The sequence below is a fragment of the Bos indicus x Bos taurus genome, chromosome 28, assembly GCF_003369695.1.
Source record: "Bos indicus x Bos taurus breed Angus x Brahman F1 hybrid chromosome 28, Bos_hybrid_MaternalHap_v2.0, whole genome shotgun sequence".
Lineage (NCBI taxonomy): Eukaryota > Metazoa > Chordata > Mammalia > Artiodactyla > Bovidae > Bos > Bos indicus x Bos taurus.
In genome coordinates this window covers 29736200-30836697 of record NC_040103.1, presented here as the reverse complement: position 1 = coordinate 30836697, position 1100498 = coordinate 29736200, and the positions used below count along the sequence as shown (strand labels likewise).

The window sequence follows — 1100498 nt, the reverse complement described above, 5'->3', positions numbered from 1 at the left end:
CAAAGCGGAAACTTGGGGTGAGGTGGAGGGGCTCTCACGGCCCCTCATAGACCATCCCACACAGACAGCACTCTGTACAGCCCATGAAAGATCCCCTCACTTCAGTGCCTCGTTCCGAGGGACTCCTGGTGTCACACACTCTGTACCATATGACTCTACGGCTCTGCTGTCCTAGCCGTAGACGGTTGCACCAGGATGGGCACCTGGGCACAGCCTTCAATTTGTTCCCCATGTCCATCCTCCCCTTTTATTTTGGTGAAGAACCTCAATTGTTAGCTGGGTGGCAATGTACCCACTGAAGTGAAAGTGAAGTCACTCAGTCATGTCCGACTCTTTGCCATCCCATGGACTGTATGTAGCCCACCAGGCTCCTCCGTCTGTGGGATTCTCCAGGCAAGAATTCTGGAGTTGGTTGCTATTTCCCTCTCCAGGAGATCTTCCCAACCCAGGGATCAAACCCGGGTCTCCTGCATTGCAGACAGACACTTTACCATCTGAGCCACCAAGTAAGCTCTACTGTGGCACCCAGCCAAAGTAGAATGTTTTTCAACCTCCCTAGTAGGTAACTTTGGCCAAGTGACTATGTTCTATTCAATAAGATGTAGTGAATTACTGTGTGGAACTTCTGATAAGTCTCCCTGAAGGGCAATGTGTGTTCCACTTAAGGGTGAGAATGGGATTGGCCTGGATCCCTCCTAGTCCTGGACTCCACTGCCTCCACACCCCCTTTACATGAGAGAGAAAGAAATGTTTGTCTTGGTTAAGCCCCTGTTTTTCAAGGCTCTGTTACTTGCAGCCAAGCTGGTCTTAACTGTTATTCTCCTGACCCTCAGGTAGTCAGAGGCCTGTGGACTGGTCTGATGTAAGAGGCTGCCATTGATGAAGAGCAGCTGACAGTTGATGAGATCCCACGTAAACCTGGTCACTGGAGTTATGGTGTATTCTGGGAGATACTCCCATTCTCCAGGAGATTCCTTGTTTTCCAGTGTGTTCTTACAATGAACCCCTGAGGTCACTGGAGAGTGAGTTTATCCTTGGGTCCTTGAAAGAACCTCAACTATTTCCTTCCTGAATTTCCATCAGATCCTTGGTATCCCCTGAAAAAAATGAGTTGGGCAGGACAATGGGTCAGTGGAGGCAGGTCTGTCGCAGAAACAGCCACTGCACAGGAGGAGCTAGCCTTACCCCTCTCACTCTCCGTCTGGTTTTGTGCCTCCCAAGAAGCAGCAATACATCTCCAGACAAGGAGATTATAACAGACACTGCCACTGCTGAGCTGAGTGGCCCAGGGTGGGAATGGGGCGGCAGGAAGAACAGGAGCCTTGGACACGGGTTTCCATTCAGACTCCATCCTTTAACCAGCTATGTGAGCCTGGACTGACAGTCAGCTGCTCTGAACCTCACATTCCTCAAGGGCAAAAGCAGGACAGATGCCACACTGCACAGGGCTCTTGTGATGATGGAAACAGGGGAGCAGCCCAGTGCCTGGCACACAGTAAGTCCTCCACAAAAGCTGGTGTTTCTTTCCTTCCTGCTGAGAAAGGCAGGGGCCTTGGGAAGGAATATCTGGATCTCCATCCTTCCTGGCTGGGGAAGGGAGGCCTGGTCACACAGGCCCCAAGAGAGATGCAGTTTTTTTTCCATTAGCTTCTCAGAACAGTGATGGGGCCCAGTGAGGTGGTCACCACCAGCCCATTTCTAAGAGGCCATCATCTGGATTTACTTTCTCATTCTTTTAAGTAATGTATATGATTTATACACTTTTGCCAAGGAGTTTTACACATATAAGAGACTCTGCATTCTATTACATATAAGTTTCTTAGATATTGTTGTAAACTTACATTAGGATATTAGACTGTAATGATAAATGCAGCCCTCTTAGCTAAAGCCCTCATTATCCAAACACTAGAATTTTTGCTTAATGAAAAGAGTTTTACAGGCTCTCCAGACCCCCAGTTCATCTTTATTCTGGTCCTTAACTTAGGGAAAAAGAGAGAAAAGTTAAATGCTTCCCACAGTCTCACACACACACACACACACACACACACACACACACACACACACAGATGCCTGAAGCAGGCTTATGAGAAAAATCTGGAATGTCTTGGAGTTTTTTTTTTTTTTCCAATTACAACTCAATAAAAATGCGCTCGTAAAAGTTCTAGATAAGCAACAGCTTTGCCAGCAGGATGGGGCTACCCACTTCCCAGGGAAGCCTGCCTGGTGTGATGGGCAGGGGACTGAGGGAGGGCAGGAAGCCAAAGTTGGTTGCTTTATGGTCTCCCCTGCCTTCTCCATACAGCACACACACAATGGGCTCCTCTGAGGAACTGGGAACAGCCCGTGCTATAGAGGAGGTGGGGGGCAGCCTCCCTCTTTATGAGAGGCCAGTCTGTCCAGCCAAGAGACCAGCAGGAGTAAAGCCTTATATCAGGCATAATATTTTGAAAATATTCAATGGCTGTGCTTTTATATCATCTCCCCCATGAACAAGTTGCTTAGAAGTAGGGTTGCCAGATAAAATATAGGACACCAGTTAAATCTGAATTTCAGATAAACAACAAATAATTTTTTATTATAAATATGTCCCAAATATTGTAGAGGACATTTGTTCTCATTGTTTAGTCTCTTAAGTCATGTCTGACTCTTCTATGACCCCTGTGGACTGCAGCCCGCCAGGTTCCTCTGTACATGGGATTTCCCGGGCAAGAATACTGGAATGGGTTGCCATTTCCTTCTCCAGATGATTTTCCCAATCCAGGGATCGAACCCAAGTCTTCTGCATTGGCAGTGGATTCTTTACCACTGGGCCACTAGGGAAGCCCACAGAGGAGATGCTTAAAATAAAAATGTATTTGTAAATCAGTCAACCCTACCTGGAAGTCACTTCACTTTTATAGCCCCTGACAAATGGGAAAAAGAGGCCAAATCCAGTAAGAGGAGGCCCAGAGGATTTTCCGGTGAGAAAGAAAAAGGCAGTGAGTGACTGGAGAGAACAAGTACTAGAGGAGGGGCAGGAGCGGTGACCTCCATTCTCTAAGACAGGGTCCCGGGGACGAAGTGAAAGGTATAGAGAGTGCCTTGCTCTTTACTTATTTTTTCTGGAAGGCGGACATTTTGCCTGACATGAGCAGCAGCCAGGCTCAAAGGGCCCCACAGCATCAAGGCTCCCTCCCCACCTTTATGGCTCTTGCAGCAAACCCTGATGTACTACCTCCACAATCCATATTACAATATATCCACAGTTTGGCTTGCACAGTAGAAGAGGATTCTGAGTTTGAGCTTTTAACTGGAAATCTGGGATGTTATTATTTAGCAAATTTAAGTGTCTGAAATTCCCAGCAGGTGGGGAGGGGGCTTGCAGGGAAGGTTAGAAGAGCTAAAGATAAATAGAGTGGCCTCAGTTCCTTTGCACATCCCAGAGGAAAGAAGAACAGCAACATGACGACGGTGGCGCAGCCTCTCCTGCTGTTACCTTTCCCTCCACTTGTAGAACTCTGCCCAGCACGTGAGAGGTGCTCTGGGAAGGGAGTGTGTGTGAATTTTCCACCCGCTCTAAGCCAGACTGACTGTGGCAGTGAGGGTCTCTTCAGGCCCTGGGCACACCTGATGCCCCTCGAGAACTGGCCTCAAGGACAAGTTTGAGACTGTGTGACCAGACACCAAAGTAGTGAAGTTGCTTATGAAAACACGAGCTTCTTTCCTAAGATTCATCAGCAACTTGTGCAGGGAAAAGTTACACCATCACAGTCAGAGAACCTTTATTAAAACAACAGCCCCACTATGTGCTAAGGCCTGTGTTAATTAAGTACTTCATATCATTTCATTTCACAACAAATACCTCAAAGTCAAAATCACCAGGTAGTTCTTTACAATCAGCCCTCAAAACATACCAGGACTCTAACTTTTCAGGAACCCTGTCACTACCATCCTTGAGCCCGTAAGGCACCAGCATCTCTTCCCTGAACCACCAGAGCAGACCCCTCCCGGGTATAATACTTGTTCACCACATTCTATTCCCCACATACCGGTCAAAATGTTCTTAAAATGCACATCAAATCATGTATGCATCCTCCCTGGCATAAAACCCAAACTCCTTACCATGACCACAAGGCCCATGGTTACAGGCGCTCGTATGCCAACATTCTCATTCTTCTTCACTCTGGTGTAACCACACTAGCTGTTCAAAGCATTAGGGTCCAGGCTAGGTTACTGTGAGAGAGTCCAAAGCACAGTGACTTAAGTAACTGTTTATTTCTCTCTGGTGTCACTGTTCAAAGGTAGGTGGGCAGTCCAGATTGGTTAGGGGACTCAGCTCCAAGGGGTCATGCAGGGACCCCGGTGCCTTCCACCTCACTGCTCTGCCAGCCCTGAGAGTGTTGTTCTCGTCTGCCTGGTGGAAGCTGGGTCACGGGCACATCTGTAGCCCATGGCTTTCTACTGCCTGGCTGCTTCAGCATCCCTGGCTTGTTCCCTTAACCCTACTCACACTCTGTATGCAGTCCCTTCATTGATATCTCTTTCTCTAAACTCTCCCTGGTGAATTCTGCCCCTTTTCAGCCTGTGACTAAAGGTCCACTGCACACAATGTGTCAGAGTCAACCCCTCCCTAAAACTCAGCTCAGTTCAGCTTATAGATATATGTGGTGGTGGTGGTTTAGTCGCTAAACTTGTCCGAATCTTTGTGACCCCATGGACTTTGTAGGCCCACTAGGCTCCTTCACCCATGGAATTTCCAAGTCAGGAATACTGGAGTGGGTTGCCATTTCCTTCTCCAGGGCATCTTCCCAACCCAGGGGTCAAACTTGCATCTCCTGCATTGCAGGCGGATTCTTTACTCACTGAGCCAGCGGGGGAGCCCCCATATATTAACATATGTCTACATGTGTATCTATGTGTATATATACGGGTGTGCGTATTTATACTTGTATATACATGTGTGTGCATATGTTTATATATTGATACATGGGTGTCTGTGTGTATTTTCCTATCCCAGACAATGGCCCCGAATCTAACTGGAATTGGCACAAGATACCTGTCATAACTACACTTTCGTGGGTTGGCACTGAACTGAAAACGTCGATGACAGTCTGGAGTAATAGCACTCTCTGTGCAGCGAGTGTTTGTTGAGTGCCTACTGGGTTCACGGATGACCGGTACATTACCACAGATGCTCCCACCTAGCCTTCTTCCCCCAGTGCCAAGGCTGGCCTTCTCGGAGCATCTGTACTGAGTTTCTCAGCTCTTCTGGGCAACCTCAGTCCCTTGTGCACCCCCATCACAGCCCTCGCCTCTCCTGCTGCTGGTGTGTGTTCAGAGGTTTCTGTTTTTCCGCTGGGCAATGAGCTCATCCAGGGCAGGCCCTGGTTTCCTGCTCCAAGGACAGGGCCTGGACTCAGAGTAGGGCATCACTTCAATAAATAAGTGAAGCACACAGGGGGCGTTTCAGCTCCCAACCTAATGGTTTATTAGGATTAAATGTTCATTTAATCCTCTCTAGGGGCTGCTGTCTCTGGGGTCCCACAAAGTCGGACATGACTGAAGCGACTTAGCGGTAGCAGCAGCAGGGGCCTCTTGAGAAACCTATATGCAGGTCAGGAAGCAACAGTTAGAACTGGACATGGAGCAACAGAACTGGCTCCAAATAGGAAAAGGAGTATGTCAAGGCTGAATATTGTCACCCTGCTTATTTAACTTATATGCAGAGTATATCAGGAGAAACGCTGGAATGGAAGAAGCACAAGCTGGAATCAAGATTGCCAGGAGAAATATCAATAGCCTCAGATATGCAGATGACACCACCCTTATGGCAGAAAGTGAAGAGGAACTCAAAAGCCTCTTGATGAAAGTGAAAGTGGAGAGTGAAAAAGTTGGCTTAAAGCTCAACATTCAGAAAACGAAGATCATGGCATCTGGTCCCATCACTTCACGGGAAATAGATGGGGAAACAGTGGAAACAGTGTCGGATTTTATTTCTTGGGGCTCCAAAATCACTGCAGAGGATGACTGCAGCCATGAAATTAAAAGACGCTTACTCCTTGGAAGGAAAGTTATGACCAACCTAGACAGCATGTTGAAAAGCAGAGACATTACTTTGTCAACAAAGGTCCATCTAGTCAAAGCTATGGTTTTTCCAGTGGTCATGTATGGATGGGAGAGTTGGACTGTGAAGAAGGCTGAGTGCCAAAGAATTGATGCTTTTGAACTGTGGTGTTGGAGAAGACTCTTGAGAGTCCCTTGGACTGTAAGGAGATCCAACCAGTCCATTCTGAAGGAGATCAGCCCTGGGATTTCTTTGGAAGGAATGATGCTAAAGCTGAAACTCCAGTACTTTGGCCACCTCATGCGAAGAGTTGACTCATTGGAAAAGCCTCTGATGCTGGGAGGGACTGGGGACAGGAGGAGAAGGGGACGACAGAGGATGAGATGGTTGGATGGCATCACTGACTCAATGGATGTGAATCTGAGTGAACTCCGGGAGTTGGTGATGGACAAGGAGGCCTGGCGTGCTGCGATTCACAGGGTCGCAAAGAGTCGGACACAACTTAGCGACTGAACTGAACTGAGGGGCTTCTTAACCTATCCAGTGGGAGATAAAAACAATTAACCAGAGTTGAGGGAGAATGAGAACAGCAATGGCTAGTGTATAATGTTTGCTTCATCCAAGCCAAGGGCTTCATATGCATCATTTTATTTAATCTGCATGGTAACCCCATAGGTAAACCGTGTTATTAGATACAATGTACAGGCTCAAGGAAGCAAAGGGACTTGTACCAGCTCAGAGTTGTGGCCGAGACAGGATTTGAATCCAAGTCCTGTTTCACAAGCACATGCCCTTTCCTCCTCCACTCTCCTGCCTCCCACACATGAATAATCACACTGTCAAGCCTCATCAATGTTACTTTGACACACTAACAGGCCGTGAAGAGGAAACAGTCATCTATCTGTAAAATAAACAAGTCCTGGCATGCAGACAGAGGTGCTAATAGAGACGCAATTTACCCATTTGCTGAGATCACTGACAGACTCAAGCAGGGCTCAAACAGCAGTCGTCTGGAAAAGGGGGGGTTGGGGGGGACCCTGACCTACAGCCCATGCCCTGGGTCCTCAGGGCTCCAGAGCCCCCCAGGAGGAGGCTGGCAGCAGGCACTCCCAGTATTTTGACAGCCAGGCAGATAAACAGAGGTATCAATTTCAGAGAAACATCCTCAGCTCTTAGGTCTTCTCTCCAAACACCAAGTCTTCACATCGCTAGGTCATCAAAGTCAAGAGTGATAACGCCACAGTACACATGGCCCTGCTGGCTGCCAGCAAGCTCCCCGGAGAGTCACAGAAGCCTTCAAGGCACCACACACCGGGGACAACCTGGGCTGGAAGGAGGTGGGTCAGGCCTGGATGGATGGAAACCCCCATTGTGATTCCCGTCAGCACAAGGTCTTGTCTCACTCTCAGTGGCCCGGGCTGCCCTGTATGGGAGCCCCCGGCCCCTTGGGCTGTTGAGCACTTGAAATGTGACTGGTCCAAGATGAGATGTGTTATAAGTGTAAGATACTCAGATTTCAAAGATTTCATATAGAAAAAAGCATGTCAAATATCTCAATAATTTTCATACCAATTACATATCGACACTGTAATATTTGAGGTGTGGTTAAATAAAATACATTATTAAAATTAATTTCACCTGTTTCTTTCTACTCCTTAATGTGGCTACTAGAAAAAAATTTTTTTTGGCTGAGTTGCGAATAGGGATTGAACCCAGGGCCGTGACAGTAAAAGAACCAAATACTAATCACTGGACCATGGGGAACTCCCCCTAGAAAATTTTAAGTTGCAAACATGGCTTTGCATTATATATCTTTTAAACAGTGCTGATCTGAAGAATAAAATAAAAGGGACAATTCAAAGTGAACGAAGAAATTTTTATCAAAATGCAAATTAAATGAAAATAAAACATGGGAAACATCTCCACGTGTATTTTTAAAAGAGTTCTTTTTAAAAAAACATTCAAAGTTTCTATTAAAAGTAAAAAGGAATATATAATTGTTGGATATCAAAGTTTTAAATCAAAACAATCTAAATAAACCCCCAAATCTTAACTCAATTCTCTGAAAGCTTTGTTAAATCTTATATAAACAACTGTTACAAAAACAAAATGACGGATGATTCTAGTAGTCAATGTAAAGAAGTGGCATTTCGCTTCACAGTACATCTAGACCTGCATATAATATATATGCTTTAAAGAAGTCTATGAATTGTTTAACACACCAAAATATCCCTCAGCTGTTGTGTGACTGTTGGGAATACCACACTAATGCCAGGTCACCTCCAGAGCCCTGGAGCAGAACGCAGACACCACGGGTGCTCAGCACCTCCAGGTCCGTGTGCTTGCTGAGCCGACGCCTGATTCAGCAGGATAAGCCGTCCCGCTTTCCCGGCTCCAGTCCTCTCTGGGACCCCGAGCTAGCAGTGACACAACCCACCAACCTTCAAGGAATTCAGACTCAGTCACTTCTCATTCCGAGGACACTGAGTAAGGGAAGGGCAAGCACATTCTCTGTGGCCTAAATGGTGTTAATCGCAAAAGCGGATGGAGTTACGGGTCACTAGGTGCCTGTGAGAAGAGCCAGACCCTGGGTGAATGAGTTGCCCACATCCTTTTTAATTTTTAAACTTACATGCAGCAAAGTTCACTCTGCCTTTTTACTGACAAATTCGTACGGTTGCGTCATCACCACTATGACCAACACACAGAACGGTCACTGCGATCCCCAACATTCCTACCCAGGTTTGGCACTGGCAGCTTCTTGCTTGTTTTTAGCCATTCAAATGAGTGCTCAGCAGCATCTCAATACGTGTGCGTGTGCGTGTGCGTGTGTGTGTGTGACACAGAGAGAGAGACAGAGGTGGGGATCTCTAAGAAAGAAGCTCAGCGAAGGGCTCCTTCTTCCAGGGTCTGTGGATGATACTGTCTAGGGGAGTCAAAAAAAAAACTCCTCTCTCAGATGGGTGACAGTGACTTATCCGGGAAAATGCCATGGTGGGCTTTTTGATAAGAAAGGGAGGCCCCTAGCTTATTCTGCTTGGAAGGCTGAGACTAAGAGGGAGCTGATGTGCTCAGCATAATCACTGGAGAGCAGGAATCTGGGAGGTTCCTGAGGGAGCTCTGGAGGAGAGAGGGAGAGGCCCAGGAGGGAAGGAAAGGAAAGCTGCGACAACTGTGCACACAGCGAGGAGCCTCGTGAACATGGCAGGCACAGGGACGGATGTCTCAAGAGGGAGACATTCCCTGGGAGTGGGGCCCAGCCAACAACTTCCTAAGACTGAGGAGCTCAGACATGGAATCTGGAATTGTCTCCTGCTCTGTGCTGTGGCCCCCTCTGCCACACGCAGTGGAGCTGGGTGGGTGGTGCTTTGGAGGAAGAACAGAAGAGCATGGAGTCGAGCTTGGGGTGAGGCTGGAGGAGAGGAAGGCGACACGTGCCAGTGAGGTGGAGAGGCAAAAAGGCTGCGGGGACACTGCCCCAGAGAAACGAGAGCTGTCCTACCTGGACTCCTTCCAGAGGACAGCGGTCCTTGGAGATGCCGTGGAGGGCTCTGGGCGGGCTGCAGAACACAGGCCTCAGTCCGTTTGCCTTTCTTCTTAACACAAAAGAAGAAAGACCACTGTGGACAGCAGAGGACCTCGAGCCATCAGACTACACCCGTGTGCTGCTGAGATATGGCCTTGGCCCTCTGGGCTCCATCTGGGAGGGCACCCTCTCCCTGGGCTCTGGCTGGATTCAGCATCCGCATAAACTCTGGTGTCCACAGAGCACAGAACCCTCTGGATCTTTTCAACCCAGAAAAGTCAGGTAGTAGTCAAATATCACATACTAGTTTTCCTGCTGCTGCTGCTATAGCAAGCCACCTCAAACTGAGTGGCTCAAAGCAACACTGATCTTCATACAGTCCTGGAGTCAGAAGCCTGATGTGGGTCTCACTGGGCTACCTCAAGGCATGGGCAGAACTACATTCCTTGGGCAGATTCTAAGGGAGAATCCATTGCCTTTTCCAGCTTCCAGAGGCTGTTCTTTAGTTTGTGGCCCCTTCCTCCATCTCCAAAGCTGGTAACAGGAAGCTGAGTCCTTCTCACAAGGACTCAACTCCCTTTTTCAGCCTCTCTCTCCCACTTTGAAGAGACACTCTGATTACATCAGGCCCACCTGGGTGATACAGAGTACTCTCCCTATTCAAAGATCTCGTGATTGGCACTCTTAATTCCACCTGCAACCTTTATTCCCCTCTGCCTTGTAACATATTCACAGGTTCCAGGCATTAGGATGTGGACACCTTTGTGGGTGTGTGCATGAGTGTGACTGTGTGTGTATTCTGCCTACCATACCTTGCCACTGCGCATAAGTGAAATTCTGATCCAGAGTAGTGTCTACCTGTATGTGAAAATGGAGAAAGTAGAGGGAGATTCTGGGGGAAAGGAATTTGCTAATAAAATCACTTGAGTCAGAGAAGGCAGTGGCTTTGGGAGGAAACCTATGTCAAGTGCTGCCATATGTACGTTAAGTTCCTAAGAAGCTACAATGAAAACAACAGCTGTTTCTACAGATCACACTTTGCCTGCACTAGGGCGGCATGCTGTTGCACAGAATCCTGGTGGATTAGCCTCGGAATCTTAAACAGTTAGAGACATCTCTGAGTCCAGCCGATGGTCACCTGGCTTGTTCCCATCCTGGCATAATGGTATGTGTGCTGTGTCCACACTAGGCAGATCCTGGAGCATTCACCCACAGCCTGAATTCTGCCCTGAGAGCTGTGCAGAGAAGGCGGTCTTTTCTCACAGGTGAGCCCTTCAGCTAACTAAAAGATGGAGCAGGTGTCCCCTACTACCACTACTCTTTTCTAATAAACTTTTCCCAGGGCTTCCTATAGTTTCTCATAATTAATTACGTGGTTTCCACTCTTCCCCACCCTTGTCACTCTCCTTTGGGCATCCTTTAATGTGTGAAGGATTGGCAACAGGTAGGGTGTGGGGAGAGAGTCACCAGTCTTCTGATCACAGCATTTAGGGGCTAGTCTAGTGGAGGTGATAATCCAGCAACACATATCAATCTTTCCTTGGCCATCCTTCTAGACAGTGTGAAATACTACCTTGCCCTGTTGATGGTTACCTATCTCTCTATCCATCCCAGATGTCTTTAGCTATTTGATTTTTGCCCGCTCAGCTCAGCCCTTAACTTGGGCTGGGTTTGGGACTGAGGCTGGGACTGGCCCCCCAGGCTCCCAGCTAGATGGAAACCTTTCTTCAGCTTCAGTTAGTTTCAGCATCTCTGACTTCTCCAGTTCTTAGTGCAATTGCAGAAGGGCCTCTGCCTCCAGCACGTGACAGCAGGGACATGTGGACCCTGACAGCTGGACCTCCTTAATACACCCTGTACGCTTAGATCCTGAGTACTCTGCCTTGTGCATATTCTCTGCACCAAGAAATCAATAAAAGCAAAATCTTTCTTAGCAGTTTCGCAATGAAAAATACTAGAAGAGATAATCGCTCTAAATGAAATTGGCAGTCATTAAACATGCGAATTGTGTTTTGGTTTGCTGAATACAAAGTTGTAGAGGGCAATATAATGACCCCAACATAAGAAGACCCTACTAAGTGAAGGATGTAGAGAGACTGGGGACCCCCTACCCACTCCCCCTAATCCTTCACACACTGCTGCTGCTGCTAAGTCACTTCAGTCGTGTCCGACTCTGTATGAGCCCATAGATGGCAGCCCACCAGACTCCCCCGTCCCTGGGATTCTCAAGGCAAGAACACTGGAGTGGGTTGCCATTTCCTTCTCCAGTGAGTGAAAGTGAAAAGTGAAAGTGAAGTCGCTCAGTCGTGTCCGACTCTAGCAACCCCATGGACTGCAGCCTTCCAGGCTCCTCCATCCCTGGGATTTTCCAGGCAGGAGTACTGGAGTGGGGTGCCATTGCCTTCTCCGTCACACACTGAAGGATGCACAAAAAAGGGTGACAGGATGGGAAAGGATGGAAAATCAAGTCACTCATTAAAAGGAACTATAGGAAGCCTCGGAATGATTTTACCAAAAAAATAGAGGAGCCTGGACAGGACTATTCCCCGACCCCTGCAGCCCTAAAAAAGAGGACCATAGCAGTAGGGGTGGTGGTGGGGTCCCAGGAGCAAAGAAGGCTGGGCCAAAGAGATGGGAGGCTGAGAGAAGGAATCGCTAAGAAGAGAGATCTGGGAATGACTGTTGAATTGGGAATATTTTTGGCCTCCTAATACCATCCAGTATTTTTAAAATGTTTAGCATGTATCAGGCACTGGCTATATACTTTCCACACTGTATTTCATGTAACTCTCATTACAACATAAGAGGGTGGCATTATGATTATTTTCCCCACTGAAGCCCAGACGCGGGTTGGACACCTGCAGAAGGTCTCACAAGAAGGGATACAATGCAAATGAACCCAAGCTCCCAGTTTCTCTGGAAGATGGATGTGGTTCACTGATCACCCTGCATGATGTGGCAACCATTCCATTCACTCCTCAGAGACAGCTCCACAAACTCCCAGAAAATACTGGAGTGAAGAGTTCTCCAGGCTGGAGGCCCCCTGCCCTTGCACAGGCACTGTGCCAGCTTGCAAAACACCCCCATTCCAGCTGCTCCAGGACAGAGCCCCAGGCAGGGCCCCGCAGGCACCTGGCCTCATCCATCCCAAGAAAACAAAGCCAGGAAATCCCCCTGCCTGTCCCCGCGTTAGTGGCCATGTGTCCCGCCTCCGTGGCTGGGCTGGGGACAAGCGTGTATGCTCCAGGTACAGGACTCCCAAAGTCAAGGGTTTCAGGTCACACTGGCAAATCATTTTGCAAGCAGATGCCACAGGTCTCCTCACAGACTGGGCAGAACACAAGGTCAGCGTCAGCAGATCTGACCCTAAAAATAGGCTCTTGGATGCCAGAGTGGCTGGGTGTGCGGCCGCCACACGCCCCACGGACCAGCGCCTCCTGACCCGGCCAGGACCCAGTACGCACAGGTAAGGCCCTCTGGTGGGGAGACTGGCATCTCTTGGGTTCAGTCGAGTGTTCTTTGGGGTCCCGGGTGTGGGGATCAGAGGACCCCTTTCCACCTGGTCTCTGGAACAGCAGACACCAGCTGACATCTTCTCAGTTTGACAGGCTTCTTGCTCCGTCTTTCCCTAAAGACTCCCAAGAAATTTTCTCCACTTCTCTTCCTCTAAATCTAAGCTTCCAGTTGAATGACCATTTCTAAAGGATAATAGGGTGGGTTAAATCTCATCGGGCCCTTCTGAGGCACTGGATGCATTGCCTCACATATCATATTCCAGCAAGGTTCTGCATTTATCCATTTAGCCAGTAGAGGGGAAAAAAACCTCAGCAGGAGGTGGGGGGGAGGGAAATGGAGACACCCATGGTGACTCACATCAAGCGTGGGGCAGCACAAATTACAACTAAGTCCTCAAACCCTGTGGATGAGAACGCTTCCTGTGTCCTCGGTAATCCTAAACATCATTTGGACAGAGTGGTTATTTTTGAAGCTTTTTCTTGTCCTGGTGGGAGGGTGGGGTTGGGGATGATTGCTCTGGTAGAGACGAGGAGACTGGGTCACTGAGGGACTTGGCCTCTGGACCAAGACACCAGCGCCTATAGGCAGGAAGGTGGGACCATGTCCTGTATCTCAGACCAAGGCTCTCCCATTAGACCCTGGGCCCTTGTTCTGTGGCCCTAGTGGCCCCTCACGGGCCTGGACCCAAGAGTTGGGAGTGGGGGACTCTGAGTGTTGAGGAAATCTGAGAACATTCCAAGGGGAAACACTTCAAGTAAGATGGGGGAAGGTGCAAGGTGTGTGTGTGGAGAAGCCGCCCCACTAAAGGCCCAGCATCTGAGGGGCTCTGTACTCGGTCTGTGTTCTTATGCCCTGAACCTTCCATCGTGACCTCGTCTTTGTCTTCTTCACAACAGAAGCATTTTGTTCCCACCAAATGACATTTGCCAACAGCACGTAAAGGGCTTCTGAGCTGAATCCTGTACAGGGGAACAAGCTTGGGCCTGGAGGGGGAGGTGGGACGTGGGAGAGGGTCTGAGGAGTCAGGGGGAGGTCAGGGACTCTTCAGGGGCAAAAACAGATCCATGCTGGGGGGTTGGGGCGATGGCCCTCCACTATCTGACGAGCTGGAAGCCCTTGCTGGGGGCATGTCGGTCCTAGGGTGGCACTGGACTGGAGGGGACCCTGAGTCCTAACTGAGGGTGGATTTCCAGTGGCTGCTGACAGCCTCACAGGGGACAAGGGGCAGAGGGGACCCTGAGGCCGGGGGCTTAGTTGTGTTTCCTGTCACCCTGGTGACGCCCAGCTGAGTCCACTTGGGGAGGGGGCAGCTTGCACTCCCTGGAGCCAGGGCTGGCCTTCTCCAGACACTGCAACCCTGTGAGTTGGCAAGGGGTCCTGGCTGGCCACATGTGAGGCGCAGCTCAGAGAGCCTGTCTTCTAGGTAGTCACATGGCCATGTACCTACTACTTGGACCGCAGCAGCCCGGGGAGGGATGTGCCTTGTCACCTTCACTTCAGATAAGCACACTGAGACACAAAGCCTTGGAGTAGCTTTTCCAGAATCACACAGCCCAGACCACAGCGAGGCCAGTGTGCCTCAGAGCCTGGCCACGTAGCCACTGTGCTCAGGTGGCCCTCCGTGAGGTGGGGGTGGGGGACACCTCACCCACTTCCCTCGTTGCCTGAACTCCCGCCTGCACAAGGCCACTCCAGGTCCTGGTGTCAGGAGGCAGAGCTCTGTGCGTCCCCTCCAGCCTGACTCCAGGGCAGGTGACCCTCCATGGTTCTGGACCCACCACTTCCACAGCAAATAGGGGATCAAGTCTCATCGCAGCCTGGCATGGGCACCAGATATTAACAAATTGGAGAGAGACCTTTCTCCTCCTCCCCAAAGCTCTGCTTTTATGTGAGCTTTTTTTTGCTCACCCATGAGCAAAGGAGCCCCATCACCCAGAGGAGGATGTTCAGACGTATTAATGCCCCATCCTGTCTGCCACGACTACCCCCCAAGAGACCTTTGGCCCCCAGCTCTACCCCTATTCCTAACGCGTTCTGGGCTCAGAACTTAGCTCCTAACACAGTGTTAGCAACTGTAAGAGGTGGGAGCTTGGCCTACAGCCTTCACACGGCCTAAAGCCTCCTCTGCACAGCACAGAGAGGTGGACCCAGTGAGTGAGAGTGGTGCGGATGGCAAGTGGGTGGGGTGAGACCATGGTGAGAGCTGCACCCCCACAGTCTACCCCCACATCTTCCCCCATCACGAGGAAGCCTCACATTTTGAGGTGGCACATAATGGGAAGTGACCCTTGAAAGAGAGGGGCTAAAAGGCCAGCTATTCCTGAATTCATGAGCTGTGTAACCGCCTGCAGCGTTTACACCACCACTGCTCGGTCAGAGGCTCTTGCGGTCCCTGTACCACAGCCTCCTCTCCCCTGTGGGGCTGGTCGTGGAGGTCAAGGCAACCCCGGCCGGCCCCCTTGTCTGGGAAGGAAGCTGCATGTGGCCCTCCAGCCTCCTCACGGTTTCCGGGAGGCCCAACTCTGCCAAACCAAGACTGAAAAAAATCAATTAGGAGTTCATAAATTACCACCCTGAAGCACTTTGAAACCATTTGAAGAGTTAATCAAACAAGTTAATGACATCAACCCCATCTTAGAAGGAATATTAAATTACCTCTTTAAATGAAGCCTTCTCTGTTTTTTTTAATAAAAGGATTTTACATTAATTCACATAATTGCCTCCTATTAACATATTTGCCAGAATCCAAAAGGAAAAGAAAAATCTGTTAAACTTGGGTTGTGTCTGATATATGAGGAATTAAATTATAGGCAACAAAAAATTCCTAGGGTTTTCACGTCCAGGTTTTAATATTTTAAAAATCCCACAACTTTTATTTCCTAGTTGGGATCATTTTCGCAGATTTAAGATGCATAAAGACAAGCATGACTTGCGGTAAATTAAAAACATGTATATTCATATACATATACTGCTGCCAAATTCTGCCCTTCCACGTACCCTGGTGGTAGGTATTACTCTCCTAATAGAGTAATTTTCCCAACCACAATAACATTTTTACTCTACCCCTTCTTTCAAGGCATATTCCAAGCCCAACTTGGGTGGTGTCATGACTAACTTTCCCCAAGAGCCCAACGCATTTAGGAAGGTAAATATGTTATGTCCATAAATACAGGATACCTTCAAAGGAAGAGGATTCATTTTTAGAAGATTAAATTATAAACTGTTCTACTAGACCAGAAACTTGTAGAAGGCAGAGACCTCTCTGGCCCAGCCCAGGCCTGGCACTTAACAGAGGAATATGGTGGATTGTGGGGGTGAGCAGGGCCAGGCCTAACTTCTGAGGTGAAGTCAAAAAGCAGCCCTGATGCTGGCCGAATCAGCCTAACCAAGACCAGGCTCAGCAGAGTCAGAGAGTCCCAAGGGACGGGGATGGATGCTGCCCTCTCCACCTGAGGTCTGTCTCCAGTCCAAGGGAAGCTTGGGAAGCAAGCTTCCTTCAGAGGTAGAGTTACCCCCAAAGAGTCAACACCCCACACTTGCACTGGCCTCTTCTAAGTCCCTGCACCTATTGGGTTTTCTTTTTCTTAAAGAAACTGTATACACTTCAGAACCCACAAAACTTGACTCACTTCTGGTTTTCCGGGAAGCACTGAAGGACCAGAATGACTCGGTGACGTGACCTAGGCCTGGCTCTGCCACCAGAGGGCTCACGAAGGCTACAGCCCTGCCACTGGGAAATTCACATAGCCTGGAAGGTGCTCGGTGCTGTGTGTCATGGCAGGAACTCCTGGTCAGGCCTTGTCCTGAGGCCACCTGTCTGTACCTTCAGTCCACAGGTTTAGAAAGTGCATGTACAACACCCAGAACAGTTCTCAAACAGAACCTTCACAGGCTTTCCCCCGCGCCATACACTCTCAAGTATTCTATGTTCATCACAAGAGACCTTAGAAAAGATGGCTCCTTAGAAAAAAGAATAAGCTCATATAATTTCATCATTCAAAATAAGCATATGCTTAGTGTTAATGTTTTGGTGAAATGTATTTTTGTACAAGAACAGAATCAGACTATACATGCTGCTTCACACACTTTGGTCTCTTCTCTCCACCAACACAAGCCTCTTCCCCTTTGATTTCTCAAAACCACAGCAAACACAGCAGTCTGTACCATCTAACAGGTTCACTGAAGTTTCAGGGTGACAACGAGAGGGCTGACAGAGCCAGTGGTTGTTTAGTCGCTGAGTCATGTCCAACTCTTTTGCGATCCCATAGACTGTAGCCTGCCAGGTTCCTCTGCCCCTGGCATCTCCCAGGCAAGAATACTGGAGTGAGGTGCCATTTCCTTCTCCAGGGGGTCTTCCTGACCCATGGATGAAACCCACGTCTCCAGCATTGGAGGAGGACTCTTTAGCACTGAGCCACTGGGAAGACTGATATAGTCAGTTGCTATTCAGTCACTCAGCCATGTCCGACTCTGCAACCACAGAGTTTAGCATGGGGATCCCTGTTCTGAGGAATCCTGTGGCTGTGTGCCCTGGATGCTCCTCACCTGGCTCCCAAGCCCTGCCTCCCACAGCCTACAGCAGTCCCCTCACACCCGCTCTGGGGATGTTCTAGAGGCTCAGAACTCCCCTTGCTTTCTTGTACAGAATAATTTAGCTTTTTGTTCACTCCATCACTTTCTGAAATATGCTTTAGGACTCACCTTTTCCCCATCAAAAGGATCCTTCAATGGTGTTTTTTGGTTAATCGGGAGGCCTATTCTGTGGCTCTCACTCCTGGACATGGCTACCTGGCCAATCTCTGCAGGCTCAAGGGGGTCCACTTAGATACTCAAGTTTCCTGCTGAAATGAATGATGCTCCTTCCATCCTCCACCTTAGAAAGCAAAAGAATCCAGGTTAAGTGTTTGTTTTTGAAGCATCTTCACCCTCTTGTTACAGTTCCATTTTATCAAAGAAGGCAAAGCTCAGGAAGGATGAGACATGTAGATTCGAGTCCTCAGTGACTGCTGAGGCTGTGAGAGTACAGGAGGGCCACCAGCCAGTGAATGTGGGGAGAGAGGGACAGAGAGGTAGAGGAGCCCCAGGAAACAGCCAGGCCCTGGAGGCAAGTCAGATGAAGTGGAAATCATAAATCAAAAGTCACAAGTAGCTTCCAGCCCAGACTGTTCTATTTGGCCAGCACAGTGAAAAAATACAGATGTGGTTATTTCTTATAAAATATGATTATTTATAAAGAATCCCAAAATAGAAGACACACAAAAATATCTTTCTGAGTCCTGCTACTTGTTTACAGTATTTGGTGATTTTTTCCCTAGTTAAAAAAAAAAAAAAAAAAAATATATATATATATATATATATATATATATATAAAATATAAAGTTTTTTTAATTGAAGTATACTTGATTTACAATATTGTTAGTTTTAGGTGTACAGTACCGTGATTCAGTTATATAAAAGAATATACATATATACATTTTTTTTCAGATTCTTTCCCTTATAGATTATTATAAGACATAGAGCATAGTTTCCTGTGCTATATGGTAGGTCCCTGGTTATCTACTTTGTATAGAGTCATGTGCTTATGTTAATCCTAAATTCCATAAAAATTTTTTTTTACATAAAGTCAAATCATGGTGTCAAAATTATATTTCTAAATTCAGCTTTAGCCCTTCTTCACTGGCAAGGGAAACCTTTAATCAAACACAAGCTGTACCACTGAAAAATCTGACATGGAGTCAGGATTAACGAGGGATCCCAATTTTGATTATTCCTGGAAATAGTTTCTCAAAGCAAGGCTACTGTTTCACAGAGGGAAGCGGCGCTTGGGCCTCATAGGTCAAGTACCACTCAGTCTCTGCGTTCTCTGTTATCACAGTGTCTTTGAATGTTTTAAGATCACAGTGTCTTAAGAATGTTTTAAGATCAGGTATCTTAGTTGGGTTCCCTCCAAGGCCGACCCTAAAACCAGGGTTTGAGAACAAGTTGTTGTGAGGTGCTTCAATAAACAGGATCAGTGCAAAGACCAGAAAATACCCTCAATCAGGGAAATAAAGGGGCTTGAGGGACGAAGTCTTTTGTGTATAACGGAGCTGTCCACTGCAGTGATCCAAACTGAGGAATGGAACAGGACAAGACCAGTCTCTAGTGCAGCTGCCTACTGACTTAAATTTTTTACATCAGCTGATTTTGCACAAAACTCTGGCTTTCTGACTTTTCATAAAAATGACAATATGGGCTTGCATTCCCACATGGAATGGCAAGCTGCTGCCCCCTTCAGTGGGGCCGTTTGCTCGTACTGTGCCACAGTCTGCACCACTCCCTGATGCCTCCTCAGTTCAGTCCAGTTCAGTCGCTCAGTCGTGTCCGACTCTTTGCGACCCCATGAATCGCAGCACGCCAGGCCTCCCTGTCCATCACCATCTCCCGGAGTTCACTCAGACTCACGTCCATCGAGTCAGTGATGCCATCCAGCCATCTCATCCTCTGCCGTCCCCTTCTCCTCCTGCCCCCAATCCTTCCCAGCATCAGAGTCTTTTCCAGTGCTCCTACCTGAGGCCAATAGTTGGACTTTTGCTTGTTTTATTCTTTAACACCCAATGCACTTAACTCCTCTGTTATCTGCCTGGCCCCTCCAGGAAGGAGCCTGAGTCTATCATCCTTTGAGAAGAGGCAAGCTGATGCTGCAAATAAAGGCCAAGTAGCCATCAAGTTGACATTTGATTTCCTGGGACCAAACCTTTCAATATGAAGCTGTAACAGGAACCTGGAGGCCTCTCTTGACAACCTGCCCAGCTCTCATTATGACATTTAGCCTGTGATTGATATTGTATGTGTCATTGAGACCTTGGCAGTTAATCTTTAGGTCAAATCTATGGAAACCAAACAGAGCAGGTTTGTCTTTCCCTTCCACTTTGGCTGTGATCTGGGAAACAGACGCTCCTGGCCTCTATGAGATCCAGAGATTTGGGAGCCATGCAGAGAGATGCACACAAGCCGCCTTCAGGATTTGGAAAGATTACAGGTCTGTGGTTTCTGGACGGCTCTGTGCTTTGTTCTCTCCCCCCCATTCAATCTACATGCTGGAGGATAATAGATCCCAGAGCTCCCTCTGCGTGCCAAGCTGCTCTGGGTAGACCACACCACTTCCGCTTCTGTCTGGAAATCCAGCCGAGGCTTTCAGCACAGGGATGGGGATGGCTCCCTCCACAGTATAATGAAGGAGGACAAGCCTCAGCAAGGGTGAGGTCAGCTTCAGTGATCAAAGGAGGCAGGCAGAGGGTTCAGAATGCAGTTACTTCAGCATCTCCCTAAAATCCCATCTTCTGAAGCCTACTTTGGTAGCAGTCAGGGTTCAAAATGGCTCAAACCTTCACATTTCAGTTCCCAGCTGTGACTCACTGTTAAACAGGAAGAGCTGGTGCCATGGACAAGCTGAGCTCCAGACCTCTCAAAATTAAAGCACCTCAGGCCTGCAGCAGGCAGAGTATGCTTACACTCTCAGGAGACTGGGTGCCTGTGCTGGTTCCTCCACAGACGTTTCCATCCATTCCTTGAAATAACGCCTTCCTGGTGACTGCAAATGCCAGCAGCCATGCCCCAGAGCAGAGATCGGGTCTGAGCAACTCCCTGCTGCAGGGGACTGTCCATCCTGTGTTCTGCTCCTCACTCACCTTCCGTCCTCCTCCAAATTAGCCCAAGGCTCCTTCCTGCCCCATCAACTCCACTAAGCCCCTAGCACAAGCCCCCAGTCTTATTCACTGCCCTCGGTCATCCATTCACTCCTTCCATTCACTCCCTAGGCCATTCCCTCATTCAATAAATACTTTCTGATCCCCTCTTACACGTCAGACACTGAGGCTGCAAACAACACAAAGGAGCATCTTCAGGGAACCTCGGCAAAAGGCTATCTAGCCCCTCTCTTGTCCCAGTCCCACATCCTTATTCGGGGCTAAAGACTTGGGTCTGCACTTCAATGAGAACAAGGAAAAGCATACTGAGCACCCTTCCTACCCTTCTATTGACTCAACAGCTCCTTGACTCTTGAACCACATACTTGGGCAATTATTATCAAACTTTAGTTAGCATGAGACTCACTTGGGAGTTTGTTAAAATACAGACTCCTAGACACCACCCTGGTTCAGGGTACAACTCATGAATCTGCAAGAGCCAGATGATTCTGTGGGAGGTAGCCTTTAGATCACACTTCCACAGACTCCAAAGAGAGGCCTCTGCAGCCCACTGCCCCCACCCCTCCACTCAGGGTCCTGCAGGAAAAAGTCACAGATCCTGACCTCCCATGATCACCAAAGACTGCTAGCCAGTGATCCTTTAATTCATCTACTGTCAACTTGGCTGAATCAAACTTCCCAGAGCAGTAGTTTCAGCCCCTTTCTTCTAAAAAAAAAAAAAATTAATGTAAACTTTCATGCATACAGAGAGTAACAGTGACTACCTGCAGCCCTCATCCTTGGCAAATCCTTCCTCATCACACCTCTATCCATTCCCCTCACCCCATACACAATATATTACATTTTCCAGTGGTATTATTTTTGAAGCAAATCCCAGACATTATATCATTTCATCCGTGAACATTTCACTACATATTTCCAGAAGATCAGACCCCGAGGTATAATTTAACTGTCCTCTGAATCTCCTGCAAAGCAGTTGCTAGATCTAGCCTCTGAGGACTCTGATCAAAGATCCAGCTCTTCCTTTGGTGAAACGCCTTCTGTGGTGGTGGCGGTGTGTTTCTCCATCAGAAGGCCCGTAGCGTCTGATTGTCACTTCTTAGGTCACAGCTGTCAGTGCTCAGCTCCTGCATCCATTAGCTCCTCAGGTGATGTAAAATGGTGCTTTCTTCCTTCTCTATTCAAGTTCTTCTATAAAAGAAAATTCCCCTCATCTACCCAGTAGTAGCGTTTGTATCAGAAAGGAACAACAAATGCTAGATTCTGTTTATTGACCTGTCTTCACAATGAGCTGGTTCCCTAGCATCTTCTAACAGTGAATGATTATTTTACGTATCATCACGACTTAAGTGCTTGACATGTTTCTATCAGCTGCAGTTGTTTTTGTTATTCATGTTCAAACTGTCCCATTTTTGATAAGTGGGAGCCTCTCCGAGATGTGCTCTGGGTCCTTTCAATAGGATGCTACTGGTCTTTGACGTTCCCAGGGATTTTTTACATTTTTAAGTCCCTGGGGCCTGCCCCTCCTCATGCTGTATCCTCCACTCTGACCCCTGCCCTCTCGGCAATTAAAAAAATATATATTTATTCCTTCATTTATTTATTTTTGGCAGCGCTGGGTCCTCATTGCTACGTGTGAACTTTAACTAGTTGTGGTGAGTGGGGGCTATTCTTCGTGGCAGTGCATGGGTTTCTCATTGTGGTGGCTTCTCTTGTTGCAGACCATGGGCTCTAGGGTACTCAGGCTTCAGTAGTTGGGGCTCGTGGGCTCAGTACAGGTTCAGTAGTTGTGGTGTACGGGCTCAGTTGCTCGCTGCATGTGGGATCTTCTGAGACCAGGGATCAAACCTGTGTCCCCTGTATTGGCAGGTGGATTCTTAACTGCTAGACCACCGGGTGAGCCCATGGCAATTATTTTTTTCTCAGAAGACTAAGATCACCTATTACAAACATCCTCAATTTACAGTGTTCCTCATCTCCAAAATGAAGATAATCACAGCACCTATTAATTCGGGTTGTTAAGATTAAATGAGTTAATAATTGTAAAGCACTTGGAATAGTGCCTGGCACACATTAAGTGCTACATAAGGATCTGTTAAATATATGAATAGCATTCCCTCCCCATTTCTCGTCCATGAGTTTCTCAGTGACTCCACCCCTTCTTCTTTCCCTACAGTTTCCCAGCACTGTGAGTACAACCTCCCTTCCCAGGCTGCCTGAGTGTATTGGTCACCCAGCCCACAGAACACACGGTGCCCAATTCCACGGAGATTCACTTCCTTGGGGACAATGGAAACTGTTCACACACATTCTATTCACAGAGGCTGACAAGCTCTACAAACATCCTGATCTGCAGACACAGCTTTCTAGCTTGGAATGTCTCTTCTGGATGACCACTAAATTAACACAACTGCCAGCCTCCTAGTTTGAGAGTGGCCAATGTTGTGTTCAACCTTCTAACAAGTTGACAAACCCTCACACAGCCAAGTTTCCTCCCACCCCAAGGCTTCTGAAACCCTGGAAATGCCTGGCTGCCCAGACCTCACAGGTTCTGGATCCCCAGATGTGCCCTTTCCACTGGACGACAGCTCTCTGCAGACACTGAATACCATGGGTCTGGAAGGCCAGGGACCTTCTGGGCCTTCTTGTTCATGCTCAAAATGGCCTCAGCCTGCAGACTCAAGTCACATAAAGGAAAGAGTAGGCACCAACAAAGGGGAAAAATCTAAAAGAAAGATGGCAAAGAACAGGCTGCCTGCAGGGATTTCTTAGACCCAAAGTCTGTCCTGGGTCTGTACCATATGCCCATGTCAGAGGGCATGTAGCATGCTTGCTCTGCAGGGGACTGGAATGTCAGGGAAGTGTTAACTGCCATCATGACCTTCCTTGTTGACCTCCATAACCTAGGAAAAGGAAGGAGGATCAGAGCAAGCGGGGAGATTCCTGCCACATCTTCAGATTAGCTTTTACCCAACTCTGTCCCTGCTAACCCCAACCCTGATCCTCTCTCATGACCAGCTGCAGAAAGGAAAGAAAATCCCTTGGCTCCAAAATGACATCCGGAGAATCGAAGACAGGCCTCAAGAACGTCTACCCATCTGCCAAGAAGCTGCTGCCGAAGGTGGAGGAGGGGGAGGCTGAGGATTACTGTACTCCTGGAGCCTTCGAGCTGGAGCGTCTCTTCTGGAAAGGCAGTCCCCAGTACACCCACGTCAACGAGGTCTGGCCCAAGCTCTACATCGGCGATGAGTAAGTGCCCAGATTCAGCCTCACGTTTGGTAGCCAGCCCTTCCCAGGTCACAGCCCTTGCTACCTTCCCACCAAGAGCTCTTGCTTTCCAGGTTGGTTCTGAGAGAACTCTTTATCAGTTAGGGCTAGGTTTATTTTCCTATTACAGAAAACTCAGAAAAGGGGCTTAAGTAAGATAGCGGTTGGTGTGTCTCACATAAAAGATGTGGAGAGGAAGGAGAGCTGGCATGGCAACTCCAGGGCCATCAGCAGCTCAGGCTCCCACGCCTGGGCCCCACCATCCCCCAGGTGTGGCTTCCTTCTTCAAGGTTGCTTCATGACCTGACATTGCTAGTAGGGCTCCTGTCACCAACTGTAGGATCCAGACCATGCGAAGGTAGAGGAAAAGGACATCTTCCCGAAGGGAAGTCCACCAAAGACTTCCCCTGCTCCTCGCTGCAAGAGAGGCTAAGAAATGTAGTCTTTTTTTAGCTGGGGATAAGACAAGCAAGAATAAAGTCAGTTCTCAGGTGGGTGGCATAAGAGCACATCACCCTCTGTATCAGGAAGTGTGATAGACCTAGCAAAGTTGAGGTTACTTCCCTTGCTTTAGATTTTTATAGCCACCATGCCCCACTCTTCAAAAAAATGGGAAGTGCCTACTGTAAATAATAATAGTGATAACAGTAATGTTGGTGGTGGTGGTGGTCATTAAAAGTCATGTCTGACTTTTTGCGACCCCATGCCAGGCTCCTCTGTTGATGGGATTTCCTAGGCAAGAATACTGCCGGAGTGGGTTGCCATTTCCTTCTCCAGGGGATATTCCCAACCCAGGGATCAAATCTGTGTCTCCTGCACTGGCAGGAAGATTCTTTACCACTGAGCCAGAAGGAAAATAAAAATAGTAAGACCTATCATTTACTGACTGTTCTGCGCCAGGCACTGGGCTACGCATCTTGCATGAGTGATCTGACTTTATTTTCACTACAGCCCAGTGAGAGGTCATCTCATTACTCCCATTTTAAAGATAAGGAAACCGAGGCACAGAGCAGCTAAATAATGGGCCCAAGGTCCACAGCTTGTTAAGTGGCTGAGAGCTGGATTCAAAAGCAGTCTTGCCTAACTCATAAGCTTTCATCCGGATTAGCGCTCCTGCTCCTCCCTCCACCCCCAGGATTCCAGTTTACAACTCACCTCTCCAAGGAGTCAGATGGCATAGGACCCATTCATGTGTGATTTTCAATAACTGCTGCTTAAAAATGTCTAGTCATGGGATATCCAGAGGCAGCATCCCTCTTTTTTTCTTACTAATTTTAAATGGAAAAAGTTACAAAAAAATGTTATGCCCTTTTACACTAAATTAAACTAAACAGAGAGTTTTAAACACAAATTGCATAATCTCCCTTTGTCCTCTCTTAATTCTGCCCTGAGTAACCAGTATTAAGCTCACTTTATGTATATCATGGCAAACATAAGGAAACATACGCAAACACTTAAAGGATTTTTATTTCTTTTAAATAATTTTAGCAGGAAAAAAGGAATTAAATGATTCTGTACTTTCAGTGTTCCTTAGTATAGGTGTGCCATAATTTATCACATCATCTCTCAGTTGTGAACATTAGGGGAACCTGGGCTGTCCTAAATAGGGTCTCCATTGTTTACTTTTTAGAAAATAATAGCATTATTGAGATATAACTTACAGTCCGTAAAACTCGCCCTCTTAAAGTATACAGTTCAGTGGTTTTATTATTTCACAGAGCTGTGCAACCACTATCTAATTTCAAAGCATTTTCCTCACCTCAAAAGGAAACCCCAAACCCATTAAGTAATCACACTCCATTCCCCATATCCCCCCAGCCTGAGAAACCCCCAGCCTGCTCTCCCTTTCTATGAGTCTACCTAACCGGGAACTTCACGTGAACGGCCTTTCACGACTGGCTTCTTACGCTTAGCGTCCTGTTGTCAAGGTTCATCCAAGTTGAAGCATGTATTAGTATTTTTTTTTTTCCTGCCAAATAATCTCTGTACTACTTTTGCAACTTTTTTTCACTGCATGGCTTGTGGGATCTTAGTTCCCCAATCAGGGACTGAATCTGAGGCCTTAGCAGTTAAGAATGGAATCCTAACCACTGGACCACCAGGGAAGTCCCTATTTCTGCAACTTTTATGGGAGTCTAGAATTAGTTCAAAATAAAAAATGTATGCACACACTGTGACTCCAAATATCACTTTAAGAAATGAAACATACAGAAATAAGAGTACCAATACATAAGGATATATGGACAACAATGTTTAATACTGAAGTAGCAATAAAAGGTGTGTGTGGGGGATCTGAATATCTTCTAATATTATTAAATAAGTATAGTAAATATACTGTTTTCCTATTTTAAAGGTAATATAAACTCACTGTATAAAGTTATAGACATCTTTATTTCCCTAGGTATAATATGTTGACAAGTGAACTTTCTTCATAAGGGTGTATGGATTGAGATAATATATGGACATGAGTCTGAGCAAACTCTGGGAGACAGTGAAGGACAGGCAACCCTGGTGTGCTGCAGGGCGCAGAGTCAGACACGACTGAGTGACTGAGCAACAGCAACAACGTCAAATACTAGTGTGCTGTCAAGTACAGAGTAAGCGCTAAAAAAGACTAGCTTTAATAATAAGACAGTGATTAATGTTAAAGAAAACTTTTGAATCTCCCAAAACAATCACTGAAGTCCACCACGCCAAAGCCATTCCTGTTAATACTGGAGTAATTTCCTCTTAGACTTTCTATATGCTATTTTTGGTTTAAAATAGTTGCAATCATATGGATTATTCATCTTATCTTTGTCTTTATTCCACACAGCATCATTCAAAAGCTTTCCCCTTATTATATACTTCTCATATACTTAATTATAATAACTATAATTATATATATCAGATGGACATAATTATCATTTATTTAACCACTTTTCCTACTGTTAGATATAGCAGTCATTTTCATGTTCTTGCTTTTATAAATAATGCTGCAGTGGACATCTTTAAGTATAAATATATTTTTAATATTTAAGATTATTTCCTTAGATTTGATCCTAAAACATGGCATAAATGGGGGAAGGACCAGATTGATCCCCAAGAAGCACCTCACTCTTTTGCCCTCCTCTCACCTCAAGAACAGAATGGCTGGGCATTTGCACAATGTTTGGGTCAAATACTGACTCCTATGTGGCCTCAGGCATGTCACTCACACTTTCTGAGCTTCGATTTCTTTACCTATAAGATGTGGGTTTGATGGTTTAATACATTGGATGCTGAGCGCAGTTTCCAGCACTGAGTGTGAACTATTAGAGTTCAGGCAGGTTTTGGAAACTCACCTCACAGTGTGAGAGAAGGTAAAAAACAGTCATCACACTTTGCCACTAAGGGTCCCTGTGTGTCAAGGGCAGCCCTGGGATAGAAAACACCCCCAGTCACATTTCTCCCATGAGATGCTATCATAAACCCAAGGCCAGGTTGGAAGGAAGGTCCCTCCTAATGGGCCTCCTCCAGACAGCTCCCTCCACAGACACCGGCCCGGCCTTCCAGGGACCCAGGTGGCCAAAGGCCGGGGTGGGGGGGGGGGGCAGTGCCACATCAAAGCCCTACAAGCCTGTGGGTTCTAGAATTTCTAAAGCTTTTCTCATGCCTAGCTTATCCCAAGGGGATCACCAAATGGGATGCCTGGTGACTCCAAGCTCCCACTGCTTACCAGCCTGGGGAGGGCAGAGATGCCCCCCCCCACCCCGCCCAATACCACCACAGCCTGGCAAGAAGAGGTCACAGATGGGAGAGTGATGTGGTTGATGTGAAGTGCGCTGGCTCAGCGCTGGGGGTCAGTAGGCCCCCCTAGGCAGCCACCTTTTGGATGTCCTCATGGGGAAGTTTTCCTCCCTCAAGGGCTCAAGGCATAGCCACCCTCTCCCATGCCTTGGTAGGGGGTCTGAATCCCCAAGTAGGAACTGGAGGAACAGTGTGGAGTACAGCAAAAGCTGTCCAGTCCAGCGGGGATTGAGGCAGAGAGTTCAAGCCCCAGTGTGGGTGGCCACTCTGTGTGGCCTTTGGCAAAACAACTTATTGTTCTGGGACTCAGTTTCTTTATTTGTAAAATAAAGGGATAATTTCAAAGGTCCCTTCCAGCTCTGAAGTAAAATTCTTTAAGAAATGTCTTATTAAATAAATTAGGCTTTATTAGGCTCAAGCACATACTTGTTTTATTACTTTTAAGTCATTCAAATTAGATTCAAATTAGGTTAACCAAGTGTTGCCCTCCAGAGAACCAGGGACTGGCATCAATGATGAGATAAGAATAATTCATCACCTCTTATCAATCAGCAGTCCCTAAATGGGTGCTTCACAAGTGCTTCAGGACGCTTGAAAGCACTAAATTTCTGTAATTTAAATATTCTCACTTTAATCTCATTCACATCTTTCATTTGCTTAGCAAAATCTTTTTTTCTTTTTTCTCCCTGACAGTCAGCAGGAGGGCAAGTATCCTGGCTACAGTCAAAGTGACTGCAAATTCCCAGGCAGGACAGGCTCCCCACAGCAAGGCATCATTGAGAAATCTCTCCTCCCTCTCACAACAGAGGCAGTCCTGTGAGCCAGTGCCAGGGCTCTGTGAAGTTGCTCTGCTGCTTGAATGGCGAGGACTCTATTTTTATTAAAATTACAGTCGCCTCCAAGGTCTGCCTTTTAGGGCCATCGACAGCCAGCAGCTTCTCCCCATCAAGCCTGACTCTTCAAATGCCTGCACCTGCCCCACTCAGCCTGCGCTCGCTTGCCAAGGGGTCACTCTTTCTCCTCCTTTTTGCTCCCAAGGAGACCATCAGCCTTTGAAGCCAGAGGCATCTCGAAGGTTGGTTGGTCAAAGATGCTGGAGAGGGCTGTTAAGTCGCTAAGTTGTATCCGACTCTTTGTGACCCCATGAACTACCGCACACCAGGCTCCCCTGTCCTACACTATCTCCTGGAGTTTGCTCAAACTCACATCCATTGAGTCAATGATGCCATCCAACCATCTCAACCTCTGTCACCCCCTTCTCCTCTTGCCCTCAATCTTTCCCAGCATCAGGGTCTGAGGTGAAAGCAAAGCAGTGGCTGAGACAGTCCTCAGATGGAGACAGGACCTCTCACTGGTCCCGGACAGCTGCAACCTTTCCCCTCAAAAAGAAAGAAGCAATTCAGCCTTGAGGCACCAAGTAGAGCTAAAATTTGACTGTCTTTTTTTAGGGTGGGCCACGGCTTGACTAGGATGCAGTGAAAGCACAGCCAAGGTTGACAATTTAACATGCTGAATGTCACCTGCAAGAGCCAGAAAATCTGGACTCCGAGCCTCCAAGTACCAAAGGCGACTAAGCACAGCTGGGCACCAGCCATGGGCAAGGTGCTAGGGGAGAGGTGCCACAGGTCCTGCCCCCACTGGGCCTTCTCACACTGGGTGGCAGTATTTTAGCGAAGGCCCCCGGCAATGCCAACCATTTCCTTTCACGGTTAGCCGAATGACTTGTCTAATCATTAATACAACGGGATGTCTTGAAACCAGGCCTTCTACACATTGTCTTTTCCCACTTAGCCTCAATCCTTGGAGGCCTAGAGCCTAGTGGGGTGGGGAAGATGATGGAGAGATTCCTAAGGAGTTAAAAACACGGAGACCACCTTAGGTTTTTGCGACAGTCAATCTCTCCTGAGAACTAAGGATAGAATGTCAATAAAAATCCTGGCATATATTTAAACACTAAGTGAATATATGACACATTCATTACTGAAAATTTACACAACACAGACAAAAGGAAGAACAGTAAAATTCCCTATAACCCCATTACCCAGAGCTAACCACCAATAAATTTCGTTGTACATCTTCCTGTTGCTTGCCACCTCCTCCTTGTTCAGAATTTATCTTTTAACCTTTCAAAGAAACTTGAATATCATCAACATCACTCAACTCTTCAAGAACCTTGCAAGGAAAGTACTGCCAATGTAATTGGTCCTCTTTAACAAATAAAGAAATCTGAGGGTCCCAAAGGTTCGTTGTTCTGGTTCATGCCGCAGTTTAAGCTTACAAACTACACCTGCGTGCCCTGTGCTTTCCGCAGGGTCTCGTAGCCCAACAGCTTCATCATCGGCAAGTAACAGAACACCCAGAAGACAGACCGCTAGTGAGTTCTGCCTTCATATCAGATGAATTGAAGGAGACCAAAAACTAGAATTGTGCCTGTTTTAAAATTCACCTGCGAGGAGTAGGCGTGGCCAAGACTCCAGAGAAGAAGGTCACCATCAGGGTCATGCTCTCAAAATGACGTGCCACCACAACTAGCAGTGTCACACTCACCAGTGTGTCTGTGCTGTGCTTAGTGGCTCAGTCGTGTCTGACTCTCTGCGACCCCATGGACTGTAGCCCGCCGGGCTCCTCTGTCCATGGAGATTCTCCAGGCAAGAATACTGGAGTGGGCTGCCGTGACCTCCTCCAGGGGATTTTCCCAACCCAGGGATCGAACCCAGGTCTCCCACATTGCAGGCAGATTCTTTACCAACTGAGCCACCAGGGAAGCCAGTGTGTGTCACAGGCATCAAAAAATGGCAGGATGTGGGCCATGGTGAACAGGCACCCACAGGTAGGTGTGGGGAGTCGGCAGGTCCTCACAGGTGAGGGTGTGGAGAACCTCCCCATCAGCAGTGGACGCTCATCAACGCCCGGGGCAGAATCCTGGCAACACGGGAGCAGCTGGTGGGTGGCTGGGGCAGACGTGTACATGCATGTGATGTCCCTCCTCCCTTCTGAGAACACACACCTGTGGGAAATGGGCTTCTGGGCGGGTGCTGAGGTATGCAGGACGGGAATCATAGGGCCTGGGGGTCTGAAAAGGCTGGATGCCAGGAGCTCTGTCCAAGGAGACTGTTCCTGTCACCCCTCAAGGTGGAAGGGGTGCTGGGTAAAGCAAGTTTCCTGGAGAAACTGCGAGGGGCTGGAAGGAGAAAGGGAGGGAAGGTCTCTGAGGAAACTGGACCTCAGGAGAAGAGAGTCCCTTCCTTAAGCCTCCAAACCAGATTCAGAATCCACATTTGAGGCCAGAGGTTCACAAGGCAGGGAGAAGTGCCAAAGAGAACTGGGTCAAAAACAGGGATATAACAATGTTCTTCAAAAGTGAAACTGTACAGGGGACCTCCCTGGTGACCCAGTGCTTAAAACACTGCCCTTCCAATGAAGGGGGTGCTGGTTTGCTTCCTGATAGGGGAACGAAGATCCCACACTGCATAGCTAAAAAAATTTAAAAAATAAATAAATAAAACTGTACAAGTCCAACAAATGTAAGAGAACGTGTCCAATGGCATCACTAAAATAAACAAAAACAAGACACCTTTTCTTGTCTATGAAATTAGCAATGAGCAAAAATCAGAATGTAAATTTGAACATGCTTTCTAGAAGATAATTTAGTAGCAAGTATCAGTTGTGTTCAAAACACTCATGCCCAGTGACCCAGCAACTCCACTTCAAAAAAACTGTCTCCCAAGGACACAGAGATGTGTTCAAAGATACAGCAAGTTGTTTGTTTATAGTTACTTATTATAATAACCACTACTCTCTCTCCAGGATAGAGACAGAGAGACAGACCAGAGAGAGAGAACACAAACCTCCAAAGCTAAGGACTTGAGGGAAAACTGAGGTTCATCTATGGGAGGGAATAGTGTGCAGCTACTGCAGGCTGTATGCTGACATAATATGATGTCTACAGTCTATCACCATGCAAAGTTTTTAAACTGTATGTGTGGTATTACCATTATCATAATATTACCATATTACCCCCAACCATTAAATAGAATATACAAATATATTCATGGAAAAACAACTGGAAGACCTTATTTCAAAAGGCAAATAGTCCTTATCTCTAAGGAGTAGAAATACATGTGTTTTTGTGTTGGGGGGAGCATATTTGTCTTCCATGTTCTACAGAGAACATGTGCTAGTTTTGCAGTTAGCTGACACTTTTAAAATGAACAGATTACCAACATCTAGGACTTTTCTTAAACAACCAGCAACTAAGGCTGCTGCATCACCTAGATTCTAGGAGTAATTTCTTAACCCTGGTGGGTTTTTTTTTTTTTTTTTGAGCTTTTCTCCTTCAACGGAGGCACATTTCTTAGTCTTTCCCACATATCTGAGTAGATGGCCCTGAAAGTTAAGAAAATAAAACAACACAGTGGCAAGCGGCACCCTCCAATCATCCCAGCGACAGATGGGCTGGGTGTCTGGGCCAACTGGGGACCTGCCTCCAAACAGTTGCTGTCTACTAAGAGTCACTTTATGTATCTGCAAATCCCCTTGCTGCCGTTGAGCCCTCACCTAGACTCTGAGTAAGTCAAGCTGGGGGAAGTCTTCAGAGGACACCACCCCCCATTCTGGGCCCAGAGAGCCACAGAGCCCAAAGACCTGCAACATGCCTCAGGATACCCACCAGGTCTAATGCTCCCCATGAACCCCCTTCTCTCTTTCAGACACAGTCAAAAACCAGCTCTGGGAGGGAGGGGTGAATGTGGATGTGTCACGAAATAAGTCTTGTTGCATATCTACCTTGATCCTTGACCCCCAAAGGAGCAAAGTGCAAATTGCTATTTATTCAAACTGCCATTTGATTATGTTGAAACCCAGCTGCAGAACCCAGAGAGACCAGTCTTTATGGTGGGTAGGAACTTCCTGTCAAGGACAGTTAATTTTAATTTTTCCACTGAGCTCAACCTCAAAGTGAGGTTGATTGCTACTCGGCAAGATGGACTGCATTAGTGGAGGCTTTAATTGAGCACAGATCTACATCCCAAAAGCATAATGTTTGTTGTATACATACTTTGGGGCGAGGAGAAAAATGAAAAACAGACTTTTCTGAGGAAAAATTGAAAGCATAATGTGTTTCATAGTCAGCATGGCAGCCCCAAAAGCCAGCTGGGGGGCTCAGTGGAACCCCACACCTCCCTATGCCTCTGTCCCCATGGGCTGTTTGCACGTTTCTAAAAGCTCACTGTGGCTCCTCTCAAGACCAACAAAAAGCCCCAGGAAACCAGTGATAGATGCGGGGCCCTTGGCATGTGTTTCTGCTGCATGGAGGTGCAGGGTGTTGGTCCATGCTGGCATTCAATATGCTCACTTCTGTCCAGATCCTCTTACCAATGGCCTTGAGATGAGCCCTCAGCTGGAGCACACTGCCACTTTTTGGTCTCTTATTGTTACGGTTCCAGACCTTGTCACCTCTTCCCTAAGCTGCAGAACTGGACTTTGCACTGTTGAGGGAGATGTCATCTCAAATCTCAGATGGGACCCACCCGCCTCAAACAGAAAAACCTCTTTCAAACGCAAAAAGCTCTTCTTAACCCCCAAAGGCACATTCTGACTTGTAAGCACTCCATGGTCAGATCCCACACTCCCTCTCCAGACCTTTCTCTCCTCTCCTCTCACATCTTATGCTCTGCCCAAACCAGTCCCTTCCTTCCTGCCCCTATTTCCAATCCATCAACAAGTCTGCTGTGCCTCAGTCCAACCACCTTCCTCCCTTGACCACATGACTGTGACACCTCCAAAAGAGATCCCCACTTCTATTTTTTGCTTCCTTTCAATCCATCTCCATGCATCAGCCACACCGATCTTTAAAAAGTAAACAACACTCACCCCTTCCTTAAACGCCTCTGTAGCATGTGGCATCCTACCATACCGAGCATAAAATCCAGACTCTCCCCATGACCTCCAGGGTCCACCGTGACCCAGCCCCCGCTTTCGGTTTCCTCTTGTGCCACTACCACCCTCGCGATTACAGCCACGCAAGTCTCCCTTCTGTTCTTGGCACTTGCTGTTGCCTCTGCCTGAAGAAAACACGTTCCTTCCCCCTCTTCCCTTGCCCAGGCCCCTATCACCTGGTTGTCTTAGTTTCAATGCCATCTCCCGGCAGGGACCTTCCCTGACCACCTTACCTAAAGCAGGACCACAGTGATTCTGCACAGCTTACTGCTATCTGAAATGGACCATTCATTTATTTGCTTTCCAGAGGGACCTTGACTACCTGCTCATTGCTGCAGCATCAGTACCCAGGACAGTGCTTGGCACACAGGAGATTCATTTCCTGAACGGCTTTAATTATCTCCAGCCTCCATCCCTTAGGTTGTACTATTTCTTTGGCTTGGCATGTCCTTGCCTCCCTCTTCTCCTCCATCACCAAGTGTTGGTTGATACCTACAGTAAGGCAGGCTCAAAACCCTCTTTCCAATAAAGTGTTTCCTAGCCCTTCAAGGAATGATAACTCCTGCTTCCTCTGTCCATGTTCCAAGGCCACCTACTTTAACAAGACTTTACTCTTTGTTCCTGAAAAATCTTGCCTAGAAAGATAAGGCTATAAACGAGAAAATAATCTCACTGTTGGCTTCAGGAACTTCCTAAAATCAGTTCCAACAGGCTGCTTAAACAACTCTCTCAGAACAGTGCTTCGCCCGATGAGGCAATGATTTACTTATCAAAGCAAAGAGTTCGTATAGTGTTCACCAATCTCCTGAACATCATGATCAAGAATTTTGCCATATCCTCACACTCGATGACCCATTCTCAACCATTCATTTGACCCTCACCCTTCAAACCCCAGAAATATCCAAGGGATCAGAGGAGGGGCTGCTTTAAGGGGTCTCCTGAGACTCTGTGGAGGTGGCCCTCTCCCTCGCACTTCTTCAGCTTGGCCTAATGAACTGGTTATCTGATGGCCTCAGAGGAGACCTGGCAGCTGACGGTCCACTCCTGCCACCCCTGGAGTGTCCAGCACCAAGTTCTTCCGTATTTGGTGAATGAAAGAGTGAATGGACAAATGAATAGGTTGCCCACTCTCCAACTTCTCTAAACTGCTGAACCAGAAATATAAAAAAGGCAAAGCGGCCAGGGGGTCAGCAAGAGCAGGGCTTACACAAGGGAAGTCCTTCATTTCAGTGGCCAGGCCTATTTAGAAGCTACAATTGATGGCAAAAACCCGCGGACTGAGCTCGAGTTTTCCCCAGATTTTGGCCAGGGCTCTGCCTACAAGCCTCTCTCTCGCGCACCTAGGACAACCGCGCTGGACCGCTATGGGCTGCAGAAGGCAGGCTTCACCCACGTGCTGAACGCTGCCCACGGCCGCTGGAACGTGGACACGGGGCCCGACTACTACCGCGACATGGCCATCGAGTACCATGGCGTCGAGGCTGATGACCTGCCCAGCTTTGACCTCAGCGTTTTCTTCTACCCAGCTGCCGCTTTCATTGACGCTGCCCTCCGCTATGATCACAGTAAGAGACCTTTGTCCGCCTGAGGTCCCACCCCCGCCCGCGGCCACCTCGAGGCCCCGCCCCCAGTCCACGGCCCCGCCCCTCACCCTGGTGGGAAGAGGCATAAGAACGCTTAAAGTAAGCTCCCTTCTCAAATTCTGCCCTGCCAGGGTAGCTGGAAATGTCGGATTCCCTGGAGTCTCTAAGCCTCACTGAACGGTGCTGTTGTTGCTGGGGTTCGGCCTCGGTTGCCACTAATGGGAAGTCGGGAGGGCTCAGAGGAGAGGTCTTAGGCCTGAGTCTCTTCCCTAAGGCACAGCAGCCATCCTTTGAACGCCAGGGGTGGTTGGGAGCCCTCAAAGCTGGGGTGCTGCCAAGATGCTAACTGTGCCTGGGTCCAAACCAGACTAATAGCCAAGGGCCTCGATGCTAGAAAAACCTTAGGAAGCTAATCTGAGTGGAAGTATAGAGACTTCAAATTCTCCTGCTCTCGAGCCTAGCTCATACCCGCCTCTCCCATCCTCTCACCCCAGTCATATTCAGTCTAGTGAACTGTCCTGTGGAAAGCTGACAACCTCAGAAAGACAAATACCATATATCACTTACATGTGGAATCTAAAATATGACAAAAAATGAACCTATCTACAAAACAAACTCTTGGACATAGAGAACAGACTGATGGTTGCCAAGGGGGAGGGGAGGGGCTTGGTGGAGGGATGGAGTGGGAAGTCGGGATTAGCAGAAGGAAGCTTTTATATACAGAATGGATAAACAACCAGGCCCTACTGTATAGCACAACGAACTATATTCAATATCCTATGAGAAACCATAATGGAAAAGAATATTTAAAAAGACTATATATACATGTATAACTGAATCACTTTGCTGTACAGCAGAAATGAATGCAACACTGTAAATCAACTGTATTTCAATTTTTAAAACTAAAGGATGAGGCTTTCAAGAAAAAAATAAAAAGAAAGCTGACAACTTATTCTTTGTAAGTGCCAAACTATGAGAATCTGAGTTTTACGCTCATAATGTCCAAGTTTTTCAAGGTTAATTAATAACCATCTTTAAAAATCACGGTGCTAGTCCTTGTGCTCCAAATGCAGTTTTAGCTGCCCTAATCCAGGTAAAGGCTGCAAGGCTATTTTCGAGAGAAGGGCACAGTGTAGGTATGTATCCGGGTGAGATAATATTCCATGATGACTGCAGGTTGCATTTCAGTGGCATTCCATAGAGGTCAGAGGGGCTTCAAGTCCTTGACCTGTGCTCTGGCTTCAGCCCCATGTGTCACACACTGAATTATGGAGTCATCACATAATTCAGGATATACAGTTACTAAGTCTTTCTGGCCACAAGTAGTTACAATAAAGAGGCTCACTGACTGACCAACTAGCCTGCTGCAGAAGCTGCAACTTGCAGCTGGGCCAAGGCCACATCTGCTGGAGAGTCTCAGACCTTGTTTTTTATTTTGGTTCAGAAAGCAATGTCAGAGTGAAGGGGAAACAACAAAACAACACACGGAGCTGCAGTGCTCGTCTTGGGGGATGCCTCATTTCAAAGTCATCCTTTTTATGAGTCTATTTATGGATCATCTTTCTGTGTTAGGCACATTCTGGGTCCCAAGCAGGATCAAAAAGCAACTGGACTCTGACTCATCACCATAAGGTGAAATTTGCCTTACACTATTTGAAGTTAACTGAAAACATATTTGACATTAAAAAACAAAAAGATTCAACCACCCGATCCTTCCGATTCTCTTTAATGTGCTCAACTTGCCGTTACTATATCTTCAACCATCCCCTTAATGGAAGGGGCCTGGCTTCGGAGAAGACAGGGCTGCTTTCAAATTCATGCTGCACAACTTACTAACAATGTGATTTCTAAGCCTTGGTTTCTCCATCCGGTGATGAAAATATTTACCTTGAAAGGTTATAATGAGGATCAGCAGTAACCCACAAAAAGCACTTAGCCTAGAACCTGGCACACAGCAGGCTCTCAGATGTGTTTGATAAAGAAAGGTTGCGCACTGCGAAGCACATAACCACACCAGCACGTGCATATCATCATAATAAAGTTTCCAATCCCCAAAGGGGTTAAAAAAAAAAAAAGGAAAAAAGACATTCCAACTTTGAACTTCGGTGGCATAATACACGCATAGGACAGCTTGCCCAGTTCCTGACATGCCATTTTAGAGTCCGCCCCCACTCACGGCTGAATTAGGAAAGAATGGGCTGTGGGGTCATATGCTTATGCCTGGGCAGATCTCAGAGCATCGCTGTGGCTTGTGACAGGCAGACGGTGCGGCCAAAAGCATCATGCTAGCCAAGAAAGCATCAAGAGAGAAAAGCATATCCACAGGTTAGAGGACATGCAGGGAGTGTGAGCCTACACCAGCTGGCTGGGGGTGGGGAGCAGGACTGGACAGGACCCTGTTACCAGGTGGGAGGGCTGATTCCTTTCTCTGTGCCCTTTGTATCTGCATATCTAAAGACTTCCTCAAGCTGAGGGCTCAGACACCAACCCTTCAGGACCCAGGCAGATGCCATAAATGAATGACGCTGGCTGTGCCGGAGGCCATGGGGTGCAGGGAGGGGTTCTTATGGTTAAGCCAAGAGCCCCGTATTCCCTCCACAGGGGACAGCTGCTACTCAGTCCCAGCCAGCAATCATCTTGTGAGAATCAGTGCTGATGTGGTAGATCTGACTTTACAGGAAAAGTTTCCAACCTGGATTTTAACATAAAATTGCTCAAATTTTAAGTGTTGGCAACACGTTGAAAATTTCTTAAAATGCTGCAAAGACCAAACAAAAGAAACCCAATGGCTGTCAGTTTGTAACCTGTGCCCTGAGTAGTCAGAGTAACAAAATAAAATGCTAGTTAGCATCAGCAGAGCCTCCATTAGTGGAGACAGTATGTGCTCGCTTGTATGGCACATGCGCAGGCTGCCTGGATGGGCCTTGTCACACCCTGGAAAACCACAGGATGCTCCTGTAGCATTTAGAGCCAGATGCACTCGTATGTTTCTTATTATACTCTTGCTGTAAGAGGTGTTGACGGACAGTCTGGCCAAAAGGCAAAGAAAGGCGTGTCTTTTTCCGTCTTTCCTGTTCTTCCTTGGCTAGTTCCAGCTTGCTGCATAGTTTCCCACACTGCCCCTCACAGTCAGTCTCTTTTTGAAAAGCAGAAAAGCATCCCTCGTGGTGCTGCGGAGCTGTACTTGTGGTCTGTAGTCAGCCTCACGGGGCCCACCCCATGTCTACCCTACCTTGATCTGACCGTGCTGAAATAACTCACCAAGCAACATCAGTCACTCCTGAAAAATCTTGGGAGATAACAGTGTCTTGCCCTGAGAGCTAGGGAAACAGAGACCCAGAGAAGTCACATGACACAGTGAGGGTCACAGAGTTAATCAGAGGCCAATGGGCATCCCTTCTGTCACTCAGGCCTCACGGAAGAGTCCTTCGTCCCTATTTTCAGCATCTGGTGACTGCAGTATAAGGAGTCACCAAATATCATGAAAGGTGAGACATTCCAGCTGATTGCAGGATCTGAACTGAATTATCATGCTTCATCAGAAAAAGAAGGACAAAATACTGCCACCGGAGCCCCATTGGGACTGCCTTCTCTGCTCTTGGCATGGCATCCTCAGAGCTAAGTTACTGTAGTTTTCATTTAATGAAATCTTCTGAGAAATCCCAGGGCAGATACCACGAGGTTCTAAAGATCAGATTTGAGTGTCACCACTCTCCTTTCTTTGTCTTAAACCAACAGTCCATAGGCTGCTTTTGAAGCCATCTTAAAATCTATTATGAATAAGGAAGGTATGAATAAATAAATGAAGTCTGCATTTGAGGAGGAGGCTGATTCTCTGGTGCTTCTGACTTTAACCAGACCAAGATTTTCAGGGTGTTTAAGAGTCTCCTAACCCACTGCAGCAAGAACAGGCCTGATGCCTGGCAGTTCTAAAACATGCCACATATCCTTTTTCTGAGGACTTCCATGGGTGCAGACCATTTTGGGAGGAGAACGAACTCTGCCTTTGCAGGTTCCAAGGTAGTTAGTGGGAGACAAAGGGCATACCCCTCAAACCGAGGGAATGGGATGGGATGAGCTGGTGATTAACAGGCTTGGCCTGTATGACTGATTGGAGTGACCAAGGCCTACCTTCTGTCACCAGTGAAAACGTGCCACTAGGTAAACAGTAGAGACGAGACAGCTGAACAGCATCAACAATGCAATGAATACGAACTTGGGCAAACTCTGGGAGATGTTAAGGGGCAGGGAGGCCTGGCATGCTGCAATCCATGGGGTCACAATGAGTCAGACATGACTAGGTGACTGAACAACGAGAGATTCTGGATTTGACTTTTCCTCATAAAACTGTGGGAATTCACCTTTTTCGTAAAAGGTCAAAGGAGGAATGCTTAATTGAAATCATTTCTCAAACATAAATTGTGGCCTATCAGTGGACTGAGAAATCAATTTAGAGGCTGTGACTAGTATTTCCTGAAAATTTCAAAAGATTAGGAAAGAACAGAAGCCATCAGCATGCCTGGCATGTGGCAGAAGTGCTAATTATTTTGTAAAACTCTTGTCTGATATACACATACCTGTGAGGCCCCTTTATAGCCTTTAATGTCTCTAGTGGCAGTGGCCTGGGCTTGAATCAGGTCCTGCCAGCTGTGTGACTAAGACACAGCACTTCTGTGCACTTCAGCTGCCTCCTTTGTAAAACAGGGGCACTGATTCTATCTACCTCATCAGGTTGTTGTGAGGACTGACTAAAATGTGCAAAGTGCTTGGAAGATCCGGGGTGGGCTAAGCCCATGTACGCGTTAGCTGTGAATTTTATGCCAGGGGGCAACGCGATGTAACACAGAAGTAGAAAATCACCGATCTAGAAAATGCCAACCCTGACAATGATCCCTTCCCTCAGGGTCCTAACCCTGGCTGGCATCTACCTCACAGAGAGCCGCCGGCTTTCTCTGGTGTGGGCCATGCTGTGAAAAGGCCAAAGGCAGCCTTCCTCCCCTCGTTTCCCCAACTCTCCCGAGAGCAGGTTCTCACCATCCAACATTGGGCCCACAAGGGTGCTGCTTAGCAAGAGACACAGAACAGAGGGAGCAGTGCCCTGAGACACTGGGAACAGCTCCTCTACCCGAGGAGACCCACCAAGCTCACGAGGCTGACGGCACTAGCACTGCCATCGTAAAAGCAAACTCTTTGGCCCTTCCCCTCCTCCCACTTAACAGACTTCAGGCTCCCTGAAGACTTAATGAACTACAGCTTTCGTCTGTTTCAAGTCTTTAGTCATGACAGAAAGAATTACCCTTTTTGCCAGGAAAGGAAGAAATGCTTTAGTTATCAGCAGAGCTGGCAAGAGGCCAGGCAGCCTCTGGAACGGTCTGTGGGGATTAGAATGCCAGAGGTAGTCATTCCACTCCAGAAGCACAGTCATGCCCCTGGGCAGGGCCAGCGCCCCCAAACCCTACCCAGTGCTGAAGAAGCCAGCGCTGCTCTGGCCCTCTGGCCTTTCTAACCAAGGTGCACAAGGAAAAGGCGGCCACACTTGCAGCTCAGCTACCGGGACTGGAGGCCTGCTTGCTTAGCTTGTGCACACTCTTGGAAATGAATCACGATAAAATTAAGTTCTCTATGAGGCTCCTTCCGAATCAGCACTTTTGTGTGTGTGAGTGTGTGTATTCCATGAGGATGAGAGGGACACAGAGCCGCGTCCCCTCAGAAGTGTTCTTTGCCAAGCTCTTTGTATCTCCTGACGGTGCTCCACAAACCCAGTGACATCTGTGAACATCTTTCTCCTTGGTCATCCTTCCAGGCCTGGGGCCTGAGACTTAGGAACAACTTTGGGGTCACACAGCTTAAGCTTGGCCCCAGCAAACAGATCCTAGAACCGCAGGAGAGGGCCACCACTGCACTGGGATGGTGGTATGGCCGTGCAGGGGACAGCCAGAGATGCTAATCGCATTGCTTTCTCTGTCGCCAGGGCACAGTAGCAAGGAGCCACCACACAGGAGGGTCTCAAGAACAAATTGCTTTGAACTGTTTCCAGCAGTGGCACCATCTTTCTGGGTGACCTCTGGCAGCCATTTTGCCTCCCTGAGGCTGTTTCCCCATCTGTAAAGCAGGGATGAGAATAATGAAACCTTGAAGGTTGTATTAAGGATGAAATGAGATAAAGCATGTTGATGCGCTCTGTGGGCTCTACTCTAGAGCACTGCCAAACGGAGGCCTGAAGGATGGAACGCAGCTTCTCATGGTGGCTTCTCATCAGGCCCAGCTGTTGCCATTGATGGTGACCAAAGGGAGCTTTTTTCTAGTGGAAATTCTTCTAGATCTCCAGTTTTCAAATTTTACAGTCTCAGATCTCTTCCACACTCCTAAAAATTACTGAAGGCCTCAAAGAGCTGTCATTTATGTAGGTTAGATCTATCAATCTTTATTAGAAATAAAAACTGAAAATTTTGAGAATATTCATTAAAAAATAATAAAGTAAACCAACTGCATAAAACAATTTATGAAAAAATTACATTTTCCAAAATAAAGTTAGGGAGACTTGTGGGATTATTTTACATTTTTGCAGATCTTTTTGATGTCAGACTTGAGAGAATCCAAGTGGGTTCTTACATCTGCTTCTGCACACAATCTGTTGTGATACAGTGTCTTGATGGAAGTATATGAAGAAAACCCAGCCTCACTGAGATATGTAGTTGGAGAAAGAAGGGATACCTTAATAGCCTTTTCAGAAAACTGTGGATTTTCTTCTTTGATATTACACCAAAACTTGACAAATGATAGCTTCTTAAAAGGCGAGTTGTGATCTGGGATTTGAAACCATATCTATAAATGTCATACTCTGTTACATGAGAATCCATTGGTCTGTCTTGAACTCTGAATGAATTTTTTTACCCATCATGATTCTGTAATCTCTCACTGGTCCCACAGAAAGTCTTGTTCACTGAGTTAGGCAGATCTTCGAAATGTTGACATTTTTCATTGTACATTGTCTAAAGACACATTTGTTAATATCACTGCTGATCTTAACAGAAAAATCCTAAGAGTATTGTGAAACTGTCAATCTCACAGTGGTAGATACAAGTGTTCCCCAAATTCTACTTTTTGCTTGAAAGCTTGCTTTTTATCACTGGCAACAGATACTGTCAATTGTTTTTTTTTGATGTGACAGGCTCACTTCGTTCACTTCTGATAAAAAGTCTGCCAAACGCCCAAGTTTGAATTACCATAGTTTTTCTGTCATTCATTCTTTTAAGTAAAAATGGTATTTCATCAAACACCATAAGCTGAATTAGCAAAATTCAGCTTGCAACTCAATCTCATAAGCTTTTCCTTGCGATAACAACTGTACTTTGGTTTGCAGCCTAAGTGCTTTATATGTATATCCCATTTCATCACACAGAATATTAAGAAGTGTAACCAAGGGCTGAAATTTGATAAAATTAATTTTTACTGCTTCATCAAGGATATTCTTAAGGGAAGTTGGCTTGTTTTTCCCCCACGAGTGCCTGGTGGTGAACACAACGATTACTAGTCTAGTTCGGTGCCTCTGCTGTGATTCACACTAAGGGACCAGCAATTCCTCCTCCCTGCCTTTGCACCATCATTGCAAAAGTCAAAGCAGTGAACGGGGCAAATATCACTATAGTACTATTGTGAAAATAGCGTTAACTCTATAGATCTCCGCAGAGTATCCTAGGAACCCCCAGGGTCTTAAATCATGCTTAAAGAACCACTGATCTAGATGACGAGTTCATCATCTAGACTGTAAGAATAGTCATCCTGTGGTTGTACTACATGACACGGTAAAATTATTTTTGAAAAATCTTATCTTGTGAATTTTACTGACTTGATTTTGCTCACAGCTGACCTGAGGTTGTGGCCTCTTTTGACAGTTGAGGAAGCTGAGGCTCCACAGGCTGAGTGGCTAACCCCAAACCCAAGTAGTTAGGAGCAGAACTGAGTCTGGAACCCAGGCCTGCAGGAGAATAGGCTAGGGTTCTGTAGGCAGACTGGGTCATGTGGATGCTCACAGATACCATGGCAAGCAGACCATGCCCTCTGTCTCGTAGGACTGTGGGTAACTTTCTCCTTACTGAGGTTAAGTGCATCAGGACTGCAAATGGTGCAGAAAGCCTGACTTTCTCCACAATCCACCTGCAGTCATGGAAGGGATGGAGTGCATCTGCTTAAAGTGGATTATGGTTCATCCATACAGAGGAACTCTGTGCAGCCACAAGAAAAAATAACAAAGAGAGAACTCTTCAGAGGCTGATATACAAAGATCTCCAAGACACACTGTTAAATGGAAGAAGCAAGGTACGGAAAAGTGTGTAAAATTGGCTACCTTCTGGGCAAGGAAAGACGAGAAAAAAGTATGTTTTTGCTATGTATAGGCACAGATACTTCTCCATAAGAAGAAGTGGTAATACATGTCACTTTGGGGAACTGAGGAGCTGGGTTGGGAGGGAGACTTTTCAATGGGCACCGTATTATACATTTTGAAATCTGAACTCTACTGGCTGCCCTATTCAAAATAAGCACTAAGAAAATAAATAATATGAATATATTATAAACATGAAGAAATTTCAAGTGAGCACTAAAAAAAAAAAAAATCATAAAATTTTTACTTCTGCACGCTGATGGAGCTTTCACTTGGAGGCGCTTTGGCAGGTAGGAAGCATCAACTTCAACCCCTCCTCCTCCTCACCGAGGCAACGATAACATCTGTGGGCCTTTGATTTGCGCCAAGCAGTATACCAAGTGCTTTAAGCAAATGCCTTTACAAGGACACTAATGAAGATACTGATGGTATTCCCACTCTACAAATGGGGAAGCTGGGGCTCCCAGACACTCAGTAAGTTGCCCAGGGTCCTACAATATGGGAGAGGGATCAGGATTTGAGCGGGTTCCACCTGAGCCCCACACGTACGCTCCAACCTCCAGGCCACCCTGCCTCTCCAATGTGGGTCTTTCTTCTCCCGTCTCCATTTCAGATAAGATCCTGGTTCACTGCGTCATGGGCCGCAGCCGGTCGGCGACTCTGGTCCTGGCCTACCTGATGATCCACAGGAACATGACCCTGGTGGACGCCATCCAACAAGTGGCCAAGAACCGCTGCGTCCTACCCAACCGGGGCTTTCTGAAGCAGCTCCGGGAACTGGACAGGCAGCTGGTGCAGCAGAGGCGACAGGCCCAGCAGGGTGAGGACGCCGAGAAGTGTGAGCAGGAGCCGTAGGGCCCCCTCGCGGGGCCAGCTGGACGTTTGGGAACGGAGAGGGAAGGCTGGAAACAGCTCTGCCCCATGACTTCTTTTGTCGCAGAGAAGGGACATGAAACCAAAGCTTGACTCCTTCCAAACAATCTTAAACTTCCCGGGGGCTGGTGAACAGGGGGGCATTCACAGTGGGCTCCGGGACGAGCCCGGCGCCTGGCTTCACTGCAAAATGGCGCGGACCGGCTTCCCGTCACAATTGGTTACAGGTGAGCGCGCAGGCGCCGTTCTTGTTTTTTTTTTTTTGTAAGATGGAAGCAGAGAAGAGTACTTAAAAATCTGTTGACATTGTGCTGTGATTAAACATTTGGCTTTGTCTGAAAGTCACATTCTTAAAAATATAATTTTAAAATATAACTTTATTTTCTAACCACAGAAAAAGTGCCTGGGAGAGCTGTGTTAAACGGTCTGCTCCTGGGGTGGGGACGTGCGGGCGACAGGGATTTCCCTAACGGCCGCTGCTGCGTCTTCTTTTCGATAGACTCCACATGCTCAGGTCACCATCCGGAGACGCTGCTCTCTGCAAGTTGTAGACAGCAATTTATCTGGGAGGGGTGGGGAGTGGGGGTCCTGAGACCCTGCACAGAGGACCCCTCTTGGCTTCCCCGCCTTCCTCAGGGAGCCAGGGCAGTTCAGAAAGTTTGTCAGTCGTGTCGGACTCTTTGTGACCCCATGGACTGTAGCCCGCCAGGCTCCTCTGTCCATGGAATTCTCCAGGCAAGAATGCTGGAGTGGGTTGCCATTCTCTTGTCCAGGGGATCTTACCGACCCAGGGATCGAACCTGGTTCTCCTGCATTTCAGGCAGATTCTTTTATCGACTGAGCCACCAGGGAAACCAATAATTTTGAAAAGAGACTTTGGGGGACTGGAAATCTTTCATTTTGATTCTAGTCCAAGCAACACGAGCTTGTTTTCAGTCCCCGTATAAAATATTCACAACTGTGTTTGCCCTGGAATGCTCGAACCAGGCAGCCTTGTGAGCCTGCTCCCCACCCCCATGCCCCACTAATCCAATCACCACGATCACGATTCCATTCTTGAGGAGAAAGCAGCAGCAGGAACAAAGCTGGGGGAGATGTCTTCTAGAACTAGAAACTGGATACCAGACAGAACCCAGAGAATGATGCTGATGCCAGTAGTCAAAGAACAGAAAACCTGAAATGATAATGGCCTACGGGGAAAACAGGAAAATGAACCCACTGGGAGCTCAGCAGCTTTGTAAAGCCACCCGAGGGTCACCCCGTGACTTTAGGGGTGCTGCCCTGCTTTTGTGAGCCCTCGTAGGGCTCCCTGGGATTGCCCGTGATCTGCTCTGGGGTCACCTTGGCCCATAGTGGATCCTCATAATGACTCAGATTTGGGTGAGGGAAGCCCTATACACAGGCTCTTGGAAAAGAGATGTGGACCAAAAGCGATTCCAGTGGCCCCTACTTAAACTTTCCCATTACAAGATCACAATAGCTCTTCTACATTCAGTTCTTATCTCCTAGGTCTGACCATTTCTGGTCCAGAAAGAAATATTTCCATTTTAATGAGATGTTACTTTTATACATCATCGTGAAGTATTTATGAAGCCGTATGTGGGAAGGATAGGTCCATTGGCTGCTGGTGTCCCTCAGAGGGTTCTTGTGGTGTTTTCTCTCCACCTTCCCACATGTTCCCACCTTTGTGGGGCTATGAGTCCTGTCGAGCAAAGCAGAAGTAGATCACTTTGAAGTTAAAGCCTGGCCTCTTTAAGATAGGAGCCAGGGGTAGAGGAAAGGAAGAACAGAAGTTTTTGCAAAAGCGTTTAAGTTCTTCAGAAATGATATATTCATTTGGTCAACAAGTATTTGAGAACCTACCGCATGCTAAAAGTTGGGTTAGGAGGCCAGTGCAGAAATGTCGGCTGTAACGACATGGGATGAGGGAAGCAGGTACTGAGGGAGAGATGCAGTGGGGATGAGGCAGGGGAAAACCCGCTTTAGACCTGAGAAGATGGGGTGAGATGAGACTTCAAGGACAGCACTTTCCAAATGAGGAGGGAACATTCTAGGCTGAGGAACAGCACAGGTGAAGTGGCACCGAGGTGGCAAAGAAGTATGTTTCTACCCAGTGGGAGTGTGTTTCAGTAACTGCCCATCAGTGAAGCTGGGGCTTGTGGGTGAGACAGAAGATGGATACAGAACAGTAGAGACACTGTATTTTATTCCAAGTGCGAAGAATAACCACAATCAGTTTTTAAGCAGGGGAATGGTTTGATCTATGTTTTAAGAAGATCACTTTGGAAAGAAAAAATCACCCTGGCTGAAATATAGAGAATCGATTGTAGGGAGGTGAGGCAACCAGTAAGAGGGTGTTGAACTGTTGACAGGAAAGAGGAAGATGGTCTGGACTAAGACAGCACCAGGCGACTAGCATTCAAGATTATTTTAGAATTATCCTGGCGAACAGACAAAGCCTGCTTTAAGGGACAGGACTGGAAAGTAGTGATTTGGTTTCTTGGTGGTGCCTTAATACTGAGATGGGGTTGACCAGGGCAGAAATGGGGGAAGGAGGGGCTAGAGATCACCAGTTACATCATGTCTAAGACATACAAAAGATGACCCATGATTTCACCTTCAATCTACAGAGAGAGCTCAGAGGAACATCCACTGTTAGCAATATAATCCTGGGTGCTATCTGCATAGAGGTGGTGTTTGAAGTCATTGTACTGGGTGAGATAATGAGAGAAAACAGAGGAAGCCCTAGTGCCCGAATGCCTGGGTGTTGGAGGAGGGAGAATAGGGAAGATGGAGAAGGGAGAAAACCAGGAGAAGGGAGAAAACCAGGAGTGCGCTGCAAAGAAACTGAAGCTCCTGCTTCATAATGTAACTACTTGTACTGTAAACCAGTATTGCTTATAACAACAAAGTAACCTATATTTGTATAGCACCCAACAGTTTTAAAAGCATTACGTATTAGTTAGCTAAGCCTTTAAATCAGAGAGCTGACAAGTTACGGCCTTCTCTCAGAGTAAAGTGTTCTAGAAAAAAAGACTATGATTTGGAGAGAATCAAATTCGTTTCTGCTCACAGATTTCAGTTCAGTGTGTTTGGACAATTAGTTAGCTTGTTTGCCCCGTTTCCTGCAAAGGATGGATATTTGTGACATTTTTTTCTTGTGATATTGTGAGTCATTTTTTCTAAAATGGAATGTTGGCAAGGAAAGCCAATGCCTTCACACCTGGGTAGGCACCACCTGCGCCAGTAAAAAGGCCAGGCTGGCAATTGACAATCACTTGTTAAAAAATTCTTCTAAATGAAAGAACACATTACTGGGTCTAGAAGGTATGACCTGTTCATGGGTCTCAACCTAATAATGACTCTGTTTCTCCTGATGAATCCAAGTTCCTGTTTTCTGGGCTCCCTGGTGTCACATTTAAGGCTGAGCTGATTTCTCTAAGTGAGAGTAGGCAAGTGCAGAGCAGGCTCAGATCAGCAGCTTCTCTCCCACCAACCCTTTCCATCTGTGATGAATGTTAGGACTTGGGGCCCGCAGAGGGGCTCCCACTCCTGGCTGTGCTGCAGTCCCTGGGGAGCCTGTAGGACACCAGGAGTCCCCAGTACCGTTCTTAAATTCTGGTGCGGCAGGTCTGAGGCAGTGACTGGGACTTCTCAAGCTCCCTGGAGGACTGTGAGGCAGGCAGAGTGTGGTAAGCCCAGGCGCCACACAAACCATAGGGTGCGGTTACAAGCCATTGCAATACGTGGAACAGAGGACAATCTCAGTCCCCAAAGAACCTTATTTAACACAAGAGAAGAGACTAAATATGAGATGGTTTCCAGGTGGGGCCTGTGGAAGGTTCTGCAGAGTTCCGCGTCAGCTGGTTAGCAAATCCCCCCAAGCCCTCTACCCCTCCTAGGGGCAGACTCTTGCCTGAGGTGTGGATCCACCGGGTTGCTAAGATCCTCGGCAGCTCTAGAACCGATGCCAACAGTTGATTCCAACAACAGCACACCATCACTTCCTGCTCTGAAGGAGGAGGAGAAGTTTCCTTTCCTACCAGAAAAGCACCTTAAACGTTCTCTTCTCCCCTTGGTGACAACAGCCTTTGCAGAAGTGTCTTCTTGGAAGCCCTCCCTCCAGCTACTACAGATGTTCCCCCACTTGCTATACAGTTTTGGGGAGGAGGAATCAAAAGATAAAATCTTGACACTAAGCCCAGACTGCTTCATAACTGTGGGAGAAAAACGGTAAGGGTGAGTGAGTGCACGAGGCAAAGCCCTCCATCGGGGCCCGGGACCCCGGGCTGTGTGCACTGTCCTCCTTCCCACACGGGGCCGAGTCAAGCATTCATTTCTAGGCTTGTCACTTAATCACCAAATGTTTTAACAGTCAGACAGGGCTTTCTCTGAATGCCATAATGTTTGTGAATAATGACGTTTTCCCCCCTAAACTTTAGATTCTAAAAATAACATCCAATCACTCATTCATGACAGAGCAAAACTTGCATGCTTATTCAAGAAAATGATATTTCAAACATTCAAGTCCAAATTGGGTGCTTTTGTTGTTGTTGTTATTACTGTTTATAAAAATGAAGTTTGCTACCAATGGACTAGGCCCTAAGGGGATTTTATACAGACTGTACAAACGAGGCAGCTGGATATTTGGGCAGGATCCCTTTGCAAATGAAGATCAAAGTCAAAAAGAAAAAAACAAATTCACTTTATTTTAAAGACAATGATTGGCATACAGAAGGTATGCACTAGCATAAAATAAACTTTCATGAAAAGCATTAAAATCCATTATAAATTAATTTATTAAATAGGTATTTGGTATATGTGATGGTTTTATTAGATATTACTCTTATTTATTGCCAACCCCTCCCACAAAGTCAAAACAAATCAGAAAATCTCTTAACTCCGATTTACACTAAATAATTTATTTTCCCAAAATGTGAATGTGATCTGAGATGTGACACATGATATACAGTTCAATTGGTCATTCTCTATCAATCATAATATGACAGGACACAAGAGGCTAAAAATGGCTCATCATAATTTATTTTATGTTAAAATGTACAGCTTTTTTTGTTTTTTGTTTTTTTTTTTGAAGTGACCGACTAAAAAGAGAACAGATAAATACAAGAGTGTCGCTGGCTCCTATTTTATACAAGGATTACGCCTCTCCTGCTTGGCCCTTACAGTCACCCTGTACAGGTACAAAGGCTACAAAAAAGGAAGCGATATAAACAGACACAAATAACTTTTTTTTGCTTTTTTTACATGCGATTTGTAAGCTTAGTTTGAGCTATTCACAAGCTACTTCTCTATTTTTCCTTAAAAAATAACTCCAATATTTTATAAAGATAGAAAAATCTACAGATGGAATGAAAATGTAAAGTTAGAGGCATTTCCATAAAATAGCAACTTTACACCAAATTCACTATTTTTTTAAATCCTGCCAAGTATTTGGACATATATGAAATGTTTCAAAACCTGACAGATAAACACTGAGATATGCTTCATTCAATAAACAGAAGTCTGCATTTATAAAACAGAAAGCTGCCTTTTTTTCCCCAAAGAAATCTGTCACCAAAATGGAAAAGGGTCTCAACTTTACACCAAACATTTAGCAATAAAACCCTTTTGACTAACCAAATGGGAATAGCTTTTATAGCTCTTTACAGTTTTATAATTAACAAAAATATAGTTTTTTTTTTAAACCCTCAAATTAGGGCACCCTAATCAAGGCAAAAAACTTAAGAAATGGCTTACTGTTAGCACAACACTCGTACAGTACTACCAAATGCACTGTCACTAACAAAGACATTAGCGGCATGCTGAAGTGTCACCTCAACGAAATATACAAGAACTGAAAACGGTCAAGGCATTTACATGGAGTGGACAGGGGAGAAAAAAAAACGCTCTAGGTTCAGTATTAAAACAGATAATTTGGGGTGGGGCGGGGCTTGATATCCACATTGTTTAATGGAAGCAGTCACAGCGAGTGGCTGCCTCCATATGTAGTCCAAAGAGAGGCCTTCCTTTGCAGAGAATTTCATATAAAAGTAACAGAAACAAAGGTACCAAAAAAGAAAAAGGAAAAAAAAAAAGATAAAAAGAAAAACAACTTTATAAGGCTTTCTGCTGCATACAGCTTTTTTTTTTTTTTTAATAATAAATGGTGCCAACAAATGTTTTTGCATTCACACCAATTGCTGGTTTTGAAATCGTACTCTTAGAAGGTATTTGTGCAGATCAATCCGAGAGATGCCCAGGGGTTTTGTGACAGCCCATGTTGCCTACCGTCTCATGTAGGACCCATTGAGAGACTGTTTGGACATGCCTGTGTTCATGTAGCCATGGTGTCCGGGGGCCGTGTACATCATGTTACTGTGGGGCGGGGTCTGCATTGGCTGCTGGGCATATGGCTGGGTCCCCATCATGCCCATCTGCATCTGCATAGGGTACTGGGGCGTCTGATTCATGTAGCCATGATTGCTGTGGTAGCCACTATTCATCATCGGCTGGGACATGCTGTACCCGTTCATGGCATTGAGGGTGTTCATGTTCATGTTCACAGAGTTGACATTGTAGGCTGGGGATGGCATCAGGTTCACACTCATGTTCATGCCCCTCTGCATCGTTAAAGTCCGTGCAGGACCTTGCATGGCTACAGTCTGGGAGCGCCCATAGATTTGCGACTGATGGGTGGCAGCGGCTGGTGACAGAGACGCTGATTTGGTTCTCATGGAGACGTGGCCCTTGCTGGCAATCTGGGTTTGCAGTCTTTGGCTGTGGGAGATGCCAATATTTGATGCAGCCATGTTCCGTTGCAACAGAGGTGGTGGCAGATTCATTGGAGGAGGAGTCAGGTTGGGGGGTGGGGTCATGGTAGCTTGTGCTTGGGGTCCCCCAGGGACGGAGTGTGGAGACTGAGAAAGCTGAACAAGCCCTGTGTTACTTAATGGTGTGGACAAAGAGGCACTGTTTGCATAGGAAGTTACAGCAGCGGAATGGCTGTAAGGCAATGAATGATCAATAAGTGTATTAGTTAACTGCTGTAGTTTGGCAAGGCTGAAGGTGGCTGACGGCTGTGGGTAATGCCCAGCCCCAAAATCACTCTGACCCATCCGTTCATATAAGCCAAGGTTGGCATTGCCAGTCTCGGGGATCTCAGCCAGCTGCATGGGTGGCGTGAAGTTAGCAGCCATGCTGCACTGTGCCAGCTGCTGGCTGCTGCTTGGGGGCCTCTCCACCACACAGCCTTGAGGAGACTTGACGCTGCAGGTCGGGGGGGAGCTGATGCTGCTCTGCTGCAGCATGCTGCAGCTCCCGCTGATGTTGGACATCTGCTGGGTGACAGCACAGCTGCTCTGTGTCAGACTGCTGGAGGTGAGGTTGCTGTAGGAGCAGCTGTTCTGTGAAGAGCCATTTCCACAAATGCTGCCGCCCATGGTAGAATCATAGCTGCTCGGGTTTTCGTAGTTCTCGGTTGTGCTCTCGATACTGCCCAGGTCACTAAACCCGCTGTCCACAACTTGCTGCGAATGATCCGAAACGGACGGGACGTCCATCATTGGACTGGTCTCCATGTTCTGCAGAGACGGCACTGAGATGGCACTTTGATCTGGGCTGATTTGGGCATAGCTGTTTTCCAGGGCAGGGACGCTTGGGCTACTGACAGAACGTACTGACTGGCCAGGGTGGGAATGGACGGATGAAACTGGGCTGCTGTGGTCTGACTGCTGGCAGTCATCTAGAGTGGCGGAGATCTGTGGGCTTTGGTCTGCATGGGTGTAGTTCTGTAGGCTTCTACAGGCCTCTTGAGTCTCGGCGCAATCCTGAAAGGTGTCGTCCTGTTCACTGTTCTCCTGGGTCAAGGACTGAACCGCCTGGACGGTCTCAGAGTCTATTTCCAAGGTGGCTGTGTTTCCCTCTTTGAACTCAGAATCTACTTCTTCACTGTTCTTTTGGTCCTGCTTCTGTGCCTGCTCTCCTGGGGGTTCCTCATCAGATTCAGGGGCAGTTTCAGTGGCTCCAGCAAGCTCCTTAGGTTCACTATTACACGAAGCTGGGAGGTCAACACCACAGTCCATTAGGACCTCTGGGTTTGAATGACTAGGCTGGACACTAAGGTCTAAAAAAGCCTCCTGGTTTTCCAGTACTTCTTTGAAGGCTTCTCTTGGGTGTTCTTCCTTCTCCACTTCAGCAGACTCCATGTGACTGTCATCCTCATCATCGGCATCATGCCCCTCGTTGTGAGATGGCTCTTCCTCCTCTTCCTCCTCCTCTTCATGATCATCCAAACGCACAGGGTCTTCTTTGTCCATGCAGACTTCTGGCTCCTCTTTTTCCTGACTCTTGGCACCACTGGGGTCTTTTTCTACATTTCCTTCCTCTTCCTCTTCTTCTTCCTCCTCCTCTTCCTCCTCAGGTTTGATTACATCGTCTTCAGGTTTTCCAGCCGGTGATTTATTTGGACTTACAGGTGCACACGTCTCCTCCCTTCCGTTTTCGTCCTGAGGCAGCAGGGGTTCCACGGCTTCCTTGACCCCCTCCTCAATCCTGGTGGAAGAGGGGCTGGATTTGTCTGCTGGAGTCTCCTTCTGTTCTTCCACTGTTACCTGGTCATCAGGCTCCATGGGTGTTTCTGGCGGGGTGTACAAGTTCAGTTTAAATCCAGTCTTCCTCTCTTTGTTTGGCCTCCACTTAGACAGACCACGCTTTGTTCCTTTTGGCCACTGTTTGCACTTCAGAGGTTCGGGATTGTCTCTACTGGCTTCTTTCAAGTTATTTGCACCATCATCCATATTGTCTTAGCGAGGAGACAGAAAGGGGGAGGAAGGAGAATAAAATCTTAGAAAGCATCACCATAAACAATTTGAATTCATTCTTCTAAATAATTTATCAAATACTGATTTTCGATTTAGCACTTTAAGCTTTGATGCTAAAGATATAATAAAACCTGATACAGAATAATATTGTGGTTAAAAAAAAAACAACTGAGGGAATAACCTAGGCCTGGAAAATAATACATGCTGCACACACCGTATACCTACCCACCCCCCCGACATAACCCATTCTTTACAGAAGGTTGTGCTTTTTTATAGGAAGCACATGAATAATAATGTGCTTATATTATTATATAAGCAACTATAATAAGTTTATTTCAGTTTAACAAACAAAATATTCTCTAACACAAAAGCCTGGAATTCCACAATGTGAAAAGAATCATTTTGAATATTTGCAAATTAGGAAATGCAGGTGAAAGAGGTTAAAGTTAGCTCATATCCCAATCACCACTAAACTGGAGAAAGGAATAGAAGCCTGGCTCGCATATTTATCCTGAGAAAGTGAACTTCTGCTTGTGGACATTTACTGGTTTGAAATGATCTCAGATGACATTATTTTCTTTGATTTGAATATTCTCTCTGGCATAAAAATAAACTATGTACCTCTGAAACAAATGAATAACTAAATAACCAAAACATAAACACATTTCTAATCTACTCCAGGATCATTTCTGCCTGACACACACTATAATGTAATTACCGTGAAATTATTGAACATTTAAAATACAAGTATTCTTTTTATCACTAATTCTATCCACACTGCATTTTGGATCCATGTGCAAATGTGTATGGTTTGAATATTAAATAAGAAACAAACCATAACTGTCAGGTTCATTTTAGCTCAGCTAATCTTATTTTTACTGTTAGTTGTATGTATGTATGAATATAAATATATTTCTATAAAATAAATATATATATTTATATAAACATAAGCAAGCAAACAAGTAAATATATGAATAAATACAAACATAAAACACACAAGTCTTAATATCTTTATAAAATTAATGATCATATCGATCTCCTGCATGCATGCTCAGCTGCTTCAGTCGTGTCTGACTCTTCGTGACCCCTTAGACTGTAGCCCACCAGGCTCCTCTGTCCATGGGACTCTCCAGACGAGAATACTGGAGTGGGCTGCCATGGCCCCCTCCAGGGGATCTTCCCAACCCAGGGATCGAACCCGTGTCTCTTACATCCCCTGCGTTGGCAGGCGGGTTCTTTACCACTAGCGCTACATGGGAAGCCCCACTGATCTCCTGGAGGGTTCACTTTAAAGAAAAAGCTTCATAAAGAGAAACAGTCTTATTAGAAACACTGTTTTGGAGAATAAAACAAGATCTAATTAATAACCAGTGAGGAACAGAGATCCCTTTTGCCAGAATGGAGTGGTTTCTAATCCAATCAGCGCAGAGGAGGGTAAACACTGGGCTCACCTATTAATAAAAGGATTACACGTAAACTTACCTGTCTGTATTACATTCAAGCTGGCTAACTGAAAAGACGTGTACTATAGACTGATCCTTCAGAAGTGCAAAGTACAATACCCAGTTAACAGACCTCTCATGATGTTCAAATGGCTTCACTTCTATTCGCACAAACAGGGAACAGGCACACCAGTGACTCTGGACTCCAATTCTCACTCCACATGCTACTAGATCTACTAGCCTTTTTAGGAAAACTCTGCTAATCAGAAGATGAAATTTCTAATAACTATTTTTTAAGAAAGAAGATCCTGAAAGGAATCAGGTACAATACAGCCACTTGGAATTTGTTAAGGCAAGTGGCACAAAGGAGAGAATGAAGACAGTGATGATTCATGTGTAGACTCCTGAGAACACAGCTAAAAAGTGGAATAAGGTTCAAATTCCATGCCAAAAAATGACTAATGAACAGGCTTGGTTCCTCCATACCCAGAGTGAGATGTCATTGCCTCCGCAAAACAGGTATGTAGCAATAGCATTGTTGTTAATTCAGAAAGTCAAGGAGCTGCCTGCTCATGTTCTTAAAATTGTGGCTTTTCAAAGGCAAGAGTGATAACCTGTGGTTTCCAGGAAAGTGAGATGGCCTGTTCTCTAGACTAAAATAAAGTAAGGTTTTGAATAGAGTCATTTCAACTGGAGAGTAGAAGGAATGTCCCACAAATCCTCATCATTCAGCTGGGAGCTCAAGTTCCCAGCCCAACAGGCAAGGGATGGTTTCTTTTAAATAGGGCATCAAAGAAGAGTCAATAATGTTTCTTTTTTTTAGAAGATGGGGTGGGATGTCTCTGTAACAGCAACTGTTAAACAGTAATTTGAAAGGAAAGATAATTTCCTGATTTACACATTATCCTATATTATCAAAGCTAATGGTGATGGTGTGGGTAGGTTTAGATGATTCTTGATAAGAACATCTCCGAAGACACCACTGATTATGATTCATCATCAATTTACTAACATTTGTTTTCCAGGGAAAAACATTCAGTGCTCACATCAATAATAATAATAATATATACTCTGATTTCAGAAGTATTAAATGTCAAAAAAAGTACATATTAGAATCAAGGAAGTGCAATGTGTTTCTTATTGACAGACTTCTAAGTTTTTGAGGATAAGCCAATTTCTGGAAAGTAAGATGAACCCACCTAGAGGGATGTTCTGGCCTTAGAAGTTGTTTAACATAAAATCCAATTCCAGGAAGAAGGGATAGAACCTTTTATGAATGAGAAAGGACAGATGAGCACTTATTTCTGGTGGGTCGGTATCACCTCAGAGATGCCTTTGGGTAGAATTCAGGTGCCTGGTTTTTGGCAATAACAGACAGAAATTCACAAGGGTAAAGTTTTTATAATTCCTCCACTTACTTCTACAAGGGTCAGTATTCTTAAAGCAATGATTGTCTTTTCCTTCCTCTTCCTCTGTCTGTCTTTTCTTCCCAGGCTGATGTTGGAATGCTTTTCTCAGCACTGGCTTCCTGCCATCCTCCTCCACTTCAATCTCACAGGTAGGCTCCAGCTGTGGCATTGGCCTCTCTTCATCTGAGTTGTCAAAGGGCTCATTCAGTACTTCTGTCGTCTCAGAAATGGTCTCAGTTGTTACACTGCTGTTGATCCTCCTGCGTTTACGACCCCTTTTCTTCTTTAGTACAAAAGGCCTCTGAAATTAATTCCAAACATAATACATCAGAGCTCATGAGAAATTACACTGCTGAGTCGATATGCGGCAAACATGTACTGAATGCGTGTCTGAGACTTACACGTAAAGACTTCTGTAATGCCTTTGTACTTAACCTTCCATTTGATGTTTAACATCCCTCTCGGGCGCCTACTACACAGACAAGTGTTTTCCAAATAAAACAGTTGTTTACTCAAACAGATGCTTTGAGAGGGAACATCCTAGCAGCTGCACTGTGGATTTTTAAAAGCTAAGGTTTGCTTTCCTGGCATATTATTTTCGAGTAGTACCTGCTGGCTTCAAAATCCTATACGTTATAGTGATTAAATCATCATGGACATCAGCGTCTCTATGAGTGTTTCAACAGTCAACTAGCCACTGGGTCACTCATTGTAACATTGGATAACTGTTCAAGGAGCACCTACTATGAGCATGGCACTGTAAGACACACGACGGTACACAAGACTAGCCCCTCATTCCCCATCTCACAGGAATTCAGGAACAATGAAAAGGAAAGAAGAAAGAGTACTTGAAGAAAGAATTACTCTGCAGACAACATTAGAGTCATGTACTGGTGGCCTGCAAGGATGAGGGCAGCTGATAATTTTACAAAATATTTTAACATGGACGGCATCTAAAGAAAATGTAAAGACATGTGGAATGTATCTTACTTATGTAAGATATAACAATTTTTTCTAATTGCATTAGAGGTTGGCACAAATGACTTTCCATAATTGAAAACATAAAATATTTTTTCCAAGAAAGATGTACTCAATGATACAAAATCCAAGTATAAGAATAACAGGTAGATTTGCTGCTAAGATGTAATCTGTCAATAATGGGTCTGAAAAATTACTGAAAGTACATTGCAAAGACGAGTACAAAATGCTTGATTAAAACTCAAACTCTAGGTAAACTATATCCAAGAATTACTGAGTCTCACATTTTTAACTGTCCGGATGTTCACTGAAGTGCACATATAAATTTTGATAGTCATATTCTGTATTTTAGTATTTATGATTATTAATCCCTTCAGTCAGCCTGCACTCTCTAATCCATTAGAATTTTCCCAAATGTGGGTTTAGCCAATATGCAGAACTGGTTTTCTTTAGGTTGAGTCCTTTTGTGTGATGGTAGGCACTTAACACGCCATGGATAATTCTGGGTTTTGTTATTTTTGAAGCAAACTTCTTTTGTTATATACATAATACATGGATACACGTTCCTTGTAGAAACCAAAATAAGATTCAGAAGCCTAAAGTCCACTCTGTGGGATGCTCTTCTTGTGCCTGCCCCAGCTGCCCTTCCACTTAAACACAGTCAGGTTCAGACGATGGAGCACCAACCACCCTGGGAGTCAGAACAGCAGGGGCTTTGACAGAAGCCACACAGCGGGGCCTTGGGGCAGAGCCTTAACTTGCATTCTCACTATTAGAATATCCTACACTATCTGGCCCCTTTGCGTGTCGCAGAGAGACACTGAAGACAAAGACAGCAGATCTGGGTTGAGCAGTTACCTAAAGACAAAATCAATTTTCTAACTTCTGCACCGGGAATGTGTACCTATAGAAACCACCAGGCTACTACGACTGGAGACTTGTCAAGAATCTGTACTTGCACAAATCCAAAATACCAGCATTAAACTTATGGGCTTAAAATACCTTCTGACAATTCTATGCCAAGGACAAGAGAAGGAAATAGCATCAGGAGCACTGGGCTTGGAGTCTGAGCATTTGTCTGGTTCTGGCTCCATCTCTAATGATTTGTGCGACCTTGGACAAGTCTCCTATCCTCTCTAGGCCTTGAGGTTTTCATCAAAATTGACTGGAGAGTGGTTAAGTGCTCCCCTGGGCCCTTTCCTGTTCCCACAACCTGATTTACTCCAGTCCCGCAAACCAGCAGGTGGCAGTAACTACCAGACTAGCAAGCCGCCTGTCCCTGGTTTCCTGTCACAGCACCATCAAACCACAAAGAGTAAACACAATCATGACTGTAAGATAAAGGCTGAGGATATATGATCGGTGGGACTGGATACAAGTAAACTACATCTAAAGAATGGAGAGTGAAACAAATAGAATATTTGCGATGACAAATAAGATTTGATTGAAACTGACTCACAAGACAGAAAATCTAAACAGACACATACCTTTCTCTTTATGGCAACTGACTGTGGTTTAGTCAATCTTGGAGGAGAGCTTTGGATATTTTCTTCCTCTTCCTCTTCTTCCTCTTCCTCCTCCTCCTCTTCTTCCTCCTCCTCCTCTTCCTCTTCCTCTTCTTCCTCCTCCTCTTCTTCACTGCTCTCTTTAGACAGCTCCATCAGCTGCCCTCGCTCCCCTGCCACTGGCCGGCTCTCCGGGGAATGCAAATATTTATTTTTCGATTGTACTTTTGCAGGTGATTGCCTACTGTTAGCTCTAGATGACAGGATTTCTTGCTCCTCTTTTTCCCAGCAGCTAGCTTGTTCCATTAGCCGCTCGGCCTAAAGGGGAGGTAAAAATGGCGGGTCAGTGTGAGGGCAGTTATACAGTCAGAGCCTTTAAGGATCAAAGGCAAAGGATCTCTAAGTCGTTTCTGATCAGGATAATCAGCCAGTCAAGCAGCATTCCAGCTGCATCATCTCAGAACTCTTTTGCATCAGTTAGGATAACAAATCAAAGAAGATTGGGTTTCATGGGATATTTAGCAGTATTAATGATGCAGCGAATTGATTTGAGTCCTTATCACTACATTACATGCTCACTGGCATGGAGCACTTTAAGCAAATTCATAAACACAATGAATCGATTGACACTGCAGTCTTGGAGCTCAGCACCAAATTTGATCTGATTACATGCTGTCAGTAGTGAAAAATGCTGCTTTGTGATCAATGATAAACGTTTCATTTTTCATACTCAATAAAATTATCATGTCTTACCATGCAACCTCACTTAGGATAAATTAGTGCCATATCATTTCACAAGCTCTCTCTACATAACCAAGCTTTTGACAATGATGTTAATGACCTTAGCTTAAAAATGCTACAAGATTGAAATTACACAACTTAGGTTGATGAACCCAAATTACCTCTTTTTCGGCTTCTCGTTCTTCTTCAGAAACTGCAGCATTAGAAATTAAGATTGGGGTCCACCTCAGACTCTCTGGATCAAGTTCATTGGTCCGGGAACAGGTTTTCAACTTTTCCATGTGGCCCAATATCAACTTTTCCCGTCTAATGATGACAAATCTGTAATGTGAGGAGGCAGAAAAAAGTGCAATCAAAAGCTGAAATTTCATTTCACCTTCCGATACTGATATCTGCTAGCACGAACATTACCTGGGTTACAAAAAACCAGAAAGCTCATCAATGAAAATGTGGAGCAAACTGAAATTTGACTAGCAAAGAAGTGTCACTGCCTGTTTTCTTTTTAGGAGAAAAGTTTTTGTAATATTGTTGGGGAACCTCTAATATTTAACTAGAATGAATCTGCCTAACTTTAGGGACCCTTTCTGGGGTAAGATGGTTACGAGGCAGCTGGGTCGCCCAGGACACGGGTGCTCACCGGCCATCTCTCTTGTCAATCATGTGGAGGTGCTGCAGAGTGGTGGCGATGTCATGGGGGCACATGCCCGTAGCTCTGCTGATGGCTTTGATGCTGATGTGCCGCTCGTGGTGGTGGTAGAGATATTCTAAGATGACACTCTTCCAGTAGGCCAGGTAGGAGAGACGGCCTAGATCGGAGAGTGGCTTTTCAGGAGACCCTGCTTGGCCTTCTCTTCGAGAAAGCAAATAGCCTAGGGCAGACAAAGCAAAAGTCGACCTCACTGTGGTGTTCTCAGACACTGGAGCAGGGGCCACTCAAAATAATGTAAGACTTACACTGTAAGTAGCAACAGGGTACATCACATCACAACATATCACACAGGAACATCACATCGGAGAAGTGCATTCATTTCATGTATAGTCTCTTCCCAGTTATATTACCGTGGATCTGACATCCACGAGGCTTATGCCCCCGAATCCTTTACAGTAGCCCTGTAAGTCAGTTCATTTAGCTGATGGCAGCGTTTCAGGCATACGTTGTGGCATACTTAACGAATTTAAAGTTGAACACATTACTTCTGATAAGTCTCAACGTCCAAGTCCCCTGGCTTCAGATCCTTTCAAAAACTAAATGTCAGGCACTTACTCAGAAATCCTGTCAAGAGACCACCCCGAACATTAATGGGGGGGTTATTTTCCACAGGAAGAACCAAATGACCCTTTAACAGCTGGGTCTTAATAAAAGACAAGGGCCTCTGTTGACTGAGATTCTGTATTGCTTGTTACATTTAACGAGCGGCGGATCTAAAGCTTTGTTTCAGGACTAATAAAAGAACGTCTTTCAAGTCAACTGCTGCAACTCCTATCAGCTCCACTAGCTCTATTTTCACCTCTTTCATGGAAATTAATTTATAATCCAACCGTTGCTCCTACAAATTAAAACAAAACAACCTCCTTAAAACAAACTGTTTCATGTACACCCAGAAAAGCCTTGAGCTTGGTAGGCTTTTGAACACGTACCCGACAGCACTACCGTGAAGGTTCCTTGGCAAAGGAACTTTAAAATGAGAAAAAACTTTAAACCCACTTGAAGGTAATGAATGAAAGCTGGCGGCTGTCTCGGTAATTAAGAGCCACTTACTGAGTAGAGAAGAAATGTTATAAACTAATGATGTCTACCTTGCTCTAATTATCTATTGCAACAGCCTCACCTTCATGAACTTCCTAAATTTAAACAAACATCAACTACATACAGTAGGTGGCAGCAATTACAAAATCATGCTGCTTTGTAAACCACCCAAATCTTCAGCGTTTTTCTTCTTTATCTACATTTCCAAAATGGCTGCATTTTCAAGAATTTTCTCAATTTTGGATTTTTTGTTAAAAGGAGAAAGCAATGTCTCTGGTGCATTTTCCTGCCTCTCAGAATCACTGTAAATAATGCAGAAATATACAACAAGAAATCCAGCCTTACCCTAGAAGGGTATAACCACAGCATTTTGCATTTTGATGGTTTTAATCTGAACGCCATTATGAAGATCAGGCACATATTTAACTTTAGGTTTTGCTGAAGTCTTTTGACTTGTCTCTTTAACTCATGTTTAAGTGCAAAGTATTTGACTGAATGCAAACAAGCACCATGAAATCTGACGGTCAAAGCACTGCCGACATGTCAGTTGGCTGCACACAGAGGCTTTCTACAGCGGTGTGCCAGGAATGCTAACAGGGATGGCCACTGTGCTGAACCCAGCCCGGATTATGCCCTGTCAGTGTGCAGAAGCGCTGTCACCAGAATACAAAGGGTACCCGAACCTCAGGACACAGATTACTGGCACATCTGTCACCTGCCTCCTAAGTGCTGGTACATGCTGAGAAATTTACTGGGTCAGCTGGAGGTCCCAGCTCTGTACCTCCGGGGTGGATGGGAGTCAGGGAGGGTGGGGGAAAAGAACCATAGTATCGTGCACATGGAACGATCCATTTTTGTCCACAGGATCCCACAATTAAGTCTGAGGCAGTGACTGTGAAGTTCCCTAGCGCCTCACTGGCTCTCATCTGAACCCCACAGTTGGGAACAGTAAGCACCCCCACCCCGAAGCCCAGCAGACAGATTTCCGTACCACCAAAGTTGCGCCCTCCCAACCTTATGTCCCCTCTGCGACGAGCAACCTTATCCAGGAAGCACATATATTTCTTTGTTCTGTCTTCTCTTCCCATGAGTGCTTTGTTGGGCTAAAGGGAAGCAGCCAGAATTCCCCCCAAAGACAGCTGACACAACTGTTCATGCTTTCACACCCTGAGAGAGTAGCACACACCTTCTCAGGGCCTCAGACCAGACGGGTTAGGCAACCTGGGGCCTTGGAGAACATCCAGGCACAGGCCTTTCAGCACTCGCTGCTCCCACTGTGTTCAGTGGCTGTCTCCCCGGGACGCTCCCTTGGACATAGTCTGTGATCTGTGACTGAGCCCCGCCAAGAACGTGTATACCAAGCCCACTGGACGTTCATAGAGAACACCTCTGTGCCGTGCTAGCAAAGGCTGCAAAGGCTACCCACACCTGCCAGCAAGTGCTACTTTCCCCGGTGTGGGAGAGAAAAAACTGCAAGCCCAAACTCCAACCAGAACACACCAAGCAGGTTTCCAAGGATGATGGCCCCACCACACTGCAGACCACACAATGCCACTGTCCAAAGACATCGCAGCACTGCCTGCAGTCTTCCCTTCTCCTCTCTGACTCATGAGCCCCTCAAGGAGCTTACAGCCGTGGAAGGAACTTATACTTGTGCTAAGAGCCATCTGTAAGTTCACAAAGTCTTTTCTCCTGAAGGAGAAATTTTGGTTTAAACGGAATCCATTTCAACAAACAAATGACCAAGGACAAATTTCTGATTCCTTGGTAGTAAAGTCAAGTCATTGGTAATATGTTAAAATATACACAACAGTTTAGCAGGAAAAATTGCCGTGTCTTTTCCACTCCATTTGTGCACAAGGTTGAAGTAATACATATTTAAATTTTACCTGCAGCAGGCACTTCCCCTCAAAAAAGCTGTAGCTGGTGGCACTTTATGACTCTGACCTTCATAACATGGAATGGTTTAAATCATGAATTTCTTGCCGTCTTGTGTTTCCTTCTACTTTTTCTAGGCTCCTCAAATTAGCATCACTATAGAGCCCAATGACAATAATTTTTAGTAAGAACAGTTACTTATTAAGTGATTATGGCGATGTGGTGGTGAAGTTACAGCTCTTAAGTTTAACTTACCAAAAAGATTCCAAATAATTGATCTAAGATGCAGGGAAATAAAAAGCACTTATCTTGGAAGCCGGTATATTATCCTGAAGCATCTGAAACAAGTACAATACACCCCTGGTGAATAGATTCCTGTGGTGCTCTAATGCCTTTCCTCAACTCAGGATACTTTGAGTCAGAAAACCTGAACTACCCCTGGGGAAACCTGGCTGTTCAGACTGGAAACAAAGTGATGTTTGGAGGACAAATCCCAGTAGCTGCAGTATAATTAATCGCTGGTGAAATTATTCCCTGTAAATTGTGAGCCAGAGGTGCTGGTGAAAAGAGCTTAACTCTGTGAGCAGGAGACTTGTACTTTAAAGCTGACTGGCCAACACCCCTCACCCACATCAACTATCTTGAGGAAGCTAGCTTCTTATTTGCTTCACTGGAACTACTTACCCAAGAGAAAGTGAGGTCTAAGTTTTAGTGTATGAACCATGCACTAAATTCAAAAGATTATCAAGGTATTTGCTTAAAGGGAAAGGAAAAATAAGGCGAGGTCTGCAAAGAAGTAAGTGTTTCTAAGCTGTATTGCATGGGACCCAAATCCACCTCACCTCTGTTGAGGCTGACCTACCTGTAGTAAGATAAGCAATCCTCATGTTAACTAGCTCTGATCCCCAGTGTTTGAAGAGGTTAATTCTCTCCTAAGGGCAGGGGAAAAAAAGTGGTAGAGAGTTGCCTTCCTGTAGGTAGAGAGTTACCACATTAGGATAAGGAGGGAACAATCTAAGGTCAAGATTTGTTTCTGCAGCCTAAATTCCCAAATTAACTGCACTCCCAGCATATTAAGCGCAAGGTTAACCCTGATTAGTATGACACACTCCTTTTCTTTTAAATCAGTAATGAAGTTAATAAGAATGTAGACTAAACCAGAGTGGAGTAATGTTTTCCAGCAAGGGGGTGGGCGCGGGTAAGGCTGTTCCTCTCCAAGGCAGCCACGCTCACCCTTGCACATCGTTATGTTCTACCACCTGGAGCCAAACCATATGCACTTCCTCAAAGACAAAAGGGCAGACTTTGGCAAAGTATTTCCAACTCCCATCTATTTGGATTATATGGGTCTGGAGTAACCAGTTGCTTTTAGGGGAAAATAATCTTTAAGGATTACAAAGTTTTCATCAGACACCTGTTTAGCTCAGCAAACCCCACTAAAGGGTTCCTATCAATAGAGAGCATTGGGTTTGCAAACCTGGGAACTGACACCAGGCCAGGGATTTATGGCTGCTCTGGATCAGAGGAAATCCAGTGGCTCTAACCATGGATCTCATGATTGTGGACAGAAATTCACTGGTCCACACTCGGAAATTTACTGGTCCACACTCATCTATTACTGGTTTCTGGGGTTAAGCAGCTCTGTGACCAAATGGACAAATGGCATGTTATCAGTTTGAACAGTAGAGATAAATCAGTTTGACAGGCTACTTGTCTCCTCAGTGAAATTTTGTGGTGATTCTGCAATTAGTAAAGAAGGAGGCTGAACCTTAGCCTTCTCACTGTTTGAAGAGGAGTATTCTAAATGGCCTGTGATCTGGATCTGCCTGAATCCTTAACTGCGCAGATGTGTCCTTGGCGAAATTGGAAATTTTTAATTTTAAAGATATTCTGTATTTTAAGAGATTGGTTTTGAAGACATGGAAGTTTACGGCAATATTCCCATAATTTTATGGCTTGAATAAACACTGCTTGACCTCTCAGTCTACAGCCTAAAGACCAGTGGTTTTCAGAGTGTGGTCCCCCAGACCAACAGTATCAGCAATCACCTGGCAACTTGTTAGGGCTGTAAATCCTCAGCCTATTCGTCAGAACTTTTGGCGGCAGGACCCAGCACCTGTGCTTTAACAGGCCCTCCAGGTGATTCTGATGCACAGACGTTTGAGGAGCACTGGAATAAACTCTGCTATAAGGCTGCTGGCTTTGATGAGGATGTTACAATGGCCCTGTGCAGTAGGAGGGCCAATGAAAAGACAGTGGCTGAAGAATGTCGGTGAGAAGACCTCACCCAGCTCCTCGGTGGTGGTGAATCTCGAAAGCCCCATCAGACGGAAATTCAGCCAGGGTTACTGAGTTGGAGAGTGGCTTTGTCTGTAGCTTCTATGCCTATGCTTCCCAACCTTCACTGTGCAAACAATCCCCTTCTTGTTACAACTGGATTCTGATTCAGTACGTCTGGAGTGGGGCTTGAAAGTCTGCATTTCTAACAAGTTCCTATACCATGAACCATGCTTGAATAGCAAGGGTTTATACATGAAGTCAGTGATTCTCAAAGGTTTGGGTCTCAGGACCTCTTTACATTAAAAACAAATGGTTTAAGAGCTTCTGTTTATAAGGGCTACATATATTAATTTTAGAAAAAAAAATTGACAAATATTTATTTAAACCCCATAAACCCATTATGTGCTGACATCATTTTCTAAAATACAAAAATAAAATAAAATAAAAAGTGAGAAGAGTAGCAGCACTGTTTAACATTTTTGCAAAACTCTTCTACAACTAGCTTAAGAGAAAACAGCTAGATTCTCCTATCTGTTTTGGTATTCAATCTGTTGTGGTATCACAGGTCATGAAATTCTCGACAACTCCACTGTCCACTCATGGGGGAATGAGAGTGAGAAGGACAAACAGTGTCTTAGTATAACTTTGAAAACACTTATGACCTTGCGGACTCCCTAAAAAGGGCTTCCGAGATCCCCAGCAGTCCCTGGACCATACTTTGAAACCATCTGCATTAAATAAAAAATGAGAAGAATGTGTAAAGATGGGCAACAAGGCCACAAGTATGATAAGTCGATACGACACTTACTGAACACAGTATGACAGATTATAAGAGGCACTACAGGTTGGTTAAGGGCAAGGGTTCTAGAGCAAGACTGCCTGTGATGGAATCCAGAGTCCGCGTGTAACAGCTGTGTGGCCTTGGGCAAGTTATTTAATCCCTCTGTGCTTCAGGTCCCTCATCCATAAAGTGTGGAGAGTAATCAATCATACCTGTCACCTAGGGTTGTCATAATAATTAAATGAATGGATACAAAGCACGTAGAACTGTGCTTGGCATATTACAGAAAATAAGTGTTATTATCATTATTATTCAACATAGTGAATGAAAGAAATCTCAACCTGGTCATTTGATGACTGCTTATCCTTATTGTAGGGGAGAGAAAGAAAATTGGGACAGAAGGAGGCAGCGAACAGCTCCCTTTCCTTTTTCCTACTTTTGCTTGAGGCAGCTGAAAACCATTCCATTCACTCCATTGCCCCATCCCCATCTAACCACCCAAACATAAATTAAATTAGAGGAAGAAGCTATGATTAAAAAAAAAAAAAAAAAAGGCAAACATATTCTGCCTCAGGAACGATCTCAAGAAACTGGCGACTAAAAGCTCCCAGCAAGCACATTTCTGTGCCTCCAAATTCCCTTTGGTCCTCAAGTCTTTAACTTCAAGGACTACCCTTAGGAAACAGCAAGCGCATCAAACCACAGTAACAATGATGGCTGGAGGGCTTCAGCAAGAACCCGGAGATGGTCCCAAGACAGATGAAACAAAACCCAAATGTTCCAGAAGACTCAAGTGTGTCCCTGGGGACATGGGTTGAGCCAGTGAAACCCAGAGAATGGAGACAGCAAGTCTTTGGAGAGGGAAGGCTGGCTGCCCTGGGTCACACGCCAGTCTGTTTCTCTAAGGTGCCCCTTATGATCTCCCTTTTCAAAGATCCCACAGGCTCTTCCGCAGACTGCGCTGATGCTGGGCTCTTCCTCAGTCACGTGGTGGGGCCACTGGTCTTTTTTACTGAACACCCCTGTCTTGCTTTCAAGACTACATGGAAGAGGAGTGGTATTCCTTCATGCCATGCCCCCACCCCCACCGCCACCCTGGGGAATGTGTATGTGGGGCCTGACACCCCTGCTGCTTCGGGGGTGTGCGTGTGTATAACCATACAGACCGTACTGGAATTTACCAGATGAGTTCCATGAGTCTGTGAGTGGGCGTGGCCTCTCAAAGTGGGTGGTCATTCTCTGCATATACAAACTCACAAACTCATAAATAGGACATCAGGAGGCAGGAACTCTCCTCCCTCTGTGGCACCCTTGTGTTGGAGAAGGTGCACATCTGTGAATGAGTTACCAAGTTGGGGATGACCAGGGCCAGACCCTTGTGAGACAGCCACAGGGTAAAAATGAGTCAATGGTTTTTTAATAACTGATTTAATTGAGTGACACTGTCTCTTTATTTCTCCTTTTTCTATCTTGTGGTCTTGCCCAAAGGTTATCAACCCTGGTTGCACATTAGAATCACTCAACCTTTTAAAAGCTCCAGATGTCCATATTTCATCCAATCACAACTCTTGCCTCTCAAGCTAGGCTGGTCTCAGAAGTGTTAGGGTTTATATTAGGCAAAGGATCTTGGGGACTACTCCTCGGCCAGAATGTTAGAGGTGGTATACCAATCCCACTTCTCTATTTCTGTCTTACCCCACAAAGGGCTGTGGTGGTAGCAGTGGTGCCTAATGAGAGATCCAAGAAGAAGATGAATCCTGGGGGAAACAGAGACACCTGAGAGTTAACGGCAGAGAGGAGAAAAGGGTCAGTTGGCAGAGAACTCTGTGACAGACTTCACAGAAGCTTCACCGATTTAAACATTTAACTGAGAAATACTTGTTTACGTATGCCACGTTACCACACCATCAAGGTCCTGGTCTGGTGTATTAGAAAAATATAATTTTTCTAGGAAGGTGATCATGTATGAAATAGATTCAGTCTCCCAAATTTCTTATTAGGAAGATGAGGCACCTCTGACAAAGAACAAAATGATCAATTTGTCACTATCACTTACTCCCAAACTAAAATCATTTGCGGAAGGCAAGAATTAAAAAAAAAACAACTTTCCTTAAATATATCTGGGAAGTAACTAGTTTTTTTTATGAGGCCCTCGCCTATTGCAAATTAAGTTAAGCTCTGACTCATCACTCAGAGGCACCCTTGGTTAGATAATAGTAATACAGTACTGGTGCCATGACATCTGAGGTGACAGAAATTAGAAAAACATGTCAGAAGAATGCCCTCCTTTGGGACCTTTTGTGGGTTTCCACAGTTCAAACCACTTTTAAATTCTGGAAAGTTTTGGGAAAAACAAATTTACCAAAAAAAATTTAAAGATGAAGTAATCTGACATTTAAAAACTATGCCCTTTCTTGTAAATAGGCAAAAGTCCACACAAGAGATTCAATCTGAAAAACTATTTCAAAAACTAAATTTCTTCCAAGTTGAAACTTGGATACAATTTTTATATCAAACTTGCAAAATCCTGGTAACAAAAATTTAACTTTGAACAGTTACAACATTTTAATCACTGCATTAAACCCATACACATTTCAAATAAAGCATCTGCTCAGAGCATGTAAGAGTATATATCCACAATGCTGCACCTGGGTGACCGTTCTCTGTAAAACATTACATCTGAACTCTTCTTTAAAAACGGGAGCTTCTTTTGACCACTGAGCTTCAGTGGAGGGTGGCTGACAAAGTTATTCTAATAGTCTGGTCTAATCCTACCCGGCCAACCAAGGGAGAGCATTTAAACCAGCATGGACACTGGCCACTGATCTCAAACCACATTTGGGAGACAAGACAGACAGAAGAGCAACTTGCCTTTCCATTGTTTCCTCTCCCACAACTGCCCCACAATACTTTGTGTGTGTGTGTGTGTGTTTCCCAGTTATAATTTTAAAAAACCGAACAAAGTATGTTGTAATTCCAATCATGAGTGACGGACGAGCTTTCCGCACAGCAGATGTAAGAATATAGCAAGACTGAAAAAAGGAAAAAGTGGGAAGCAAAATCTAAAATTTCTCTTTGTTTTTAAAGTACATTTCAAAAAGGGTCTGTCTTTGAGACAACTTTCTAAAACCAAAGCATGGCCTATCACCCCAGCTGACTTAGACAAACAGTGCTATTTCACTGGTCTATAGAAGTCGGAAACTTCTCTTTTCACTTGTTATTTATCTCCTCTAAGCTTTCAAACAGGATTGGAAGTAAAAAGCCTCTGGCAATAAAAGGTGGTCTCCCCAGCGGGTTACAGATGAGCCCATTTTGACAGAAGTGCAGCTTCCTGCACCTGCAGGCTGGATGGGGCAGGAAGCTAGGCTGGGATGAGGTATTCAGTCAAGTCACTGGCTGCTTTGCCGGTGGACTTGGAAGTTTCTAGCCTTTAATCCTATAGGGATCTTAAAGTCCAACTGGCTACAGTTAGATGTTAGCTGCTGGAAAAACAAAAAACTATGAAGCATCATCACTAGCGGTATGAAAAGACATCAGTGACTACCCCTTCAGTTAGTAGGTGATTATCTCTCAAAGTCTACTTTTTAGACTGGCTCCCTAATTCAAGAAGTACTTAACAGCTGAGACTCCAGTAACAATATATTAATATTGGTGGTTTAGTTGCTAAGTCGTGTGTGACTCTTGTGATCCCATGAACTATAGCCTGCCAGGCTCTTTTGTCCATGGGATTCTCCAGGCAAGAATACTGGAGTGGGTTGCCATTTTCTTCTCCAGGGGATCTTCCAACCCAGGAACTGAACCCAGGTCTCATGCATTGCAGCCAGATTCTTTACTGACTGAGCTATGAGGGAACTGTGCTAATATTATTATACTGTTATTATATACATACAGGCTTACAGGTTTAATACTAGTTAATACTGTAGCAAATGCTGTGCTAACAATATATTAATATTAGCACAGTTTTTGCCACAGTATTACTAGTATTAAACCTGTAAGCCTTTATATTCTGTGGTCTCTGGTAATCAAAGAATGTCCATCCAACTTTCAAAAGGTTGGGATTGTTTAACAGTGCGTTCAGCAGTGGAATGCCCACTGTGTTCTAGGCACTTTTCTAGTTAGGTTGTGGACAAACACTACATTTTCCAAATTTAATAAGGAAAAAAGCTCTGGGAATTTAATTTGTTAACCAGTATGTAATGGTTGAACACAAGAACCACAAACTACGTAAATAGGAATTCAAATAGATATGTTAACAGCTAAAGTTCATTTTTAAGAATCAATTCAATATGCTACATGCAAGCAATCAATTACACTGCCATCATCATTTACAAATCAAAGTATAATGCGGATACTCATGGGGGTATATGCAACTAGGTGGAAGTGTGTGATTATGGATGAACAGGCCGAAACTGTAAATTATGTAACTGTCTCTTGTAATTACTCTGCTTGAGAACCAAAAGAAACTTCCTGTATAATTTTGCTGGAGAATGGGGATCGAGATACAGAATTGCTTTTTAGCTGGTTTTAACCCTTCAACAGCTATTTAATTATGTGTGATGAGGTCAAAGAAAGTTTATGCTTAATTTATGAAAAGTCGGCAGGGAGGTATTTCAAAGTAATCCTCTGAAAAGCTCCAGATTATTCATGAAAACTCATGATTTCTCTTCCTCTTCAAGAGAGATTTATCTAAATTATCTGGTAAAATAAACAACATTTAAAACAAATTCACAGGTGTCATTCAATTTATTTCCTCTCTAAAAACATTCATTATGGTCTGTAAATTCTTAATTGGATGCAACTGAAACTTGCAGGGGTAGAAGGCTGTCAGAGTCCTCATACGGCTCTTCTGCTTTGGTAGGGAAAAAAAAAAATCTCATTAGCTTCCTTAAATTCATGGGGAAAAGCGCCAATACTGGGCAAACCACAGGGAAGGACTTCTAATCTACAGAGAATCAGCTGTTTCTTTAGAAGGAGGACGCCTGCTTTTGCAACAAATAATCAGCAGAATCTATTCTCATTTTAAGACATTCTAGCCTTTTTCCTTACCTTTCTTATAAATCTAACTTTTAAACATCTTTTCTCTTCTGTAAGCACTGTTTCTAGTGCCTAAAAATCTGCCCCAAATATCAGAATGCTGAACACTCAGCATTCTTGGTGGAAGGGCAATTTCCTACACTTACAATGTCTGCCAGTATTGCTTTCCCTCATTTTGGATCAAAAAAAGAAAAAAAGGGTGGGGGGCTTCCCTAGTGGCTCAGTGGTAAAGAATCTGCCTGCCCATCAGTGCAGGAGACCCAAGTTTGTTCCCTGATCCTGGAAGATCCCACATGCTGTGGTCCCTAAGCCCGTGTGGCACAATGACTGAGCCTGTGCTCTGCAAGAGAAGCCACTGCACCCCAACTGGAGAAAGCCTGCGTGTAGCAACGAAGACCCAGTGCAGCCAAAGATCAAACACAAAAAAGTAAATAAAATAAACAAATAAGTTATTAAAAGAAAAAAAGAACAAGAAAAGAAGAGAGGGAAGGTGGGGGGATGGAGGAAAGAAAGAAGGAAGGAAGGGAGGGAAGAGAAAAGGAAAAACAATCCCGATGCTGCAGTGTCTCTTCTTTATCTCTTTGGTCTTTCCATTCCATATTCTCTCCTTAGTTCACCCCTATTCTGCACAGACGTTCCTTGCCTGCATCCTCTATTTTATCACCTGGGTTAACATATAGCCCTTCATTTATGTTTCTCTAGTTTTAAGAGCAGAAGCATAATTTACAGGAATGCTGGTTTTCTAACGGACTTAACATTTGAGAGGCTATGATTCTAGTAAATTTCAGGATACTTCCTTCACATAAAAATGATTCTGCATAGCACTGAAATATATACATTACAATGTGTAAAATAGATAGCTAGTGGGAAGGCGCCGTATAACACAGGGAGCTCAGTCTGGTGCTCCGTGACAACCTAGAGAGGTGGGATGGGAGGGAAACACAGGAGGAGGGGATATGGTAGACTTACGGCTGGTTCACATCGCTGTACAGTAGAAACCATCACAACACTGCAAAGCAATTATCCTCCAATTAAAAATAAAAAATAAATGATCCTGCAAAGTCTGACATAAAGGTGATGCCAGTATACCAAATACACTTGTGTGTGCTAAGTTGCTTCAGTCATGTCCGACTTTTTGTAACCCCACTGACTGCAGCCCGTCAGGCTCCTCTGTCATGGAGATTCTCCAGGCAAGAATACAGAAGTGGGTTGCCGTGCCCTTATCCAGGGGACCTTCCTGACCCAGGGATTGAACCCACATCTCTTATGTCTCTCGCACTGGCAGGTTCTTTACAGGGGCGCCACCTGGGAATCCCCTTATGTTCATGTAAAAGTCTAAGCTCTAAAACAGATAACACAGGACGTGATCTCCTATTTCAAGAACATCACTTTCTTTAAAAAAGAAACAAAAACAAAAAAAAGCAAAAATTAAACACAGAGACATATTAAATAAATATATACAGCTTAATAGATTATCATAAGGCAACTGCCCTTATAACCGTCTCCCTGGATCAAGAAGTAGAAGCTTGCCAGCTAGCCCCCTACAAACCTCCCGCCTGTCCCGTCCTATTTACCCTTCTTTTCTTCTTCATAAGTAACCGCAATCATGACTAATAGTAATCTCTTGTGTTTCTTATACTTTTATCACCAAAACATCCCCCTCAAGGACATATGCAAATATATTGTGTATAGTGAGGTCAACTTGCATTATATTTTCCTCAAGATTTCAGCAACTTTTTTCAATACCTTCTACTATATAATCACACTGCATATTTTTTTCAATGTGGACAAATGCATAACTGAATTATTCTTAATCCACCAAACTATTTTAAAGCACTTTATAAACATTAATGTAAAACAATTTTGTTGGAAAAAAGGAGCTCCTCTATGGTGTTAGCTCAAAGCAGGACTCAATGTGAATAAGTATTAAACAAGGTTTTTATATTGGTAAACATGAAAATGCAGCACTAATATTAGAGTAGAACCACATGGAACACAAATCCATGAGGGAGAAAAAAAATCAGGTTTCTAACTAGTATTTTCCTAACAGAATTCTAAACAAATGTAAGAAAATTGCTTAACCCAAACCAAATTGATATAAAAAAAAATTTCTGCTTAACAATCAACTGAAATTTTAAATATATTATTTCGAAATTTCCTGGAGAGAGGATGTTTACAATATTCTACTTCAAACATACTACTACAAGCTGCAGAACATGTTTACAAAGAATAGTTTCCTTGAAACCAAAACCAGGTATAGCACTAATTTCAACCAACTGGAACAAAATCTTTCTTGCTCTTGGTTTAATAATGAAAAAATGCTTCCCCTGCATATATCTTAGCTGGGAAAATGGAAACGGAAGTTGGAAGCATTTCCTCCTCTGCAGTGATGCAGCCCAAGTGTGCTTTGCACACACAGCATACACTGGGTGGGTGGGTGGGGAGCATCCTTAGTGAGCCCATTTCCTGTGAGCAAGAACTAGATCATTTATCCTAATGTTTTCATCACCAAGGCCAACCCCGGCAGAGTCTGTGCAAAGCGTGCTGGCTGAAGGAAAGGATGAAGGGATCAACGAATGAAAAATTTAAAAAAAGCAAAAAACCAAAGATGGAGAGGAGATCTGAGATCTGGCTGGGTCAGTCGGACAGGTGCTGTCACTGACACAGAGAAGAGGACACACTACATTTGGGCATTCATTATTTCTCTCCCTCAGCAAACTTTTTGTGGGCTCACCTATGAGTGTGACACTGTGCTCGTGGGTTGGGGTAAAGCAGTAAACAAGTCCTGGCCCCCGTGATGGTGCTGCCAGTGAAGTGAAAGTCGCTCAGTCATGTCCCACTCTTTGCAACCCCATGGACTATACAGTCAATGGAATTCTCCAGACCAGGATACTGGAGTGGGTAGCCTTTCCCTTCTCCAGGGGATCTTCCCAACCCAGGGATCGAACCCAGGTCTCCCGCATTGGAGGAGGATTCTTTACCAGCTGAGTCACAAGAGAAGCCCAAGAATGCTGGAGTGGGTAGCCTATCCGTTCTCCAGTAGATCTTCCTGACCCAGGAATTGAACTAGGGTCTCCTGCATTGTAGGCAGATTTTTACCAACTAAGCTATCAGGGAAGCCCTGACGGTGTTGCCAAGTTCCCTTTATTCTTGAAGGCTAGGTTTTTCTCATATGAACACCTGGAATGGAGCTTGCCCACTAATGGGATTCAAACCTACTTGCTGCAAATGCTGGTCAGTGTAAACAATTGAAACGGGCAAAAGACTTGTTAAAAAAAAATCCACCTGCATGCCAAAACTTGAAACATTCTCAGCTATGTAAGGCAAAATGGTAGCTGCAGGTTGTATGTTTCATATTTACAAAGTTTTCATTGATGCATGAATACAAACTATTCTATAAGAGCTATTTATTTGCTCTTATTTATGACAAGCTTAGTTAAAAAAAAGATACATAAATAAATCGTTAGCTGCACTGCCTCATGCAACTCATTTCAATACATTCAGCAACAGTCACTCTGAATAAATCACTGAAGAGCTCAATTTTCAACCTTGATGTTATCTTTAGCATATTAAAATATACTGTACTTCAGCCCAGCGTAATAAAGCAGTCATGACAAAGGCTTCTAGTACAACATATTATAATGAGAAAATAAGGAAAAATAGCCATTTCCCTTATTATATTATAAACTAGAATCCTATTAAAAGATATGTCATCATTATATTTGATTACACAGGTCAAAACATGTCTTCCAAAACCCAGCCAAAGTCTGAGGATACAGCTGCTGGTTCTATCTTCCAACAAGTGTCATGGTGGAGGTGGGGGGAGCAGCTCCTATCTTAGAAAAGGCCATAAAGGACTTGAGCACCATTTCAAAAGCATAATTTATTATTCCTTAATGGTTGCTCAGCCTGCGCTCACCATGGGAGGAGAGCTGCTGGGAAAGCTCTGCAACGAAAGAAACTTCCGTGACAGTTTCTTAGGACTAAAGTTGGAATTCTCCTTCCAAAATAAATGCATGAAGAAACGAATTATCTGATGAAGGCAGGAAAAGATAAATATCTCTTTGACCAACTGTGTGTAAATGTGCATTTTGTCACAGCTCTCAATTCTCTGCTCAAGGTTTATATAGATAATGGACAGCTTCCTTTCTGATGCAACTTATATGATCCTAAGACAGAGGCTGCCCTTGAACAAAAATACCAGACCTCAGCAGAAGGCAGGGTGTACAATCATCTGGAAGAGAGCAAACCACACCTAATTAATTATGTTCTAATAAGATAAAATTCTTCGTCCTAAGAATCACATGTGAGAAGAGAAAGTATATTAAGAAAGTTCTTCCTGAGGTAATTCATTTAACATTTATTCAATAAATAATAAAGACCTGATCAGTGCCAGGGGCTTCTCTGATGGCTCAGCAGTAAAGAACACCTCCCAATGCAGGAGATATGAGTTCGATCCCTGGGTTAGGAAGAGCCCCTGGAGGAGGGCATGGCAACCCACTCCAGTATTCTTTCCTGGAAAGTTCCATGGACAGAGGAGCCTGGTGGGCTGTAGTCCATGGGGATGCAAAAGACTTGGACATGACTGAGCAGTGCCAGGCTCTTCTAGGGGTGAGATGACAGAAGAGAACAAAGGCTCTACCTCCATGATGGACAATAAACCATGAATATATAAAAGACATATGCAACTTTCTAAATGACTTTGCACTTACTCAGCCTAGAGCACTTTTTTTTTTAATAGTCAGTGCCATTGAAAAAAAAGAAAAACGATTAAATAAAAATCACAAAAGTAGGTAAATAGCACATGTCAAACATACAGCTCCTTCATTCAATTTGCTTAACTCCTCACAGGCGGTCAGAGTGTTTCATCAGATCATGTACCTAAGACACACTGCCATGGTCTCTTAAAACATCTTTGATGCTTGGCTTGTGGGGCTCACAAATAGGGGAAAGTGAAATATTTATCCTGTAGCCTACCCAACAGAGTTTATGCCCCCAGGGAGTGCTGCATGGCCTCCAGCCAACAGGGAGAAGATAATACTCACATGCCTGCCAGGGTGAAAGGATGAGGCTGCTCAGGGTGAGGTGACTAGCACTAGAGCTATGGAGCCTGCAACATCTCTGGCTAGCTGGACCAGTTCCTGGGTCACTCGTTGGAAAGTGTAGTCCTAAGTTGACCACAATGGCGCAGAGATGCCCAGAGACCCTCACTAGAGCAGTGGTGTCTCCCCAGGGCCTGCCACGCTAAGTATCCAGCTCTTGGGGAGAACCTGTTTGTCCTGATATGGTACTCAACTTGGCTTCAGAGAGAAGCTAGTGACTCCCGTCCAGTCCTGGTTCTTTAGAATTTACTAACAGGTAAAATGTGGCACATTGGAACCCAACCAACTAGATTCCTAACTTAAAACTCCTATTTTCTACAGGAGACAGGCCACTCAGTATCAGAAATTTTGTTCTAAAAAAAGCATGCAATTTTCAGGTAGGATGAAGTTACTCTAAATTTTTGTTTAATAGTTTTCTTAAGTTTTACTTAAATTGTGTTCTGAAAAGTTTGTAAGTGGTAGCTCTTTTAAAGTAATCTATTGAAGGCTGACTGTTCAAACTGAAAGTTGCTAGCTGGTAACCAGAAATACTATCAGATGTATCCCGGTATTTAGATATATAACATTTAAGCTAGTGGCTAGCATCTAAGATACAGGGGAAGACGTTGTCTCTTTGAGAGAGGTAACATGGTTAACATCACCAACATCATATGAACTTTCAACATCACAATATTGTAGGTAGAGATGCAGCATGTGACTTTCTAATTCTGCCTGATGGACCTAGAAAGGCAGAGTAGTAGGGAGAGAAGGTGCTTTCTGTCTAGGTGGTGCTTCCTCAAGAAATCAGCCAAGAGCTATAAAGAGGCTAAAGGAAAGACAAGACTGGGACTGGACTCTCTGAACTACCTACGAGATCTCTGTCATAGAACCAGATCAGGGAAAGAAAGAGGCATGGAAGTTAATCTGTTAATTCTCAGTGAGGATGAAACTAGATATTAAATGGTGTCCAGAAGCATCCTTTCTTAAAAGTTTACTGTATTTCTTATTTTCCTTAAATCCAGGTGTGTGGACTCCTTAAGAATGAGACTTAAATCCACATCTCATTCTTAGGAAAAGTGAACAAGTATAAGGACACTGCTAACCACACTGGTGACACGACCAAGTCCATAACCTGTAGGCACAAAACTGGGTCATTTGCACACATCTTCTAGCAGCACACACTAAAGACAGATTGAGTTTGTAAATAGTATACATTCCTCATGAAAGTTGAGGGGAAACCTCTCGACACACAAGATCATAGAAAAGATCAGCAAAGGTGATTTCTGGAAATAAGTACCTAACTCATTCCATCATTCATATTTCCTTGCATATTTCATTATGAATTTCATAATGAATTTGAAATTCATTATGGAATTCATTCAATATTAATTTCATTCATATTCAGAACAGAGCAAGTTCTGTTCCATGAAGGACAACCCTGATACATCATACAGTATTTTAATACTCAGTGGAGAAAGCCAAGAATCGAAGTTGCTTACAAACTTTTGTGATTAGCCTACAAATAAACAGTTGTTTTTAAAATGACTGACTGAAGGTAAAGTTAACTGATAATTTATGTAACTGAAAAGCTTGTCATCTGTATACTAGTCTCAAGAAAACTGTAGATTTAAGTTTGTAGACTCCTGGACCCAACTGTCATCTACTCTTTATAGCTCCCTCCCCTAAGAGTAAGTCAAGTCTGAAACAAAGAAGAAAAAGTTAATATAAGATTTAGAATTCTTATGATTCAAATGAGTATGCTTGATTATTTTAAATTAGGAAAGAATACTGAATTTCATCAAATGCCTTTTCTCGTTTGTACTGAACAACCCCTCTGGTTATCCTTTGTTTTCTCATTGGTTTTTCTCCACCAGTGCTCCAGTCTCTCTAAGCTTAAAAACAAAAAAAACCTACAGCCCTTGATAATTAAGCTTTTTTAATTTACTTCTTTAAATTTCACTTATACCACAGTCCTCAAAAGTATACTTTTTACACCTTATCTTAGCCTTCTTCTATGGGGTACCTCAGGAGTGATCTTAGACAAGTTTCCTAGTGTCTCTGTGCCATCAAAAGAGAGAGAACTGTGACCACCTTCTGAGGGTATCTGCAAGGATTAAGTGAGTCTGTGTAATTTGGGTTACAGTACCTCATATATGGCTTTCCAGGTGGTGCTAGTGGTAAAGAACCCACCTGCCAATTCAGGAGACTTAAGAGATGCAGGTTCAATCCTGGCCGGGAAGAGCCCGTGCAGGAGGGCATGGCAGCCCACTTCAGTGTTCTTGCCTGGAGAATCCCATGGACAGAGGAGCCTGGCGGGCTACAGTCCATGGGGTCACAGAGAGTCGGATACAACTGAGGCGACTCAGTATGCGCCCGACACACAGTAAGTGCTTTAGAAATGTCAGCTATGACGATGGATGCTGTTGTTGAAATGCTGACCTCTTTTGGCTTACTTTTCCTACTTCTGGACCCTTGACAATGAGGCTAAAAGCACACATCTCAACATGTGATGTGAGGACAGACTCCTATGATGGTGACTGACACATATTAGACATTTAATGTCAGCGCTGTTGCTGCCATCAATGATTTTTCCTCTTCTGCACATTTTGTGTTCATGACTTCTGCTCACTTTCCCATTAGGGTTTATGTTTTAACACTATCAAAACCTTTACTTTTATATTTGTTTAAATACAGATAACAAAACTTCACCTGGTATATTTGTTGCAAACATCTTTCCTATTATGTTTGCTTTTAAATATTAATATTTTCCCACATAGAAGTTTTACTTTACTATACAGTGAAGTCTGTCTATTTTTTGTGTGTGATTTCTTTCATTCTCTTAATGCTTAGGATGTCCATGACCATCTAAAGACCAGATAAATAATTAGATATCCTTTCTTTTACTTTCTAAATGTTCTTTCTGTTGTTAATCTCTAAGTCTTTAATCTACCTGGAGTTTCTTTTGTTGTACCCTAAATATCTAACAGGATTCTGTACATGCTCACACTTTTGAATATGCTCTTTCCTCACCCTGAATGTTTTCACTTTAACTTCTCATGCCACGAGCTCTCAATATCTATTGTAGAAACATACTGTCCAACAACTGATGTCTCCTCAGTGAACTTAATTAACCACCCAGCAAGAGCTGTGTCTTCATTTCTCTTGCTTGTATTTAGCTGAATGTAGGGTTTCCCAATCAACAAGGTTGAATGAAGAGGTAAGAAATGAATCTTCTCTCATCCTTCTTCATCATCCAGTTTAGAATCAGATAAATGCGTTTACACAAACACACAAGTACGTGCTTTCGCCAGCCTGTTTCACCACTCCCTGGCACAATGTTCTGCAACCTACTGCTGAATCAGCTGTTTTCCCTGGGTCTCTCCTGGGTCAGCACAGGAGCCTGGGTTTTGCATCCTGCTCCCCAGGAAGGGTGTTGGCTCTGCGGGCCTAAGTAAAAGACAGTGCGTCACTGCCCACCCATTGCCCCACCAAGCACAGTCCTGACAACTGAAAGTGTATACAGCAGATTATCACTGCTCCATAAGTATCTGTACCAAAAGAAACAATGAAAGGATAAACAGAAACTAATAAGATTGGTGACCTGAAGGAAAGGCTCAGGAATGGGGCTGAGGAAGGAGTAACACTTCTTTGAGTATACCCTTTCATTCAGTTTCAACTTTGAAAATCATGTTCTTCTATATTCTTAACATTTGAAAACAGTTGTACTCAGGTAAAGCCATGAAGAACTATATACAGTTACTGACCTCTCATTAGAAGGTCTGTTTTATACAGTGATGTGATTAGCAATCCTAAAATGATTTAATGTGTATTCTAGGACTAAGCACATTAATAAATATATTGTAGGTAATGGAAATCAGGTTTCTCACTACGAGAGAGCTGCAAACACAATAATACGGAAGGATAGACGAAAACTCTGCAGAGGTGTTGATCTGAATGCAAAGCTCAGTGAACTCATAACAGGGATGTGTGTGTGTATACATACACACACATAAACATATCTCTCTTCTTTCCTGGTTCTTCCTCCTTGAGAGGCCTTAGAAGTAATGACACCCAGTAGCAGTATGGACACCTAAGTGCTCAGATCTTGGTTTTTACACTGTTTTTCACCATAAAGAGTTAAAGACTTTTTAAATAGAAATGTGTGATTCCAGGGCTGGGTCAGAGAGAGAGTAAGATGAATTTGGCACATCATGTTTGTTGTACCAGAAAGTAAGGAAGGATCAGACGTGTCAGAAGGACACAGGCGCCAGTCTGAAGCAGTTCGCACAGAATAAATCTGGGGCAATCTGAATATCAAAATAAATAATGGCAGCTACAGGTTATAATCCATAGAATAAAATAAAAATTCATTAAGTAATCCATAATTATATAAATTAAAGGATAATGAGATAAATGAAGTGATTATTTAACTAAAAAAATTAATAAAGGAAGCTCTGGGCTTCCCTGGCTGCTCAGCTGGTAAAGAATCTGCTCGCAGTGCAGGAGACCTGGGTTTGATCCCTGGGTTGGGAAGAAGGGAACAGCTACCCATTCCAGTATTCTGACCTGGAGAATTCCATGGACCATATAGTCCATGGAAGAGTCACAAAGGAAGGGCCACAAAGAGTCAGACACAACTGAGCAACTTTCACTTTCACTCACTTTCCTTACAGCAAATATCAACAAGTAACTAGATGATACATTGGGACTTTAAAAATCATTATCTGGTAACTACAAAAGTAATAACTGTTTTAGATAAGAATCATAAATAAACACTAAAAGTAGTAGGTAAAAATTGGATGAGAAACATGATATTTACTTAATTCCAAAGTATTTCTTACTAGGATATTACTGATTACAAAGGGAAAAGTGTTATTCTATAGTGAAGAAATCTGAAAGGCATCATCCTACACCAGTAACGGGACAAAGAAATGATCATGTGATCCTGCTGGGAGGTGCTCGGGAGGACCCAGCGTCACTTCTGTGTCTTCCCGCCAAAACATCGAGAACTCCAATCTACTCATGAGGAAACATTTCAAACGAGCCCAAACTGAGGGACAATGTGTAAAAAAATGGTTTGTATACTTCAAAAATGTCAAGGTAAGAACAAAACAAAACAAAAAATGACTAAGGTGTTATTCCAAATAACTCAAGAGATATAATAACTCAACATGCGATCCTGGACTGGGGAAAAAAATTTTTTTCCCCCCTGGAAAGGACATAAGTGAAAACTGGCAACATTTGAAATTTGAACAAGATAGGTAGATTAGATAACAGATAATGCTGAATCAACATTAATTTCTTGGTTTTGATAATTTATGGTTTTGTATGAGAGCATTTTTTTCTTTTTTTAAAGAACACACTGAAATGGTAAGGGTAAAAGTGCAACAGGTCTGTAATTTACTCTCAAATGATTCTGGAAAAGAAATACAGAATGACAGAGGGGATGGAGGGAGCAAGAGGAAGACTGAGAACAATAAAGCAAACGTGACAGAATGTCAGTATCTGGGGGTCTGGGGTGGAGTAGATGGGAACTTTCCTCTGAGTCTGAGAGTACTTCAAAATTGAAGGGAGAGCAGTAAGCTGGCAAGGCACGGCTGGGGGGCTCTGGCAGCAGGGACAGGGCACGGCCTGGCAGAGACATGCTACTGCCTCACCCTGGGAGACCTGGAAGCAGGAATCACAGAAGTTTTGAGGGAAGGGGGCTTCTCTGGAGTTGTGAGATGCCTGGTGTGGATGGAGAGTTGTATGTATATGTGTGTGGACACAGAGAAGGGGAGGACTTTGAAATTCTCTAACTGAGGGAGAGAGGGAAATCTTAGAAAGCAGGAGAGAGAGAGAAATAGAGTATCAGCTTCAACCCATGACAAGTCACTCCTTCTGCTATCCACTTCTGACTGAAGTTTTGGGCAGAGTTACAAACCTATAAGTTGGCTTTGAGCAGACTGGGAGTAGGTGCCCTTAGTCACTTGGGCCAATCTGCAGATGACCTCTGGGGAAGCCCTGCTCTGACACATCCCAGACAAGCTGTCCTAGGAAGACACACACAGTAACGTTATTCCAAGGACAGCATTTGGTCCTGGGATGACCATGCCATCTGTTGAGAGCAGTGTTCAGAGCTTTAGAGTCACAGTTCTTTATATTCACTCATCATTTTGTGCCCATGTCTATAATTCTGTGTGCCAGTGGGCAGCTGGGCAGTGAACAGCTTTCTTTCTACTGGTGTCTTGTTTTAGCTTCCTGAACCAGTAGTTATTATAAACCAAATAGAGATTTCATGCCTTACAACCTTCTTTAAATTACTGAAAATACCTGCCCAGACCACAAGACCCTCAGGCTCATGTACAAGTAGAGATAAAATAAATTTAACCCTTAAAAGGTTCCTTAAAAAAAAACAGAGCAGATTTTAGAAAATCTGTAACTCCGGTTATCTGTTTTGCCCTGAGTTCTGAATTATAAGGTCGATAAGGATTATGCGAGGTCATGGGGTTTATCTCCTCCTTCTGCAAAAGACTGGATCTAATCATCACAGAAAGATATTTATCTACTATTATTTTAAGTAACTCCAAACGAGGAGAGGCTATCAATTTTGGCAGCAGCCTACTCTATCTTCTTTAAAACGTGTGCAGCCAAGGAATTATTTTTTGGTTTTAAATTGAATTTGTTTGGTTTATACTAGTCCCCATTTTCTTTGAGCGCTATAAAATTCTTCCCCTGATCTCTTCTCTGAAGAAACAGCACCAATCCCCTTTCAGCTTTATTCAAATCACTCACCATACTTCTTAACCCACTCCAGTGCAGTGATGCCAAGGGTACATGAAAGAGAAAATCTAAAATGACACCTTTTAGCACTGCATTGCCTGGCTGCACCCTAATGGATGGCATTCATCATGATGGCTTTGAGCCATCCAGATAGATTCCACTGTGTTCCCTAGTTGTTTTAAAGAACAGAGTAGACTCTAATACAGTTTTCACTAAAATGGTTAACATACAGATTTGGCATGTGTTCCTGGGTTGTTATTTTATGCAGAAGGCCTCTGTACCAGACCATGCTGAACAAATAAGTGGCTACTATATTTAGAGACCTGCATTTTTACCTGGTAAGTACCAGTCCCTTTTAAACTTTAGGTAGACAATCATCATGGGCAGTGACCATATCACTTTGGAGACTCCATTCAAATGAGCAAAAATACATCTAATGCAGAATACTGAGTGCTCTGCCCTGCTGAATATAAAGAAGGTATCCAAGGAGCTTACAGCAAGCTGGAAGCATGACACTTGTATCAAATAATTACTACAAAAGAATGAATTGAATCTAAGTGCTACACTGCGGAGATATAAAGCCAAGAAAAAAACAGGATGTAATTCTGGGAGATGGGATCAAAAAGAAGAGGCTGGAGGCTCAAAAGGGAGTAGATATGTGTGTATACTTACAGCTGATTTAGTGGTTGTGTAGAAGAAACTAACACAACATTGTAAAGCAATTATCCTCCAATTAAGAAAAAAATAAAAAGGAGGTTCTTGAGCCAGTTCTTAACAATGGGTAGGATTTTGAATAGACTGAGGCTAGAAAAGGAGGAAGTGGTCATTTAAGGAAGGCCCAGCAGAGACAATGGAAATATGGGAACCTGCTCAAAGTATTTGAGGAAATGGAGGTTAATATACAACATAATACATGAAAAAGCCCCAAAGAGAGGCTGGAACTAGCTGTTGGAAGATCACGAATACTGAACTAAGTAGCCTGCCTTACTCTGTAAGCATGCAAATGCTATCCAAAATTCAAGGCTCAAACGGCTGCGAGGCATACCCAAAATTATTAGGGACAACTTGTGAACAGTGGCCACAAAAAGCTCCAAAATAAAACAACTGGATTTGCCTGTAGAACACATTACAACTGGGGCTGTAAAATAAAATGGTGAACTTCTGGTAAGACGACCTTTCGTGGGATAACTAGATCAAGAAAGAAGAGTAAGACTAAGGTAATGAATTAATGACTAGAAATATCATCTGAAAATATAAAAATAATCAATTAAAATACTTCAAAGAAGAATACCATCTTTCAATGTCAATAAATTATACAAATCAGCCCAACACTGCTATATAGTTATTTTTTACACCCAAAATTTCATATTTCAACATCTAATAATATAGATTTAGACTCAACATGTCACTTCGTGGTTTTCCTTGAGTATATTTACATTTTGGTTTTGCATCTGATGTACCTTATGAAGATTACATGATTTGCTGTGTTTTCCTTCTTTCAGTTTAACTCTGGTAATGAAGAAGCACACAGTTCCTAGCAACAGATTTTCACATGGTCAGAAGTGATTACTATCATAAGATACCTGGTCTTCCTGTTACCTGGATAGTTTGAATAAAATCTCCAAATGCAGCCTTAATACTGTATTTACACATCCAATCTAATATAAACAAAGGAGGAAATAAACAACCAACTTTCTTTAAACATTATTTTATGCATACTTTAAAGTAGTATTCCGATTTTCATCGAGGAGACTCAGCAGATACAATGTGTATAAAAAGTATTACTTGGGCAACCTCTAAATACAAACATTTCCATAGTAATTTCCCTAACAGACAAGGGAAATAAACAAAACAAGATATTTATTTCTACTAGAGAGGCTCCAAGGATAGGCTACCTATAGAATTGTTTTTCTAAACAGAAAAATCCCTGTTTCTGCTCTGTACTGCACAAGATTATAGGCAGAATTTCAGAAAGCTGAAAATCCTTTTAAATAACACTTCCTCTGGCTTTAATCACAAATAATTGCCTCTTTTGGTGCTAATGAGCATGAGCCTCACAGAATGGAATGTAATTCTGCCGGTTCATTCAGGGTAATGGCTTTGTGAGCTGGTGACACTGCTAGAGATGGGGTCTCAATTTCCTAGAGTACAATAGTGAGCAGCAATACATTTTTCACTTGAGGAAGATTTTCTAACCTATGTAAATATAAGTAGAAAACCCATTATCTGTTGATAAAAACAACAAAGTAGGTTAAATAAAGTTTTAAGTACTGCTCTCCTTTAATAGCCATCAGCTCCCTGGATCATGAAAGTAAATACAGTACTTCACTTACTGAAATCAATGAGAAACCGTCCAAATCCTTGCCTTTGGTGCTGGGGCATGATCATTATGCAGGAGACATTATACTTCTGCTGGCAAAGTTTTTCCTGAGGGGAGGAGAAACAGATCAAGTATGTCAGAGTGCTGCTAAAGCGGGCAATTCCCTGCACCTGCCGCTGTCCATATACCACGGTCCACTGAGGTGAGCCGACGTGTTGGGTCAGGATCAAGCAGAAGAATGCGACCATCTTAATCAATCAAACTATCAGCCAAAAACAAACTACGCGCTCCAGGCATGCCTCTCAATTACGTCTTTATTCTTGAAAGTCAGCACCATGAAATATGAATAAAGAATCCAAGGAAATGTGAGTCAAATGAAACAGCACAGTATGGAAGAAAGGTTTTCTATGCTCAAGCAACCTGGGAGACGGGCAGAGGGGGTGGGGGAAGATCCAGAGAGTCACCCAGCGGGATCAGTTAAGAACACCTTGCTAAAGGCCACAGTGAAACTAAAACAGTGTCTGTGTGGGAAGACTTGCACAATACATTTCTCTTATGAATAAACAGTCAAAGTAAAACGCTGGAGAAATAATCTATATTTCAAAGAAGGACAACAAAACAAAAAAGACAACAAGAAGAAGAAATCCCCAAGCCTCCAAACCAAAGTGAGGCCAACAGATTACCAACAGTCTGAAACCAGGAGGAAGACTGGAGAGAATATAGTGGAAATGGTTCTTGTAGTTCAGGGAAAATTTGTAATGTTCATGGGCTATGGCATCAGAGCAGCAACATTTTCTTCACAGTACATAGAAGCCGCCAAAACCTACACAGAGAAGACCTGGAAAAGGCTTTTGAGGTTGTGAATGCTCTGGCCAACTATAAACCACAAATTAGATTAACCACAAATGGTACTAACCACATCAAAGAATTACTTTGGAACACCCAGATCTTTAATGAACCTATTTGAAAGATCACAGGAAATGGTGGAGGAAAAAACACTACAGGGCAGCATTAAAGATTTCTTTGTGAAAAAGATGTGCTCCCAACTTTTGCACATTTGGAGCTGTCTGTGGAGTCTCCAAGAAATGACAAGTAAGAAATCCTGTATGTCAATTTTCCTAAGAAACCGGACGGTCCCATCACTGGATGTGTGCACCCACGGCAAGGATTCACATAATTAGTCTGTTTTGCAAAGTCAGACAAATGGGTCACTGTATCTAAAATGAGGGGTACTCTGAGCTAAAGGATTCATCCTTGACACAAGTCTTTTCTCTATTCCAAACTATTTTTACCTGTATGGCATTTTTGGAAATCTAACCCCAAAGTGGTCCTTTCCCCTCATCCTTGCCCCTTGCCTTTAAACACATGTTACCACAGCTAAACTCTAAACAACTGCTCCCTCTTTCCTTCCTGTTTTGAGTCATCATGCTTAGAAAGATATATGCATGTAATGATTTACACTAAACTTTTCTAGGTCATCTCAGCCATCCTTTGGCTATAACATCTAGAATTTGGTTTAATCTCAAAGGGCCACAGTCCTTTAAACTCCAACCGAGATGTTAGAATATGGCTTAATTTGTATCTAGTCTTTTAGCATGGCTGTTTTTTAGATTTTCTTTTACTGCACTTGCAAAGGATATTTTAATATTCCAAGTATGGTAAGAAATGACAGCAGTTGCTGCCATACTATAAAAGAAACAGTGACAAAATGAAAAAAGTTTAGCTTGTTCTAAGTAAAATGTTTGGCGAAGAAAATGGCAACCCACTCCAGTATTGTTGCCTAGAAAATTCCATGGACAGCAGAGCCTGGCACCCTATAGTTCATGGGGTTGAAAAGAGTCAGACTGACCATGCACGCAAATAAAAATGTTGGGTGCCCTGTGACAAAGAGGACTCAAACCCCAAGAGTTACTGTGAACCAAAGACCTAGAGGTCAATTCAACATAAGGCAGAACAATGTCAATGGGCATCACTATTTGTTTTAAAATGCAGATAGATTTAAAGAAACACCATTTTCAAACAGAAAGGACAGTCATGACCATTATTCTTTTTAATTCTTTGGAGAAAAAATTAAAAATTCTTTTAAATTCTTTGGACACATCTATACAGAAGGTAAAATGTTCTATAAATTATATAAATTTCCTAGCTATTGCTTTCCTTTGTATTAATTCTCTATCATCTGTAACCTATTAAATTTAACAGTCTTCTTTTTCATTTTAGAGCTTTACCAAATACATGGATTAAAATGGTGAGGCCGTTTCCCATGAGTGCTGTCACTTATTCCTGTTTCTGTTTATGGTCTCTGGGTTGTTTCTTAAATTTAGAAAAACTTCTGTATGCAAAGTTTTGACCTTCCATGAAAACGACAATTCCATTAGGTGTTCCATTATGCAATAGTAGATTAATTAAAGTTCACTTATCACCTAATATGTAAACATATATCCTAAAATAAATAAGCTATAGGATTTGGAGCATTTATATTCTGCCCTAGAAATCTTATAATTACCATTCTGGCATATTAAACTATTTCCTAAGTACCTAAGAAAATTTAAGGTTAGCCTGATAAATATCTCCAAACTCAGATTCCTTTTATTGCATACAAGTTAATGTATCTCAGAAGCCTTTGAACAGAAGAATGTGAGATAATTGCTCTGAACCACGTGAAAAAGACAAACTATGGCCACTCAATATGTCAAGGGCTCCCCTATATTAATAGCTGGAGATCCTTAGGCTTTCTAAAGAGGAGGCTACTTCAGATCTTAAAACAATAGCAAAGAGAGTAACAGACGAAAGAGTAAAACCAGCCATTATATCAGCTTAACTGTCCAAATGCCAATGTTCCAACTCACTGAGATACTGAAGACCACAGAGGGAATGCAACAAGGAGAAAAGAGAATTATCTTTTAAATGCTACATTATACTGAAACCTTCATGTTGATACCACTTAGGAGGAAAAGGGCACTAAGCTTAAAATTTAGAAAATGAAAGATGCTAGGTGGTCTGCAAGGCAGCAATTATAACATTACATGAATGCTGACAGTCAACACAGCTAACAGTGCTGAGGTCTTTTACACACTTCCTAGGCACAATGCTCATGGTTTTTGTGTGTGTGTTTTTCTTCATGAGCTCTGAATAAGAATCTGAGCTTTTCAGAAACATGTCATTTATTCAAATTAGAGTCATAAAAAGGCCCTGTTTGAAGAATTGGACTCTACCAAAAACATTCTGAAAAAGAAAATGAAGGTCATACTGGCTCTTGTTTTACCTTAGAGAAGTATCCAACCAGATGACAGCCCTTTTCATCATTTTTTGTAAGGACATAAAAAAGGAATGGCTCGACATCATAATACAATGTTTTGTGGTCCAGGAAGAGCTTGGCTAACAGGCAAAGGTTTTGGCAATAAATTTTGCTCATATTCCCATCAACCTAGCAAAGAGAAACAGACAACATTATTTAACATCAAAATACCACTCAATATAAAACTGTTTCTTTTATATGGTATTTTGGAAAGCATATACTTATTTTTTCAAATCCCAAACTAAACAATTAACACACTCCATTAACCAAGAAAGTTCACCAGAAAATAGCTGTCATTTGGCAAATCAGAATTCCACCTTTTCTCTTAAATTGGGGTAAATTTAAGGCAGCTTAAATTTCTCTTTACACTTCCTGAAGAAAGGCCACACATTGCTAACAAAGGAGTAATTTTTATTTACTATTTATTACAACTAAAAAAATGAGTAGGCATGCCTTCTCTATTTGAACCAAGTAAACCTGAATTAAAGAAACGTAAACCAATCAAAATGCTGCTTGAGTCGGTTAAACTTTATGTTGTTTCCAAAGGGCTTCACATAAAAATAAAACAAACTATATTATTCTGATTCCTCAGAGACGTGGATGCACAAAAGAGGCTTCCATTTTGGTTTTATCCCAAGCATCATTTTAAATATAATTGGAAAAGATAAAATTTCTATGTTGGGAATACTTACAGAGAAAGTGAGATGAATTTTAACCTACAGTGAGTACCATGATTACAGTCTACTTCTCTTCAAAATAAAAGAATCAAGCTGTGACACTGATGGTTACAGACAGGAGGCGAGGCATAGATGCCAATTTCGTTGATCAAATGTAGTTACTTGTTGAAAACAGAAAGCACAGCAGATTCAAGAAGAATTTCCCTAGCACTTTTCTTACGGGAAATGGATATTTGCTAACCAGAGCTCTTGGACAATGAACTTGATCGTTCTTGAGTCTCCTGTGGACCACACCAGTTCTCATAATGCACAGATTATTTTTAGACTTCATATAACCATTTCCCTTGGATGATACCTAGGTCCCACACATGGCAACATGATCAAATATGGGCAACAGGCACAGAGGATACAATTCTCTCTTTAATTAAAGTAAGTTTTTGGGAGTATGGTCCTTTTGGAAATGGTAGTATATTACAAAAAAGAAAGACAGAGATGTATGTATCCCTGAACCAGAAAAATAGAGAGATGACAACGCTGAAAAGTCTTACCAGTTGTGAAAGGTCTAAAATGACATGCTTTCAAGAGGGATATAGAAAAGATAGGAAAGTAGTAATCTGTGATTATTATTCATTTATTTTATAAGTTACTAAGGATACTGCAAAGACAAAAGTTTCCCACATGCTATACTCTTAGTATTAACTCAGATTCTAAAATAGGGACCTTGGCACTTATCCAATCCAATTCCTTCAATTATTTTTATGAATAAAAAATTTACAGATCTGCTTCTGATTTTTCCCTTCTTATCTATGTATGGTCCCAAAGTACCTACCCTGAATTAGAGCATTCTCATTAGCCTAACAAGATTGATTCTCCTACCCCGAGAAGACTTTTCCTGAATTTATGAGAGGTTCACCCCCTCTGGCAGAGTTATGCTGATTTATTTAACAATTACTTAAAGCCAACAATGTGTTCTGTCCTTTGAGAAACAATGAGACACTGATTTTCATTTTATTTTGGTTAGAAGAAAGCTTCCAAGGCATCAAGGAAGGAGCCAACAGTTAAGTTGAACTTGTGACATTCATTAATTAAGCTTCAACTGAGAACAGCTCTGTTGTCTCAACTGGTTGGGGCTGGCCTGTTAGCATCCCAGGATGAACAACAGGACAGCAACGGGCATCTGCCTCTCCCTTTAGCCCAGTGGTTCTCACTGTGGGTGATTTTGTCCTTCAAGAGACATTGGCTGTCTGGATATTCTGACTAGAGGGGGTTTGGTGCTACTGGCATTTAGTGGGTACAGGCCAGGGATGCTGCTAAACATCCTACAATGCCCGCTATACCAAAGAATCATCCAGCCCAAAACGTAAACAGCCCCCAGGGTGAGAAACCTTGTGCCTCCCGTTTAGTAAGGACTAACACATCAAATCTTCCCAGCAACAAAACCCTTCTCCCTTCAAGCTTGCCAAGAGAGCCTGATTTAACCAGGAGGAGGGGCTTCAGAAAGATCATAAGACACAATACACGTGTTTCTCTGGTGAGTCTTGGGAAAAAGCAATGGGCCCAAGACTGTCTGAGACAGGGAGCCTGATCCAAGAGAGAAACCTAGGCATGACCCTCCCCTACATTAAATTCAATGCAAGACATTACAGACCAGAATTATAGAGAAATGTGGGGGTAGAATAATAAATTTCTAATCTGAACAACTCCGAAAAAGAGAACCCTAAAGTAAAACTATTTCGGAGAAAGAGGAGCTCATATCTGCTGTGCAGGGAAGGCTTGTTCTGAGCACTCAGGAATGAACTCAATGACTGAGATGTGTAACAGAAAGGATAATAAGGCAGGGTGATGGAAGTGGTCAACCAGAGTAAGAGAACTGAGAAGGCCTGTGAATAGGCAATAATAGCAAACAAAGGCCTGGACTCTTCAAGGAACAAGTGACTCAGCTAAGCTGGATCCCTGAAACTGACAACAAAACATGATCAAACAATGAAACGATATACCGGCAAAGATCTTCTGCTACTAAATCACTTCTGAAAACACAACATGTCTTCAAGAACACACAATAACAGACACATGGCCACACGGGCTTCCTGTGAACAGCAGAGTTCTCCAGGGGTGGCCACCTACCCAGACTGGGAAGGGAGGGAGTCCCAACATCTGCTGAGGTCTCACCAAAAGGATTATCCACCCTGCCAAGAAGTGGATGGAAACACAGGTGGTTGTGTATTGAGGAGATATGTACAGCTGCTCAATTCCCTGGAAGAGTGAGCACCTGCCAGACACTGGCTGGAGCTGCTGAACAAAGCTAATTTCTCCTGCCAAAGAGAGTAGAATTTACAAAGAGCTATGGAGATCATAAATTCACTGGTGAATATATCTGGTGCAGACAGGGATTTGGGAGAAGACAAAAAAGTTAATGTGATGAAGTAGGAATTCATCATCAATCTCAAAGGTTGCTTAACATGGTTAGAAAAACACTTCAAAATATGGAGATATTTGAAAAAGCAGTCTGAATTTCAGTGCCAAAATTGAATAAACATTGTACCTTCTATGAACAAATCAGTACATAGTCAACAATTAGAAGCACTAGGTTTCTAATGCTGAGTTTTTTATTTACACATGCTTACCTCAAATACTGAAAGGTCTTTCCTTCGGTAAATTTCATTTGCTGGAGGATGAAACCATCCACATTTCTTTGAGTGTCTTAATAAAATATTTTTACTTTTCATATATTTAAGACAGAATTCACACAGGTAAAGCTTTGGTAATCTGTTGAAATTTTAAAACCAAAGAATATAATCTGATTGGTTATTCCTTTCAGGGGGAAATATTAAACATTGTTCAATTCTCTCTAAGCCACACAAAGGCGGTATAATAGTATCTGAAAGAAATAGTTTAAAAAGGAAAAAGAAAGCCAGTAGTAGACAGAACGTACAAACTTCACATTATTTTTCAATCTGATAGTATTTGCTGTCTTTACTGTGCAAAAAATCATTTCTTTCCTTAGAAATGTCCTACAGAAAAAAGGTTTTCAGACTTGGAACTATGACTCTAAAAACAATGGCATCCTGTCATCCATGTATATTTTTCAAATTTCACACTTAATGTCATGATTTCAATATTACATATAATCAGTGGTGTGTAATGATAACAAATCTTTTCAGAGAGAAGTGAACTCATTATTTTTAAAGTGATCTGTGTACTTATAAGACAGGGAAGTCCTAGAATTTAGCTGTCTCCATTTCTTATGGATGAGGTAACTTTAAGGTTACTATCAGTTATACACAATCTAAAGCACTAAATGCAGTCAAGTCAAATGACCTTATCTGTTCCTACCAATTCCACTGACTCTGAGTAACATTAGACAATCAGCTTTCTCACGTCTGCTGAGTTTTTCTCCTCCTTAGAAATGATACCATTTTGTTAACCAGTGCCCTGCTGTGCTTAGGTGGACACTACTTGTATTTAAAAGAGAATGCCTGGAAGCATTCTCAAGGGCTTTGGGATATAAACATGGGGAGAAGGGTTTTGGGGAGAACTAGACAGACTCATCATGGAAATCTCAAATCTTGGATTCATATACAAAATGTATCCAAAGCTCTCAGAACAACATGACTTATGATTATCCATACATATAAAAGCTCATTGGTGTTTGGTGTTTTTCAAAAACTGTTTAGGAACACGGAGCTGAGCAATATAAACTGGGAGCAGAAACCAAAACCCCTGACTCTTAGTCTCCCACTTAACTTCTAGAAATCCTCCCCATTTTCTCCAGTTAGATGACTGGGCAGATGCCCATGAGAAAGAGAAAAGGGTGATATCTATTCTAGAAGAAAAGTAAATTTGTGATTACCAAACTTTGCAGGCTAAAGCATTTGAGAAGATACTAATGAAGTATGCCCTGACATACCTGAAGGAAAAAAAAAATCTGTTCACAAAACACCCATTTTTAGATACATTAATTCAAGACAATTTCACAGCTAATCTTAGTTCAGGACAAAAGAAAATCCTAGTACCATTATTTTGTCTTCATTTTTAGCAAGTTAGTCACAGATGGCTCTAAAAGTCAAGCCTCTGAAGGCTACCCACTCCCACCTATTTTCTTCCACATTCCCTTCTCTTGCTACCCATGCTAAGAGCTAAGCCGCTTTAGTTGTGTCTGACTCTCGCGACCCTGTGGACTGTAGCCCGCCAAGCTCCTCTGTCCATGGGATTCTCCAGACAAGAATACTGGAGTGGGTTGCCAATTCCTCCTCCAGGTCTTTTGTTCTAATTTACGTTAAAAAAAAAAAGAATACTTGACAATAAAATGCCAGAAATCACGAGATAAAACTAACAGGCCTAATTAGGAAAATGCAAAAGGCAACCAAGAAGAAACTACCAAATACTTTACAATGGCTACATTTTTTTTTCTTGATTTGGTTTCTTACACAAACAATATTTCCCCAGTTAATCAAGAGCGAAAAAAAAAATGGACTGGAAGTTTAAAGACGAAATTTACAACAATGGTGTAACTAAGGAGCATACGGTGTTTATCGAGAACAATGACTGCTATAAGGTGCTGACAAACGTAATAGTTTTGGAAACACCTGAAATTGACACTCAAAATTTACGTCTTAAAAAATCACCTAATTTCAGTTTTAGAGGGCTCCTTCCTACGTGTGAGACGTCAAGGCTGCACACCCGCCAGGCTTATTCCATTACCTTGCATATTCCTGTGGGTAAGGCGAGGAGTACCAGGTTTGGATTTCATATTTCCCAAATTCTATTACAGAAGGGTACCGGCCACAGTCTTCTACTCCACTTTCACACTCTATCTTCTGTCAGAAAGAAAACAAAATAGAAGTCTCAGAAGAGGATTTCTTCACTTACACTTTGGTTCTTTCACCAATGGATATGAAAATCTACCAACGCTAACCATAATTGTGAATTTTCATGTTGTTGAAAAAAACATTATAGGCCCTTGTGAAACAACAGTCAACTTTGTATCATATTCATATATAAACACTCTTAAGAAACAGTATTACCAATATAGGAAAAAAGTGAGTACCTGTTAAAACATACAAATGTCTATGAACAGTCAATAATCTGCTACAGTGTATTAAATCTGAGGAAATTCTAAGATGATGCAGCTATTACACACTGTCACACTGTTAACAGTTCCTATTTCTCCACCAAGTAACATTTACCCCAACTGTAATTAAATAACCAATTTGAAGTCTGCAGTCTGACACCCATCTCCTTTTACACTCATGCAGGAGGTTAGAACTTTGCCTGCCTGATTCATCGGGACATTCCCAGGATCTAGCCCAGTGCCTGACACAGCCAAGACATGTTCTTGAATGGAAAAGCCAGGGTTACTGGGTTGGATAGAACAGGCTTTAGGTTTAGCAGTAACTTTCAGGTAATTTCTTGCTGTTCATCATGTTTAAATATGAATGCCAGATACAATCTCCCAAAGTGGTAATATTTAAGGACTTCAAATCTCAGTGACTGGGGGGCGGGGGTGGCTGGGTGGGTGGTGGTGAGGGTATGGGATATATTTTATCTTAGCCAAAGGGAAAAACACTACAAAGAATGCAGAATGAGGAATGGAAATATCCAATGGCCCCTCAAGGAGAAATAAGCACAAATATTTAGTCCAAGTGGTTTCTACTAAAACTTCAAGTTTTAGTTCAAAGTTCAAAGAACCTTCAGACAGACCCCTACTCCCCACAAAACGAAGTGAGGTAGAGCAGGTAATCGATCCATAAATATCGTGCCCTGAGAATGTGATCTTGTTCAGCTGCTAAATCGTGTCTGACTCTTTGTGACCCAATGGACTGCAGCATGCAAGGGTTTCCTGTCTTTCACTATCTCCTGGAGTTTGCTCAAATTTATGTCCACTGAGTCAGTGATGCTATCTAACCATCTCATCTTAGGCCGCCCTCATCTACTTTTACCTTCAATTTTTCTCAGCATCAGTCTTTTCCAATGAGTCGGCTGCTAAATGTGGTCTACTAACAGAAAAACTCACAATCCATAATAAATTTGTTTCTGACAAGTCCAATAGCCCTTCCTTTCAACGTTTTGGTGAAAATAAGCTAAGTAGAGTTACTATCTTAGGGAAATCATTTAAAAGAAATTACTGGATATTGAAAATAAAAGTAATTACAACTGATCATGCAACATAATATTGTCTTCACCAATGCCCAGGAGTTAAAATCAGGAGACGTTTTTCGTATTGTTGGCCGTCTGAGCTGGAAGAAGCACCGGTCAATTTAAAAGTGATTTCTTCTTTCACTGAGCTATTTAAAAGGGCTATTTTCTTAATTTGAGCAAGAATAATCAGAAATCTATTCCTTTACCCCTAGAAAGTGAAAGTGAAGTTGCTCAGTCGTGTCTGACTCTTTGGGACCCCATGGACTGTAGCCTGCCAGGCTCCTCTGTCCATGTGATTCTCCAGGCAAGAATACGGGAGTGGGTTGCCATTTCCTTCTCCAGGGGATCTTCCCAACCCAGGGATCGAACCTGGGTCTCCTGCACTGCAGGCAGATGCTTTATCCGCTGAGCCACCAGGAGCATTTTTCAAAATCTGCCTCAACAACTGCTACTCTGGCCTATTTTGTGAGACTAGCTGAGCCATTACCAACTTGTGAGAGTGAAGACAACTCAAAGACAGAACTTTTGAATGTACAGTTAACAGAAATGATAGTAGCAGTTAAAGAACCACAAAGGATTTTGAAGGGGATTCTTTATAAAATCAAGGCAGTTAATTTCACAACAGTCAGATACAAAAGTCATATATTATCTTAGTTTCTGGAATGCAGTGTCCTGGCCTTACCTCCCAAGACAGTTCCTGGGCCTGCTTGAAAACATCCAAATCCTCTTCAGTAACGGTATCCTTGTTTCCAATCACATTTATATCTGTACTTTCCTGTTTGATGCTTATTTTGATTTCCGTATCTGTCATTTAAAACCAGCAGAAAGTGTATTTACTGACTTGCATCATGAATAACCACCATATAATTACCAAAATGGTACCAAATTAGCACAGTGGGCAAATAGGGAATTTTATTTTTTTTAAAGCTTTATAAGCTTTTACGTCTAAGCGCTACTCATAGATCCAGCAGTACCTTTTCCCTGCCGTACCCAAATTATTTGAATTATCACTGTCATCTTCTTATAGCTTCAGTAAACAAACGCAGGAAAGTAAGAGCAATACAAAGCAAAATCACAGTTTTCAACCAAGATTAGAAGGCATATCAATGTCTAGGTATAGAATTCCCATGATCATGTTTGAGACAATAAAATCTATCATTCTGTCCCAATGACACAGTTTGGCTTTTGTTTTATATAAAGGATACCAAATGTAACGGGCCAATTTGTTAAATGAAATCATGAAATCAGTTTTCTCCCTGAGGTGAATACACACACAGACACACTCACATCCAAAAAAGCACACATCACAGAATCACAGATCAGGCTCTGTTGAGAAGGAAGCAGGATGAACTTTGTCATGAGAAAGCAATGGACAGAGGGAAACGAGGAGCCGACGTCCGCCCTGCCGGAAGCGCGGACAGCACGAGGCCACACAGCGCTGTGGCTGGAGAGGTGGCGCGGGGAGGAGCGTGGCGGAAGCGCGACAGGGGCTGCTCATGCGGGACCACAGCGCCATAAGCAACGCTATGACGGCATCTGGGGGGGCCCTAGTGTCACTACAAATGGAAGGAAATCACCAGAGTGGGAGAGTATTAGTTGAAAAAACAATGTTTTGGAGGTTTAGTCAGCATTAGAAAAAGGTCAAAGTTTCACTGCTTCTGTATGAAAGTGAAGTTGAGAACAAGAGAAATAGCTAAGACCTATGTGACAAATAGGAATTGATTGATTCTTTTTTTTCCGGGGGTTGGGGAGAAAGGGACGGGACGCAGGTTTGGTTGGAGCTTTGACCTTTTGCTTACCATCATCCTGATCAGGTTTAATCCTTCCGTCTGTCAAGCTCCCCTTCCCTGGTGAGGGGGTCCCCATCTGAGGGGTCACTTTATATTTTAACCTGCCTAGCATCCTGTGCTTTTTAAGGAAAGTTGTTCGCTTGAAGTGAGCAATTGCTTTAAAAATACGCCCTCTAGCCATCCCCCAGCTAGAGGAGGAGGAGTGAGAAATAAACCTACTTCTAACATCTCTTTTTCCAAAGAAATGGGCTTTAGACTTTGCTGTGAGAGGGAATTCGGTTTTACGACGCATACGTTTAGGCGGTGCATAACTTGGGTGTCCCTTTTGGCGAGACTGTCCCTGAGTGGTATAGATATGAGAGAGTCCGTCAAAGAGTGCCTTCAGCTGGCTGTTATTAGTAAGACTGCTAAAGGAGGGCACGCTGGACTGGCTGGAGGAACTCTGAGGAGAGGTAGAAGAAACAGAAGTGCTGGACTTTTGTGAGCTGGGGCTCTGACCAGAGATGGGGGTCGGGGGTGGGAGTGAAGAAAGTGGAGGTTTTAGCTTTTGTGTGGTACCTGGAGCCAACACATGAGAAGTGCATGGCTGTTTCTGAGAGACCTTTTTCCTTGGACGATAGTGCTTTGAAAAGTCTATTATTTCACCTCGTGATCTGCGACCATCAGGTGATGGTGTAAAAAACTTAGTAAGGCCATCAATGAGCCCTTTGGTTTTCTTGTTAACTTTAAGTGTAGAGGCAGAAATGTAGGTGGAGGTGGTGGTGATTTTGGTGGTGGCACCAGGCCGAGTGGGGTCTGTAACAGCCAATCTGCTGCTTGAGTCCTTCCCAGATGCAGCATGACCGGATGAAGGTGTGGTACAGACTTTAGTCTTTTGACCCCTACCAGGTGACCCCCTTCCTGTGAATGCATTCATGGATCCTTCATCACTGGTTACAGACCTAGGCAAAAATTTAGAGAATAGTATCAGCATTTAATAATAAAATTATAAAGGTATCTAACACAAGTTTATAGCAACTAGATGCAGTCAACGGGCTTAAACTTAAAAAACTGAATCGTGACCCTAAAGCCCTGCTTGTGTGTGTGCCTTCACTGAGGTGCTTTTCTCTGTTGCAGCCACTACGCTAGCAAGTCATGATTCTCCCAGGGCCTGTCCAACAGGTACTGGAAGAATCATGTGGACCCAAGGGGATTATAAGTAAGAAAATTTTTGAGGAGATTAAAAGATCACCCAATGGTTTCATTATAATTAAATAAAAAAATGTTACCCCTTGTGTCATGATACATAATTGTGATTTTCTGAAATGCCTTAAAAAAAAAAGTATTAAAGGAAAGAAGTCATAAGTATTATCTAGAAGTGCAAGAAGAAACTTATATAATCTCTAGTTAGAAGCAATTTTAACTCCAATGGAAAATTTATAGAAACAGAATTTAGTTATTAACTATAAATTAGTTTTTTTTTTTTAAAGTAAACATTAAAAAAATACCCTCTTCCTCTTAGAATTTTATGCTTAGGATGATAAGATAACCAATAATACTCTCTAAGTAGAGGAGACAATTAATTGCAGCATAAAATATTGCTGAAAAAAGGACAACAATAGCAAAAAACTGAAGAAATGGTTAAAGAAAAGCTACAGCGGGTCAGACATGACATGGAAAGTCTGGTGGAGAAGCAGCACATTTACCATGGTCATTATCAGACACCTGGCATCAGAATCTTTACACACTGGTTCTGACTGCTATTTCAGTTCCTGTGATGCTGGTTCTGCTCATACAGCTGTGTGCTCAATGGAGACTGGAGGTCACTCTGCTAGCACAGCTGCCTACAGGAACGGCAGCTGCCTGCCTTCGCCTCAGGCTAGGGCTTGGAAAGCCACCCGTTTTGCAGCAGAATTTTATACAACAGAAACATGTGCATGTGAATTATGGCAGTGCTGGGGCCCGAGAACGGACCTTAAAAATTATCAGTTGAGCTGACGGCTAGTAATGAAGAAATGGAAGCCTGAAAATGATATGATCTTAAATTATAAAAATATCTTAAGTAATTACAAAAAGAAGAGCATAGTTTAGTGGTTATCCTGTACACAGAGATTTGATGAACAATTCCAGCGGTCGCCCTAAAGGGGAGGCTGGCGTAGGTCTATGGAGCAAGCTACTAAGGCCCATCTGAAGCAGCTCAACCGCCAAGAGCTTCGCCCAACGCCACCGAGTCAGCCAAATCAGGTTAGAGCTGGAGATCTCGAGTGTCACACTGAGAGTCACCAGTAAACAACTCATCCAGGATAAAACGTTTTGCATCAGAATGTTACATTTGGACTGTATCTGGAATCGATTGCCCAGAAAGGATAATATGCTTATAAAGCATGTAAAAAGGAAAACTCCCCAGACTGTCTTAAAAATTCCTAAGCTCAAAGGACAATTTTGGACAAACAAAAAGTTAGGATTGGTGCCAGATGTAATTTTCAGCTGTGTCCTTTGTTTAGAAAGTTTATATCCTAATTCAGTTTTTTAAATTGGGCCCTGAGGATACAGTCCCATTTCAAGAACAATGCTTAACACTGGATGAACGCAAAAACACGTAATTCCTACTTCAAGTGATGCTAATATGAAAGATTTTATTCATGAATATGTTTCATGTTTGCCTCTACAAATTAACACAAATTCCACATTAGAATGGCCACCAGTTAGAAGATTTTCATAAAGTTTCACAAAACACTCTAGAAAGGAGCATGCATTTTCTACTTCTCCTTTGGGAGATAGAAGTGCAGGAGGATCCTGTTTTCCTGAGACCAGGTAATAATAAAATGAATTGCTCCAGATAAAACTAAGGGAGAGGGGAGAGTAAGCAAGTAAGACACCTGGTGTTTGTTCACTGTGTGTAGAGTTCCTGTTCATTTCTACATTGCAATGACCCTTTCACTACGCCCAAAGAGAAAGGCAATGGTCTTACAGACAGCTGCTTCAGATATGCAAGTCTACAGATTTCATTTCTAAACACCTTACCTAATGCTGATATTCAGTTCTATATTCTACATGGGTTAAAAAAACAAACACACTCATTACAACTCTTTTCTCTACTTCTCCAGTAATTCCAGCTAAATGTTCTATTTGGCTTTAATGGCAACCACATGGCCACAGGCTAGAGGAAATGGGGCTAACATAGCATTGGGTTGGCCAAAAAGTATATCGTTTGGATCTTCCCTAAGATGGTATGCAATAACCCGAATGAATTTTTTGGCCAATACAATAGGACTGCATGCTACTGCAAATATATTATTTTGTCTATATGTTTGTATACATGTGCACATACCAAATGGTCCTGTCTAACTCTCTGGAGGCAAACATTAGGACAGTCATTTGCAGATTTCTCAGAAGCTTCTATTTCATAAAAGGGATCTTAAAAAGTTGTAATACTACATTAGCACCAGAAACGAGTATTTTTCTAAAATGTTATCTGGGGTAACAAAAGAGAGTCATTATAGATGTGAACAAATCCCTCTCTTGTTTTAAAAATTCCTATAAAAATATTTATATAATTAAGCTCTTTTAATGCTCAGCCAGTAATAAAGTAGGCACAATGAGTGTTTCCAATTCTTATATTCTGCTTCTGTCCTGCTGCTTGAAAAATGTCACTAAGCATCACAGATACTGGCAACAGAAGACCTCAAAATGCCAACTGTAATTTTAAATGTTATTTTCAAAAAGATTTCTACAGCTTATGCAAAAGAAGAAATATTCCTCATCCCTTGAGTTTGTAAAAATGATGCTAAAAAGTTAATGGGATCTAAGGGGGTTACAATCAACTGTATTTTAAAGCACAACATAAAAGATTTTTTTTGATAAGATCTCAACCTACAACAATCGTTGCTTTAATTTATTTTTCGGTCGTCCAATGGGTTTTGCATATCGTCGTTTTATTTGTGCAGCTTTCTCATGAAGTAGTTTTCTTCCCTTTTTCTTTGGTCTGCAGACTTGGCAAATCCACATCCCTGAATTAATATATATATGAGAAAAATATTTTAATGTTTCATTTTAGGAGAGAGATGAAATATAAAGTGCAGCTGTAATAAGCTGCCCAAGGATGCCTGTACGCAGAACTTTACCCTAGAAGGTGGATCGTTCCCTTTTGTCATTCTGCTCAGGAAGCTGTCACTAAAGGTCAGTTTTCCCAGGGTCAAGGTGATGAGAGCAGAGGGCTGACCCATCTGAGAAGTCTTCCAATAAGGTTTTGCCCAACATGTCACCAAGCCTCCCTCCACCACGTACACACACGTGAAAACCCAGTCTTGTCAGATATTATATATTTTTGGATTTAAGGGAGACATTTTTAAGTCAATCGGAACATTTTTAAGTCAACTGGAACTTCTAGGAAAAAAATACTTGTTTTATCATCTCTTTTTGGGAATTTTCTATACTAAATAAGTTATAATTCTAACATATAGTTTTTAAAGTGAAAACTTAAAACGTTTAAGTACTGTGGAGCTACAATAATTTGAAGTGTGGCATATGGAAGCAGGTCAACGGATAAGAACTAAAAGGCCAGAACAACGGAGAGGTTTAGCATATCATAACAGTCATATTTCAAATCAGTGGGGAAAGGATGAAATGATTCAGAAAGGGGTGCTAGAACAAATAGAAGTCTATCTGGAAGGAAAATAATTACTTCCTATCTTTTATAAACACAAATTCTAGGCAGATGAACATTATGTGACAAAATTAAATGTTATAAGCACCAGGAAAAATACATGGCTATTTTACATAATTTAAGCACGACTGACACTTAAGACTGAAGCCATAAAGAAAAGATTCATGGATTTGACTACATGAAAATATAAAGAGCTTCTGCAAGTCAGTAAGAAAAAGGTGAAAACCCCTAATAGAAAAATGATTAATGGATAAAAACAGGTGCTTTACAAGATGATATACAAACAGCCAATAACCAAACACAAAAAAATGTTCAATTTCACTAAAGAAAATAATTATCAGACATATTTTTTCTATTCTCTAACTGGTAAAAACTTTAAACAGTAACACTGTATTACATTGAATCTAAGCTATTTATGACTACAAGATGCATCTGATTTCAAAGATGTTAAAATGTTTTTTAAAAATGTGTGTCTTAGATTCAATGAAATATAGTAATGGTGAGTGTTGATGATCATACAGGGAAACAGGTATTCTCATACACTGCTGGCTGGCCTGAAAACTAACATGACCTTTCATGGACATAGCCTTCAATCCAGAAATTCCTCCCTGAGGAATTTATCTTAAGGCAATAATTGTTGATGAAAAAATTGGAAATATTTGTAATATTCACTAGATGAAATTGGTTAAATTTTTTTTTTTTAAATATGGGGTTGCAAAATCAGTTATGTTCAGGAACCACCCAGGTATAATATATGTGACTGAAGCAAGCTGGAATGTAAAGCAACAGGTAGCAGTGAGACTGAGGCAGAATGGAGTGCTGGCAAATTCAAATTCAAAAATCTTTAAATATAGTACCAGATCTTCTGTTACACAGTTAAGAGAAGTCTCAATAAAACATTTCTGTGGCCCACAGTCATCATGTTTATAATCTCGGCTCTATATACTACGGAATTCTACACATTCATTAAAAACTATCTTTGGGAGAATATTTAATGATGTGGGAATATGAGAATCTATTGTTAAGAGGGAAAAACCATAAACATGTACAGAATTTTCCATTTCTTTTTAAAAGGGTGGGTGGGGCAGGGAAGGAATTTCTAATTGATTATTCTTTCCATTCCTTTTTGTCAATCGGTATTTTCCAAATTTTTCACAATGAAAATGTATAAAGTTTGTAATAAGAAGGCAGAGTTATTTATAACGTTCAATATACTATCATATGAGAAAAAGAAGGCTAAACTTGGCTGACTACTCAATAAACAGAGAAGAAAATCCATATTCTATATGGATATACCCATGTAAGATGGTTCAGATCTTCATGTTCAAGATTATCAACGAATGGCCAAGAAAATGGTAATGGCTCCTGTTATAGGACTTTTTTGGGGTCATCATTATCACCATCATCGAGAACAAGTAATGTTTTACCTCTGAACACTCTACTGAACAACATGGAGAAAACTCTAAACTTTTAACCGACCTAGTCTAAATTTATTCTAATGGGGAGTGGTTTTAAGAGAAGAATCATCTTTTTAGTCGGGTGTCCGAATTACAGTATTTATTATATACATTACCCCCAAATTATAAACTTTTACACTTCTCTGCTCACAACCTGTACTAAACCCACAAGTATAAGGAAGGTGGGAGGGATGAAAAAATGCTTAAAGAACCTATATACTCCTGAGCTGTCAGACATTAGGACTAGGCTAATGTGTACCTAATAAAGCACATTTTTTAATAGGTTTAAAGGTTCACCTTTTGGCATTCTGGAAAGTGGGGGATCACAGCACTCCATATGGAATCCTCTATCACAGGAGTCACAGAAAAGCATATTATCCTGTAATGTAGCATATTAGAGACTAATTGAGACTGAAATCAACTGTAAAAGGCCACAAATTCTTTTGTTATCTGGTTAACAATAATAAAATAAGATAAAGCGGCACCACGATCCCTACTGAAATTTGGTATCACACGCACCTAAACACTTAAAAAGAAAATAGCAGCGATCTACAAAAATGAAAGGCCTTAACACTGAAAGCTAACAATTTACCTGGAGATGGATATTGAGAGCCATACTTACTGCATTTTTGCCTTGGATTCTGCATGCACTGCACGTCTTGCATTCGATGCACTGCCACCTTAAGGCCTTTACATTTGTTGTTAATTCAGGACAAAATTTCAAACAGGATGGGTGCCCTATAAGAATAAAAAAAATAAACTGCTTTATGGGAATGGTGCCGTCGATTTTTTAAACTCACTAATATTTAATAGACAGTGACGATGTCAGCCAAAGAACCTTAGGAACTTGAAAATATGAAAAAAATCAAAGATTCCAAATTATATTTTCCCTTCTGCCCTTCCCCCTAGCACCGATATGTGACAGAGTAACTGTACAAATGTTTTCCCGAAGAGAAACTTGGAAAATGTATACCAATTCTAATCACAAGTCTTGGAGAACTTGAAGATAATGTATGCTCAGATCATGTTCTCATACCTGTGCCTTCTGTTAAATCTCTTGCCCTTGCCCTCTTCATCAACCACCATCTACCCCAAAGCTTTCTGGCCTGCTGGCCTGTGAGCAGAGTGCTGAAGTTCAAATGATTCCTACTTTCTGTGTGTAATGAAATCATAAAACATAAAACAACAGTTAACTAAATAAAAACCTGACGCTGCTTAACATAATACAATGAACAAATGCAAAGAAAGAAAAAAACTCAGGAGTATACAAAGACTACCCCATTGCTGGGATATACAAAGAAGGCACCACTGCCATCTTGCCCCGGGTTCCTGAATTTAAAATCTGTAAGTGGGAGTTGTTGTTTAAGTCGCTAAGTCACGTCTGACTCTTTGCGACCCCACTGACTGTAGCTCACCAGTCTCCTCTGTCTATGGGATTTTCCAGGCAAGAATACTGGAGTGGGTTGCCATTTCCTTCTCCAGGGGATCTTTCCAACCCAGGGATCGAACCTGGGTGTCCTGCTTGGCAGGCAGATTCTTTACCACTGAGTCATCTGGGAAGCTCTGGAAGCAGGAATAGAAACAGTGAATTTGGGAGTTAAGAAGTTGCAAAGTCCAGGCTACACAGAACACGCCAAGAAGCACACCCTTAGCAAGTGTCCCACATTTTTCTGAGAGTTCGGCTTTTCCACCCTGTTTTGGACACACTTTTCATCTAGCAGCTCTCACCTCACACAGGAAAACTGGAGACCCCAAGGGATAGCACCACTTAAGAAAGTCAGCCAGGCTACACTGAGTAATAGATCTCTCTGAAAGGTTTGAGGAGTGTGAGTCCAGACTCTGGAAGTTTAAAATCTGATGGTCTTTTATCACATAAACCTGAGACCTCCAAATTTGATTTTAGTTTTCTAAATCTGGTCTTAAAATAGTACAGATGTTAGTAAGTCCCATGTGAAAGAACTTATAACCAAGCTGCAAAAGAAACCTGAGGGGTAAAAAAAAAAAAAAAAGCAGATTCTGCAATTTCAAAACTGTTTTATAATTTCCTGACTTTGGCAGGCTCATTGTTTAAATATGTATTTTGGGTTGCAGCCAAAAAGGTCCTCCTTCCTAAAGCTTAACAGGTGCTTCATAAAATTCTACCCACCAGGAGATTTGGCTTTTTGAAGTAAAAACATTCAAAAGCAATCATCAATACTGTTAATAAAAGCACACTATTCCTGAGCTAAAAAAAACACAACAACAACAAAAACCTAAACATCTGTATTTAAGATGTTGAGCAAATAAAATGTTGTCATAGGATTATGACCTCAGGCAGTAGACACCCAGCAGATGCATTTAACCTATGACACTTTTCTTTTACAAGGGCTTCTCTCATTCAAATGAATGTGGGGGGAGGGCGTTTATGTATATATACATGTATCAATCACCTCTTTCTGCTCAGGAACAGCAAACAAAGACAGCTCGCTTTTCGACTTTAAGAAGTATACTCTGAAGAGGGAGGGGAAGGTCTACTTTGATCAGGGTTTTCCCGCCCCCACTTATATAGTGAGGGGTAAAAACTCAAGTTTTAAAGAACAGCAATTTAAATTCCACCCTTAAAATGGGTCCCATCAGCTTAAAAGTATACCATTTACTTCTCTTTTTTCTCCCTTTTTATTACTTCCTGTAAGTCATACATCACTAGCACATATGACCTCAATTTCATGCACTAAATTTTTCTCTACATTAAAATCTGCTTTTGTACTTTGTAGCTTAATATCCAGCAACTAAGGTAATTCACATCATATTATAGCTTACTATTTTTTTCTCACAGATATCCTATAAAAATAATTTTTAATAATTAATTATACTTTTGAAAGTTAATGGATTTCAGCCACTTTCAATCAAGAGCAAGGAATATTCTTCTTCTTATTGCTTCCTCTCACTTTAAATAATATTATATTGCAACTACTACCATTTAAGCTACCCTATCAAATTCTAAAATCTTCAGTCTATCTTTCCTTTAGGCAACAATCTTACCTTTATTTAGCTCAAGAGAACTGGCCATAGATCCCTTCCAGCTCTAAATTTCTATGATTCTGTAAAGGATGCTGAGGGATGAAGAAATATTTCCATTTTATTTTCTTACTGCCAACTTTACACAAAAGACTGTAACTGAGTCTTGATACGCTAGTACACAATCTATAGTAATTACAAAAAGGACAACCATGCTATTGATAATTCAATTCCTTACCTCCCATTCTAGCCATTCTGTAAACTCAACAATCCCCTCTAAAATTTGGGTTCTCTCTGCTGACACAATTCATGGTGGTTTACACACACACACACACACACACACACACACACACTCATTCTTATACCAGTAGATTTTAAGCACTGATAACTTACAACAGTTTTATCCAGCGAAACCAAAGGAGTACTGTTTAAAATTAAACAAGTACCAATGAGACCACAAGTCGGTAGAAGTGATTTTTGAGTCAAGTATTATGGGAGTAAAAAACCATGGGCTCTGTAGTAGACTGAACAATGCCCTCCAAATATGTCTATTTGTAATCCCTAAAACGTACAAATATATTAACCGACATGGCAAAAGGGGCTTTGCAGATGTGACCAACGGTACAGGCCTTGAGATGGGAGATCATCCTGAATTATCTGTGTAAGTATTCCAATCTAATCACAAGTACTTAAAAGCAGAGAACCCTCCAGCTTGGTTAGTAACATGAGACAAGAGGAGGAGGAGAGGTTCAACACAGGAGAAGGACTGCACCCAGCGGGGAGTGGGAGGCACACAAGCCGAGGAGTGCAGGTGCCCACTAGAAGCAGGGAATCCGGTTATGTGACAGCAAGAAAGGGGGACACTGGCCCTGCATATGCAAGGAACTGAATTCTGTTCACAGCTGTATGGTGATTTGTTATAGCAGCAATGGAAAAACTATGAAAGACTCAAGACATTGGGTCCCTCACATCAGTTATCTGACCAACTACCTGTCCACTGAAGACCCGATGAGGGAAAGGACAGACATTTCAGATCACATGGTCCAGCAGGTGGTTGTTTTGGGAGGAGGGAGCAGTGTAAGGTTCATAAGCTGTTTTGGATATTATCTCTGAGGAGCCCATGAAGTGTCAAGGAGAGGAGTCCTGGAGGTAGGCTGGCTTGGAGATGTGGGCAAGTCTAGCAAGAGATTAGAGGAAGGCCTTCCTAAAAAGACACCAAAAGGATGAGTGAGATCAGAGGGGAGCAGAGGCGGGCAGGGTGGGAGAGAGCAGCATGTGCAGAGTGACAGGAGAACACGGGGACGAACATGGGGACATTTAAGAAGAGGAAAGAAGTTTGATACAACCTCTACATAACCTCATATAGTTATAGGTTATATGACAGGGATGGTGATGTGCAAAGGGGTCAACAGGAGCCCAATCCAGAAGAGTGTTTTGGGCTTGGATTTTTCCTAAGGTTAACTGGTGGACACTAAAAATTCTGTGATTAGATTTATGGTTTTAAAAAGTAATTTATATTAAAAAAAAAAAGTAATTTATGCTGAAGTATGCAAAATGGATGAGGAGAAAGAATATGAAGAGGAAAGCTAGCTTATTATCATAGCAGCTCTGAGCGGGTCTGGTGAAGGCTGTGGATATACTGAGGACGTAGAATAAATACTGGGATGTACAATCAATGCATTTTTGGTAATTTCTTGCTGTGAGAGAATAGGACAGAGGAGGGCTTCTAGAACTGAATGCGTAGCTGGTGGTGTGTCGTTTGCTGAAATGGGAAATCCCCGAGGAGAAGCAGGATGTCGTTTGTTTGCTAAGATTTCTGTCTTTGCTAGAGTGGTGGTGGTTGTTTTGGGAGGAGGGAGCAGTGTAAGGTTCATAAGCTGTTTTGGATATTATCTCTGAGGAGCCCATTAAGTGTCAAGGAGAGGAGTCCTGGAGGTGCTTATATCTAAGGGTCTGGAACCCAGGAGAAGCTATGAACCAAAGTGAGGAAACACAGGGCCAAGGACGAAAGGCTGAAGAAACTCGGAGGTGATGAAGAGAGGCCAGGGAGCTCACAAAAGATCTGGAAGAACTGAACTGATAGAGAGAAAGCACAGAGAATATGAAATCACAGAAGTCAAAAGATGAGAACGTTTCATGGAAAAAGATTCTCAACAACTCAAATATGACTGAGAGGAGTATTTGGTGTAGATTGAAAGATGTCCACTAGACTTTTTTTTTTTTTTGCCAGGCCTCTGGACAGCATGCAGGATATCTTAGTTCCTCCAAAAGAGATTAACTTGTGCCCCCTGCAGTGGAAACTCAGAGACTTAGCTACTTTTCTGCCAGGGAAGTCCCTAGAGTTTTAAAAAAACTTAGAAGGCACCTTTAGAGTTCGCTACATGGAGGTCACTGTTAATCATACCAGCAGAATTTTAGTGAAATAACAGGTCGGAAGCAAGGCTTCTGCTTCCTGTTACTCTGCATGGACTGCCAATCCAGCTGTGGGCTTGTGGAGAGGGGGGCTTCCTCCTCCATCCCTCCTTCTTCTTGGAGTCCATCTCTAGGTTTCTTCCTAGTTAAGGGGCTTCTTCCAAACCCAGTTTTCAATCTGTGTATAGTCGGTGTGAAACTGGACAACTAACTAACCAATCCCTGGGGTATTTTCTCACAGTAACATCAAGAAGCTAGTGACTACATATATGTGTATATTGCACCAACCAGCTCCCTGGGAGCAGAAGGCAGGCAAGTTTTACTCAGGGTTAACACTAATAAAACAAACCCAGGATAGACTTCAGGGCTCCTGAGGACAGACTGGTACGCGACTCCACGTCTCCGGCTTCCTTCACTGTACAAAGGTAATCTTCCTGCTCTCCAGCTGCATCTCAGCAGCCATGCTGTCTCCAGTGTCAATGAGCTTCCACTTAGAATGATGCTGTAATTTTGAACTGTGCACTTATCTTAGATTTGCTAATTTGAAAACACACATGCACAGAACTCATCTGTAAGTAAGATTTAACCACCCAGCAATCTGAGCAGCAGACACAAAATTTCATTTGGTATAATATCTAATACTTATGTGAAGCTAATTAAAGATAATTTGGTCTTAATGAGGCAAAGAGAATATAACAGTGTTAATTTCAAAGTAGGCTGATCCATGAAAGTCAAGTAAAATCACTTCTTAGTCTCAGCATTTCCATAGACCTGAAGACTATGTGATGAGTCCCACATTCCTATTAGTGCTTCGAACAGCCCTTTGGTGTTTTTGTGTGATGATTTATAGATAGTGATGATCTTCATAGCATTATCTCACTGGATCCTCACAACAGCCCTGTGGATGCAGGATACAGACATCACCCTCCAAACCTCACAGATGTGTACAGCTACGTACGGTTCCATGGCCAGCAAGTAAAGAGGACTGCAGCGCTGCATCTGGGGCTCCTTGCACTATTTACCTCCCTTCACAGTTTTACTACCTGCAAACTTGAATACCTCCCTTCACAGTTTTACTACCTGCAAACTTGAATAATTTTTTTTCAAAAGTTTTAGCAGAAAAAACACAGTTAAAGAAAATACTGCCCATTTGCAGCACTGAGCCATCTTAAAAATACAGAAATTTCTAATTGGCTTTACTTTATGATGTAAGCAGAAGGAAACACTTATTACCCAGGTCTGTGAAGTCTAAGCAGTCTAAATGTGACATCATATAAATGATACTTCAGATAGAAAGAGGTGACTAAAAACCAACAGGCACATGTGGGAAACACATTTAAAAGCTCTTTATGGGCTGTTATCTATATTTCCTTTTTTTATTTTGTTTTACAAGGCTATGGTTTTGTTTTGTTTTGTTTTGTTTTTTCACAGAAACGTCTTACATTAGGGATTCCTTTGATCATTACAAGCAGTCTCAATCCGATCCCAGAACCAATGGACTCTAGAGTATGAGATAGTGGTCATTTCTGTAAGGCCAACCAGGGCTACCAGCCACTCTGTAATTCTCACTTCTGAAACTGAACTGGACCATGACACCAGGGCTCCCACCATTACTGGGGGCCACTGCTGAGCCAGGCCAAGCTATTTGATTCTTTTTTCCCTATAATCACTGACATGTCACAACAGAGCACTGTAACTACAAAATCTCCCCAAGCTTTCTAAGAAGAACCATATTTTTCTTTTAGTCCTTCTATTTAAAGACTGCTGCTGCTGCTAAGTTGCTTCAGTCGTGTCCAACTCTGTGTGACCCTATGGACGGCAGCCCACCAGGCTCCCCCGTCCCTGGGATTCTCCAGGCAAGAACACTGGAGTGGGTTGCCATTGCCTTCTCCAGGGTCTTTTTAAATGAGTCAGTTCTTTGCATCAGGGGGCCAAAGTATCGGAGTTTCAGCTTCAACATCAGTCTTTCCAATGAATATTCAGGATTGATTTCCTTTAGGATGGACTGGTTGGATCTCCCTGCAGTCCGAGGGACTCTCAAGAGTCTTCTCCAACATCACAGTTCAAAAGTATCAATTCTTCAGTGCTCAGCTTTCTTTATAGTCCAACTCTCACATCCATACATGACTACTGGAAAAACCATAGCCTTGACTAGATGGACCTCTGTTGGAAAAGTAATGTCTCTGCTTTTTAATATGCTGTCTAGGTTGGTCATAAGTTTTCTTCCAAGGAGCAAGTATCTTTTAATTTCATGGCTGCAGTCACCATCTGCAGTAATTTTGGAGACCAAGAAAATAAAGTCTGTCACTGTTTCCATTGTTTCCCCATCTATTTGCCATGAAGGAATGGGCCCAGAAGCCATGATCTTAGTTTTCTGAATGTTGAGTTTTAAGCCAACTTTTTCACTGTCCTCTTTCACTTTCATCAAGAGGCTTTTGAGTTCCTCTTCACTTTCTGCCATAAGGGTGGTGTTATCTTCATATCTGAGGTTACTGATATTTCTCCTGGCAATCTTGATTCCAGCTTGTGCTTCTTCCAGCCCAGAGTTTTTCATGATACACTCTGCATAGAAGTTAAATAAGCAGGGTGACAATATACAGACTTGATGTACTCCTTTCCCAATTTGGAACCAGTCTGTTGTTCCACGTCTAGTTCTAACTGTTGCCTCTTGACCTGCATACAGATTTCTCAGGAGGCAGGTCAGGTGGTCTGGTATTCCCATCTCCTGAAGAATTTTCCAGTTTGTTGTGATCCACACAGTCAAAGGCTTTGGTGTAGTCAATAAAGCAGAAGTAGATGTTTTTCTGGAACTCTCTTGCTTTTTCAGTGATCCAACAGATGTTGGCAATTTGATCTCTGGTTCCTCTGCCTTTTCTAAATCCAGCTTGAACATCTGGAAGTTCACGGTTCACGTACCGTTGAGGCCTGGCTTGGAGAATTTTGAGCATTACAAGGGAAGATTAAGTGAACCTAACACTAGAGCCAGATCACATAGGGGAGTCCAGAGAAGCACACTGAACCATACATCCTCTATCCTAAAAAAAGGGACCTGACGATCCCAGGTCTTGAATTTCTACCATGACCCACATCTCAACTCCAAAGCTTCTAGCTCATGCTGTGTGTGTGTGTGGCGGGGTGCTCACAAAATGACTCTGGATATAAGTCTTTTAGACAGCATCCTCAATCCATTCTTCCCCATGTGTTAAAAGAGAAAACGAGACCATTTTTGAAAAAAGAAAACCCAACACTACACCTATATACTCTGGAAAAGTAAGACACTTTAGGAGTAAAAATATTTCAGTCACCTCTAACTATAAAGGAACTCAAACCTCTCTTTTGGCAGGCTTCAATCTGGGAAAGATGAAGGGAGATTGGTTACATCAGAAAATCTAAGATGTACTTGTTTAGAATTACGCCTTTATACCCTGTGAAAGAAGCCTTGACGATATGATCTGGAAGATAATGATCTCTTATCAACTTAAGTAAGTGTATCACTAGAGGTAAGGAAATATATGAAGGGAACTTTTCTTTCCAGATTTAAGTACGACTTTAATCTGTCTAGGTGCCCAGACAAATAGACACTGAAGAAATAAAACAGTTAAGAGTGTTTTTAAAGTACCACCTTAAAAATCACAAAGGGTAAACCTTAGACAAGAGAACACTACTACTACTAAACACTACTACTAAATTGATCAGGCGGTTACACAAAACAATAATTCATTCAGAATGAGCCTCGTGAGAAAACCCAAAAGATAACTGCAGAGTCAGAACTGATGAGTGAGGCACTAGCTCACCAGGATAAAACAAGGAGAGTGAAGGATTGAGATTTATTAATCCGAACATACAGATAATGTTTCCATGCCCTTTTGCCACCAGCCACGATATGATGGCAGGTGGAAGAGTTTTAATGAATCTGTAAAGCCCATCAAAAAGACTGTCAGAAAGCATTTCTCAAGCAGAGTTTGAAATGTCTTATTTCTCCAAGTCAAGTCCTGAGAGCTGGAGAACCATTTAGGATCTATCAAGTTAAACCTTCATAGGAGGAGGAAGAATCATTACACAGCAGTGTCATTCTTCAGTGTGAAACATTTCCTCCATCCAACCATCACGCAGCTGTCATAAACAATAAGATCTTAAATTTCCTGCAGCAATCAAGGAAAACAATTTGATCCGCCAAAAATAAAAAAAGACCAACAACTGCTGATGTGTAGAGTACACTTACCAGAGTGCAGACCATGTGTTAGGTTATTTACTTGTGTTCTCTTCTTTAGCTTCCACACAACCCAAGATATAAGATGCTATCATTATCTCTATGTTTCCAATAAGGGAACTGAGGCTAAGGATGGTTAACTCATTCGAAGTAAAGGGGCTATGGCCAGCTTTCTAGTTTGGTCTTAACCACTATACTATATTATTGACTTGCTAAACAAGAGAATGCTATTGTGTTTTGCAGATTTGTTGATGTTTTTAAAGAATTAACTATAACTAGAGCAATACTTGGGTGTTAATTTTAAAATAACATTTTTTCAGGGAAAAGTTTCAGTAGGCTAGGAGAAGAAAATTTAAAGATTAATACAGAGGTTGACTTTTAAAAGTTCAGTAACTGCCACTCTGCTGAGTTGTGTATGTGTGTGTATACACACATACATATAACCATATATATCTCTAGGCAACTTAAGAAGGAAGGCTGGCTGGTAAGACACATTCTTTTTAATTATCTTTCTTGCCAAGCCTTGCAGCCTGTGGGATCTTGAGTCTGAACCCTGCCTCCGCAGTGAAGTGCAGTCTTAACCACTGCACCACCAAGTAAATTCCAAGACAAATTCTTTTAGTATAAGCATAATGTGACTTAATTTCCATTACAAAAGTGGAAATGTGCGCTTAAAGTCCTATGCTGAGAAAAAGAGGTGACAGCAATCTTGAAAGCTTTTTGGATATTGCAATGTACCAATGACCCAGTCCTCTCCAGTATTCTTGCCTGGAGAGTTCCATGGACAGAGTAGCCTGGCGGGCGGGGTTGCAAAAAGTCCGATACAACTGAGCAACTAACAATATCCCTACCCAGTAGCTCCTTGATTTCAGTATCACTTTCTGAGTAGACCACTCTTTTCCTAGCTTACTCTGGGCAATTTGAGTTTCTTTTATGCCTGATGATTTCTGGATTGTTATCAGTGCAGTTGCCAGAATCCTGTGCATCCCCTTCAGTTTGTCACACAGAGCTGGGCTGTAATATTATATTTCACCAGTAGGTGTCAGGACCTGAAACACTATATGCTGTTGCTCCTGCTAAGTTGCTTCAGTCGTGTCCGACTCTGTGCGACCCCATAGACGGCAGCCCACCAGGCTCCCCCGTCCCTGGGATTCTCCAGGCAAGAACACTGGAGTGGGTTGCCATTCCCTTTTCCAACGAATGAAAGTGAAAAGTGAAAGTGAAGTCGCTCAGTTGTGTCCGACCCTCAGCGACCCCATGGACTGCAGCCTTCCAGGCTCCTCCGTCCGTGGGATTTTCCAGGCAAGAGTACCGGAGTGGGGTGCCATTGCCTTCTCCGAAACACTATATATTTCTACTCAAATGTATTAAATTGAGACTTCAGGTTATAAAAACAAGTGATTCTAGCTGCAATCAACTTGAAAATTTAGAATTTTCTACCCTGAATTTACCTTCAAGGTAGAATATTCCACGTTGAATTACCAATGCTGGCATGAAATCTAAGGTTAATTTAAAATATGAATACATAATATTTTATAAATGTATATAACACTGTTTATATCAGTGAGAATATACTCACTTCCCCCCAACCTGTATTTACTTTTTAAATTTAAAGCTTACACTATTATCAAATAATTGCTTTAAATAACAAGTATTTTTGGATAGAGAAATTGCACGTAGCTATAATAGGGAGTCACTTTACACACACACAAAAAATAACAACTTACCACTACTGCCACAATCTGCACAAGAGAGAAGTTCTTCTGGTTTCTTTTCACGATTTGATTCCTTTGTCCCCAGACAGAAGCTACATATTGGAATGGGATCGGCACGGGGCTATGAAAAAATTAAAATGAAAAAACACTTAGCTTTCCACTTCAAAATTAAAAACAAAGTATTAAAAGCGTCTTACATATTTCTTTACCAAAGAAAGAATAGGGTATTCATATCAATATTTTCTGATAATTAAAAAAACCCTCAAATTATTTGATAGTGAAGTACTGCCTGAATAATACATTTAAGTGTAATGCATAAGACTCAGAAATAATTTTTATTAAGCCAATGAAATTTAAAACCTTTATATATATTATGTATTACCTTCCTGAAATGAACATTAAGAATTCATTTGAAGTCTCAAATCGTTTCCATAATCTATATGCCTACAATAAATTGATTCATCTATTCAGTATTACAGTCTATGAATATCATCTAGTCAGACCAGATTGCTTAAATTTCATCAAGTGTTTTAGTACAGGTTACTATTATCCATCAATTAAACATATGACATAAAATACTGGCATGTTAAAAGGTGACATAATAACAGCCTTAGAACTAAAGAAGGGGTTTTCCATGGTGATTCAGTGATTAGGACTCTGCATTTCCACTGCAGGGGGCATGGGTTGGATCCCTGGTCTGGGAACTAATATTTTGCATGCTCCGTGGCATGGCCAAAAAAATGTTAAGAACTTTAAAATTCTGTAGGATCGTTTAAGATGATCAAAAGACCATTAACAAGGCTTTTCTGACACCAACGTCTTCAAAAGTAAACCACACCATGCCACACAAAATGGATAAACTCTCAATCTCTGACATTCCCCTTCAATAAAAGAAACAAAACATTTGTCTAATCCCTAGCACCCCTTTAACTCTCACAAAGGAAACTGCTTTTAACAATGTATAAATCTGCATACATTTTAGTGCCTTCATTGTTATTTATGACTACCAGCAACGCTAGTGTTCCCATCCATACGAAGAGCTGACTGTGCCTACAGGTCTGGTCACATTATTTTGCACAGCCAAACGGTATGAGAACTAAAATTTTACTGCATATTCCAAGCGTCACACGTTGTCTGCTAGCCATCAGAATGTAACTCTAACGCATTTATATTTGAATCTCGTGAATCAAAAATTTAAGGCAAGAAAGCTTAGTATAATCACAAATTTTTTTTATTTAAATGTAAATTAAAAACAAGATTTTGCTAGGCCTAACTTTCCAAATATACATCAGTGTAGAATAAACCTCATTTGTTCAGCCACTCTATTCCAAAAGCCTGATGCACATAGGCACTCAAAATGTTTTTTGCTAACTATATAAAAATATATGTGAATAAATGAAAGAAATATATGCTAGTTTAAAAAACCTTATTCTAAAATAATATTTCAAATAGTAACAGTGATTCCAACAAACATCTTGGTTCAATGTGGCATGTCATCAAAAACCAGAAATCATCTCATGACCAAGCATTTGCAAACTGTTCAATACGACTGTTAATTTCATCTTACAATATAAACTTTCATTATCTTGCCCTTATTTTCAGTTTAATTTGTTCTTTTAATATGCACAGGCTTTACTTTCTGAGGTAACTATGCAAATATATTTTTGTAGCCCCAGTTCAAAAGCAGAGAATAAAACTCTGTTCTAGAAAAACCAAAAAAGACAAGCTACAACAAATTGGTCACTGACTCCTGCCACCATTTTTTAAATGCCAGATAATCAGCACTGCATAATTATGGATCCACAGTTATTACTTGCAAATGCTCAACTGCAGTACCTTGGGAACACTTTTGTTCCTTTAAATAGCAATTAAAAGAACAATCTGGTTTTCAAGTGACAACATTCCCCTGATAGATTCCAGCTAAAACCCAGTCCTTGTACTAATGGGATTCCTACTTTCATTTGATATAACAATGCTCGAGCCATTGCTGCCATCCTTGCAGTGATAAATAATTTACAAAATGTCACATATCATTCATGCAATGAAACAAATCCAAATCTGCAATCCTATTTTTCTTTTCCAGATGAATTTTTCACTGTAAGAAGACATGGCCATCAGCCAGCATTCATGTTCATTTTCGTCTTTAACTAAAGGTAACACAAAGGACAAAGGTTGCTAGTAGTTCATGGCCAGAAAGACCGATGGTTCACACTCTGCTCAATAATAGAAAGCACAGATGATATCACTTCACGCCACATTCAAGCAAGCCCCACCATGCTGATGTATGCTCACAACCATTCATTTTAGGGATAACTATCTCACAATACTCTATAAAACCACTGCATTATACAGAAATGTCTGCTCTGCTGAATTATTGATAATTCAAAGCACTTTTTGCTAACCTCAGTATAGCCGAGTCTAATTAACTTTAAAAAATTGTCACTTGTATGAAATGAAACTTTTACAGTAAGGCATGTAAATTGGGTCATGGGATTATTATGATTCACTATTCTCAATCTGACTACATATAAACTGTTTCAAAAAATAATCCCTGGTAATAGATTAAAATGGATTGCAATCAGAAACAGGTCTGAATAAATGGCAGCTCAATTCCACTACAGACAAATCATGTTTAAGAGGTCTGAAAATGGAACCAAACATCTTCCAGTTCTGAATTCCTTTCTTTGAAATTTCAAAAAGGCATCTTACCTGTTGATCATATTTTCTTATCAACATGCATGAATATTTCAATCTCATCGGAAGAGCAAACACTCATGGAGAGGTATAAACTCTGCAAGCTGCTGGGGACCATTTCTTCCTCACTTCCCACATGATGGTCCTGGGGCAGCTGCTAGGCCAGAGGCCACTCATACACTAGCTCATTTAATCACTTTAACAATCCTGCCAGGAATGTATATTATTATGCCCATCATAGGAAAGAACTTGAGGCTCTAAGGAGTGAGGTAACTCTCCTAAAGTCACACGGGTTCAAGTGTGGAGCTGGGATTCAGACACAAATCTGCCTTCAGTAAAGCCCATTTTCTCCCCTTTATTACCTCCCCTCCTTGTCTCTCCTCTATCAAGAAAAACAAATGTTTAAAAATTATTTTTTCCATTGATGGTAATAATTCTCATGTGCTCATAATCTCTGCCATCCAATTTCTCCCATGACCAAATAGCATGCTTTTAAAATTATTTAAAAAGCAACGTTTAATATGCTACAGATTATTTATTATGGGGAAACAGAAAACCTGGGAAAATGGTACATTTACAATGGAAAAATATGGTAGACACCCCCTTAATCAAGCAATCAAACCTAGCAGCCATTATGGGACAAACTGACATCCGGTGCCTTCCAAGCGTGGCGCTGAAGGACTCAGCACTGCTTGTGCAGTATTCTTGCTGGGAACATTTAGTCTGACTCATCATAAGGAGATCATCAGGCAAATCCAAAGTCAGGGACATGATGTAAAACAACTAGCCTGGGACACTTCAAAAAATGCCAATGTCAGGTAAGACCCCAAAAAAGGGCAGAACCAATTTAGGCAACTAAAGTGTCAGGAAAATGAAATATATAATTTGTGATCTTCACTTGGTTTTCAAAATTTTCAAAAATAGCCATGACCATAAAGAACATTATTTGGATTAGTAGGGTAATATGCTAATAGACAATACACAAACCAGACTCTGACTGATTATACAGGAGCTGTTCTTAGGAGTTATGTGCTGAAATATTTTGGAGTAAAGTGTCATGATGTCTACCACTTGAGCTCAAAAGATGCAGGGGAAAAACCCTATGTGTATTAGTGTGTTTGTGTGCAGAGAGGGAGAGAGCTAATGCGGCAAATGTTAATGGTTGGTGAATCTTCATAAAGGTAGGAGGGTGTCCATGACATGATTCTTTCAATTTTTTCAATTATCCATTCAATGTTTACAGTTTTCCAAGCAAAAGGCTAGGAAGGCACTTATTTAAAAAAAAAAAAAAAGACCTAAAATGAGTTATTATATAGTTGGATTACAGCATTTATAAAATAAAATAACTCAATCCAATTACTGCTTCATAGGAAATGCAGAGGACAGAGGAAGGTATCAGTCTACATAGCAGAGGGATGCGAGTACCAAAACTCTTGAGGACAAATGACCCAGTTTCTTCAACAAATAAATTAAAAGGGAGACAGAATGAGTGAGAGAGGAAGAGACAGAGAAACAGATTTGAAAGAAGAAACAATAGACTAACAGAAATTTAAAAGGCTTATCAGCCAATTATAATGTATAGTCCTTATCTTGATCATGAATCAAATATATTGTAAAACAAAATGCAATGGCCTATTGAAGGAACTGGGGCTAGTTCGCTGGGAAGAGGCTGTTGGGAGGGGACAGTGCGTGTGATCTTTCTGGGGGAGGGGTTAGGTTTGTTCTCCATGCTTCCCATGCCCCAACCCTCCAGCAACAAAATGATTTTTTTTCCTTGCTTCTTTATTTTTCACATTGTGGTAAAATATATATATATATATAAAATACATATAACATACAATTTATCATCTTAACCATTTTAAAGTATACAGTTCAGTGGCATTAAGTATGTTGTACCACCAACATACTGATCTCTAGGACTTTTCCATTTTCCCAAGCTGACACTCTGTTCCCATTAAATACTAACTCCCTATTCTCCTCTGCTGCTGCTAAGTCACTTCAGTCGTGTCCGACTCTGGGTGACCCCATAGACGGCAGCCCACCAGGTTCCCCCGTCCCTGGGATTCTCCAGGCAAGAACACTGGAGTGGGTTGCCATTTCCTTCTCCGATGCATGAAAGTGAAAAGTGAAAGTGAAGTCGCTCAGTCGTGTCCGACCCTCAGCGACCCCATGGACTGCAGCCTACCAGGCTCCTCTGTCCATGGGATTTTCCAGGCAGGAATACTGGAGTGGGGTGCCATTGCCTTTCTCCTCTAGCCCCAGGCAAATGCCGTTCTGCTTTCTGTCTCCATGAGTTTGAGTAATCTAAGGACCTCATATAAATGGAACCATACGGTCTTCATAATCAGAAGAGGCCATGAGAGGCTGGGTGGACTCTATCAGGATGTCAAGGACACCAGGGTGAAAAAAGGAGTCTCCCACAAGTTGGGATCTGGGACCTTTTCAAAGATCCTTTCCAGATCAAATAGTTAAATGGTTCCGTAGCTAGATAATTTCAAAGGCCCTTCCCAGCTGAGCTCTAATTTTTTTATTGATTCTATTATACTTTAAAAGACATTTTAAGAGTCTTCAGGAACCCTCAATATAAAAATAAAATAGTATTTTCTGAGGAAACATTTTTAAATTCAAGACAACTCATTTTAGGTAAGTTTTATATTTGTTTATGGTTACTTTTATTTCTGCCCTGAAGGGGGAAAAAAAAAAAAGATGCTTGCTAGTCTTGTTAGTCAAAGTAACTGTCAAAAAAAAAAAGGTCATGCACAGATGGAGGCAAAAGCACCCAGGCTTACCTCCTCGTTCTGACAATGACACCGAAGGGGGTTTTGTCTCCACAGTCACCATTCACAGTGATCAGGGACATAGTCCTCTCTTTCCATAATCCCTTATGGATTCTTCTCCTGGAGTCATCTACAAAATTTCTTGAATCTACTTCTAAAACAGGGCTTCCCTGGTAGTTCAGCTGGCAAAGAATTCTCCTGCAATTCAGGAGACCTGGGTTCGATCCCTGGGTTGGGAAGATGCCCTGGAGAAGGGAACGGCAACCAACTCCAGTATTCTGGCATGGAGAATTCCATGGACGATTCCACAGGGTGGCAGAGTCGGACACAACCGAGCGACTTTCACTTTCACTTATAAAACATCATTTTAGTAATGCCAAGTGCTGGAAACAATTCTGCACTTCTCATTCATATATTCACACTTGTATCATGAAAAGACCTGAATTTATTTTCTGTTCTCTGAGTCTCAGCTTCCCCCATTTTAAAAAGAGCACAATAGAGTCCATGTTGTCTTGATCCAGGATTGCTAAAGTTCCCATGTGAGTGAGTGTGTGAAGTACTTTGTAGGCTACAAAGTTCTGTTCAAACATTGTTACAATTATTGCAAAATTCACTCAGGCTATAAAAACAAACAGGGTAAACAAACAACTTCAAGTCCTTAATAAACATCAGTGCAAATAATTTGATCTGGAGTCTAGAATTACTCTATAAAAGGTGGATGTTGGGAGGCTCTGAGCCCCATGATAAGTATTCATCTTAAAGGGTTTTCTGGGTTTTGTTTTTAATGAGTTAATCAGAGAGTACAGGAACAGGGTAGAAATCGCCTCAACTGAGAGTGAAGAGGCCTGGAGCTGATTTAATAAAAGGAAAGCTCAGAGGGAAAGGAAAGAAAAAGACATCAAAGGAAGAAAAGCACAAACAAACATAAAATCTTAAACAAATAATACCATGAAGGCAAACAAAGATGAATATAAATCTTGTGCACCCCAGTATCAAATGGTTCATCTTTGGAGAAAGTTCTCTACACTTCAGCTCAGACAACTCAATTCAAAATTTCACAACAAGCCGTATGAAAGGGCTGTTTTAAGGCTGCTGTATTTATCTCTTTAATTTGTACCCTCTTATCGTTTCACGCTGAAATCTGAAGTCAAGGTACTGCTTTCCTGTTTCCTGGTTTTCTCAAGTGTCTCACTTGTGCCGAACACGAACCCTGTGAAACAGGCCTGGTGACTCCTGTCTGTCTCTGTGTCACAGGTGAGTTAAATGCTCCCTCTGGTTACAAAGCTATTAAGACATGGCGTCTTGCTGACTCTAAGCTCTTCGCTCTTTCTGCTTCCCATGGCTGGTCCTTCATTTCCTTTGGAGGTGGATTTAGGTACCACCTTATCAGAAGGGCTGTCCCTGACAACTCTCTCCAAAGGGCGCTCCAGCAGCGCCTCTGGATCCTCCGTGCTTTGCTTTATTTTTCTGCCCAGTGTACATCACTATCTGACATATGCTGGATCGTCTGTCTGTTTCGTTTCACTTAGTAAACATTAAAAGAGCAGAGATTTGTTGCTATTGCTCCAGCCTCAAAATACATTTATGGAATAAATGAAAGAACAAACGAAAAGACTGCTTTTTGGTTCAGACTGACTTCTCTGATTTAACAGGCCCTATGTACTGACTACTGTTCTTTATTTTAATGTATATTTTTAATGACTTTAATATGAAGCAACGACTGGTGGCAAAGTGAGTGCCATAAGGTCTAATCTGACTGCTTTTTTTCTATTCTGATCTTCTACAGTGACTGATACTTATGTTTGGACATAATACTTCCGTGGGTCTAATCTGACAAGAGAGAAAATTTTAAAAATCAGCTGGGAGGAAAACTGCCTCATCACTCCCACAAATATTAACTATTGGGGCTCACTCACTATAGATTGTATGCAAGATAGATCTGGGGCCACACTCAGGTGCTACTACCTAACACACAAAAAAGAAGTCAAGAAAGATGAATACACCGTGGTCAGAGTAACAGAATTATAAAAAAGCATTAATCTGTTCAATCTATTTAAAAAAAGTATTTTACAAGCCTTGGTGTTTTATTATTGGTAATGAATTACTTCCCACAAAACGTACAAGTGACAGCACTGGGACAACGGAGGATGACATTGTTCATGTTTTTGGGTAACATACTTCCTCTTTTTTTATTTTTTGGCTGCTTCAGCACTCTACTTGCCGCTTATCTAATAAAGAACTAGACTTCATTTCTCACCACTTAACACACTTACTCAACTGATATCTGTCTGAACAGATCAAGCCCACTCCTAATGAGGATACAGATCATGCACATTCAGGATTTTTTCCTTTATAGTGATCGGCTTAAGTCGTGGTCTTGGGAAACAGCATATTTCAGAGTATAACTCTGACAGTTTTTCCGTGATCATTGAAATCATCTTATTTTTTAAGAGTGTTATTTTGTCCCCCTCAGTGGTCAGTGCAGCCACCCCTCTGCAAGAAGAAGGTTTGGTGACCACGCATCCTCAGAGTGGCACCGGGGCTACTGCAGATCCTTGGGGCACAACAGAGCTCTGTTCACATGTCCAGCGCCATCTTCTCTACGCTCACATAACCTTTTGCTTTATTCTAAGGCCATTCTTGCATTTCCGTCATGAATCTTAACCTGAGCAGATGCCTAAATAATTTCTTTCGGAAGATAATTGGAGATATACTTATTACAAGACTTTTCATAGGCAACAGTTTTTCCCATAATTTTCCTCTGGCCATAGAGGTTTTATTATATCACCTCCCTTGCTCATTATGCTTCTCTGTGGGTGATTGGTTCTGTGAGGGAGCACTACATCATCCTCACTGGCTCTGGATTGAGTTTCTGTATTACTCAGGGCAAAAGGATTTATTATGGCTAATGTATGGAGATCTTGAATGTGACTGCTGTATTTCACCTCCTTGTCACAGTCAAGGGAGTTCTCTGTATTTTAAGAGTGACAACAAGCAAATTAAATCTAATAAAATAAAAATATTTAAAAGCATCCCTACACATATCCATAAATACATCACCTCTTTTTTCACTTAAGGAATAACGTAGAAACAGAAACATCAATGACCACATACCATGAAATTTCCACAATCAAAGGCAGAGTCATAAGTATAAAATAATAAAAAGCTTAGCCACAGAGGAATAAAAAGAGGAGAGAGGGGAAGACTTTCTAAGAATATCAGTCACAATAGCTATCAATTGTGTGGAGGTAACTGAAATGCTCACACCATATCCTGCAGTCTAGAACTTGTTCTAATTAGGCAGGTGTGCCATTTATAAGAGTGCTGATTAAGGAAAGTGATTCTATTGGAAGGAAACAAATCTGATCCTGAACACAGCATTTAACAATAGCATCTCATTTGTTCTTTTTTTCCCCCCCTAGCCAGGGGTGGGCTTGCCTGGAGAATCCTAGGGACGGGGGAGCCTGGTGGGCTGCCGTCTCTGGGGTTGCACAGAGTCGGACACGACTGAAGCGACTTAGCAGCAGCAGCCGGGGTGGGAGTGGGTGGGGGGTGTAATGAGGCCTACAAATGGGGGAGGGGTAGGATAAAGAAACAACTGCCTTTCCCAGGGTTTTTAATTTCTTATCTGGACAGGGACTTGGTTTTTAAGATTTCATCTGAACGTCCCTCCTACACCTCTACCATTAAAAACTGCAGATACTCCATTTATCTTCTCAAGAGGGATCAAAGTCTGACTCAACACAGCTGGAAATTCAACACATGGTTATAGGAAGTCAGCTTAGGATTTACAAACTACTATTTTCAGTGAGTATGTCACAATATTAGCAATATAATATAAACCCTACCCTAGATTTTGAAAAATGGAATTTTAAAATCAATTCATAGTCAAGTGTCACAAATCTTTCAGATTTCTTTTCTTTCCTTTCTTTTTTTTTTTTTTTCTGGAGCAGTTTTAAGTTCACAGCAAAATTCAGAGGAAGGTACAGAAATTTCCCATATATCCCCTTGCCCCCACATATGCATAGTGTCCCCCATTATCAGCATCCCCCACCAGGCTCATACATTTGTTACAACTGATGACCCTACATTCACGCATTATTAGCACCCAGAGCCCACAGTTTACATAAGGGTTCTTTCTTGGTGCTGTACATTCTATGGAGTTGGACAAATTTAAGATGACATGTATCTACCCTTATATTAATAGTATCTGTAGAGTATTTTTCACTGCCTAAAAAAAATCCTCCTGTTCTGCCTATTCATCTTTCCCACCCTCCTCTAATCCTGTTAACCACTAATCTTTTCTTTACTATATCACATAGTTGGAATCATAGGATTGGTTTCCTCAGTTGCCCCAAGGAACCCATTTTAATCTGGTGCCTACATCCAAGGCCACCTAGGCATGATGTGAAGGTAAACATTCTCATTACCAGTTTCACCAACAGAAACCTGCATCATCTGCTCAGAAATATAGGCAACAGAAAGTGAAAGTGAAGTCGCTCAGTCGTGTCCGACTCTCTGCGACCCCACGGACTGTAGCCTAACAGGCTCCTCTGTCCATGGGATTTTCCAGGCAATAGTACTGGAGTGGATTGCCATTTCCTTCTCCAGGGCATCTTCCCAACCCAGGGATTGAACCCGAGTCTCCCACATTGTAGACAGACGCTTTACCATCTGAGCCACCAGGGAAGTCCTAATATAGGCAACTGAACTGACTGTAATCAGGTACAAACAGGGAAGCAGAGTAAAAAGATGAGGCACAGGTAGATGGATATTAACATGGTAGCTGGTCACCTTCTCAATAATATTATCATACCACCAACTCCAACAATGTTCTGCCTCCACAAAGATTTATGTGGCAGCTGAAATGCTATGCTCTATTCAACATGTTTTCATTTCTCTTTGGAGTTACATGTTTTCATGTCTTTTTAGGAGTTAAACTGCTGGGTAAAATGGTAAGTATATGTTTACCTTTATAAGAAACTGTCAAGAGTGGTTTCTGAAGTGAATTGCCCCATTTTACACTCCTGGTTGCACTTTGGTTTTGCCAGTCTTTTTAATTTTAACCATTTTAGAGAGTGTGTAAGAGTATCTCATTGTGGTTTTAATTTGCATAAACCTGATGGCTTGTGCTCAATGGCCATTCACACATCTTCCTTTGTACAATTTCTATCAGACTGTCTACCTGTCATCATGGTCTACTGCAATATATTGCCAAACCTTCTCCCAATTAAAAACCTGTTGCCCCAGCTATTGAAATGCTACCAGCAGGCAGCTGTCAGCTGTCACTCCCTTCAGGGACTGCTTCAGTTGCAGAGTCACGTCACCAAAGGATACCCTCCTTCCTGCAGTGGCCCACATCCAAGAACTACACAAAAAGTCAGCCATGGCTGTTATTGAGCTGCATCGCTGCTCAATCCTCTCCTCTGCCCAATGCTGCTTCACTGCAATTCCTCCCACAAGCATAGGTATTACTAAAGGCTTCCCTTAATAAATATCCTACCATAAAACTTTATCTCAGTGTCTGATTCCTAAGGAACACACCCTATAACATCTGTTTTTAAAATGGGTTGTTTGTCTCATTACTGAGTTGCAAGATATATGTTCTAGATACAACTCCTTTATATAAAGGGCTTCCCTGGTGGCTCAGATGGTAATGAATCTGCCAGCAATGCAGGAGACTGGGTTTGATCCTTGGGTGGGGAAGATCCCCTGGAGAAGGAAAGAGCAACCCACTCCAGTACTCTTGCTGGAGAATTCCATGGATAGAAGAGCCTGAGCCTAGCGGGCTACAGTCCAAGGGGTCACAAAGAGCTGGACACAACTGAAGGGGCTAACGCTTACTTATATATAAAAAATACATGTACTTTGAATATTTTCTCTAATTCTGTGGCTTATCTCTTCATTTTCCTAACAATTTTTTTTTTTTTTGAGAAACAGCAGTTTTTCATTTTTATGAGGTCCTATTTACCATTTTTTCTACTTTTCATGTCCACTCTAAAAAATCTTTGCCTAATCCAAAGTTACAAAGCCTTTATCATATATTTTCATCTAGTTGCATGGCATTCATTTATAAATTACGTCTATGATACATTTTTACTTAATTTCTGTGTATGGAGTGAAGTAAGGGTCAAGATTCACTTTTTTCCATATGTATATCCAGCGATTCCAGGATAATTTGTAGAGATTTTCTTCTTCCCATTGAATTAGTCCTTCAACTTTGGTCTTCTTTTTCAAAATTTGTTTTGGTTATTCTAAGTTCCTTGTATCACCATTTCAGTTTTTCAACCAACTTGTCAAATTCTAGAACAAAGCTTGCTTTATCGTGATTGTGTTGACTAGGTAGACTAGTTTGGGGAGTGCTGACTCTGTAACATTACTGAGTCCTCCAATCCATGAGCAGGTATATTTCTCCACTTATTTAGGTCTTCTTTCCTTTCTTTCAATAATGGTTATACTTTACAGGGTGCATATTTTGCTAAATTCATCCCTATATACTTTCATATGGTTTGATGCTATTATAAATGGTACTTCAATTTCTGAATGTTCACTGCTACCAAAGAGAAATAAAATTGTGTTACCTCCTACTTTCTGAAAGAATTAATCTAACATTTGTATTGTTAAATATTTTATAGGCTTCACCATTAAAGTTGTCTGTTGTCTGACATCTACAGAGTTTCCTTTGTGCCACAGTTTTAAGTTTTGATTTCAGTTTCTTCAACAGATAGAGAGCTATTCAGAGTTGCCGTTTTGTCTGAATGTATCAGCTGTGGTGATGTGGGCATTCAAGGAATTTTCTCATGTAATCTAAGCTGCCCAATTTATTGGCATAAAATTGCTCATAATGTTCCGTTATTATTCTTTTTACATCTTCAAGTGATATCCTCTCTTCCATTCCTGCTACCAATAATTTGTTTTCCCTTTATTTTTTGATTGTTCTACCTAGAGGTTTCTGAATTGTATTGATGTTTTCAAAGAATCAGCTTTTGATCTCCCCTATTTACTTTCAATGTTCTTTATATGCAGGAAGATGTTGATTCTTATGCAGAAACCTGATTTGTTATTATCACTATCATTTTTATTCTAATACAACATATAGAGTCATGCGGTTATTCAGAGTGCCAGTCCCTTTTCCTTGGGATGTAGAGCAGAGAGCCCATTCTACTCTGAGAGGCAGGGGGGAGGGAGGAGGTAACAGCTAATGCTTTGGCAGAAGAGGAATCCTATCAATAACTGCTCTCTATTCAGGGGTTCTTAAACAGGTGTGAACATTGGGATCACCTATGTAGTTTTAAAAAAAATGTACATGCCTAAGCCACACACATGGATTTTGATTAAATAGGCAACTCAGACATTTTGATTTTTTAAAAACTTCAAAGAGATTCTGTTGATACCCCAGGTCGAGAATCATAGCTCTGAATGATTAGGACATCAGGCAGTTTATGCTAGGAAGAGTCTGAGAAGTACAAGAGTATACACAGAACTGAGAGGCTACTAAGAATTCACTGGCTACTCTTAATTCCTGTGTGTCTGAGGGAAGATGACTGAGTTTATGGACATGAAGATGCTTTAAAAGTGAAGTAAAAAAAATTGTAAGTGTTGAATGGCTTCAGTTTCTTCAATACAAGGGCCATTTTGTCGATTTAAAGTTGTGTGTGTGTGTGTGTATTTTTTAAATTTAAACAGTAGAAAGACATATCGAATGGGAAATAAGTCTCCATCCTACATTTAATCTCTGGACACTCAAATCCCCTTTCACAAGGTAAAGTGAGATACCTTCATCTTACAAAAATTAAAAGTTGAGGTACATGAAACCCGTTTCATTCCAATAGATATAGAGGTTATTATTCTTTTGCTTCCACAAAAATGTACATATGTGCATTTGCGTGTGCAAATATACCTGTGGAATAAACGCCTAGATGTGACACTGCTGGGTCACAGAATGCAGGCATTTTTAACAGCATAAAGTTGTGCCACTCTATCACTCCTACCTAACACTTTAGCAACATTTTTCCTTGACAATAGTTGAAAACCATACCATATTTTAACTTAAATTTGTTCTTCAAATTAACTTTAAACAATAGATTGAAAGGTCATATTTTAAGTAAAAAAACTAGCAATTTCTTTTACTCCCTAGTATGTGATAATACAGAGCTGTTCCTCCACAACCATCCATGATTCATAGTTAATTAAAGACCAATGTTCTTATATATCTTCACAACATTTACACAGAGGAAACAAACCAGAGGGAGACGTACTGGCCAAAGGACAGTAAGGACAACACGTGGAACTCTACTCTCCTACCCACTGGTCTTTTAGGATCGGCACAGTAAGAACACCGTCTTCACATTAAAAAGGTAAATGAAGCATGATTATAAGATGACTGCACTGTGTATGTATATATTTAAGAAAATAAGGGATGCATACTAATTTTTGAGACCATGAGTTAAAAGGAGACTTTGCCAAGTAAGTTTGACAGATCACTGGAACTTACAGAGCCAAAGAAATTTGCTACCAGCCCATAAAATTTCAGTGCTTCTTTCCATGGTCCATGTCACAACAAAAAACAATCTAAAATCAGTGAGCACAGACTCAACTACGGAAGTACAGTATCAGTACTGGCAGGCATGGTTTTTCTTCCTCCCTTCTTCCCTTCTTTCTAATGAACAGCCTGTCTGTTTTGAGGGCCTGGCTCACGTGATGCTGCTTGGTGGTGCACTGCTGGTAGTCATCTCTAAGTCATTCAGATGATTTTGAGAATGTTGGGGAGAGGCTGGGAAATGATGGAGATAAATACTTTCCAATCTTTAATAGACAGTCTTCCTAGGTAGTGCAGCGGTAAAGAATCTGCCTGCCAATGCTGGAGACTCAAGAGACGCAGGTTTGACCTCAGGGTTGGGAAGATCCCCTGGAGCAGGAAATGGCAACCCACTCCAGTATTCTTGCCTGGAAAATTTCATGGACAGAGGAGTCTGGCAGGCTACAGTTCATGGGGTCGCAAAGAGTCAGACACAACTGAGCACGCACGCATAAAACACCTGGAGATCTTGTTAAAATGCAGGTTCTGATTCATTAATTCTGGAGTGGGGTCAGAGTCTAAATTTCAAAGAAGCTCTCCTGCGACACTAAGCTGCTGATCTGTGGTCCACACCTTTGAGCAATAAGAATATAGATACTTTTAAAGAGTAACCCCCACGTTAGTCATATTCAACTTTGGGATATGTTTTACCATTTCAATATGAGGATTCACTGAAGAGCAGAACCCTGGAGTTAATGCCCTGCCAGAGGAACTATTTTATTAGGCATAGTAACACAGTCTTTGGCGTGGTAGCAGTTGTAGCAGCAGGAGCAGGAATAACAGTAATTAGCAGCAGCAAGCATTTGAAAAGCACTAATAACAGATATTCAGGTAAGCGCTTAATCAATCATTAAAATACCAGAAGGTAGGCACTATTATCTCTACACTACAGATCAGAAAACAGAAGTTAACTTTCCCTACAGTTGGGCTCCAGGATCACTGCAGTCTCCAGTTATCAAGTTCACCATCACTGTGTTCTTAGTAATGAATGTCATCATTTCTCAAGCTGACACATGGGAAAGGGCAATTGTTTAAAGGCCTTATTTTCTAGCTCCTGTAAAGTCCAGCTTAGATAAACAAACAGATCATTGTAACTGATCAGCCTGGGTCAAGGTCAGGAAGAATTTAAAACTGATTTGACACTACAGACAATCTACCCTTAGATAATCAAGACTGGCTGTGAGTTCAGAGGCCAAAGAGACGATAATGTTGTTGTTTTAAATCTTCTGGCTTCATTTGCTAACTAAGGTGTGACAGAGTGGAACAGCTTGCTTTTGAAGTTATCCAAAGACTAACACTGGTTACAATATGAATTCCAGCATATTTGGCTTCGAAGCTACATTTTACGCTTTTTAAAAAGAGATCAAGCTAAATATACAGTTCTCAGTCAAAAAAGCTCTGTAGAGTAACCCGATCTGAGCAGGGGCACTTTAACTCACTGCCAAATAAAAAAGCATGATCGCCTTATTCCACACACAAATACCGTTCTAGGATAGGCCAATTAATCATGAATATAACTTTTCAGACATTACATAATTTCACATAGACTTGCTCCTAATGCCTGCCAAGGAAAACAGCAATTTGTATCACCAGGAATAAATCTACATTTGAAAAGAAATGAAAGTTACAAATATTAAACTGTGTAACTCTGGTCGCCTCTTTCATGCTACCCTTCCTTATAAGTTCTCAATTATTTTATTTTATAAAACTGGCATTAAAAGACAACCTAAAATGATGTAAGCTTTAAAATTACATAAATGAAAATAGAGAAATTCAAGTAATTTTTACATCTACAAGAGTAGCAACCTCGAAGATATGATAAATATTAATAGCACTATGCAAAGTCATGTGCCCACTGCATACTTCTGGGTCCTTCAATATTATACAAAAAAACACTGGTATATTAAATCATTTACTATTAGTTTTAAGAAATTTAAGTTTCATATCTAAAATGATTTCTATTTTCTAAACAAATGTTTCACTGATACATCTCTGGTAAATTAGGAATAAATGACTAATCTGACAGCAATCCAACAATATCTACATTCAATATTTTCAAATATAAACAATCAACATAAGCCTGGTAATTATTCTATTTGGAAAATATACCCATCAGCCCAGGATTAGTTTCAATATGTTTATAAAATTCATTAACAGAATATTACAAGTAGGAAAACTAGGAAAACAAAAGCAATTAATTATCCTCATGCTAAATGATTGCTGTACCGAAGATGCATCAGACTTTAAAGGGATATGTGTAATCTCATGACAGGCTTATCTGAAGCATTTCCTTCCACAGTCATTTTTAAAAAGAATGCTCTCCTTCACACTATTCTTTTTTAAAAAAACTAATTTCTCTTTCATTTACTTAAGGTTGGGGTGGACTAGCTTTTGAAACTTCCCTAAGAAAAATCAGTTGCCTTAATCATTATCACTCAAAAGCAAACAAGTGCCTACACATGCATGTGGGACTCTGTTGCGTATGGAACTCTGGTGCTTTTAAACAAAGACCAAACCACTAACGCCTTCAGGAGGTGTGCAGAAACAAATGCTGTAGTGCACTTCCCCACCTCTATTGAAACCCTTGCCTCACCAGCCAAGATTTTGTTCAACTTAATGTGTTTCGTATTTTATAATACGTAATTTTCATTTTCTAAAAGAGAAATGATATTCTGAATGTTTTTCTAAACTATGTAACTATGCAAGTGAATGCAGATGTGTGCACACATATGCATATATGTATATACACATATATATACATACTGTGTAGATATACAGATATATTAATAGGGTGTGTTCTTCATTCTCTTCCCCTGTTAAAAAAATAAAAGCTAATATTTATTGCATGCAAACCTGCCAGATACTGTGTGAGGTATTTACATTATTTCAACAAACTCAGCAAGGTGTTCTTATGGTTCCAAACTTATTAAGGAGGAAACTGCAGCCCAGAAAGGTTAAATAATGGACCCCAAGGAGTCCACAGCTGCAAGCGGCAGAGCTCAGATTCCGTGTTAGGAGGCCGACCTCAGAGCCTGCCTTCTTCTCCCGAGTGAGTCTCTAAATTAGGAACAGTAACTAGAGCAGGATGGGATACACACATAAGTCAAGGGCAAGGGTCATTCTGGAAGTGGGAAGCAAGAGGTAAGTTTATAACAGGGATGGATATTAGAGGAAGAAGCCACTCAAGGTCTTTTATTGTCAGAGGAGATGAAGAGGAGACCATTGGCAATTCTCTACTTAATTCAAAATGACTTTTACAGAAGATTGGCTTTCAGGAGTTATTTAGAACTGAAGGAAAAAGGACAGTTTGTTGAGGAGACAATCTAAGAAAATGATCGTGCTTGGGAGACTGTTCAGAAGACTAGTAATGAGTTCACAGAGAAGGTGCTACCTAGAGGAACTGAAACGAATGGAGAGAGAAGGCTAGGGACCTGAGCAGCAGATGAGGGAAATGAGATAATCCAGAGCTTGCTCGAGACTGGCTTTGATGCATGGGGCAAACAGCCAGAGGAGATGCAAAAGGAAATGAGAAGCCCCTGTAAAGATTTAAGGAAGGGGCTGGCGTGGTCAGGAAATTCACCCGGCGGGAGGTAACAGTCCATTCTAGGAACTTGGAGGAGAAGGCCAGGAGAGAATGACAGGCCTAGAAGCTCCTGAGTTCAGTGGATTTCATGATGATTTCATAAAGACGGGTGTTATTCTGGACAAGTCTGTATGTTGAGGAAGGAAAGTCAGCCAGAAATTGCTCTCTAAATTTAATAAAGTTTTCAGAAAAAAACTGCCAAGGCAGAAAACTTCCCAGTGATTCTGCCAGTACAGCTAATTGCTTAGCAATTACTGGCTATGAGCATCACAGAAACTGTAGACATTTTTAAACCCTTACGCTATGAGGAACTATGTCTCAAAGCCCTTGAAATTTTCATTAGTATTTGGGTGTCCTCTGAGCAAATTCTCTACCCATGTCACCAGAAAAAAAAAAGATAATTTCCCAGAGAAAATTGTTATGCTGTCTCCTCCATTAAGCCAGAGTTATCCTCAGCTAAGATGTACATATGAATAATTTATACTCACCTGGAATGGTTAACATATGAGCGTACTGTTCCAAAGATACAGCTGGTTTCTTTAACAGCCCAGATCATAGACATTCCTCACAGTCCTTCTCATTTAGTTAAAGGATAAAATACAAACATTTATGGGAGAAAAACAACTTTAGTAGCTTATTGATTTAGCTCTAGGAGTATTTTCACAACTGAGTCCTTTTTAACAGCATACAACCAGGGGCATATGTCTAATCAATACTGAACATCTACCTTGCAGTTGGGGCTCATGAATTAATCAGAATCTACTCCAACTCAAACCGCCAGACAAAAACAGCAGTGACCTCCATCTCTTTGAACACCCAAACAATGTTATCATTTACTATCATGACAACAAACTTGAACCCTAACCACAAGCACCAAAACTAGTGTCTCTACTCATGAGTTATTTATTTGTAGGGTATCTCTTTTTCCAGAGAATTAATAGCAGGAATTCAGGTTGTCCCATGAAACACTTCCTATATGTATTTGCCGCCACATCATGTAATACTACAAACCAAAAGCTGAGAAAGCACCTGATAAACCCCACACCACGCAGCAAAATTAGGGAGTGTGGGGAATCTGCATCTCTCAGTTGGATTTAATGATCTATTGTTAGGCCAAGAAACCTGTTTCCCTGATCAGCATGTGAAACAATAGAGGATAAAATGGTGTGTAAGCAGAAAGTCTCCCCTTGTAAGCTGCAAATTACCTAAAGGTTTTATTTCTAATTATGGTCATATAATTGCAGACACTTTAAGGAGAAGAGCCTGTTTGTTCTCCCTGGTGTGAGCAACTCTGATCCAGGCTCTCCTGAAGCCAGCAGCCAAGTGGCAGTGGCACAGGTCCAGGAGTCCTGGAGAAGGACAGATGGACAGCTATCCTAAAAAAGAGCTCCTGATGTCACCCAGCAATGAGACGTGAGAGCCTGATAACGCTCCCATCCTCACTCAGGTGTTACGTGTATAAAGTGAAAGGGCTCACAACATTAAGTAGATATTTTTTCACTGGGTAGTGGACAGCACCATGCTTGATCTCCCATTCTCTCATTTTCTGACCAGGCCTTCCCAAGGCCTTCCTTCTTAGCATAAATTGGCTTCCCCTAAGAATTAGTTCTCCATTTGGTTTGGTTAAGAAAATAATCATATTTCATTAAATTCTCAAAACTTGTTACAGAAGATTTCTGAAAGCCTGTTGACACGCACTGTAGTAAAGAAATTGAAGGCCTAGAATCTGGAATGGACTCCCTGCGTTTGAGCCCCAGCTCTCCCGTTTTCTGGTTGTGTGAACGTAGCCAAGAATTTGACTCCTCCTTTAGGTTCTACATCTGTAAAATGGGAATAACAAAAGTTGCATGAATTAACGAGACCACATATATAAAGTACTACAGCATGTAGTGACTGCTTGGAAGACACTGAGTTGCTGTTGTATTTGGTATAGGCATTTTGGCCACTCAACATTTTTTCAGCACCTGCTTCTTATTTCAGTTGTACAAGAGCACAGAGTCTCTATCCACTGTGCCATAGAAAATTCAAAGAAGGAGAACATATGACCTGTGCTTTTGGAAGGTTTACAAATTACAGGGAAAAAAGCATACACGCACGATTCAAGAACATGGTTCAGACAACATAATCCCACAGACACATGTGTTTCTTGCTTTCTTCAACAGTATGTTCTGTGGAAGGTTGGCAAGTCACATTCTAAAAGGCCACTTCCTCCACCGCCTTTAAAGGAAAGGTATGGTGAACACTTTAAAATCAAACATCTCAACAACTGTCACATCAATTATTTCTCAATAAAACTGCAGAGAGGATGTCCAGGGGAAGAACTGTCCTATTTTATTGGTTCATATGGCTAAAGAAATATTTGAGCACTTAGTATATATACAGAATACTGTATTTGATACCAAAATTCAAAGTGTTCAAAGTTTTATCTCACTGAAGCTATATAGATAATATACAAATTATCAACAAAAGCATAAAAGTTGGGTAGAGTCAATCCACAGGGCTTCTACAGGGGGCTGAATTTTGATGCAAAATTTCAAATGGGGGGTGGGAGATAGACACAAATAGTAGAGGCTAATGGCAGCAGACTTGGGTGGAAAGGAGAGAGGTGGCAGCTGTAATGATGAAAATACACAAGGATTCATGCAGGAATGAATGACAGGAAAAAAAAAGAATGTCCTTTAGATGGAGATCCAATTTGGCAAGAGCCTCAAATTAAAAAGAAACAAAGCTCTCCCTCACTGACCACCACATCACAGCCTCCCCAGTCCAGAGCTCTTGATTTCCCCACAAAATGCTCAACACCAGTGGCTAATAAGCTATTTTCTAGGACACCCATGCCCTTCTGCTTCCACCTGTTGAGGTCTGTGCTTAATTGTGTTTGTTTTCAAATTTGTTTATGTCAGTTATGCCTGTTACTATAATTAAGCACCTTAATTAAACAGTTATCCAATACCCAATAAACTAGCTATACAAAGAGAGCTGTAGTCTCTATGGACACTTTGTTGAATGTTTTTAGACAGATCTGACTAATAGTGAAAAAAATTATTACAAGACTTAGAGGAAATTACAACGAGAAGAACTCTGCATTCTAATTACTTCACAAGTGCATCTAGGGAAACTGAGACTGAAACTTGTGGAGAAAAAAGATGGGAAACTCCAACCTATCCCCAAAGACAAGACTGGGAGCTCCACAAAACAAATGGCAAGTATATATACGATACATACTTTATTGTAAGTTAAAATATTAATAAAATGTTGCCACATATATACTGATACAGTTTTTTGTTTCCTACTTTTAACTACCTTTTTGGGTTAATTGGTCAATTCTTATCACATCAAATAAGAAAGCTTCTACTATAATGAAGTCAAGTGGACCACACAATCACACTTGAATTAAAGTTATCAAAAAACTGCACCTGCAAATAGATGGGAAAAATCCTATTCAAATACATAAGTTTTTGTATCTATACTCACTATATCGCATCTGTGTGAGTCAAAAGAACAGGTAAATGAAGTACTGCTGCTACTACTGCTAAGTTGCTTCAGTCGTGTCCGACTCTGTGCAACCCCATAGACGGCAGCCCACCAGGCTCCCCCGTCCCTGGGATTCCCCAAATGAAGTACAAATATCGTTAAATATTTTGCCTACAAAACTTCAATCTGAATATTGAATTTAAATATATATTTGCATTTGTAAATCTGACCTTAATACATTTTAACTTTATTTAATGTAAAATACTTTATTTCTAATACAAAAGAAGTCTAAATAGATATTAAGTATTCTCAAAGTACCTTAAAGTAATCTAGTAAGGATAAATGCTGCAAGGATCATCAGTCTCTGCAAAGCAATCATTTTTCAAATAATATAATGTGCTATTGACTGATGTTAAGATCTAAATAATATAAAGAATGGTAGATACCTCCTGCTTGCACTCATTTTCTTCTTCAGTGGGTTAAAATACAGGTAAGAACCAGCCTAGGATTATTAAAAAGAATTATTTAATTTACTGTGAATTATTTTGAATACACAATTACCACCAATAGATCTGAAACTAGCAGGCCAGGAGGAGCCACATATACTTCCCCATTAATTACTCAGAGCATATTAATCATGATTGCAAAGAATTTGCCCAACTGATAGCTCCTTGGTTTTTTCTGACATGACCATTTCACAGATAATTAGACCATAAAACCACTAAATAGGGATTGTGTCTTGGACTACGTCCTGTACACAATGATGAATACACTGGTGGCGCTCAGTCAATGTATGACTAATGATAACACTGCCATTCGTTTATTTTTCAAATACTTTATGTTCACTGAAAAATATTTATCACAGGATTTCACTGTATGCAAGAGCATCTGTAACACAGGGTAGAAACGGAATGTTTTCAAAACAGAGCGCCTGGAAACATTAGCCAGAACTCAGGCGGCCAGTATTTTGGGATTTTTTTTTGGCAGGCGCATAAAACAGATCAGACATTCTGGTTGAAAACTAAATCCCCCAGCAATAGACAGAAGAAACCAATTTCATTCAAGATAAATGATCTTTTTTCAAATTCCATTAAGAGGAAGAATCTCTGTTTGGGAGAGATAGGCATAAAATCATGAAAGACACACATCCAGATACATTAGATGAGGCCCAAAGCACCACCACCCCTCGTACGGCACAGCATTTTCCCATTGCAGAGCCTCACAAGCTTTGCAAATTTTTATTTCATCAATTATAAATCACTAAACAAACCCTGACAATAATGAGAATGTGGCTTGGACAGAAACAGTCTGAACATTTCTAACTCAAGTTCTACCACACAAGAAAAGAGAAATGTATTCAGCAAGGGAAAACAAAGGTTCTTGGCTAAAAGCTCAACTCACCATCTTGTACTTATCAAAGTCATCTTAAGAGGCATTATTCCAGGGTTACACTACGGCTGTTTAAAAACTGAAAAATGTACATGCATTGGCCCAAGGTCAGTGTTCAACAAATACTTGTTGACTTGACGTCTTAATTTTTCAAGAAAAAGACTATGGAAATTTTAAAAATTATGTATAAAAACTAAAGATTCCTGTCTCCAAAAAGACATGTTCATACGTCAAATGACATAAAGGAGCTAAAAACTCAAGGTTCAGGATAAAACCTAGGCTCTCTAAATCAGTGATTCAAAATGTTCTTCCTGACAGAATTAAAAATATTACTAATATTTATTTCTTCTAAAGTAGTGAATTTTACTAAATAATATCTATTTTCATCTCTTCTTGCACACATTGCACTTAAAGCTGAAATCAACCATACACTATTACACTTGATTACTACTCAAAATATCAAGTATTCTGCTTCACATGCATAATCTTATCCATTCAATCATACCACTAGTTTCTTGGGAGAAGGTCTTATAGTTTTATATCCTCTTTGGGGCCTAATGCACCATCAGCATATAAGACTTTTTAAAAATTACTTATCTATCAAGTAAGTGACAATCTAATCAGGGAAAGAGAAAGCAAACTCTTGCTTCTGACATAAACAATGGACATTTGCTTTATTCAAATATCCTGATTCATAAAGTAGGATTAACAATTTCACAAATTTTGAGCAGAGTAAAAAATTTGATATTACAGCCACACAATTATCTTTCTTTGAGTTTTGCCTTGTATACTCTTGCATTATTACATTACCCTTGATGAAACAGAACTGCCAGCTAAAAGAAACGTCCAAATAATAAAATGCCAGGTAGACCAACTGTTTTTCCTAGAGCATTCTTTGTTGATGAATTCAGATGCCTGACTCATGATCTGGGTTAGCTTGCGTAAGCCTGTGGCGTCCTCCTGAATTAAGGGTGGCTTGGAGGGTCTCTCTACCTGCCAGCACTGAAAAGCAGTGCATGACAACTTGGTCTGCATACTTCGTGGCTGGAGAGCACAGCGTTCAAGGGCAAAGATGGCTGTGGAAGCCACCAAACAGTCTCCTGGCAGCACTGCTGTGAACAGCGAAGGACACCAACAAAGGTGACTGGGTAGGAAAAACAACATCCATCCCATGCCAGCAGGAGACAGACACCTTCTGAATCAGGGTGAGGGGTGAGGAGCTGGGGAGATGGGGAGATGGGCTTTGAGAGAACCCAGAGCTCTCTGCGGCGTCCCCCTCCTCCTAACCCCACCAGTGAGTAATCCAGCCTATCACCACTTGCTGACATTCAGAATCAGAAAGGATCTTAAATTATCTGTTTCTTAAAAAGGAGATTTTCAATTTCCCTAGCAAGTCTGTCAGAGCCAAAAAAAAAAGGTTTCTTATGGCAGACTTTAGTCAGGCAAGGAGGGGTGTCTCCTGCTGAGCTGCTGGCTCCCCAGTTCAGATTTCCTGAATCATTCAGGCTCTCCTGAGAGGCTTCTTTATACCCACAGAAACAGCGAGGTCTCACTCCACGGGGATCTGCTTCAGGCAGCCCCTTGCCGCTTGACAGATACGACGCCTGATTCATTAGCAGTCAGTACTAGTGGAGTGGGGGTGGGGGTGGGGGTTGAAGCGACGTACAGGAGCCTGAAAGGGGCCTTGTCAAGGACCTCTGCTCGGCCAACACACTAATTGGTAGAGAATAGTTTATTACGTTAACATCTAGGTCAAACCTAGAACACTGGCGTCCTCAGTAAGATGTTGTAATTACATTTCTGGAATGCGTATTCTAAGGAACAACAGCAGTGTAGTGATAATTACTGTTGATGATGATGATTCCACTGCCTTACATTCACTCAACATGCCTGCCTCCTTCCTCATTACTACATTTAATCCTCACAACCTTGTGTGAGAAAAGCAAGAACAAACAGCTCAAAATGAAGGAGCGAGGCACGGAGCGGACCGGACTAGAGGTCACTCCTTCCTGAACCAAAACAAGGTCTTAGGGTTCAGTGAGGAAGGTGCGGAAGCAGAGTCATTAGTTAAACAAACCTCTGCCCGACGCCTCTGTGGGAAGCAGCGGGCCAAGCTCTAGGATTTCAGATAAATATTGCACGGTCTTAAAGGAGTTGTGAGATGACAGGGAAGGAATAAGGTGGCATTTAGGCTGGGTCTGGAAGGGTAAGTGCCTGCCATTACTGAAGAAGACTGGAACACACATGTGAAGATGTTCAGAGGCATGGACCCAAGAAAGAACTTGGGTCAAGTTAACCCCCCTTTTTTTTTTTTTTCAAAAGGGACTTTCTTGGTGGTCCAGTGGCTTGCAATGCAGGGTAACTGGATTCGATCCCTGGTCAGGGAACTAGATCCCATACGCTGCAACTCAGACTGTAACTAAGACTCAGTACAGCCAAGTAAAGATTAAAAAAAAAAAAAGCCATCATAAAATAAATAAGTAGTTTACATTTTCTCTTACATACAATGGTATTTCCCCCCAATGTTTTTTTTTCAAAAACACATTTTATTTCCACTAGTCTAAAACCTCAAGTACAGTGAGTCCCTTACATACAAACCTTCAACTTGCAAACTTTCAAAGATACAAACATGCGTTCACATGTCCAGTCATGTCAGCCAGTTCACCTGTCTGACATACACCGTCACGTGCATGACCCTCCATAAGCGGCTGTGCTGTGAGTACTTTACTGCACAGTACTGTATAGTGTATAGTCGTACAGTAGCCTCATGTCAAGCCCAGGATGCCTGGAAGCAAGCATAAAAGCAGCACTGATGTGGCCGGTACTGTTACCAGCCCCCGGATGCCAGCTGTTGCACTGTACTATTATGCTTTTCAAGGTACTGTACTGTAAGATTAAAAATGTTTTGATTTTTGTGTATGAATTGTATGAAAAATATTATAAACCTATGATACTATAGTACCATCAATACATAACCAACTGTGCTAGTTGGGTACCTGGGCTAACTCTGTAGGATGTATGAACAAATTGGACTTAAGAACATGATCTCAGATTGGAACTTGTTTATATGTAGGAGACTTACTGGTATTCATTCAATGTCAAAACCAAATTCAACATTCATTTATTGAGTCTTCACAATATACATATTAGGTGCCCAGTTCCACGCTCACTGTGCCTCGTGCTTGCCATCACAACTGCATGGTTATCTACACAATCACTGGTTTGCTGTCTCCCATCCCTGGACCCCGCCATGGGCTGTGAACCCCACATGGCACAACTGCATCTCTTCTGCTTACTATGTGCCTCCAGCACACACGCCATTACATGTCTGGCAGCCAGTGAGCACTCAGAACATTCTCCCAATGAATGAATGATGTATACTGGGCACTGTGTTATAAAAGAATTCCCACCCCACAGAATACAGACACCTAAAAATTAATGGCAACACTATGCAATGAGTGTTAAGAGGTATTATTAAAGAGCTTTGAAAACACAGACAAAGGAGCAAATAATCGAGTTCATATATCCTCCTACACGTCACCCTGTATAAACAGCTTCTACCCTTAATAATTTGCTTTTATAACAAATACTCATCCAACAGAAACTATGTTATTCTGTGAAGGAAATTTAAGCAATAAAAGTGACTCAATTTCCAGGTATAGGTTTCACAAAATGCTTTATTCTCTGCCAACCACTGTGATTACCAGTGCCTTCGTGAAGATTATGAAAAAGAAATGTTATTATACAGAAAGACTGGAACAAGACTAACCTCTAGACCTACCGAGGAAATCCTCTTCATTGAAAATTTTCAGTGGGAGAGAGGGGGCGGCTTGGGGAGAGAGGAGGTATAGAATGATTATCTCACAATATTAGGCCTTTAGCTTTCAGATGTTAAAACATAGTTTATGCCCCAAAGGCTCAATTAAAACAAAGTTGGAAAAAAAAAAATTCAATAGAGCAAACTGACAGATTTCATCATCTGATTTCATCACAGAGCAGTGAGAAGCATTTAACTGGCCTATGCAGAGATAGAAGAGCAGTTCTCTTGGCTGGAAGGCACTGAATCCAACACTGTTTTTCTTTCCTCCTCCTTTTTTTTTGGCAAAAGGAAAAATGTCCAATCATCATAGTAGAGAGCAAGTCACAGAATTTCTAATTTTAAAAAGGCAATTTCATGGTTAAGAAGTAATGGTTTGATGGTAATGAATACCTTTTCATTTTTAAAACCTGACTATGAGAACATCCAACTAAGACACTTATTTCCAAGGATAACGTCTCTTCCTTTCAAAGTTAAAACTCTTAATATTTACTCAGCTTGGAACATGTTTTTTAGTCATTCCCATTCTTTGAATCTCTGCCTAAAACAAGCTTACGTTTGGAGACACCACTCCCATTGATGTTTATAAGAATGTCTTGCTATTAACCTCTGACCCAATTAGTCACCAAATTGGCAGAATACACTGCTATTTGGAAACCAATAGCTTATGAAGGAAGTTTAAAAAAATCTGCAAAATGAGCTATATTATGACTACTTTATTTATAGTTTTTAAGAAGTATTCCAGGAAATCTACAGTAACAAATCCGGAATAAAGGCAAGCACAGGTCCTTTGTGTGCAACAGGGCAGGGAGTTGTGGCTATTTTAAACAAAAATAAATTTAAAATGTGAAGGTACAGTGCACTCTGTACTTTCGTTGTTTTTCCCCTTTCCTCTCCTGCCACTGTCTCTCTGCATCTCAGTAAAAGAAAACTTCATCTTTCTAGTTACTCAGGCCAATAATTTTGAGGTCTCCTTTTTTCCTAACACTGTATATCGAAGTCCATCTACAAATTCTGTTGGCTCTGCTTCAAACTATATCCAGCTGCTTATCACTACTCTCCACCATCACTCCAGTCTAAGCCATCACAGCTCCTGCTTGGTTTGCAGCCCTGCCTTCCTAGCCGGTCTCCCTAGGGCCGTCCCAAAGTTTCTTCTCAGCACAGCTGCCAGAACATCTGGTTAAAACTAAATCGCTCAGATCATGGCCTTCTTTGCTTAAAACCTTGCAAGGACTCCCCTCTCAGAAAAGCCAGAGGCTTACATTGGTTCCTGAGGCCTGGCATAAGCTGGGGTCTTTCTTCCCCTCTGTCATCCCTAACTACTCTCCTCCTCCACTCCAGTCACACTGGCCTCCCTTCTGTTTCCCAAATAGGTCAGAACACACTCCCAAGAGCAGGGTCTTTGTACTTGCTATTGCCTTTGTCTAGAACACTCCGTCTCCATGCACGGCATGCTCTGCACATCCTTCAGAATCAAATGTCACTTTCTCAGGGAGGTCTTTCCTAATCAAACTAATTAAAATAGCAATCTTGCCTCCCATTCCTGTCACTCACTAACTCTGCTTTATTTATCTCCACAGTACTCATCACCAGGTGACGTGCTATATATCTACTTGTTTATTATCTGTCTCTTCCCATTAGAATGTAAAATGAATTTCATGAGGGCAGAGGACTGTCTGTTTTGTTCCTTGCTGTATCCTCAACGCCTACAACAGAGCCTGACATACAGCAGGTGCTCAGGAAATACTGGTTGATTTAATGGATAAATTAAAATGCCAGACTTCTCCTTCTTCCACGCCTTCTCCTTCTCCATGCTACTTCTAGTAATACAATTATTTGCCCATGATTTAGCATTAAAATTGTTCTGAGTTCATTTCTCAAAGATCCGTTTTAAATATAACTCTTATTAACCTACCTGAGGATATACCCAATAAATAAACAGGAACTTAAGCAACCAGCTTATTCACCTTCTAGCTAAACATTGGAGACTCCAATCTTTCCAATAACCTCTGCCTGCTTCTAAAAGTCTACACTTCTTCTGTGGCAGAGTACAATTTAGACGTGTTTTCCAATCTTTAGTCACTCCCAGACCATCCTCAGCAATTCTGCTTCATCTACACATCAACTGTGCTATTATTTTCTTAACAATGTTTTTAACTTGGCTCACTTATTCTTTAAACAAAACGAATGTAAGAAGAATCTCATCTTAAGCAGTAACAACTATGAAAAGAGAAGTCTGAAGCAGGTTCTGTCCCACTAATATGTATAAAAATAAAAGTAACGACTATAGGAATGAAGGGTTTGTCCACGGTTCACCACCAGTGGTACAAACCATACTCCAGGATTCACTGATACAAGCCAAAAACTTTATACCGAGGCAATATCTTTAGGAAGAAACAGACACACACACACACACCCACACACACACACCCACACACACACCCACATGCTCCCCTTTGCTTTACACCATCTAAGTTAAGAATTCAAGTCCCAAAAGAATCAGATTATCTATAGATTCCAAATGTATCATGAAGAAATGTCTAAATTCCTAGTCAGATTGATTCAGACCATCAAAGCTAAGCTCCTAAAGGGAAATCTATTCAACTATCTGTTGGGTCCTTTTCTAAGATGGTATCTGCTAAAATGCTCCGGTAAAGAGCAAACTTGTATGTTTTTCTAGTTAAGTTGTTTTTTTTTTTTTTGAACACCCAGTCTGCCTGCATGCCTGTCTGTCTTTTTCCTTCCTACCTAACTTCCTTCCTTGTTTTCTTTTAGAAGTGGGTGGTTGGGGTAAAAGACCTGGGAGACATTTCCTAAACTTGATGATTTCTTCCTACCAGCAATTTCACAGTTTATTTCTAGTGCTTTATCAAATTTGACTTCTAAAGATTACTTTTCTACTTTAGAGATTGATGGTAAGAAATTTCTGATTGAGAACAATGATCTTTAACAAACTGAAAGGCCATTCTTATATTCGAACACATTTTAAAATGCCAGTAGTAGTCTAAACTTGCTTCAGACAGCCCATACAATCACAAGGGTTTATTTTAAGAAAAAGACTTAGATGGACATATCCACGGAAGCTAATACGAATGTGCTGTTCTTCCAACAAAAAGGTTACTGACCCATCAGTAGGAGTTGTCTTTTCTGGCAGAGATGATAGATTTGCCTTGTCTTATCTACACCCCCTGCTCTGTCCCCATAATGAGCCACGGCACACATGTGCACGACAGCTGGCAACGGGAGTCGGGGTCTGTGGCCATGGGCCAGGGCAAAGCTTACCAACCCACTCAGAGCCCGGACCTATGACCCGGGTCTCATTAGCACCTTGCTCCAAGCAACTGAGCTGCCACAAAAATCAACAGTGGCTTAAGCCATTTTGTTTACAAGTGAAACAAATCAGGTCAGTCTGACAACCAGTAGTTCAAGCAGCCACTAGAGAATTGCCAAAAGTACAGAAGAACCAACGGTGAGGGGGAATTAAAAGGGTCTTGCTGTCCTGCTTTTGCCCTCCACCTTCCAAAGGAAGGATAAATTTGGAAGGGAAGTGAGAATATAATAGGCAAGTCCATTTGTCATACACTAGGTATTCAGTGCATGTTAATAAAAGATAATAAAAGAAGAAAAGCACATCTACAACTTCCTAGGTTATGCCCCTTCTTAGTGGTTAGGACATACTTGAAAGATGCACAAAAAAGAGCAAAAGACAGTTTGTACTTGAGAACTGCACACCTAAAAAATCTATACTCAAAAAATACTTAGATTACAGTAATCCATTTACATTAGGAAACCATTTATCTTAAGGAAAAATGAAAGAAACAAAAATCCACAGCAAATCAAGCTCAAAAGAAATCATTACATAAATATTTTCATTACCAAATTTTGGATTTCTAAAACATCTAAACAATCTTTCCTTTGATAAGACATACAAATTAAAACTAAAGAATGCTCCCTGGGCACCAGTTTGTGCCAGGGTTTTATCAGCTGGTTTAATTGGGGTTATCCCACCTTGGGATGGAAAAGCAGGGGAGAAGAGAAAAATCAAAGCTATTTTTAAATTATAATAAATCACTCTTTGAGGAACAAAAGCAGTCTTATGAACAAAAAGGAGAAAACATAGGAGGTTGGAAAACTGCCCTTTAATAAGCCAATCAACCAAGTTGTAAAGAACTATCTATCTACTTACCATTATAGTAAATGCTATGTGAGATAGATAAGAAATATTAGGCAAAGTCTTATCCACAAAGCTTACGATCTGGTTAAAAATCCAGGATAAATAAATATTAAAAAAACGAACAATCCAACTAAAATCCTGAACTGCATAGTTGAGGCAGTAAATGCTGGAGGCACTCTTCTGGTGATGGGCGAATAGGCAGTTCATATCAAACTTTCTGTAAAGATAATGTAAAAAGCTGGATAACAAATACATCTTCATAGAAGCACCAAAGAGCTAACCAGACAGGGTTAGATTTGGTGAGAACTGGATGCCAGAGAGAGAAGCCCAACACTCAAGAGCTGCATTTGTCCTCCATTTTTTTTTTTTTTAAACCTATTCAGGAAGAGAGGCTGAGGTGAAATACTGTGGTGGCCTCTGGGGCCTAAGAAGTTGGGGTCTTTAGTAGTCCGACCCTTACTGTAAGTTGGGCCACGCGTAAGTGGGGAAGGGAAACATAAGTAACCAGCCTACATACGGATCTGCAGTCCAATTTACAGTGGCTCAGTGGTAAAGAATACACCTGCTAATACAGGAAACTCAGGATCGATCCCTGGGTTGGGAAGATCCCCTTAAAGAATGAACAACAACCTATTCCAGTATTCTTGCCTAAAGAATTCCATGGACAGAGGAGGCTGCCAGGCTACAGTCCATGGGGTCACAAAGAGTCAGATACAAGTGAAGAACTGAACACACACATTACAACGTCTGAACTGTGACCCTGGGTTGAGGAGGCCTCAGCCTAAGGCATTAAGGCAGGGCACATGAAAATTCTAGGCCTCAAATTATTTCTATAAAAATGTTTTTTCAAAAACAGTATCCAACATATAATCAAGCACATGGAGAGATAAGACACCGTACGTCAGAACTACCTGAAACATTAAAGGACAGGATCAGACCTGCAGAAATACCAGATATAGGCACACTTTGCTTTATTGTACTTCACAGATATTGCCTTTTCTACAAATTGAAGATTTGGGGCAGACTTGCACTAAGCAAGTCTATCATAACCAATTTTCCGATAGCATTTCCCCACCTTGTGTTTCTATGTCACATTTTGATAATTCTTGTAATATTTCTGACTTTTTCATTACTATTGTTATATTAAGGTGACTGGTGATCTTTGAGGTTACTAATATGCTTGCTGAAGGCTCAGATGAATGGTTAGCATTTTTTGGCAATAAAATATTTTTATTCAAGATATGTGCATCAGTTTTTTATATACACAATGCTAAGGTACACTTAAAAGACCACTGTATAGTGTAAACCTAACTCTTATAAGCACTAGGAAACCAAATAATTTGTGTGACTCCTTTATTTCAATATTACAGAACCGAACCTGCAATACCTCTGAGGTCTGCCGATGCTGAAAATACAAGCTAAGATTAAAAAACAATTACATTATTATAGTCAAAGAGACAAAAACCAAGCTTAAAGATTTGGCAGGGGACCATCAACTAAAAAATGTGACAAATGTGAAAAATAACTAAAAAATTCTATAACTGAAAGACAGTAACTGAAATCAGGAATTCAGTGAATAAGTTTATTGGTAGATTAGATACAGTTGAAGAGAGAACTAGTAAACTGCAATTGAGAAGAAAATTCAAGCATGGCTCAGAAAAAAAGATGAAAAATAAAGAAGAGAAATAAAAGAAAAATCTTTTATTTTTCAAAAGATGAAAAACATAGAAAAATACTGTATGTCCTGTATGCATAGGGCATACAGTGAGAAATTATAACATGTATTTTATTAAAAACCTGAAAAGAGGGAGGAAGGTTCAAGAGGGAGGAAGATTCAAGAGGGAGGGGCCACACGTATAGCTACAGTTGATTCATGTTGATGTACGGCAGAAACCATCACAATATTGCCATTATCTTCCAATTAAAAATAAACTTTTTTTTAAAAAAGAAAAAGATCTTAAACAGAATGTTCTAGGACTAAAGAAAAAAAAAGAAAGCTGACACGCGAGAATAAGGAGGATGAAGCAGGAACAGTAAAAAAATAATGGCTGAGAATTTATATGAACTGAGATACCTAGTAAAGTAAAAGTAAAGTAAAAAGTCGCTCAGTCGTGTCCGACTCTTTGCGACCCCGTGGACTAGAGCCTATCAGGCTCCTCCGTCCATGGGATTCTCCAGGTAAGGATACTGGAGTGGGTTGCCATTTCCTTCTCCAGGGGAGAAGTTACTGCTGCTGCTAAAGATACCTAGTAGACCACATAAAAAGATATGAGTATCTAGACATACCACAGCAAAACTTCACAGATAAAATTTGAAGAAAATAGATTAAAATGCAGATTCCTTGGTTTAACAAATGAAGTCATAAGACAATGGACTATCTTCCACACGTTCAAAGAAAATCATTGTTGGTGTTCAGTTGCTAAGTCGCGTCTGATTCTTTGTGACTCCACGGACTGCAGCACCCTAGGCTTCCCTGTCCTTCACCATGTCAAAGAAAACAACAACCCAGAATTCTACACGTAGCAAAAATAATCAAGAAAGAATGCAAAATAAAGATAAAATTATTTGTGCCGGCAAACTTGAACTCAACAAAACTCTTTTTCTCTTACATGACCCAGTCACATGGTTATTCGATGCTTTAACCCGCTGCATTACACACGGGAGGCAGGAGACCGCTTGACGAACGGCACTGCCGTGTCAGTTCATGTATTACAACAAAACCCACTAAGATGCACTGAAACAAGGACAGGAATTCTCCTGTTTTCTCTGCTGTTATATCCCTCACCTAAAAGAATGTCTGTCATGTAACAGGTGCTTAAAGATGTTATAAAATAAATTCATAATATTGACAGAATTTTTAGAAGACTTTAGATTCCATTGTAAGAGTTGAAAATGTTTCCTTTGTTCAGACAATACAATCTTAATGCTATATATTCTAAAATTAGAAACACTGATTACAAATTAAAAGCTTATAAGTATGGTTAACTTGAAACTTTTTTTAAAAAGCCAAACTTACCTCATAAATATGAGACTATATCTACATAATTAAAAAGCAATGAAAAAAGATAGTTCTTAACTGTTACTAGTTTCATCTCTCACTATGTTCTCTACATACCTTACGCTCCATATTTCAATTAAGTGATGTGCCAGTCTATGCAGTCACCATTTTGTCTGTTATGCATTCACGCCAATAATGTTGTCTCTGTCCATAATGTCCTTCTCTTCCATGCCAGTTCTCCAAAAAGAAAAATTCTCTCATTCTTTAACAACCAGATCAAATGTCATTTCTTCAGAAAAGGCCGCCTCAACACTGTCACCCAATGAGCCAGTATGAACTCTCCCCCCTCCATTCAGACGAAACAAAGGCTTTTTACAGAAGGTATTATATGCTACATTGTGCTCAGCACTTGCGTATACACTGTCTACCTTGAGAGCTAGAAGGGAAGGGCCATGTCTTCTCCATTCTTTTATCTTTCTAGCCCCAAGCACCAACCTTAGTGTCTAGGACACAGTGAGTATCCAAAACTGTTTGCTAAGGAGACTGAAAGAAAGAACAGGAAAGTATAACAGACTGGAGAAGACAAAGAAGAAACAACAGCTAAAGGCAACGTAGGATCCTGCACTGGATCTGAGACAAGGAAATTCAGTAGGTGGAAAACTGGTAAAATTAAAATAAGGTCTATTCAGTTTAGTTCAGTCACTCAGTCGTGTCTGACTCTTTGCAACCCCATGAATCGCAGCACGCCAGGCCTCCCTGTCCATCACCAACTCCCGGAGTTCACTCAGACACGTCCATCGAGTCGGTGATGCCATCCAGCTGTCTCATCCTTTGTCGTCCCCTTTTCTCCCTGCCCCCAATCCCTCCCAGCATCAGAGTCTTTTCCAATGAGAAAACTCTTCGCATGAGGTGGCCAAAGTACTGGAGTTTCAGCTTTAGCATCATTCCTTCCAAAGAAATCCCAGGGCTGATCTCCTTCAGAATGGACTGGTTGGGTCTCCCTGCAGTCCAAGGGACTCTCAAGAGTCTTCTCCAACACCACAGTTCAAAAGCATCAATTATTCGGCACTCAGCCCTCTTCACAGTCCAACTCTCACATCCATACATGACCACAGGAAAAACCATAGCCTTGATTAGACAGACCTTTTTTGGCAAAGTAATGTCTCTGCTTTTTAATAAGGTCTATAGGGTAGTTTAATAGTGTTGTATTAATACATTTCTGGCTTTGATAATCATATTACAGCAATGTAATTGGTAAACATTAGGGGGGCTAAAGAGTATATATAAACTACACTATTTTCATAATTTTTCTGTATTATTTATTCAAAATAATTTTTTAAAGTGCTTGCTGGATTGAGTTGTTTTCTCAAATGATAGAAATGTCACAAAGAAATGTTCAGTTTTATACAAAGTGTTCAGCCATACAATGTAAATAAAAATAATGAAATAGGTCAAAGGAACCATTAACCAGATATATACTATCTGAATTTTTACCCAAAATAAATTCATAAACAGTGTGTCAAGTATAACTAAAAAAAAAAACCCAAGCAAATAAAGTATATGAGAACTACAAAGCAAATTTAATAGACCTGAAATTTGTCTATGGACAATGGCACCCCACTCCAGTACTCTTGCCTGGAAAATCCCACGGATGGAGGAGCCTGGTAGGTGGCAGGCCATGGGGTCGCACAGAGTTGGACACGACTGAGCGACTTCACTTTCACTTTTCATTTTCATGCATTGGAGGAGGAAATGGCAACCCACTCCAGTGCTCTTGCCTGGAGAATCCCAGGGACGGGGGAGCCTGGTGGGCTGCCATCTATGGGGTCACACAGAGTCGGACACTACTGAAGTGACTTAGCAGCAGCTTAGCAGCAGCACAGTCAATAAAGATACAGCCTCTATAAGCGCTCTCCGGGTAAGATGTAACGTAGTGATACACAGAATATGGAAATCATTATACATGAAATCCAGTACTACTGTGCAGATGTTTCATTCTGATTCATCACTGCACAAGAAACGAAGCTCTACATAAAGCACTGTGCCATGCTACAGAATACAACAGAAGAATATGTCCTGAATAAAAACTGCTGAGATGGTAGAAATACGAGTCTGAGAGGTCAGTTTAACGTAGAGAAAAAAGCGAATTATCAAAGAAGCACCAATTCAATAAAACACGTAGAACTATAGATGTAAGTGAAAATGCAAACAGATCTACGAGACAGATTACCATCAAGGCATTATGATACCTCTCAGGGTCACAACAACGGCAACACCACTATAAAAAATATAGATTTTTTAAAAACAACCATTGCAAGCAATGTAAGTGAATTTTAAATCGTCTTCGGAATATTGACAACAGTGGCAACAAGCAGCAATATTGAAGTGGCGGATTTGAATTGATCTACCAGCACTTGTAACCTTTAAATTGTTTCAATTTAAGACAAAGGTAACCAGTTAATTCTTTATCTGAAAGACTGGTGATAAAGAACAGAAACAGTCTTTCATTCTATAGATAATTCATTGCAACTTAGTATGTGCCAGGCACTGGGGTAGTATTGGAGACACAGAAAGATCCAGTCCCTGCCTTATTGGGGTTTACAATGAGACCACTAATAAATGTGATGATGTTATATTAGTGAGAACGAGGAAGCACTGGACGCTCAGAGCCTAGTCAAGGAAGGCCTCCCAGACACATTCCAGTTACACTGACACTGAAGACTAAAGGATGAGTGAGAGCCAGCTGGACAAAGGAAGTGAAGGCAGGAAGTGGGGTTCTTGGTGGATGAGGCACCTTATGGGAAAAGTCTAGAAAACACATGGAGCATGGCAGATGAGGGAAGTGAGGAAAATGAACAATGCTAGAGTACACGGCAGGATGGGGTAGTATATGCATTTATCAGCCTGTATAGCATGATTCTCAAGATCACAGAGAAACTTATAAGGATGCTTTTCAAAGCTACATATAGTAATGGTTTATTATTATGATTATCACTACTTTTGCCAAAGAACAGGTTTTAATAAAAAGCTTTATCTCAAAAGATACATTCTTTGCTTCTAAGGGAACTGGACAAGCTTGAAAACAAAGCAGACTATATCAGGGGGGAAAAAAAAATCCATTTGCATTCAGGGTATACTGGAATCATAACCTAACTATGCAGGCCTTTTAAATTGCTGAATTCAAAATAAAAATGGCTCATTATTAAAGAAATTCCTAATTTCTTGAGCCAGTTACTTTGAAAAAGTTACCAAGTTTGGCTGAAGTTCCTTATTCAGAAGATCCTAAAATTTTCTAGAAGAAATAAATTGCTTTAACCTTGGCAGTAAACAATAACTAAATGTGATAAATATGAAATTAACCAAATTCAAATTAGTTCTACACATCTAATACCAAGAAAATTATGTTGAAAGCTACCCACATAACAATTCTTCAATTTAAGAAGAACTCATTTAAATAATAAACCTGATTGAATTTTATTTCTCATTTTTTGGTGAGAACAGCATCTGTTTTCTGTCACAGGTCTTTTAATTTCTGGATTAACTAATTATATGTTGAGAAAGCGCAGTGACATACTACATGAAGAAAATGCTACAGACTTGCTAATAAAATAACACTTAAAGCTCACGTTGGGCTTGAGGGCAGGTCTACTGTATTGGTTTAAGTAGCAGGTGACTCAGGCACCGGGTGTGGGTCTCTGCTGGGGAAGGCCTGGGTGACCCCCACAGGTCAGCTTGCTTTCTGTCTCCAAATGTAGATCTATCCGCTGGCCTCGAGCATACATGTTTTCTTCGTCTATGTGCACTTTCTCAAAGGAGCAAATTTCTAAAATACAAGTTCTTGCTTGACTAATGTTGAATAATGTGCTTCTGTAGCAAGATCCAAGTCTAATTCAATCCTTGTGAAATTCCAGAAGCAATTAACATTATGAGAATATTTTGAAATCTAGTTTGAAGTTTATGTATGGGGTGCTTGATTTCAGATTTCACTAACAAAAGTTATCTGCAGAGTTCCCACTGAATAGCTTGTGACACCAAACTTCTCCCACTGATTACTTGCCTACCCCTTCCCTCTCTTCACATCCCCAAATGCAAGTAACACTTCACATGATACTTATCTCTAGGATTATCATATAACTACCATTTATGGTTAGATTCTTTTTTTTGCACTTGACTGAACAACCCAATCAATAGCAACAAGAACACTCTGTTGTCAAAAGCAGATGCTGCTCCAGCTGCTGGCTCCCCTGGGGCTGATGCTGGGGTACCATGTTTGGAAAGCCCTGCCAGACTGGCCCCATGTGCCATGATCACTCTGCTCCACCACACAGACACAGACATCAGGTAGAGCACTAACTCATATAGGTCATTAATGAATTTGACTGTAATTAGGCAATGTTATAAACCAATATTTATAGCCTCTTTTGTAATTCTGAAAGCCTAAAAACTAGACACGGCTGTCCATATTATAAACTGCACCCATAGTGGTTATAACTGAAATTAAAGAGGGAAAAATAAGAGAAAGCAAATGGTCATATAATATATAACCTTTCTATAATACAGGCAGTGCTAAATACAAGATACATGACTGAGCAATGTTAACAGACTTACAATATAGGAAATTATACATCTGAATGGCTACTTAATAGAAAATCTACTGAAAGTTAGGATTCGTCCTCCAACTCTATCTATCCCCTTCAACCTTTAACTATCACATAAATATATGCAAAACAGTTGAGTAACTTGCCCAAACAGCTTAGAAATTAGGATATTTAAAGGCTGAACTCATTAGCTACTGAAGACACAATTAGAAGGAAACCAGTTTAGAAACCCAAAGGGGATATAATTTTAGAAAATGGAATCTGCTTTTTAAAAAGTAATCACAAACACTTACTGTTTTTTCCCCAGATTACAGACATACACAGTCATTCAAGAAAATGTATCAAAATATTTTTAAAGGAAAGGTAATTTGGAATGGATATAAGAATCACAAATACTACAAAATAATGATTTAAAAATCATGATGAGAAGAAAGACAGGGAAGGCATCAAGGGAAAATGACATGGTTCTATAAAAATGGCACAGAACAGCAGGGGGACTAAATTCTAAAGTGAGTGAAGACAGTTAAAAATTACATTCAATCAACTTTAAAAAATACGTTCATACATACACACAAGTCACACACACACACATATAGGCTGCCATGTAAGAGCTTGAATCCCGGAGGAATGCAAACAGTGTTTATCAACTATCTTCACACATTATACTCTGCTAGGCTATTCAGAGTAATCAAATAAAAATAAAGTTGCTTTGAAGATTTTAGAGGAAGGATGTTCTACATAATAAAGTGCCTATTCTCAAAATATTTTTTAAAAAACATATTCTTTCAGGAATGAAGACAAATACCCAAGATTCTCTAGCAAGAATCAAAGAAGAGGATCTTGAAAATGGCAAGGAATACGCTAGACACGATTGTCGGCTCAAGCCCAAGATTAGGGAAGAAATGGTAAGAGAGGACCTAGCTTCTGTATGTACGTGTATTTACTCCCTGCCTTCATCCATAAAATGTAAGTCTGGATATCTGTTTTATACAAGTTCAAGTTTCCAACCTTCAGTAAACTTCCTCTTAAAGCTGAGATGACTTACTAGTGAGGCAGCAGACCTACTGTCCATTAAGTTTTTAAAGTCAGGGAGAACGGCTGAGATGCCAGAAGTCTGAATATGAGCAAACGCCAACAACAACAATAAAGTTAAGGAAGAAAATTCAGAAAGTAACAGGCAAGCAGATACTATACTCCCCCTGAGCAAAAACTTTAGAAAAAATTAAACAGCTTATTTCTAAGTACCCAGAAATGAAGTATTTTTAGACTCCAAGGTGGAGTCACTTGGGCACTAAACCTCAAAAACTAAGTTCATGTCTCCTGTTTTTAAAATATTTATTTATTTATTTAGTTTTTGGCTGTGCTGGGTCTTCATGGCTGCAAGGGCCTTTCTCTAGTTGCAGAGAGAGGGGATACTCTCTAGTTGCAGCATGCAGGCTTCTCACTGTGGACAGCTTCTCTCGTTGCTGAGCACAGGCTCAAGGGCATGCAGGCATCAGCAGCTGCAGCACATGGACTCAGTAATTGTGGTTCCCAGGCTCTGAAGCCCAGGCTCAATAGTTGTGACGCACGGGCTTCGTTGCTTGGAGGCATGTGGGATCTTGCTACACCAGGATGGAGCCAGTGTCTCCTGCGCTGGCAGGCGGATTCTTTACCACTGAGCCACCAGGGAAGCCCCCAATTCATCCGTTAATAAGGCTGCTGGACACTTAGTCAGAGGAAAATGCCACAGACCCAAAACCAAAACAAAACAAAAGGCAGGTAATAAATTCTTTTCATGTTATAACTACGGACAGAGAGAAAAACAAGGTAAGGTAGTTAGGCGAATTCACTAATTTACTGAAAAACTCGAGTTTAACCAAAGTAGACAGATTACTAAAGCAACAACAATGGGATGTATCCCTTTACCTCATCTTACTCAATAAATATATGACCTCACGAAAGCAGTTTTTTGAATGCTGAGTTTTAAGCCAGCGTTTTCATTCTCTTCAGGCTCGATCAAAATCACTGTGGACAGTGACTGCAGCCATGAAATTAAAAGACATTTGCTCCTTGGAAGAAAAGCTGTAACAAAGTTAGACAATGTATTAAAAAGCAGAGACTTCACTTTGCTGACAAAGGTCTGTACAGTCAAGGCTATGGTTTTTCTAATAGTCATGTATGAATGTGAGAGTTGAACCATAAAGAAGGCTGAGTGCCGAAGAATGGATGCTTTCGAACTGTGGTGCTGGAGAAGACTCTTGAGAGTCCCTTGGACAGCTAGGAGATCCAACCAGTCCATCCAAAGGAAATCAATGCTGAGTATTCATTGGAAGGACTGATCCTGAAGCTGAAGCTCCAATACTTTGGCCACCTAATGTGGGGAGCCGACACATTGAAAAAGACCCCGATAGTGAGAAAGGCTGAGGGCAGGAGGAGAAGGGGGAGACAGAGAATGAGATGGATGGATGGCATCACCGACTTAATGGACATGAGCAAACTCGAGGAGATAGAGAAAGGACAGCAGGGAAGCCTAGTGTGCTGCAGTTCATGGAGCAGAGTCGGACACGACTGAGGGACTGAATGACAAAGAAGAAAATAGCAGTAAAACAGAACGTTAGGGGAAAGAAGAGACAGCTGAACACAACAGCACAATAACCTCCTCCCTTCAAGCAGTTTGGGATCTAAGTGCTTCAGGGTGGGGCTTGGAAGCCAGGCAATCTGCTCATCTTTTAAGTATGACAACTGCTCTACTCCTCTGAAACAAGAACAGGTAAAGAACAACAAGCATTCACAAAATGTGCACCAAAAACTTGGGGAAAGAAATTTAAGACTGCTGTAGAACTCAAGCTAGTCCAAGCAAATCAGAAAGCATCTCTGGCCACAGAACTCTTTCCTCAGAAGGCCAGTATCCACCCAGAGCCCTAGAGAACTGAGGGGAAAGACATGCGGCCACGGTGGGGAGGAGTTGAGCCACGGCTTTATGCACAACGTGAGGAGATTATCCAGGAAGGATGTGGGAGTCCAGTTCTGGCTTAACGCTAACCCAAATCTGAGAAGTGCAGCCTGGTATCTAGCCAATAAAGAACTAAACAGGGAATAATTCTGCACAATCAAGAGGATAAACTCCAAAACTGATTTGAGGGAACAGGCCTGGCCTCATTTACATACTAACAAGGCCAAGATGGCCACCTCTTATTTCACTTTTCAGGTTTCTTGTGTCCCCACTACTGACTACTGGGCTTCCCAGGGAGCACTAGTGGTAAGGAATCTGCCTGCCAGTGTGGGACACGCAAGAGACATGGGTTTGTTCCCTGGGTGGGGAAGATCCCCCAGAGAAGGAAATGACAACCTGCTCCAGTATTCTCACCTGGAAAATTCCGTGGACAGAGGACCCTGGCGAGCTACAGTCCATTAGGTTACAAAGTCGAACATGACTGAGTGACTGAGCCCAGCACAAATGACTACCACCCCCTAACCTCATCGTATGCATACTGTGGATATTGTGATTTAAAAACCTTGGTTCAGAGTCCAAAAAACGAGAGCAGTTGGGGGAGAATTTGCAGTTGATTTGGGGAAGACGATACAAAGCAGAATCTGAGTTGCTGTGGGTTAAAACCCTGAGGTCTACCAGAGGAAGGATATACATAAATCACAAAAAATATGTAAAAAGGAACTACGAACTTATATTAAGGATTTAAGTGACAGAAAGTTATTTAAACTAGAAGAATATATAAACAAAACCAAACAGAGTCAGGAGGAATACACTGGGTTGATCCATATAAAATCGCTATTTTCACAGATCCAAAAAAGTGCAGTGTCAGCAATTTTATAAGGTTCGCATGTACTTTGCATCGAAAAATTCACGGAAACTGCACTGGAGAGCACCAGAATGAAGAGGAATTTCAGACCCAATATTAAGGAAGCACCTCTGACAAACAGAGCAACCAGTGTGCAAACAGAACAGGGTAATCCCCTCTCAAGAGGTTTCTGTGTTAAGTTGCTTCTAAGATCCCTTCTCTTGCCCACTTAGTCTAAGCAATTTCTGGTGGATTCATTTCCATCTGTAGTAAGAGTCGAGAAGACAGGTGACTATGAAACAAATGTATCCTGAAAAGAAAATGGGACAAGAGAAGTTCAGGAAGGCAACAGTGACCATTTCCAACCCATTCAGCCCCCTCTCTGCAGAACCCAGGGATCATCCTGCTCTGACCACAGTGAGATCTTCAGGCAGGGGAAAAAATGAGTCCTATAAACAAATGCTATAAATTTAAAAGAAGGTTTAGGACCAGGAAAAAGCAATAAAGAGATCTGGAAAGGAAGGCTTCACTGATGCAAAGAGACTTGACCTGCAGAACTGTGACTTAGGTAGCTTGGGACACAGAGCAGAGAGCACACCAGGGGCTGAAGCCCAAGAAGCAGTCCAGCAGAGCTGGACAGAACGTATGTAAGTGAGCAGAGAGTCTGGGGTGATGAGTTAGAGAAAGGGTGGTGCGGCCAAGACTAGGGACACGGACCATCTTGATTGCCAAGCTCAGGCTGGCACTGTAAGTCTAAGTATGGTTTACAGACAAAACGTAAGACTGAAGTCATAAGTGAAGGGACAGTTCATGTCTTCATGCACAAGTTGTAAGTATTATAATGTTAGGGACTCAGACAAAGAAAAAAGCAAAGCTATGTTTTGATTTCAGTACTGCTTCATTTTTCCGTTATTCAGGTCAGATTCTGCTACATTTTGTTCTTAATGGTTTATAAACTGTATTCAAAATGCCTTATTATTTTTATTACAACAATTTTTTTACACTCTACGATCACAAATGTTATTAGTCCATGTTCACCTAGCAATTCCTCTCTAATGAAAACACCTACCTTGGCTCAAATGTGAGAAAAGCAGTAAACATTTTGGGGGCATTTACTGGCTAGGCAGTGGTGGCATTTCAAGGGGCTGGATGGAAGGAGTACTCCACCCAGGGTGCAGGCAATAATGGGGTATCTTGTCTGCAGAGAATTTAAAAACAGTAATAAACTGACGAAAGTCAGTCTGCTTTTTATTATCACTCTGCACTGGCAATTCTAAACCATTCTAGCCCTCCCTGCTGGGACTGATGGCTCCCATCTCAGCCATCTCTCCTGGGCCCACCACCAGTACTAGCGCTCAGCATCATAGGAAGTGTTTTACATGAACTCTCTTTTACCCCTCATTTTACAGACAGGGAAAGAGAGGCTCGGGAGACAGAGGTAAATAGAGAATGAGGGTTTACCCCAGGCAGCCTGATTCCCAGGGCTGCATGTTTAACCTACAATCTACTCCACTCAGGGAAAAATGAGCAAAACAGCAGAAATCCCCAGTTCAGCTCAGCTGAGAGTCAATAGCCGAGTCTCAATGTCGTGTTTCATTAGCCTGCCGCCTACCTTTTCATCAGTGAATCAACAACTGACTGCCTATAGCTCAGAGAACACTTCTTACTTACTAATTCATTGCCCATTTCTGGACTTTTCCCCAGAGAGCAAGGTAGGTTAACTGCCATATTCCTGGCCACTGTGGCCTGAGGCAAATATCTCTCAGAACAGATGGGCAGTGGTAAAAACCTGCCTCATGAAAACACATTCTGGACTCCTTAGCATTCATTTTAATGAACAAAGACATCTATGTTTAGGTACTGTCAAAATCCTCATAATACAATTTTATCTTAATTGCTTTAATTTTAGACTCTGCCTTTTACCAGGAGTCTTCATAGTGAGAGAATGTAGAATAGAAATAACAAACAGTACTCTGGCATTTCTTCAATGGTTAATAATTTAATTGTGCAAACAACTCATTTCCTCTCCCCAGTTTCTCCATCTGTTACGTAGAATGTTAAGTTATAGTCCTCAAAAGTTTGATGAGGGGACTTCCTTGGTGGTCCAGTGGTTAGGATTTGGTGTTTTTTCACTGTCGTGGCCTGGGTTCAATCCCTGGTTGGAGAACTAAGATCCCGAGAACGTGGCCACAAAACAAAACTGTTTGATGAGGGCAGAATTCCCCTAATAATATAAAATCTTCAGGTCATAAAACTACAAAGAGACGTCACTGTTGTCAGGATCTTGGCAATTATAGTGAAGACATTTCCCTTCATTCCATTCCTCAATTACTGAAGGGAAAATATTAATTAATCTGCTTTATAAATTTAAACTTAAAAATCAATACATACTGAATATGAGTAGAACTATGTAGCAGCTTTATGCAAAACAGCTTCCAAGCCAAGACTTCCAAACACTGGATGTATTAACACAGCTAAAGAAGAAGGAACCAGAGATCAAACTGCCAACATCCGCTGGATCACTGAAAAAGCAATAAAGTCCCAGAAAAACATCAATTTCTGCTTTATTGACTATGCCAAAGCCTTTGACTGTGTGGATCACAACAAATTAGAAAATTCTTTGAGAGATGGGAATACCAGATCACCTGACCTGCCTCCTAAGAAATCTGTATGCAGGTCAGGAAGCAACAATTAGAACTAGACATGGAACAACAGACTGGTTCCAAATAGGAAAAGGAGTACATCAAGGCTACATACTGTCACCCTGCTTATTTAACTTATATGCAGAGTACATCATGAGAAACGCTGGGCTGGATGAAGCACAAGCTGGAATCAAGACTGCTGGGAGAAACATTAATAACCTCAGATATGCAGATGACACCACCCTTATGACAGAAAGTGAAGAAGAACTAAAGAGCCTCTTGATGAAAGTGAAAGACGAGAGTGAAAAAGTTGGCTTAAAGCTCAACATTCAGAAAACAAAGATCAAGGCATCCGGTGCCATCACTTCATGGCAAATAGATGGAGAAACAGTAGAAACAGTGTCAGACTTTATTTTTGGGGGGCTCCAAAATCACTGCAGATGGTGACTGCAGTCATGAAATTAAAAGACGCTTGCTCCTCAGAAGAAAAGTTATGACCAACCTAGATAGCATATTCAAAAGCAGAGACATGAGTTTGCCAACCAAGGCCAGTCTAGTTAAGGCTATGGTTTTCCCAGTAGTCATGTATGGATGTGAGAGCTGGACTTATAAAGAAAGCTGAGCGCTTAAGAGTTGATGCTTTTGAACTGTGGTCTTGGAGAAGACTCTTGAGCATCCCTTGGACTGCAAGGAGATCCAACCAGTCAATCCTAAAGGAGATCAGTCCTGAATGTTCATTAGAAGGACTGATGTTGAAGCTGAAACTCCAATACTCTGGCCATCTGATGTGACGAGCTGACTCATTTGAAAAGTCCTTGATGCTGGCAAAGATTGAAGGCAGGAGGATATGGGGACAACAGAGGGATGAGATGGTTGGATGGCATCACTGACTCAATGAGCGTGAGTCTGAGTAAACTCCAGGAGTTGGTGATGGACAAGGAGGCCTGGCGTGCTGCAATCCATGGAGTTGCAAACAGTCGGACACGACTGAGCAACTGAACTGAAAGAAGGTGAGGGAAACAAGAAGCCAGTCAGCAGTGGACACTGAGACTAAAGCAGTGGTAGGCGGGATTCTAGGACGGCCTCTGGGTGTATACAACCTCTGTAATTCCCTCCCCTTGGCAGGACCATGGATATTATGGGTTCTCCCCAGCCCCCAAAGATTAGGTTAAGTTATGTGACCAAGGTAAGGAAATTCTGGAGATATAATTAAGGTCCCAAATCCACTGATCCTCAAGTCCATCAAGATAGAGATCATCTAAGGTGAGCCTGACTTAATTAGACTGAGTTTTTTCAAATAATCAGAGATTGGAAGTCTATAAGAGATTCTCAAAGGATCTTGAAAAAGCACAAAACTATGTTGTGGAGAAGGGTCATATGGAAGAGCAGCCTCTAGAAGCAAAGGCCCTCAACCCTAGGACCATAAAGACCTGAACTCCGCCCACATCCAGTGAGCTTAGATGAGGAACTCAACTTTCAGAAGAGATCACGGCCCCAGCCAACATCTTTATTGTGGCCTGGTGAGACCCTGAGCCAAGGACCCAACTAATCCATGCCTGGACTCCTGACCCTAGAAACTGTGAGATAACAAATGTTGTTTTAAGCTGTTAAATTACAGTGATTTGTTAACAGAGTAATTGAAAACTAATAGAGTGAGTCTCCAGATAAGCTGGCAGCATTCATTCAAACACTGTCCAGGACACTGGCATCCCTGCTATGAGACAGAAAAACTAAAATCATCTAGCTCTTCAGGCTAGATGTCATGCCCACTGATACAAGCTTGGCTTCCTACACAGGTCTGCTTTCAGGGAGATAACAGAAACCAACTACCCCCAGGATAATTACTTCTTAGGCAAATAAACATATATACTGGCCCCCAAACTTTATACATCAGTTCTTCAGCTAGGCAAATGTGAGTCTGTGTGACAGAGAGCTCTGTCCTTGATATCCAGAGAAAATAAAAATAAAATCTGACTAAGCTAAGAATTAGCAAGACTCTGGGTTATATTAGTTCTCTATTGCTACAAACAGTGGAGTAAGCAACACCCATTTATTAGTTCATGGTTCTGTAGGTCAAAAGTCCAAGCAGGCTGACTGGACTGGGTTCTCTGCTTAAGGTATCACAGAGTCAAAACGAAGGCGTTGATCAGGCTCTTATCTTGAGCCTCTAGGGAATAACCCACTTCCAAGCTAACTTAGATTGCTGGTGGAATTCAGTCCCTATTGGTTGTAGAACTGAGGTCCCCGTTTCTTTGCTGGCTGTCAGCTGGGAGCCACACTCAGCCTCTAGAAGCAATGCACATTCTGAGGCATATATTCCCTTCCATCTTCAAAGCCAGCAAAACACAATCAAATCCTACTCAAGCCTCAAATCTCTCTCTCTTCCCATTATCCAGAGAGCAAGCTCTGCTATTAACAGGCTCCTCTGATTACATTAGCCCACATGGACACGGCCCACTTTCATCGTCCAAGGCAATATAATTGTGGGCGTGCCAGCTCAACACATTCACAGGTTACACCCACGCTCAAAGCGGAGGGGCTTGTTCAAAGGCCAAAGGTCATCGGGGGGCATTCTTAGCACTCTGCCTACCATACTGGACCACAGCAAACCCAACAAGACAATGAATGCCATCCTGGAAGGCATCCTGAAAAAGAACCAGCTAGCTTTCTACAGAAGACACATATACTACAAGGACTGTCAAAATTTCCACTAGTTTTAAAGCAATTAGTATTTCCCTGTTCCTTTTCTATAAACTCAGCATATTAGCATATATACACACACATATTTTTTATTTCTCTGAGCTGGAAACTTATCAATGTATTTAGAGCATATACAGAAATTATTTCATAAAACAAAGCAAAAGACACCAAATACTGGACATTTATTTTATATGAGTCATTATGTTAAACACAGTGAAAGCTGGAAATACATAAAAGTTAACTCCTCTCGAAGGGACTGATAAATAACACAAGTCAAAGAAAAGATAGTATGAAATGATTAAGGATGCCACACTTAATATTAGTCAGATGTCCAAGAATAACAAAGTCATACCAAACTGCATGGCTTTTAATACAAGTCTCACAGCCCGAGTATACCTACAAACGTCACTGGTGACAGCAGTACATACGAAGGCTTTTAAAATATTACCAATATGGTTCCAAGTTTGGTGAGGGTGTTTAATGTGTATATAATTTTTATGCACAAATAAGAAAACATACGAGAGGAAATATACCAAAGTGATTAGCTATTCGAATAGCAGGAATCACAGGAGATTTTAATTGCATTTTGATTAATTTTAATTTTTCTCATTTTTTTCCCAATAAGCATGTAAGAACACTCTTATAACCAGCATACACACACACACACACACACACACACACACACACACACATTTATATTGGGAAACTCATGGTATTTGGTCCAAACATTCTTTCAAGCCAAAACCATTTGCTGTACATGTTCCAGATAACACAGTAGCTTTGACATAGCATCCCACTATGTGGAATCTGAATAAGGAAACAAACTTGTTAATGACAGAAACCACATCAGTAAGGATACAAAAAGGTAAAACTACTAAGGACCACTACAAACCGGTGGCGTGAGAGAAAAGAAACGCTAAGTAAACAGAAGCTATGAGGTAGAGGACAAGGTGGAAGGAGAGTGAGGGAACCAGCAGAGGAGAGTGGAGAGAGGAGCTAGAGACTTGCTGTGGAAGGCAGAGACAGAGACCAGAGGGAAAAGAGAATGAATGAATGGCTGGGCAGGGAAGACAGGAGATGGAAGGACAAACAGACAGACAAAGAGCCAGAGCTGGCATGTGCTTCTCCTAGGGCTCCTGTGATTTCTGAGAATTTTCCAGCCCCCTTGGTTGGAATCATTCTTAACAAATGATTTTTCATTGTTTTCAACCAAAATGAGCCCGACTAAAATTACATTAAAAACATTACTCTGTAAGGCTAAAAATTAAAACAAAAGACGAAGCCTTAAATTGCCTTCTAAAAGGCAATTTCTTAATTCAGACATTTTGTTTCTTCAAATCTAACTCCTCCCCAAAGCTGGTGAGAACCTGGTAATCTCTGACCCTCCCCACCCTCAGCACTCACAAACAGAACAATCCCAGCCAGAAAAGGATTTGCCTATTAGCCCCGCTATCTCCACCAAGACAGCAGCCTTATTAAATTACAACTGTTTGAACAAGGTCAAGCACTCAGAGTTTAATTCAAAGTGTTTCCAGGTATAATGCTGTCAGGTCAACTTAAACAAGCCAACAGAGGCTTGGAGCCTGATTAAATATTAAAACAGAATCTTTCACATCTGTTTTTACCCAAGGATGAAATTACTGTACATCACTTCCACCAGCTCATTAATACACTATACACACATCTTGCCTCAAAGGTTACAGGAATATCAATGCTTCAGAGGCCTGCAGTGAAGCCTGCCCACACAGCCAGAAGTGAGGTCACCATATACTTTACAAGACGTCAATATTTCTTTATAAAATGTGAGAGATAATCAGTTAGACACAGACACATTTTAAATTAAAGGATGAAAATCTCCATGAAGTTAAGCCAGTTGCTTTTGATCTGAACCTTTTAGTCATTCATTCAGTTGGCTTTGATAGGTAACCTAATAGCACAGGTTGAACAAAAATTCTGATTCCATAGTAATTATTTTATAAAATGGAAGGCTGTCACATCCAAATAGATGGCCATGGTGATTACCTTTTTCAACTTATAAAAGCACAAATATAAAAGGTACATATAGATATTTCAAAGCACAAACACTTGGGACACTCAGAATACATGTTTCCATGGGGTATTAGCTAAAAGAGTAGTTGAGGATTTGAAAGCTTTAGAAACCACTGTAACAGGGACACCCGGACCAACCGTCTAGAATTACTCAGAGTACTCCTCTGTGTTTAATACCGACCTGAACCCAGAGAACAATTTAAGAACTGTTTTACAGTCCTATGTCACAGACGATGGGTTATTATTGATATTCGTGCTGCTGTGCACACATTCCCCACTCTCTCCTCTTCCTCTAGTGCATCACCCCCTTTCTTCTGGCGAACCCACTTCCACTTCTGGTCCTGGAGAACTGCCAATCATAGTGTCCTCACCCCCAACTCACAGGGATGATTCTCAAAACCATAGTGCCCAGGCATCTGGTGACAACAGCTGGTCTAAGGGGTGGACACATGCCTTAGGAAGGCCGTTTCTATATATGTGTTGGGAGAGAGAAGTCTCTGGAGGCTGGAACCACTTACCTGGCAGGAGGTACGGGCGGCCATTTCCCCGTCGCCAAGGGGAGGGCCTATAGGCACAGTGAGCCCATACGCAGGGGGCAGAGCTACGGATGCACACAAACAGCCCTGACCACATCCTCCGAGCGAGGGCCGCCAACTGAGCCTAATCCACCTCCACTTTCTGTTTTGAACATTAGATGTCTCTAGATAACATTAACGTTAGGTTAATGCCAGATTTATCTGTGTTTAGATATTAGCAATAAGATAACAGGAAAAACATTCTAACCAAAATGCAGCTAAGCTCACATTTCCGCAAGGCCATCCTACTGATCCTTCTTTTTTCTGAAGTTCTATACAACTTCAATTTCTACAACATTACCTTGAGATTTTTATCTTGAACTGTTTCTTACTGTCCCACCTGTGTAATTAATTTAAAGTTTTAAATCTCTTGTTGCTACATATTGAAAAGAATACAAAGGCTGCTTAGGTCTAAGATATTTGAAGTTAGACTAGGATAAGGATGATAAATTCTAGCTATGTGATATGCATTTGACCAAAAATAACGACGCTGGTATTGATGTGTGACTTGGTGAGTCTGTTTCATTGCAACACTGTCACACCTCATATACTCAGGGGTTTTTTTGTTTTCTTTTTTCCAAGAGAACAGATGATCACTCATTTACACAGCAGTGGAGGTCAACTTCACATCTAAAGGAGAGTGGTGACAATGAACAAACCCCGAGCGATAAAATCTTCACAATCCACCTTACGTGCTTCAGGCTAAGAGGCATTCAAGAACCATTCATTGGATTACAGAGTTTTAAAAAATCCATTTAGAAAGGTGATATATTATCTAGTCTTTCATAGAAATAGTGGCTGCTTCCATAAATATATGAAAAAATATTTTCTTTCTTTGGACTAACTGACTATAAATAAAGGAATTATTGGGAGATGAAAAATCAAAAAAAATCATTTTTTTCCCCAAAGATATAATTACATTGGAAAAATAAAGTGACTATCAGCAGAGACCTGCTTAATGCTTCTTTTTTCCTGCCATTTCACAGTATTAAATAGCATTTCTGTGGGAAAACCATGGGACAGGGGCCAGGAGACACAAGCTGGAGTTCTTGCTCTGTCACTGACTGGCCATGTAAAGATAAAACAGATAGAACTTCCCTGGTGGTCCAGTGGTTAAGACTCCACCTGCCAATGCAGGAGACAGGGGCTCAATCCCTGGGGTCCAGGAAGATCCCACATGCCACGGGGCAACTAAGCCCGTGTGCCATGACTACTGAAGCCTGCATGCCTGGAGCCCATGCTCCCCAAAAGAGAAGCCACCACAGTAAGTGCACGCACCACAACGGGGGGGTGGACCCCACTCGCCCCAACTAAAGAAAGCCCGCACGCAGCAACGAAGATCCAGCACAGCCATCAAGAAATATAATTTTTTTAAAAGATAAGACAGATACAGCATAAAACTTCTCTTGAACCTGTTTTCTTAGTTGCACGAGGAGAATGATATCTGCCTTACCCACCATCTAAATGGGCAGTAAAAATCCAATGAGATGAAATTTAAAAAATAAATAGTATCACCTGAAAGGAATTCACAAATGTAAGCTGCTGTCTAGAGAAAATAAATTACTTAGTATCATGTGCTATGTGCAAACATGATGCTAATCCTCTTCCAACTTATAAATGAGAAAACAAAGCTCAGAGAGGTTAATCCTAACTTGCGAAAAGTTATGGAGCGGGAAGAAGAAACAGGTCTGTCCACAGCCCAGGCCCCGTTCTTTCCATCACAACCCTGCCTCCAGTTACTAAGAACAGGAAAGCTACATACCTAGACTGGAAAGGACCCAAATTCTAGGTGATTTTGCCTAGTTTACAAATGCATTTCATATGTTTTGAGAGGATGAACATTTTGTAAGAAGCACTTTGTTCTTTTTTACTAAACAAACATGCAGTTTATTATTGACAAAGAAAAGGTCTAACAAATACACATAAGCATCTATTGCATTTTGCTGAACAAAGTAATTTAAAAGTGTCTGTCTTGGTATAGTTAAAATTCTAATTTAATATGGCAAAAATATCTACAACTGAATTATACTTAATTTCCTATGGAGTTTTCAAGTTCTAAAACATAATAGCTCCCAAATTTTCAATTTTCAAAGCCAAAAAAACAACACAGATCCCTGCTTATAGTGTTCATTTACTGAGTGTAAGCCATGAGGAATACATCTTAAATTTTTAATAGAATGTTTTATAGAAAAGCTGAAATTTTTTGACTAGTAATTTAAATCATGATGCAAGCTAAAATCATTTCAAAATCAAGACCGTCTTGGATGAAGTTCACTGCTAAGACACAAAAATAGATGTTGGTCTCATCTCTTACATTCTGGAGGATGTAAGCAGCATGCCTTGCGAAAAGGTAAAAGAAAAAAGAAAGTCTCCAAGTAGTGATGACCTAATGGATTTTCATTGCCCATGAGCTTATTGGAAGTAAAAGGAACTGACCAGCTTATTGCAGCTGAAGATGAGAGACCTCTGTCCATGGGCCACCACAGTGGGGAGGGGAGTTGCGATACCACGGCTACTGCTCTCGGTTCTGACAGGTGGGGGTGAGGGGCAGGGGAGCGGACGGGCTCACAGGGGTGCATGCCAGAGTGTGTGTCTGTGCCTGGGCTTGTTTCAAGGGTGGAGAAGGAGGCAGCGAAACCAGAAGGTTAGGTTGCAGGATTACAATAAAAGCATTTGAGGACTTACAAAGAAAAGGCTTTTTGAAATCTTAAACCATTAAACACCAGTCGTGAATAAAACACAAAGTAATTTAAGAGAAAATAGAATTCCAATATACACAATCTTATACCACACACAAACTCACATTTGAACGATATAATTGAGCAGAGTAAACCACACTAAATGTAAAATCAATAAAGACTTTTTCGATTGTTGAGCCCCTACCCCCACCACTACCACCAAAGAAAAGACGCAAAGGAATTTAATGGAAGGAAATTAATCATAATACTCTGGAATCTACAGTGAAATAATTTGGGCATTAGTTCAGTTTACTTGAAATAAGATTTAAAGCAGCACATTTGAAAGAAGCAGAATTCATTAAGCAACCTCTCAAAAGGATCATTTCCTCTAATTATTGCTTTTATAACAGAAGACAAAAGCAATCCAATGTAAGTTCATAAAATCTACAATTAGCTGCCAAAATTTTACCAGATAAAATTAGAAGAGAAAGGATACTTAGACACAAAATTGGCAAAAAGTTCTGCTACTTCTAAAAAGGCATTTGTTCTCTCTAGCCATAATCATTAAACACGCCAAACACTATGGGCTAGATATTGTGGCAGGTCCACGGGAATGAGGACTAAAGAGACAAGGACAAGCTGGGCGCTTTAGAAGTTTACACTGCTTGATTGGAGCGGGCAAAGTATAAAAACCCTCATAATACCTCCAGATAACCTAGACTGTATAAGAGACTCGGGTGTGATCCCTGGGTTGGGAAGACCGCTGGAAGAGGGCTTGGCAACCCACACCAGTATTCTTGCCATGGGAGAATCCCCATGGACAGAGGGACCTGGCGGCTACAGTCCACAGGGCCGCAGAGAGTCAGACAGGACTGAAGCAACTTAGCACATCGGAGAAGCTGCTGGTTGACTGGCTGAGTCTTAAAGGAGCATGAAAAGGTAGAACACGAGGTAAAATAAGGCTCGCCTTACACCATACAAAAGAAACCCGTGTGTGTGAAGGGCACAGACGAAAGGATGAGACGGTATTTTTGAGGCGTCTTTGGACAGAGAGGAGTGGAGAGAATAAGGAGGAATGATGAGGGAGTGCGCAAAGCTGGAACGGCTGATGCCAACCGGATTATGGGAGAAGAGCATTTTAGTCAAATGACGGAATTAATTCAAGTTTCGTGCACTACTCAATAGGCCTACTGGGAAAATGCTGAAGATCTGATCAAAGTCTGTCATATTATTTCCTAAACTTTTCAGTATTTCAAAATATTTAATCATTATGATCAATGTTTTAACTGCAAAAAAAAAAAAAAATACAGTTAAAGGACAGTCACAGTGAAAAGGCAACCTATGAGATAGGAGAAAACATCTTCAAATCTTATATCTGATGAGAGGGCCACATCCAGAATATATTAAGAACTGCTACAACTCAATGATCCAAAGCGAATATTCAGATTCAAAACTGGACAAAAAACTTGAACAAACATTTCTTCAAAGAAGATATGCAAACGGCCAACAAGTGTAAGAAAAGATACTCAGCGTCACTAATCATAAAAGAAATGCCACGAGCACGTCATGTCCATCAGGACGGGCACTATCAAAAGAAAAGGAAATAACCAGTGCTGATGAAGACGTGGATAAATCGGAACTCCAGTGACCTGTGGTGGGAATCTAAAATGGTGCAGCCACTAGGAAAAATGGTACAAAGTTCCTCAAAAAATTAAAAATAGAACTTCCATGTGATCTAGCAATTCCACTCCTGGGAACATAGTCAAAAGAATTCAAAACAGGATCTCAAAGAGACACCTGCATACCCATGTTCGCCACAGCACTAGTCACAACAGTCAGGAGGCGGAACCAACCCAAATGACCATCAGCGGATGAATGAGTCAAGAAAAGGTGGTGTATACATCAAACGGAATATCATTGTCTTTAAAAAGGAAGGAAATCTTGTCGTATGCATCAATACAGATGAACCTTGAGGATATTATGCTAAGTGAAAACAGTCAGTCACAAAAAGATAAATATTACATGATTATTCCACTTACATGAGGTATCTAAAATAAGCTCTTAGAAAGCACAAAGGTGGCTGCCGTGGGTTTTGAGGAAGGGGGAAAAGGGGCAGGGGAATAGTGTTTAATAGTATAGACTTGCAGTTTTACAAGATGAAAAAGTTCTAGAGATCTGTTACATGACAACGTGCACATATTAACACTACTGAACTATGCACTTTAAAAATATACTGTACTGTGTACTTTACACTTAAAAATGGTTGGGATGGTAAATTTTAATGTTTTTCACACACTTTAAAAATAAATAATAGCAAAAACACTCCAAAAAAGCAATGAAAAGTTGCAGAGTTTCAGGCTACTTCATAAGGGGTCCCAAATGCCATCACAGGGCCATGACTTGTACTAGCTATAAAATTAGTTAGCAAGTTTACAATGCTCAGTTTATAGTGAAATTTCACCTTTCTCAGTTGACAAAGTAACTGTTGGCAAGCTGTACACCTGAAATCTGCAGGACACAAAATAAGTGAAAGTGCACTTAATTATAAAGCCCAGCTCTAATCTACTGGTGCTGAGAATGTTGACTGTATCATCACGAAAGGATTTTTTCCAAGTTCAGTAACTTAGAACTATATATTTGTAGTTACGAGTTTAAAAAAGAAATTATCTTAAATACAGTCAAACTTTCGGGTACTAAAAAGTCCAGTCTAATCCATATCAAAGCTAATTTCATCTAATGTGAAGCTCTTCCCCTAAGACCAGCAGAGAGGAAAGTGTGGGGAGCCAGAGAATGAAAAGAGGCAAATGGCAGAAAAAGGAAAAGGAAATGCCCATCTATTTGTCTGTGGTCCTCTGGCCTGTAAAACACCTGCCAACTGCTAGAGCCCAAATGCCAGATCTCTCCAGTGAGACCCCGTCTCTGGATCCTCCTTCCCGCTGAGGCAGGCAAGGGGCCCTCTGGCTCGTCTCTCCCAGCTCCTGCCCATGATTCATCCACAGCCTCTTTCTGCTGGGGTCCCACACCAGTCAGCACATGCAGGGAAGTTCTTTCACGAAGACTCAGTGGTGGCCTCCAAGCAGACCTCCTAGCTGGCAGGAAGTGTCTGGCATTTGCTGCCCCCTCTCCACACACTGCTCCCCCAACTCCCCACCCAAGGCAGCTCCAGCCACACAGCTAGTTCCAGGTGAGAGGAAGACCCCAGCCTCTGTTCACAGACACCTCCAAACTCCAGGAGAGGCATGCCACACTCCCTCAGGAGTTCTTCCTTAGGACTTCATCCTAAATCCACAGCAGCACCTGGCTGGTGACTGTGATTCAATAAAATGTCAATCTCCTTTAGCCATCATCCCAGTCTTTCTGTTATTCTCTTGAGAGAATGACACCCAGAGCGAAATCTTCCTTTCCCTCAAGGAAAAGCATTCTCTCCTCCTAGGAGTTCCGTGCATGTAACTCATTTCCAGTTTTACTGACAGAGGCTGGGTTGCAGGATGGAGGGTGTAACAGTTGCTAGACCTATTTAGACACCCCTTTACAAGTCCCATGATAGATGCTTCTAGAATCTCTCTTGAGACTATATGGGTGCCTACCACCTATCGGTTATAGCTCTGGACCTTGGCCAGAATTTTAAGCAAAAGAAAAACTCCCATTTAATACACTACCATATATATTTCCTTACTAATAGGATAAAAAATGAGAAGGGCTATATCAAATTGAGGTACTCATTTATCAGGTATTCAAGGTACTTCCATGAAGTCGAAAATTCCTCCAAGAAGAGTTTAAAATTCAACTCTATTAAATATTCAAATAACTGCACCGATAAGCACTGCTGCACAGAAAAAGAAATCAACCCTGCTGAACCCAAAATATTGGCAGGCAGGCAGTGTCATGACACAATAGCTTGAACGGTCTGTCACCCAGTGCTCATTGTCATTTAACTTTCGATCGTGTGCACATAAGCAGGGTTGAGGTATCAGTGCGAAACATACAACAGTAAAAGCTAAGCCCACCTGTATCAACACTGATGTGTACAATGAGGACTAAACACGAAGATGAAATCCTGGCCATGTTAGTAGCTCTGCTGCCATTACTAAGGTCCCTGCATTTTACACCATTCTTTCCAGTTTCAAGCTCCAGGGTGAAAGCAGTCAGCAGGCTGAGCCTAAGGAGTGAGCCCACTCCTGTAACTTCTAAGAGGCAAGACCAGGAAACGCGCATTTGACCTGCACCAGCTTCCATAGCAGAAGGCAGGCCCTCCCCATGGCACACCAGTGGGCAAACCACAGTGGACGCCAAGTGTCTGTTATAGACACTCCTTATCTTCTTCCTTAAAGAACCAGAATATAGGTCAAAACAACACTGACAATGACAAACAATTTTATTTCTGCAAGTCCACATTACATGCTAATAGCATTCCGACTAAAAAATAATTTATAAAAGCATATCACTACCGCAGTCTGCCATCATCAGTCAGAGTCAACCAAAAATGAAAGCTCCCAGAAGGGCTAAAATCATTAATGCAACACTGATGACAAAGATGCCAGGAGATTATTTAATTTTTTATGTCAGATCATGTTAATTGTCATGTTTAAATTTGTAAATTGCTGCTTGTTAAACTATCCATTTACTAAAGTAATAAATAATGCATGTTGTGACATATCAGTGAAATTATTATTTTTAAAAACATCACAGACACAGATGAATAACCATTTCAGTGCAACTCCTTGTACCATCAAGGGGAAAACAAGAGGATTTGATAAGTTATATACTGTGGCAGAAAAAGCAAGAATTGTTACTGTATTTTCCTACTCCAAACTGACCCTCCACATTTCAGACTAGGTCCTCCACATTGCAGATACGATCAATTCAGCTCAGCAAGGTACCTGGGGAGCCAAAACCAGAAAAATGCCTGGAGGCTTCCTGCCAAAGACAGCCCTCGAAGCAGCAGTACCAGCTAACGTCGAGGTTAAGCTGGCAACGGAAGCAGGGCTGAGTTCAAAAGAAAGGCTGTAAAGAATTGCCAGGACCGGAAGAGCTGTTCGGAATCACGTCACAGCAAAGGGACAGGGATCACAGCTTTCCCTAAACAATGTTCCCAGTAAATCTTTCATGTTCAATTCCACCTCTTCATACAGGGCTCGGTTCTTCACTTTCACTGAATGGAGATAAATGCTAGGATCTCTTATGATCTCCTGGGAAAGAGATGTGGTTATTTGCAAATGCTGGAAGGCAGAGAGTAAAAACAAAGTTTATAGAACACATGTAATTTTAAAATTCAACCATGTGCACGAGGGGAAAAAACCCCAAAACCCCTGTGCTCTACACACAAGATCTGAATATTTATATTAAAAAAAAAAAAAAAAAACCTCAAAAACTAAATCGGAAATGACCACTTTAAAAAAAATTAACCAATGATGATACAAAAATATTTAATACTCTGTAACCAAAGGATTCAATGTAAAATATGTGCCTACTGAATCAAAGTTAAACTTCTAAACTTGGCCTTCTTAGCTCCTCATGGCCCAGCTGTAACCTACCTTTTAAAATCTTACTTCCTCCTGCGTCCCTTTTATCTACCTTTTCCATCTACCTATTTACATGCCTGTACCAGCAAGCGGTACTGCTCCCAGTTCCTCATATTCTCCTCTGTGCCCTTGTTCACAGCAATGAGCCCTTCTCCCCTTCCTCCTGCATCACTCCTTAAAAGTCAAGGGGTTCAAATTCCACTCTTCCTCCAGTGACTACCCCAATGACATCTTGGCCAAGAAATCTTCCTGGGTTTCCCAGGGAGTGCTCTTCCCTTCCTCTGGCTCCCAGAGCCCCAGCTGACCTCTTACAAGAAACTACACTCTGTACCTTTTTAACAGTCATTTAGTTTACAGGGGGCTTCCCTTGTGGCTCAGCTGGTAAAGAATCCGCCTGTAATGTGGAAGACCTGGGTTCGATCCCTGGGTTGGGAAGATCCCCTGAAGAAGGGAAAGGCTACCCACTCCAGTATTCTGGCCTGGAGAATTCCAGGGACCATACAGTCCACGGGGTCGCAAAAAGTCGGACATGACTGAGCGACCTTCACTTAGTTTACAGCATTAGCACTACAGTCTGTGTTTACCTTCACAACGTAGCTCTAACTTTATGGGGAGACACCCACACTATGCGCTGCGTACAAAGATCTCCTGCTCAGGCCTCCAGAACAGGGCAGACCCCACCCCCAACCTACGGTTCCTGTCTGCCTTGTTAACCGCCTCAGGTATTAAAGCTCATTTACTCCTCTGGCTCTTCATCACCAGGACTTGGTTCTCCACCCAGACAATGCACTTTCTTTCAGAAGCACTGAGTTTAACGCTTTGTCGTTTGACCTGTTTCCTGCTTCACCGTACCATTACCTTAATCAAACAGTGGAAGGGACACCACTGACAAGGCCTGTCCCACGGAACCCCTAGTTAGCAGATGAATAACCCCACGGTTCTTAGCCCTGGCTAACCTGGTACCACCTTGTAGACTGAGCCCTTCAACCTTTCACACTGACAGGAAAGGCGACAATGCCGGCTGGCCCTGGGCCGAGCGCCTGCTCCACGCTTCTCTTGGACCTCAGTACTCAATTCTCTCCCGCTGCCTCTTCACAGCTCCTTACCTTCTTAATGAGGCTGAACAATCTCTCAGCCATGCAAGCCTTACAGTCTCGGATGAGCTGAGTATCAAATATAAGATAGGGAAAAATGACTCAGATGACACAGATAACTAGGCAGCTCTATCTCCCCATATATATAGACGCACTGATTTAAAAAATGTTAAAATGTGAAAAACATGCTTTGGAATCCATGAAATACATTTAGAACAGAAATGGATTTATTTTGTACATAGATTTCATATGCATAATACATAAAGAATCTATGAAATACAATACATATAGATCTAGTTCTGAGGTTTTTTTTTAACATAATGTGATAATTTTGTAATTTATTTTTCTCACTAAGAATGTATTTGGGAGAGCTTACCATACCAGCTGCATACAGATGCACTACCACACTGTTACTAGGCGTGGCATAATATTCTATACGCTGGCTATACCACTGTGCATTTAGCTTTTCCAGTATTTCACCACTGCTCACACAGAGAGAATAAGTGTGTGCCCTTGTATACAGTACTAGACACAAAATTACTGAATCAAAGGTATATGACTTTATTTTCATAGACACTGTCAAACTGCCTTCCAAAAACACCTGAACAATTTATATACTCACTATATATAAAGTACATCCATTTTTTTCTGTCACCAAAACAGAACATTATTAATCTTTTTAACTTCTGTCAATATAACAGGAAAAAAAATATCTGATTGTTCTGCAGAAGGTTTCTCATACGCTCTACATTTATCCTTTGTCTATTACACATGGTCTATTTTCTCCTAGTCTCCTACTTGTCCTTTAATTATACTTGTGATTTTGTCTTTGGTGATACAGAGGTTTCAAATCTTTGCAAATCCAATTTACTCATCATTTCCCATCTGTACCTGAGTTTACTTACATATAGGAAATATTTTCTTCTAACAGTAACTCATTCTTTGCAATTCTGCTGGGTTCTGGCCTGGCAGTGCTTACGGGGAGAAGGCGTACACTCCCACGACCCAAACACTGGAAAATTTCCACAGCTATCCTGAGCCCACCTCTGAAATGGGCAGGTGCCAGCCAGTGGGCACCAGGAAGGACCAGCCAGCTCCCTTCCTTAATGTCTGAGGCAGAAGCCTAACCTATTCCAGGCTTGTGTGCCAAACCAGTCAGCCTGACTCCTGACCCAAGGCCAGAGACCAAGGCCCAGACACACAGAGGCGAGCATCCCACTCTCTGTGGCTGAGTTTCTGAACCACGAGTGTCTGGACACCTTACGTGGAGACTGCCAACCCAAGCCCACACACACACACCCACACCCACCACAGCCTCAGAGGTAACCGACTGTGACAGGGACGTGGCACTGCATCCCTGACCTGGCAAAAACAAACCCAGAGTGAGTGTGTGCCCACAGCAGGTAGCTCTGGTGACTGGATCCTGACAGGCCCAGCTGCCAAGACACAGTCTGTGTGACAGGGGCTCCTGTCCCCAGGGGAAAAACCTGGCCCTTCTCCCTCCACATCTGCACCATGAGATCAGATCACTAACTCCAGCTCGCCACTGTTTACACGGCCTCCCTCTCAGCCTATGACCTACTGCTCCCCGCCTGCCTGAGCGTTACCCTTCAGGCCCTCATGACTCACCCAACTGCCAGAAAGAGGGCCCAGGACAGTTAGGTTCCGAGCTCCCTGCCTCCCGAGCAGTGCCTAGTGGCTCACTGGGAAGACGCAGGGTTGCGGAGGGCCACAGATCGGTGGGAACACACACCTCTCTGCTCTAAATTCATGATTAATTTAGCTAAAATCACAGAACTTAATGGACAAGTGAGGTGGCTACACAGAGCAGGAGCAGATGCAGCCTGTTTTCCTGTGGCTTTTCCTTTGCCCCTGGGTTTCCAACTAGGAGTACAGCCAACTGAACTCAGGATCTTGTCAGTTGAAAGGGAAAAAAGCTGAGTTCTTGCTGCAAGTTTTTTAAAAATCTGGCTTACTTACACTCTCTATACTTCTGTTTAAGGGAATATTTATATACATTAAATAATCCTGGCTGTTGAGCCGAACTTGGCATTTATTAAGAATCCCTCCTCAAAGAGGTGAGGAGAAATGCGTGTGCAGAGGTGGGGTGGGGGTGTGGGGGGATTCATGCCCAGTATCTCTCCCTCCAGCTTTCCAGAGTCTTGGGAAAGTCCATCTTTCAGAAACGCTGAAGACCTGAGGGGCCTGCTCAAACACATCTGGAACTCAGCAGAGGTTCTCACAGTGTACACCTGGAGAAATCCCAGTCCCACCTCAACCCTCTCTCATTCCAGATTAATCTTGGATGTTGGGATCTTAATGCTCCCAAATGTAAACAGTTCCTTCTTGGGCTGTTATAGCCCCAGCCAGGCTGCAAAGCCCTGAAGTCGAATCCTGACTTCAATAGTCTGATGATAACACCCTACTTGGCTTGGCATTCTGGGCTCCTTTGGACAGAGCTCACCCCCTCAGCTTATCAAAACCTCCCCAGCAAGACTCAAATAGAAAGCTCCTTGAGGGGACCACCTAAGTTTAATTCACTCCTAAGGCCTCCACGTTTAGTATAGTTCTTTACACACAGGAAATATTTTCTAAATATTTGTTCAATTAATTACATTGGAGTTATTTTTGGACTCATTTGCTTTCTCAAAGAAGTTCATTTCTAATATATTTAGGTCTGATAAACTTACTCCTTTGTTAAATAAGACTTTCCCTATGGCTAACAGCAGCGCTGTTTCAGTTCAGTTCAGTCGCTCAGTCGTGTCCGACTCTTAGTGACCCCATGGACTTCAGCCTAACAGGCTCCTCCGCCCATGGGATTTTCCAGGCAAGAGTACTGGAGTGGGGTGCCATTGCCTTCTCTGCAGCACCACTCTAGATGCAATATAAATCTTGAAAAACTGAACAATTCTTAGCTTGCATCCAATAAGTATCAGATCATCAAACTGCCATGATTAAATTAAAAATATACTGCTCCTTTAATTAAATCAACAGAAGGAAACACTCACTGATCAGCAGAGCTTTTATAATAATAGATTTGTCTCATGACAATGAAAAATTTAAACACAGCATAGTTCTCATCTATCTCTGGTTGCCAAAAGTAGTTTGCTAGGCAGAGGGCAATGCATACTTTAAGTTACATGTCTCCTCTGTCTGGCCAGATAAAATTTCTGGTTAATGGTCGTTTAAGGAACTAATTTTTATATAACCCTTAATGTCTTGGGCCAAGTATGAAAACACTTAGAAATTTTTTCAACCCAGGGATTTTACTACGTGTACATACAAAATCTCTAAGAGTTCAGAATCTGCAACTAGGAGAAAGGTTGCCATGAATATGTTAAGTATGTAAATTAGAACAAAGGAAGCCTCTTCTATGTGGCCAATCTCCCACCCCTTCCCACTAAATGTCACTTTCCTTAACAGATAAAATACACACATGGGGAGTGAGAGAAAAGTGATCTTCTGCAGACTTCTAGGAACACTGAGACTTCAAGGTAAAAGATCCAGAAAGCAAGTTACATCACTTTGACAGAAAAGTTTTTCCCACGGTGAAATCAGTAAGAGGGACAATAAATAAACAACGGAAAAAAAAAAAAATCAAAACCACGGTGGACAGTGGACAGACAAAAGAGGCCTGAAGGTAAAGACAAGATAACAACTTACCAAGGACAGTCAAGGTATAAAACGGCACATTAGAGTCTGAATTTTACACATTTTGAGTGTATATTTGTGACATTCTTACTGGGCTGTCCACCACCCTGTCTAAGAAATTGAGCCTTACCTACTACCCAAGGTCATTCATTTACCACTTCTTACTGAGATGTACTCTACCTTAAGGACCAGTCAAGTGGGTCACAAACAATTTGACTGTCTTCAGGTCAGTTTTCTGCTAAGGCCAATGATTTCCAACTAACTGAAATACATCCCTAAAATTCTGCCAGGAGGGCAGCAGGAGGCATGATGGGCAGGCAACGGACGGGGAGCTTTTAACTTGCATCTCCCTTTTCCTGCTGCCGCACCTCACAGTCCTAAAATGGGGACCATCTTTTTACGCCTGACTCCTTTGCCCTTAAAGAGCTGTTTATCATCATGAAACAAAACTGTATTTTTTCCTTTGGAAATATACATGTTCTGTGACGGGACAGGAAACACTTAAGACCGTGATGGGTAGAACCATACTGGGCTCACAGTACTGATCTTGACTTTACTGGAAATTTTTAAGAGGTTAAAATTTCACCCAGGTAAGAGAGAAACAGATGAGAAACAACTTAATCTCCCATTTTATACATCCATTATTTCAATTCCATTGCTGACTGTCTGTAAACTTTTTACAAACTCTTAGAAACTCAAGCAAAAACAGTGCATGAGTCACTCTCCCAATAGTGTATAAATGATGAGGAATATGTTACTATATGCACACTATCATTCACTGAAATTTTTAGTTAGCTGTTTTTAATAAAGAAAATCCATAAGATTCTGGTACTGATTTCTTAAAATTCAGAAGGAGGTAAATAAAAGAAAGCACTAATATATCAACTCTCAGAAACCAGGTTTAAAATGTTTAAAACATTAAAAAAAACTAATGTTTTAACCTCGATTTACCAGATATTAGGGAAGAAATTAACTTTTTTAAACAAAGATAATTTTTTAAAGTAAGCAATCTTATAAAATGTTTATCTAACCAAATCCTGGCATTCTGGCTACAGCATCTCTATTGACATACCTAAAAAACCACAAATTACTATGAAATTGGTCTGGAAACATGTGGCCCATGGAGAAAAAGTGTTTAACAAAGAAAGGTTTCTCTCTAAATTACATTAGTATTCACAGAGCGGAACAGCTTGTTACAGATGCATGGCATTAGCCTCACGTTCAGTAATACCTTTACTAATAAGAGAATATATCCAAATATCACACTTCTTTTTTATAAAACGTAATTATCAGCGGCTAGAATTGAGAGCCCAGGGATGAGTTCCAGGATGTCAGATAAGAAGATGGCTGCAGAATGAAATTATCATTAAATATTAACTAAAAGTCAAACATGCAAGAAAATATAAAATATGCATCAGACAGTTTGAGGAAGAGGTTGAGGAAAAAAGAGAGTAAGCCAGATTACTTTAACAGCAAGAGGAGAAATATGAGGAATTTCTATTTGAACAGGAAAGGGATGACAGCAGAGGAAATCTTGAAGGAGGGGCAGGGCTCCAGGCCCTAAGTGAGGTGAAGGGGAGGATTCTGGAAGCCCATCCACATCCAGATCTGGGTCTCAGCATCAGGGAAAGGAGAGGGGAGGGTCTTTCCAATCATACCCTTCCCCCTGTAGACCACCCACCAAGGGCCTGTCTACATTAAGACTGCCTTCAAGGTCAACCTCAGCAGGAAGCCTAGGAGGGCTTTTGGCATCTAAAGCTCCACCCCTACAGTGTGTTGGCCTGCAGCATAGAGTTGAACATGTAAATGATGCCTGAAATAACATATACTTGTTTTCAGTATAATCAGTCAATCAAAAGTATCAGTGAAAGATATCAAATTATTATGTTTTGACAGAAGGACAGAAGATGGAGTCTGGGATGTCTGAAGCTGGCCAGAAGGGAAGGCAGGGAGCTAAGGGCAGTGGAAATGCCAGAAGAGTGAGGGACGTGCAGCTACAGGCCAGCACTTCACTTTACACAAGTTGATCTCAGGAAAGCCTCACGATAAGCCTACAGATGAAGTGGAGAGAGCCAATGAGGGGAATTCTAATCTACCCCCAATCTTGGAAAACTAATGCTATCTAATGAGAGTCAAACAATAAGTTATACACAGTATCCTTAAAGAATCAGAGTAAGATTTGCCTGAAGACCCAACAATTCTACTCCTAGGTTTATTCTAAGAGAATATAGGTGTGTTTCAGGCTTCCCTGGAGGCTCAGCAGTGAAGAATCTGCCTGCCAAAGTAGGAGACATAAGAGATGCAGGTTCAATCCCTGGATAGGGAAGATCCCCTAAAGGAGGGCGTGGCAACCCACTCTAGTATTCTCGCCTGGAGAATTCTGTGGACAGAGGACCCTGGAGGGCTATATATAGTCCACAGGGTCTCAAAGAGTCGGACACGACTGACGCGACTTAGCACACATGCACATAGATAGATCTATTTTGAAAGATCTGAAAACATGTGTCCACCCAAAAACTTGTACACAAATGTTCGTAGCGGTAAATAGCCAGAAAGTAGAAACAGCCTAAATATCTACCAACTTATAAATGGATAAACAAAATATGACATATCCATATAGTGGAATGTTATTCAGCAATTAAAAGGAATGAATCACTGCTTCATGCTACAACATGAATGAACTTGAAAACATTACGCTAAGTGAAAGAGGCCAGACACAAAAGAGGCCACAAACTGTATGATTCCATTCAAATGCAGGGTCCAAAACAGACAAATTCCAAACAGCCAGTACACAGACTAGAAGCTGCCAGGGGCTGAGGTGACTGCAAGTGGGTACAGGTTTCCTTTTGTAATGAAAATGTTCTGAAATTAGGTAGTGGTAAAGGTTGCATGGCTTTGTGAATATACTAATAAACCACTGAACAGTATACTTTTAAAAGGGTGAATTTTAGGATATATGAATTATATCTCAATTTTTCAAAAAAATATTTGCTTGAAGACAATAAAATATCCAAAGACTGTCTATCAGAAGGGGAGACTTGTCAGCAACAGAAGCTCAGAAAGGGTGAAGAAACAAAATTGCCGTGTCCAGAGAAGAAGCTTCACCTGCAGAGAGACCAGGAACTTGGTCTGTTCCCGTTAAAAAGGCTTTTTTTTTTTTGCCACTTGTGGCTTGTGGGATCTTAATTCCCTGACCAGGGATCTAATCTGGGCCCTCAGCAGTGAAAGTGCACAGTCCTAACCACGAGACCACAGGGAATTCCTTCAGTTCAGTTCAGTTACTCAGTCATGTCCAACTCTTTGTGACTGCATGGACTAGAGCATGCCAGGCTTCCCCATCCATCACCAACTCCCAGAGCTTGCTCAAATGCATGTCCATCGAGTTGGTGATGCCATCCAACTATCTCATCCTCTGTCATCCCCTTCTCCTCCCGCCTTCAATCTTTCCCAGCATCAGGGTCTTTTCAAATGAGTTAGCTCTTTGCATTAGGTGGCCAAAGTACTGGAGCTTCAGCTTCAGCATCAATCCTTCCAATGAACATTTAGGGCTGATTTCCATTAGGATTGACTGGTTGGATCTCCCTGCAGTCCAAGGGACTCTCCAGAGTCTTCTCCAACACCACAGTTCAAAAGCATCAATTCTTCAGCGCTCAGCTTTCTTTATAGTCCAACTCTCACATCCATACATGACTACTGGAAAAACCATAGCTTCGACTTGATGGACCTTTGTTGGCAGAGTAATGTCTCTGCTTTTTAATATGCTGTCTAGATTGGTCATAGCTTTTCTTCCAAGGAGCAAGTGTCTTTAATTTCATGGCTGCAGTCACCATCTGCAGTGATTTTGGAGTCCAAGAAAATAAAATCTGTCACTGTTTCCAATGTTTTCCCATCAATTTGCCATGAAGTGATGGGACCGGATGCCATGATCTTTGTTTTCTGAATGTTGAGTTTTAAGCCAACTTTTTCACTGTCCTCTTTCACTTTCATCAGGGAATTCCTTAGAAAGGCTTTTCTGAACAGCATTAGCACTACAGAATTCACCCCAGGCTGGAGTGAACAAAGCCCCCCTGGAGTTGAGCAACACTGCAGCCCAAAGACCCTTTGTCAAAAGCTCAGATGTACTAAGCAGCTTCTGCTTCCAGTATGCTCCATGGATCCAATATCACTTATTTCTTGCTGTACATCATTATTATTTAATAATCTGATAATTATTTTGTATAATTTACAATTAAATATTTGATACTATTAAATTAGTACTAAAATTAAATTATTAAGCTGCCTTTCAATCTTTGTAAGCCCAGCCAAGGTGATTTTATCTTCAAGAGATAACTCACTTCTGTATTTTTAGGCCCAAGAGAATATGGTAAGACTAGGGCGACAACCACCCTGGTTTTCCTAGGACTGTCCAGGCTATATAGTACTGAAAGCTCTGCATCCCAGGAAATTTCTCAGTCCCAGGCAAACCAGGATAGTTGGTCACCCTAAATAAGACTCTGAAGTGAGTAACTACACCAAGACAATGTCACCCTATCAAGGGCAGATACTAAACAGAATGACTGACACAAACTCATTCTCACCACCTTTTTCTTTACCTTCAAACCAGAGAGACTGCAAAGTTAAACTCGTGACCTCCCAGAGCACTTGCAGCTTGTGACGACCATGCGACTTAGCTTGAGGCAACGAAGTACAAGCACAGGCCCCTGTGGTGGACAAGATGCCCCATTTCCTGAACAGAAAGGAAAAGCCTCCCCAGGAGAAAGCTTGTGCTGCTGCACCTGGCCCTTTCCCTCTTCTCCCTGGTGGAACACAGCAGTGGTGACTACACATAAAGAAGCTACACTGTGAGAACGAGACGAGTGTGAGGAAGGCCTCAGTGCTAAGGATGGAAAGCAGAAAGATGCAAAGGTGGAATCACGGCTTCTTGGCAGCCTTGGAGTGCCCACCTTGGCCGCTGCAGGAGACAAAAACCCCCTGCCTGTTCAACCTCCACTGAAGCTCTTGACTCTCTACTATCCAATGTCCCTTACCTACAGTATCTGTGAAACTTCTTGAGAAAGAGTCATCAGGCTACTCCAGGTTTAAAGGAAATCATGAGAAACAATATTAAAAAGTGAATTGTTCTCATTTTTATACCAGGTATATATATTTTATTAAAAAAAAAAAACAAACTCAGGGATGGAGTACAGCATGGATCAGACCTGGGATAGGGGTATTTGCTGGTTTGCTGTGTATACAACTAGGAAATGTTTTAAAGCTGAAAGGTTAATAGTTTGTTTCATAGTCAGGAAAGAGGCATGAAGGTCAAATCTACAATATCAAAATGGCCTCTTCAAAATGTCATATAGTTTTCTTGGAAATATTCCATTTTGAATCAACAAATGTTTTTTAACTTTTAAAGCTTCAATAGATACTTAATCTTTCTGCTTCATGGATGAGCAGACTAAGGCTCAGAGATAAAAAGTGAAAGGCCCACATTCACAGTTAGGAGGCAGAGGAGCCAGGACCTAGCACCAGCCCAAAGACTTCCAGCCTCTGACCCAGGGCTGTCAGGGCTGGAGAGGGTGCTTTGAAAGATGCACCAGTTTGCCTAAATGAGGAGAGGACAAGATGAAGCTCCACATGGTGGCACATATAACTTCACCACAGTTTCTTTAAAAAAAAAAAAAAAAGGGGGGTATAAACAAGTCTAAGTTTATTATAAAGAGGCTTTACTCTCTATATAAAGATTTATATATTAACGTATATGTGTGTGTATTAGATAATAAAGTATCTTGTGGATCAAAGTAGTCGAGATATCTATAATACAATTATTAAAAATAAAATGAAAAAAAAATTTGCTGATCAGGGAGAAAACGAAAAGTAAAATTGCTCAAAATACCTAATAAAATGAAGACCAGGCCCCCTTCCTGGACTGATCCTTGAATGTCAGTATTCCCAGAGACCCGCCCTCTCCTCAGCAACCACTGCTCCCCACTCTTCTCACTCATCCCACACAATAGACTAGAGACGTCTCAGTACTTTGGTGTGTCCTCTCGGACACTGCTCCACACCCGAGACCACGCTTCTCCTTGACCTCAGTTGCACACTATTCTCTGCCTCCACTCTCTCTGCCCGACAATCAACCTGTCACACTTCACCGGTCATGTATCTGAAATACAAATCTCTCCTCCTCCGCTTAAAAGCCTACTGACAGAATAAAATCCAAGTTTCTTCACTGGACACAGCTCTACCATCCTCTCAGCCTCATCCTCCCTCACACTCCCCCTCCTCCAAGCCATACACTCTGTTCGGCCATCTGCTGTTTATCCGTCTCCCAAACGTGCATTCTGGATTACACCTCCAAAGTTCTGGGTTCACTATGCCCTGTGCCTAGAATGCCATCCCCACTTCGGGGCTGTCTGGGGCACTCTGACACTAAATCTCAACCTAAAATTTCCTTCCTCTGCAAACCCTTGCCTAGAAAAACAAGTTTCTCTCCTTCTTCATGCCCAGCCCACTTACTTAGAACACAGCATCAGCATGAACGTTAGTTCATAACTAGTTCTTTATTGAGTAACCAATGCACCCAACTAGAGTCTCCCTGGTTGGCCAGTACATACTATACCCATAATAGGTAGCCAGGAAACAGACAGAAATATTTCATGGGTCACTGACAAAGAGTGAAGCCCATTTATCCTTGAGTTTCTTAAGGAAAAGAGTAGTGTCTTAATCATTTCTGTATCCCTAACACTGGCAAATCTGAGATGCCCAATAACTATGTGCTGAACTCGCCATCATGGCTCCTTACAAATAACGCCACTGAGTTGTGATTTAAAGCCATCCCTTTCTGTGAACTGAGAAATGTCTACTCAGACAGAGGTGTCATTCAGAGAAACTTCATTTTGACAGATGTATTTTTTATTTGTTTTACACTTTTGTACAACCAGCATGCATTATTTTTATAATTGGGTATTTACCTTTGAGGGGAGAGGAAACAGTGGGCAGAGAGACTGTCAATGTTATTACTCACTGTTGATTATATAGAATTAGAATCCAAAAACATATTATCCTTAAGTTCAGAAAAGGCTGGAGAAATGTTCTCTCTTCATAGCTCTATGCTTTTGACAGTGAGAATCTTAAAAACCATGCTTCTCTTTCCCCTTAGCGTTCAGAATGTTTAGAACTAACTATTTCAATCTAGACATAGGATTTATCTAGTCTTTCATCTTATTTCTGTTACTTTAGAAAAGAAGATTCATATATTAAATATATTTTAATCACCTAAGTCACCTAAAATCATTTTTTGGTTCCAGGCATAGTATAACCACCATATATAAAGGTGAAATTTGGCAGAGCCACTTTCAGCAGCATCAAAGCCATAGTAAAGCTTTGGAAAAAAGTACATATCTCTCAAATCTTGGCAAAATAATTCCCCCCTTTTCTAAATTATTTCAATGAATTCTAAAGAGCTTATTCACTTCAAATGGGATCTTAAAACCACCACATATTTAAGCATCATTAAAAATCTAGTGTAAAGTATTACACTGCCCACATTGACACATAAAACCTTAGCACTACATTATTCTTTCTGCTCCCAGAAACCCTTGTAGTTGGCTTACTTTTGCCATGGACTACAAGGCCTCCTTAAATGAGAAATAATTCTCTACAATATTTAACAAAGCAATAACTCCTCAAAATAAAACTCTGCCTTAGTATTTGGAGATGCCTAAGAAATAGTACCATGAAAAGCACACACACACAAGCAAAGATCAGCTTTTGATAAACAAGTCTTTGCATGAGAAACAGTAACATCGGTCACCAAAAAGAACACTTCTATGTATCTCCCACATTCCATACATAACAGAGGGGACATGATCCTAAGAAGTCAAAGCATATTTTTTTACTGCCATAGTGAAAAAATGGGAGATACATTTACATTTTCAGAGCTGTTCAAAGAGTGGGCAAAGTTGACATGAAGTTGCAACTGCAAATATTTGTTCTTTTCTTGGTTTAAAACTTTCATGATGATAAAAACTCTGTATAAAGAGCCACTAATTAAAAAGGCATCTATTTGTCTTATAGGATGCTTGAATTTGTATGTTTATTTGAGATGAATAAAATGGTACACACTAGAAAGCAATGGGAATTAGAATTTTTAATTTTATTGGTTTAACGAGTTCCTCCTGAGATTTCATTTGTCAAATCTAAGAAGCTCCTTTACACAATAATTTGTTCGACAAGGTAGCAGTATGGTATAAATTAATATCTCCCCTGACCTTGAAAGTAAAGAAGGACAGAGACTTCCCTGGCAGTTCAGTGGTTAAGACTGTGCTTCCAAGGCAGGGAGCTCAGGTTTGATTCCTGGTCAGGGAAAATCCCATGGATGGAGGAGCCTGGTAGGCTGCAGTCCATGGGGTCGCTAAGATTCCCATACGACTGAGAGACTTCACTTTCACTTTTCACTTTCATGCTTTGGAGAAGGAAATGGCAACCCACTCCAGTGTTCTTGCCTGGAGAATCCCAGGGATGGGGGAGTCTGGTGGGCTGCCGTCTATGGGGTCTCACAGAGTTGGATACGACTAAAGTGACTTAGCAGTAGCAGTACCAGGGAACTAAGATCCCACTAAGATACTGCATGACACAGCCAAAAAACAAAAAACAAAGGAAGGATAATGTGTGGTGAAGAAACAGCAAATTAAATGTCTGAGAAAAAGACAATTTTCTATTACTTAATCGAGTAAGAAGGTTCCCTCATTGTGCAAGACTCCTTAAATATCTCAGAGAACTAGCTAAACCAAATTGATTATCGCACAGCACACACAGCCATTTCTGCTACTACTTACCTCTATGCTAACCTGGAATATAGACCTTAAAACTGATTTCTTGCAATAAGCACCACTCCAACAAAAAACTAGGAGTTACTGAGTTCTTATTGTGTGGCAGGGACTGTTTGAAACACTGTGTGCATTTCCTAATTTAATTTACCAAACAGATCTGTGAAATGAGTACTATTCTAATTTATCAAATAAAAAAATTAAAAACATGTATCTCACACAGAGAAGTAACGTCTCAGAATAAATAAATTCACTTACTGCTAGTAAGTCCAGGGCTCAAAAAAGCAGGGAATCAGCTGTTACATAAATTGATATTGGGCCCTTCCCCCTCCCTCCATAAAACATCTTCTCCAGGTGCTCACAGAGCTTTTCCTCCACCTTTCTCTTAACTGCCCTTGGGCTCTGTCCCCAGGCCTCTGCTCTTCTGATCCACACTCCCAGCTCACCCACCCCAGGCCTACCCAACCCCGCAGCCTGACCCCGGGAAGCTCATCCAATCTCAGTCCTTTTAATATCAGCTATATACTAATGGCTCTCAAATTCTCCAGTTCAGACTCTGACCTAAGACTTTGACCATCCAACTGACCACCCTGGGTCTCCACTTGTTTGTCCAACAGGCCTCTGAAACTCATGGCCAGGAACAGAACTACTGAATTACTTTCCTCTACAATCATATTTCTACATCAGCCTCTAGTCTTCCTTACCAGTAAATGGCTCCATCATCCACCTAGATTTATCCCTGTATCCCTTCCCTCTACATCCTATATCCAATCCATTATTTGGTCCTGTTAGCTTTTTTTTTTTTAAATTTTATTGAGGTATAGCTGATTTACAATGTTGTATTAATTTCTGTTGGACCACAAAGTGATTCAATTATACATATATATGTGTGTGTATGTGTATATATACACCCATATATATATATATGTGCTAAGTCACTTCGGTCATATCTGACTCTTTGCCACCCTATGGACCAAAGTGCGCCAGTCTCCTCTGTCCTTGGGATTTTCCAGGCAAGGATACTGGAGTGAACTGCTATTCTCTCTATACACACACACACACACACACACACACACACACACACACACATATACACACACACCCTTAAAGGAGTACTGGGACCTCAACTTAAAAACCCCTGAACTTGGTGACCTCAAAGGCCACCTGCTACTTTAAAATGTTATTTTCTAGTTGAAGAACTACTCAATGGTTTTACTACGCTAGGGCTTCCCTGGTGGCTCAGACCGTAAAGAATCTGTTTGCAATGCAGGAGACCCTAGTTCAATTATCCCTGGATTGGGAAGATCCCCTGGAGAGGGAAATGGCAAACTACTCCAGTAATCTTGCCTGGGAAATCCCACGGACAGACGAACCTGGCGGGCTACAGTCTATGGGGCCGAAAGTTGGACATGACTTAGTGAGTAAACCACCACCACCATTATATACGTGTTATATATTTCCTTTCCATTATGGTTTATCACAGGATACTGAATACAGATGCCTGTGCTATACAGCGAACAGGTCCTGTTAGCTTCGTCTCCAAAAAAAATATCCTAAATCTCACTTCCTCCCTTTCCACTCTCCCTTGATGCCCTCGCCACTGCTCTGTCCCGCCAACACCCTTGGCTTGTTTCCAGCTCAGGACCTTGGCCTGGGCTATTGCTTCTGCTTGGGTCACTCTTCCCTGAAGCAAAGCTGCACCTTCAGTTTCACTTGGGTTTGAACTCAAATGTCACCTTCTCAGAGAGGCCTTCCTAGATCAGTCCTCCTAAACCTTTAGAGCACCGATCACTCACAAAACTGAAGGAATCTTAAAGTTTCACTTGGTAACGTGTTTAAAGATAAGCTCCTTGAGGGCCAGAGCTGTTCTGCTCATTGCTGTTGCCTAGAACAACAGCCTGGCACACGGCAGGCACTCAATATTTGCAGACTCCAAGACTGGAAGGGGAGGATGACTATGAAGTCCACAAAAAACACACTGACTTAAAGCCCATCAATCATTAAGAAAATAAACACAGGACAGCCAACAGTAGCCACCCAAGTGAGTTTATCTTCTGCTTTCTTATTGCCACGGGGATTGTAAGACCTGTTTACAATGATCCTGTGCATGGTGCTTCAATTTTCAACGGTAACTCAAAGTAAATAACACATTTTATATCATGATGAGAATACACATATGTACATATTTAACTAAAACTGAAGTTTCATGAAACATTACGTATCCTTTCCACACAGGACATGCTACAACGTTTCTTTTTTACTGTTTTTTATTTTTATTTTTTTATTTTTTTAATTTTATTTTATTTTTAAACTTTACATAATTGTATTAGTTTTGCCAAATATCAAAATGAATCCACCACAGGTATACATGTGTTCTAAAGCTGCTAACAACTACAACATCAATTTCACAACCAATGGATGGGATAGGATTCAGTTTGAAGAACATTTTTAACTCATGCCTATATTTTGTTTCTTCTGGGTAAAGAGAGTAAAATTTCTGCCTACATCTGGCAACTTCAAATGAGCCACTTCACAGCCCTGAGCCTCACCTCACCTGTAAAATAAATCACTATGTTAACTACTCATAAAGTGGCTGCCTTCAGTAGAATGGATTGGGGTGAGAGTACTCTGGGAAGAAGATTCTTTTGGAACTCAATCTGTTCCCCTAAGGAGACAATTTCAACCTCCTGCTCTTCCCCAGGCCACCACATCCACTCCATCAGCAAGTTCCAATAATTCTAGCTCCAATTCACATTTCAAATCTGTCCTCTTCTCTCCATCCCACTGTGACACCGCAATCCACGTCTCCATCATCCCAACAGCCTCCTTCTGGACTTGTCTACCCCTACTCTGCTGCTAAGTCACTTCAGTCGTGTTCGACTCTGTGCGACCCCATAGTCGGCAGCCCACCAGGCTCCCCACCCCTGGGATTTTCCAGGCAAGAACACTGGAGTAGGTGATCCCCTGTAATTCCTCTCATACACAGCAGCCTCAGAGACCTTTAAAGTTTTGTTTCGGGAAAAAAAAAAAACTTCAAACCCACAGAAAAGTTGCAAGGATATTACAATAAACAGCCATACGTCCTCTAACATATTTGTCACCTTCTATTCCTCCCTGAACTATTTGAGAATAAGCTGCAAAGACCAAGACTCTTCACTCTTCTTAAGAACAAGGACACTCTTTTCATAACCACAAGGAGTTACCAAATTTAGGAAACTTAATATTGATACAATACTATTATCTAATATGCAGTTTGTATTCAAATTCTGCCATTTATCCCAGCACTGTCCTTTAGAGTTAACATTTCCTACCTCCCCCACCTCAATCCAGGATTGCACATTTCATGTAGGTGTCAGGTCTCTGGATAATTTTAAAAACATAAGTCAGATTCTGTTGTTCCCCAACTTTAAACTCCCTGCTGATCTGTTTCTCTCGGTTACAGCCACACAAGCTGCCCTTTTCTTTCCCTTCCCTCCTGGAGCCCCTCAGCTCTTTCCACAGCCGACCCCTCCTCATCTTTTCATCTCTACCCAGGGACTTCCAGGGCACAGTGTCTACAGACACATCCTTGGTTTTCCTCTGTCTCACTTCACTCTTGATTACCTTCCTGTCACTTAACAGTCCGTATATACCTTGTTGGCTTATTTGCTTATCAGCACCTAATTCTGTGAAAAGAGAACAGTGTTTGGCTCAGAGTAGACACTCAATAAATATTTTTGAGTGAATAAATGAAAGAATAAACAAACGGCTCTTTAAAAAGAGTGGCCTTGTCAAGACCTCACTGTGTAAGATCGCACACAGGAAGGGACAACTCAGTGAGACCACTTCCCCTCTGAAGGGACAGCAGTCGCTTGTGGGCCCAGCCGGGGGCAGTCAGCGTGAATGCACACCCTCAGGGAAGCACTGTGAAGGTTTCTAAGATCAATGGTGACAAGAGGGGTTAGCGGGCCAGCACAAGGTGGTTTCGAGTGTGAGAAAGATCCACGTCTTCAGCTTGAAAGGGGAAGGCCACAATATTTTAGAGACAGGGCTGGCTCTGGAGTCAGAAGACGGGGTTAGCTTCCCATCTGTGTGGCCGTAACTCTCTCTGGGCCTCAATTTCCTCAAATGTTTATTAAGGATAATGCCTCGCTCTTAGCCCACGTGGGAGCAGAGGGTCCTGCAGGTCCTTTGAAACAAAGGGAAACAGGCTCCTGAATAGAGGTGAGGAGCAGTGAACCAGGGCGCACAGCTGAGCAACAGTGAGTGCTCACTTCTGAACCGCAGCCTAAGTGAAATGCCAGCACCGTATCTGGCAGAGTAGGCTCTCAATAGTTCCCTTCTCGCTCTTGTTCAGCCCTATTTGGACCCAGAGGAGAGAGCAGCTCAAAATATGCGAGCATTCAGATACCAACAGAACCTAGAACAAAAGCTGCTTCTGGGCACAGGGGCCCCATCCTCCCTGTGGCGGGAGCAGAGGCTGCATGACCACTTGGGAGGATTCTGCAGAAGAGACTCAAGCGCGGGCTCAGCCCCATGACCCACAAGGTCTTTTTCAACCTCAAGAGTCTGTGATTTCTTAATTGAATTAAGTATGCCCCTGTGGTAGGCAGCATGGATGTTATCAATTTAAGCTTTAGTCTCACTCTCCAAGGAATTGACAATCAGCCTAGAATGTCAGCGCCCACAGAACTGACGAGTTACAGACAGTGCCAAGGAGCAGGATGGACAATAAGGACCACAGTGCTACAGTGGCCCAGAGGAGACCAGGAGACTGTCCGTGAAGAGGTGAAAAGTCTGCTAGGATGCGAAGGCCGGTGCATAACGTAAGGCTATTTAAGGGGTGTATTCTCCGTTAATGAATTCAGTGGTAGTTTTCCTCTTGTGGTGCTGGCTCTGGCCTTAGCTTGACACGTGTAGCCGTGTACCGACACGTCCAGGACAGGACGCATGTACATCTGATTGTTGGTTTAACATCCAGCACAGGTACCAGAGCATGTGGCTATTTGGCAAATATTCGGCTATGTGGGGTGAGGTGGCATAGGGTGGTGGGAAGAAGACAGGAAGGGCTGAAGCATCCTCTATGGGACCTAAAGAGCAGGTTGAGCCTGCAGGAGAAACAAGAGGGCCCTGGTAGCAGGCTGTGCCCGGAACACAGCCCCCAGAACCAGGGAGGGTGGTGGCTGGGAGATGGATTCCAGTCTGTCTGTTGTCCAGACACTCTAAAGGGCAACCTTCTACCCTAAACTCAAAACTGGTTTTTAAAATGTCAGAGATTGAAAATGAACTGTTTTTATTTGACTCTTTCAACTTTTTTCCAGTTGCAGGAGTCTACGGATTACTTTGCCAAGATTTTTAAATTACCAAGCAGTTGGCTTGCTTACACATTTCGAGTATCTGATTTATTTTTGACCATCCTAATAATCACTATATATCCCACAGAGTTATGTATAACATACAGAGTCTCTTCTTTTTTTAAAAAAAATTATTTTATTGAAGTATAGTTGGCTTACAATGTTGTGTTAACTTCTACTGTATAGCAAAGTGATTCATTATACACATATATTCTTTTCATATCCTTTTCCATTATGGTTCATCACAGGATACTGAATATAGTTCCCTGTGCTATACAGTAGCAGAGTCTCTTCTAACAAAATTCTAGCCTCAGACGTCGATAGATCATGTCTTTTGTACTATAAACACCTGCACTGTTTAATTTGTTCCATTAGCTCACAAGTGTTTCACAGAAGAGAAGTGGCGATTAAAATCATCGCTTTCAAAAGACAATTCATGTTTAAAGAAGCAAAGTGAAAATGAAAAGATCAAATGGATCTATTTGAAATGAGCTGATATGTAACTGTGAGATTCAGTGGTCATCAATAAATAGACTGCTGCTTGCCCCTCATTCTAGATTAAGATATGGAATAGCCCAAGTGAGAAGCTACTCAACTCTAAAATGTAAACCATAGGCTGCAATTCCAATGACCCACCCTGAGGACTTCTGCTTTTAGGTCTCATTTCTTAAGTCTCTGTATGCTATCTCAGACACAGACAGGATCAGAAAACATACGACACATCTCCTGATCATCCTAAACACACTCTGCCACAACTCTCCAAGTCTGGTGAAAATCTGTCCAACTGTTTTTGGACAGACTCTGTGTTCCTGCAATGGAGTAAAAGACAAACAAAAATTTAATATTAGCTAATAAATAATATAACTCCTTGCGCTCACTCAACAGAGGTGAACAAAGAAAAAAGGCCTCCATCTTCATGGAGCTCTTCCACCTAGGGGGACAACTGAAGTTAAATAATAACCAGACAAATAAATATGCAGTTGTAGGCTGTAATAAGTGCTGATAAGATAAAGTATCGGGTACTTCGCTGGAATTACTTAAGGGACTTCATTTGGATGGGAGGTTCAAAGAGATTAGGAAAAATGTTTTAAAAGAATCACATTTAAAATGGAAAATATTTATGAATTAATAGTATTTTTTTAAAAAAAGCAGAATATACAGCTATGGATATGATTTGACTATAGTTATATAAAAGGGCATGCATAGAGACAAATCTGAAAGAGAAATACAAAATAAAATGGTTATGTGAGGGTGGCAATGTTAAGGACAGTGTTCACATTTCAAAATTTTCCTTTAATGTTGCTTTATTATTTTCACCATAATTAAGATAAGCACAGACAGAATCTAAAGCCCTAAAGAAGTTTCTGCCTACTCTAAGGCTTGACCAAAAATCTGTGGCTTAGATCTTCATTAAAATAGCAGCATGGCAAGAGAGAGGACAAACCCTGGAGGCTGAGAGCCCTGGACCACTAAGGCCCAGGCACTAATAAGCTGCGTGACACTGGACGAGCTACCCTTCCTGGGAGGCTGTTTCATCATCTCTTGAGATGGAACTAATGAGATCTACCTCATAAAGCTGTTGAGCGGATAAAAGAAAAGAGCATATGTAAAGGACCAAGTCCAAAGCCTAGCACACAGTATGTGTTTAATAAATGTTGATAGACATCATGATCATTACTAGCATATAAATCCAAATGAAAAAGTGGGCTTTGAATCAAAAGTCTCCCAGGCCTAACAGATGACCAAACTAGAGAAATCAGATGACTCATCAATCATTGTTAAATGACTTCTCTCTGACAACAAGGAAATCAACTAGTGGCCAGTCACTTTCTCTGAGGCCCCCTACGCTGTACTCTGAGTAAAGCCAAAAAGATGAGTCCAAGAAAAACTTTCCTAAAGATGAAATGAGCCACACAATTTTGGCAATTTACTAAAAACAATTTAGAACCCCTTTATTAAAAATAAAGCCTCCTGAAACAGTTTCCAGAAACTGAGACTAGAATTCATATAAAAATATGGCAGATTCAAAACAAAAGAGCCCTACAAAAATTATACAGCCGGAATCTGCCAAAAGATGATATCACGAAGGCATGCTTTTGGTTTCCAGGATATCTGTGAAAATAAACTAAAAAGACAACAACTCCATTAGTCTACCAAGCATTTTCAAACACAGACTCTGCCCTAAAACTAGAATGCTTCTAACATCAAATATTATGATAGGATAATTTTTCCAACTTAAAACATTAGGTTACAAAAATGCACTCATCCAAACACTCAATAAATCACTGCTTTAAATCATTTAGTTAACTGAGCAAGAAGCAAAAACGTTTTTGTTCATTTGCTTCCGTCAGAATAGAAAACAGTGTCAAAGGAGGAAGAAGGCTTTCGCTCCTGCTTTGTTGAATACCTGGATTAGACTGACCACCCTTTAAGATAGCCTTTGTGTGCTTCCAAACCCAAACCAAGCCACACAGAGCAGCTGCTCACTGACCAACTGGTCTGCAGAATTCAATGAATGACAAAAGGTTACCTTAATTCAATAAGATAATCGGCACACATTTACCCACCACCCAGAGTCTAACCATCTGCAAGGCGGCAGAGCCAAATGCCTATAAAACAACTGGCCGTATGCAGACATGTCCTCATGTCCCTCATGTCAACGACGTTTCTCTCTTAGCAACAGCTACAAAGAAGCTGAACTTTCAGAAAAATTTCAAGATTTCATGATCCAACAACTTGTTAGTAAGTTATTTTGAGTGCCACTGAGATTTCCAGGCCAGATGGGTAATATGTTTTATTCAATTGAGTCTTGTGCTGGGATAACAAAATGTGAGACAGACACGATCTGGGTCCTTTCACTGTTCAAGAGGCAAAGCGACCTAGTGGCTTCCAAATAACAGCAGGGACAATGTAGCAGGAAAGAAAAAAATAAAGAGAGAAAGGAAAACAAAAAGATCAAAACCCCAGGAAAACCCCAAGGACAAGAGCAACTTCAGAGCAAGAAACCACTAACTATTTAGACTGCAGAATCTGACATCTGCCTTTAGGCCAAGATGCCATTCAGCTAGACATGCATCTGTAGTGATCAAAACTACCCAATAATAATGATGTTGATGATGATTCAACACAGAAGGTTTAAAAACAAAGACATAATAGGAACTATAAACAGTATACAAGTTTATTTTCTTTCTAACACACTACACTAAAATCAATGGATGCAGCATTTCTCAAAGTGTAGGATTCAAGATGCTTTGAGGTGAGATTCAAGATAATTTGAAGCAATCTACATCACCCAGAATAAGAAAACCGTTGTTCCCTTTGCAATTTTCTCTCATACCTTCTTATTAAGCCAAGAAGAAAGTCTCAGTTTGGTGCTAATACATATTTAACACCTCTCTAACATTTGCTAAATCTTTGAGAGGCCAGCCTGGGCTCCCGGCAGATAACAGTATACAAATATATTTTTAATTAAAATTTTTTAAATAATAACTTTCACAACTATCTTCTGTTTATGATATAGAATACATATTTTCCACTTACAGTAATGAAAAGTTTCCTTTTGCAGTAGATCAAAGTAAAGAAAATAAGGCCATTTAATTTTTAACAAGTACTATTCAGTTCAGTCACTTAGTCTTGTCCGAATCTGCAACCCCACAGACAGCGAGTACTGTAATTATATTTATTTTTCCAAATTTACATTTTTTTTAAATTTCAAGCCTATAGAAGAGTATAAGTACAATGAATGCTTGTATGCCCTTCACCTAAACTCACCAATTGTTAAGATTTTGCCTCATAGCTCTATCTACATCTTCTATCTATCTAAACATACACATGTGTGTGTAAATGTCAGTCGCTCAGTCGTGTCAGACTCTTTGCAAACCACGGACTGCAGGCCACCAGGCTCCTCTGTCCATGGAATTCTCCCCGCAAGAATACTGAAGTGTGGAGCCATTCCCTTTGCCAGGGGATCTTCACCACCCAGGGATCAAGGCCGGGGCTCCTGCATTGCAGGCAGATTCTGTACTGTCTGAGCCACCGGGGAACCACACATACTTTTGTTATGGTTGTTGATGAACCACTTGAAAGTCAGCTGCACCAGCATGACACTTTATCATTAAATACTACAGAAGGTATTACCTAACTCATAAGGAGATAATCTTAGATGACCAAAATACCATTATCACATGAAGAACATTACCAGTAATGCCTTAATTTCCCTTAAGTGTACGTGTTAGACACTCAGTTGTGTCCGACTCTTTGCTTCCCCATTGACTATAGCCCACCAGGCTCCTCTAGTCCATGGGATTCTCTAGGCAAGAATACTGGAGTGGGTTGCTATTTCTTTCTCCAGGAAATTTCCCATAAAATCTGGCCCAAATTCAAACATAACTAATTATCCCCCAATTTCTGGTACAGAATTCATGCATGGCATTTGGTTGTTATCCCTTTAGTAGGGCAATAAGAAAGAAAATATTAAGAAAATAATTAATAGATGGTATATGAAACTGGCAAAAATTGTAATGGAGACACAACTTGGATTTGTGAAAACACTGAACTAACCAAAACCCTGAGAATAGAGGATAGGTAATCTAAATAATTAATAAAGAAAAAAAAACTTAACCTCTGCTATTAAACTAAACTTACAGAATGCAAAGCTATAAGGAAAACACTTAATACCTACTCTTTTTTGATTAGGCCTTGAAAAAGGACAGTCAAAAGATCACTGTCAGAAGAGAGAGGTATATGCCAGAATGTGCTTCATTAAAAATTTCAAAGCTACAAATAAAATAATTAAAAAATTTTTCTCAGAGTTTATACATGTCCAAAATAACTAGCTCATCTCTTTTACTGAATAGGCACCAAGTCAGGTGCTCCAATGCATTATCTCATTAAATCATAATCAACATTTCTACAAAAAAAAATAGACATGTTGATTCCAATTTAGTGGTAAAAATATTTAAATTGTTTTAGTAAAAACTATTACATTATGGTTTGTTACAACAAAGATGTGGCTATATCATGCATTACAATTTATTATATCATAGCTTCTAAAACCCAATATTGTGTTATAACTCTTCCTCAAGCCCCCATGTGCACTCCCTCTCCCTCTCTCTCTCTTTCTCTCTCTCTCTCACACACAATATTGAATACTGTCCTCTAATACAAGCTTAACAAAAAGGCACAAGGAAATACCTTACTAATAAGAATGCTTCTTTACGGAACAGACATGTTTCTAAAATGTGTGAGTGAACTTACTAAGACTGAAAATTTTAAACATGCCAGGAAATTTTGCTATTAAAATATTAAAATCTTTAAACAAATAACACACTATGAACATTTGCAATTCATACTCAGAAAGCAAGAATGGTCAATATTAGAAAATCAGTTATTATAATTCATCATATTAAAGATCAAAGAAAAATCACTCTCTCCATAAATGCTGAGAAGATACTGAATAAAATAAAAAAATCTATACCTGATAAATTTCTTTATCAACAAGATAAATACATAAGACAGTATCATACTTGAGAGATAATGAAGTACTCCCCCAAAACATATCCACTGTCACCAGTATTTTTTAACATCATTAAGGAAGTACTAAAGCTGATAAAAAAAATAAATAAATAAAGCTGATAAAAACAGACTATAGAAAAATTTCAGATATAGAAATTAGCAAGGAGGAAATATAATTTAAATGATCATTATTTGCCAATACAGCATTACTTGGCCAGAAAACCCAAGATAATAACTAAAAACTATTATGAACAAAAAGAGAACTCAGTAAGGTGGCTAAATACAAAATTAATACATAAAAATCAATAGCTATCTTGTATTTAAAAAATAAAAAACTATCTTGTATTTTAAAAAGAGTCAATTAGAAAGGGTAACAAGTTTCTATTTACAATAGCACCCTAAAAATAGCATATCCAGGAATTAATTTAACAGAAACTTAAAATCCTTCAGTACACATTGCTCATACTCAGTCTACACACTTACATTCACATACAGGACCTTAAATGGATGATAATGGTTATATTACAAAAATATTTATAAACAAAATGTGTTTGGATTTGCTTCAAAATAATTCAGCCGTGGAGGGGCTAGGGACAATGTGTAGGAATATAAATGAAACCTGAGTAGTCATGAGGAATTAGTGTCATGGTAATGCGTGAGCATTGCTCTTGATTTTTCATATGCTTTAAATTTTCCACAATAAAGAAAACTTGAAGTAATAAAACATATCAAAAAATGGAAGATACATCTGTTCTTTGGTAGAAGCTTTAGTATTATTGTAAGAATGCCATTCTATACCCTAAAAGCTCCAATAAAATTACAAGAGCTTTTGAAAACTAAACAGCTCATTCTAAATTATACGTGGAGAACTTCCTGGCAGTCCTGTAGTTAAGAATCTACATTTTCAATGCAGGGGGTGCAGGTTCGATCCCTGGTTGGGGAACTAAGGGCCCACAAGCCGTGTGGCACAACCAAATAGAAAACAATAATAATAAATAAAGTCTATGTGGAAAAATAAGCACAACTAACTGTGAAAATTCTGAAAAGGAGAATAAGGGAGCACTAGTTAAGAAAGAGAGAAAGAACAAGTGTTGGTCAGAATGTGGAGAAACTGGAACTCTCAAAACATTGCTGGTAGAAATGTAAAATGATGCAGCCACTGTGGAAAGCAACTAGGGAGTTCCTCAAAAAATTAAACACAGTATTATCGTGCTGCTGCTGCTGCTAAGTCGCTTCAGTCGTGTCCGACTCTGTGCGACCCCATAGACAGCAGCCCACCAGGCTCCCCTGTCCCTGCGATTCTCCAGGCAAGAACACTGGAGTGGGTTGCCATTTCCTTCTCCAATGCATGAAAGTGAAAAGTGAAAGTGAAGTCGCTCAGTCGTGTCCAACTCTTAGCGACCCCATGGACTGCAGCCTACCAGGCTCCTCTGTCCATGGGATTTTCCAGGCAAGAGTACTGGAGTGGGGTGCCATCGCCTTTTCCGGTATGACTCAACAATTCCACACCTAGGTATATATCCAAAAGAAGACAGAACACAGATTCAAATACTTTTATTCAAGTCTTCATGGCAGGACTGTTTATGCTATACAAGAGGTACACCTTAGATTCAAAGATATAAATAATTAGAAAGTAAAAGAAAGGAAGATGATAAACCACGAAAATAATAACCAGACAAAGGTGAAGTGGTTATATTACTATCAGAAAAAAATGTTTTAACATAAATATTGTTACTGAAAGAAAATAAGGATACTGTATAATGATGAAAGGGTCAATGTATCAAGAAAATATAACAATTTTAAACATGTATATACACACACCTGACAACAGAGCCTGACAATACACTCAGTAGTAGGTAAAACTGGTAATAATGAAAGAAGCAGACAATTCAACAGTAACAGTTGGAGTCCTCAATATTATACTTTCAATAATAAAATAATCAAGCAGAAGATCAGCAAGGAAACAAGTCTTGAACAGAACTACAAACCAAGCAGACCTAACAGATAATCTACAGATGTCATCACACAACAATAGCGGAATACACATTCCTCTCAAGAGCATACAGAACATTTTTCAGGACAGATCATATGTTAGGCATAAATATAAAAGGACTGAAATCATATAAATTGTATTCTCTGATCACAATGGAACAAAACAGAAATCTTAACAACAGAGGTAAATTTAGGAAATTCACAGCCAAGTATAAACGTTTGGGCGATACTGAATGGCAGTGGGATAGTTGGGAAGATCCAATGCCAGGCCAGGAGACAGTCTGATGGGCGCCAGCTCAGGCATGCCCAAGAGCAAACTCACTCTCTTCCAACCGTGGCAGGTTGAACACAGCAAGGGTCTCTGACAAATGCACTTCATGTCATTAAAAACAATAGCTAATTGGGTAAAATACATTCTTTTCTGACCCCTCAGTTTCACAAAATAATCATAAGCAATTAGTGAAATACAGGCTGACATAATAGGCTAGCTAAGGCGCTCTAGAGATGTGCAGAATTTAGACAGCAAATGATTTCCAGGGATATGCACTCCATAAGTCTTTGAAAATGGGAATACTGTACTGTAGAGGCCACTTGCCTTTTGCCTCCTCTGTCCTCCCCTACATTCCAAAGCAAAACTGGAAGACAATTCGGCTAAATGAGGTTAAGTGAAATAAATGTTACAAAGTTAACTGAATCAAAATTGTCAAAGGTAAAAATGAAGCTGAGTATTAAGAGAGATCTAGCTTTCTGACAGATAAAAAGTTATGATGTGATTTTTTTAAGGTATCATAAATTAGTGGGGAAAGTAAGAATTTTATTATATGATCCTGGAACAATGTCAGCTATTAAAAACAACACAACAACTAGAGACTCTTACACCATTTACCAAAATTAAAACTGCACATGATTTTAAGGATTTAAGTATAAAGACAAAAAATTAGAAGGAAAAAACAGTAAATGTCTCTCTGAACTCAGGATGGAGAATTTTCTAAACAAAACAAAACAAAACAGGGCTTCCCTAGTGACTCAGTGGTAAAGAACCACCAGCCAGTGCAGGGGACACGGGTTCGATATCTGGTCCTGGAAGGTCCCACATGCTGAGGAGCATCTAAGCGCATGCGCTACGACTACTGAGCCTGTGCTCTAAAGCCTGGGAGCTGCAGCTCCTGAAGCCCGCCTGCCCTGGAGCCTACGCTCTGCAACAGAAGCCACCGCAGTGAGAAGCCCGTGCACCCAGCCAGACAGCGGCCCCGCTCACGGCAACTAGAGAAAAGCCCGCAGAGCAACCAAGACCCAGCACGGTCATGAATAAACAAATCTTTACTTATTTAAAAAAGACAACAAAAATCACCAAAATTGATAACAGTATACTTCAAGGCACAACTAAATAATATTTGCACACTGAATACAATTACTTAAGCAAAAATGATGACCTAATCATACTGAGATGAGAAGGGCAATGGGAAAGGGAAGGGTGTATGAGAACTTTATCCTTATTTCCCCTGGCAAGAAGTCAAGAGAAAATGTCTAAAACTGAAATTCAAGAAACAGCATTATAAGAATGCTGTTTAAAAACAAAGAACTCTAACTTCCAGAAGAAATGACTAAATATGGTTGAAGAGTTGAAGATGGTTGCCTCCAGGCACAGGAATGAAGGATGGATGACCACAACACTACAGCTACTGAGCAATGACCGCTAAACAGAAACGTGCAAGTCATTCGTAATCACAGAAATACAAAGTAAAGTAAGAGAGATCCACTCTTCCGTCTACCACATGGGCAAGATAAAAAGTAAGGATGAGGCCGCGACTTCCCTGGTGGTCCAGTGGCTGGGATTCTGCAACTCCCAATGCAGGGGGCCGGGGTTTGATCCCTGGTCCGGTAACTAAATCCCACATGCCACAAGTAAGACTCGGTGCAGCCAAATAAATAAATAAGGGTGAAGAAGCAAGTCTGAGCAAGCTCTGGGAGTTGGGGATGGACAGGGAAGCCTGGCGTGCTGCAGTCCATGGGTGCAGTGTGTGCAGTGTCTGCAAAGAGTCGGACACAACTGAGCCCCTGAACTGAACTAAAGAAGCAAGTGGATGCCCAGGGACTCTCTACTCTGCCCAAGAGTGTAAACTGGTACTACCTTTTGAAACGTTTTTTACCATATATTTCACAAGTCATAGAAGAAGAATTAATGTTTATGCCCCAGTATACTCCTCTAATAATCTATCCCATGAGAAATAATTACCCATGCGTACACAAATTTTTAGTAGCAGGATTAGTTGTAATAGTAAAAAAGTTACGAACATCTTAAATGTTAAGCAACAAAGACATACGAAATACTACCAGTCTTTTAAGGTCACACTTCAAAGAATTAATATGGGGAAAGGTTCACAACATATTTTAAATGTAGAAAGCAAGATACAAAATTATACAGCTAACATCTTTTTATTTAAATAGAACAAATACACAGGTAGGGGAAAAAAGACTGGAAGGAAATACAAACTTTTAATGCTAGTTATCTTTGGAGTGAAATTTACATAGTATTTATCATCCCTGAACTTTTCTGTATTCTCAAAACCTGTACAATAAACATGTACAGGTTTATTGTACATGTACATTACCCTAGAAAATATACTCTTTTTCTTATTATTTAAATAACAAGAAATTAGGGGAAAAACAACAAAGAAACGTAAATTGTAGCCACTGGTGGCCTGCGTGACTACAGCGAGTCTCCAGTAGGAAAGGAGGCCTTCCTTATGAGGTGATAAGGGCATCACTTCTGCTTCAAAGCAGCGAGGCCACGGGCAACTGTGCCTCCCGTAGCGCTAGACTCTGTTCAGCTGCCCTTTCTAGTGCAGCAAAACTACCCCTATGCAGTCTATGCTTTTATCGTCCCCATTTGTCAGCTGGGAAAACCAAGACAAAGGCTACTCGCCCAGTGGAAAAGTCGGGATTTGAACCAAAGCATTCTGCCCCCAGAGCTTCTTTTTCCTAAGACTTCTTTCTCACATGTCTAAGATCTCTTTTAGCAACAGTGGGGGCCCTGTCCAATTAACATATTTAGATTGTTTCCTCAACCACAAAGTAGTCCCTGTTTGCTCATCTATAAAAGAAGAAAGTTAGCCCCAGGCAGTGATTTCTAAACTTTTCCTGCACACTGGCATCCCTCCAGAGATTGTTAAAAAGTTCTCGTGCCTGCCTCCCACCCAGACATGGTGTGTTAACAGGTGGGATGAGGTCTGGGCATGGAATTTTTAAAAGTTCTTCCAATGATTCAAACATGCAGCAAAGTTGGGAAACCACTGGTCTAAAGTCAAGTGACCTGCTGAAGGAGGGGAGAGATGAGAGGCTTCAAAAAATACTCATAAAACATGTAAGCCTAACATTCTGTATACAATTTCAGAAGTTCACAACCCCCTAAAAGGAATACTGGGACATCAACTTAAAACCTCTGAACTTGGCGACCTCGAAGGCCACCTGCTACTCTAAAATGTTATTCTCTAGTTGAAGAACTACACAATGGTTTTAATAAATTAGGGCTTCCCTGGTGGCTCAGACAGTAAAGAATCTGCTTGCAATGTAGGAGACTCAGGTTTGATTCCTGGGTCAGGAAGATTCCCTGGAGAAGTGAATAGCTAGCCACTCCTGTAATCTTGCCTGGAAAATCCCATGGACAAAAGAGCCCAGTGGACTCCAGTCCATGGAGTCACGAAGAGTGAGACATGACTCAGCGACTAACACTTTACTAATTCATAACTCAGACAAGGAATGAAAATGATGATTTGAGGCTTTCTGTTCTGAAGCACAAACCCAAAGTCAATTAGTCAATGGCTTCCCTTGGGATGAGTATTTGGGAGACATGAGGAAAGGACTTAGCAGTATAACCCGACATTAGCACTATCCAAGCTGTGTTTAACCAAATGTAAAGATTTCTAGACAAGTGAACAGCTACTGTAAGGAGTGAGGAGAAAGAGGACGGCCCATTATCAAACCATCTTGAGAAACCGTAGGCTAAGCGAGTCAAATTCCAGAATCTCTCAGGAACTTTAAAACTCAGAACATTATTAGTATCTTTATCATCTTACAGAGTACCATTTCCTTCTACCTCAGGATGTTTGGGAAAAGCTACATTAGATGAGGTCACACTACAAATTTTAAGTCTTTTCAGTGACTCCTATTATAAACACTTAAAAGGCATTTAGAGGTCCAGGTTTATAAGAACTTAATGCATACTCGTTTCAATACCCTTTCTTTAAAAGAAGTTTTCTTCTAGAGGAAAATATAAGGGAATATAGCATAAGGATTCGGAGAAGGCAATGGCACCCCACTCTGGTACCCTTGCCTGGAAAATCCCATGGATGGAGGAGCCTGGTAGGCTGCAGTCCATGGGGTTGCTAAGAGTCAGACAAGACTGAGCGACTTCACTTTCACTTTTCACTTTCATGCATTGGAGAAGGAAATGGCAACCCACTCCAGTGTTCTTGCCTGGAGAATCCCAGGGATGGGGGAGCCTGGTGGGCTGCCGTCTATGGGGTCGCACAGAGTGGGACACGACTGAAACGACTTAGCAGCAGCAGCATAACAATTAAGTGTACAGACTGTGGAGCCAAGACGCCTGGACCTGAATCCTGGCTCCACTTCGCCACACAACAGACATGAGACTTTGGGCAAGTCCTTTAACCTCACGTGCTTCAGTCCCCTCCCTTATAAGAAGGCAAAGAAGTACTACATCACAGGCAAGTACGTAAAGCACTTTAAGTAGTGTCTGACTCACAGTAAGCAGTATATAAACGTTGGCTGCTATTACTCATTCCTGAAGAAAATAAATTTTCAATCACTGTGAAAATGAAGATCACCACACTGGTTGTTTGAAAAGGTACCGCACAGCTGTATGTTTATGAATGTTTCAACTGGTAATTCTAACTACAATTTGAATACAGCTTATACTATGTAAGTTGTATAGCACTTAGTACAAAGCTTTATACGTTATAAGAATTCAATAGGCATCTGCTGGTTCCATCCAAGTAAGTGAGAAGACTAGAAGGTGTGAAGTGGCTATACTCCAAGTCGTATGCCAGGCTGAAACACTAGCTCTGACACTTCCTGTGTCCTCTTGGGCAAGGAAACATCTCTGGACTGTGTTTCTTCATTTGTAAAATTCCATCAATAACAGGACTTATCTCTCAGGGTTCATGTAAAGTTATTTTGTATATTAAATACTTAGAAATTTACCTGGTACCTAGCAAGTACTGAGTATCAATATTTCATACTAATATCTTCTTGCATGTTTTCTGTACAGCCTTCAAATCTGAGCTGTTTATTATGCTATTTTACAAGGCACAAGTACCAAGTTTTAACCACATTCTTTTGCTTTTGTTGTGTATCACAGACAGAACTTGGAACTGAAATAGTCAAGGCACAAACAACGTATTTTAGGAGAGTCAAGGCACTTAACTGCAAGATACACGGTGACATTCTACTATGTCAGATTGTAAAACAACCTAGAAAGTGGTGGTCTTGATGATAACTATTTATTTCATCTTGCTCTGAAATTTTTAGAAGCTGGAAAAACACACATAATTTGCCCCTGATCAGTGTTCTGCAAACTGCCTATAGCTTGTGTTCCTACCCTAACAAGATTTATTGCTAACCAACATGCTATGCTAAATTGAAAGCAAGACATTACACAATTTTCCAATAAAGAGATGATTTTATATAAGTTGGTATAAATGCTCTGTGAGGAAGTACTTGTTGGCATCTTGTTGTATTTCAGTAGCTGGTGGAAAATAAGTTGGAAAGGAGGTTTACAGAGGGCCAGAGCCCATCAGATGAGATTATCTTTTTTTATCAGCTCTAGGAAGCACATTTACAGGCGGATAACAAACAGTTTTTCTTTAACAACCGAAAAGGTCAGTATTACCAGGGCATGCCAACTAATTGCAGCTACTGCAGAAGATTCTACTGAAACACTATGGAATGAAAGGAAAGGAAGGTTCAATGCCTTTGTCAATCTTGATGTGATTTTTTTTCCTCCTCAGTTTTTACTAAGAACTGAAAGAACATAATAGACATTCACCTGAATATTTTTCTTTTTTTCCCCCAACTTTATTGAGGTATAACTGACATATAACATTGTGACCAAGATATTATTCTTTTTTAAATAAGTCAGTTTCTTTATCAGCCTATTTAAGAGTTCTATGAGGATTCAGATTTAAATAATAGACATAAAACTCTTCAGATGTTACTTAGTCTTCAAAATATCACCAAAGAGTCCCCCACATTATATACGCAATATATTTTCCTGCACTCTGTATTTAAATGAAAGAGCCTTATCTACAACTTTAAATGTACTGTGTTAGAAAACATTTTGGATATCCAGACTCCTATTGGTAAAAACTCCCAAGCTATTACTGCCAAACCCATTCTTCAGTTCTTCGACTCAGAAATAAAGAGACGCTAAGTGGAAGTGGGGGTACTTAGCGGGGGCAGCCCCTGTTCCTGCCCTCATGGAAATGATTCAGGATGTACCATCAGACCTAGAACTCAAGCCGTCTGCCTCCCAGCCTTCACTCCTCTCTAAGCAGACTTAAACCATGCTATTACCCTAGAGCACCACAATCTTCAAAGATCCACAACCTCTTATGCAAAAGTTGATTTAGGTGAGGATATTGAATCCACTGTGTGGCAGGCAGAATAATGCCACCCCCTCTCCCAAGAGCCATTTCCTAATGCCAAGAACTTGTCAATCTGTCACCTTACACGGCAAAATGACCTTTATGGCTGTGATTAAGTTAAAGACTTTGAGATGGGGAGATTATCCTGGATTATCTAAGTGGCCCCAATCTAACCACATGAATCCCTGAAAAGCTGCCCAGGCTGCTGGTCGAGGAAAGATGTGACTATGGTGAAATGGTCAGAGTGATGAGATGCTGCTGACTCTGAAGGTGAAGGGAGAGGCCATTAGTCAGGAAATGCAAGCAGCCTGTAGAAGCGGGAAATGGTGAAGGAACGGATTCTCCCCCAGAGCCCCAAGAAAGGAACACAGAACCACTGACACCCTGACTGCAATCCTATGGGACCCATGTTGGGCTTCCAACCAAAAGAACTGTAAGTCAATAAATTTGCAGTGTTTCAAAATACTAAATTTGTGGTGATCTGTCACAGCAAGTAACAGAAAACTAATATACACTGGATGAAAGGTTATTCACATGGTCTCAGAGGATCACGAGATACTGTACAAATTATTCATTACAAAAGGAAAAAGGTGCCTTGATAAAGAGAGGTCTGGCAGACACCACCTTAAGCAACTAATCAAATAAGCACTGCCAGTAATAAGACCACCTTAAAAGATGTGACCAGAAACAGGAAATATACAACATGACCCACGTAGTATTCTTACCAAAAATACTGACTCTGAACTTAATCATAAGGACATAATCAGACTAATTAACAGTAATTGTGGGACATTCTACAAAAATAACTGGGCGAAACTGTTGAAAAATGTCACTGACAGGAGAAGTAAATAAAGATGGAAAACGGGTCCCTATTAAAGGAGACATGATAACCAAGTGTGATGCAAGATGCTTAACTGGATTCCAACTCAAAAACAAAAGCTATAAACGACACTTTGGGGCCATCTGAAGCAATACATGGGGTCGCAAAGAGTCAGATACGACTGAGCGACTGAACTGAACTGAACTGAAGCTGTGACTGTCTATTAAATGTAATACTCTTGTTTCACTGTTGAATTTCTACATGAGATAATACCATTGTGGATACACTGGAGAATGTTCCTTGATATATAATTGTAATTATAATTTAACATCATATTTGCTACTATTTTCAAATAGTTCAGCCATAAGTATGAATATATGTGTATACACACACACACACACAATAGGGGAAAGAGAGAAAGAACAAGTGTGGGAAAATGTTAACAAGTGGTGAGTCTAGAGGAAAGAAATACAGCACTTATTGTATTACTCTTGCAACTTATCTACAGTATTGCAATTTCATAAATTACAAAGTTAAGGGGGAGACGTCTTCCTGGCTCCCACTGAGTGCGAGTGATGCGTGCTCAGGCATGTCCTTACTCTGTGTGACCCCATGGACTGCAGCCCGCCAGGCTCCTCTGCCCATGGGATTCTCCAGGCAAGAATACTGGAGTGGGCTGCCATTTCCTCCTCCAGGGGATCTTCCTGCCCCAGGGACTGAACTGGGTCTCTTGCTTCTCCCAACTTGGCAGGCAGGTTTTTTATCATTGAGCCACCTGAGAAGCAGCAGGCTGCCTACACTGCCTACCTTTCCCCAGCCTCCTCATGCCTGGCCAGCACTGTAGCTGGAATAGCTCATATTCTTCAAACTGCAGACTCTTCCACTAGCACATTTTGCATTCTGCTGCTTCACTCACATCCCAAGGCTCAACAGCTGCAGCTGGATTTCGATATAAGGTAGAAGCTCCTACATGGTATTAGAATACCAGTTTGGGAAACAAGTTGATCAAATATCAAACTGGAATCACCACTGCAGGTCCTTAAAACTGGATTTTAGTTTGCGAATTCTCTGCTTCTCTTACTACTGTTTCTCTTACCCAGTATTACCCTTACTCTCCGTTTCTTGAAATTCATATTCTCATTTATGATCCAAGACGGTCACAGGCATGGCAGTCAACCATGGACAAAACTCAGGACTGGTGACATCAGAAAGTACTACAGACACATTCAAGTGTCGCCTCTGGCTCGCAGCCCACATTGCTGTGAGCATCACAGACAGCCCAGACAAGGCTCACCTCCTTCCTGCAGGCCTCACTGCTTTCCATATGGCAGCTTACCAACATCAAAGAAGATGCAAGACATTATCTAAATTTACCAGGCTAGTCCCTTTCCATCCCTTGAACTGTGGAAGAGTCACTGATATCTCAATTACCAATTCTGCGATACCTTTTTCCGGCATGCTAAGATTCCGTAATGCTAAAACAGAAGAGCGGGGGAGGGTGTCCTGGACTAACAGATGGAGGATTAAGAACAAAAGACCTCAGACCTCCCTGACAGGAGGAACAAGAGCTAAAATGTTTGTACACCTACTGTAATAGCACAGAGGGACAAAAATTGAACTTGTAAATAAAATTAAGTTGCTCTTCTGAAACGCCTGTCTAACTACAGACAGGAAAAGGCCCAGCATGGTTTCTATGTATGCTTACACTGGTTTTAATAGAAAGGACACAATCAAGCCAAAACAAACATCTGTTAACCAGTTAAGTTTGTTAATGAAACAAAATTGCAGCTGGTTTTATCAAAGATCAAAAGTGAAGCAAATTACAGAAAGGATGTATGAACAAAGCTGGTTTCTAAAAAATAATGGCTAAAGAATTCTAAACCCACTTGTCAAATTAACACAAATCCTTCCTGGATTTTGCTTAGACCACTGATTAGTATTTATTTTGTATCTTTGAAGAAACCAGCCTCACAGTTTAGTATCCTTCACTCTAAAATTTTGCGTGTATAGTCCATTTTGCAGAGTTTTCAATATATTATATTTCACCAACGAAAAAAAAGTTACACTCTAATTAATACTCTGCTAATTAAAAGGTTCATTTATAAAAGGAAAAACAACAGTATACCGTCTGCAACTCCTAGAGACTTCTCTGGGAAAGCAGTCTAGTCCAGAGTATAAGCCTGGTAACAGTGACTAGCATTTCACAAGGCTCACCGCCAGGCCTCCTCCTTTTACTTATATAAACTCCCCATCACCACCTGAAGACAGTGAGATAAGGGAACCCACACACAAACAAAAACACACTTTCCTCATGGCCCTGCTAACTCAAAACGTCACAAATTACATGGATGACTCATTTGTGAACTTTAATTCAGTGAGCTAATTGATGTTTCGCAGAAGGCAATGGCAACCCACTCCAGTAATTGATGTTTATGTACTTAGAAACATTAATAGATTGGAGAAATCAAAGTACTTAAGTATGCTGATTCACATTTGAAATGCTGGTGTAACCAGAGAACTATTAAACTGTAGTTTCATTAAACTGTAGTTTAATGTATAGGCCAGAAAAATTAAGTTTATAAGTTTATAAACAATACCCGAAGTCATGAATTTTCCAATCAAAATTTGCTATTACAGTGATAAAACAATCACATGTATTCTTTTTATATTACCATGTACAAAGATAAAATACATAAAAAGAATGTAAACTTTTGTTCTGAGATACATTAAAGTGTACTATTTATTAAATAAAGTTTGAAAGGAAAGGATGAATAAATATCTCTGCCATCCAAGATACAGTCAGAATAAATCAGCAAACAGCACTTAACTGTTAAACAATGTCAAAGCTATAAAAATCTAGATTTTTCTTAGCACTGAAAGAAATATAGCTGTTATAATCCAAATAGGTATAAGGAATACAACAGTAAATTCCTGAAAGCTGTTCAAAACATCCAAAATTAGTCAAGAAACTACAAAACTACACCCTTAGCATCCTCAATGCTTGAAAGAAAATATCATTAGGAAATCAGAAAATACTCTTCTCTGTATCATGTCAAGGTCAGGAAAAGGCAGCTACAATATCAAACATATCTAAGATCCAAAGAGTTAAAAGGAGTATTTCACACTCATTTTAAGAGTCCAAAATCCTCTAAAGTTTCTATTTTACCTGAAATGTATTTCATTAGAAGTGTACACAAGTCCCACCTAGATACAAGCTCAAAAGTGGAACACACTGTCACCCCTGCGAGTAAGAAAGACACAGGTGTTCTTCATTCCGTCCTTCCCTTGACCTGGCTAACTAGTCTCAGACAATTCCTGGGCGCTCAACGTCCCCACAGTAACCAGTACTATCTGCTCACAAAAGCAGCTCATGTTATTCCGCAGAACTTCTGAAGCTTAAACACAGGAACAGCATAGCAATCCTCTTCCCTCCCTGACCTGGGAAAGAACATATGGATTCCCCTAGTCGTTCACACGACAGAACAGCTCTCTGTCTGCTTTCAGTCATTCCAAAACTGACTTTGATCCATTCCAATTCCAAAATTCAGGTTACATGGAAGAGTATATTTTGGTGTATTTAGGGCTTTTTCCAACTTTCAGTTGAATGCACACAGCTAAGCACTCTGAGAAATGTGACATCTGCAGTACAAAGCACACCAATTCAAAGAAGGACTGAGAAGGACAACAGAGAGGACGTTTGGACTCCATGATTAGCAGATAAAAGATACGCACATTTCCGTCAAAAAGATCCAGAGTTGTCTGCAGCCATGGACAATTCTACAGCTGAAAAACTTCTGGAAGCCTGCCACATCAAAGAACAATATGGACTAGTGAATGGTCCTTCACAAAGTACAGGCGATTGAAAAAATCCCAGAGAGGGAGGAGGGGGGCAGGGAGAAAACTGAAGAAAAGAAAAAATTAAGTTATTTAAATTATGGCATTTACACAACACAGGAAATTGATGTAGGATATACATTAACCTTCTGTTTATGAAAACTCAAAAAAAAAGGAAACAGATCTAATATGGAGTCAGATTTGTTCTTCCCTATTACACTTCCTTTAAAAAAAAAATTATTCTATTTAAGGAACTATTTCATAGTAATAACCAATAACCATAAATAAAATATCTCCCTAAAAGGAGTGAGGGACAAATAGAATAAACAACTGAACAGGCCAAGAGCACAAACAGTGATTTTTTAATATAGTTTTATCTCTCAGCCCCATTTCTGATCATCTGTGCTCCTTCTGAAACTCATTCTTTTTTTTTTCTTTTTGACAGTATCACTGGTGTGGTAATTATGTTTGAAGCTTTTTCATAGTATTATAATACAGGTATTTCATTTCTTCAAGAAAAAAACATCAAAAGCCCTACTTGATATTAGAAGTGTCTCCCTTTCCAACTACAGCTGCCAAAAATGAGAGCTCCTATTATAATAATATGTACTGCACTAGAAACATACCAAGATTTGACACTTAATAAATTTTAGGAAGATATTACCAATAAAGTGAAATACTGAGGAATCTGTTTAAAACTGAACCAAACTGATTTTATTAAAATGCTAAAGCCCAAAAAGAATACATTTGAATCAGTTCTAATGAGGTGGATGAAACTGGAGCCTATTATACAGAGTGAAGTAAGCCAGAAAGAAAAACACCAATACAGTATACTACCGCATATATATGGAATTTAGAAAGATGGTGACAATAACCCTGTATACGAGACAGCAAAAGAGACACTGACGTATAGAACAGTCTTTTGGACTCTGTGGGAGAGGGAGAGGGTGGGATGATTTGAGAGAATGGCATTGAAACATGTATAATATCATATATGAAACGAGTCGCCAGTCCAGGTTCGATGCACGATACTGGATGCTTGGGGCTGGTGCACTGGGACGACCCAGAGGAATGGTAAGGGGAGGCAAGAGGGAGGAGGGTTCAGGATGGGGAACACGTGTATACCTGCGGCGGATTTATGTTGATATATGGCAAAACCAATACAATATGGTAAAGTTAAAAAAAAAAATGCTAAAGCCCAAATGTTCAAATAGAATCTTAATGCTACAGAATGCATACTGATAACTAAAGTCTCTCTTAGCATATTTGACTTTTCCAAAGTCCTCATAATCTGACCTAATTGAGCTTTACCATTTTTAATGAGAAACTCTAACATTATCCTTTAGGAGTTCCCTCATCAAGTCAAAGATAAACTTTTATCTTCAGTGGTTTAATTCGTTTCCATATCACCTCACCAAAGAGAGCTTTCTTAAATAAATACAAAGAAGTTATGCTAAGAAGCCAGTATGGTAATATCCAATTTGAATTCTAGACTATCAGAAGATGTGCAATTACATTTTAGAAAGGAAGGAGCCCTTCTATTTTAACTTGCATTATATTCCTCCTAGCAGTCATGCATAGGAATGATGATGATGTTAAATCTAATTAGACACAGATTTACTATTTTCCCTACTGCTTTTTCATACTGCTAATATTATAAACAGTACCTGCTTTAAAAACTGTAATAAGCTCATTGCGGTTACCAAATTTAAAATGCCAAAAATCTATTAGTTGGGGGGAAAACTGCTTCAAAGCATTTGAGGAATTGAAAGAGATACTTTTATTGTTAATGAAAGCCACACCTGTTGACCAGTATACAGCCCAGTGGTAAAGAAGTCTAGAGTCAGATTGTCTCAGAATCTTGGCTGCACCGTTCACCAGCTCTGTAAGTGACTTTGGATAAACTGCTTAGGTTTTGAGCCTCAGTTTTTCATCTATAAAAGGATAATAATCTATGGCCCTCACAGTTATTGTGATAATGAGGCAATAAATGTAAAGCACCTGGAATAGTGCCAGCATTTAACACTTAAGAAATGTTATTACTTTCACTATTTTTATTTTCTTTTTTACAATTAAATGAAACTAGAGTAACTAGAGTAACAGCTTCTTAAAAGATACTGGTCGGCTAAATTGTGATTGAATGACTTCATCTCTGTATAGTGGCCATTTATATCATAAATGTCCTCCCACACTGTGAATTCTTCAGACTTCTAGCAGAAGAACAATGATAATTTGCCTTTCAAATATATTAGAGCAAGTCCTATATACATGAAGCTATAGGAGAACTAGTCTACATACAGATCCAAGTTCAACAGCTGAAGCAAAAACAATCGAAAGGTAACAATTAATATATATATATACACACATACACATATATAGGTTTTTGTATAACAAACTCAAAAATATTTTCTACAGTATAAAAATGTTCACATTGGCTCTTTGACACTTTAGATCCCTTTGAGAATCTGATAAAAATTACAGACCCTGACCCTAGGAAAACATGTGGATACAAACGACTGTTCTATTTAAGGGGATTTGTTAGCTTACCTACCCCAAACTCATTCATGGACCCAGGATAAGAATTTCTATTACACTGACTTGGAAAGTTTACAGGGTTTTAAACTATTTACCCCTTGTAATCTCAAAGGGCAATATATTCTAATGTAGTTCTTATTACATTTTTCAAGGAAAAATGCCATTGTAATATACAATGGAAGCAATACAGTACGTTCTGGCCAAAGTGACTTGATCTGATTTTCATTTATGTTTATTTGTCCTCTTTTAAGAATTAGATTATGATTACTCAATACAATCCCCAATTTCATCAAATAAAAATTACAGGACACATTTTCTCAGCATTCCTTGTTATAGGATGATGCTAACTGGACAATTTAAAGAATAGCATCACAGAAAGAGCAGGAACAATTTGCATGCTAAGCAATAAATCACTCTGTTCTCAATTCTAGACACCTCTGGACAGGAGTCTTAGACTAAAAATACTTTTGTATAGATGCTGTATGAAAAAAATATGATAAGAATGGCAAAAATAACGATGAGCAAGGTTAAAGAGAAGGAGAGGAAAGGGACTGTGGAAAACCTGTAATGATTCCTCTACCACAAGTTAAGATATTCCCCTGGATCACAAAATTATTAAAACATGCTGTTAAATTGCCTAAAGCTGCCTGAATTAGTCCATGTACCTGATAATTATAAAGCTTTAATATATTAATGCCTTAGAGTAATGCATATATTTTTAAAACAAAGACATCCAAAACCATCAAGAAATGGCTCTACATTCCCTTAAGGAATTTCCTTATGGCGTAAGCTTTTATAAAAATATTTAATGAGAAACAGAAGTGCTCAATGTGGCTGTGTCAGAAACAGAAATTAGGATTTAAGTCACTTGCTGTATTTTCTTGAAACAATTGTTATTAAAAAGAAAATTTCATAGGTTTACTTATTTCTTTCTTTATGCCCACATTCTCTCACAAAGAACTGGGGGTTGGTTACACAAACACAAATACCACCCAAGGATAAAATAAATGTTGAGGAAAATTAATAAAATAAAAATACAGTTAAAAAATAAATGCTAGGGTTTAGATTAGTCCATGGAAAAGCAAATCACCTGGTCCCACTTAGTTTGCAAGAGCTGAGCCTCTATCAGCTTAACGCAATGAGGGAAGCAGGGGCTATCTCAAGGGCAACAGTATCCAAAGAGGAAAAACAAGTCCTCAGGAGAACAGCTTTTCCTGACACTGCTTCTATCACTTCTGAAAATGCAGTTTGCTCATACAACCACCACCCTGTCTATCAACAATGGCTAACAGTTTACAAGACATAAAGTTATTAATAACTGGCATCAATACATCCACTCCCTCAAGGGATAGACAGATAAACTGGAGGGCTGAAACCATTATAAACAATTTGTTGCTGCTCTATTTTGGGTTTACTTTGGGTGGTAACTTCAATAGCTTTGAAATAAAATAAAGGATAACCCTACATAACCAGACTTTAAATTGCAGCAGTAAATTTTAGGAGAAATCTGCCATAAATGTATAACTATCCTAGAAATAACAGAAAGCCCAGAGAAACCAAAGATTATAAGAAAGATACAGATGAGATAAAATAAACATTCACTTTCACCAGATGAGAAAAGTGAACAAGTAATAAATGACTTTAAATTGAAACAGGCAGGATTTAGGTCACATATTGTAACAGTTCCAGTAATGCACAAGCTATCTGTATTAAAATAATTAATCTTAAAGATTCTTCTTCTCGGAAACAACAATAAAGAGGAAGATAAATCAATTATACCTCATAAAGCTAAAAAAAAAATAAGTAATAATTTAAAGAGAGAAAACCATGCAATGGCCTTTCTTGGATTTTTGAAATAAATATACGATCCTGCCTTGAGTAAAGAGCGAAGTTATCTATCCTGGGCCCTTTAAGCCCCCACGGATTAGCAATTAAGAGTTTAAAAAACAAATCACATAATCATCATATTAAATTCTTAGTCAACCAATGAGGAAGCCCTCAACACCTTGTAGAACAATAGAGAGCGATTTCTATTGTAAAATAAGTATATCTCTTAAAATATAAAAGACTGCGCAGAGGCAAAACATTTGATTTTATCACACTTAAGTCAGAACTTGCGTCTGTGTAAAACTTAACTGAAACCGTACAAGTCAAATGGGCAATACTTAGAAAGTACTGACATTTCGTCTGCACTTACCTGATCTTTCTCGTGGGGTAGAAGGCTGACAGGTGGGAGCGAAGATGGGAAAGCACTGGGGTACTTGGGAGCCCCTTTGCCATCTAAGCCTCCGTAATTGACCCTGTACTGCGGTCCGTCTTTCAGTAACCTCCCATTGTTCACTGCGCGTTTGGCCCCCAGTCGCAGCCGCTGCTGAAAGGCTGGGTTGGTGGTGGTGCTTGTGAGATCACTTTGACTTCTGAGATACTTCTCAATGTTCTTCAGGGAGGAGCCATTTGGCTCCTCCAGTCCTTCAATTGCTCTCCTTAGAAGTTTATTCCAATCCACGTTGCGCAGATCATTGCATGATCCTCTAGACCCCTTGGTTGACTTAGGAAAAGTGCCTGGTTTAACTGATGAAAAGCGCCCAGGGTTGTCTGGGTCCTTGTAGGAGGCAAGGCCTTTGTTGGTGACTTTGAGAACTGAGCCATCCTGAACGCTGAGTTCCAGCTGTTCAGAGACTGTCTTCTTATCCAACCCATGGGAAGTGCTGACGGCATGGCAGATTCTCTCTTCAGAGGGCCTTTGCTTTTGCTTTTTTATTTTCTGTATAGCTTCAAGAATCCACTCTGTATAAAGTGGGTTTGCAAGTTTTACCATGGTTGACAAATGACTTCAGTACAAAAGTTACCCATAGAGGTTCTCCTTGTATTTAACAGAACTTGCACATTTAAAAGTCACTTACAATTCAACAAATGGGCAGACTATTCCAGACCATATTAAGCAACATCTCACAAATATCCATCCTTTAGAGATTTAAAAGAGGATGAACAGGCAAAGTTGATAGTTGTCTTATTTGACCAATAGGAAAAACTGCATTCAGGTGAAGAACATCTTTAACCAGGAAATCAAAACCTTAAAAGATAAAAAAGAAGGAAAAACTCTTAATAATGAAACTTCTAAAAATAAAGTAAAAGACTTTTTCAGATGCAAAATGTCCACAGAAATAATGACAAGCAGGTATTATGTAACAAAGCCACAATGATTATATTTTCCAACCAGAAATTGGGTCACAGTCTGAAAAGGAATTTCTTTTAGGATTTTTCATTTGTGATTTATATGAGTAGTTTATGGGGCATTTAAGAGATCATATCTAAGTTATCAATATATATTTAATGGATAACCTTCACTGAAACTAATAAAATTACATGTTAGTGGTTCAAGATATGTATCTACCATAAACATAAAATCAACACCAAAATAAATCTATGGTGCAAAAAATCTGATGGTGGGGATCTTCCTGGTGGTTCAGTGGCTAAGACTCTGTGCTCCCAATGCAGGTGGCCGGGGTTTGATGCCGGGTCAGCGAACTAGATACCACACGCTGCAACTAAAGATCCCAAATGCCACAGCTAAGACCCATCACAGCCAAAAAACTAAATATTTTTTTCTAAAAAAGGAAAAAACTCTGATGGGAGTACATTAAACGTAAAAAGAATCTTAAACTTAAAAAAAAGAAGCAATAGTCCTGACTCTTCTATTTCAGCTAAACATTCTACATATTTCTCAAGTCTCACACATAAGAAAATTTCCCACTAAGCCTCTGCTACAGAACCATGTTCCCCCAGCCCTTTGAAGAGGTTCTGTAACACTCTCTCATCCACAGGTTGCAAGAAAACTGAAATTAATGTGGTAACATAACCCGTCACCTTTTGAATAATGGAGCCCTCTAGGTGTCTCTACCCGCTTAGCTCATTAAACTGCTCAATTCAAGCAAGATTTGTACACATCCTATTCCAGGTAGACACTGACACTGCTTTCTGAGACCCTCCTGATATACACAAAAATCCCCTAGATCTCCAATCTGGGATTGAGAACACCTGCCAAGAGCACCAGCCAAAGCACCCTGGTCTGAGAGTTGAGTCAGAACTGGGCTCTAATCTTGCTCTTCACAGATAAAATCCACATCTTAAAACTCTTTCAAACAGCTTGAAGTTTTCAGAGTGTGCTCACATATAACTTGTAATCTGCAGGATGACTGTATGGATAACCTGATGCTGGGGGAAAGGTGGAACACAGGATAATAGTCAGTGGTAGACTCCAGGCTCACAGGCCCTTATTCTATACTGAAGTCCGTTCCGCCTTCACCTGAGCCTCAACTGCTTGTTCCAGCTATTCTTCCTCTGCAACTAAGACTAGTAGTTCACATGCTGGCCCTACCCATGTCAAGCAGAAAAACCCTGGGTAAACGACTTAAGTTTCTGTCACTTTACCTGTAGAGCAATAATAGTATATCCCTCCAGGACTGTTGAGAGAATTAAGTGAACACATTATCTAATACACAGCACAGAACCGCTATCATCATTTCCACTTAATACAATGCCTACACACTCTGAAAAACGACTCATAAAATTATAAAGTTATCTCTGATTGTTTATTTATATTTAATGTACCTCAAAGAGTACAATGAGCTTCCCTTGTGGCTCAGCTGGTAAAGAATCTGCCTGCAATGCAGGAGACCTGGGTTCAATCCCTGCGTTAGGAAGATCCCCTGGAGAAGGGAAAGGCTACCCACGCCAGTATTCTGGCCTGGAGAATTCCATGGACTGTATAGTCCATGGGGGTGCAAAGAGTTGGTAAAACAATAAAAACAAAATAAAAATGAAATAAAATAAACATTTTAAAAAGGGTAAAATAATGTTTTTCCAAAAAATTTAAGCAGATACACTGAAGAATTTAACATTTGCTTTCAAAGATTCTGTTGCTAAAAAACTGGACCACTGAACTATACTAGCTTGAAAGTGGCAGTTTCAAAAAGGATTTGTCCTTTTTGCAATTAGTATATTATAGTTTCACTCTGTTCTTCTCCATTCAGATTTAGCAACTTCAGACTAAAGAGATCTTATAGGTCATCCAATCCAACTTCTAGTTAAACAGTAAAAGATCCCTTGTTCAATTCCCCAACAGACGGGCCATAAAGTCTCAAAATACTTTCAGTGACTGAGGATTTGTCACTTCTTAAGACAGCTCATGCCACTGTTGGGCAGCTCTAACTGTAATATATCTCTTGCTCACAGAAGCCAAAATCTTTCTTCCCATAACTTCCACCCACTAGTTCTAGTTCCCCTGGAACAAACTCAAGAAATTCTTTAATACTACACTCCTTCATATATTTGAAAACACAATGAGCCTTCATATATTTGAAAACAAGTATCTTTTGAAAACCACTACAATCAAACCCCATTATACTTCCACTCCCACCTTGGACCACTCATATCCCGATTCCTTAACATGCCCACACATTACAGGTTTCCAAGCACCTCCTTCTCATGCTCACTCATTACTTAGGCTAATGCTCATCTTAAAATCTGGCAGTCCAGGCATTATCCAATTATACCAGGGTTACATAAACTTTCTTACCAGCACTGCCACACAACTGGTTCATGCCAAGCATGCAGTCCAACTAAAAATCTCAGATATTCTTTTAAAAAAACTGTTAAGCTGAGGATTTTCATTCTCTACCCCATACAAATTTAATACATGCTCAGATTTTTACACTTATCACAGTTCATCTTATTGGTTTGAGTCTATCTTCCAACTTGTTAAAAACTGTTTTGAATCCTGATTCTGTCATCTATGTCATCTGCAAATCTAATAAGCACTCCCCTTTGTGTCATTACATAAATCATTGACAAAAATGTTAGACTTGGAACACAGTGTGTTTAAGAATGAAATCACTGGCTTTCATCCTGCAACCACTTTCAGGACAGAACACAGGAATCATTCTGCTTTAGCAAGTTTAGAACAGGAAGCTGATCTTTCCAAAGTAAAATGGTTCAGGGCAAAATTTCATTAGAAGACATTTCACCGTGTCCAAGTAATTATTTCATCTTTCATCATTTATTCAGGATGAATCAACTAATTTAATTTGATTGCACAAAATACAACTGCAGGAAGCAGGAAAAGAGGTCACAGAAAAGTATCTAATATTGCAAAGTTGCTTTCAGGCATTTTGGTTACACAGGCCAATGAACATACATTAAAACAAAATACATTTCATAACTAATACTCAAAATACACCTTCATGACAAGCTATTACCACAATCCTAACCCACAATCAAAAGAACTGTTCATCTCCATGACCAACACATTTCAACCAGACTGACACTTTTACATTTGAAAAATACAATGAAAAAAAAGGCAAAATACCAGAATTGGAACTCCAAGTGTTTCAACAGTCCATGACAAAAAAGAAGATTGTCCAGATCGTCAGGCAAATCTGCCAAAAGAAAAAAATGTAAATGTTAATTCGGGCATTAGGACACCCCTTAAATTCAGCAACCATCTCTGGATCTCCAGGCTACTCAATCCAGACAGACACAGTGAGTTTATTGATACACCCTATTTGGTGATAAGTTAGCTCTCTTTGACAAGAAGCCCCACGACAAGTACCTCAGGAAGTAAACTTTCAGGCTTCTTCAAAGCTAGACCTGACCTCCAAATTTTAAAAAATTTGGATTTTTTAAAAATTAAAAAAAAAATCAGGTTTGCGATAGAGACTAAGAAAGTATTTCATCATTTAAAAAAAAAAAACAAACAACTTGCTATTACTCAAGTAGTCAGGCAGGTATAACATTTTGTCTGGATGGGAAAAAAAAATAGTCAAACATTGTTTAAAGGTCAATATTAACTTTCCAGGCAACATTCGCTATTTACCCCAAGGGTCATCTGGTATCTAAGTACTGGGAGCTATCACGATACGGCCAACAGCTGCAACTAAGAGAAAGGTACACCAGTTTCCACAGTATGTCAGCACAGGACACATTTCAGGTGGTGGTGGTTAGTCGCTAAGTTGTGTCTGAATCTTGCAAACCCAGGGACCACAGACCGCCAGGCTCCTCCGTCCATGGAATTCTCTAGGCAAGAATACTGGAGTGGATTGCCACTTCCTTCTCCAGGGGATCTTCCCAACCCAGGGATCAAAACCGAGTCTCCTGCGCCACAGGTGGTCTCTTTCATCGCCACGAGGGAGGCAAAAAATAAATGTGAAACAACCTATGACAGGCTGTACTTGGATACCGTGCAGACCAACCAAGCAACCTTAGAGCCTCCTTCTCCCCTCCCCTAGCCACAGACACACACCTTACTCCTCAATTTAATCTCAAAATTAGCTCTCCTCTGACACCAACCAACAGAGTTAATTAGGCAGAAGCAGATATAACCCCACAGCTCTTTGCTACAAGCTGAATCAGTGTTAAAAACATACACACACAGCTAAGAAAGGAACAAAATCATAAGTCTCTTATCTGTAGCCAATTCTCAACTAAACACATGTATATTATCCACTTTGTATATTATCCACTGCAAATTTTTTAATCTTAGGCTGGTTTGTTTCTGACATCCCAATGGCCCCACTGTAAATTGGTATATGTTAAGAGAATAGATTGAAAACCAATTTAATTTTAGTCTAAGCAATATTTAACTAGAAAGACAAATCCAAGGCCAAAAAAAATGCATAATTCATTAAAAAGCCAGTTAGAAATGCTTTCCACCCCCTGCCTCCCCTGATTCAGAATTATCCACACCATTTCTTCCAAAGCCCTAGGATTGGTCCCACAGGTAGACAGCTCATGCTATCACAAGTATAACCCTAAAAACTGTTATGCTGTTTTCATTTTTTTCTATAAAAGCTTGAAAGTTGGACTAAAAGGCTATCAAAACCAAGAATGAGTCATTCCAAATTAATTCTGGGGACTCATGCTACATCAAAATTAAATTACTCTATTTTCTAAGGTTTTGAATCACTATTTTTAACTACAAAGTAACATGAGTAAATTATATGGTTGTATCATACAGTTTTTAATAAAACACTATTTACATCATTCATTACAAACTATTCTAAACAAATCTAGAGAAATGCTTCGTCCAACACTGAGCTTTTGGCTTCATTAGTATTATAAAAATATCAACACTATTCAGAAATACTCATGTCAGCATAAGAAGAGTCAAAATACCCTGCATCATAAAGTCTACGTGAAGCCTCCTCTAAGCTTTTACTAAGGCTGTGTGTTGTTTCAAAATCAATGTCATAACACTCGAGTCATGAGATTGCGGATGAGCCAAAAGCAGTGGTAGAAAAAAATAAAGATTAATAGTAGAGTTTACTCTTCTGTCATACTGACAAGTTATTTTTAGCTCTCGCACTTTTATAGGCTCCTGGATTTTTTCATAGCCTATTATGTAACTGAGTAAGGATCCACAAATCTTAACAATATCGTCTGAAAAAGAATATAGACTGTTTAAGGGAAGGGAACTTAACTTCTTTTCTTCTATAACCACCCAGCACAGACTACTAGCACAGTTGCTCCAAAGAGCACTCAGTGAACACACTTCTGGGACATCAGACCTCATCCATACAGTAATACTGGTTTAACGTTCAAATCCTGTGTGCAATTACTTCTCAAAATTAATGCTCAAGACCCAAAACATGTGAACTGGGAGGTGAGGTTATAAACACTACCAAAGAACAACCAGCAAATTTAGTGAGATACTGTTCTGCATGTGCAGCCCTATGGTAGATGCTGTGGGGATAAGAAGCAATTCAGCACAACTTGGTAGTTCTTCAAAAAAATTAAACATAAAATTACTGTATGAGGTCACAATTTCACTTCCAGATACACACCCCAAGGAACTGAAAACAGGGACTTAGATAAGCACAAGTACACTCATGTTCACGACAGCACTATTCCCGACAGCCAAAAAAAGTGGAAACAGGTCAATGTCCATCAACAGATAAATGGGTGAAAAAATATGGTATATCCATACACTAGAATAGTATGCAATCATAATAAGAAATGATGCAGTGGGGGCTTCCCTGGTGATCCAGTGGTTGACAGTCTGCCTTCCAATGCAGGGGACATAGGTTCGATCCCTGGTCTGGGATGATCCCACAGGCTGAGGGGCAACTACGCCCAGGTACCATAACTACTGAACCTACACTGGAGAGCCCCTGAGCCACAACTACTGAAGCCCTCAGACCTTGAGCCCCTGCTCTGCAACAAGAGAAGCCATGGCAATGAGAAGCCTGAGCACTGCAACCAAGAGGAGCCCCGACTCACTGCAACTAGAGAAAGCCTGTGTGAAACAACGAAGAAAAGTAGCAGAACCAAAAATAAAATTAAACAAACCTTTAAAAAAAGAAAAAGTGATGAAGTAGTGATACATGCTACAACATAGACAAACCTCAAAAATATGTTGTGAAAGAAGCCAGACACAAAAGGTTACATATCATTTAACCCCATTAATAAGAAACTCCTAGAATAGATAAAGCTAGAAACAGAACATAGATTGGTGGGACCTGGGCAGGGATGGGGGAGATGGTGAGGAGAAACTAATTAATGGGTAAAAGTGAAAAGTAGTGAAAGTCACTCAGTTGTGTCAGATTCTTTACGACCCCCATAGGCTGTAGCCTGCCAGGCTCCTCTGTCCATGGAATTCTCCAGGCAAGAATACTGAATTGGGTAGCTACTCCTTCTCCAGGGGATCTTCCCAACCAGGTGTCAAACCCGGGTCTCCCACACTGTAGGCAAATTCTTTACCATCTGAGCCACCAGGGAAGCCTGGCATAAGGGCTAAGTAAAGTAAAGTTGCTCAGTCGTGTCCAACTCTTTGCGACCCCATGGACTGTAGACTACCAGGCTCCTCTGTCCATGGGACTTTGCAGGCAAGAGTACTGGAGTGGGCTGCCATTGCCTTCTCCAGGCTTAAGGGGTAAGAGACTTTATTTTGGAGTGATGACAATGTTTTGAAAACTGCATAGAGGTCATGGTCACATAACACTGTGACTATACTAAATGTCACTGACTTGTTCACTTTAAAATGCTTTTATGTTATATGAATTTCACCAATTTTTTTTTTTTTTAAGAAATAGAGCAATAAACTATAATAATAGCAACCACTGTCTGACACCTACTGTGAGCCAGGCTCTTTACATAGATTATCACGTGCATACGTATGTCAGGTCGCTTCAGTCGTGTCGACTCTTTGAGACCCCATGGACTATAGTCTGCCAGGCTCCTCTGCCCATGGGGATTCTCCAGGCAAGAATACTGGAGTGGGTTGCCATGCCCTCCTCCAAAGGATCTTCCCAACCCAGGGGTTGAACCCCTATCTCCTGCAGCTCATGCACCACAGGTGGATTCTTTACCGCTGAGCCACCGGGGCAAGCCATAGATTACATAATTATCAAGTAAACCTCAAAACCACCCTGTAAGGTAGCATTGTTGCCCACATTTTGCACAAGAAAAACAGATTCCTGACTGTCAAGACCTCAGACCAGTAAGTCATGAAAGATTTTAATTCAGATGCTAAACGCTTTCCTGTCTCTCCATTGGCTTTCAAACTAGGCTCCTTGGCGCTCTTGTGAGAAAGTGCCTGGGCTTTCAGAACCACCTGCAGATGCCCTTGTGGGTTACACACTAGGGCCACCATAATCCCTGCACCAAACAAAGCATCTCTGCCTTAACTATTCTATATTTAATGGTCTTCTCTATAATATTCACTTCAAAGAAAGGGCTCCTCTAAATACAGAAGGAACAAAGTCTGAAAACAACCGTGACTAGTGACTATTCCTCAGTAGTATGGACGGGAGAACATCCCTTGGATGGATGGGACTTAAACTGGACCCTGAAAGGCAGAACTTAGATGAACTGCCTGTTCTCTCCACAGATACCTCCTCAGAAGCCCTACATCACTTTGTCTAACAGGAAACTTTTAGCTTTCTTATCACTTGATATTTCTAATCCGTATTTTGCTTACCTCATCTCCCCTACTAGACTGCAAAATTCTGAAGAACAGGACTCATGTTTGATTCATCGTGGCATGCCCCAAGATTTCCAAGGACCACAACTTGAACGTAAGAGGGGTTCAATGCCTATTTGTGAAATGGATGCACCAGTGAATGAATGAAGGGAAATCTAGGAGAAGGCAGAGAACAAGAACGAGCTGTCAGAATAGAGGGACACTGAGTCCATGTGCATGACTGGAGAAGGGACGTTTTGACTAGGAGGAAGAAATAAAGTTGGACGTGACGAAAACCAGGCTGAGGCATGCGAACACGACAGATGAAGTAACAGAAAGCCAGAACAGGAGTAGCAACACAAGGTAGAGTGGAATGCAAGCGCGTGTGTGCACGCACACACACACACCCCCACACACACAAATGTGCTGAACGTGTGAATAATTCTGGCTATGGTATTCATCCAGTGTACTTTGAAGGGAAGGATGACTGAAGGAACAAACAAAAGTAATCAGTATGTCATCTCCCCAAATATCAATCTTGTTCAACTTATATTTATGAGCTTAACTCAGCAGCAAGCCCAGAGTAGGCATTCCATAAATGTTAGTTGAATTGAATATTTAATTCCCATCTTTTTAGAATAATACTAAGTCCTTTCTCACTACTCATTAGCATAGAGTTTTCAATTCAAAAGCTAATAATGTTTTCCAAGGATTTCTAAGAGGCTAAATCACCATGAAAATTATAATTTCAACTAATACATATTATATTAATTGGAAGTTTAATTTTTCATGTCATGCTCTCCTAGTTGACAGTATCCTTGTTATGTCATTAAACTATAATTGTGTAAATCTGCTTCAACAAACAATAACTGAACCATCAATAAACTATTATGTCTTCCATAATCCCTAGCAAAGATTAGTTTCAACATCATCATCATAAATTAGTAGAGACTCGTCCCAAATCTCCTGGTGAAGCCTATGAATTCTGTTTGCATAGTCATCCCTAAATTTAAGTGCTCAATAGTTTCAGTCTCTAAACTTTAATTACACTGTCAGGAACCTCACAGGAAATTTGATCCCCGTCTCTAAAACAGGATTTTAGAGACAAGATGAAAAGTCATTCGAAGTCATCAGGCCTTTGGAGCCAGGGTACACTGATTAGTAAGTAATAATGATATCATAACCAAGCACTTTCACTTAAGAAATAATCAACTGAATTTAGAGTGACTTTTTTTCCTGACATTTAAAAATTCCTATTCAATTCTAACCTCAAGTTAGCTTTAGTTGGGTTTTAATGACAAAGGCAAAAAACAATGTATTTGGGAAAAAAATCTGACATCTTAAATTTAAAAGATTATTTTGAAAATACACATCATTTCAGAATTCTGCATTAACTTTATCACACAGTTCCTTAAAACAAATTAAAGCTGCTCTCTGAGAATCTCAAGAAAATTACAGATCTATTTTTAAATAGGAATACAAGTACATACAGACATTTGCATACAATTTCAAGGGCTTCCAGAATCTCTACTGCTCATCCAAGGACCTCTAAAGGTCCACTCACTAACTTAACTTACTTTAACACACAGAGAGGTTGATAGTTTTGTCCAGTTTCACAATAATTATCTCTATATGTGCTTAAAATAAAACATGTTATATTGGAAAAAAAGAAAGTTATTATCATCGGTTTTGGATACTGTCAAACAGGCTCATGAAATCTTATTCAACAAGGCAATGTGCTATGATGGGATGGATCTAGAGAGTTCAGGAATCAAGTCCCCACTTTGTCAGCTACCTAAGCTGTGGGATATAGGGCACGTTACTGAGTCAATCTAAGTCTCAGTTTTCTCACCTGTAAAAATGAGAAAAATGTAGTTTTGTAGACCTGTAAAGAGGAATAACTGAGATAACAAATATGAAAGAACCGAGGCGGAGGACACATAGCAGGAACACAATAAAATACTAGCTCATAAAAGGAAAAAGGGCAATGCAGTCAGCTAGAGACCTGTAAAATCTCATCTAGCTGAACTTCTGTCTATATGACCATTTTCTCCTATGCGATAGGGAAAGTCAGCACCTGCCTTAGTTATAGTTACAGCCAAGAAAAATTCAAGACAGAGAATAGAAAAAAGTGAAGAAGAGCAAAAAGAGATTTGAAATGGTGAGGACGGGGTCAAGAAACGTGTATTTTCCTCATGATCATACATCTTTTAAGGTCAGTAAAGATTTAGAAGATAAAATTGATAGGAGAATATCTACTTAACCTGAGGGCAGGAAAAGTCTTAAAACAAGACACAAAAAGCACTAACCATAAAGAAAATACCATTAAATTTGACTCCATTAAAATTAAGAAGTTCTGTTCATTAAAAGACACCACAAAGAGTGAAAAGGCAAGCCAGAGAATGAAGGAAGGCATTTGCAACACACACAAAGGACAGAGTTTCATATTTAGAGCAAGAACTACTACATAGCTATAAAAAGACACAAGGACCAATTTACAAAAGGGGGAAGGGGTGCAGGGACAGACTTGAACAGGAACTTTACAAATGAGGAAATCCAAGTAGCCAATAAATAAATGAAAAGCTGTTCAACCTCCTTACTAATAAGGGAGAGGCAAAGTGTACCAGATTGGCTGAGCTGAAAAACTAACAAGAGTAAGTCAAGTTGGTGAAGAGTAAGAAGCCAGGGAGCTCAGATATACATACAGATACACAGATATACTGGAGGAAGTATAACCCGGTACAACTCTGGAAAATAGTCAAACTGGTACCTAGTAAAGTTGCAGACAAGTATACCCCATGACTAGGGCAAACATACAGATCATCATCCAAATTCAGAGACTTCTGAGAATTAAAGGTGTTATACTAATTCCAGGAGGAGGAAATGGCAACCCACTCCAGTATTCTTAGACAGAAGAGCCTGGGGTCGCAGAGTAGGACACGACTGAGCATTATACAACTAACACCAGGACAATAGGAATAAGCAGCATTAACATTCACGCTGCCTATGAAGCAGTTTATTCGCAGATGCACACCTCAGTCGGAGACTGTGCACACTCATACCAGGTGATGAGCATGGGAACGCTGGCAGGGAACATTAGTTCACAACTTCCCCACACCAGAAACAACTCAAATATCCAGCAAGAGTGGAACTGATGAGGCTTCCCCGGTGGCTCCTGGCCGTGGTAGAGAGTCTGCCTGCCAATGCAGGAAACACAGGTTCGATCCCTGGTCCTGGCAGACCCCACATGCCAGACAGCAACTACACTCACACGCGGCAACCATGCAGCCTGTGCTCTAGAGCCCGGGAACCACAACTGCTGAGCCCCTGCAGCCTGCAGTCTGTGCTCTGCAACAAGAAAAGTAACTGTGGTGAGAAGCCCACGTACAAAAGCCACCATTAACCACAAACTACAGAAAACCCACGAGGAGCCAAAAATAAAAATAAAGAAATAAAATTATTTTTAAAATGGCCACTTGGACATATTACAGCCTTTCAAAAAAAAGAGTGGAACCAATGATAGAAAAATCGTGGAAGATTACGGGAGTCCCATGAAAAGCTGCTTAACGGCGTTCTGGAAAAGCAAATTAAAGCACTACCAAGAAGAAATCTCCGTTGCTCACACTTCTCCCGTTCACTAGTCATTCACTATTTTATAGGCGAAGACTGATCACTGTAGCTCACACATACCTGCTTCCATAAAACAATTCCTTTTCTCTCACTTGATACAAATACAGGGATCTGTATACAAGAACACTGAAACTACTGTGTAGAGAACTAAGAGATGAAAAGTCACTCGTTAGGAACCCTGGCATTTAAAAACTGTACCAGTTGGCTAAGCCTTCTTCTGACTGGTATTCAACAGTCCATGAAAGTTTCTGAAGTACAGTATTTATCCAACTTCCTAAACTACCTTCCAATATTCACCTTATTTTAACTTTCCCTCCCCTGATGCCTTATATCTGACAGTTTCCACCTTATGTGCACAAGCAGTGAGAGAGAGAAACATTTGGTGTAACAGCTATGATGTAACATTCACTCTACTCAAGAGGCCTGGGCTTGACTGGTAGGCAAAATTTCAACTGACCCTGTCATCACCACCAGCCAGTCATTCTCCTAAGTTCCTCCTTTAATGTTAAACCCTCCCTCTGTCTTTATCTTCTCTTTTTAACTATCACTTCACCATCTCAATCTTTGACCCTAAGTTCAAGTTCTCAGGTAAGAATCTTATCCTTTATTGAAAAATGCATTATCCTTTCCTTCTGGGGAAAAAAAAAAATCCTGCCCAAATTCATTTTGATAAATGTGTGAAGAATTTATGAATAAAAAAGAATGGAGTGTTTCACTTCAAGATTATCCGAGAAAATCAATGTACTTTACTCACAGTCATACCACACACACACACACACACACACACACACCTTTTTTGGAGTACCACAGAACTAGAACACTATCTTGGTGTAAGTTATTCCCATTAGCTACTCCCACCTCCTGTCCATATATGGAGGAGTGTTCATATGCTCTTCTTCACTTTGAATTTCCAGGTACCTCCACCCAAATCTTGGTTCACTGGTTCTCTTTTCCTATTTTGCACATTTGTCACCTAGCCCCTCCTCTGCCTTTGCCCTTTGTCTCCTACCACTCCCTGCACTCAGACCAAAGTACTTAAAAATTCAAAAATATGCAAACACAAGGAGCCTCTTTCTGAGACAGACACCCAGTTCCCCCTTTGCTGACTCCAGCTCAAGTTACACCCAAGAAATCCAAAGTGTGTGCCAAGTTGCGTACCCATGGGTTGTAGGCCACCAACTCCTCTGTCCATGGAATTTCCCTTCCAGGCAAGAATACTGGAGTGGGATGCCATTTCCTACTCCAAGGGATCTTTCAGACCCAGGGATTAAACCTGTCCCCCACCCTCCTGCACTGACAGGTGAATTCTTTACCACTGAGCCACCTGGGAAGCCTCTAACAACCCTGTCTCCCACACTAACATCTCTGCCCATATGCCTTCCCGACTCAATCCAAATCACATTCGCCCAGTCCCACCTACCTTTCTTCACACCTGTCACCTTTTCCCACCTCCTGAACCCCCTGACTCCTAAGAGACTTTCTGTTAGATATATTTTGCGCAAGGGTCACCTCGGGGCAAAATATATCTAATAATTTAGAATATATCTAAATTCTAAGTAGGCTCCCTTGGAATTTAAGTTTGCTCTTCTGTCTTCCGGAGACTCTCTAAAGAATATCCGTTTCCCACCCCTCCATGTTTTTTCCAAGCTTCTATACCCCAAAGCTAGCAAACCTTTCTATTCATGCCGATTCACCCAGATACCTCCTTCCCCCCATAGTAAATGTACCTAACCCCCGTTTCCTCAATACTTCCTCCAAACCAGTATCTACTCTGCACCGCTTTCTCAACACTACTCCATATCCACCACACCCAAATCCATTCTTACTCTGCCTCCCCCCAACCCCCATATCTACAAGTTCACCCTTCTGCACCGTTTCACTTGCCCCTCGGTCCTCCTTCCACATCTCCCAATTCTGCACTCTCCTCACCCTCCCTGATGCACCTGCTTGCACACCTCGTTTCCCCTCACACCCACCCCCTCCCTGGGACTGCACTTCCCAGACACTCACTGGCCCCCTACCGTTCCTAGTAGGTCCCTCCCACTCAGAAAACCCCTACAAGCCCTCGCCTTCCGACCACCCGAACCCCGCCCCCATCCCGATATCGCTCCGCCCCTCTACCCTCGAGCCCCGCCCCTTGCCCTGGAGGTCCCGCTGAGGGGCGGGGCCTGTCCCTCCTCCCCTTTCCCCCGCCCCCTACCGTCACGCTCAGGGGCAGCCTGACCCCGAACGGCCCCGCGGTGACCCTCGCGCAGAGGCCTATGGGAGGGGCGTCACAAGCCCCCTATTTCCCCCCTCCCGCCCCCCTCCCGCCCAGTCTCCTCCCCCTGGGAACGCGCGGGGTGGGTGACAGACCTGGCCGCGCGCCACCGCCACAGCGCCTGCCGGGGGCGCTGCCGCTGCCTGAGAAAAAAGCCGCGGCTGCCGCCAGGAGGAGGTGCCGTTGCCTCCGCCACCGCTGCCGCCGCCGCCAGGGGTAGGAGCTAAGCCGCCGCCATTTTGTGTCCCCCTGTTGTTGTCGTTGACATGAATCCGACATGACACTGATTACAGCCCAATGGAGTCTCATTAAACCCGAGCCACGGTCCCGCCCTAGTGCTGCTCCATTGGACTAGACCGCAGACACTTAGGGCCACCCGTTGGCCTAGGAGTCTGTCCATCACCCACACACTAACCACTCTGCAGCCCATTGGGGCAGGATCCTGCCGGTCATCTCGCCTCCGCATAGGCACACCCCTCGACCCATCAGCCCCCCCTCCGGTACCACCCCGGGGGAGGGCCCACTGCCAGTACCAATCAACAGACCGCCTGGCCCGCCCCTTCTGGGCACCTATTGGTCCAGCCCTTTTTCTCTCGCCAGACACCACGCAACCTCTACTTCCATCTACCCGCCCCCTCTACCTCTAGAAAGGGATTGGGTCTACTCGCAGGAGAGGTACTTGGCCTTATTGGCTGCAGACGACGCCAATCAGAGGGCCTTTTCCCTTTCCCCTCCCCCACTCAACCCCGAACCCCCCTAGCCCGCAGCTAAAGTTTGTGTGAGAGCTGATCGCTGGCGGCGGCCGCAGGATTTAGGGGTGGGAGCGGGCGGGCGCGCGCGGGCGGGCACGCGAAGTTAAAATTCGAGGTTCTCAGTCGCCAGCTCCTGCGGTGGAGCGCGCGGACGGGCGCGCCGCCTGGAGCGTTCCATCCCGCCCCCTCCTCCACCTTCTCCCGTCCTGTCCCGGGCGACTACTCGCCCGCCCCCTGGCTTGCATCCTTACCCCCCACGCACCCCTACCCTGCAAGCCGAGGCCGGGTGCAGGCAGTATGATGTCGCTGCAGCCTCCTCGCCATCCCATGCCGAGGGGGAGCAAGCCCTTACCCGCCGGGCGTGCACCCCCCGGCTCCACACTCGCCCGTGTCTGCAAGCACGTGCACCGTTCGCCGCTGCCTCCAGCCACCCCGGTCCCGGGCTAACCTCGCCTGCAGCCCGGCCAATCGTTTGCTGCCCTTTGTTGCTGCAGCCCGGGTCTCCCCGCTGTCTTCCTCAGCCTCCGCCTCGTCCTTTGCCAGCCGCCCGGGTCCGCAGCGCCGCGCTCCCCCCGCCCGGGACCCACCGCCGCCGCCTCCTTCTCCTCCTCCGCCTCCTCCTCCTCCTCGGCTCCGGGCTGCAGCGCACAGAGCCCGAGGCAGCGCCGCCCAGCCCCGCTCCCCCCGCGCCGCCAGCTAGCCCGCCCGGCCCGGCCGGGGGCGCAGCCTGGACCCCGCCCGCCCCAGTCCCCGCCCCGGGGGTACCTGCCTCCGCCCTGGGGGGCTCCGCTTGCCGCCCTCGGGGGAGGGCGGGGATGCCGGTGTCCGCGGGAGGATGGGGACGCCTGGGCCGTTTGGGGCGGGGAGTGTGCCCGCCTGGGCTGGGACTGAGAGGTGCGGTCCTCGCCAAAGCGCCCCCCCTCCCCGCCCCGCCGCCGTGGGCCCCAAACTTCGTCCTCTGCTGGGTCTTGTACCCTGGGCGGTCGCGGCAGTTTTGGGGTGGGGGATGCTTCGGGAGCTGTGTCTACTCTGATCAGGAGGAAGAGGGAGCAGTGACATTCAGCGACTGCGGACAGGGCACGGCGGCGGCATCCTTGGGTGGGAGTGGGGATGTCAGACGCCGCTGGAGGGGGAAGCTGCCCCTCGATGCCCTCTCCCGGTCTGCGAGGAGCTGGAGAGCTCTGAGCTGCGTTCCCAGTGCTTTCTTGGGCGATGCAGCCGGGTGGCAGAGGGGCTAGGGGCGGGGGGAGACGGCTGGAGGGGGGGCCCTTCCCCCTCTCTTCTAGCCAGCGCTCGAAGGAAGGCTGATGGCGAAGTTCGGTTTTCCAGGCTTCCCCTGGGCCCCCCGAGTTCCTGAGGCCCACAAGAGGGAGGCTGGGGGCTCATCTGGCCGCCCAGGCGAGGCCACTTTGACGCTGCCCACATGCCTCCCAGCGCCGTCCAGACTCTGAAGAGAGACTCCCTCGTTCTTCCCGGAGACCGGTGGGATGCTGACAGGGGAGACTTCAGAAAATAGTCAAAAGTAGCCTTGAGAAATGGCTCCTACAGAGTTTGAGTACGAAGTTTCCCTTCCGAGGCGCCATTGCTTCGTGAGGGGAGGAGAACTATGACTTTGTAAAAGAACCAAGTTTCAGGCATGGTGGCCTAGATGGCAAACCACCTGTTGACTCAAGTCTGCCCCAGGGCGATCTTGGGCCCTGACAGGGTGACACATGGTACCAGGGAGAGGAATCCCCAGGCTTCCTGCCCTGGTTGACTCTAGCATCCTCATGGCAGTGACACTGCAGCAGCAGCATCTTCAACTTCACATAGCAACCACTGTGTAAGCTAGGTGGGTACTTTGTTAGAGCAACTTCTCTCAAACAAACAAAAGCAGCAGCACAGCGCAGTCATCGATTGCAGAGCTAAAACACACTTCACTTTTTAAGATGGTTTGCTTCTCTAGGGTGTGAGCAGCCCCTACTTACATGCTTCTTGGCAGCAAGGTGAGAAAAGAACTAAGACAAAGGGTGCAGAATTGGATGAAAGGACAGAAGAGGGGAGAGGGGGAGCAGAAGAGTTGTAATACTACCCTCAAAACTGTCACCCGTTCCATTATAAATCCCTTTTATAGGTGTTTTATTACTTGGTTGTTAGTTTTTAAAACACAAACCTCTTTAGATTAAATCTTGGCATTCACCGGCTCAGCTTGGGGAAACAAAACACAGGGAAAGCTCTGGGCTTGGCTACTTTTGAGTTACATTACTGATAAAACAAACAAACAGCAGGTTGGGTTTCCTTGTAGCCTCTCCTACCTCTTTTATTTAATATCTTCAGTAGCTGGCTCAAGGTGAATTTTTACAAGCCATTAGTTTATAATTCAGTCTAGTTCATTTAGGTATTTCAAAGAGAAGGACATTTATAAGGTATGCTTTTTTTTTTTTTTATAATGCAGGTGTTGGGATTTTTATTCTCCAAGAAATTACTAAGTAAATCTAAGAATCCTGGCACACACTTCGGCCTTTATGTTCTGTTTTGTTGTTGTTTTTTTTCCCGTGGTCTGCCCAGATGCACTTTATTTTGTAACTTAGATTTGAGCCTCCCAGCCTGCATTTTATCTCAAGCAATAAAAATAAACCATGTCTTAATTAAAAACAAGTTTCAAAACTCCATATCTATACAAACTAAAGTATGCTAAAGAAGCAACCAAAGACAATTAAAGCCAAAAGTCCGCATTTAAGATGTCTTCAGCCAATGAATCGTGGGAGATTTATGAGCATCTAACACTTGTTATCACTAATGAGTTAGCCAGATGGATTTCCAGTGCATCAAGACCTGAACAGACACTTTAGACAGAAAAGGGTCTCATTTGCCTAAACTTGTGCTCCCGTAACCCCAGGACCTGGCAAACGCAGAAGATGGAACTATCTTTATCCAACAAATTGATGTGTTTTTTTTTTTGAGCTTCTTTTCTTAATACAGTTCTCTAACAGGGCATGGCAAGGAAAGGGACTGTGTTGCTTTCCCAATGATACTCCCCTCTAAGCTTACTGGTCCTTTTTGAGAAATCCTGGCTCTTCAGGTAAGTGGGACTGGAAAGGATAACAGAGTCACAGCCAGAGATACATACTTAATGCTTCCTCTAAACCTCTCTTTATCTATAGTATCTCAAAGCCTCAGCTGAGCTAAACAGCTCAATTAATAACTTAATCTAGAAATAACTTGAAAACCAAGCCCAGCGCAAAATTTGCAAGCTGACTGGACTGAAGGATTATGAATCCAGGGGCCCATCTGATGAGTCCTCCCCCTTCCCCAAAAGAGTTGCTAGTGGGCACCACTGACCAGAACTGCTCAATGTGGTCCACAGATCAGCAGCATCAGAATGATCTGGGAATGAGTGCTTAAAACACAGATTGTTTGGCCTAACCCCAGATTCTGATTCAGTAGGTCTACAGTGAGTCTCCCAAATCTACATTTTTAGCCCATGACTTGGCTTGAAGCTTATGATCCCTGATTTGACAACCACTGGCCTAGGCTGAATCCTTGTCTTTCTGCAAAGTAATGTATCTTTTGTGAGCTTCTTAGCCAGAAGGTTATAGTCCCTAGTATACTGAGATGATTCCATGGTCTGACCTATCTGTCCTTCAGTCCTGAGTAAGAGTGAAAAAGAATGCAGAATAGCTTCAGGAGCTGAAGGGAACTGAAGGGCTTGATCTTTGGGGTTTGTTTACTTGCTCTGAAGCAAGTCAAACAAACACTCTGATAAGGGATCATATCCACAGATGCACCAACAAAGCCTTATGAAAGAAACAGAGGAAGGGAGGCAGCAGGCAGAGACCCTGAGCTGATCTGTCTGGGCCAAAGCTCAGGATGAAGTCTATTTACACTCAATTAGTCACTTAAAAAAACAACAGTCTCCACTGTCCTTCCACCTGCCACTGGGACTGGAAACTGTATCCCCACAAGGTCACAGTGTCTGGTTATGTCAGTCAAGGGCAAAGGGGGTGAAGGGCAATCAGTCAAACCATTAGTTTTAAATAGGCTAGCAAATTCAAGCTATAGGTGTGTATGAAAAGTCTGCATTGTTTTAAATACCAATATTTTGTACTCTTACCCCATTAGTTCCAGCTTAAAAACTTTTAGTGTCATTTAAAAGCATTCTGAACCAAGTCTACACTCCTTAGTCTACCTCTAAGGCTATGCACATCTGCACCCAACCATTATCTCATCTCCGGCTTCTCCCAGCCCCACACACTCCTCCGTGCCCAGCACACACTGTTCCCTCCGCAGTCATGCCTGCCCTCTCTACCTTATCTGATGAAGACCTTGAAAAAAAGATACCTCCAAATCCCCGCTTGGCTGCTGCCTCTTCTGTGAAGTTTCCCTGGTCTTTGTAGGTAGCCCACAGGACTTGAAGCTAACCGGGAGCAATCCAGCTGTGGCGCTTTTGAGTGCTCTGTTATTGTTTGTCAAATTACGGAATAAAAGCACTTACACTCTGTTGTCACATTTTGCCAGTTTGTTGTCCTAATGAGCTTTTCTATTACATGGTCCGGATTTTTCATCTGTAAAACTGCCCTAGAGCCTGACCCATAGAAGCTACTTAACAACCACCACACACACCTGTGGTTCCCATCCCTGGCTGCACATTAGAATCAGCCGAAGGAACTTTTGAATCAGCCTAGCACCAAGTCCCACCTGAGGACACCTAAGACTGTTTGGGGTGGGCCTGTTTATTAGCATTAGTATTTAAGCACCCTGTGCAGTCAACAGTTCAGAACCATTGTTTTATATTTATCAGGAGGATGCCTCAGCATCAAGTGAGAAATTCTGAAGACAAGAGGATGGTGAAAGATTATAAAATTAGCTAAATGTTGATGAGAGGACAGAGGACTCAGGATCTTTTTGGTTTTGTTTTGAGACTTAAGAGAGTATTAATGAAGACTCAGTTTTTAGCACCAGGCTATAAAAAAGAAAAATGAAACAATACCAAGATTTCATTTAATGATTCCCAGTCCTTTGAATTTTAAATTTGGGGAAAATGACAAAGCTGCAAACTTATAATTTTGATAATAAGGACATTTTTTAAAAGACCTAATGGCCATACACTGTCTGCATTACTGGGGCTTCCCAGACAGAACTAGTGGTAACGAACCCATGTGGCATAAGGAGACTAGGCTTTGATCCCTGGGTCGGGAAGATCCCCTGGAGAATAAAATGGCAACCCACTCCAGTATTCTTGCCTGGACAATCCCTTGGACAGAGGAGCCTGCTGGGCTACAGTCCATAAGGTCACAAAGAGTCGGACACAACTGAATTGACTTAGCATGCATGTACGCATCTGCATCACAACAAACTGTGGAAAATTCTTCAAGAGATGGGAATACCAGACCACCTGACCTGCCTCCTGAGAAATCTGTATGCAGGTCAAAACGCAACAGTTAGAACTCGACATGGAACAACAGACTGGTTCCAAATCGGGAAAGGAGTACATCAAAGCTGTATATTGTTACCCTGCTTATTTAACTTATACGCAGAGTCCATCATGAGAAATGCTGGACTGGATGAAGCACAAGCTGGAATCAAGATTGCCAGGAGAAATATCAATAACCTCAGATATGTAGGTGACACCACCCTTATGGCAGAAAGTGAAGAAGAACTAAAGAGCCTCTTGATGAAAGTGAAAGAGGAGAGTGAAAAAGTTGGCTTAAAACTCAACATTCAGAAAAATAAGATCATGGCATCTGGTCCCATCACTTCATGGCAAATAGATGGGGAAACAGTGGAAACAGTGACAGACTTTATTTTGGGGGCTCCAAAATTACTGCAGATAGTGACTGCAACCGTGAAATTAAAAGACACTTGCTCCTTGGAAGAAAAGCTATGACCAATCTAGACAGCATATTCAAAAGCAGAGATATTACTTTGTCAACAAAGGTCCAGCTAGTCAAAGCTATGGTTTTTCCAGTACTCATGTATGGATATGAGAGTTGGACTATAAAGAAAGCTGAGCGCTGAAGAATTGATGCTTTTGAACTCTGGTGTTGGAGAAGACTCTTGAGAGTCCCTTGTACAGCAAGGATATCCAACCAGTCCATCCTAAAGGAAATCAGTCCTGAATATTCATTGGAAGGACTGATGCTGAAGCTGAAACTCCAATACTTTGGCCACCTGATGCGAAGAACTGACTCATTTGAAAAGACCCTGATGCTGGGAGAGATTGAAGGCAAGAGAAAGGGACAACAGAGGATGAGATAGTTGGATGGCATCACCAGCTCAGTGGACATGAGTTTGAGTAAACTCCAGGAGTTGGTGACGGACAGGGAGGCCTGGCGTGCTGCAGTCCATGGGGTCACAAAGAGTTGGACACAACTGAGCGACTGAACTGATGCATCTGCATTATTACAAAAAAGAAAGAACTTTCTGAATACAGGATAGTCCCACCCATGAAATGAAAGTGGATGACTATATCAACATGTACATTTTCTTTCTTCCTCTTTTTCTCCATTTCAATGCAGACTTTGAAACTTTACTTCTGAATCTGGCTACCTGACCAGAGTGCATTCAGGAATCACTGGACTATTTTACACTTTACCAGGGGCAAAAAGTATAGATCATATTTGATCTAATCATCAACAATTTTCTCCAACATGCCCAACTCAATGTGCTCAACTAACTGAAGATGGTTTTCTCTTATTCTATATTTAATACAGAAAGAAAATATACAGCTCAGAGAGATAGTGGCAAAGGAATATGGAAGAGAGCACCAAAATAAAAGTAGGTACCAGATTTGTATCCATCTCTGTCAGCAACTAATGTGTGTCCTTGGACAAATCCAGAGTGGCAACATCTTGAAATTCATCTCTGCTCTTACTAATTTATTATTGGCTTACCTGATTCCCAAAAGGTCATTGTTTTTGTAAATAAAGTTTCTAAAGAACTGATGAAAGAGTGAAACTTCTGAATATGTTTTTTCTTACCGCATCTTTTAATTATAACATATTTATACATATTGTCATAGAAAGTGTGGATAATAAAGAAAAAGGGGAGAAAAGTAAACAGAAATTAGTTGTAAGTCCTGACACCGAAAGATAATATGTTGGCAAGTATTCTAACTTTTTACTTCAATCAATATTTCTATTGTGGCTGAAGTTTGGGATAAATTTTTCAGCTAAGGAAACTGAAAAGTAACTTACTAGGACTAACCAGAATATTCCAACTTCTCAGACAGTTTGTGTGTATGATATCTGTGTGATAATCACTCCAATTTTTTGATAGAATTGCAGACAGAGGGCCTGAGTGAGCCTTTCCAACTATAAGGTTCTCAATGCAGTCCACATCCCATCATTCAAGTTAGCAAGTCAAAAACATCTTAAAGGCAGTCGAGAAGGTCAGCCTGGTGAGCAGTTTAATCTGCTTTACACCTTTCCCAGGATTAGTAACAAAACTGCTTGTGGGAGACCATGGTTGAGAGCTTGCTTGTTCATAACAACCTTGGCCAGAAACTTCAGGGTTGGGATTGGGTTCATTTGTATAGTTCCCAAATTGCCCTGTACATGGTATTAATAAATGATGTTGAGTAAAATAAAAAGTTAAGGATCTGTTATCTATTTGCTTATCTTATAAAATTCATTTAGCAGACTGTAAACTTCCTAAGCTTAAATATTTTCTGTATACGGTCATATACATCATGTGTGCACGCTCCATTGTTTCAGTCGTGTCTGGCTCTTTGTGACCCTATGGACTGTAGCCCACCAGGCTCCTCAGTCTATGGGATTCTCCAGGCAAGGATACTGGAGTAGGTTGCCCATGCCCTCCTCCAGAGGATCTTCCCAACCCAGGAATTAAACATGCATCTCCTGCAATGCAGGCAGATTCTTTACCCACTGAGCCACCTGGGAAGTCCCATATACTTCTTCACAGGCATTCATTCAACATATGAAGGTTGGATGAATACATTCCCTAACCACTGTAAAACTGAGTTTTCTAAAACCATTTTTTCTAAATTATGTATGTTTGTTGGAGAGTTTTTAAACATTAACATTTTTTAAACATTAACATTAATGTTTTTAAACATTTAACATTTCAGCGTTTGATCAATGGGTATGTTTTATTTATTATATACTACATTTGGTTATATATATATATATATATATATACACACACACACACACACACACACGGGCTTCCCAGGTGGCTCAGTGGTAAAGAATCTGCCTGCCAATGCAGGAGGCTCAAGAGACGTGGGTTCAACCCCTGTGTCGGGAAGATCCCCTGGAGTAGGAAATGGCAACCCGCTCCAGTATTCTTACCTAGAAAAATCCATAGACAGAGGAGCCTGGTGGGTTACATACAGTCCATAAGGTTGCAAAGAGTCAGACATGACTTACGACATATATATATATATGTCAGATCAGATCAGATCAGTCGCTCAGTCGTGTCCGACTCTCTGCGACCCCATGAATTGCAGCACACCAGGCCTCCCTGTCCATCACCAACTCCCAGAGTTCACTCAGACTCATGTCCATCGAGTCAGTGATGCCATCCAGCCATCTCATCCTCTGTCGTCTCCTTCTCCTCTTGCCCCCAATCTCTCCCAGCATCAGAGTCTTTTCCAATGAGTCAACTCTTTGCATGAGGTGGCCAAAGTACTGGAGTTTCAGCTTTAGCATCATTCCTTCCAAAGAAATCCCAGGGCTGATCTTCAGAATGGACTGGTTGGATCTCCTTGCAGTCCAAGGGACACTCAAGAGTCTTCTTCAACACCACAGTTCAAAAGCATCAATTCTTCGGCGCTCAGCCTTCTTCACAGTCCAACTCTCACATCCATACATGACCACAGGAAAAACCATAGCCTTGACTAGATGAACCTTTGTTGGCAAAGTAATGTCTCTGCTTTTGAATATGCTATCTAGGTTGGTCATAACTTTCGTTCCAAGGAGTAAGCGTCTTTTAATTTCATGGCTGCAGTATATACATATATACGTACACACACACAGACATACACATACATACACACAGGTATATATATACTTATATATATATACATACATATACACACAGACTTGAAACCACACCCATCTCAGTTTCTAAGACCAAGAAGACCATACTTTGAGGAAATCCTCCTATTCCCACAACTACTTTAGCTACCCACTTCTGCAGTTTGTGACCTATTATAGTGCTCCATGCGGCTCACTTCAGTAGCCCATGTGACTTGGCATATCTACTAGCTGGGACTGATATCTTCCTTTTTTTCCATTGCGCCACACATCTAATGATAATCTTTAGTAAAGAGTCTATAATGGCTCCTGACTCTGCTTCCTAAATCTTAATTGATGATCTAAAATAACAACTCCAAGTTCAGTTTATTTGTAGTTTGTAGTATCTAATCTATGGCAAGGCAGAGAGATGACTGTTCACCAAGTATTCCCTACGTTCCCCTATATTTCATAGCCTTCCTTTCAATTTGGTTAGATCATGTGGCTAGTTTCAGCCAATGGACTCTGAGCAGAAGTGGTATGTATTACTTCTGGGTCAAGGAAGTTAAGAACCAGGGTAGTGGTTCTCCATTGCCAATCTTTCCTTGCTGAAGCATCTCAGAAGCCATGTGTTACAGACAAGAAGCTACAAGTTGGCAGAGCCACTATCAGCCTGGACCCCTGAGTAACTAAATGGAGAAGACTCCCCAGATCCCACAATTGGGTTTAGTGTGTAACAAGAGAAATAAATTTTGTTGTGTTAAGCCAAAGAGATATGTGTTGAAGTGTGTCTATTACAGCAAGCAGTAGAGTTGCAGAACCTAAATTAATGTATTTCCTAAGTGCAGTACTTTACAAATACCTTTTTAAAAATCTTAGTGTCATTGAGGTAAAAACACTTCCCTCCTCACTAATTATCCTTTTTCTCCAAGCACCCCAGCTGACTGCCCATTGACCAGGGTTGTGATGGATATTCAGATATATCATATTATGTTGGATTTCCCCCAGAATGCTTTAGTGAAACTGTCGATGAGATGAAGGGACTTAAACAGTGGATCCAGGACTTCCCTGGTGCTCCAGTGGCTAAGACTTTGGGCTCTCAATGCAAGAGCCCCAAGTACCTTCCCTGATCAGGGAACTAGGTGCCGCATGCTGCAACTAAGACCCAGGGCAGCCAAATCAATAAATGGATATATTTATTTAAATCTTAAAGATACAATGCTTTTTTTTTTTTTTTTTAAAGGATGTGTTTCTCCATGTAAATAAAAACTATGGAAAGTCTGGGGTGGTCGTGTCGTTCTCAGGCTAGAATCTACTGTATTTCTGAACACAGTAGAAACACTAAGTTGGAATCACTTTACTACTTTAGCATGGCTTTGTTGGCTACCAAATAACTAATTTTGTCACCACTGTAAGTTGAATTTTTTTAAATATGGGTGTTTCTTGGAAAAACTGCTGCTTCTTAAGAGAAAGACATTCTGCCCCAGTCCACTCCACGTCCTTTTTTGCAGTCTCTCAGCCTAGTCTTGAGCTCTAAGAAATGACAAATGATACAGGAGCTGATTTGCAAGGTGGCTAGGAGAAGTGCATTTTGTTCCTGTCAGTTAAAGAAGGGGGACTCATGTTGGGCATGGTATTGTGTAATTCTGTGGCTCCACTCAAAACCTCTTAGGATAAACAGCGTGGGAACACGGGATGCTGAAGTGGACTGCGGGAACATGTTGGCTGAGCATGGCTTTTAAGTGCTTGGCCTAACAATATTATTAATAACAGCTACCACTTACAGAGTACTTACAGGGCTAAGTGATTTCCCTGAATTGGCTCATTTGATCCTCACAAAAATCCTCTTTAAATACTGCTATTATCCCCCATTTTACAGACTAGGAAACTGTGGCCTTGAGGTGCTGAGTGGCTGTGTGGAGGTCAGAAATCCCTTTACCTGTCCCTTGATGGAGTATGAACTCAAAGCCGGGCCTCCAGCCACTGCTCCATAGGAGTGGCCCTGTGGGGCTGTCTAGGAGTCCAGGCAGCCACTGAGCAACCTGCCCTCCTAGCACTGCCAGCTCAGCGCCTGTGCAACAGAGGCAACCCCTGAGGTGCACACGACCTCACCCAGGCACCCAGGCCCAAGGCTCTTGGCCAGAGAGGAAGCTGGCTCCACCAAGAAAGGGAAGGCACGGGAAGGCTGCAGGCCAGGAAGGCGAAGCAGCCTCTGGGGCAGAAAGAAGGATTCCTGGCACTCGATGGAGAGGAGAAAGTGACAGAGAAGAACCTCCAGATTAGGTCTCCAGGAGTCCAGAGGCCGAACCACTTCCAGGCTGTGAGAACATAGGAATACCACTTTCTGGTATGCCAAAGCCTCTCACTTAATTTCAACAAAAATATTTTTTAGAGAGAGGAGAAATGAGTGAGGATACTAAGCTCCTAACAGGTGGGTGCTGAGGCAGGGACTCCGGGGCGCAAACCCGTGTCTGTGGCGCTGTCCCCCACCAGCTACCAGGAGACACTCTGCACCTTCATCATTCCACATCCCACAGTGCCATCTACGTCACTCCGCTGTCACAGCCAAGCCTGGGGTGGCTGGATACAAAGTAACTCCGGAGAGACCTCCCTGAGCAGGGGCTGGGCTCAAAGGGATGGAGCATCAGCTGCTAAACTAACTAAAGTTGCTAAACTAGCCCGGTGGTTGTTTTGTCTTTTAGTGTGAATTCACCAACAGGTTGTGGATGCCTCTGCAGCATGTGAGCGAGTCTCTTTCTGAAAGAATTCACCTTGCTGAAGGGCTGATGTCTGGCAGAGAAAACTCACAGGGCTCAGCTGGCTTTGACAGGAGCCTTCCCTTCCCTGCTCGGTTGCCTCCCACACCACATGCCCCCACCTACCCCAGAAGAGCCAGCCAGGCAGGGCCTGGGGCTGGCATGGCCTCTGCAGTCCAGGATCCTGAGCCCAGACTTCCCTCCTGACCCTCCCTGGTGGACATGACCCCAGTGGCCTGTACAGATGGAAGCAGGGAAATCAGCCAGAAGGTTCTGGAAACTGGCAGGCTCCCTCCCGGACAACCTCTGCTCCGTTCTGAAAATGTGCCTGCCTCTGGCGGGGTCCAGCCTGAGCGTCATCACCAGCCTGGCATCAGCCATCATGCAGAAAGGGTCATTTCAGGGAGGATGATCCCAGATAACTGTTACTCTAGCAGAAAGCAATTAACATGTGGATGGGACATTATCCTACGTCCTATGGGTTTGTTTAAGCATCACATCCAACTCCTTGCTGCCACCTTTCTCAGTATGAATGTACTCAGTTTCTGCCATGGTCATCCCATCCTCCTGGACTTGGATCTCCAGTGTAAAGCCAAGGACACGGGAGCAGGCATAACCCATCCGGTTGCCTGGGCGGCTGCTTTAGCCAAAATGAGCCAGTGTTCTTACGGAGACTAGATAGGAATTGATGTGATACATTTTTAAAGAAAGTTTGATATATTTTAAAGAATATATAGTCCAACAAGAACACTTTAACAAATGACAAAGGGCTTCCCTGGTGGCTCAGTGGTAAAAAAATTCACCTGCCCATGCAGGGGGACACAGGTTCAATCCCGGGTCCAGGAAGATCCCACATGCCAGGAGCAACTAAGCCCATGTACTGCAACCACTAAGCCTGTGCCCTAGAGCCCACGCTGTGCAACTAGAGAAACCACTGCAACAAGAAACCACCGCAACTGGAGAGTAGCTCCTGCTCAGCACGGATAGAGAAAAGCTCGCACAGCAAGGTAAACCCGGCAGAGCCAAAAATAAATAAACAAACCTGTTTTAATGAGGAAAAGTATAAATAGCTAATAAGCATATGGAAAATGTCCAGACCTCCTAGTTATTGAAGATGTGTGAGACCCTATTTTTCCCTTTCCAAATAAGCAAAATGAAAGCATGGAGTCCCCCGACACTGGCCTGGGTGTGGTTAAGTGTGACACTCTCTCTGGGAGCATAAACTGACGTGAAGTTTCTGGAAAATATCTGACAGCGTTTATCAAGAGCCTTAACAATGCTCCGTGCAGATGAGCGGACTCTAAAGCAGGGCCGTGGGAGCCAAGCAAGTGTGAGTCCTGATCCCACCATTCCAGCTGTGTGCCCGCGGACAAGCCACTTTGCCTACTTTACACTTGTTTTTTCCAGTATGAGAACAACGGGCGCTTCTCCCTGCCTCACAGGGCTGTTGTGAGGCCGAAGGGAAAAAACAGAGGGCTTAATACACAGGGATGCCGCAGTGGCTGTTATTCTAAATTCTCTTTGAGCCAGTAATCCAGACTGTCCCAAAGAAATAATCTGACATGTAGGCAAAGATTCATGTACAAAACATGTCTATCCAGTATTATTTTTTTTTTGCCCTTCCTTGCAACCCCAGCATGTGGGGTTCCCCGACCAGGATCAAATCCATGCCCCCATGCAGAGGAAGGGCACAGTCTTAACCACTGGATTGTCAGGGAAGTCCCTCCAGGATTGTTTATGATCATAAAAACAGGGACACAATGCATCCAGCATTAGGGGAAACGTTAAGAAAGTTATGGTCCAGACATGTGGCTTCAGATAGAAACTCAGCTGATAGCGTATGATACGCCTGGCTCTGTACCTTGCTTTTTTTCACTCAACTGTTAACATTCCGCAAATTCTGTGTCTGTAGGGTAAGTGCCTAGCATTGGGATTATTGAATCAAAAGATGTGTATTTAAAAATGTACACTTATTCAAATGTATTCTTTTTAATGGCTGAGTAATACTCCATTGTGTATATGTACCACAGCTTTCTTATCCATTCATCAGCCATTAAAAAGAATACATTTGAATCAGTTCTAATGAGGTGGATGAAACTGGAGCCTATTATACAGAGTGAAGTAAGCCAGAAGGAAAAACACCAATACAGTATACTAACGCATATATATGGAATTTAGAAAGATGGTAACGATAACCCTGTATACGAGACAGCAAAAGAGACACTGATGTATAGAACAGTCTTATGGACTCTGTGGGAGAGGGAGAGGGTGGGAAGATTTGGGAGAATGGCATTGAAACATGTGAAATGTCATGTATGAAACGAGATGCCAGTCCAGGTTCAATGCACGATGCTGGATGCTTGGGGCTGGTGCACTGGGACAACCCAGAGGGATGGTATGGGGAGGGAGGAGGGAGGAGGGTTCAGGATGGGGAACACATGTATACCTGTGGTGGATTCATTTTGATATTTGGCAAAACTAATACAATTATGTAAGGTTTAAAAATAAAAAAAATAATAATAAATAAAAGAAAAAATAAATAAATAAATAAAAATGTACACTTATGGCCAACTTGCCGCACAGAGGTTCCAACGCACTCTTGGACAAAGATATCAGAAGGGCTGTTTCTGAAGCTCTCATCAGTGTTGTCAACCTGCGTTCTTGGCCAAGGTGAAAGTGGTATTCTATTGAAATTTCAATTTGCATTTCTTTTATTGTGAGTGAGGTTGAGCACCTTTTCATATGTTTAACAGCCATTTGTGTTTCCTTTTCACTGAATTGTCTGCTTTTGGCCTCACTTTCTATTGAGTAGTAGGTCTCTTTTTTTTTCTTCATTTAGCCCTTCAGTTGAAACATATGCAAATTTTCTCCTCCGGTTTATCACTTAGCTTTTAATTTTTTGTGTGGTTTTTGCCATTCAGCTTTAAAATAAAAAACATATTGTCAAGGTTCTAGGAAATTGCTCTTTCTGTGCTGTGACACGCTGTATTGTCCTAATCCATTGACTCTTCTTGCTCTTTTTGAGCTCCTTGAGGGCTGGGACTGCGAATATCTGCTTCATCACTTGAACCCCTGATAAGCACCCAAAAGAACCTGTTCAGTGATTGTGGTTACACTTAGTGAGTAAGTGCCAAACAGCTGTGCCTCCTAGGTAAATCTGCATAGTACACAAGGGAAAAATATTCTCCTGCCCTATCCACTTCTGCCACAAAACAGTCATGGTCAACTTGTAACAAAATGTGTGAATTTCAAGGTATTACCCCAGCCTCTCTGGTGGCTCAGACGGTCAAGAGCCTGCCTGCAATGCAGGAGATCAGGGTTCAATCCCTGCATCGGGAAGATCCCCCGGAGAAGGAAATTGCAAGCCACTCCAGCATTCTTGCCTAGAAAATCCCATGGACAGAAGAGCCTGACGAGCTCTAGTCCAAGGGGTCCCAAAGAGTGGGACACAACTGAGCAATTAACACTTTACTTCACCTCAGCCTCAGATGTTGGCGGCCTCAATATTCAAGGTCACACTGAGAGTTGACCAGTCCACCCAGCCTCCCACCTGGCCCAGCCCCAGCCCACCATCCAAGTGGGACACAGCCCCTCAGGGACTCACTGTGCTGTGGCTCCCAGATGAGTGGGCTGGGGCTGGGGGTGGAGGCAAGTGCTCCCCTACAGGGCCTGAGGCAGCTTCAGAAGACTCTCTACTCTTCTCAGGGACCTAGGAGGAAAAGCAGAATTCCTTTCCAACAGCAAAGAACAGGACCGCCCAGACTGTGCTATGCAAATGATTGACTCCAATCCATAGAAAATTCAGAGCATTCCTGGGCTGACAAGGAAGAATCAAGAAAATTCAACATAAAAAAAAAAAAAAAAAAGGAAAAAGAAGAGTGTACAGAACAACTGTCCACCTTTGGCAGAGGTGGGTCAGGTTGCTGTCAGGGTTTCATTCACTGCTTGCTGTTCAGGGGCAATATTGGGCAGAGGCAGAAAGTTGCACCTTGGCCCCACTGATTTTATTTTGCAGCTCAGCCACTGGTATTGTTTTTTTCTAACAGCTATAATCCAAGAGCAAGGGGCATCGAAGGGCTGTGTTCAGGCATCCAATTCTGCTTTACTCAAATGGTTAGCCTCTTCTTCCCAGAAAGCCTGATGGAGCCACTCTAAATAATGATCTCTACCATACCAGAAATATTGGAAATATCTTTCTATCTTTATATACCCTAAAGGCTTTTTTGGGCAGGTGGCGTGTCGGGTGCAAAGGTGGCAAGAAGAAGCACCTGAAGCAGCCCAAAAAGCAAGCCAAGAGATGGACGAGATGAGGCATGCAAGCAGAAACAGGAGGAGCAGCTACTGCTGCTGCTGCTAAGTTGCTTCAGTCATGTCCAACTCTGTGCGACCCCATAGACGGCAGCCCACCAGGCTCCCCCGTCCCTGGGATTCTCCAGGCAAGAACACTGGAGTGGGTTGCCATTTCCTTCTCCAATGCATGAAAGTGAAAAGTGAAAGTGAAGTCGCTCAGTCGTGTCGGACTCTTTGTGACCCCATGGACTGCAGCCCATCAGTCTCCTCCGTCCATGGGATTTTCCAGGCAAGAGTACTGGAGTGGGGTGCCATTGCCTTCTCCAAACTAAAGGAGCTAAAAGCCAAAGTCTCAGAGAAAGGCCCCCTGGCCACAGGTGGAATCAAGAAATCTGGCAGAAAGTAAGCTGTTCCTTATGCCTGAGGCAATGATGATTCTTAGTTCCATTCCTGTTTAAATATCTGGATTGCCTGCCATAACATCTATTGCCATCTATAGCTAGAATGAAGTGTTGTCTTGGAATCTATTGTATACTTAAGAGTAAACTTGTGTGGAAAAAAAAAAAAAAAGAAGGCTTTTTTATTTTTATTTTTTTGGCCATATGGCACAGCTTACGGGATCTTAGTTCCCCAATCGGGGATTGAACCCAGACCCTGAACAGTGACAGCAAAGAGCACTAACTACTGGACAGCCAGGGAATTCCCAAGACTTTTTAATTTTTAACTTCTTATTTTGGAAAAAAAAAAGTAAAATTTACAGAAATGTTGCAAAAACATTTCAGTGAGCTCCCAAACCCTCCTTATCTATTTTCACCAATTGTTCTTATTTTTGCTACATTTGCTTTACCATTCTTGATGCAATATATTAGGGGGTTTTCCCTTGTGGTTCATCTGGTAAAGAACCTGCCTGCAATGTGGGAGACCTGGGCTCAATCCCTGGGTTAGGAAGATCCCCTGGAGATGGGAAAAGCTACCCACTCTAGTATTCTGGCCTGGAGAATTCAGTCCATGGGGCTGCAAAGAGTCAGACACGACTGAGCGACTTTCACTATTCACTATACACTATATACCATTATTATCTTTTTTAAAATTATCTTTTAAATGAACTATTTGAAAGCAAATTGTAGACTTTTACCCCTAAACATTTTCATCTTTGCTGTTAACAGTGAAGACATCCTCTTATAATCACAATACAGTTATTAAATTCAGAAAACTTAACATTGTTAAATTACTGATATCTAATCTGCAGTGAAACTCCAATACTTTGGCCACTTGATGCAAAGAACTGATTCATTGGAAAAGACCCTGATGCTGGAAAAGATTGAAGGAAGGAGGAGAAGGGGACGACAGAGGATGAGATGGTTGGATGGCATCACCGACTCAATGGTCATGAGTTTGAGTAAGCTCCAGGAGTTGGTGATGGACAGGGAGGCCTGGCGTGCTGCAGTCCATGGGGTTGCAAGGAGTAGGACACGACTGAACGACTGAACTGAACTGACCGGAATCTGTAGTCCACACTCAGATTTTACTCAGCAACGTCTGACTCTTTGTGATCTCATGGACTGTAGCCCACCAGGCCCCTCTGTCCATGGAATTTTCCAGGCAAAAGTACTGGAGTGGGCTGCTACTGCCTCCTCCAGGGGATGTTCCTAACCCAGGGATTGAACCCGTGTCTCCTGAGTCTCCTGCATGGCAGGCGAATTCTTTACCACTGAACCAGCAAAGAAGTCCCTCAAATTTTGCTAATTGTCCACATAAAGCCTCCAACAGCTCCTTCTTTACCAGACCAGGATCCAATCTTGATTGCATTTAGTTTTTCTCTCTTAATTTCTTTTAATATAGATGAGTTCCTCCACCTAGATTTTATGATCTTGATGTTTTCAAAGATTGCTGGCCAGCTGCTTTGTAGAATTTCCTTTAGTTTGGGTTTTCTGATGTTTCTCTATGGTTAATTTCAGTTTATACATTTTTTATAAAAATATTTTTAATTGCTCATGATTCTTGTATATTATAACCAAATTATCAAATGAGTCATATTTTGAAGCAAGTTTTTTCATTATAGTTCATATTCACTTGTGGCTAACTTCTTAAAACATTATTTCTTATATTTTTGAACTATCTCCTTTTGGTAATTTTAAACATGGTAATTTTTTTTTTGTTGTTTGCATTTAGTATTTGTTCTTTTGAACACAGATCAGAGAGTCTCTCTTGCTGGTTCATTCTCTGTCAGTTTTGTTTTTTATATCTGTTTATAGTAGGGATACTGACATTTTATTTTGAAATAGAAGTCATTCCTCCCATACCATACCATGCACGCATGCATACGTGTGTGCTAAGTCGCTTCAGTTGTGTCTGACTCTTTGTGAGCCTATGGACCATGGCCCACCAGGCTCCCTGTCCTGGGATTCTCCAGACAGGAATACTGGAGTAGGTTACCATGCCTTCCTCCAGGGTATCTCCCCAACCCAGGGATCAAACCAGCGTCTCTTCTGTCTCCTGCATTGGGAGGTGGGTTCTTTACCACTAGCACCATCTGGGAAGCCCATACCACACCATAAGTCTCTCTTATTCTCCTTTGTATCCCTTTATCTAGCAATAATACCTGGTACCACTCAGGAAACCTCTGGGAAACACTGGTTGGATGAATTTAGTGGCTACATACTGAATTTTCTGAATCCAAGTCCTATACAAAAAATAATTTTGGTTTCTATTAATTACTGTACACATTGAGAAGTACAGGAATTCAAGTATTACAGTTTAACAAAAATGTCTTCTACTAATGATTTAAGTGTCTCAATCTTAGTATGAGCCCAAAGTCCACCATCTTTGGCTGAAATTCTGCTTGAGTCCTGGTACATTTGAGGAGGGAGGGTGGGATGAGAGTACTCGTGGTCTGAAGGCAGGCTCTGGGGAAAAGCCTCTTTATAGAAATGAATGCAGAGGCAGGCTGGAGGCTTTCAGGCTCTCCTCAAGGGCACCAAATCTTGAATGTAGAGAATTCGACTTAGTTACTCCTTGGTCTGAACCTTATAACTTGTACTATGGTCCAGCTACCTTAACCTGAAGTTCAACACACCTGCCATTGAGAATCTGCCCACTTCTCCAGGCTCAGGCTCTCCCTCTGCCACGTTCCTCTGTCAGTAACATGCTGTCTCCACCTCCTCCCTGGAGTTTTGATACTTGGTTAATAGAAGGAAAGAGGCTCAACTTAGAATCCTATAAATTTATATCATAATGAAATAGTTTAAATTTATCAATTTGGCAAAGACAAGACAGATTAATTATATGTAAGAAAATGACAAAATAAGTACTTTTATATACTTTTCATATTTTACAGCATCTGTTTAAACTTAAGCAACTCAACTTCTGGGATTCTTTCCTATAAACATACTTGCACAAGTGCAGAAATAAATATGTAAAAGCATGCTCACTGTAACCTTTTTGTAACAATGAAAAGATGGAAACTGCTCTCTCAACTGTCCACCCATAGGGGCTGGTTAAATAGATTACAGCAAAGCATATAGTATAATATAATCTGATTGTTAGAAAGAATAAGATGGATCTACATGATCTAATATGGAACCTGTCAAAAATATATTGTTGAATGGAAAAACAATTTGCAAAGCAGATTAAATATGGTTATTTATATTGTATAATATATTCACAGCAAAAAAAAAAAAATCTGAAAACGTTCACCAAACTGTGAACAATGATTATTATCTGAGGAATGTGGGATTTTGGAAGGCTGTCACATTCTTTGTACATTTGTGATGTTTCACATTTTTATAAGAAATATTATTTGAAAATCAGGAAAGAAAATAAAGAATTGAAAACCTCACAAACCAAAAAAAAAAAGGTAGTGTGTGGGGAGCTGGAGGAGGTCCAGATGCAACAAAACTGATCATTTGCTGACAACTGAGGCAGGTCTATAGGGGTTCCTTGTACTTTTGCATGTGTTAGAATATTCCATAATAAAAAGAAAAAAAGGAAAATAAACACCCCAAATCCTAGGACAGGCAGGTGAAGAGGAAGCACAGCCTGTGTCAGTTGGAAAAGGATAGAGTTCCACAGAGTTCATTCAACACCTGTGTTTACATTTCAGTAGGTAGAGAATGAGATATTGTTAACTTTTTTAAAGTATGAAAACTGATTTTAGATAGATTACTTGGTATAATTTGGTTGGAGGAGAGAAGCATTACAGGTAAGGAGACAGACTAGTCATAGAAATCACTTTGCTACAGTTCACTTTGCTACAGCAATAAGGTAGAAAGGAAGGGTCTGTTAGAGGTGCGATGGAGGCTGCATGAAAAGTCATGGTGACTGCTGAGGAGTGGGGAGGTGAGAGAGGAGTGCCATGTAACATCTCCGTCCTTCTTCAGAGCCCCTGGGATGCTGCTGGGGCCAACAGACCCAGACAGAGATCAATTTCCTAAGCGCCAGCTTTCATCCACTTCCCCATCAGGGAAACTGCCCAACCTCTGCAGGGGCGTTTTAGCCAGCTCTTGCCTGGCTCAAGCGTGACTGGAACAACTGGCCTTGAACTTGATTCCACTATTTCCTCTCCATTTCTCCCAACACCACCTTCCACTTCTTATAGGGCTCCCTAATGGAGAAGGCAATGGCACCCCACTCCAGTTCTCTTGCCTGGAAAATCCCATGGATGGAGGAACCTGGTGGGCTGCAGTCCATGGGGTCGCTGAGGGTCGGACATGACTAAGCGACTTCACTTTCACTTTTCACTTTCATGCACTGGAGAAGGAAATGGCAACCCACTCCAGTGTTCTTGCCTGGAGAATCCCAGGGACGGGGGAGCCTGGTGGGCTGCCGTCTATGGGGTTGCACAGAGTCGGACACGACTGAAGTGACTTAGCAGCAGCAGCAGCAATGGGCTATGCATGCATGTGTGGGCTAAGTCGCTTCAGGTTCTTTATCACTAGGGCCATCTGAGAAGCCCCTAATGGGCTATAGGAGTTAGCTGAAGGATTTGTTTTCTAATGTTCATTTATTCATCTAATGTTCATTTATCCACTATCTTTAAGTAGGGGGCTTCCCAGGTGGCACTAATGGTAAAGAAACTGCCTGCCAATGCAGGAGACTTAGAGATGCAGGTTCGATCCCTGGGTCAGGAAGATCCCCTGGAGGAGGAAATGGCAACCCACTCTAGTATTCTTGCCTGGAGAATTCCATGGAGAGAGGAGTCTGGCAGGCTACAGTCCATAGGGTCACACACAGTCAGACATGACTGAAGTGACTTAGCACGAACATACATCTTTAAGCAGCAACGAGACCAAGAGCGGAGCACACACAGTAATGAACAGAGAAGACGTCACTGGTCTCCTGGTGCCTACAGTTCATTCTTCCACCATCACATAAGTAGCTTGTTTGCTCTCTCCTTTAACTATTTATTATTATTGCAGTAAAATACATATAACATAAATTTTACTATTCTAACCACTTTTGAGCATACAGCTTTGTGGCATTAATTACATTCATATCTTTCAAGACTGATATTCTATACCTATTAAATAGTAACTTTTTATTCTACCCCTCCCCCCAGCCCCCAGCAACCACTGTTCTACTTTCTGAATCAAAAAATTTGATTATGGGAGGTACCTCGTATAAGTGGAATTAAACAACATTTGTCTTTTTATGTCTGGCTTATTTCACTTAGCATACTGTCCTTAAGTTTCAACCACACTACAGCATGTATCAGAAACTCCCTCCTTCTAAAGGCTGAATTAACATTCCATTGTACATATATACCACAATTTCTTGAACTGCTTCCACCTTTTGACTGTAGTGAAAATGCTGCTATGAACATGGGTATACAAACATTTCTTTAAATCCCTGCTTTCAAGTTTTTGGATATATACCTAGAAGAGGAATTGCTGGATCAAATGGTAATTCTATTTTTTAATTTTTTGAGGGACTGCCATATTGTTTTCCATAGCAACTACACCATTCTCACCAACAGGCCAGCACAAGAGTTCCAGTTTCTCACATTTTTACCCACACTTGTCATGTCATTTTCTTGTTTGTTTTTAGTAGCCATCCTAATAGGTATGAAGTGGTAGAAAGGGTTTTAAAATACAAAAAATTTTTTTAAACTAATATTGCTCAAGCATATTATTTTCAAGTCAAAGGTTATTTTCCTCTCCTATTAAGCCACCTTAATCAGAGATAGAAAACTCTGAGAAGGACCAGCAGTTGTAGAACCTTTTTTCCGGGGGTCTAATTCTGCTATTCTGAAAGCAAGACAGCTGGAAGGTTCAATTCACTCAGTACAGGGCTGTCCTTCAGCTTAGTTCCCTCATCTATATAACAGGAATAATAAAAGTATCCACCTCATGGAGTTATTATGAAGAGGCAATGAGTTAATTAATATAAAGCATTTAAAACAGGATTTGACATATTGTAAGCTCTGTACAAACACCTATTAAATAAAATAATAAAAAGTTTTCCAGTTTTGTGGATCCTTTGGAGGTGCTGTCTATTACACTGGAAAGAAACATGAACTGACCAAGCCTTTACCGAAAGCCTGTGTCTAGGATTGTTCTGGCCACTGGGAAGGGACATGGGAGATGCCCCAGGACTCCCTAGGCCTGTGGCTACTCAGTAAGAACAGTTTCTGAACTTCAAGTTTCAGCTTCTCCAGAATTAAACACACAACAGCTCAGTTTGCCCACCACATTCTGGGTACTGTCCTGGGCATTTTCTATGCCATTTCTAATTTTTCCAACAACTTCATAAAGTAGGGATTATTAGTACCAGTTTATATATAATGAAATTAAGGCTCTGAGAGGTTAAGTGACTTGCCACCATGATGGGGAGCATGGTGGGAGCTGAGTCTAGCAGGGAGGCAGGGCCAGTTCATCCCAGAGCTTGAGACCTCCAGGGCTAATGAAGATTCATCTTTTACTTAGCCCTTCCACATGCCAGGTCCAGTTCAAGTCTTCATACATGAGACTCATCATGAGACTCACCATTCATGGAAGAATTCTTCCAGGGAGATATTTTTATAAAGAGGAATCTGAGGCAGAGAGTGGCTAAGTCATTGGTTAGCAAAAACTGGGTTCACTGCAAAGTTTTCAGATACCTGGAAGGGTGGCTAAGCACTGCCAGAGGTGTTCAAAAAGAGACTTTCTGCATCAAAATCACCTGGACTACATATCAAAAATGCATATCCCTGGGCCCCACTCCAGGCCAATCAAATAAAACTCTGCCTAGGATTTGGAAGTTTCAGTAAAGCTTTCCCTGGAGCCTGGAAATAAGAATACAATTGCCCACAGAGAGTTAAACCATGAAATCAGCATTTAAGAATCCAGGCAAGATATGCCAAGTCACCTCTGAGGGGACATATCAATCTTCCCTTTCCCTCTTAACACCAACCAGACTGACTGTATTAACAAATATAAAGGAATAATGAACAGGAGAAAATATCATGACCTCGGCATAGAGAAGCACTTCTTAAACAAGATGCAAAAAACATGAGCCTTGAAAGAAAAGAACTCAGATATTCAACTGTCTAAAAATTAAAAACTTCTGTACAACAAAAGATATCATAAAAAAAAGTAAAGACAAGTCAGAGAAGGGGAGAAGATATTTGCATTACATATAATCAACAACAGATTGTGTATAATCAACAAAAGATTAGTATCTAGAACATATAAAAAAACTTTAAAAAATCAATTTAAAAAGAGGGAGAAATATCTCTGTAGAATAATGATCAAAGGACATGAACAGGCAATTAGAAGAAAAGCCTAAACCACAAATAAACATGTGAAAAGGTGTTCAATTTTACCAGGGATAGGGAAATGCAAATTAAAACCACAGAGAGATATTTCACGGACTGGTTAGGCTGTGCAGCAACTGAAATTTCTACATACACTGGGAGCCAGTGTAAAATGGGATGTGCTCTTTGCAGAGCAGACTGGCAATAGCTAATAATATTTAAGAAGAAAATACCCCCGCAATCCAGTAATTCCCTTCCTAGAAAAATCCTCCCACATGTGCTCTAAGGGACAGATTTTTAAATTTCCACTGTGGCATTTTGTATAACAAAAAAGGAGGTAGAGAATTCCCTGGTGGTATAGTAGTTAGGACTCCATGCTCTCACTGCTGAGGCCCTGGGTTCAATCCCTGGTTGGGAAGCTAAAAAACCCAGAAGCCATGCAGTGCAGTCCAAAAAAAAAAAAAGGGCAGTGGGGGCGGGGGTCGGGGGGAGAGAGAAAAACAGAGACAGTTTAAATGTTCATTGTTAACCTAAAACAAAAAAATAGCCAATTATTTTTTACCAGCAAAATGGGTTTATTCAGGAGCAGCTAAGAACTGCAATTCAGGACATACAACTATGGGGAACTATATGCAAGTCCAGTAAGGCTAAGGAGAGGAAACTTACAGAGGAGAAGGAAAAGTTGGGAGGGGATGTTAAAAACAAGTTAATTGGAGGAAACAACAAGTTAATTGGAGGAAACAAGTTTGAGGGAGGGTGGCTTTTCATTGGCTGAGTTATGACAGTCTCTCATTGGCTGAGCTGTTGCCAGGCAAGGAGAAAATCTTTATTCTTCCTGCTGCTGCTGCTGCTGCTGTCGCTTCAGTCGTGTCCGACTCTGTGCGACCCCATGGACTGCAGCCTACCAGGCTTCTCCGTCCATGGGATTCTCCAGGCAAGAACATTGGAGTGGGTTGCCATTTCCTTCTCCAATGCATGAAAGTGGAAAGTGAAAGTGAAGTTGCTCAATCGTGTCCGACTCTTAGCGACCCCATGGACTGCAGCCTCCCAGGCTCCTCCATCCATGGGATTTTCCAGCTGGCACTAGTAAAGTCATGCTTTCTGCTGGAGACACAAGGTGTATTTCTCCCTGATGGGATTTGTGTTGACTTGAGTGATACGTGTGTGAGAGGTCCTCTTCCTGACCTCCTGACCCGATAAATACCCACGTGGGTAATATGGTAGTTCTATTTTTTTATTTTTTTGAGGAAATTCCATACTGTTTTCTATTGTAACTGCATCAATTTACATTCACATCAACACTGCACAAGAATTCCCTTTTCTCTACATCCTTGCTAACACTTCTTATCTTTTTCACAAAAGCCATTCTAACAGGTGTGAGATGATATTGTATTGTGGCTTTGGTTTGCATTTCCCTGATGACAAGGGATATTGAACACTTTTTCCTGTATCTTTTGGCCATCTGTTTATCTTCTTTGTAAAAATGCCTGTTCAGAGCCTCTGCCCATTTAAAAAATTATATTGTTTGTTTTTCTTGCTATTGAGTTGTATGAATTCTCTATATATTTTGGATATTAGCTGCTTATGAGAGACATGATTTGCAAATATTTTCTTCCACTCAATAGGTGACCTTTTCATTTTGCTGGTGGTTTCCTTCGCTGCTCAGCAGCTTTTTATTTTGATGTGGTCTCACTTTTTGATTTCTGCTTTTGTTGGTTTTTGCTTTTAGTATCAAATCAAAAAATAAATCACTAAGACAATAGCAACGAGCCTGTTTTCTAGTAGTTTTATGCTTTCAGGTTTATATTTAAGCCTTTAATCCATTTTGAGTTAATTCTTGTGGATGGTGTAAGGTAGTGGTCTAGTTTCATTCTTTTCATGTGGCTGTCTGGTTTTCAGTTCTTAAAAGAGATCGTCCTTTCCCCATTGTATATTCTTGTCTCCTTTCTTGTAAATTAACCGACTGTAATATGTATGGGCTTATTTCTAGGTATTATGTTACATTGATCTATGTGTTGTTGTTTTTAATGCCAATACTATACTGTTTTGATTGCTATAGCGTTGTAAATACAGTTTGAAATCAGGGAATATGATACCTTCAGCTTCGTTCTTCTTTCTCAAGGTTGTTTTGGCTATTTGGGGTCTTATGTGTTTCCATACAATTTTAGAATTGTTCTGGCTCCATGAAAAATGCCATTGAAATTTTGATAGGGATTGTACTGAATCTGTAGATTGCTTTGGTAATAAGGATAATTTAACTATTAATTGTTTCAATCCATGACCATGGAACATCTTTCCATTTATTTGTGTCTTCAATTTCTTTTCTCAGTGTCTTATAGTTTATAGTTTACAAGACTTTTACCTCCTTACGTATATTTATTGCTAGGTATTTTATTCTTTTTTGAAGCAATTGTAAGTGGGATTATTTTCTTAATTTCTCTAATTGCTTATTATTATTGTTGTTTTTGACTGCCCCCATGGAGCATGTGGGATCTTAGTTCCCTTGCCAGGGATTGAACCTACACCCCCTGCACTGGAAGCATGAAGTCTAACCACTGGGGCTGAGGAAAGTCCCCTGATTACTTGTTATCAGTGCACAGAAATGCAACCTGTTTCTGTTTTTTGGGTTTCTTTGGCCACACCACACAGCTTTTGGGATGTTAGTTCCCTAACCAGGCCCTTGACAGTGGAAGTGCAGAGTCTCAACCCCTGGACCACTAGGGAACTCCTGATTTCTGTATATTGATTTTGTATCTTGCAACTTTACTGAATTCATTTATTAGTTTTAACTTTTTTTGGTGGAGTCCTTGGGGTTTTCTATTTGTAGCCTTATGTCATCTGTAAATAGTGACAGTTTTACTTCTTCCTTTCCAATTTGGAAGACTTTTATTTCTTTTTCTTGCCTGATTTCTGTGGCTAGGACTTCCAATGCCATGTTGAATAAAAGTAGTGAGGATGGGCATCCTTGGCTTGTTCTTGATATTAGAGAAAAAGCATTCAGCTTTTTACCACTGAGTATAATGTAAGATATGGGTTTGTCATATATGGCTTTGCCTATGTTGAGCTATGCTCCCTCTATACTCACTGTGTTGACAGTTTTTATCATGAATGGATGTTGAATTTTGTTAAATGCTTTCTGTTCATCTATTGATATGATCATATGATTTTTATCCTTCATTTTGTTAATGTGGTGTGCCATATTGATTGATTTATGGATGTCAAATCATCCTTAAACCCTTGGAATAAATGGCACTTATCATGGTATATGATCTTCTTTAAAAGTATTTTTTTTCCTTATTAAAAAAAATTTCTTTGACTGTGCTGGGTGGCATGTGGGATCTTAGTTCTTAGACAAAGGAACAAACTTGTGCCCCCTGAAATGGAAGTATGGAGTCCTAACCACTGGACCACCAGGGAATTCTCTTTTTAAAAAGTCTTCATTTTATTTATTTTCAAATTAATTTGATCCTTTTAATTATTGTTGAATTTGGCTTATTGATATTCTGTTGAGAATTCTTCCATTCTATATTCACCAGAGATAGTGATCTGTAGTTTTCCTTTCTTGTCTTTGGTTTTGGTATTTTTCTCATTTCTTAAGGTGAAAGGTTAGGTTATTAATTTGAGATCTTTCTTCTTATTAATATAGGAACTTAAAGCCGTACATTTCCTCCAAAGCACTGCTTTCATTGCATTCCATAAGTTTTGGTATATTGGGCTTTCATTTTTATTCATCTCAAAGTATTTTGTAATTTCCCCTGTGACTTCCTTGACCTACTTGTTGTTCAAGAGAATATTTATATTTTCCACATATTTGTGAATTTCCTAAATTTCCTTCCGCTATGGATTTGTACTTTCATTTCATTGTGAAATGAAAATATGATCAGAAGCATATTTGTATGATTTCAAGCCTTTCAAATTTATTGAAAAAAATTTTATGGCCTAACATATGATCTAATACTGGAAAATATTCCATGAGCACTTGAGAAGAAAGTGTATTCTGCTATTGTTAAAGTATTTTATAGATGTGTGCAAGTTCATTTATAGTGTTGTTCAGGTCTTCATTTTACTTGATCTTCTACCTACTCTTTTCATTATAGAAAATAGGATATTAAATTCATCAACTGTAATGACTGAATTGTCTATTTTTCAATTATGACTATTTTGCTTCATGAGTTTTGGGGCTCTGATAGGTGTATATTTATAATTATTATGTCTCCTTTATATATTGGTCATTTTTTAATTATGTAATCTGCTTTGACTTTAGTAACAATTTTTATTATAAAGTCCACTTTGTCTGACAACTATATGGACATTTCAGCTCTCTTTTGGTTACTGTTTGCATGGTATGTCTTTTTCCATCCTTTTTCTTTTAACTTATCTGCACCTTTGAATCTAAAGTGTATCTCTGGTAGACAGTACATAGTTAGTTCTTTACTCTTTTGGAAAATCTTGGCCTACTGAGTGGAGTATCTAGTCCATCTACATTCAACTACCTTATAAGGTAAGCCTTGGGCTTCCCAGGTGGCTCAGTGGTAAAGAATCCACCCGCCAATGTAGGAGACTCAGGAGATGCAGGTTCGATCCCTGGGTTGGGAAGATCCCCTGGAGGAGGAACTGGCAATCCACTCCAGTATTCTTACCTGGAAAATTCCATGGACAGAGGATCCTGGCAGTCCATGGATTTGCAAAGAGTTTGACATGACTGAACAACTAAATGAGCACAATCCCACACAGGTAAGATTTACACCAGTCATTGCTATTTCTTGACTATATGTCTTATTATCATTATTTTTTATTTCTCTATTTCTCCATTACAGTCTTCTTTTCTGTTCAGTAGACATTTTCTAATGTTCCATTTTAATTTCATTTCTTCTACTATTTTTTTTGAATTATTTTCTTAGTGGTTTCCTGAAGACTGAAGATGTTTCACATCTTGAAACAATCCAGTTTGGAACTGTTCCAAGTTAATTTCAAAATTATACAAAACTTTGTTTCTACATAGCTCCAATTCCTCCCCTTCCTTTGTGCTATCATTGTCAAGCAAATACATCTTTCTATAATATATGACCGTCAACATATATTTTGAATCTTTCACAATTAGTTTATAATTAGTGCTTATGTAGTTGTCTTTTAAATCAGATTGGAGAGAAAAATGGTTACAAACAAATGATACATATATACTGTCTTTCATACATACTTATTTAGTTACCTCTTCCAATGCTCTTTATTTCTTCATGTGGATTCAAAGTATCCTCTGGTGTTCTTTCATTTCAGCCTGAAGAACTCCTATTAGTATTTTCCATTAGATAGGTGTGCTACTGACAGATTCTATCAGTTTTTGTTTATCTGAGAATGTCATGCTACTGCTAAGTTGCGTCAGTCTTGTCCGACTCTGTGCAACCCCAGAGATGGCAGCCCACCAGCCTCCCCCGTCCCTGGGATTCTCCAGGCAAGGAGACTGGAGTGGGTTGCCATTTCCTTCTCCAATTCATGAAAGTGAAAAGTGAAAGTGAAGTTCCTCAGTTGTGTCCGACCCTCAGAGACCCCATGGACTGTGCCTTCCAGGCTCCTCTGTCCATGGGATTTCCCAGGCAAGAGCACTGGAGTGGGGTGCCATTGCCTTCTCCGAGAATGTCATAATTTCACCTTAATTTTTTTTTGCTATTTTAATCTAACATTGTATTTTTTCTTACTGGGGCAAAATATACAGAACATAAAATTTATTATTTTAACCATTTTAAAGTGTACATTCTGTGGCATTAAGTATCTTTACATTATTGTGCAACTATAACCACCATCCATCTCCAGAACTTTTTCATCTTCCCCAGTTGAAACTCTGTGTCCTTTAAACACTAACTCCTCAATCCTTCTTACCCAGCCCCTAGAGAGCACCACCATTCAACTCTGTCTATGAATTTGCCTACTGTATGTACCTCATATAAGTAAAATCATACAGTGTTCTTCTGTGTCCAGTTTATCTCAGCATAATGCCTTCAAGGTTCTTCCACAGTGTGTGTCAGAATTTCATCTGTCTGTATACTACATTTTGTTGTCCATTTATCTGTTGATAGGGGCTTTCCTTGTGGTTCAGATGGTAAAGAATCCGCCTGCAATGCGGGAGACCTGCATTCGATCCCTAGGTTGGGAAGATCCCCTAGAGAAGGGATAGGCTATCCACTCCAGTATTCTGGCCTAGAGAAGTTCATGGGGTCGAAAAGCGTCAGACACGACTGAGCGACTTTCACAGCTGTTGACAGACATCTGGTTTGTTTCCACCTTCTGGCTCTTATGATTAATACTACTTGAACATTGGTATACACATATCTTGAGTTCTCTCTAATGTTTGAAGGATAATTTTGCTGGATATGCAATTCTTGACTGACAGTTTTTTCTTTTAGAACATTGACTATGTGTTCCCACTACCCTTTGGCCTCCATGGTTTCTGAAGAGATGTTAACTGTTGATTTTATTGAGGGCCTTTTGTATGTGACTGTGTATTTTCTATCATGCTATTTTCCAGGTTCGCTCTTTATTTTTTGTTTTCAACTGTTTATTATGAGTCTAGATTTGAACCTCCTTGAATTTATCCTATTTTGATTTTGTAGAGCTCTTGGTTATGTAGATTATTGAATTTTTTCTCAAATTTTGGAACTTTTGAGCCACTATTTCTTCAAATATTCTTTCTGCCCATTTCTCTCTCTCTTCTTGGAATATCCTTATGCATATGTTGATATAATTGAAGGTTTCCTACAGGTCTCTGAGATTCTGTTCTTTTTCTCCATCATTTTTCTTTCTGTTCCTTAGGTTGGATAATTTCAATTGACCTATCTTCAAGTTCTCTGATTCTTTTTTTTTTTTTAATAACAACTTTATTGAGATATAATTTACATATCACACAGTTAACCCAAAGTATACAATTCAGTGGTTTTTAGTATATTCACAGAGTTCTACAACAATTACCATAATTAATTTTAGAGTCTTTTTTATCACTGAAAAATAAATCCTGTACACATTAGCAGTCACCTGTCATTTACTCCAAAGCCTCCAGCCATGGGCAACCACAAATCTATTGTCTTTCTCTGTATATTTTCGTACTGTGAACATTCCATGTCTTCAATTTAAAGGATTTTGAACAATGGATTTGGCATTGTCACCATACCCAGCCCACCCCCTGCCTGAGTTGATTCGAGTTTTCCTTAATTCCCCCATCACAGAGATACAGGTTTTCTGCCCCTTCCTTTTCCTCTTCCTTTATCTGCTTTCCTATTCTTCTCATCCATTCCTTGACTTCTTTTTCCTCTTTGCTTCTCCTCTCTTATTCCTCCTCTTTGCTCCACACTTTAATTCCACTTCCCTACTCTCTCCCTTGCTCCTCCCACATCTGCTCTAGTGAGGCAACATGACTTAGTGAATACGCTCAGGTTCTGGCAGCAAGAAGATCTAAGTTTGAATCCCAGCACTGCTGTGTGAGTTTGAAGATGACTATTTGCTCACCTGTAAGATGAATTTCGGAGAAGGCAATGGCACCCCACTCCAGTACTCTTGTCTGGAAAATCCCATGGACAGAGGAGCCTGGTAGGCTGCAGTCCATGGGGTCGATAAGAGTCGGACACAGCTGAGCGACTTCACTTTCACTTTTCACTTTCATGCATTGGAGAAGGAAATGGCAACCCATTCCAGTGTTCTTGCCTGGAGAATCCCAGGGACGGGGGAGCCTGGCGGGCTGCCGTCTATGGGGTCGCACAGAGTTGGACATGACTGAAGTGACTTAGCAGCAGCAGCAGCAGCAGCAGCAAGATAAATTTAATAACAAGGAACTAGCAGTGTTGTGGTAAGGAATAAATGAAATAATATATGCAAAGAGTATTACATGCTAAAGGCTCTATATTGAAACATTATCTTTGTTCATTAATATAATACACCATTATTTTTGCTATGAATATATTATCGTTCTTTTTTCTCACTGTTAGATATTTGTATAATTTACTATCCATTGTTTTAAAGCATCTAATTCTTCTGTTACTTAGCCTTGATCCTTTTTTCTCACTTAATGGCATATGGTCCCTGTCTCTTTATTTTTAATTTATTTTAAAAAATATTTATATTTACTTGGCTGCACAGGTATCATTTAGGCATATGGGATCTTTTAGTTGTGGCATGTGGGATCCAGTTCCCTGACCAGGCATTGAACCAGAGCCCCTTATGTTGGGAGCATGAGTCTTAGCCTTTGGACCACCAGGGAAGCCCCCCACTGTCTCTCTGTTTGTATCCCCTCTAATGTGGAGCTCCTTCAGGACAGACCATTTGTTGTTCACCATCAGATGCCAGTGAACAGTGTCCAGACATGAAAAGCACCTAAAAAACACTTGCTAAAAGCCAAATGAATGAATGAAAGAAACTCTTCCCACTCTGGGACAAAAGGACATATCCAGAAGGTCCAGGATTTCTGTTTTTGTTCTTGTTTCCCAGACCTCACAATGGGGCATCAGTGTCTCTGTTTTACTATTAGCTAAGGGCTGACTATGCTATTATTTACTAGAAGTTTAATTTAAATGAACTTGCTGCTTTACTGAAATGTAGCCAAAAGGAAACTTTTATGCCAATATCATAAGCTGAAAAGCCAGTATCACTTGTCTTTGTTCATTAACATACACATTTGAATTGTTCCAAAGTAAAAAAAAAAAAGAAATTCTTAAAGAACTATTTCAAACAAATAAAACAACCCCCCTAAAAACAGATTCCTTTCTGTATCCCCTAAAGTGATCTTGGGTACCATATTTTGGGAAATATTACTTTTCATGAAGCATTTTTCCACATCCAACACACTGGCCATTTACATGACATATGAGAATTTCTGATTTTTTCCTGTCCTCCTTCCCCAGGGTTGAAATGCTATATCCTATGAAAAATGACGTTTTTTTTCATTTCACCTAATTTGAATTTATTGGGGTCAACTCAGGATGGTACAGTGGAGCCACCAGGCTTTGCTGCCAGATACGCATTCTGCTGCCCTTGGGGGCTTGGCCCTTGATTGTTCTTATTTCACTGCACTCCTCTGTTGCTCACCCCTGGGTGAAGTTGCCATGACCTGCCTCTGAGCACATGAGATTTTTAAGATTTCTAAATCTGATTACCCAAAAAGATCAAGATAAGGACTCAGATGAATACTTGGGCTCACTGGGGGGAACATTCATTATTATGTACCATGCCATTGTTTCCAATTAGCCCTGGATTTGTGTTTTATGTTATGGAACATAAAGTATCTCTAAACATGCTAAGAGAATTTTTTCTTGTAAAATATCCTTCATAATTATATCATTGCTGCTGATTTATAATTTCCATTATGCACAAGTTTGCTGAGAGGTTCATAACTCTGCTTTAGTTTCCATAAAGTGCCTTTTTGGCAGGTGGATTGTTGAATTGGATGCAAATCCTATCTCTATATTAAGTGAAAACTTGTTAAGTCACTTTATTTAGATCAAGGAGAGATTTTGATCTGTTTTTGGAGAGGGTACAGACACTTTTTGATCTCTCCACTTCTGACAGTTATAGAAGGCTGTTTTACAAAGAGAAACTCAGGAGGTTTGCGTTCATCCACAGGAATAAGTAATGCTGAACACTGGAAGGCCCTCCTCCTTCTGGGATGCAGAGGAGCAGAACTGCTGGGCCACAGGGAGCTTAGCACCTGTTCTCCTGTGCTCTGCCAGGGAAGAGATGAAGCCTGCCTGTAACTGTGTCCTCTACCTGGGGTCCTGCCCTTCATTCTGTCCCCACTCCCTGGCCCCGGTCACCATAGTTCAGTTCTGGCATGGAATGGCCACAGCATCATTAGTTCTCGCCTCTTGCATAATTTGTTTGGAAAATCTCTGAGGTCTTTGTGAGAGGGACAGGGCCTCTGGCCAATCAAAGTGTCTGGTTACTCTGCCAGTGTCCCAAACTGTCAAGTGACTATGGCAAATAAAACAGTCACTAATCATGAAATATAAAATCTAAACATTCCATCCAGGGAATCCCCCAGAAGTCCAGTGGTTAGGAATCCATGCTCTCACTGCCGAGGGCCCAGGTTCAATCCCTGGTTAGGGAACTAAGATCCCATAAGCCATGAGACATGATTTAAAAAAAAAAAAAAAACAAATAAATAAAAAAATTAAAATTCCTTCCAGACTTTGAAAGACTACGAGCCAGAAAGTTTTTTTTTTTTTTAGGGGGCCAGTGATGTCAATGATAAAAGTGGTTTTCTGCTTTCCTCATGTAGGTCTTAAGTGGGTGAGAAGGGGAGGGTGGCTCTGACACCTTCTATTTGCATCTGTCCTTTTGAGCACTTTTGTTCCTGGTGACAGCAGCTCAGTGACCACACAAAAGAGCAGAGATACTGCCTGTGATCTGAGTCGTACATCTGTGCTCACATTTTGGTGTTTACACAGAGTAATTTCTATGAAGAAGAATTCGCACATTCCTCATTAACACACTAGTGATTCCTTCTTCCAACTCTAGATGCCAATGACCCATGTTTCAGGAGGCTGTGTTTACCTGGGCTGGTGCCTTTTGTCATTCTGTTTCATCTTCCTGGAAAATCCACTCCCTGTTTCAACTGCACATCTCAGACACCGTCTTTTTCAGGTTGGTTTTCCATCTCTCCCTACTTTAAACACCCATAGCACTCTGTGAGTCTCTTGTAGCGCTTCCCTGACTCTGATACTGGGGTTCTGTGTGGCCTGCGGTCTCTCCCCACTGGGCTGCTGTGTGCACCCTGCAAACAGGACCCGTGTCCTCTCACATCCTGTATCGCAACCCCCATCTCCTCCCCCAGAAGGCTGAGTACATTATTTGTTGAATTAAGCCAAATTGCATCTATCTTTGTTTTCCTGTTTTCTATTTTTTTCCTCCATTTGAAACCTTAGCTTCAGTCGTCACTAGTTCCTGGATATACCTTCTCTTTCTCCTCTTCTACCTCTTCATTTGTTGAGCATTTAATCTTGTACCTTCTAAGTGTCAGGCACTGGGCTAGGCACTGGGGGGGTGCAGAGGAGACAGTGTTACAGTGAACAAAACACTGTTTCAGGCGCCAAGGAGCCCTGGTCCAAGGAGAGGGATGGGGGTGTGCAGAGGCAGACTTCAAGAGGGCTGAAGGTGCAATGGAGAGAAGCCAGGGAGGGTTTCTCAGGGTGCCATGTCTAAGCTGAGACCCTCTGGCATGCTCATGTATTCCCTCTGCCTGGACATACCCTTTAACCCCGGGACCAAATCCATATGGCTGCCCTCCTCTTCATACCCTTGTCCTGGACGTGCCCTCCTGGTCCTCTGACATCTTGATGTCTCTTTTCATTGTCTGAGGCCATTGGCATTTGTCCTTGACATTTTCCCCTCATTCTTCCTGGCTTGGTTCTCAGCTCAATGCAGATGACTTTGAACCTATGTCTCTCAGCCTGCTGGATCCAGCCCTCTGGAAATTCTGCTTTCTCAAACTTTGGCACATTTAGAACATGGTATTTTCCTTTTGAATCCCAGTTCCTGAGACATTCAGAGGTTTTGGGCTGGAGCTGGGGAGAATGCAGGCTTTTTTTTTTTTTTTTTGTCTTTTTACATAACCTGCTACAAAGTTTGCCCTCGTCATGTTCTCCTTCTTAGACGTTCTTAGTGGTAGCAGAAGTACAATGGCTGGGCTCAAGCATTGAATTATGAGTATGAGACCCTTCCAAGATGTTATGTGACTGGTAATGTTTCTGACAACAGCTGTTTTCCCAGACCGGGCCCTAGAATGAGGACATGTGGGGCAGTAGCCCCAGTCAGCTCATGATAGACCTGTAGATGGAGTGGAAATAACCTTGTTGTTATAAACTACTGAGATTTGGGTTGTTGGCAACATACCTTATCCTGACTAGCACCCTGCTATGTGGAGTGAAGTCATATTTAGCACCTTTTCTATTTCAAGCATGCATTTGGGTTTTATAATAGCTCCCATATCCATGTCCACAAACTGTGTAGATGAAATTCCCTAAAGCAATAAGTTTCTCTTTAAACAATGGTTGAAAATATATACACATTGATGTCACTTGTTTTACACAATCCCTAGCTCAGTTGGTAAAGAATCCACCTGCACTGCAGGAGATCCTGGTTCAATTCCTGGGTCGGGAAGATCCCTGGAGAAGGGATAGGCTACCCACTCCAGTGTTCTTGGACTTCCCTTGTGGCTCAGCTGGTGAAGAATCTGCCTGCAATGCAGGAGACCTGGGTTTGATCCCTGGGTTGGGAAGATCCCCTGGAGAAGGGAAAGGCTACCCACTCCAGTATTCTGACCTGGAGAATTCCACGACAGTCCATGGAGTGGCAAAGACTCTGACATGACTGAGCAACTTTCACTAACCTGTGTGAGGGGCTTCCCAGGTGGCACTAGTGGTAAAGAACCCGCCTGCCAATGCAGGAGACAAAGAGATATGGGTCCGATCCCTGGGTTGGGAAGATCCTCTGAAGGAGGGCATGGCAACCCACTCCAGTGTTCTTGCCTGGAGAATCCCATGGACAGAGGAGCCTGGAGAGCTACAGTCCATAGGGTCAGAAAGAGTCAGACATGACTGAAGCAATTTAGCACAAAAGCACGCAACCTGTGTGAAATCAGAACAGGTTCCACACTTAATGAGTAAATGCATTAGGCAGGAGCCACACTTACTGTCGAGTTTGCCTTAAACTGCAGCTGTCTCTGCTGTCACACCACACACTGCATCCCATGCGCTGTTCTGAGTCTGCATCCATAGCACACGGAACCGGGCGGCAGCCTCAGGCTTTTTCGTGTCTGCTGTCACTCACTTTGACAAGTTAGAGTGGTGTTTCCACCGGTGTCAGCCCCTCCAATCTCTCTCATTCCTGTTCCAACCTGCCACCAGGTCCAACCTGCCACCAGAGTTCCAAGTCAGAAGAGCTCCTAATGGTCACACCTCTCAAAACTCCAAGACAGAGAAAGGGAAACCAGGTGGGCCCACTTCTAAGTGGCAGAGGACAGACACCTCGATTCCAGCCAAGGTCCGTCCTTGCAGATCCTGTTCCCTCAGCCCTGGAGACTGCTTCCTTTGCCTGAGGCCGGGTGGCTGACATCCCATCTTCAGGGCTAGTCTTCCTACTGCGTAACCCAGCCCCTGAGATTTAAAACTGCAACCAGCTCCTCTCACCTCTCTTAACTCTGCATCTTCCTCGCCTAACATCTTGCTCCATAGCACTTAGTTCCTTATCACATCCATCAGTCAGTCCAGTCGCTCAGTCATGTCTGATTCAGTCACCATTTACTAATTATTGTGTTTATTCTTTTTGTTCCTCCACAAAAGCACTGACATTTTTGTCTTTTGCGGGGAGGGTCAGTCTTTATTCGAAGTAAACAGAACAGTGGCTGGCACACAAAAAAAGATGCTTACTGAATATTTGTTGACTGAAATGAACAGGGTAGAGCCAGGTGCCTGTGATTTTGACAGGATCCCTGAGTGAGTCCAAGCAGAGTAGGGTAGAGAACCACTGTCCCATAGACCCTAGTTCACTGCTGATGTGTAGTAGTTCTTGCTCTTTTCTTGACAAGGACCTAAGTGGCCAAGCACGTTCTGGCTTATTCCTGCTTGTCAAGGACAGCATTCCTCCCACAGCTTTGGCAGAGCAAGCAAAGACAGTTGGTGCTATGGGAGCCCGTGATGACTGCTTTTCCCAGTGCTTGTATTCTAAACGGACACATACCGAAAAAGAACAGATCATGGTGACACAGAATAACTCTTAGTGACTAGTAAGTTTGGAATGAAAGTAGAGAATGCATTTTTTTCTCCTAGTTAAATTTTTGGAGCAGAGGTCTCCCTGGCTTCCTGAGGCTGTCAGGAGAGCTTCTGATACCTGTTGTAGTATTGCTCTTGTCCCAAGCATCTGAGTAGCAACAAGGAGACACAGTGCCATGACATCATCTGTCCTTTGCAAGAGAAGACACATCATAGTTGGCAAGCACGTAGACTCTATTTATAAAAACACTTTACTTAGATATGATTGCCATGTAAAAAAAGCTGTACCTACTGATGTATACAACTCAGTGAGTTTGGAGATAAATATACACCCCTAAAACCATCACAACAATCTAAGCCATAGGCATATTCATCACTTCCCAAAGTTTCCTCTCACCCCCCTTATTTTTTTATTATTATTCTTATTTTTGTGGTAAGAACACTTAATGTAAGATCTATCCTCTCAGCAGTTTTTGAGTAAAATATTGTCAGCAGCAGGCACTGTGTTGTGTGGATTTCCAGAACTTATCTTCATAACTGAAACTTTGTAACCTTTGACCATCGCTTCCCTATTTACCCCTCTTTCCAGCCCCTGGCAAACACCGTTTGACTCTGTGCTGGCTTAGATGGTACAGAACCCAGCTGCAATGCAGGAGACCCAGGTTCAATCCCTAGGTCAGGAAGATCCCCTGGAGAAGGGAATGGCTACCCACTCCAGTGTTCTTGCCTGGACAAGTCCATGGACAGAGGAGCCTGGCGGGCTACAGAGCAGGGGTCACAAAGAGTTGGACACGACTGAGTGACTAACACTTTAACTTCTACGAGTTTGGCCTTCTTAGATTTCACGTATAAGTGATACTATATGGTATTTGTCTTCCTCTGTTAGGATTATTGGGGAAGGCAATGGCAACCCACTCCAGTACTCTTGCCTGGAAAATCCCATAGTTGGAGGAGCCTGGTGGGCTGCAGTCCATGGGGTCGCCAAGAGTCAGACACGACTGAGCAACTTCACTTTGACTTTTCACTTTCACGCATTGGAGAAGGAAATGGCAACCCACTCCAGTGTTCTTGCCTGGAGAATCCCAGGGACGGGGGAGCCTAGTGGGCTGCCGTCTATGGGGTCGCACAGAGTCGGACACGACTGAAGCGACTCAGCAGCAGCAGCAGTTGGGCTTATTTCACTTACCATAATGTTGTCATAAATGGCTCCCTTTCTTTCTTTTTTAAAGGGTGAATAATATTCCTTCAGCTGTATATACCACGTTTACTAATCTATTCATCCATTGATGGACATTTAGGTTGGTTTCATATCTTGGCTCTCGTGAATAATGTCGTAATGAACATGAAAGTGCAGGTATCTCTGAGATGCACATAGACTCTGAAGAAAACTTTAAATTCTTTTTAATGTTTTTAAAGAGTACCATTTGTTCATATTTTGGGGTCTGATTTGTACTAGTCTTGTGTATTTTTAATCTGTTTTCCACATTCATTCCTTGTGTGTGTGTGTCCTTAGTCACCCATTTGTGCCCGACTCTTCACAATCCCATGGACTGTAACCCGCCAGGCTCCTCTGTCCATGGGGATTCTCCAGGCAAGAACACTGGAGTGGGTTTCCATGCCCTCCTCCAAGGGATCTTCCCAACCTAGGGATTGAACCCAGATATAGGCGGAATCATCTCTACCATCTGAACCACCAGGAAAGCCCAAGAATACTGGAATGGGTAGCCTATCCCTTCTCCAGAGGATCTTCCTGACCCAGGAATCGAACTGGTGTCTCTGGCATTGCAGGTGGATTCTTTACCAGCTGAGCTATTAGGGAAGCCCATATTCATTCCTTATTTTTTCTTTAATCAATAGACAATTTTTTAGAGCAGTTTTAGATTTATACTAAATTCAGCAGATAGTAGGGAAAGTTCCCATATATGCTTTTCCAGCACACACAGTTTCCCTTATAATTAGCCTCTTGCATTAATGTGGTATAATTGCTAAAACTGATAAATCAGTATTGATACATTATTATAAACTGAAGTGCATAAATTACATTAAGGTTCACGCTTTATGTCGTATATTTTCTATGGGTTTTGACAAATGCATAATATCATGCATCTACTATTATGCTATCATAGAGAATAATTTTACTGCCTTAAGAATCTCCTGTGCCCCACTCATTTCTTTTCTCCCTTCCATCCCCAAACTCCCGGCCACCACTGATCTTTTTACTGTCTCTATGTGTGGCAGTGAAGCTACTCAGTTGTGTTCGACTCTTTTGTGACCCCAGAACTGTAGCCTGCCAGGCTCCTCCATCTATGGGCTTTTCCAGGCAAGAATACTGGAGGGGTTTGCCATTTCCTTCTCCAGGGAATCTTCCTGACCTAGGGATCGAACCCGGGTCTCCCACACTGCGGGCAGACTCTATCATCTGAGCCACCAGGGAAGTCCCTACTGTCTCTACAGTTTTGCCTTTCTCGTAATGTCAAATAACTGGAATCGTATACTGTGGTGCCGTCTCCAACTGGCTTCCCTTACTTAGCACTCTGTATCTCAGGTTGTTTCATGCTTTTTTTTTGAGGCTTGATCAGTCATTTCTTTTTATCACTGAATACTATTCCATTTTACAGATTACCGTAATTTATCTGCTCACCTTTTGAAGGATACCTTGGTTGCTTTCAGCTTTTAGCAATTATGAATAGAGTTGCTATAAACATTCATGTGCATAGTCTTACCATACTATCCAGCAGTCACACTCCAAGGTATTTAACCTCGTGAGTTAAAAACTAATTTCTGCAGATTTCTGTGCAGACATTAGTTTTTTTTTTTTTTTTTTTAATAGTCAGATCTTTATTTAAAAATCCACTCTGCCAACTTAGCGTTTTCCACCAACTCAAGGAGCAGAAACCTTCACAGGCTTCACAATTTTTTGCTTAGGTGCTGCCTTTGTGGGAGCCTTTGCAGCAGCCATCGCTGTCTTTTTAGATGCTTGCTTAGCCTTTTTTGCTTCCTTGGCAGCCCTGATAACGTGTTTTCGTTGAGCCTTCCTAACTTCAGGTTTCTGATTCCTCTTGGCCATTATATCAGCAAGAGAAGCACCAGTTATGGCCCTTTGGAATTTGACTGCACGGCGAGTTCTTTTTTTTTAAATTTCTTCCGACTGTCCCTTTCTGTGTTTTCTTCTGTAGAGGACAGTCCAGTTGATCTGATGAGGATTCCTCTTGGAAAGGAATGCCGACTCACATTTTGCATTAAGAAACTGGAAAACCTTCCCGTCGGTCCGGGCGTAGCGCCTCCCGTGTCCTGGGTAGGTCTTGTACCCGCTGAGACTGCACAGCTCGACCTTCATGGCTGCAGTGGTGGGCCAGACATTAGTTTTTAACTCCTGAGGTTAAATACCTTGGAGTGTGACTGCTGGATAGTATGGTGAGACTATGTTTAGCTTTGTAAGAAAATGTCAAACTGTATTCCCAAGTGGCTATACCATTTTGCATTCCCACCAACAATGAATCACAGTTCTTGTTTCCCCACCTCCTTGTTAGCATAGCATTTAACACTGTCTGTTCTTTGGATTTTGGTCATTTTTAAAGGTGTGGAGTTAATTTGCACTCTCTAGTGACATGATATTAAGCATCTTTTCACATGCTTATTTATCATTTGCATAACTTATTTGGTGAGGATCTGTTCAGATCCTTTGATCATTTTTAAACTCAGTTGTTTGTTTTCTTATTGTTGAGTTTTAAGAGCTCTTTGCATATTCTGGATATAATCCCATTCTAGGTATGCATTTTAAAGCTGTTAAAATATAACAACTTTATTGAGATATAATTTGCAAACTTTACAATTCAACCTTTTAAAGTGTGTAATTTAATTGTTTAATATATTTAGAATTGTGCAAACATAACCACAACCAATTTTAGAACATCATCACCTCAAGAAAAAACCCATGACTATTAGCAGTCACTCCCCATTTCCCCCCAACACCTCTACCCTTAGGCAACCACTGCTTTACTTTCTGTTTCTGTAGAGTTGCCTATTCTGGACATTGCATGTAAATAAAATCATATAATAGGTGATGTTCTGTGAATGGCCTCTCTTATTTAGCATAATTTTTAAGGTTCATCTGTGTTATAGGTTTTATCAATACTTTACTTCTTTATATGGCTGAATAATATTCAATTGTATGTGTGTATCATATTTTGTTTATCATTCATCAGTTGATGGATATTTAGGTTTTTCCCACTTTTTGACTATTATGAATAAAATTGCTGTGGACATTTGTATACAACTTTTTGTGTGGACATATGTTTTCATCTCTCTTGAATATATACCTAGGAGTGTAACTTCTGGATCATATATGGTAACACTGTGTTTAACTTTCTGAGGAAATGCCAACTGTTTTCCAAAATGGCAGCACAATTTAATGTACCACTATCAACATGTGAAGATTTCCATTTCTCCATATTCTTGTCAACACTTATTACTGCCCATCTTTTTATTAAGGTCATCTTAGCGAGTGTGAAGTGGTATCTCACTGTGATTTTGATTTGCATTTCCTAATGACTAATGATGTTGAGTATCTTTTCATGTATTTATTCACCATTTGTATGTCTTTTCTGGAGAATTATTCTCTGTCCATTTTTAAGCTGAGTTGTTTTTCTTTTTGTTATTTAGCTATAAGAGTTATTTATATATTCTGGAAACTAGACCATTATCAGATCTACAACTTGGAAACATTTTTTCTCACTTGCTGCATTGTCTTCTTACTTTCTCTTTGAATCACAAAAGTTTTTAATTTTGAAGAAGTCTAATTTGTCAATTTTCCTTTTGTTGCTTCTGCCTAACCCAAAGTCTTAAAGATTAACACCTATGTTTTATTATCAGAGATTTATAGTTTTAAACTTTACATTTAGGTCAGTGATCAATTTTGAGTTAATTTTTACACGTGGTGCATGAGAGGAAGGGGTTCCGTTTCATTCTTTTAGATGTGAATATCCAGTAACCCCAGGGTCATCTGTTGAAATGACAGCATGTAGACTCTTAATGAAAAAGCGAATGTTACATTCGAAAGAGGCAGAAGAAAACGTAGCCAGTCCTTCTGACTTCATGTTTTCCTTTGGGGACACCAAAGTGATGGTGAGTCACTCTGGTGATGAATAGTCACTCTGAAGTCAAGTGCTATGGTGGCCATGACCAACTGACCCCATCTTTCAAGGCTCATCTCCTCTATTTCACACCAATTTCCTTCATCTTCTGGCGCACTTAGAACAGAACAGAATCTCCATGAAAGGTCCTGATAGGTCTAGCCTGACCCAGTCTTTGAGTATTTCTCATGGAATCCTGGATCAACTGCTGCCCTCTCTCTATTTAGATACCTCCTAGTAAGAGGAAACTCACTAGTTTCTAAGTTACAAAGTGCAACTGGTGGGTGGCTTGATAATGATAATAATAGCAACACCAACACCAACAACTATTTTTTAAGCCCTTTAATTTTGATGATACATCATAGTTTAATTCTTCTAACAACCACTCTCTTGTTTTCCTGTTGCAGCAACCCTGGAAGCAATGGTTGGAAATGGTGGAGCGATAAGGTGAGAGGTGTCTGAATGCCTAAATTCACTGCAGGGCAAATAGCTACTTTGGCCTGCATTTAACCTTGCGTGAGCAAGATACAAACTTCATGTTAGGCCTCTGAGACTTCAAGGTTGGTTTGTTCTTGTAGTGTAGACTAATCCCATCCTGAGCGTTAAAGCTGAGTACTGTAACTGCTTCCATTTATTTTCCTCTTGATAAGAGTTCTGCCTTCTAGGGTTATACAGGTGTACACAAGCATATGCCACGTAATCTCAGTTTCTGATACTTGCCATGTTGTTTTATTTGTTATTGTCTCCTGTGTGCTGATCTCATGGCACTGATTAGTTATAATCTCCTTAGCAGGTCAGAGATTATGTTTTATATTTCTTCTTTATCCTGGCTGCTCTAGGCACAAAATTAGTGCTAAAGCAGTGCTAGTTAACTGTTGAATCTATATTACCCATGAAAAACTATTTATATTTACTCTGGCTTTTAAAGGTTAATATTAATTAGACTTTTAAATTCAGTTGAAGGCTTTATTCTATTTATAAGTCTAGCACATTTTAGTGATTACTTTAAAAATAATAATTTGGCCCCATTTATAGATTCCATTAAATACTTTGAACTATTTAAAACAGCATTTATAAATGTAATATACTCTATTTCCTTTTAAAAGTACTTCAATTATTTAACTGATAAACCCTTCCAAGTACCTAAGTAATTTTTATAAATCTAATAAATTAAACAAATAGATATGGTGAACTTAATTCTTCTGAAATGTTTCACTACTATATATAAACTTGGTAATATTTCTACTTAAAAATTATAAATCTAATCAATTACCTGATTACACATTTTTAATACAAACACAAATTTATAGAAAGTTTGAAAGTACAATTTAAAGAACTTTTTTCCAAACCATTTGAGAGTAAGTTGCCAATCTGATGCCCCATCACTTCTGAATATTTAGTGTGTGTTTTTCTACAAACAAGGACATTCTCCTGTGTAACACAACAGAGCCATTAAAATCAGGAAATGAACACTAATATATTCACCATTAACTCCTCAGACTTCAAAAGAATTTTGTCCATAGTCCTAATGATGTCCTTTATAGCACACAAATCAAACTCAGAATCATGTGTTCACTGCTAGCCCTAGAATCATTTCTTCCTCCAAGAAGCCATGGAAAAAGTAGTGTTTAGAAGCCAAGATCTGGGCCTTAGGCGAGCTCTGTGCCACTGGGGTGATGCTGCTCTGGGTCCTTGCAGTAGATAGAAATAGAGGGAATTCTAGCTTCCATTACATTTAATATGTTTCTCTATTTGACTCATACCTAAGTACACAATTAATCTTTCCCACCTGGGCTACCTCTTCTGTTCTCTGCTGAGATTCTGACGCTCTACCCTGAGCTTCTCCTGCAGGGCTCCCCGCTCATCCTGCTGGGGCTCTGATGCTCTGCCTTGGGCCGCTGCAGCCCCTCACTCTTTCTGAAAGCACGACCAATTCTCATTCGAGGTAGCTGTGCCCTATAACGTTGGCACAAACACTGAATTAGTGAACCAGTCTTCAGGGAAATACAGAATTAGGTTCCCGAGAGCCTCTGGTCATAATGGGTTGTCACCTGATCCATACATACCTAGTTTTATGTGTATTTCTGTTTAAAGTACTTTATTTAATAGATACTGTTGATTCACTAACATTGAACTCACAACCAATGGCACTATAATCCACTCCTGCATGAAATTTATCTTCATGTTTTCTCTGTGAGGCACATCAGAGCCTTCTTGCTCTCAGGAAGAGTGGACAGCACTTCAGCACTACACTTGAGGAACCGACCATTTTAAAAAGAGAAAACAGCAACCAAAGGGGTAAAAATGGAAGAAGTTGGCACTTAATACAACCAGAAAGGACACTTATTTAGAGTTGAAGCTGAAACGAGGAGGCATCACACTAGCTTGTTCAGCCTCAGCTGAGAAGGTGAGCTTGTGGTGACTCAGACTTTTCACCTTTGTAACCACTCGCCCAGGCTCACAGGAGCCAGCTGCACAAGCACTTCCCAACCCCACATTCTGAGCCTCCACCAAGTAGTTTGAAATTGACCATGGTGAGTGTATTTACACCACAGAAATCTGCAAATGCTACAAGCCAGGGCTTTTTTTTGAGAACTGGTTGTTCAGCTTTAACCATCACACCATGGCTGGAACCCCATTTATAGCTGCTATACCGATAACTTCAAAACCCCAAAAGGGACAACTCATGTAGCCAGAGACCCTTCCATCCCCTACTCACAAAAGTCTCCAACCCTTCTATCACTTGTGCGGATACTGCCTTTCTTTGTCTCTAAAGAGTGGTCTCCAACCTTTTTGGCACCAGGGACCAACTTTGTGGAAGGCAATCTTTCTAGGGACTGGGGATGGGGGGGATGGTTTCAGGATACTTCAAATGCATTATGCTTATAGTGCACTTTAGTCTAATCTAATGCTGTTGCTGATCTGACCAGAGGTACTGACTGGTCCACGGTCCAGAGGTTGGGGACCCTGTCTTAAAATATGTAACTTTTGGAATTCCCTGGTGGTCTAGTGGTTAGGGGCCTTCCCTGGTGGCTCAGATGGTAAAGAATCCGCCTGTAATGTAGGAGACCCTGGTTCGATTCCTGGGTCCGGAAGATCCCTGGAGAAGGGATGGGTTACCCACTCCTGTATTCTTGGGCTTTCCTGGCGGCTCAGCTGGTAAAGAATCTGCCTGCAATGCGGGAGACCTGGGTTCAATTCCTGGGTTGGAAAGATCCCCAGTATTCTTGCCTGGAGAATTTCCATGGATTCTCCTCCCCCAGAGGGGCCTGGTGGGGTACACTCCATGGGGTTGCAAAGAGTCAGACATGATTGAGTGACTAAGCACAGCACAGCACAGCCAGTGCTTAGGACTTCACGCTTCCCACTTCAGGGGGCACGGGTTTGATCTCTGTCCGGGAACTAAGATCCTATATACCGCACGGTTTGGGGAAAAAAAAAAAAAGTAACCTCAACTCTAAAGATTTACTTTGATGGATTCCCATCTTCTTTCACCTTCCTAGGACTGTGCAACTCTTACAACAATGGAAATAAAATCTGATTGAGTCTAGGCCATTTTTCTCAGCTTTGTCCCATTCAGTCATGACCTTCAGGTCATTCTACTTCCCCACCCCCCTTTCCCCAGCATCCAGCCCGAAATCCTCATGTTATAAACTTTCCTCATTTCTTTTTTCCTGTTTAGGATCCAGATGAAGGCTCCTTTTGCAGACAAGCCCCCTGGCTTGACAGCTTGGAGCACAGGCAGCCCCTCCCCCATCTGCAGGTCTCCTTAAGCAGAGTGAGCCAGTTCCCTTAACACCTGGCACCAGCATGTGGACAAAGAACTCATGCTGTTGTGCTGAGCCTGGTGACTTAGGCTGTAAAACTGTAGTCCAAGTTGTTAAACCCAGATTCAGGTAGACAGCCAAACAGGGCCAAGGCTGCCCTGAATCTGGGTTTTGGCAGACAGAGCAGTTTCCCCATCTGTGGAGCCTTAGTGTGGCCTTTCTCTCTAGGAGGCAATGCCAGTATAATTTATTGGGCCATAATTGTTGAAAGGAACAGTCCTTCAGGCCATTCATTCAGGCCAAAAATGTTTCTTTATTGAGCATTCTCAGTGTTCTCAGCCTTGTGCTATGTGGGGCGCGCATGCGTGTGTGTGTGTGTTAAGGGGAGACTCACAAAAAAAGGCCAAAATCCAGTCCCTCTTCTGTAGCTTACCAGTCAAGCAACAACAGAAAGCAGAACATGCTAAGGCCAGATAAGTGGTAGAAACAGTAAATGCTAAAGAATTTAAAACAAGAACTTCTCACAGTAGACTTGAATTTCACAGGGTTTTAAGGATGAATGGGATTTAGTCAGTGAATGGCAAGGTGAGGGCTTCTTACCTGGGAGATGAGCTCATAGAATGAGCACAAAACGTCCTGGGACACATCCAGGGAGTGGCAAGTTGTAGGCAGAGAGTTCCTAAGGTGAAGGCCCCTGGGGAAGTTCTCCCGATGGAAGAGCTGAAGCTGTGGGCAGACAGGAGGTGGGAGAGAACCTTAAATCACAGGCAAAGGAGTGTGAACTCCATTCTGCAAGAAAGAGGAAACGTTGACAGTTTTCAAGGAGAGGAACAGCATGATCTGGTGTGTGTCATATGGAGGCAAAATTGAGATTTCAACTCTCACCATTGGAGCTATTTTCTCTAAGAGGAGCTTTAGCAATATGCCAAGGTTTCCAGGCTGAGGGGGTCACGAGTGAAGGACAAAGGCTGGAGATATTTCCAACTTCCAACTGTGCTCACTGGGTTGTTCTTCCTGTCCAGTCACTACCTATAGAATGTGTCAGATATAATAATGTGATTCATATCAATAACAAAGTACTAAGTATATAACTGTAAAAGTAATAAATGTAGGTAAAATTCATTGAACAATTCCTATGTGCTAGACCCTGAGCTAAGCATCCTATAGGTATGATTTTGTAAAGTACTCATGTTAACTCGCTTTAGTAGACACTATCATCCTCATTTTACTTAGAGAAAACTAAAGCACAGAGAAGTGAAGGAATTTGCCCAACGTCACACAGCCAGGAAGTAGACGGGGAAAGATGAGATCCCAGCAGTGCCTGGACTCTGCCTACACTGTACGTATTCACTTCTGAAATGAAACACTTCCTCTGTGGAGCAGTCCCCAGGGTATCTGGGCAAGATGGCAAGTGAGGGCTGGATATCAATCCAGGTAGATGACTTAATAAGTGGCTGAAGGACCAGGTTCAGAGGGGGCTGGGGAATGAATTCAGAATGCCTCAGAGGGTAGTTTCTAGTGATGTCACAGCCTCTAACTGTTCAATTACTTTAGTGTGGAATTAATTAATTGATTGCAAACGGATGGCCCACAGGACACTTGTTCTATAGATACTTTTATCCCATATGCTGGTAAAAAATAGAGTCTGTGTTTTGAAATCAGTAGACTTTAAAAAAAAAAATCCAGAATTCCAGATTTTAAAAGAAGCTGGTGATCAGGTCATAGTGTATTTGCATTCCTGTAGAGCAACAGTCAGCTGAAGTAAGTAGTAGCTGCTCCTCTGCCAAGGGACTCTTGTTCCCCTGTTCACAGAGCCCACATCACTCAGGGTGTACACTTAAAACCAGCCCCATTGATCCACTCCTGGGCCTCTACAGGTATTTGACTTTTGAAGTCCTGATGACAGATGCTTTCCCAAATTATCACAGATGAAGTGAAAGTGAGAGGGATAGCAAGAAAATGGACAAAAACATCAAGATCCAGAAAGACCTAGTTAACAGATGTGCATCTTTAATAGAGATAAACGTCTTGTAATTTTCTATTACAAGATAAACCTTTAATAGAGATAAATGTCTTGGAATTTTCTATTAAAGTGACTGCATTAGTAGGGACACAGAGATATGGCTTAACAGTAGTAAGTTTAAGAAAAGCCCCACAAGTTTTAGCTGATGAAAGCCTCAATGTGAATCAATAGTATAATGTGAGTACCAAAAAAGGCTGTGATTTTAGGCTATGTTAATAAAAGTATAGGACAAATATTTGGCTTCCCTGTAACAGGGATTAGATGTACTGCATAGCCTCCCAGGAAGAGTATGAATTAATTTCACAGAGTAGAGCCTAAGTGAGGAACGACATTGGCGGAGTATTAGGAAGCTGCTCAAAGCCACTCAGAAACAGAAGAGCTGTTCAGGGGCTAGTGTGTTCTCTGGAAACTGGAGTGTTCAAGCATGAACAGAATGACCACTGGGTAAAAAATGGGGCAGCAAGAGAACCATCAGAGGATGGTGGGTCTTAAAAAAAAATCTCAGGTCCATTTTGATGCTCAACATTCCATGGTTCCAGGTACTAGATGTCTTTTTAAAGAAAGGAAAACGAGTATTAAGCTATTTGTGCCATTTCATATGTGGTGGGTGCTAGTTTAGAAGAAAGCACTGGTTAACTGTGAAAGCATATGGCAATATCTCTGAGAGCCAAGCAGGCCCTGCCCTAATCTCATCCCCTGAGGTCTTCAGATTAAGTTGGGCTGAAGGTGGCATTTTGTTCCATCACCTAGGTTTGTGGGATGGCTGAACTTGCAACGGAGACATGACACACACTGAGGAGAAACAGAGGTTTTGAAGAATTGACAGCTGCCACGTACAACAGTTTGCCAGTCACTGAGGGGCACGGGTCGGGGTGGGGGAGCTGCACAGTCTCAAACCAAATCTGGAAGTCTGCTCTCTGACAACACTTTGTAACCGCTGGGCTAGCAATGAGTCTGTAGTATCCAATACACATAATCAGCACACAGGAGTTGATGCTCTACAGTGGAAAAGAACACAGGTCCTGGCGTCAGACAGCCTGGGTTCAAAGCAGGATGCAGGTTACTCATGTGTAAAAGGATAATAACACCTATGTACCGGATGATTTATATGTATATGTGTGTGTGTGTATACATATAATGTGTGTCTGTATTTAGTAGATGATCAACAGAAAATGACCAAGGACTTATTTTTCTTTACAGGTATTTTTAAGACCAGACTTGTTTTTCTTTTTTCATTCTATTGTGGGTTTTTGCCTGTGAAGCAGCTTAGACTGTAGCAACTTTGGCACTTTGAAAAAACACATGTTGAGGAGACTGGATGGAGGGATTAGAAGATGTGAGTGCACATTATGGGTAGGATCAACCCCCCACCCACATGCAGAGAGCACTGGCAATCTTAGTAAGAAAGCCCTTATTCGCCACCCAACTCAGTTATCTCCTGTAAGAGGCACCCCAGGAGGAATTTCTGTCACCGGCTCCTCAGAGTGTCACCTTTGGGTCCTCAAACATGCCAAGCATATCTCTAGCCAGGACTTTTTTCTTGCTGTTTCTTGTGCCTGAAACTCTTGCCTCAGATGTGTGTGTGACTCAACCTTCATTCAAATACTGCCTTGTCAGAGGAAACTTGTCTAAGCAGTCTATCTAGGATAGCATCTTTCCCCTTGTCCTGATTTATCTTTCTTACCCTGAAAACCACATGATACATGATGTAATTATTTATTATTGTTCCTGTCTCACTAAGTGTGTGCTCCACGAGAGCAGGGAGCCCATCCCCGGGACCTGGAACTTGTTGGTATATATTAGGTCTCGAGGAACATTTTTTGGGTCATGTGGTTTACAATGGCTTCCTCGATAGCTTTATTGCTTCCCAGAAAACGTCTACCCTAAACCACCCTGAGATCACTCTGAGTAATGGATCTGTAGCCAAACAGCAATTCCTACACAGAGAACACTAACCACTTGGCGCTGGGACTGGCCTGTTTTGTGCTTGGCTCTTCTACCTTTTGCTTCTCTGCTGCTGCTAAGGCTAAACAGTAATGGGCAGAGACCGAGAACAGGAGCAGGGGCCCCTAAAAGAATGAGACACTGATTCCCATAATGGGGGACAGGACCAAGTGCCCTGCTTTTATAGAGCCACACAGAATAATCCTTGCTAATAGGCAGAACTTACCATCCTCTCTTTCAATTGTCCAACTGTCTAGCACCACAGAGCTGGCAAAGCTGTTTATAGATAGGCTTTGATACCCTATCCACAAAGTCGGTCCCTGGTGCCAAAAAGGTTGGAGACCACTCTTTAGAGACAAAGAAAGGCAGTATCCGCACAAGTGATAGAAGGGTTGGAGACTTTTGTGAGTAGGGGCTGGAGTCTACTTTTGACTGCACCACTGAAGGTAAGACTTGAGTGTGTCTCATCAATATGCAGCCATTGCAGTTCACTCACATGGAAGATCATGTTTACTCCTCTGGCCCTCTACAGGGCTGAGTCCATGGAAGCAATTCTTCATCAGCAGTTCCCATTCTATCTAAACTTGTATTTCAAAGCTGTGTTTGGCATAGAGATAAACTTAACTGGTTTGAAGGGTGGCTTTGTGTGTTGGCATTTGGCCTTGCTAGGCAGTGGGAGCTTTTGAGCTGACAATTCAAACAGCTATCTTCTGATGGAAAGTGGTCACATGGATAGGGCTGTGGGTCAAATGAAGAAACATTTTTGGATTAATATGAATGGAATTTTTTTTTTTGCATGACGTTGATTTTAAAAATCTGATAAAAAAGCAGCTCACAGGGTGGGGGAGTGAGGGCTGAAAAATAACATTTGGACTTTAAGATAATTAACTCAGCACTCAGCTATCTTATGTATCCTCCATTTGTCCTTCACAACTTGCAGCCTGTGCCACATGGCAAGCATTTCTCCTTGTCACTAGGGCTTGCCGGCTCGGGCACGGAGAACGGAGTGCGTCCCCCCTGGAAACTCCTTTCCTTCAGGATGCGGGGTGATGGAAATGTGGTGAAAATATGTGTTTGGTGAGTCAGTGCATTTACTGCCCATTTACTGAACCAGAAAAATGGCTGAGGCCCAGACAGGAGACAGGCGGAGATCATAACCTTTTATTAAGGACCTTCCGGCAGGTTATAAACCAACTCTGGAGAAAGCATACACACCTGTTTCCATCTTTGTGACTCACTCAGTAAGATGGTGGGTCCAAGAGTCATTCTCCTGGCCCTAGAAAGTGCCTGGCACAGGATACTCAATAATGGTTGCTTAAAAGAATTAAATGATCACAAAACAGAATTTCAGAAATGGAGGGACTTCAGAGATCGAGTCCAAGAACCTGATTTCATAGAGAAGTGTGTGAAGAGCTGAAATAATCTGCCTAAGATCCCATAAGGCTGACAGCCACCAACAATCAGGGCTTTTGGTTCCTTGCCAGACCTTTTTCCACTAGAAAAACAAACATTTCAGAGCTGGAAGTGGTCTTGGCACTCGTGAAATTGCTTTATGTTTTGTGTGTCTGTGTGTAAATGTGAGTATGTTCTGGGTCACAACTGATTTCTTTCAGCTTGTGGTATAAAAAAAGAAAAAAAGGAAGTTGTCTTTCTAATGCTCTCATTTTACAGATGAGAAGACTGAGGTCCACAGTCAGGACTCTGGGGTTCTCCTGAGTCAAAGTGCCAGGCTCTCCAGAGCTTAGCCAAAGTGCCTGTTGGGAGGAGAGACTATGTCACCCGATCACAGTAAAACACTCCACGAGGACCTTGAGCTTGTGGCAGTGCTTATTAGCACAGTCAGTGCTCAGAAAGTGTTGAATGAGAATAGTACTAAGGGTGTTTTGAGGTGGGCCATGTAAAGAACAGTTACAACATTACAATGTCAAAATACACTTTAGCAGAACACTTACATCTAAATGTGTTTCCAACTATCCAGGCTGTGTACATTTATTTCAATATGCTGTTGCTGTTCAAAATCCTTCTGAAAGCTTTCCTTTGGCATTTCCTCCTGAGTTCTTGAAGTCCTATAAAACCAAGGTCCCATTACTTTAGAGCCACATCTTCTTTTTGACTTAAACACAACTTTTTCAGTAAAATTTCCTGTCATGTTCATCATATTTATTCAAAGATGTTTATTACATGTCTTTTGTAGGCTCGTATTACTGACTTCAACTCTGTATGAGCAGAGCATATTCACTGAATGCCAGGCATTGTATTTATAAGTACATTTTATAAATGATTCATTTGATCTCCCTCAACAACTTTAAAGGGTCAGTATAGAAACTGAGGCTTAGAGAGAGAAAACTGTCCCATAACACAAAGCTGGGAAGAGATGGATTTACATCCAGGTCTGACTTTAGAGTTCAATGGCTTCAACATTCTGGTATTTACCAAGTTAGAATGTACTCTTCAACATAATTTTTAAGGGCTCTGTGGTATTCCATTGTACACATGGACTGATGTACCAAAACAGCCTTCTTCTGTAGAACATTTCTATTATCTCCATTAATAACTTTTTAAAAATTCTTTGATGAATATCCCTGGATATAGATCTTTACACGTGTCCCTTGATCTTTTCTTCAGAAGAAAATTCTAGATACATGTTTTTAAGGCTTTTTAACTGCCTTCTGCAGTATATGAGGTCATTGCTTCCCAGTAGCTATACTATTTTCATTACTGTCAATTTGGGATATATAAAAAGATAACTTCATATGTTTATTAGTGAGGAAAACATTTCTTTTTTTCATTTGTATTCTACTTTTATGAATTGCCTTTTGTTGCATTTTTTAAAAATTGAGATATATGTCTTTTCCCTTCTGTTTTGCACGTTTTTTTCTTTTTTTAATGATTTCATTTGTTTTTGGTTGCACTAAGTCTTTGTTGCTACACGCAGCCTTTCTGCAGTTGTGGAGTGCAGGCTTATCCTTGTGGTGACTTCTCTCGTAGAGCACAGGCTTCAGTAGCTGTGGCACAGGGCGTGGTGGCCTCACAGCCTGTGGGATCTTCCTGGAGCAGGGATCAAACCTGTGTCTCCGGCTTTGGTAGGTGGATTCTTTACCACTGAGCCACCAGCGAAGCCCTGCAAGAGTTTTTAAAATTAAGGACATTTAGCCTTTGTCTACATTTCATAGTGCCAACATTTTATCCTTGTTTGTGGTTTAGCTTTTCATTCTTTTAAATTAAATCTGTTTCAAACTTTTATGCAGGCACATCTACGTACCTTTGATGATTTTTGCTTTGAAAAACATTTATGACTCAAAATTATATAAGCACTTTCTATATTTTCTAGTTATTTTCTTTAAGGTATTCTAAAAAATAACTCATATTTGAAAATTTATATTGATGATTGGTATGCAGTGGAAACTCTAGCTTAATTTTTCCAAAGAGAAACCAACTATCCCAGAACTCTTTGCTTGAATAATATTTTCCCCCTCTGATTTTTAAATTGATATATCTCATTGTATTAAAGTATAGAGCATAATGATTCAGATTTGTAAATACTGCAAAATGATCACCACAATGAGTCTAGTTAACATCCATCACCATAGGTACAGATTTTTTTTTCTTCTGAAGAGAACTTTTAAGATTTACTCTCTTAGCAACTTTCAAGTATGTAATACAGAATTATCAACTATAGTCAACATGCTGTACGTTACATCCCCATGACTTACTTATTTTATAAATTGAAGTTTATAAAGATCCGTCTAGTCAAAGCTATGGTTTTTCCAGTAGTCATGTATGGATGTGAGAGCTGGACTATAAAGAAAGCTGAGTGTCAAAGAATTGATGCTTTTGAACTGTGGTGTTGGAGAAGACTTGAGAATCCCTTGGACTGCAAGGAGATCCAACCAGTCAATCCTAAGGGAAATCAGTCCTGAGTGTTCATCGGGAGGACTGATGCTGAAGCTGAAACTCCAATACTTTGGCCACCTGATGCAAAGAGCTGACTCATTTGGAAAGACCCTGATGCTGGGAAAGATTGAAGGCGGGAGGAGAAGGGGACAACAGAGGATGAAATGGTTGGATGGCATTACCGACTCAATGGACATGAGCTTGAGTCAGCTCCAGGAGTTGGTGATGGACAGGGAAGCCTGGCATGTTGCAGTCCATGGGGCTGCAAAGAGTTGGACACGACCGAGTGACTGAACTGATGACTGATGATACCTTTTAACCTTCTTAACCAATTTTACCCACTGCCACTCTACCTCTGATTTAAATGCTATTTTTATCATATACTAAACACATGTATATACTAATACTTACGTCTGTTTCATGGCTTTAATTTTACTGATCTGTCTAGTCTATGCCAAATCTTGCTTCATAACGAATTTAAGAATTAAAAAAGTAAAATATCAGTTTAAGGTGTACAACTTGTTGATATGATATTCATATATGGTAGAAAATTATCACAATCAAGGTAACTGACATAGTCGTCACTTCACATAGTTACTTTTTTCTTTCCTCTTCTCTTTCATTTTTGTGGTAAGAAAACCTAAGATCTACCCTCTTAGCAATTTCAAGTGTAAAATACAGTACAGTAACTACAGCCACATTGTTATTCATGTATTTATCTTTTTTAATGTACCTTGGTAAAGTTTTGTTCTTTCCTTCAGGTAGATCGTCATACATTTTAAAATTTTTTTTAAGTTTATTCCCAGTGATATATATATACATGTACATACATGCAAATATATATGCACACATATATCCAGGGATACCTTGGAGATACTATGCATTCAGTTCCAGACCACTGTCATAAAGTGGAAGTCACAATAAGTGAGCGACATGAATTTTTTTGGTTTTCTGGTACATATAAAATTACATTTACATACTATAGCCTATTAAATATACAATAGTATCATGTATAAAAAGTACGTATCTTTATTAAAAATACTTTACTGTTAAAAAGTGATCCTTGCGTGAGTAGTAATCTTTTCGCTGGTGGAGGGTCTTGCCTGATGCTGATGGCTGCTGACTGATCAGGGTGGTGGTTACTAAAGGCTGGTGTGGCTGTGGAAATTTCTTAAAATAAGGCAACAACAAATTTTGTCACCTCACTGGACTCTTCCCTTCACAAATAATTTTCTATAGCATATGTGCCATTTGGTAGCATTTTACCCACAGTAGAACTTCTTTCAAAACTGAAGTCAATCTTCTCAAGCCCTGCTGTTGTTGTATCAAGTTTATGTAATAGTCTAAATCCTTTGTTATCATTTCAAGTTTTACCCATTAAGGTTTTATCATGAGGTTGCAGCAATTCAGTCTCATCTTTAGGCTCTACTTCTGATTCTAGTTCTCTTGCTATTTTCATCTGCAGTTACTTCTTTTATTGAAGTCTTGAACCCCTCAAAGTCATCCATGAGCAAACCAAATCCTCTGAAACTCCTGTTAACGTTGATATTTTGACTTCTTCCCATGAATCACAATGCTTTTAATGGAATCTGAAATGGTGAATCCTTTCCAGAAGGTTTTCAGTTGACTTTGTCCACATCCATCAGAGGAATCATTATCTACTGCAGCTATAGCCTTACAAAATGTATTTCTTAAATAATAAGACTTGAAAAGTCAATTACTCATTGATCCAAGGACTGCAGAATGGATGTTGTGTTAGCAGTCATGAAAACAACGCTAATCTCTTTGTACATCTCCATCAGAGCTCTTGGGTGACCAGGTGCATTGTCAGTGAGCAACAGTATTTTGAAAGGAATCATTTTTTCTGAGTAGTAGGTCTCAGGAATAGACTTAAAATATTCAGTAAACCATGTTGTAAACAGATGTGCTATCATCCAGGCTTTGTCTTCCACTTATAGAGCACAGGTAGAGTAGACTTAGCGTCATTCCTCAAGGGCCCTAGGACTTTCAGAATGCCAGATGAGCACTGGCTTCAGCTGAATGACACCAGCTGCACTAGCTCCTAACACGAGCCTGTCCTTTGAAGATTTGAAGCCAAGCATTGACTTCTCCTCCCTAGCTATGAAAGTCCTAGGTAGCATCTTCTTCCAGTAGAAGGCTGTTTCATCTATATTGAAAATGTGTGGTTTAGTTCAGCCACCTTCATGAATTATCTTAGCTACATCTGCTGGCTAACTTGCTGCAGCTTCTATATCAGGACTTTCTGCTTCACTTTGAATTAATGCTTTTATGTTACAGAGATGGCCTCTTTCCTCAAACCTCAAGAACCAGCCTCTCCTAGTTTCAAACTTCTCTTCTGCAGCTTCCTCATCTCTCCCAGCCTGCAAAGAATTGAAGAGAGTTGGAGTCTTGCTCTGGATTAGGCTTCGGTTTAAGAGAATGTTGTGGCTGGTTTGATTTTCTATCCAGACCACTAAAACATTCTTTGTATCAGCAATAGGCTGTTTTTCTTTCTTATCATTTGTTTTCTCTGGAGTAGCACTTTTAATTTCCTTCAGGAATTTTTCCTTTGCATTCACAACTTGGCTAACATTTGGCTAAAGAGGCTGAGCTTTCAAGCTGTCTCAGCTCTTGACATGCCATCCTTACTAAGCTTAATCCTTTGACTTAAACTGAGAGAGGTGATTCTTCCCTTCATTTGAACAGTTAAGAGGCAATTTTAGGGTTAGTAATTGGCCAAATTTCAATACTGCTGTGTCTCAGCAAAGTCCAAGAGGAGGGAGAGAGACGGGAGAATGGCCAATTGGTGGAGCAGTCAGAACACACAAAACATTTATCAATGAAGTTCAGCATCTTACATGGGTGTGTTTGTAGCATTCCCCCAAACAATTACAACAGTAACATTCAAGATCACTGATCACAGATCACCATAACAAACATAATAATAAGGAAAAAGTTTGAGATATTGTAAGAATTACCAAAATGTGATGGAATAAAGTAAATTGCAATAAAACAAGGAATACATTTTTATGTATTTATGTAAATTATGTATTTATGTAAGTTTTAATATTTATATGTATACATTTTATGTATTTATATAAAATTTCTGTAATTGCTACTTGAATGGGATATGTATCTTCTCATTTTATTTTCAAATGGATTATTGACAGCGAATACTAATTTAGTCTTTCAACAAATACTGTGTGCTAGGCACAGTGCTACATACCCAGATTATACTAGCACATGGTCTATGCACATGGTCTGTGTACAGTATTTATAAATCGTGAAGTATTGATCACCATCCTTGCATTTCTGGGTGATGATGGTAGGTTGGAATGGAATGTTATGGAATGCTTGGTGATGGAATGTTATTTTAATATATTGTACTAACGGATTAGATTTGGCAGTATTCCATTTGGAATATATGTTTATAAATTCCATATAAGTAGCTTAAGTCAGACGAGTCTGATCTGGCGTGTGTGTGTGTGTATTTTAACTTCATAAAATAAGTTGAGAATCTTGCTTTATTTCTATAGCTTATATAGCACTGGAATTAAGTGTTTCATTCTTACTCCTTGACAATCACATTAAATCATAAAGTTCAGAGTAGAAGATTAGAACTGAGATAAGGCACTGGTTTCTTGAATCTCAGACATTTGAAAGAATTTATAAAATTGGGCGAGAACAGAGATTTGTACAACAATAATTCAGATGACAAGAAATGTATTTCTTGTTTTGGTTTGGTCCCCAAATGGGATAACAGTGGCCTTGTATGTTTACTTCCTGAAAGAGCTAATTTTTTTCATCCAGGGAAGACACCAAATATGCTCTCATCCTACAGCTGTTCATACTCTCTGCCAGTAAACACGTGACTGATGCTTTGGGACACGAGTGATGGACTTGCTATGTATGAGGTGAATAGAAAATTCCGGTGATGAACCTAGGGTCAAAAAGCAGCATGATCGTTGTTTCTTTCTCAAAGAATCTCTCAACATCATATACAAATTAGAGTCACACTTCTTGTCTTCATTTTCTGAGTCCTTGTGAATTTGTACAATTGTAGTTAAATCTATCAGGCCAGTTCCATCCCTGCTGCAGAGTCCAATACACAACCAGGCACTGAGCCCCAAACCCTGATTCTGAGATATAATATCAGTTCAGTTCAGCCGCTCAGTCATGTCGGACTCTTTGCGACCCCATGGACTGCAGCACACCAGGCTTCCCTGTCCAGCATTACACCCAGAGTTTACTCAAATTCATGTCCATTGAGTCAGTGATGCCATCCAACCATCTCATCCTCTGTCATCCCCTTCTCCTCCCGCCTTCAATCTTTCCCAGCATCAGGGTCTTTTAAAATGAGTCAGTTCTTCAGATCAGGTGGCCAAAGTATTGGAGTTTCAGCTTCAATATCAGTCCTTCCAATGAATATTTAGGACTGATTTCCTTTGGATAAACTGGTTTAATCTCCTTGCAGTCCAAGGGACTCTCAAGAGTCTTCTCCAACATCACACTTCAAAAGCATCAATTCTTCGGTGCTCAGCTTTCTTTATAGTTCAGCTTTCACATCCATACATGACTACTGGAAAAACCATACCTTTGACTAGACGGACCTTTGTCAGCAATGTTTCTGCTTTTTAATATGCTGTCTAGGTTGGTCATAACTTTTCTTCCAAGGAGCAAGTGTCTTTTAATTTCACAGCTATAACCACCATCTGCAGTGACTTTGGAGCCAAAAAAATAAAGTCAGCCATTTTTTCCACTGTTTCCCCATCAATTTGCCATGAAGTGATGGGACCGGATGCTATGATCTTAGTTTTCTGAATGTTGAGTTTTATGCCAACTTTTTCACTCTCCTCTTTCACTTTCATCAAGAGGCTCTTTAGTTCTTCTTCATTTTCTGCCATAAGGGTGGTGTCATCTGCATGTCTGAAGTTATTGATATTTCTCCCAGCAATCTTGATTCCAGCTTGTGGTTCATCCAGCCCGGCATTTCTCATGATGTAAGTTAAATAAGCAGGGTGACAATATACAGCCTTGACGTACTCCTTTCCCGATTTGGAAACAGTCTGTTGTTCCATGTCCAGTGTTAACTGTTGCTTCTTGACCTGCATACAGATTTCTCAGAAGGCAGGTCAGGTGGTCTGGTATTCCCATCTCTTGAAGAATTTTCCAGTTTGTTGTGATCCACACAGTCAAAGGCTTTGGCATAGTCAATAAAGCAGATGTTTTTCTGGAAGTCTCATGCTTGTTCGATGAATCAGCCGATGTTGGCAATTTGATCTCTGGTTCCTCCGCCTTTTCTAAATCCAGCTTTATAATATAATCCTGCTCATAATGTTCTTCTTTATATCCCTGAATGTGTTTTCCAGTTTTTTAATTTATGAGCCTTCTTACCTTACCTGAGAACCTTTGCAGCACTGGGGTTCTGAAATCCTTTCTAATAGCTATTGTATTCATTTTCTATGGTCATGTAGCAAACTGCCACAAACGTTAAACGAGCTCCATTTATCATCTTACTGTTCTGTAGTCAGAAGTCTGGTAGGCTTGGCAACGTACGTGCCTCCAGATCTCAAAATGTCAAAAATCAAGGTGTTCACACGGCTTTGTTCCTCTCTGGAGACTCTGGGTAAGAATCCACTAGCACGTTCACTTTGGTTGCTAGTGAAATATGGTTCCATGTTTGTAGGGCTGAGGTCTAGTTTACTGTCTGGCTGATAGCCTGGAGCCCCCTCAGCCCCTTAAGTTTTCTGATATTTCTTGTCACGTTGCTTCTACATCTTCAAAGCCAGCAATGATGCACTGAGTCTCCACGCTTCAAGTCTGACTTTTCTTTCTGTTCTCTGCTTGTAAAGGCTCATGTGATTAGACTGGGCTCACCCAGATCAAAGAGAATAATCTCTTTATTTTAAAGTTTGTAACCTTAGTCACATCTGCAATGCCCTTTTACCATTTTATATAATATACTCATATGTTCTAGGGATTAGGGCGTAGGCATCTTTGTGGGATTATTATGTTTATCAAAGTTTTTTTTTTCATCTCTTTATTTTCTACACAGGATATTTTGGAATCATCATGTCCCTTGAAGAAGAAGACAATTCCATCCTTTTGGAAAAAATAAAACTACTGCCCACATCATGCCCCAAACTCACAATAGACATCATGCTTTCAGCTTATTATCATAAAGCTGTTTGATTCTGGCATCAGGCTCATTTGGTGGATTTAATATTTGAGATCACCAAATATTGACACACCATTAAGTGGCACTTGATTAGAAAGCTCGCTGCTGTCTAAATTTTTCCAAGGCCGTGATCTGCAAGATGCAGAGGAAACTCTGATGTAGATGGTGGGCAGAGTTGGGGATGGCATTCTTAGTGATGACAGGAAAATCCTTAAAGGCACAAATTATCCAAGACATGAATGTAATTTATATATGCAAGCTGATTTTAGATAATTTAATTATTGCTTAGCAAATGTAAATGGAGTATTTAAAATCTTTCACACATATTTAAAAAAAAATCCTGCAGTCAAAAAATTCCCTCTAATATATTTTTATTACCTATAGCATTTGTTCTGCGTTAACAATTGAGTAAATATTCATGGAAAACTTCATATGTAGGGTAGTCATATAATGAGCACCACTATGCTCTCCTATCTACCTTTGGCCCATACTTTGCACCAAGCTGTGTTTCTCTGAAACAGCACTGTCCAACAGAAATAGAATGCCAGCCACATATGTAATTTTTCACAGCTTTTTTTGAGACATAATTTACATACCATAAAGTTCACATGTTAAAGCAGATGATTTAATGTTTTTCAGTATATTTATAGAGTTGTGCAATCATCACATAATCTAATTTTAGAACTTTTTCATCATGTCCAACAGAAAAGTTGTACCCATAAGCAGTCACTTCCCATTCTCCCCTACACAGAGGCCTAGTCCACTGTTAATCTACTTTCAGTCTCCAGAGAATTTCCTATTCTTGACTTTCCATACAGATGGGATCATATAGTATGTGGTGCTCTGTGATGGCTCTTGCACTTAGTATAATATTTTTAAGGTTCATTAATATTGTAGCATCCATCAGTACTTAATCCCTTTTTATGGCTGAATAATATTCCAGTGTGTTATTATAGCATATTTGTTTATCCATTGATCAGCATATGGACATCTGAGTTGCTTCTGATTTGGGGCTATTTTGAATATGCTGCTATGGAGCATTCTTTATGTAGAATGTGGATATGTAGAAGTGAAATTGCTGACTACAGATAACTCCATGCTGTGTCAAAAATGGCTTTATCATTTTATATTATCAACACATATGCAATTTAGAAAAGTTTTATTGAGGTATAATTGATATACAATGAAATGTACTAATATGAAGTATATAATTTGATAAGTTTTGACATGTATATATCTGTAAAGTCATAACCATAATCAAGATAATGGTCATAAGCCATCACTCCAAAATTTGCCTCATGCCTCTTTGAAATGCATTTCCCCCATCCTTCCACACTCCATAACCCTGTTATTCCCAAGCAGACACTGATCTGCTTTCTGTCACTATGGTTTAGCTTACAATTTCTAGAATTTTACATAAATGGAATCACCTTTCAACAGGCTTTTTGCAGCATAAGTATTTCAAGCTTCATGTGTTGAACAGATCAATGATTCTTTCTTTTTTATTGATGAATAGCATATATATATTTATATATATTAATTTGTCCACTCATTACTGATGGATATTTGGGTTATTTCCAGTTTTTGTTGGTGTTCAGTTGCTAAATCATGTCCAACTCTTTGTGACCTCATGGACTGTAGCATGCCAGGCTTTGCTGTTCTTTGCTATTTCCAAGAATTTGCTCAAACTTATGTCCATGGAGTTGATGATGCTATCTAACCATCTCATCATTTGTCACGCACTTCTCCTCCTTAGGGCTATTACACATAAAGCTGCTATGAACATTCATGTATAAGACTTTGTATGGACATATGTTGTATTTTAGGGGGGAAAATACCTAAAAGTAATATTTGGATTATGTGGTAGTTACATATCTAACATTTTAAGAAACTTCCAAACTTCTTTCCAAAATGGTTAGATTTTATATGATTCAATGTGACTTTCTTTGAGCTTACCCTACTTAAGATGGCTGATTTAAAATCCTTGTCAAGTTTAATGTCTGGCATCTTCAGGAACAGTTATATTATATTGACTGCTTTTTCTTCCATGTATGGGCCATACTTCCTTATTTCTTGCATCCCTTGGGGTACAAGAAATGGGACTCAGGCAAGTTAAAATGCCACAAAGCTTACTGTTTTTATCAGGATGCTACTGTTTTTCTTAAAAAAAAAAAAAAAAATGCTTCCCAAGCTGCTTCAAGCTTTTGATTACCATCCAGAGTTCTGAAAAAGTTGATTCTGACAGTCTTTGCCAGTTTATAGTTGTACTTTTAGAGGTGAAAGCTTTAGGTGTTTCTTACTCTATTATTTTCACTGATGTCACTCCTCTAAATTTTAAAGATCTGGTTTACTTTATACTTGCAACCCTACTCTTCCAATCAGCCACATTTCAAGTACTCAATACCTACATATGGCCAATAGCCAACATGTTGGACAGTGTAGGTTTATAAGAAAATTTCTAAGCAGAGTTATTTAAAGGAATATAAATGAAAAGTAAGGTCTTTAATTGCTTTTTTATACTTTTCCATGAAACGGTTTTCATGGCAAGGTAGGGACCCTATGAACCACAGGTTGCAAATAATAATAGCTACCACTACTTAAGCACTTTACTTAGTGCACGCAACACTTTAAGATGTACATGTATTAACACTTTCATTCTTTATAATAACCTAATGGAGTAGATATTATTGTGCTTTAAGAATGCAGAAAGCAAAACATTAAGAAGTTAAACAACTTACCCAAAGTCTCAAGTTAAAAGGTGGTAGAGCCCAGGTGCAAACCTTGAAAGTCTGGTTTAAAGTTCATGCTGTTAGCTACTACTCCATGCTACTTAGCAGACCTTAAAGGAGGAATTCAGAGAAAAATTATTTTGGCCAAAAGAGGATAGGATGGGGAGGAAATAGTACTATATAGAATATTTAAAAATTAAGAAATTCTAATAGACACTTATTAAAAAACATATTCATTGAGGGCTATAATATATCTGTACCTAACCTATTACTTGATATTTAGTAGGCCCCACTCCAGTACTCTTGCCTGGAAAATCCCATGGACGGAGGAGCCTGGTAGGCTGCAGTCCATGGGGTCGCTAAGAGTCGGACACGACTGAGTGACTTCACTTTGACTTTTCACTTTCATGCATTGAAGAAGGAAATGGCAACCCACTCCAGTGTTCTTGCCTGGAGAATCCCAGGGACAGAGGAGCCTGGTAGGAGGCCGTCTATGGGGTTGCACAGAGTCGGACACGACTGAAGCAACTTAGCAGCAGCAGCAGCAGCAGATATAGATACTTTTTACATGAATTTAAAAAAGTATGAATACTTAATGAATATTTGTTGAATAAATGAGTTATTGTTGCATATACATACATTACACTAGGTTTTCACAAATGGCTCACTCCAAGTCATTTTTAAAGGAGAGACACTGAAGCTCAGAGTTGTGGAATCATTCCCCCTCTCTCACTAGCTAGTCAGTGCAGGGATTAGACTAGAGATCAGTCCTCAAATTCCAGATCTTCTACCCTCGACCTTTTTCTGAGTTCAAAAAGGATCAGAGTTACAAAGGATAAAAGCTTATTCCATATCACATGATCAGGTTTCATTTATGTGCATGCAGATTTTGTGACTGGGGAGGGGGAGAGAAGGTATTTCAACTGTGGCAATCTGGATACTCTTTTCACTTGCCTACTTAGTAGTCTTTGAAGAATGGAGCTAAAAAGAAAGGCAGGGAGAGTTCAATTATGGAAAATGTGAGCAGAAGTATAACTGAAGGAGGAAACAGACAGAACAGGCTCCATCTTGAAAGCTGGACTCCGTCTTGGGCTGGACTGTGCACTTTGAGCTATATGCCCAGTATCTGTGGAAACGACATACCAACTGGAAAACCAGGCCCCCTGGATGGAAGAGCCCCAGGGCTTGTACCTAGACTCTCTGTTGCCTAAAAGAATACCCTAATTATCTGTGTAACCAAATAGAATCATACATTCTATTATGCTTATTGGGGTATGACCACAGGCCTATTGATAATTGTCCACTGTTAACTACCTAGGCTTAAGGCATATGAATCAGGGATTAACTTTGATCATATCTTTATTTTCCTTTGTTCACACTAGTTTCAGGGAATTTGGGGAGGTGGGTTTGGGCACGTACACTTAGGGTATATAAGGTTTTCAGAAAAACTGGTCAGGGTCCTTGGCTAAGAGGAGACTTTCCTTGGGCCCGCCAGTGGAATAAACTGCACTCCACTATCTGCACTGTCCTTCTGAGTGAGTTTGTTTCCCAGAACGCGTGGCTACAACATAACCAGATAGTAACAATTAATAGTTGTTGTAGTAGCAGATATCCTTGGTGACCCTGCCATCTCTAAGCTCTGACTCACTGCAGAGATCTGGAGAACTGAGAAAGGCCTTCCTTGAGCAAACATTAAGCATGTACTGTGTGGCAGTGGATAGTTCTACCTTGCTGCTATGTCGCTTCAGTCGTGTCCGACTCTGTGCGACCCCACAGACGGCAGCCCACCAGGCTCCCCCGTCCCTGGGATTCTCCAGGCAAGAACACTGCAGTGGGTTGCCATTTCCTTCTCCAATGCAGGAAAGTGAAAAGTGAAAGTGAAGTTGCTCAGTCGTGTCTGACTCCCAGCGACCCCATGGACTGCAGCCTACCAGGCTCCTCTGTCCATGGGATTTTCCAGACAAGAGTACTGGAGTGGGGTGCCATTGCCTTAGAAGAAGACATATACACCAATAAAAATCGTATGATACATTGTGATTGTATAAACTACAATAAGGAAATCTGCAATGTACTTTGAGAGGAAAAAAAGGATGGAGCAGGAACTAATTGCCTGGGAGGTTTACAGAGAACTTTTTAAAGGACACACTTATTCCAGGAGTGGAAAGGCTGAATCGAAGAATAGGTGTGTTTACCTTTATACGAAACTTCCATGCCTTTTGCCAAAGTGGTTGCTCCATTCTGCACTCTCACTGGCAGTCGGGCTTCACATCCTCTCCAACATTTGGTGTTGTCATTTAAACTTTTGACTTCTGAGGTTGGGTTCTTACACATGAGTAGTTGTAATGGGAAAACAACAATCTGCATAGAGGCAAGAGTGCAGTTATAAGGCATATTTGGGCTCAGGTGAAGGGTTATAAAGAGGGATGGCGGTGGGAAGGCTGTTAAAGTGATTAGGGGTGGATGGCCAATGACCAGACCACGGAGTGTGACTGTTTCTTCTTAGGAAGGCCACCCCTGTGGTGAGAGAGGACTGACTAATGGCCAATAAAGGGGAAGAACTAGAGTTGGGCAAATTAGTTAGAGATGATGAAAGTCTAAACCACACCTGAGAGCAGGAGGAGGTGAGGAAGAGCTTTAGGAGAGGTAGAACCGACAGAACTTGGTGATCAGTTAGATCAATGGGCAAGGAAGGGGAAAGTTGGGAATTACTTCTATTAATGGAGATAGAAAAAGTAGAAGTAGACTGGGCTGGGGAGCTCAGGAGAAGGGGAGTTCTGTTTTGATAATCAACTTGCCTGCAGAATATCCCAAGGGGCTGACCTATATAGGTTTTGAGCCTAAAGCTCGGAAGGCAATCGGGGTCAGAAACAGAGATTTGAGAGTAATTAGATGATAGGTGAATTCGTGGCAGTCAAATTGAACACCTAGGAGGAGCTTATAGTGACAAAAGGCTTGTGGGGGTGGAGGCACCTTGACACAAGAAAAGGACAGAGGTGTTCTGAAAGCACGCTAAGAAGAGGAGGTGAAGGAGGCAAGATGAGGAAAAAGTGGCTGGGTGAAAGCTAAGGGGATAAGAAGTCAAGAGAGCATGGTCCTCCAAGTCAGATGCTAAGATGAGGTAGGATGAGGACTGAAAACTGGCTGTTAGGTCTGACTATTAGGAATTTTCTGGTTATCAGGAGAAGGGATGCTACAGAGAAGGTAGGGGCAGATTGCAGTGGGTTTAGGAGTCTGGGTGGGAAGAAGTCTGGTTGGTGTTTACAGAGGTACTTTGTGAATATTCCAATTGCTAGGTGGGTTAGGGAATGAGGAGAGGGTGTTCCATACTCAGAAGAGGAGCTTGGAGGTTGCAAAAAGCCCCAAGAAACCTTGCAGCAGCCCAAGGATTGGCTAATTTTGTCAGAGAATTCATGTGAAACTTACATTTTGAAGTAAATAATATGTGGTTTTGCATCATGTGCTGTTTTACCTTCTTCATGAAATGTTGCTATCAATCATATTTAATAAGCAAGGCAGAAACAATCCAAGTGCCCATCAGCAGATGATTGTCATCTGTGTATTCCATACATAATGGGATATTATTACTCATCCATAAAAGAATGAACTATCGCCATTATATCAACATGGATGGACCTAAAGAATATTATACTTAGTGAAATAAGTGACACAGAAAAAAATGAATATTACATGACACCACTTACATGTGAGTCCAAAAAGTAATGATAATACAAATGATATTCCAAACAGAAACAGACTCACAGTTATAGGAAGCTAATTTATGGTTACCAAAGATTAAAGGTAAGGGGAGAGAAAATGAAGACTATGGGATTAATGGATACAAACTGCATAAAATAGATAGGCAGCAAAGATTTACTGTATAACACTGGGAATTATATTTGATGTCTTATAATAATCCATAATGGAAAATAATCTGAAAAAACATATAACTGACTCACTTTGTTGTATACATGAAACTAATACAATATTGTAAATCAGCTATACTTATTTAATTGATTTTCCTATTTAAGGAAAATCCTATATTTTTTTGAACATTAGGACAAATTTCAACCATAAGGAAACATTGAAAAGTATTATACAGCAAACATCCACTTCCTTCTATATTCTACAACTAATATTTTGCTATATTTGACTTATCACTTATTTACCCATTTATCTTATTACTTGATGCACTTCACTGTAAGTCAGACATTAATACACTTCATATCTATCAGTATGCACATCATTAACTAGAGTTCAAAATTAGCTTAGTTTGTGTGTGAGAGTTTCAAAAACCACACAGCTTAAGTGGGACATTCCCTGAGTTTCGACAAATGAATATACCTGTGTAACCCCTATTATCGGAGTAGGCAATGGCACCCCACTCCAGTACTCTTGCTTGGAAAATCCCATGGACGGAGGAGCCTGGTAGGCTGCAGTCCGTGGGGTCGCTAAGAGTTGGACACGACTGAGCGCCTTCACTTTCACTTTTCACTTTCATGCACTGGAGAAGGAAATGGCAACCCACTCCAGTGTTCTTGCCTGGAGAATCCCAGGGATGGGGGAGCCTGGTGGGCTGCCGTCTATGGGGTTGCACAGAGTCGGACACAACTGAAGTGACTTAGCATAGCAACCCCTATTATGACATCACTGTCAGCTTAGAAAGTCCCCTCATTTCCCTTCTCAGTCAGTTTCCACTTCTCCCCTCTCCCACAAAGCAGCTCTTGTTCTGAACTTTCGCGCTGCAGGTTGGTTTTACCTGTTGTAGAACTTCATACACAGGGAACCTTACAGTATGCACTCTTTTTCGTATCTGGTTTCTTTCACCCAGTAAAATTTTTTGAGATTGATTCATATTGTTTTATCAGCAATTTCCTTCTTTTGCTGAGTATTATTCCACTGTTTGACTACACCACCATTTTTATCTCTTCTCTTGCTGTTGGGCAACTAACCCAGTTTCCAGCTTTTGGCAACAATGAATAAAAATTCTACAAATATTCTAATACAAGTCTTTATGCAGACATATGCTTTCACTTCTCTCATATAAATACCAGGAGTAGAATGGCTGCAGCAAAGAAGAGGCGCATTTAACTTTTAAGTTTCTTAAAACTTACCCGTGTTTTCCCAAAGTGGTTGTTTCATTTTACACTCTCACTGGCAATGTTGCTTCACATCCTCTCCAACATTTGGTGCTGTCATTTAAATTTTAGTCATTTTAATGCAGTAGTTATCTTACTGAGGTTTTAATGTTTATTTGTCTCATGACTAATGATGTTGAATACTCATATACTTAATGACTATTCACGTATTTTCTTTCATGTTTGTCTTTTCATTATTGAATTAGTTTTTTAGTATATTCTGGATATAAGTTCTTTGTTAGATATATGTTGTATTTTATCCTAGCCTATAGCTTCTTTATTCATATTCTTAATGGTATCTTGATGAACGATAGGACTAAGTTTTTTTGAATGTATCAGTATCTTTTTTTCATGGTTAGTGCTTTCAAAGTCCTCAACAAGAAACTTTTGCCTGTCCCCAAGCTGTGAAAATATTATTTCCTTATAGAAGTGTAAGAGTTTTAGCTTTTATTACAGCTGTGATTCATTTTTAATTTTTATGTATGGTGTAAGGTAAAGGGTCAAAGTTTCATTTTTTATCCCATAAAGGTATCAAGTTGTAATAGCACTGTATATTGAAAAGATTTTTCATTTTTTATCCCATAAAGGTATCAAGTTGTAATAGCACTGTATATTGAAAAGATTTTTCATTTTTTATCCCATAAAGGTATCAAGTTGTAATAGCACTGTATATTGAAAAGATTTTTCATTTTTTATCCCATAAAGGTATCAAGTTGTAATAGCACTGTATATTGAAAAGATTTTTCATTTTTTATCCCATAAAGGTATCAAGTTGTAATAGCACTGTATATTGAAAAGATTTTCCTTCTCTCATTCAGTTGCTTTGGTGCTTTTGTAAAATATCAAACCACATATTCAAATTTATTTTACTATTGATAAAATGGTCTCGTTCTCCTATTAACACTCTCTTACTCACTATTCTCATTTTGAATTGAGAAAACCAAGGCTTAGGGCAGTTCAAGAACTTGACCAAGGGGACACAAAGTGAAGGACTTCTGGAACTACTCAGTTCAGTTCAGATCAGTCGCTCAGTCGTGTCCGACTCTTTGCAACCCCAGGAATCGCAGCACGCCAGGCCTCCCTGTCCATCACCAACTCCCGGAGTTCACTCAAACTCACGTCCATCGCGTCGGTGATGCCATCCAGCCATCTCATCCTCTGTTGTCCCGTTCTCCTCCTGCCCCCAATCCCTCCCAGCATCAGAGTCTTTTCCAACGAGTCAACTCTTCACATGAGGTGGCCAAAGTACTGGAGTTTCAGCTTTAGCATCAGTCCTTCCAAAGAACACCCAGGACTGATCTCCTTTAGAATGGACTGGTTGGATCTCAGTCCAAGGGACTCTCAAGAGTCTTCTCCAACACCACAGTTCAAAAGCATCAATTCTTCGGCATTCAGCTTTCTTCACAGTCCAACTCTCACATCCATACATGACTACTGGAAAAACCAAAGCCTTGACTAGAAGGACCTTTTGAATCATAAAGAAACTGTTCACATTTTAAACCTACTATAGCCAGTGAAAATATTATTAAATGGACACTTTTTCTGAGGGTAATGGAGTAACAAAAATGAGTAAGTGCATGTTTTTATATTTCAATACAGGTGGTATTTTCAGACTGCTAGCCAAACACATGCTTCTTTTGTAGGCTTGTGTCTATCTAAAACGATCTAGGACTACCCGGGTGGTCCAGTGGTTAAGACTCTGTGCTTCCACTGCAGGGGGCTCAGATTTGATCCCCGGTTGTAGAAGTGCCTCGTGCTGCGTGGTGTGGAAAAAAAAAAAAAACCAAAAAAACACTGCCCCCAAGCCCCCAAATAATTATGCCCCTAAAAACCCAGACAAAATACAACAAAATCCCCCCCAAACTCCTAAAAACCCAATCTATAATATGCATCCTTTTTTTTTTTAGAAAAGATACAGAATTATAACAGTTGCTTTACATAACTGAGTAAGAACAATAGCTTTTAGCAAAGGTTGCTTGGACTTTAAGATAAAGAATGTATTTCTTTCACCCTGATCTAAAATCAAAATTACTCTTCCGTGATTCACAGAAACAATACTTAAAGGTATATGCCATGAAGATAGATACGAAAATGAGTTGTTGTTGAGTTGCTAAGTCTTGTCTGACTCTGAGACCCCATGGACTGCAGCACACCAGGCTCCTCTGTCCTCCACTGTCTCCTGGAGTTTGTTCAAATTCATATCCATTGAGTCATTGATGTTATCTAACCATCTCATCCTCTGACACCCTCTTTTGCCTTCAATAAAAACTAGAAGAAAACTCAATAGCCACTCTTGTTTTTTTCTTTCTCTTCTCTTCTGCTATACTAATACTTGGGCACCCAGCCTGTTTCCAAATGTTTGGTATTGTTTTCTTTTCCACATCATGGCAGCAGTTTTCAGGCAAACTTGATCACCTGCTGAGACTAGGCCAGCCTCAATAATCTAATTCTCTTACGCAAAGAAATGCATGTGAGTCAGTTCTAATGAGGTGGATGAACCTACAGCTTATTATATAGCGTGAAGTAAGTCAGAAAGAGAAAGAAAAATACCATAGATGGTACTGACAGTCCTACATACATGACAGCAAAGGAGACAGAGACATAAAGAACAGACTTTAGGATTCAGTGGGAGAAGAGGATGGGATGATTGGAGAGAATAGCATTGAAACATATACATTAGCCTATGTAAAATACATAACCAGTGTGAGTTTGATGTATGAAGCAGGGCATCCAAAGCTGCTGGGTGGTCTGCGACAACCTGGAGGGATAAGGTGAGGCAGGAGGTGGGAGGGGAGTTTAGAATGGAGGGGACACACGTATAACTATGGCCCATTCTTATTGATGTATAGCAAAAATCATCATACTATTGTAAAGTAATTATCCCCAATTAAAGTAAGTACATGTATTTTTTAATCTAATTTTCCAGATCACCTAGGTTCACCCCTGAGGCATGGGTTTCCTATGCCCACCCAATTCACCCAACTGTAACAAGCAAATGAATGGCTTGTAAAGACCATCTTTTCCCAGATTCAGGAAAGCAGCCTTGTTAAAACCATTCATACATAATATCCTTTAGGAATGTCACAACCAAAGCATTTATATTTTCATAATTATTGGTTTGACCAAAAAGTTTGTTCAGGATTTTTCTGTAACATCATACAAAAATCCCAAATGAACATTCTAGCCAACCCAATACATAAAATGAGAGTCACTCAACTATTTGAAGCCAACCTGAGACCAGAACCCATGTTTTCTTGACAACTTCACTATCCCTTCCCCCATTCCCAGTCCTGTATGTCTTCCCTCAGCTATCTGTTAAATCAAGATGTTATAAAGGGGAACTAGGTTAGCTATTCATCATTCCAAGATAGAAAAATTTAGCCAAGAGAAGAGGATGCCTGACAGCCAGTTAAGAGGCAGTTTTCTTGAGACCTGGTCAGCAAGGCTAGCAATTATTTTTCCCTTGTCCTTTAATAAAACAGAAAACTAAAAAAAGTATGCCATAAATCCAAGAAAAAAATACACACATCCCAATGACTATTTTGCTAATACAAGAAAGTTATGTGATCTGTGTGCATGTTAATTACTACCAGAAAGCATGCTTCTGGAACCTCTTAAAAATAGTGACTGTCATAAAAGTCTAGCCAGTGAGTGGTACTTATCAATAACCTTGGGGTAAAGGACTTTCTTATCAAAAAAAGAATAGGAAAGGTTTATCAGTGTCAGAACTACTGATCTAAGAGGAAGACATTCTGTAGTAGTTTTAATATGATAAAGATACTCTAACACTCAAAAACTAATTGTCCTTGAGAGACAAAGTTAGAGGACTTTGATTTCAAAACTTACTCAAAGCTCCAGTAATCAAGACAGTCCCGATTGGCATAAGGATAATATACAGACATACAGACTAATGGAACTCAGAGTCCAGAAATAAAACCTTATATTTATGGCCAATAATTTTTGACAAGGGTGCCAAGACCATACGATTAAAGTGAAAGTAAAAGTGTTAGTTGCTCCGTTGTATCTGACTCTTTGTGACCCCATGGACTGTAGCCCATCAGGCTCCTCTGTCCATGGAATTCTCCAGGCAAGAACGCTGGAATGTTCCTTTCTCCGGGGGATCTTCCCGACCCAGGCATCAAACCTGGGTCTCCTGCATTGCAGGCGGATTCTTTATCATCAGGGAAACCCCAAGACAATACAATAGTGGAGAAACTAGTCACTTCTAACAAGGTATAGGGACAACTGCATATCCAGAAGCAAGATAATTAGACCTCCCAACTCAAATATATGCAAAAACTATAAAACTCTTAGAGGAGAATATAGATGTTAATTGTTCATGACCTTGGATTAGGCAATGGTTTCTCAGACATGAAACCAAAAGCACAATTGACCAAAAAAAAAAAAGAGAAACTGGCTTTCATACAAATTAAAAACATCTGGGGAATTCCCTAGCGGTCCAGTGATTAGGACTCCATGCTTTCACTGCCAAGGGCACGGGTTCAATCCCTAATCAGGGAATTAAGATCCCTCAAGCCACACGCGTGTGCACGGTCGTGTCTGACTCTTTGGGACCCCATGGACTGTAGCCAACTAGGATCCTCTGTCCAAGGGATTTGCCAGGGAAGAATAGTGGAGTGGGTTACCATTTCCTCCTCAAGGGAATCTTCCTGACCCAGGGATCAAACCCACGTTTCTTGTGTCTCCTGCATTGGCAAGAGGATTTTTTACCACTAGTACCACCTGAGAAGCCCAATCACAAGCTGCAGAGCCCAGCCAAAAGGAAAAAAAAAAAAACTATGCTTCACAACCCAAGCAGTGGAAGACAATATTTGTAAATCACATGACTGATAATATACAGAACATACAAAGAATGCTTACAACTCAACAATAAAAGGACAAACCACTCAATTTAAAAATGGACAGTACAGTCCAGGTTTGATGCACAATACTGGATGCTTGGGCCTGGTGCACTGGGACGACCCAGAGGGATGGTACAGGGAGGGAGAAGGGAGGAGGGTTCAGGATGGGGAACATGTATATACCTGTGGCAGATTCATTTTGATATATGGCAAAACCAATACAATATTGTAAAGTTAAAAAATAAAATAAAATAAATTAAGAAAAAAAAGAAAAAAAAAGAAAAATGGGCAATAACTTTGAATAGACATTTCTCCAAAGAAAGAAATCCAAATGGTCAGTAAATACAATATCATTAATAAATAGGAAAATACAGATTAAAAACACAATGAGATATCACTTTATACCCTCCAAGATGGCTATAATCAAACGAGAGTAGCAAGTGTTGGCAAGGGTGTGAAAAAATTGAAACTCACAAACCTTTTCAGTGAGAATGCAAGATAAGGCAGTCCTTTTGGAAAGGTCTGGCAATTTCCCAAAAAGTTAACCATAGGATTACCATGTGATCCAGCAATTCCACTTCTGGTATATACCCCCAAAGAATTGAAAACATACATCCATATAAAAAACTTGGACATGAATGTTAATGACAGCATGATTCATAATAGCCCCAAAGGGTTACCTGGGTCATTAACAACTGAAATGTCCATCAACATGAATGGATAAACAAAATATGGCATATGTATTCAAAGAAATATTATTTGGCAATAAAAAGAAGTACTGAAAATATCATAGGATAAGTAAACTTTGAAAACATGCTAAGTGAAAGAAGCCCGACACAAAAGAAAACATTATTATATGACTCCATTTTTATGAACATCAAGAATAGGCACATCTAGAGAGACAGGAAATAGATTAGTGGTTATCAAGAGGATGGGGATTGAATTGGGAAGAAAAGGGTTTCCTTTTGGGGTGATGAAAATGTTCTTGATTTAGATATTGGTGATAGCTACACAACTTTGTGGATACACGAAAACCTACTGAATTGTATACTTTAAAATAAAAAATTTTATGGCCTATGAATTTTATCTCAACAATGATAAAAAAGATTAGCACAGAAGACCTAAAAGTCTTCTTAAACATAAAACAAAAACCTGAACACTTTTCTATGAATTCGGTTTTATAACTATGATTTTCTTCTTCTTCAGTGACAATAATCATAACAATAGTAGGTTCTTATTAGACTTGTAACAAGCATTTTGTACCTAGTATCTCCTCTTGAATCATCTCAATGACCTCATACATAGGGGTTATGATTCCATTTTATAGAAAGGAAATTGACGTTCAAGAGGCTAAGCTCTTATCAAGGTAAGTAAGTCTGACTCTAGAGGTTCCATTTTTTTAAGATTTTTTGGGGGGTGGGAGGTATGCTACCCAGCATGTAGGATCTTAATTCCCTGACCAGGGACTGAAGCTGTGCCTCCTGGAGCAGAAATATGAAGTCCTTACCACTGGTCTGCCAGGGCATTCCCCATAAGTTATATCATACCATTCCGTCTTCCTGAAAACAGTGGCTTACTGGTCTCCAATACTAAGTTATTTTTTGATGTGTTATGTTGTTTTTTCTATCTCCATAAACAGATCAGCTATTTCAGGACCCAGGATTAGACAGTTATCTTTCTTCCTTAGTTTGCTGAGTACAGGACAAAGACAGAAAAAAAGCCCTTTATGACAAGTTTTTATTTGTATCAAATACAGAGTACCGTAAGTAAATATAAGATTATGACTTGAATATTGTAATATAGCTTATAATTTGGCAAATTAATTATCCAAAATTTATTACATGTTTGAGTACACACTGATGAACCTGCATAACTTGCAAAGATAAATATTTCTGCACCTTATTTAACCATTTGTCATGTATATATGTGGTACATATATGAACACATGTGTGTATATGTGTATAAACACACTTCTGAATTAAATATATTTGTATAAAAGCTAAAGATTTATGTATTATCTTTAATTCCTTTAAAAAATCTATTATATTAAATTGCATCTGCATTCAAAGCAGAAATGTAAAAAAATGATCACTTTGCTTAGTACACATGAATTTACAATGCAATGGAAAATGAAACAAAAATCAATTGAAATACTATATTTCTGTTTAATTGACATTTACCTGGCACTATCAGACTATGGAAATAAACCTCCTACTTTAGGTTGTTGAGAGAACAAAGATTCTATTGTGCATTACTGTACCCCCTAAATTAAGAATCAACATTATTATAGTAGGAAAGGTGGCATTTAATTTTCTTTTTTATTAATATGGGAATTCTCAGGAAACAATCAGGGCAGTGTCTGTACTCCTGGGATGCAGTTTCATGCTTTTCCATCAGTGGAAGTCTGGCTTCTCAGGAAAGGTGCAGCCAGTCCTTCTAATTATGACACTTGCAGCATAGTGGCCAGCACGGATGCATTCAGTGAGAGGCTTGTCAGAGACCAGCTGAGACAGAAAACCTGGAACACAGACAGAAGGGAGAAACATGAGTACTGTGTAATAGCATCAGAAATGTCATATGGTCAGAACAAAATATGGTCTACATACCTATGCCTTTCTTTAGTCTTGATAGTGAAGTGTCAAACCTCCGGGGTTAGAGGGTTCTTCCCTAAGAATTCTTTTAAAGAGCTCAAGTTGGGACGTAACAACCCATCATCAAGTCAGTCTAGTCTTTCTAGGCATAAACGCTCATGCTTTCCTTTAACTTTGACAATAAAAGGTTGTAAGAAAGAATTACTGGCCAAATAGTATTATCTTTGGTCTTTATAGCTGAGAAATTATGAGCTCTAAATAGGTTTAGAGCAGAGCTCTAAAACCTCTGCCTATCTCTCTAAATTCCTTCTGTATTGCTGTTATTCCTAGAGAACTGTTATTTGGGAAAAACTCGCTCATCTGGATATCTCTCCAAGAACAAATCTGAGAGTTGAAAAGTTATGAAGGACCATTTATACACCTTTTTCACTCCCAGAAGTATCAGAGAAATAATATCTAGAGTCAAGCACCATGGATCAGTTTGACATTAAAATAAATATGATTAGATAACAATGCTGAGGCCTTTTGCTTCCAATCAAGATGAAATAAAAGAATCAGATTTACCCTTTCTTCAGAAACAACTTTAAAAACAAAGTATATGAAACTAAGTTTTTCAAATATAGTACATCAGTCACAAAAGATACATGAAAGAAGGGAAACAAATGAGGAAAACTACCAGGCCATGATTCATGGAAGGAAAACCCAGGCAGAGCCTGACAGTTACCGAGTTAAGAAGATGGAAATAGGAATCAAAGTACGATAAACATTTACACAGACTGAGAAGGAAAAAAAAAGAGGAGAGACATAAATGGTCACTACTGATAATAAGAGACATCATATCACCATAGCATCTACGCACGCTAAAAGGATAAGGAAACGTTATTAACAACTTAATGCCAACAAAGTGTTATAGAACTATAAGGTGTTCAGATTTGACAAGTAAGACAAACTTCTGGAGATACACAATCTATCAAAGCTCACTCAGGAAGAAACAGTTAATCTGAATAGCCTTGTGTTTATTAAACATTTAATTTTAAAATTAAAAAGCTTCCCATAAAGAAAATTCCAGTTCAGATGGTGTCACTGCTGAATTCTACCAAACATTTAAAGAAGAAAAATAATGCCAATGTTATACAAACTCTAGAAAACTAAAAAGGATATTTTCTGACTCACTCTTTGAGGCCAGCTTTACTCTGATAGTATAATCAGAAAAGATGCAAATATTTTAGCAAATCCAATCCAACAGTATATTTAAAAAGATAGTAATTCATGATAAGGTGAAATGCAAGGTTGGTTTAACTTTCAAAAATCAATCAATGTAATCTACCATATTAATCACGAAAATCATAAGGTCATCTTCATAGATGCTGAAAAAGCATTTGATGAAACCCAGGATGGATTTCTAAAAAAAACTTTCAACAAACTAGTAACAGAAGGGAACTTCTATGAAAACCTTGCAGTTAATATCATTCTTAATAGAGGATGATGAAGTGTTTTTCCCCTTAGAATTGAGAACAAGGAAAGAATGTTTGTTCTTAAACGTTGTAATGTAGACTCTAGCCCGTGCATTAAGGCAAACAAAAGAAAGAAAAGGCATCAAAATTGAAAATGAGGTAGAACTGTCTTCATTTGCAGATGGCATGACCACCTATATCTATGGTTCTCAACAGTGGCAATTCTGCCTCCTGGAGAACATGTGGCAATGTCATATTTGTGCCAGAGGGTGCTAATGGCAACTAGAGGGTAGAGCCCAGGGATGCTGCTAAATATCCTATGATGTCAATAATACCCAAACTGAGAAATCCTAGTCTATCTAAAAATTCCTATGGAATCTAGAAAAAAGTTAACTTGAACTACTAAGTTAGTTTAGTGAAGTTGCAGGATGTAAGTAAGATTCCTATACAAAAATCAACTGAATTTTTGTACTAGTAATGTGTGTATATATAGCAATTGTACATGCCAGCAATGAACAGTTAGAAATTGATATTAAAAATACTCTTCACCATACTACCAAACATGTGAAATACCTAAATCTGACAAAAGCTGTGTAAGACCTCAACACTGAAAATGACAAAATAATGCTGAGAAAACAACCCAAAACAAACAAAAAACAATGCTGAGAGATAAAAAACAAGCTAAGTAAGATGAAGAGCTATAAACTATTCAGAGAACAGAAGACTCAATATGGCTATCACCTCTACTGATTCAATGTAATATCAACCAAAATTCCAGCAAGCTTTTCTAAAAGAAACTGACAAGCTGATTCTAAAATTTATGTGGAAATGCAAAGAATTTAGACTAATTAAAACAGAACTCTGAAAACAAGAGTACTTGATTTAAAAATTTACTATAGAACTAAAATAATTTAGACACTGTGGTACAGGCATTAAAATGGACAAATAAATCAGTGAAACTGAACAGTCAATCCAGAAATAAACTTACTTCTATATGGTCAACTGATTTTTATAAAGGTATTAAGCAATTCAATGGAGAAAGGATAATCTTTCTTTTTTTCCATGTTATTATAATAGACTTCTTTTTAAACAAATGTTCTTAGAAGAGCTGGATGGGCCATATGTGAGAACATAAAAAACACATACACTTCTACCCTTCTTCACACCAACCACAAAATTAACTTGAAATGGATCATAGGTCTAAATGCAAGAGCTAAAACTATAAAACTGAAAAGAAAACTTATGAGAAAATCTTTGTGATTTTGAACTTGCCAAAGATCTTAGGACATAAAAAGTGTAAACTTTTATGAAAGAAAAAATAATTTTGACTTTGCTAAATTAAACACTTTTACACAAACATTTTAGTGAAGAAGATAAACATGTCATACAAGCACAGGAAAAGATGTTCAACATTATTATCTGTTAGAAAAATGCTAATTAAAGCCACCATGAAATACCACTGCCCATCGCTAGAAAGGCTAAAATGAAAGAAGACTGACAAAGCAAGTGTTGGCAAGAGCACAGATGAACTGAAACGCTCCAGTACCAATCGCCTGTGCATGTGCTCAGTCATTCAGTTGCGTCCGACTCTTTGTGACCCCATGGACTGCAGCCCGCCAGGCTCCTCTGTCCATGGGATTCTCCAGGCAAGAATACTGGAGTGGGTAGCCATTTCCTCCTCCAGGGGATCTTCCCAACCCAGGGACTGAACCTGAGTTTCCTGCGTCTCCTGCACTGGCAGGCAAATTCTTTACCTCAGAGACACCGGAAAGCCCAAAATACGGATTATGAGACTATAAAGTAAGACTCTTTTTGAAAACAGTTATCGGTGTCTTAAAACATACACCTATCAAAAGACTCCGTCTTTCTATTTCTGGGTATTTAACCATGGTTTGTATTTGAATGTTCAGACCAGCTTCATTTGGCATAGCCCCAAATTGGAAGCAATCCAAATAGTACGGACGCAGTAAATGTGTCCATAGTGATGGTCCATGGGTGTATACATATGTCAACATTTGTAAAACTGTACACTTTAAACATGTACAGTTTATTGTATGTCAATTATACTGCAATAAAACTACATAAAAAATTGTTGTAGTTACAAATACCATAGTCAACAACAGAAAAACCTGGGGCTACTTCCCCTCTAAGGAAAACCCAAGATGCTATAGCAGTACTCTACGCAGAAGAATAGATGATAATGAGGAACTGTTCTGTAGCCAGACTTTTAGGCCTCATCGGCCCTGGGCAGCTGAGGGGTTAAGGTTAATTTAAAAGCTGTGGTATAGTGACCTGTAGAGAGCATTATAAGAGATTTATGTTCTTTCTCTTCTACCATTCTGACCACACAGGCTTCTCCCTTGTCAGATTTCGGGAATGCTGTATCCAATAAAATAAATAAGTACGCCCAACCAAAGAATAATTAATTTGGTTAATGGAGTGATGTATTTTGAAGACATTTGCTTAGAATGTGAAATCATTCTCTCAAGAGGTTTAGTAAGAGTATTTTATCATTGAGTTTTCAGGTAACAGTCAAAGGTCAATATTAACTTTCAGCCAAACTGTGAGACTAAACGGTTCAGCCCACACAGTGAATGGAGCAGATGCCAAATTCAGTCAGATCGGCTTACAATGGAAACACGTCTATTAGAAGACTTATAAGGAACATCTGTTTTCCTCATTCCTCCTGGTATGTTCTTTCTGAGAAAAAGAAAGCTTATGTTTATGAAATATTTTTGAGAAGCATAAGTACCAGCATCCTCTTTATAATAGAAGAGCTAGTTGATGATTGAAGTGAAGTCCCCTGAAGAGACATTTGCTTTGACAAGTGGGAAAACCTGGATGGAGAAAAAAAGCTTAGACCTTTGCCCTGAGTGAATATCGGTTCTTTAACAAACTATTTTTAAATTCTAACTGAGATGAACTACAGATGTTATATAATCAGTTATAAGTTGAACCTTCATAAAGTAGCTGATATGAGTCTTCACAAGTTGTACAAAATAGTTTAAAAAAATAAAGGAGCTTATATTTAAAGAATCATAGGAAATTATTTCATAATAAGAAACATTCCCAAGATACCTTTTTTATTGCATAAAATATACATAACCTCAAAGTTACCATTTCAACCATTTTAAAGTGTACAATTCAAGGCATTAAGTTTATTTGCAGTGTAGTGTAACCATCATTTCTATCAATTTCCAGAATATTTTCATTATTCCAACAGAAACTATACTTATTAAACTCTCCATTCCCTCCCACCCCTGGCCTTTTGTATCTGCCTTACTTTACTTAGCATAATGTTTTTCAGTACAATTTTTTTAAGTTTAGATTTTTATTGTTAGCTGGCCTAAAATGTATTTTTTAAAAACTACATTTGGAAATAATTTCGAATTCAGAAAACTTGCCAAAAGAAAGAAAACTTGCAAACAATGCAAATAGTATCCATACATCCTTTACCTGGATGTACTTACTGTCAACATTTTGCTCTTTTTGGGCCCATCTTCTCTTTTTTATACAATTTTCTCCACTGAACTAATTGAGAAGAAGTGGCATTTGTCATGCCCTTTACCTTTAAATCTATCTATGCATCTTTCCTGAGAATAAGGCTAGTCTCATGGATAACCATAGTCATCGACTTCAGTAATACTGTTAGAATACTGTTATCTAATTGCCTGTTCATATTCCAGTTTTCTCAATGACCCATTAATACCCTTCATAGCATTTTTCTTCCATCTAGGATAGAATTTAGTCTAGGATTTGTCATCTTTTTAGTTTCCTTTATCTTGAACATTTCCTTCGACTTTTGTGACAAGGACATTTTTGATGAATACAGTCTTCCCCTACTCGGTATTTAATAGAGTAATGCTCATTTTGGTTTGTCTGATATTTCTTCATGATTAAATTCAGATTATGCATTCCTGGCCAGAATACTAGAAAAATTATGTTGTGTGCTTCTCAAGGGTATCATATTTAGGAACACATTGTGTCTGGCTGCTATTCACTGGTGATAATTTTGATCACCTGATCAAGATGTCCTACTTCTCCACTGTATAGTTATATTTTTCCCTTGCATCTAACAAGGAGTCTGCTGGTAGACACTTTAATACCATGCAAATATTCTGCTCCCTATAAAGAATCCCAATCCCTTCTCCCAAATTTAGTATTCACTCATAATTCCTAACTGAAGCAACTTAAACCATGATGATTTTCTAACTCCAGCACTCCCTTCACATTTACCTGTCAGCTTTCAACAATATATGTAAGAGCTTATCTCTTATCTCATTTACTATTTTTCATCTATTTATGTATCAATAAGGAGGCACAGACTTTTATTTTTTAATCAATAGTTTATAATTCAATACAGCTCTATATGGTGCTCAAAATGTCCCAGTTTTTACCAGTGGGAGCACCTACAAGCTGGCTCAGGTGCCCTTGGATATGCCCTCATAGTATCTTTGAGTACTTCCTTACTTTTTGGAATTATATTCTTGGCTCATCTTAAACCCACCCTATCTCAGCCTTAGAACCTGCCATTTTCCCAAGGATACCTATTTCCTATTAGGGTAAAATGGTATTAGAGACCACAGTGTGGGAGGTAGGTGCATTCTTTGCTTCTAGACCCTGACAGCAAATGAAGCTAGGAAGTATGTACTTATACACATGTACAGATACAGATACACATACATACATACACATTTATGTACGTATTATGTGTACACACATAAATGTGTACGTATGTATATACATGTGTACACAGACCTATTTTAGATATTGAATTGACACCAATACTTTCAGTTCCAATCCACCCTTATAGTGCTCTTTCTTACCTTTCTCCAGTCCATTATTATGATTCTGTACTTTTTTCCATAGTGAAAACCCTAGCTTTCAACAATATCAAAATATTTATTGGCTCAGTTTTATACTATCTCCAAAATAGCTTCAAAATTGCTTCACTACTAATTTTACAAAACCCCAAATCTATTAAAAACAGTTTAGAATTGGTTTGCTGTTCTCCAATGTGCTCAAATACTGTGTTCAGTACGCTCTTTACATTGGTTCTCCTTTTTACTCCACTTCAGAATTGACAGGTTGTTGCTGAACCACGAAAGACACCGGGACTCTTGGCCTCCAGAGAAGAATTTAATCCGGGGCCAGAGATGAGGCTTGATCGCTTAGAGCTTTTGTGTAATAAAGTTGTATTAAAGTATAAAAGAGATAGAGAAAGCTTCTGACAGACATCAGAAGGGGGCAGAAAGAGTACCCCCTCACTAGTGTTAGCAATGGAGTTATATACTTTTAATTAGCTATTACAGTGAATCAAAAGAATGTCTGGAGGTTGTAAAGACCTTACTAGACCCACTCCCATAATTTACATTTTAAGATAACAGGATTAGCCTGAAGGTTTTTTCCAGAAACTGTCCTCAAGCAGGATACATTATTGTTATATAATCCTAAGGAATGTAGAGGGAAAAAATGTTTGTCCTTTCCTCCTCCTTGAGAATTCCAGACCCCTCTCTCCTTGGGAACCCCCAAACTTCTTATCAGCCTGCCTAGGAACTGACTCTTTCAGAATGGTTCACTTACTTAAGACCGAAAAAAATGTTGGGGTCACGATTTCAATTTTCATCCCTCACTTTCATCCTTATTAACTTAATATTTCTTTAAACATATGTAGAATATTAAAAATTCTAAAAATGGTATGCTCAGAGAAGTGTCACTTTCTTTTACCCTATGTTCTCACCATTGGAGGTACCCAATTTCACTGTTTTTTGGTTTGTCTTCATGAGAAATGCTGGACTGGATGAAGCACAAGCTGGAATCAAGATTTCCAGGAGAAATATCAATAACCTCAGATATGCACATGACACCACCCTTATGGCAGAAAGTGAAGAAGAGCAAAAGAGCCTCTTGATGAAAGTGAAAGAGGAGAGTGAAAAAGTTGGCTTAAAGCTCAGCATTCAGAAAACTAAGATCATGGCATCCGGTCCCATCACTTCATGGCAAATAGATGGGGAAACAGTGGAAACAGTGGCTGACTTTATTTTTTTGGCTCCAAAATCACTGCAGATGGTGGCTGCACCCATGAAATTAAAAGACGCTTACTTTTTGGAAGAAAAGTTATGACTAACCTAGACAGCATGTTAAAAAGCAGAGACATTACTTTGCTGACAAAGGTCCGTCTAGTCAAAGCTATGGTTTTTCCAGTAGTAATGTATGGATGCAAGAGCTGGACTATAAAGAAAGATGAGTCTCAAAGAATTGATGCTTTTGAACTGTGGTGTTGGAGAAGACTCTTGAGAGTCCCTTGGACTGCAAGGAGATCCAACCAGTCCATCCTAAAGGAAATCAATCCTGAATATTCATTGTGGAAGGAGTGATGCTGAGGCTGAAACTCCAATACTTTGGCTACCTGATGCGAAGAACAAAGGACTCATTTGAAAAGACCCTGATGCTGGGAGAGATTGAAGGCGGGAGAAGGGGACGACAGAGGATAAGATGGTTGGATGGCATCACCAACTCAATGGACATGAGTTTGAGTAAACTCTAGGAGTTGGTGATGGACAGGGAGGCCTGTTGTGCTGCAATCCATGGGGTCGCAAAGAGTTGGACATGAATGAGCAACTGAATTGAACTCCTGTATTTATTTTTGTAAAAGTAAGCAGATAATCTGTGCATTTTATTTCCTCTTTTTTTATTACAAAAGGAGTGGCACAGAATATATGCCCTTTTGCACTTTGCCTTTTTTTCACTTAAAATATCTCCTGACATCACTGCACACTAATACATAAGAGATTTTCCCCATTCTTTTTTACAGCTGCATAGCAGCTTATTGTATGGATACACCACAGTTCATTCACTCCATCTCCTATGTGTGAATGTTCACCAGTTTTTAATGCTTTGAAATTACAAATAATTCTGTAATGAATAACATTTTGCATGTGTGCTTTTGTGCTATTGGGTGTGTGTGTGTATCTTTTGGGTAAATTTCTAGAAGTGGCATTTTTGGGGTTGAAGGATAAATACGTAAGTAGTTTTGTTAGATACTGCCAAATTCCCCTTCCTTGGGGTTAAACCTTTTGCATTTCCACTAGTAATGTTTATGAGCACATGTTTCCCCACAACCTCAATAACAGAGTACACGGTCAAGCTTTTGATTTTTTGCCAGTCTGATGGGTTAGAAACATATCTCAATGTAACTTTAATTTGCATCTCTCTTACTATGGGTGAGATTGAAGACCTTGTTCTATGTTTAAAAAACTAATCTCTTTCTGTGAATTGTTTTTTCTGATCTTTTGCTTATTTTTCTGTAGAATTTTTGGCTCTCCCACCCCAGTTTTTTAAAGTTCTCTGTATTTTTAGGATATTATTTCAATAAAGTATTTTTAGGTAGGAAAAATACAATATGCTGTGAGTATATACAAATACTGTGCCAGCAGGTAAACAAAGTGCTTATTCATGTTTCATTCACTGAATGTGATGAATTACAAAGACTGCGGCTAGCAGACACTACAGCAGATAAATATGGCTTGCAGATAAATTAAAAAAGAATTTTGTACTGTTTCAGTAAAGACTCGGCCAAAGAAGAAGTAAAATTTTAAATAACTGACTTGGCATGGGTGTTCAATATGAAAAAGTACTTTAGAAGCTCTTTGTGGGGAGGCCATTAGCTTATGGTCCTTGTCAGTATATCATGTTAAAAACGAATGGTAAGGCTCTGTGTATATGCCTCGCAAAACAACCATGAGAACAGGAACAGGAGGCATACAACTGGTGAACGAGAAACAGCAGTACAGGTTTCCAAATCAAGAACTCACATGCTGAGGCAGTGGTTGTCCCTTTTAACTTGAGTGCCTTCTCTCTGTGACTCTTAACCTCTCTTTGATCCTTTCATGGATAGGCTTACTCCAGGGCCTCTCCCACTTTTGGTCACGTCATGGACCTTAGGTCTCGGGCTGCTGAGGCACAGTACCTGAAGGCTTCTCACTGACACTGAATTTGGTTTCTAGGGCTCTGAATCTTGGAGCAATCACAGACCCAGAGTTCTCAGAATAAACCTCTGTCCATTAACAACCAGAATGGTTTATTATCTTCTGGTTAATTTCATTTGGACTTTTCTTTTACTGCTGTTAAAGAGAGTGGTCAATTTTAGCATTCAATCAGCATGAATTCAGTGTCTGAGATGAGACCTGACACATAATTTAAACTGTGCTGAAAGGAGTACTAAGTTTTTTTTCTCAAAGCACAGAGAGGCGTGATGGCTAGTGTGGGCAAAAGGCAATGAGATTTCCTAGCTCAAGTTGTCCATTCCATGTAGTTACTGTAGAAAACATACAACATGTAGAATTTTCTTAGTGTCATCCATAGAAAACAGAAATACTGTCAGTAATTATGAAAGTCTTAAAGACACGTAGCAGCCAGGAAAATTTTAGAAGGAAATGAATGAAATCTACAAGTCAGTATTTTCCTTTTCATATATAGTTCCTTTACTAATATTTTTCGTGGTGGCTGGAACTAAAAACCCAGTAGACTCCATTACTGTTCATTCAACATTCACAGTAAAAACACAAGTTAGGTTTTCTGATTATCATCACATATGGCTACATGGTTTATGTAAAAAAAAAAAAAAAAAAATATCCAACAATTTGAAGAGGTGACCAGTTAAATCCATGCGACGGAATTATAGAAAGCAGTTAACTAAAATGAGTTAGATCTTCATTAAGCTGCTATGAGACAATTTCCAAGATAAAAGTAAATGAAAACTCAAGTAAGCCCTGTATACTCTCATTTGATGAAAACTAGGATATGTATACATATACAAACTTGCACAAACACAGAATATTTATGGATGGATTCAATAAATACCAGCAACCAAAGCTACCTCACAGAGGGGAATTAGAGGCCTGGGGTGGAAGCAATGCTTACCTTTCATTACATATAAATATAGTACTTCTATGATACATATATATTTCCTTTTTGTGCTGTTGTATTTTCTACTGCTTACAGGTATTATTTCTGTAATAAAAACTTTATTAGAAACATTTTCCCATATCTTTAAATATTCTTAGAGACCATGCATTTTAAATGTAGATGCAGTATAATTTACTTAATCCTATTATTGGATATTGCTGGGAGGGATTGGGGGCAGGAGGAGAAGGGGACGACAGAGGATGAGATGGCTGGATGGCATCACTGACTCGATGGATGTGAGTCTGAGTGAACTCCGGGAGTTGGTGATGGACAGGGAGGCCTGGCGTGCTGCAATTCATGGGGTCGCAGAGAGTCAGACATGACTGAATGACTGAACTGAACTGGACTGATTACTGGATATTTAGGTGTATTTCTAATTTTTTTTACTACTATAAATAACATTGTAGTAAGTATCTTTATAACATTTTAGTAACACTTATTGTGCACAATTTAAAATTTTAATTTTCTTAGGATATATTTCTTGAAAGGTAATTAATTTTTAAAATTTATTTATTTATTTAGATGCATCAGATCTTGGTATATGTGGGATCCAGTTCCTTGACCAGGGATAGAACCCAGGCCCTCTGCATTGGGAGCTCAGAGTCTTAGTCACTAGACCGCCAGGGGAGCCCCAAAGGTAATCAATTTTAAGGCTTTTTATTCATATTGCCAAACTCCTTTTCAAAATGATGTTATTAATGTATATACCCAACAGCATTCTTGCTATAAAAAATCTGTTTGATAATTTAAAAAGTGAAAGGCAGAATTTTGTTTTAACTTACAGTTATTTGTTTATTAGGGAGGTTGAAAACTTTTTTTGCTCATATGCTTACTAGCCATTTGTAGTGCTTCTTTTTATGAGCCGTCTGATGACAGCTTTTACTTGTTCTCCTACCAGAGTATTTCTCTTCTATTATTGATTTCTAAAAGACATTCTTCCAGTTTGTCTCCTACTTATGTTGAGAGTTACTTCCTGTTATTTTGTCACTCGCCTTTTACTTCTATTGCTACATCGATATATTTATCTTTTAATAGTTTTTTTCACTGAATTTGGGTTGAGACAGGTCTTCCATACCATGAGTTCAGATAAATATCAGCTCATATTTTCTTTTAGTTCACTTATGGTCATTCAATTATTTACTCCATTTAGAAATTGAGTGTCATGATTGGTAGTAACCAACTTTCATTTTTCCCAGAGTTACATTTTTGTTCCACCACCATATTTTAAGTAATCCATCTTGTTCCAAACATTTTCAAACATTTTATTTTGAAATAATTTTAGGTTTACATAAGAGTTGCAAAGATAGTAGAGTACATCTGTACTCATTCTGATTTTATTAAATTCCTACATGTGTTTCCCTCCATTTTTACTCTTTGGTCAGATCTTTGCAATGTATTTTAGAAACATGTTTATTCAAAACAGTAAAAAAGCAAAATTCTTATATGTCTGAAGAATTATGATCATTTCCAGATTTCGGAGATGATTTTTACTTCCTGTTTCCTTTTATTTCCTAAATATTCTATAGTAAGTAATATTACTTTTATAATTAGAAAAAAATCAATAAACATTTTAAAGGATAACATGGAACATTTAATTATTCAGAAAATGTTTATGAACAACTCATTCAAGAATTTCAGCTAAGTGATGTTTTATTCTGATAGTTTTCCATTCATGCTTTTAGAATTTATTAATAATTGTAGCCACTTGGGAACAGCTTTCTGTAAAGTAAATCAGTATGAGTGTTAAGTACAATGAAATTGGTCATTATTCTCAGAAGGATTTCTCAAGAACTAAAGATCTTCACTACCTTCTATATTCTGAGGTTTAGGGAAACACAGGCAGTGTTAGAGGAGGCACCTTAGAGAGTTTTTGAGGCAACCTTAGTACAGTATTTCTTCCCCACATGAAGACTTCATTTGTAGATGGCATATGCCAAATACATCAGTCTGCATCTTTTGAAATGGAAATTCAGGGACCAATGCTTCCTTAGCAGGGATTCTGGGAGAATTCCTGCCAGAATTAAGCAGAAAGGTTCACTGTACTTGGATAGAGTGGTCATTATGTGATATCAATCAGTTCAGTTCAGTTCAGTCGCTCAGTCCGGTCCGACTCTTTGCGACCCCATGAATCGCAGCACGCCAGGCCTCCCTGTCCAGCATCAACACCCGGAGTTCACTCAGACTCACGTCCATCGAGTCGGTGATGCCATCCAGCCATCTCATCCTCTGTCGTCCCCTTCTCCTCCTGCCCCCAACCCCTCCCAGCATCAGAGTCATTTCCAATGAGTCAACTCTTCGCATGAGGTGGCCAAAGTACTAGAGTTTCAGCTTCAGCATCAATAGAACAAGCTTTTTTAGTAAAAATGGTGAGATCACTGGCCATAGGATACTGGCCTTAGAATCTCAGAACACTGTAACTGATGAAGTTGGGAGACTTAAGGCACACACACAAACTGAAGATACTAGTAAAATGAGGTGGGTGGGAGAAAGGTCTTTCCATTTTGGCCTTTTTTTTTTTTTTTAATTTAAAACTCAACAGTAAGTACAGGGCTCCTATATACACTCTCATTGCTACATCCCTTATTTCCCCTATCATTAACGTCTTGCATTAGTGTGGTATGCTGTTAACAATTAATGAACCGATAATGACTCACTGAAGTACATGGTTTATATTAGGGTTCACTTTATGTTGTTCATTCTATAGGATTCAAAGATATATAAAAAAAGAAAATGTCTAATGATTTGTTACACACCATTACAATACTACATAGCATAGTTTCACTGCTCAAAAAACCCCTGTACTCTATCTATTCATACCTCTCACTCCCTCCTCACCCCTTGACAATCACTGATGTCTTTACTCTCTTCATAGTCTTATCCTTTCAGTAAAGGATTCATACAATCTGTAGCCCTTTCAAATTGGCTTTTTTCATTTAGTGTGGTATGTCTGAGTTTCTTTTGTGTCCTCCTCATGGCTTGACAGCTTGTTTCTTTTTATGACTGAATAATATTCCATGGAATGGATATACTACAGTTTATTTATCCAGTCATCTACTGAAGGACATCTTGACTGTTTATAAGTTTTGTCAATTATGAATAAAGTGCTATAAACATTCGTGTGCAGGTTTTTATGTAGGTATAAGTTTTCCATTCGTTTGGGCAACCAAGGAGCACAATTGCTAGATCTTACAGTAAGAGTGTGTTTTTTAAGAAAATGCCAAACCGTTTTCCAAAGTGGCTGTACCATTTTGCAATCCTATCAGCAATGAATGAATGAAGAGTTTCTGGTGCTGTACATCCTCACCACATAGTCTGCACGTACAAACTCAAGATGCTGCTTAATGATATGGGTGAAAGAACGTCTTTTTTCATTAAAAAATAAATCTTAATACTTACTTAAAACTAAAAACCTCTCAAAACATGAAAGTATATGCCTTATGTCCTATAATCACTTATCTATTTCACTGCTCACAGTAAACTTACTATATTTTATGTATGTTGTCTTCAAAGCCACATGATTCATTTTAGACACTGATGGTATTCTCCACAGCTTTGGTTCAGATCCTTGAGGACTAGGTCAATGAGCTAATGAATCATTTGCATTCTAGATATTTATAAAACTATGCTTTCTCTACTATCTTCATCCCTCATCCCACCCCAACTCATCATCAATGTTCTTTATACATGAGTAATATTGAACTACACACTGTATAGTAGTGATGAGTTAATCACATAGTTATTAAGAGATAATATGGGAATAGTAACATAAGTTATCATGTAATTACCTTTGTTCTCAGAGGCATTACCATGTAATTAAAGCAAACCTGATATAATATTTTACAGCAACTAAGAGTGCTGAATTCTATATTCTCCCTGTCCTTTTCTTCGTGAAAATTTTGCTGTCATTTCTAGGTCAATTTGATTTTCAATATTTGGTTATTTTCCATCTGTCTTAGGTATCTACACTTCAGTGATGATTTTATGTGCTCCCTTAGACTGGTCTGCTATACCTTCTAAACCAATGGTTATCAGATATATGCTTCCACACGGCAAATGAGACAGTCAACTTAAAAGCTGTACTTTTATTTTTATTACCCATGCCTGCTCTAAGAGAGGGAATAAGCTATAAATTAAAACACTGACTAATCTGAATCCTCAATTTATTAGACTCATGCCACTATCACGCTAACACTCATATACTTATACAAACTTGTATAAGAAGCAAATGAAAATAAAAACCTAGAATGCTATCAAAAGTATTTTGGTTGATTCAATCAACCAACAGCTACTGAATACCTGCCATTACTAGGTAAGGTGCTAGACATCAAAGGATTCAAAGATGGATAAAACAGTGTTAATCCTTGAGGATTTTACAGTTTTTAGGAAAGCCATATAAATACTTTAAAAATAATCCTGGCAGAAGTGAGTAACATGAATTCACTAGGAAAGAGAGTGCTGGCAGAGAGCTCACATAGGCATCTCCTTCAGTATTCTGGGAGTGTTTCTCTAAGTGCAGTTCCTATACCAGCAGCTTTAGCGTAACCTAACCCCCATCCCAGACGTTATCAAATCAGAAACTCTGAGGACAGGACCCAGCAACTTATCTTTTAACAAGTCTTCCATGGGTTTCTGAATTCTAATGCACGCTCAAGTTTGAGAACCACAGGTCTAAAGTGACAGATAATAAGGGTAGGAAGGAGAATAAACAGTGATTTGATGTGGGTGCTGATGAAAGTTAAAAAGTTAAGAACAATTCTGTGGCTTAAAGCTTAGGTAACTGTGTAGAAAATGAAACAAGGGTTATGCCCCAGGCATACGTATGTATGCTCAGTGTACGTCAAACGCTCTTCATCGGAGTCTCATTGCTACTCCTGTGGAGAAGCTGCATTTCACAACACTTTCAGTAAGAAATAGCAGTAAAGATCCTAGGTAGGACATGACAAAGGCACTGTTATTGGAGGCACTGGACATCCCACTAGGCACTTTAGCAAATCAAATTTAGACATCTACTGGGTAACTTCAGTACACTCTGTGAAATCTTCCTGGGAGCCTCTGGCTTGTATGCTATTGCCTATTAACATCAGGAACTGATGATCAGGATTATGATCCTGAGAATCAGTTTTCATATTCTGGCACTAGAGGTAAAGAACCTGCCTGCCAATGCAGGAGATGTAAGAGATGGAGGGTTCAACCCCTGGGTTGGGAAGGAAGATCCCCTGGAGGAGAAATGGCAACCCACTCCAGTATTCTTGCCTGGATATTCCCATGGACAGAGGAGCCTGGCGGGCTATAGTCTCTGGGGTTGCAAAGAGTAGTATACAACTGAGCATCCACACACTTATAATAGCAAAGTTCAATCTTTTTTTTTCGCTTTTTCACTTTTATTTATTTTTTAAAAACTTTAAAATTTTGTATTGTGGTATGGCCAATTAACAATGTTGTGATAGTTTCCCGTGCACAGTGAGAGGACTCAGCCACACATATACACGTATCCATCCTCTCTCCAACTCCTCTCCCATCCAGGCTGCCAACAAACAGAGCACAGTTCCATGTGCTACACAGAGGTCCCTGAAGGTTACCCATTTTAAATATACCAGTGTGTACATGTCCATTCCACATTCCCTAACTATCCCTTCCCCCTGGCAACCGTAAGTTCATTCTCTAAGTCTGTGAGTCTGTTTCTGTTTTGTAAGTTAAGTTCATTTCTATCATTTCTTTTTAGATTACACATATAAGGGATGCCATATAATATTTCTCCTTCTCTACTGGACTTACTTCACTCAGTATTCACTCAGTATGACAATCTCTAGGTCTATCCATGTTGCTGCACATGGCCTTATTTTACTCTTTTTACTGGCTGAGTAATATTCCATTGTACATCTTCTTTATCTAACCTTCTATCAGTGGTCATTTAAGTAGCACAGTTTAATCTTAGGTGAAGGTGCCCTGATACTAAAGTATGGTCTAACCTGCTATTTCCTGACTCATTCCTTTTCTGACAAAATCCCTCAATAGCCAAGTTCTTAGATATACTAAGTTTATTTGATGTAGGAGGTAAGTTGGTTCTAACTATGTGTGTGATTAACTGACTTTATATCATACAGTGAATATTTACTGTCTATTCTCTGCCAGGTACTGTGGTGGATCCTGAGGATACATTGGAGAATAAGACACATAGAGACTCTATTCTCTTAAAGCTTGTATTTTAATGGGGGAGATTTTTTAAGAAGCAATAAGTCAGTGAATAAGTTAATAAGTAAGATAATTCCAGAGAATGTTAAGTGCTATTAGGAAAATGACTATGTGCAGCAGTACAGAAGAGTGAATGGAGCCATGTCAGACAGAATGATTAGAGAAAACTGTTAAGCTGAGACTGAGGATGGCAAAGACACTGCCATGCAAAGTAGGGAAGAGCATTCCAGGCCAAGGGAATTCCATGTACAAAGTGTCTAAGGCCTGAAAGAAGGCTTGCATAGCTAGAGCATGCAAGCAAAGGTGAAATTTATGCAGATTTTCTTCAGAATGTTTTTTTAAAAGTGCAAAACCCTTTAAAATGTTTACTAGTTGTATTAGTTTCCTTACAAACTAGGTGACCTAACATATCAGACATTTATTCTCTCATGGTTGTTGTGGCCAGATGTCCAAAATCAAGGGCCCATGATCCCTCCAAAGGCTCTAGAGGAAAATCTCCCCTTGCCTCTTCCAGCTTTGGGTGGCTATTGGTATTCCTTGGGTTATGGCCACATCTCCCTGTCTGCTCTGTCCTCACAGTAACTTCTGCTCTGTGTATTTAATCCCCCTATGCCTCTTTCTTATAAGGACATTTTTGTTGTAATTTCAAGCCCACTGAGATAATCCAGGATAATTTCATATGAAGAGCCTAAACTTAATTACATCTGTAAGACCCTTTTGCCAAATAAGGTAACATTCCAAGGTTCTGGGGATTAAGATATGGACATATCTTTATGGAGGTGAACTTTAGCCCACTACAGTCTGCCTTCTGGACCCCAAAATTTATGTCTGTCCCCTGTGCAAAATATATTCACCCTACCCTAATATTCCCCAAAGTCTCAAACCTAAAGTTTAAACTCTCGTCCAAACATCATCAGTTCAAAAGTCCCAAATCTCATCTAGATCATCTAAATCAGCAACAGGTCAAACCCTGGGGTAAAATTCCTTTGCATCTGTGAATCAGAGAAACAAGACATCAACAGGGCTCCTGCTTTCCAAATGCAGTGGTGGGATAGGCGTATGATAATAGTTATAGACATTCCTATTCCAGAAGGAAGAAAATGGAACAGATATAGAAAGGAGTTCCTTGTCTTGACGATTTTCAGAATTTGGCCAGGCAGAATTCCCTCCCCTGGTGGCTCAGATGGTAAATGCCAAAGACCTAGGTTTGATCCCTGGGTTGGGAAGATCTTCTAGAGAAGGGCATGGCAACCCACTCTAGTATTCTTGCCTGGAGAATCCCATCGACAGAGGAGCCTGGAGAGCTACAGTGCATGGGGTCACAAAGAGTTGGACATGACTGAGAGACTAAGCACATGGGAAGCTACTGTAGTAAGTAAAAAATAGGCCTGAGTTAAAGTGGTAGATCTGATAAAGCAGAAAAACAGATGGATTTGAGATGAGTTGATATGAGATATATCCTTAAAACTGAGTCAAAAGAACTCACTGAAGGTTTGAACAGAGGGAAAGGAAAATATTGAGTATGATCCCTAGATTTCTAGCTTAAGATATAAGGTGTTTGATGTTCCATGTGTTGTGTGATAGATGGATCATGCTGTAGGGAACATTTTCAGAACTCTAAGTACGAGAAAAAGGGTAAAGACAAGGCATGTATGTACACGCAGCCCTTTAAAGGCTCCATCCATCACCCTTTTAAGAAAAACTGCTTAGGGAGGGAGGAGGGAGGAGGGTTCAGGATGGGGAACACATGTATACCTGTGGCGGATTCATTTTGATATTTGGCAAAACTAATACAATTATGTAAAGTTTGAAAATAAAATTAGAAAAAAAAAAAAAAGAAAAGAAAAACTGCTTCACCTTCAGCATTGTTGAGGTGGTCAGTTGATGTATTTTGAGCATACAAATCAACCCCTGGATCAAGGCCAGGACATCTGACCCAAGATATTCTTCCAGTGTCCTATTTATGAATAGCACAAGAAGTAAATTGAGCTAACCTGGTGTTCTCTTTGAGGAGCCAGAATGGAAAAAAAAGAAAGACCAAGAAGGAAGAAGCAGAGATACAGTGAAGCTGAGTAACATTAGTGCATAAGCACTGGAGTAAAGATCCATGAATTTCTGCTGTTGAGGTCTCTAGAACTGTTGGGTTCTAGAATCATCATCTGGCTCCATTCTCAGCAAAAACCTGTCCAGTCATGGTTCTTGCCTGAGATTCCTTTTATGACAGGTAACACTTAATGAGTCCTTACTAAGTATTATGTATTGTGCTTTGTAAACATTGTTACATTCAACCTTTACAATAACCCAAATGAGAGTTACTTTGTCCTCTGTTCATAGATGCGAAAACTGAGGCTCAGAGATGTCAAGTAACTAGTTCCACAACTAGTTAATGGCAGAACCAGGACTCAAATCCACATCTTTTGACCCACTGTCTTAACCACTATGTTATAATGTCTCCTTTAATGCTAATGTGCTTCCTTAAAAAACAATCCTTATTCTGAGCTAGATGAAATGGGTTTCTGTTCCTTTGACCAAAGGAGTCAGATGAAGCCAAAGTATGGCTGCCCTACTAGATCCTGCACCACTCCCTGCTTCCATGACAACAAGCTTCCTCATATAGCTATCATTCTCTAGAAACGAAGAGAACAAAATTAATTACTATATTGTAGGGATTTTAAAATATAAAAAACAGAATGATATATTATAATCATAAATCTATATCCTTTCCTTTTCCTCTGTCTTTGACTACTTCAACATAGAATAAAGATGGAAATACAGCTCTGAAAAATCAATTTCTTCCTCTACCCTCTGAAAAATTAAAAGAAGCAGCTCTAGTGGTGCCCAGTTACATAACAAAATTTTACAATCTGCTACTTCAAGGTTTAAAAGTTTAACTCAGGGTAGAATTTGGCTTATAACTATATAGCATTTCAAAGGCAAAGAAAATGCTTCAATATCTTTCACTGTTTTTTTGACAGAGTCTGTTACTCCTAGGCTTTAGAAATGGTCATTCCTTAGATATCATCATTTTAATGAGTCATTTAGGTAAGCTGGGCAGTAGTGCAAGAAAGCATGAGTTTCTTATAAGGCAGCAAATAAATGACTGTAGATGATGGGGAAAAGACTAATTAAAAAAATCTATAATGGTAAAACTTATTTTTGATAAATTTTCAGTTTATGTTCATCATCCTAGGTATAACTCATTTCAACTGTGACTTATTCTAGTCATTTGCAAGGAGGCAAGTAAAGTGTTTATATGACCACCTTTTATCAAATTCAATAGCTCATATAGTTTTTATAGAAGGTAAGTAACTTCTTAATCTGACTCTTGTCTTTTTCACAGTTGTGCAATCAACTTTTATCTTCAAGATAACGACTTACAGCAAGCTAGAATATTTTAGATTCTTCTTTAATGAAGGAAGGTATTAAGAAACAAGGGTGGCATTTAGTTTTATGCGTCCAGGTCATGCTGCACTACAAAACCATTTAGGTTTACTAAAGATGCTAACTGGCTAATTTTTTTCCTTAATAGGATGTGTTTTAATTACTTTCTAATTGCTTTACTGTTTCTTTAAAATTGATTTTTCAGAAAGACCACGTATGTCTGTTGATATGAGTACAGATCACTGTCTCCTTACATTGTGTTCTAATGTTAGCTTAAATTACAAGAATGAAAAAAAGTCTGAAAAACCCTTAGCCATTAAATTTATATATTTAACAAGTCACGACCTTGAAATCTTGCTCTATCTGAAAGCACCATTAAAAATGCTTGATTATTATTACTAGAGGAAATTTTAAATAAAAGTTAATTAACCTACAAAACTCCCAGGCGGTTAACTGATTTTAGGGGCTAAATTTCTGGTACTTCTAATTATCCTCTGATGGCTTTACTTAGTGTCTCACAACCATGACAGATGACAATGAAAACCTGCAGTGAAATTCATCCACCCTGACACTGTGCTAAGCACCAGCTTCTCCCTCTCCAAGTAAAATCAATACTCTGTTTGAGTAAACACATTTACAGCTTTATTAGGATGTCTTGCTTGTTCTGTAACAGCTACTTGAAGCTGTGGTAACAAATCGACTCAACTCAGTTAAACCTAGAGAGCTGGGTAAGAGGCCCATCGATAAGGTTGTTATAAAAATAAACTGCAGGAGATCAGAAAGCTGGAGCAAACAGTCTGGCAAATGTCAATATTTTCCCTTACAGAGGATGACAAAAACAGTGAGATCATGTGGAAAGCCTTTTTTTTCCCCTTAAAAATGTCTCTTGTTTCAAATGGATGAAGCATTTCTACCTTTTGTGCACAACTCTTCCGAATGAAATTTTTACCTCCTAATTCCCATGTGCATCTGAACAGAAAGCTGATGTAAATACTTGATATTTCTTCTGCCTTTTCAGAATCTTTATTTTCCTTTATATTAAGTGGCTTATTTTGGTCTTCATTGACTTTATAAAATAACCTTATTCAAGTTATCTGGAATACCCATGGTGATTCAGTCTTACCTTCTTTTTATTAATGAAACAAAACTATCACCAAAATTTGGGAATTCACAGCGTTCACTCTTGCCATAGCATCTGAGACCTAATGTTCTACCTTCCAAATTAGGTCTTCCAAATTAACGTATTTAACAAGAGCAAACACTGTTAGCTATAGACAGACGACACAACCTCCTGATGAGTGGCAGTACATAAAAATGTCTGCTACCTATTAGGCGCAAGCCTCCACAGTGGCTACAGCTCTACCAAACAAGAACTCATATACCCTCTTTTAGATGTTCACAGGTTGCTCAAAGAACTAACATATGGCAGGAAATTCCCACTTCAATTTGGCTGGCTTAGACTACCCAGATGTGACAAAGTAATGGTTTCCCCCTGCTGAAAAAGCCTGAGACAGAAGCTTTTTTTTTTTCCTTTCATTTTCTATGTAGTTTAGTTAGTAAAATTTTGTTTTGACTTCATATTGACTACCAGCTAGTCATGAACTTAAACAACTTGTGACTCATATGTTAAAAAACACAGATTTTTCTGGAAAAAGGAAATCAACAAACATTAAGTTTTGAAATAACTTAAAAAGCTACTGTGCCTGTAAGGGTAAGGTCTGACCTAGCAGATATTTGCATAATGAAAACCAAAGCCTAAGTGGTGTCAGATGGTGTAGTGACTGACATGGACAGGAAGTCAATTCAGAGCGAAGGTTCCTTTATGATAGCTCAGCACAATATGCTCTCCCACACAAAGACAGCGACTGAGCAGTATGGTATAATACACAGGCAGTGATCAGTGCTGTAACAATGAGGATAACTTATTTCCTCTCTCTGGTATCTGAAAATGGAAACTTGTCAAACTCTATTAACATGGTGTGGGATATTACATTTGAATTATAAAAAAAAAAATCCCAAACCAAGAAAACCTTTCAGTGCTCCTAATTCAGAAAATAAGCTCCTAAAGAGTACCAGAAAGCAGTATGTTTTACTTGTATGGATAAGGTGCCCTTACACCCCAACCCCTTTCAAAATACTGCTGTAATGATCATTACTCCTTATGGAACAACAACGTACACGATGAGATTAGAATCTGAATTCTAAACCTAACCTGTGAGCTCTTGATGTGGTTCCAAAAATAAAAGTTTAGCACATGCTTCTCTTTATTGTGAAAGCTTTAACATCTTGGATACCCACACACCAAAAACAAAAAAAAAACTACATCAAAGGCTTCTATCCATTTGGGGTATTGACTCTTGACCTATATATTTCCAAAAGGCGTACTTAACTGACAACTTTCATTTGGCTTATGAACATATGTAATTACTGGATCATGAATTAATGAATTAGGAGATCTAGCTTCTAGTATTGCATATTTGCAATTAACTCCCTTTCTTTGGTCTCACTTTCCTCATCCATCAAATGGGGGCTTTTTAACAGATCATGTTAGGTTTTCATAACTAACATCAACCCATTCAAGGGAACTCTTTTATGAACTGCTAAATAAAATGTGGATAAGGTCATATGGGGGATTTGTTTAACCTAATTTCATTTTGATTCAGATAAGACCTCATTTGAACATGGTTTCACTATTGAAAACAGTTTGAAAACCTGAAAACCAGGAAACATGATTTAAAAAAATACTCCCTTTCAGCACTAACATCTTAAGCAATAATAATTAAAAACAAAAAGGCACATCAGGACAAAGTCATAGCTGTGGGAATAAGGAGATGATAGTAAGATTATTTATGCTTCAATTCATATGCAAGATAAGTAATTTTGTTACTATTTAACTCAATTCAAAAACCTGTGTTTGATCAACTGACAATTCTTCACAGCAGGGTGGTTTTAAAATTCTAAGAGCACTTGATGACAGAGACTGGTTTTAATTTGCCATTTATTTCATGGGCTAGAAATAAAAGGTACATATCTTAACTTCATAAAACGTCAATGTAAACTAGATAATTAAATGAAAAATAAATTAAGATCCTGTGTTCATACCCCAGGTTTGGGAACTCATATCTGATGGGATAATAGCTGTGAATTTAGTGATCATGTCGATAAATTTTTGTTTTATTCAGACTTCTGTTGACAGTAAACAGCCATCTGACAACAGAGGTTAGACTTCATACAAGTTTTCATATAGTTTGGATGTTGTTTCTAATAATTTATTTGATTATACTAATAACAAAGCCAATAAAGGCACATGGTAACAAATCCAAACATTCCTGAGACAAGATTTCCAATTGAATTATTTAGCTTTGTGAAAACTTACTATACTGCTCCTACCTTTTTTTTCATTTTGCTATTGACTGATGAAATTTCTGTCGACTGGCCCCAGTCTACAGACTAGTGGTTAGAAAGGCACTTTGGATATTTCTCCTCATTTGGAGGGGAAGACAAGGATATACTAATGGAATTGAGTATAACAAAATGATCAGAGTTAAGAACTTTGCAGTCAAACTTTAAGTTCGAATCCTGGCTTTCACTGTGACCTTGGGCAAATTACTTAATCTCTCGAACCTCTGAGACTAGAGGAACTCCCAGTTGAGCCTGGGCCCAGCTGTCAATTCACAGATTTGTGGAGCTAAATAAATGGTTGTTTTTCAGGTCACTAAGTTTTGAGGGTGGTGTGTCACACAGCAAAACCTAAATGATACTGGCTGTATGAATCAGACAGATAAGGTAGGTAACACTGACCAAATCCATATAATAGCAGCATAAACTGCTGCTGGATTCAAATTAGTTCTATTTGACTCACAAACGTTAAAAGTTGGAAAACTTACACACATAAATTTTATCATGTCACTTCTAAGAAAATCAACTTCAGAAAGTTTTGCTTAGGATATTTCTTCTGCCCTTTTCCACCAAATGAAATCTTATAAATACCAACGCTGTTTCCTTAGAATAAGCATTTCTCAATAGCCTTCAAACACAGGAAATGTAAGGTTGATCTTTGGGCTTCCCAGGAGACTCAGTGTAAAGAATCCACCTGCAATGCAGGAGACGTGGGTTTGATTCCTGGGTCATAAAAGATACCCTGGAGAAGGAAATGGCAATCCACTCCAGTATTCCTGCCTAGGAAATCCCACAGAGAGAGGAGACTGCCAGATTCTTTTTGGAGTCACAAAAGAGTTGGACATGACTTAGCAACTAAACAATAACAAGGTTCATATGTAAGCTTCAGGATCTGATAGCCTACACGGCTCAGCCTGTCTCTAAATTATCCAAATGGAAGACAAAGTCCTTTGGATTCCATTATCTATTAACAATTGCTTCTAGATGGAGGCCATCCAAGATACTATATCTTTGAGGGAACATTTCTAATGGTGAGAAATTTCAGACTTTATCCTAAAATCATCCTGTATCCCATGTGAATGAAAGTTATTTCTCTTTTTTGTTAAGGCTTGAGGATCATCTTTACCTCTTTAGACAAACAAAGGCTTAAATAATCTTTGGCAAGGTTCATGAAATTTGGTCCTGGTCCAATGTCAGCTTATTGAAATCTCTAGATGTGAAACATCAGCATAGCATGTCATGAAGAATCCTAGGACTGTGCAAGGTGTGAATCTCTTTTCCCTTCCCCCTTGCATGAACTTGAGCTGATGTCTGTGTTGTGTGTCAAATTCCTAATGACCAAGTCTGGTGTGCTGCCATCAGGGCATCACAAAGAGTCAGAGACGACTGAGCAACTGTACAACAACAAATGGCCAAGTGTATTCTATTCCTCATTTAATGGTTTTAAGGGAAACTGCTTAAGAAATTGAACACTAAAGACATCCTGCTAGAGATAAAAGACAGAGAAGGGATTGTTGTTGCTGTGGGACATGGTAGGAATATGCAGCAATCTTCTCGGTTACCATGCACAAGTAAATCTTCTGCATACAGTGCGTCATATGAAGGTTTTGGTTTTTGAATAAAGAAGTGTGAGAAATGATATATTCAACATGTACCAAGCTATTTTCTAGTCCTCTGAGTTGATAGCAAAGGAAGGGGGTTGTGCAGGAAAAAAAAAATCATAAGAATTCTGCATCACTTCTTTGTGTAGCATAATGAAGCAGCAGTTTAGAAAAATGGGAGAGTAAGCTATTAATACAAATGTTTGGGAACAAAAGGCAAGGTAAAAATAGAAAATACAAACATAATTTAGATTCCCTATGGTTTTTAGAAATATAGACAGGTGCTACTTGAAAAGGAAGTAGTATCTCTGCTCTAGAAACTTAAATCATTTAAAAAAAAACCATCTTTTCTGAACATAAGTTAGAAAGTGAAGTTAATGCTCCTGTTTATTAGATGAGAAATAGGATAATTATTTACAGTGTGATTGCTAAGTAGCTTTAAAAGTTATTTGCATATTATAGGTAATATCTTTTAGGAAAATTCATTTTCCCTGCAAAAGCTGTCATGGGAATTTGAAAATAAAAATATTAAAGGCAGCACAGTTACTCTACTATCATTCCAAATAAACTGTTCTAAGCTATATATGGCTTTTAACCATTATTTAATGAAGCTTTTTAAATCCTAAGAATGCTGGCCCTTGAGTGAGGTCTCTAGTCTTTTATCTGAGAGTTATATTAATATATATGTGCCTGGGAATAATCTGTCAAAGGTGTACTCAGTCTAAAAATGATTAGCAAATCTAGTCCATATTCCTACAGCTGCCATGAAACATGACTAAATCATATTAGATTAACACAAGCTGGTATTGATAGCCCACTGGGAACATATTGATTAGGTCCCCTTTCATGGTATTTGTTATGATTTTTCTTCTCAGTTTCATTTACTGGGAAGACACAGGGGAAGGGATTTCACTGGGAACAATGACAGTGCCTGTCACAAAATGTTCTCAATGTTTCCATTTGTTACTATGGCAGTGACAAAGAGGGTTCCAAATGAAAAGGCAGACCTGCTGTGACAAAGCACAGCAGGACAACAGGAAGAAATTTTCTACTGACCTGGGAAATTAGGAAATCATACTTAGAGATTATAGAATTGTCTCCATTTCCAAGGGTACAATCGTAGTGCTTGGGCTTTTGAGGGAGAATGTGAAAAGGGCAGTTCCATCAGGGCTGGCAAGTGACACGTAAGAAAAGTGCTGAAGATCTACAAACAGAACAAGGAGGTATGCTTGTAGAGGTCAGAGGTATTTGTCACCGTCACTAAACCCTTAAGATGGAACTATGAATTTAATTTATGTACATTTGGGGTAGTCATTTTAAAATTATACATCAATGATGTAGTCATGTCCCTTTTATGTGGCTAATAAGAATACATGGCACTCTGGTATTGTGATATGCAATATCACCACATGGTAGGTGAAGTCATCATTTATCTAAGAACTTAAATTTGGGACTGGAATACAGTTATGCAAATTCACAAAAGAAAGAAATGCTTTTAAGCCAGCAAAACTTGAAAGTAATAGGAGGAATATTTTAACCATCTAAAGATAAAATGTGTCAATCAGAAAGGAGGTATATTAATCAGGCAATAAAGCACAAAAAAGAAACTACATAACACACGCAAATGTTGCCACTGCCTCTCCATTCATGTTCAAGCCAAAGGAGTATGCTTTCCCAGGTACAGAGATGGAAGTAGGGGATTTTAACCAATGGATTTTTTACTTTTCAAACTAACAAGACCATCTCTATTGTAAGACAGATGCATCAGCCTGGTGCTGTTAAACAGTTGGTTCATATAACTCCCTCCATTCAGATTCCATGCTGGCCAAGCAAGTTTATGATCTGTCTTTCAGTACCTCTGTAGCGCCATCAATTCCACTGCTTAGCAAGAAGTTCCCGGTTCAAACTCACCGGGAATTCCAGTCCTTTGATTCTCTTCCCTTTCTCCTCTTTCTTTTCTGCAACAATCTTACCCTAGAGTTCTCAGAATCCCATCAGATAACAAGAGCTCCTGTTCAATAAATGAAGTCATCGATGCAGACGACAGGAAAATTCTCTTCGGCAAAACCAATTATTATTAGTAAGGCTGGTCTGTGGTTCTGAGTCCTAATGATGAGAATTCCCTAAACGTTTACAGAAGCAGAACAGTTAGTTCATACTGCCTATCTCTGCTAATTTCTAGCTATGAGACTTTGGGCAAGTTACCCAACCCTTCTGTTTCTCAGCTTTATTATCAGTAAAATGGGGTTAAATATGACTTATCCAGGAGCTTTTATGAACATTAAATGAGTTGATACATGTAAAGTGCATAGGATATTGACTGGCTTGGGGCACTACGTGTCACTTATTGCTATTACTGTATTGCTTGACTTAAGTAAACAGAATGTGCTGAACTAGCCAACATTAGTATTCTTTGTTAAGTGAAGTGAACCCGCTCAGTCGCGTCCGACTCTTTGCAACCCCGTGGACTGTATCCCGCCAGGCTCCTCTATCCATGGGATTCTCCAGGCAAGAATACTGGAGTGGGTTGCCATTTCCTTCTCCAGGGGATCTTCCCAACCCAGGGATCAAACCTGAGTCTCCCACATGGCAGGCCGATGCTTTATCCTCTGAGCCACCAGGGAACACTTATTAAAATTCTTATTAAAGAATTCAGGGAATTTAATAACACTTATTAAAATTCAGGAAATTCTTTGTTAAAATAACATTATTTATCTCATTGCATGACTCAGTCTTTCAGGATCTGATTATCTTGTGAAGCAATGAGAGTAGGTTAAATGAAAAAATGGATACCTAATTGAGATATGCAGATGACATGATCCTTATGGCAGAAAGTGAAGAACTAAAGAACCTCTTGATGAAAGTGAAAGAGGAGAATGAAAAAGTTGGCTTAAAGCTCAACATTCAGAAACGAAGATCATGGCATCTGTTCCCATAACTTCATGGGAAATAGATAGAAACAGTGGAAACAGTGGCTGACTTTATTTTTGGGGGATCCAAAATCACTGCAGATGGTGACTGCAGCCATGAAATTAAAAGACGCTTACTCCTTGGAAGGAAAGTTATGACCAACCTAGATAGCATATTCAAAAGCACAGACATTACTTTGCCAACAATGGTCTGTTTAGTCAAGGCTATGGTTTTTCCAGTAGTCATGTATGGATGTGAGAGTTGGACTATAAAGAAAGCTGAGTGCAGAAGAATTGATGCTTTTGAACTGTGGTATTGGAGAAGACTCTTGAGAGTCCCTTGGACTGCAAGGAGATCCAACCAGTCTATCCTAAAGGAGATCAGTCCTGGGTGTTCATTGGAAGGATTGATGTTGAAGCTAAAACTCCAATACTTTGGCCACCTGATGCGAAGAGCTGACTCATTGGAAAAGACCCTGGTGCCGGGAAAGATTGAAGGCAGGAGGAGAAGGGGACGACAGAAGATGAGATGGCTGGATGGACATGAGTTTGAGTAAACTCTAGGAGTTGTTGATGGACAGGGAGGCCTGTTGTGCTGTAATCCATGGGGTCGCAAAGAGTTGGACATGAATGAGCAACTGAACTGAACTGAATTGAGGTTTTATCAGTAAAGTTCTGCCTAGTTTCAGCCTGCCTTCCACTTTCTCTATACTGATTTCAACAATCTGTAGTGAAATCCAGGGTATGATGAAAGTGAATCAAGCGAGGAAGCTGCCAACATATTACAAAAGAGGTTGGCAAACCATAACCTAAGGGTCTGACCCAGCCTGTGGTCTGCTTTTTTACAGTTGGAGAGAGAAGAAAGGTTTTCACAGTTTTAGAGTACTGTAAAAAATGAAAAAACAAAACAAGAAACAAGCCAGAAAACAAATGAGAAGAATATGCGATATAGCCTGTATATGGTTTGCAAGGCCTAACATATTTACTACCTGGCCCTTTAGGAAAAAAAGTTTGCAGGTCCCTGTTCCACACTCTTTCCTTTTTATTTACCTCACTGTACCCCAACCATAAGTATATACTGAGCTTGAGTAAGAAAAACAAGATAAACAGGCTGAAAATCCTCGAAGAGCCCAAGTGCTTTGATGATATAGTTTATTTATCACTCTAACCATAATACAAATGGGTACTGGCTGTTCCTACTTTCCTATCCTAAGAATGACTTTTCTCTTCCTCAGGAAGTCTACATATTCCTACCTTGTACTGGAAACATTATAGGAGGTTAGGGGTCTATGGAGAAGGCAATGGCAACCCACTCCAGTACTCTTGCCTGGGAAGTCCCATGGATGGAGGAGCCTGGTGGGCTGCAGTCCATGGGGTCGCCAAGAGTCGGATGCGATTGAGCAACTTCACTTTTCACTTTCATGCATTGGAGAAGGAAATGGCAACCCACTCCAGTGTTCTTGCCTGGAGAATCCCAGGGATGGGGGAGCCTGGTGGGTTGCTGTCTATGGGGTCACACAGAGTCGGACACTACTGAAGCAACTTAGCAGCAGCAGCAGCAGCAAGGGTCTATAATGGAATTGCTGTTGCAAGGCTAGGAAACCCAGGTCTGAGGATCAGAAGTAGTGGCTAATTAGGCCACCATCATCATATCATCATCATTATATTTATGGTGGCCTCAGGAAGTACCAAACTAAATAGCAAAGAAAGAGAATTCTAACTGTTTTAAGTATTTTTAAATGCTTAAATAATACACACAAAAGTTATAAGTTTATAAGTTTCTGTACTAAGATTACTGGTTTAACCAATTTTTAACCAGGAAATCAATAGTGTCTCCTTAAGGTATTACAGAATTTGAACCAATTCTGGATAAGGTGTTTTTAGGTTACATGGTATTAGATTTTACATGGTATTAGACCTCTGAAGCAGCATGGAATAGAAAAAACAGCTGCAAAATCCTCTAATCACTGGTGAAAACTTTCAGAGCAAAGAAATAAAAGATACATGAATGACAGCAAAGTAGCACAGTATTTGTTGAATGCACATGTACTCTTTCCAAAGAACAGGGCATGGTGCATGCTACCAGTATTATGGTTAACAGTTTAAGACTAGTAATGAAAAGTTTCAAAGAAGGAAACATGAAAAATTCATGCTAGTGAAATAGAATATTAAAATAAAAAGAATATAAATATTTTAAACAATACTAAGTTAAAACCGTTACATAATCTCAAATAAGTTTCCCACAATTCAAATTATACTCCAAGGAAAAAGGACAAGGGTCAGTTCCATTTACCTTTCTTTCTTTGATGTTATGAGAACTAAAGATCAGGAGGGACTCTTCTGGGCTATCATTCAGGAATCTAAAGCTTTCTAGAGATCTTAACCTAGCTTAACTACACTTAGCTAGAAGGAGTTCAGAACTTATGAATCAGATTTTACATCAACCTAAGTCAGGAAGCCAAGTGAAAATGAAGTTGCTCAGCTGTGTCTGATCCTTTGCAACCCCATGGACTGTAGCCTGCCAGGCTCCTCTGTCCATGGGATTTTTCATGCAAGAATACTGGAGTAGAGTGTCATTTTCTTCTCCAGGGGAATCTTCCCGACCCAGGGATCAAACTGGGGTTTCCTGCATTGCAGGCAGACCCTTTACTGTCTGAGACACCAGGGAATCCCTAAGTCAGGAAGCCAAGACTCTGCCAATTTTCTTGATTTTATTTTTGACTACTCACTCCAAAAAAGACTTAGCTCTTATAAACATCCAACCATTGTTTTAGAAACAGATGATACAATCAAAGGATATAATCCAAAGACATCATTCTTAGTTATTAGCATACTATTAATATTCACAACTTGTTTTAAAGAACAACAATGTGTTAACATTTCAGCTAGAAGGGCTATGAATATACTATGTACTATACTTGATGCAGCTTGTTTACACAATATTCTGACAGACACAATTAATCTTGTGAAAATGACTGGGCTATAGCATAACAGTAAATTACCTTTAAGCCCAAAATATGTATTTTTCTATAGTAATATACCCTTCATAAAAATTATAGAAGCATATGGAAAAAATACCAGGAGTTAATTCTTTAAAAGAAGAAATTAAAAGTTATTAAATTAAAAAATCTTGGCCATGTGGCAAAGATAGGGTTAAAGGAAATGTTTAACTTATAAGTAAGAATCATATAAATGAGTCTGTACCTCCAACAAATGCATCTCCAGCTCCATTGGTATCAACAATTTCTGTCTGGTCTTGATCCAAGACAGCAAAAGCGGTGACTTCACTTTCTGCAATTAGAGCCAAAGCAAGGCAGAATGACTTCTCTTTGTAATACTCAATATACAAAGTAACCCAGGAAAGCTTAAAGCTCCTACATCATTCAAAGAGAGAGATGGAACATGAGGTCCATATTCTGTACACGAGCACTTGGGAACCAAGGTGAAAAGCCAGCTGTAAGCAATGTGCTTCTGGTAATTTTCAGCACACAGATGCCATGTGTTTTGTTAAGAGTTATACTGAGAGCGGTTCACATTTTTGAGGAACGATTGCAAATGGCAGCAGCACCTTTTTGGACGGAAAAAATACTTGAACAGAAGCTATGAACTAAAGGAAGTGCTTTTAAGTACTATATCATGGGTCTCTAACAAAACATCAAGCCTGGCCTACAATCTGCCAGTGAAATCCTATTGTTCAGTCCCTTGGTCATGTCCGACTCTTTGGAACACCATGGACTACAGCCTGCTAGACTTCTCTGTCCATGGGGTTTTCCAGGCAAGAACATTGGAGTGGGTTGCCATTTTCTTCTCCAGGAGATCTTCCCGGACCAGGGATTGAACCCTCAAACCCTCATCTCTTGCAATGGTAGGCAGATTTTCTAGCACTGAGCCACCAGCAGAGCCCCGGCAGTGAAATCTTGGATATAGTTAAAGAGCTATAAATTTAAAAAATAGAAATTATGAATCTTGGGTGTTTCTGTATAGAAAATCACAATGGCACAATAAAAATATAACTACTGTTCTGAATAATACTTCATGCCAATGGCAAGGATTACTGATATTAGTTGGTTTATTACAATTAACCTAATCTGGTTACTTTTTACAAAAGAGCCACTATTTCCTCCAAACTATCAGTCAAACAACAAAAGGAAAAGCTACCTCTGCCTGGGCAGAACAAAAGGGGCAGTGCAATGAACTCTTGTCTTACAGCAGTCTGGACTAGGGCTTGGTTGTTTTGACTACAGAGTAACCGAATACACGACTTTAATCCTGGCAGATGACAGTGGAATGACATTACCGTAGTCTCCCTTATCCACAGTTTTGCTTTTTGTGGTTTTAGTTACCAGCGGTCAGCTGAAGTCTAATGGAAAATTCCAGAAATAAACAAGTCATAAATTTTAAGTTCCATATCATTTTGAGAACTGTCCCAATTTATGCTGCCCTGGATGTGAATCATCCCTTTGTGTGATGTATGCCTCCCATATATCATTCAATAGCCCCCTCGGTTACCAGATTAACTGTCACTGTACTGCAGAGGTTATGTTTAAGTAACTCTTATTTTACTTATCAGTGGCCAAGAGTAGCGATGCTGGAGATTTGAATATGCCAAAAAGAAGCCATGAAGTGCTTCGTTTAAGTGAAAAGGTTTCTAAGATCTACAGTAAGAATGAATCTTCTATCTGTGAAATTGTGAAGAAGGAAAAAGAAAATCTATGCTACATTTGATGTTGCACCTCAAACTACAAAAGTTACGGACATGACTGAGTGACTGATCACACCCACACCCAAAGGAAGGTTACACAGATTCAGGAACAGATCTAGACTGAAAAATATAAAAATTACTGGAGAGGCTGAGTCTGCTGATGAAGAAGTTACTGCCACATTCCTGACAGTGTTAGAACTGATTAAGGAGAAAGGATACCATAAACGCAAGTCTTCAGTGGCAATGAAACTGGGCTCTTCTGGAAGAAGATGCCCAATAGAAGCTACATTCGTAACAGTGCAAAGAAGGTACCAGGGTATAAAACATGGAAGGACAGATGAACTCTGACTATGTGGCAACACTGCAGGGCATGTGATAAAGTCCAGAGTAATATGTGGAGTGTGCAGGACAAAGAACTCACTTGCTCTCAAAAACTGTCAAAAAGCAGGGGTGACAGTCGCCTCATTTATTGGATGGTTTTTTTTACTCATGTTTCATCCCACAAGTGAAAAAATATTTACAAGAGGAAAGGTTGGAACTTAAAGTCCTATTAATAATGGATAATGCACCTAGTCAACCTGAACTGTTATAAACATGAAAATGTTGAAGCTAGAAGTTTACAACTTCAAATACAACCTCACTGCTTCAACCCCTTGACCAGGGCATCATTCAGTTTGTCAAGGCCACATATACCTTCCTGGTATTTGATAACATTCGATCAGCAATTGATGCAGACTCCAATCTAGACACAATGCCATACTGGAAATCATTCACTATTACGGATACAATAATATTCATCAAAGCTGCAGTGGATTAATTAAATTAGAAATTGTAAAGGCCTGCAGTCATGAGTGATTTTAAAGGCTTCCTGGGAATCAACAGAAAAGTTAGGAAAATCATTTACACAGTAAGAAGGATTTGCCAAAATGCTTGATGAAGCAGCAGAACACATAGAAAACTATGGAGAAAGAAGTGTTACTAGATGAGAAACTGTAAGAAGTTGTTGAGTCATCAACAGAGAAAGAGAAAGATTACAAAGAAGAGAGTGAAACAGAACCAGCAATTCAGATGATACCAAAATTTGCTAAAGTCTTTGAGATTACACAGACTTTAAAGGATAAAATTAGGGAACAAGATTCTTGGATGGAATGCAGTATTAAGTGTTACCCTTATTATTACTGAAGGATTCAACCATGGCAGCAAAACTTTGATATGTTAAAAAGAGACAACTTCCAATTACCATGTTCTTCTAAAAGATTTCAGTGAAACAAACACAAACAAAAACAAATACCCTTCAACTATCAAGGATCCCCAATGATGGACATCATCTGCTGCTGACACCCAACCATTGACATCATGGCTTGATATCTTCCTTCTGATGTTATCATCAGAAGGTCAATGTTAGCTTAATAATACATCACAGTATGTGTCATTCATCTCACCTCATTTCATCACACAGGCACTGAATCATTTCCTGTCATCATAAGAAGGGTGAAGACCGTACAATAAGATAACTTTGAGAAAGAGAAAGAGACCACATTCATATAATTTTTTTTGTTTTTGGTTGTGCTGTGAGGCTTACGGGATCTTATTTCTCCAACAAGGGATCTAATGTGGGTTCCCTGCAGTGGAAGCATGGAGTCCTAATCACTAGACCACCAGGCAATTCCCATACCATAATTTTTATTACAGATTATTAACTATTATATTATTAGTCATCGTTGTAAATCTCTTACTATGCCTAATTTATAAATTAAACTTTATCATAGTTACGTATGCACAGGGACAAAAAACATAGTATATATAGGGTCTGCTACTATGCAGGTTCAGGAATCCAATTTGTTGGAACATACCCCCTGCAGGTACGGGAAGCTACTGCATTTGTGATGAAATCTGGCCTTGAGGACATTTGTAAAAGACTGAATAGTGCTTTTTATTGGTGTCTGGAACTTCTCAAACCACAAATTTGCATCCTTTCTGGTGACAGATGTGGCCAAAAATCTGTAACCTTCAATCTCACCTAAGATGAACAGGGAGAGAAAAGGAGATCTTGGAAACTTAAAGGTCTTAATGAAGAACTTCAGACTTTCAAAAAGCATGTTCTGCCTGCTTTTTGCTACCTGCTACTAATGGATACTTTCAGCAAGAGATAAACAATGTTAAGATAATGAGAAAAAGATCCTCCTGGAAAGACTGATACTCCAGAAGAGGACTCATTCACTTAGTGATCCCTATGACTATAGATGCTAAGAAGACTTCATGTTAGACGTATCTATCTAAAAACTCTAAGTACTACCTTTCCACACTTTATAACACGAGACATACATGAAGTTGACAAGTTTTTGATTAATTGGAAGTTAAGGCATAAATATCCAGGATTAAATTTCCTAGGGAGTATGTAGTATAGACTGCTATACAGGCCAAAAAAAGAGATATAAGTAGAGTTTATTGGAAATAATTAGGAAAGGAAAGGGCTACAGTCTGGTTTATGGAAAGGTCTGTACCATAAATATTTATAAAGAAATCTGATTTTATTACTTCCAAGTACAAGTCCTACTATAAAGGGAATTAACAATTATAAACTAGAACGAATAGGCACTAAACAAGTAAAACGAGCTAAGTTAATGACACCATTACAATTTATAAGAGGGTTACATTATGTAATAATATAACATGTCTATAAAACATTTTAGGTAATATAAGAATTAATATAAGAATTAATTACTGGATTAGAGATTTGAAAATAATTATCAATAAATGGTAAGTAAGCCACAATTAGATATAATTCCTTGATTTCCTATTTAAATGTTATTGATTTTTAATTGGATAAATCTTTATGAATAAAACCTAATTCACAATGGAAGAGTTTATCTGAATTATGTTCTTAAGAATCACGACTTTTGGTCTACATTAGCAAAAATTCTAAGTGAATGAAATTTTACTATACTTTTTCTGGATGTATGTGTAGATTCTTAAAATCTTTTATCCTTAGGTGTCATGTGAAGTTCAATTTCCTAAAACAAAGTAGAAATATTTTCTACCTTTTGTACTTATTAATAGAAATAAATATGTAAGAATATTAAGAATGTATAGAGCGCTGTCATAAATTGGTATAGACGTAGTCCAGGCTCTATTATCTGCTGCACCGTGTGTGCTCAGTTGCTCAGCTATGTCCAACTCTTTGCGATTCCACAGAGTATACAGCCCACCAGGCTCCTCTGTCCATGGGATTTTCTTGGCAAGAAAAATGGAGTGGGTTCCATTTCCTCCTCTAGGAGATCGTCTCGACCCAAGCATTGAACCTGCATCTCCTGCACTGGTAGGTAGATTCTTCACCACTGAGCCACCTGGGAATCTTTTATCTGCTGCATACGGAGAGCTATATTATAAGAACTCTTTTCAAAATAATAACCCCCCAAATTCCAAGACCTTGAATGGTGTTTCAAATTATTGAAAGGGGATTAAGCAATGTTCAATAATATTCAATTATATTTTCAGTAAATTCTTATTTTGAAAGACAATGACCTAAGCTGTTTTAGACAGCTATTTTTTTAAAAAATCCACAAACTAAGTAAATGGTTTTTTGCCAGCATGATCTATTTCATAGCCATCTAGTCAATTTATTGCATGAAAATACAAAGTATTTAACTAAATCCAAAGACCCATTTATATGCATGGGCATTATTCAGCTAATGAGGCCCAAGAAACTCACATTACTCTACCTGGGACCTAGTTTTCAAAGGTGTGAAATGGGTCTGGAGTAGCTGTGGGAAAAGTAGTAAAAACAGCCGTTTGCCTTAGTTATAGAAAAATGACACTGTTAGTTCTGATCAAGTACGAGCTTAAGTGCTACTGTCTCTCAATTCCTCCCAATTTTTTTTTATAAAGTGAGAAGAGAAGGGGCTGGGAATTATTATTATTTTTAATTGATTTATTTTTAATTGAAGGATAATTGCTTTACAGCATTATGTTGTTTTCTGTCAAACCTCAACATGAATGAGCCATAAGTATAGATAAATCCACTCTCTTTTGAACCAACCTTCCATCTCCCTCCCCATCCCATGGGAATTATTATTATTCCTATTTTCCAGACTTCTACAGTACCACAAAATCATGTGCTTCCCTAAACAGACAGGAAACAAACACTAACAATTCAGTTGATACCAGATTTGTTTAGCGTCAGTGTCATTTATTAGATAAGACCTTAGGGTATTTTCACTCAGAACAATCAAATTTAACATACTTAAAATACAAAGCAATAAAAATCAAACATTCTCTGGACAGTTTATACAAGCAGATAATTTACTCCTCACTTTACTGTGACATATGCCTTACTTCTCAAGCACTTAAGAGGCCAGTCTGGCTAGAATCAACTATAATGTTAAGTCATTTATACTAGAGATGGTAGTTCATACAAATGCCAAAATAGCTAACTCAAAAATAATAATACAAATTCAGTCACTCAATGCCACGCAACCAGACTAAATGTTCCTGTAGCTTTACCACTACAAAATGAACTATATATTTTAGCCCTATACACAAAGTGCCAAGACAGTTAATATCCTTAGGAAATTTTGTTCAAGGAATATTAAAATGCAATGTGTTGTCACTGTATCACAAATGTCACCTCTAAGTTGCAGTGAAGATAAACTGAAAAAGACAGAAAGCAGGATAAGAAGTAGACAGGCAGATGGTTTTCAGCCATAAAGTAGACTGTAGTCAGTCACCACTTTTGCCACTGCCTCTTGATGAGCATTACCAGTCATGGAAAAAACTGATGGCAAAAATTTCACCAGAAAGTGATAAGCACTACTGTTTAAACACCTGAACTTCTAAGATTCTTTGCTTGTTTTTTATTAACCTTTTTTTTTTGGTGGGTGGGTGGGGGGGCTGTGGAGATAATTTGAAACTGGGCTTCCCTGGTGGCTCAGTGGTAAAGAATCCATGATGTGGATTTGAATCCTGGGTTGGGAAGATTCCGTGGAGAAGGAAATGGCAACCCACTCCACTGTTCTTGTTTGGAAAATTCCATGGAAAAAAGAGCCTGTCGGGTTAGTGTCCATGAGTTGTAAAGAATCAGACATGACTTAGCGACTAAAAGACAATTTTAAACTAGCAGAAAAGTTTGAAGAGAAATACAGAGAACGTTTATTCAGATCTATCAGTTTTACATTTTGTCAAAATTTATCAATCCTCTGATACGTATGTATATACACATACATACATATTTTTATTTATTCTTTCAGGTCATTTGAGCATAACTTGCATATATCATGTCCTTTATTCCTTAGTAATTCAGTGTGTATTTCCTAAGAACAAATATATCCTTTAAGGTAACCATGGTATGGTTGATAAATTTAAAAATTTAATATTGTTATTTCCTTTAATCTATATTCCATAATTGAATTTTATTAACTGTCCTAATAGGCTTTTTTTTTTTTTTTTTGGCTGTTCCAGGTCTTAGGTGCAGCACTCAGGATCTTTACTTGTGGCATGCAGACTCTTAGCTGTGGCATGTGGGATCTAGTTCCCTGAGGAGGGATCAAGTCTGGGCCCCTGGCCTTGGGAGCATAGAGTCTTAGTCACTGGACCACCAGGGAAGTCCCTTAATGTTTTTTATAGCACTTTTTTTAAATTCTATAAGATGCAGTCCAGAACCACACAATGCTTTTAGTTATGGGTTGTTTTTTTTTTTTTTTTTTAATTTAACCTTTCAATTTTTACTACAGATAATATATAACCTATAGACCCCAAATATTATTCTGTGAAAAGAAAGACATGGTATACATTCCACTCCCTAGTCTCTCCTATTTCCCGTTTCTAGTCCTACTATTTTCCAATCTGGTTATCACTGTTATTACTTCCCTGTATATCTTTCCATAATTTCTCTACGCACACACAAGCAAAATACATAGTTATTTTTCTTCTTTTTATTTTAAACAACAACAACAAAAGAATAACACTATGCAGCCTGCCCTGGACTGTGTTTTTTCATTAGGTGATCTTTCTATGTTGGTAAGCAGACAATGTCCCCATTATTTTTTATGGCTGCATAATAGTCCATTAAATGGACATACTATACTTTACAAACAGTCCTTTACTGATGGACTGTTAGGCTGTTTTCAATCTTCAGTTACCACAATGTTTCAAAGCACTAATGCTTTTAAGTAGACTCTAAATCTAATTATTTGACTTAATAGCCAACTCAATAATATCATTCCTACTTTATACTGGGAACTGACACAAGGAAATTAAGTTGTTAAACAAACAGCATGAAATATGCCTGTGTCACAGAATAGGAAAAAAAGAGAGAATCTAGGAAATAATTTTCTTTTCACTGTGATACACAAACCAGGATATGAGCAAAGACACCCTGCTCAGACTGCTCTAATAAACAGGATAATGAAACAGATGACAAATTCTGCTAATAATACAGATTTATAGAACACTCCTAATTAACAGGGACTTTTGGGGGAATGAAGAACTCTGGGCTAATTTAATTTTCTGATTAAAGAAAAAGCAGAAAGTCTCTTTAGTTGGAAATCTTTCTAAATGTACTAATATAATAACATACCATGACATCCCTGCTTTAATTAGTTTAGTTTATTGAACTCAAATGAAAATTTTCTTTGATAATAGAGAATCTTATAGCACATGTTAATGTTATTATTCTGAACATCAATCCTTATTGTAGTTCCAAACGTATAAGTGCTTTCATGAAAGGCAGAATAAATGGAATGATGGCAAGTACACTGCATTAGGACTCAAAGGGTCCACTGTTTGAGTCTGGTTTTGGCTCAGCTACTTTACTCAACAAATACTTATTAAGAGCTTATCATCTGTCAGGACCTTTGTTAGAGAGGGAGAATACAGATGTGAATAGGACAAATAAAATCCGTGCTCTCACAGGATCTACATTCTAGTCAGGATAGATAATATATAAATAACACAAAAATGAAGAAGATAATTTGAAATAACAATAAATTACATTAAGGAAACAAACAGGATGAAAAGTATGACTGGGGAAGAGAGTTAATTTAGATGGGTGCTACTTTCTCACTGAGGAGGTGATGTTTGAATTGAGACTACAGTAGCAAGAAGTAGCCACATCAGGGGTAGAATACTCAATATAGAGGACCTGGGCTATAAAAAGCTTGGTTACCCTCCATGTGTGGTATTTTGTTATATCAGCTCAAATGGACTGAAATATACATATTAAATGATAATTATCATATTAAATATTATATTAAATATCACATACACATTAAAATATGATAAATGTAGAAGTTGTCATTTTACACTGGGAGAAGAAAGTTTGTTCAACAAATTGTGATGCAACTATTTAGTAACATTCTGGAAAAAATACAAACTTGTAGAATTATTTTTCTATATCCCATAGTTCATATATAAGTTCCCTACCTGAAGTGTGCTTTATCTACCTTTGATTGGAGAAGCCCACTTATCCTTAAAATTTTAATTCAAGACCCCCCCCCCCCCCCACCTTCCCCTTCTCTCTCTTGCTGAGCAACTCATCCTTATAATTAGGTGAGATTGATCAAGACAGGCATCCATGACAAGGGGGCTTGGAGCCATAGTGGGCCAAAGTGATATTAGAGGTGAAGTAGAGATGAAGAGGCGGTGATCAAGACCATTTCCAAGAGAAAGAAATGTAAAAACAAAAACTGGTTGATTGAGGAGGCCTTACAAATAGCTGAGAAATGAAGAGAAGCGAAAGGAAGGCAAAGGAGAACAGGAAAGATATACCCATTTGAATACAGAGTTGCAAAGATTAGAAAGAGAGATAAGGAAGACTTCCTTGGTAATCAATGCAAAGAAATAGAGGAAAACAATAGAATGGGAAAGACTAGAGATCTCTTCAAGAAAATTAGAGATACCAAGGGAATATTTCATGCAAAGATGGGCATAATAAAGGACAGAAACAGTATGGACCTAGCAGAAGCAGAAGATATTAAGAAGAGGTGGCAAGAATACACAGAAGAACTATAAAATGGAGAAGGCAATGGCACCCCACTCCAGTACTTTTGCCTAGAAAATCCCATGGACGGAGGAGCCTGGTACGCTGCAATCCATGGGGTCGTTAGAGTCGGACACAACTGAACGACTTCACTTTCACTTTTTGCTTTCATGCATTGGAGAAGGAAATGGCAACCCGCTCCAGTGTTCTTGCCTGGAGAATCCCAGGGACGGGGGAGCCTGGTGGGCTGCCGTCTATGGGGTTGCACAGAGTCGGACATGACTGAAGCGACTTAGCAGCAGCAGCAGCAGCAGCAGCAGAAATCTCTTCAAGAAAATTAGAGATACCAAGGTAATATTTCATGCAAAGATGGGCATAATAAAGGACAGAAACAGTATGGACCTAGCAGAAGCAGAAGATATTAAGAAGAGGTGGCAAGAATACACAGAAGAACTATAAAAAGATCTCAGTGACCCGGATAACCACGATGGTGTGATCACTCACCTAGAGCCAGATCCTGGAGTCTGAAGTTAAGTGGGCCTTAGGAAGCATCACTATGAACAGAGTTAGTGGAGGAGATGCAATTCCAGTTGAGGTATTTCAAATCCTAAAAAATGATGCTGTGAAAAGTGCTGCATTCAATATGCCAGCAAATTTGGAAAACTCAGCAGTGGCCACAGGACTGGAAAAGGTCAGTTTTCATTCCAATCCCAAAGAAAGGCAATACCAGAGAATGTTCAAACTACTGTACAACTGCACTCATCTCACATACTATCAAGTAATGCTCAAAATTCTTTTAGAGGCTTCAACAGTACGTGAACTCTGAACTTCCAGATGTTCAAGCTGGATTTAGAAAAGGCAGAGGAACCAGAGATCAAATTGCCAACATCCATTAGATCACAGAAAAAGCAAGAGAGTTCCAGAAAAACATCTACTTTTACTTTATTGACTATCCCAAAGCCTTTGACTGTGTGGATCACAACAAATGATGGAAAATTCTTAAGGAGATGGAATTACCAGACCAACTGAACTACCTCCTGAGAAATCTGTATGCAGATCAAGAAGCAACACTTAGAACTGGACATGGAACAACAGACTGCTTCCAAATCAGGAAAGGAGTATGTCAAGGCTGTATATTGTCACCCTGCTTATTTAACTTATATGCAGAGTAAGCCAGGGTGGATGAAGCACATGATGGAATCAAGATTGCTGGGAGAAATATCAGTAACATCAGAAACACAGATGACACCTCCCTTATGGCAGGAAGCTAAGAGAAACTAAAGAGCCTCTTGATGAAAGTGAAAGAGGAGAGTGAAAGAGCTGGCTTAAAACTCAACATTCAAAAAACGAAAATCATGGCATTCGGTCCCATCACTTCTTAGCAAATAGATGGGAAACAATGGAAACTGTGACAGACTTTATTTCTTTGGTTTCCAAAATCACTGCAGATGGTGACTGCAGCCATGAAATCAAATGAGCTCGCTCCTTGGAAGAAAAGCTACGACCAACCTAGACAGCATATTCAAAAGCAGAGACATTACTTTGCCAACAAAAGTCCAGATAGTCAAAGCTATGGTTTTTCCAGGAGTCATCTATGGATGTCAGAGTTGGACTATAAAGGAAGCTGAGTGCTGAAGAATTGATGCTTTTGAACTGTGGTATTGGAGAAGACCCTTGAGAGTCCCTTGGAATGCAGGGAGATCAAACCAGTCAATCCTAAAGGAAATCAGTCCTGAATATTTATTGGAAGGACTGATGCTGAAGCTGAAGCTCCAATACTCTGGCCACCTGATGTGAAGAACTGATTCACTGGAAAAGACCTCAATGCTGGGAAAGACTGAGACAGGAGGAGAAGGGGACGACAGAGGATGAGATGGTCGGATGGCATCACCTACTTGATGGACATGAGTTTGAGCAAGCTCCGGGAGTTGGTGATGGACACGGAAGCCTGGTGTGCTGCAGTCCGTGGGATCACAAAGAGTTGGACATGACTGAGTAACTGAACTGAACTGAGTAGTGTTATGGAAAAAATTGAGCAATCAAACATTGATGGCTTTCTCCCTCCCTCCATCCTTCCTGTCCTTCTTTTCTTGTGGTTTAGTCCTAATCATTGCAATAGGGGGATATAAGATACTACTGGTATTCTAAATGGACCCCCTTCTAAAACCATGTATTTCTTCCTGAGTATAACAGTAAAGATTTTCAAATGGATATGGATGTACAAAGCTATTCTCCATTATCAATGAAGATGCTACTGATACCATTACTTCTAATCATGGGCTTTCTATTGGTAAGATTTCTTTTTGAATTGCTGGTGGTGGCAATGGTAATATTGTTAAGTTTGCAAAGGAAAAGCTGTATCAGATATGAGGGAACCAATGGCTCCCTTTTTATCCTATGGATTAAGAAATCTTAGAGCAAGAAAGCATTAACAAAATATCACTAAGTTTAGTGCAATCTGGTTTGCAGGGATGATAATGCTTTAAGGTAATGTCATAGGTTTAAAAGGAAACAAAAAAAAATTAAAGTCTATTCTATACAATAAAATTAAACTTCCTCAAAGTATGGAGTGAATTTCAGAGGGCTCCCTGACAAATACTGATAAAAGTTATGAGTTCTATTTACTGTCCAATAAACTAAATTGGATTCACAGATCACTTGACTACTTGGAGTACAGCGATAAACACTAGTAAACAACGATTTTATCCAATTTAAACAGAACACTTTTCTTTATTGAGGCATTTACCAATCTCTCTTGCACTTAAAAGTAGATTAAAATGTATAAACGTATGGTTAATTACCTGTTTGAAGAAAACCTCTCAATTACAATATTTTATATTGCTCTTTAAGCTTGGTTGTACTCCTCACTACTCTTTATGAACAGAATTTGTAGCATCAGATTTTTGAAAAGTTGCAGGAATAGTTTAAGGATCATACTCATACCTATAAGTAGATTAAAAAGAATGGCACAACCCTATTAAAAAATGATAAAGACCCTCTTTCCAAACAGGCTTGTGTCTGTCATCTAATACTGAGCCGATTACTGCTAATGCCTCTTAGAACTGGTTCTACTAATAATCCTTAGTTGCTGCTTCCATTTTCCTGTCCAAAGTGTCATTCTAAATGTCTATTACTCTTCTGAAGTCACCAAATAATTTTCACCATGAGAGGACAGAATAGAAGCCATTAGGTGTCAAGTCTTTATACTTTGCTAGTTATGTTAAACTACTAGATAGTTCTTCAAATGATACAAACCACCCCCCGCCCCAAAACCCAGCATCTTTGTTTCTGAGACTGGAAGAAGATGAGAGATAATTCAATTTAAGAAAACCATCTTGTACAGCTGCAGCGGATACTACTGATACTCTAGTTTATGTAAATGGCACCTGCTAGACTTGGTCTGTTTACAGCCCACAATACCACTTATACTTCCTCAGATGACCCAGAGACAAGATACAAATTGGTCAGGCTGTAGATGTCAGTGCTGCAAGGCTGGTGTCCTTAATTGTGTGGGGTGTGACTTCTTGACATTGGTTATATCTGGACAGAAGAAATTTAGGCCTTGCTATTAACAACAACAACAAAAAGTCTCTGTTTTAATACTGACAAATTGCACTAGTATTCCCAAAGAAATAAAGAAGCATCAATAGGCCAGGTATGAATTTATTCACCTATTTTAATAGCACATTTTAGTTAATGTTAAGTAAATGTTCTCTGTGAGCAACATTTGCATCAGCAGTTTAGTTTTTATTTTACCATAGTGGTAGCTGATAAGGAAAGGGAAAAGCCTTTATGTTTCGCATGAAGCACATTCTGAAAGCTTAGAATTTGAGCATCTGTGGCTACGGTTCACATTTTCTGGTAGTGATGGCAATACCCTTAATATGCTAAGAGTGAAGGGAACACATACTGGATCATATAGGTGCCTTCTACCTACATCCAGGTACCCTGGTTTGAAAGGTATGCAGACAGAAACATCTTTAACACCTTCAGGGAAAGTCATGGGCACACGTTTTCACATTCTTTACAGAATAAATGCCATTAAGAAATATGAAAATGTGAAGAGCTTCCCTAGAGGTCCAGTGGTTAGGAATCTACCTGCTTATGTATGGCACACACAGGTTCAACCCCTTGTTGGAAAGATCCTGTGTGCCATGAGGCATCTAAGCCCAAGACCTGCAACTACAGAAGCCCATGCAGCCTAGAGCCTGTGCTCCACAACAGGAGAAGCCACCACAGTGAGAAGCCCACACACTGCAGCTAGAGAGTAGCCCCCACCTGCTACAACTTGGGAAAGCTCGTGCACAGCAATGAAGACTCCAGCAGAGACAACAGTAATTTCTTTAAAAAGAAAGAATGTGAACATTTTATCTAACATATTCCAAGTCTATGAAGTCACTCTAGACATCATATAACAAGTCTTTCTTGATTATATGTTTATACATTTAGTGGGAAGAACTGGAGATAATTATTGAAATGTAGCAGAAACCCATTATTAGGTACATAATAAATATTTGGTGATTGACTAATGGTAGAATTAAAAGACTTCTAAGCTAGCAAACAAATACATTTTCTCATAAAATAATTTTTAGATACTATTTTAATAAAATAGAGGAAACTTCTGTATTTCTCAAATATTTTCTTAGTGGGTACAACAGGGATTACAATTAACATTCTAAATATATAACAATCTAATTTGAATTGAAACCAAATTAGTTTCCTATGCTTCCATATTGTTCCTTTTCCCTATTATGATGGTGCTACAAATTGCATCTTATGCAGATGTGTCCATTAACATATATTTATAATTACTGTTAAATGTATTTTTTAAATCATGTTTGAAACAAAAGAGGAGTTAGAAACTCAAAACACAAGAACACTGGCCATTCACCTATGTAATTACCTTTACTGGAATTATTTCTTTACATGGCTTTGAGTACTGTCCAGGATCCTTTCATTTCAGCCTGAAGGATTTCTTATAGGGCAGGTCTACCATTAATGACATCCACTGGATCATCGAAAAAGCAAGAGAGTTCCAGAAAAACATCTACTTACGCTTTACTGACTACACTAAAGCCTTTGACTATGTGGATCACAACAAATGATAGAAAATTCTTAAGGAGATGGAATTACCAGATCACCTGACCGGCCTGTTGAGAAATCTGTATGCAGGTCAAGAAGCAACAGTTAGAACTGGACATGGAACAACAGACTGGTTCCAAATCAGGAAAGGAGTACGTCAAGGCTGTATATTGTAACCCTGCTTATTTAACTTACATGCAGAGTACATCATGAGAAATGCCAGGCTGGATGAAGCACAAGCTGGAATCAAGATTGCTGGGAGAAATATCAATAACCTCAGATATGAAGATGACACCACCCTTATGGCAGAAAGTGAAGAGGAACTAAAAAGTCTCTTGATGAAAGTGAAAGAGGAGAGTGAAAAAGTTGGCTTTAAACTCCACATTTAGAAAACTAAGATCATGCCATCCAGTCCCATCACTTCATGGCAAACAGATGGGCAACAATGGAAACAGTGACAGTCTTTATTTTTTTGGTCTCCAAAATCACTACAGATGGTGACTGTGGCCATGAAATCAAAAGACACTTGCTCCTTGGAAGAAAAGCTATAACAAGTCTAGACAGCATATTAAAAAGCAGAGACATTACTTTGCTAACAAAGGTCTGTCTAGTCAAAGCTTTGGTTTTTCCAGTAGTCATGTATGTATGTGAGAGTTGGACAATAAAGAAAGCTGAGCGCCGAAGAATTGATGCTTTTGAACTGTGATGTTGGAGAAGACTCTTGAGAGTCCCTTGGACTGCAAGGAGATCCAACCAGTTAATCCTAAAGGAAATCAGTCCTGAATATTCAGTGGAAGGACTGATACTGAAATTGAAACTCCAATACTTTGGCCACCTGATGCAAGGACTCACTGGAAAAGACCCTAATGCTGGGAAAGATTGAAGGCGGGAGGAGAAGGGGACGACGAAGGTTGAGATGGTTGGCTGGCATCACCGAGTTGATGGACATGAGTTTGAGTAAGCTCCGGGAGTTGGTGATGGACAGGGAAGCCTGGTGTGCTGCAGTTCGTGGGGTCACAAAGAGTCAGACACAACTGAGCAACTGAACTGACTGACTGACCAGTAATGAACTCCTCTAGCTTTTGTTAACTGGAAATATCTTAATTTCTCCCTCATTTTTGATGTACTATTTTAACAGATATAAAACTCCAGTATATATAAGCCCTTGTTTTCAGATGGTGAATTACAAATTACCAAAAAAGCTAACCCACCAAGTAGATTTTCCATGATTCACATTGCCTTTTAATTTACTGAAGGTCCAGGAAGATAAAATTGTAGTGTGGGCAAAGATCAATGTTGAACTCAAGCTAGGAAAGCTTTTCAGAAATTGGTTGCTGATTGTACTTTGATAATTAAATACACAAACCTATGATCCTTTTAGGCTCACCTAATTAGTATCAAATGAGTTTACTTAATTATAGTTGTAAATTAAATGCACAGGGTTTGCCTCATCTCAAATAATTACATGTGCATTGTAATGTGAATTATGGAACATTAATTTTTAGTTTATCGATTACTCCCTAAACAGAGACCAGGACTCATTATGATAGAGTTATTATCATAGCAGTTTTGATAAATAGCCCCTAGAAAAGGTTCCTGAATAATGTTTGCATATAAGTTCTTTAAAGGAAAGGTGTGCAAGTGTCAGAATTGGCACTACATATTTACACAAAGCCCCAGCATAGACAGATGTTTTCCCTGAGGTATTTTAAGTGAGAGACATATATATATGGATATGCATGTATATCTATATATATATGCATGCGTATAAAATCTCCACTCTCATTCTTCAGAGCTAGAACTTTTTCAAAGTTTATAGCAGAGGTTGTAACTACTTAAAACTTAAAAAAAAAAAAAAAAGTTTCTAGGCATAATGTTATGTAATTACAGGTCAAAGCATTACCTCCAGCACATCCGTTCTTGGAATCCCTCAGGTGGAGGAAATGATAGGTCAACTGTCATGTTAAGAAAGCTTCAGTTATGTTCACTATACCCAGACCAACCAAAAAATGGGACAAAAACTCTATATATTCTTCTACTCTGTGGATACTTCACTATAGCAATTTTTTTTTCTTCCTCTTGCAATCTTTAAAAAGAAGTGATAGAAGATGAATGAAGAATATTAAAGGTATAAATACAGACTTATCAGGGGGAGAAAATATTCTAAATATTGAAATGTTTCAGACCTAATTTCATGAATAGGCTTCTGGTTTTCCTCATATACAAAATAAATCTAAGTAAAAATATGAGATTTTCTTGTTTAAAAGATATAAACTTTTCAGACCAGTCCCTTGCCTGACTTACTTCAAATGTACCTCTTATTTTTCACATTTTCCTGCTCGTGTTTTATTATGAGACAACTCCCACTGACCACACCAATAACTGTTACCGGACTTATATTATTTCCTCTCATTTTTCTTGGCTATTTTGCAGTGTGTGCCAAAAGAAACTCCCTGCTTCCGCAGAGCTTGAAGAATGCACTTGGTTGCTTGCTACAAACACTCAAATTTCGCTCATTAGGGATAGTGATGTTATATGGCTTCAAAAAGCAACAAAGGCGAAGACTGAACAGATATGTCAAGTCTTCCTCTGCATTTACAATTTCTAACTTTGGCCACCATAGTTTTTTTTCTCAGTATACTTGTAGTTTTCTGCCATTTCTCCCTTTAAGTATAGAGACTGAGAGGAAGACCTCAGCATAATAATTCTGTTTTAATTCAGCCCAATTTTGGCCTAAAGCAAACATCTAATTACTCGTGATTAATTCTAAAGAACATAACCTACTTTCATGTTCAATGGATCTATGTTAGAATCTAACTAGTGGCTTCCCCTCATTTTTCACTGCCTTTCAGTCTTTTCTGTGTTAACTTAATCCCCAAAGTGACTGAAAAATCATAAACTGCCATTCTCCTACTGCACAAATTATCTATATTATACAACTCACATTTCAAAGGACTTACATTATTAGTCTTGAATTGTGTGTTCAAATTCAGATTGAATTCAGACCTCTCTGTGATAAATGACAAGATGCATGAGGGTTGCCTATGTAATCTAGGCAACCATAATTATACAATTATTGATGAAGTTCCTGTTGATAAACAATGCAAACATTAGGAAATACTATTTTGCAATTAAATGGTGAAGAAAGCTGTTTATTGCCTTCCATTCTCTCCACTGTTAATAAGATTGAAGTTGCAGATGTTCTTGTATGCTGCATTGATGTTAAATGGTGCATGATGCTCTAGGTGGTTCCCATAACCTTGCTTTGTCTACTATGAACTGACTCAATTGATATGATAATAGAGAAAAGAGCTGGGCTGAACTGGCACAATTTGCATAGCCTTGAAATTTGCGATCGTTGGACAGCCAACTGCTCCTAAAAGTTCTTATTCAGTTGTCATTGACAACAATGTGTTAGACAAATAATATTTTGGAATTAATCACTCAGGTGGGGACATCAGTTTACTGAAGCTTTTATCCCATCAAGCAAGTTACTCATCAAGGCATTTCTAGAGCTAATGACAGGGGATTTTATGATAGTCCTTGGGATCATTTACTATTAGATTTAACACAAAGAAAGCAGACATCATTCAGGGTGTCACAAAACAGTAGAAGCACTTACAGCTTTTTGACACAGGAATTATATCTCATAAAGCCTGTATTTTCATCTCATTATTAAATAAATGTTATATTTTAGAGTAAGGAATAATAAAATCCTGATGCTGCTCAATACTTTCCTCATTAAAAAAAATTATATGAGAACCCATATAAATATAGTAGCAATTGGTCTGATGCATGAAAATAAAAGGACACGTTCAGTTCAGTTCAGTGTTAGAGAACCTCAAACACTGAAGAAAATCCCAATACATCACAAAAACATTTTGAATAGTAATAGGAGAACAACTAGAGAAACACTGTAACTATAAAAGAGGACTGAGAATCTCTGAGTTTAGAATTTAAGAGCATACATGATGAATGAAAAGATAAGAGACAGTACATATATCTTTGGTGGGTGGACAATGAAACAATCAAGAAGAGAGAAGATGTGCAAATAAATGGGGAAAATGTTATTTAAAGAATAAAAAAAAAACCCATAAAAATAAAAATCCTAGGAAAGCTAGGATGAAAAATTTAGTGCTAATGAAGGTATAATACAAAACAAGAGAACAACTGGGCTATGCTGTAATACCGAGAGGTCAATATGAAAGATTTAACTCCCTGAAAAACAAATTCCATTATCACTACTGGGAAAAGAGGTGGGGTGAAGGAAGTTAGAGAACACCAGATGAAAGAAACTGTGCACACACAGAATTATGTTTTAAAGAAGGGCAATGCAAGTGGCTTTTAAAACAAACCCCACTCTCTACTTTAATTTAAGGTTTAAAGAATAGCATGTTCTGACTTTTTTGTTGTCAGTGTAATTTATGATAAATTTAGGATATAACCCCAAATTACAATAAGACCATTAGTTTTATCTCAAGAAGACTAGACTATATTTCAAGAAGACTAGAATATAAACCCAGGACGGAAAAACGGGTCCACGGATACATCGTATTCACTGCTCCTCCTTACTGGGCTCATTCCTGGGGGGAACTATTATACGTTCTGTAATAAGGACTGTACTTCCTACCTGATTATTATCAGGCCACATGACTTGCTTCAGCTAATGCAATGTGAGGGGAGATGATGCAAGAGATGTAGCAACTACTGTGTAGTATTTCATCATGCCTTTACCCCTCTAATGCAAATAACATGCCCCTGATTGGGACTGCCCTTCCGTGTTGATCCCAGATAGGAGAAAACGTGGATGAGGGCCTCAGCTACCAAGTGAAGAAAAAGAATGCAAGAGAAAAAGAAATATCTATTATTGAATGTCATTAAGATTCTGAGGGTTATTTGTTAGTAGGCGGCTGCCTTAGCCTAACCTGGCTAATAAATATATATATAAAAAGGGTAGCACTGCATTATTAATCTTAACATTGCAAAATTATGAGATGAAGACTACAGAATAACTGCTTATTTGAATTTGATAACACCTTCACTGTGTCTGAAATGAAATGCAAGATCAGATTAAACATTCAACATGTGTTCTAAAGAGCATCTGGATAAATGTGGTACAGACGGTAAAATGTGTCTATGAGGACGCCCTTTCATGGTTATCTCTGCTCCCTAATAGTTTCTCTAGCAACCTAGAAGAATAGAGAAATATTAGTATGAGTTTAAGCAGGTTTTAGGGGCTTCTGATAGTAAGAGATTAAGCAGTTTGGACCAACCATCCCATGAAGAAGAATTAGAATGGGCAAAAAATATCCTTAAAATGTGCTTGAAGGTACTGATGCCCTAACAAAAGAGTGAAAAATTACCAGGGTAGGACATAAGGGATAATAGAGCCCAGAGAGGTGAGTCTGATGTCTGATATCGCTGGAGGACAAAACTTGGAATCTAGACCCTATAAAGTGAGATGGCCCTCCAAAGAACTGCAGGTTTAGGGTATACAGGAGGTAGACAGGCCTAAGCAATGGACTGTGGTTTATACTCCAATCATCAAAATACCTAAACTTAGATCAAGATGCTTCTAGTATGCCAGTGGACTCGTGCTTGCCAAAAGAAAACACGAATTAGCCTATACCTCGAATTATTTCCACAAAGAATTTTCCAAATACAAAGTCTCAAACACAATAAAAAATAGTAATATAAGAAAAGCAAGAAATTAAAACCACCAGAAATTATACAACAGAAAGTAGCCCCAAGTGGTCCAGATAATGAACCCATCAAACAGAAACTCTGAAATGACTGTACTTACTGATTATAAGTTAAAAACTGAAGATTTTAGCAGAGGACTATAAAGTATGAAAAACAGATAAGAATTTCATTGGTTTAAACAAAAACTGAAAATAAGAATTCAATGAATACTATTTAAAAGAAACTCAGATGCAGCTTACAAAAGAATCAGTGAACTGGAAGATAGGTCAGAAGAAAATATCCAGGATGAGACACAGTGAAGATAGATAAGATGGATTCTACATAGCTACAGAAAGTGAAATTAGAACCAATGCAGAGATTTATAAGAAAGTAAATTTCTGTTTAACAGAAAGAAGAATTTTCTAACAATTTAGGGTTTATAAAACCAAAATGAACAATCTGCTAGGCAGTGCATGTTTTAGAAAGGATTCTTGAATTGAGTTGGGAATGAAATAAGGTGATTCCTATGCCCTTCTAAAGACCTTAGGATTTTATAAGAATTCAGAGAAAAAGTACAATATAATTCTATATATAAAAAATTATGTACTGTAGGCATGCAAGCACTCAGTAGAAAGATGTCTGAAAGGATAAGCACTGAATTCTTAACATCTGTTGGCTGAATGGGGAAATTTCAGTTGACATTTTATGTATGAAAATATGCTGAGATTGTTATTAGTAACTGGGAGATATACTTTTGGGTTCTCGGACATATACAATACTTTTAAAGATTGAGGACCCCAAATGCCATTTGTTTATGTAAGTTATATTTATCAATACTTACTGTATTAGAAATTTTAAAAGAGGGTGGAAAAGTTTATTAATATACCTATTAAATTTTAACATATTTTTATAAAAATAATATATTCCAAATAAAAATATTATTGAAAACTTGCATTTTTGCTAATCGCTTTAATGTCTGATTTAATAAAAGACAGCAGGGTTTTCATATCTACTTCAGTATTAAATCTGTTGCTGTATTACACATTATGCACTCTCTGGAAAACTCTACTGAAATTGAGTCATAAAGACAATGTCTTAGTATTATTGTGAAACAGTTCTGCCTTCATGGAAGACACTCTGAGAGTGTCCTGGATACCTCCAATGGGTTCACACCCTGAAAACTGCTGTATCAAAGTAACAGCTATAGATGTTCCTATGCTGGGATGGTACAACTGCTCATTCTGGACAAGCTGTAACTCAAAGAATATGTCAGTTCTGCTGTGCTCACAGCTGTGTTTAGTGGGATAGGCCAGTAAAGAGTTCATGCTCTGCAGCTTAGAAAGTAAAAGATCCCAAGTGTTTAGATGAAAGCAAGCTGGCTGAGAAGAATGTTTTAGACTTCCCTAGGAGAAGGCATGGAGAAGGCAATGGCACCCCACTCCAGTACTTTTGCCTGGAAAATCCTGTGGACGGAGGAGTCTGGTGGGCTGCAGTCCATGGGGTGGGTCGCTAGAGTCGGACACAACTGAGCGACTTCACTTTCACTTTTCACTTTCATGCATTGGAGAAGGAAATGGCAACTCACTCCAGTGTTCTTGCCTGGAGAATCCCAGGGAGGGGAAGCCTGGTGGGCTGCCATCTCTGGGGTTGCACAGAGTCAGACACAACTGAAGCGACTTGGCAGGAGAAGGCAATGGCAACCCACTCCAATACTCTTGCCTGGAAAATCCCATGGACGGAGGAACCTAGTAGGCTGCAGTCCGTGGGATCGCACAGAGTCAGACACGACTGAAGCGACTTAGCAGCAGCAGCAGGCAGATAAAGTATCACTGTACTGATCCCTTTATATAATAATAGGCCTGAGTTAATTAACCCAACCTATGATTTCTTTGTTGTTACAGCAAACAAAAGTATACAGTTTGCTATAAATGCTAGACAAAGTATACTGGATGAGGCCTAACGTGGGAGAACTAACAAAGGTCTCCAAAGTGATCATACTCTGATTTCCATGTTGGAATCCTGGTAACCTAAGACTGAGATATATAAGCCCAACACAAGATAGATGGAAATCTGAAGCCTGCCTAGCATGGCAGTTGGCCTTTTCTAGAAAAGTGCACACACACACACGGTCTGAAGTGTACACTACCATGAAAGGACTGATTTAGCCTATTTTATAAGAAACGATATTAACAGGCTGTTGAACTTCTCTCCTACTAGGTTGACAGTTTTGAGGATTTTAAAGAATCTAGTCACAAGTATTATAGATACCATTTCTTCCTTAGTTGGGAATCACAGGGCTCCTCTACTCCAGATAATTTACTATAATAGTTTGATGACAAGGTATTTTATCCTTTTCTTCCAAGCTGTTAAACACTGACTTTGAAATATCATTTTATTTACTTATTTTCATCTTTTTATCTATTATCTTTCCCAACCAGGGAATGAAACCAGGACATGGCAGTGAAAGCCTGGAATTTTAACCACCAGGCCACCAGGGAACTCTCTGAAATACCATTTATGTTTCAGTAACCTTAAAAGTAAAAAATCTGAGAGAATGGGCCCTCTGATACAAGGTTTATGTTGTAGCCCCCTAAGAATTCTTTTAATACTTACATTACACTAATAAATAGAGCGGGGCTTCCCTGGTGATCTAGTGTTAAGGATCTGCCTGGCAATGCAGGGGAAGATCCCACACGCTATGGAGCAACTAAGCCCTCGAACCACAACTACTGAGTCAGTGCACTAGAGCCGGACAGCTGCAGCTGCTGAGCTTCTGTGCCTAGAGCCCGAGCTCTGCAACAAGAAAGGCCAGCTCAGTGAGAAGCCTGCACACCGCAATTCGAGAACGGTTCCCACTCAGCACAACCTGGGAAAACCCGCATGTAGCAATGAGGACCCGGAGCAGCCAAAAATATATAAATCTTAAGACAAAATCTAGACCAGAGGTTGTCCAACTCTGGCTTATGGGCCAGATCTAGCTATTTCCATTTGATTATGTATTGTTATATAGGGATACTTTCAAACTAGAGGCAGAGTTAAACAGCCTCAACTGAGGTCATATATCTTGACCCTGTACAGAAAGGTTGCTGACTCCTGATCTAGACATATAGACCATTAGAGCAATCTGGACACAGAGACCATTAGAATTGAAAGATACAGTAGAGATTTTCTCGTCAGTCCTTTCATTTCATAGTTGAATAAAATAAAACCCAGAAAATAAAAAAAGCAGCGCACTGAGCACACAGAAGACGAGTGGAAGCTTCCTGGCACATGGAATTCCCACTTTGCTATTTTCTAGCCTACTCATTCCACACTAGGAATGCTCTGCCTAAATCAAGAGTCCTGCCGAGTCTCTTAAAAGCCACATATGGTCTTGGCACAGAAATTGTTTTTTTAACACCTGGGTAACCAGGCTGTGTAGGTCCCAGGAGCACAGCAGTGCCCTTAGCATCAGCTCTAGCTAACCCCTGAGGAGTCAGATCTGAGAGAGAGCTACTTTCAGGGCCCTGCCTCATTAGTCCCTGCTGCCACCAATCTAGCTCAGAGAAAATTGATCCTTCCCTCATGTCTGCTGAACCAAGGCCAGTCTTGGGGAAAGAGGTTTTGTTCATCGAGGATTTGTTAATTAAGTCATCACTGTACTAATGAAACCCCAGAGCTTCAGACACTAGTAGTCTATATTACTTTAGGGTAACTAAATTTGTATACTTAATTAAAAGGCTTGTGTTCTTTTAAAAACAACATAATTTTAAAAATATATAGAAATAAGATATGGAAAACACACAGTACTTATCATCTTACCCCCACCTCCAACATAATCACTTTTGCTGTTTTGACTGTAGTGGCAGGTAATTTAATATTCTGATTTTTGTATACTATTGAAAAGTCCTCAAATTTTAAGTAATGATGTTTCACAAAATGAACAAACACTTTGCATTGTTCATCTAACACAATATGTAAGGATAGTCTAAAATTGCAGTATCATTTTTAATGGTAGCCTTAAGTAAATAACATACTTTATCCATTCCATCAAGTTTTGTTTAATTTTTACTATTATGCATAAAAATGATATAACTGTTTTCACATATAGTCTTATTTTGATTAAATTTTAAGAACTGAAAATACTGTATTAAAGGATATGAATATTTTCACTTATTTGTATTTTAGTAACATTATATAGGCATCTGATTGACTACACCCCCAAGCATCAAATACCAATTCTTTTAAAAGATCCTCTTATATCACATATCCTCAGTTGATCTTTTATCAGAGTCCTTATGTACTCTAATACATCTATGTTCTACCAATAGAATTAACCTTTAAAAACTAGAGTTCAAAGAAAGAAAAAAAGAAAAACCAACCAACCAACCTAGAGTTCACATTAGTCTCAACCACAATTAGGATGATGGACTTTCCTGGTGGCTCAGAGGGTAAAGAATCTTCTTGTAATCCCTGGGTTGGGAAGATCCCCTAGAGAAGAAAATAGCTACCCATTCCAGTATTCTTGCCTGGAGAATTCCAGGGACAGACGAGCCTGGTGGGTTACAGTCCATGGAGTGGCAAAGAATCAGACATGACTGAATGACTAACACTTTCACTTTTCACAGCTAGTATGACACTGGGAGAAAGCCATTAATAGTTCAGTTTTTTTTTTTAAAGCTCATTAATAAAAGCAAAAGTGTATAAAGGTAAGAAAAGTATTTAAAGTATTTATTATGATCTGGGGCACTTGAGACATCGATCTTTCTGCATCTCTCATAAGGAAAAACTACTCAAACTAAGGTGGTACTGATGTATTATAAAACCTGCTTGAAGGACAATTTAAATATCCAGTCCACAGAAATACATTCTCAAAAAAAGAAATTATCCAGAATCAGCCGCTAGGCTTCCTCTGTCCGTGGAATTCTCCAGGCAAGAATACTGGAGTGGGTTGCCATTCCCTTCTCCAGGGGATCTTCCCGACCCAGGGATTGAATCTGGGTCTCCTGCATTGCAGGCAGATTCTTTACCACCTGAGCCACCTGGGGAGCCTCAGCACAGATTCACAAACACACAAATCTATACTTAATAAAGCATATTATCTTAAGACTCTGGTTAAAAAATCACCACACTCAATTCATTATAATTCAGGTAACCTAGATTAGTTCAAATTGTGTATATCCACTTAAAAATGACTAGATCTTTTAAAATATGAATAATGGTGCTGCTGCTGCTGCTGCTGTGTCGCTTCAGTCGTGTCCGACTCCGTGCGACCCCATAGACGGCAGCCCACCAGGCTCCCCCATCCCTGGGACTCTCCAGGCAAGAACACTGGAGTGGGTTGCCATTTCCTTCTCCAATGCAGGAAAGTGAAAAGTGAAAGGGAAGTCGCTCAGTCGTGTCCGACTCCTAGTGACCCCATGGACTGTAGCCTACCAGGCTCTTCCGTCCATGGGATTTCCCAGGCAAGAGTACTGGAGTGGGGTGCCATTGCCTTCTCCGGAATAACGGTGCAGGATCCCAAATATTATATCTGACCATTCTAAGATTAATTTCTTTTAATAACAGCTGCACTAAGCTATGATTTGAGACATACTGAAACCTATGGCTCGGAACCCTCTACTGGAGTTTTTGTACAAGGACAAATGTTTCCTAGAGCAAAAAAATTCAAAGAAACACTAAGAAACTAAAAATGCATGCATGCATAGCTGGGGCAAATTATGAACAATATACAAAAAAGCCAAGTCCCAGTTGGTACTTCTGAGGTACCAGAGCAAAAGCAGGGTAGTGTGCGTGATCCTTGCCCACAGCACCACCAAGGGGCTGGGTAGACCACTTAAGCCACCCCTTGAGCCCCAGCCACTGCCCCTACCCTCACTCCATTAACAGGACCAGCTCACCCCCACATTGGGCATTGGGGAGAGATAAAGGGAACTTGTTTTCATTCCCTGTGCTGCGGTATGAGTCCTAGTAAATCTTGGCCTGAATTTCTCCTCTGACCTCTTATCAATTTCTATTGATTAAAGAGTCCAAGAACCTAGGTAGGTAACAGATTGACATCCAGTAAACTGCACATATTAAAGTGTATAATTTGTTAAGTATGTAGTATATATATCCATGAAACTATCACCACAATCAAGACAATCAACATATCTATTACTTTCACAATTACCCCTTGTGTTTTTTAATAAGCTTCTATCTCTTTCTGCCCCCTAGTTCTCAAACACTCATAATGGATCCATAGTATCAAAGTTTGATTTGGATTTTTAATCAATTATTGTGTAATTTTTCAGGTAATACTGACTGTAGTCAGTGGATTGTGTCTTCAAAAATGGATGTGTAACCTGAACAATAGAGGTTCTTTGTAGGAAAATTTCTGAGCTACAGATTCATTGGACCAACAGCAGATTCGAGCATCTGCTAAATGCCAGTCTTCTGTGGAGACTGCCAGCCTTGTCATATATTAACACATAATTATAGATCTAGCATTAGCTGATAATTGGTGGTTCTTGAAACAACAGTATTTTAAAACAAATGAAAGAGGAATTAATTTGATAATTTAGATCCAAACCTTTGGAACATTTGTAACAGTTCTGTTTCTCATTTAGTTACCCTATTTCTTTTCTTCTGAGTTAAGAAAAATTCAGGTAAATTTTCTTTTATTTTACATATTGTAATTTTGAAAAAAAAAAAACTATGCCAATGGTCAATAATCAATTCTAGGTTGTTTGTTGGCTTTAAAAACCTATGATGAGTGTATGATATTCAGAATTTCACCGATGAAACACATTTAGTGTTCAAACATACATAAAAAAAATACTCTCTGGGTATTTCAGGTACACTCAGATGAAAAATATCTATAGGCTGCATAATTCTTAACATGGAGTTCCCATTTGTATTATCATTCTTCTAGTTACTCATACTCTTCTTAGGGTAATTTTTGCCTACTTACGTTGTCATGGCACCTTTTGCCCTTGGCCATGGAATCCTTCCTTTGTCTTTCTAGCTCCTCGTGCCTGTGGCTTCGCCTGGACACACAGACATACTCTGCCACGTCCTCAGTGCAAGATGCTCTCCTCTTCTTTACTTAGGCTTTTGCTCGCCAAACTGCAAATACTCACCTAATGTTTACTCTTGTATAAAACATGTATTAGACTCTTCCATATAATTAGTTGATTCCTCATCCTGTGTCCTTAACCCCTTAAGCATTCATCTGTTAAAACTCTGATTACAACAAACTGTGATTATTTCTCTATACTTCTATTTCATATATTGTGAGTTCCCTACCCAGTGCCTGGAACATAGTAGGTCCTCAATCCCTGTATATGGAATAAATAAATTTTATTACCTTCTTTCTCATTAAATTTCCACCATTCTAGTTCAAATGCTTATAGGTACACATCTGAATCGTTGCTTCCAAACAAGTCTGCCTGATTATAACCTCTCTCTCCTCCATTTGATCTTATACACTAGCATGAAATTATATCACCTAAACTACTGTTCTTATCACACGAGTCCTCTGCTCAAAACTCTTTTAACAGCTTCTTACATCCTTTGAAGTTGGAGCCATCTAACTGCAACCTAAAGTTAAATATTTTTTTTCTCTGTCATCTATTAATTTTCCTTACAAAAACTTTACACTAGACAGATAGGAAATACTTGTTTTCTCTGAAACAGTCTGTAATAACTGTATTTGCTACGTTATTCTTTAACAACTAGGTTTTCCACTGATTGTACCCCATTTGAAAGTAAACTTTTTATTGAAGTATAACACATATTTAAAAGGGGTATAAACTGTAAGCCTGAGGCCGGAAGTACTGACTCTAAGACTAAACGGAGACAGACAGAGAGGCTTCCAGGCAACCCTAACAAATCCAGCTTGCAGGCAACACACTAATTGAATGCAGTCATACAAGTGACTACTGTCAAGACCAGTAGAAGAATTGCTCACTTGAGCCTATTCTTGATTACAGAATCATTAATAAAACTTTTTTTTAAGCTACTAACTTGTCGGGTGGTATGTTATGTGGAAACATTCCCTTCGTGAAATTACTAATCCCCTCCAAAGATAACCTGACTTCTATCTCCAATGACTTGAAGATTTTCCATTCTCGTTTGACCCTCAACACTTCTGATGAGAAACCTGCAATTATTCATTGAATGTTTCCTCTGTATGTAATGTGCTATTTTGCTTTAGCAACTTTCTCTCTTTATCGTTTGTTTTCAGTAGTTTTATAATATGTTTAGTTTTGATTTTCTGTGTATTTATTCTGTTTGTGGTATACATTGAGCTTTCCAAATCCTTAAATTCATGGTTTTAATCATGATTATGAAACGTTCAACTATTATTCAATCAAACATTTCTCCTGCCCCATTTTCTCTCTCCTTTCCTTCTGGGATTTTAAATACACATACACTAGGCCCTTTGATATTGTCCCACAGGTTACAGAAACTCTGTTCATTCTGTTTCAGTCTTTTTTTCTCTCTGTTCCTCAGACTTGATAATTTCAATAGATCTGTATTCAAGTTTGCTAGCTCTTTTATCATCTCTAAATTGCTCAGAGCAGGTAGTGAATTTTTAATTTCGGAAGCTGTACTTTCAGTTCCAGAATTTCTATTTTTAAAAGCTTCTATATCTCTGCTGAGATTTTTCTAATTAGTTCATTCATATGAGCATATTTTACATCTTGGAGTATACAGTTAAAACAACTGCTTTAAAACTCCTATCTGCTAATTCCACATCCGTGTCATTTCAGAGCTTGTCTCCATTGATTGTTTTTGCTCTTCAGCGTGAATGTTTCCTTGTAATCTGAGATTATATCCTGAATACTGTGCACGGGATGTGAAACAGAAGTTGGGCAATCTCTAACCAGAGGGACAGTCATTTACTTTTCTAAATAAAGTTTTAGTGGAATGCAGCCAAGTCCATTTGTTTACAGATTTTCTATGGACAGTTTTGCATTACAATGGCATAGTTGAGTAGTTTCAAGACCACAAGGCAAGGCCTACAACTCTATAAAATATTTACTCCTGCGCCCTTTAAAAATAGTTGGTTGACCTCTATTGTAAAGACTGGTCATTTATGTATCTTTGAAAAGGATTAATTTTTTTTTTTTTTTAAGTAAGCAGTTGGTGGTGGTGGTTTAGTCGCTAAGTCCTGTACAACTCTTGCAACCCCATGGACAAGAGCCTATCAGGCTCCTCTGTCCATGGGATTCTCTAGGCAAGAACACTGGGGTGGATTGTCATTTCCTTCTCCAGGGGATCTTCCCGACCCAGGAATGGAACCTGGGTCTCCTGCATTACAGGCAGATTCTTTACCGAGCTATGAGGGAAGCCCATAATTATTATTACCCTATTTTTTAAATGAATGTACGGAAAGGACAAGACTTTAGTCCCCAACTTGTGGCACTAAAGCAGCGGCAGAAAGCAGGAAATGGGTGTGGCTGTGTGTCCACTAAGTAAGCAGTTAAACTTAGCTAAACTCAAATTCTAAACTCCTCGTTCCAGCAATGGACAATAACAGAAATTGTCATTCAGTTCTTTTAGCTTTGGTTGAGCTCCTGGAACTTCTCTGTATATGTGTAATTCGGGGGTCATACAAATCTCTTCCTTCTCCACAACTGCAGGACCTTTATGCAGAGTTTCAGGCTACTTTTCTATGGTTCTTTCCTTTCAGGAATTTCTTTGCTCACTTTCTCCCTGATGTAGTCACCCCAAACTCTTTATCTGCTCCAGAAGTCTGTAAGACTGCATGTATTCTCTTTCAGTTTCCACCTGATTTTCATTGTTTTCCAGTATCTCTCAGTAATTTTTTTAAAGAATATTTATTTATTTATTGGTTGTACTAGTCTTTGTGGTTGAATCAAGTTTTTTCTTAGTTGTGGTGATGAGGGGATACTCTCTAGTTTTGGTGTATGGGCTTCTCACTATGGTGACTCCTCTTGCTGCTGAGCACTCTAGGGCACATGGGTTTCATTCGTTGTGGCTCAAGTGTTGTAATAGTGGCTCCCAGGCTGTACAGCACAGGCTCAATAGTTATGATGAACGAGCTTAGATGCTCTGCAGCATGTGGGAATCTTCCCAGACCGGAGGTCAAACCCACATCTCCTGAAATGGAAGGTGGATTCTTCACCACTAAGTCGCCAGAGAACACCCTGGTATTTTCTTTTCTAATATTTTTCCAGAGTTACAATTGCTACCTGAGAAAGGATTGGTTTGATAGGAGCTATTCCTATCTACTCTTTTGAGTCTGACTACAATTGGTAGGACCTCTGTGAAGTAGTATGGAGCAATATCCAAGTTATATACTTCAGTGATAAAAGCAAAGTGCAAACGAGTATCAACAGTATGCCACCTTTCACATGAAAAGAAAAGGAAATAATAACATTCATCTATCTGTTCCTTTGGGCATAAAGAAGTATAAAAATGAAATGTCCATCAACCAATGAATGAATAAATAAAATGTGGTATCTTCCCGACTCAGGGATCGAACCCAGATCTCCCGCATTGCAGGCAGACGCTTTAACCTCTGAGCTACCAGGGAAGCCCATATTTATACAGAGGTACATTGAATAGCACCCCCCCAAAATTCACATTCATTTGGAATCTCAGGCTATAACCTTATTTGGAAATAACATGTTTGCTGATTATTTAAAATAAGATCATACTAGACTAGAGTCGGAGAAGGCAATGGCACTCCACTCCAGTACTCTTGCCTGGAAAATCCCATGGATGGAGGAGCCTGGTGGGCTGCAGTCCACAGGGTCGCTAAGAGTTGGACACGACTTGTGCGACTTCACTTTCACTTTTCACTTGCATGCATTGGAGAAGGAGATGGCAACCCACTCCAGTGTTCTTGCCTGGAGAATCCCAGGGACGGGGAGCCTGGTGGGCTGCTGTCTATGGGGTCGTGCAGAGTCGGACACGACTGAAGTGACTTAGCAGCAGCAGTAGCAGACTAGAGTAGGTCCAAAATTCAGTGACTGAAGTCCTTATAATAAGAGGTGAAGTGAAGTGAAGTGAAAGTTGCTCAGTCATGTCCAAATCTTTGCGCCATGGACTATACAATCCACGGAATTCTCCAAGCCAGAATACTGGAGTGGGTAGCCTTTTCCTTCTCCAGGGGATCTTCCCAACCCAGGGATCGAACCTAGGTCTCTTGCATTGCGGGTGGATTCTTTTTTTAAAATTAATTTTTTAAAATTGAAGGATAATTGCCTTATAGAATTTTGTTGTTTTCTGTCAAACCTCAACATGAATCAGCCATAGGTATACATATACCCCTCCTTTTTGAACCTTCCTCCCATCTGCAGGCGGATTCTTTACCAGCTGAGCCACAAGGGAAGCCCAATAAGAGATGAAGATGCAGAGAAATACATACAATAAGTACACGTGAAGACAGAGGCAAAGACTGGAGTGATTCAGCTACAAGCCAAGGAATGTTAGCAATGTTGAAGATTAATTGCCAAGAGCTACCTGAAGCTAGAAAGAGGCAAGAAAAGATTTTTCCCTATAGTTTTTGAACGTGGCCCAACTAATATCTCTACGGCTCTATATACTGATATCTGGAGACTTCTAAGTTTCAGAACTATAAGAAAATAAATTTCTGTTGTTTAAGCCATCCAGTTTATGGTAATTTGTTATGGCAGTCCTAGGAAACTAACATGTCATGCAATGCAATATTATATGGCAATAAAAAGGAATGAAGTTCCTTTAGAAAATTAAGGAAATGAAGCTCTACTTTTAGAATTTTAGAGATACCAAGGGAACATTTCATGCAAACATGGGCACAATAAAGGATAGAAATGGTATAGACCTAGCAGAAGCTGAAGATATTAAGAAGAGGTGGAAAGAATACATGGAAGAACTATACAAAAAAGATCTTAGTGACCCAGATAATTGCAATGGTGTGATCACTCACCTAGAGCCAGACATCCTGGAATGTGAAGTTAAGTGGGCCTTGGGACGCATCATTATGAGCAAAGCTAGTGGAGCTGATGGAATTCCAGCTGAGTTGTTTCAAATCCTAAAAGATGACGCTCTGGAAGGACTGCACTCAATATGCCAACAAATTTGGAAAACTCAGCAGTGGCCACAGGACTGGAAAAGGTCAGTTTTCATTCCAATTCCAAAGAAAGGCAATGCCAAAGAATGCTCAAACTACTGCATAGTTGTACTCATCCCACACTCTAGGAAAGTAATGCTCAAAATTCTCCAAGATAGGCTTCAACAGTACATGAACTGAGAACTTCCAGATGCTCAAGCTGGTTTTAGAAACGGCAGAGGAACCAGAGATCAAACTGTCAACATCTGCTGGATCACAGAAAAAACAAGAGAATTCCGGGAAAGTATCTACTCTGCTTCACTGACTATGCTAAAGCCTTTGACTGTGTGGATCACAACTGTGAAAAATCCTTCAAGAAATGGGAACACGAGACCACCTGACCTGCGTCCTGAGAAATCTGTATGCAGGTCAAGAAGCAACAGTTAGAACTGGACATGGAACAATAAGCTGGTTCCAAATTGGGAAAGGAGGACCAGAAGGCTGTATACTGTCACCCTGCTTATTTAACTTATACGCATGGTACATCATGCGAAATGCTGGACTGGACAAAGCACAAGCTGGAATCAAGATTGCCAGGAGAAATATCAATAATCTCAGATATGCAGATGACACCACACTTAAGGAAGAAAGCAAAGAAGAACTAAAGAGCCTCTTGATGAAAGTGAAACAGGGTTGAAAAAGTTGGCCGAACACTCAACGTTCAAAAAACAAAGATCATGACATCCAGTTCCATCACTTCATAGCAAACAGATGGGGAAACAATGGAAACAGTGACAGACGTTATTTTCTTAGACTCCAAAATCACTGCAGATGGTGACTGCAGCCATGAAATTAAAAGATGCTTGCTCCCTGGAAGAAAAGCTATGACCAACCTAGACAGCATATTAAAAAGCAGAGACATTACTTTGCCAACAGAGGTCTGTCTAGTCAAAGCTATGATTTTTCTAGTAGTCATGTGTGGATGTGAGAGTTGGACCATAAAGAAAGCCGAGCGCCAAAAAATTGATGCTTTTGAACTTTGGTATCAGAGAAGAGTCTTGAGAGTCCCCTTGAGTGCAAGGAGATCCAATCAGTCAATCCTAAAGGAAATCAGTCCTTAACATTAATTGGAAGGACTGATGCTGAAGCTAAAGCTCCAATACTTTGGCCACCTGATGTGAAGAACTGACTCACTGGAAAAGACCCCGATGCTGGGAAAGATTGAAGGCAAGAGGAGAAGGGGACGACAGAGGATGAGATGGTCGGATGGGATCACTGACTTGATAGACATGAGTTTGAGGAAGCTCCGGGAGTTGGTGACGGACACGGATGACTGGTGTGCTGCATTCCATGAGGTCACAAAGAGCTGGACATGACTGAGTGACTGGACTGAAAAAGGAATACTGATAGATGATATTACATGGATAAACCTCTAAAATACCATACTAAATGAAAAAGGACTGATATAAAAGGGAATGTATTGTTTGAAAGTATTATATATTGAGAATATAAATTTAAAAATTTACAGAAAAATATATTGTGTATATCTTTCCATGTTAATAAAAACACCTTCATTACTAAATCAATTTCTGCCATATGGATGTATTAATAAATTAAAAAACTCATAAGACAAAAGGCATAGATAGAGAGACAGGTTAGTGGTTGCCTAGGGCTGAAAGAGAGAGGAACTTAGGAAAAATGGTATGTTTTGGGGTGAAGAAAACTGATTGTAAATAATATTAAAAGTTGACTGTAGTGATGATTGCACAACTTTATGAATATATCCCCAAGACAAAATTACACATTTTAAATGAGTAAATGGTATGGTATGTGAATTCTATCTCAATAAACTATTAGGAAAAAAAGATGAAATACAGGAAGAATAGTCAGAAACTAAAGAGCTCTGCTGCCTACTGGTGGGTACAAAAAGTATGAAAGAGAGTGAAAACTGGAATGTGGAAAAAAGGATGAGTGGGGAGAGATACTTCACTGAGTATGTAGTCATGGTAACTTTCAATATATCAAAAAAAAAAAAGTTAACATGAACCAGGATGTGCAGGGAAGTCTCCAGTGTTGGACTGAAGTAGACAATACCAATATGAACCCATATTTTAAAAATACATATACACAGATATAGAAGTAGATCAGATCAGATCAGATCAGATCAGTCGCTCAGTCGTGTCCAACTCTTTGCGACCCCATGAATCACAGCACACCAGGCCTCCCTGTCCATCACCAACTCCCGGAGTTCACTCAGACTCACGGCCATCGAGTCAGTGATGCCATCCAGCCATCTCATCCTCTGTCGTCCCCTTCTCCTTCTGACCCCAATCCCTCCCAGCATCAGAGTCTTTTCCAGTGAGTCAACTCTTCGCATGAGGTGGCCAAAGTACTGGAGTTTCAGCTTTCGCATCATTCCTTCCAAAGAAATCCCAGGGCTGATCTCCTTCAGAATGGACTGGTTGGATCTCCTTGCAGTCCAAGGGACTCTCAAGAATCTTCTCCAACACCACAGTTCAAAAGCATCAATTCTTCGGCGCTCAGCCTTCTTCACAGTCCAACTCTCACATCCATACATGACTACTGGAAAAACCATAGCCTTGACTAGACGGACCTTTGTTGGCAAAGTAATGTCTCTGCTTTTGAACATGCTATCTAGGTTGGTCATAACTTTCCTTGCAAGGAGTAAGCGTCTTTTAATTTCATGGCTGCAGTCACCATCTGTAGTGATTTTGGAGCCCAGAAAAATAAAGTCTGACACTGTTTCCACTGTTTCCCCATCTATTTCCCATGAAGTGGTGAGACCGGATGCCATGATCTTCGTTTTCTGAATGTTGAGCTTTAAGCCAACTTTTTCACTCTCCACTTTCACTTTCATCAAGAGGCTTTTGAGTTCCTCTTCACTTTCTGCCATAAGGGTGGTGTCATCTGCATAGCTGAGGTTATTGATATTTCTCCCGGCAGTTTTGATTCCAGCTTGTGTTTCTTCCAGTCCAGCGTTTCTCATGATGTACTCTGCATATAAGTTAAATAAACAGGGTGACAATATACAGCCTTGACGAACTCCTTTTCCTATTTGGAACCAGTCTGTTGTTCCATGTCCAGTTCTAACTGTTGCTTCCTGACCTGCATACAAATTTCTCAAGAGGCAGATCAGGTGGTCTGGTATTCCCATCTCTTTCAGAATTTTCCACAGTTTATTGTGATCCACATAGTTAAAGGCTTTGGCATAGTCAATAAAGCAGAAATAGATGTTTTTCTGGAACTCTCTTGCTTTTTCCATGATCCAGCAGATGTTGGCAATTTGATCTCTGGTTCCTCTGCCTTTTCTAAAACCAGCTTGAACATCAGGAAGTTCATGGTTCACATATTGCTGAAGCGTGTTTATATATTCACACAGTTTTTAATCTTACCACAGAAATCTAAAAACAGAGACAATCCAGTAGAAATGAGAATGGCCAGTGCCAATAAAAAGATCAAAGGCTTCTTAGAGAAATGGCTGATCCCATGGCTAGGGCTAAGTACAAGATGATCTTGGAATATCTTGTGTGAGAACATAAGGAAATAAAGAAATGATAGGAGCATGTTGAAAGGGCACAAGAGACAACCTGGAGGTGCTTCCATTGGCCAAATCTAGAACTATCTGAGCAACAAATAATGATACTAATGAATGTGCATCCATAGAATAAAATAAATATCTGTAAGCCCATGCTGATATAAATAAGTAAATGAATAAACAAATGGAGAGAAGAGAAAGCTCCTTCTGATGACAGAATTCCAATTAATAAATATATGACAAATAATAAAAATTAAAAAATCATTATTTGGCTGATACTATAGTAATCATTATTACTAATCAATCAATGAATGTTAAAATTTGAGGGCAAAAGTATAATGGGGGGAGGGGAGATGAAAGACACAATCTCAAAGTATCATCCCACAAAATACTTTGTTGATTAAGAAGAGAAAAACATTAATTTACAATGGAGAAATGTGAGAGGCACCATCTTACGTAAGTAATCAATGTTAATGTCACCACCAATGAGGCAAACGTGTATCATATGCCTCCTGATATGATGTACTGAGGAGAGCAAAATATTATCTGTGTGGTATTCTTGCCTAAAAATGCGTAATGTGAATTTTATCTTGAGGAAACAGTCAAACTCAAATTGAGACATTCTACAAAATAGCTGGGCAGTACTTTTTAAGAGTGTCAAAGTCACAAAAGACAAAAGAAAGACTGTAAAACTATGCCAGACTGTAAGAGAATAAGAGGAATTGACTAATGACTAATGCAATGTGGGATCCTGGATTGTATCCTATGCCAGAAAAAGAACATTACTGATAATTGGCAACATATGAATAAGGCCTGTAGCTTTATTAATACTATTAAATCAGTATTAGTTTCCTGGTTTTGATCGTTTTACTATAATTACACGAAATATTAAAGTTTAGGAAAGCCGGGTAATTAATATATGGAAGATATCTATTATTTTTAACAATTTTGCTGCAGAAATTGAGAAGTTAAAAACTTAAGACCAATGCTGTTACAATCATCCTTGTGTATAAATCTTTGTGCACATGCTAAATTATTCCACAGAATTACTTCTTATAAGTAAAGATACTGAGTCAAAGGTATACATTTTTTAAAGATTTTTGATATGTATTTCCAAGCTATCTTCCAGGAAAGTTGTACAAAATTTCTCCCACCAGCTGCTGCTGCTGCTGCTAAGTCACTTCAGTCGTGTCTGACTCTGTGCGACCCCATAGACCGCAACCCACCAGGCTCCTCTGTCCCTGAGATTCTCCAGGCAAGAACACTGGAGTGGGTCTCAATTACTTTTCAAATTTCTAAGATGTACCAGATGATCTCTAAGATCATCTCTAGTTCTTATTTGCATCAAAATCTTATTTACATTCCACAAGTTAGTTTACATGTTCCCTTTAGAATATATTGTTTCCATGATCACTAGTATAAAATGAATTCATGCTTGCATTATTTCTACAGTGTATTTCTGGGTAAAATTCATATAATCCTTTCTTATTCTGTTTTCTAGTATATATCTCACCTGCCTTACTCAAGAATAAGGTCTGCCATAAAGGCCGTTTATCTTTGTTTCCAACATTACCTCAGCACAGTAGGTTACACACAGCAGTGGTTCCCTTTAGCACTGTAATAGTTCAACAGGTTCCAAGTTGCTTTCTGCCATGACATGTTCAGACAGCTATCTGCTGACATTTTAAGTCCTGATTTTGCTTGCATGAGGTCCTTCTTCATTTTGCTCTACTTATATCTTTGCTAGTTTTTTGTAGTTTAGGTTGCATTTGCAGAGCTGGGTACCAAGTTTCAGCTAATTCTAATAAGGGTAGAATACTTGTCAAGAGTAGAACATGGACTAACAGACATTCAGATGTAAGCTGTGGTGGCCCAACTGTGACCACAAATCTTTTGTTCTATCTTAATAAGCTGTCTTCTGCATCAGTAAATCCTAAGAACTAAACTGAGATCCGGTCTAGATTCCCTATCTTTAGCCCTGAGTATTAGCCTTCCTAACACTCTAGTCTCTATCTTCTAAATCTAGATGGCTTTCACTCCAAGGTGTTTGCTAGGAATTTTAATATGTGCCAGCTCCTGGGAACCTTCCATTTTAGAAGACCAATGCAGCTTTTATTGGAGAAGGAACTGGCAATCCACTCCAGCATTCTTGCCTGGAGAATCCCATGGTTAGAGAAGCCTGGTGAGCTTTCAGTCCATGGGGTCTGAACTGGAGTCTCCATCTCCGAAGAGTCGGAGATGACTTAGCAACTAAACCAGAAGCTTTTATATAAAAATAAACCTCTGTGAATGACACTGATTGACTCCTGAGAAACAGTTCTTCCATTTTCCTGCTACCATTCCCAGCTCATATAATATCTTAGTGGATTCATACTAGAATTCCTCAGGCTGTTGTACTCCTGTGGAGACTATACCCAAACTGACTTGACACCAGATTTGCTATCAACTTGTGTAACCAGGACATCTTTTTTAAACATCTGCCTCATCTGGGTTAAGTATTTTTTAGTTCTTATTGACTTTGCTTTCCTGAGTTTCCTATGTAACTGATCTACTGTGCCTCCTTCTTGGATCATTAATCAACTTCCCATAATTTAACTTACAACAGTTTTGGCTTGTGAATTACAAAAACAGCACAAGAGGTCAATGCCCAGAACTCTCTGGTTGGCATAACTCATCTGGAGAAAAATAATCATCCAAACAGTATCTACTTAATATTTCTGTTTTCCTCTGTTACATAAAATTCAGAATAACTTGATAGACAAAGCTATGCTTTGAAGCTGAATTGAGACTACCATATACACGGGAACACATGGAAAGCTGAGTTGCAAACAGATCCCAGATTAAATGTCAGTACTGTCAGTGGTGACAAATGCCTCCATGCTTTACAGATAAGCTTACAAGTGGCATGCTGGATTGGGTTCTTGCTATCATGTGTCAAAGAAACCTATTGACTTTCTTTATGATCCACTTCTTAAGTTGATATACCAATGAATATCAAGAAGTTTACTACAGCCAACTGTTCCATTAAGGTTGAAAACACACACACACACACACACACACACCTCCTTCTCTCCCTCTCCTCTTTCTCTCCTTCCTCCCCCTGCCCCGCCCACCCAATAGTTTTCTGTACTTACAAAACATCCAACCAAACTTGAATATAGATTCTTTATAGAGTAGTATAAGAATAGAGATTGATGAACCTGAGGTCATTTCAAAAGAAATCTTTTAAAATTACTCCCTGTGTCAAATTTTCAAAGTAGCTAGAGTCCAGGTTCTAAAAAGTTTAAATCTCTATGGATTTGCTATGAGGGCTTAAGTCTAAATGTGTCAACAGATTCCAGAATAGTTGACTGGAAAACTGTTTATTTGATCCTAACAAATTACACTTTTGATCTTTCAAATAATCACACTACAATTTCTAATTTATGGTAAAATCTACTGCAAGATATGGAAAGTGAAGGCCATGGTTTACTTTCTAGAGCTCATGAGCACATTCAGTACAAATAGCAGTTTAGATTGAAATAGGAACCTTGCTAAGGGAACTATATAATTGTCCCAGGGAACTACACTTTTTGCCTAGACCTCCATCCACTGTTCCTCACCTAACTTCTTAAGACCTACACATCCTCCTCTAGGTATCTAAACACCATCAAGAGGGAGTAAGAATTTTAAAATAATTCCTTCATTAAAATGTGAGTCTCAGAAAGAAATGTTCTACAGAAAATTCAGTGACAAAGATTTATCTGAAAAGTTTCACAAAAAATCTTCTTTGAATCATAGAATATACATTATACATCATATAAATGTAGACTCTTCAGTGAAGACATATTCCTACAGGTCTACATTTTAGGTGTCTCTACCATTCAGTTCTTTTCCTAAAAAAAAAAAAAAAAAAAAATTAAGTGGTTATTTATGGCTATGCTGGGTCTTTGCTGCTGTGCATGGGCTTTTTTCTAGTTGTGGCGAGTGGGGGCTACTCTGTAATTGAGGTGAATGGGATCCTCATTGCTGCGGCTTCTCTTGTTGTAGAACATGGGCTCTAGGCACGCAGGCTTCATTAGCTGTGGCACATGGGCTTACTTGCCCTGCAGTGTGGACTCTTCCCAGGCTAAGGATCAAACCTATGTCCTCTATATATCAAGGTGGATTCTCAACTACTGGACCACCAGGGAGGTCCTACCATTCAGTTCTTAAAACCCTTAAACCAAGAATATCTCCTGGAAATGGAGACATTTCTCAAATGCTACCTGCTGCTTCTATGTGGGTTTAAAAATGGGAAACATATAGCTTATCTTATTTTAAACACTATTTTGACCTTCTATATCCAACTTACAGTAATTATTATTATCAGAATTTCCATCATTTTATTAACAGAGACAGTATCGCCTAATTCAGTATAAATTGCAAATTTTATTAATGGGTTACTTATATTTTCCCTCTAATTTAAGGGAAAAATGCTTAATAAAAACCAGGCCAGCAGCAATTCTTTTTGAGAGCACTTTAGTATAAACTTTCTTCATGACTGAATTCATTAGCCTCTTGCATTAGTCTTTGTTTATCATCTTTAAACCAAGCCAATCTTTATTAATTTTCTAAGGCGTTTTCCCTAGTGCGTTCCTCACAGTTTATATATAGCTCCTTTTCTCTACGATTTTTCTAACCCTATCAAATTTGTCTCAGTCTAACTCCATGGGATTGTTCATCACTAATACGTTTTAGAGGGATTATTGCAGCTTTTATTCTTTGGCATTTAATTAAAAAAAAAAAAAAAGGATCTTCATCTTTAGTATTTGTTGATCCCTCTGAAACAGAGCTTTATAAACAGATGTAAGTATAGTTCCTTTCTTTTACTGAATTATGATAAACTGACCACAAAATGTTTCTCAGCCCAAATCTCTTTCTTCTCAGTATGTACTTTAAGCACTTAATCATGTCCTGTGCAGTACAGCATTCAAAGGCCTATTACAACTTACCATTTCATGCTTACCCACAACCCATCTCCATGATATGTAACTTTCTTTGTGATACATCATACCCTTTAAGGCCTCTTTGCCTTTTGATCTTAGTGCTCCATTAACTTAAATTCTTTTGTAATATCAACTTGCCAAAACTGTAAGTATTCTTCAAAGCCTAATTCAAACACCACTTCCTCTGTGAAACTTATAAATTTCTTCATTCTTTATCCTATAAAAATCTGCTCATAAAAGTTGTATACAACTTCTCATGTTGTATTAGTGGGCTGTGTCTCTTCTAGATTCCAAGAAAAGGAGATTTTGTCTTATTTTATCTCTATAACTACAAGTTTTGACATATAGAAGGCATTCAATAAAATAACCTTGACTTGAATTCGTTTGTACTGCTACTTTACTGTTTTAATCTATCGGTATCTTGCCCCTCCAACTTGTTCTTCTTGGAGTTAGATTCTCAGACTTAAATTCTATATTATCCGGCATATTCTTAGCACATGATTTGTGAGTTGGAAGAAATGTCAGAAATAACATAAATCCAAAACATCAACCAATGTAGTAATTCATTTAACTAAATACTTTCGTTTAAATATCTATAATGACTTCCATGACCACATTGACTGGTTTACCCAGGATAGTCCTATTACAATTAATAGTACCCCCTTCCATTTCCAAAAGTATGTAAGTTTTGAAGACAAGTTTTATGGTTATTCAAATAATGAAAAACTATTTCCTCACAAGTACTGGACAGCTGAACAAGCCCTAATTATTATACGTTTTGAATTCTGAACCATGTGAATGTACTGCTTCCTCACAAGGCATTTAAAACATTTTTCCCTTTGTTATAGGTGAGTATGGGTGAAATTCTAGGAAATCATTAAGAGTACAGCCAAAATGCATTACAATGAGTAAATCATATAAACTAGGAGTCCCTACCTTTGGAATCTACTGCCTGATGGTCTGAGGTAGAGCTGAAGTGATAACAATAGAGATAAAGGATACAATAAACGTATAGTGCTTGAAACTAACACAACATTGTAAAGCAACTGTCCTCCAATTAAAAATAAATTTTTAAAAAGGGTTCATCTAAATTTTAATATATGGAAATTAAAATTAATGTCAAAAGAATATTAATAATTAAGGTTGTAGAAAATTAAAGAAAAAAAGGACTGCGCTTCAATCATCCCTAAACCCGCCCCCCCCGCCCCCCCGCCCCCCCGCCCCCCACCCCCCCCGGCCCCCCCGCCCCTGGCCATGGAAAACCTGTCTTCCATGAAACTAGTTCCTGGTGCCAAAAAGGTTGGGGATTGCTGATATTAAGTGCAAAATAATGAGACAAAAAAATAGGCCACTTTCTTGGGACAAGAAAAGCTCTAAATATAGGAACTTAAAATAGTTTCATAGAAACAGGGAAAAGCTAAATAAACTTTATGGACCAAGATTAAACAAAGGGGGAAAAGTCCTCAGGAATACTGGCTGCTGTAGGGCTACTTTAAAAATCAATGACGCAAAAATGATGTGAGCTTCTTAAGACATTTAACTGGGATAAACTGTCTGATCCTAATAATAGGAACAAGGCAACAGTTAAGTCTGCATTTAAATAAATTTTTCATATTAAATGTAAAAACACTTTATTCCTTTTAACTGAGGGAAAATTTAGCTGTTCAATTATCTGAATTATACTTATCTGCTACCCTTCCAAAGATCTTTATCTGAGCCAAAAACTTGCATGTGGTGTTTAAGCCAAAATAAAATTTTGCCGCCAAGTTATAATGTTCTGAAAACTGAATTTTGGTGTCTAACTGAACTGCAGAAAAATAACTTACTGGGTATAATCAATAATTACTCTGAAAAATATTTGGTAATATACTTCTTAGGTAAATATCCATTTGTATACTTTCAAGAGCTTTAAATTATAGAAATTGATTATATATAGTCTTAAAACACAACGGATACATTCTCTAAGAATTATTTAAGCTAACGTCTATCTATCTAGGGCTTCCCAAGTGACTCTAAGGTAAAGAATCCGCCTGCCAATGCAGGAGACACAAAAGACATGGGTTCAATCCCTGGGTCAGGAAATGACAACCCACTCCAGTATTACTGTCTGAAAAATTCCAAGGACAGAGGAGCCTGGTAGGCTACAGTCCACAGGGTTGTAAAGAGTCGTACATGATAGAGTGACTGAGCTCACTATCTATCTATCAGTGTGTAGCTAAACATACCCATTCACATACATGAAATGCATTTATATGTACACACTCTTTTTCATCAGAATGTTTTCTAGCTCTAAGAGGTTCTAACTAAAGAGTATTGGAGGGTATTTGGGAGAAACTCTAAAAAACATAGTATGGACTAGTTCATACACAGATGCTTTCTTAGATTAAGGGGCCCCTGGGTGTATTCCTACATGAAGATTTATTGTTATTGATCTTACAGTTAAGTGTGTAATGGGGAAGGAGGCAGTGATCATTTAAATAAACATTCTGAGGTACACTGTGAGCCAGGGTTTTTCCAAACCGGGTGCTATCCATATTTTGGGTCAGATAATTCTTTGTTGTAAGTTGCTATCCTGTGAATTAAAGGATGTATAGTGGAGAAGGCAATGGCACCCCACTCCAGTACTTTTGCCTGGAAAATCCCATGGACGGAGGAGCCTGGTAGGCTGCAGTCCATGGGGTCGCTACAGTCAGACACGACTGAGCGACTTCACTTTCACTTTTCACTTTCATGCATTGGAGAAGGAAATGGCAACCCACTCCAGTGTTCTTGCCTGGAGAATCCCAGGGACGGGGAAGCCTGGTGGGCTGCCATCTATGGGGTCGCACAGAGTTGGACACGACTGAAGCGACTTAGCAGCAGCAGCAGCAGCAGTGGCATCTCTGGCCTCTATCCATTAGATACTAGTAGAATTCCCTAACCCTCCTCTACCTATTCCATTGTGACAACCAAAAGGAAAGAGAACAACTGCTCCAAGTTGAGAACCACTGCTGTAATAAACACATGAGGCACCATAGTACAGAATAGATTACACAAGATTAAGAATCAAAAGGTTAGGTTCTAATCCAGCTGTTTTTGCCTCTAACTTTAGTGTCATGGGGAAATTACCTAATCTAGCAGTTTTCAAAGTGGATTATGGAGTGCAGTATTACCAAATCAGCTAACAACCTTACATAACAAATAGATCAGCCCTCTTAACTTTCCAGGACCATATACTTTTCAAATTTATAATAAAAAGATATTTTTTAAGGACATTAGGTTCTATTGCTATTGCTTGTAACAAACCAACTCATACATCATAAACAACTAGAACAGTTGAAAAAAAATTTTTTTAATTTTTAAATAAATGAAGGTATGAGAGCTGCCAAAGTAGCCAAGACTTGATGGGACAGGACCTCTGAGAAAAGAGAACCTTAAAGAGCTATCTTGATGTGCTAAAAGTTGACTTTCTCCTTCAGGACCTGGCAATTCTTGGTTCTGGTGAATGACTGAGATTCTGGGGAACTGGCTTATGCTAAAAGGGATTCCCCTTAGCTCAGCTGATAAAGAATCTGCCTGCAATGCAGGAGACCCCTGTTTGATTCGTGGGTTGGGAAGATCCCCTGAAGAAGGAGTTCAGTTCAGTTGCTGAGACATGTCTGATTCTCTGCTATGGACTGCTATGGACTCCACAGGCTTCCCTGTCCATCACCAACTCCCGGAGCTTGCTTCAACTCATGTCCTTTGAGTCAGTGATGCCATATGACCATATCATCCTCTGTCATCCCCTTCTCTTCTCGCCTTCAACCTTTCCCAGCATCAGGGTCTTTTCCCAAGGGTCAGTCCTTTGCATTAGGTGGCGAAAGTGATGGGGCTTCAGCTTCAGCATCAGTCCTTCCAATGAATATTTATGACTGATTTCCTTTAGGGTTGACTGACTGGATCTCCTTGCAGTCCAAGGGTCTCTCAAGAATCTTCTCCAATACCACAGTTCAAAAACATCAGTTCTTCAGTGCTCAGGTTTTTTATGGTCCAACTCTCACATCCATACATGACTACTAGAAAAACCAAAGCTTTCACTAGACGGACCTTTATTGGCAAAGTAATGTCTCTGCTTTTTAATATGCTGTCTAGGTTTGTCATAGCTTTTCTTCCAAGGAGCAAGTGTCTTTTGATTTCATGGCTGCAGTCACCATCTGCAGTGATTTTGGAGCCCAGAAATTAAAGTCCGTCACTGTTTCCATTGTTTCCTCATCTATTTGCTATGAAGTGATGGGACCAGATGCCATGATCTTAGTTTCCTGAATGCTGAGCTTTAAGCCAGCTTTTTCACTCTCCTCTTTTACTTTCATCAAAATGCTCTTTAGTTCCTCTTCACTTTCTGCCATAAGGGTGGTGTCATCTGCATATCTGAGGTTATTGATATTTCTCCTGGCAATCTTGATTCCAGCTTGTGCTTCATCCAGCCCAGCATTTCACAAGATGTATTCTGCATATAAGTTAAATAAACACGGTGACAATATACAGCCTTGAAGTACTCCTTTCCCAATTTGGAACCAGTCCATTGTTCCATGTCTAGTTCTAACTGTTGCTTCTTGACCTGTATACAGGTTTCTCAGGAGGCAGGTCAGGCGGTGTGGTATTCTCATCTCTTGAAGAACTTTCCACAGTTTATGGAAATGGCTATCTAATCCAGTATTCTTGCCTAGAGAGTCCCCATGGACAGAGAAGCCTGGCAGACTACAGTCCACAGGGTCGCAGAGTCAGACACAACTGAGCAACTAAGTGCACAAGAGGCAACAGAGCCAATGGAGTTTCTGGCCATCTGCAGGCCTGGTGAGACATACCTGGAGTGAAGGCAATCTGAATTGAAGTGTCATGATCATGAAGGGGAATACAGTGGAGTAAGACTGGTACTCAGGGGTTTTCTCCTTTGAGGTATCTGCCAAATTTGTAAGGCAGCAGGACAAGAGGTCAACAGATTAAGTAGAAGATCTCTAAAAGGCAGAGTAATGTTTTTGGTAGTTATATGGTGCCAAAGAGAACCTACTGGAGAGTAGGGATCCTAGCAAATACCCCAGGATTTTTGGAGACCTGAAGAATTTCAGGAGTGGGGTGGGGGGTGGGGGGGATGGGGACAGAAATAGATTGAGCCTTATAAAAACTGCAACAAACCCTTGTGTTGGTTCACTTTCTGATCTAGCTTTACTCTAGCTGCCTTCTACAAAAAGACAGTATCACCAACAGAAATGCTATAATTTATTAAGGATAAAAGAAACAGATCTACAGATAACGGAGATAAAGCTTTTGGACATGCAGTTTACTTTTACTATAATTAACATGTTTGAAAAATTAATGACAAGGTAGAGGATAACATTATAAAACTAAGATAAATAAAAAAGAAACAAATAATTTAGAAAAAGAAGAATGTGATTACTGAAATAAGGAAATCAACAGATACGTTGAAATGCAGATAGGAGAAAGCAAAAGAGATAGGATTCATGAACTAAATGCTAGGTCACTGCAAAACACACAAGCTGAAGCCTGAGGGAAGAAAAAGGATAAAAGATACAAAAAAGGTAAAAAAGACATATGGGACACAATGAAAAAGGCCCAAGATATGTGATTGGTCTCTAATTGGAAAGACAAGAATGCAGTATCTAAGAGATAATTACTGAGAATTTCCCCAAACTGTTAAGCAACATTAAGAAGATGATCCAGAGTCAAAGATGAAAGAAGCACTAAAAATCCCAACAGGATAAATACAAAACCAAATACAAAATTAAAGTCAAAGAACTGGTGGTTCAGATGGTAAAGCGTTTGCCTGCAATGCGGGAGACCTGGGTTCGATTCCTGGGTTGGGAAGATCCCCTGGAGAAGGCAATGGCAATCCACTCCAGCACTCTTGCCTGGAAAATCCCATGGACGGAGGAGCCTGATAGGCTACAGTCCATGGGGTCGCAAAGAGTCAGACACGACTGAGCGACTTCACTTTCACTTTCACTATAGAGAACAAACTTATGCTTGCCAAGGGGGAAGGATCAAAGTCAGAGATAGTCAGGGAGTTTAGAACTGACGTGTAAACAATGCTAGATTTTAAATGGATAACCAACAAGGTCCTACTGTATAGCACAGAAAACTCAGCTCAGTGCTGTGTGGCTACCTGGGTGGGAGTATAGTTTGGAGGAGAATGCTGCTGCTGCTGCTAAGTCACTTCAGTCGTGTCCAACTCTGTGTGATCCCATAGACGGCAGCCACCAGGCTCCCCCATCCCTGGGATTCTCCAGGCAAGAACACTGGAGTGGGTTGCCATTTCCTTTTCCAATGCAGGAAAGTGAAAAGTGAAAGTGAAGTCGCTCAGTCACATCTGACTCTTCGAGACCCCATGGACTGCAGCCTACCAGGCTCCTCCATCCATGGGATTTTCCAGGCAATAGTACTGGAGTGGGGTGCCATTGCCTTCTCCTGGAGGAGAATGGATACATGTAATATGTATCACTGAGTCCCTTTGCTGTACACCTGAAACTATCAGAGTATTGCTAATTACCTATACTCAATACAAGATAAAAAGTCAAAAAACAAACAAACCTAAGTTAAGGTCAAAGAGAAATCCCAAAAAGCATTAAGAGAAAATGAAAATATGTTCAAAGGACCAAGAATAAGACTAATTGTGGCTTCTCAACAAAGACAAAAGAATCCAAAAGATAATGGAAGGTGATCATTAAAGAGCTCAAGTAATATAACCCAGTATATCGAGTTCCATAAAATAGAAACATTTTCAAGCAAAAACCAAAAGAATTCACACACTAAGTGAAACACTAAAAGGGGGGCTGTTTAGGCAGAAGAAAAATTATGTAATAATTTGTAAATACTTAGATGAAAACATAGAAATGCAAAAGGGAAAGAAAAAAATGAAAGTATATTCAACTGCAAAAGATAACAGTATTTTGTCACTACAAGGCACTAAGATATATGCAGAATTAAAATGAATGACAACAATAATACAAAAGATTAAAAGGTTTAGACGGATTTAAAACGTTCTAAGATCCTACTATTTTTTTTTTTTTTTTTTTTGTATGAGAAGTGGCAAAAGTTATGGTTTATATTTGACTTCAATAGGTCAAGGATAGATTTTGTAATCTTTAGGGTACACATTAAAGATATACCACTGGCAAACATATAGAGATAGAAATGAGAATTAAAAACACCTGATTAATCCAAAAGATGCAGGAAAGGACAGAAAAAAGAAAACAAATATGAGAAAATAGAACATGAATCCAATGATATGAGTTATTTATATTTAATATAAAGATTCCAAAAGATAAAGATTGTCAGAATTGCAAAACAACAAAAAACTATATGCCAACTGCAAAAAAATCTTAAATAAGACCAAAGAAAGGTAGAAAGTAAAGGAATAGACATACACCAATGCAAATAATATCGCACAGAAAGTTGGCATATTTACACTAATAACAGATACCACAGACATTGAGGCCAGAGGCATTGTTAGAAGTAAAGAGGGACATCTCAAGATGATAAAACATTCAATTTATCATGAAGATAAAAGAATTCTAAACTTATATACAGGACTTCCCTGGTGGTCTACTAGTTCAGAATTTACCTCCCAATGTAGGGGACATGGGTTTGATCCCTGCCCTGGGAGACCCCACAAGCCTCAGAGCAACTGAGCCCACAAAGTCTGCATGCCTAGAGCCCATGCTCTGCAAGAGAAGCCACCACAATGAGAAGTCTGTGTTCCACAGTGAAGACCAGCTCTCGTTCACCGCAACTAGAGAAAGTTCATGTATAGCAAAGAAGACCCAGCGCAGTAGAAAATAAATACATATATAGTAAACAAAATAACTTATGTGCATGTAATAGGATACCTTCAAAATACATAAATCAAAATTTGATAGCACCAAAAGGAGAAATACACAAATTCAACTCAGAGTAGGACTGTTTAATAAACCTCTCTTCATAACTGATAAAACAAGCAGACAAAAATAAACAAGAATATAAATGGTCTGAACTACAAACTTGACAAACTTGACCTAACTGTGTATATAAGGCAATATATAAGAATATCAGCATTTACATTTTTTTAATGCCCAAAGAATATGTATAAAATTAACCGTATGGCATGCAGTAAAAACAAAATTACAACAAATTTTGAAGAACTAAAATCATCCAACATATTTGATCACAATAAAATTAAACAAAGTCATAAACAAAAAGATAATTAGGAAATCTCCAGATATTCAGAAATTAAGCAAAACTTTCTAAATAACTTAAGGATTTAAATTTCAAAGATGAAAATTAAACTAGATAATTGAGAAAAATCAATGAAGACAGACTTGATTCTTTATAAGAATAATAATAATTGATCAACCCTGTGGAGGCCATCAAAATGTGCCTCTCAGATCTGCCATGGGCCATAACTGACTGATGGAACTAGCTATGTTCTGAATCCATCACTGCTTTCATGCTGGGTCCATGCTTCCCAACAGCAGGGGACTGAGCACAGCAGGAAGGCAGTGCAGTGGAGTTTTTTTTTTTTTGCTGTCGCTTCATTTATTTATTTTTTGGCTGTGCTGGGTCTTTGTTGTTGTATGGGCTTTTCTCTAGTTGCACTGAACAGAGTCTACCCTCTAGTTGGGTCGTGCAGGCTTCTCACTGCTGTAGCTTCTCCTGTATACAGCACAGGATCTTAAGCATGTAGGCTCTGGGTTGTGGCATGCGGGCTCAGTAGCTGTGGCTCCCAGGCTCTAGAGCACAGGCTCAGCAGTTGTGCCACATGGGCTTAGTTGCTTCACGGCACATGGGATATTCCTGGACCAGGGATTGAACCCAAGTCTCCTGCACTTGGCAGGCAGATTCTTTACCATTGAGTCACCAGGGAATCTCTGGAATCCTATTCTTGAGAGGTGGGACTCCATTCGACAGCCTGGCTTGATGAGCAACTATGGACTGAGGAATCCTCACTGATGCTGTCAAAACTTTACTGTATTACAACCTAAGCCTCTTCCTACTTTCCTTCTTTCCTACCTACTTTCCTTCTCTCTAACACAGGGAACAGACCTGCATCACAATTTGACAGGTCTCTTTGCCCCTCTGACTGCCATCTTATTATCTTTCACAGGTGTTTCCTTCAATAAATCTTTTGATGTTTAACTTCATCTTTTCAAAAATGTAAACAATTAATTATCTGTGGCTGGCTGGGTCTTTGTTGCTGCCCACCAGCTTCCTTTAGTTGAGGTGAATAGGGTCTATTCTCTAGTTGCGGTGTGCAGGCTTCTGTTTACAGCGTCTTCTCTTGTTGATGAGCACAGGCTCCAGGGCACGCAGGCATCAGCAGTTGTAGCATGCCGGCTCAGGAGCTACTGTTCATGGTCTCTAGACCACAGGCTCAGTAGTTGTGGCACATGGGCTTAGCTGCTCTGATGCATGTGGGATCCTCCTGGACCAGGAATCTAATCTGTGTCTTCTGCATTGGCAGGTGGACTCTTAACCACTGGATAACTAGGCAAGTCCCTCTAATTTCATCTTGGCATCTACTTCTTGGAAAATCCTAACTAAAGTAAACTTCTAGGAAGTGATCAAGGAAAAGAGCAGAAATTTAATTCCAAGATCAAGAATTTTAAAAACAACATTATAAATCCTATAGTAAGCAGGAAGGTGAGAGAATAGTATGAATGATTTTATGCTAATAGATTTTAATATTTAGATGAAGAAAATTCCTAGAAAAAGCACAATTTATCAAAACTAGCATAGAAAGAAATGGAAGCTACACATTCTGATTCAATGAAAGAAGCTAAATCTGCAATGAAAAGTCATCCAACAAAGTACTTCCTAGGCCAGGACATTTTGAAGGGTGAATTCTTTATAATATTTACATAAAACTAACATCAGTGTAATAAAACTCCTCTAGAACAGAAAAAGGCGCTTATCTATTTCATTTTATAAGATCATCATAATGTTCCTACCCAAAGTAACAAAATGTTACAAGAAAGGAAAATTATAAGGCAAACTCTCTCTAAGCAACACTGCAAAAATCAGAAACAAAACATAATTAGATCAAATTCAATGATCTAATAGAAAAATATCACAATTATATTGGGATTATCTCAAGAATGCGAAGGTGGTTTTACCACTCCAAAACCAAGCTATAATTCACACATTAAAAGGAAAAAAAAAAGAAAGAAATCATATAGCAATCTTAATAGATCAGGACAGTTATTGGATAAAATGCAACATTCCTTCATGAATAAAAAATAGTCTTAACCACAATAAAATTCTTAGTAAACTATTACTGGAAGGAAACTTCCTTAATCTGATAAAGAATATCGACAAAGAGAATATAGCAAATATGATTTTTGATGAAGTGCTGAAATGAGACTTCCCCTGTTAGAAATGAGACAAAAATGCTCAAAATAACTATTTCAACTGTATTTATATTTGATATGCTGTACTGTGCTAGATAATACAGTTGATAAAAAGTCTGAAAGAAAGCAAACATCTGTGGGACTTCCCTGGTAGCTCAGTGATAAAGAATTCACTTGCCAATGCAGGAGACACTGGCTCAATCACTGACAGGAGAAGATCCCCCACGCTGCGGAACAACTGAACCTGTGTCCTAGAGTCTGTGCTCCATGACACGAGAAGCCACCGCACTGAGGAGCCCGCACATCATAACTAGAGAGTAGCTCCCACTTGATACAACTAGAGAAAGCCCATATAGCCAAAAAAAAAAAAAAGTAAATATTTGGGAAAGAAGCAAAATTGTAAATCTGTAAATATTCACAGATGATATCATTATATATATAGAAAATCCTACAGAACCAACAGATACATTACTAAAATGAAAACAAGGTCACTATAAAAAAAATCTATACATCAATAAAAAACAAATAGAAGCTGAAATCTAAAAGGATGTCATTTAAAGAGGGGAAGCAGCTTAGCAGCAGCACCAGCAGCACTAAAAGACAAAAAACCTGGAATCTTACAAAGATAGATATTATAAGATGATTACACTGAAAATAACAAACATTTTGAGAACAATTAAAGACCACTTAAAATATCAGAGGGAAATACTCTATGGATTAGAAAACACAATATTATAAAGGTATCAATTCTCTCTAGCTGAAATGCAGATTCAATAAAATCTCAAAAAAAATTCTATTAAGAATTTGACACAAAAAATAAAACTTGAGAGGAGGTGATAATAAACAGATTCTGGAATTTATGTGGAAATGCAAAGGACCAAGAAGAACCAAGAGAGTCCTGAAGAACAAAGTTAGAAAGCTGATAATAATCAGATAATAAAGGTGATTATATAAACTAAGTAAATGACAATGTAAACCAGTATAAGAATAAAGAGACAATGGAATAGAATAGTCAAGAAAAAGAATCACAGATACAAGATCATCTGAAATATGACAAAGGTATCAATTTAGTGCAGTTAGGAAGACGATGATGGGTCAACTGGTTATTCATATGGGAAAAATGAATGAATCATGCCTTCTGGATCACATCATATACAAAAACTAGCTCTAATTCTAGATGGACTGTGGATCTACATGAAAACTTTTTTTAAAATAAAACATTAGGAAAAAATAACAGGAAAATATGAAGACATGAGCTTGGCATATGTAAAGATTTTCCTCAAAAAAACAGCAAAGTTTATTTACCACAGAAGAAAACACTATAAATTTGACTATATTAAAATGAAAGGCTTTTCTAAGATACTTGCATCCTAAGGTTCACTGCAGCACTATTTACAACAGCCAGGACGTGGAAGCAACCTAAATGTTCATCCAAAGAAGAATGGATAAAGAAGATCTGGTATACATACATACATATATATATATATATATATATATAAAATGGAATATTACTCAGAGTAGTCATGAAAAAAGAATGAAATAATGCCATTTGCAGCAACACAGATGAACCTAGAGAGTGTCATACTGAATGAAGTAAGTCAGAGAAAGAAGGACAAATATCATATGATATTGCTTACACGTAGCATCTAAAAAAAAAGCGTACAAATGAACTTATCTACAAAACAGAAATACAGTTACACATGTAGGAAACAAAACTTGGTTACCGGGGGAAAAGGCGGGGAAGATAAATTAGGAAATTGTGATTGGTATAACACACTACTATATATAAAATAGATAACTAATAAAGACCTAACTGTAATTGAACTCGATTCAATGCTCTTTAATGGCCTTTATGGTAAAAGAATCTTAAAAAGAGTGATATATGTATATGTATAACTGAGTCACTTTGCTGTACAGCAGAAACTAACACTACAGTGTTAATCAGCTATACTCCATTAAAAATTACATTAGTTTCAGGTGTACAACAAAATGATTTGATATTTACATACATTGTGCTATAGGAAATAAGAATACAAAATAGAATTTTACAGTAAATAAATAAAATTAAAGGCTTTTCTAACCAAAGACTTGCATGTTGATTGTAAGAATTATAATCAATAAGACAACAAATAAGCACAAAAACTTAACAAGAACTTCACAAAACTAGATATTCAAATGTTAATAAGCAGACGAAAATGTGCCCCACCTCATTACAACATGAAAATTTTAATTAAAAGCACAATGACATACTAGTATATACTCACCAGAATGACAAAACTAAAAAGATGGATAGTATCAAATGCTGGTGAAAATGTGAGGGGGAAAAGTCATTGTATATAAATTAGTACCGTCAGTTTGGAAAATTCTGAATTGTTAACTATGGTAGTGGTTACATAAACATATGCATTTGTCAAAACACACAAAGTGACACTATAAAGAGTAAATTTTTTACTTATTTAAAAAACAATTATCCTTCAATTAAAAAATAAATTAAAAAAAAAACCCAGATATGAAAGGAAATCAAAGTAGAATACAAACTCTAATAAATATAACTATTACAAATGAATAATATAACCATATTGAAGTGGATGGAATAATAAGAACTAACTTAGAGTTACTTTTGGATAACACCATCTTGACTGCAGGGAGATCAAACCAGTCAATCCTGAAGGAAATCAGTCCTGAATATTCAATGGAAGGACTGATGCTGAAACTGCTATATTTTGGTCACCTGAAGCAAAGAGCTGACTCATTGGAAAAGACCATGATGCTGGGAAAGATCAAGGGCAGGAGAAGGGGATGACAGAGGATGAGATGGTTGGATGGTATCACTGACTCAATTGACATGGTTTGAACAAACTCCGGGAGTTGGGGATGGACAGGAAGGCCTGGCGTGCTACAGTCCATGGGGTCACAAAGAGTCGGACACGACTGAATGACTGAACTGAAGTGAACTGACTAGATACCACACGGTCAAAGACAAAAATAACTGTAAACTAACACTGTATGTCAAGGAAATATGTTTCACACAAGGGTATGGGAAAGCAATTAAAAACTACTTTGTTGTTTAGTTGCTAAGTTGAGTCCAATTGTTTTGTGACCCCATGGACTGTAGACTGCTAGGCTCCTCTCTCTATGGGATTCCCCAGGCAAGAATACTAGAGTGGGTGGTCATTTCCTTCCCCAGAGGCTCTTCCTGACCCAAGGATTGAATATGCATCTCCTACATTGGCAGGCAGACTCCTTACCACTGCGCCACCAGGGAAGCTCAAAAACTACTTTAGGATGAAAAAAAATACTAACTATAGCTTATATAACAAAACCAGAAATTTCAATATCATAGTGAGAAGTTATAAATAAGGAAAGGAAGACGGTCAGAAAGAACTTTATTGTTCCAACAATAAACTGGAATCAAAGGTATCAGTCTGAACTCATGGAATTTAAATATATCCATGGATAGAGAAATAAATATAAACAGGTGTAGAGTCATGGGTCAGAGAAGGCAATGGCACCCTATTCCAGTACTCTTGCCTGGAAAATCCCATGGACGAAGGAGCCTGGTAGGCTGCAGTCCATGAGGTCGCCAAGACTCGGACACGACTGAGCGACTTCACTTTGACAGGACTGAAGCGACTTAGCAGCAGCAGCAGCAGCCAATCTATTTGTAAGAGGGCCTAGAAGCAATGATTCTTAAGTAGCAATGAGCATATCTAGTACCCAGATTTGGGTTTCTAAAAACATGTGCTAGTAAAAGGAGCTAGGGTTATTTGAAGAAGTAGTTGAACATCTTATGTTGTGAAAAAGGAAGGTAGTACTTAAAAAAGTATGGGGACAGAGCAGGATAAAAAGCCTATATATTGGGTGATTCTGTTTTAAAAAGAAGCAAAACAAATTGTGAGCAGTAGAAGTGAAAATAATGGGTAAATTTGGTGGGGGTAATGATTTAGGAGGGGAGTTCAAGGTGTGGGTTCTAAAGCGCTAGAAGGGTTCTTCTACTTGATTTGATGGTCACTGGCATAGGTATGAAAATCGTAGGTATGATGTGCCAACATAATGAAAATCTGAACCAGTTGTGTATCCGTACTATATTTCAAAACAAACCATATAATCTATTTTATATTTTGATTACAGTGGCTGTTCCATGTTAATTGGTAAAATATATGTGCATTCTACCATATGTAATCTATACCTTAATAAATCTGATTAAAGGTCCTTTAAAAATAAATTCTATGATGAGGAGAACATTTGCCTAGTGTAGGCTGTCTTCCATTTTGCTTTCTAGCTTTGATAGAAAGGTGGGTGTTCAAAGAAGTCTCATTTCTTGACAAGCCTGAGATCACTAAACCATACAAACCATGCCCCAAAGATAATACTTTGTCAGGAACAAGACAGTTTCACATATGTCATTGTAAATTATTTTGAACCTCTGGATTAAAGAACTTTGTCTTTTGTGGTTACAAAACATTTTAAACGGAACATGAATTAATAAGTTACCTTTTTACGTTAATAGTTAAGAAAAATACATATTGTGTAAAACCTTATCTGGTAAGAACTTTTTCCTAAGAATGCCATGCATAGATGTTCGGAAAGAATGCTACTTAATTTGTTCCATCCACATCATTACCAGTACCTATGCCAATAAGAACAAGATTTAAAATTGGTTTGGCTGTAGTGGAGAACATTTTCAAAGTGATTTATAATAATATTTTATAGCAGTAGCAGTTGTGATGATGTGCCGACATTATTCTTTCAGCTGCTGAGATTGTTTTTCCTTTAGAGTTCGCATTTTCTTTTGCACACCTTCTGTGCTTTATGCCTACCAGAATTGCAAATCATACTGAGCTTTTCTTAGAGAGTAATAGACAGCCTTGAGTGTTTTCAAAGAACATGAAAACTTAACTAGCAAATGGGGTGACAAGTTTAAGGACTCAAGAACATGAAAACAAAAAACTTCAATAACCCCATTTACTCATAAGAAAATGACAAAAGACACTATGATGTGTCTATCCTAAATTACGAACTTCCCAGAGGCAGGAGACTATTTAAAGTAGTATGTATATAGATTGCTTTTTATTGTGGATGAGTCCTTGTTACTTTGTGATTTATTGAGAAGGAGAAGGATTCAACAAGGCCTGACTTACTGAGGCATCAGATGCTTAGCTGCTAAAAGATTTTGTTTCCATTATCCCACAGGATCATAGAACTTGAAGCAACGTTATCAAATCACCTAATCCAGTGGCTCTCAAAGTGAGAGAAGAGGATAGTAGCATTGCTATATCACCTAAGGGGCTTCCCTGGTGGCTAAAACAGTAAAGAATCCGCCTGCAATGCTGGAGATCTGTTTAAGATTCCCTGGGTCGGGAAAATCCCCTGGAGAAGGGAATGGCTATTCTAGTATTCTTGTCTGGAGAATTTCATGATCAGAGGAGCCTGGCAGGCTACAGCCCATGGGGTTGCAGAGTCGGACTTGACTGAGTGACTAAGTGCACACACATTATCACCTAAGGGAGTTTTTTCAACAAATTCACAACCTTGCACTTCTCTTCCCCCAGACTCTATCACCTCCATTCTTATACATCTTCTTGAGGATATATATTCTAACTCCTCACAGGGATGTATCAGGTTGAGGGGAAGGTGTTTTTATGAAGGGAGGGCAATATTTACCAAAAGCCCATTAGGTGATTCTAATGTAACAGCACCAGTTTTCCAATTGAGAACCTCTGACCTAGTCTGTTTTTTTCTTTTAGGGCACAATTACAATTCAAACAGCTCAGAAAGCACTCTGGAAGTATTCAGAAAAGTCTACAGCTTATTCTTCAGTGTCCCTATTTTATTGTCTCATAACAGCTACTGTGTAAAATGTGTTATTTTCAATTCAGAACAAAAGTCCTATTGCTTCTTCCAATTTTCTATGATATATTTAGTACAGAAACTTGGAAAAACTTAAACTTGCTACGAAGATATAAATATGTATATATGTGCATATATGTACATATTTATACATGTGTATGTAGAAAATCTTTTTTTCCACTACAATCCTTATTTTAATAAGATTATATTTATGTTAATATTTGAAGACCTTATTAGCAGCTGCTTTGCGGTAGGTAATCTTCAGTCTTAGTTTTTCTAAAGTTTATAGACACAGAAATGATTTCCCTAACCTGGCTCCCATGTTGCCAACAGGTTCATTCAACATTTATTAAAAGGATCAAAATGGATAGAATCAACTTTTCTTTCCTGCCTTCATCCCTAGTCTCTTGCTCATTATTTTCCAGTCCCTCTCCAATCCCCTCACTCCCCAAAAAGCTCAGAACTCAATTAGCCTGCAAGCAATGAACCAATGATTACTATGTGACAAAACCTCTGGGCTGGAAGGATAGAGGATGGATTCCCAAATGAAATAGAAGTGACCAAAAACAAAACAAACAAAAAAAGGAGTAAGTGGAAAAGTCTTTAGATTCACAAGCAATTTATGGAAGAGGAATTCAAAGAATTACATTTATAATATAAGAGAAAACAGTTTATTGACTCTATCTCAAAAGGAGAAAGGTCTCCAGAATTAAATACCAAGAAACTAATTTTGTTACATTATTGCTAAATGCCACAAACTTAGCAATGATCATTTAAAAGTACTCTACAGCACAAGGTTTAAGGAACAATGATTCCTAATTAGTGTTTTAATAAGTGTGTTAGCATTGCCTTGTAACATTCTGGAATGTCACTTACAGTAAATTAAGGGATACTTTCTTTCCCCATCTTCCATTAGTATTTTAATGCTAGGAGGTGGGAAAAAGCTGATCCATATTCAAGAGGGAAGGAGGAAAAACAATAACAAATTGGCATCTCTTCTGTGAATTGCCCCACAGGCCAAGCATTTTTATGTTCTTAATCATTATTAAATGACTTAACATGACACCCAGAGCCTGGCAAATGATTGCATCCTGACATAAGAACGAATTACAAATGAAATGAAAGATCAAGCCGTATTAGAGGATTGCCTCTGGGAAATGAAAATCTTTAATTCTCTTTTATTATTGACATTTATTTGGCTGCCATGAATAACAACACAGCAAAGAGATTCAGCTATGCTTCTGCATTGAATAGCTTATCCCAGGGCTCAAAACTGCATTAACATTTATCATGTTTGCTTTTGTAGCTGACACCACTGAACAGATTCTCTATCCATCTTGTATTTATCATGCATTGCAGATATAGTGCATCCTCTAATTTAAGTTCATTTTCATAGAGTAGGAACAGCAAAGATTAGCCAGTGTCTTTCCTCAAATAAATTCCTGCTGGTAAGCATCCCTAAGCATGGTTTAATAGATTTAATAAAGAACAAAATGAGTTGACAAGGAAATTCAGTCATAGGAAGGGGAGGCTAATTTTAAAGGTTTCAATTTTGGGAAAATTGTGCAAATTCACAATGAGGAAGACACTTGTACAATATGTAGATCTGGAATATATAAAGCCTTAAAATAAATGTCTCCATAAAGAGCAACAAATTGCATGTTTTGAATCTGAAGGCAGTATACCAGTTCCTGTAAGATAAAAAAATCTGCATGTTTTTCACTTTTCCAAAAAGAGTTCATTGCTAAGACAGGAAGAGGCCACATGGTATAGGAAGACAGCAATCCAGGTAGTTATTATTAATGCAGGGCTATCTTTTCATGACCCTTTTCTCCTTTGTACACATTTACAACATGGCTTTTCCTGTCACAGCAATTAAAGATTATATACTACCTGGTGCCTTTGCTTACATGATCCTCTTTGACTGGACTGCCCTCCTTTCTTTAAGTTCCTCCCAAAATTCAAGACTTAGCAAGGATATCAATGTGTCTTAGGAAAGGTCCTTAATAACTCTGAATTTTGTCTGAAAAATTTTTTTTTTACTTTTCTTTCTGTTTCATTTACTTTTAATTATGGAGACTTTAAAACATATGAAGAAGTGGAAGTAATAACGTAATAACCATCCCCCATATATCCATCACCCAGCTGCCACAATTATTAACTCATGACAAACCTATTTCTATAACAGTTATAAAATAGATGGCTGAGTAAAAACAGAAATGAGGTTTTCTTCTTGAAGTTTAAAAATAAGAAAGTAACTTATTTCTGAATTCTACTTGCTCATAATCAGATAAGTTTATTTTATTCAAGCATGATACTTGGTAAGTAAAATTTATTTATTTATCTATTTTCAGGAAAGACATTTCTAGACTGACAGTATCTCCAAAATTTCAAAACAAATAAACAAAATCAAAGTGGATTTACTCAACTGAATTTTAATAAATATAAGTTCTTGAAAGATTTTTTTACTGGGAGAAGACAGCTGTATTTATTAAAATAAACAATAAAAGGTACATTTTTACAGACATAGAACAAACAGTCCTCAAATTTGCAAAGGACCACAAACTACCCTGAATAGCAAAGCAATCTGGAGAGAAAGAATGAGGCTAGAGGCATCACACTTCCCGATCTCAAATGACATTACAAAGGTAGAGTAGTCACAGCAGTACAGTTCTGCTGAACAAGACACACACACAGGCCAATGGAACAGAACGGAGCCCAGAGACAAACATGCGCATAAGGTCAATTCATTTATGACAAAAGAGCCAAGAGGACACAAGAGGGAAAAGATAGTTTCTTCACAATAAGTGGTATTGGGAAAACCAGACAGCCATAGGCAAAAGAATGAGACTGGACCACCATCGTGCAACATACATAAGCATCACCTTAAAGTGAATGAAAGACTGGAAGCCAAGACTTGAAATCAAACAACTGTTAGAGGGAAACAAAGGAGTAAGCCCTTGACATTGGTCTTGATGATGAATTTTTGGATTTGACACCAAAAGCAAAGGCTAAAATAACAATAATAAGTGGGAGTTAAAACTAAAAAACCTCCTATATAGCAAAGGCAACTATTAACAAAGTAAAACGCAACCTACAGAATGGGAGGAAATATCTCCAAGTCATATACCTCATAAGGGGTTAACATCCAAAATACATAAAGAACTCATACAACTCAACAGCAAAAGAGCAAACAATCCAATTTAAAAAGGGACAGAGGATCTGAACATACAGTTTTTCAAAAGAAGACAACAGATGGCCAATAAGTACACGAAAAAGGTACTAAAAATAACTACTCATCAGGAAAATACACATCATGCTTGGGGCTGGTGCACTGGGACGGCCCAGAGGGATGGTATGGGGAGGGAGGAGGGAGGAGGGTTCGGGATGGGGAACACATGTATACCTGTGGCGGATTCATTTTGATATTTGGCAAAACTAATACAATTATGTAAAGTTTAAAAATAAAATAAAATTAGAAAAAATAAATAAATAAATAAAACACTTTAAGAAATTAAAAAAAAAAAATTATAATGAGGTATCATCTCAGACCTGTTAGAATGGCTAAACTACCATAAAGATAGGAAATACCTGTTGGCAAGAATGTGGATAAAAAGGCACCTTTTTGTACTGTTAGTGGAAATGTAAATTGGTGCCGCTGCTATGAAAAACAGTATGGAGGCCCTTCAAAAATAAGTAGAACTACCATAAGACTCAGCAGTTCTACTTCTGTGTCATGAACGAAACAAAAACACTAACCCAAAGAGATATCTGCACCCCCATGTTTGCTATAGTGTTATTTATAATAGCCAAGACATGGAAAACACCTATGTGTCCACTGATAGACATTTAGGATGGACAGACTTCAGAATGGATAAAAATAATGTGGTATATATACATCAGCTCACGCATGTGTGCACACACACGGTGAAATATTATTTAGCCACAAAAAAAGGAAATGCTAGTATTTGAAACAATATGAATGAAACTTCAGTACTCTACACTAAGCAAAGTAAGTCAGACAGACAAAAACTGCATGATCTCACTTATATGTAGAATTAAAAAAAAATAATAAAAAACTCCAAGTCACAGATACAGAGAACAGATTGGTGGATGCCAGCAGCAGGAGTTGGAGGAGGGGGTGACAGTGCGTAAAGTACATGGAGGAGATTTTAAAAAGAAAAATGTACACTGCTTTGAGTAATTTATAATAGAAAATATATAACATTTTAAAATAATGATTAATCTCCATAATACCGGGTTTTCCCCACAGCTTCCCCACGTACCTGTAGCCAGTATGGTGTCCTCTCTCCCTTGGGTGAAAATCACAATTCGCTGCCTCTTTGAGTTGACTTTTGGCAGAGCCTGTGTCTTTCTGGCTATTTCTTTAATGTCTTCAGTCTATTAATAGAAAGGAGGAAAAATATGCTCATAACCAATACAATAAACTAAAATTTTATAGTAGATTAAGGATTTAGTTTCTCATGCTCAAAATAAGAGAGACTTGATCATAGAATTACATAAAAATTTTAACTACATACAGAAGTAAACAGAATAGTACAACAATCTTCAAGGAACCTATCATCAAGCTGCAATGATTTGAAATTTATGATGAATCTTATTTCTATTTATCTACCTACCTTTCATATTATTCTTAAGGAAATCTCAAATACTATATAATGCCACATGTAAAATGCTTTATTATGTATTTCTAAAAGGTAATGATTCAAACATAACCATCTATTATATTATATTTTTAATTAATGATAATTCTTTAATATCAACAGAAGTCAGTTTTCAAATTTCCAATTAATGAGAGAATTATAAAAAAGAGTATTACTGAATTATTTTAGAGGCTTACAGAGAGAGCATAATTATGCTGATTCTGGAAATAATGCAGTTAATATAATAAATTTTTCAAAGAACTAAAATGAGATGCTAACCATTTTCTAGAGACTTAGCTTTTTTAAAGATAAAGTTTAAAAAAGTACAAATTAGTTCTAGAAACCCTCACGCTGTTTTTCATGATCACACAGGCTGCAAAGTTTTACATCATAAATGTTCTGTCTTGAAATCTAATTCTTGAGCTATGGGTTAGATTTTTAGAATCATGTTTTCAACTTTTTTGAATTAAAAAATGTATTTTCATTAGCTTTTTAAAAAACTAATTTATTTTATTTTTCTGGTTACGCTGGGTCTTCATTGCTGCGTGCACGCTTTCTCTAGCTGCAGTAAGCAGGGGCCATCCTCTAGCTGTGGTGTGCAGACTTCTCACTGCGGTGGCTTCTCTTGCTGTGCAGCACAGATCTAGGCACACGGCTTCAGGAGTTGTGGCTCCTAGGCCTAGAGCTTGCAGGCTCCAGTACTCGTGGCAGGTAGGCCCAGCAGTTGTGGCATGTGGGCCCATAGTTGCAGTGAACAGGCTTAGCTGTTCCTCGGCTTGTGGCATCTTCCAGGACCAGGGGCTGAACCTGTGTCTCCTGCATTGGCAGGCAGATTTCTTATCCACTGTACCACCAGGGAAGTCCTCAACAATTTTAGATAATTTAAAAACCCATGTTTGAATTCAGAGGGCTGCTAAAATTGTGCATGGTCTGGAGTTTGTTGGTAGCTTCTTCTATCACTGTGCAAAGTTTAAAAAAGGTATGGAGAGAGAAATATATACCAGAGTGGAAATATATCTAATAAAAGAAATTAATTAGGATATATAGGACAGAAAAATTTAGGTAGGCAAAGCAGACAAGTCACAGTGGCTACAGACAACATCAGAAACCATTATGTTTTTAAAGGTATGACAATCTTTAGTGAAATATTTGTATGCTGTTTAGTCACAAAATACTTAAGATTCTGGATGATATATGAATCTAAGCTTCTCCTAAACCTAACATCATGATTCCTGAGGACTGCTATTTCTGAAAAAAAAAAAAAAAAAAAATAGTCTTTTGTGGTTGGACAATGCTGCTGACCTTTTAAACATGCTATTTCACTTTTGTTTGCTTATTTTAGAAAAGAACTATGCCTGAAACTCTGATAAGATGAGAAAAGAAATTCCCTCAGTTTGAGGGGAAAGACTATTAAAAATGACCAGTAACATTTGAAAGTGAAGTTGCTCAGTTGTATCTGACTTTTTGTGACCCCATGGACTGTAGTCTACCAGGCTCCTCTGTCCATGGGATTTTCCAGGCAAGAATACTGGAGTGGGTTGCCATTTCCTTCTCCAGAAGATTTTCCCAACCCAGGGACTGAACCTGGGTCTCCCACATTGTAGGCAGACACTTTACCATCTGAGCCACCAGGGAAGTCTATCCCCCCAAATGACAATGTCTTATAATAATAATGCTTCTAATAAATATATACATTAAAATTACATATAGTATTCAAATCTCTTTACTACAGACATATTTCACTAATATAGGATTTTTGCTTATGATTGAGTACAGTTCATTTTTAGTAAAGATAGGAGGCAAACTCCAGAAAGATTCACTTTACCACCTTAGGAGTAGAATTTTATGCATGTACTGGATGATTTTTAAGTAGAGATCCTTCTTAAAAATGGTATAAGGAATAAATTAAGAGTGAGATTTGGTTGCCTTATACCAACCCTGTGAAAAAAGAGAATGTTTTGTGGGAGTTTTGGTAACCTAATCAAAGCAACATTTTTAACATGCCTCAAGTTAAACCTTATAAAAACAGCAATTCAAGATTGAAACAAACTTTTCAGATATAAATTTTCACAGAAAGAATAAGCTTTATTCTATTTGTATCCATATCTATAGCTTCATTGTGCACCAAATCAAAGTATCCCACACTAAGCTTTGAGGAGTCATTGTTTTGCCCTCAACAGATGATTCCCATCTAGTATAAAAGCTTTTCTTAAAACTTCAATTTTGTCTTCCTAGCAACATATATTTCGAGTTCTGTAAAACTTGAAAACATGAACCTCTTCCTTATCTCCTGGTAGTTCTTTCTCCCATATATCTGCCCTAACATATCTTAACAGAATGATGAAATTACAAGGGATTTTAGAGTATGACACAACTGGATTTACTAATTTTGATGTTGTTGTTCAGTTGTTCTGTCGTGTCTGACTCTTTGCAACCCCACAAGCTGCAGCACGCCAGGCCTCCCTGTCCAACACTCCCGGAGCCTACCCAAACTCATGTCCAATGAGTCAGTGATGCCTCAACCATCAGTGAGATCCAACCATCTCATCCTCTGTTGTCCCCTTCTACTCCTGCCCTCAATCTTTCCCAGCATCAGGGTCTTTTCAAATGAATCAGCCCTTTGCATCCGGTAGCCAAAATATTGGAGTTTCAGCATCAACATCAGACCTTCCAATGAACACTGACTATAGGAAAAACCATAGCTTTGATTATATGGACCTTTGTCAGCAAACTAATGTCTCTGCTTTTTAATATGCTGTCTAGGTTGGTCATAGCTTTTCTTCCTATTTGTGTGACCTCAAATAGTAAATTTTTATACACAGAAGATCTGTATAAAAAAGATCTTAATGAACTGGATTACTACAATGGTGTGGTTAGTCACCCAGAGCCAGACATTCTGGAATGTGAAGTCAAGTGGGCCTTAAGAAGCACTGCTGTTAATAGAGCTAGTGGATGCGATGAAATTCCAGCAGAACAATTCAAATCCCTAAAGGATGATGCCATCAAGGTTCTGCATTCATTATGTCAGCAAATCTGGAAGACCCAGCAGTGGCCCCAGGACTGGAAAAGGTCAATTCTTATCCCAATCCCCAAGAAGGGTAGTACCAAATAAGATGCTAAACACTGGACAGTTGTACTCATCTCCCATGCTAGAAGGTCATGCTTAAAATCTTGCATGCTAGGCTTCAGCATTATGTGAACCAAGACCTTCCAGATGTCCAAGCTGGGTTTAGAAAAGGAAGAGAAACTAGAGATCAAATTGCTAACATTTGCTGGATTATAGAGAAAGCATGGGAATTTCAGAAAAACATCTATCTCTGTTTCACTGACTATGCTAAAGCCTTTGACTGTGTGGATCATGATAAACTGTGGAAGGCTCCTAGAGAGAGAGGAATACCAGATCATCTTACCTGTCTCCTGAGAAAACTGTATGTGGGCCAAGAAGCAACAGTTAGAACCCTTTACAGAACAAGTGATTGGTTCACGATTGAGAAAGGAGTACGACAGGGCTGTCTGCTGTCACCCTGTCTGTTTAACCTATGCACTGAGCACATCACGAGATATGCCAGGCTGCATGAGTTACAAGCTGGAATCAAGATAGGCAGGGGGAAACATCAGCAACCTTAGATATGCAGATGATACCACTCTAATGGCAGAAAATGAAGAGAAACTAAAGAGTCTCTTAATGAGGGTGAAGGAGGAGAGTGAAAGAGCAAGCTTAAGACTAAATATTAAAAAACTAAGATCATGCATGGCATCCAGCCCCCCTTACTACATGGCAAATAGAAGGGGAAAACACAGAAGTAGTGACAGATTTCCTCTTCTGGGGCTCCAAAATCACTGTGGATGGTGACTGTAGCCATGAAATCAGAAGACGATTGCTTCTTGGCAGGAAAGTGATGACAAACCTAGACAGTGTGTTGAAAAGCAGAGGCATTATACTGCTGACAAAGGTTTGTATAGTCAAGGCCATGGTCCTCCCAGGGGTCGTGTACAGTTTTGAGGGCTGGACCATAAAGAAAGTAGAATGCCAAAGAACTGATGCTTTTGAACAGTGCTGCTGGAGAAGACTCCTGAAAGTCCCTTGGACAGCAAGGAGATCAAACCAGTCAATCTTAAGGGAGCTCAACCCTGAATACTCACTAGAAGGACTGAAGCTGAAGCTGCAGTATTTTGGTCATCTGACGCAAACAGATAACTCAGTGGAAAAGTCCCTGAATGCTAGGGAAGATTGAGGACAGAAGGAGGAGAGGCTATCAGAGGATGAGACAGGCTGGATGGCATCACCGACTCAATGGACATGAGTTTGAGTAAACTGTGGGACTTGGTGATGGAGAGGGAGGCCTGGTGTGCTGCAGTCCACGCAGTTGCAAAGAGTTGGACATGACAGGGCAACTGAACAGCAAAGCAGGTAAATATACCTCTCTGAAACTCCATTTTCTCATCTACAAAACTAAGACAATAGTAATTGTGTTAAAAGATGTTGAGAGTGAAGTATGCTAAAATTGGTGGGCAAAAGTCTGAAGAGAAACAGGGTATTTGCTTAGTCTTATAGTCTCTCCCTCTAAACTTATTCATTACAGAAGGAAAAATAGAAATGCTAATAGTGAAGAAGGTTGACAGACATCCCTTTACCCCAGGGATCAACTTTAGTGATGCTTAAATTAGTGGGTAAAATGGGATATCTGCACAGGTATCACCCCCAAGATATTTTATCAACTACAATGGGAAAATACTTAACTTCATAGAGCATAAATACCACCTTAACCTAGTGATCACAGTTAACATCACCAACAGTAAGACATTGGGATATCATGTATATCCCTGTTATGATGCACTGATAAAGGCACAATGCTGCTGCTGCTGCTAAGTCGCTTCAGTCGTGTCCGACTCTGTGTGACCCCACAGATGGCAGCCCACCAGGCTCTGCCCTCCCTGGGATTCTCCAAGCAAGAACACTGGAGTGGGTTGCCATTTCCTTCTCCAACGCATGAAAGTGAAATCGCTCAGTCGTGTCTGACTCTTTGCAACCCCATGAACCGCAGCACACCAGGCTTCCCTGTCCATCACCAACTCCCGGAGTCCACCAAAACCCATGTCCATCGAGTTGGTGATGCCTTCCTACCATCTCATCTTCTGTCACCCTCTTCTCCTCCTGCCCTCAATCTCTCCCAGCATCAGGGTCTTTTAAAATGAGTCAGCTCTTTGCATCAGGTGGCCAGAGTATTGGAGTTTTAGCTTCAATATCAGTCCTTCCAGTGAACACCCAGGACTGATCTCCTTTAGGATGGACTGGTTGGATCTCCTTGCAGTCCAAGGGACTCTCAAGAGTCCTCTCCAACACCACACTTCAAAAGCATCAATTCTTCTGTGCTCAGCTTTCTTTATATTCCAACTCTCACATCCATACATGACTACTAGAAAAACCATAGCTTTGACTAGGTGGACCTTTGTTGGCAAAGTAATGTCTCTGCTTTTTAATATGCTATCTAGGTTGGTCATGAATTTCTTCCAAGGAGCAAGTGTCTTTTAATTTCATGGCTACAGTCACCATCTGCAGTGATTTTGGAACCCCCCAAAATAAAGTCTTCCACTGTTTCCCCATATATTTTTGCCATGAAGTGACGGGACCAGATGCCATGATCTTAGTTTTCTGAATGTTGGACAAACCTAAATTGAGGGACATTTTACAAAATGACTGACAGGCAGTCTTCAAAAGCATGAAGATCATGAACAACAAGGAATGCATGAGAAATTGTCTGATAAGAAGAGACTAAGAAGACAAATATATGCAATGTGTGACCCTGGACTAGATTGTGGAAGAGAAAAAAGAAATTAGAGGAAAAACTGGTGAAATGAGAATAAATTCTATAGTTCAGTTACTAACACTGTACTAATGTTGACTTCCAGGTTTTGATCATTATACCTTGGTTCTGTAAGATGTTTACATTAGGGGAAGCTAAGTGAAGGTATCCAGAAATTCTCTGCACTATTTTTGCAAATTTTCTGAATCTAAAATTGTTTCAAAATAGAAAGTTTAAATAGTTTTTTTTTGTGTGTGTATGAGGAGGAAAAATAAGGTAAGTGAAAGAGCTGAATGTAGTATTTAGCACATGCCAAGTACTTAATAAATATTAATGTATTTCCTATATTTACTGTCATTTAAATATGCTCCAAAACTGTCAAATCCTAAGTTGCCTGAAAATCCCTAGAAAGGACCTCAAGAATTTTTTTTTTTGGCTGTGGTGGGTCTTCAGTGCTGCCCATAGGCTTTCTCTAGTTGTAGCAAGTGGGCTCATATTTGTAACACATTTAGTTGCTTAGTTGATCAGCAATAGGTAGGAACTTTCTGGAACAGTCACAAGTCACTGCTGATTCTGCATTTAAACATGATATTTTTCTTAATTATTCTGGTTTGTATTTTACCCTAGTGAATTTCAACTTCTGAATTTCCAGATATTTCTCATTTTCCAAGGTCATTTGAAAATCTGATTTCCTCCTCCAATATGTTAGACTGTGAGAAAGAAGTTTAGTTTATAAAGATTACCAGATTCAAGACAGCTGAGCTCAGATTCTGATTCCATTATCTGTTAGCTATGTGACTCTGAACATGTTATGTAGTTTATTTTTTTTCTGTTCAACTGATATGGCAATACATGCCCTACCTACCCCTCCAAGGTTTGTATGAATATTAAATGTATGAATGATATGTTAGAAAATGTTTTGTAAACTTTGAATCATTTCATAAATGTCAAATTATGCTTTTATTGTCACTGGTGGTCACACACTTTAAATTTAGCATTGTTTTCCAAATTAATATATTGTCTTCATTCCATTTTTAACAAGCTGATGATACAAATGTAAAAGAATACTGTCACCACCTATCTACTCCTATAGAAAAGCAAATATGGTGTTCATACATATCACCCCATTTAATCACACATATTCTGCTTCGTGTAATAATCAGGGTGGTCATACGACGTGTCAGTCTCCATCCTGTCTCATACCACTTCCTCGCCACTCATTCCTTTGCAGGTGCACTGGCCTCCTGTCACCACCTGGAGTGCACAGTACATTATGCTCTTTTGTGTCTAAAGTCCTGTGAACTCTTGTTCCCTCTGTCTGGTTTGTTTCCCTGTTGCTTGTTTTGCTTTTTTCTGTCATAGCTAGATATTTGTGTTTTTTAGTTTTACTTCCTCAGAGAGTCACTCCAATGATCAGAGTATCTAATATAGGAGACTCCCACCTTTTCCTTTACCGTACACTTTCATTCTTTCTATCTTGTTTTCAGGGTCTATCGAAGTGTTAGGCACAAAGTAAGTGCTCAGCAAGTATTTGTTGAATGAGTAAGTGATTAAATCAAGAGAATCACGACTATTATATCTCTTTCTGTTAACTGAGTGCTTTTTTAACTGTTATCACTTGGGACTCAGTCACTTAGGGAAGCAGCACTGTACTCTATCAACAAACATGATCTAATTTAGTGTCTCATTTCCAGAAACTCTTGGTGATCGTTCACTGTGCATTCTTTCTATTTGTGAGGAACACAGGAACATTAGAAAAATCTTGGAGAACTTTTGGTAATCAATACCTTCTGAAACTCTCTGTGGACTTACTATCCAGTGCTAATCAATGGAAGTTTCTGTGAGGATGTCATGATCTACATCTGTCCAATATGGTAGTTACTATCTACATAGGCATGCACTTGAGATGTGCCTACAGACTAAGGAACTGAACTCGTAATTTTATTAAATTTAAATAGCCACACATGCCTTGTGGATGCCTATTGGATAGCACTTTCAATACTTTCTTCTCTCAGTGGTATAAGATGATAGAGCTGTCATTGGTCAGAGAAAGACTACAAGCCTGGAAGTCTCTGGGCAGAGTCATGGGCTGCAGGGAAGTGGGAAAATGGAAAAGGATTGCTTTATTTCCTCTACGGTTAGAAGTATTATATTTTAGAGCTCTAAAATAAGAAAATTAAAATTTGCTGCTTGGAGTAAAACCGAGTAACTGATACAGTAGAAAAGGTGTGAATTCTCTTCATCGTTTGGCATATACTCTATTGCACTGAGAATGAGAACACAAAGAATAGTTTTATTTAGGTTTTGGAGGTATGTTCTTCACTTTAAATCAATTTTCAATAGTGCTTTTAAGAGGTTTCATAATGAAACATATTGCTAAGTGCCTCATTTCTATTTAGGTTCTAAAAATACAAACCTTTAATCGGTTCAACTTAAGATAAGGTTGGTTTAAAAACACACTGCAGTCTGAACCGATTTTTCAAAATAATAAAAGGCCCCGTGAAACTTTTTACACCAAGAATTGTCATTTTAAATTCTTAGCAGGTCTATCATTTAAATCAGGCACTATGCAATTTTCCCTCAGCCTACATATATATATATATATATATATATATATATATATATATATATTCGTCTCTCTTCTGCTTTGTGCTCTGGCCAGTTCCAGTTTTTATCTCATTCTCCAGTGTACTCCTAAGCTGCTGCTTCTTACTGAAAATTGCCCAATTCACTTTAAAGATTAAAGATTTTTTTCTTAAAGAAAGATTATCTGAAATTTGCAGAGAAGCTAACCAGAATATCATAAACAATGTCACTGAGGATATTTCCTGATGATAAATACTGGTTATTTTTAGAGGCATTTGGACTGGTCTCTTAGCAGACAGATCACTAGTGGCAACACTCGGTGGCTTTGGGAACTGACTGGGATTTATAACAGAAAATGAAGGTAGGACTTACGGGAAGAAAAAGTGCCCACCTTTCCTTGCTCTTTAATTTTTTCACTTCTCTCCTCTCATTCACGTCCCAAATTAAGAGGTAAAATTAAAGTTGGGAGGAAATAGATACAGATTTTGTCTAGTTTGTCACAAGACTTGAAAGCACTGACACATTCCCACAGACATTAAACTGTTAAATGATTTATTCTTGTTTGAGTCTTTAAAAATACTGAGATTCAAATCTATGCTTTCATATTACTATCTAACCAACTAAGGAAACTTCAATGACATTTTAAAATCATTCAGTTTCTCTAGATAGCATTCAGTACAAGGGTTATATTTTATTAAAAATACCGACTTCGGGGTATTCTAATCAAGGCTCTTACAGATTCTGAAATACTTATAGTATTTTAGGGAACCCATGAAGGGATACATCAAGACACTGTATGCTTTATACAATCTAACACATCATTGTCAAATTACCAACTGAGTTTTGCTATGTCAGGAGGTAATAAGGTATACTATTATAATCATCACTTTGTTCATATGTTGTAATCAGTTATGGCAGATTTATGGTAAAAAGAAACAACTTTAGAGTCAATAAGTAAGAACTAATGGAAAGGTTAATATGGTGCTGGTTAGTAGAAAATAGAAAAAGTAGCTTGTTGCTAAGACTGAATTTAAACCAGGCATATTCAAAGCATGTAGCTCAAAGGGACAATAAAACTATGAATTAGTAAGGTTTAATAAATTATTAAAATTATTATCAGGTACTACAGAATCATTTGTTATACAACATGTTACATTTCTAAAAGTGGTTATTTTTTAGAACTGAAATACATTTCTAAATGTTAGCACATAAAATAGGACACAAATTTATACTCTATATATGTTTTATGTGAATAATTTTTATGTAACAACAGAGAATATTAATTGTTAATACTGAAATTTAGAATCAGTGAAACTTTTAAAACATGACTTAAAATATTTACTTATAGTTTCATGATCAAAACATTTGTCTTTCTAAATTGAACGTTCCCCTCATTACATTTAGCCCTCTACAGCAATTGCCAGTTTGGGAAATTACAAAGGGAAACTTAAATTAGATAAAAATTACTTGGAAATCTTTATTGCTTCTTCACGTGACTCAACCTTATATTCATGAGAATATGTTAAAATAAAAACAGGAAACTCCCAAGAAACGATGATAGTTTCCATTAATTGAGCACTATGAGGCAGCTTCCTGCCTTGATAGTTTTTATATAGGACTTTGAGAGCAGAATACTTATACCACATGCTCACTATCTTCCCCCAAGAAAAAGAAGCACCTTGGTTGTCAAGTCCTATGACATGGATAACATACACATGTATCACTTTGTTGCTTAATAACAAATCTGTCTTTAGTACATTTAAATAACATTTCCTTCACAATTTTATAAAACACCTTTCTCTAAAGAGTTCAAAGTGAGCTTACTAATATATCCAGTCAATGCTCACAGTTTCTGTACATGGTAGACAATACTGAGTATGCAAATAAGGAAAGAGTTTCTATATATTCCAGATCTAGTCAGGTTAAATTTAAAAAAACTTACATCCATCAAACATTCCAAGTTGCTATATAGAACATAATATTCTACAGAGTTCTGGCTAAATAAATATGATAGTCATAAAAATCACACACTCAGTTAATCTCTGTCAGTTAACCTGGGTTTAGATTAGTCAGTGTGTCCCAACAATCCATTGGAAGGTAGATACTACATATGTAAAAACATGGTCTTGGCTATTAATTTTGCCAACAACAACTATATGGAGTTTGGAATCTCAACAGGATAATATTTCTATAAGGAAAACAGAATTCATTATCTGAAAATTAAATCAATTATCAATTTTGTGTTTCAGAAAATGTATATGTTTTATGCTATCAAAGAAAAGAGGAAAAAGAAAAAAAGATTCAAACAGGAAGTTCATATGAGAAGGATTTAAACTAGTCAGTTCCTAACAACAGTTAAGTATAACCTTTGGAAATTAATTTACATAATGATAATCTACATGTGGTAAGGTTGAAATTATTTAAATGACATTATATTTCACTATTTAGTGTTGCTCCACCACTGCTTTAGCAGTGAATTCTTATGAAATGTAATGCAGCTAATGAGGTAGCTTTTTAACTGAACAAACTGACAGGCCCCATATCTGCAGAGGCAGCTTGAAACCGTGCCCAACCTCTTGGCTTCCCAAGAGGCTTTTCAAAATTCAATAAATAACATCTGTAGGCGATGTTGGGTGCAGACCTAGCAGAGTGCGTCATAACACTGTGCTGGCAGAACAAAGAAACCATGACGACTGCCAAGTTTCCATGGCAACTGCTGCGAGGCTCTGAGAGTATAATAGCACATCAATCACTGTCCAAAAGAACTTCATTATCAGCTAGAAAAAACCTTTAGGATCTGTTTAGTGTGCAATTGTGGGTTAACTCACCTCAAAGCCTTGCTCTCTAGCAAAAGCGGCAGCTTCCTGAAATAAAAAAAAGAACAGTTAATTATAAAGTGCTAGGTAATGAAGAAATAATCCATTTTGAAACTCATTCAAACAGTCTTCTTTTTACACAATTATCTCAATATACTCACATAGTTCAATTTTTATTCTTACACGGAAAAAAAAGATTTCTTTTTTCCTTGGCATAAAAAAAGGCAGCAAATGTCAACACACTTCACAAGCTGAAATAAAGAAGATGTACTACATATTTTTACTGTAGCTGTCACCATGAGTTCAGATGTTTTGACCCCGACAAAGAAAATCATTTGAAACCTAAGGAAGATGCTGATGGTTATGTTTTTAATTAAAACAATACCTTTCAGAAAACTCTTCTGTAAGAAGAATGTTTGCTAATAAATGTATAGATTAGATTCAGAAAACCCACCTTTTGTAATCTCTGATGAAATTTATTCAGGCAAAGGTTATCAATGGATGCTCAATTCATTAGGTTAAAGAATGATGGGGAACTGCTTATTTCATGGAATCGAAGTATCAAAGATCATATGCTGGTCACGAGGAGCAAAGTATAACTTTACAGAGGAAGAATCAAGCAGTCATCACTTTAACCCAGTGATCAATCTTATTACCTAATATTCTGATCACCAAATAGTCTGTGGCTTCTGTCATAATGTAGTATAAGGTACAGAGCACCATCTATAAAGTTTTTAACATGAATTAATCAAAACTTTATTCAATAACTTGTAGTCTACAGGAAATATATAGAGGATAGAAGAACAAGTTAAATGATACACTGAGAAGGCTAATAAACAAATCCATAAGGTAGGACATTAGACAGGACAAGTACCTTGGTCTTTGTAGTAAGTCAACATCATGATAAAATGTACAGGAGTAATGTACACATTTTAATCGGAAACTGTTTTGAACACACCAGTTATAAAATACATTTTGGGTAAGTTTGATTATGAAATGGAAATCAAATAATATTAGGAATTATCAACTTGATATGAAAAAATCCTAGATTTTCAGGTGTATCCTGAAGTATCCTGGGATAAAATGGCATGGTATATGTAATTTATTTTAGAAAACTTAAAAACAAAAAAAAGAAAGTGAAGCAAAAATGGCAAAATATTAATGTATCTAGATGTATTCAGTATTACTATCTTTTGCCTGTTTGAAAATTTGTGTAATAAAATGCCTACCCCCTCATTTCTCTCTGATTTAAGATGACAGGGTAACAAACGCTGAATATTTTTTAAAATTTAGTTAAAAATTTTTAAACAATGTTTTTCTAGATATTAAATATATCTTAAGGGCATAATCTGATGAACATTATTATATAATCTAATGCCCTTATAATAGGCTATCAAATGACAAAACCACATCTGTGTAACCAAATCCTTTCCTTTTCTTCACTCCCTGCTTTGTGCATATATTTTCATTTTAGTACTGATACAGAAAATGGAGGCAATATTACTTTTCAATTCCACTTCCCTCTTGAAGATGGAAAAAAAAAACTGCAGACAACTGTCAAGAGTCTCTACATCTTAACTTACATTCCTCCAAAATTATCTTTGCCAAGAGATATTAATAGAAGGATGGGATGTGAGCCTGAGTAGTGAGCAGATCCAACTTAACTAAAATGACTGCTGCACCAAACCATGTAAGGCAGAAACTACAGTTAATGTCTCCAGCACAAATCTGGGTACTATCTACATGTTAAGGAAAACACAGAGAAAAGAAGTATGTATGCACTTATCGTCCAATATACTAATACCATGTAAGTTTAAAGAACCACTCTGAGGGTCTGAGAAGATTGAAAAATACTATTACAATCAAACACTGAAGTTAATAGAAAGTGATAAGCTGAAAGTACAATTCCTTAGGCTGTTCACTAGAGAAGCATCAAACTGATTGAGTTAACCTTAGTTGATACAGATAAAAAAATTAAATCATGATCTTGACAACTGGTGTAAGGATGGTTAGCCTTCTTGACAATTTACTTACACCAGAATCTTGTATACCAGACAGTCAATAATATTTACTAGCTTGGATGTCAAGGAAAAGGATAGGGTTCAAAAGATAGCAATGTAGAATTTTTCCAAGTTGTCCAACTCAAGAATTAACCCAGCTAATTCTTATATGAAAAAAACAATAAAATAGCTTTGTGAGAACTACTTATTTATATGGAGCTTTATCAGAGGCATGAAAGAAACCTAAAGGACTGTAAGACAAAGTTAATATGACAAGTCTGTACAACTAAAATTGTACTAAGACATAAAGACTCAAAAGTCACATACAGTAGATAAGTTGCCTTTTTAATGTCCAGTTTTGCTCCCCAAAGTAAGACGCAATAGACTGTGATCTGTTATGGTACAATAGAACTGACTAATTGCAAGAAGGCACATTGACCAATGTCAGATCATTATTCTTCAACGAAACTGAGCCCTAGGACTCTTCCACATCTGTAAACTATTCCAAGCACTAACGTATTTCTGACTGAGGAAGGACATGCTGAAGAAGTCTATTCAATTTTCTATCTTAGCGCCCCCTCACACAGGTTTGCAGAGCTGTGCCCTATCACTGAAAAGCTAAGCACTTGTTCTATAGCTTAAAAAGATCTTATCTCCTGACTTCCTCCCACCTTCCTTTGATCTTGGGTTGGTGCCCCCAGTCAATCCATTAGTAAAGGCAGCTGGCTCACATCACTGCAGACTTTCCCACAGCTAACCTCTGATCTGAAGGTGTCTGTAGATACAACGATGGAACAACATTTATTTTTCCCTCACAGCAAAACAAATAAAACAACACAGAGGAACAGTTTGACCCAGTAAGAATCTGAAGGAGAATTTTAGTCCTAAGATTCACTGCATGGAGGGATAAAAAGAAAAGGCATTAGGTCAGAAATCAGGGAAGAAAAAAGGCATAAAGGGTGGGCAGAACAGTAAGGCAGGTTCCAAATATCAGGGGTAATTCCAAGTGAACTGATCACACTAAATTGAAAAGGACTTTTTAGCGTGCCTTCGCAGTAAAAGTGAGAAAAGAAAACAAGCAAGTCCCCATCTGTGCTGCCCCAGGGCGCCACGTACTGAGTTTCACAAATCTAATGAAGCAGTCAGGTTAAAATCCAACCGCAGAGTGGATGTGACATGTGGAGAACAGCTAGGGTTAGAATAGAGGAGCATGGCGGTTCCTAATGCAGGTGATTATCCATGTGATAATCATTATATTTACAGGCTTTCCATTTTAGATCTGACATCAAAAATCACAAAGGAGGAGGGATTAAGGAAATAAACAACCGACACAGAGGCTTTCCTGCTCCCCTGAGAGTGTAGCACTTTCATTCATGCATGACAAGCAACAAAAGCAAAACGAAACAGGCCAGGAAAGAGTATTTCTGAGAAGGCTGGATTTCACATTAACACTACTTTCCATTTTGATAACTTTCACTATTATTCAGTTTCTCACACAGGTCACATTTTCAAAATCAGTTCCCATTGTTGTCTAAGCTATAATACAGTATCATTTTTGGTTTACAATGAATGATACTCACATATGTCTTTTTACAACAACAAAGTCATTTTTTTCCTTCCTGGAATTGAGTGTTGTGAATAAAATGACATATAATTAAAGTCTTAGGCTCTCATCTACACCACGCTATTTAGGATTTGCAGTAGGCTCCCTGCTTCACCGACCAGGCTAAAAGGATGAAACAACCACCAAGTACAGGTTTTGAGCAGAGGTTTAAAAAATAAAGCTGAAATTCATGGTTAATGAAAACTATGGAATACTTACATGAAGAACTATTTAAAGGGATTAGCAAACCACTATTAAAAAGCACCGTTCTCAGGGTATATAGGAAAGGAAGGAACAACTCCAGTGTGTGTCTGTGTGTATGAAAATACAACAATTTCCTTTATATCTAAGAAGAAAACTATTTTCTTTGCATTTTGCCTGATAACACCTTGATTTTAATTTATGTAGAATTATCTGTAGTCACTGTAAAACTAAAACCATAAGTAGGCCATATTGTTATTCTAATTATTTGTTACTAGTTACATTGAGATACAAATGATTTCTGTATTATTGGCCTTATATCCTGAGACTTTGCCAAATTAACTTATTGCTTGTAGGAACTATCCTTTTCCTTCAGGGAAACAAGATGTTCCTACTACCCAAACCACAAAGTTATTTTAAGAATTTAGCAACATGCCTTAAAATCCTCTCTCCATGCCTTAAAATCCTCTCTCTTTCCTCCAGGGCAATCTGAAGGGTGTAACTACTAACTACCCACCACTATCTTAGCTCATAACCCTTGCTCTCCTACTTCTGGCTCTACATTTCAAGGCACTGAACACATCTCGAGCTATTATCTGCTTGCTTATGTTACCACTCTGTTTTTTGATATTGGACACGAGGGATCTTGGGTGTTGACTGAAACTAACTTAGGACCAAAGAAAGATAACTTCTGACTATCCACAGAAGGCAGCTCATCCATTCAAAACAAGCTATTTTGCTGCTCCAATGCAAACAGGAAGCAGAAAACTCACTGGAATTTGCATGGTCTTCACTCAAGTCATAGGAGTCCAACCAGAGCTCTGGGAAAAGCCAAGGGAGAATGGAACCACCAAACAGTTCTGCTATTTTGTTTGTTCATCTCTCCATCCAACTAGTATTTACCCTGCAAGGATAGTTTTAGGCTAACAGATATTATAATGCTAGAGATACATCAGTGTTACAGCTGTTATACACCTTATTAGACTTTGACTTGCAATATTTGAAACAATACTGTAAATCCTAAATGGTGTGGTGTACATGAGAGTCTAAGATGTCTGTCTCTATATAAATCTATGTATAAAAATCTCTGCATATAAAGAATATTCATATATTTTTATACAATTATATGTATGAAGCCTTTTTTGAAGGCTTTAAATGCAAGATAGTACTGGTCAGGAAGCAGTTACAGCCAAATGGAAAGAGTAGTTGGCTTAGAAGACCTACACTAAGGTTGTCATTTTATAGCTCATTTGATATGTAATCTTGGGCAAGTCACTCAGTATATATTAGTAAAACTGAGGCCAACAAAACTGACTGGATTATTACTAGGAATAAGGAAAATATTTAATGTGAACTATAAAATCATATCACCTATGAAATTCAAGCTTTTGGTAAAATCTTAGGAAAATTTAAGCAAATGAATTTCAGAGCATCCAGAGTACATTCCATGATTTGTCCTATCTGTGGATCATATGTGTATGTAGCAGGAAGCCTCTAAATTGGTTGCCTACTGTGTAGGTCCCTAACTGGTGGTATTCAAGTCCTTGTAAAATTTCCTCCCCTATGTGTGTTGTCTGGACCAAGAGACTCACTTTTAATAAATACCTGACCAAAAGTGATGGGATGTCTTGTTTGTTCGTTCTCTTGCTCACACGCTCTCTCTCAGCTCTCGCTCTAGGGGAATTAAGCCGCCACGATGTGAGTTCCCCCATGGAGCGGCCCATAACTAACCATCAGAGAGGACCTAGGGCTTGCTAACAGTCACGTGAATGAGCCTGGAAGTGAATCCTCCCCAAGCAGTGATAGGAATACAGCCCTGGCTGACATCCTGACTTCAGCCTTGTAAGAGACTGAATTGAGAGGCACCAAACTAAGCTGTGCCCAGTTTCTCTATCCACATCTTATACATGAGGAACCTAAGCCTCTAAGAGGTTAACTAACATGGTCCAATTCAGAAAATCTCTCTATTCAGATTATGCTAATCCTTAAAAAAATCCTTGCAGAAGTTAAACCAAACAAGCAGGGCTAACAGATCAATCACAGGTGAGAAAATAAAGGAAAGATAATTTAGAAACATATTATCTAAATGGTTTTCTATACTTGATTGTGATGAACCATTTCTTAGTTGTAGCAGTGATACACCTCTGAGTCATGCTGACATTTAATGATAAAGAACTATCTGCTGTTTATTTTTTTTCCCTATAGTCAGCTCAGTTAAGTTGCTCAGTCATGTCTGACTCTTTGTGACCCCATGGACTGTAGCACTAGGAAGACTTATATTGCTTAAATCCTAAAAGATGATGCTGTAAAGTGCTGCGCTCAATATGTCAACAAGTTTGAAAAACTCAGCAGTGACCACAGGATTGGAAAAGGTCAGTTTCCATTCCAATCCCAAAGAAGGGCAAAGCCAAAGAATGTTCAAACTACTGCACAGTTGTACTCCTCTCACATGCTAGCAAAGTAATGCTCAAAATTCTCCAAGCCAGGCTTCAAAAATACATTAACTGTGAACTTCCAGATGTTCAAGCTGGATTTAGAAAAGGCAGAGGAACCAGAGATCAAATTGCCAACATCTGCTGGATCATGGAAAAGCAAGAGAGTTGCAGAAAAAAAAAAAATCTACTTCTGCTTTATTTATTACTCCCAAGCCTTTGACTGTGTAGATCACAACAAACTGGAAAATTCTTCAAGAGATGGGAATACGAGACCACCTTACCTGCCTCCTGAAAAATCTGTATGCAGGTCAAGAAGCAACAGTTAAAACCGGACATGGAACGACAGACTTGTTTCAAGTTGGGAAAGGAGTACGTCAAGGCCGTATATTGTCCCCCTGCTTATTTAACTTATACGCAGAGTACATCATGTGAAATGCTGGGCTGGATGAAGCACATGCTTGAGTCAAGATTGCTGGAAGAAAAGTCAATAACCTCAGATATGCAGATGATACCACATTTATGGCAGAAAGCGAAGAGGAACTAAAGAGCCTCTTGATGAAAGTGAAAGAGGAGAGTGAAAAAGCTGGCTTAAAACTTAACACTCAAAAAATAATAGGCTTATGGCATCTGGTCCCATCACTTCATGGCAAATAGATGGGGAAACGACGGAAAGAGTGACAGACTTAATTTTCTTGGTCTTCAAAATCACTGCAGATGGTGATTGCAGCCATGAAATTAAAAGACACTTGCTCCTTGGAAGAAAAGCTATGACCAACCTAGACCGCATATTAAAAGGCAGAGACATTTCTTAGGCAACAGACACCCCAGCTATGGTTCTTTCAGTAGTCATGTATGGATGTGAGAGTTGGACTATAAAGAAAGTTGAGCATCAAAGAATTGATGCTTTTGAACTGTGGTGTTGGAGAAGGCTCTTGAGAGTCCCTTGGACTGCAAGGAGATCAAACCAGTCAATCCTAAGGGAAATCAATCCTGAATGTTCATTGGAAGGACTGATGCTAAAGCTGAAACTCTAATACTTTGGCCACCTGATGTAAAGAACTGACTCATTTGAAAAGACCCTGATGCTGGGAAAGACTGAAGGTGAGAGGAGAAGGGGACAACAAAGGTTGAGATGGTTCGATGGCATCACCGACTCAATGGACATGAGTTTGAGCAAGCTCTAGGAGTTGGCAATGGACAGGGAAGCCTGGTGTGCTGCAGTCCATGGGGTCCCAAAGAGTCAGACACAACTGAGCGACTGAACAGAACTAACTGATACTGCTAAAGCCTCTAAATATTTCTTCATGCTATCCTTCACACTGTGAGTTACTTTTACCTTGTACTATTTACAAAATGTACTTTGTACTTATTTATTAAAATATTTACATATTTTCCTATGAGACTGCTTTAATGGTATACTACTTTTAATATTAAATTATTTGTGAAGAGTAAAAGTTTTAACTTGTAAATAAACAAAGGCTGGAGAATATTTTTAAGTAAATATAAACCTGAGAAACCCCTTTTAAAATGTTTCATTCATGAAAATATCTGTACTGGTTTTTCAAAGAACATACAACTTCTGGGAGATTTTCAACCTGTGCTCTGGCATTTATTACCATATGCTTCCTGCCTGCAGAATGCTGAATAGAAATATTATTTAACATTTATTGAGTGTCAAAAACTCTGTGGGGCAATGTATAAGCTATAAAGACAAGCATGGCCCCTATCCAATGATAAAAATTAAACAGTGTATAAAGTATACCTTCATAAACATGACTGAAAAAAATTACTTAGCTGAATTATAAGCCAAATAAATTAGGTTCAGTTTAGAACATACTTAATCTTTTCACAAAATGATTTACTAGGTGATGTGTCTGTTTTACCACGGAAAGCTGTTCATCACTCCCACTGTTATGTATATTTAATGATGGTAGGTAAAGGAAAGCAAGTTTAGGAAATGTATTTCATCAAAATTTGATTGACTAGCTATTTGGGCTAACTTGTAGAATAATCCAAGTCTTTCAGCTGCTAAAAAAAAAGAGGAGAGGTGATAGGATAAGAAAACGATTAGGGGAGTAGGCCTCTTATTGGGTGTTTTATTTCCATTTCTAGTGAGATACCATGTGCGTGGCATAATGAAGACACTCTACAGGTGTCAATTATTTTCCTTATTTCATTTGATCCTCATAAAAATCCCATAAAATAGGTATTTTTCTCCTTTCATAAATAAAATCTGAAGGTTCAGAGACATTAAAGTACATATCCAATACCAAATAAAATGTATTCATAATAGCTGGCATCTGGATCTGATGATTTCTGAATGGTTTGTGCTGGTCTGCTACTGATGAACTCTTTTAGCTGTTTTATGTCTTTACCTCATTTTCATTTCTGAAAGATATTTTTGCAGGGTATAGAATTTGAGATTGACAATTTTTCTCTGAGTTTCAGCTTGTACTGTTTCAGATGCATTGTTTTTTTTTTGGTTCTGGGCTCTAGAACACTGAGTCAATAGTTGTGGCACGTGGTTAGTTGCTCTGCAGCAGGTGGGATCTTCATGAATCAGGGATCAGACCCATGTCTCCTGCATCAGCAGGCAGATCATCCCTGAGCGACCAGGGAAGCCCTCAGATGCATTCTTATCTTTGTTTCTCTGTATCGAATGTATCTTTAAATATCTGTTTTAAGATTTTTTATCACTGATTTTATGCAATGTGATTATAATGTTCCTTGGTGTAGTTTTTTTCCTTGTTTCTTTTGTGGTTTGTTGAGCTTCTTTGATTTCTGGGTTTATAGTATTCTTCAAATATGGAACACTTTCACTCTTTTTTACTTCAAGTATCTTTTTGTTTCTCCTCTCCAGGACTCCAAATATATATGTTAGGTCACTTGAACTTGAGCAATCCCTGTATTATGCTATTAGTAGAATACTTATAAGTTTTAAAACAGACATTTTTCTTCTTTACTGCATTACCAGTGAAGAACTGAAGGGCTATGGAGACCAGGCTACAGCTTGTTAACCTTAAGATAAGTAAAATGTATCTTTAGACAGATCTTACTTCCCTCATTTACTGGAAAAAGAAAAAAATCTAAAACTTAAATCACTTATATTAATAAAAAACAATAAAAGACAAGATAAATAATTGATTCTTACAAGTTTAGATACATGTTTATGTGGGGAAATGAGAAAGGTATTACTGATCAGTGTTAAAAATTAGATCAAAAAAGGAAAGGAAGACCTTAGGATGGGGAGAGATTGGCATTTTTATTAAGTATCTTTTATATAATTCTTTTCTCTCATATGTGCACCAATATCCTTTATTTTTTCTATATTTCATGCATTAAGCTTCTTAAAGTTCCTAAGCTTCCTATCACACCTTCCTAAGGTCAAGGCATGATAATCACTGCTACATAGATTCCACCCTCTATGGCCACCCTAATGACCCTAACAGCAGAACCTATCATAAAAGCTCCTCTATTCTTTGAGTCTCTTGGTCTTTTGAGGGAGAAGAGGAAACAATCAGAAATCACAATAACATTCACAATCCAAAATATTACTGATTAACTTAAAAAGAAACTTATAGGACCACATCATTGTGACTTAATAACATAACAAAAAATAGTTAAAAAACAAACAAAAAAACCCATCTAATTAGATGCTGAGAAGTATCTAATCTCCTACCTCTGGTTGGGGATGGCGGTCAGGGGTGGAAAAGGTAGTTCTTCCTCAGGTCATAATTTTTAAACTACGGATATGTATATAACACATTCCATCCAAGTATCACCAAAACCCAGTATTATTTTCATTTTTGCCAGGTGACTCACAATGATTATGCAGAAAGTATACAGAAGCACTATGCCTTAGAAACAAGTCTAATATAGACAAAATTAGAATTTTCATAATGGCCACTGGGAAGAACAAGGTTAGGCATGGTGGTAACAATCAATACAGGTCTCTCAAGGAAAAGAAAAAAGAAAGCGAAGAACACACCACCACCAACAAAAAAAAACCCACAACAAAAATGAAACTACATAGAAGTCAAAGGGAAAAAAGTCAGGCTATTAAAAAAATAATTACAGAAAGATGATAGGAAACACCCAACATAATATGTATCTCCATAAATATTTAACTGAAAGCATAACTCCCCTACCCTTCCTCTAGGATAAATAGGTTTAAAAAGATACTTTTGAAAAGCCAGTATTGCATTTGATAGTGAAATGGGAGACAATCATCTTAAGTCTACAAATTAGAACCAAGAGATATTTATCTACCTTGAAAACCTTTCTTTTTTTTCCTTTTGGGCTACCCCATGTGTGATGGAACCTGTTGTCCCCTGCAGTGGAAGTGAGGAGTCCTAACCACTGAACTGCCAGGGAATTCCCTTCCCCCACCTCCTCCTCGCAAACCTTTTGTCAGAATTTGAGACAACACATTTAATCCAAGTGCTTGCCTATGTGCTTAGGAGTCTCTGTAGCAAAGTATGAGTTTTCATTAGATACCAACAACACACTGGGAAATGAAGGTAATTCAGCACAGAGGTAGTAACAACGTAGGGCATTTTTATTGTACTGAACATTATAAAGTGATGGGCTGACAAATGGGATTTTTGTTAAAAGTATTTTTGACTTACTGTACATAGTATTATAAATCGGCTTCTACCTATATCCATTTCAGAAACTTTTCCCATTGGTCACCAATCCTGGCTTTCTCCTTCACCTTTCTGAATAGGACTTGATCCCTTTTCTAGAGTGATGAAGGATTTCTCCATAGTGTAAAAGTTAGGAATACTTATTTTAAGAAATATTTATTTTCTATTTTAAGAACAGCCATTTCCTTCTGTTTCTTCAGAAGCATAATTTTAATCCCTGTCGAAATTTCTTTGCATCACCAATTAGTCTTCATTTCCTGAATAAATATTTTCCCTCTTTCTAGTCTTTGGTCAGTCTTCCCACTTACTCCTACATATTTAAGCCCTCTTGCTTGCATTTTTCCAATTTTATTGGATAATTTAACAGATGAAAAACTGAAATTCTTTTTTTTTTTTTTTGATGCTTTAGAGTGTGAATTTTTCCACCCTCTCCGAGAAACATTCCTCCCTACTTTTCTGTTACATATATATCATCTTTCCCTTTCTCTCTCACCTTCCCTGTTGCTTATCTTCAAATTCATTAACTTCCCTAAACGTAGTCTTACCTAGAAATTCAGCTATCAACTTTTCAATCTTTCCTCTCTTCACATTTTTTAGGGGTAATTTCCTTTATTCCTTTCTTTTGGTATCATCCTCAGATATACTTCCTCACTTCGAGAGTCCCTTTGACATTTTCTTTCTCTTCACATTTGACAGCTTCCAAGTTCTGCCAAGTACATTTTATAAGCACAATGCCTATACAGTCTTGTCATTCTTACCCACAGAAACCTAGGTCAGGCCTGTATTATCTCTTGCCTAGATTACTGCTATAGTCTCTTAAATGTGTATTTGAATGCATCCTTAAACCCAATCATTAGATCCACCTTCCTAAATATCAACTCTAATTAGCCTTTGTTCAAAAAGCTACCTACTGCCTCCTGATAAAGTACTGATAAAAGTTCCAAAGCCTGACTTTCAAAGGTCCTCCATAAAGTGTCCCTACTTTTTCTTTCTAGCCTGATCTTTTACTATTCCCTTGTACATGTACCAGATGCCACTCAAACTAGAATACTTGTTACTCTCTGAACATGCCTCAGGCTTTTTTGCCTTCATGCTACTTTGCACATGTAGGCACTAAATGAATTAGAATACCCTTCAACCACCCTTGTCAAAATCCTACCAATCCCTCCAGGGTTAGTTCAACCATCTTCTTAATGGAAGCCTTCTTGAATTGTTCATGGTCTTTCCTTCCCATCTCCAGAAGTGGCTTTCTGCACTGCAGAAAAGTTTTGCTAAAATTGTAAAGGTTTCTTTTTTTGGCAGTTATGTACAGACTGGAAATAGTTATTTGTATAGACAGCTTATCTATCTTACTAGATTATAAATTCTTGGCACAGAAACTTCTTTACTTTATCTCCTCAAAACATCTAGTATATTGCTCTGCCCAGAACAGATAATAAATCTTTGTTGATTTACCAAATGATAAGGACAGAGCACTCACCTACATTAAGCAAAGAAGAACTACCTCTACATTAAATCAATGACTTGATTTGTTGTGCTTCATACTTCTGTTTTAGAGATCTTGGTGCTCTGTATGTTTCTCTGTTATTTCTTACACTGCTTTACAATTTATTTACCTGGTGTATTTTCTCTCCTAGCTTATGAGTTTCTTAAGAACTAATTTTTATATCGTATCTTAGAATTATGCCTCACACAGAGTATGAATTAAATAAATGAGAGCTGGAATGAGTTAAGCTGTTTTAAAAGAAACATATTTTAAAAGGTAAAAGATCTTTCTACTCATGTATATTGAGCTTATCTGGAATGAAATCTAAGATTTGGCCAGCAAATTGCTGGCCTTATGTGTTCCGTGACAGTATTCATTTAATTGGTATATCGTGCTATTTCTGCAGTTGTCCTGCTCTGGGAAGTTACCATTAAGAATTTTGGCACTTGTCTCTTTCCAAGTATCACACAAATAATCACGGAAATAGTTTTTCCTGGAAGAATGGTTAACTCTGAAATATTAAACTATGTTTTCAAAGATAGGCACAGTCTAGACGTCACTGCCAGATAGAGGATATCAAAGGGCCTAATACAGCTCAACAAAGATAAGCACCAATATTTATAATGGAAGTGGCAAGAACAGCTACAAAGAAAACCAACAAAAATAACTAAACAAAACCCACAAAACAACCTCTTCCATACAGATTAAATAACAGGGATAGATAGCAAGTCTCAACTCAGGTCTGAGGACTTGATAAGTTATCTACTAGGTGGTTTTATGATAAGCTACTATTTTACTTTGCTGACATATGTGATAATTAGAGAATTTATAGCACATGGGATAGAAATAGAAGTCTAAATGAGCTTACAACCAGCAACAACCCATTATGGTGGATTCACAACTTTAAAATGGTATTTTCTTCCTTTAGTAAATGAATGCTAATACATCCAATGTAATACATATCATTTTTCACTGTCAGTGCACATATCATTATAGATAACACCCCATTCATGTGCAGTTCAAGACCTAATGTTAAATTTTCTGATTTCAAAAGAAGAGAAACTGATCTTCATAAATTGATCTTATGTGTTAAGTTTTCCAAGTGTTAGCTGCTTAATCATGTCCAATTCTTTGCGACCCTATGGACTGTATGTAGCCCACCAGGCTCCTCTGTCCCTGGAATTCTCCAGACAAGAATACTGGAGTGGGGAGCTCTTCTTTTCTCCAGAGGATCTTCCCTTCCCAGGGATCAAGCCAGGTCTCCCACATTGCAGGTGGATTCTTATCCATCTGAGCCACCAGGGATGCCCAAGATTTCCAAGAACAAGATCTAATTTAGATAGTGAACCTTTGAAACAGAAGCTAGAAGCAATGATAACATACCTAAAAACTTCATTGTGAAAGGAATGATCTGAGTTACACTTCTAATTAACAGGCACTATACCTCACAAAAAAGGAAAGTCAATTCTTCACTAGACAGAGCAGATTAGACATGGTTTGGACACAACAGGGGCCTGCCTGAGATGTGCTCACCAACTCAGAAGAGTCTGGTAATTAGGCAATATTGGATTAGCCGTTGCAAAATGAAGGCAAGGAGCACATTGCTATATCTCTCACTTCCACTTCAAACAGAGTAATTCACTATATCACTGCCATGGTTAACATTCACTTGGACAACCAACACCAAACAGTGGATTTATTATTATAGAGATTTTCAGTTATCAATAACTTCTCTTCCTACTCCGATACCTTTACATTCAATTCAGTTCAGTCGCTCAGTCATGTCCGACTCTTTGCGACCCCATGAATCGCAGCACGCCAGGCCTCCCAGTTCATCACCAACTCCCGGAGTTCACTCAAACTCATGTCCACAAGTTGGTGATGTCATCCAGCCATCTCATCCTCTGTCGTCCTCTTCTCCTCCCGCCCCCAATCCCTCCCAGCATCAGGGTCTTTTCAAATGAGGCAACTGTTCGCATGAGGTGGCCAGAGTACTGGAGTTTCAGCTTTAGCATCAGTCCTTCCAATGAACACCCAGGACCGATCTCCTTTAGAATGGACTGGTCGGATCTCCTTGCAGTCCAAGGGACTCTCAAGAGTCTTCTCCAACACCACAGTTCAAAAGCATCAATTCTTCAGCACTCAGCTTTCTTCACAGTCCAACTCTCTCATCCATACATGACCACTGGAAAAACCACAGCCTTGACTAGACAGACCTTTGTTGGCAAAGTAATGTCTCTGCTTTTGAATATGCTATCTAGGTTGGTCATAACTTTCCTCCGAAGGAGTAAGCGTCTTTTAATTTCATTGCTGCAATCACCATCTGCAGTGATTTTGGAGCCCCCCAAAATAAAGTCTGACACTGTTTCCACTGTTTCCCCATCTATTTCCCATGAAGTGATGGGACCAGATGCCATGATCTTCGTTTTCTGAATGTTGAGTTTTAAGCCAACTTTTTCACTCTCCTCTTTCACCTTCATCAAGAGGCTTTTTAGTTCCTCTTCACTTTCTGCCATAAGGGTGGTGTCATCTGCATATCTGAGGTTATTGATATTTCTCCCGGCAGTTTTGATTCCAGCTTGTGCTTCTTCCAGCCCAGTGTTTCTCATGATGTACTCTGCATAGAAGTTAAATAAGCAGGGTGACAATATTCAGACTTAATGTAATCCTTTTCCTATTTGGAACCAGTCTGTTGTTCCATGTCCAGTTCTAACTGTTGCTTCCTGACCTGCATATAGGTTTCTCAAGAGGCAGGTCAGGTGGTCTGGTATTCCCATCTCTTTCAGAATTTTCCACAGTTTATTGTGATCCAGGCAGTCAAAGGCTTTGGCATAGTCAACAAAGCAGAAATAGATGTTTTTCTGGAACTCTCTTGCTTTTTCCATGATCCAGCGGATGTTGACAATTTGGTCTCTGGTTCCTCTGCCTTTTCTAAAACCAGCTTGAACATCTGGAAGTTCACGGTTCACGTGTTGCTGAAGCCTGGCTTGGAGAATTCTGAGCATTACTTTACTAGCGTGTGAGATGAGTGCAATTGTGCGGTAGTTTGAGCATTCTTTGGCATTGCCTTTCTTTGGGATTGCAATGAAAACTGACCTTTTCCAGTCCTGTGGCCACTGCTGAGTTTTCCACATTTGCTGGCATACTGCGTGCAGCACTTTCACAGCATCATCTTTCAGGATTTGGAATAGCTCCACTGGAATTCCATCACCTCCACTAGCTTTGTTCGTAGTGTGTTTTCTAAGGCCCACTTAACTTCACATTCCAGGATGTCTGGCTCTAGCTGAGTGATCACACCATCGTGGTTATCTGGGTCATGAAGATCTTTTTTGTACAGTTCTTCTGTGTATTCTTGCCACCTCTTCTTAATATCTTCTGCTTCTGTTAGGTCCATACCATTTCTGTCCTTTATCAAGCCCATATTTGCATGAAATGTTCCCTTGGTATCTCTAATTTTCTTGAAGAGATCTCTAGTCTTTCTCATTCTGTTGTTTTCCTCTATTTATTTGCATGATCGCTGAGGAAGGCTTTCTTATCTCTCCTTGCTATTCTCTGGAACTCTGCATTCAGATGCTTAAATCTTTCCTTTTCTCCTTTGCTTTTCGCTTCTCTTCTTTTCACAGCTATTTGTAAGGCCTCCTCAGACAGCCATTTTGCTTTTTTGCATTTCTTTTCCATGGGGATGGTCTTGATCCCTGTCTCCTGTACAATGTCAGGAACCTCCGTCCATAGTTCATCAGGCACTCTATCTATCAGATCCAGTCCCTTAAATCTATTTTTCACTTCCACTGTATAATCATAAGGGATCTGATTTAGATCATAGCTGAATGGTCTAGTGGTTTTCCCTACTTTCTTCAATTACCCTCTGCTAATTAATAGGTAGACAGTAATTTATTTTTCTTCCTTGAAAGGATGGCAAGAAAAGTCAAGATTCACAAAAAAGCAACGGTACATTCTTAAGAAGCAAACTACATAAACTGCATATATGAAAAAATACTAAAATCAAGTTCTATAAAATCAAGTTCTATTTAAGGCTTTTCAGGAGCATCCTAAATTCCTCAGTGTATTATCACGCACCGCATCTGAAAACATAGCTGCCACAGAACATGGCATAATTTTATGTGTAACTGCATAAGAAAAAAAGCCCTCATGTTAGTCCCTCCAAAGCAAAATATAAACATTGTATATTTTACAGTTTTTGCATAAAATGTGAAATTTAGTGACTGTAATAGGCTTAGAACAGGCATTTCATAACAGGTATTTTGTATCTCCAGCCTCTATGTAATCACCATGACAATGTTAGTCAGATAGTATTGATTGCTGGATAGGCATGGGAGTTGTTGGACTTCTCTTGGTTCTAACGACCTGGACAGATTTTTGACTATCTATTGTAGGAATATAGGGAGGGTAGCAATCCCTATCTTTCATAAGAAATTTAGCAATCCTATCTTTCATAAGAATTTTTAGGTACTTTTTATTTCCAAAGTTATAAGGCACTGTGCAAGAATATGAGGATTCTGTGCAAGAATTAGGAAGGATAGGAGGGTACAGAAAATGACAGGTGTGTCCTGTCAGCAGCAAGTGGTCCAATTTGGGTGGATCAGAAGGTATGAATACAGGACTCGAAAGCACTAAGATTTGAAAGGTAGATTTACACTGTAATGAGTTAGTAGACTGGATTTAATTCATTTAACTATGTGGTAGACAGATGGAGGAGGTGAGAGATATTATAGTTTCTGAGTGGATAGGCACCCTAAATAGGACTACACTTTAGAAAGAGTGATTTACCTAGTGGCAATATACAGACTGGATATAAAAGGGAAGACAGGAGAAGATTTTTAGATGGCAGATCAGAGAACAGGTGATGAATACAAAATAATTTAACTCAAAGAGTAAAGTATAGAAATGACAAGTTACAAAATATACACAATATAATAAATTTTGGGCAAATCTTTTTATTTAGGCTTTCCTTCCAAGTTACATAAAATAATGAAATAAAATCAAAGAATCCTGGACTTGGAATCAAGAAACTTGGATTCTAGTTCTTTCTTTGTCTTACTTTGCCTCTAGTGTGACTGTGGGCAAGGCAAACTCTCTGTTTCCTCATCTTGAGGATGAGAGGCTTAATACTTTCTAAAGTCTGTCTAAGTCTAAAATTCAATTACTATACAAATGAGTTTTTGGAAGGTCCCTAAGAACTACAGAAAGCCTATTAGAGAAAGCTCCTTAAGCAGAAGGTCCAGAAACTCTACTAAGAAATGACTGGACTAAATCAGTGAGATTTAAATATCTGTCAGTTTTTACTGCTTATATCTTTTTGCTAAAGGTAAAGCAACATTTTAGAAGACAGTGTGGGGCTTCCCTAATAGCTCAGTTGCTAAAGAATCCGCCTGCAATGCAGGAGAACCTGGTTTGATTCCTGGATTGGGAAGATCCGCTGGAGAAGGGAAAAAGCTACCCAGTCCAGTATTCTGGCCTGGAGAACTCCATGGATTGTATGGGGTCACAGAGTTGGACAGGACTGAGTGACTTTCACTTTTGGAGAAGGTAATGGCAACCCACTCCAGTATTCTTGCCTGGAGAATTCCATGGTCAGAGGAACCAGGCATGCTACAGTCCATGGACTCTCAAGAGTTGGACACGACTTAGTGACCAAACCACCAGAAGGCAGTAAAAGATTCATTCCTTCTTTCTGAAAGCCAAAATTCAAGACACCTTTTGCCTTATTCATGTATATGAAAACAAACTCTTGCCAAGAGAAACAAATTGCAAAATGCAGAGGTTGGAAAATGTGAATCATCACTGGTATTAAAATCAACATTTAATAATTATGTTGCAGTTTCAAATGACTGCTGAATCCCACTAGGTTTAAACATAAATTTAATAAGAATTTATGACTGCATGAATGGCATTTAAATGTATTCAGAAGTAGAAACAAGAACCATCTGATAGAGAAGTGATGGTGGTTAAAATGAAAAGAAGGTGAAAGTAAAGACATAAGGAGGCCAGGTGAAGGAGAGTAAGGATGTAGAAATAGGCTGCAAGTGAATGTACACTGTAGTACACTGAGGCAAATGCTTACAAATTTATCTTTTGTACTATGCATTTTCATACTGTATGGATTCTGAGTTAACACTACAATAAAAGATGGGACACCTGTCATTTAAGAAGCAGAAATTATTTTAGCAGAACTTTATGCCAAGTTCTTAAGGATTTTTAGAACATATGGAAATATGCACCACATGACTGAAAATAACAATTTGGCCTTTATTTCACATCCAATTTGGATTTTAGTTAACCGTTTTCTAAAGTTTTTATCTTATTTTTAATCATATTCATTAATCTGAAAAATAGAATTACAAGTGGTGCCTTATTAAGACAAGATTTATGCTTTATTGTTGATATGATCACTTGTTTAAAAATCGCCAGTCTCATAATCAGCAATCTTGAATTGTTAAAATATTTAACTCTCTCCTTCAGTTAGCTGGGAATAGTATAGAACTCAACAAGCCCATAGAAAGGATACAGTAATGTTCCTGGAGTTAGGCTATATTCTAAGACCCATCATTTGACTTTCCAGGCTCTAACCTGCCCCCTCTTCTTTTTGAACTCCTCTACTTTCACCTGATCTTGGGGCTCCCAGGGATTTAAAACCATATTTTAAAAAATTCAGGGCCTCACAAGGACCTTTTCTCTCCATGCTACCAATACTCAGCAATTTTCTAAGGATCCTTGGGCACAAAATAGGGAAGGGAAAGAGTAAAAAGTCAATCTTGAAGGGTCAACAGGAAATATCCAACAGAGAAAATTAAATATAAGCTACTAAAGCTACCAACCTTAGCTAAAACTTTCATGCAGAGGAAGCAGCAGAGCCGCTGAACTTCCATAGCTAACGGCTAGGGATCTCAGCAGAGCCAATGTGGACAGAGGATAGAGGGTGGAGATTGGTGGTAATTCCCTGAGTACTATACTTGGTGTAAGAACTCTGGGTAGGTGAAGGAAAGCACCCCAATAATGATGTGCGCTTAATTTCCCAGGAAAGCAATTTAAAATTGTACTAAATTTAAGGAAAATAAGATTCAAGCGACAACTTTTTGGGTGGAGACAAATGTGAAATTAAGGAGTAAGAATAAAACAAACACAGAAAAGCCTACATCCAATACAAAATAATGTTTATATAACCAAGAACATGAAGGTATAGTACATAAAAATTGAGAAATATATATACCAAAATGGTGAGAAAATTCAAAGAGCTTTAAAAAAATTAGAAGGGTTTGTTGGAGAAAAAGGATTTCTCTGCTAGACCCTGAAAGATCATCCTGAGAAGAAAAACAAAGTAAAAGCATAAAAATATGAAGTATTATAGAATTGTAAGAAAATCACAGGATGGGGCACATGGTCCAATAAAGAGAACAGATGAAATACCATTAACTTTCCTAGGCTTGAGAACGTTTTCAGGTTTTGAAAATTAAAGGTAGAATGTTATCCAGTGTTTCCTTTTTTTCAAGAGGCTTTCCTCCAAATTTTGATGGGCTCATTGAACTTAATATTAATAGCATTTTCTGGGAGATTTCTGATTTTGGCTTTTGACTCTAAGCAAACAAATGTGAGAAGCCAAAGCTGTAGAAACAGAGAGATGCCTGGGGAAGTTGATAAGTGAAATAGACTGCTTTTCTGGAAATACTTGTTAGGAAATTATTACACAACAGCATCCACTAAAGTGGTAGCTTTCAAGGTTTCTTGACAGCAACCACAGTAAAATATTCACTTTACTTTGTAACATGCCACACACAGACACAGGTATACATGCATTTACATAAATGTACATTCTTATATCTTTATACTTACTCCATTCAGAACTGGTAATTTTGTCCCATAAAGTGAAACTAAGAATATCATTTACAAAGTAACATGGGCCTTTGGAACTCAGACTTAAAAGTTCCATGAGGGCATTTTATATTGATTAGAGCATAATAAGTGCTCAGTATACTCATCCATCCTTTCACTTACCACTATGTACCAGGAACTAATAGCAACTCAAAATACAGAAGAAACTATTAAGCAGGATCTAACTAAGATTTGGTGGTGTGAATGAAGAAGGAATCTTTAAAGAATGAATAATTTAGTGGGTGAATAAAAGTTAATACTACAGGTCAAGGCAGAGGGAAAAGAACATGAAAGAAGTCTGAGACAAGAAGAGAAATAGGTCAACAGTTTTTAAAACTGCAAATAGGCCACCGTGACAGGAGATTGGTTAGTGGAAAGATGGTGTGATGGATTCTGAATTTTGTTCACGAAAAAAAAAAAACAAAAAACCAAATCCTCAAAACACAACAGAACCAAACAAAGAAAAAATGGTATCTGTTGAATATAAAACCAAATACAGAAATCAAATTTAGTTTTGCCTTTGACCTGGTTTGCAAGAACAGCTTTAAAGTTATAGAGCATAAAATATAATGCAAGTGTACTTGACACAAAGAAGGCTGATTTAATTTCTTGCCAAAGCACGCATTTATTGAAAACACATGTACCACACTAAAAAGGATCCTAAAATTTTATGTGCCACATTTGATAAGAGATTTAATTTATATTCTGGAATTTAGCTAGAAGCCTGGATTAGTGATGCAGCAACATAATAAGGACTTCAATTTTTTTTAGTTATGTTGTATTCACTTGGTCACTGGCAGTTTCAATTAGTTCAAACCAATATACCGATCTCAAAACAAAGGTTAAAGGTCAGGAACAATGAGACTAAGAGCATGAAATGAAAGAATCAGCCTGCCAATGCAGGAGGCTCAGGAGATGTGGGTTCCATCCCTGGGTTGGGAAGATTCACCTGGAAAAGGAAATGGCTACCCATTACAGTATTCTTGCATGGGAAATCCATGGACAGAGGAACCTGGTGGGCTACAGTCCATGGAGTCCCAAAGAATCGGACATGTATGAGTGACTAACACACACACACACACATCAGGAAGTGGCCAAATTAAAAAACAAAAACCATGAATCACGTCTCTATACTTTCCCAGTACAGATACTTTCCATAATTAATGCTGGTGTTTCCTGTATCATTTTCCTACTAGACTATCCATCTTGCTCACCACTGCATCAAGAGAAGTGTTAGGCACATAGCAGTCATTTACATATTTTTGAATTAATATACGGTCTTTACGGACCTTAAATGGGAGGTTATGCAAGTACTAAAGAACATCATATATACACTGCTAGGTCGCTTCAGTCATGTCTGACTCTGTAAGACCCCAGAGACGGCAGCCCACCCGTCCCTGTGATTCTCCAGGCAAGAACACTGCAGTGGGTTGCCATTTCCTTCTCCAATGCATGAAAGTGAAAAGTGAAAGTGAAGTCGCACAAGTCGTGTCCGACTCCTAGCGACCCCATGGACTGCAGCCCACCAGGCTCCTCCGTCCATGGGATTTTCCAGGCAGGAGTACTGGAGTGGGGTGCCATTGCCTTCTCCATCATATATACACAATTAAGCACACAAAAAAAACTCAAAACCAAATTTCAGTTAAACTTTAATTATACACCATAATATCAAAGGGCAAACTAGGGATCCAGTATAAAAAATTACAAGGAAAAGGTAGCAGGCAAGGCAATGGAGAAATATTAAAACTGTGTCACTAATCCTTATGAGAGCACTTAAAACATGTTTTTAATCCTCCAAAGAGGACAAAATTCATTCTCATAAAAGCCATCTCTACAAATTTCATTAAATATCCAGATTTTAAGTTGTATACTCAAAGAAACATATATATAAGTACCAAGATCTCTCATATATAATAATATTACAAACTGACAATTGAACTAAATAAAAATGGAGTATTTTCAGTGCTCTATCTACACTCTTAGATGAATTTTGCAGGGCTTTAGGGGAAAGACTAACTCAACTAAAATATATCCCTAAATGAGATGTTTCAAGTATTAAAACAAAATTAAATTTCACAGTCTTTCTGGGCCTTAGATTTTACACCTGCAAAATGAAGGGATAGACTGATTACTTCTTAAGGAGATCTATTTTAAGACTAGCAACAAAGGTTAGTTTCTGAGTGTGAATGGTGCTAATGTAAATGATTCTTGAGGTTACCAGTTGTAGGGGAACTATTATTTTTGTGAATTACAGCCAAGATAACAATGATTGCTTAATTATGTCTAAATGATTCTGATGGCTGACACGACTGAAGGGACTTAGCAGCAGCAGCAGCAGCAGGGGCACATCATCTTGCTTAGGCTGAACTATTTTTCCCAGTTATTCAACCAAGCACTAATCTATCTGCTGCTGGGATGGAATTTTGCAGATGAAATTAGAGTCCCTAATCAGTTAAAGTAAATCCCAAGTGGGACATAATCAGTGAGCCCTACAAAAGAGAGCTTGTTGTTTAGTCACTAACTTGTGTCTGACTCTTTTGCAACTGCATGGACTGTAGCCTATCAGGCTCCTCTGTCCATGGGACTTACCAGGCAAAAATATTGGAGAGGTTGCTAATTCCTTCTCCAGGGGATCTTCCCGACCCAGAGATCAAACCCACATCTCTGGTATTGGTAGGCAGACTCTTTATCACTGAGCCCCCAGGAAACCCAAAAGAGAGCCTAGGCTTTCCCTAAACAGAGACTCTATCCCACATACACCCGTAGGATTTTAACCTGCTCATCATCTTCTGTTCTTGAGTAGACTTTAAACTTTAGTCAGCCTTCAGAACTGTATAAGCCAATTCTTTGTAAGAAATCCATATTATCTATATGGTTCTACTGGTTCTGCTCCTCTGCTTCAATTTTGATTCATATAATGACATCACATAATGATGCTGTATAAGCTACAAAGAGTGAACACTTTAAAATATTTTAACTGTTCCCATCAATTTCAATGAAATGTGTAGATATGAGGAGTAGACACATATACAATGTGCAGATAAAGGGTGTATTCAGATGTCACTCCAAGGTGTACAAAGGTAAACAAACCTAGACTCTCATGGTTCATCTTCTCCCCAGACTTTAAATTTTCTCATTGTCTCTCTCCTTCCCTATCCAAAACTAAGATGAGGAGAGGATTAAAATTATTCACACTGAAGTATTAATACGTGACAACACTTGGTATTTAAAATTTCCACAAGGTACGTCTACTTTAATAAAAGTGAAAGCTTCAACACAAAGGAGTATCTGGCAAATGGTGAAATAAGCAAGCAAATAAGGATATTCTCCAACACATATAAATTCACAAACTCTCAAATGACCACGTATTCTGTCTATCTATAAACTGGCTACCTCCAGGTATATTTTTTTTTTATGATTTATTCATTTTGTGATTCTAGAAATGATCACAGCCAAACCTTTCACACCAGTAACATTTTCTTACCATATATTACTTCTACAGAAGAAACTTATACTTTTTATCATTCTGTATTATTTTGGTTTGGGTAGGGAGTCTTTGTATATTATCGGGCAATTATCATTTATTTTATTATTTAACTTTTGATGTACTTATGCCATATATTCCAAAGAGATCATGAGCTTCTTGAAGAGAGGGTTACAACTCAGACTTAAAAAAAAAAACACACAAAACACAAACCAACTAGTGTTTTTTCTTTTAAGAGTGTAGCAATAAATCAATAAGTATTTATTAATTTGATAATTTGCAGAGTACTATGCAAAATAAGGATAATTGTGGTTTGTCTCTTATCTAAAGGAATTTTTTTCCTGTTTATGAGAAATGCTAGTACTCATGTTTTCATAATAAGACCATAACTTGGAAAGACATACATGTTTTAGCCACAAAACTAAAAGTAAACATAAAGACACATAAGAGACAAAATCAAATTTCAGAAAAGGACAAATCATTTGTTCCATATAGGTTTTTACTTTGGCTTTTACATGTTACATGTTACCTTAACTTTAAGGCAATATTCAGAAATGATTAGTAATAATTCTTGAGAATTTGATTATGTTACAAGTTACTCTGCTTTACCACAATATTTAGAAGAAGCTGCTAGTCATTCTAGAGACTGTGGCCTATTGCTAGCCTAAAACCTCACTGCTGGAAGTATGAGGATATTCCTTGATTGTACATGCAGTACTGACCAATTGTTTCCAGACACTTGGTGTGCGATAGGACTCGAATGATTAGATTCTGAAAATAAGTGAATAAAATGGATACTTTAGACCCAGATGAATACAATACTAAAATTTAAAGGTTATAAGCTAAAAAGGAAAACCAACAAATGTGATTACATACAAATGAAAAATTTCCATATATAAGAAAGCACCAAAAATAAAGTGAAAAGACAAGCTGTGAGAAATATTTACAAGTCAGGAATGTATTAGGTATTATTTCCCTAAAAAACAAAGCGGGGGGGGGGGGGGGCACGTGGATAAACACTGTAGTAAAAAACGCATCATTCAAAAGCAAGCTGAGCAAAGAATTTGAGAGATGACAGATTAAAATAGAAATGGCTCTCAAACTTATGAACTTCAACAATAACTCCAGAAATGCAAATTAAAACAATGAGATGTCACTTTAAATTGATCCTTTTGGCCAACCTTAAAAACACACTTAAATTCGGAATATGATTTGGCAGAAACTCTCAGGAGGGCAACTGGAAAAATTTAATATAACTAAAAATCATTGGCAATTCTACTTCTAGAGATTGGTCCTATAGAAAAATGCACACTTAAGTACACAGACATATATTCACTACAACACTATAACAACAAAAAAAATAGAAAACACCCCACCAGCCTTCAATAGAAAAACAAACTATAGTGTATGCATACAATAACATGAGTACTATAAAAAAAATACCAAAGAGAAATCAGTACTAACAGGAAAAGAGGTCTATGTATTTTGTTAGGCAAAAAGCTTTAAAGCAGAATTACAGTGCAACCTCATTAAAATGAATATTAAAAACACTTTTCAAGATAAAATAATTTGGAAGGGATACCTAAAATTAACAACAGAGATTATCTCACGAGATGTGGTGGGATTGTGACAGAGTTTCCTTTTGGCATTATCTAGTTTTGTAAAACCCAATTTCTAAACAATGACTAAGCAAAAAGAAAGTTCAATATAACCATGACATCCTCAGTCATTTGTTCTACCTTGTTGTATACTATTTGGGTAGGGAAGTATCTGATACTGTAAAGTTTATGTAATACTAAATCACATTTTTTAAATTACAAGGGGGATGAAAGGGCAAACGCAAATATACCCTCAACATATATCCCATCAGTAATAGGTAGTCAAATATTGATATATATATGCTTATTTAGCTTTTTTTGGCGGGGGGGGAGAAGGCAATGGCACCCCACTCCAGTACTCTTGCCTGGAAAATCCCATGGACGGAGGAGCCTGGTAGGCTGCAGTCCATGGGGTCGCTAAGAGTCGGACACGACTGAGCGACTTCACTTTCATCGACTGAGCGACTTCACTTTCATGCACTGGAGGAGGAAATGGCAACCCACTCCAGTGTTCTTGCCTGGAGAATCCCAGGGACGGCGGGGCCTGGTGGGCTGCTGTCTATGGGGTCACACAGAGTCGGACACGACTGAAGTGACTCAGCAGCAGCAGCAGCATTTAGCTTTTTTAATTGACTAATTTGTGTCTGAAGATCAATGATTCACCTGCTACAAACTTCAGTCAAGAATATAAGGTAAAATAGGTGGAAAATTAAGCACTACGTTCCTCTGTTATTTATGTGCTGTGTTCAGTTGCTTTAGTCATGTCCTACCCTTTGCGGTCCCATCAACCGTAGCCTGCCAGGGTCCTTTATCCATGGGATTCTCCAGGCAAGAATAATGGACTAAGGTTGCCATGCCCTCCCCTAGGGGATCTTCCCAACCCAGGGATCAAACCTGCATCTCCTGTGTCTCCTGATTCTTTACCTGCTGAGCCATCAGGGGAGCCTCTACTATGTTATATTATAGCTATTTCTAGTAGTTTCAACAAAGAAGTTTACAAGTTTTTAATTCATACTTCCAGTGAAATAGGTGTAATGCAGCTGGCAGCTCATGTAGAAATTCATTTTCTTATTTTGTACGTGTTAGAGGTTGTTACAGAGCAGCACCATTCTCTAATGTGTCATAGTTCTTGGGACTGTTGAAAATAAATATCTGGTAAGATCCAGAGTAACAGGCATGTGCTCCTATTTTATTTCTGAGGTCTGACAGCCTTCTATATACTCTAAAGAATGCAAGAGTAGGGGAGACGTGGGGACCTGACAGCATCAATCACGAAATCTGAAGTCCTTTTTTTACAGATACACTGCGGTGTAACCTACACTTAAATCTCACAGAGCAATTAATGGTCCTAAAAGGGAACTAACTGCATGCCTCCAGCTGTGCCTGGCATCCTTCTCTTCTCAAATTCTAAAACAGACTCCATTTTTTTAAACTTAGTACATAAAAGAAGACAGTGGGAGAAAAGCTAAGATTGGATAAGGACTAGTCAATAAGACTGAAAAATGTTTCCATGAATGCTATATATATGCCCCTAGGTCAAATCTTCTGAGTAGTAGTGATGCTCCATAGAAGACACTTGGTTAAATATACAATAGCAGAGTCCCTGCTGGTCAAAGCTAGTGAAGCTGTTCTTTTAGTTCAGTGGCAAAGAATACAAACTATATAGTACAAGAGAGGTTGGAGACTTGAAATACTCTCCTGCCAACTGCTTTTTACTTTGAAAGATTTCTAAATCAGTGATAAGCTATCTGCACTGAGAAGGGAATGGAATATCCTCTAGTTGTATATGCAGTCCTTATGTACAAAATAAGCATGGTTCATATGGCATATTGCTGTTCTCTATTTTAGAACTAGCACAGGAACCATGTGATGTGTTCATTGCTATGGTAACTACATTTCAGTGGCGAACAGAGCAAACAGGCATGTAAAACATGTATAAGTTGTCAATATGTAAGTAATTGCTGCCCTGGAGCTGCAATAACTTAAATTCCCTTGTTGCACGACTTATCAGAATAAAACTCTACACCTTCTATTTTTTTTTTAAATCACATTTAATAAGTGTTCACTCTCTCTAATGCCTGCTCCGTTCAAGAAAACAAATGAATATTGTCTTTCATCCTAGGGTTTTAGTTGCTTCATAAAGAACTACTGATATAACTATTACTACCACTATTACAGATCTAGGCTTCTAAAAAACAAGTGCAATGTCCTATGTGATTTAAGGCTGGATGAAGTCTCAGTCTTGGTCAACAGAAAAAATGCTCCGACTATCTTCTCTAGGGTTTTGAGTCTACTGTTAGGACCAGCTAGGTCAAGTTTATAGTTGATTATAGGGGAAGAAATCTCTGATTTGGCACCAGTGTTATTTAAATCTTCCAAGTGCTTTCTTACCAGAGCAATCTAGAAAAAAAGATCATCCAAAGATTTTGACTATTTTTAGAACAGTCTTATTGTCCTGTATTTTAATGAGATATTTATAATATTGTATACTTAATTTTAAACTTTCTGTATGATGTCACTTAGGAATGTAAACCTTAACAAGTTTCTCTGACAATTCTCTCTCCCTCACCCTTTCCCCTCCTCCTTTCCTCTCTTTCAATCCATCATTCTGACTTTGTGGTGTTTTTGCTCAGTCCCTAAGTCATGTCTGATTCTTTGTGACCCCATGAACTGCAGCACGCCAGGCTTTCCTGTCCTTCACTATCTCTTGGAGTTTGCGCAAATTCATGTCCATTGAGTCAGTGATGCTATCTAAGCATCTTATCCTCTGCTGCCCTCTTCTTTTGCCTTCAATCTTTCCCAGCATTAGGATCTTTTCCAATGAGCCGGCTCTTCACATCTAGTGGCCCAAGTACTGGAGTTTCAGCTTAAGTCCTATTAATAAATATTCAGGGTTGATTTCCTTTAGGATTGACTGATTTGATCTCCTTACACTCCAAGGGATTCTCAAGAGTCTTCCTCAGCACCACAGTTCAAAAGCATCAGTTCTTCAGCACTCAGCCTTCTTTATGGTCCAACTCTCACATCCATACATGACTACAGGAAAAACTACAGCTTTAACTATACAGACCTTTGTCAGCAAAATGAGGTCTTTGCTTTTTAACATTTTGTCTATATTTGTCATAGCTTTTCTTTCAGGGAGCAAGTGTCCTTTAATTTCATGGCTGCAGTCACCATCCACAGTGATTCTGGAACTCAAGAAAATAAAATCTGTCACTGCTTCTACTTTTGCCCTTTCCATTTGCCATGAAGTGATGGGACTAGATGCCACGATCTTAGTTTGCTGAATGTTGAGTTTTAAGCCACCTTTTTCTTTCTTCTCTTTCACCTTAATCAAGAGTCTCTATAGTTTCTCTTCACTTTCTGTCATTGAAGTGGTATACTGTGCATATCTGAGGTTGTTGATATTTCTTCCAGCAATCTTGATTCCAACTTGTGATTCATCCAGCCCAGCATTTTGCATGATATACTTTGCATAAAAAATAAACAAGGTGACAATTATACAGCCTTGTCATACTCCTTTTCCCATTGTGAAGCGGTTCCATTCAAGGTTCTAACTGTTGCTTCTTGACCTGCATACAGGTTTCTCAGGAGATAGGTAAGGTGGTCTGGTATTTCCAATTTATCAGCTTGCTGTGATCCACACAAAGGCTTTCACATAGTCAATGAAGCAGAAGTAGGTGTTTTTCTGGAAATCCCTTGCTTTCTCTATGATCCAATGAATGTTGGCAATTTGGTCTCTAGTTCCTCTGCCTTTACTAAACCCAGCTTGTACATCTAGAAATTCTCAGTTAACATACTGCTGAAGCCTTGCCTGAAGGATTTTGAGCATAACCTTACTAGCACAAGAAATGAATGCCATCGTCCAGCAGTTTGAACATTCTTTGGCATTGCCCTTTTGAGGACTGGAATGAAAACTGATCTTTTCCAGTTCTATGACCATTGTTGAGTTTTCTAAATTTGCTGGCACATTAAGTGCAGCAGTTTAATAGCATCACCTTTTAGGATTTTAAGTGCTCAGCTGGAATTCTATCACCTCCCCGAGCTTTCTTTGAGTAAGGCTTCCTAAGTCCCACTTGACTTCACACTCCAGGATGTCTGACTCCAGGTGAGTGACCATACCATCATGGTTATCTGGGTCATTAAGACCTTTTTTGTATCGTTCTTCTGTGTATTCTTGCCTCCTCTTCTTAATCTCTTCTGCCTCTGTTAGGTCCTTACAGTTTCTGTCCTTTATCATGTCTATTCTTGCATGATATATTCCCTTAGTCTCTCATTTTTCCTGAAAAGATCTCGAGTCTTTCCCACTCTTATTATTTTCCTCTACTTCTTGCATTATTCAAAGGCCTTCTTATCTCTCCTTCTTATTCTCGAACTCTGCATTCAGTTGAGTATATATTTCCCTTTCTCCATTGTTTTTTGCTTCTCTTCTTTCCCCAGCTATTTGTAAAGCCTCCTCAGATAACCACTTTGACTTCTTGCCTTTTTCTTTGGAATGGTTTTGGTCACTGCCTCCTGTACAATGTTATGAAGTTCCACCCAAAGTTCTTCAGATACTCTGTCTACCAGATTTAATCCCTTGAATCTATTCGTCACCTCCACTGTACAATCATAAAGGCTTTGATTTAGATCATATCTGGAGAGCCTAGCAGTTTTCCCTACTTTCTTCAACTTAAGCCAAAATTTTGCAATAAGGAGCCCATGATCTGAGCCATAGTCAGCTCCAGGTCTTATTTTTTCCTGACTGTATACAGCTTCTCCATTTTTAGCTACAAAAAATATAATCAATCTGATTTTGGTATTGGCCATTGTGTGATGTCCATGTGTATAGTCATTTGTTGTGTTGTTGGAAAGGATGTTTGCTATGACCAATGTGTTCTCTTGGAAAAACCCTGTTAGCCTTTGCTCTGCTTCATTTTGGACTCCAAGGCCAAACTGGTCTATTTTTTCAGGTATCTTCTTACTTTTGCAGTCCTATCCCCTGTGATGGAAAGGATGTCTTTCTTTGGTTTATGAGACAGCTAAAGGGATCTCACACCAATGACTTAAATTATGCTTTTATATAATACACACTTCGGGGTTCTTTTATAAAGAATCATATTCTGTGGGAAATAAAACACTGCTAAATAAACAAATACTAATACCAAGATGGACTTCTGAAAAAACCCATCAGAACTGTTTACTATTCATAGTAAATGACAATGTTATAAGCTTAACCACATCTTATAACTTGCCATTAACTTAGACCTGGAGGTTGTTATTTTTTTTTAATTGTAATAAACTTAGAAACTATAGTATAATTTTATTGGAACTTGGAGAAAAAATACAGGTTAAATAAAGCAGGTTATATTTATAATCAATACACTTTATACATACAACTATCATACACAAATTAAGTTGGAAAGACAATAAACTTGTGTATAAAAGAGTAATCCACTTTCTGCTATATCAGCAATAGCAATGTTTTCTTCAAACTCATTGGTTCAGTTGCACCATACAGAGCATACTGATCTTCAGACACCAAGAAATGTCTCGAAGATCCACTTCATTCTACTGTGTTAAAACTTTCTACTCTGCAGCTATTGGTATAAGTATATAACTCATATTCTACTATAAAAATGCAAATCATATAGCTTACTATACTTACAGAAATAGAAAGTATTTCTAATGGTATCGGTATTTCCAAGTCATAATTTCAACTTTGTTAGAAGTTTTACATATATGTGAAGTCACTCATGATTTTGCTGATTTAACTACTACTACAGATTGTAGTTAAAGGATGAGAAAGAGGGTTAAGAAAAAGGGACCAATTTTTTTTTCAACAATATTATATAGCAACATAAATTAATAAATTTTAGCTACATATAGCAACATGGATGAATATCAGAATCATTTTACTGAATGAAAAGAAAATTCAGGAGACTACATTTATATCATTTCTATAAAAATAAAACAGAACAACAATATATTGTATAAATATATACATATGTATACATACACATATATATTCCAGATAATGCAGAAGTCAAAATATAGGCAGTAGCTTTGGAGGAGACTGAAAAGAGTTTTAAATGTATCAGATGAGGAAAGAAGCAGAGGCATTTACTTGTAAGATATATGTTCTATACATTCTTTGATAGATATTAATTATTTATAATGAGAAAAAAGGAAAAGAATAAGAAAAAAGAAAAAGAGTAAACTGATGTATAATTACTCTTTTATGGGCAGCACATCACAGTTCACGTTTTACCACAAGCAAGCATTAGAGAACAGAGTGTAGGAGGCTACCACAGGAAAGCAACCTGTTTCACTAAATAGAAGACCATACTCAATAAGACAAATAATTCATGCTTTTTCATAGAGAATATTTATCCTATTTGCTTATATAACCTGTCATATGTAAGCATATGTAAAATAGCATTAAAAAGAACTGTTTCTTTTTTCAGAAAAAGTTGGGGATTTACTTTTCCTGTTAAAAAATGATGAGACTTATTATGAGAGATGCTTGCTTGGCTTGCAATTGGCTGTCATTTATAGCACTTTGTATTTTCTTGTAATTGAGTTATAGTTTGCAAACAACATGATGTACCCGTCTTAAATGTTCACTCAAAACAAGATATAGAACATTTCCATAATCCTAAAAAGGTCTCTGTTGCCCTATACCAGTCAATATATACTTACTGATTTATATCAGATAGCTTTTGCTTATTTGGATGGATTAATACAGAGCACAAATATTATATTATGGATCTTACTTCTTTGAGATTTATCCCTGTGGTGGGGGGAGGAGTAACAGTAGTTTATTCCTTTTTATTGTTGAGTAATATATTACTGTATGAATATATCACATTTTGTTGAAAAATTATCCTTCTGATGGTCACCTATTTTCTGTTATAATATTTTTCTGCAAGTCATTTTGTGGACATATATTTTTGCTCTCCTTAGGTAAGTAACTTGCTAGGTAATAGGGTAGATGTATGGTTAAGATTATATATATATATATAAACCCTTCCAAGTAGTTTCTTAAATTTGCGATACTACCAGCAAAGAATGAGAGCTCCAATTGTTCTACATCCTTTCCAACACTTGGTAGTTCTTTTAATTTCAATCACTAAAGTTGGTGGGGAATGGTATCTCATTGTGCTGTTGATTTACATTTCCCTAACGATTAATGATGTTGAGCCTCTTTTCAGATCCTTATTGGCCATTACATTATTTCCCTTTGTGAGGTGTCTATGTCTTTTGTCCACTTTTTTCCTCTATTGTGTTTTTCTTATTTGTAGAAGTTCTTTATATATACTATATACAAACCTTGTCAGATACATGAATTGTAAATGCTTCCGGGAACTTGCAGTTGGCCTATTCATTATATTTATGGTGTCATTTAAAAAAGAAAAAGTAGCTTTATTAGGATATCAACTTAATTGTAAAAGTCACACATTTTCAGAGAACAGTTCAATGGTTTTTGCAAACATTTGCAAACATCACAATTCAGATTTAGAACACTTTCATTAGCCCCAAGAGATATTTCCACCTCCATTTACAGTCAATCTCTTTTCCACCCCTAGTTTACTATTTGAACTGCTTTAGGCATAGAAGAAATTTTCAGTTAATGAGCCATTTAAAAAATGTAAGTAAAAATAAAGAACAAAATGTCTTTATTTCAAATAAATTTAAAATAATAGCTCCTAGTAGTGACTTATGAAAACAATTCGTATTAGGTTTGTCTAACATTACCACCTAACTAAATCTTTTCAATCAGTGTAAAAAATTAGTGGAAAGGGCTAAGGTATCTCACTATTTAACGAGGATAAATGTGGCATATTTCATAGTTGGCTAGGAATTAAAGAGTAGGGGAGGAAACCAAGTTTTTTCTAACCATTAAAAAGACCCTAAAATATGTATGCAACATATATCTGAATCTGTAAGCCTAGGTATGGATACTTACTAAGTAATAGGCAGAAGATCAGAACAAATAAGGATTCAAAATGTCTTCTAGCTTTAGTTAAATGTAGGTTTCTCTACTTTTCATATTCTTTACAGTGTGGAAAAAAATTACACATAACCATATTTCCTTCCACTAGCCTTCCTTGCCAAACTTCTCATAATTCTTAAGTCCACTTTGTACTTTATCTTTTCCCTTTCATTAATGACGTCTTTTGATGAAAAGACCTTAATTTTAATGATTCCAACTTATCTTTCTTCCTTGTTAGCACTTTAGCACTTGGTGTCTTTCATCAGGCATGGCCTATTAAGACCATATTTTCCTGAGTTCTTCTGGAAGCTTTACTGTTCTATATTTATTTACAATCCATATACAATGGATTTTCGGTGTAAGGTAGGAATCAAAGTTAACTTTGTTTTACCTGAACATTCAGGAGATCGCCAGCACCATCCTTTCCTCTCAAGTTGCCAGTGGTGCCTTTTTGTAAATTAGGTGACTGTACATGTGTGGGTCTATTTCTGAACCCTATCCTTTGTCTATCAGCTTATACTTAAGTCAACTCCACACTGTCTTAAACATTTTATATAGGACTGTGTAGACAAAATAAAAACTTTACCTAAAATCACTATGTAACAGGAACTAACATAGTCTTGTATGTCAATTATACTTCAAAAACAAACATACAGAGAAATACATAGAAAAAGAGACTAGATTTGCATTTACAGAGGCAGGTGGCATGGTGGGTGGGGACAGAGGGAAAATGGGATGAAGGAAGTCAAAAGGTACTATAAACTTCTACTTATAAATAAGAACTAGGGATGTAATGTACAGATAAATACAATGAACATTGTGGTATGTTATACACAAAAGTTGTTAAGAAAGTAATTCCTAAGAGTTCTCATCAGGAAATTTTTTTTCTATTTATTTAATTTCATATCTATATGATGATGAAAGTTCACTAAACTTACTATGATAATCATTTCATGATGTATATAGGTCAAATCATTATGCTGTACACCCTCAGTTCAGTTCCGTTCAGTCTCTCAGTCATGTCTGACTCTTTGTGACCCTGTGGACTGCAGTACGCCAGGCTCCCTGTCCATCACCAACTCCTGGAGCTTGCTCAAACTCACGGCCGTAGAGTCGGTGATGCCATCCAACCATCTCATCTTCTGTCGTCCCCTTCTCCTCCTGCCCTCAATCGTTCCTAGCATCAGGGTCTTTTCAAATGAGTCAGCTCTTCGCATCAGGTGGCCAAAGTATTGGAGCTTCAACTTCAGCATCAGTCCTTCCAATGAATATTCAGGACGGATTTCCTTTAGGATGAACTGGTTTGATCTCCTTACAGTCCAAGGGACTCTCAAGAGTCTTCTCCAAGACCACACTTCAAAAGCATCAATTCTTCGGTGCTCAGCTTTCTTTATAGTCCAACTCTCACATCCATACACGACCACTGGAAAAAACATAGCTTTGACTAGATGGGTCTTTGTCGGCAAAGTAATGTCTCTGCTTTTTAAAATGCTGTCTAGGTTGGTCACAGCTTTTCTTCCAAGGAGCAAGCGTCTTCTAATTTCATGGCTGCAATCACTCTGCAGTGATTCTGGAGCCCCAAAAGATAAAGTCTGTCACTGTTTCCATTGTTTACCCATCCATCTGCCATGAAGTGATGGAACCAGATGCTATGATCTTACTTTTCTGAATGTTGAGTTTTAAGCCAGCTTTTTCACTCTCCTCTTTCATCAAGAGGCTCTTTAGTTCTTCTTCACTTTCTGCCATGAGGGTGGTGTCATCTGCATATCAGAGGTTATTTTTTTTTAAAGGCCTAAAATGTATTTTAATAAGTTCATGTTGCATTATTTCATTTCTCAGAAAAACTTCAAAGGTATTAGGGACAAATCAAACATGATACACCAATAAAAAATGCACAGCATAACTACCTAAGATAGGCAAAGCTGAGACCTACCGTCTGACACTCAGCATACAGCAGCCCTGTTCTCAAGATTGTACTAGGCCTATCCAGAAAGCTGTGAATGGCAACATCACAGACACAAAAGGGCCATTTCTGGATTGTCCTTACCCAAGAAAAAGATGGAGGCAAGTTTAACACAAGATTTTTTAAGATACACTAAATGAAAATCTCTAAAAGAAAATGTCTTCCTTGGGACATGAAAGGGTAATATATGGGACATAACAGAACCGTATGTATGTTGTATGTCACCTCTGTGGACATGTGCCTGAATTCCCACCTGGGAGTGATTGGAACAGTGGGGCCAAGGTCACTGGGGGATGTTTGGTTTTTGTGGTATATGTGGCAGGATCTCTGGGGTGAGACATTGCACTAAGTCGTGTCCGACTCTTGCGACCCCATGGACTGTAGCCTGCCAGGCTCCTCTGTCTATGGGATTCTTCAGGCAAGAATACTGGAGTGGGTTGCCATTTCCTTCTCCATATCTGAGGTTATTGATATTTCTCCTGGCAATCTTGATTTCAGCTTGTGCTTCATCCAACCCGGCATTTCTCATGATGTACCCTGCATAAAAGTTAAATAAGCAGGGTGACAATATACAGCCTTGACGTACTCCTTTCCAGATTTGGAACCAGTCTGTTGTTCCATGTCCAGTTCTAACTGTTGCTTCTTGGCCTGAATACAAATTTTTCCGGAGGCAGGTCAGGTGGTCTGGAATTCCCATCTCTTTAAGAATTTTCCACAGTTTGTTGTGATCCACACAGTCTAAGGCTTTGGCATAGTCAATAAGGCAGAAGTAGATGTTTTTCTGGAACGCTCTTGCATGAACCAGAGGATGTTGGCAATTTGATTTCTGGTTCCTCTGCCTTTTCTAAATTCAGTTTGAACATCTGGAAGTTCACGGTTCATGTACTGTTGAAGCCTGGCTTGGAGAATTTTGTACACCCTAAACTTATATAATTCTGCACGTCAATTCTATCTCAATAAAAATAGATAAGTTTACTTAAAAAGCAATTCAATTACATTTGAATATAACTCATTATAAACTAAGGTTCAAATGTATATTAATAAGCAACAAGATGCAAATTAAAAAGACTAATATTGCTATTGAAAGTGAAAAGTGAAAGTCGCTCTGTTGTGTCTGACTCTTTGTGACCCCATGGACTGTAGCGCACCAAGCTCCTTGTTCCATGGGATTCTCCAGGCAAGCATACTGGAGTGGTAACTTTTCTCTTCCCCAGGGGATCTTCCCGACCCAAGGACTGAACTCAGGCCTCCTGCATTGCATGTAGAATCTTTACGATCTGAGCCATGAGGGAAGCCCAACATTGCTGTTAGTATTTTCCAAATCAATCCACATTTACTCTATCCCTATACCAATCTATTGAACACAACATACTTCTGTCAAAGCATGATCTAATAATGTTACTATCACTGCCTTAAAACCTCTAATATTTTTCTGTTGTTCATGCAAGGTGGTAAGACCTGGGGAGTGGGGAGCAGTTACTAAGTCTATTGCAATAATCCAGGAAGTGATAAGAGCATTATGAACTAGGAAGAAGTTAGAAGAGGTGGTATCAGGTAATTAGACTTTCAATATAGACTGATCACAGATTCAAACACAACTATTTTGATTAAAGCGACAATGGATACCAAAGCTCCTTGACTGCAAACCACTGGATAGATACCTCTGACCTAAAATTTCCACTTCAGATTTATAAACTAAGAATGACAACTAGACATAAATGTCCTCAAAGAATCCAGAAATAGTCTCAATCTTAATGTACATGGCATATCTATGGCTATTAAAAGCTCCATTATAACTTCAATGAGTTAACATATAAATATACCTATTATAGGTATAAATTATACCTCTTTGTGACAGCCCAAAGAGAGTTCTATAAACTCAGGGGGAAAATTAATGAATGAAGGAAAACTTCATAGAATAAATTACATCAATCCCTCAAGATACAACATGTCCCTCGAGACACAATGTAGAGACAACTCTACATTCATCATGGTCAGGTATTTAAGAACACACCCTTATTTTATATGAATTCAGAACAAAGTACTTTCTCTCCATAATATTTAAGTCTGTACTTATAAATTAAGAAGTACCTTAATAATGTCTGTCACTCCCACTAGACTATAAAATCCTTAAGGGTAGGGACCATATCTGTTCTTATTCAACTAAGTATCCCTAATATTGGATATGTAGTAGACACTTAATAAATCACTATGAAATAAATGAATAAAAAAGGGAGGAAGTTAAAAAATTTTTGTGAGGTTTTCCAGCATCATGGAAATTTGATCCTCATCAACTTAGTTGTAACAGGTAAGTCTTGTTTAAAAAAGAAAAAAAAGAGTCCCAGTTGTAGTCATAGTGAAAATTCATTTATTCATTCAGAAAATACTGAGTGTCTACAGTGTGCAGATACTGTTTAACGGGTTGGAAATACAGCAATGAATGAGACACAAAGCTTTCATCCTTGTGGAGCATACTCCATTCTTGCATTCATTCAGTGGCTTTCTGAAGCCATTTTTTCTGTGTAAAACATCTTTACTCTATACCATGAAGGTTTCCTGAACATTCAATCTTCTGATATGCTTGCCAGGTAAAATACTAGATTACCAGTTAAATTTGAATTTCATATATGCAATTAATTATTTTTTAGTTTAATTATATCTCTAACATTGTGAATTCCATCTGAAATTCAAATTTAAACGGACATCTTGCATTTTCTAAGCTGTTTCTGGCAATCTTGTTAATTGGTAATTTTCCCCCTTTCCAAATTTCCATTCTAACTATATTCAGGATCACAGAGTTTAACACTCAATTATTGTCTTCTGTAGGAATTTTGTTTTGTTGCTACATGTTATAAGCACTTAAAAAATACTTGATAGATGAAGAAGACAGAAACGAAAATTACACTGAAAATTCATTTACAGAGATGTTCTTCAGAATGGTACTTGCAATACTGAAACAATCAGAAACAGTAAAAACGTTCAACAATACAAGATTAATGAAAATAAATGACATTATACAGCAACCTAAAATGATAACTGAAAGAACAATTAATGACACTGGAAAATAATGAAAGTTTAATGCTAAGCGGAAAAGGAGAAATAAAGTTACAATAATGGAAGTAATTTCAATTCGTTAAAACTTTGCATATGCCCAACAGTTTGCTACATTCTTTACAAACGCCAATATCATGACAGGAAACACTAAGGAACTGTTTCAGATGAAAGGAAACCAAAGACATACGACAAATAAAGGTAACGCACAATCTTGAACTGGGTCTTGGAGTAGGGAAACAAAATTACTAGAAAGAACATTCCTGGAAGACAAGAAAAATCTGAATATACGCCGAGTATCATATGCAAAAAGAGAAGACGCTCAAAGCTTATGGGAAAAATTTATTTGTATTCTTCTTACAACTTTTCTTAAATTTGAAAATCATTTCAAAATAAAAACTTTAGGGACTTCCATGTGGTCCAGTGGTTAAGATTCTCTGTTCACAATGCAGTGGGTCTGGGCTAGATCCCTGGTCAGGACCCTAGATGGCACATACCTCAACTAAGAGTCTGCATACCATAATAAGATCCTGAATGCTGCAACTAAAAGCTGCCACATGCCCCAATGAAGACTGAAGATCCTGAGTGCCACAACTAAGACCCAGTGCAGGCAAATAAAAAGTAAAAAAATCTTTAAGCTAAAAAATATGTATGAAAAAAACACTGTGAGGAAACACACAAAAATTGTTTAGAATAAGTAATGCTGAAATGAAAGTTAATTTATCTTTGACTGTTTCTACATTTTATTCTCTATATGAGCATGCATTATTATTATAGTTGGAAAAGAGTTAAAAATCACTTAAAAGGTGGTCTGATAAAATATATAGTCCATGACTTGTTAATTTGTCTTATTTATCGACTTTCAGGATAAAAATTTATTTTTAACATATTAAAAAAAGATCATTACAAAATAAATTAGAAGACTGAACACATTCATTTCTAAGAATGAAGGTTCCCAAAAAGTATCCGATCATCTGGAAGTTTGTCCATATTCTCTCCCACTTCTATTTCTACTCTTCTCTCTACTATCCAAGATGTTCTATTTTCTTACAACACAGCTTTTCTTAATTTTTAAAAGCTCTACTATAAAACTAATCTAGGCATGAGTAATCTTTTTAGAAATGTTCCCTGGACTTGTTACCTATTATACAAAGAGATAAAGGGACTATGATAACTAAATCAATGACATCATGGGAGTAATGTTCTGATTGTTTATAACAAAAGAAAAAGAAAATACAGAACTCAGTATAAATCTGAGAATAGCTAGACAAATAGAGATAAAAATATTTAAAAATTTTTTATTTGGAGTAATAAAGTTTGGTTAAGTTCTACAGTACAGCAAAATGGATCAGCTATGCTGCTGCTGCTGCTGCTAAGTCGCTTCAGTCATGTCTGACCCTGTGCGACCCCATAGACGGCAGCCCACCAGGCTCCCCTGTCCCTGGGATTCTGCAGGCAAGAACACTGGAGTGGGTTGCCATTTCCTTCTCCAATGCATGAGAGTGAAAAGTAAAAGTGAAATTGCTCAGTTGTGTCCGACTCTTTGCGACCCCAGGGATTGCAGCCTATCAGGCTCCTCCGTCCATGGGATTTTCCAGGCAACTGTACTGGAGTGGGTTGCCATTGCCTATACTTATACATATATTCCCTCTTTTTTGGATTTCCTTCCCATTTGGGTCACCAAAGAGCAGCTATACAGTAGGTCCTCATTAGTTATTTACTTTATACATAGTATCAACAGTGCGTATATGTCAACCCTAATCTCCCAATTCACCCACACCCCCTTTCCTCCTTGGTGTGGGGTGAATTGGGATCCTCTACAATTCCCTAGGGCTTCCCTTGTGGCTCAGCTGGGAAAGAATCTGTCTGCAATGAGGGAGACCTGGGTTCTATTCCTGGGTTGGGAAGATCCCCTGGAGACGGGAAAGGCTACCCACTCCAGTATTATGGCCTGGAGAATTCCATGGACTGTATACACCATGGGGTTGCAAAGAGTCAGACTCGACTTGAGCAACCTTCACTTTCACAGTTTCCTACTTCTGTGTCTCTATCTCTTCCTATGCTCTTGCCATACGGATATTAATATACTAAAATCACAATTTAAAAGGCCCCTTCTAAATCTTCCCCTCTCCTAAAGTTTCCACTTCTTTCATTTGTTATTTGAAAACTAGTGCTAAGTACCATTCAGTTGTGACAACATTGCTTCATAGGTTTGTATCTTTTCACCTATTTTATAGCTGGTCTAAATTGTTCTGAGCAACAAACAGAAGTTCTACTGATTTATTTTGTGGTATTCCTTGTAGTGCATTTTGGGGTTCAATATATCAAGAAATGTAGACTCTGACTTTACATAACAAATGTGAAATTTGATTAGGAAGGAGTAAACTGAATTTACCTCCAAGCCAGAATTGCCCCCTTGAAAGAGGTAGGTACTGAAGAGGTCATTTTTAAACTAATACCAGGCTGAGAGAAAGAAAACTTATGTTTCCCTGTGCTATAAAAAATTAATTTTGTACAAATTATCAACCCTATTTGGCTTGATGTTGTAATAAAAGAACTTTACTTGTCAAATTAAATATTCCACCTTAATATGACTAATTAGTACTAATATGAATAAATTAGTACTAATATCCACTCTATTAACAGATGTCTCCACACTTAATATTTAGTTTCATTCAGGTCAATTACTGAAAATACACACTGCTTCTTAAAAGGCATTTTTCATTATAGTTCAAAAGGAATAGTAACATTTATAACAACAGTCATGGGGGATACCATATCTATTTGGCTTAAAAATATCTAACATCAATCCTATGAGCGTCATATTTTTGAAAAAACATTAGGACACTCTTCCAAAGAAAAAGAATTAAAAGTTGGAGGAGCCAATCATTTCCTGAGTATAGAAAAAGATGATACGTTTAAATCTTGTTTCTTAGGGAGCAAAATCTGACAAGAGGGAGCTGAAGTTTCAGTTCCCTTGTCTCCCTTCTCTACACTATGAACTGAAACCAGAGAGTAACAAGAGGGCTGACAAAATGCTTCTGGTGGAAACTATGGTCCCCTGGGCTTGTGAAGTTAGTACAGGGTTACCACAAAACTGAGGCTCTTAAAACTATTCATATGAACTGGGACCCCTAAGCCAGACCTGAATTTCATATTGTGAAAACATACTGCAGATTCTTATTTTCAAAAAGTTGAGAGAAAAAGGATGGTGATAAGCAAGTGACTGTGTAATAGCACTGCTGACATTCTAAAAGGATTTTACAATACAGATGTAGAACACAGTGCCTGATACAGAATATTCTCTTAATAAATAGTGGTCAAATTGAAGGACAATATTTAATTACCTAAAAATAGTTTAAATGTGTCAAATATAGCCTAAAATAGCTAAAAGTTTAGTTTGGGGGATTCATATTTATGACCAATTCTTAAATTCTAAATCTTCCTAAGATCAAAAGTAATGATTAAAACAAAACAAACAAACAAAAAAAAACAGCGGTTACTAAGCAGGAAAATCGTATTTAAAAAGACAACCATTCTATACAATTTGCAAAGATTTAAACTCCCAGCAACGGGGGAAAAAAAACCTCACCCATTCATTTATTAAATGTTTAGTAAACGCATATTATTTGTTAGGCGGTAGTACTATAATAATGAACAGAAGTCTACTGTGAATGAATATATTAGTGTAAAAGAAAATAAACATGTAATTACTAAACTATGCAAGTGTTAAGAAAAATGTGTTATAATTACACATAAAATATCACTAAATCAAATTTTTAAAATGACTAAGTCAATTGGGATGGAGGAGAAGGGGAGGAGAAGGTAAGGGAAGTAATGCAAGTTTTAATGGATAATTAGAAGTTTGCCAGAAAGAATTAGAGACATTAAAGATAAAGAAAGAAGGACTGAAAGATGAAAAAACATGAAGGCAAAAATTAAATGGTGCACTCTGGAAAATCTGACCAGTTAGGAAGTTCAGGAGAAAGAGGGATTTGCAGGAGAAAAGAAAATAAAGATAAAACTATTAATATATAATGAGGATTCATTCATATTCATTGAATGATTTTACACAAGCAAAAATGAGATGTAAGTCTTTAAAGTTCATATCTTAAGAAATGATCATTTTTTAATTTACTGGATTATTTTTATTGTGCTAAAATAATAGGCTGATAGGTGCTGAGTCAATTATAGTCTTAATTCAGTTTAATTCTTGCAGCAACCAACTTTTTGAAATAAGGCTAAACTCTGACCCTTCTAATGAATTCTATTTGATGGCAGTGCCTTAAAAATAGTCAATAACCAAACATTAAAATAACTCCATTAGAAACAACATTCATGTATACAGCTGTTGTGAGTGAAAAGTATTCCAAATGTGGACATTAAACATAACCATTTTAAAAACATCAAAGCTAGGAAATTACTGTTGATAACATACTATAGAACCTATTAAAAATTCCCCAATTATCCTCTTAATGTCAAACAAGAAAGCTACAGAAAAAATTTAAGCTGAGTCAAAAAATAGACATTTTAAAAATTCTAAAAATAGCCGTAGGCTCCTTTATATGTCATATAAATTTAGCTTTTATTTACAAGTCAGTCAATTTCATTATAATTTTAGTCATAAGAAAATATTAAAATTCATTAAGCAAAAGTTTAAATATTGTCATTGCCTTTATATCATGGCATACCAGACAAATAATACTATAATAGTGCCACATTTATAGAACAGTAATTAAAACATTCTTTGGCATTGCCTTACTTCCAAGCCAGGCTTCAACAATACGTGAACCGTGAACTTCCAGATGTTAAAGCTGGTTGTAGAAAAGACAGAGGAACCAGAGATCAAATTGCCAACATCTGCTGGATCATCAAAAAAGCAAGAGAGCTCCAGAAAAACATCGATTTCTGCTTTATTGACTATGCCAAAGCCTTTGACTGTGTGGATCACAATAAACTGTGGAAAATTCTGAAAGAGATGGGAATACCAGACCACCTGACCTACCTCTTGAGAAATCTGTATGCAGGCGAGGAAGCAACAGTTAGAACTGGACATGGAACAAGACTGGTTCCAAATCTGGAAAGGAAAAAAAAAAACAAAAAAACAAAAAAACCAAATCTGGAAAGGAGTACGTCAAGGCTGTATACTGTCACCCTGCTTATTTAACTTATATGCAGAGTACATCATGAGAAACACTGTGCTGGAAGTAGCACAAGCTGGAATCAAGATTTCCGGGAGAAATAACAATAACCTCAGATATGCAGATGACACCCCCCTTATGGCAGAAAGTGAAGAGGAACTAAAAAGCCTCTTGATGAAAGTGAAAGAGGAGAGGAAAAAAGTTGGTTTAAAGCTCAACATTCAGAAAACGAAGATCATGGCATCTGGTCCCATCACTTCATGGGAAATAGATGGGGAAACAGTGGAAACAGTGGCTGACTTTATTTTTTTTTGGCTTCAAAATCACTGCAGATGGTGATTGCAGCAATGAAATTAAAAGACGCTTACTCCTTGGAAGAAAAGTTATGACCAACCTAGATAGCATATTGAAAAGCAGAGATATTACTTTGCCAACAAGTCTGTCTAGCTAAGGCTATGGTTTTTCCAGTGGTCATGTATGGATGTGAAAGTTGAACTGTGAAGAAAGCTGAGCGCTGAAGAATTGATGCTTTTGAACTGTGGTGCTGGAGAAGACTCTTGAGAGTCCCTTGGACTGCAAGGAGATCCAATCAGTCCATCCTAAAGGAGACCAGTCCTGGGTGTTCATTGGAAGGACCGACGCTGAGGCTGAAACTCCAATAACTTTGGCCACCTCATGTGAAGACTTGACTCATTGGAAAAGACCCTGATGCTGGGAGGGATTGGGGGCAGGAGGAGAAGGGGATGACAGAGGATGAGATGGCCAGATGGCATCACCGACTCGATGCACATGAGTTTGGGTGAACTCCAGGAGTTGGTGATGGACAGGGAGGCCTGGCGTGCTGCGATTCATGGGGTCTCAAAGAGTCAGACACGACTGAATGACTGAAATGAACTGAACTAAAAAATTCAAATAAAAAGTAACTGAAATCCTGAGTAACACAGAAAAGCATTACTGCCTAAAATATGATCATCTCCACAGCAATTCAAACCATTTCAAATCACAGGATTTTTTTTTTTTAACAAATGATGAGTTTAGGAATGATTAAAAGACCTTTCATCCTTACAGAGGCAATGTAGTTTGGTGATGAGAGGGAAATGAAGGGAGGAGGTATTTGGTGGGAATCAGAAGAGAAAAAGAGGAAAGGAAGGAAAAGATGCACAGAACTTACAGTTAAATAACTTTTGGCTCTTTCCAAATCCTTCCCACAGCCTATCTTTACAACATGTCACTGACATTAGAAGACTCCCTTGTGCTGTAGTAAATCTCATTTTTTTTCCAGGTGAGTAAAATACATCAGAAAGACCCTGAGTAGCAAGTTAAATCTAGAAACTAAGCAGCATTGCAATGCCACAGCATTATCTTAATTGAAATTTCATTATCCTTAACAGAAAATAAATCAGAATCTTATAAGAGCACCATACGTTTTAATTTTTATGAAGGGGTTATGTATCTTCTCTGAAACATCATTTCCTATTTGCCTGGACTGACCTTATAATAACCTTAGATTTTGTCTGTATCATAGGCTCCTCTCACTTTCTTTGCTTATACTGATAGAAAAGAGACAGGAATGGAAAAACCTATACAAACAGTCAGAGGAAGGTGACTTCCATGTTTCCTTGGAAGAAACTAGACACTTTTGTATACTTAAAAGGGTAGGATTACCATTTTAGATACAGCCTTATTTCCCATATTCATGTTGGAAATACCTTAATATGAGGAAAGAAAAGACCATCTCTTACATTGTCAGAATATGGATCTGGTGACAACCTGGCTCTCTGAAAGTGTTTGGAAATCATGTTATCTTAAAGAATTAGATTTGATAAAAAGATACAAGAACTCAGAAAGGAATTCTTTGAGGATAAAATGTGCACAGACTTGAGAGAGAAAGGAAATTTCCCCCCAAATTAAAAATAATACCTTTATAAAGATAGTCTTCTAACCAAACAGAGACTACATGGATGACGATGTATGCCTGTATAGCACTTATTATATTTGGTGCACATAATTTAAAGATTTACACAGATTTTCACATTGAAATTGCAAATGACGTCTTTGCATAGACACTGACAGAATACTTCAGATAAGATAGAGTTTACCAAAAATTATTTACAATGAAAACTATTTCTGTTTTCCAATTCTTAATTTTTATAACGTAATTTAAAAAAGAATAAAAAAAAAAAAGAATCAATGGCTATTAGAAAGATTGTTGTTGTTTAGTCGCTAAGTCATGTCTGACCGTTTGTGACCTCATGGACTATGCCTGCAAGGCTCCTCTTGTCCATAGGATTTCCCAGGCAAGATTACTGGAGTGGGTAGCCATTTCCTTCTCCAGGGGATCTTCCTGACGCAGGGATCAAATCTGTGTCTCCTATATTGGCAGGTGGATTTTTTTTTTAAACCAGTGAGCCACCAGGGAAGCCCATTAGAAAGATAAAGAAGAATTTAACGGTGTAAACAATAAATGTCAATAAAGGTCCCCTTCCTTTCCAGGCAAAAAGAAGAAAAAGTTAGCCTATTCCACCTAGTTTAGTAAAAAAATGATCAGGATTTAAGCTTAGAAAACATGGATTGAAATAACGAAAGCCAATTTTACATTTCTTTCAGTGTCCTGATGCATCAAGTAGCATTCCTGTTTTTGGCTGCACATCACTGATGTAAGATGATTTAAGAGCTAGTAAGCCACAACAAAAACTACAACAAAAAAGTGCAGAGCTGTATTTATTATTTTATAATTCATTGATTGATAAAATATTTTTTAAGTTAAATCATCACTTACAAAAGAGAGTCATTTCAATTTTCCTGGTCAGCACTAGAGATTTTTAATATACTGAATCCTCTGTAGGATCCATAGGTTTAAAATGGATTTCCCTGTAAGAAAATGTACAGTGTGGGAATATTGCCAGCAAAAGGATGGATGAAACCGAGTAACACATAATCTTTATAAATAGAAATCATCTGTGAGATTCAAAACACTAGGTCTATGAGAAGGAGTTTTATCTAAAATGTAGCATTCTTAATATCTATGAAATAATGTAACTGAATTCTTCTGCCCAATTTTCTACCTGTATTTCATTATTTAAACTCTATCTCAAAGCACACTGTACCAGTAATATGAAGTTTCACTGTGGAATTAAGTGGTAACTCTTGACAAAGCAGTTATTATCATGAGATAATTGACCTTATTTGAGAGTTAAGTATCCTGAAGCAAAGTTGAGGGTACTTAATCCTGGCAGGTTAATTATCCAGTGATTACAGAGACTTGAAAGGTATTATTCTTAAGAACCATTTGCAAGATGACACTATTCAAAAAAAAAAAAAAAAAAAACCCTTAATTTAATAAAAATGAAAACAAGAAGAAAAATCAAATTCTTTAGTCATGTACTGCTAGATAATGACTACAAAGCAGACTGCATTAGCAGACATCAATGAATATAATTACCTGCATGCAGAATGTCCTTCATTAAGCTGATTACATGTGACTCTAGGTAACAAATGGTTGTGGCTCAAGGGAAATGCTTTAAACTTTGAAGATGTCAGAAACAAATTAAAATACAAACATTTAAGTAATTTATATATTAAAACTATCTTAACAACAACAACCAATAAATTCAGGTGTGCAGTTTAAAAGTACAAAATGCAATTTAACAGATTATCAATATTTTTAATTGAGGTATCATAGAAATTTATCACTATGAATTTCTAAAAGTAAATCACACAAATCAAAATTACAATGAGATAATGAGATGCTACATTACACCAATAGGATGCTACTGCAAAAAAAGAAGAAAAAAAAAAAGGAAAATAACAAGTGCTAGCAAGGTTGTAGAGAAACAATAACCCCTGTGCATTGCTGGTGGGTATAAAACAGTGTACCTGCTGGGGAAAACAATTTGGTGGTTCCTCAAAAAGTTAAAAGGAGAATTATTAGCATATGACCTAGAAATTCCACTTCCACTTATCCAAAAAGCATGAAAGCAAGGACTTGAACAAATACTTGTAATACCAGCGTTCACAGCAGTATTATTAACAAAAGTCAAAAGGTAAAAACAAACTGAATATCCATCAACAGATGAATAAACAGACAAAGGGGAAACTCTGATACAACACTGATGAACTTTGAAAATATGTTAAATGAAATAAGCTGGAGAGACAACTATGGTATGATCCCACTTTTTGAGCTACCTAGAGTAGTCAGATTCATAGAGAAAGTAGAAATGTGATAACCCAGCACTGGCAGAAAAGAGGAATTAGCAGTTATTGTTTAATGAGTACAAAGCTACTGTACTGGAAAGATGAAAAAGTTCTGTGACTGGATAGTGACGATGATTGCACAACACTGTCAGTGTACTTAAATGAATTATACACTCAAAAATAGTAAATTTGTTATGTACTTTTTTACCATGATAGAAGAAAGAAAAAAAGTCACATCAGTTAATACTTTATACTTTCTTTTTATCATATTAATGGAGCACTGGTATTCCTGTGAACACTTGTACTTTGTTTCAGAATGAGCTCAACCGAATATTTTCAGATATCCCTTAGAGAAGAATATTCTTTTCCCAGGGCATATCAGACAGCGAAAAGAAATAGTAGAAGTAAAAGAAGGGGGAAAATCTAGCTTATAAAACATTATAGTCAAGCCTATTAACAATGAAAAAGACTATTGAAAGTTAATGTTTGGGACTGTAATATTCTAGATTTCAGAACAAGGACCTGCTGATTTATAACAAAACTGGTCAGTGTTACTGAATATCAGAATGTTAGATTCATTAGAAAATGAATCCATGGTTTTTGAAAAAAACATTCTTAGGTTATAAGGAAAATTTTAAAAGATCATCTAGTATTTCTATATAAATCCCTCACTTTACCTATCAGGAGAGGAAAGGAACAGTGGTTGGCTAATAAATCAGCAAATTGACTAAATTTAAAATTTTTAATTGAAAAAATCTATCGACATTTTCTTAATACATATAAAGATACATCATTTGTTAATATTTACAGTAGAGTCAAGGATTTCAGTGTATATATGCTGACTGATACTCCAGAGTCTATCCTACAGAATCAGATCCACAATTCTTAGTTCATGGATTCCACTTTCAGTTTCTTTAAAGCAGAATCAAAACTTGAAGACTTCTATGAAACACCCCTGAGTGCAGATATTTATGGGTTCTTCAACCTTTACTCTTTCAAACTTTGTGTGCTCACACCTAATTCAAGAAGCTTTTAAAAATTATTACTAATTTAGTGTTGGCACCACAGGCTCTGTTTTGTGTGCAGGGTTTCTCTAGATCTGGTATGGGCTTCTCTTGTTTCAGAGCAAAGGTCAGAGGTATACGAGCTTCAGTAGTTGCAGCGAGTGAGCTCAGTAGTTGTGGCACATGGGCTTAGTTGCCCCGTGGCTTAGGGAATCTTCCTAGACCAGCAATCAAACATTGGCAGGTGGATTAACTATTGGACCACCAGGGAAGTCCTCAAGAACAATTTTTTAAAGCAATTTGTCTTTATTGAGTTTTGTCCCTGAACTTAATTCATTAAATTAATTCACATTTCAAAACATGAACTCCTTATTGCCAAATTCAGACTTAAATTGAAGAAAGTAGGAAAAACTACTAGACCATTCAGGTATGACCTAAATCAAATCCCTTATGACTATACAGTGGAAGTGAGAAATAGATTTAAGGGACTAGATCTGATAGACAGAGTGCCTGATGAACTATGGACGGAGGTTCGTGACACTGTATAGGAGACAGGACTCAAGACCATCCCCAAGGAAAAGAAATGCAAAAAAGCAACATGGCTTTCTGAGGATGCCTTACAAATAGCTGTGAGAAGAAGAGAAGCGAAAAGCAAAGGAGAAAAGGAAAGATACACCCATTTGAATGTAGAGTTCCAAAGAATAGCAAGGAGAGATAAGAAAGCCCTCCTCAACGATCAATGAAAACAATAGAATAGGAAAGACTAGAGATCTCTTTAAGAAAATGAGAGATACCAAGGGAACATTCCATTCAAAGACGGGCTCAATAATATTTAACTTATATGGAGACTACATCACGAGAAATGTGGGGCTGGAGGAAGCACAGTGGCTGACTTTATTTTTTGGGCTCCAAAATCACTGTAGATGGTGATTGCAGCCATGAAATTAAAAGACGTTTATTCTTTGGAAGTAAAGTTATGACCAACCTAGATAGCATATTAAAAAGCAGAGACATTACTTTGCATACAAAGGTCCGTCTAGTCAAGGCTATGGTTTTTCCAGTACTCACGTACTGATGTGAGAGTTGGACTATAAAGAAAGCTGAGCACTGAAGAACTGATGCTTTTGAACTGTGGTGTTAGAGAAGACTCTTGAGAGTCCCTTGGACTGCAAGGAGATCCAACTAGTCCATCCTAAAGGAGGTCAGCCCGGGGTGTTCATTGGAAGGACTGATGCTGAGGCTGAAACTCCAATACCTTGGCCAGCTCATGCGAAGAGCTGACTCATTGGAAAAGACCCTGATGCTGGGAGGGACTGGGGGCAGGAGGGGAAGGGGACGACAGAGGATGAGATGGCTGGATGGCATCACCGACTCGATGGACATGAGTTTGAGTAGACTCTGGGAGTTGGTAATGGACAGGGAGGCCTGGCGTGCTGCAATTCATGAGGTCGCAAAGAGTCAGACACGACTGAGCAACTGAACTGAACTGAACTGTATTTTATAACTGCATAAAAATAAAATTATTCAAGTGAGTCAATCAAATAATTGCAGTAAAAAGGCTTAGGAACAAATAAATTGACTCTCGATCAGAAAAAAAAAATTTGTAGGAAAAAAAAGCTGGTCGATCAGAAAATAGTCTAAATAGCTTAACATTTTTTCCTTATTCACTTGGTACTACTTATGATGTTTTAACAATGGAACAGAGAGTGCATGTTTTTCAAGAAAGTTAAGTGAAACTTGAGAGGCAGAATAGTAGTACTCCAAAGGACACCTTCAACAGTACATAACAAAACCTCAGTACAGTTGACCCTTGAACAAGACTGTTTGAACTGTGGAGGGTTCCATACAGGGGCAGATTCTTTTCAGTAGTAAATACTGGACCACTACTCGATCTGCCTTTGCTTGAAACCTTGGGTGGGGAGCCAACCATAAACTATAAGCAGAATTTTTATTGCCTTTACAGTTGGCACCCCTAACCTTTGTGTTTTTCAGAGGTCAATGGTACTTACTATGAATCAAGCCAAAACTTCCCGTGCATTAGAAAACCAGCCACAGTACTGATGTGCAAATTAAATGATGATTATTGTGGATGCCCAATGTAATTTTAAAGCATTATTTAATGATAAAGTATGATAATTTAAAATAATCTGTCAAAATTAAAAGTCAGGACTATCAAAATACTCCTCCTCTGACTTGATACTGCCCTTGAAATACAAGGGATCTTTCATAGAAATAAAAGAAATTTGGTATGTGGTGAACCAAACAAAAAATTGGCAATTCATTTTTTAGGGGAGATACCTCAACTTCCTTCACCTATTTCATGTCTTCATTTTAACACTGATTCTTTAGAGCTTTTTATTTGAATAACTCAAGGTTAATTTTCTCCATTTTTAAACTTATGTAAACAGAATCACACAGTACATATATTTTCAAAACAGCTGTATAAGATATAATTCAAATATAATTATCTGCACAAATTAAAGTATCTAATGTTTTGACAAAAGCGTGAAGTCCTGAAACCACAACCACAATCAAGATAAGGAATAAATTCATCACGTCCATTTGTGATCACTGCCTCACAGCATAACTCCTTCCCAAGCAACCATGAATCTACAAATTTTGAATTTTCTAGAATTTAAATGGAATCATACAGAATGTAGTTTTTGTCTGGCAGCTCATCTTTCACTCAGCATAAATATTCAGATTGTGTTGGTGTATGTATATTCATCTGTGTTGGTGTATGTATAAATACATTTCTTTTATAGAGTAGTATTCTACTGCATAGATATATCACAATTTATCTAGTCACCAGTTAATGAACACTAAGTTGCTTCCAGACTGAATATAATAAAAATTCCTATAAGCATTTGTGTATGTGTCTGTATGCATATATATTTTCACTTCTCCTGGGTGTATACCAAGGAATAATACAGCTAGGTCAAATGGTGGGTATATATCTAACTTTATAAGAAACCATTTTTTCAAAGGAGTTGTACCGCTTTACATTTTCATCAGCAATATCTGACAGTTCAACTAGCTCATGCAAATATTTGGCATGGTCAAACTTTTTAATGTTGAACACTTGAATAGCTACTGTATGCTGTATTCAGTTGTATTTTGTATGGCTTGAAGCTTACTTTTTTGGGTATGGATATTCAAGTGGTATAGTATAATTTGTTAAAAAGACTATTCTCTACAGAATGGCTTCTGAAATTTTGAAAAAAAAATCAATTGTTGGTCTAATGGATCTATTTGCCTATCTTTATTCTATTTTAGGATTTTTATCAAGGAGTATTTATTTTGATACAGTTTCTTTTTAAATTATTTTTAATTGAAGGATAATTGCTTTACAATATTGCTTTGCTTTGTCATACATCAATATGAATCAGCTATAGATATACATATGTTCCCTCCCTCTTGATGAAAGTGAAAGAGGAGAGTGAAAAAGCTAAAACTCAATATTCAAAAAACTAAGATCATGGCATCCAGTTCTATCACTTCATGGCAAATAGATGGGGAAACAATGGAAACAGTGATAGACTTTATTCGCTTGGGTTCCAAAATCACTGCAGATGATGACTGAAATTAAAAGATGCTTACTCCTTGGAAGAAAAGCTATGACCAACCTAGACAGCATATTAAAAAGCAGAGATATTACTTTGCCGATAAAGGTCCATCTAGTCCGAGCTATGGTTTTTCCAGTAGTCATGGATGGATGTGAGAGTTGGACTATAAAGAAAGTTGAGTGCTGAGGGACTGATGCTTCTGAACTGTGGTGTTGGAGAAGATGCTTGAAAGTCCCTTGGACTGCAAGGAGATCAAACCAGTCCATCCTAAAGGAAATCAGTCCTGAATATTCATTGAAGGACTAATGCTGAAGCTCAAACTCCAATACTTTGGCCACCTGATGGGAAGAACTGACTTACAGGAAAAGACCCTGATGCTGGGAAGACTGAAGGCAGGAGGAGAAGCGGACAACAGAGGATGAGGTGGTTGGAAGGCATCAGCAACTCAATGGACATGAGTTTGAGCAAGCTCCAGGAGCTGGTGATGGACAGGGAAGCCTGGTGTGCTGCAGTCGATGGGGTCGCAAAGACTCAGGCATGACTGAACAACTGAACTGAACTGAACCTCCCTCTAGAATCTATCTCCCACTTCCCACCCAGCCCACCTTTCTGGATTGTCACAGAGCACTAGTTTGAGCTCCCAGAGTCATACAGCAAATTCCAACTGGCTAACTATATTACTGCGATTCATGGGGTTGGAAAGAGTCAGACACAACTGAGCGACTGAACTGAACTGAACTATATTACACGTGGTAGTGTGTATGTTTTCATGCTACTCTCTCCATTTGTCATACCTTCTCCTTTCCCTTCTAGCGTCCAGAAGTCTGTTCTCTATGTCTGTAGCTCCACTGCTGCCCTGCAAATAGGTTTGTCAGTACCATCTTATGCATTTCAGATATATGCATTAATAAACGATATTTGTTTTTCTCTTTCTGACTTACTTTATATGATAGGCTCTAGGTTCATCCACCTCATTAGAACTGACTCAAATGCATATCAGTCTCATCTTATGCATTCCAGATATATGCATTAATAAATGGTATTTGTTTTTCTCTTTCTGACTTACTTTACTCTATATGATAGGCTCTAGGTTCATCCAGCTCATTAGAACTGACTCAAATGCATTCCTTTCTATGGCTGGGTAATATTCCTATATATACACACACACACACACATATATAATATTCCTATATATATATATATATACATACACCACAGTTTCCTTATCCATTCATTTGTTGATGGATATCTAGGTTGCTTCCATGACCTAGCTATTTAAACAGTGCTGCAATGAACATTGAAATACATGTGTGTTTTTCCAGTTATGATTTTCTCAGGGTATATGCCCGTAGTGGGACTGTTAGATCATATGGTAGTTTTATTCCCAGTTTTTTAAGGAATCTCCATATTTTCATCCACAGAGGCTGTATCAATATACTTCCCACCAACAGTTTAAGAAGGTTCCCTTTTCTCCACATCCTCTCTAGCATTTACTGTCTGTAGATTTTTTAATAAAGGAAATTCTGACTGATGTGAGGTGGTATCTAATTGTAGTTTTGATTTGCATTTCTCTAATCATAAGAAATGTTGAGCATCTTTTCATGTGTTTATTAGCCTTCTCTATGTCTCTGGAGAAATGTCTGTTTAAGTGTTCTGCCTACTTTTTGATTGAGTTGTCTATTTTCTGGTATTGAATTGTATGAGCTGCTTGTATATTTTGGGGATCTTTTCTCAGTTGTTTCATTTGCTATTATTTACTCCCATTCTGAGGGTTGTCTTTTCACCTTGTTTATAGCTTCCTTTGTTGTGCAAAAGCTTTTAAATTTAATTAGGTCCCACTTGTTTATTTGTTTTTATTTCCATAATTCTAGGAGGTGGGTCACAGAGGATCCTGCTGCGATTTATGTCATACGGTGTTCTGCCTATGTTTTCCTCTAAGAGTTTTATAGTTTCTGGTCTAAAACTTAAGTCTTTAATCCATTTCAAGTTTATTTTCGTGTACACTGTTAGGAAGTGTTCTAATTTCATTGTTGCACATATAGCTATCCAGATAAAAACCATGTGATAATCTTAACAGATGCAGAAAAAGCTTTCAGCAAAATTCAGCACCTATTTATGATTAAAAACTCTTCAAAAATGGGCAGAGGGGGAGTTACCTCAACACAATAAAGGCAATGCATGATAAACCCACAGCAAACATTATTCTCAACGGTGAAACACTAAAAGCTTTTCCTCTAAGATCAGGAACAAGACAGTGATCCTGAACAGTGTCCACTCTTGCCACTATTATTCAACATAGTTTTGGAAGTTCTAGCCAAGACAATCAGAGAAGAAAAATAAATAAAAGGAACCCAGACTGGGAAAGAAGAAGTAAAACTCTGTTTGCAGATGACACGATATGACTATACATAGAAAAACCTAAAGATAATGTTCAGAAAAGTCGTGGGATACAAAATCAATACACAGAAATCACTTGCATTCCTATAGACTAATAATAAAAAATCAGGAGAAATTAAGGAATCAATTCCATTTACCACTGCAACAAAAAAGAATAAAATACCTAGGAATAAACCTGCCTAAAGAGACAAAAGAGCTGTATGCAGATAACTGTAAGACACTGATGAAAGAAACCAAAGATGATATAAACAAATGGAGAGGTATCCAAATATCCATGTTCTTCCAATATTGATTGGAAGAATCAATATTATGAAAATGATAATACTACCAAAAGGAATCTACAGATTCAATGCAATCCCTATTAAATTACCAATGGCATTTTTCACAGATTTAGAACAAAAAATTACAATTCATAGGGAAACACAAAAGATCCCAAATAGCCAAAGCAAGCTTGAGAAAGAATGGAGCTAGAAGAATCAACCTTCCTAACTTCAGACTATACTACAAAGCTACAGTCAATACAGTATGGTACTGGAACAAAAACAGAAAGATAGACCAAACCCACACACCTATGGGCACCTTGTCTTTGACAAAGGAGGCAAGAATATACAATGGAGGGAAGATAATCTCTTCGATAAGGGGTGCTAGGAACCTGCCTATCTTTAGGCAGGTGACACACTGCATTGACAGCTTTCTAAGTCCTGACGCCATGTAGCGCAGGTCCTCTGACTTTTTTTCAATCCTGTGTGACTATTCAGTCCAATGTTTTTCCACACTAATTTTAGAATAAGCTTGTTGACATCTACAAAACAAACAAAAAAACCTGTTGGGATTTTAAATTAAATTATGTTGAATCCATAGACCAATTTGAGAACTGACATCTTCACAATTGACTCTTAAAATCCACAAACAGGCCTTCTCTCTCCACTTACTTAGCTCTTTAATTTTTCTGAACAATATTTGGTAGTAACTGGTACACAAGTGTTGCACATCTTTTAATTTATCCCAGAGTATGTTATACATCTTTTTGGTAATGAAAATAGTGATTAAAAATTTCTGAGTGTTTGCTGTTACTATATAAAAATACAAGTGCTATTTGTGTGTTTATCTTATATCCCACAACCTTGCTGAACTCATTTTTATTTCTAATATCTTTGTAGATTTAATAGGATTTCTATAAAGACAACCATTATGTTTAATAATAGAGATAATTTTTCTTCATTCTTTCTAACCTGGATATTTTTCATATGTTGTTAACATTGGCTAAAACATATATGACAATGCTGAATAGAAGTGGAGAGAGCGAACATCCTTGCTTTGTCCCTGATATTAGAGAAAAGCACTCAGTTTTTCATCATTTAAGTATGATGTTAGCTGTATATTTTTTGTGAATGTTTCATATTGGGTTGAAGAAGGTCCCTTCTAAGTACTATGAGGGCTTTTTATCAGGGATGGATGTTGGATTTTGACATCTTCTTTTATGTATCTACTAAGATGGTAATGCTTTTTATTTTTACTAAGTTGAACTATATTGATCAGTAAATCAACTGAATATTCCTGGTCACAATGAAGTATCCTTTTTTTGTATTATTGGATTGGGTTTTCTAAAATTGGGGTGGGGTGGCAATGTCAAAATCCAACATCCATTCTAGAAAAAAGCCCTCAGTATTCTGAATATGAATAGAAGGAAACTTCATACCAATACAGGGGACCATATGCATGTTGGGATAATATTGTTATAAGGCACAAAAGAAGACACATTCTAGACTAATTTTGCCCCAGAGATGTTCTAAGTACTCTATCTGAAGCCCATGAATTATGATAAGGGTCTCAATTCTAGCTAGTACAATAAGGATGGTTACAGGCTGTCTGTGCACTCTGAAGATTATGCCCAAAGATCTTCTCAAGTGTTGGTTTTTTCCCTCAGCCTTCATTAGTTTCCTCATGGCTGATCAGTACTCAGCTCAAAGACTTGGGTGGGACTCCGCAAATCTCCTGTGTTCTTTGTCTATGTAGCTCTTTCCCTTCAGGTACTGTGAATTGCAAACTAGCTGGCTAGCTGTTAGACTTCCCAAACTTGCAGCTCCATTTCCTCAACTGAAAGAGACTGTTGAATTCTACGTGGGTTCTCCTCTGCAATGAACTGGGAACCCTCTTCAAGTGGTAAGCTGGGTTAATCAAAGGGCACACATCCTATGAAAGAAAAAAATGGCACTAGGTAGAAAATAAGGGCCAAGTGTATTTAGTTTTGGCTAGGTATTGGCATTTTGAGAATTTATATTAAACACAGTAGATTTGGGGGAGAGGTTTGAGGGATAAAGAGGTGGGGGGAAGGACAGAGCAATCCTGAATGTATACACTGAGAAATATATTTCACACTTCATTGCAATTTAAAAGTTAAATGCCCCCTTTTTTCCCTAGAGAACTGAAAATAGTTTATTATTACTAGAATATTTGAGGAAAACAAAGAAAGATGAGATCAAAGAGATAAATCTTATAATACCATATTTTTTATAATCAAATATGATATCATTTTTATTTATCCTTATTAAATTTCATCACTTAACTGGTATTTCTAATCTATTAAAATTGTCAGAAGTCTTATTTTGACATTTAATTTATTTGATAATTTATTAACATGTTCCATTATTTGCATTCTCTATATCTACATTATCCACAAACACAAGTTTATCTGAATCATTTATAGTGAAGCATATCAGTATTAATTTGTCAGAAGAATTTTTTGAGACTGGTTCAATAATTATCAAATATATCAAATTGCCCTATATCCAATATTCATTATTCTATAATCCATATTATGACAAATCATCTCAAATATACTATATATGTATATCACTGCTTATTGGACTGTCATACAAGTACTACATATCTAGTGAAATGAATTCATATGAATAACAATCATATCAGAAAAGTCAAAGTCATCCTGACATGATTTGGAGTTCTGTTGTTGTGTTGTTTGGTTGTTGTGTTTGGCCCTTTGCGACCCCATGGACTATAGCCTGCCAGGCTCAGGATTTTCCAGGCAAGAATACTGGAGTGAGTTGCCATTTCCTTTTCCAGGGAATCTTCCCAACCCAGGCGGAGAAGGCAACGGCACCCTACTCCAGTACTTTTGCCTAGAAAATCCCATGGACGGAGGAGCCTGGTAGGCTGCAGTCCATGGGGTTGCTAGAGTCGGACACGACTGAGAGACTTCACTTTCACTTTTCACTTTCATGCATTGGAGGAGGAAATGGCAGCCCACTCCAATATTCTTGCCTGGAGAATCCCAGGGACGGGCAAGCCTGATGGGCTACCATCTATGGGGTCGCACAGAGTCGGACACGACTGAAGTGACTTAGCAGTAGCAGTCCCAACCCAGGAATCAAACCTGCATCTCCTGCATTGCAGGCAGATTCTTTACTACTGAGCAACCAGGGAAGCCCTTTTTGAGCCATGTAGTAGCTTGTAATTTGACTACTTCCTCTTCTAGGTAAGGAAAAATAATTTCCCTAATAAGCTATACTAAGTTCTAGTCAAACTTTAAAGTTTACTGATTTGTAGAATCAATTTTTAAAACTGTGATAAAATGTACATAAGGTAGTAAACTTTTACCATTTTAACAATTTTAAGTGTTAAATTAACTGACATTATATTCACAATGTTCTGCAATCATTTCTACTATCCATTTCCAGAAGTTTTCTGTCATCCCAAACAGAAGCTTTGTACTCATTAAATAATAACTCCTAATTCCCTTTTCCCCTCAGTGCCTGGTAACCACTGTTTTGCTATCTCTCTCTGAGTTTTTCTATTTTAAATACTTCATTTCAGAGGAATTCTTATAGGAAAATCCAATATGTGTCTGCTTGTATAGGTAGGGCTAATTTCACTTAACATAAGTGTCTTCAAGGTTCATTCAGATTTTATCATGTATCAGGTAAAAGATTTTATTTAATTTATTCTGTATTTTACCAGAATCCATTCCTTTTAAAGACTGAATAATATTCCACTGTATTTAATATATCACATTTATCTATTCAACCACTGAAAAACATTTGCTTTGCTTCCAACTTGTGGCTACTGTGAACAATGCTGATAAACAATGGTGTAAAAGCATTTGAATCCCTGCTTTGAAGTTTTTTGTTTTTTTTTTAATACCTATAAGTGGAATTGTTGGATCATATGGTAATAGTAAAAACAAAGAATATGGCATCTGGTCCCATCACTTCATGGCAAATAGATAGGGAAACAATGCAAACAGTGACAGGCTACTTTTTTGGGCTCCAAAATCACTGTGGATGGTGACTGCAGTCATGTAATGAAAAGACATTTGCTCGCCAGAAGAAAAGCAATGACAAACCTAGACAGCATATTAAAAAGCAGAGACAGTGCTTTGCCTACTTTGCCTACAAAGGTCAATCTAGTCAAAGATATGGTTTTTTCAGTAGTCATGTATGGATGTGATAGCTGGACAATAAAAAAGGCTGAGCGCTGAAGAACTGATGCCTTTGAACTATGATGCTGGAGAAGATTTTTGAGAGTCCCCTGGACAGCAAGAAGATCAAACCAGTCAATCCTAAAGGAAATCAACCCTGAACATTCATTAGAAGGACTGATGCTGAAGCTGAAGCTCCAATACTTTGGCCACTTGATGCAAAGAGCCAAGTCATTGGAAAAGACCCTGATGCTGGGAAAGATTGAAGGCAGGAGGAGGGGATGACTGAGGTTGAGATGGTTGGATGGCATCACCGACTCAATGGACATGAGTCTGAGCAAACTCCAGGAGCTGGTGAAGGACAGGGAAGCCTGGCATACTGTAGTCCATGAGGTCACAAAGAACTGGACATGACTGAGTGACTAAACAACAACAATGGTAATAATTCCCTGTTTAACTTTTTGAGGAGCATCAAATTGCTTTTCACAGCAGCTGCATCATTTACATTCCCAGCAACCATGCACAAGGGTTTCCATTTCTCAACATTCTTGGCAATACTTGTTATTTTCCATTTTTTGACAATAGCCATCCAAAAGGGTACCAAGTAGTATCTCATTTTGGTTTCATATGCATTTCTCTAGTGATCATTGATGGTGAGCATCTTTTCATGTGTGCTTATTGCCAGTCTGTATGTCTTCTATGAAGAAATGTTTAAGTCCTTTGATCATTTTTAAACTGGATTGTTTCCTGTGTCGAGATATATTTGAGTTGTTGAGATATACATTAATCCCTTATCAGATGTATTTATTTTCTTCCATCCATGTGTTGTCTTTCACTTTCTTGATAGTGTCCTTTGATGCAAAAAGGTTTTTAATTTTAATGAAGTCCAATTACTTTTTTTGTTGATTGCACTTTTGAAGTTTTTTTAAACAATAAAGAACATTTTTATATTATCAGCATTTTCTGCAAAACTAATCATTCTTAGGCCTCTATTCTTTTCTATTCTCCTATGTCTCAGCCAAACTTTCAGCACTGCTCCTTCATTCTGTAAATGCTTTCCATCATTTTTACATATGTTTTACAAATGTGAGCTCTTATTAAACAGCTTTCTGTATGTTCTCCAAGCTTTTTATTCTTGTTAAGGCTCTTCTTTATTTTCCTTTTAATTAAGGTCATTTGAGATTTTAAAGTCATAACTGAATTTTTGCTGGTATTCAACCCTCTCAAGTTTTACTTTCCAAATCTCATTCTTTAGAATGACATTTATCTTTTTTAAAAGTTTTAAAGTTTGTCTTCTTAAAGTCTAAGTATTGCCATTCTACTGTTTCTGACTATAAAGGACTCTGGATTCAAGTATCAACTTCTCCCAAGCACTCTCAGACTGCTATACTAATGACCAACTCGTTAACGTTATTTAAAGAGTCTAGAATAGCACTTTTCTTAAGAGCTTCCTGTACCTAGAAAATAACATTGACAATACGGAAAATCTGAAACATAGATTTCAGTCAAATGAGACCTCTAGCAGATACCTAGGAGATCAAGGTTTTTACCACTATTTTTTCTCATTATGTCAGTTTGTTGGTCATTAAGAATGTAGCATGTCCTTCAATTGGTTAAGGGCCCTTAGAAGATATCCACACCATATGATTTCCACACCAATAACCCACAAGTTACTTCCAGGTCAAATTTTATGTTATTCTAGGCAGACAATATAGTTATTTTATTTAGATATAAAATTGGTGAATATAATCAAACTAAGTTAGAATCATAGAATCTGAATCAGAATGGACTTCTGAGGTAATTCACACAACTTCACACATTCATAAAAGGAAGATATAGCAAACGTCTCCTTTTTTTCTATTTCAAGGATTTTTATAGTCCACAAGTATTTATGGATTTTTATAGTCTACAGGTAAGACAGAAGGTATGAATATTAAATAAGAAAAAAATTTTGTTTTTCACTAAAGTTTGAATGAAAGAAATTATAATCTCGATTAAACACATTTAACTACAAATTACAATATACAACCATATAGTCATAATTTATTAAACTGACTCAAGACCTTGAAAATGTACTTAACTTCATAAAACATTTATTTTAACTAGATATCACGTATCTTAATCCATGAAAATTTCAAACAAAAACATTATTTTTACAGTTCAGAAAACAGTTTATGTTAAGGGCTAAGGATTAGGGGAAGGCTTGACCGACAAAGATGATGAAAATGTTTTTTATCTTTCTTATGCTTACAAGTCACATAACAGGTATACATTTGCAAGAGCTCACAGAAATGTTATAGGAGCTCATAGGAGTGAATGTTACCATGTGTAAATTATCAACCTGAACAACCAAATTTTTTAAAAGACTAATTGTTTATTATGTAAGGAATTAGTATATTCTAAAGGAAATACTGAAAATAATGAACTATATTGGACCAAACTGAGGCCATTTTACTGTGTAATTCTCAAGTGTACTTATGCAGTTATTTAAGTTTTTATTTATGTATTTCTAAACACATACACAAACAGAAACCAAAAGCAAGGTACTTTTATCTAAAAAAATTACTCACCATCTCGTTTCCAAAAAGTATGTCAACAAAAGGCATAACTTTCATCAATGATTCCTTGTAGAACTGACTAATAAATGGTGCAGACAGATTCAAAGTGAAAATTCTGTTGTTTTCAGAAGCATGGTGAGCCACTTTTAAAACCGACTCTGGAGAAACTGTGAGGAAAAAACCCTGGGTAAAGAAAAAAAGGAGAAATTAGAAATGCTATCTCCACAGAATCATTCTCAGTGAGAATACAAGTAAATCTATACAAAATACAGATGAATCACAAGCTGGAATCAAGACTGCCAGGAGAAATACCAACAACCTCACATATGCAGATGCTATCACTCTGATGGCAGAAAAGTGAAGAGGAAATTAAAAAGTCTCTTGATGAGGGTGAAAGAGGAGAGTGAAAAAGTTGGCTTAAAACTCAACATTCAAAAAACTTAGATCATGGCATCTGGCCCCATCACTTCATAGCAAGTAACAGATTTTTTGCCCTGGGCTCCAAAATCACTGTGGACGGTGACTGCAGCCTTGAAATTAAAAGACGCTCCTTGGAAGGAAAGTTATGACAAACCTGGACAGCATATTAAAAACAAGAGACATCACTTTGTCAACAAAAGTCTGTATAGTTCAAGCTATGGTTTTTTCAGTAGTCATGAATAGATCTGAGAGTTGGACCACAGACAAGGCTGAGCGCCAAAGAATTGATGCTTTCAAATTGTGGTGCTGGAGAAGACTCGTGAGAGTCCCATAAAATGCAAGGAGATCAAACCAGTCAATCCTAAAGGTAATTAATTTTGAATATTCATTGGAAGGACTAATGTTGAAGCTGAAGCTTGAATACTTTGGCCACCTTACGTGAAGAGCTGATTCACTGGAAAAGACCCTGATGCTGGGAAAGATTGAAGGCAAAAGGAGAAAGGATTGGCAGAGGATGAAATGGTTACGCAGCATTAACAACTCAGTGGACATTAATCTAAGCAAACTCCACAAGACAGTGAAGGACAGGGGAGCCTGGCATGCTGCAGCCCACGGGGGTCACAAAGAATTGGACATGACTGAGCAACTTAACAACACCAACAACATACATAATACAAAAGCCTCTACAAGTGAAAGTGAAAGTGAGAGTTGCTCAGTCATGTCTGACTATTTGCAACTCCACAGACTATACAGTCCTGGAATTCTCCAGGCCAGACTACTGGAATGGGTAGATGTTCCCTTCAATAGCAGATCTTCGCAACCCAGGGATTGAACCCAGGTCTCCCTTATTGCTGGCAGATTTTTTTTTACCATCTGAGCCACAAGGGAAGCACAGCCTCTACAATGTAAACCTTAAAAATGCAATTATAAAATGCAAAGCAGGAAACTATAGCATTTGATCAGGAGAAAAGTTTATCATATGAGTAGTGTATGCTTAATATGTGCCATTTCATTAGAGAAGAAGAGTTACCTTAAGTTACAAAAGAGCTATTGAAATGCTCACTTATAATGAGAGACTAACGACATCCTTCTTGCAAACTCAAAAAGTTTAAAGAGAAAATAAGATTTTGAACATTAAAAAATCAACTTTCTGGCAGAAGTCATGTGTACTGGGGTATATTTTTGAAGGGTATCTTTCCCTTAAAAATCTTGAAGTATTTAGAAAGAACTTTATAATTATCTCTTACTAAAGTATTGCTAATAAAATTATAAGAAATATGTTCTCCAATCAAAATAACATAAAATTTTCTCATCATTTAAAATTCTAATCCATTAATTCTTTACCAATATTCAACTCTTTAGAAAGGTAACATCATTTATTATTAGGTAATATCATTTAATCTTTTCATCTTCATTTTTTAACCAAATACCATGTCACTTGCGAACTATGAGCATTCAAGCTGCTTTGCTATTTTTGTCACTTGGAGAATTAAGATGAACAGTGTATATAGCATCTTGTTTCCATAGTAATATGGATGTATTTGCTCTTTAGTCTTTCATTTAATGAGGAGAGTTTAAAACTCTCCCCTCCTCCTAATTCTCCCCAAACTGTTTCAGCATGAAATAAAAACCTCCCAGAGTTAGCACTCTGCCAGCTGTGGATTAACCACAGACAGCCATAGAATGGTCTACATAAATAGTAACCTGGTCAAATAATTAGGCTTCTCACCAACTTCAGACTGAAAATTTGATCTGTGCTAAAATACATCTGATTGTAATTTAAGGTACAGAACAGTATGCCCCTGGAGTTTAAATTTGGCCTCATTCCAAATGTGTGTATGTTGTATGTGTGTTAACTTTAAAATGCAACATAAGAGCATGTGATGTGGACAGCAGAATTTCCATTTTGTCAATTTTACAAAGAATATACAAAAAAAAGGTCAGTTTTTAATTGAGGCAAATTCACAATTTAAATTAATTCCATTTTTTGAATTGTTTCTTGTTTCTCTTTAAGTAAATATTTAGTATTTGAGCAATTATGGATTTGTGCTCTGTTAGAGTGCAAAGACCTAAAACTGATGCCAACCATAATTTTTCTTTCTTGATTTATATCCATTGCTAAGCCACATGTTTCAGAGTATAGTATCACCAAAAATAAAAACAGTGCCAGTATAAATTTTTTTTTCAAGTAACAGGTTTGTAATAAAAACAGACCAATAGTTTAGAGAGCTATAGTTTAGAAAAACACTCTATAGAATCAACAAAACTCTTGTAATATCCTAATTAGGAATTTCAGTCAGCACAACAGTTAGCCCTGCTACTCTTTGGCCATAAGAACAATGAAAAGCAAAGCAGATCCTAACTCTTAGAGACTGGCTAATATTAATCAGAACTGAGGGTGAAGTGAGACAATTTTATCCATTAAAATGAAAACTGAAGCAGAACAAAAAGGCAGGAGGTAAAGGAATGGGGAAGGCCCAAGGCAGAGCCAAAGAACCTTTTTTTTTAACAGAGGCAGATATAAAATTTGGAAATCCCAAGTATGCAGATTTGTCAGTCAGCCACTCTGAGGATTTCTCAGGGTAGCTTAAATATGGGGGAGTATAAGGAACTGAAGTGTTTAAAATACTAAAAGAAAATAAACTGCTCATTTAAAATCACATCAAAAATAATATACCCACAACTAAACTTAACCAAGGAGGTGAAAGAGCTATACTCTGAAAACTATAAATCACTGATGAAGGAAAATGAAAGATAATACACACACAATAAAGGAAAGATATTCCATGTTCATGGAATAGAAGAATTAAAAAGATTAAAATGTCCATATCACTAAAACCAATCTATAGATTCATTGTAATCTCCATCAGACAACTCAAAGCATCTTCTACAGAGCAAGAACAAATAATCCTAAAATTTATATGGAATTATAAAAGATCCCAAATTGGCAAAGCAATCTTGAGAAAGAAGAAGAGAGCTGGAAGAATCTTGTTCCCCGACTTCAGACTATACGACAAAGCTACAGTCATCAAAACTGTATAGTACTGGCACAGAAAGAGAAACATAGATCAACAGAAAGGAATAGAGGGCCCAAAAGAAACTCATGCATTACGTTTAATTAATCTATGAGAAAGGAGGCAAGGATAAACAACGGAGAAAAGACAGTCTTTTCAATGACTGGTGCTGACAAAACTGGACAGCTACGTGTAGAAGAAAGAAATTAGTACATACTCAAACATCATATACAAAAATAAACTTGGAATGTATTAAAGACCTAAAACCTAAATGTAAGACTGGATGCCATAAAACTCCTAGAGAACAACAGAGGTGAAATACTCTTTGACAGATATTATTGCAATTTGGGGGGAATCTGTCTCCTAAAGCAAAGGAAATAAAAGCAAAACTAAACAAATGGAATTTAATTAAACTTAAAAGCTTTTGTACTGCAAAGGAAACCATCAACAAAATAAAAACACAATCTACGGAATGAGAGAAGTTTGTAAATAATTGACCAATAAAGGGTTAATATCTGAACTGCTATATAAATAGCCTATATACCTCAATATCAAAAATATAAGCAATCCAATTTTAAAAATGGGCAGAAGATCTGAGTAGACATTTCTAAAGAAGATATACAGATGACCAATAGGCACATGAAAAGATTCTTAATCATTAGAGAAATGCAAATCAGAGCCACAGTGAGATATCATGTCACATCTGTCAAAAGGGCTGTCATCAAAAGGTCTATAAATAATAGATATTTGCAAAAATATGGAGTAAAAGAACAATTGAACATTGTTGGTGGGAATGGAAATTAGTACTGGCACTACATAAAACAGTATAGAGGTTCCTCAAAAAATTAAAAATAGAACTACCATATGATCCTGCCATTCCAGTGCTAAATATATATTCAAAGAAACCAAAAACACTAATTCAAAACAATAAAAACACTCCAAAGTTCAAAGCAGCTGAAAGCAACTAAATGTCCATCAAAAGATGAATGGATAAAGATTACTCAGCCATAAACAGGAATGAAATTCTGCCACTTGCAACCATGTGGACAGACCTAGAGTGTATTATACTTCATGAAATAGGTCAGACAGAGAAAGACAGATACTTTTTATTATCACATATGAATGTAATAATCATAGATATAAAAAGACAACTGTGGTTACCAGAAGTGGGGCAGGGCAAGATGGCAATATGGGATTAAGAGATATAACCTATTATGTATAAAATAAATAGGCTGTAAATATATGCACTGTACATGACAGGAAAATGAGCCATCATTTTCTAATAATTTAAATGAAATATAAATCTATTAAAAAATAGAATCAGTATGTTGTACATCTGAAACTAATGTAATACTGTAAATCAACTATAGTTCAATTAACAAAATAAAATACATAGAATATAAAATCATTGTAGTAACTTAATGATGAGGAAAGGTTGCTAAAAATCACTATATTATTCCTGCTGATGGGAGTGCAACTGACACTTTTCCAAGAAAATAAACTGAAAATATTACGAAATATAAAATTCATATTCTTTGATGCAATAATTCTAAGAGTCTACCTCAAGTAAATAATTCAAAATATGGAAAATATTCATTTAGGAACACATCAGTATACTATACATGTGACTTAAACATAAATATTCAGTAATAGAGGAATAAGTAGTCAAGTAAGAATTGGCATATAGACCCATTCTAAATTTGGCTATGGATCACTTAAAATGTGGCTAGTGCAACTGAAGAATTGAATTTCAAATTTTATTTAATTTTAATTTAAATATAAGAAGCCACGTGTCGATAATGAGCATATGAAATGTGGTTAGTGTGACTGTGGAACTGAATTTCTGATTTAATTTTTTTGAAATTTCAAAATGGAAGGAAGGAAAAATATTCTTCTATTAAACACATTTTTATTGTTTTGGTACGGTTACATTTCATTTTGACCATTGACAATTTAGTGACTGTGCTGTGTTACAAATGTAAAACAGATACCAATTTCAAAGAAAAAAAGATTAAAAATATAATTAATAATTTTATATGAATATGTGTTGAAATGATAATTATTTTAGATATTTGAAGTTAAATATATTGTTAACATTAATTTACTTGTTTCTTTTTACATTTTCAAGGTCTCTACTAGAAAATTTTAAATTATGTGGGTTTTATTGTATTTCCACTAGATAATGCTATTCTAGAGAATACTTTGAAGATATTAAAAAGGAAAATTATGAAGCAAAGCGGCAAAGTGGAAAATGTTTATGCCACACAAGTGTTAAATGAAACAGAAGCTATACAAGCAGTATATGCAAAATATGGTTATAAACTATATTATATCAATAGGAAAAGAATCTACTAGGGAATACTCCAAAAGCAGATATGGTCAAATTTCAGTAGAAAAATTATGGGTGATTTTCATGTTTTTATTTTTGAAATTTTGGTGAAGTGGTTTGATCATTCTCTTTAAAAGAGGGACCTCCCTGGTGGTCCAGTGGTTAACAATCTGCCTGACAATGCAGGGGACAAAGGTTTGATTTCTGGTCCAGGAAGATCCACAAGCCATGGAAGAGCTAAGCCCCTGAGCCACAATGACTGAACCTGCGCAGTCAGAAGCCACAGCTACTGAAACTGCACCTGCCCCCCCCGGGCCCCCGCCCCAGGCCTGTGCTCCACACCAAGAGAAGCCACTGCAGGAACAAGCCTGCGCACAGCAACTAGAATAGCTCCCCCTCGCCGCAATGAACGTCTTCACGTACCAATGAAGACCCAGCGCAGCCAAAAATAAATAAATAAATATTTAAAAAAATAAGAATATACCATAACATAAAAATATTTGGACAACTAGAAGCCCTACCAAATGCAGACTAGCACTGATGAGGGATGGCTGAGAGTACCAGATGCTGTATCTCAAGATGTACGACTGTTGTCTGTTTTAAAGAACATAATTAGTCTGTTTTCCACACCATAACGAAAGTGCCATAGTAACACTAGTCTAGACTAGTTGAGAGAATGAATAAATAAGAAGCCAAAAAAAAAAAATACAAAAATCATACAGCGTGTTTTCTTCCTTTTAATGGGTCCTATGTGTTCTGCAAACCTCTTGGAGTATAAAATGTATTTCCTTGTAGGATCAAGTATGAATTATTACAAAGCATAGTTGCTATATGATTGTAAGAAAAATACTGACTTCGACCAACATTAGTATAATGTATAAATTGTTTACAATTACAATGCTATGATATGCACTACTTATAGCAACAACAGGAAAAGAATCACTAAAAGAAGAAAGTCAGAAAAAATATACTAGTGATGCTGTAACGCTTAATTTTACCATTGACTAAATGTAATCCAACAATGGAACAGGATAATTCACCTAGTTCTTCCTGCCTTTTGGCTCCTTTTGGAAGCATAAAAAAAATCACTCATTCCACAAATATATTAATCTTTTGCAGGATTAAAAAAACATGAACAGGTGAAAAGATGTCAGGTTTTCTTCCATACGAAATAAACACCTCCAAAAGCATGTAATAGGAGGAAGCAATAGTAGAAAGAACATGGATTTCAGGGAGCTACATGCAAGGATATTTAACACAGCTTTGCTGAAACTAAAAGGAAATGTGAAGCATTCTGAAAGTCCCTTTCTAGGGAAAAAGACACAGAAAATATGGTGAATACATACTATTATACAAAGATATAAAGTAATATACTAGAAACATATGCATCAGATTGTGTATAGTTCATCCTTTTATATATTGTGTACAATAAACACACACGTGCACACACGTAAAACATGATGATTCATTTTTCAAGCATGCAAGACACATATCAAACACATTGGAGTATCCATAGAGTGAAGAAGAATTAGGAGAGATCAGGAATGATAGGGAAAAATAAACTAATAAAAAGAAGACATACTTAAGAAAAATAATAATAATTTGTCAAAATCTGAGATGGATTCACTCAATGCTCAGAGCCAGAGGTTAAATGAACTAGTATTCAGGTATGACTTAAATCAAATCCCTTATGATTATACAGTGGAAGCGAGAAACAGATTTAAGGGACTAATGTGATAGAGTGCCTGATGAACGAGGGACGAAGGTTCGTGACATTGTACAGGAGACAGGGATCAAGACCATCCCTATGGAAAATAAAAGCAAAAAAGCAAAATGTCTGTCTGGGGAGGGCTTAAAAATAGTTGTGAAAAGAAGAGAAGCAAAAAGCAAAGAGAAAAGGAAAGATATAAACATCCGAATGCAGAGTTCCAAAGAATAGCAAGGAGAGATAAGAAAGCCTTCCTCAGCGATCATGCAAATAAATAGAGGAAAACAACAGAATGGGAAAGACTAGAGATCTCTTAAGAAAACTAGAGATACCAAGGGAACACTTCATGCAAAGATGGGCTCAATAAAGGACAGAAATGGTATGAACTTAACAGAAGCAGAAGATATTAAGAAGAGGTGGCAAGAATACACAGAACTGTACAAAAAAGATCTTCATGACCAAGATAATCATGATGCTGTGATCACTCACCTAGAGTCAGACATCCTGGAATGTGAAGTCAAGTGGGCCTTAGAAAGCATCACTACAAACAAAGCTAGTGGAGGTAATGGAATTCCAGTTGAGCTATTTCAAATCCTGAAAGATGATGTTGTGAAAGTGCTGCACTCAATATGCCAGCAAATTTGGAAAACTCAGCAGTGGCCACAGGACTGGAAAAGGTCAGTTTTCATTCCAATCCCAAAGAAAGGCAATGCCAAAGAATGCTCAAAATACAGCACAATTGCACTCATCTCACACTCTAGCAAAGTAATGCTCAAAATGCTCCAAGCCAGGCTTCTACAGTACGTGAACCGTGAAATTCCAGATGTTCAAGCTGGTTTTAGAAAAGGCAGAGGAATGAGAGATCAAACTGCCAACATCCGCTGGATCATGGAAAAAGCAAGAGAGTTCCAGAAAAACATCTATTTCTCCTTTATTGACTATGCCAAAGCCTTTGACTGTGTGGATCACAATAAACTGAGGAAAAATCTGAAAGAGATGGGCATACCAGACCACCTGACCTGCTTCTTGAGAAACCTGTATGCAGGTCAGGAAGCAACAGTTAGAACTGGACATGGAACAATAGACTGGTTCCAAATAGGAAAAGGAGTACGTCAAGGCTGTATATCGTCACCCTGTTTATTTAACTTATATGCAGAGTACATCATGAGAAACGCTAGACTGGAAGAAGCACAGGCTGGAATCAAGACTGCCGGGAGAAATATCAATAACTTCAGATATGCAGATGATACCACCCTTATGGCAGAAAATGAAGAAGAACTAAAGAGCCTTTTGACGAAAGTGAAAGAGGACAGTGAAAAAGTTGGCTTAAAGCTCAACATTCAGAAAAGGAAGATCATGGCATCCGGTCCCATCACTTCATGGCAAATAGATGGGGAAACGGGAAACACTGTCAGACTTTATTTTTCTGGGCTCCAAAATCACTGCAGATGGTGACTGCAGCCATGAAATCAAAAGACGCTTACTCCTTGGAAGGAAAGTCATGACCAACCTAGATAGCATATTAAAAAGCAGAGATATTACTTTGCCAACAAGGGTCCATCTAGTCAAGGCTATGGTTTTTCAGTGGCCTTGTATGGATGTGTGTTGGACTGTGAAGAAAGCTGAGCACCGAAGAATTGATGCTTTTGAACTGTGGTGTTGGAGAAGACTCGAGTGTCCCTTGGACTGCAAGGAGATCCTACCACTCCATCCTAAAGGAGATCAGTCCTGTATGTTCATTGGAAGGACTGAGGCTGAAGCTGAAACTCCAATACTCTGGCCACCCCATGCAAAGAGTTGACTCATTGGAAAAGACTCTGATGCTGGGAGGGATTGGGGGCAGGAGGAGAAGGGGACGACAGAGGATGAGATGGCTGGATGGCATCATTGACTCGATGGACGTGAGTCTGAGTGAACTCTGGGAGTTGGTGATGGACAGGGAGGCCTGGCGTGCTGCGATTCATGGGGTTGCAAAGAGTCGGACATGACTGAGCGATTGAACTGAACTGAACTGATACTTAATTTAAACAGTTTGCCAGTCTTAGTACTTCTTATGTAACCTGAGCTATGTAACTTCCCTAGGTTTTTATCTATAAAATGGGAATACTAATGCCTATTAAGGTTATTGTGAAAATTAAATGAATGCTTCATATAATGCCTGGCTTGAAGCATGCACTCCACACATATTAACATTTTATTAATATTATTTCTGCAGTAATATCAAGAGCGTTACAAAGTTTTGTTTTTCTATTAATATTGAGTTCTATTTTATAGCTCTTAGTTATAATGCTGCTCAAAAATATGCTTTTAAACTTGAATATAGAGCTCGGTATTTCCTTTGAAATACAAATACATAAAACAAAATCCATCATTCCTTTCCAAAAGCTCCTTGCCTCCTATCTCTCCTTGATTTAATCATCCTATATCCTGCTGACAGATTAATCACCCCAATCAGTCTTCTTTTACTAGCAAATTAAATCCAAATGTCTCACACCCCAGCATTCAAAGCTCTCCACAATAATATTCCAACTTGCAGAGTATATCAGCTGTAACCTTTACTACTCTACAAGGTATGTCCTTCCTTCACTCATATAGAATGAATTGCTTCCCCCAAAATAAATCTTCTTAGTCATTATGGTTTTGTTTGTTTAAAATATCCACCCCCTCTACCTGTTGGACTTTTACCCCTCCATCAAGGTCCATTTTAAATTGAACATTCATCCCACAAAGTCATACTGCATTCCTACCAACAGATATACTCTTTCTTCTTTGAACCTCCATAATATATACTATAAAATAAATAACCAAGACTATTTATTTTACTTAATAATTTAAGCAATTTATATTTGTCTTACCTCCCGAACTTGATTGTAAAGTTAAGGTTAAAAGTACTTTTTATTACTGGAAGAAACACAAGCTGGAATCAAGATTGCCGGGAGAAATATCAATAACCTCAGATATGCAGATGACACCACCCTTATGGCAGAAAGTGAAGAGGAACTCAAAAGCCTCTTGATGAAAGTGAAAGTGGAGAGTGAAAAAGTTGGCTTAAAGCTCAACATTCAGAAAACGAAGATCATGGCATCCGGTCCCATTACTTCTTGGAAAATAGATGGGGAAACAGTGGAAACAGTGTCAGACTTTATTTTGGGGGGCTCCAAAATCACTACAGATGGTGACTGCAGCCATGAAATTAAAAGACGCTTACTCCTTGGAAGGAAAGTTATGACCAACCTAGATAGCATATTGAAAAGCAGAGACATTACTTTGCCAACAAAGGTCCATCTAGTAAAGGCTATGGTTTTTCCTGTGGTCATGTATGGATGTGAGAGTTGGACTGTGAAGAAGGCTGAGCGCTGAAGAATTGATGCTTTTGAACTATGGTGTTGGAGAAGACTCTTGAGAGTCCCTTGGACTGCAAGGAGATCCAACCAGTCCATTCTGAAGGAGATCAGCCCTGGGATTTCTTTGGAAGGAATGATGCTAAAGCTGAAACTCCAGTACTTTGGCCACCTCATGCAAAGAGTTGACTCATTGGAAAAGACCCTGATGCTGGGAGGGATTGGGGGCAGGAGGAGAAGGGGACGACAGAGGATGAGATGGCTGGATGGCATCACCGACTCGATGGACGTGAGTCTCAGTGAATTCCGGGAGTTGGTGATGGACAGGGAGGCCTGGTGTGCTGTGATTCATGGAGTTGCAAAGAGTTGGACATGACTGAGCGACTGATCTGATCTGATCTGATAGCACAAAGCACAGTGTACAGATAATTTAAAAATATCTGATTAAATTGTTATTGAGATTCTACATAAAATCCCATGTAACTGAAATGCTATTTTTTTCCATCTATTATTGTTTTAAATTTTTATCAGAGTATAGCTGATTTATACTGTTAGTTTCAGGTGTACAATAAAGTGAACCAGTTATACACATACCCACATTCTTTCATATTCTTTCCCCATATACATCATTAAAGAGGATTAAGTAGAGTTTCCTGTGGTATACAGTGCATGAGAATGCATAGTCACTCAGAGTCCAACTCTTTGTGACCCTATGGACTGTAGCCCGCCAAGCTACACAGTCCATGGGATTCTTCAGGCAAGAATACTGGAGTGGGTTGCCATTCCCTCCTTCAGGGGATGGTACAGAGTAGGTGCTTATTAATTATTTTATAGACAGTAGTGTGTATATATCAGTCTCAATCTCCAAATTTATCCTTTCCCCCTTTCCCACCTGGTATCACAAAGTTTGTTTTCTACATCTGTGACTCTATGAAATGCAGTTTCAGAAAGAGAAATAAAAGGATTGATGCATTTTCACATGCTAAAGGAAGAGTATATTTATTTTAGAGTTGGACAACTCTTTAGGTCATAGAATCTGAACTTTCTCAGTTCACAACACCCTTAGTGAACAAACAACTTTTTCATGGTGCCCTAAGAAATACGTAAGAGTTCTACTTTTGATAATAGTCAGATCTACAGATCTGAACAACTTAGTAACTACTGATAATCTTAACAGTTTATTACATGGTTTGAAAAAAGAATACATATAAACTGAAAAGTTTTTACTTCATTAAAAAACCAGCACAACACTTACTAATGGGATATGGTGCTTACGGGTATTGCACAACTCTTCAAGCCTTGGATTCTAACTGAATAGTGCAACTCTCATTTCCTATTCTGCACTAATTTTCAGGATTTTTTAAAAAAATCACAGCAACCATTCCCATAGGACATCATCCCCAAGGAATGCATCACAATCTGATGTTAGGACTATGCATTACCCTGATACAAAACCCCCTACAAAACTCTTGAATATGCTGCAGCAGGACCATGGAATGTCTCAGTACAGAGTCTGCAAATCATGGCTTTAGTTGAAGGAAATACTGTGATAAGAATTTTTATTTGAGAGAGCTAAAGCCCTTCTTGGACATGATTCAGAGTATTTAGAAAATGTCAGTAATTTACTCTGCGTGAGACAACAGAAGTAAATCTGAGTGTAAGGGTAGAATTCTGGAGACCAAAAGAAAGAGGATTTTATAAAGAGATGGACCCTAATTAGATGATGGAAATGGGATAGGCTACAATTTCATTGGTAAAATAAGGCCAATGAAAAACTGCCTTTGGCTGAGATTCCCTAATAACTTTGCTATCGCTGATACCTAGTAAACAATGTTGTTTCTTACGCTATATAATGTTATAATCCTTCTCCACTAACTTAAACCTTCCATAAAAATCAGTTCATCTCCAAAATATGTATAAATAATTTTCCCATTTCCTGCTCAATGAAGTTTCAGAATTATTAACTCTTTCTCTTCAAATCAAATGGCCTATCATTTTTATCTCTAGAAATTCTTACAACTATGCTCTACCTCATTAATACATTAGTATTAATTTTCCACTAACACAATCCTCATTTGGCTTGTAAACATTACTGCAACAGTATCCTGCTTTGGCAAAGCTCCTTTGCTCAAAAAGCTTACATGCCTCATTTCCTAAACAATACACCTCATTTCTGACATGCCATCAAAACTAGTAAGTACGACAGGAATCTGTCTTTTCTACATTTTCTCTGATGATTCACCTTCAAGAAACTTTTTTACTGACCACACAGAGCTGCTAACTAGCTTAAGTACAAATTCTATTACACTTTTCCGTATCCTATCATTTGCTGGTTTTATTTATTCATTCTGTAGAATCTATTCTTCGCCTTCTACTTGGACAACAAAACCAAAGACTGGTAAATGTTTTAAGTCCTAATAGTAAATATTTTAGATTTGTGATCTCTGTTGCAACCACCCAACTCTGGTGTTTTAATACTAATGCAGGTATATACAATAACACAAAAAAGGAGAATGATTGTGTTCCAATAAAACTTTATTTACAAGAACAGTCAGTGAGCCAAATGTGGCCCAGATGACATATTTTGCTGACTCCTGGATTGAAGGAAAAGTAGGAAATACAACCTACTGAGTAAAAAATGCCACTGAGATAAAATGAACATAGGAGAGAAAAATTAATAGGAAATCCAATATAGGATGATATGAGAGGTAGCTTCCTCTTAAGAATGAACAGCATGAAGAAACTGAATGATAAAGTGAGCTTAGAGAGAAAAAAACTATATACAACAACTAACAACAACTATATATTGTTGATCCTGAACAACAATAGTTTTAATGCTCAGGTACACTTATCTATGGATTTTTTTCCCCAAGTAATACATGTGAAAGTACTGCACGATCCGCAGTTGGTGAATCTGTGGATGCTTATGGATGGATGTGGAGGGTGACTCTAAAGCGACACACAGGGCTTTTCTCTTTTTAAAATTTTTATTGCAATATAGTTGATCATATGTGGTTTTAGAAAAGGCAGAGGAACCAGAGATCAAACCGCCAACATCTGCTGGATCATGGAAAAAGCAAGAGAGTTCCAGAAAAACATCTATTTCTGCTTTATTGACTATGCCAAAGCCTTTGACTGTGTGGATCACAATAAACTGAGGAAAATTCTGAAAGAGATGGGCATACCAGACCACCTGACCTGCCTCTTGAGAAATTTGTATGCAGGTCAGGAAGCAACAGTTAGAACTGGGTATGGAACAACAGACTGGTTCCAAATAGGAAAAGGAGTATGTCAAGGCTGTATATTGTCACCCTGCTTATTTAACTTATGTGCAGAGTACATCATGAGAAGCGCTGGGCTGGAGGAAGCACCAGCTGGAATCAAGATTGCCAGGAGAAATATCAATAACCTCAGATATGCACATGACACCACACTTATGGCAGAAAGTGAAGAGGAACTAAAGAGCCTCTTGATGAAAGTGAAAGAGGAGAGTGAAAAAGTTGGCTTAAAGCTCAACATTCAGAAAACGAAGATCATGGCATCTGGTCCCATCACTTCATGGGATATAGATGGGCAAACAGTGGAAACAGTGGCTGACTTTATTTTTCTGGGCTCCAAAATCATTGCAGATGGTGACTGCAGCCATGAAATTAAAAGACACTTACTCCTTGGAAGGAAAGTTATGACCGACCTAGAAAGCATATTAAAAAGCAGAGACATTACTTTGCCAACAAAGGTCCATCTAGTAAAGGCTATGGTTTTTCCAGTGGTCATGTATGGACGTGAGAGTTAGACTATAAAGAAAGCTGAGCACCGAAGAATTGATGCTTTTGAACTGTGGTGTTGGAGAAGACTCTTGCAAGTCCCTTGGACTGCAAGGAGATCCAACCAGTCCATCCTAAAAGAGAGCAGTCCTGGATGTTCATTGGAAGGACTGATGTTGAAGCTGAAACTCCAATATTTTGGCCACCTGATGCAAAGAGCTGACTCTTTTGAAAAGACCCTGATGCTGGGAAAGATTGAGGGCAGGAGGAGACAGGGATGCCAGAGGATGAGATGGTTGGATGGCATCACCGACTCGATGGACGTGGGTCTGGGTCCACGTCCAACTCCGGGAGTTGGTGATGGACAGGGAAGCCTGGCGTGCTGTGATTCATGGGGTTGCAAAGAGTCGGACACGACTGAGCAACTGAACTGAACTGATGGGGGTTTTTGACTACATGGGATGATGGCACCATTACATTCCCACACTGATCAAGGGTAAACTCTGTATTTTCTGGTGTCTTCCCCTGAAATAAGAACATATAACTATTTTCTGAGGTAAGCACTAAATCAAGGCTAGTTACCTACCTACATATGAGTATAAAACTCAGTTTTAAAGGACATAAGTTATGTTGTGTTAGCAGTTGCTGCTCTGTCTATACCCTTTAGTCCCACTCAGTATTTCTCCCTAGGTGCCTCTGAGGATAATGGCTGTAAACAGAGCCTTTGGCCACCATAAGGTAGGCAGGAACATTTAGTTTTTATACCGTGAATATTCTTCTATGTTGGAAAAATAAAAATTGTCAGTGGTAAAAAGCTAACAAAAATTTAATAGTTTTGAATTTTTGAAAATGAATCATAATAATGGTAGAACCATAGGGTTCACAAACCAGGCAACTGTGGACTAGCATTAAAATACAGGGTGCCTTCTTTTATGTACTGCAGAAAATATCCCTCTTTTAACTCAAGCTCTGGTCTGCTTTTTGGCAAATTACTAAAACAAACACCTGCTATGAAGCTATGTTTCTTTGTTGTTATTTTAATGCGTAAGTAACAAGTGGAGTAGTATTTCACCTAAAATATTTAACCTGATAAAAGATAATAAAGCAGCAAGTCCCACTTTTAAAAAAGTGGCTGGACTAGAAATTCAGACATTTCAAACTCTGGTCTATGTTTTGGACAAGCTACATGTAAATATTTGAGTGAGAGTCCTAATGAACTTCAGTTTCTTCATGACAGGAAAATGGGTAGATGATCTTGAGAAGCCCGTCCATGTCAAAAATTCTGGAATTCAGTTAGGTTTCAAGTTACCCCATTTTTTTCCTAATTGAGGTGAAATTTACATAAAATAAAACTAACCATTTTAAGGTGACCAATTTAATGTCATCTGGTATGTTCATAGTGTTGTACAACCATCACCTATATATAGTTTCAAAACATTTTCATCACTTCCAAAAAGAAATCCCATACCCGTTAAGAAGTAACCCTACATTGCCCCTCAGTTCAGTTCAGCTCAGTCGTGTCCAACTCTATGCGACCCCATGGCCTGTAGCACACCAGGCTTCCCTGTCCATCACCAACTCCTAGAGCTTATTGAAACTCATGTCCATCGAGCTGGTAATGCCATCCAACCATCTCATCCTCTGTCATCCCCTTCTCCTCCTGTCTTCAATCTTTCCCAGTTTTAGGATCTTTTCCAGTGAGTCAGCTCTTCACAGCCCCTAGCTCCAGGCAACTACCAATCTATTTTCTGTTTTTCTGAATTTACCTATTCTGGATATTTCAAAAAATGGAATCATACATTATGTGATCTTTTATGCCCAGCTTCTTTTACTTAGCATAACATATAGGAAGTTTACTCATAGTATAGAATGAATTTAGTACACTGATTCCTTTTATTGCCAAATAATACCATATTGCATGGATATAATACATTGTGTTTAACTATATATTTATAGACATTTTTCTTGTTTTCATACCTGATTTTAAAATACCTTTGGAAGCATTAAATAACATAAAAAACATGTACATATGAAAAGTGTGTTTTAAAAAACATTTGAAGGGATAGTCTGAAGGAGTCCCTTTCATCCAGAAACTGATAGGTCTCAGTGAGCTAGAAATGTAACTTATTATAACTGCTGATTCATGTAACTAATTAATTGAGGGTTTAATGAAAAATTAAAAATTCTATCTAAGATTAAATTTTACGAAACACATAGATTAGGCTCTGAAACACAAATACTAGAGAACACAAGTGATCTGTAAGAACCTATGGTGAGACGATCGTTCCTTTTGGTTATATTTTGTCTTGAAGTGATCCTCTGTTGTTACTTTAATGCAATGCAAACTAGTGATTTCTCCCCATTACTTCTGGACACAGTTGTTGTAAATCTGAGTTTAGAAATGATGAAGATGAAACTACGTGAAAATAAACAACCGCTTGCTTATTTCTATAAAAGTGCTTTATAAATGGAAAATGACTAAGCTGAAAGCTATTGCTTTATCATTCTAAGTGGTCGGTGTTTCTATTTTTGATAAAAGCCAAATTTCAACCCATCTTCTGTGACATGGCAAAGAGCTAAACTGTCAGTAAATGCACTTATATTGACCCTGACATTTTCTGCTTAGGTGTCTCCAGCACGTCAATAGGAGAAGACCGCTTTTAGACTTGAATAATTGCTTTATAGCTGAAGCCAACTCAGATTGCTGCTGGATTGGTATCTATCCACTCATAACAGTAGTACAAGTCATCAGAAAGGTGTGGAAAGCCCATGTTGCTAGATATGACAGCTTCATCACATCAGAAGCTTTGTATATTATTTAAATATTATTTTACATATTATATTATACATTACTTGTCTTGGCTGTTATCAAGTTACACGATCTGACATAATTTTTAAAATAAGAAAACTGACTAAAATGCATTTTTAACAGACATAGGACAGTAATTCTCAAAGTGCAATTCCTGAATCAGCAGCTTCATTATCAGCTGGAACTTCCTAAAAAATGCAAATTCTGAGTCCTAACCTAGACCTATCGAAAGAGAAACCGTGGAATGGATGCAGCAAACTGTGTTTTCACAAGGCCCCTTGTGACTTTGGTGCATGTTAAAATACAAAAACCACCGCTCTGGAATAATGAAATACCTACTCATTGTTCTTAAGACTTCTACTCCATCACAGAGAAACTCAAAATCTTTATGAAGATTGGAGAAAGGGAGATTGCAGCAAAATATAAAACTTGGCCGTAGTGAAATAAAGTTATGCTTTTTTGTTCCAAGAGGTAACTGACTATTATATCTAGATTAAGAAGATATCATAATTAGCTTCCCTGCAGCTGTGGCATAGGGCTGAACACACACTGGGCTGCAGCTATGGCACTGGGCTGAACTCAAATTACATCTGAGTAATTTCCCATGGAAATACGGTTCTATAGTTAGAAAGATTTGATCTATAAACCCATTCTGCAGATGTGGAAACTACAGTCCAGAGAGGTTGCTCTACTTCCCTAAGGTCATACAAATAATCAAGTGAGGAGGTGCTTGCACTCCAGTCTACTGACTCGTACATCTGCTTACTTGTTTATATGCTCCACAGTCACACTCCATAATTAATGAAGCTACTTTGAGAAAAAGGGTGAGGGAAAATATCACTTAAAACAGGTTAAGATTGAGGGAAAAAGAAATACATGGCACAGGAGTCTTGAATTGGCTTGAACTGGCTCTTAACTGGGTTCTAAGTTTCTTGAGAGCCAAAGCTAAAAGTAAGACACTCGCTTACCTGGCTTTCATTCTTGAAGAGATGAAAAATGCTACTTTCGTATAAGAACTGAGAGAGTCAATTCCTAGGCAGGTTGATAAGAAGTCTGGGGATCCCTGAGGAGAAAGAGGTCTGGGGCTCTTGAAGCGGAGATAGGGGTCTGGGGTTCTCAAGGAGGAGGAAAGAACAAACTTGGGTTTTGTTTTTTTTTTTTCCCTCTACATTCCTTGGTCTTAAGTCACATAAAACAGTTTTTTCTTTAAGCCTGGAACTGATGATTAGACAACAAACAACTCAGTTTAAATTCTGTACTAAGGATTATATAACAACAATGTATCCTGCTTGAAGACAGTTTCTCCTTTCTAAAAACCTTCTGGCTAATCCTGTTATTTTAAAATGTAAATTATGAAAAAAATAAAAAAATAAAATGTAAATTATGGGAATGGGTCTAGTAAGATCTTTACAAACTTTAGACATTTTTTTGATTTAACATCTGCTGGATCATAGAAAAAGCAAGAGAGTTCCAGAAAAACATCTACTTCTGCTTCATTGACTACGCTAAAGCTTTTGACTGTGTGGATGACAACAAACTGTGGAAAACTCTTTAAAGAGATGGGAATACCAGACCACCTTATGTGCTTCCTGAGAAATCGGTATGCAGGTCAAGAAGCAACAGAACCAGATGTGGAACAACGGACTGGTCCCAAATTGGGAAAGGTGTACGTCAAGGCTGTATATTGTCACCCTGTTTATTCAATTTATATGCAGAGTACATCATGAAAAATACTGGGCTGGATAAAGCACAAGCTGGAATCAAGATTGCCAGGAGAAATACCAGTAACCTCAGCTATGTAGATGATACAACCCTTACAGCAGAAAGCGAAGAGGAACTAAAGAGCATTTTGATGAAGTGAAAGAGGAGAGTGAAAAAGCTGGTTTAAAACTCAACATTTAAAAAATGAAGATCATGGCATCGGGTCCCATACTTTCATGGCAAATAGATGGGGAATCAATGGAAACAGTGACAGACTTGATTTTCTTGGGCTCCAACATCACTGCAGATGGTGACTGCAGCCATGAAATTAAAAGATGCTTCCTCCTCAGAAGAAAAACTATGACAAACCTAGAAAGCATATTAAAAAGCAGAGCCATTACTTTGCCAACAAAGGTCTGTACAGTCAAAGCTATGGTTTTTCCATTAGTCATGTACGGATGTGAGAGTTGGACCATAAAGAAAGCTGAGTGTTGAAGAACTGATGCTTTTGAACTGTGTTAGACAAGATTCTTTAGCCCCTGGGACTACAAGGAGATCAAACCAGTCAATTGTAAAGGAGATCAACCCTGAATATTCATTGGAAAGCCTGATGCTGAAGTTGAAGCTCCAATACTTTGGCCACCTGATACAAAGTGTCAACTCATTAGAAAAGACCCTGATGCTGGGAAAGACTGAAGACAGGAGGAGAAGGGGATGACAGAGAATGAGACTGTTGGATGCATCACTGACTCAGTGGACATGAGTTTGAGCTCCGGGACAGGGTGAAGGACAGGGAAGCCTGGTGTGCTGCAGTCCATGGGGTCGCAGAGTCAGACACGGCTGAGCAACTGAACAACAGCAATCTTTAGGATTTATATGAAGTAAATGCTAATATAAGGAGATGTACATTACTGTTCTATCACATAATTTGCTCAAATAACATTTCTTCAGAGGTCTTCATCAACTATTGTACAAAGTATTACAAACTCCTCAGCCTTGTCATTTCTGCCTGGCTTAATGCATTTATTTTTAAACATACTATCCATCACTATGTAACATTATATTATATACGTCTTTACTTTCTTTCTTTCTTCTACTGGAATGATATATATATGAGAGCAATAACATCTGCTCTGTTCATTACTGCATCCCTAGAAGACTTCACATACAGAGATAAAAATATTTTAAATCCTTTTTGAATGAAGGAGTCTAGAACTTCACGTGAAGACAAGCAGGGAAGAAGAGATGGTATATAAAATTAAATTAATTTGAGAAATGCCAGGTAGTTGAAGCAGTAGTTTCCATGTAAGTCTTGTCTCCCTCTGAAATATTACAGTGCCAGCATAGAAAAATAAATCTACCCAAACAACATGTCCTTAGCATAAGATGAGAAAAACAATGCCTAAAGTAGAAAATAACTGCAAATAAAAGAAGGATCACCATATACCACTGCAAGATTTTCTTATATTCATGCCCACCTCCATTCTACCATGAGGCCTTGTGGAGAGCAAAGGTAGTTTGACAAAAAATATTGGCTAACAAGAAAGCTGGTAACTGGGACTAAGGTCAACATAAAACCACTGTCAGAAAGATGACCTCCATCCTAAATATGAAAGTATTTAATAGGTGTCCAGGTAGATCAGAGGAGGAATTTAAAAGCACAGAAATGTGAAGGGCCATTCTATGAAATGAATAATTTCTAAGTGAGGAAAAAAGGTAAAAAAAAAAAAAAAAGAAGAAGTCCCTTTGCCAACTGAGTCATGAAAAGAATAAGAATCAAAGGGGTAAATTTTTAGAGTTTTGAAAGACAGCACAAAGTAGGGGAATTCATAATCCCTAATCCCGTCTGAAACAAATCCACTGAAAACAACTCCTGTCTCTCCCAGTGCCTCCACAAATTTACTAACAAATTTGCACTTTGACCTACTGATGGAAGAGGGCACTATTATACCAAGAGTTATTTAAAGGACCATAATAACATACTCACTCTCTCTCTCTCTCTCTGAATAAGAGACAGAGGGACAAATAGCAAACTGTTAGTAACAGATAGTAACAAACTCCAGGAGATGGTGAGGGACAGGGAGGCCTGGCACGCCGCAGTCCATAGGGTCTCAAAGAGTCAGACACTACTAGTGACTGAACATCAACAACGATAGCTGCTGCTGCTGCTGCTAAGTCACTTCAGTCATGTCCGACTCTGTGAAACCCCATGGACGGCAGCCCACCAGGTTCCCCCATCCCTGGGATTCTCCAGGCAAGAACACTGGAGTGGGTTGCCATTTTCTTCTCCAGTGCATAAAAGTGAAAAGTCAAAGTGAAGTCACTCAGTTGTGTCCAACTCCTAGTGACTCCATGGACTGCAGCCCACCAGGCTCCTCTGTCCATGGGATTTTCCAGGCAAGAGTACTGGAGTGGGGTGCCATTGCCTTCTTGGCAACAGATAGCTAGGAAACATCAAAAGTGAAAATCAACATGTATCAACCAAGGGAAGTGAAAGTAGAAGTCGCTCTGTCATGTTCAACTCTTTGCAACCCCAAGGACTGAAGACCACCAGGCTCCTGTGTCCATGGAATACTCCAGGAAAGAATACTGGAGTGGGCTGCCATGCCCTTCTCCAAGGGATCTTCCCGACCCAGGGCCAGGTCTCCTGCATTGCAGGCAGATTCTTTTGTTTGAGCTACCTGGGAAGCCCCTATCAACCAAGGAAAGCTCCACAAAGGAAAACCAACCATGAATCAAAAGAAAATAATTTAGTACCACAAAAGGAATTAATTATACTCAAGAAAGCATTTGAAGATATGAAAACCTACCATGTAACTGAAATTTAAAAACTAATAAAAATTAAGAAAACAAGAAAAGAGAGTGGACTGAACTCAATAATGAAGACAAAAGACAAAGACAGGTCGCTTAAGAAAGAATAAACTCAAATGAAAATGTAATAAGGGACACTAAAAAAGGAAAAAATACGGAATATTAAGAGAATGATAATGAAATAAGTAAAAAGAGAAAAAATAATGGAAAAAGAAGACAGAAAAAGGAGTAATAACATTCACACTGTTTGAATCCCTAAAAAAAAAGTACTAGTAAATGGAATTAATTTTTAAAACTATAATCCCAGGAAACTTCTGAAAAATAAGACAGACCTAAATCTAAACATGGAAAGAGTCCATCAGATATCTGGGCAAGTTAGTAACACAAGAACAACCTAGAGATATATCAGAGCAAAACCACTAAATTTCAAGAATAAAGACAAACTCCTCCAAACATCTAGTCAAATAATGTATAAAAGGCAAAATAATTAGAGTGCTATCAAACTTTTCAAAACCAACACATAAAGCAAGGCAACACTAGAACGGTAAACTTCAGAAATCTCAATGAGTCAATCAAAGATTTTTATGTCCAATTAAGGTATCCCTTAAATATATTAAGACTACAGAAAAACTGTTTCAACACAGAATTTAGGGTATTGTGTACTCACGAGTATTTCTGAAGAATTTTTTACAGTTTTAAAATGGGGCTAAACATTAAAAAAATATATACAGGTACATCTGTGACTAAAATAAAAATAAAGATGAAAGACTAATGTACAAATTTTACATTGGGAGAAAGTAGAAATAATGTAACTAACAAAGGAAAGAAAAGACAAACACAGAAGGAAATACATAAGCTCAAAATAGGTGATAGATGAGAGTTAAAGGGTATCAATAAAACCAGATAAACCAGATAGTAAAAGGTTAAATAAGACTTATAAAAGAAGATAAGAAATTGTGGAAGTATAAAGGTAATCACTAAAACAAAAGTATAAATAAACTCAGTAAACACACACAAAGTATTTAATTTTTAATTTAAAAACCCATAATTTTGTTTTTTTCATAGGCAAAACTTACTAACTGAACTGAGTGATCATTCAAAAGTCATTTCTTCTCTCAAAGCAGGACTACACATACTCAAGGAACAATAAATGTCACCATTTCTGATGATTAATAGTAAGTGATCAATAAATGCATATGCAAATAAGATAGATCATTATTTTTGGCAAATGTTAATAGTATGTTATTATTTTAATCTGGAAATGCTGCCAAAATTAATGCCATACTTTTGCCCTGATCAAATAGAATATTATCTATCTTCAACCATAAAATATTATTGATTCTTTTTTCTCCTTCACTTTGAGGATGCTGTACTAAGAAGGAGTGAATTAGGCTAAGGGATCTCATGCTATTACAGTTAAAAATCATACCCAGAGGTTGTTTGATTCAGCTTGAGTTATGCATATGGATACTTTGATATTTAAATATGACCTTCTGTCTCATTTCTTTATCCTCCTAAAAAACCTGAAATCTGCTTCATTCTTTGGAGAATCACTTTCAATAAAATAACAAACAATTTACCCAATTAAATTGTAAAAGTAAGATACCCAAGGGAGAAAGAATGCATTTGCTTGAGTCTATGGAGATGTAGCATCTAGCAATCCAGAGGCTCTCATGACTTAAACAGAATTGGTTTGCTTGATCCTAGTAGTCAGTGGAGGCTTCTGGATTTCAACATAGAAAGCTTTATCAATATTACTGATTCTTAAATACTTATTTATATGAAGTAGATTATTTAAAATTCAGACACTAAGGAAATTTTCATTTATTATAATCATTTCCAATTATTCACAGACTTTAATGAGAGAAAATGGAAAGATATGGAGTTGGTTTTAAGATAGCAATTCTGATGCCAGAGTGTAGACATTTCTAATGTACATTCTTTGCCAAAAACTACCTCAAAATAATATAGAGGAGAAACTAAAACAAAACACCTTTGTAAATAAAGGTAGAAGAACCTATCACAGGTTACAATATCTGAAGGCAGAAAGCATAAAGAAAAGTAGTACCTAGGTGAGCAGAGTACAGAAAGCTACAGTATAAATGCTGGCAGATATATTAGTAAGAAACAAGCTACTTCATCCAAAGAACCCTGTGAAGTTCAAAAAGTGGTAGAACCACGTATCTAGTGGGGCTGAAAAATTGGGGAAATGACTTAAGAGTTGTACTTTCAGATTCCCATTCACATCCCACAGAACCACACATTCCCTTGCCTCTGAAGGATAATGGAGAAAGAACTATGAAAGAACTACAAGGGCTCAGATTCAGGAACTCCCAAGTAGAGAGGAAGACAGGATTCAGAATGAAGTGCTAGGCTGAAAATGGGCCAAGGTGAAGGTGATTATGTGAAAATTTACATACTACAAATTGTCAGTCCTTAAGACACTTTCCCTGACTAGCATTCAGGTTCAAGTTCACTTGAACAGAAAACTGGAGGATCGACATTACACTGGAGAAGCTATGAATAAACAGCCCTGTTGTTATTGTTGTTTAGTCTCTAAATCATGTCCAGCTCTTCTGTGACTCCATGCACTGTAGCCCACTAGGCTCCTCTGTCCATGGGATTTCCCAGGCAAGAACACTGGAGTGGGCTGCCGTTTCTGTCTCCAGGGGATCTTCCGGACCCAGGGATGAACTCCTACCTCATGCATTGCAGGCAGGTTCTTTATCACTGAGACACTGTGCTGGCACAAGCTACCTTTCCCATGACAAAGTGGTCTTTTACTCAAATACTCTAAGATCAAAATGTCTCACTTGTGTAAAGTCTAATGAGATATTTAGCACATCATTCCTAAATATAAATGGACAACCAGCATGACCAGATATTTGAGAAGAGTCTCCAACAAAAAGTGAAGCTATAAAAAAGGAATTCAAACGAACAGAGAAAATGCTGCGGGTGGGGTGGGTGGAGGGGTTTGAGAGAAAAATAATGAGAATAGTAGACGGACATTCCAGGAAGCCAAATTTCTATCACATATTCCAAAAAAAAAGAATAGAAAAATTGAAGGAAGGAAATTACATAGAACAGCATTTACATTTGCATTTTAAAGTGCACCAAAACTTTCTTATTGTCTAGATTTCCAGGAATCAGTAAGTTAATACAAGGAACTAAAAGAGACCTCTGTCATTATAACATTGTTAGGGAATTTTTAAAAATCAAAGATAGATTATAAATGCTTGTAGAGAAAAACCAGATCACAAACAATGGCTTACAAAATAAATGAACTTAAACTTCTCAAAAGCAACATCTGAGTGTAGAATATAATAGAGCAAATATTTCAACATTAGAAATGAAATATTCTTTCTAGAATTCCATATGCAGCCAAACTATTAATCTAGCATGAGAGTAAATGGTAAAGACTGAAGTATTTAGGTTCCAAATATTTATCTCCCTTGTATTTTTCTCAGAAGATTAACAGAGGATGTGTACCTTTCAAATAAGGATTTAACTAAAGAAGAACTCATGAGATTCTAGAAACTAAGGATTCAACACAGATCAGAGATGAAAGGAATTTCAGGATAATAGTGAAGAAAAGGTAAAAAGCTTGAAGCAAAGAAATGAAGGGCCTCAGAAGTGAGGTCTTCAGGAATAGAAAAAAAAAAAAAAGACTACTTTCTTTAGAATACAAAGAATATAGCGTAAAAAGGAGGGGGGGGGTCATATATTTTAAGGGAAATCTTTGAATGTAAAAATGTTTTTAAAGGCAAGAAGGCAAAATCCTAGTAACTGCTGAATCTTAGTAATGGGTAGATGTGGCTACATTACATTATTTTTGCAATTTTGTGTCTTTGAAGACTTCTGTAATAAAATAAAAATTTAAGGAAATGGAATATAGCAAATTAAATCACATTTTATTTACTTAACAAAAACTCACTATGTATCTTCTGTCTACAAGGCACTGTGGACAAAAGGCTGATCTTTGTCTCAAGTTAGAACTATGAAGACTTTTATAAATAGCTTTGTAAACAGACAACTTTTTCTCATGTTCATTTTAAGCAATTTAATATTTAATTAAAAAAAACTTACTACTAGAATTCTATAGGGTTATTATTTTGAGTGACTAAATGTGTCATATTTTTGAAATAGACATTACATTCCATAGAATTACATAATTCATATAAATAAGTAAAATTTAATCACAGATCTATGGGTGCAAATATGGTTGAATAGCTGATATCTCAGTGTGTACAACACTACTTCCATCCTGGGAAGCTATCTGTGAGTTAATAAAAGAAAAATCAACAGAATTTTCAACCTGGAGGGAGCACTAAAAATTACTGAGTTCAATCCTAACAGTTGAAAATTAAGACAATTAAGACAAAGATGAACTGATGCCCAAGGATAAAACAAAAGCAAAAAACTTCGTTATTAGGCAGAAATGAATGTATTGACTGAAATCTTTGAACTTTTGGATCATTTCAATTAGAAGATTGACAGTAAGACACTAGATCAGAGTTTTTTTCTTGTTATTTAGTATTAATATAGCACTATGAAAATAATTTTAATTATTAGGCACTGAAGCTTTGTCCTAATTCAGCAACATATGCTGGAGATCATATACTACATAGGGATACAATATCTCTGCTGCTGCTGCTGCTGCTGCTACTAAGTAATTTTAGTTGTGCCCAACTCTTCCTGACCCCATAGACGGCAGCCCACCAGGCTCCCCTGTCCCTGGGATTCTCTAGGCAAGAACACTGGAGTGGGTTGCCATTTCCTTCTCCAATGCATGAAAGTGAAAAGTGAAAGTCAAGTTGCTCAGTCTTGTCCGACTTCTAGCGACCCCATGGACTGCAGCCTACCAGGCTCCTCCGTCCATGGGATTTTCCAAGCAAGAGTACTGGAGTGGGGTGCCATTGCCTTCTCCTATAATATCTCTGGTACCATCTAAATATACAGAGAGAATGTAAAAAGACAAAGGACTGCATTTTCAATTGCAATTTTTTTCAGTATAATTAAGTTTGTGGCTTTTTGTAAATCTCTGACGATATTTTATGTGTTAACATAGTTTTATGCTATCATTAATTATGTAATATATACCATATGTTGAACTTTTTCAAAATTACTATAAAAGTATCTTTTCAGAAACACATTGATAAAATCAATATTGAAATGAATTCATAAAGATTTTATTTTGTCAAACATTTTTATCTAATTTGGAAAATCTTTTCTAACACAATTAAAAATGCTTATTTTCCTCCTTATTGATATATTTTCCAAATATAGGTGCTATGAATTTTAAAGAAACAGAATGAATTTTTTTTAAGTAGTAAGGATTCTTATTGTCAAAAAATACAAACATAACAGAAGACACAAATAAATTAATTATTCTGATCATTGTAGACTCCAGGGCATCCCTGCAGGAAGGTCAGCTCAGCTCCTTGTGTAGATACAGTACTCTCCAAAGCAAATGACAGAAGAAATGGGAGACGGTGTTCAAGACAATGGTTGTAAATGTACCCAGTGAAGAGAAATGGTGGTTTCCCTAATTAATGGAAGGAATTTTTAAGTACAGAGATTATGACTGGAAAAACAATTCATTTTCAGAATAATTGGTTAAATGCTCCATCATGTTGAAAAATATGGGTTAAAATTTTATTGTAACAAGGCAACATTAATGTGGGCCATTGTAATCCAACAAACTTATAGAAACTCAAATCATTTTACATGATTCTTAAAGGAATTTCTAAGAGCAATTCAAACCCCAGTATATTATTCCAATTTACACAAGACTTTTTCTCCCTGACTTTTGGTGGTTTCAGTATGTTATATATATTAGCTGTGTGTTAGGCCTAAAAAAACAAACTATGAATTCCATTTTGACAAGTAAACTGGAAATAGTTTTAATTCTGAGTCTGTATTTAGTAACTATGCACAGAACTTAGGTTGATCCAACTGGAGGATAATCAGAAAATTATCCTCTCTTGTTCTAACTGTGGTGGAATAATAGCATCAATTTTTCAGCGCTCAGCCTTCTTCACAGTCCAAGTCTCACATCCATACATGACCACTGGGAAAACCATAACCTTGACTAGACTGACCTTTGTTGGCAAAGTAATGACTCTGCTTTTTAATATGCTGATTAGGTTGGTCATAACTTCTTTCCCAAGAAGTAAGCATCTTTTAATTTCATGGCTGCAGTCACCATCTGCAGTGATTCTGGAGCCTAAAAAAATAAAGTCTGACACTGTTTTCACTGTTTCTCCATCTATTTCCCATGAAGTGATGGGACTGGATGTCATATTCTTTGTTTCCTGCATGTTGAGCTTTAAGCCAACTTTTTCGCTCTCCTCTTTCACTTTCATCAAGAGGCTCTTTAGTTTTTCACTTTCTGCCATAAAGGTGGTGTCATCTGCATATCTGAGGTTACTGATATTTCTCCCGGCAATGTTGATTCCAGCTTGTGCTTCTTAAAGCTCAGCATTTCTCATGATGTACTCTGCATATAAGTTAAATAAGCAGAGTGACAATATACAGCCTTGACGTACTCCTTCTCCTATTTGGAACCAGTCTGTTGTTCCATGTCCAGTCCTAACTGTTGCTTCCTGACCTGCATACAGATTTCTCAAGAGGCAGGTCAGGTGGTCTGTTACTCCCATCTCTCTTTCAGAATTTTCCAGTTTATTGTGATCCTCACGTTCAAAGGCTTTGACATAGTCAATAAAGCAGAAATACATGTTTTTCTGAACTCTCTTGCTTTTTCCATGATCCAGCAGATGTTGGCAATTTGATTCTGTTTCCTCTCTGCCTTTTCTAAAACAAGCTTGAACATCTGGAAGTTCACAGTTCACGTATTGCTGAAGCCTGTCTTGGAGAATTTTAAGCATTACTTTACTAGCGTGTGAGATGAGTGTAACTGTGCTGTACTTTGAGCATTCTTTGGCAATGCCTTTCTTTGGGACTGGAATGAAAACTGACCTTCATCTTATTAATTCAAACTAGTGGAGGTGATGGAATTCCAGTTGAGCTATTTGAAATCCTGAAAGATAATGTTGTGAACGTGCTGTACTCAATATGCCAGCAAATTTGGAAAACTCAGCAGTGGCCACAGGACTGGAAAAGGTCAGTCTTCATTCCAATCCCAAAGAAAGGCAATGCCAAATAAAGCTCAAACTACCACACAATTGCACTCATCTTATATGCCAGTAAAGTAATGCTCAAAATTCTCCAAGCCAGGCTTCAGCAATACGTGAACTGTGAACTTCCAGTTGTTTAAGCTGGTATTAGAAAAGGCAGAGGAACCAGAGATCAAACCGCCAACATCCGCTGGATCATGGAAAAAGCAAGAGAGTTTCAGAAAAATATCTATTTCTGCTTTATTGACTGTGCCAAAGCCTTTGACTGTGTGAATCACAATAAACTGTGGAAAATTCTGAAACAGATGGGAATACCAGATCACCTGACCTGCCTCTTGAGAAACTTGTATGCAGGTCAGGAAGCAACAGTTAGAACTGGACATGGAACAACAGACTGGTTCCAAATAGGAAAAGGAGTACATCAAGGCTGTATATTGTCACCCTGCTTATTTAACTTATATGCAGAGTTATCATGAGAAAAGCTGGGCTGGAGGAAGCACAAGCTGGAATCAAGATTGCTGGGAGAAAGATCAATAACCTCAGATATGCAGATGACACCACAGTTATGCAGAAAGTAAAGAGGAACTAAAAAGCCTCTTGATGAAAGTGAAAGTGGAGAGTGAAAAAGTTGGCTTAAAACTCAACATTCAGAAAATGAAGATCATGGCATCTGGTCCCATCACTTCATGGGAAATAGATGGAGAAACAGTGGAAACAGTGTCAGACTTTATTTTTGGGGGCTCCAAAATCACTGCAGATGGTGACTGCAGCCATGAAATTAAAAGACGCTTACTTTTGGAAGAAAAGTTATGACAAACCGAGATAGCATATTCAAAAGCAAAGACATTACTTTGCCAACAAAGGTCCGTCTTGTCAAGGCTATGGTTTTTCCAGTGGTCATGTATGGAGTGAGAGTTGGACTGTGAAGAAAGCTGAGTGCTGAAGAATTGATGCTTTTAACTGTGGTGTTGGAGAAGACTCTTGAGAGTCCCTTGGACTTCAAGGAGATCCAACCAGTCCATTCTGAAGATCAGCCCTGGGATTTCTTTGGAAGGAATGATGCTAAAGCTGAAACTCCAGTACTTTGGCCACCTCATGTGAAGAGTTGACTCATTGGAAAAGACTCTGATGCTCGGAGGCATTGCGGGCAGGAGGAGAAGGGGACGACAGAGGCTGAGATGGTTAGATGGCATCACTGACTTAATGGACATGGGTCTGGGTGGGCCCCGGCAGCTGGTGATGGACAGTGAGTCCTGGCGTGCTGCAACTCATGGGGTCACAAAGAGTTGGACATGACTGAGTGACTGAACTGAACTGAACTGATACTGTGTAGGATCGCCCAAGACAGATGGGTCACGGTGGAGAGCTCTGACAAAACGTGGTCTACTGCAAAGGGAATGGCAAACCACTTCAGCATTCTTGCCTTGAGAACCCCATGAACAGTATGAAAAGGCAAAAAGATATGACACTGAAAGATGAACTCCCCAGGTCCGTAGGTGCCCAATATGCTACCAGAGCAGAATGAGAAATAGCTCCAGAAGGGGCTGAGTCAAAGAGTAAATAGTACCCAGTTGTGGATGTGTCTGGTGGTGAAACTAAAGTCCAATGGTGCAAAGCACAATACTGCATAGGAACCCGGAACGTTAGGTCCATGAATTAAGGTAAATTGGAAGTGGTCAAATAAGAGATGGCAAGAGTGAACACTGGCATTTTAGGAATCAGTAAACTAAAAGGATAGGAATGAGCAAATCTAATTCACATGACCATTTTATCTAGTACAGTGGGCAAGAATCCCTTGGAAGAAATGGAGTAGCCCTCACAGTCAACAAAAGAGTCTGAAATGCAGTACTTGGGTACAATCTCAAAAACAACAGAATGATATCAGTTCACTTCCAAGGCAAATCATGCAAATTCACAGTAATCCAAGTCTATGCCCCAACCACTAATGCTGAAGAAGCTGAACGCTTCTGTGAAGACCCACATGACCTTCTAGAACAAACACCAAAAAAAGATGTCTTTATCATCATAGAGGACTGTAATGCAAAGGCAGGAAGGCAAGAGATACCTGGAGTAAAAGGCAAGTTTGGCTTTGGAGTACAAAATGAAGCAGGGCAAAGGCTAACAGAGTTTTGCCAAGAGAATGCATGGTCACAGCTAACACCCTCTTTCAATAACTCTACACATGGACAACACCAGACAGTCAATACTAAATTCAACTGGTTATATTCTTTGCAGTCAAAGATGGAGACACTCTATACAGTCAGCAAAAGCAAGACCAGGAGCTAACTGTGGCTCAGATCACGAACTCATTGCAAAATTCAGAGTGAAACTAAAGAAAATAGGGAAAACCATTAGGTCATTCACCTATGACCTAACTCAAATCCCTTATGATTATACTCAAAATTCTCCAATCAAGGCTTCAACAGTAATGCTCAAAGTTCTCCAAGTGAGGCTTCAACAGTACGTGAACCAAGAACTTCTAAATGTTCAAACTGGATTGAGAAAAGGCAGAGGAAACAGAGCTCAAAAGGCAACATCTGGTGGACCAAGAAAAACCAAGAGAGTTCCAGAAAAACATCTACTTCTGCTTTATTGACTATGCCAAAGGTTTTGACTGTGTGGATCACAACAAATAGTGGACAATTCTTCAAGAGATGGGAATAACAGACCACCTGACCTGCCTCCTGAGAAATCTGTATGCAGGTTAAGAAGCAACAGTTAGAACCTGACACAGAACAACAGACTGGTTCCAAATTGGGAAAGGAGGACATCAAGGCAGTGTATTGTCACCCTGCTTATTTAACTTATACTCAGAGTATATCATGAAAAATGCCATGCTGGATGAAGCACAAGCTGGAATCAAGATTGCTGGGAGAAATATCAACAATCTCAGATATTCAGATGATACCACCTTTATGGCAGAAAGTGAAGAGGAACTGAAGGGCCTTTGATGAAAATCAAAGAGGAGAGTGAAAAAGTTGGCTTAAAACTCAACATTCAGAAAACAAAGATCATGGCATCTGGTCCCATCACCTCATGGTAAATAGATGGGGAAACAATGGAAACAGTGACAGACTTTATTTTCTTTGGCTCCAAAATCACTGCAGATAGGGACTGCAGCCACCTTGCTCCTTGGAAGAAAAGCTATGACAAACCTAGACAGCATATTAAAAAGTAGAGACATTATCTTGCTGACAAAAGTTAGTTGCAACAAAGCTATCATTTTTCCAGTAGTCATGTATGGATGTAAGAATTGGACTATAAAAAAGCTGAGCACCAAAGAATTGATGCTTTTGAACTGTGGTATTGGAGAAGACTCTTGAGAGTCCCTTGGACTGCAGGGAGCTCCAACCAGTCAATCCTAAAGGAAATCAGTCTTGAATATTCATTGGAAGCTCTGCTATTGAAGCTCCAATACTTTGGCCACCTGATGCAAAGAAATGAGTCATAGAAAAGACCCTGATGCTGGGAAGATTAAAGGCAGGAGCAGGAGAGGATGACAGAGGATGAGATAGTTGGATGGCATCACCAACTCGATGGCCATGAGTTTGAGCAAGCTCCAGGTGTTGGTGATGGACAGGGAACCCTGGTGTGTTACAGTCCACAGGGTGGCAAAGAGTCAGACATGACTGAGTGACTGAAGTCAACTACGATTATGTAGTGGAAGTGACAAAAAGATTCAAGGGATTAGATCTGATAGACAGAGTGCCTAAAGAACTATGAACAGAGGTTCATAACATTGTACAGGAGGCAATGATCAAAATCATCCCCAAGAAAAACAAATGTAAGAAAGAAAATGGGTGTCTGAGGAGGCCTTATAAACAGCTGAGAAAAGAGAAATCAAAGGGAAAGGAGAAAAGGAAAGATATACCCATCTGAATGCAGAGTTCCAAAGAATAGCAAGGAGAGATAAGAAAACCTTCTAAATGAAAAATGCAAAAAAAAAAAGAGGAAAGCAATAAAATTGGAAAGACTACAGATCTCTTCAAGAAAATTAGAGATACCAAAGGAACATTTCATGCAAAGATGGGCGAAATAAAGGACAGAAACTATACGGACCTAACAGAAGCAGACAATGTTAACAAGAGGTGGCAAGAGTACACAGAAGAAGTATACAAAAAAGATCTTAATGACCCAGATAAGTACAATGGTGTGATCACTCACCTAGAGCCAAACATCCTGGAGTGTGAAATCAAGTGGGTCTCAGGAAGCATCACTACAAAGCTAGTGAAGGTGACAGAATTTCTGCTATTTCAGAATTTGAACAATTTCAAATTCTGAAAGATGATGCCGTGAAAGTGCTTCTCTCAGTATGTCAGCAAATTTGGAAATCTCAGCAGTGGGCACAGGACTGGAAAAGGTCAGTGTTTATTCCAATGCCAAAAAAGGCAATGTGATAGAATGTTCAAACCACCATAAAATATTACTCAGATCACATGCTAGCAAGGTAATGCTCAAAATCCTTCAAACTAGGCATTAACAGTATGTGAACTGAGAAATTCCAGATGGACAAGTTAGATTTAGAAAAGTCAGATGAACCAGAGATCAGATTGCTAACACATGCTGGATCATAGAAAAAGCAAGAAAATTCCAGAAAAACATCTACTATTACTTCAATGACTATGCTAATGCCTTTGATTGTGTGGATCACAACAAATTGTGGAAAATCCTTAGAGAAAATTCCTCATTTTACCTGCCTCCTGAGAAACCTGTATGCAGGTCAAGAAGCAATAGCAGAACCAGACATGGAAGAACAAACTGGTTCAAAATTGGGAAAGGACTATGCCAAGGCTGTATACTGTCACCCTGCTTATTTAATTTATATGCAGAGTACATCACACAAAATGTGAGGCTGGATGAAACACAAGCTGGAGTCAAGATTGCCAGGAGAAATATCAACAGCCTCAGATACACATATAACACCACTCTAATAGCAGAAAGCAAAGAGGAATTAAAGAGCCTCTTTATGAAGGTAAAAGAGGAGAGTGAAAAACCTGGCTTAAAACTCAACATTTAAAGAACTAAGATCATGCTATCCAGTCCTATCACATCATGGCAAACAGATGGGGGAACAAGGCAAATAGTGACAGCCTTTATTTTCTTGGGCTCCAAAATCACTGCAGATGGTGACTGCAGCCATGAAATCAAAAGATGCTTGCTCCCTGGAGGAAAAGTTATGACGAATCTGGACAGCATATTAAAAAGAAGGGACAATACTTTGCCGACAAAGGTCCATATAGTCAAAGCTATGGTTTTTCTAGTAGTCATGTATGGATGTGAGATTTGGACCATAAAGAAGGCTGAGAATGAAAGAATTGATGGTTTTGCATTGTAGTGCTGGAGATGACTCTTGAGAGTCCCCTGGACAGCAGGGAGATCAAACCAGTCAATTATAAAGGAAATCAACCCTGACTGATGCTGAAGCTGAAGCTCCAATACTTTCGCCACATATGAGAAGAGCTGGCTCATTAGAAAAGATCCTTGTATTGGGAAAGATTGAAGGCAGGAGGAGGAAGAGGGGACGACAGAGGACAAGATGGTTGGATGGCATCACCAACTCAATGGACACAAGTTTGCGCAAACTCTGGGAAATGATGAAGGATAGGGAAGCCTGGCATGCTATAGTCCCTGGGGTCGCTAAGAGTCGAACACAACTGAGCGACTGAACAAGTAATGAACACTGACAGAGACTCTTGGAATTCAGTAGTGATCAAGTCAGACCAAATCTCTTCATTATTGTTATTTTCATTCTATGGGATGGAGACAGACAACAAATAAATAAGAAATACATACACCAGACCATAGAGTAATGAAACTGCATAATGTAAAAGAGAGTTACCAATGAAGAAGGAATACATCTATGTGAGTATGTGGATACTTCAAAGCATCATCGAAAGATGTAAGATAATGAAGCAATGACCACACTCTCCTCAAGGAAAGAAAGTCTAGCTAAGAATTTTATTTGTGACTAAATTAACATGTAAGTAAAACTGAAATGACAACTTTTTTGAACATAAAAGAATTAGAGGAATATAATGTCTATGTGATTTTCTGAAGAAGTTGCTGAGAATAAACTTTTGCAAACCAGAGATGACTACTATTAATAAAAGTCTGGCAATGAATGTTGACTCTTTTTAACTATTAAGAAAAAAACAAAAAATTTGGGTGGATGAGTGGTTTTGGTTATAGAACAGAATGTAAATGTTATAAAACCTCTTTATGGATGCTTTCTCTCTCCGTAATTGAGAGTGAATGGTGAGAGACAGTGTATTAACTAAGATTTCCTCTTCTTTCATAGTCAGGGGTCAAGGAGCTTCTGAAAAGCTGATGAACCATGCAACTGTAGTCTACATTTGCTTAAAAATACAAAAGGGGGGTGGGAACACTGTAAGAAAAGAGATTGAGGAATTTCTAAGAATCAACAGTTAATATCTTAAAAAAATTAGTTTATGTGATGTTACAGATTACAAGGGAATCATCAGAAGAAAAATATAAGCCTAAAAATTTATGGAAAACAAACACATACAAAATAAACCAGAGTGCAGGCATGGGGTTTAGGGGGAAGAAGAGACCACAGGAAAGATTTAAAACAAAAACAAAACAAATAACCTCAGAAACAGAAAGAATATAAAATGACAGAACTCATTTATAAAATAACTATTTTACATAATAAATATGACTGATTTCACACTACAAGAGTAAATCTTAAATGCATTTTGCCAATGTTGTTGTTTAGTCATCAAGGTTGTGTCTGACTCATTGAGACACCTGCTAGGCTCCTCTGTCCATGCGATTTCCCAGGCAAGAATATTGGAGTGGGTTGCATTTCCTCCACCAGGGGATCATCCCAACCCAAAGATCGAACTTGCATCTCCAGCTTGGCAGAAGGATTTTTAACCACTGAGTCACCTGGGAAGCCCAAAATGTAGTATAAAAATGCGATAAGTATGTACAGTGGAATACTGTGTGTTAAGTTGCTTCAGTTGCGTCCAACTCTTTGTGACCCTATGGACTGTACCCTGTCCGGCTTCTCTATCCATGGGATTCTCCAGGTAAGAATACTGGAGTGGGTTGCCATGCTCCCTCCAGGGGACCTTCCGAACCCAAGGATCAAATCAGTGTCTCTTCCGTCCCCTGCATTGGCAGGTAGGTTTTTTACCACTAGCACCACCAGTGGAATACTATTCAGCCTTAAAAAAGAATAGAGTCTTATCATATGGTGCAGCATGGGAAACTTTGAGGATATTATTCTAAGAGAAATAAGCTAATAACAGCAACATAAAAATACAGCATGATTCCACTCATACCTGGTATCTAAAATGGTCAAATTCTTAGAAATAGGAAGTAGCATGATAGTTGCCAGGAGCTGGGAGAAGAGAAGCTGTTGCTTAATGGATAGAGTTTCAGTCTTGCAAGATGAAAGAGTTCTAGAAATCTGTTTCACAAGAATGTGCTTACAGTTAGTACTACAGCACCATACACATAAAAATGGTTAAGAAGATAAATTTTGTTAGGTGTTTTTGAACACACACATACAAGTCAAAAAAGCTAGATGATAAACACACACACCTTATTTGGATTATGATTTGAATAAAACAATTATACAATGAAAATTATTTTTACTGAGATGATATGAAAATTTTAGCATGGACTAGATATTAGAACACACTAGGGATTACTGTTAATGTTAAGATATGAGTGTAGGTAATGGGAATAGAGGAGTTCATTGTGCCATTTCATATCTGTGTATGATTTTAATTTTTCCATAATAAAATATTTAAATAATTACACTTTTTAGAGCTGAAAACAACTTTATAGATAATCCTATTCACCTTCCAATTTTATTAGTAGTACAGGTCTAGAAAGTTTATTAAACTTGCACATTATATAAACTAGTGACAAAACTATGATTAATATTTGAAACACAATTTGCCATCTAATGCTCTCTCTAGTATACAATACTGACTCCTTCATAAAAGCTCTATCAAATGAACACAGAATATATATTATACGTTTCAATGACAGCCTCTACAGCTAGCTAAAATACTGAGAATTGTCCCATTAACAATTATCACTAAAAACTCACATGACAGTATGTCATATTTGAGAGTATTGTTAAACATTCCTTTGAAGATTTGGAGAACACAAGTTTATTAAAACTCTGAAATTCAAGGAACTTTGGTTCATTTTTTTTGAGTTCCTTACCTCAACAACATCAAAAACAGCCCAAAGCTGAACCTAATAATGGGTGGCTTCAAAAATAAGAATGGCAGTAAGTCAGTTAAGGTACAGCCTTTGACTTGAGAAGGTGAGAGCAGGCTCTTTTTAATGAGGTATAACAACTATACAGCTACCCACTTTCCTAATGGTCTTTTAATCCCACTAGCTATACCAACACCCACTCCCTCTCCCCAATCAGAATAACTGACCACTTGGGAACCCTGAATAGAAACAGTACTGAATGGAAAAGGGCAGTTGGAAAGAGAAGTATAGTTCTACTTTAACAGAGTAATAAAATACAAAAAGTTAAGAGGAGGAAATTGCCCATAGAGTATAGTGCAAACTAATGAGGAAATGTGGTATAATACAGGACCTGGGTTTAAGAACCAGCTGTCATTGTCAACAGATCTAATCTCTGTCTAGTGCCATAAAGAACAACAGTGATCAATTAAGACTTCAGACTCATATGAAAGTAACTTTTTATATAAACTGTGATGCCAGGTTATCAATAAGATCAGCTGATGTTTAATATATAGTTTTAAACAAAAATAATAAAATTAATACTGTCCTTACTAAGGTGTTTTGTCATGAAAACTGCTTAAAATAGAGAAAAACAAAATAGATTTCTTTTCCCTTATCTATCTTCTGATTTTTGCTTTATGTATCTTTGTTTCTTTCTTTGGTGTCTAATGGTTTATGATGTCTATCTTCTCTGTGAATTGTACCTTATTAAAAATATTAATCTCTGTGTCATTAAAATGAATTTTAAAAAAACCCCATAAAATAGAAAGTGAAAAATTGTCCATAATCCCACTTCTTAGAGATAACAATAAATGGCTTTACTAGTAATTCTCAACTACTACAAAAGAAAAAAAGATTTAATATATTATTACTCTATAACTTTTATTGTAATGTAGTACTCAATGTAATATGCCAAAATTTTTTATTTTATTCTTTTGGATTCTGAGTTATCTATGACTGACAATCTGGACTGTGGAATCAAAGACAGAAGGCAAGTCCTGGAGATACAGATAATTCATAATTTTTAGTTAATATTTGTTGCGGCTTTATGTACTATCAACTCAAAAAAGAAGTGTCCAGAATGGAAGTTTATAGTTTTTCACTGTACAAAGTCTATAGTATGCTCGTAGCTCACACTTTCTTTGATTCATTAAAATAGTGATATAGGGACAGAAGGTTATTCAAAAGGTAAAGAAAGAAGAAAGAAAAGAAAGTGTTAGTCATTTAGTCTTGTCAGACTCTTTTTGACCTCATGGACTGTAGCCCTCCTCCTCCTCTGGAATTTTCCAGGCAGGAATACTGGAGTGGGTAGCCATTCCCTTCCCCAGGGGATCTTCCTGACCCAGGGATGGAACCCAGGTCTCCTGAATTGCAGGCAGATTCTTTACTGTCTGAGCCACCAGGGAAGCCCGTTCAAAAGGTAAAGGGACCAGTAAAAACATCTATGAATTTTAATTTAATGCTAAAAGATTAATGTCCTTTCTTCAGTGAAGTTTACTTTCACTGAAATAGTATTTATAATAGATAAAATATGTTTTTAAAAGAGATGGGTAATACTATGCTGGATCAATAACTTATACTAACAAAAAGGAAAACTTTGACTTCTATCTTTTCCTTCTACATTTTCCAAAAATATCTAAAATTTAAAAAATACAAACAAAATCATATACATTCACTTATCTTACCTTGGTAAGATCTCCAATTTTAAAAATTAATTTCTTTTCTTTATCTACATTTGTTAAACTGGATTGAGGATTTCATTTGTTGCATGTAAATACTACTAAATCACTAAATGTCTCATGTAACAGATAATAAATGAAGACATGACATTTCAACTAATGAAGCAAAGCCATTTATCTTGAAATTTTCTTGCTACAGAAAGAGGAACCTTTAAACATGGCCTTAAGTTTGCAAAAATCAGCAAGTTTAATCTATCCACTTTCTTTTGACCTTTACACTCAACCTCAAAAAAAATGTTCAGCAACATAAATTCGATCTCAAAAGGCTGCTGCAGATCTCATTTTCTGCTGTTTTTCCATTAGGTATTTATGGGACTTGCTAGTGTTACAAGGGACTAGTAAAACGCCAAAGTAATCCTGCAGTTCCTGTGTATGAATTCAGCTTTTCCCTTTGAGATGGTAACTTTTTTGCCTCTTGCCAAGACCTTTTCAGAATCGAATATAAAACTAAGCCTATAGGTATAATGTGCTTTTTTAAGAGGCAGGATGGATGAGTTGGGACAAGGCATGGGGAAAGAACATTAACTAGGTTTAACAGTTCAACTATTGAAATAAAATAATTTTTAAGCCATTAAGGTAGCTTGTTACACATCTGTACTAATTGAACTTACAACATGATCACACAAGATAGAAACTGAATCCAATGATTCTGAAATTTGAAGATCTCAGCTGTGTGCACGCCTTCTCTTAACTGCACAGGAAGCCAGCTGCTTCCATTTATGAACTGTATTGAACACATGTGCTCTAGTATACCCATGACATAACGTGTAACACTATACTTTCAAGCAAGTTTGCCAAGAAGGGGGAGGGTGTACAAATACGTTAGTAAGACAAAAGACATTATATATACTTATTTTTTAAATGTTAGTAAGAAAAGAAAAGAACTTCAAGTTGTATTTCCATTAGGGTGCCTCATATTGCATCATAAAATAGAAACAACAGAATCAATAAACTAAAAAAGACCAATTTCTTCATCGTAAATATACAAATTTATCAAGGTCTAAGTCTAAACTAAGTTTGAGACAAAATGAAATATTAAATGACCTATCACTCATTCACTGTGGACAAGGGACTATATTAATCACAGGCCACTGGGCTATGAGACTAAAACTTCCCATAGTTTGTGTAAAATGGAACCAAATTCTTCCCAATTCCCTTATCTCAGTTAATGGAATTTCCATCTTTTATCATGTAAATAATATATATAATACTTCCTTCTTTCTCTCATATCTTACTTCCAATCCAATAGCATATTCTATTACATCTACCTGCAAACTATACTCAGAACCTGACCACATCTCACCACTTCCATTGCCAGCATCCAAGTTCATGCCACCTTATCTCTTTCCTGTATAACTGCAAAGCCCTCCAAATTAATCTCCCAATGTCTATCTTTGTCCCACTCAGTTTCTTGTCCACAAAGCAGCCAGAATAATGCTACACTAAAATAAAGTCAGGTTATGTTGCTCTTCCACACAAAAGCCTCTAAAGACATTTTATTCGTTGAAAGTAAAACAAAAATAAACTCTTTACTATGGTGTGTAAAGTCGTTCTCAATACGCTCCTCAAATCTTTGCCTCTGTAACTACATCTTCTACTTCTTTTCCCATTGCTTACTCCACTCCAGCTGTATTAGTCTCCTTGCTTCTGAAATATGCTATGCTCCTCACTCCTCTCAAGTATACTGTAGATATACTTGGTATCCATTTCTTGTGTCTAGATTGTTTTTATCCCTAAGATGTATGTGACTGGCTCATTGAACTTCTTCAAACTTTATTTAAATTCTACCTTCTTGGGTGAGGCTTTCTCTAATGGGGCCATTTGAAAGTACAACCACTCTCTGCAGACCCAACACTCCTTTTCCATTTTATTTTCCTCTATACTTCTTATTACCATCTAATACACTATATATTTTGTTTGAAGTCTTTATACACTAAAATGTAAGCTCCTTGGGGACAGCAATCTTTATTTGTTTTGGTCACAGCTGTATTTTCAGCACCAAGAAAAAGTGGCAGATACATAGTAACTCAGTATTAGGAATGAAGTAAACATATAAAACAATATTTAAATTTAACTACATTTGTCATGGTAAGGTATCTTTTGAAATTATTTCATGTACCTCTTAAAGACAAATGATTCAAAGTTCATGAAATATTCTCTCAAGGTATGACAGAAACAATTTAAAACAAAACTATAATATAATATCATTCCATAAATTGTTTACAGATTCTTACTTACATAGAGCTAAGAAAATATTTATGTACTGCTGTTAAAAAGTGAAACTTTCTAAAACTAGAACACAAAGGACTCAGGAGAAGCTGTCACATATAAAATATATCCTAGGTATATTCCTGAAAATTTTCTTGCTAGTCATTTTTAGTACAAACTCTCTATAACTTTGGAAGCATGCAAATAACTCTTATATACAAGAATCTTTGGGTATCTATAAGAATACATCAATTCAGAGTAATCATAACAGTAACAGTACTTTCTAATTATGTAAAGACAATGAAGTGTTGCTCATGATTTTTCTCTTATATTTAGGATCTATATGTTGGCAAGTAAGAATCTAAGAACATTCTCTTGAGTTTTTTAAGTATTTCACTTACACTTTACCGAATTCTTTGAGGATTAAGGTGGTTGAGAAGGATGTAAAAAAGATAAGACCATGATTAAAAGGTACTGGTAAAGAAAAAAACAGAATAAACACAATGTCATAAGCTGCAAAACAGAGACTTACTTGCAGTTTTCTAATAACCATAGGAAAAGGAAAAATACAATGAAAAACTGAAAATACTGAAAAGACTAGGAAATCTGTATAGAGGTTCCTTGTTTCAAAAATAAGACAACAACGTCACTTAAGGTAGAAATTTCTCAAGGATTTCTTAGAAATATACTTTTCCACGTTCATGATATTTCCAGGAGAAATATCAATAACCTCAGGTATGCAGATGACACCACCCGTATGGCAGGAGGTGAAGAACTAAAGAGCCTCTTGATGAAAGTGAAAGAGGACAGTGAAAAAGTTGGCTTAAAACTCAACATTCAGAAAACGAAGATCATGGCATTCAGTGCCATTACTTCATGGCAAATAGATGGGGTAACAATGGAAACCATGACAGACTATTTTCTTGGGCTCCAAAATCACTGGAAATGGTGACTGTAGCCATGAAGTTAAAAGACACTTGCTCCTTGGAAGAAAAGCTATGACCAACCTAGACAGCATATTAAGAAGCAGAGACATTACTTTACCAACAAAGGTCCATCCAGTCAAAGCTATGGTTTTTCAGTAGTCATGTATGGATGTGAATTGGACTATAAAGAAAGCTGAGCGCCAAAGAATTGATGCTTTTGAACTGTGGTGTTGGAAAAGGCTCTTGAGAGTCCCTTGGACTGCAAGGAGATTCCAATCAGTCACTTGTAAAGGAAATCAGTCCTTAATATTCATTGGAAGCACTGATGCTGAAGCTGAAACTCCAATACTTTGGCCACCTGACGTGAAGAACTGACTCACTGGAAAAGGCCCTGATGCTGGGAAAGATTGAAGGCAGGAGAAGGGGATGACAGAGGATGAGATGGTTGGATGACATCACCAACTCGATAGACATGAGTCTGAGAAAGCTCCAGGAGATGGTGAAGGACAGGGAAACCTGGCCTGCTGCAGTCCATGGGGTCACAAAGAGTGGGACATGACTGAGTGACTGAACTAAACCGAACTCATGTTTATTTACGAAATCTGAGTCATCACTTTCTTGGAATCCAGAAGACACTTTGAGACTATCACAAATTCTTAAATCTGTGAATTATGAGGAAGTTAATTAAAAATACTAAATTTTGTGTTTCAGTCATCTTTCTTTAATGTGTATCTCTAAACTTAATCAGTTTCTATTTTTATAGTAATCTACTCTTCTCATTTAAAGGTAAGTTTTCAGAAAGAATCCAAATTCTCATTAGTTCAGAGGGGCAACTGACATTTGATAAGCTCTAGGGAAGAAAATATGTCACATGGATGCTAGATAGTTTACTAGATTCATTCACTACCTAAAATCGTGGCAAATGTGAGTCAAATTATGAAAGCTAAATTTGTGATGAAAGGGCAAGAACTATCTTGTTCTTTCATTTTGAAGTAGATGACACACTCAAATATAACTGAACTGTAAGGCTCTACTTGGTAGCCAAAACACAAAAATTACTTGGATTTTTGAAACTAGATATGAACTCTACATTATTTAATAAATTACTTCCCAAAACTTCAGAAGTTAGTTTTAGAAGAAATTGTGGTCTCTGCATATTTTTTAAAAATTATTTTTCTTATACTTTTTTTCTCTATAGATCAATCTACAGAATTATAGAAAAGTTCTTCAAATGTACTCTTAAAGAGATTTTATTTTTCTTGGGAGTACCATGATAAAATAGGTTTTTTTAATCTTAATATGCTGTATAACGTCATTTTTCAAAACTTAAAATTTTTGTCATGTCCCCATGTCAGTAATATAGGTAATTTTATCCAATATCAATAATACCATATAATATAAAGCCATGTTTTAAATTTGGGAGTGCTTAGGACATCGAGTTCTGATATAAAAACAAAACAAATAAACCAAAAAGACATACAATGAAGAAATTAGACTCTTCTCAAAACCTGTAGAACATTTGTATAAGATTTAAAACAGACATACTCTTTTAGAGTCAAGAACTTTTAAACACAACAGTTAATCCACATAGTAATTCAACAAGCAAGATAGGTTCAAAGTTCTAACAGATACCATATGCAACCTGTAATAAAACCCAAGTTAAGATATTTTCAAGCAACAGGATAATTTTATTTTCCATTTGGGCTATTTTTAGTTAATGGGCTATGATACAGCACTATAAAATGCTGTAATTATTGTGTAATAAAACTCTAGTACAGATAAGATATTTTACTATTAGTTAGGAAGCCATGATTTGGGGAACAATATTGCAAAAATATTTTTCTATATTTACTATAGAAGATAGTGCATAATGAATTTACCACTAATTGTAAAATGTCATGAAGTCTAGTTAAAAATAAATCTAGCTAAGAAAGTAGATGAAACAGCAGGAGGTTATATTTAGCCAAGAAAATGTGTGAGTTCCAAACCATCCTATTATATTGCATACCTGCTATATGTAAAGCTTTGTGTCAGGCATAAAGGGGATATGTGTTTGGAAGATGTTATACTATTGCAATATGAATTACCGAAAAAACTAGTACTCAGGGAAAGATCAGAGATGTATCTAAAATAGTTCATATTTTAAATTGGAAGGAAACAGTTAAATGATGTGCAAATAGTACTGTCAGGATATTTTGCCTTTCCAAAATAAAGAATCAAAATCTTTGTTCTGATAATCAGAACAATGGAGGACTACATAAACCATTCAGACTAGGAACGTGAGAAAAGTTTTAAAATGGAATTAATGTGCAGATAAAATTAGATGTTAGCTGACTAAAACAAGAAGTATATTTATTGTTTTTTTCTAGGAGCTTTTGAGACAAAGAAACAAGTGTCTGGTAACTGAATTCAGAAAAGTTGGGAACTTAAATGGCATTATTAAAAGGAAATATCATTTTCTATTTCTGGCTTCTCAAGTTTAGAGTTGGTTTACTCTAAGGATTTATTTTAAGTATTTCTTACCTTAATCACATAAGATATTCTGTAAATTTAAAGACAGAAAACTGGCAACCCCCTACCAGCAGTATTTCAATATTACAACAGAGTCTTTTATTAGAATCTCAGTACTCCTAATTCATTCATCTGCTAGACAGAACTTCCTGGCTAACAGTCCATTGTGATGACATAATTTCTGACAAAGGCATTCTCAGTAAAATAGAGACTACCAGGAGTAATCATTACAGTTTTAGTTTAAATATTTTCTCAAGCTATTTGTAATCCATGGAATAAAAGGAACACTTCACTAGAACGTTCACATCATATTATGTTACCCTGAAGTAACAACTTCACAGAGAAAAAGATACAACAAACAAAACTCTTTCAGATTTCACCTTTGTTAGGAACAATTTTGCTTATACTAGTCACTGGCATAGAGTGTTTAAACTGTATATGGCAGGGATAAGGCAAATAGAATAATCTGGCACTAGAGATGAAATGGAATAAATTACACTGAATATAAAATCATAACTGAAGTTTTAAGAAAAATAAACCATCCTTGAATAGAAATCTCTTCATTATTAGAATTATACAAAACCTATTGGGGTTCATGTACATTTAAAAAAACTACAATCTTTTTACACGCATGCATCACTTTTTTTTCAATAGTAACAATAGTACATGTGTTAGGTAATAAATGAGTCAAATCAACAACAAATTAGACATACTAATATCTGAAATTTCACAACTATAGAATAGCAGACTCATAAGCACAACAAATGAAATAAGCTCCACCCTTCCCATTTGCAACAATCAAAATGAGTTTGTGTACATGTGAATATTAGAATTATACAGTTTATGTCAAAAGGACCTTTTGGTACACAGGTATCACAAGGCTTTGTTTTTTCCATTAAAAAAAAAAAACAAAACCTGCTTTATCTGGAAGAATAATGTTCGAAGAGCACTTAATACCAGGTGTTCTTTCACAGTATTTTCCCCCTGGGGTAGGGGAACAGTTAGATAGCCAGAGAAACAGATTCCAAACCCAAATCTCTTCCCACTCCAGTACTCTTGCCTGGAAAATTACATGGACTGATGAGCCTGGTAGGCTACAGTCCATGGGGTCACAAAGAGTCGGACACGACTGAGCGACTTCACTTTCAACACATGGAAACTAAGCTAGGGGAAAAACAAATCTGCCTCATTTTAGCTGTGAAAATGTTTGACTCTTGGGTATAGAGAGCTGATTTTTTGTATTGGTATTTTCCAGATAGTGTCCTGCTGAACCCTAGTGTCTCCTGATATGTAAAAACATGTTCTGTGAAAAAAGGGTTTTGTTTCACAGTAAAGAAATCTGTTCAATTTTTGCCTATCTTTACATTTATTTTCCCAGCAATTTGGAAATGAAACTCTTCTTTCATTTAGGAAAAACTGCTTTTCACTATATGTTAAGGTAGGGTATATATGTGTATGTTTAAAGAAAAAAATCTTTTAATCAAGTTTCCTTTATCATTTCTTGATATTTCTCATGTTAAATCCTAACTAATCTAAAGAATTCTATGGTTAGGGAAGAACCACCAGGTGGGCTGTAGGCTGGTCCCAGAAGAAAGGTAGATGAGTATTCAGAAAGAAATATGAAGGGAAAAAAAGCTATTTAGTTAATTGCTTTGGGAGCTGAGACAAATGGGAGCTGATAGTACAGGTGTGGTAAATGGAACAGCCTGTACCAATCTGAAACTAGATGACCTCATTAGATGTACGGTACAAAAAAATTTCAATGCCAAGCTGATGATACACACCTTTCTTTTGGAATAGGTCTCAACGTACTCACTCCTGAATGACAGAAAAGAGCACAAACTTAAAAACTGGGATGTGGTGGAAACATGAGGAATCTGAGGGATAAATCATAAACTAAAAATTATTGGTCATCATTTTTAAAAATTATGAGAATTCTGTATTGAAATGTTTACAAACAACATTTACTCCCAATTTTATAGCCAAGAAAATGTGACATACTCCTGATATTTTTCAAGCCAGTTTGAAAGACAAGGTCTTAAGCTGATCAAAAGAACAAGTTTCTAAATAAACAATCTGTTTTTCTAGGAAAATAATGATCTGGGCCAGTGTTTCAAATATCAGTCCATAAATTCAACAGATATTTACTGGCTATGTGCTAACTACTGTTTAAAGGGCCACAAAACATTGCCACCCTTCTCATCACAAAGGTTTTTTAGTCCTCAAAAATATCAAGCATGCTGTACTGTCCATTCTATCTGCCTGGAACATTCAGATATATACATGATCTTCCCCTCAAATAATTTCTGTCTCAAGTAAACATCCTCTCCTTAAAGAGATCATCCAAGAATATCATGTTTAAAAGAGTACACTACCAATCCCTACCTATCAAGTGCTAATCAATTTCCCTAATTTATTCTTTTATAAAATACTTATTGTCATGTGACTTCCATAAACTATTATTACCACCTGATATATATATATATGTGTGTGTGTGTGTGTGTGTGTGTGTGTGTTGGGCCCTACCCTCTTTCCCTGCCTCTCTGGAATGAAATATTACTGAAAGCAAAAATTTGTATATACATATGTATATACAAATATATACATGGTATCTAGCACATAGTATGGACTCATTTAATATTTGTTAAAAGTATAAATATTGTTAGGATAACAAAAGTACATTAAATGGAACTGATGAAGGAAGTGATGATTGAGACAAAATCTGATGGAACTATAGAGTTAACTAGGTAATGGAAGGTAAGAATATAAGAACTGTTTTATCAGAAAAGAATAAAACCTGAAACAAGTCCAGTGTGGCTGAAACTCAGAACACTGTTTGAAAACAGGCAAGAGAGCTAGGTAGAAATCAGCCAAGGAAAGGCCTCTTTTGGATGTCAAAAAGATGCTTAAATTCTTGGTTAAAGAGATATGCAGCTAAAATTAAAAATAAATAAATAAAAACCTTGGGGAAAAAAGAGATTTGCTTAGAGGAAGAGGGAGATAATAGTTTTGTGCATCTTAGAGTCATGCCACTGCAATGCAAAGTAACAAATCATTTCAGAAATATTCCTTTAATTTAGATTAAGCAACATTTTTTAAAAAAGAAAGTTAAATATTTCCTATGATACACTAATGAAATTCACCTATGAATAATGAAATCAAACCTGAAGCTTCTGATCATATTGTTCAAATTAACAAATCACTTTATTTCTTGTAAAAATGAGAATGTCAACTCTCTGAAGTGTTCCTGATCAGCCAAGAAATAGATTTTATCTACTCGATATAACTTGACCATAAATCCAAGAGTTAACTACATTTTCTAAATCATGAGCTTCCTTTGTACACAGTTCTACTTCAATGAAGTATAAAGAACAGGTTGTTGTTTTTTTTTTTAAATACAAAAACACTACTTGAAAAATATGTTATTTCTTTTAACAACTCTTTGATTTTCTTTTTGTTGGGATTCAAATTCTCTCCTTGGTATAGCTTTAATTTTGGAATAAACCTGTATAAAATTTAACATAAAGTCTGAAAAATAATAAAAACATCTTCATAGTAATATTTGGAGAAGGCAAAGGCAACCCATGCCAGTACTCTTGCCTGGAAAATCCCATGGACGGAGGAGCCTGGTAGGCTGCAGTCCATGGGGTCGCAAAGAGTCGGACACGACTGAGCCACTTCACTTTCACTTTTCACTTTCATGCACTGGAGAAGGAAATGGCAACCCACTCCAGTGTTCTTGCCTGGAGAATCCCAGGGATGGCGGAGCCTGGTGGGCTGCCGTCTATGGGGTTGCACAGAGTTGGACACGACTGAAGCAACTTAGCAGCAGCAGCAGCAGCAGCAGCATAACAATATTTGCCAAGTGTTTCCTGTGGGCCACACAATGTTCTAACAACCTACACATAATTATTTTATCCTTATGAGATATGTATTATTTTGAAGTGAAGAATATGATGTTCAGAAGTTAACTTGCCCAAGAGAACACAGCTAGTAATCAGTGATACTTGGATTTATATCCTGATAGTTTAACTTCAAGGCATACTTTCTCAACCAAAATAATATATTCTTACCTTAGCATGAAGTTCCTATTAAGTGTCTATTATTTTTACACATATTTTCAAGTTAAAAAATGGAAAACATAAAGAATGTCTCTATAAATGAATATGATATTTCATATACTGATAGCAATACTTTGACTTTTCCAAGTTACCTGAGATACACTCTAGTGATGGTTTCTTTACATTAATCAAGTATACTAACAAAACAAATAGAATCAAGTAATGTAATTGAAACTTTGCTACTGACAGATACCACTTTTTGCCACACTGCATGATAATGTGGGAACTTGGTTCCCCAACCAGGCATCCAGGGATCAAATCTGCATCTCTTACAGTGGAAGTGCAGAGTCTTAACCAATGGACCACCATGGAACTGTCGAAAACAACAACTCAATAAATAATCTTTTAAATGGAGGAGGAATAAAGAAACGATACCAATGATTCCTAATATTACAAATGAAGTAAAAAGATTTTAATTTAATCAATCCAATAAGAGCATTCCTTAAGACTCAGGTGGTCTTCAACATTTCTTACTTCTGATGTATTCAAGAAAGGTCCATTCACTGCAAAGGTTAAGGAGCGAACACAGGCAACTACTAGCTATGAGAAAATTTTAAGATATTAATATAGCTCTAATTTTGAAACAAACTTGCCTCATTGAAAAACAAAAGTTTGAAATATATATATATGTATATATATACACACACACACATATATATGCTTTTGCTTTTAGCAGTTACTAAATAATTTTGACCTCCAATTCCTGTCATTGTTCTCCAGATTCATGCTTCTATTATGAATATCCATATACTTAAACAACTATTTCAAAACAAAAAATTTCATTAGTCCTTTAAAATTGTTAATTAAAATACTGTTATTGAATTACAAGTTTATAAATTGTTGCTTTTTATGAAATCTATCAATGAAATGGTTGTTTCAAATCTTTTTTTTAGGGTTTTATATGTTGGAAAGGGGAGAGAAATGAGAAGGAAAGGAAATAACTATAAAATGATGAAGTAATTTTTAAAAGCAAAATCACTGAAAGGCCACTAATAATTTCAAGTGAAATGCTATATAAAAGCTTTTAAATGCCTTAAATTTGTGAAAAACTACCCAGGAGATCAACAAATTCACATCAATGAGTTGCATTATACTAATAAGAGACCCTTGGCCTCTAGCCAGGGAGAACAAACAAAATGAACCATTCTCACATGGCTGCAAATTATCCAAAAGGAAGAGAAAGAGACAGAGTCAAAGTAACATGTTTGTATGGTGGGAAAAAGATCAAAAATTGATCAGTCCAAGCTGAGGTAATTAGAACCATAGTCAACGAGATGGGGTGCATGTTCTTAGTCCTATAGAAATGAATCTTAAATGCTGAACAAATTAGCTATTCACTATTTGGATTCTTGCTTTAAAAAAAAATTCATAAAACATCTGGATGGTACCAGGTGTTCAAACTTTTAAAAATTAGTAACTTCTTGACCCTGTAAGAAATTATCTCGTTTGTGTGATTTTCAGAAAGATTTATAAAATTTGATTTTTAGTTAAACTTATCTCTGTTAGCATGAAACTAATCACCTGCTCCTATGTTGAACTATGGTTTGCACAAAAAGAAAAATAACTGCAAAGTGAAGACAATTTAAAAATCAGTGTATCTATCTGATAAAGTATCTTTACATACCTATAAAGCATAAAGCTTACATAACTTTTTCTAAATTCTATTATAGTAAAAACCTCCATACCTATCACCATCATCATTGTAAACTTGAGAGGTTATAGTAACCAAAAACAAGTTGAGAAAAATTCCTAATAAGTCTACGGCAACAGGCAAACCAGAAATGTGTCCACTGTTTGTTCAAAATAAATTCTTTTAATTTAAGAGCTATTCTAATCATCATTAAGTGTATCTGGTAAACTCAAACGTGTATTTTAAAAACTTGTGGCCAGTCATCAGATAAACTGGAGTTAACATGAATATGGTCACCCACAATCAGCTGGCCAGGAAACAGAGTTCTTAAAAACCTCTGGAAAGAATTCTTATTACTACTATTCTGTAGCAAAATCAAGCTCTCATTTATAAATTTCCCAAAATACATCTGAAGTATTTTATTTCTATATCTATTTATAAATTCATGGTTTTATAGTGTTGAAATAAAAACAGAGGTTATATGCCTAATCTCATTTCTTCCTACCACATTCATGTGTGTTGATCAATTAACTACAGACCGACTTCAAACACTGTTTTAGAAACAGCAAATCATTAACAGCTATAAAGCAAGCAGCACCACAAAGCTTTATAACATAAATTCAGTACTTTAGAAGCTGTCAATAAGTAGAAGGAATGACTAGCTCCACATTTCAGCTAATGATATAACCAAATACAGATAAAATTATAGGTTAATCTGAAAGTTTTAAATTCATTTATCTAAAATATATTTTTCATATTTTGTCAACCAAGTCCATTTCCTCAGTTGCAAATTTACTAAAACAAATAGTATTAACTCAAGTTAAGGTGTAGCTTTCTTTTAATTATACATAGGTTAATTTTTGTGAAACATATGTCTATACTCTGAATTATAGCTGATACACCGTTAATAAGCAAAACAGGCAATTGAGACGTTTAATCAATGTATTGGTTCTGATCAAGTACTTTCAAGTTCCTTTCCCAACAATGCCACTTACAGGAATAAGTAAGCAAATAATCTCTAAAATAATTCATTTTTATACATTGAGTTATATTATTATTCTTTAAAGAATACAGTATTTAGTTTTCTTTTTACTTCCATTCTTCCTGGCATTTACTCCTTCATTTTAGGATGGCTTGATCAATCCTTTATTTCTTCATAAAATGAAAAATAATTACATCCATTTGTGTCAAATTTGTGATATCCAGTATAGATGGAATGAAAAACTCAAATAGTCACTTTAGTAGCTTTGCTATATATTAGGCCCCACTCTCACCTTTTTTTTGAATTGCTAGAAAAAACAGATCAGGTCATTTGTTAAGAAAGAACTGCATATCTAGATGTCACCTCAGAAAAACAGGTTTCATTTCTAAATTTCTGGTCATATTTCAACAAATAGATATTATATTCATTTTTCATCATTAGCATTTTTGTATATATCTATAATCATGTGATAAAAGCTACCAGTATTTGCCAAGGAAGAACACAGGTAGCAAATTATTCCACTGGATAACAGACACTGCTTTTATTGTCTCTTTGGGAAAAGGTGGAAAAGTAAATATACTGTTTTGCATTTTGTTACCTAGTTTTCAGACAAGTTTACTGAGTAAAATAAACAATAAAGCAATGTTTCACATTCTAGCAATAAAACCACTAAAAAGCCATCAGAGTAAGATATTCTTTGATCCCTACTGTTTCCCACAAGAGACTCTCTATAATATCCAAATGACTAGATATTATAAAATGAGGATAAACTCAAAAGAAAATCATTAAATAAATGGAATTAGTATTTTACTTTTTCCACAAGATCCCGGTAAAAAATAAATTTAAATAGCAGTGGAGCTGTACTTCTTAAAAATTTTAAAAGCACAAAAAAGTGAAAAGATGTCCAACTGTTTTTTCCTTTGACATTTTTCTGATACTTGGTTAGAAGTGAGAACAAAATGGGAAATAAAACAGTTTCTAGGTACTAACAGGTAACTTTCTGCCTCTTGATGAAGGTGAAAGAGGAAAGTGAAAAAGCTGGCTTAAAACTCAACATTCAAACAACTATGATCATAGCATCCGGTATCATCACTTATGGCAAACAGATGAGGAAAAAGTGGAAAGAGTGACAGATTTCATTTTTGGGGGCTCCAAAATCACTGTGGATGGTAACTGCAGCCATGAAATTAAGAGGCCTACTCCTTGGAAGAAAGCTATGACCACCTAGACAACATATTAAAAAGCAAGGACATCACTTTGCTGACAAAAGTCTGTCTAGTCAAAGCTATGGTTTTTCCATTAGTCATGTATGGATGTCAGAGTTGGATCATTAAGGTTTAGTGCTGAAGAATTGATGCTTTTGAACTGTGGTGCTGCAGAAGACTCTTGCAAGTACCTTGGACTGCAAGATCAAATTAGTCAATCCCAAAGGAAACCAACCTGAATATATACTGGAAAGACTGACACTGAAGCTAAAGCTCCAATACTTTGGCCAAAGAGCCAACTCACTGAAAAAGACCCTGATGCCGGGAAAGATTGAGGACAGGAAAAGAAAAGGGTGACAGAGGATGAGGCGGTTGGATGTCATCACTGAGGCAGTGGACATGAGTCTGAGCAAACTCCAGGAGATAGTGAAGGACAGGGAAGCCTGGTGTTCTGCAGTCCATGGGGTTGCAAAGAGTCAGATATGACTTGGCAATTGAACAACAGATGACCGATCTGTTATAGGAAAGTAAAAGTGAAAGTCGCTCAATTGTGTCCGACTTTTTGTGACCCCATGGACTGTAGCCCGCTAGGCTCCTCTGTCCATGGAATTCTCAGGGAAGAATACCAGAGTAGGTTGCTATTCCCTTCTCCAGGTGAACTTTCTGGCCTAGGGATCGAACCCAGGTCTCCTGCACTGCAGGTGAATTTCTCACCATCTGAGGCACCAGAGAAGCTCTATAGGAAAGTAAAAAGATAGCACAGTTAATTAATCTTTAAACCATTTAGGGGAAGTTTAAAGGTGGCCTGGTGGTTATGATTATAGACTTCTACTGTTTTGGGCTGAGTACAGTCCCTGGTCAGAAGCAGAGGGATGCAGCAAAAATAGAAAACTTTAAGCCATTTATACAATAAACCTTTAATCCCCACACAAACAGTTTTCCTTTATATTCAACTGCTTTATCTCATTACACAGAAAAGCATTGAAAGATATCAACCAGAGAAACTTTATAATACTTTAAAGACAAAACAAACTTGAAATATATAAAAGCACAAACACTGAGAATATGTTTATTACTTCTTATTCAATTACATTATATACTTTAAACATAAAAAATCCACATAATACATAAAAATAAAGAGGAAATACCTTGAACTTGCTATTTCTTTCACCAAAATTTATCCTCTATGATGGTTTTTTTAATGAGATCAACTTGGCTAGGCTACAGACTCCAGTTTTTCATTCAAACGTTAATCTAGGTGTTGCTGTGAAGGTATTTTTCTGATGTAATTAAAACCCCTAATCAGTTAACATCTCATAAGGATATATTCTGGATTATCTGGAAGGGCTGGACTGAATCAGTTGAAAGGCCTCAAAAACATAGCCAAATGTTTCCCTCACAGAATAAATTCCACCTATGGAAGATAGCTTCAGCCCATGCCCATGGAGTTCTAGCCTGGTGGTGATCATTCTGGTTGCCTGTCCTGTATAGTTTTTTGACTGCCTAGCCAGTTTCTACAAGGATAAAGGTCGAGTCCTTGAAATTTCTCTCTCGATCTCTGTATGCATGTGTATCAAATGTATCTATTGGTTCTCTTTCTCTGGTTGAACCCAGACTGATGAAAATCTCATTCCAAATCACACAATTATTATACTCAGACATTTTCAAAGAATGTGTGTCTCTGCTTTTCAACTGGAAAAATGGGCATTTTATCAATTAAGGAAACCAATATACATTATTGAAAGTGAGTATACAAAATACACAAGTCTGAACTGCGCTGAATGTGTCTAACAATTCTTGGCTTAAACATCAACTTTCAATGAAAGGGGCCTAATCATAGAGAAAAACTGAAGAGGAGTTCTAAATTGTCAATGAAAACTTTATTTTATGAACAGAGCACCTCACTTGGCACTGAGGTGTGTTACAAGGAAGGAGAGGACACAGTTTTAACATAAAACCTGCTTAACACCTGGGGTAAGACAAGAAGCCTAGAAAATTTATATAGAAGAGGAAGTGGCATATAATGAAACTTATCATATGCCTGATAAATGCTGCCTCACTTAATGCTTATAATCTAATGAACTAAACATTATCATTTCTATTTCCAGATAGGAAAGCTGAGGTTGAGTTGTCCAAGGTCATATAACTAACAGGTGACAGAATTAGAATTTGAATACAAGCCTATCTAACTCTAGGAGATCCAACTTTTTCTTCTGCACTACAGACTCTTAGAAGGAAATGATTATTAACAGCATTATGAATCATTCATTGGGCAGTTAACATGCGTTAGGCCATTTTATTAAGCATTTTTATATATTTCTTTTTTCTTTGTTTCTTTCTTTCTTTTTAGGCCATGCTGCCTTGAGGGATTGTATTTCCCTGACATGACCCGGGCTTTAGTCAGTAAGTGTGAAGTCTTAACCACTGGACTGCCAGGAAATTCCCATGTATTTATTAACTTTTGACAACTTTTTGAGCGAAGTGCTAACATCACCTCCATTTTATTTATTTATTTATTTTTCACCTCCATTTTAAAGATGAGGGAACTAAAGCTGGAAATTGACAGAGTAGTAGGATATTAGCCAAATCTTAAAGTGCATCTTCATTCAGCATCCTAGTATTAATGAGTAGCCTGTAGCCAATTTCTGCTACAATCTTCTGGCGAATACGGAAACAGAAAGATGTTTAAATAAAGTTAGCAAATAGTATAGCTAATAAGTTAATATTCATTATGAACATAATAATAGATGTCTGATAGAAATTATTACTGGAAGGGCAGATGATGTGAAATGGTTTCACTAAAGCATTAAGGAAACAAAAACAACACCCCAAAGCTTTCTCAACACAAATGAGGAACATGAGGTGTTTTGAGAGCAATCACTTATACTTTTGGCTTATAAAAATCAAGGTAAAAGTATGCTTAAAATCATTGTAGTATATAAAACAGAGAAAATAATAGTTGATGAAACAGGTTTAAAAATATCTCAACGTATTTCCAAGCTCTAAAAGCAACAAGAAACTGAAGAAAAGCTGAAGCTTTTTCTTCTGTATTTCATTCATTTTACATATTCGGGAACCACTAGCATAAATGGTTAAAAACAAATGGACAATTATCTAATGTCTCACAAGTATTCTTCCAAATTAGTCTTATACCACATTTCTCCTAAAAAGATTTCGTGGTCCCCAAATGCTTATACTTTTAACCATGAAATATAAGGTCCTTCCAACTTTTATATTTTCTACCATACTCCATTTTTCTATTACAACCTCCTACCCATTCTTCCATAAACAACCTATCTTAGCATTTCACAATCTCTTCCAGAGGAGAGGTTAACAAGCTCTCTTTGGGGAAAAAGGCTTGAGTGGCAAACGAATTTTAAGAGCTGCATAGCTCCCTCTTACAAATTCAAAATGAACATTAGCATATTAAGGAGGGGGGAAGGTTGGAAGGATTTCTGAGAAATAACTTACAAAAAGGTTATACAATTAGTGGCAGGATGCCCCCCCTCCCCAATTTCAAGTAATTAATGAGTAAGGAGATAAATTATCAATCTTAAATCAGTATAAAAGAAAAAGTTAAAGCCCTTCAAAGTAGGTACCATCCATTTTATGGTTCATCTGGCAGAACCTATTTCCAAATTCTTTACTGGGTTTTGCTAATCTACTATTTAAATGTAATAATAATAACAAAATATTTATGCTGTATGCTTTAATTAATTCAAAATCACTATTGAGATAACAAAGCAAATCTTTTATGTATTTTTATTTAAACAGCTCTTTTTGAAAAGGTAGAAGTTTTAAAAATGATAGTTCAACGACTCAACTGCAATTCCTTTGAGAGAGGAGAGCAGTTATAACTCTTTCATTTATACTTGACATTTTCCATTACCCTTTCTTAGAATTCTCAGTAAACAATTACTTGCACTCACTTTATGATTTAGGTATAAAGCTCAACAGCCACTTCCTCTAAATAAGGAAACCAAGGTTAAGAGAGGTTAAATGCCTCAGAGCAGATCAGAGGTGGGACTAGCTATGTGACTGTGGGGTTCTCAGGAAATAATTTACTCTTTCCTTCAAGCAGGTGTAAACACACTAGGGCATGTGATATTACAGACATTCCAAGTAGCTTCTTTTATATTTCAACCACTTTTGTTCACTCAAAGACACTTAAAATATGGAATAATAGTGGACAAATACATAAAAGAATGAATAGAAAAGCATGTTTAAACTTATATATGAATTAGTAGTACTACCAACAGCATCTTACTCTTTATTAAATTTTAAAAATATAATTGCCACTTAGTTATAAACTGGAAAATTCTTCATCTGAGGAATGAATAATAAGAAACATGAGGTGTTAATAATGAAATTAAATGTAGATACATTAATGATATTCACACTTGTTATTAAGATATTAATCACTCTATGGGGCAGCTGATTTTAATGGAAGGTTTTTTCAACAGAGGCTGTGTATTACATCTGTAATTTTCATGTGATAATAGGGAGAGAAAAAAACTTTTTTGGGGCAAGTGTGTAAAAATTAAATGTGCATGCAATGAACTAATTCTTTAGAAAAATACCGAACAACATATTTACATCACTTTTTACTTTTATTTTTTGAAATTAGTAACTATGCCATTGAAGAAACTAATTCTACCAGGATATTTATTCTCAATGTCTTATTACTTCTTTTCTAATCCATATCTTTAATATTCTGTGTGTATATGCCCTTATAAGCAGAAGTTATGAAAATTATTATACTCTCACACAAAATGGATCTTGTGATTTTTGGTGGGAAATAAAGCAGTCAGACAAATGAACCAATACAGGAAAAATGTCGTATTTTTCATGAAAAGTAATGGATCAGGATTAATGACCATCACCTCTTTCTCTTTTTGCTGAAGAAAAAGGATGTAAATCCCTTAACTCTGAATTTCGAAGGAATAACTTCTTTTAAAAGTTCCGAGGTGGCGCTAGTGGTCAAGAATTCACCTGCCAATGCAGAAGATGCAAGAGATGTGGGTTCGATCCCTGGGTTGGGAGGATTCCCTGGAGAAGGAAATGGCAACCCACTCCAATATTCTTGCCTGGAAAATTCCATGGACACAGGAGCCTGGGGGCAGAGGAGCTACAGTCCATGGGGTCACGAAGAGTCAGATACAATTGAGCACACAAACATCAGTTAAATGGAGATTTCCTTGTGGCTCAGACTGTAAACAGTCTTCCTGCAATTCTGGAGACCTAGTTTTGATCCCTGGGTAGGAATGATCCCCCAGAGAAAGCAATGGCTACCTACTCCAGTATACGTGCCTGGAGAATTCCAAAGAGGAGCCTGGCAGGCTGCAGTCCATGGGGTCACAAAGAATCAGACACGTCTGAGCAATTAACACAACGCAACAAAATCAGTTATATGACTGGGATGAAACAGAAGACCCATGAGTTTATTTAACTCCCAAACATGTGTTCATCACAAAACAGACAAATATTTCCCAGTAAAAGTGTAAAACCTCAGAGCCAGGATTTATCCTCAGGAAAGAGGCTTTTCTTCCTCCTCTTTCACTGCCTACCTAAATAATGCTTTAAATTAGTTATATTAAGTATTTATGAAATATTGTGGGGAATTAACCAGCTTTTGCACAGGGTGATAATTCCTGTGGTGAAATGCATTTTAAGCTCTAAACAACAAAATTACAAACATACTTTGGCTATACTGATCATTTGCTCACATTGGATAATCTGGCAAATGACTGACGAAGGGCCAAAGAGATCATCATATTAACAGTCAGGTCACCTGCACATGCCTGAAATGGAGAGGCAAGTGACAGATGTTCTACGAAGTTCTGATATGAACTCTTTCCTCAATGGATTACCAATATTTGACTCATTCTAAGTACTACAGTCTACTTAACCAATGGGACTACAGAGAATAAATAAATTAACACCACCATGGTTTTGATGAATAAATATAATAACAATAATACTTTTACATTATACATTTCTTCAACATGCCCCTCTCTAATTCTATGCCTTTAATACAACAAACAAGTGTACTTCTAAGTACGAATGTTTTAGATACTTTGTTCTTAGGTGTGCCAACAGGTCTAAGTAGTCTAAACATTCTTAACATCATGTTTTGTTTTACATTTTACTTTTTAAATCATAGCTTTATTGAGATCTAACTCACAGACCAGACAATGCACACATTTAAAGTACACAATCCAGTGGTTTTAGTATAGTAACAGAGATGTACACTCATCATCACAGTCAATTTTAGAATGCTTCTGTAACCTCCGAAAGAAAGCCTGTACCCAGGAGTCAGTCTCCATCATCCATCACTATCTCCCCAATCCCCACAGTTCCCCTCCACATCCTGCCAGGCAGCTACCAACCTAAATTCTGTCTCTTATCAAATTCTGGAATTCTCATATAAGTGCAATTATGCATCTATGGCATTTTGTAAATTGCTTCTTTCGCTTAGAATAATATTTTTAAGGTCTCCGTCCATGGGATCACTAAGAGTCGGGCACAACTGAGCGACTTCACTTTCACTTTTCACTTTCATGCACTGGAGAAGGAAATTGCAACTCACTCCAGTATTCTTGCCTGGAGAATCCCAGGGACAGAGGAGCCTAGTGGGCTGCTGTCTATGGGGTTGCACAGAGTTGGACACGACTGAAGCGACTTAGCAGCAGCAGCAGCAGCAGCATGTTGTAGCATGTGCCAATATTGGATCCTCTTTATTGCTAAATAATATTCCCTGGTAGCTCAGCTGGGTAAAGAATCCGCCTGCAATGCAGGAGACCCCGGTTTGATTCTGGGTTGGGAAGATCCCCTAGAGAAGGGAAAGACTATTCACTTCAGTATTCTTGGGCTTCCCTGGTGGCTCAGCTGGTAAAGAATGCACCTGCAATGTAGAAGACCTGGGTTGGGAAGATCCCTTGTAGAAGGCAACGGCTACCCACTCCAGTATTCTGGCCTGGAGAATTCCATGAACTGTAATCCATGGGGTCACACAGAGTCAGACACAACTGAGCAACTTTCACTTTCACTCCAGTGTATAAATTCAAAGATTATAATACATTTATCAGTTTATGGACATGAGTTATTTCTAATTTTTGACTATTATGAATAATGCTGCTACAAACATTTGTGTACAAATTTTTACATAGACAAAAGTTTTGATTTCTCCAGGGTATATATCCGGAGTGGAATTGCTGAGTCATATGGTCACTCTATGTTTAGCCTTTTAAGGAACTGGCACACTCCCAGCAGTATTTCATGAAGTTCCACTTTCTCCACATCCTTGTCAACACTTGATGATCTACCATTTTGATTATGAAAATGCTACGGAGTGTGAAGATGAATCTCATTGTGGTTTTGATTGACATTTCTCTGATCCTTAATAAAGCGGAACACTTTTTCATGTTCTTATAAAAACCTCTGCTTTGAGTATATGTACGTGTATGTGTTTTCAGAAAGTAGACGTAAGGCCTTGAGTTTACAGAGCTATAGATTAGTATAAGCTGATGGAATTATACTTGTTACTTTCCACAGATTAGCTAGGGGGACCCTCACATATACTAAGTAAGCATTTGTCAATTTATACTGCCAGATCTCATTCTTCCTAAAAAAACTGGTAGTCCAATAAAGACAGCACCCATGTTTTCTACATCTTTGTACCTGTCAAATTACTTAACAGAATACACACAGTAGGCAGACTCAATGAATAATGCTTCAATTAATAAATTTAACATGACATCTCATACTAACTTCTCAAAATCCTCTAAGATAGAATGGATAGTATTCAAACTCCTTTTGAAATATGATAATCACAGATAATTGTACTTCGAATTAATGAGACAACAACAAAACTCCAAATTCCCTAATCACAAGTTTAATGCTCAGTGTATCTCGGATTGGGCCAGAAATTCTTCACATTCAGATGATCTACATTTTAAACTATTCATTTCAACAACAAAGCAATGTCTGTATTTTGGTTTATGAGCATGAATAGATAGTTCACTTATTTTAAACAAAATGAACATAAAACTAGGTATCATCTCATTAGAATATGGTAAAGCTTTAGCAATTTTCTCATTAACTATGAAATAAGTGGTAAGTAGATTCTTTGTTCCTGTCAGGTATAAAAGGCAGGATCAGGAAATGACTGTCTACTTCTATAAATCTATAATGAGGGCATGAGTTCCAGTCCCAAATCTACCACTTACTAGTTGGGTGATCTTGAGCAAACTGTTTAACCTCTTTTAACTTCAGGTTCTGTATTTTCCAAGTGAAGTGTGACAGATGCTCAGTCATGTCCAACTCTTTGTGGCCCCATGGACTGACTGTATAGTCCTTTGAATTCTCCAGGCTAGGATACTGGAGTGGGTAGCTGTTCCCTTCTCCAGGGGATCTTCCCAACCCAGGGATCAAACCCAGGTCTCCCACATTGCTTGCAGATTCTTTACCGCTGAGCCACCAGGGAAGCCGCATTTTCCAAATAGGTAACAGAATTTAAAACAGAGAAGTATCAAGGGGAGTAAATATGTAATGTATTACTGTGTAGTAAGATGTGTTAAAATAAGCTATTATTATTCAAGAAAACATTGTAAATATGTCCAATGTGGAATCAGTTTTGAAACAAAATACATTCTTCAACCTATAACAAAGTACTAGGATTAATCTAAACATCTTAGCCCAGTGGGTAGGTGGCAGAAATGGGAAAAAGACGAACTTTTACTTTTTGAATTATCTATTATTTGCCTGCTTTATATACTCAACGTCCATAATAACACAAGTAAACAAATAACTTTGACTATTAAACAGAATATGTTGTTATGAGAAAAGTATTTATATAAGTTGATAGAAGACTTTATATGACCTAATAACATGAATTACTAATACCAAATATAAATGGTTATAGGAAATTATACATGTCTATATACTAAAATTAAGTCATATTGATTCGTTTAGAGAAGCTGTGGTTATTTCAAATTGGGACATTAATTTGAACACTAAGAAAAAATGTTCTAACATTTAATTTTATGTGATGCCCTTAATATGTTGTCTTGATTTACTGTGTATTACACACTTTATAAACATGAAAACTGTATTTGCTGAATTAAGTAAACAATTTCAATATGAAGGAGAATTTTCTCTTTTGGAAGCCAAGACAGATTATAATCCATTAATATATCTTTCAACAAAAAGGATGAAATCTTCCACTGGTTCGGCTGATAAACTCTTTCGTGTCAAAACTAAGCCTCTTTATCATGATAACCCAGAATAATGGTCGGCTGCTCTAGGCACTTTATCTACTTTACAGATGAAAAATCAGCTCTACTTTCATGGAATTAGATTAATGCCATAACAGGAAATACTTCTAGGCCTGAACTTGCTTCATGCCTTCAAAGCTGCCTGTAAATTTAAAGTACTTCCTGAACTCAAAAGATAAGACAGGAGAAGGAAAAAGAAAAACAGTACAGTGACCCTTTTACTGAAGGAAAATATTGCTTCCTGAAAAAGCTGTTGAAAGCTGCTTGCTACGGGCATTATGCTCTAGAAAGCCTAGGGCAAGGTGGTTTTAGTTGAACATGGGGATTCTGGGCATATATCAGACAGCTGCTATAAATCTGTTCTTTCTATAATCCTTTTTGATAAATTTTAAGTCATCTTGGGAAAAGCCAAAGTAATAACTTTCTCAGCTTTTAGTAAATTCAAAATTACTCACTATTTTACATATAACATTTTATAAAGGATTACAGTTTAACACACTTGGAAAATGCTGACCCTAAGCTCTAGAATTAAAATTTTGGTTCAGAATGTGTGCCAAAGGCAGCAAATTTATCTGACACCTAATTGGGCAGTCTAACCTAACAACAAGAAAAAAACAAGAGGCGTTCTGTGGAACGTATAAAAGGGTTCTTTAAAAGGTGATCACGATAGAAAGTTGAGAGTTTTTATTCAAAAGACTCATACTTAGGGAGAAAAGAACACTGACCAAAGGCACCATAGGCATGTGAACATGCCACATGAAACCGAAGACACATCAGTAATATAAATGATTATATGATCTAAAAAAGGGAGAAAGGAGGGAATAGACCCACTATAAAACACAAAGAAACTCAAAAGAGATACAGTATCTGTTGTATCTCTTTTATATATTTACATATATATCAGTTCAGTTCAGTCGTTCAGTCATGTCCAACTCTTTGTGACCCGATGGACTACAGCACGCCAGGCCTCCCTGTCTATCACCAACTCCTGGAGTTCACCCAAACTCATATTCATTGAGTTGGTGATGCCATCCAAACATCTCATCCTCTGTCGTCCCCTTCTGCTCCCACCTTCAATCTTTCCCAGCATCAGGGTCTTTTCAAATGAGTCAATTTTTTGCATCACGTGGACAAAGTTTTGGAGTTTCAGCTTCAACATCAGTCCTTCCAATGAACACCCAGGACTGTTCTCCTTTAGGATGGACTGGTTGGATCTCCTTGCAGTCCAAGGGACTCTCAAGAGTCTTCTCCAACACCACAGTTCAAAAGCATCTATTCTTCGGCACTCAGCCTTCTTCACAGTCCAACTCTCACATCCATACATGACCACAGGAAAAACCATAGCTTTGACTAGACAAACCTTTGTTGGCAAAGTAATGTCTCTGCTTTTTAATATGCTATCTAGGTTGGTCATATCTTTCCTTCCAAGGAGTAAGCGTCTTTTAATTTCATGGCTGCAATCACCATCTGCAGTGATGTTGGAGCCCAAAAAAATAAAGTCTGATACTGTTTCCACTGTTTCCCCATCTATTTCCCATGAAGTGATGCATACTGAATATAAATTAAATACTCAACACTGTGCTAGCCGCCAGAGTTAATGTGGTTATTAAGACAGGCAAGAACTTTGTTTACCTTCTCATCTAGTTAGGATCTTAGGAGAAATAAAGATAATTACCAACTGAGATGACTCAAAAAAGGTAACAAATATGATTATATAATGAATGGGGAATATGTTACATGTATGTAATAACAAAGGCAGGAAGAAGCAGGAGAAGCAATCTTACACAGGTAACCAGAAAGTGTCTTGCTAAAAGAATGCTATCTGAGTTGAAAGCTGAAGAGTATGCATGAGTCGGCTCTTAGAAAACGTGACTCAAGAGCAGGGATCCCCAATCTCTGGGCTGCAGACCGGCACCTTCGTCAGATCAGAGGCAGCATTAAATTAGAAATAAAGAGCACAATACATGTAATATGCCTGAATCATCCAGAAACCATCCACCTAACCTCTGATCCAAAGAAAACTTGTCTTCCACAAAATCAGTCCCTAAAGCCAAAAACGTTAGGGAACACTGGCCAAGAGTATTCTAGAGAGAAGGAATAGGAGGGAAGGACTTGAAGAAGACAGGAGTTTAGGTGTTTAAGAAATGGTCAATGAGGGAGGAATGGAATAAGATGATATGACCGTTAAGAGAAAGCAGTAAAACATGTAGGATCTTATATATCATTGCATAAAGTTCAGACTTTATTCTATAAGCAACTGGCAACTATGCAAGGAACTTAAGCAGTAAATGACTTATACTGATGTGCATTTTAGAAAGATAACTCTTATTATTCTGTGGAGAATGGTTTAGAAAGAGTTAAAAGGTAAAACCGGGGAGACCAGTTGTTGCAGTAGGCCTACAGTAAAAAAATAAAATACTAAAGTTTTATAATAGAAAGGTAGTTGCAGATACAAGAAAAACAGATGCATTCCTGATAAACTTTAAAGACAGATACTTCTTGAAGGAAAGGGAATAAACAAGGATGACTTTTAGGATTTGGCCAGAGAACATTGAGCCAAACCTTATAGTGATGCCATGCACAGAAATGTTTTAGATGAAAGGGAGAAACAAGATCAACGGTGTTTCAAGACTACCACTGGCATATATCGACTAACCATTGGGTATTGCTGCTGCTGCTGCTAAGTTGCTTCAGTCATGTCCGACTCTGTGTAACCCCACAGACGCACCTCACCAGGCTCCCCCGTCCCTAGGATTGTCCAGGCAAGAACACTGGAGAGGGTTGCCATTTCCTTCTCCAATGCATGCAGTGGGTATTACACTTGGAAATTAGAAAAGAGGCATACGCCAAAAAAATTCATTTGGAAATCACAACTCTCTATGAAAGGTATTTATAGCCATGAGTATGGCTAAGTCTAACTATGAAGATAATATATAAGATAAATGAGAAAATTTCAGAATGTATCAAACTTTTAAATATAATGGCCCCAATTTTCCCTCTCTTTACTGATTAAACATCATTTTCATTGCTAATGGGCTCTTTTCCTGTTTTTCACTTTATTAGTATTTTCAGATAATATTATCTATTCTGATTACTTTTTAAAACAAGTAGGTTTTAGGTTTAAGTCTGTATTATTTTCTATTTCATTAACTTCTAATTTATGTTTATCATATCCTTTTCCTCTCCCCACACCCCCCTTACTGTATGCCTTAAAATTCTCTACATGAGAAATCACATCCTATCTTCAAATACAATGTCTTTAGTCCATTCAGACTGCTATAAGAAAAAACCAAAGACTGAGTGGCTTGGAAAAAACCAAATGTATTTCTTACATTTCTGGAATTTGGGAAGAAGAAGATGAAGTGTTTGATGAGGGTGTGCTTCCTGTTTCATAGATGGGCATCTTTTCATTATGTCCTTACATGGCAGAAAGGGCAAGGGATCCCTCTGGTGCCTCTTTTTTTAAGTGCACTAATATCACCTGTGAGGGCTCTGTCCTCATGGCCCAATCACCTCTTAAAAACCATACCTCTAAATACATTGAGGATTAAATTATTAGCAATCAACATATGAATTCTGAAGGGACACAAATAGTCTACAGCAGATAGTTTTACTTTCTCTTCTAGCTGTCCATTATTTTTCCTGCTTAATTGATTTGATTAGTACTTCTAGTACAACATAGAACAGAAATTTGCATAGTCCTACATTGATAAGATTTGCACCCATTTTTTTCCCTGAAAGTTTTATAATTTCCTTTTTACATTAAAGCCTGTGACCCATTTTGACTTGATTTTTATATAAGGTATGAGGATTTTTGTATAAGGCTCATTTTTGGACCTACGAATGTCCTATTTCAGCTGCAATGTTTTGAAAAGACTATCCTTCCTCAAATGAACTGATTTTATGCTTTTGTCAAAAATCAGTTGAACATACTTATATGGGTCTTTTAATAACTTTAAATTATAACTTTTGTGACTTTCTCCTTGGTTGCCCTAAAACTTAGAATATACATCTTAATTATATCTACCTCAGATTCACATTAACTTAATTCTAGTAAGATATAGAACTTTATTTTTGTACATCTCTATTTACTCCTCTCTCTTATGCTATTATTATTACATATTAAGCCTATATGTATGTGACAAACCCAGGAATGCATTTTTATATGTATTATTTTATATAATTTTATGTCTTTCAGAGAAGAAAGGAGAGCTAGTAGGTACTGGAGTGGGTTGCCATGCCCTCCTCCAGGGGATCTTCCCAACCCAGGGATCGAACCCAGGTCTCCTGCATTGCAGGTGGATTCTTTACCATCTGTATTCTGGTCTCTAAATCTTATTGGTGTTCCCTTTTATGTGATGACTATTTTTTCCCTTGCTTTTTTCACAATTTCTTTTCTGTACTTGTTTTTCAACATTTTGACTATTACATATTTTTGCATTTATACCACCTGACATTCAGTGAAATTCTGAGACATGTAGATTAATGTTTTTCAACAAATTTAGGAAGTTTTCAGCCATTATTTCTTCAAAAATCTTTTCCTATTTTCAAACATGATAGTAATTATTAGTATAAAACTAGGCATCACAATATTTCTATTCTCTGCTCCTGCTGCTGCTAATTCGCTTCAGTCGTGTCTGACCCTGTGCGACCCCATAGACGGCAGCCCACCAGGCTCCCCCGTCCCTGGGATTCTCCAGGCAAGAACACTGGAGTGGGTTGCCATTTCCTTCTCCAATGCATGAAAGTGAAAAGTGAAAGTGAAGTCGCTCAGTCGTACCCGACTCTTAGCGACCCCATGGACTGCAGGCTACCAGGCTCCTCCATCCATGGGATTTTCCAGGCAAGGGTACTGGAGTTGGGTGTCATTCCTTCTCTGATTTCTATTCTCTAACCATGTGATAATGGATAAGGCATCTGAACTTTTTTCCTTTCAGGTGAAGAGCCAGTTATTCATAAACTAAATTCATTATACCATTTATTTATAATACTGGAGTGGGTAGACATTCCCGTCTCCAGGGGATCTACCCAACCCAGGGATCAAACCTGGTCTCCTGCATTGCAGGCACATTGTTTACCATCTGAGCCACTAGGGAAGCCTCAAGGAACCTGAATTTTTTTCTCCATTTTCTTCCATGTAAAAAGGAATGAATTATAAAAATTATACTCTGCCTAACTCACTGGATTCCCGTGAGGACCAAAATAAACACCTAATAAAAACAACACACAAAATATTAAATAAGTATAAAATTTCCTCCAACAATAAAGCCTTCATCTATATGCCTTTGATTTCATTCCATCTATTAGTTATAATTCTTCCATTTCCATCATCAGACTTCTATCATATCTTATTCAGATAATATACAAACTCAGATCTATTATGTCTTTAAACAAACTTTTATTCTCATCCAACACTCTTTATGTAATCTGTCTACTATCACTATCTCTCCGGTGGAGTCCATATCAAACTCTTCGTGGTGAAAGCCAAGTTGGATTTTTAAGCCACTCCAATACGAACTCTAATATGGCACTACTGTGTAAGACTTGGGAGAAGGCAATGGCACCCCACTCCAGTACTTTTGCCTGGAAAATCCCATGGACGGAGAAGCCTGGTAGGCTGCAGTCCATAGGGTCGCTAAGAGTCAGATACAACTGAGCGACTTCACTTTTCACTTTCATGCATTGGAGAAGGAAATGGCAACCCACTCCGGTGTTCTTGCCTGGAGAATCCCAGGGACGGGGGAGCCTGGTGGGCTGCCGTCTATGGGGTCGCACAGAGTTGGACATGACTGAAGTGACTTAGCAGTAGCAAACTGAAGTAACACTGCTGACTAATATTCTTGTAACTAATGTCTCTTAGTCCAGGTCAGGTTAATGTAGATAATGTAGACAATCTATTCAAACAAAGATACTGTATATGAAATCTTGAGACATGGAGAAAACAATTATATTCACAGAACTGATAAAGAAAGATCATGAATTTATACAGCTACATCTTTATCTGAAAGAGTAAAAATCCATTCTGAAGGAGATCAGCCCTGGGATTTCTTTGGAAGGAATGATGCTGAAGCTGAAACTCCAGTACTTTGGCCACCTCATGCAGAGTTGACTCATTGGAAAAGACTCTGATGCTGGGAGGGATTGGGGGCAGGAGGAGAAGGGGACGACAGAGGATGAGATGGCTGGATGGCATCACTGACTCGATGGACATGAGTCTGAGTGAACTCCGGGAGTTGGTAATGGACAGCGAGGCCTGGTGTGCTGCGATTCATGGGGTCGCAGAGTCAGACACGACTGAGCGACTGAACTGAACTGAACTCAACATTTTGTTTGTTAAATGCACTACTGTCCTTGACAATTCTGGATAAATGATATATCACTAAACAAAGTTTCAGCAATACTAACTGCAATTGCCACAAGGGAAGCCCTCAAAGCCAACTGATGTCTCTTACTCCAGTTGACGTTGATGTAGTCAGTAAAGTTTTCATCCTACTACATTCCTATCTACTCAGAAATATTCAGTAATATTTCATTGCTTTAGCACAGCATGATAAATCACCAATTTCAAATTTTACCACTAATTTATACTAATAATCAATTTTGAGAAGTCAACAATTACCTTAACATACTTAGCAAGTGTAAAAATCAGTAAACAGTTAATGAATAACTAACAAGTGATTTTTAAAAATCATTCCCTATACTTTATAAGATTATATCCTTTTATATTACTATTCACCTTTTATTAAAACCACTCCATAACCAATGCTATTTTCACATGTCTAATAATACTGCTGCTGGTTTACTTTTGAATGAACTACATTCTAGCCTCCTGCTGTTACTGAGAAATGCATTAAAGCAGGTCATGTGGTTTTTCCCCTCATGTCAACAAATGATGGCTCAATTAGGGAGATAAGTATCTACAGCCCTCAGCAGAATCTTCAGTCCATTCTCAGCAGTTTAGAAAAGCACTCTGGTTAGCATTAGAGCTAAGAAAAGGAACACTTATAATTCTTTAAGCATTCAATTAAATTTTTAAGTTCAAGAGTGGCTACTGAATGTTTCCAAACACAAACAGTATGGAAGTAGACTTTCATCATGAATGAGTACTCTAAAATCTGTGTGTATGTAAATTTTTTAATGAAATGAGACTATGACATTTCTGATACACTGTTTGCAGTATAAACAATTATGGATGATCCAAATTGCTCATTTTCTCATCAACAGAATATGTCAGGTTGCTAATAATGGGCAGTATTTGCTTCCACAGAACGAAAGGACTTCAAATTAAACGACATATAGAGATATTCCTGACTTACTTTGTAAAGGCTTTCAGGAATGCAGAGTAGAAAAAGAGAATCAGGGAGCTGAAAAGGTCCCAGGGTAGTCAAATACCTAAATTATTTAATATTTATTTCCTCTTTTCTAAAAATTCTACGTAACTAGATTTTTCATACCTGCCCTAAAAAATTAGAAATACTTTCATGAAAGGGGGCTGGTTAAGGATGATTCATTGCTACAAAAGTAGCAAGTCAAGAAACACCTGGAGTAACAGGCAAATTTGGCCTTGGAATACAGAAAGAAGCAGGGCAAAGGCTAATAGAGTTTTGCCAAGAGAATGCACTGGTCATAGCAAACACCTTCTTCCAACAACACAAGAGAAGACTCTACACATGGACATCATTAGATGGTCAACATCGAAATCAGATTGATTATATTCTTGGCAGCCAAAGATGGATAAGCTCTATATAGTCAGCAAAAACAAGACCAGGAGCTGACTGTAGCTCAGATCATGAATTCCTTATTGCCGAATTCAGACTGAAATTGAAGAAAGTAGGGAAAACCACTAGACCATTCAGGTATGACCTAAATCAAATCCCTTATGACTATACAGTGGAAGTGAGAAATAGATTTAAGGGACTAGATCTGATAGATAGAGTGCCTAATGAACTATGGACTGAGGTTTATGACATTGTACAGGAGACAGGGATCAAGACCATCCCTATGGAAAAGAAATGCAAAAAAGCAAAATGGCTGTCTGGGAAGGCCTTACAAATAGCTGTGAAAAGAAGAGAAGCAAAAATCAAAGGAGAAAAGGAAAGATATAAGCATCTGAATGCAAAATTCCAAAGAATAGCAAGAAGAGATAAGAAAGCCTTCCTCAGTGATCAATGCAAAGAAATAGAGGAAAAGAACAGAATGGGAAATACTAGAGATCTCTTCAAGAAAATTAGAGGTACCACGGGAACATTTCATGCAAAGATGGGCTCGAGAAAGGGCAGAAATGGTAGGGACCTAACAGAAGCAGAAGATATTAAGAAGAGGTGGCAAGAATGCACAGAAGAACTGTACGAAAAAGATCTTCATGACCCAGATAATCACGATGGTGTGATCACTGACCTAGAGCCAGACATCCTGGAATGTGAAGTCAAGTGGGCCTTAGAAAGCATCACTATGAACAAAGCTAGCAGAGGTAAACTTAATACAAAGTATCTATATAGAAAAGCAGAATATATTAAGAAGAGGTGGCAAAAATACACAGAAGAACTATGCAAAAAAGATCTTCATGACCCAGATAACCACGATGGTGTGATCCTTCAACTAGAGCCAGACATCCTGGAATGCAATATCAAGAAGGCCTTAGGAAGTATCACTACAAACAGAGCTAGTGGAGGCGAAGGAATTCCAGTTGAGCTATTTCAAATCCTAGAAGATGATACTGTGAAAGTGCTGCATTCAATATGCCAGCAAATTTGGAAAACTCAGCTGTGGCCACAGGACTAGAAAAGGTCGGTTTTCTTTCCAATCCCAAAGAAAGGCAATGGCAAAGAATGTTCAAACTACTGAACAATTGCACTCATCTCAACACGCTAGCAAAGTAATGCTCAGAATTCTCCAAGCCAGGCTTTAACAGTACGTGAAATGTGAACTTCCAGATGTTCAAACTGGATTTAGAAAAGGCAGAGGAACCAGAGATCAAATTTCCAGTATCTGTTAGATCACAGAAAAAGCAACAGAGTTTCAGAAAAATGTCTACTTCTGCTTTATTGACCATGTTTCACAACAAACAGTGGAAATTATTCAAGAGATGGGAATACCAGACCACCTGACCTACCTCCTGAGAAATCTATATGGAAGTCAAGAAGCAACTGTTAGAACTGGACATGGAAAAACAGATTGATTCCAAATAGGGTAAGGAGTACGTCAAGGCTGCATACTGTCACTGTACTTATTTATCTTATATACAGAGTACATCGTGAGAAATGCCGGGCTGAATGAAACACAAGCTGGAATCAAGATTGCCAGGAGAAATATCAGTAATCTGAGCTATGCAGATGACATCACCCTACGGCAGAAAGCGAAGAAGAACTAAAGAGCCTCTTGATGAAAGTGAAAGAGGAGAGTGAAAAAGTTGGCTTAAATCTCAACATAAGATCATGGCATCAGGTCCCATCACTTCATGGCAAACAGATGGGGAAACAATGGAAACAGTAACAGACTTTATCTTTTTGGGCTCCAAAATCACTGGAGATGGTGACTGCAGCCATGAAATTAAAAGACACTTGCTCCTTGGAAGAAAATTTATGACCAACCTAGACAGCATATTAAAAAGCAGAGACATTACTTTGTCAACAAAGGTCCACCTAGTCAAAGCTATGGCTTTTTCCAGTAGTCATGTATAGATGTGAGAGTTGGACTATAAAGAAAGCTGAGCACTGAAGAATTGATGCTTTTGAACTGTGGTGTTGGAGAAGACTCTTGAGAGTCCCTTGGACTGCAAGGAGATCCAATCAGTTAATCCTAAAGGAAATCAGTCCTGAATACTCATTGGAAGGACTGATGCTGAAGCTGAAACTCCCAATACTTTGTCCACATGATGCGAAGAATTGCCTCATTTGAAAAGACCCTGATGCTGGCAAAGATTGAAGGTGGGAGGAGAAGGGAACGACAGCAGATAAGATGGTTGGATGGCATCACCAACACAATGGACATGAGCTTGAGCAAGCTCTGGGAGTTGGAGATGGACAGGGAAGCCTGGCATGCTGCAGTCCATGGGGTCGCAAAGAGTCGGACACGACTGAGCGACTGAACTGAACTGAAAATACATAGCTGCTTGGAGCCACTTAAAAGCACACAACAAACCCATATAACAATAGATACGGCATATGAAATCTTGAGACATGGAGAAAACAATTATATTCACAGAACTGATAAAAAAGATCGTGAATTTATACAGCTACAGCTTTATCTGAAAGAGTAAAATTTTAAAGATGCTCTTACTCAGTATTTCGTTTGTTAAGATGTAATACTATCCTTGACAATTCTGGATAAACGATATATCACTAAACTAAGTTTCAGCAATACTCATTGCAATACTAAATTTATACAAATAAAAAACATGTTTATTGTTTATCACTATTGCCATTACAATGATACATGTAAATAAGGAATATTCATACCACCTTTTAGCAAACCATAACAAGATGAGGGAAGCAATATAGATTGTTTCAATATATTAACAAATCTATAGAAAGGTTATGTTGAAGTTAGGAGTTGTGTTAGTGCTGACAGGTCATAAAAGAGAGAGAAAGGCAAATGTTAATACTACCTATTCAACAAGAGCTCAGGAACTATGGACAATGGACTTCACATTTTCAGGTCCTAATGAAGAGATGAAGTTATCATGTGCACATGCTACTAAAGACTGAAATTTCTTCTGATTCTATGTCATCACAGAGAAAATATTGAGCTCTAAATGCAAATTTATCTATGGCTAGAGAATATGCAGGTTCAGTTCAGTTCAGTCGCTCAGTCATGTCCGATTCTTTGCAACCCCATGGACTGCAGCACACCAGACCTCCCTGTCCATCACAAACTCCCGGAGCCCCAAAAAATAAAGTCTGACACTGTTTCCACTGTTTCCCCATCTATTACCCATGAAGCGATGGGACCAGATGCCATGATCTTTGTTTTCTGAATGTTGAGCTTTAAGCCAACTTTTTCACTCTCCATATTCACTTTTATCAAGAGGCTCTTTAGTTCTTCTTCACTTTCTGCCATAAAGGTGGTGTCATCTGCACATCTGAGGTTATTGAGATTTCTCCTGGTAATCTTGATTCCAGCATGTGATTCATCTAGCCCACAATTTCTCATGATGTACTCTGCATATAAGTTAAATAGCAGGGTGATAATATACAGCCTTGATGTACTCCTTTTCCTATTTGGAACCAGTCTGTTGCTCCACGTCTGGTTCCAACTATTGCATCTTGACCTGCATACAGATTTCTCAAGAGGCAGGTCAGATGATCTGCTATTTCCATCTCTTTCAGAATTTTTCACATTTTATTGTGATCCACACAGTGCAAGGCTTCGGCAGTCAGTAAACTGAATCATCCTTCCCTCCTCTCTCTCTCATATCCAATAATCAATCTATCAAAAATATATCCAGAATCTGACCCATCTTAAACAGCTCCACCACTAGTGCAAGCCACCATCATGTATTTGCCAAATATTATTGTAAAAGCCTGCTTATTGTTCTCCCTGGCTCAAGTTTCATCTATTTTCCTTAGGAGTTACAATGAGTTTTCAAATATAATACAGAATATGCCACTCCTTTACTCAAACTCTTTTAATAGTTGCCTGTTTCATCTTAGGAAAATTTAAAACCTTACATATCTTATAGATTTGACTCATAGCTGCCTTTCAGAGTTCATCTGCTTTCATTCTCTTTGTGGTGTGTCTCAATGTCCTCCTTTGCTGTGCTGTAAATACTATAGGCATATTCCTTCCTCAAAGCCTCTTAACTGCTCCCCTCTGCTAGAAATGTGCTTTCCTCAAATAGCTACATGGCATTTTTCCTTAATTCCTTCAGGCCTCTTCTCAATGTCACCTTGCTGCTGCTGCTACGTCGCTTCAGTCGTGTCTGACTCTGTGCGACCCCATAGACGGCAGCCCACCAGGCTCCCCCGTCCCTGGGATTCTCCAGGCAAGAACATTGGAGTGGGTTGCCATTTCCTTCTCCCAATGTCACCTTACCAGCAAGTTACTGTCTATTCGGTGTACTAAGAGATATGAAGGGATGGATAAAGCTTAGAAGTAGCTAAGAAAAATACAAATATAAACAAATGTTTATAGAAACTTTTTTATAATAGCATCAAACCTGGTGGGCTGCAGTCCATGGGGTCGCTAAGAGTCGGACACGACTGAGCAACTTCACTTTCACTTTTCACTTTCATGCATTGGAGAAGGAAATGGCAACCCACTCCAGTGTTCTTGTCTGGAGAATCCCAGGGACGGGGGAGCCTGGTGGGCTGCCATCTATGGGGTCGCACAGAGTCGGACATGACTGAAGCGATGTAGCAGCAGCAGCAGCAGCCACTTAGAGGTCTTCCAATGAGTAAACAAACTGTGGCATTTCGTACCAAACTATGTATTAATAAAAGAGAATGAACTATTGATATATGCCAACAATCTAGATAACTCTCTACAGGATTCTGCTGAGTGAAAAAAGCCAATTTGAAAAGTGAAATACTGTATGATTATATTTATACATTCTTGAAATGTCAGAATTACAGAGAAAGGTTTGTGGTTGCCAGGGTTAAGGGGGTATGTGAAGGGGTTGGGGTAGAAGCTAAGTGGGTGTGGCTATAGAGAGACAACATCAATGCTATATAATAAATGTCTACGTCCCTACAATTCTGTATGCTGAAGCCCTGATTCTCAGTGCAATGTTTCTGAGGTAAGGCTTTTCAAGGTAATTAAGTCATGAGAATGGAAGCCTCATGAGAAGGATTAGTGCCTTTCTAAGAATAGACAAGAGAGACAGTCCCTTCTCTACAGCAATGTAAGGCTACAGCAAGAAGGTAGCCATCTGCAAGTCAGAAAAAGACCTTCATCAGAACTCAACCATGCTATGCTGTCACTCTGATCTTAGACTTTCCAGCCTATAGAACTGTGAGAAATCAAATCCTATTTTTAAGCCACCCAGTCTGCAGCACTTTCATATGGCAGCCTAAACTAAGACCATGAGAGATTCTTGTGATGGATCTGTTTGGTACCCGGATTATATTACCGTCAGTATGTTGGTTGTGCTATTGCAGTATAGTGTTTTGGGGGAACTGTGTAAAGGTATATGAGATCTCTTTGTATTATTTGTTACAATGACATAGGAATTTTCAGTGATCTCAAAAGTTTTAATTTTTTTAAAAAAGAGGGTTGGACACAGGAGCCTATACAATGTGTTCAAATTCAAGGTTGGTCATATGCTAGCTGTGAGACCTGGAGTAAGTTAAGTAACATCCCCATGTTTCTGTTTCTTCAACCATTAAATGGAGGTGATAACAGTGGCAATATTCACAAGGTTAATTAAGGGAAATTAACTAAAATACATAAAGATCTTAGAATGGTATGTGTCACTACACAATGGTATGTGTCACTACACAAATGTGATCCATTATTAACAATTCTTCAGAGAACATTTTCTGCTATATTGTCTATTATAAATACAATTCTTATTCACAGTTATGTTCTAAGTGCCTAAAACACCGTCCAGCACATGATAAGCACTTAACAAATGAATGGTCCTGAGAGATATATTTGCTTCCAGTGCATGGATAAAATCACTCTTCTGAATATCCAAGTTTGAGAATATCACATGTCAAAACTTTCTTTTTATATTTGTGTAATTTGTATAATTGATTATGGATGACCACAAAAATTCTCCTCTGCATTAGAGAATTTCTCCTCCTCTCTTTCTCATGAAATCTGCCTTGGCTTAAAATCCATTTGTATTATATCGATCTTGATTGAAAGAGCTGACGGATATATTGTTAATCTCTTCCTTCTCTATCTCTATAATATTACAGATATGAATAATGATTAATAAGGCCACTAGTCTTATAAGTTTATAGGTTTCTTCTAATAACTCTAATGATGTCTTTTATGCATACAAAAATTGATTGGAATTAATGGAAAGAGTTGAGATACTTTGCTACAAGTTGTATGTATTAACCACAGAGCCAGCCTTCTGTAAATGTAGATGCAGAAATACCTTGATATTAATACCTTGATATGACAAATACCTTGATAGGACTGACTGTTCCATACCATTTTATATAAGGGATTTTAGCATCCAAGGATTTTGATGTCCTTGGAGGGGGATATAGTTCCTGAACCAATTCCCCACAGATACTGATTATGTATCTATAATATATAGATACTAATTATATATTAACTATAATTATGTATAAGTATGTTAAATCTCAAAGAGATTCTAGGCATCATAATTTAATGCTTTAAGAAGCATAAAGTCAGTGTAATAAGATATTTCACAGTTAACACAAAATCAGTTTCTTAATTAAAAAGTTTGAATAATACTCACTAAAAAGACTGGCTAATTGTCAGTTGGGACTGTACACTATCTGAGTCCAATTTAAGATGGTTTTCTCAATTTCTTCTCAGTAACCAAAGAATTTTGTTGTTGTTGTTGTTAAGTTCCTAAGTTTTGTCCAACTCTTTGAACTGCAGCATGTCAGGCTCCTCTGTCCTCTCCTAGCTCCCGAGTTTGCTCAAATTTATGTCCGGTTAGTTGGTGATGCTATCAAATTTATGTCTTGTTAGCTGGTGATGCTATCAAACCCATCTCCTTCTTCGCCTACCCTTTCTCCTTTTGCCTTCAATCTCCTTTTGCCAGCATCAGGGTCTTTTCCAAAGAGCTGGCTCTTCGCACCAGGTAGCCAAGTACTGGAGCTTCAGCTCCAGCATCAATCCTTCCAATGAATATTCAGGGTTGTTTTCCTTTAGGACTGACTGGTTTGTTCTCCTCGTAGTCCAAGGGACTCTCACAAGTCTTCGTCAGCATCACAATTTGAAAGTATCAGTTTATTGGCACCCAGCTTTCTTTATGGTCCACCTCTCATATCCATACACGACTACTAGAAAAACCACAGCTTTGACTATATGGGCCTTTCCCGGCAAAATAATACCTCTGATTTTTAATATACTATGTAGGTTTGTCATAGAGTTTATATGAATTTCAATTGGAAATAATTTCAAATGTAGAAAAATTCCAAAAATAAAAATTGTACAAAAACCCCATATACCTATGCTTTTTACTCAGGTTCCCCTGTTAACACTTTTATTTTATTTGCTTTATTTATTTGCACTTGTTAGTATTGTCTTTCTCTATTTGTGTGCATTTTCTAATGTTTCCTGGTTATTAAGTTGAGATAATGCACTCTAGACAGCATATTGCATAGGCGACATTGTGTCCTCTACATTGGCCATCTGACTCTCATTGGTGATAATTTTCATCACTAGGGCTTGACATCTCCGATGCATTACTGCAATTTCTTTTCAACCCTACAACTAATAAGCATTCTTTGGGGAGCTACTTTAAGACCATGCAAATATCCTCCTCCTCATCAACCTGTTGCCTCTACTGATAATTTTTACTTGCTCTAATTTTTACCCTGGAAGCTGCAAAACAATGTCAGGTTTGTTTTCAGTTTTGCTTTTTTCCAACTCCACGACACCTTCCACATCTGCCATTCAACCTGCAGCATTCTACTGTAAGCAAGATACCTTCTTTTTCTTGTTTTCTTTCTTTTTCTTCCTCCCTCCCACCTATGATTGGCATAATCTCACAAAATTCTTTTTTCCCAATGGTTCATAATTCATTATGGTATTTAATTATTTTGATGCTCAAATTGTCCCAAATTTGGCCAATGGGAGACCTTCCAGCTCTTTCCTATATAGTTAAGATAAACCATCCATCATTATTTTGAATGCTTCCTTTGTGATGTTATACTTGGCCCTGGAACCTGCCATTTCAACAAGGAGTCCTGAATTATTTTTTTAAGTGGTGCCGTGGGTTGAACTGTGCCCCACAATAAGATATGTTTAAGGTCTAACTGCTGGTATTGCTTGTGAATGCAGGCTTACTTGGAAATAAGAGTTTTTGCAGATATAACCAAGAGGAGACTACCCCCCATGGGACCTAAGCCAATGACTGGTGTCCTTATAAGAAAAAAGAAATCTGGACATAGAGAAAATGCATGCGACAACGGAGGCAGAGACTAGAGCTATGTTGCCACAGGGCAAGGAACTTCAAGGATCACAGGCAACCACTAGGAGCTACAAGAAAGGCATGGCAGAGATTCCCCCTCGGCGCCTCTAAGATCAAGACTTAACCAAACCCTGCCAGCACATTGATTCTGAACTTCTAGTCTCCTGACTTGTGAGAGAATAAATTTCTGTTGTTTTAAGTTTCTGGTAATTTCTTACAGTAGCCCTAGGAAGCTAAAAGAATGAGATATGGTGCTAGTTGTGTCATTACTACTTGAGCAACTTTCTTCCTTTGTCCACTTGGCAAGAGCACTAGGGCATAAATGTGTATATATTCACATAAACAAATATATAAGTACACACACACATATAAGTCACTTATACACAGGAATGTAGATATTTACACAGACACCTCCAATCCAATCCATTCCCACAGCATTCTTTTCTGTCTTCTCTCATTCTGTACTTGTTTGTCCATTTTTCCACAGTGAAAATACAAGCTCCAAACAATATTAACTAAATTACTCATTCACTCAAAATAATTTCAGCATTAGCTTGCTCAAACCACCAAAATAAACAAACAGAATAAAGAAAAAAGTTCAAGATTTGTATGCAGTACTGTTTGCCTCTCCCATTCTGCCCCAAACTGAGGATGCTGCTGCTGCTGCTGCTAAGTCACTTCAGTCGTGTCTGACTCTGTGCGACCCCGTAGACGGCAGCCCACCAGGCTCCCCGGTCCTATCATCCAATATTGTGTTAATAAATTACTTGAATTATTCCTCCCTTCTTTCTTCTTTACCTTTCAGTATACAGTATTCATTTGACTTCTGATAACCAATTATGTTCATTTGTTTTAGTATGCTTAGTTTTAGATCTGCTATCTCACTGATATCATTTTTCTTTAGCCTGTTGAATACACAGCAGTGGTTCAGTTGCTGTCATGTCCAACTTTTGTAACCTCATGGGCTGCAGACCATCAGGCTCCTCTGTCCATGGGATTTCCCAGGCAAGAATACCAGAGTGGGTTGCCATTTCCTCTTCCAGAGGATCTTCCCAACCCAGGGATCGAACCCGTGTCTCCTGCATTGAAGGCAGATGTTTTACTGCAGAGCCATCAGAGAAGCCCTTTGAATAGGCAGGATATTAACACAATTTGAAACTATACCAAAAAATAAACTCCAAGAAGTGTCATGTGAGACCCATATCTCTTCCACCACACTTTCTGCCACATATGGATTACTGATTTTATTGTGTTCTGCTTTACCCTTCCTGCATATATGCATGTTTTATTTTCCCTTTTTCTTACACAAAAAAATAACACTACATGTGCTCTTTTGTGCTTTCATTTTGTATCTTATTTCCTGGATATCGATTCATTTCTGTTTATAAAAAAGCTGCATTGTACTCTGTAGTGTGCATGTACCACGGTTTATTCAATCAATCTCCTATGATTGGTCATTTACATACATTCTAATACTTTTACAATTATAAATACTGAAATAAATAATCTTCGCAAATTATTTTAACATACCACAAGGCCTGGATTCCCAGTTTAACTAATTCATATTTGTGAAGATGTTTTTCTTTTCTTTTTTTTTTTTTGTGAAGACGTTTTTCTTTACTCTTGTGTAATGGGGTATGGGCATCTTGTGGAGGAATTTTTAATGACATGAGCAAACATTCCTTAAACATTAAGAAATAAAAATCATATTATGAAACAGAAGATATAGTATGATGCAAATTATATATAAAAACTCAAAGGGACACATGTATGCACAAAAAGATAAATGTGTAATGGGATTATGGGTGTTTTAATATTCTTTGCTGTACTTTTTGTATGTCTCAAGTTTGATGTAATTGTCATGCATTATGTTTATAATACAAAAAAAACAATAAATTATATTTGCAAACAAGAAGTTCTATTTTTGGTAGTCAAACTGACTTTAGGTACCATAATAACAAAGCCCTTTTGCTGAAAACAACAAATGATGAGTTAAAAATCAAAAGAAAAGAATCTTTTTTGTTTTGAAATGCATTGCTAGGTTGACACAGAACACTCGGAAAGCTAAAACAAAGTAAAAATGGAAATCCAGGGAGGTAAGCAACACCCAAATGTCTTTCATTCTAGAGACATGTCAAATTCCATGAATTGAGCTTTACTTTTTACAGCCATGTACAGAGTTGGCAGCAGTACCCTGGAAATGACTTGTGGGAGCAAACTGTACATATCTCTTCCCAAATTCATGCTCACTGACTTCACATTGGTAGTTTGAAATTAGTTGTAACATAAAACTGAAAAATACTGCAAATCAAGACTTTTTTTTCCCTCTAGATAGCAAGTTTTAAAATCCTTACCAGCACACTACTGAACCTAAGGTTTAGAAAAGAAATCTTAGGTAAACTGAAGATAGGGAGACTACAGATCTCAACATAAAGCTGAAACTCTAAAGAGTTGCACACTTTGAGTGTAAGAGTGAAACAGAAGTAAGCCTATCCCAGAGAAAGAGGCAGCAAGGAAATATGCTTGTTTCAAACTTGCTGATGGGTGAAGGTAAAAATATCTTTCCTGAAAATTTAACCACAAGCCCACCCTCATAGAAGTTTAAAGGTCTAGAACTCATACTACCTATGCAGCCCACAAAACTTTAAGCCTAAAATTTATCTGAATGTGTCTCCATGTTGACTGTATTCCTAGGGTTTTGGCAGATTCCCATGCAAATCCTCTCTCTGGAAACTCACCTTCATTTCAGCCTCAAAAATACTACAAATAATGAATGTGAGCTCACACATAAAACATAAGGGAGTCTGAGCAAGAGCCAGAAGAAACAAAAACAACAAAATCAGAACTGCAAAAGATTTAACTATTAGGCTAGGCACAAAATAAAAAGTTTAATATATTTTAAAAAATAAAAGAAAGAAGTACAAACAGGAGAAAGGAGTCAGAGTTTACCAAAATGATGAAACAAGAAGCAAATCTGAAACAAATAAAAATGAAAAATAAAGTTATGGATACTAAAATTATGGAAAATTAGTATCCATACTAAAGTTATGGATTCTAAAGGAGAGGCAAAACAGAATACTAGACACTACTGAAGACATAATCAGAAACATCAGAAAATACACCATAATCCGGAAAGTAGCAAAGACAAGACAGGGAAATTATGCAAGTGATGAAAGGTTTTGCGAATAAGTGATCAGGGATACAAATATGGTTAAATTATCAAGCCCACAGGAATAATATTCATAAAACTCAAGATAATGGTTACCTTGGGGCTGGAGAGAGACAGGGGATCATAAGGATCAAATAGAGATTTAAAGATACTGACAAATTTCTGTTTCCTAAGATGGGTGATAGGTATACAGGTTAATTTTTATATAAAGTTTTATTGGGGAATAATTTTAGATATATAGGGAAACTTCAAACATAGTAAAGAGTTTCCAGATGCTCTTATTCCAGTTTGCCCTAATGTTAACATTACCATGGTATATCTGTCCAAAGAAAGAAACCAACCTGTTGTACTACTATTAACTAAAGTCCACACCTAATTCATTTTCCTTTTCTGTTCTGGTTCCAATCCAAGAAACCACTCTGTGCTTAGTTATTATATCTCTTTAGTTTCCTCTTATCAGTGGCACATTCTTAGTCTTTCCTGATTTCTTCAATCTTAAAGGTTCTGAGGAGTACTCGATGGTATTTCTTAAAAGTTTCCATCAGTTGAGATTAGTCTGATGTTCTCATGATTGGATGGGGGTGGAAGAATACAAGATACTACAAGTTTATTTTCCCTGTTCCAGTCATAGAATCAGCCATTTCTCCAAGGAACCCTGGGTTCTTTCAGTGGAGAATAGTATTTTTCAACACAGGTCTGGGTGCTGAGTATGTCTGTTGCTTGGGGTATCACTGCTTCTAAGCTTTCTTAGTTGACAGATCTAGGAAATATATGTATGTACACTAACTCATGTACACACGTGTATCTGTAATTATTTCTATATATTAAGCTGAACAAGAATTCATACTATTATCTCCAACTCTAACTCAGTACCAAGAGTTTATTCTAGTTTCCCTCCGACCCCAGGTTATCTTGTATATCTTTAACATCTCTCTCCGACAGTGAGAAACCTGAATCCCACCATCCATCATCTATTTCAATAGTTGTCCAACTCCAGTATATATACAAAGTGGGCTCAGAATTATTAACTCATACGCCTGTAAGAAACAAATCTGCCAACTACAGTGTTTCTATAGTGCTCCTTTGTATTTAACTTAACGTTTTCCAGTCAAGACACCATTTCCCAAGTTACTTATGTCAGCTCCTTTTTTCTGTACCCTTCCAGTAAGGTAATATTATATATTTGGAACACAGATTCATCTCTCAAAGTCTGTCCTAATTCCAGGATTCCTTACATTAAAAAATATTTTCACCTTAATTCCTTGTGATGTACAGTTCTATGGGCTTTAATAAACGCATAGCGTCATGTACCTACCACTACAGTACCATCCAAGAACAGTTCTATCACAACAAAAATTCATCTCCATGTCTTCTGTAGTCAATGATTTTCTTTGCCCAACATTTATAATTTTAATATCTCCATAATTAAAAATCAAAGTATAAGAATTAAAACTGATGATTCTTCACAGAATAAAACACAAAAGTGTGAGGAAAGGCCATGCTTAAACATTATGGGGGAGTGTTTATATTGTATCACTTTAGAGTTCTAGACTGGAGAAGAGACATGAGATCAACTTTGACATTTTTCATGGTTGGGAGCTGGGGTCTAGTCCCAAGCACCTATTTTATACGTTTATAAAGTATTCTCCAGGGAAAGACTCTGTAAGCTTTGCTCATACAAATGTTTAGTATTGAACTGTAAATGGTTAACTAGAGAGATATTAAAACAAACCAACCAACCAACACCACAACTACAGTGTAGGGACAATAAACTAGAAAGCCATCCCACAGACTATTCAAATTTGGTATATCAATCATGTGAATATTCGATTTTAGTAGATTTCAGAAGGATAGCTCAAGTAGACTGACAGTTAAGAGAAAAATAATAATAAAAATCTTCAACTTGTTTATTTGTATCCTCTCTTAAAAAAATCATGCAGTACAGGAGTTTCCATTTAATTTACATTTAGGTACTTAGTTAAGTTAGTATAGATTTCGTATACATTTGATTTCATATACAAATTGTATATGAATCATGACCCCAAAGGCACTGTTATCTGGAGATATGATTAACTATATAGGTCTAAGCAGCACAAGTCACTTGCTGGCAGTGTTATCATCAAAGACTTTTTAGCTTTCTCCCCCTGGTGGTAATGTATGCATTAACACTTTAAATAATATTTGGATAGACTCTTAATGCTTTATGTTTATGGCTGCTACAGTCAATTATAGGTAGCCAATTTTAGGATAAGAGTGGATTTAAATGAAATAGAAACAGATCTCAAAACTCTTCTAAAGGAAGCACTTTTCTCCTATACTTCCTCTTTTGCCCCCCCAAAATGCAATTACAACCATTACATCATTGTAAATTACATGCTGGAGTTATCTCAGTAGGTATCTGCCAAATGTAAAACTTACAGAAGGTATTCAATGTAATAATAATACTTTATCATTTTAATTACAAACTCTTAAAAAAAAACTCCCTAAAGTGTACCAATTGGGGTGGTCTAAATTAACAGTAACTTAGTAGCTCAAGGGTAGTAAAAATAGATTGAACTACCAAATTTTATCATACTTATAGCAGCTGTCTTCCTGCCTCTAGGAAGCTAAGTATTTAACAAAGCAGACAGCTTGGCACTGGCATCTGATTAGCAGTGTGTGTATTGTCAGATAGAATGTGCTTGGCTCTTTTGTTTCAGGGTTTGATTAGAAATCTGGAGAGCAGTGGCATCATGTAACTTTATTCTTAAGGTTGTAAAAGGTAAATAAACTGTGATGCTTCATCTGTACATGAAAGACTGATCAATGTCATTCTGGTAATATACTTTATCAAATTCTAGAAAATGTAAAGGAATTCTTTGTCTATATATAAATACATCAAACATTTATTCAAACAGGCAGATCTTAAAATCTTTTTAGTTAAATATTTTATATATTAAAAATAGTTTTACAAGAGGGTCTTTGAAGCATAATGAGTCCTATAATTAAAATACTGTTGGAGGAGAGGAGGATTAGTCATTTTAAGCACATAAATACAAGATTCTATTCCTAAAATTATCAACAGTATAAATGAAGATTCATAAAATTTTTTTAAATGCCTATGAACATCTTTATTGGGAAAATAATGCTTTCTTGAAAGAATAATATTGTTTTGATGCAGATACCCACACATTAAACTATAAAAGGGTGACTCTCATTACCTTCTCCCCACAAATTTCTTTGAAAATTTATTACAAATGATTGTGCTTATTGGCAGAGTTCAAAATCAGTAGAGTCTATGCAAACAATCTACTTCAATGAGAAGTACATTCTTTTACTCTATCAAATCCTTCAGAGGTAATCGGACTAGATGTTTTATTCAACAGGGCTGAAGAAAATTGTTCTACAATAGGTTAATTCAAAATGGCAGCATAGAAAATGCATCTGTCAGTGGGGATCAAATTACAGGGCAAGCTCCTCTCAATGCTTAGAAAAACAAGTCTGCAGTTCTACAGATTATGTGCCTGTGTGTGTTTAAAGGGGTGGGAAAGGAGCTAAATATCTGAGCTAACCTCCAATTAAAGTCAATCATAAAAACAGCCAATTTAATGAGTGCGGATTTCTTTGGGTAATTATAACACCAACCACTTTTTTCTCTTTTAAATCTGTAATTCTGCCTTCTTGTTATTGCTTGCTTTGTCATTAATCGCCTCAGGACCTTGATTTCCTAGCAACAGACTGCCACCAAACATTTGGCTCCTGTTCAACATTTTCTTTGTGAAAAATGGCACTGCTGTTGCCGCCTGGGCTGCTGCAGCTAGACTGGCTGTGTAAGTGCTCTAATAATGTATTCTACTGGAAAAAAAAAAATCACATGATATGGGGTGCAGTGACTGAGCTCAGTTAATTACTGAGCTGGGAAGTTTATCTACAATCAAAAAGCTGTTGAGGAGAAGGAGGATATAAGGATTTAAAAGGTGCTCCTTCTATTATCAATAATTTGCAGGTGAAAATTTACAAAGAAATATTTTATTCTTGAGTTGACAGGTTTCTGTTTAAGTTTATTTAGGAAAGGGTACACAAAAGGCCAATGTCCCTCAAATGCTGCTTGGCAAATTCTTTCTCCACAAAACAGTCCCAAACACACAAAAGAATCATAGAACAGTTTGCTGCAGTTTTAAAAAGGAAATTAATCTATGTATCTGTCAGTTGTTTCCCTTCTACTTAAGGCAAAAATCATATGTATACGTAAATATACTATGAGATGAGAGAATGAGGTTTTCATTCACAATATGAACACTAGACATGATAAAAACAGAAAAAGATGATACTGTGTTTTGACATATTATATACCTAAATAACTACTGTATAATCCATGATAAGAGAAAAAAAGATGCTTATCATTATTTTTGAAGCAATTCGATTAGAACTGAAAGAAACCAAACCTCATAATTGGAAACCCAGGAAAAACGTAGATATTTTCTCATTTTTTACTTGGTAGATTTATCAAGATTCTCCATGCCTTAGAAATACTACTGCCTCCAGAATGATAGTTATGGAAATTAACATGGCATGTCAGATATGGTTCGCTGCAACCTTGCTTTAGTTCTTAGAAACATGGCTTTATAGGACTGGAGTGTTTCAGGATTGCTGTCAGGATACGATAATTTAATAAACCCAAGGGTACACTAAGTATTATGGAAGCATCTGTGAAACTAGTAAGTTAGTGGACATTTCGATTCTCACCCACGTCTACATACTGTATTAAAAAAACCTTCCCACAAAGCATAGTCCCAATTTGGCTCATATGAGGAAGCAAAAACGCTGTGGTCTATCTGAAAACATCGCAATGGCCACTTTGGCAGACTGAATGAATTAAAGATATTTGAATAATTTTACAGAATTCTGTTCTTCTATCACTGGCACTAAACTACATCATTTCACCAGTGGGCACGATTCTCCATTTTAACACCTTTTTACAAAATCTAATTCTTGAATGATATAAGAAAACAAGCATATAGACACGACTAGAGAAGCTTTAGAAATCCAGAATGGAAGTTTTTAATATGGAACTATAACTGGAATTATATATCACTTCATTCATTATTTACTAAACAGGGGTTACTGACCTGGGCTCCATTAATCAGGAAAAATTCTTCTTATATCCATGAACTATCAAAAACTCTACAAAAATTTTATGAGTAAATGTATCTTTCTGGAATGGTTCAAAACTCAGAAAAAATGAAAATGTACTATACTAAGCAGATACATCTGCCTGAGAAATGCTGGTCTACATTTTTAAGCGAAATAATATTTTAAAAATTTAATTTAGTTTATTATCACTATCAAATTAAATAAATATTAACCTTAGAAGAAACTACATATCTGTAAAAATATTTATTTTTGTAGGATGAATAATGGAATATATGGGACTCTTTTAGTTTGTATATATATGTCTTTCTGAAAAGACTGAGCCAAGATATTTTTGGTGGGTTACTATATATTCATATTTTGTTTTGATTGTGACTATTTCTGTCATGTTCCTTAAACTTAACAATAACAATATAAGTTGGTCCTATATTATTTATAGAATGAAGTAAGAAATAATAATTTGAAAAATAAATACATAAAAAGACTAGTCAGGACAGCAGGGTTAAACAGAGGTGAGAGATTAGACAAAATTTGTGTTTGGGCTAAAGGTATTTATAGGGGAAGATGGGAGATAGAAAAGTGTTCAAGGGTTTATCAAAATTTAAACAAAAACTTGTGCCAGTAATCTGTACATGAGGAATGCAATTTGGAAGAGTATTAATCTATCTTTTAAAACATCTTCAATTATTTAGGAGTTGCTAATGCTCCTAATTATATTAGGACAAAGTCAGTGAAAAAGTTAATATGAATATACCAAGGGGTAGAGAGAAAACACACGATAGACATAAGAAGTTAGAGTCAAATGAGCCCTGTTATGTAGTTTAGACGGAGAAGGCAACGGCACCCCACTCCAGTACTCTTGCCTGGGAAATCCCATGGACGGAGGAGCCTGGTAAGCTGCAGTCCATGGGGTTGCTAAGAGTTGGATACGACTGAGCGACTTGACTTTCACTTTTCACTTTCATGCATTGGAGAAGGAAATGGCAACCCACTCCAGTGTTCTTGCCTGGAGAATCCCAGGGACGGGGGAGCCTGGTGGCCTGCCGACTATGGGGTCGCACAGAGTCGGACACGACTGAACTGACTTAGCAGCAGCAGCAGCATGTAGTTTAGAAACCTATACTGATCTGAAATTATACTGATCTGAAATTGGATGATAGCAAATATGAATCTAATAGGTCTAAGTAAGTACTGAAAAGGAAGAAAACTTTTCTCATGTTTTCATCCCACTTTACCAAATATAGTTTTTAAAGCTTCACCTACTACACGTCATCCACTCAGATCAGAAAAAAAAAAAATTAAGTGCTATTGTAAAGAACTGACTCCAAAACATTTAATATTATATTTAGAACAAATAAATGAGCATAAAAGATTAAAAGCCACTCTTTATAGAGTATCTGGCAAAGGAGAAATAGGTAAAAGGAAGAAAACAAAGAAGACATTATGATTTCTACTATGTGTGTTAAAGAACAAAGAAATAAATTCATCATCTAATTAGGAAAATTATATAATTTATAGCCATAATACTTGAATCATACAAACAATTATAGAATATGGATATAAAATTGAATACTGAAACCATGGAGAGTAACTGCGAACGGGTACAAAGTTTCTTTTTGTGGTGACGTTAAAGTTTTAAATTATAGTGATGGCTGCAGAACTCTGAATATATCAAAACTAACAATCACCGAACTGTACACTTTAAACAGGTGAACTTTACAGGATATAAATATCTCAAAAAAGCTGCTATAAAGAGATTAAGTTTTATTTATCCATTATAGAAGAACAGACACAGCAGAACATACGGCTTAAATCATATTAAGCTAGAAAGAATGTACAATAAAATATGTTAGAAAAAAGATATACATCTACAGATACTAGACTGTTTATGTCCAATTTATATACAATATCAAAGACGTGACAACTAGCATGTAAAAATGTATACTGTCATCACAATGCTTGTAAATTTCCCCTCTTAAACATGTTTATTAAAGAGATTTAATAAACATTTTCTCAAGCAATTGCTGATTGACCTGAAATATAAACTGAAGCAGAAACACTTCAGTAGATGGTTTATTAATTCATTTGGGGTTCTGTAAAAGAACTTACTGTCTAAACAATTAATTGTTATACATATACATATGGTAGCTCAGTGATAACAAATCCACCTGCCAATGCAGGAGACGCATGAGACACAGGTTTGATCCCTAGGTCGGGAAGATCCCCTAAAAGAGGAAAGAGCAACCCATTTCAGTATTCTTCCTGAGAAAATCCCATGGAAAGAGAAGCCTGGCAGGCTACAGTTGCAGGGATCACAAACAGTTGAACATGACTGAGTGCACACACACCCACATATAAGAACCTACTGTGTTAACAATTAACTGCTATACATATGTTTATTTTCTTACCTTCTAAGGCAATTAGCACACAGTGTGCTTTCCAACATCACATAAAATTCCAAGACTTAATTATAAAGCCACAAGTTTAAAACACAAATACTTTCAATCTTTATCTTTCTATCTTTAGAGTCCAAAGCTTCTTTAATCAATACTATCTTACCTCTACTAAGCAAGTAAAAAGATTATTCTGTTTAGTTGAAGATAACTTTACTTTAATATTCCATATATTCATCCCCCTACTATAGAGTTTTACTTTTGATGCCTGCTAAAAATGAAACTCAAGAAAAATTATAGGCATATAGGAGTAAACTGGCATTTCAGGTGGTGCTATTGAAACCACCTGTCAATACAAGAGACATAAGAGGTGCAGGTTCAATCTCTGGGTCGGGAACATCCTCTGGAGGAGGGCATGGCAATCCACTCCAGTTTTCTTGCCTGGAGAATCCCATGGACAGAGGAGCCTGGCGGGCTATAGTCCATAGGGTCACACAGAGTCGGATACAACTGAAGCGACTTAGCACAGTACAGGAGTAAATTGCTCAACTTGAAGAAAATATCTCTATATATTTTTCACAAAGTATTAGTCTAAGAAGTGATACTGTTAGAGTTTAACTTGCCAGAAAAAAATTCTAGACAAACTGAAAACAAATACAAATAGAATTTCTAAAAATCACATTCTCATTTGAAAAATGTTCTAGTATGAATCAAAGATTCTCTCTAATAAGGAAGAAGCAAGAACAGTAATCATTTGTGTAACTCACTGGACAGATAGAACATTCAGAAAATTTTCTCAGCTTAAAAACTGAACTCCAATGCTAATGTTTAAGAAGCAAAAGAATTAACAGTCTTTTTCTTTCTGTCTATCCTGTATCCAAGTTAAAGATGGATGTCTTTTACCACACAGTTGGGAGTTTTACTTGAAGAGATGTCAAATTGGTCCATAAAACTCTAAACTCCTGAATGACACAGATTCATGTGTACAGCATCCCCCTTATCTGTGGAGAATACATTCCAAGAACGTCAAGGTATACTCGAAATTGCCAATAGTACTAAACACTTTATAGACTACATTTTTCTCAGCATCACTATTCTTGCACTTTGGGGCCATTATGAAATACGGGTTATTTGAACACAAGCACTGCGATACTGCAACAGCTGACCTAATAACTGAGATGGCTACTAAATTACTAACAGGCAAGTAGTGTACAGTGCCGATGTGATGGACAAAGGACAGAGCAAGACGGCGCAAGACTTCATCATCCTACGCAGAATGGTGCACAATTTAAATTTATAAATTGTTATTTCCAGAATTTTCCATTTACTATTTTCAGGCCAAAGATGATCATGGGTAACTGAAAGCACAAAAAGGAGAACCACAGATAAGGGTTGGGGGTGAGGTAGGGGGGACTACTATACTAAATGTCAGAAATTATACACAAACGTGTAATACTCCAGATAAGACAGGGGAAAATGTTTCTTATTTTATATTTTGACTTTATAAATGTTAATAGTTAATGTCACCTATGAGGACATTGTAAAAAAAACTTTTAAAGCTTAAAAAGTCATAGTTACTTCCTAATGAAGTCAGTGAAACAAAACAGAACAGTATAGTCAAAACCTTTCAATATAAAAATTCAGGAATAGGACTTCCCTGGTGGCACAATGGATAAGAGTTTCCCTGCCAATTCAGGTAACACAAGTTCAATTCCTGCTCTGGGAAGAGCACACATGCCATAAAGCAACCAAGTCCGTGCACCACAACTACCGAGCCCACACCCTGGGGCCCAGGAGCCGCAACTACTAAAGCCCGAGCACCTAGAGCCTGTGCTCCACAAGAAAAGCTCGAAAACTGCCACTAGAGAAAGCCTGTGTAAAGCAACGAAGACTCAGCTCAACTTAAAATTGAATTCAGAAAATTTTTAAAGTTTCTAAAAAAAATGCAGGAGTAAAACCAAATGATGGTGTTTAATTTGACCAATGCAATGGGAGTTTCAATACATAAGCACTGAAAAACTGCGTTTAGAACACCGATAAGATGAAAAGAGATAGTTCAACCATCCCAACTCCTTAACTAATGATCTCAGAAGATTATGACAAAGATTAATAAATTTCAAAAATGCTTTGACTTCATTCATAGCTAAATGTTTTATAAACAGCTTATTAAGTGACTTATTAAATCAATTCTTGCATACAAAATAGCTTAAATTCTTTTAAAAATACATTTATTTATTCTATCAAAGTTCATTCAGTATATTAGCACATTTTTCAGAAGATGATATTACAAAGGCTTTTTCTATAGTATAATAAGTGTATGGTAACAAGTTTAAGTGTCCATACTTGAGCAAAATTTTTCTATTTTCACCTATCCAGATATTTTGGGGGAAGGAATATAAATCTCACATATATATATATATATATATATATAATATATTACTATATATTAAACTAATAGGTGTCTTTCATTCCTTTGTACATTAATTTCTATTAGGTTACAATTACTACACAAATTCATTCCTTTTCATTAGAATCTCTCTCAAATTTTTTCACAACATTACAATATTAGATGACGCTAAATAGAGTATAATCAAAATGTCTTTAAAATTCTAATCATGTTATACTAAGTGTATTTTTTTAGCAAATGTTATCTGAAGAAAACCAAATCCTGAAAAAAAAACAGCAATTATCTTATTCCATTATACATTCATTCTAATTTGCTATTCAACATGCACAGAAAAAATTTCTAATATGTAAAATCTCAAAATTATGATCTCCTAGACTACATTTTTTATAATTTATCACACTTTATTTTTTTTTGAAATTACAGCATTATTTTATTAAATTTTGAACACATAATTTAAAATTTTGTTTCTTTCATATATTTGTTTCTTCCTGTAGAGCTGATTAACAAGGAAGAATTTTAATACTATCTTTTTTTTTTTTTTAGGTTTAATTTTATTTTATTTTTAAACTTTACATAATTGCACTAGTTTTGCCAAATATCAAAATGAATCCTTCATTTTAATGACTTTAGTTATTGCTTTCACAATATCAACAAAGATATTTAATTGTAACTGAGTCCAAGTAACAGTTCTATTAAGATAAATTATTACTAATGGCGTTATTAAGAATTTTAGTAGAAAACGCAACCAGGCCGAACGAAGTTACGACCTAAATAATTGTCACTGAATACTAGTTGTCCATTATGTGCAAAAGATCCTATTTCTTACCATGTATTAACTCTATTCCTTTTCTCTAAGCATGTACACTTCTTCAAACCATGTTTCCTCCAATCATCCATAATCATATCTCCCATCATTCTAGAAGCAAACCTTCAGATCAGATCAGATCAGTCACTCAGTTGTGTCCGACTCTTTGCGACCCCATGAATCGCAGCACGCCAGGCCTCCCTGTCCATCACCAAGTCCCGGAGTTCACTCAGACTCACGTCCATCGAGTCAGTGATGCCATCCAGCCATCTCATCCTCTGTCGTCCCCTTCTCCTTCTGCCCCCAATCCCTCCCAGCATCAGAGTCTTTTCCAATGAGTCAACTCTTCGCATGAGGTGGCCAAAGTACTGGAGTTTCAGCTTTAGCATCATTCCTTCCAAAGAAATTCCAGGGCTGATCTCCTTCAGAATGGACTGGTTGGATCTCCTTGCAGTCCAAGGGACTCTCAAGAGTCACCTTACTAACACTTAAAACCTTACCTTCACAAAAAATATATTACCCAAAATGGCAAGACTGTAGGCTGTAAAAGATCTATGATAAGCCATTAAAACTGAAAACATCGCAGAAAGAGGAAAATATGCACAGGAGTCAAAGGATAATTCAAATTACTGGCCCTGCATTCTCAAACAATCACTGACAAACTATGATTCACTGTTTTTTTTTCATTTATAGTGCTTCATTTTCAATAAGTAAAAGTAAAAAAAGTAAAAAAAGTAAAAAAGAACACACACACAAGGTGACTCAGTTTACACGAAGTTAAGTAACATGGCACTGGAAGCTTTTGTTAACCTATTTCTTAAATATCACTTTGATCTCTAAAGTTAAAAATTCTCCCTGTATAAGCCTAAACTTGCAAGCTGATTAGTGTTTTACAATGTATTTGACATACAGAAACTTTTTCTCATTAAGAAGTCTTCAGAAATAATGCATAAACTTCTATGCAAAATCCCACTGTACTCACAATGCAGGCCAAAACACTACTAAGAATTGACTGAAAATGTTAGAAAAATTACCGTAACATCTTAATTACACATGGATGACAGTTATATATTAGCTAAGAACTTTTACATTTTTAAATAATAAAATACACAGCTAGAGAATTTTACAAAATCTAGAACAATAACTTACAGAGTTTCCTAGGCTGAATGAACCTTAAAATTGTTCAAATTCATAAAGAAGCTTAGGTAATCTTGCAGAAAAATAAAAGTCATCTAAAAAAAGGAAAAACAAAGCCAGGAGATTTCTAATTCTAACCCAGATGAAAACAATGAGAAATGGATTTATAGTCCCATCTTAAACAACTATAATAATGAGCAAAACATATCAAACAACAACTTTGAGAAACTGGACAACAATCATATGACAGACAAGATCAAGTGATCTCTACAGTTTTTAAACTTAATTACTAGAGATAATTTCCAGGTTGCAGTCAAGGCAGAGAGAACCTAAACAGAGTCCACTAGTCTGCAATCAGGAGACAGCCATTTGAAGAAAGAGGTACAAAATGAGAACTTGAGATCTGCAAGGCTTTCCCATCAAGGCTTTAGCATATGTGCATGAAGAAAAAACCCAATGTCAAGGTAAGAACCAGAAAAAAACACGACAGAACTTGCAGACAAGAGTATTAAAACCCGTATTATAACTATATCCCATAAGTTTAGAAATGGAGGTAATTTCTAAAATTTCATACCTTTTACTCAGGTAAAAAGTATGAATATGTAGAGTAAACAGAGCAGGAGTTAAAAAGGCCCATTATCAAACTTACAAAGGGAAAACTACAATGTCTGAGATAAAATATACATTGGGTGGAGAGAACAAGATGGTGGAGGAGTAGACGGATGTGAAGTACATCTCTCTCCACAGATACATCAGGAATACACCTTCCAATACAGAAGTGCATGTGGAACACCAGCTGAGAGCAGACAGGAGTACCTCACCAGCGGAAAAGAATATATGGAACCACGTAAAACTCAGCAGGACAAAGGAACTAGAGGGGAAAACACGGGTGTTACTAGGACTGGACGTGCCCTCAGTGGGTGGAGGAACTGAAGCAGGGGTCCAATCCCCACATCAGGGCAACTGTCTGAGTCAGAAGAGAAACATTTAAGGCTGAGAGTGAAAAAGATTATCTGCAGCCTAAATGGAATGAGAATCAGACAGTCCTTGCCACAGCCACATGTATCCCAGACAGGGACACAGGTCCCCTAGAAGGTGAAGCAGCTGGGAGCCGGAGCTTAGGGATTGTGGATGGAGCAATCCCAAGGCAAGGGCTGCTCTTGACTGTGGACAGATGGACCGAGGAGACATGAGGGAGGAGATTGAGGTAGAAAATGCCTGCGGATGAAAGCCAGGCAGCCATGGAAGCAAGGCAATACTGCTGAGTGACACACAGTGGGTAGAGCCACCACCAGAGCCTCTCTCTCCCCACATGCCAGCATTGGCATCTGAACAACAGAGAGGCTGGCCCATCAAGGGCCTGACACACTGAACTACAGAGCAGGAGCCCCCCTTTAAGTGCCTGATGTGCCGATCTACAGAGTGGGACCCCAGCCATGGGGGCACCTCTATCTGCCTGATGCACTGAACAACAGATAAGGACCCCCGATAGGGGAGCCCTCTAAGTGCCTCAACAGGCAGAGCTATGGAGAAAGACTAGCCAAAGAGATCTTCTGATCGTCAGCTACCAGAGGTTCAAAAAAAGGCTGATAGGGCCGTAACTCCAGAGGCTGAGGTACTCCGTGTCCCTGCACACTTGGAGCCACCAGGGTCCCCATGACCCAAGCAGCTGTGCCACCTTCATGTTCAACCCTCACTGGGCAGAGCCACCACCGGCAAAAATAAATGTCTTGCTTCTATGCACACAGGGTCACTTTGGTCGTGTCCAACTCTTTGCGACCCTCTGGACTGTGGCCTGTCAGGCTTCTCTATCGGAGGGGTTCTCCAGGCAAGAACACTGGAGTGTATTGGCCAGTACTGGTTGTCATACCCTTCTGGAGCACTGTATTTCCTGCCGCCCTAACCTCCAACTCCTCTGAGTACCTGGTGCTGCCAGAACCCCTGCGACCCAAGCAGCTGCACCTCCTCCAAACCTGAGCCCTCACTGGGGCAGACCCAAGTCCTCCAGGGCAGCCTCGGGAGCAAATCCCAGTGGACAACCCACATGCAGAGGTGGAAATAAAACCACAACTGAAACCCAGGGCAGTATGGCTAAGGAAGAAGACACAAAACCTTCCCACCAGCTGTACAAGCTACAGATTAAATCCACATGATCAACTAGGCAGACTGTGTCTACGGAATATATAAAAGAAGACTGAGAGCTCTCACAAAAAAAAAAAACACACTAGCTCTGATAGCTGTGGACACTGGAGGCAAGAATACACAGGAGTAGGACCAGATTAGAATCTGAGCTGCCCCCACAGCAGGTCCAGAGACCAGCACAGTGTTGGAGGACATCCTAGGGAAGTGAGGTGGGCTGCGACTCCCAGTGAGGCAAAGGACTCTGACAGCAGTGACTCAAGAAAAATTTGTTATTGTTATGTTCTGACTTGTTCTGTAGTGTCTTTTGGATTTTTTTTTTTTCCTTCACTGCTGCCCCCTTCCACTGTAGTTGTCGATTTTAAGGGCACTATGAAATCTATTAAGCTTTGAGGTTTTTTTTTTTCCCCCCCAATCACACTTTTTATTGTTGTTATAAACCTCTGCCTCTGCATTGGGCTTTTGCAGTTTTGTGGAGTTTTCCTTTTTTTTCCTTTTCTTTTAATTTTTTAAAACCTATTATTATTTTTTCTACATTCAGTCCTTTGTCTGCTTTTCCTACTGTTCTTTTCCCCTTGCAGTTAATCTTTAATGTATATAAATCTTCATGTACCTCTATTTAGCTCTGCATATCTATTCTTTCTTTTCTTTCCTTTCCTCTCAACATATTTGCTAGTTTTGCTTTCATTCCTTTATTCCCCAGTCAGCACCTTGCTTTAGTTCTGTTTTCCAGTTTGTGCTTTAGCTAGTTTTTGTTATTAACTAACAGATATAATTTTTGGTTTCCTTTCTTTGCTGGGTCAATCTATTGTACTTTATTTTTGTAGGACTCTTTTGATTTTGCTTATGGATGTATATGTATATGTGTATATTCCATTATTTTAATTATTATTATTTGCCTGATTTCGTAACCATCATTTGTCTGGGGATCATCTTTGGTTTCTCGTTTTGGGGTATGTGTTTTAATCTCACTTAATGCCATAACAAACCACTTGTAGAATCTTTGCTCCTGACCAGAGATCAAGCCCTGAGCCTTTGGAGTGGTAACACTGACTCCAAGGCCTGAGACTACCAGAGAACTAACTCTAGGGAGTATCAAGTAGTGAGAACTCCCACAAAGGAAACCACCTGAATACAAGACCCAGCATCACACAACCACCAGTAGCACCCTGTGCAGGACACCTCATCCAAACAACAAACGAAATGAAAATACAAACCCAATCATCAGCAGACAGGATTACCATGTCACCTAGCCTTGCCCATCAGAGGAGAAACAAAGAAAAAAACTCAGCATAAATCTCACCCTATGTTAAGCTTAAGCAAGCCACTGCAACAACGTTAGTGGGGCAGAAAGCAAAAAAAGAAAGAATTCAACCTTGAAGCCTGCAAAACAGAGACCTCAAACACAGTACATCTAAAAAAATAATAATAATAATGAAAAGGCAGAGAAATACTACACAAACGAAGGAACAAACCAGAAACACAGACGTCCAAATAAATGAAGACAAAATACACAAACTACCTGAAAAAGAATTCAGAATAGAATAATGATAGTAAAGATGATCAAAAACCTTGAAAACAGAATGGAGAAAACACAAAAATAAATTAACAAAAACCTAGAAGAATTAAAGGATAAACATACAGAGACAACACAATTACTGAAATTAAATTACTCTAGAAGAAATCAATAGCAGAATATCTGAAACAGAAGAACGAATCAGTGAGCTGGAAGATAAAATGGTGGAAATAACTTCTGAAGAGCAGAAAAAATTATGAAGAATGAAAAAAACTGAGGACAGTCTCAGAGACCTCTGGGACAACCTCAAACTCACCAACATTTGAACTATAGTAGTCCCAGACGAAGAAGAGAAAAAGAAAGGGTATGAGAAATTTTTTGAAGAGATTGTAGTTGAAAACATCCCAAACATGGAAAAGGAACTAGTCAATCAAGTCTAAGAGGCACAAAGAGTCCCATACAGGATAAACGCAAGGAGAAACATGATAAGACACACACTAATCAAACTAACAAAGATTAAACACAAAGAAAGGACATTAAAAGCAGCAAGGGAAAAGCAACAAGAAACATACAAGGGAAACCCCATACATTTAACAGCTGATCTTTCAGCAGAAACTCTGCAGGCCAGAAGGAATGGCAGGATATATTTAAAGTGCTCAAAGGGGAAAATCTACAACCAAAATTACTCTACAGGCAAGGATCTCATTCAAAACTGATGGAGAAATCAGAAGCTTTACAGACAAGCAAAAGTTAAGAGAATTCAATACCACCAAACCAGCTTTACAACAAATATTAAAGGGACTTAAACAGTCAAGAAATACAAGAGGAGAAAAAGATCTACAAAATCAACCCCCAGACAATTAAGAAAATGGTAACAGGAACATATATATGTATAATTACTTTAAATGTAAATGGATTAAATGCTCCAACTAAAAGACACAGATTAGCTGAATGGATCAAAAACAAGACCCATATATATGCTGTCTACAAGAAACCCATTTCGGGCTTAAAGACAGATATAGACTGAAAGCAAGAGGATGGAAAAATATATCCCATGCAAATGGAAAGCAAAAGAAAGCTGGAGTAGCAATCCTTATATCAACAAAACAGACCTTAAAATAAATATTACAAGAGATAAGGAAGGACACCACCTAATGATCAAGAGATTAATCCAAGAGGAAGACATAACAATTGTAAATATCTATGCACCCAACACCAGGAGCACCTCTATACATAACACAAACACTAACACACAAAAAAGGAGAAATTGACAGTAACACAATAATAGTAGGAGACTTTAACACCCCACTCACACAAATAGATAGATCATCAAAACAGAAAATGAATAAGGAAACACAAGTCTTAAATGATACACATGAGATGGATCTCATGGCTATCTTCAGGACATTCCATCCATATGCAAAAGAATACACCGTCTTCTCAAGTGGACATGGAACATTCTCCATGATAAACCACATCTTGGGTCACAAATCAAACCTCAGTAAATTTAGGAAAATTGAAATCATACGAAGCATCTTTTCTGACCACAAGGCTATGAGACTAGATATCAATTACAAGAAAAAAACTGCAAAAAACACAAACACATGGAGATTAAACAATATGTTTCTAAATAACCAACACGTCATGGAAGAAATCAAAGGGGAAATAAAAAAAATTCTAGAAACAAATGACAATGAAAACATGACAACTCAAAACCTCTGGGATGCAGCAAAAGCAGTTATAAAAGGGAAGTTCATAGCAATACAAGCCTATCTCAAGAAACTGAATAGACAGCCTAACTTTACAACTAAAACAACTGGAAAAAGAAGTCCAAAAAAAAAAAAAAAAAAAGCAGAAGGAAAGAAATCATAAAGATCAGAGCAGAAATAAGTAAAAAAGAAATGAAAGAAATGATAGCAAAGATTAATAAAACTAAAAGCAGGTACTGTGAAAGATAAACAAAATTGACAAACCTCTAGCCAGACTCATCAAGAAAGAAAGAGAGAAGAATCAAATCAACAAAATTAGAAATAAAAAAGGAGAAGTTACAACAGACAATGCAAATATACAAAGGATTATAAGAGACTATTACAAACAACTATATGGCAATAAAATAGATAACTTGGAAGAAATGGATAGATTCTTAAAAATGTTCCATCTCCCAAGGCTGAACCAGGAAGAAACAGAAATTATGAACAACTAAATTACAAGCATTGAAATTGAAGCTGCGATCAAAAATCTCCCAAAAAATGAAAGCCCAGGACCAGATGGCTTCACAGGAGAATTCTATCAATAATTTAGAGATGAGCTAATGCCTATCCTTCTAAAACTCTTTCAAAAAATTGCAGAGGAACATTCCCAAACTCATTCTATGAGGCCACCATCACCCTGATATTGAAACCAGACAAACACTACAAAACATAAGAAAACTACAGGCCAATATCACTGATTAACATAGAAGCAAAAATCCTCAACAAAATTTTAGCAAACAATTCAGTTCCTTTCAGTTCAGTCACTCAGTCATGTCCGACACTTTGTGACCCCATGGACTACAGCACACCAGGCTTCCCTGTCCATCACCAGCTACTGGAGCTTGCTCAAACTCATGCCCATTGAGTCAGTGATACCATCCAATCATCTCATCCCCTGCCATCCCCTTCCCCTCTGCCTTCAATCTTTCCCAACATCAGGGGATTTTCAAATGAGTCAGTTCTTCACATCAGGTGGCCAAAGTATTGGAGTTTTAGCTTCAGCATCAGTCCTTCCAATGAATATTCAGGACAGATCTCCTTTAGGATGGACTGGTTTTGGAGACTCTTGGAGAAGTCCAACACCACACTTCAAAAGCATCAGTTCTTTGGCACTCACCCTTCTTTAGTCCAATTCTCACATCTATACATGACTACTGGGAAAACCAGAGCTTTGACTATATGGATCTTTGTTGGTAAAGTAATGTCTCTGCTTTTTAATATGTTGTCTAGGTTGATCATAGCTCTTTTTCTTCCCAAGGTGCAAGTGCCTTTTAATTTCACGGTTGCAATCACCACCTGCAGTGATTTTGGAGCCCCCAAAGCTAAAGTCTCTAACTGTTTTCATTATTTCCCCATCTATTTGCCATGAAGTGATGTGACCAGATGCCATGATCTTAGTTTTCTGAGTGCTGAGTTTTGAGTTCAGTTCAGTCGCTCAGTTGTGTCCAACTCTTTGCAAACCCATGATCTGCAGCACACCAGGCCTCCCTGTCCATCACCGACTCCCAGAGTACACCCAAACCCATTTCCATCGAGTCGATGATGCCATCCACCATCTCATCCTCTGTCGTCCCCTTCTCCTCCTGCCCTCAATCTTTCCCATAATCAGGGTCTTTTCAAATGAGTCAGCTCTTCGCATCAGATGGCCAAAGTATTGGAGTTTCAGCCTCAACATCAGTCCTTCCAATGAACACCCAGGACTGATCTCCTTTAGGATGGACTGGCTGGATCTCCTTGCAGTCCAAGGGACTCTCAAGAGTCTTCTCCAACACCACAGTTCAAAAGCATCAATTCTTCGGCACTCACCTTTCTTCATAGTCCAGCTCTCACATCCATACATGACCACTGGAAAAACCATAGCCTTGACTAGACGGACTTTTGTTGACAAAGTAATGTCTCTGCTTTTTAATATGCTGTCTAGGTCAGTCATAACTTTCCTTCCAAGGAGTAAGCGTCTTTTAATTTCATGGCTGCAGTCACCATCTGCAGTGATTTTGGAGCCCAGAAAAATAAAGTCAGTCACTGTTTCCACTGTTTCCCATCTATCTGCCATGAAGTGATGGGACCAGATGCCATGATCTTAGTTTTCTGAATGTTGAGCTCTAAGCCAACTTTTTCACTCTCCTCTTTCACTTTCATCAAGAGGCTCTGTAGTTCTTCTTCACTTTCTGCCATAAGGGTGGTATCATCTGCATATCTGAGGTTATTGATATTTCTCCCAGCAATCTTGATTCCAGCCTGTGCTTCATCCAGCCCAGTGTTTCTCATGATGCACTCTGCATATAAGTTAAATAAGCAGGATGACAATATACAGCCTTGATGTACTCCTTTCCTGATTTGGAACCACTCTGTTGTTCAATGTCCAGTTCTAACTGTTGCTTCCTGACCTGCATACAGATTTCTCAGGAGGCAGGTCAGGTGGTCTGGTATTCCTATCTCTTTCAGAATTTTCCACAGTTTGTGGTGATCCACACAGTCAAAGGCTTTGGCATAGTCAATGAAGCAGAAGTAGATGTTTTCCTCGAACTCTCTTGCTTTTTTGATGATCCAGCGGATGTTGACAATTTGATCTCTGGTTCCTGTGCCTTTTCTAAAACCAGCTTGAACATCTGGAAGTTCACGGTTCACGTACTATTGAAGCCTGACTTGGAGAATTTTGAGCATTACTTTACTAGCATGTGAAATGAGTACCATTGTGTGGCAGTTTGGACATTCTTTGGCATTGCCCATCTTTGGGATTGGAATAAAGACTGACCTTTACCAGTCCTGTGGCCACTCCTGAATTTTTCGGATTTGCTGGCATATTGAGTGCAGCAGTTTCACAGCATCATCCTTTAAGATTTGAAATAGCTCAACTGGAATTCTATCACCTTCACTAGCTTTACTTGTAGTGATGCTCCCTAAGGCCCACTTGACTTTGCATTCCAGGATGTCTGGCTCTAGGTGAGTGATCACACCATCGTGGTTATCTGGGTCATTAAGATCTTTTTTGTATGGTTCTTCTGTGTATTCTTGCCTCCTTTTCTTAATACCATCTGCTTCTGTTAGGTCCATACCATTTCTGTCCTTTATCGAGCCCATCTTTGCATGAAATGTTCCCTTGGTATCTCTAATTTTCTTGAAGAGATCTCTATTCTTCCCCATTCTATTGTTTTCCTCTATTTCTTGGCGTTGATCTCTGAGGAAGGCACTCTTATCTTTCCTTGCTATTGTTTTGAACTCTGCTTTCAAATGGGTATATCTTTCCCTTTCTCCTTTGCCTTTAGCTTCTCTTAAACAGAATTCAACAAAACTGAATTAGCTTACTGCCTTGAGAGAGTTCCCAGCCCACTAAGTTGAGGAGATAGAGCTGAGAATCAAGGAAGACCAGAGCAGGCGGACATCAGAGGCCAGATATCCTAGAAGAAAAAGCTTTACAGAGAATCCCAGAAATGTGCAGAGGGTTTGCTTTTGAACATTCACTAGACCAGAGCCCAAGAAAGAATGATCTAAAAGTATTACAGGGAAAAAGATTATACAATAGTTAGGCACACAGACCTCTGGAAATGGTATTTATTTCCATCATCTAGAGCAAAAAAACTCATAATTAACAGGGCACTGCACCAAGTATAGATAAATCTTGCTTCAGTCATAGGGATTATTTAGCCTTAGAACAGGGTTTCTTAAACCCTGGCTGTACTGATGTTTACCACTGGATAATCCTTTGTTGTGTGGTTCTGTCCCATGTATTGCAGGATGTTTAGCAACATTACTGTCCTGTACCTACTAGTAGCAATCCTTAGTCATCACAATAAGAAACTGCAAGTGTCCTAATACAGAAGTACTCCGAGACCCAGTAGGAGGTGATGGATGTTGAGGCAAAGAACATATTTAAAGAAATAATGGCTGAAAACATTTCGAACGTAATAAAAACCATAAATCCACAGCTCTAAGAAGTTAATCCCCAAGCACAATAAACATGAAAAGAAAACTAAAACTAAAAACTGAAGCACAATAATCAACTGATCAAAATCAGCAATAAACAGGAAATCTCTAAGAAGAGACAGAATCAGGGGTGTGTGGCATGTGACATCCAGAGAATCAAATTTTAGAACATCAGATTTCTCATCTAAATAGCGCAAGTGACAAGACAGTACAGCACCATTTTCAGAGTACTAAAAGACAAAAACCTGTCAAACTAGAATTACATACCTGGCAAAAGTTTCTTTTAAAATGAAGGTGAAATAAAGACTTTTCAAGCATAAGAAAACAGAACGAATCCATCATCAACAGACCAAAACACATGTAATGCTAAAAAATGGTTTTCAGTCAGAAGGAAAATCATACCAGGTGGAAATCTGATTCTAAACAAAAGTAATGAAGAGCTCTAGAAATGGTAATTAAACAAACATATATACATTTATTATTTAAATCACTTTAAAAGATATTTGATGATTTCAACAAATATGTTATAGTGTTTATCACATGTAAAACTATAATATGGCTGTGTATGGTAAGCGAATAATGTATTAATAAAGCTGTTTTCAAAAATAAACACAAAATTAGAAAATAAAATGTGTTACAGTAATAGCACGAAGACTAGGAAGGATGAAACTGAAGTGTACTACTGCAAGGTTCTTATACCATGTGTGATGCCATACAGCATTATCTGAAGGCAGATTACAATGTTTTAAATATATATAACATCTGAATCAATTGCTAAAATAACAACAAGAGAAAGTTAGAGATATTAAACCAACAATGGAGATAAAAATACTAGATTAACCCAAAAAACAGGAGAAAAGAGAAAACAGACATTAAAGAATAGATGGGACAAATATCAAGATGAAAAACTCAAATCTAACCATATCAATAATTATATTAAATGGGAATGGTATAAGCATTCCAATCAAAAAGTAGACCTTGTTAGGATGGACAAAAAATAAGACTCAGTAGCATGTTGCCTATAAGAGATCCCCTTTAAAGAGACAAATAAGTTACAAGTAAAAGAGTAGGAAAAGATATACCATAATATCAACAGTCAAAAGAAAGTTATATTGGTTATACTAATATCAGACAGAGTAGAACTGAGGACAAAGTATATTATGAGAGGTAAATATTTCAAAATGATAAATGAGTCAAATAATCAACCACATCCATTTATGCCCCTAATAAAAGAGTTTCAAAATATATGAAGAGAAATCAGAATTGCAAGGAGGAATACAAAAACGCATAATGGTAGTAGGAGGAAGATCCTTGGAAAATCTCTATATTTAGAAAAAAAAACAACACATTTCTAAATAATCCATGAGTCATATACAAAAGCCAAAGAGAAAGTAGAAAGTATTACAAACTAAATGAAAATGTAAACATATCAAGATTTGTGAGAGACAGTCAAATGAATGCTTTGAGAGAATTTTACAGCACTAAATGTCTATAGTAGAAGAGAAAAGTCTCCAATAAATTATTCTTCCAAAGCTGGAAGCGGGGTGGAACAGAATGAAGGAAGAGGAGTAAATGAGTGGCAAATGAAATTCAAAGTAAACAGAAAAAAAGAAAGTAATAGTAAAGAACAGAAATAAAAACCAACCTGACCTTACACTTCCCATAAGAAGTGTTAAGGGACAATGAAGAAATGTCCACAAGGCACTTTGTTTCATGAAATATTACACCAAACAAGGTGTCATTCACATATAAAAACAACATGAAAATAAGCTCAAGAAGAGAGTTCTTAGTCTTTCATTGGTTGGGAAATGTTTAATGAATGCAGCCAATTGAGGGACAGTCAAAGTAAACAATAAAGGAATGAGGTAAATGGAGTAAAGAAATGGATGGTAATCACTTAGATCATTTAAACACAGAATAAGTCTGTAACAATTATGGTTATAGAAAAAAATGTAAATTTTTAAATATTTAAAATATAAAAATAATTATAAAAAACCAAGAAGGAAGATGAAATAAAGCACTAATTTGCTGACTTTTCACAGCACATTAATATTGCTTAAAAAGAAAACACATGGTTTACAAAATTAATGGCTCCAACCTCATCTTTTTCATAAACCTTGCCTAAATATCACAGTCTTAGAGGGCGACTGTAACAATATTTCTTTCAATAAACAGACATGTCAATCTGATTCTAAGGTAAAGAGCAACTAAGGTTTATGTTTTAAAAAATCAATTAGCTACTAATATAACCAAGAATTCCTAAATATCTACTGAGAATTTGGTTTAAACATGGAAAATTTGAGTTTATATACCATAAGTGGGACAGTTTACACTAAAAGAGAATACTGGTGTATGCATATTCTATACTTCAATTTTTTATAAGACAAGTTTTTGCTTTCAATTATAGATTCAATGCATTATGTGACAGAGAAAATGATGAAAAGTTTTAAATTTTCTTAATGCTTCTGACCATTAATAATTCATGGAAAAGTGAGGAAAAAGTCAAGTATGTAGATTTAGATTATTTTGTATAATGCAGACAGACATTTTACTTATGGAAATATGCTGGATATACTGAACCGCTTCTTTAGATCAAGAACCTTTTGTATTTAAAAGAGCTCCCACAATTTCAACTTGTTGAACCTCCAAAGTTTACGATGATGATGTGAGATGACTACAAACCCCTTTAGAACCTGAAAGTGTTAGAAAGCCCATTTGATTTCTTGAAATAAGTACAGATATATCTATCAACTCAATCTAAATTTGCAGTTTTCTAAGACTAGACCGGATACTCTGAACACAAAGGAAATTAAATATTTAAAAGAACAGCTGAAAGTCTGTAGAAATAACATTACATTTCTGAAGAAATATCACAGATTTTAATGAATAATAATTATCTTCTTAGTTGTTAAGCAGAATATTTGTTGAATGTTCACCAAGAATATATAGCATTCTAAGTATCCGGTATGAATCTACTATTTCCAGAACTATTTAAATAGCCAACTCTGAACAAACTATAGATTTACCTGGCAGTGTGAAAGAGCATTCTTTTATGAAATTGCTGACACAGAAACTAAGAGATAACAGCTACAAACAGATGAATCAATTGCAATCTGTTTTGATACTTGTTTCTGGCTGAATACACCACAGAAGTCTCAAAAGTAATTCAATTGTATTATTTTGACCAAAACTGATCACTCTACACTTTATAAAAAACTGTACTCAAAAAAAAAAAAAAAAACTGTACTCGAATAACTAGTTAACACTACTAAAAAAATTCCATCTACCCAAAGTTGGCTAGTGTATAATTGCTACAATTATTTGTTGGTTGCAAATGGGTCTATACTGCTACAAAAATTTCATTCATGCAAAATTGGCTAGATGTGTTATATGTGCATAATCATTAAAATTATGAGTTGTTTCCAAGTTAGCTCATAACTTGAGGTCCAATTAATATATTGACATACCAAGAATTTTAACTGTCAGGGTAAGAATATTTTTGTATCATTATATATTGCCAAATTTCAGTCAGAAAATATAGCATAAATAACAACAAACTTTAAACCATGTGCTCTTTGACTTTCAAATACAAGATGGTTTAAGATAATGCATAGACCCCCTTACAGCTACACTACAAACACTTGCTACCAAGACATTAATGAAAAAATGAGACAATTTTGAGAAATAAAACAAAACAGAAGATAACACAGAAAATTTTTTAAATTTTGAGATGTTTTTCTTACATACTAGCAGAAGACATAATGTGACTTTCCTCTATATAATCCTCTCAATGTAAGCATTTACTTGACAGCTATAAAAGGGACAGGATTTGCTATACAGGAGAATCAATACCAACCTTGTAAAGCCTACAGCAGAGCACATAAACATGCTGTAGGAGACATTAACACTAGACTGAAAGAAATAATTATATTTTCAATAAACACGTTCTTACTAGATAATCAATTTTTTACACATCTTACCAGCTGTTTCACAGCTCAGGTAGTAAATGGCAGCAGCTGTTATATCAAAACCATATATGCATATGAAGTACTTATAATTTTTCAGGGGTATCTACTTATTTTTCATCAGTCACATTTAACTCATATTAAATAAAAACAAGATTTTCACAGGGTGATTAATTCAGGAGAATTTGTATTACAGTCTTATTTTATAAATGAATTCTTAACCAATTATTTTTATGTCAGAAGACTTAATAATTGAAATTACATGCTGCCCTTATTCTGATATTTAACAGATTTGTCATGATCAATGTCTCTGAAATATTAAATTAAAAGGTGTCATGGTAATTACTATGGAATAAATACTAATTAAGATTTTTTAGGCAAATAAGCTCTGTTTGCAGTGAACAATTATATTACTAACATTTTCCCACACAACGCATGCATCATTCATATGCAGCCTATAAATATAACTGGCTAATTTCCAGAATTACTTCCTTAACATTTAATACAGAATTTGACACTTGGTTAAAAACATCTATATGTAATGTATCCAAAAGGAGGTACACTTAAAGGTAAATAATTCAGATTATGTTACCACAGAATGATCATATTCCTGTTCTTAATTTTTAATAGTGAGCCCAAAATATGCTTTGAGATGGGTATATAATTTGCAGGATGAGACAATTATTTTTAAATGTACATCAACAAACAACTATAATTTATAGTAAAAATATGTACCAGAAATTTGAATTAGTCAAATACTTACTGCTATATAATAAACTCTTGCTTTGTCTACCAACATCCAGTTTTTCTCCATATCAAGATGTTTTTCTTTTTTGTAACAGTTGGCAGCAGCAAGATTAGCTACAAGTGATCTAAAACAACAAAATGTAAGTAGGCTTTTACTTACAGTCTTATTACTTATTTACTTAATTATAATAGTTAATTATACAGTTAACTATTTTTGAAACTTTTGTTTTCATTTTAATTCTTTTTTAATTTAACACCAAAAACATTTTGTATTGAAGTATAGCCAATTAACAACGCTGGGACAGTTAGAGGTGAACAGAGAAGGGACTCTGCCACACATACACATGTCTCCATTCTCCTCCAAAACCCCCTCCCATCCAGCCTGACACATAACATTGAGCACAGTTTCATGTGCTATACAATAGGTTTGTGTTAATCATCCATTTTAAATATAGCAGTATATACAGGACCTTTCCAAAGTCCTTAACTATTCCTGGACTATCCCATGGAACCCCCCTCCACCCCGCAACCATGAGTTCATTTTGTAAGTCTGTGAGTCTTTTTCTGTTTTGTAAGTAAGTTCACTTGTATCATTTCTTTTTAGATTGCACATGTAAGGGATGTCATGTGATATATCTCCTTCTCTGTCTGAAATACTTCACTATGACTTTCATTTTAATTCTTATTTCTTCAAACTGCTGTATATTGATTTTACTAAACTAATGTTAATTTTGTTTTAAAAATTTTGTAAGACATCTTGGTTACCTTGATAAAAACACAGACATTAATCTAAATATCTGGTATTTCGAGAAACTACCATTTAAGCTTCCTTTTGATACTAAAATGATAAAATTATCTACCCTCTACATTTTAATAGTTCAAAACGCAGGTAAGAAATAGCTACTATATAGTTATACAGAAAAAATACATATGCAACGAAAACCTTCAGTTTTCAAGTATCAACAGAATATCCATTGATATTTAATGCTTTAAAAGCCAAGCATGAGATTAATTTTGTAAAACACACATATATATGTAGACCATATTTACTATGAGAAATTAATTTGCAATTCATTACATTTTATGCACTATAATAGATTTAAATTACTTTTTATAGTTGAAAACACCCTGTGCTGGTCCAGTTTTGAAGCTGAAAAATCTAACCACAATACTACACTTAAAATTTTGCTGCCAAGTATCACATACAACTTTTTATTATTGTCCAACAATTAAACACAATAATTGTTTACATTACAGACAAAAATACTTTTCCTACTGATCCAGAAATAAGAAAAAATAACTTGCCAATTTTTCCAACTTTTTTTGGTAACAGTTGTGATTAAAAAAACAAAAAGAAACCCACAAATACATCACTTAAGATTTTGATAACATGGTTAGATTCTCTTTTGAAAAAATCAATTATCTTCAAAAACATATTTCTACTTACCCATATGCCAACTGAGTGACTAACTGAAGGATACATTCTGTTTATGTTCAATTGGATTAATGAAAATAAGCATGATGTGCATCAATACATGCATATACAAAATAACTATATTATAAATTAAGAATAACCACTCAATCTATAAAATATATTTTAGAAATCATGACTCCTAAAAATTTTGGCATAAAATGCTTACTAAATAAAAGCAAATACTTTTAGTATGAGCTACTAAATTCTATTCTGATAATAAAACTACTCTTCAATAGAAAACTAGTCCTCCAAAAGAAAATACACGTATTCTTACTATCCAAGTGTATCTGGTTCAGAGTTTGGAGAAAAAGAACCTGGGTAAGAAAAATACTGCCTTAATCTGAGTTTGGGATAGTAGAAGTAAGAGTTTCTAGCTCTATTTAAAAGTTTATCCAAATTTATTAAGTTCTACAATTTGGAAAATGAGTTAGATAGCAAAGGTTTTCCTCAGTTTCTGACTTCCAATATTACCTATATAATACTGATAATGCAATTCATATGAGTATATAAATTAAGCTGCTGACATCTGGAAAACCTTGTATTATCACAAATGCTCTTTAAAATAACAACATATAAAAACAATTTAGCAATTTTACTGTAGCTTGAGTGGTAAAACAGGCAAAAGCTGATCCATTTCTCACTAACAGGAAATCTCTGCACCTGCCTACTAAAGGTAATTTTAGAAAAACTGAAAAGAGGAAAGGTCTAATTAAGTATATCTCAATATCTCAACAATTGATGGTTTTATTTATTACAAATACTATTTTTTGTTGGTAGGAGAACTTTACTACTTTCCTGTAACTTTATTTTTAAAAATGGCTTTGGTACCATAACTATTTCTGAAAGTTTTATTTTAGCTATTTCATGACTACTGTGTAGAATATCGTCGAATTTTTAACATATGTTTGCAAAGTCAAAAGTGTGCAAAAATAAATGAGGTAAAAAGAGGGAATGGAGCAAGGGGAGGAGAGATAAGGTAGGAAATAAGGAAAAGAAGACAAGAGGCAAGAAAGAAGAAAAAGGGAGACAAAAAATGGGGGAGGACATACTGCATTTCTAGCTACAAGGTATGTGAAGTATTGAGTGAATTGTTATTTTAAAAGAGATCATCTTTGTGGATTCTAACAATAACAAAAAAAATCATTTTTTTTCTTTTCGAATGGAGGAAAAAAGCTTGTGCTGATAAGCAACATGGTAATGTTGATGTTAGCAAAGCATGAAGGTACAGAAGATACACCCCAGTATAACTGCAAAAGGCACGGAAAGAAGCAATGCCTGGCAGGCTCTGACAGACAGCATTCAAGTTCACAGAAAGAAAAATCTTCTGATAAGCAAAGCTGTTTAGAAATGTAATGGCTTGTTTTTTGAGTAGTACACTACCCATGACTGAAGTTGTTTAGTACGGACAGATAACTATTTGCCAGAACTGCCTTAGATGATGTAATCCATAAGAGACTGCATATAATGTAATATTTTATACATGATAAAATACATAAAAATATTTTTATATATATTAAAATATATATGTGCAAATATTTATTTTAACATTTCAATCTCAGGATATGTTGAAAAGGACATTCTTCTTAATGTCAGTTTGGCAAGAACCTAGCTATAAAACATTGAATAAAACGTGCTTCATTCTTAACTCTAATTCTCTGGTGGCTCAGCTGGTAAAGAATCTGACTGCAATGCAGGAGACCCGGTTAAATTTGGGTCAGGTAGATTCCCTGGAGAAGGGAATGGCAACCCACTCTAGTATAACTGCCTGGAGAATTCCATGGACAGAGGCGCCTGGTGGGCTATAGTCCATGGGGTCTCAAAGAGTCGGACACAACTGAGCAACTAACACACACACATATAAAAAGCACAGGCAAGAACACATGATCTCCACATTTCCATTTCATTATATTTCATGGAGACAATAGCCGGTTCAAGAAAGGAAAAAAAAAAACTTAAGGAAAAGTGATATAAGAAGGGTTTATTAAGTATTAAAACCATTATAAACACAAAGTCTAAATTCCAAACTCAGATTTGAACTCAGATTTTACCAGCGGTTAAACAGTCAATTGGTACAGAGCTCGCCTTCAGAGAACACTAACCTGTTGCCACCGGTGATGCACGCAGCACAAGTTCCTGTTGGCTGCTCATTCTGTTCATAGTAATGAGCATCCACGTGGGCTTCAGCAGCTTTTTTCTTCAGGATCTCCCCAAATTTATCTATCCCAATGCATCCAAAAAATGTTGCTGCTTTGTGTGGCTGCTGAATCATCCACTGAAAAATGGAAACATAAAAAATTTTAATGGGTCAGAAAAATGGAACACATAGTTCAGTATTCTGCCATGGGTGGTGGCATAAAATGGTTTCTTTGTGAGCAGCTGTTGCTGTTATGAACGGAATTCTATTCCTGTATCACCACTTATGATAACAAATTTGATATAACTAGAGAAAATCTTAATATACTTCTTTCAAGGAAAGAAACAGAGCAGAGCAATTGATTAAGAACTCAGAATCAAAGTCATATAGAATGTTAGGTTACTAATTAGTCTTAATACAGAAAAATAATACCAAGTCCAATATAAGTAGTGAAGCATTGTCATTAAAAGTCCAGAATCTATAATGAATACCATGTGGGTTCAAATCTTGCCTTTGCCACTAATTAGCCCACCAGGCTCTGCCGTCCCTGGGATTCTCCAGGCAAGAACACTGGAGTGGGCTGTCATTTCCTTTTCCAATGCATGAAAGTGAAAAGTGAAAGTGAAGTCGCTCAGTCGTGTCTGACTCTTCGCGACCCCATGGACTGAAGCCTACCAGGCTCCTCCTTCTATGGGATTTTCCAGGCAAGAGTACTGGAGTGGGTTGCCATTGCCTTCTCCAAATTAGCTGAATAAGTAATAGCATATCACTTAATATTTCTATGCCTCACTGTCCTCATCTATAAATGGCAAATAATTATATCTCATAAGGTTGCTGGAGATTAAACTAAGTAATTTAATGTATATGTATTGTTGGACAAGGTACACAGTATACAGTAAATGATGTATAGCTGTGGTTGTCTCTATTATATATGTAATTCATATATGTGTGTGTATACATATATATATATACACAAATATAAATGCTAAACTATGTTCAGGCCTAGTAAGTTGCTTTAAAGACAACTTACTTATTCAGAACTAAAGAGTATTAAAAATTCTAATTCATTAGTCTCATAAACTTTATTTGCTATAAATTAATGACAATCTCTTTTAAAATGAATACTTTCTTTTGACTTGTTATCTTTTCCAATTAGGCTACAACTCCTGAGGTGTTTAACACTTGTATTAGTTAAAACAGTCATTTTGTTACTGTAAACATTTATTTTGTTTCTACAACTTTTTAGCTAACTACTCAATATACAAAGTCAAGATGTCAAAATCATACCATATTCCCAAATATTTGGAGGAGAAAAGAAATGCATGTATCAATATATTTAGTGTAAAACGGATGAGGAACGTAAAAAAAAGATAAAGAAGAGAAATCTGTAAGATAAAGATACACTAACTGTCTAATGATCTAGCAGTCTAATTTAACATATAGGGATTTATCCTGAATCAGTTCAGTTCAGTTCAGTCACTCAGTCGTGTCCGACTCTTTGCAACCCCATGAATTGCAGCACACCAGGCCTCCCTGTCCATCACCAACTCCTGGAATTCACTCAGACTCATGTCCATCGAGTCGGTGATGCCATCCAGCCATCTCATCCTCTGTGGTTCCCTTCTCCTCCAGCCCCCAGTCCCTCCCAGCATCAGAGTCATTTCCACTGAGTCAACTCTTCACATGAGGTGGCCAAAGTACTGGAGTTTCAGCTTTAGCATCAGTCCTTCCAAAGAAATCCCAGGGCTGATCTCCTTCAGAATGGACTGGTTGGATCTCCTTGCAGTCCATAGGACTCTCAAGAGTCTTCTCCAACACCACAGTTCAGAAGCATCAATTCTTCGGCGCTCAGCTTTCTTCACAGTCCAACTCTCACATCCACATATGACCACTGGAAAAACCATAGCCTTGACTAGACGGATCTTTGTTGGCAAAGTAATGTCTCTGCTTTTGAATGTGCTGTCTAGGTTGGTCATGACTTTCCTTCCAAGGAGTAAGCGTCTTTTAATTTCATGGCTGCAGTCACCATCTGCAGTGATTTTGGAGCCGAGAAAAAGTCTGCCACTGTTTCCCCATCTATTTTCCATAAAGTGATGGGACAAGATGCCATGAGGATACATGTCCACAAATACAAAACAACATATGCCTAAGTATTCTTTGAGACATTATTTGTTATGAAAAATTACTGGGGAAAAAATGTCCCTCCACAGAAGACTGGTTTAATAAAATATAATAAATTCAATCAATGGAATATAAAAATTAAAAAAAAAAAAGACAAGCAAAAGTATTTGAAATACAACAAATATTTAAACGCAATGTGTAACCCTTACTGGACGTTGGATTGAGAATAAAATCAAACAGCTATAAAATTATTAGAATAATCACTGAAATTGGAATATGTATAATATATCAGAAAACAGTATTGTATAAATTCTAAATTTCTGAAGTAGAGAATAAATAATGGTTCAGAAAAAATATTTATATTTATGTAAAAAAAGAGAAAGTGAAAGCTAAAATGTTAAAAGTTGTTATATCTATATAATAGGTACAAAGAAGTTCCTTTTACTTCTCTTTATACTTTTTTGTGAAAAACCAAGACAGCATATTAAAAAACAGAGACATCACTTTGTTAACAAAGGTCCGAACAGTCAAAGCTATGGTTTTTTGAGGAGTCATGTGTGCGTGTGAGAGCTGGACTATGAAGAAGGCTGAGCGCCAAAGATTCGGTGCTTTCAAACTGTCGTGCTGGAAAAGACTCTTGAGAGGCCCGTGGATTGCAAGGAGATCAAACCAGTCAATCCTAAAGGAAATCAATGCTGAATATTCATTGGAAAGACTGATGCTGATGCCGAAGCTGAAAGTTGATACTTTGGCCACCTGATGTGAAGAGTTGACTTATTTGAAAAGACCCTGATGCTGGGAAAGACTGAAGGCAAAAGGAGAAGGGTGCAGCAGAGGATGAGATGGTTACATAGCATCACTGACTCAGTGGACATGAATTTGAGAAAACTCTGGGAGACAGTGAAGGACAGAGGAGCCTGGGATGCAACAGTCCATGAGGTCGCAAAGAGCTGAATATGACTTAGTGACTGAACAACAAATATTTTTCTGTAAGTTAGAAAATTTTCGAACTTAAAGGAAGGGACAAAGATATTATGACTAAATCAGTCATTAAATTTAAAAATAATAATTTAAAATTAACTTATTCAAACTTTGATGATATCAATTTATTAAAATAAGTCAACCTCATGAAGCATTTTAATATCTTAAAATGCATCAATAGCCATACCTAATAGATTTTAAACCACTCTTAGGTAAATTATAAATTTAACAACAGAAAATACCTGTGGGGTTTTTTTAATAATTTACTTTTACTCATGTAGAAGCATGAATGAATGATCAACCATGTTTGCTTTAGGTAGTGAGATAAAAAAGGGAAAGTCAATAGCAAATTTTACTATGATCATTTAAATAACTTAAAATGTCATTAAAACATCAATGATAGTAATCACAATTATAATCAAATTTCATATGTTAAAAACTAGTCTGAAAAAAAGGGCTATATCACTTCACTATGGAGGTTAAATCTGATTTATAATTCTTCCCTAATCAGAATTTAAATAAATTGAAATGTTTCCATTACAAATCAATATTACTTTAACCTTCAAAACAAAAAGAATGAACAAATAATAGAACTATTCAGCAGGTTATGTTATAATTCCACTATTGAATATTTCATCATAAGCAACTGGCTAATATTCTGGTAATATCTGATATCAGCACACTGACAAAGAAAAGAACTTTACTCTTGGATCAGTTATTTCCACTTAGAAGTTAGCCAATCTAAAATGAGAGTTTAGTAAGCCAAAGTAGACACATAAAAGAAACAGAAGCCATGCTCACTGCTAGAAAGTATTTAGTAAACTACCTGAATAAGTCAAGATGTTATAATCAAGGAAGTTGGAAAAGATTAAAAAATCAATTCTTAAACATTTAATACATGTATACTAGAGAATAAAATGATGAAAATAACAGTCCCTAAAACAAAGTCAAAATCATTACATTCTCAGTGTTTCTACAAGAGATTCAACCTTCAGTCATAACTTGATTCAATCATTACTGCTTTTTTAAAGGCAAAATAAACTGCCCCCATTTTTTGTTCCTGTAAATACAGTACATCATTAAACACATATCTTTAATTTCCAATCTAGCTCTGAGGGAGAAGCACGGTTCAGAATTACCCTTGTGCTATAATTAACTAAAAAGAAAATCAAAAGGAGAAAACTATACAATTTTAAAACAGTGGCCAACAGGAAGAGCTGCACTGCAATCTTTGATAGAAAAGACTCAAGGCAAGCCCTGACATCATGCAGTCTCTCTGCCAGTAAGCAATTTACAGACTACAGTGCAGGGAGGAAGAAGACAAACACAACCTGGCATTCTCACTGAAATGAGCAGACAGAGGCTCAAGGAGAGTCAAGAGACTAGAAATTTTGCAAAAGAGTTTCAAAGAGGAATGAGCTGAAATCCATGTAGAGTAATTACTGAGACTTTGGCTGGGGACCAATCTGTGCATGTTTAAGGAATATCTGAGATCACAAAGAATCTCATATAAATGCTTTAGGATTAAAAAGTGACTTTATCAAGGTCTCAGGAGTCAGTTCAGTCCAGTCATTCAGTCGTGTACGACTCCTTGCAACACCATGGACTGCAGCACGCCAGGCTTCCCTGTCCATCACCAACTCCCAGAGCTTACTCAAACTCATGCCCATTGAATTGGTGATGGAATCCAACCATTTCATCCTCTGTTGTCCCCTTTTGCTCCCAGCTTCAATCTTTCCCAGGATCAGGGTCTTTTCAAATGTCAGTTCTTCACATCATGTGACCAAAGTATTGGAGTTTCAGCTTCAGCATCAGTCCTTCCAGTGAATATTTAGGACTGATTTCCTTTAGGATTGACTGGTTTGATCTCCTTGATGTCCAAGGGACTCTCAAGAGTCTTCTCCAACACCACAGTTCAAAAGCATCAATTTTCGGCACTCAGCTTTCTTTATAGTCCAACTCTCACATCCATACGTGACTACTGGAAAAACCATAGCTTTGACTAGATGGACCCTTTGTTGGCAAAGTAACGTCTCTGCTTTTTAATATGCTGTCTAGATTGGTCATAGCTTTTCTTCCAAGGAGCAAGGGTCTCTTAATTTCATGGCTGCAGTCACCATCTGCAGTGATTTTGGAAATCAAGAAAATAAAATTTCTCACTGTTTCCAGTTTCCCCATCTATTTGCTATGAAGTGATAGGACCCGATGACATGATCTTCATTTTTTCAATCTTGATTTTTAAGCCAACTTTTTCACTCTCCTCTTTCACTTTCATCAAAAGGCTTTTTAGTTCTTTTTCACTTTCTGTCATAAGGGTGGTGTCATGTGCATATCTGAGGTTATTGATATTTCTCCTGGCAATCTTGATTCCAGCTTGTGTTTCATCCAGCCCAGCATTCTCATTAAGTATTCTGCCTATAAGTTAAATAAGCAGGGTGACAATATACAGCCTTGACATACTCCTTTCCCAATTTGGAACCAGTCTGTTGTTCCACGTCCAGTTCTAACTGTTGCTTCTTGGCCTGCCTCTCAAGAGGCAGGTCAGGTGGTCTAGTATTCCCATCTCTTTAAGAATTTTCTACAGTTTGTTGTGATCCACACAGTCAAAGGATTTGGTGTAGTCAATAAAGCAGAAGTAGATGTCTTTCTGGAACTCTTACTTTTTCAATGATCCAGTGGATATTGGCAATTTGATCTCTGATTTCTCTGCCATTTCTAAATCCAGGTTGAATATGTGGAAGTTCACGGTTCACATACTGTTGAAGCCTGGCGTGGAGAAGCCTGACTTGGGAGTCAAGATCATTATAAAAAAAAAAAAAAAATCTAATGTGATTCTATATACTACCAAGGAACAGCTGAAATTTAAAATTAAGAAAACAATGTAATCTACAATAATATAAAAAAATGAAACATACTGGGATAAATTTAAGAAAACGTGCAAAATCTGTACAGAGAACACTATATATGTTTGCTAAAGGGGAAAAATACCTATATAAATAGAGTGCTATATAATATGTGTATGGATTAGGAAAAAATATGTATACACACACACACACACATTTTTGGCCATGCTGTGTGGTTTGTGGAGCCTTAGTTTCCTAACCAATAGACTGAATCTGGTCACTCAGCAGTGAAAGTGTTGAGTCTTACCACTGGACTGCCATGGAATTCCCCAAAACTCAATACTTGTTAAAAAAACAATTCTCCATTAATAGATTCAGAGAGCCATTGCAAATCCTAATCAAAATCTCAATATGAGGATTTCCCTGGCGGTCCAATGGTTAAGAATCTCCCTGCCAGTGCAAGGGACAGGGGTTCAATCCCTGGTCCTGAAAGATTTCACACATTGCGGGGCAACTAAACCCATGTGCAGCAACTAACGAGGCTGCCTGCCACAAGTACTGAAGCTTGCTTGCCCTAGAGCCATACACCCCAACAAGAGGAGACATGGCAGTGAGAAGCCCGCACACGGCAACTGAAGAGCGCCCCACTCTCTGCAATCAGAGAAAGCGTGTGGGCAGCCCTGAAGACCCAGCACAGCCATGAACAAATAAATAAAAACAAACAAAAAACTCAATAGAATTTTTAAGGATATATCAAAAAGCTGGTTCTATCAATAGGAAAAGGAGAAGTAACTAGAACAGTCAAAGGTTAGGAGGTAGGCAGTGTGACAGAAATTAACAGTGATTTAAATTCCAATGTCTTCACATACAAAATGTGGATAATATAACTTGTGATCTTATAAGGATGCTTTAAGAATTAGAAATAGGCTTAAAAAACATGCACTTTAGTTCTGGAAATGATATGAAATAGCTCTTACTATACTGTAAGTAACTACACCTAACAGGAGAACCAGAAAGTCATCACTGTTAACTTTAAATAAACACATGAATTAGTTGAATACAATTTTGAAAGCAATAGTAAAGATACCATGTTACCAGGAAACACCCAGGAGAGAGATTAATTGCAGCTGAGAGGATCAGAAGAGCCTCCCAGGGATGAGTGGTGACATGATCAACTAGTCTGAAGGATAGGTATAATTTTCAAAAATAGCTATAAACTGGAAAAGAAAACAGAAGCATAGAGCACGTGCCTCCTTTACTGTGTTAGGAAAAAGAAGTTTTATTTATTAAGTAGTTAGTTCTAAACAACATAGTATTTATTTCATAACAATTCAGTCCCTGTTGAGCACTACAAAATTCTCAAACCTTGGAATCAGACTGGTCACCACCACACTCATTTCCTGTCTCACAGTGATTTTTGAGCAGTGCTTTTTTTTTTTTCCCCAATCACAGAAACCCAATTTTACAAAGTTTATGACACCACCAAAAGAAAGATTGCAATCCAATTTTAAAATGGAAGTATCTGAAGCAAGTGGTTTGTACTATGTCTAATAGATATCACTGTTTCCCTAGAAAATTTAAAATATACTGTGGAACCAAACTGTGTCCACACAGATGAGACCTTGCACACAGTTTGAGAAATAAGAACGGTGTTAATAAAAATAATGAGAAAGAGAAATAAAGGAAAATAAACATTTGTCAATTAGAAATATAATTACAGAGCATTATGTGTGAGGATGGTGTTATCTGCATATCTGAGGTTATGTCATCTGCATATCAGATACGGAGATGACACCACCCTTATGGCAGAAAGAGAAGAGGAACTAAAGAGCTTCTTGATGAAGGTGAAAGGCGAGAGTGAAAAAGTTGGCTTAAAGCTCAACATTCAGATCATGGCCTCTGGTGCCATCACTTCATGGCAAATAGATGGGGAAACAATGCAAACAGTGACAGCCTTTATTTTCTTAGGCTCCCAAATCACTGCAGATGGTGACTGCAATCATGAAATTAAGACACTTGGCTCCTTGGAAGAAAAGCTATTAAAAAGCATATTAAAAAGTAGAGACATTATTTTGCCAACAAAGGTCCGTCTACTCAAAGCTATGATTTTTCCAGTAGTCAGTTACGGATGTGAGAGTTGGACCATAAAGAAGGCTGAGTGCCGAAGAATTGATGATTTTGAACTGTGTTGTTGGAGAAGACTCTTGAGAGTCCCTTGGACAGCAAGAAGATCAAACCAGTCAATCCTAAAGGAAATCAGTGTTGAATATCATTGGAAAGACTGATGCTGAAGCTGAAGCTTCAATACTTTGGCTACCTGATACGAAGAGCTGACTCATTGGAAAAGACCTTGATGCTGGAAAAGATTGAAGGCAGGAGGAGAAGGAGACAACAGAGGACGAGATGGTTGGATGGCATCACTGCTTCAATGGACATGAGTCTGAGTAAGCTCCGGGAGATGGTGAAGGACAAGGAAGCCTGGAGTGCTGCAGTTCATGGGGTTAGTCACAAAGAGCTGGACATGAGCGAGCAACTGAACAACAAGTATGTGAGGAAAGAGACTGATGAGAGCAAATATCTAGGTGAGATCATTAAATGCCACTTTAAGAAGTTTAGGCAACATTCTATAGGTAGAGGGTGCACAGGAGGGATTTTTAGCAAAAATGAGAGGATAAGAGATGATATCTCATCAGGTAAGAAATCAGGAGGAGGAAATTTACAACTGGATTTAAATAGGAGCTGAATAAATGACATATTAAGCTTCACATAAAGAGACTTAAACAAGACATGCAAAGATTTCTATTAACTTCACCTATCAGATGAATTTTCTCTTTGTCACCTAAATGTAATATTTAGGACAATATAAATGACAGTGATGCTCAAGAACCACTCACTTCTAAAATAATGCTACTTTAATTCAATCCATGAAGAACGATGAAGAACAACACCTAGATACTAAAATACTTGCAAGATAAGCCTAAAGATAAAAAATTTTGTAAGAGAAAACCCAATGAGGCATTTCAAGAAAACCATAAAGCACAACTATTAGAAATTAAACGTCAAAACTGGGAAATAACAGCAACAAAGCAGATTACAAAGGGTGATGAGGAAATCAAATTGAGGTAGTTGGTTAGGAAAACTGCATATATCACAAAGCTTAAAGGATTGATTCTCTGAGATGACTGCTATGCTACCAAGTGAGTCAGGGTGAAACAAAATTTTCATAAATATTATCAAGAATCCATTCTTCTTCAATGACTAATACTATTCTCCTGTCCCGCCAAAGCTGCTTCATTTTCACCTACTGGTATATAACCCATTAGTAAAAACTGATTCCCAATAATCCTACTATTATCCCCCAAATAGGTTTTTAGTTATTTCTGTTGTTGCTGCTAAGTCACTTCGGTCGTGTCCGACTCTGTGCGACCCCATAGACGGCAGCCCACCAGGCTCCCCCGTCCCTGGGATTCTCCAGGCAAGAATATTGGAGTGGATTGCCATTTCCTTCTCCAACGCATGAAAGTGAAAAGTGAAAGTGAAGTCGCTCAGTCATGTCCAACTCTTAGCGACCCCATGGACTGCAGCCTACCAGGCTCCTCCGTTAATAGGATTTTCCAGGCAAGAGTACTGGAGTGGGGTGCCATTGCCTTCTCCAATTTCTGTTGTTAAATATGTGTTAACATCTATTTCTCTGAAGAGATTTTGGGAAACTTTGGCCTACTAGAAAAATCAAACAAACAAGCAAACTTTAGACTCAGACCTACGTAAGTTCATTTAGTCACGTGATGATAAATTATATACTTTATGAAAAATTATATTTCTTGTAGAATTATTATGAGAATGTAATAAGATAATGAAAGTAAAGTGCCTGAAGCAGTACCTATTGAAGAGTACTAGTGAGGACAATAACAGTACACTGAGATATAATAAAAATAAATTTTAGTGTAACTTCATTTAGCTCATTTGACAACTATTTCTGATCAATGAACACCTGCTGAACATTACTGTAGTAAATAATAGATAAAGAAACAATTCTCTTTTCAGTAGACTTGTTTTCTTTTTCCGATCCCCAAGTATTAACCAGCCTGGAACCTACTCTTCCGATCCTATCCATTTTTATATATATAAAGTGTGACAGCGAGTGAGCGAGTGAGCAAGAGAGAATAAGAACATGACTGCAGCACATAGGAGTAGCATGTATGTTAGGCTTTGGGGAGTGACCAAAGAAGATATCCTAAGGGTAATACAAGAACCTGAATCCAAACGGAAATTTGTAGGAAATAAGGGACATGTGGGTATGGGTCAGATAGTTAATTTTCAGCAGCAGAAGAATGACAAACAGGCTCAGAAGCAAAACAGAGACTACTGAAATTAAAGAACTAAAAATAAATTCAGTATTCCTAAAAGGAATTTTGTGTAAATGCAATAAATGAAGATAAATCAGCAAAGGTCTTAGAATCAAAATGCTTATAATCTACTCTTTAAAATTGTATTCTAAAGATACACTATTTTCTAAAGCACACAATAAATGTAAACTGGATAAGTCCATTTGGAGATATCATTAATAATAAACCATTAGTCTGGGTTAAAGGTTTAACAGAAGATGGAGTATAACTTTGGCACAGAATAAAATTTTAACTATTCTTTTAATCACTACTATTGTAATTATTATATGGGTATCATTAAGACTATTATTTCTAAGGTGAATTGTTAAATACTGAGATTATTAGAAAGAAGTTTGAATTTTATTTTCTAATGAAATTTGTGGCCTAGCTGAGGTCCATGGGCTCCAATCAGGTCAAGGTATACATGAGAGAAAGCAGGGAATCCATGAACTCTCTGAAATATAAGGAAATTCTGATACATTTTTCAGAAGATAGGATTCACAAATTTCATTAGATTCTTAAAAGGGATTAGACCACCCACACCAGAGAGGACGGAGGGGGAAGAGGAATGGTGTAGGGAGAACACAGATATAGCTAGGGTAGATGCCTTTTTCTTTTCAAACATAAGGGTAAGAAGGCTATAGGACAGCAACAAATGAACCAAGAAAACCACTGATCCAAAACTATTCATCTAAATTTTCAAAAACATTTTTAAACAATTTATATTATTTGAAAATTGTTACTCAATTTCTTCACTTATCAAAAATAAGTAGCCCAGATTTATTTCCAAAAGACTCTAAAATCAGATGATAAAAAGATAACACAGGACCTGAATACAGTGCTGTAACAGGATTCAGGTTTTTATTCAACAAAGGTCTTTGGGAAATAAGATTTCTACCAAACAGATAATTTATACTCTATTTCTATGTTCTCCCAAGATTTTAAAAATTAGGCCTACCTTTCTTTTATTTTCTTGCCATGCACAATTAAGTCTTACTTTTAGGTCAAAATAGAGATGTCTTACAAGGAGAAATTTGATTTGTTAAAAAAAAAAATCTTACAGAAAAAGTCTTCAGAAAGAGAATTCAATATAACATTTCCATGACATTACCTGAACTTGTTATATTCCCTTACAAAGTGAAATGATGTTGTAAATATATGTAGCCAATACACTGAGGGGGTTTAAGACACACTACTCCAAGTTATGGCATAGTGGCTAAGGGAATTTGAAAAAAAAGGCAGAAGCAGGAAAATGATCACTCTTACCATCCCTTTCCTCTCCTGAAACAGGTCATAAAACCTTCATGTGTGAAGCGCCCTCCCTGTATCTGAAGGAAAAGAGCACCTTTATCTCCAAAGACAAAGGGACACTGAGAAGACTCCTAATAAAAAGACCTTGCTACATTTCCTCAAGTTAACACTTGCTCACACTCTCTGACCTATTGTATTTCTGCAAGATTTCCCTTTCTTCATTAAAGCTAGCTACACAGGTCAAACTGTTTGCTTGGATCTTCATTGCCTTAAGAAAGCTCTCACATCACATACAATTTATATTAAATAAATTTGTATGTTTTGTCCGTTTGATTTTCAAACCTAGCCAGGGACCCTATGAGAGTCAAGGAAAATTTTTCATCTCCTACAATTGCCAAGAAACTTCAAAGTAATGGAGATAGTAGCAACAGCTGCTCTAGTTTAAAGGACATTTTATTTATCTATATTTTCTACCATAATTTAAAAATGATGTCTAAAATCAGTTTAATTTTCCCCATATAGTCTAAATACTTTCCTCTGACAACCTAAGAAAAAACTGCAATAAAAAAAAAAAAAAAACTTCAGCTAAAAAGCACTGTAATTAACGAACGATGTTGTTCAGTCGCTCAGTCATGTCCGACTCTTTGCAACCCCATGGACTGCAGCATGCAAGGCTTCCTTTTAGAAACAAAAATATAATTGAGGGTTAAATTAGTGGGCCCTTACTTTATGTTAGACAATATGCTAATGCTTTACCTACTTATGTAATCTCAGCTAATCTGAACTACCAAGCACAATATAGATACTTACTATTTCAATTTCACAGATGAGGAAAATAGGTCAGTGGCAAGTTCAAGTCTGGATTATTTTAGAAGGTGTACTCTCAATCACTACTCTAGATATAAGAAAGAAAGTGAACTAAAGAAAATTTTACTGGGAAGAGTATCATCAGTTCTCAGACATGCAGCCAGCTTTGAAAAGAGTAACCTTGAATAAGTAACTTAATCTCTCTAGCTTTCACTGTTCCCAATCGTAAAAGTCAGCAAATCATGATGCTTTTCTAAGATATCCATCACTTCAAACTACAAAAAAATATATATATATTCAGTATATGAAACAAGAAAAAAAATCACCACAGAAGCTAACTGTGGCCAATTAAAACTGGGACAGAGAGGTGAGGAGAATAAGAAACTTTTGGAGAAAAACCACTGAGGGTCTTTAAAGGTAAAAATGTCACTCAGATGTATTCGCGCAGAAATTCTACAAAATCTACAGAGAAACAATCCAAATAATAACCAAAGAGCAAGAGAAGAATTGAGAAAAATCCTTCTCCTTTACGATTTCTAGCATACATGTTATAGAAAGAAAAATCCCTCAAGGCAGTAAACATCTGCCCATCAACGCTTATCAGAAGCAACATCAAAAACATGAGGCAAAGGTCAAGTCAAAGTTTATTGACAGTGATGAACTACGACAGCCTCGATTAAATTACCCCTTCTTTCAAGGTGTGTGTGATCAAAGCAGCAAAGATATTTTCACTCAGTCACATAACAAGCTATTTGTTGAGATTGAAACATCTGGTCAATATCTCCTAACACTGCAATTTCATGCACAGTTAGCATTAGGGCACATTTCTTCTCCTCTTCTTACGGGGTCCATAAGGGTGGCACATATGGCTGATCATTTCATTCGAAAAGGATTCAATTCAAGGCATTACACACAATCGTCTGTGCTTTATGGTGTTTTAAGTCTACCTGCCATCGTTTTCCATCATCACTGCTCACTGCGGTTCTCTTCGACTATAAAAGCCTGCCAATATGACAGAGCACTTAAAGCTTAACAGCCTTCCTCCACTGGAGTTAGAAAGCATTTAAGGCAAAGGAATATATAAAGTGGCAGGTCATTTTCTATTGTCAAAAACTCCCAATATATTAAACTATTTACCATTTAAGCAAAGATACAGTACAGGTTAGAAAAGTAATTTTTAATGTCAAATTAAATGCTTAACTTTCTGTATGACAGATCTATGAAAGTATACTGTTTTGGTATAGTTTTAACTCATAATAAATTACTTTAAAACAATATTATAGGACTATTTTATTAATTTTAGTAGGGGATTTCAGCATTTTTTTTACAACTTGCCAAAGAGCAATTCTATACTAAGAGAATAGGGATGCTACAATTTTATCAGTTCCCTACGTTGAAAATTTTCCATTTGAAATTCATCCATTTGTTGTCATGGTAACAGGGGGCCTTCCTTATATACTTACAGTAGTAAACCTGAACTCACACCATAGAGTTCTCTTTTATCCTTTTCTTCCTTTAAGATAAGGGCTTCAAGGGGCAAAAGGGGTGGGGGTAGGAAACATCTTTAAAGCTACTATTCACATTCCTTTCACACATCATTGTAACAGGCAGTGTAACTAAATGACTACAGCTATCTTCTGAAACATAAGGATTTGCCTAATTTTAATAACAAAATGAATTTCAAGGAAAAACTTTCTTCTAGTGATAAAGAATTATGTATGATTACCTTACAATTAGCAATATGCAATGGCTGATTAAACAAGGAGAGCAGCAAAATAACAAGCCAATAAAAATCTAAGTTAGGTGTAATGTTCAGGGCTGGTAACTCTGGCATATAAAGTAAATATTTTGGTTGTTCATTTGTGCATTAATCAGTCAATCCAACCTGAAGTACTTACTGAATGAGTCTATGGGGCAGACACCAGACTAGTACTGAAACACAAAGTTAAACAAGTTAGAATCAGTTCTTACCTCAGGGAGATACCAAAGAAAAGAAAACAAACAAATGCAAAGCAAATAAAACAAAAACACTGAACAGAGAAATAACTGCAAGAAATGCCAAAAAGGAACAAAACAAATGGCTGAGAAGGAGAAAGGCATGGGAGAGAGAAGCAAGGAAATAATTTACCTTAAAATGGGCCTGCCTAAGGAACAAGTTGAGACATAAAATACATAAGTACGCTAAATAGGCAAAAAGTGAGGTAGGGGATGGGGACCCTTCCAAACAGGAAGAGAAGCAAGTGCAAAACTTCTAAGGCACAGAAGTTGGCATATATTCAAGAAACTGAAGAAAAAATTGTTTATAGTAGCTAAGTTTTGACACATATGTAGGTTCCAGATAATGCACACCTTATTGGCTATGATAAAGACAATAAATTTTATACAGAGTGCAACAGAATGTCACTGAAGTGTTTTAAACAACAAAGCAAAATTATTGAATTTAAATGAGAATCAATATTACTATTACATATAAAGGATTTTTAAACCATAGATAAACAGACAGGCAATAAAGATATCAGTTGTGTGTCCATGCTCAGTCAGTAAGTCGTGCCCGACTCCTTGAGACCCCATGGATTGTAGCCAGCCAGGCTCCTCTCTCCATGGGATTTTCAGGCAAGAATACGGCAGTCAGCTGCCATTTCCTGCATCTCCGGCATTGGCAGGTGGATTCTACACCACCGAGCCACCTGGGAAGCCTAAAAGATATTAGTTAGGATGGTATAATTCACGTCCTGCATCCAGCCCTTTGGAAAAGCTAATTGCTTCTATTCTCATTTTATTTCCAAATTTTAACTACTTTTTTTTTCCCCCCAAGAACTTTTAGTTGATTTCACTGCTACCACTCATCCAAGTTACCATAATCTCTTGCCTGAACTGTTGCAAAACTTTGCTGATGTCTTTGCCTCCTTTCTTGACAGCCTCCTTTTAAAACGTACATCAGCAAATGCCATTCCTTTGCTTAAAACCCTGTAATGCTCTTCAGATCACTCAGTAAGAAGCAAAACTTCTTATATTAGTCTGTGAGGCCATACAGGTTCAAGCCAATCTTCTGTACCTCCTATTCCCTCTCTAACCTCATCTTCTGTTACTCTTCATATCCTGCTGCAACCACAATGAACTCCTTGCAGGATTCTGAAACATGCCAAGCATGCTCTCCCTTAGCAACTACTGACACTCTACTAGACTGGACTTTTCCAGTGAGCCAGATTTGCCAGTGATTCCCTCATCTAAAAATTCTTTACACAAATCTAAACAAAACAATTCCACACACACTCTATTTATAAAACATTCCTTTTGTTCCAACATTCCCAATACTTTCCCAATTCTCTTTACTTTTAATTATTTGCTTTTATAAAATTTAATAAAGAGAAATCTCAGTTAAAATAAGAGTGTGGAGACCAGTAGGAGGAACTGGTCCTTTTCTTGCCTGGCAAGAGGTCAGCCAATGAGAAACTGTTATCACTCGGTCAATGAAAAGTCATTTATTTTGACCTCTCAGTTCCCCCAATGGGCTCTTCTTTTACTAAAAACTCCCAATTTATTTTCACTTCCTTAAGAGTCCTCCCTAGGGGCTGAGTGGTAAAGAATCTGCCCGCCAATGGAGACATGTGTTCGATCCTTGATACGGGAGGATCCCACAGGTCTCAGAGCAACTAAACGTATGTACCACAGCAACTGGGGCCGTGTTCTGCAGGCTGGGAGCAGAAACTACTGAAGACTGCGGCGCCCTAGAGCCTGAGCTCTGCAGCAACAAGAGAAGCCTGCGCAGAGCAACTAGGAAAAAACCTGCACACCATTGAAGACTGAGAACAGGCAAAAACACAAATAAATAAAAGAGCCCTCTCCTCCTTCCTTTGTAGGGACCTGCATAAGGCTTGTCATGGTTGCAGATCCCCAGTTACGATAGTTTGTTGATCCTGAATCAACACATTTTTCCTAAAGAAAAGTTTTTAAGGTCAACACCTAACACATTACATTATTTGTATGTCTTCCTCCCACTAAAATAAGTTACATGGAGGTTGTTGTTGCTGCTTTGTTGCTAAGTACAACTGCTTGCAACTCCATAACCTGCAGCACACCAGGCTTCCCTGTCCTTCACTCTCTCACAATAGACATGAGTTTGAGTTAGTCAGTCAGTGATGTCATCCAACCATCTCATCCTCTGTCACCCGCTTCTCATCTTGCCCCTAATCTTTTCCAGCATCTGGGTCTTTTCCAATGAGTCTGCTCTTCGCTTCATGCAAAGAGCATGGAGTTGCAAGGAGTTGTAACTCACTGAAAAGTACATGGAGGTAGAATTTTTATTTGTTCTGCTCATCAGTGCATCCTTAGAAATTGACACATAGTAGATATTCAATTTTCAACAAGAAAATAAGAGAAACCAAGGGAAAATTTCATGCAAAGATAAACATAATAAAGGACAGAAATGGTATGGACGTAACAGAGCAGAAGATATTAATAAGAGGTGGCAAGAATACACAGGAGAACTGTACAAGCAAGGTCTTAATAACCCAGATAAACATGATGGTGTAGTCACTCACCTAGAGTGAGATATCCTGGAGTATGAAGTGAAGTGGGCCTTAGGAAGCATTACTACAAACAAAACCAGTGGAGGCGATGAAATTCCAGCTGAGCTACTTCATATCCTAAGAGACTATGCTGCTGAAGTCCTGTACTCAATACACCGGCAAATTTGGAAAACTTAGCACGGGGACACGACTGGAAAAGTTCAATTTTCATTCCAATCCCAAAGAAGGAAAACGCCAAAGAATGTTCACACTACTGTACAATGGTGCACATTTCAAATGCTAGCAAGGTTATGCTCAAAACCCTTCAAGCTAGGCTTCAACAATACATGACCTGCAAACTTTCAGAAATACAAGCTGGATTAAGAAAAAGCAAGGAACTAGAGATCAAATTGCCAACATCCACTGGATCATAGAAAAAGCAAGGGAATTCCAGAAAAAATTTTACTTCTGCTTTACTAACTATGCTAAAGCTTTTGACTATGTGGATTACAACAAACTGTGGAAAATTCTTCAAGAGACGGGAATACCAGACCATCTTACCTGCTTCCTGAGAAACCTGTATGCAGGTCAAAAAGCAAAAGTTAGAACCGGACATGGAACAACAGACTAGTTCCAAATTAGGAAAGGAGTATGTCAAGGCTGTACATTGTCACCCTGCTTATTTAACTTATATGCAGAGTATATCATGCGAAATGCCAGGCTGAATGAAGCACAAGCTGAAATCATGACTGCTGGGAGAAATACCAATAACCTCAGATATACAGATGACACCATCCTAATAGCAGCCATGAAATTAGAAGATGCTTGCTCCTTGGGAGAAAAACTATGACAAACCTAGACTGCCTTTAAAATGTATTATTTCACAACTGTAACTGGTACAAACACAGAAAGAAATCAGTGGGGGATAAAAAAGAGTTTCAATTCAGACTCGTGTACCGATGGCAACACAGTATAGGCTACAGATGATATTTCACTGAGTTGGGGGAAAAGGGGATTATTCAGTACACTGATCTAGGATAAGAATACAGCCTTTGGGGGTAGGAGTGATTCCTTCCCCTTACACTTAAACCAAAAACATGTAAAAAATAAATAAATAAAACCAGAAAATTAGAAAATCCAGCGACTTCCAAAATAACTTTAAGACAAAGGCAGATTTCCTTAAGGCAAGAACACCAAATACTATAAAGGAAAAATCTGATAGCTGTGACTTGATTTAAAGTTAAAATCATTATAGAGAAGCAAAGAAGTGTGTGCATGCCGAAAGGGTAGAGAGAGGTCAGTATCTTTAATGTACAAGGCACTCTCAAAAATAAGTACGAAAAAAATATGCAAGGTTGTGATAAGGATGGTGCTTCATAGAGTAATGCTCATACATATAAGGACTCCCCTGGTGGCTCAGTGGTAAAGAATCCACCTGCCAATGCAGGAGACACAGGAGATGCAGGTTCAATCCCTGGATCAGGAAGATCCCCTGGAGAAGGAAATGGCAACCCACTCCAGTATTCTTGCCTGGGAAATCTCATGGACAGAGGAGCCTAGAGGGCTACAGTTCATGTGGTCGTGAAAGAGTTGGACACAACTTAGCAAACTAAACGAGAACAACACTACCAGTGTTCTATCAGTATGTTCAATTTCTGTTTCTCAGTTTGATACCTTGGGCTTCCCAAGTGGCACTAGTAATAAAGGATCTGCCAGCCAATGCAAGACACACATGAGACGTGGGTTCAATCTCTGCTGGGTCAGGAAGATCCTCTAGAGTAGAAAATGGCAACCCACTCCAGTATTTCTGCCTGTAAAATGCCATGGACAGAGGAGCCTGGTAGGCTACAGTCCATGGCGCCACAAAGAGTCAGACACGATATAAGCAATAATACACGTTCCTTTCATTTAAGTAAAGAACACTAGCAGTCTGTATAGAATAAGAATAAGCAGCACTCTGAAAAAAACAAAAGAACTCTTCACTGGCTTTCAAATCGGCATTAAGGAGGCCACTGTTGATGTTGATAAAATTTCCTGTTCCTAGTGAGGAGGCCATACGTCTTTGAAGAAGGTATTCTTGACATTCTCAACATACTGCTGAAGTACTTAGGCAGTTCTAGCCCCTTTTGACCGACTCTAATACGAGACTTTAGCTTTGAGCCTGTCTATCCAGTAAGTCTTAGTGGTAACAACTATATCATAGTCCCAAGTGCAGATGTGAATCAAAGGACAGTTTTTCAGGCATATACATATTTCTGATAGACCTACATTTTATCCCACCTGTACCTACACTTACAATGAAATATTCAATAGCAATGAACAATAAACGGTATTTTTTGCACAGTAACATCAGATAATTACAGAGTAGCACAAGATAATTAAAATAGACAGAATGGGGGGGGGGGCGGGGGAAGATTTACATGCAGAGATTGCAAGGAGACTCATTCAGATCAGATCAGATCTGATCAGATCAGTCGCTCAGTCGTATCCGACTCTTTGCAATTCCATGAATCGCAGCACACCAGGCCTCCCTGTTCATTAAGAACTCCCGGAGTTCACTCAGACTCACGTCCATCGAGTCAGTGATGCCATCCAGCCATCTCATCCTCTGTCGTCCCCTTCTCCTCCTGCCCCCAATCCCTCCCAGCATCAGAGTCTTTTCCAATGAGTCAACTCTTCGATGAGGTGGCCAAAGTACTGGAGTTTCAGCTTTAGCATCATGCCTTCCAAAGAAATCCCAAGGCTGATCTCCTTCAGAATGGACTGGTTGGATCTCCTCGCAGTCCAAGGGACTCTCAAGAGTCTTCTCCAACATCACAGTTCAAAAGCATCAATTCTTCGGCGCTCAGCCTTCTTCACAGTCCAACTCTCACATCCATACATGACCACAGGAAAAACCATAGCCTTGACTAGACGGACCTTTGTTGGCAAAGTCATGTCTCTGCTTTTGAATATGCTATCTAGGTTGGTCATAACTTTCCTTCTAAGGAGTAAGTGTCTTTTAATTTCATGGCTGCAGTCACCATCTGTAGTGATTTTGGAGTCCAGAAAAATAAAGTCTGACACTGTTTGCACTGTTTTCCCATCTATTTCCCATGAAGTGATAGGACCAGATGCCATGATCTTCGTTTTCTGAATGTTGAGCTTTTAGCCAACTTTTTCACTCTCCACTTTCACTTTCATCAAGAGGCTTTTGAGTTCCTCTTCACTTTCTGCCATGAGGGTGGTATCATCTGCATAGCTGAGGTTATTGATATTTCTCCCGGCAATCTTGATTCCAGCTTGTGTTTCTTCCAGTCCAGCGTTTCTCATGATGTACTCTGCATATAAGTTAAATAAACAGGGTGACAATATACAGCCTTGACGTACTCCTCTTCCTATTTGGAACCAGTCTGTTGTTCCATGTCCAGTTCTAACTGTTGCTTCCTGACCTGCATACAAGTTTCTCAAGAGGCAGATCAGGTGGTCCGGTATTCCCATCTCTTTCAGAATTTTCCACAGTTTATTGTGATCCACACAGTCAAAGGCTTTTGCATAGTCAATAAAGATTAGTAGCTGAATTATATCATCATCAAAATAAAAATATTATTGGGCACCTGCCATGGAATTATACACTTATTAATTCAATAAACTTCTATCAAGCTCTTATTATATCTAAAGTACTCTGTGAGGGAACACAATCTCAAATTAAGACCTTGAAGAGTTCAAGTCCAGTGGAGGAGGCAGCATGGAAACAGAAACAATGAGTGTTATAAAAGATGTAGACACAAAATATTCTGAGAGAAGCAAGAAGTTTGGGGAGTAATGAGAAAGTCAAACAGAAAATGACAAATAAGCTGGTTCTTGAAGGCTGAAGATCTTATCAGTTTGAGAACAAGAGAAATAAAGTAAGTTATACACAAGAGAAACATATGGGCAAAAACAGAGAGAAACTATGTCCATGGCTTACTCAGGGGATTAGTAAAACATGGGTTCTATAACAGCATACTTTATAAAGGACCAGCAATCCACAACACGGAAAAGCAGGCTGCAATCACTGAGCTACATGACAAAAATGTATTTTAGTAAGACAATTTTGGCAACAGTATCCAGGAAACTAACCAAAAAATATTGAGAGACAATTCACCATGGGTCTATCATGTCTCTGTAGGTCGTATCAGATTTTGTTTTCTCTTTTTAAGGATGTTAATATAACAAAGTCTTCAAAGATAAAGATAGTGGCTTTATGTCAGGGTAAAGGCTGGGCGAGTTTCAGGGAACGTATTTAAAGATTGTGATTTCTTAAATTCAGTATTCTTCAATTGTGATACAAGCTCTGTGAACACAGCTTCTCCTCCACATTGCCTCTCAGTGACTGAGGAATCAAACAGAACTAATGAGAATAGAAACTTAATGCTGCCTGCATTGTTATAAGTAAAAAGAAAAAGAAAAAATCCTTTGTCTCTGAGCCAGGAGCTTCTCGGCCTCTGTTAACAACTAAGAAGCTGTGGCAGACCAATTTGCTAGCCTGCAAGAGGTATAAAATCCAAGACATTTCACAGTTATTGACAAAAAGAAGAGGATGATCAGGAACAGGATACAGGAAGACCGATTAGTTTGCTATGCAGTACTGAAGAAGAGAGACAAGGATCTATTCTCAAGAATTCTAAGGAAAGCAGGACACAGATATAAAGAAGGGTTCTTTTGGAGGCCAAACGGATAAGACGGGGGACTGATTTTGAGTTCACGTGTGCTAAGTCACTGAAGTCATGTCTGACTCTTTGTGACCCTATGCACTTGTAGTACTCCAGACTCCCCTGTCCATGGGATTCTCCAAGCAAGAATACTAGGGTGATTGCCTTGCCCACCCCTCCAGGGAATTTCCTGACTCCGATCAAACCCAGATCTCTTATGTCTCCTGCATTAGCAGGCGGGTTCTTTACCATTAGCGCCACCTGGGAAGCCGTGAAGGCCTGTTTAGTTATGGCAAATGAAGGACAGGGTATGTTGAAACTGACTATAAAGTCTCTAAGTGGATGACTGAGTGGGGATTACATTACTAATAGAGAAAAACTATATGCAGAGTACATCATGAGAAACGCTGGGCTAGAAGAAGCACAAGCTGGAATCAAGATTGCCGGGAGAAATACCAATAACCTCATATGCAGATATGCAGAGGACACCACCCTTATGGCAGAAAGTGAAGAGGAACTCAAAAGCCTCTTGATGAAAGTCAAAGAGGAGAGTGAAAAAGTTGGTTTAAAGCTCAACATTCAGAAAACGAAGATTATGGCATCTGGTCTGATCACTTCATGGCAAAAAGATGGGAAAACAGTGGAAACAGTATCAGACTTTATTTTTCTTCTGGGCTCCAGAATCACTGCAGATGGTGATTGCAGCCATGAAATTAAAAGACACTTACTCCTTGGAAGGAAAGTTATAACCGACCTAGACAGCACATTCAAAAGCAGAGACATTACTTTGCCAACAAAGGTCCATCTAGTCAAGGCTATGGTTTTTCCTGTGGTCATGTATGGATGTGAGAGTTGGACTGTGAAGAAAGCTGAGTGCCGAAGAATTGATGCTTTTGAACTGTGGTGTTGGAGAAGACTCTGGAGAGTCCCCTGGACTGCAAGGAGATCCAACCAGTCCATTCTAAAGGAGATCAGTCCTGGGTGTTCATTGGAAGGACTGATGCTGAGGCTGAAACTCCAATACTTTGGCCACCTCATGAGAAGAGTTGGCTCATTAGAAAAGACCCTGATGCTGGGAGGGATTGGGAGCCGAAGGAGAAGGGGACGACAGAGGATGAGATGGCTGGATGGCATCACGGATTCAATGCACGTGAGTTGGGTGAACTCCGGGAGTTGGTGATGGACAGGGAGGCCTGGCATGCTGCAATTCATGGGGCCGCAAAGAGTTGGATACCACTGAGCGACTGAACTGAACTGAACTGAAGAATATAGGATGAAGTACTATGTGAGAAAACTAGAAAAAGGTGAATTTCAACATTTGGAATTAGGAGAACATTCTTGTAGAATATCTACTGGTATATTGGAAAAACCAGTTTCTAGTACCACAAAAGGTCACGAATACTGAAAAAGCATTGAAAATTAGCTATTCTTGAAAGAGTCTGCAGACCTTTGGAAGACCCTAAAAACATGACAGGGTATTCACAAAGTCAATTCAAGTTTCAGACTATATGAAGATATTATTTGCATTCTTCACTATGCTGACATTTGCTTTTAAAGTGCAAACTGCAAATGACGGGTAAACTGCTGGTATCTAAGATAAATAAAGGAAGTGGAGAGATAGCACAGTAGTCACTGAATTCTTCACAACCTTGTGCTCATATTAAAAAGATACCAATTTATTAAATGAACAGCATGGGTAATATATTCAATAATGTAATACCTCTGTATGGTGACAGATGTTAACTAGTCTTATCACAGTGATCCTTTTGTAATGCACAGAAACACTGAATCACCAAGCTGAGCACCAGGAACTAACATAGTGTTATGTTGTTCAAAAACAAACAAACAAACTCATAGAAAAAAAAAAACATCACATCTGTGATTATTACACGTGGGGGAGTGGTGGAAGGAATTGGATGAAGGTAGTCACAGGCACAAACTTGCAGTTATAACATAAATAAGAGTATTAAGGATTTAACGTACAACATAATTAACAGTGCTATTTTTTATATATAAAAGTTAAGAAAATAAATCCCAAGAGTTCTCATCGCAAGAAAACATTATTTTTTTTCTTTTTGCATTTAGATGAGATGATGTTCCCTGAACATTTTGCATAATCATTTCATGATGTCTGCGAACCAAATCACTATGATGCACACATTAAACTTATGCAGCGCTGGAAGTCAATTATATTTCAATAAAATTGGAAGGAATTGTTTTCTTTTTTAAATGATACCAATTTAAGAATTTTTTGAAGCAGCAAAAGTTATCATTGTTATTAAGCACTAGCCTTTAAATACACATCTTTTAAATGCACTGTTTAAGAAACTGGAAAAGTATGAATGAATAAAATGGTTTCCTAAGGAAAAACTCTTGTGATGTTGAGTTTCTACACGAACTAAATTGCTTTCTTTAGGAAAGACTACTTTTAATTTAAATAATGATGGACAGACAAATGACAGTTACTAAAACTTGAGTATTTGGCAGATAAATTCTTAAAAATGAAAAAAAGTCAGCCTGTCACATAAAAAAAATAACTCTCAGGATTTATTCTTAATAATGAAATTTGAGCTTTCAACTGAAAATTATAATTGTATAAATCACATATTCACCACTGTGAGATTCCCAATACATAAAAGACTGTTTCTTGAAACTGTGAGTGATACTGACAAATGAGAGACATTTTAAAACATTTGAAAAATCTGGATAATTTAATGAATAAAAACTATGCAAATGAATAATTCACCATAGTAGAAGTCACACGTGCGAAGAATTTCTATACAAAGAGTTAAAACGACTGATGGATACATATATCTTTTAACACAATATCTTTGTTGATATACAGTCAACACATATATAATTTATATTTAATGTGAACAATTCAATAGAATTTGGTATATTCAGAGCGGTGCAAGGATCACCACATCAATCTCAGAACATTTTCAACACCCTAAAAAGAATCCCACATCACTTAGTCACCATACCCCTAAACCCCCATTCCCACAAATCCTAGGAAACAACCAGTGTATTTTCTGTCACTATAAATATGCATATTTAGGACATCTCACAGAAATGGAATCATAAAGTATGTAGACTTTTGTGAGCGGCTTTTTATGCTTAACACAATGTTTTCAAGATTCAGCCACATTGTAGCATGAATAAGTATTTCATTTCTTTTTATTGACAATATACTATGGTACAGATATTTCACATCTTGTTTATTTATTCCTCAATTGGTGGACATGTGGTTTTCTCCCACTTTTTTGCTATTACGAATAACACTGCTATGAATATGCATGTACAACTCTTTATGTAAAGATATATTTCCATCTCTCTTGGGTATATACCCGGAAATGTTGAGTCATATGATAATTCTATCTTTAGTCTTTTGAGGAACTGAGAGACTCTATGCCAAGTAAGCTTCACCATTTTGTAATCCTACCAGCTCAACATCCTCATCACAATTTTTATATATGCTGTGAGACAGGGTACGAGTTCATTTTACTGTATGTACCTTCTGCAGCATCATTTGTTGAAAAGGCCATTCTTTCTCTGTTTGATTCTCTTGATATTCTTGTCAGAAATCAATTAATCGTAAAGGGATAAATTTCTTTCTGGACTCTAAAATCTGTGCAAACTAGATTGGATGAAGATACAAACATAATTCACTGGAGAAAGAAGAGTTTTTAAGCAAATAGAGCTAGCAGTTCCATTCGGTTCAGTCGTTCAGTCGTGTCCGACTCTTTGCAACCACATGAATTGCAGCACGCCAGGCCTCCCTGTCCATCATCAATTCCCAGAGTTCACTCAAACTCATGTCCATCAAGTCGGTGATGCCATCCAGCCATCTCATCCTCTGTCGTCCCCTTTTCCTCCTGCCCCCAATCCCTCCCAGGATCAGTCTTTTCCAATGAGTCAACTCTTCTCATGAGGTGACCAAAGTACTGGAGTTTCAGCTTTAGCATCAGTCCTTCCAATGAACACCCAGGACTGATCTCCTTCAGAATGGACTGGTTGGATCTCCTTGCAGTCCAGGGGACTCTCAAGAGTCTTCTCCAGCACCACAGTTCAAAAGCATCAATTCTTCGGCACTCAGCTTTCTTCACAGTCCAACTTTCACATCCATACATGACTACTGGAAAAACCATAGCCTTGACTAAACTGACCTTTGTTGGCAAAGTAATGCCTCTGTTTTTGAATATGCTATCTAGGTTGGTCATAACTTTCCTTCCAAGGAGTGTCTTTTAATTTCATGGCTGCAATCACCATCTGCAGTGATTTTGGAGCCCCAAAAAATAAAGTTTGACACTGTTTCCACTGTTTTCCCATCTATTTGCCATGAAGTGATCGGACCAGATGTCATCATCTTCGTTTTCTGAATGTTGAGCTTTTAGCCAACTTTTTCACTCTCCTCCTTCACTTTCATCAGGAGGCTTTTTAGTTCCTCTTCACTTTCTGCCATGAGGGTGGTGTCATCTGCATATCTGAGGTTATTGACATTTCTCCCTGCAATCTTGATTCCAGCTTGTGCTTCTTCCAGCCCAGCGTTTCTCATAATGTACTCTGCATGTAGTTTAAATAAGCAGGGTGACAATATACAGCCTTGACATATTCCTTTTCCTATTTGGAACCAGTTTGTTGTTTCATGTCCAGATCTAACTGTTGCTTCCTGACCTGCATATAGGTTTCTCAAGAGGTAGGTCAGGTGGTCTGGTATTCCCATCTCTTGAAGAATTTTCCACAGTTTATTGCAATCCACACAGTCAAAGGCTTTGGCATAGTCAGTAAAGCAGAAACAGATGTTTTTCTGGAACTCTCTTGCTTTTTCGAAGATCCAGTGGATGTTGGCAATTTGATCTCTGGTTCCTCTGCCTTTTCTAAAACCAGCTTGAACATCTGGAAGTTCATGGTTCACGTATTGCTGAAGCCTGGCTTGGAGAATTTTGAGCATTACTTTACTAGCGTGTGAGATGAGTGCAATTTTGTGTTAGTTTGAGCATTCTTTGGCATTGCCTTTCTTTGGGATTGCAATGAAAACTGACCTTTTCCAGTCCTGTGGCCACTGCTGAGTTTTCCAAATTTGCTGGCATACTGAGTGCAGCACTTTCACAGCATCATCTTTCAGGATTTGAAATAGCTCAACTGGAATTCCATCACGTCCATTAGCTTTGTTCGTAGTGATGCTTTCTAAGGCCCACTTGACTTCACATTCTAGGACGTCTGGCTCTAGGTGAGTGATCACACCATCGTGATTATCTGGGTCGTGAAGATCTGTTTTGTACAGTTCTTCTATGTATTCTTGCCACCTCTTCTTAATATCTCCTGCTTTTGTTAGGTCCATATCATTTCTGTCCTTTATCGAGCCCATCTTTGCATGAAATGTTCCCTTGGTATCTGTAATTTTCATGATGAGATCTCTAGTCTTTCCCATTCTGTTGTTTTCCTGTATTTCTTTACCTTGATCGCTGAGGAAGGCTTTCTTATCTCTCCTTGCTATTCTTTGGAACTCAGCATTCAGATGCTTATATCTTTCCTTTTCTCCTTTGCTTTTCGCTTCTCTTCTTCTCACAGCTATTTGTAAGGCCTCCCCAGACAGCCAATGCTTTTTTGCATTTCTTTTCCATGGGGACGGTCTTGATCCCTGTCTCCTGTACAGTGTTATGAACCTTCGTTCATAACCTCCATAGTTAATCAGGCACTCTGTCTACCAGATCTAGTCCCTTAAATCTATTTCTCACTTTCACTGTATAATCAGAATTACTAGACAGTTACATACAAAAATTTCCATCCATTCCTCACCTGTAAAGAAAAATACTTCAGAACGGATTATAGATCTAAATGTAAAATCCCTTACCAATGGATTCTTAAATATACAGCTTTAATATAAAACTGACATTCTATAAATGCTAGTGGTATTATAATTTTTTACCATTGGAAAATTAGCATTCCATAAACAGATAATAGTATATCATAATGACTATAATTTTCCCCTATTGCTGAATGTTTACCTTGTTTTCAGTCTACTTTATTATAAAAACTGCCTTAATATATTTACATATTCCTTATTTAAATATCTACTACTATAGGATACCAAAACTAGGAATTGCTGCATCAAAGATTATGTGCATATAAAATGTTTTAAAATGCTGCCAAATTGCTCCACAATAAGGTATACCTAGTTTTCACTCCCATACAAAAGTGTATAAAAGTATCCTTTGCTTTTCAATCTCCCCACACTGAATTCTGATCAAATTATTTACAACTAAGTGATACACAAATCTGGTGACTTCTATTTAAACTTGCATTTTTATTGCTAACTGGGTTGAGGTTTACTTATTAGCAATTCATATTTCTTCTTATATGAACTGAATTACTCATCATATCCTTTGTTTACTTTTTCAGTTTGGCTTTTCTTTTCTTAGTGCTGCCAAAATTCTAAGAATTGTTTAAGACTTTAGGAACATTAATTCTTTGACTGATAAATGTTGCAAATATTTTCATTTCATCTTTGTTTATTACGTATTTCACGTACCACTTTTTGAATTTAATGTACTTTAAGACTTACAGATTAGAAACAACAGTGAGAAACTGACAGAGAAAGATAAGCCAGTAAAGGGTACAGATAGCTCAAAGTTAACATGAACGAAGAAAGAGTGCTATTTATTTGTCTTGAAAGCCAATGTAAGACAGTTTTAAAACTGAGGAAGTAATCAACAAATGAAATAACCCTGAGTGGGTCAATTAGAATTCATATTTTTAAATGGTCTCTGGTTTCAGCCATTATATTATTAGTGATTTCTGTAAAAAAAATAAATAAATAATGTTTCCAAAGAGAGATAAAGGTTAAAATCTTAAAAGTGGGAGGTAAAGCAGTGGTGATAATGAATATAAAGTCTTCTACCTAGACTAGGGGTAGTGAAGGGAAGGTGGAAAGGTAACAATTTGCAGTTTCAGAGAATGAGAAAAAAAATGGAATAGAACCTAAAAATTAAAATTATATAAACAGGTTTGAAGACAATAAGGAGAGAATGTGAAAAAGTTGAAACCTGATGATTTCTGTTATATGTATTGAGAAGGATATGTAGTAACTTGCTGAGAATAGGGTAATATGTTAAAAGAGATTAAGAGAGATCTAAACAAACAGGAGGGCTTCTCTTGTGGCTAAGCTGGTAAAGAATCTGCCTGCAGTGCCGGGAGACCTGGGTTTGATCCCTGGGTTGGGAAGATCCCCTGGAGAAGGGAAAGGCTACCCACTCCAGTATTCTGGCCTGGAGAATTCCACAGATTGTAAAGTCCATGGGGTTGCAAAGAGTCGGACACAGCTTAGCAACTTTCACTTTTACTTCAAACAAACATGAAGGGAATAACAGTTGGGAGTAGAAACTCAAATTATTGTGGATACAGACATGTCTGAGTCCTTTAAAATGCCTAGAAAATGCTTGCATATGGACAAATTCAACGAATATGTATAAAATATGACCAGATTTTGGATAACTAAAAAATATACATGCTTCAAGAAATTTAGTTTTTATATGACTTTTTAATAGAAAAATTTTATATAAATCAGTATACACTAATATGATAATTATACAGTGACATGATTTCCAAAGAAGAACATATAAGTCTATTTGATTTAATTTCTACAGAATCAGATTAAAACTTTCATACTAATGGTTGGCAAACTGATGAAGTGGCACCTATTAAAATTTATATTTGTAGTATATAACCAAAAATTTGTAAATATCACTAAAAATGGAATTTTTAATTTATCAAGACATATAATATTTTCATACATACATAACCACAGAATTTAAAATCTTATGATGTAAAGTATAATAAATTTTCAGTCAAATTATATCTAAACTATATCATTTGCAAAATAAAATCAAAAGTAAAAAGTACTAAAATTGCTATTTAATGTTAAAGCTTATATTTAAACAGAGTTAGAATAAAGACTTTAAATGTATTCAGCTCCTAAACATACACTGAAAATGATATTTTTATTTAATAAACTAACAGTGAGAAGAAATTAGGGAAGGATTACATAGGAACTCACCCGTATTACTCTAAAATTTTTCTGTAAATCTAAAATTATTCCAAATGAAAGTCCACTCTCCTACTACTGTTGGTGGGAATGTAACCTAGTGCAGTGACATGGAGAACAGTATAGAGGTTCATTAAAAAAATTAAAACAGAGCTACAGTGTGATCTAGCAATCCTACTCCTGGGCATACATTTGAAGTAAACCATGGTTCAAAATGATACACAGATAATGCTCAATGCACTGCCATTTACAATATCCAAGACCAGAGAGCAACCTAAAAGTCTATCAACAGATGAAAGGATAAAGAAGATATGATACTTACATAAAATATAATATACTCAGCCATGAAAAAGAATGAAATTATGCCATTTGCAGCAAAATGGATGAACCTGGAGATTACCATACTAAGTGTAGTAAGTCAGACATCAGAAGACAAATATCATACGATACTCTTAATATGAACAATCTTTAAAAATGATACAAACTTATTTACAAAACAGAAACAGAATCACAGACTTAAGAGAACAAACTTATGGTAGGGGAAAGACGAGGATAGGGATAGATTAGATTGGGAATTTGGGGTTGAAATACACACACTACTACATTTCAAATAGATAACCAATAAGGATCAGTCCTGAATATTCATTGGAAGGACTGATGTTGAAGCTGAAACTCCAATACTCTGGCCACCTGATGCGACAACCTGACTCATTTAAAAAGACCCTAATGCTGGGAAAGATTGAAGGCAGGAGGAGAAGGGGACGACAGAGGATGAGATAGTTGGATGGCATCACCAACTCAATGTACACGGGTTTGAGTAAACTTCAGGAGTTGGTGATGGACAGGGAGGCCAGACATGCTGCAATCCATGGGGTCGCAAAGCGTGGATACAACTGAGTGACTGAAATGAACTGAAGGAACTACTATATAGCAAAGGTAACTCTGCTCAAATATTCTGTAATAACCTAAAAGAGAAAAGAACTTGAAAAAAAAAGATATATGTACATGTAGAACTGAATCACTTTGCTGTACACCTGAAACTAACACTGTAAATCAATTAAGTCCAATAAAAAATAATTTCTATAAAAGTTTATTTTAAAAAACTAAATAAAAAATTACTTTATTTTTTAAATTTTTACCTTGAAATAATTTTATACTTAAAGAAAACTTACAGAAATAATGCAAAGAATTCTTATATACCCTTCATGTTATATTAATATACTATAATAAAATTAATATTATATAACAATAATAAAATTATCACAATCATAATATTGCTTTCTTCTTTTGAAGTCATTATTCTGCAAATCAAAAAAATCTTCTCTAGGTCAAAAACTAATTAATTTTTGGCAAAATTTTGACATGGTTTGTTGACTTTCAACTCAAGTAATAAATAAAAAGATACATTTCAATTCGAAAGCAGGATAAAAAATAAGAGTAGTGTTTTCATTTAGCAATTGCAGTTGACCCTTGAACAACACAGGTTGGAACAGCATCAGATCAGATCAGATCAGTTGCTCAGTCGTGTCCGACTCTTTGTGACCCCATGAATTGCAGCATGCCAGGCCTCCCTGTCCATCACCAAGTCCCGGAGTTCACTCAGACTCACGTCCATCAAGTCAGTGATGCCATCCAGCCATCTCATCCTCGGTCGTCCCCTTCTCCTCCTGCCCCCAATCCCTCCCAGCATCAGAGTCTTTTCCAATGAGTCAACTCTTCACATGAGGTGGCCAAAGTACTGGAGTTTCAGCTTCAGCATCATTCCTTCCAAAGAAATGCCAGGGCTGATCTCCTTCAGGATGGACTGGTTGGATCTCCTCGCAGTCCAAGGGATTCTCAAGAGTCTTCTCCAACACCACAGTTCAGAAGCATCAATTCTTCGGCACTCAGCCTTCTTCACAGTCCAACTCTCACATCCATACATGATCACAGGAAAAACCATAGCCTTGACTAGACGAACCTTTGTTGGCAAAGTAATGTCTCTGCTTTTGAATATGCTATCTAGGTTGGTCATAACTTTCCTTCCAAGGAGTAAGTGTCTTTTAATTTCATGGCTGCAGTGACCATCTGTACTGATTTTGGAGCCCAGAAAAATAAAGTCTGCCACTGTTTCCACTGTTTCCCCATCTATTTCCCATGAAGTGGTGGGACCAGATGCCATGATCTTCGTTTTCTGAATGTTGAGCTTTAAGCCAACTTTTTCACTCTCTACTTTCACTTTCATCAAGAGGCTTTTGAGTTCCTCTTCACTTTCTGCCATAAGGGTGATGTGATCTGCACATCTGAGGTTATTGATATTTCTCCCCGCAATGTTGATTCCAGTTTGTGTTTCTTCCAGTTCAGCGTTTCTCATGATGTACTCTGTATATAAGTTAAATAAACAGGGTGACAATATACAGCCTTGACGAACTCCTTTTCCTATTTGGAACCAGTCTGTTGTTCCATGTCCAGTTTTTTTCAATAATAAATACTATAGTACTGCACTATAGTTTTTAATATAGGATGATTAAAGTCATCCAAATTTAATTCAGATGACCATTATATCTACTACAGTAGGCAAGAATCCCTTAGAAGAAATGGAGTAGCCCTCATTGTCAACAAAAGTGTCCAAAATGCAGTACTTGGGTGTAGTTTCAAAAACAACAGAATGATCTCTGTTCATTTCCAAGGCAAATCATTCCACATCACAGTAATCCAAGTCTATGCCCCAACTACTAATGCCAAAGAAGCAGAAGTTGAATGGTTTTATGAAGACCTACAAGACCTTCTAGAACTAACACCCAAAACATATGTCATCATAAGGGACTGGAATCCCAAAGTAGGAAGTCAAGAGCCTGGAATAACAGGAAAGTTTAGCCTTGGAATACAAAATGAAGCAGGGCATAGGATAACAGAATTTTGCCAAGAGACCACACTGGTCATAGCAAACACCCTCTTCCAACAACACAAGAGACAACTATACACACCAGATGGTCAATACCAAAATCAGACTGATTATATACTTTGCAGCTGAAGATGCAGAAGCTCTATACAGTCTTCAAAAATAAGACTGGGAGCTGACTGTGGCTAAGATCATGAACTCTTATTGGCAAATTCAGATTTAAATTGAAGAAAGTAGGGAAAACCACTAGACCATTCAGGTATGCTGCTACTGCTGCTGCTAAGTCGCTTTTGTTGTGTCTGACTCTGTGCTACCCCATAGACAGCAGCCCACCAGGCTCCTCTGTCCCTGGGATTCTCCAGGCAAGAACACTGGAGTAGGTTACCATTTCCTTCTCCAATGCATGAAAGCGAAAAGTGAAAGTGAAGTCGCTCAGTCAGGCCCAACTCTTAGTGACCCCATGGACTGCAGCCTACCAGGCTCCTCTGTCCCTGGGATTCTCCAGGCAAGAACACTGGAGTGGGTTGCCATTTCCTTCTCCAATGCATGAAAGTGAAAAGTGAAAGTGAAGTCGCTCAGTCATGCCCAACTCTTAGTGACCCCATGGACTGCAGCCTACCAGGCTCCTCTGTCCATGGGATTTTCCAGGCAAGAGTACTAGAGTGGGGTGCCATTGCCTTCTCCAATTCAGGTATGACCTAAATCAAATCTCTTACAAATATACAGTGGAAGTGAGAAATAGATTCAAGGGATTAGATTTGATAAAAGTTCCTGAAGAACGATGGATGGAGTTTTGTGACATTGTACAGGAGGCAGTGATCAAGACTATCTCCAAGAAAAAGAAATGCAAAAAGGCAAAATGGTTGTCTGAGGAGGCCTTACAAATAGCTAAGAAAAGAAGAGAAGTGAAGCAAAGGAAGAAAGAAAGATATACCCATATGAATGCAGAGTTTCGAACAATAGCAAGGAGAGATAAGAAAGCCTTCCTCAGTGATCAATGCCAAGAAATAGAGGAAAACAAGAGAATGGGAAAGACTAGAGATCTCTTCAAGAAAATTAGAGATACTAAAGGAACATTTCATGCAAAAATGGGCTCAATAAAGAACAGAAATGGTATGGACCTAACAGAAGCAGATGATATTAAGAAGAGTTGGCAAGAATACACAGAAGAACTATACCAAAAAGATCTTCAGGACCCAGATAACAACAATGGTGTGCTCACTCACCTACAGCCAGACATCCTGGAGTGTGAAGTCTAGTGGGCCTTAGACAAAGCTAGTGGAGGTGATGGAATTCCAGCTGAGCTATTTTCAAATCTTAAAGGATGCTGCTGTCAAAGTGCTGTACTCAATATGCCAGCAAATTTGGAAAATTCGGCAGTGGCCACAGGACTAGAAAAGGTCAGTCTTCATTCCAATCCCAAAGAAAGGCAACATCAAAGAAGGTTCTAACTACTGCACAATTGCACTCACCTCACACACTAGCAAAGTAATGCTCAAAATTCTCCAAGCGAGGCTTCAACAGTATGTGAACTGAGAACTTTGTGATGTTCAAGCTGGTTTAGAAGAGGCACAGAAACCAGAGATCAAATTGCCAACATCCACTAGATCACATAAAAAGCAAGAGAGTTCCAGAAAATCATCTACTTATGCTTCATTGACCTTACCAAAGCCTTTGACTGTGACGATCAGAACAAACTGTAGAAAATTCTTCAAGAGTTAGGAATACTACACCATATTACCTGTCCCCTGAGAAATCTGTACGCAGGTCAAGCAGTAACAGTTACAACTGAACATTTAACAATGGACTGGATCCAAATTGGGAAAGGAGCACAACACGGCTATACACTGTCATCCTGCTTATTTAACTTATATGCAGACTGTGTATCATGTGACATGTCAGACTGGATGATGCACAAGCTGGAATCAAGACTGCAGGGAGAAATGACCAATAACTTCAGATATGCAGAAGACACCACGCTTATGGCAGTAAGTGAAGATGAACTAAAGACACTCTTCATGAAAGAAAAAGACGAGAGTGAAAAAGCTGGCTTAAAACTCAACATGCAAAAAACCTAAGATCATGGCATCCAGTCACATCATGGCAAATAGATGGGGAAATACTGGCTGACTTTATTTTGGGGGCTCCAAAATCACTGCAGATGGTGACTGCGGCCATGAAATTAAAAGATGCTTACTCCTTGGAAGGAAAGTTGTGACCAACCTAGATAGCATATTCAAAAGCAGAGACGTTACTTTGCCAACAAAGGTCAATCTGGTTGAAGCTATGATTTTTCCAGTAATCGTCTATGAATGTGAGAGTTGGACTATAAAGAAAACTGAATGCCAAAGAATTGATGCTTTTGAACTGTGGTTTTGGAGAAGACTCTTGAGAGTCCCTTGAACTGCAAGGAGATCCAATCAGTCCGTCCCAAAGGAAGTCAGTTCTGAATATTCATTGGAAGGACTGATGCTGAAGCAGAAACTCCAATACTTTGGCTACCTGATTCGAACAACTGCCTCACTGGAAAAGACCTGGATGCTGGGAAAGACTGAAGGCAGGAGGAGAAGGGGATGACACAGGATGAGATGGTCGAATGGCATCACTGACTCAATGGACATGAGTTTAAGCAAGTTCTGGGAGTTGGTGGTGGACAGAGAAGCCTGGCATGCTACAGTCCATGGGGTTGCAAAGAGTCAGACATGACCAAGCAACTCAACTGCACTGAACTGATAGTACTACACAATCCACTGTTGGTACACATCCAGGGTAATGGAGAGTGAACTATAAGGTTACAGGTGAAGGGTTGGCAAGCCTAACCCCTAAATGTTCAGGGTCAACTATTCATCAACTTTCTAAAATGTATTCCTAAGCTAGAACTCAGTATCCTCCAAGTGGATGAATAATGACGTATTCACATAAATTATATAACACTTTAACACTAATCTTCATTAGAATTTCTAAAAAGAAAAGCTACCATTTCCAAAAATACTACAGAAAGCCAAGTGTGGGTTTGGAGACCAGGAATTTGAATTAGGACCCATGCATATAGTAGTGCTGTGATTTGCATTCAACAATCTCAATACCAAGGAATAGACTGGCAGATACTAAGTTAGACTGACCTAGGCTGGTGGCTAAGCACGGTAAATTAAAAGAACACAAAAAGTGAGAGAACATGTTTACATAAGTTTGAGAGAAAATTAAGCGTACTTAAATGCATTAAGGGTAATGAAATGCCAGATTTGGGGGGCAGTGACATGTAGAGGTACAAGGGCTAGGAAAATTCTATATCATCACAGAAAATGAGTCATAGATCTCATATATAGAACTGTAAGGGATGACGATTTACAATACTGACATAATAAAGAATTATTTAATAAGAATCAAGTTCAACAAACTCTAAAAGGGGAAGATGCATGGTTTATACCAGTGAAATCATCCCTTACCTACTGGTTGGGAAACTGTAGACAGATCTTCACAAGTTACAAGAAAATTCATTTAAATGCCTTTAGACTTCAAAAATACAAAAAGAAAATATTAAAATGTGTATTTTTCCTCTTCTGTTTGATCAATAGGAAATATACAATTTTAAAAATGATTGCCAAAAGAGGGGAAATGTTAAAATTTTCTTGAAAAGGTATGTTAGGACAGCATCACCATTTCACAACATTTTACACTGTTTTTCAAATAATGCCTAGTGTTATTACCTTGAACTGAAAGTACTAAGATATTCATAAAAATTTTTATTTCTTCAAAAAAGTAAGGTATGTGATTTGAAAGTACTTAAAAAGTTAAAAAAAATATTCTAAAACAATGTTATTAAGAAATACTAATTATTCAATACATGCCTGCTGACTCAATATAGAAGGATATGAAGCGTATGTACAAAATCATGCTGGGACTGAATATCGTCATTATTCTGAGGAGAGCAAGGAAAAAAAAAAACTAACAGTGTTAAGTGATGTAGAATATTCACTTAAATATGAATGGAATTTTTACTAAAATACAGAGAATAGTACCTCATAGTGGTTTTGATTTGCAGCACTGTTTACAATAGCCAGGACATGGAAGCAACCTAGATGTCCATCAGTAGATGAATGGATAAGAAAGCAGTGGTACATATACACAATGGAGTATTACTCAGCCATTAAAAAGAATTCATTTGAATCCGTTCTAATGAGATGGATGAAACTGGAGCCTATTATACAGAGTGAAGTAAACCAGAAAGAAAAACACCAATACAGTATACTAACACATATATATGGAATTTAGAAAGATGGTAACAATAACCCTGTATATGAGACAGCAAAAGAAACACTGATGTATAGAACAGTCTTATGGACTCTGTGGGAGAGGGAGAGGGTGCGAAGATTTGGGAGAATGGCAGTGAAACATGTATACTATCATGTATGAAACGAGTTGCCAGTCCAGGTTCGACACACGATAGTGGATGCTCGGGGCTGGTGCACTGGGACGACCCAGAGGGATGGTATGGGGAGGGAGGAGGGAGGAGGGTTCAGGATGGGGAACACATGTATACCTGTGGCGGATTCATTTCGATATTTGGCAAAACCAATACAATATTGTAAAGTTTAAAAATAAAATAAAATTTAAAAAAATGAATAAATAAATTTAAAAAATAATAATAAATTAAAAAAAAATTAAGCTCAACATTTCTAAAGAGGAAATAGAGTCCTTCTAAGTGTTCATTTGAAAACCTGATTCAGCTGCAACTTCCCAAATATGATATTTCTTTGGTGAATCAAACACTTCAAAATTTTGAAGAAAAAGAATTCAGTGAGTATTGAAGAAAAAAAAATCTATTGGACTATTATGTTCAATGCTGATTTTTCAATAAACAACTATGTTTATTGAAAAAAATAGATAAATAAAAAAATAAAATACAGAGAATACATAGAAGAACTATACAAAAAAGATCTTTATAACCCAGATAACCAGGATGTGTGATCACTCACCTACAGCCAGACATTCTGGACTGCAAAGTCAAGTGGGCCTTAGGAAGCATCACTACAAACAAAGCTAGTGGAGGTGATGGAATTCCAGTTGAGCTGGAATTCAAAACGATGATGCTGTGAAAGTGCTGCACTCAATATGCCAGCAAATTTGGAAAACTCAGCAGTGGCCACAGGACTAGAAAAGGTCAGTTTTCATTCCAATCCCAAAGAAAGGCAATGACAAAGAATGTCCAAACTACCATACAATTGCAGTCATCTCACACGCTAGCAAAGTAATGCTCAAAATTCTCCAAGCAAGGTTTCAACAGTATGTGTGTGAATCAAGAACTTCCAATGCTCAAGCTGGATTTAGAAAAGGCACAGGAACCAGAGATCAAATTGCCAACATCCAATGGATCATAGAAAAAGCAAGAGAGTTTGAGAAAAACATCTACTTCTGCTTTATGGACTATGCCAAAACCTTTGACTGTGTGGACAACAAGAAACTCTGTAAAATTCTTCAAGAGATGGGAATACCAGACCACCTTACATGTCTCATGATAAATCTATATACAGGTCAAGAAGCACCAGTTAGACCAGACATGGAACAACTGAAGCTCCAATACTTTGGTCACCTGATGTGAAGAGCTAACTCATTGGAAAAGACCCTGATGCTAGGAAAGATTGAAGGCAGGAGGAGAAGGGGACAACAGTGGATGAGATGGATGGATGGCATCACTGACCTGATGGACATGAGTTTGAGCAAGCACCAGGAGATGGTGATGAGCAAGGTAGCCTGGCGTGCTGCAGTCCATGGATTTGCAAAGAATTGGACACAACTGAGCAAATGAACTGACTGACTGATCAAAAATGTCCCATTTATCACATAAGTTAAGGACTTAGTTAACAAATGATCACGGGACACTTAATAACAAAAAATACAGTACAAAATATAGGCAACTACTACTTAAAGAATTACAATTCTTCATTAAGTTAACTTTTAACAACTAGAATCCCAGGAGTCAAATGATACCAAAAATTACCAATTAATAGACATCCAAAAAAGTCTATTATTCAGAGAAGCGGTTTCTAGGCAAAGTGGAAAAAAAATGGAATATTTTTTTCCAAATAATTTATTGCCCATTTCTAAGAAATAATTGGTACATGCTGATAATTCCCTGAGAGCTAAGAAACACACCTTATTAAAAGATGTAATTAAACAAAAACCACAAACCAAAAAACACAAAACAAACAAAAAGATGTAATTAGTCTCCAGAAATTACATGCACTGACAGAGAACAGACCCTCAAATTAAGCTTGTAGAGTAAGCCCTTTAGATAAAGCAGAAAAATGTTGTGTGTAAAAACCTTTCATTTAGAAAGTGCATGCGAGTGCAAAGTCACATCAGTCGTGTCTCTCTCTTTGTGACGCTATGGACCATAGCTCATCAGGCTCCTCTGTCCATGGGATTCTCCAGGCAAGAATACTGGAGTAGGGTGCCATTACCTTCTTCAAGGGATCTTCCTCCCCGAATCTGCATCCCTAAGGTCTCCTGCATTGGCAGGTGGATTTTTTACCACTAGCACCACCTATGAAGCCCTTGGAAAGTAGATTTCAGGTTTGTTTCATCTTTGAAAAATTTGGAGGTAACATAAAAAACATTAACGGATATACGTTCTCTCTTGTAAAACCCAATCTCTTTCATACATTTAGCTTTATGGCTAAACCTTCCAGTTATCTCAGAATATAAGTTAAAATAAATATACGATCTTTAAAAATGGGGATGTTAGAAATCTAATCTGAAACATTCAGAAAGTTAAGGGAAACTGCCTATCTTTGGAGTGGTGGTGGTAGATAAAACTTCAGATTATAATTTTTCCTTGCCAAACTGAAAAGTAACAATTGCTAATATATAACTTTCATTGTGAATTCACTTTTCATCATGATCTGTTGCTTGAAAAGCAAACACTATGATTTAAAATACTAGACAATCAGTAAAGGTACCCTCAACAGTTTAGCATATCTCCATGATAATAAATACAAGCTTATTTTCAAATTACCTCAAAATTACTCCATATGGTCTTCAAAAAAATTAATCAAAGATTCTTATATTCACATAAGCATGACTGCAAAAAACACACTTATACCTTATATTCACATTTATACCTGATTGTCAACTGGAACATTAACCTGGTATATGTTTATTACGTACTCACAAGAAAGCAAACAATATTTTTTAAAAAGAGAAAGCAGTCAACAACAGAGAATATAAGGTATTCTTATATTTCGTAACTGTCTTTTCGTAACTGCTCATTAAGGTATGAAGAAGTGCTAGGTGGAAATATTCTATATTGAAATTTTTAAAAAGTCAAAGCACAAGCTGGAATCAAGATTGCTGGGAGAAATATCAATCACCTCAGATATGCAGATGACACCACCCTTATGGCAGAAAGTGAAGAGGAACTCAAAAGCCTCTTGATGCAAGTGAAAGAGGAGAGTGAAAAAGTTGGCTTCAAGCTCAACATTCAGAAAACTAATGGCATCTGATCCCATCACTTCATGGGAAATAGATGGGGAAACAGTGGCAGACTTTATTTTTGGGGGCTTCAAAATCACTACAGATGGTGATTGCAGCCAGGAAACTAAAAAATGCTTACTCCTTAGAAGGAAAGCTATGACCAACCTAGATAGCATATTGAAAAGCAGAGACATTACTTTGCCAACAAAGGTTCGTCTAGTCAAGGCTATGGTTTTTCTAGTGGTCATGTATGGATGTGAGAGTTGGACTGTGAAGAAAGCTGACTGCTGAAAAATTGATGCTTTTGAATCAATCGATGCTGTGGTGTTGGAGAAGACTCTTGAGAGTCCCTTGGACTGCAAGGAGATCCAACCAGTCCATTCGGAAGGAGATCAGTCCTGGGTGTTCTTTGGAAGGAATGATACTGAAGCGGAAACTCTAGTACTTTGGCCACCTCATGCAAAGAGTTGACTCATTGGAAAAGACTCTGATGCTGGGAGGGATTGGGGGCAGGAGGAGAAGGGGACGACAGAGGATGAGATGGCTGGATGGCATCACTGACTCGATGGACGTGAGTTTGAGTGAACTCCGGGAGTTGGTGATGGACGGGGAGGCCTGGTGTGCTGCAATTCATGGGGTCGCAAAGAGTCTGACACGACTGAGTGAATGAACTGAACTAAACTGGATATTTTAGTATTAAGATTAAAAAACAACTTGCTGCATTTTAAGGACAGAGAGTCCAGAAATGCTGGTAATATTCAAGCAACTATTTAAAATGATAACGTGATAAGTTGCTCAGTCGTTTTTGATTCTTTGTGAGGCATAAACTATAGCCTGCCAGGCTCCTCCCTCAATGGAATTCTCCAGGTAAGAATATTGGATTGGGTGGGCCATTCTCTTCTCCAGGGGATCTTTCCCACCCAGGGATAGAATTGGGGTCCCCTGCATTGCTGGCAGATTCTTTATCATTTCAGCCACCAGGGAAGTCCCATTTAAAATGAGACCATAATAATAAAGAACTTCTAAGGTCAAAATGTAAACTCTTCTTTGATGATCATTAAATCCAGAAATATCTTGGATCTGATCATTTAAAAGGTATTTCTGATTCAAAAACAAAAGACAATCAGCCTAATAATTACCCCAAAGAAAATATATAAATGTGTAACAAGTGCATAAAAAGATGTTCAATACCATTAGTCATTAGGGAAATAACAGTGATGAAATACCACTGTATGTACAAGATTGGTTATAATTTTAAAGAAAAGAAGGAAAAAAAAAGCGTGAGGGGATAAATTCTGGCAAGGATCTGTACAAACTGGAACCCTTAATATGAATGTATATAGTTGTTGCCACTGTGGAAAGAGTTTGGTAGTTCCTCCAGAAGCGCAGATTTACCATACGAACCATCAATTAAATCCCTGCAGGTATATACTCAAATGAATAAAAAAGAGGGATTCAAACTCTGTGGACAACCCAAATATTCATGAACTCATGAATAGATAACAGGATACAGCCATATAATGGAATTATTATTCAGTTACAGAAAGGAATCAAGTGCTAATACATACGACAATCTACATGAATCACAAAAATATTATTACCTATAAGTAAAAGAAGCCAAATAAAAAAGGTCATATAAAGCAATGATTTCATTTACATGAAACATTCAGAAATGGCAAATCCATTGTAACAGATAACCTATCTGTGGGTGTCAGGGGCTGACAGGAGGGAGTGAGGAACAACTGCTTTCATTCTAGGGGTTCCATTTGGAGTGATGAAACACATCCTAGAACTAGACACGGAGTATGCTTGCACAGTATCGTGAATTAAGTAAATTCTACTGAATTGCACACTTTAAATGATTCATTTTATGTTATGTGGATTTTACTTCAGTGAAAAAAGAACACACAAAAAAAGGAAAGACTCTCTATCCTGTTAACGTTACCCACTGAGGCATTCTAAAGAAGCAACATCACAAAATTTGTCTTTTAGTAGGGTTTTCAGCAGCTTTGTAGAACACAAATTGGTGGAGAGACAAATAGCTGTAGCGAGAACAGAGGGAAATCATCCTATAATTGAGAAAAGAACAAACGAGAGTAAGGAAGGAAGGAGTATCAGAGAATAATAGAGGTGAACAGTGAAACCCAGGGGAGACTTTTCAAGACTGCCAAGCAGATAAAGGAGAGGAAATCACAAACAGTGCCTGTGACACTCCAGCTGAGTGTCAGAATATGTCAGAAAACGAGCTGGAAGTCATCTGTTAAGGGGCTGTAAGAACCCAAGAGAAAACAGTGGGTAAAGATTTAAAGGAGAAGGAAAGAAACACTGCAAGAATTAAAAGAAGAAGATCCAGCTATGGAAAAGGAGAGAGAGGAACCAGAAAGGAAGAAAACCTGAGGAACAGGTTATCACAGAAGCGAAGCCAGAGAGGAAAAAAGCTTCAAACTGGTGGTAGAGTCAACACTGATAAATGAGTCAAATGAGATGAGAACTATAAAGTGTTCAGTGGATTGGATGACCAAATCATAATCAGTGGCTCCTACTACCTGAGTTTCAGAGAAGTGGTAAGAACAATGAAGAAATAAAGAAGTATAGACTACATTTTAAAATATTTCAACTGAAAAGGAAACTAGATAGATAAGGAGGATTTTGGAGAGAGATTTTCTTATTGGGATGGGAGAGAAATTAAGCACATTTATAACAAAGATAGTGAAGACCAGGGAGGGGATAAGATTTGAAGGTAGACTCAAGGGTGAGAAGAAAAGCACAAATGAAGGATGTTAGATATAAAATGAAAGTGGAATAACTAATTCTCAAATATTAGATAGAAACAATGAAATAAAGATATGGATGCAGTTAAGCATGACTACACAACAGGACACTGAAAACACTTCTTGAAAGCCAAAACAGTTGCTCAGTTGAGAAGCTGGGAAGGTATCTCCTGGTAGAGGGATAAGAGACTGGGTAGATGTGAGGATACGAAAAAATTATTAACATAAAATCTAGAGAAAAAAAGAGAGAACGCTAAAAGCAAATTAAAGAACTGAAAAGAAGTTTCACCACCTACACTGTTGCTGAGAATGTAAATTGGTGCAGCCACTTACACGTAATGGGGAACATTACAAAGGTTCCTTAAAAAACTAAGAATAGAGTTGCCATATAATCCTGCAATCCTACTCCTGGGAATATATCTAGGAAAACTCTTACTTAAACACCGTGATGTTCACAGCAGCGCTATTTAGAGTAACTAAGAGTGGCTCAGTCATTCAAGAACTCGCCCGCAATGCAGGAGACCCGCATTCGATCCCTGGGTTGGACGATTCCCTGCAGAAGGGAATGGCTACTCACTCCAGTCTTCTTGCCTAAACAATTTCATGGACAGAGGAGCCTGGCGAGTTACAATCCACGGGGTTGCAAAGAGTTGGACATGAGTGAGCCACTAACAAGATGTGGAAGTAACCTAAATGTCCAGGAAGTAAGTCAGATAGAGGAAAGCAAATATTACATGATGTCACTTATTTGTGGAATTTTAAAAGACGATACAAGTGAACTTACTTACAAAACAGAAATAGATACACAGACATAGAAAATAAGCTTATGGTCACCAACAGGATAAATCAAGAGTTTGGAATTAACTTCTATACACAACTACATAGAAAACAAGCAAACAACAAGGATCTATTGTATAACACAGAGAACAATATCCAGGATGCTGTGATAAACCATAATGGAAAAGAATCTAAAAAAGAATAAATATATATAATAAATAAGTTTTATATATATAATCACTTTGATGTACACCTGAAACTAACACAACATTGTAAATTAATAACTCAATTAAAAAAAGGAAAGAAAAGATGTTTCAGGGTGCAACTTAGTTTGGAAAACTGAGTTATTCTGCCTATTTACAAAGAGTATGGTTTTATACAAATTTCTACTCATCACTGGAATCAAGATTGCTGGGTGAAATATCAATAACCTCAGATATGCAGATTATACTACTCTAAAGGCAGAAAGTGAAGAGAAACTCTTAATAAAGAACCTCTTGATGAGGGTGATAGAGGAGAGTTAAAAAGCTGGCTTGAAACTCAATATTAAACAAACTAAGACCATGGCATCCGGTCCCATCATTTCATGGCAAACAGAAGAAGAAAAAGTGCAAGTAGTGACAGTTTTTCTTTTCTTGAGCTCCAAAATCACTACAGGTGGTGACTGCAGCCATGAAATTAAAAGACACTTGGTAAGGCAAATGGGCTTCAGCGGCTCCTTGGCAGGTGGCAGCAGTGGCCGTATCGCTTCCTCCTGGCCTTGTTAATGTCGGGGCCAGGCCTTGTTAATGACACCCTAGAGCCCGGCCTTTCCTGGGGTAGGGGTGGGAGGGGACGGGGTGGGGACCAGACATGTCAGACATGTCAGAGGTGACTCGAAGTCTGCTGCAGTGCTGGGGCACCAATTTTAGGAGAGGCAGAAGATCTGAAGAGGCTAGAACCAATCCTAAAGAATATTCTTACATATAATAAAGAACTCCCATTTGATGTTCAGCCTGTCCCTTTAAGAAGAACTTTAGCACCTGGTGCAGAAGAGAATTCGGAATTTGAAGAAGATGAAGAAGAGGGTGGCACTGGAGCAGGGTCTCCTGATTTCTTTCCTGCCAGAGCTCCCAGTACTTGATTACCAAGGCTGCCATCAGAACCAGGAACGACGTTACTACCAGAATTGAGAAAACTGGCCTGAAAGATGCCAGGCAGTGCACTGATCCCTATATCACGTTAGGGTAAAAGACCTGAATGGCACAAATTTAACTCCTGTGCAAGATACTCCTGTGGCTTCAAGAACAGGAGATACATATGCTCATTTTAATGTAGACATTGAGCTCCAGAAGCATGTTGAAAAATTAACCAAAGGTGCAGCTATTTTTTTTTAATTCAAACACTACAAGCCTAAAGAAAGGTTTACCAGCACCGAGTGTTTTGCTTTCATGGAGATGGCTGAAATTAAACCTGGGCCAACTGTAACAGAACTATACAAGAAACCCACTGACTTTAAAAGAAAGAAATTGCAATTATTGTCCAAGAAAACGTTTTATCTTCATCTGCATCAAACTTTCCACAAGGAATGATCCTGACATGAGCACCCTGGAACTTCTGTGAATCTCACCACTCCATAGAATCCATCATAGCTCTGTGTAGCATACGCACCCCTCAATAGGCAGGAAGCAAGCCGGACACAGGTTGACAGACCAGAGTGAGTTCATTACAAGCTTTAGCACAGAATTCAAAGTCCAGCATCACTGACGAAACAGACTCCTTTGGATACAGCTTTATTGTAGATCTTGAAACATTTTCACTTTCTTATTAATTGTGCAATTAATAGTCTCTTTTCTAATCTACGACTACTCCCACCCTGCTTCCTGGAACAACACTGTTGTGGGTGGGATGTTCTTGTCTTTGAACGTAATATAGCAATAAGAATGTGCTAGAATGTCCATTTCTGCTCCAATATGCTCTTTAGCAAACTTTGGGTTGATGTGGGGAGGACAGCATGAGACTGCGTTAGAGGAAATGGGACCAATTATGCTGCCCAAGGTCAGTTTGGAAGTTTATAGCCTGCTCCTTAGAGACAGCCTTAATTCACCCCGATCTCATGGCTTTCCTGCCTAGAAATCATGTGCCTTGGCCAGTCTCCCACATGGGAGTATTTGCAGGTTGTAGCTGGGATTTTTCCAGATGACCAGATTGTTCTTCTGAAAGTGACCATATTTTTACTCATGTTGATTAGCTTTTTTCCTATATCATATTGTTACTCTTTCTGATAGTGACTCTAGAGTTAATGATGAAAGCATCTCAGAATAATTACAAATTCTTAGTGGAGTTATAATGTCTTCTAAATCATGTAATCTAAAAATAATTTGAGTCAGATGCTAATGAGATATTGCAGGAATAACTGCTATTTTTCTGACAACTGATTATGAAACCTTAAAACCTGCATACCTCTTCTACAGTGATGAGTATGCAAATCTGGAGATATTCTATTTTTTTAAATATAGGTGGATAGTATTGCAATTTATTTCCTATTTAGATATACTGACATTCATCCATATGGAAATATACAAGTCATTAGCTTATTATAATATGACTATTTACATTCTTTTGACTTAATAATGGAGCCCAGATAAAACTTTCATAGTACATACACAGTGGATATTTTACACAGAACAAGAAGATTTGGGGTGGATGTTCTGTGGGTCAGACGTGGAGCCCACATGTTTAATATTCACTGTTTTAAATGACCAATGCTAGAATGCACAAAATGCAGTGCCAGTACGTGGCCTATTTTTAAACGAGTGTAACAAGCCTTACCTTGGACGACAGGTATCTCCTCACGGTAAGGAGCAGTGGCTGCATTTTGCTGGAGCAGCCGTGAAGAGATACCCCACGTCCAAGGTAAGAGAAATCCAAGTAAGACGGTAGGTGTTGCGAGAGGGCATCAGAGGGCAGACACACTGAAACCAGAATCGCAGAAAACTAGTCAATCTAATCACACGGACCACAGCCTTGTCTAACTCAAAGAAACTAAGCCATGCCCTGTGGGGCCACCCAAGACGGACGGGTCATGGTGGAGAGATCTGACAGAATGTGGTCCCCTGGAGAAGGGAATGGCAAACCACTTCAGTATTCTTGTTTTGAGAACCCCATGAAGAGTACGAAAAGGAAAAATGATAGGATACTGAAAGAGGAACTCCCCAGGTCGGTAGGAGCCCAATATGCTACTGGAGATAAATGGAGAAATAACTCCAGAAAGAATGTAGGGATGGAGCCAAAGCAAAACAATACCCAGATGTGGATGTGACTGGTGATAGAAGCAAGGTCCAATGCTGTAAAGAGCAATATCACATAGGAACCTGGAATGTCAGGTCCATGAATCAAGGCAAATTGGAAGTGGTCAAACAGGAGATGGCAAGAGTGAACATCGACATTCTAGGAATCAGTGAACTAAATGGACCAGAACGGGTGAATTTAACTCAGATGACCATTATATCTACTACTGTGGGCAGGAATCCCTTAGAAGAAATGGAGTAGCCATCATAGTCAACAAAAGAGTCTGAAATGCAGTACTTGGATGCAATCTCAAAAACAACAGAATGATCTTTGTTCGTTTCCAAGGCAAACCATGCAATATCACGGTAAACCAACTCTATACCCCGACCAGTAAGGCTGAAGAAGCTGAAGTTGAACAGTTCTATGAAGACCTACAAGACCTTCTAGAACTAACACCCAAAAAAGATGTCCTTTTCATTATAGGGGACAGGAATATAAAACTAGGAAGTCAAGAAACATCTAGAGTAACAGGCAAATTTGGTCTTGGAGTACAGAATGAAGCAGGGCAAAGGCTAATAGAGTTCTGCCAAGAGAATCCACTGGTCATAGGACACACCCACTTCCAACAACACAAGAGAAGACTCTACACATGGACATCACCAGATGGTCAACACGGAAATCAGGTTGATTATATTCTTTGCAGCCAAAGATGGAAAAGCTCTATACAGTCAGCAAAAGGAAGACCGGGAGTGACTGTGGCTCAGATCATGAACTCCTTATTGCCAAATTCAGACTTAAATTGAAAAGTGGGGAAAACCACTAGACCATTCAGGTATGACCTAAATCAAATCCCTTATGAATATACAGTGGAAGTGAGAAACAGATTTAAGGGACTAGATCTGATAGACAGAGTGCCTGATGAACTATGGACGGAGGTTCGTGACACTGTATACAAGACAGGAATCAAGACGATCCCCAAGAAAAAAAATGCAAAAAAGCAAAATGGCTGTCTGAGGAGGCCTTACAAATAGCTGTGAGAAGAAGAGAAGCGAAAAGCAAAGGAGAAAAGGAAAAATATAAGCATCTGAATGCAGAGTTTCAAAGACTAGTAAGGAGAGATGAGAAAGCCTTCCTCAGCAATCAATGCAAAGAAATAGAGGAAAACAATAGAATGGCAAAGACTGGAGTTCTCTTCAAGAAAATGAGAGATACCAAGGGAACATTTCATGCAGATGGGCTCGATAGAGGACAGAAATGGTATGGACCTAACAGAAGCATAAGATATTAAGAAGAGGTGGCAAGAATACACAGAACTGTACAAAAAAAATCTTCATGACACAGATAATCATGATGGTGTGATCATTCACACTCACCTAGAGCCAGACATCCTGGAATGTGAAGTCAAGTGGGCCTTAGAGCATCATTACAAACAAAGCTAGTGGAGGTGATGGAATTCTAGTTGAGCTATTTCAAATCCTGAAAGATGATGGATTCTTTACCACTGACCCATCAGAGAAGCTCCCGTGACAAGCCCAGATAGCATATTAAAAAGCAAAGATACCACTTTATCAACAAAGCGTGTGAGATGAGTGCAATTGTGCAATAGTTTGAGCATTCTTTGGTATTGCCTTTCTTTGGGATCAGATCTGATCTGATGCTAATGCTAAATCTAGGGATTTTTCTAAAATGTTCTATAACTTACATTACAAATGATTCCTCAAAACACAGGATTAAAAATACCCAAAATATCACATAAGGAGTGTCACTTAAAATCAATATTTGTGGATATTCAGTTCAGTTCAGTTCAGTCGCTCAGTCATGTCCGACTCTCTGCGACCCCATGAATTGCAGCACGCCAGGCCTCCCTGTCCATCACCAACTCCCGGAGTTCACTCAGACTCACATCCATCGAGTCAGTGATGCCATCCAGCCATCTCATCCTCTGTTGTCCCCTTCTCCTCCTGCCCCCAATCCCTCCCACCATCAGAGTCTTTTCCAATGAGTCAACTCTTCGCATGAAGTGGCCAAAGTACTGGAGTTTCAGCTTTAGCATCATTCCTTCCAAAGAAATCCCAGGGTAATTCTACAACAAGTATAAAGATACTCTCTAATTTTTTTTTTTTTGGCCAGCTTCATGGCATGCAGGATCTCAGTTGTTCAAGCAGGGATCAAAACCATGTCCCCTTCATTGGAAGCATGGAGTCCTAACCACTGGCCTGCAGGGAGATTTCCACAACTTTTATTCAAGGTCATTGTACTTTTATTTTTCAATGTGTTCTAATTACACAAAACCTATACTGTTATAAAAAGAATTTCATCCTGAGATATTCCAGCCACAGCCTATCACATTTTTTAGTGTAACGTATGGGGATGAGGAGGAAAACATTCAGACTGCTCATGAGTCAAAGGTGAAAAGTGAAAGTAAAAGTCGTTCCATCGTGTCCGACTCTTTGTGACCCCATGGACTACACAGTTGGTGGAATTCTCCAGGCCAGAATACTGGAGTGGGCAGCCTTTCCCTTCTCCAAGGTATCTTCCCAACCCAGGGATCGAACCTAGGTCTCCCATACTGCAAGCAGATTCTTTACCAGCTGAGCCATAAGGGAAGCCCAAGAATACTGGAGTGGGTGGCCTATCCCTTCTCCAGCGGATCTTCCCGACCCAGGAATCAAACTGGGGTCTCCTGAACTGCAGGCGGATTCTTTACCAACTGAGCTATCAGAGGGAGAGTCAAAGGTAAAAGTATGCAAATGTGATATGAAATACGTATTTGTCTCCTTTCATCAAATTCTAGCCACTAGCACAATATTTTCTGGTTATATTATCTACCTATAAAAAATGCCTCAGTTCAAAATACAAGTCTGCTACTTACTAACCATGAGACCCTGCACTACTTCTATAAAGAGCCATTAACTCAAAAACTATCAAGGGTCTCCTATTTAACTGTAGGTACATGCTAACAAAGTAGTCAGCCAGTGTGTGCCTGTTCATCTCTTTCTCCCTTTTTCTATATCCAAGCATGTGCATGCATGCACACTCACACACACACTACGACAGAAGGACATGAGACCTCCAGATCGAGGCAAAAATGGCAGCAAGAGAAATATCTTAGTGCTGCCTTTTTGAGCACCAGTCCTCAGGGGACAGTGCAGTAAGGACAGGATGCTACTAGTGCCAGCGAAGTGCATCAGAGGACAGTAATTCCAAAATTTAGAAACCGATCTACATGCGGCAGCTGTTCCAAAGTGAAAGATTATTCATTACTATAGTATTACAGACAGTCCTTGACTTAGGATGGCTTGGTCTACAATTTTTGGACATTATGATGATGGGAAAGCTATACTCATACCTGGTAGTTCAGTGATTAGACTCCACACTTCAATCTCTGGTCAGGGAACAAAAATCCCACATATGGCCGTGGACAAAAAGAGAAAGAAACTACTATGAATTCTGAATTTTCCCCAGGCTAGCAATGTTGTTCAGTCATTCAGTAATGTCCGACTCTTTGCAACCCCATTAACTGCAGCACACCAGGCTACCCTGCCCATCACCATCTCCCAGAGCTTGCTCAAACTCATGTCCATTGAGTCAGTGATGCCATCCAACCATCTCATCCTCTGTCATCCCCTTCTCTTTCTGCCTTCAGTCTTTCCCAGCATCTGGGTCTTTTCTAATGAATTAGCACCTTGTATCAGGTGGCCAACGTTTTGGAGCTTCAGCTTCATCATCAGTCCTTCCAATGAACATTCAGGGCTGGATTTCCTTTAGGATTGACTGGTTTGATCTCCTTGCAGTCCAAGGGACTCTCAAGAGTCTTCTCCAACACCACAGTTCAAAAGCATCAATTCGGCTCTCAGCCTTCTTCATTGTCCAACTGTCACATCCATACACGACTACTGGAAAAACCATAGCTTTGACTAGACGGACCTTTGTCAGTAATGTTTCTGCTTTATAATATGCTGTCTAGGTTTGTCATTGCTTTTCTTCCAAGGAACAAGCATTTTTTGATTTCATGGCTGCCATCACCGTATGCAGGGATTTTGGAGCCCAAGAAAATAAAGTTTGTCACTGTTTCCATTGTTTCCCTATCTATTTGCCATGAAGCGATGGGAGCAGATGCCATGATCTTAGGTTTTTTGAATGTTGAGTTTTTAAGCCAGGGTTTTCACTCTCCTCTTTCACCTTCATCAAGAGGCTCTTTAATTCCTCTTTGTTTTCTGTCATAAGGGTGGTGTCATCTGCATATCTGAGGTTACTGATATTTCTCCTGGAAATCTTGATTCCAGCTTCTGATTCATACGGCCCAGCATTTCTCAGTAAGTTGTATAATAACTCTCTCTAGATGCTGGGCAACTGCAAGTTGTAGTGAAGTTTTAGTTACTTACTGCAGTGTTCTGCTTGGACTTAAAAAAATGCATTACAAATGCATATCGTAAACATAATCACAAAAAATGGAAGCAGTGGATGAAAAACGAGAAGCAATAACATACCTAGTAACTCACCTGCAAATAGATCTTTCCCGTCAATATAATAGTTGCTTTTACTTAGATTAAAAAACAATATAAAATAAAATGGAGCAATGTCATAAAATTCAGGAGCTATATGGACCACAGAAATCAAGTCTAAAATAATTATCTAATTTATAATTATCTAGCTGATCCTGTTCACAGCACCAGTTGTCTTGCTGTTCACACTGAGCACACTGTTCACTGAACCCAGGGTAGGTGAGGCAGGAACTAAGAGGCTGGAAGAAGACTCGAGGAGACGCAGGAACTGCTGCTGTGCAGTTGCTCAGTAGTGTCCGGCTCTTTGAGACCACATGGACTATAGCCCGCCAGGCTCCTCTGTCCATGGGCATTATTCAGGCATAAATACTGGAGTGGGTTGCAATATCCTCCTCCAGGGGATCTAACCAACCCAGGGATTGAACCCAGCTCTATTACATTGCAGGAGGATTCCACACCATCTGAGCCACCACTGAAGCCCAAGAATACTGGAGTGGGTACCCTACCCCTTCTCCAGGGGATCTTCCCAACCCGGGAATCATACCAGGGTGTCCTGCACTGCAGGCAGATTCTGTACCAGCTGAGCTACCAGGGAAACCCAGGAACTACAGACACATTTATTCTCACCTGGCTGGCACAGCAGCCATAACACAGCCTCTCTCCTGGCTGATGCAGCAGCTATAACATAACCATAACACAACTATAACATAGCAAAAACACAGTCCCATATAACATAACTACAATGTAGCTCCAATGTAGCCCTGATGCAGCAGCAGCCAGGGCTTTCATGGTGAAGCTCATGTACGCATATGGCACAAAGCCCCCATGACCAAGCGAGTGCCTCGTGATACACATGTGCAGTGTCATAAATGACCTCAGCTGTTACACAGCTGTGCAAAGTCATTGTTTCCAGAATATGGGGTGAGAGGGCGTGAGAGTGTGGGGCAACAGAGCCTGACTGGCACCATCTTGTTAATTTCCCCACAATAATCATATATAATTAATTATGAAGTATTATTAAATTATTAAATAGTTGAATCACTTGCCCAAGATCACTCAGCTACTTGCTGGCAGAGCATGGAGTAGACTTTCTACTTTGTGAGTTCCCATCAGGCCTTTGACTGTTTCTATCATCCCAGATATTTATAAAGTTTTCCATAAGACTATACAAATAATGTCTTCAGCTCTAAATAGCCATAAAAGAGTTAAAGTTCATCATGTTTTTGATAAGATATAACATTCATTTAAAAACAATAATTCTTTTCATACCTACTTTAGGACTCCATGGATAATTATCAAAGCATACTAAGGATGAAGGAACTGTGTTATAGGGGTATCTTTACTATTTATAAAGGAATTGTACTGAGGCCCAGAGATGCAATTTATCCAGCTAAAAAAACTCACATAGGCACTAGAATATTTCTGTGAGAGTCAATGAAGCTGTGCATGTGATTCATTTCAGGGCAGCATAAGATTTGCTGTACAGATAAGAATATAGGAATTACCAGCTTGCCTCTGGCAGTAAACTTACTCCAGATGCTCAAGAGAATGATGAGTTCATTTTTTCCTATTCCCATATGAAACTTCTGCTTAACAGTGGTAATCAGTAGAAAAACTAAAAAAGCCAAAGGTATACTTGCCTGCATTACAAGTCTTACACTAATTTGTTGAATACATATTTTGACCACTATTTTAAAGTGAGGGTTTTTTGAAAAAGGAAAACTTTTTTAATGTAGAATGATTAACAGTGTTTATAAAATCTTACTTCTTCTCCATACATTTTTATGTATGTAATCCAGAAAAACTATTTTTTTTAATCCCTAAGGAACTCTATACACAAAACTAGACATTTCAAAAACAAGATTGCTTCTTTAAAACATTATGAAACACTTTTATAATTTGTATTTAAGTGATTTTAGTGTTCTCAGTTTTTAAGGTTTTTTTTTAAAGGAAAAAAAATGTAGGAAATGTATCTCAGAAGTCAACTGATTAGAGACTGGAAATCAGTGAAAATTTAGACTAGCTTGCAGTAACTACAAGCTAATTAAACAATTACATTGGATTAGGCCAATCCATGTTAAAATCACACACTATTATGACTTAAAAGCATTTATCAATATGCAACAAACTGTCAATATAAAAATTTAAACTATCAGAGAAAAATCTAAATGATACATAAATTCAACTAAAAAATATATTTAACATTATAGTATTTCTCCATGCCAGAAGATCACATTATAAGATATAACTATTCAATATAATAAAAATCCAGTGTTTAGGAAACTTCAAATCACTATTTTTTAATTCATTTCATGACATGAAAATAAGGGAAATGAATTTACAACTCAAAAAATAACAGAACTTTCAAAATACAATGAAACTTAATCTTATTAAATATTTCTTTGATGGCCATAGTAAAAACAAGCTGAGTCTTATAGAAAAAGTAGGAAACAATTTGTGGACTAGTATACTGATTCATGGAAATAAAATAATGAGACAAATCTCACATTTTCATATCAATAGTTCTGATACTTTTATTTACTTATTTTTTCCATATATATATATTTTTAATTTTATTTTATTTTTAAACTTTACATAATTGTATTAGTTTTGCTAAAAACATTTATGTTTGTCTAGAAGAACCACACCTTACATCAAAAGCTACAAACAGATTGAATGTAAAAGGGTGGGAAGTGATGTATCATGCAAATATCCAGAAGAGACCTGAAATGGCTATTGTAATGAAAAAAACAGACATAAAAATTAATTAGGTAACTCAGATAAGATGGGTAATACAATGAATAGAATGACCACAAACTACTGAAACTGACTCGCGAATAAACACGTAATCTTTAGAAACCAATACTAGTGAAGTAATTAGTAATCAAAAACTACCCACAAACGAAAAAGATCAGATGATTTCACCACTGAATTCTAACAAATATTTAAAGAATTTAAAAATTCTCCACAGATTCTTCCAAAAAACAGAAAAAGACAAACCCCAATTCATTTTATAGAGCAGTATTACCATGATACCAAACCACAGATAGAAATAAGGTAATTACAGACCAATACATCTTATGAATATAATGTAAAAATCCTCAGTAAAATATTAGCAAAAACAAATCCAGCAATGTATAAAAACGAATTATATAATATAACCAATGAGATTTAATCCCAGGAATGCAAGATTGGCTTAACATCTCAAAACCAACTAATGTTATATATCATATCAACAGTATAGAAAACAAAACTCATATGCTTATGACAACAAACACAGAAAAGACACCTGGCAAATCTAACACTGTTTCAAGTTTAACAAATTCAACAAACTAGTAATAGACAGGAACTTCTTGAATATGATAAAGAACATTTAAGAAAAATACACAGTAAACATCATTGTGAATGACAGGATACTTGGCCCTCAGACAAGGAACAACACAAGGATGTTTACTCTCATCACTTCTCTTCAACATTATACTAGATCCCTGCTTATTTAACTTATATGCAGAGTGCCTCATTTGAAATCCCAGGCTGGATGAAGCACAAGCTGGAATCAAGATTGCTGGGAGAAATAGCAACAACCTCAGATACGCAGATGATACCACTTTAATGACAGAAAGTGAAGAGGAACTAACAAGCCTCTTGATGAAGGAGAAAGAAAAGAGTCAAAAATCTGGCTTAAAACTCAACATTCAAAAAACAAAGATCATGGCATCTGGTCCTATCACTTTATGGCAAACAAATGGGGAAAATGTGGAAACAGTGTCAGATTTCATTTTCTTGAGCTCCAAAATCAGTACGGATGGTGACTGCAGCCACAAAATTAAAAGATGCTTGCAGCTCGGAAGAATAACTATGACAAACCTAGACAGTCTATGAAAAAGTAGAGACATCACTTTGTCAACAAAGGTCTGTACAGTCAAAGCTATGGTTTTTCCAATAGTCATGTATGGATGTGAGAGCTGGACCATGAAGAAGGCTGAGTGCCGAAGAACTGACGCTTTCAAACTGTGGTGCTGGAGAAGACCCCTCAGGGTCCCTTGGACAGCAAGGAGATCAATCCAGTCACTCCTATAGGAAATCAATCCTGAATATTCATTGGAAAGACTGACATTGAAGCTGAAGCTTCAATACTTTAGCCACCTGATGTGAACAGCTGACTAACTGGAAAAGACCCTGATGCTGGGAAAAACTGAGGGCAAGAGGAGAAGCGGGCAACAGAGGATGAGATGGTTGGATGACATCACTGATTCAATGGACAAGAGCAAACTCAGGGAGATAGTAAAGGACAGAGAAGACTGGGGTGCTGCAGTTCATAGGGTCACAGGAGTCAGACACAACTTAGCCACTAAACAACAACAAAGAGGCACTAGTCAAGGCAAGTAGGCAAAAGAAACAAATAAACAAATGGGTTCCAAACTGGAAAAGAAGAAGGAAAAGTATCTGTATTGTGTTTACCAAAAAGTTTGTTTGGGTTTTTCTGTACTATGTTATGGAACACTCAAATGAACTTTTTGGCCAAACTAATAGATAACATATTTAGTACATTGAAAACCGTAGGGAATTCACTGAAAAATATAAGAACTTAGTTCAGAAATATTAGAAATGAGTTCAGAAAAGCTACAGGAAATAAGATCAAAATTTAAATAATGAATTCTATCTCTATACACTTGCAATGAACAACTGAAAAATGAAATTTAAAAAGTAATTCAATTTACAATAACACCAAAATGAAAAAATATGGACGTCCTTGGTGGTCCAGTCGTTAAGAATCTGCTGGTCAATGCAGGGAACACGGGTTTCATCTCTCTTCTGGGAAATTCCCACATGCTTGGGAGCAACTAGGCCCATGAGCCCAATTAATGAGCCTGTGCTCTAGATCCCTCGGGGCACAACTACCGAGCCCACAAGCAGAAACTACTCAAGCCCACGCGCCTAGAGCCTGTGCTCCACAACAAGAACTACCACAATGAAAAGCCCGGGCACTGCAGTGAGAGCAGCCCCCACTTGCCGCGGCCAGAGAAAGCTTGCACACAGCAATGAAGACCCAGCACAGCCAAAAACAAATTATTTTTTTAAATAAAATATATTTGGAAATACTTTCTTTTAACGTGAAAAACTTCTGAAAACTATAAAACACTGTTGAAAGAATTTAAAGATCTAAACAAATGAAAAAACATCCCACTTTTTCAGAGTCAGAAGACTTCACACAGTTAATATGGCCAGCAATACCCACATTGATCCTAATCAGAGTCCAAGCTGTATTTTTTGTAGAAATGGGCAAGCTGACTCCAAAATTCATGTGGAAAACACATGAAGGAGAACCAGAGAGTGATAGCTGAAGAGTATGGGGTTTCTTTTTGAAGTAATAAAAAGGTACCAAAATTGACACTGGTGGTGGCCACACATATTTGTGAATATAGGGAAAACCATGGAACTGTACCCTTTCAATGATTAAAAGTCTGGCAGACGAACTATACCTCAATAAAATTATTTTTTTGAAGTAGCATGAGAACAAAGGTTTAAAAAGTTAAAGCACAGTTTTAAAAGTACCAAAGAGCGGTAAAATTTGTGCTAAGTACATATTTTACGGTTCTGAGTCTTTTAAAATTTGAAAATACCCATATAGCAACAATTAACTATAACAGCACAAACTGAGCGTGCTAGTCTTGCATTTTTCATAAGTAAACAACTGTCAAACAATTTTCAATAAAATGACAGTCAAATAAATACATATACAAAACACCAAGAATAGTTACTTGTGTTATGTAAGGAGCTGCATGACATGGGGAACTATTAGGAGAGCTAACACATGGTGGATTTTCCAATAAGTCAGTCCAAACATATATAAAACTCTGAAGAGGCCACAAATAGCAAAACAAAACCAGAGACAGCAAGAAGCAAAAGTAATAATTTCCAAAATTATTTCAATGTACACAATATAGTATGGCAAGTGTAAGAAATCTTGGGAAAAGGATGATAAAAATTAAAATTTAAATGTTAAAAAAACAAAATTAGGACATTGCATCAAATATACTTGTGTTAGTATACTATAAAAGGAAGAAAAAAACTGTAACTTCGGATATCACAAAGGTCATGTGTGTGCATGCTAAGTCACTTCAGTCGTGTCCAACTCTTTGCAACCGTTTGGACTACAGCCCACCAGGGTTCTCTCTCCATGTGATTCTCCAGGCAAGAATACTGGAGTGGGTTGCCATGACCTCCTCCAGGGGTTCTCCTCAACCCAGGGATAGAACCCACATCTCTTATGTTCCCTGCATTTTCAGGCAGGTTCTTTACCAGTGGTGCCACCTGGGAACTGTACCTTTGGATATCACAAAGGCCAGAGCACAAGAAAATGAGGACAAATGTTCATCATTCAGGCCAGTCATAAAATTTTTCTTCTTTTAAATTTCTGACATAAAGGATAATGGTGTATGTCTAATGAATAGTTTATTAAGAGATATTTCTTATGGAAGAAGGTTGTACTGTTTTTTTAAAAAAGCATTTGAAAGACAGTGTCCAATGTTCTGCATATCACATTAATCCTGGTATAATTAGCAAATGGACAATTAAATTGCTCTTACAAAAATCTGACAGTGTATTTTAATTTTTCAAAATTATATACAATACTTAAAATTCATAATACATAACATGTAATAAAAGTGATTAAAACAGTAAGAAAGCACATGAGTAGAAAAAAATTCTCCCACAAATAGTAATTTCTTAGTTTTCCTCCCCTGGCTGCCAGTTTTATATATTTTCTTCCAGAATTTCCAGTGTTATGTTTATTTATTTCTTGACTCTATTTTGATCCCCTGGTCTTTAATCTATTGTATCTAGATATACACAATAAAACTATATATTCTAGACTTCCCAGAATAATCCATATTTCTACTCACTTTATCAAAACAAATGGTACATAGGCCCTCATTTTCATAAAAGATGAAAATGCTTAGTTTTGAATAGTAATAGAGTTCCCAAGGAGAAGGCAATGGCACCCCACTCCAGTACTCTTGCCTGGAAACTCCCATGGACGGAGGAGCCTGGTAGGCTGCAGTCCATGGGGTCCCGAAGAGTCAGACACGACTGAGCGACTTCACTTTTACTTTTCACTTTCATGCACTGGAGAAGGAAATGGCAACCCACGCCAATGTTCTTGCCTGGAAAATCCCAGGGATGGGGGAGCCTGGTGGGCTGCCGTCTATGGGGTCGCACAGAGTCAGACATGACTGAAGCGACTTAGCAGCAGCAGCAGCAGAGTTCCCAAACTAGGAACCAGAATACATCTTCTGAAACCTGGTTCAAACAGTATTTTTAGAATGAAAAGTCACTAGGTGCAGAAATAAAAACTATCGTACTTGTCAAAGTGTCAAAAAGTGTATGAGAATATAGGGAAATAACCAAGTTTTTCCTCATATAATATAAGCAGTGCAAAATTCTGACACACGATGAAACACTGAAAACATTTCCTTAGATAATTAACCATTATCATATACCTTTTTCCTTTCATCATACCAAAAAACACTATTTATTTTCTGGTCAGTAGATTTGAATCCTAAAATTATACTTAATAAATATAAATTGACAAATACTTTTTTTAATCATAGATAATTTATAGTAATAGAATATGTTAATATCAGCTCAAATAGTTTAAATTTCCTCATATGCAGGTGAAAAATGGTCCTCCAAAACGGAAGGGAATTTCATCAAGTCGTTTAGAAATAACATTGAAATAAAAAAGAGAGCAGACAAGACTTACTGTTGACCTCTGGGTTCCTTCAATATAGAAGTATTATAAAGGAAGAGGAAGTTAGCATTGATATAGTAAAGAAACTTTCACTTTAATATATCATTTTTTCAGAAAAAGGGAAAGTCTGCAAAATCTGAAAAAGTGATTTATCTTCAGGTGAATAAAATGAACAGCAATTGATCTTACACTCAGGGAGTGATATTTCTTCTACCACTTACAAATACATCTCTGTTAAGTATCACTAGAATAGGTTGGGTGCTCTCATCTTTTCAATAATTTATTAATATGTTTTAAGATTTAGGATGTACTCCAAAATTTTATACCAAATGACACTGTTGGTTGATTAACTTTCCCATTATTTGATCACTCTGTACATATGTAAAATGAATTCGACTTGGCATAGAAGCATATATCTGAGTAGAAACAAAGATTTTGAAAGAAGAGTGTCAGAGTAAGAAAGACTTACACAAGAAAGTCACATTTAAGCTGAGATTCAAGAAATGAGCACACACAGGTCAAAAAAACCCAAAAAGAATGTTACAAGTAGGAAAGATTATAGATTTATATCAATGAGATGAGTGACCAAAGGTTTTAATTTACAACCTAGAATTCTTAAGAAATCATGAGTGTTCTCTAATTTAGTCTATAAAGTAGATCATTTAAAAATGAAATTATTTTATTTATATTTGCAACCTTGAAATTCTGTGAAAAGGTTTAAAACAGACAAGGAAACACTTGATAAAATTAAATTTCATACAATTAGTTTCATAGTCTTTTAAGCCCTAACTTAAAAAACACTTTAAATTACATACTATGGGATTACTCTGTAATGAAGAATCAGCTTACAAGATGTAAATGAATGTCAATAAATAAAACATACTGAGTAACCAAATACTAATTTCAGATTCACAAGAAATTGCAAAAAATAGTATAGAAGGCTCCTACATTACCTTCACCCAGTTTTCCCTAAAGATGATGTATTATATAACCATAGCTCATTTTCAAATCCAGGAACTTGACATTGGTACAATCCTAAACTACAGATCCGATTAAGATTTCACTAGGTTTCACACTCATTCTTGTTTGTGTATGTGTATAGTTTATAAAATCTTAATGGTGTACAGATTTGTACAACTACCACAATCAAGATATAGAACCGTTCCATCACCACCAAGACAGCTTTTTGTGAAGATTCTTTCTATTTACACTGTCTTTCACCTTCATCCCTAAACCTCTGACAACCATTTTAATATATTTCAAAACTACATATATTTTTAATTCCAAGGATATTATATAATTAGAATCACATAGAATATAACCATTTGCAACTGGCTTTTTACCTTCAGTGTGACCCCCCTTGAAATCCATGCAAATTGTTGTCTGACTGCTACTGCTACTGCTAAGTCACTTTAGTCGTGTCCGACTCTGTGTGACTCCACAGACAGCAGCCCACCAGGCTCCCCCGTCCCTGGGATTCTCCAGGCAAGAACACTGGAGTGGGTTGCCATTTCCTTCTCCAAGGCATGAAAGTGAAAAGTGAAAGTGAAGTCGCTCAGTCATGTCTGACTCTTAGCGACCCTATGGACTGCAGCCTACCAGGCTTCTCCATCCATGGGATTTTCCAGGCAAGAGTACTGGAGTGGGGTGCCATTGCCTTCTCCGATTGTTTTCTGAAGCAATATTTCACTCTTTTTTAAAGCTGAGTAGTATTTCATCGTACAGATGTATCACAATTTAGCCATTCATTTGATAAAAGTTATTTGGATTGCTTCCAGTTTGGGGCAATAACAAAGTGCTATGAATACAGTGTAGGAAGTCTTTGCAGGAACTTAAGTTTCATTTCTCTATGACAAATGCTCAGGAATGTGACTGCTGAGTCATGAAAATGTATGTTCAATTTTAAAAGAAATGTGAAGCTGTTTCCAGAGTGGCTGTGTCATTCTATATTCCCACCAGCAATGTATGAGAGAGCCAGTTCTTCTGTATTCTCATCAGGATTTGTTACTGTCATCACTTAAAAATGTTAGCTAATTAAAGATGTGCAATGCTTCACATGTTTTTAACTTGCACTCTTCTGATAGCTAAAGATGATGAAAATGTATTATACACTTATTTGCCATTTTAACATGATTTTAAGATGGAATAAACAATAATATTTCCAAGTGTGTAGTTAATAAGGTCTCTCACATAAGTAAATAGTATGACAAGGATAAATAAACAAAACTTAATGAAGCTTTATGAATAAAAAGTGGAGACAGACACTTAAGTACAGAAAGTGTAATCTAATTTATTTAGGAAATATCACTATAGGGATGATCTGATTGAAGTTATTTATTACGATAACCCAGAAAAGGGACTTAGAAGTCATAGAGCATGCATAGGACACAGATGCTATCAGTGTCCCTGCGTGTTCTTTGAACCTAACAGTTTACTCTGGCTCAAGGCTTCTAAATGCCACAAGCTTCCTCTCTGCCCCAGAGGGATCTTCTCCTGAACTGATGAAAGCTACTGTGCCCATGTGGGCACTAGGCAGGTGCACAGTCTTCTAAACCACACAACACAATCAGTAACAGGAAATATACTTGCATTTTCCGTGAGTTAATTCTGAAAATGATATCAACACTGCTGCTGCTGCTGCTAAGTCGCTTCAGTCGTGTCCAACTCTGTGCGACCCCATAGATGGCAGGCCACCAGGCTCCCCCATCCCTGGGATTCTCCAGGCAAGAATACTGGAGCGGGTTGCCATTGCCTTCTCCAATGCATCAAAGTGAAAAGTGAAAGTGAAGTCGCTCCGTCGTGTCCGATCCTCAGTGACCCCATGGACTGCAGCCTTCCAGGCTCCTCTATCCATGGGATTTTCCAGGCAACAGTACTGAAGTGGGGTTCCATTGCCTTCTCCAATATCAACACTGATTATTCCTAAAGTTTCCCCACAGGATAAAGCCCCAGTATCCTATTGTGATAGTAGGCTTAATGACTTTTTATGAGCTGTTCTGTCTTCCCTGAATCACCTCCTGCCACCCTTTTGAGAGACACCTGCATGTCCCCAATTGGCATTTTAAAATTCTTGTCCTAGGTTCTGCTGCTAGGAGAACCTATAAAAATTAAACCACCTATGAAAACAAAAAAAGTCTCACTAAAAATAAAAATATTTTTTAAAAGTAGTGACAACTAGCAACATGTATAAGTTTTCCCTTTTCTATTTAATTTTTCTACTTACTACTATTAACTACAGTCACTATTACAAAATTCTCTTCAACTGTAAGTTAACAACACTTTGGATATTGAAAACAATTTCTAACATGTACATTAATCAAAATTCAATAGTGAAAATTTATAGATGTTTATGACTATAAATGGGCTTCCCCGATGGTTCAGCGGTTCAAAGAATCTGCCTGCAATGCAGGAGACGTGGGTTTGATCTCTAGGTTGGGAAGATGCCCTGGAGCCGGGCATGGAAGTCCACTCCAGTATTCTTGCCAGGAGAATCCCATGGACAAAGGAGTCTGGCGGGCTACAGTTCACAGGGTCACACAGAGCTGGACACGACCAAAGTGACTGAGCACACCTGCACATGAATATAAATGCGAAACAATTTCAACCTGTGAAATGTAATAATTTCAACTTTTAGATTCAACTTAATATGATTATAGAGACCACAGAAAACACATACATCAAGGGTTACTATAAAGCTACAGAAATCACCACAGCATATTGGAAACAGAGTAAGACATGTAGATCAATGGGACAGAACATACAGTACAGAAAAACAACCACAGAATTGATTTTGAAAAAAGTACAAAGGCAATTACAGTGATTTAAAAAGATTTCAGCAAAGGGTAATGGTTGGAACAAGTGGATACCTATATGCCAAAGTGAGGATTAAAAAGAAACATTGCTACCTATCTCATTCTACAAACACAAAAACTCAAATGGAATACAGACCTAAATATAACAATTAAACAATGAAATTTCTAGAAGAAAATATAGAAGAATATCGTTCTGACCCTCAACTAGGGTCAAAAAATGAACATGATTTATTTTTTTAAAAAAAAGATCTGAATATTGCTCTAAAGAAGGTATACAGATAGTAAAAAAAAAAAAGAATAATATGCTCAAAATCGTTAGGAAGTATAAATAAAACAATGAGAAACTACTTTACCCCTGTTACAGTGGATAAATAACAAAAGCCAACAATACCAAGTACTGGCAAGAATGTGAAGCCACTAAATCTCTTAATATACTGCTGGTGGGAATGTAAAATGATAACAGCCACTTTGACAGTTTCTTATGAAGCATGTGATCCAGCAATTCCACTTCTAGCGAAATGAAAACGTTTGCTAATAAAGAATATACACAGAAATGTTTATAGCAGTTTATCAGGAATCACCAAAACTGGAAACAATCTAAGTATTCCTCCATTAGGGATAGATATACAAGCTGCAGTACATCAACATGATGGAATATTACTCAGTCACAAAAGAAACAAACTACTCATACTCAACAAAAGGCATGATAATCTCTGATGTACTTGCGCCAACTAAAGCAAAGAAAATTCAACAGTTATGGACTAAATGCAGCCATGAAATTTAAAAACTCTTGTTCCTTGGAAGAAAAGCTATGACAAAACTATACAGCATGTTAAAAAACAAACACATTACTTTGCCAACAAAGGTCCATCCAGTCAAAGGTATGGTTTTTCCAGTGGTCATGTATGAATGTAAGAGGTGGACCACAAAGAAGGTTGAGGGCCAAAAAATTGATGCTTTTGAACTGTGGAGTTGGAGAAGACTTTTGAAAGTCCCTTGAACAGCAAGGAGATCAAATCAGTCAATCTTAAAGGAAATCAGCCCTGAATATTAATTGGAAGGACTGAGGCTAAAGCTGAAACTCCAATACTTTGGCCACCTGATTAGAAGAACTGACTCATTGGAAAAGACCCTGATGATGGCAAAGATTGAAGGCGGGAGGAGAAGGAGACAACAGAGGATGAGATGGTTGGACAGCATCACCAACTCGATGGACATGAGTTTGAGCAAGCTCCAGGAGTTGGTGAAGGACAGGGAAGCCTGGCATGCTACAGTCCATGGGGTCACAAAGAGTCAGACATGACTGAGCGACTGAACTGAACTGATGAACTAAATGATTCCATTTATATGCGTCAGGAACTCAAGTGAGTTGAAGAAAGATGGGCTGTCAGATATCAGCGTAGTTGATTAAGACAAGCCAGGAATTACCTGGTGATCCAGGTGATTAAGAGGGCTTCCCTGGTGGCTCAGCAGTAAAGAATCTGCCTGCTAAGCAGGAGACACAAGTTTGATCCTGAGGTCAGGAACGTCCCCTGGAGACACAAGTGGCAACCCACTCCAGTATTCTTGCCTAGGAAATCCCATGGACAAGGCCTGGCAGTTACAGTCCACGGGGTCAAAAAGATTCAGACACCACACAGCAACTGAGCATGCACGCACACCAGTGGTTTGGATTCTATCTTTCAAGGCTGAGAGCAAGGGTTTAATTCCTGGTTAGGGAACTAAGAACCCATAAGCTGTGCACCAAAAATTAAAAAAAGACAACAAATCAAACTGAAACTAATTAAGTCTTTCATCACTTACAGTGATACTACAAGAAAGAGACTACTTTGCAGCAACACGGATGGACCTAGAGATTGTCATACTGAGTGAAGTAAGTCAGAGAAAGACAAATACATGATACAGATTATATACAGAATATATATTTTCTGTATATATTTTGTTCTTCATATAGAAGAACAAAAAAAGGTACAAATGAACTTATCTACAAAACAGAAATAGAGTTACAGATGTAGAAAATAAACTTATGGTTACCAGGGGGCAAAGGGGAGGAGGGATAAACTGGAGGATTAGGATTGACATATAAACACAAGTATACATAAAATAGATAACTAATAAGGACCTACTGAGAACTCTACTCAATACTATATAATGACCTACATGGGAATGGGAATAGATTCTAAAAAAGTGTGGATAAATGTATATGTGTAACATTCACTTTGCTTTACACCTGAAACAATATTGTAAACAATTACACTCTGATAAAAATTAAAGGAAAAAAAAAGAGGTTAAATTGTAGAAAGTGTTAGCTCCCTACTGCTCCATATGTTCCCCCCAAAGACCAGTACACTGATCAAAGATCAGGTGAATCTTAACCAACGTGGGGGTTGCTTCACTTCCAAGATCAGATCAGATCAGTCGCTCAGTCATGTCCGACTCTTTGCGACCCCATGAATCGCAGCACGCCAGGCCTCCCTGTCCATCACCAACTCCCGGAGTTCACTCAGACTCACGTCCATCGAGTCAGTGATGCCATCCAGCCATCTCATCCTCTGTCGTCCCCTTCTCCTCCTGCCCCCAATCCCTCCCAGCATCAGAGTCTTTTCCAATGAGTCAACTCTTCGCATGAGGTGGCCAAAGTATTGGAGTTTCAGCTTTAGCATCAGTCCTTCCAAAGAAATCCCAAGGCTGATCTCCTTCCAAATGGACTGGTTGGATCTCCTTGCAGTCCAAGGGACTCTCAAGAGTCTTCTCCAACACCACAGTTCAAAAGCATCAATTCTTCGGCGCTCAGCCTTCTTCACAGTCCAACTCTCACATCCATACATGATCACAGGAAAAACCATAGCCTTGACTAGACGGACCTTTGTTGGCAAAGTAATGTCTCTGCTTTTGAATATGCTATCTAGGTTGGTCATAACTTTCCTTCCAAGGAGAGTCTGCAAAAAAAGGCTCCAGTAGTTTTAAGACCTTGGGTCTGGAATAAGATGGAAGGAGGGCCAGGTGTATAAAAGTATTGAGTACTAAGTCACAGAACAGAAAGGTGTCTTCAAAATTCTTTAACTTCCCTAATAAGAAGGTCTTCACATAGAAATATAAGCCAGGTCTCAATGAAAGCCCCAGTCAAGTTTCCAAACGAAGGTACTTGGCCTAGGAATACTGACATGTGTAAGGATGAGCATGGTTGGCCATGTGGGACGAGTCCTTGACTGCAACTCCCTTCAGAGACAGTTGATTGGCTTTGTACCAAGTGAGGAGTAGGGAGGGCAGCTTTCCCATTTAAAGCCCACCATATAAAACCTTTGTCGATCTCTATGACACCTTGAAAAATCACACATGGGTTTTCAGCCAGGAGCTGGATCTCTCAATATGAAACACTGTAAAAGGTTAAACTATAAAAACAGAAAACTATGAGATATGGGATTTGATTTTATCATGTTTTAAAAGCTAATTAGAAAAAAAAAAAGTCTGGTACTAATTCATTGACAGAAGACATGAGACTCCTGAGTCAAAGGGAAAGACTTTATTTTACTCAAGGCAAGGCATTCAAATATAGGCATATTTGCACTATTTCCCCTTGCTCCAAGTCCTATGGAGGTAATAGGATATGGTTCAGAGAGATGCTATATATGCTCTGGGTTTCCACTGGCAGGTGAGGAACATAAAGCTTGGGGACTCTACCAATTTTATAGCAAACAGTAACTAAGTCTGCTCTTTGTCTGGCAAGAGACAGTTACCTCATGTCTTAAGTCCACCAGCTGTATAAATAATACTGAGAAATGTCCCAGGAAAGAGAGCAATCAGAGCCTTATGGTCTTGGCACACCAGCCAAGGAGGTCTATATCTGCCAACAAAAACAGAGCACTGATTGCTAGGAGCTGAGGTGGGGAAAAGGCTGACTACAATAGAGCACAGGGGACATTTGGGGTAGGCGAACTAAAATATATCTTGTACCCTGGTACTGGCTACATGACTGTGCGCATATGTCAGAACTGACACAACCGTACATTAAAAAGTCAATTTTATTGCATGTACTTTACACCTAATTTTTACACCTAAAATTTTACTTGTTACACCTAAAATTTTCTAATGGTTAAAAATATTAAGGGAAAAGAAAAGGTAAATCTTTTTTTTTTTTAAAAAAAAGGAAAGATATCTAGCACACCTTGTGGTAACATCCCCAATGTCCTTCTCTCCATATGTCTTCTTTCCATTGCCAACTACTTAACAATGTTTCCAGCATTCATTTAATTAATTAAAACTTTTAGATATATTTAAATCACCTCCTCAGACATATTAAATCAGAACTCATAGTTTCTAAATCTCTTGTTGGCTTTTACAATAATTTGAGAAAGAAACGAGCTTAAATGTGTAAAATAAATTAAAAACAAATATAGTTCACTGCTGTCCTTCAGCTTTGTAAATTAAGATATCCAAAATACAATAACATTTAGCAAGCTTCCCTTCACCCTCCCTACCACCAATATTAACTGACAAATGGAATAAATTTTCAAAATCATTACACTGCCATTGTTCATGTTTTTCTTATTGACCAGTGATCTAAACATTCATTTTAGTTAAGGAGGTTTTTAATAGAACGTAACATCTGTTTTATGTTACATGCGAGACAGCAGAGTTCTTCCTCTCTGACTGGATTATTAATGCTCATGCCTTCTATGGAGTTATTCTCTTCATCTGCATCCCCACACTAGCTCTCTAAAGTGCAACATGCCCCCTGATGTAATACATTTTCTTGCTAACTGTATAATACTGTAGATACCATAACTTTAATGCAACATGCTGGTATTTCTTTTTTAAACCACAAATGCATTTCTTATTCTCAATCACAAATTTAAATTTCCTGTGTATTCCCAGCCCACCAGCCATTTTTTGTTTAAAATTGCTGAATAAAAATAGATGAATTCAATTTTTTGACTTGTCATCTCATTTTTTATAGACCTCTCTCCAACTCTGAGAATGGAAAAGTAAAAAGACATTTCTTTTTATCCTTTTACTATTAAATCAACTTAAGCTTAAAACACTGCAAACTGCTACTCCGGAGAGTGACGTAAGGCCAGAACACATGTAAAATTATTTAATATAATGTTTGCATTAAATCCAAGACAAGTATCTTTAATAAAGGCATTCTCATCTCTATAATTATTTTAACATGAATATATTTTTGCTTTTATTTCAAAAGCCCTCAAATTTGACATACATTCCTCATCTTATTTCTGAGGTTTACACCAAGATTTGAGACCATCCTAACATTTCACTGATTAAAATGAAAATAAAATATGCCAAATGGAGTTACTGTATTTCTATGACCTTCAGTTTTTCTTGTACAGTATTTTGTTCTTTATGAATGAAATTCTGACAAAGTTGAGACAAACCACATAACTACTAATGATTCTCAATTAGTTCTTTAGTTCATTTCCCTTGCCTAATTCTAAGAAAACTACATGTGGTTTAAACCACTGGTATTTCTTGCTTTCTGCCAATACACAAACCTTCCTTTTTTGTGTGTTGAAAACACTTCCATGAATAATTATAATAGTCTCCAAAGAGACCAGATGGTAATAAACTCTAGAGCAGATTTGGAAACTAACCATAAATTTACCTTTTCATAGTCTCACCATCATAATATAGCTCTTTGTGCTAACCACTAAAAGAAAAATACTGGTGATAGAAACAATATGAGTATATTTTAAACTTAAATAAAAAGATACACAGTAATGTTAAGATCATTCAAAACTACATATACCTCTCATTTTATATTGCTATCATAAACAATTTTTAAGAGAGCATCAGCTTAATAGAGTATGGCATTACTAATCCCATTATATAGCAATTTTTTACATTAGCAAATTATTATTAAAGTAAAATTCAAGAAATATGATCCAGCTAAAGGCAACAAATGATTTCAAAGTTAAAGAAATAGAAATATAGGCTAATGTTACATAGAATTACCACTGATTTTTATTCCATTATTCTTCTGGGAAATTCAATTATTCTGGCCTTGCTACTTTGATTGAAGTAAAATTACTTAAATAATCATTTATCAATGTATTTAGAGTATCATATTCCTGAGAAATAAAAATCAAGTATGGTTTTCAAAACTAGAAGCATGATTTAAAACTTGGAAAACACATCAATAAGATTGAAATTTAGGCATTTCCCTGCATCTGTAAAGAACAAAAATTAGCCCATGAATAGCTTATTTTTGTACTTCTTGATGTAAGCAACAGTAGTAAATTATAATAATAGTAGTATTTTCTGTACGCATTGTAATATTACTATCTGTAATGTCTCTGGTATTAAATTATTCTTATAGCTCAAAGTAATGAATATATAAAGTCACACAACAATGGGAGTAGAGAGAAAACAAAGAGAAATAAAAATAAGGGCAGAAAAAAAGAATGTTTAAATAAAAACAGGAAATATCAAAGAAGATTGGTGGCAAAGAGATTGCAGAAAACAAAAATAAAGACCAATGTCTGTCCAAAAGCTGTATTATCTTTTAGTTTGCTATCGTAAATGAGGTTTAGTTTATAGCATCTATTAATATAAGCACCTCAACATTTTACTTTTAAATGCAGCTAATGTATTAGTTCTTTGTTGACAACAGTATTTACTTCATTCTATTGAGGTTTTACACAAAAGACACAATAAACGTGCGTGTGTGCTTAGTCGCTCAGTCGTGTCTGACTCTCTAACGCCATGGACTGTAGTCCGCCAGGCTCCTCGGTCATCATTCTCCAAGTAAGGATACTGGAATGCGTAGCCATTCCCTTCTCCAGGGGATATTCCTGACCCAGGGATGGAACCCATGACTTCTGCACTGCATGTGGATTCTTAAGAGTCTGAGCCACCAGGGAATTCCCTCAACAAAAGTAGTGCTAAATTATTTTTCCATTTTATCTACAAAATATGATACTGTCATTAGAAATAAAAGAGGCAGACTGTACTAAGGAAACATATACCTGTTTTCTCTAATGGAAGTTGTTTCAACATCTCCAGAGAAGATCCTATTTTTCCTTTGTTTTATTACTATGGGTCCAAATTATAGATTTTGTCACAATGAACCATCCTTGCATTCCCAGAATTAATCCTATTTCTCAGTTTGGTCACTGACAATTATTAACATGGTACTAAATTTAAACTGAAATTTACTTCCAAATATTGTACTTGAGGCTTTTCTTCACAATAGTTATAAATAGTATTAATCTACACTTTTAGTTTTATGTCTGCTTCTTTCTTTTTCTTTCTGCTTTCCTTGTTGGGTTATGGTATCAATGTGAGACAGGCTTGAAAGAAAAGAATCTATAAGGTTTTTTCGCCTACACTGCTCAATGGTTTATCTTCAAATAATCTACTCTTCACAAGTCTGGTATATTGTCTAAGCAAAATCATCTGGGATTTTCACACTTGTGGAGAGAAAGCTTGTTGATAATCTGTATTTCTCATATGAGCATTATACCACTCAGATTTTTTTCTTTTTAGAATGAGTTTTGGTGATTTATTTCTCTCAGAAAATAGTTTACTCCATCCAAGTAATTCATGTCATCCAGAGAAATGGAAATGTAAACTTTCAATGAGATCTTCTTTTTATATAGCATATTGATAAAGAAGATCCCAATTATACTCTGAATGGTAAGGATGTACTAAAACAAACATGTTCATTCAGTTCTGATGGAAATAAAAATTGGTAAAATGTTTATGTGGACAAATTTGCTTATTTGCATAAAAATTTACCATGTCTATACTCTTTTAGTCAGCAATTCTATTTCTAAAACTAAATTATAAAGACATACAAATGGAAAACAACATGTATATTAAGGCACTCCTAAAGCATCTCTATAAACCATTTAAATGTCAAGAAGTAGTAATTAATCAAATTATAATACTATCACAGAATGGACCATTATAGCCATTAAAAAGAACCAGCCAGATTTATTTCATACTGATATGGAACGATCTCCAAGATATACCATTAAGAAAAAAATTGAAAATACAAAACTGTATATATAGTATAACACATGAAGAAAACACACATTGACAGATATGCACATAGTTGTAAAAGAATAACATATTTCTAGAAGGATACAAGAAATCTGTTATAGGAATCACATCTAATTAAATGAGCTGGGTGAGCAGAGTATGGGAACAGGAAGAAAACCTACTTTTCACTACATAGTCTTGTACATTTAAAAATTTGGACTCGGTGACTCTTAGTTATCTGTTGCTACCAAACACAGTGGCTTAAAATAAGAAACATAACCTTATGAAGTTTTTAATGGGTCAGGAATTCGGGAGTAGCTTAACAGAGGAGTTGTGGCTCAGAGTATCTCATTAGGTTATGGTGACTGGGGCTGGCTCCTGCACATGGCTAGCATGTTGGTGCTCCTTGGTGGTGGAAACTTTAGTTCCTTCTCATGTGGACCTCTCCACTGACTGATTAAGTATCCTCATGACATACCAGTTGACTTTATTACTATGGGCATCCAAAAGAAAATAATGTGGAAGCAATAATACCTTTAAGGGCCTAGCCTCAGAAATAGCACATCATCAATGCCATACATTCTATTTGTTAGAAACTAGTTACTAAGTTTGGCCCATATTTAGGAACAGGGAAATTAGACCCCACCTTTTAAATATAAGAATGTCAAAGAACTTGAGAGCGATACTTTTAAAAAGCCGAAACATACATACTGCATTTTGGGAAATACAAATAGAAGATTAGAAAATTAAATAAAAAGATGCCTATAACTGTGTAAGACAAGTTTTATTTTTTGGCCCTGTCTCATGGCTTTGTGGGATCTTACTTCACTGCTGCTGCTAAGTCGCTTCAGTCGTGTCTGACTCTGTGTGATCCATAGACAGCAGCCCACCAGGCTCCCCCGTCCTTGGGATTCTCCAGGCAAGAACACTGGAGTGGGTTGCCACTCCCTTCTCCAGTGCATGAAAGTGAAAAGTGAAAGTGAAGTCGTTCAGTCGTGTCCCACTCTTAGCAACCCCATGGACTGCAGCCCACCAGGCTCCTCCGTCCATGGGAGTTTCCAGGCAAGAGTACTGGAGTGGGCTGCCATCGCCTTCTCCCTTAGTTCACTGACTAACCTGGGCCCTCAGCAGTGAAAGCACCAAGTCCGAACCACCAGACTGCCAGGGAATTTCTGACAAACTTTTATCATTTACCTAAAGAATGACAGAGAGAACTGGAATTTAATTTTTATGAGATAACAACACATATCTCAATCTTTACATTTGTATCTAAAATAAGAAACAGCAATTGAATGTATAACTAAAGGACTATTTTGAAAATGGCTCTGAACAGTGCCAATATGTCAGTGTGTACCACTTATTCATACAAATGTTATGAAAACACTGAAAAATTAAATCACATAATCTTTAATGATGATACTGAAGTTTAAGAACATCTGTGAAATGATTTTATGTGCCAGCACCTTATTGAGTAGTACATACTCTTCTTATATTTTACATTTCACCCTCACAAAGCCAAGTGTACAGTGTGCATTTTACAGTGGACAAATGAGCCAACAGAGGCACAGGAAAGAGTGATATTCAGTCAGTTGCGTCTGACTCTTTGCGACTCTATGGACTGTAGCCCGCCAGGCTCCTCACTTCACGGAATTCACCAGGCAAGAACACTGAAGTGGGTTGCTATTTCCTCTTCCTGGGAATTTCCCCAACCCAGGGATTGCGCCCAGGTCTCCTGAATTGCAGGCAGATTTTTTACTGTTTGACCACAGGGAAACCCTAGTGGTCCATAAATATTCTTTACCATTTGAGCCCAGCAGGAAGCCTTGTTTGGATGACTTGCCCAACGTCATCCAAACAAGTTTGTCATGTCATCTAAATATATATATGGTTACCAGAACTAAGCACCATATTCAAGAAATACACTGTTCTTAGTCCATTTTCCTTCATTTTCAATATTCTTTTTACATTACTCTCCCTAACATTGTGTTTTGGTCGTTCTATAAACCTACATGACACAAACTGAATTTCCCTTAAAAACAAAGCAAACGTTTTCTCCTCCAAGTTCTCCAATTGTAAGAACTATATAAACACACACACCGACTCACATACAACTGGGAAGAAAAAAAAAATTGTCATTTTTTTTCTTTTCTTTACATTTCAATTTTCTAACATGAGTTCTAAGTTTAACAAAGCCATTTGAAAAAATGTTAAGGAGCCCTTAAGGGGGTGAGGATAAAGCATCAACCTGCTACAGCTTCCTATATGAAAGGTGTAATTATACACAGAAGAACCCAATGGCTGAGCTTGCTACTCCACTTACTACATAGTCAATGCAAAAGTATGAGCCCTCTCAAGTCAGCTATGTACATGTCCCAAGCCATGTCCATGCAGTCACTGCTGCTATAAAATTAAACCTCAACCCTTAGGTGCTTAAAGGAGATGGCTAAAAATTGATAGTTTCTGCTTTTAAAATAACTGCAACACTAACTACATTATTAGTGACTATGATCTTTCACATTTAGTGTAATCTTCCACAGGGTAGGATTAAATCTGTAAGTTTAGGGAAGGAAAAATGAACTATTTTAAATAATTTAAAGTTGTATTCTATATACTTAGAGGTTTAAAATCTTTCACCATTTAAGATAAATGATATATTTATGTAAATACTTCACATTTACATAGTAGCAAAGTAGTAATAAAAAGTAGTTTAGTTCCCCAGTATTTTTAGATAACTCTTAGGGGTCAAAGATTACTTTCAAATGTGAATTGCATTAGTGTACCCAATGAACATTTCATTCAATTTTTAACACAAGAGAAAGTGATAACTTTACATAAAGTGCGAATACCTAGTGCTCCATAAGTAGGAAAACTTACTTTTCTGAACTTAACTGAAAATAACCTGATCTATACAAGGAACTATTATTTAATTGCTCATATTTGCATAAACTGTATGCCATATTCATAAAGCATAATACTTGGTATTGCTTTCATAAAATCAAACCTAAGCTCATTTTGTCAGATCGCAAATTTTTTAATTATAAAAATGTTCATATTTTTCTGTTACATATTGTTAAATCACTTCTAAATACACAAAGATTAAACAACAAAGCTCATCAATTGAACTATATACCACCTGCAATCAAACTGCCACTCTTACCAAGAACAGAGCTTCTCAATGGTCAGCTAACTTCCAACCAACCATCCAATCTTCTTCCCGCTTATTTGAAAGCTGCTAATTTTCATGCAGAGACTTTATGAAAAGTTGGAAATTATAGCTCATGATAGAATGGACAGCAATTACTACCAAGTAAGATCTATGAAAATGAGTCCAAGGATTGTATCACTGCATACTGGATTCTAAATGCTTTACATGGGAGGGATTCAGGTAGGAGAATAGAATGAAATAGGGTTCCTTAGGTCAATTCTTCATTTATCTCACCAACCCCTGTGTATACATGCATACATATTTATCTTTACGGCCAACCATACAAGTGTCTAATTTTAAAAAGAGAAAATATTCCTTATCTTATTTACCTTGCACTTATTTCAAATTCCATTAACAAAAAACTCAGGCCTTTCATTTCTTAATAATATATTGTTGCTGTTGTTTAGTTGCAAAGTCATGGTCAACTCTTTTGCGACCCCATAGACTGCACCCTGCCAGGCTTCTCTAACAATGAGATTTCCCAGGCAAGAATAGTGGAGTGGGTTGCCATTTCCTTCTCTAGGGGATCTTGCAGACCCAGGGATTGAACCCATGTCTCCTGCTTGGCAGGCAGATTCTTATCACTGAACCACCTGGGAAGCCCAATGTAAATATTAAACAGATACATAATCAAATAATTTTATAAATCAATGTTAATACAATGTCCTGAAAATGTCAAAGAAGGAATGAGTATCTTGACTGGTACAGGAATAAAATTAGAAAATAGTAAGTTATTGGCTCTTAATGGATGGCAACAATGCCTCTGAGGGGGAAAACAAAAGAAACAAGTGGGGAGTGGGGAGTTCAGAGTGTGTCGTCACCTAAAAAGCAGCAATGCACAGGGTAGGTCCTAGGAAACAAACAGTTTAGTTCACTCTTTTTTATGTTTTAGCTGTGCCACTCAGCTTGCAGAATCTTAGTTGCCCAATCAAGGACTGAACCCAGGCCCCAGAAGTGAAAGTACCAAGACCTAACAACTGGACAGCCAGGGAATTCACTTAGCTCACTTTCTTACAGTAAAGATGAGTATCAAGCAAATAAACAGAACCTGGAAAGTACTATCACAGATTCTCAATTTAACAATTCATTATTATACACTGTAAAGTTGACAGTGAACTACAATATGAACTCTAAAGATTTTAACAGATGATTCATTTACAAATTCAAAAATTTTATCAATAAGCTATTATATTCAAAAGCCTATTCATATAGTACTGTTAAAATAAAAACTCTGTCTTAAGAATTTTCTTTTACACACTCTGAATTTCTTCTGGTGGAAATAAGAACATTTTGCAATTATACTCAACTAAGATTTTTTAAAACTTCTTTTCCTACACTTAACTTTGGATATTATCAGCTAAACTTAGGGCTTAAAGGGGAACCCTAAATGAGCATGTCTTAGAAATGCTTTAAAATTCCTTATTTACATAGCATAAAATGTGTTAAGCAAAATTCAGACCTTTGATTTAACTCTCAGAAGTTAGCTTATTTGCCCACTAACATAAGTAAAAATCATGACATTATTTTATTAGGTATGGTGAATATCTTATGATATCATGTATTCAAAAAGACTATAAACATCCTGAATACCAACTTAGACAAGGGTATTTTAGGGTCCCACATTTTACTCTATCATATCTATTATTAATGTGATAAATCACCATCACATTACATCTGTGAGTCCTTCAAATCAAAAATAGTTATGTAAAAGCTAAGCTTGTTTTTGTTTTTTTTTAATTTATTTACTAGTTTTATTTGGCTTTGCCAGGTCTTAGTTGGAGCAGATGGAATCTAGTTCCCCAACCAAGGATTGAACTTGAACCCTTTGCATAGCCAATGGACCACCAGGGAAGTCCCAAAGCTAAGCTTTTTGATCACTTACTACGCATCAGGCACCTTGCTAGGTAATTTATGCCTATTATTACATTTAATTTTCTTAATAAACTATAAAGTTATGATGTTTTGAGTTATCATATCATTTCACTTGTGAAGAAACTAATGCTCAAAGAGTTGAAGGCCACTCAATATGAAAGTGAATAACCAGGTCTAAAATAAAGATCTTTGCCTCTGAAGATTATACTATTATAAACTTTATTTATATTGCAGTCAAAACATTTCAATGCATGACATTAAAAGAAAAAAATTAATAATTAGATTAAAATAAATATTTATGCTTGTAAAGATGCTACGTTTTCAGCCTGTCCAAAAAAAAAAACAAACTAAATAAAATTAGCACAAACCAGAGAATCGAGCACTAAAGAAAAATAAGTTTTCTCATATAGGGTTATGTCTCTTAATCACTTCCATCACTCAGAGTTTGTTCACTGAAGTCTTTTAAGTCACACAGATTGCTGGAGATACTAAGGACACAGAGCAAGGAATAAAACAAAGTGCCCACCCTCATAATGCTTATATTTTAAAGAATACACAATAGTAACAGAAGAAAAATATTACAATAATAAATTGTAGTAACAGGCTAAAAAGGAAAAATAATTATGCTATCAACTCAACAATTATTCTTTTCTAATATTTATTTACTTACTTTATCTTTGGCTGTGCTGGGCCTTCGTTGCTACCAATGGACTTTCTTTAGTTGTGGTGAGAAAGGGTTACTCTCTACTTGCAGTGTGTGGGCTTCTCACTGCGGTGGCTTCTCTTGTGGCTCCAGGGTACAGGCTCAGTAGCTGTGGCACACAGGCTTAGCTGACCAGCCTCATATGGAATCTTCCTAGACCAGGGATCCAACTCATTGGATCCAACTCATTGGATTCCCTGCATTGGCAGGTGGATTCTTTACCACCAAAGAACTTGTCAACAGCTCTTCTTAATAAAAGTTGTGAAAATATAAAGATTAGAATTATTCTTCCCTAACATTAATTATAGGCTTCACAGGTGGCTCAGTGGTAAAGAATCCACCCGTCAAGCAGGAGACGCAGGTTGAATCCCTGGGTTGAGAAGATAGCCCGGAGCAGGAAGTGGCAACCCCCTCCACTGTTCTTGCCTGGGAAATCACATGGACAAAGCTAATCCCAAGGTGGGCTACAGTTCATGGATTTGCAGAGTAGGACAAGACTAAATAGCAGCAGCAACATGAAGTACACATCATATTATCACCTTTTCAGGAGTTTATAATTATATATTATATATAGCAATAATTATTATCTATAAAAATAAAAAATTAAAATCAATAGAGATGAAAACTGAAATGTCACCCCATCATCATCATATTTATAGACTGATTCCCTGGACCACATGTATCTCCAGTTCTGAATTCTCCTTAAAATAAACTGCAACATCTTACCTGTACACTAATTAACAACGAGTTAAATAAAATTGTTGGCATGTGTTTATTTTATATCTGAGAGTCATGATTTTCCCTTCTAAGAATGTTAGCCTGTAAGAGTACTATGATTATTCCCATTTTACAGAAAAGGAAACCGAAACTTGAAAAGGTCAGGTAACTAGTCCAAGTTTACACTTCTCCAGCTTTCTTTACTGCACAAAACATCACTAAGCCCCCCACCACTACGCAATATTAAGCTAAAAATTTACTATCTTGTTTTTCACTTTTACAAAATACCTTATCACCAAAAGTACCAAAGAAAACAGAAATACTCTAGAAAAGCTTGTCTTAAAATACACGGCAGTTGACAGTACCACTGTACCATTTAATTGGCAAAGACCGTCTTCACTATCCAACTAATCAAACAAAAAGTCTGGTGGTCCAGTGGTTAAGAATCCACCCGCCCATGCAGGGGATACAGGCTTAATCCCTGCTTCGCAAAGATCTCACATGTTACATGGCAACTACGCCCCTGCCCCACAACTAATAAACCACTGCTCGGTCTTACCACCACAACTACTGCAGCCTGTGTGCCTAGAGCCCATGCTCAGCAATAAGAGACACCACAGGGAGAAGTCTGCACACCCACTTGCTACAACTAGACAAAGTCTGCACACAGCAACGAAGATCTAGTGCAGTCAAAAATAAATAAATAAGTCTTAAAAAAAAAAAAACCTTCCCTATTAAAAAAAAAAAAAAAAGTCTAGGCACTCACCTGTACACCAGAAGAGGTCCCAACTTTGTTTTTCAGTTCCAAAAAATTAATTAATTAATCAACAAGATACTTATTTAAATGTAATTACAAATAGAATAACAGGAAACAGAATCAAGGCAAAAAATTTTATCCCCTGGATGAAATAGTCCTGCTATTTCCAGTTTTCCTTACTGAAGCACTTGCTGCTTTACTATTAGGCAGGAGAAACACAACATCAAACTGTAACCATGTTTAATTTCATACCACGGGACAATGCACCACATTAAGGTCCATACGTGTATTAAGGTCCATACGTGTAAAAGGTACACTTTTTTTTTTTTTAAGTGCATGCTTTACGATATGTAGGTATAGATTTATACTATACAACCTCAGAGCACACCAAAACTACTGAGACAAAACCAAAGGCATGTTTTACTAATGGTGGCAAAAGAATCCCTAAACACAGTCATAAATTAAGTCCTAAAGGACAAAAAATACAGAAAGAAGGAAAGAGAAAAAGAGGATGGGGAGCTAAGGAAGAAAGAGAAAATATCGGGTTTTGCTTTACATTAAAGAATCTAACAACACAGATGGATGTCACAAACACATGAAAAATATCATTTAGGAAAACAAAACACTACTTTTTTCACCTCAGTTTACTACAACAGTCATTCACAGTCTAATTCAACAAAGAAAAAGATTACCAAAGAAGCAAGATATTAATTCATACTTAATTTTTTCAATTGCAAGGAGAAATTCACAATATAAACAGTCAACTTTATTTTGTAAGATTCAAGTTAAAATTATTAAAATAGGCACTAAAAGAAACCTTCTTTTTAGGGACATAAAAGTTTGACAAGATTCTGTGTTGCATCACCATCTGCCACATTCTGCTCTGATATTTATAAATATAGTTGTGCTATTGATGTTTCTACAACTGCTCCAGGTGTAAGGCATTAGAAGGGAGAACTCTCTTTGATCACTCCAATGTCATTTCTTCTCTTTAGATCTAAGCAGTCTAGACTGTTCCCAGATTCCCAGAGATATATCTACTAAAATGCCTTTTAATCTCTAAATAGTTTTTCCAGTGAAATTGGTCAGAAAATGAAATAATCAGAATACTATTTATTCATATAGGAAAGCCACATAGACTTGTTTCTTTAAAAGAAAAAAAAGTCTACAAAAATAAAGATGAGGATCTCGATTTTCATCAATTTTTATTTCTAAACGCTGTTGTTACTAAAACACAAGCCCGTGTGCCCAACGCACACTGAGTCCAAACAATACTAAATGTCAGAATGTGGAACAAAGAAAGGTTTACTGAGGGCCATGCAAAGAGATGGGTGCTTCATGCCTTAAAAACCCAAACTCAGGATTTCCCTGCTGGTCCAGTGGTTAAGAGTCCGCCTGCCAGTGCAGGAGACCCTGGATCAACCCCTAGTCGAAAAGATCCCACGTGCACTGGTGCAACACAGCCTGCACTCTAGAGCTGGTGAGCTGCAGTTACCGAAATCCGAAACCCACACCCATGCTCCACAAGGAGAGAAGTTACTGCAAGAGAAGTCTGCACACTGCAACAAGAGAAAGCCCACATGCAGGAATGAAGATGTAGCACAGCCAAAAATAAATATAAATAAACAATTTTTAAAAATAAAACAAAAAAAAAACACCCAAAACCCAAACTCCCCAAAAGCTTTCAGCAAAGCCCTTTTCTATGAAAAGTGAGGAAGAGTTTAGGTTAGTCCTAAACTTCTTGGTAGTAGGTCATGGTCAGGTAATGACATTCTTTTAAATCTCCACCAAAGAAACATTATTCTATGTTTTGACAAGAAAGGACCAGACCCCAAGGCACAACTTTGACCCTCTGAGATCAGGTCCTGGCTAAGAGGCAGCAGCTCTCAGTTGGTGGCTCCCTCAGGGCAGGGTTGTCAAACCCTGCCCAGCTGACATCACTGGGAGAGACAGGTGCCCAGGACCCAACTGGCCCTCAGGCTCCACAGGCCACCCACACAGAAGAGGCAGGTTCTGTAAACTGTTACACAGGCAGATGGCAGCTCCCATTAGGTGGCAGAGGCAGAGACTGGGGAGAGGTTCACTGCCGCCTCAAGGCCTGCGCCCGGCCAGTAGTGGAGCCCTGCAGGACAGAGCCTTCAGCCTGTTCCCTGGGCACCCCAGCTCACTCACTGACCTGATGCTGGATGAGCTAAAGAGCCCTGGGGAGAGGGCCAGGGTAAACTCTTATCGTACTCTCTGACTGGGGACCACCACTCTGTTGGTCATAAGGTGAATGGGCCCACTAATGGTCCCTCAGTGATAGTTAATCACCTGGGGGAGGGAACCACTGCAGCACTGACCAGTGGGTGAACAGGACCACTAACAGTTCAAGGTAACCACAGCCTGGTAACAACATGCCAGGAAAACCTGCTGTGTGTTAAGGGCTGTGCATAGCTGTGCTCTATTATGCTATGACCTAATTGGAAATGTTACAAGGTTCTTAAAATACCAAGCCTACAATTCTGGGTTGAACATGTTTCTATTCAATCCAATATTAACTGTAAACTTTATAAAAAATGTTTTTAGGTATTCAATATATAAAGAGTTTGGGAAAGCTTTAAAACAATTCTGAAAAGTGAAAGATTAAGTGATATTTGTATGAAAAAAAATGTACCCTTCCTAATACACACCCCTCATAGTCATACTGTATAAAACATAAAAATACTGAGAGAAAAAAGATTTCTCTCAAAAATTAAAAAACACACACACACCTTGGTTAAAATTTCAATACAAAGGCTTAACTAACTGGGAGAAAGATGAGAAATACAAAGACTAAAAAGTCAATAATCAGAAAACCATGTGAAGAATTAGAAGGATATAAGAATTCAAGAAAAGATCAAGCGAAATGTTTAATGCTTATGTGAAGAAGAGAATCAAATCTATCACTGATGGATTTATATCTATGATTAAGGAAGAAAATTTATAATCAGGAACATATTATACTTTCTAAAGAAAAATGTAGGAGAGAGGGCTATTTGACAAGGAACATATAGAAATTTAGTAGTTTTCAATAAATGATTTAAACTACAGCAAAGAAAGAAGCACTATTTGATGCCCAAGATCTTTGCTTCAAATGAGAAAGAAAAATATATTTAGGAAAATGACAGTTATTAAAGTAATAAGAAAATGATTACCCTTTATTATTGAAGAAAGAATTATAAAAATCCATATAGCCTTAACATTTCAGGGGATGAAAGAGAGAATTAATTGATTCCAAAGACATTATATTCCACGTAACAAAGACTGAGAAGGCACTTAAAATATCTGACTAGATACCCAGAATATATCCAAAATGACAAAATTTTAACAAGTATAGAACATTAGAAAAATCAGTAAATCAATTTGTGAGAGCACTTCCCTAGTGGTACAGTGGATAAAAATCCGCCTGCCAATGCAGGGGACATGGGTACGATCCCTAGTCTGGGAAGATTCCATATACTGTAGAGCAGCTAAGCCCATGTGCCACAACCACCAAGCCCACACTCTAGAGAACCTCAATTTCTGAAGCTGCAAGCCACAACTAATGAAGCCCATGAACCTAGAACCTGTGCTCCAACAACAAGAGAAGTTACTGCAATGAGGAGCCCTCGCACTGCAACAAAGAGCAGCCCCTGCTTACTGCCATCGGAGAAAGCCTGTGCTCAGCAACAGACACCCAGTGCAACCAAACATAAAAAATAAACAATCTTTAAAAAATGTACAGGAAGCTTAAAAACAGTGGATTTATATAACTTAAAAACCATATAGGAATACCACATGTATCTGGTCATCAGACTTCTGAAAAATTCAGTAAGTCCGAAAAAATATGAACTGTCAAGAAGCAAAAAGATATCCAAACAAGAAAAACTGCTCTCCCTAAGAAGCATGAAAGAAAGAGCTGGTTTACTCAGAGCTGTATTTAAAATGATGGCTACTTGATTCTCTGACAACCTCCAACTCTTCCCAAATTGAAGCAGACTGTAAGAAGTAGACAACATGTGAAGTGCAGCATACGAACAAGTCAAAACTAAAGTTCACTAAGGAGGAGAGAAAAATCTCCAGTAAGGAGAGCAATCAGATGTTTCCAGTTAGAATATCTGAGTTCTAGTGCTGACCTGCTTTGTTAAGCACTATGACATTTTATCTATGTTATTTAATTAGAATCTTATCATTAAAACAGAAACCATATATTTTTTTCTGTCTCATAGGCTGTCATGAGGATCTAAAGGTTGAGCAAGTATACAACACTGGTATACAATAAAGATTGCAAAGAAACAATAGTTTACAAAAACCAATAGCTCCAGTATAAGAACAGAAATCAATAGACCATTGGCCTTAACAGTGACCAACTTTTTAGAATTCCAGCCCAGGAACAAATATATCAGACTTTTATATATGTAAATATATGTATTTTATATATATGTATATTTGCTATATACATATATATACACATATATATGTGTATATATATATATATGTATGTATGTATATATATATACGTATGTATATATATACGTATGTATATAATGTCAAAACAATAATTAGGGAGCAATTGATGAGACAGGCAGCTCCAAACTCTAAGAAGTATTAGGGGAAAAAAACAACCATCAAGAATACCAAGATATTATGTATTATAGGAATCACAGAAAAGAGGAAAGAGCAGAAGAAAATAACTGAAGACATAATGGTCAAAAACATCCTAAATTGATGAAATACATGCACCTATACATCAAAGAAGCTCAACAATGAAAGAGATCCGTACCAAGATTTGACTAAACTATCAAAAGACAAAGAATCTTAAAAGCAGAGAGAGGCAATTTGTCAAGAATAAAGGGTCCTCAATAATTGTAAAAGCTGATTTCTCATCAGAAACCATGGAGACTAGAAGGTAATGATACGACATATTTCAAGTAATGAACTGTCAACCAAGAATTCTACACAGAGCTAAACTATCCTTTAAGCGTAAAGGATAGTGCGCTCCCTGGGGGCCTGCTGGTTACGATTCCAGGCTTTCACTGTTGTGGCCCAGTTTCAATCCCTGATCAGGGAACTAAGGTCCCTCAAGCCACATGGTGCAACTAATAACTAAATAAATAAGAATAAAGGATAAATTAAGACATTCACAGATTAAAAACCAAAGTGGAAAGAAGCTGCTGATAGTAGACCTGCCCTATAAGAAATGCTGAAAGGAGTCATTCACATTGAAGTAAAAGCACATCAGGTAGTATTGGGTTGTCCAAAAAGTTTGCTCATGTTCTTCTGTAAGATGTTATGGAAATAACATACAACAATAACTTAAAAAAACATATCAAGAAATAAAAAAAAATGATGAAGGTAATTACACAGGCAAATATAAAAACCAGTATTACTATACTTTTGGTCTGCAACTCCTCCTATAGGATTTAAAAGGTAAGTGAATTAAATAGTGACTATAAATCTATGTTAACGAGCACACAATGTATAAAGATATAATCAGTGACAATAATGTAAAGATGGAGGATAGAGATATAAAGGGGCAAAGTGTTCATACTATTGAAACTAAGTTGATACTATTTAAACTAGGTTGTTATAAGTTTAGAATGAAACTCTAATTCCCCAAAGTAACCACCAAGGAAATAACTAAAACAAATATAGAAAAGGAAAGAAGATGGGAATCAAAATGGTACACTACCAAAAAAGATATATAACAAATGAGGACTTGTCCTGAACTGTCTTTCCAAAATTCATATGTTGAAGCCCTAACCTCCAAGATTTCAAAATGCAACTGTACTTGGAGGTTAGGGCTTTAAAGATGTCATTAAGTTAAAATAAGACATTTATTATATGCCCTAATCTGCAAGGAGATCGAACCAGTCCATCCTAAAGGAGATCAGTGCTGGGTGTTCATTGGAAGGACTGATGTTGAAGCTGAAACTCCAATACTTTGGCCACCTGATGCGAAGAGTTGACTCATTGGAAAAGACCCTGATGCTGGGAAAGACTGAGGGCAGGAGGAGAAGGGGACAACAGAGGATGAGATGGTTGGATGGCATCACCGACTTGATGGACATGGGTTTGGGTAGACTCCGGGAGTTGGTGATGGACAGGGAGGCCTGGCGTGCTGTGGATCATGGGGTCGCAAAGAGTTGGACACGACTGAGCAACTGAACTGAACTGAATCTAATCTGACTAGTGTCTTTTTGTAAGAATTAATAGAAACACACAGAGACACAAGGGGTATGCACAGAGGGGCAAATATGTGAAAAGGCAGCAAGAGAAGAAAGGACCCAGAAGAAACCAAGGAGCCAACACCTTGACCTGAAACTTCTAAGCTTCCCTGATCTGTGAGAAAGTTAAATTCTTTTTTTAAGCTGCCCAATCCATGATGTTATTATGGCAGCCAGAGCAAACCACCATAGTATTTAATTGAATTGTATACTTTTCTTAACTCTTTATTAGATATTTAAATTTCAATAGGCCATACTGTATATTCTTAATGTACATAAATGTAAGATTTTTAAAACAGAAGAGTTAAGTATACTTGAATTGAACAGATATTAACAAAATTTAGAAAAAAATTACAATAACCTGTTCCATTTTGTCCCATAAAACAAAAGAATATTTCAAATTTCTGTTTCCAATAATACTTCTCTGAACTGATTCGAAAACCATTAGAACATCTCCTTTAATGTGTGATAAAACTGGGTACAGTTAAATGTAAATTTCACTCTGACTTACAGCTCTGCTGTTAACAAGGCCACATTCGTGATGTCCATCCAACATGATGACATCAAACTAAATATTCTTTGAACAAAAGCATCTGAACATGTAATACTTTAGCTTTTACTTATTAGCAATAACAGACATTGAGATGTATAAGAATCCATTTCTAGCTCTGCAAAATATTTATCTACCTTGAATCTAAATGCTTGTTTTAGCATTCCAAATGTTTATTCAATCATATCCTTTGCATCGATAGATTCATTACATATACTATCCATGCCTAAAATGAACATTATTTCAAAACACTTCAAAACCCAATGGTCATTGCAGTTTGGGCTGTCAAGCTGGATTCCAAGTAAGTCACAGTTTTAGTAAAGTCATTGAGAAAGTCCTATTTAAGCTAGCTGCCCTTTCAAAGTGACCTTCTATCCCTCTTGAGATAAAAAGCAGTCCTATCACACAACAATGAGTCATTTGTTTGTTGTATGAGTTTTTCTTAGCCTCTTTATGGCCTCTTCAAGTATCATCAAACACTTGTGGAGAAATGGCATATAAATTTTTGTTTTACTGTAATCTTTCTCTGCATTCTCTTCAATGTACATCAGACAAGGACATTCGTCTTGTATCACATCTTTAAAATATTATACTGCAGGACATATTTTCTAGGTCCAGCAATAATTATAGCCATCTTTTAGGCACATGTTCAAGGAGGCAATCCTCTTCCATTTTTTTAAAGTCAAAAATCACATTAAGTGCATCGGTACACTTAAAAAAACTGAAAAGTGACCAAACGTCCTCTATGAAAGTACCAATCTCATAGGTAAGCAAATCACATCACTTTTTTGTATACAACATGTGTAGGATATTTAGAAGATAAAGTCTTTTTATTTTCATTAGTAAGTTTACAATGAACAGAATCTGTTAAAATTTAAATTTGCACTGTCTGTCAAATATGCAGATAAGAAAAGTCTAAAAAGTATATCTGGGCATGATATCAACAATATTATGATATCTTAATTTGTTTTATGCTGCCTGCAGTTTGATTAAAATCTTCAAAACATGTTTTAACAAATTAAATTATCTAAGAGCTAATGGAAACATTTTCCTGTTGACATGATTTGTCACATCACTTATATCAAAGTGTGATTGCTGATAAGATCTGACAGAATGAGTTCTACATCGTCAAATGTTAACCTTTACTCTCCATATGACTTTCAGTTCTTCTTTAATAGCTGTGATGATTATTCCAAGTAACTTTGCCTTTCAATGTTTCAGCATATCTTTAATATAGCTACCATGCAAGCTATTGTTGTTAAACTACTGAATAAGGAGAAATCGACCTAAACCTGGTGTTGTGTGGTGAAATTACCTTAAAGCCCTGGTAGACTCCAAGTACTTTATAAGCAAGCTATACCACAGGACACAGAACAGAAAGGGCCTCCTGACCAAATTAAGATGTTGAAATCATAGATGCATCCATCTAAAATACACACTAAGAAGCAAGGGAAAGTGTTGGAGTAGGTTAATGCTCACGTGCAAACAAGTGTAAGGACCACACCACCTGAATGTTCACACATTATCTGCCTTTAACCTCATCTGACTGATGATAATGGTATAGGTAGGAGAACAGGGCCACAGTTTGAGCAACGGGGCCTAGAGATGGGAGTCCTTGGCAGATATTATAAAACAAGGAAACTAAATCTTAGGAAATAACCTGAGTAGTCATGGCTTTATTTCCCTTTCCGAAGTTATATACCTGTGAGGCCAGAAATAAGGACATAGTAAGTTTCACTAATGAGTGATCTTTCAAGGGCAGGTGTAACTGTCAGCCTAGTATTATATGATCATAATATGGTTTTTCCATCCCTTTCTAGCTGTAAGTAACACTGTTTGTTATAGCATAGCATTTTATTACCTCTTCGGCCGTCTTACAGGTTACAAACTTAGTTGCTATTTATATTTAACAAATCATATCAATATTGCCTGTTTCTCAAGCTACTTGTTTACTACTTATATTTGGCAGTCCAGTGGTTAAGACACTGTGCTTCCACTGCAGGAGACAAGGGTCTGATCCCTGGTTGGAAACTAAGATCCCAAATGGTGCACGGCACGGGCAAGGGAAAAAAAAAAAAAAAACCTGTTAGTTTTACCTCAATCTTAAAAGCTATCAGTTTACTATCTATGAATTTCATCTGTCTTTATTTTTCCTATCTTTACAGAAGAACTGAATTATTTTCAAAATACCCATTACAAAAGATCACACAGGAAACACATATTACACATGGTATGTACTAACAAAATCTATATAGAATTAAATGGTTTATGAGTACTTTGATGAGGACTGAATTCCTATCATAGAGCTCGGCCCTATTTTAGATCTACAGTTCACAGGACCTGGAAGACATTCAGTTAGCATAGTTACACTAAACTGGTATTTGTTGCCCAGTATTTGCTTCTCAGTCACCTAGAATAATAGAGAAAATGGAAGAGCAATCCAGTTGTTCTCTGAAGTGAAGGAGAACACAAATGGATAAGAAAAGAAGACCAAAGCCCAAAACCAACGAATCAAATGCACTAACAGAAAACAAAGTCTGGAACCTGTCCTGATGGGACATCTCTAGCTAGACTTTTTAAACAGCTTACAGTTCAACCTCATTCATTCATCACATTAGATTCAAGCAAGGCTTTATCAAAACCATTCACGTTAAGGTTCTAAATACTGTATCAAATTTTACTTAAACTTTAGAAGACACAGCTTATGATACCAGCTACTACCAAGCACAATGATTAGCACATAGCAGATGCCAATAAATATTTACTTTACATATAAAGCAATCAATTATTTCCATTAATGACTGCCATGGAAAATCTGAAGAATTCTCCTTCTAAAGAAAAGTACTTCTATAGGAACATTTTTCAAACCTCTCTGGCTACCCCAAAGATAAATTATAATTGGGCAATTATGTAGCTGAATCATCAATCAGAAGGAAAGGAAAAGCACTCTCAAAATATTAGGGGAAATAAAAAGCCAAAGAACATGTTTAACTGAACACTAGATTGAAACAGTATTTTTAAGTGGATGAGAGTCACAAATCTGGTTGTTCTGTCCATGGATGCGTAAGTTTAGTCTGTTAACTAAGTAAAATGGGGGGAGGGGGAGAAGCCCTGCAACTCTGGTGGTTTCCAAACTTTCCCTTAAAAAGCAGTATAACTTTTTAACATGTTCATTATCTCATTAATCCTTATGACTTTCATTTGAGATATGCATTAAACTCCACATTTACAGATGAAAGGCTCATAAAAGTTGCTCATGGTTTCACAGCCAGTAAAGCAACAAAGTTTGAACTCAAACCCAGTTTAACAAATTCCCACAGCCACAAGAGCAAGCCTACGTTCTTGTTGCCTCAGTGATTGTTAAATAAGCAAAGGAAATATAAAACTTGAATAAAGTTGATACTACACCCTATAGAAGCATTTCTAGAATCTATTTTTCAATTTATTTTTAAAAATGGTAAAACAGACATACACAAAATTTATCTTTTTAAATCATTTTTAAGCATACAATGCAATGGCATTAGATATATTCACATTGTTGTACAACCACACTATTCACCTCTAAACTCTTCATCTTGTAAAACTGAAACTCTATGCCCAGTAAGCAATAACTCTTCATTTCCTCTTCCTATAACCCCTGGAAACTACGTTCTACTTACCATCTCTATGCATTTGACTAATTTGGGTACCTTATATAGGTGGAATCATCAATATTAATACTCCTGTGACTAAGTTATTTCACATACTGTATACTAATTCTTTTGGGTATATAACCTGTCTCAGTGTGCTCTGCCTGATGTAACAAAATATCATAGACCAGATGGCCTGAACAATAGAAAACTTTTTCTGGAGGCTTGGAAATCTAAGATTAAGATACAGTTGATGTGGCAGCCTGAGAAGACTAATAAAAACACCTAAGTACAAAAAGTAAACTGTCTTTTTTCTGTTAACCTGAAATCACAAAATGACTACTGGAATGTTAAACAAACAAACAAACAAAATCCACTGATAAACACAAAGATCTCATCTCCTCAGGCCACTGAACACAGTATTTTACAACCTAAAATATTTTAACACTTTAAATGATCAAATGATTAAATTTGAGCTTTGATACTATGCAGGATAATTATAGTAAATATCTAAATTTAATAAAAGTTCAATCTTTGACAATTCTCCACTTCTTCAGCCCATAATTAAAATTGCAAGGGAAAGCATTAATCAATTAAAAAAAAAATCAAAATGACCTGAATCCATGAGAGTTAACACTTGTGACTGCAGTTAGAGGGATTCTGAGCTAGTTTACAAATCACAGAGGTAAGAACAGAGATTTATAAAGCTCTTCCTGTTCTTCATAATTGGAACTTTAAATAGAACACTAACATTACCACTTAAAATTAGGTTACACTGGTAACTTCAAAGAGTACGTGTCAAAATAAGTTTGTCCAGTTACCCACTGGAAGATGTATATAGATACAGACACAGATGCATAAACTTATACATAAATATACACAAATATATAGATATATATGTATTTATATATACTACAAGAAAACTTACAGTATCCATAAGAACATCCATTCTAAGAACTATAAGAAAGCCATCAAGTTTAATTATATTAAAAAAAACTAAGAACTTTGGCAGAGTAAAAGATGTGAAAAGTCATTAAAGTATAAATGACAAATAAAAAATACTTCCAATTCCAAAAAAGGAATACTATTTATAAAATATGCAGAACTTCTACAAATCAATAACATGAAACATGATAAAATATAACCAAAGGATTCCACAAGTAATTAAGAAATATATACAAACAATAAACATTTAAAACCAACAAAAATATTCTATAGCAAACATATAGATTAAAATACTTATGGACAATGACCAAAAGTATCAAATCATTTTAAGCTAATTTCTTTTACCACCTTTAAAATAATCAACTAACCTGGGCCACTTTAATTGAATTCTGGGTAGAGCCACCAGCATGATATTCAACTTTGAATTTTTTTACAAGTTCATCAAACCTAGAAGGAAATCACAGTAGAAAAAAGTTAGCATTTGTCAGTTGTCACAATGCAAATTTTTCTGATTAGAAGCTCATTAAATTACATTTAGTGAAATTTTTGAATTACATAATTATGTTGAATAAATGAATTAAAATGCTATATGAAAACAACTTTCCTAAATTTCCATACTTAACAAATTGTTTTCCACAAGTGTACAATTATGAGACTTTAAAATACATAGGGTGACCATAATTAGACATTAAAAACAAGGTAAAAATAAGAATTTGTAAGTTATTAAATATTTATAAGCAATGAATATTTTCCTACTTTAAATGAACTCTAAAATTCTTACAAATGTATGCTCTAATAAGTTCAAAATTTTTAAATATCATAAAGGCTACTGTTTTAAAACTTAAAGAATTACAAAACTACATGGAGTTGCATGATTCTTAGGAAAGTTGCTTGGTGACAGTTTCTGTATCTGCCAAATAGACAGGAAGAGAGAGATGATCTAAAGCTTTCATACTTCATTACTTTGGCATCTGATAAAGGAAGATATATATACTAACTACACATAGTACTTTTCATACAAGGTAATGCATGTAAATCCCTAGTATTACACTCAAAGGGCTAAGTAAACTGATTAAAATGTCTCAAATTACATGGTGTTTAATAATCTAGATGACAAGTCAATATTCCCTACTACACATTTCTAACATGTTGGATGCTGTGGGAGATAACCAAAGGGCATAGGCATAAACTTTATTTTAAAGGATTTATATGTTTTGGAGGGACAAGGATGAATATGCATGAAAAAAGAGAAAATTTAAAAATATCAAGTTATCCACAAACAAAATGTATGCAATACAGACAGCAAGGGTTACAGAAGATCAAAGAAGAGAGACTGGGATATGAATACAGTATTCAGGAAAGATACCGGTCCTAGTGCTATTTTCACAACTTTAAAATTTTAAGCTCAGAAGGAGGTTTTTTACTCAAATGAAACCTTTCACACAACTTCAAAATGCAAAAAGGGATAAATACAGAGATGGTTACATTAGGAATAGGGAAAACAGAGTTACTATACCCACTTCTATACTTCCAATTGCCTTCAAATCCCATCTATAAAACCCTGAGATGTCAATAAACACAACTGGCAAAGCCCAAACTGTGGACAAGGTGGCTCGGTGGTAAAGAATCCACCTGACAATGCAGGAGACACAGGAGATGCATGTTCGATCCCTGGGTGAGGAAGGGATTTCTTACCTATAGGGTAAGAAATGGCAACTCACTCCAGTATTCTAGCCTGGGAAATTCCATGGAGAGAGGAGGCTGGTGGTCACAGGAGCCAGACGTGAGGAGCACACACTAGAAAGTTTTCACAACAGTACCTGTATACCTCTAAGAAGAACTTACAAAAAACAATCTTAAAGACCCAGATAAGTACAATAGTGTGCTCACTGATCTAGAGCCAGACATCCTGGAGTGCCAAGTCAAGTGGGCCTTAGGAAGCATCATTACAAACAAAGCTAGTGGAGGTGACAGAATTCCAGCTAAGCTATTTCAAATCCTAAAAGATGATGGTGTTAAAGTGCTGCAGTCAAAATGCCAGAAAATTTGGAAAACTCAGCAGTGGCCTCAGGACTGGAAAAAGTCAGTTTTCATTCCAATCCCAAAGAAAGGCAACGCCAAAGAATATCCAAACAACTGTACAAGTGCACTCATCTCACACCCCAGCAAAGTAATGCTGAAAATTCTCCAAGCGAGGCTTCAGCAGTATGTGAACTAGGAATTTCCAGATGTTCAAGATGGATGTAGAAAAGGCAGAGAAACCAGATTATCAATTGCCAACATCCACTGGATCATAGAAACTGCAAGAGAATTCCAGAAAAATATCTACTTCTGCTTCACTGACTACACTAAAGTCTTTGACTCTATGGATGACAACAAACTGTGGAAAATTCTTAGATGTGGGAATACCAGACCACTTGACCTGTCTCCTGACTTCCCTGGTGGCTCAGATGGTAAAGTGTCTGCCTACAATGAGGGAGACCTGCGTTCAATCCCTGGGTCGGGAAGATCCTCTGGAGAAGGAACTGGCAACCCACTCCAGTACTCTTGCCTGGAAAATTCTATGGATGGAAGAGCCTGGTAGGCTACAGTCCGTGGGGTCGCAAAGAGTCAGACACGACTGAGTGACTTCACCTTACCTTATCTTTTTGACCTGCCTCCTGAGAAATCTGTATGGAGGCCAAGAGGCAACAGTTAGAACTGGACATGGAACAGAGTGGTTCCAAATAGGGAAAGGAGTACATCAAGGCTGTATAGTGTCACCTTGATTATATAACTTATATGGAGACTTCATCATGTGAAATGCCGGCTGGATGAAGCACAAGCTGAAATCAAGACTGCAAAGAGAAATATCAATAACCTCAGATATGCAGATGACACCACCCTTATGGTAGAAAGTGAAGAGAAACTAAAGAACCTCTTGATGAAAGTGAAACAGGAGAGTGAAAAGGCCTGCTTAAAACTCAACATTCAGAAAACAAGGATCATGGCATTGGGTCCCATCACTTCATGGCAAATAGACAGAGAGACAATGCAAATAGTGAGAGACTTTATTTTGGGGGGCCACAAAAGCACAGCAGATGGTGACTGCAGCCATGAAATTAAAAGATGCTTACTCCTGGGAAGAAAAGCTGTGACCAACCTAGACAGCATATTAAAAAGCAGAGACATTACTTTAAAGACAAAATTCAATCTAGTCAAAGTTATGGTTTTTTCAGTAGTCATGTATGGATGTGAGAGTTGAACCATAAAGAAGGCTGAGCACCAAAGAATTAATGCTTTTGAACTGTGGTGTTGGAGAAGACTCTTGAGGTCCCTTGGACTGCAAGGAGATCAAACCAATCAATCCTAAAGGAAATCAACCCTGAATACTCACTGGAAACTAGAGGTTAAGCTCCAATAGTCAGCCACCTGATGCAAAGAACCAACTCACTGGAAAAGACCCTGATGCTGGGTAAGATTGAAGGCAGGAGGAGAAGGGGAAGTCAAAGGATGAGATGGTTGGATGGCATCACCAACTCAATGGACATAAGTTTGAGCAAGCTCCGGGAGTCGGTAATGGACAGGGAAGCCTGGCGTGCTGTAGTCCACAGGGTTGCAAAGAGTTGGACGTGACTGAGCAACTGAACTGAATGGAATAATACTAATCTATTGGAAGGACTGATGCTAAAGCTGAAACTCCAATACTTTGGCCACCTCATGTGAAGAGTTGACTCACTGGAAAAGACCCTGATGCTGGGAGGGACTGGGGGCAGGAAGAGAAGGGACGACAGAGGATGAGATGGCTGGATGGCATCACCGACTCGATGGACATGAGTTTGAGTAAACTCCAGGAGTTGGTGACGGACAGGGAGGCCTGGAGTGCTGCAATTCATGGGGTCGCAAAGAGTCAGACACGACTGAGTGACTGAACTGAACTGAACTGAACTGAATACTTACAGGACAGAAGAAAAAGTACATAGTCCCAGATGCAGATACGTGGGAGTTGTGGTAGTCTAGGAAATGTTCTCTTCGAATTACTTTCTAAACTATATATCAGCTAAGAATGATACTGGAGATTGGAAGAGAAAGGAAGAATCAGTGGACAAAATAAACATTAAGTGATTAATTGCTCTATCTGTCTGAGGTCATTCCACTTTCAAAAGCCAATTTATCTAAATATCAGAACCTGTGAATGTAACCTTATTTGGAAAAAAAAAAAGTGGGGGGTCTTGCAGGAAGTAAAGATTTGGGGATCTTGAGGAGGTAAAATCCTCCCTCTTGAATTACTCAGCTAAGTCTCAGACCCCAATGCCAGTTCTTCTTACAATGGACAAAAGAGAAGACAGAGGTGAGGATGGAGACAGAGATTGGACAAATGTGGCCAAGAGCCAAGGAATGCCAGCATCCATGAAAAGTTGGAAGAGACAAAGATTCTCCACTTCAGAAGGAGTACAACTATGCTAACACCTTGATTTCAGACTTCTGCTTCCCAAGAACTTTAAGAGAATAAATTTCTGTTGAAGGCCACCCCAGTTTGTTGTTGCTACAGCAACACCATCCTTTCTCACTCTCTCAAGAATCTTTCCTTAAGTTATGTCTTACCTGCTCCATCATTAATTTCTTCCTTCCAACAACAAAGAATCAGATGTAATATTTTGGTAATAACTGGGGGGTAGACTTAGTACAGACACTAAAACCACAGTAGACCAACAACAATCTGTACTGTTTACTTTGTTTTTGTTATCAATTCCCCCAGCACAATCCAAAGGAGCTTTCTGTTCATAGTGAAAAGTTCTGTATCTGTGCATCCAGTCTGGCAGCCACTAGCTAGCTACTGCATGCTTGGAAGGTAGGCAGTGTGACTGATGTTTTATTTCAAATAAAAATTTAAATTTCATTTAACTTTATTAACTTACACTTGAACATCTATAGCCTCAAGGCTAGCGGCTACCTTCTAGACTATTATGGTTTAAAAAGAATACCAGCTTTTCAAGATGCTCTAGAGAAAAAGGATTACAAGACCAAATAAGCATAGGAAATTGTGTATTCTATTCTCATCTTGAAGATTCATATTGTATATCAGCATATGAAAAGCACTGAGATATCTGAAACAAAGAAACATGTTTTATTTATTGAACATACAGGATCTTAGAACCCTCTGAGGTTCTAGGGTTAGTTTCCATAGCTAACACTTATGTAATATTTACTACATGCCAGAATCAACTGTTTTAAAATTTTACCCAAATCATTTTTTTAAATGCTCAATACAAGTTTATAACATGGGTACTACTATTAGCTCCTATTTTTTTCAATTTCTTTTCAACAAATACCTACATGCTACAGTATGCAGTATTTCAAATTTTGGTCTGATAAATCCTGATGAATTCTGATAGACAAGGTACATCCATTTCAAAATGTTTAATTTTTCATTTTGATTTTTTACTGTGTGTACGCACTGATTCTCAGTTCAATTCAGTTCAGTCACTCAGTCATGTCCGACTCTTTGCGACCCCATGAATCACAGCACGCCAGGCCTCCCTGTCCACCACCAACTCCCGGAGTTCACCCAAACTCATGTCCATCGAGTCAGTGATGCCATCCAACCATCTCATCTTCTGTGGTCCCCTTCTCCTCCTGCCCCCAATCCCTCCCAGCATCAGGGTCTTTTCCAATGAGTCAACTCTTCACATGAGGTAGCCAAAGTATTGGAGTTTCAGCTTCAGCATCAGTCCTTCCAATGAACACCCAGGACTGATCTCCTTTAGGATGGACTGGTTGGATCTCCTTGCACTGATTCTACTAAATAGTTGAACATTCTTCAACATTCAGTCTACTTCTTCAAAGTAGACTTATACTACTGACACTTTCCATATATTTCAATTGAGAAATATTAAGTAACCAAAATATATGTACAATATAACCCAAGAAAATTACAATATGTATGTGTATCCTGCAAGCAAAATTACCCAATATATATGTGTACTAAAAAGGACCTAGAAGATTACAACCAAGGTGTTAAGAGTGGTTTACTCCAAAGTAGAAGCAATTACAGACCTTATATACTTTTTTTTATTGTGTAATAAGCATAGAAACTGTTCGTAATAAAAACATTTAAAAATCTACTTCATCTTATAATGGAAGAAAATAGCAGTTTTTCCATACAACAATACAAATAGAACTATATACAAATCAAAGCACAGAGCAGAGAAGTGAGTGGTTCTGAATGAAAGAGGCAGGGGAAGAGTAACATCTGAAGTGGAATTTGACAGATATGGGAGAAAAAATATTCAGGGCTAAGGATAAAACAAAACGCTAACATATTCAGGGAAATAAGTTATACAAAGACTAAAATGTAGGTAAAAATCAAAGTAGTAAAAACTGACAGAAGCGAACTCTCTCTGCCAGACTAATAAGCTTCAGTACTAGTCAGTAGGCAACTAGGAATTATTAAAATCTATTTACTGATAGTGTGAAAGGTAGATTTTATTTTTAAATGATAATAGCACTCCTCCAAGAACAAGGTAGATTAAAGGGAGGCAGACTGGGACTTTCCTGGGGATCCAGTGGCTAAGACTCCACACTCTCAATGCAGGGGGCCTAGATTCAATCCCTGGCTCAGGGAACTAGACCCCACACACAACTGCACAGCCAAATAAACAAAATATTTTTTAAAAAGAGTGGAGGGGGAAAATCACATCTTTTGAGGGCAAAAAAAAAAAAAGAACAAAGAGTGAGAGAGAAAGAGAGACAGGCACATTGCAAGCCTTTGGAAAAGTTCGTAAGTCCGATGCTGAGACAAGGGGCTAGAGGGAAGTGATCAAGCTAAGGAATCATTTCCAAAGTTGAAGACATCACATGTGATAAATAACTGGAAGTAAAAGATGTGTGAGAGGGAAAACAATCCTGAGACTTCTACTTTGGATTACCAGTTGGATGGTGTTAAGAAAGGAAATACAAGAAAGAAGAAAAATCATATGGAAAAAAGGGAACTCCTAAGTATGTGATTATCAAACCTAGAAAGATTTCTGTTTAGGGAACTAACTGCACGGAGGAAAAATTTATTTTCTTTCATCTCTTGCATGGATTGGGCACATCTTCTCTACACAATTTTCTAGTTGATACAAAATCTCCTGATTTTATATGAATGTTCCACATTGTCTATGACAAAACTATAAATGCACTCAGTGGAAAATGCCAGGAAAAGAAGGACTGTATATCTTTAATGAAAGAACAAAAAAGTTAAGCTAAAATATTAATAAGCCTCAAAACCATGATTAAAATTGTATAGGGAAATAATCAATTATACAAAAACCCTAAATATTTTCTAGGTTATTTAGAAATAACAGAGTTTATGATACCTTTACTTTTGATGGAGAACTTCAATATATTTCAGAATGTGATTTTTTTTTTTCTATAGGGAGTGATGTGTCTATTTCTGTACTTTATAGATACATTCTTACTTTTTCCTTTCTCTGAGCTTCTTTGTCTGAATGCAGTGAGTGTATCAAACACCTCAATAAAAAACAGAATTGAAACTAACAGCTGATCCATGTCATAATGAAACTATTTTCATTAAAGAAAATTTTAAATAAAAATTGATGTCACTGGGATATAATTCAGAATTTCTCAAAGACTAACCTTATGGAAAAAAGAAGAATGCAATATACCATATACTGCTAAAGAATTTTAATACTTGTGTACAGTATTAAGCTGATGGTGTACAGGAGAACTTAAATTTTCAGTAACACTCTCAGCTCTCATATCACATATTATTAAATACTTCATAAATATGCTATCTATATATATATGCTTTGTTTTTGAGAAGAAAAGCAAAAAAACAATAGAAGACTTCAAATACTAACATGGCAGGCAGAGATGTGACTAAATACTAGTCTTTTAATCCTGGTTTAATATTAAACCATACCTCAGAGTGGTAATACGCACAGAAAAGTTATCATAAGAAAATGATCAACCATGAAAATTTTAAGTCTATTAAAAGATAACAGAGACTTCTGATAAAAATAATACTGATGATCATAAGCATGCTACTAGCAGGAGCAAAGAGCTTCTAATTTTGGAACAGCTGGGCAATGACTAAATGACCAAAGTAAACATAGTCAACCAAACATAATTCATCCTTTAGCATAAAAGCTCTTTTGGCATTGAGGTCAAGCCAAGTATTAATGGAAAAGAATGTAGGAGAGTATACTACAAAGAGATTCACCTTTTCAAAAACAGTGATTACTATATTAACTACAACATGGCTAGCAGAGCTGCCACGATTGCCCTGAGAAATATCAATAACCTCAGACACAGATGACACCACCCTTATGGCAGACAGTGAAGAGGAACTAAAGAGCCTTTTGATGAAGGTGAAAGAAGAGAGTGAAAAAGTTGGCTCAGAGCTCAACATTCAAAAAAAGAAGATCATGGCATCCAGTCCCATCACTTCATGGCAAATAGATGGGGAAACAATAGAAACAGTGAGAGACTTTATTTTCTTGGGCTCCAAAATCACTGCAGAGGATGACTAAAGCTATGAAATTAAAAGACGCTTGCTCCTAGGAAGAAAAGCTATGACCAACCTAGACAGCATATTAAAAACCAGAGACATTACTTTGCCAATAAAAGTCCATCTAGTCAAAGCTATGGTTTTTCCAGTAGTCACGAACGGATGTGAGAGTTGGACCATAAAGAAGGCTGAGCATCGAACAATTGATGCTTCTGAACTGTGGTGTTGGAGAAGACTCTTCAAAGTCCCTTGGACTGCAAGGCGATCCAACCAGTCAATCCTAAAAAAAATCAGTCCTGAATATTCACTGGAAGGACTGATGTTGAAGCTAAAAGTCCAATACTTTGGCCACCTGATGTGATGAGCCAACTCATTAGAAAAGACCCTGATGCTGGGAAAGATTGAAGGCAGGAGAAGGGAATGACAGAGGATGAGATGGCTAGATGGCATCACTAACTCAACGGACCTATGGTTGAGAAAGCTCTGGAAGATGATGAAGGACAGGGAAGCCTGGCGTGCTGTAGTCCGTGGGGTCACAAAGAGTCAGAAATAACTGAGTGACTGAAAAACAACAACTACAACACGGTCAGATAAGACTATGGAGAAGTCAACAACTGAAAAGTTTAATGGAAGAGAAATATGGTGCTACCTTTAAGACAGTATCTAGATTTTGCTGCTTATTATTATACTAAACTGTTCATTTCATAAAATTTCCAACTAGTATCCACTTTACAAAGTCGGAATGAGGAACAAACACTAAATGATTTTTCAATGAGTTTTAAGAAATAAACACAAGCAGAGTCTAACTGAGAAAGTTAAGCACTCAAGAATAAAGAATAACAACCACACAAAAGTAAAAATCAGGAGTGTAAAGGTTAAGGAGAATAGTATTTATCGGAGGATGATAATAAAACAATGTATATATACACTAAACCTTAGAAAAAACAATCATAAGACTCTTAATTCCACTGACAGTGATTCACACATAAGGATATGAATGATAAACTAAGTTTTATCCCTTATAATCTGGGGCTCAAATATAATCTAGTTCAAATTTTTAAGATTCAAAGAAAGTTTTAGAATGTAGGGCATTTTTAATTCCTATCTTTACTCAGTTTTTAGGTTAAGAAATTTCTTTCAAATAAACCTCTTTTTTAACCCTAAATAAATTACCCTACCAGCGATGTAAACTGGTAAGACAAATGGGAAAGACACAAATGTGAGACTTTTAAAGAAAAACTTTAGAAATATGAACTTATTTCCTGACATTCCTGAAAAAAGTGATTTACCAATCTAGATATTTTTCATATTACATAACATTAATCCCTGACAAGTTTGGAAACCTATACTCAGTCTGAATATGTCATTGTGAGGCTAGTGACTAAGGATGCTAAAGCGTTGTTTAGCATTTCTGACTTAAACATTAACTGACCCACCATTTCAAAGATATTGTTATAAAAATACTCATCAGCATTTATTATAAATATTAACTCTGAGAAGTATATACTTTTCAGGATTGACTGCATCTGCTCTTGAACTCTGTTCTCCACATCTTTCCCTTCTTTTTAATAGGCTCTTTAAGGTCCTCCACCCTCCAACCTTTTTCTCCAGAGGTAAAGATATACAGGAGTAGTTAGAGCTCTATTGGAACCTGATGTTTCTTCCAGTATTTACAAGAAATTTCAATTCTTAGTATGATCTGTCGTCTAGCAATTCTGAATTGCAGGTTATGTGATTCTATTTACGTGCCTTGTTTTAAGAAGACCAAGGAAATTCACTTTCATTATCCTCCAAGTCCAGTTAAATGATTTTTGATTAATTTCTCTTAGTAAGTGGCAGACTCAGGACTAAGAGATCCATCCAAAAATTAAGAAAACATTAAAAGCATATAAAGTAAAAATAAGATAATTTAGAATAAAATACACCTTACTGGCTTGAACCTAAGAACAGAAAAATTACACATTAACATTTAAGGAGCTATTTCTGTAACTTAATTTCTTCTCTCCTGTTGTTGTTTTTTTTTTTTTCCTTATCATTCTTTTTATTTTTATGACTCTTTAGAAGGATTTTCTGCATGCATCTTGAAATCATAAGGAAAATTTCACATATACCCTATAACTTAGGATCAATCATTCTTAAACCTCCTTAAAAAAGTTCTTGTAAGTAAAATAAAAGAAATATCAACAGGAAAATGTCCACAAAACCATCCTTTATAATTTCTAGTTCTATCTTAGGGCAATTGCTTCCCACTTTCACAGCAACTAAAGTAAAGTCTCTTTTATCCCAGTCTTGGAAGGAAAAAGAGTGAGCTCAGAAGATAAAGAAGACCTCAGATTGTGCTAACATCACAGCATAGAAACCAAACATTAAAAATTTCGAAAACTTCATAAAGAAGACATATGAAGGATAAGATACATGTAAAATCTTTATAGTAAAACTCAAAATATTTAACTTCCTTAAGAAAGCATTCATAACTGCCAAGTAGGGTTCTGATGAAGTTCCTTTCCTAAACTTCTCATCTAAACAAATAATAAATGAAAAAACATCACTAATTCTAAACAGGTTATACTTATTAAGACCAAATGTTAATAGAATAACACAGTGGGGAAAAATCCATAGGCCAGTAGAAAGATTCAAAGCTTTGAAATCTTTTACCACAAATGTTTAGTGAGGTTCAAAAAAATTCACTTAAATGTCAGTTTGATAAAAGCCAAAAGAACATTTCCCACATGTGTTTATATTTAAGCATATTTTTAAAAGATGGAAAAAGTAACAGTCATTCAAAACCAGGGTTAAGTTAGCTCATGAGGATCGTAATTTAAAGGTATTTCTCTAACCTCTAATTTTATTTTCCTTGATAAGAAAGCAGTTTTAAGCATGCATTGCTTAGGTAAGTCTTTATTCAATTCTAAAACGTTTAAAAGTTTTAATTATTTCCATTTATAACTCTGAAGATGAATGAAGATGTCTGCACGAGAAATAACTGTTGAAAAGTACTTTGTATAGAAGATGATTAAGATAAAATGAATTATTCCTAAATACAGATGCACAGCATACACATTATGTATCCCCTCCTTATAAAAATATACAAGGAAACTTCACTAAACCAATGTACAAGTTTCATTAAATAGTAAAACTGTTTGACATTTACTTTTAAACTATGCAAGAAAAAGTCATATATAAGAAAAAGAGAAATACTGTAAGATAGTGTTTCTCGAAATGAGACAAACAGTCTCCTGATAAACTTAAGAGTATCACCCATATGTCCACAGAAAGTTCCAAAACACAAAATACTCTTTTTCATCCATTACTGCTTTGTTATTTCTATCACAGAATACATGGTTTATAATGGGGCCTTAGTTTCTTTAATACAAACACTTCATAAACATATGTAACAGATATGGATATGGACAGTATTTAAGCAACAAATTAATCATTTTTCTCTATCCAACTATAAAAAGTGTCATTTATCAGAAACACTCAAACATTCAGATTTCTTATCAAAACATAACACATAGAAATTTTGATTCTGAGTCATAAATAGCATTTCTACTGACAACTAGTAAAGTCATACATATTATAAATCACTAAAGGTACAAGAGATCTTTGGAAGCAACAATCACCAAATGAATAAATTTCTATGGAGGTGAGAACTGTTTAGAGTTGGCCAGAACCAGCAGCTGTTTGTCTGACCTGTCCAAATTTGTACTCACAAGCTTTAGGCCAGAGAGACAAAATTTGACAATTCAGGAACCACAAACATAGAGCTGGTTTGTCCCATAACACATTTGCTGAATTCTGAAAATGAAATGCAAACTAAGGAGGTTAACCAAAATCACCTGAAAACCAGAAAGTCTGCCCAGTCTGGCCGTGCTTACAAAACAAAGGCCAAGAGCAAAGGAACTAAAAATATGTTAGGCAAGAAATGAACTCCACAGGAAGAGGGGAGAATAAAAACTAAAGATAGACACTCTTCTACTGGGAAGCAGGAGAGGATGTGTGGCTATCCTGGTTCTATCTCGAAGCTGAAAATTCAAACTTTGGGTTTAGCAGAACAATGGTATGGGGGTGGAAGGGAGGGGGATTAAAAAAAAAAAGTTGGATAATTTTATTCATTACATAGTACTAAAGTGATAAAATTGGAAACTTAAGAGTCTAAAACAAAATATCAGTTTCCTAATGTAAACCGGTACAGCCATTATGGAGAACAGCATGGAAGTTCCTGAAAAAACTCAAAATAGAGTTACCATACAATACTACAATCCCATTCCTGGGCATAATTCTGGAGAAAACTTTTATTAAAAAAGGTTATATATAATACACAATGGAATATTACACAGCCATGAAAAAGAATGAAATAAGGTTATTTGCAGTAACATGGATATACCTAAAGATTATCATACTAAGTGAAGTATGCCAGATGGACAAATATCATATGCTATTCTTTTATAAGAAATCTAAAAAAAAAGATACAAATGAACTTATTTACAAAACAGAAATAGACTCACAGACGCAGAAAACAAATTTAGGGTTACCAAAAGGGAAAGGGGAGAGGGGATAAATTAGGAGGTTGGTATTATCATATATAAACTATTACATATATAATAGATAACTAACAAAAAGCCCTACTGTATAGCACAGGGAACTATACTCAACATTTTGTAATAACCTATAATAGAAAAGAATTTGGGAAAGAATATATGTATAAATCACTGCTCTGCATAGGTGAAACTAACCTAACATTGTAGATCAACTATACTCAAATTTTAGAAAATATATATATATTTCAAATGTCAGTCTCCTACTTGAGATATTTGTCAAATTTTGAACATGTACTGGGAAGAAAGCTAAAGAATTAAACTAAAAACCTCTGAGAGACGTTCTGGTGGACTGTTTCACAGCTGAGACAAAGACCCCAGGGGTCTAAATTAAGAATCTTAGAGAGTCAAGCTCTAGAAACAGAGGCAAGCAGTGTAGACCAAGTCTATTAAAACCAAAAATCAACTCTGACCTAGATTTAATTCTTAACTTTGTTACAGTGATCAGCTCTCCTTTCACTTCACATCAGCCTCATAAACAAACGGGTGAACAGTCTGGTAGAATACACAATCTGAAGGGTCAACAGCTCTTATATAAAGTGAACAGCAAACAGTGAACAACTGATAGTTATGCAAAGAGGCAAAGTAATTTTATTGACAACTAAAAATGAAAAAAACAATAAAGAAGTTTCAAAATGATTTAAATACTGGAAATAAGAAAAGAGACTTTATAGTAACTATAATATTTTCAAGGAATTAAAGGAAAGAATGCATAAACTAGAAACACTGGAGAATTTAGAGGATTAGAATTATAAAAAAGAGTAAACATTTAGAACTGAACAATTTGATATATGTGAGTTTAAGAATTTATTGTTCAAATAACTATAAGTTTGAATATAAATTCAAGCTGAGAATATTTTCTCTGTATCTTCCTATTACTTAGCCCAAGACAAGTCTGAGTCTGAGGCAGAACTGGGAAAATAAAGCCCCAGATCTGTGGCTAGGAGACCAGAAATGAGAACTCCAGAAAACAAAAACTACTAGAACTCTTTAAGTATCTAGAAAAAAAGGAACGACTCAGCAAAGAAATAAAAGATATAAAGAAGATCAAATAAACATTCAATAAGTGAAAATTTAAAATTCACTAGATGGACTCAACAACCCCACTCCAGTACTTTTGCCTAGAAAATCCCATGGACGGAGGAGCCTGGTAGGCTGCAGTCCATGGGGTCGCTAGAGTTGGACAGGACTGAGCGACTTCCCTTTCACTTTTCACTTTCGTGCATTGGAGAAGGGATTGGCAACCCACTCCAGTGTTCTTGCCTGGAGAATCCCAGGGACGGGAAGCCTGGTGGGCTGCTGTCTATGGGGTCACACAGAGTCGGACACGACTGAAGCGACTTAGCAGCAGCAGCAGCAGTAGTAGATGGACTCAATAGAAAAATTAAAACTCACTATACTTGAAGACCAATCAATACAGTCTGAACAATAGAGAGAAAAATGATTTTTTTTAAATGAGAAAATACTCAGATACCTATGAAATACTACTAGAAGATCTAGCATTTATGCTATCAAAGAATCAAAGGGAGAGAAAAATGCAGTGCAGAAAAAAATTTGAAGAAATAGCACCTTAAAACTTCCCAAATTTGATTAAAGACACATTCTTATAGGCTTAAGAAGCTAAAAAAAATCCAAAGAAATCTATGCCTAGACAAATGAGAAGAACCCGGAGGGTGGAACCAGATGGAATATCAGTATTTAAAAGGAAAAGATTTAAAAGGGAGGAAGAAGTGGGGAGGGCAGATATCAACCTATAGTTGAAATTCCTTACCAAGAACACAAAAGACAAGTCTGATACCAATATGGTCAAATTAGGATTTTACATAGCAAGTGATCAAGATAGACAGATTCCTTAAGTAAAGGCTCTGGTATAGACAGATCTGGCTTTAATTTCATATGCATCTAATTGTCTGAGATGGGGCAAGTAATTTATATTCTCCAAGATTAAGTTTCCTCATGCGTAATGGCAACCCACTCCAGTGTTCTTGCCTGGAGAATCCCAGGGACGGGCGGGGGAGCCTGGTGGGCTGCCGTCTATGGGGTCGCACAGAGTCGGACACGACTGAAGCGACTTAGCAGCAGCAGCAGCAGCACGCGTAAAGCATGGTATTAGAGACTGTTTTGCATTCTGCAGTATTTAAACATAGTGCCCGACAGATACTGGGCACACACAAGCGCGCACGCATGCCAAAAAAAAGAAGGGGGATAAGTGGATGGATGACCTATGGAAGGATTAAAAGAGTCTTTTTGCTGCTGCTGGTGTTGAATTTTTAAGAAGGTACAGACTGCCAATTTGTACACATTTTAACAAAATTAAGTTTTTCTTGAATATTTTTAGGAAGAACTTGACATTGATAGCAATTTTGCCTATGTCACAGATACCTCCTAGACATGAGGAGGAAAATTAAATCAGAAGAACTAAAACAAATAAGAATGTAGAACATTGCTACGAGAGAAATTTAAGTGTAAGACATAAACTTTAGGTTAATATTTATATATGATGCTACCTGGTAAGAAAAAAATTTATTTATAAACAGTAGAGATCAGATAAGGTGCTCCTACTTGCTTCCTTTACAACATGTTTAAGATGACAAAAGTGTGTGTGTTTGTATGTAGTACACTACTGTACTCATTTATTAACCCCTTATTATCTTTCAATTTGTACAAATCATGGCTACTTTGTCCTGACGTGAGCAATATGCCACTGCCTTGAATACAGTAAGCACTCAATAAATGTTACCAACTATTTTTATAACTGGAGAAATACTTTAGTTGATGATTTTGTACAGAATATGCAATTTGGCTATCCTCTAGAAAGAAAAAAAAAAGAATTAAATGATTGACATCATTAAAAAAAAATTCAAACTTCCCAACATTTTGGATAAACACTTGAAACAAAACATCCTCAAGCTCTACTAAATGCTGCAGCTATAAAAAACAAAAACTAACCACATAACAGTGTTGATTGAAAAGCACATACAACAGACCAATATTATTTTTTACATGATTATTAATGCAATTCCCAGTTTGATAATTAAATTTTAAAGGAAGGATTCTAAAAAGTTATCAGTAATAGAAGTTTTATCTTATCCATGTCTTTGCAGCACAAGACGTTAAAACCAGTATGAAAAGTGTTTGGAGACTGAGGAGATGTTTTCTTTCATCTTCTGAGTACTACAAACAGAGATTCCAATAAAGAAAACCGCAAGTTTGCTGAAGTTTAAAACATCTGGGGTATATCTTAAGATATTCATTTTAAGAGCTCCACGTTAAAGAACAGCCTGAAGGGGAGATGATAAATCTGCTCTAAAAGTGGAAGTGTGTTTTTAATCCCATTGAATATAAACAGACTTTAAAAAAGAGAGAGAGAGAGAAAAGAAAAAAGAAACTATAATTTGGAAGCAAAGTACCAAGAGACAAAAATGCTCCATAAAAGAAAACTTTAAAACCAAACACTAGTGCTCAAATATACAATACATAGGACTTACTTGTAAGAGAATATACTAATTTTAGAGGGATCAGAGACCAGAAAGTAACTATCAATAATCCTTTGTAATTGCTAACAAATATATTGGGTGAAGGGTTCAGATAACAAATATTTCCTTTGGTCAAAGATGGCAACTCTCATGAGATAACAATAAACTCTCAGAAGATTATTGTAAGGAATAAACGGGTTAATTTCTATTAAAATCCTGAAGGTGCATTTTTCTTTTGCATGAAGTTAAGCTGTTAATGTAAAAGCCTGTTTCATAAGCAATTATTTACCAAAATACATATTATAAAATGCATCAAGGCATGTTATATGGGATCTTAAAATATGTATTGCTCACAGAATTTAAACTAAAACTGTCCATGAAGCTTATTAACTTGAAAGTACTCATATTGTTCTTTAAGTCAACTGCCAAAAATAGATAAATAAAATAAAACACTGGACTCAGTACAACGTAGACGTCCTCTACTGACATAATTTACAGGTGAATTTCATTTCCAACACTTCAAAGATTGAAATTATATTAACAGGCAATAAACTGTCCCAAATTTGAACATTTTTAGTATTTTCTAAAGGCAAGAACTCTAAAATGAGAATAAAGGACAATCGATGCATAACTGGCTTCTAACTAGAAATATATTTTTCCTTCAGGAGGAGAGGGGCTTCAGAAAACTTTCTCTGTAAAGAGAAAAACACATAATAACAGTATTATTGAGGTAGTTATAAAATAAGAGAGAGAACAAATTTCCAAAAAACTTTTGGCAATTCAAGTCTACTATTAGTAGTAGAACATAATTCTTTTGGGGGGAATAACATTTCATTTAATGGTGTTCAAAATTACTGTTCACCATCATCAAAAATGATTGCAAATGTTCATCTGCTAACACTGATCTATATGAGATTTTACATATTTCAACTTTGAAAATGTCTTTTCACACAGATATACTGCCAAATACCGATATCAATCCACAAGCATATGATTTTAATTGAGTATATTCATCACTTATAAGGCATTTATAAAATTCTATTACAAAAGTCTCTTGGTATTTGCCTTTTAGCATGTCACTATAGATCAATCACTTCTAACTTAAGGTTAGGTAGAGGCTCCTCAATCGCACTGTTAGAAGATTTTGAAATAAGGAAGCTTCTTTGCACCTCCATCAAGGTCTGAAAAATACTGTTGAAACTACAGTTCCAGCCTGGAAAATATGTTTGCTGTCTGTGTGTGAATGGAGATATCACTCCTTGCTTTACCTTCTGAAAGAATGACATATATAAAGCAAATTGACATTACTTGTGATTCAAGCTGCCGTGTGTGTGTGTGTGTGTGTGTGTGTGTGTGTGTGTGTGTGTGTGTGTTAGTTGCTCAGTCGTGTCTGACTCTTGTGGACTACAGCCTGCCAGGCTCCTCTGTCCAAGGAATTCTCCAGGCAAGAAGACTAGAGTGGGTTGCCATTCTCTTGTCCAGGTCAAGCTGCCTTAGTTGCTGTCAAATGATTACCATGGTCTAAGTTTCACATATAAGAGTTGGTTTGCCTCATAATTAGAAATATTATCAATTAAATCAGTAAGAAGCAATATGAAGATTGAAGCAAAAGGTAATGTTCAAGCCATTCAATATTTCAAGAGTAGTAAAAGGAGTGTGTTCCTGTCTAGAAAATTTTTAATCTTGACTGCAAGCTCAAAAAATTGCAATGATCAAACTTATGGGTGCTAGGTTATGTCAAACAGCTCAAATTTCTTACGAAAACTACAACCAGTTCTTTATGAGATCAAATTATGTTCACTATTATTTCTGGCTCAATAATAAATGGCAGTTACAAACGTTTTCCACAATTCTGTAATCATAAAAATAGAGAATAACCATAGGCTTTAAAAACTTTACATTTTCACAAACTTTGTAAATTAGTCTACCTTTTTTTCTGCTCCACATGTATTTTTATCACCATCACTTGTAACGTATCTTTCGATTCTACTTCAGACTACACTGAAATAGTGTTGTCAACTTCATTGAAAATAATCTTGCCTGAAGTTGTTCTACAAACACTTCTTAGGGAGACTAATTAATTCTTCAGTCACTTGAAACTCAGCATTGCCTCTTTGAATACACAACTGAACAGTGTCAGTAAACATCTGTTGACTCATCAAGAGTCAGGAAAACCACTCAAAATCATTATCCTTTTTTACATTTGACTACTGATGTTGCTACCAATGTCCTCAATTCTTAACACAATTATTGTCATCAAAAGGCTAATAATCAAACAAATTTATTTTTTCTGAACACATTTCTTTACTGCAATAAAACACAGTTTAATTAAATAAGCTCACCATTGGTAACTGGCTCTCTTTGCCTAGCTAACAAATGAGCCACTCCAAACCTTACTTTGAGAGCCAGCTCATTTTCACCTTTTTTATACTTGTGGGGAAAAAAATCTGCTATGATGAAATTTTTTAAAATTTCTAATTTTTATGAGAGTTGCTTTCCTGCATTTGGAATACTGTAATACTTAGGCTGGTAAGGGTGACATATATTATATATTCTTTTAATAGAACATAATAAACCCAATGTTTTATCATCTAATTTAATAAAATAATTCACAGTCCACACTCCCTTAAAACCGTAAGTTTCAAAGTCCCCTTTTTTCTCCTTTTCTTGTTTTGTCATAATGGGATATGCAACAGTTACCAAAAAAAAAAAATGTTATGGTACAGAAATACGTGTGACACTTGAAACACTACTGAATCACAGCTGCATCACTGAGCTGTGCAGTGTGCCAAGTAACAGTGTGAATGAAGCAATGAGAATGCCACATCGAATCTCTGCCACAACTATTCAAGTCAGCCACAGTGGCGGGAAGGCAGCCACAGATAATACAGAAATAAATGTTTATGATATTCTTAATAAACTTTAATTATGCACACTAAAATTTGAACTTTATAAAAGCTTCCTGTCATATAATATTCCCCCTCAGTCATTAAAAATATAAAAACCATTCTTAGCTTATGGATCATACAAAAACAGGTGAAGGGACAGGTGTGGTCCCCAGGCTTTACCAATCCTTGTTTCAGAGAAATAATTTATTCACTTGAGCTCAGTTCACTCTTCTGTAACATGAAAATTAAATAATGACTGTCCCATCCATCTACCACATATGCAACCATGACCAGGTTCAGAAAATGTAAAAGAAATGAATATTTGTTTGTGAACTAATTCTATTTTGCATTCACAAAATACTGTCTGTACAACATTCAGTGTATTATGATGGGCAGCGTGGAGCACATAAAGAGCATGTAACATGGTCCATATCATCTATTTTCAATGAATTTATAATATGAGTGAAAAATTACAAAATAACTAAGAGAAATGCTGAATTTCCCGTGTTAAATAAATACCAGATGAAGTCAGTTCAATTCCAAAGACATATAACAAACACTTAGCATTTACCTTACACAGGATACACAGCTAGGCAATACAGAAATTCACTATGCACACACAAAACCCACACTTCACCCTCAAACTCTTTAACAAGATACATTTTTCAGCAAACAGTCTTTCACAGAGTTTGTTCCATAACAACCAGCACCTTCAAACTACCTCCCTTCAGTGGTTTCACAGCTTTACATTGCATAGGCTACAATCTAATCTATAGAATAAACATATACTAACAGATGTTTTCCAGGATTTTTTTTTTTTTTTGGTTTTACAGGTAATATGAGAACAAATATACGTATGGATACATAAAAGTCAAAGGGCATTTAAAATTTTGATAAATAATATAAATTGTTCCTTTAAAAGGTTGTGGCAATTTATATCCGACCATAGTATGCAAGTACCCATTTCCCATATCCTTGCCAATAAATTATGCACGAATTTTCACAACGCATTTACTTTGAATTCCTCTTAGGAGAGAGGATGAACATCCTTACGTATGTTTAAGTGCCACTGATATTAACTTTTCTGTCCGTTATCTGCTCACAGACATTGCTCATTATTAATATGTAATTGTTGCTCTTTTCATGTTGACTTCTAGAAGCTCTTAACATATTAAAGAACTTGGACTTGAACTCCGATTTAATTGGCAATTATTTTGATCAGTTCGTGAACTGTCTTCTGACTTTAGGCAAACATTTTGTCATATATTTTAAAAAATTATTTCTTATGGTCAAGTGTCCATTCTAGAATACAAAACAAACAAACAAAAAGCCTGCAAACTAAACCTAAAGAAAACAACAAACAGTAAAATAAGTAGATACAGAAAACAAATAGGGGAACAACAAAGATGAAGCTGGCTCTTTGAAAAGGTTTATGAAACTGATAAACCCTTAGAAGCAACAAACAACCATTAGCAGAAATGCAGAAGGGTACATTTTGTAATCCACAGATGACATACAAATTAAGAGATCACAGGAAGACATTACGAACATGGGTTGTATAAACAACACATTTAACTATTTAGACAAAATGTATGAATACTTATAAACACAAATCTTACCAAAGGTGGCATAAGAATAAATAGAAAACTAAAAAAGTCCTTTATCTATTTTTAATGGAATATTCCCACAAAGAAAACTCCAAGTTGAGAAAGCATTATCACTGAATGCTACAGAACATTTAAGAATGAAATAACACTGACTGTAGTCAAAATCACAGAGCACAAAAAGAGAAGAACACCAAAAGGGAGTATCCACATTAAAATGAAGAACATTTATTCACAAAAAGATACCTTTAAAGAGTGAAAAGGCAAGTCTCAAAATCACAGAAGGCATTTGCCAACCAAAAAGGGCCATAACATAAATATATAAAAAATTCCTATTGAATCAATCAAATATTAACCACCACCCAATGAAAACTGGGAAAAGACCTTAAACATGCAGCAGTTCACAAACAAGTATACACACATACAGTAAATAAACAAATAAGAAAATGCTCAACTTATTATTGATTATGGTCAAGGAAATACAATTAAAACTGTAACGAAATACCACTACTTACACAACCCTCTGGCTAAAACAAAAGTTTTAAAGACTGAAAATAACAGTAGAAAAACTGGAATTCTCAGTCCTGCTAATGGAAATACAAAACTTTGGAAATCTTTTTGTCAGTATCTAGTAAAAATTAAGACAAGCATACTCAGTGACCCAATGCTACACATAATTCCAAAAGAAATGTGTATACGTTAACGCTAGAAGATATATACAAGAATGTTCACCACTAGCATTGTTTATAACAGAGCCAAACTAGAAACAACACAAATATTTATCAACAGTAGAATACAAAAGTAAATTGAGATTGATTTATACAGTGGAATAGCACAGAGAAAAGAAAATGAATGAAGCAGTACTACCAGAATTGATGTGGATAAATCACACAAATAAAGATGAGCCAGAATGGTATGAGAAAGAAAAATACACACCGTACGATTCCATTTATTTAAAGTTCAAAAACAGCAAAGCTAATCTCTGTGTTGTAAGTCAGGACAGTGGATACTTTTGGGAACAAAGAGCTGGGACAGGAGTGCTTCTAGGCTGCTAGCCAAGTTCTATTTCTAGAACTGGATGGCAGTTAAACCAAGTATGTTTACTCAGATAATTCCTTTAGCTGGACACTTGTGATTTGTACACTTTTCTATGTGTGTTATATTTCAATTCATAAAAAGTTAGTAAAAGAAGAATAAACGTTGAGTTTTGCAAATGCATTTTTAGCCATCTATGAAAAAAAAATATAAAATTTCTCCAAAAATCTACTAATATGGTTCATTAGTTTGGTTCACTAAAAAGATTAAAACCACAGTAAAATTAAACAGGAGAATTTTAACATAAAGAATTAACTATGATAAAAGAGTAACTAAAAGATATAAGAATGCCCATATGATATTCGAGGGGAAGGAAAAACATGTAAAGAATCAGACTTCATTTGACAAGGTGTGGTTCAGCCACCAGATAGCACGGTGCATTGGTTTAGCTAGTCTGGAGCTGATGAGCAAATAACAGTAACCTCTGGGAAGCAGCTAGGGAAAAACCATGGTAAACCGTATTCAAAGGTTCCCTAATTCTGAATGATCCTTTCATTTTAGAATAAACCCCACTTGTGCTAGTCTCTTTACAATCTGAGCTACTAGGGAAGAACCTCCACTTGTGCTAGTCTCTTGGTATGTAGTTCTATTCTGTTTATGTTGCTGCTAATTTATCATTTGGAGTTTCCCAGGTGCCTCAGTGGTAAAGAACCTACCTGCCAAGCAGGAGATACAAATTCGATCCCTGGGTCAGGAAGATCCCCTGGAGGACGAAATAGCAAACCACTCTAGTGTTCTTGAGAGGATAATCCCATGGACAGAGGAGCTTGTTGGGCTACAGTCCATGGGGTCACAAAGAGAGACAGCTTAGCAACTAAAATACCAATTTATCATTTATGGTTCTTTGGAAAACTCAGCAGTGGCCACAGACCTTGAAAAGGTCAGTTTTCATTCCAATCCCAAAGAAAGGCAATGCCAAAGAATGCTCAAACTACGGCACAATTGCACTCAGCTCACACGCTAGTAAAGTAATGCTCAAAATTCTCCAAGCCAGGTTTCAGCAATATGCGAACCGTGAACTTCCTGATGTTCAAGCTGGTTTTAGAAAAGGCAGAGGAATCAGAGATCAAATTGCCAACATCCGCTGGATCATAGAAAAAGCAAGAGAGTTCCAGAAAAACATCTATTTCTGCTTTATTGACTATGCCAAAGCCTTTGACTGTGTGGGTCACAATAAACTGTGGAAAATTCTGAAAGAGATGGGAATACCAGACCACCTGATCTGCCTCTTGACAAATTTGTATGCAGGTCAGGAAGCAACAGTTAGAACTGGACATGGAACAACAGACTGGTTCCAAATAGGAAAAGGAGTTTGTCAAGGCTGTATACTGTCACCCTGTTTATTTAACTTATATGCAGAGTACATCATGAGAAACGCTGGACTGGAAGAAACACAAGCTGGAATCAAGACTGCCGGGAGACATATCAATAATCTCAGATATGCAGATGACACCACCCTTATGGCAGAAAGTGAATAGGAACTCAAAAGCCTCTTGATGAAAGTGCAAGTGGAGAGTGAAAAAGTTGGCTTAAAGCTCAACATTCAGAAAACAAAGATCATGGCGTCCGGTCCCACCACTTCATGGGAAATAGATGGGGAAACAGTGGAAACAGTGTCAGACTTTATTTTTCTGGGCTCCAAAATCACTGCAGATGATGACTGCAGCCATGAAATTAAAAGACGCTTACTCCTTGGAAGGAAGGTTATGACCAACCTAGATAGCATATTCAAAAGCAGAGACATTACTTTGCCAACAAAGGTCAGTCTAGTCAAGGTTATGGTTTTCCCAGTGGTCATGTATGGATGTGAGACTTGGACTGTGAAGAAGGCTGAGCGCTGAAAAATTGATGCTTTTGAAGTGTGGTGTTGGAAAAGACTCTTGAGAGTCCCTTGGACTGCAAGGAGATCCAACCAGTCCATTCGGAAGGAGATCAGCCCTGGGATTTCTTTGGAAGGAATGATGCTAAAGCTGAAACTCCAATACTTTGGCCACCTCATGTGAAGAGTTGACTCATTGGAAAGGACTCTGATGCTGGGAGGGATTGCGGGCAGGAGGAGAAGGGGACAACAGAGGATGAGATGGCTGGATGGCATCACTGACTCGATGGACGTGAGTCTGAGTGAACTCCGGGAGTTGGTGATGGACAGGAAGGCCTGGTGTGCTGCAATTCGTGGGGTCACAAAGAGTCAGACACGACTGAGCGACTGATCTGATCTGATCTGATCTGATAAAGAAAAGTATAAAAAATATTTTTGTGTATTAATTCTATAATCTCCTACCAAGTTCAGTTCAGTTGCTCAGTCATGTACAACTCTTTGCAATCCCATGGACTGCAGCACTCCAAGCTTCCCTATCCATCATCAACTCCCAGAGTTTACTCAAACTCACGTCCATTGAGTCAGTGATGCCATCCAACCATTTCATCTTCTGTCGTCCTCTTCTCCTCCTCCCTTCAATCTTTCCCACCATCAGGGGCTTTTCAAATGAGTCACTTCTTTGCATCAGGTGGGCAAAGTATTGGAGTTTCAGCTTCAACATCAGTCCTTCCAATGAATATTCAGGACTGATTTCCTTTAGGATGGACCAGTTGGATATCCCTGCAGTCCAAGGGACTCTCAAGAGTCTTCTCCAACACCACAGTTCAAAAGCATCAATTCTTCAGCACTCAGTTTTCTTTATAGTCCAACTTTCACATCCATACATGACTACTGGAAAACCCATAGCCTTGACTAGATGGATCTTTGTTGGCAAAGTAACGTCTCTCCTTTTTAGTATGCTGTCTAGGTTGCTTATAACTTTTCTTCCAAGGAGCAAGCGTCTTTTAATTTCATGGCTGCAGTCACCATCTGCAATGATTTTTGGAGCCCCCAAAAATAAAAATCTGTCACTGCTTCCACTGTTTCCCCATCTATTTGCCATGAAGTGATGAGACTGGATGCCATGATCTTAGTTTTCTGAATGCTGAGCTTTAAGCCAACATTTTCACTCTCCTCTTTCACTTTCATCAAGAGGCTCTTCAGTTCTTCTTTGCTTTCTGCCATAAGGGTGGTATCATATGCATATCTGAAGTTACTGGTATTTCTCCCGGCAATCTTGATTCCAGCTTGTGTTTCTTCCAGTCCAGTATTTCTCATGATGTACTCTGCATTTAAGTTAAATAAGCAGAGTGACAATATACAGCCTTGACATACTCCTTTTTGATTTGGAACCAGTCTGTTGTTCCATGTCCAGTTCTAACTGTTGCTTCCTGATCTGCATACAGATTTCTCAGGAGGCAGGTCAGGTGCTCTGGTATTCCCATCTCTTGAAGAATTTTCCAGAGTTTGTTGTGATCCACACATGAAAGGCTTTGACATAGTCAATAAAGCAGAAGTAGATGTTTTCTGGAACTCTTGCTTTTTTGATGACCCAGCGGATGTTGGCAATTTGATCTCTGGTTCCTCTGCCTTTTCTAAATCCAGCTTTAACATCGGGAATTTCATGGTTCACGTATTGCTAAAGCCTGGCTTGGAGAATTTTGAGCATTACTTTATTAGCATGTGAGATGAGTGCAATTGCGCGGTAGTTTGAACATTCTTTGGCATTGCCTTTCTTTGGGATTGGAATGAAAATGACCTTTTCCAGTCCTGTGGCTACTGCTGAGTTTTCCAAATTTCCTGGCATACTGAGTGTAGCACTTTCACAGCATCATCTTTTAGGATTTGAAATAGCTCAATTGAAATTCCATCACCTCCACTAAGTAAATTCCTACCAAGTAAATGTTTCTAAATATTTGTTTGTTGGTATTTTCTGAGTTTTACAAAAACAGAGTCATTTCACCTACAAACTATAGTTTCCTTTCTTTTTGATTTCTATACCTTATTTTTTATCAGAGCATCATGATCTGACTTGATGTTTTTAAAAATTCAACACATCCGGCCCTGCTAAGAATATAATGAAGGTGAGAAGGGTAGAAAAAGCAAAACTGATAGAGGCTACTGCAATAACCAAGGCAAAGAATGATGGTGGCCTAAAGCAAGGGACATATGACAATTGTGGTATCAACGGTTAAAAACTGACTAGACTCAGGATGTATTTCAAAGTGGTCCAGTAAGATTTGCAAAGTATTGGATATGTGCCATCAAAAAAAGATAAGAATCAAGAATAATGCAGTCCCAAAAAAATGGAAAAAGTTGTCATAAAGTGAAAAAAAGAAGGCTATAGGTGGCACAGGTTTTGGAGAAAGATTAAGAGTTCGATTTTGGATATGCTGAGTTTAGGATACGAGCTATGCCACAAGACATTCTACTTCACTGCAAAGAAATGATCCATGAGATCCAGAAAAAAGTATAGAGACTTTACAGCAGTTGCCATCTTTCCAGTTTCTTTTCAGGTAGAAACTGTCCTATAGCTTGACTGCCATGTACAGGGTTGTACATATCAAAAACCAAAATGCAGGCTTTACTAAGGCAGAACCAAAAGATAAGCTCTTCTTTATCCCATGCTATCTCCTTTCACTCCTGCAAGAAAAGTCATGAGAAACAAAATATTCCACAGATGAGAAAATTAAAGTATGCAAATATTGTGACATGCATAACATAAAGGTAACCAAAATTAGAATCAGTATCTTCCATATCCTTTGCTACTCTCTCAAGGAGTTTCTAATATTGCAAAGCTGTCATACTAAACCAAATATGAGGTAACAAAGAAAACTATAAAAATTTAGCACATATCAAAAATCCTAATGACCTTTTTTTTCAGAAATAAAGAAACATACCTTAAAAATTCATGTGGGATCTTAAGTGAACCCAAACAGCCAAAACAGTCTTGAAGAGAACAAAGATAAAGGACTCGTATTTCCTGATTTCAAAACTTCCTACAAAACTACAATTATCAAATAGTATGAACTCGCTTAAAGACAGAAATATAGACCAACAGAATACAATAAACAGTCCAGAAATGAATTCTTGCATATATGGTCAATGATTTTTGACAAGAATGCCTACATCATTTAATGAACAAAAGAACAGTCTTTTCAACCAATTGTGCTAGGAAAACTGGATATCTACATGCAACACAATGAAGTTGGACATTCATCTAACTCTCCGCTGTTGCTGCTGCTGCTAAATCACTTTAGTCGTGTCCGACTCTGTGTGACCCCATAGACGGCAGCCCACTAGGCTCCTCTGTCCCTGGGATTCTCCAGGCAAGAACACTGGAGTGGGTTGCCATTTCCTTCTCTAATGCATGAAAGTGAAAAGTGAAAGTGAAGTCGATCAGTCATGCCCAACTCTTAGTGACCCCATGGACTGGAGCCCACCAGGCTCCTCCATCCATGGGATTTTCCAGGCAAGAGTCCTGGAGTGGGGTGTCATTGCCTTCTCCATCTAACTCTCTCTATATATGTAACTAACTCAAAATTGATCAAAGACCTAAATTTAAGAACTAAAACTGTGAAGTCTTAGAAGAAAACACAGGGAAAAACTTTGATGATAGTGTATCAGGCAATGACTTCTTGGATATGACACTGAAAGAGCAGGCAAAAATAGACAGACTTCATGAAAATGAAAAACTTTTGTGCGTCAAAAGAAAATATCAACAGAAGAAAAAGACAACCCACAAAATGGGAAGAAATATTTGCAACTCATGTATCTGATAAAAGATTAAGATCTAGAATTTATACAGAACTCCTAATAAGGAAAACCAAACAGCATGATTCAAAAATGGGCAAAGGACCTGAATAAATGATTCTCAAAAAAAAAAAAAAAAGACCAAAAAGCACAAGAAAAGATGTTCAACATCAGTATCATTAGATACATGCAAATCAGAATTATACTACCTCAAACCTACTATTAGGAAATATTATTAGCAATTATTATTATTATTACGAAAGCTACTATCAAAAAAAAGAAAACAGTAACTGTTTGACCAGAACAGAGAGAAGTTGGAGCCCTTGTACACTTGTTGGTGGGAATGTAAAATGGTACAGACACACAGTGGAAAACAGTATAGGATTTCACAAAAAATAAAAGCAGAATTACAATATATTTCATCAATTCTACTTCTGGGTATGTATTTTTTGTTCTGTCTTTATGACCAAAACAACTGATACCAAAGAGATATTTGCACATCCATTTTCATTGCAGCATTATTTATAACAGCTAAAATGTGGAAATAATTCAAGTATCCATCAATAGATAATGCATAAGCAAAATGTGAAATATAAGCACAATGGACCATCTGATACTACAATGTAATTAAATCTCAAGAACAAGAAAGAAGCCAGTCATAAGAAAAATATATACTATATAATTCCACTTCTATGAGGTACTTAGAGGTAATCAAAACCATAGAGTCAAAAAGTAGAATGGTAGTTGCCAGAGGCTAGGGAAAGGGAAAAACAGGAGTTATTGTTTAATGGGCATAGAGACTCAATTTTATAAGATGAAATGGATGGTGGTAATGACTGAACAACTATATTCAACACCACTGTACACTTAAAAATGGCTAAGATGGCAAATTTTATATTATATGCATTTTACCCAATTTTTAAGTGTGGAAAAAACTAAGCAGATATAAGATTTGAAAAAAAAATAAGTACATCAATAATCACAATAGTTTCCTCAATTACTAACAATTACTTGTTTGACCACTGTAATATATCCTGTATATCAAAGAATTTCAGAGCTAATCTGGCTTCCCATGTGCCTATAACTGATAATAATCTATATAACGCTTTGGTAAAAAGGAAAAAAAACACACCTTTCTTTCTGCTATATGGAACATCAGGATTATTTTTTATTTTTATCAGCTGAAGATAATAATGAGAAAAATGCTTATATATTCTTTAGCTTATATCTTACATATGGACAATAAAATGTATTACAAAACATTTTCCATTTTAAGTTTGTAATTTGGCAGAAAATCTCCCACAGCGTTTAACTCATTATTATTATTTGCTACAGACTCTTCCTAAAAGCAAGAGACCGCCCATTTTCTCCAGATGACTCATTAACTAAAGGCAAAGTAGAATGAAGTGTTCCAACTTGAAATACCAACAGCTAAATATAACCTCTTCAACACTGGAAAATTCAGTGCCTCTCCTTAGTCTATAAGAGCAATCTTAAAGGGTCACCTTAACAAAACACATTTAGCACATTAGTTGATCAGCAAGAAGAAAAACCTGAAACAATGTGAAGTGTCTTTTTTTAAAAAAGCATTCAGCAAAAATGGAGAAAACACTGCAAATTACCAAAAAAAAAAAAGGAAAAAGACATTCTTTAAGTAAAACAGTTAACTTCTTTCATAAAAGCACTTTTAACACCTCAGAATATGAATACTAATGCCACAAATACTAAAATTTATCAGCAGGTCCCTAGGGTAAATTCAAAGGCTTTTTCACAAATTAAACAAATGAGATTCCAGTCATGGTTATTTCATTTGAAATTACTCTTCTGAGGACAAATAATGAAACACACCATAAATCTTACAAAACTATGAAACCAAATTATTTTTCTGGATATTTGTTTTGCATATAAAATAAAATAAAAATGTAAAAACAGTATCTGCAATTACTAATCAAGAGTACTGATAACTTTTCAAACAAACAAGAAGGAAAGCTAGCAGAAGACCATAACACACACAGTAAGTCAAAGTAAGAAAAGAAAAGTCTAACAAACGGAAGCAAAATCCTGAAGGTAACTCTTGGAGAAAACTGAAGAAAGAAAAATCTGACAGCTTTTGACTCCGTAAATTTAGTCATTCCTAAGGCCCAACTTGTACCCATATACTTTTGTGTGTATGCAGTTTTAGCGACTTAAGTTGCTAAGTTCCTTTTCTAGACTAAGCTAGTGCTAGTTAAGTTTCCTGTCACATGTAGCCAAGAACCCTAATAGAATGTAAAAGTATCAAGAAAGAGTAAACTACTAACTGCCCATGTATTTACAGAAATGCGTCAATTTTCATATGTATGATGACATATATATATTCCATCTTCTCTCCTTTTTCCAGGAAGGAGAACTTTATTTCCTTTATTTTAGGTGAAGGGGAGAGTTGTTTTTTTTTTTTTTTAAGCATCAAAATAAAATTCACTACAGCAGAAAACTTCAGAGTCATCTTTTTTGAAAAGCACCAATGTAAGAAAGTAAGTAGATAGTAACTTCCCTGAAGTACTCCTCTCTTTCAAAACTGTAGTACCATTTTTTTTCTCCTAGCTTTACTGAGATACAAACGACAAACAGCACTGTATAAATTTAAGGTGCATAGCATAAGGAATTGACACAATAAGTTAGTAACTATCTTCTCATATAGATACAAATTAAAAAAATATTTTTTCTTGTGATGAAAACTCTTAGGATATACTCTCTTAATAACTTCCATATGTAACATATAGCAGTTTTAATTATATTAATCATATTATACATTATACCCTTAGTACTTATTTATCTTATAACTAGAAGTTTATACTTTTTTGGCTATTTTTATCCAATTCTCCCTCTCCAACATCCTCTTCCTATACCCACCTGCAATAAATCTGATCTCTTTTTCTGCTTGTTCATTTGTTTTTTTACAGTACAAGTAACCTACAACACTACATTAATTCCTGATACACAACACAGTGATTCAACATTTCTATACATTAAAATTATCACTCCAGTAAGTTTAGTTACCATCTTTTATAATATTATTATATTATATATTGGCTATGTTACATATTATTATTGGCTATGTTCCCCATACTGTAAATATCAGCCCCATGATTTATTTTTTTTAAGTGGAAGTTCATAGTGTCATTTTCACAGAAAAATTAGTTGAAAGAAAATACAAAATGGCAACATAAGTACTCTATTCATGTGGAATTACTGACGATCTTTATATTTTTGTTGTATTTTTATGTATTTTCCAAATTCTCAACAATCAGAAAGAATCATTACTGTTTAAGAGTATATTTTATGTAATTTTAACTTTCATCATGGTTCAATAGACATTTTTACTTAGGCTTAATCTTCACACAGCTTTGACAAATAGTATTTAGTTCAATTCAACAAGTATATCAAATGCCTACTATGTGTAAAGCAGAGTGTCATAAAAAAGTAGCTATAAGACTTCGGTGAATGTACATGTATTGAGAGACAGGGAGAATGAGTATGTGTGTATCTGTGTATGTACGTGTGTGAAGCATGTTTGAGTTGTAATAAAGTTTAATCCAGAAATTAATCCACAACATTAGGACTCAATTCAACAATGAAGTGTAAACTGGTTCATTCTGATATTTTCATTTTCTACATATTGATATAATTTTCAAAGTACCCCCCACCTCATCACTTGTGATGCTTATAAAACATTACTTGCTTTTCATATAAATAAACTCTTAAATAGTTTAAGGCCAACTAACTTCTATGAGTATTAATAAAGAAAAGTAAAGTAACACTGTTGCCCATTTTAGATCCTACTTTCTACTACACTAGTTATCAAGGTTCCATTCTAGACGTATGTAAGGAGATAGATGTTAATACAGCTCATCTTCATTGTATTTTAATAATGTATAAATTTTGGTTAAAAAAAAAAAAAAAACAATGAGACCTTCAGGTAAATGTCTTTGTAGTTAAATTTTAAAAGTTTGCTTCTATATATTACGGTCACTGTTTTTTTAAACCATAATATTGATTTATATGATCACAAGTAAAAAAAGTCTGCTTCCAGTACTGGAGAAAATGAAAACTGGAAGTTCATAAGTTGTTTAAATTCAAGAAATTCAACTAGATGGACAAGTCCCAGAACTTCTATTGTAGCCCCCACACCCCACAGGAACCACAGTATCACTGGGCCCTAGATATTTAGTTAAGGCTTGATAAATGAAAGGGTCTCAATGGTCACAGTTGTTCAGATGTTTAAAGAACACACTCCAATAAAAAAAACTAGAAGGCTATTTAGGAAGCAGCTTACACAAATATTTATTCAGAGCCTATTAATGCCTTAAGCATGTCTACATTACATACTATATATTATTAACATGCTTTATCTTAGACTGACACAACCGCTCTCCCACACTGAATATAACCTGAGAAATCACTCCTCTCAGTTTTTACATCAAGTCTGTTGATTTCAGCTTCCAAACAGGCTTTAAATTCCACCTCTATTCCCTTCAATCTCATTGGGACATGCAGGGCGCAGGGCCTCCTTATTTAGTATTTAGGATATTCCAACAGTCTGACATGTCTTTACGATTGCAGAAAGGCCTTCCTTCAATCCATTCTCACACTGTTTAATCAATTAACTCTCCTATTTAAAATTATTCCCATCACCTACTGAAAACAAATCTAAACGTTTTAGCAGGGTATTTAAACATATATAAACCAGGTTGCATTTAACATCTTTTATCTGCTAACTCACTCTCAGGTCCCTCACTCATGTCCTATGTTTCAGTCATACTGTGGTGTATCCATAAAATGCTTTCTCAAGTCTCTGCATGTTTTTTGCAAAGGCTGTTCACAATACAACCATGCCACCCACACACCTTCCTATTTATCAGTTTCTTTATCTAACTTCATACTAACATCATCATCTCTATTGCAGTCAATCTTAATCGTTGATCTTCTAATCCTTTTAACCAACACATCCCACCTCAAAGCTCTCAGAGGTAACTTTTCAAGTACTTATCATAACACTTATCACGTGTTTATTACTCAGAGTTCACTGGGACTCAGTTTGCTCATCTACAGAGTGACTAACAGTATCTACACTGAAGGACTATTATAAAGACAAGTTCAAGAAGTAGCTGGCACTTAATAAAAGTCCCACTAAATGATAGATGTACTGTGACATTAATATTTCTTTCAAAGGCAAACACCTTAGCCTTATTCCAGCAACTAATATTGCATGGCCCCCCCAAAAAAAGTGACTGTACATTTGCAAAGTGAGTTAAATCCATGTTTCAGGGAGTTCCCTGGCAGTCCAGTGGTTAGGACTCAGCACTTTCACTGCTGGTACCTGGGTTCAATCCCTGGTTGGGGAACTAAGATTCCACAAGCCATAGTGCAGCTCCGAAAAAACCAAACCAACCAACCAAATACACAAAACCATGTTTCAAAAAGACAGTTCCTGTAGCACTACAGATTACAGAATTAAGGAATTTCTGCAATAGACACTTTAGGACCTCAGAAGAAGAGAATCAGTTTTAAGGTGTTTTCAAAATCAAATAAACATGCTACTGAGACATAGACGATTCGGCACCTCAAATGAGAATTACTACTGAAGGGACAGCCTCCTTGGTGGCTTGGCAATGAAGAATCTCCCTGCCAATGCAGATTCCCTGGATCCCCTGAAGAAGCAAATGGCAACCCACTCCAGTACTCTTGCCTGGGAAATCCCATGGACAGAGGAGCCTGGTGGGCCACAGTGCATGGGGTCCCAAAGAGTCGGACACAACTTAGCAACTAAACAAAACAACAACTGATGGGTGACTCGTAATTTAGGGGGAAAGGGTTAGATGAATATCTAATCTCTCATATATTGTTGAGAGAGAAAAAGTGGAAAGCAAGAACCACTGCAGAAATAAAACCAGAGATGACAGGGCTACAGTACTTAATCCAAGAGACGATATGGGCAATAAACATGAAAGTAGCAAAGAAGGAGAAATTTTAGATCCATTTCAGATGGTAATAAGAACAGTTTGCTACTGCTGAACAACAACTTGCTAACAACAACTAGTGAATAACTTGCTTACGAAGGCTTAAGCAGTAGGATCAAAGATGGCTGAAAATGTACAGTATGACAAAATAAGTTAATTGTGATTAAAAAAAAAAAACGTCAAAAAACAAGGCATAAAATTAAATTAACAAAGGTTTAGATACTGGCTTGGTCAAAGGGAACAGAAAGTTGAAGATAATGGTAAGAGGTAGTTGAACTAACTGTCCATGCCACTCAGGCTAGATAAAGAGAATAAGGTGAAAATATGAAGAAGCTAAAAAGGAAAACACAGATTATTTTGTATAAAACAGTTCTGGGGATTGAGCAGGTTCAGAATGTGAAAAGAGGGTTGCTCAAGTGAAATGAACATAAAGGTAGTTATAACAGAGGAGTTTAATGAACTGTGTGACTGCTACTCATGCACAGCAGAACTAAGAAGACAGTAAGAAAGAGAATATTTGTAAAACAGATACCAACGTCTTTAAAGAATGAAGGAGTCTAAAAAGGTGACGCAGATCAGAACCCCAAAAGCTTCCCAACCATCTTTTCTAGTAAGATCTAGTGTTTGCGTTATTCACTTAAAATGTTAAATAAAGCTTCTTCCTGCTTCCTCTAACCTATCACTGCCTTCCAGAAGAAGTCCCTATTTTCTAATTTTTTTCAATAGATATTTGACAGTTTGTCACAATCAGAAAAGTTCATTCTACATCAGGTGGCTAACATATACTATAAAACAGAAACACAGCAAAAAAAAAAAAATTGACTTTACACTAAAAATGTTTACTAAATAATCTTATACTAGAAAATATCAATGAACAATTATTCATTCTACAGATTTTATTAAGACTATGACTTAAATGAAAAGAAGAAAAAACTTGCCACATTTATTTGATAAAGCTGTGAACACTTTTGTAAAAATACATGTTTTCTAAGAAACTTCAGCTGTTCTTACCACCATACTGTATCAAAGGCTATTCTTATCACTATGTACAGCTTTAAAAGGGGCTTCCCGGGTGGCACTAGTGGTACAGAACCCGCCTGCCAATGCACGAGACGTAGAGACCCAGGTTCGATACTTGAGTCAGGAAGATCCCCTGGAGGGGGAAACGGCGAACCACTCCAGTATTCTTGCCTGGAGAACCCTCATGGACAGAGGATCCTGGCAGGCCACAGTCCATGGGGTCACAAAGAGTCAGACATGACTGAAGTGACTTAGCACATAGCACAGCTTTAAAAACAACAAAGCAATTTATTATTAAGGTGGTAAAATCCAACAAAGGAATAAAACTAAATCTTACGACCCTTAAAAGCTTAAGGTACTTATTACAATTTATGGCTATTCATAATATTTTAGTACATTTTAAATGATCCAACTACAGTGTCTTTTCATAAGTACACTGGTATCACCATGCAGTTTTAACCCATATGCTTAAACCTCCTTCACAGTTTACAGGAACAAAGGAGTTTTGATTCACAAACAATGCCCTGCAGTCAAATACACTCATGAGGTATTAATTTACAACTTCATCTGTGATCAGTTAAACTGCATGTGAAATCTTAAACATCCTTAAAAAGCTCACCACAAATAGTTCAATAAGAGATTTTTTGGTAACATTACTTTAACAAAAAACATGTAGGATTAAATTCTATTGTAAAATAAAACCAAATGCCACTTGCTTTTAAGGATAAGTCACTAACAAAACAATCCTTTAGACCGTCACCTTTTGCATTTAAGTATTAATTAAAATGTAACACCAGTATCAAAAACATAGAATCCCAAAACTTTGGCAAGGCAAATCACAAATTTTTTTTTTAATTTCATGAAGAAAAATGTACATATTTCAACAAATAAGTTGTTCCTTTAATCAGTCCTAGGAGCCAGATTTATTAAAATGTCATGTCAACCTGAATCACACCAAAACAAAAGAATAAAATTACCAGTTTTACCAAATAACTAAAATGTCAGAGTTATACAAGCTATGGGCAAAAATAGTAATAATGAAAGAATACAATATAAATTCCCAATTTGGCTTGTTTTGGGGGGGGGGGCGGGCTACTAACTTCTCAGAAACCTGCAGTTTTAACATTTATGTAATTTGAACTTTAGAATGTTTATTTATTTAGGATTTTTTTTTCTAACTTGCTAAGAATAATGGTTAGTTTGATTACTTTTAAAGACAATTAGAAGAATTACCATCTCACATTAAAAGTACCAGAACTAGAGCAGTGCTCCTGAGTTAGTTAATTTATGACTCAACATCATCATCACTGACATCGATTGTTTTCATGTTTTCTCCACGCCATCCTCAGCAGGATGACTTTTGTCCTTTAATGCCCCAAGATAGCTGCAATAGTTGTAAGTATCATTTTATCTAAGGTCCAAAGGAGAAAGGCTATCTCTTTCTTATGTATCATAAAAATAAGAAAAGAAAAACCTCCCAAATAAATTTCAAGTGTCATTGGCCAGTCATTACTAAATCAATCAAAAGGAATGAAATAATGATGATTAGCTTAGACTAATTCAAATTCAGTCACTGAAGGTAAAGAAGAACCTAGTCTCCCATAAAGTACATGGGCCTTTGATAAGTGATAAAAACTGAAGTATCAAGTGAACTCTATAAAATGTGAAGAATCAAATTACACTATTTTCATACATTACATATAATATACAATTGTCATTATTTCCTTTACATACTTCAAATGAACATTATATGTAACAATGTGGAAAATCCTTTTATATACCTCTTAAAAATCTCAATCCTGATAAATGAATATCTCACTAGAAAACTATATAATGCAATAGTTTTCCATCTAAATTAATAGACCAAAATAAGAAAAAGCAGCAATTCAAAACATGTGTCATACATTCAGAAAAAAGAAAAAGGAACTGTATACTTAGATAAACTTCTGATTCATTCTGAATGCCACTAAAACTATTCTCAAGGACAAAAATTCCAGAAAACAATGGTGGCAAAATTTTGGACACTATAAAACAGAATGGACCCAAGGAGCTCAACAGACCCAAGGAAGTTAAATCAAATAGCAGTGGAGAAAGGTAGAAGGAAACTGAGGGTTATCAAATTTACACTGCCATACTCCCAGAAGGCATCAAACTAGATAGCATTGGGAATCTCTATGAATCAGAGTGAAGCTAGCGCATAAAAGTCTGCTTAAGATCCCTCCCTGTACTTTATGGGACTTCCCTAGTGGCTCAGACGGTAAAGCGTCTGTCTACAATGCGGGAGACCCAGGTTCGATCCCTGGGTCAGGAAGATCCCCTGGAGAAGGAAATGGCAATCCACTCCAGTACTATTGCCTGGAAAATCCCATGGACAGAGGAGCCCGGTAGGCTACAGCCCATGGGGTCGCAAAGAGTCAGACAGGACTGAGCAACTTCACTTTCACTTTCTGTACTTTACATATCAGGGCAAATGTCCTTTTTTTCTCGGCCATGCAGAAGATTAGAGGTCCGTTTTCTAAAACGGATAAGAGTGCTATAAAAGTATACTGAAAACGTAAGGAGGATTAACCAAAAGTTGATACACTAAACTTTCGGACCTCTAATTTTCTTCTCCTTCTTCACTCCAGAACCAGGAAGTTGGGGAAAAAACCTTCCTATAACTGACCTAGTATAAGAAATGATCTCATTAACATCAAATGGAATTCTATTACAAAACAGCACAGCAGATCATTTATCAGTGATCAACTCTTATCCATGCACAGTTATTATCTTTCAATTTTCCACTCTTAAAATAAGCAAAGAGGCTAATATTACAAGACATCTGAAACTCTCTGTTGTGAAAGACAAAAGTCAAAACAAAATTAATTGCAAACTTGGAGGAAAGGGAGACATACATTAGGAAAAAACCTTGATATGAAACCTATCTTATTAAAATCCTTAGAAAGATAAGATACTGCATCCATGAGACATGAACAGATGCTACTAAAAAAAAAATGTAGCAGAATAAGAACCTTTTGAAATTAAAAATATGACAGTAAAAACCAAAATTCCTCAAAAAGGGAGAATAAAATTTTAAATTAGAAGAGAAAATTTAGAGGACCTATCCAAGATGTCCAATATCCCAATAACTGGGGTATTGAAGAGAGGAAAGACAAATAGGAAGAAATCATATAAATGACTAAAGAACATTATTCAGAACTCCAAGAAAGGGACTTCCCTGGTGGTCTAGTGGCTAAGACTGTGCTCCCAATGCAGGTGGCCTCGGTTCTAACCCTGGTCAGGGTACTAGATTCCACATGCAGCAACTAAAGGTCCCAAATGCCACAACTAAGACCCAGCACAGACAAATATAAATGTTAAAAAAAAAGAAAAGACTCCAGGACAAGACCCATATCAGAAGAATCCCACCACCAATGTGTGCAGCAAAACATATAAAAAGAGACTCACACAATAAGCCTAAAGGCTTTTTTGCAGGGGGGGAAAAAAGTGTTTCGAACAAAGGATAAAGAATCAGAATTCATCAGAGCAACACTAGAAAGCTAGAAGATAATGGAGCATTATTGCCTTGAAAATACAAAGGTGATTTTGGCAAAAAATACACTGCTGAGATTTAGAATACTTTGTACCAAAAATGTTTGCTTCAAGTAGCTGGTTATACAACAGCCAGTACTCCAAGAAAGGACTAAGAGTACTCAAATCTCAACAACTCTAAATATTTCAATTCTATACAGAGAACAAGAAAAATGGAGCTGTGGTTTAATTAAGGATGCTCGCAAGTCTGTTAGAAACTTCTGACTAGAACTTTAATGTTCATGGAACATTCTCTTCCTCCTATTGGAAATCATGCAACATCAAGGATAATGAAAACGGCACCTTACTTTTAGTTAAAGTAGGAGACAAATATAGGCAGTGCACGCTTAGTTGATCAGTCACGTCTGACTCTTTGAGACCCCGTGGCCTATAACCTACCAGGCTCCTCTATTCATGGGATTTCCCGGGCAAGAATACTAGAGTGGATTGCCATTTACTTCTCCAGAGGATCTTCCGCACCCAGGGGTCAAGCTCACATCTCCTGTGTCTCCTGCATTGCACGCAGATTCTTTACCCCCTAAGCCACTGGAGAAGCTCTAACAGAGTCAGTAGGTACTACAAACTAATAAGAAAAGGCTAGAGTAATCAATGATGGTATAGAACAACTATAAATACACGTGGTAAGCTGTCAAAAGCAGCTGTCATGCAGTAGGAAGAAAAGCACAAAATGTGGCAAGACCGTTCACTGGTGGAAATGAGTTTGTGAAAATATACTTTTTGAAGGTGGAGGAGTACCGTGAAAGGCAGAACATACCACTCTAATGTGCTAAGTTAGAAATAAGACAAGAAAGTCTATTATCACCATTTACCATCATATTGGAATACTAGTCAACATCGCTAGCAAAATGAAAGAAATTGGAGCTATAAATATTGGAATATGTTATTGCATAGTTTAATAAAGTACATAGTTTAAAAATTGAAAAAAGCAGTAGAAAACTTATGAACAATAAGAGAATGTGGTAAGAGACATGGGTTAAAAAATTAATACATATAAAAGTCCCCATAATCAAAGCTACAGTTTTTCCAGTAGTCATGTATGGATGTAAGAGTTGGACCATAAAGAATGCCGGAGAATTGATGCTTTTGAACTGTGGTGTTGGAGAAGACTCTTGAGAGTCCCTTGGACTGCAAAGAGATCAAACCAGTCAATCCTAAAGGAAACCAATCCTGAATATTCATTAAAAGGACTGATGCTGAAAATGAAGCTCCAATACTTTGGTGACCTGATGCAAAGAGCTGCAACATTAGAAAAGGCCCTGATGCTGGGAAAGACTGAAGGCAGGAAGAGAAAGGGATGACAGAGGAGATGGTTGGATGGCATCACTGATTCAATGGACATGAGTTTGAGCAAGCTCCAGGAGATGGTAAAGGACAGGAAAGCCTGACATGCTGCAGGCTATGGGGTCACAAAGAGCTAGACACGAGTTAGCAACTGAACAACAACATCTTAAGTGCAGTGTTCTGTAAGTAAATGTCAATTAGATCATAAAGCATAAGGACATCTAATGCTCTGAAGAGTATGGAACAACTAAATAACCAGCTATGAAAAAAAAGGATATACTGATCAAATGTAGAGTCCACAACCCATACTACATATGAGGATAAATAACAAATCGATCAAAACTTGAGTAAAATACTGAATTAAGAAGTCTTAAAAGAAATAGTAAGATCAATAATATAATAAAAATAAAATTAGAAAAACAAAAAAAATCTAAATTATAATCTTGTAAAAATGTCTATAACACAAATCTACACAGTTTATAGTTCCTAACATATAAAAAGCTCCCAGAAATCAGTAAAAAGATCAACTACTCACCAAAAAAGGAAGTGTGGTGTAGAATATATGAAAAATGTTACATAGTAACAGAGAAGCAAATGGTTTTGAAATAAGAGCCTCAACTTCACTCATTATAAAACACACACAAATTAGAAGTAGGCTGAAAACCCTTTTTTAGAGATTAAATTGAGGGAAAACATCCAAAGTTTAACAGCTCTGTTAGTGAGACTCCAGGTTAAAGACACTTCTTTTTTAAAGGCAAGAAAAGAGGAAAAAAAGACAAGCAAGACAAATTTTAAAAGTCACAATTATATGCTAAAGGAGAAAGATTTTAAGGTAAAGAAAAAGTTCAACTAATGGCTGTTATAAAAGATACATCAAAAGCATAAGGACATCTAATGTTCTGAAAGGAAGAAAAGGATATACTGATCAAATGTTAATGAAAAGAAGTTTAATTGTAACTGTTGTCAGATAAACATTAAAAGTAAAAGAAATCAATTAGGACAGAAAGGATCACTAATAATGATTTTTTAAAAGCTACGTGTATAAGAAGAACAGTAATTCTAAAAGTACATGCATCTAATAAAATGGGCAATATATATTAAACAAAAATAAAATAATCTGAAATTTACTAATCTTACATTGCAACAGATTTCTACACACCTCTCTACATTATTGATCAGGCAAGCATATACACACGAGTGGATAATACAATGAATGACATATGGAACACATGGATTTTTTTCATCCAACAATTAGAGAGTGCATATCAAGTACACATAAAAAATTACAAAAGTAATTGTATACTGAGTAAATGTATACATAAGATAAATTACAAAAATTTCTAAGAGCAAATATCATACGTAACTTTTTAACTACACTTTGGAATTAAAAAACAAACAGATAACTTCTTTAAAGTCCATATTTCAAATTTTTAAAAAGAATTTCCAATTAAAGAATAAAAAAGAAATTGCTAAGGGAAATTTAAAATACTTATAGACGAATGATAGTTAAAACACTATCTCAAAGTCTACATGATACCACACAAAAAGTGTTCTGAGAAAAACCATATAGCTTGATTGTAAGTCTTAGAAAAAAAATCTGTAAATTAATGAGCGAAGTGTTCACATGAACACACTCTTAGTTCATATTACGATATTAGGAAAGTAACAATAGATAACCAAAAGAAAGGAAATAAAGAGTACAAATTAAGGAAACAGAAAGCAAAGTACAACAAAGATCAATTTAGAAAATACATACACACAAAAAGAAAAACCCAAAAGAGAGAAAATACACATATATATAACTACAGAAACAACAGAGATTAAGCAGATACAAGTTTGTGGCCAAGAGCAAGCAAGCAAATGGGACCACTGCCCTACAACTCCAAGTAACTGAACTCAGCCAACATCTTGAATGAGCATGGAAGCATTCATCCCTAGAGTCCCCAGAAAGGATGCAGTCCTGCCAATATTTTGATTTGAGTCTGGTGAAAACTGAAGCAGAGAAGCAGTTCAGTGTGACACATGGTATCTACTTCTGACTTATAGAACTATGAAATAATAAACAGGTGTTGCTCTAAGCTGCTATATTTGCGTCAATTTGTATGGAAGCAACAGAAAACTAATATACCTTCCTTGCAGTTAAGTACTGCTCTCGAGGTTTTACTATTCCAGGATCTCCTCATCTTCTTCACTACTACAGACCAGTTTTATAAAAGTATCTATTTTGCCCACCTGATGCAAAAAGCCAACTCACTGGAAAAGACCCTGATGCTGGGAAAGACTAAAGGCAGGAGAAGAAGGGGACGATAGAGGATGAGATGGTTGGATGGCATCACCTACTCGATGGACATGAGTTTGAGCAAGCTCCAGGAGATGGTGAAGAACAGGGAAGCTTGGTGTGCTGCAGTCCATGGGGTTACAAAGAGCTGGACATGACTGAGCGACTGAGTGACAACAACCACCATCAGCTTCCGTCTACAGTAAATAACCACTGGAAGCTTCTCTATGATGCTGGTACCCTCATCGCCATCACACTTTCTGATTACATTATTGATAAACAGCAGCTCTAACATACCGACTTCAATTAACATGGGCCATCACTTTTCCCGAGCTTCTAAGAGCCATTGCAGCAGCAAATGAGAACCAGCTCCAATGGCTTCTGCCAGGGTGCTATACTGCTGTGTCATTAGAGAATGTTCCCCAGTCAACAAAGCTCTGGCTCAGTTGTTAGCCAAAATTAGAAGTTCACAATATTCAGTCTGAACCTGAATCCCAAAAAACTAAAACGAAAGCCTTTCCTTCTTAATTCTTGGATAAAAAAATGACCTGTAGCTTTCAATCTGGCTTTAAAAATAGGATGAAAGCTGTAGACCCTCTCAGAATGATACACACACACACACACACACATATGCACACGCACACAAATTTGCATAAATTTTATGAAAAATTCAAGGATGAGACCCATAGACCTCCCTGTTACAACTAGAATTCTCTAAAACCAGACACTGAAAGAGTTTGGGATGCAAGATGTTTACTAGAGATCATTCCTGTGAAAGGAAGGAGGGGAAAGCAGAATTGCAAGGCAGAAGTCAAATTACAATACAGACCTCATAAAACCTCAGGCAACCTGGCAGGGATCTCTGGAGGTAGTTACTTATCAGGGTTTTCTCAGTGTGAACAAAAAGGCTGGGCTTTTACACCTCTGCCTTGCTCAGGTGCAGGATGAGAGCTGCCCTGGAAAGGGTTGAACCTTAGGCAGGAGGTTCTCTGCACCAGAAGCTGACCTTGAACAAGCTGACAGCTGAAAGCTTTCTGATTACCTTCTTCTCCCCCTGAAGGGTGTGGCTGCACAACTCCATGTCCACCACACTTCCACTTAGGAACCCATTTCATCCATTCTCAAAATCCCCTCCCCTCTTCCACTTTACTCCCTTCTTCTCTTTTCTACTTCTTCTAATTATATTTGTGTGCTTGCTTAAGGTGAAAGCACAAGCAGAGATCTGCACTATGAACACCTTACAGAAGGGACACTATAAATTGTGGGCAGACTGAAATTGCATATGGGTAGAAGGAGCAACAGGAGGCCCTACTGACCTAAGTTTATCTGTAAATTGTTGGGAAAGGCTGTAAATGAACTACGTAATTACATGGGAATAGTTGACAAAATGATCTAACAGCAAACTTCTGAAAGTGGAAAACTTTTCCACCAAATCCAACTAGAATTAAACACAGGATGGCTTATAATTTATTCATCACAACAAGGAGCAGTAAAATATCACGACTTGGAGGTTATAAGATTAAGCATTTATAATAATATCTTTTAAATTATAATGAGAATTGGGAAACAAGATATTTTTAAATGATTTCATCTTAAATCACTTAAATATAACCTTCCTTCATACAACAATATTTAAGGTCCTACTATGTACCAGCCACTCCTAGGGGCAGGATATAGAAATCAATTGGGCACAGATCCTGCCTTCAAGGAGCTTATATTCTAGACAGATAATAAACAAGAAAATAAAGTACCTCAGATATTGGGAAGTGCAAAGAGAAATCTCATTTAAACTGAGATCTGAAAGAAACCCAAAAGAACTATACAGAAGAGTATTCCGGAAAAAGGAAACAGATGCAAGGCCCCGATATAGGAATCAGCAGCTGTTCAAGAAACAAGACAAAGATCAGCGTCCTTGAAGCATTGTGAGCAAGGGCGCTTTTACATGAGGTTAAGTGTTAGTCGCTCAGTCGTGTCTTTGCAACCCATGGACTGGAGCCCACCAGGCTCCTTCTCTGTCCATGGGATTTTCTAGACAAGAATACTGGAGTGGGTTACATGAGGTAAGAGTTATACTCAAAGTGTCTCTGTCAGGACCAACCATTCTTCCTGCCACTTAATCTGCTGCTAGTTGTTAAAGAATTATATAAATACTTGAGACTGAAAGCTGATAAGCTGGCACTTTCAGATCTTCCCACAAACCAATGCTGCTTGCCACATTTGTTCTACTCTCCTTGTATTATAAAAAGATCAAATCTACATTTTCATAGAAATTGAAGAGAAGAAACAGAAATGAAGAATGAAAAATTTCGCACATCTCTTAACAAGGAAAATTAATTTTACATGTAACATTAAGTAATGTAAAAGATATTAGCAACACTTCCCTTTTATGCAAAAATCTACATATATTTTGACTGAGTTACATTAAAGATAGTAAACAAATCATCTATACTTCATAACATAAGTGTATTCTGAATAATTAAGGTTTCCCTGCATGTTAATTCTTCACAAATAATTTAGTATCAATGGATTTACAGTGTAGTTGAGTTCCACTCAGGAAAAGCAAGTATTTATTTGGACATATCAAAGGGAAGCTTAAGCTAATAGGACAATGCTAAGTAGCTCTGTCATAACAAGTAATTGGTTTTGATAAACAATAACTATTAAGAAAACAAATGATATACTTAAAAGAAAACTGCCTTAAAACATACTTGATAAAAATGTAGAACAGAAATACTTTGTCTTTAAGCAAGAAAACATGAATGTTTAAACTGTTTAATACGTAGTATTAGAGCTAAAATTTCCAACATTAGAAATTACAATTACTGCAAGATACTAACCAACGTGCGGTTTGTCTCCATGCCTCAGCTGAACAACTGCCAACTAGAAGGTATCAAAATCCCCCACAACTTGATATTGGGGTGAATATAAGTTATACTAAGAAAGTTCTCTATATAGAAGCCTGTATATGTAAGTAGGTTAAATCCCCTTTGTTTCTCAATCACACATGACCAGTCCCTATATGAGTCCTTTCAAATAGAAAAATACATTGTTATCCTCTATTCCTAACTTGCTCATCCATGTATTTTATTTGCTTCTTTCTCCAAAATAGTCCTGGTCTGTCCACATAAAAATTAGTCATGAAATAATTTCTCTCTTCTTGATGATTTCTGCACAAGTATCCTAAGAAACCTTTTAGCAGCTATAACATCCACAATAGCTACCTTGCCATTTAACTGAGTATCAAATAAATTTAAAGAGCCTTAACCCTAAAGGACTATTCCTGGCTGCTACAAATTTGATCAACAGCTTTTACACACTGTGTTAAGACTTAAAATTCTCAAACTCCTGGTCTTTTAACATAAGATCAATAGATATCTGATACTAACTCTTAAACTTTACTGTAAATTAAAAAGAATTTCTACCAACACCTCACAGCGATTATTTTCAAGTTTGTAGGCTAGGAGTTCTCAACATATGGTCCATGGACCACAAGGGACCCTACAATTCTTTCAGAGAATCCACATGCAAAATTATTTTCATTTTATAATCTATTCTTGCATGATTATATAGCAAAGTTTTGCATAGGCTACATAACATAATGATATGACTCTGGTTAGCTAATGAAATGAATGATTATATGTTTGTGTTCCACTTTGTTTTGAGAAGTTTGTTTTTTAAGGTAATAGATCTAGGATGTTAACATGGACATTTTCACAAATTAATTTGTTCTTGCCACTTCCATTATACACTCTTAACTAGCTATACATGCTATAATCTTGGTGTAAGTCCATATTTCATTCATATACTTCAATCAAAACAATATACTGCAACAGACTGAATGGTGACAGTAAGAATCCACCTGCTTCTACTAATTCAGACATTAAAAAAATTAGCAAAAATGTAAAACATAAAAAGTAAAACAATATAAATCTTTTTATATTATTTTCTGTTTTAGAAAATATCATTTTCCACAAAAATATGTTACTTATATGTTACTTATATTGATATATAATGGGTTTATTACAGCTATCTTTAAATGTTTAAATAAAAATTTTAAATGTCCTCATGTTAATTTCTGATACAGTAAAATATCAAGAAATATAACCAAGAAGCAAGAACTCACTGTGACAAAGAAATAATACTTTTCACATATTTAATCACCAACTTTGTTTTCAAAATAATTTGTTATTGTACAAATCAATTTTTCACCATTTTCAATCTAAAAAATTTTCTGTACTTTTAATTATCATCAAATTAATATCTCTCATTAGCATTTTGTTTTTTAATTGTTTTTACATATACATAATACAGTGCTTTAAAAAATAAATTGGAATTAAAACAAACAATAATGAACACAATAACCAACAATAAAAGATGGGCCACATGAGTTTTCAATATCTTTTGGTCTGATGTAGCTTTATTTTTGGTTACAAAATTTTATACAGTTAAATATTTTTATATTTGCTATCAATACTGTCAATTCTGTATAAAAGATACCAGTACTGTACTATATTACAAAGAACACAATTAATTCTATGTCAGCACTATCATGAGTTTTATGTATATTGCTAGAAATGTAGGTTCCCAAATAGCTAATGTTTAAATAGTTTAAAAACCATTATGAAGGTTCTTTTCTTGAGACTACACACCAGTTAACCTAAATGGATTATAAAAGTTAAGGCTGGTGAAAAAATATTATGATAAATGTACGTAATATTTTCAAAAAAGATTAATGGTAGTTGAAAAATTAATGTTACATTTAAAAATACATTTCTGAATACTGTACGCAGCAATGAAGTACCTTAATTAAAAAACAAGTTTAAACCATAATCATTCATCTTTGTCTCTTGTTGCCAACTTCTTTCTATTCTTCAAACACATGAAACAGTTTATATTATTTCCCCAAACAATAAAACCATTTATCACAATTTAACTATATTTATTGCTGTCTTTAAAGATAATTTATATTTCCCAGCATAGATTAATTACAAAAGTCTTCATAAGCTAAATCTATACATTCAATAGAATATAAAGGTACAGGTAAGTCATGACTAGGACACTGTCTATCAATTACCATTTTAATCACTGAAGGTGCTAATCAATAAATTACATTGAGTTTAGAAATTTATCAATAAAAGTTACTACACTTGCAATATTTACTGACTACAGACTACTATGAGACAAGACAAGCCAGAAACCCAAAAGTTTCTAGCTTAGGCCATGCTTAGAGGTGAACTAACATTTCTAATATATCTAACATATGCCAGGCATTCGGCTAAGTATTCCACACTTATTGTATTTCATCATCACAATAACCACAGCAATAGGTGTCATATTCCCCCTGACAATGACGAAATGGATTCTGAGAAGTTGCACAACTAAGTTATAGCATAAACAGAATTAGAGTCAAAACAAACTCTAGCAAAATAAAATCAAAAGAATGAAAGCAGTTTTAAGTCCAGTTTCTTAAAGGAATCACTATCATTTTTATAACCATTCTTTATTCCTATAACAATCTTCAAATCTGCTTTTGAGAAACTACCCCTCCGAAACTCTTAATCTCTAAATTTCCAGGAGAGCTAATTCTACCCCCAGTTGCAGGAGTAGACAGGCAGCCCAAGACGAGCCAAACAGACCTAACATGATTTAATGCCAAAACTCTTCTTGGAGAGATTAGATGCAAATAAAAAAGAAAAAATTAGAAGGATATAAACCTGCTGCAGCCTACCCTACCTCCAGGAGATGAGAGCCTATTTGCAAAAGAAGCTAAAACCAAGAGAAACACAGTTAACAGCTGAAGAGGACCCAAAGATGTTATTTAAGTCACTGGATCAAGCTTTACCTGAAATCGGCCATGTCATATCTTTTTAATTATGTGACCCAATAAATTTCCATTTGCTTAAGCCAGTCTAAATTAGAGGTTTCTGTCACTTGTTCAATGCACATATCAATAAAAAGTGGTATGTATCATTCATAAAAGCCAAATAATGCATTTAATTATTCTCAATCTGGAATCTTAAAGGAAATTAACAGGAATCTTTTAAAAAATCAACAGGAATTAAATTATTTTCAGTATTTTAGAAAGTTTAATGGAGTCATAATCCGATCTGAGGTAAGGTCACTAAAACTTAACACCAAGTTCCTTCTGAGTTTATCATCTCAAATGAAAACTTGTTATCTAGTTTCACCATGAAATCTAAATAGACATACATTTTTATATATAATCTTTAATTTAAAATTAGAAAGAAAAATGGATTGTCCATCAAATAAACTATTTAAAAAGTAACAAACTACTTCAAAACAGAAACATTTTCACAATGATCACTTGAGAAGAAAATCAAGAACTATCACATTACTTTGAAAGGTACTCTTAAAAAAACAATTCACATCTTTAGTTCAGTTCAGTCGCTCAGTCACGTCCGACTCTTTGCGACCCCATGGACTGCAGCACACCAGGCCTCCGTATCCATCACCAACTCCCCAAGTTTACTCAAACTCATGCCCATTGAGTCGGATTCCTGACTTTCTTTTACCCTGAGGCTGTTCAGCCTCCAGTGACATCAAATAAACAGTCTAGACTAATGGCACCACCTAGCGCCCTGCACCGGTCACATCTGAGACTCACTGTCTTTCTACTTCCTTCACAGCACAGGCACATCTCCTACTGTTTTTCTGTATTCAATAATTATTTCAAAATCCATTCCTCTGTACATTCCTTTGTACAAAATCCATTCCTTTATTCATATGTACATACATGTTGTCTTAAGTCTCCCGTCATTCCTCTCTCAACAACTGTCTTGTTACTTTTGGAACAACTGTTTAGAATGCCCCTCACCTTTGCCAGGCACTTAGTCCTTAATGCAGGTCATCATCACAAAGACTTTAGAAAAATTACTACTCTGAGTATCCCATTCACATACCCAAGATCACAAATTATTGGACAGGCTGTAAGACTCCAAAACCCATTTGCTTAATTACTACTCATATTGCTTTTTCTTCTTTTTCCATACTATGGCCAAACCGCAAACCCAATTTATAAAATTGGGAGTGAGTGATTCAGTTGCATACCAAAAGAAAACAAAAAAAAGCTATATTGCAAAAGAAAATAAAAGTGAAAATTAATTTTAAAAAATGTAACCTACCACTTGAAAGTGTCTAGAAGTACTGACTTTCCAAATGTTACCCATTTTTTTCAATTCTTCAAAAATGCAGGGATAAGAATGAAGCGTAATTAAAACCCAGAAATGGACTCACACATATACAGAAAACTCACTATATGACATTGGACTGTTCAAAAAATATACCAAAATAACTGGTTATCCATTTATGAAAAATTCAGTCTCAAACTCTACCTCACACCATACACAAAACTTACATTCAACTGGATGAAAGATCAAACTCTGTAGGGCACATATAGAAATTCTTTGACTTGGAGGTAGAAGAAATTTCTTAAAGCAAAAGAGCATAAAGTATACAAGAAAAAGATTGATAAATTTAGTTAACATCAAATTACAAAACTTACATGAAACAAAAGACACCACAAAGATAAGTCACACACAGGACACAGATACATGTAAATGAATACAATCAAAGAGTTAGTATCCATAAAATACAAAAAACTACAGTCACTTAAAATATCACAGCAGAAAAAAAAAAAGGGAGCAAATGACACTAACAGGCAATCACAAAATAGGCAAATAAACATGTAGGAAAACATGCTCAACTTCACCAGACATTTTTTAAATGTCAGTGAAAACCATACTGAGACACATTTCACACTTATCGGAGTAAAAATAAATTAAAATTTCTATTGACGCCAATTCTTAGCATGACAGTTGAGAAAGGGAATACTCAGATGCTGATGGCAAGAACAATTCAGCAATATCTAGTAAAGTATAAGATGCGCATGACTGACAATTCCACACACAGGTATAAATCTGAGTCAGTGCTGTCATACAGAGCTTTCTGGGAAAAGGGATATGTTTTGTATCTATAATATCCAGTACATTAGCTGCTAGCTAAATATGGCTTCTGAGCACTTGAAATGTGGCTAGTTTAACTGAGGAACTTAATTAAATTTACTCAATTTTAATTAAACATCAACATGCTACTGCAGCAGACAGTACATCCGAAGAGAATATTCCACATGTACATACATAAATACAAGAATTTTAATTGCAGCAAAGTTTCTAAAACTGAAAAACTTCTAAGTCCTCAACCGGAGTATAAACTGTGACACACTCATACAGTACTACATAGAAGAAAATAAATATTTATTTTATAACATTTATGTCCATGAAATTTAAATGCATTATATAACATATAGGGCTTTCCTGGTGGCTCAGCAGTGAAAAAAAAATTCATCCTGTAGTGCAGGAGACACAGGTTTGATCTCTGGGTTGGGAAGATCCCCTTGAGAAGGAAATGGCCAACCCACAACAGAAATGCCATGGACAGAGCAGCCTGAGGGGCTATAGTCCACTGGGGTTGCAAAAGAGTCGGACATGACTAAGTGACTAAATGCATAATACAACATATAAATAATATTTAAATATATAAATCTCAAAAAGTAATACTGCACAAAAAACCATGAAAGACAGACACAGTAAAACAGCATTTACATAATGTTTTACAACCTTCTAATCAATTCACTCATATTGTGCATGAATACACGTGTTCACATTAAACATAAGAGATATATTATAGCTTAAAAACATGAAGAACAACTAAAAATTCCCATGACTTGGGATAACAGGGAGAATGGGACTGCAGAGTGGTACATACGAAGTCCTAACTATACCCGTCTGTTTGGTTCCCTCTCCCCACCACACTAAAACCTTCAACAAATATAGCACCGTTTTAATATATTGGGTACATGGGTGTATGTTTCAGTACTGTTCAATTCTTCTATATACTTAAGATATTTTATAATGAAAATATAAAGAAAATCCATGATACAAACTATACAACACAACCACTTGAAAAGTGTGAGAGTTCCTGTTTAATTGCTTCCCATCTCATTTAGCTTACTAACATTCATCACTGAACACAGTGAAATCAAATTTGTGAAGGCCTCAAACAGTTGTATTTTCATGATGAAGCATAGTCTTTTACTAAAAATGTTCTCTATGTCCTAGTTAAATCAGTAAAAAGGCAAGGCTTCTCTTTTTCTTATGACTTTTTGACTTCTTACTCAATTCCCTTGTGCAGTATTTGTAGAAATCAAGTATTTCAGCATGAAAACAAAACAAAAAGCTCTCCTATATAAGAATTACCCTTGGGATAATTCATAGATTCTTGAACCAGGCCATTTAGCCATGAGGTCAACTATAACATATGTTTTAAATAACATTTAATCTACTTTGTTGAATGTCTTATTAAATGTTTATGTTTTGCAATAGTTGAGAAACTCATAAGGATCACATATTAGGTCTTTCTTCCAAGATACTGTTCTCTCCTAGCTTTAAAAATCAAAAGCTAAGAAATGTACTTATGAAAATAGAAACAAGCAAACATGACATTCTACTTTAAAGTAAGCCTGTGTTTGAATTCTAAAGTTTTTTTGAATTATTCAATCCTTCTATTGTTAAGAAGTACAAAGTACATGTTTTATGGTTAGACTCCAACCAATCCCTAGGACTGTATGTTCCATGAGATCAAATATAGTGTCACTGTAAGTGACTGAATGAATAAACGAATACTCAATGAATCCAACTATCTGTTATCAGTATCAAACATGTCCCCTATTTGTTTGTTATGATTCATGACTACGTAGGACAAAAGAAAGTGAAGAACTGAAAACAAACATGCTTGAAAAAGCAATTCCAAATGTTGGAGCTTCACACCAGAATGTCAGTAGAACCACGAAACTTCTTCTCACAGCTTTCTGCCACCCACCTTCCTTCTCTCAGAGGAAACGATGAAAAACAGTATTAAAGCCCAATCCCAATTTTAAGGTGAAAATCTCATGTCTTCTGAAGGCGTTCTGCTTTGCTTGGTACATTTACATTTGGGAACAACCCCTCTGTCTGAAAAATGACAAAGCCAGGACAAAGGCAAAATACATGCTTAAAAGTGGCCAATAAAACCGTCCTCAATATCAAAGAAAATTTATTAGAACTGCTGTCATATTTTCCTCTATTGCATTGGTTGCATGTGTAAATAAACACCATTATGCTCTATCATAAGTAAATGATACTTTTGTGAAAGACAATTTGGCATCTTTGAAGAGTTAGAATGTGCATCCCTTTAAGCTGTTGTTGTTGTTCAGTCACCCAGTCGCATCCGACTCTTTGCAACACCATGGACTGTAGTACACCAGGCCTCCCTGCCCCTCACCATCTCGTGAAGTTTGCCCAAGTTCATGTCTATTGCATTGGTGATGCCACCTAGTCATCTCATCTTCTGATGCCCTCTTCTCCTGCCCTCAATCTTTCCCAGCATCAGGAAAGATGATACTTTCCCATCCAATGAGTCGACTCTTCACATCAGATGACCAAAATATTGGAGCTTCAGCTTCAGCATCAGTCCTTCCAGTGAGTACTCAGGGTTGATTTCCTTTAAGATTGACTGGTTCAATCTCTTTGCTGTCCAAGGGCCTCTCAGGAGTCTTCTCCAGCACCACAATTTGAAAGCATCAATTTTTTGGCACTCTGCCTTCTTTACAGTCCAACTTTCACAGTCGTATGTGACCACTGGGAAGACCATAGTCGTGACAATACAGACCTTTGTTAACAGAGAAATGTTTCTGCTTTTCAAAATACTGTCTAGGTCTATTATAGCTTTCCTGCCAAGGAGCAACCGTCTTCTGATTTCATGCCTGCAGTCACCATCCACAGTGATTTTAGAGCCCAAGAAGGGCATATTTGTCACTATTTCCATTTTTCCCCCTTCTATTTGCCATGAAATAATGGGGTTAGATGCCATGATCCTAGTTTTTTTAATATTTAGTTTTAAGTCAGCTTTTTCTCTCTCCTCCTTGACCCTCATCAAGAGGTTCTTTGGTTCCTCTTTGCTTTCTCCCACTAGAGTGATATCATCTGCATATCTAAGGTAGATGTTTCTCCTGCCTATTTTGATTCTGGTTTGTAACTCATCCAGCCCAGCATTTTTCATGACATGCTCAGTGTGTGGGTTAAATAAACAGGGTGACAACTGACAGCCCTGTCATACTCCTTTCTCAATTCTGAACAAATCAGTTGTTCCCTATAGGGTTCCAACTGTTGCTTCTTGACCCGCATATGGGTTTCTCAGGAGACAAGTTAGACGGTCTGGTACTCCCATCTCTTTAAAGAGCTTTCCACAACTTGTTATGACCCACACAGTCAAAGGCGTTAGCTTTGACTTTAAGTTACAGCTTACTAAAACTGGCACAATTGCGTAAAGACAACGTGCAAAAAGATAACAGACATACTTTGGCAATGAAAAACTCAAAGTGTTTATTAATAGAAAGCTGGTTAATAAAGATAATTTACAGTTCATACAGAGAAAGAACAGAGAAAATGGTAATGAGAAAATTGCCAAAAACGTTTAACAAAAATGGTAAGAGGAACATTAAAGTCTCTGGATGATAAGGTTTCATCACATGCTCCTAAGAAAAACCGCATAAAGACATTTCCGAATACTAGAGGGAAAGAAAAAAATTCTATCAAAATGTTTCCAAAGAGAAAAAACAGATTACATATAACGCTCATGGGTAACAATAGCTACCAATGAAGCAAGGCCTTCAAATTCTTGAAAAAATTGAAAATTTTTGAATAATTTAAAATAACTGAAAAATTATTTTCAATCTACAGTTCCATTCCTTAGATCGTTGAAATACTATCTAAGGTGAAGAAAGAATGAAGATATTTAAGACTTCCAAGTACTCAAAAATTTCACTTTTCAACACATTTTTCTTCAGCAATCTTTGAATGATATGCTTCAGTAAAATATGAGAATAAACTTCAGTAAAATGAGGAAATAAACTAATAAAGGAGAAAACAGCCCCAAAAGAAAATAATCCAAAAGAAAAGTCAGAGGATCAGGATCAGGGCTGTGAAACATTTAAAAAAGACTGAAACAGAACATTAAGTTGAGAGAAAGCTCTAGAAAAAAAAAAAAAATGAGCTTTTAGACCTATACTTAAACTCTGGAAAAAAATTGAGCAGGGCCTAAGAGATTTGTTGAAACATAGGGAGAAATAAGCAAATTAACCCACAGAAAACTAAGTAAATGAATAAGCAAAGCAATAAATCATAGAGGAGGGGAAAAGGACAAATATTTGTTTAAGTAAATGGATGTATTATAGTGCATTATGTTATTCAATGCTTACATGATCATTATAATGTAAACATTAAGTATAGACTGTTCACAGATTTACCCAAAATTATTATATTTTTTTAAACTAGAGAAGAAAGAAGTAGGTGTGTTTTATGATTTGACTCACAAATCAACATTAAAAAGTCAATAATTATAGCCAAAATTGGTCAGTCAAGAAAAGCTGAACAACCATATTATTTAGAAATAAAGTGGTATCATAAGAAAGAAACTATCAATAATAGCATTAAATAGTGGTTACTTCTAGAAAACTGAGGGGCAGAAAACTGCTGTATTTTATTGTAAACCTGGCACTAATCAGTCTTTTACCTACATGCAACAATTATTTTCATACAAAAACATTCTTAGTATTATCAACTTTGATATTGTTAAAAGAAGTTGAAAGAAAGCAAGGAACAGCCATACAATGTAACATTCCTATTGTTATCTGAAATACAAAGTAACCAATTTAAGAGCTGAAACAGCTAGGGAAACATAGAGATTGTATGAGATAAAGATTCACCCCATCACAGAAGAATATAGAGCAGAAATACCAAGAAATAATACACAATCCCTACTATAGGTAAAGATAACCACAATATGCAGTCAAAACAGATTGAGTTAAAAGTAGTTGCCTTTAGGGGAGTGGGAAGGGGAAACGTGGGATATGATTTCTCTTGTTTTTCATTATAAGACCATCTGTTCTATCTGAATTCTAACCATGTGCATATATTAACTTGGAGTTTTTTTTAAGTGGTCCTGAGATATAATGGATCAAAGGCCCATGGGATTCCCTGAAACTTGCTACCAAAAATAACTTTCTCAAAAGGGTAAAATGCATTTAACATAGTCTTCATAACCTAGAAACCCCCATCTATATAACATTCTTACAAAGAAATAATTTATTGGAAAGAAAGGTGGGCAGGACAAGGAGTATTCCCTAATATGAACATGCAAAGAATGAGTAATGAAATGTAATCTGAATCATTTAATTCAATGAGTAGTTAATTGAGAAAAGTTATTACACTGAGTTTATAACTCATTCCTAAGACTTCTGAAGCACACTTAAGTCACTACCTCAACAAGAATAAAACCATAACAAAAGATTACTTTACTAAAGATTTAAGTTAATTACATTAAATTATCTTATTTCTTTAATATAATTCTAGAAACAATAATTATAGCACATGTTTACACATTTAAAACCAGCTACTAATAAATATTTTGTGTGGACCATGACATGAAAAAGCTGAAAACCAATGAATTAAGGTATACTCTCGTACTACATATACATATAATATATATATAGATAAAACCATGGTACAGAAAGTAAGTTAGTAACGTTAAAAATTTAAAGGACAGAATATAAAACAAGTATATTGTTAATATCTGACACTATTTATATAATCACCCTGACAGCACTCAACAAGGAACATAAATGGCAGCTGCATGCTTTCACTGTTAAAGTGATAAACCACTTAGTTTAGCAGATATGTGAATTATTTGACATTATGATCCTTCACTTTTTCCCAGCTAAATAAAATACTTTAAATTTTGATTACTTGTAAATCTGTTGTATTAAGACTGAAACCAATTAATGATGTGCCATACCGTGCTAAGAGGAATTAAATTAGTGTATAATTGATTAGTGTATAATTGAAGAAGTTGTAGATTTACCAACTTTAATTAGAATGACTTACTACAGATAATTTACACTATAATAAAGAAAACAGAAGAAGTTCATCAAAACCTTAAATTATTATTACAGATACAGTATCACAGATTTGAAAGGGCTATATGCTAATATCTAGTACTTTGAAAGTAAAGCATTTTAGCCCAAATTCTTTAAAAGGAGAAAATTGATTATTAACCTTTAGCCTAGATTTTTCAAATAAATACTGTATTTATGGTAATCTACTGTAATAGGTGATGCTAATTTATGTGGGTCAATGAAAGTGTATCAATAATACTTTGTCTACCTATAATCCTAAATAACACTAAAAAGAAAACATATAAAAATATTTAAATGTTTCCTTTAACTCCTTTAAAGGGTATTCAAGTAAGAGAAAATCTCTTGTCTTTACCTAAAAATAAACAAAAACAAATTTACCAGCAAAGAAGCAAATAAGGAGAAAGAGTATCTCAGCAACAAAACAGTTCTGCAGTTCTCTCAATACCCATGTGGGTGGTAACTACAGCCCCCAAAGTTCCACACATAAATTGCTAATTCCCCTGAGTTTAAAGCCATGGTAATTAGGTTCATTATCTTACATGCTAATGACACAGAGATAATAAGTTTTCAGTGAATAATTCATATACTACCAGCTCTCACTGTGATGCTCGTTACTAATAGTTTATTTACAGTACAAGTTACATTGCATTTTTTTTCTATAGTTTAAATGTATTGCCTAAATAAGCAGGAATAATTTAGTATGGAAATCTAATTTACTATCAGTAAATGATGACAATCCTAAGCTTATATTAATGTTATATTATCCCCTTCTATTATATTAGCTTGCACATTTTAAAATAAAATTTTTACTCAGTATTCATTATTGGGATAACCAAAATACCACCAAAATGTGCTACATAAACATTAAGTTACATATATCTATATGATTATCCTAATTAATTTTATAATGATGATTATCTAAAATGATTACATGATGTCAATAAAGTGTGAACTGCTTTAGTAACTCTCATGCTGTGCTCTGCTTAGTTGCTCAGTCGTGTCTCACTCTTTCGCAACCCCGTGGACGGTAGCCCACGAAGGCTCCGTGGTCCATGGAATTTCCAGGCAAGAAGTGGAATGGGTTGCCATTTCCTTCTCCAGGGATCTTCCTGACACACAGATTGAATCTGAGTCTCCTGTATTGGCAGGCTGATTCTTTACCACTGAAATGTTACCACTTTACCATCACAAAATGTACATGTAGATTATTTAGGCACTCTGAATATCAAAGTACAAATAAACCCCGTAAGTTTCCAATTATGTAAATACTTACTGGAAAATAATATGTAGTGTAAAATTAACACTGTGACATAAAATTGCAGTTATCTTCACTTTTTACCTAGTTTGTAATGGATTTATATCACATTAACTATATTTATGTTAAAAATTAAAGATAACATCATTTTAATCTCTTTTAAATGACTTTTCTTATAGACACAATAACTCACAGTCTACATATATCATGAAAACGTTTACATTGCCACATATATGAATTATTGTGATTTAAATATCTCTAAATCAGATAGGAAAATTTTCTTTACCTATTTTTATACTTCTTTGACTCCTCAAATAATTTTATTTATAAGCTAAGACTGCTTTAATATACAGGATGTGCATCAGTGAAGAGAGGTCAGGTTAAGATCAGGTAACAACTGCAAAATCTCAGTGGCTTAAGACAATCAGGTCCTTTCCTCACTTTTACTAGACGTTCATGGGTCTTCTAAAGGCTCCACCTCATGTCTATTCATTTCACTAACCAATATGATGGAGCAATCACAATCTCAAATCCTGCCAGTCATCACAATTAACAGAAAGAGAGCTCTGAAATGACCTGCACTGGTAATTAAATGCTCCACCCAAAAAAAAACACATTTCACTTCTGCTCATAACTCATTAGATCAATTATCTGAGAAAGATAAATCTTCAAAAAGTTTAAATTTCAGAAGAAAAATTTTTTTTCTTAAAGACATCTAATTCACTAAGTAGGCTACGAAGATAGGTTAGATAATGTTCATAAAGATTTCTGAAAACAAAGAGAAATCCAATTTTTTTGGTATTAATTTATTATTAAATCTAAACAATCAGCTCCAGCCAAAACAGTCAAAACTACAACCAGGATAGTAGCAACTACCCTTTCAAAACTACAAACCTGAAAACATCACCAACTTAGATTACTCTAATTTTCTCAGACTCACTCCCCTACCCCATGAACTGACCCCTGCCTGCTTTTCTGTCCTGTCAGAATACCCAATACAAGTTACAAAATGCTCCAGGGAGACAAAATTAGTACAAATGTTGCACTCAGTCTTCCCTGCCTTTTCACAGGCTATCTATGTCAGAGGGCTCTCTTTCACCTCTACTTGATGAAATCTTACTCTTCTTTCAACTAAGCTTAACTCCTCCATTATGAAGCTTTGCCTGACTGATAAAACAACCAAAGACTCTGTACTCCCTTAAACACTCCCTTAATTTCACATCTCCACTCTGACTGTTCATTGGCTACCCAGTAGACTGTTATTGTTGTTCAGTCGTTAAGTCATGTACAACTCTTTGAGACCCCATGGACGGAGGCATGCCAGGCTCCTCTATCCTCCACCATCTCCCAGAGTCTGCTAAAGTTCAAGTCCTTTAAGTCGGTGATGCTATCAAACCATCTTATCCTCCGTTGCCCCCTCTCCTTCTGTCCTCAATCTTTCCCAGCATCACAGTTTTTCCCAATGAGTCAGCTCTTCACATCAGGTGGCCAAAATATTGCAGCTTCAGCTTCAACATCAGTCCTTCCAATGAACAGTCAGGGTTGATTTCCTTTACGCTGGACTGGTTTGATCTCTTTGTAGGCCAAGGGACTCTCAAGAGTCTTCTTCAGTACCACAACTGGAAAGGCTCAATTCTTTGGCACTCAGCCCTCTTTGTGGTTCAACTCTCGCATCTGTACATGACTACTGAAAAACCATAGCTTTGACTATATGGAACTTTGTTGGCAAAGTAATGTCTCTGCTTTTTAATGTGCTGTCTAGGTTTGTCATATTTCTCCTTCCAAGGAGCAAGCATCTTTAATTTCTTGGCCACAGTCATCAACCTCAGTGATTTTGGAGTCTAATAAAATAAAATCTGTAACTGTTTCCAGTTTTTCCCCTTCTACTTAATGATCTTAGTTTTTTGAATGTCAAGTTTCAAGCCAGCTTTTTCACTCTTCTCTTTCACCCTCATCAAGAGGTTCTTTAATTCTTCTTCACTTTCTGCCATTAGAGTGGTTATTATTCGCATATCTGAGGTTGTTGATATTTCTGCTGGCAATCTTGATTCCAGCTTGTGCTTCATCCAGCCCGGCATTTCACATGATGTAGACTACATGCAAGATAAATAAGCAAAATGATGATATACAGCCTTGATGTACTCCTTTCCCAATTTTGAACCCTCAGTTGTTTCACGTAAAATTCTAACTGCTGCTTCTTGACCCACATATATGGTTCTCAGGAGATAGGTTATGTGGCCTGCTACTCCTGCCTTTTTCAGAATTTTCCAGTTTGTTGTGATCCACACAGTCAAAAACTTTACTGTAGTCAGTGAAGCAGAAGTAGATGTTATTCTAGAACTCCCTTGCTTTCTCCGTGATTCAACAAATGTTGGCAATTTGATCTCTGATTCTTCTTCCTTTTCTAAACCCAGTTTGTACATCTGAAAGTCCTCGGTTCGTGTACTGCTAAAGCCTAGCTAGAAGGATTTTGAACATAACCTTACTAGCATATGAAGTGAGAATAGCTGTACAGTAGTTTGAACATTCTTTGGCACTGCCCTCGTTTGGGATTGGAACGAAAACTGAACTTTCCAGTCCTATGGCCACTGCTGAGTTTGTCAAATTTGCTAACATATTTAGCACCTACTAGACTAGAAACCGGAGAAGGCAATGGCACCCCACTCCAGTACTCTTGCCTGGAAAATCCCATGGACGGAGGAGCCTGGTAGGCTGCAGTCCATGGGGTCAGGAAGAGTCGGACACGACTGAGCGAGTTCACTTTCACTTTTCACTTTTATGCACTGGAGAAGGAAATGGCAACCCACTCCAGTGTTCTTGCCTGGAGAATCCCAGGGACGGGGGAGCCTGGTGGGCTGCCGTCTATGGGGTCGCACAGAGTCGGACACGACTGAAGCGACTTAGCAGCAGCAGCAGACTAGGAACACTGCAAAAAGAAGACAGTCTTATCTACCTCTGAATCCCTTGCAATTGACATCATAGGTGATTAATAAAAAAATAAATGTCCAGAAAAATAACTACCATTCTATAGTGACAAATGAATGGTCTTAAAGAAAAGCAGAATGTTTTGATAAATGAAGAATACTGTTTTGATAGTTCATGGAGATGCAATTGCAAAAGCAAGTCATCATTTAGTGGCCAAACTCATCACAAAAGCAATGACACTGAACATTTTTCTACTTTTAGCATTGAAGAGACAGGGGGGAAGATGCATTTTTTTAAAAAGCTGATACATTAATAGCTATATCTTTTGATAATGATATACTACTAAACTACCTAAAATCTGTACTAATACAAAATATCAAGAAACCTCTCAATTTTAGTATGGCATAAATTTCATGACATAACTGGATAAGAACTCCATCAACTTATGTCAGATACATGTGGGAAGATAATTTAATCTAAGATTTTTACATTGCAGCAATATTAAACTCTCATACAACTAGCTCACTGTGACAGCGCATGAGTGGCCGAGAGGAGCTACCCCAGGTCCAAGCTCGGGGTGCTGGCCAAGATGAGCTACCCCACGTCCAACGTAAGGAGTGGCGGATGCACTTTGCTGGAGCAGCTGTGAAAAGATGGCCCACGTCCAAGGAAAGAGAAACCCAATTTAGACAGTAAGCGCTGAGAGAGGGCATCAGAGGGCAGACAGACTGAAACCACAATCACAGACACTAGACAATTGGATCACATGGACCACAGCCTCGTCTAACTAAATGAAACTAAACCATGCCCATGGGGCCACCCAAGACGGGCGGGTCATGGTGGAGAGGTCTGACAGAATGTGGTCCACCAGAGAAGGCAATGGCAAACCACTTCGGTGTTCTTGCCTTGAGAACCCCATGAACAGTATGAAAAGGCAAAGAGATAGGACACTGAAAGAGGAAATCCCCAGGTCAGTAGGTGCCCAGTATGCTACTGGAGATCAGTGGAGAAATAACTCCAGAAAGAATAAAGAGATGGAGCCAAAGCAAAAACAGCAACCAGTTGTAGATGGGACTGGTGAGAGAAGCAAGGTCCGATGCTGTAAAGAGCAATATCACATAGGAACCTGGAATGTCAGGTCCATGAATCAAGGCAAACTAGAAGTGGTCAAACAGGAGATGCCAAGAGTGAACGTTGACATTCTAGGAATCAGCGAACTAAAATGGACTGGAACAGGTGAATTTAACTCAGATGACCATTATATCTATTACTATGGGCAGGAATCCCTTAGAAGAAATGGAGTTGCCATCATAGTCAACAAAACAGTCTGAAATGCAGTACTTGGATGCAGTCTCAAACCTGACAGAATGATCTTTGTTTGTTTCCAAGGCAAACCATGCAATATCACGGTAAACCAAGTCTATGCCCCAACCAGTAATGCTGAAGAAGCTGAAGTTATACGGTTCTATGAAGACCTACAAGACCTTCTAGAACTAACACCCAAAAAAGATGTCCTTTTCATTATAGGGGACAGGAATATAAAACTAGGAAGTCAAGAAACACCTGGAGTAACAGGCAAATTTGGTCTTGGAGTACAGAATGAAGCAGGGCAAAGGCTAATAGAGTTTTGCCAAGAGAATGCACTGGTCATAGCAAACACCCTCTTCCAACAACACAAGAGAAGACTCTACACATGGACATCACCAGATGGTCAACATGGAAATCAGACATGATTATATTCTTTGCAGCCAAAGATGGAGAACCTCTATACAGTCATAAAAGCAAGACCGGGAGTGACTGTGGCTCAGATCATGAACTCCTTATTGCCAAATTCAGACTTAAATTGAAGAAAGTGGGGAAAACCACTAGACCATTCAGGTATGACCTAAATCAAATCCCTTATGAGTATACAGTGGAAGTGAGAAATAGATTTAAGGGACTAGATCTGATAGACAGAGTGCCTGATAAACTATGGACGGAGGTTCATGACACTGTATAGGAGACAGGAATCAAGACAACCCCCAAGAAAAAAAAATGCAAAAAAGCAAAATGGCTGTCTGAGGAGGCCTTACAAATAGCTGTGAGAAGAAGAGAAGCGAAAAGCAAAGGAGAAAAGGAAAAATATAAGCATCTTATATTTTTAGCATCTTATATAGCAGAGTTCCAAAGAATAGCAAGGAGAGATGAGAAAGCCTTCCTCAGCAATTAATGCAAAGAAATAGAGGAAAACAATAGAATGGCAAAGACTGGAGATCTCTTCAAGAAAATGAGAGATATCAAGGGAACATTTCATGCACAGATGCGCTCGATAAAGGACAGAAATGGTATGGATCTAACAGAAGCAGAAGATAGTAAGAAAAGGTGGCAAGAATACACAGAAGAACTGTACAAAAAAGGTCTTCACGACACAGATAATCACGATGGTGTGATCATTCACACTCACCTAGAGCCAGACATCCTGGAATGTGAAGTCAAGTGGGCCTTAGAGCATCATTACAAACAAAGCTAGTGGAGGTGATGGAATTCCAGTTGAGCTATTTCAAATCCTGAAAGATGATGCTGTGAAAGTGCTGCACTCAGTATGCCAGCAAATTTGGAAAACTCAGCACTGGCCACAAGACTGGAAAAGGTCAGTTTTCATTCCAATCCCAAAGAAAGGCAATGCCAAAGAATGCTCAAACTACCACACAATTGCACTCATCTCACATGCTAGTAAAGTAATGCTCAAAATTCTCCAAGCCAGGCTTCAGCAATATGTGAATCGTGAACTTCCAGATGTTCAAGATGGTTGTAGAAAAGGCAGAGGAACCAGAGATCAAATTGCCAATATCCGCTGGATCATCAAAAAAGCAACAGAGTTTCAGAAAAACATCTATTTCTGCTTCATTGACTATACCAAAGCCTTTGACTGTGTGGATCACAATAAACTGTGGAAAATTCTGAAGGAGATGGGAATACCAAACCATCTGACCTGCCTCTTGAGAAACTATATGCAGGTCAGGAAGCAACAGTTAGAACTGGACATGGAACAACAGACTGGTTCCAAATAGGAAAAGGAGTATGTCAAGGCTGTATATGTCATCCTGCTTATTTAACTTATATGCAGAGTACATCATGAGAATGTTCCTGGGTGGAGGAAGCACAAGCTGGAATCAAGATTGCTGGGAGAAATATCAATAACCTCATATATGCAGATGACACCACCCTTATGGCAGAAAGTGAACAAGAACTAAAGAGCCTCTTGATGAAAGTGAAAGAGGAGAATGAAAAAGTTGGCTTAAAACTCAACATTCAGAAAACGAAGATCATGGCATCCGGTCCCATCACTTCATGGCAAATAGATGGGGAAACAGTGGAAACAGTGTCAGACTTTATTTTTCTGTGCTCCAAAATCACTGCAGATGGTGACTGCAGCCATGAAATTAAAAGATGTTTACTCCTTGGAAGGAAAGTTATGACCAACCTAAACAGCATATTAAAAAGCAGAGACATTACTTTGTCAACAAAGGTCCATCTAGTCAAGGCTATGGTTTTCCCAGTGGTCATGTATGGATATGAGAGTTGGAGTATAAAGAAAGCTGAGCTCCGAAGAATTGATGCTTTTGAACTGTGGTGTTGGAGAAGACTCTTGAAATCCCTTGGACTGCAAGGAGATCCAACCAGTCCATCCTAAAGGAGATCAGTGTGGGTGTTCAATGGAAGGACTGATGTTGAAGCTGAAACTCCAATACTCTGGCCACCTAATGCGAAGAGCTGACTCATTTGAAAAGACCCTAATGCTGGGAAAGATTGAGGGCAGGAGGAGAAGGGGACGACAGAGGATGAGATGGTTGGATGGCATCACCAACTCAATGGACATGGGTTTGGGTGGACTCTGGCAGTTGGTGATGGGACAGGGTGGCCTGGTGTGCTGCGGTTCATGGGGTCACAAATAGACGGACACGACTGAGCAATTGAACTGAACTGAACAACTAGGTCAAATACATTTACTGAATTATAAAATGCAGCATTGGCAAGAGGAAAACAGGAGTCTCTTGAAAGAGAAGAGGTGGGGTGGGGCCAATGGAGACAGAAAGAAGTGCGTGAACTTAGAGCATTTTGAAAGAATGAGTAGGCAAAACATGCTGTTGGACTGGAGGTGGGGAATGAGAGAGAGTGTAGTGCCATGGATAGTTTCCAGTTTTCTGCCCTGGAATTATCTATCAAAGTGAGGCAGACTGTGGGAGGAACAGGTTTGGACATGTTAAATTTCAGATGACGGGGTTTATTACAAAGGCATTATTCAGAGGTGGCTCAGCCATCTGATGTGATAAAGTCCAATGCAATCAAGAGAAATAATTCACGCAATTGCTTTGGCAACACTTAACAGCTTTAGAAAGGTTTAGTTACTTATTTGTAGAACAGGACCTAAAGAGTCTTGTTCACTTTTTTGAGTTGTAGTTGGTTTCATTTTATGAGTGACAATATATGCTAGAGAAGCATTTGATACTTTGGAGTTTCATAAAGATAACAGGTATAATACTCATGAATATCAAAGGTCTACTAGAGATATAATACACAAAATATTCAGGACAAATTACTAGAATAATTTCCAGTGAAACTTTATGGAAAATGTAAAAAAAAAAAAAAACTTTTAAATAAAGTGATCAGCATAAATTAAAATTTTATAAATTTACAGGAATTATAAGTGATGGAGCAGCATATATGCTTGGAAAAGAATAGCTATTCTTACAAACTACTAGGCTACTAAAACAAAGAGTTGGTTGGACTCATTATTTTATGTAGTAAAGCTTTAACACACAAATTCCATCAAATCTCATGGGTAAAATGTAATAAAATCTGTTAATGTAATGAAAGGAGGCTCATGAATAGCTGACTTTCTAAAATATTTTGTTTAGAGATTAGAACTAACCGTACCCACTTAGAATTATATTTGAAGAGCGCTAATTAACTGTTGAGAAAGAAAATACTAAGAGAAGATGGTATGAAATGAAGGAAGAAGATATCCTTTTCTAAAGTGAATAAAAATCTTTTCAGGCAAGTACTTTTGAAAACTTGGGGGACAAAACAGGTATCTTTGATTATTTTCAATACACTTAGAAAAATAAATGTCAAACTATAGGGAACAAGTAATGATATATTTTAATACAACAGAAATACCCATGGATAGCAAAAGGCATTGTTCCCTTACTGAAAAGAATATTAATGCAAACAAGTTTGAATTAAATTGATGTATTATAAATTCTTACTTCTCTGTGTAAAACATTTCATGATTAATTTTTGAGTAAGAAATTTTAAACTTAAAAGAAAAACATTTAGAGAACAGATTCATTTTTTAATCCTTGAATCAAACATTACATTAAATTTGGTGCTCAAACAGCATGAATTACTATAGAGTAGGACCAAAAAGACATTTCTATTTCTACGTAGAAAGAGCATATTACCACTGACAAAAATCTATTAGTATGAACAAAAATTTCAACTTGACAATTAAAAACACTAGAAAACAACAGGTTCAACAGTGTGCCATTTAAACACTGCTCTTCTACGAAGTGAACTGAAAGCGATTTATGAATAGGAAAGAACACCCGTAATAAAAACTTCCAAAACTGTATAAATATTTCCAAAACAAAACAGTTATAAATATTCATTTTTCACTACTCATTCTGTAGATTTTAAAATCATAGTCATTAACTTTTTATATTTATTATATTTAGTAACAATAAATAGTGAGTTTCAGTTGTAAGAGCATGTGTCTACATGCATGCACTGAAATATAAAATGTGTTTCTTGTTCCAAGCTGTAATTCACAGTATTTTGATAAGTACTACCCTAAATAAACTATTGCATATGTACAAGAGGAGTCTCATATAAGATAATTTACAAAAATACTGTTCATAATCACAAAACAAACAGAAATGACATAAACATCCATTAACAGGTGAATGGAAAAATAAAGTGATATATGTTCATGCAATCGAACACAAGTTAACAATGAAAATCAATGAACTATATGTATCAACAACAATCAATCAGAGAAACATACAAAAATGCATTAACTTTATACAGTTTCAAAACAAGTAAAACTAAAGAACATACTATTTAGGAATATACATTTAGAAGAAAACCATTCAGAAAAGGAACTGTAAAAACAAACCCCACTCTCAAAAGAAAAACTCTACCTTCAGGAGAACGGCTACCTCTGTAGGGAATTTGAGAGAATAAAATCCTTAGGGAGTACATAGGGATTCTCAAAGCTATTAAAAATATTTTATTTCTAAAATTGGGATGGGTTTGTGACTGTTAGTTTCATTAGTAGGCTTCACAAGATTATATATATATATATTATTTTTATGTGAGTGATTTGATATTTTTATGCACCATACAAAATTCTTACAGTATTATTGACTGTATTCCCTCTGCTGTACTGTTGCTGTTCAGTCGCTCAGTAGTGTCTGACTCTCTGAAACCCCATGGACTGCAGCATGCCAGGCTTCCCTGTCCATCACCAACTCCCAGAGTTTGCTCAAACTATGTCCATTCAGTCAGTGATGCCATCCAACCATCTCATCCTCCGTTGTCTCCTTCTCCTCCTGCCCTCATTCTTTCCCAGCATCAAGGTCTTTCCCAATGAGTCAGCTCTAAACATCAGGTGACCAAAGTATCGGAGCTTCAGCTTCAGCATGAGTTCTTCTAATGAATATTCAGGGTTGATTTCCTTTAGGATTGACTAGTTGGATCTCCTTGCAGTCTAAGGGACTCTCAAGAGTCTTCGCCGGCACCACAGTTCGGAAGCATCAATTCTTCGGTGCTGAGCCTTCATTATGGCCTAACACTCACATCCATACATGACTACTGGAAAAACCGTAACTCTGACTATTGCTGCTGCTTAGTCGCTTCAGTCATGTCCGACTCTGTGCAACCCCACAGACTGCAGTCCTCCAGGCTCCTCCGTCCATGGGACTCTCCAGGCAAGAACACTGGAGAGGGTTGCCATTTCCATCTTCAACCTTTGACTAGACAGACTTTTTGTCCACAAAGTGATGTCTCTGCTATTTAATATGCTCTCTAGGTTTGTCATAGCTTTCCTTCCAAGGAGCAAGTAAGTGTCTTAATTTCATGGCTGCAATCACCATTCTGCTGGATTTAAAAGGCAAGAGGAACCAGAGATCAAATTGCCAACATCTGCTGGATCACTGAAAAAGCAAGAGAGTTTCAGAAAAACATCTATTTCTGCTTTATTGACTATGTCAAAGCCTTTAACTGTGTGGATCACAAAAAATTGGGCAAAAATTCTTAGAGATGGGAATACCAGAGCACCTGACCTGCCTCCTGAGAAATCTGTATGCAGGTCTAGAAGCAACAGTTAGAACTGGACATGGAACACGGACTGGTTCAAAGTTGGGAAAGGAGGACGTCAAGGCTATATATTGTCACCCTGCTTATTTAACTTATATGCAGAGTACATCATGCAAAATGCAGGGCTGGATGGAGCACAAGCTGATATCAAAATTGCTGGGAAAAGTATCAAAAACATCCGATATCCAGATGACATCACCCTTATGGCAGAAAGTGAAGAAGAACTAAAGAGCCTCTTGGTGAAAGTTAAAGAGGAGAGTGAAAAAGTTGGCTTAAAACTCAACATTCAGAAAACAAAGATCATGGCATCCGGGCCCATCACTTCATGGAAAATAGATGGGGAGACAAGGGAAACAGTGGAAACAGTGAAAGACTTTATTTTTGGAGGCTCCAAAATCACTGCAGATGGTGACTGCAACCATGAAATTAAAAAACGCTTGCTCCTTGCAAGAAAAGCTATATCCAACCTAGACAGCATATTAAAAAACAGAGACATTACTTTGCCAGCAAAGGTCCATCTATTCAAAGCTATGGTTTTTCCAGTAGTCATGTGCAGATGTGAGAGTTGGACTATAAGAAAGCTGAGCACCAAAGAACTGATGCTTTTGAACTGTGGTGTTAGAGAAGACTCTTGAGAGTCTCTTGGATTGCAAGGAAATCCAACTAGTCCATCCTAAAGGAAATCAGTCCTAAATATTCATTGGAAGGACTGATGTTGAAGCTGAAATGCCAATACTCTGGCCACCTGATGCGAAGAGCTGACTCATTGGAAAAGCCCCTGATTCTGGGAAAGATTGAAGGTGGGAGGAGAAGGGGACAACAGGGGATGAGATGGGTTGGATGGCATCACCGAATCAATGGACATGAGTTTGAGAAAGCTCCAGGAGTTGGTGATGGACAGGGAAGCCTGGTCTGCTACAGTCCATAGCATCACAAAGAGTTAGACACAACTGAGCGACTGAACTGAGTCACCGTCTGCAGTGATTTTTGGGACCCAAGAAAACAATCTGTCACTGTTTCCATCGTTTCCCCATCTACTTGCCATGAAGTGATCGGACCAGATGCCATGATCTTAGTTTTCTAAATGTTGAGTTTAAGCATCCTTTTACTCTCTATTATATCCCTATGACATTTATTTTATAACCAGTAGTCTATACCTCTTAATCCTCTTCATCTATTTCACTCATACCCTCATGCTGCTGCCAGTTCTGGCAACCACCAGTTTGTTCTCTGTATCTATGAGCCTGTTTCTCTTTGGTTATTATTTATTCATTTGTTTTGCATTTTGCATTCCACATATAAGTGAAAACACACAGTATGTGTCTCTCACTGTCTGACTTACACATATTATTTTGTTTATATCAAATACTTTTTAGGAAAATGTTTGAAAAATATATACCAAGTTATTGGTATTGGTTATCTCATGGATAAGAAATTCTGAGGGCCTTCTGTTTTCTATATATTTAGGAATCACTTTGATCTTCCACAAGGAACATGCAATTGGCTAATATCTGAAATCAAAGAACAATAAATTTTTATAACTTTATAACTGTAACTTAAAACAATTAAAAAATAATAAATAGAATGAGAGAGTCTCCTGCATTCTCCAGACACTTTCTGCACTCTCCAGACAGAAAGATGTTAAGTCTGGTTATACTAGTATTTTTCAAATGTATAAAAATCCTTTCACATACATGTTCAGGACAAATGCATTTAAATAGATTTTATAAAATTACATAATTTATGTAATACAAAAGTGACCTAAAAGCCCAGATATTTTAGGAAAATTATACTTAAAAATAATGATTATAGTAGCTCTTTATATATTTAGACATACAGAAATAGTGACAAAGTATGTGCAAGTGAATATACTACAGTAAAATTTTTTTCATGTTAATATTTACTATTTCCAGTAGAGATGAAAGAATCAAAATAGTCTCTATCTTCAAGTAATATACAATTTTTAGGATGTGACAAATGAAAACAGCTTAAATATAATGTAAAAAAAAAGCATTATCATGCTGTGGAAATGCAGGAGAGATTAGCATGATGGAAGGAGGTGGATAGAGGAAAGACTTGTAATCTTTTAAGGAACTGTGAATTTTCAAGGAAAAACAGATATGAGTCTACAGGGAGAGGAAGAACTTCCCAGACAGAAAATTATATATACACACTACAGTCAGGGCACAATCAAACTGCAAATAGAGTACCTGAGGCTAACCAGAATATGAATAAATAAGCCTGAATAAATAAGAGGTTAAGGAAGAAACCAGATAGAGGATTCCAAATCATCTGAAGACTGTCCTGTTGATCTTGAATCATTGATCCTATCCCAACAAAGATCATCGTTCCTTCTTGAAAGCTGGCTCTATATTTAATACAAATCCCTTTATTATTTCCTTAAGCATACCATATAATTATCTTACTGCTGTCTGTTTAAATTAAAGTCAATCACAGTTCTCTGATTATGTCATCGGAATTATTGCCACTTTTGCATGCTCCTAATCTACCCCATTCAGAAATCACCTTCTCCTTAGCTGCCTTCCCCAAGAGAAGCCACTATTTGATGCCTGCTATACCTTCAATTTTACAAGCTGCTTTCTTCATTCATTATAAACTCCAGGAGGTCAGGAACTGGGTCTTTTTACAGACTATGCTAAGGACAGGACCTCTAAAAGACTTAAACATATTAACAGTCACCATAAAGAACCTGAAAATTGAAGCCAGCACAGAGAAAATAGAGCTTGGGTTCCCGGTTACTATTAAGCTCTTACACCAATATGGACTAGCTAACTTCTAGATATCTTTTACATAAAAGAAAAATGAAGTTCTATCTTGTTTATGTCACTGTGATTTTGGGCTTTCCAGTACATGCAAACGCAATTCTAATTGACATAACATGTGATGTCATGTTTTGGTGCTGCAAACCACCAAGTCCTAAATTGTGTTCAGCATTTTCGCACATGGTTTCCCCGGTGGCTCAGTAGTAAAGAATCTGCTTGCCAATGCAAGAGACTCAGGTTTGAGCCCTGGGTTAGGAAGATCCCCTGGAGAAGGAAATGGCATCCCACTCTAGTATTCTTGCCTGGAAAATCCCATGGACAGAGGAGTATGGCAGACTATATAGTCCATGGGGTCACAAAAGAGTTGGACATGACTTAGCGACTACACAACAATTTTCACACATTATTTTAGAATTTGCCTTTCTGGAGGTATTGTCTTCCAATCTCAACTGGGAACTGCAACTCAATTCTGACACCAACCACTCAGAGTTAGGGCAGACCCCACAAGTTAAAAGACACTTCACAGCAGGATTCCCTCTCATCAGATGCCACACACACTTCTGACTGACAGCCTACAAATTTGGGGGTTACCATTACCCTTTCAGGTTGAATATTTCACAACAAGACTCACACTATTCAAGGAAAGCAGCATACTCACAGTTATCCTATAATTGATAACACTCAAACAGTCAAATGAAGAGACATAATAAGGTCTGTAAGGATCTCAGAGAGCTTCCATGTTCTCTGCCTCTGTGGAAGCAAAGCTGGACACATTCCTGGAACCTACTTTGATTACAAACAAGGAAGTTCCATTGAGCTTCAATGTCCAGAGTTGGGATTTCATTTACAATGAATGATTAAATCATTGGCCACATGACTGAACACAACCTACGAGCCCCCTCCCCAGAGCTGGGCTGGCTCTAAGTCCTTACCCTGTAATCACATGATCTGCTCTTTCTGGGTGACCAGTGCATCCCCACATGAGGTTTTCTAGGAGCCCACCCTTAGTCACTAGCATAATGATAGCCATAGTACAGTGATTCAAGCAGCTCGTGAGTAACAACAATATTTCCATCACTTGGGAAATTCCAAGGGTTTCAGTTGCTCTGTACCAGGAACCCAGGACAAAAAAACAAACAAATTCTTTATTATACAACAGAGAGTGATTCTGTCTATTCTTCATTAGCTGCCGCACGGTAGTGGCCTTCTTTCCACTCCGCAAATCTCTCCCATTCCAATTCCTGAAGACCATTAGCAAAGACAGCATCGTCAAGGCTGCCACTGCCATGCACCAGAAATAATCTGATAAAATGTTAAGGGAAAACATTGTCATTCAAACCCACTATAGCTATTAAAACCCCAATTCCCTGTGTTCATTTCAAACTTTTTACCTCTGTCTTACTCTGCCATAATAATGAAACATGGTACTTGCTTAACTGTCATTTGACTTTATTGTTTCAACACTTCTACAAAACAAATCTTAGCTTTTGTTTCCTATGAGAAATGGATCCATGCTTTGTGGGCCAAAATCTTATAACAAGGGGAATTCTTTTTAAGAAATAAAATACAAAATTAGGTATGAAGTAAACATTTAATTAGAATGTGAAAATAAATTATAACAAATCACACACTTTAAAAAACTAATGCCAAAAACATCAAAAATTCCAGAAAGAATGGCATATTTTTATTCATTACCTGACCCACCTCTCTAATATTCATATTTCCTACATTTCTGGCTGCATGATCTATTGTCCCGTCATACAACACTTTTGTAATATCAAGAAAATAGAAAGACAATTATTTCTGCCAGTCTATATGATCAATGATTACAATTAATAATTTAAGAAAGTTTATATCATTTTTACAACATATTACCAGTAAGGTCATGTGCATTGTTAGAACTGTCAGATTGAGGAAAACTCCTATTAAGTTTCTTTCATATACATGCTCTCAGATTTGGAAATTTTTTCCAGACAAGCTTCTGACTCCATATATTAATACTGAAATCATATTCCCCTTCCTTTGTCTAGATAATTCTGGTACCACAAAGAACATATTCATATTACTCTAAGACCCTTGGCCCTGCATCTATGTATCAGTGGAAAGTAAGAATGTTCCTAGAAGTCATCCCTATGTCAGAATGACTAGTAATAACTAAAGTATACACGGAAAACCTTCAAAGGGCGCTTCCCTGGTGCTCCAGTAGTTAACAATCCACCTTGCAATGCATGGGACACCAGTTCGACCCCTGGCCTGGGAAGATCCCACACGCCGCCGAGCCATGAAACACACGTGCCACAACTACCAGGCCCGCGCTCTCAAGTCGGGCAGCTGCACATGTGAACGCGTCTCCTACTAAACTTCCCCTTAACTAGATCCCAGCTCAGTGAGGGTACCACTGAATAGATAGCAGGAAGTTCAAAATGAAAGAGACAACGTTTCTAACTGTTTAAATACCTAACTTTTGCAAATTTTACCCCCCTCCAAAAAAAACTATGAAACATATTGCTTGGGATCCTCTCAGGGCCTTGGAAGGGCCTGTATATACCCTGAAACAAGTTAGCTGACTACAAAGTAAAGCTAACTCCATTCCCTACCCTAATTTGAAGGCCTATTTTCTATTCCTTTTAACTACAGAAATTGTTAGGATAAACAGGCTTATTTCCTCAATGACACTTTCCTACTTTAACCTATAACATCTATTCTCCAGAATATAATCATCATGAGAAACACTGGACTGGAACAAACACAAGCTGGAATCAAGATTTCCGGGAGAAATACCAATAACCTCAGATATGCAGATGACACCACCCTTATGGCAGAAAGTGAACAAGAACTAAAGAGCCTCTTGATGAAAGTGGAAGAGGAGAGTGAAAAAGTTGGCTTAAAGCTCAACATTCAGAAAACGAAGATCATGGCATCTGGTCCCATCACTTCATGGGAAATAGATGGGGAAACAGTGGAAACAGTGTCAGACTTTATTTTTGGGGGCTCCAAAATCACTGCAGATGGTGACTGCAGCCATGAAATTAAAAGACGCTTACTCCTTGGAAGGAAAGTTATGTCCAACCTAGACAGCATATTCAAAAGCAGAGACATTACTTTGCCAACAAAGGTCCATCTAGTCAAGGCTATGGTTTTTCCTGTGGTCATGTATGGATGTGAGAGTTGGACTGTGAAGAAAGCTGAGTGCCGAAGAATTGGTGCTTTTGAAGTGTGGTGTTGGAGAAGACTCTTGAGAGTCCCTTGGACTGCAAGGAGATCCAACCAGTCCATTCTGAAGATCAGCCCTGGGATTTCTTTGGAAGGAATGATGCTAAAACTGAAACTCCAGTACTTTGGCCACCTCATGCGAAGAGTTGACTCATTGGAAAAGACTCTGATGCTGGGAGGGATTGGGGGCAGGAGGAGAAGGGGACGATGGAGGATGAGATGGCTGAATGGCATCACTGACTCGATGGACATGAGTCTCAGTGAACTCTGGGAGTTGGTGATAGACAGGGAGGCCTGGCGTGCTGCGATTCATGGGGTCGCAAAGAGTCGGACACGACTGAGCGACGGAACTGAACTGACTGATAGATTCTACCTCAATTAGATTAGGCACATTTGCCAATAAAACTGTCTACTAGTCCTGTTTTAATTGCACCTTAATAGTAATGCAAGTCTTACAATGCTTTCTGTTGTACTTCAGATCAAGAGTAAATAATCTGACCCCAGTTAGGTTTCTTTCAGTGGAAATTATGGAAAAAAAAAAATTCCGATCCAAAATGGCCTAATAAATCTCATTTTTTTTTCCACACAGCCTACGAGACTTACTCTAATTTCACGTAATACTTAGTCCTGAGATAGAGTAGTTTTAGGGCTGGGCAGTCTAGCAGCTCAACAAAATCATTAAGGATCCAGGTTCTCTCCATCTTTTCACTCTGCCATACAGTGGGGTTTTTTTGTTTAATTTTATACTCAACTAGCCCTCAAATAGTTACAAAATAAATCCCACAATTCCAAGTACCCACATAGATGAGATAACATCCAGAAATAAGTGGGGAAAAAACTTTCTCCAAAGCCCCTCATCAAGCATACCCTCTCATTGGCCAGATATGTAGTCACACACCCATATCTTAACTAATTACTAGCAACAGAAGAGCGAGAGAGAGACAAACATGACTGGCCTAGACTGATATGATTTTTCTCAAGTCACAGAGTAGAGGGGTGAGCCCATCCCCCCACACACACACATACAGAGATCTGCCACAAGGACAACAGCAGTAATGAATGGCTGCTGGGTAAGCTTTTTATTAAGTAAATTGGACAGCTAATCTTGACATTAATTACAGATTTTAGCTATGACATATATTTGATTATAGGGCGGGGCTAGATAATGTCTTTAGATCTATTACAGCTCTCATGTTCTACAAAACAGGCAATTAGCATAGTGGTTAAGAGCCTGAATTTTAAAGTCAGACTAACCTGGATTTCAATACCCAACCCTTCACTTATTTATTCTTGACCAACAAATCATCTCTTCTGAAAATCCATACAGTATAATATTTAATCATGCTGCCATGAGAATTAATAGGATGATGAACATAAAATGCTTAACGTTTCAGCTAAGCTTCACAGGAGCACTCAACTTTAACTCACTCGATAAATCTTAACTAATATTATTAGTCTGTAACATACATAATTATCATTATGATTTCTGCACCATTAATTTAGAACTTGTGATAACAAAAACATTGCTTATTTCCAAACCATAAAAATAACTGATCCCACCTGCCATATTTTATAAATCACAAACTGAGAATTTAAGAGATTCAATGACATACCTACAGCTAACCCTCTCTCTCCTACTTCTCCTATCTCTGTTACAGGCATTTCCTCAACTTACAACGTAAATGCCTCCAACACTCCTCTTAGGTTTACTTCTCCAAATTTAACATTACAAAAACAAATTTATTACATCCCCCAAACCATGTTGCTTTCCCTTTCAAATTTAATAGCACCATCATTTATCTATACACATGACAAAGACAAAAATTCAAAATCTTCCTGGATGTCCTCTCTCCTTATCCACTACTAAATTCTGTCAGTTCAACCTCTGAAGTGTATTTAAAATGTTCTAAAGTCACTGCTGCTGCTAAGTCACTACTACTACCCTATAAGAGACCCTCATTATCTCATTCATATCTAATATGAGGAGTTTTAAAACTAGTACAACTGTTTCCAGTCTCACCTTTGCTCTACTTCATCCTATACAGTATTCTATCAATTATCTTTGTAAAATATAGTCTAATCATGCTTGCCAGCTTTAAAGCCTTCCACAGGTCCCAAACAGCTCTCTATTTTACCGAACAACTTAGCCTAGTATATAAGTCTATTATATGTATGATGCTTTTGAACTGTGGTACTGAAGAAGACTCTTGAAAGTCCCTTGGACTGCCAGGAGATTAAACCAGTCAACCCTAAAGGAAATCAACCCTGATATTCAGTGGAAGGATGGTTTCTGGAGTTGAAGCTCTAACATTTTAGCTACCTAATGCAAAGAATCAACTCATTAGAAAAGATCCTGATGCTGCTGCTGCCGCTGCTAAGTCGCTTCAGTCGTGTCCGACTCTGTGCAACCCCATAGACGGCAGCTCACCAGGCTCCCCCGTCCCTGGGATTCTCCAGGCAAGAATACTGGAGTGGGTTGCCATTGCCTTCTCCAATGCATGAAAGTGAGAAGTGAAAGTGAAGTCGCTCAGTCGTGTCTGATTCTTAGCAACCTCATGGACTGCAGCCTACCAGGCTCCTCTGTCCTGATGTTAGGAAAGATTAAAGGCAAAAGGAGAAGCAGGCGGCAGAGGATGTAATGGTTACATACATCACCGACTTAAATGGATGTGAATTTGAGCAAACTCCGGTAGACAGTGGAAGACAGAGAAGCCTGGCATGCTAAAGTCCACGGAGTCAAAAAGAATTGGACACAACTTAGCAACCGGACAACATAAGACCTCTCATAATTTGGCTCCGACCTACATGTGTAGCTTCTTCTGTTACCTCTCCTTCCATAACATACCTAGAGTTATAAACAGTACAAAATAGTTTATCATTCTCTGCATGAAACTTGCTCATTCATGTTCTGTGCATTCATGGACATCCCTCTATTGGGCTGGGTACAAGCCAAAGAATGTTACTCACCATCTGGTTCTAAAGAATCAAATCCCTAGCCAATGAAGTGACCTTTGACACACCCTGAAAGGATTTTTCACGTCGATGGACGTGAGTCTGAGTGAACTCCAGGAGTTGGTGATGGACAGGGAAGCCTGGCGTGCTGTGATTCATGGGGTTGCAAAGAGTCGGACACGACTAAGCAACTGAACCGAACTGAAAGGATTTTAGCATGGAGATCAGGAATGAGGCACTCTGTACTCTGGGAAAAACTGGCAGAACAGGTCTTCAGCTGGTTAGATATTTTAAGGAGAAAATTCTATGAGTCCAATTTCTTGCATATTTTCATACCTAGAACAGCACTAAAATCATTAACAAAGACATCTGTTCCTTGTGACTGGCAGTAACCTTCTGTTTAGATGTGTGCTTAGTTGCATATACCCCCTTGATCAAAATCACATATATTCAGTATAATGACCTTCCCCAGGACCTCTTCGCAGCAGTTCCTCAGAGCTATCTGAGACTGTCTCCAGGGCTACAGTTTTCAGTGAGTCCCAGATAAAGAGAACACATAGCTCTCACATCATGGGCTGTTGTTCCTGTGTGTTTTGTTTTTCAGTCAACAAGGGTAACTCCTCCTTTGTTCACACTGGTTCCTCTGCTCCCAAATAATTTCTAACCATCCTCAAGGCCTAGCTCAAATATCAGTCTTCGAATTAGGTTCTTGTATCCCTCATAGCTAGAGGAATGTACTACTCCTTAAGGATTTTATACATAATTCAGTCATAGCATTTATCACCAGCTATTAGCTGTCTATAATCCTCGAGAGACTGAGTTTTTTTCAGGGCAGTTATATCTTACTCATCTCTACGTTTCTGGTATATACAATAAACAGTTAATAACAAGCATTAACTGGATGAAAAGCTAAACAGTGTCTGAATAAGAACTCAAATCATTAGACTCCACGTTCTAAGTTTTTTTACTTTATGTTTTACTAGAAATATTTATTGAATAAGAAATGTAATGTTCAAATCTGTCTTTCCCATCAGACTATAAACTCTATGAGTGAAGAAAAATTATCATCTGATACGGTATCCAATGTCTGAAGTAGGCTTTACACACTGTAGGAGATTAATTAATGCTAATTAAATGAATAAACACATGAATTAATTAATAAATAGAAGAAAACCTCAGCATTCTTGAATAATGGGGAGATTAATTTGTACAATGACAATTTGACCAAGAAGTCCTTGCACTCAGTTCTGCTAGAATTTCTTAACTATTTAAATATCAAATACAACAATCTTATTTACACAGTGTAACAGAGGGCAAGATTCCACAGTGCCACAAATTTTATTTTGAAGAGAGAATACAGTCTACCTATCAACCAAAAACTATTTCTCCAACTTGGCTCATTTCTCTCATTCACTTCCTACCTGAGCCCTGTAGTTGCCAGGTCTTCAATAAATGTGTGACGAATAAATCAATCACTGTGTACGTCTGCATGTGCGAGTGCGTGCATGTACAACAAGACATTATAAAATCTCAGATCATTTTTGAAAGTATTAAGAATACACATGTTATACAGAGAAAGATATATGCATAGACAGAAAGACAGACACCCACTCACAAATGAAAATAAAGTCGAATATTTTGCTATAATCCATTTATTAATACTTCTAATAATAGTAAGAATATGTCTTTTCCTCTAGTATAACCCCCCCCCAAAAAAGAGTTAAAAATATTAGACTTAGATCCCTCCCAGGCCAACACTGTTAAATTAAGAATATGTTTTAATGCTGCCATCATTTTGATTATACTACAAAGCAGCCTATAACTTATAAAACCAGCAAATTGAAAGAATTTCACAAAAATACTGATTATAGAATAGTTTATTTTGTTGTGATACTTGGAACAGATATGGAAAAAATGGTAATAAGAGGCAGAAAATATTTGTGATCATAATAATAAAACAAAACATATCTCAAAGTATCTTCAATTCAAAGTACATCTTCAAAATTGCTTTCATCTTCCTTTCTAATGTTTATCATTCCTTTCGCTTCTAAACTTCTGGTACCAATCTCTCATCTTTTCAAATGGCTTGTAATAAAAGGAACAAACAAAACACACAGTCCTTCAAGGAGAATCGATTATACTGCTCATGGCAACACCACAGATCCATGAAGTTTACTGACTAGTTAATAATATAAAAGTAAAATACATCTGCTAAGCCAATTACCTTTCTAAAATAAATTCTTATCATTTAACAAGGTATTTTCAACAAGTATATGCAAACACATAATAACAGAAAGCATCTTATGAAAGATCATCTAATTCAATTAACCTTAACTTCTCAATTCATTTGCCAACATTCCCACCACACAATCTGGTCCACAATTTAACACCTCCTGACACAGGGCACATAATACCTCCAAAAGAAACTGATTATATTTCTGTACTTCTTTACTACTAAAGAGTTTTCCTTTATCCAGCTAAAATGATCCAGTCTGTGTCAACTACCCATTGGTTCTTCTATACTTGAGGTTTTACAAATAAATCAATAAACCTAATATTTCCAAATGAAGAAAGTCCTTCAAATGACGAGGGCTATCATATATATCTCCTGATCCTCTCTCTTCAAGCTAAAGCTACCCAGGTTTTCCACCCATCTTCATGGTATGAATTTAAATTTCTTCAACAATTAAAAAAAAAAAAGAGAATGTTTTACAATTCACTCTTTCAAGCATGAAATTCAACATAAGAATAATGCATATCCACCAAAAGAGAATGTGGAATTATTATCCTCTTAATTTTTCAAACCTAAGAAGAGAATACCTCGTTATTCTACGAGTAGACTGCCATAAATGTCAAGGGAAGCTTGTAACCTACGTTTTATTGTGGATGAATGGCGAACAAACAAGAGTAGTAAAAGACTCTCTAAAACACAAGAGGCTACCTCTTTGACCTCAATTTTATTTTTTTGACACTAAGGCTACACTTTTTCATCTATCAATTCCCTTTTCTTTCTAGAAAGTTCATACTTTATAGCAAAGTCATATTAGAAATTTAATGTAAGAAAAATTTTTATTGTAGCTACAAAATCAGGTCAATATTCCCAATTTACTCATAGACTTAATAAAATCAGTTAAAATATCAAACTACAAAACAGTTTAAGAAACTCAAGAGTTGGTATTAGGTTGGAAAATATCTAAATAGCAAAACAGCTAGTAAAATAAATCAAGGCAGTCAGAAATCAGTGACATAAGTATCAGCTAAGCCAAAAACTGGTTGAGTATACTTGATTAAACTACTTCACCTCTCTAGAACACAGAGTACTCTCATCTGTGAAATGAAGATGAAAAATTAGGATCAGAAGTGCTCATAAACTTTGATCTCAGAACCTCTTTATACTTAAAAAAAAAAAAGTACTGAATACTTCAAAGAGCTTTTATATCTATCCCTGGTTACCATATTAGAAAATTTTTAAGATTATTAAATTTTATTAATTTATTGCCTTTAATAATAGAAGCATTAAATACCAAAACAAATAACATTTTATGGGGGAAAAAAACTATTTCCAAACGAAAAATCTTTAAGTGACATGAGTTACACTGTTTATTATTTTTGCAAATCTCTTTAATGTCTGGCTTAATAGAAGACAGCTACATCCTCATATGCTTATGCATTCAATCAATATCACATATCATGTAACCTCTGGAAAACTACTTACATTCATGAGAGAGTATGAAAAAGCAAGCAATATCTTACTATCATTTTGAAAATAGCTCTGCCTTCATGAACCCCTGGAAAAGGTATTACGAACTTCTCCTCAACAAAGAGGCCCTGAACCACACTTGGAGCACTATCAGACTAGACCATCTCTAATTCTCAAGATCCACATGAAACTAGACTGATGACAAGATTTGATATTTATAAAAAAAAAAAAAAAAAAAACCTGAAAATACATTATCTTCACCATGATAGAATGTATCACTAATATCATTTTAAGAGAGTTCAATGAGATGGTCCTTTTAAAACCAACTATAAAAAGTCATATAAGAAAAGATGTTGAAGATTAAAAATAATGCAACAGAGTATACTATTATTATGGAAATCACTACACAGAGGAAATAAAATACAAAGGGAGTTATTATATTATGATGATTCACAATCTTCAGGTTGTAATATCAACTACATTAATATAACCATGATTAAACTATTCATTTGCAAAGTCTAAAAATACAAGAAAATCTACCATCTATATTTCCTAGCCTAAAGAGCTAAGTTTCATTCACTGACTCTGAAGTTGAAGGGGTTCAGAACAAGTCTCCCCAAAGATGTGTCACTTGAGCATTTGGATTATTTTGAGCTGGAGACAATCAATGCCCAAAAGACTCAAGAAGAGCTTTTTACCTCTCCCTTAAGTACCTAAAAAACATTCAGATAAGGGGCGTGGCTCAGAGACACAGCTACCAGAGATAATAGTTTATCTGAATGGACTATCTGTATGACATACAATTACCAAACATCTGCTCTTCTTATTGTCCTGTGAAATACCCTCCTCCCCTTTAAAGCCCCAGGCCCCCATCCCATTCCTTACCTCAAGAAGGCCTCAACTGCCAGGCTTGCCCTTGGGTTTCATATTTTATGGGGATCCCATACATAAGTAATTAAGTTTGGGGTTTTTTTTCCTGTAATCTTTCAACAATTGAATTACCAGACCAGCCAAAATAACCTAGAAAGGTATAGGAAAAAATTTTCCCTTCCTACAAAGTAATACGGGTATCTTTCCACAGAAGAAAGTAAAATATAAGAAATAAATGCAAGTTTAACCTCTAATTTCACATAGGCAAACAGAATCATTGTTGGCACAATCCTTTGGCAAATCCTTCTAACAGGACCTATACACCTTTATGCTTCAATCTCAAGGCCAGACACAAATATGGAGTGATAGTAAAACCAGAAAAAGTAAAGTATATTAAAATCCTAGAAATGCTCACTGATCTTTCCTATGTCACTGAAAAGTATATTTCATTAGCTAGCCATTTTAACTACAATGGATAGTCATTCAACTGCAGTATCTAAATGACTAGCGTGCCACACGGTTGCTTTCTTGTAATATACAAATTAACTTGGATCATTGTTATCCCTTGTAAAACTAATGAATTCAAGCCTAATCCTCTCTTCTCGATCTGAGAAATATTTAAGAATATATAAAATAATCAAAAGGTTTGCCTTACTTGTCAATAACTATGTAACTCAGTTGGGCAGTAATACTATTTACTTCAAAACAAAAAGAAAACTGAAATATAAATTTTGTTTTCATGCTTATGGAGTTATGACAGTTGATAGCATCACATTATGTAAAACTTAAGAATATCTACTTAATATAAAATAAAATTTAAAAAAAAGTAAAAATAAATAAATAAAAGGTGCTAAAACACAGAAGGCCAATAAAAGAAACAAAGAGAAACCAAAAAAAAAAAAGAATATCTACTTAATATTTTTACACTAAATAGAAAGTTCTCTGCCATATTAACTGTAGCAATGGTCTATAACTCTGTTAAAACACATTACTATAACTTATATATGTAAATTTATTCTATATTCTATAAGCTTACAATACTTGAATACTTCTCTTCACTGAGCACTGAGATCTTCCACTTTTTAAAAATTTCTATATTCATCTTTCCTTTTCCCCCACAAACAAAACAGGCGAAATAGCACCATCTGGTGGATATCACCTTAGTTTTAAAATAAATTTCTACATTTACCTTATTAACTCTATTTTGGGAAAACTGCACAACAATAGGGACTCATTATAAAGTACTATAAATGAATAATAAACAGTGGCTTGATTAGCAAGCAAAAGTATACTTGAAAACTGAAATGAGATTATAGCATTGTTTTAATTACTAAGAAGTTAACCATTATTCTCAGGCCATTAAGGATAACATCTCCTCAGAACCTTTGGGTCTTTGTTTAAAAAGAAGGAAATGTCAATTTGTAATATAAAAATAATTTTATTTTTGATATAATCAATTCCGTTCAGTCGCTCGGTCGTGTCCGACTCTTTGCAGCCCCATGCACTGCAAAACACCAGGCTTCCCTGTCCATCACTACTCCTGAAGCTTGCTCAGACTCATGTCCATCAAGCTGGTGATGCCATCCAATCATCCTCTGTCGTCCCCTTCTTCCTCCTGCCTTCAATCTTTCCCAGCATCAGGGTCTTTTCCAGTGAGTCAGTTCTTCGCATCAGGTGGCCAAACTATTGGAGTTTCAGCTTCAACATCAACGAATTTTCAGGACTGATTTCCTTGAGGATAGACTGGTTGGATCTCTTCGCAGTCCAAGGGATTCTCAAGAGTCTTCTCCAACACCACAGTTCAAAAGCATCAATTCTTCGGCACTCAGCTTTCTTTATAGTCCAACTCTCACATCCATACATGACTACTGGAAAAACCACAGCTTTGACTAAACAGACCTTTGATATAATACATGTATACTAAATGAAGAGGATGAGATATGAGATACGAGATATGAGGATGAGATATGAGATAATCTTCAGAAAAAATAGGGAATTTGTTGGCAGTACAGTGGTTGGAACTCCAAGCTCTTGCTGCTGAGAGCCCAGGTTCAACTGTTGGTCAAAGAACTAAAGTCCCATAAGTTGCACACCACAGCCAAAGAAAAAAAAAGTATAAAAAAGAGAAGATAGTGCTCTGTGTTGTTTGTATTTATACTATGGTTCCCCACCCCACCCCCCACCCTGAACATGCTACAAGGTTTGTGGGATCTTAGTTCCCAGAGAATGAACCCAGGCCATAGGCAGTAAAAGCACAGAGTCCTAACCACTGGACCACCAGAGAATTCCCAGTGTTGATTTTTTTTAAATAAGTTTATCTAAGTAATCAACTAAATTAGTAAGGCTGATCTCAAGGCTGATTAACAATAAAACCTTTCTGAATACTAAGTACTGTGCTGGATAATGGTCAAAACATAAACTACATCATAATTTTATGAGGTAATGGTAACAACTATGGAAAGGAAAATAAACTAAAGACAAAAACCAGGACATTAATTATAGGCTTTCAAGGGTGAAATGGAGAATGAGAACAGGATCAAAATATTAAAAAGTCCCAAAAAAGGTAGCATATTTCTTGAGGCACTTTTTTATCTAAAAAGATAAAAATTGCGTGTTACATTTTTTCAGTAATTATTGGTTAACATACACACACAGTTTAACAAGAAAAAGGAACTACTGGTTACACAAAGTTAAGCACTATATACACAGTGGAAAGGAAACACAAACACACTGAAACATAAACCCATTTTCTCATGAGACTTACAATGCAGCTATCATTCTCCCCACTGACTAAGCATCCTGCAGATGCAGCAATTTTTCTCCCTTTTAGTTATGCTGTTGTTTCCTAACGTAAAGGAATTTAATATCTCAATTTATACAGCTTTTATATTAAAGATACCCCGACCAGTATTAACTTGAACTTAAATACAAACTTAAAGCAAAGCTCATCTTTGTTCCTTCCACTAAAATGATAAGAAACTTCCAAGGACATTTTTGGTACAAAATATCCATAATACACTGAAGTCTTTAAAGCAACAGAAATATTGAGCTGAACTATACCACCACACAAAGCCTGAGGAGGAAGACAGGAAAGAAGAAATTCTCTGTCTCTCTCACCCCCCAACACACATACTCACATATCCACACACAACTAACTCTGCCCTCTTCCTTCCCCTCTCCCTACCTTTCTCTCCATCTTTCCCCTTCCCCACTTCCTGACCTTTACTTGACAACAAATAAGGTGGAAGGATGAAATCAGCATGGGAATAAAATTATGCTCTAGAAATGTTCTGATAATTAATTCTATTTTTAAAAGGATTAAACTACAGACCAATCTTTTTCATATTTTCCTACAACATTCAAAACAAAGAAATCAGAATAATTTTATGCTGTTTAAAAATCCTTCTATAAATAAAAATTAAGAATACTATCATTCTGGATATCATGCTTAAAAAACTAACACTGTTTGCCTAAAATTCCTAAAGCATCATTTTCTTGAAAGACAAAAACAAGCAATTGGACCTTAAGGGAGCTTAAAGCAGAAGAAAGCTCTCGGCAGGTGATAGAACTAATGGGGGAAAGCCAGTTTCAGATCAACTGCTTCCGAGTCATGCGCTGCTGCTGCTGTTCAGTCCCTCGGTCTTGTCCCACTCTTTCCGACCCTGGGTACTGCAGCATATCGGGCTTCCCTGTCCTTTCTCATCTCCCAGAGCGGGCTCAAACTCACATCCACGATGTCATCGAACCATCAGTTATGCCAACCAACCTTCTCATCCTCTGTAGTCCCCTTCTCCTCCTGCCTTAATCTTTCCCAGAATCAGGGTCTTTTCTAATGCATTGGCTCTTCTCATCAGGTGGTCAAAGTATTGTAGCTTCAGCATCAGTCCTTTCAATGAATGTTCAGTGTTGATTTCCTTTAGGATTGACTGGTTTGATCTCCTTGCAGTCCAAGGGACTCTCAAGAATCTTCTCCAACACCACAGTTCAAAGGCACTAATTCTTCGGTGCTCAGCTTTCTTTATGGCCCAACTCTCATATCCATACATGACCACTGGAAAAACCATAGCTTTGACTATATGGACCTTTGTCCGCAAAGTAATGTCTCTGCTTTTCAATATACTGTCTAGGTTTGTCATTGCTTTTCTTCCAAGGAGCAAGCGTCTTTTAATTTCCTGGCTGTAGTCACCATCAACAGCCATTTTGGAGCCCAAGAAAATAGTCTGTCACGGTTTCCATTGTTTCCCTAGTCTGTTTGCCACGAAGTGATAGGGCCAGATGCCATGATCTTCATTTTCTGATGTCGAGGTTTAAGCCAACTTTTCCACTCTCCTCTTTTCGCCTTCATCAAGAGGCTCTATAATTCCTCTTTGCTTGTTGAAATTAGTGTGCTGTTATCAGCATATTTGAGGTTATTGATATTTCTCCCGGCAATCTTGATTCCAGCTTGTGCTTCATCCAGCCTAATATTTCGCATGATGTGCTCTGCATATAAGTTAAATAAGCAGGGTGACAATATACAGCCTTGACATACTCCTTTCCCAACTTGGAACCAGTCTGTTATTCTGTGTCCAGTTATAACTGTCCCTTCTTGGTCTGCAAACAGGTTTCTTAGGAGGCAGGTAACATGGTCTGGTGTTTCCATCTCTTTAAGAATTTTCCACAGTTTGTTGTGATCTACACAGTCAAAGGCTTTAGCATAGTCAATGAAGCAGAAGTAGATGTTTTCCCGCAATTCTCTAGCTTTTTCTATGATTGAACAACATTGGCAATTTGATCCCTGGTTCCTCTGCCTTATCTTAATCCAATCTGTATATATGGAAGTTGTCCTTTCACACAATGCTGAGGCCTACCTTGAAGGATTTTGAGCATTTCTTTGCTAGCATGTATTCCCTGGTGGCTCAGATGGTAAAGAGTTTGTCTGCAGTATGGGAGACCTGGGTTCAATCCCTGGATCAGGAAGATGCCCTGGAGAAGGAAATGGCCAATCACTCCAGTTATCCTTGCTGGAAAATCCCATGGACAGAGGAACCTGGCAGGCTGCAGCCCATAGGGTCACAAAGAGTCAGACACAATTGAGCAACTTCACTTTCACTTTTCACTTTGCAGTAGTTTGAACATTCTTTGGCAGTAGGCAGAGAGCAATTCATCCAATAGCCAACAGAGAACTATTAATGTGCCTTAATAACATGGTCAAACTAGATGGGACAAACTAGTCTCTTAGAAAGGTGGACAATCAATAGGACAGAAAAAAAAAATACTGCAACAAACATTAAACAAAGAATGTGAGCTGAAGATAAAGGGTGAGAATAAGGCAGGTGGTCCTAAGGTGCTACATTCTAGGAAGAATTCTAGGTGTAACATTCTAGGAAGAATTATGAAAAAAAAGAATATAGACGGTTAAAAGTTGCTAAGAGAGTAGCTGGCTAAGAGAGTAGATCTTAAAACTTCTCACCACAGGAAAAAAATTTGCACCTATGTTGGTGATGGATGTTAACTAGATGTGATCATTTTACAATATACACATGTATCTTCAAAATCCGGTGATAAACCATTAAGGAAAAGGACGTTAAAAAAGTATATATATACATATATACCTGAATCACTCTGCTGTACAACAGAAATTAACATTGTATATCAACTATATAATTAATTTTAAAAATATACATATATTGAATCATTATGTTGTACAGCTGAAACTAATACAGTGTTATATCAATTATATCTCAAGTTTTTTAAAAGATCATGAAGAGTATTGCTATATCAATAAAATAGTTCAATTATACTTTCAAATAATTCTGTTATCAAATTCAGTGAAGCTCAATAAATATAAAAAAATAAAAATCACCTCTGATGTTTTTTGTGCCACCATAATGTACACCTGTGTTTCTATAAACTATATTATACTTTAACAGAATAAATACGCTCAAAATTAACAAACAGTGTTCAAAGATAATTAACTTATAAAATTGTTTAAAAGCCGATTCATGCATCATCCTAATAACGTCCCTAGCTTTAAAGTTGACATCGATTTGCCCGTTTTTCCAAATTCATTTTGGAAGCTAGACACATTCACTTTGCCCTCATTCTAGTGGGGAAAACTTCCCTGAAGAGACAATTATACAACTCAATATTTAAATTTAAAATAATCTGAAGGAGAAAGGAGAAAAAGTAGAGGTTAAAGAAGTATCCACATTTCAACAAAGGAAAATTGGTGGTAGGATTTGATAATAAAGGATTTTCCCACAAGAACATAAGTTTATGGAAACTATGTATGTATTTCCTGCAAGTCTTTGAATTTTTTTTTTTTGTTGAATTCAATTTGAAAAGAAATAAATCCTTCTAGCGTGCAGAAATTTTGTTTGTGCCCTTTCTGCAAGACCCCTCCCCCCAAATTTCCCTTAATGACCATTTTCTTATCCAATTTAACACTGAAAAAGCTCTTTTAAAAAAGATAATTTAGAATATGATATATGGAAACCAGTTATACTTGCAGAAAATTTTTTTTTCAAAATCTTCCATCAGGTTTTTTCCTATCTCCTCTGGTCTTATCCCACACAGACCCTACAGACCTAGAAATCAAAAGTATCTCTGGCTTTCACAAATTAAATAAACATTAAAGTAGTAGGAATATTTGGGAAAGATGGTTTCCCTTTGTACTTGCTACTAAAATTTAGTATATACAAAGTGAGACTTTTTATAAAGGTAACATTTTCACACATACACACACACACACCAAAAAAAAAAAAACACTTAGAAGTGATTAGAACATAAAGCACAAGTTTTAAAGGAAAATTTTAAAATGTATTCTGGATAATGTTTCAATCATTTTGCAAAATGAAATAGCCAAGTTGCAATCTGAATGAAGTTCTACAGAGGGAGCTAGCATCACAAGGAAAAAAATTTATAATACACAGAACTTCAAGAAAAGACCTACTCAGTTAGAAATATTAGATTTCTATTCATCAACATAAACTTGGATTATACTCTAAGGGTTTTATACCTTGGCCATCAGCCAACTCCCCAAAAAACCACAATATTATCTACAAAGTATGGTATTTCTCTGGTAAATCACATTAAACTAATGAAATATAGCATCCACCACAACCAGAGTGTGTAGAGTAAATGTTTGTTTTAAATAACATCATTCTTCTAAAGAATTTCTTTAAATACTCTTTTTCTTAAGTCACTGAACTTAGGCAACGAAAAGGCAATAGAAAAAAAAACTGAAATCAAATTGGAGCCTACCTACCCTTTTCTACTATAAAACAAGTAATAGAGTCTCACCAAGCTTTAGTTTCCTGTAAAATGGGAATGACTGTATCTACCTCATAGGGTTGTTGTGAAGATTAAATTAGCACATAACAGTTAATTGAAATAACTGCTCTCATCCCTTACTCATGTTATTCAATTTTTCAATATTTTCTAAAAAGAAATCATTATAGATACTAGAGAAAATATTAATTATAGTCAGTAGTTTTCAAGAGCTACATTAGCTGCTAACAGACTAAAACTTCCCCGAAACTTCTAAATTCATATCATTTCCAAATAGTCTGACTCAATTCTTTAGGGAACTATACACTGTGTCAGCATAATCCTTTCATTATTTTTCAAGTTGATATCTGTCATAGCTTCACTCTCAAAATATTCTTGTCTGCCATAGACCAAGAAGAAAAAACAATTCGACACAGTAGTTTCTACTCTCTAAGACCCAGGTTGACCCTAGTAAGTATTTACCCAATTGATATCACATAGTAAAATGATGTCAAGTAAGTTCAGTCAGTTGAGTTCAGTCGCTCAGTCATGTCAACTCTCTGTGACCCCATGGACTGCAACACACCAGGCCTCCCTGTCCATCACCAATTCCCAGAGTTTACTCAAACTCATGTCCATTGAGTTAGTGATGCCATCCAACCATTTCATCCTCTGTGTCCCCCATCTCACACCTTCAATCTTTCCCAGCATCAGGGTCTTTTCAAATGAGTCAATTCTTTGCATCAGATGGCCAAAGTATTGGAGTTTCAGTTTCAGCGTCAGTCCTTCCAATGAACACCCAGGACTGATCTCCTTTAGGATGGACTGGTTGGATCGCCTTGCAGTCCAAGGGACTCTCAAGAGTCTTCTCCAACACCACAGTTCAAAAGTATCAGTTCTTCGGTGCTCAGCTTTCTTTATAGTCCAACTCTCAAATCCATACATGATTTCTGGAAAAACCACAGCTTTGACTAGATGGATCTTTGTTGGCAAAGTAATGTCTCTGCTTTTGAATATGCTGTCTAGGTTGGTCATAACTTTTCTTCCAAGGAGCAAGTGTCTTTTAATTTTATGGCTGCAGATGGTGACATCTGCAGTGATTTTGGTGCCCAAAAAATAGAGTCTCTCACTGTTTCCATTGTTTCCCCATCTATTTGCCATGAAGTGATGGGACCAGATGCCATGACCTTAGTTTTCTGAATGTTGAGTTTTAAGCTAGCTTCTTCACTCTCCTCTTCCACTTTCATCAAGAGGCTCTTTAGTTCTTCTTCACTTTCTGCCATAAGGGTGATGTCATCTGCATATCTGAGGTTATTGTTATTTCTCCCGGCAATCTTGATTCCAGCTTGTGCTTCATCCAGCCCAGCATTTTGCATGATGTACTCTGCATATAAATTAAATAAGCAGGGTGACAATACACAGCCTTGACGTACTCCTTTTCCTATTTGGAACAGTTCCTACATGGAGCTGTTGTTCCATGTCCATTTCCAACTGCTGCTTCCTGACCTGCATACAGATTTCTCAGCAGGCAGGTCAGGTGGTACGGTATTCCATCTCTTTCAGAATTTTCCACAATTTATTGTGAGCCACACAGTCAAAGGCTTTGGCATAGTCAATAAAGCAGGAATAGATGTTTTTCTGGAACTCTCTTGCTTTTTCCATGATACAGCAGATGTTGGCAATTTGATCTCTGATTCCCCTGCCTTTTCTAAAACCAGCTTGAACATCAGGAAGTTCACGGTTCACGTATTGCTGAAGCCTGGCTTGGAGAATTTTGAGCATTACTTTCCTAGCATGGGAGATGAGTGCAACTGTGCGGTAGTTTGAGCATTCTTTGGCATTGCCTTTCTTCGGGACTGGAATGAAGACTGACCTTTTCCAGTCCTGTGGCCACTGTTGAGTCTTCCAAATTTGCTGGCACATTGAGTGCAGCACTTTCAGAGCATCATCATTTAGGATTTGAAATAGCTCAACTGGAATTTCATCACCTCCACTAACTTTGTTTGTAGTGAAGCTTCCTAAGGCCTACTGACTTCACATTCCAAGATGTCTGGCTCTAGGTGAGTGATCACACCATCGTGATTATCTGGGTCATGAAGATCTTTTTTGTATAGTTTTTCTGTGTATTCTTGCCATCTCTTCTTAATATCTTCAGCTTCTGTTAGGTCCATACCATTTGTGTCTTTTATTGTGCCCATTTGCATGAAATGTTCCCTTGGCATCTCTAATTTTCTTAAAGAGATCTTTAGTCTTCCCCATTCTATTGTTTTTCTCTATTTCTTTGCATTGATCGCTGAGGAAGACTTTCTCATCTCTCCTTGCTATTCTCTGAAACTCTGCATTCAAATGGGTATACCTTTCCTTTTCTCCTTTGCCTTTCGTTTCTCTTCTTTTTTCAGCTATTTGTAAGACCTCCTCAGACAACCATTTTGCCTTTTTGTATTTCTTTTTCTTGGCAATGGTCTTCATCACCACCTCCTGTACAATGTCACGAACCTCCGTCCATAGTTCTTCAGGCACTTTATCAGATCTAATCCCTTGAATCTATGTGTCACTTCCACTGTATAACTGTAAGGGATATGACTTAGGTCAAACCTGAATGGTCTAATGGTATTCCCTACTTTCTTTAATTTAAGTCTGAATTTGGCAATAAGGAGTTCATAGTCTGAGCTACAGTCAGCTGCTGGTCTTGTTTTTTGCTGACTGCATAGGCCTTTTCCATCTTTGGCTGCAAAGAATATAATCAATCTGATTTCATTATTGACCATCTGGTGATGTCTATGTGTAGAGTCTTCTCTTGTGTTGTTGGAAGAAGGTGTACGCTATGACCAGTGCGTTCTCTTGGCAAAACTCTATGAGCCTTTGCCCTGCTTCTTTCTGTACTCCAAGACCAAATTTGCCTATTACTCCAGATGTTACTTGACTTTCCACTTTTGATTTCCAGTCCCCTATAATGAAAAGGACACCTTTTTGGGGGTGTCAGTTCTAGAAGGTCTTATAGGTCTTCATAGAACCATTCAACTTCAGCTTCTTCATCATTATTGGTAGGGACACAGACTTAGATAATCGTGATATTGAATGGTTTGCCTTGGAAACGAACAGAGACCATTCTGTCGTTTTTGAGACTGCATCCAATTATTGCATTTCGGACTCTTTTGTTGACTATGATGGCTACTCCTTTTCTTCTAAGGGATTCTTGCCCACAGTAGTAAATAGAATGGTCATCTGAGTTAAATGCATCCATTCCAGTTCATTTTAGTTCGCTTATTCCTAAAATGTCAATGTTCACTCTTGCCATCTCCTGTTTCACCACTTTCAATTTGCCTTGATTTGTGGACCTAACATTCCAGGTTCCTACGCAATATTGCTCTTTACAGCATCGTATTTTACCTCAAGTAAATTATTTGCAACAAAACATCAATGAACTTAACCTGAACTAAAAAGCTCTGGACAAAGTTTTAGGTATCTTATCCTTCCCCACTAAAAAAACAAAGAGGTAGAAAGCAAAAAAAGACTACTACCATTTTTTTCTGAACTATTTTATACTAAAACTCAGAAACTATATTCAGAGGAATTACAAAACAGACTAAAAGAGAAGTAGTTAAAGAAACTATTTGCTTAATGGATAATAATGAAATAGCAAAGCACTAATCTTAGTCCAGTCCATTCTCTTGGCAAAACTCTATTAGTATTTGCCCTGCTTCATTCTGTATACCAAGGCCAAATTTGCCTGTTACCCAAGGTGTTCCTTGACTTTCTACTTTTGCATTCCAGTCCCCTGCTGCAATTCATAGGGTCGCAAAGAGTCTGACATGACTGACCGACTGAACTGAATTGAATCTTAGCCCGCAATGACATGTGAAAGACAGCTAAGCTTCCCTAAGAGCAGAAGCTAGTTCAAGAGTATTTTTATGAACATTATCATACTCAAAAAAACCTACTTCACAACTAACCTTTATGGTCCCTTATAGTTCAAAAAGTTTTTCACATACATGTGGCAGCTGTGCTCAATCATGTCCAACTCTTTGTGACCCCATGGACTGTAGCCCACCAGGCTCCAGTATATATTTCACATATATAATTTCATCTAATCCTCATTAAACCTAACAAGATAAAGCAAAAGTATCTTTATTTTACAAATGAAGATGTTATATTCAGGAGATGAGGTGATTAACCCAAGTACGGTAGCATACCAACTAAACTACATTTCCCAGAATTCTTTTCCCTATGTGGTTTTAAGTTGGGATTAACTACAAGAGATATTTATGTACAATTTGGGAGGTACAAGTGAAACATCAGCCGTTTCACTCCAAAGGCAGCTACTGGTTTAGAGGTAGTGAAGACAGAAAGGTATGGGTAGAATTCCAACTTATTTTTATTTATCCCCACTCCACCTCCAGCTCACCTTCCCAACCAAGCCCAAACTCATCACCAAATCCTCTACTGAAAATACACTGAAGTAGTAGCTTCAGAGAGCCAACAATGCACCAACTCTTCACAGTTCACTCCAACAGCTGGGCGTGCCTAGTTGCTTCTTGAAAGCTCCAATTCCTTAACCTACACACCACGACTGGTCTGTGATTTTTCTCTAATCCTTTTTGGCCCTTTATTTCCCTAGTTTTTCTCACAATGAACAAGGTTTACTCCCTATAATAGGTTTCTTATTACTCATAGCAGAACTGAGTCTTAACTGATACACCAAGGTTACAATCTGTAGCAAAACATATGTTAACCCTGTTTCTTCTAACACTAAGTCTAGAGCACCATTTATTTCATCAAAACAAAAGGCGGCAATTTAGGATAAATCCTTTGAGGCTTTAAGGTTTCACCACTAATAACATACATTTTTCATTCATCTAGCATATACGCATGAATATATGACCAAGTCTAATACTAAAATTATCTCATAAAGGAAGAACTCATAAAGGAGTTCTTCTCCTTTATGATAGGGCTAATAATTTTCTTTTAAACAATAAAACATTTACACAAACATTTCAAAAGTTTCATAATCCAAGTATAACAACAGATAAGAAGAAACTACGAAATTCTAGAATTCTAAACTGATAACACAGTCAAAAATTCACCGGAAGGGTGAACTCAGGTCACAGATTAGTTTAGAATCATTTTTTCAGTTCAGTTCAGTCGCTCAGTTGTGTTCAACTCTTTGCGACCCCATGAACCATAGCACCTCAGGCCTCCCTGTCCATCACCAACTGCCGGAGTCCACCCAAACCCATGTCCATTGAGTCGGTGATGCCATCCAACCATCTCATCCTCTGTCATCCCCTTCTCCTCCTCCCTTCACTCTTTCCCAGCATCAGGGTCTTTTCAAATGAGTCAGCTCTTCACATCAGGTGGCCAAAGTACTGGAGTTTCAGCTTCAGCATCAGGCCTTCCATTGAACACCCAGGACTGATCTCCTTTAGGATGGACTGGTTAGATCTCCTTGCAGTCCAAGGGACTCTCAAGAGTCTTCTCCAACACCACAGTTCAAAAGCATCAATTCTTCGGCACTCAGCTTTCTTTATAGTCCAACTCTCACATCCATACATGACCACTGGAAAAACCATAGCCTTGACTAGACAGACCTTTGTTGACAAAGTAATGTTTCTGCTTTTTAATATGCTGTCTAGGTTAGTCATAACTTTCCTTCCAAGGAGTAATCTGTAACTGGAGAAGGAAATGGCAAACCACTTCAGTATTCTTGCTTTGAGAACCCCATGAACAGTATGAACCATTTGTAGTTGCCTGAAATAATTTCAATCAATGCTAGTTTGGGATTCTTACAAAAGTCACCTGATTAGTTTAAAAAAAAAAAAAAAGGGAACAAAGAATCTGAAATTACATTTAGTAATTCCTAGAGGCACAGCTTCAGAAGCACACATGATAATGTTATTATATGGCACCTTTTAAAGATCAACTTAAAAAGCAATATAGTGAACAGTTACTGTACAAAGATCATGACTATACATTAAAAAATCAATTAAAAAATATTTCCCAAACAACAACACAAAATGTTTCCCATGTAAGAGGCATTGGTAGCTTAGAATAAAATGTCCTACGAAAGTATTATACATGAAATCAAACAACTTGGATCAAAGAAGACTGCTGTGTTCTAGAGAAAACAGTTCCAGTGGTGATTAGATTATGAAAATTCTGGATATTCAAACAAATAACAAGTAAAAAAGGAAAAATAATTTAAATATCATTTCACATTATATGTGATTATAATATGTATATAACGAAACTAAATTACAAGTACAAATTTGACATTTTGTAAACTTCTCTAAAAGTTTTTAGAATTGAGTTGGCCAAAAAGCTTTGTATTATACCCTCTCCTTGGAAGAATAAGTGCCTTGTATTTGGAATTCAGATACACGTAGCATTTATTTGATTAACTGTCCTCAACTCACTCAGTGAGTCTGAGGTAGTTCCTAAAGCCATAATACTGTAAAATTAATTAGCCATTGAGCCTTGATACAGTTGAGTTCATTATAATCAGTGAATCTGCCAATGAGTATCAACCCCATTTATTAAAAAAAAAAAATCATATTCTCAAGGAGCTGCTTGGTGTGATAAAAAAGCAATTAATTGGGAATCAGGAGATTTGGATTCTGGTCCAATGCTGTAATTAAAGGGCAGGGTAACCCAATTCTAGGGCTCATTTCTAGAATCTTGCATTCTATAATGTAAAAGATATAAAACACTAACCATGTAACCTCATTGCTGGTCCTAGATGTTCTTTATTTCAGTTTTGACTTTTCACTTCCCAGGCTTTCTTTTATCTCTTTGGTATTTGCAATGAACAAAATCTATCAACTTTATAGGCAAACATTCTTATATTACTCTTACAAAACAATCCTGATATTTTCAAAGAATTACTAAGTCACACCATTAATAATAATGAATTTAGGAACATATCAGACAATGCTATTGATTGTCTCCAACGGCTCTGAACATGTTTTCAAACGTGCCACTTAAATACTTAAAAATCTTCCCTACTGGTTAATAAACTGGGCATTGTTAACAACTCTAAGAAATTCTGATGTTTTGACACTGAATCAAAGATTAAGGTCTAACAGTGTCTTTCCCCAGTGGCTCAGACAGTAAAGAGTCTGCCTGCAATGCAGGAGACCCAGGTTCCATCCCTAGGTGGGGAAGATTCCCCTGGAGAAGGAAATGGCAACCCATTCCAGTATTCTTGCCTGGAAAATCCAGGGATGGAGGATATAGTCCATGGGAGGCTATAGTCCATGGGGTCACAAAGAGTCGGACACGACTGAGCGATTTCACTTTCTTTCCAATACTTCTACTTCATACCTCTTACATAATTCATTCATTTTCTCCCATTTCATCATAACCCTAAACTGATAAAAACTTAAATATATTATACTTATTGCAAGACAAAAATTTTTTAATTCAAGGACTAATTCTAACAAATTAATACAATTTTCAACACAAAAAAACAGTCAATAAGGAGAATTCATTCAGTAACAATAAGTAAAATATGCTCCATATCTAGAAGAGCATGAACTGTTCTAGAGGTAAAGGTAAAAATTCACCCTTTATCTTGGCAACTATATTTAAAAGCCAAGTAAATAAATGTGAATCTCTTCTAAAAAGAGGCTTTCCCCATGCTTTATGGAGTACAGGAAACTGAAAAACAATTCTCAGATATCAAGTTACTTCTGTATGTGCTAAACAGCATGAATTCTTTTGAATTTACTTATATTTGCCTTTGAAATTTATCTCTTACTCAAGCCAATTTTTATCTTTCCTTATCTGAATCTTTATGATCTGATCTCAATATTCTGTTCAATGTAATATAGATTTATATATTCATAAATAAAAACAAGAGTTCTATTTCCTATAACTGTAGATGTCCAACAGTAAGAGAATGCACTATTACAAAGTCTCTAATTACAAAACTTTTAAAATGTGAACTATTAACTGGGGAGTAAGTCTACATTGATCAATGTTTCACTTTAAACACTGCCTAGCATAGCAATTGGTAAGTAGGTGAAAAAAGACTTATTCAATGAAATAGTGATATTTTTCTCATTTATTTTAAGTATCTCCACCTAGAAAACTAAAACTCTAGAAGACTGAGGAAAATCTGTAGAAGACTAATGAAACCAATTCATTATTGGATCACATACAGTGCAAAGTATAAATTCTATACTTTTGGATTAATCAGATCCCAAATTTAATTTCTTGGCCTTCCCCACTTAAAAATCACCTCTTAGCATCTTCAGTACACAGAAAAACAGCAACTTGAGAAAAGCCATTATGCTTAAAACAAACAAGTGTCACTTTCGTTGCTGACCAATCTTCCCTGTTTTCGTGCATGTCAGTCTTCCCCAAACAAGGAAATAACAAGTACACGTGACTAAATGTATATGGAGTCTGAATTATGACATCTTGGGTACTAAGAATATTTTAAGTAAAAGCATACTTAATATTTACCACAAAGTAATATCAAAATAATGTTATTATACTCTCCTATTGGCATATAAGGAATTAATGTAGACTTTCAATAGGTCAGTTAATTTAATGTTGCATTTTTACAACTTAAATCAAGATTTTCAGATTATAATTAAAAAGCAAATAATACTGTTTTATAGGAATAAAGCATGGAATTATTAATTTGGATAATTTTATTTGTTTTATAGCTACACCTCTTATGATATTTTTAAAAGCTTGGTCTTAAACATAAAGAGATCTCAGCTATTTTAAGTATAAAATACAAATGAAATTATTTATAAGCAGCTTTCATGAAGGGCTGCTGCTGAGTTTTTTTAAATTAATATTCTGTTCTGACAGTGGCATACCCAACTGAAAGTTTTCTTAGGTGTACAGGTCAAAAACTACAGAGAACCAGCAGTCAAAAGAATTAAGATAATCAACCAATGCCAAATCAATCAAGCATGCACTAACAAATGTAAGATCGTTGTTGCATAAGCACTAGTTATTAAGAAAGAAGACTTCATTTTGCACTAAAAAAAAAATTAAGTTGTGTCATTTCAACCTTTAGACCCTCATTTTTATGTTTCCTAACTTAGATCACCAATTATGATCATAAAGTTGAAAAAGTTCATCCTGAAACAGATAATATATTTAATAACCAATTTAAATTTAGGGAATTTATCACTTTCATTCTTTTTTCTGGTTACAGAATTAACACAACCCGTTAGAGAAGATTTAAAACACACATAAAAGGACAAGGAAAAAACCCAAAAGTCACCCACAACCGAACCACCCTCAGTCCTACTATTCTACCACAGTTCTCTTCTATGATATCTGTAAGCAAGCTTTTTCAATTACTTAATCATTGTGATATTAAATATTTTCCTAAAAACATGTTAACAACTGCATAATATTCTATACAGTTAACTATTTAACTGCACTGGAAAAAGAGAATAAGTCATTTAAGATTAATCCAAGAGTATGGCACTTGCCTTTTAAAACAGTTGAAAAATTTGTGTTTTCTGTAAAATGTGTATATATTAAGTATTTAAATCCTAGTAAGATTCTAGACTCCTTTCCAACATCTTTTTTAAATTTAAATAAAGTAAAGCAAAGAGTAATCTAGAAAACATGCAATTTTTTAATGCTAAATAGTGACAAAATAAAAGGTCTAATCAAAAAATCTGCTTCAATCAATAAAGCAACTGTATTTTCCTGTCATATCATACAATTTTTTGTAGAGTATTTGCATTAAATTAATCTTTCATCACACTACACACCTTGAAGAGTTTCTCTACTAATTATGACAAATTTGAGCTAAATACCTACCTCTCTTTTCCAGTCTCTGGAATGGCCTAATAATACTCATTTTAACCACGGCTGGCAAAGATTAGGAATATACCTAATTTTCCTACACAGCTAATTATGGAGAAATGGTAGAAAAATAATAACTCCAATATACTTTTAGTGATAAATGTTAACTTACAAAAATAATTATTATGTAATATATTCAAAGAGAAATAATCTACAAGAAGAATGCAAATACAGAAGATTTTCCATTGCGAGAAGAAAAAATCATCTATCCAAATTTAACACATTCAAGGGGAAAATATGATGTGAAACCCTCAATCTTTTGTTTCTAAATTCAGTCATAAAAAGTGGTATTAATATTCATGTAGCCTAAAGTCAAGCAAAACTTCTTCACTGAGAACTACAACGCACTGCTGAGAATTAAAGAAGAATTAAACACTGTTAAGATGTCACTTTTCTCTGAAATAGATTCAACACCCCCATGATAATCCCAAAAGGTCTCTGTGAGGAAACTGATAAGCCGATTCTAAAATAAAAGCCAATGTAAAGGATCTAGTATATTCAAAGTAATCTCATAAACAAAGCTGAAGGACTTATAGCAACTGACTTCAATATTCACTATACTGTGTTACTGGCATAGAGTGACAAGTAAATCAACAGAACAGAATAAATCCATATTTCTAAGGTTATTTGATTTTCAGCAAGAGCATCAAAGCAATTCAGTAGACAAGTAAAGTCTATTCAGCAAATGGTGCTGAAGTAACTAGATATCCATCTAGGTAAAGAAAAATGAACCTCAACATCTACCTCACATCATAGACAAATATTAACACATAACAGATCACAGACCTAAACAAAAGAAGCTCAAATCACAGTTTTTAAAGAAAAATATGAGTATCATCATAAATTGAGGGCAGGCAAAAGTTTTTTAGAGGAACATAGAAAGCAATAATCATAAAGGCAAAAACTGATAAATTAGACTTTATAAAAATTTAAAACTTCCTTACCAAAAGAAACTATTAAGGGGAAAAGGTATGCCTGGGACTGCTGACATAGACTGGTACCCAGAATATATACAGAATTTCAACAACTCATCAATAAAAAGACAAAACAATCCAATGTTTTTCATCAGCAAAAGATTTTACAGATTCTTCACCAAAGAAAATACATATGGCCAATTAGCAAATGAAAAAATGCTCAATATCAATTGTCACCATGGAAATGAAAATTAAACCACAATGAAATGCAACTACATATCCACCAAAATACCTAAAATTAGCAAGACCATCAAACACCAAATGTTGATGAGGATGAAGAGCAACTAGAACTCTCACATATCGCTGTCAGGAATGTAAAACAGTCCTGCTTCAGAAGAAAATCTAGTCGTTCCTTATAGAACCAAATATAATGTTACCCTATATCCTAGTGACTCAGCAGCAAATCTACTCGAGTAATTTTCCATGAGAAATAAAAACATGTTCACCAAAAGACTTGTACAAAAATATTAACAGCAACTTTATTCATAGCAGCCAAAATGAAAGTAAACAGCCTAGATGTCCACCAATAAGAAAGCAGATAAACCATGGAATGTTAATATGCAATAAAAACAAATTAATTCATACAACATGAAAGAAGCTAAAAACATACTGAGTGAAAGAAGCACTATATAAAACAGAACAGACATATGACTCCATTAGTAAGAAATTTCAGAATAGGAAAACCTTAATCTATAGTTGAAAAAGAATCATAATATTCCTTTCGGAGGGTAGGAGCAGAGAGTGACTACAAAGAGGAAGAAGGGAAGAATTTTCGGGGGTGGTGATAATGTTCTTCATAGAGAACTGGGTCACAAACATTCATGTATCTGTCAAAACTCAGCAAATGTACACTGAAGATTTGTGTGTTTCAATATATGAATATTTTTACATGTAAATACAAAAAACTTTAAAAGACTGAACTCTAGGTGACGGTATGCATGTTGAAATACTTATGGGGAAACATACTGATGTCTGCAATTTACTTTTGAGATATATTAAAAAAGCAGATGAATTCATGGATGGACAAAAGAATGGACAGGTAAAAAAGTAAGTAGAGTAAAATGTCAATGATAAAATCTAGGTGGTGAGTATATGGTTAATTATATACTGTACATTTTTCATAATAAAGTCAAAGAAAAACATCAGTTTATCCTTGAGGGTCAACTATATCATAGATGGCTAGAGAAATTGTAAATGAATGACATTAATATGGGTTACATATTAAATAATATCAAAATATTTACACTATTGCAGTTTTCTGGTATTTTTAATATTGGTCATAGTACTGGAGTAGGTAGCCTTGTCCCTTCTCCAGGGGATCTTCCCAACCAGAAATCGAATCAGGGTCTCCTGCACTGCAGGCAGATTCTTTACTAGTTGAGCTACCAGGAAATCCCCAAAGAACTTCTAGGTTGACCACCTAATTCCCAAACCAAAAAAGCTCTGCTATAAGACCTATAAATAACAAGCAATCAACCAATGGTACAGTTACAATCATGTACCCTCATTCACAATTTCTAGTTATAAAGAAAAAAATTATATAAAACTCCTTGACAATAAATTTGAGAACCCACTTGGAGATCATAATTAAATGAATTATAACTAAATGAATCATAATTAAATGAATTTTATAACAAATATAAAAACACTGGTAAAAGGCTAATATTAACAATGGGATATACCAACATTAAGAACTCTTAGAGAAATCCTTTCCCTACACATTGAGCCTACCATTTTATGATTAATATGATGGAAGGCTAACATAATAATGAGATATATCAATTGTAAGAACTCTTAAAGAAATCCTTTCCCTGCACACCGAGCCTACCATTTGATGATTAACACTTTTCTACAATCTCTTCAATAAGAGAAAAGGAAGAAAATAATTTGGAAAAGATCCAGGACGCAGTTTTTTTAAGCAGTTAAAAGTACTCAGAAAAATCATTATTTAATCTTGGGAAGAAAATAAGAGTCTTGGAAAGTACTTAATCTACAGAAAGTTATTCTCCATAAACATGGGTACAAATGAAGATTTCATTTAAACTAAACAGCAAGGAACTTGAATTAGATGTCAAACATCAAGGAAACAACCAAGGAAGTCTGTAAAATTCACCAATGTATTTATAAACAGGATAGAACCTTAACTATCACTGAGAGTAAATGTGGTCTGCACAACACTGTAAGTCAACTATACTTCAATTCTAAAAACATATAATAATAATACTAATAATGTTAAGTCCAACCTAAAGGTACAGTAAGCCTCAAACTCTTAGCTCTACATTATTACTTGATATTAAATACTTGCATGATAATTAATGTTATCAGAACTTTATTATTGCATGATGGAGAAAAAAAGGTAGACTACTAGAAAAGAGAACCATATAATTTTTTTTTTAGCTTCCATCCTGGAACAATCCTATGATATTGAAAAATAAGAGATGAATTTTTAAAACTACCAAGTCTGTAATTTTTAGCTAAAAACCTCACAGTTCCTGTAACACAGTAATTTTTTTTAGATACTACCATAGGGCAGAAAAACAGCAACAGAGATATTCCAAAATCATGTATACAGTTACTTTACCTGAAAGAGAGAATCCTATGAATACCAAAAATTTTTAAAGAAACAAAGTTATATTCACATCTACAATTTTAAAGTGTTTTTTTAACCTTGTGCTAAACAAGCTTAAGCATTTACTTTTTCGTAAGGTGACAAAATCATGTCTCCACCTTAAGCACAGGGTGGAAGTCAACTGAGCAAGAGCCAAAATTAACAATGACAATTTAATACTTTATCTGGGGAAAGAAACAAAACAACTTATTTCCCAATATGCCCTTAGTCCAGATGATGGGATCAGTTCAGTTCAGTTCAGTCGCTCAATCGTATCCAACTCTTTGCAGCTGCATGAATCTCAGCACACCAGGCCTCCCTGTCCATCACCAACTCCCGGAGTTCACCCAAACTCATGTGCATCGAGTCAGTGATGCCATCCAGCCATCTCATCCTCTGTCGTCCCCTTCTCCTCCTGCCCCCAATCCCTCCCAGCATCAGGGTCTTTTCCAATGAGTCAACTATTCTCATGAGTGGCCAAAGTATTGGAGTTTCAGCCTCAGCCTCAGTCCTTCCAATGAACACCCAGGACTGGTCTCCTTTAGGATGGACTGGTTGGATCTCCTTGCAGTCCAAGGGACTTGCAAGATGATGGGATACAATTAGTATTAAAACATATTATAATGTGCATGTGGTAACAACTTTGTTAACCTTATGTAGTATAAATTATCCTAATCCTACTAGGATTAAGAACATACTACTAGTTACATCTTTAGATTTTAAAACCTCATGGAATTTTAAAAATCAGATTATTTACACATCTAATCCACAGACAGAGTCTAAATTATGGATAGCCTAGGGTTTAATGCACTTACAGTTCCTTATGTTTCTCTTCAGCCAAAATCTGGTCATTAGGTTTAAGAGAATACCTGTAACACAGAAACAAAAATATACTAGTAAAATAAACATATGAGTATGTTTGCCTCATGGACATCTGACTGTAGTCTCTACATACAGCCAGTTGAACCCAAGCAAATAAACACTACTACACTGATAACAGGTCTCTATCTTAATTGAAAAAACATGTGTGAGTTCTTTGATGCTCTATTAGTCACTTCCACCAACACCACCTCAGTAAGGAAAGGGAGATGTACTTGACCATGCTTTTAAAAAATGAGGTATCTTCAATATTCTTCTGTAGTGACTCATCCATAATGTTACATTTATCCAGCAGTACAAAATTCAAGAAACTACTCCAAGGTTAAGATTTAATAGTTCACAAAACAATACAAAGTTATTCTTTCATTAAATATATAGTAGGGCTAAGAGTCGGACACGACTCAGCGACTTCACTTTCCCTTTTTACTTTCATGCATTGGAGAAGGAAATGGCAACCCACTCCAGTGTTCTTGCCTGGAGAATCCCAGGGATGGGGGAGCCCTGGTGGGCCGTCGTCTATGGGGTAGCACAGAGTTGGACATGACTGAAGCGACTTAGCAGCAGCAGCAGCAGCAGGGACTTCCCTGGTGATCCAGTGGTTAAGACTCCACGCTTTCAAAGCAGGGGGAGTGTGGGTTCTTACTCTGGTCTGGGAACTAAAATCCCATATGCCATATTGTACGGCCAAGAGAGGGAAAAAAGCAATATACAGTAAACATTTATTATATACCAGACTATGTACTAAGTAATGTAACACAGGAGGAAAAATAAGCTTTGGAATTCTTAACTAAACCATTAACTAGCTTAGTGACCATAGGCAATTGTTTCAACTATAAGTTTCCCTGACTATAAAATAGAGGCTACCATAAATATAAGAACAGGGATATTCCAATATCATATAGTTCATACTACTAAAGGTCACAGAAATAGGCAAACAACAAAGGACAGGTCTGCAATTTCCACTTGTACTCATCCTTTTCCTAAAACTAACTGTCTGACAGCAGAGAGGTCATCTAAATCTCCTTTCTTGCCTCCCCTTCCACAAGTGCCTTTATTCACTTTATAAAAAGAATGGCACACATCTTTTCCATCCTGAATGTAACCATACTGCAATGCCTACGTATAAAAATCTCTGAAGTATTAAACAAGGAATGATTCATAATACTTGGTCTTCAAGGCCTTCTTAAAGTACTACAAACTGACTTTATGGCTTCCTGTTTTACACACTATTACAGTAAACAATGAAGACAGAAATTTAAACTGAGGAATTGGGATAGAATGTTCTATTTTCAGATATATTCAGAAGTTGATTACAATTTTCATTTTAAAAGTTCATCATTTCTAGCCCATGTTCATCATCAGAGAATACATTCCTTTTCAAGTAGAGTTCTGTGAAGCAAAGCTAAGAGAATTTCTAAAAAGGAACAAGAAAGACAAAGTCAATTTATTTCTTCCAAGCAACACTCTTTAAACAAGTCTTCTTGCCTTACATTTATCTACCAAGGATTAAGATTCAAAGATGGTTGTTACAGGAACATGAATCAAATCAATTTATTTGAATTGAAAAAATGAAGTCAGACTTCTTACATCATGAAAGTAAATCTCATTGGTGTGACAATGAAAGAACAGTTTTGCCAAAAAGGTTTCAAGATAGACAGTGGCTTTAAACTGAATAAATGGTTTTGGTTAAAACGTGTTTAAGTCATCTGATAAAAACATCTTACCAAAGAAACATCCTTTGACATAGGTATATTGAAGTTAACAAGATTTAGCTTTTCTCAATACTGCCTGAACAATGCCTATGAATAAAATACCAACATATAATTACTACTTAATATAATTACATTAAGAAGCTTTAATAAAGCCTTTTTGGTATACTTCCCAGAATTTCAAGTCTTTAATGACTCTAATGACTCTGGCAAGTCAGGTGATTTCTATTCTTTGCTTCCAACAAAACTGAAAAAGGTCTTAATCAAATTATCAGCTGATAGATAAATAAAAATAATTCTGATGATAAATCATTTGACGTTAGAAAAGTTCAAATAATTGAGTAAAAATTCCTGAAACAAAACTGTCCATTACCATTCAATTAATTATATAAACAGAGTACTCAGAATTTAGATCTCTAAAAGAAAAAAAGGGGGGAAATAAAACTAATGCTGAACATTGTCTTACTGTAGCACTGGGTATTATTTATCCACAAAAGGTTCAATTAATTGAAAAAAAGATCAGCTTCATCCATCTCATTAAAAGATGCATTTCCAAAAACTTCTCATTTTCTTGTTTAATACTGATTTAACATTTAATACATTTACATTGTTTTATTAATTGTATGCTAATTAAAATAACTAGAAAACATATTTTAAACTTGACTTCATACATATAGTTGTTCAAAGACACACGACAGGGTGATCAATATGCAAGAAAGCCTTGCATGCATAAAAATACATTGCCTTCATAATGTATACATAATATATTATGTGCAAAACATAATCCATGCATAAAAAACACATCACAAAAGGATGAAACCTGGTGGGAAAGTATAATAAAAATACAAATTTAAACAGAGAAAGGAATATAAATTTTTTAATGTTAAGAAAGAAGTTGTTTGTATCTTTTTATAAATGTATAATGAATGGTAGGTATCAAACTACTATGGTATTTAAGACTCCAGTAAAAGAATGATTTACCAGTTTTATTTAACATTAAAATATAAAAATCATAAATACTTAAATGACTGAGGAAGTACTTACTTATCAAAACATTTTCATGGAAGTTAAAAAGTTTGAAACCAGTGGATTTGATGATATCTCTCAGCAAAGTGCTTGATATATACAAAATAGGAACTCCATCAATATAACTTTCCTTTTTTTTTTTAACATGTATCGTGTACTTAACAATGCTGTGGCACAGCATTAAACACCTTTAATATTAGCTCCTTTTTTAGGGGGCCATACCACGAGGCCAGTAGGATCTTAGTTTGCTGACCAGGGATTGAAGCTGTGTCCCCTGAAATGGAAGTAGGGAGTCCCAACTATTACAGCACCAGGGAATTCCCTTACGTTCCTTCTCTAGATAGTGAAAGAGAAATAACAAACATGTCTTGCCCTTATGTGTGTGCTAGTCACTCAGTCGTGTCCAACTCTTTGTGACCCCATGGACTATAACCCACCAGGCACCTCTGTCCATGGGATTTTCCAGGCAAGAATACTGGAGTGGGTTGCCATTCCCTTCTCCAGGGGATCTTCCCAACCAAGGCATCAAACCCAGGTCTCCTGCACTGCGGGCAGATTCTTTAGCCTCTGAGCTACCAGGGAAGCTGTCTTGCCCTTGGGATCTCACAATTCAGTAGACAAATCAGAATAAAAGTAACCACTCATAGTGTCATAAGTATTGATATTACAATACAGTTAAGTACAATATAGAAAAGGGAGTACTGTCTCTTTTGTAAGAGTCAAAAAAAAGGACATCTTTTATCTGTTGCCCAACTTTCTCTTCCTCTCCCATTTCATCTCTTCTGTGCTCCTTTCCCATAAAAAACCTTTCCTCCTTTTAAAGAATTGTGGTGCTGGAGAAGACTCTTGAGAGTTCCTTGGACAGCAAGATCAAATCACTCAATCCTAAAGGAAATCAACCCTGAATATTCATTGGAAGGACTGATGCTGAAGCTGAAGCTCCAAAACTTCGGACACTTGATGCAAAGAACCAACTCACTGGAAAAGACCCTGATGCTGAGAAAGATTGAGGGCAGGAGGAAAAAGCGGAGACAGAGAAGGAAATGGTTAGATGGCATCATTGACACAATGGATATGAATCTGAGCAAACTCCAAGAGATAGTGAAAGACAGAGGCCTAGCGCACTGCAATCCATGGAGTCAGACACAACTTAGCGACTGAACAACAACTTTTAAAGTCTCAGGGTAAGAATTTAAAGAGAATAGTGAAGGTAGCCCATAAAAAAGATCCATATTATAGGCAAGAAGAAGCCAAGGACAGCTTAACTGTGATCAAATCACCCAAAAGACATTCTACTTTGCAGATTCAAGTACATCTTCAGGTCCTCAACAATAAATTTACAAGATCCATTATTTTTCTTTTTTTATTTTTAAATTATGAAAGTATGATAACACATCTACAGGAGACTTGGAAAGTACAGAACAAAGTTACATGTAGTTCCACTATATATTACAATTATTTTCTTAAGTAGATAAATCTTAATTTAGTTGAAATTTCAGTATCAAACTCTCAAAAACTAACAGAATGAATACACAGAAAAGTAGAAGGATAAGTAAATCTGAAAAGTACTATGAACCAAGCCAAAATAATTAAGATTTATATAATTTTCACACAACAGTATGATAAAAATTCTAGTTTCCACAGACTATAAATCAGGAGACACTGGAACATACCCAGGGACATAAAATAAGGTACAAAAATTTCATGGTCTAATACAGTCTATTCGGTTATTATGAGGAATTATGTTAGAAATCAAAGATATCTGAGAAGAACCCACATATTTTTAAGTACAATGTAGCATTCACCAAGAGAGACCTTTGATTATCTACTGAAAGCCTCAATAAAGTTAAAAGACTGAAAAAACACAGAGGGTTACTACAGAGAAGAAAGCATTTAAATGAGAAATTAATGTCAAAATGCAAGATCCATTTTAAACTATTCTACTGGCAGATTAGCTCTCTAATCCCAAACTTTAAAATGTTCAGTCTCTCCTTAGTATTTCTTTCTCGGATACGATTTTCCCCTGCCCCAAGCCAGGTAACTTTCCATCAGATCTCAATAACCTTTATTTTTCTTTGTCTTTGCTGGTTTAGTCAGTTTTATCTTCCTTATTTCTTCCTTGACTCTTGCACCCTCCTTCTTAAGAACCTGACCTACCACCAAGAGCAAGCCAAACTGCAGGGTTTGAGGACACAGTTATATACTTAAAACACTGCCTCAAATTCATTTTGGAAGGCAAGATATAAATTACAATTATAAATGTAAAAGTAAATATGCCATCAGGTCCACAATCCTTACTAATAAAATGGAGCTACTTCTCAATGAAACATTTAATGTTAATATTTGCTTTTAAAATGTCTGTTTAAATGTGGGACTAAATTAAATGCAGTTCTCTTTTTCATTTAGTGGATCTTGTTCTGCCAACCTAACTTCTGTTGGCAGAACAAAAGATATACAGATTTTTTAATCTCTTATTACATTTAACTTATTCTCTGAATATTCAATGTTTTAAATTAATAAACTTGAAAGGGAAAATTCAGCTTAGTAAGAAAAAGAAAGGAGAGCTATACTTCAACTTTCTACTCTGTCTTCTCCAGAATAATACGACACATAAACTATTTTTCACTTGAGTTTTGTTTCCTAAAGACATGATTAAACAGATGTTCTGCTTTTATATCATTTGTTAGATTCAAACATGAACATAGTTCCTAAAAAAGCCAGAGACAGCATAAGGGTACTGTGGTATTTCTCAACCTTTTTTCTACCTGAATTTACCAGAGGGAAAAGACATACACTCCAGTCATCAGGAGATGAAGAAGCAGGAGAGAACACAGGCAAGGGCCCTCTCTATCTTGCCTGTGGTCTCCACAAAGTCTGAGTCTTCTGTATGAGACTGAAACAAATATTATTCATTCAAATATGTTATTTCCCTGAAGATTAGCATAACTTAGAACTTAAGGCTCAGAAAGGTCTTTGAAGAGATTGTTAAGCCCCAAAACACCTCGGTCATAAATGAAATGCCCTACCAATGTCAGATAGTTAATGCCAAGCTAAGACTTGCTATACAGAAGGATGTTAATAAATAGTCCATAAATATTTGCAACTAAGATTGCCTTCTTGAGAATCAAACAAGTAAAATTCTAGAAATCTACAAATATTACCATATAAACCAAAGAACCTTAATGGTATCCTGCAAAGTTCTATAAAGTTGACAGAATCAATCAGATAGTGTGGATAGAGCAAGATTTTAAACTTAACATGCTTAAATGGTTCTTGCAACTGAAAACTAAAGGTTGATTAAAACATATTAAGGGAATTCCCTGGCAGTCTAGTGGTTAGGACTTCATGTTCTCACTGCCTGGGGTCTGGGTTCAATCTTTGGTTGGGGGACTAAGATCCCTCCAAGGTGTGCACTTTGGCCAAAAAAAAAAAAAAAAGAAATGTTAGAAAGCACAGAGAACTATATTCAATATCCTATGAGAAACCATAATGGAAAGATTATTTTTAAAAAACGACCCAGCAATCCCCCTGCTGGGCATACACACCGAGGAAACCAGAATTGAAAGAGACACGTGTACCCCAGTGTTCATCGCAGCACTGTTTATAATAGCCAGGACATGGAAGCAACCTAGATGTCCATCAGCAGATGAATGGATAAGAAAGCTGTGGTACATATACACAATGGAGTATTACTCAGCCATTAAAAAGAATACATTTGAATCAGTTCTAATGAGGTGGATGAAACTGGAGCCTATTATACAGAGTGAAGTAAGCCAGAAAGAAAAACACCAATACAATATACTAATGCATATATATGGAATTTAGAAAGATGGTAACGACAACCCTATATGCGAGACAGCAAAAGAGACACAGATGTATAGAACAGTCTTTGGGATTCTGGGGGGACGGGGGGAGGGGATGATTTGGGAGAATGGCATTAAAACATGTGTAATATCATATAAGAAACGAATCGCCAGTCTAGATTTGATGCAGGATACAGGAAGCTTGGGGCTGGTGCACTGGATGACCCAGCGGGATGGTATGGGGAGGGAGGTGGGAGGGGGGTTCAGGATGGGGAACACATGTACACCTGTGGCGGATGCATGTTGATATATGGCAAAACCAATACAATATTGTAAAGTAAAAAAAAAAAAAAGAATATTAAAAAAAAAAAGAAAACTTGAAAATAGGCAAGTACTTAGGTCACAGATATTGTTCTGAGCCCTGAGGATACAGTGATGTACAAAACCAGATGTAGTTATTACATATAGAGATTATAACTATTCTCATGACATTACAGTCTCTTGAGGAGGTAATTATAAATATACAAATCATTCCAATAAATGAAAAAGTTTAAAAAAAAATAAAAAAATAAATTTTCTTCTAAAAAAATAAATAAAAATTAAAAACCAATGTATATATATGTACTATTGAATCACTTTGTTGTACCGCAGTAATTAACATAACATTGTAAATTAACGATATTTCAATTTAAAAACATACAAAAAAGACCCATACTAGAAAGGAAGAAAAGGGGGATCAAAAGTGTTAATCTACTAACAAGTAAGGCTGAAATTTAAGAGGCTTGTAGAGAAGGAAATTAAGAGTAAACCACAGAGTTAGAATGCAAAAAATAGCAAAGTTATAATGTTTGTGAAAATAATACTTTAAATTCTCATTAGAAAACTAGATGAGGATTAAAATTCAGCTAGATGAATTCTACCAAAAATTTACAGAAGGGCTAACACCTATCCTACTCAAACTCTTCCAGAAAATTGCAGAGGAAGGTGAACTTCCAAACTCATTCTATGAGGCCACCATCACCAAAACCAAACAAAGATGCTACAAAAAAAGAAAACTACAGGCCAGTATCACTGATGAACATAGATGCAAAAATGCTTAACAAAATTCTAGCAAACAGAATCCAACAACATATTAATAAGATCATACATCATGACCAAGGCAGCTTTATCCCAGGGATGCAAGGATTCTTCAACATTTGCAAATCAATCAATGTGATACACCACATTAACAAATTGAAAGATAAAAACCATATGATTATCACAATAGATGCAGAGAAAGCCTTTGACAAAATTCAACATCCATTTATGACAAAAACCCTCCAGAAAGCAGGCATAGAAGGCATATGCCTCAACATAATAAAAGCCATATATGATAAACCCACAGCAAACATTATCCTCAATGGTGAAAAATTGAAAGCATTTCCCCTAAAGTCAGGAACAAGACAAGGGTACCCACTCTCACCACTACTATTCAACATAGTTCTGGAAGTTTTAGCCACAGCAATCAGAGAAGAAAAAGGAATCCAGATTAGAAAAGAAGTAAAACTCTTCACTGTCTGCAGATGACATGATCCTCTACATTGAAAACCCTAAAGACTCCATCAGAAAATCACTAGAACTAATCAATGAACATAGTAAAGTTTCAGGATATAAAATTAACACACAGAAATCCTTTGCATTCCTTTACACTAACAATGAGAGAACAGAAAGAGAAATTAAGGAAACAATTCCATTCACCATTGCAATGAAAAGAATAAAATACTTAGGAATAAATCTACCTAAAGAAACAAAAGACCTATATATAGAAAACTATAAAACACTGATGAAAGAAATCAAAGATGACACAAATAGATGGACAAATATACCATGTTCATGGATCAGAAGAATCAATATAGTGAAAATGAATATACTACCCAAAGCAATCTATAGATTCAATGCAATCCCTATCTAAAACTAGAACAAATAATTTCACAATTTGTATGGACATACAAAAAAACCTCAAATAGCCAAAGCAATCTTGAGAAAGAAGAATGGAATTGGAAGAATCAACCTGCCTGACTTCAGACTATACTACAAAGCTAGTCATCAAGACAGTATGGTACTGGCACAAAGACAGAAAAATAGATCAATGGAACCAAATAGAAAGCCCAGAGATAAATCCACACACCTATGGACACCTTATCTTTGACAAAGGAGGCAAGAATATACAGTGGAGAAAAGACAATCTCTTTAACAAGTGGTGCTGGGAAAACTGGTCAACCACTTGTAAAAGGATGAAACTAGAACACTTTCTAACACCATACACAAAAATAAACTCAAAATAGATTAAAGATCTAAACATAAGACCAGAAACTATAAAACTGCTAGAGGAAAACATAGGCAAAACACTCTCCGACATACATCACAGCAGGATCCTCTATGACCCACCTCCCAGAGTAATGGAAATAAAAGCAAAAATAAACATATGGGACCTAATTAAACTTAAAAGCTTTTGCACAACAAAGGAAACTATAAGCAAGGTGAAAAGGCAGCCTTCAGAATGGGAGAAAATAATAGCAAACAAAGCAACTGACAAAGAATTAATCTCAAAAATATACAAAGAGCTCCTTCAGGTCAATTCCAGAAAAATAAACGACCCAATCAAAAAATGGGCCAAACAACTAAACAGACATTTCTCCAAAGAAGACATACAGATGGCTAACAAACACATGAAAAGATGCTCAACATCACTCATTACCAGAGAAATGCAAATCAAAACCACAATGAGGTACCATCTCATACCAGTCAGAATGGCTGCTATCAAAAAGTCTACAAACAATAATTGCTGGAGAGGGTGCAGAGAAAATCTACCCCTCTTACATTGTTGGTGGGAATGCAAACTAGTACAGCCACTATGGAGAACAGTGTGGAGATTCCTTAAAAAACTGGAAATAGAGATGCCATATGGCCCAGTAATCCCACTGCTGGGCATACACACCGAGCAAACCAGAACTGAAAGAGACATGTGTACCCCAATGTTCATCGCAGCACTGTTTATAATAGCCAGGACATGGAAGCAACCTAGATGTCCATCAGCAGACAAATGGATAAGAAAGCTGTGGTACATATACACAATGAAATATTACGCAGCTATTAAAAAGAATGCATACGAATCAGTTCTAATGAGGTGGATGAAACTGGAGCCTATTATACAGAATGAAGTAAGTTAGAAAGAAAAGCATCAAAACAGTATATTAACTCATATATACGGAATTTAGAAAGATGATAACGATTACCCTATATGCAAGATTGCAAAAGAGACAGAGATGTAAAGAACAGACTTTTGGACTCTGTGGGAGAAGGCGAGGGTGGGATGATTTGAGAGAATAGCACTGAAACATGTATATTATCATATGTGAAATGGATCACCAGTCCAGGTTCAATGCATGAGACAGGGTGCTTTAGGGCTGGGGCACTGGGATGACGCTGAGGGATGGGATGGGGAGGGATGTGGGAGGGGGGGTTCAGGATGGGGAACACATGTACACCCATGGCTGATTCATGTCAATGTATGGCAAAAACCACTACAATACTGTAATTAGCCTCCAATTAAAATAAATTTATTTTTTTAATAAATAAATAAAATTCAGCTAGAGAAAACAGGAGGAAAAATAATAAAGCTACATTTAAGCCTCAACACAGAAATATACTCTTTGTATTTTAAAAACATCTCTGATAATTATTCATAATGACTAGCTAGATATTTTCATTAAAGGAAATTTTTAACATTTGGTACTTGTAAGATATCACCACGTGGCTCTTGAACCACTTCAACAAAGCTAGCCAACTTTGTATCACACTTTCAATATACTTCTAAGTACATTTTAATCTGGCTTCTGTCCCTCTGTATCATTCCATTGTGATTTACTTAGCTGAGGTCACCATTGATATTGTACTGCTAAATCCAGTGGACTCCCTGTAGGTTTTATATTACCAATCTGTTACATCTGATACTATTCACTACTCTGTCATACAAGCTCACTATTCTTTGTGAGACCTGGTCTTAGTTCTCCCAATAAAAGTTCGCCATCTCCTTCTGTAACTCATCTACCCATTCCATTAAATGCTTTATCCTCCACCCCACTTCTCTTTTTATTTCATGTCTTTCGTGTAGAAAGGCTTATCTATTAGTTGCTTTAAACACTACCTATGGGAGAAGGAAATGACAATCCACTCCAGTATTCTTGCCTGGGAAATATCATGGACAGAGGAGCCTGGTGGGCTACAGTCCACAGGGTCACCAAGAGTGGGAGACGACTAAAGTGACATAGATGCAGGCTCTAGCTGTGCCTCTCTCACGGGACTTAGGCCTTCTGACCAGTATTAAAATAATTTTTGGAGGTATCAAAAAAAATTAACACTGCCTATATAATGATGGTGGTATTGGTGGTGATAATGAGGATGATAATGGTAATAACAGGTAACATTTATTGAATGGCATTAGGTCAAAGTACAATTAAATATAATCTTTATTTATTATATGTCTCTCCCACCGTGAATCCTCTACCAACCAGACACATAAATCACAGATGCTCCTAAATATGCCCATCTAGATAACACATATTTATCTCATCCATGAACAAACCTGAACCCAATCTCTTCATCACCTCTAACATGTCCTTCCTCCCATACTCCCTAATTCAGTTATAAATAACAACATCTAGTCATTCACCAAAACTAAACATTGGAACATCACTCCTGACTCCTTTGCTCTTTTCATTAAATCAATCAAATCTTACCTTTATAACACTGTATTATTGAACTTTCTCCTGACCATTTTCTAACTATAATGATTGGCAGGCAGATTCTTTACCACTGTGCCATCTTACCTTACCTTATACTTAACCAAATTCTGTAACGCTACAGTAATGAGTTGATTTCTTTCTACATTTGTTTCCTCGATTACACTACTAGCTGCTTAAAGGAAAGAAATTTATTTGGCAAAAGCTGACCACAAAGTAGATGCTCCAAAAAATATGTACTGAGTTCAAATCAACTGCTAAAAATGAACCTATGCTTAGGTAAGTCTTAAGAGTACCATTTTCCTCAATATTCAAAATCAGGTCTAAATACCAGAGAAGCCACAAGGAATACCATCTTATAATATCTGGGTCAAAATGAGGTCTTCATAAATAAGTCTGTGTTCATTTAGCATCAGTATTTTAGGTCTTATTTGAAGACGCTCCAGAGCAACTCACAATCAGTTACTTAATATGAAATAATATAAAGATTCCGAATCAAATATCAGTTTATTTCAAATTCTAAGAATATAGAATTCATTTTTTTTAAATCAAAATGGCCAACATCATCTTTCTTTTAATGAAAAGCAAAGGTAACTAGGCTAAAGGAAATATTCAAAATTCAGCAGCATTTCCAAATACCAGCAATAATCTAAAAAAGTGAATGGATTTCCCTGGTGGTCAAGTGGTTAAGAATCTGCCTGCCAGTGCAGGGGACATAGGTTTGATACCTGGTCAGGAATATTCCACATGCCACAGAGTAATGAAGCCTCCGAGCTGCAACTACTGAGGTCACGCACCAGATGAAGCCCATGAGCTCGCATGCTCTGCGACAAGAGAAGCCCCCGCAGTGAGAGCCTGCAGACACAACTAGAGAGCAGCCCCGCCTGCTGCAGCCAGAGAAAGCCCGCACGCAGCGAGAAGACCCAGCACGGCCAAAGATACATACATAACTTTTTTTAAAAAAAGACTCAGTATAAAGCTTTACTAGCAAAACAACTACAGGGCTATATAAGCTCAAGGACAGAAAGAAAAAACACTGAGAAGCTAGAAACCAAACTATAGATAAATTTTAAAATCGGCACTGCAGATCAGTGCGTAAAGGTAGACTATTCACAATACAATAATATAATATTTGATTCCCTATAAGGAAAACTTTTAAAAACCAGATCCTTACCTCACATCATATACAAAAATCAATTTAGGATCAATTAAAGACCTAAATAGACAAAGCAAAATGATATGACTTGCGGAAGAAAATATTGCAAAATAGCTATATATAGATTTAACTACAAAAATGTCAGAGCATCTCACAATTAGTTTTAAACAAAACAATGATAGCTTTTAACCTTATATACAGTCTTACTTGACACTCCAAATGTTTCACCTTTCAACTAATATACACTCATTTATCGAAGTAATTCATCATAAATTACACAATGATTCACCTCTAAATTGCTGACACTAAATAATCAGCAGTGAAATTTATGACCAACCCTTATTACTCATAGTATTTTTAGAGCAAACATTAAGTAATACCTTTCATTTTTGTTTACATTAATCAAGATTTACCTAAGGTTCATATCATTATTAAGGATTTATATCCATGAGAGAAACGTATTTCCTGAACTACTCTAGCTTCGCTTTTTAAAACTATTTTCATTGCAAATGATGATTTTTATTTCCAAGTACCATTTCATTAATTCTCTCATTTCTCTTACTTCTGTGGGTATTTATCTGGTGTCAGGGAAAATTAAGGCAAATCTGTCTTACAAATTCCTTCCCTCTGTTTTCCATCTCTATTTATACATTCCTTTTCCTTTACTCTCCATAATTACACCAATATCCATCTGGAAGTATTTATATGTTCCGTATTTCCTCCTCTCCTCACACCCACTGTGTCTCTTCAAGATGCTGGAGAAGATTATTTTCAATAGTCTACTTCCTATAACAAGTGTTCCTACTTAATTTCAGTTATAATATTTACATCAAATAATTACATCAAAACTAACTTAATTTTGCTTTTCTTTTAATTAGATAAAGATTCTAGTTTTTTCTTATTCAAGGGAACACCAGCTTTATAATCTTCAAGAACAGAAACTCTAGAAGAAATTTAATTTTTGAATATCAAATAATTATCTAGTTGATATTTCCAAATCATGGCAATGCTTGCTCTATTCTGGAAACAGGTCAATTGGAGGCAACATATCATCCTCCCAACACAGAACTTCATTGTTTTCAAACCTCAGCCAAAAAGAGAATTCTGGAGTCTTTCTGTTTTTGTTGTTGTTTCTTTTTTTTTGGCTTTTTTAAAAATTAATTTATTTCTTTTAATTGGAGGCTAATTATTTTACAGTACAAAGAAATTATTAATATACTGATAAACTAATTAAAACTGAACGTTAACAATGTTTAGAGCAAATAACACACATTTTTCTCATCTATACTATATCTATAATTAAAGGAAAACAGAATCACTCCAAAAATCTGGATGTATAATTGAGTTTTTCAATTTCGAATTAATACTTCCAGAGTAAGATAGCAGAAAATATAGAATACAGGTTTACAATTAAAACAAGCATGTATTTCAAATTACTGCACAATGCCTGATACATTTTTGGTCATGAACAAATGTCTTAAGCTCTGTTATTTTTTATGAGGATAACTACCTCATGAAGTTGTCATGACGACGAAACTAATATTATATAAAAAATGTACCTAATACACAGTGAATAAATGCTTCATGGTCAAATAATAATTGTCAAAAATAAATGTATTCTTATTTTTCTCCTTACCCTTGAAATTTTTTCAGATGGATTCTCCATGGCCCTTCTTTAGATCCAACCTTTGTGTACACCAGTCCAAAGTACAAAGACCACTGGAATATGATGGGTTCTTGTTCTTTAAAAAACTGCGCCGAAAAACTTGACAACATAGCACATGAAAAATGTATCTTCACTGAAATATATGTGAAGAAAATACCAATTCCCTCATTAGGTTTCAACGCTGAACACAAAAGTCCACTTTAAAAAAGGCCTTTCATAAAATATTTCTCAGTCAGATGCTATCTACCAAGTTGCCTAACATATATCCAGCTCTGTGCTAAGAGTCATGTAAGAAAAAGGTATCGTGCAGTTCCTTTGCACCAAGAGCTGAGCGCATACAGAAAAAATTTACTAAGATACTTTTCTTAATTGTCTCTCTCCCCAGCAATGTTTATAAATGCTGCATGTGAGGCATATGCTATAGGTATTTAATTATAAACCTATACAACAGAAAAAATATTGAGCTTCCTCTCAAGAAATGAGAAAGCAGAAGACAGTAATGAGAGTCAAGAAAGTCAAAGGAAATCATAAATTAAAGGAAAAAAACCTCTCATTAAATTAAAACCACCACTTGTTTGACAAATTGTAAGCTGAGATCATCACATAAATTATACAAACTGCTAAACAGTTAAAGCAAAAGATAAGATCAGCAATCAAGAAAAGAATTGAATTAAAAGTAAATAAGAAATTGATTTTTATTAATCCAGAGATTGCTCTGACAAAGAAACCAGGCTTACTCATTTTGAATCCCCCAAATCGGGTATGTAGTTGTTAATTCTTAGTTTATACAACAGGTTTAAATTACCGATAATTTAATAATCTAATTAAAAAATAAAGGTAGTGAGTGTGGCATTGTAGAAAAAGAAACAAACAGGGTCAGGACATACAGATTCCATCTCAGGCTTGCACTGCTAACTATAATCAACAGCAAAAGCAGTAACTTCACTGAGACTGTTCCTTTGTTGTAAAATGAATAAAGAGATTTAAATTATCTCCAAAGTCCAGTTTGTCTCAAAATTCCTGTGATTGTATATGTCCTGCTACAGTACATACAATAACAGTGAAATACACACAGTCATACCCCTGGAACTTCCACTTAAATATGGCAGAAAGATTATCTACTCTTCCATCTAAGACTGTTAAAATGATGACAAAGGCACAGACACGCAAAAAAGCAAACATCTATGGGATCAAAAATAATATAAAAGAAGTAACTAAGCAGTACTGGCCAAAAGGTTTCCACAAATTTTCAGAAAAAGGAAAACAGATGAGGAACTCAGCAGTGCTAAAGAAACAAAAATCTCAGTTACAACTGAAAGAAGCTGCTTATGATAAGCAAGCCTAGTCCATCTGCAGAAACCCTAATCTCAGAAGATACACATAAGACATGGAGCCACAAGTAAGGGAATGAACTACTACCATCACCATCACAACCTACAATACCTGAAATAGAGATAAATTACCAGTTTATTCCCTCAAGAAACCAAAAAGAAGCATCTCTGAATGAACGACAAAAGGCAAAGCAGAGGAAGTAAAGAGGGACAGGTGAAACTGCCGACTTAATTACGGTACCCCTCTCACTGGCCAACTCAGAATAAAGCAGCCAGGCTGAAACTTTCAGAAAGCAAAATTCAAGACTTTTCTGGAAAGAAACTGAACAGATTCTTTAGACTTCCAGATATTAACATTAAGGGTCACACACACACCCTCAGAAAAATAGGCTTGTAGCATAACCAAGCCTTTGGTAGAGCCCAACATGAAAGGGACAGAGTAAAGGGACAAAGCAGTTAAGCAGTTAATCCTATTAGAGGATCGTAAGTAAAGAAAAAAGTATGGGAGACCCCTGTAAGTTACTGATCACTCAGTAAAGCGGGTTTGCTTAAGCACAAAGCTAAGCAAGCTTGATTAGCAACAGAAGCACGAAACATGCCCCCAGACAATAAAACACTGGTGGCATGAGATCCACATTCTGCCCAGTGAGCTCATTAAATTAATGATCCCTAGGGCAAAGTCTCTGCACATATAAAACACAATAATTTATGGAAGGGTGACATGTCAAAGTGAAAGACCCTCACTGTACTGAGACCTGAAATAATTTTTCCATAGTGCCATGACAGTCCTGGCTTGACCATGTAGGGACAAGAAAACGCCTCCACCTGACCGAAAGGAGCTGATGATGGAAGCATGATGTGTACTCAAGAATGTGGAAGGGACTTCCCTGGTGGTCCAGTGGTTAAGAATCTGCCTGCCAATTCAGGGGACACAGGTTTGACCACTGGGCCAGCACGATCTCATATGCTGTAGAGCAACTAAGCCCATGAGCCACAACTATGGGAAGCCCGTATGGTCCAGGGCCCACACAGGGCGCACGTGCCACAGCTACTGAGCCCGTGTGTCTAGAGCCCACGCTCTGCAACAGTAAGCCTCTGCCATGAGAAGGCCTCACACCACAACAAAGGGCAGCCCCCACTCGCCACAACTAGAGAAAAGACCATGGGAAGCAACGAAGAGCCAAAAATAAATAAATAATTTAAAAAAAAAAAAAGAATGAGGAAAAAGGTGATCTTTCCCCCTCCCACTTTTTCTTTGATTATAAAACTGTAGCCCACCAAGTTCTTAGAACATGATACCATCTCACTTGCCCACTTGTAAACTTCACAAGCATCCTATTCCAATAAATCACTTGTATCTACCACCTTGCCTCTCATTGAAGTTGTTCTGCACTGAGACATAGAGAACTGGAGCTCCAACTCCAGAAAAATAAATGACCCAATCAAAAAATGGGCCAAAGAACTAAATAAGACATTTCTCCAAAGAAGACATACAGAGGGCTAACAAACACATGAAAAGATGCTCAACATCACTCATTATCAGAGAAAAGCAAATCAAAACCACTATGAGGTACCATTTCACGCCAATCAGAATGGCTGCAATCCAAAAGTCTACAAGCAATAAATGCTGGAGAGGGTGTGGAGAAAAGGGAACCCTCTTACACTGTTGCTGGGAATACAAACTAGTACAGCCACTATGGAGAACAGTGTGGAGATTCCTTAAAAAACTGGAAATAGAACTGCCTTATGACCCAGCAATCCCACTACTGGGCATACACACTGAGGAAACCAGAAGGGAAAGAGACACGTGTACCCCAATGTTCATGGCAGCACTGTTTATAATAGCCAGGACATGGAAGCAACCTAGATGTCCATCAGCAGATGAATGGATAAGAAAGCTATGGTACATATACACAATGGAGTATTACTCAGCCATTAAAAAGAATACATTTGAATCAGTTCTAATGAGGTGGATGAAACTGGAGCCTATTATACAGAGTGAAGTAAGCCAGAAAGAAAAACATCAATACAGTATACTAACGCATATATATGGAATTTAGAAAGATGGTAACAATAACCCTGTGTACGAGACAGCAAAAGAGACACTGATGTATAGAACAGTCTTATGGACTCTGTGGGAGAGGGAGAGGGTGGGAAGATTTGGGAGAATGGCAGTGAAACATGTATAATATCATGTATGAAACAAGATGCCAGTCCAGGTTCAATGCACGATACTGGATGCTTGGGGCTGGTGCACTGGGACAACCCAGAGGGATGGTATGGGGAGGGAGGAGGGAGGAGGGTTCAGGATGGGGAACACATGTATACCTGTGGCGGATTCATTTCGATATTTGGCAAAACTAATACAATATTGTAAAGTTTAAAAATAAAATAAAATTTAAAAAAAAAAAAAGAACTGGAGCTCCTTGGAGGCCCCCAAAACACCACCTGGCAGTTTCGAACCCACACATATCAACATGCCAATGTGGTTTTGAATGTGGGATATGGGTGTGTGCATGTGTGTGGGTTTGGAAAAAAATTTTTTTGCTTTATTTATTGGTGCTCTTTGCCTATGTAACAAATTCACCCAAAAACTGGCAGGTTAAAACACAAGTCATTATCCCACACAGTTTCTGAGGGTCAGGAATCCAGGAGTAGTTTAGTTGAGTTTTTCTGGTTCAAGGTCTCTCACATGGTTGCAGTCAAGCTGTCAGCCAGAATGGCAATCATCTCAGGGCTTAAAAGAGAATGGAGAATCCACTTCTGAGGCTCACGCACATCACATGATTGTTGGCAAGTCTCAGTTCCTCACTAGTTATGTCGAGTTCCTCAGAGACAGAGGAAGTAGCCTCCATCTCCAGCCATTTGAGCCCCTCATAAGATGTCTGAATGTATGGGAGAGAGAGAGAGAGAGAACACTGGAGCACAAAAAAGAAAGCACCCACAATGGAAGACAATTTTTACAATTGACTACTGAAGCTTGTAACATGGTACAAGAAGCGGTGACCAGAACCATCCCTAAGAAAAAGAAACGCAACAAGGCAAAATGCTTGTCTGAGGAGGCCTCAGACAACCAAAGGAGAAAAGGAAAGATACACCCATCTGAATACAGAGTTCCAAAGAACAGCAGGAGAGATAAGAAAGTCTTAAGTGAAGAAAACAAAGAAATAGAAGAAAACAACAAAATGGGAAAGACTAAAGAGCTCTTCAAGGCAATTAGAGATACTGAGGGAATATTCCATGCAAATATGGGCACAATAAAGGACAGAAACAGTATGAACCTAACAAGAGCATAAGATATTAAGAAGAGATGGTGAGATTACACAGAAAAACTGCACAAAAAAGGTCTTAATGACTCAGATTACCACAATGGTGTCATCACTCACCTAGAGCCACACATCCTGGAGTGTGAAGTCAAGTGGGCCTTAGGAAGCATCCTACAAAGCTAGCGGAGGTGATGGAATTCCAGCTGAGCTATTTCCAATCCTGAAAGATGATGCTGTGAAAATACTGCACTCAATATGCCAGCAAATTTGGAAAATTCAGCAGTGGTCACAGGACTGGAAAATGTCAGGCTTCATTCCAATCCCAAAGAAAGGCAACACCAAAGAATGTTCTAACTACTGTGCAATTGCACTCATCTCACACACTAGCAAAGTAATGCTCAAAATTCTCCAAGCCAGGCTTCAACAGTACGTGAACCACGAGGTTCCAGATGTTCAAGCTGGATTTAGAAAAGGCAGAGGAACCAGAGATCAAATTGCCAACATCCACTGGATCATCGAAAAAGCAAGAGAGTTCCAGAAAAACATCTACTTCAGCTTTATGAACTATGCCAAAGCCTTTGACTATATGGATCACAACAAACAGTGGAAAATTCTGAAAGAGATGGGAATACCAGACCACCTGACCTGCCTCATGAGAAATCTGTATGCAAGTCAAGAAGCAACAGTTAGAACTGGACATGGAACAACAAACGGGTTCCAAATTGGGAAAGGAGTACGTCAAGACTGTACACTGCCTCCCTGCTTATTTAACTTATATGCAGAGGACATCACATGAAATGATATGCTGGATGAAGCACAAGCTGGAATCAAGACAGCTGGGAGAAATATGAATAACTTCAGATACACCACCCTTATAGCAGAAAAGTGAAGAAGAACTAAAGAGCCTCTTGATGAAAATGAAAGAGGAGAGTGAAAAAGTTGGCTTAAAACTCAACATTCAAAAAAAAAAAAAAAAAAGCATCCAGTCCCATCACTTTCTGGCAACTAGATGGGGAAACAATGGAAACAGACTTTATTTTGGGGGGCTCCAAAATCACTGCAGATGGTGACTGCAGTCATGAAATTAAAAGACGCTTAAAAGACCTAGGAATTAAAAGACCTAGGAGGCATATTAAAAAGTAGAGACATTACTTTGCCGACAAAGTCAAAGCTATGGTTTTTCCAGTAGTCATGTATGAATGTGAGAACTGGACCATAAAGAAGGCTGAGCATCGAAGCATTGATGCTTTTGAACTGTGGTGTTGGAGAAGACTCTGGAGAGTCCCCTGGACAGCAAGGAGATCCAACCAGTCCGTCCTCAAGGAAATCAGTCCTGAATATTCACTGGAAGGACTGATACTGAAGCTGAAACTCTAGTACTTTGGCCATCTGATGTGAAGAGTTGACTCACTGGAAAAGACCCTGAGGGTGGGAAAGATTGAAGGGAGGAGGAGAAGGGGACGACAGAGGATGAGATGGTTGGATGGCATCACCAACTCGATGGACATCTGTGTGACCATGCTCCGGGAATTGGTGATGGACAGGGAAGCCTGGCATGCTGCAGTCCACGGGGTCACAAAGAGTCAGACACAACTAAGCGACTGAACTGAACTACGTCAAGGCTATATACTGTCACCCTGCTTATTTAATTTATATGCCGAGTGGTGGTGGTGCTCAGTCACCAAGTCATGTCCCACTCTTATGACCCCAAAGACTGTAGCCTGCCAGGCTTCTCTGTCCATGGGATTCTCCAGGCCAGAATACTGGAGGTTGTTGCCATTTCCTTCTCCAGGGGAATCTTCCCTACCCAGGGATCAAACCCAGGTCTCCTGCATTGCAAGCAGATTCTTTACCAACTGAGCTACAAAGGAAGCCCTATATGCAGAGCACATCATGCTAAATGCCAGGCTGGATGAAACTAAAGCTAGAATCAAGATAGCCAGAAGAAATGCCAATAACATCAGATATGCAGATGACACTACCCTAATGGCAGAAAGTGAGGAGGAACTAAAGAGCCTCTTGATGAAGGTGAAGGAGATTGAGAAAGCTGACTTAAAACTCAACATTCAGAAAACTAAGGTCATGGCATTCGGTCCCATCACTTCACGGCAAACAGAAGGGGAAACAATGGAAACGGTGACAGACTTTATTTTCTTGGGCTCCAAAACCACTATGGACAGTGACTGCAGCCATGAAATTAAAGGACGCCTGCACCCTGGAAGAAAAGCCATGACAAACCTAGACAGCGTATTCAAAAGCTGAGACGTCTTTTTGCCGACAAAGGTCTGTATAGTCAAAGCTATAGTTTTTGCAGTAGTCATGTACAGATATGAGAGGTGGACCATAAAGAAGGATGAGCACCGAAGAACTGCTTTCGAACTGCAGTGCTAGAGAAGACTCTTGGGAGTCCCTTGAACAACAAGGAAATCAACCCGGAATATTCACCAGAAGAACTGATACTGAAGCTGAAGCTCCAATACTTTGGCCACCTGATGCAAAGAACTGACTCATTGGACAAGACCCTGATGCTGGGAAAGATTGAGGGCAGGAGGAGAAGGGGACAACAGAGGATGAGATGGTTGGATGGCATCACTGACTCAATGAACATGAGTTTGAGCAAGCTCTGGGAGATGGTGAAGGTCAGGGAAGCCTGGCATGCTGCAGTTCATGGGGTCACAAAGAGTCAGACATGACTGAGTGACTGAATAACTTTGAAGAAGCATATCATCACCTCTGCCATATGCCACTGGTTACATGGATCAGCCATGGTGCAATGTGGGAGAAGGGAACTACTCAAGGGAAAGCCAGGAAGGGAGGATCATCAGGAGCTATTTTGGAGGCTGGCTATCACAGTCTGCCTTCCGGCCCCCAACGATCCCCGCTTCCTAGTCTTCAAACCCATATGCAGTGCCCTCCCACATTATACCAGGTTTGGTTTGTATGACCAACAGCAAGCTTCTGGAAAAAATGATAAGATGTTGCTTCGAAGAACAGGTTTTAAAATAGACGGAAGATTCCATCTAGGAAAAATGACTATTACTCTCTCTCAAATCACTGGCAATAGGGCAAACAGCTGCTACGTTTTTAGGACACTCAGAGGTTTATGAGTGAGGAGCTCTTAAGAAACTGAGGCAAGCCATACAAATGAGCTTGGAAACCACAGTTGAGCCTTGAAATGATCACATACTCACATACACAGAAGAAACCAATAAAGAAGATGACATGAAGGCCAACAGACTGACTACAACTTAATCAGGGACCCTAACCAGAACCCCCCAGCAATGCCACACGCTCAAATTCACACCCTCATATACTATGTGAAACAATAAATCTTTGTTATTTTAAGCAGTCAAGTTCTGTGGTAATGTATTACATACCAATAGATAACTCTTATTATACAACAGTAAATAACTTCATTAAAGCTTCAAAAAAAAAATCATAGAAACAATTAAGGATTTTACAAAAATATAAATAAAAGTATCCACCCTAGCCAACCTACCCTCCTACGGCTGCCCACGTTTAGAACATATCCTTCCGGACTTTTTCTTATTCTTTTGCAAATAAACAAAATAAACTTCTTTAATGTCTCACCCTTAAATAAGAACAGACAGCCAACAATCACCTAATATTGGAGGAAACTCTCCACTGTGAAGAAGACCACAATAAGCAATTAGAAAAGAGCAATCTACAGGAACAAAGATGAAGTAGGAAAGAAAAGTGAAACATTCAAGACCAAACAAAACCAAGTCTAATTAATATGCTTAGAAAGACAAGGCAAAAACGCATCCATAACACAAGAACAAAATGTTATATAACGATAATTTGCTAACACCAAGGTCAAAAAAAAAAAAATTCTCAAAGCTTCCACAGAGAAAAAACTGGTGATATAAAGAGATCCACTGGGTGCTGAAAGACAATGGCACATGCCTTCAAAATTCTCAAAGAAATCTCTATACTAACCAGTCAACAAGGTGTGAGGGGAAAAATATTTAAAAGGTCAGACAAATACAAATATTAAAAAAACCCACTGTACAAGTATTCCTGCAGTTTTTCTCTGAAGGAGAGGTTATACATACACACACACACACAGAGGAAACCAATAAAGAAGATATGAGATGAAGGAAACAAGAGATTGAAAAGGAGAAAGTCAAAAGGAAGTTCCAGGAAGACTGCTATTTGAAAGGAGAAAAAAAAGAGACAAGTCTAGCAACACAACCAGTTCAGTCTGGACCACAAAGATGGAGAACTGAGGAATGGACGTCACCAGGGAAAAGAGGTTGACACACTTACTGATTCTGAGAAGGAGGGATAAGGGGAAAAGCGGTTCACAGGACCAAGACAGACTTAACAGAGTGTCTACTGAAACTCTGTGTTCAGAAAACAATGCAAATGAACACATGATGCAATAATAAATCACTGAAAGAAAACCAAAAAGTTTTGTAAGTAATCACAGTATGCAATTTTGTTCACAATGATTACTGATTTATTTTTATTGATTTTTTCTTGGAGTATGGTTGATTTACAGTGTTGTTTTACATTCTGCTATACAATAAAGTGAGTCAGTTACACATATACCTACTCTTTTTTAGATTCTATTGCCATAGAGGTCATTATAAAGTATTGAGTACAGTTTCCTGTGCTATATGGTAGGCTCTTATTAGTTATCTATTTTACATATAGCAGTGGGTATACATCAATCCCAATCTCCCAACTCATCTCTCCCATTTTCCTCCTTGGTAATCATAAACTTGCCTTCTACTTCTGTGACTCAATTTCTGATTTGTAAATAGGCTCACTTTGTACCATTTTTCAGCTTTATTTTAATGTAATATAGTAAAATGGGGAATATGAAATAGAGGAAATGATATAAGTGAAACAGAGCTAAATCCTTAGCTATCATAACAGAGACAATACACAATATCTAAAATTGACAAACCAAGAAATAGCTAGAGATACAGACCTCAGGAAGCCCTAAGCTTAGGGTATGCTTGAGACTTTAACCTTCAATTCACCTATTCTCCCAGGAAACATTCAGGAATGCACAGGGGTTTTGACAAGTAACTAGAACCTGATCAGCAAGGAGGTAAGAATTAATCATCAGAGACTATCCAACAATTAAAAAAAAAAGAAAGAGAATATAAAAAGTCTGTTAAGAATGGCAAAAGCTAAGTTCTCAGAAGCTCAGAAGGAATCCTCTCCACATTCACTCAATAACAAGATTTGGACATCTACTCTCCTAGCAACTTGAAGACCAAGGGTGCCCCTCCACACAGAGTGCTACTGTATCCTCTACTCCAGAATCCATCTCAATGGAAACATGTTCTTGTATCTTTTCCTGACTTTAAAGGAACTTTTATCCTTTGCCTCTCCAATCAACCATCCTTATGAAAAGTCACATAAAACAGTATTAGCACATTATTTAGAAACAGGCAGATACCTGGGGGGAAAAAAGATAAAATGGTTTCTTCTGGAAAAACAGCACTTATGCAGAAGGGAAGAGGGGATATGGAAGATGCAGCAAAGAACTGACTTTTTCCTTAAAAATCTTCAGCACTAGTTTACTTTTTAACTAGTACTAGTTTTACAATGATAAGCTTTTTTAAATTGAAAAGCCCAAATACTTTTTAAAAAATCAAAATCACAAATATACTTTATCAAAAGACTTTTAACAGGTACCTCATTTTTATAATGTAAGATACTGATAAGTCCATATTTAATTCATTTATCATAGTACCTAGCAAATTATTCCTGGATTATTTATTTTTACACAGCACAAATAAAAAACACTCATCTAAACATGGTCTAAAACATAAGTTAAACAGTCTTTTAATGATATTCTGAGATGATAAGGAACACATTCAAGCGTATTTCGGAAGAAGTGGTCAGGGATATAAGAAAGGAAATGCTCCATTTTTTATGATTTGGGTTCGAAAACTTGTTTTTTATCTCCAAGTACTGATTTCAAAAGTCAAGGTTAAATTAAACAACCCGCCCCCACCAAAAAAAAGACTTCAACTGGCCATTTAGAATCAGCTGCTAGTGAAACAAAGAAGCTATTTGAGTTGCCAAGAGTGTCAGCACACAGCTGCCAGATCATAATCATTCTGATCATATTTGCATGAACCTTAAAAAAGACAGTATAGAGTGAAAAAAAAGCCAATTACCTAAGACTACACATAGTATTATCCCATAAACACAAATATATATATATATATATATATATCTGAGTTACATTATTACATAGATGTTCAGGCACATGTTCATCAAAACAATTTAAGACTGGTTACACATGTCATAAAATTTCACATTTTTTACTTTCACTTTGTATTTTTATTTGCTATTAGAATTATTTTTAAAACAGTGACAATCAATTAGTTGATTTCCTGAATAAAACATCTCACGAAGCAAAGGAGCTCTACCTTCAAACTCCTGAAGTTCATGTTCAGTTGACTCTATTTTGTTTTACTTATAAAGCTTTCCTGATACGTAACTGACATACATCTTACATATTTAAAGCATTCAATTTGGTAAGTTTTGAGACATGTATATATACTCATGGAATCATTATACATTTAAGATAATAAACACACTCCTAAAAGCTCCCTCATGTCTCTTTGTAATCTCTCCTTCCTGTCCTCCAACACACCCCAGCACATGCACGTGAAACCAACAATCTGCCTTGTGTCACTATAAACTGAATTCCCGATAATTTCAGTATAAACGAAATCATACAGTATTCTTTTTTGTCTAGCTTCTTTCAATGAAAACAATTTTTCTAAGTTTCATCCAAACAATATTCCTTTTTAATTTCTGACTAATATTACACTGCATGGGTAAACAATCTGTTTAACGATTCACCTGTTGACATTTAGGTAACTTCCAAGTCCTAGCTATTAAAAACAAAGTTACCATGAACATTAGTGAACACGTCTTTGTGTGGATACATACTCTCACTTTCTCTTGGGTAAATATCTAAGAATGAAATGGCTGGATCAAATAGATGTGTGTTTAACTTTTTAGACTGAAATTCAGTGCAGCATTTTAATATTTCCATGAGAAGAAAGCTGCAGTTCCTTCATTAACTAGCCAACATTTGGTATGCTCAGTTTTAAAATTTTAGCCACTCTAACAAAAGTGTGGATGTAAGTATTTCACTGTATCATTAATTTACATTTCCCTAATAATGAAAGAGACTGAGTACCTATTCATGTGGTTATTTGCCACCCATACACCTTTGCTGAATGTTCAAATTTCTTGTCCATTTTTATTAGGCTGTTTCTTTTCTGACTGAGCTTTAAGAGTTCATTACATATTCTTACTGGTAGCTCTTTATCAGATATATGCTTTGCAAACATTTTCTCCAAACCTACGGTTTGTCCTTTCATTCTTCTAACAGTATCTTCCCAATAGTAAAAATTTTCATTTTGAAAAAGTCCAGCTCATCACTTTTTTCTTTAATAGAACAGACTTCTGGTGTTCTGTATATAAGAAATTCTTGTTTAAATCACAGTCACGAAGATTTCCTGCTATATTATCCTAAAGAAGTGTTATACTTTTAGGCCTGAAATTTAGCTCTATCAGTTAATTTTAAATATGGTACAAAATACAATTTCCTTTTTATGCATGTTGATATTCAATTGTTCCAGCACTACCTGTTGAAAAGACAATCCTTTCTCCACTGAACTGACTTGCACCTTTGTCAAAAATCAGTCATCCATTTATGTGTGAGGCTATTTCTGGACATTCTATTCTATGCAATCAAACTTTACACTGACATCACTGCTTGATTACTATAACTTTAAAATAATTCTCGAAATCAGGCAGTAGCTTTTATGAAGATTCCATCAGTTATTCTACATAAATGATCATGCCTTTTGGAAATAAAAATAGCTTATTTCTTCCTTTGCAAGCTGGATGTCTTTTACTTCATCTTGACTGACTGCTCTGAATAGAATCTCCAGGACCACTGTATACATTCTGAAGTGGTAAGGGCCAAAATCCTTGAATTGTCTCTGATCTTAGGGAAAAGTATAAAGACTTTCCCATTAGAAATTATGTTATGAGGCTTTACTCTAACCAAACTTTTATGAGAAATAAATAAGATCCCTTCTATTCTAAGAATCCTATACAGAACTGTATCAGAAATAGATAGTGGTTTTGGCAAATGGTTTTTCTGTCTATTGAGATGATTACATTATTTTTCTTTTTCTATTGTTAATATAGTTAAGCACTCTAATTACATTCCAAATATTAAACCTACCCTATACTCTAAGCACACTATTTCATTCTGCAAAAAGGAATAAATACAGTGAGACTGTGTAAGTATGGATAAGTGATTTTCAATCTTCACTACCACTTTGTCTTCAAAGCTGGTAATGTAATTATAGATAGCTAACAGAATGAAAACATATCAATCTTAATATTAAAATAAAAATATAATTAAACAGAATTTATAAAGCTAAAAGTTAGAGCAGTAGTCAGGAGTTAAAGTAGAAAGTTAACAAAACTTAGAAAGTAGAGGAGAAGAAACAGAGGAAAGAACAGGGGCACTGGTAAATTCACTGTATATAGGGAGAAGTCAAGGGTTTCCATTGAAAGTTGATACAAGAAAATTTTTTCATGTATGAATATTATGTCATTAAAAAGTACAAGGTAACCAGAAGTAAACCTATTAATATAATTGTATGCAGGAGTGTTTCTGATTAGCAGAGTGTATTTTAAAATTTGTATCTGAATGTCTTACGATAAGACACATTCTCCAGTTTGTCCTTGGCTCCCTAACCTATTTCCTATTCTACTGCAATAAGCCAAATTCACACAATTATAAACCTTGCCTGATCCTGTGACACTAGAGTTTCTACAGATAAAGAGTTAATCTCCAAGACATTAAAAAACAGAATTTGCTAAAAATGGTTATTCCTCAAAATCAACTGTATTCTACATATCAGCAATGAACAAAATTGAAATTAAGAAAATGACTCCATTTACAATCCCCAATCAGGAATTGAACCTGTGACCCCGGAAGAGAAAGCATGGAGTCTTAACCACTGGACGTCTGGGGAAGTCCTAGGATGGCTATAATTTTAAAAAGGGAAAAGACCAAGTTTTGGTGAGCATATGGTTCTTCAAAGAACTAAACACAGAATTACCATGTGACTTAGCAATTCCACTCCAATATATAAACCCAAAAGAAATGAAAATATCTATTCTTACAAAAACTTGTACACAAATATTCACAGCAGGTTTCCTCATAATAGTCAAAAGACAAAACAATCTAAGTGTCCATCAACCAATGTCTACATCAACTGATGAATGCATAAACTGTGGTATATACAAACAACGCAGTATTATTCTGCCTTAAGGAATAAAGCACTGATACATGCTACAACATGGAAGAACCTTGAAAAACATGTTAAGTAAAATAAGCCAGACAGAAAAGGCCACTAATTGCATGCTTCCATTTATATGAAATAAAATATCCAGAATAGGCAAATCCATGGAAACAAACTAAACTGGTAGACTGGGGCAAGCTGGGGAGGGCAGGTGGGAATACTGATATGACCGCTTACTGGATACAAGTTTCTTTTGACCTGATGAAATGTCCTGGGTTTAGATTGTGGTGACAGTTGTACAACACTGCCAATGTACTAGTAGTCACTGAATTGTACACCTTAAAATAGTTAAAATTATGAATTTAATTTTAAGTAAATTTTGCATCAATAATATTTTCTACAAGTGGTTGCCCCTGGGCATAGAATTTGGGGTGTTTAAGAGAAAGGGGATATTAATTTCTCATTATTAAGTCTTTTTTAGTACTTAACTTTTCCCTCGTACCAAATGACCACAGATAAATAAACATAAAATGATTTCTCAGCTAAACTAACAATATCAAAAGTTACTATTGGGGGAAATAGGGAAGATTCATAGTGTTTGAATTATGTTCTACATATTCTTTTTCTCTCTAATCCTATTCCTTCTCCCATATGGTATGGTACCATTACTGATTTAGTTTGTTGACAGTTAACTTTAAAATGTGGAAATTAAATCATATACTTCTTCCTTGCAAAGAATAACAGAATCAACTTCAAGTGAAAGTTGCAACAGGAATGAACAAAAGTACCAAAGTTTTCCCAGGGAAAATTGTGGTCAATTACTCAGTAATAATGATATTGCACCTGCCATTATCAGGATTAAATTTCCTGAATTTTCCTTCAGCTGAAGATGTTAAACAGCAAATTCAACTCTAACATTTTCAGTTTTTACTTAGATGTATGTTTTACATAGTAAATATGAAGAGCTCAATACTTACTTATCAAGGAAATCCTTATCCACTACAGCAGAGATGTCAAGAAGAGGATTTCCCATTCCAAAGAGAATATTTTCACTAAAAAAAAAAAAATACACAATACAAGCAAAAGTTAGAAATATCTCTGAAAGTAAGGTGATGTATAAAATGCACACAAATATAAAAATATCTTCACCTTACCCTGAAAATAAACCTAACATACTAGATTATTAAACCTTTGATTTGCCTATTACATACATGTAGAACAAACTTGAGCGGTAGCACAAAGCCATTCAGAAAGGACAATGACTTTTAAATTGGTCCAAATAAAACCTAACAAAAGAAGAAACCAGATCATGTGATTTTTTTCCACAGTATTTAATAGCTAATGACTAAAGCTAATTAAATTCTATGTTCTTTTTTTCAAGGTTTAATAAAGTTTTATATATTCAACAAACTTGATGAATACTTAACTCTATGAAGTGAAGTGAAGTGAAATGAAGTCGCTCAGTCATATCCGACTCTTTGCGACCCCATGGACTGTAGCCTACCAGGCTCCTCAGTCCCTGGGATTTTCCAGGCAAGAGTACTGGAGTGGGTTGCCATTTCCTTCTCCAGGGGATCTTCCCGACCCAGGGATCAAACCTGGGTCTCCCGCATTGTAGGCAGACGCTTTACCGTCTGCGCTTAACTAATGAAAGTTTATTACAGAGCACAGAGCAAGTCCTGGAAAAATTCAAGCAACAGGCTTACCTCTGAAAAACTGTGAATGCCTAGAATGGGACCTTTGTGTCATAGACAGTGTAATTTTCAATTACATTTAACAGACTTTGAGCAAGTCTGTTTTCCATAGTACTACAGTACCGCTCAAAACTAAGGGAAAGATAGAACCCTGAGAACCACAAGCAATACCAACTGACAGCAAGAAATGGACCAGAGGCATAGCTGGGTCAGCCTCGATGAGGGGCATTCTTCTAGTTACTGCAATAAAACTCACCTCTGCATAATTTCCCACTGGCATCTAGTTTGCTCAAGCTCTTTTCCAGTTGCTTCCAAACCAGTTACCATCCTCACCACTTGGAGATTATCATTAATACCAATAGGACTGATACACCAAAGTTTCCTTAGGAGAACAAAGTACAGCCTACACTTACAGTCTAAAATGATTTAGAAGACTAAAGTAAAATCACAGATTGGGCAACTATGGTTGAATATGCAGTAAGGGGAAATCTGTCCCTTTTTCTATTTAAAGAAAGCTGATGAGGGATAAAAGACAATGAATTTATTTATTCACATTGGCATTTATAATCAAAAGTCTAATAAAGAAATTAAATGCTTAGAAAATGATGGATCAACAGGCAGACACAGTAAAATGTGACCATCATTTCATTAGGAACTTCTCTGCCTAATTTGTGTATTATTGAGCTTCCCTGGTGGCTCAGATGGTAAAGCGCCTGCCTGCAATGAGGGAGACCAGGGTTCAATCCCTGGGTCAGGAAGATCCCCTGGAGAAGGAAATGGCAACCCACTCCACTATTCTTGCCTGGACAATAAAAACTCTTCACTTCACTTCAGTTCACTCAGTCATGTCCGATTCTTTCTGAACCCATGGACTACAGCACGCCAGGCCTCCCTGTCCATCACCAACTCCCAAACTTTACTCAAACTCATGTCCACTGAGTCTGTGATGCCATCCAACCATCTCATCCTCTGTTGCCCCCTTCTCCTCCTGCCTTCAATCTTTCCCAGAATCAGGGTCTTTTCCAATTAGTCAGTTCTTCGCATCAGATGACCAAAGTACTGGAGTTTCAGCTTCCGCATCAGTCCTTCCAGTGAATTTTCAGGACCGATTTCCTTGAGGATGGACTGGTTGGATCTCCTTGCTGTCCAGGGGACTCTCAAGAGTCTTCTCCAACACCACAGTTCAAAAGCATCAATTCTTGGGCACTCATCTTTCTTTATATTCCAACTCTCACATCCATACATGACTCCTGGAAAAAACATAGCTTTGACTGCATGGACCTATGCTGGCAAAGTAATGTCTCTGCTTTTTCATATGCTGTTTAGGTTGGTCATAGCTTTTCTTCCAAGGAGCAAGCATCTTTTAATTTCCTGGCTGCAGTCACCATCTGCAGTGATTTTGGAGCCCAAATAAATAAAGTCTGACACTGTTTCCACTGTTTCCCCATCTATTTCCCATGAAATGATGGGACCAGATTCCATGATCTTCGTTTTCTGAATGTTGAGTTTTAAGCCAACTTTTTCACTCTCTTCTTTCACTTTCATCAAGAGACTCTTTAATTCTTCTTCACTTTCCACCATAAGGGTGGTGTCATCTGCATATCTGAGGTTATTGATATTTCTCCTGGCAATCTTGATTCCAGCTTGTGCTTCTTCCAGCCCAGCATTTCTCATGATGTACTCTGCATGTAAGTTAAATAAGCAGGGTGACAATATACAGCCTTGATGTACTCCTTTCCCTATTTGGAACCAGTCTGTTGTTCCATGTCCAGTTCTAACTGTTGCTTCTTGACCTGCACACAGATTTCTCAGGAGGCAGGTCAGCTGCTCTGGTATTCCCGTCTCTTTCAGAATTTTCCACACTTTATTGTGATCCACACAGTCAAAGGCTTTGGCATAGTCAATGAAGCAGAAGTACATGTTTTTCTGGAACTCTCTTGCTTTTTTGCTCTGCCTTTTCTAAATACAGCTTGAACATCTGGAAGTTCACGGTTCATGTATTGCTAAAGCATGGCTTGGAGAATTTTGAGCATTACTTTACTAGCGTGTGAGATGAGTGCAATTGTGTGGTAGTTTGAGCATTCTTTGGCATTGCCTTTCTTTGGGACTGGAATGAAGACTGACTTTTTCCAGTCCTGTGGCCACTGTTGAGTTTTCCAAATTTGCTGGCATATTGAGTGCAGCACTTTCACAGCATCATGTTTTAGGATTTGAAATAGCTCAACTGGAATTCCATCACCTCCAGTAGCTTTGTCTGTAGTGATGCTTCCTAAGGCCCACTTGACTTTGCATTCCAGGATGTCTGGCTCTAGGTGAGTGATCACACCATCGTGACTATCTGAGTCATGAAGATCTTTTCTGTACAGTTCTTCAGTGTATTCTTGCCACCTCTTCTTAATATCTTCTGCTTCTGTTAGGCCCATACCATTTCTGTCCTTTACTGTGCCCATCTTTGCATGAAAATTTCCCTTAGTATCTCTAATATTCTTGAAGAGATCTCTTATTTATTTAAAAAAAAAAGCACAGGGAAAATATTATTGAGCTGCTTAGCTGTTTCTTTTTATTCACACTTTCTAAGTGTTTAGTTCAATATAGACAGTAATGTAACCACAGTAAAAATTAAAACACGAAACATTTCCATCATCACAAAAAAATATCCTCCTGTCCCCATGTCAGTCTCTCCACTCCCAACTGGTTCGCTCCTGGTTTTAAGAAATATAACAGTGATACTTCTTTTTAAAAAGTCAGTCCTTTGCATATCTCCTGCACTCTCAAAATGGTTTATTACACCCTACTCGTAAATTTAGTAGAAATAATATTATCAAATTAATGCAACCTCTCTAGGCCCATGGCTTCTACAGTCAAAGAATTATGGTGGGAAATGAGAACAATGAATCACAATAACCATGTTTAAACTCATTTCTAAATCTATTTATCCAACAAAACCTTTGCTTATGAACAAAAATGGATAAGAATATGTGAAATGTTGATCTAGAGCTCCCGGTATAAAGGACAAAAGGGGAAGAACTTAAATACCAATTACTGTTCCTTACTGCAAGAATTATATAGCATAGGCCCTGATGAGAGATGCTGTCAAGCTGGCCTAGTTGGAACCCACTGCAGCAAGCACGGCTAATATAAGAGGTAAGAGACAAAAGAATTTAAAATAACACATAAAAGGTGTCTTCATACAGTAAGTTAAGTAAAAACTATACAATTATTTCCAAAAGCAAATGAGTTTAGACTACTCACATCATTTTCCTCTCCATCACTGTATATAACTGAGAAGCTATTAAACAACTTCATTGTAATATGACAGATCAACTCTGTTAAAAACGCTAATGCTGGATGATCAGTAACTCAGTTTGGCGGTAGAAGCGTTTTTCTCCTAGACCTGCCCGAGGACTTATATATCATCTGTGATAAATGCCATATCGTGTAAGGTGCTCCTAAAATTAAAATTGGGTGCAGTTCAGAAAAAAAAAAAAAACACTAATGCTTTAAAATGGCTAATTTCCTAAATACACACTAGTATCCAGGCCAGTAAATACTGTACCACCCTTCTCAAATAATGAAAATACTATTTAAGTAAGCATTTATTTTTATCTTTTCCTATTAGATGTTAACAAGATGGACTGGTCTGTAGTCAAAAACTATCTGACTCATACTAGGACTATTATTTTGTTAGCAATTTAAATGTTAGCAATGTCTTTTTCCTGGAATGGATGCTAGGATGAAAGATTCTGAATGACTGGTTTTGTTGGGGTTTTTTTTTAGTCAGTAATTTTACATGTCTCATAATTCAGATGCCATCCAACACAAACCTATAATTATTATTGTTAGACAACCCACAAGTTTTATGCACTAACACAGATATGAAAGTAAAAGATACTCATAAAACTTTGTCTACTCTATTGATATATTATTATTGATTAGCTCTTTGGTCAGCAAAAATATTTAGTTACACTATGCTGCCAGAATAAATACTAACGATGAGTATCCTTAACTATTACAGCCATCGTCCTCTCTTTAAATTCAGAAGCCTCATCTTCATAGGTGATTCTTCTCTCTCCATCAATAAGCACTATTCTTAGTAATAACTGCACGTTCTTAGCTTTCGCCAACAGTTTACCTGCCAGGAGCCCCCACAACATCCCACTGGCACTGCCTTTAACTAGGCCCTCTAGGCCATCTGCTGCTGCTACTGCTAAGTCACTTCAGTCGTGTCCGACTCTGTGTGACCCCATAGACGGCAGCCCACCAGGCTCTCTAGACCCTGCCTAAATTTCTACACTGCTGCTATTTTTTTAGCCACAATAAATCCGATACAGTATCACCAGAACTATATTACTTAAACAAATCCAGATGTTCAAGCTGGTTTTAGAAAAGGTAGAAGAACCAGAGATCAAATTGCCAACATCGGCTGGATCATCAAAAAAGCAAGAGAGTTCCAGAAAAACATCTATTTCTGCTTTATTGACTATGCCAAAGCCTTTGACTCTGTGGATTACAATAAACTGTGGAAAATTCTGAAAGAGATGGGAATACCAGACCACCTGACCTGCCTCTTGAGAAACCTATATGCAGGACAGGAAGCAATAGTTAGAACTGGACATGGAACAACAGACTGGTTCCAAATAGGAAAAGGAGTACGTCAAGGCTGTATATTGTCACCCTGCTTATTTAACTAAAATGCTGGACTGGAAGAAACACAAGCTGGAATCAAGATTGCTGGGAGAAATATCAATAACCTCAGATATGCAGATGACACCACCCTTATGGCAGAAAGTGAAGAGGAACTAAAAAGCCTCTTGATGAAAGTGAAAGAGGAGAGTGAAAAAGTTGGCTTAAAGCTCAACATTCAGAAAACGAAGATCATGGAATCTGGTCCCATCACTTCATGGAAAATAGACGGGGAAACAGTGGAAACAGTGTCAGACTTTATTTATTTGGGCTCCAAAATCACTGCAGATGGTGACTGCAGCCATGAAATTAAAAGACGCTTACTCCTTGGAAGGAAAGTTATGACCAACCTAGATAGCATATTCGTATACATTACTTTGCCAATAAAGGTCCGTCTAGTCAAAGCTATGGTTTTTCCAGTGGTCATGTATGGATGTGAGAGCTGGACTGTGAAGAAAGCTGAGCGCTGAAGAATTGATGCTTTTGAACTGTGGTGTTGGAGAAGACTCTTTAGAGTCCCTTGGACTGCAAGGAGGTCCAACCAGTCCATCCTAAAGGAGATCAATCCTGGGTGTTCATTGGAAGGACTGATGCTGAAGCTGAAACTCCAATACTTTGGCCACCTCATGTGAGGAGTTGACTCATTGCAAAAGACCCTGATGCTGGGAAAGATTGGGGGCAGGAGGAGAAGGGGACGACAGAGGATGAGATGGCTGGATGGCATCACCGATTCAATGGACATGAATTTGGATGAACTCCGGGAGTTGTTGATGAACAGGGAGGCCTGGCGTGCTGTGATTCATGGGGTCGCAAAGAGTGGGACACAACTGAGTGACTGAACTGAACTGATCTTAGAAGCAGCAGTGAGTAGTCGCAAGAAGTAAGATCTTAGTTCCCTAACCAGGAATTGACCCTGTGTACCCTGGATGAAAACCAGGAATCCTAGCCACCAGATCAGCAAGGGATAGAGGTTAGAAGCAAATTTTTCCTGGCTCTTACCCCCACTGAGAAATTCGTTTCTCATGAAGGCAAAAACTGTACAAGCAGGTACAAAGTTTCTTATTAGAGCACAGCACCATAACAAGTGGGTGAGCACACAGAGAAACAGTTAAGATAGGAGCAAGGCAAAAATACACACCCAAGGGAAACGGTGTGGGCGTGCCCCCTAAAGAGGAGGAGGGCAGTAGAGAGGTAGTTAAATCATTCATACAGGGCAGTTCTTCTGGGTATTTGTTTACCTTTGGCCAATTACATGGTTTCTTTTTCCACACCTGACTTACTCTAGGACCCTCCCCAACGTGCATGTGCAAATATTTTTCAAAATACATTCCAGCCCAGAGGCCTATAGGGTGGCCTTGGCGTCACATATTACGGAGTGACAAACTCCTCCTTTTGACCCCCAAAGGAGCCTTTCTGTGCACGTGCAATGTATCCCTTGCCCCAAGGATGGGAAATATATGACCTCTTGATCTTTTACACAAACAAGGTTTAGCCCCTTTCTGTTTCTGACTGTTGTTATCTTAAAGTGTCCTCAGGAGACAAAGCCTGGCTATTTTACTCTATTTCTGTTGTTATCTGTATTCTGAAGTACAAACAGGAGACTGACTGTAAATATCTAACCTGGAGCCCACCCACCTCCTGTCTCAAGAAATGCAAACAGAAGGCTAATTGTAAATGTCTGGACTGTAGCTCATCTTTTTTTGCCCCAAGAAATGTATACAGGAGGCCAGTTTAAATGCCTAGCCTGGAGCCCATCTTATAATAATACTTTTACTGGTAATAGTAAAAAATTGGAAGCAACCCAAATGTCCTTCAACAGGTAACTAGGTAAACAAACTGTGGTACACCCGTACAATGGACTAATATTCAGCATTAAAAAGAAATGAACTATGATACAACCTAGATGGATTTCAAACACACTGTTGTGAGTGACCATTTAGGGATAACACAAAGGAGTTTCTTTTGGTGACAGAACAGTTTAGTATCCTAATTGTGTTAATATGGAATCTGTACATGATAAAATCTCACGGAACTATACACCGCCACCACGCCAGTAAAATGCAGTGTAAGCAAAGACTGGTGATATTCTAAAAACATTCATAGTCGACTTAATAGTACTATACGTGCCAAGCCACTTCAGTTGTGTCTGACTCTTTGTGACCCCATGGACCGTAGCCTGCCAAGCTCCTCTGTCCATGGGATTCTCCAGGCAAGAATACTGGAGTGGGTTGCCATTGCCTCCTCCAGCGGCTCTTCCCAACCGAGGGAACGAACCCGCATCTCTATCTCCTAGAACTGGCAGGTGGGTTCTTTACCACTAGCGCCACCCGGTAAAGTACTATACCAATATTAATTTCCTGGTTTTGGTACTATACTATGGTTATTTAAGATTTATTACTGGCGGAAGTTGGGTGAAGGGTCATAGGAACTCTCTGTACTCTTGCAACTTCCTGTGAGTCAAAAAAAAAAAAAAAAAGGAAATCGTAAAGTATTCAAAAGAAAAATATATTAAAATGTTTAAAAAACAATTAGGGTGACATCATCAAGAATGGTAGAATAAGGGCCTCCAAGAATCCTCTCTTCTATAAAAGCAACAAGAACAGTAAGCAAAAAAAAAAAAAAAGTCAAAATCAACACTTTCAGAGCTCCAAAGGCTTGCAACATCTGAGGAGCATTCTTCAAAGGGAAAAAAAAGGCTGAATCTCTGCAAAAACAGCAAGCTTTGTGGCACTCTAACTTGCCGAATTCCCATCTCCCTCCCCAGCTCCATGGCAGCCTTAAAAGCAAGAGCCCCAAAAACACAGTGGAAAGCAAGAGTCTATCAGCCACTGGAGGAATTGGAACAGAACTGGAGCTCTTTCAAAGCCCCGTTTTCAGAGACCGTTATTATCTGAGCTTTTGAGTAACCGGCAGTTACCCGAAAAACCCCTACTCCTAACACTTATCATTTGACCTGACTCACAGTTTCCCCAGTGCTCACATCCTTTTCCCCAGGGGCATTTGTCAAAAACAATCATCTGCAATTGTTTAACACTCCAGCCATCTGAAGCAGTTGGGAGCAAACCAAAAAGCTTAAAAGTAAAAGTGTGGACGTGAGATGTCCATAGGGGTTTTGAAAAGTTCTGAATATTCCTGAGAATCTAGGAGACCACGTACATGTGCCCTGGCTTGTGTGCATGCTCATGAAAGACTTGAAAAGGCACTAAGCAATCATCTCTGAACATGGGGCTCTGCACAAGCAGGAAATAAAGGCTATGGCAGCACTGTAAGCCTGGGTGAGCATTGAAGTTACACCTTATCAAGCACAGACAGCCTCTCAGCAAACATTGGGAGAAAATAATAAGTATTGGAAAGAACACAGAAAAACTGGAATCCACACTGCTGGTGGAGATGTAAAATGATGCTGCCAGCTTGAAACAACGTTTGGCAGTTCCTCAAAAGAAAAAACAAATGTAAAATTCCCAGGTGGCGCTAGTGGTAAAGAACTCGCCTACCAACGCAGGAGACATAAGAAATGTGGGTTGGATCCCTGGCTCGGGAAGATTCCTTGGAGAAGGAAATGGCAACCCACTGCAGTATTCTCGCCTGGGAAATCCCATGGACAGAAGAGTCTGGCAGGCTATAGTTCATGGGTTTGCAAGAGTTGGATATAACTTAGTGATTAAACACAATAACCATATGACCCAGTATAAGTATATACTCAGGAGAAATGAAAACACGTGACATCACAAAAACTTGTACATAAATGTTTATTGTATCATTACCCATAATGGTCAAAAAGTGGAAATAAAAATGCCTATCCACTGGTAAATGGATAAACAAAATGTGGTCTATACATACAATGGAATATTATTCAGCCATAAGAAGGAATGAAATACTGATACTTGTAGCAACATAGGATGAACTCTGAAAATAATATGCTCAGTGAAGGAAGCCAGGCACAAAAGCCCAAATACATGATTCCACTCATGAAATGACCAGAGAATGACAAATTCACAAAGTAGATTAGTAATTGCCAGGATAGGGGCAGAGGAAATAGAGAGTGACTGCTAACAGGGACGAGGCTTCACCTGTGCCCTGTGCTCAGTCACTATGTTGTGTCCAGCTCTTTTTGACCCCATGGAATGCTGCCTACCAGGCTCCTCTGCCCATGGGATTTTTCAGACATGAATACTAAAGTGGGTTGGCATTTTCCTCCTCCAGGGGACCTTCCCGACCCAGATATCAAACCCACATCTCCTGTATCTCCTGAACTGCAGACAGATTCTTCACCCACTGAGCCATCAAGGAAGCCTGAGACTTCATTTGGAGATGATGAAAATATTCTGCAATTAGATAGTGGTGATGGATGCACAACACTATGAATATCCTAAAACCACTGAGTTGTACAGTTTAAAATGGCAGATTTTGTGGCATGTGAATTATGTATCACAGTAGTCATGTATGGATGTGAGAGCTGGATCATCAAGTAAGCTGAGCAACGAAGAATTGATGCTTTTGAACTGTGGTGTTGGAGAAGACTTTGGAGAGTCCCTTGGGACTGCAAGGAGATCAAACCAGTCAATCCTAAAGGAAATCAGTCCTGAATATTCACTGGAAGAACTGATGCTGAAGCTGAAGCTCCAATACTTCAGCCACCTGATGCAAAGAACTGACTCACTGGAAAAAGACCCTGATGAAGGGAAAGACCTTCTGAAGGCAAGTGGAGAAGGGGAGACAGAGGATGAGACAGTTGGATGGCATCATAGACTTAATGGACATGAGTTTGAGCAGGCTCTGGGAGTTGGTGATGGACAGGGAAGCCTGCACGCTGCAATCCACAGGGTCACAAAGAGTTGGACACAACTGAGCAACTGAACTGAAATGAATAATGCAGTAAATCAAACAAGCAAACTAATTGGCATTTATAGAACAATACACCCCAACAACTGCAATATTCATTTACTGAATAAATGATGTACAGAACAACTACACTGAAAATCTCAAAATATTGCTGAGTGAAATTAAAGACTTTAAAAACACATGTAACATTCAGCAAAACAGGCTACAGGTAAGATCATAAAAATCTCAGGAGGTATCAAAGGGCTGAAACTTAACAATGTATTTTTTCTCTATACATAAAAAGGGGGCTTCCCAGGTAGCTCAGTGGTAAAGAATCACCTGCCAATGCAGGAGCTACAGGAGACATGGGATGGATCCCTGGGTTGGGAAGATCCCCTGGAGGAGGAAATGGCAACCCACTCCAGTATTCTACCTGGGATAATCCCATGGACAGAAGGGCCTGGTGAGGTCACAAAGAGTCAGACTCAACTAAGCACGCATGCCCACATATATAAAATACAGATACATGCTTATAAAGTATAAACAATATATTTTCTGTATCATGGAATTAAATAGAAAACCAATTTTTAAAAATAACTGTAAAACCCCCAAATATTTAGAAATTAGACAATAAACTTTTAAAATCTGTATATGAGAGAAATCACAACAGAAATTAGAAAATTACTTGAACTGATCACGCATGTCAAAATTTTATGTTGAAGTTAAAAGAAGTACTGAGAGGGAAACATTTATATATATGAAACATTTTATATATGAAATGCACATATTAGAAAACAAGAAAAGTTTAAAATGAATGGTCTGAATTTCTAACTCAAAAGAAAATGGAAAAGGAGTAAATTAGGTCCAAAAGAATAGAAGCAAGAAAATAAAAATATGACAGCAAAAAATAAACAAAATAGAAAATGTAGTACCAAAACAGAAGTTCAACAAAACTCAAATCTGGGGTTTTGAAAAGATTAATACAATTGGTAAACCCCTAACAAGACTGAGCCCAAAAAGTTAAAAAAGAAAAAAAGAGGAGGAGGCGGAATACCAATATCAGGAATGAAAAAGGGGACATAAAACAGTTTCCGCAAGCAGTAACAGAATACTATGAGTAATTCTATAACAATCCAGCAATTTAAAACAGATTTCTTTAAAAATTCAAAACTGACACAGGGAAAAATGGTAAATCTGAATAACCATTTATCATATCTTTAAATATTCTAAGGCCCAGGTGGCTTTACTGCTGAAAGCTATCAAAAATTTAAAGAAACAACACCAACCTTATAAAGCTACAATAATTAAGTCAATGTAGTATTGGCATAACACGATACAAACAGACCAACAGATCAGAATAGAGAGTCTGAGAAAAGTCTTATACCTATCGAATCTATTGACTGAGAATCCTTTTAAGGAAACCTTTACACTGTAGCAAAAAAATTAGCTTAACATGGATCACAGACCTAAATGTGAAGGCTGAAACTATAAGGCTTCTAGAAGAAAACGTAAGGGAATAGTTTCATAACCTTGAGATAGAAAAGGAAAGATCTCTAAGAACCTAAAAGGTAATAAACATAAAATAAAAGGAATCAAATCAATGAATTCAATATTACATTTTAAAACTTCTGCTCCCAAAAGACACTGTTACAAAAATGGAAAGACATGGCTCAGAGAGAAAATATTTGCTAAACATGAAGGTATATATGCTTATGTGTAAAATCTGACAAATAACTTTTATCTAAAATACCAAAAGAATTAACAAACCAGCAACAAAAAAGACAACCTATACTTACAAATATGGGTAAAAGACCTGAACTGACAGTTCAAAAGAAAAGATAAGCAAATGGCCTATAGTCACATTATTAGCCACCAGTGAACTATTAACTACAATGAAATAGAATTATATACCCACCAGAATGGCTAAAATCCAAAATGCCAAACATTTTGGTATTTGGAAAGGACAGAAAAGGAGTAAAGGATGGAAAAGGAGTAAATGACATCAAAAATGTCAAGAATGCGGAATAACTGGAACTCTTATAATACAGAATGTTGAATGTATTCCATTTTCTATTTTGGGAAACAGTGGTGGTTTCTGAAGTTAAACACACATCTACCCTAGAACACAGCAATTCCACACCTGGGCATTTACCCACGTCCACACAAAGGCGTATACAGGAAGGTTCACGAAGCGTCACTTAGGGTAACCAAACCCTGGAAACAAGCCAAAGTCCATCAGCAGAACTGTTATAATGTTCATATCATGGAATCTTAGCTGTGAAAAGAAGCAAACTACTAAAACACATGTCAAAATGGATGAATCTCAAAACTGTCACTGAGCAAAAGTAATCAGACACAAACAGTACTTATCCTATGATTTTATTTATATGAAGTTTAAGAATACACAAAACTAATCTTTACTAATAGAAGCCAGAAAACAATTGCCTGGATGGGGCAGGAGAAAGAGACTGATTGAAAAGAGGCAAGAAAAAACTTTCTGGGAGATGAACATGTTTTGTTAAGTTGATCTGGGTGGTGTTTTACAAATACTTTTCTTTCCCCCCAAAAATTCAGTGAACTTAGGATCTGTGATTTTACTATATATGAATTACATTGTTGGCATTTTTTAAAAAGTAAACAAACTAGGAAAGTCTTTGTTTCCCTTAGGCTATGGAAGCCAGTCCTTCATTTAAGGCTGTCCATATTAGCATGCTGTCTTGCACACTCAAGGAAAAAAATCTCTTCCCTCTGCCCAGCATCATCTATTTTTTTCTTCCCCTTCATCCCCAAAATCCTCAACCATACATATATCTCTAAGTATTATCTCCCTACTCCCCATGACAGCTAACACTTCTAAAAGACTGCTATGAAATAGTAAGGTTCCCTAAAGTAGATAAAATTATTCATTTTAAATTCAATTTTCAGAAGCACATGTGTGAGATACTAATGACTGCTGCTGCTGCTGCTGCTGCTAAGTCACTTCAGTCGTGTTCGACTCTGTGCAACTCCACAGACGGCAGCCCACCAGGCTCCCCCGTCCCTGGGATTCTCCAGGCAAGAACACTGGAGTGGGTTGCCATTTCCTTCTCCAATGTAGGAAATTGAAAAGTGAAAGAGAAGTCGCTTAGTCGTGTCCAACTCTTAGCAACCCCATGGACTGTAGCCGACCAGGCTCCTCCATCCATGGGATTCTCCAGGCAAGAGTACTGGAGTGGGGCGCCATTGCCTTCTCCAATACTAATGACGAACACACAGCAATTTAAAGCTTACAATGCATTTTTATGAATGTTATTGCCTTTAAATCCTCACAAAAACCCTATAGTATAGGTTTTGCTATTATCTGTGTTTATGGAAGCCTGGCAGGGCTACAGTCCATGGGGTCGTCAGAGTCAGACATGACTTAGCAACTAAACCACCACCACTGTTAAAGAGAATAAGAAGCTCGGCAAAGTTTCATAACCTGTCAAAGGTCACACAACAAGTAAATGATACCTAACTTCAAATCACATACGTTCTTATTTAATATGCTACTCTGAGACAGTAAGAATTCTGTTAATAAAAATGTCTGACCGATGAAAAATATCCAAATCTAGCCAAAATAAGCTAATATTCCATTATCTTATGGTCCTATGTAAAATAACATTTCAACAACCCAAATCTACTACCACAAAATTACTATAGTGTGTAAGTAAGTGACCAGATAACTTATTATCCAAGTGGGACACTTCTGAGAATAAAGGAAGAGCTATTAATAATTATGCTAGGATAACAGGCATGATCCAGGACTGTCTTGGGCAAACTGAGACATATGGTCATTCTATTTATAAGCTAGCTGTGCTATGTGAAATTAAGGATTCAGACTTACATTTTATTACAGTATTTTTTAAAGTGACAATTTTAAAACCAAGTAGAAGAGGTAAATAGTCATGAGCATTAACCAATGTTACAAGAAAGGGCTAACATTTCAAACTGTCTAGACAATCATTCTGGTTCCATTTCATCTTTGACAGTTCTGCTTAATGTAGCAATACTGTGGCTGGAAAGATCTGGAGTTAGAAAACCTTGTATGCCTTTTCAAATAAAGATGACCTATTTATAAATATGAGTATTAACAGCTGACAACACTGCAGTTCTCCAAGGAAAGGATTCCTGCTTTAGTTCTTCAAAATATTTCATAAATGAAACAATTTCATTTTATTTTAAAAAGCTCATTAGCTTCACTAAGAAGCCTCATGGAATAAAAAAGTTTGTGTAGGAATATAAAATTTATAATTCTTATAAAAGACACAAGCCCTGAAATGAGTTTGAAAAACTTTAAATATTCTAAAGAAACCAATTCAACAAAGTAACACACTTCAATCTCAGCCAGAATTTAGTCTCCATATGAATGTTCTCCATCTGAGTGGCTTGGCAGATCCTACTAGACGTACCTCAAAGTCTTGAGTGTTACGAGAAAAATACCCCAGTACTCCACCCACAGCCCACATAAATTTTCCAATGTAGGCTTAACCCACAGAAGTGGTTACAGAATTATCATGTAGGCCATAGTCATGTCTAGTCCCAGAATAGTCCTAAACCAAATCTGACCTGTCTGGGCAGGCCAAAGAATAGGTTCCTCAGCTCTACAGCAAACACTCTCCCTGACTCCCTACCTCATTTGCCCAATCTTCCATGGCACAAACTCAAGCTGTAAGCAATTTTCAAAACCAGACTAGACGTTCATGTTGGAAAAACAAGGCAATATTCATAGGAGTATTTTGAAATACTGTTGGCTTAGTACTTATAAAAAGTGCATAAAGTAGAAGTCAGGAGACCTAAATTCCCTCTTACATTCTATTGCTACCAAACTAGGACATAGCTCTTCATTTGGGCCTGAAGGTCCAGTACCAAGAAAGAAAGAGTAAAGTGCTCTCTACGATTCTCTTATACTCCTAACATTCTACATTTTCTTGTGTGTCCTGAATTTTAACCCAAGCATCAACTTTCCTGTTAGGCCAATTAAAAATGACAAAAGCATCAGTTTATCAAATATGTTCCATCATTTCTCAGGTGAAGACCAGCTGGAATCTGATATATCGGGATGGCCAAAAACTTTGGGGTTTTCGTTAGCCATCTTACAGAAAACACCAAATGAACTTTTTGGCCAACCCAATACACACTCTGATAATTGGTTTAAGAGACTGCAAACTTGGACTCTTCATTAGTAATGGTGTAGCAGAGTAGAACATAAACAATAAAAGTCAGAGTCAAATTCTCCAGCCAAAGTTATTCAAAAATCATAAGCTTTTTTTAAAATTCTTTTTATGTAAATAGTTATTTGGGAATTCATAACAGTGGGATGCTGCACTGGAAAGGGCACTGAATCAGGTATCTAGAGATCTGGGATCTAGTTCAAGACATGCAACTACTTGTTATGAGCCCAAACAAATCACAGTATCTCTTGCCTTCAGATTCTTCGACTGTAAAATGAGAGAATTAGGTAAGTCCGCTTCCTATTTAAAAATCTAAGATTTAAACATTTTCCGATGACATCATTCTCTAAGGAGACCAAATTGCATTTACAATGTTCCATTTACAAAATGCCTTAAAATATAAAAAAGTTTCATATCTCCTCAAGAACACTGTGGAATACATATCTGTATTACCATCACAACAGGCCCCATGCTGTGAAGATTAACACTCTGGTCTCTGAATCCAGCGATCTAAGTTCAAATCTCAGTGGAACCAGAGATTTGTTTGAGGGCTTCCCCAATGACTCAGCTAAAGAATTCGCCTGCAGTGCACGAGACGTCAAGATGGGGGTTCAATCCCTGGGTGGGGAAGATCCCCTAGAGATGGAAATGGCAACCCACTCCAGTATGCTTGCCCAGAAAATCTCACGGACAGAGGAGCCTGGCGGGCTCAGAGAGTCACAAAGGGTCACAAAGAGGTGGACACGCCTGAGTGACTGAGCATGAGCACACATTACCATCACTATTTCATAAAACCAATGTTCAGAGAAAAAGAAAAAGATCACTAAATCAGCAAAATACTGTCAGTTAGAACCCAGGTATATTGACCACTGGCCCTCACTTGTTTCCATTTCTATATTCTGTCATAGTCACTGTGAAGAGTCACATATTACTATATTTACCAGCAATTACTTTAAGTGTGGTGTAAAAACAGCACTGGACATAACGTCAGCTCGGTGACCTTGATCATTCTTGTCATCAGTAAAAGCAAGTCAGCAGTCCCCATCCTCTGGGCTACTGTCAAACTGAGTACAAAATGGGAACGCACGTAACATCATAAATGTGAAAAATTAATAAACATAAATGTGAAAGGTATCATAAAATTGCATTAAATGTTGTATTCTTTGGGAACCAGCTGGTATCTGTAGGATTACCAACCCATTTAGAACTGTCACCACATATACAAAGTTGCTTCAACTTCAGCAGTCCCCACACCTACTCTTAAACCTAAGTTATTAAGTTCTTTGGAGGACTGTGGGAAAGCAAGAAAGTTACTATAGTTGTCCCTCACAATACTTAACAATTTTTGTTCCCAGAAGCAGTTTTTATCTTTATTTTCTGTATATAATTTTGTAGTTTTCTAGGCTGCGCCATGTGGATGCAGTACCTTGGTTCCTAAGTTCAAATCCATGCCCCCTGCACTGGGAACACAGAGTCTTAACCACTGGACCGCCAGGAAAGTTCTAGAAACAGTCCTTTCAGGAAATTTAAGTAGTATGTTGTTTTTATAAAGGTATCTTGCAGAGCACTAGATTATGGATATCTGGATTCCGTTCCTAACTCTGTCACTAACTGATTTTACTCAAGGCACTCAACTTTTCTTAGCCTCAGGTGTAAATGTGGCAACTGGTTTTAGGTAATATCTAAAAATCTTTGAGTAAGTCACTATAGCTGAAGACTATACAAAATGTAGACTAATTATCTGAAGATACAAGCATAAATGTAACTATTATTAGTTATCTACCCTTCCAGGAGTCAAATAAGACTAGCATTAACCTTTAAATCAATCTTTCTGGGACTTGCCTGGTGGTCCAGTGGTTAAGAATCTGCCTTCCAATGCAAGGGACATGGGTTTGATCCCTGGTTGGAGAGCTAAAATCCCACGTGCCTCAGGGCAACTAAGCCTGCCACTACTGAGCCTGTGCTCTCTGGAGCCTGAGCACCACTCAGAAAAGCCCATACACTCTCAATTAAGACCAGAGGCAGCCAAAAATATATGTTTAAAAAAAAAAAAAATCAAGTCTTTTTAATACAACCACCATTCAACTTCTACATTAAAAAACACATCCTATTGTCACTAGCCAAGCAGCAGAAGTTTTAGATTTGGGTGTTTCTCTACCAAGAAGTAGCAAGGATTATGATGATGGATTAAAATTAAGTCTACACAAGAGACCCTTAACATAGCAAGTATTTGCCCCACACTCTTAGTTAGTAGCAGACTGAAATGATGGGATTTGAAAGTGCAAATGGGGAGATGGAGCATAAACTAGGTTTAACAGCATAATCCTAATTCACCCTAAATACTGTTAGCATTAAAAGCTAAATTTATACATCCCAATACAATTTACTGTGAAATCTTTCCATGTGGATCTCCACATTTCAGTGTGTGTGTGTGCTCAGTTGTGTCAGACTCTTGGCAACCCCATGGACTATATAGCCCACCAGGCTCCTCTGTCCTTGGAATTTTCCAGGAAGGAATACTGGAGTGGCTTGCCATTTCCTCCTCCAGATGTTCTGGACACAAGGATCAAACTTGCATCTCCTGGGTCTCCTGCATTAAGAGGCAGATTCTTTACAATGAGCCACCTGGGAAGCCCCCACATTTCAGTACTGTATTTCCATCCTCCTTCTGCGTAATTAGGTAAGTACTCTGAGTTTACATAGAATTATGCAATTTAAGAGAAACTGCATCCAAGTTCAACAGTTACATCCTAAATTACCTGAGGGTTAGGTTCTAAAGTAATTTCTAAAATACTGTGTAGTCAAAATCACCAGTGAGAAACCATTAAATCACCAGGACTTAGGCTGCTAGAAGCTCGCAGAGCAAAATTTAATTTCATTTATTCTCTTCACATTTGTGCTGGGGCCTCCCTTTCTCTGGGACAATGAAGGTCAAAAAGTGAAAAGTCACTTAGTCGTGTGGGACTCTGCGACCCCATGGACTATACGGTCCATGGAATTCTCCAGACCAGAATACTGGAGTGGGTAGCCATTCCCTTCTCTAGGGGATCTTCCCAACCCAGGGAGAGAAACTAGGTCTCCCACGTTGCAGGTGGATTCCTTCCCAGCTGAGCCACCAGCGAAGCCCATGAAGGCCAAGGTCTACTTTAAAAGAGGCTGTTCAGAACACTGGGTAAATAAGGCAATTTATCTCTCTCTCTTTTAGATTTATCTCTTTTTATAAATAGTTGCATTAGCATAAGGTAACCATTTGGTCAATGCTACCCACAGACACTGGACCGGGCCATTAACAATAAAGAACCTTCCAAACTCTGGAAGAGCAACTGAGGTGAAGTTTTTCGTTTATTGCTCTCATTGTATACATGAAACTCATTCTGCTGGAACTCAGATAAAAGTAGGTAAACAGATGGTACCTTGGGAACCAGAGTCCTAATTCCAGTCATAAGCAAACATTGTGAGGACAATTTCAAAACTTGGGGGCAATCTACCTGCATCGAAGGGCCAACACTGCAGGTCTGCACTGGGCCACCAACGAAGTTGTCAGAAGGCAAGACACGCGGGCAAGGACACGCCCGGTGCACGTCACACTTCCCCAGGCCTCAGGCCATTCGGGGGGTGGGGGGAAGACAGCTACATTTTCATAAGAAATCCACTAGACTCATCAGCAAGCTTCAAATCCTGGAATCTGGGCGAGAGTCACCTCAGCTATGCGGCTACTCAAAGGTCTCCGCCACGTGCCTCAGCCCCCAAAACTTCTGAGGAAGGCATAAATGACCAAATGAAAAGTGCAGAAAGCCTCCACATGAGGGGGACTGGTGGCACCGGGAGGCTCCAGAACACCCAAGAGAAGGGGCGGGCGGCAGTTCTCAGCAGCCGAGAGGCTAATGCCTACCTAGCGCGCAATTCAGGCTGCCGCCCAGATTAATTACCTGATGGCCGTCATAGCTTCACCTTCCAGCCCCAAGCGACAGCGCTCGCGTCCGATGCTCTGCGTTCGCACGGGTGGCAGCAGCAGGTACCACAGCCACGGCTTCTGGGCTCAAGCACTCCGCGACCCGGGAGCGCGTCCTCACACACCCCGCGCGCGGGCGGCCCCCGCCTAGCCGGTCGCTCACGCTGATTGGCCGCGCCCGGAAGGGGCGGGCGCTCCGCCCCTGGCTGGCGGCCCAAGGACCTAGCCAGGGCGCCGCCGGCCACGGCAAGCCGCCTGTGCGTCTCGTGCCGGCATGCGGGCTAGCGGGCTGGCTAGCGGGCTCGGTGGCCATCTTGAGTCCTGGTAACTGCCTATCCCCACTCCCGGCTTACGGTGCACGAGGTTGGGTGCCCGCCTCAAAAATGGCCGCCCCGAAAGGCAACCGGTTTATCAGTCACATGGCGCGGTCTACCTCGGCCAGCCCAGGTCGCTCTAACAGGGCTTGGGACGGGGGCGATGTCAGGGCAGTCTTCGGAGAGGGGGTTTAACAGCCTAAAAACCCATCTGCAGAAAAACCGCAACCGCCTGGCAACCTCAGTCCGGGGAGAGTCGATCGCGTGGCAATAGCAGCACGATGTGTTAAATTAGAACTCGCAGCCTTCTAAGAGTCAAGTGCCGAGTATGGTGGTCCCCAAACGTTTTGGACTTTAAAAAGTTAGGACAGCTTATAAGGAAGTGTCCAGGGTCTCAGTGTAAACTTGCGAATCAGAACCTAGAAAAGTGAGGCCCGTACAATGGTATTTTTAGCAAGTTCCCGGGTTATCCAGGTACACGTGTAACTTTTAAAACCTCCAGGCCAAACTAGCCCAGACTATCCTGCTTGACACACTAATTGTCAGACGTCCTCGCTTTCCTGAAAAGGATGCAGCGCTCTGAAGCAAGCATCTAGTCATAGAAAACTGGAAGAACCTTGACTCTTGGCGCTAACTTTGCGATTTAGCGGGGGTAAAAGAACTTAAAACTGAGTCTGAACCGCTAATAAAAGACAGTAAATCAATTCCACCTGCAGGAAGGACTGACATGGGGGCGTTAGAAAATAAACGTTTTATGATCTAAATAGCTTTTGTTTATTCCCTCTTTATTCTGTGTACAAATATTTATATAAACAGACAGACCATAACCTCCGGTGGCATTCATTTACTAAGCATTTTGGATGGGGTTCAATTCCATAATCTGAAATCAGTTACATTAGAAACACACCCTAACACGTAACATTGAAATGTGCATTCTGTGATTGAAGGAACTAAATATTTATTTCCTTTTAATTAGTTTAAATTTTAAAACCAAAAGCAAAGTAAAACATTATTCCATTAAACAGTTATTTTTCACTGCATACGTTTCAAGGTAGAAAATTTAGCATCCAAATTGAGACACTGCACAGATAAATATGTACTTTTTCAAGACAGTACAAAAAATACAGAATATCTCAAGTCTTTATATATATCTTGACTACATGTTAAAATAGTACTTTGCTACACCGGGTTAAATAAAACCTATTAAGATTAAACTGTTTACTTTTTAATGTGGCTAGAAGTTTAATTTTGTCTTACATTACATGTCTACCTGACAGTGCTGTTCTGCTAAGCCAGCCTTGCTTTTCTTACCTACCATTGTCCCTGTGACAGAATAATTATGTTCACAAAATGAAATTAGTAGATCAATTTACACAAATCTGTGGTTTCTTACAATCTAAAATATAAGTATTCCAAAAGATTTCAAGTTTTCTTCAAAAATGCTTTTAACATTATTTTCTTTAATTTGGAAAATGCCTATCTAGAAGGAAGCCCTGCACTATAAATCTGAAGTGTTCAGTCCATGAGTAAAGGCTATTAAAAACAAGAGTCTTGGCTGATTGAGACTTTGACCAAATGTCCACAAGCAGAACCAGCCAGTTGTTCCTCAGGAAGTGAATCAAAGCAGCAGCAGGATAGCAATTTGAAGCAGTGGAGACATTGACTAATACAACAGTTTGCCTTCTCCACTAACGGAAAATGTTAATAGATAACCCGCATGAGTCGGACACAAGTTAGCGACTGAACAACAACCGTAACCCGGATGAACTAAAGTAAAACCAGGAATAATACTCAGAACAAACTTCAAAATCTCCATGCAACTTTTAATATGGGATGCACTATGGTGCTTTTCAGACTTTAATACATATCACTTGAGAGATCTTATTATTAAGGATTCAGCAAGCTCTGTGGTCAAGATTTTGCATTTCCTTAAGTTCCCAGATGTTTCCAGTTGCTTCTCCTGTGGGCCATGCTAAGTAGCAAGGCTGTAAAGGAAAGTAGCAAGATTATAAAGGTAGCAAGACAGAAGTGACTTGGAACCTCTACATGACTTCCTGCATGAGTTTACACATTACATGCTTTTCATGGCATTGAGAAGATCAAAACTTAATTCATTCTAGTAAAGTGTCTAATAGAGTCCTTAGCACAAGACATGATTACTACTTTGTTATTACCACACTTGTTAAAATTATATCTCTGAGAAGCATGATACGAAAGCTAACCTGAACTTGGCCCTGTGAAAAATAAATGAACTTTTACTCATGCTTTTGTTGACACTTACTTTTGATTTTTACTAATAAAGGTAAAGAAAAAAAGGTGGTACACAAAAAAGCTAGATTTGAAACCCTGCTTTTAAACAAATATATTGTATGTTATTAAGGGATGATAAAAGTCTGCTATGTTCAAATATTCAATAAAATTGAAGTCATATCAAATTCAAAGATTTCTTTTTAAAAAACCCAACTTTTGAGAAGTGACACTTTGCATCTAACAATCAATACTTTTGTTTGTACTCATAACCAGTCAACACAACTTTTAAAAAGTGTATTATTTAAAATGTACTTAGATAATAGTTCATTTTGGCAGGTATAAATATAAAAATGTTATTTCAGTAAAAAGGGTTCATGTGTGATCGTTCTTTTAGAGTCAATCAGGTAGAGATAAAAGACATGTTTTTCCAGATAAAGGCAGCAGCTTTTTTCATTCATAGCATGTTCCTTTCCTCTTTTCATGCTCCTTTCCTAATCTTTCCCTACCCTCTCTTCCACCCAGTTTTTTTCAACCATACACATAACAAATACACACACGGTTAGCTATTGAGTAACTACTAAAAAACTTTTGATCAATTTTCTAAGCAATTTATTTCAATCCTATTCAATTTATTTCCCTATTCAATCCCTATTTTCCGAATAGGGAAAAGCAGTCAATTGGAATTTTTAACTTCCACTAACCTTCTTCCAATTTAAATAGTTGAATCAAGATCAGTGAGTCAGAATAATTTACTCATAGAAAGATAGATAAGCAAACATTCTATTTATCTAATCATGTGGTTAGTTTGCCACTAAAAGCACGTAGATAGCTAACCCCCAAATAGTTAAATAAATACATTTATGGATACCATAACAAATATGTAGACTTACCATTTCAACAAATGCTTCCAACCCCAAAACAATAGCAAAGTTCTCTTCAAACACAACCAGTTTGTTGTTAAGGGTTCAATAACAAGTATTTCCATATAATGGTACATTTCTAGAAAGCTCTGTGGCAATACATGTCACCAATTCCATGTTTTAGGCAACTATCATAAATAAAATAGAGCAAATGTGAACAAGGATTTGTATACTATTTATTTCACATTAACAGTAGCAAAAATTTATTACATCCCTAACTAAGCAAAAATAGAATGCCTGCGTGCTAAGTCGCTTCAGTTCTGTCCAACTCTTTGTGACCCTGTGGCCTATAGCCTGCCAGGTTCCTCTGTCTATGGGATTCTCCAGGCAAGAATACTGGAGTGGGCTGTCATGCCCTCCACGAGGGGATCTTCCAGACCCAAGAATGGAACCTGTGTTTCTTACACCTCCTGCCTTGGCAGGCAGCTTCTTTACCACTAGCACCACCTGGGAAGCACAGGAATGAGGAGGTGGGAATTCTAAGCCTAGGCCTACCAAAAAAAAAAGTATGCCTTTTGACCATTAGTTTCCTTATCTGAAATGCAAGGTCATCTGTTACAGTCAACATCTCAGGGCCCTTTCAGTTCTTACTGGAAAGTGGGGGAAAAAAAAAAAACTGTCCACTTGTGACTCAATACAAATTGAGTAGATTTTTTTTAAGAGGTGGTCAGTTTTAATGAAAATAGAACGTATACAGTTTTACTTAGCTTTCATTATAGTCAAGGTTATTCAAAGAAACATTGCTAAATGTATTACCTCAAAAGATATAAGAGGTTCACTATTTTTATTTCCTTTAAATTATTGTCCGTAGATTCTAATGTCACATTTCACTTTACCATGACATATTCAAACAGAACCTAATCTTTAAATGGAAACTGACAATTTATTTCCCAGGAGAGTTTGAAGAATATAATAACATTTGATTGATTGAACTTTATTTAGTAAGAATTCTTAGCAAAACTCCCTCCCAAGAACACCCACACAGTGCTTCTTTATTTTCAGTGAACCACAAATCTCTAAAAGTCAAAGAAAACTTTCAACTTAAAAGTATAGGACAACACAGCTTCCCAATTATTTATGCTGCCAAGAATATATATTTAAACTACATAATTGAATACAGCACTATCATTTCATAAAAGGGCATTTTAACATAAAAATGTAAAAAGGCCATCACAGAATAAATAGTGCTACTCAAAAGTATTGCTGGTAATCTTATGAAGCATAGTTTCTATGTAAAAGATTTTTTCTTATTTTTATTTTACCATAAATCTGGTACATCACAAACAAGCTTTTAGGACTGAATCACTCGGAAATTTCCTAGTGGTCCAGAGGTTAGGACTCCATGCTGTCACCACTGAGGTCAGGGGTTCAACCCCTAGTCAGAGAATTAAGACCCCACAATCCAAGGAATAGCCAAAAAAAGGGGGAAGGAGATCAATCACTCATTAGCTCAACAAATATTTACTGAGTTCTACTCTACTACTCAAAACACTGGAGACTAAGCAACGGCCAAGAATATGTACTGCCCTTAAAGAACTTACATTCTAGTGAGGGGATATGGATGAATAATCAAATAAATAAGATCATTAAATGCTCATAAGTGCTATTCAGAGAATTAAAACCAGCAAATCAACACAGAGAAAGGCTCATTTAGAGTCAGTGAAGGCCTCCAGTAGGAAGAAACTGAATAGCAAAGAATAGCAAAGTGGGGAAGGGATTCCAGACAGATATGACTAAAATAACTGGAAGGCCAGTGTGAAAAAGGGCAAGGAAGAGAGGAAAGGCTGTAGTCAGAGAAGAAGCAGGCTGTCTTAGCTTTGATGAGCCTAAGAAGTTTAGATTTTGTTATAAGCAAGACAGGAATTAAGTTTTGAACACTTAATTAAGTTTTAAACAGAGGAATGACATGATCTGATATTGTTTTAAAAGAGAATGTGGTTACAGTGCAGAGAATAGATCACAGGAGCATGAAGGCAGAAAGACTAAATTAAAAGCCTGTGACAGGGATTTCCCTCGTGGTTCAGTGGCTAAGACTCTGTGTTCACAATGCAGGGGGCTCAGGCTCAATCCCTGATTGGGGAACTAGATCCCCCATGCCACCACTAAGACCTGATGCAACCAAATAAATAACCTATTACAGTATTAAAGATGACAAATAATTCTGATCTGAACCACAAAAATAGTGGTGGACATAGAAGTAAATGGACATTTTGGAGGTAGAATGACAGGACTTGCAAAATACAGGGGAGTAAGGAAAATAAAGGAATCAAGAGTAACTCCTAGATTTTAGACAACATTGGGTAAATTGGGGCTAAATTGAGTAAATGGTGCTGCTATTACCAAGATAAATGGAAAAGGCAAGAATCAAGTTCAAGGGACAAGTTCTAGTAGTGGTCAGGGATAGAAATAAAAACTTGGGAAACAGATTTTTCTTTCTAGTCGTTCTTACTCTGTAGTGCCTACTGTTTTCTATTAATAGACTAAATAGTTGTCCACAATTGTATATGCAGTTTCATTTGAACAACACCCTAAGAGGGGAACCATTCTACCTTAGCAGTCACCTGCTAGCAATCACTGTCTAAGTTGCTAAGTCGTGTCCAATTCTTGCAACCCCATGGACTGTGGCTTGCCAGGCTCCTCTGTCCATGGGATTCTCCGGGCAAGAATACTGGAGTGGGTTGCCATTCCCTTCTCCAAGGGATCTTTCCAACCCAGGGATCGAATCCAGGTCTCCTGCATTGCAGGCAGATTCTTTAACCTCTGAGCTACCAGGGAAGCCAGCAGCCACTAAATATGTATATAAGAAAAATAATAGGTACAACTTGCATGCATGTGTGCTCAGTCACATCCAACTCTTTGAGACCCTATGGACTGCAGCCCATCAAGCTTCTCTGTCCATGGAATTCTCCAGGCAAGAATACTGGAATGGACTGCCATGCCCTTCTCCAAGGTACAACTTAATGAGTGGTTAGTATGTGCCAGGAACCACGCTATATATATCTTTCAAGTACTATCTCATTTGAATTTACAACAACCGTAATAGAAGACATTCTATTATCACCATTTACACTTGAAGAAACTGAAACTCAAAGTGGTTAAAGAATTTGCTGAAAGTCACACATTACAGAGCAGAAATGCAAACTCTGGTAGTATAACTCCAGAACTGGGACTAGTTACCACTATACAGTGTCTGATCAGAGTAAACCCAAGATAGACTGACGTAAGTCTGAGACTTTTACAAATATCCAAGTTTCAGACCACTATACTGTGACTTCAACCCATGCAATATAATAGTCCAGAAAGAGCTTTCTTATTAGCTGGAGCATCACAGGAAATACTTTCAGAAGTTGCTTCTTTTTTTTCCATGTGTACTTATTCATAGTTAAATCTAAGCAGACAATGAATCTGCCATTTTTATCTTTAATTTGGCCAAGACTCCTAATTGCCACCAAGAATCATCTCTTAGACCTCTTCATTTTTTAAATTTCAATCACAATTTCATTTCTGTCAAAATCACAAGACTGATTTTTGACAAAGAAAAATATCTTTTTTACCACTCTGCAAGAATTCAGAGGCACACAATGAGTACAAGGGTTCAGTTTACTATAAAACTAAGAAAATACCCCATCTCAGCCATTCGTCTTGTGCAAATCAAATTTAGGCTTTAGGAAAATTACAAATTATTTCTTAGCAAGATCTTTCAAGACTCAGAAATTGAAACCACAAATGTCCATAAAAGGCTCCTCTGTAAGAAAAAAAATTTTTTATATATTCATGCTGTCCTTGGGTATGTCCTCTAACTAACCGGTGCCTATCATTCTCTAAATAAGAGTAAAAAATATGCAGCTTTATCCAAAGAGTTCTAAGGAACAGTAGTTTCTATTGAGTTTTTTAGAAATGATTAAACTGGTCTCTTATTTAGTAGTCCCAGTGTTTTGGGGCTTTTTTTCCCCCTAAGAGGTATTCTAACAACGGTAACCAGCAATCTCATAGTTTCCACTAATGAGGACTAATCTAGATCTGAAGGCCCTGTCTTCAACCCTACTACATGGGCAGAGGGCCATCTTCTCCCACAGTCTATAGGACAGGACACAGACTGGCATTGGTTCTCATCAGCCTAAAGACTGACCTCAAGGAAACAGTGCAACCCCTCCTTGTGGAAACAGGGCAGACTGCTTTCCTGCAATAACGAAGCATTTAAAATTGAAACACGTGGAAGTTTTATACAGCAGTGATGGCGGTGGAGGCGGTAATGATAGTGGTCTCATTGTTACTGGGAAACCAGGGAGGGGGAGATGTGCCCACCAAAACTGTTGTATTGGGGAAAATGTAATCTTTGAAGTGTCTTCTCTTAGTTGGCACAACAGACATTCTAACTCAAGTGTAATTAAAACTATATACGTATAAATACAGCACACACACCATAGCACTCTTTGGAGTGCTTTCAATGGACATACTTCACCCAGTGGTTATTTGATGTGATCACGTAGTCTCAAATGAAAGGGAAGGACCACTAGCTTTTGCAGTGGGTTGCTGTACAGATTTTCTATTGTTTCACTGCATCTGAGAGAATCAGGCATAAGAAACCTTAAGAATAAATTATTTTATTGCCTCAATAGTTATAAAAGTTCATAGAGAACTGCAATGTGATAGAACTACTATCATCAGGGTTTGACATATGTTTACATACACAAAGTATGTACATATGTATGTATGTACATATGTATGTATGTACATATGTACATACATAGGTATGTATGTATGTGTGTATATATAACATTATTTCAAAAGGGTAAAGCATCTGTCTGCAATGCAGGAGACCCGGGTTCAATTTCTGGGTTGGGAAGATCCTCTGGAGAAGGAAATGGCAACCCACTCCAGTACTCTTGCTTGGAAAATCCCACGGACGGAGAAGCCTGGTAGGCTACAGTCCATGGGGTCGTGAAGAGTCAGACACGACTGAGCGATTTCCCTTTCTTTCTTTCAAGCATCTATAACATATCACTTTGCCAGGGGTTGAGATAAGACATTTATCTTCACAAGCCTATTTACAAGCTTAAAATATACCTAAGTACTCCCACTCTCATTTCATTTGAGGGTGGGTTTTAGTATTTATTTTTAAATACTGGCATTTAAATGCACAGAATTTCATTCTAAATTATCATTTTCCACATTCTCCTCCTTTATTACTTTGAAGGAAATCTTGATTGTCTTCATGTCTTTCTTGGTAGGAAAGAATAGCCTGGGGTAGAGGAACATTTAAAATGAATGTGGTTTATCTGAAAAACAAGACATTTGTCTGCAGACAGAGGCGAAAAAACAATTACTCTCCAGTGCAACTTGTCAAATAACCAGCCCAACCCATTCCCAAAAAGCCAGGGGTTAAACTCAAACACTGCTTCAAGATCTGGGATTCTAAATAGCCAAGGGTATGGTAAGATAAATCCCTTATATTTATATCCTAAGAGACTGCTATTAATATTCCAAATATAGGCAGATACGCTAACATGGACATTTCTTCAAATCCCTACAGCTCTTAGAGAGGAGGATGGAGGGAAGTGAGAGGGAGTTTGGGATGGACATGTACACACTGCTAGATTTAAAACAGATAAACAACAATGACCTATGCACAGCATATGGAACTCTGCTTAGTGTTAGGTGGCAGCCTAGATGGGAGGGGAGTTTCAAGGAGAATGGATACATGTGTACGTATGACTGAGTCCCTTTGCTGTTCACCTGAAACCAACACAACACTGTTAATTGGCTATACCCCAATACAGAATAAAAAGTATATATACAAAAATCTCTACAATTCTATCATAGGGAATAGTCCTATTCTAGAAAGTCTCTATCAGCTAAAAATACATCACAAAATCTACATTTTACAAAAATGAATATATTTTTTGCAGGTATAATGGACACCTAACATTGTATTAGCTTCAGATGATTCGGTATTTGTATATATTGCAAATAATCACCACAATGTCTAGTTAACATCCATAACCATACACAAAGATTTTTTTTTTCTTGTGATAACAACCTTTAGATTTATAACAAAAACATTTAATGGTTTTGTTTTCTTTACTGTGGGGTGGAATGGGGGTTGATGGGAACAGATTTCGCACTTTCCAGATTTTGACAAAAGCATAACAGCTCCAGATTGACTATATGTGAAGGGAAGAAGTAATTAAATCCAAATGGAATCTCCAAACATTATAATAAGGCAGTTCTTTTTAGGTAGCATTAGGTAACAAACTTAAGACTCCACAGAAATGGTTAGACCTTAAATTATTTCTCCAAAAACCTAAAACTCACTATATACCATGGGAAAATAATATACATATTTAAACTCCGCACTTCGAAACCAAAAGTTAACACATTTTCCAATGTTATTTGTGCAAGTGGAGGGGTAGGAGAGTAGATTATTGAAATGAATCATCATTCAAAGGACAGAAGCAGAATTAAAAGCTTAGATAGACAAATTTGGTCAAGCTTTAGCCATAAAGGACTGCCAGCTCCTGCCTTGGTCTCTTGGAGACCTGAGCTGCTGTCAAGGAGGTCCAACTACCAGGATGAAGAAACCACAGGGAGAGGCACTCAAACTACACAGACAAAGAGGAATCCAGCCAAGATTTCCAGTCACCTCTACCAAAACAGACCAGACCTATTATCAGCTGCTGCTGCTAAGTCACTTCAGTCATGTCCGACTCTGTGCGACCCCATAGATGGAAGCCCACCAGATCCCCCGTCCCTGGGATTCTCCAGGCAAGAACACTGGAGTGGGTTGCCATTTCCTTCTCCAATGCATGAAAGTGAAAAGTGAAAGTGAAGTCGCTCAGTCGTGTCTGACTCGGTGCGACCCCATGGACTTCAGCCCACCAGGCTCCTCCATCCATGGGATTTTCCAGGCAAGGGTACTGGAGTGGGGTGCCATTGCCTTCTCCATATTATCAGCTAAATACTTTCAAGTGATCCTAGCCAATACCACATGGAACAGAAGAATTAACCAGCTACTCCTGACCCATAAAACCATTAACTCTAATAAAATGGCTGCTCTTTTAAGCCACTAAATTTTAGGACAGAAAAATCAAACTCATTGTGAAAATACATTTTGCACTGCAACTAATACTCCATAAATACACATAACAGAAATACTTCACAAAGCAGTATTTATCCTTACCATATTCAGTGCACTGGCACTTTCTATTTTCCTTTTATAAAATACCACTTTTTCTACACCCAAATTGATTCATGATCTAGTTTGAAAAGCTTTTTAATCTAGACTACTCACTTCACAGGTGTATACACAAACCTAGACAGAAACCTTAATAGGACCCAAGTGCTCTGATTAATAATGCAAAGCTCTTTTTCCTTATATCATCCTAAGAGACCACAGGTACTACAGTTCATAACAAGAAGTTTCTCATAAACTCACATACACACTTCAGAGCTGAGTGAAAAGCTGAAAAGCAGAGATGTCTGATGTTGGAAGTGATGCAGAAATCAGAAATAGCTAAGAGGGACTGAGTCCTTTTTTTAAATCACTTCCTTTTACTTCCCCTCTTCTTTTCACAGATCTGCATTTTCTTACTCCTACTTCCTTCTTCCTACGGTTATCAAGCATTATAAAATTGAGCTGTTAAGTATCAGTCGAATTTAATGAAATGTTATAGTCATATCCTTAAAAGTAGGCTAACTGAACATTTTACCATTTCTTTAAAAATGTTGCTTTTTTTCTGTTTGAGGTCGAAGACTAATTGTGGCTGCAGGCCTTTTCTAATGAAAAAGAATTCTCACCACTGCCATCTCAGATTTGGTAGAATATTTTTAGAAAATTTTAAATTATTAATAATATTAAGATTAATTAATAGATTTTTAGATTACTAGTAATAGTTTCATATATAATTTAGGAGTATTTTTGAAGCAAAGGGCTTGCTTATTTTTTTTAATCCCATAAATCACTATTGATTCCTGCTGTATTGTTTATATAATACCTGAATATTTGAGCTAATTACTAAACGTTAAGACAGATTCAGGTTTGAACCCTATCTCTGCCATTTATTGTATAATCTTGAGCATATTAAATTCTGTGGACAGTAATGGTTATTCCATATTATTATAATAATTAATAATGCTAAGTCATAACATTCAAATCGTCAATATCAGAGAAAAGTACAAAATTTCCAAGGTAAATAAAAACTTATCAGAAATTGTTCTCTTAGTTGGAACATTTTAACTCTCAAAACATAAGCAAAATTGGCTTATGCCAAGCAAAAAAGGCTTTTAATGGAAAACACAACCTGCTCAAAACTGAAGTTCAATGAGTTAATCCACTGCAAAGCTTACAATTAAGTATATCCCACAAGTTTATTTTAGGGGGTGAGGAGGGCTGGACACTTACATATGTGAATAACAGAACTTGAAAGACAAAAATCTAAACAAGGTTACTAAACAGAAAACAGAATTTCCTTAAATAGTGTGCTTATCTCTCACATACAGAATTTATTCTGACAAGTTCTCAATTTCTGTCTTCAGAGTGTAATACACACACCAAGAAATGTGAATCACATGTCCTGAGTGTGAAATGAGAGCTTACTACTTAGGGACGCTTAACCTCCCTGGGTCTATTTCCTCAGCAGAAGGTAGTTACCTGGTGGCCTTGTGAGGATCTAAGTGAAAGTTATTGACGTATTCATATGTTATTTTTATCTTTAAAAAAAAACTGATGCTTCATTTCCTGTTCTAGAAAGTAGGACAATGAGAAATTATAAGATTTGGCATCAAATTTCATTTCAGATACTTAATAGCTATGTTACATGACTCATATTTAACCTACTGGGCTTCAATTCTCTAAACGCAAGGTAAATATGAGACTGATTTTAAGTACCTCCCCAGGCACTGACAATCTAAAGGGTCTAAAACATGTTCAGAGTTTTCAAAAAATTCACGTGAAATTGTAAATTATCATTTCAAAACCACATCTAATACTGAGATTTGCAGGAAACTTCAACTCTATGAGATCCTACCCTACCTTAGGGTTTGCACACCTAGACATCTCTTCCCACCCCTGTTCCTACTCCTACTCACACCAGCATTCCCTGGCCTTCTTTGGAAATACCAAAATAGCTCCTAAAAGGGAAAGCCTAAGAAAGCCTGCTTTAACCTGTTTTATGAGTAAAAAGAAGCAACATCTTGTTCAACAAGAGAGCATTTAAAGAGCTTTGAATCTGACGTGATAGTCACAGGATACTAACAAGTCTTCTCAGGAATGTAGCTTATTCAGGCTTCACATAGAAGTGAAGTCGAAGGTCTGGTAAGCTCTGCATAAGAAAAACAATTTCTGAAAAACTCTATTTTAGGAGGAACCCAAGACTTCCTCAGCCATGACTACAAAATAAGAAAATGTTCAAATCTCTAATGCGGTTAACTTCAAAGACAACACATTTGAACTGTTTGTTTAAAAAGATAAACAAATTGTTTAACTTGCTTAACTCAGAAACTTAACATGGGTTTCCAAACTTTAGCTCAAGGGCTCAAAGGGTAAAACTATTTTCTTTGCTACATCAAGCTTAAAGGAATTTGAGAACCCTAAGACATCTGAATTTGATTATTTTGCTCTATTTCAATAGTTTTCAAGTGACCCCTCTTGGATGAGTCAATAGAGACAAATTTCTTAAAAAGACCATTTTGCGATATCACTTACTGGTTACATAGTACATTGTTACACAGTATGTTATGAAATCAAGAACCAATACTGCTAACCTTCAGTGCTTTTGGAGTTCATTACAATGTAAATAATCTCACTAAATGTGGACTTGCAAACCCATAGGGAAAAGACTGACCATTCTGATAGGTCACTGAGTTCTTTGTAAATTCACTCTTTCAGAAAATTCATTTCTCCACCAAATAAGCAGTGGTACTATATTTATTTTAAGAAAGAAAACACTGACAACATGGCCTTAATAATACGTTTCTATTAATATAGTGTTGTTGGTTGGTTGATTGTGTGTGCTTAGTTGTATCCAACTCTTTGCAATCCTATGGACTGTAGCCTACCAGGCTCCTCTGTCCATGGAATTTTCCAAGCAAAAATACTGGAATGGATTGCCATTTCCTCCTCCAGAGGATCTTCTGGACCCAGGGATCGAACCCGAGTCCCTTGCATCTTCTGCACTGGCAGGCAGATTCTTTACCAACTGTGCCACCTGGGAAGCCATTAATACAGGAGAAATATATTTCTTTTGAGGTAATTTTCCCTATGGACAAATGCATGAGATGATTATTACAGTCAAAGATTACTATAGTCATCAGAAAGAACAGAAATGCAGTCTAGAGTGCATCTCTTGGCCTCTGTCCTCCAGCACTGGATTTATTTCACACACAAGCTCACTCCCCATGACAATAAAAAACAAAGGTCCAAGAACCATGAAACATTTTCATTAAGAGTTCTGTCAACTCTTCTGAACAGATAACAATTTACAGTCAATATATGATTCCATTTTGCACCACTGAATACTACAAAGCTTCAAACCTCTTTAAAGAGTTAATTAATTCATTGAACAAAAATTTAGGGCCTATGTTGCAATGAAGTAATTAGTTATAAAGCATTGAGAGTTGTTCAACTAGTTTCCTGACTTCAAGTAGCAGTAGACAAGATGAAACACGCACACACTGCGCACTGCAATGATACGAAGCATAAAGCACCAAGCAGCAGACAGAGCCGTTCCCAGGCCTGGCAATTAGGAAAATTTTATAAGGGAGATAGACTTTGTCTGGACCTTGAGGAATGAGGTTTCCAGTGGCAGCAGGAGACAGGAGAGGATTGTTTGTTCATTTTTGTAAATATTTTCTTTAAGTGCCATAATGAATTTTTCTCTTGCTGAGAGAATGACACCACCTCCTGCACCCTTCAAGTTCCTGGTAGAGCTGTTGATTATAGTGTCTTCCTCAACATCCATACACTCCCCAACATATATAAACACACGCACACAGGAAAAAGAGTAAGAGTACCTCCAAGGCTGGCCAAAATCCCCACCTCTGAGACGCTAATTGGTTCAATGGTGGGTATGTAACCCAGGCAGGGCCAATCAGAATATTCTCAAAACCGTTAAACAGATGTGGAAAGTCTTGCCTTTGGGCTCATGAGATTGTGGGCTTAGGGATGAAAAATGCTGTCTTTCTTACTACATTTAAGATGGCCTATGTGAGAAATAAATTCAATACCAGAGGATAATAGAAGCTAGGGATGCATTCCTAGAATGAGTCATATTTGGCTAGACTTCCCATTCTTTGAGTCAACTGAGTCTCTTAGAGAATTAGAAATGGTTCTACTATGGATACACCAAAGTCCAGCCTGAGCCTCTAGACGGCAAAAAAGCCAAGTAACTACTTCAATATCATTTCCAATAATCGCTAATTTTGTGAGTGATCAGTGATCACATAGGCTACTTCCAGACCTATAATCTTGTATTTGCAGCTAACACAGAAAAATAGCTGGGTTTACTAATGACTAAGTGCGGCTTGCTGACAAAATTGTGAGAGCCTGTTAATAAGTAAGCAAACTGGGTTTCTTACATAATTGCTGTACACAATTTCTTATTCTACAGAAGGTGCTGAAATCGGCACGCATGCGATGAAAGCCAAATTCCAAGTGGAAATTTAGATGTTCTTATGTTGAAAACTAATTATTGTTTTCTAAATGGAAACATTTTTAAAGAAATCATGTGAGGGCACAAGTACAAACAAAAACACCAGAAGTAAAACATAGAAGAGAGGGCAACAACTTTAAATCTGCTTTGGAAAATATTCAAAAGGTATCATCTTCAAGTAGTATGTGAAACTTGAGTTCATGAGACCACTTCCAGTGAAATACACCTTCTAAATCTTGAAATTCAAAAACCTGAAGTCTTTACCTTAGTCAGTTACTATCAGAAACGGAAAAAAAACCTAAGAACTCAATGACATAACCAGTACAAGTACTATGGAAAAACTAGCCAAATAAGACCTTTGAAACAAGCATTGACTTAGAATTATCAACATGTAGAATGGGGACTGCAGGAATATTTTAGCAAGTGATTCTGATGAGAAACTGTTGTTTCCTCACAATCAGTTCAGTTCAGTCGCTCAGTCGTGTCTGACTCTTTGCGACCCCATGAATCGCAGCACGCCAGGCCTCCCTGTCCATCACCAACTCCCAGAGTTCACTCAGACTCACGTCCATCGAGTCGGTGATGCCATCTAGCAATCTCATCCTCTGTCATCCCCTTTTCCTCCTGCCCCCAATCCCTCCCAGCATCAGAGTTTTTTCCAATGAGTCAACTCTTTGCACGAGGTAGCCAAAGTACTGGAGTTTCAGCTTTAGCATCAGTCCTTCCAAAGAAATCCCAGGGCTGATCTCCTTCAGAATGGACTGGTTGGATATCCTTGCAGTCCAAGGGACTCTCAAGAGTCTTCTCCAACACCACAGTTCAAAAGCATCAATTCTTCGGTGCTCAGCTTTCTTCACAGTCCAACTCTCACATCCATGCATGACCACTGGAAAAACCATAGCCTTGACTAGACGGACCTTTGTTGGAAAAGTAATGTCTCTGCTTTTCAATATGCTATCTAGGTTGGTCATAACTTTCCTTCCAAGGAGTAAGCGTCTTTTAAAATCATGGCTGCAGTCACCATCTGCAGTGATTTTGGAACCCTAAAAAATGAAGTCTGACACTGTTTCCACTGTTTCCCCATCTATTTCCCATGAAGCGATGGGACCAGATGCCATGATCTTCGTTTTCTGAATGTTGAGCTTTAAGCCAACTTTTTCACTCTCCTCTTTCACTTTCATCAAGAGGCTTTTTAGTTCCTCTTCACTTTCTGCTGTAAGGGTGTTGTCATCTGCATATCTAAGGTTATTGATATTTCTCCCGGCAATCTTGATTCCAGCTTGTGCTTCTTCCAGCCCAGCGTTTCTCATGATGTACTCTGCATAGTAAACTTTAAAAAACTGAATTTTTAAAACAGAGTTTGATGAGATGGTTGGATGGTATCACTGACTTAATGGACCTGAGTGAGCAGACTCCAGGAAATAGTGAAGGACAAGGAAGCCTGGTGTTCTGCAGTCTATGAGGTCGCAAAATCAGACACAATTTTGCGACTGAACAACAACAAAAAATTGAGTATTTAAATTTTTCAAAAGGCCCTCAATCCTTTTATTGAATCCTTGGGGCAAGGTATGTTTTAGGGCCAGAATTTTATGAGATTCACAAGTTTGTGAATTTTAGGAAGGTAACACACTCTATGTACTATATTTTGTAAACTGCCCAGGAAGGTTTCATGCAGCATGCCATTAACAAGCAGATATATCTACAGCAAAACACACACATTTGGGTCAACAAATAAATACTGTAGGGAGCCTCACACCCGTTCAAGTTTTGCTGGCAAATTAATTCTATTTCAAACCTTTTTTTTTTAATTTCCAGTTTTCAGAGCTTTGGGGATTTCAGAAATAAAGATGAAAAGACTATAACCTATACGAAAATCTTAACGCTTATTTTACAAAGTTTCAGATTTACTTAGTATCCCAGAGGTCCATTCTATAATGATGATACTCAGCCACTCAGCACTTGACCAAAATATGTATTCAGTATACATCAAGTTCCTCCAGCTTAAAATCAAGTCCTAATATATATGTTCAATTTAGAACAGTTGGAAAATACAAAAAAATAAAAAATAATAAACAAAAATAACCCACTATTTGAATGTAAACTGGTATAGCCAGTAGGCAGAACAGTATGGAGGTTCCTCAAAAAATTAAAAATAGAGTTACCACATGATCCAGCAATTCCAATCCTGGGCACATATCCAGACAAAACTGTAATTCAAAAAGACACATGCACCCCTATGTTCATAGCAGCACGATTTAAAATAGTGAAGGCATGGAAACCAAAATGTCCATTGAGAGAAGAATGGATAAATTAGATGTGGTGTGTGTAATATTACTCAGCCATTAAAAAGAACGAAATAATGCCATTTTCAGCTACATGGATGCCTAGAGATTATCATACTAAGTGAAGTAAGTCAGAAAGAGAAAGACAAATACCATATGATGTCACTTAAACACATCTGGAATACCCTTTCAACCTGAGGGCTTTGATCTTTCTTAAATTCTGGAAAATTCTCAGTCATCATTTCTTCTAATATGTTTTAGGGAAATTAAAATGGAGGCAGTCTGGTTCAGGCTTCAGAAGTAAGGGAGCAGACCTCTGACCAACTTCTGATCTTGCCTGGACTTCCTGCCTGTAATCGCACAATTGCTACCACCAAGTCAAGTGGCCTGTGATTATAAGCAGGAGCCTCCAAAACTGCAATTGAAGTCTCACCTATGGGGTCGACACACCGCCCAGGACCCTATTCCCCACTAGGACTCCAGACTGCTGTTACTCAGGACTTCCCAGTGCTGTTCAAGTCTGGATGTAGAATTTGGCCAACGTGGTGATGCATATGCTACTGCCTCTATTGTTCCTGTTTCTTTTCTTTTAATGACTATATGGACTTTCCAGGTGGCTCTAGTGGTAAAGAAATGACTATATGCTGAGATTAAGTCAAATAATCCTGTGTTAAATATTGAAATTATTTACTGTGTAACTAGTGGTTTATTAATGAATCCTTCAATCCTAAACTGAAAGAAAACTTTCAGCAAAACAACATTGCCTCTCCACTATTCACACTCTTTCCTCTTTTCGGAACTCCTAATTAGACATTAGTTGATGCCTCAATTTTTACACATATGTATGTATTGCCAGGGAGAACTTCCAAATGTACAAGCTGGGTTTAGAAAAGGTAGACGAATCAGAGATCAAATTGCCAATTTGTTGGATTATAGAGAAAACAAGGGAATTCCAGAAAAACATCTTCTGCTTCATCAACTACGCTAAAGTCTTTGACTGTGTGGATCTCAACTAACTGTGGAAAATTCTTAAAGAGATGGGAATACCAGACCACTTTACCTGTCTCCTGAGAAACTTGCATGCAGGTCAAGAAGCAACAGTTAGAACCTGACATGGAACAATGGACTGGTTCAAAATTGGGAAAGGAGTATGACAAGGCTGTATATTGTCACCCTGTTTATTTAACTTACATGTGGAGCACATCAAATGAAATGTCGGGCTGAATAAATCACAAGTTGGAATCAAGATTTCCAGGAGAAATATAAAAAGCCTCAGATATGTAGATGATACCACTCTAATGGCAGAAAGTGAAATGGAACTAAAGAGTCTCTGGATGAGTGTGAAACAGGAGAGTGAAACAGCTGGTTTGAAACTAAACATTCAAAAAACTAAGATCATGGCATCTGGTCCCATCACTTGCTGGCAAATACATAGGGAAACAATGCAAACAGTGACAGACTTTCTTTTCTTCGGCTCCAAAATCACTGCGGATGGTGCCTGCAGCCATGAAATTAAAAGACGTTTGCTCCTTGGAAGAAAAGCCATTACAAAACTATATAGCATATTAAAAAGCCAAGACATCACTTTGCCAACAAAGGTCAGAATAGTCAAAGCTATGGTTTTTCCAGTAGTCATTTACAGATGTGAGAGTTAGACCATAAAGAAGGCTGAAAACCAAAAAATTGATGCTTCTGAATTGTGGTGCTGGAGAAAACTCTTGAGAGTCCCTTGGACTGCAAGAAGATCAAACCAGTCAATCCAAAAGGAGATCAACCCTGAATATTCACTGGAAGGACTGATGCTGAAGCTGAAGCTCCAACATTTTGACCACCTGATGCAAAGAGCTGACTCAGTGGAAAAGACCCTGATGTTGGGAAAGATTGAAGGCAAAAGGAGAAGGGGGTGGTAGAGGATGAAATGGTTAGATAGCATCACCAACTCAATGGACATAAATTTGAGCAAACTCCAGGAGATAGTGAAAGACAGGGATGCTGGCATGCTGCAGTCCATGGGACTGCAAAGGGTCAGATACGACTTAATGACCGAACATAACACACACGTGTATATATACATATAATATATATATTCTCTTGATTTTTCTTGATTTCTCTGTACTACAACTGGGAGAATTACTCAGTACTATCTTCCAACTCATTAATTTTCATTTTAAATGTGTTTGAACTGGAGTTTAACCAACTTTTGTTAATTTCAGTAACTATTTTTTATTTTACATAGCCATTTACTTCATATTTACTATTTTTTATTTATAACATGTTTTAAATAACTATTATTTCTTTTATCTTTTTACGGATCTTTAAAAATACTTAAAATCAGTCTGAAATTGCTCTAACAATCCAGTAGATTTTAAGGGAGTTTATCTCCTGGTAGTTGTGTTTATTTTCTAAGTAATGGTCTTCCTTATCTGTTTGCAGGCTCAGACTTTCCCTTCCTTTTTCCAATGGTTTTGAGGTAAGCTACCCCTCTTCTTTGCCAACAAAGGTCCATCTAGTCAAGGCTATGGTTTTTCCAGTGGTCATGTATGGATGTGAAAGTTCGACTGTGAAGAAAGCTGAGAGCCGAAGAATTGATGCTTTTGAACTATGGTGTTAGAGAAGACTCTTGAGAGTCCCTTGGACTGCAAGGAGATCCAACCAGTCCATTCTTCTTCATTCTGATGAAGATCCATCAGTCCTGGGTGTTCTTTGGAAGGAATGATGTTAAAGCTGAAACTCCAGTACTTTGGCCACCTCATGCAAAGAGTTGACTCATTGGAAAAGACTCTGATTCTAGGAGGGATTGGAGGCAGGAGGAGAAGGGGACGACAGAGGATGAGATGGCTGGATGGCATCACCGACTCGATGGACATGAGTTTGAGTAAACTCTGAGAGTTGGTGATGGACAGGGAGGCCTGGCGTGCTGCAATTCATGGGATCGCAAAGAGTCGGACACGACTGCGTGACTGAACTGAACTGAACTGAACCCCTCTTCTAGATTCATGACCTCCAAGTCTGGTGCTCTTGTACCAGTTGATAATGGAGAAATTACAGTTCCCAACTTTAAGCCATCTGGCAGCTCAGCCACTTCTGTGTCACCACTTCAGATTCACAGCTTTTTAAAGCAACAGCCAGGAACAGAGGCTTTCAGCCTTCTTTTCAGTCAGCCCCAATCCAGCTACAAGATTCACTCAGGGTATCTGACTCCAACTCCCCTGCACAAAGTTATTTCCACTTGCTCCTGAACCCAGAATCTAAATGCATGTTTCCTTTTCATTTCAGTCCCTGGAGATGTTTATCTTGTTCTTGAGTATACCTGGATCTTTTCTTTTTCTGCTTAAATGTGTAACTGCAGTTTGGAACAGGGTAGGGAGCCAAAAGCAGGATAAACACTACCACAACAGCAGTAGCTAACATTTACTGCAGACATACTATGAGCCAACTTTATATTTATTTTTTAATGAAATCCTCTCAACAATCTTTTATGGTAAGTACTTTTATTATATCCATTTAAAAGGTGAGAAAACAGAGGAATGGGGCCATTAAACAATCTTACCAAGATTACCAGCTAATAAAGACCAAGGACCAAAGGTCTGATTCCAGAGACCATGCTCTTAACTACGCCTCTGCTGGCTTCCATTCTGACCAGAATGCTCGACAATTTTGATTTAACTCTGAATATTTTGCATACAGACAGGATTTTATTGTCTGGAAGGGAAGCCAAGCCATATTCCAGGTAGAAAGTAGCATACTGGCTTCATGTTTTATTTAGTGTTATTCAGTCTAGGCCTATACCTAATACCAGAAACTTAGTTTTCAATGCCTTTTTACCAAAAGTCCTTCCGACTTTGCCTGGGCTCCACACATTTCATGTTTATCTCTAGACACCTAGGACCATCCATGGAGGCTTTCCTCTGACTCTGCCTTTTCACCACCCTCACTCTGCCCTAATTTATAATGCCTAGGAAAGGACTTTATTAAGGCATTCATACAAAGTACCTCCAAGAGTTCCATTTTTCATTTTCCTTCATAGTCAAAAGCTTTAATATTAAAGGATTAAATTTGTAATGTAAGCAACATGCAATGTCACCTAAAAAGAGCCAAACTCGATTTTAGGCTGCACTGTTAAAAGCATAAGATCTAAAAAAGTAAAACTCAGTAGTCTCACTCTACGCTGTGCTGATAATTCACTCAAACATTAACTGAATAGCTCCCAAGGACCAGGCACTGAGCGACACCCTACGGACACATGATCAATCATCCTTTCTCTTTTCTACTATGCGTACATTTTCCACATTTAATCCTCACAACAGGCCACCCCGGGAACAGTATGCTCCATTTATAAAAATCACATTTCAGAGAATTTTCTGAAATTTAAAAAAAAAAAAGTGTTTATTGTTGCTTTGTCATCCAAAATACTTACAGACTTTTCTGAGGTTTAATACACAATTTTAAAACAGAGAGATTAGTGAAGTAAAAGACAGAAGGAAAGACTAAAAGGAGCCCATAGAAGACAAATGGTTAGGCAACAATAACTTGAGAAAAGTTCAGCATTTGCTGACTGGAGAAGTGCTGTTTGTTTCCTTTTTAATCAAGATTAAAATTATATATAATTTATATGCATAAGTTATATAAAAGTCATGACCTAGAACAATGTGTAATTGTTAAACCACGACCCAGAACAATGTATAATTACTAACATCAGAAAGAGTTACAATGGCTCTTCAGATTCAGCCTTTCCTAACATCAACTTCAGAGCTTACAAGTATTTTCTATGATGAATAAATCGAGCTATTCTTAATGAAGCTTAGGTAGAACTTGAGACTGGTGAGAAAGTCAATACAAAGTCTAAGCAAAATAAAGTCTTAAACTTGAGTTGTGGCAGCAGGATGGAAAAGAAAAGGAATTTATCAGACATAATTGAAGAAGACCAACTTTGATAACCATATACAGAGGGAAAATGAACCAAGTATCTAGGCTCCAAACTTTGGAATAAGAGAAGTTAGTGGCACCATTAACATACATACAGACCATGGAAAAAGGTGCAGATTTAGGACAACAGGTGAATTTAGCTTGATATGTATGACTTTCAAGTGTCAGCAAGACACTCTGAAGGAGATATTCAGCAGTTCAAATTAGGTCTGGGGGCTGAAGGACATAAGATAAAAAGATCACACAGGTGAAAGTGTTCAGTACAAAACCGTGACCCCTTTATACCTTCCAGCTTTAGTCAGACCAAACAGATGCAGTTCCCCAGCAGAGGCAGCTCTCTCCCATTTCTACCTCCAAACAAACTTTTCTTTAAAGCCAGACACCCTATTTTCCACCTGGTTAGCTCTCTGTCACCTTTTGGAATACGCAGGTGTCATTTTCCCACCAAGAAGATGGTACCGGTTCTTTGCTCTCTCACTTCGTGTACCTAGTTTTCAGCACCATGCCTAAAATAACAGGCACTTGAAAGACTAAAAGAATACACTTGGCATGTGCTCAAAAAGCCTGGGAAGAAACTCTATCCTCTCAGAGGTGACCGCTCAAGAAATGAACTTGGATGACATTCCCAAAAGAGAGAAAAGAAAGTGGTCCTAAATACAGGGAATCATCATGGAACATCTTTATCAAGGGAACAGTTCCCCAAAATGCTTCTGGACTTCTTTCAGGCCTACATACACCACTGTAACACAAGGCTCATTCACAGGTTGCTGGGAAGATTAAATGAGATAGCATATATAAAGCACCTAGTGTGCCTGGCACTCAATTAATGTTCCCTTCTGTTCCTTGACCCAGTGTGAAAACATGATAAAGCTAGCTTATTTCCAACTTCAGTAACCCTAAAAAGCCAAGAAAAATATTTTTTGAGAAAGGGAAACTAGACTTGTCAGATGCTGTCTCTAGAGCAGAGTTTTTACAACCTCCACATTATTGTCACTTTTCCCTGGATAATTTTTTGTTTTGGGGACTTCCTGTATAAGAGGAGAAGGGGGTGACAGAGGATAAGATAGTTGGATAATATCACCAACTCAATGGACATGAGTTTGAAAAAACTCTGGGAGATAGTGAGGGACAGGGAAGCCTGGTGTGCTGCAGTCCATGGGGTCATGAAGAGTTAGACACGACTTGGTGACTGAACAACAGACTTTATAAGCCATCCTCTTAAAAGTTAACCAAAACTGGTAGCTAACCTCTTAAATGTCAAGCAAGTCATCATAAATAATGCACACAATCTAACCACTCAGTACATTATCACAGAGATCCTTAAAGACAAATGAATATAACGAAAGTACGAACAGCCAATCACAAAAGGTCTTCACACAAAATGAAGAGATTTATTCCAGTACTCAAGTGTCTAATCCTACCTTCATGTCTACACATAGTAAAGACTTACAAGTTTTAGGTAGACAGACACTGATGACCTGTAAAATAACATTATACACGGTTAAGAATTATTAAGTATCATATGCTCATGTATTGCAACAACAAAAAATTATACACACTAACCAAAAAACAAAACAAGAAAAAACAAAAGCTGAGTTAACAGTTCACTAGGGCTTTTGATCAAAATGTGAAGTCAATAAAGTTGACCTCGATAAAGTTACTTCTCTATACCTCTTTCCTCCTTGGTAAAATGGACATATAGTGTCTACCTTGAAGAGTTGTTGAGGGATTGAATTGAGTTAAAATAGGTAAAATGCTGAAACAATACATATTAAACATTATTTTTTATGATTATTTTTAAGGCTGCATGTCAGAGAGAAGCATATCTTGGGTGACTGTATAAAAGTAGGCACGGTGAAGTCAGATAACAACGAACTTGCACCCAGATTCTTTGCGTTCAAACTTCAGTTCCTTTACTGTTTCATCTGGGCTTCCATTTTCTCATCTGTAGAAGAGGAAAGCACTTTGAAAATGGAGGCGCATAAGAGAAAAATCTAAAGGCTGCATCTTTAGTAGGATAGGAGGGGAAAAAGTTGGAGCTGTCTTCAATTTGGTAGAGGAAACTTTGTTAAGAAGGTGCTTTTAAAGGAAAGCATATGCCTTTGTTGCAGGAAGGGGGACCCCTTCCAGGGCCCAAAAGTGGGCTCTTGTCTAACACTCAGAAATGAATTATCTGAGGAGACACACATGCTGACAAAGCAAGGGACTTTATTGGAAAGGGACGCCTGCCGGAGAGCAGTAGGTTAACAGAACCCAGGAGAACTGCTCTGCCGTGTTTCTTGAAGTCTGAAGTTTTATGGTGATGGGATTAGTTTCCGGGTTGTCTTTGGCCAATCTTTCTCATTCAGGGTCCTTCCTCCCTGGTGGAACAGGCATTGCTTAGCCAAGATGGATGTCAGTGAGAAAGATTCTGGGAGATGGTTGGACACGTGGTGTCTCCTTTTGACCCTTCCCAAATTCATCTGGTTAAAGGTGGCTTGTTAATTCCGTGTTCCTTACCACGACCTCCTATGGTAAAATAACTCACGGCAAACGGTTACTACATTGCCTGGCCAGAGTGGGCGGTTTCAGTCAGTTTGCTTCTCCAAACAACTCAAATCCAGGTAGGTCTGACTCAAAAGCCTTTGCTTTAGTCTGTAGTTTGAAAGCTTAAAACGAAAACAGAACATCCTGAGTCGTGGCGGGGGAGGGGGGGGAGTTTATTTTCTTTATATAAGGTAGGCACACTAACACTTTGGCCCTTTGAAGGTAATATGAATATATTAAAGGTACTGGCAGGGATTTCGTCACCATCCATTGAAAACAGCGTGAACAGACCACGGGACTCCTAAGTGATCTTTTCAAACATGAAAGATTAGTTCTTTCAAAAGTGAAGAAGGATCATGTTGGAAGAAACGAAATTTGTATAATCAGGAGTGTCCCAATAGTTTTAAATCAGTTTTATATATCTAGCTTTACATAGAAAACCCACTGCCTTCCAAGGAGCATTTCAAAATCATCAAGAAACGTGCATATTGTAAGTAAAAGTTGCAACATCAAATCATATGTTAGGTGTAGAACTATCTCCACTGCTGCCAAAAGTGCAAAGAAGAAAAATTAACCTTTCCTAACCATTTTGGCAAATGCCATCCCCACATCCCCGACCCCACTCCCGCAAAGCCTCGGAGGCGGGGTCTTGGTTCCTGGTAGAGGATTTGCAAAGGTACCAGCATTCAGATCCACCTAAGTACTAAAAGGAAGGTCAAAGCGCCCTTCCGCGACCTTTACGAAAAATACCCCAAAATTCTGTCTTTGCCTCAGGGTAGGCCAGTCGCTGGGCATTCTCCTCATCATCCCCCAGGGAAGAGCAAGTGGCCGCGATTGACTCGGCTCAGATCGGGTCCGGTCCGGTCCTCCCGGGTCTCACAGCCAAGCGGGGGCGGGCTCCCACGTGGCGCCCGCAGCCTACCCAAAGCCGTCTCCGCACCCCGGCCGGCGCTCTGATTGGTCAAGGGCGGCGGAGCGTCTCCGGAGCCTGAGGCGACTGGGCCAAACTGGGTGGACAGCGGGCAAAGGGTCGCAGCCAGGCGGGCAACTACCAGAGCTACCCGTCCCGTGCGTTGGCCCCATACCGGGGGTTGAGGTTACCACCCAGCGCCTCGGTCGCGCAACCCTACGTGGCCCCTGGCTAGCGGCAGCTCGTCGCCCTCCACCCTATGTCAGGTAGGGCTCACCTCAGCGCTGGAGGCTCTTCCACCTTCAGCTTTTTGGGCTTTGGCTCCTCCTCTGCCGCTGCCATCTTCGCGCTCCCACCTCACTTACGCTCCAGGGCTCGCCCCACCCCTTCGGCTCCCTCTCCCCGCCCCCTCGCCGCATCACCGCCTCCTTGTCACTAAACCCCGCCCCCTTTGGCTCCTCCCAGTTTGTGCCTCTCCCAGCCCTAGTCTTTTGGCCCTACCTCTTGGCCTTACCCATTGGCTAGTACACAGCTCTTCCAGACCCCGCGCGCTCGACTCCAGGGACACCCCAGACTGGTTTAGGCTGCAGATGAGCGCCTGAGTCCAAAAGAGGTGAAAGCTCTCATTCTTCTAGACCTGGATGATTCAGAAGATGATATCCTAAAATTCAAAAGACGTCTTCTCATTCAGCGTCTTCCCGCTCGTTTACTCTTCCTAAAACTATTGGTTATATTGACGCTGTTAGTCAGGCAATCTACTGGGCATCCCAACTGCAGGGTCCTCACGGCTTTCTCAGCTGTCTCAGCTTCGGTCCGGAGAGGACCCCGCGTCTAATCACTGACAGGCCCAGGAGCCGGGGTGAGTGTGAGGGGCGGGGGAGGGGGGGTGGTCTACGGACAGGGGACATCACGAAAGCTGGGAAGTAGACTGACTAGTTAGACCTCCGCTTCCAGCCAGGGGTGTGGAAGCGCCTCCGGTGCTGTGGACCGGAGCCGCGCCTTCCTCCCGGCCTTCCGGTCTTTCTTGCCAGCTAGGCCGGAAGGGAACGGTACACCTACAGCCCAGTGTTCTCAGGCCTCAAGCTCAAGAGGTTCAGGCTCATTGGGGTCGCTTGTCGTGCTTCGGCGCGGCAAAAAGGTCTTGTCACGCACGGAGAGCTGGAGTACCGACAACTCGGACCTCAACCCCAGGCTTCTACTTTGGAGGACAAAATCCCTAACTGACGCGAGCGGGCGTCCTGTTAGAGGGTGGCACCTGGATGAGCCTCGGTGAATACGGTGAGAAGGGTGTTGCAGTTCTTCAAAAATGAGTTAATAGGAATTTAAACTGAGGAGGTGACAGTTGGATTTGGATTGAAGTTGGAGCTCGATTAAGAAGTTGATAGCGTAGTAGTAGTTACTCAGTCGTGTCCGACTCTTTGCGACCCCACGGACCCCGCCAGTCTCCTCTGTCCATGGGATTTTCCAGGCAAGAATACTGGAGTGGATTGCCATTCCCTTCTCCGGAGGATCTTTCTGATCCAGGAATCGAACCATGGTCTCCTGCATTGCAGGAGAACTCTTAACTCTTTGAGCTACAGGGAAGACTTGTTGATACTTGTTTCAAATTAGTAGTCTTCCTGAGAAGGGTTTCCCAAGTGGCTCAGTGGTAAAGAATCTGCCTGTCAATGATGGAGACCTGGGTTCGATCCCTGGGTTAGGAAGAAATGGCACCCCACCATTATTCTTGCCTGAGAAATCCCACGGACAGAGGAGGCTGGTGGGCTACAATTCCATGAGGTCTCAAAAGAGTCGGACACGACTTAGCGACTAAACAACAACACGTGAGAAAGGAGGAATTTTGTAGGACTTAGGCTATATCCATTTTGAGACAGTAGTTTAGATGGAGATGAAAGGTTGAAAAAAAACTTTCCAGGTGAAAACCAAAACAGGTGAAGTTTCATATAATTTTGGTAATAAGTGTTTGTTTTGTTTGGCAGACACTTAACAGTGACATGAAATGCTGCAAAGATCAAAGGAGGAAGTTGAAGTCTGAGAATAGGTTGTTGGAGTTGATGATTAAGAAGTCATTGGGTCATTTGCAAGAACTGCTTTAATAAGAGTCAGTTATTGAGAGGAGAGACTGCAAGTGTAGACTAATGCTTCTTCATGTGGCGCATGAAGAGAAAAATTGTTTGCAAGCTCCCTAAAAGGTTTGGGGTTTGCTTTAAAGGATACAAGGCACTTTATGAGCAAGTAACTCATGTATAAGATTAAAGATTGAAGAAAGAAGAAGACCTTGGAAGAGAGGAGAGGGGATGGGATCAGAATTAGAGTGAAAGGATTACTGTTGGAAAGGACAGAGGACACTTTCAGTTGAACCATAGGAAAAGTAGAGGATTGAGATGAGAGAAAAATTATTGGAATCCTAATATGCCTTTAGTTGGGAAGCTCTCTTGGCAACAAGATTAGCTTTTCTTACTGAATCTTAGGATTTTACAAGTTTTATGTAATTTTACAATTATGTTGACTGTTTTTCTAAATAGTCAACATAATAGACTATTGGAGTTCCCTGCAGACTAGATATATTTAAGTAGCTCAGTAATATTTTAATTCACACACAACAAATGGTATTTGTAGAGAGGAGAAATTCACTTTCTCAACAAATGACCTTCTCTCCTCTTGCACAGAAAAAATAGAAGCCATCATCTTGCAACCAGGTATACAAATCTGCTTTCCTTCTGTTTAAAGAGGGAAAAGTGCCCCTTCTCCTTAGGAAAGACACATGCTTTCACCAAGTTTCCCAGTGCCATCCTCCCCTAGCTTCTCAGAGTCCTCTTTTTCTTTTTGTTTTTTTTTTACTTATTCCCGCTCTCCCATCATCAGCCTCCCTTCTACTTACATTTTTCCTTTAGCATTTAAAAATATCCTTCCTTAACTTTATGAACTATTCCCCTTTATTTTCTTGCCTTCTCCTTCACAGCTATAGTTCTTGACTATATCATCTAGTCTTCTTATCTCTGTTTTTCCCACTTCTTGCTATGTCCTTCTCAGCCCACTGTAGTATATCTTTTTGCCAGCATTCCACTGAGCTACAGTGAAACTTCTTTCCCTGAGATCACCAATAGCCTCTAAATTGTACATTCTCATCAGGGACAAAATTTGCTTCTTATGAGGAAAAAAAAAAAATCATACTTTCTATGTATAAAGCACAGATATGGTACATAAAGAGATATACAGAAATATTCTGTGATTTTAATAATTTTATGGAGGAGGGGTATGAATGAATGGGGCTCTGAAAAGGCCTCTTCAGATGCAATAATGAAAAGAAAGTTGAGGAACACTGTAAAATAACAGATATTTTAAGTTTCTCTTATAGCTTGACCTCTTTGTGCCATTTAAAATGTTTACCACTCCATTGTTCTGGAAACACACTGACTGACATACTCTAGTTACTTAAAAAACTCTGCTCCCTTTTTTTTTTCTTATCCATCTTCAGCCACATTTTCTCATTCTTTTTGTAGGCTGACTTGATCCATATGCTTCTCAAATGTTGAAGTTCCTTCTATAGGTTTTCTTCTACTATATACGTTCTCTCTTTGCAGTTTTACTCTCCTTTTGTTATAATTTCCATTAATAAAAAATCATGGTTACAGTACTCACAAATCTATCTCCAGTTTGGCTTCCCTCTGAAGCACCAGACCTCTGTATACAGTGGTGTTTTGAATATATCCACTGGGGTCAAATATATCCAGAATTGGGTCAGATTATATAGGACCAGAACTAAATTCCTTTTCCCTCTCATGTCCCCTGCCCCGTCTCTACCCCCAAAACTTTGCTCAACCCTAAATGTTTCTCTTACCTTTTCATTTTGCTTCATCTGTATTGTCAGCACTCTAGATAGGCCCCCACATAAGTCATCTCTCAGCTAATGTCACAATATTCAATTGCCCAATTATCCAGTTTCTATAGTGCGATCTTTCTTAAAACTATAAATTGGATTACATGAATCCCTTGCATAAAACCATTTAAAAAATGACTTTTTGCATTGCACTGGGGACAAAGTGAACCAATATCTGCTTTTCTCCATTTTTATCTCACCACCGCCATCCACCTTCTGAAGTTGCTAAATTTGTACTGGGTTTCTTTATCTTATGTTCTTTCTCACCTTGAAGCCTTGTGGATTTTTATAGCACAGTATTTCCCCTGTTATCTTACTGTATTAAATTGTTTGTTTTCTTTGCTGAACTCTAAATGCTTTGAGTTCAGAGACTCTGTTTTGTTCAACTTGTATCCCCATTGCTTAATATAGAAAACATACAAAACTTTGTTGAATGAACAATGGTCAGAATATTGGTTAAAAATCAGAATGACTAAAATATTTTCTGGTTTCATTCTCTCACCTTAGATACACACCCTTCTGTGCCTCCATTCTGTTATATACAGAAGGAATACATTTTCTTTTTTAGTCACTCTCTTCCAAGGGTATTTTGACTATTGTGATTGCATTGTTTGTGAGTCATCAGGCTGCATGTGTTCAACATTCAGTAAAGAGGGTTTATGAAATATTTAAGCTGCAACTGAAGCTCTGATGGAACTGCCTCTAAACACAGTTTCTTAAGTGGCTTTAATATAAGCTGGGAGAATTCTGTTTTCTGACTCTGAAGTCACTGGAACAAAAGGATAGTTGTGGTAGCTTTCCCAGAAAGTTTATTAAAATAATGGAAGAAGTAACTGCGGCTACTCAAAGGGTAAGTAGCTAAAGAAACACCTTAATTTACACAGCTGCATGCAGTATTTGTTTTTTGCACTAGGCCCTTGGTCTTAATATGGATAGAAGAAATAAGCTCTCTTTCCCTATAGTAGAAGGTTAAGATCGGTTTTAAAGCTGCGCACTTTGAAAGCTGCAGGTACTATGCTTCCATCTCAGCGCTCAGGACAACAGCAGTAAATCCAGATGGTGGTTTGACTTACTCTATTCTTCTGAGACCTGGACGGTGCCAATAAAAACAGCTTTGGTGGAAACTTTTCCTGGAAAGAATTTTTCACCAGCTTAAGACGACAAGTAGGAATCTGGCCCTTCAAATAAAGAAACTACGAAGTCACTTATTCAACAGCAGCTTTTTTAGGGTATATTGTAAGAGTAAAGTAGCAAAGATCCATGCGAACTATACTTTCTTTAGGATAAATAGGTGAAGATAACTGTCAGCTCTCTCAAACATAATATCTGCTGTACGTAATTTATTAGAATACATTTGGCTTCTAACTAAACAAGAAACATATCCTTCAACTCATTCTCTTAAATTTTAAGTTCAAACAGCACATTTGCTGTCCAGTCCAATATGATAACCATTAGCTCCGTGTAGTTATTTAAATTTGATTAAAATTAAAACTTCAGTACATCAGTTGCATTAGCCACATTTCAAGTGTTCACATGTGACCAGTGGCTGCTATATGAGACAGCAGAGGTAGAGAACATGGCCATCAGTACAGGAAATATTACTGGACACTACTGCAGTAGAGTGTGTTCATGATAATTAGCTTCTGGGAGGCAAGTAAGAACAGGAGCTCAAGATTCAACTGGATGTGGGTTTGAATCCTAGCTCTGATACTTACTGTATGACCTTAGATAATTATCATAATTATCATTTCCAGACATTCTTGTCTAATCTGAAAAATGGGGATAAGTATTTATAGCGTTGATTATGAGGATTAAAGAAGATAATGTAAGTAAAGTGCCTAGGATAGTGCCTGGCCCACAGTAAGTATTCAGTTTTAGATATTATTAATTCATTCATCTTTAATGAGTAAAACACTTTGAAGCTGAAAATTAGTTATTGTGAAAGATGCTATATTCCATAGATGGCTCGCCTGAAGTCCTCAAACCTGGGTCTCATTGCGTTCATTACAAAAGTTCCACTTTAATCCGTACTTTATATTTCAGGTGAAAATTTTATTCCACAAAAGGTATATAAATCGCAGATCTTATTTCTGGATAGCCCTGTTCCTTTTTTTTTTTTTAACATGTCAGAGAGCAGAGGTAATAGTTAAAAATCAGTAGGTTCTGAATAGTAAGTCTCTGTATCCCAGTGGTGCTATTTTAACACTCAAATGGAAACTGACACAAAGCAAACTTACTAAACAAGATATCTGACTAGATAAAGTGGAAAAATTTAGCAGGTTCCAGATATTTATCTGGAAATGGCTACCCACTCCAGTATTCTTGCCTGGGAAACCCCGTGGATTGAGGAGACTGACAGACTATAGTCCATTGGGTCGCAAAGAGTCAGGCATGACTGGGTTGACTGAGTATGGGTATTAATCTGGAAAAATTTAGTAGGTCCAAAGCCTTAGCTGTCAGGGTTTATTGCTGCCAACTCAATCAAGGTTGACTACTTGGCTAAGTAGAGATGCATTTGAACAAAGAAACATTTTCTAATAAATAGGAAGCCTAAACCATTAACAGCACCCATATTTATTAATACAGTAATTACTAAAGCACATCTTATTAATTAGTATTATTTAAATTAGTAACTATTGAGCATGCACCACATGGGAAGAGGAAATTATCAGATAAGTCTTTAAATGTCAACTGCTCTCATTAAGTAAATGACTTCCTCTGAAAAGAACTGGTCAGGTTGTCATCATTTTCCCTGTCGATAGAATTGAATTCATTCTGAAAACTCTTCCTTTCCTCTTTGCAGTTTGTCTTCATGCTTAGAAACTATATTAATAGATTTTACATTCTTTCTCCTTAGGCTACATTTATCATTCAGCACTGTAATTTTGAATGAATGGACCTCTAAGACTAAGTTATTGATACTGATATTATTCATATAAAAGAAAGGAGCGAGTTAACGTAATTAGATATTTGTCCACTGTCTCCCACATTACAAGGACAATAAACTCTTTATTTGAAGTATAACTAACACTCAGAAAAGTATTCAAGCTTTTAACAAAAAACCCAAAAAATTAACACAGAATGAACACAACTTGTAACCATCATCTAGATCAAGAAATAAACATTACCAGTACCTTAGAAGGCCAACCCTGTGCCTCACTTAAGTCACCACCCGCATTCTCCTTCATAATAGAAACCGTTTGATTTTTCTTAACTATAGTTTTGTCTGTTCTAGAACTTAATATAAATACTGCATGTATCCTTTTGTGTCTGGCTTTGTTCAGTATTGTATTTGTAAGATTTGTCCGTATTTGTTTCATGTAGCAATAATTCATTCATTTTCATTGCTGTTTCATTTTAATATATTAATTTATTTTCCCATTTACTATTAATAACTAGTAATAGTCTTCACTACTACAGTATATTGTTATGCATGTTTTTTGTGTACATTTGTACATATTTCTGTCAAGCCACCTGGGGGTAGACTTCTGTGTTGCAGAGTATTAAAGAATACTTTGTGTTAATTGAAATAATTTAAATTAAAACTTAACCTTTTTTAAGGTAAGTTTTTAAGGGCTTCCCTGGTGGCTCAGAGGGTAAAGCACCTGCCTACAATGCTGGAGACCTGGGTTTGATCCCTGGGTCGGGAAGATCCCCTGGAGAAGGAAATGGCAACCCACTCCAGTACTCTTGCCTGGAGAATCCCATGGACGGAGAAGCCTGGTAGGCTACAGTCCATGGGGTCGCAAAGAGTCGGATATGGCTGAGCAACTTCACTTCACTTCATCTTTTTTAATACTAAAAACTAAAGTGCACAGTATTCTAAAAATGTGAAGTTTAGTAGCTTTTAGTATAGTCACAAAGTTGTGCAACCATCATTTCTAATTCCAGAAGATTTTTATCACCTCAAAAAGAAATGCAAAACCAGTAATTCCCCATTCTTCTCCCTCTACCCAACCCCTGGCAATGGCTAATCTACTTTGTCTCTATAGATCTGCCTGTTCTAGACATTTCATACAAATGGAATCATACAATCTATGGTCTTTTGTATCTGGTTAGCATAATGTTTAAAGATCCATTCTGTTGTAGCATGCACTGGTACATCACTCTTTTTTATGGCTAAATAATATTTTATTTCAGATATTTATCAGTATTATTTATCCATTAATTGGTTAATGAATCCATTCATCAATTGATATACATTTGAATTATTTCCACTCTTTGGCTGTTATAAATAATGTTGCTACAACCATTTGTGTAAAAGTTTTTGTATGGACATATGTTTCCAGTTTTCTCGAGTATGTTGCTGCTAAGTCACTTAGTCGTGTCCAACTCTGTGACCCCATAGACGGCAGCCCACCAGGCTCCCACATCCCTGGGATTCTCCAGGCAAGAACACTGGAGTGGGTTGCCATTTCCTTCTCCATTCTTGAGTATAAAGGAGTACAATTGTAGGGTCATTTGGTAACTCTGTCTTTAACTTTTTGAAGAACTCAACACTGTTTCCGCACATAGCTACAGTGTTTCGTTTTCTTGCTTAGTTGTCATGGCTACAACCTCCAGTACCATGTTGAAAAGAAGTAGTGAAAATGGAGTATTGTTTGTTCTTTATATTAAGGGAAAGCTTTTGGTCTTTAAGCATTAAATGGTAGCTATAGGATTTTCACAGATGCTCATTATCAGGCTGAGGAAGTTTCTTTCTGTTGCTAGTTTAAATGCTTTTATCTCAAAGGTGGTTGGATTTTGTCAAATGATACTCTGCACCTTTTGAAATAATTGTATTTTTGTCTTTTATTTTATGAGAATTGTATATTGATTGATTTTCACATGTTGAACCAACCTTGCATTCTCGAATAAATCCCACTTGGTCAGGATTATAACCTTTTTAAATGTTGCTAGATTCAGTTTGCTAGTATTTTATTGAAAATTTTTACATCTGTCTACAGATGTTGGTCTGTAGTTTCTTGTATTGCCTTGGTCTGGTTTTGGTGTCCAGATAATACGAAGATACTTTTCTTTGATATATACTAAATTTAAACATTTTCCTCCCACAGAAAATGATCCACAGTCTGTTTCTCATAAACTGTTCCGGTGACATATTTCTAGAGAAGCACTGGAAGAGCGTCGTGAGCCAGTCTGTCTGTGATTATTTCTTTGAAGCTCAAGAGAAAGCTGCTGATGTTGAAAATGTACCACCTGTTATTTCAACACCTCACCACTACCTCATCAGTATCTACCGGGATAAGCTCTTCTTTGTCTCTGTCATACAGACTGAAGTACCACCTCTCTTTGTAATTGAGTTCCTACATCGAGTTGCTGACACTTTTCAGGTTGGTTATTCATCAAGTCTTTTGAATTTGGATTATTCAAGTTAGTTCGAGGTGGGACATAATTATATTCTTTAATTTTGATGTACAGTCTGTTTCCCTCTCTCTCTGTCCCTCTTCTTTCTAACTAAGCATATGTTCATAAAATGTAAACCTTTTTAATAGGGCATACAAGTAGCACACACGGCTGCCCCTATTTTATGAGAACAGAACAATCTCATGGTCACAGAAACTGTATTTTTTTAATGTATTATAAATTATGTCATCAGGAAATAATAGTGCCCTCGACATGCAATTCTTTGAATGGCACCAAAGTTTTTATAGGTTATGAAATCTTGCATTACTTAAATTTTATTTTTTTTCTTATCTTGCTTAATGTACCAGTAGTTTAAAACTAATCTGTGTTTTTTGGAGTACCTAATCAGGGAAAATGAAGTTTATAGTTCTTATTCTGTTTTAACATTTCAGTGTACTTTCTGGCATAATTTGTAGTAGGAATTCAGTTCAATCTAAAAATATTAAGAAAATATTGATATAGTATATAGAATTATAGAGGGCTTTTTTCCCTCTGGTTTACATATTTTCAACATCTTAAACAGTGACTTATGCTACTGTAAATATACCCTTTATAATAGAATAAAAAATATTTAGCAAACCTTTTTCGTGCCTTCCATCGTGCAATACTATGTGTATTTTATTAGGACTACTTTGGTGAGTGTTCGGAGGCTGCAATTAAGGATAATGTGGTCATAGTATATGAGCTCTTGGAAGAAATGTTGGACAATGGATTTCCACTGGCTACTGAATCTAACATCTTGAAAGAATTGATTAAACCACCAACAATTCTGCGTTCTGTCGTCAACTCTATTACAGGTAAGGTAAAACAGTCTATTAGGAACTGAGCCATTAAAACTTCTTAAACAATTCATTTTTGCTTGTGATCTGGCAGATTATTAAGGTAGTCCATTTTGGCCAGAATTATAGTTAGTGGTAATGTTAAAATGGATATATCAGTATATTTCTTTTCATGAAAAGAACCTATATCTTAAATGATAAGAGTTTTTGGTTATTACTCTTTTGTTATAAGTTTTGCTTCAAGACTACAGCAATATTATTGCTATTGTTTAACACTGAATAGTAACACTGAATAAATTATCCCAGTTAACCATAAGCCAGTGTACTGGCTGCTGTTAACTGTTGTAGTAATCACTTTGTAATATATATATACCAAATAATTATGTTGTATACCTTAAACTAATACAGTGTTATATGTCAATTATATCTCAGTAAAGCTGGGGAAAAAAACAAAAAATAAAATTTAGAAAGTAGCGTTTTAAAACTGGCATTACCCTGTGTCAGTCGCTAAGTTGCGTCCAACTCTGCAGCCTTATGGACTGTAGCCCTCTAGTCTCCTCAGTCCATGGGATTTACCAAGCAAGAATAGTGGAGTGGGTTGCCATTTCCTTCTCCAAGGGATCTTCCCAACCCAGGAATTGAACCCATGCTGCCTGCATCTCCTGCATTGGCAGGCAGATTCTTTACCGCTGCATACCACACAATTATTAGAGTACAGAAAGTTTAAGACTCTGCACCATAGAGTATATCTTACCTCCTTCAAGTCTTTATTTTACATATATAAAAGATGTATTAAAGAGAGAAAATTAATGTATTTGTGAGATTTTATGCATTATGGGCCTTGTACTTGTGTTGCAAACTTCTAATTTTGCTTTAGTTCATAAGTATAGCTAGAAATTAGAGCTATTCAGATGACAATATTGTTTTGAAAGTATCAAAGTCTTCTAGAGAAAAATTTCTATGAACTGTTATATGCCACTCCATGTATATACTCCATATATACTCCATGTATACTGTCCACCATTGCAAACTCCTTTCCAAGTGCACTGACCTAAAAAATGGGTAAACAAGGTCTATAAGAATGTGGTCTTTCCATTATTCATCCTAATCCTCAAGAATAAGTATCAGGAGAAATTTAAGGAAAGATAAGACGAGATTTCTTTGCTCCTAAAATGTAAACTCTGGATGAGAAACTGAGGGAAAAAAATTTAAACATATAAATAACAGTGTAAGATTCTGAAATACAATTCCATAACTTTGTAGACAGTGTCGTGACATTAGAGGGTACACATCATGTGCTGTTAAATGAAAAAAAGAGGGGGTGTGGAATACCTTGGTGGGCCAGTGGTTAGGGGTCGGTGCTTTCACTGCTGGGACCTGGGTTCATTCCGTGGTTGGAGAACTAAGATCCCACAAGCTATGCAGCACTGCCAAGAAAGAAAACACACACACACACACACACAACCATAACAGGTTGCCCATAATTATAAATAAGTTCAGTTCAGTTCAGTCGCTCAGTCGTGTCCGACTCTTTGCGACCCCATGAATCGCAGCACGCCAGGCCTCCCTGTCCATCACCAACTCCCGGAGTTCACTCAGACTCACGTCCATCGAGTCAGTGATGTCATCCAGCCATCTCATCCTCTGTCGTCCCCTTCTCCTCCTGCCCCCAATCCCTCCCAGCATCAGAGTCTTTTCCAATGAGTCAACTCTTCACATGAGGTGGCCAAAGTACTGGAGTTTCAGCTTCAGCATCATTCCCTCCAAAGAAATCCCAGGGCTGATCTTCAGAATGGACTGGTTGGATCTCCTTGCAGTCCAAGGGACTCTCAAGAGTCTTCTCCAACACCACAGTTCAAAAGCATCAATTCTTCGGCACTCAGCTTTCTTCCCAGTCCAACTGTCACATCCATACATGACCACAGGAAAAACCATAGCCTTGACTAGACGGACCTTTGTTGGCAAAGCAATGAATGTCTCTGCTTTTGAATATGCTATCTAGGTTGGTCATAACTTTCCTTCCAAGGAGTAAGCGTCTTTTAATTTCCTGGCTGCAGTCACCATCTGCAGTGATTTTGGAGCCCCCAAAAATAAAGTCTGACACTGTTTCCACTGTTTCCCCATCTATTTCCCATGAAGTGATGGGACCAGATGCCATGATCTTCGTTTTCTGAATGCTGAGCTTTAAGCCAACTTTTTCACTCTCCATTTTCACTTTCATCAAGAGGCTTTTTAGTTCCTGTTCACTTTCTGCCATAAGGGTGGTGTCATCTGCATATCTGAGGTTATTGATATTTCTCCCAGCAATCTTGATTCCAGCTTGTATAAATAAATATTCCCACCAAAAAAATTTTAAAGTTTATAATACACAATAAAGATCAAGAGAGTGGTTCAGTGGGTGAAGTAATCTCTCTTGAACTGTAGTGGGTGGTCCTAGGGCAGGGACCTGGAGAATCAAAAGAATTTAGGAAGGGAGGGGAGGAATAAGAACATTCTTCATAGATAGAACCATATGAGAAAAAACACACAGTGGAAAAATCTTGAATTGTGTTAACCTGTTTAATGGAAGCAGAGCTGTTTTTCAGTTGAGTCATGAAATAAAAAGTTAAGTTGAGGAAGTCCTTGAATTCTAGGCTAAATATTTAGCTTTTATCATAAAACCAGTGGGATAGCATTTCAAGGTTTTGAGAAGGAAGATTAAAGCAGTATTTTTTAAAAAATTCTGGAAAGCAGCAGGGTTGGAGACAGGCTCATCGGCATAATCACACTACAAAGTTGTATGTGTGATTGGACTGCAACTACAACCAAACATGGGTTTGAACGGCAAGAGTCCACTTAAGTCCAGATTTTTTTCAATAAATACATGTTATAGTACTACACAGTCCACGCAGTTGGCTGAATCTGTTAATGCAGAACCACGTTTTGAGAAGGCCAACTGTAAAATCATATATGGATTTTCATCTGCACAGGAATCAGCACCCCTACACCCTGTGTTGTTCAAGGGTCAATTATATATTTTAAAGTGAAATCAGAAAGAAAGCAAAATTATCAAAATAGAAGAAAAATAATAGATGCAACCTGCTTTGAGGGAGATTGTGTGTATGTGTGTGTGTGTCGCTAAGTCATGTCTGACTCTCTGCGACCCATGGTCCGTAACCCACCAGGCCCCAGGCTCCTCTGTCCATGGAATTTTCCAGGCAAGAACACTGGAGTGGGTTGCCATTACCTTCTCCAGAGGGAAATGTTTGAAGAAATATATATACCAAAATGTTAATAGTAGCTATATTTCTATAATAGGAAGATAGTTTTTAGCTACTTTTCTTAATTTTTCACATGTCATTGTTGTTGTTAAACATGTACTACTTTTGAATTGGAAATGTAAATTAACCAGAATGTTAAAGTGTCGCAGCTCAAGGGTGTATGTTTTGGACAACCAGACTTATTTTAAGATATATGTCAGTTTACCAGGAAATTAGCCAGACTTTGAATATTTTCCATATCACATATGGGTATGCCGTATGAATGTGCTGACCTTAAAATGTTAAAAGGCCAGAGTATGTTCTTCATCCAGTTACTCCACATCCAGTTACTCTCCACATGAGAGACCTGTTTGGCAGCATCTCATGTATAATTTAAGCTGGATACCAAATGGCCTACTTATCACTCTGCATTCTCAGTACAAACATTTAATCAGCAAAGGGTTTTGAAACATCTAGCCTGTTTTCATTACTGGCAGCAGGAGGAGATTCTGTTGTTAAGCCACTGGAATTAGGTTAGGTTACTGTAACACACAGGAAGCAAAAGATAAGTAAATGAATTTAACCTGGTTTGGCAGACACACACAGGACCATGTGGCCTATTTCTGTCTTCTAGAAATTTGATCATGTTGGTATGGATATGTCTCTGACAATTCTATAAACCATTTACACTCAGTGGAGAAAAACCCAAACACTGAACAAGCAGCTAAACTATTTGAGGTTTTTTTTCTGCTAATAGCTTTTCTGGTGACCATTTTATCTGTTAGCTTTGCTTTCTGTTTTTCTGATTTCTAGGCAGTAGCAATGTTGGGGACACACTCCCCACTGGGCAGCTGTCCAACATTCCATGGCGCCGCGCAGGAGTAAAGTACACAAACAATGAAGCCTATTTTGATGTGGTTGAAGAAATAGATGCAATTATAGATAAATCAGGTAATTGTGTGCGTATTTTCTTATCGGGGAAAAACCATTCAGGTGACATAAGCTGAATAGAAAACTGATATCCCCTGGCAGTATCATTTACCGGAAAGGCATTCGTTTTCAAATCTGTTTATTTTGCCCAGAGGTTACATACAATTTTCATAACCACTAGTTGAGAAATGCCAAACGTTTGTAAATCAGAGAGTAAGTCAGCTTATACTTTAAGCCAATTACCGTATATTTATTTACCTTGCCATTCATCCAGCCTAATATGTGATGTGTATCTACTACGCACCACACCTTTTACAACCACATTGTGTGCAGTCCTTCTAGTAAAGGCCCCAGACTAAAGAACAGTACTGTATTAGAATCGTAGTATTTTACTAAAAATATCTAGTCTAGCTCTCACATGTTATGTGGGGGAGACTGAGACTTAGAAGAGTTAAATAATCTGTTAAGGTCACATAGCTAGTTGGTATGTCAAAATGACTTACTGTGAATTACAGACACTATCTCTACAGGGAGTTTCATTCTTATTATAAAAATCCATTGTATGGAACAGTTGCTCTACTGTTAAAGAATAATGGTTCCTACTTCTTAACATTTCATTAGAAACTTGGCTAATTTTATTTAAAATATTTGAACTTCGAAAAAAAATGTTCAAACCAACATTATTTACAGTTGCCAAGATGTGGAAGCAGCTTAAGTATTCATCAACAGATAAATGGATAAACAAGATGTGTATATATACACAATGGAAAATTACTCAGCATAAAAAAGAATGAAATTTTGCCATTTGCACAACATGGATGAACTTGAAGAACATTATGCTAAATGAAATAAGCCAGATAAAGAAAGATAAATACTATATATCACTTATATGTGGAATCTAAAAAAATACAACAAACGAATGATTTTAACAAAAAAAAAGCAGACTCACAGATACAGAGGACAGATTAGTGTTTACCAGCGTGGAGTGGGGCAATAAAGGGGTGGGAGAATGGGAGGTACAATCAGCTGGGGTAAGATAGGCTCACAAGTATCTGTAAAGCACAGGGAATATAGCCAATGTTTGTAATAACTAAATGGAAAATAACCTTTAAAAATTGAATAATTTTTTTAATTTTAAAAATCAGTGGGAAAAAAGTATTTTAACTTCACATCCAGCAGTCTTACGAGGCTAACTCTATAAAGATAAGGATGGGTTTGATTTTCCTTAGAATCATCATATTCCAACCAGAGATAGGAACAGGCCATGGCACTCAGTAAAGAAGTTGTCTGAACTGGTGTAATGGATCCTCTGTCCAATAACCTTTTAATAGCTGTGCAAAGCTTCAGTATGTCTGACACCTGGGAGATATCTCCATTACTTCAGATATAGTGATAGCTCTAGTAAAGTAGAGCTATTTTACTAGAATACATGCATATTCCAGTGATACCTTTATTATTCCTTTAGGATCTACGGTCTTTGCAGAAATTCAGGGGGTCATTGATGCTTGCATTAAGCTCTCTGGAATGCCTGACCTTTCCCTTTCTTTCATGGTAAGTTTTTTTCTGTTTTGTAACTCCTTCATGCCTACTATATATGAAGTACTAAATGAAATGATAAATACTGATACATGTTTCTTTTAGATCGCAGTGGATTATGTAAGAAATATTCCTAGCACAGCTTCCAAAGACAGTAGCTTACATGATGAGCACTGCCTTTATGGATAGGCTGCGGAGAGGGCTTTGCCTCTGAGTATATTAGAAGTAGCTTAAATGTCTGGCTGGCTTCTGCAGATCTGTGGTGCAGCTTTTACTGAATTGTTATATGCTTTGTTGATATGAAAAGGCATTGATCTTTCATCATTTTAGATTCAGCATGCTACACCACTGAGAACTACAAAGAGAACTGAGCTCTGAGGCTGCCTCTGCCTCTAACTTGCCCTGACCTTGAGCTTTCTTTGAACCTCAGTTTTTTCATCTCTGAAGTGGAAATGAAACCACTCACATTTTCTACCTCATGGGAATTACTGGAATTGAATTACTGAAATTCAAATAATAATGTATATAAAATATTTGTACACTTGAAAGCATTGTGAAACGATAAGACTGTGTTGATATGGTCATGATAATAAACTTACATGACTGCTTTATCTTAAGGAAGCATATTTCTCAGATCTCATAATATATCTGACTGGAGTTGTCCTATTCATTACACTTTATGAATATGGTTGTCTTCTCTTTTCCATGGCAGAATCCAAGGCTTCTGGATGATGTCAGCTTCCACCCCTGCATTCGGTTCAAGCGTTGGGAATCTGAAAGAGTTTTGTCATTTATTCCTCCAGATGGAAACTTCCGACTCATATCATACCGTGTCAGCTCACAAAAGTATGTTGTTGCATCAACCATAATCTTCTGTCATCTATCAGTGTGCTGTGTAGAACTCACTTTTTCCCTGTTTCATTCTAACAGTTGGTTACTTCAATTCACCATTGCTCCCTTTAGCCATCGCTTACCAGGAGACCCAGAACAAACTGGTGAAAATACATGTGGAAAATATAATTAGTATGGTTTGAATCTTAAGAGTATAGAGTAATAGTAAATATATACCTGAGAGCAAGCATTTGGGACCATGCATAACCTGGATGAAACCATGAACCCATGCCATAATCTTACTATGATCTGTGGACATTATGGCTGATAGAAGGACATAGACTTACCTGTAGCTCTCCAGGACATCCCTCAACTAACTGGCTTGAAGTCACTCTTCTCTGCACTGAGGTTTAAATGAATGATTTAGCATCCTGGGTTGTAGCTGGTTTGTCCCTTGAAAACATCAGAAAGTATTTGGACAACATCAAAACAGAACTTAAAAGCAGAGGAATTTTTTCTTGGCTCTTACCACAGAGAAACTGATATATTTAGTTTGTGTAATTCTAAATTATCTTTCTCTGGGATCTTAATTCATTTCTTGAAACCAGGACTGTTTGTGCCAATTGTTGATGCTGTAATTTTATATCTTGATTTGTATACTTACTGCTCAGAAATTGTATAATTTCTAGCACAGTGGTTCCACAACACTGTGCTATATTCAACTGCCCTGGCTCAGATACTGAACCTGCAGTTCTGCAGGTATTAGATATTGTATACTAGGGTTTTCATGCCACCTCCAGAGCTCACACTATTAATTATATGTTTTTTGTGGTTGTGTCTTTCTTTCTCTTTTTAGTCTAGTGGCAATACCAGTGTATGTGAAACATAGCATCAGTTTCAAGGAGAACAGTTCTTGTGGTAGATTTGATATTACAATTGGACCAAAGCAGAACATGGGGAAAACTATTGAAGGAATCACAGTGACAGTTCACATGCCAAAAGTTGTGTTGAATATGAACCTGACACCAACACAAGGCAGCTATACATTTGATCCAGTTACCAAGGTACAGTCACCTAAAATCAGGAGTGAGCAAGTGTTTCTGCAATCCTCATTTTGTGATCTGGGGACATGGGAGGACAGAGGGAAGGGTCTAATATCTTGGTTGAAATTAAAGCTCTTAACAACGTAGAATGCAGACTGTGCTGTGCTCTGCCACAGGAGAGAATCCTGCATCTGCTGCTAAGTCGATGAACAGAAAAGTGAGACATTCCTTCTTCCTTCAGAGTCTGCCTTTTCTTATCCATTGATAATCCAGAGGTTCACTCACTCTTCAATGAGGAAGATGTAAAAACTTTTTAAAAAGAGAAAAGCATTATGTGCATATAATAATCTATTAATGGTTAATAGATATTACAACATATCAATTGTTAAGAAGTTAAGACCTTTCTCTTCCTTTTTAATTTTAAAGCATTATTTCATACTCTTCCACAGAGGATGCTCACTAGGAAAGTTGCCTTCTCACCCTCCATACATTTGCCTCTAGCAGAGGGAGTTCAGAGAAACTGTAAAAGATGATTTTTCTCTCTGCTTCCTGCTTGGGTAAAAGAATATGATTCTTTTCCTCAGTAGAGTCATTGAGCTGCATAGTAAGTGAAGTCTTTTTTTATTTAACTATAAAATCATTGAATGTTAAAGATCATCTAATCTAGTCCTAAGGAGTCAAAGAATCTCCCCAGAGACCACACAGGGCTGAGAAATTAAGCAGGAGCTCCAGATCCCTGGCCTTCACCCCAGCTTCAACCATAACAGCTTTACTTTCTCATCTGTTACTGAGCTTCCTCACTCAGTAACTTCAAATAAGTATTTCATTTGAACAAAGGGTTCCATCACTAAAAGTTTAAAAGCACTAATTTAGGCCCATCTTCTCATTTTACAGAAAACTAAACTTAAGCCCAGAGAGAAACAGTAAAGATGGCATAGTGGAAAGGGTGTTTGATACCAGATAGCCTTAGGTTCAAATCCCAGCCTTTCCTCTAAGTGACCTTCAGCAACGCATCTAACTCTAGCTTTAGTTTCTTTGTTAAAATTACACAGAGTTTTACATCATAGACTTCTGAGACAGCGTGTGAATAGTGCTGAGCAGAGTATTATATCCAAAAGTAGATGCTCAGCAAATGCACCTACTTCTTTTTTCACTCTCCATTCAGAGTCACAGAACTAACTAGTGGTAAAACTCAGTGGAAATCCCAGGTCTCTTATTCCAAGACACTGTGCTTTATTTTGTACAGAAGTTTATTGTCTTTGAACATTTGTCTTTAATAAATAGTTCCAAAAAATAAATAGTTCAGAATGTTTTTTGTTTTTTTCCTTTTTAAGGTACTAACGTGGGATGTGGGGAAAATCACTCCACAAAAGCTCCCCAGTCTTAAAGGACTGGTAAATTTACAGTCTGGGGCACCCAAGCCAGAAGAGAATCCAAGCCTCAACATACAGTTCAAGATCCAACAGCTTGCTATTTCAGGTAAGGAGAAATCTGATGTGTGTAAGGGTAACTGAGTTTTGCTGAGGTCAGCTGCTAGGAGCTTAGAAGAGTAACTGACATCCCGTCTCTACAAAGAGCAACAACTCCAGTATGCCTCTCACTCTCCTTGATTTATGAGAGTGATTTTGGAGAGCACCTTATTTCACATAGCTTCCCTTCACCCCTACCCTCATTCAAGCACAAAGAAAGAAATCATTTATACTCAGAGTAGAATTATCCTTAAAAGACATTGCTTGTCCATATGGGAATCTGAACTAAAATCATACCCTCCTAGTACTTCAATCTGTGAATGCTAGAAGGAACATTGCTTCCAGATCTTGAAATGGACACTGGCTAATGTCAGATTTACTGTATAGTAAATTCTGTTTCGTAAGCAAATATTGTATTGGTTGATGTGACCAGGATTGTAATTTGTGCCTTTCCTTCCGTGTTCTTTTTGACACAGGCTTAAAAGTAAACCGCTTGGACATGTACGGGGAGAAATATAAGCCATTTAAAGGAGTCAAATACGTCACAAAAGCTGGAAAGTTCCAAGTGAGGACATGAGAAGAGGCCAGAATTCCTGAAGATGTATTTGTTTTCCAGGTGTCATCACAGTGTATTACTATTAGGTACCAATTGGGTGGGAATACATATTCTAGTTAGAGCATTTGTGTCAAGCCACACACCGCTAACAAAGTTGCTTAGTTATCGATGTAGGGTTCTTAAGGAACTTTAAGCTAAGGAAACTTCTGAATGACTTAGCTTATTTGTACCTTGCCACTTAGGAAAATTTTAGAGGTGATTTCCTCCATAGGAAGGCACCAGCTAGAGGCTGCACATTTTAACAGTCAAGGCAGAAGTCTACAGTGATAACCTCTCCCCTAAAACAAGTGAACTGGTCTCAGCCAGCAGACGCTGTCTTAGTCTGAAATGTGATGTATCAAGTGGAGCGGAATGTCATATTCGATCGTAGCCATCCCCAATCATCTGTCCCAACAGAGGAATAATTCCTCCCACCCAAGAAGTTTACAAAGAACTGCCTCTTCAAGTGTTTGCCTTATTCAGCTTTTCACTTGTGCCATTAAGCAAGCACTGTAGCAAAAGCCACTCCACATGGCCCTGGCAGGGAGCACTGCTGCTCCGTGCTCCATTCTCACTGTACTTGGTATTGTATTTTTTATAAATGAGATTTTTATGTAAAGCTGATTTTGGTTTATGGGGACCTTGCTGCAGTAAGTACAAGCTCAGTTTTGTGCCACTTAGTTCATCTGTTAGCACAGTAGAAGTCATTTGTATCAAAGGGGCAAATGCTTTAAGGTAATAAAAGGGAACACTACTTCTACTTCTGCTTTTAGGAAGTTATTGCAAGCACAAGCATTGGAGATTTTGAACAAACTAACGTAGTAAAAGAGAAACTTAAGTGAACCTTTGCTGTCTTCATGTTTTATAAAGCTTGTCTAATACGACTTATAACCAATTAGCCTAAAGCCCTCATGCCCTAGTTCAGATAAAGGAAGAAAATGTGCCTGCCTCAATACTGTCAAATTATTATTTTTTTTAATCTTTTATCTTTTTTTCTTCCTGTTCTTAATAGTTTCAATTTGCCTACATTCTTTGCTTTCAGGGGGACTCCCTTTGCATAGTGCTACCCAAGGCTATAGTCAAAAGATTCCTCTCTGAAACTATTGTTGAAACTGTCACTGGAGTACTTAAATATCTCTACTCTACTGACCAAGTAGGTGAAAGTACATATAAAATGAGGCAGAAACAAAATCCTCGGTAACACTCATAAACCTGTATTGATCTTTATGGTTGGCAAGTCAGCCCACAGTTATCATTTAACTTGGCTGACTTGGAAGTCCTTGCCCACTTATTTTGGTTCATTAGACATGAAGAATAGAGAAAGTTAAGATCTAAGTGCTTGTTCTTGCTATTAGTTTTCTCCCTGTAACTCCATTCGTTTTGTTCTTCTCAACTTATAATTCCCTTTCCCATATGCTAACAATGGCCCTTACACTCACCCCATTCTTGTCAAGGGCTGGTGGTTGGTGCTGATGCAGGGAGCCCACTGCACAGCAGCGTTCTCTGCCTGCCTATGGCACCAAGCCTGCCTTTCATCTAATATGAAACATCACGTTTTGCAATTTCTAGGACAACCAGTATCAGCTTGGCAGCTAAAATTAAGATCTTGCCAAATGTGTATTCCCTTTGCATAAGGTTGGTTACCCAGTTCAGTTGCTTTTCATTTTTAATGTCTTCCTTTTCAGAGTTCATACCTCAAAAGAGCGATCGGTACATTTGCTTTTCTTTCTGCAGAATCCCTCATCTCAACCATCCATATATGGACTAATTTTCTTTCTCTGCTACCCTCCCATATCCCAGCAGATTGTATGCCAAGAGTCCCTTGCCTCTAGTAACGTCTGCTAAAACTTCCAAGGAGACTGTTTCCTTTTGCAATTAAATTATTGTATTTATTAATTTGATGGAATCCAGTAAGTCCTTTCTCTAGCTCTGGCTACACTGTCAATAAAAAGATGAAAACAACAAGTTGATTTTTTTAGCTTGACTGTTAATTGAGCATTCTCAGATGGGCATGCCTCAGTGTTCAAGCAGGCTGAAAAAGAAAGTCCCTCCGTCGTTGTCTGACTCTTTGCAACCCCATGGTATACAGTCCATGGAATTCTCCAGGCCGGAGTACTGGAGTGGGTAGCCTTTCCCTTCTCCAGGGGATCTTCCCTACCCAGGGATCAAACCCAGGTCTCCCACATTGCAGGCGGATTCTTTAGCAGCTGAGCCGTGATCCCATTTTACTCGGCATCATCACACAGGGTGTGAAGGTTGCAGCAGAACACTTCCAAATGCTCCTCTCTTGACTGATTATGTTAATAGCCCTGTATCTAAGATTCACCCTTCTAGCCACAGACTGAACAAGAAGTGATGGAGCTCCTCTCCCTACCACCACCTGCTGATGACTAAGATCCATGAATACTTAATCGTAATGAAGTATTTTTCAAGCATAGAATTCCAGATAGACTCTTGTTCTAACTTCTTAAGGGAGTATAACCCAAAAGCTTATTTTCTGCATAAAGGAGTCACCATCATTGTATTCAAAGGGAGTTCATGTGATGGGTTTTCCTTAAGTGCCACTGTAGAAGAATCCATGGAAGATAGCGATCCTGTAGTCCTTTGAGTCATCTGACTTGAGAATAATGATAATGCAGGAAGAAGGCCGCACCAGTGAACATATGGTGAGTAGCAAAAATGAGGCCGTGACTACTGTTTCCAGATACTGCTGAGCTAACTCAGTAGCCTTGGGCATTTCCCTGTGAGTTGAATACCCAGAATCTGCCTCCCTAGTCGGCAGCTTTTCTAAGTTAAAGCAGTGATAAATGTAGTCAGCAGTACTCTCCCTCTTTAGTGATATTTAGATCTAGAAAATCAATCAAAAATACTGATGTCCCAGCTCCACCTTAAGAACCTGTTCCTACTCTTTGAGCTTCCTCAGGAAGAGGAAAGCTATCTCTGCCTCACAGCCCTGTTTGGATCCCTGGACTTTGGACTATGACATGTAGACTCGCAATATTCCTGCACATGTAACAGCTTTAGCTTCTTAGGGGATAGCGATGGCCTCCTCGGAGAGCTGGACTCTTCTAAGACAGACTCTGTCAACCAGGGGATGGTCTGTACCATCTGCCTGCTTTCCTCTTACTGTTGCTGCTGCTGCTGCTGCTAGGTCACTTCAGTCGTGTCCGACTCTGTGCGACCCCATAGATGGCATCTCACCAGGCTCCCCCATCCCTGGGTTTCTCCAGGCAAGAACACTGGAGTGGGTTGCCATTCCCTTCTCCAATGCGTGAAAGTGAAAAGTGAAAGTGAAGTCACTCAGTCATGTCCAACTCTTCGCGACCCCATGGACTGCAGCCTACCAGGCTCCTCTGTCCATGGGATTTTCCAGGCAAGAGTACTGGAGTGGGGTGCCATTGCCTTCTCCGCCTCGTACTGTTAGCCTTTGTCAGTTCTGCTCCTTCTAGTGTATAATCCCCAGAGTTGTCCTTTATTACACAGAACTTGTGAAGTAAATGTATTACCACTGGTTTCTACTTCTTCCAGTACAATACTGGGTTAAATAAAAATCTTTAGTTTCTTCATTTTTGAGGATTAGCTTCATTTGCTGTTCTTCAGAATAAAACTGAAGCCTGATCTAAAAGTTCTTGCTGAAACTAAGCCTGTGTGCCACAACTGTGAGAGCCCATGCCCTAGTGCACTAGCCACAACCACTGAAGCCTGCGCACTCCAGAGCCTGTGCTCCCCAGCAAGAGAAGGACCGCAGTGGCCTGCTCACCGCAACCAGAGAAAACCCTCGTGCAGCAACGAAGACCCAGCGCAGCCAAAAGATAAATCGATTGGTTTTAAGTTCTTGCTGAAATAACGTACCCATCATTTAAAGCTTTATACAAATGTACTTTATTGTTTTAAACAGAAGAGGCAGAAAATATTTGCATATAACAAATCCTAGCTTATAAATGTAGTTTTTCAGTGGTGATATCTCTAATCAGCATTCAGGGATTTTTTTGTTTGTTTGTGTCACTGTGTCTTGAGCACTGATATTAGAGAAAAGCACATTGGCGTAAAGTGTAAACCAGCGTCTCAACACTGGAAGAACTTGGAGAGCAAACATGATTTTTCTTACTTCCTCTAAGTAGTCTTAGTAAAACAAAAGGTGATCTTTGGCATAGATTCATACTTTAAAGGCATTAATATTGCATTTATATCAGTTAAGCAACTATACAAAGATGCTGAGGGCCTTGAAAATCATCAGTTAAAAGGTAATAGAGGAAGCCTGAGTGTACAGTACCAACTTAAGACAAGTTTTACACATTCGATGTTAGGATCTAACACACATTTGAGGTGGGGAGACATTCAGGCAAGGGTCTTACTCCTTTACTCATCCAGTTCTGGCTTTGGGAAGAAATATAGTTTCATGTGCTGGGGAATGCTTAGACAGCAGTAAAAAGTACAGGAAAGGAAAAGCTCCCTTCTCTCACTTTGCTAATAGGAACCTTACGGTGATAATTAAATATTATACCTATTACTCCCTTGAACAGCTGTACTTGGGAGGGAGGGGAGGTTGCCAGGGACTTGGTTGGTGTTGGCTGAGGGAGGTAGGAATTTCTGAGGACTGTTTCCCATTGACTCATCCCCCAGAGTGCCAGAATTCCAGTCTGCAAGTACCACCTCCCTTAGGTAGGAAGCGTCCTTCAGACAGGATTGCCTTTGCATTAAACACTCCTGGGGGCAAGCACCAATTCTCAGGACTGAATTTCAAAAGGATAAAAAGGATCTTCCAAAGTTACAAAACAAACATTTATCTTTAAAATCTTGTCTAGGAAGGGTTTGAGGGAAGAATACAAAAGCCAGGACAGGAGACATGATTCGGTTAAAAATAAAATGCAGCATTTCAGCTCAGAAAGAACAGTAAGAGCTAAGAATGAATGAATAAGGCCTCAGCGTAGACCTCTGCAGGCAGTGACAAAGCGTGGAGTGGCCCCGCCAGGAGGGTGGGCAGAGCCACGCCCCGGCTACTCTGCCTCTCCAGTGGCAGAGAGCACCAGGGCACACAGTGTGTTCTGGGGATGCTGCCTTGGCGGGCCAAGGCAGGGTGTGGGACGGAAAGGTTCCCTAGCACAGACACTGCTCTGGGGTGAGGTAAAGACAGAACCACATGATACAGTGATTTCCTCCTGACAAAGTGAAATTTGGCTGTGTACTGTGGGAAACTAGAAGGATTGAACTAGGGAAAGGAAGGAAGTGAGTTCAGGCCCCACAAGCTGGGGCTCCCCAGAGGCCACCTTCCCCTGCCGCAGTGAAGCTCACATCTGAAAAAGACCCAGGAAGCACAGCCAGGAGAGGCAGGCAGGGTCAGCAGCAACATGGAAAGCCCAAAATGTTGGAGGCACAGTGATTTCCTTAACTGACTTGCCTGGGCCCTGGGTCTTGGGAGCCTAGTGGAAAAAATGAGGGGGTGGAGGCGGAAAGGGAGCTGTCCTCTAAGGAACAAGGGCAGAGCAGGGTGTCAGGCTAGTGTTCACTCTTGGATTTTGAGCTTATGTGAAGTCCATGGGCTAGAAACCCAGTCTGCCTATTGGGATAGAGTGTGCATAAGTAAAACCGTGTTTGAGAATACAGGCCTTATACGGAGACACATTTCAGTGTCCATAACAAGAGTATAAATGTTTTCTAATTTGTATGTCAGGCCAGGATGGTGGCTTTCAACCCCCCAGCAATCTTGGGTGGCTCCTGGGACCACATCATTTTCGTTCTGTGCAGCAGGGGCTTGCTTCTGTGTTAGCCAGGTTCAACCAGGTGTCTACTGGTACCAGGGAGTCTTTCTAACCCAGCGCAGAGTAAACCCAGCATCTGTTCGAATTTTGATTGAAGCTGCTTCTGCTTCTCGAACAGTCTCCTTCACAGACTGCATGAGGTTCTGGGCATTGTGAACCAGCATCTCTGTGGCCTGCAAGGAAAGAGGAGCTCTCCATTACTCAGAGTCCCTGATGGAGCCCTGCCTCTGAAACAGGCTTAAGCCAGGAACGGAATGCGGTTTACCCTACCTGCGCCTGGCGTCACTGGTGGTTTATAGCTGGATCGCCAAAAAGAACCCCAAACTGGACCATCGATGATTGTGGACTGCACTCTCAGATGGCATCTAGTGTACACTCCTTTGCTGATGTTTGAACAAGCCCCTGCCTTGGGCTCCCCCTCTGCTTAGAATGCTCTTCCCTCAGGTATCCCAATGGCTCACTTCTCACCTCCTTCAGATCTCTCTGCCCAGTTATCACCTTATTGAGGCTTTTCCTGCTCACCTTATTTTAAGTCACAAACCACCTTCCCAACTCCCAGTGTGCCTCACCCTCGAGTTCTGTCTTCATTTTTCTCTACAGAACTCGTCATCGCTAGCTGATAAACTATATGTTTTATCTAGGTGGTTCATCTGATGTTTTATCTAATTTTATCTAAAATTTAAGTAACATGAGGGAAGCAATTTTGTCAGTTTTGTTCTCTACTGTATTTTGGTGTTATGTCAGTGCCTGTCACACGAGGCATTTCATATATATTTAATGAATGAATGAAAAAGTAATCAAGTAAACCAACCACCTTATAAATCCATGAAAATCTAAGTAAGTCTTCTAAACATAAAAAATACAGGACTGAGATCACATTAGTAACTTATCAATCTACTAACCCAGTAGTTTTTTTAATTCTGATATGTTTTTGAGCTATAGATCCTTTGTGAGATTAATGAAGGCTGTGGATTCTCCCCAGAAAAAAAAGCTCAGATGCACAAAATTTGTGAATGTGATATCAGAGGGTTTTTGGGCTCTGAGAGGCATAACTATGGACTAGAAGTCCCAATCAGTTAATCTTTTCACTTGGTCAATAAAGAGGCTGAGGCCCAGAAAGATTCAGAGACTTGCCAGCCAAACTCACACAGCAGTCAGGATGAGGCCTCCAATTTCTACCTTGCAGTCCTGTGTCTCTTCCGTTCTACCACATTGTCAGTTTCTTTTTCTACTAGAATAATGGAACATAGTAGACACTCCCAAGATACATTTTTGTTGGTTAACTGATTAAATGATAAGGTTGGAAATTCTTGAGTCTTCCCCTTCCTTCCTTGTCTTTTCTATTTCCTTTCCTTGGGGCAGAAGAGATCACCTGATAGGAAATAGCCGAGTGCCCAAACCCTGCCTAGAATACACGGAAGTTACAGATGAAGATCCAGTTTGCGTGGTTTAGGGGACGAGAGGGTTAAGGTGAGAGCTAGTGAACTAAAACATGGTAGTTAAGGCAGCACTGTTGACCCCAAGAGAAGTAGCCTCCTTGCCTCCTCTCAAGTGCTCCTTCCCTGTCTCCTGGCCCAGACTTCTCCAAGGAGAGGGACTGTGTCTTTTGTTAACTCCTCTACATAGCACGTTATGCAGTGCCGCATACATATTCCAATGTATGATAAGCCTTGTCTGGGCAGTTCAACAAAAGATGTGCTATCTTCCATAAGAAGAAATTGGAAGTCTGGCTCACAGCACAGCCTATTGGAGGGAGTTTAGGAGAGGAAGAGGTGTTCAAATGATGGCTTTCTGAAAGACCTGAGCCACATTTCCAGGAGGCAGGGAAGAGAACAAACTGGGATTGCCAAAATACATACAAGAAACACTTTAAGCAAACATTCCCACCATCTTTATTTCAATATCTGTCAAAAAAAACAAAAGAGAAGCACCTCCTTTGAGATTTCATTTCCACCTCACCACAGGCCTAACCACCTCATGCCCCTGAAAAGACAGTGCTGTTCATCCTCCCTGAGGTACTTATAATCCAGAGGGCAAGGAAGCAGGAATTCTCCAGCCGAAAAGGTCCAGTGGGCAGGACTGAACACACCCTAGAGGCCTCTAAAGAGCCAAGCCTATTCCAGGGAGAAAAAGAACTGAGTGGAGTCCTAACTGCTGCTGATTCACTCAACCTCCCTAACCCTCAATTTCTCATTTGTAAAATGACAGAAGTTGCACAAGAGCTTTTCACTTTCCTTTCCAAATTTCTGATGCATCTCTCCAACACAGATGCCCTTTTGAGAGAGCTGAAGACTCCATACCATGTACTGAATACTCATTCCTCAAGGCTGAATTAAATCACCCTAAAGGGGCACAGAAGCTGCTGGTGAGAAATCAGAAGCAGCAGGTACGTACCTGCTCGGACTCCTCGTCGCTTATGTTGGTCCGACCCAGCATGGTGGCCTTCACCGTGGACAGGATTTTGAGCTGGGTGCTTATGGTTGGGATTCGCTCGCATACCTAAAAGAGAAAACTCAATTGAGTATGTTTCTATGTTTTTCTTGCCTGCAAGCTCCTTGAGGGCGAGACTTATCCACCTCTTACTCTCAGTGGCTGGCATGCAGAAGGCATTCAATATATCAGCAGCAGAATTCCATTTGTTTTCCCCCTAGAATCAGTCTAGTCTCTTTGTCCAAAAATGGAAGCATTAAAATTCTTTCATTTGATTCAGAAATAAACTTTTCCAACTCTGTCTTTCCCAAACTCACATGCATATTTCCCCTTTCTGCTATTTCTTTCATGAGGTGCCTCTTCCTCCTTGCTCACCCGGATTTCTCTCTCCTGCTTTTCTCCCTACCCCTGCCACTGCCCTCCCCCCCCCCTCCCCCAACACACACACACACACACACACACTTTTCCTGAGTACCTGTAAAAGGTTGGTTCTAATCCGCTTATCTGTGCACTGCTTGGCAACCTCCTTGGCCAACCGAGTCACCTCATCTGAGGCCTTGGCGATGTCCTTGGCACACTGAATCAGTGCCCGCTTGGTGCCGCTGCCCCCTCTGACCAGTCGAGACATCTCAGCCATCAACAGAGCCATGCGCTTGGCTGCTGCAATGATGTCATTGCCCTGGAGAGACGCGAGACACAGAGTGAGCTCAGCCCATACTCTGGCCAAGTTAGGGAGCGAAGTAGAAGCAGAGAAGAGGGGAGGGAGCCTGCTGCTCTAGCAGCCCTCTGGGAGGTGAGAAGAGAATACACAGGCTATTCTTGAGTGATACAGACAGCAGAGGAGAAGTAAAGAGAAGAGTAAGCCAGGGCACTCACCCTAGCATTCAGTGAGAGTGAGAGAGACAGAGAGAGATCACTGGACCGAAAAAAGGAGGACTTGGATATTAATCTGAAAGGGCAACATGTGAGCCCCAGGCATAGCACTAAACAAGCACATCAGCATCTCCAGGTTAATCATGTCAATAAAATGGGAGTGGGCCCAAGGAATGGGTTAAACAGGCATTTTCCTCTCTGTGGGGGGAAAGCAGTACAGTTGGCCTGAAGGGAAAAGTACAGATGAGCCTTTCCAGATGCTGAAATCATCCTCTTCAACCTGACCCTTCTTACAAATAGCGGCCAAGGATTGCCGCTGCTGAACTAGAATTTAAACCAAGTAACTATTAGCCTTGGTGAAAAAAAATTTTTTCTGACCTAAACAGCTCCTTCCCTCTGTCTACTGCCTCTTGTTTGTACTGTCAGCCTAAAGGAACATGTTATTTTCATTCTTCATGTTTAAAAAGACCAAAAATCAATTCTTCAGTCCCCTCAGCTAAGTGGCTTCAATTAAAGAAACTTTCAGCTAAGAGGATGCTGGGGGAGGCTTTGGGAAAATAAAAATCATGTGTCAAGCTGTAACTGGAACTCCGGCCAACTAATAGCAGCTTATCTTAGATTTGGCATTTTGGTTCATTATAACCCTCATGGGTCATAATGTACAAGTAATTTACTTTATGCCTTCAAAAGGCTCATCTTTTGGCTGATAGCAAGCAAAAATAATAAATGCAGTGTTCAAAACTACCTAAAAGGCCAGGCCCTCTGCATTTCTCCCCTCATGCTTTCCAGTTTCTAGACAATGCAGTGAGGCATACACAAACCATGCCACGGCAGGGTGCTCTGTGAGAGGCATCCACAGGCACCAGGAAGTGGCTGATCATTTACACGAGGGGGTGCGTAACCTCCCAGGCAGTCGTCGAGGCCAGAGAGAACACAGTTTGGGAAGAACTCATGAGAACAGGAGTATGTTAGACAAGGTTGCACCTCTTCCACTGCAGACCTGGGATCATTCCAGGATTTCATGACCTTGGTTAGAGGATAGTGTTGTGCCAGGGTTAGTTATTTATCACCCATCACTCCTCAAAACCTTTCTTCTTGCAACATGCCACCTTCCAAGGGGAAAATGTAATGATCCCCATCCTCTACTCCCTAAGGCCAGAGCTCTGTTGGTTCCTGTCCTGCAGCCTTGAGCCCTCTCTCTTCCCCACTCCCACACCCTGGCCCACTGAAACCCCTGATCAAGCAGTCAGTGAAGCTCCCTTCCCTGTGGGTACCCCTTAAGGCCAGCATCTGCCACGCAGCCAAGTGCAGGACAGCAAGCAGTCCTCCCCAGAAACCCTGCCATGTAAAGCTGCTTCTCACCCTGATCAACTCTGCCGGAGCCATCAGTGAGAGGTCAGCGGAGAGGAGCTGGGGATGGGGGTTAGGCAAAGCCCAATGATCAGGCCGGATGACCTCTTAATGGTCTATAGTGGTTCCTGACCTGAAAGTCATTGAGAGACGCATCCACAGCTTCCCAAGGGATTTAAGGTTCCAATGTCGGCCACAAGGTCAATAAGAAAAGGAATCCTTTCAAAAAGTGACCCTATCTCTCTCTAACCCCTAAACATGAATGCAATCCAATTAATCTGGCATTCGCAGACCTATGAAACTTGTGAAGCCAGTCCTAACAACAAGGTGCAAACAGACAGACGCCCACCCGGCCCAGACTCACAGGACCCGCACAGATCATGAGTGATGCAATGTGTCAAGGCTGCACATGGCCGGATGCATAGGGAGCAGCCCCACTGGGGGGCGCTCATCAGTACCTTACTAGACCACTTGGTAGCTTCCCGATGCAATGACTGAGCCGCGGCCAGAATGGGCTGGTTGACCGGCTGATTGGATGGCATTAACAGCAGCTCAGGTTCGTAATCGTCTTCCATGTCAGGGGGGACAGGGAACCCAACAGCATCAGCCGCCTCTGCCTCAGCTACAACACTTATACCCACCTTAGCGGCTGGGTTACCCGGCTTGGTCGATGGCAGGAAGGATGAGAAACAGGGACAGTGTTAGTAAGAGCAGTAGGGCTTGGGAAACTGAGCTTCAGCTGATTTAGTAACCGAAGCTCGCCTAGGATGGGAAAGAAAATGGATTCCCTCCAGGAGTCCGATGAGCCAAGCTCTGCAGAAAGGGAATTCTCAGCCTCCAGCACCAATCTGCTCATAGCAAGGGAAAGAGGCTTGCTTACTCCAGTAGCAAAGGTTTCCAGAGACATATTTATACAAAGAAAGAAAGTGGCATTCCTTTTTAATACACTTACTACCAAAGAGTAATTCTCGGGTCAGAACATTTTTGAGAAGCCAAACAAACAATCAATAGTAGCTTATTAACTTTAAAAGGAATTCAGAAGGGAAAAGTAAATGCGGCCACACAAGTTGCTTTGAACAGAACAAAGTGAAAACCTGCTGACTCATATGGACACTGTTCTACAGTTTCCTGGACACAGAAGGTATCTTGGGTCAGCTCTGCCAGACACAAAATTTTTTTTTCTTGCTGGGGTTAAGAGTCCCAGAATCTAAAATAATAAACTGGAAGCAACAGATATCAAGTCAGGAAAGAGGAAAGGAAAACACAACGCTGAGTGAAGCGGGCTTATCAAATACCCCATAGTCACCCAGCTAGAAGTAGCCTCGAGAGACACCTCATCTAGCATCCACCTTAGGGAAAACATACTTCAGAGCAGTTGTCCCTATCTGAGGTCCTCAGAGACAACGCTTCACAATCTCACTTTGCATCCATCACTAGAACTGCCTCCTCAAGCTACTCTTTGGGTACAACCTAAATCTCTCCAATTGCACTCAGCCCAAACTCAGTTTACACAGTCCACAGATAATTAATGCATGGCCTTGTCAACTGACCAAGGCTGAGTTCAGAGGAGCTCTAAGTTGATGCCCATGAGAGAATGGGACCTGTGTGTGTTGGGGGAGACAATTAATTTAATACCAGGGATGGGATTCTGAAAGCCCAGGGAGGAAGCAGGGAGATCAGATGCTAAAAATAGGTTGAGGGGGAAAGAAAATGAAAGGAACTGCCCCCAGTGAAGCCAAACCACTGATATAAAGAATGGCAAAAAAAAAGAATGACAAACACGGGTTCTTTATATCAAACATCTCAGGGTATGTAATCTCAGATTACAAACATCTCTAACCAAGAGAAAGTAAGAGTTTGTGTCAAATTTAATTTGAGGTTGCTACAACTCCTAAAAATCTTAATCCGCACAGGAAGCCTGCCTCCAAAAAATGACTAATAACTTGGAGGACTCAGCGCCAACATGTGGTGTAGGTACCTTCTAAATCCTTTCACCTAAACTGTCTCAACCAGGACTCATCCCCATTCCTTAGAGGTAAGGCCAGCCCACTCCTGGGTGGGGTTCAGAGTCCCAGAGTGTACAAAGACAGACTGATAGAAACAAACACACCCCACTCCTCACCTCCCTAAACACACATGGTTCAAGTAACTACTGACTTCACACAGCTTGAAGTCAGCAACCCCCAGAGGCAAACCAGCAGACACAGTCAGATTTAAGGACTTCTGGTGACAAATGGCAGAGTGGGGTAAACATCTAGGCCAGTGCTGTCCACCCCTCAAGGTTTATGTTTATCTTTACAATTCATGTATATTTTGTGTTCCTATGAACAATGTACTTGGGTTTATTGTAATGAAATTTAAATTTTCTTTAGGAAATTCCCTGGCGGTCCAGTGGTTAGGACATAGTGCTTTCACTGTTGGGGACTGGGTTCGATTCCTGGTCAGGGAACTAAGAGCTCACAGGCCATGAGGTATGGCCAAATAAATAAATAAATTTTCTTTAAAATCTTTACGTAAAACCAACCTTCACTGTCACCCCCACTCAACTCCCCCACATGCACTGGGACTCTGCTAACCGTCCCAGGGGTATGCATGCCCCTGTTGGAGAGATATGATTGTAAGTAAGTCCACAGGTCAAGACCAACACCAGCAAGGTCACCATTCCTTCTGTGAAGCTGGACTCACAGCTAACAGTTCAGAAAAATACAGAGTTAAAAAAACCAAGGGCAAATTCCCAGCCTGAAAAAAACCCAAGATCAGATGCATGTGTGGGAGGTCCCTTGGGAACTACATTCAATACAAGAGCTTAAGATGACGGAGAGTGTAAAAAGAAAAGAGGAAAATAGATGTTGGGAATAAAGATGTAGGGTCATAGTAGAAACACAACTGACTTAAAACTAACAAATAAATTTAACTCTTATCTAGAAAGGTTACCACTCACTTTTCATCATTTAGAGCCAAATAGGGGCTTCCCAAGTGACTCAGTGGTAAAGAATCCACCTGCTAATGCAGGAGACACAAGAGACACAGACTTGATCCCTGGGTGGAGAAGATCCCCTGGAAGAGAAAACAGCAACCCACTCCAGTATTCTAGCCTGGAAAATTGAAAGGGCAGAGGAGCCTGGCAAGCTACAGTCCATGGGACTGCAAAGAGTCAGACACAACCGATATGCACGCAGGCAAAAGTTATTCATGGGGCATGACTGCTACAGCATCCAAATGTTCACAAACCACCTTAACATTTACATTTCCAGATCTGTTGGAGTTAGCCTGAAGCTGTCTTGAATTGAAGGGTAAGATGATTCTGATAACAGGACAAAGGACAAAGCTTTTAAGATACCAAATATCTGCTTCTATGAGAAAAGAGAAGGAAAATGAAAATATTTCATATAGCTATAGCAGAGCCCACAGAAGACTGTGCCATGTTTAGAGTGTGGATAATTACCAAGAGAGCATCTAAAAACATTCAGTGACCCCAAGAAAGAAGAGAAAGTTCTTAGAGACTAAATGTCCACCATCAGGGGAGCTGATACTCCAGAGGAAAGAGGAAAGGAAACTTCGTCTCAAACCACAGGTGTCCTAGCTCTCACTTGAGCTGCTAGAAGGAGAAATCATCAAGTACCAGAAACATCTCACTAAATCACAAGAAAGAAGAGGATCCTGCTCCTGGCAGCAACACAAACCAAAGCAGAGAGAGGGTGATTTTCCAAAAAGACTTCCTGGGCTGTATGTCGGCTCTTCATCCTTTCTCAACAAGAAGAGCGTCACTACTTACCTTGCTGGACCACTTGCGAGCTTCATCGTGGAGCTGCCTGGCAGCCATCATCATTGGCTGGTTAATCACCTCCCCGGCTTTCTGCTCAGGGAATTCTTCATCCTTCTCCTCCGGTGGTGGGGGCCTGGGTGGAGGGACCTCACCCTCAGGCAGAGGTGGTTTGGGAGGAGCAAGCTCATCTGTCAGCTAAGAAAGAATTGCTAGGTTATAAGTAAAGTCCTAGGAACTACCCCACTCCAATCCTTTCCTTTCCTCTAAAAAGCATCCCCAGCATATACCCTGAGAAAACCATAATTGAAAAAGACACATGTTCCCCAATGTTCACTGCAGCACTATTTACAAATAGCTGGTTCATAGAAGCAACTTAGGTATCCATCGACAGATGAATGGATAAAGAAGCTGTGGTACATACACAATGGAATATTACTCAGCCATAAAAAAGAACACATTTGAGTCAGTTCTAACGAGGTGGATGAACCCAGAGCATTATCATACAGAGTGAAGTAAATCAGAAAGAGAAAAACAAATATCATATATTAACACATATATATGGAATCTAGGAAGACGGTAATGAAGAACCTCTTTGCAAGGCAGCAGTGGAGATGCAGACACAGAGAACAGACTGTGGACCCTGGGAGGTCGGGACGTGTGGACACGGGATGAATGGAGAGAGTTGCATGGAAATACACACACTACCATATGTAAAGTGGATAGCCATGGAAATTTGCTGTATGACTCAGGGAACTGAAACTGGGGCTGTGACAACCTAGAGGGGTGGGATGGGGTGGGAGGTAGGAAGGAAGTTCAAGATGGAGGGGATATATGTATACCTATGGCTTATTCATGTTGATGTATGGCAGAAACCAAAACAATACTGTAAAGCAATTATTCTTCAATTAAAAATGAACAAGTTTTTTTTTTTTCTTAGATTAAAAAAAAAGTATCCCCAGAAAAGTCACCCACATTCACAATCATCCACACTGAGCACGAGGGCCACCTGCTTCAGTCTCAACAGAAGCATATTTTCCTCCTTTTTTCTTCACAAAAAACTAGCAGCTACTGTCTTGGACATATCCCAGGGAGGCATGCATGGCAATACCGAGCCAAAGAGCCTCAAAGATCTAAATTCTGGTCTTAACTTCAGACCAGAGTTCAGGGACAGCTGCATAAGCATGGAACTTCTCCCCAGGGCCTTGGGTTCCTCATTTACCAATGAGGAGTGCCTAGACCAAATGACTTCTAAGTTCTTGATTCCAAATGTCAGGACTCTGTTGATCCCGTAAGAATCCATTCCCCAGAAGAGCCATCTCCTGACTCTAACCACCCACCCACAGTCCATCAAATGGAAAGAATCAAGTCAAAAAAGAAGTGTTGGTGGCTAGGGAAGCACTGGTCATTAGCTCTGGGCACAATCACTCAAATTTGTCCTCAACAAACTTAGAAACTTAAATATGGGAAAGCAAATTTGGGACATTAAATATGGGAAAGTAAATCAGGACATTAAATCAAATTATTGCCTTGATAAGCTATTCCTAAGGACAAGCTATTTCCAATACAGCTATTTTCCCACTCCTCACCAACCTACCCCACTAACTCATCACTCATCACATTCACACTGACCATAGCCAGCTCCTCTGCTCCAGTCACTCCCCATCAAAGCAGACCAACACCACAGACTCTCCACTTACCCAGCACACCCAATGCATAAGCACTGGGTTAGGACTCCTCTAGATTCAAGAATGAAAGCTGAGTTGTGCCTTTGAGATTCAAGTAAAATAAAACAAAGCTACCTAGTGACAGAGGCTCCGGAGCAGACTACCTCTCTGCCACTACAGTCCCAACACCCTGCTGCTCAGTTCTCCCCGTGTATCTGGATTTACTTACTCGGAGCTGTTCAAGGTCTGGTGGAGGAGGCGGGAAGTCAGGCTCCTGTGGTTGGAAGGCTTCTCTGACCTTGGCCACAGCTCCTAGGATCCGGTATCCTGAGTCCAGGAAGCTCTTTTGCAGTCCTAAACACAGACACCCTCACTTTCAGTTGGGTAGGTCAGTACCCTGGAGCACTGTCTGTCCAGAAGAACTGGTTTTCAGTAACAAAAGCTGGGTGTGAAGCTGCCAGTAAGTGGCACAGGCAGTGACTGAAAGGGAAGGGAGGTAAGAGCGAGGCAGATGCCCTGAGTCCTGCAAAGAGTCAGAAGCAGCACAAACCAGCCGTTCCCTGTAGTGCTCAGGGGACCTTCTTGCCTGGACAGCTGACAAGCACTCGGGACACTCCTGGGCAGGAACGCTTTGGGATCAGGTGGTGCTCATCACCTCTCATGATAAAGCAGTCAAGAGATAAGCAGCCCCACTCAGAACAGGGGAGATGTCACTTTCAGATGGGGCAGACTTTCCCTGGAGTACTTCTCACCTTTCTCCCTACCTACTCCTTTGCTCCATTTGGCATTCAGCATATTAGCCCTTACACTGAGCTGCTGCTACTGTATCCAGTCACCCAGAATTAAAGAATTTACTCAAACTATTTCTGTTGTTTAGTCACTAAGTTGTGTCCAATTCTTTCGCAACCCAATGGACGGTAGCGCGCCAGGCTCCTCTGTCCGTGGGATTTTACAGGCAAGAATACTGGGGCAGTTTGCCATTCCCTTCTCCAGAGGATCTTCCCAATCCAGGGATTGAACCCATGTCTCCTGTATTGGCAGGCAGATTCTTTACCACTGAGTGTCACCTGGGAAGCCGCTCAAACTATTAGAAACTCCAATTAGGAAACTGAGCACGTCTTTAGTGATGGTGGGTTGGGAAAACGAGGTAGACTTTGCCTGGGCTAGGGATGAAGAGGGCAGCCCCTTCTTCCCACTCTCTCACACTGAGTGGGTCCTACTCAGAGAAGAGGCTAGAATCACTGGAGGTTCACAGAAGGAAGGAATTCAGATGGTTCCTACCAGAAAGGAGTGACACATCTTCAGCAGCAAAGAAAACATGACCAAAATTCAGCTAATGAAAACCCAAATTCTTTTGTGTAGGATCAAGATAATCACCTAGGAGACCCACAGGTCAACTCAGGTCCTCCAAATTTGACAGAAATAAAGAATGTTGTCTAGAGAAAAAGCATTTTAAGAAAAGCAGAAGTTATGCAAGTGATATAAGTTAAATGGTTGATAAATTGGTTATTATGCATCTTTTGAGAAATTTCCAAAATAATGATTCAATAGGAGAAGGAGCTATTTAGTCAGACTACATGAAGAAAGTGCAGAGAAGCTGCTCCAGAGAAACTAACTTATGATAACCCTGCCAACACTTCAGGAAATATTCTGTCCAACATATTTTGAACAGAAAAAGATTAATCTAGCATTCTCAAACTAGCAGGCTATAGTTTTTCCTCCAAGACTTTGCATGTGGGCATTTTGGGGTGCATCTTCTTTTCCCTCCCTGTCAGCTGCCTGAATTAACCTCTCAGGTGAGGTGAACCACACCATGCATTGCTTACCAGGGTCAGAAATGTTTCCTGCCACGGCCTTTGCATCCACCACCATTGGGGAGATGGTTTTGCTCAATTCATCAGAGGCAGCTTTCACAGCCTCACGGAATTTGGGATCCTCAGAGTTCTCCACCTCCCTCTTAGCCACCAGCAGGATTCGGTTGGCCCGACGAGCAATGCTGGTTGCCCCGGCGACCAGCATCTGAGGCTGAATGTTGGCCATGGCAACTTTACACTTGTCCAGGTCTTTTTTAATTGCTTCTTCGGAAGCATCCAACAGAGATTTAGTGTCAATGGCTTCGTCCACCAGCCCTGTCCAGAGAATAGAAATGAAATTTAGTTTCTATTTTACAAGAATAGAGACTCCAAAACCCTGATGCCCACTCACATGAAAGGACAACACTCATAATTCTCACCTTCAGCTCAAAGTCCTTCTTACACAATCAAAAGCACCACTGGAGCGGGGTCGGCGGGGGAGTAAGAATGTAGCCCAGGAGGCCAAACAGATTCAGAGCATTTTTACCAACTGTGGTCCCAGCCTTCTTATATCTACCACAGACACCCAGAAACGCTTTCACATCAGGAGGAAACCAGAATTGTGTCTGAAACCTTCGCTGCATCAGCACCACATTATCTGTTAAGAATGTTTTCTCCTCCCGTCTCACTCCCCAGCCATCTGTTGCTTGTTGGCAGCTTGTAGTGCCCAAGATGAGCCACGCGGTGGATTCCAGTAACCTTAACAGCCTGTTTCTTGTTTCTGTTACCTGTCTTCATATGCCCAAGGAGCTCCACTTTCATCACTGGCTGCTATGGACCCCTGTCCCAGCAGGTCGTGCAGGGAAGCTGGAGCGCCTGCCTTCCTCATCTCTTCCTCTCCCATCCCTCCCTCCACAGAGAATGAAGAAGACTCAGAGATGCCACTTCAACTGCACAGATCTGTTGGTTGTTGGTGTCTCCTTTTTAAAAAAAAAAAAACTACGTAGTCGATAAGTTGGAGGAAATTCTGAGACAAGTTGTATTAAATGGTAGCTATTGTGGTTCCTTGAAATGTGAACCCGTTGAAAATGACAGGGACACTTACTGTATCCACAAACACTGCCTCTCAGCCTCTGAAACCAAACCCCAGCTCAGACAGAGACAAGGCACTATTCAGAGAAGATAGGAACTGTAACAATAAACATCACACTGGGAGGGCGGCATTAAAATCAAAGGGCCTCAAAGAGTCTCTCTTTGGACAAAGTTGCAAGGCTTGAATGAGAAGCCGCCGCTGCTCAGAGGCCTTAATCAGGGCCAAGTACACTGTCAGGCACATGACAGTCCCTTTATCCAATTACAGCTTAGTAACATAACCGGTCCTGCCTGAGTTTCTCAGAACTTGTTTCTCATGGATTAGACAGCAAGATTTTTGCACACAACGCTACCTGTCATTTTTTCAACATTATCGATCCACTGGTTCTTCATGGTCTCAAAATGTTCATAAGCAGCTTGATTTCCAGGATTCCTAAGTAAGATGCGAGCAGCTGAGACCACCTGGGAATAACAAAGCAACCTTGAAACACCAAGAGCACCTTCCCTCTCAAACACAAGCCTTGAGTGAAGCTTCCCCCTCTTCACCTGCAGGTGGCACTCTAAGGCCAAAAGTCGGCGAGTCTCCTTTAACGCCAAACACTTTAGTCTTGGTCTGATAAGCAGCTCAGCTAATAAAGTAACATAGTAAAGGAGTGTTTGCTTGATACTTCCAAACATACACAAAACAGACAAATACTTAAGCCCTCCATGTCCTTCCATCTAAAAAAGTACCATTTAAAAAGATACTATTAACAGATTTATGAATATTTACTAAAAACAACTGTCTATAGTTAACAAAGTACTTTCACATCCATTATCAGGCTGAATCCTCACAACAAGCCTGTGAGAGAGACAGGACAGTAATTTCTCCATTTCACAGCTGCAAAAACCAAGACACAGAAAATTGAAGTCACTTGCTCAAGAGCTCTTAGCAAGTCAGTTACAGCTCTAGAGGAAGGAACTAACATTTACTGAGTATATGATAAGTTATAGGCTGTATAACATATAAACATCTGAATTTTCAAAGCAATCCACTAGGAAAGAGTTCCCTCTGTTTACATATGAGGAAAGGATTCAAGTCCAGATCTGTCTCCAAAGTCCTGGTTCTTTTTACAGTTGGTGTGTTAAGCCTACTGCTGTGTTTCTGTGTTTTAGGAATCTCGGTTTTATACAGAAATTCTATATTTTATTCTTCATGTTTTATGGAACTTTTTCACGAAAGTTAGATACACTCATGTTTTACGGACATGTTTGATTTTTCAAGAGAATCTAACTTTTAACATGCCACATGGATAAAAGCTGAACAATGAAGGGACATGCTAAATGTCCCCTGTCTCTGCTTACAAGCTCCCACCACATCTAGTATCACAAATCTGTAAAGCCAAGACAGTTTCTAATGTATCACAGGCATTTAAGAAATATATGCTGAGTAAATAAGTGAAAAAATAATAAAGTTTCTATAATTCAACTGAAAGAAAAAAAATGCACAAACATCACACTAAATGACATTGAACTGATTTTTTTTAAAGAACGTCTATCATGTACTAGAATTTTAATTCCTGTCCGATTTGTTTTCTTTTGTTCCCACTCTTCCAATATTCTGTTCACAGTCTGGTATATCTTGGTTATATAATTAAAGAGAAAAGAAAACTAAGTATAAAACAACTAAAAATGTTTAAATAGCCTCAAAGAGATGTATGGAAAGGCATAAACTCTAAAATCAAAACCAACTAACCTCTCAAGATTATCAAATTTTTCTCTAATTCTGTATGGGAGGGGGGTACTTTACTAGTTTCTTCTACTTTCAAAACTAATCATATCATTGTAAAAAAAATTCAAACAATATAAAAATGATTTTATTGACACTAAGGGTAAATGTGGGGTTTCTTCATGATATTTTATAATAATAAGTGTTCAAAAATGTATAGAAACTGTTCTGTAGTTAACCTCCTTTACTCACTACGGTGTGAACTTACATGATAAAAAGGGAGCGAAACTCACCTGGGGTGTAAGTTCTCGGGCTGTCTTCACTGAGGCCTGAATGCCTTCCACTGTTGATTTATTAGCAGTTCCAACAGCAGCCGCCTTCTCTGCTGTGGCCCCAAGCCTTCCTGAATGGTTTTCAAAGTTAGCTGCCCTCTCATCAAATACCTTGAGGAAAAAAAACAAAGATATTAAGTAATTTTATTTCAATAAAACAGGTCAGACAGCCTAAGGGAAAAGTCTCTCTTTTTAAGTAGAGGCAGCAACTGCTTGAGCAAAGACTTCAGCAGATGACATCAAACCCCAGCTAATAAGACAACAGTCACACACTGAGTCCTGGCCTTGCCATATCTCCTCAGAGATTTGGTCATTAGCTCCACATGTATGCAGACACACACACATCCTTGAATTTCAGTTCAACTAATGCTTACCAAGTGCAAACAAGACATACAGAGCCATGTGGTCTACAAGAAGAAGTTCACAGCATCCAAAGACTTAATCCCCCTTTCCCAAGGCTTATCCTCTAGTTTGAAGAGGTCAGAAAAACCTACTCCAGGTTGGTGGCTGAATGCGTTAAAGATCAAGACTATCCACGGAGTCCTAACCAGAGCCCATCCTCGGGCAGCTCCCCTCACATATCCCGTTACCATTAATGTTGTAAAAGTTCTGCCCCTGACCTCCGTAGGAAAAACGATAGCTGGTGCTCACACCCAGGCCTGACACAAGGGAAATTCGCCTGATTTCCATCACCCAAAGCCAAACTATCCACTAAATTGTTCATTCAGTTCACACATCTGCTTCAGCAGGGATATTTTTCAAAGTCGCATACCTCAAAAGGGACAACTGAACTTAAGAGGACAGGAGTTCCTCTGTCATTTGTCTGAATAACATTATGAGCACTGACGCTCAGCAGCAGTCCTGGGTGACGTTTATACACAGAGCACGTCAGGACTACCGAGCAGAGTCTACCCTCCTCTTTACCTCCTCCAGAAGGTCTACCTGCCTGTACTTGGAGTCAAGTTCTGGCTCCTAGCAGACACTCTCTAAAGGTCTCTTGGCCCCAAAACAGGCTCCTCACTGCCAGGGTTCTATGTTTACCTGACTCAAGTCTCTTCTCCATCCTGGCCTCTTCTCTGATTCAGCCATTAACGGGTTCTTGCCATTTTTAAAGCTCAGAATCTCTTCCTAAATCTCTGATCTCCTGGTCCTCCTCTCCTGGCCTCCATCCTTGTTTCTTTCCTTGTCTGGTCTCCCTACTCTGAATACACAAGGCTTTTGCTGACTTTGTCGACCATCTCAACCCCAGACCATGTCCGCTGCTCCCTTTGACTTAATCTACTGCTTAGCTTGATTTTCTTGTCATGCAACCAAAATTTACTAAGCACTTACTATGTACCAGGCTCTGGAACAGGTGCTGAAGATACAAAGATGAGTAAGACATTATTTCTGCATCTCAAGGAGCTCACATCCTAGCAGGGTTTAAAAGGCCCATAAACAGATGCCTATAATAGTTGTGTGCTATCTGCAATAATAAATTTAGGCATTGATACTTAGGAGGAAAAAGGCACATAACCTATCCAGAAAGAAAAGGATACTAGAATAAAGGATAAATAGAAATTAGCCAAAAGAGATGATGGGGAAGATAACTAGGTAGAGACAGAGAGAGAACAAAGACACAGAGAAAAGAAAGGACAGAGTAGGCAGGAAACTATAAGCAAAGAGGTATTTATTGCTGGGACATGAACTGAGAAGCAGGGCTTTGTGCAAAACAAGGGTAAGGAGAGTATTAGAAGCCAGATCACAGAGCCCTGGCTTTCTCCTATGCGAAAAGGAAGGACCACTGAAAGGTTTAAGCAGGAAAATATCAGGCTCAGACCTTTAACTTTATTTGTGCCTTAGTGACCAATTCAAAGACCAGTTACAGCTGCATAGTCACTCAGGCAGCAAGGGACAAGGATCAGAATTACAGCTGTGGCAACATGAAGAGAAATTAGAATTCAAGACATATTTGTGAGATCAAATTAGCTTGTCTTACTTTATTGATGACGAGAAGAGTCAGTGGCAACTCACAAATTTCCAATAGGAAGAAGACAGGACAATACATGCCGTGGTACCCAGCAGTATCTAGGTAGAGATTACCAACAGAGTTTGCCTACTCATCCGACACCAAGAGATGTCTGGAATGAAAAAATAGCAAATTACCCCAGCCTAAGTGGACCATGAGCTGAACTGCCCAGGAATCAAGGCCACAGAACGAAAATGGGGGTCATTAGCAAATAAGAATAACACAAACCTCTGCCCACCTGTTCTACACTGTCTTGGGTGCCTGACCCAACTCCTCCTTCACTGCCAGTACTACAGAGTCTAGAAAACCAAATACTTGCTTTCCTAGATTCCTTTGCAGTCAGGTAGCCTTGTGACAGAGAAGGCAATGGCACCCCACTCCAGTGCTCTTGCCTGGAAAGTCCCATGGACGGAGGAGCATGGAGGGCTGTAGTCCATGGGGTCACTGAGGGTCGGACACGACTGAGCAACTTCACTTTCACTTTTCACTTTCATGCATTGGAGAAGGAAATGGCAACCCACTCCAGTGTTCTTGCCTGGAGAATTCCAGGGACGGGGGAGCCTGGTGGGCTGCCGTTTATGGGGTCACACAGAGTCGGACACGACTAAAGTGACTTAGCAGTAGCGGTAGCAGCCTTGTGACAGAGTTCCAGTCAATGAGACATACACGAAAGTCTCCTGGAGGATTTCTGGGAGTGTTTACTTTCATTTATTCAGTGCCAATGATGTGCCAAGAATTGTGCCAAGAAATGGGAATAAAGAAATAACAAAACAAAATCCCTGCCCACATGGAGCTTTCATGCTAACATGAGGGAAACATACAAAGAAAAATGAGGTAAATATGCAAATGTTGATAAACACAAAGGAGAAACAGGATGTGGAGATAAGGAAATTCCTTGGGCTGGGGTTGCGCTCTTAGGTGGTGACCCCAAAGTGATGTTTCAGTAGAAAGCTGAAGAAAGTGAGTGAACAGTGTTTGCAGTTATCTGTGGGAGGACCAGAGAAGACAAGAGCAAGGGCTTCAAGATTAGAACATATAAACATAAACAAGGAATACTGGGAATACCACACAAGAAGGTCAACGCAGAGAGAGGAGCATGAGAGGGATGAGAGGTACCAGATGAGGTCAGAGAAGTAGATGGGGGACCATCTCAGATGCAGTGGTGTGACAAAGACGCTGGTATCAACTCACACAAACTCATAAGAGCCACAAGTGCCCATCTCTTCCCAATTCTGCTTACAGTGACTTCACACTGAACCAGTCATCATGGGAGTATTTACATCATGAAAGTCAACAAACTTTACAAATCAGAGTCTTTTGTTTTTTGTTTTGTTTTCTCCTCGAGAGCTGGTCTACCAGCACATCACTGGCCTTACTGTTCATTGTAAGTACTCTGGCTTCACTCTGGGACAGAGAGGAGTAATCTGAAGGGTTTGAGTAAAAGAATGACATCAAATGACTTAAAAGAAGTGTCCTGACTTCAGTGTCAAGAATAGTGTCCTAAGGACACACTGAAGGGACAGCTATGACTAGAGGGACTGTTATGGCGGTTACGACTGGGGTGTCCCCCTTCCTCATTTCTTACTGCCTTGAACATAATAATGCCCAGGGCTGCATCAGCCATCTCTATCAGGAAAGATCATGAAAATCACAGAGATGCCAGCTTTCAGGGTGTCAAGCTGCTGAATCAATGCCAAGGCTACCTAGCTCCCTGTTTCTTATTATATGATAAAAATAAAACCCATTGTTTTCATCTCTGATAGTCAGGTCTTCCCCTACTTGCAAGTGAAGACATGTCCTAAAGAGATTTCTAGCTGAAATACGTGGTGACTGAAATAAGAAGTGGCAAGGCCTTCCTTCCCTTTTGTACTCTTCATCCACAATTTCCCAACCACCCCTGATGTACACTGTAGTCACATTTTACCTTCACACATGCACACACACACACACGGATGGCCAACAGAAGAAATGGAAGCCCTCGGACACCCACCTCTTCCCTATTGGGTGCATCAGGAGGAGCAGTGGCTGCCACTGCCAACAGCTTGATGGGAGTCGTGGTATCACTGAAAACATCTGACACCTCCTGAGTCATGGCCTCCTGCATCCGGGCTTTCAGATCCTTAAAAACATTGTTTACAAATGAAATTTTCCATAAATATCCAAAAAGCACATCGGCCACTGTCCTCTCTTCCCACTCGATGTGCCACTGTCCTCTCTTCCCACTTATTCCTTCAGTGTTTCTTTCAATGTTATCAACTGTGAGTATCAACTGTGTACAAAGCACTGAGCTAGCATAAAACAGGTATAAGAAGTGAATCTTGCCCTCTAAGCAATTAAGGACATAACTCACATTGCCCTAGAGACTGTTCCACCCAAGCAAGAAATCTTACTTCATTTCTTGATGGCCTCTAAGAAATAATACTAAGAACCAGAGGGTTGAGCCCAAAGACCATGAGATGAGATAATCCCTCACCAGTCCCAATGCTGGAGCGGCCTGACATGATCTCAGTAACTGTAAGATACTGTGGATACAGTGCCAAATTTCTAAGTAATTTCTTATATTTAGAGGAAAGAAATCAATAATGGATTTTTTTGGATACATGATATTTCAAATAAATTTCAAGAAAAACTCAATAACCAATATATGTATCCATTTTCCAACATGGATCTAAAGAAGACAATTCTCAGAAGTCATGAAAAAAACTCCTTTTTATAATTCACATTTAGTCCAATCTAAGGTTTTTCTTTGTTTGTTTTTTAGTTGCACCATAAGGCATATGGAACTTCTCTGACCAGGGGGATGAGGGATTGAACCCATGACCCTTGCAATGGAAGTGTGGAGTCTTAACCACTGGACCACCAGGGAAGTTCCAATCCAAGTCTTAGAATAGATTTATAGTCAAAAAAGTTTCAGTCACCTCCACTGTTTCTCAAAGTGGGAGGCATGCAATGGCTGGTGATATCTAAGATTTTAGAGGTTATACAGAAAAATGTTTTTATTGTAATAACTGTTTCTTTTACAGAATATTAGAAAAAATATAACTAGCTCATCAAGCTCCTGACTTCAAAATTATTATAAACTTTTCTTTTAAATAAGTTTAAAAAAGGAGTCCATTTTAAGAAAAAAAGCTGGCTGACTAAACAAGTGTAAGTGATACATGGTAGAGCAGATATGAAAGAGCTCTTGTATTTCTTGGGAAACAACAATTTTAATTGCTATCACACACTGATAAGCTTTTTCCTAATAAACTCTGGATTTTCTTATATTCTTGATCACATCTTTTTCACTTTCCCTAGACTCAGGAAATTATGTATTTTTAAAACTCTCTCCCTCCCTAGTTTTTCAATTATAGTTAAGCATAAGAAATGCAATGATACATGCTCCCGAGCTCTACCTTTAAGGAGTCTTGGAGCTGAGATGCAAGAGCTCTCGCCTGAGGGCTCTCCCCTTCCCCTCTGGCAGCCAGGTCAGCCAGCTGGGCTGTCAGCTGGTCCACTCGGTCACACTTTGCAAGAAGATCCTGGCGATAAGGCCCCATCATGACATTAGCCAGACGATGCCCTTCGGCCACAAGCCCTCGGATGGCAGCCTGACCTGTACCAGGAGAGAAAACACGGACAACTCACATGGATACGGAGAAGCCAATCACTGTGCCATTCTGGTAAGGGTTTTTTTTTTTAATAGTAACATTTAGTGGTGTGTTTTTTTCCCCCCAGTAAAAAGACAAAACATTTGAGAAATATAAAAAATGTAAAAAAATATAAACCACCCATAATCCCATCTCTCGGAGACTAATATATTTGAACATTTCCTTCCAGTTTTTTTTTTAATGCATTGCATGCTCCTCTATATACATACATATATTTCTCTTTTATAAATCTGGGATAAACTATACATTAACTTTTATCCTGTGCTTCTTTTTATTTAACATGAGCATTTTTCTACATCATTAAAAATTATTTAATGATGTAGATCTAAAATTTATGTAATATTTTATCATATGAACCTAATTGTTGGCAATTTACTTATTAAATATTTATGTTGTTTATATACATTCTTGTAACTCCTTAGAAATATCTCTAATTATTACTTAAAATAAATTCCTATAAGTCAAATTGCTGAGTCAATGGGTATGAACTTTTTTTTAAAGCTCTTGACATACAATTCCAAATTGCCATTCAGAAAATTTGTACCAATTTATTCCTCTACCAGTAAATTATACATCTGCCTGATTAGCCAACACTGGATTAATTAAAATAATTAAATTTTTTCCAATGAATGCAGCAAATGAAATAAATATATCTTTCAGCTTCAACAGGCTTGCTATCATAATTTGACCTAAATTCTTATAGTTCCATTCCTAAAATCTCTCAAAAATCAAAATTTTAGGTTATCAATTCTACAGGTGATTGTGTGATGCAGGAGACTTCACAACTGAAAATAACCTTGGAAGTTAAGTACCTTTTATTTCGTTTTAAAAATTATATTTAACTGTCAACTTTCTAAGGACTGTAATAACAGAAAGAAATATAATAGAATGAAAGTATACATAAACTGGAAACAATTAGCTCAAAGTTTCAATTGCAACATGAGGACTTTTCTATTTGCCTGCAACAAAATCATTTATTTGCTAATACTTTTGATTAAATCAAAGAAATACTACTGGCTACATTTAGAAATGGAGTCATACTGTGGAATGACTTATTCACCAGTGACTAAAGAGCCCCTCAGTACCTAATCACAGATGACACAGGATCTCTAGCAACAACTTGCTTATCTTCACTGAAATAAGTTTAATGAGGGCTAAGTGCACTAATAGCCTTACCAACTCCCCGGTCATCCACAGTAGGATTATCAATCCACCGCTGCGCTTGCTCAATCTTGCCTTCAAGGTGGACCGCTGCTTTGGCAGGTCTGCTGTTGGCTACGGCCCTGTTTGTTTTAGTCTGTAAGTTCTGTAGGGCTGTGGCCACCTGTTTGGCTAATGCTCGGGCCTCTGGGGAATCTCCTTTACCTCTGCAGAGAGAAAAATAGTCACTCTGTCACACAAGATACTCTTTACATCGAGATGACTCAATTGATAATAGGAATGCTAATGAAATGACAAATTGCTAATGATTATTATTGACTTGAAAGGAAAGGGATTTATCTATTTGGCCCTTAAATAAATTAATACTATAAATTCTGATTGTTTTTCCTAGTTAAGATCGTTTAATATGAGTTTGGTCATTCTGGCTCAACCAAGCTCAACCATTTGGTAAGCTGAGCTCAGTCAGTCATCAATAGATTAGGTGATCCTTCCCTCCAGCCTGCCACCTCAAGAGTATGACTCATTTTATAGCTCAAGTCCAGTAGGTCATAGAAAAGTAAACCAGGAGAAGTGTACCTGTCTCACTGATAAAACCGCAAATATTAGCCTACCTGACAGAATGACTAATTTAGATACCATCTTAAGAGCTCCTTTATGATTCTAAATTTTTATACTTTCTCCATTTTTGTAAAGCTGGACAAAAAAGGTAACTGCCCTGTCAGGAAGTTTTATATAAATACATATATTAGATATATATTGTAAGTAATGATGGCATGTGACCAAACACGAAGGTCTGCTGTTATCATAGTCATCATTAATTCTCTCTTCATTAAGAAACATTAATGAGTGCTTGCTATGTATATGGACTTGTGTTTAGATCCCAAGAACACAGTTTCCTACTCTGTGTATTTTTATATCTAGTAAAAATGTAAGCAGACTGTACTAACAAGCTAATATTAATAAACAGATACCTAAATTTGTAGACATTGTATTTTGCGTGTGTGGGTGCTCAGTTGCTCCAGTCGTGTCTGACTCTTTGAGACCCTATGGACTGTAGCCCACCAGGCTCCTCTCTCCTTAGGATTCTCCAGGCAAGAATACTAGAGTGGATTGCCTTGCCATACTCCAGGGCATCTTCCTGACCCAGAGATCGAACCCGCATCTCTTATGTCTCCTGCATTGATAGGTGGGTTCTTTACCACTAGCACTACCTGGGAAACCCATTGTATTTTACAATTGTCTAGTTATACATTTTCCCACCTACATAATTTAAGACTTGGGGTATAAAGCAGTGACCCCCCAATTGACTGAGCTTGATACCAAATCAAATCTCAGCTATTACATAAGCTGCTCTCTATCACCACAACCTCCTGCCTAAAAATTATGTCCACCCTGCTCTCACTCATTTCTATTTCATGGTCTGAGGCCGGAGTTTGCTTTCTTAGCCAATATTGCTCTCTTAGCCAGTGTAAGATTTGAAAGAACTCTAAAGTAGCTCTTTGGGAAAAAGGTAGGCACTCTCCCATGGAAGAACAGGAACTGAAACATACAAGTTAAATGAAACACAGAAAAACAGGAACTGAAGCATTCAAGTATCTTAAATCTCTCAAGATACTGGACTATCGTTATCCCTGGAGAAGTGGCTAGAGGACTGAGGCAGGAGAGAGAATCACCTCTTAACTTCTGCCACTGTACGCTTTCTTAATGTTCTTTTAGCATGTGATGCGGTTGCTTTCTTTAAGACAGAAAAATATCTTCCAAAAGGAGAAAGCAACACCTTTTTTCAATATAATCAAAGTAGGTGCTAAGAAGGCCTTATCTGTTTCAATGATTTAAAAAAAAAAAATCTTCAAAAGAAGCTGTGGTGAGAATATCATATTTAAGGATCTTTTATAATTGCTACATAAAAAATACACTGCTTAGGAAGGAAGAAAATATTTTCTTATGTCTCCTCAATCCCACCCCCCACACACCCCTATCTTTTCACAGCTAGCCACAAGTTATTTTCCTCATATGCCTGGGAAACAGAAAAGTCACAAATATGGTGTAGCAGGATGTCCTAAGAAATTTAAAAAACAGATCCCAAAAAAGGTGTTCTTGGTATCCTAAATTAATTAATTAATTTAAAACCATCTGCCCTTACCATGTCACACAGAATCAATGAGAATACAGGAGAAGAGCATCATATGTGCATTTAACCTATAAAATTCAACTACATATGTGCTAAGGGGGGAAAAGGGAGGAGTTAAAGCATAATTTAATTGATTAAATACATACTGTCTTCGTAGATCTCCTAATTTAGAAGTCAGAGCAGATATTTCTCCAAGAGAACGCAGAATGTCATCTCTCTCTTTAGGATCATCACATAATTCTGCTATTTTCCGAGCTTCAGCCAAAGCCCCTCGAATCTGTTCTTCTCCTTCTGGTCCACCATTTGGATCTGCAAGCCAATTCTACACACAGAAATGAAAAAGAAGCACACTGTGATTTACTCATAAACCAATTTTATTCAACTTAACAAGGGCGTCAGAAATATTTCAAAAGTAATCACAAGGCATATCAGCAATAATGCTAGTTAGTCCTTATTATTTTACATTGGTTCTTGCTAAGGTAAAATCAAATCAATCCATCTTGTTAAAACTGACTTTTTTTGTTCTCATCAGGATAAAATATCTTTATGAGTTTTATCTTATCTTTGAATTAATCATACCTTATTAATTCTTCAGTTTCTTAAGCATTTTTCTTCATGAAATACTTGAAAATCATTTTACAGTAGAGTAGTATCAAAAACTTTTAACCCTTTAACATTGCTATGACCAAATACAGTTGTGAATTCTGAGATGAAGAACAGGTTTAACATACTGTAATCTCCATCAGGAACTAGGAGAATGGTACTCAGAACACTTATTTTTAACTAACTGAAGTATTCAAAATTAAGATCTCCATTTCAAAATATAGATAAACATTAGTGTTAAGCCTGTGGTAGTAGGAAACATGTTAACAATGACAACTGCTGGGAATCAGTCACCACTTAGAAACACCCATTATCCACCCACAGAAAACCGGGGGGAGGGAGATATAGGATATTTATGGAACACTTCTCTTTGTCTTTTATTTCTCACCCCTCCTGAAAATCGCCATCACTACCTGAGCAGCATCGATCTTCTTTGCAATGCTCTGCTTTGAGTTGGTCATGGCTTCCAGCTTGCGGGCTGCATTTTCCACTTTTGCTGTGAGCACATCCAGACCCTGAGACACTTGCTGGGCTTTCTGCATGGCCACCGGTGAGGCTCCTTGTCCTCTACTCAAACAGACAGATGTGTTACTGTTGTACCCTCTCAAAATCTTAATGGCAAAATAATACTAAAAGCATAGTATATATCATTTTGCTAACGTATTTGTCCTTTTTCCTTTTCTCCACTAAATCTGGGATAACACAAGGAAACAGAGAGAAACAAAGCAAAACATCCAAACTATCTTAAAACCAGTAGCAGCGACTTTTCTGGCAGTTCAGTGGTTAAGACTCTGAGTTTCCACTGCAACAAGCATGAGTTCGATCCCTGGTTGAAGTATTAAGACCCTACATGTCGTGCAGCACGGTCAAAACAAAACAAAAAAGAAAACAACGATATCATACAGAAGCTTTAAGGAACTGAATAACTGCTTTAAGACTAGACCTGCAAATTTTGATAATTATAATTTTCCTCTTGGTGGTGATTACATAACCAAACCTAATCTTTAGAGGGGCAAATGCACTTGTGATCTTATTGCTGTGGAGGGTTTGTTACCATAGTAGGTATGCTTTAGAAATAAACAGCCCATTAGATTGTCTTATTTATGGGCAAATGGCAGCCCACTCCAGTACTCCTGCCTGGAAAATCCCATGGACGGAGGAGCCTCGTAGGCTGCAGTCCATGGGGTCGCTAAGAGTCGGACACAACTGTGCGACTTCACTTTCACTTTCACATATATTGAAAATGTTTCGGGAGGCAGCGTGCATAGTGTTACTGAAAGCACACCGTACCAGGACCAAGGAGATCTGCGTTCAGATCCTGGCTCCTGTACCTGTGGGACCTTATGATGTATAACTTCTTTGGGCTTCAGTTTTCTAACTTAGAAAATGAAGAGTGGGTAGGTAAAAATACTTGCCCTGCTTATCAAACAGAGTGGTGCCAAACAAAAAGTAATAGTTGAAAACAGTTTGGCAATAAACCAATACACATATATAACCATTATTACTACAGAATTGTCATTATCATAATCTAATGGTAATCTTAAATATCTACCTTCCATCCCTATGCATCCTGTACCTATCAAAAGTAGTTAGTACTGAGGGAAAGGGGCACAGAGTGACAAGTTCTCACCAAGTTCCTAAAGAACTAGTTTCTTTATTTTCCTTTCTCAGAAGTGGTATGCTACTACTACAAAAAATGATGCGAGTTACTAGAAACTTGTTTGCCCTTTGTAAGAGACTTCCCAAGTCATAAGAAAGTAAGATATGGCATCTTTTTATATCCATAATTTTTAGTCCACCCAGCCTGGTAAATTCAATGATAGCGAGCGACAACTCCATCATTTGGTCCAATAGCATGGCTGATCATAACCTGAGCTTCTGATTTTAGGATAATCGCCAAGAATCTTTGCTTCCTTTAATGATAGTATGGATTATGGACTTATCATTCATCTATCTAACCTCTTTTTTAAACTTATGTTTCTCATGTATACCAATATTTGAGGTAGTGAACTCAATAATATTTATTGCCAATAATATTTGTATATAAATATATATACAAGTTTTACTTATGCTTGACACCTCCGTTTTATGGCAAAGGAGTCTGAGACTTTTGGAAAGATACTTTTTATGTTTTAACTTGCTTTTTTCTTTCAAATCTAAGAATTCATGATGAGGAACCTTGTTTGTGTAAGAGTCCAACTGTGAAAAAGTAAAAATATTTACGGGCTACATAATTTTTCATTCAAAAGAAAAAGCTTATTGAGTCCCATGGAGAGGAAAATATACATTAACAATCCTAGGTGACTGAATAAAAGAATACTAAAGAGGAAACTGTTACTGAGTTTCAGCCACTAAACTGTTAGAAAGTTAGGCATATCCAAGAAAGGATAACAGGGAGACAGCTTTGCAATCTTTCATTATGAAAGGAGATTGCAGGCGCCAGTGTGAAGCAGACTCACTGGGGTTCCTCACTGCTTCAACCTTTTCTCTTTATAGATTTATGGTCGATCCTGTACAGCAACTACCTCGTTCTCTTGTTCAGATTCATCTTTCTCTAAATACATACAACTGTGTACTTGAGAATTCCAACTGAAAGCTGTCTACCACACTGTGAAAAGGCTGCAGACAAAAGAGGCGGCAGAGAGAAATTAGAAGAGCCAAGAGAAATTAGAAGAGCCAAGAATCTTGTCAAAAAGGCATTGGCATTTCTCCGAATGGGAACAGAACTTCTTTTTGTCCTTTCTGTAAAGTTTCTGTCAGGCTCATGACAGAGGAGACTGCTTCACAGTAGGAGAAAAGGCCCACTGCACTCAATGAGATCACATTTATTTATGCAGTTTCTTCCTTCCTTCAAGGTAAAGACTCTTCCCTGAAGCCTACGGAGCTTCCAGGGCTACAGTGAATCCATGAGCTTCTGGAAATTACACGTGATATTGTATACACATGTTTATATGCATCTTTTTTAGGTAGAGATTGATAGTCTTCATCAAATTATAAAAATGACCTGGGTCCAAAACAGGTTAGGAACCAATCCTTAAGAACTGTATTTAGGACTTCCCTGGTCGTCCAGTGGTTAAGACTCTGTAATGCAGGGGACGCAGGTTCAATCCCTGATTGGGAAACGAAGATCCCACATGCCACATGGCATGGCCAAAGGAAAAAAAGAACTATATTCTGAATTCCATTATGTTAATACATTTGAGGCCATGTGTAATGGTGTGCAACACATCAAGGAGTGTTCCTGAGGTCTTAGTTTGTAGGTAATTCCAATTACCTTGAGATGTGTCATGACAATCTTGAAGCAAAATTAAACTCTATCTATATCTCAACTTTCTCAATATCCATAGCATAACATTTCATAAAAATTGAAGATCTTTTAAAACTTCATTAACTATATGTATGAGTTCCAAACAAACCTATTATACTGACTTTTCTTACCAGCAAACTAAATACAGTTTGGGGAAATGGAGTTGCGATTCTAAAAGCCAAAACTTGAAGTGGCTAAGAGATAGATAAAAGAATTATAAAACTAAATGAATAATGATTAAATAGAAACTCAATAGAGCCTAGATATGACCAACACAGAAGATAATCTATTTAACTGATTTTTTAAATGATATGTGAAATAACTCCAATTTGTGTTTCTTTTTCTCTCCATCATCCTTCATAAAAGACATCTATCCACTATACCTTGTTTTTCATAAGCCTATGACTAGAAACTAAAAAACAGATTTCTATTTCAACTTCAACTTTACTACAAGGCATCTACATATTTTAAAAGTTCATCAGAAGGAAAATTCACTCCAATTCCAACATAGAATGTAATACCTTCGTTATCTATTAGCCAAAGAGAACTCAGTAAAATTCACAGAAACTTGCTTCTGAATCACTTCATCAGAAGCAAGATCCCAATTGTTACCACCAGTGCTCTGGTAAGAGCAAAGGAACTTTACCTGGCTCGGAGGTCAGCCACTTGGTCAGTCATCTGCCCCAGCATTTTGCAGGTTCCCAGGATCTCCCTGCGTTCTTTGCCTGCACAGAGTTCACCAACTTTTCCAGCTTCATCTAAAATCTGCCTGATGGCCTGTTCACCAGCATCACCTAAAACAAAGAGATATTCAAGGGAGTGCCCTGGTGGCCTAGTGGTTAGGATGTTGGGCTTTCACTGCCATGGCCTGAGTTCAATTCCTGGCTGGGGAACTGAGACCCCACAAGCCAGGGGCAGCCAGAAAAAAAGAGAGAGAGAGAGATTCAATATCTACATTACAGATCTATTAATTATTTAGAGAGGATGCTTTACAAGTCATTTCATTCATGACGGAATGGATGGTTTTAAATGACTAGTGAATAGAAGGCAATACATCTGATAGTTAACAGCCAAGCAGTGCCCTTAAACCGTAGGGTGAGGTTTCAACCACAGAGACTGCAGAAAAAGATCCTTGGAACCATAAACAGCTGGAGATAATAAGCAGCTTGTGGTAAGCATATGGATGAGATGAAAGTAGGCTCTAACAATTTAATAGTACTTAACACCTCCAAACTCTATTAGGCTTTATACATTCATTCAAATATTAATCTAAAACTGAATAAATATTAGATTAGAAAATCCATAAAGCCTAGCTCAATAACCTATTTGGGTCTTATCTTTATACAAGTCAACTTTGCTTCCCAATTCTTATTAGCATCATCATTTCATCTGCTTAATTAAGTATTCTGTTGGCATAAATGGAAATCTGCCCAATGGGGACTAGAAGAAAAGAGCTTTTTTGCAAAATAATTACCTTTCTGATTCAGGGAAAGGGTGAACCAATAATCTGGCAAAGAATGCCCAGTTCACTTTGGTTTATTCCTCTGTGATGAGAGGTAATTAATTCATGCCCTTCATCCTTTAGAGGACCAGAAATGCTTCAATTAGTCAAAACTATCAGAGAGTGGCATATGCCCTAAATGTTGCAGTAGTTATCTCAGAATTATGAGATTATGGAATAAATTCTTTTTTTTTTTCCTCCCCATTTTCCTTCTGCCTGGTTTAAGTTTTTTTATGTATCTATCAGAAAAGTAAAACCAGAGGGTTACCTGGGGAGGCATTGGGATCACGGAGCCAACCTTTAGCCTGGTTCAGTTTGGAGTCTATGGAGGCCAATGCTCTCTTCATGGCTTCAGTGTCCTTTTGAAGAAAAGTATCAATTATTTTCTTTGCAAAAACTGAGATACCATGATACAAAGTAAGACAGAGAAGAAGTTACACCATTAACATACAATAGCTACAGTAGTCCTACAACAGCCTTAAAAATATTCTCATCACACCATAACGCTTATTTCTGTCAAAATGCAACATCTGGCATGCAAATCTTCAGTTAATTCTATTTTCTGGTCTCCCTATTACTAAACTATGAAAACTGGTAAAACTGCTCACGTCAAAGCAGTTTAATATTATCAGCAGGAAAAAGCCCTTTTGTCACATGCCTCATTATCAGCCTTTCTACTAGTCAACGTTCATACACTGCAGCCCTGCCAAAGCCTTCCTGGCTTCAGAGAAGCCTCATTAGGATGTGGTGCCACAAATCACAGTTTCTCTTACATCTTGTTTTGAAATATACACATTGGATGATATTTCACCATGTTTAATTAACCCGAGGAACCTGAAATTACTGGTTAGAAGAAAACTGAAAATTTTAATCTAGCAATTTAGTTTTAATTCCACAAATAAACCACTGAATGTATCACAGGAAAGAAATACATTCAGCCTTCTCTGCCACTCCTCATCCGTAGTTCCCTCACCACCCCTAACCTGGAAGAAGAGGCAGGACAGAATAAGGGGGTCTCAGTCTATTGTTTACAATCAGGATTCATAGTGACTAGCATAAAACCTCCCAGGATATAGCATGAGAAGTCTAAACAGACTAATCACTTTTAAAATGTACACATATTTTAATAGGGTTTTTTAAGCAAATAAAAATACAGAAAACAATATAACAAATATGTATGAACCCATTCTCACAACTGAATGGCCATCTCTTAAGTCTCTAACACCTTAAAAGTCAGTCTCTCTCTCTTTTATTAACACTCAGGGAACCGGCTATTACAGAGTCCATCCATCAAAGTACAGAGTTGCCCTCTGAAACTCTGCTAAGTCGCTTCAGTCGTGTCCGACTCTGTGCGACCCCATAGACGGCAGCCCACCAGGCTCCCCCGTCCCTGGGATTCTCCAGGCAAGAACACTGGAGTGGGTTGCCATTTCCTTCTCTAATGCGAGAAAGTGAAGTCGCTCAGTCGTGCCCAACCCTCAGCGACCCCATGGACTGCAGCCTACCAGGCTCCTCCACCCATGGGATTTTCCAGGCAAGAGTACTGGAGTGGGGTGCCATTGCCTTCTCCAACTCTAGGGAATGTCTTAAATCCCCACCTTTTTTCAATTTCCACTGTCCTAAATCGGGGTTCTTAAAGGTGTGGTGCCACCAGTTTTCCACTGGGGGGCACTAGGAGCATCCCCACTTTACATGCAAACAAAACCCAGCACTAGCACCAGTCAGTATAGGGAGCATTCATAATTAGGCTTAGAGTTTCAGCAGAACTGACCCCAGCTTTTCCGAAGTACTCAGTCAAATTATAGAACTCACAGCTTTGGATTCCCTCTTTCCCCATCTAAACAGATACAGACTGTTCTCCTGTTATAAATTTGTCTACCTCAGGCTCTAAATAACAAATTCTCCTCCACAGCAACTAAAAAGAAGTGAACTAAATCACTGAAAAAATGGAAATAAAATATTTTTATTACTGAGGTGTATGAAATTATGATAGCTATCTATCAATAAAAGACTGAGAGGTAGGAGGATCTATTTTAAAATCCATTTGTATTTATGCAAGTAGACAAGTGGCGTTTAAGTGCTTTGATTCTCACGTATTTGTTCCTCCTCCATCTTGTTCTAATCACTCTGTACAGCAAACCTTGCCTTCAAAAGTCAACTTTAGTTCAATTCCAAATTGGCAAGGCCCAAATTATTATCATTTTAAAGAAAGTCTCAGGCAATACTCAACCTCAGAGCTGGATAGCCTTCAGGGTCTAATACAAGTTACAGGACTTTGTCTAGATACAGAGTTTTTAAAAATTCACAATCTCTCACCTAGGAAATACTGTGCACACGCTGAAGAGGAGAAACTGAAGTCATGTAAAAATACTTAATTTAAAATCTCTTAATAACCATTTCTCTAATACACATATATATTCAGTGAAAAATTCAATAGATATTTATTATATTTCAAAATCTAAATTTAAGAAGAAACAAAGATCAGAAATTTTCTAGTGTCTACTCTAGCATTAATAGCTATTAGTTAGGAAACTAACCTTAATTGAGCATTTCTTGCATGTTAGGTTCTACTTTAGCCATTTTTTCCCTCATTGCTTCATTTAACTTCAATTTTAAATTAAGGGGCTCAGTTCTAGAAGCCCCATTTGATCTCAAATCTCATTATTTTCTGTTAGATGAAATTCAAGAATTTTTTTTCTTTTACCAAAGAGAGTTGTCAAAGATTCCACTAACCTTTTACAGTAGTCAGCAAATCTTTTGCTTTGCCAATTTTGGATTGATTAATACTGCCACTGCCCAGAAAATTAGCTCTATAAATCAAATTCATAATTCTTACTAACCTAAATGACTGCTTTTACTCACCACTGCCCAAAAATGATTTGAAACACAAGAGAAAAACCGGTTTTGCTCAGCATTCAGTATCCTCAAAAATCACTGTTTTTTCTCTCCCTAATAGAGCATGGCTACTACACTTCAAGGAAAGAATCTGACTCTAAGGATGTGACTAATTTGGTCCTGAGGAGATGTGACAATATGAAGAAGTTAACATTATTTCTTATAATTACTATCATTTTCTCCTGAAAAGAATCAATGGCAAATATGCAATGAAGATGCATTTTTAAACTGGGAAATTCAATTAGTTAGCAAAACTTTAACAGAATAAATTTTAGACAATTTTGGAGATTTAAAACAGTCAATGGGAGGGCCACATTAAATTCTTTCTGGAATAAGTTGTAAATAATCATTTAAATACAATACATTTAAATGTCATATCTATTGGGTTGACCAAAAAGTTTGTTCGAGTCCCCAACAACCTTTTTGACCAACCACATTAAAAGCAAAAATGTCTATAGGAACATACATTTTGGTGTCCTAAGAATGTCATAAGAATTTCTTTTGAAGGGGATTGTTTATTATGGAAGTAACAGAATTCTGACATAAGCAACAATAGAAGTATACTAACACTAGATATAATATAAACAAATTCAACTACAAATCAAATTCATTTTTGAGAAGCAATTTTGAGACATTTATAAAGGATGAAAATAACCATAACTCTGTGGCCAACTACATTATGTACCACAGAGCTTTTAGTTAAACCTTGCCATGTAGGTCTAAGTACCCAGAGTACACTCTGGGTATGAAATAGAAGAGAAAAAAACTGCACCTTCACTAAGTACTTTTCTCTATAATATCTCAAATTTGGGAAAGAGAAAAGTCTTCACCAACCTCTTCTCTGTTTGTTGTTGTTGTTGGGTTTTGTTTTGTTTTGTTTAGTGAATACAAAAAAGATCAGATATAGTTGTGCAGCTCTGGGGACAGCTAGCAGGGTTCTGGCCCTTCCTGCTCTGGTTCCTTTTATTGTAAAACTCTCAGGAGTTCAGGTTTTAAATGAAAAGAAACACAGTTCCTTGAAACTCTGCCACACATACTGAAAGTCAGAAGGTCAACCTAAAAGACTCCTTTTTCCATGCTTTTCCAGGAACTGAAATACTTCTGAAATTTAATACAGAGTTAGACCTAAAGAACACTGAATAATATTAATACCAAGAACCACTGAGTTCCTCCCACAAACAGTCAAGAGGACGTGTGGTAGGAAAAGTGAGCTCCTGCAATCCCATGCTCTTGAAAATTTTAAATATGGGACTAAGGACCCCTCTCATTCACTGCCCAACCTACTCTCCTTTTTCCACTAACACCTCCTGTCCCCACCCTTCCCACTCCATTCCACTTCTGACCACATTTCTAACTCCAAATCCATATTTTAAACAAAGATGTTTTTGGAAAGTTAAATTGGACAGTAACACAAAATCTTGTAAACTACATTTAACCATGGAGAGAAAGTTGTCTAGCCCTGAATCTCCAGGCAAGCCTCCCAGGCACCAGTTCCTCATCTCTAAGAATACCTTCTCAGTGCTACAAGTCCGCACCACCTATGTGCACACAATCTGTTGTATCAACTAAAAGATCACTTGGATCAGAAGGGAAATGTCAGTTTAACGTGGTGGGCTTTGCTCCTTTGGTTGGGGAAGAGGGTAAGATATATAAACGCTTAAATTAACTATTTGTCTCAGACTCTAAGAGATAAATCCTTTGTTGTGTTAGCTGCATACTAGAATACTAATATTGTATCACATTAAAAGACTCATAAAAAGCTCATATGTAACCTTATTTTTTCAAAATTGAAATAAAAATCAACACTTAAACCCCAATGGTCTGCAGTAAGGGAAAGTATTATAGGATCACATGTTCTAAGCAGTATTTCCTTCTTTGGTACTCTAATCTGCACAAAGACATCTGAGTCACTCACTACATTTACCCACCACCAACCTAGGCCCACAGTGGGAGGAGATACACCACAGGGACAAATTCTGAATAACTGACTCAGGGTGCAGTAACAGGAACACCTCATAGGGTTCAAAAATTCTCAGTAACGAAACATTTTTAAAATTTTTCTCACTTCCTCTTTATTCTCAACATGCGTCAAAATACAAGTAATATAAACACCAAAAAAAGACTAATATATATTGCTAAATTTACAAAGGGTAAAATGTGAATCCTGTTCAATCCCTAAACTTTTTTGTCGCATAATGTATACTCAGAAAAAATGCTAAACTAGTTTTTAATAATCATTATGATTATTGACTTCGGGGGGGGATTTTTATTTTCAAAATAAAAGGAAGGGTTTAAAGTCCTGGTACTTTTAAATTTGTAAATCTGCCATCTGAATGTAGGTATAAAACATAAAATAGTCAGCTATTGCACTGCCTCTTTAAAATCTTAATTTATTCGGCAAAACGCACTTTTACCAAGCATTTTTTCCACTTACTTTCTTCCCCCACTTTTCTAGAGGAATCATCACTTTCCAGGAGAAAACTGCACCAATGGGGAGGCATGAAACAAGTATGGTAAGACAAAGTTAATTCTTTATTGGTAGGGCGTGAGAGGAGGTAAAAATATTTCATGTATTAAACAGAATGGGAACCCAGGGGTCACAGACAGACACACGGTCTGATTAATTCACTGCTTACAGGTGAGCAATGAAAGATGCATAACGCTACTGAACTGAAAAATAACTAAAATCCTAGTTACTGACTTCCATTTTCAGGGTAAAATTTTTTTCTAAATATTCTTGCAACTAATAAAAACAATTACTCTTAGGGGGTAAGGGAGATAGAGTGGAAAGGGATTGGGATGAGAGTTAGCTATGTCATATATATCTTTTTATAGCATTTTGATTTTTGAATCAGGTAAATGCATAACAAAAGCAAAAAGAAGTTAAAAAATAAATATTCATTGCTCATTCTGATGTCATTTTGTACTTAAGTTTCTTTTGGCTGGGCTAATTTTATTTATTTCCTTTAATTCTGATAGTTTTACAGTATCCTAACAGTCTGATTCCTTCCAGATCAGCATAAAACTGAGACGGCTATTAGACTGTGACACAGTGGGGACCAGGTCTATTTACCTTGTATATGCCCCCAAGTGCCTAATCTTCCTCCTGAAAACCTCAACTGACCACAGTTTTGGTTTTGGTCTTTAAAGAAGCAGCTCTCAAATTTTCACAAAGTAAAGCTCAGTGACTTATTCTAATTGATGGATGACTTTCCCCCTCTGAAAATAGAAACATGATGGTTGCAGTGCCTGCTCCTCATTTTTTACTATTTCTCATCTGCTAGAAGCAAAGGGAAGAGAATAGGGAAAGAGATTAGGTTAGGGGAACATGAGGTCATAGAGAACGATGGCTGATTCACAGCTCCGACAGCAGAACATGCAGTGAGCCAGGGACTGAAGTTAGGAAAAACTTTAGGTACACCCGACTTTTTCCTTTTGATTCTGCAGGCTTGGATTACTGTGAAGGACAGGTGCCTCACTGAGACTCTCTAACCTACTTATTTTCATTATGGCTTAAAACCTCAATGATGCATCTCCAAAAGCCAAGTTCCAGAGCCTGCAAAGGAAACTGGCACGAGAGGCAAATACAGAGATGGCATCAGCTGGAAGTTTCCTTTGCTAAGAGCAGGATCCACAGATAACTTAGGGGTCACCCACATGGGGAAATCTGCCCCTCAAAAGAAGTCAGTGGGAATGACCAGGTCAAAGCAGTTCCCAGGAGCCTGCTCAAAGAGAGGAATTGTTCAGTTGCTCAGTCGTGTCCGACTCTTTGATGGGCCATGGATTATGTGGCCCATCAGGCTCCTCTGTCCATGAGATTTCCCAGGCAAGAATATTGGAGTGGACTGCCATTTCTTCAGGAGATCCTCCATCTCCAGGAGATCTTCCCAACCCAGGGACTGAACCCACATCTCCTGCACTGGCAGGTGGATCCTTTACCACTGAGCCATCAGGGAAGTCTCCAAAGAGAGGAAAGCACCCACCAAATACAGAAAGCCTTACATCCTATATTAATGTCTTTCCTCTTGCTTCCCCCCAAAAAACAGCTTCTTTCGAGCTAAACAGTCCACCCAGCACAGCCCCGAGTCCCATATTAAGTCACATTCTGACGCATAATCGAGCACAGTGTTACACACCGGCACACGGGATAAGGCATGGCACACAGCACAAGAAAACCTCACAGACATGCTTTTTCTCTTTTTAAGCAAGAAAGAACTAAAGGGCAAGAGAAAGCTTACCTTCTAAACGTGAGAAAAAGAATAAAACAAACAAGAGAACAAAAAAAAGATGCATAAAGAAGTCATAACAGGGAAGTGAAAGTTGTCAAACATGCAAAAGCAAAATTAAGTAAAATACCAAAGACTTTATATGATTTTACCATATGGATTTAAAATATAGTCTCAGGACTTGTTCAATAATTTCATGCCTCTGAAAACAAATCCATGGTTAAGATAATCTAACTAATTTCTCCTACACATTTAGTTTAACTTCCTGGGCAATAAAAGAGACAGAATTGGTAATTCTAGGCCCAGCTTCGACCTTAACTTTTAGGTGTCCTAGAGGACAAACAGAGCCCTACTGGACACCCAGGGGAAATCATACAAAATCCCTTCTGCAGTCTGCTACCAGCCTGCTGGGTGGCCCTGGAGATACCATTTGGGCCCACACGGTAGGGGAAGCTGGGTCCTAGAGACAGTGGGTTCCCCCCACTGCCTGATCTTGGGCTCCTATAAGAGAAGTGTCTCTGTTTCCAATCACTAAACAGGGAGAAGCAGGCCAGAGCAGCACCTCAAACCCCTGCTGCTGGGGTCTAGGAGGAATCCACCAGCCCTTGTAGAGTCCAACAGGAAATTATAGACCAAGGAGAAAGGGACCCCTCAAACTAACAGACAATGTGAAAACTAATATTTCAGTGAAGCTTTTTTAGGGAGAATGGAATGATAAAGGGACACACCTAGAAATGCCTACATTTTCCTTTGTAGATTTCTCTGGGTCAAAAGCTGATTAAGAAAAGTTTCCCATAAAATTCAGCCGTAGGCATATTCTGTATCTTGCTTAGTAACCTAGCAATAACCACCCACATGAAAGGCAGGGCTCCTACCCAGGGGAGTATACACCACAGCAGAACTCCTCCACCAACTCAATAAATGAGACTCCAGTTTGAAAGAAAAGCTACACATCTCAGCTTTTAACCAACATTCACCCCACATACCTATTTATTTGCTCTACCTGAAAACAAAGGAAAAGTGCAGAACCAGCAAGTAATTCATGAAATAAAGAAGAAATCACTTTCATAATATCTAAGTAGTCTTATGCTGCACAAAATTACAAGATAAAATGTGAGACAATCACACCCCCAAGAGGGGAGAATTGGGGATGTTGCTTATTTCTTCCCCAATAACACTTACCTTGCTGGCCCAGGCATCTTCGTCCCAGGAAGTGAGTTGTAATACACGAATAATCTCATTAATTTCAGCGCTCATCTTTTCTACAGTAAAATTGCGATTTTTCAAAGCTTCTTCAATTCCTTGGTTTTTGGAGTTTTTAGTTGTTACAAAAATCTTCATAGCTGTAAAAATAAACAAAAGATCAGAAACTAAGTTTGGAATGTAATCTTGCTGTATTACAATAGTCACACAAGATGCTTCACACTTTGAACATGTTTTGGGCTTCTAAGGTCTTAAAAAGAATATGAAAATAAATGCTACAAGTCTGCTATTAAAATTCCAATATCAGCAACCTTCACTGTAAAGAAAACTGAAGTTACAAAACATCACCACATCATGATCAGGGAACTAATTTAACATGCATGTACTGAAGATCCAGAGTCAAAATATCCACTATTTCTAAATCAGTTGCCATCCCAGGCCTAACACTGGTCCCATCTAACACAAACCTAATGGGACAAGATTAAAACTGTCAGTTAAACTGTAACCAAAGTATGCTGCTGCCTCAATCCTAGTGGAAGATCCCAGTGTTGAGTTATCTTCCATAATTTCTCTTAACATATAGGAATGACTATCTAACCCCTACAAGTAAAGAAGAAAATAATAATGAAACATTGGAAAAGAAAATATCTTCTCATAAACTAATAAAATTATAAAAACAAAGATTAATCAACATTTTATTGAGTTACCCAAATTAGAAAGAAATATTTTTCCCAAAAGCCTTCCTGCCACATAGAACAGTTGGCCTCAAAAAACATATTTTTGAGAAGACTATAAGATTCTATTTACAATTTTTTATTTTCAAGTTTATATAAGGGCTTTCTGAACTCTTATACTCACATCTCCTATTTTAATCACTACCTGAAAAATGACAAAGCAGGAAGGCAATAGCTGGGGAATTACAGTGACATGCCTTAAAAGATTCTGAAAATAAAGAAACCCTCTTAGAGTTAAACCAACTAACATATAACCTGACTAAGAAAATTTACATAAACCACGAGATATGTGATACATACCAGAGATATCTGATACATACGAGACTCTTAATAAGCACAATTCTCTTTTGCTAGTTGAGAGAGCAGCCATCATGTTTGCATTTCTGGGCTCTGCCCAATGGGTAGGTGATCCTAGTTGGTATAGACCATCAGCTCTTCAACATAGAGAAGAGCTAGGAAAGGATTATGGACTCACTTCTCTACTATATAGTGTTCTAGATCTATTCCAGCTCCTAATTTTTTTTCCCAAGTACAAATAAAGGGGTCAAGATCCATACATCCAAAACTAGAGTTCCTAGAGAAGAAAAGGAGCCTGATAGAACTTCAAGAGAACAGTAGTAGGCAATAGGAGAGCAGTTTCACACAAAGAGCACGAGGAGAGCATTAAAGAAAATGAATCCTGGCTCTTAGCTAACCAGCTGCATTTTTACCCAGGCTGAAGGACATGCAACTAAACAGAAAAGAAAATGAACACCAGAGTTTAGAACATATAAACACTTTTTTTTTTTCTTCTGTAAGATAAAGTACAGACAGAAAATACCTGAAATGAGAACTGGCAGCAACTCTTTCACAGTGTTCATTGAGTTCACCAACATCACTCGATGCTCCTGATGAGTCAGTTCCTGCTGCCTCTCGTCAATCATTTTGGCCATCTTAGTCATTCCTGGGGCACAGGAAATAAATTGTACAGGGTGAGTAGTGAAATAATTCAGAGTCAGGCTTTCTGAGCCTATATCCACTATGAATTACTATGAAAGTCCAAACTGCCCACTTATTTAAACATACATACTATCACTGAACTCTCTCATTTATGACATTGAGTTTTGCAGAACAGTTCTAACTTAAGACAAATGTATTCTTCTCATTAAAATTAATTTAATAAATATAAATCCTAAATGTGACATACTTTTCACACATTTGACATACATTCACAAATATGTTTAAACTGTTGAAATTAATAAATATATATTTGAAAAAAAACAATTTGCAAGTGGTGAGCGGGGGAATACCTTGCCTGGCTTCCATATCAGTTTTCATGCCATGTACCTGGCTACTGAGCCTATATGTATAAGAACCTCATGTGAGCCTACTACAGGCACACCTCAAAGACACTGTAGATTCAGTTCCAAACCACTGCAACAAAGTGAATATCACAATAAAGTGAGACATAGGAATGTTCGGGTTTCCCAGGGAATATAAAAGTTATATCTCCACTATACTGTAGTCTATTAAGTGTGCAGTAACACTGTCTAAAAACACAAAGTACATACCCTAATTTAAAAATTATTGCTAAAAATGCCAACTATCATCTAAGCTTTCAATGAATCATGATCTTTTCAACAGTAACATCAAAGATCAGTGATCACAGGTCACCATAACTAATAATAATGAAAAAATTTGAAATATTGTGAGAACTACCAAAATATGACACAGAGACATGAAGTAGAAAAATGGCACCAATAACTTGCTTGAGATAGGGTTGCCATAAACCTTCAATTCGTAAGAACGCAGTATGTGTGAAACACAAGAAAGTGAAGCACAATAAAATGACGCGTGTCTGTACTGAGAATCTAGCAGCTGAAAAAAATGTTAAGAATTACAATAACATGTTTTGTTTTCATCTATAAATTTTTCTCTACTTTCCAATTTGCCCAAAATAAGGAGGGGTCTCAATTTCATAATTAAAAACAAACAAAAATGCTATAAATGTAATTATGGTGATGACAGCATTTGAAACAATCTGGTATTTCAGAGTTAGCCTGCTAGAAACTTTTGTTTACTTTGGTTATTATTCAAGGGTGCTATGTGAGTCTCTAATACTTTGATTTTCAAACTGCTCTTAGAATTTCTTAACTAGTTTCACAGATTCTCAAGGGGTACCCAAAGGGAGATGGAAAGGTGGGGATACCCCTGCTTGATCCACACAAGCTCCATTTTTGTCTTTCATATGTTGAGATTTTACATTAGATTTCATCTGAAGAAATAAGATTTCTTCATAGTTACGAACAAGTTTAAAGGGTACTTCTCTAAAGGCATTTCTCAGTGATCTTCAATGATAGCTCAGAGAAAGTCTTAACTGCCATTAAATGTACAGAATGACTGCACTGGAACCTCCAGAAAATGCTATTAATTAAATATCATTTTATGTCAGAAAAAAGAATTTTATAAAATGATATGTGATCCTTAAAACTAACAAATTAAACATCTAATATGTCTTATCATTAGTCTCATTTATACTTCAAGGAGCCTCAAGTTCATGTTACATGTCTATAACACCAAAAGCTGGTATCTGTTCATGTATTTTGAATATTTAATTCTCAGATGACTACACAATCAGAGATTTAGCTACAGAAGCTCTTCTCTCCTTCTAGGTCTGATTATATTATGCAGTCTTGGGCAAGGGCATGAATCCATAATAGCAGGCGGGCTAATTAGCAAGCTAAGAGGTCACAGAGAGCTCAGGCCAGCTGGCAGACAGTGAAGGAATGCTGTACAATGTGGAATGAAGAGGTCAGGATTCAGGGTGGCCTTAAGCATTGCAGTAATAGAAAAGTATTTCCTACATTCTCCAGCAGCATTTGCAATGTCTAGTTCAGTTCATTAGACAGAGCCAGGATTTGCAGAAAGCAGATTCAGCTTTCAGAGACAATGATTTCTCTTCAGTAGAAGCACAGAGTCAGCTCCATTAAGAGAGCAGAGATAACTAAAAACCCAAAGCATCATTACCTACCTTCCACAAAAAAAGCAGGGAGGAGTGCCCCTTTCCTCTTGATCAACCAAGAACAATTCATAGAACATTTTATTATAAAAGTAGCATATAGTTCAGGATGGGGAACACATGTATACCTGTGGCGGATTCATTTTGATATTTGGCAAAACTAATACAATTATGTAAAGTTTAAAAATAAAATAAAATTAAATTTCAATTAAAAAAAAAAAAAAGTAGCATATGACTAACCTGGTCCAAGATTCTTCGTGTAAGTGACCAAATCTTCCATAGTTTCTACCACCTCTGCCACTGTAAGATATTCCAAAATTCCTTTGCAAACTCTAATAATTTTACGAACCTGAAAATATATTTCAGAGTATTCAATCAATTGTGTTAACGATAAGTAGAAAACACAGTGATTCAGATGTGTAGCTAGTCAACGTTTTCTCATCCTAAACAATCCTCAATCCTCCATTATTATCTTTACGACTGGGCTTTTTGTCAGGAAGAGGTCTGCTTGGGCCTCGGGGTGCCTTACCTCAGCCTCGTCGAAGGTGAGGAGCAGGTCTGATGTGCCGGAGAGGATGCCCCTTGATCCATCAATTAGATAATCTCGAGCAGGCACTGAGTAAGGGTCTGACTGCAGCATCTGGGCTGCTTGGACAAGCTTGGTGCAAGCATTCTCCACCCTGTGGGGAGGGACACGGAGTTAACTCACTGGCAGAACCAAGCAGGAGAATATCACATGCAAATTCAATGGATGTCAATGGAGATAAATTCACATTTTTTTCCTATATGGAAAATAGACAAGAGTTTCCAGCTTTTAAAATTGGCAATTAAGGGCAGCACATTCATTCACTCACTGCATTAAGCCTTTGTTCTTCATTATTTCCTGACTACAAAACATAACAAAAAGAAATTCTGGACCTTTTACTTTAGGGGGCTGTATCTCTGTAACTCCTTCGTTTCCTTACTATTCACCCTATACACGCTGCCCTTAAAAAACACTGACAACAGTTTCAGATTCGACATCTGGAAACAAAATACCAAAACACTGCGCTAAATGAAAAAAATAATAATCAGATGAACCAAAGGAATAGGAGGCAACGCAAAGAAAAACCATGAGGTAATGTACAAATTTTTCATTCATCTAGTCAAATGGATTTGTTTGACAAACTAGACTGTTTGAAAACAGCCTTATAAAACAGTGGTGTTAATTAAAATGTCACTGGCATTCAGTTCAGTTCAGTTGCTCAGTCATGTCTGACTCTTTGCAACCCCATAAATCGCAGCACGCCAGGCCTCCCTGTCCATCACCAACTCGCGGAGTTCACTCAGACTCATGTCCATCGAGTCAGTGATGCCATCCAACCATCTCATCCTCTGTCGTCCCCTTCTCCTCCTGCCCACAATCCCTCCCATCATCAGAGTCTTTTCCAATGAGTCAATTCTTTGCATGAGGTGGCCAAAGTACTGGAGTTTCAGCTTCAGCATCATTCCCTCCAAAGAAATCCCAGGGCTGATCTCCTTCAGAATGGACTGGTTGGATCTCCTTGCAGTCCAAGGGACTCTCAAGAGTCTTCTCCAACACCACAGTTCAAAAGCATCAATTCTTCAGCACTCAGGTTTCTTCACAGTCCAACTCTCACATCCATACATGACCACTGGAAAAACCATAGCCTTGACTAGATGGACCTTTGTTGGCAAAGTAATGTCTCTGCTTTTGAATATGCTATCTAGGTTGGTCATAACTGTCACTGGCATTAATAATCAGTAGTTAATAGTTTAATATAATTTAGTTTAATAGCATGGATGACCTGATCAGTGAAGTCAGGTGTCTTTTGGAGGTGGGAGATCATTTTATAAGGGAATCCAAAATGCATAAAGCAAATATTCACCTTGATCCTCTTGTACTACTAATATGTATTCATTTACTGAACTATTCTTCTACATAGAGGTGAAAAGGACCTACCAGATCACTTCCTCTAATTTCATACTCAATAAATGCATTATGTTATCACAGAGTAACTTATAAACACATGCAATAAATTACTTTAAAATATTTAGCCAAAATTACACATTTTTATTTGAAAACACACAAAAAAAGTCCCACACAAAAAAAGCCCACTCCACAGGCAGTTCTGAGGATCAAATGAAATAATATAAAAGTCCACAAGTACAAGGCAGTCTTGCACTGTTAATAAATAGAATTAAAACAACATCTCAATTTCAACTACGTAAAAAGCATTGGGCTATGGACACTATAAGTATGTATATAAAGATGCAAAAAACACTAACTCTCAAGAAGCATACTCTGGTAAGTCACAAACATCAGAGCCATAAGGCAGCACATTATAAATATCAGCAAAGAGCAAGACCTCACTGACGTGGCTTTTGATCAACAATGTTAGATGACAGGTTATATTTAGTTAAAATTTTTTTAATTAAAATTAACAATTTTAAATTATATAATATATATACATATACATATGACAAAAACATATACACATATATAAAACCCTAAGGCCTACAGTGAAAATTTTTCTTCCTTCCACTATCTCCTAGGCATTCAAATGCCATCTCCTTGCAACCAATGTTACCCATTTCCTCTGTATTCTTCAATAAAAAAGATACTTTATGCACAAAGAAACAAAAACACAGACTTCCATTTTTTTAATATAAATAGGATCATATTATGCATACTCTCTGCATTCTGATTTTTTCACTTAATTTAACTTGGAGATGTTCTAATAGAAGTATCCAAAGAACCTCTCTATTCTTTTAAACAGTTCCATAAGTCCATAATTTACTAGACTGCTGCAATAAACCACCTTGAATAAACATCTTTTCTGTTGTTCCTGCTGTGCAGCTTCCAAGGTATTAGTCTCCTGACCAGGGATTGAATTTGAGCTCAGAAAAAGAAATGCAAAAAAGCAAAATGGCTGTCTGAGGAGGCATTACAAATAGCTGTGAAAAGAAGAGAAGTGAAAAGCAAAGGAGAAAAGGAAAGATATACCCATTTGAATGCAGAGTTCCAAAGAATAGCAAGGAGAGATAAGAAAGCCTTCCTCAGCGATCAATGCAAAGAAATAGAGGAAAACAACAGAATGGGAAAGACTAGAGATCTCTTCAAGAAAATTAGTGATATCAAGGGAACATTTCATACAAAGATGGGCTCAATAAAGGACAGAAATGGTATGGACCTAACAGAAGCAGAAGATTAAGAAGAGGTGGCACGAATACACAGAATAACTGTACAAAAAAATATCTTCATGACCCAGATAATCACGATGGTATAATCCCTCACACTCACCTAGAGTCAGATATCCTGGAATGTGAAGTCAAGTGGGCCCTAGGAAGCATCACTACGAACAAAGCTAGTGGAGGTGATGGCATTCCAGTTGAGCTATTTCAAATCCTGAAAGATGATGCTGTGAAAGTGCTGCACTCAATATGCCAGCAAATTTGGAAAACAGCAGTGGCCACAGGACTGGAAAAGGTCAGTTTTCATTCCAATCCCAAAGAAAGGCAATGCCAAACAATGCTCAAACTACCACACAACTCACTCATCTCACACGCTAGTAAAATAATGCTCAAAATTCTCCAAGCCAGGCTTCAGCAATACATGAACCGTGAACTTCCAGATGTTCAAGCTGGTTTTAGAAAAGGCAGAGGAACCAGATATCAAATTGTCAATATCTGCTGGATCATCGAAAAAGCAAGAGTTTTCAGAAAAAACATCTATTTCTGCTTTATTGATTATGCCAAAGCCTTTGACTGTGTGGATCACAATAAACTGGAAAATTCTGAAGGAGATGGGAATACCAGACTATCTGACCTGCCTCTTGAGAAACCTGTATGCAGGTCAGGAAGGAATAGTTAGAACTGGACATGGAACAACAGACTGGTTCCAAATAGGAAAAGGAGTACCGTCAATGCTGTATATTGTCACCCTGCTTCTTTAACTTATATGCAGAGTACATCGTGAGAAATGCTGGGCTGGAGGAAGCCCAAGTGGGAATCAAGATTGCCCGGAGAAGTATTAATAACCTTAGATATGCAGATGACTCCACCCTTATGGTGGAGAGTGAAGAACTAAAGAGCCTCTTGATGAAAGTGAAAGTGGAGAGTGAAAAAGTTGGCTTAAAGCTCAACATTCAGAAAACTAAGATCATGGCATCCGGTCCCATCACCACATGGCAAATAGATGGGGAACAGTTTCTGACTTTATTTTTCTAGGCTCCAAAATCACTGCAGATGGTTACTGCAGCCGTGAAATTAAGACGCTTACTCCTTGGAAGGAAAGTTATGACCAACCTAGATAGCATATTCAAAAGCAGAGACATTACTTTGCCAACAAAGGTCCGTCTAGTCAAGGCTATGATTTTTCCAGTAGTCATGTATGGATGTTAAGAGTTGGACTATAAAGAAAGCTGAGTGCTGAAGAATTGATGCTTTTGAACTGTGGCATTAGAGAAGACTCTTGAGAGTCCCTTGGACTGCAAGGAGATCCAACCAGTCCATCCTAAAGGAGATCAGTCCTGGGTGTTCATTGGAAGGACTGATGTTGAAGCTGAAACTCCAATACTTTGGCCACCTGATGCGAAGAGCTGACTCATTTGAAAAGACCCTGATGCTGGGAAAGATTGAGGGCAGGGGGAAAAGGGGATGACAGAGGATGAGATGGTTGGATGGCATCACCGACTCAATGGACATGGGTTTGGGTGGACTCTGGGGGTTGGTGATAGACAGGGAGGTCTGGCGTGCTATGGTTTATGGGGTCACAAAGAGTTGGAGACAACTGAGCAACTGAACTGAACTGAACGAAAACCAAGTACTAACTCACTGGATCACTAGGGATTTCATCATTTTTAAATGTATATATCTGTAGGACACTATCTAGAAATTGAACTGCTGAGTCATATGTGTGGACATTAATAGTTTTGACAAACATTGCTATATTGCCATCCACAGAAATTATCAATATACATTTCCACCACAATGGATAAAAGTACCTGCTTCCTCACAGTCTCAACAACTCAATGTATAATCAAACTTAGGTATCTTCACCAATATGACAGCCCAAAATTGATAAATCTCAATAGTTTGAGATGATACTTATATAACATACAATTAGTAATTTTAAAGGGTATAATTTTCTATGTGCTTGAAAAGAATAAGTTTGCTCTTAATTTTTAGGTGAATTATTTTATATATTCATTAACTTAAGCTTGTTAACTGTGCTGTTCAAATCTTCTATATGTTTGCTGATTTTTTTTGGTCTGTTTTATCTATCAATTACTGAGTGACAAAAAATCCGACCAGAACAACAGATTTGTCCATATCCCCTTGAAGCTGTTTTTGTTTTACTGAAGCTAACTTACTAGGTACATATAAATTTGCAATTATTATATCTTTCTTATAATTTGAACCTATAAATCATTAGGTGACACCTCTCTATATCTCCAGTAATTTTTTTGCTGATATTAACATTGTAAACCAGCTTGCTTTGACTATTGTATTCGATTGGATATAACTTTAACTCTCTGTATCCTTATATTTTCAGATCAAAGGTGGCTCAGTGGTAAAAAATCCACCTGCCAATGCAGGAGACAGAGGAGACTTGGGTTTGATTCCCAGGTCAGGAAGATTTTCCCTGGAGGAGGAAATGGCAACCCACTCCAGTATTCTTGCCTGGAAAATTCCATGGTCAGAGGAGCCTCGTGGGGTATAGTCCAAGGGTTGCAAGGAGTCAGACACAACTGAGCACATACACACACATCCTTATATTTTAGATGTGTCTTCATGAGTCTGCTAGTGACAAAATGTATTCATTTTGGTTTGTTTGAAAATGCCTAAAAAAAAAGAAAGAAAAAGAAAATGCCTACTTTGTCTTCATTCTTCAAAGACTATTTCAGTAGTACAGAATTCTGATTGATTACTATTTTATCAACACATTGAAGGTATTATCTCACTACGATCTGAAAAAAGAACCAAAAAGAGATGTAATAGAAGTAGAGGTTGGAGTGACATGGGGCTATAAGTCAAGGAATTCGGACAGTGTCTAGCGGCTGGAAAAGGCAAGGAAATGAATCCTTTCCTTAAATTTCCAGAAGGAACCCACTCTGCTAGCCTATTTTGGACTTTAGACCTCCACAACTATAAAATAAAGCATTGCATTGTGCTTGTTGTGAGAGTAACAGGACACTGGCATCCAGTTGAAATTCACTAGGCATACAGAAACACATGAAAATACTACCTATTATGAACAGAAAAAATAATCATTCAAAACCAACCCAGAAATGACACAGATGACAGAATCAGTAGACAAGAAGGTTAAAATAGTTACTATGGTTTCATATGCTCAAAAGCTAAAGGAAAGACTGAGTAGATAAATGAAAATTATATATTAAAAAAAAATACTCAAATAGATCAACTAGAGATGTGTCTGAGATACAAAACCACACTGGATAGATTACTACTAGATGAGATATAGCACGAAGATTTTTTTTTCTTTTTTCTTTTTTGCACGAAGATTATTGAAACTGAAGTCATAGCAATGAAAATTATTTAAAATAGGAGAAAACAAAACTTAAAAGAAAATGAGCAGAGCATCTATGAGTTGTGGCACAATTCCAAGCAGCCTATATGTGTGTGACTGAAGTCCCCATAAGAGAGAAAAAAAGGGACAGGAAAAAAATTTGAAGAAAAAATAGCTACAAATTTTTCAAATTTAATGAAAAGAATAAAGCACAAGGTTCAAAAAGCTTCATAAACCTCAAGCACAAAAAACATCAAAGGACTCACAACAAGCTACATCGTAAGAAATTGCTTAAAACCAATAATGAAGAGAAAATATTAAAAGCAGCCAGAGAAAAATGAGACACTTTATATTACAGAGAAACAAAGATAAGAATAACAACAGACTTCTCATTGGAAACAATACAAACCAGAGAAGAGTGGAACAAAGCACTGAAAGAACTTTGGGTGGATACAAAGAAAATATTTCAAAAATTAAGGCAAAATAAGGACTTTTCCAGCTATGCAAAAGTTAAAAGAATTCATCACCCAGCAGACATGAACTATAAACAAAGTTAAAGGAAGTCCTTCAGGAAGAAAATTACACCAGATAGAAGTTTGGATTTACATAAATAAATGAAGAGCACAAAACAGCAACTATGTGCATAAATATAAAAGCACATTTTTTTCTTATTTTTAAATCTTTAAAAGATAATTGACTGGCTAAAGCAAGAACTTTCTAAGACACGAAGTTTAAAAAAAGTAAATCTGATTTGCTAGTTAGACAATGAGGACTGGTTTTGCCAATATTGTGGCAAGTGTTTTCCACAAATTAGAGTTAAATTAACATGGAAACATTTGAGATGTGTACAAAATACATAATATGGCAGAAAACACACACTTTGCAACTAAACTTATGATTTTAAAATATTTAAATATTTAAATTAAAATAATTAAATATTTAATTAAATAAATATTTAAATTTATTTCTAATTTAAATTTGGAATATTCAAGGTATTCAAAAGTATTCGAAGTATCTCAAAAGTCCTTTAGGAATAGTCAGGCTTCCTCTATGGCTCAGCTGGTAAAGAATTCCGCCTGCAATGCAGGAGACCTGGGTTTGATCCCTGGGTTGGGAAGATCTCTCAGAGAAGGAAAAGCCTACCCACTCCAGTATTCTGGCCTGGAGAGTTCCATGGACTGTATAGTCCATGGGGTCGCAGAACTGGACACGACTGAGCAACTTTCACTTTAGGAATAGTCAGATGCTTACTAAAGACCACTAGTTGAAGAGCACTGGCCATCTGCTTCAAGGTTTCTTTGTTTGTTTTTTTAACAGCCATTCCTTCTAGCTGAAACGCCTCTTTCTCTCTCCCCTCTTTTGCTTGACTAACCCCTATGTATTCTCTTAGGTGCTGCTTTTTTTTTTTTTTTTTTTTTGAGCTTTCAAACTTTTATTTTATATACAATTGTTTCTGCATATGGTACATGTGCTGGATGATCCATTACAGGGAGTTCATTTAGGCCAAGTTAAAGAAGCTCATGTCCTTCAAGTACTGGCTGCACATCTTCAGTTCGTATTTCCAGATCAGACCCCGCTGGTTTGAGTAGACCAGCAAGAGTGAGAACCCTGGCCAAATTCCAAATTTTCTCGAATGGCTCCAGTAGAGCTGCTGGTGACCCACATTGCTTTCTCGGTGGCAACAAAGCAAAAGGAACAAGAGAGCACACACGTGCTTCAAAATTTGAGGACACAGTTGACCCAGAAGGCAGTGTTGACAAATGACTAGATGCTGCTTTTAAACGACTCTTCCTTCAGAAAACCTAGGCAAATCTATATAATACTATATAAGTGTCACTTATATAATATATAAGTGACACTATATAATATAAGTGTCTCTCTTATGTGTTCACGAGACAAACCCTCCTGGCTTTGTTTTTCCTATCTCCCACAAGAGTGTAAGTTCAGCAAGATCAACGACCTTACTACTACTACTACTACTACTACTACTACTACTACTACTACTAAGTCGCTTCAGTCGTGTCCAACTCTGTGCGACCCCATAGACAGCAGCCCACCAGGCTCTCCCGTCCCTGGGATTCTCCAGGCAAGAACACTGGAGTGGGTTGCCATTTCCTTCTCCAATGCATGAAAGTGAAAAGTGAAAGTGAAGTCGCTCAGTCGTGTCCGACTCTTAGCGACCCTATGGACTGCAGCCCACCAGGCTCCTCCATCCATGGGATTTTCCAGGCAAGAGTGCTGGAGTGGGGTGCCATTGTCAGCAAGTTCAAGGACCTTATCCTTCCTGTATTCACAGGGTACAATCCCTGACACATAAGAAATATTCAGTAAATACTCAATAAACACTTGTTGAATGAAAGAATGGATTTTTTTCAAGTACAGGATATCATGAAATCATCTGGCCATCAAAATCATTAACTTTAAAAGGTCACAAACTTATTTCTAGGTCAACATGAACCTTGATGAAATTATACCAAACATAAACACTACAGAATGCAACTACTGCACTGCATCTATTTGAAAAGATAGTTTCCGCACAAGTGTTTCAAATTTGGAGAAAGCAAAAAATAAATGAAAGGAATAACCATCATGGAGAAAGGAAACAGGAAAAAGAAAAGATGAAATGGAAAAGCTTTACAGGAATCAATTTGATTCTCCACTAATGGTTCCCTTGTGTGGTAAAATGATAGGGCCAAAACAGACACTGCATCCTTTCCTTCCACCTACAATAAGACATCCGATCTGTACATTAAAATTTAATGAGATTCATAAAGCCAAACAAATCCCACCATGACTAACCAGTAGGCAGAAACAGGAAGGAGTCTGTCTTGTCTGTGCAAAGCGAGATTTTACTTAAACATTCAACCTGCCTGGCTTCTTAAAGTGATCTGCTTTTCAATACAAATCTTTTTTAAAAAGCATGTTAGAGAATGACAGTAGGGATAAAGTCTATTTCTTAAATAATTATAAAATTTAAAAAAATAAATCTTGACTATATATTAATCATAATGAGTTAGCTACTTTATATCAATCAGCTAACACATTTTAAGGTTTCTCTCTGCCTTTGAGTCTTCAATCTAAATTAGTAGAAAGCTCTTCTGCTTTAGATCAATGAACCAATGACAGCCTCACAGGACCCACTCATAACCCCCAAGTCCATTCTTCATAAAATTACTACATGATATAACACCATAGCATTTAAGAGATGGAAAGGTTCCAAACTATTCAGTTCCATGTGATTTCAATTATCACTAATCAAGATGTTTTAACTTACGCTAAATTTTTTTATTTAAGAAAAATAAGAGAAAAACAGATTTAGAGACTATAAAGATTCATTGCCACAAGACATGTTTAAAGATTCTTCTAGACTGCATCCAGAAGTGAGTTCAGTTCAGTTCACTGGCTCAGTCGTGTCCAACTCTTTGCGACCCCATGGACTGCAGCATGCCAGGCCTCTCTGTCCATCACCAATTCCCAGAGTTTACTCAAACTCATGTGCAATGAGTTGCTGATGCCATCCAACCATCTCATCCTTGGTCATCCCCTTCTCCTCAAGCCTTCAATCCTTCCCACAATCAGGATCTTTTCAAATGAGTCAGTTTTTTTGCATCAGGTGGCCAAATTATTGGAGTTTCAGCTTCAGCATCAGTCCTTCCAATGAATATTCAGGACTGATCTCCTTCAGAATGGACTGGTTGGATCTCCTTGCTGTCCAAGGGACTCTCAAGAGTCTTCTCCAACACCACAGTTCAAAAGCATCAATTCTTCGGCACTCAGCTTTCTTTACAGTCCAACTCTCACATCCATACATGACTACTGGAAAAACCATAGCTTTGACTAGATGGACCTTTATTGGCAAAGTAATGTCTCTGCTTTTAATATGCTATCTAGGTTGGTCATAACTTTTCTTCCAAGGAGCAAGTGTCTTTTAATTTCAAAGCTCCAGTCACCATCTGCAGTGATTTTGGAGCTGCCAAAAATAAAGTCTGTCACTGTTTCCACTGTTTCCCTATCTATTTGCCATGAAGTGATGGGACCAGATGCCATGATCTTCGTTTTCTGAATGTTGAGTTTTAAGCCAACTTTTTCACTCTCCTCTTCACTTTCATCAAGAGGCTCTTTAGTTCTTCTTTGCTTTCTGTCATAAGGGTGGTGTCATCTGCATATCTGAGGTTATTGATATTTCTCCCAGCAATCTTGATTCCCGCTGGTGCTTCATCCAGCCTGGCATTTCACATGATGTACTCTGCATATAAGATAAATAAGCAGCATGACAATATACAGCCTTGACGTACTCCTTTTCCTATTTGGAATCAGTCTGTTGTTCCATGTCCAGTTCTAACTGTTGCTTCTTGACCTGCATACAGGTTTCTCAAGAGGCAGGTCAGGTGGTCTGGTATTCCCATCTCTTTCAGAATTTTCGACAGTTTGTTGTGATCCACACAGTCAAAGGCTTTGACATAGTCAATAAAGCAGAAATAAATGTTTTTCTGAAACTCTCTTGCTTTTTTCAATGATCCAGTGGATGTTGGCAATTTGATTTCTGGTTCCTCTTCCTTTTGCAAATCCAACTTGAACATTTGAAAGTTCACAGTTCATGTAATGTTGAAGCTTGCTTTGGAGAATTTTGAGCATTACTTTGCTAGCATGTGAGGTGAGTGCAACTGTGTGGTACTTTGAGCATTCTTTGACATTGCCTTTCTTAGGGACTGGAATGAAGACTGACCTTTTCCAGTTCTGTGGCCACTGCTGAGTTTTCCAAATTTGCTGGCATATTGAGTGCAGCACTTTCACAGCATCATCAAAGAAGTGAGTTACTAATCTTAAATTCCTTTAGTTTAATTCTTTCATATATTTGTTCATCTAACATATTGAGGACCTACTACATGCTACATGAGTCCTAGAACTAAATTGGAAGGAAGGTGCGCTACACAGCTTGCAGAATCTTAGTTTCCCAACCAGGGACTGAACCCGGGCCACAGCACTGAAAGCATCAAGTCCTAACCACTAGACTGCTAGGGAACTCCCTAGACCTTTTTTTTTTTAAGTCCCTATTTTTAAGGGGTTACCACCTTGGTAAGACGAGGCATATAAATAAACAAATAATTAGTATTTAGAAGTATGCCCAACACATGCTGAGGGGATACAAAAGTAGAAGTAGTCTTCTTTCTTAACTGAGAGATTACAAGAGTTGTGATAGAAAAGGTGCTTCTGCCCTCAGAAGCTCAGCACTACTTATAATGACAATTCTCCTAGTAGCATCTCTTTGAGTTGTTTTTTCCATGGAATCATATTCTCCCCATCTCCTTCTCTCCCTCCCTGTCTTTCTTTCTCTGTGTGTGTGTGCCTCTCTCACTCTCTCACAGGGACACAGTCAAGTGTCTTTCTGTGAACAATAATAAACATTTGCAGTAGACCCGCTTTGACTAGGGAAGGGCAGTTAACTACTACAAAGGACAGGTAAATCCCTCACCCTGAAGCCAAATAATCTCAATCTACTCTGTCAAAATCAATTATCATATCCCAGCTCACTGATTTAAATGAGGAAGGGAGAGAAAGAGAGCTGGAAAAAATAATATAAGCACACCTTGGAGATATCGAGGGTTTGGTTCCAGACCACTGAAATAAAGCAAATATCACAATAAAGTGAGACACACAAATGTTCTGCTTTTCCAGCACATATAAAAGTTATGTTTATATTCTATTGTAGTCTATTAAGTATGCAATAGCATGATTCCCAGAAGAAAAACTACACACTTTAATTTTAAAATACTTTATCACTTAAAAAAAAATGCTAACCACCATCTGACAATGCAGGGTTCCCATAAACCTTTGTGAAAAACACAGTATCTGCAAAGCACAATGAAGTTAAATGCAATAAAACAAGGTATGCCTCCCTAAAGGAGAGAGTCTTATGGGCCTATATAGACATATATTGCTCCATAACTTTAAACCAGAAAGCTCTCTAAAACACTCAGCAAGTTAAACTTTCACCCCACCCCTAAAACACATGTTGAGGGGTGGTGGAAACTATCCCATATCAAATTCACTATTTGAATAAAACCTAACCTTAGACAGTACAGTCACTTAGGTTATAAACACTATTACAAAAAATGTGTTCTGTTTTCTAAAGACTGCAGTGCTGTGGAGCAGAACACCTGAAAATATGATTTCTTGGAAGTCGGATTAGCCTGGAGCACATCCAAGGAAGCAAGTGTTTACATCTTGGGACCTGTCCTCTCAAGAGAGAGAGAGCTGGTCAGATCACAAGCACATCCGATCACTTGAAGCATAGACAACACTTGGTAGATGGGAAGGAAACAGGTGGGAGGAAGAAAGAACACAATCAGCTAGTGATGAGGTTTCCGCCACTGTAGCCATGGCACCCAACATGACCATTTCCAACCAGGCAGACCCTGGCATAATGACCTCACAGGCAAAATCGACTGGCCAGGCTCTTCCTGCTGTCTTCTTAATGCATGTTCAGACCTCCCCTCCCTTCTTATCTGGGCAGGGTCTCTCAGAGATCATGAAAGGGCCAGGTCACTTCCATTTGAGAAACCCATCAAAGAAATGCCAAAACAAGGTTATAAACATAGTAGAATATTTAAGTCTTTACATTGAGAAATTTTAATTGCATGATAAAGATTTTCTTTTAAGACTGCCTTTTTTTCCTCTGGGACTATATACATGGTATCATTTGAAGAAAATATTGAAGCCCAGGCCCTTCACAAATATAAGGCCTGGGTGAGAGGCCAGGGGTTGAGGGTAAGGGGTAAGCACTCAAATACCCTCTGCTTTCCTAAATTTAGAACCTAACCCAAGATCAGTAAAAACGACTGCTGATGCCTCAAAGATTCCCCCTTTCCTAGGTATTCAAGCATTTAAACTGTTAACCTGACAAATGAGCTCTAATGAAATTCCAGGCATAAACAACTGAGAGTACAGTCCTTCTAGTTCCCCTCAAACAGGAAGAATGGCCTGTAGTCAACCCAGTCTATCCTCATCTCTTTTGTGCATACACATAAAATTTTTAAGAAATGATAATAATATATATACAGATTTCAAAAGACTCTGGGAGATATGAGAAAATATTCTTTTATATACTCGCCATTTGGCACAAATTTTACTTTAAAATAGCAAAAGCTAGACTCATTCTGTGGCAACCCAGGACAAACCAATATGCTTTGCTCCTGGCATTGCCATTTTGAGAAAGGTCAGGGAGCCTTAGCCATTAGTCATCCAGAAACCTGAGTGAAGGCCACAAGCAGTTACAGTTTTTAGGAGGGAGTCAGGAACACTGAGTTCAATGATAAACTCTAATCTAGCTCAAGTAGCAAATGCCTAGCACCAACTGACCCACGTGTACGCTGCATGGTAACACACTGTTCCAACCCTGGGCTCCTAGATTTGAAGATCCTACAGGGCTTATCCACAAATCATTCCTTTCCTGACCTAACTCAGTGACAGTAATTTTGACTAAAATTAAAAACCACAATGAGTCATGAGTCATACTGAAAAAATTCAAAACCCTTTAAGGGCAACACCAAACTGTTTTTGCTAGAACATGTACATTGAGATAACAGAGCTAAAACACACAAAAACATCAAAGGCTCACTAAATTCTTTTATTTCATATGATATTAGAAGCTATGCAGCCAGTTTCAACTTCCCCTTCAAACAAAACCAAAGCCCAGAGATAACTGAAAGAGAAGCAGCGTGGTGGGGATGAGAAGGTTTGAAGTGTCACTGCTGCCCAAGTTACATCCTCCTCAAGTTTTGGTGGCAGGTTATTTGAAAGACAGTGTGAGTCACAACCTTTTGTATCCTTTAAAGCCTGAATGACTAGTCCTAGTCTTTCTCCCCACCTTCTTTCACCTCCTGTTCAAATCTAGCATCTGTGAAGGAAGAGGGGATTCAGAGCCTACAAGGTTCAATCAAGAACACTGCTATTTACAGGTCCATCAGCTCCTCTGGTCTTTCTTCCATCTCATGCTAGGGTTACGGCAGAAACAGATAAACATAGAAATAAGTGTGTCTTACAGATACTGCTGCTGCTGCTGCTGCTAAGTCACTTCAGTCGTGTCCGACTCTGTGCGACCCCAGAGACGGCAGCCCACCAGGCTCCCCCTTCCCTGGCATTCTCCGGGCAAGAACACTGGAGTGAGTTGCCATTTCCTTCTCCAGTGCATGAAAGTGAAAATTGAAAGTGAAGTCGCTCAGTCCTGTTCGACTCAGCGACCCCATGGACTGCAGCCCACCAGGCTCCTCCGTCCATGGGATTTGCCAGGCAAGAGTACTGGAGTGGGGTGCCATCGCCTTCTCCATTACAGATACTAGTAGTTTTCAAATGTATGTTGATGTTGTCACGATAAGTAAAATCAAAATCTACTTTAAAACATTATAAATTCATTGTAACCTTTATTCTTATATATTCTTAATTAACTAGTAATAGTTTACCATTATTACTTGAAGGTCTTATGCTGAAAAAAAGTTAACAATCACTATTCTACACCAGAATGTAATGACTGCTAATGTAATGACACAGCAGAAGTGTAAATACCTAAACACAAATGAAGTGGAATAGACACAATAAGAGATTCCTAGGTGGTTCAGTGGTAAAGAACCAGCCTGATAATGCAGGAGAATCCAGTGGGTTCAATCCCTGGATTGAGAAGATCCCTTTGAGGAGGAAATGGCAATCCACTCCAGTATTCTTGCTGGGATAATCCCGTGGACAGAGGAGCTTGGCAGTTTACAGTCCACGGGGTTGCAAAGAGCCAGACACAACTGAGCACAGACACAATAAGAAAATATTTTTACTTATGAAAAAAACTTACAAAATCTAAGATGTGGTTTAAAAAAGAAAAAAAGAAAAAATCTGGAAATAAAAGTCAACAGTAGGCTTAACATCAAGCAACAGTCATTCTTAAGAAAGGCTAATAACAAAATAATGAACATAATTTAGGACCCAGAGAATCATAAGCTTGTAACGACTAAATAATACTGCTTTGAAACATAAAAAGTTAAAATTGACAATTATGAGGAAAACTGACAAATCTACAATTATTGTAGATTTCAACAGACCTTAATCATAAACAATTTATGATCTATAGTAAGACTATATAACAAGTCAGATCAATAATATTTATATGTTGGTCTAATTGATAAAAAGAGAACTCTACACCCAAGCAGAAGAGAATACACTTTCTTTTTAAACACACACAGTATACTTACCAACAGTGACCACTTATTATGTCACAGAATTTCCAAGAATCAATAATACATCTTGACTGCTGGTCATAAAGCAATTAAATCAGAAATATTAACAATCAAAAGATACAGACATATCTCATTTTACTGTGCTTCAATTCACTGCATTTAGCAGATACTGTGTTTTTTACAAATTGGAAGGTTTGTGGCAGCTCTGTGTTGAACAAAACTGTAGGCACCATTTTTTCAACATCATTTGCTTACTTTATGTCTCTGTGTCACATTTTGATAATTCTAACAATATTTCAAGATTTTTCATCATTATTATATTTGTTATGGTGAACTTTGATGTTATTACTGTAATTGCTTTGGCATTTTTTAGTAATAAGATTTTTTAAATTGAGGTATGTACATTGCTTTTTTTAAGACATAATGTTATTGCACAATTAACAGACTATAGTGTAAATGACTTTTATATACACTGGAAAAAAAAATTCATGTGACTTGCTTTATTGCAAATACTGCAATAATCTGGAACTGAACCTACAATATCTCTGAAGTATGCCTGTAGCAAAAGGAATTTTTAAATGTACTACTAAATAATACACATAGGTAAGAGGAATTCACATCAAAACTACAAAATATTTAGGGCTGAACTACTATATGTAAGTGGGCTTCCCTTGTGGCTCAGCTGGTCAAGAATCCACCTGCAATGCAGGAGACGTGGGTTCAATCCCTGGGTTGGGAACACCCCCTGGAGAAGGGAAAGGCTACCCACTCCAGTGTTCTTGCCTGGAGAATCCCAGGGACGGGGGAGCCTGGTGGGCTGCCATCTATGGCATTGCAGAGTTGGACACAACTGAAGCAACTTAGCAGCAGCAGCAGCAGCGTAAGTACCTATAAGCTGTTTACAAGCTTGTAGTCAGACTTAGAGCAAAACTGAGAGCTCAAAATATATTTATTAAAAACAAGAAATACTGAACATAAAAGAAATATTGAAAATAAGATATTCATATAATAAACTTAACTAAACAATGAATATAAGAGCAGAATTTAATGAAACAGATTTTGGGAAAAAATAATAAAATATAAATCCCCCCATAAGAGTGATAAGAAAAAAAGCAGAAGTCAACAATACTGAACAAAAAAGGAGAGATGAAATGGATAATTTCTTAGAAAAGAATCAGATTGCTAAAGCTAACTCAAAATGAATTTAATAAAACCTGAATTAGATAATAAAAGGAATCTGAAAGAGTAATCGAATTTCTTCTTCCTCTAAAGGACACCAGACCCAGAGAAAGTTTTAGAAACAAGTTTTGCCAAACTTTCAAGGATAGACAATCCTTTTGTTATATAAAATGTTTCAAAGACTAGAAATCTTATTTTATGAGATCAAAATAACCTTGATAACAAAACAGGGTAAGAAACAGAATAACAAAAGAAAATTATAGATCAAGACCCCTCAGGAACTAAGAAGCAAAGCCTTTTAAAAATATTAAAGTTGAATTTAGCACTGCATTTTCTTTTCTAAATCACAATCACATAGTGTTTGTCTCAGAAATGCACAGGTGGGATAATTCCCTGGGGGCCCAATGATTAGGCCTTCATACTTTGACTGCTGGGGCCTAGGTTTGATTCCTGGCCGGGGAACTAAGATCCAGCAAGCTATGCAGAGTGGCCAAAAAAGAAAAAGAAATGCATATACAGGTCACCATCAGAAAAGCTGATATTTATGGAGTAGACCAAAGACCATCTTACAGAGTAAAGGATAAAAACCACATGATTATCTGAGAAGATACAGAAAAAGTATTCAATAAAAACAAGCAATCATGACTTTTATTTTTAAAAAAAGGTCTTACTACAGGAGAATAAATTAGAGGAGACTCTTCTATGAAAAAAGCTTAAAAAGTAACTGAGTTTATTTGGAGAAAATGACTGAGAAAAAAAGATCGAGAAGTTCAAGAAGGAAGCTAATAATCAGGAAAAAATTTTTTCAGGTATTTTTACATATATTATCTCACTCATTTAAGCCTCACAGTAACTAATATGTTATGAGAAGAGATTCTTACAAGGAAGGGCAAAAAACATTCTTAGCATGCTAGATTGAGTACAAGCCTGGGAGTCAGATAGTCTAGGGTTTGAATCTTAACTCTGCCATTTATGTACTGTGTAACTTTCAACAAATTACTGTGAACTACTGAGTCTCAGCTTCCTCATCTGCAAGATGAGGTGGATTAAACAACAAAAGAAAGTACCAGCTCATAAAAGGTATTCAAGAAATAGAGCTATTTTTTTTTCAATTTGTTAATGTCGGAATTTTATTTATTTTCCATAGTTAAAATGTATTTACATTATTTATAAATGCATTTCAAAGGCATTTTACTTTGTAGCACAGAAAATACACAAAACAATTATCCTCCAGGTATAGTTTCTGAATATTATTTTATAAATAAATCTTGTCTCATTTATATGCATATTGTCCATAACAGAAATAGAGCTATTTTTATAAGGTTCTCTTGCATCTACTAAGAAAAGAACAATAAAGATTTTAAGTAGATGGGGAAAAAAGTGCTAATTTTGCGAACGTCTTAATTTGAGAATGGACCTTTATAGCAATAGTGAAGGTAATAAGTAAGGGAATTTTAGTCGCTAATTACTTTTAGTGTTTCTGTTTATATTTGCAGGGTAGTGTTGGGGTAGCCAATGGCCTCAATTCATCTATATAATAAAGCAGTTGGATTATATAATCTCTATGATTTTTTTTAATTTTAAAATATTATGACTTTAACTTCTATATAGGTTAAGAACTGTGTGTGCAGTACATCACAAATTACATCCGTAAAATTCCTCCTTTGGAAATACTTAGGAAAACTGTAAATAGTTATCCTCAGAGTTGTATAAAGTTAGTTAAAAAACAAAAGGAAAATGTGAAAGTCACTCAGTCGTGTCTGACTCTCTGTGACCCCATGAACTATAGCCTGCCAGGCTCCTCTGTCCATGATTCATGATTCTGCAGGCAAGAATACTAGAGTGTGTAGTCATTCCCTTTTCCAGGGGATCTTCCTGACCCAGGGATCCAATCAGGGTCTCCTGCATTGCAGGCAGATTCTTTACCATCTCAGCCACCAGGAGAGCCCATAAAGTTATTACTGCCTAAAAAAGAGAGGGGTGGACTACATGACTTCTTGGAAGTCAGATTATGAAAAGAACACGCACTTGGACACCACAAGACCATCAACAGGAAACATGCTCTTCCATTTACATGAGCAAACTTAGGTGAGTTAATGTTTATCAAACCTAGACAGCAAAAGAGACACTGATGTATAGATCAGTCTTATGGACTCTGTGGGAGAGGGAGAGGGTGGGGAAATTTGGGAGAATGGCATTGAAACATGTATAATATCATGTACGAAACGAGTCGCCAGTCCAGGTCCGATGCACGATACTGGATGCTTGGGGCTGGTGCACTGGGACGACCCACAGGGAGGGTATGGGGAGGGAGGAGGGAGGGGGTTCAGGATGGGGAACACAGGTATACCTGTGGCGGATTCATTTCGATATTTGGCAAAACTAATACAATATTGTAAAGTTTAAAAATAAAATAAAATTTAAAAAAAATGTTTATCAAACCTTAGTTTTCTTATCTATAAAATGAATGTATTAATACTTTGAAGTTGGTGTTCTCAGAATTACATGAGAAAATAAAAATACATAAGTACCTCACCCAATAATACATAATAAATGTGAGTCCCCTTGGCCCCTTGAGTTTTCCTCAATCATGTTACTATGACTAGTCTGTTGGCAATGGAAACCAAAGTATTGCATGTTTCAAGTATTACTTGTTTACCTCTTAATTATTAAGGTATACAAAGTAAAATAAGGGTTAAATCCCTGCCAACATGTTTAGAACTCTCCCACAATTTAATAAAATACTCAGAGTTCATTACTGAGAAGACTCAAAATTTCAATCATTTTTGTTTGAGAAAGTCTATGAAAAACAAGTAGTACTCAACTATGTTTAATATGGCAAGTTCAAAGGTGAACTATTTAAAGTCTAAATGCTTGCTCTAGGTCCAAGGTGCAACAAATCAGCTGGCAGATGCTACTTGGTCAGCTATGTTAAGTGACAAAAATCTCTTAAAGCAGCAATGGAAAGGATCACAAAAACACTTGGAAAAAAAAATTAGAATCACACCTTAGCCCCAGAGAAGCAAAGTGCATTGAGTATTAATCAAAGAATTAATACTTTAAAAAGATGTGCTGGCCACTTTCACCAAGAAGAGTGTTTGAAAATTCAGATTTCGTCACAAATTATTCAGAGTGTTCAAGATCAAAGCAATGAAAAAAGCTAATTATGAGGGCTTGTGATCTAAAAATACAGCACTACTACTTTTGGTCAGAAGAGACTTAAATTAAGTGTAAGCATGTTTAAATCCTTTAGAAATTTCTTTGTACATGAATATCAGTCAAGATAAAATTATATCAAATACAGACTATAACTGTGCTTACCTAATAAAGTTTAAGGGTCAAAACAAGACAATTTCCTAGGAAATATGATTAATGGCCATTCTGTACATTTCCAATACCACATACACCCTTTTACAAAGTATTTTAGGAACATTCTTTTATTTGATAGACATAAACATTACAATATGTTTCAAAAATAGTCCAAACTAGTGACTCAATCCAAGTTTTGATGATTTCAAGCAGACTGTGCAGAACAGCCCTGAGACAGAGTGGCGACACCTCCCAGCTCTAAATGAAACTGTCATCTGCCTGCCAACAGACAAAATGCACTATGCCCTTTTAAATAAGTTCATACCGCAAGACTACCTCACAGGTAACACTTTTGGACATGCTCAGACGCTTTTGGACATGCTCAGACACTGAACACCCCCGGGTAAGAGTCAAGAACTGCCTTCCTTATCCATTTCTGCTCCATTGCAGAAATAAGAATGAAATTCCACTGTATACCACAACAGCAATTTTTCTGAGGCAAATAAAATAGTTTGCCATAAACATTTTTTTACCTACAAGAAATCAACCTGAAGCAAATCCATGCTGACAGAAAATGAATCTGGTCGTTTTGACATACAGTTTACTCTCCTTCACTAACACCTACCTATTATTCACCTTGTATCGGCTATGAATCTTCCTGAAAAACTGCCTTCATTTTGTCATTCTACTTACTGTTCAAGAAGTGCAAAGTTTCCCTGCACCCAAATTCCCCTACCTGGCCTCCAAGGGCTGCATCATGTGGCCCAGCGACCCAAGCTCAGTTCCCATCACTCCCACTGTGACTTCCTTTCCTCACAGCCCCCATGACTGACTCATGCTATTCATTCCACCTGGAGTATTTTCCTTTCTCACCACACCTGTCCCCATTTCCAGTATGCTCCTTTTTCCCTCCCGCTATCCGCCCAAGTCCCACTTCCTACATGAAACGTCTTCCTACTATTTCTACCTAAAATGATAGCACTCCTCAGAACTTCTATTACAGTTGAATCAGTCTGTTTTACACCTCTTCAATTTGAAACTTCTTAAAGCATTTTCTCAAAAACCTCTTTGCAGGGACTTTCCTAGTGGTTCAGTGATTAGGAATCCACCTTCTAATGCAGAAGATACAGGTTTGATCCCTGGTCAGGGAACTAAGATCCTGCATGTCTCGGGGCAACAAAGCCCATGGTCAGCAACTGGAGAGCCCTCATACCACCAAATAGAGAAAGTCCATGTGCTGCAACAAAGACCCAGTACAGCCAAAATAAATAAATATTAAAAAAGGAAATAATACAATATTGTAAAGTTTAAAAATAAAATAAAAAAATAATAATAAGAGAGCAGGAAAAAAAAAAGGAAATAAAAAATCTCTCTGTAATAGCAGGTCACCTTATTCACTCCATGATACACAGAAGAATAAAACTCTCATATATGACCTAGCCTCTTGGGTATACCTGGAATTATGCACAGTTTTCAGCCACAATATCTATATTTCCACTAATTTCTCCCCCACTAAAGAAAGCATAATAAAAAGCTGGTGAACATATTATACTTCAATAAAAGGTAAAAGGAAAAAACTGAAACCTAGTGAGTTGGAATGAGAGGGATGTTATTATATATGTGATCTTGAATATGATCAATTTACACTGAAAAAAAAACCAAGCGCTTGTAAACTTTGGCACTTTATCACTATTACTAAATAATTTGTAATACATCTTACCAGTGATCATTCATAATAAGAATGATACAAACTGCTATTCTATGTAGGACTTAGCACACGACACACATAAAAAGTCATCAGTAAATACTCAATTAACCAATTAGTGTGTCTAGCCCATTAATCAATCAATTGCACATAAATATTATCGCTGCTGCCACTGCCTGATAACAGTGATTGATGACGATGACACAAAATAAAACATGGAGTACAGCAGCTGACTCTCCTGCTGCCAGACTCTAAGGGAACAAATGACTTCTTATAGGGTGAGTCTAAGCAATATTTTCACAGTATAGCATGACCATGGCACTGCTGAAGTCCATGAAGATCACACTGTCTATGGCAACCATCATGCAACCCTACACCTCTTGTGCAACAGCGTGGCTATTAATGCAATCTTCGGTAAAATTAGTAAATTGTAAACTCTATCTGCCAGTGCAGTCAGGGATCAGATAACTTTTGCTCCACCCAAGAACAAGTCTTCGTGTGACAAAGCAAATCTTGTTATATATTAAAATGGCCTTCAGTTTTATAATAACAAATTGCCAATCATTAGAAGTCCCTTATCCATAGTTACAACCCAAATGTATAATCTTTAGCTGATACTAAAACATTCTGTAACATTCCAGCATGCCCCCTTAATTGCCAGTCACACAATTAGACTATGATTTTAAGATCCCCTCAAAACCTGATAAAATCAAAGAATCTGAAAATGACATCTTTCCCTTTAAAAATCTCTACATCTACATCAGATTGCTTAGGTATAAATCCATCTATAGATCACCAGTCTTCTGTTTTCTTTAGCCCTGACATTTTAACAATCTAGAAGAGACTGATCTAAGAATAAATTTTTAACTTATTTTTTAGTGTTCCCAAAGCAGACACTATTTAGAAACGCTTGTGAAAGTGGAGGCAGAGGAAGCACCAGTCTATCATGCCCTGGAAACTTCCAAACATCAACCAAACAGCCCCAAAGAATGTCCTACTCACCAGTTCCAAGGACGTCATTAATTGCTTCCATCTGTTTCCCTCTCTGTCCCCTCCCCATCCTAGTCAAGGCATCTACTAAAGCTATTTTTTGCTTCATTTTGCATTCCAAAGAAAAGTATAAAGAGGCCTGATGTTTTAAACCAAAGAATATTTATTTTTCTCCATATCTGGTTGATAACCACAGTCATATTATTTCTGTACTCCAGGTTATTTTCAGGTAACATTTCAGAGAGTGGCATATTAAGACATGTACTTTTAAAAAACTGCTCAGTAATTACTTCAGTTGGTCATAACATAATGTTTTCTTCTGACTCCTCAAGGAAACCAGGGATTTCCCCCCATAGTATGATAAAGGTTAAAACCTCTAAATGGTTTCATCCATTGATGATCCTTTCCTAAATCAATGGTTTCATTAAATGTTACACAAAGAGAACTTCTAATTTGTCATTTATTCCACATTTACTGGTTAGAATTCCCCTCATCAATTAGGGCTATTAGGTTACTGTGAAATAAAGTACACATAGGAGAGAAAGGATAGTTATATTTTTTTTTCTCTTTTGATGAGAACTTTTAAGATCTACTCTCAGGAACTTTCAAATATACAATACAGTATTGTTAACTATATTCACCATGCTCTACGTTGTATCTCCATGACTTATTTATTTTATAACTAGAAGTCAGTGCTTTTTGACACATCCCTCCACCTCCCCACCTCTGACAACCACCCATCTGTTCTCTTTACCTACGAATTCATTTTTCAAAATATTCCACATATAAATCATACAATATTTGTCTTTCTTTGACTTATTTCACTTAGCATAAGCCCTCAGGGTCCATCCATGTTGTTACGAACAGCAGACTTTTCTTCTTTTCTATGGCTGAATAATATATATCTCACATCTTCTATATCAATTCACCCATTGATGAATACTTAGATTGTTTCCATATCTTGACTATGTAAAAGATGCTGCAATGAACAAGGGGTGCAGATAGATTTTCAAGATGAGTAATTTTGTTTCCTTAACATAAATACCCAGAAGTTGAATTGCTGGATAATGTGATAGTTCTATTTTCAATTTTTTGAGGAAGCTCTTAACTCTTTTCTTTAAATTTTCCATTACCAGAGTAAGGGGCTGGGGACCTAGTTACCACCAAGGGTGATCAACGAAGTTTTGCTTTGTTTTAAAGTTACCTACTCTTTTGAGAATGTCATCACAACTAGGGTACTCCTTAATTTTTCTAAGTCCCCAAGGAAGCCTGTGAGACAGCACACAGTGTATTTCAAAAGTTTTTCTCTGGAAGTGAAGTGTGAACTGTTAGTTGCTCAGTCATGCCCGACTCTTTGCAACCCCATGGACTGCAGCCCGCCAAGCTCCTCTGTCCATGGGATTTTCCAGGCAAAGATACTGGAGTGAGTTGCCATTTCCTTCTCCAGGGGGATCTTTCCGACCCAGGGATTGAACCTGGGTCTCCTACACTACAGGCAGATTCTTTACAGACTGAGTTCTGGGAACAAGCAGAAATCAGTTTCCTAAAGAAATTCATTTACCAATCAAATGATATTCAAAGACTTGAATGTGAAGGGTTAAAAGTAACTTTTTATAGGTTCATCAAGTCTAACTTACCAGATATTGAATTTCCCTATACACTATCTCACCAAGCTCTGTACCTTCCAGGGGGTGAGGGATAAATGGGTATAAGCTAGAGTTGTGTTTTTATTATAAACTAAATGCAAGTTTAATTATAATACATTTAACTGCCAGCATTGGACTCTTAATTATTACCATGATGATGAAATGGCACATAAAGTCGGCTCATACTGGTCAGACCCGGAAGAAACCTAGGAGGCCACCAAGTCCAAGGAAGGCAAGTTTGAAAAGATACTCCCACAAAACAGACTGCAAAAACAGATGCTTCTGGTACCTTACTTCCTAACACATGAACATTCTGCAGAATTAACAAAAACATAGTTCTGTGGAAGCACCCACTCAAGTAAGTTAGAAATAAGGCACCAATATGGGTGAAATTTTGCATCTGTTCAATGAAAATAATAAAGCATAAGGAAGATAAAAATAAAGGAACACTTTTTGCTTTATTTTGAATTGTGATATATCATATAGATACAGAAAATTGCAAAAGCCTATGTATAATTACAAAATAACCACTCATGTAACTGAACAGTTAAATCAAGAAATGGAACATTATTAACACTTTAGAAGCCCCTGCATTTCTCTCCTTCATATAGCCCTCCTTTTTCATTCTCAAAACACTACTACTCAGACTTCTGTGTTCATTATTTCCTTGTTCACCTTTATCTTTTTACCTTACAGGCATCCTTAAACAACACAATCTATTTCTACATGGTTTTGAACTTTAAATAGATGGAATCTACCTACATATTATGAGATGGTTAGATGGCATCACCAACTCATCAGACATGAATTTGCGCAAACTCTGGAAGACGTGAAAGACAGAGAAGCCTGGCATGCTGCAATTCATGAGGTCGTCACAAGTCAGACAGGACTTAGCGACTGAACAACAACAACCTATATATCTCTATCTCTATCATTCACTTCCCTAATTATTTTTGAGATTCATTCATTCTTTTTTTTAATTCATAAAATTGACCATTTTAAAATGAGATATTCTCATTACTTTTTACTACTAATATTCAACGGATGACTATACCATGATTGTTTTTATCCATTCCAATGTAGATAGACAAATGATATCATGAACAATGTTGATATCAGTATTCTTGTATATAGATCCTAGTGTACCAGGGTATAAGTTTCTTTAGGGAACATACTGGGAGGCAGTGAAACTGCCTATCTTCTGCTTTACTAATGACACATTGTTTCTCAAAGTGGTTGTACCAATTTACATTCCCAACAGCAGCATAGGGGTGTTCCAGTTACTCCACATCCACACCAACAACGGACAACATCAGACTTCTTAATTTAGGAGCTTATAATAGAACAATTTGTACTTTTCTGGTGACTAATGACATAGAGCACTTTCTCATCGGTTTAGTGGCTATTTGGATTTCCTTTCGTTTGAATTGCCTATTCAAATTCTTTGCCTCTTTTGTTTTTTAACCGAATAGTCATCTTATTTTTAATGACTTGTAGAGGTTCTTTTTTTTTTTTTTTTTTTTCTGTCTTATGCATCAGCCTTTACTTTTACTTAGGACTTGACTGTCATAAAGAAGCTTTAACTAATCAAAAGTTAGTAACTCTGCTTACTTTAGATAGAATAGGTCAAAATGCTTAGAAATTTAAATTTAAAATGCTACTGAAATATGTTACAATATTTTTTTAAGTTTATATCTACAGTTATTGCTGAGCCAAAGTATTCAGTACATAATCCAGACTCATGCATGCTAAAATCAGAATGTTTCTAAATCATTCTAAATCATTTCCACTCTGAAAAACAAAATTCAGAAGTCATAGTTTGATTAAAAATTATGTCAAAAATGTTTAACACAGATGAATAAAATCAACAGTAGAAAACTTGAGTGTTGAAAAATGAAAAACTGAAACTTCAACTGTTACCAGAGCTTTATATATTTTAAAATTTCCTTCTACAATCACTATTTTTCCTTTCCTAACAAAAAGACTATTCTGCTTAGCAATAGAAGAATGTTTAATTACTTACTTAATAAATGCTGGTGGCATATCTCTCTTCAAAATCTGATCCTCAGTGGTTTGAACAGTCTCTTTTCCAACCTACAAGGAAAAAAAGATTCACAATTCAATTATAAATTCTCAGACTTTTAAAACTATTACTTAAACATACGGGAAAAATCACAAATAATCTATCATTTAAGCTTCTGGATTCGAAGATAATTTCTAGTTTTATTTTTAAATTATCAGGATTGATCCTGTATTTCCTTCCATAATATACTTGGATAACAATATGGAGTGCAAACATAAAATATAATCCTTTCTCTAGAGTAATTAATTTGAAGGCATCATTGAGCACACTGAGTGAAAAAAAGAAATTCATCATTGAGAATATGTATGTGTGTATTTATTTATGTTTAATCATAAACTGCCACATCTCTCAAAGACTACACGAAGTACATGAATCCAGTTAGGTAGGTTAAAATGTCTATTCAGAAAATAATTGACATTACTGGAACTGGGAAAATATATGAAGCAATTATAACTCTGAAACTAGAACCAAATATATGAAAATACACAGCTTAACTAGTAATCAACATGATGTTTTCCCTAATCATCAGTTCAGTGGCTCAGTAGTGTCCAACTCTTTGCAAGCCCATGGACTGCAGCACGCCAGGCTTCCCTGTCCATCACCAACTCCCGGAGCTTACTCAAACTCATGTCCATCGAGCCAATGATGCCATCCAACCATCTCATCCTCTGTCATTCCCTTCTCCTCCCACTTTCAATCTTCCCCAGCACCAGGGTCTTTTTCAAGGAGTCAGTTCTTTCCATCAGGAGGCCAAAGTATTGGAGTTTCAGCTTCAGCATCAGTCCTTCCAATGAACATTTGGGATGGATTGGTTTGATCTCCTTGCAATCCAAGGGACTCTCAAGAGTCTTCTCCAACACCACAGTTCAAAAGCATCAATTCTTTGGTGCTCAGCTTTCTTTATAGTCCAACTCTCACATCCATACATGACTACTGGAAAAACCATAGCTTTGACTATTGGAAGCTTTCTTGGTAAACTAATGCCTCTGCATTTTAATATGCTGTCTATTAAATTGCATAGCTTTTAATAGACAATAGGTTGGTCATAGCTTTTCTTTTAAGGAGCAAGCGTCTTTTGATTTCATGGCTGCAGTCATCATCTGCAGTGATTTTAGAGCTCAAGAAAATAAAGTCTGTCACTGTTTCCATTGTTTCCCCATCTATTTGCCATTAAACAATGGGACTGGATGCAATGATCTTAGTTTTCTGAATGTTGAGCTTTAAGCCAACTTTTGCACTCTCCTCTTTCACTTTCATTAAAAAGCTCTTTAGTTCTTCTTCGCTTTCTGCCATAAGTGTGGTGTCATTTGCATATTAGATGTTATTGATATTTCTCCTGGCAATCTTGATTCCAGCTGGTGCTTCTTCCAGCCTGGCATTTCACATGAGGTACTCTGCATATAAGTTAAATAAGGAGGGTGACAAAATACAGCTTTGACATACTCCTTGCCAGATTTGGAACCAGTCTGTTCTTCCATGTCCAATTCTAATCGTTGCTTCTTGACCTGCATACAGATTTCTCAAGAGGCAGGTCAGGTGGTCTGGTATTCCCATCTCTTGAAGAATTTTCCAGTTTGTTGTGATCCACACAGTCATAGAGCAACTTGAAATCATATATAATGCTACATGCTGTAATGGAATAGATAGTTTTATCCCCTGCTGGTGGCAATGTAAAGTGGTACATTCTCTTTGGAAAAGCATTTGCTAATATGTGTTAAGCGAAAAGCAAAGGAGAAAAGGAAAGATATTCCCATTTGAATGCAGAGTTCCAAAGAATAGCAAGGAGAGATAAGAAAGCCTTCCTCAGCGATCAATGCAAAGAAAGAGAGGAAAACAACAGAATGGGAAAGACTAGAGACCTCTTCAAGAAAATTAGAGATATCAAGAGAAGATTTCATGCAAAGATGGTCTCGATAAAGGACAGAAATGGTATGGACCTAACAGAAGCAGAAGATATTAAGGAGAGGTGGCAAGAATACACAGAAGAACTGTACAAAAAAGATCTTCATGACCCAGATAATCACGATGGTGTGATCACTCACCTAGAGCCAGATATCCTGGAATGTGAAGTCAAGTGGGCCTTAGAGAGCATCACTACGAACAAAGCTAGTGGAGGTGATGGAATTCCAGTTGAGCTATTCCAAATCCTGAAAGATGATGCTGTGAAAGTGCTGTACTCAATATGCCAGCAAATTTGGAAAACTCAGCAGTGGCCACAGGACTGGAGAAGGTCAGTTTTCATTCCAATCCCAAAGAAAGGCAATGCCACAGAATGCTCAAACTACTGCATGATTGCACTCATCTCATACGGTAGTAAGCAACGCTCAAAATTCTCCAAGCCAGGCTTCAGCAATATGTGAACCGTGAACTTCCTGATGTTTAAGCTGGTTTTAGAAAAGGCAGAGGAACCAGAGATCATGCCAGTATCCACTGGATCATTGAAAAAGCAAGAGAGTTCCAGAAAAACATCTATTTCTGCTTTATTGACTATGCCAAAGCCTTTGACTGTGTGGATCACAATAAACTGTGGAAAATTCTGAAGGACATGGGAATACCAGACCACCTGACCTGCCTCTTGAGAAACCTATATGCAGATCAGGAAGCAACAGTTAGAACTGGACATGGAACAACAGACTGGTTCCAAATAGGAAAAGGAGTATGTCAAGGCTGTATATTGTCACCCTGCTTATTTAACTTATATGCAGAGTACATCATGAGAAACGCTGGGCTGGAAGAAGCACAAGCTGGAATCAAGATTGCTGGGAGAAATATCAGTAACCTCAGATATGCAGATGACACCACCCTTATGGCAGAAAGTGAAGAGGAACTAAAAACCTTTTGATGAAAGTGAAAGAGGAGAGTGAAAAAGTTGGCTTAAAGTTCAACATTCAGAAAACGAAGATCATGGCATCTGGTCCCATCACTTCATGGCAAATAGATGGGGAAACAGTGGAAACAGTGTCAGACTTTATTTTTGGGGGCTCCAAAATCAACGCAGATGGTGATTACAGGCATGAAATTAAAAGATACTTACTCCTTGAAAGGAAAGTTATGACCAACATAGATAGCATATTCAAAAGCAGAGACATTACTTTGCCAACAAAGGTCCGTCTAGTCAAGGCTATGGTTTTTCCATTAGTCACGTATTGATGTGAGAGTTGGACTACAAAGAAAGCTGAGTGCCGAAGAATTGATGCTTTTGAACTGTGTTTTTGGAGAAGACTCTTGAGAGTCCCTTGGAATGCAAGGAGATCCAACCAGTCCATCCTAAGGGAAGTCAGTCCTGGGTATTCAATGGAAGGACTGATGCTGCAGCTGAAACTCCAATATTTTGGGCACCTGATGCAAAGAGTTGATTCATTGGAAAAGACCCTGGGAGGAACTGGGAGCAGGAGAAGAAGGGGACGACAGAGGATGAGATGGCATTACCAACTCGACGGACAGGAGTTTGGGTAAACTCCGGGAGTTGATGATGGACAGGAAGGCCTGGCGTGCTGCGATTCATGGGGTCGCAAAGAATTAGACACGGCTGAGCGACTGAACTGAACTGAATATGTGTTAAGAAACGAAACTGTTCTATCTAAGAATTCCAGTTATGAGAATATACCCTATAAGCAATAATACCAAGTGTGGTAATCACAATATTTCTAAAAATATTCACTATCGTGCTAGTTAAAAAAGCAAAAACATTTTTAAAAACTTATCCAACAATGAGGAACAGTTAATTAAATTAAGATATATCTTTAGACTTAGTACTATGCAGCCATTAAAACAATGGTTATAAAGACTCAGCACTATGGGAAAATGTTTATGATGTTATAATTCATTCAAAAGGATAAATAAAAAATAATAAGTACACTATGATTAAAACAAACCCCTAAATCATTATTATAAGGCCAAAACCCTGAAAGAATATAAAACAAAATGTGTTTATTAATGCTTGCAAAATTTTGAGTGAATCTGTATCTGTATGCTCTGTCTTCTAATTTTCTGAAATGTGAATATAAAATTTTTATCTTTTAAAAAGTAATATTAACATATTACTCTGGGTTACTTAGGTGCAGTTATTTCCTATCAAATGATTTTAGTAATTATCTGTCATTTTATACTAAAATCTTTCCAAAAAGTAATGGTTAAAAAATTTTTTTTAATTTAAAATACTGTCACATTAACCAGAATGTGTGTATCTTTACATGTTTTTACTATACTACAAATGGTATGTATACTTACCCTTTCTTCAAAATCATTCCTATGTAGGGCTTGGATGTCAATTTTTCTTTAACTATATCATATTACAAAGTAATATAGAAGAAGCAAACTTTTATATAAGGGGTAGTGAAATTTACCCTATTATCAATATAAAACTATTTAGGAGTGTTAAATCACAAATATGAACCAGATTTCAATGCAGAAATTTATGAAATTTTTAAAACCCAGAATGGAAATTTTCTCAATCCTATTATTTAACTTTTTATTGAGTTTTAAGAAGAAAAACTAGTTTAAAAAATCCCAAATGCACAGTAAAGCAGCTACAATAAATAATACAATAAATAATTCTCAAGAATTACCAGTCAGGCATGAGTTAATGAATACAAGTTTTTTTCTCTCAAGTTAATAGCTCAGAAAAAAGCAAGACACATATACCACTGTGTAATAGCCAGTGCTTTTGTAGACAATAGACAGTCTGTATCATAATAAAAGCCTTTCAGATCAGCAGCTAGTTCTCTAGAGTTTCTCAGATCAAAACATGACAGAATATTTCCAGATGTATTGTTCACCAGAGTTTCCAACAAAACTTAGCCATTCAAAAAGCTGTAGGCCATGACTTCATGAAGGAAAAGATGAAGTTCAGGAAAAAAGTCACTAGTTCATTCTAAGCATAAAGGGCTTAGAAAGATACTCACACTTAGATAAATGACAATCCCTTTTATCTTACACACCATGTGTACACATACAGAGCGGAGCTAGAGAGAGACAAGAGCAGAGAAAGAGTGAGCAAACTGGGGGAGTGGGGGGAGTTCCTCTTATATCTCCTCTAGAAAGTATTGAGTTATTCAACATTATTAACATATACTGAATGCAACTGCATGTGCAGTCACTGTCTAGGTACTTTACACAAAGCAGAAGTAAAAATAAAGTTTACTGCCCTCATGGAAGTTATATCCTAGTGGGAGTAGACAGAGATAGCACAAAAGTAAACACAGAAATAAACAACAACAACAAAAAATCATGCCAGGTATTAGTAAAGATGATGCTATGAAGAGTATGTGGTTGGAGTGAAAAGAGAAAGAAAGTGTAAAGTGAAAGTGTTAGTAGCTCAGTTGTGTCCAACTTTTTGCAACCCCATAGACTACAGTCCACCAGGTTCTTCTGTCCATGGAATTCTCCAGGCAAGAATACTGGAGTGGGTAGCTGGGAGCCACAGAGAGGACAAAGAAGTAACACTGGAGCTGAGACTCTGAAGCTGAAGAAGAACTACATATGCAGGAGCTGGGAAAGAATAATCCAGAGAGAGAAGCAAGAAAATGACCCAATGCAGGAAAGTTTGGGTATACCCAAAGAGCCCTAAACAGGCCAGAGTGGCTAAAGCTCAGTGAGGAGGGGTGTGGTGATAAGGCTGGGTTTTCAGAAGAAGGCAGGCGGGTTAGATCACAAACAGCTTTTTAAGGTCAGGTTAAGATATTTGGAATCTTTTCTAAGTACAAGAAGCCGGAGAGCTAAACAACAGACTGACTTGATCTGATTTCTTTTTTAAGCTTTGGCTGCACTGGGTGGAATCTTCCCAATCCAGGGATCAAACCCGTGTCTCTTGAACTGGCAGGTAGATTCTTATCCACTGGGCAACCAGGGAAGTCCTGATTTTTTTTTAAGGTCATTTTGCCTGTTATAAGGAAAAGTGATCTTTGCAGGCAAGAGGAAGCAGAAGGACCAGTTAGGAGGCTACTGTAGTCATCCAGAGGAATGACAGTAGTGACTTAAGACATGAAAGTAGAAATGGAGAATTCATTTTCTTGGAGGAAGAGTTAATGGGACTTGCTCTTGGAATGGGTGAAGTAGGAATTAGGGAGTGGACTGAGAGAAAAAAAATTTGAAATGACACGTAGGTCAATTAAGTAAAATGTCTTCAAAGGCAGCAATGCCAGAAGGCTGATATACAGCAAAGATTTAAGATAAAAAGATAAAACAATCATGAATATACCAGGCAAAACAATGAAATAGTTTTTCAAATAGCAAGTATTCTGACCCCAGTAGAGGTAATTACTAACAAATGAATCCTATTGGGACTTCTCTGGTGGTCTGGTAGCTAAGACTCTGAGCTCCCAATGCACGTGGCCTGAGTTCAATCCCTGGTCAGGGAACTAGATCCCACATGCCACAGCTAAAGAACCCACATGCTTCAGTGAAGACAGAAATCACACATGCTGCAACTAAGACCTGGCAAAGCCAAATAAATAAATAAATTTTTTTTAAAAAATGAATTCTATTAAAATATTTTGTCTCTTTTGTAAAGATAAAGGTACAGGAAGAAGAGAAATAGACAATAAAAACATACTCAAGGGCTACTTATTTAAAAGCTATTTTTAAGTACTGAAGTGATGGGTACTAAATCTGATTATTTTAAGCTGCATTCATAACCACAGTAATAGTATCCATAATTGCTCTGATCTTCAATACACTCAGCCTATAATTAGGTTACATACAATGAATGGCTATTTTTAAGGTACACATAAAACATGTTTATGTAGAATGAATGCCATTTCACTTGGGGAATTGATTTTTGGCAATGCTGTCCAATAGAACTTTCCGTTACAATGGAAATGCTCTATTTATGTTCTATTTAATTTGTGCCACCCAATACAGCAGCCATTAACCAAGTGTGGCTACTGAGCACTTGAAATATGGCTAGTGTAAGTGAGGAACTGAATTATTACTTTTATTTCACTTTCATTAAATTTAACCTTTTTTATTAAGACTTTTTCATTGGAATATAATTGCTTTACGATGTTTTGTTCCAAACTGGGAAAGGAGTACATCAAGGCTGTATATTATCACCCTGCTTATTTAACTTATATGCAGAGTATAAGAGTACCTCAGAGTACATTTCACAGAGTACCTCATGTGAAATGCCAGGCTGGATGAAGCACAAGCTGGAATCAAGATTGCCAGGAGAAATATCAATAACCTCAGATACACAGATGACACCACACTTATGGCAGAAAGTGAAGAAGAACTAAACAGCCTCTTGATGAAAGTGAAAGAGGAGAGTGAAAAAGTTGGCTTAAAACTCAACATTCAGAAAACTAAGATCATGGCATCTGGTTCCATCACTTCATGGCAAATAGATGGGGAAATAATGGAAACAGTGACAGACTTTTATTTTCTTAGGCTCCAAAATCACTGCAGATGGTGATTGCAGCCTCCAAAATCACTGCAGATGGTGATTGCAGCCATGAAATTAAAAGATGCTTGCTCCTTGGAAGAAAAGTTATGACCAACCTAGATAGCATATTAAAAAGCAGAGACATTCTTTTGCCAGCAAAGGTCCATCTAGTCAAAACTATGGTTTTTCCAGCAATAATGTATGGATGTAAGAGTTGGACTATAAAGAAAGCTGAGCGCCAAAGAATTGATGCTTTTGAACTGTGGTGTTGGAGAAGACTCTTGAGAGTCCCTTGGATTGCAAGGAGATCAAACGAGTCAATCCTAAAGGCATCAGTCTGAATATTCATTGGATGAAGGACTGATCCTGAAGATGAAACTCCAATACTTTGGCCACCTGATGCGAAGAACTGACTCATTTGAAAAAGACCCTGATACTGGGAAAGATTGAAGGCAGGAGGAGAAGGCGACGACAGAGGATGAGATGGTTGGATGGCATCACCCACTCGATAGACATAAGTTTGAGCAAACTCTGGGAGTTGGTGATGGACAGGGAAGCCTGGCGTGCTGCAGTCCATGGGGTCTCAAAGAGTCAGACACGACTGAAGGACTGAACTGAAACTTGTGTTAGTTTCTGTTGTACAATGAAGTGAATCAGCTCTGTGTATGCATACATACAACTCCCACTTGGACCTCCTTCCCACTCCACGCCACCCATCTAGGTCATTGCAGAGCACCAAGCTGAGCTCCCTAGGCTATGCAGGGAGCTATCTATTTTACACATTGGGAGATATGACTATTTTTTAAACAGTCATTTTAGGTTTACAACAAAATTAAGGAAAAGATATAGAGATTTCCCATACACTCCCTGCCCCCATACCCTCCCTGCCCCCATACCAATTCAATTCATTTCAGTCACTCAATCATGTCCGACTCTTTGCGACCCCATGGACACCAGGCTTCCCTGTCCATCACCAACTCCCAGAGCCTACCCAAACTCATGTCTATTGCGTCAGTGATGCCCCAACTATCTCATCCTCTGTCGCCCCCATACCAATAGCCTCCCCTATTATCAACACCCCCCACCAAAATGGTACATTTGTTAAAACTGATGAGTCTACAATTGACACATCATAATCACCCCAAATTCATAGCTTACATTACACTCTTCTCTTGGTGTTACACATTCTATGAATTTAGACACATGTATATTGACAGGTATCCATCATCATGGTATCAAGCGGGATATTGCCCTAAAAATCCTGTGTTCTGCGTTTTCATCCCTCTTTCCACCCAAAACCCCTGGAAAATACTGACCTTTTTACTGTTTCTACAGTTTTGCCTTTTCTTTTGAACATCATATAGTTAGACTCACATGGCATGTAACCTTTTCAAACTGTCTTCTTTCATTTAATGTGAATTTATGGTAGCTGTGGCTAGCAGCTACCATACTGGACAACTTCAGTCTATGGAACTTGCACTGTTTTCTAAACTGGTCTTCCTGCCTCCAGACTTCCTTAATTCACTCTTCATACATCTGGTAGGTAAATGTTGCTTTTTGCCTTTGCTACTTGGTGTCTTCACAGAAGAAGCGAGCTGGGCCTGGAGAGACAGCAGTTGCCAGGTGGAGGAGAGAGGGATCAGACAGACCAAGCACAAAGAAGAGCACAGGCCAAGGCTCAGAAGTGTTTGAGCACACGGTTAACTAGACAAGAAAAACAGGCTGGAAATGAAAGGCTAACTGGAGTCAGCCTGGGAAGGGCTTTGTATGCCAAAGTGAAGGCAGAGAGGATTATGTAACTTAACCTGCCCATTTATTCAAAGGCTGTCATCCTTTGTACTAGATCTGGATCTTTTCAATTCGGTGTTCCATCACTTTATCAATTATCAAGTCAAGAACTTCAAAGAAGCCAGTTTCTAAAGATATGCAGGACCATAAAGGTATCTCCTATATGTAAACAGCTGACAAAAGTCTACGGAGGAGAGCCAGAGACAAAACTTCCTGTTTTTAAGCCATCAACCAGGAGATAATACTTTTCCTTCTCTCTCCCCACACTATCAAAACAGAAACAGTTTCTACAGGAGGCATTTTTTCCAAATAAAAAGAATAGAACAATTCAGAAAGGGATTCACAAAATGCCCTTTGTTAACTAGCAAGAATCTTTACGGCTCATAGGAAAACATTATTCCTGGAGATCAACGTTAATATGGGGAAGCGTATGATTTCCTAATACAGACTACAACTGAGCAAACAGGAGGGTCAGTGGTAATCTTGACAAATGCTTCTTGAACCTGTGCAGTACCAGGTCATCAAAATTCTTGACAAGTTATGTCAAATGTTTGCTACATACATGTTAAGAGCACATGTGTGGGAATTTGGTGATTTGATTTCTAGTTCCAGCTTTTCCCAGGCAAGAATACTGGAGTAGATTACCATTCCCTGCTGCAAATAAATGACTATGTGACCTCAAATAAATCATTAAATTACTCAATTATTTCTTCCATACTACATGATCTCTTTAAGGGTCTCCCTACTTGTCTACTGTGTGCTGACCAAACTCTCTTTTAGCTCTCTGAGGTAGAAAATCTATTTTCTCTACCTTATGATCTCATTTTCTACCTCAAATTCTTTGAAGGTATAAAACGATTAATAAATACAAAATGTAATAGCTCTCATTTCCTACACATATTATACGTATGTTTTATGACTGTGAGATGCCTAAAGTAGATGCCTGATTTCTTTAACCTTAAAATAAGCCTTATTCCCTCTGGAAAAAAAAGACCTGTATGGTAAGGGTTTTTTTTTTTTTTTTTAATGAATAAAAAAGAATGACATATAAGGTCTTAGTTTTATATTATAGTCTTAAATCCTGAGCAGGTTTTTCAGGTCAGCATTCAACAACAACCCTTTCAAAGTAATCCAGCTTTACAGTAAATACATTTTATGGCTTCCAAACTGCATTCCTTTGCTTAAACTCAGATTTTTGGTTCTATTCAATGCTAAAATAATTTCTTTTATTTTCTTCTTCAGAGAACCGCTTCTAACTCTTGAGGCCCAATTCCACTTCATTCAATGAATAGGCAGTAAGTGCCAACTATGTGTCTGCTAGGTGGTGAAAGAGAATGAGATAAGAAATAAAGCATCCTTAGACATATAAACTGAAATAATGGTAGTGAATGAGTAAAAGACCTGGGGGCATTTTAGGGGCTTGGCAGGAAGCCTTGTTTCTTTTGAAGAGCTCTTACTTTGTTCCATAGTTAATTTAAATATCTTTTGTTCATTCTGTGACTTTAGTGCCAAGTTACTTGCAAGAAGCCTTTTGTCTTCAGCTGTTGTTATACTCTTTTACCACTATTTATCTCAATTTGGTTCAATAATAGAGATATGGTTTCTTTTTAGCAAAAAAAAAAAAAAAAAGCTTGGCTGATTCAAGTCACTTCCCAGACTAAAAAGTATGTTAATGCAGATGTCTCCCTTAGCGAGACTAAGTGTAAGAAAACTGGAAGACAAAACACAGCAAGTTGGACTTGTGTTAGTGATTTGTACTGTACAAGCGGTAACTATAGAGCATTATATTAAAATGGTGGCAGGGAGATGGTAATCAACAGAAGTTGCTAATGTATTTAGACAAGAAGATAACGTAACCCTGACTTACAGTTAAGGTGACAGTGGGCCGAGCCAAGGTATGAGGTCAACTGACGGACCTATTGATTGTGACCAGACAAGGGAATATGCATTCATCTGCCTATTAGCTTGGCTCAGTATGAGGCTGATCAATCTATTATTTGGAACAGCCATTCTGATAGGTTGTTGTTGTTGCTGAGTCACTAACAAAATGAAAAAGCTGATATGACACCAGAACAACGACATTTCCGATTCTTTGAGACCCCATGGACTGTAGCCCACCAGGTTCCTCTGCCCATGGGATTTCCCAGGCAAGAATACTGAGGTGGGTTGCCATTTTCTTTTCCAGGGGATCTTCCCAACCCAGGGATCAAACCTGCATCTCCTGCTTGGCAGGTGGATTCTCAACTACTAAGCCACCTGGGAAGCCCATTCTGATACATAGCCATGTCCAATACTATCTGTGGGTCATACAAGGGTAGTAAAAATGTATGTGTCTCAATATCAGCAACACTTTTGATTGTTTTCCTACAATGGTTGGTGACGGACTTGTGATCCATCCACTCGCTCACTGGTTCCTTTTGTATCATTCAAAGATGACACACCAGGGACTTCCCTGGTGGTCCAGTGGTCAAAACTCCACGCTTGCAATACAGGGACTGGGAATGCAATCCCTAGTCGGGGAACTAAAATCCCACATGCTGCCCGGAGTGGCTAAAAAATAAAAGCAGAAGCAGGGTTTAAAAAAAAATGACACACCAGAGCCAAATGTCTATGTATTTAGTTTTAAAATTTATTTTTGGCTACACTGGGTTTTCCATGCTGTGTACAGGCTTCCTCTAGTTGCACTGAGGGGGACTACTCTCCAGTTGCGCAGGCTTGTCATTGCGGTGGCATCTCCTGTTGTAGAAAGCATGGGCTTTGTAGTTGTGGCACAGGGACTTAGTTGCCATGCGGCATATGGAATCTTCCCAGACCATGGATCTGGATTCCTAACCACTGAACCAACAGGCAAGTCTCAGAACCAAGTTTTTAAAAAGCCACATATACCAGAAAAATTAGGACTCTTTAACCTACTGTGATTTCTAACTCATTCATTTAATCAAGCACTTACTGAGAACTTCATACATAATAGCCATGCACAACACTGAGTGTGATGGGAACAAAAAAAATAAGTGAGACGCAGGCCTTGCCCTTCACAGACAAGACAAATGCTTAAATAAATCATTGTAAGACAAGATAATGCTCTAACAGAGTTACATCCAAGCTTCACAGAGGAAAAGAAACTCTAAGAAGGCCAATAAGAGTTCTCCAGGAGTCATGGGACTTGGGGAAGAAAGAAGAGGTTTCCAATGATGGAGAAGCATATGTGAAATTATGGCCAGTTCAGGGGACATAGACCCACCCAGCTGGAACAAAGGGTATTGGGTGGAGAAAAGGTATAGAGAGTAGGAAGCTGGAGGAAAAAAAATGCCACATCAGGGAGGGCCCTATGTGCAATGTACTTAGACTTCACTCTCTAAAGCAGTGGGAAATTATTTTATGGTTCTAAGGAAAAGACATATTAGGTTTATATTTCAACAAGAAAAACTCAGGAGAAACAATGGACCAGAGGGAGAAAAACTAGAAATACAAGTTCATTTGTTAATTCATTTATTCAATCAAATATTTATATAACATACCATGTGCCAAGTATTAAGACAGTGATGAAGAAAATACACATGGCCCCTGACCTCAGGGAGCTTAGAGTCTCAGTAAAAGATAAACTAAAAGTGAACTAAAGCAGCAGCAGTTCAGATGGATATGAGGGCAGATGTAAGAAATCCATCTAAATCCATCTACATGACACTCAGTCCAAATAGAGGGCAACGGACATGCCCAGACTTCTGAATCAAGTGACTTGGTAATGTCAGGGGAAGCACACTGACAAACTGCCCATCCTGGCCAGGCACCATGGTAAACATTCACATGAGTTATTTTATGACAGGAGGTCTCAGAACACGGAACTAATAAGCCACCACCAAACAGAAGAATTTGGGAAAGGTCAAAAGGAGAACCACATGTTTGACCACCTCCCAAAATCCTTCTTGCTGGCATCCATCTTGGCTAAGCAATGTGTGCGCCACCAGGAAGGCCTCTAAGTCAGAATGATTGGCCAAAGACGACTAGGAAACTAATCCTATCACCATAAAAACCGAGGCTGCGAGCCACGTGGCAGAGCAGTTCTCCTGGGTTCCCTTACCCTACTGCTCTCCAGCCGGGTGCCCCTTCCCAATAAAATCTCTTGCTTTGTCAGCTCATGTGTCTCCTTGGACAATTCACTTCCAAGTGTTAGACAAGAGCCCACTTTTGGGCCCTGGAGGGGTCCCCCTTCCTGCAACAGTCATACCTGTAACGGAGGACGACAGCCAGCTCCAAGACAGAAACTAATTCTTATCTATGGGATGTTCAGATGCAGATAAGCAAATGTTCAAGGAGAAATCATAGAAATGATTCCTCAGTTTAATTAACTGGGTTGAAGAAATAGGTTGTGGCTGGTGGAATCAGCTGATGAAAAGAGCTGAGAAGGGAATGTGTGAGTGCAGGGTCAGGGAATGGTAGAATTGTGTCATGAAAATCAAAGGGATAGAGTTTCAAGAAAGTGAAAAATAGTGTCAACTCTAGAGAAAGGTTAATGGTTTCCAGTACATTTACAGAGTTGTACAACCATCACCTGTATATTGTTACCCTGCTTATTCAACTTACATGCAGAATACATCATGTGAAATGCCAGGCTGGATGAAGCACAAGCTGGAAGCAAGACTGCCAGGAGGAATACCAATAACATCAGATATGCAGATGACACCACCCTAATGGCAGAAAGTGAAGAGGAACTAAAGAGCCTCTTGATGAAGGTGAAAGAGGAGACTGAAAAAGTTGGCTTAAAACTTAACATTCAGAAAACTAAGATACGGCATCTGGTTCCACCACTTCATGGCAAATAAATGGGAAAATCACTATGAACAGTGACAGCAGCCATGAAATTAAAAGACACTTGCTCCTTGGAAGAAAAGCTATGACAAATCTAAACAGCATATTAAAAAGTAGAGATATCACTTTGCCAACAAAGGTCCAGATAGTCAAAGCTATCGTCTTTCCAGTAGTCATATATGAATGTGAGAGTTGAACCATAAAGAAGGCTGAATGCCGAAGAATCGATGCTTTCAAACTGTGGTGCTGGAGAAGACTCCTGAGAGTCCCTTGGACAGCAAGGAGATCAAACCAGTCAATACTAAAGGAAATCAGTCCTGAATATTCACTGGATGCTGAAGCTGAAGCTCCAATTCTTTGGCCACCTAATGCGAAGAGCTGACTCACTGGAAAAGACTCTGATGCTGGTAAAGATTGAGGGCAGGAGCAGAAGGGGGCGACAGAGGATGAGATGCTTGGATGGCATCATCAACTCAATGGACATGAGTTTGAGCAAACTCAGAAGACAGTAAAAGACAGCAAAGCCTGACATGCTGCAGTCCATGGGGTCGCAAAGAGTTTGACAAGACTGAACAACCCAACCATTACCACAATCAATTTTTGAACATTTTCATCACCCCAAAAAGAAACTGATTAGCAGTCCCCCCTTCATTTATCCCCAACCCTTTCCCACCTCCATCTAGCCTTAAGCAACCACTAATCTACTTTCTGTCTCTATAGATTTATCTAGTGTAGGTATTTGATATAAATGAAGTCATACAATACGTGGTCTTTACTGAATGGCTTCTTTCACGTTGTAGCATGTATCAGTACTTCATTGTTTTTCATTGACAAATAGTTTTCCATTGTATAGTTATACTACATTTTTATTATCACTCATCAGCTGATGGACATCTGTATTATTTCTACTGTAGCTATTATGAACAATGCTACTATGAACATTAGTGTAAATGTTTTTGTGTGGACATATGTTTTCATTTCTCTTGAGTAGATACCTAGATGTAGAATTAATTGCTAGATCATTCCCACAAGCAATGTATGAGAGTTCAAATTTCTCTACATCCTTGGCAACATTTGTTATCATTTGCCTTTCTTATTACTATAGCCATTCTAGTACAGTGGTGTTATGACCAACCTAGATAGCATATTGAAAAGCAGAGACATTACTTTGCCAACAAAGGTCCGTCTAGTCAAGGCTATGGTTTTTCCTGTGGTCATGTATGGATGTGAGTGTTGGACTGTGAAGAAGACTGAGTGCCGAAGAATTGATGCTTTTGAACTGTGGTGTTGGAGAAGACTCTTGAGAGTCTCTTGGACTGCAAGGAGATCCAACCAGTCCATTCTGAAGGAGATCAGCCCTGAGATTTCTTTGGAAGGAATGATGCTAAAGCTGAAATTCCAGTACTTTGGCCACCTCATGCGAAGAGTTGACTCATTGGAAAAGACTCTGGTGCTGGGAGGGATTGGGGGCAGGAGGAGAAGGGGACGACAGAGGATGAGATGGCTGGATGGCATCACTGACTCGATGGACGTGAGTCTGAGTGAACTCTGGGAGTTGGTGATGGACAGGGAGGCCTGGCGTACTGTGATTCATGGGGTCGCAAAGAGTCAGACACGACTGAGCGACTGAACTGAACTGAATGGCTAATCATGTTGAACAACACTACATGTCCTTACTGACCATATACATATCTTCTTTGAAGAAATGTATATTTAAACCCATTATTCAGGGGAATTCCCTGGCTGTCTGTTGGTTAGGACTTTGCATTTTCACTGCCAAGGACAGGGAACTAAGACTCCACAAGCCAAGTTGTACAACCAGTAAATAAATAAAAATAATAAATTCTTAACTCATATTTTAATTGGTTGATATGTCTTTTGCAAATACTTCCTCCCAGTCTGTGAGTCTTCTTTTCACTTTCTTGATAGTGTCTTTTGCAACACAAAAGCTTTTTAATTTTGATGAAGTTTAATTTATCTTTTTCTTTTGTTTTTTGTGCTTTTGATAAAGTATCTTAGGTTTTGACTAACCAAGGTCAAAAAGACTTATTCCTCTTTATTTTTTTATTTATAATTTAAGCTCTTATATTTAGGTCCATTATTTGTTTGGTATTAATATTTGTGTAAGATGTAGGGAAAGTGTTATTTATTTTGTTTAAACAGGAGTAAATCAAGCATGTTGACAGAGTGAAAAAAAAGAGGCAGGAAGCAAGACTCTGGTTATGAAGCAAGGTTCCTGAAAAGGTAGGGATAGAATCTGAAGAGCAGGTAGAAACCAGCCTTTATCAGAAAGCCACCTCTTTCTCAAGAGACAAGAAGAGTACTGGGGGAAATGAGTGGAGACAAGACAACTGAAACTATGGAGTCTATGAGCTGCGTGTTCTTCTTAGGAATTTACAAGGCATGTCAGTATATTAAAGGATCTTAAATAACCTTCAGTCAGAGGAAATCTGCTTCATTTTGTTTAACCCACATTTTCCAAATTCATTTGACCAAGAATTATTTCTTTCTTAATACCTATTAGCCTATGGCGGAACTAGGATTTGTAGGATACTCAGGGAAACTGTTCTAAGCTAGAAGTTGCAAACTAGCGGCCTTTGTGCAGAATTTGAGTCTGCACAAATCACAGAAGGGTGATTCTTGTTTGGTCCTTAAAAAAAAAAATAAAACTTCACAAAGATTCAAATTTCTGACATCTCTTAAAATATCAAAAGCTTTGGCCATATGAGATCTGAATCTCAGTAAGAAAACAATGTGTAGGAACCCCAAATGTCCCATATGGGGAGTATACTTTCTGCATCACTCCCTAAAATGTTAACAACCAGACCATTTCACTCATTTCTGTCACTGTCTGGTCCCTGTGGATATCAGAGTTTTTCACTCCTATACTAGGCAACCCTCTCAGTATCTACACAGAGTTAAAAGTTCCTAAAGCCACTCTTAGAAATTCCTTATCCAACTCTTCTCTAAATATTTTCTAAAAGTGCTCTTATGAGAGCTATGAGAAAGACTGAGAAGTATTTATATCAGGAATGACAAAATGGGAGTGCATGGGACAAGTGCAACCCACAGACCTATTTTATTGATTATCAGGAAAATCTGGAGACATTAGGCCCTGTTTCTAGGTGGCAACAATAAGCTGAAGATAATAACAGTATTCTTTAATCAGGGCCTGTACTTTCCAGTTGGCCACAGTCTCTACCACTCCCTGGTGTCCTATAACTCCCCTGATTCACTCATTTTCTACTTGACTCTGCAGGTATTTGAGTTTGCGGCACCTGATATAACAAAAAGACTCCATTTTAATTAGCACAGTACACAAGGCAAGCTCCCCAATATCAGGAGAATCATGTAAAATTTTACCATGCCTCAGATATTTCACTAATAATGAAACACCTCAGTCACTCCCCAATATATATCCACTTCAAAAAACAAAAGAAAATGACTGGAAGGAATTACATCATGGAGAGTAGAACTTCAGATGATTTTTATTTTCTTCTCAATCCTTTTCCATACTTTTCAGATTTTTTTTTTAAATGAGTATGCAATGCTTTCATATCAGAAAAACAAATTAAATTTTTAAAACATGTCAACAATACTCTTGGTATGAAACAATCCATAAAGTAATGAAACAACACCAGCACCTAAAAGGTTCAAATTTTGACCAATTGCCCAAAACTTAAATGTGCATTAATAAGAATACAACCGAACAGGTTAAAGAGCAGGTGAACTACATCAGTGGCAAATTCTAATGGCAAACAAGCTCACCTGATGCAACATGCTTTCCTTAGAACTCGGGTTAAGCTGCCTTGGCAGCAGTTGCTTGTTTTAACACAACATGAGATTGAGTGTATCAATTAGGCTAGATAAATGTTAGCAGAGCAGCCTTGCTCACTAGATCTCTTATTTATGAAGATACTGTGGACAGTCTTCCAATTCGCAAATACTGCATTCTCTCCCTCAACTCCAGATTCTTCTGTGGACACAACCATGGACACCTGCGCACTGGGCGGCCACCAATTTCTTAATAACAAGAAAGCAGGTCATCAGCACAGATAACTTTCCACCACCCACTTTCTCCCACAATTAATTCAAAAAGATCCTTCATTCTTTTCATTATTTATTCGACATATCTATAAACTAGTCCTCTATGGCTCTATTAAGGTGACTAGCTCCATGGATTAAAAACATGAAAAAAAAAAAAAGGAAAGCTAAATATTGCTAACAGAAATTAGGTCAACTCTACCACCTATCCTATGTATCTCAAATAAGATTATAAGGAAACAATACGTACGAATGTGCTTTGTACACTATGGAAGTGTTACAAATGCAGGCTGTCTCTGTGCCATAAATGTTTAATCCCTTAAAGTATCCTAGAGGCCCCATCAGCATCAAAACAGTCTTTAAGACTTTCCTGGTGGTCCAATGGTTAAGAATCCGCCTGCCAATGCCAGGGACATGGGTTCAATCCCTAGTCTGGGACGATCTCACATGCCGTGTGACAACGAAGCCCAGGCGCCACAACTACTGAGCCTGAGTACCCAGGGTCCCTGCTCTGCAAACAGGGAGGCCACCACAATGAGAAGCCCTCGCACCTCAATGAAGAGTAGCCCCTGCTCACCGCAACGAGAGAAAAGCCCACACAGCAACAAAGACCCAACACAGCCAAAAAAAATAAATTACTCTTCAGGAAAAAAACAAAACAAAAAACAGTGTGTATTTTCCTCACTGCCCTCTAACTAAATCTGCTTGTCCCAAGCATTCCACAGAATACACTCTTATTTTTCCTGTTTTTCTACTTTAATAGCTAGAATTGCAAATGTGTTTTTTTCTTAACAGATTTAGTTCATTTGTAATACTGTCCCTACGGAAAAACACTGTCTTCAAACCAATTTGTAAACGAATTTTGAAACATTACCCGTTTTTATGTTGGAAAACTGGGACCAAGGGCCCATCCTAGACAGTAACATGGAGAGGTAGGAAAAGAACTGGGGCTTTTGAATGAATCTTCAAAGTTTTAGCTGCTTAGTCATGTCTGACTCTTTGCGACCCTGTGAACTATAGCCCACCAGGCTTCTCTGTCCATGGAATTCTCCAGGCAAGAATACTGGACTGGGTAGCCATTCCTTTTTCCAGGGGATCTTCCTGACCCAGGGATAAAACCCAGATCCCCTGCATTGCAGGCAGATTCTTTACCACTGAGCCACCAGGGAAACTGTTGAAACTAGTTCTGTATCCTGGGGCAAGGAATAATCTCTTTGAGCCTGAATCTCTTTATCAGTAAAAGGGAAAAAGTAAAATGTCTCTCATGGCTGAAGGATGTAGCAATACACATGTAAATCACCTAATATATACGCATCTGTCATGGCCTGGAAAGATAACAGATACTAAATAAATATTAGTCCCTTTTTCTTTCCCTCTGCCATTGCAGTACTCATTTGTGACTTCCATTTTATCCTTAAAAAAATTATTTTTTAATTAAGAACATTCTACAAGTCAGGAGCCCTTTACTACTTCGTTAAATCCTTTTAAACAACCCTATGAGGGAGGTACCACTGCTATCTCATTTCACAGATGAAGAACAGAGGCACGGAGAGATTAACTGACTTGCCTAAAATCACTCAGTTGCGCAGTTCAGTTCAGTTGCTCAGTTGTGTCCGACTCTTTTGAGACCCCATGAACTACAGCACACCAGGCCCCTCTGTCCGTCACCAACTCCCTGAGTTTACTCAAACTCATGTCCATTGAGTCGGTGATGCCATCCAACCATCTCATCCTCTGTCATCCCCTTCTCCTCCTGCCTTCAATCATTCCCAGCATCAAGGTCTTTTCAAATGAATCCGTTCTTCACATCAGGTAGCCAAAGTATTGGAGTTTCAGCTTCAGCATCAGTCCTTCCAATGAATATTCAGGACTGATTTCCTTTAGGATGGACTGGTTGGATATCCTTGCTGTCCAAGACTCTCAAGAGTCTTCTCCAACATCGCAGTTCAAAAGCATCAATTCTTCGGCCCTCAGCTTTCTTTAGAGTCTAACTCTCACATCCATACTTAACCACTGGAAAAACCATAGCTTTGACTAGATGGACCTTTGTTGGCAAAGTTATGTCTCTGCTTTTTAATATGCTGTCTAGGTTGGTCATAACTTTTCTTCCAAGGAGCAAGCATATTTTAATTTCATGCCAGCACTCACCATCTGCAGTGATTCTGGAGCCAAAAAAAATAGTCTGCCACTGAGTTTCCACTGTTTCCCCATCTATTTACCATGAAGTGATGGGACTAGATGCTATGATTTTAATTTTCTGAATGTTGAGTTTTAAGCCAACTTTTTCACTCTCCTGTTTCACTTTCATCAAGAGGCTCTTTAGTTCTTCTTTGCTTTCTGCCATAAATGTGGTGTCATCTGCATATCTGAGGTTATTGATATTTCTCTCAGCCATCTTGATTCCAGCTTGTGCTTCATCCAATCCAGCATTTCTCATGATGTACTCTGCATATAAGTTAAATAAACAGTTGTGTCCTACTCTTTGAGACCCCATGGACTACAGCCCACCAGGCTCCTCTGTCCATGGAATTCTCCAGGCAAGACTACTAGAGTGGGTAGCCATTCCCTTCTCCATGGGATCTTCCCAACCCAGGGATCAAACCTGGGTCTCCTGCATTGCAGGCAGATTCTTTACCATCTGAGCCACCAGGGAAGCTGGCTTAAAACTCAACATTCAAAAAACAAAGATCATGGCATCTCGTCCCATCACTTAATGGCAAATAGATGGGGAAACAGTGGAAGCAGTGACAGACTTTGTTTTTTGGGGATCATCACTGCAGAGGGTGACTGCAGCCATGAAATTAAAAGATGCTTGCTCCTTGGAAGAAAAGCTACGACCAACCTGAGCAGCATATTAAAAAGCAGAAACATCACTTTGCCAACAAAGGTCCATATAGTCAAAGTCATGGTTTTTCTAGTAGTCATGTACAGATGTCAGAGTTGGACCGTATGGAAGGCTGAGCACCGAAGAATTGATGCTTTTGAACTGTGGTGCTGGAGAAGACTCTTGAGAGTCCCTTGGACAGCAAGATCAAACCAGTAAATCTTAAAGGTAATCAACCTTGAATATTCATTGGAAGGACTAATGTTGAAGCTGAAGCTCCAATACTTTGACCACCTGATGTGAAGAAGACACACTGGGAAAGACCCTTATGCTGGGAAAGATTGAGGGCAGGAGCAGAAGGGGGCGATAGAGGATGAGATGGTTGGATGGCATCACTGACTCAATGGACATGAGTTTGAGCAAACTCTGGGAGATAGTGAAAGACAGGGAAGCCTGGCACGCTGCAGTCCACAGAGTCGCAAATACCATTATTCTGTGTTTTTCAAAAATGTGGAAGACACATTCAATGATGTCTCAAGTTTTCTGCTGTAATTCTGCATGATTTTACAATTCTTTGGAACTTTCAGATGGCAAGAGGGACAAGAAAAACTTCAAGCTCACAACAGGCAAATATAAACCATCAAGATGAAGTTTAAACAACTGATGTTGTTTGATTTTCCTTCCCAGAAGTTGGAAGATTTACACAGCAAACAGGGGTCAAGGTCATTAGGGCTTCAGTTGCTTAAGCTTCTTAACTGTTACTTGCTTAGAGATGATCAACTGAGTCAACCTGGCTACAACTAGCTTTCAAATTTGAATCAGAAATGATCAACAATATAGCCCTTTAAAACACACACACACACACACACACACACACACACACACACAGAGTACAGTCAAACTTGAAGTAGTAACCCAAAGGCAAAAATAAGTATTGTTACTACTGTTGGGAACCATCCTGCTTGGTAACTGGAAATTATTCAGTCACTTTACAGTATAGTAATTTAATTTGGCTCTAGGCTGTAAAGACACTCTGATCCATTCAATTAAGGCCATAAGTAAAACTATTCTATTTCTTACCTCAAGCTACAAACACGCTTCTTACAAGCAACCAGAACTGGAAATTCAATGTTTTGTAATATTAATGTGTCAAATGGTTAAGGCTCCCAATATAATGCTTATAGGAAAAACTCCTGTGTTATAGTACCTATAAAACCCCCAAAGTTTTACCTTTAGGCTTTTCTTAATGTTTTTATTTTTCTTCTCAACTATTATAAATATAACTTAGTGAGATTATATATGGGCTGAGCACACTTAGTTTTAAACTTGTTGAAAAGTGAAATAAACTGGCCCAAGATGTATAGATAGAAAAAAGTTATCAACCATCTACAGCAATACTAGTCATGTCTATGCCTTTTGCAGATTGCATTTCATCACTGTTCTTCATATAACAGTAACAAATTAGACAAAGCCTTGGTCTAATCAGTCTAATCAAAAAGACTTTGACAAGAATATTAAAGTCAATTTCCTTTTGCTTCATTTGCTTCCTAATACAAACTATCTATACTGCAGCCTAGATATCTATCTGTTCAGCAGTTGCCACAGACAACTAAACCCATTAGGAAGTTCTGGCGCTATCATCTTAGGAAACTTATTCCCAGTTGGGCAAAAGGAAGAAATAGAACTGAGAGAATTATACTACGATGAGAGTCCATTCATCCATCTAGTTTGTTTGTTTTTTTTTTTTAACAAAACTAAAAACAATGCTGGCAATACACCTAAACATTAAATTACAATCTTCTTCTCTTCAGTCCTTACTAAACATCAAGTATTCTCCTAATGGTTCATTACAGGGCAATAAATGTCTATATTTAGTTCATAAATGGAAGTCATCCCAAATTGAGAGTTCGTATGGAAAGCATGACAGAAGAAAATCCCTGGAGATTGAAAGAGAACATGGAAGGTTTTTATTGTTGAATTTGTGTGTTTTCCTACCTTAGCAGAAAGTTTCTATAAGCCTATGGCTGTGCTTAGTCGCTCAGTCATGTCCAACTCTTTGAGACCCCATGGACTGTATGTACCCTACCAGGCTCCTCTGTCCCTGGGGATTCTCCAGGCAAGAATACGAGTGGGTTTGCATAACCTACTCCAGGGGATCTTCCCAACCCAGGGATCAAACCCAGGTCTCCCACATTGCAGGCAGATTCTTTACTATCTGAGCCACCAGGGAAGCCCTGTTGCTGCTGCTAAGTCACTTCAGTCGTGTCCGACTCTGCGTGACCCCATAGACGTCAGCCCACCAGGCTCTCCTGCCCCTGGGATTCTCCAGGCAAGAACACTGGAGTGGGTTGCCATTTCCTTCTCCAATGCATTAAAGTGAAAAAGTGAAAGTGAAGTCGCTCAGTCGTGTCCAACTCTTAGCGACCCCATGGACTGCAGCCTACAAGGCTCCTTCATTCATGGGATTTTCCAGGCAAGAGTACTGAAGCCCTAGTAATCAACAAATATACTAAAGGCTTAAATAATCATCACACAGTTAGATAATCCTCCTTAGGACAAACCCAAGTTCTCTTCCCAGGGTGTATATACTTCATTAATAGCCAGGTGAATATGGTGTAGGTAAATTCCCTATGAACTCTTCTATATAGCTGATCCCATCAAAAATACTACTCAGTTCTGTTTCATTTTTTCTCTTTCTTTTTAATAGAAGAGAAGTAAATTAGAGATCTTGAAAGTGCCTCTGGATCTTGACATTTTTAGATTGGTTCATTACGTCCTCAGAATTTTGTGTGTAAGGCAATGTGCTGGTGACACTTCCTCAGGTGATATACAGATGCACTGTTACTAAGTTTATGGCCTGGAAGAGCATCAGAACTAAATGACTCTGGTGAGTTCTATCGGGGAGCTATAACTTAGTATTACTGGGGGTAGGTGGACAGAGAGCTCAACCAGTTGCTGAGATAAGGGCAATCTTCAGTATTTGAGATGAGCTTTAAGGTATGAATGGATAAAATCTCTGGAGGGAAGAAGGCATCTTGGAAGGAAATTCAGCATATGCATAGAAGCGGAGGTGACACAAACTGGAGTTTGTTCATGAACAGCCAGCAGTCTAAGCAGGCTGGTACAGACTTCATGGAAGGGTACCATGGGAAAACAGGGCCAGCAGTGACTCTGATCATGGCTTTCCCACTGCCAAAGGGACCTTGCTTTAGACATACTGTTGACTGCGTCTGAGAATACACTTTCTCATTTTTAAAATGAAGAGTTGGAGCAGAATATCTCTGAGGTCTTATTTCCAACTTTATAAATCTATGACTCTAGGTCGAGGGTTGGCAATTTTTTCCATGAAGGGCCAGAGAGTAAATATTTTAGGCTCTGTGGGTCATATGGCACAGCACTTCTGTGCCAGCACTTCTCACCACTACTGCAGTGTGAAAGCAGTCATAGAAAACATGTAAATAAGTGTGCAAGGCTGTGTGCAATACAGTTTTATTTATGGATATTAAATTTTCAATTTTATATAAATTCATGCGTCACAAAATATTCTTCTTCTTCTGACTTTTCAAATACTTCAAAATTAAACACTATTCTTAGCTCCTGGGCAGTATAAAATTTGGCCCACAGGCTGTAATTTGCTAGTTTCTCTACTCCATAAAGAAATATGAACAAAAGGGGGTAAAGTGTAATAACCATCAAGAGCTAGAATAAGATAGACAAGATTGTACTATAATTATAAGTGATAAATAGTACTAAACAGCAACATATTGCAATATATGAACATATAAAATATATTTATTTGATAAGAAACATTGTATGCCTAAAATTTTAACAATGTTATATGTCAAATATATTCAATTTTTAAAAAGAGCTGGAAAAAGGAATTTAAATGAATTTAGAAAACAATGGGAGGAGGTGCCGGTTTCTGGACAAGAAAGTGTTGAGATCAGAGTTGATCCTAGAATCTTTACTTGCCAGTAATAGATGAGAGTGAGAAATTAGTAGACAACTCTCAAGAACAGGTAATATTAAAGCCTAATCTAGGCAAGTAGCTTTAAGAAAAGGGGGGCGGGGAGATGATATGGAAGGATCAACAAAACACTACTTTTAAAAATGATGAGGAAAAGGTTTATTTCACAAACATAATAAAAGAGGTCAATTTCCAGGGACGGGGGAAAAAGGTTATTTTTGCATTCCCATTCCTCAGTGCCTGCAGTCGAGTTCATGACTGAGGAATTTGCCTTTCTGTGGAAGCTTTCAAACAAACAACCCAAATTAGAATTTCCAGTTCCAAGATAAAAGTTCTCGGGTAAAATGTAGCTTTTATGTTTTGGTTTTAGAGATCCAATAGATACGGCAGTTATAAAGGTGATGTTTATTTATTTATGGCTCCTTTCACTCCAGATATTTTTCAGCAGCCTTCTCAAATTAGGAAAGAGTATTCATCCAGTGTACATAGATATATCATTGCCCTCAGAATTTAAAAATCACCCTGCTGATTGTGACTCAGAATTTATATCTATCTTTGTTTGCTCTGACAGAGGAAAATATTGCACTGCTACAAATACAACCAATTCAACATTCTAGGTTCCATCAAGTGTGAGCAATCAGAGTCAATGGGAACACTACATGTTTCTAGAACTCAAATTTGGAAGCTGGGTGGAGTTGGAAGAAGAGGGGTGCAAACAGGCACGCACACAGTACAGCAGCTCTAATTCATGGTGGTATTTAATAGGAAACATGGCCATGCCTCGTGGAAACAGCAAAATTAGAGACTAATTTCAACTAAGCAACCTAAACAGAGCTTCATGGAGAAGGTGACATCAACACTGGACCCCTTCTAAACAGGAGAGGAAGAATAATTCCAGGCAGTGAGAATAATGCAAACAATAATGATACAAAGATGTGGGAAAATACTTGCTTATCTCTTTTTTTTTTACTTCAAAAGTTGTACATGTTTACTGTTAAAAGACAAACATGAATTAGGGTAAGAAAAACAAAAAATTTTAACCTGAAATCCCACGACTCAATCCCACCACATTTTAGTATATGCTCTTCCATATATAAAATAATACAAAATGGGATCATTCTAAACATATCTGTCTGCTGTTTTGTGCATAACATCTTAGCATACAAATCTTTCCATGCCATCTTGGAATACACATTGGAGTAATTAAAAACCATTGGCATACCTGAGTTCAAGGGTAAGTATAGTCAGTCCTTCCTTTACAGACCTTTCTTTGAGCTTCCAATTTCAATTAGATCTTTTCTTTCTGTCTTCTCTAGAGTTTTCCTGCTTCCATATGAGATCAAAAAAGTGTGGATACAACTTGCTGTGTCAATAAAATTGTTGACTTCTTTGAAATTTGATAAGGATTCTAGTTATTCTGTCATGCAGTTCAAAGTGATTTTATTTGCATAATTAAAACTGGCCCTGCCACTTACTAGCTCAAGGTTCTATGAGCCTTAGTTATCCCACCTATAAAATGGGAATGATAAGCACACAGTATAAATAAAATAATTGAGGATACGTAAAATAGTTTTAAAAACATTTGTTTTACTGACATATTGTTGAGAATACTATGAATCCAAATGTAAATTACATAATAAAGACGCTCTCTCTAGAATGTCGCCTCTTTATCTGCATCCCTCCCGCTGCTTGAAGGCAACCTTAACCATTTTTAATGGGTGGCTCTCCAACTCCTGTGTCTCACTTGCTGATCTATCTCCTCACCACTACCAGGGATGTCTTACTAAAGCTCAAAACTATCCATGTTAAACGTCAGCTTAAAATCCCTCCACTGCCTAAACATCCAGGGCTTAGAATGTTCATGAAACAGAGTTCATGAACATAATATAACACGAAAATAATTCCCTTTCTAAAAATTATCCTATAAATGTACCTGCACACATATAAAATGACATATCTATGTCATTCACTGCCACACTGCCTGAATTAGTAAAAGATCATAAGTAACTTAAGGTATTTCCACAAGGGTCTAGTTAAATAAACTGTGTTACAACCATCAGTGAATCATCATGTAACTATCAAAAGAAGAGAAAGCTTGGATGGAGCAAGTTAAAAGGATATACTATTCAATACAGAAAATATTCCCCATATCTTATAATAACTGTAAATGGACTATAACCATTAAAAATTGTGAATTACTCTACTGTATCTATAACACTATATCTATAACATAATATTGTACATCAACTATACTTCAATTTCAAAAAAAAAGGAAGATAGGACTTTTTTGGTGTACCAGTGGTTAGAACTCTGTACTTCCACTGCAGGGGCCTGGGGTTCGATCCCTGGTCAGGGAAATAAGACCGCTCATGCCACGTGGTATGGCCCAGAAAGAAAAAAAATGTAATTTAAAAAAAGAGAAAGTTCTACATAAACTGATAAGAAATGTTCTTCTAAACAGGTTGCTGCTGCTGCTGCTGCTGCTGCTAAGTCGCTTCAGTCGTGTCCGACTCTGTGCGACCCCATAAACGGCAGCCCACCAGGCTCCCCCGTCCCTGGGATTCTCTAGGCAAGAACACTGGAGTGGGTTGCCATTTCTTTTTCCAGTGCATGAAAGTGAAAAGTGAAAGTGAAGTCGCTCTGTCGTGCCCAACTCTTAGCAACCCCGTGGACTGCAGCCTTCCAGGCTCCTCTGTCCATGGGATTTTCCAGGCAAGAGTATTGGAGTAGGGTGCCATTGCCTTCTCCATCTAAACAGGTTAAGGGGGGAAAAATCAAGGAACAAAACAAGGTAATAGGTCACCATTTGTATAAGAGGAATACAACTGCCTGAATATGCATAACTATCTCTAGAAGCACACTCAAGACATTTGGTCTCCTTTATCCATTAGTTTCCTCTGAGGAGGGAACCAAGGTGGCTGGAATTCAAGGGTGGGACGGAGACAATTCACTATTTTAAATTCTGAACCAGGGTAAAATTTTCACTTATTCAAAAATTGAAGGTTTGTTCAGTGATTATGGCATGTAAGTCCCTTCACAAACTAGCACAATCTACCTTAACAGTATCATCACTAAAGCTTCCCCACTCCCTACGGCACACTCACACTCTTCTATCTTTTCATTCTCTCTGCTCAGAAGGCATTCCAGGTTTTCTCTGGCTGGAGCACTCTCTCATGCTTCAAACACTGCTTCTCTGTAACACAGAATGAACTTCCCCTCTTGTCTTCTTTCCACCTTACTCTTTAAAAGGTCCTTCAGACTTTGATTATAAGTTTGCTCCCTTATATTAGAAGTTGGGTTTGCAGTCCCCCATGAGTTCGTCAGTTTATACCCCTCGGGGACAGAATCCAGACCTCAGAAAGCATTAAAAGTGTGATGAAATAGCAGCATTACTTGCCTTAGCCAAACGCTGGAAGCCAAATGTGATGAAATGGAATATTATTCAGCCTTAAAAAGGAAGGAAATTTTGATACTTACTACAACATGGATGAAATCCAAAGATACATTGCTAAGTGAAATATGCCACTCACAAAAGAACAAATACTGTTCTTACAGTATGATTATACTTACATAAGGTACCTAGAGAAGTCAAATTAAGTGGGATGGATAGTGGAATTGCACTTACCAAAGAAAGAAATGGGGAGTTAGGGTTTAATGGGTACAAAGTTCCAACTGAGAAAAATAAAAGATTCTGGAAATCATGGTGATGGCTAAAGAAAAATGTGAATGTACTTAATGCCACAAAACGATATACTTAAAAATAGTTAATACAGTAAATTTTATGTATATTTTACTACAATAAAAACTTTTTAAAAGAGGGAAAAAAAAAAAAAAAAACGAATCAGTGACTTCAACAGTAATGATTTCCTGGCATTTCAACAGATTTTATAAGTGCCTTTCTACTCTCATAATTCCTTACACTCCAAGATGTTTTTCATCAAACAAAATGAAAATAAAAGCAATCTTTTTAAAAAAGTATGATGAAAGAACAAGAGACTACCAATACTGACCAGATTTGAAAAAGATACAGTTCTAAAAATGAAAAATACTGCCATTTAAATTAAAAACTCAAAAAAAAAAAAATTAAAAACTCAGTGGCTGAGTTAAATGGCATATTAGACCCAGTTGAATGAGAACGAACAAACTGGAAGAGCTGAAGAAATAACGAAATGGAAAATATAAGCAGTTCAGATATACAGAGGATAGAGTGAGAAAATCTCTACGCTTCCAAAGGGTGAGAACAAAATGAAGAAAGGCAAAAATTCAAAGAGATGATAGTTAAGAATTTTCTAGCATTGATAAAAGAAACTGACCCTCAAAATCAGGGAGCCCAAAAAATCCCAAGAAAGATAAATAAGGACTTTAAAACTCACTAAGGAAAAAAATCATCATCTGGAGCAAAATAACAATTAGACTGATGGCAGATGTGAACACAGAAAACACTGGAATAATATTTTCAAGGTGCTGGAGAAAAATTACTACTGGCCTATTTTTGTATATCCAATGAAATTATCTTTCAAAAAACAGATGGCAAAATAAAAGATATTTTCAGATAAAAGAACTAGAGTGTGTACTGCCCAAAGACCCACCTAAAGATATTAGTAAAGGAGAGACTTCAGGAAGAAGGGAGATTTGTTCACTGTTTCTCTTATATCACAAAGAAAACGGTGAACACATAGGTAAATGAGGGGGAAAGCAACAGTATAAGAGAACAACAGTGTCTAATTTATGGGGTGAAAAAAATCAAGAGAGAAACAAAATCTCAGACAACCATATATAAGGGGACAGTGGGATTACAAATACTTTGCCATTTTATTCAAGTAAACAGTAAAGGTGCCAATTAATTTAAGATTTTGAAGCTAAATATGCATGTTAAAAGAAAACCACTGAAACATTAGAAATAATAGTTTTTTCTAACTCACTATTTCTTCTGGTGGGGGACGGGGGCGGCGGGGAGAGAAGGGCTGTGCTGGGTCTTTGGTGTGGCACAGGGGCTCGGTAGTTGCAGCATACCGGCTTAACTGTCCCAGGGCATGTAGGATCCTAGTTTTCCAACCAGGGATCAAACCCACATCCTCTGCATTGGAAGGTGGATTCTTACTCACCAGGGAAGTCCACCTATTACTCTTATATTGATGGGACATTTGAAGAGATTCTATCCTTCCTTTCAAGCTAGAGATACTAACCTTTTCCAGTATCCAGCATAACATGTAGTCATTAAATATTTGTTAAATCAATTTGGCTGTTCCAGAACAAGATGAATTCTATCTCACAAATGCATGATAGTTTTCAACCCCACCTGTAAGAGCCAATTCCATTTATTTTAGTGACTACCCCTTCAGTGTTTTTCTTTTTTAGAAAATAGGATAATGAATGCTTGGAATACAGCTCAAATCCTAAGTCTCAATTTTTGCTTTTAAATTGGGGTGGGTACCCTCACTATTGCTCCAAATAAAGGGGATATCAATCATAAATTTAGATGTCTGATTTAAATCGCAAGAAACTGGCAATCAAAGGCTCAGGCACCTAAACTGTGAGATATATTTTCCCCACAGTTGATAAAACTGTATATTCCACAACATATGGAATTCTATGGAAAGCTTTCACTGGCACTTTGCCTTGTTCAGTAAAAGTTAGGAGTTAGACATTAAAAAAAAAAAAATCAACATTGCCTTTTCATTAGACTAACATTTAAAATATAACTTAAAAATCATGGGAAAATATATTAATATATCTAACACTCACTGAGCTCTTACCTGTCAGGCATAGTTCTAAACATTTTTATGAACTCATTAATCTTCACAATACTACACTCTAAGTCAGATACTAATATTAGCTTTGTTTTACAGAAGAGGACTATGAGAAACAGAAATTAAATACTTTCTCCAATGTTATATATGTTGTAGGTGTCAATCAATGGCAGGATTTAAACCTTAAGTGTTTACTCTTAACCATTATATTCTAGGCTGAATTACCTTGCGTGTGTGCATGCATGCTAAGTCACTTCAGTCATGTCTGACTCTTTGTGACCCTATGGACTGTAGCCCACCAGGCTCCTCTGTCCATGGGATTCTCAAGGCAAGAATACTGGAGTGGGTTGCCATACCCTTCTCCAGGGGAGTACCTTATATCTATATCTGATTTTGGTATTTGCTAACTCATACTAGATGCACGTTGCCAAAGCTATTCATTTACAAAGCATCAAAACTAATAGAGAATCCCAAACCCACGCTATATTTTTATTTACATTTACATACCCTGAATGATTCTGTGCTGAAAAGGATTATCCCCATCTGCACTCCAGGACTCTTATGCCTAGAACTTATTCATTCAGGAAACATGAATTGGATGATCCTACTGCATGCAATACCCCATGCTAAGAAATGATTTACAGCTGCTTTCCTAATTGGCAGCTAAATTTTGCCAAGATTCACCCACGCGTGATATACATTTTTCCAAAGAAGCATAGAACAGTCTAGGGGTAGGGAAGCAGCAAGTGGTCTTCCCTCTTGTTCATTCAACAATCATTCCTTAAGACTCTTCTATGTGTCAAGCACTTCAATGGGTGCTGGAAATTCAGGGGCAAACACAGCAGAGCCAGTATTTGCCCATGGGACTCTAGAGGGAAAAAGACGTTAAAGAAGTAATCATCACACAAATAATGACTTATAATTATAAAAAGCACAATAAAGAAAAAAATAATCATATGATAGAGTGACCTAACATAGTTTTGAAGGCAGAGTCAAGGAGGTCAACCTTTGACTTTTTAGAGTCAACCCTAAAAAGCTGATATTTAATATGGATTAACAGAAATGATCCAAGTAAAGAACAGCTTTACTTCGAAATCCAAGTAAAGAGTAGCTCAGGCAGAGGGAACAGCCCATGTGATAGCCCACAAGCAGCACCCAGCTTTGAGGAAATGAATACCCACTGTGCCTAGAGAATCACAGGAAGAGGGAAGCTGAAAGCCAATGATCAGAATTCTTTTCCTAACTGGGGGCACACCACCTGAGCGTTCTGCTGCTAGACCACTCATACTTTCTCCATGGCTCCAAGGAATAAAAACTATTGTTACCAACACACAACCCTTTAAGTAAATAATTTAAATTCCACAATAATTTGATGCATGGAGAGAATGTAGATAAGCTAAATCTTTTATAAGATCATAAATTTCACCTGTGTTTTAACAACTTGAGGCCACAGACCATATCTGAGAGTTGGACCATAAAGAAGGCTGAATGCCAAAGAATGGATGCTTTTGAATTGTGGCACAGGAGATAACTCTTGAGAGTCCCTTGGACAGCAAGATGAAACTAGTCAATCCTAAAGGAAATCAACCCTGAATATTCACTGGAAGGACTGATGCTGAAGCTGAAGCTCCAATACTTTGGCCATCTGATGTGAAGAGCCGACTCATTAGAAAAGACCCTGATGCTGGGAAAGATTGAGGGCAGAAGGAGAAAGGGGACAACTGAGAATAAGATGGTTGGATGGCATTACTGACTCAATGGACACGAATTTGAGCAAACTCTGGGAAATAGTGAAGGACAGGGAAGCCTGGCATACTGTGGTCCATGAGGTGACAATGAGTTGGACACAACTTAGTGACTGCATGACAACAAATCATTCAGAACACCAGGCAATGTGCATAGTAGAGTCTGATAACTAATTTTGCTGTTGAGTGACAGCCATAGAATAAGAAAATTGAGTGTTACTAGAAATTTATTGGCACATTCAGATATCCTTATCTATTTGAATTAAATGAATAAAAACGTGTTGTCCACCTTACAGATAAAAGATGATCCAGTTCTCCAGGGATGGGGTGGGGACAGAGAGAAGGCTGGAAATACAGGGAAGCTAGATAAGTTGCTAGTTGGTCCCTCAACTTTCAAATCTAAGAACAAATATACCATTTTTCTTTCTTCACAGAAAGCCTACCTATGGGAATAAGTTAAGCTTATTTCAAAAGAAGGAATGACTTTGGCTTGGACTGTGGCCAACTGCAATGAAATTCAGCCACTTTCCCCTTAAAAATCATTCAACTGGAATTCTTATCAGTGGGAAATTCTCTAAGGGCCAAGAGTCTATTTTCTGCAACTTAACAATACTTGTAAAACATTTTTAGTTCTAAGATTCACTTCTTCTCATCCTCTATACATACACACATCCCACATTCATACCAATCCAAAAAGCTGACTTCTGATAGAAGTTACAGTTTTTGGAATCTAAAGTTCCAATTATGTAACCAACACAATATAATATTTATGAATCTGTTTTTCCAGTGGTCATGTATGGATGTGAGAGTTGGACTGTGAAGAAAGCTGAGCGCCGAAGAATTGATGCTTTTGAACTGTGGTGTTGGAGAAGACTCTTGAGAGTCCCTTGGACTGCAAGGAGATCCAACCAGTCCATTCTGAAGGAGATCAGCCCTGGGATTTCTTTGGAAGGAATGATGCTAAAGCTGAAACTCCAGTACTTTGGCCACCTCATGCAAAGAGTTGACTCCTTGGAAAAGACTCTGATGCTGGGAGGGATTGGGGGCAGGAGGAGAAGGGGACGACAGAGGATGAGATGGCTGGATGGCATCACCGACTCGATGGCCGTGAGTCTGAGTGAACTCCGGGAGTTGGTGATGGACAGGGAGGCCTGGTGTGCTGCGATTCATGGGCTTGCAAAGACTCGGACACGACTGAGCGACTGAACTGAACTGAACTGAACTGAAGGGCAGAAGAGAATACCAAGTCATCCAATGGAGGCAAGAGATAGTGAGCTATCTTTATCATCATGAATAAACCTAGGATGACTAGCGGCTACAGTGAATATCAAAGCACAACACATTTATCACAGGAATACTATGAGCACAAGATGGGGTAAGTGTGCATGTGCATGTGCACTCAGTCATGTCTGACGCTGTGCTACCCTATGGACTGTATGGACAGAGGATCCACCAGGCTCCTCTGTCCATGGGATTTTCCAGGCAAGAATATTGGGACCGGTTGCCATTTTCTCCTCCAGGGGAACTTCCAGACCCAGAGATCAAACTCCAGTCTCCTGCACCAGCAGGCAGATCCTTTACCACTGCACCACCTGGGATACCACGATAAGGACAATGCTGGGAATATCAAGAATATAACCAGTCTTTGCCCTCCAGAAACCAGCAGTCTTAGAGGGAGACAGCCTAGGGGAGTAGGGAGAGAGAGAGTAACAAGCACACAATCAATCAAATCAATTATCCAAAGATTGATGACCCAGCATATAAGAACAGAAGATCTACAAAGTTTTACCAAGGGACTGGAAAGAAAGCAAGCACTCCCTAACTGCCTATATCTAATTATACAAGTCCTCTTTTATTCATTACTCTATCATACCTTATCCCTTTGTGTACATAAAATGCACAAACTTATTCAATGTAAAGACCCCATATCTTTAAAGAGGATGTTGAGATTAGAAGTTCTTTCCGGACCCAGCCCATTATTTTGAACTTATTTCATTCGTCACTCACTTAAAGAGCTGTTGCTGCTGCTGCTGCTAAGTCGCTTCAGTAGTGTCCAACTCTGTGCAACCCCACAGACGGCAGCCCACCAGGCTCCCCCGTCCCTGGGATTCTCCAGGCAAGAACACTGGAGTGGGTTGCCATTTCCTTCTCCAATGCATGAAAGTGAAAAGTGAAAGTGAAGTCGCTCAGTTGTGTCCGACTCTTAGCGACCCCATGGACTACAGCCTACCAGGCTCCTCCATCCATGGGATTTTCCAGACAAGAGTACTGGAGTGGGGTGCCATTGCCTTCTCCGAAAGAGCTGTTAGCTAAGTATTATGGCTCCCCAAACAGCACATGGCAGTGAAAATCCTGGACAGTTATAACAGACTGGGTTTCCTTGCTTTTGTTTGCAAATTTTTGAGCAGTAAAGTGAATTAAATGGTTTGGGAGGAGGGGTGTTAGTGGTGGAAAAGGATAAGAACTGGTGCATCTATATATAGTTAAGTTTGTATTTATATCTGTGGAAACAAATGGGTTTGGACTAGAGGAAAAAGACTGGAAAAGGCTGAGAAACACTGTAAGAAGACTGTGACTATAGATTTTTATAAATTTCAACAATAAAAAGTATAATACTGTTGTAACAAGAAAAACTGTTCTTTTTGAAAGACTATATGAAGGCTCAGCATGACAAAAAATAATTATTGATAGTATACTATTCACTAGTATTATTTTAAATGAAAGATAAAACAGTTTAACTATGATAAAAATACAAATGAACAAAAATCCTCTACTTATATATTTATTTCAACTTCCTTCCCTAATTAACTTCTTTTGTAAATTATTAAGGAGAAACAAGTAAGATAGCCTTCCTCTCATAACCATTCCCAACAGAAACTGAATAAGAAAATTACAGAAAAAAAATCAGAGGAGTAGTCACCTAGATAACTCAAAACGTATGTTATCTGAACTTAACTGTGTGGCCCAATATACCCAAATGTATACTGTAAGGATTCTACAGGTCCAGACAAGTAACAGAAAGACAGATGAAAGCCTCCAATGGGAGGTCCTTCCTCACATATATAAACTTTCATCTCTGGGTGTTTCAGAGTCTTATTACAGATTTGAACTTTACCCCTTAAAGCTCACTCTGAAATATTTATACTACATAGCACTGAAGGCTGTTGGAGCTTAAAAAAGCCAAGGCTAAAGTTTGTTTTCTTCTTTTAGTCCTTTCTATTTGGGAAGATTTAAAAGCAGACTGGCCTGAAAGCAACATGAACTGACAGAATAACCCTTCTCAGCAAGAGTCCTGAGCACGGAGCATTATCCTAGAGAGAAAACTTGCTGGGATACCAACTGATCTCTGACATTTGCTCTTTCCATACAGCTACTTCTTTTGATACTGCTCTAATGCTGGTTTATTATGTAAAAATATACCCCACCGTCGTGACCATGACATAAGGTTCACTGAAAAAGTTGGGCCGCAGATCAGCCACAACACAAAAAAGAACCAGATCAACTTTCTGAAATCTTTGTCTTCTGCCATATGGTTCAAGGAAATAAAAATCTTTTAATGAGGCATTGATGACTCATGGTATGATACTGCACTGTAACTAGCAGAGCTCCAAACACTATATCAACCCCTGGACTAAACTGTTAAATTTTAAAAAGACAAAACAATTCAAAAAGAATGCAAAATCTCAATGCCACTTTCAGACAGGAGGCAACATATTCGCACATTATGAATTTAGTAAGTGGCCTGCATAGTTGAAATGACTCTGAAACAGAGAACCACAACCCAAAATAGCCTAACACTTTTGTTATCTCAAACAATGGGCAGTTAGCCATTCATTCCTCCCTCTCAGTATACATTCTACTTGTTTCAGATGAGGCCTATTATAAATTTGAAGAGACTGTTCAAATTCAGTACACCAGATGTTTAAAAGCTGGGGATGGAAGATATTTGCCACACAAAAATTTCTATTATAATATTTTGTGCATAAAAAATGAATGCTATGTATTTAGTATTTTTAAAGTTATATTTCATACCTATTACCAACTTGACACTGGAAATAAAGAAGCAAACACACAGACATGGTCCCTGCCATTGAGAAACCTTCAACCCAGTGAAGACAAATACTGACCAAGTATGATGGCTGTCAAAAGAGAAAAACAATACCTGCTATGCTAGCTGTATACTGTATTAAGATGTTCCCATCCTACCCTCTTTCAAGGTGTGCCAGCAAGACCAGGAAGTTGTCAGAAAGCTTTTAAAATAATGACCCTCTCAGTTGTGATACATATAAAACATAAGTATTATAGATATATATGTGTGTGTGTGTAAAAATAACCAGTAATTAAGTATATAAAATTACCAGACTACTCTTTTAACAAATATACAAGAAATATTAAAATCCAAATTAGTCCCACATCCATAAAAGCAGTTGCCTTAAAGCCGTCCTTACTCCTGACAAGGGCAAAAGGAGTCAGTTTAGGATACTGTGGTTGACAGCACAGGACTTTAACTTTTATTTTGTCCATAAAATATAAAATAACTTTTATTGTGTCCATGAAATATAAAATAACTTTTATTGTGTCCACTGTTATACCAGTGGTATTTATAAAACAGCTTTAGAAAAGCCCAACTTTCTATAGTGTCAGTATATATATAAACAAATACTTAAACTGGGGCTCCACTAAAATTATAAACATAGTTGTAGAAACACAGTCTCCAAAACTCTTCCATTCTCTCAGTCATGAGCAGATTTAAGTCCCATTTGTATATCTCTTTTGATCTGTTCCAAATGAAACTTCATAATTCCCCAAAGAACCCACAAGCCTACTTTAAATACTATTTAAATATAAAGAAATCCTACAAACCTACTTTAAATACTATTTAGTTCTAATAGACTTCAAGCTAAGCCTCTAAATACACTAGAAAAAGTCTTTATCTTTTACAGACATAAATACTTTTGTACTATCTGTATCTATTTTTTTTTAAGCTGCAGAATTAAATGTCGCTGTGAAACAGAACACTACCTTCACATCATTTTTTTAATATAGGCCCTTCACACAGGCCATGCCAAAGGCAGGCTTTAAACAGATAATCTTGCCAGATCCAAGACAAGTGGACACAGCAAAGTAAAGTGAAAAAAGCAGAGGGTCCAGAGTGAGAGAAACAGAGTTTGAGTCCAAGCTCCACTACTAAGCAGCTGTGCCACTGCAGGCAGGTTACGTAACTGATTTACAGTATCTTCATCTGTAAAATTGGGAACATAGCAATATCTACCTTAAAGGATTGCTATGAGATTATATATATGTTTATATGAAAGCATTTTATAAACTATAAAGAATTATATATTCTTATTATTTACCTTAATTTTTCCTTAATATAGGAATGAATATTTCCATTTTAAAAATTAGAAAATACAGAATATTAAGAAGAGAAAGATCACCCATAGCCCTGTCACCCAAACATTGCTATCTATTTTAAATGAAGTGAGTCCAACATCAACCAAAAGAAATTAAAGTAGGAATAATTTCAGATGTTAATACAGATAACGTATTAACAACAAAATAAACTGCTGATTTCTTTTTAAGAACAGAACAGTCTTACCCATCTATCAGTTTAAAGACAATGCTGCTATTTGTCCCAGAGCTGGTCCCAACAGGGTATGATATATGGGTGAGGCTCATAAAAGTCAAAGCCACAAAACTCCCAAAATAAATATTTCATGAGCCCCAGGAGTAATTACAACACATGCCCTCAGATGCAATGGAGAAGGCAAAGTGTATGAACCCCATTAACAAAACTGGCATGACTTTACGGTCACAAAGACTCAGATTTCTATGGGCCACTTCAATGGGAAAAAAGAAAAATTTATATACCATGCTACAACACAGACAGCCGAAGACGTCTGAATTTTTCACATTGCTTTTAAAACTTGTACCCCTCCTCTATTTTTCCTTTCCCACCCTTCTTTCTCCTAGGTCCCCTCTTTGTTTTATTACTGCATTAGAATCACTCTCTGTGTTTAAAATGGCCTTATTTTATACAATGGAATATTATTCAGCAACAAAAAGGAATGAATTTCTGACACATACTACACCACAGATGAAAACATTATGCTAAGTGAAAAGTCAGACAGAGGAGGCCACATATTTTACGATTCCATTTACATGAAGTGTCCAAAATGTGCAAATCCATAAAGACCGAAAGCAAATTGATGGTTGCCTAAGGCTAGGGTATTAGGGGATGGGAGAAAATCAGTGAATGTAATGGGTATGAAGTTTCTTTCTGAGGGAACAAAAATGTCCTAAAATTAGACTCTGGAGATGTTGTACAATTCTATAAATACACTGAGAAACAGGGAATTGTACACTTTAAATGAGTGAATTGTATGGTATGTAAATTATATATCAACAAAGCTGTTTTTTTTTAAATGATCTTATTCACTAGAAAAAAGACATGTAAATAATCTCATCCTACCCTCTCTCTAAGGGTGGAGTAAAAGTGATGACTCAATTGTGATGATACATATATTAAGTGACCAGACTACTTTTACTTAACAAATAACATGAAAAATTGCAAATCCAAATGTTTTGCTTAATGATTCCCTAAGTCAAAACTTGGTCCTCCCTCAGATTCTCAGTAATTCTATGCCTCTGTTCAGGTAGTCCTTTCTACCTATAATGCCTTTCTTAAGCTAAGCTAAGCTAAGTCACTTCAGTCGTGTCCGACTCTGTGCGACCCCAGAGATGGCAGCCCACCAGGCTCCCCCATCCCCGGGATTACCACATCCTTAAATGTTCAAATACCATCTTCTTTAAGGCCAGTTCAGAGGTTACCTTCTCCATAAAGTCTTCCCCATGTTCTCAAGAAAAGTGACCTCATCTTCCTCTGAACTTCCATACATCACTTTCTCTGGGCCACTTATGACTTTCAATCCAATATTATACTTACTCTGGCCAACATAATACTTACTGCTTTGATGTTAAAAGGGGGTTCTCAATAAATACCGATCTGATAAGTGGATGACCACTGCTTAACAATGCAGAATTTCATCATCATTGGGTATATTTTCATTTTGGAAATATTCAAAAGTCACTTTAGACTCAAAAATAGTAGTAAGGTTAAGCAATACCCACTTCAGACAAAATTTTCTTGACCAAAATAAAACAAATTTATTTGTATATATATAATCTGTTAAAAAAAAAAAAAATCCCAAAGAGAAACATTGGAATAGGGATATAGCCTCCCAAGGTAACTGAAAGAAATGTGAATTGCATACATTTTGGAATACTTGTTCAAAAATCAGATTCATTAGAGGAACATCACATTTCTTCTGTGAGAGTTCTATAATCAGGCTCTACTAATTCTTCTTCTACTGTATTTCTAAAATAGTCCTATTTCCTGCTCCATTTTGCCTGCCAAACCCAAAGTCCTCTCATTTTCTTCATGACCAACCAATTTTTAGTCTCCTAATTTATCTGCCTTCCCATAGTTCCTTCTTTCCTTCAACAATATCAAGCCATCCCATGTGCCAATGTTAAGGGTAGGAACTGGGGAGCACATACATATCATATGAGACACAATCTAGTTAGGAACTTGACACATGTACACAATTCAGTAGCATATACACAAGGGCCACAACAGTCACCCAGAATTCCAAGCAATGGGTAAATCCTCTGGGCTCCCCAGAACACAATCTATACAGTTTCCCTCACACACTCTTATCCTCTCCCTTCCATTCTTTTTCATTTTATTGGACTTCTGTTAAACTGCCCATACAGCATGCACCAACTTCAGCTCCAGTTTCTCTCCAGCTTGCCTCCCTGAGCGAGTCAAGACAATCTACTTGCTGTAACCTGGAAGTGACTTAATCACAAGTACTTTTGTTCACCACTGACTATCAACACAATCCTCCTCACTTTCTCTCTGCTAACGCCTATCAAATTTCTTCTTTTGTAATGCATTGGAAAGTATGTAATAATTTTGTTTTTAGCTTATCACTGCCCTCGTTTCTTCTGTTTGTCTCACAGAATCTATTACAATGTTTACTAAGGGACTGTATCACAGCCATCTATGGAGCTTCTTAAAAACACAAAGACCTTGACCCAACCTCCTCAGTAAGTCTGGGATGGGAGCTGGACATCTTTATTTCTAAAAAGCCCCACTGGTGATTCTAATGCACATTTCAACCTGAAAACCTGATTTATTAAAATGTTCCCTATACAACAGACATTCAATTCTTATTAATTCATGCACTGAAGCTCATAAATAACTTTTCTCTAAATAGCCTAGCCAGATATCAGCCCCTAGACTACACCAGCTCTGTTCCAAGTGCAACATGTGGTTTTAAGATTTCATTTCCTGAAGTACTCCTTGGAGGGACACTATTACCTTGTCTCTTTACATTGTTTCCTATTTGTTGAAAAATGGAGGCCTGGAATGCAGCCATGTTAGACAACACTACATAAGAATGTACTCTGGAGCCTTAGATTAAAATAAATTATAAAAAAAATAAGAACAATGTAGAACTAGACATTTTGAGTGAACACAGTATTCTTCCTGAGTACAGTCTAACTAAATCTACAGGGAAAACAGATGGGGAATTTGGTCAGTAGTGTCTTCTAGTTACCAGTCTCCTGAACTGGGCCCCTGAAGACTGAGGAAGACTTTCAGCAGCTGAAGTGCATTGAAGTGCTCTAATCAGATAAGGAGCCCAAGCCGCACCCAGACTCACAGTGGCCTCCCAGCCTCCTAACTACCCTGACACACTCTATTTACACAGCTCGGTGGGGAAGCCTTAGGAACTTTTTCCGAAGTTGCTTCTCACAGGCAGCAGCCTTCTGAGTCACCCACCCAGGGTGGGAAAGAAAAGTGTGATATTAGCCAGCGGGGTGTTAGGAGACTGGGCACCTCTTTTCCCATTTCAGAAGCGGGCTCCGCCTCCTCCAGGAACCACCTCAGTTACGAGTCACCGCTGTGGGCGACAGGGGTCTGCGGAGCCACTTAGCCATCCAGGAAAGTTGTGGCTTGGGGAGGAGACGCCCCGTTCTTTTCTCCGGCAGGGGCCGCAGATCCCAGATTCCACAGGCCTCTCCCGGCAGCTCCATCTTGCTTCCTGTCAGGAGGAGGGGCCGAGGAGGAGGGCCCCCGGGGCTGGAAAGGCCCCAGGGGGAGGAAGCCGTGTGACAGCAGGTAAAGCCAGGTGGAAATCTCCACAGGAGTTGGGGGAGGGGGCGGGAATGAAAAGCAGCGGGGTTAAGCGAAAGGGGGAAAGGGATTGGTGCCCACGAATTACTGCATAAAGAAGTCACCCGGCGTTTGTGAGTGCCAGAGGTGTGAGCAGAAGTAGACTCCTCAGGAAGCGAGGAGACAGACTTGAGGGGTCAGTAAGACAAGTGGACAAAAGGGCCGGGCCCGCGGAGCTCTGGGAAGGGGTGGTGGGTGAGGCAGGTTTCAAGGTGAGGGGCAGAAGTATCAGAAGGGAGAACAACGTGGCTCCTATTTAAGAATCCCTGGAAGGAGAGGCAGGGAGTCAGTAGAGGAACCCGCCAGCCCAGAGGCCAGGCTGGGGAGGCCTAAAAAGGAGCTGAGAGCAAAGCTGTCAACGGGAGGGGCGACACCCAGCTTAAGGAAAGGGGCTATCAGACAACCTAACACCTAGCATTTACTGAGCGCTTACTACAGGTCATAAGCTGGGCTAAGCACTTTATAAATACCACCTCACTGAATGTTCACAAGAAACCCGCAAGGCAGGCATTATTAGGATTGTCCCCATTTTATAGATGAGGAGACTGAAGCTCAGAGAGGCCCGAGGGCTCGCTCAAGGTCAGAGAGCGGGGGAGTCAATATTCAAACCTGAGGCGATCTGGCTCCCGAGTCCACGCGCAAACTCACAGGCAGTGACCGGGAACCGTGAGGCGAGCCAGGACCCCAGGAACGTCTCCCGCCCCCGATCCCCATCCCAGGCCCAGCGCACTCACCCGAACGAGGTTGCTGACCGCCGCCTGCACGGCGGCCACAGGCGCGGTGAGGTCAGGGATGGCTTTGCCGTCCACCTCGCCTTCCTCGTGCATAATCACCAGGTGCGAGATCTGCTGCGCCACCGGCTCCAGAATGCTCTCAATCGTGCGCGTATGAAACACCGGCATCGCGGCGGCGAGCGGGGCGGCGAACCGCGGGCTACAGAGAACTGAGAACCAGGGGCCGGGGACCCGCACAGAGACGGACTCGGAGCAGCGACTACAGAGTCGGGGCTTCCCTCAGTGTAACCAGCCTCACCGGCGCTCCGCCCGCTCGCGTCGCCGCGCCCAATGGAAGCGCCGCTCAGACCCAGGACTCCACTCCTATTGGTCTCTCTTTGATATGCTCCGCCCCCGCAACCGCGCCGCCAAGACCCCGCCCCGCCCCCATTCCCAAGGGAGGGGCCTGGGACTGGGGCTGCGCCGCAGGGATTGCGACCGGATTCCCGAGCCTTAACGCCGGGCGCTCCTTATAAGGGCATGGTGGGAGCGGAGCGAGCGGCTGGAGCCGGGGGCCCCGCCCCCGAGGCCGCCTCCCGCTTCGGCTCTGCAGAACTCCGCCCCTCTGCAGAATCACCTCAGTGGGGCGGGGTCTCCTCACCTCTGGCGGCGCTGGAGTCCGAGGAGACCCGAGAGCCATTAGTCTGTTCCCTGCTCCCCAAGTTTTCCCTTCACACGACGCCCTAAAAATACTCTTTCCACTTCCTCTCCGTAATGCTTTCAAACAGCAGAGGTGCCCAGAGGAACATGTGTCCCATTCATTCACACATAGCGCAGGCACACACAAACACACACTTCACCCACTCCCATCCTCAGAGATAGTCACTGTTAACAGTTCGGTGTGCAGGATTTACACCTTTGCTTTAGCCCTGTCTACTCACTATCTTGTACATATATATTTTCTGAGTAAGTGGGATTAAACATTTTCCAGGAATTTGATTTTTTTTTTCCCCTTAAATAAAATCCCCTTGGTTATCTGTTTCTTGGTAAATACAAGTCTAGGTGGATCTCATTCTTTTGATGGCTGCATGATATTCCATTGCATGAAATCAGTTTCCTAGTAATGGACATTTTGGTTTTTCCCTATTCAACATTTCTGCATGAATATAATGGTTCTTGCTTCTGTATTGTTATTTTTTAGTCACTAAGTCATGTTTGACTCTTTTGCCACCCCATGGACTTCCAGGCTCCTCTGTCCATGGGATTTCCCAGGCAATAATACTGGAGTGAGTTGCCATTTCCTTCTCCAGGGCATTTCCCAACCCAGGGATCAAACCCACATCTCCTGCATTGGCAGGCAGATTCTTTACCACTGAGCCACCAGAGAAGCCCCTCGATGTATTTAAGGAGAACCTAGAAATGAAGTGAAAAATGCAAAAATCCATACATTTTGATAGATAAGACCAAATTGCCTAATCTTCTCACAGCATGCTGTGTAGAAGACATCTTCTAAATGTCTTCCTCACCTCAAAATCTCTTGCCTAAGCTTCCCCATTCCAAGATGAAACACTTTCATTGATACCTCCAAGCAGAAAATGCTCAAGTCAAAGGCAAGTGTTTTTCAAGGACCTGCATTTTGCAAGAGGCTAAACTAGTGTGTGTTTCACTGTGCAATTCTTGTTTTTGCCTAGTAGTATACATCTTGTTTCTACCTTGTGTTACTAAGTCCTCTACTTTTCCTTCTCATAGTAGCTCTACTTTTTTGTTACTGCTTTCATGTCCTTATAGGCAATGGATTTCTCTATTTTAAGCTAACATTTATTTGTTATTTTCTAAGTTCTACAAGGAGATCCAACCAGTCCATCCTAAAGGAGATCAGTCCTGGGTGTTCATTGGAAGGTCTGATGTTGAAGCTGAAACTCCAATACTTTGGCCACCTGATGCGAAGAGCTGACTCATTTGAAAAGACCCTGATGCTGGGAAAGATTGAGGGCAGGAGCAGAAGGGGATGACAGAGGATGAGATGGCTGGATGGCATCACTGACTCACTGGACATGAGTCTGGGTAGGCTCTGGGAGTTGGTGATGGACAGGGAGTCCTGGCGTGCTGCAGTTCATGGGGACGCGAAGAGTCAGACAGACTGAGTGACTGAACTGAACTGAACTGAACTGAAGTTCTAAGAAACTTAGAATTTGATACTTTGTAATTTCTAAGATCACACACAGGACCAGCTACTAAATTTGTGGGGCTCAGTGCAAAATAAAAATGTAGATCAAAAAGCAGGAAAAAGTGCAGTTAAAGATGCTAAAATGTAAAGCTTACTCCTTTCTTTGGTGGTCTCTCTCTCAACCTGTCATAGTATTTTTATCTGCTATTTAATGTCATACTTCCTGGGCAGGGGTATACCTTTGGCATAAATTCAGATCCCCCCATAGGAAGTTGGGGGCCCATGCAACCTACTGGCTGCCTGAAGCCCCCACCTGCTAGCTGCTGGACTAACATGCTATTCCCAGCGAAGGACAAGGAGGCCAAGTCAAGCATCTCCCCTTCCCATAGGCCTGCCTCCTAAACTCACAGTAATTGGGTGACCTCCAAAGGTATTACAACCTCCACACTGAGACCCTCTCTGTAATGATAAAGAAAGGCAAGAAGCTCACCCCCACTGAGTTAAGTGCAAAGAAATGCGGCATCGATATTAAATAGCTTAGGTTGAGAATAGCCACCCACTTGCCTGACCCTAGATACTATTGGTGGAACACACAGAGCCCTGCCCAAGGCAGAGTAAGGCAGAGTAGTAGGTAATAGTCACTAAATGGGGCAGGGGAGCCTGACTGGGGTCTAGGGTCCGTCGTCTAGACCACCAAGGGATGTGGTGGAAGGGAGGACCATGCAGTAGCTGAGGGCCAGTGTCTAGACCATCCAAGGGATGTGGTGGAAGGGAGGACCATGCAGTAGCTGAGGCTCCTAGCCCCTGGTGTCTGTTCCAGTTGTCCCAATGGACTTCTCTGCTAAAGTACAAACTCAAAGATAAAATTATTAAGAATCAAGACAGTGACTGCAAAGCATGTGGCCCCAAATATGAAGTTCTGAATATAGGGCCCTGTGTAACTACACTGATTGTGTACCCATGAACCTGGCCCTAGTTACATAGCTGGTAACCTACATCTGACCATGACTGACTTAATTATTAAACAGCTCCCTAGGAACTCCCATTCCTTATGGAGCCTCTTATCAAATCTATTAAAACTGTTATCTAGTCCTACCACAGTTGGGCTTCCCTGGTGGCTCAGACAGTAAAGAATCTGCCTACAATGTGGGAGACCTAGGTTCTATCCCTGGGTCAGGAAGAACCCCTGGAGAAGGGAATGGCAACCCACTCCACTATTCTTGCCTGGAGAATTCCATGGACAGAAGTCTGGTGGGCACAGTCCATGGGGTCCCAAAGAGTCAGACACGACTGAGCAACTAACACACACCACAGCTACCAAAGCTATTTTCCCTGTTTGTTATTTCACATTAGTAATAGCAATATTTGGATGATGAAACTGTATATGATTTGTTATCTGTAATCCTCCTTTTGCCTCCATTCTGCTGATTGTATACTTATGTGCAATTTAACATGTTCTTCTGTTCTGTGAACTTCCTGCAAGTTAGCAGTGAGATTCAGAGGCTTGGTCACGCAGTAGTCAACTGGAACATGTCATCCCTGCCTACAATCTTGTCATCCAGGATCCTCCTGACTGATCAAACTAACCTCCCTAAAATACCATACTGCACAGCCAGTCCATGTGTTCCCCTCCATCCACATCCATATCTACTTTTGTCCCCTTCCTCTCCCACAATTCACATGTTCCTTCTAAAATCTTCCATGACACCTGTTAACACATTTTAGCATCCATGCCTCCACCAACTGAGCTCAAACCAATATGACTGACTTCTGCTTTCCCATCCAGACCCACAGTCAGGTGGGTTAAGCAATGGAAAGAGCACAAACTTTCGAGTCATCCAGAGCTCAAGCCATAGTGCCAGCTTTACTACTTGATTGAAATAGAACTGTGGTGGGTGGCTTTTCCTCTCTCTGCCTGAATTTCTTTCTTTATAAAAGTGAAATAATACCACCCTCATAAAGCTGATATAAGGATTAGTGAATAAATTTGTGTCAAGCACCAAGGAGACCTCAATAAAAGGAAGCTATTATTATTGGAGCAGTCACAAACAGACATTCTAATATCCAAGAATCTGTTGTGCAGTTTCTCTTTTGAGTTTTGCCTGCTTTTCTTACCCATATAGAAAGTTCTCTCTGCTTGTCTACGTCTTATGGAGCTTCCCTATAACTAAGAGGGTTAGCCTGCAATGCAGGAGACCCAAGTTCAATCCCTGGGTTGGGAAGATCCTCTAGAGAAGGAAATGGCAACCCACTCCAGTATTCTTGCCTGGAGAATCCCATGGACAGAGGGGCCTGGCAGGCTGCAGTCCATGGTGTCGCAAGAGTTGGACACGACTTAGCATCTAAACCACCACCAAGTAAAATTCCAAGATGTTCCCCTAGATTTATGGCCCCTGGTATAATTCCCCGTACAATGACTATAATAGGTTTTACTTACATGATTGACATTATATAATACAGTTGAATTTAAGATAGTAAGGTTTTCCAGGCAGGCCTCGCCTAATTACCTTAACCCCCTTAAAGCAGAGGGCTTTCTCCAGCTGATCACGGAGAGGAAGTTAAAAATTAGAAGCACAAGAAGGATTTGACAAGCTATTGCTGCATTAAAGATACAAGAGGCCACATATCAAGGAATGTAGGCAGCTTCTAGAAGCTAAGCCTGGCCCTGGCTGACACACAGCAGGGAAATACAGACCTCATTCACACAGCCACAAGGAACTGAATTCTGCCAACAAGAAGAATGATCTCAGTAACAGATTTACCCCAGAGCTTCCAGATGAGAACTCAGTCCAGTTGGCACCTTGATTATAGCCTTGTGATGCTGAGCAGAGAACTCAGCCACACACACAGGACTTCTAACCTATACAATTTTGAGATAATAAGTGGGTGTTGTGGGATAATTTGTTACATAGCAATAGAATAACTAATATACCTGTCTTCAAGGCCCACATCTAGTTTTCTCTCTTTGACTTCTTTCAAAGCCTGAACTGTTTATACAATCCTTCCTCCTTCATAGCACGTATCACAATTGTCCTTCTATTAGATGACCATTTTACGTTTATCTCCCATCTCTCTATGACAGAGGTTGCTAGATGTCTCCCAATGTCTGTTTTCCTCTTCTTCTACAATAACAGAACCCCAGATTTATAGCTAGGCACTTAGCCACATGGTTTCAAATTGACACTTGGCAAGTTACAAAGTTACAAAGCTTCAGTTTTATCATCTCTAAAAGAGGATAAAATGTTTTCAATCTTATTGAATAGAAAGGATTAGCACCTAATAGCCAATCAAATGGAGAAGGCAATGGCACCCCACTCCAGTACTCTTGCCTGGAAAATCCCATGGATGGAGGAGCCTGGTACGCTGCAGTCCATGGGGTTGCTAAGAGTCGGACTCAACTGAGCAACTTCACTTTCACTTTTCACTTTCATGCATTGGAGAAGGAAATGGCAACCCACCCCAGTGTTCTTGCCTGGAGAATTCCAGGGATGGGAGAGCCTGCTAGGCTGCCGTCTATGGAGTCGCACAGAGCCGGACACGACTGAAGTGACTTAGCAGCAGCAGCAGCCAATCAAAAAGTGTTGCCAGAGAGAAAGGTCAATTCATAGCCTGCACTAGACTAAGAACTGAGGAACACTGGGCTGGAGGAAGCACAAGCTAGAATTAAGATTGCTGAGAGAAATATCAGTAACCTCAGAAATGCAGATGACACCACCCTTATGGTAGAAAGTGAAGAAGAACTAAAAAGCCTCTTGATGAAAGTGAAAGAGGAGAGTGAAAAGTTGGCTTAAAGCTCAACATTCAGAAAACTAAGATCTTGGCATCCGGTCCCATCACTTCATGGCAAATAGATGGGGAAACAATGGAGACAGTGGCTGACTTTATTTTGGGGGGCTCCAGAATCACTGCAGGTGGTGACTGCAGCCATGAAATTAAAAGATGCTTACTCCTTGGAAGGAAAGTTATGACCAACCTAGACAGCATATGAAAAGCAGAGACAATGACCCACCTCCCAGAATATTGGAAATAAGAGCAAAAATAAACAAATAGGACCTAATTAAACTTAAAAGCTTCTGCACAACAAAGGAAACTATAAGCAAGGTGAAAAGACAGGCTTCAGAATGGGAGAAAATAATAGCAAATGAAGCAACTGACAAACAACTAATCTCAAAAATATACAAGCAACTCCTACAGCTCAATTCCAGAAAAATAAATGACCCAATCAAAAAATGGGCCAAAGAACTAAATAGACATTTCTCCAAAGAAGACATACAGATGGCTAACAAACACATGAAAAGATGCTCAACATCACTTATTATTAGAGAAATGCAAATCAAAACCACTATGAGGTACTATTTCACGCCAGTCAGAATGGCTGCGATCCAAAAGTCTACAAGCAATAAATACTGGAGAGGGTGTAGAGAAAAGGGACCCTTCTTACACTGTTGGTGGGAATGCAAACTAGTACAGCCACTATGGAGAACAGTGTGGAGATTCCTTAAAAAACTGGAAATAGAACTGCCTTATGACCCAGCAACCCCACTACTGGGCATACACACTGAGGAAACCAGAATCGAAAGAGACACGTGTACCCCAATGTTCATCGAAGCACTGTTTATAATAGCCAGGACATGGAAGCAACCTAGATGTCCATCAGCAGATGAATGGATAAGAAAGCTGTGGTACATATACACAATGGAGTATTACTCAGCCATTAAAAAGAATACATTTGAATCAGTTCTAATGAGGTGGCTGAAACTGGAACCTATTATACAGAGTGAAGTAAGCCAGAAAGAAAAACACCAATACAGTATATCGGAGGAGCCTGGTAGGCTGCAGCCCATGGGGTCCCTAAGAGTCAGACATGACTGAGTGACTTCACTTTCAGTTTCCACTTTCATGCATTTGAGAAGGAAATGGCAATCCACTCCAGTGTTCTTGCCTGGAGAATCCCATGGACAGAGAAGCCTGGTAGGCTGCAGTCCGTGGGGTCGCACAGAGTCGGACACGACTGAAGCGACTTGGCAGCAGCAACGCATATATATGGAATTTAGAAAGATGGTAACAATAACCCTGTATACCAGATAGCAAAAGAGACACTGATGTATAGAACAGTCTTTTGGACTCTGTGGGAGAGGGAGATGGGGGGATGATTTGGGAGAATGGCATTGAAACATGTATAATATCATATATAAAACGAGTTGCCAGTCCAGGTTCGATGCATGATGCTGAATGCTTGGGGCTGGTGGTCTGGGACGACCCAGAGGGATGGTACGGGGACGGAGGAGGGAGGGGGGTTCAGGATGGGGAACACGTGTATACCTGTGGCAGATTCATGTTGATATATGGCAAAACCAATACAATATTGTAAAGTTAAAAAATAAAATAAAATAATAATAAAAAATAAAAAGCAGAGACATTACTTTGTCAACAAAGGTCCGTCTAGTCAAGGCTATAGTTTTTCCTGTGGTCATGTATGGATGTGAGAGTTGAACTGTGAAGAAAGCTGAGCGATGAAGAATTGATGCTTTTGAACTGTGGTGTTGGAGAAGACTCTTGAGAGTCCCTTGCCCTGCAAGGGGATCCAACCAGTCCATTCTAAAGGAGATCAGTTCTGGGTGTTCATTGGAAGGACTGATGTTGAAGCTGAAACTCCAATACTTTGGCCACCTGATGCGAAGAGCTGATTCATTTGAAAAGACCCTGATTCTGGGAAAGATTAAGGGCAGGAGAAGAAGGGGATGACAGAGGATGAAATGTTTGGATGGCATCACCAACTCGATGGACATGGGTTTGGGTGGACTCTGGGAGTTGGTGATGGACAGGGAGGCCTGGCGTACTGTGGTTCATGGGGTTGCAAAGAATCAGACATGACTGAGCGACTGAACTGAATTGAGACTAAGAACCATCATGAGAGTAAGTCAAAAATAATGTGGAAAGGAGCATATGATCAAGTTCCAAGCAAGAGGAAATCAAATCTGGCCTCAAAGGAAGAATAATATTTGGTTAGGCAGGCAAGACACAGATATTCCAGAATGAGCAAGACCTGGAATGGAGCATGCTCCAGGACAGTGATTATATTAGTCAGAAGGAAGTAAATGTTCATACAACTCAAAGATAAAGATAAAAAGGTAAATTTCCACAAGATTATAACATACAGAGGTTAAGGACTCTGTGGCATTTGCTCGTGGTTGTGGCTAGCTCAACATCACTGTTTGCCATGTAATTAGTCCGAAGACCACTAATGATAGGGAACATTGTAAGATATGTAAAAATTTAGCATCGACAGTGGCTGTTTTACAGAGTGTCCATGACATGGGAAACTTTAGTTTCTTTTAAGTCCATAACAGTTCTCTGAGGTAAGTGGAAAACAAGAAGTACACATCCTCTTTTTTTACACAGACTGGGAAATTGACACATAATAGCAACTGTCAGTATGAGCACAATTTATAGAAACTTTAATCACGGATAGAGAGACTTCTGTATTCAGTTGGGATGCTCAGTTTTGCTCCATGTTTTTGTGTTCTCCTTCTGATGAGGTTTTGGACTGCTGTATGTTGGTCATGTGTCTAAGGATTTGCTTACACCTTCTCAGTACACTCCAGTGCACTTCACGCCCACATGGGTGAATCTACAACTCACACGTAGACACACACACAGCATTCCCCCAGCTCACCACAGATGTACCTTCTCTCTCTAGAACACATTACCAAGCCCTTCCCCAGGCCATCCCCACATACGAACCACACAGTGGCTCAGTCAGTAGTCCTTCCTTCCTTCCCTTCCCCAAATGCTGCATGTACACACCACCCCACCCGCCATCCCCACCCAAAACCGCAACCACTTCCACCATCATTTTGAAAAAAATGTGGTTCTTTTTCTTTTTTTATTCCGAGCTTTGAGGTATAATTAGCAAATAAAAACTATTTATTTATTTATTTACTTACATAAAGCATATGGTATCATATATGTATATTTACATTTATAGTATAAAATGTGATGTTTTGATATACAGATATATTGTGAAATGATTACCACAATCAAGCTAATTAACATATGCATCATCTCATTTATTGATCATTAGCATTTTCCATGAGTGTTGAGAATACTTAAAGATCTACTCTCAGAAAATTTCAAGTATACAATACGTTATTATTAACTATAGTTAATAGGCTGTACATTAGGTCTCTAGAACTTATTCATCTTATAATTGAAAGTTTGTATACTTTTACCAGTATCTCCCCATTTCTCCCATTCCTTCCAGCCCTTCCCATAGTAAGTACCCTCTACCCTCTGTTTCTATGAGTTTGACTTTTTTAGATTCCACATGTAAATGAGATCATGCAGTATTTATCTTTCTGTGTCTGGCTTATTTCACTTAGCATAATGTCTTCCAGTTTCATCCATGTTGTTGCACATGGCAAAGTTTCCTTCTTTTTAAATGCTGAATAATATTCCACTGCGTACATATACCACATTTTCTTTATTGTTGGGTGAACACTTAGATTCTTTACATGCCTTGGCTATTGTGAATAATTCTGCAATGAACGTGGGAGTGAAGATACCTCTTCAAGAACTAGATTTTGTTTCCTTTGGATATATTCCCAGAATTAGGATTGCATTTTCCAAAGAAGACATCCAAAAAGGTGCTAAGTATCACTATTCATCAGGGAAATGAAAATCAAAACAGCATTAAGGTATCACCTCATATGTGTTAGAATGGCTCCTATCAAAAAGTAAAAAAATAGAGTGACATTGAAACATATACATTACCATATGTAAAATAGATAGCCAGTGGGAATTTGCTGTATGACACAGGGAGTTCAACCCGATGCTCTATGACAACCTAGAGGGGTGGGATGAGGTGGGAGGTAGGAGGAAGGTTCAAGAGCAAGAGTATATACGTATACCAACAGCTGATTCGTGCTGATGTATGGCAGAAACCAACACAACAGGATAAAGTAATTATCCTCCAATTAAAAATAAATGCATTATTTTTTTTAAAGGTGGGGTGAAAAATAAAAAAATAGCAAGTGTTGGTAAGGATGTGGAGAAAAGTCAATCCTTATACACTTTTGGGAGTGTAAATTGGTACAGCCACTATGTAAATCAGTATGGACATCCTCAAAAATTAAAAATAGAGGGACTTCCCTGGTGGTCCAGTGGTTAAGGCTTCATCTTCCAATGCAGGAGGTACAGGTTCGACCCCTGGTCTGGAAGCTGAGATCCCACATGCCTCACAGCCAAAAACCCAAAAAACCCATAAAACAAAAGTAATACTGAAACAAATTCAATAAAGATTTTTTAAAAATTAAAAATAGAACTGCCATATGATCCTGTTCTTTCTTGACCAATCTTTTAAAAATTCAATGTGAATTGAAATCTTTTTCCAGTTTTACACATTTTTTTAAGTTTTCTCACTTTTTTATCGCATTTCAACCTTTTTCATTGTGTGACAAAGCTACAAAGAAGGTTATTAAATATTATGTAGAATTATAGCTCCCAGAGATAACTACTAATAACATTTAAAAGATACCCTTTTAGCCTTTGTTTCCTGTTCTCACATATTTTGTGTGTGTTCAATTTTTTTATCGTACAAAATTTTGTCTGAGATAATTTACATACTATAAAATTCACTCTTTTAAAATACAGTGTTCCAGGAAGCCCAGCCTGGCTGTGCTCCGCGATGACCTAGAAGGGGTGGGATGGGGAAGGGGAGAGAGGCTCAAGAGGGAGGTGATGTATATATAATTATGACTGATTTGTATTGTCGTATGACAGACATCAACAGAATGTTGTAAAGCAATTTCTCCCAATTAAAAACAAATTTAAAAAAAGTAAAAATAAATTATGGTGTTCAATTTTTATTCTTGATGTTTTCACCTGAACATTATTATGCCAAGAACTATGCCTATGACATTGAGTATTCATCAAACCTTGATTTTTTTATAGTTGTTTTATAGACATATTACATTTAAAGTGTACAAGAACCATAAATTATTTAATCAACTTCTTATTTTTGGAGAGTTAAGTTGTCTCTTGTCTCCAACTCTTTATTATTGTAAATAGTGCTTTAAAAAATAGCCTTGGATTTTTATTTTTATAGGCATTGAATTGTTGCTTTAACATCTTTGCCACTTATGAGATGAACAAATATCTATGCCTATTGGTTGCCTACTCAATAGGCATTTTCTCTTTCATCCTTAACTTGTAGAATCTTTTAATTTGGAGCAATATATCAGTTATCTATTACTACATATAAATTACTCCAAAACAATAATGTTTTATTCTTCCTCTTGTTTTCTGTGGCTCAGGAATTTGGAGGTAGCTTGGCTGGGAAGTTGTAGCTCAGAGTCTCTCATAAATTGCAGTCAGATAGTAGCTATAGCTGGGGTCATCTCAAAAGCTTCTTCATTCATAGGTCTGATAACTGGACTAGGAAGACTCAAAGAGTTTGGGGGCTTAAATGATGGACCCATCAGGCATCTCTTTCTATTTCTGTGTGATCCCTCCCATGGTCTCTCAAGCATGATGACTTCAGGATAGCCAGACTTCAGAACTCCAAAGGCACATCTCCCAAGAAATCAAGAGCTATGCAGAAGCTGTATTGCCTTTTCTAACCTAGCCTTGCAGGTACCTAATATCACTTTCCACATGAATCATACATGAGTCTGCCCAGATTCCATGAAGGGAACATAGACTCACTTCTTGATGGAGAAGTATTCCATTTAAAGAGAACATTTGAAAACTATTATCTGCCAAAGAAGGCAAATATGCTCAGAGAAGGTGGGCCCCTCCCCAAACCTAAGGGATGAACCATGCTTTGTCTGAACCAACTATGATAACCCCAGTATTTGTTGTTAATATAAAAGACAGTGCTAGAGACTTCCCTGGCAGTCCAGTGGTTAAGACTCAATGCAGGGAGCTCAGGTTCAATCCCTGGTCAGGTAACTAAGATCCCATATGCTTTGCAGCATGCTCCTACCAAGAAAAAGACACTACCTGTTGCTTATCCCAAATTAATTTTCCTCTTCCTCCTATCAGAACTCAGCTAAGGATACAAAAATACTCAGACTTTCTTGCAACTAGAATAGCCAAGTGATCGATTCTGCTCAATGAAACAAAACTCAGAGATCTAAAAAATCTTTTGCTTTTCTGAGGTAGATACAAGCCTCTTTCTGATGCACAGGAACACCACTCCCTTAATGGGCACAAGTCAATCACTATAGTCTCTCCACCTGTTCATAGAGATTGGTTCAAGAATAAGCAATTGATCCAATTTGGTCCATTTTGAGAAAGAGGTACGACTCCCAGGTATAGGAGCTACCAAAGACATGCTTTCTTTTCCCTCAAGGTATGGTGTAAAAATGAAAGCATATGCAGCCATTTCACTTCCATGATGGGAGAATCTAGAACTCTGAGGAACACCATAAAGAGCTTGAATTTGAAGGCAACAATGTGGAGAAAAGAGAGAACTATGTCTTCAGTGAAACTTTTTATTTTGGACTCAATTCTCACCTGAAGCCAGACTGCCCTGAGGATTTTTCAGTTACTGAATATATTGATCAAGATTCTCCTAAGAAACAGAGCTAATAGGGATTAAAGAGATTTATTAAAAGGAATTGATTCATCGTGGAGGAAGAAAAGTCCCAAGATCTACCAGTTGAATTGGCAATCTGGAGACCCAGGAAAGTGATTAAGTTCTAGTCCAAGTCCAAAAGCTTGAGAACCAGAGGAGCCAATGATATAATTCCTGTCAAGGGCTGACTGGCTCAAACTCAGAAAAAGCCCATGTTTCAGGCAGGGAAAAAATTCCTATGCCAGTTGGAAGGCAAGCAGGAAGAATTTCCTGTTTCCAGGGTGGTTACCCTTTTTGTTCTATTCAGGCTTTTAATTGATCAGATGACGCCCACTCACATTGGGGAAGGCAGTCTGTTTGACTTAGTCTACCAATTTAAATGTTAATCTCATCCAGAAACACTCTCACAGAAACACCCAGAATAATGTTCAACCAAATATCTGGGCACCTCATGGTCCAGTCTAGATGGCACAAAATTAACCAGCACACTGAGGAAACCAATCTTGTGGTTTAAGTCAGTTTGATGTAGTTTCTTTTCTTTCTTTCTTTTTAGTTTTTTGGCTGTAGATCCCCATAAGGGATTGAATCTGTGCCCACTGCAATGGAAGCATGGAGTCTTAACCACTGGACCGCCAGGAAAGTCCTTGATTTGGGTCTTCTATCACTTGCAATCAAAAGAGGCGAACTCGATATAGGCACCTATTTTGTGCCAGACTGTGTCTGGTGCACAGAAGTAGTGACTAAGACAGAGCTTATAGTAGAGCAATGTGTGTAGGAAGGTCGTGCGTGTGTGCTAAGTCGCTTCAGTCATGTCTGACTCTTTGTGACTCTATGGACTGTAGCCTATCAGGCTCCTCTCTTCATGGAGATTCTCTAGGCAAGAACACTGGAGTGGGTTTCCATGACCAGGGATTGAACTTGTATCTCCTGCAGCTCCCTCAATTCAGGTGGATTCTTAACTGCTGAGCCTGGGGAAGTCCAGGAAGGCTATTGCTTTAAAACAAATTGTTATTAAAGCATAACATCCAAGTAATTGAAGCCTGGTTGATATTTTGAATGCAGTCTCACAAAAGACTCCAAAACAGAACCACCTAGATAAGCTGTTCCTAAATCCTGGACCCAGAAAAATTTATGTGAGATAATCATTTTTTTGTTGTTTTATGCCATTAAGAGTTTAGGTAATTTGATACACAGAAATACATATCAAGTACACCCCTCCCCCAGAAGTCTTCACTAATCTGATTTCTATCATCATCGTAGATTAGTGTTGCTTGTTCTTAATGTTTATACAAATGGACTCACACAATATGTATTCTTTTTGTGCCTGGCTTCTTCAACCCATTGTTATACCTGTGAGATTCATCCAAACACATCCAGCAGTAGTCCGTTCTTTATTACATGGTATTTCATTTCATAAATATACCAAAATCTATCCTTTCTGCTATTGGTGGACATTTGATTTTTTAACCAAAATTTGGTCATATATGAATAAAACTTCTGTGAACACTCATATGTCTTTTGATCAGACAGATACACTCATTTTTCTTGGAAGCCATTTTTTCATGTAGTATTTCTTGCTTCTTCTAACTTTCCTTACCAACAGCCTGATCTGGTACTTTACTTGTTAATTTGTCCTGCTGTTATTTTGAAAATGACTATAAACTCAATCATACCTTTTAAACAGCTCCAAATAACCCTTAATTTGTACATTTTAAGTACTTATAATGGTAAAGGAATAATCAGAGGACAATGTTTTTTTAGCTGTGCAAATGAGTTCTTCATATCTTATTCATTCCCATGGGTTTTCTTAACCCATCAAGTGGAACTTTCAGTCCTAGATTTTTATGCAGAGAACTTCTTTCAGCAATGTTTTTTGCAGATCCCAAATTAACCCTAGTGAGTTAAGCCACTGCATAGCAAAAGTGCTGGTTAGCTAATTTCTGCATGTGCCAGTAGCTCTCAAACTTTTGGGTCTCAGGACCTCTATACATTCCTAAAAATTGTTGAGGACCGCAAAGATTTTTTTGTTTATGTGACTACATTTATCAATATTTACTGCTTTAAAGAAATTATCAAACTTTCATATATTTATTTAGTCATTTTTAAATAAACCTACCGTATGTTAACATAAAAAACATATTTTTACTGTTAAATTATTGTGAAAAGTAATGTGGACACCCTGGAACTGTTTCAGAGACTCAAAGGGATCCCTACACTACACCTTGAGCCACTGGTCCATGCTGATGAGTTCCTTGTCCATACTGTAGCAATCATCTCTTATTTTTGACTTCCCAGCATCACAGTCATCTTTATTTGGTGACAAAACCCTTTTTTCCTAAAGAGATCCTATTTAAGATGGTCCAAATGAGGCTGAACACACCACTTTCCCAACTCAGTGATACACATGTGACTTCTGATTGGCCAAAGACTCTTGGAAACTATCGTGCTAAACTATTAGATAATTTCTCTCTCTCTCCCCCACAACCTGCCCACATTGTGAATCATAGCTTGACAACAGCTTTCTTTCCCATTACTTCGAGAGCTGGAAAGACCCCATCCTTGATGACATCATTTGAATCACTAAAGCAAGCCATGATTGAAAAACCTCTCCTTCCTCCTCTCAGTTGGGTCAGCCAGTTCACTTAAATTAGGTTTCTATCACTGACAACTGAAAGATCCGTAATTAAAACACACAGATAACGTTTGCACGTCAATTGTAATCTTCAGTATTTAAGTATTACATGAGAATTTCAAGCATTGTGGTAGGACAACAGCCAAAATTTTCAGGGGCATGGAGTCTTCCAGATATCTAGGTCAGTAGTTCTAAAATATGACTACACCTTGAAATCAACAAAGGGAGCTTCTTCAAAATACAAATTTCTAGGCTCTGCCCAGAATACTCTGACTCAGTAGTTCTGTAGTAGGGGCCAAAGAATCTGTATTGTTAATAAGATCCCTCAGTGATCCCAACACAATGAATCCCAGATCTGGCATTTGCTAAAAACTAACCTAGGAAGCTACCCACTCCATCTGTAAGAACAATACTTGCTACAGTGTGGAGTTCTATGTGCCTATAAATAAAACCTCTTTGGCTGGTACAGGAATGCCATGATTTTCAGAAATTCATTTAAGAGAAAGCCTGAAATTTATAAATTTGGTAAAATGTTCACACACAGCATAGCACCCCCATGCTTCCCATTATTGCCTTTTCTTGCTTCTTTTCTAAGTAGCATTTGGTCAAAGCAGAAGGAAAGTTCAAGAAACTTGACTAGGGCTCTAAAATTAAAATCCAATTCATTTCTCACAGATTTTGTATCTTAACTTTAGATGCCACTGTCTCTTCAAGTCCAAAGGTAATAAGTTATATGGTTATTGCTAAGCTGAGGAATCAGGAAAGAGCAGTAAGTTCAAAAGCTATAGGAAGAAAAAGCAAAAGAGTATTTTATCATGTTGTTTGGAACTGAATCTCATCAGCTTAAGCAAATGATACTTATTAGCCTAAGAAATTGAGACATAGGGAAGACCAAAGGTAGAAAAATCTAGATTGAGCTCTGCATCTTACCCTCTGTGAGCTGTAATATTTAACACTCAATATGTTTCTTATCCTTCTAATGTACAAAACGTTTTGCTTTGGCATATTCCTCTCCTTCTTCATATGATGGCGTGCATGCTCAGTTGTTCAGTTGTGTCTGACTCTTTTCGGCCCTTTGGATTGTAGACTGCCAAGCCCCTCTGTCCATGGGATTCTCCAGGCAAGAATACTGGAGTGGGTTGCCATGCCCTCCTCCGGGGGATCTTCCTGACCCAGGGATCAAACCTGCATCTCCTGCATCTCCTGCAATACAGGCGAATTCTTTACCACTGAGCCATTGGGGAAGCCTTCTTCATGTGATCGGGTGAGGCTCCTAATTACAGTTATCCCTTTTCTCTAACATTTTTCCTTCACCATTACCAAAGTAGAGTGACTATGACCCAGGATTGGCCAATCATAATATCCCACCTCTTTGGTAACAGTCAACCATTCAAGAATAGACACACTATCCTGGCAGAGTCAATCAAAATCCTTCCCTGAAATTGACATATAAGAGAAATGGACAGAGAGAGAGAGAGAAATTCTCCATTGGACTTACTGAACTTGAAAGATGTGAAATCGGAGTTGAAGACAGCGTCCCCAGAGGTCTATGTAAAGTAGAAAAAAATAAATAAAAAATAAGGCCAAACCATGGAGAGAAGCAGAGCACAAAGACAAGGAAAGAAGAAAAACTTGTCCCATTGTTTGAGCCCCTGAATCCAGTTATGGATTATGCTTAAAGCCAGAGGCTGCTCTAAACCGCTCCAATGTAAGGACCAATAAATTCCCTTTGGCTTTAGCTCAGTTAAGTTAGGATTCTCTCATCAGCAGTCAGAAGAGCCCTGGTTAACATACCCTGCTATTCCCCAGTCTTGTCTGTGTCCTTAGCCTGAGAAAAAGGAGGAAACAGTATACCAAATGATTTGCACCAGTTTGAGAAGATAAAGGTATTCAATTCACTCGAAGAGAAGAGGTCTTTTTTCCCTTTTCCTACCACTCCCAATACACACCCTTCAGCATCAGGCACATATTTAATATTTTTATTTGGGGGCTCGTTTTGAGGACAGCACAGTATTATAGTTTGGAGTACTGTGAATAACTATATTACTATCTTTTCTAAGCAAACTCTTTTTTTCTTTACAGTAATCTATACAAATGTTGCTTTTTTTTAAAGAAATTTTATTTTTATTTTGCCATGTTTTGTAAATACTGTTATAATCAGCACATTTTAGAGACCCCTGATTTGGCAATTTTTAAATGGAAATCAGTGAGAGAGTGTAAGCCACCTAGCAAAATTCCTAAAATGCTATTTATTTTCCTAAGCAAGGGGGACTTGTGCTATCCTTTATGTGCTCAGAAGTGATTTCTACAGAAATTAAAGTAGATTTGTAAATAAAGCAACCCTGGAGCATGACATTTTATAGAATGACAGAGAATCTTGGATAGTAGGTGGAAAATAAGTAGCATTAATTGTAGGCCTGTTAAGAAACCCTTACTTTATCTATCTAAGTAACCCAAATGCTTGAGCTTCATCAGCCTAAGTTTACAAATTTAAGCCGTGTGTCCATTAATACTAAAACAAATACTCAATACTCATTCATTGCCAAGAAGTCACCTTTTCAATATGACCTGGTGAGAAGGACTATCTATTGAGGGGTCAGGATTAGATCTGTAGGACTCTGTGACTTTGGTCTCCTTACCTCATGGTCTCTCTCAGGGACCTTGACCAGATCATCAAGGCAGGGGACACCTGTGTGCTCCCTGCTCTACTGCCACAGTTCTCTCCATGGGTATCCACAGTCTGGCATCAGGAAACGGGTGTTGCTCTGCTCTTAGCTACCTCTCTCACAGGTGGTGGTTCTTAGGAGTCAAATGCATTTAAATAAACAACCCCAGAAAAGGCATATGTTGCATAGATAGAAGATTATCTCACAGGATCAAAATTAGGAGGTACAGCCTACCCTCGTCAGCCACAGAACAAAAGGAGTATGGAGTAGCCGAGTACAGTGGCAGAAATCTATCTCTATATTTTCCTGGGCTCCTGCTTCATTCCCCCCTCTCTGTACTGACTCTCTTTCCTTTTTCATCCACAGTATGAAAAATGACTGTCCCAGCTCTCAGGGTTCCTTCCCCATTTTCTCTCAGACATTTTCCTTAATACATTTCTTTCACATCTAATACCATCTGAGAGGGCCTGGAATAACACATCCAGCATCAATACATTCTAGATTATTCTGTCTTAAAAACTACTGTGTGAAAGTCTGTCACGGTGCAATTCCTCCTCTGACCTGAGCTCAAGTTACGCCCACAGTTCCTCCTACAGTTCTCAGGGTTCCCTCATAAAAAACAACTGGGAAAAAATTACACTGTTCTCCAAGAATGAGGAATAATTTGTAAACAAAGGGCAGCCTAAATTCATAGAAGAAAGGAGAGGTTCCCCATCAAGGTTGCTAAAATTATACTCTATTTACATTATCAAACACATAATTTCTTTATGGAAAACCACTATATTTGCATTCTGTTACTGTTTTCAATTTTTTCCCCAAGACCAGTGGATGGCTAGTTTGTGTACATTTGCATAGTTTCAAGACAATGTGGCAACTTTTCCAGAAAAAAAAGGGCAGTGGATTCTCAATGTGTATCCAAATCTTCACGTCTTACTAGGAAGGAATTGCTTGTAAATTTTAAGTTACAGTGTCCATTCTGCTTTTCAAATGTCAAAATCCAGTCTCTATCAAGACAATCCATTGCATATGTATTGTCTCAGTTAATCCTAAAACAGTTATGTCTTCATCTCCATTTTACAGAAGAGGAAATCATTTCAGAGAAATTAGGGGATTTACCTAAGATTTCTCCACTAAGTCTTAGAGACAGAAATTAAACCCAGCTCCTTCTAGCTCACAATCTCATGTCTTTCCACTGCTTTCAGAGATGCCATTACAAATCTTGTTTGCTGGGACTTCAGTGGTGGTCTAGTGGCTAAGACTCTTGTGTTTCCAAAGCAGGGGGCTCAGGTTAGATCCTTGATACCTCAACTAAAAGTGTTGAATGCTGCAACTAAGACAGAGTTCACCAAAATAAATACTTTTTAAAAAATCTTGTTTGCTAAAGCCTTTATTAATTATAATATATGAAGACTTAAGCAAATTTAATTGTATTTTTTTGTTGTTTAACAAAATGAATGATCTGTGAACTGCATAGTCAAAATGGTTGAATATACATAAATATTTGCTTAAACTTCTGGCACATTGTGGGGGAACGCCTTTTTTTCTCCCTCTTACCCTTCATTGATAGAGGAGCCTGGCAGGCTACAGTCCATGGGGTGGCAGAGTCAAACATGACTGAGCAACTTCACTTTCACTCCCCTTCATTGGGGCCAACCTTTGCACTGGTATCCAGTAAGGGGCAGAGGTTGGCATGTCTGGGGTTAAGGAAATAAATAAATATCGATTTTTCACTGGGAAAGGAATTACAACTGTGAAAACTGAGAAATCTAGACTATACCCTAGAATGGTGCATAAAAATTGGAGATGCTGGTATCATGGCCTGATTAGACAGACAAATATAGTTGTATGTGAGCAGGTGTGTATGTGTCTGTGTGTGTTGTTTGTTTGCTGGCAAGTTCTAGAAGCAATGGCATTCCAATAACAGTGAGCATATTTAGATCTTAGTTTCTAGATACCGTTATCCACTAAAAAGAAACAGGGCTCTTAATTAAATGGCTGACTCCAGAACTGGAGCAGGGAAAACACAAGGTATGTTAGTAACATTTCAGGACAATAGAAAGTAAAGATATCCCCAAAGAATGATGGGAACATGTCTACAAGTTATCAGTTTGAAGGAGCTCTCACTGGCAAAGTCTGGAACAATTGGAGTATTAAAGCAAAGTAATAATAACAGATTGCAGCCCTATGAGTGAAAGAGAAATCATGAGTCTCTACTGATATCAATTAATTAGGAGAAAGGAAAACTCTACTCCATCTGATAAATCTAGAAGGAAATGATAGGATTAGAAAACCCTCGTTTTGTGACCATCTGAATAATAATTTATTCAAGTTGGGAGTCATTAATGGATGCTAAAACTGGTGAAATTTTTATAAGAAACAATATAGTCACATGATCCCAAAGTTTCTGCTACAAAATAATTGTTCATTACTTTATAATGGAAAATCTGGTAGTTACCATCTTCACTAAGTGATAAAAGTTAACATCCCCAGTAACGGAACAAACTGACACCATGTGCCTCCTCATATGATGCCCAGAGACCAGCACAGCCTCACTTCTGTGACATTCCTGCTAAATAGAATAAGTTATAAAGAAACATTAGACAAACCCCCATATTTGTAGAACATTCTCAAAACAATTACCTTGGACTCTTCGAAACTCTCAAGATCATGAAAGAAAACTGAGAATCTATTCCAGATTGAAGAAAACTAAAGAAACATGGCAACTAAAGCCAACATGCGACCCTATATTAGATCTTAGATTGGATCCTGGACCTGTAAGAGACATTATTGAGACATTCAGTTCAATTCAGTTCAGTCACTCAGTCATGTCTGACTCTTTGTGACCCCATGGACTGCAGCATGCCAGGCTTCCCTGTCCATCACCAACTCCTGGAGCTTACTCAAGCTCATGTCATTGAGTCAGTGATGCCATCCAACCATCCCATCCTCTGTCATCCCCTTCTCCTCCTGCCTTCAATCTTTCCCAGCATCAGGGTCTTTTCCAATGAGTCAGTTCTTCACATCAGGTGACCAAAGTATTGGAGTTTCAGCTTCAGCATCAGTCCTTCCAATGAATATTCAGGACTGATTTCCTTTGGGATGGACTGGTTTGATCTCCTTGCAGTCCAAGGGACTCTCAAGAGTCTTCTTCAACACCACAATTCAAAAGCATCAATTCTTCAGTGCTCAGCTTTCTTTATAGTCCAGCTGTCACGTCCATTCACTACTACTGGAAAAACCATAGCTTTGACTAGACGGACCTTTGTTGGCAAAACAATGTCTCTGCTTTTTACACTTGATCTTAGCCAAAAGGCTGAGAAGCTATGTCTCCGTTTTTTAATATGCTGTTTAGGTTGGTCATAGCTTTTCTTCCAAGGAGCAAGCGTCTTTTAATTCCATGGCTGCAGTTACCATCTGCAGTGATTTTGGAGCCCAAAGAAATAAATTCTCTCACTGTTTTCATCGTTTCTCCGTCTATTTGCCACTGAGACAATAGGGGATGTTTAAATTGGGTCCATAGATTACATGATATTGTTGGATCAATGTTAATTTCATGATTTTGATTGTTGTACTGTATCCTTACACTCAAGATATACAAACTGAGATGTTAAAGCATAATATAGCACATTGTGTCTACTACTCCTTCTCAAATGATTCAGAAATAATAAGCAGAGAACCAGGGTGAAAGGTATATGGAAGATCTGTGTACTATTTTGCAACTTTCCTTTTTTGGTAAATTTGAAATTATTTCCAAATTAAAAGTTTTTAAAGTGAAAAACTGTGATAGTTTATTCCCTGACTAGCTCTAAGAACATCAAAGCCCACAAACACTTGTGGGATTAGGAGGCTTAGGGAAAACAAAACAGAAATATTCATTTCAGTTATTTATGGCTGCATAATAAACCACACCAAAATTCAATGGCTTCACTGTATGATCTGTCATTATTCTGTGGATTGATTGGTGCCAGCTGGGCAGTTCTGTTCCATGAGGTGTCAGATGGGACTGCCATTATTTGGGGGATGCTTGAGGCTGGAACATCCAAGACAGCACAGTCACATGTCTGGTTCCTTGGTGATGATGGTTGGAAGGCTGGACATGGACTGCTGGGATGGTTGGGCCTCTTTCTCCATTCAGTCTCAGGGTCTCTCCCTTTCTACATGGCCTTTCTAAGTCACTTCTCTAAGTGACCTCTCCAGTGGGGAGCCAGATTTCTTGCATGGCAGTTCAAGACTCTTCAAAAGTGCGAAAGCAAGAATTGCAAAGTATTCTGAAGGCTTATGTCTAGAACTAGTCATCGCTTTCACTGTACCGGTTAAAACAAAAACAAAACAAAGTGGGGAAATATTCAAATATACTATATAAGGATACGAGCTTTCATGTACTCATCACCTGACTTCAAATTTTTATATCGAAATCAAATTTAAATTATTAGTAATTGGGACTTTGCTGGTAGTCTAGTGGTTAAGAATCCACCTGCCAATGCAGGGGACACAGGTCCATCCTTGGTCTGGGAAGATGCCACATGTTGTGGGGCAACCAAGCTTATGTGCCACAACTACTGAAGCCTGATCGCCCTAGAACCTGTGCTCTGCAGCAAAAGAAGCCATCACAATGAGAAGCCAGTGCAGCGCAACAAAGAGTAGCCCCACCGTGACGCAGCTAGAGAAAGCCTGAGGGTAGCAACAAAGACCCAGAACAGCCAAAAGTAAATTTTTTAAAAATTTATTAGCAGTTTTAAAAAATGAATTACAGGGTCAGTCCAGATTCTATGTGGGAGAGGACTACACAAAAGCATGAATGCTGCTGCTAAGTCGCTTCAGTCGTGTCCAACTCTGTGCGACCCCATAGACGGCAGCCCACCAGGCTCCCCCGTTCCTGGGATTCTCCAGGCAAGAACACTGGAGTGGGTTGCCATTTCCTTCTCCAGTGCATGAAAGTGAAAAGTGAAAGTGAAGTCGCTCAGTCGTGTCCGACTCGTCCGACTCTTAGCGACCCCATGGACTGAAGCCCTCCAGGCTCCTCCGTCCATGGGATTTTTCCAGGCAAGAGTACTGGAGTGGGGTGCCACTGCCTTCTCCCAAAAGCATGAATAGCAGGAGTTATATCAGGATCTGTCTTTGGGGCTTAGCTGCCACACCATCACAGTTCATATACCAGCCATTCTGCCAAAAATGTGTTACATTTTAAAATCATGTTAAATAAGTATGTAGTCTGTTGAAAGCCAAATAAGATAAGAACCAAAGTAGTATAGATTAAAGCTGAGACATACTCTAGATTCTTGTACAAGTAGCCTCTTCTTCCTTCTACGTGACCAGTATGTAAGTTGTGGTTGCTTCTTGTGGTTTTTAAAATTTTGCTTTCTCTTCTCATTATAACCTTGACATATCTGAACAGCAAACTAATGACCTTGATTTATGAAGGTGTTCTTGATTAAAATTTTATTAATTATTTAAATTTCAAGGACAGGTTAAAATAATCAAATGGATTTTGATTATAATTCACTATCATGAGTGAAGTTTTAGCAGCTTTAATGAAATATAATTTAGGGCTTCCCTGGTGGCTCAGATAAACAATCCACCAGCCAATGCAGGAGACACAGGTTCAACCCCTGATCCAGGAAGATCCGACATGCTGCAGAGTAACTAAGCCCTTGCACCTCAGCTACTGAGCCTGTGCAGCAGAGCCTGAGAGCCTAACTACTGAAACTTGAGCACCCTAGAACCTGTGCTCCACAACAAGAGGGGCCACCACAATGAGAAACTCACGCACCACAACGAGAGAGAAGCCCCGACTCACTGCACCTAGGGAAAAGCCCACACAGCAACAAAGACCCAGCACAGCCAGAAAAAAAATAATAAATAAACATTTTTTAAAAAATACTTTCATTATTTAAAAAAAGAAACATAATTTAAATATTATAAAATTTATATATTTAAACTATACAATTCAACAGTTTCTAGTATGTTTGCAGAGTTGTGTATCCATCACCACAATCAATTTTGGAATATTTTCATGACCCCCAAAAGAAACTTGCTACCTGTTTTTAGTCACTCCCCATTCAACCGTTCCCACCCACAGTTGTAGGCACCACTAACCTACTTTCCATTCCTACTGAGTTACCTGTTCTAGACAGTTTCTATAAATCAAATTTTACAATATGTAATCCTTTGTGACTTAGTCCTTTCAATTAGCATAATGTTTTCAAGTTTTACCCTTGTAGCACGTATCAGTATTTCGTTCCTTTTTATTGCTGAATAATATTCCACTGTTTGAGTACATCACATTTTCTTTATCAATCAGCAGTTCATGGGCATTTGAATTGTTTCCACCTTGGGGCTGTTATAAATAATGCTGCTATGAACATTCACATTTTTGTGCTATGAACATTTTTGTGTGAATCTGGTTTTTCATTTTGGGGGAGTTGATATCTGGGCCTGTGAATATTGTGATGTATTTTATAATACATTTAATTAATTTTACACAATTATATATAGTTAATTATATTTAATTACATTTATATGTTTAATTGGTTTTATATATTATATGATATACCTGGATCTATATACCTGGATTTGAATGAGAAAGCTAAAGGTTATTTTCCAGTTATTAAATTTCATCTTTCTAATATATGGTAAACTGAAAATAACAGTTAATTTGGAGGAAGAGGATTGGAGAAGTTAACGAGAACTTCACTCAATGTATAAAGGAACTTAGCTTAGATATTGAGGTATATAATTGCCTGGTTTAAAATCATGATTCTACCACTTGGAAGATGTGTGACCTTCAATAAGGTACTGAACCTCTCTTTAGTTTCTTTGTCTGAAAATGGAGGAAAATATGCCTCATAAGATGGTTGTGAGGACTAAAGTAGATAACTGTAAATCTAGTGTTTTACACTTTTAATATGACCATGCATTGCATTTGAAGTTTTAAAAGCAATTTTAAAATGTGTGAAGTCAATCTTAATTTTGTGTGTTTACTAATTTAAATACACTGATATTACCAGATCATGTTTCAAGCTGGAAAATAGAGATTCGATACTACTTACTTGGTATCTGCATTTTAGATTCACTGAGGAAATGGAAACTAATGACATAAGGTCTGAACTGTGCTTTAGTTACTCTTTTCCATTTTACAAATCAAAGAGGGAGAACTTCTTGAGCAAAACAATAAAAATTCATGGAGATGGGGTGCCATTTTTACCAAAATTGATCCTGAAACACATACTATTAAATTTCCTAGGCTACAAAGAATTATCTTTATTATTCCATCAATCACTTGAATCTTTGAAACAAAGCAATTATAGCTACTTTTGCTGACCCCTAAGGCTTTTTGTTTTAATGCAAAAGAACTCTGTTAATAATCTAGCATCTTGCCAAAGATCCTTTCTCATCTCCCTATAGCTGATTTGAGCGTTCCATTTTAATTCGTTGCCTGTGGAATTAGTAATCATATGATTTCTCTAGTGACTTCAATCTTAAATACTAATATCCCTCTAATAAGGCTTATTCTATTTATAGGGCTTACAGAGAAATTAGATTTTTAAGAAAAAACAGTAGCAATACTAGAAGCCATTTTCTGGCCTATTTTCTACTGTTTATACATGTTTCCAGCCAGAAGACTAGAAATACAGAATGCAGAACTTGTGAAGTCCTCATCCTGTTCCTCCTATCCATGCTTGGACTCATAAGAGATCACTCCCTAGGATCTCCAAACAGGACACCAGGTTCATTTTCTAGAGCTTAGGAGACCTGTAGCCTCTTAACCAACCAATCTGGAAGTACCTACAAGATAACAAGTACTGTGCTATCTTTGTGTGTGTGTGTGTGTGTGTGTGTGTGTGCATGCGCACATGTGTATAACAGCTTTATTGAGTTTATGCTTTGGAGAAGGAAATGGCAACCCACTCCAGTATTCTTACCTGGAAAATCTCAGGGACAGAGGAGCCTGGTGGGCTACAGTCCATGGGGTCACAAAGAATTGGATACAACTTAGCGACTGAGCACTTATATGCTATACAATTCACTCATTTAAAGAGTACAAGTCAGTGGTTTTTACTTTATTCACAGAGTTGTGCAACTACCACACCAATTTTAGAACATTCTCATCACCCCACATAGAAACCCCATACCAATTAACAGTACTCCTGTTTTTGCCCCAGCTCTAAGGCAACCACTAATCTATTTTCTGTCTCTATGGATTTACCTTTTCTAGAAATTTCTTACAAATGGCATCGTATGGTATGTGGTCTTAAATAGGAATAATATTCCATTGTATAGATGTACCACATTTTGTTTATTCATCAGTTGATGAGAGTTTGGATTGTTTCTACTTAGCTATTGTGAATAATGCTGCTGTGAACATTCACATGCAAGTTTTTGTGTGAACACATATTTTTATTTTTATTGGGTATATACCTAGGAATGGAATTACTGGATCATATGGTATCTCTATGTTTAACCTTTTGAGAAACTGCCAGACTGTTTTACAAAGTATACCATTTTACATCAAGACTGTCTTAAGAGCTACTTGGTCTGGGGCTAATATTTTTTCCATTTGGGTATGGAATTGGGAACAGGTCTTTGCTGTTCAGGTAAGAAACTTCTGTCAAAGATACTAACCATAGAATGGTCTGGATTTACCAATCTAAAAGATTATGTGTTTTTTAAAAGTTCTTAAAATAAGATTTTTGGGGGCTCCAAAATCACTGCAGATGGTGACTGCAGCCAGGAAATTAAAAGACACTTACTCCTTGGAAGGAGTTATGACCAACCTAGATAGCATATTCAAAAGCAGAGACATTACTTTGCCAACAAAGGTCCATCTAGTCAAGGCTATGATTTTTCCTGTGGTCATGTATGGATGTGAGAGTTGGACTGTGAAGAAGGCTGAGTGCCAAAGAATTGATGCTTTTGAACTGTGGTGTTGGAGAAGACTCTTGAGAGTCCCTTGGACTGCAAGGAGATCCAACCAGTCCATTCTGAAGGAGATCAGCCCTGGGATTTCTTTGGAAGGAATGATGCTAAAGCTGAAACTCCAGTACTTTGGCCACCTAATGCGAAGAGTTGACTCATTGGAAAAGACTCTGATGCTGGGAGGGATTGGGGGCAGAAGGAGAAGGGGAAGACAGAGGATGAGGTGGCTGGATGGCATCACTGACTCAATGGACGTGAGTCTGGGTGAACTCCGGGAGTTGGTGATGGACAGGGAGGCCTGGCGTGCTGCGATTCATGGGGTCGCAAAAAGTCGGACACGACTGAGCGACTGAACTGAACTGAAAATAAGATGATTAGCATTCCTCTGTCTAGGAAAAAAAAAAGAATGATCTTATTTATCAGATTTCCAGAATACTGTAGACTCTCATGGAGCACTTGCTTCTTCTCACCTTAAGAGGTTGACAAGGCTTCATGGCAGGTGGACAAGGCATAGTGGTGTAAATTAAAGGCATTGCAAAATTAAATGTCCCCAGTGTCTCAAGGGAATTCTTCATAGCATTTACAATAACATCCCTGGTTATGGAAGTTCATATGGGCTAATAATATATTTTCACTGTAGTCACTCACACCTTACCACAAATTATTTTAATAATCACATTTCCCTCCTAATCCCTAATTAAGTACTAAATCAAACTAAGGTGTTTCTGATAGTAGAGGAGGTACTAGAGAAAGGATGGAAAAGGAGGACAGTTGATTCCTGAACAACATGGTTTGAGATGCACAGGTCCTCTTATTCACAGATTTTTTTCAATAGTCAAAACTACAGTACTATAGGATCCGTGATTGATTGAATACAAGAATGGGACACTGAGGATACAGAGGAACCGAATACACAGAGAGCTAACTATACCCAGATTTTTGACTGCGTGGAGGGTCAGTGACCCTAACCTCTGAGTTGCTCAAGGGTCAACTGTAATTTTAAAACCTAAAAAGGGGAATTGGGAACATACTATGCACATTCTGTTTATTTATTTACTCCTCATAACAACTCTGTAAGATAAGCACCATTACTTTTGCTTTTAAAGAAAAGTTGAGCAAATTTATAAGGTCACAAAGACTCTGTGTGAGGAGCTAGGGTTTTAAACTCGGATCTATCTGATTCCAAAGAATCGGAGCATCCTCTTTCTATTCTGAATAAAAGGTAGACACAAGCAGGACTTGTGCGCTGGGAAAGAGGGAGTGAGGAGAGCAGAGCTGTGCCCAAACCAAACTTTGCCTTCTCTACAAATCTATTTTGTGTCCCTGCCACACCACTTGCTGGCAACACCCCCGGCCCCCATTGGCTCAGCTGTGCAGTACTGCTAATGAGCCCTAAGTGCTTTCCGGCTTAGTGGAGCTACTGTATTTGACTAACTTAAGACTCCAGCCACTGCGGCTGCCGGGGCCACACACTCTCCAGCAAAACTTCCTTATTTGGAAAAGTCTTCGATCCTCTTTGGGCAGAAAGAATACAATCTCACATTTAAGAAAAACAAAATGCTTTGACCTGAATCAGAAGGGGTACATGAAAACACTAAAACACAGAGAAATGCAAAAAAAAAAAAAAGTATATTTCTAAATGATTTTTTCAGGTGGAAGGTGGGAGTGGTATTAGGGTGAGAATACTTCATCAGAGAGTTAAAAGAACATTCACAAATTCCTTTTTATTTCCAGAAGTTATTCCAATTAGTCATGTTTTAAATCTCAGTTATATGAAATTTGGGCTTCCCTCACGGCTCAGACTGTACAGAATCTGCCTGCAATGCAGGAGATCAGGTTCAATTCCTGGGTCAGGAAGATTCCCTGGAGAAGGGAATGGCTGCCAACTCCAGTATTCTTGCCTGGAGAATCCCAAGGACAGAGAAGCCTGGTAGACTACAAGTCCATGGGGTCGCAAAGAGTTGGACATGACTGAGCAACTAACATATGAAATTTAGCATACTTTTTAGTGGAGTTAAGAAAAAAATGCATTTTGAAATTGTTAATTTATGTCAGGAGGGACCTGAGTGGCAGGAGACTACTTTTTCAGAAGCAATGGTTTAGCATTGCTTTTTACACCCTGGGTAGAGGTTATATTTGAAAAGGCAAGACAGATATTTGTAGATATGGGCCAGTGAGATCAACCTGAGTATTGGCTCTTGTCATCCCTAGAAAGACAAAAAGAGGAGACTTAAGTCTCAACTCTGCCACTAACCTGCTGGGTGAAAGCGAAAGTGAAAGTTGCTCAGTCATGTCCGACTCTTTGCAACCCCATGGACTGTAATTCTCCAGGCCAGAATACTGGAGTGGGTAGCCTTTCCCTTCTCCAGGGGATCTTCCCAACCCAGGGATTGAAACTTGGGCAACTTAATCAACCTCTCAGATTAGACCTCAGTTTGCTCTTCTCCAAAGAGGAGTTGGACTAAGTGACTTCCAACAGCCTTTCTAGAATTGTCTTTCTGTTTATGGCTTCCATAATTGAGAAAAGGGCTTTTCTAGGCTAAAATATGCTATGAAAATCATGGTTTCCAATGCTGTCTAGACCCACCCCTCATTTCCTAACTTCCTTCTTGGTACTCTTACCCCCTCAGCCCTTCTGAAGCTCAGGGCCTTAGTTGCTTCCTGGCTTCTGGGAGGAACCTCCCAAAGGGCCCATTGGTATGCAAAGCACAATAAACTGGATGTTATCCTCAATGCTTATGAAATCTTATCTATCCCATGTTCCATTCCCCCAAAGTCTGCTTTCAACCACCTGGCCCTCAGCGATGATGGATTAAATCAGATAAAATAACCCTCATGGATATTTGCTAACATGTAACCCCACTCACAAATATACCTTAAAAGTAATCAGAATATAATCTCTCCCCATAGAGGTCCTCATTTCTGCATTATTTATTTATGTGGAAGGGGAGTATTGATGGAAGGGTCTTCCTGTACCCCTCAAATTTCGTGAAGGTTGGATTGTGCCTTCTCTGATCAGTGACACTTGGGAAAGTTGTTTTATCTTGGCAGGAATATGGTAAACTCGAGATGGAGATTTTGTTTTTCTCTGCGTTAATCTGCAGCTAATGCCAGTGAACATTATCCTTGTTTAATTACATTCACTAACCAACTGACACAACTTCCCCTGGGAAGAAGCTTATCCGACTCTGACTCATGCTTTACAGCATGTTGGATCTGAGGAAATGGATAATATACGCCCCGCTGGCTTTGGAATTTTAAACAGAAACCCACATGCCGCCAAGTCTCCGGCTTACTCCCAAATATGGGAGAATGTGTGCCCCAGCGTGGTTGCAGAAGGCATGCTCAGTGTGACAAAAGGCAAACTTCACGGTGTATGCTGAGCACCAGGCCAGATGTGAAGGGCCAGAGCCAGCATCCACTTAGCAGAAAATGAAAAGCCTTAGGAAAGAGGAGAGAGGCTACCACAGCTAAGGACTATCTCCGGTCTAGAGTTATCTTGATGATATCATGGCAGTGGCTATCTTATTAAAAGTAAGATGAATCCTGAGCTTCAGGGACTAATGAAGAGCATCTTCAAGGAGCTAACCTTTTAGGGCAATTTTCACAGACACAGCCTGTCAAACCAGGAGATAAAATCATACCAACCTTGTGCTGAGCTAGCTAGGTTACCCTGGACCCAGATATGGCAAGAAACCCTCTGCTGGCCAGTGTGTCTCAGGGTTCTATGAGAATCAGAGATGTTGCCAAAGTAGAGCTAACTGGAGCAGTTTGTCTCCAGTTATGTCTTTATGTCTGACCTGAGAGAGCAGGGGGCAGTGTCCCAGAACAGAAAGAGATGGCTCCTCAGCTAGAGTCCAAAGAAGAGGCTCACACTCCCTCCTCCACATCCGAGCCCCACCCTCCTGCCCAGATCCCTACTGCGTCTGCACATGCCCTCTTACTAACTCTCTTCCCCTAACAGCTATACAGCTATCCTTTACTTCTCTTTAAAAAAAGTTTTTTTTTACAGCTTTTATTTTAAAAATATGTTTGTTGAAAAAATTTTCAAATAGTATAGAAATGTAACACCCAATGGCTTAGTGGGTAAAGAATCGCCTGAAATGCAAGAGACACAGCCCACATGGGTTTGATTCCCGGGAGGGGAAGATTCCCCTGGAGGAGGAAATGGCAACCCCCTCCAGTATTCTTGCCTGGAGAATCCCATGGACAGAGGAGCCTGGCGGGTTACTGTCTTTGGGATCGCAGAGTCAGACATGACTGAGAGACTAACACATACAGAGAAAATACTCCATAAATGGGAGCTGTTGTTGTGATCATCTGTGTGTTAGTCACATCATTTTGTTCAAACTTCATAATATCCCTATGAAGTAGGTTTATTTTCATTCCCTTTTACAGGTAAGAAGATTCAAGTTCATACAGGAGAAGTAACTTGCTCAAACTTACAATGCTAGTACACAGCAAGGCAGAGATTTGAACCCTAGTGTTTTCTCTCTGAAGGTTGTGGTCTTAAAGGACTTCCTTGGTAGCTCAGCGGTAAAGAACCTGCCTGCAATACAGGTGATGCAGGAGACCCAGGTTCGATCCTTGGGTCGGGAAGATCCCCGGAGGAGGGCATGGCAACCCACTCCAGTATACTTACTGGGGAAGATCCTATGGACAGAGGAGCCTGGCAGGCTAAGGTCTATGAGGTGGCAAAGAGTCAGAGTAAGCATGCACTCATGCTGCCTTAAAAAGTATAAAGAAAAAAAAAAAAAAAAGTATAAAGAAGAGATATATCATCCTCACACCAGGACTCAAAAGACAACCTCTGCTGTTGTACTTCCAGACTTCTCTTTATATACATGTTCATAGTATTTAATATGATTTTAAGAAAATAAAGTCTGATGCTGGTTAGGCTTCTAGAAAGAGGGAGAATGAGTCACCCACTGTAATTGATCCAGATTTCTCTTGCCCTTAAAAAGCTCTAGCTCAGGGAACGTTGGCTGAGTCCCAAGCCTTCTGCTGGTGTCTGAGAGGCTCAGATATATTCCTGGGAGTGTCACGCCAAGCATACAGTAGGCACTCAATTAATTTTCTCCAGGTATTGTTAGGGACAAATGCTTCTGGGATCCTTGGCCTCTGCTCCAGTGTAGGTATTTAGGAGCTGTGGGTTGCTTCCCTCTCCAGATGGTGCTGGTGCTAGTGTGCGAGATGAACAAAGAAAGAGCTGCCCCAGTGAGTCTAGAAGTACAGACATGTCACAAATCTGTACAGCAAAATGACAGCTACCACGCTGGACGACGAAAGCCCTTGCTGAACTTGTCATCCTGATTTGTCTCATGACCACTAATGAAGAAAGAAGCTTTGGGGACAGACATAGTCACAGGTGAAGCTGAATGTGTGTTGTTGGACTAGAGGGAGCAGAGTGGGGCCTGGATTCAGTGGCATTTCTGAAATTTGTAGTCACTTTTATCATTTGGCCCAGCCTGGCTTCGGGGGATGAAGAGTCACCTCCTAATCAATGAAGGGACTGACTTCAGAGGGAGCAGTGACATTTCCCTGTTTGGTCACAAGACCTTAGGTTAGTAAGCAGAGCAGATGCTTGTCACATCAGGGCAGGCCATGGCCAAAGCTAGTCAAGAATTTAGGAAACCTGTCTTTCCTTCCCACTTTCCCCTAACAAGTATCATCCCTTCCACATACACAATCACACACATTCTCTTTAAAAAAAAACTTATAAAGAAATGGATTTTATGTTGTGGAAATTTTACCTCATTTTTTTAAACGATACCAACCCAGATTAAATATTCTATTTTCTCTCTTCATTCCTGTGTCTACATATTCATCAGGGTTTCTTTTTCTTTTTCCATCTGAGCACATTGTGGAATTTGATCTATTCAACTTGTGATATAACAAAAGTAGTTATCTTTAGTTCCCTAAGCCAGGGACTACTAATTCTTAAAAATTTTTGTGGAAGTATAACTTGTATACAGAAATGTGCACAAATCATTAACATACAGCTCTATAAATTCTCAAAAGGCAAATACTGCTATGTATCCAAAACCTAAATGAAGAAACAGAACATCTCAGAAGCCTCAGAACACCTCAGAAGCCCCCTTTTGACCCATTCCAGTCACTAATGGCTCAAGGCCAATCCCTATTCATAGATTAAAGGTATCTGTTAATTTTTCTTATTTTCTAACTCGACATAAATGGAATTAGAAGTATGAATTCTTTATGTCTGGTTTCTTCCACTTAATGTTATATCTATGATATTCATCCTTATTGTCGTATGCAGGTTATTATTCTCATTGTTGGATAGTGGATTATGTAAGTCCATCATGAACTATTTATCTGTTCTATTACTGGTGGACATTTGAATTGTTCCTGTTCTTCAGCTATTACAAATAGTGCCGCTCTGAATATTTTTGTATGTGTCTTTTGGTGAACATATGTATTTCTAGAAATGTAATTGCTAATCATAGGGTACACATATGTTCAACTTTGGCAGATATTGCCAAACAATTTTCCAAAGTATTGATAGCTGTACTGATTTACACCCCCATGAGCAATGAACGCAGCTCCAGTTGCTCATAGTTTCACTAGCACTTACTGTTGTCCATCTTCTTCATTTTAGCCATTCTGGTGGATGTGTACGGATATCATGTTGCACTTTTCATTTGCGTTTTCCTACTGGTTAGTGAATTGAGTCTTTTTTCATAGATTTATTAGCCATTTGAATATTTTAGGGACTCAAAAGATTTTTCCTGGTTATTAAAGTAATATGGGTTAATTGAAGAAGGTCTGGCAAACACAGAAAGGAATCATGGTAAATTTGTACTATGTCCATCTAGCTAAATGTTTAAACTATGTTTTTCAGAATTGCTTTCCTTGTCTGGTTCTGGGCTAGGATTAGCCACAAAAAACATTTGTATAAGCTCAGAAGATCTGTGTAGAATCAGGTGCTGTTGTAATTCACACACATTCTCACATCTGCTGGCTCACCTTGTTAGCCGCAGGTAGCAATTAGGCCCACAGTTCCTTCAGTTCCCACTAAATCTCATGTGAAGCTTTTTCAACTCCTGGGCCCAGTGTGTGTTTAGCTCCATGACAAAGGACCCACTAAGAGATTGACAGAGCTTCCAATTCACCCTTGTGAGCACCATATATATATTTTTTTCCAAGTTTGCTTTGCCTTTGCTCTCCCACAGTTCACATCTAGCTACACTTCCTGACCACCTGCCCTCCCAACTTCAGGCCCAGCACCAGAAGCATACTCTACAGTCACACTCAAGCTGTTTAACCAGCTCCCACAATTGCAAAATGTCAAGTCATTATAATAAACTCATTCTATGACATTCTTAGTAGCGTCTCTGATTAAACACTGGCTGATACAGATATTAATAAAAAAACTAAATCCACCTGTAATCCCACACCCAGGGAGGACCTCTGTCAACATCTCACTGTGTGTTCTTCTTGCCTGGAATATTTTAACTGAAGAGAACAAACACCAGAGAGGTTAAGGATTGCTCAGGGTTAGGCTAGCTGATGGCTTAGCCTGGCCTTGAGAAGGCTGTTTTTGTCCCTGCTAATTTGGTGTTGCTTCCACTGCATCTCAGAACCCCTTGAAAGCGTTAGTCGCCCAGTCATGTCTGACTCTTTGTGACCATGGACTGTAGCCCACTAGGCTCCTCTGTCCATGGAATTCTCCAGGCAAGAATACTGGAGTGGGTTGCCATGTCCTTCTCCAGGGGATCTTCCTGACCCAGGGATCAAACCTGGGTCCCCTGCATTACAGGCAGATTCTTTATCAGAACTCATTAATAACCACTTACTCTTCCAGCTTTCCTAGGGGCCTCCTAGCTCTGAGCACAAACTCTGGGCCTGTGAGAGGAGCTTTTGAACACATTTTCCTGTGTTTTGAAGCCACCTGCTTTTATAGTTTCCCCATTTTGTTCCGATTGCAGGAGTTCTACCTTCCTGTTTCTCTTAAGAAAAAAAAAAAAAGCAGTCTTCTAAGACTAGTCATTCTGTGTCATCTCCATCTGGAGAACTGACCGAGAAGTGATGGCCACCAGGGGGCCAGAGAGAGCCCAAAGGCCTTGCGCATCTGCCAAACACAGCTCCCCAGACGTCAGTTAGAGATGTAGTTCTTAAATTTAGGCATTACTATCTTGAGTTCTCTTTTAAAACATAAGCACTCCTGAGAGAGGGTGAACCTGAAATCCTTAATTCTTCAGAATGAATTATTTCCCAGATGGTGTATATTGGTGTCATAAAAGCTTTGGTGAAGAACAGGCTGGTCAGAGGAGAGCCAAGGGAATGAGAAGTCAAAGACAAACCTTGCCTCCTTTGCAGTTTGTCCAAGAGCCTCCTGGGCTCTAAGTTCTACAAGAACAAGAGTCAACAGGACTTTCCTGCTCAAGCCTGAAGCTTGGGCCTGCACTTTACTCCTTACCCGGAGGGTGGACTCACCAACAGGACAGATTTGCTTCCCTGAGGAGAACAGAACCAGAGAGAAGCAACTAGAGGCAAAGGGCAACTCAGAAACTAATGATGATGAGAAGAAACTGGCGACACCCTCTCTCCCATCGTGGCAGTTTTGCCTGGCTAGTTTCTTAAACAGGAACAAAAAGGGGATGTTGTGGTAAAGGTCTCTTGCTTTGTTTTGTTTTCTCTTCCAACGGCTATAGATACTGTTGGCCTCTTTCCCTGTTTGCGCATGTCACCACCCTCCCAAGTAGAGGGGACAGTTATCCCATAGGTTGACTGCTGAGCTGAGACCTCCCAGGCTGGTAGGGAGGCCCCGGTCCAAAATGCAGGAGTGCTCAGGGGTAACTTTATCCTGCCAGAGCTAAACAAGGAACTGAGTGTTTAGAATAACTTCAAGAAAGTCGTAGGCGTTTCCTCTGTCAGGGAAACAAGAAACCACAGTGAGATAATGGATAGCTATATTCAGGTCACAGATTATCAGCTGCCACTGCTGCTTCCTGTTCAGAACTCGATGAAGCGTCTTTCTAGTCACTAGAGCCTCATGGGTTCTGCGAGCATGACAACATTGAGTGTTGTTAGGGCTTGGGAGCGCTGCCTGGGGATCTCACACAATCCAGTAGTGTAACTGTTTTTTGAGGGGTGAGGCATCAGAGGCCTGTTCCTGGTTGGGTAATGGTGGTAAGTGGTGGATGAGGAAGCAACAGTGAGAGTAACTTTTGCCAAACTCTTAGTTTTTTTTCCAGGCTCTTGGACTCAGAGAGTTTGGGGCATCATCTCATTCCACTCTTAAAACCACCTTAAGCAAAGAAGAGTTAGCAAGGATGTGAAATTAGACCTTTGTACACTGTTGGTGGTAATGCAAAATGGTACAGCCACTAATGGGAAGCAGTGTCAAAATTTCTCAACATTTAAAAAGAGAACTGCTGTATGATCTAGCAATCCCACTCCTGGGTAGCTATCTAAAAGAATTAAAATCAGTATCTTGAAGAGATATTAGCACTCCCATGCTCACCATAACACTGTTCATAGTAGTCAAGTTGTGAAAACAATCTCAATGTCTATTAAAGGATAAAGGGATTAGGAATATGTAGTATATATATACAATGAAATATTATTAAGCCTTAAAAAAAGGAAATCCTAAAAATATGTTACAACATGGTGGAGCCTTGAGGACATTGTACCAGTGGTACCCAACCTTTTTGCTACCAGGGACTGGCCTCGTGGAAGACAACTTTTCCATGGACCAAGGGCGGGGAGGGGTTTGGTCTTGGGATGATTCAAGTGCTTTACATTTACTGTGTTCCGATGAGAATCTAATGCCACCACTGATCTGACAGGAGGCAGAGCTCAGCCAGTAATGGGGAGTGGGCGTGACAAGCAATGGGGAGTGACTGTAAATACAGATGAAACTTCACTTTCTCATCCACCACTCACCTCACCTCCTGCTGTGCAGCCCAGGTCCTAACTGGCCACAGGCCAGGGTCCTTGGGGGTTGGGGACCCCTACATTATACTAAATGAAATAAGTCAGTTACAGAAGGACAAATACTATATGATTTTACTTATATAAGGAATTTAAATAGTCAAACTCATAGAAGCCAAAAGCAGAACATTGGTTGCCAAGGGAGAGAGAGAAATGAAGAGTTGCTAATCAATAGGTTTAAAGCTTCAGTAATACAAAATGAATAAGTTCTAGATCTGTTGTATAGTGTTGTGACTGTAACTATATTGTACTTTACACTTAAAAACCTCTTAAGAGAGTAGATCTCATATTAAGTGCTCTAATCACAGTAAAATGAAAATGTAAGAACCACCTTGTGAGAGAAGTACTATTATTATCCCCATTTTGTGGTTGAGACAAGGGAGTCATAAATAAAGTTAACTAACTTGCCCAGAAGCCACAGTGGTAGAACTGGGAACTAGAATCAGGACTTAAATTCTCTGTCTCTGTCGTCTGTCTCTTTCTCACATACACACATGCACAGAATACTTTATTACACTGTCACTTATATATACTTAACATGCATACACCTATGCGGCCGCCACCCAGATCAAGATTAAAACACTTCCATCCCTCTCAAACTTTCCCTCATGTCGCTTTCCAGCAAATACCCATGCCCCATAAATTTCAAGTAACCAGTAATCTGACTTCTATTCTCATAGATTTGATTTATCTATTCTTGAACTCATATGACTGAAATTATGCTCTTGTATCTGGCTTCTTTTGCTCAACATAGTATGTCTAGGGCTTGTCCACATTGCCATTTATATCAGCAGTTCCTTCCTTTTTATTGCTGAATAGCATATGATTTCATGAATATACCATTCAATTTATTTATCCACCCACTTGTTGATGAACATTTACATTGTTTCTAGTTTTAGGGCATTTTGAATAATACTGTCATGAACATTTTTCTTAGGTAGGAATGTATTTAATTTTATTAAATAACTGCCAAATCATTAGTTGCTCCACATTCTTGTCAACACATGGAATTGTCAATCTTTTCATTTTGCCATTAGAGTAAATGTGAGAATTAGCTCTTTCTGATTCCAGAGCTGATACAGCATCATCAAGCTCTGAATCTGAGCTACTGCTACATCCATGACTCTCTGGCTTCGGTGGGAACAGGAGGCCTAAGTACCACTTTCTTACATGCTGGCAGCAAGAATGGAAAGTGGCTCCCCAGGACAGCTAGGTTCCAGGAAGCTGCCTCCTCCATCATTTCTAAGGGGTACCCAGCAACTTCAAGACTGAGTGTACATATGTCCTTTTCCAGGAAAATCCCTCTAGAAAGCTCTCCTATGGCTTCTAGTACAAGGGTGTGCCAAGTGTGTGGCCACTGTGGTCAGAGCCTACTATGAGGTCGGCCCTGTTCTTCTTTGCTAACAAACTGGAGTGGTTCAAGCCAGAACATCAGAAGGCTCTCAAGGATAGGACCTGGACCAGGAAGCCCTGTAGCCTGAACCATGAAAGCCCTAGAACTATGCTGCAGCTTGGCCTCCTACCCTAATGTGGCCTTGGGCATGTCATTTCTGTGACACAGTTTACTCAACTATTAAATGGGACAACAATGCCAGCTCTATAGCTCACACAATTTCTTCAAAGGCTTCTTATTTTTCTGAGGGTGTCTTTCTCTGGCCCGTCTTCTCCCCATGTCCCCTGTGTTTCCACCATGCTGATCCATTTAATATTCATGAGCAGGATAGCCTCTTAGACTTCTCTAGATTTTTATAAAAGGTGTTTTCATGCAAGGTATTCTTTTTCTGTGGAATACCCTTCCTCACCTTGTCCAACTGGCAAACACCTCCTCATTCTTTAAAATTCAGCATAAGCAGCATATCCTCTCTGAAGCCCTCCCTGGTCATTCTATGGCTCTCCTGGCAGATGGGGGCCTGCCTAATACTTGGCATTATATATCCTCTCACATCACATTGCTTTTTTAAAAATTAATTAATTAATTTCACTGCTCCAGGTCTTAGTTATGGCATGTGGGATCTAGTTCCCTGACCAAGCATCAGACCCTAGCTCTCTATATTTGGAGCACAGTCTTAGCCACTGAACCACCATGGAAGTCCCCGCATTGCTTTCTTGTGAGTCTTCTCCACTAAACCATGAGCTCTGTAAGAAGAAAATGTTTTAGGGAATTTCCTGGCGGTTCAGTGGTTGGGGCTCCATGCTCTCACTATGGAGGACCTGGGTTTGATTCCTGGTCAGAGAACTAAAATCCCACAACTCAGATAAGAATCTGCCTGCCAATTCAGGGGACACAGGTCCAATCCCTGGTCTGGAAAGATTCCACGTGCCAAGGAACAACTAAGCCCGAGTGCCACAGCTACTGAAGCCTGCACACACAGAGCCCATGCTCCACCACAAAAGAAGCACCACAGTGAGAAGTCTGTGCACACGACTAGAGAGTAGCCCCCATTCTCTACAACTAGAGAAAGCCCATGTACAGCAACAAAGACCCAGCACAGCCATAAATAAAGAAATAAATACAGCAGTGTGTATATGTCCAAAAAATCCCACAGCCCAGTTTAAAAATGGGCAAAGGATTTGAATAGACATTTCCCTGAAGGAGACATACAAATGATCAATAAGAACATGAAAAGCTACTCAACATCATTAATTATTAGGGAAGTATAAATCAAAGCTAAAAAATGACATACTACTTCCCCCTACTAGAATGGCCAAATGAAAAGAAGAAGAAGAAAAATTTCTAGCACTGGGTCAAGCTGATAGTGCTTGCTCAGTAAATATTTTCTGAATGAATGAATAGGAAGTATGGAATAGTAAAAAAAAAAAAAAAAGAACTTAACCCTTCATTATATATGTATACATATAGATATAGAGAGAAATAGATACAAATTGCAAAATATTCAACCAATAGAAGTAGAACTCAGGGATAGCTCTGTAAGCAGTTTTGCTCTGAGACCCTTTTCTATACACACACAAAATTTTCCCAGGTTTTCTGCCTCTGTGTTTTACTTATTATATCATGAGCACCCTTTGGTAATTTTTTAAAAATATTATTCAAATAGAGATTGAAAGAACAAGTCAGATTTGGTAAATAGATCAGGGAGAGGAACTTAAAGACTGAGTTTTATTTTCCATTCAGCCCACTGAAAATCCTAAAAATTCCCTTATTCATTCATTCCTTCATTCATTTTAATTACAAAACTCACATCTGTGCACTGTAACATTCAGACAATGCAGAAATGTGTAAATAAAAACACAAATGTCTTCCATATATGTGAGTACACAATTTTTAAAAATAAAAGACTGTACTATATCTGTTCCGTAGCTAGCATTTTCCACCTAATAGCTCATGGGCATCTTTCTACATCAGTAAATATGTATCTACCCACCATTTTTCATGCCTGCATAGTATTCCATTAAATGATGTACCATAATTTAGATATTTTATACCTTCTGCTAATACAATACATCTGTTCAGTAAATACTCATTGAGCACCAGTGGGAAAGATTAAGTAACACTGTGGACCTTGTGATGACAGGTTTATCCCAGGATACTGCGGGACATACAGACTAAAAGCCCTGTATTTGACAGCACCACTCACAGCATCAAGTGTGTATCTGGGAAGCGTGACTTGAAAAGGCCAGCTGCCCAGCTGCCTCTTCCTCCCACACAGGCCTTGCATTTCATTGGCTAGAACAAGGAGGATCCAGGAGCCCCAGAGGGAGCTTCTGGAACATGAGCTGAATGGAACAAGCACTGTTTGCTTTAGATGAAGAAATTGGTTTTACAGAAAAAAACAGGAAATTTCTTTCATACTTTAAGTCCTAAAATAGAATAAATATGCTGGGATGTGCAGGGATTTGGGGAATTTGGTTAACTTTGTGAAGTAATTTGATGTGCATATTGAATCTGACAATCTCTACGTGAGCTGTTACACACTTCTCAAAAAAGCTCGTGTTGAATGTTCATGTAATTATAGAATGGAGGGATGAAAGCACCTCTAAGCATTGCTGGTCTCAAGCATACAGGAAATGAAAGCTTCCTGCTCTGTTAGGGAGACTGATCAGGCAGCCTAGAAGACCAAGCATGGCCTGGTCCAGCCTTATTCTCAGCCTCACTTCCAGATTTTCTCCCCAACACTGGCCATGGTGTTCCTCGAACTTAGCCCGCTATCCACCTCAAGGCCTCCACATAGGCCTTCACCTTTTCTGGAAGGCTCCTTCTCCCTCAATTGTCTCCCAGACCCTCACTCTTCCTCAGTTCAGTTCAGTTCAGTCACTCAGTCGTGTCCGACTCTTTGCGACCCCATGAATCGCAGCACGCCAGGCCTCCCTGTCCATCACAAACTCCCGGAGTTCACTCAGACTCACGGTCATCGAGTCAATGATGCCATCCAGCCATCTCATCCTCTGTCGTCCCCTTCTCCTCCTGCCCCCAATCCCTCCCAGCATCAGAGTCCTTTCCAATAAGTCAACCTTCGCATGAGGTGGCCAAAGTACTGGAGTTTCAGCTTTAGCATCATTCCTTCCAAAGAAATCCCAAGGCTGATCTCCTTCAGAATGGACTGGTTGGATCTCCTTGCAGTCCAAGGGACTCTCAAGAGTCTTCTCCAACACCACAGTTCAAAAGCATCAATTCTTCGGCGCTCAGCTTTCTTCACAGTCCAACTCTCACATCCATACATGACCACAGGAAAAACCATAGCCTTGACTAGACGAACCTTTGTTGGCAAAGTAATGTCTCTGCTTTTCTTACTCTTCCTAGTGTATTCCTATTTATCTTTTAATTCTCAGCTTGATGACGCCTGTCTCTGAACCCTCAGTATAAAGTAGATTCCTCCATCTATATTCTCCAGCAGCCTTTTCTTTTCCTTCAGAGAAGTTACAATTGCAGTAATATATTGGTTTGTGTGGTGGTTTGTTTAGTGACAAGAGTCCTCTACTAGAAACTGTATCTGTTTTAATTCATAGCTGAATTCCTAGGGTCTGATACAAAATAATACCCAATAAATACTTGTTGAATGAACAAATGCTTTTAGAAGGAAATCTCTTCCAACATTGTAAATGTGTGATTCACATTTACATGGAAAATATTTCTCCCACAGAAATAGCAAGACTGCGCAAGATATATGTGCAAATGTTGGTATGGATGTATTTGTACTAGCAGAGGCTTAGAAAATGCTTACAGCATGGTTGTTCTTGCTGTTGCTGTTTGGTTGCTACAGTATGGCACAACATTCAGTGGAATACTATGTAACCACTCAAAGGAATGACAAATATGTACATTTACTGATATGAAACATGTCAAGGAAGACATGAATAGGTGGAGCACAAAGGATTTTTAGGGCAGTGAAATTACTCTGTATGATATGAAAAACATGAAGACGTGTACATAATGACATGTGTACACATCATTGTACATTTGTCAAAACCCACAGGCTCATTGATTGTAACAGACGTGCCACTCTGGTGAGGGGTGTTAATACTGGGGGAGGCTGTGTGTGGATGGGGCTAGGGAGTATATGGGAAATCTCTGTACCTTCCACTCAATTTCATTGTGAATTTAAACCTTTTGTTTAAACAGTCTATTTTTGAAAAAGTTCCTGAGCCATATATGGGGATATTTCTTTTTTATTTACACAATTATGCTTTCTGAATTTTATTACAGTCCACATATATTGATTACTTTCGTAATTAAAAAAAATACTAAAGATCAGAAAAGAAAGAAAGAAACACTATCAGTCTATACATACAGTCCACACTCTGCATCTCCGTGTCCAGCAACAGGCAGAATGTGATCATGCTCAGAGCTCTCTGACCACCAATATGCATCAGTGCTCCTCCCTAAACACTGGCAGAACCACACATTTTCACTGACAGCCTCATAGAAGGAGAAGGCTGCTCATCTGCTGGAGATTTGCTCAAACCAGGTCCTGGGAGAGGAGGGGCCTGGGACCTAGTAGGGGTTGGAATCTATGCAAGACATGCAAGGAAGTTTCTGAGTGTGGCACCCTGTTCTTTTGGCAGACCCAGATGAGGTTTTTTTCTCATAATAATGGCATTTATGTAAAATATATAATACAATATATTATATTGTATTTATATTATATTTGTAATTATATTTGTATTATATAATATGTAAAATATACAATACAAAAAAGTATAAAGAAAAAAATCAATAAGCTATACCATCCACATCCTAGTTATAATATGATCTAGAGGTAATAATAATTGGAGAAGGAAATGGCAACCCACTCCAGTGTTCTTGCCTGGAGAATCCCAGGGACGGGGGAGCTGGTAGGCTGCAGTCCATGGGGTTGCACAGAGTTGGATACGACTGAAGCGACTTAGCAGCAGCAGAGGTAATAATATTTTGGTGTAAATTCTTCCAAATTTTAAAATTCATACACATATAAACACGTATGCGTGTTGTTATAGTGTTGTGCTCAGTTGCTCAGTCGTGTCCAACTCTTTGCGACCCCCTGGACTGTAGCCCACCAGGCTCCTCTGTCCATGGAATTTTCCAGGCGTGAAACTGGAGTAGGTTGCCGTCTCCTACTCCAAGGAATCTTCCCAACCCAGGAACTGAACCTGCATCTCCTGCATTGGCAGGCAGATTCTTTAGCACTGCGCCACCTGGGAAGCCCCAGGTGATATGATGCATGCACGCATCTTCAATGTAACATATACCTGATTGATATATTTACTTATTTCCATTTCCTTTTAAGTGTCTTTGGACTGGAGCTTTAACTTTGAAAAAAAACTTTTTATTTCGGAAAAATTTTAGATTTACAGAAAATTTGCAAAGACAGAATTCCTGTCTAAACTTCACTCAGCTTGCCCTAATCCCTTATAGACACCTAACAATGGTCCATTTGTCAAAACTAAGAAATTAACACTAGTACTATACTATTAACCTAAATTCAGACATTCAGATTTTATGAGTTTTTGCACTTCCGTCCTTTTTATGTCCAAGGATAGTACATTGCATTGGGACAAAAAAGTTTTCACAAATTTCACCTGCTTCTCAAGTCTGCTCCTTTTCTTTCCCCACATGTATCACTAACCCGGGGTCACAGTGCCTGCCTTCATTTTTCTATCATCTTGCTTTCAGGCCAGACATTTGCTGTCCTTTTGTTCTCAGTTGACTGCCTTTAAGGAACTCAGATATGAGATCTCTGGAAGGACTCCTTTAGTAAAGCAAATCCTGCTCACTCTGAGCAGGTTGATTCCAGGAACCAGAGAATTCCCATCAGGAGACATGTCACCCAAGATAAGATTAGATCCATCGTGTCTCACTTCCCTCCATGTACATCTTCCCTTTCCACTGTAATTTCATCCCATGACTTCCTTGGGCATGGCACTTGGGGGCCTAAGCCTTTACCTGCCTTCTCATTCATATAATTCCTGGGTCACCTTAAAGTGCCTCTAAGATGCCTGAAGAATTTTGTAACAATCTTTGCGGTCTTTCATTTGAAATGTCTATCCAAACTTTATACAACCAGCAACTATCGTTAGGGAAAGCTCCAGATGCGCCTTATTTTTGACAGTCTGTATGAAAAGTTTTGACAGTAATTTTTTTTTTTTTTTGTCTCTGGAACAGAAAGTTGGACAAATCTCTTCAGCTGATGGTACATCATTTCATCATTAGTAGGTAAGTGCCTCTCTGTTGGAGAAGGCAATGGCAGCCCACTCCAGTACTCTTGCCTGGAAAATCCCATAGATGGAGGAGCCTGGTAGGCTGCAGTCCATGGGGTCGCTAAGAGTCGGACTCAGCTGAGCAACTTCACTTTCACTTTCATGCATTGGAGAAGGAAATGGCAACCCACTCCAGTGTTCTTGCCTGGAGAATCCCAGGGATGGGGGAGCCTGGTAGGCTGCCATCTATGGGGTCGCACAGGGTCGGACACAACTGAAGTGACTTAGCAGTAGCAGCAGCAGCCTCTTTTTTATTTATTTATTTTTCCTATCATTCCCCTAACCATTTATTTTTCTCCCCACCCCATAAGGGGCACTTACTATAATACGTGTAATGTATATCCTCTGGTATATAGGTATTCCTAAAAGATACATAGTGCTCTTTTGTGGAGAGAGATGACTTCAGTCTATGTGAATGATACTGTACCATAGATTTTATTGTATTTCTTCTTTACATGACTCATGTTTTTAAGATTGCTGTGTGACTCTAGGTACCTCTGGTTCATTGTGTCTGGTGTCTACACAGGGCACCCACACATTTCACTGCTCCATCTTTCCAGTGATGACACCCAGGTTTGCCTCCATAAACAATTCCCTGATAAATACACTTGCTTATGTTCCATTATGGGCTTGTGTGAGAGTTTTGGGGGAGCAATATACCCAAGAGTGGGATCTCTGGCTCTTAGGTCATTGCGTATTTAAACTGATGGAAAAGAGTCAGATGGCTTCTAGAATGGTCTACAAGTTTATACTCCACCAGCATTTCCCTTTTTCCCACATTCTTGCCAACACTTGGTAAGTGATACATGACTTGCCTAATTTTTGCTAATCTAATGACAAAGTGATATTATGTTTTAATTTGCTTTATTCAGAATGCTTCTAATGTTGAACATCTCTTTACACACTTGCTAGCTTTTCTAATTTCTCTTCTATGATTTTCTAGTCTGTCCATTGCTTACTTTTCCACTGGATGTCTGGTCTCTTGTTAATCTTTGGGAGTTTTCTGTACGTTGGAGATAGTAATCCTGAGTCTGAACAGATCTGACTCCTAGATACAGACTACTCTAGAAATGGGCTTGTTTTCAGTTATTCCAGATATGCTCTTCCTCTTTACTGTCCATAGATAAAAAACCAACCACCCTGTTGTGGTTGAACCATCATCTATGTCCTGTGAAATCCACAACCCTGATAAGGCCCTGTGCCATCGAGCAGCCCAGGCTGACCTGGGCATGTGAGTTGAGGAGGGGCGTCATTTCAGGAACCTCTTAACTTCCCCATGGCCTTGAGGGGTTAGCTCTGCAGCAGCTCTCCCCAGCCCTGTGCATGTGTGTGCCAAGTCACTTGAGTTGTATCCAACTCTCTGTGACCCTATGGACTGCAACCTGCCAGGCTTTTCTGTCCGTGGGATTCTCCAGGCAGGAATACTGGAGTGGGTTGCCATCCCCTCCTCCAGGGGATCTTTCCCACCCAGGGATCAAACCTGAGTCTCTTACGTCTACCTGCATTGGAGGGTGGGTTCTTTACTGCTAGAGTCACCTGGCAAGCTCCCTAGGCGGCCCTGGATAATAAACAAAACAAGAGAAAGAGGAAAGAGGGGGAGGCTGCTACCACTAGCAACTTAAGGGCCCAAAGTTCACACATAAGTGTTCTCAGGCCAGATGAAACTAAGCAGCTTTGTCTGCAGTATAAAGTTTCCATATACACTGTTAAATGGGAAAGAGAGCAAAGGGGGAAGCAAGCTATCGAGATATAAACTGCTTTCCTCATGATGACAACAACCTCTGTCTGTTTGAAGTGAGCCTTTGCCAGACCTAAAAGACTCTGTTTTCTCAATAACCCAATACCAGCTTCTGACACTAGCCACGGCAGCTGCAATAAGCTGTGAGCTCCCGTGTGCTATTTTTATTCCCAGTACTCACTGGGACTCACTTGGTCACCAGCAGGTTCAAAGAAGCGATCGGAGGCCTGAATGTTACCATCTACCTCCCAGGAATAAATGCCATGTGCCTAAGATGAAGCATTTTCATTAACTGCCTGGGTAAGGCTACTGCTTGCCCTCAAAACAAGGTCCTTTAGTAAAAGCTTCATCAGAGAACTCAGCTGTGGCAAGAGGCCTCCGGAGGACTTCCTGTTCTCTCTCTTTGAATCAGAGAGGTCATGACCCAACCCTGCTGCAGAGAGGAGAATGGCTGCCCTTTTCAGAGAGGCCAGGCCCTTTTCAGAGAGGCCAAGCCCTTTGTGGTCACTATATGGAGTCAGGGCTTAGAAGAGGAGAAACTGAGTCATGAATCCCCACTCAGCAATACAGCATTTCTCTCCCTGGGCTCAGCCATCTTGCCGTCATACCTAAACTTGCCTCCCGTCCTCAGCACCGCTAACAGAACAGCCCGTTCCAGCAAAGCATGGTATAAACAACCTCGAAGTCTTCGGATCTTATCTTCTTTGAGTTCCTTCTGACACCAATGTCCTTACACTGCCCACCAGAGCATCCCACCCAACTTCCCAACCAGGGTTCTGAGTGCCATCCCATCCTCGGTCGCCTTTCAGCCCCAGCCCAGCAGAGGTCGCTAGAGTGATGCAGATGAAGCCAGAGTTGGCAGGAGCTGTCAAAGGAGAGCCCAGGAGCTGGCAGAATATCGTGTCCTCTAGAAGCTGAATCCCAGCACACAGCTGGGAAGGCACCCTCAGCCTCCTGCCTGGGGCTCCCCTTATCCTTCTCAAAGGTGAAGATAGCACCAGATTATTTCCATTTTCTTATTTTAAAATGTTTACTACTTCCATTTTTATGGCTCCTGATATGTTTTTTAATTGCCAAAAAACAGTTACTAAATTGTAACCTATTTCAAATGTTTATACTTAGCAAATTAAAGCTTATGACCCTCACCCCCCCCCCCCCCCGGACACACACACACACACACACACACACACATACATACGAATATATAATGTAGCATGTGCTTAGTTGCTCAGTCATGTCCAACTCTTGGCGACCAGACTCCTCTGTCGTGGGGATTCTCCAGGCAAGAATATTGGGGTAGGTTGCCATGCCCTCCTCCAGCGGATCTTCCCAACCCAGGGATCGAACCCAGGTCTCCCTCATTGCAGGCAGATTCTTTACCGTCTAAGCCACCAGGGAAGCCAGTGGTGCAGTTGACAAACCATATGAAAATAATAATAGTTTATACCACTCCTGGAGATAGTGAAGGACAGGGAAACCCAGAGTGCTGTAGTTCATGGGGTCACAAAGAGTTGGACACGACTTAGCAACTGAACAGCAATAAGAAGAAAAGTCTATTCATCAAAACTAAGAAATTAACATTTGTACTCTACTTGTAACCTAAATTCAGACATTATTCAGATTTTAAGAGCTTTTGTATTTTTTCTGGCCCAGGTGGTTGGTCTGGTAATGGGACAAGTTTGGGATGCATGTTTTCTGCTAATCTCGGTGAATGAGGCTCCTCGTTGGATATGCAACCACACACATTTAAGGTCTGTATTTGAGACCCTTCACAAATGTGAGGCCCTAGCTAAATGGCCCTCTGATTCACTGCCCCCTCTCCACCTCCAACCACCATGGACCAAGCCATAGCGAAATATTACACTAAGTGCAGAGTAGATAAAAGAGGAAGGTGAGGAGGGTTCAAGAGTTACTGGTCCCCCTCCTCCAGCTCCCAACCTTCACTCTCAGTGGAGAAATGCTCTCAGTTGGCTGGAGGAACATAGCTGGCTAAGGAGGGGAAGGCTTCTCTGTATCAGGCTGTCCCATTCCAAAGTCTCTACTCTGGTCCACTATTCCCTCCCCTTAGGCCCCAGAGCCTTTTCCTGTGTTTGTGTTGTTTTTGTCAGAGCAGGAAGTCTTCCTGGAAATCTTCCAGAAATCCAACATCCTCCTCCTTACCCAGGGGACACTGGCCTTAGGCGTGCACCCTACTCCAGCCACCCCACCTCAGCTCTGGGCTGGGACGATGATGCCAGAGCAACGGGAAGCCTTCTTCCCGAAGACCCAGCATCAGCCCTGGGCCTGCCTTTCTCCCTCAGCAACACTCAGAACAATAACTCCTTGCAGGAGAAAAGAACAATCAGGGAGAGAAAAAAAGTGACGTGTTTTAAGGAAATGAGGAAAATGTGGAAGAGTGCTAAGAGGCAAACTCGAGCCTGTGTTCCCACAGTGCTGTTCTTCCTCACGCTCTTTTTTTCCACCCGGGGCCTGAAGGTTGAGCACCATGACTATCTGACCAGATCTGCTATGTCTGGTTGGAGCTTCATCTTTTCATCTCTTCCTCCTCATTCAGTTATGAGAATCCCCATCTCATCCAGTTGTCCCCAGAGAAGATGACTAATGTGAGTGCCCAGTGAGACGGCAGTGTGTCCCCTCCCCTGGGAAGATTGCAATGTAGACCGATAGCTTGAGTGTCCTCCAGAGTCTGTGGATCCTGTTCCTGCAGGATGCCCCCGGAAAACGGGGATTCTGTGGTCAAATATGTTTGGAGTAGGGGGGCTTCATATACAGGTTCACAATCTTTTATCCATAATGTTGAAGTCTAAAAAGTCCTGAAAAATAAATGTTTTTTCATACTCAGGGACAGAACATGACCTAAATTGATATGTAACTTTTCAGATTCTTTATTTAACCTACTTAGTGTGAATATCCATATGTTTTGTTGCAGAAATATGTGATTACAGGGCCTCTCCCATTCTGCTGGGGATGCTATAGGATAAATCATATATTCACCGCATTACCGTATTGAAATCTGAAAAATTTGGAATTCAAATATATCTCATCCCAAGGGTTTGGGGTACAGGATTGTGAAGTGTATAAATGTCCTTATTGGATCTTTATCCTGAACATAATATATCGAGGGGTCTGAGAAACCTTGTTTTAGACAAGAAACTAAGACTACAGAGCATTCCCTAAACTTATTTGGCTACAAACTCTTTTTTCCACTTAATATAAGTTAATGCAGAATTTTTGTGTGGATGCTTTGATATACACAGGATATTTATAAGAACTTAACTCTCTAAGAATGGACTTTCAGATGTAGGAAAAGGTGGATCTTCCTGAGCGCTCTTAGAACCTAGACCCTGGGGATGATTTTACCTCACTCAGCACTACAACTATGGGCAAGATGAAAAATTATAATGGGAAGACAGAGGCAAGGGTTTGATGATTCACATAGGCCTGGAACAGAGATAAGGCCTGCTGGAAAGTCCAGTAACTAACAGGACAGATACCTCTGTCAAGAGTCAAACCACAGAGTCAGACAAGAACCAGGAGGGAAACAGTTAAGAGTTCAGCTAAAGGTCAGAAGGGGCTTCCCAAGTGGTGCTAGTGGTAAAGAACTCGCCTGCCAATGCAAGAGACGCCAGAGACATGGGTACGATCCCTGGAATATTCCCTGGAGGAATATTCCCTGGAGTAGGAAATGGCAACCCACTCCAGTATTCTTGCTTGGACAACCCCACGAACAGAGGAGCCTGGTGGGCTCAGTCCATGGGGTTGCACAGTCAGACACAACTGAAGCGATTTAGCACACAAAGATCAGAAACCAAGAGATATGCAGGATCAGGAGACCAAGTACCCATCATGAAATATCCTGGAAACTAAGGCAATATTTTGCCTCATCCTCTGAGCTTTTACAAGCCTCCTATAAAGATCCACTTTATAAGAGTGTGAAGTTTACAGGTAGAAAGACGAGTGGGCTCCCAGCCAGTGTGTTAAGTCGGTGAGCAGGCAGCTAACCCACTTAATGTCCTCTCTTGACTGAGGTGGAAGGAATACTTGTAAGAGTATCAGATTCAGGCAATAAGGTTTGCAATATTCTTCTTGTGTCTCTGTTCTCTTGGCTGCTGCTTGTTATCTTTTGCTAAAATTATGCATTGACCAAAAATGCTGGGCTCCAGTACCATGTGTTGGCAGGACCAGAGCTGGGAGCCCTGGCCTGTCACAATAGGTGACATGGGGGTCGCATGGAGTCCATGGGGTCGCAGAGTCGGACATGACTAAGCGACTAACACATACAGCTGTGTGCTTAAACATCTATACTATTTCCTGTGTGACTCTGTAATATTTCCCACTGCACTTAACCTTTCTGAGCCTCAGTTTCCTCACTCAAAAAATAGAGGAAAAAATGATAGTAAATATCTTAGGCTTGTTGCAAGGATTAAATGAAGAAGCTTACTTAAAAAGATTATAGTACCCCAGCACAAAAGAGCATTCCAACTCTTCTATAGGTTATTATTAACCCCTGTCCCTCGGTGTTCCACCCCTGCATACAAAGTGACCACTAACTCATCTTAAAACTCACTTATAAAACACATCATGATCTGACTTTACCTCTCCAACTTTATTTCTCCAACACCTCCTCCAAACTCAACATTCCAGACCTATCGAGTGCTTGCAATTCCGGGGATGTATTCAAGTTTCTTTTTGTGGCCCCTACAGTCTTTGTACCTGTGTTGTTCCCTATGCCTCTCTTTCTCTCTTCTCCCCTGGCTAACTCCTAGGTGCTCTGAGTTTCAGCTTGGACAGCACCAGGTCCAAGAAGGCTTCCTCTCCCCAAGTCTGGGCAAAGAAACCTTCTTTGCACCTTCCCCATCATCACGCTTCTGACACTGCATGGTCAATGCCTGGTTCTCTGTCTCAATCGCTCTCCCAGCTGGAATCTCTGTGAAGCAAGGAACGCTGTATTGCTCTCTGCAGCATCTCCAGAACCTAGTACAGTGCCTGACATCCAACAGGGATGCCATAATGTTTATCCAGTCAATGACTAACATTGTGAATTATTTTAGCACTAATATGGAAAAGGATCCTCTTTTTTCTCTTCTTTCTTGGGTTATCAAGTATTCTTTCTGTTTGAATGGGGAATACTTGCAAATGGAACAAAATTTAAAAGTTATCAAAGGAGAGTAAGAGAGAAGAGTAAGGCTCCCTTTCCTGTTGCCCAATCACCCACTTTCCCTTCCTAGAGACAACTACAATAGCAGCTACAGAGATGTCCAATGATGCATTTTAAACAGAGCCTTCGTAATTTAACGCTGTCAGGACTCCAACTTAGGCAATCAGCCAGAGTCCTCCTCATTTCCTAAATCCCACTTTACATACTCAAGACAACTGACTCACTGAAAGCAGGAAACAAACTATAGAAGGTGAGAAAATCTGGTAGATCCCAGCATGACCACCACCCTCAAATCTCCTGAACTGCACTGATGTGCACACACACACACACACCCACACACACACAGCCATGCGTACGCGCAGGGTAAATGCAGACGTATGGGCTGCTCTAGGGGACTGCCCTGGTGTGGTCACCTACAAAACCCAACCCTCTCCCTCACTATCTTGAGACATCTGAGTGAGGGGGAGGGCCAGGCCCAGCTTCAGGCTTCCTCCTCTCTCCCCAGTAAGAGGAAGCAAAGTTCAATGCTTAGTCACTTCCCATTGGGTTGGGCTTTACCTGGGGGTCTGAGTCACACACAGGTGCCAGGGAGGGAAAGGCGCTGCTCCACACGACACATCCGCCTGCTCAGGAAGGAGAGTAGCCGCTGGGGGTTTCAAGGACCACCGCAAGCCTGATCATGGATGTTAAGAGCCCCTGATGCTCTGTGAAGGACTTCACAGTCCCAGGCCAGGGGCAAGGCCTTAGGGTAGAGAATTAACAATCCAGGGCTCCTTTGCTTATCTGAGTAACAGGCACTTAGTGGGCCCTCAACAAATGTCATTTCCCTTCTCCTCTCTCTGAATTGAGGGGAAAGTCTAGGGCCTGAGGAACACCAATGAGCATGTTCGACTGGCCAAACATCTCAGTCAGCCAGATATGACCAACCCAACCCTGGGAGAGGCTGGACTCCAAACTGGGCACGCTCACCTCTGCTTGACTTTCACTGTCCCTGAAGCAACTGTTTGCACTCCCATTAAGCTGTGCAAACTATAAAAGGTTAATAGTGACCTCCCAAAGAGGTCAACGTTCTAATCTCTGGGACTTATGAATATGTTACCTTACATGGCAAATGAGACTTTGCAGGTATGATTAAACTGAGATGAGGCGATGTTCCTGAATTATCCATGTAGACCCAATTAGTCACAAAGGTCCTTAGAGAGAAACAATGACCACAGTGAGAAGAAGGGATGTAATGAAGGAAGCAGAGGTCAGAGTGATATGGGACCATGAGCCAAAGAACGTTGGCAGCCTTTAGAAACTGGAAAAGACAAGGAAATAGATTCTGTCTAGACCCTTCGATCCTGCTGGTTCATTTTGGACTTTTGACCTCTAGAACTATAATACGTTTGTATTATTCTAAGGTACTAAGTTTGCGGTCTTTGTTATAGCAAAAATTGGCAACTAACGTAGATTTTGGTACCAGAAGTAGGGTACTGATGTAACAAATACTAAGAGGCTTTGGAGTTGAGCAGTAGGCAATGAAAGGAAGCATTTTTAGAGGTAGGATAGGAAAAGCCTAGGTTGGGACTTCCCTGGTGGTCCAATGGTTAAGAATCCACCTTATAACTTAGGGATGTGGGTTCAAACCCTGGTTGGGGAACTAAGATCCCACATGCCTCAGGGCAAATAACCCTGCATGCCACAACTACTGAACCTCCCATGATGCAATGAAGATCTGATGCAGTCAAATAAATAAATTTTTTTTAAAAGAGTCTAGTTGTCTTGAATAGCCTGTTAGTAGAGCTATGGATGTTAAAAACTCTACTGGTGACGGATAAGAAGGAAGTGAAGAGCAGATTTTAAAAAATTATATTGTTTTAGATAATATTTAAATCATAAACACAATATTGGTGAAAATATAGACGTTGAAGGTATAGTGAGGGCCTGGAAGTGGGGAATATTTAATTGGAAACTGGGGAGGAGGGGCTTTTGTTATATAATGACAGAAAACTTAGCTGAATTGTATCCTAAACTTTTATAGAAAGCAGAATTTGTGAAAAATGAACTTGAGTATTTAGCTTAGAAGACTTCCAAGCAAAGTGTTGAAGGTACATCCTGGTTTATGTTTGATCTTTGTAATAAAATATGAGAGGAAAGAGGGAAATTGAGGGAAGAACTCTAAATAAAAAGGAACCAGGAATTAGTGTTTGGGTAGTTCTCTTATCTAGATTGGAAAAGATGTTAAAAAATTAGCATATTCACTGTCAGGAAAGAATACTCTAGATCAGATCATATTAGTCGCTCAGTCGTGTCCAACTCTTTGCGACCCCATGAATCGCAGCATACCAGGCCTCCCTGTCCATCACCAACTCCCGGAGTTCACTCAGACTCACGGCCATCGAGTCAGTGATGCCATCCAGCCATCTCATCCTCTGTCATCCCCTTCTCCTCTTGCCCCCAATCCCTCCCAGCATCAGAGTCTTTTCCAATGAGTCAACTCTTGGCACGAGGTGGCCAAAGTACTGGAGTTTCAGCTTTAGCATCATTCCTTCCAAAGAAATCCCAAGGCTGATCTCCTTCAGAATGGACTGGTTGGATCTTCTTGCAGTCCAAGGGACTCTCAAGAGTCTTCTCCAACACCACAGTTCAAAAGCATCAATTCTTCGGCACTCAGCCTTCTTCACAGTCCAACTCTCACATCCATACATGACCACAGGAAAAACCATAGCCTTGACTAGACGAACCTTTGTTGGCAAAGTAATGTCTCTGCTTTTGAATATGCTTTCTAGGTTGGTCATAACTTTCCTTCCAAAGAGTAAGCGTCTTTTAATTTCATGGCTGCAGTCACCATCTGTAGTGATTTTGGAGCCCAGAAAAATAAAGTCTGACACTGTTTCCACTGTTTCCCCATCTATTTCGCATGAAGTGATGGGACCGGATGCCATGATCTTCGTTTTCTGAATGTTGAGCTTTAAGCCAACTTTTTCACTCTCCACTTTCACTTTCATCAAGAGGCTTTTGAGTTCCTCTTCACTTTCTGCCATAAGGGTGGTGTCATCTGCATATCTGAGGTTATTGATATTTCTCCCGGCAATCTTGATTCCAGCTTGTGTTTCTTCCAGTCCAGCGTTTCTCATGATGTACTCTGTATAGAAGTTAAATAAGCAGGGTGACAATATACAGCCTTGACAAACTCCTTTTCCTATTTGGAACCAGTCTGTTGTTCCATGTCCAGTTCTAACTGTTGCTTCCTGACCTGCATACAAATTTCTCAAGAGACAGATCAGGTGGAGATACCCCACGCCCCAAGCCCGAGGCCAGGTGCGGCGGGCAGCAGGAGCAACCCCACGCCCGAGGCCAGGGGCGGTGTCCGGGAGGACCAACCCCACATCCAAGGAGCCATGGCTGCGCGGGAGCAGGAGGGCCTAGAGGAGCTATCCCACGTTGAAGGTCAGGAAGGGCAGCGGTGGGAAGATACCCCTCGTCCAAGATAAGGAGCAATGGCTGTGCTTTGCTGGAGCAGCCGTGAAGAGATACCCCACACCCAAGGTAAGAGAAACCCAAGTAAGACGGTAGGTGTTGCAAGAGGGCATCAGAGGGCAAACACACTGAAACCATACTCACAGAAAACTAGTCAATCTAACCACACTAGGACCACAGCCTTGTCTAACTCAATGAAACTAAGCCATGCCCATGGGCAACCCAAGATGGGCGGGTCATGGTGGAGAGATCTGACAGAATGTGGTCCACTGGAGAAGGGAATGGCAAACCACTTCAGTATTCTTGCCTTGAGAACCCCATGAACAGTATGAAAAGGCAAAATGATAGGATACTGAAAGAGAAACTCCCCAGGTCAGTAGGTCCCCAATATGCTACTGGAGATCAGTGGAGAAATAACTCCAGAAAGAATGAAGGGATGGAGCCAAAGCAAAAACAATACCCAGCTGTGGATGTGACTGGTGATAGAAGCAAGGTCCGATGCTGTAAAGAGCAATATTGCATAGGAACCTGGAATGTCAGGTCCATGAATCAAGGCAAATTGGAAGTGGTCAAACAAGACATGGCAAGAGTGAATGTCGACATTCTAGGAATCAGCGAACTGAAATGGACTGGAATGGGTGAATTTAACTCAGATGACCATTATATCTACTACTGCGGGCAGGAATCCCTCAGAAAAAATGGAGTAGCCATCATGGTCAACAAAAGACTTCGAAATGCAGTACTTGGATGCAGTCTCAAAAATGACAGGATGATCTCTGTTCGTTTCCAAGGCAAACCATTCAATATCACAGTAATCCAAGGCTATGCCCCAACCAGTAACGCTGAAGAAGCTGAATGGTTCTATGAAGACCTACAAGACCTTTTAGAATTAACACCCAAAAAAGATGTCCTTTTCATTATAGGGGACTGGAATGCAAAAGTAGGAAGTCAAGAAACACCTGGAGTAACAGGAAAATTTGGCCTTGGAATACGGAATGAAGCAGGGCAAAGACTAATAGAGTTTTGCCAAGAAAATGCACTGGTCATAGCAAACACCCTCTTCCAACAACACAAGAGAAGACTCTATACATGGACATCACCAGATGGTCAACACCGAAATCAGACTGATTATATTCTTTGCAGCCAAAGATGGAGAAGCTCTATACACTCAGCAAAAACAAGACCAGGAGCTGACTGTGGCTCAGACCATGAACTCCTTATTGCCAAATTCAGACTTAAATTGAAGAAAGTAGGGAAAACCACTAGGCCATTCAGGTATGACCTAAATCAAATCTCTTATGATTATACAGTGGAAGTGAGAAATAGATTTAAGGGCCTAGATCTGATAGATAGAGTGCCTGATGAATTATGGAATGAGGTTCGTGACATTGTACAGGAGACAGGGATCAAGACCATCCCCATGGAAAAGAAATGCAAAAAAGCAAAATGGCTGTCTGGGGAGGCCTTACAAATAGCTATGAAAAGAAGAGAAGCAAAAAGCAAAGGAGAAAAGGAAAGATACAAACATCTGAATGCAGAGTTCCAAAGAATAGCAAGAAAAGATAAGAAAGCCTTCTTCAGCGATCAGTGCAAAGAAATAGAGGAAAACAACAGAATGGGAAAGACTAGGGATCTCTTCAAGAAAATCAGACATACCAAAGGAACATTTCATGCAAAGATGGGCTCGATAAAGGACAGAAATGGTATGGACCTAACAGAAGCAGAAGATATTAAGAAGAGATGGCAAGAATACACAGAACTGTACAAAAAAGATCTTCATGACCCAGATAATCATGCTGGTGTGATCACTGACCTAGAGCCAGACATCCTGGAATGTGAAGTCAAGTGGGCCTTAGGAAGCATCACTACGAACAAAGCTAGTGGAGGTGATGGAATTCCAGTTGAGCTATTCCAAATCCTGAAAGATGATGCCGTGAAAGTGCTGCACTCAATATGCCAGCAAATTTGGAAAACTCAGCAGTGGCCACAGGACTGGAAAAGGTCAGTTTTCATTCCAATCCCAAAGAAAGGCAATGCCAAAGAATGCTCAAACTACCGCACAATTGCACTCATCTCACACGCTAGTAAAGTAATGCTCAAAATTCTCCAAGCCAGGCTTCAGCAATATGTGAACCGTGAACTTCCTGATGTTCAAGCTGGTTTTAGAAAAGGCAGAGGAACCAGAGATCAAATTGCCAACAACCTCTGGATCATGGAAAAAGCAAGAGAGTTCCAGAAAAGCATCTATTTCTGCTTTATTGACTATGCCAAAGCCTTTGACTGTGTGGATCACAATGAACTGTGCAAAATTCTGAAAGAGATGGGAATACCAGACCACCTGATCTGCCTCTTGAGAATACTCTAGAAAGAAAGTCAAAGTTGTGGCTGGGAAACCTTTCGGTAATGCAAAAAGTCAGCGTATTTACTAATACAAAGTGCTCTTAAAATGGATTGGGCATGTTACTCATTGGATCCCCACAACCATCTCAGCAGAATCCAGAAACAGAGAAGGGATCATCTAGAAAAATCTGTGGAGGAACTTCTTATCTAATGGAGAGAATGTTTACGATATATGTGGAAGACCCACAAGACTCTTGAGAATTTTATACTAGCAGAAAGACTGCTAGTTTGGACTGGAAGTGACAGGGAGAAAACAAAATTAAAGATTGTCAGACTCCTAACATTCTACAGGTAGGAAATAGGGTGATAAAATTTCTTGCTGGGAATATATTATCCTCCCAGTAAAAGGAAGAATGACTTTGAGAGAGGAGGAGCAAGCCCAGAGGACAGAGCTTTTAGCCACAGACGCTTATTCCCAGGCCTTGAAACCTAAAGGGAGTTTGTCTAGCAATATTTTGAAATTTCTTGGAACCAGTGACTTCTTTTTTCCTTCCATTTCCTCCCCTTTTGAATGAGAATATCTATAACTATTATCGTATACCTATTCCTAGCAGCAGATAACTTGTTTCTTGAGTTTCAGTGGTTCACAGATAGAGAGAAAATGGGCCTTAGAATTGATTATATTCAGTGCCTCACTCATACTGTTGCAGAAACCAGTACTCCAGAAACCAAGCACCACACTCGGAGAGTTGGAGAACTCAGGTTTATTACACCAGCGGGCCCAGAGGAGTTAACACTCCAAGCTCTGAGCCCCAAACAAAGGGATTACAGAGTTTTTATAGACAGACTGTAACGGGCAACACCAGCTGTTAATAGGCTGGTTTAAACTAAGGGGTTTTGAGCGCGTGGGAATAGCAGTCAAGATGGGGAGGGGCATGCCTGGCTTGGACAGGCATGATTAAGCAGGTTTGCAGGGGCCGGGCAATTGCAAAGAGCAGGACAAGGGTGAGTGAGATAAACTCCATTTCCTAGTATTGCAAGTCCCCACTTTCTGAGACTACATGATTTAGACTTTGCAAGGGGCAAGCTGAGTTACGGAGGCAGAAGGAGAAGGAGTTTATGTAAAATTTTAACTTTTCCTCTTCATTCCCCCCTTTTGATGCTTCTATCACCCATTGTAGAAAGCATCATCTCATGTTTCTAGTAGTACATTCAGAGCTCCCCATCGTTTAGGGGGCTGTTTTGAACTATTATCATTTGTAACTTTATGGATTCAATCCTAGAGGTTATGAACTGAGTAATTGCATTGAGAATACAAGGGCCAAACAAGAGCATCACAAAGAGCATGAAGAGAGGACCTGTTAAACGGAAAAACCACGATTCCCAGCTCCAGATATTGTTCCAGTGACCCCAGGAATTAGTTTCTCTCTCCTTTTTGGAGAAGGAAATGGCAACCCACTCCAGTATTCTTGCCTGGAGAACCCCAGGGAAAGAGGAGCCTGGTGGGCTACTGTCTATGGGGTCGCACAGAATCGGACACAACTGAAGCAACTTAGCATGCATGCTTGCATTGGAGAAGGAAATGGCAACCCACTCCAGTATTCTTGCCTGGAGAATCCCAGGGACAGGGGAGCCTGGTGGGCTGCTGTCTATGGGGTCGCAGAGTCGGACACGACTAAAGCGACTTAGCAGCAGCAACAGCTCTCTTTATTATTTGTTCCCTTAGCTGTTGGGCCATGTCCCTGACTATTTTTGATTGTTTTACACAAAAGCAGCATTCTTCATTCAAGAAGAGGCAGAGTCCTCCCTTTTCAGCTGTCAGTAGGTCTAGCCCTCTCGTATTTTGTAAAACTGCTTCATCCAGGGAGTCTAGTTGGTCCTATAAGGCCACTAAAGATTTGGCCAATCTCTCAATGTCATCTGTGAAGTGTTTGCATAGTGTATGGTAAAAGGTGGTTGATTGAAGCAATTCCTCCTATTCCCATATCTATCCCAGCCGTGATTCCCAGACCAACTAGTAGGGGTATAAGCTGGATGGCTCTTTTTTGACCATGTATGTGCTGCCAAAGGTACTGTGAGAGTCTGGTTGTTAGGGACAATATTCATCTGGGGAGTGAGGAAAGCTAAGGTGCAGATACTCATCTAATTGACAGGTAGACATAAGTAAGCATCTGTCCCACAAACAAAGAAAAAACCTTGATGGTGGTGGCACCATCTGTCACAGCAAGGGACACCAAAAGGCTGCAAAGCAGCCTGCACATAACAGATAACTGAACACTAGCAAAAGGTTTTCTCCCCATCTTTGGGTTGTCACGGCTATAGCAACTGAGACTCTCAGGAAGGGGGTTCAACTGTACTGTGGAGCAGTTTAGTTAGTAGGGAGGATCAATCATAAGAGACATCTAATAAGAATGAGCCTTCCCACTACAGTGAGATAACAGACAGTTAACCACAGCTTCTGACCCAAATCCTAGTCCCGGTGTGTGACTGAAGTTAGTCCTGTAGTGAAGAGCACAGAAATAATAGCAATCAGGGATAGAGTCCAGGGTTGACAGTGAAAATCCATTGATATTTTGATAGTTGGATCCTCCAGCCTCCACCACGCGTTGACCAGCCAGCTGCCAGAATGTGGCTGGAGCAAGGCTGAAGAATCCTCAAGCTTCTGCAGGACATGGACTAGTCAGCTTCCAGAGTGACTAGAGCAAGGCTCAGCGTCCTTCACAGGTAAGGGCCATTGTTTTTGGAAGCAGACCTTGAGGGGATTTTGGGGATCCCAAACTGCTTTCCAGGTGTCCTCATTATAGGAAGCTGCTGCCTTCTTGACTCTGGTGTGGTGGATCCAAGGGATGACACCTATAATTTTAACAGCAGTAGGGATTGCCAGGAAGACTGCGTGATGACCTGTCCAAACTGGCTGAAGTGGTCCCTTTTTCCAGTCTTTAACCCATACCTCATCTCCTGGCTGATAGGGATGAACCCAATTGCCCAGTGGAATGGGTGTCCTTTCTCAGGTTTCTTGGGTGATATGGTGGAAGACTTTCCCAGAGCCTGGAGGTGTTGGGAAATCTACAGGTCAGCTAGTTGTTCGTGGCATCCCTTGAGTTTTTTATCACTGGGGGTGGTCTCCCGTATAAGATCTCAAAGGGAGAACAGCATGAGGACCTCGGGGTGTGAGGTCAATGAGAATTCACAGAATAAGGCAGCTTGTTCTAGCATTGCTGGGCATTGGCCGGGGGATATTCTTGTCATACTACTACTTAGAGAAACAAACTTAACAAGAAAGTTAAAGATATTTGGCCCAAAGATTAATAGAAGTAGGAAAGCTGCTGAGGGGCTAGCCAGGAGAACCAGGTCCAGACATATAGCTAGAAGTTATTAGTAAGGTCACAAGCAAAAATTTAAGTCAAGAAGTTTCACTGGGTGTAGCCCAATATACCCCAGGTCACCTGCCTCAGTTAAATGACTATAGCCAAGTGTTAATCTCCTGGTTGTACATCATGGAACATCTGACCTTTATCCAAAGACTAGTTACTGAGATAAGTTTTGGAAACAATCTTAGAGTGTCCTTTTTAATAACTTAATTAAACCTTTTAGCAATATAACATAACAAGAATCTATCTCAGAAGTGAGTCTTAATAAGCACAGTCTAGTTCAGTTCAGTTCAATTGCTCAGTCATGTCCGACTCTTTGTGACCCCATGAACCGCGGGACTCCACGCCTCCCTGTCCATCACCAACTCCTGGAGTTTACTGAAACTCATGTCCATTGCATCGGTGATGCCATCTAACCATCTCATCCTCTTCATCCCCTTCTCCTCCTGCCCTCAATCTTTCCCAACATCAGGGTCTTTTCAAATGAGTCAGCTCTGCACATCAGGTGGCCAAAATATTGGAGTTTCAGCTTCAACATCAGTCCTTCCAATGAACACCCAGGACTGATCTCCTTTAGGATGGACTGGTTGGATCTCCTTGCAGTCCAAGAGACTCTCAAGAGTCTTCTCCAACACCACAGTTCAAAAGCATCAATTCTTCTGCATTCAGCTTTCTTTATAGTCCAACTCTTAACATCCATACGTGACCACTGGGAAAGCCATAGCCTTGACTAGACGGACCTTTGTTGACAAAGTAATGTCTCTGCTTTTTAATATGCTGTCTAGGTTGGTCATAACTTTCCTTCCAAGGAGCAAGCGTCTTTTAATTTCATGGCTGCAATCACCATCTGCAGTGATTTTGGAGCCCAGAAAAATAAAGTCAGCTATTGTTTCCACTGTTTCCCCATCTATTTCCCATGAAGTGATGGGACCAGATGCTATGATCTTAGTTTTCTGAATGTTGAGCTTTAATCCAACTGTTTCACTCTCCTCTTTCACTTTCATCAAGAGGCTCTTTAGTTCTTCTTCACTTTCTGCCATAAGGGCGGTGTCATCTGCATACCTGAGGTTATTTCTCCCAGCAATCTTGATTCCATCTTGTGCTTCCTCCAGCCCAGCATTTCACACGATGTACTCTTTATAAAAGTTAAATAAGCAGGAGGACAATATACAGCCTTGACGTACTCCTTTTCCTATTTGGAACCAATCTGTTGTTTCATACCCAGTTCTAACTGTTGCTTCCTGACCTGCATACAGGCTTCTCAAGAGGCAGGTCAGGTGGTCTGGTATTCCCATCTCTTTCAGAATTTTCCAATTTGTTGTGATCCATACAGTCAGAGGCTTTGGCATAGTCAATAAAGCAGAAATAGATGTTTTTCTGGAACTCTCTTGCTTTTTAGTAAGCACAGACCTTAATTAACAAAACTAGAACTTAATATTTAGTGAAACTTAATTTTTTCTTTTTTTGGAGAACTCATTGTGAGGGCATTAACACTGTAGCCAGGTAAGGCTTTAACCCATCAAATAAAAATGAGGTCTGTCAGGGAGCCCGGAAAAGCCAAGCAGCCATCTTGGATTTCCCATAGCCCTGGCTCTTTGATTTTTAGCTGTTGTTTATTTATTTTTAATTTCCTGATTTAAGAGCAGACTATTGCCATGTTTCAAGGACATCAAGATGGCCAAAGTCTAACCATGAGGGGTTATTTTTTGTAGAAGCAGAATGAGCTTTGTCTACATGTACCATAATCTTAAATAATGTTTATTTACTTTACCAAAGTAACAAAAAGATTTTAAAAACAAATATAAATCATTTAAAGGCAAAGAAATTTATAATCTGTTATTGAAAGCTGGATTTTAAGAAAACTTTGTCCTCTAAACAGAGAGAAGACCAAATTCCAGACTGGATCCAGCTTACTGTTAGTAACAAAATTTGTTTATCTGTTTAGTCTTAGAAAGTCTTTTCCATGAATCTTGAAGAACTGGCAGTATTCTTCTAAAGGCATGAGAGGAAAACCATAGAAGGCATGTTTAAAATCTGATTCTATTGCAATTGACAAAGAAACCTGGTCATAACACTTTAATATGATAACTAAAACTATTATTGACCATATTTTATCAGGGCATATCAGATCTATATGAATTTCACATAATTTTAGAATATCTTTATTAGTAATATCAACCATACAGTGTACCTGAGAAGATTTTTCACCCTTTGAACAGTACTTCCATATAATTTAACATGTCCAATGAACCCAGGTAGCTTGATAGCTCTTTGGGATGTCTCTCTGAAGCATCCCAAAGTTAGTTAGAAGTCAAGTTATTTAGGAGGTTTTGTCAATAAATATCAAAAGGGTTTATACCACTCAGTCAAAAAGGATGATATAAGTTACTATGAAATAATAATTATTTACTTAGCCAAAGTTAAAAAGATTTCAAAGGTAAATATAGAACAGATCAATTAAGAGGTAAAGAAACTTAAATCTATTATTTAAAAGCAGTTCAACATTTGAAGAAAGTATGTCCTCTTAACAGAGAGAAAGGCCGAATTCAAGTTTTTGCACTAGCTTGCTTTAAACTCATTTAGGTAAACTTAATTAAATTGATTTTAAATTAGTTAGTCCTAACCATGCTGCCGTCTATGGGGTCGCACAGAGTCGGACACGACTGAACCGACTTAGCAGCAGCAGCAGTAACAACCATGCACAAAACTTTTTTTCAGGGTTCACCTTCCACAAACCTTTTAATCACTTTCTGTAACAGCCACCTGGAAGTCAGACGTACTTTCTTTTCCCTTTATAAAATGTAATTTTATTTTTTTATATTTTTTATTAAAATATACATCCTACTTTCTTATTAGATTAGCAAACAAACATGAATACTAGATATTTAATATTGAATATTTCCCATTTCCTGGATTCAAATGAATCTGAAATTATTTAATTTTTCTTGTATTTAGAATTATTTGATTTGTAAGCGCTTACTTTTCTTTAGGCCAATTAGAACTCATTTACAACTTCAACAATATTATCGGAAAAAAAGACATACACTGAGACATACATAAATCCAGACAGACAGACTGACAGAGATCTTACAGTTTTCTGTTTGAAATTTAAAATATCTCTTTGACCCCTTCCCTTTTTTTCTCTTTGCTTGAAGTCCTAATTTGCCCAAGGCTGAGGTCTCTGGCAAAGCTGGCTGTGTATTTCACGGACAAGGAAAGTGTTAACTTCAAGCTTTTCCCTGGGAAGGCCTTATAACAAGCTAAGTGAGTAAGTGTTAGTCACTCAGTCGTGCCTGACTCTTTGCAACCCCATGGACTGCAGCCAACCAGGCTCCTCTGTCCATGAGATTTTCCAGGCAAGGATACTGGAGTGGGTTGCCATTTCCTTCTCCAGGGGATCTTCCCAACCCAGGGATTGAACCCAGGTCTCCCGCACTGCAGGCAGATTCTTTACTGAGTGAGCTACAAGGAAAGCCCCTTATAACAAGCTAGTTGTTTTTAATTGCATGTGCAAAAAGAATTGATTTTGCAGTTTCCAAAAAGAAAAATTTCTCTCACTTCGTTCAATCAGCAATCATACACTCACAATCATTCAGAGGCTATCTCAATGCCTCCCTTCTCCTGAGTCCCCAGGTTTCCTTAACTGTTGCTCCCTTCCTGGGAGCTCCACGGAGGTTATCAGTCATGATGCTTCCCTTCCTCCTGAGTCTACAGGTTTCCTTAGTTGTTGCTCCCTTCCTGGGAGCTCCAAGGAGGTTATCATTCACGATGCCTTCCTTCCTCCCAAGTCCCTAGGTCTCTCTATCTGATGCTCCCTTCCTGGGAGCCCAAGAAGGTGACCAGTCTCCTCTTCTACCAGTTGGGGTAGGTTCCTGCCTGGGGACCATCCCCTGGGCCTCACCTTATCCTGTGGCCATTCCTGGTGAGTTGGTCTGTTCCTCCAATGAGTTCAGTTGGTGCTCAGTCATCCGGAGAGCAGGAACACTGGTCGGAAAGAGAACCCAGAATACCGTCAGGTGGCGTGCCTCCTTGTTCGTCTCGGGGGTCCTTCACTCCAGCCCTACCAAGCCACCAGTCCAGCTGCTCAAGGGGCTGGCATGGTTGGAATCTCGCTGGGGCCTCCAGAAATGTTGCAGAAACCAGTACTTGAGATACCAAACACCACACTCGGAGAGTTGGAGAACAGGTTTATTACACCAGTGGGCCCAAGGGAGTTAACACTCCAAGCTCTGAGCCCCGAACAAAGGGATCACAGAGTTTTTATAGACAGGCTATAGTGGGCAACACTAGCTGTTAATAGGCTGGTTTAAACTAAGGGTCTTCATGCGAGTGGGAACAGCAGTCAAGATGGGGAGGGGGATGCCTGGCCTGGACAGGCATGATTAAGCAGGTTTGCAGTGGCTGGGCAATTGCAAAGAGCAGGACAAGGGTGCGTGAGACGAACTCCAGTTCCTAGTATTGCAAGTCCCCATTTTCTGAGACTACGTGACCTACGTGATCTAGACTTTGCAAGGGGCAAGCTGAGTTACAGAGGCAGAAGGAGAAGGAGGTTATGTAAAATTTTAACTTTCCTCTTCGATACCATATTTAAGAATATTTAGATGATGAAATTTGGGGCTTTGGGGGTGATAAGATTTTAGACTTTGAGTTGGTGCTCTAGTGCATTGAGATTTGGGAGGATACTGGAATGAGGGTGAGTGTATTTTGTATATGTGATGATTGTGAATCTTTGGGGGCAAGAGGGCAGACTGTAGCAGGCCAAACAATGATCACATCTTAACCCCTGTAATCTATCACTACATTAGTTTACATGGCAAAAGGGACTTGGTAGATGTGATTAAGTTAAAGACCTTGACATGGGGAGATTATTCTAGATTATCTGGGTAGGACCCATGTAATCACAATGCATAAGAGGCTCTCCTTAGAAGAGGGAAATGGGAGAGTCAGAGTGAGAGAAGGAGATATGATGCCAGAGCAAAGGTCAGAGTGATATCAAGGAATGTGGGGGGCCTCTAGAAGCTAGAAAAGGCATGGAAATGGATTATGCTCCCCTAGAGCAGAATAAATGCAGCAGGAATGCAGCCCTACTGACCTATTTGGATTTCTGATCTCTAGAATTTTAAAATAATACCTTTGTGTTATTGTAAGCCACTAAATGTGTGGTAGTTTGTTACAGCAACAGTAGAAAATTAATACACTAACCCTTTTCCTACACTGAGTTCCACACCATTTGAGCCAACCTGCTCGCCCCCCTGGAGAAGGCAATGGCACCCCACTCCAGTACTTTGCCTGGAAAATCCCATGGATGGAGCAGCCTGGTAAGCTGCAGTCCATGGGGTCGCTGAGGGTCGGACACGACTGAGCGACTTTACTTTCACTTTTCCCTTTCATGCATTGGAGAAGGAAATGGCAACCCACTCCAGTGTTCTTGCCTGGAGAATCCCAGGGACGGGGGAGCCTGGTGGCTGCCGTCTATGGGGTCACACAGAGTTGGACATGACTGAGGTGACTCAGCAGCAGCAGCAGCTCGCCCTCCCACCTGAGGCCCCTTCCACCTTTCCATTTCTAACTAACCTCCCCCACAGGCTTCCACCAATTGTTTCGTTGGCACTCCTTCACTCTCTTGTTTCCTGATTCCTTCCAGATCTGAATCATCCTTTTAAAAAAATATTGATTTGTTTATTTGGCTGCACTGGGTCTAAGTTGTGGCATAGAAACTCTTAGTTACAGCATGTGGATCTAGTTCCCAGACCAGGGATAGAACCCAGGCCCCCCTGCACTGAGAGCGTGGAGGCTTAGCCACTGGACCCCTAGGGAAGTCTGGCACCATCCTTTAACCCGATGGTTCTTAACCCTAACTATATGTTAAAATCACTTGGGTGGGGGTGGGAGGAACAACTTGTATAAAGTACTGAAGCCCCGTATCTGACCAATTGTATCAGATTCTCTGGAGGTGGGGTTCAGATATCAGGTCATTGTTAAAGCTCCCAGGTGATTCTAAAGGGCATCCATCGTTGAGAATGCCTGCCGACCTATCGTTCTAGAATTGTCAAACATTCACATGCATAGCAATAACCTAGAGAACTCTGAATATGGCTGCCAAGGCTTCAGGGCCAGAGAGTTTGGGTCACTACATCTGATACTCAGATTCTGCTTCTCTAACAAGCTCCCCAGAGGTTCTGATGCAGGTAGCATTTGGAACTTTGCGACATTTCTACAGCCTTCTGTCTCCTCCCTCCCCAGAAGATTCAGCTAACTGATAAAATGAATTCCTTAGATCAGTGATTCTCAGTCTTTGAAGAATATCAGGAAGCTTGCTAAAAATACAGTTGCTCAGGTACCAATCCAGTTTTGTTTAACTAGGCTATTGTTAACAAGCTTGGTGGTTCAGATGTGTACTGAAGTCTGAGAATAAATGGCTTAGATGGGTGGTTCTCAAACTTGAGTGTGTGACAGAATCATTTGGAGGTCTTGTTAAAACACAGATTGCTGGAGTTGCTGATTCAATAGGTCTGAGTGGGGTCCAATAATTTTGCACTTCTAACAAGAGCTAAGTCATCTGAAGTTGCTATTTGAAGGACCATACTTGGAGAAGCACTGCTTTAGACGGATGTTTTAAGAAAAGTGTTTATCCCACCCCTTGCCTGTATCCATCCTCCATCCTCATTCTCTCAGCTATGAAGGGGTCCAGCCAGGGGGAGAGAAAGAGTTGAGGTAAGTGCATGAGGGAGTCTTGACTTGACGGGACTGCTAGAGAGGGCTGTCAGAGCAGGACTTCCGGGAAGCTCACCACTGGGGCCTCCTGGCAGAATTCTAATAACTCTCCAAGGCCAAGGATGGTAGCCAAATTACAGTGGGGAATAAAAGTGATCGTATCAATAGCTGTTAACTCCACATACACATCCAGCTCCCCTGAGGCTCAGAAGCTTAGAGTTTCCCTGGCAGAGCCTCTCAGCTCATGATAGTAAGAGATATACAGGTGTGTGTGTGTGCTTAGTCGTGGCTGACCCTTTGCGACCCTATGGACATAGCCTGCCAGGCTCCTCTGTCCGTGGAATTCTCCAGGCAAGAATACTAGAGCGGGCAGCCATTCCCTTCTCCAGGGGATCCTCCTGACCCAAGGATGGATCCCGGGTCTCCTACGTTGCAGGCAGATTCTTTATCATCTGAGCCACCAGGGAAGCCAGCAGGTGTAGTGAGAAGTAAGAGAAAATCTGAAGTAGGGGTTGACACTTATACTCAAGCTGCTGCTGCTGCTAAGTCGCTTCAGTCGTGTCCAACTCTGTGCGACCCCACAGACAGCAGCCCACCAGGCTCCCCCTGTCCCTGGGATTCTCCAGGCAAGAACACTGGAGTGGGTTGCCATTTCCTTCTTCAATGCTTGAAAGTGAAAAGTGAAATTGAAGTCTCCCAGTCGTGTCCGACTCTTAGTGACTCCATGGACTGCAGCCCACCAGGCTCCTCCGTCCATGGGATTTTCCAGGCAAGAGTACTGGAGTGGGTAACACTCAAGCTAGTTAGGGGGAAAGTCAAGTTGGAGCTAGAGTCCTGTTCACCCATGGTATTGACACCAGCTCTGGAGAGAGAGCTAAAGAGACTACAGAGCAAAGATGCAAAGAGCCAAGGGACAGAAGAAAGTCATTTCCTTTCCTTTATATTAACAGGGAGTGAGAAAGTAAAGGCAATTGGCAGGTCACAGAAAAGGGGGAATGGAGGGATTGGGCTGAAAACGCTATCAATCAGAGTTCTTACAAAATCCACTTCATTTTCACACCCTGAGCACAGAACTTGGTTATGTGCCAAGTGCGTATGATCCTCCCAAACACCAGAAGTCATGCCTCAGCTTTGGGAAGCTGGAAGGCAAAGAGCTAGATCCAGCACCTGCTAATCCCCTTATACACACCACAACCCATCCACCAGTTCACTGACAAGGCATCACAGGACTGTGAGGTTTTAGAGAAGTTCCTTCGTTTCAGAACCACAGTCACAGGGTTGAACAGACCTGGGAAGTTTAGGGAACAAGTGTCAACCCCCACACATTTGGGTGCCACTTGCGGTTATGATGATGAGAATTTTTCTGATTGTGTGGACAGTCACAGAGGTCATCAGCAGGTCTAGCTTACCCTGCAGATGCTGAGCCCCAAAATTGCACCAGTAGTAACTCAAGTCTGGTCAACTACCTATTAGATGTGAAAGTGAAGTAGTGAAAATGTTAGTCACTCAGTCGTGCCCAACTCTTTGCAACCCCGTTGGCTATAGCCTACCAGGTTCCTCAGGCCATGAAATTCTCCAGGCAAGAATACTGGAGTGGATAGCCATTCCCTTCTTAGGGGATCTTCCCAACCCAGGGACCGAACCCAGGTCTCCTGCATTGCAGGCAGATTCTTTACCATCTGAACCACCAGGGAAGCCCTACTTAATAGATATGGCTTTAGGGAAATCACTTACAGCGAAACCTCAGTTTCTCACCTGTAAAATTATGCGATATCTTGCTTATCGAAAGGCAGGAGGCTAAATCAAATGATACGTCCTTCTCCTCCTTTCACCTTAGCCAGACTCCAAGTCTACCCTGTGCCCCCCACCCCCAAATCTCCCGTATCTATACCCTCCACTCCCACACCACTGCCATTGCCCTGGTTCAAACACTCTTCAGCTTCTACTTAGCTGACTGTACTAGTCTCTAAGCTGGTTTTCTCTTTCCATAGTCTCATCTAGGCCAAAGAATCTTTTACTCAGTCTTTCACACTGCTACCACATACAGCAAACTTTCTAATGACTCTTCATTACAATGAAGTCCAAAGTCCTTCACGAGGCTGGCAGAGTCCTCTAGGCCCTCAGATTTCAGCTCTCGCCAATCCCTCCACCCAAATTATCTCTCCAGCGTTGGCCCTATAGCCCATCCAGTTGAATCCAGTTCCTTGAGTGCCCCCTGTGTTCTCCTTCCTCTTTACCTTCCATGCACTGGTTCCTCTACTCAGATTGTCTTTGTCCCTTCCATATTTGCCCTTCAAGATTCGGCTGCAGCCCTCCGTGCCCATCTCTTACATTGTCGTATAGCTGTGCTCTCACTGTGCTCTGCTATTTGCACGTCTGCTCCTTACTTGACTTCTAGCCCACTGAGGCCACAACTAGAGCTTTCATCTCTACACTCAGTACATAGCATAGTGCCAGGCCCATGACCAGCCCTTGACAGACATTTGTTAAATGAATGAGTGAAGAATAAATCAGCAAGTATCTTGAGTCCTCTCCTAGCCCCCAACGCTCATCAACTTGGCCAGAATGCCCTTCTTTTAGAAAACCTTCGAAACTCTTTGGGCTGGTAGCATGTTAAAGTTAATGAGTTATTTTAAACCTTATCTATGTGGTCAAGCAGAACAAGGGCACCGAAAAACAAAAAAATGCCCAAGGTAAAGAGGTATAAGGGTAAGGGTGGGGAGGGCACCAGAGAGAAATTTTACCTCCATTTCCTTTTAAATGAAAATAGTACTGTCTGATATGCACATATAGATTACAGATAACTTTCACATACCTTATCTGTGATGCCTCAATCCAGAAAGGTAGGTTGGATTAGTTATTATTAACTACATTGTACATAATAGGCTTGGAGAAATTTGTTATACCACAGGAAGTGTCTTATGATAAAATATGAAAAAGGCAAAGGACAAGATACAAAATTATGTATAGAATGTGAACATAACTACGTAAAAAAGAAGCAGAGGAAAAAAATGGAAAGAAACGCATCAGAATGCATTCATTCAGTAAACATTTGTTAAATGTCTGCCATATTCTAGACATCATGCTTAGTGCTGGGGATACAGTGGTGATCAAAACACACGGTCCCTCGTGGAGGTTACAACTTGGTAGGGAAAAGCAAACGTTGATCAGATACGATACAGCAAAAGTAAAATTGCAACACTGACAAGTGCATGAGAGAGGTGATGCATAGTGTAATGAGATTGTAGACAAAATAGTGGAATCACCTGTGTGTGTGTGTTAGCCACTTAGTCATGTCCCAATCTTTGTGACCCCCTTGGACTGTAGCCTGCCAGGCTCCTCTGTCCATGGAGTTCTTCAGGCAAATATACTGGAGTGGGTTGCCATTTACTCCTCCAGAGGATCTTCCTGACCCAAGGATTGAATTCATGTCTCCTGCTTTGCAAGAGAATTCTTTACAGTCTGAGCCACCAGGAAAGCCCTGGGATCATCTATAGATAGAGGCAACCCAGGAAAAACTTCCTTGGCAAAGTGATCTCTGAAGCATAGAAAGAACTTAACCAGTCGAAAAAAACCCCAGCCAGAAGGATCATGACGAACAAGGGCCCTGTGGTGAGAGAGGAACTGATGAGTAAGAGAATGGCTGAGTAAGGCAAGCCTGGAAGAGGTTGGTGTCAGGCAGAGCTGGAGAAGAGGTAGAGGCTGGACCGTGCCCAAGCTAGACAGCAGCAGTTATGGGAGTTATTAAGCCCATTTGCATTTTCAAAAGATTTCTTACTTCCAATGAGCAGAATGGATTGGTGAGGGTGTTCAGTTCGGCTCAGTCGCTCAGTTGTGTCTGACTGTTTGCGATCCCGTGGACTGCAGCATGCCAGGCTTCCCTGTCCCTTTAGGATTGACTGGTTTGATCTCCTTGCAGTCCAAGGGACTTTCAAAAATCTTTCCCCGCAACACAATTCAAAAGCATCGATTCTTCGTCACTCAGCTTTCTTTGTGGTACAACTCTCACATCCATAAATGACTAATGGAAAAACCATAGTTTTGACTAGATGGACCTTTGTTGGTAAAGTACTGTTTCTGCTTTTTAATATGTTATCTAGGTTGGTCATTGGAGAAGGAAATGGCAACCCACTCCAGTGTTTTTGCCTGGAGAATCCCAGGGATGGGGGAGCCTGGTGGGCTGCCATCTATGGGGTTGCACAGAGTCAGACACGACTGAAGGGACTTAGCAGCAGCAGGTTGGTCATAGCTTTTCTTGCAGGGAACAAGCATCTTTTAATTCCATGGCTACAGTCACCATCTACAGTGATTTTGTAGCCCAAGAAAATAAAGTCTGCCACAGTTTCCATTGTTTCCCCATCTATTTACTGTGATGTGATGGGACCAGATGCCATGATCTTCATTTTTTGAATGCTGAGTTTTAAGTCAGCTTTTTCACTCTCCTCTTTCACATTCATTAAAAGGCTCTTTAGTTCTTCTTTGCTTTCTGCCATAAGGGTGGTGTCATCTGCATATTGGATGTCATTGATATTTTTCCCGGCAGTCTTGATTCCAGCTTGTGCTTCATCCAGCCAGGCATTTCACATGATGTCCTCTGCACATAAGTTAAATAAGAAGGTGACAATATACAGCCTTGACGTACTCCTTTTCCCATTTGGACCCAGTCCATTGTTCCATTTCGGGTTCTAACTGTTGCTTCTTGACCTGCATACAGATTTCTCAGGAGGCAGGTCAGGTGGCCTGGTATTCCCATCTCTTTAAGAATTTTCCACAGTTTATTGTGATCCACACAGTCAAAGGTTTTAGCATAGTCAATGATGCAGAAGTAGACGTTTTTCTGGAATTCTCTTGCTTTTTCAATGATCCAGTGGATGTTGGCACTTTGATCTCTGGTTCCTCTGCCTTTTCTAAATTCAGCTTGAACATCTGGAAGTTCATGATTCGTGTACTGTTGAAGCCTTGCTTGGAGAATTTTGAGCGTTACTTTGCTAGTGTGTGAGATGAGGGCAGTTGTGCAGTAGTGTGGTAGTGGTGGCAGTGTGGAGCGAGTGAAAGAAGTAATAGAGTCAATGAGTCAAATTGACTCTAGAGTCAAAGCTAGAAGTCAATAGCTTCCCAACCTGGGGAGGCCATTTGGGAAGTTATTGTGGTGGTCTAAGCAAGAGTGGATGGTGGCAGGGGCTCAAGTAATGGTGGTAGTGAAAGTGGAGAGACATGGATGACCTCAAGCACTATGAGACAAAACGCCAGAATTTGGAGATGGATGGGATGAAGAGGGTGAAAGGAGAGATGCATTGAGATGACTCTTAGCTTTCTGGATGTGAATAGAGGTGGTGCCATCACCTGAGACAGAGAGTAATAGAAGTCGATCAGGTTGGGGCCTGAAGACAGGGCTGATTTGGGACAGGCTGAGTTTGAAGTGCCCTGTATGTGAAAGCCGAAAGGAGTGTCAAGTAGACAATAAAAACTAAGGGTTTGTAGCTCAGAGGAGATGTCTGGCTGGAGATAAGCATCTGTAAGTCAACTGTTGATTGATGGTAATTTACACATGAGTGTGAATAAGACTGTGTGGGAGTAAGTTCAGGGCGGGAAGAGGAACTGGTCTTAGGTCTGGTCTTGGGGAGCCCAATATTCAGGGCCAAGTGGAGGAGGTTGAGATGGCAAACCATTAATATGAAATGTCCAGAGTAGGCAAACTCATAGAGACAGAAAGTAGATTAGCAGCTGAGGGAACTGGGAAGAAAAAGGGAGTGATTGCTAACAGGTATGGGATTTCTTTTTTTTATTATAGTTGATTTGTGATGTTGTGTTAGTTTCAGTTGTACATATATTCATTCTTTTTCAGATTCTTTTCTCATATAGGTTATCACAGAACACCAAGTAGAATTCCCTGTGCTATACAGTAGGTCCCTGTTGGTTATTTTTCATATATAGTAGAGTGTGTATGTTAATCCCAGGTTCTTGATTTATCCCTCTTCCCTGGTATGGGGTTTCTTTTTGAGGTAATGAACATGTTCTAAAATTGATGGTGATGGTATTTGCACAACTCTGTGAATATACTAAAAATCATTGAGTTGTACACTTTAAATGGGTGAATTGTATGGCATGTGAATTAGTATATCCCAATAATACTATTGTTTAAAGTACAGCTCAGCAAACTCCTCTCACTGTGATTCAAAGGGCAGGCTCAAGTGTCTGCAGCTGGGGAAGAAGGTGGGCAAGTTGGGGTGAGGGTGGAAGCAGGGGTGTGGTTGTTGTGGGAGGTTGGCTTGGGAAAGGCAGAGCATGAGTGGAAATCAAGTCAGGCCCTGATAATGCAATGGGCCACAGACTATTTCAGAAGGTGGGGTTCTGGTGAAAGCAAAAACCACTTCAATGAAATCAGATTTCAACCAAAAAGGCTGAGGTTCACTTGAGAAGGGTGAAGTGTTATTTTGCAACTGGTGGTTGAATGTGATCTGGTCACTTGGCCTGGGAGTCTTTTAAGAGAGAAGAATTATAATCTAGGCCAGGGTTGAAGTTCTGATGCACCTAGCCTCCCCAAAGCCAGCATCCCTGAAGTAGGGAGCTTGAAAAGAGGGCTGCTAACCTTCCTTCAGGTGGGGCCCTGCTGAGAAGTCATATGTCATAGTGCTGGGCCTGTGTGCTCTGGAGCCAGCTGCCTGGGTCAGAAGCCTGGCTCCACAACTTACCAGCCACACTGCCTTGGGCAAGTCACCCAATCTCTCTGTGCCTCCATTTTCTCTACTGTTATATGGGACTAAGGATGGCACCTTCCCCCATCAATAGGATAGTTACAAGGATTAAACCAGATCCTTGGGGAAGGATCTTTAGCACAAGGTCCAGAACATGGGGACACTAGAAGAAGGTATTCCCTAAAGTGAATGTCAGAGTCATATCTGGAGCCACAAAACTGGTTGCTGGAGAAGTGGCTGATCCTTGCTAACCCGAGTGAAGTCTGTGACAGGGAAGAGACAGCAGCTGGCTGGGGGTCAGTCAGGTGGCTGGGAAATGGTCTGAAGATTGTTAGCAGTGCATTGCTCAACTTGCCAGTGGGGTTTATACTTCCTGTTTTTAGTGTCTGGAGCCCTGATGCTGCTGCTGCTCGTGTTGGAACACGATCTTTCTTAGCCTCTGGGGGAGAATGCAGAGGCTGAGAAGCAACTCATTGTGGGCTGGGCTCCTTCATACTGTGCCTTTCTCTCCTAGCAGATTTCAGCCTCCACAAAACACACGTCCTGGTGTGGAAGAGGGCGGGGGGTGGGGGGGTTCCTAATTCAATTCTATAAGAATGTACTGAGTTTTATGATAGTAGCCACTGTTTTATGAGCCTTTACCAGGTGCCAGGGTTTTGGCTAAGAGATTTTGAGTGCATGAATCCTTATAACAATCCTGGGAGGTAGATACTTCTTTTATACCAATGAAGAAGTTCAGCTCAGTTCAGTCACTCAGTTGTGTCCGACTCTTTGCAACCCCATGGACTGCAGCATGCCAGACTTTCCTGTCTATCACCAAGTCTCAGAGCTTGCTCAAACTCATATCCATTGAGTCGGTGATGCCATCCAACCATCTCATCCTCTGTTGTCCCCTTCTCCTGCTTTCAATCTTTCCCAGCATCAGGGTCTTTTCAAATGAGTCTGCTCTTCGCATCAAGTGGCCTAAGTATTGGAGCTTCAGCTTTAGCATCAGTCCTTCCAATTAATATTCAGGACTGATTTCCTTTAGGATTGACTGGTTTGATCTCCTTGCAGTCCAAGGGACTCTCAAGAGTCTTCTCCAACACCACAATTCAAAAGCATCAATTCTTCGGTGCTCAGCTTTCTTTATAGTCCAACTCTCACATCCGTACATGACTATTGGAAAAACCATAGTTTTGACTAGATAGACCTTTGTTGGCAAAGTAATGTCTGTTTTTAAATATGCTTTATAGGTTTGTCATAGCTTTTCTTCCAAGGAGTAAGCATCTTTTAATTTCATGGTTACAGTCACCATCTGCAGTGATTTTGTAGCCCCAAACAATATAGTCTCTCACTGTTACCATTGTTTCCCCATCTATTTGCCATTAAGTGATGGGACCAGATGCCATGATCTTCGTTTTTTGAATGTTGAGTTTTAAGTCAACTTTTTCACTCTCCTCTTTCACATTCATCAAAAAGCTCTTTAGTTCTTCTTCACTTTCTGCCATAAGGGTGGTGTCATCTGCATATCGGATGTTACTGATATTTCTCCTGGCAATCTTGATTCCAGCTTGTGCTTCATTCAGCCCGGCATTTCACATGATATACTCTGCATATAAGTTAAGTAAGTAGGGTGAACAATATACAGCCTTGATGTACTCCTTTCCCCATTTGGACCCAGTCCATTGTTCCATGTCGGGTTCTAACTGTTGCTTCCTGACCTGCATACAGATTTCTCAGGAGGCAGGTAAGATAGTCTGGTATTTCCATGTCTTTAAGAATTTTTCACAGTTTGTTGTGAACCAATCAGGAAACTGAGGCACAAAAGGTTAAGAGTTGTTCCCAAGTCATACAGGAATTTAGTCTGGGCCACCTGACTCCAAAATCCATGCTCTGAACCACTGCATCATACTGAATGAAACAAGCTAGATTATGGGGATTAAAAACTGAATGCTCTGGGTCCTTGCCCTCCAGGGGTCCATGGTCTGGAGATTCTCTGAACAGGAAGGCTAGGAGACCTTGTACCTTCAAACCCTACTCAGAAATCTAACTGTTCATGCAGAGAATGAACAGAATATCCTGACCACATCTTGAATTTACTGAGTCCTTCACATAATCAGGCCAGTTGTCCCCAACAGATCTGAATCAGGGATGCATATCAGAAACACCTGGGGAATTTTTCTAAACTCACGAGCCCTGGCACCAGTCCTGACCTGAATCACAGCCTCTGTGGGTGGAGCATAGACTATCTACCTATTTTTAAAGTTCTCAGGTGACTTAGTAAAGAAACACTGCCAAAATTCACTAACATAGCTTGGAAATTTCAGTATTTTGGCATCCAGCTATAACTCCTGGCTTGCCTTCTACATCCAATCTTTAAGAAGTTGATGTCTGGTTCAAAATATATGTACACATGCATTAGGATATCACTCAGCTTTAGATTCTGAACTTCCCGATACTGGGGATAGGAAAGGCTGGTCATGAACTTCATTAACACACCGGGGAAACTCAGCACCATCCTCATACACAAATTATGGGAAATTATGTTTTCTGTTTCCTGAATGCCACCAACTCAAGCTGGGCTGGGTTTTGGATCAGCAGCTTGTGCATGTCTCCCGCTTTGGTGAATTCAGCCCAAGGATCATTGGGGATAGAATGAAGAGAATATGGTGAGACTAATCCTAAAGACCCTGGAGCAGGGCATGGCAACCCACTCTGGTATTCTTGCCTGGAGAATTCCATGGACATAGGAGCCTGGCTGGCTACAGTCCATGGGGTCTCAAAGAGTTGGACACAGCTGAGGCGACATAGCACACACGCAGTCCTAAAGAGGATCACCATGTAAAGTTGAATACGATGTGCACTGCCCAAAGGCATCAGGCTCGGGAGGGGAACTGAGAGTTGACAAAGCCTGCACACCATTTATCACGTTGTGGACTTCTGGCTTGGGGCACCTTTTTTTTTTTTTTGGCCACACCACCAGATGTGGGACCTTTGTTCCCCAGGGATCAAACCTACGCTTCCTACATTGGAAGGTAGAGTCTTAACCACTGGACCGCCAGAGAAGTCCCTGGGGCACCTTTTTGTACCTTATGTGCTATGGAGGATCTGCTCTACAACTCTCCTAGATTCTCCTTCCCGAAGGCCCATTAGGTCCAAGATATAGCCCCATGGAAAACCCTGGGATGCATTCCACCATCGTCATCTTCTACTTTTTATGCTCCCAACTCCCTCCCATACAAGCACCAGGAAAGAGCCAAAATCTTCAGAAAAATCACATTTGATTGATCATATTTATTCAAAATTACAAAAATAGATATAAATAAAAATACCAGAATATAATCATTAAATATTCAGTGTACAGGAGTGGTCCTTGCCTCACTCAGTGAGGATTGGATGAACTCAGCTAGAAGGTCGGAAGGGATAACTGGCCAAGAAAACATCTATGTGAAACTGAAACTGCAAATTTAGTGCTTCTCACAGTCTGCCCCAAAATGATACATTTATACACATCATCACTTGGGAGGCCCAAGAGGCCCCAGGAGTGACCCACGACTTCTCCAAACAGGCTATTCTGTATGACGTCACATCCAGACAATTTGGGGAAGTATCTAGTCTTGCAGTCAGACACAGAACACCAGCTCTTACACTGACACAGCTTGCGCACAAGTGTGCAAACATACGCACGCATATATTACGTTTCCTGATACATCCATGGAATTTCAGAGCCCTTCCCTCAAGTTATTAGTGTCTCTACTCTCCAAACCATTGTTCTTTCATTGGTTGAGCTCTCTCAAGAGACCTCAGTTGTGTTATACTTCCTAATTGGGAAATTATTCATTTCCCAACAGTGGGCCTCATGAATGGCCCACTGCCAGGGAGCTGGGTCTCCTTCCACCTATGCACAGGAGATGCCATTTTTAACTCCAGGAAGCTTTAGTCCAGAAATGGACAATACCATCCCGGTTCAGGACCACCCTTCCATCCTGATCAGGAAGGATCTGGGCGTCCAGCACCCAGACTATATCTACTCATTAAGTAGACTTAGTGAGGCTAAGTCTACTGTCGTTCACCCTGGGGGTACCACAAGCAAAACCACCTCTGCAGAGTCCATCTTCCTCAGTTTCTTCCTTACATATAGCTGTGCAGCTGGCCCTACTGCAAAAATGACGGTCAGCATGGGAGTGGGTGGTGCTTTCCTTGGTTCTCTGGGGTCCTTCAGAGGACAAGGTTAATCTCTCCCCTGGTGTGAGTGTTGATCCAGGGCAGGAATTTTGAGACCCTTGTGTAGACTCCTGGCTTGTACTTCATGGCACAGTCACGGCCCCAGCTCACAATCCCAGTCAGGGTCAGGCGGCCTTGGATGGTACAGACCAGAGGGCCCCCTGAGTCTCCCTGTTAAGCCAAAGACACAAAAGGTGAATCCTAGGAGAAGTGAGAAGGGGGCCAGTCATGCCAAAGAGAGAAAAGAGAGTTTCCTAGAGTCAAAGTCCTTAGTGACTCCCCATTTCCTACCACATCAAATTTAAAAATCCTCTGCTTGCCTTTCAAAGTCCTGTTATCTACAATTCCATCTACATTTTCAGACCCTATACTTCTCCTTCCCATCCCAAGATATGCTGTGGTCATTCTCATTTTTATATCTTGCAAACTGAAATGCTCTCTAGACTTCCCTCTGCCTCCCTATGGATAAGAGTCACATTCTTTCTCGCTAAAGCGCCCCCTGCCATGGCCATGGCCATCTAGCTGGTGCTCACCTCCTTCTAAACAGCTGATCAGTGATAATTCACACGACACTCTGAGCACTACATTGTACGATTTTCTAATGTTTTCTCTTTCTTACGGTCTTAGTCCCTGTCCCTTTCTGAGTCTGAAGTGCCTAGCACAGAGCCAGGCTCTTGACAAATGTTTGGAGCCCCGGTCCTGGTCCTGGCTTCTTGGGACTTCGACTGGAGAGAGACTCCCCAAAGTAGATAGGAAAAAGCCCAGAAGCCCTGGGAGAGCAGGGTGATGGAGAAAGATGCTTGGAACTCTCACCTGGCAGGAATCTGTTTCCCACTGTGGGTCAGCCGCACATAGCATTTTGTCAGTGACTTCAGCGCCATAGTAGTGGGGCTGCTGACACACCTCATGGGAAACCAGACTCACAAAAGTCATTTTCAGCTCATCTGAGTAGCGATAGTCAGCTGGATGGAGGAAACAGGGAGGAATTTATGTTAAGATGTGTCTGTCCAGTCTGCACACTGGGGCTCTGTCAGGGAGGGGACCAAAAAGTGTCCTTACCAGGGAAAGCCCTTATTTTTTTCCCACCCAAAATCTAGGTCTTTACCCCACCTGTAGTCCCTCACCCATTTAAATTTATGGCTCATCAGTTCCTAAATAATGCTCCCCACTCCATCCCTAGACCCATCTGCTGCTTCCACCGTGCTCCCACCTCTTTCTCCACAGTCCTCCCTTGATCAAGCTGAGCTCACTTCCAGGCTACAGCACTTTCTCCAGGACCCTCTCAGCCAGACCCAAATGTCACTTACAGGGATTCTCTTTTCCGAAGCCAGTGATCTCACACCTTGTTCTAGAATGAGCATCTTCATGTTCTGGGGGCAGGCAGATGGTCTGTATGGACCGGGAGGGCTGTGCACACTGGCCTCTGCTGGTACGGATCTTCAGCAAGGCTAGGGGAGCAGGAAGGAGGCAGAGGAGAAAGATCACCACTTGGTCAGGGGGTTACCATCACTCCCCTCCAAACCCTGAGGCTGTCTGTTCCTGAATCAGTTAAGGTCAGAGGGCATCCTGGGAGGTCTGGTGGTAGCCTGTCACCTAAAACAAGCCTATTCTGTTCCATGCTTCAAGGGTTTTGTTCCAGTTGCTGACAGAGGCTTACACAGCCAGGGCTACTGCATTCAGCTGTATGGATTTTTTCCTGCAGAAAGCCCTGACAGAGGTAGTTGGGCTGAAACCAGCCCCAGTACCCTCTCCAAGTTCTATATCCTGGGACGGACAGAGGCTCCATCCCGCAACGGAAAGGGCGTCCCAGTCCAAGCTATTGCCACCCAGCGGAGGCTCCCTGTTTGGAAATTCAGGGACTCTACAGAGGAGCACCAGGCCTCTCATGTTTTTCACTCTGAACCCTTCCCTACCGCTCCCTTTAAAGCGGGGTCTTCAAGTTCCCCTACAACCCCAACTTCCCACTCAGGTCTCTCCAGATCCCCTTCCCGCCAGCTATCATCATTGAGCAGATGAGGGTTTTCCACTCACCAATATCATTGTGGTGAGCAAGGCTCTCCGCACTATAGTCCTCATGCAAGATGAGCTTTTCCACCTCAAACTGCATCTCCCCACGTGTGTCGGAGTTAAGCCGTGACTGACCCAAGTAGACAATGTAGTTCTCCTTCTTTGGGTGATCACTGTGGGGAGATCAGTCAGACAATCTGATCTTGTGAGAGCCTGTCACTCTCCCCTCCCCATCACAATGACCTGAGAGCATCACCTCTCCCCAAGGCCATGGGCCATGTAGAGAGAGGCTGAGGGATCAGAAATAAGGAGAATCTTTTGCTGGGAAGGAGGAAGGGATTCCTTTGGGCAGAAGGGTCAGGGCCAAGAAAGAAGGAACATACATGAAGCAGTGTGTGGCGCTGACCACCCAGCAGGGACTGATGAGGCTGCCACCACACAAGTAGGTGATGGAGCCTCCTCGATGCCTCCTGTAGATGGCTGCAAACCAAGGCTGGTTCTCGGTGTTGGTGACCTGTCCCCCAACAATCTTAAAGCGAGGCCTCAGAGCCTTCTGGCCACATTGGAACTCTTCTTTCTCCCTAGGAGAGGAGGGACTTTTTCCTGGAGAAGAAAGAAAGGGATGTCTTGGGCAGGGAGGTAGGATAAAGTGTTTTGCTCCTGGTCCTCTGACCACCCAGTTTTCAGGGCCAGGCAGGCCTCCCTCCTCATCCCTCCTGTGATGCAATAAGGGAACGTAGGAGTTTGTCACCTTCCACCCCACCATCATAAACAGGCCACTGACACTTACCAACAGAGCAGTCCTGCACCATGCAGAACTGGACAAACTGCTTTAGGCCAATTTGCACGTAGCACCAGGGCCTTCTCTGATTGTCTGGGTTCCTGGCAACATAGAGGGGAGGAGGGTGTCATTCCAAGCCAAATTGCCTTTTCTGTATCTTCCCCTTCAGAGAAGACTCAACCAATGGCCTTGATTTCTCATACTATGGCCAGCACTTGGCAAACAGGATAGTAACAGGGGTTTCTGTGAGGCCATGAGGAAGGTCCTTGTTACCCCCACTTACCACTTACCTGCAATAATTGTGTTTCCCCAGGCCCAGCTGAATGGCATCAGATCTGTGGGCATGGTACATTTTCAGAAGGACGGTGGGAGAGTCCCAGGCCAGGCAGGGCCGGCCACTGAGGTCTCTGTTGGCCTTCCCTCGGTAAGAGTGACCATTCCCCTGATAGCAGGTTTTCGATGTATCTGTGGAAGAATGTGGGGATGAGAAAAATATTAGAGAAGGAAGTTCAGACAGGCATTTTAGAGAACTTGCCAGGCCTCAGATGATTTCAGTGAGGTAGAAGGTCCTAGAAAGAGTCTCTTTCCACCCCCATCTTACATTTGTGCAGCCCCAGCCTCATAAGCTGAGAAGGCAATGGCACCCCACTCCAGTACTCTTGCCTGGAAACTCCCATGGACGGAGGAGCCTGGTGGACTGCAGTCCATGGGGTCGATAAGAGTCGGACACGACTGAGCGACTTCACTTTCACTTTTCACTTTCATGCATTTGAGGAGGAAATGGCAACCCACTCCAGTGTTCTTGCCTGGAGAATCCCAGGGATGGGGGAGCCTGGTGGGCTGCTGTCTATGGGGTCGCACAGAGTCGGACACGACTGAAGCAACTTAGCAACAGCAGCAGCAGCAGCAGCAGCAGCTTCATGAGGCAGTGTGTGTTCACTGTACATCACATGGGGGTGAAGATGCCCTCCACTCCACCTCCTAACTCCTGCCTGCTCTTGCATCCTACCCATGTCTCCCTGTCCCCAAATCACTGGTACCCCTGTGCCCTCCCAGTTAGAGTCAGGACCCCCATACCTATCTCACAGTGTTCCCCTTGGAATTTCTTTGGGCAACTGCATCGCTGAATGTTGGAGAAGTACTTGTAGGTTACACATTTTCCTCCGTTCAGACAGCCACAGTTCGCTGGAAAACACAAAGGTTGGAGGGTAAGCAAGGAGCGTGGGAGTAGGCCAGGGGAGAACCAGCCTTGAAGCAAGAACAGGGAGGGGCTGCCCCCTGAGGCTTTTCCAAGATATCTGCACTCAAGCGGTAGATACTCACATTCACCAGACTCTTTATGAACTTCATTGCTGCCCTGGAAGAGAAGGGGAGTGGAGAGAGAAAGTTCATCAAAGGTTCCATGCTCCTGAGACCCCAGAGTGAAGATGAACTGGCTCCAATCCCAAAACTCACCCTCCCTCCAGTTGCCTCTCTCCTCACCCTGTTCATGTCTAACTAGATCTCATATGGAAGATCATAGGTTTCCAGCAGGGAGAAATGAACTGACTCAAATAAGCTTCACAAATCAGGTGCCAGCAGGTTGGGGCAGTCCCTGCGGCTTCTTCTTCCCTTGCCAGCAAGTGCAAGCTCCCCAGTTCTCAAGGCCCCAATGCCACACCTGTCCTTTTTCCCTGTTTGGCTCTACTGTTGATTAATTTTGGAGGACTCGGGCTGCCTATGCAGCCCCTTCCTTCCCCTGCGCTGTTCCGGGGTCTTGCAAGCCGCCTCCCGCCACCTAGAGTCAAAGCAGGGAAGCCACTCACATCAGAGTCGCTCACGACCAGGGCACAGACGAGCAGGCATGCCAGCAGGACCCTCATGGTGGCAAGGCTGGGGCTCTAGACAGAAGCTCTGCATGGGAAGGAGAAGTCAGGGGAAGAAGCGGAGGAGCGCGAAGGCGGACGGGGTGGATTACTGCAGTTCAGGGCTGGAGCCCCTAGGTTCCCTGCGGGACGAGCCCGCGGTGACCTGGCTCCCCGGGCCTGGCCCGTCTCCCCTCTCTGGAGGTTCAGGGGGTCGTAGCACAGCCTGGACCCGCCGCTGTAGGGGTATACATAGGCACGGGGTGCGGTGACTCAGCGCGCAGACGCAGCCGAGCAGGGGCAGACTGTAAGGGGAAGTAAAGCCGGCAGGATCGGGGTCCCCCGCCTCCACTCTGCGCTCTCAGGGAGGCTCACACTCACCCGCGGCTACGGCCAGAGGGGCGCAGGACCGGGACTGTGGGGACTTGTAGGCACTCTGATGCTCCGCCGGGGTCTAGGGCTCCAATCTCTGCGCTGTGCTGCCAGCCGGCACTGCAGGCTCTATATTAGTACTCGCCCCAGTTCTAGCCCCGCCCCAGCCCGGGATCGCCCCGTCCGCTCCCTTCCCTCCCCTCCCCTAAGGGCGCGCCGCCACTTGGACCCCGCAGGCTTCCACAACCGAAACCGTGAGGGGCAGCGCGGTCCCCAGGGGAGGGGACGAACCAGGTCTGAACCTAGACATGGAGAGGTAACTAAATTCACCGCCCCCTCCTTCCATTCACCTGGCTTGGGCCCGCTGGGTGCAGCACCCTCCACCTCCCGACTTGCCAAAAGGAGAGGCGCTAGGGAGACTCTCCCCTCCAGTAAACCAGCTCTTCTCCACCCTCGGCCTCCAACTGCCTAGGACAGCGATTCGGACCCCTGGGCTTAGGGGCATAGTCCGCAGCTCATACAGCTGTGAAGTCTTTCTCAATGTGAAAATGCACGCTCGCTGAAAACACCAAAAAAAGCCCAAAACCCTGCTTATTGGAGCTGCCCCTGTAGTATGCCAGCTTCTCCAAAATCAACACAACCAGTGGATAAGACAAGCTGAGTTCATTGCTTACTGCAGTAAGGCAGTTTGGTCTTGTCAAGGGGTGGGGGAGGGCGTCGGATTTTATTGAGAATTTGTAGATTGGTTGGGCTTCCCTTGCGGCTCAGCTGGTAAAGAATCCGCCTGCAATGCGGGAGACCCGGGTTCGATCCCTGAGTTGGGAAGATCCCTGGAGAAGGGAAAGGTTATCCACTCCAGTATTCTGGCCTGGAGAATTCCGTGGACTAGTCCACGGGTCGCAAAGAGTCGGACACGACTGAGCGACTTTCACTTTTGCAGTTTGATTTAAGGGAGGTCTTTGAAAGTGAGGGCTTGATAAGGACTGGATAAGAATCCTGCTATGATTCTGTAGGATTGTGAGAACAGGGCTTCCCAGGTGGCATGAGTGGCATAAAACCTATCTGCCAATGCAGGAGACATAAGAGACTTGGATTGGATCCCCCGAGGGCATGGCAACCCTCTCCAGTATTCTTGCCTGGAGAATCTCCCTAGAGAGGACACAGGAAGGCTAGAGTCCATAAAGTTCCAAAGAGACACGATTGAGGCGATTTTACACTCACCCACGTGAGAATAAAGTCTCAGGGCACAAACTGTCGATGCTTTCTATTGAAGTTTTGATGTGTCTTCCAGGAAGTTCCTCTAATGAACCATCCATAGTATTGTCACTTAATAAAGACAGTGGAAGAATAAAGCCTTCTTAATGTAGAAACTTGTTTTAACCTCTGAGGAAAGGAATTGGGAAACTGGAGGACACGAATAGGAAGATTTATTTTTCACTATATGGCCTTTTGCACTGTTAAATTTTTGAAAATATCCTTGTATATCACCCATTCCAAAAAGATAATTACAGTTTTAAATGCATGTTTATTTAGTATTCTATATCATAAAACCTGGTTTCTAGTAAGGTAAAATAATTGCTCATCAAGTAAGATCGGTCTTCAGAAAGACCATGTGTAAAGAACTCTACTTATACTTCCTGCCTGAGGGCAAGTGCCCAGTTGTGTACACACACACAAGTCCATGCATGTACACCTGTCTCTCAGGCAGAGCTGAAGAACCACAGTAGGGACTCTGAAGTTCAGTCACCCCCATCCCTTTCCCCCTAGTGTTGGGAACCAGGGCTTGGAGTCACCTGAATCCACCCTGTCACCTCAGTGGAAGGGGAGAAGGCTGAATCCTCCCAAGGCTTAGGAGAAGGGACCCACGGGGAGGCCCAAAGAGGCATAAGGCTTGGTCCCTCTCCCTGCCTAGTGTTAAAGGCTCAGTCATGTCTGACTCTTTGCCACCCCATGGACTGTAGCCTCTGTCCATGGGATTTCCCAGGCAAAAATATTGGAGTGGATAGCCATTCCCTTCTCCAGGGGATCTCCCCAACCCAGGGATTGAACCTGGGTCTCCCGCATTGCGGGCAGATTCTTTACCGTCTGGGCCACCAGAGGCCTACAGCATCTTGCTGCCTGGCAAACCTGGACCCTGGGTCTGGGTTCACCTGAGACGGGTAGGAGAGAGTACCAGGAGAGCAGGAAGAAGGGAAGCCTCTTTACTCTACTCCAGCCAGAGGTCTCAGGATTCCAGCCTCTGCCTGGGGAAAGTACAAGCTCACTATCCAGCTTGTGAGGCCGGTGACCCATCGTCCTCTGGAGGGATTCTCTGTGCCCAGCTCTGAGCTGCCAGCCTCACGTACTGAGTCAGAATGCTAGAGCCCTCCGAACCAGTTTTGCTACTTCCTCTAGAAGATCGTGGTATGCTTTGTTTGGAGTTAGAACCCACTAATTGTAAATAAACGTGATCAAAATGTAAACAGAGATGTTGCAGCCTGAGGACTTACCCCGAAACTTGTAGGTTAGTTATCAGGAAATTCCCAGCTGACTCTTGTGATTCACAACACTCTCCCGGCAGCTCTCATGACTTCAGATTACTTGGCTGGAGGCTGTCATGCTGATTCTGAGAGCAGGATGACCTCATTTCCTCCCGGACAAAGAGACTTGGAGACCGTTATGCACCATGACACTCCTCTTCCCCCTCCTTCCTGTTGTGGCCTCTTCACCTGGTTGAACAATCCTAGAGCTTCTGTGAAGATAGAATTTCTTTTCCACTCTGTGACCTTTGGGTGCTCTCTGAAATCTGTGTTCATCTTTTGGTGCACAGTCATCTTTTAATTCTTTTAGGGCAGACACTACATCTTAAGTATCTTTCTCTCTCTCAGCACCTGATGCACCTTGGTGCTTTATTATGAAGGAATCCATGAACAAGTGAGAACAAAGCATTCTGGGGCGCCCTAGAAGTTTCCCTCCTCCTTTTTGTCTTTTCTTTTTTGCCTTGCCATAAAAAAATAGTACTGACATAATTTCTATCTTTTGCTAAAAAGCACCTTGATACAAACCATTCCTCTTTAAACTCAGAGCTGCCTTACATAGTTGGAAATTGTTTTTCCCATTCTGTAAATGAGGAAAATGAGGTGGAGAGAAGAGACATAACTGATAAGTGGGAAAGCAAGCACTAGAATCCAGATTTTCTCATCCTTGGTCCTGTGCTCTATACCTCACTGCCTCCAAAGAGAAGGATTCAGAACAGAAGACTCTGAAGAGAAGGATCAGATGTAAGATGTTCCTGCTTAGGGGAGCCCTCTTGCTGGCTTTGGAGACCTCCTTCTGGAAACACACCTTGGACCATGGACTTTGAGCTCCCGGGAGGCCCCGGCTATATTATGAGTTAGTCTCTTGCCTGAATTCCTGAAACTAACTTAGTGGTCTAGGGTATCTGAGGTTTCTATCAAGTGTGAGAAAATAAGGAACTGAATATATGTGGTTTCATTCTGTTCCTGACTCTCAGAATAAACCCACCAACCTCCTGCTTCCACATCTCAGCAGTCCAGACCCCTCAAGTTAGATGTGGCAAAAGAGACTAATGGAGAGGCGCTGTTTCCTGGAGAGACTCATAAAAAAGCAGGCGGAGGCCAAATGTGCAAGGAGGACCCGGATGCCGAAATTGGCCCTGAGACTGTGTCTAGGAAGCTGGCCCACTGAAGGGCTATTTTCTGACTAGCAGGACCCAAAGGGAAGTTCATGTAGAGTCACAGGATGTTTTCCTGGGATGCTGTACCAAGAATATTCAACTTGGTACTATGTATAAAGTACAGTGTCTAGCCACAGGTCAGCCACGTCCAAGTCGAATGACCTCAGGCAAGACAGTTAATTCTTTGGGTCTCAGTTGACCACGTACAAAAAGAGGCAACGCCTGCCCTGACTGTGCCTCACTTTGAATGAGGTCATAGTCGTGTGTGAAATCATTTGTTCATTCCTTTATTAAATCACTCAGTATTTATCATGGGCCTTGTGTGCGTCAGGTACGGTTCTAGATGCTAGAGATTCACGGATGAAATTTGTAAACTATAATTCCTACCTCAAATGCTTGTCTTGCCTTCCTGTCTATGACTGTCCTGGCTCAGAAGTCCAGGCTATTCCTGGGACTTCATCCCAGGCTTCCAGTCAAGTGGCAATGCTATGTCCTTAGCCAACAGTTCCCAGCAACCGGCCAGCTGTGTGCGCTGCTCACCCCCACAGCGCTGACTCCCACTCTCTCCTTCTCCTCTTTAGTTGTCCGTGACCTGAAACTCTTCTTTCTTTCACACTCGTGGGACAGACAGATTCCTCTGCAGTTCTGGGAAGGAGGTACTGAATGCTGGTCGCATAATTTCCTTGGGTCTGAAGACATGTTGGGTCTCTCTGCATGTTTAATGCTAAGGGGGAAGATACTGTTTCACAGTAGGCATTGGAAGCCACGTCTGGGGCCTGTAACATGATAGGGGAGGTGCTGGAGCTGCTAGGCCCCCAGTGGCCTGTGGAAAGAGTAGGGCGGGGGAAACCACATACTTGCTTCCTTACTCATGGAAAGCAAAAAGCCCAGGGGCTATACCCTGAGGTTATAGTCTTTCCTCAGTGAACAAAGGGGCCAAGTTGGACCCTCCAGCTTCATCTTACGATCCCTACCCATTCTCATCATTTCTGCCTCATCATGTCTGGTCCAATTTCTAGCCCCACCCAAGCCAGGAAGCTCAGAACTCTGAGTTAATTATTTTGAGCCTTGGCCAGATTTTCCTTTGTCCCTAATCTAAATCTGGTTACTTCCTAAATCAGGAACTTATTACTTCAAAGAGTGTTGGTTATGGCTTTCCAGACCTTCTGGATTCTGAGGCCACCTACCAGAAACAAAGCTAGGCCCTGGTCCTAGGACTTCTGCTTGGAGCCCAGAACACGTTATTGGATGGCAATAGCTTCTTAGCTGGAAGCTAAAAGGGATTCCAGGAACAAAAGACTAGAATGGGAAACCAAAAACTGATGGGTTTGCTAAAAACTGCCAAGAAGTCAATGCCGTTAAAGGAAGTATGTTCAACTAGGAGCTAGCATACTCAAAAATATTGTTCAGAAGAAAACCAACATAACATCCACAGCCTATATGAGGTATAATTTCATGGGTTTAGGACTCTCGCACGCTGCATCCTATAACTCTGCCTTTAACACAAACGCAGCACTTCCCTTTCCATTACACAGAGAGGAAAGTAGAGGGCTGAAGAAGGGAAGTGAATCATCTGAGTTCATTCACTGAAAATGAGATTCAGAATTCACCAATTTTGAGGAACCTCGTGACACATTTCCTCCCCCGCCTCCCCCTCCTATTCTGAATCTGCTCTCCTCCGTTCCTGACCACCCTCAATCCCTACCCTCAGTCTCTTTGTCTTCCTACCCACCTGTGGAAGGTGTTTCTTTTCTCCAAACGGTGATTGATAACAGTGTGATGAGGCAACCAAATCCTGGGGAGAGGTCAGTTCCCTTTTAGAAGATACTAGAGGATGGAATGTATGGAAGTCTGTGAGAAGAGGGGGCAGGCGGCATGGCAGGGAGCCCCTGGAAGAGATCTGTGTGCAGAGTGAAGAGAAGGAATAGTACGTAGACAATCTAACCAGGAGGCTCCTGTTTACTCTGAGAACAGTGATGGTAGTAATATGACAGAAACTAAAGAGGAAGTCAGTTCTCTCCAAGGGGATATTATAATCTATCCCTTGTTGAAGATAGATTATAATAGCCAACTTCTGTTGCTTACATTCATTTTCTTTTTCTGGCCTTTCCAGTGGCTCAGCGGTAAAGAATCTATCTGCAATACAGGAGACATGTGTTTGATCCCTGGATTGGGAAGATCCCCTGGAGGAGGGTATAGCAACCTGCTCCAGTATTCTTGCCTGGAGAATCCCATGGACAGAGGAATCTGGCAGGCTACAGTCCATGGGGTCACAAAGAGTTGAACACAACTAAAGCGACTGAGCAGCATCAGCATTTTTTCAGTGTTAACAACAACCTTTAAGGAAGGTACTATTAATATCACCCTTTTATGGATGAGAAAACTGAGGGTCCCAGAGTTTAAGCAGTTTACCCATGGTCACACTGCAGGCAAATGGTAGAGCTGAGAGTCACACCCAGGGTTTGTTGATTCCCGGGTTTGGAGAACTACCTCTGAGGCAATATCATATTCAGTCAGGAAGGTGGAGATGCTAGTCATTATACCTAATATCCCTATTCTAACCCCATGGTGCCATCCCAGAGTGCCCCAGTAGTCCAAGTCATGTCTGGGTTGAGTCCTATCTGTGCAGCTTGAGCCAGACTGAAAAAATATTCCTCCTTTTGCCTAATAAACCCAGCCATGGCTGTATCTGCAGGGTCCAGTCAGAGAAGTTCACTGGGTCTTCTGCATGTGCTTATTTTTCTGTGTGGCTCTCTGGAAGCATCAAAGGTGAGTTTTTTCTTTTTCAAAACTGTTATTCACGCATATTTATATGATGGAGATACCTAGGGTTTTTCTGTGGGGAAATAACAATAGCATCTCTACACTGAGCATGGATTTTATTTAGCAGGCGTTGAGTAATCATCCTGTGTGCATTCTCTCATTTAATCCTCAGTGAAGGAGATGCAGTATCCACCCCTCAGATAAGGAAACTGAGGCCCTGAGAGGTTGAGGACACACAGCCAAGTCAATATCAATAGTCTTGTCCCTTTACCTCTTTCTGAGGGGAAAAAATATACCCTGTTAAGTAGGTTCCCCAAAAATCTGTAATAATAAATATTTACTAATGTTATGTTTTCCAACCTTGTCTTAAATGTTTTAAAAATTACAAAATCTCAGGTAACTTCCTAGGAAATTCTGATTCATTAAGTCCAGAAGTGGGTTCAGGAATCTTATTCTTTATATACATCCCAGAAGATTCTTACCATCAAACAAGCTTGGAGAAAATGTCAGTCAGTGCATGCCTAGGGAGTGTTACTTTATTTTTCCCCCTAGGAATGCCCAACTAAATCACACATTTTCTATCGACTGGGGCTTCAACTCTAACCCTATCCTTTGAGATGGAGGCCCGAAGAGAGCAGAGGTGGGAAAATCCAGGGCTGGAAGGCTGACTTTGGGACGGAGTTTCACAGACAGATGAATCAAGAAGGGGATGTACACCTGAGAGCCTTGTGCCAACCCAGTCACCCTGAGGCGATTTTTCTAAAGAATCTGTTCTCTGAAAGCTCATTGCTTCAGCACCTCTGTACTTGTTCCTTGTTTAGATAATAATGATAGTTTTAAAAATGCCAAACGTATGGCTAATGGAGGGACTTTTCCATGTAGAAACTAAAAGAATTTGGGGAATCAGAGTAACCGTCAAAGTCATGGGAATGGATAAGAAATTGACAACTCAAGGCTTCAGAAAAATTGGGAGAAGCTGAGTGACCCTGAGAACAAAGAAGAATTGAGAATACTTGTACTGACTGGTGCTTTTCTTTTTAAAAATTTGTATTTGTCTTTGTTGCTGTGCTGGTTTTCTCTAGTTGCAGTGTGCTGGCATCTCATTGCAATGGCTTCTCTTGGTGCAGAGCATGGGCTCAAGGCACATGGGCTGCAATAGCTGTGGCCCATTGGCGTAGTAGCCTCATGGCATGTGGGATCTTCCTAGACCAGGGATCAAACCCGTGTCCCCTGCATTGGCAGGCATATTCTTGACCACTGGACCACCAGGGAAGTCTCTTACTGGTATTTGTCTGTCTGTGATATTTCCTCACAGATCTTATGCTGGCCCAACTTCTGAGCTTCCCAAGGTCAGTTTATTTGTTTATTTTCTTCTGGTTCCACATGAATAGAACTGGGTTTCCAGAGCATTATCCCTTTGCAGGGAGTGTGGGAACTATGCCTTTCAACAATGGACCCAGCAACGTATGGGATGACCGCAATGCTTGTATTTGTAGTCAAGAAGGAAGCAGCAGTGTCATTCTCCCCATGCACACCCTCTGCTCCTTTGCAAAGTGTCCTAAAGACTTATTCAGTCTGCATTGTCACAGTCAGCTTAAGTCTAATCATAAAGAAAATTCAACGCCAAGTTCTAAAACTAAAAGAACGGAACTCAACTCAAACTGCTCATTTCACTCAATGAACTAAAAATTACTTTCAAATACCTAATGTATGCCAAGCACTACTCTAGGCCCTGAGACATGATCCCTGCCCTGAAGAAGTTTAAAATCTAGTAAAAAAGAAAAAATGAATATACATGAAATAATGTATGATGACTTATTAAAAAAAAAACAAAGTAACACATGTTGGCAAAGGATATAAATTAGAACTCTTCTGCACTATTGGTGGGATTGTAAGATGTTGCAAACCACAGTGGAAAACAGTGTGGCAGTTCCTCAAAAAATTAAATCTAGAACTAGCAAATGTCCAGCAATTCCACTTCTGGGTATATATCAAAAAGAAAACTTAAAACAGAGTTCAAAGAAATTTGTATACCCATGTCATAGCAGCACTACTCGCAATAGCCACGTGGTGAAGCAATCTGTGTCCACTGACAGATGAAGAGATAAGCAAAATGGTATAAACATACAGTGGAGTATTATCCAGTCTTTAAAAGGAAGAAAAGCTTGTCACTTGCTATATAACATGGATGAATCTTGAGGACATTGTCGGGCTCATGCTTAGTCACTCAATGTGTGCAACTTTGACACCCTGGTAGCCCACCAGGCTCCCCTGTCTATGGAATTTTCCAGGCAAGAACACTGGAGTGGGTTGCCATTTCCCACTCCAGGGAATCTTCCCAACCCATGGATTGAACCTGAATCTCTTGTGTCTCCTGCATGGGCAGAAGAGTTCTCTACCACTGCATCACCTGGGAAGCCTTGAGGACATTATACTAAGTGAAATAAGCCAGTCACAAAAATCACACATAGATATATAAGATTCCACACATATCTATAGATACAGAGGTATCCAAAGTAACCAAATTTGTAGAGACAGAGAATGGTGGTTACCAGAGATTGGTGGGAAGGAGAACTAGGGAGTTGTTGTGAAATAGCTATAAAGTTTCAGCTTTTTTTTTGTTTTTAATTGAAACATAGTGGTATACAATGTTATGTTAGTTTCACTGTACAACATAGTGATTTAACATTTAAATACACTATGAAATGTACACCATAATAAATCTAGTAACCATTTGTTCTCATACAAAGTTATTTTAATATTATTGATGATATTCTTCAATCTGTATATTACATCCCTGTCCTGTGACTTATTTATTTTTATAACAGGAAATTCAAAACCTTAATTCTCTTTACCTAGTTCCCTCAAACTTTCCCTCTCTGGAAACCACCCATTTGATCTCTGTTTCTAAGAGCCTGTTTCCTTAATTAATTACTTAATTTTGACTGCACTGATCTTTGTTGTTGCCTGTGGACTTTGTCTAGTTGCAGTGAGCAAGGACTGCTCTTTATTGCTTTCCACAGGCTTCTCCTCGTGTGGCTTCTCTCGTTGTGGAGCATGGGTTCCAGGCATGTGTTTTCAGCAGTTGTGGTGAGTGGGCTCAGTAGTTGTGGCACATGGACTTGGTTGCTCTTGGCTTGTGGGATCTTCCCTGACCAGGAATCGAACCTGTGTCCCCTGCATTAGCAGGCAGATTCTTAACCCCTTGAAGGAAGTTCCAAGCCTGTTTTCATTTTGTTTTTATTTATTTGTTGTTTTGTTTTTTAGATCCCCCATATAAGTTCAATCATTTGGTGTTTGTCTTTCTCTGACTTATTTCACTTAGCATGATACTCTCGAGATCCATCCATGTTATTGCAAATGGCAAGGGTTTTTTTTATGGCTAAGCATTCATCTCACATGCTAGTAAAGTAATGCTCAAAATTCTCCAAGCCAGGCTTCAGCAATATGTGAACCGTGAACTTCCTGATGTTCAAGCTGGTTTTAGAAAAGGCAGAAGAACCAGAGATCAAATTGCCAACATCCGCTGGATCATGGAAAAAGCAAGAGAGTTCCAGAAAAACATCTATTTCTGCTTTATTGACTATGCCAAAGCCTTTGACTGTGTGGATCACAATAAACTGTGGAAAATTCTGAAGGAGATGGGCATACCAGACCACCTGACCTGCCTCTTGAGAAACCTGTATGCAGGTCAGGAAGCAACAGTTAGAACTGGACATGGAACAACAGATTGGTTCCAAATAGGAAAAGGAGTACATCAAGGCTGTATATTGTCACCCTGCTTATTTAACTTAAATGCAGAGTACATCATGAGAAATGCTGGACTGGAAGAAGTACAAGCTGGAATCAAGATTGCCGGGAGAAAGATCAATAACCTCAGATATGCAGATGACACCACCCTTATGGCAGAAAGTGAAGAGGAACTAAAAAGCCTCTTGATGAAAGTGAAAGTGGAGAGTGAAAAAGTTGGCTTAAAGCTCAACATTCAGAAAACAAAGATCATGGCATCTGGTCCCATCACTTCATGGGAAATAGATGGGGAAACAGTGGAAACAGTGTCAGACTTTATTTTTCTGGGCTCCAAAATCACTGCAGATGGTGACTGCAGCCATGAAATTAAAAGACGCTTACTCCTTGGAAGGAAAGTTATGACCAACCTAGATAGCATATTGAAAAGCAGAGACATTACTTTGCCAACAAAGTTCCGTCTAATCAAAGCTATGGTTTTTCCTGTGGTCATGTATGGATGTGAGAGTTGGACTGTGAAGAAGGCTGAGCGCCGAAAAATTGATGCTTTTGAACTGTGGTGTTGGAGAAGACTCTTGAGAGTCTCTTGGACTGCAAGGAGATCCAACCAATCCGTTCTGAAGGAGATCAGCCCTGGGATTTCTTTGGAAGGAATGATGCTAAAGCTGAAATTCCAGTACTTTGGCCACCTCATGCGAAGAGTTGACTCATTGGAAAGGACTCTGATGCTGGAAGGGATTGGGGGCAGGAGAGAAGGGGACGACAGAGGATGAGATGGCTGGATGGCATCACTGACTCGATGGGCGTGAGTCTGAGTGAACTCCAGGAGTTTGTGATGGACAGGGAGACCTGACGTGCTGCTGCAATTCATGGGGTCTCGAAGAGTCAGACACGACTGAGCGACTGAGCTGAACTGAACTGAATATCTCATTGTATAAATACTCCACATCTTCTTTATCCATTCATCTACTGATGTAGACTTAGATTCCTTCCATATCTTGGCTATTGTAAATAATGCTGCAGTGAACAGTAGTGTGCAAGTATCTTTTTGAATTTGTGCTTTTGTTTTTTCACGTAAATATTTGGAAGTAAAATTGTATAGTAGCTTCTTTCTTTCTTTCTTTTTTTGAAGAGCATCCATACCATTTTCCATAATGGCTAACCAATTTACAGTCCCACTAACAATACCTGAGGATTCCCTTTTCTCTGCATCCTCGCCAATATTTGTTATTTGTTGTTTTCTTGTTAATGGTCATAGTCATTCTGACGGGTATCAGGTAGTATCTCGTGGTTTTGATTTTCACTTCCTTGATAATTAGTGCTGTTGTGCATCTTTTTATGTGTCTGTTGACCATCTGTATGTCATCTTGAAAAAATGTCTATTTAGGTCAATAGACATTTTGACAATTTTTTAATTGAATTATTTGGCTTTTTAAAAGAAATACTGAGTTGTGTGAGTTCTTTATATATTTTGGATATTAATTCCTGATCAAATATATTATTTGCAAATATCTCTTCCCATTCAGTTGGAGAAGGCAATGGCAACCCACTCCGGTACTCTTGCCTGGAAAATCCCAAGGATGGAGGAGCCTGGGAGGCTGCACTCCATGGGGTCGTGAAGAGTGGGACACGAATGAAGCGACTTAGCAGCAGCAGCAGCTTCCCATTCAGCAGGCAGTCTTTTCATTTTTTTGGTGGTTTCTTTCACTGTACAAAGCTTTTTGTTTGAAGTAGTCCCATTTGCTTTTTTTTACTTTTGTATTTCTTGCTCGAGGAGACAGATCCAAAAAATATTGCTGAGACTATTCTTGAAGAGTACACTGCTTATGTTTTCTTCTAGAAATTTTATAGTTTTAGGTCTTGAATTTAAATCTTTAATCCATTTTGAGTTTATTTTTGTATATGGCTTGAGAAAGTGGTTCAGTTTTATTCTTTTGCAAGTAGCTGTCCAATTTTCCCAACACCATTTATTGAAGAGGCTATATATTCTTGCCTCCTTTACATGCTAAGTCGATTCAGTCGTGTCTGACTCTTTTCGACCCTATGGACTGTAGCCTGCCAGGCTCCTCTGTCCATGAGATTCTCCAGGCAAGAATACTGGAGTGGGTTGCCATTTCCCTCTCCAGGGGATCTTCCTGGGATTGAACCTGGGTCTCCTGCATTGCAGGCGGGTTCTTTACCACTAGTGCCATTTGGGAAGCCCATGCCTCCTTTGTTGTATATTAACTGACCATATATGAATAAGCTTATTTCTGGGATCTCTATCCCATTGATCTACGTGTTTTGTTTTGTGCCAGTGCCGTCCTGTTTTGATTACTGTATTAGTAGTGTAGTTTGAAATCAGGGACTGATATGATCAGCCTTGTTCTTCTCTTTTAAGATTGCTTTGGTTAACTGGGGTCTTCTGTGTTTCCATAAAAATTTTAGGATTATTTATTCTAGTTTGGTGAAAAATATTTTTGATATTTTGGTAGGGATTGCTTTGAATCTGTAGATTTCCTTGGGTAGTACGGACATTTTAATAGTATTAATTCTTCCAGTCTATGAGCATGGCATATCATTCCAATGGTCTGTGTCAGTTTTAACTTCTTTCACCTGTGTGTTATGGTTTTTTAGAGTACAGATCTTTCACCCCCTTGGTTAGATTTGTTCCCAGATATTTTATTCTTTTGATGCAATTATAAATGGTATTATTTCCTTAATTTATCTTTCTGATAGTTTGTTATTAGTGTCTTAAAATGCAAGAGGTTCCTATATATTAATTTTGTATCCTGCAAGTGTACTAAATTCATTTTTTAATAGCTTTTGGAAGAGCCTTTAGGATTTTCTATATGTTGTATCATGTTATCTGGAAATAGTGACAGTTTTACTTCTTCTTTTCCAATTTGTATGCCTTTTATTTCTATTTCTTGTCTGTTTACTGTGGCTAGGACTTACAATATCATGTTGTCTTGTTCCCAAACTTAGAGGAAATGCTTTCTGCTTTTCATCATTGAATATGATATTTGCTATGGTTCTGTTATATACAGCCTTTATTGTGTTGAGGTATGTTCCTTCTGTACCATTTTTTAAATAGTTTTTATCACAAATGTATGTTGAATTTTGTCAAAAGGTTTTTCTGCATTTACTGTGATCCTTATATGATCTTGATTCTTCATTTTGTTAATGTGGTATATCACATCATTTCATCTGTGCATATTGAACCATGCTTGTGTACCTGGCATAGGGGAGTATAATCCTTTTAATATATTGTTGAATTCAGTTTGTTAATATATTGCTGAAAATTTTTGCATATATATTCATCAGTGATATTAGCCTGAAATTTTCTTTTTTATTTGGTGTCTCTGCCTGGTTTTGATATCAAGATGATGTTAGCATCATAGAATGAGTTCAGAAGTATGGCTTTCCTACCAACTTCTTGGAATAGTTTGAGAAGGGTAAGTGTTAACTCCTCTATAAATGTTTTGTGAAGTTTACCTGAGAAGCCATCTGGCCCTGGACTTTTGTTTGTTTTTTGATTACTGATTCAATGTTATTATTGGTAATCAGTCTGCTCATATTTTCTATTTTTTTCTGATTCAGTCTTGGGAGATTGTATGTTTCTAGGAGTTTATCCATTTCTTCTAGGTTGTCCAATTTCGTGGCATGTAATTTTTCACAGTAATCTCTTATGATCCTTTATATTTCTGGGTCAACTGTAACTTCTCTTTCACTTCTGATTTTATTTACTGGGGCCCTCTCTGTCTTAGAGCTTAAAACATAGAGCTTAATATTGCAACATAAAGAGGTTCAAGAGAGCTGTTGCACAGAAAAGTGAATATAATTAACACTACTGAACTGTACACTCAAAAAGAATTAAGATGGTAAATTCTATGTTATGTGTTTTTTAAAATTATTTATTTATTTATTTGGTTGTGCCAAATAAAGTTAGTTGTGGCACATGGGATCTTTAGTTGTGGCATGCAGGGTCTTCAAGTGCAACGTGTGAGCTCTCAGTTACAGCATGTAAAATCTAATTCCTTGACCAGGGATCAAATCCCAGCCCCTTGCATTGGGAGCACGGAGTCTTAGCCACTGGACCACCAGCAAAGTCCCTGTGTTGTGTTTTGTTTTGTTTTGTTTTAACCACAATTAAAAAAAAAAAAAAACTGTTAACATTAAACATTATGTACACTGACCATAAATGAAGTAAAAACTGAGAACAAAGACACTGAAATTAGAGATTTCCTGGACCTGAACAAATCTTAAAGGATGAGTCATGTTACGATTGGTAGAAGACAGGAAAAAAGAAGTTCTAAGCAAGACAGGAGCTTAAATAAACATTGTATATATTATGGAGAGTACACTTTGTGTGTGTTTAACTCTGTGTGTGTATGTATGTGTATGCATGTAAGCAGTGATAAATCTTGCCCAATTAGGGAGCATTTACATTGAAGAGCAGTGAGAACCACGTACAGATAGGTAGGGTGAAGTCAGATTATAAAAAGTCTTAAAAGCCAAATAGAAGCCTATACTTGATAACATAGACTCCAGGAAAAGCACTGTAAGTTCTTGAACAAGGATATGTATAAGATTTTTAGTAAAGCTGAAAATTCACACCGGTCTCAATGAAAATAAATGAAGTTAAGAAAGCAACTTGCGTTTTGTCTGGGCTTGAGCTGGAGGGAATGGGGAAATGATAAACCCCCAGTGCTGGGTAAAGAGGGGGAGTAAGAACTGAAATAAGAGGACACCAAAGGGAAGTGAGAATTCAAGGAGGAAACGGGACCCAGACTCATGTGTAGCTGTCTTTGTTCCTAATCATTAGGGACTTTTGTTTTTCCAAACTTGCAGGGTCATATGTTTTACTTTATAAAGATCTTTAGAAAGTTCTTTTAAAGGGCTGAACCATGAAATCCATATTTGAAGGCCAGAACAATAGTTTCAACAATAGTCTCAACTGAGGGCAGAGAGTCCCACTGTCCAGTCCCAGAGGCTCCTGTCAAGTACAAAGGCCGTGTCTCCAAGCATGAGCCGAGAGCTTCCTCTTAAGGAAGTGGGTGACTGCCATGTTGAAAGCTGTGGTTTCGGAGTCAGAGAATGGAGTTCCATTCCCGTCTCAGTTGCTGAATCCACCTTTGAACCTGGGTAACTCACTTCCCTCCGTGGGCCTCTGTTTCCTATTTTGTGAAAGCAGAAGGATGTCTTTTCCACCTGCTTCCATGGAAGAAAGAAGTGGCTGAAAGAAAAAGAATTTAAATGAGGGGGTGAGGTCTGGGCTGAAGCAAAGCCTGAGGACAGGGGGCCAGGTTTGACACACCCTCGCCCTTGACATCAGAGGTCTATGGAGAGGATGTAAGCATTAAACAATATAAACAAATGTTGCCCCAGAGAGTTTGGGTTCTGGGAATACGAACAGGGTATCATAACCAAAATTCCAGGTCTCCAAGTTCCCCTGAAGGAGTCACGAGGCTGATGAGGAGGTGAATCACCACACCCAGGATCTATCTTGAAGCCCTAAACCACCAAATATGAGCCTCAGCAAAGGAAGGGGCTCAGGGAAGTCCTGATTTATCCAGCCCCCGGGGTGTAGCTAGAATGTAAGTTGTTCCCTTAGGTCCTGGTAAGACCAATAAACAGTTTTGCTTGAGGCAGCTGGGTGGTGTTCTAGTGCTGAGGTCAGTGGCAGGTCAAAGTCATAAAGTTGGTCGCGTGGAGCCAGCACAGTTGTCTCTGGTCTGGAAGCTAACATGGAAAAAGCAGCTCAGAAGATTGTAGGGCCTAAAGAAATCTAATTTGTATTCTTCCCAAAGTCTGTGCTACTTCTGGGTCCAACTCTCCGTAAGCAAAAGGCAGAGACAAGGGCAGCATCTTGTCAGAGCCCGGAAGAGAGGCCAGAGGGCATGGAAAGAAAGAAGTGTGTTGGCTGGAAAGACCATTCTCAGAGCCAGGGAGCCTCGTGGGAGCCCCAGGGAGCAAAGCAGACCTTGGGAATCTGGAACACTTGGACTTGTGGAGTGCTGTGGTCCAAAGGGATCTCACATAGCACTTCACACCCATTAGGATGGCTTTTATCAAAATAGTGGAAAACGACAAGTGTTGGTGAGGATGTGGAAAAAATTAGAACCCTTGTGCATTGCTGGTAGGAAAGCAAAATGATGCAGACACTGTGGAAAACAGTTTGTCAGCTCCTCAAAAAATTAAACATAGAATTACCATATGGTAGAGCAATTCCACTCCTAGGTATATACCCAAAAGAATTGAAAGCAGGGAGTGAAACAGAATACTTGGCTCAGCCACGTTCATAGACTTCCCTGGTGGCTCATATGGTAAAGAATCCACCTGCCATGCAGGAGACCCAGGCTGGATCCCTGGGTGGGGAAGATCCCCTGGAGAAGGAAATGGCAACCCATTCCAGTATTCTTACCTGGAAAATCCCATAGACACAGGAGCCTGGTGAGCTACAGTCCATGGACTCACATAGAGTCAGATATGACTAGGCAACTGAGCAGAGTTCATAGTTCATGTTCATAGTGGCGTTATTCATGGTAGCCAAAAGCTGAAGCAACCCAACTGTCCATTGACAGATGAAGGAATAAACTGAAGGTGGTACAGGCATAGAATGGAATATTTTTTAGCCTTAAAGATGAATAACATTCTGACACATGGGATGATATGCATGAACCTTGACAACATTCTTTAGTGAGATAAGCAAGACACAAAAGCTATATATTGTATGACTCCACTTCTATGAAGTACATAGAATAGGCAAATTCATACAGACAGAAAAAGTAGAGGTTACCAGGTGTTTGGAGGAAATATTGTTTAATGGACACAGAGTTTCTGTTTCAAATGATGAAGAAGTTCTGGAAATGAAAGTTGGTTGCGCAACAAACTGAACGTATTTAATACCACTGAAATGTAAAAAGTGGTTAAAAATGGAAAACTTTACATTATGTGTATTTTGCAAAAAAATAATTGCAAAAAGGGGGGACCTTAGGACTCAGGGATCGACAAGGCACTGAGAATAAGACACAGAGAAACAGAACATGAAAAAGCGGCAGCACAGATGTTCAGAGTCTTGAGCTGAGATGCGCATGGGAACTGAGACAGAGACAAAGCAATCTGTCCATGAGGAAAATGGATAAAGTGTGGGAGTCAGAGCTGAAATACAGAGAAGCTGGCCAAAATGGAGCCCTATTATGGGGTAGAGCTGAGTATGGAGAAAGAAATGGGGATTGGCGGGCCTGGTTTTTAAAATGAGTCTTAAGTCTGCATGCTTCTTTGGGATGTGAGTTTAACCGCCACGGGGCTTGTGGTGGATGCTTCTGGGACCTTCATCCACTAGGCAGTGGTCAGCTGGCTGTGGCCCACTGAGGCTTCCTGTCTCCTTGTAGAGCCGACAGACACCACAGTGAGTCAGTCCTACCAAGGCTTGATTCATTTTTGACACAGTTTTGGTAATCAAACACAACACTCTGGAATCAGCAGTGCAGCCCAAAAGGTATGGTGGGAACACGGTTGCAAGACCCAGGCTCCTTGCTGCTCCTTGCTGCCATCTCAGTTCTTTGTAAAGTTTCACGTGAACTGCATTTAAGGTCAGAAAGACTTGGGTTCAAATTCTGTCTTGCCCCCCATTAGCTGTGTGACCTTGAGCAAATTACTTAACCTCCAAAAGCCATGATTTCCTTACTTGTAAAATGGGGTTACAGAACTCCATAGCCTTGTGGTGTGTACTAAGTAAGATAACCACATGGAGAGAGTTTTTCACTTTTCACAGAGAAACTGCCCAGTAAGTTAAGGTTATTATAATTATCAGCATTACTATTAGTACCCTGAAGTCTTTGATTATCTAGGATTGCTTTGCCACAATGGAGACCATATATGGAACTTCAGTAACCCACACTCCTGTAGCCCTGAATTTAGAGCAGGAAGACCTGAATTTCATCTGGGTTCCCTGATTTACTAGCTGTGTGACCTTGGGCATTTTTCAGAGTCTCAGTTTTCTCGTTTGTAAAATAGAGATGATTACATAGAGTTATAAACATCAAATTAAATAATCTGTATAAAAGTTCTATAAATAAAGCCAAAAGAGCATAGATGTATAATATTATAATATATTCAAGGTCAGAAGCAAGGATGTGTCTGGGCCAAGGTTAGGGTCAAGATGAGAGTCAAGGTCAGGACTGGCATTAGGGCTGTAAAAACAACTGTGATCAAGATCAGGGCTGGAATTGGGTCAAAGCAAAGTTCTGGGTTAGGGTAGGAAGGGAGTCATGAGCAGGATCACAGTAGGGGGTTATGTGGAAATTGTGATTTGGCCTAGGAATCCATGCCGCCGGATGGTGTGCACAGTCTGAGCCCTAAGGGCTACAGCAGTGTTGTGCAGTGACTCACAGGTGGCTGAGCTGTCTGGGATAAGGCTCTAATCCAGAAATCTTGATTTGGGGGAAAGTAGAGTGTGAGATTTACTGTAGAAGAGCAGGCCTTCCTCCATCATCCATCCATCCATCACCCATCATTCCACCATCCATCCAACAAACGTTTATTGAATACTTACTACATGTTCAGCATTTTGCTAGACTCGAGGATCCAGCAATGATGGAGGCAAGCATCTTGTCTGTCCTCATGGAAATTTAATCTAGAAGGAGAGACAGATAGTACGGTGGATTTTCATCTTCTGTGTGTTTGTGGGGTCGTAGTAGATTCTAAAATAAGTTCATGAGTCAAAGATTGCAAAATTATTCTTGAAGACCCCTTAATTCACCAGAACCTTGACATTTAGAAGCACAAAAGTCAAGCAATAACATCTATTTCTCTTTGCACTTTGTTCATGACCCTGGGGCAGTAGGTGTCAAGATCTGGTTTTAATGATGGAAAGTGACTTTAAATAAAGTAATTTCTTTGTTTCTGGCTCTTTTAGCTGTGTGTTTATAGTTGGGTTTACATAAGTTAACTGCCTGAATGATGGGACTCCAGTGTAAATACAAATTTTACAAATAAGTATGTAACCAGGCTTCCCTGATGGCTCAGACAGTAAAGAATCCCCCTGCAATGTGGGAGACCTGGGTTTGATCCCTGGGTTGGGAGCATCCCCTAGAGAAGGGAATGGCTACCCACTCCAGTATTCTGGTCTGGAGAATTCCATGGACAGAGGAGCCTGGCAGGCTATAGTCCATGGGGTTGCAAAGAGTCAGACACAACTGAGCCAGTTTCACTTTCATGTAATTATTGCAGATATGTTAAAGAGCAACACAATGCACTGTAAGAATGTATGGTGGAGGACATAACCTAGTGAGGGGTGGAGGGATGAATGATATGGAAGGCTTCACTGAGGAAGTGACTTTTAAGGTAAGTCGTAAAAGGGTGAATATGAGTTAGCCTATCTTAAAGAGTAAAAAGAACTTTCCAGGCAGAGGAATTGACCCGAGGCAGATGAAAGCCAATCAGATTGGAGATGTTGAAGAGATAACCAAGGGCCTCCCCCCAAGTCAGTCCCCAAAGTGAGGGTCTATTTCACATGCTCTGAATCAGCACATGTAACAACATGGAGTTAAGGTGGTCTAAGACTCAGCACAGAGAAGTTAACAATTCGGAGTACAGGGCTACAGAAACAGAAGTAATCAGTCAGCGTCTGTTGGAATCACTGGGCTAGCTTCCCTGTGGGGTACAAAGAAGAATAAGAAACACCCTACTGGAAACAGAGACAGCGGGATTCACAGCCCACACATAGACATAAACCAGAGGTCATAAACACAAAAACTAAAGCTAAGCAGGTAACATAAAGAGTAAAGCAGGCGGAGGGTAGGACGTTGGGGGTAGGCGGGGAGTAGAGACTATGGCAGACTGGAGATTTCTTGTCTCCTTTAAAGGAAGCAACTGCTCTTCAGCTACCACGAATTGTTGCCAAGTAGGAACTGAGGACCAATTTTGCTAGATCTTCCCTTTTGCAGCAGTTGTTGTCAGTTTCAGCTTCCTCTGGCCTTTGGAGCCCACTCCTGGACTATGGCTCAGAGGGTAAAAGCATCTGCTTGAAATGAGGGAGACCCGAGTTCGATCCCTGGGTAGGGAAAATTCCCTGGAGGAAGAAATGGCAACCCACTCCAGGACTCTTGCCTGGAATTCCATGGATGGAGGAACCTTGTAGGTTACAGTCTATGGGGTTGCAAAGAGTCGGACACGACTGAGCGACTTTACTTTTACTTCCACTTCCCTACCGTACAGCAGGCTGGATGTTCCCCAGGAATTAACACCACCAGTACCCCACCTCCCCCACACAGTAGCAGCTCCCAACCAATGAATGACTGATGGGTGCAGTGGATAAATATACTAATGCCCTTGCCCCTCAGTTGAGATAACTTTGAAACATGTGTTCTACACTGTTTCCCTGAGTTCCCAGGGAAGAATTAAGCTCCAGATGCCCATATGGTAATTTCTTTGATAACTTGCCCTGGATCCCTTCCTTCCTCTATCCCACTTCTCCACTCCATGACAGGACTTTCCCAGGATTTCTTTCCAAAATTAACTATTTGCAACTGAAGCCTTGTCTCAGGGTCTGCCTCTGGGAGAAACCAAGGACACAAAATGTTAAGAAAGATTTGAAACGCAGATTTTTCTTTATGTTAAAACTTCCCAGTTAGAATTGTGCATGTCAACAAAAACAGGTTTAAGGGTTGGATTTAGGCAACAAAGCATCAGTTTGGGATTCCTGATGTAAGCTAAGACTTCATCAGTCACCCAGGAAAGGGAACATGTTTGCTAAAGGATGTTTAAGAAAAGAGATGAATGAGAAAATTCCTAAGGGTGGAAACCCATGGTGGGTGGCAGGGAATTGGAGAGGAGTTGGGCATCTGGTCCCATCACTTCATGGAAAATAGATGGAGAAACAGTGGAAACAGTGTCAGACTTTATTTTTTGAGGCTCCAAAATCACTGCAGATGGTGATTGCAGCCATGAAATTAAAAGACGCTTACTCCTTGGAAGAAAAGTTATGACCAACCTAGATAGCATATTGAAAAGCAGAGACATTATTTTGCCAACAAAGGTCCATCTAGTCAAGGCTATGGTTTCTCCAGTAGTCATGTATGGATGTGAGAGTTGGACTGTGAAGAAAGCTGAGCGCCGAAGAATTGATGCTTTTGAACTGTGGTGTTGGAGAAGACTCTTGAGAGTCCCCTGGACTGCAAGGAGATCCAACCAGTCCATTCTGAAGGAGATGAGCCCTGGGATTTCTTTGGAAGGAATGATGCTAAGGCTGAAACTCCAGTACTTTGGCCACCTCATGCAGAGTTGACTCATTGGAAAAGACTCTGATGCTGGGAGGGATTGGGGGCAGGAGGAGAAGGGGACGACAGAGGATGAGATGGCTGGATGGCATCACCGACTCGATGGACGTGAGTCTGGGTGAACTCTGGGAGTTGGTGATGGACAGGGAGGCCTGGTGTGCTGCGATTCATGGGGTTGCAAAGAGTTGGACACTGAACTGACTGAAGTGAATTGGGCAGTGCTGTGGCAGCTGGAATGGCAGCTCCTACCCGCAGCTCCCTGAAGTATGCTTCCTCATTTGAATGTGCCCGGCAGCCACCACTCCCACCAGGATAAATCACATGAAGGCCCCATGGGAAGTCTCAGAGCCGCTCAGCAGGCCCAGCAGCCGCCTACACCAAACTGGTTCTGCAGCAAGAGTGACAAGCCAGAGCCTGCCAGCTCCAGGATCCTCAGAATCAGACTCTCCTGGTTCCCAGTCAGCAATCCACCCCAGAGCCACGAGGCAGCTGCTGCTCTGCACCATCTTGGTCCAGCTCACCTGGCCTCCTGGCGCAAGGAGAGGTTCTGCGACTGTGTGTGAGGAGCTGATGCAGGAAGCCGAGAGCCCCTTCTTTTGGGACCTCTTGCCAAGCCAGCTTTCTGGTAGTCATCCAGTTCAAGCATCCAAAGTGCTGACTGGAGGCACTGTCATCCTGGTGCTGCACAGAGGAAGATACGCCAGACCCCGGAGGGCAGAGGGCTGTGCCTGGCTGAGATGCCCAGACAGGTCCACGGGCGACAGGCACCACCTTACGCCAAGCCGTCTCCAGCAGTGTTCGCAGAACCTGTGCTATTTTAAGTTCCTTTGTCATCACTGCAAGCAAACTGGACTGAGGGAGTCTGATTAGAAGGGAAAGAACCGGTTTAACAGAGCTGGGGTAGTGGGAGCTGCATCCCTGAGCTGGGAACACAGCACCAGGCAGAAGAGCTCAATGCTTCTTGGGCTCAGGACTCAGTTAGGTGTCAGCACTGGCTTCTGAGCAACTTGTCCAACCAAAGAGCAAAGAGGAAGACTCTGAGATTCAGGGCCCAGTGGCTATAATGGCCATCACAGGAATAACTGTAGCAATATGCTATAAATGTGCTTCATAGTTTATGTTACCTTCACGGATGTGATCTCATTTAATCCTTACTGCAGCCCCATGAGGCAGGCAGGTATGATTTGTCCTTAAATATAAGGAATCTAGGATTCACCAAAGCAAGTGACTTGCCCAAGGTCATAGTCAACAAAGTGACAATGAGTTGCCTGAATCAGTTGCAGAAGGGAGTTTGGGAACCTAGCCCTGTACATCTAGAGGTCTTTATAGAGAGGGGAGTATAGAGAGAGAAGGGGAACCTTGGCCTTCTGTTGGTGGCCCCAGCAAATGTGGGGCCTAGTGCATCAGTGGTTGAGGAATGGACCTGCCCCACATCCTGTGGGTGGTCTGGCACTACGGGGTGGTCACAACAGGCATCAGGGCAGCTCCATCGTCTCTTAGCTGGCAGGGGCAAAGGGTTTTTCACTCCCTTCATGCCGCCCCCCTGAGTCAGCTCTCTGGCATCGCCCTGGCATGTCTTGGGCCCCACGCCCAGGCAGTGAGAGGGCACTGGCAGATTGCCCCAGGGAACGCTGCTGTCTTAAGCCAGTTCCCAGTGAAGACCCCCTTTCTGGAGGGCAGTCCAGCAATGACCACATTGGGAGCTGCAACTTATAGGCAATGGATGAGTCTCCCTCACCCCTGGATTTCCTGGCACAGGTGGCACCGGGAACATGCCTTAACCTGAGGGCCGCCGCCCAGGAGGGGATGGGGGGACCAAATGCATTTTACAGACTGGCTGAGCCAGGCTCCTAACCAGATCCCTGCTTGGGTTTCTGGTCACATCCAAATAGCTAGGGAGGGAGTTGCTTTTGAACACAAAAGGGGAAAAGAGAGCCAAGACTCCAGCCTGAAGCTGCCTCAGCTGTTTCTGGGACTCTGACTCAGAAGCTGCTTCTCAGGAATGTTGAGCACATGGGCCTCTGAGCCCTTGTCCAGGCACAGTGGAATGAACAGCTGGGGTGTGGGGAATGTTTCACCCTTCTTCCTCTTCTCTAAGGATGCCTTTTCCAGAAAAACCCCACCATTGGGCAGAGTGAGGGCTTATTCTTAGCCTGGTCACTTTGTTCATGAAGCAAAACTCCCCCACCACCTGAGCCCCCAGGGATCAACCCTGACAATGACTGCCTGCAGCTACCAATTTTGCCCTTATCAAAATGCTGCATAGCCTGGGTGTCTATCTCTACCCCTCTCTCTAGTTATCTTATCTACTCAACTCTGTTGCAATTTCCTTAATCTCATGTTTCCTGGTTTAAAAAAAAAACATGCCCTGAACATACTATTCATCTGGTAAATATACTGATTTGCTGATAACCTGAGGACCAGGAACAAAGAAAAGAGAGGTAAAGAGAAAGCAATGAGAAAGCCAGAAGTCTGGGTCACACTCCAAAATCTGGGGAATCTACTTCCCTTCCCAAGCAAAGCTCCTAGGCTGCTTGGAGAAAGGAGACCAGAAAGGCTGTGGTGATGTGCCCTGGAACTTCCTTGCCCCCAGACACCCTCAGATGTGCTAGGAACCACTGGGAATCCTTCCACCTCAAGAGAGGAGGGGGCCCTACAGCGATTCTCCAAATACAGGCAAAGGTTCTTTTCTTGCCTGTATTTCCTTTCTCTAGATTAGGTAGATATCACATGGGTTGATCCACAGTGAATTGAAGACGCAAGGAAAAACTAATCCTGGAATTTAAACCATGTCTGCAGCTTATTTTAGATTTTATGTTTAATTGTCTCCTCAGATCATAAGAGCAGGAAGGGCAGAAACAGAGTCTGTCCGGTTCACCGAGATAGATCTGGAGTCTGGGACGCTGCATGGTACCGGGCAGGACCCCAGTAGGTCGCTCCATATACATTCCTTGATTTGGCTAATTCAGGGGCATCTGGAACTACTTGGTGCTTCTCCTGCTATCTAGCTGCCATCAGCAACTTTTTCTGGAGCTAACTTGTCCCACATCTGGGAATCTGATGACTTATCAGAAGAAACTGAAGCCAGAGACACTGATAGGCCCTCTTTGTGGCCTTGGGTTCTAGAACAGACTTGCTGTTGGAAATGACTCCTGGGGGTGGGGTCGACTGAGCAAGCCACAGCCCTGCTGGCTCTCTAAAACCAGGCCTACCGCGGCCTCTAGTGGACAAGCAGAATCATTGCCCTTTTGGGGTAGAGGTCCAACTTCCACACCTCTCTGCCCCCAAGATCTCCAAGTTCTCCATCCTTAGACTCATGGTCAAGAGTACACGAAATGGCACCACTACCAAGAAAATGGACCGTATCAGAACCATAGACCAACCATCCATGTTGTATTTGGGGGTCCAGCAGGACATTCAAGTGGGGCTATCTGATGTGTGATCATCTTTAACTCAGGACTGGAATCTAAGAGCCTTGGGACCTGCTCTGGAGTCCAGAAAGTTGGACATTGGTCCTTCCTGAAGCCATCCCTACCTGACCTGTAAGCATATCCCCAGCCAGACACTATTTTCATCTGGCTGGTTCCCATTCCTCTCCTTTTCATGCCCTCCCCTGACCACACAGTCGCCCAAACGTCTGCCAGGCCCTCCGTATCTCAAGGCCTGATTTGAATTCTCTTCTTTTTTTCTCCTCAGTTCTCAGACCAGAGATTAAACCCTTGAAGCCAGGCTGTGGCAGTGAAAGCCAGAAAACTAACGTTTAGGCCACCACGGCACCCCCTGCGTTCTCTTCCCTGCCAGCAATGCCCTCCCATCTCCACCCCCATCTGCCAACATCCTTTCCCTTCTTCTCTCTCTTCCATTAAGTCTTTTCTGATGGTTCCAACTGATCTGATTATTCCCCCTTTAAAAATCCCATGCATGGATGCGAGCTTCACTTATTTTTGACTCTTTGTGACCCAGTGGAGCCCTCCAGGCTCCACTGTCAATGGGATTCTCCAGACAAGAATACTGGAGTGGGTTACCATGTCCTCCTCCAGCGGATCTTACCCACCCAGGGATTGAACCCACGCCCCTTGCATCACCTGCATTGGCAGGTGGGTTCTTTACCACTAGCACCACCTGACAAGCCTCAAAGCCCCATAGTACTTTGCTTTTATCTTCTTTGCATTTACTGAGTACCTACTATATCCCAGGGGCTTTAGACATGGAGGATACCAGGATGAACATAAACATCCTACACAAAAGAGGTATAATCATACCGACAAATGTGAGATCACACTTGGGACCAGTGCTTTGAAGGAGTGGTGTGTGGACTTTGGGGGGCTGTCATGATAGGGATTTGATCTGGTCAAGAGGCCAGGGAAAACCACTCTGAGAAAGTGACAACTCAGCAGAGAAACGGAGGGTAGGCAGAGGAGGGAAAATGTGATTCAGGCAGCCCTTTGTACTGTGGTACTAATCTTTCATATTGTCCTTCTATTACCATGCTTATCTTCTTGTCCCCAGGGAATAAAGCTCCTTTAAGGCAGGAACTATTTCTGGCCCATCTTTCTATCCCTTAGAAGAGTTAGGACTGAAGCTTACCCATTCTGGGGAGATGGTTATCTAAATGGACTGAGGGGATGTTGAAACTGAACAAGACTCTAGAGCCTTCCTGGGTACAAGAGACCCTCTGTGTCTACCCATTTCTTGTTTATAGAGAAAGCTTTAGTCTCCTAGGCCTTCCTGGAATTTCAAAGAGCAGATTCGAGCGGTTAATGATTAGAATAATCACAGGACTCCTGGTTCCTCCAGAAGAGATACAGATAACAATTCGATGCATATCTTTGACTTGTTCTGCAGAAACTATCCCCCACCCTGACCCAGGTGGGGGATGGTGACTATACTCTGACCACAAGCTCTAGACCCCAGACTGGTTGGAACCAGAAAGTTAATGACGGAGATTCCCAAAACATCACCCTGTTACCTTACCACCAACCAAAAGGAACAAAGTTGTTGAGCTGATCACATACCCTGCAACCCTCACCCCTAATGTTGCCTTTAAAAACCATTCCCTGAAAGCCATCAAGAAGTTTGGATATTCTGAGCATGAGTTGCCTGTTCTCCTTGCTTGGCATCCTGAAATATTCACTGTACTACCCTTCACCAGAACTCAGGGTCAGTAGATGGCTCTGTAAGAAGCAGAGTAACAACAGTGGTTATTTCTGCAAGAAGCCCTCTGCACACCACTCCCAGAGGCCCTAGAGTGCTGAGAGGGCATCCTGTGCTTATCTCACCACCCTCCTTTATGGTATCCAAGGAATATCATTCCCAGCTTCAGGCCCAGATTTATGTCCATCTCTGATCAAGGGATCTTCTCACACTGAGTTGGGGTTTGGGGTCTTGTGCCTCTGAGCACAGAGGCAGCCCGTCCTTGTGGAAGGAGCACTAGGGCAGTGGTACCAGGCGGCGGGCTTTGACAAGGCTCTGAGCCCTGGTTTCCTCCTACTTCTCCACTTGCCCACTCTGCTCCCACCATACCAGTCTTCTTCCCGCCCCTTGAATATTTTTTCTCAGGCTATCACTGCTCTTTCTTCCCCTAGGAATGGTCTTGTCCCAGATCTTGAAGTGACCAGCTCCTTGTCATCATTTAGGTCTCCCTTACAAGTCACTTTCCGAGGGCAGCCAGAGCTAAGAACTTCAGCTAAAGGAGTTTTCTAGTCCCTCCCCATCCCTGGCTCTCTGACCCATTGCTTTACTTTCTCTGTAGAATTCCAATCTAAAATGACCTCTTTGTAGCTTTACCACCTGCCCACAAGAATGTAAGTTCTCTGAGGGTAGGAGTTTTGTCGTATGGTTGTATTGTTCTCTTCTGCTTCCCCAGTGACTAGAAGAGAAAAAGTGAAAGTGTTAATCGCTTAGTTGTGTCAGACTTTTTGCAAACACATGGACTGTAGCCCTCCGGGCTCCTCTGTCCGTGAAATTCTCCAGGCAAGAATACTAGAGTGGGTTAGCATTCCCTCTGCAGGGGATCTTCCCAACCCAGGGACCGAACCTGGATCTCTCGCATTGCAGGCAGATTCTTTACCATCTAAGCCACCAGGAAACCCAGGGAAGAGAAAAGGTGCTTAATAAAGTGAAGAAAAGAATGGATGGATTAGTGTCCCCTCTATGTAAGTGCCTGGATTCAGGACCAGGTCTACATTGGGATAAATGTGGGTTAGGTTTAAGAATCCAATCTAGATCCTATAGGTTGGATATGAAAGTTGCTCAGTCATGTCTGACTCTTTGAACAGTCCATGGAATTCTCCAGGCCAGAATACTGGAGTAGGTAGCTGTTCCTTTCTCCGGGGGATCTTCCCAACCCAGGGATTGAACCTAGGTCTCCTGCATTGCAGGCGGATTCTTTACCAGCTGAGCCACCAGGGAAGGCCCCATAGGTTGGATAAGCATATTCAAACTGAACCCCCATGCCACCCCACATCTCTTTCTATTCACTTCCCTTCAATCACATTATCCCAGCTCTACCACAGAGTAGCTATTTGCCCTCAGGCAAGCCGCTTTCCCTTTCTAAACTTAGTTTCCTCTTCTGTAAAATGGGGCTGCTGGCTCCTACACTGGCAGGGCGGTAATGGGGTTAAATGAAATAGCCCCTGCTGAGTGCTTTGTGCCTGTGTCTTCTGTGTAGCAAGCTCTCCACAGATGTTATGGAGAACTGTCATTTTTATCGTCTTCTCTGGCTTTTCTGTCTTTCCCTCCAAGCACCCTGTGCACCTCGGGTCTGCCCACCAGGGGGCCCCGCATGCCCAAGCCATACCCGCTGATGCAGGCAGCCAGCCCCTCGCCTCAGTTCCTTTTTTCTGTGATGACAATCTGTCACCTTTCTACCGGTGCTACCTCTTCACCCGAACTATCTCAGCCCCTTGCCCCAATACTTCATTCATTCCACAATACATGCTGAGCACCTAGTATATGCCAGGCTTTGTGCTAGGAGTTGCGGATACTGGGAGAAAGATCTGATACCCTCTGTCCTCAAGGAGCACAGAGTCTGTGGGAGATAGTGGAGGGGAGAGTGGCTGTGAGGCCAAGGGAGCGCTGATCTGGACTTGCAGGACCCAAAGGCAGAATCTAACTGCCTTTCAGAACCAGCCCTCTAGCTGGAAAATAGAAGGCATTTCCTCCCTGCTGACCCCTCAGCCCCTCACTCCAATTATTTTGACTCCTCATAACTCGTTTGAAACCCACTCCTACAACTCACCTGAAATTCTGAGCTCCAAGCTCGGTATCTCAGACCATAGGTATTACAAATACCTCAGTTCTTCACACCAAATGCTTTAGCCCTCACCCCAAACATTCTCAGACTTTCACCCCAAAATCTCATCCCCTATGCCCAATAGGAATTGAGTCCCTCACTTAACCTCAGCTTCTCCGTTAAGAAATATTGCAGTCATTGATTTGGTCTGTGGTTCTTAACCCTTTTTTTTTCAGCTCTCAGTCATAGTGGGGATGGGAAAACACTCTCATCAAGGTCAGTGGCTTTGTTGGGAGTAGTTCTCATTGAGGATGGGTCATATCAACTTTTCTGTTCATGGTTGTGATTTGAAGTGTCTTCCAGGGGAGAGGGGCACCCCACATCCCCTCCTAGTTTGGGAATTACTTACTTAAATGTTTTCATTTGTCTTTCTCATTGTTACTTGTGCTCATTATCACATCTTCTCACTAGTTTCAAAAGCCTCAAAATAATAAATTTTCTCAGAGTCTGTAGAGAAAGGCCATGACCTCATCACTCCTAATTCTCCAAAGTTAATTATAGAATCTTAGAGCTGGAGGGGACCTCAGAAGGTCCAGTGGGTTTCAAACTTCTTTCAGGGACTTCTTTTAGCCAAGGACTCTTTTCTTAACAAACTCTTACATGGAACCCCAGTATATTGAGCAGCTGCTGGAGCATGACCATGTAACCCATAGGGTTCTGTGGATTTCAAAACCCCTTATAGTACAAGAGTGAATTCTCTTCAAATTTATTTTACAACAACCCCTAACAAGCAGGTAATTATTCTTTGTTTTCAAGAGTGTCATCCCTCTTGCTTTGGTCTCCTACATTGGCAGGCAGGTTCTTTACCACTAGTGCCGCCTGGGAAGCCCCCTCTTGCTTTTAAATACCTCATTTTCATGCCCATCAACAGAGGATTGGTTTAAGAAGATGCGGTATATATAGACAGTGCAATATTACTCAACCTTAAAAAAGAGAATAAAACATTGCCATTTGCAGCAACATAGATGGGCCTAGAGATTATCATACCAAGCGAAATCAAAGACAAATATTGTATGATATCACTTACATGTGGAATCTAAAAAATAATACAAATGAGTTTATTGACAAAACAGAAACAGATTCACAGACACAGAAAACAAATTTATGGTTACCAAAAGAGAAAGGAAGAGCAGAAGGGATAAATTAGGAGTATGGGATCAACAGATACAAACTACTATATGTAAAATAAATAAGCAACAAGGATTTACTGCATAGCACAGGGAACAATATTTGGTAACTTGTAATAATCTATAATGGAAAATAACCAGAAAAAAATATAAAACTGAATCACTTTACTGTTTAATTGACACTCACATATCATTGTAAATCAACCATACTTCAATAAACAGAAACCATTACTTTGAACTGCTCCATTTTCCTCAGCTCAAGAGTAAGTACCTTTATGGGGCAATGGTAAAGAATCCACTTGCCAAGGCAGGAGACACAAGAGATGCGGGTTCAATCCCTGGGTCAGGAAGATCCCCTGGAGTACGAAATGGCAACCGACTCCAGTATTCTTGCCTGGAAAATTCCATGGACAGAGGACTGGTGGGCTACAATCCACGGGGTCACAAAGAGTCAGACATGACGGAACATGTATGTACAAACCCACTCTAAACTTGCCTTCCAAAACTAGGACGGGAAGTGTCTCTCAGTCAGGGGGCAGTCCTTGGTGTAATTTTCAGAGCCTTCAAAAGAAAGATCACCAGAATGACAGAGGGTTCACCTAGTGGGGCCCCTCTGGTGATTATCAGGAAATCCATTTCCTGTGTAATCCTTCCCTGTGCTGTGGGGGATTGAGGGCTGGAGCTGCCCGGGAGACCAACTGCAACGGAACATCACAACTCTTGGACCCCATGGGGTTGCCGTAGATACTGTTGCAGAGGGAGCTGGCAAGCTTGTTATTATTTATATGTATCTGCCCTCTAATTGGCATGCGGTGGCTGGAAGTTGCGTGGGTGCGACAGCAATGGGGATCAAGGAAGGTGTGTGCCAGGGTGTGTTTGTGTGTGCACATGAAGGCATGTATAGTCTCCGAATCGTCAGAGAGGCTGTTGAGAGCAGTGGGAGAAGCGAAGTAGTAGAGCCCTCACCCTCTGTCGAGAACAGGTCAGGTTTGTGATCCTGCTTTTCTGTTTTCCCCTGGGATACCCTAGGGGCCTCCTTAGAAGCCTTGATCTGTGCTTGCTCTGTGAGAAGAAGTGAGATGTCCCTTCATTTTCTCACTCTGCCTTACAGTAATGAATAAAAGTTTCAGCATCTGGAGGTCAGCAACCAAGTTGTCTTGAGAGCTCAGGAAGGACACATTGATGATTAACCACGATGCAGGCCTTGTTTCTGGACTGCAGGCCAGCCTGCACTTCTGCCTTTAAGGTGGATGATTTACTGTCATCCCTGTGTGTAAAATCTCACTGCCCTGCCCCACACTGGCACTTGGAACCAGGCTCTTACCCCTGTGCTTCAAGATAGGAAGTGGCCTTACTCCCCAGCGCCTTACTTCCTGTTGCCCTGGGGAGGGGTGGGGCACGATATTCAGTCACCTCACCCCTTTCCTTCGGCCCTCTGCCCTTCTCCCAGGCAATCTATTAATTCTTTTCCTCTCCCGTTCCCTTAATCACCCCTACTGGGCAGTCTGGTTCTCAAACCAGCTCCAAGGGCTGTTGGGTAAGGAGAGGAGAGGAGCCCTGCCTGAGAGCTTTGCTCCACCCACCCCCTGGGGGAGGAGGCCTGGGAGGCTGGGACACCTCTCAGCCTCTCAGCTGCCTTCTCCAGGCTGGCGAGTTAGCCTGCTGACAATGGAAGCCTGACTCCCAGTGGGCGTCCTGCTGTAATCAAGACTGAACAGCAGCAGTTGGCTGAGCTCTGCCCTGCCCAGTGGGGGCTGGCCTCTAGACTTGGGGGGTACAGCTGCCCAGGCAGGTCAGGAACCTGCCCAGACTGTTTCTCTTCCTCCAAGACAGTTATGTGTCCTGTTCCTACCATCCTCTGACAGTGGAGACAAAGAGATGGTAACTCCCTCTGCCAGCATCCCAAGGAGTCCCTTCATCCCACAAATATTTACTAAGGGTCTGAGGCTGAGTAGAGAGGTGAACAAAGGCAGCCCTGCCCTATTACAATTTACTGGGAAGCCAAATATTAAATAACGAGCACAGTTCTACTTAGGTACCAGGTACTATTCTGAATGCTTTATGTGCTTTAGTCCATTAATACTCAAAACTCTGTGAGGTAGTTAGTTACTATTCTTCCCTATTTTCAGATAAGGTAACTGAAGCACAGATGGACTACTTGACTTGCCCAGTGTCACATAGCTGGTCAGTGAGTCGTCCGGAAACCCAAGTCAAGCAGTCTAACCCGAGTTCACACTTAAGACAGCATGCTCTTGTGTGCTGCCTCTCATACCACTAAACACATCATTATACAATGTGATGAGCCATAAATAAAAACAAAGGGTGCCTGAAGGAAAATGGGATTATTTTCTTCTTGCTTCCACTTGCTCTTCCAGCCCACACTGCACTAAGCCTTTTCTAAGTGGTTCTCACTTCATCCCTTTCTTTGCTGGCCAGAGAGAGAACATTCTCTCATCTCTAAGGCTGGAGTGCAGGAAGGCAGAGTTCCACCTGCATCCTTCGCCCTGGCCTGGTCTCCCTGAACAAACCGTGCCTGAAGGATTTTATCTAATAATGGCCCTGACGCTTACACAAGTCTAGACTGTCAGCTTCCCGAGGGAAGGCTGCTGAGAGCTGGCTCTGCACAGATTGGGGGCGTCTCCCAAGTTTTCAGTGTGACACGGGCGTTTTTGACCTTGGCCCTCTCTCGTCGTGTGAGCCGGACTCGGGGCTTAGGACTCTTACCAGAGGACTCGGTGGTCCAGACCTCTACACGTTCCCA

The 1100498-nt window shown here is 39.0% G+C and overlaps 6 protein-coding genes, 2 long non-coding RNA genes and 3 pseudogenes across 24 annotated transcripts; 4 read left to right on the top strand and 7 right to left on the bottom strand.

Moving 5' to 3' along the window:
• The first annotated feature begins 12767 nt into the window (after positions 1 to 12767).
• Positions 12768 to 44959, top strand: DUPD1 (dual specificity phosphatase and pro isomerase domain containing 1). 2 transcript variants are annotated; one of them, XM_027530896.1, is made up of 4 exons: positions 12768 to 13035; positions 23792 to 24022; positions 35090 to 35310; positions 44325 to 44959. In XM_027530896.1, exons 2-4 carry the CDS (start codon positions 23826 to 23828, stop codon positions 44564 to 44566), a joined length of 660 nt encoding a protein of 219 aa, XP_027386697.1. In that variant the 5' UTR covers positions 12768 to 13035; positions 23792 to 23825; the 3' UTR covers positions 44567 to 44959. The 2 variants fall into 2 exon arrangements, with proteins under 2 accessions (XP_027386697.1, XP_027386698.1); XM_027530897.1 differs by lacking the exon at positions 12768 to 13035 and adding an exon at positions 22407 to 22428.
• Positions 44960 to 49273: 4314 nt separating this feature from the next.
• Positions 49274 to 231431, bottom strand: KAT6B (lysine acetyltransferase 6B). 5 transcript variants are annotated; one of them, XM_027530911.1, is made up of 18 exons: positions 231343 to 231431; positions 219346 to 219415; positions 215176 to 216051; positions 114713 to 114821; positions 103989 to 104104; positions 103664 to 103745; positions 101121 to 101253; positions 97274 to 98205; positions 96157 to 96278; positions 94038 to 94153; positions 91961 to 92102; positions 88627 to 88788; positions 85375 to 85468; positions 60116 to 60347; positions 59640 to 59799; positions 58720 to 59055; positions 56264 to 56555; positions 49274 to 53384 (listed from the first exon to the last, which is right to left on the bottom strand). In XM_027530911.1, the coding sequence occupies exons 3-18, from the start codon at positions 215794 to 215796 to the stop codon at positions 50869 to 50871; spliced, it is 6165 nt and encodes a 2054-aa protein (XP_027386712.1). In that variant the 5' UTR covers positions 215797 to 216051; positions 219346 to 219415; positions 231343 to 231431; the 3' UTR covers positions 49274 to 50868. The 5 variants fall into 5 exon arrangements, with proteins under 5 accessions (XP_027386712.1, XP_027386711.1, XP_027386710.1 ...); XM_027530910.1 differs by lacking the exon at positions 231343 to 231431 and adding an exon at positions 231026 to 231146; XM_027530909.1 differs by lacking the exon at positions 231343 to 231431 and adding an exon at positions 229921 to 230225.
• Positions 231432 to 244853: 13422 nt separating this feature from the next.
• On the top strand, positions 244854 to 246986 carry LOC113885232 (annotated as a pseudogene).
• A 23919-nt stretch (positions 246987 to 270905) lies between these two features.
• Positions 270906 to 271403, bottom strand: LOC113885443 (annotated as a pseudogene).
• Positions 271404 to 277296: 5893 nt separating this feature from the next.
• Positions 277297 to 283746, bottom strand: LOC113885442. 2 transcript variants are annotated; one of them, XR_003509212.1, is made up of 3 exons: positions 282876 to 283746; positions 277842 to 277985; positions 277297 to 277745 (listed from the first exon to the last, which is right to left on the bottom strand). It is a non-coding gene; the product is annotated as an uncharacterized LOC113885442 (long non-coding RNA). The 2 variants fall into 2 exon arrangements; XR_003509213.1 differs by having other exon boundaries at positions 277297 to 277682.
• Positions 283747 to 284005: 259 nt separating this feature from the next.
• LOC113885470 lies at positions 284006 to 297603 on the bottom strand. Its single transcript, XR_003509224.1, has 3 exons — positions 295917 to 297603; positions 293734 to 293834; positions 284006 to 284044 (listed from the first exon to the last, which is right to left on the bottom strand). It is a non-coding gene; the product is annotated as an uncharacterized LOC113885470 (long non-coding RNA).
• A 7837-nt stretch (positions 297604 to 305440) lies between these two features.
• On the bottom strand, positions 305441 to 849150 carry ADK (adenosine kinase). 5 transcript variants are annotated; one of them, XM_027530299.1, is made up of 11 exons: positions 849034 to 849150; positions 803616 to 803690; positions 774505 to 774558; positions 672364 to 672442; positions 582500 to 582672; positions 578943 to 579051; positions 471922 to 472092; positions 410298 to 410333; positions 398702 to 398816; positions 337420 to 337506; positions 305441 to 306239 (listed from the first exon to the last, which is right to left on the bottom strand). In XM_027530299.1, the coding sequence occupies exons 1-11, from the start codon at positions 849096 to 849098 to the stop codon at positions 306115 to 306117; spliced, it is 1089 nt and encodes a 362-aa protein (XP_027386100.1). In that variant the 5' UTR covers positions 849099 to 849150; the 3' UTR covers positions 305441 to 306114. The 5 variants fall into 5 exon arrangements, with proteins under 5 accessions (XP_027386100.1, XP_027386104.1, XP_027386102.1 ...); XM_027530301.1 differs by lacking the exon at positions 849034 to 849150 and adding an exon at positions 822958 to 823145 and having other exon boundaries at positions 305445 to 306239; XM_027530300.1 differs by lacking the exon at positions 305441 to 306239 and adding an exon at positions 332377 to 332510 and having other exon boundaries at positions 849034 to 849144.
• Positions 626924 to 628953, top strand: LOC113885180 (annotated as a pseudogene).
• AP3M1 (adaptor related protein complex 3 subunit mu 1) lies at positions 848887 to 870427 on the top strand. 4 transcript variants are annotated; one of them, XM_027530298.1, is made up of 9 exons: positions 848887 to 849022; positions 857691 to 857966; positions 858665 to 858836; positions 862871 to 863008; positions 864453 to 864538; positions 865236 to 865369; positions 866211 to 866418; positions 867732 to 867876; positions 868343 to 870427. In XM_027530298.1, exons 2-9 carry the CDS (start codon positions 857694 to 857696, stop codon positions 868441 to 868443), a joined length of 1257 nt encoding a protein of 418 aa, XP_027386099.1. In that variant the 5' UTR covers positions 848887 to 849022; positions 857691 to 857693; the 3' UTR covers positions 868444 to 870427. The 4 variants fall into 4 exon arrangements, with proteins under 4 accessions (XP_027386099.1, XP_027386098.1, XP_027386096.1 ...); XM_027530297.1 differs by lacking the exon at positions 848887 to 849022 and adding an exon at positions 849257 to 849369; XM_027530295.1 differs by lacking the exon at positions 848887 to 849022 and adding an exon at positions 849257 to 849615.
• A 1892-nt stretch (positions 870428 to 872319) lies between these two features.
• VCL (vinculin) lies at positions 872320 to 984897 on the bottom strand. Of its 4 annotated transcripts, none has more exons than XM_027530915.1 (22): positions 984591 to 984868; positions 942251 to 942321; positions 916175 to 916325; positions 915886 to 915994; positions 913468 to 913590; positions 911893 to 912053; positions 903858 to 903951; positions 902735 to 902882; positions 899195 to 899348; positions 898325 to 898500; positions 896063 to 896253; positions 894632 to 894831; positions 893227 to 893355; positions 889190 to 889339; positions 887542 to 887650; positions 886130 to 886432; positions 884533 to 884657; positions 882649 to 882834; positions 879332 to 879535; positions 877126 to 877329; positions 876615 to 876719; positions 872320 to 874393 (listed from the first exon to the last, which is right to left on the bottom strand). In XM_027530915.1, the coding sequence occupies exons 1-22, from the start codon at positions 984756 to 984758 to the stop codon at positions 874247 to 874249; spliced, it is 3408 nt and encodes a 1135-aa protein (XP_027386716.1). In that variant the 5' UTR covers positions 984759 to 984868; the 3' UTR covers positions 872320 to 874246. The 4 variants fall into 4 exon arrangements, with proteins under 4 accessions (XP_027386716.1, XP_027386717.1, XP_027386718.1 ...); XM_027530916.1 differs by having other exon boundaries at positions 872327 to 874393; positions 903858 to 903948; positions 984591 to 984867; XM_027530917.1 differs by lacking the exon at positions 879332 to 879535 and having other exon boundaries at positions 872327 to 874393; positions 984591 to 984866.
• A 77015-nt stretch (positions 984898 to 1061912) lies between these two features.
• On the bottom strand, positions 1061913 to 1070468 carry PLAU (plasminogen activator, urokinase). The gene is made up of 13 exons (XM_027530728.1): positions 1070356 to 1070468; positions 1069088 to 1069192; positions 1067876 to 1067986; positions 1067456 to 1067543; positions 1066974 to 1067007; positions 1066728 to 1066835; positions 1065941 to 1066115; positions 1065660 to 1065751; positions 1065253 to 1065472; positions 1064894 to 1065042; positions 1064170 to 1064310; positions 1063676 to 1063824; positions 1061913 to 1063033 (listed from the first exon to the last, which is right to left on the bottom strand). The coding sequence occupies exons 4-13, from the start codon at positions 1067510 to 1067512 to the stop codon at positions 1062857 to 1062859; spliced, it is 1302 nt and encodes a 433-aa protein (XP_027386529.1). The 5' UTR covers positions 1067513 to 1067543; positions 1067876 to 1067986; positions 1069088 to 1069192; positions 1070356 to 1070468; the 3' UTR covers positions 1061913 to 1062856.
• Positions 1070469 to 1100498: the final 30030 nt, after the last annotated feature.

Coding starts and splice junctions, on each gene's coding strand:
- VCL (XM_027530915.1), bottom strand. CDS start 984,758: ATGCCGGTGTTTCATACGCGCACGATTGAGAGCATTCTGGAGCCGGTG. Junction 898,501..899,194: donor AGAAGATCGATGCTGCTCAG/GTAGTGATGGCG, acceptor TTCTGTGTGTAG/AATTGGCTTGCAGATCCAAA. Junction 893,356..894,631: donor AGCTCCAAGACTCCTTAAAG/GTAGAGCTCGGG, acceptor AATGTTTTTAAG/GATCTGAAAGCCCGGATGCA.
- KAT6B (XM_027530911.1), bottom strand. CDS start 215,796: ATGGTAAAACTTGCAAACCCACTTTATACAGAGTGGATTCTTGAAGCT. Junction 104,105..114,712: donor TGCAGATTGTGGCAGTAGTG/GTAAGTTGTTAT, acceptor TTATTCTTATAG/GGCACCCATCCTGTTTGAAA. Junction 59,800..60,115: donor ATTGACAAGAGAGATGGCCG/GTGAGCACCCGT, acceptor CTCACATTACAG/ATTTGTCATCATTAGACGGG.
- DUPD1 (XM_027530896.1), top strand. CDS start 23,826: ATGACATCCGGAGAATCGAAGACAGGCCTCAAGAACGTCTACCCATCT. Junction 24,023..35,089: donor AAGCTCTACATCGGCGATGA/GTAAGTGCCCAG, acceptor TCGCGCACCTAG/GACAACCGCGCTGGACCGCT. Junction 35,311..44,324: donor TGCCCTCCGCTATGATCACA/GTAAGAGACCTT, acceptor TCTCCATTTCAG/ATAAGATCCTGGTTCACTGC.
- AP3M1 (XM_027530298.1), top strand. CDS start 857,694: ATGATCCACAGTCTGTTTCTCATAAACTGTTCCGGTGACATATTTCTA. Junction 858,837..862,870: donor TGTCGTCAACTCTATTACAG/GTAAGGTAAAAC, acceptor TCTGATTTCTAG/GCAGTAGCAATGTTGGGGAC. Junction 863,009..864,452: donor TGCAATTATAGATAAATCAG/GTAATTGTGTGC, acceptor TTATTCCTTTAG/GATCTACGGTCTTTGCAGAA.
- ADK (XM_027530299.1), bottom strand. CDS start 849,098: ATGGCAGCGGCAGAGGAGGAGCCAAAGCCCAAAAAGCTGAAGGTGGAA. Junction 803,691..849,033: donor GAAGAGCCTCCAGCGCTGAG/GTGAGCCCTACC, acceptor TTTTTTTTTTAG/TGAAAATATTCTCTTTGGAA. Junction 582,673..672,363: donor ATTCAATTAAAGTGGCCCAG/GTTAGTTGATTA, acceptor TCCATTTTTCAG/TGGATGATTCAGCAGCCACA.
- PLAU (XM_027530728.1), bottom strand. CDS start 1,067,512: ATGAGGGTCCTGCTGGCATGCCTGCTCGTCTGTGCCCTGGTCGTGAGC. Junction 1,065,043..1,065,252: donor AGCGCCACACACTGCTTCAT/GTATGTTCCTTC, acceptor ATCTCCCCACAG/TGATCACCCAAAGAAGGAGA. Junction 1,063,825..1,064,169: donor CTTCGGAAAAGAGAATCCCT/GTAAGTGACATT, acceptor TCCTCCATCCAG/CTGACTATCGCTACTCAGAT.